The sequence below is a fragment of the Diabrotica undecimpunctata genome, chromosome 4 (genome assembly GCF_040954645.1).
Source record: "Diabrotica undecimpunctata isolate CICGRU chromosome 4, icDiaUnde3, whole genome shotgun sequence".
Lineage (NCBI taxonomy): Eukaryota > Metazoa > Arthropoda > Insecta > Coleoptera > Chrysomelidae > Diabrotica > Diabrotica undecimpunctata.
The window spans coordinates 127968419-129121851 of record NC_092806.1 but is presented as its reverse complement, the minus strand read 5'-3'; the positions used below and the strand labels follow the sequence as shown (position 1 = coordinate 129121851).

Here is a 1153433-nt window from a genome sequence, read left to right as displayed (position 1 = left end):
CATCGGTTTCTTTGTCCATAAAAACCACTAGAACAAGATAATAAACATCCAAAGTATATCATCTAGGGTGACATATCTTATTCTGAAGCTGAACAGTAGATATCAACTTAAAATTATCCAAGTATACGCTCTAACAACAGACCCTACAGACGAAGAAATCAAAATGCTTTATGACGATATATCTACTCCGCTTAATGACTTTCGTACTTAATTCACAATTTTATGTGGCTTTTCAACGCAAAAGTAGGTGTAAAAGAAGCAGAGCTAGAAACATCCTTTCGGGAAAATTCGGTTCCTTGGGAAGAAATGACCAAAGAGAAACGCTGCTAGGATTCCTACTACAGAATAATTTATTCAACATGAACATCTTCTTTCACAAACAGATGCATAGAAGATGGATATGGGAAAGTCCAAAAGGTAGAACAAGGAATGAAATCGACTATATCATAAGTGACAAAAAACATATAATTAAAGATGTACCAGTAATCAACAAGTTCACCACAAGCTGTGACCACAAAATGATACGAGCGAAAGTCCAAATCAACATAAAAAGAGAAAAGAACATAATGATTAAAGATAAATCTCATGGTATCTGGACACCCCCATTAGATATCAAATAATATCAAGCACATATCAATAAAAAGCTACTACTGCATGAAACCTCCGACAACGATCTTAACGACTTGCATAATTGCATCATAAACGCTTTACCAGAAAGTCACCGAGTGCACTGTTCTAAAAGATCAGATAATAAAATAAGTTCATATACTGAAACGATCCTGAATCAAAGATGACCAATGGAAGCGATAATAATGGAGACAGCCACACTCTAAGAGAAATAAACAAAACTGTTTCGAAGGCCATCAGGAACTTCTTTCCCACTTCTGTCTTAAAAGCTTCAGATATCTACGAAAAAATTTTCGACCTTTTTTTTAACCAGACTGGGCTATACACTTTAATGTCCAATTCGAACAACTGAGTGTAGGGAAGATGTATCGTACTTATTATATAAATACTTTTATAATTCTGTGGTTCGCTTTTTCATACGTTTTTTAATTTTATTATTGCATCAATTATTGAATTTTTTAATGATGCTTCTTAATTCCTGAACAGTTTTTTCCAATATTTTCCAATTCAACATTAAGTGCATTATGGTGCGTGCCTAAATTACTCTTTTTAATTAAAAACAAGCTTTAGCAAATAATACGTTGGAATCGTTATCTATCGACATGAAAAATACGAGAGGATAAAAATTTGATGTTAAATTAAAAAACATATATTAAAATCAACATTAAAATGTAATCATTTTGTGTAATAAAATCAGCTTTGGCTGTGTTTATTTTTAATTTCCTGAAAGTAAATAGAATGATTAATCTTTATCAGTGTACGTTGATGCTTCCAACCAACTGTTGGTCTAATACTCGTAAATCAGTATTTATATAAAAATCATTTTGGCACAGACACTAATTCACTGTATTTCTGATAATATTGAATAATTCATTTGTATGCTGAACTTAACCTAACACATGTTCACGGATTTATTAAAAACCCGAACAAATTTAATCAATAATATTATAAAAATGCTACTGCAATATACCTCCCATTTTGCTTTTGCATTTTTAAAACAACAGCATTAAAAATACAGTAGACTCCCTCTATAACGAGAACTGAAAAAAGACTAACTACCTCGTTATAAGCCGATCTCGTTATATCAGACAATCATAATACTGTGCATACATATGAATCTGTAGTTTTCTAAACCATTAACTTCCTATAGTGAAGCCATTCGGAGCAATATAAGATGTTAATAAATATTGTTTGAATAGCGTTTTTGAAAAAAAGTTATTTACTTTTATTGTCAATCAAATATATTAATTCATAAAAGAAGTGTTTACTTTTATTATCAATGATATACGTTAAAACAAAAAAGCTGTACTTATATTTTTTTCCAACTACATAATGTATAAATCGTATTTTCAAGGATAACATAAACTATTGCTTCTGCAATTTTAAGAACTCTGTTATTTTTAACTGCTTTAAATGGTCCAGTATCATTCTATCATATATTTTCTAAAGATGTGAAACAGTTGTATTTATTCATTGTAAAGAAGTTTATTGCGGGCTGCAGTTAAGTTTATTGAGGGGCTGTTTGAAAAGGTATTTATTTATAGCCACGACCGGACTAAAAACGTAAAAAACACGTTTTTGGATCTTATCTTCTCTCGTTATAACCAAATTTGCCTCGCTATAGACGGTTATAGTTCAATAGAAATTTCACGGGACATCTAATGTATCTCGTTATAAGCGAAACCTCGTAATAACCGTGTTCGTTATAGAGGGAGTATACTGTATTACTAGAATAATATTTACAAGTGTCTTAAATCACTTTTACCCTGCATTGCTACAAAATTTATAAAAATTAATTCTTATCATACATACTTAGTTTACTTATACAATGAGTATAGCAGGGGGATTTTACGGGTGGCACGAATTGATGCCAAAATGAAAAAACCTAGGTTAAGATTATTTGATTATACAGGGTGTTTCAAAAAGGTATGTCATAAATTAAACCACGCACTCCGGGGACAAAAATAAATTTATTGAATCCAACTTACCTTAGTACAAAAGTGTACACAAAAAAAGTTACAGCACTTTGAAGTTACAAAATAAAAATTTTTTTTTGCATTATCTCCTAAACTACTTGACATTTTGTAATAAAAATGGACACGTTGCTTTCTTGTTCTGAAAGCATTTTTCATAAAAAAGAAACAACAAAATCTAAGCGCACAGAAAAATTTTAAGGGGGGTGTGCAGCCCTAAATCCCCCAAACTTTTGAGTAGGTTCAAATCAAATGAATTTTGTGGCATCATTAGTTTAACACATTATTTTTAAAATTTTTTTTGTCTCTTATCACTTTTTTCAAAAACAGTTTTTATTGAGTTACATCCCCTTTTCACTAACTCTTAAAAAATTACGTGCAACTAAATAAATGGCTTAGATGAATTAACAAGTACAAAAAATGTCTATAACCTCTATAAATATGATATTACAATAAATGTTCAAAATGACCAAATTTTCTTCAATACACATTCGGTATCGTTTTAATAAGGAAAACCGAATGAGCTGAAAAATAATATTTTTCTGACGAAATTGATTTGCAACTTCAATTATTCTAACCCCTTAATTGTTGTTCGTCCTCTATTGTTACAGAAAACACTTTCTCTTTCATAAACCCCGCAGAGCAAAAGTCCATGGGGTTAAGACCTGAACTTCTGGGTGGCCAAGAAATAGGTGCGTCACGACCCCTTACAATCCACCGACCAGGATACTGCCTGCAAAGGTATTCACGAACTTCATTTCTGTAATGCGATGGAGCGCCATCTTGTAGAAACCACATATTTTGCCTTATTGTAATATTCACTTCTTCCAAATACTCTTGTAAATCGTTTGCCAAGAACTGCAAATAATTATCACTATTTAAATTGTTGGGAAGAAATACTGGGCCGATTAGATTTTTATCCACAATTCCTGCCAAACATTAACTTTGAAAGTCCTTTGGTGATGAATCGTTTTTTGGCGTGAGGATTTTCGTCGGCCTAAATGTGCTCGTTATGATGATTTGTTATTCCGTTTCTACTGAAGGTAGCCTCGTCGGTAAACAAAATATTTCTAATAAAATTAATATTTCGAGTGTTTTCCATTAACAACCAATCGCAAAATCTAATCTTTTTAGGATAATCTTCAACCAATAAAGCAGCTGATCCTTTAAACGCCTCCAAATCCTTACGTGAGGAACATTTAGTTGAGCAGCTATTACCCTTGTACTTGTTCCAGGGACTTCTTCAATGATTTCTAAAATGTCTCATTATCAGTTGCATCCATTATTAGACGACACCACTATTGCCAGCAACTTGCAGTTGAAATGTACTCATTTCCCGTAAATGACGAACAATGGTCAGAAATAATCGTCTATCGAGTGTATTTCGATTGGGGTATTTTACTGCATAAGGCCTTACGACTGCTGCACTACTTCCTTGACATTTACGATATTCCCGATAGTTTATTGAAATCATAATTTAATCTGATCCAACTTACCCAAACTTAAATGCATATCTGCCATTTCCTGAAATGTATAGGCCATTGTAATATCAAAATTTTTAATATTAATCTTCACACAATAAATGATAGCTTCAAATTATTGACTATTATTGATGGAACTGTTTGTAATTGTTGTATCCGTAGAAACTAATTGTAATTTTATGGCCAACTAGGAAAAAACTAATTTTTCGAAAAAGTGATAAGAGGCAAAAAAGTTTTAAAAATAATGTGTTAAACTAATGATGCCACAAAATTCATTTGATTTGAACGTACTCAAAAGTTTGGGGGGATTTAGGGCTGCACACACCCCTTAAAATTTTTCTGTGCGCTTAGATTTTGTTGTTTTTTTTATAAAAAATGCTTTCAGAACAAGAAAGTAAAATGTCCATTTTTATTGCAAAATGTCAAGTAGTTTAGGAGATAATGCAAAAAAAACAATTTTTATTTTGTAACTTCAAAGGGCTCTAACTTTTTTTGTGTACACTTTTGTACTAAGGTAAGTTGGATTCAATCAATTTATTTTTGTCCCCGGAATGCGTTATTTAATTTATGACATACCTTTTTGAAACACCCCTAGTGTTAGGACAGGTGTGGGAGAGTCTGATAAATTTCATGTGAAAGTAGGATTGCACCAAGGCTCGGTGCTTAGTCCTTATTTATTCTCATTACTTCTGGATCAAATAACAGCGAAACTACAGAGTAATATTCCGTGGTGCTTCATGTATGCTGATGGTGTAGTGCTAGTAGGAAATAGTGAAAGCGACTTAGAACAAAAACTGGAACAGTGGTGACAAGCTCTTGAAGAAAAATTGTTTAACACTTATATTAGTAGGACAAAACAGAATTCCGAGTTTCGACCCACCTTGTATATTAAAATTAAATATTTTGCCATTTTAATAATTTTAGACAATAGTAGACTACATTTAAAATCTTTTGAACATAGACATATTTTTTGACATCAAATCTCTACAATTCAACAGGGTGTTAATTTTGCTACGAAGTTAATAAAAAAACGTAATTTTAAAAAAAACGTAAAAAAACCTAATTTTTTTTTCGTATCTTTTACGACAAATGAGTAATTGGACTTTCAGACTATCAGAGGGCGTTTCCACTGATGAAACTTATAATGTATGATTAGCATAATTATATTATCATCATTAAAATAGTCACTTTATCTACTGCTCATCTACTGCTTAAACAATGGCACTCGATCTTAATGTAACTTACCTTAATAGATTGTTTACTGAATGAATAAAAAATAAATTTCATCTTTAAAACGTAGTTCCATTGAGTATTTTTTTTCTTCATCATGGCAATTTGCACTTTTGATACCGCTGCTCTACAGAGGTCAGCAGAAGTGCAGTTAAAACAAGCTCTCAAATTGTTTAACCAGGAGATGCATCTTCTTCCGCGACTCCTTCTACCCTGTATTCTTCCTTGCATTATTAATTGCAACAAGTTATAATGCTCGCTTCTCATGACATGTCCCAGATATTGCAGTTTTCTGACTTTAATTGTATTTAAAACCTCTTTATCTTTTCACATTCTTCTCAACACTTCAACATTCGTGACTCTATTCACCCAACTTATTCTCAATATCCTTCTGTAGGCCCATAACTCGAAGGCTTCTAATCTGTCCGAAACATCTTTCTTTAATGTCCAAGCCTCCAACCCATAAAATAATACGGAGAACACGTAGCATCTCAGAAGTCTTATCTTTAAAGAAATTGAAATGTCTCTGCTGGAGAGTACGTTTTTCAGTTTGTTGAAAGAATTTCTTGTCTGTCCTATTCTTGCCTTAATCTCTTCTGTGTACTCATTATCTTCGTTAATTATTGTACCCAGATATTTATATGTTTCAACTTTTTTAATTTGTTTAATTTGAGATTTTATTGTATATTAATTTGTATTTTTTTTAGATATCTATCTTACGTAATACCTATCACGTTTTAGGTCATTATTATATAAAAAAATGTAAAAATTTGGGAAAATTTTTACATTTAACCAATTTTCATATTTAAAAAAAAAATTAATACTATTAATATCTACTTCTAAATTTTTACTTACCGAGATGTGATAAATCGGATAATTCAGAATCTGAAACAGAAAAAGATTAATTTACTATCCATATTTTATTGTAATACCTATATACTTTTATGGAATAATTAAGTAAAAAAACTGTATTGAACAAAATTAATGATTTCATTAAAATTTCTATTACAATAATTTTAATTCTGTCATTCTAGTGTACCGTTTTATAATAATGACGTACATAAACGTTCAAACCGACGACATATTTAGTCCATTTTATATATTTCTATGAATATGAAAATGCATTTAAAATGTTTATAGTTAATTTATTTTTTATTTAATTTTGCAGAAATAACAAACGCAGAAGCAGACCGATGCAGAATTTCGTAAAAAACAAGCCAAATTATTGAACATTTAATAGATTTCTAAAACTTGAAACAAGCAAAGGACTTTCAGTATTTAATGACAAAAGTAAGTCCACACTTTTTAGCTTAAAACTGTTGTAGGTTGCTGCAGTAATTGGCACTGTAGGGGTATGTCGCAGGTCCTGCAGAATTCAGGGCTTTTAAAAATATTTTGGCTGGATCGAATACTCGCAGTTCGACTTAAAATATTGTAGGACTATTGCAGGAGTTTTGTAGGAGTATTGTAGGAGCGTTGTATGAGTATTGTAGGAGTATAGTAGATGTATTGTACGAGTATTTTAGGGATTCCTATTCTTTTTTATCTTTTTGTTAGTCTAAAAGGGGAGGGAGGACCTCTTGTGATTTCGTTTTGTGTCAACTCCTACCTGTGGATTTAAATTAGGAATATTGTTTGTAGGCATATCTGTGAAGGTCTGTATGTACTGAGTTATTTCTACGCTTAAAATCCCTAGATGCGGAGTCAGGTTGCCTGGTTCTAGATGCGGAGTCAGGTTGTCTGGTTCTAGATGGTAAATCCGTTTAAGTCTAACGGCACTTTCTAAGGTGATCCTCTTTACAGGTTTATACAGTAAAGAAAGGTCAAGTATTACATCTGAGGCTGTAGTGAAGCATGTTGTGCAACATATTTTTTGCAATTGGTTCACTGGTATATGGAGTCTTTAACAAATAATATACGGAGAAGCTTATATATTTTTATTTTTGTCATTGTGTTACTATTTTTTATTTTTATGTATCCATATGAGTTCGTATTTAGAGATACACGCAGAACGTCCCATCTTGCACTTTATTTTACATTTTATCCCGCGGAAGGGACAGCGAATTTTGCTGCGGAACGGGACGCGAGAGGGGACAGTGATTTTTCTGCAACTGCACTTTGTCCCGCAGGACGTTACGCATGTCCCGCAAAAACTGCACTTTTATTATTATTGGAATAATTTGGTAATTAAAGTTATAGAAGTATTGACATTATGTTTGCAACGATAAAATATTTATAGAAATTAAAAAGTTTTCTGTCTTAATAATTTATATTGATGAAACATAATTAATACATTTAGAATAACAAAAAAATTTAAAATGTTTTCGACAATTATTTTTGATATATTGCGCTGCAAGCCTGGTATGCAAATATTTGTTTTATATTTTGAGAACTATTTCCGAAGTGGAAATTGAAACGTCAATAAACGTACTTTAACCTTTAATTGTGGCTTATTACCATTTAAATAGTGTGTATTTTTATTAAGTTTCTTTTTCTTAACAGACCTACAAACGCCGCATAAAACAATATAAGATAAATTAAACAAAGTTAATGTTTTATCTTCTTAATTAACCAAATTGAAACTTGAAAAGTGAACAGAATGTGGTATACAATGTATAGCCCAGTCTGCTTAAAAAAAATGTTTCGCAGATATCTGAAGCTATTAAGACATAGGTGGGGGTTACTAGATGATGAATAGATGAAAAGATACTCCTAGTTTTACCTTGCGTTTTTTTAAGCAATAATTTATGGTCACAATTTGATTTTTTGTCTATAAATTTTTTCCCTTATATTTTAAATAAACAATATTTATGTCATTTTTTTATGTCAAGAATATCTATATTTTCCCGTTTTTTTAATTAAAATTGATAAATAATTTACAGAGATATTTGCAAAAAAGCAGTTTTTTTGCACTAATTTATAAATTTGATTAATTTTTTTATTAACAAAATAAAATGGTATTTATACATTTAAACATCAAGGAATTACCATCTTTTAGATTTGTGCGAAATTTCCCCCGATGAGTCAAATATTTTATAAGTTATTTAATCTGTTTATCCCTGAAGCTAATTATTTAAACTATTGAACTTGCCCTATGCATGATGCTAGACACATTCAGCAAATTTCATAGGATTCTTAAGACTTAGAAGAAGTTAAATGTATATTGAGTTTTCATCGAAATTATTTACAAAATAAACGTTTGAAAAAGGGGTATGTTTTTTACTTATAAACAATTGTAATAACTTCTATATTTTTCAAGCTACAGACTTGTACGTACAACCATTGGATAGCTGGTAAAAAAGCTCACATTAAAAAATAAAAAACCTTCTATGACTAATAGGAACGAAGTTAGTGACTATTTTTAAAAAAATCATATCTCCATTGTTTATAAACATTAAGAAGTAAAATTTGCACAAATTTTGAATGAGAATCTAAACTTTATATTGAAACTTATAGCTTATAAAATTTATCTAATTTTTCGAAACGACGGTACTTTCGAAAGATCGACATAGGAAAGTGGAGATCTGTGTCAGCTCCGTTTTTTTTTGGCATCGGAACTTCAAATTGCAACACGTAGAAAAAATTTACATTATCTCGGCTTCCTTTGCAGCTGCAAGCCTCTTTTTTTATTCTGGGGTAGCTCATCGAAATATGAATAACTACATAGTTTTCACTGGCCGGAAAATATGGGAAAACTCGGAAAAATTGAGTCCATTTGAAATTCACCCTAAATACTTATTTTTTTTTTAATTTGCTCGAATAGTCTGTCGCAGTATTAATAATGATGACATAATTTTCACCCCTCATAAATCTCAGAAAATCCCGGAAAATCAACATATGTTTTTTCATTTTATATCAATGATGTAATAATACTTATATATTTTATAGTGTAAATTTCAGGTAATTTTTTACACATTATATTATTATATTCCTTATATTAATTACAATTGTTTGTATTTTTATAATTAACAATATTGATTTTTATTCTATTTTTCTTACAAATATGATATACAATATTAATCTAATCTGCCTTACTGCTTTGATAAAATAAGTCGATTTTTTCATCACTTGCCTTATTCAATTTTGCAATGTTAAGTGAACTTTACTTTTTTTATTTTCTTTACATACATTGGTTTAAAAGTTAAAATTTGGTTCATTTATTCGACTTCACTGTCAGGTCTGAACCTTTTTGTTGCAGGTTGTTTGTCTTCACTTATTAAGTCAGTCTTTCCATACATTAACATATTAATGGGCGATCTTAATGCCAAGGTGGGTCAAGGTAAGGTAGGAGAACAAGTAGGAAAATATGGGCTTGGAAACAGAAATGACAGAGGAGATCCATTGATTCAATTTTGCCAAAGTGAAGACTTCGTAATAACAAATACCTTTTTCAAATTACCTTCTCGACGGTTATATACATGGACATCACCACAACATACCAAAGAAAAATTAGTGAGAAATCAAATAGACTACATTATGATAGCAAGGAGGTATCATAATGCTGTTAAATGTACTAAGACGTACCCAGGAGCTGATATAGGCTCAGATCATAACCCGGTAGTTACTGTGATAGAGGCGAGACCAAAAAAGATTAGAAGACCACACAGGAAGGCGCTAGATTTAAATTAACTTAGAAACAAAAATATACGACAAGTAACAGGAGAAGAAATAAATGAAAACCTCCGTTGAGTGCAGCAACAAATTAACGATACAAATAACGTTAACCAAAAATTAAAGTACATAAATACAGCTATACAAACAGTAGGAAAGAAACATCTTACAAAAACAACAACAAAGAATAAGGGGTGGATGACACAAGATATACTAGACTTGATGGAACAAAGAAGAAAGATGAAGAATTACCCACACAAATACCAAGAAATAAATAAACACATAAAAAAGAGAATAAAAGAAGCCAAAGAGGAGTGGATTAAAGAACAATGTGAAGAAATGGAAACCTATGAGAAAAAGTACGATGCGTTCAATATGCACAAAAAAGTAAAAGAGATAACAGAAAGCATAAAGAAATGCCAAATAGGTAAACTTAAAGACAAAGATGAAAATCTTATTGTAGATCTAGAGAATAAAATAAAAAGATGGACAGAATACCTGAATTAATTATTTGAAGACGATAGAAACAACTTAACTCAGATAATCAATGCAACTGGGCCAGACATATTGAAAGAATAAGTAGAATACGCAATAAGAAACGCTAAAAATGGAAAAGCAAATGGACCTGATGAAATTCCTACAGAACTGTTGAAGCTTTTGAATGATAAATCCGTAACCATAATATTAAATTTTGCAGCGAGGAGCTAAAACAGTTTCCCCTCCACTTTCCTATGTCGATCTTTCGAAAGTAACTTCGTTTCGAAAGGTTTTAAGTTTCGAAAAATTTGATGAATTTTATAGCTATAAAATTCAATATAAAGTTTAGACTTTCATTCAAAATTTGTGCAAATTTTACTTCTTGATGTTTATAAACAATGGAGATATAATTAACAAAATAATTGTCGCTAACTTCGTTCCTATTGTTCATAAAAGGTTTATATTTTTTGTTAAATGAGTTTTTTTACCAGCTATCTAATGGTTGTACGTATAAGTCTGTAGCTTGAAAAATATAGAAGTTATAACAATTGTTTATAAGTAAAAAACATACCCCTTTTTCAAACGTTTATTTTGTAAATAATTTCGATGAAAACTCAATATTCATTTAACTTCTGAGATAGTATAAGTCTTAAAGAATCCTATGAAATTTGTTAAATGTGTCTAGCATCATTCATAGGGCAAGTTCAATGGTTTAAATAATTAGTCCCAGGGATAAACAAATTGAATAACTTTTAAACTATTTGACCGATCGGGGGGAAATTTCGCACAAATTTAAAGGACGGTAATTCCTCAATGTTGAATGGTATTAATAACATTTTATTTTGTTAATAAAAAAATTAATTAAATTTATAAATTAGTGCAAAAAAACTGCTTTTTTGCAAATATCTCCGTAAATTATTTATCAATTTTAATTGAAAAAACGGGAAAATAAAGATATTCTTGATATAAAAAAAATGGTATGAATATTGTTTATTTAAATTATAAGGGAAAAAACTTATAGATAAAAAATCAAATTCTGACCATAAATTATTGTTTAAAAAAAAACGCAAGGTAAAATTAGGGGTATCTTTTTATCTATTCGTCATCTAGTAACCCCCACCTATGTCTTAAAAGCTTCAGATATCTGCGAAACATTTTGCCGTGAAATCGATGATTTTTGTATAACCAGACTGGGCTAGTAGTTATATTAATCATTAAGCATGAAAATGAAACTATGAAATGAAGTAATTTATAATAATTTTTGAGGTAAAATAAACTGCTAAAGAAGCTGTAAATAAAAAACATTTGGTGTTAGTCATAAAAAAGGGGTCACACTAATAAGTTATATCTTATTTATATATTCTGTATTTATGGTTTTTCGGTTAAAAACCTTTAGTAATTTTCAATCCATGTGGCTATAAACAAATCATACATATTTAATTCTGAGGTTTTCGTTTTTTACGAATCAATTGAATTAAAAATAAAAAAAAATTTAGATTATGTTTACTTAAGTAAAATATATTTTTCTAGTGTCTACGGTAAAGCATTAGCATACAATTTCCGATAATACATCCTCTGATTAAGAGGTATGATTCAGTTTATGATTTTCATACGAATGACTCACTGTTTGATCATCGGCGTATTTTGGATTTGTAATTATTTTGTTACATAAAATTTAGTGTTTACACACATTTTAGAATAAACATCGAAACATAATTAAGTTCAGTTTTTTTTTTTTTTGTATAAGTATCCTGATAGATTGCGTCACGTAATCTGACGTATATTGTATTTTTATATATGGTACTGAACACAGATATAAAAATATTGAGCTATAAAAAAGCTGGTGCAGATAATCACTCACATTACAGTCACTTTTTGTTAGAATACAATGGCGTTGACTGTCGTTTATTTCAAAAAATATATTTTGTATTGTTAATACAGTTTATTATTTTTAATGGGAATATTTATGCTGGAAATAGGAAACTTTTCTGCTAGTCACTATTACACTATCGTCTACGAAACCATGACCCAGATTCCTTGGCTGCTAAGCCCATGACTTAGGTCATGAACGATTATATTCCATAAGGTTAGTGACAATACACCCCCTTGAGAGCACTCTTTAGGTGATCTCAGGTTTATAGCACCTTCATAAGTATATGTGATCATTATTCTGCTCTGAAGGATCTGAATAATCCGTTTGAATGTTGTGCTGTCGATATTCTTCTTCATAAATGCACTATGTATTGACTTGATAGAAGTATTATCAAATACACCTTCGACGTCAAAAAACGCAGCATAGGCGACTTTTTTCTTCGAGTTTCAACATCAGATGGTACAGGGTGGCGTCATCTTATTTAGCTTAGATTAGCTTGTATGTTTTGCTAAGATCTAATCTGTTTTTCCTATTTCATAAAGTAAATGCCAACCTAGCTCTTCTTCAAGCTTTGGGAATGCTTTTCAGAGTATGTCTAGCTCTAAATATTTGAAACCGTGATAATTTCCAGTCTCTATTGAAGGGCCTGGGAAATAAACTATCTGGTCCCGCAGTTTTTTATTCAAAAGTTTCAATAGCCTATCTTTTCTTATGAGAACCTTAAGAGAAAGATCTCTCCAGAGGTCAGTCAGTCAATTCTCGTTGAGCTAAAGTTTGCTTGATGATTATTACCACTAGTCAATTGCGTCGACCCTGGGAAGTGAACACTTAAAGGATGCTCTACAGCATCTACCTTTTTTTCATATTTTTTATTTAATTCTCTGAGTCTTGTCTCTGTTTCTTGTTTCAAGAAACAGCCTCATTCCGATAAATCGGAAGCTTTCAATTTGTGGCGAAGATCGATTACCAGAGAAATACAGTACACCCAATCTTTTTTATTGTAGTATTCGATAATCTTATTTCTTGCTGATATAAACGAGTTTTTAAATTGAATTGCTTGTCATTGTGTTGGTCAATATTTTTTATTTCTAACATTTTTTGTCGAGGTAGTCGAGTAATAAATTAATGTCCATAACCACACTGTGAAGTGTGACATACGTCTCTCTTCCTGTTAGTCTGCCTGTAAACTTTTTTGCAGTTTTTTAAGAAACCTTCTATTGGTTTTAGTAAATCTCATTCTGCTACTTGGATTCTGAATGGTATTAATTTTGAATTACTGACACAGAAGAAATTAAGGAAAAGAAAGTTTCTTTTATTTATCACGTTCACATTTAGAGTCAAAGGGATCATTATCTGGCGGTATCGCCGTAATGATGGTTGGTGGTTTATTAGGAGGACCTAACCAAAATAATATTTTGCACACCAGGTGTACATCGCAATAAATACAAAATAATTAATAGATTTAATATATTGAAAACATTTTAAAATTTTCTCTAATTCTAAAGGTATTATATTTCAATCAATATAAATTATTAAAACAGAAAAGCTTTTAATGTGTTTAAATACTTTTCCGTTGCAAACATAATGCTTATACTTTTATAACTTATACTACCAAATCATTGTGATAATAATAAAAGGGCAGTTTTTGCGAAACATGCGAAAATTGCTGCCCCGTCTCGTGTCCCGTCCAGCCACAAAAATGGCTGTTCCGTCACTTCCCGCGGGACAAAATGCGGGATCAACGTGCATCCCAGAAACGAGACTCCCACTTGACGTCTTCTCCGCGTGAAGTCCAAGACAATGTGAGGCACTTTAATCCAGTGTATAAAAATTTCCTGATCTACTTTGATAAAAACAAAACTACTAAAATAATAGTAATATCAGTAGAACGGAAAAATTAAAAAATTATGGTTAAATAAGTAATAAAGAAAATAAGATAGTAAAATATCGTCGGTATACTGCGAAAACCAGGTAAATGTCGGAATACCGAAATCGAGAAAAAACGTTTTTAAAGTTTAGTTTTTTATTGTGAATTAAGCAGTCAGCCTATTTTTGATATTAGGTATTCTAGTGAAAGATGCATATATCTGAAATGATATTCTGTCATTAGTTTGAAAAAGTTAAGGCACCTATCTGACTAATCCTAAATTTAAGTTGGAAATGCTATCATTTACCTGGTTTTACCTGTAAATCTAAATAAATCAATTACTCTTCAAATAACATATTTAACACAAATATAATAAACCAAGTATAATATTTTCCAGTTTTGTGATCGAGATATGAGGCTTTTACTAGGTAATAGCAATGTTTTAAGGTATTAGTCGATATTTATGACATTTAACTGGTTTTCCCTGAAAATTCTGTTAACATCTGTGTGTAGTTATAGTTATTATTTATATGAATGATAGGCAGTTTTATAGAAAAAATCAAATTTATTTCGAATATAATAATAACAATATTATTATTATGAGGCTTCCTCGTCCGATTCGTCACTGAGAGCAGGCTCTGGCAAGATGTCTGTTACATCATTTCCCGTTTTCACTCCCTTATCCCATAGCTGTACCAAATCTCTCTTTTTTGCTATGCTAATTGGCAAATGTACATCATAAAGTCGTTTAAGTTCTTCAAGATTGCTTGTATTAGTTGATAACTTGGCGTGCTTTTTTCTTTTTGACTGCCGTGCAGTATCAGTAAGGAAATAATTGAAGCTTGTTGACATGTCATAATTAAAATAGATTCTGTTTGTTCCTCCTTTCACGCATCTCATTATTTCTATCTTCAACCACATTATTTTTTCGCTGTTTTGGTCTTTTGTCCGGTTTTTAATTAAAGTGTGTGACAAATTTTTTAAATCATAAAAGTCGTAGTATTTAACTTCTTTACATTTGTATGGTTCTATACATATTTTTTTATCACCAACCTTGATATTTTTAGTTCTCTTGCATTTTGAAAAACAGACAAGTAATCTGGCATCGCATAGATAGATCTGTGTTATTTAGCGGTTTCGATATTACTCTGCATAGAGTCAACTTCCATATAGGAATGTCCAGACTCTAAAAATTTGTGTTCAATAATATTTAAATGGTCTATGTTTTGAACATCCCATAATAGTAAGGCTGCAATATGCTGATTACGATTCTGTCTTCTGCAGGTATCAGAAAATAAACTTATTTCAATTACATATTCTGGAATACATTTTGATAAGTAGTGGACTATAATGCTTCCTATTTCAGAACTTCCTTGTCTACCGTTAATTTCTGAGCAGTCAAAACAGTAAGCTGCATTTGGTAATGCGGCTTCATATACACACAAATTGTAGACACATAATTTTCGAGAATAATATAGTTTTCCAGTAAATCCACTTGGAATCAGTAGTACAGCCTGTAGATCGAAAGTAATTGAAACAAAATCCCGTTGTTCGTTAGATCTTTTCTTATCATTTTGTTTTTTAAGATTACATACTTCTTTTCTTCTCTGATGTTCTCTGTAACTGTCTTCTAAATCCGATTTGTCAATTGGATTAGCCCTATCATATGTATTACAAACTAAACATTGATTTTTTTTTTAGCAACAAAAAAGCTTAAATTATAGTCGTTAGAAAATATTCTTTGATATGTAATTTCGCTAACACCTTCCAGTTTCTTCTGCTCACAGTCATTTATAAAAAGTTGGTACATTTTTCTTATACGTAAATTTTTGTCCAAATATCTACGATTTGAACTTTAGCGAATATAATGTGGGCCCATGGTTGGAAAAGACTCAATATGAGCCTTCACGATTTTTCGGGTTTTACTGCTTGTTTTATTTGGCGGTGTATGCTTGCCTCTTTTATCCGTATCTGCATAACAGCCTAGAATATTAGTTTTTCTTACAACATCCTGTATTAACGACGCTGATATACAAAGTGTCTTACAAAAAAATTTCTTAGATACCTGTATGTCTTGACCATTAAAAGAAAAGTAACACTTTTTGGAAAATGCACGTGGTGTTTTAAACTTCAACGAACTGCAACGACTCTCTTTGGTGGCTCCGTTTTAATACGTGCAATAAGAAAATGTTTTAGGCCTACATATTCTAACTTTCAATAATCACGACATAGTCTTTGTCTCTAATCTTCGCTGAAATAACTGGCACATTTGTAAAAGTACTCTGAACAATTAACTGGTTTTGGCAATTTTGCTGGTCTATGGTATTTTTTTTGTCTCATAAGGCAAACCCTCAGCACGCTTCCTTTTTGCGACCTTTATTACCCAATCTTTGGGGTTAACTTTTCTCCAACGTTTTAGTGGATGTACGTCTTTCCATACTTTGTCAAGAAGTAGATTTAATATCCAACTAGCTATTTCAGTTGACACTAAATTGTTCGTGGGTGCACCTATTTCAGTATCTTTTTTCTCATCATTTAGGCTATCAAAGACAGCTGTGTGTAAATCATATAGACTTCCTAGAGAGAGCGATCCCTCTTCACTTATGATATGTGGGGTCTACATCTGAAAAGTCACTATCAAAAATAGATTCCATCATTGAAACTATATTGTTCTCAGAATCATCAAGAATTGAACTGCTGTCTTCAGTTATTCTATCTGTGTATGTGTTATAAAGATCATTTATGGGTTTAGTTTAGTAACCATTTCTATATTTTAACTCAACCCGTTTTCAGGTAGAATGAAGTAAGTGTACTTAAAGGTTTTTACTAGTCGATATGAAAGAGAAATTTTAATAAATCATACACGTAAAATGTATTAATGACACTTATCACCTTTTTACTGAATATGGTTTGCAGTAGTAGAAATATATTGTTGTCCGGCATAATAATATGTGGGCTTACTTTGTTTTACATGCAACAGAACTTTAATTTTATGGACGTAAGTAGCGATATATTGTTTTATTTGAAAATGAAAAGTTGATTAGGTGTAACTTATTTGTTTATTACACAAATTATCTGCTAAATGGTAAGTCGTATCATTTATTGGGTTTTACCTGTATGTAGAGCGGAAAAAGCTGAGAATTTTGGTATACTTAACTCAATATTTTAAAATTTGTCATTTATCTGGTTTTCGCAGTATACCGACGATATTTCATAATTTATAAGTGTCCAAGAACAGACTGTTATCGCGTGCCTTAGTCTGTGGACCAATGAGCACGTCGATGCGTATTGAACCGCCGCACCCTTTATTATTGCCTCCTAATTACATTTCGAATTTTTATGAACATTTTCAACCTTTATAAATAATTTTGAATTTTAGGAACACTTTTTTTTCCGTGTAAACATTTTGAAGCATTGTATGAACATTTTTTGAATTGTTTTTGAACCTTTTGCAATACTGTAGGAACATTTTCGAATGAACGTGAGATTTGTTAACATTTTTATATACATATTTTAAACCTTTTATGAACTTTTCTGAATTTTTATGTACAATTTAAATCTCTTATATATAACTTTTACCACTTTTGCAATTCTTTATAATTTCTTTGTTTACTAAATAAATTTTTTCCAGCAAAAAAGTCTTTAAACGGGGGGAATGTCATTGCGTGCCTCAGTCTGTGGATCAATGAACACGTCGATGCGTTATCTTCTATACAATTTACGATTGGCCAATGGACTTAGAAATGCACATATTGATACGAAAGAAAAATATATAAAAAGGGTGCATTTTCCAACCCAAGGCATTAGCTGACCAAAAAATGTCGATGATCCAAGAAATCCAAGAAGGAATGTCACAGGGCAGTATTCTCTCGCCCATTTTATATAACATATTTGTTTCAGATTTACCAACAGATCCAAGAACATCTACAGCCAGTGTATGCAACAGGAAAAGACGACAGAAGAATAGTCCGAAACATAGAAAATCACCTTGGAAAAATGACGGAATACACCGAAAAATGGAAGATCAAAATCAACGCAAATAAGACACAATTCATCATGTTCACTCAGGAGACCAGTCGAGTGCAAGAAATCGCAGTAGGAGGAAACAGGATCCAATCAGGAGATTCAGTCAAATACCTAGGAGTCCACCTCGATAGAAGACTAAACTTCCAGTTGCATACACAGAAAACCAAGGTAAAATCTAATGCTGCTAAAAAACTAATGATTCCTTATATTTTTAGGACCAGTCTTCTATCGAAGACCAAGAAGATCCAACTATATCAGGCCTACGTTAGATCTGTTATACTATATGCTGTCCCAGTCTGGAGTTCCATTGCGGAGTACAACTGAAAGAAACTTGAAGCTACAGAAGCATCATGCTGGATCAAAATGGGAAGAAAGAATATCTAATGCAACCATCGAAGAAAGGCTCCAGTATACACCACTGAGGGAGGTGGCTGAGAAAAGGACTTTTCCACCACGCCACAAGAAGACTCCTAAAGACCGGGGACATCCTCGCGAAAAATCGGATCCAGAAGATGTTCTGACAAACCCACAGACTGATCGACCATCTGATCAGGGTCTAGCCGGGTGATTGCTGAAGACAACCAAGCAGGAAAGTAGGTACGATGCCAAAAATAAGTATCTAGAGAAGAAGAAAACAAGGAGTCTATGACAGAAAAATTCAAGAACCCAGAGGAAGAAAACCAACATTAGGCGGTGTAACAGCGAGACGTCAAGAAGAAAGAAGGCTAAGATATCTTAAGTTAGATTTAAGTGTGAAATGTATATATTATTAGGGCAATAAATGTTTTTTTTTTATTTTTATTTTATATACCCAAGGCAGTCTAGTCTAGTCTTGCTCCGGCTTCATATAGGGTCGCATATATCCTGGGAGCCCCTTTCACGGGGGTATGCTAACCACTAGTCCTTAGACTCTTTTGCTTGGACCATTCTACTACCTAACTGTGTTTTATTGTAAGATATTACCTAACGCACCAAATTGGGAACAGAAACGCATAGGAAACTTCGATTGGGTTGGTCGAAGCCATCTGCAGAGCACCTAAAGAGCAAATATGGGGTAATTCTTGCAAAGACCCAAAACCTCCCTATGGTGACAAGATCTAAAGATCTCTAAAGAATAGCGCATGGGCCCGAATTTTTGGACCCTGGTCAAACAAAAATATTTTATATAGTACATATAATTATAGAGAAGAGAATATCAAAATTTTGTAACAAAAAGATAAAAGTAGAATGAAAGTAAACTAGAAAAAATGTAAAAATCTAAAATCTGAAATAAAGATCCGTAAAATAGCCAAATTTTTTATAACATACAAAATCATTATTGAACGACATTCATCTTGTGATTGAGATGTATTTTATACACTTGGTTATATAAAGGAATTTTTTGTAACAAACAATTCATTTTAATGTTGGTCGTTCAGGGAGTTTTAAATTCTCTGATCAATAGTCTACCGTTTGAATTACATGCTCCTGGTTACCAATATCTAGGACCTGGAACAAAATTACAGAAGCGTGGAAATTGTCTAGTTCGTGGAGATCATGGGATAAATCCATTAGATCGAGCTGCGAAGGATCACGATATCGCATATTCCCAAAGTAATTAATTGAAAGATCGACATAAAGCAGATTGGGTGCTGGAAACAAAGCGTAGGAACGAGTTAACGAAAAAGACGCATCTTTGGGTGAAAAAGCTACTGCTTAGTTTACTACTACAGCAATGAAAGCTAAACAAAAACTGGGTATGGGTATGAAATGTGGTAAAGATGTTGGTTCATTTAAGCGACATGTACTACAACCAATTATTAAAACATTGAAACGTACTCCTCAGTCACCAAATCTACATAAATCAGCCTTAGTTGCACTTGCAGCAGCTAGAAAAGCCGTTAAGAATGTAGGTGGGAAAAAGAATGTACGAGTTCCACGAATCATTCCATTCCATGGAAACTAAGATAATAGAAAACATCTTTAAACTGGGTATAAAACTTTAAAGGGTATAAGCTTGGTTTGTTATACATCACATACTCCTTTATCTTTTAACAGTGTTGGCAGCGATCATCTCTTTTTGAAATTATCAAAGTCACAAGGCGTTTCGATAATTACAACTTCACATGTTTTTAAATTTGTGGGCACTCTTGCCAAAAAACTTAATATTAATTATTTTGGAAGTAATAACGCACCAAAATAGATTTAATGACATAGTAAGTGAAGTCCACGACGTCATTATTTTCTGGGAGACAGTTGAACAAATTTTTAAATACCAAGATACCTTGGAATTATTTTAAAACGCAAATTTATTACGTAAATTATTTTTAATTTTTGTGAAATATCATGTGACGTTTTTTCCAGAAAAAGAGAGTGACGAGATGTTTTGCTCGATTTACTATAAAACTCAGACGATCTTTTGTCGTTAGTGCCAAGTTTTATTAACCAGATTCGGATTTAAATAAAACAGTTACACAAACAAAAAATGCAGGCCAGATTCTGAATTTTTCTTAGTATTCTTGGGTTCTGTATTACAAAAAAGTTGTTGTTTTCATGGCAATTGTGCAATTTTATGTATAATATATGAATTTTTCGATGATCGGTTTAAAATATGACAGATGCGCGATATCTACCAAGCCAACAAAACTACAGAGTGAACTTGCACAATCTCGTGAAATATCGCTAACGATCATAATTTTTTTAGTAACTTTGATTTTTGTACTGTGGATTTATCTCTATGTAATATCATTTTAACATTAACTTTTTCATAAAGTTCAGAATCTCCATAACAAAAACAAATTTTCCAAAAATTTTTGTCTCCGGTAAACCTGGTATTTTCCTTGCTCTGTAACCACTATTCATATTACAATTACTAACTCTAAGTAAAACCACAAATTGTAAAAACAATCTTTATTTTCTAATGCAAAGGACACGTTTCGACGTTTCTGTCATCATCAACTATATATCGACGGCGGAAAAGCAGGAACTCGTGGCAAGTGGCAAGATGATGATTTTACAGGAGACCAAAAAAACGTATCATTTTTTATTTAGGGCGCATCTTAATCTGTTTTTTTGTGAAATTGGATTACCTTTGTTGAGCAAAATAAAACAAGCAAATATTTTTTTAGAATAATTTTGAATTTAAGTAAAATGGCACTAGTTACAATACGAGGTAATGTTTTATCTAAGAGTTCACTTACGAGATAACGCTTACATTTAAAATAAGACAAACAACTTTATGTCTTTGAATCATTCATTGGAAAAATAATAATAACATATTAACGTTGTCTTAATTTAAAAGTATCAAATAAATTCTGGAAGAAGTTGTATTTTTTCAAAAAACTAAGTTAAAGAGTTTCAAAGAACTAAGTTAGTTTTCGTTATTGGATTTCTGGAATTGTATAGAGGAGGAAATATCACATATTTAAAGTAAACTTTATCAGGACGGTTTGATATTTCCCGAAACTCTTCACAAAAGTCAACTTTGTATGAAATTTTACCATCTTTGTACTGAATCGCACGAATATCCGTAACTACTAGTAACTAGGTAATTCGAATTACTTGTTCTTGAAGGTCTTATAGACTTATACTTCATTAAACTCTTTTTTCCAGAATTTTGGAAAAAGTCGAAGTTTCTATTTCTTGCTTCATATGGCTGAATTTGTCTAGCTTCTTGTGTGCTTTTTAGATTATCACTTGGTAAGTATATATCTTTATTTTTCAAACGTGTTTCTATTACACTATGAACCGAGTAACACTCCATCTGAGTGTGACCCTTTTAAGAAATTTTTGAACAATTAATACCTTATATTTGTCAGCTAGGTATAGTAGGGCATTAGAAAGTATTGAATTTCTATTTTGGGCAGTACAGCCGTCCGAATATATTTATCTTTGCTCAAAAATTCTCCCTCTCTAGGTATTCTACCAAAAAAGAGGCATAGGTTGAAGCTTTGCCTTCAGCTTCTATCTCATTAATCCAATAGCAAACAACTTTTTTCGTTACCAATTTAAACAATGTAAAGTTGTGACAACACAATTTAGTCTTATAATAAAGTGCGCTTTCAGGTATTTGTGGCGACAACTTCACTGCTTGAACATCTATAGTTGTTAAATGCCATTCTCCTTTTAATGCTTTTTACCTGTCTTGTTCTTTTTCAGATTTTGCCAAATTTTTCTTTGAAATATGTTTTACGTAATTTTCTTGTTCGAAATTGCCATTTTTATACATAAAACAAATATCGCATTGATCTTTGCGAGGCTGAAACAAAGAAATTTTTATCTGGTTTACCACGTTCTTGAATAGTTTTAGAGAAATTACTTTATAATTTTCCTCCTTGCACCGTTTCTCGTAAATCTTGTACATATCAACGCATGACTGAAATATTTGTTCCAGATACAATCTATCTGTAGTTTTCTAACAATAGTGGGATGGAAGTTTATTTAGCTCAGTTAAAAATATTTTTAAAAAATTTCTGTACGCCTCAAAACTATCCTTGCGTTTTAAGTCTGTACTAGAACTCATACCTTCTTCTGCCTTCATAGCCCAAGATCTCACAGACCATTCACCCAAAGATAATGTTTTTACTTACTTGGAAAATATAATGCTTACTTGTAAAATATTATAAGTTCTAAGCCAATATATAGCGACAAATAAACTTAGAAAAGCAATTATTAGAATGAACAGAATCGAGGTGTTTACTTTAGTATGGCTAAACTGAAAATTAGGAGGTATTGCATAAATAAAATGGCTGGAAAAAGTTACGAGGGACCGTTTTCTGTGATTTAAAGCCTTCCGGAAATTTTCGCAGCTTTAACCTCTGGTTAATAGATACCGCTACTTATTCTAAACCGAAAACCGAAATATCTCATTTTATGCAAATTTGTTAGTTACGAGGTCCTGCCTTTCCACCGTCGAATGTACTTACGGAGTATAATTAAAAGAAATTGGCTAGGTTGTAAACGCCATAGGGGATGTTTATTAAAAAGGATTCCACAAGTCCAATTGCTCTCTTCTGTGTACCATTTTGGAGAGAAAGGATTTGACCATATTATGTCAGTATACATGTGTCAGTTTTATCGTTCCTACTATCAATCGTCAATTGGCATCAAAGCTATTCGGCGATACAATCGGTAATTATGATGTTTAAAGGGGTATGGAAATGTATGTAAAATATAATGTATGTTAACGATAAGTGAGATAACGACAATAGCTGCTAAAACCCGAAGTGCAGCTAGGTAGTTTTCGAAAAAAAATTCGTTGTAACTGTAAAATAACCTGCTTTCAAATTACTGTGTACTCCTACGCATTCCATGACAAAATTAATTTTAATGACTTCGGTAACAACACCGGTCGAGCAATGTAAAAGAAAGTCAAATACATTAAGTCAATACATTAAGTCAAATTATAAATTAGTAAAGAAATTAAAATTAAAACATACCTAATGACATCACAAATGGGGTCGAGAATCTAGTAATGTAAGTTCAGCTGAATTATCGCATTGAATGAACTTAAAAGTTTATGTTGATGAAAATGTAAGGCTCTGATTGCAGAAGCAGTTCATTCAAACTATTTCCATATCTTTTGCTTTAGCTCTATTAATCTCAAAAGATTCCAAAATAGCCAATATATCTAAAAGGGAATACGAGTGGTTTCTTGACAGAATATGGTTGGAGAAAGCAGAGTTAGTATTACAAATGTCGGTGTTTTTGTATTTATTAATTAATTTTAGATGTTCTGAAATGCGGATTTCTATTCTCCTGCCATTTTGGCCGATATAAACTGCTTTACAATAAGCACAACAAAGCTTATAAATCCCAGACTTGTGTCGCATAGGAACGAAACAAGTCTGGGGTTTACACAAATAAATATTAATTACTACTCGGGAGTTTTTGGGGTCGCTGGAAACGAATGATATGACGGCGATGGTATCCAAGGCATCTAGAATGGGTCTCGACTACTGGAGTCTTATGGAAATTTGATATAAAATCAGTGCAAACTAGTTCCTTGGTGGTTTTGAAGTCGCTGAATACAAATATTATGACAAGGATTCTCTCCGAGGTACCTGCTGCCCAGGGCGTATCTCGACTCATGGAGTTTTATGGAAAATCAGTACAAAATCACTCGTTACTGTGACCCTGTTTGGGTTGCTAAACACGACTATTATGTGCTTCATTAATAATTAAAAAACAAAGTTTTAAAATAAAATAAGAGCAACATTTTCATCGGGAGCTGATATAAGAAGGCTTGAACTGAATTAGGGCACTTGATGATTTCAAAAATAATATTTTTTAGTTTTGTTTTTGAACCTTGAAAATCGTCATTTTGCGTCTTTTTAAGTTTTAAATTATTTTTAACTCAAAACCGATCATCTTTAGAGAAAGCTTATAAAAGACCTGGGCGACCCATTGAACCGTATTTTGGGGTATCTCAGGAAAGTGATTATGTAAAAAAATCTACTTTTGCACTCATATTACCAAATCTTTCACCATTTACAAAAATATATTTTAATGTTCACAATTTTTGTAAAACGTCTTGGAACTTTAGAATCGACTGAATAAAAAAAAATTATAATACGAATATATTATAAAGTAAAAGCGATTAACATATCCTAATTTCACGATTTTAGATAAATCAATTTTGATAAAACATACATTCTGTTTTAAATGCTGTTTAAATTATAAATTATATTTATTTGTTTTAGTAATAAATGTTGTAAATTACATGCAAATATGGAAAAATGTAAAACATTTCTGTTAGTCGTACCATGTTTCGATAAATCATAAATTAAGCTGCTGACGTCTTGCAATGGCTAGACAAATCTACTGTTTTACATAAAATATGGCGTATATGCCTTGGAACACTATTACGATCATATCTGAATAATATTAGAACACTTTATTTTGTTTTTAAAGTTTTTGCAGAACCCAGTCCTGTTCATTTTGACAATTTTTTAAAATTAGAGTTAAGCGCCCAGACAACTTTTTAAATATAAAACTTCCGAGAAGTTTGCCAAATGCGGAAAATTTAAAAACAATTTGGAAATCTCAGTACAAACAGTTTTTTGGATGTTTGACAAATATATTTTTCGATTAGCTAATAAGTCTGGTCAAAACAAACGATATTTTTAGGTTCACGTTAGCTACTAAATACATAAAGACGTAAAAGTCAAAAACACACGTAAACAAAACCTCATCAAGCACGTAAATAAAAAACAACTCGTCAAACCTCCGAAAAAAATTGATTTCTATTTTTTATTAGAGGTTATTGATACATAAACAAGTTATTTTATCGTACTTAAATTGCGTTAGACGTCTGTCTGATATTGTTTATCACAACATATTATAAAGCCGTAACTTAAGTTAATGCAATTGATGATTAAACAAATCCAAGCGGATTAGATAAATTATAAAGCTCTGACATTGTACGCTGAAAATATTAGTTTGTTACTCTATATATTTTTAATTATCCCTTCAGTAAGATGCACATGAAGTGATTTATATTGTGAGCTAAAATTATTGAGACAAAATATTGCAATATATGTCCCACAAAATCTTTCATTCAGCCCACAGCAGAAACTGAAAATTTCTATCAGCAACTACAAAACACCGTAGATAACATAAATGCTAAACACAAAATTATCGTATTAGGGGATCTTAATGCACGGATCGGAAACGATGTCATACCAGGTATAAAACAAAAGTACAACAAAGTGACAAATTAATGAAAACGGCGAAGCACTAATAAACTTTTGCGCTAGAAATGAAATGAGAATCAACAACACATACTTCCCTCATAAAGACTAACATAAATACACTTTTAACAATAATCGAGATCAGCGATCAATGATAGATTTTATAATCACAAATCGAGTGATAACACCGTCACAAGTACTTAATATCAGAGCCCTAACATCTGCTAACCTGGGGACTGATCACAATCTTGTCTTATGGAAGATGATACTAAAACGTCCGCAACGAAACAGAAAACCCCCAATGCTCATCGAAAAACACAATATAAAGTCGCTAGAAACAGAGAGTCCAAAACTCCTTTATGAGAACATGATTACTAGCAAACTAACAGAGATCGAGTTACAACCAGAATGGGGAGTAGAAAATACTTGGCAAAAAATCAGGAAATGCATCAACCAAGCAGCAGAAGAATCAATTGGAAAGCGGAAAATTAAAACGAGAGCGATAAACCACACCAAACCGTGGTTTTTTCAAGAGGTAAAAGAACTCTCTGAATTAAAATGCAAATGCTACCTGAGATATAAAAGCACACAATCGGAAGAAGCTCTCTCAGAATATGTCCAAGTAAGAAACGAAGTAAACGCAAGAATAAAATCAATCAAAAGATAACATTGGGCTAAATTCACCTGCGACATGGACTACGACCTACATGGTGCCCAAAAGAAAGTATGGAAAATGCCTCGGAACAGAAAAAAACCTAGTTAACGAGTTCGTGCAGACCAAGGGAGTACCTATAGAGACATGGCAACAGCATTTTAAGGAGCTATATGATGCTGAAGAAACGCTGAATATAAACGAATACGAAGCAGATATAAGTGCTACAATCAATGACGAAGAGGTAGAAGCAAAGATAAGAAAGCTAAAAAACAGAAAATTACCTGGAACAGATGGTATCCCCAATGAACTCTTAAAATATGGAGGCTCTGAACTTGCAAGTAAACTGTCACAACTGTTTAACAAAATCTTAAACGACACAGACACACCAGAGGAATGGCATAAGAGCATCACAACCCCATATTTAAAAAAGGACAAAAAACTTGCCCACAAAACTACAGGGGAATAACCCTCTTAAATACAACAATGAAACTTTTCACAAGTATTCTTAAGGACAAATTGGAAAGGCAAATCACTAATGCTAAAGAACAAGGTTTTACAAGAGGGCGGTCTATAACAGATGCAGTATTCATAATAAAACAAATAAAAGAAAAAGCTATAGAGTTCGGCATGTCAGCGTATATTTGCTTCATTGATCTGACGAAGGCGTTTGACAGTGTTCGCCTGGGAGACATTCTAAATATATTAATAGAAAGTTAGAGCAGGAGACCAATTTACTGACAATATTCTAACACTGGGAGGAATTAGACAAGGCGACAGTTTAAGCCCCTTCTTGTTTAACCTACTCATGGGCAAAATTATAAACAAAGTAACATCTCTCAATCTCGGATACAGAATGGTCAACAAAAGAATTGGTATGGTGTGTTGCGCAGATGATGCAGCAATTATTGCCGAATGAGAAGATGATCTTCAGAGACAGCTTTTTCAATTCTTTCAAATAAGCCGCCAAACTAAATATGACCTTTTCTACCAACAAAACTAAATATATGACAATAGCAAAAGATCCGCTCAGATGTAAGTTAGTGGTTGAGAACAACCCCGTAGAACAGGTGATGCAATTTAGATATCTGGGCAGACACGACCCGGTAAACGACCTAAGGAGTCAGATTAACAAAGCATCCGCATTGTCGGGATGTCTGCGGGAGATAGTCTGGTCAAATCCGTATATGCGCACATATAGTAAAATTAGAATCTACAAGACTTGCATACGACCGATCATGACATATGGCATAGAAGTGCGCGAAGATACCAACAAAACGAAACAGATGCTAAGTGTTGCCGAAATGAAAACCCGAAGAACAATAGTGGACAAAACAAGAAGAGACAGGGTGAGAAATACAAACGTTAGAGAGCAGTGCAAAACTCAAGATATTGTAAGATGGGGAAGGTAGCGTAAAAGGATGTGGTACAGTTTTGTTAGACGAATGGATAAGAATAGACTCCCAAAAATTGCCCTAGAAAACAACCCGCCCGGTTCAATACCTCCTGGAAGACCACCTAAAAAATGGAGGGATAGTTGACAATCTACCTTCCAAGAAATTAACCAGAGGCAGCTTTAGAATTGTTTAAAGACAAGACTAAGAAATTGGTCTCGAAGGCGGAAGAACCAAGAAAGTGGTCAACGTCATCAGGATGCAGAAGTCAACGAGAAACCACTGTATTAAAGATTCCTAATGACATTTCTAGTGCAGCTATCATGGTAAATAAAACTAACGTAAAAACAGTTATTAATCATCAAATATGGAAGCCAAGGTTCGACAGGGGAGGTGATCCACATTTAGATCACAGGGCCTCCAGGTGGTAACCCAGCTAAACACCTGTGATAGAACTGGAAAAATTGAGAGTTGATTATTAAAATATGTACCTGGAATATGAGGAGAATGTATCAGGCTGGAAAACTTCATAATATTATTCAAGAAATGACCAGACTTGGAATAGGTCTAATGGGCATAAGCCAAATGATGTGATCGAATAGAGGTGCTTATATTGTTAAAAAACATATGGGGAAATGATTTTGGTCAATATATGTATAGGCTTGAAATAATAGTGTCTTCTCAATTACGTCAATATGTTACAAATATTATACCAGTTTCTAAAAGATTAATAGTACCTAATTTAAATGAATGCTTCTCCTCCGAAAATTAAATATTTTACAAGTGTATACCCCCACCAGCGATAAACCAGAAGAAGAAGTAAATCAATTTTATGAGTTGTTTATAAATTCACTTAAACGACTTAAGACGATATAACTATTATTATTGGCGACTTGAATGCGAAAATTGGTAGAGGAAAAAGCAGTGAGTTCATTGGTGATTTTGGTCTAGGTAAGAGAAATGAAAGCGGAGAAAGATTAAAACTGTTTGTAGAGAAAGAAGAATTTGCAACACTAAAAACATTTTTTATCTTATTTATGTGTAAGTATTTTAATTGTATATTTTTATTACTTCTGTATTTCTTGTATTGACACTATTCACTTTAATTGGAGTCATTTAAATCGGGTATTTATTTGACGACCGAAACTTGTATATAAAGATATTTCTAATCATAAATGTGTTGCTTATGTGAGTCCATTTCAAATAGGTAAAAGAAATAAATTAGACTTACTCACAATCAATTTAATTTTACTACCCAAAAACGTCCGGTTTCGCTTTCTAAAATTTGCAAAGCATCTTCAGGTCAAACGGTACAAAGTAAATTAAATGCTGAATTTATAAAAAGCCCATATTACGGTGCTGTCTTATAAAGATATAGATCAAAAAAGTTATAGTAATTATGTCAATATTACATGTCTGTGTTTATTAATATGCATAAAATTGATTTAGCAGACAAAGTAAAAACCCACAAATTGGTAAGAGATAATCTGTTGAATTGTAATAAATTAGAAATAAACAAAATACTACTTACATGCCGGTACAAGTATTTTTATATAATGATTCATATAATTCATATAATGATTCATATCATTTTTATATAATGATTTATATAATGATACATAGTTCAAACTATCCTGAGTTCCGTTTTCTCAGGATTCGAAAAAATAAATGCATTTAAAAAGCATTGGCCCGAAATTTTGCGCCTACGCTCTTCTCTATCCGTACAGAGGCAGGAGAATCCGATGATGTCACAATCAAACATGGGGCCCGACAGGGATGTATACTATCACCCCTGCTGTTTAAAATATACTCTGAGGAAATCTTTTAAGAAGCAATACAGGATGTTGCAGCAGGAAATCGAATTAATGGATAATGTATCAATAACAGCAGATACGCGGACTACACTATGGTATTCGCTGACAGTTATAAAACCCTTCAGGAGTTAATGAGTAGGATCACAGAAGTATGTCAGAGATATGGACTTTCAATAACCATTAAGAAAACAAAATGTATGATGATCTTTAAGAACGAACAACAATTTAGACAAATCAGTGTAAACGGTGAATGAATAGAAAAAGTCAAAACATACATCTACCTTGTTACGAATGTCAATGAAAATTGGGACCAGGAAAATAGAGGATAGAGATAGCAAGATCTTCATTTTAAAAACTGGCTAAGCTATTTAAATGTCATGATTGATCAATTATTTTCGATACTGTTGTAAGGAGTTGAGTCGTGGACTCTTACAAACGCTACCTGCAAAAAAATGAAGCTTGCGAAATGTGGCTTTATCGTCGAATCCGGAAGGTATCTTATACCAACTACCTTACTAATCAGAACGTTTTATTAAGAATACAAAAAAGAGCTGTTAACCACAATAAAACAGCCAAAATCGAATACCTCGGTCACATCATGAGGAACAGCGAAAGATGTGGATTTCTGCAACAAACTTTACAAGGAAAAATAGAAGGAAAGCGAGGACCACAAAGGTGAAGGATTTCCGTACGTGGTTTAACGCAACAACCACAAATCTTTTCAGAGCAGCAGTGTGCAAAGTACAGCAACCAAAACGGATAGACACTACAATGCCAACTGCATTCTCTATTTCTATAATCAATTATACTTGTACTTCCATCTTTGAAGGCCTAAATAATTTGAACACTAACCTAAATATGATCCTAATGTAACTTATTCTAAAATAAAGCCACATTTATGGATATAGGGTTTTATTTATGTTTATTTTTAAACTAACTTTCCAGTTTTCCGTACTATTATTGTTCAGATTTAAAGTTTATTTATTCTAAAGTACCTGACAAATTTGCTATATACTTGTAGATAGCAATTTGAAACATACATAACAGTTCCATGTTTGGTTTTGCAATATATGACATGTAAAACCTTCTGTTATGATCAACATACAGCTTCAAAAGTGTTATAACAATGACCCGTAATTACAGTACATATTAGTTTTTATTGTATACGGAAGAAAAGTGTTCAAACACGCAAAGTAAATATTTTGTAAAGCGCGAACAACCGATATTTTGGTGAAAATAAAAATATAGATTATAGGCTGTAAATGTTGCCTGCTTTAACAGATTAAGAATAATAAAGCGACTAGGAAAATAACTTGTTTTGTTCAGTATACAAACAAAACTGTTGGTAAGTAAATCAACTAACCCTACACAATAAACAAGTAAATAATTACAGAATTATGTTGTTTCTTGATGCAAATATCAATATTTATTAGATAGTTAAAGCTAAAAAATTGGAATCGCTTGTTTTTGTTTTTTATTTATTGTTTACCTACCGTTATTTGCCACTATGTACAAGTCATAAGAAACAATTTTAGATGAGATACCTTAATACTGGTTAATACAGTTTGTCCCATTCCAGTCTAGTCATTTAACAATATACAAGTTCAATTTAAGTAACTATAAATTAATAAATCAAAAGCAGTAGCTGTGTTAACTTTATAAGTAATATATTAAAACAATGGTTTTAGATAAATTTGTAATTGTTTTTTTTTATATTCGATTCAATTCAATTTGATAATTTGATTGTTTTTTGAACTGTAAATTTAGTAATTCAGAGATTAATGGTAATTGTAAGATTTTGGCATGAATACATAATGAAACTATTCGACGATGACAGAATGATATAAGAAGAACCACAGGAACAGACAGGACTGAAAATAATAATGTGCGAATTAGAACAGGCAATTAGAAATGCAAAGACCGCAAAATCAGTAGGCCCAGATCAGATACCCACTGAGCTAATTAAATGCATTGACGAAGAAACACTGCATATACTTTTAGATATGTTCAACAAAGTATATACAAGAGGAGTAATACCCGAAGATTGGTTGCGGTCCACGTTTCTAACACTACCAAAGTCAGTACATGCGACAGAATGCTCCCAGTACAGCACAATTTCCTTAATAAGCCACACACTTAAGATATTTCTCATAATAATACATGGAAGACTATACAAAAAAATAGAAGAAGATATATAGATGACATCCAGTTTAGATTCAGAGGAGGACTACAAACGAGAGAGGCTCTGTTCGCTTTTAACGTTTTCGCACAAAGACGACTAGATATGAATCAGGATCTCTATGTCTGCTTTATAGATTATCAAAAGGCTTTTGATAGAGTACGACATCAGAAACTCATAACACTGTTAAATGAACAGAATGTGGATAGTCGAGATATACGGGTTATTGTCAATCTGTACTGGAATCAAAAAGCAAAGGTTAAAATCGAAAATGTCGATACAAAAACTATAGAAATCAAAAGAGGTGTTAGACAGGGTTGCGTGCTGTCTTTATTATTATTCAATTTGTACAGCGAAGCTATTTTTAAGGAAGCAATATCAGAGACTGCACCGAGCTTCAAAGACTCATGCAAAGCATACACACAGCAAGTCAAGAATATGGTTTAGAACTCAATACAACCAAAACTAAATGCATGCTCATCAGCAGAACACAACAACCTCCGATGCAATTGACTTTAAACAACCGAAAAATAGAACAAGTGGAGACATACACATACCTTGGAACCACAGTCAACACAAAATGGGACCAGTCAACAGAAATAAGATCACGAATTGAAAAAGCGCGAAACGCGTTCAACAATATGAAAAAGTGGTTCACAAGCAAAATCTCAATGGAACTAAAATTAAGACTGGTCAAGTGTTATGTCTTCCCGGTCTTGTTCTATGGAGCAGAGGCATGGACCACAACGGAAGCCACCCTGAAGAAACTAGAATCCTTTGAGCTGTGGATATATCGCCGTATTCTTCGGATATCCTGGACAGACCACATCACTAACGTGGAAGTAATGCAGAGAATAGGCAAAAGCAAAGAAATAATCTTCACCGTAAAGAAACGGAAGCTTGAGTACTTCGGACATGTCATGAGGCATACTAAGTACCGGCTGTTACAGTTAAGAGTCCAAGGAAGAATCGACAGTAGGAGGGGACCGGGAAGAAGACGACACTCATGGATGCATAACCTGCGACAATGGTTCGGACTAACATCGACCGAACTGTTCAGAGGTGCCGTAAACAAAGTCAAAATAGCCTTGTTAATAGCCAACGTCCGAAACGGATAGGGCAAAGGAAGAAGAAGAAGAATATCAGAGGAACAACAGGTTAATCAATAAAAGAAAAATTCTTAAATGACATAAGATTCGCAGACGACACCGCTGTTTTTGAAGACAGTCTAGAAGCACTGCAACGCTTAGTAAATAGATTACATCAAGTCAGTATAAAATATGGACTACAAATGAACGTTAAGTGCAGGATTATTTCTAAGCAACATACAGTAAGAAGCCTAGATATCGAAGGAAAACAAGTAGAAAGAGTAAATAACTACAAATATCTTGGGTAAATGAAAACAATGTTTGTTAATCGAGACCTTCCTCTGGAGTTGAAGATAAGAGCCTTAAGATGCTACGTGTTCTTGACTTTGTTGTATGGAATGGAAAGCTGGACACTAAAAGTGGATAATATAAAGAAGTTGGAATCATTTGAGATGTGGTGCTATAAAAGGATTTTGAAAATACCATGGACCCAAAGAGTTACAAATGCAGAAGTGTTAAGAAGGCTACAAAAGGATTGCGAGGTCATAAAGCATATCAAAACAAGAAAGCTGGAATATTTGTGCCACATTACCAGAGGTGCGAAATATGAGATATTAAGGCTTATAACGTAAGACAAAATCAAGGGAAAAGATCCATAGGAAAAGGAAGCATTTCCTGGCTAAGAAACCTAAGAGTGGTATAGTTGCAGCTCAGTAGATCTTTTCAGAGCAGCCGCCAATAAGGTAAGGATAGCTGTGATGATAGCCAACCTCTGATAGGAGAAGTAACTATAAGAAGAAGAAGTAGGCATGGTCTCGTTATCTGTTGGTAGGTTCGCTGTAAGGTACAGAGAGTAGTAATGTAAACCGCTTACTGCAGTGTCTATTTTTATTTGAAAGGATCTATCTTGCAAATAAGATTTTAAGAGTAGATAGATAGTAGATTAAGTAGTAGATAGGAAATTTCTTATCTTCTGTAGTAGAACTTTATGCCATATTTTGTTTACAAGGAATACAGAGCCACATACCTTTTTTTCCTCTGTACAGATCATAATATATAGCACTAGTCTATTGCACTGCTCAATATGAAATGTTTTTCTAAACCCAATTGGTCGGAAATTAGTTGATTGATAGAAAGTTATCTTAGAAAGTTTTTTTTGAAAATCTTTGTTACCTAGAACTTTTGAGCCAAAATCAAAAAGAGACAATATACCGTTAACATTAGATCTTAGAAAGTTTTAAGGGCAAAAAGATTTCAAAAACATTGTGTTACACTAATGGAGTCATAAAAATGATTTAATTGTAACATACACAAAACCCTGGGGATATAGGGCAGCAATCACAATTTTTATGGGGTGTATTTCGTTTTTATTTTTGAGCATGCTCTTATCATAAAAAGTCTTATATTTGAAAATAACTAATCCATTATTATTACGAACTGTCAAACAGTTATTTAAGAGCTATTTTGTTACACTCTGTATTATCAAGTTAAATCATTACCCCAAAAATAACAGTTATTTTGTCTATTTTTATGCTAGTTTTGATAGCTATGATCTGTTATAGAAGAATTTTATATTGAAATATGCTTTTTAAAAATGGTTGATTTTGCAACGAGCTATTTTTACACTGGAATAAAAACGAAACCATAAAAATTATTGTGCAGTATGCATTTTAATAGAAATAGTGTGTGACTAATTTCAGAAATGAAACTATATCTAAAATCTATCGTAGGTCGCATTGCAGACATTCCTTTCACATGCCAAACGTCTGAAAATAATATTTTATTTTTTTGCCACACTTGTCTAAACAATATTAAAATAGGCTCGTGTCGTCTTGACCACCGCAACTGCAGAGTGACATGTTTATTGATTAACTATTTTTATTTTGGATTATTAGCTAAGCATATGACTCAATGAAAAACATTTTACACGGTCTTGTGGTTTTTTCCTTACATCAGAGATTATACCTAGCAGACGAGTCACATGGACACGACGTTTGGGCGTGTATAAAAATTGAGTTCAAAATTCGCTTACTTCCTCACCTGGTCCAATACGTACTAGATTATATATATACTTGTAACGATATAAACGTCACATATTTGTTATTTTCCTTCAAATAATTATTTGAATCTTAATCTTAATCTTTGAACATATTACTATTTTACTGGGAATAAGCCACAATTCAAGTTTAAATTAAGTTGATTGACGTTTCAATTTCTTAATCTTAAACTTATTTTAATCTTTACTTGTGGCTTATTCCCGTTAAAATAGTAATTATTTTAAGATGCCACAAGAAAATAGCTTTGTACATATATTCCCCGTATTTAGCCATTTGTTGTATCTATTCCATAGACACATATAAAATGTCTACGCCTTATTCCAAGTAGCGACAAACTTATTTGTCTGTTAGCAATTGTGATTTCAGAGTTCTGTCATGTAAGTTTCATTGCTAAATACAGAAGTGGGAGTGTTTTTTTTTGTCTATTTAAAACGATATTTTATAATTGAGAAATTACTAAGAGACCACTAGATTATAATAGACCAGCATTGACCTAAAGAAAGCGTTTGACAGAGTAAGACTCAAAGATGTAATCCATCTACTGTATAATAGAGCAACATGAAACATGTTGCGGATTTAATTTCTCTTGGAAGGTGATTATAAAGTTTTTTTGTCCTATATAGAATAGAATTCTTTACTAGCTGAGTGGACGGGATCAGTAAATAAACGTTACAATCCGAATTTCTACTGGAGTAGCCATGATCAGGTCTATCGGGAAAAATGTTTAGATGTTTGCGAATCAAACAAACCGTTTCCAAAATAAATAAAAAGGGAAGCGTCAAAATTCCGTGATTTTTGAAGTAGGTATTGTAATGAGTTGTTTGTTTGAGACCAAATAGATAACGAATTGCTCTTTTTTGCAACTTAAAAATAGAATCAAATTGGGCCGCTGTACTAGAACCCCAAAATGGAAGCCCATATCGAAGATGGGACTCAAACAATGAGAAATATGCCATTTTGACAGAAGATAAGTTTAGTTCCTTCGAAACAGATCTTATTGCAAAGCAAGCTGAGGCTAGTTTCTTCCTTAAGGAGTCAGTATGCAAGGACCATTTAAGATCGCTGTCGACAAGAATACCTAGAAATTTCACGGAATTAACGATACTGATTTGGCTCTCATTCAAAAGCAGGGGTTGAATGACTCCTTTATAAGATAATGCTACTGTCTTATCCACGTTAAAGCTAAGTAAGTTGGAGTCTGACCAAGCCTTGATTATAAGCAAATCAGCGGTTATAATTGAATGAAGCGTTGAAATATTAGAGCTGCTCCAAGTAATACTGGTATCATCAGCAAATAAAAAAATTTTCCCTTTAAGTTTCAAGTAAGTGATGTCATTAATGAAAAGTAAAAAAAGAATGGGACCTAATACTGAACCTTGCGGTACTCCACACTCAATGTCTTTACAACTAGAGTCGGTGTCTTTTATTCTAACCAATTTTTTCCTACCTACCAAATAAGTTTTGAACCAATTCAAAGACACACCCCGAATTCCATAGAAAGTTAATTTTTTTAATAGACTGTCGTGATTTACGCAGTCAAAAGGCTTTGGAATAGTCGTAGAAAACGGTGGCGGAGGAGAGGTTACTATTTAGTGATAGATATACCTCATGTAACACAGAAAACATGGCATCACTAGTACCTTTATTAGACAAAAAGCCGAACTGATTTTGCGATAAAATATTATGTTTAAGGAGAAAGGGCATAAGTCGAACTTTTATAAGCCTTTCAATAATTTTTGATAGTACTGGTAACAAGGCAATAGGTCTGTAGTTGCAGGCATCAGATTTGTCTCCACCTTTATGAAGAGGAATAACGATGGCAGTCTTTAAGCAGTTAGGGAATATACCTTTCTCAAGGGAATCATTTACGAGACCATGACCTCCAATACATTATGCGGAAGAATTGAGAAAATTTAGATAATCCATCTGTACTACAGGACGATTTGCTTTTTATACTACGAATTGTTCGAATGAGTTCAGTCTTATCAACTGGTCTTAAAAAGAAGGTATCAGCAATGTTTTTCGAATTAGGGAGATAGGAAACTGGATCTTGTTGTGGCGAAATAGTTGAGGTTATATTTTTACTCACCTTAACAAAGTAATCATTTAGATTTTCGGGATTAGGAAAAGAAAATGTTTGATTCGCTGCACTGGTTTTTTATACCATCTAGTTTATTTGTATCATTTATATTGTAATAGCCAATTGCCATAATATACGCTATGTGATATTCGGATATTTATTTAAAATACTACAGTACAGTACCCTATACACTGTATCATCAATAATGTACAATTTAATTGTATTAACTGACAAATCCCAACTAAGATTTATTATTTTCATAGCAATCTTTTATTTTTGCACTGTGGGCTAATTTAATATTCCTACGAATCTTCAGTGTTATGTAAATAACTTTCAGGCTAACATAATTATAATAGTTTAGATAAAAATCCCCATGCACACATTTTGCCCCTACTTTTACTTTTTCGAAAGCTTCTGTCAGATAAAAAAATGGTGTAATATATCACACAAATTCTATGGTTTATTATAATTCATTTTATAGGCACATGATTTGTCTATAAAACAGCATCGATATCTGGTGTCTCCAATTTTAAAGTTGCACTGTGTATTATTGTATTCAAAGAATATGTTACAATATGTCTAATAGTTGCAAATTATGTGCCATGAAAAAATAAATAAAGGTCTATAAAATATTTCTAACTTAAAATAATTATGGCATAAAAAAGAAATCAAATTTTTAATTACTGATGTTTTTATTACTACATTAATAGCAGTCTCTAGTAAATTTACTGTATACTGTACTAGTACATCCTGGTAATAATTAACCATAAGGTATTTATTTAGAAAAAAAATTATTTTCGTAACAAGAAATATTAACTGTACTAATAATATACACTCCCACATCATACTGTGCTATTACAGACTATCCTATAAATTATTATTTAATTGTTTCTAAATATAGCTATTTCTTTTTATGGGATAATTACTTAAAATAAATAAAGATACTATAAAATATTACTTATGTCTGCACCACAGTGAAACAACTACAAGATGGCACAGTGCACTTAACATTTTCTTACACAAAAAGGGCGATCCAACATACCTCGAGAATTACCAATATGCCTAATAAACCACCACTACAAATTATTAACAAGAATTGTAGCAAATAGATTGGAAACAAAATTAGATTTTTACCATTCTAGGTATCTTTAGTGTCAAAAAAACTCTTCTTCTTCTTTGTGTGCCGTGCTTGTATTCAAGCGTTGGCTATCGTCATATTGACAAGCTGATAAAATGCTTCTCGGTCGCCAGCTAGATGAAACAGTTCCTCGACCGTTCGACCTGTCAATTGTCTAATGTTACGCTGCCAGGGCAGTTGTTTTCTTCCGACCCAACGTTTTCCTTCGATTTTGCCCTGAATGATTAACCGGAGTAAGCGATATTTAGGTCCTCTCATTATATGACCGAAGTATTGGACCTTTCTCATTTTGATGATGTTGATCAATTCTCGCTCTTTGTGCACGGTCTCTAGCACGCGTTCGTTAGATATGTGTGCTGTCCACGGGATTCTGAGCATGCGACGGTAACACCATAACTCAAACGCTTCTAATTTGTTAAGATTTTTTATTTTTGTTGTCCAGGTTTCACATCCATAGAACAAAGTCTTCCAGACGTAGCACTTCAATACTCTTAGACGTGTGGTCAACGACAGACTTCTACTACATAATACAGAACCCCAGTTAATAAAGTTTTTCCGTGCGAGTTCTATTCTGGTCGCAATTTTCTCGTCACTTTCAATCCTGCAGTCAATCCAGCTACCCAGATATCTAAAGTGTTCCACCCTTTCCAGGATTTTGTTATCTAATCTCTAGGTGCCAAAAAACTTTGGCAATACCGACCAATTCCACTGCATAAAAGGGATTATAGAAAAATCCATCCAATATAACCGACCGCTTTCGTAGAATTTTTGCAAAGCATTCGATACGATATAAATTAACAGCGTAATATGAGAGTGTTGGAGAAAACTCGCATAAATTATCGGTACTCCAAACTGGTTACATGGGTCACATACTTTTTTCCTTTTCTTCTTAGCCTTATATCCTCTGTTTTTGGATATAGGCCTCCCCAACTGCTTTCATTAATTTATATCTTAAGCAGCATACTTTCAATTTGTTCCGTCTATTCTTTTTATGTCGTCTCCCTATCTCGTATGTGGTCTTGTCTGCGTTCCAACTTGCGGTCTCTTTGTCTAGCAGTATAGCCGCGTTTACACGATGACAACTGACTGGCATGAAATTATTGTCTTCGTCTAAACACTTCAGGCCAATTGCTTTGCCAACTGCCCTCACAATTGGTCCAAAATTCAGTTGTCTCCGGGAGTAGACTGAGGACAATGAGCTGCGCCCAGTGAGCCCCCCCACCACTCGAAATCTCAATTGTCGCGACAATTGGCGCCGTGTAAACTGTGTAGGCCAGTAGTGCTGTCTTGTTTTTTGCTAGTTCACTCACCGGACACCACAGATGACGAGCAGTCGGCCATGTTTTAGCTTACTGCCATGGCAATAGTTGACCCCATATAAACATCTTCTCGTTCAACTGGACTGGCCTCCGACAATCCGCAACCACGGGATGACAATTATCCAATGACAATTGTCTCGCCAATTGTCATCGTGTAAACGCGGCTTATGACCTGCGAAGCTCCAGTTGAGTTTGGCAATTTTTGTTGAGATATCCTTAACTTGTGTTTTTTATCTCACCCAGTCGTTTCTCTTTTTACCTGACAGTGATATACCTAACATTACTGCTCTTTACATAGCCCTTTATGTTGTGGATAGTTTATTCATATTTGCTTTGATTAGAATCCAGGTTTGACCTCCATATGTCATGATATGAAGGATGCACCGGTTGAACACTTTGCTCCTCAAGTATTAGATATTTTGCAATATACAACTCAAGTATACAACTGGTTTTTCCAAATTCTGCCCATGCCAGCCTGGCCCTTCTAGTGATTTCCGCACTTTTTCCTCTAGTATGTAACAATATAACTCCAACTAATGTTGGGAGCCAATTTTTTTGGCTTTGACTGACTTTGGCAGCGACAAATAAAAGATAATATTAAATAATCATTTATTATACATTAAAAATTAAATAAAATTTTAAAATTAGTGAAGAAAAAAGTTAACATCAACAGAAAAGAACTGAAGGCAACCACAAGACAATGCAGAAGTCAGATTGGCGACCTATTAACAACAAGGAAAGATGTATTGAATCATTCATTAACACTGAGATGAAATCAAGAATTTATAAAGCCAGTGTAAGACCAATAATGACATGTGCCGCAGAAACAAGACCCGACACAGCCACAGCGCAAAGGCTACTGGAAACGGCAGAGATGAGAGTACTGAGAAGAATTACAGGAAACACGCTGAGAGATCGAAAGAGAAGTAAAGACATTAGAAGAAAATGTAACGTGCAGTGTATATTTATACACTGTACGTGGACACAAAATAGAATAAAAGAATGGAATAACTACATAAGCAGAATGGAGGAGACCCGTGACTCAAAATAGCAAGAAATAAGTCACCAATCGACAGAAGAAGTATCGGACGACCACGCAAAAGATGGAGTGACAACCTTCCATAGAAATCCGCCAATGAACAAGCAGAATTGCTTATAAAGAGGAAGAAGAAGAAGAACATTTGTAACATGGAACATACAGTATAAGATACCTTAAATTTACCAAATATTCTTTTGTTTTAAATGTTCATCGTTTTCCAAATGCTCACTACATATAGTATATAGAAAACTAAATAAATGAAAAAGCAAAGAAATAACTTCGGAAAAAATTATTCATTAATAAAAAACACAAAAAAACGGAAAAGCTACTGGTCTCGACAACCTCAACGTCGAAATACTTAAATTCGTTACAGAAAACGGAAGCAAAAGTCTAGACTTAATAGCATATATTATATTGAATAAGATATATAACTAGATGGTAAATTACCATCAGGCTGGTTAAAATCAGCATTCATAACACTACCAAAAAACCGAATTCGTTCTAGTGCGATGACTACCAAATAATGAGTCTTATGTCTCATGTCCTTCAATTTTTTTTATAATTATGCATGCAAGAATTTGCAGGAAATGAAACGGTATGAATAGAAATAGATTGGGAATGCGAGAAGCTTTTTGTTTCCTTAAATTTACTTACACTAAATGTACAAAAAATCGTTTAATTGTAGTTAACTACCAAGATATGATCGAAATTCTAAGATCAATTGAATCTTGAACAACAAACATTATCGAAATATTTATGGATAACACGCAAGGTGAGATAGGGATGTGTCCTTTTCCCACTCCTGTATTCTGAATCTATATTTAGGGAAGTATTGGTCGAGGCTTAAGGTGCAGTCCGTATCAATGGAATTCGATATAAACAGGCAAACGAACGATATTGTGCGAAAAGCAAACAACGTACCAGAGTTACAAAACACAATAAATGTGTAGTCCGTAAATATTTATAGCATATCTGGCAGCTAATAGTAAGAGTAACAAAATGAGAGAGTAAAAGAGTGTAACAAAAAAAATCATCAATTAATGGAAAACCCGAGGAAAACGCTAATAAGCATTAAGACCTTTTTAGAAGATCAAATTTAGTCTTAAGCTCAAAACTCTGATGCTCAGATTCAACCTGCTCTTTGTTTTACTCTATGGATGCGGAACAATGGATTCGTAAATAGAAAAACGAATACAGGTCTTCGAAATGTATGTTTACATGTGGATACTGTAAATTTCAGAGATCAAAACATCGTTACCGACAAGATAAAAATGCAGTACTTAGGTCATGTATTTAAAGTTAAAACATACGAGCTACTTCGACCTGCAATAAAAGGTAAATTATGCAGTAAAAGTTTAGAAGTAGGACGCCAGAATTCATATTTAAATAACCTGAGGAGGTAACTTGACTGCTCATTTGCAAAAATCTTTCGTACTGCAGTTTTAAAAACTCCCATCGCTATTTGTATCACAAACCTAAGGAAAAAGATGGCGTTGTAAGAATAATCGTCGTTTTAGCTAAAATAAAAAATATTTTAATGGAAATAAAAAATCATTATATAAGAAGTAATGATAATTGGATTGCCAATGTAACAAAATTATTATCTGTTCAAAAAGATGTAGGTATTGTAACAATATAACTACCCCTTGAAAGTTGAGACCTGAAAGTTGAGACTTCCAACAATAACGTGGTGCCACATACGTGACAATAAAACTCACAAATTTCCTTTGGGAGCCAATTGTTAAAGCTTTGTCTAGCTTAGTTTTTCAGATATCAGAACGTCTTATCTTAAATGTAAATCTAAAAAATAAGTTTGGCTGGGACAAATAAACCAAGATGCTAACTAATCATATCTATTGAAAAAAAAAAGATTTTAAATTTTAATATTAATATAAAAACAAAGTAAATCCTGCTTAAAGCTTTACAGAAATTTTAAACTGATACTTATGGATCGTGTGATTGACAGGAGTCATGTGATTATGAAAACGGAGGAATTCGTAACCAACGGGATTAAAACCAACAAAACAACTGGTGTCATATATTACAACTAACAAGACAAACTATTAGTCTAGAGAATTAAAGTAAAAAAGTACTATGTTGAGGACTTTAACCCGGCCAGGTACCTGGCAAGTTTTTTGAAGTTAATGGACCTTAATAACCAAATCCTGTATGTTTTCTGCAGTGGGTTCGGTGGACTTTTAATGTTATTATTAAATAATATTATTGTTAATATTATTAAATATTAAAAATTTAAGGCCAAAAATGTACTATTTTGAGAATTTTTGTTTATCAGTAAAATGTAATTCATTTTAAACAGATTTGGAGGTTATTTTTTGATAAAACACGTTTACAGCTTTAAAGTGGCGAGTTATGAATGTAGATTGTTACGATAAATATTATGGCGTCTTTGTCTTATGGTCTTTTCTATTCTAGTAATTTCGCCGCTCAGTTGAAAGACCTGTTTGCCAACATGAACCTTCTCGGCTCTTCGAAGAGAAATCACCGCAATTCTCGAATAACGGCATTTTATTTTTAAAGAGGAATTTTGTTGTAAAGAGTTTGTTTTTGAACATAAAGTCGAGTTTTTAGATCGAGATATAATTGTACGCGGAAATAAATATAAATAAATATTGTGATAAACTAGTGAATATTTTAATAAAGACTTTAATATATTTGTAAGTGTTATAAATAGAACCTTTGAGAATAAATAAAGACAATAAATTAGATTAATAAAAATATTACAGGATTTACTAATTTCTTACTTAGAAAACTATAAAAAATATAAGAATTCTTAATTTTCGATATATATTTATAACTATTGTAAAAAATTAACTTGAATGAACAAAATTTAATATTGCGTGGGATATTGGGTATTATAGTGTTAAAAATGTGGTTATAATTTAAGAGTGAGTCATCAATTATTTTAAAAGATATTTAATTTGTTTATCCCAAACAACTTTTTTTTACAATAACACAAGTTGAAAAAAAAAATCGGTTGCCTGTAAAGTCGGTTTTACGGGCGAATATTTTACGTGACAACGTCTTTTTCTCGGTAGAATATTTATTGATATGAATATTATTAAATTGCACAATAGGAACAAGGAATTGAATGAAAATAAGAATTGCACAAATTTTAACTATAGAAATATATTTTGTTTACTAAAACATTGTACATGTAAACTTAAACTTAACTAATTTCTATTTGAGTGATTTTGTTGAGGATAGGACGATGATAGGAGAAATATGAAATGAAAGGAAGTGTTTCTGCTGTAATGTGTCTTGAACGCCAAGAACGCTCGAGAAAGACAGAGACACAAGCACGGAAGCACGCACCGATTCAACGCGCCTAATTCTCTAGTGCTGCGCGCGCAGCGGACCGATCATGTTTGACTGGGAGAGAGACGCAAGGCATTCGCCGGTCCGGCGGGCCTCTCTCTCGTTCGGTGACTCACTGTAACAGACGTGAGCGAGCGTTACACTTTTTCATGAATGACTCCGAGCCACAACCTAATTTAAGACGTTGTCACGTCAAAAATGAGCATACGGATAGCATAAGCAAGAGCAACTATAAAAAAAATTAAAAAAAGTTAGAAAAAACCATTTCGAACATTTCATAAACATTACAATTTTTTCCTATAAACATTTAAAATAATTTTTTCGCTACTATTAGCCTGGAAAAATTATTTTTTCATTTTGGATTTACAATGCACAAATTAGTAAAAAAAGAGTTGTCCTATGACAATCAGGGACGAAGTCAGTCACTTTTTTTAAATTCATAGCTTGTTTGTTTTTAACAATTAAGAAATTTAATCAGAAGCATTTGAAAGATCAAGTACTGAAGTCTTGTTGTACAAAGTTTAAAAAATATTGCCTTTGAACAGGGTCGTCTACAAAGCTTTAAAATATAGAGCTCCAATTCGTTAAGCTTGGAGTAGTGGAGGGGCAAAATTTAAAATTCGTAAACTATATCTCAAGTTCTTGTTGATGAATTTTGATTTTTCCTTTTTAATTTGTATGTACTTTTTTTGTACATTACGAATGTGCCTTTTGTTATTAAATTTAATAAATTAACCATTTACATTTTTTAAACGAGTTATAAAAAAATTTGAACGAAATTATTACTACTTAATTAAAATTGTTCATAAAATTTTTTTATTACGATAATATTTACCTAGAAATATAGATATTTATTAAACTACATGTTTGCGATATCTAAGAAAAAAAAAAGAATTTTCTTAATTTCACGTTTTTTTAAAATAAGTTATCATATTTGATATTTGTATAAATATTGGATTATAAATTTAACTGTAAATTATCTATTTCTATGTTTTGTCAACAAAAATCGTCCTAAAAATATCATATTTTTTTTCTAAAAATTGATTAAACCGTTTACAAGATTAGTTTAATGTACGCAAAGAGTATATACAAATAATAAAAAGAAAAGTTATATATATATATATATATATATATATATATATATATATATATATATATATATATATACATATATTACAGGATCCAACTTGTAAATACATTTCTTTTACAACCTCTCGATTCCATCACTCTCCTAATTACTTCATTCCATGAGCGTCGAGGTCTAGTTCCAGGGGACTTCCATCTGTGAAGTTGTTGGGGCCAACGTTCGTCAGGAATTCTCAATTATACCTCTTCTTTCTATTCTGTCAATGACCGTTTCTGTAGCATTCCTATTATTTCTTATAGATTCGTTGGTCTTCGTTTCCAGCTTTGATGTTCTAGCACTTCTTCTCAAATAATCCATTTCAACTGCCAATAATCTTCTCTTCAGGTCTGCATTAATTGTCCATACTTTAGAGCCATAACAAAGAACTGATTCAACCATGGTTTGTCCTATTCCGGTTTCTCCCAAGCCGTTCTTATCAATGAGTGCACCTAGATGTTTAAATTTTTCCACGTTTTGTTTGATTTCCACGTCCTCATCTATCAACACTTCAAACCTTGCATCTGAATTGATAACCAAATATTCTGTTTTCTTCATGCCGACTTGTAACCCCCAGTTTACATATTCTCTGTATAGACGCGTTATCATAAATTCTAGATCATAAGAATCTTCAGCTAGGACGACTTGGTTATCCGCAACGGTTATAGAGAACAGTACGTCATTTCCTATGGGGATTCCCATTCCCTGGCAGAGAGTTGCTCAATATATAAAGTAAGGGTGACATACTGCATTTGTCTTAGTCCTTTAGTTATTTTTATTGGCTCTGATTAGTCTATTTCCGATTTTTAGGTAAGTAGTGTTATCCCTCTATACTTCTGTGATTATTCCTAAAAGGTATGGACTAATGCCGAGTTGTTGTAAAGCTTGCCACAATTTAAGTCTTGGAACTGTATCAGACGCCTTTTCTAGGTCTATGAAGGCTAGATGTACTTCGGTAGCAACCGCTATTCTTTTTTCTATTAATTGTTGGAGTATGAACAAGTTATCAGTGCAAGATCTACCAGGCGTAAATCCACTTTGGTCTTCGCTAATTAGATGTCTTACATCATCTTGTATTTTTCCATTTATTATCTTTCCAAACAATCTCCCGAAAGTAAGTAGGACAGTTAATCCTCTGTAGCAATAAGGAAAAAAGAAAAGTGAAAATCCATTAACAAGAAACGGAGATATTTTATAGGTCGATATAAAGTTCATATTTCAATTTTTGATATCGTCGATTTGAAAAAAGGGAGTAACTTTGTCTAGAATAATCGTAGGACAACTTTTTTTTTAATTGACAGCTTTTTAAATATAAAAAATAGTTATCCCCAGGTTGTACGTTTTTTTACAATAGTTATTAATATTTATTGAAAATTATGAATTCTTAGGTTTTTTACTGTTTTCTAAGCAGCAATTTATTAAATCAAGAATCATAAATTGTCATTATAAATCTTTAAACGTGTTTTATCAAATATTTGCCTCCAAATTCGATCAAAATACTTAATTTTTTTTTAGTGCTAGACAAAATTTTTTAAAAAATGATGCATTTTTGGTCTTAAATTGTTAATAATATAAAAAGTCCATCAAACCCACTACAGGAAACATTTAGCCAGGTGAAAGCCACGGGAATACCTTAATTCTCTAGACTACAGAATTCACGTGAAATTTTTAATAATGATCAAAATTTATCAGGTATATTTAAAAAACAAAAACTTTTACGTAATTGATATATGCAATATTATTCTACATAATCAATATGTTTTATCATAAAAGACATTTTTAGCATTATCAAACGATAATACATAAATTTAACTGCGCACTACCCCAAGCAACAAAACACTAAACAATCAACAATTGGCTCGAACAATAGAATACAACGTACATAAAGCTGTCATTGAAATAACGCGATTCTTAATTTTTTGGCAGCATAACTTTTGTCCCGGGCATTACTCGTAAATTTTGTCTGGTCTTTTTGCAAGTGTTTTTAGTTTTGGCACAAATTGTTAGAAACTGTGGATCGAATTATGGGAAAAATATTAGCGTGTTTAAATCTTCTCGGAAATGTGGAAAAACTCATTCCACAATCCTTTGTTTTTTCTAACGCTGTTATAATTTCCGTAAAGTTATATACATATGTAATTTATATATTGCAAGTACATATTTATTTACGAGGGAGTCATACTGAGAAGAAAATTATTAATTTAGTGGTCCTTACTTTACTAATTTCCTGATGAATCCTCAGGTATGATAACAAACTACAGCTTTTAGGAAATGTAAATTACGGAATATTTTTACAAATCTTAACATAAATTGAAAACCCTGTCAAAGCTAGATTATACGCTGGTGATTTAGTTACTTTTTGTAGAGGAATAAACATAACAACGATTCACAATCATATTGAAAAAGCTTTAACACATATTGAAAAATGGTCCTCTACAAGTTTACTTGGATTCAAAACACTTCTTCAAAAATAAAAGCAATCGTTTTCTCAAAGAAAAATCAAATCCAAACAAAACAATAAATTATATCTACACGAACAAAAATTTGTAGAAGAAATCCGATTCTTGTGTATGACTTTTGATAAAAAATTAACTTGAAAAACACATATTCAACAGCTGAAAAAATCCTGTCTACCTGGTATAAATTTACTACGATCACTTGCCTTCAAAAACTATGTTGCCAAATATTCAAGTTTACTACTTATTTACAAATCCATAATTCGATTAAAACTTGACTATGGAGTCATTGTGTATAATTCCTTAAAAAACCATTGATAGTCACTGGATATTATTCAAAATAGATGTCCACGTATTTCTTTGAGTGAGATTCATTTATACTCGCTACATAAGTCTCTAACTTGGACAGCTCATAAGACAAACGTTTACATTCTAAACCAACTCGAAATTAAAAAAAGGCTGTCCACAACATGTCTGTAACGTATTCTGCAATTTTTCGGTCACTTGGTTCGCAGAGGTGACGATAGTTTGGAGGGATTAATTGTTTCTGGAAACTTTCTGGGGAGAAGATCAAGAGCACGACCACCAACTAGATGGTTCGCTGGAAACACATTCTGCGAAGCTCTCAGAGCAGCTGAAGATAGAGACCAATGGAGAAAAAATTGTTAGGAATATTGAACGAAGTCACGATCCTCAATAATGGAGAAACCACAAGAGAATCAGAGACATAAGTCTCAATCTAAGTTTCTATTGGGAAACTGAAGAACTTCCTCTTTCCTTTAGAAGACAATATCTGACCCTAACTTACGCAACAGCAGTGTCAATAAACCGAAATAATCCAGTACTACATAACGTTTTCGCTGATCGATTTACAAAAAAATTTCAGTTGATATGAATATGAATAATATATTTATATTGATATGATTTCAAATGATATTGATGAACCTTTTTCCTTTCGCATACAATTATATTTATCCAAATTAAATTTTCAATTGCCAAAAACCTCTTCAATTCAGATCCCTGCACCATGGACAATATCTCTTCCTGCTATCGACATCAGTCTAACAAACCTAAGAAAATCAGAGATATCATCAATCGTCATAAAACAAAAGTTTCATACACTATTAAAAGATACATTAGTACATACAATGTATACACCGATGCATCAAAAAATGAAGAAAGAGTTGGAGCAGCAATTTATTAGGAAGACTCCTCAGTAAGCTTCAAATTCCGTCAACTACGACCATCCGTTCGGCTGAATTTGATCAAAGTTCATTTATTCGAACATTCAACCTTATATCAAAATAAATAAGTATGTATATTAATCACAGATTTCCTAAATTAATTACCCTCACTGACTCAATTGTATTGTGGCAACTCTCTTCTACTTCTTAATAAAAAAACATTTCAAATAAGAACATCCATATTTACTTTTTATGGGTGCCTTCTCATGTCAAAATTGAAGGTAACAAAGTTGTAGATAAACTAAGCCGGTATCTAAATAAAGTAACATATTGGTATACAATGATCTAAAATCAATTAAACATGACAACAAACTTGGAACAACACCCCATCAAGGCAGTATAAAGTCAACAAACATGCACATTTTTGGAAGCCAAAAATAAAAGACAGAAAAGGGCAAGTAATATTTACCCGTTTCCGTATTGGGCATATAAGACTTACTCATGACTATTTACAGTGACTGATAAAATTATTAGAACCAAGAAAATTTTACTTTTTGTTTAATAATTGAGCTATAAAACATATTTTTGTGCTCAACTCTATTTTACTGTGATTTAGAACCTTATAAAGTTTACAAATATTAAAAAATAAACGGATAATTACATGAAAACACTTAAAATTATGCATTAAGTCTAATACTTGGTAGTGTCACCCTTTGCAGCAATGACTGCCTGGTACCTTCTTGGCATACTTTCTACGAAACTCTGGCAATTTTTTTGAATTGTTCCACTCCTGTGCCATACTGCTATTAAGCGCTTGATCAATTAACGCTTTGTGGTTATAATTTCATTAGACATTTCTTTCTTCATGAGCTTTCAAAGATTTTCTATTGGATTTAGATCAGGCGAATTGCCAGGCTAGTCGAGCACCTTTATCTGGTTGTCAACAAAGAATTTTGTAACAGTTTTTGCATGCATAAACATAAAATTCTTATTCGGGAACCACTGCTGGACCTGTGGAAGCATTTTTGTTTGTAGTACTCTCAAGTACTGGTACTGCCGCATTGTCTACTAGTTTCTTGACTGCTTATGATAAACCACACCATGATGGTCAGAAGTGCTTTACCGTCCTTACAATGCAATCCGATTTTTATTTTGTCCTAAGTATTCTCATCGCCTTTCTACGAATTTCTGGCAATTTTTTTGAATTGTTTCACTCCTGCGCTATACTGCTATTAAGCGCTTGATCAATTGACGCTTTGTGGTTATAATTTCATTAGAAATTTCTTTCTTCATGAACTTCCAAAGATTTTCTATAGGATTTAGATCAGGCGAATTGCCAGGCCAGTCGAGCACCTTTATCTTTGTCAACAAGGAATTTTGTAACAGTTTTTGCATGCATAAACATACAATTCTTATTCGGGAACCACTCCTGGACCTGGGGAAGCATTTTTGTTTGTAGTACTCTCAAGTACTGGTACTGCCGCATTGTCTACTAGTTTCTTGACTGCTTATGATAAACCACACCATGATGGTCAGAAGTGCTTTACCGTCCTTACAATGCAATCCGATTTTTATTTTGTCCTAAGTATTCTCATCGCCTTTCTACGAATTTCTGGCAATTTTTTTGAATTGTTTCACTCCTGCGCTATACCGCTATTAAGCGCTTGATCAATTGACGTTTTGTGGTTATAATTTCATTAGAAATTTCTTTCTTCATGAACTTCCAAAGATTTTCTATTGGATTTGGATCAGGCGAATTGCCAGGCCAGTCGAGCACCTTTATCTTTGTCAACAAGGAATTTTGTAACAGTTTTTGCATGCATAAACATACAATTCTTATTCGGGAACCACTCCTGGACCTGGGGAAGCATTTTTGTTTGTAGTACTCTCAAGTACTGGTCCTGCCGCATTGTCCAACAGTTCCTTGACTGCTTATGATAAACCACACCCTGATGGCGATGGGTGCTTTACCGTCCTTACAATACAATCCGTTTTGTATTTTGTTCCAGGTATTCTCGTCGCCAATTCAGCTCTATCCATGAGGATCTGCACAGTAGATTCGTTTGAAAAACAAACCTGGAATACTATTATTATTTCAGAATCGTGGACAAATTGATTAACTGTAAACTACATAAAAAAACAATGCTAAGTACTGTTATTTACCTGATTCCAATCATCAATGGTCCTATCATTATGATATTTAAGCCTTTTTTTATTCATGGCTGGTGTGAGTAGCGGCTTTTTTTGCAGGACGACAGGTTAAAAACCCCAGATCTTTTATTCGGCGACGAGCTGTCATTGGTGAAATATTGATGCCCGACTCCTGCATAATTTTCGTTGTTTCGAGGTTATTTTCTGTTTGCCAAGACATTGTATCGAATTTTCCAAATTTTCGTCAAGTTGTTCTTTATACAGTCCACAGTTGCCCTTAAAACTTTAGAACTTGATTCTATTTTTCTGTTGGAGTGATTATTGTTCAATAATAAAGTGTTTATTTCCGCTATTTTTCTTGGCGAGATGTCTTTGGCTTTTCCCATGGTGTTCTGGTACCACTGGAAACTAACAAACATGCAATGTTTGGTAAATTTACAAAAAAGAGTATACGACTCTCAGAATATCTCTAGAAGTCAATGGAAACTATTTATTATAACGCGTAACACCAAGAATAGTAAAATAATATGCACACGAGTTGCAAGCTAGGCTGAACAGCAATGACAATGGTATCTCAGTTACGTATTGCCACGCTCGCTGTGTTGCCACTGTTGCCAGACTATTGATTGTACTTTCATAAAGTGTTACAAGATAATCAAATGGAAACAAACGCGTTAATATATTATACATCTCAATTATATACCCTTTTTGATAAAATTTAATTTTACTAGGTGGCTCTAATAATTTGGTCACCCACATATAAAAGATGCCCTACAAGAAAACACAGATACCCAAAAAATATTTTCTTCTCTTAAATACTGTCAATTATTTCAAAAGATCTGAAACACACATTGTAATACTAATATTATAAACTTTTGGATATAAATTATTTATATCAACTGTCACATTAATCTAAATACCCTAATGACCGTGCGTGATTGATGCGTTATTAAATAAAAAATTAGGATATTGCCAAGATATTCGCAACGAGCATTTTGAACATCTCTTACATTTATATTATTTTTTTTACTGTTTTTTACATTATCAAGAAATAAACAGTGTCACTTATTAGTTTTTCAGTAAGTTGTAACAAATTTCTGTACTCAAATCTCTTTTGTATTGTTACTTTTTGGAATAAATCTAAAACACTACTTAATATTTCAGAAAGACTTAAATATGGATATAGAACATTGTATATGAAATATACCTAGACTATTCATAGGTATCCAAAAATTGAATAACATGTAGAGTGCTGTATTTGAAATAAGAAAGTTGGTATTAGCCACTGTAACATGACACACCCTGTATGAAAAGAGTTTTTATTGCAAAAAATGCGCCAATAAAAATACCAATCGATGCATCTGAGCGTTTTTTTTAAACACTCGCCACATTTATTTATTATCGAATTTATTTCATTTGGCTGTTCCACTCTTTAAATTAACCCTTTCAAGACTGGATACATTCCGCAGATATCCAAAACTTTTCAGACAAAAAAATATAACCAATAGTCTTATAAAGGTGTCTTATAAAGTAGTAAAGTGATATATTTTTTCAAAAATTTTCAAAAATCCTTAAATCGTTTGGTAGAACATGGGACAGCTGTGTCCCAGTAGTGTTTTATATTAGAACCAATGTGTCCCATTAGTAATACGCGAAGAACTTTTGAAGGCAATTTTATTGAAAAAAATATAAAATCGCAAGAAAAAAATGAACCATGATATGGAAAAAACACGTCTTAGATAGTGACAAATCACAGGCGACGTAAATTTGCTGGTCGAAATTTGCTTTTTCAAATGGTTGCCGCCATTTACCATGCTATTTTGGCGTTTGTAAATGCTTCCAGAGCGACCACTCAAGCGTCTCTTAACTTTGGCTTTGGATCTGGCATGCTTTATAAGCTGCTCTGCCAAAGGAACTAGTAAACTCTTTTCCCTTTTTCTTATATTTATAACTTCGTGTATAATTGGTACCACATTACGAGACCAGACTGGTCGTAATCTGGATCTTTCTTCTCCTTCCCTTCTTCTTCAGAATCTATTATTTCGAGATCTCTTTCAAAATCTTGCGAAGATTGTTCTTGTTGATCTGAACCTTCATGAGACTTTCCGTCACTGGATAGATGTTCGTCAGAATCTGAGCCAGGAAAAGGTTCCTCTAGTTCTGCAAGTCACTTAACTCTTCAACGATGTTTTTCAATTCTTTTTGTGTTAAAAAACGTCTGGCCATAATTCAAGAACTGCAAATAGTAGAACTACTCTGACATCCATGTCCCATTATATGGATTATGGAGAACAATGACGGAAAAATAGATTTTATTAGAAATTGTACTTACTTTCAATAACAAACTTGTTTTGGAGTAGTATTTTGCATGCAAAATTACTAAATATGTATCTCAGCAATAAAACACAGAACCATGTTGTACAAGAACACCTATTTCTAGAAAATTTGAGATTATATAATCGAATTGTTGGTAGCCTAACATAACGAAATGTTTAGTAATACGGATATATTTGATTAAAGAGAATTAAGGCGACAAATAGGCTCCACTGAAATTTTTTAAAATTTCGTTGGACATATAGGCCTCACAGTACCAAAAGGATTAACGGAAAAACTCATTAAATACCTGGTTATTGCGAAGTCCTTAACAGGATTAAATTTTGCTTATTTGTCTGGAGTATAAAGATACACCCAAAGTGGTGACCAACTTGGATCAATGGTATCCGTTTATAATAGTTGTACATAAGTACATATACTAATACCTCACTTGATAGATATTATAATATCGAAAGTATTTTTATGATTTTATGTTTAAAATAAAATTGTATCGAGTATTTATGAAATCCATCAAGGAGATAAATTTTAACGTCTAATATGTAATTAGCAAATAAACAGATTTCAAAATTTTTTCCCAAGTTTTTGCTATTAAGCTTTAGTAAATATTTCACATTTTTAGACTTAACACTTCAAATAATACTTCAATTATAAATAAATAAATAAAATATGTCATTATTTAAAGCTATTTTATCTAATTTGAGGATTAGTTCATAATCAAATTTAGATAAACAGTACTGTAAGTAGAATTGCGCTTTAGATAGAGCGTTTCCATTAAGATGTAGAGGTCAAGAACAAAGGAAAAGATCAATTGGTCATGCTAGTGATGTATTATTCAATAATTAATATGGAATTACAGTGTTTTGTAGCAAACAACTTAAATTAACTAAATTGGCCGACATCATAATTTGTAGTAGATTCACCAGCGGTTGCCCTGTTTCCACTTGAATATACCGTATTTTTCGAAGGAAATGAGTTATTATGCTTGGTATTGAAAATAAGAATTTTACAAAGTTTTACTTAAAGGATAAATGTAAATAATCACAAGGAAAACAATTTTACTGATTATATATTATAGTAATTCAAGGTACACGTTGTCGACTATTATTACACATATAGAAGGAAGTTAGATATTTTCAAATATTAAATATATATATTTTGAGGTCATAAATGAGAAATATATTATGTTTAGGTTAAAATATTGATGTATATTAAGAGTATTTCAATATTTTGACTATTATTAAATATATTAACACCGATTCATCGCTATAATATATTATCGTAGGAGGTGGAGTGCCAACCATCGCTCCATCTCTTCGCCAACCGTCCCTTTCAAGTGCTCAACAAATGGATTTTCCTCTAGATCAGTTGTCGGTAGTTCTTGTCTGTCTGTCTTTTTACCTAACTATATCGTTGACGTCGTCTTTTCTTAGCAACTGATTTAATTTGGTCAGGCCATGAATTTGGAGTGTCTACATTGTAAAAAAAATCACCTGCACCCTGCTCTCCATGCTATGGCATGCATACAGTCTGTAGTCAACACCCCGAGGTGTTTAATGTGTATTAATGCTCATACGCTTATGAAACGCACCTGGCGTATCATAAGACCCTTCATATTTTACTCTTTTTCAACTTGTTTTAAGTGAAATGTCTTTAATATTTCTTTCTACTACATACTCATTCGCCGAGTGATTGCCGATATAAGCAATTCTCCACTAACTCACTATAGTTTATTTTTATGAACGAGAGAGTAATTAGCATAATTTTAACTGGTAGCTCCGACCACTCCATGGACGTGCTCAAGATTAATTGAAAAATTACTTTGAATAATTGTAAAAAATAAATTAATTATTTCAGTGTTATAAAGTGTTATGTGTATGTAAACAAAAGTGACCTCTTTTATCACACACTATATTAGAACTGACTGGCCTACATTAAAAAGGGTTTTAAAAAATTCACATTTTTTTTTATTTTTAAAAATTACAAAAGAGAAAAAGAGTTTTTAAAACCGTCCAAGGTATGTTAAATAGATGAATAAAAATATTAATATAAAACTTACAGCTACTTGTTACAAATCCAAATCAGATTCAGAAGATGAACTTTCAGAACCAAGATTTATAATACCTGGCTCGATCATTTTATCAGTAATATTGTCCAGCTTCCACATTTTTTCCTCTTCTTTAATAGTGTGATTTACTGCCTTTTCCCAGTTTTCAGGTTTTACATTATTTACGGCCTCCAAAAACAACTGTTTAACATCATGAATTTTAAAAGTGGTATTTTTTCTTGAAACTTCACTCTTTATCTGTGCCCATACCAGTTCAATCGGGTTTAATTCACAATGATATGGTGGGGATCTAAGTACTGTCATTCCACGATTTTTGGCAATTTCATCAATTTCGTATTTTTTAAATTTTTCTTTATGAAGGGCACACAACGAATAAAGTTCCTTTCTTATAGATCCGGGATGGTACGTAATATTTTTTGAACTCAGCCAATTCTGCAAGTCTTTTTTTAACCACTTGGTTGTGGGCAGTCCTTCTATAAGTCTGGAGTGATAACTTGCATTATCCATTACTATTACACAGTTCTTAGGAAGAAGATCTATCATTTGTTCGAACCATTCTTGAAAGACATCAGCGTTCATGTCTTCATGGTAGTCACCGGTACGAGTTGATTCAAAAGTTAATAAACCACCTTCAACAAAACCGTCTGAACTGCCAATGTGTACTATTATCAGCCTGCGTCCCTTTCCTGATGGTGGGTTTAAACCAGTAGATAAGTTATTTACAAAAGCGTGCCTTTGACTTGTAACAGTTTCATCCTGCCAAAATTTATTTGGTGTATGACCCTCCTTGATCCATGTTTCATCAAGATAAAATATTTTTCTTTTTTGGTTTCTCATTTCCTTTATGGTTCTTAGAAAATGTCTTCTCCATATGACAATATCGCTTCTTTCTAATAAAATAGACTTTCTGGGATTCTTTTTCCAGCGGAAGCTTATTTCTTTTAAAAGTTTCCATAACGTACTTCGACTCATTTCTGGGTAATCCTTATCATCTCGAACTGAGACAAGAACTTTATCCAATGTTGGAAATTCTTGTCTAAAGAAGAATACATGCACTTTCCGTCGAAGTCCTTCTTTAAAATGATATTCTATTTGAAATTTTGGTTTCCCTGGAGCATTACGTGGCATTTGAAAACTACCACATTTCTCTTCTTTAATAACTCTGTAAATCGTAGATTTCCCAACACCAAGTGTACTGCTAACTAACTCAACGGTCTCATCAACACTTTCACATAAACGTTTGTCTGTAAATGATTTAAAACAATTAAATATTAATGTTTTTTCATTAACTGTTAGAGGACCAATTTTTCGGCGTTTACACGTCACTTCCAAATTTTCCATAACACTAGTATACACAATATACTGCACCTTGCAACTGAAGTACCTACTTTTAGTGAACTGTTAAGAATTTTGAATACGCCACTTGGACCTTCCTATATACAAAATGGAAAAACCCACTATCACATTTTCTGTGGAATAAGTTTAGAAGGTAATTATCTAGTCAATAACTGTCGTAGATTCCTGGAATTAAAGAATTAAATGTTTGATTGTTGAAACCCTTACTTCGTGGAATGCACTCATTTCAGATAAAATAAAACGTTTTATTTTATCTAAAGAATTAAACTTTATTTTGCAAATAGGCAAAGAATTAAACTTTATTTTGCAAATAGATAAAATAAAACGTTTTATTTTATCTAAAGAATTAAACTTTATTTTGCAAATAGGTTATTAAACTTTTATTGGTTATATATAACCAATAAAATAAACATCTTACATTCCTTGCAAATTCATTAGTACCTGTTAACCTCCATCACTCCGACACTGGCAACCTTATTTAGGGATTAGTAACCCTCACAACTATTGTATTCTATTCTGCTCCAACCTTTATACCTGGTGGTCATACTCAATTTAAAATTGTTTTCCTATATATTTCTGTAAACTTGTTGACAAATATCTGTTTTTCATTGAGTCACCCGTATTAACAGTTTAGAGATTTGCATACATAATTTATTGTTTTATTACTCTCTCATACATATAAATACACTATAACGGCTTTCGGTCGGATGAGTTAGTAAGTAGTAGGGCACGTTTTTGTCCCTGGGTTGAGAAATTGGCCCTAAAGGCGGATGAACCTATATGTGATCAACGACATAAGGATGTAAAAGGCAACGAGAAACAACTAGATTAAAGATCATCAGATTTACCTAGAACAATAACCATGCAAAATATCGTCAATAAAATAGCCCCTAGTCCGCGGCGGACCTTTAATGGTCGAAAGATACTAAGAATTTCCACGAGAAGACGCCACCCGAATGTGACAAATAACTATGTAGAAAATAAATCGTTTTTAAATTTTGGGACATGGAATGTGAGTAGCTTGTTCGAACAAGGAAAGACGCACAACACGATTCAGGAAATGAACAGACTGAACCTAGAAATATTAGGCATAAGCGAAATGCGTTGGCCTGGTTCCCGTAAACTATTGATCATAGATAAAACGATAACTTACTCTGGAAATGACACCCGAGATCATCTATACGGAGTTGGGATAATTATCTTCAGAAGAATCCAAACAGTCGTTGTAAATTTTGTTCACTTTTTGGATAGAACGCTGTTGTTACAAATATAGGGTAAGCCCTAATTCTAATAAATACACCTGTTAGTAAATTTGTTCCTGTCTTTCCTAAAGCTATTCATCTGTTTCAACTGATTCAACTTTCTTAATTTTTTGAATTTTTTGATCAACTTCCCTGTTTTTTATTTTGGTGACCACTGTTATTGTCTCTGTTATCTCTGGTTTTTATGTCAAATTCTTCATTTAATAAACTGTTAAAATCATTTTTCCCCTACAAAAATTGCCGTATATCATTCCCAATTTTAACATCTAACTTTTCTGTTCCTCTAAATTTCACCACCACCTTTCTAAACAATAACCAAATCACATCACTTACAGATAATCCTTTCAAAAAATATTTAAAAATTCAGATAACCCTAGGAAATGTTCTAATTTTTTTCTGAACATAAAACTCCATAATTATAATAAAATTTCTAGTAATCTCTTAATTCCAAGACTGTACGGTTTAACTTAGATATAAAAGGTTATACCTATTACCTTCCACCGATTGTAAGGTTTATCTGTAGTACGGTGTCTATTTTATCTAAATTCATACTTATTTAATTTAATCAACTTCATCTCACGGTTTTCAGTCAAAATACTTATCATCTAATTAATAAACTTTATGTCAAACTCAATTCCAATAGTACTACGGACCTTCTTCTTCTTTTTCTCCTTTCTTGTATGTAGGCTTTAAAGCCTGTTTCTTCTTCAATATTATCCTCCTAAATTGTTTAAATTATCGCACCATCTTTTTTTTGGTCTGCCAATACTTCTTCGTCTAATTGGTTACTTATCCCGTGCTATTCGTACTAACCTATCCTCTGTCATTCTACTAATGTGTTCGTTCCACTCCTGTTTCCGTTTTGTCACCCATCCATTTATGTCTTCTATCCAACTTTTCCCTATTATTCGTCAAAGTATTTTCATCTCTGTTATTTCTAGCAGTCATCTCGTCTTAGATGTGTCAGGTCTTCTTTCCGTCGTGTATGTTAATATAGGTCTAATTGCTGCTTTATAGATTCTTGTTTTTGTATCTTGTCTTAAGTATTTGTTCTTCCAGATTGTGTCATTAAGAGATCCCTTTTTTGCTTTTAACATTTGTTGTCGTACTTCTTCTTCAACTTCTCCGTAACTAGTTATATCTATTCCCAGATATCTAAACCTTGCTTCATGCTTTATTATTTTCCAATCAATTTCGATTTTACATCGTAGTGAGTATTCAGATGTTGTCATAATAAACTCCGGACCATCGATATCAGCAATTTATTTCAGCACTTTTGTGGTGAAACAACCAACAATTTATTGTTCTGGTAAATTCACTCTAACAGCTAACTTCTTCCTCCAATATTTCTTTAATTTTAGACTTATTCCAAATATGTGTGCTTAGATATTTAGGATTTTACTTTCAGGAAAAATACTGAAATTCTACACTAGTTTCGTTATGTTGATGACTAGTCAGTCTACATTTCCGATAACTCCGATCCAGAATATTAACTACTTCTTAAAACTAATCAGGTTCAACCTAACATGAAATTCTAGAATCTTTCAATTCCATTAATCTCCTTGACCTTTCTATTAGACTCAACAGCGAGTTTGACTATTGTATCTATAGAAAATCTACACAAACTGGACATGTGATATACTTTTCTAATCACCCAATGTCATATAAATTAGCAGCTTTCCACAGTTTTGTTGATCGACTAAAAACAATGGCTATAATTCTAATGTTATCTTCAGACTACTTTACAAAAAATAATAAAAACTTTTTCCAACAATAAGCTTTTTCTAAAGATTCTAATAATTCCACTTTTAAGATTTGTCTATAACTGAATGTCTTGTAGTTTTAATGTTTTGTAAGTTGTTTCAAAAAAAGATATTTTGTCTTGAAAGTTGATAAGCTTTTTTGCCGTAAAGATTTCTATTTACTTCCCTTTTTCCTTGGGAATATGTGCGAAGTTCAATTAGAAATTGATTTCGAACTAGATCGTACATAATACGGTCAATATTGTAGTCTTTAAAATGGAAAAGTTACAAAAAGTATTACTAGTTTGACACAGAGCTTTTATGATGTCCACTTGGATCATTACATCTACGTAATATGATCATTACATCTACGAAACACCTTATACTAAGTAAATTAGGTATATGAGATATTATTAAAATATCCATTAATATTTAGGAATGGGCAGACCACAGTATGTTTCTTATACTAAGACTCTGACCAAATATCGTGGTCTGAAAATATTTATTAGCAACTTTTTCCAGCATGTTCTGTGCAAATAATATAAGGGTAACCTGCATTATAGCAATAATGAAGATATTTTGTCAATGAATGAGGATACTGAGAATAATTACAACATAATTAATGTAAAAAATATTGTAGTCCTGGTGCGTCTTGACTTTTGAAGGCAAACATATAACAATAAGTAACAAATTCAATCTATTCATTCAAATATTTCTGGAAGAAAATTAAAAATTCCAAAACATTCTCCATAAAAGAATCCGTAAACTAATTTTCGAAACCAAATCCCCTTTTATTCTCCATAAATATTATCTATCGTTTCATTTTTAAAATCGAAGACAGTGTGTTAAAATATTAAGAAAATTTTATTTTATTAATTTTAAAACTGTTCATACATCGCCATCTGTGAGAATATACTTGTATTTAATAAATAGTATTTAAATTTCACTGTAAGCGATTACCCTGCCATCTATAAGCGATACACCTACTTATTTGAAATATCGCGGTAGGTTTCGATAAGTCAAATGCTTGATGATGATAGTAGAATTCTATATATTTATGTAGACATCTACACATAATTGTACAATTCTACTAACGTTACAAACTGTTACGTATAGATGGCAGCACACTGGTAAGTGGAAACTTTGTTTTTGAAGAAACTAAAAATAAATAAATAATTATAAATTCACTTTGAAGTTGTTTTCTTATGAAATTGTTTTTATTAATTATAATTTAATTGTTTAACCGAAATAAGATAATACGGAAATAAAAATATACTTTAATTTTGTACCAATTCAATTCATAACTAGAATAAAATTGAAATATATGACAATGACTGAATACCTTAATTATTAATCTTTAATTTTATTTATAGTAAAAATTATACTGTGCTGTATGTTCTAGTCCATTATCTTCTACTAAGAACAGCTAATATTATATATAATATAAGCAAGAGATAAATGTAAGGCCTAAAAGTAACCAATAACCCAATAATATGTAGAAGGTATCTCTAAAGTAATTTAACATATTTACACAGGGTATTTATGTATTTATACATATACAGGGTATGTTCAAAGTAATTGGAGATATTCTAAGGTTTTATTGTGTATATGTTGGCTAATAGTGCGTATGTGGAGTTCAAAGGTGTTATTTTTTTTTTGTTATAATTTTTTAGAGTTTCTCTTGGTCTACTTTTTTATATATGGCACTATATTTTCATTATCATCTATCTGGCAGCATATTTTGTGTCCATATTTGTTATATTAGAAAGTACACCTAAGTAGGGGAGAATTGAAAAAAACCAGGTACCAGTCGAAAAACTGACTGTATCTTGTGCTATGTTAGAGTAGCAAACGTTTTTTGCGGATTGTAATATTCTCAAATAACTTAAATTTGATATACTGATCAGAAAGTAGACAAAGGCAGTAAAAAATAGTATTTTGAAAGCACAAAAGATAAATGGGTGACATTAAAAAGTATACTACCTAGATAGATAATAAATCAGAGTAGCCGAGATACAAATTACACACATTACTGCAAATTGCAAACATGTTATCAAAAATTCAACTTTTAATTGCTTTTAGCTTCCAGTTTTAACGATCATCCCGAAGTTGAGACATTTCCTATGGAAGATTTAGTAAGTTAATTATATCCTAATCCGAATATGGTTAAAAGACTTACCAGTATCGTTGAGAAGGTTTTGTATCGAGTCACTACTACTAAACCCCTCCGTTTCGGTTGACATAGCTGAAACAAAACAATCATTAGTATATTAATAACATACGCTAATCATGTTATTATGGAAATTATTTAAATGACTTCTAAACGTGATTTTCAATGTTTTCGCGAATTTAATAGTAAAGCAACCAGAAACTAGTTTTTATTAAATCCGGTACAAACCCAGCAGACAATAATTGACAATTGTAAAGTACGTGTTTTGTACATAGTATGTACATATCTTGTAAGTTACATTAGGTATAACCAACGGCTTACGTTATAGATCACCAATAAATTAAAAAAAAAAAATTATACCATAAGTAGGTTTTGGTTCAGGAGACGAGGAAATCAAGCACTAAAAAGCACTACAACTACAAATTTTCCGGCTGTTCAACTTTTTATATCCGATTCGGGTGAGCGTCAGGAAAGTTTGTGAACAAAATTCATGGTGCTAAAATGAAAATTGCATTTTGTGCATATGGAAAATGCAATTCCAAAGTAAATAAAAAATAAAAAATTGGCCACTCAGAAAATATCGACAGGAATGAGTTCAATTTGGTTACTCAGGGTTTTTCGATATCGCTGACTACGAATATGATAATGAGGATGGTCCTCGAGCTACCTAATGAACAGGATGGACCTCGTCTTCTAGAGTATGTTAATTTCATTCTAAATCAATCGATAGTCTTTACTCAGTAGTTTTCGAGGTCACTGAATACCAATATGATGCCGATGATCCTCGAGCTACCTTGTACCCAGGGTGGACTTTGTCTACTGGTTTTATGTTATTTTTATTAGAAATCAGTCAAAAGTTATTACTCGAGGGTTTTCGAAGTCGCTGAATACGAATATTACAACTGCGATGGTTTTCGAGATACCTGGTAGAGGATGGACGTCGTCTTATAGAGTTTTATGACATTTTTATTCGAAATTAGTCAAAAGTCGTTACTCGATGGTTTTTGGAGTTGTTGAACACGATTATGACGGCGATAGTCTCCAAGGTATCTGGTGCCTAGGGTGACCTCATCCCCTGGAGTTTCATGATAATTTCATTCGAAATCATCATCATCATCATCATCATCATCATCATCATCATCAGTAGCTCGACAACCCTTTCTGGGTCCTGGCTTGTTCTAGGATTTTCCGCCATTCTGTTCTGTTCCTTGCTTTGTTTTTCCAGTTGGTATTCTTAAGTGTTTTCAGATCTTATTTCACTTGTTCCATGTATCTAAGTTTGGGTCTTCCCTTTGACCTTCTTCCTACTGGTGTTTGCCTCATAACACGTTTTGGTGTTTCAGTCTCCAACATTCGTTCAACATGGCCCATCCAGCGCAGACGTCCGATCTTTATGGATGTTATGATCTCGGGTTCATTGTATGCTGTGTAGTTCAAAGTTATATCTTCTGCGTCATATGTCATTTTCCTTTACCCCCTTATATATGTGTCTAAGGATTTTTCGTTCAAATGTGCCTAATAGGTTTTTATCGCTTTTCGATAGTGTTCATGTCTCTGATCCATATACAAGGACCGGTTTTATCAGGGTCTGGTATATTTTGCATTTGGTTTTTCTCGTGATGTTGTTAGATCTTTGATGTTTAATTAGTTCATTGTATGTTTTATTAGCGATATGTATTCTCGGTATGTAACCTAGGTATGTAAAATTTTTCACGCTTTCGATGTTATAGTCTCCTATTGTCAGATTCTGTAGGTTTCTTTGGCGTGTCGATTTACTGGCCTTCATGTATTTGGTTTTTATTTCATTAATGTTTAGGCCACTGTTCGCTCTTTCTATCGCTCTTTCATTCGAAATCAGTCGACAGTAATTACTTGCTGGTTTTCGAGGTCGCTGAACACGAATATTTCGTTGATAAATGACTTCAGAATACCTCATGCAAGTTTAGACAGCGTATCAACTGTGTGAACAGGTACCACTCTCTATAATTTGGTTTCTATAGTTAATCTAAAAATATGCAAAAACACGTTAAATTAATTTGTGAGGGGCACATTTTAGTTTTCAACCAAATTACATCAACCCTCTAGCGGAGGCGGACACAATCCCAAACTCTTTAACAGAAAGAGAAGTTAAGTGATACCTCATTTTAAAGGTCGGTTAACTAACTTTTTAAAAATACCACACACATTATATTTATTTTCGGTTCTTTTGGTAAATTCAGGTAAAATCGTAAAGATATTAGGCATCAAGTTTAGAACACGTGACCTGTGATTGCTAACAAAAAAAGAAATAATCGTCGTGTTTTGGATAAAGCAGCACAAATTTAAGGTTTAGGCACCTTTACTGTAAAACGCTCTACATCACTTAAAAATATGACACGCCAAGTAGAAATGTCTCACGAAACTGTAAGAACAACACCAAAGTTACATAATTTTCATCCGTATAAAATGCAAATTCTTCAACAGCTTTTTGATGATGATTTCGACAGAAGGATTGAATTTTGGAAAACAATGACGCATTTAATAATTGCAAACCAAAATATTTTACAAAATAGTTGCTTTACTGATGAGTGTATGTTTTTTCTTAATGGACATGTTAACACGCAAAATTGTCGCTACTAGAGTGATGAAAATTCGCGACTTTTTAGGGAAGGCCAGACACAATATCTCTTAAAACTGCACCTTTGGGCTGGTGAGCTCTACTTTAAGAAATATTTGACGGGTTCTTAACAACCACTTTGGAAAATCAAATTCATGCAACTGGTATCATGATTTTGCAAGAAGATCTGATTCACTTTCAACAGTATAAAGCTCCACCACATTAATTTCTTCCAGTTAGACAGTGGTTAAATGATAGATTACCTGGCAGATAGATTGGTCGAAGAGAAGTAATAGAATGGCCACTACGATCACCTGAGCTAGCACCTCTAGATTTCTTCCTAAGGCGATATCCAAAACCAATTGTCTATAAAATACAACCTAGAGATTTGGAAGATTTAAAGTGAAGAACAACATCTGCGTGTAGAGAAGTTCATCCTGAAGTTTTTCGAAATGTTAGAGAGGAGTTTAAGAGGAGACTTTATCCGTATTTACAAAATATAAACATTTTTTTAGTAAGTTACTTTTCATTGAATTTTTATGTTTAATTGCAAAACATTTTATTCTTAAATATCCTTACGGTTTTACTTGATTTTTCCAAAAGTACTGAAAAAAATATAATGTATGTCGTATTTTTGAAAAGGTAGTTGAACGACCTTTAAAATGAGGTATCACTCAATCCCCCCTTGTATTACAGATTTAAGGAGTTGTGTACGCCCCCGCTAGAGGGCGGACTTGGCGGAGTGTGTCTTTTCAAATTGACACACTGTATAAAACTGTTAAAATTATCCAAAATATTTTTTAAATTTGGTTGCTTTTGAGCAGTTGGTAGCACTGATGAAGTACCAGGTGATACATATTATGATCTTTCCTGTAGCAGCTCTTGCCTTTTACTTTTACATGATGTGTTTTTATACTTATTCTGTCACACGCACTATAAGTAAGCTAAGTAAATATAAGTAAATGTAAGTATAAGTACTTATAGCAAACAGATATCCTCCAAGTTATATAGTAAGACAGTGTTTTTTCCCCTCGCTCTATTTCAAATGATTATAAACATCACTGTTTTCTTTTAGATAAAAATGTGGATGTAGAAAGCATAGCCTGGTTTGCAATTTGGTACGTAAAAATTGTGCTGGATGAAAATTGTACGAATTTAGATAACTATGAAGAAAATCAATTATCTGACACAGAAGAAGATAAGGATGAAATAAATTAGAATGATACTGCGATTTGTTAATCATCTCTTTTTACTTAGTAAATAAAATTTGTATTTGCATTCAAGAAATCATATTTTAACTCTTATTTGATATTATATATATTTAGGAATTCTACAGTATTCACTGCCTTCCCTCGCTCAACCGTTTCCATCTGTCTCTGTTGTTCCATTCTCCATCGTTTAGTCCTCTCTTACTCATGGCGTCGTCTACTTCGTTCCTCCAGGATTTTCGGGGTCGTCCTCTTTTCCTCCTTCGTATGGGGCTCCATTCGGTTATTCTTTTTATCCATCTGCTGTCGCTAGCTCTTCTTACATGTCCATACCACTTTAGTCTTTTTTGTTCTATATATGTTAGTATGTCTGTTTCTATTGATGTTCTTTGCTTTATTTCGTCATTACTTCTCCTATCCATTCTTGTTACTCTGCAGCATCTTCGCAGGCATTCCATCTCTGTTGCTATTATCTTACTGCTGTTTTTCTTGTTTATGATCCAATTTTCGGCCCCATATGTCATAATACTTCGCACTAATGTTTTATAAATCTGCGTTTTTGTCTTCGTATTTAGGTGTCTATCCCACCATACTGAGTTAAGTTGTCGGATTGCTGTTCTTGTTTGTCCTAATCTTTGTGTAATTTCTTCCTCTGTTGTGGCCTTTTTCGTGATTATAAACCCCAGGTATTTGAATTTATCCTTTCCTTTGATTGTTACGTTGTCATCAATCTGTAGATCTTCTATGTCTTCTTCACTTGTAGATAGGTACTCTGTTTTCGCGAGGTTAATATCTAGGCCAGCCTTGGTATATTCTTCTTGTAGTTTCTTCATCATGTAGCTGAGGTATTTGATATTATACTTTCTTAAAATCTTTAAAAAAAATTAGGAGACAATGTCCACGCTGGGTATCAGATACCTTCAGAGATTATCACCGTCATAATATTCGTGTTCATCGACTTTAAAAACCCCCTGACTAATGACTTATGACTGATTTCTAACATATATAACTTCAAAAGACGAGGTTTACCTTGGACACCAGGTAGCTTATAGATCATGGACGTCATAATATTCGTTTTCAACGATCTTAAAAATCCCTCAAGTAAGACTTTCGGCTAATTTCGTATGAAAAAAATATAAAACTCCAGGAGATGAGGTCCACTTTGACACCAGGTAGCTCGAGGACCATCGTCGTTATCATATTTCTATTCAAAAACCTCGAAAACCCACGAGTTATGACTGTCGACTGATTTAGAATATAATTAACATACTCCAGAAGACGAGGTGCTCCTGGGCACCAGGTAGCTCGAGAACCATCGCTGCGACTATATTCGTGTTCAGCAAACTCGAAAACCCCCGAGTAACAAAATTAAATTTATTCCTGTTGATATTTTCCAAGTTGCAATTTTTCATTTTATATATACTTTGAAAATGCATTTTCCTTAAAAATGCAGTTTTCATTTTGTGCACTTTCCCAAATCGAATGCAAAAAGTTAAACAGCGATTCATCTTGATGCAGAAAATTTGTAGGTTTAGTGCATCGTTTCCTCATGTACAGACAGTTCGAAACAGATAAAGTAATTTTACTATTAAAAAGAGGATAATCCAAACGAAAATTTTGTCAATATTATAAAAGGTAACAGAAACAGAAATGTAAAAAATAATTATGGATTTACCACCAATGGATTTCTGTACACCAATTTGGCTTTAGACAAGGAGACTTAATTGTTTAACAATCTCCCATGTTGTTTATTTCTTTTCACAAACTCAATAAAACAAAAGTATGATTTTCTTAGATTATAGCAAGGCTTTTTAGGGGGACCAGATACCCCCGAAAATTGTTTTTTATTTGTTTTTTTTTTCTACACAGTTTTCTGAACAAAATGGGATATTACATGATAAACAGAATATGTCTTAATTAGCAAAAAAGAAATAAAATTGTTGCACAAACTAAATATTCGCTCTTCATTTAAAACTCTGAATGAACTAAAAGTAAAAACTATTGATATCACAATAATAAATGACTGAAAAAGAGCAACAAGTACTGGAAAAATGTGTAAGTAGCTAAAACAAAAATGTACAGAAAGCTTAGGTTTACAAAAATAGATGCCAAGAATATGAGGCTGCAGGGTTTTAAATCAGACTTTTTTAGTTTGTGAGCTCTCCTAAAACGTTGGATTTTTTTAACTTTGGAATATGTAAATAAAAAACTGTTAAATATTACAACTTGATCTGGGTTGATGGCATAATATAGAGAATCTAAAAAGTTAGCTTAGAAAACTATAGTCAAATTAACTAATATAATAAATGTTAATTTTCGTGTAAAGTACATGCCTAGACTATGAACAGTTCTAGAAAGATTAATAATTCCCAAACCAAGTAAACCAATCTAACTGCTTCCTGCTATGTCTAAATTATTTAAAAAAATATTTGCAAAAAGACTTAATCCCATTATAGCCAGAAAAAATATTGATGAAAAATCTCTAGAGAAGAACGCTCATTTTTTGAAATCTCGTCCAGATCCGGTGATTTATATGAAATTCAAATGAGTTTATTGCCTATTTGATGTTGTCATCGTTTACCACTTCTTTTGCCACACGCCAGTTTGCCCTAGAACCATAAGTCATAATATTTAGTCCATCCTATGTGGCTAGTGGTATTAATTTTTGTTTTAGAAAAATGCAACCTAAAAAGTTCTTTCAGGGTCTTTTTACCATTCACCTGACTCCTTTTTGAAGCAAGGGAATAATTATCTAAGAGTCCTTTGGGAGAACTTTATAGATCCTTGACATTTTTACAGTCTATTCTACTTCCTCGGAATACCTTCTTCACGATTCTCTTTTTGCATTTCTCAATTCCTTATTATATTCAGTCATAGCTTCATCTTTTTGCGAAATTAAATTTTCATCTGACTTTTGTCGTTGATTTGGAAGGTTTTCATTTCAACAGTCTTGTTGGAATTTCTTACTATTTCTGGACAGTTGTCTTCAAACGCTGACGTGACAACATTTTGAACTTGTTCGGTGGCTATGACTAGTGTTATATCAATCACCCTCTTTCATTGTGAAGTTACGAAAGTTGGTTTATTTTATACGTTTAGTATGTCTTAATTACGTTCCATAACAAACTGGAGTAATGCCTCCTCTGTTTCATTAGTTTTTGTATTGCCTCAGCTCAGATGGTACGCATTCGCATCACAACTGATGATTAATCGTAGTCCATTTTTCCTGCAAACTCCCACTAGCTATTCCAACTCCTTTAAAGATGTTTGTTTGAAATCATTATCTGAAAGTTATGCTGATCCGAGAACTAAATCCTTCGACATAAAGAGGATATTAGATTTTTGTTTCGATACAGGGCAGCGGCAAGCCACTTATTCGTATTTCGACCTCTTTAATTCTCATCAGAGCAGTGGCATATACCGCTCTGATGAGACCTAAAGAGGTCGAGATACGTATAAGCGCCTGTATCGCAACAAAAATCTAATATCGTCATTATGTTTTATTACTTTACTCCGTTTGGAGTACCAGAAACTACCAATTTTGATCATGATGAACGGCAGGTGGAATGCATATTTTAGATTCCCTTGCCGAGTAATTCATCAAGCTGTTTGCTTTGCAAGTTGTAGGTAGGAAATCGTATGATTTCTCTTGTTAGCTGATAATAACCGATAGCCCTCTTATTTTGCTTTTTTAAATTCAGGCTCTTGTTTCAGAGCTACATCGAACCTTCCCATAGCAACAATAAGTTCTGTGAAGTTGCCTTACTCTACTGGAGGTTAGCCTGCAGGACTCTAATTAGATCCATCGAGACCTTTGATTTTTTTAACCGTTTTAAAGTCTATAACATGCCTTAAAATGAGTAGCCCTCAATGTTTTATACAAGACCTCGCTGATCATATGGACCATGGTTTGCTTGTCCTTTCCGATCTTCCAATTTTTCAGCAACCAGTCTTCCGTCTTAAGGAGTCTTAATTTTGTTTTGTTAGATGGGTCCTGACGATAGCTACATCAGCCTCTTTCACAGGGACGCGGGTGAGGACCATCACACGTAGGAATTAGTAAGTTCTGTTTGTTTAAAAGAGAAGTGTACTCGGCTCGGTCCTTTACATTTTGTACACTAGCGATCTAACTTAATAAGAAGATACTAAGTTTAATGGGAGTAGGCAACTTTAGTAATGGATCAGTAAGAAAACTACAGGCAGTTATTATTCAAGTAATATTTAAAGAAATATGATAAATAAAGCTAAACGCTAAACGTGTACACGTAAATGACATTTTGTAGTACTCCTTTTAAAGGTCTTTTCATGAACTATAAAAAACTGTAATAATATAACTCACGAAAAATCAATTCTTTTGTTACAATTTAACGTTGAATTCATTGATCCAAATATTCGCAAAAAAATGTCTCCTTTCATCGACCATATATCACTTTATATTGTATCTAGAATATCTTGTAAAGAATGAATCTCATTTTTCTCATATAATCTTTTTTATTTTGCATACTTTTTCGATCAAAGGCATATTTTTTGAGATATTCATAAAAAACCGTTAAAAAACGTAACTTTTTTCAATGAAAATTAGCTGTTTTTAACCATAAATACCTCAAACAGTATTGACTATCTAAAAAAACTATATAAAACAAAAATTGCTTAGAATTGAATTCTTCATCGATTTCCGTGATTATTTTGAGCAAAAGAATTTCCACCCCCGAAAAGGGTCAGAATGCTGCATCAGCTTCATCAGAAGCACACATCGGCGTTATATAACTTTTGTTATTTCAGCACTTTCCAATCAACTCATCAACCAAATTTCAAGTGAATCGGTTCAGTCCGACTAAATTGAGAGGTGAATACCCCAAATGACTGGAGTATGTTTGGCAAAGGATCAAGAACTCTGTCATGCCCTTCCATACTCCATTGTATTAATTAATTTTTTCAGATTTTGATGTTTACATTTGTTCTTTTTTTGTTTATTTTTGGATTCGACCCGATCGATTTATTCGATCATTTCGCATATTTACTTTTTTACTCAGCCAAAATAGCAAAAGACATCACATGGATAAATATCAGCTTTAAAATTACAATAATCAGAAAATTGTTTAGTATTTTAGTAGCATCTTGGTAAATATTGTTTTTGGAAATCAAGTATAAATCTTACAGTATGTATAAACAGTACATTTTTATGACTATAATTTGCGTCAATTGAAGTCTCGTGTTAGGTTCAAAAAACGGCAAATTATACTGAATTTGTATTCTTGTCATCTAAGTATTTCCATAATTTACATTTTCGCAATGTCTCAATTATAAAATGTTCATAATGTGTTAGGAAATAATAAGAAATAACGTATTAATTACAAATCGTTTCTGCATAATCTGAAAATCTAGTTCATACAAAAAGATAATAATGTTTGAAATAAAACGATCAGGAATATTGTACCAAATCAAATTAAAATATGATGATTCAAATAAAGTTTAATAGCTTAAAAAATAGTATCGACCTGATTTATTATGCCAAAAAATATACTAAGGTAAAAAATAAAAAAATTGCTTTATATAAGACTATAAAAATGATTTTATTTTATAAGAAGGCAGACAAATTCAGCGCCGAAAGACTTTCAAATAATAAAACATTTGTTTAAATATGACATATTGTATGACACTTAACATACAAATAAGAAGGGAAGGATTGTAGTATTTTAATCCAAAAATGTGGACATATGCGCCTATTTTATAAACTATCGCAAAGCTTTTGATTGCGTTTAACACCAGAAACTATAGAGCGTTTCACGTTAAGAAAATAACATTGCGGAGATAGGGCCATGTATTTCTTATGGACGATAGAAGCGCGACGATGCCACGATGAACACAAGCACGAGTCAGGGCTGTATAATTTGTATTTTAGTTTCCACAGACATGAATTAAATTAATGTTTTTTAACGTAATTGGCCAAAAGTGCCCATTCGAAACAAGAGATGAAAAGTAGGGAAAATGATTTTAATTAAATAAATAGTATTTACAAAAGATAATTTTATTTTATCTTATTTTATTTATAGTAACGACAGTTTATTTGTTTTTCGGTAAGAATATCATATACCATGAATCATAGAAATCAGTAGAAAATATTGCTTAGTTAAATCATGCACTTTGTCGGCTATTAAAGATTTTAAAGCAATAAACGAACCGCTTGGAACGCATATATCTAATTACTAATTGCAACTTAAAATAATACGGTGTGCGTATGTCAGCGATTTTATGTCGTTCTCTGAGACTAAATAATGATAATAAGGCTTTGTGGTTCTTCAGTTGTTATTCTGACTTTACAGTTAAATGTTACACTTTGTCGGCTATTAAATATTTAAAAGCAAATAAACGGACCGCTTGGAACGCATATATCTAATTACTAATTGCAACTTAAAATAATACGGTGTGCGTATGTCAGCGATTTTATGTCGTTCTCTGAGACTAAATAATAATAATAAGGCTTTGTGGTTTTTCAGTTATTCTGACTTTACAGATAAATTTTAATTGAAAATGGAAATTCAAAAATTAAGCCAAGGGAATATCTTGGACATCCGTGCAAAACGAATTGTTTTAAATGTATTTAATTATCATCTAAACTTAAGAAGTGGTGAAAGTGTTAGAAGTTTAACCCATAAAGTAAGTGCTATGACAGGAGTAAGGTTTAGTACTATTTTTAAAATCCGCAAAGAAGCTGCGGAAGGAGGACTAATGCCCATAAAAAAAAACAAGAAAACGTACCAAAAGTAGAGTGAACAACAGAAAGTTCACTTACGATGCAGTAGTTCATACGCGACTACGTGCCATCGTGCATAGTTTTTTCTTTAAAAATTTACCGCCGACATTGAACAAAGTTTTTGCACTGGTTAAAAAAGACAAAGATTTAGCAAACATGTCACGCACAACAATGTGGAGAATACTCCATGAAATGAACTTTGTTTTTTGCAAACGAGGAGTAAAGTCAAGCATGATTGAACGGCCCGATATTCTACAATGGAGGCATCAGTATTTGCGTGAAATAAAAAAATTTCGTTCTCAAGGATACACCGTCGTTTATTTGGACGAAACTTGGGTGAATGTTGGACATAGTGTTTCCAAAGAATGGAAGGACCTCTCAGTGACTTCAACCAGGGATGCGTTTGTTAAGGGGTTGTCAACAGGCCTAAAACAGCCGACACAACGAGGCCCCCGATTTGTTATAGTGCATGCAGGTAGCGAATTGGGCTTTGTAGAAGATGCTGCTTTTTGGTTTTTGCTAAAAAAAACTCAGCGGACTATCATGATGAGATGGATGGTCCTATATTTGAACAATGGTTTAAGGAAAAGCTGCTTCCTAATCTTCCAGAGAAAAGTGTTGTGGTGATGGACAACGCTTCGTACCATTCGAGGAGAGAAGAAGCGATTCCGACACAAGCCTTCAATAAAGATCAAATTAAGACGTGGTTGCTGGAGAAAGATGTCTTTTTTGAAGAAGATTATTTAAAATCAGAGCTCATGGAAGTCGTAAACACATACAAAGAAAAATACATAAAATATAAAATCGACGAGATGTTCAAAGAGAAAAATGTTGCCATTCTGAGACTACCTCCATACCATTGTGAGTTAAATCCAATTGAAATGGTATGGAGTCAAGTCAAAAGACATATTGCTTCACACAACACAGAGTTTAAGGCCGCCGCTATGGAACAATTAATAAGAAATGCATTTGGTGTAGTTACAGTGGAAAACTGGAAAAACTATTGTAAACTTGCTATTAAGGAAGAGCAAAAATTTTGGGTTATTGATGGGTTGATGGACGATATTGATCCTGTGGTAATAAATGTGACGGTTGACAGTGACAGTAATGAAAGTGATAGCGATGATAGAGAAGATGAGGATGATGTTAATATGCAGTGAGTGAATTATGTGATAGTGTGCAAATCGACGGACACAAAGTGCCAAATCCGAAAAGTCTTATAGCGAAGTGACTAGTGATAAGTGTAGTAGTGTCTGGGGACTCAGGAGACTGAAACCTCGGAAGCCCTGAAGAAGACATCAGAGAGGATGTCGAAAGCTCGGCCCAATGGATATCGACGCGGTTCAACCCGGAAGACTGGTGAGTTTAATATTAATTCTTATCATAGTATTAATCTTAGCTCTAGGTTTAATATATATATATATATATATATATATATATATATATATATATATATATATATATATATATATATATATATATATATAAATTTCGGTATCGCGTCGATTGAAATAAATCAGTGCTTTGTTTATTTTCATTGGAGAGCCATCTCTAAATGAAGCCAAATGTTCGTTTAAATTTTTTTTAATCTTCGTATTTATGAATATGAACATCATTTTTTGCAGAGTTTGTGTTTTTTGTTTTTTTTTTTGTTAAGTTAGTTTTAAATAATGAGTAAAGTTTACAGTAGATATATCGATAATATACTACATATTAGTTGTAAGTTATGAACTATTAACATCTGTATTTCTTATAAACTCTATGTCATCTGTTTATATTTTAGAGAACTGATGAAGCTTTAGATATATAAAGCGAAACGTCTTCGATAAACTTATGAAGTAGTTGACTTCTTTTTTTATTTGCCAACCTGAATGACCGATTAAACCTCTGAATTCACTAGTTGAATACTTTACTTTAGATATATATATATATATATATATATATATATATATATATATATATATATATATATATATATATATATATAACGTATAGTGTATAAATGAATGGACACTAAATAGAAAAAAGACTGGAATAACCACATAAGCCGAATCGGGGAGGCACGTGTGGTCAAAATAGCAAGAGATAAATCATTAATCGGTAAAAAAAGTATCGGCCGACGCGCAAAAGATGGAGTAACAACCCTGTAATTGGGATACCCTGTATATTTCAAAATAATTTTAAAATGTAGCTTTTATCAACTTACAAACTAGTAATTTAATTTTTTTACTCTTTCGCTGTAATCTTTCGTTCCATTAGTGATGATTCACCCTGTATACAAGGAAAAATTTTTATGTATGTAATTGTTGTTATTACTTACATGAAAATAAAATTAAAGCTGCACTTGTTTTTTTAGTTATATCTTATTTAAAGCGTTAATCAATATGTAATGTTAAACAATAGTAAAATATAACTATTTTTATTAGACCTATAATAAATGCATACCTATATCTGTCTATTAAAGAAACAGATATTGATAATGCATTATTTTGTATTCAACTATACATATCCTTTTATTAGTGAAATTAATTAACTACAAGTACACAGTGCTGAATACGGCTCTGATTAGAATGAATCATAATATCCACAATCTAATAAACCGCATGCCTAAGAGTTTTGGCAACACTGATCTCCATAAGCCTAATGTTATTTTCTTAACGTGGAACGCTGTATAGCAGAAATACTCAGAGAAACTGCTGTAGATGACGGTGACTTACGAATCATCACAGAACTGTATTATCATCGGATAGTAACGGGTGAACGATTAAAGTACGGGTGAACAGCAACATGTCGAAAGAGATATCCATAAGAAAAGATGTACGACAGGGATGTATATTGTCCTCAATTCTCTTTAATAGGTACTCGAAAAATATCTTTGTAAAGTCTCTTAAAGGTAATAGCGCAGGAATCATAATCAATAGCAAAACAATTAATATTATAAGATATGCCGATGATACAGTCGTTCTTGCCGTCAGGCTGCAGGAACTACAGACACTTATAGACGATATTGTAGAATATAGTGAACGTTATGGTCTATATATAAACATCAACAAACAAGACTTGTGGTTTTCTTCAAATTGCAAATACAAAATCGTTTAAAAGGTGTCATGCATCAGATACGTGGGTGCACTATTGAATAGTAGCTGCGATTCCAATAAAAAGATCCTATCAAGCCATAAAAAGGCTAGAAAGACGTTTATCGAAATGTAAAACTTCTTCATCAAGAGTTACGTATGTCCAAAGTTGTCCCCACGACTGTGAGAGCTGGACTCTTACCCCTTACTAGAAAAATATCTCAAAGCTTTTGCAACGTACCTTTATAGAAGAATACTTCGTATTCCCAGTACCAAAAGAACAAAAAAAAAAAACCAAAGTTCTTAACAGAATGCAGAAGAACAAGGAACTGATGCCAATTACTAAACAGCGTAAACTAACGCATATTAGGAATGTAATTTAAATATTTAGGTCAATAACTGAAGGAAAAGTTTGGGGGAAAAGGTTAATAAGAAGGAGACAAAACTCTTGAATTAAGCACCCGCAGCGTTGAGTCGGCAAAAAATCGAAGGAGATTTCAGAGCCGCTATTTCGCTTATATCTGTAGCCAATTGGAACGTTAATCTTAGCAGGTAGACGGCGCAGTAAGAAGAGGAAAAAAAAAGGAATGTTCTAATGTTCTAATCTATGTGAAGTAATGCGTGATCTTGATGCAAACAAGACGATGCAGAAGTAGGAATGAGTAAGTATAGCTATGGCGAAAGAAATACGAGGGCAAAGATTGCTACACTTCTTACACCAGGAAAATTTATTCATGATGAATTCTTTTTAAGATAAAAACCTCGGCGTAAATGGACATAGATCAGCCCAGATAGAAACAAAGATGATCCTAAAAACAAGAAAAAAGATATGGATTCCCCCAGAAAACAACGACCTGTATGAAGATACACTAACCAAACATATACAAGACTTGCAAGGCGAAATAGAAGATGTAGATCTTCTGAATGAAGACTCTAAAAGAAACAGAAAAGGAGTGCTACCCGACCGTTCTGACCCATAAAGAAAAACTAAGCCAAAATACCAAAGAGCTAATAGCTAATAGGTAAAATAAGACAGCTGATGGAAAAATACGGCCTCAACTACACAACAATGAAGAAATCAAATAAAGATATCCACGGTCAATCCGAAAGACATAAGAGAAAACAATACAAGAGAAATAACTAAAATAATTTAAGAAAACAAAAGTTTAAAAGTTTTGAGGCGAAATACGAATAACATAGGCAACAAAAATATGTGCAAAATAAAAAACAAAGATGGTAACATTACTACTGATAGAACCAAAATCCTTGAGGTTGTCCAATCCTTTTATCGCGAAATGTATGAGAGCACCGACGAAAGGCAAGATCAGTCCCTGCTCAAAATCACAAACGAGGGATAAGAATTAATGCCAGAAATAACTCCATACGAAATCAAAACGGCACTTTTAGAAATGAAAAATAACAAATCACCTGACGATGATGGAGTAGTGATCGAAGCGATCAAATTAGGTGGAAATAAAATTATCCAGGTTTTGGTCAAGCTTTTCACCGAATGCATCTACCAAGGAAAAACTCCTTCTCAGTGGAATAATGGTATCATTACACCAGCAAGAAGACATAACAGATTTAAAAAACTACCACCCTATCAGTTTGCTTTTACATATATATCAACTTTTCACAAAAATGAGCAAAAAAGACTGGACGCTAAATTAGACTTTTATCGGCCTAGAGAACAAGCTGGATTTAGATCGGGATACAGCACTAACGACCACTTACTAGTGATAAAGAACATTATAGAGAATTCTGCAGAATACAACAAACCATTGGCACTTATATTTGTCGACTACGGGGAAGCATTCGAGACCATAAGCCATCAGAAAATGTTAAAAGCATTGCCAGAATGCCGAGTAGACCATCGCTACACTAACATAATTAAATATATCTACCAAAATACCACAGCTAGCGTAAGACATCTGAACAAGAAACAAATAAATTCTGTATACAGCGAGGAGTCCGGCAACGAGACATAGTCTCTCCAAAGGTATTCACGACACTTGTAGAACATACTTGTAAGAAGGCACATCTGAATGAGCATGGTATCAACAATAATCAACATAAATGGAGAAAAGCTCAGTTATTTGAGATTTGCAGCTGACATCGTCCTTATAGCCGATCGTATGGATGATACAATAATAATGTTTGAAAAATTATATCACGCTTCCTTGGAGGTCGGACTATAATATGAACAAGACGCAAATAATGACTAATCTGGTGCTAAATCGAAATATTGCTGTTGATGGAAGGGATATCGTATAAGACTACATCGTATAAGTACCTAGGACATGAAATTCGGTTGAGCAGAGATAACCAGACATGTGAGTACCCACGTCGCATAGGATTATGGATCGCACTTATGGAGCGGAAACATTAACACTCACAAAAAAGGTAGTCAATAAGATTCGCGTAACTCAGATGACTATGGAGCGCCAGATGTTGGGTGTCTCTCTGAAAGACCGAACCCCAAACGAAGAAATAGGTCGTAGAACAAAAACAACAGGCGCTATCGAGAAAATCGCGTCGTTAAAATGGAATTGGGCAGGACACGTCGCCAGATTATCAGACAACCAATGGAAAAAACGTATTTTAGAGTGAAGACCAAGGCAAGAAGCAATACGGAGCAGAGGACGCCCACCAACTAGATAGACTGACGATCTGAAGCGTGTTAACAATGCAAGCCGCACAAGACAGAGACAGATGGAAAGAGCTGAGGGAGACCTATGTCCAGCAGGGGACGCATACAGGTTGATGATGATGATGAATGCGTGATCTAGATTAAGTCTATCATGGAAAATAGATAGCAACGTAATATTTAGTGAACGTGTTACATTGCAAACGTTATAATGTTAAATAATTGAGAAGAATAATAGGCTCACGCAATCCACTATCTGGACGCGACTGTCTAAATGACACTTTCGCTTGTCGTTGGATTTATCTCTGTAGTGAATTTAAATAGGACAAACAAGACCAAAAATGCGATGGGAACAAAGACTTAAAAATTTGCAGGCCTTATGTGGATGAATATAGCAAGAAACATATGTTATGGGTGGCTTATGTCCAATATGGGCGCATGCAGCTGATATAGATATATAGGAAATTTCAGTGGCTACCTCGAATCCTTGAGTTTACTCTACTTGACTATAGACTTATAAGAACACGAGGCCAATTATTGTAAAACAGAATTCACAATGCAGTCAATTCAATTATAAATAATAATATCTAAAATGTTTTCCAGCAGTAAAATATAACATTTCGGAATTATATGGTGCGTAACTTCAAGAGATAAAAGAGGTCATAAAACGTGAATCAAAAACAAGCATGAAAACTTAAATAAATGTGATGTAGAATATGAAATTAAAGGTTTACAACAGAGCAAAAGGCATTCAAAGATGAGATTAAGAAGTTAAAACGAGAAAATGAAAACCTAAAAAGTAGCTGTCAAAGATACCGCACGAAAATATACTAGGACGAAAGAAATGAAGTGAACTGCACAAGAACATTGATCTGTCCAAAAAAGTTAAAAAGGGAAAATATTGTTTTCACAAACTTAAAGATACTTGAAAAGACTTAAAATGCAATTATAATTTTCACAGTTTAGAAACTGACAGCAGACGCCTAAGATATATCCATAAAGAAACTAAGTCAAACAGAAACTTTACATTGAAGTGAAAACTTCTGCTGTTCTGCTTCTGTGGGTAAAGAGAGATTTAAGATAGAGCTACCTTCTACTTACCAGAACATATAAGATTAAAACGATTGTGACTTTTTTAATAACGAACATCAGTTTAGATTTTCCTGATGATCTTAGTAGCAAGTAGTAGTAGCAACACAAAAATTGATAATCAATATTACATTACTAGAAGCTAAAGACAAAGATTTGGACTGAAGATAGATTAAGGGAAATAAGGGGAAAATACATGGTATTAATGTATATGGAACTAATAAAGGACGGACAATTCAATTTCACATCATTTGCTTATTTCCTTTTACTAAGATGGGTAGCTTAAGATTATTGATGAAATCCAATTATGTAGCAAGGGGAACAAATATAAGAATTTATAAGACATTAACATAATTTCAGTCACATACGCAGGCAAGATATGGATCATGAAAAGGTCAGATCTGAAAAAATTAAAAAGGGGGGGGAGAGAATAATGCTTAGAGCTATGTTCGAAAAGAATATCTAGGTGGTTGGGTAAAAGCTTCAAATAATACCAAGGATATTCCAAAAGGAGAAAGATTAGAAAAAAATGAGTTAATAGTGTTCAAGAGAATCCAAGAAGACTGGTATTTTTGTACAATATTCAAGTAATTTGGAAAACGGTGAATTACTCTATTACGAAATATGTACTGAAAAAAGGTATCTCTGATATCTACTATGACATCTGAGGTGTCCTTTATACACGGCAGAAATTATTTACAAAAATAAATACAGTAGACTCCGTCTATAACGAGAACTGAAATGGCAGACTAATTACCTCGTTATAAGCGGATCTCGTTATATCCAACAACAATAATATTGTGCATACATATGAATATGTAGTTTTCTAAAACATTATCTTTCTATAGTGAAGCCATTCGGAGCAATATAAGATGCTAATAAATATTGTTTGAATGGCGTTTTTAAAACAAAGTTGTTTACTTTTATTGTCAATGAAATGCATTAAAACAAAAAAGAGTTGTTTACTTTTACTGTCAATGATATAATATGTTAAAACAAAAAATCTGTATTCTGTAAATATGTATAAAGCGTATAAAGTTATTTTGTCATTTTTGACTGCTTAAAATTGTCCAGTATTCTATCTGTCATATTTTCTAAAGATGTGAAACAGTTTTATGCTTCTTTATTTGCGTTTTGTCCTTGGATAAAGTTTCTGACAACCTTTAAAACACTTATAGGTTATTCCACGAATATACGAATGTTTGGGATTATTGCGACAGCGAATATTTTACTGTGCAAGTAGAAGTATGAAAGTAAATTGGTCTAATTATTATTCCAATAAAAAGGGTTTACTGTTAGTATAACATCTGAACTAAAATTATTTCAGTTAATAGATGTTCAGATAGACGCAAAATTTATTGTGAAATTTAATCCGAAAATAACAAAAATTTTTACGCAAACGCTCATTTTTACGCAAATGTGTTCATCAGATATTTCGGTTGGATTTCGGTGAGACCAAAGAGGCGTGCCGGGTTTCTTTGATATTACACTATTTTATTACTTTATTAGGTACTACAACTGTAATAAAAATAAATGTACTATTTTTAATATAAATGAAAAGAAATTTACAGAACCATGGTTCAGAAACCAGAAAAAGAATCTATATAATATTTCACTTTGTTAGTTTTAAATACATATTTGTTTGCTTTGAGTGGATGTACTCTTAAAAGTTCCGAAAGTAACGGGTATAACATACCAGCTATTGATAGTTAAAGTACCGAGTCGTTACGGATATTAAAAAGTAACGAAAATTTACATACAGTTTCATATATCGCCGACTGATTTTAGTTTTAAAAACCGTCCGTATAGAATAGAGGTTTCCGGTAAAGAGAGTTGTCTGTTAAGAGAGAGTTTAGTGTAGTGTATTTGTTTATTGAAGCCAAAAATGCCGAGACGTAGATGTAGACAACTTTATATTTAATGTACTTTCTAATTTTACTGCTGAAAAAACAAACGGAGGCCCTTCGCGACCTGTTCAGTCCGTACATAAACGTGTGTGTGATGCACTCTGTATTAGTGAAACAAAAATAAAGTGAACAAAATGTCGCACAATATAAATCTCGCCGACCACCAAAGACTATAGATCTTCCTGAAGGTTGCAAATTTGAAATCCGTGAGACAATATATAAAATGCGCGAAAAGAAAGAACATGTTTCTTTAGATTCAATGCTACAAAAATTAAAAGACAGAAATATATTTGAAATTTCCAGTACAAATCTCTGGAGAGTTTTAAGACAGATTGGCTTTAAGTTCAAAAAGGAAGACAATAGAAAGGCTTAGTGTGAAAGAGCTAGTGTCGTTCACAAAAGAATAGAATTTTTAAGAAATTTAACAAATTTAAAAAAGAATGTTATTCCTTCGTTTATTTAGACGAAACATGGATTTTTGCTAAAGGCGGTATCAAACGAATTTGGCAGGACGAGTGCATAAAATCCATAAAACACATCGATAACGAGGGAAAGAGATATATTATAGTGCATGCAGGAGGGAGCAGATCTTGTGTTTTCATCAAAATCAAAATCAGCCGATTATCATGACAATATGAATACAGAGATGTTTGTGAAATGGTTGAAAGAAAAACTGTTGCCAAGTTTACATGAACCCTCTGTTATAGTACTGGATAATGCTGCGTACCATTCGAAAATTTTAAATAAGCAACCAACAAACACCCGGACCGTAGATAAAATAAAAGAATGGTTAACGAATAAAAATATTACATTTCCTCAATACTGTTTTAAGCCTCAATTACTAACGTTAGCTAAAAGTCATGCACAACCAAACATATATATAATAGACGAAATTATACATAGCTTTGGACATCGTATATTAAGACTACCGTCCTAGCATTGCCAATTCAATCCAATTGAATATATTTGGGGAATATGCAAAACATATTATGATAACCAAATTGGATACAAGGGTTACAGTGACGAGGCAGTCTTGGAAACATGGCAACAAGCATTGGATATTGCCACTCCTGAAATTTGGGGAAAAAGTGTAAAAAAATGTGAAGACTTAATTGAAGAATGGTGGATCTGTGACGGTCGCATCGAAGCGGTTAATCCTGTTATAATTTACCATCCGAATGAGAATAGCGATGACTGTGAATCTGATGCTTGATGATAGTTTTAGGAGATTGGGAGAATAAGAGAATAAGTAAGATTTTTTGTTTTTTTTAATACTAATTGAATATTCGACTAAATAAAGTATACTATTTAATCACTTAAGTATTGTTACACTTTATTTAAATCATTTAATTCAAAAACTAACTTGTTTACAATACTAAACTCAATGATAGTAATTATATAATTCAAAATCTTAATTACAACTGTTTTATAAACTATCAACTCTATATTTATATCATGACTTCATATTTAAATCTAAGGTTTATATCTGCCATAACAGTATTTTAAAAGTGGGGAGAATTTACTATTGTACAATTCAGCACATTGGACCATTCAAGTCGATACCTTAAACCGAATTTAATAAAGTCGTATATTCGTGGAATGGAGTATACCACATCTTGTCTATTAGGACCCATATTATTAGGTGTGAATGGTCAACCCAATACAATGACACTTGTGAATCATAAATTTTACATTTCCGACTAAGAATCATAAATTGTAAGAAGTTTATTGCGGGCGGCCCGCAGTTAAAAAGGGTATTTATTTATAGCTACGGCCGGGCCAAAACGTAAAAAACATGTTTTGCAATCTTATTTTCTCTCGTTGTAAGCAAATTTACCGCTATAAAGGGTTATAGTTCAATAGAAATTTCACGGGACATCTAATGTACCTCGTTATAAGCGAAACCTCGTAATAACCGTGTTCGTTATAAAGGGAGTATACTGTATATTTTATACAAATGAGTACGATGAGGTACGATTCCAAAGGAATTCAACAATGCAATGATGGTTTTGTTGAACAAAAAGGTGATATTACTAAATTAGAAAATATTAGACCCATCAGCCTCTTAATACATACAAAATCTTAACGAAGAGACTAACACCTAAACTTCATTTCTATCACCCCAAGAAACAGACAGGCTTCAGAGGAGAATATGGCAAAAACGGCCGTTTGCATACCAGAAAGATATTAATTGAAAAATTCATCGAGTACAACATACCACTGATCCTTGCTGATCCTGATTTGTCGATTACGAAAAGGCTTTTTATTCTGTAAAGTTTGAAACAGTCAATCAAATTCTATGATAACGCTACATCAAGTATACAATTACACGAAAACATAGCAAAATTTAGCTTAGGTCGGGGAGTAAGATAAGGAGACAATATTTCACCAAAATTATTCATGGCAGCTCTAGGGTCAATATTTAAGAATACTCAATGGCAAGAGATGGGCATCAATGTAAATAGAAAAAGATTAAATCATCTGAGGTTTACAGATGGAGTTGTATTAGTTGCAGAAAACTTACAAGACCCAGCTTCTATGATACATTTGCTTAAAACTTTGCCTGAGAGATCAGTATTAAAAATAAACTTTAAGAAAACTAAACCTATGGCAAATCTCGCAATGAGCGAAAATATAACTATTGGCGATAAATCCTACAGCAAACAGACACTTACAAATATCTAGGACAAGAGATTCCAATAAGCAGAGATAATCAAACACACTAAGTACAGAGACGAATAAGCCTGACATGGGCAGCATTTGGCAAACTAAGCCATATTCTAAAAAGTCCCATGTGTCTTAAGCGAAAGTTTATAATTAATATGTTTTGCCCGTTACAACTTATAACTTTACCACTGACGCAAAAATCTACTAACAAACTCAGAATTACACCACCAGTCAAGAAACGTGCAATTCTGGACGTGAGCGAGACCACATAACAAACCAACAAATCAGGCAAAGGTCAGGAGTTCAAGACGTCACCCAAAGAATCACGACTTTTAGGTGGAATTGGACAGGGCACTTAGCTAGAATACAAGATGGACGATGGACAAGGCAAATTATGGAGTGGAGGCTCAGAAAATATAAAACAAGCCGAGGACGACCCCCGAATAGATGGACCGACGTCGTAAAAGGGTAGCGGGAAACTGGCTACAAGCGGCCCAGTGTAGAGAGCACTAGAAAAAACTGAGGGAGGTTTATGTCTAGCAGTGGACGTGATTGGCTAATTGATGATGATGAATAATTTATTATAATGCAACTGTTACGTCATAAACAGAATAATACTATGTAGTTCGGTAGAACAACTGGGAGTCAGACAAGATTTCATTTTATCCCCTACATTGTTTTATGTTTACTTGGACCATTTATTTAAAAAAATGAATTACTTAATATGATTAGATATGCAGGCGATATAGTAATTCTGTCAAAAAACTTTAAGGGTCTCCAAATTCTGCTTGATCGTATTCACAAAGTAAGACAGGAAATCGCCAACTTTTGTTATTTGGGTGCAAATTTAAACGAATAGTGGAAACACTCGATGGGAATTAAGATAAGAATCGACACGGCAAGATCAGCTTTCGTCAAAATAAAAAAAAAAAACATTAACAACCATGATATAAAATTGGAAAAAAGTTCGTTTACTAAAATGCTACATATTCTCCGTTCGTCTATATGGAGTGGAGTCAAGGAAGACTTAAGCATCAGTGAAGAGACTAAAAGCATTTGAAACATGGTGCTATAGACGCATTTTGATGCGTCTATAGCATAGGTTACCTAGGTGTTTCCTAGGTGGACAAAGTTACCAACTAAGAAGTTTTACACGGAATGGGTAACGAGCGCGAACTAGTCATAACCATAAAACGTCGCAAATTATTCATTGAAATAAAAATCCAGGACGGGGAAGAATATTTTGGCTTCATAACCTACGAAAATGGTTTAACTTGATCACTACCGGACTTTTTAGGGCAGCAGTCAACAAAGTCCAAATAGCCATGTTAGTGTCCAACATCCGTCACGGACAGGCACCACAAGAAGAAGAAGAAATAATATAATTAGCAAAGTGATCAGAACTGAGATATTAAATCAGAGGAAAACATGGTGGAACGATAGGTCTTTATATTTATTACTCACATGAGACATATAAAACCAAGAGTAGCACTCTAAAATAGATTTTCAATTATTCAACAGCTTGAAATGTATCACTATTTCCTACTTAAGGTTTTACACTTTTCACACTTACTGCTAGCTATCAACTCCATCCTTTTAAAATCTGCAAACAACAGATCCGCGAGTGAAACGCTACCACACTTACAACAACCTAACAAGTGAACTGAAACTTATCTACACATCTGAACAATGAAAAAATTATATATATTCACAAATATTTTTGAACAACCGTTGACAGGGATTTAACGTTTAGATCATTAATAAAGTGTTATTTGTTTTTAATTGTCGATTTTTCGTCCCCAAAACAAACTCATTACGAACTTCCTCAAACTGGAAAAGTTAGTTTTTGATGGAATGTTATTTGTATTATCATAAGGCAGGTGACTTATTGTTAACAGTACCTGCCTAGTAAATAATTAAAATTACCATAATAATACAGTGAGATAAATATATGGTGTTTGCAATTGATGGTAAAGGTGATTAAGTATGCATTGGCGTACAGTTTTACTATTTTTTTGTATGTACGAAAAGTAACACCAGTGGGATGTGTTAAACGATTAACAAATAAATAATATATTTAAATATTAAAATAGTTACTTAATAAACTATAAAAAATTTTAAAACGAAATTGAAATGTTTGCATATTCATACTTTAATCGCCCAATTTAAACAAATAACAACATTCGCGTAGGCCCCTTTAATTAGTCCACGGTTGTCGACGTATCAATACCTGATTTATGTCACAAATAATTAAACATTCGATTTTGTGTATTTTTTGACAAAAAAAGGCGACCTTATGAGGTGAGACCTAGTAGACTGCATGTTTATGGGACCTGTTTAATGGGTCATTTGAGAATCACATGTAAATCAATACTACAATATGTAATAACAATTTTAGAAACTCTGTCACCCCTGTCGCAGTCGAAATGTATGGCGTTTCAAAACAATTAATCTATATTCCGATCCAAAACGTTGTATATGAATGCCGTACTCTGTCAAATTGCCAAAAATAGGGAACAGTTTTCCGAAAATAAAAAATTTTCCCTGCTCTTGGCACCACTATTTTTGTACGGTATTAGGTCGTAGGTCATTCTCTTGTATTACCTACCTAAATTATGAATACCGTACAAAAGGTATGACCAAAAAAAACTTAATCCCTTGGGTGGTAAGTTTATCTTACCTGTAACTTACATGTACTGATAATAATTGACGGCCTAGTTTCTAAAATGGTTATTACATATTGTCTTCTTCTTTTGACTAGCTTTCTCCCCAGTCCATCCATCTTCTACGATCTTGCGCTTCCATTTTCCAGTGCTGTATCCTTCTTCTTCTCATTGTGCCGTCTCCTTTCGAAGGTTGGCGATCCAAATGGCAATTGTAGTTTTGGAAACTACTGCGCGAAAGATCTCTGCGGATGAAGAAACCATCTCCTCAGGTTTTTCAGCCACGAGTTCTGGCGTCTTCCTACTGATCTTTTGCCCTGTACTTTTCCTTCCAGTATAACTTGAAGTAATTGATATCTTTCGCCTCTCAACACATGACCCAAGTATTGCATTTTCCTCTCTTTGATTTCCTCTCTTAGTAATTCTTTTTGTTTACACATGCGACGAAGTACCTCAACATTAGTAACTCTTTGCACCCATGGAATACTCAACATTCGTCTGTATATATACATCTCAAAGGCATGTATCCTAATCCCAGTGAAATCGGCTTCAACATCATCCTTCCATCTTTTTTTGGGATGGTCTACCGATCTTCTACCGTCTGGTCTCTCAAAAAACATTGTCTTTAGCACTGTGTCGTCCTCTGATCTTACCACATGTCCTGCACATCCGATCCGATTATATATATATATATATATATATATATATATATATATATATATATATATATATATATATATATATATATATATATGGTAAACTCTTAAATATTGGGGAAAAAAAACTTTGCTAGTAACAACATAGTGGTGTTTTTTGTTACTACATATGTGCAAAAAAAGTTTTTTTTTATAACGTTGAAAATGTATGGTAGCTTTGAACTTAAAACGCAAAGGTTTACCCAAGGTTAATCGAAAAACCCAATGTAACTACATTTAAAACGAGGTAATTCTTTGAATCGTCGGCAATAACTAAATTTTGGATTGTTAGAAAGTTTAAATGTGATGTTCGGTTTTAACCAGAACGCATGTGCTGACAATTCAAGTAGTTCTTTTGAATCTTTATGTCGTTAAGGTTCATTGGTAAAACCGAATGAAATTAAATCCCAGTATAGGGAAATATTATTTTAGATTTTCTTTTTTAATTATATTATATTGTTCATGTATTATTATAATAATATCTTATTGAGATGTATCTAAGAAAAGCAAGGGAATGTTATCTTTTTTAGTTAATGAAAATTAATTATTAAAGTAGGTTAGTTGTTAATGGATATATCAGTCAAGTTAGTTATCTGTGATGTTGTATTGTTCTTGGTATCTGATTGAAGTAAGAAGTGGTATATATCGCTTAGATTCTTAATGTCACTCTTAACATTGATGGAGAAATCGCTAAGGAAAATATAAGACATTTCAATGAACTCTCTTTTAGATTTATTGTTCTCACGGTGGAGAATTGTAGTCCATAAGATGACCAGTGGAATGGACATGTTTGGCTAATGCGTTCTGGTTAAAACAAAACCTCACATTTAAACTTTCTAACAATCAAAAATTTAGTTATTGCCGACAATTCAAAGAATTACCTCCTTTTAAATGTAGTTACATTGGGTTTTTCGATTAACCTTGGGTAAACCTTTGCGTTTTAAGTTCAAAGCTACCATACATTTCCAACGTTATATAAAAAAAACTTTTTTTGCACATAGTAACAAAAAACAACACTATGTTGCTACTAGCAAAGTTTTTTACCATTCTAACTCTACAATTCTAAGTTACGGTAAGATCAATAATGTTTTTAATAGATAATATATGGTAGCTAATTATAATTTATTCTCTTTCAGCCCTGAAGAAGCCAAATTAATTCTCTTTGGCGAAAACGTTCGGCGAAGCAATTGATACTCATTAGAGTCTTTCTTGCAGATTTCCCCAATATTTAAGAGTTTACTATTTAACTTATCTGCAAAGATTAAATTTCTTTTCTATATATATATATATATATATATATATATATATATATATATATATATATATATATATATATATATATTGTTATGATGTGTTTTTTGTTTGAATGATGAGCAATGAGTATTTTTAATAATATAATATATAGGGTTTTTATCGCGGTTCTCAAAGAATTAGTTTGTAAGTACTTTTTTAAATTATCTTTATTATAACTATTATGAAACACACATATATATCTAACCTATCCAATGTAAATTTAAAATAAACTATCTTTAAATTGATGTTCTTATAAAACTAATTAAATTCTATAGACAATGTTAAATTTAAATAAACTATCTTCAAAATTGAAATTGCTATAACACTAACTAAATTATATTAACAAATTTTGTACCTTTCTTTCACTGAATGCCTAAATGAACTGTTTTCCACTATATAGATTCTAATCACCACTGAATGTCTTCGTACTTCAGTTATCCTTGTTTTTTGTGAAATTATTTTTTTCAATTATCAGCTTCTACCAATTTAAGATATAGTTTTCTTCACCAGCATTTATACACCACCAACCAAACCAGCAAACAGCATTTATATTTATTCTTCTTTTCAATATACCAATATCCAATTATTATAAGTTGATTTATACTAATCTCCAATCATAATATAATTTTAATTCCTTCCAATGTCCATCCAATATTCTTCTAATATACTTTTATAATCTTCAATAATTATTTGTGTATAATTATAAATGTGCATTAAATATATGCATAATTTTTAATCTTCATTTAACTCACTATATTAAACAATTGGACTATCTCCAACTAACTTTCATATTTCTTATAAAACTGCTTGACTGACTTACTAAAACTGTGAACAATTGACTTCACTACTTAATTGTGTCTATCTTCTACTAACTTTCATAATAAACTGCTTGACTTCTGACTAAAAACTGTGAACAATTGACTTCACTACTTAATTGTGTCTATCTTCTACTAACTTTCATAATAAACTGCTTGACTTCTGACTAAAAACTGTGAACAATTGACTTCACTACTTAATTGTGTCTATCTTCTACTAACTTTCATAATAAACTGCTTGACTTCTGACTAAAAACTGCCATCTTGAATCCAAATCACGGGTATTTATATCCTTTTGGATATTCCAGAACCATCTGGTAAGAGATCATGTTCCATTCGTTCTATTAACTTCTATATAGATGTTCTCGAAAAAAATATCTGTTCGATCCACCGCCATAATCATTATTTCGAGAATGTTCGACCGTAAACAATGGTCAAATTCTGCACTCTGGAGAATTCGTTAATGTTCCATTGATAATTTTGTTGACATTAAGCTTTTCAGATCAGAATAAACATTCAAATTAGTAACTAATACTCTAATTTAATAAAATACACAATTCAAACAATATATTATTATAACCCCACTTTATATTCGTATTATGATTAATTTCTATCTGTCAATTCGAGTATAAATATCTGTCTATCACTCACTGTATAGTTGGTTGCCTAGGCACATGGCTCACTTAAATCTATTTACCACATTACAATTACTAAAATACAACTTTTTACAATTATTATATGCTAATTTATTAAAAATGCCCTCACATAAATATATTTTTATTAAATTCTCTAGTATATAACTTCTTCAAATAATCAAATACTTTTTTATATCTAATATTATGTAGTATATAACTTATAAATTATTTTCTATAAACCCCAATCGTCACAATATATATATATATATATATATATATATATATATATATATATATATATAAAAGAAAATTTTATATCTAAAATGGCTAAATTTAAAGAATGATGAACAGAACAGAATTAAAATCAATGTAAGATAGTTAAAAAGAAATTAATACAACAAAAAACAAATCATGGAAAACCAAACGTCCTGAAATAAGCTCAATGGTAGGTGCTCTAGGTCTAGAAAATCTTGGTATACTTTAAACGCTCTTAGAAGAAACACAAATGAAAGAAGAAAAATAAACCCAATAACAAAGAACAGTGAAAATACTACTTTAGCAACATATTGGAAGAAGTAGAGTATTTAGAGACAATTAGATCTAAAAGAAACAAGGATTAACGAAGTAGATGCCATTACTGTAGAAGAAATAATTTTACAAAGAGCTTTACAAAAAATGAAGGATAATAAAGCTCCAGGACCAGGCGACTTACATATCGAGTGAATTAAACATGCAACCATAGTAACATATGAGCTGCTTTGTGTAATTTTTGTGTGTCTTCTTCTTCTTCTTTAGCCTTCATTTATCCATTGTTAGAAATAGGCCTGCTCCAATTGCTTCCACGCTTTCCTATCTTTTGCAATTCTCATCCACTGCTGTCCAGCTACAGCTGTTATATTGTCTATCCATCTCTTTTTGGGTCTTCCCACGCTTCTTTTTGTTTCTCGAGGTCTCCAGAATCTCACTTTATGATATCATCTGTTGGTGTCTTGTCTTGCTACATGTGCTACCCATTGCCATCTCAATGTCGCTATTTTTTCCATGACGTCGGTTACTTTAGTTCTTTGACGTATTTCGGTGTTAAAAATTTTGTCTCTGAGGCTTATATTTAACATGACCCTCTCCATGGCCCGTTGAGTTACTCTTAATTGTTCTGCCATTTTTCTTGTTATTGCCATAGTTTCCAATCAATAAGCTGCAACTGGTAGTATACAAGTGTGTAGAAATGTCTAAATGAGTTTTTTACCTAAATTCCATTCATAAAAATGGAAATAGGGGAGACTGCAGTAAATACTGGGGTATAGATATTTGGTAATTCTGAAATTGTCTTTTAAATAAACAATATTCTAAAATAGAAATTCAAATTAATTTCCCTTTTAACGTGTTTACAACTTTTTACTACAACTTCTTGATTATTTTTACTGCATCTACTAGTAACTTTTATCATCCAGCTTATAGTTTTCAATGAGTTTTATATTTAGCTAAATATATTTATGTCACCTTAACATAACTGATTTTTTCATACATATTATATATAACGACGTATGTAATCGACGCATTGTTTCCAGAATTCAAATCAGTCAAATTTGTCCGATTTTGATAAATAGACTGATCCTCACCTATAGTCTAGATGACCATAAGACCCAAGTCTGAATACTCGCCGAGAATCTCATGATTTATTTTAATGTGTATGGTTATATTTTATGATACTTCTATTAAAAAAAATAATTTATTTTTCTTCTTATAGGTTTTTCGGTTCTGTTAATAGGTTTTCATACCTTCGTAGGGATTATTCACTAAGCTGGTAAATGGTCAACTTTTCAATTGCGTCAATCTTCCACCGTTAAATCTCAACCTTTTGCAATATTTTGGTGATGGAATGCTGAATCTGTTAGGCACAGTTATTTTTTCATCTATAAATAAGGCACATTTGTGGCACTTTTAACCGAAATAAATCCCGACCGAAAACTTCCCAAATTTTTAACACTACAGTTTTGATCAGTAGTTTTTTTTATTTCGAAAATATGTGTCTCGACAGCTAATGGTCATTGACACAGGTACAATTTACATTCATGTTTACATGGTTAATACTTTACATTGGGTACAAATTAGTTACAACACATTTTTTATAATACGTTTTGTTTTAAATTAAATTGCATAACTTCGTGTTTTTTAAAAAGTTTAATATATTTTCATAGTTGCTGCTGTTTGAGATAAATATGTCTTTTAGGTTGCTACCAAGATTGTGTTTTCTTCTGGCCGCTAGGTAGTGTTGACAGTCAAGAAGTACATGGGTTACGGAAGTCGTGTTGTGGCAGTCCTGGCACCAAATTTGATTACTGGAATTCATTAGGTGTCCATGTGTAAGGCGTGTGTGCCCTATTCTCAATATTCGAATGATAGATTTGTCCTTTCTTTTCATTGGTGGGAGCTGGTGATAGAAAATGTTTGGTTGTAGAACGCTTAACTTGGTATTGCTTCTTTTCCAATGATCATTCCAAAGGTCCATTATTTTATGTTTGGTTGTTCCTTTTAGATCTGATGATGTTTGAATGTCTGTTGTTACGTTAAGAGAACATGCTTGTTTTGCTGCTTGATCAGCTTTTCCGTTACCTGAAATATCAATGGGTGATGGGACCCACGATCAGTAGTTTTAAACATTAGTAACTGATGTTTTTAAAATATTATGAAAGCAGCATAGTGCAAAATTTTCCTGTCCTAATTGTTTAGTGCTTCTAAGGATGCGTTATGCGAATAAAGATGTACGAGAAGCTTATAGCGCTAAAAGACGCAGCCAACAATATGGGTTTTATAATAAACACCAAAAGAACAAAATACATAGGCAATAGGCAATTGACAAAAAGAAATAATAGTTTGGGTTATTTTAAGAGGAAGTTACTAAGAGGATTGGTGCGGAGCGATGCATGACAGTGGTGTGTGGAAAAGATGGTACAACTCTAAACTGCAGCATATACCAAGAACAAGATATCATTAAACACATTAAAATATAATGTCTGAAGTAGATAGAAACATTTATTTGGTAGAGACGAAAAGGAAGACTCAGGAAAAGATACAATGACAATATCAAAGGAGATAAGAAAAATGTAAGCGATGGATAGGGAATATTGGAAAAAAATAGAAAAATATAGGAGACTAGAATCTGTGTAGGGTTGTAAAGCCAGATGATGATGTGTTATATGCCTCATTCCTATGGTAATGTTGTGCACGTTCTTTTATAGTATTCAGTCTTACCGAATAAATGGTGGTGCGTATATTATATAAACTGTGTCCGTAAAGTATGGAACAAATTCTTTTTTAGCTAAAGAGACCATTTTAAGGAATAATTCTAAAACACGTCGATTTTTGATTTTAATTTACCGTATTTTAAAATGATATTCTAATATACAGGGTGAATTACTTTCGAGTAATGACGTCATCGTTATTTTTTTTAATGGAACACCCCCATTTTGTCTGATTCCAAAAATGTATCACATGTTGATTCAATTGGTAGAGGGTGGACAAAAATACAATAGTTTTGTGTGTGCTCATAAAGTAACGCGTTAGTTAAATTAACAATACAAAAAATGTCTAGCGGACAGAATATGAAAGAAATTATTTCTTATTAATTTAAAAGAAACATAGTATGCTATGTTTTTGTTAAATGTCATTATTTGTTTAGTAATTTATTGATGGTCAGTGACAATTTAGTACTACAATATTTTTGGTATTTGTGAATTTTTTAATTATTGCTTAGATTTAATTTGAAGTAGAAATGAAGTTAAGTGTAAATCAAAGAATTAAAATACTTATGATAATTGGATATGGAGGCAGATCGCGAACTCAGATGGAAGTGTGTAATTTGTTTAATGATAAATATCCAGAAAAACCTATAACGCGTTCAACAGTCAGTAAGATTGAAAAGAAATTTCGAGAAACTGGTACGGTTGAAAATGCACGGAAATCAAGGTCGTCCCTCTGCAAATGCTGATACAGCATTAAATGTTTTACTTAGTTTTGAAGAAGATGCGCACACTTTTGTGCGTAATGTTAGTCGCGATATCGGTGTTAGCAAAACAACGGTACACAAACTATTAAAGCTTGAAAAATGGCATCCTTATAAAATCAAACTTGTGCAGGAATTAAACCAAGATGATCCCGATAGAAAAATGCAATTTTGCGAAGCAATGATGGATAACTGCCAACGAGACCCTCTCTTGGTACAAAACATTATTTTTTCTGATGAGGCCACTTTCACGTTAAATGGCGAGGTAAATCGTCAGAATTGTAGATACTGGGCAAAAGAAAACCCACACTGGATGCGTGAGCATCATACATAATACTCGCAAAAGGTACATGTATGGGCTGCAATTGTAAGAAATCGAATCATCGGACCCTACTTTTTCGAATATAATTTAAACGGGGCAATGTACCTTGAGTTTTTAACGGGGTATCTCGTACATACTTTACGTAATTTGTTTCCCAGCAGACGTAATCCTGGAGGTTTTGATGAAAGTTTATGGTTTCAACAGGATGGTGCACCTCCACATTATGCGTTCGGATACCGAATCCTACCAATCCACCTGTTCGGAAATTTTTCGAACCAGATTTCAATCCTTTGGATTATTTTATGTGGGGCCATTTGAAGAATGTTGTGTATCAAACGAAAACAGTATATATTCAAGAATTACAAGAATTTGTACAACGTTGGGGTTACTGTCAAATACAGCAAGGTTCGAACATTTATAAAGTCATGTATTTCATCATAATCTGTCCGCTAGACAATAAGTATTTTTGATAGTATTGTTAATTTAACTAACGCGTTACTTTATGAGCACACACAAAACTATTGTATTTTTGTGTACCCTGTACCAATTTGAATCTACATGTGATACATTTTTGGAATCAGCTCAGCTAGAGTAATCAGAAAATTAAGACAAAATGGGGGTGTTCCATTTAAAACAAAATGATGGTAACGTCATTACTCGAAAGTAATTCACCCTGTATATTAGAATATTATTTTAAAATACGGTAAATTAAAATAAAAAATCGACGTGTTTCAGGATTATTTCTTAAAATGCTCTGTTTAGCTAAAAAAGAATTTCTTCCATACTTTACGGACACAGTGTATAGAACTGTTCACATGAAGTAAATTCTGTAAAAAATGGACGCACTAAATACATTCATCGAATTCTCAAAGGACTTAAATCAAATCGAATGAACTGTAACGTATTCGTTTTATAGTAGCGTATAGTATTAAATATTGTAGTTTACATAGCGGTAAATCACAAGTTTTTTATACGGTAAGATTAAAAATCATCTAGTATTGAACAATTGTTCGAAGGAAGTGCACGTGATATTGATTCTTATATTAGCATAAGAGATATTAAAAAATAATTGAGGCAAGATCAATACTTGTTACAAAATCCGCGATAATATTTTAATGTCACCGAAACCCATGCTAAAGTGTAATAAAAAAACGGTACTTAAAAAGTTGCATTTCTGGAACATTGAGAATCTATGTACTGTTTTTTGACTAACTACCGTTTACAGGAAGTTTTAAAAAACAGGTAAAAAATTGATTTAAATTTTTTTTACCGACTTCAAAAAGCGTTCGTACCGCTGTAAATATTCTCTTTATTCATTGAACTAATTTTCATACAACAAAATGATTTTTATCTTCAGAAGAATCTCTCCTGTACTAGACATTTATCATGTATAATAAAGATGAGTGACATAGGTACGCCACTGAGGCTCAAACCTGTATTTTTATCATTTTATGTATGAACGATTTACAACAAATCTGTCAGGCGGGATTTGTTTACCTATGTTTTATTGTTTAAATTTTGGCGTGAAAATTATATCTGATAAAACACATTCTCTCCATAAGAAACAAATTATATCGTGAGTTTACCCGCGATGGTAATGTTTGAACGGTTGATTAAAATTACACAAAAACATTTCTCATGGTCATTCGTGATTTATAATGGAGTCTACCCTATTTTGTCACGTAAATAATCTTAAATTTGCTTAAAAAATTATGATAAAATAAATAAAAAGACCAGTATAAACTGCCGCGAATACAATAAGAGAACTTTTTACGATTTTAAAATGCAATTATTATCTTCTACGCTATAAACTCTGCATCGCACACAATTTTGGGGACAGGTAATAAGTGCTAAATGTCGCAACACCGACACACCGACAAGAGTATGCTTTCATCATTTACCAGTAACCGGAGGCATTAGATATTTGCTTGATGAAATAAATTTGTTATCTTAATTTTTCTGTGTATTGTGATTTAATATATATGTACTATCAATGTTGATTTTAAGTTTAAATTACTTTTTCAAATATTTTAACTCTTTTGTAACTAAAAATTACGAATATATTGTTTAAAATATGGCTACACCAAGAAACTTTTTTCAACGGTTTTCTGTAACAACATGCCCCAAAAAAATGTTTTTACACTTTTCTTAACCGATTAAAGCCCAATATTATCAGACAGTTTTCGCAAATCTCATAAATTGGGGAGAGACTCTAAGTATGATTCTTCCACTTTCATAATAGAGAGACATGCAGAAAACTGAACAATGGGGTAGAGAAGCTGTTGAATACTGTGTTTCCTCTAAATACCTTGTTAAAATGTAAAAGGCAAGCTAACAGCTCGATATAATATTCTCGACAACCTTGTTAAACACAAATGTTGTTCACACATCTGTGCTGAACTCTGCGTTTCAGCTAGAGAATATGTTGTACCAGTATGGGAAGCATCAGTCATATCAGACATGTCGATGTAGCTATCAATGAGTCAGCAATAGTCATTAGTGGATGTACGAGATTCTCATTCTCATGAGATTCTCATCTACATTCATAATTAAGCTCTATCCTATTGTTGGTATCGCACCATCTGATATCAAAACATAAGTTGTTACAGTTCTGAAACCACAGAAACAAACTAAAGACCCTCGATATTCACTCCATAATTATTAAGCCACAGCACGAAGACTTAAATCAAGGAAAAGGTTTTTGGCTATATTAATCGATTTACAAGATCCTCTAAAAAGAACTCGTATTGGCAAGTCATTCCTCAGCATATAGGGCCACGAGAAAATCTCACCTGGTAACGACCTTTACTGTCGTTGAAGAAATTTCAATCTCCTGGGAGTCGGATTACATGGAGAAGTGCAGACTATAACCTTCCTACTAAGATACCAAATACAAGTGTAGTTGCAAAATCCATAAGATCTACTTATATTCTCTCCGAAACACTGCAAAGATTAAGATCTTGTGTATTTATGTGCGACCGTCATCGACACCAGTATTTTGGATGGACCAGATTCGATTTAACAGAATTGTATATATATTAATTATTTAATACATATATTACATATATACATATATACATGTATATATATATTTAATACATATATATATAATACATATATATATATATATATATATATATATATAATATACAATGTATATATATGTATATACAATATATAATGTATGTTGGGCATCGCAGACCAACAAAAATGTCTAGATGATTACTGAGAAAAAAAAAGTTACTGCAGTATACATTTCGCTATAAAGTAAATTAATTGAGTGTTTGGCGGAGAGGTCAAGCAGGATAAATATAACTCTATTCTTGTCACACCTTCCAAAAATCAATGTTTAGCTTGTATGGCGTGTTATCTTAACATTCATTAATGGAAAGTGAATTCCGACCCATTTTATTCCAAAGCCGCTTTTGTCGATAAAAGATGCTAATAATACGATAAAGTCGGGGCGAAAAGTGAAAAATGAACAAGGTCTTATCGAAGAATTCAAAAACTGAATGTTCTTTCTATAAGTTTCGCATATTATCAAAATTTATATATAATACTTCAACTTCTTTATAATATTTAATACTTTTGATATTTATATATATATATATATATATATATATATATATATATACATATATATATATATATATATATATATATATATATATATATATATATATATATATATATATATGTTATTGTGATATTTAAAGTCTTGGTGCGCCAAGCAATAATTAGCTAATTAATTTTTTTGATTAATTAAAATTATTTAAATGATATGATTATGACTCTATCACAATTTTTAATTCTTTTATCTCAGGGTTAAATTCGTGCTTCAATATCTATGCTATTACATGTGAAAGGTAAGGTCCAGAGAATACCGGAATAATAAAAAACACATATGATCTAACACTATATATTGAAATAAAAATAATGAAATAATTCACACTCAAAAGTTTTCAATAAACAAATCTCATATAAGGATTCTCAAAATTTTGTTCTCCGTACGTGAACAATCAAAATTATTGGTACAAACAATATTAATTGAAATCTCAAAATCCCAAACTATTCTAACTCTCCTAATCAAAATATTTATATCCTTTCTAAATTACGTGTAAAAATTGTGTTATCAATAAAAGAAAAAAAAAACTGCAGAAAACAAAATATCTCTCTCTGATGATGAGTGGTCCAAATCCTTGTTCCTTGTAGACTATATTATCTCCTCTCAACCGCTCCCTATGTAATCAGCAATCTTACACAGATTGTTGCAAGTATATCGTCCTTAATGATCTCCTTCAAAAGCACAAATCATTCAAATTATGATAGCCTTTCTCCTCTCGATAAACTGAATCTCTCGTTGGCCCGAGTGAAAAATGACTCTTGGAATATCTTCTCTTTACGATAAACTGAATCTCTCGTTGGCCTGAACAGTGACTCTTGGAATATAAGTAGAGAAATATGACTTACAATATTTTGCTGCTTCAGCTTCTGTCAGATACACTAACTCCACAAAAACTCACTAACATTCAACACTACTGCTTGCTACATTTCAGGAACCGCCAGAGAACAATCACTGTTCCTCTTACAGATTTGGAAAACCAACTGACTATATCTTTTTTCTCTCCTCAATCTCGCTAAACTTTTTCCTACATACTTATCCCGCCTTTTTCAATCTCCGCCAATCACAACTCGTCACAATTCCCCCATTTTTTCATTTCGATAACAAACAAATTTTTACCTATACTTATAAATTTCCTAAAACTTATTTACAAATAATATTTTTCTATAATTCTTAAAAACTAACAAAAACCACTTTCTATAATCCCTTCTATTGTCTTTAATCGCTGCATTAATGTATTTTGAAAAACCCCGTTCAATTGTCTGTGGCTTTCACTTAAACTTATGCGGGTCACTCAAGTATAACAAAGAAATAAATGCAAAGCTTACACTTTGTTTAGTACAGGAAATCCAAGGATTTAATAACTTTCCTTCTCCGAAATGTTTGTTGGATATTATCCTACTTATCTGAATTATTTTAATGTTATTGAATTTTGAAATATTTTTAAACAAACCAATATTTTTCTCGATTTTACATATCATAACAAATCCCCGCCATTTGATCTGCCGAAAACTCTTTGTTAAATTTTAAAAATGACAAAAGTTTTCTAGGATCAAATTATTTCACTATGTTATTAAAATCTACTTATGATACTGACAAATGTCGTGAATGTTAAAATACCCCGTATATTGCCTGTCTTTATACGGGATTGGATATATTTTCGTTTTAAATTTTTCCAAGTATTTTCCCTTAAAAGAAAGTTCATAATTTTTAACCACTTGATTTACTTTATTAACAAAATCTCCATGGTTTCCTAAAATCTTCTCTATTTCCTTCTCCATGTTTTTTCCACAATTTATTTTTTTTTCATCCACCTTTTGTTCACATGTGTTCACTGTCCATAATACTTCTTCACAAAATTCTGGATTCTCGTCCACCAGTGCCATTTTTTCTTCTGTTTTCTTTTTATCCTCTAATTCCCTTTGGTATTCCGAGCACCATGTTTCTATTCCTTTCATTTCTCTGATGATACCTTCTTTTTCTTCCTGCTTCCATTCTGTTTTATCGTCGGTTGCCAACAATTCTTCTGTACCTTCTATTTCCTGTTTTTCTCTGGTCTCCATCTTATTTTCCTGCTTTCTTTTCGAACTCTTCTTCTTTTTCTTCCTTCTCTTTTTCTTTTCTGTTAGATCTTGTTCTTGTACTTTCGGTTTATCCTCTACAGTCATATCGATTTCTTTGCGTTTTTCCTGTGCATTGATCCTTCCAGAATTTGTTTTCCTATCTGTTTGCTTTTCTTCTCCTGTGTTGTCTGGTTCTGCTCTGATTTCCAGTTTATTTTCCGAAAAATTTATGGTGATATCTTTTTTCCTCAATTCATCAATTCCCGCTATCATATCATGATTTAAATCTTCAATCACCACACATTTCATAATATGGAATTTGTTTCCCACTCTTATCTGTACTCCCAAGCCTTCGTTTACTGTCGTCAAATTTTTATTGTTTGCACCCACTAAATCAACCCTAGGAATCTTATACACAAATCTGTCCAAATTTAATTCTTTTACTAGTTTTTTATTGATTAGCGATATCTCCGATCCAGAATCAATCACAATTTTAATCGCTTTATGTTTTATAAATGCATCTAAAAATATTAGATTAGAATTAGAAATTTGTCTGTCGTTTCCTATTGCTACATGATTCATCTCCCTTCTATTTTGTTGTTGGTAGCTCTTGTTATTTCTATCGTCCCTTTGTTCGTTAGTATTCCTATTCGGAGGATTTTGTGCATCTCTATTCCTGTTGTGATTTTCATTTGTTCTATTTTGTGTATCATTCCGGTTATCGTAATTTTGTTGTCTATTGTAATTATTGTAATTTCTCGGCCGATATTCGTTTGTTGATCTAAGATGTCGGTATCTCTGGTCATAATTTGATGAATACCTTCTTTCCGGTCCATTATATTGGTCATGTTGTCTTCTATTTCTCATTTCTTTTCTTTTCGCTTCTTTTAATTGAAGGAATTGGCACAAACTATCAATATCTTGATAGTTTCTCAAAATCACGTGATCTTCCAACGTTTCCTCAAAATGTCTGCTGATCATTTCTACCAGCTGTTCGGTAGAATATTTGTATTCTAGATATTTTGAATTGTTATATATCTGCAAAGCATATCTTTCTTCAGATATTCCCATTTTTTCGTGATATTTTCCATTCTGTAGCTCTTGGTTGATTTCTCTCTGTTTATTTTTCCCCCAGAAATAGTTGAGAAATTTATTTTCAAAATCTGTCCAATTTTCAAACTCATCTTCCTTGCTTTCATACCATAACGCTGCTCCTTCTTTCAAATGGTTTCTAATTGTTTCTTTGCAATCGTCAAAATATCTAATATGTTGTAATTTGGTTTTCAAATTTTTAACAAACGGTACTGGGTGTGTTTTCCGAATATCCCCGCCAAACTGTATTTTTATGTCACCCGGACTTTGGATGAGTACTTCTCTCCTGTCTCCCATATCTCGTTGTTTTCTGATATCCTCAATTTGTTTTTCTATTTCTTTCTTGTCTTCTTGTAAAGCCATTTCAAATTTTGTTTCTAACTGTTCTAATTCCTTTTTCTGTACAGTCTTAATATCTTTCATTTTAGTTTCTATTTCTTCTCTCTGCATCTCTAGTTTCCTCTCTGTTTCTTCTCTGACTTTTTCTAAACAGACTTTTACCTCATTTTCATATTTGTCCAAACGCTTTTCCATTTTTCTATCATTTTCTTCTAATTTTTGTTCATAGTTTTCCAAACGCTGCTCTATATTTCTGTTATTTAGTTCTATTGTTTGTTTTGTTTCTTGTTGATATCTATCCATTTTTTGTGACTGGAGTTGCATTATTTGTAATATTTTATCTATTCCTGATAATTCTTTTTTCTCCTCAACTATTGTAACATTTCCTTCATTATCCGATCCTTCTTCAACAATTGTTTCCTCTTCTCTGTTATCCTCCTTCCTTTCTTGCATTTTGCTTTGACTCCTTGTGGTCGACATGTTGTTTCTTTTCGTTACTGTTTTTGTCCCCGCCAAATGTGAAATTTTACAACACTCTATATGTTTCAGAACACGACAATATTTCTCCCCAAATGTATTAAATTTTCACGACAAATATCAAATATGCAATCAGTAAAATTCAAATAATTCAAAATAAATATCAAATGTACGATTGGTAAAGAAAATAAAATCAAATAATTCAATAGCAGTAAATATCCACTAACTACGATCAAACAATAAATCAAATTTATATTCCCTGGAAAAATTGTCAAAATACTTTCAAATTCAAATTCCCTCAATGTTATATGTTTTTATCTCTGGATCACCTGTACTTATTCCAGATCTCTTTCCCTTCCTTCAAATGTAAAGCTGCGATATTTTCAAGCCCCACGTTTTGGAAGCCAGTTATTGGGATATTTAAAGTCTTGGTGCGCCAAGCAATAATTAGCTAATTAATTTTTTTGATTAATTAAAATTATTTAAATGATATGATTATGACTCTATCACAATTTTTAATTCTTTTATCTCAGGGTTAAATTCGTGCTTCAATATCTATGCTATTACATGTGAAAGGTAAGGTCCAGAGAATACCGGAATAATAAAAAACACATATGATCTAACACTATATATTGAAATAAAAATAATGAAATAATTCACACTCAAAAGTTTTCAATAAACAAATCTCATATAAGGATTCTCAAAATTTTGTTCTCCGTACGTGAACAATCAAAATTAATGGTACAAACAATATTAATTGAAATCTCAAAATCCCAAACTATTCTAACTCTCCTAATCAAAATATTTATATCCTTTCTAAATTACGTGTAAAAATTGTGTTATCAATAAAAGAAAAAAAAAACTGCAGAAAACAAAATATCTCTCTCTGATGATGAGTGGTCCAAATCCTTGTTCCTTGTAGACTATATTATCTCCTCTCAACCGCTCCCTATGTAATCAGCAATCTTACACAGATTGTTGCAAGTATATCGTCCTTAATGATCTCCTTCAAAAGCACAAATCATTCAAATTATGATAGCCTTTCTCCTCTCGATAAACTGAATCTCTCGTTGGCCCGAGTGAAAAATGACTCTTGGAATATCTTCTCTTTACGATAAACTGAATCTCTCGTTGGCCTGAACAGTGACTCTTGGAATATAAGTAGAGAAATATGACTTACAATATTTTGCTGCTTCAGCTTCTGTCAGATACACTAACTCCACAAAAACTCACTAACATTCAACACTACTGCTTGCTACATTTCAGGAACCGCCAGAGAACAATCACTGTTCCTCTTACAGATTTGGAAAACCAACTGACTATATCTTTTTTCTCTCCTCAATCTCGCTAAACTTTTTTCTACATACTTATCCCGCCTTTTTCAATCTCCGCCAATCACAACTCGTCACAATTCCCCCATTTTTTCATTTCGATAACAAACAAATTTTTACCTATACTTATAAATTTCCTAAAATTTATTTACAAATAATATTTTTCTATAATTCTTAAAAACTAACAAAAACCACTTTCTATAATCCCTTCTATTGTCTTTAATCGCTGCATTAATGTATTTTGAAAAACCCCGTTCAATTGTCTGTGGCTTTCACTTAAACTTATGCGGGTCACTCAAGTATAACAAAGAAATAAATGCAAAGCTTACACTTTGTTTAGTACAGGAAATCCAAGGATTTAATAACTTTCCTTCTCCGAAATGTTTGTTGGATATTATCCTACTTATCTGAATTATTTTAATGTTATTGAATTTTGAAATATTTTTAAACAAACCAATATTTTTCTCGATTTTACATATCATAACAATATATATATATATATATATATATATATATATATATATATATATATATATATATATATATATATATATATATATATATATATTTAGATATCAAAAATATTTTATTTAAAGCTCACTTTCGTACAAGAATTCGAAGTAGAACTTTCATAAAGTAATTGGGGTGACAAGTAAGTTGAAGAGGTAGTACCCTTTATATTTGAAATGTTTGCACAAATAGTCATAGATAAGAGGTGATTTGAAACAAATTATCCTCAAAAGGCAGTCGGCCCTTACTTATCGTTCCACGTGACCCACTCCGGTAACTGCATCGACCTACTGGCAAAACTAAGTGAGGATAACCAGATATGATGAAAATTTCACCAAGTGATTGCCGTTATCACCACTCCTTCGCTTACTGACCAACTGACTTACATAGGTAGCCACTGTATTGAAGACTCGTAAAGTACTCCTAGTACAAATAATATGATTTGGCAAATCATGGAAGAGAAGATGTTACTGTCACAGGCATCGGATACTAAGAGTCGGCAGAGAATAACAATTATAAAAGGACAAGGCCTTCTCGGTCGTCAACAAATCTTTACCAATGTAGCGCAAATATGAACATCACGATCTGCAAATGAAATGTTAAAATATAGGGAACAGGTAAGATTCATAATTCAATTAAGGAGGTAAATTCACTATCAATAGACATAATGGAGATAAGCAAAATAAGATGGATTCTGGGTAATGTGAAATTAATATCATCACATATATTATTCAGGTAACCCCAACAAAAGGGACAAAAGATAGATAGCAGAGAAAATAGGCATGACATAAAGAAGAAGAGGGGAAATAAAGTGAAAATCATAAGAAATGAACAGCTGGGTAACAAAAAAGAGTATCCTTGAGCTGATCTGCCTATGGCAAATTCAGATACATTTTTAAATCATCAGCATCAATATAAGGACATATAAAAAGTGTGTCGTGCTAGTCTGTATATAAAGACCAGAAACTCTTACTAGAAAAATAGCTAGACAGTTAGAAAAACCCAAAAGAAAAATGGACAATGCTTGGCCTAACACTGAGTGACACAGTAAGAAACGAGGTGATACGTAAAAGTCAAAGGTGAATGACGTTCACACGAATTACAAGACCTAATGGAGATGCACAAAACATTTAGCACGATTGCGGGGATATATATATATATATATATATATATATATATATATATATGTATATATATATATATATATATATATATATATATATATGTATATATATATATATATATATATATATATGTATATATATATATATATATATATATATATATATATATATATATATATATATACTGAAAAAGCGATAAACGCTTATAATCAACGCTGATCAAATAGAATACAAAACTCAAATATTTGGGTGTGCAGCGGAAGATAGGATAAAGAAGTACTCTTTTTAGTCTACCAAGCTTTCGAAAATCTTTATTTGCATCATCAGGGTGCTACAATAAACAAAATTAGTACAAAATACAGAAAAAGAGTTATTTTGCATCTTACACTAATTGAGGTTAGTTGTCGTGATGTTTATCAAATGAAATGAGCAACTCATTTGACCCCTACAAATGATGTTTAAACACCCCTAAACACTTAAATAAAATTATGTTAAAATAATTACAGAACATGAACTTAGTCACAAAATAAAATTTAGGTTATAAATATTCTTATCAGAAACAAAAGAATTGGTTGTGAATTCGTTACTGCCAACTTAAAACGATAGAACGTTAGATCTTAAATGATAAAAATGTAAAGGTAATAGTATACCTGATAGACGCTGAACTTCTTGAAAAAGAAAAGGTAAAAATACTTATTTTAGAAGAGAGATATTGTACATACATCTCATATAATGAAACTTATATTGTTAACGATAAATTGTCTGTATTAGTAGATTCGTGTTTATCCAAAATGTCCAAAGTTAACAATAATGAATATAAGTTGATTAAATTATTGGTATCTGTCTTTTTGTTAATGGTTTCTTTTTCTTGAAAATTGAAAGCCATCTCGAGAAACAATCTTTTTGAATAATTGCTGTGGATAGGATTTTTACATTTGGAAAATCGAAAGAGTGCCCTGCTGTGTTAGCATGTGTAGCTAGAGAACATCTATCAAGGTGTAACCTAATGTCATTCTAGTGAAGAGTCAATCGGCTGGAAAGTTTATATATATGTATATATTATATATATATATATATATATATATATATATATATATATATATATATATATATATATATATATTTATATTGATTTATAGTTATTGTCCCACTTTTTAAAACATTTCCGAACATTAAATTAATTAAATACAATCCACTTCTAAATTCAAGGTTATTCTCAAAAATAAAAGCTAAAACTCCAAATTCATTAATGAGTAATATAATTTATAGAATAAATTGCAGTCAATGTCAAAGTTGTTATATTGGTCAAAGTCAACAGTGGCTTAAACAACGTGTCACTCAACACAAAAGTGACTGTAACATACGAAAAAACTCTTGTGCCTTAGTGGACCACCACTTGAAGACAGGACATAACTTTGACTTTAATAATTTAAAAATCTTGGAACAAGTTGATAATTATAAAAATCGGCTTTTCCTTGAAATGGTACACATTAATAAAACTCCTGAATCTATCAATTATAAGACAGACACCAATCATTTAAGTAATATTTACTGCAACATACTAAACAATATATAATATGATAGATCTTAACATTTAAACACAAACTTAGTAATTCTCTAGTAACTGTACCAATAATTTTATTACATTCCTAAATATCAGTATTGCAATAACTGACTACATACCATCAATTACATTTTATAGATCAATTTATCGTGTTCCTGATTCTTTCTCAATTCTGTACTATTAATTCCATCTTTCCACTTTATAATATGGATAATAGTCTTATAGTAATTGCTTATTTTAACCGACTCACTAAAAATTGTACAATGGGAATTCACTCTATAAAATATTGCGGTTACCATAACTCCTAAATAAAATCAAACAAATATGTCATTTATTTAGATATGCTCAAAAAATTTAAATTTTTATTCTTATAGTTGTAAGTATTAAAATATTCACTTTGTTTACACATAATAATTAATGATTCTAATAAATTTACAGTTTTCTCCCGAAGAAGTCACAAAATCGTGACGAAATATTGAGACTGAACAAATAGAGTTTTATTTCCTGACCGATTGCTGATACTATAAATCAATATTTAAAACAGTACGGTCGAAAAATAATTCGAAATATATATATATATATATATATATATATATATATATATATATATTTATTTATTTATTTATTTTTTGACCACTTTTGTAAGGGAGGTCTGGGGATTTTTGCCAAATATTAGTATATTATTGTACCTTCAAAAAGTAGCCTATAGTTACTTTTTTAGCCTCCTACGTGCCGCTGAGCATGAGATAAGCTCCTTGAAAGGGCCAAAAATAGCCCTTTCTACACTTTATTTGAAGGGCTATATCTCTGAGCTCAGTTGACCGATTTTACATCACAATATCTCATTTTTTTTTATTAAAATGTCAACCTTTTACAAATTTATTTACAACAAAGTTTTATTATATAAGTCAAGAAGAATGAAAAGAAAACATTTAATTTATTTACCAATTTCATTTACAATGCTCGTTTGAAAGGCACTTAAGAATCCTTTAATTTAGTTTTTAAATTTTTTTTTCTCGTTTGGTTAAATTTTGACAATTAAAGGAAAATCATAAAATTTTCTTTTCGTTCTTTTTAAACTACAAAACAAATTTTATCTCTTGCGGTTTTGTAAATTATTTCATCAAGAAGTTGACATTGTAACAAAAAAATGAGATATTGAAAGTCAAAATCGGTCCAGTGGGCTTAGAGATATAGCTCTTTAAATATTATATAAAAGCTCTATAAATAGGGTAAAAAGGGCTATTTTTGACCCTTTCGAGGGGCATATCTCAGGTCCAGGGGCACCTAGACGTCTAAAAACAGCTATGGGCTATTTTTTTAAGGTACAATTATATAATAAAATTTGATAAAAATCCGCGGACCCACCTCTACAAAAGTGGTCAAAAAGTAAAAATATTACTTATTTATTTAATTAATTTTATTTGCAGAAATTTTCAAGTATTTGCATGAGTAATTTGGGCAAAATATTATATCGCACGTAAACAGGTGGGCAGGCGAAAGAAAAACGTATGATTAACACAGAGAGACTTCCAAAAGATAATATATTTTTGATAACCGAACGATATTTTTTTTATCAGTGGTGTGGTTTATATATTTAAGTATTATTTAATTCAAAGTCAGAAACAAACTTTATTCAATGTAATGTTAAATAAATTTTATTGACAAAATTTATAACAGAATTTCAACTGTAATATTGTACCATTGTTATAAGCATATGTATTTAATAGATTAAACTTTATTTTATAAAAAAATTATATTTTAAAAGTAAAGCAGAGGTTAAAGTTTTTTTTTAATTGGACTTCAAAAGTGTAACTAATTATTCCAAAATGCAGAACATAACTACATATAGGGTGAAAACTCGTAAATAATGTGCTCTGCGAATTAATTTGCTTTTTCAGAGCTTGAATCGGCCGGAACTTTCTAGTTCCACAGAATATTCCACATAATGTTTTGCAAGTCTCCTTTTTGATTGTCGAATACTTGACCATAGTTTGAGAGTCAGCCTTTTTAGTTCGGTTTTATTTAGTGGAGCGACTTATTTTTTTCGTATTTTACATTCTGCGCCGTGCTCTGCACTTTTCGTAGACCAATTATTATTATTATTTCAGTTTTTTTTTTCTTTTAGTTTTGTATATAAATATTATTCGTATTAATGTGATTTTGATTGAGTGTGATTATACTGCTACAAATATCCGATATACCTTTAGTTACGGCAATATCTGGAACCTTGTTGGGATCTTTTGGCCAGTACCTAAGTAATATTTTCTTGATGACAAATAGTTAAGTTTGTTCTGATGTATAACATCTAACAGATTTTTGACTTTGGTTGTTGTGTTCATATTTAGCTAAAATGTTTGACACAAAGTAGTGCTGGTCGAGTGCATTTAGATTTTTCATATTTTTCAGAAGAGATTTGATGTTTTAGTGAACTGTAAATTATAGCGATAACAATGGGTCTGGGTATTGTTGTTATTTTTATATTTATGCTTTGTATTGTCGCCAATTGCAGATTTCGGAATTTGTGATTGGACAAATTACAACATAATTTCAGCCAGTCGCAATTCCCAAATCTGTCGCTCGACTCCAGAATTATTATTGGTCGAAATGCAATAGACTTGCAGCCAATGGTAAATTCCGAAGTTGAGCATTGGCTATCGTGCAGTTCCAATCAAAAAACGGTCAAAAAGACCGTTAATGACGGTTGGAACTTGACCTAGATTCTTATGAATAAATACAGGTGCACGATGGCCAAAAGGCAGATCTGGTGAGGATATGTCCGCAGATCCAGCCTCCTTGGCAAGTTGAGACCTTCTGGTTGATTTGGTTCCCAGAAACTCAGAAACCTTTGTTTTATTTTACCTATTTTCTTTCAGGAGTTTTGACAAAGTTTCAAGGCGAAACTTTGTCGGGTTTTGCTAAATATATAATAAAAAAATTCCGATTTATTTGTGCATTTTGCCGTCGCTACTTACTTAGACGGATTTTGCAATTATTTAATATTGTGTTTTCTTTCAGGAACTTTAAAAGTCGTGTAAGAAAATTACTTTTTTCAGGTTCGCTAAGTCTCTTGACGGGACTTAGCCGTTTGAGCAAGAAATCGTATCCTTTATAAACTTAAAACAGTTTTTTATACGCTTATTATTTGAACTTTGCAATATTTTTCAGGTAAAAATAACTTGTAATCTTTTTCAGATTTACTTCTGGTTTTAGGACTCTGAATAAATTCAGGTCCAAAATTAACTTGTAAAATTTTTCACTTTTTCGCACACAAGTAAAAATATTTTCGACTTCTTCTTTTGCATCCGTTACCATCAGATCAGCATATATCATTATTTGGTCCTGTTATTTAAATTATAATAGTGAAATGTTAGATTCAGTTGTTTTTACTAATTTTTGATTGATTTTTGATACCAGCTATAGTTATTACGCAGCCCAGATGGACGAACAAGAAATCAAATAGACTATATCCTAATAAGATCAAACAACTTTATTAAAACATATCCTGGCGCAGACTATGGAAGCGATCATCAACTCCTGGTATTGAACGTTCGACTTTGTTTTAAAGTCCGCAAAAGAAAACTCTTAAGAAATGTCATGTCTCTAAATCCATCAAAAATAAATTACTTCCAACAAAACCTAGAAGAAGCTCTTTCTTTAGACCAAGTAGATAGTGACTCTGAGAGCCCTTGGATCTATCTCAAAGATAAGGTAATCAAGGCTGCAGAAGATTGTGAGGCAGCGGTTTCCATGGGCCGTAAGCCGTAGATATCCGATAATACGTGGACTGTGATTCAACGCAGAAAAGAACATTAAACTAGATACGGAACAAACGATGAATACAGAGCGTTATCTAAAAAAATCAGAAAGCAGTACTACTAAAACAAAGCTGATTATATCTCTCAAATATGCAGAGAGATACAGGAACATGGCTGTCGAATTTATTTCAGAAGATCAAACTCCTCAAAAGAAAATTTAAATCTCAAACGTGGTCAGTAATAGATAAGGAAGGTAATCTAAAGACCGATACTGACCAAATATTAGAAACGTGGCGAAACTACTGTGGCGAACTATATAAAAATAATGAGATACCAGCAGAAAATCAGAGCAGCAAGCAGCAAGCTCAAAAATAAAAATAGCCATTATGATTGCCAACCTCCGTAGGGGAGACCGCACTCTAAGAAGAAAAAGCAGAAAATCAGTGGCCCTCTGACTACCCTAGAGAACCTACTGTTTTAATCGCTAAGTCAAGTCTGCAAGAGTCTCAAGACTCCCCAAGTCAAATATGCAATTAAATCGCCGAAGAGAAATAAATCCCCAGGCATTGATTCAATACCAGGTAAAATACAATAGTTACTAGGTAACAAAGGATTACATATCATCCATTACTAAATACCTCAGGAACAAGCGAGGCTTGTAAAGGGTAAAGGTACATGGGAACAAATCCTGAATCTGAGACAACTCATTGAAAAGTCTAGAGAATTTCAAGTACCTATTCTTCGTCGACTACCAAAAGACATTTGATTGTGTAAGCTGGATAAATCTATGGTCCATTTTAATAGAAATAAGCACAAGAATACACCTGGTGATACTTATTAAAAATCTGTACCAGTCCAATATAGCAACAGTATGACTAGATCAGAAGTTCTCAAACCAATTCAAGACCGAAAGAGGTGTTAGACAAGGATGCGTGTTGTCACCTAACTTATTCAATATTTATGGTGAACATGTCATGAGGATGGCTTTAGATGGATGAGCCGGTGGAGTAACAGTGGCTAGTAGGAATATCTCTAATTTAAGATTTGCTGATAACACTACACTTATAGCAGCAAATGAGCACGACATGTTTAATCTCCTGCGAAGAGTTGAGAACGAAAGCAATAAAGTTGGTCTGAAAATCAATAAAGATAAGACAAAAATAATGGTGGTCGACAGATTCCGCATTATTCAACTGACTAACATGTTATAGAAATACCAGATAGTGGACAGTTTTGTCTATCTCAGGTCTAGTATAACTAACGATGGTTACTGTGAATCATAAGTTCGGAGACGTATTGGTATGGCAAAAAATGCGATAAATCGCCCAACTTAAGTTTGGAAAGACAGATCTATCTCTCAAAATATCAAGATGAGACTGGTGAATGTCCTTGTATTCTTAATATTTTTATACGAGACAGAGACTTGGACGTCCGCGCCAAAAAATTGATGCACTGGATGTGGTGCCAGAGAAATATGCTGCGCATACCTTGTACATCTTATGGAACAAATGTTTTCATTCTAAACCAACTAAAGATTAAAAAAGGCTGTCCACAATCTGTCTGCAACGTATTCTGCAATATGTCGGTCACGTGGTTCGCAGAGGTGACGATAGTTTGGAGAGATTAATTGATTCTGGAAACGTTTCGAGGAGACGATCAAGAAGAGGATCGCCAACTAGATGGTCCGACCAAATTAACAATTTAGCTGAAAACTCATTCTGCGAAGATCTTGTCATCCTGGTGCATCAGTCGTGGACTAATACGCACCTTGATGCGCATCGCCCCGCCTTTTTCCAATTTTATCATTGGCCGAGAGATCTGAAAATGCCATATAAATACTAATATACTTAGAAATATGTGACATTTTTTGCTCTCGGCCTCAATCTGGTCTCGGCTCCAAATAGGGTCTCTGCACCCTGGGAGTCCGATGCCGGGGCTCTGCTCCGCTCTACTCTTTTAGACTCTGTGGCTGGATAGTTTCCACCTTTCAAAATGTTGTTTTATTTTAATTCCTGGTGTAAGAAAAATCACAAATCCATCGATAATGGAATTTAAGCAGTGTGGACTTCGAATTGACTGGTCGAAGTCCCTCTGTAAGGCACCGTGGGAGTGCTAAGTGGCAGTGATTCTTCAAGCCCTTACGTCCCATCTGGTGATACTCTCAGAGTAGCTGAAGATAGAGACCAATAGAGAAAAATTGTTAGGGATATTGAAAGAAATCACGATCCTCAGTAATAATGAAACGACAAGAGAGAGATAGTTATTGTAATTATCGTAACTTGTAATTACTTTATCTACTAACTTACACTTCTGATACGGTATAACCTAGTAATTTAAAATTAAAAAAAAAATAGTTTAGAAATGTTTATATGCTGCACTTGTGTTATGTTCATTATGATTTTAGTAGATTATTAATATGCTTCTGTCAATTAATTTAATCCTAATATTTATGAAACGAAGCATTTATATAAATTATTAAATCTTCTGAAAAAATGATTTCCTTGGATTCGGTAACGATACTTCATTTGGGCAGGACCTTGTGTCATTCACGCATTTTGCAAATTTTAATATGTAATTATTTCACTCTAGGTTAAATTTAGAATCTAATTGTGTGATTGATTACTTTATTCTCAAATATAATTTGCTCAAGGTAAACCAGGAATGCAAGCCGTACCTGCCTGAGTTTATTTACCTCAAGTGACACTAAAAGCAAAATTGGATTAACATATACCTTCAGGTGATGTATGTAGAACATAATTAATGAACCCAAGTTGTGATTAATGTTTAGCCTTCTTGGCTTATCTTTGTTAGATAGTTCCATCAATAAATAGGTATATAACAGTTTTTGCCAAATTCGAAAGATACATGAATATACAGGGAAATATCATAAATATAGTAGGTACCAAAATATTTTGTAAAAGAAAGAAAAATACAATAAAAAAACAGCACGTGACCCTTGGAGAGTGCTGACAGAAGTGACTGCTTCTTATCGCGCGTTATACTAGCACTTATATATGTGGGTTAATGTAAAATTTTCTGCTTATTACTGAATTTTTATTTTTTTGTAAGAATAAACACATTTAAGTTCGTTAAAATTGAAAAAATTTTAATTTTTTTCTTTAAAAATTTTATTTGATGGTTTTCGTAATTTTCATAGTAGAATTTATTCTTCATTTACATTTTCTATTAAATACATTATATATTAATAAGTCTATTAAACATATTTTGTGGAGATCCTCAATTTGGTTTTCGAACGAAACTCTCAACTATTACTCATGAGTAAGTCCTATACAAAACTTGAATAAAAACATAATCTAAAGAATATGGCCCATGTACTTTTTCGGGTAAAGGCCAAGCATTTGATAAGGTTTACAAATGAAGCGTTCGGACGAATAAGGGTCTATGTTACAAATTATCAAAAATCGAGTTTAGGTTTGAATAACGGTCTATCAAATGTGTAGATTCCACTAAAATTATAGTTTGTTAACATACCAACAGATGAGGCGAGTATACTCATATGGAGAGAGTGAAAATAAATTTTTAAGTTGGAACAACGGTCTATGTGACATCAACGTCAAGCTTGCTTCGACTGTACCGAACCGAATTATTTTGTTTTGTGGTACTGTGCGAATAGTTATCGTTTGTTTACATTGCAGTATTGTTTAGATTGTAGTCTGTGTAGGTTTATTACATTATGAACGAAAACGAGATATAACAAACCAGAAATGTTCGGTTTTCACCTACTGATATTCGTAGATTAAATAAATCAAAACGAAATACCAGGCAGATAAATATAGAAGCTTGAAAGGATGCCTCTAGAAAAAATCGCAGAGATTCGGGTCTGGCATACACGACAAGGAAGAAAAAAATATTAGTTCCTGCTAAGACCGCTCCTACCAATGTAAGTAGAAATAAGAAAAAAATAATACAAGCGAAAGTTTTATTTTAATAAAATTAAAATAATATTAAAAATAAAACTTAATTGTTTTTTTTTTTCGTTTTACAACGAAATCATTATTAAAAATAATTCTATTTTCCATTAGATTTATTAATTTTATGTTATTTGTTTAAGGTAAACATATGCAGTAAATCGTCTAATCTAATTCTTCTATTCACATTCGTACGATGAGCAGTCAGCGTTTTCAACAAAATGTATTAGAATGGAGGAACCAAAAAGAAGATCTGGAAAAAGAGATGGCACTTCGTTAAAGTTATGTTCTTTCGCATACTTCATTGATAACAAGAAAGTATGCAAAACTATGTTACTCGACGTTTTCAAAATCACCCATAGACTAATTCAAACGATACAAGACAAACATAAAATCGGTGTTCATATTCCTATAGATCAGAGAGGTAAGCAGAATTATAGACCATAGGCGATTCTACACGAGAGTAGGAACTTGGTTATAGAACATATCAACAAATTTCCATGGCAAGAGTCGCACTATTTTTGAGATAAAATACAGAAAGAATACTTGAGTCCTGATCTAAATTTGTAAAAAATGTATCGATGTTTCCAAACTGAAAATCCTAATCTTGATGTCAGTAAAACGTTTTATGATACAGTTTTAAAGCAAATGAATTTACGTTTTGGCGCTCCTAGATCAGATACATGTAAAATATGCGATGAATTCTATATACAACTAAGTTCTGCAAAATCAGAGGATGATAGGAAGAAAATACAGCTGGAAAGTGACTTATATCAAACTAAAGCCTCTTTGGGATATCAAGAACTTAAAGCAGACATAGTTAAATCTAAAGCAAATAACTCATCTACTGTCATCTACTAGCAAATAACTCATCTACTATTTTGCCCGTCAGTATCCCACTCAGATATCTTCTACCAAAGGCAACTTAGCTGCTACAACTTTGCTATACATAATATGGGAACTAGCAAAGCGGTAATGAACTTGTGGTACGAATGCATCGCAGAAAGAGGCTCTACAGAAATAGCGTCTTGCATAATCAAGTATGTTACAATGAACTATAAGAAGTTAATAGATGGAGAAGAGCGCAAGTTAATCGTTTGGTCCGATCGTTGCGTAGGGCAAAATAACAACTGGAGGATATTAAACACTTACTGTTATCTTGCAAAATGTGGATACTTTACTGAGATTAACCAAAAGTTTCTCTCCTCGGGTCACAGTTTTTTGACTTGTGATAGAGACTTTGCATTAATCGAGAAAGCAAAGAAACGTGCATGTACCCTCGGATTGGAAATACGTTATTGCTGACGCTAAAGTGATAGAACTGACTTTAAAGACCTAACCTCTATTGAAAAACACCTGCCAAAAAATAGAAGTTCTTCAAAATTACAAGTGACACAGTACCTATGGATGAAATATGACCTTGATGATCCCTACACTATACACAAGCTACAACAAAGCCTGAAGATTTACAAACAGCGTACAATGCACTACTACCAATTATACAAAATAAAAAAAAAGATTTAATAAAAATGATTCCATATATGGATAGTAAATTTGCCGACTTTTATAGATCGCTACATGAATACTAATTTATGTTTGTTTTTCATTAAAGTTTTCTGTTTTTTCGTTTATTTAAAAAATTCCTACTTATAGAATTATATGTATAATAATTATTATAATATAATTTAATTTTCTATTACGTTATAATAATAAATATAAATGTAATAATTTATGTTAATAAAATTATTTAAAAAATGATTTTTTACTTTGATTTGTGGAATAACGGTATATGTTACATTTTCGTCCTAAATTTAATGTTCAAGAAATAAGCAACATTTTCAAACTCACCTTTTCTCGAAAACGTCAACTTGTAACATACACCGTTATTCGTCGGAACGCTTCAAATAATTCTTATGCATTAAAATATACCTGCTAATAAAATGCTTCGATCTATTAAAGTCTAACCTATTTGAGAAAAAAATTTAAAGCATCATTTATTGAAGCTCTATATACGTTTTCCCACAGAATCAGCAGGAGTCTGTCATTTTAATTAGCTGCCATCTAGAACCCATTCAGACATTTTCTGAGACTCAGCAGTAACCCCCATCGGGAATCTTACGTTGCCATGTAGGGTTTCTATTAAATACTTTAACATCGCACCATATTTTCAACAAAAATGTAACACATAATAAATTTTGTACCATTTTAAACGTTTTTACCCAAATATTTAGTAGTTTGACTCATGTACATCTGGTAAGTATTTAACCACATTGCTTTTTCAACCTTAGTCAAAATTCAACCTTTACGTTTGCATTCACTAAAGTGGTAATACTTGTCACTGATGATTGACTTTTTAGTCCGAAAACGTTCTGTGATGTAGCTCGAAAGGGTCTTTTTACTTATACACCTTTTATTTAGGATTTTTGTGGATATTTCATTATATAAAGAAATATGCTACATTTATAATCTAAAAGTGTCAAAATCATTAGAATACACAGTTCTCCACTGTCCAATTTACAAACCTTTAAGGCTTTTATTCATAAGTAACAATCAAATAAACTATAAACCATGTAACTAAAATTCTTAATACTGGTATCGGGAAGCTTTAAAGTCAACTGGCATATTTTATTATGAATGAAATAAAATTAAGATTCTTTACAGTGAATGAATAATTGCATATTTTTGCACTTTAAGTTTTTACAATATAGTTAGGTTAGTGACAGTGAAATATCTCAAACCTCTTTTAATGAGAAATGTATTTCTTTCCTATTTACAATAATTGATTGATTGAATAATTACATTGTTAATATTTATATATCGTATCGTGCTAGTCGAATATTAGAACCTGAATAATTGAGACAAAAATTGGAACATCTAGAAAAAGCATTTGGACAAAAAGAGTAAATCGGAATATTGATCAATAACGATAACTAGAAGATAAAGATCCCAGAATCCAGATCCCAGATAAAACACGAGAAAACCAAGGAACACAAATTGTTCGATTTTCAATTAGTTTTGAGGTTTCTGGTGTATTTTAAGAGCTGCTGAGGATTAAAAAGCCCGCCAACACTCGCTGCTAAATACAGCTCTGCTTCAGCACCGAAATTCTACACCAAGAGTAGTGAAGGAAGCATACAGGTAAGCGCTCACCTTCAGTGTGCGATAAGGTGTCCGTTTGGGAAGTGCACCCAGAAAACTCACAAACAGGTGATCAAGGCACCTTCACTAGAGTAGCCCAGGATTGTCCTCTCCAGCGAGTCTGCTGGTGAGACAGTTTGTAAGAACAATTAAAAATAGTCCCGTCTTTTATAACTTCGTCCCTTCGATTATGCCTCACATGTAATTCGTCGTGATGGATCTTACCATTTCAATCACGTTCTTACCTCATTCTAATGAGATCTAAAATATTCCGCCTTATTTTATTGAGACCGGGAGGACTTCCTCTCGAGTATCCATCACAATTGATGGCCGATATCTCACTAAAGCTACCTTTGTTTTGTGATCCGTCTATTATAAATCTGTTATACTGCAGCTAATTGGTCTATTATACATCTTTCATTTATTCATGATTACCATTCCAGAATTCTGGCGTCAGTTGGTAGTCTCCAAAAAGTGTTTGCTTTCAGGAAAAATATGGTTGACTGTTTTGAATGCTCTGTTACAGAGTCTACAAGTCTTTTGTAAAACAACCTCACTCTAGCCAGGTATCTTTTTTGCTTATTAAAGCAGCCAGAAGTAATGTGTAACTGATCCCCTTCGGATAAGTTTTTCAGCGTGTATTTCGTGATACCAATGTGTCATTGTTATATTCAGCAAGTTTATCGAATTCTTCTCGGTATTCTCACTCTATTCTATGGTCTACATTAAAGCTTCTAAAAATTTCTTTATCTGCTTGTATTGATCGCTTAAGTTTGAAACACCTGATGTTAATTTTTCTTGCACAATATAGTCAAGTCTTCAGAGAGTTGACCCCTAAAAATCATACAAACAAGTTGAATTTTGCAGAGAATATTAATTTTGGGACCACTTTTACCACGTTTACCCCCGGACTTTCCCCTAAAACTCCCCTCGCAGGTGGGTAAAACGTAAAAAATCGATTTACCAAGAATCTGTAGACCGTAGAAAAAAAATTCTTAAATAAATAATGTATCTGGGATAATTTTAAACAAAAATGTTTATAAGTATTTTTTGTGTAGAATGAACCGTTCTTTTACAAACATTGCTTGAAGCGACCGTCGATTTTGCATGTCAGTTACGCACGAGAAATCAATGTTCAATAAAATTTGTATTATCTGGACGGTAAAAATTCGACATCTGTTGATCCAAAAGTCCTATCGACAAAAATCAAGATGCGTTTTGAAGGCAAAGAGTGTATTTCGTGTGCAGTTTTTGTATTTTGCCTAAAATAAACTCAGTTTTTATAAAGTTTTTAAATAAATTAACGTGGCGCGATTTTTGCCATTTTTTACGATTTTCGCGAGATCAATAAAATGTATCACTTTCATTGACTAGTTGTAGTAAAATTTTGATTTTTAGAGATCAATCTTTAAAACATATGACATGAAATTTCAATTTTGACTTGTGGTAACAAATATGAGGCATTTGAAATATAAATAAAAACGCAGAATTTAATGTTTTACATTACAAACGATCACACGTCAAGAAAAATACATTTAAGAAGACTGTTTTATGTGTAGATTATTGCGGTAGTTGTGTTTTTTCGAAAAACGTACTAGTGTAATTAAAAAAAAAGTTTTAAATGTTTTATATCGTGTGTTGTGTGAAAGTTTAAGTCCAACGTATTTTAGACATATTTCAAATGCCTCACATTTGTTGTTAAAATGCAAAACTAAAATTTCATGCTGTAGCTTTCAAAGGTTAGACTCTAGTAATAAAAACTTCATAGTGGCGAGTCAATGAGAGGGATAGATTGTATTGATCTCGTGAGAATCATAAAAAATCGCAAAAATCGCGCCACGTTTATTTATTTAACACCTGTATAAAATCTGAGACTATATAAAAACTGCATACAAAAGCTAAACTCTTTATCTTTAAAACCCATCTTGATTTTTGTCGATAGGTCAGTTGAATCAAAAGATATTGAATTTTTACTGTCGAGGTGATACAAATTTGATTGATTATTGATTTCGCGCGCGTAACTGACCTGCAAAATCGACGGTCGCTTTCAGCGTTGTTTTTAAGAGAACGGTTCATTCTACACAAAAAATGCTTATAAAATTTTTGTTTAAAATTATCTCAGATACATTTTTTATTTGAAACATTTTTTTCTACGGTGTACAGATTCTGTGTAAATCAATTTTTTTGCCTTTTTAGTACATAGATAGATACAAGATTACATAAATCTCTACCTGAAATACAGTGCCTGGAATACAGAATTTGTTTAGTGCATTAGAAGTATTTACAAATGTTCCACTATGTATGTTCTCTCATTCGATCCTTCTGAAGTTTTATACCCATCTGTGTATCACGTATGATCCTGTAGCCTGAATTGTTTGTTACCTTTAGAGACCATCTTTATATCGTACGTCCTAATTACTGTCATAATAAGGTAAATAAGACTAAAACGTTGTTACTAACAAACATTATCCTTATCTTCAACCTTGAATCCATTAATATCTCCTCTCCGAAAGAATGAACGAGAAAACTCTCGACTCTGTTAATAGTCGAGCACTCGAACATAAACGCTTCTTTACAGACTTCGAGATCAAATTAGCCGTGGCACTCTGTAGTGTTATCATAATTGACAGTGAGAGACTGGGCTGTGAGATCTCTAGATAAATTTGCCTAAAATATTGCCCAACATGACAACAACAAAGAGGATATACTAATATTCAATGCCCCCAAAGAATTACAGTCTGCCCTAACTGCGGAGAACAGCATAAATATTTCTTATGTGCCACGCCAAATACCCCCAAATGCTAAGTAAATCACCCTGAGGCCTCTCCCAGATATCCTATTCTAGAAGTATACCAGCTACTTCTCAACAAATACAACTCGTCACCACCACGATCAAAAAGCCTCCTGCTTACGAAGCTTATTACTGGCACCTACACTATTAGAGTGCATCTACTTTCCTGGTATCTACCCAATGAACCTATCCATCTTTTCATCTTTGTCAAAGTGGAAAAGTAGAAGCCCCCGTCTACATTCCTTAAGAGTCGCATTTAATTTTTCAAAACGATAGGGGAAGATTGGTTTTCTGTGGTTCTTAATCTTATTGCATAATGATACTTGTCATAGATAAGAAAATAGCCATAGCTACGTATTACACTACTTTACTAAAAAAGCATAAAAAAATCTGAAAGAAATTATTTGTTTTTTGATAAATTCTAGATTTGTGGTTTCCATACAATATAATATATATACTATATACTATAATACTACAATACAATACATACCCTCCACGAGTCAGTTAATACAACAGCGTCGTCTTGTCTGTATCCCTTGTCTCTAAAAACTAAAGCAAGCACCTTCTTTTATCTCTTATAAGTATAAAACCCGATCAAAAAAATAAAAGAAATAATGAAAAAAAAAATGACTATCTTAAAATTTGTCAAAACAATTTTTTTATACCTTTAGTAGTTTCTGAGAAATAGCTCTTTTTGTAACTGCTTATTTGGGTTAACTATTGGATGCGAGCGCACATAAAAATGACACATTTGTGAATATACTTATTTTTTAATCAATAATTTGGGACAATTACCAAACATAAATATTTGTAGAAAAGACATGAAATACAGTATAGCCCGAAATAAACAGTACTGAACTTGTAATTATTTTATTGTTTTAAAAAATACCTATTATTGACACTTTATAATATGTTCTAAATGAGCTCCTTCTCTCTCAAGAGAGACTTCATACCGATATTCCAGATTTCTCGGAATGTTATGGAATAACGGTTGTCCCATGCCCCAAATGTATGCGTCTGGAGATGTTAAGTCTGGAGAATGTGCAGAATAGGGAAAGTCAGTTATTCGTGAAATGAATTAGTTTGAAAAATTTCCCTGAAGAAATTGACGAATTGCGACAGCAGTATGACAAGTTGCTCCATCCTGCTGGAAAAATTAGTCTCGAAATGCCAAATTACGTGCACGACAAAATTTACGTACAACAGGGATGAAGCGTGTTAAAACTTGTATGTACCTCTGTTGATTAAGTGTGACACTCACCTTTGCGCTATGTAAAGGAGCTTCTTCAAATTCATATGGTCTGGCAAAGCCCAGAAATCGATTTGTGCGACGATTTACATGGCCTGACAAATGAAAATGTGCTTCGTTTGAAAACCATACATTTTTCAAAAATTAAGGATTTTCATACTGTAATGCAAGAATTCTGGCACAATATTCCACTCTATTGTGATAATCCCTGGGATGTAATTGTTGATGTACCTGAATCATATACGAAAATGCACCCAGCTCCTTCAGAATTCTTTGCAAAGAAGTTCGTTTTAAGCCAGGATGCAACGCTATTCTTGTCTGGCTGGCTTTCGGATTTTCCAAGATTCGCTCAAAAACACGTTCATGGTTATTGTTATTGTAAACTGTCCTGGGACGCCCTAAGTTTCCTTTTCGTTGGCACAATACATTACCCGTATTTCTAAACTTTCAACAACCTTCAAAATTATAACATTACTTGGAGAACGTTTATTAAACCGTTGTGTGAATTGTTCACACACGTATTGCAGACTTGCACTATTACGACGGCCGATTCCATATGAGCGAAAATAATGCTCCACAAGAAACACTTTCTCCTCTGTACTTAACACCATTTTTAACAATTAGGCCTTAATAATTAATTGTTTAAGGATTACTTGACACGTCTATACTAGTTATTTTGAATATAACAGCGCGCACAAAGAAACATCTATGTTTCAGTTTCAGTACTGTTTATTTTGGGTAATACTGTATATAAAAAAACCTCAATTTTAATATGAATGAATTTGCAGAATAAAATAGAAATTATTTAATTTAGATTGTTTAAAAATAAACATACAGTTTTTGATATCAACAAATATTTTTCGTTGCAAAAATTTATATAATTCCTATCCAATCTACAATCCAAGATAGTTTGAACCATGTTCTTTCAACCAGCAACTAATAGAGTACCGGCATGTAAGTAATGTTTATTTATTGGTTTATTTATACAGTTTAATAGACTATGTTATCAATTTGTGGGTCGTACCTTGTCTGCTTAAACATTTTATTCATTTATAAAACCACAGACATGTGATATTGGCATAATTACTGTAATTTATATAATTTATATCACCTACCTATGTTTTTATCTTTGTTTTTATCTTTATTGGACAACACCCTAATATGGGATTATTATTTTCAGCATTTTAACTTTGTATCGTGACCTGAAGATGCTTTGCATATTATAGAAAGCGAAACCGGTCGTCCGATTAGTTAAATTAAATTGATTGTGAGTAAGTCTAACTTATTATTTCTTTTACCTTTTGAAATGGACTCACACAAGCAACACATTCATGATTTATATAATTATTGAGATGGACGATAAACGACAGGAGGTTATGCCTAAATCAGCACGTCAGGAAGAAATAATTCTACACCCTTTGTCTAAAAAGGATGTTGGTATGAATATGTTTAGTTGAAATATATGCTTATTAAAGTTTTTGCAGGTCTTTTTTAAAAAAATAGCTCTTCTCCCTTATATATTATTGTTCCTTTTTATTAGAATTATTTTTTGTTTACTTGTTTCGTTCCATTTTATGCAAAAATAAATTACTTTACAAAGAAAGTCATTTATTTAGGACAGTTTTTTTAAATATTATTTATCACATTTTCAGTTAACTCTAGTATAAAAATAGTATCCTAAGAATATTTACTATTTGCATTGATTTTCATTGAAACCGCAGTAACTTTAATTGACGTCAATCCATTTAAATTCATATCATATAACGCTAATGTTTGATTCATTTCACGTATTTATATAATTAACCTAATAGTCGAACTCCATAGAGAATTATATTGCTACCAAAGGCAACAGCCTAGAAACATTTGACAACATTTAATTACCCAATTTAAAATATTTAAAAATAAGTTAAGAAGTCTAAACAATGGATTGACCACTCCCTTCTCTCACATAATACGTCACATTGGCAGTGACCTCACGCTGCTGCTACGTTTTAAAGATATCTGGCATTTGTATACATACAGTTGAGTCCATGGTTCTTTACCAGTGCATCATTAATAGCTGGCGAGACAACACATACTTTTTATCTAGCATCATTATCTTTCACGCATGAAACTAAAGACAAACCAGCTATCGCCTGTTATTAGGTTAAGACACATGTTATTTTTATTAACGCTCAAGACTTTTTTACATTTAGAAGTTAGTTATATTACACAAACAGTTGTTTCACAACTAATTTTATATTGTTTGAAATTTTTTGGTAACTGTATTTATTTTGCCATTAATTTACATACAAAGTTAACCCCATTCACACAGTTAAGGAATGTTTTTGTTTGGAATGGAAAGTTTCCGCAACAGTGAAAGAAATGACAAAAAGAAAATATTTTCATTGATTTTTTTAGATTGCGACTGGAAAAACTCTTACCTCACAAGCACAAGAACTCATTTTAAATTTATCCTAGTATTGTTCTGAAGCTATTTTCTTGTGGCATGTTAAAGCAATTACTATTTAAATGGGAATAAGCCATAATTAAAGCCATAATTCAATTTCCACTTCGGAAATCGTTCTCAAAATTCAAACATTAGTAATTACAAATTACTAATGTTAAAGTTATTATAAGTGTGTTACCTCAAAAAGATATGTAGCAGTCAATGATATTAAATATGTAAAGAAGCTTACAACAATGGACATTATAAGATTACGTTGTATAAACAATTAATTGGAACTAAATACAGTTTACAAAGAACTCAAACTTAGCACAGCAAAATAAGTGCATCTTATGATCTTTTTAGTTATCTGCAAATTAATGTTTTTTACTTAAGTTTTTTACATATTTTTTATATACATGCACAATTACCACATGGTCTTTTGCTGTGCTAAGTTTGAGTTAATTTGTAAACTGTATTTAGTTCCAATTAATAATTTATATAACGTAATCTTATAATGTCCATTGTCGTAAGCTTCTTTACATATTTAATATCATTGACTGCTACATATCTTTTTGAGGTAACACACTTATAATAACTTTTCTATGGATGTTTGCTTTTTCATATTGTTCTTTTTAGATGAACTGATGATGCTTTCTGGTTAGAAAGCGAAACGTCTTCAATAAATAGATGAAGTAGCCACCTTCTTTGTTGTTTTTTTCTCCACTTTGACCGAAAAACCCACCACTTTTCGAGTGTTCCTTAATTTATATTGGATTGACGGTCGTACTCCTTTTCTCGATGCTATATATATTATACCACTATATATCCGTATATAATTAGTATATTAGTATGGGCAGACTGCAAGACTTAGTATAATACATATATTGACAGAGATGGATATAAAGATGAACACGTTTTAAGTATTTGGAAGGAAGCTATTCAAAAGTGTAACGATGCCAACTGGGCGAAGTGTGTAGAACATACTAACAAATTAAGTGAACGGTAGTTTACAGAGGTGGGCTTCATATGACTACCCTGTGATTTAACAGCTGTGATTAGAAACAATCACGTCCTGTGAATAACAACAAAACATACTGTGACTGTGATTTCGGTCTTATTCCTCCTTATATGTCTGTAGTTCTTGATCACCAAAACGTGATATTTTACTTCTTGTCTCAGTCGCAAAGTTGTGAAATAAGAAACGTGTAACAGGATAACAAGAAAAGAGATAGAGGTAGTCGGCGGTATTGTGAAGTCTCTTTCTAATGAGAAATGCAAAGGCAAAGATAATATTATATCGTCTTTGGAAAAATATGAATATCGCTAGTTTAGTGTACGTAAACAAATATTATTTGACGAAAATGAAAAGGGTATTTAGAGTTTCAGTTAATTGAATTTGTATAACTCGTCGTTTTTGTATCTGTATTCAATAATTTTTATTCTTATACATTTTAAAAATGCCACCAGTGCCAAATAGTGCCAAATAAAAAAGGAAAAATTAGTAGTTTATGGAACTTTTTTATAGAAAAGGATGATAATTATGCATCATGCAGTATTTGTGAGGCAAAATTGTTTTATAAACGAGCACATCTAATTTAGAAAAACACATACAAGTAAAACATTCGACCGTATCGGATATACCGAAACAATAACACGTGTAGAATGTTATGATGGTTCATAATGGCAAACGGAGTTTGTCATACGACTGTTTCTTTGCTCTGTTAAATCATAATCACAGGTAAAAATCACAATTAATAAAAAATCACTAGGCATCACAGTTATAAAAAGCTGTGATTGCAAAATTACAGTTTGGGCCACCACTAGTGGATTATTAGAGAAGCATAGGTAAAGGTAAAGAACCATGGACTCAACTGTACATCATTACCTATTTAATTTTCATGAGCGTTTACATTAAAATATATTTATAAATTTATTTGAGATATATTAGTCCAATAAATCAATATGATTTTTTTGAAAGATCATTAGAGTAGGTTCTAAAATTATTGTTTTCTTGTGGCATGTTTACCTTAGATATTATTTTGTGTGGGATTAAACCACAATTAATTGTAATGAAAATTATATATTTATTTTGACGTGTCAATTTACAATCCGAAAATCGTTGTCATAGAATAGAAAACGAATATAAAATTTCCGAGACTGGAGAACAAGCACGATTTACGACATCAGTGTTTTTACCATTTGTTTTGTATTACACAGATTATAGACCTTTCCATCACATTTTTTTTGATCGAATCTGTTAGTATCAGCCATTTTTTCGTACTGTTTGTTGTAAACAAGCATTTCAGGTTGGGTTAGTAATATAAATAACTATAAAGTATTTGTGAACACATAATCAGATAAAAGAAAATACTAAAGAAAGTATGTTATTGAAAAAAAAAAGAAATGCGGAAATAAAGAAAAAGTGCCTCAATTAGCAATTAAATTTTTTAATCGAACAATAATATGATATTTGTACGAAAAAGAACAATAAAGCGGTGTCGTAATGGAGTATGTAAGAGTGATACAAGGTATAAGTCATTTAAAGACATTACATATTACTTTATAAATTTTCCAAAGCCATTATCTCTTTATAAATAGTGTGGTGCTATAACTACAATATTAAATATGTGTTAACTATTAATAAGTTCATACATTTGTCATTTTTAGCCTTAAAATATTAATTGATCTATTTTATCGATTATACACTATAATATTTTTGTTAATTAATCAGCAAGTACAGAAAATCGATTGACATCATTAATTAGAATAAAAAATTATATATTAGAATAAAAAAATACTGCGTTCACAGTCGTTGTTGATCAAAACAGTACGAAACTATTGTTTCAACATGGCGGCTGCGCATGCGCTCGTCACACGATAAAAAAACGGATGTGGCAGTCCAGTGGGACTGCCTTTAGAAGTTATAAGTTATAAGAAGTTAGAAGTGATACACGCATTCGCCGTTACAAATTTATATGGGAGTCAATCTGCACAATCATTACATATGTAATGCTATAGGTAAGAGAGAGCACAAAGAGAAACAGAATTAGATATATAGGTATATGATGCATCGTTTGCTGTATATAAATAACATTTGACCTGTAATAGGATAAAAATATATATTTTTATTTTTATATATGTATGAAAGGAGTTGAATGCAAAAAATTTTTTTTACACATACTCTGCAGTAAAATTCATTATTTATTTTGTTATTAATATAAAAATACAATACAATACACTGCAACATAATTCAATATAATAATACAATACAAATTAAAATGCAACATTCATAAGTATTTAAAACTGACAATATGCATAACTTACTTACGCATATGTTTAATTTACCATGACAATAATATTAATAAAAAAATAATAATATTAATAAATCTTAAATGTATTTACAAAAAAACATTTTTATTCTCGGGAGGGAAAGAGACAGAAAATACATCTTCTGTCTCTCTACCTATATCTTACATATGTAATGATTTTGCCAATTTGCCGATAAAAGGGCCTGTTTACTTCGATAACTGTTCTAAAGCTAATATGTACATCGATACAGAACAACCATAGATGGAAAGGGCACTTTTTTTAGAACAAAAACTTTATAGAATCATATTAGAAAATGATTAAAACACAACCTACTACCAAAGCCCATGGGTTTAAAGAATATGGAAGCGATTATAGTAAAACTGGCCATATGAGCCTTGAAAAGTCGTATCAGCATATGCCAGACCTCAAGACTCACTATCATATCAAGACCTAGATCTAGTGATAAATTCAAAAGAATCCACCATAATTGTAGGTGCACGTAAGATGTCCTACATGGAATAACCGTAGTACCCACTGCTACTCACTTCTATGTGATTAATTAATTTTAATTTGAGAGACCATATTTCAGCCCCCCCCTATGTTATTCAGGGCCATATAATAAGATATAATTATGCAGAGACTTAATTTTAAAGAAATCTTTTCCCGGCATAAGTATTTTTGAAGTTTGTTCATTGCTGATCTTGTCATCACTTTTAGTCTGTTAAAAAGTAACCAATTTCGCAAAAAAATAATTACTAAATTCACTAGATAGTTCGGACTGGGAATAGCGAACCGACTATATCTAGTTTGTCAAGTCTAGTACATCCATGGTGTTTGAACTTGTCAACTCTTTCCAAAGGTTTTCTATCTTCTAATATTTGTGCCTGGTTATGTTGTCTTCTGTGTACGGAGATGTACCTGGTTATGTTGTACGGAGTTGAGTCGTGGATTCTCACAGACGCTAACTGTAAGAAAATTGAGGCTTTCAAAATGTGCTGTTAAGAATGCAAAAAAGAAAAGAGTTGTTAACCACAATAAAAACAGCCAAAATTGAATGCCTCGGTCACATCATGAGAAACAGCGAAAGATATGGTTTGCTGCAATTAATTCTTCAAGGAAAAGTAGAAGGAAAACGTGGACCAGGAAAGCGAAGAATTTCCTGGCTAAAAAATCTGCGTAGGTGGTTCAACACAGCAACCACAAATATTTTCACGGCCGCAGTTTGCAAAATACAGATTGCCACGATGGTCGCCAACATCCGAAACGGATATACACTACAAGAATTGATTCTTAGGCCAAATCCTTTTTATATTATATCGACTTAAAGTCTTGAGGCTTGATTATTGAAAAGTCCTTGAAAATACTCTAACTTATATGCGAGTATGTCAGTAGAGTGCCAGTAAAGGAGAGAAATATAGCCCTGGCGTGCACTTGTTATTTGCATTTCTTGAGTTGACAGTAAGTTGTTGATTCGTATCGTGGCCCATTATTAATATAAATTTTAAATAATCTGGAGATCCTTTGTATCAAGTCCATTTTTTTTGAGCGTGTTCTCTTCTTCTTGATAATTTTTATTTGTGTATTTTTTAACCATAATATATTCTGATAATGAAATTTCTCTTGGTATTTTTAAGTTGACCTAGGTAAAGACAAGGTAACATAAAAGTAAGCCATTATCTTCAAAATAAACAATATTAAACGAGGCAAGTCACGCATAACTTTCATTTAACTGAAAGTGACATCCTCATAATGAAAATGTTATTATCGGTTTGAATTATGATGGTCAAATGTCGGCTGATATGGATACTAATTAGCAAGTTATCTACAAAGAAACAAAAACATTGGGTAAACCCACTAAGGTAGTTATACCATAGGATATGAGAAACAATGAAAAGGTCACTATTTTATAACGCACGTATAAAAAATTAAAATGCGTGATAAGACGAGTATTTCTGTCTGTAGGTTGTATGGAAATTATGTCACTGAGTAGAAAATTTACTCTACAGTATTATTATACAAACACGGCTATACGATTTTCCCATTATACATTGGCCAACTGTTTTCGGTACTGTATCGGTATTTAATGGTCAGAATATTAAGAAATTTAGGGAAGTTTAGGGAACCACGATTGTAGGTAATAAAAAACGACTTACAGAAGCCGACATTTCCAGTTTAGAAGCTGTCTTAAATAATTTTGATATTTTATACGATCTCAAAAAAAATTATCTTCAAAAAACGCGATATCACAACAAAACAGTTTAAGATCAAAAAGACTGAATTGTAAGGGTCGCTAGAAAAAGTCATAGTGAATTAATAGAAACCAATATACTGGTTTGATATAAAAGTGTGTCTTAGAGATTGATATAAAAGAGCAAAAAACCACTGAAAATTCACTTTGCACAATCCAATTGCACGAAAATTACCCCTATTAAAATACACGATTCTTCATCATCACCTACTTTTTGTTAGGGCAAATCATTTTCCATTCTCTAGATCTATTTCAGACAGTCACAAGCAGGTACAATTTTCAACACTTCGGATTATCTACAAAAGAATTATCAACAAACAATGAAGATTAAATCATAGTTGTACTGAAATTATAAGTAACAGTTTCTTTATATTGTTCTGAAGTTATTTTCTTATGGCATTTTATGCAAATTTACTATTTTAATTGGAAATAAGCCTAAATATAAGTTAGAAATTAAATTTATTTGACGTTTCGACTTCAACTTAGGAATATTTTAATAAAGACTTCCGAAGTGGAAGTCCAAACGTCAAATACATTTAATTTCTAACTCATATTGTGGCTTATTCCCAATTGAAATAGTAAATTTACTACAAGATCACTTTAAAACTGATATTTCCTCCATTTTTATTTTTTTCTAAATAGAATATAACTACACAAATCCTTAAAAATTACAATTTTCCCCTACATCTTAAAAAGTCATAAAAATTGAGAGTGCCAGCCAAGAGTCGTAAAAATTAATTAGTTCAGCCCTAGACAAATAACTAGAGAAACGAAACTTAATACGTCATGCTTATTTATGAACCCTAAAGTACCTAATTTTTAAACATACATATTGGCCAATTATCAACTCATTATAACGCCAACTTTTGTATCTACTGCATGCCTTTCGTAATGAACAGTGAAGGAATTTCCGAAATTATCGATATTTACAGAGATAATCTCTATTTGTGGGATAGCGATAGTGCTTTATACAGGAACCGAAATGAATGGTATACAACCCAACAACAGCTGCTGAATGTAATGTTGAAGTACGAAAGCACTACCAATGTAGCTTCTGTGCGTAAAAAAATTGACCCTCTACGTTCTATCTTCTTCCGAGAACATAAAAAAGTTCAAGTGAGTGAAAATGGAACTGGTACCGGAGCAGATGAATTATATATGCCTAATTGGGTGCACTACAATAAATTAAGCTTTTTGGCAGAAGTGCAGAGGCCAGCCAGAACAGGCACCGATTCTTTAAATACACCTCCATTCTCTGAATCCAGCCCAACGACCGTCGTGAAAACAAACTAGAACTGAAGTTGGACCGCTAGTTGGATAGCAAGTCGGAGCATGAGTGGAGACGAATATCCAACCAGTAGTCCTACTAAGTGGGACCGCAAGTTGGAACGTGAATGCCCAGCTTTAGAGCTTACCTTAAATAGATATAGCGAGAGAGAATGAGTAGTAAAGCAAGGAAAGGATTTTACGTACTGCAAGCGCTCAAGTCTATGCGAAATCACAAACGTAGATGTGGGGTATAGATAAAAGTTCATATTCTTGGCGACTTTTAACCCTTAAATACATTTTGAACTATTTAAACAATTTGACGGTAATGAATGACAAAGTCCACATTTTGATGACGTCTTTCAGAAGATTCAAAGCAGCCATCAAAATCAACTAGAAATTTGAGAATAAACGTTTCCTTAAAACTTACGTGCCACAAGAGTAAAATAGTTGACAGCATTGGCGCACTCAGGGGGTGGGGTTTGAGGGTTAAAACCCTTCCCCAGGGCACTATTCCGAGACTGTTACTCACAAATTTTAAGACCTCAAAATGGAGGTAGTATAAAAAAATAGCATAAAAAAATTTGGATGCCCAATCAAAACCCCACAGGAAAATTCTAGGGGCGCTACTGGTTGAAATCTGAAGTAATCATACAATTATAAGGGGGAAGAGAAAAAGAAACTCCAGTTAATGTGAAATTTTAAAGCTTTTCATTTTCATTACAAACATTATTATCCACATACATCGTCACAATGAAATTAAAAAAATTAAATGATACTTTTTTATTAAAAAAAAGTAAGATCCACGTGCAACAGCTTGATAAACGTTGGAAGCTTATTTGCAAATTGTAAAGTATTAAAGTTAATAACACATAGACAAGTAACCTTGACAAAATGTCTGCCATTACTTGAATTGATTGCTTCCGCAGGTTATGTGTACATTTTTAGCTATTTTTAGACTGCTTGATATGAAAAACTTTTTATAAATAAATTAATTTTAAGTACAGTTCGTCAAAGTTAGCTCTATCTTTCAGTTTAAACTCTAGCGATGCGAAAAATAAACAGAGAACGCATTCGGGGTAAAGAAGATAGCAAATGCGTTCGGATTTTAAAATTATTTTATTATGGAACTACGACTGGGGGAGGGTCAATTGAACTCAATAGTTATTGAAATTTAAATAATTAGGAGTAATTATTCCACGTAATATTATGCGATAATGAAAATTATCGATTTTTATTGTTTTTAAAGATGAAATATATTATAAAAGATTGATATTTAGAAATTTTTATTAATAAAATCATTTCAAATTTTGTTTGTACAGAAGAATAGATTTAAATTTATTTTATTTCATTACGTTACACACATATAAAATACACGTTTGTAGCAAGTCAAAATAATATATATATATATATATATATATATATATATATATATATATATATATATATATATATATATATATAAACATAATTTAACAACTTGAAAACTAAAGTTCATCTGACTATGGTAATCACCAGTTTTTAAATTTGATTTAAATTTTAAGTAGGAATTTTTTATGAACCCCATTTCTCCTCCTGCATGAACTATTATTAACCTCTGTCCTTTAGAGATAGGCTTACGCAAACGATCGTGAATGTGTGACAAGAGTGGATGTATGTTTCGTCCATGTATACTATAGGACGATTTTCGTTTCTGTACCTCTTAATACTTCGCAAAAAAGCTATCCTTTTTTGTTGGATGTCAGGTTTTTCCATAAGCAATTTTTCTTTGTCTGAGTTTTTCGCCAACGGAAACCAATTTTATGTAATACTCTTCGTAAACTTTCATACGATCCTGTGTAATTAATTTCATTGACAAATTTCCTGTGTATGCCTCTCAACGTAGGAACTTTTTTTTCGTGGTCGTGAAAATTTATTACAAATCTCCGAAGAATTTCCTTATCCATATTATCCAACTTAGTTTTGGTCGCACTTTTTTGTCTTTTAATATTAGGTGTATGAAACGAATCACTTTCACCATCTTCAACTGATCTCGTTTCCTTTGAAATTTGCTTTACAGAACCAACACTAACACCCGTTGCGCGCGAAACACGTTCTTGAATTTTCGTTAGTTCTATTATCGGATGTTTAGTCTCCGCTTCTTGTTTCATAAAATATATGACATTTGCTATAATTTCACGAGATTGACCACTCAAAACTTTACGATGAACTTTTGATTTAAATTCCATTGTAACGGAACCGGATTAATAAGTCGTACACCAGTGTAATTGATATGCGTCTGATCTGTTTGCTTCTGCTAACAAAATGGAACTGAGTATATTCGGGCTACTGACGGATCCTCCCCTCCAAATTTATATTCTTGTCAAAACTCAGAGACATTGCAATTCTTGACGAGCTGTACCTACATGGTATACAAGTACAACTAATACAATTGCTCAGATTTATTTTAGCATTACTTTTAAATATTAATCAAACACAAGATTTTGTAGTTATTACTATAGTCAGTTTGTATAATATAATAGTCTCTTTGCTCTCTTTGCTCTTTGCAGATTAGAAAATACATACGTAAAAATTCAAAACTTAAAATACATATTATTGCAGGATATTTTATCTTTCCTAACTGCAAAGTTGAACCTAAAAACCGATTTAAGCTTAATATCATGGAGATATCTGACTTACAGTAAAAAAGCTTTTATTTGAATTATTATTTGAATTATATCTCATTACTTCACGCATATTTTCCTAAAATTTATTAAAAACGTGTCATTTGTAATAAGAAAGGCTACACCTTTAGTATGGCTTCGTCACGTTTGTTCTGTAGTTGGCGATCCAATTGGCAATAGTTGAACGGGAAATAGAGGCTCTGAAGATTTTGGCTAATTATTGGCGAGTCATCGCCGTAATTTTTTGAGCCATGAATTATGTATTTTTTTTATTGATCTCTTCCCCTGAATTTAGCCAAATTAAACACTTATTTCCAATTAGACAACGATGTTTATAAACGAGATTTTTAATTAGCCATTATATTCATGAAAGAATTTGAAAAAAAAAAAATATTGTGCATAAATATGACCAAAAACTCACAGTATAATGGAGATATTATATAGAAGATGCGTTTGACCTCTTAGACCAGAAACATTGAACAAATTTTTGATGAACATTTACTATAAAGGAGAATCATCAATCAAATTTACCATGAGAAATGAACAACAACTATCATTTCTGAATGTGATAATCACAAAGGAGGACATAGGATATGTAACAAATCTATAGAAAAGTAAACCACAGCAATAGTTATTTAAATTATCACTTTAACCATTATATAAATATCAAAAAAGGAATCATCAAATCACTAAATGGTAGTGCCCAAAACACCTGCTCCAACGAAAATGCATTTCAGGTAGAAAAAACCTATTACTAAAGATTTTAATAAGAAATGGTTGTCCATTATGATTTATAAACAAGAAACTCCACAAGACTAAAGAAAGAAAACAAACAAAACACCAAAGAAAATCCAGAAATACGCATAAGAAGGGATTTTAAGATGACAGTAATACTATATGTAAAAGGCTAATCGAAAAATGAAGAAGCATAGAAAATAAATACAACATCACAACAATATTTAAAATAACCGACACCCTAAGATCGATTCATTCCAGAACCAAACCCAACAACACACAGGAGAGATCATAGAACTGTATTTATAAAATACCTTGTGAATACAACGATTTTTATCTGGAAGAAACGTCAATACCACTAACTGTTAGGATAAATAAGAATGAATCATACATTAAAAACAAGAACTTTGACATATACCAGATATGCAAACCTTTTTTTTGGGAGATGAGAATATTTAAGAAAAACTTCTGAGAAGGTGTCCCAGGTGTGTTGGATTCAGCAGATTACGGTTACACCGTAATCGGCTGCCTACCAACTAAACTCATCTCCTCTTTCTCCAACTGACGGGCTGGGACCTCTCTTAGCGAGCATAGCCTCTGTTCCGTCAGCTTTGATCATTACTCTCATCTGGCACTTTCTGGGTGCGCTCTGTGACTGTTATGACGTCTGGGCCCCCCTCCCCATCCTCGCTTGCACCCGGACATGGTTCGTAGAGACAACCGACCTGCGTGTAAGGTAATGTGTAAGGGGAGGGACTTCTACTCATCGTAAACTAACAGAGAGTTACCAGACAATCGAGTAAGAACAATTCCTTTCATTTTAAACCCCCGTGTGTTGGGCCCTTCTACCCTCCATTCATACTAGACAAAACAAAAAATCTTCCACATTAAAAATAGACAAAACATGGTGTAAATGGTTGTAGTGGCTTACAGTCTGGGAGTGGGCTGCATAGAGGCTCTCCCCATGTCCTTGAACAACAGAAAAAGTGGCCACACTGTAAATTTCCGAAAATAAAAATTCATTGGAAGTTTTATGCACTGTTTTATATTGCGTCTCAATTTAAATATTTATTGCGATCATATATGCTTGTTTTTGACAGTTTTGACGTTAATGTTGTTGTTTTTTGTAGTCGCTGTTTATCTTCTAAGTTAAAAACATTTAATTAAACAGTAATTTAGCTTTTTAAATGTATATTTTGACTAAGTGAATAATAAAGATATGACATTATCTGCAGCAGATGTTGCTCGAATTATTGCATTGTTACATGAGGGAAAAAGTCAAGTTTATGTATCTGAAATATTAGGTATTCCGAGAACTACAGTACGGAGAGCTTTCCAGTGCTTTATAGAGACTCGTGATACTATAACAACAAGATATGCTCACTTGCCGTTCTAATTTTAATCGACTTTGCGCATGACGTCATAGCGAGACAAAGCCAGGGGACTTGTATGTATTATATTTTAACGATGCATCATATGGCAACGTTGTTCCATTACTGTAATGAACAACTTCGAAACTTAAACTGTTAACGGTAAGTATACCTCGATGCCATATCTTGCACTAAGAAGTCATAACTAGTTACTTTATGTGAAAACGTGTTTTTACAATTAATAAGTAAATTGTAAAATTAATTAAAGAAATATATGAATCTACTATTTGATTGTGTGTATTACAAACAAAATAAATATTGCTACAAAACATAAATTAAATATAAGAGGACGGCAAAATGTAAAGAATTTGACCATAAAGAAAAAGCGGATCATACTTGAGACTTTATAAATATCATTTAGATATTTATTTTACAATCTTTGTGATTTTACTTTTGCGGATATTGTCATTATCTTTAATATTTTGATTTAGAATTCGTATTTTAAAATAAATTTTACATCTAAAAAAAAGTAATTTTACATCTTCGCTAACATTTACATATTTTGCAGCTTCTATTAAGCTTAAATAATTTTTTGTTATTTTTTTTGTGTCGCCATTATAACTACGAAAAATATGTCCCAGTTCACTACATACTACATACATCCAAAGTAACTTTTTTTAAAGACCTATCAAAAATAAAGTATTACTTCAAGTTCTAATAAAATGGTCATTAGTATATATTATTATCTATAGAAACATTTATTATTATCTATAGAAACATTTGCTCTGCTGTTAAAGTGTGTCCAAAACCAAAACACTTACATGTTTTTTAATATATTTCTTTTTTCCATTCTTCTTTTGCGTCTATTTTCAGGCGATGTTTTAGCGCTTGGGGATTTTATTAAATAAACTGAATGTTTTCACCACAAAATTTATATAACAATATAATATACAAAGTCTTTACTACATCAATGAATAAATAAAAATACCATTCACTTCGTTTTGAAATACACAGGATAGCAAACTCGATTAACACAGCAATATAATTAACATGAACACTTATGAGCATTTAACTTGCCGTCATTAAATTTGTCTCGGGCTTACGTCACAAGAACATGCGCGTTGACTTATCTTGTTTTGTTATAGTATCATGATAGAGACTGGTACATTCTCACGTCGATCTAGTTCCGGCCGAAGAAGAGTTACCTCAAAAAGAGATGATCATTTTATTCTGATAAAACTTTTAAGAAATCGCCATTCCACTGCAATTGCTGCAAGAAACCGTCTGCAGGAGGTTTGAAATGTGAATGTAGGTGAGGGAACGGTTAGAACACGCCTCAATCAAAAAGAACTAATGGCAAGAAAGCCGGCTATTGTTCCCGACTTACAACCCAGACACTGTAGGAATCGATTAATTTTTGCTCGATAAGATCAACACCAGGATATACAGGATTGGAGCCGAATTCTCTTTACTGATGAATCGCGGTTCTGTTTAAAGTGGAGGCAGACTAATGCAAGATATGCCCAAGCTTGTATGTCCCAGAGAAGAAAGTTTGGCGGTGGTGGTGTCATGGTTTGGCCTGAAATCTCATTTGAAGCTCGAACTGGACTTATTTTTATTAATGGCCCCCCGAATGCTCACTGGTATGTAGAGGTTGTTTTAGAAGCAGTAGTTCCATTTGGTCTATTTATTGGGGACAATTTCGTCTTTATGCATAATAATGCACGACAATTTACTTAGGGAAGGTAGGAATTAATACTCTAGAATGGTCAGCCTGCAGCTCTGATCTGAATATCATCGAACATCTTTTGGATGAACTTCAGCGTAGGGTTAGAAGTCATTCAGGCCAGCCAGAAAGTCTTGCAGAACTTCAAAACGTGCTTCGTGAAGAATGTGAACGTATTCCTTCAATGTGTGTTCCTTCCGTATTCAATTAGTGTTCCTTTCCCTTTTCCCTTCCCAAATCGTATGCAAACGGTTATTGATGTTTTAGAGCATAATATCCGATGTTAGATAATTTTGTTTAAGTTCACTCGTAATTTCTATTGTTTCTAATTCGTTTCGATATTACACTATTTTCTTTTGTAGCTTTCTAATTAAATAAATTATGCAAATGGATCAAACAGTAATGGCCATTTTTTATTTTACAAATGGAAGATGTTGAGTATACAATATACAACAGTGCATAAAACTTTCAATGAATTTTTATTTTCGGAAATTTATAGGGTGGCCACTTTTTTTGCCGGTGAGTGTATAAAAGATTTTTACAATATACGTATGTATTCGTATAAATAAAATCATTTAAAAGTTAAAATTACAGATTGAGACCCAGGATCTGTTAAAAGTTAAAAGAATAGATATTTACAGGGCGTACCAATATCACGTGGTACGCGTCATCCACTACTCCACACTCGGTGCACATATCACCATTTTATACCTTACGTATATAAGCGGAAAAATCAATAGAACGTAGCATATTCGCGTTACCAATACTAAAAGAAGAAGAAGCAATAAGAATATACCAACATTCAAAGCAGAGCAGCAGAACACCTCTCAGAATTCATTCAAAGTCTGTCTAATATCTACAAGTTCCAAGCCAAGTAAGTCAACTATTAAATTGGTGTTCCTACCAGCGCCAATTTGTAAATAATTACAGATTAGGTTTTTTGATAATTTTTATCGGAATATTTTTTTAAAAACGATTTCCGGATTGGAAATTGAAACGTCTAAACATACCTAGATTAGATTTAGATTAGATAAAGAGAGGTGGCCTTTCGGCCTATCCCACTGCGACCTTTTCAGATCTATTGTGGTCCTCTAGTCCTAGATAACATTCTCTAGCCTGACCCTTTTTATAAAGTCTAGTAGCTTCGAGACTGTACCTTTCATGTAGCTATTTGCCGGTGGATTTTCTTCTCCTAATGCAAAGAACCGCACATTTGCCAGACTGTCACACTGACATAAAATGTGCTCTGCTGTTTCTTCTTCGAGGTGACAGAATCTGCACAGGTCATCATCTGATAATTCCATCAGCTTCAAGTGCCTATTCAGCTTACAGTGCCCTGTTAGAAGACCTACTATGACCTTGACTGTTTTCCTGTCTTTGCTTATTAGGTCTGCCGTAAATTTTGGCGAATGTTCTGTAATGAACTGTTTCGCCTGTCTTTGTCCTGGTGAATTCCTCCACCATTCCAGAGATTTGCGAGCTACCCACTTCCTTGTAGCCGTTCTTGTTACTGATTTAGCAACTCCACAGAAGGGTTCCGGTCCAATGAATGGCAATGATGAGCCTTGTTTGGCCATTTCATCTGCTTTTTCATTGCCCTTATGACCCTCGTGCCCCGGTACCCAGGCTACCGTAACCTTGCTACGGTCTCCTAGTTTATTTAGGGCACACACGCAATCCCATACTAGCTTAGAATTGACCTCTACGGAATTGAGTGCCTTAAGCGCTGCCTGACTATCTGTGAAGATAGCAACTGAACAGAACGTTCTTTCCTGCCTTTCTATTTCTTCCACGCAGTGATGGATTGCAGTTATTTCCGCCTGGAAAACTGTCACATCCTTAGATAGACTTACCGGGAGATCTATCCCTTGATTTGTCCCTACTATGCCGGCTCCCACACCCTCCGATGTTTTTGAGCCATCCGTGTACCAGGTGGCAGCAGCTTGTATGGGTACACCTTTATTCCAGTCTTCCCTGCCTGGTATCTTAATTGTGAACTTATTGTTAAAGCTATATCTCGTAACTGTTGCATCGATAGGTTTCCTCATCACAATATCGGCTTTTAGCTCCTCGATTAGCTTTCTGTTGTCAGTACCATGCATCTGGCTTATATGTCGCTGACTATGGATTAATCTGTGCATTACGGATCTGGCTTCGCCCTGTATAAAGATATGAAGTGGTGGTAGATTCAACAGGACTTCCAGCGATGCAGTAGGTGTTGTTTTTAAGACCCCCGTAATACACAGGCATGCTAGCCTTTGTGTATTACCTAGCAGCCTTATTGCTCCCACTTGCTGCGTCTTTGTCCACCACGTCACCGAGCCATAGGTTATCATGGGTCTAATAACCCTTGTATATAACCATAGAGTCATTTTGGGGTTAAGTCCCCAATTCTTACCGCACATTCTTCTACATCTGCCCAAGGACATAGTAGCTTTCTGTGTGGTTTTTAGAATGTGAGTATTCCATGTAACCCTATGATCAAAATATACCCCAAGGTATTTTGTTTCTTTGGCAAATGAAATCTCTGTTCTTCCCAGCACCGGTGGTTTTAGGCCTTGTAGTGCTGTTTTTTTTTTGGTGAAGTTGACAATTTGTGTTTTCTGAGCATTAACTATCAGTCTCTCTTGTTTACACCAGTCGTCAACTATATTTAGGGCTGCTTGTATTCTCTCAGAAACTACCTGAGCAAACCTGCCCCTGACAACGATTGCTATATCGCCAGCATATCCTAGACAATAAAAGCCTTCTGTGGACAGATTTCTGAGGAGATCATCTACCAAGGTTGCCCAAAGTAGAGGGGACAGAACTCCTCCTTGAGGAAAGCCTCCACCTACTTTTGCTTTGATGGTTGCTTTACCCAGAGTGGACATTACTGTCCTATTCTCCAGGGATGCCCTTATCCATCTGCATATTACCGCAGGTGCACCTCGTCTACTCATAGCCCCTATCAAAGAGCTGGTGGTAACATTATTAAATGCCCCTTCTATATCTAAAAAAGCGGCCATTGCTATCTCTTTGTCTTCCATTGACTTTGAGATAAGCCTATTTAGATCATCCAACGCGGAGTCCGTAGATTTACCAGGTTGGTATGCATATTGACGATTGCTTAGAGGATTATCTTTTAGCACTTCGTCTCTGATGTACCTATCAAGAAGCCTTTCCAGCGTTTTTAATAGAAAAGAAGATAGGCTTATCGGTCTATATGACTTTGGTGTTAGGTCTGATACTTTACCTACCTTAGGCAAGTATATGACTTTGACCTTTTGCCATATTTCCGGTACGATCCCCCATGCTAAAGTGGCTTTGAGGAGCTTGCATAGGTGTGGTATCAATACCTGTAATCCCATATGCAACAGTATTGGATATATGCCATCTGTCCCTGGAGACTTATATGGCCGAAACTTATTTATAGCCCATCTAATTCTGTTTGGTCTTGTGATTGCTGTGGCTATTTTCCAATCTGTAGACCTTGGTCTAGTGAGCCTTTGGTCTATGTTGGTTTGCCTATCTGCATCATCCAGAATTGTTGAGCCCGGAAAGTGCGTGTTCATTAGTCCTCTAAGACTTTCCTCTTTGGTGTCCGTAAATTTGCCATTAGCTTTCTTTAGGAAACCTACTTCTTTGGTTGTAGCACCATCCTTTGCCAGGACTTTATGAATTCGAGAACATGCCGGGATATCTGTAATCTCCTCGCAAAACTCTCTCCATGAATTCCTTTTGGCTTTCCGAATTTCTTTATTGTATAGCGTTAGCTTATACCTGTAGGCATCCCAATCTTGGTTACTTTTGGCTTTATTAAATAGGCTTCGGACTTCCGACCTCATCTTCTTTAAGCCGTTGTTCCACCAGACTGTATTACTGCCCGTACTTTTCCTTGTTTTTTCTGGACAATTTTCCTGGTAAGCCGCCATAATAGCTTCGCTTATCGTTTCTGCCGCCGAATCTATAACCTCTGGGCTTTTAAACGAAATCGTACATTCCTCGAGATTTTTACTGAGGGATTCCCTATATCCTACCCAGTTTGTATCTCTAGGATTCCTATATTTAATTTCCGATGGAAAAATATCAAGGTCAAATCGTATATGTCTGTGATCCGAACATGAGGGTTCGTCAGACACAACCCAATTGTGATTGTAAAATGTAATTTTTATTAGACTCATTTGTGGTTTAATTCCACTTTAAAATAATTTTTAACTATAAAAAAGACAGTATCGAAAATAGAAAGACCAACATTCCATACCTATGTATAGAAAATGAATATGCAATTTAGAAGTAAATATTTTATGTTAAATATTAATAATATTTCAGTTGTGATCATTAAAATTTATATTGCTACTATATACACTTGTCAGCTACAGTAAACAATTGATAAAAACAAACAATACTTTATCTTATAGACAAGACACAGAAGCGATGCAATAATATAAACATCGAGAGTGATTTCAAATAACCTTGTTCTCAGTGCACTTGATCTGATTTCTATTTTTCGTTTGTTTCTTCCGTCGTCTGTTATTGTGACGACCTCATTTGCTTTCACAATATTTTACAACCTAGACAGATCCGAAAGTTGTTACATTAGAATGAGTTCCCGTCAGTGGTTTTTAGGTTGATTACTCCGTAAGCTGAAAAGCTTATTGAAAAAAACCTTTATTACTAAGACATTTAGCAAAAATTAAATAAATTGCTTAAAAAATTTGGGTGTTAGTCGTTAAAATAGTTAAAATTTTTTTGATGTCGTTTTAGGACTACAAGAACAACGAAGATTTTTTTCACCATTTGTCTCATTTGCCAATAAGTTTTCCTTTTAAGAGATTTTTTTCTGTCTCTTTTCTTGTCACCAGTGCGAGGAGCTGGAATATTCAGAGATATTAGTTAGTAGTTTTTAACATCTCTGAAACCTTGACGGCCTTTTTCGCTTGTTGCAAATGTTTTTTAAATTGGATTGCTCATTTTATATATAAATATAAATCTTAAGATTGAACGGACCAATACTTTGAGAATTCATACGGTCTAGGTAGCCATCAAACAGCATTCTCAGTTTTCTCATGTTGGTAAGAATGTTTTCTATCTGTTCAAATAACTCATAATTGCGTCTTCAGCGGAATTAATAATTTGCTCTAGTCGGTCCTAAGATTTTTCTCAAAATTATCTTATCAACATTTTGAAAATTCTTAATTCAATATTTTCAGAAATAGTTCGAATAGTACACAAATCTTTTACAGTGTTGGCTTATCAAGGTTTTAAAAGCTTTAGTTACACTTTTAGCTATAGACCAACATTCACATGAATGTAAATTGGTTATCAGAATAAATTAAAGGGATTGGATGGTTAAAAAAGTAATATTATAACGCAAATGAAGGAGTCACCATTTATTCAATGTAAATGGAATATTCAATGGAAACAAGTAAAAAAGGTGCTTAATAAATTTTTTGTTGAAAATAGCTATAAATTTTTTCTACTACTTGTTATACTAAATTATTCAAAGATACATCAAGAATACCGACTGAAATACACAATCCCTAGGGCATGGAAATAACAAACGAAGAAGTAACTGTTACTATTAAGCGACTTGAAGATGGGAAATCACCAGGACCTAATAAAGTACCAAACTGTTAACGCACCAAAAGACTGGATACTATCAATATTCCCAAAAAAGCCACTTCCAAAAAAGCCAATACTAGGAAATATTAAGAACATAGATTAGTTAGTTTGATGAGCCATATACTTAAGTACTCTTTACTATCATTCACTCGCGCATATACAACAAACTAGAAGAATACCTAAGTGAAGTTCAATTTCAGAGGAGGATTTGGAACGATGGAAGCACCTTTTAGTTTACAAGTTCTAATACAGAGAGCCAGGGATGTCAATTGCAATGCATTTATTTTTCATTGATTTCGAGAAGGCATTTGACCAAGTAACACATGGCAAAATTTATATCTCCAATAAAAAGCGACAGTGCGATTTGAAAATGTTCGACAATGTTGCATACTGTCGCCAGCATTATTTAACATATACTCTAAAAACATATTTAGATAGGCAATGGGCGAATCAGAAGATAGTATTGTAGTAAATGGCAAACTTACAAATAATATAAAATATGCAGGCGATACCGTATTGCGGGCAGATAGACCCATAAAGTCCCAATAATAGAGACGAAGCTGTCAACTTTCACTTATAGCAGAAAGTATTAATTAAAATCAGTTAGAATAGGAAGGACTCTAAGTAGACAAGGGAATGGACAAAACTTATCTTGAAATATACTATCAATTAATTCACATAAACAGACTTGTTTTTGACAATGAATCATAGTTCATCAAGTTATAATCCAGGTTATAAAAGATAAAATTCGCTTGGGAAAGGATCACTTGAGCATAAGAAGACTGAACTAAAATCACTAGAGCATAATAATCAAAAGAAGGTATTTACAGTTGCCTTCTATATTTTTACACATTTTCTGATCTAGTTTTGTGCGAGTTTTGCCATTGCCATTATACTTTATTTAGTATTGTTAGTCTCGTGTTAATCGCGTTATTATAACTTATAAAATAATAATTAAGTAGTTAAGTATAATTAATAGTAGTTAAGTCCAGCACCAGAGTTTCTGGAAAACTGACCCTGCTCTATTTGTTTGTTTATGATCCATTCTTTCCCTACGAGAAGTTAGGAATAAATAAATTAGAAGGCCAATTAAACCTGAGTATGACCTAACCTGAGACCTCTTGGTGGTAATAATTTTACAGAGTTGGCGACCAAGACTAAGCATCACAAGTCCCTCCACTACGACGAGGTCTCAGAGCTCTTGGAGGATTTATTGTTGTATTGAAGTATTTTGGAAAATGACTGAAATATAATAATATTGATTTTATTTTATTATTTATTATTGCACCTCACCACCAGTTATAGAAAAAGAATAATTTCTTCTAAAAACTTGTAGTCAAAATATACTTTCATCTATAAAATTCAATACTACTATGTACCACCCTCTATGATGTGCAAACAAACAGTAAAACTCACGCAATATTTTCATGATGCGTAATTTATAATATAGGTATGGTTATGTTGTTTTGAGTGATAGACAATAAAATAAGTCTCCACATCCCATTATGTAGTTTTCCACGATAAACAAATTTATTTTCTTCCTCCTTATCATTATTATAATAAGTACATATATATCACATAATGTTGGGTAACTTTAGATAAAAACATGTTTTAAAAATTTTTCCTTTGCCTTTGTACAAAATATTCTGCAATTATTATTTCCTTATAGTTTTAATTATTTATACTGTTTTGATGTATAACGTATTTTGAAAAATAACTGATTATTCTAGGTAAAACTTTCGAGGAGATCTTTAAGAAAAGACTCGCAGACGTTTCCGCAACAAGCAACATGATCCACATATACCTACCAATTCATTACAACACTAATTTTATTCATACTAACAGTAAGATAAATACACATATACAAAATACTAAAATAAAATAAAACTAAATATTGATGTCTAATGTACACAGCCATTCAATTGCTTCTGGGGAACATTCCACATGGGAAGCAATGGAGGTTTCCTCGGTAGGCACGATTTGGGCTGTCTTAAACACAATGGTTTATGCTTTATCTAGGTGATCAGCAATAAAATATTCTGAAGAACTCTGAATATTGAATTGCCTAGTCCTTTTGTCAAAATAGTCGAATCTTATTACTTAGACAGAAAAATTAGTGTATAAGTTAGGAACTTTTTTAATACCACAGCAGAATTATCATTTTGGAATTTACCCTGTACTTGTTATATAATAGCTAAAACAGTTTGTTAGAAAAGTTAACATTCAAACACAGCTTTAGTCGCCACGCTAAGTAATGCTGCCATATTGGAAATATAACTCTAAACCGAAGCCGAAGATAGAAAATTATTCTAAACCCAAATAACATCCAAAAGGCACTTTGAAATAAGCTCAGAAACCCGAGATGTGCGAGGAAAATAAATTCTACAGTACAAAAAATAAAAGAAAGAAAGAGAGAAAGATTAAACAAATTTTCTAGAAAATTCTGAAAGACTCGCAAAAAAATACTGATAAGTTCATGCAAAACTTATTCGATACTCGATACAAAATTGCAGAAAAACGACATGTTCATGGTCCAAAGACATATAAAGCGCAAGGTTAACTATTAAAATATACCATCAGGACAGAAACAAAAAGTACACAATAAGAACCATTCATGAACAAACTTTCTAAGCCCAAAACATACAAGTTTGTCTTTTGTTTCGGCAACGTATCTCAGATACCCAAAGAAAAAATTCCTGAACCCTCTCATTAAATTACTAAAAGCAGCCGTACTTAATTGATATTCAAATGATAATTTAAATATATGTTTATGTATGTTAAAATGCTCTTATATCATCACTTATCGTGAGCTACGACCATCGTATTAAAATATTACTAAGGCTCAGAGACAAGATATACATTCTTCACAGACTAGGAACAACGTTCAGGAATGAAAAAGGCATCGTTCGGTCGGAAAATTACAGTACAGAAGTTTACAGTATATCCAGCTGCACGACAATTCATAAAATTCACAAGAAAAAATGAATTTCAAAGATATAACTGTAGAAGCCGATCCTGTTCACCACTTATCACGGGTAAAAATATGTACTCCCTTCGTCCGAGTACTATTATAAATAGGAGAGCGATTTTAACTCTAAAAATAGAAGCTACTTCGCTAGCTTACCGAACCTATCTATAACTCAATCCTTTTCCTTACCCCGGATAGGAGGAGATTGGTTTTTTTCGGTTTCCCAATCTCACTACTCGACGATACCTGTATATCCCCCGAGAAAATAGCCGCAACTATTTTCTAACCTAAACTGACTGAGCCTGAAACTGCCTATCGAACTCCGACTAGGCCTGGCCGTTAACGCAAACATCCAATAACAAAATTTTAGTGCATTATACTAGTTCTGAAGTTGGATGTAGACGTAAAAATGGATTGCAGGTACAATAGTAACTAGAGACTCGGTCTTCTCGGTCAAGAAGATCAAGATGTTACAAAAAAAATTTATTTGGTGTGAAGAATCGAAGTTTACAAAAAATGGTGCATTTAACCGCCATAACAGTCACTTCTGGAGTGACGAAAGTCCTCAACTTACAAAGGATTGTAAATTTCAAGCGTCTTTTTCGTTTAATGTTTTTTGTGCTGTGAAATTAAATAAGATATTCGCTCTCATGATTTATGACAAAAAATTGAATGAAGAGCGTTACTGCAATATTTTACGGCAAGTAATTGTACCAGCACTGCACGCTTTACATAATAATAGGGCTAACAAGATTTGTTTTCAACAAGATGAAGCACCGGCTCACAATATTCGAGGAGTAGACACATTGCTTGATGCAATATTTAGCGATAGACGGATAGCGAATAAAGATCTATTTCTCTGGACACCAAGTTACCGTTGTCACCGTTAAATTACTATTTTTAAAGATATGTTAAAAATAAGGTGTTCTTTGAACCTGTTACTACTGAGGAAGCTATTAAAATCCTTCAAGTTCTTAACGAAATAGATAAAGAATCGATATCAAGAGCTACTAATGAAAATCTGATTAAAAGAGTTCATAAATGATTGGATGTTGATGAGTAACATTTTGCACATTTATTAAATTAATAAGCAAGTGTCTGTTTACTATAATAGCATTTTTATAATTGTTCAATGTTTAACTTACAATATGAAAGTTGTAAATTAAGACAACATAGTCTACGATAAAATTTTTTTTTGTGACCAAAATATAAAAAGTTAATTTATTTGAAAGCTGCAAAAATAGGTATAGGGAATACTAATACAGATCGCTAGTAAAAACTATATTTTTCTAAAATAATAAATCACATACAGGGTGTCCCATTTGAAAAAAAAAGCAATTAGGCGAAAATTTAGGATGCCGGTTTTATGCCAATTTTGACAGCACCCTGTACAATGAAAAAGGCAACTTTACAATGTAAACGATAATGCTGTATCTTGTTAATAAGTTCATAAGGAATTTACACTTTTATTCAAATTACATTAGAGGATATTGAACTGTATATACAGGGTAGAAAAGTGTAATTTTCATATAAAAACCATTATAACTCGAAAACGGTTTACAATAGGTATAGGAGAGCATTAACAAAAAAATGTTTAGAATAACGTGAATATTTATAAAATTAATAAATATACAGTGTATCCCTTAAAAAAAAACGAAGTTATAAGCAACTTCCGGTATAACCGGAAGTAGCAAATAGATGAAAATAATTTCATTAAATAGGTCACTCTTCAAAACCCCTTCATTCCAATTAATCATGGTTTAGTTAACTTTAGTTCTCGAGATATTTCTAATTGGCCGTTTATCTTCTGCACCCTGTATAAATATTGTATTGTTTTTCAATTAATTTCCTAAGATAGCAGAAAAATCATGAAGCAAACAATAATTCTTTATTATTATAAATAAATGATGGTTTAAACGCTTGCAACAGCTTTTAAACTTTATTACGGTATTAATTTGAATGTATGTACTAGTCGGTAAATATATAATATTCAACGTAATACATACTTATTCCATCATTTATAACTAATAGGTTTTAAATGTTTTAATACTTAGATAGTACCTATTTAGAATTATTTATTGGGATAGAAAAATATGCAAATATTTTTCGAACATCGATTTAAAAAAATGTTATTTTGCATGAGGGACTGATCATAATTCAAGGTTATAAAGAATGATTAATTATCTAAAGGATATATTTCAGTAAGTTATGGAAATTGGAGATGTAAATACAAAAATATAATTAAATTCATAAATCCTTTGTTAATTTCAATAAATATTAAAAGTTTTTTAAGTTAAAATGTAAATTAAAATAAAACGTGTAAGTACGTAGATCAACAAATAAGAGGGACTAGGAGCGTTGAAGCATGTAAACTTATTAAATATAGGCCGGGAAAATAAGCAAAAAAAGTACGCTGTTTGTGACACTGAACCGGCCAGGCAAACGAGAGTTATTTTAAGCAGTATGGACCACTAAAAAAACCTATATGTATCCTGCAGTCGATGTTTTGGACTATTTACCTATTGGACCTATTAACAAATTAAGGTCAAAAACGGTAACTTTTTACTTTTTTCGTCTATCAGGAAAAGTGAAGGATTTTAAACAAATTTAAGACTAAAGAACTTATGTCTTATAAAAACCTGCGAAATGGCGTTTTTAAAATATTTTTATCCTAATTTATTGCTTAGAAAGTTGCAAAATAGGTCAGAAATTTCGATTTTTTTATAAACGCTAATAACTTTTTTAAAAAGGAACGTACAGCCTTCATATTGCACATTTGGGTCTTGTTGGGCTTAAAATACGATCACAATTTAAAAGCAATGAGTCAAATTGTTTAAAAGGTATTTTATTTGTTTATTCCAAATTAAATTTCTTTACAATAATAAAAGTCAGAAAATAATGAAGTTAAAGTCATTCTAAGTAATTTTATAAAAAAAAAGAAGGATTATTCTATGAGCATAATTAAAAGAAATGAAAAAAAAAGGATTTTAAATATTACAAAATCATTTTGAAAAATTATACTGATTTTTTGCTTATAAACAATTACAATAACTTTTTTTCTATTATCTGTAGAAAAATTATTGTTTTATATTTGGCAAGCCTGTCCTAGGGCAAGTTGGGACGAAGTTAGTGCCCTTTAGCGTCATTTGAAAGAACGTACTGTAAGGCTTTAATTAGCAAAATTCAAAAAACATTGCCTTATAATGAAATCGTTCACAAAGCTTCAAAATGTGGTCCTCAAAACTCGCAGGTGCGGAGGAGGGGAAATAGCTGTTAACTGTATCTGTGGTGCTTGTTTATGGATTTTGACGTTTCTTTTTTAATTAGTATTTATTTTTTGCGTACATTACGATTATGTATTATTTAAAAAATTAAATTGCTAAATAAACCATCTACTTTGTTTAAATAATTTTCTTTTCAGTTTTTCGTCCATAAAATTGTATAGTTTTCAGTGACAATAAACCATATTTCCATTTTATTCTATTTGTAATATTTGAGGTAATTTTTACTGTAAAACATAAATATTTATGACTAATATATACATCTTCAATAAACTTAAATATTTTAATTATAATAGATTTTATGAAAAAAACAAATTATTCTATTTAATTATTTCTATGTATGGCTTTAAAAATAAAAAATCTCAAAAAGTTAAGATTTTTCTCAATGGAAAAATTTTCTGAATCGGAAAAATTTCCATGACATGTTATTTATTTATTTATTAGTATTTACTTTAAACACATTATAAAAAATGTTTTTTTGTTACTTTTTTTTAATATTTTTAGTTATTCTTGTATTTTTTTCCTAAAATACTTTAAACGTAAAATGTAAATAACATTGCTATTAATTAAAAAAAAAAATTAAAATTCTTTTAAACTTCGTGCTAAATTGTCGTAGGACAACTTTTTTATTTTAAATTTATGAAACAATGCAGGCTTTCTTAATATGAAAGAATATTTTCTTGAAGGAAATAGTTAAAAAGATATTGTAATTGTTTTTAAGCAAAAAATCGACATATTTTTGCAAAATTATTTTTCAATATTTTAAATTATGTTTCTTCATTTATTTAAATAATAATAATAGAATAAATCTTCTTCTTGCAGAATCTAACCGTATGATTACTATAACTATATAATTTTCTGACGAATATTGTTACAAAAAAATTTAAATTGGGATAAACAATTTAAATAACTTTTAAACTATTTAACCAAACAGTTTAAAATGCTGACCATATTTTAAGAATTATAAGACCCAACTATCCGTGTAATATGAAGGTTAAAAAATTTATTTATAAAAAAGTTATTAACATTAAAAAAAAAAACAAAATTTTTGAGTTATTTTGCAACTTCCCAGGAAACAAATAAACAAATAAGGATTAAAACATTTAAAAAACGCCATTTTCAGAGTTTTTATATAAGTTTCTGACTCTTAATTTTTTTAATGGTTCTCTTTTTGCTGATAGACAAAAGAAGCGAAAATTTATCTCTTTTTACTCTAACGTGTTAATAACTAATTATGTCAAAAAAATCGACTGCAGGAAGCATAATACGTTCTTGTTACAGAGGGCCACACTACTCAAAACAACTGACGTTTGTCTGGCCGGATCAGTGTCACGAAAAAAGACTTATTTCACTGGACTGATACGTAAAATTTTAAAAGCAGAAATTTTATTTTAAAAACTACTACAAGTACATTAAAACTAAAAAAGTAAAAAAAATATATGATAATTCTTAAGAAGGATTTAAAATTAATTTAAATGTACATAAAATAAATGGCATTATTTTTCAAGAAGACTGGATAAAGTAGTAAATGTCTAGGAAGAACATATTATTTAAATGAATTGTGGAGATTTACCAGATAATATAAAAAAAAGACGTTTAAGTAATACAATACGGCTGTTATTTTGTTTTATGCCTATTTTCGTGCACTGTTGCACATGCATGTTGCATATATTTCGTTTCAAGAGCGTTTCTGCTGGGACAAACTTAGCTGGAATTAATAGGTTATACCTGGCCAAACAAGACATAATAGGAAATTTATTCTGGTTGTTTTTCCACCAAAATAAGATGTCCACGTTTCTGTGTTCTTGTTCTTCTACTAGATATCGATCCAGTTCGTCATCAAGGTGCATACTTTTCTTGTACAGTGAAAAAAATTTCAGACAGTCCTCGCCACTAGATGATCCAAAAGATGATCCAACTTCCTTGTCGCTTCCAAGTTTAAGAAAAAATAAGAAAACGGAAAAATAACAAAAAAACAAAAGGATAGCAGTAACAAAAAGTATGATGAACCTCTAATACTAAATAATTCCATAAAGCTATATTTACCTGTCTATCCTGACTGAATCAGTCAATTAATCATTATAACTAGTACAGAAGAATATTCTAGATAGCACAGAAGCAAAATTAATCTTCTTCTTCTTCTTCACTGGCACTAGTGAGTCTTCTCCGTATCTACTATCGCCCTCCGTCCTCTACGATCTTGCGCTTCTATTTCCCATTGTTGTACCCCAATTCTAGATAAATCGGCTTCAACATCATCCTTCCATCTTTTTCTCAGTCGTCCTACTGATCTTCTACCATCTGGTCTTTCAAAAAACTCTGTCTTTAATACTCTGTCATCCTTTGATCGTACCACGTGACCTGCCCATCTTATTAGGTTTGCCTTGATATGTCTAACTATGTTTTCAGTTTCATAGAGTCACCAATTCAGCATTGCGGCGTCTTCTCCAATCCCCTGTGAATTCATCTATTATTATTCTGGGCCAAATATTATTCTGAGAACCTCTCTTTCAAATACTAGAAGCTTATTGATTTTCCGCTGGTTGAGAGTACATGTTTTACTGCCATATATACTAATTGGGCGAATAATGGACTTGTACAGTGTTAATTTAGATTTTCTTTTAAGCAGTTTCGACCTTAATAATATTGAAAGGGAGTATAATGCTTTATTTGCCGCAGCTATACTTGTTGAGACCTCTTTTTCTATGTGGTTGTTCGCTGTGATTATCACCCCCAGGTATTTAAACTCCTTTACTACTTCTTCGAAGTTGTGATTATTAATATTGATGTTCTGCCTAACTCTTGGTCTTGGATTTTTGGTTACTACCATGGATTTCGTCTTTTTTCCATTTATTCGGAGACTCAGACTACCTGTGTCCTCTTCGAGCTGTGAAAACACCTCTCTCACGTCTCTTGTAGAATGCGTGACTGCATCTATATCATCCGCAAAGGCCAGCAACAGTTTTAATCCTTGATCAACAAATCCTCCTGTCAGCTTAGACGATATTTTACTTATTGCATATTCTTAAGCAAAATTAAACAGCAACGGTGACAAGGGGTCCCCCTGCCTAAGTCACATATCACGCACATTTGCGTTAATTTAACTAATTTTCTTGGTATTTTCATTTCTAACATTGCTATCCACAATTTGCTTCTTTTTATGGAATCATATGCTTGCTGGAAATCTATGAAAATTTGGTGCACATCGCGATTGAATTCCCAGTTTTTCTCTAATATTTGTCGGATAATAAATATCTGATCTATAGTTGACCTTCCAGTACGAAAGCCGCATTGGTAGTTGCCTAGAATATCTTCCGAATATGGTGTGAGCCTCTTTAGCAAGATAATTAATAGCACTTTATATGATGTGCTAAAAAGCGATATGCCTCTATAGTTTCGGAATTGTTCTTTGTTTCCTTTCTTATATATGGGAATTATAACGCTTCCATTCCATTAGGCATTTTCTGTTGTTGCCATACTCCTAGAATGATGTCATACAATTTTTGGTGTAAAAGGTTTCCTCCTTTTTTTAACAACTCTCGATTTATGCCATCATTTCCTGGTGCTTTATGGTCTTTTAGAGACGCGATCGCATTCTTTACTTCCTCAAGTGTTGGTGCTGGTATTTCGATATCTGCAAAATGAAACGTAATATCTGCTTTATCCGTCTCACTTTCAATATTTAGTAAATTCCGAAAGTATTGCTTCCATCGTTCGACGATTTCCGTTTCTATCATTATAAGTTCACCTGCTTCATTTCTCAAAGGCTGTGTTACTCCAACACTTGCACCTTTTCTGACTGACTTCACTTCACTAAAGAATTTCCTTATTTGATTCCTCTCGCCACTTTTGTCCATTTCCCGGATTTGGTGTTCTAGGTAGCTCCCCCTGAGGAGGAGCTATCTAGAACAGCAAATCCTGAGTAGATAATTGTGTCGAATATTCTTTATTAGCAGTTTATTCGTTATTTTATTATTCGTTTTTCCATTGTCGGTTCTTCTTATTCTGCTTGTTCTACTGTACGGCTCACTATTTCGTCTCCTGATTCGTATTCTCCTTCTGTGCTTAAGAGTCCATTTTTAATTTTTCAATGATGATTAAACCATTTTTAATTTTTCCACATTGTTTTTCTTAGAAAGAACTCTTTTATTTGGTAGTTTGGTTTCTTTGTAAAAAGTTCTAGCCTCCGAAATTCATTTGTATTGTTAAGGAATCCTAATATTGTTTATTGCTTGTGCCGATAAGCAAATTGACTACCTGGTCATCCCAGAAAAAGGACATTAATCCAATTGCATCTCACCGGAAATAAATCAATAGCCAATAGGAACACCCTCAGCTACCGTTTCGAGATATTGGGGCACTTTCCAAATCAAATGACAAACATGGATGTCCAACTCCTTGAAGAGGCTACCGGAGCGTAAAGCAAGAATCTTGTCTCGTAGACCACATGACATACTATCAGGGGAAAAGGAAAATATCATAATTGCATTTGATCTTTTTTTCACTTCTTGATGACCCTATCTTCAAGAAAAATCATCAATACAATTTTAAATAACACATTACAAGAACGTAATAGTAAAATTTCTATAAAAAGAAACTCGATAAAACATCAGTTTTAAAAATAAAAAAAAAATAAGATCATAACTTCCTGTCTATTTAACTGATCATTTACTGATCAAGTAGTATTTCTAAGTGAAATCAAAAAGGATATACTCTCAACCACAAAAAACAGTTCAACGAACGTTAATAATCAGACTAATGAACTCACAGATACACTTGAACAAAAAAATCGGATATATCGGGACGCACTTTGTACCTCTTCTTCATGCTTTGATAGACTTCGAAATTGGCCCGGGGCATTCTACCACAAGGTCCAAATTATATAGGGACAAAAAGAATTATAGGTTTTTACGAATAATATCTGTATTTAAAATGATTTATACTTTCTAACAATCACAACCAGTTAATATAAACTTGTTTAGGATTAGAATGGAGTAGGTAGGCAGTTTAGTTTATTGAAAAATTAAAATTTCGAAGAAATTAATAGTAAGTTTAATTAAATTACGAAGTTTTAAAATTAAAATGATACGACAGGCCGGTACAGTAATAATAAATAGAATTGGTATAAACTAAAACTTTTGTCTTAACGATAGAAATATAAGAGCAACTTGATGAAAATTATTTTCTCATTAAAGTAAAGAAGTAAATTTTTTTATCATGAACTGCCTTACACTTGTCTTTAAATTCTATATTATTGTAACTCAAATTATTATTTAATATCTAATTACTACTAATTTGGACAATTTAATATCTTGTTATTATCGCTGTATGTAGATATTTACGTAGCTTTTATAGATTATAGGAAAGCTTTCGACAAAGCTAAGAATATCATTGTCATTGAATGTCTAAAGCCAAAAGGACTCGACAAACATTCCTATATTATATTAACATATTAAGAAATGTCTATTGGAACCAACAAGCTGTGGTAAAATTAGATAAAAATAATACGGATGCGCAACAGATAAGCATGGGAGTGAGACAAGGTTGTATACTTTTACCATTACTAACTAAAATATACTTCAAATTGGTCACATTAGTAAACGAAAACAATCGTCAATAAAAGATGTAAGAACATTAAGACGTGCGTGTGTAGATTCAGACCACTTCATAGTCATAGTCACTATAAGACAAAAAGTTAAAATTGAAACAAAACAGAAAAACTAACATTAAAAGTGGAACGTCAATAAAATGAGTAATGAAGAAGTAAGAAAAAAATATGAAGAGGCAGTAACAGTTTAAATAAAAGAGAAATATAAAGCAGAAGATATAAACACAAAATGGGAGACACATCAAAAAATCAATAGAAGAAGATGCAAATATGAAGGTAGGTAAAAGTCAGGATAAAACAAAAACGGATCGTATAACCAAGAATGTAGAGAAATAACAGGAAAAAAGTGCAAGCCAGAATTAAATGGCTACGAACGGAGAAAGAAGAAGTGAGAGATGAATATGAAAAATTGGAAAAGAATGCTAAAAAAGTTATAAGGTAAAATAAAAGAAAATGGGTAGAAGAAAACATAGAGGAAATAGAGCAGTGATAATAGAGGATCAAGAATACAAGAAAGTATGGAGGGATTACTACAGAGAGCTCTTGATGGAGAAAACAACAGGAGAAGAAACGAATAACGAGAAGGAAACGGTGCACGAAGAAGAAGCAAACGAAGTAGATGAAGTAGACATCGAAATTTCAAAAGAACCAATATTAAAGGAATTGGAAGAAGCAGTACAGGAAGCAAAAATGAAAAAGCCCCTGGTAAAGATCGAATTAATATGGAACTAATAAAATACGGGGGAGGGAAGATGAGAGGAAAAATAGTGGCACTATTGAAAAATATATGAAAAGAAGAGAAAATACCAGGGGACTGGGAGATAGGGCAGATTATAACAATACATAAAAAGGGAGACCAGCAAATTTGTGAAAATGTGGATTCATAGAAGGGAGCATTATTAAGGAGCATTAAGGGGATTCATTAGCATAAAGAGGGAGAGAAAGGAATTCAGTATAAATAAAGGGATGAAATAAGGAGATATCTTATCAACTACACTAGTTAATCTAGCATTAGAATATGTACTAAGAAATATAAATATGAAAGAAATGCTCAAAGAAATAAAAGAAAAAGGGGATATAATGAGACTAAGATTAAATCAAATAAGATTAAGACAAAAATATTAAAATTAGGGAAAAAGCCAATGAAACAAAAAATCAAAATAGGAAGTTCTGAGTTTGAAAAAGTAGAATACTTCCAATACCTAGGAGTTACAATAAACAACACCAGAGAATGGAAGTCCGAAATAAAAGAAAAAATATCAGCAGCGAATAAAGCTTATTTGGCAAAGTTATATTAAAATAAAGAAAGATGACGAAAAAGCAAAACACTGACTAAGAATACTAAGATGAAAATTTATAATACCATAATTAGGCCAATATTATTATATGCAGGACCAATCAGAATAGAGCAAAATGAATACAGAAGCAGAAAAAATGCAGAGATTAAGGAAGAACATAAAAAACATCGTGACTAAAATAAAGCAATGCAGAGTTAGATGGTTAGGTCACATTTGGCGATCAAGAGATGAAGCAGTGACATACGCAATGATAGAAGGGAATCCAGGAGAAAGAAAGACAAGGGGAAGACCAAGATCAAAGTGGCTGCAAGAAGTTGAAGAAGACCTCCAAAGGACAGGAGTCAGAGAACGGGGAGGAAAAACTAGAGACAGGAAAAAATGTAAACATATCGTCAAGAAGATAACATAAACAAAAGGGACTGATCCACCCAAGAAATAGAATCTAAAAAGCATTCGCGGTTTGGGGTGTATAGCCATTATACACCCCAAATATATGCACATATATAAAAACTGTGCAAAGGAGATCAAGATAAATGGTAAAACTCTAAATAACACTCGTTATGTTGACGATACAGTCATTATTACTGTAAATGAGAAGTACCTGCAGACGCTACTAAACAAAATTTGAGATATTGTAAACAGTTTGGTTTAAAAATAAATAAAAACAGAGAACAAAAATCATGGTTATTCATAAGTGGGGTAAAGGCATAACCAGGATCTAGATGAAATGAAGATAATAAAATAGACAAAATAATATATTTAAAAGTCTGGATTACTGAAGATATAAATCCAGAATCAGAATTTGATTATGAATAGAGTAATCAAGAGCAGCCTTTTTGAAGATGAGAAAATTTCCGAGTAACCAAGGAGTCAATCTGCAAATCCAATATCGGGTGGTAAAATGTTATTTTTAATATATTTTTATTTATGGCGCCGGAGCTTGGACTGGTAGTGTTAACTTAACGTTAAATGAGAAAGCTGCAAGCTTTTAAGGTGTGGTTTTTTAGAAGACTTTTAAAATCAGCATGAATAGATCATATTACGAACGAAATGGTGTTGCACAGAATGGAAAGGGATAAAGAACTTTTGATCACCATTAAAAGGAGAAGGACTACATATTTAATTTTGATTTAAATTTGATTTGATCCAAAGATCGAATAGCAATAATTGTAGAACACTAAATAAAATATAAACGTATCCCTACTACATATGATCCTTTTATTAAAGGCCGAGAAAGATACATAAAGGAAAATTTGTGATGTTCAATGTCAAATACAAACTCTCCTCTCTCCATCTCTAAGTAGCAAATAAAGTGTAATGATTTGCAATGTGTATATGATATTATTTTCAGATAGGAGGTCAATATAACTATGAAGAAAAAGTTCTTTTTATAAAAAAAATTTTTATATGAAAATATTGAAATGTATATGACAGGTCCTAAATTCTAAAATACTTACATTAAAAACTATTAGGTCAACAGACGACACTTCTACTCCATCACAAAAAGCCGATTAATAATTTGCCATTTGGTATTAACATTTAATTAAACTAACTTCATGGAAGAGTAGGATTCTGCAGGAGAAACCATCATTGAGCGATTGTTTATTTCATGAATAAATACAATTAATGAATTAATGCATTCTACTCTCACCTTCACCATTAAATTAACTGACCCTAGTTACGCTGATTATAACATGCACTTTAAGATAATTTAATGAATTTGCCCATAGACAAGGTCTGTTTTGATTATTTATATCAACAATTTGAAATTGTCCGCAGTTAATCATTCCAATAAAATGTCTAGGCTGGTAAGTGAAACGGAAACAAAATAATAATATGTCAATAAAGGATAATTAATTATGTACCTGCGCTTTCATTGTTCAGTAAAATTATTGCTAATAATTGAGATACTAAGGTTAGAGTGAGTTTCCGGGAATGCTAAAGTGAGTTGTATTTTTTTTTTCAAATCGTACCGCTGGATGGACAACAAAAAGGTCTCACTGTGTAATTACTTAGATACTGTGTTTACAAGTGTCATAAAGCAGACAATAAAATAACAAGCCGAATCTCACCAATATAATATCTTATAGAATTAAATCAGACGATAAATGGTTAAATAAACATTCTGAATTAAAAAATCGCTACAGGCATTGATAAAGTTAAAATAAATGTCACGCAGGGGTAGTAGCCCAGTCTGGTTATACAAAAATCATCGATTTCACGGCAAAATGTTTCGCAGATATCTGAAGCTTTTAAGACATAGGTGGGGGTTACTAGATGACGAATAGATAAAAAGATACTCCTATTTTTACTTTGCGTTTTTTTTTAACAATAATTTATGGTCAGAATTTAATTTTTTATCTATAAGTTTTTTCTCTTATAATTTAAATAAACAATATTTATACCATTTTTTTATATCAAGAATATCTTTATTTTCCCGTTTTTTCAATTAAAATTGATAAATAATTTACGGAGATATTTGCAAAAAAGCAGTTTTTTGCACTAATTTATAAATTTAATTAATTTTTTTATTAACAAAATAAAGTGTTATTTATACATTTCAACATTGAGGAATTACCGTCCTTTAAATTTGTGCTAAATTTCCCCCCGATCATTCAAATAGTTTAAAAGTTATTCAATTTGTTTATCCCTGGGACTAATTATTTAAACCATTGAACTTGCCCTATGAATGATGCTAGACACATTTAACAAATTTCATATGATTGTTTAAGACCTATACTATCTCAGAAGTTAAATGAATATTGAGTTTTCATCGAAATTATTTACAAAATAAACGTTTGAAAAAGAGGTATGTTTTTTACTTATAAACAATTGTAATAACTTCTATATTTTTCAAGCTACAGACTTGTACGTACAACCATTAAATAGCTGGTAAAAAAACTCACATTTAACAAAAAAATAAACCTTCTATGAACAATAGGAACGAAGTTAGCGAACGAATTTTATAGCTATAAAATTCATCAAATTTTTCGAAACTTAAAACCTTTCGAAACGAAGTTACTTTCGAAAGATCGACATAGGAAAGTGGAGGGGAAACTGTTTTAGCTCCTCGCTGCAAAATTTAATATTATGGTTACGGATTTATCATTTAAAAGCTTCAACAGTTCTGTAGGAATTTCATCAGGTCCATTTGCTTTTCCATTTTTAGTGTTTCTTATTGCGTATTCCACTTCTTCTTTCAATATGTCTGGCCCAGTTGCATTATCTGAGTTAAGTTGTTTCTATCGTCTTCAAATAATTCATTCAGGTATTCTGTCCATCTTTTTATTTTATTCTCTAGATCTACAATAAGATTTCTATCTTTGCCTTTAAGTTTACCTATTTGGCATTTCTTTATGCTTCCTGCTTACTTTTTTGTGCATATTGAACGCATCATACTTTTTCTCATAGGTTTCCATTTCTTCACATTGTTCTTTAATCCACGCCTCTTTGGCTTCTTTTATTCTCTTTTTTATGTGTTTATTTATTTCTTTGTATTTGTCTGGGTAATTCTTCATCTTTCTTCTTTGTTCCATCAAGTCTAGTATATCTTGTGTCATCCACCCCTTATTCTTTGTTCTTGTTTTTGTAAGATGTTTCTTTCCTGCGGTTTGTATAGCTGTATTTATTTACTTTAATTTTTGATTAACGCTGTTTGTATCGTTAATTTGTTGCTACACTGAACGGAGGTTTTCATTTATTTCTTCTCTTGTTTCTTGTCGTATATTTTTGTTTCTAAGTTTATTTAAATCTAGTGCCTTTCTGTGTGGTCTTCTAATCTTTTTTGGTCTCGCCTCTATCACAGTAACTACCGGGTTATGATCTGAGCCTATATCAGCTCCTGGGTACGTCTTAGTACATTTAACAGCATTATGATACCTCCTTGCTATCATAATGTAGTCTATTTGATTTCTCACTATTTTTTCGTTGGTATGTTGTGGAGATGTCCAGATGTCCAAAAATCGTCGAGGAGGTAATTTGAAAAAGGTATTTGTTATTACGAAGTCTTCACTTTGGCAAAATTGAATCAATCGATCTCCTCTGTCATTTCTGTTTCCAAGCCCATATTTTCCTACTTGTTCTCCTACCTTAGCTTGACCCACCTTGGCATTAAGATCGCCCATTATTATGTTAATGTATGGAAAGACTAACTTAATAAGTGAAGACAAACAACCTGCAACAAAAAGGTTCAGACCTGACAGTGATGTCGAATAAATGAACCAGATTTTAACTTTTAAACCAATGTATGTAAAGAAAATAAAAAAAGTAAAGTTCAATAAACATTGCAAAATTTAATAAGGCAAGTGATGAAAAAATCGACTTATTTTATCAAAGCAGTAAGGCAGATTAGATTAATATTGTATATCATATTTGTAAGAAAAATAGAATAAAAATCAATATTGTTAATTATAAAAATACAAACAATTATAATTAATATAAGGAATATAATAATATAATGTGTAAAAAATTACCTGAAATTTAATTTATAAAATATATAAGTATTATTACATCATTGATATAAAATGAAAAAACATATGTTGATTTTCCTGGATTTTCCGAGATTTATGGGGGTGAAAATTACGTCATCATTATTAATATTGCGACAGACTATTCGAGCAAATTAAAAAAAAGTAAGTATTTAGGGTGAATTTCAAATGGACTCAATTTTTCCGAGTTTTCTCATATTTTCCGGCCAGTGAAAACTATGTAGTTATTCATATTTCGACGAGCTACCCCAGAATAAAAAAAAGAGGTTTGCAGCTACAAAGGAAGCCGAGATAATGTAAATTTTTTCTACGTGTTGCAATTTGAAGTTCCGATGACGAAAAAAAAAAACGGAGCTGAAACAGATATCCTCTCCACTTTCCTATATCGATCTTTTGAAAGTACCGTCGTTTCGAAAAATTAGATAAATTTTATAGCTATAAGTTTCAATATAAAGTTTAGATTTTCATTCAAAATTTGTGCAAATTTTACTTCTTAATGTTTATAAACAATGGAGATATGATTTTTTTTAAATAGTCACTAACTTCGTTCCTATTGGTCATGGAAGGTTTTTTATTTTTTAATGTGAGGTTTTTTACCAGCTATCCAATGGTTGTACGTACAAGTCTGTAGCTTGAAAAATATAGAAGTTATTACAATTGTTTATAAGTAAAAAACATACCCCTTTTTCAAACGTTTATTTTGTAAATAATTTCGATGAAAACTGAATATGCATTTAACTTCTGAGATAGTTTAAGTTTTAAAGAATCCTATGAAATTTGCTGAATGTGTCTAGCATCATGCATACGGCAAGCTCAATAGTTTAAGTAATTAGCCTCAGGGATTAACAAATTAAATAACTTATAAAATATTTGACTGATCGGGGGGAAATTTCGCACAAATCTAAAAGATGGTAATTCCTTGATGTTTAAATGTAATAATACCATTTTATTTTGTTAATAAAAAATTAATAAAATTTATAAATTAGTGCAAAAAACTGCTTTTTTGCAAATATCTCTGTAAATTATTTATCAATTTTAATTAAAAAAACGGGAAAATAAAAATATTCTTGACATAAAAAAATGACATAAATATTGTTTATTTAAAATATAAGGAAAAAAATTTATAGACAAAAAATCAAATTGTGACCATAAAAAAAACGCAAGGTAAAACTAGGAGTATCTTTTCATCTATTCATCATCTAGTATCCCCCACCTATGTCTTAAAAGCTTCAGATATCTGCGAAACATTTTTCCACCTTTTTTTTAACCAGACTGGGCTATAGGTAAAACTTTTATAATCTACAAATTTATTGCAATTCTAAACTAGACAACTTTTAAAAGCATTTTAAGATAGTTATAATAACAGTATAACTTTTATAATGTACGAATTTATTGAAATTTTGAGAATAAATTACGTTTAGAAGTATTTTAAAACAGTTACAATAATGTTGGATTTCTTTATTGATCTGTAGGTATATCTTGTTAAAATTCATATTGTGTTGCCAATTCAATTTCTGCTAGTAATTAGTCAAAATTTCGCTGACAAAAGCATTCCGCTATAGAACGATATGTACTTGTTTGAAACAAAAAACAATGTACAATCAACTCTGTTGTACTAAACGCGCATAGTAAGTGGTCGTGATATCTAGACGTCGCTATAATTCTAACCAAAAGATTCTTTGTAAAAAGTTACCTATTAATTAGAAAAAATATATATTGATAATTAACCTATCTTATGTGTGTAAGGTTAGAAAAAGGATCCGCTCATATCTATGGAGACAAATCTTCACAATTCCTCAGCAAATTAAAGACTGGCTGCAAAGCTAGGAACTGTATATGAAGAAGCAGCAGAAAAGAAGTGCCAGTTTATAAGAGAATGCATACAACAAGCAAATATGAAGGTATTGGGATATTTGGACAAAAGCAAAAAAATAAAATTCTGAATAGATCACAGATGAGATAAAACAAACCGTAAATTGAAAGAAAAAGTCATATATGACTTGGTAAAGAATAAAAGATCCAGAAGACAGAAAAATTTATGTATTATTTAGCGGAGAAACAAAAAGAATAGCATCACAAAAGCAAAAGTAAAACGAAACGAATTTATGGGAGAAAACAGGAAATATATATCTATACCAGAGCAAGAAGTGACTCATCACAAGCAATTGCTAACAGAAAACCGGAAAGAATTTATGGGAGAAATAAGAAAAGGTCAGATAGGGAAGCGGGCTAGGCGGCCGATTCTCATTCGCTTCACTGTCGAATGGTTCAGTGGATGTGGGATCGAGCCCCAGCTCGGTGTACAGTAAAATAAAAAAGGCTAACGCAGCAGTTTGAAATTCTAGATCAATCTGCTGCTTAGACTAGAGTATGCTAATGTCTGATCGACCTATGGTGGAGTAGTACGGCAAGAGATAAGGGCTTGCGGCTCGGTGATACTCCTTCATAGATCCCTACCGGAAGGACGTGGCGCTTAAATACCGGTGTATATATATAATTAGAAAAGATAATATTAATACAGAAGAGAAGGTACAAAAGTAAAAATTTAAATAAACAGAATGAAGAGAAATAAAGGACGGTTAAGTTCCGGATAGAGGGAAAATGTATATCAGACCTAAAGAAAACAAATATCAGAACTCTACACAACATCTATAAAAATCCACTGGATTTTATAAAAATTCCCTTCGAACAAGAAAAGGTTTTAAACAGAAATATTGTCTATCTCCTACAGTATTTCAAATTTATATTTAGGAGGCATTGGGAACAACAATGTTAAGGTACGGAAATCAAAGTCGGCGAGAGCTAACGACATTATGCCTCGCTGATGATTAAGTAATAACAGCAAACTGTGAAGAAGATATTCATTCTATGCTCATAAAACTTAAAGATGAATACAAATAGGCAGGAATGAAAAAGAATGTAACCAAAACAGAATACTTACGGATAGGGAAAGAAAATGAAGATCCAAAGCTGTAATTAACACAAATAAAAAAATACAAAGCACATAAATATTTAGGTAGTAATATATATATATATATATATATATATATATATATATATATATATATATATATATATATATATATATATATATATATATCTGATATAGCTATAGAAGCAGAATAATGGCAGAAGTATTTCGAAGAAATATATTAAGAAACGGATCGATAAGAAGAAAAAGAAACACGGGACAAGATAAAGGAGAAGAAGAATTGATCTATACCGAAGGGAGAGAGACAATATACAAACTTAAAAACGGGAAAACTGCGGGAGAACACGAAATATGTGCAGAACTTATAAAATATGGTGAGGAGGCACTATACAGATAGATTTATGAACTAATGCAGAATATATGGAGCAAAGACATAATGCCCGAAGAATGGAAAAAAGCAACTATAGTGACAATCCCAAAACAAGGAGACCATAGAATATGCAAACACTACCGAGCAATTAATTTGCTCTGGTATAATTAGAGACAGACTAACAGTATACACAGAACAAAGCATAGGAGATTAACAGTACGGTTTTAGAAAAGGAAAATCGACGATAGACGCTACACATATGATATGATAGAGAAAACATACGAGTACGACGGAGAAACACATATATTTTTCTAAGACTTTAAACAGGCGTTTGGCAAACTTAACAGAAGAAAAATGATCCAAGACTTCCAAGAGACTGATATACCAAATAAAATTATAAGAATAATAGAAATGACAATGCGAGATTCCCAAGCAATAATAGACACTGGAAGAGAAAGAACAGAAATAATAAAAATAAAAAATGGAGTTGGACAAGGAGATGCGCTCTTAACGGTACTATTTATTCTATCACTAGACAAGATAATAAAAAAGCTGTCAAACGCAGGAACTATAATCAAGAATGCAGTACAAATCGTAGGATATGCGGACGATATAACTGTAGGAGCAACAGACAAAAAGGCATTAAAGAAAACCTTCCAAGAAATAAATGAAAATAAAACAAAATACATGAACGCAATCAAGAAAAAGAAGACACAAATGACACAACTGACAAGAGATGGACACAGGTTCGAAGAAGTTGAAACATTCAACTATTTGGGAGTCCTAGTCAACACAAAAAATGAAAGTTTAGATATAAAAAGAAGAAGTCAAGCGGGAAATATAGCGTTTTATAGAAATAAAAAATGGTTAGAAATAAGGAGATAAGCCGAATGAATTCACAAAAATGAAAATCTTCAAAATGACCATAAGACCAATAGTAGTATATGCTGCAGAAACATTTACATTAACAGCAAGAGAAGAAGAGCAATTGAAAGTTTTTGAGAGGAAGATTATCAAAAAAATACTGGGACCAAATAGGGAAAACGAAGAGGGCGCAAGACAATGGATGAATTACGAAATACAAGAATGGATGAGTTAAAGGAACGTAGTTAGAGCAACAAAAGCACAAAGAATAAGATGCTATTGACACATAATGAGAAGAGAGGAGAGCAATCCATTCAGAGTTATAACGTAATGGATACCACCAGGTAAAACGGTACGGTACGGTAAAGGTAGCATAGCCATACCTATACCTTGGCAAGGAAAAGGGGTACAGGACCCATCTTGGTGGCATATTTTATTGCTAATTAATTGCTGTGGATGGGTTGACGACAAATCCCTAAAAACTACCCCATCACCCCTTAGCTCAAAACACACCCTCGAAAAACCGAGATATCGACCAAAAATCGAACCGCAAGGAATTGATTGCTAATTTATTGTCAAGTTTTACGACAAGAAATAATTTTTGAATATAAGATTTATATCGAGAATCTCGGAAAAAAAGTATCTGCATCTACCTAAGCTTCAAAGAGGTAGAACGAAAACTAGTAATTAATAATACTAAATTAAAAGTTTAATATAACAATAAAAATAAAAAACTTATCGATAACACTCGCTCTGCATCTTGCACAAGAGAAGAAGAATCAAGCGGCAATTTAAACTAAAAAATTGTCAAAATTTTTGTCAACATAATTTACGCAAAACTACAAGACAACAATAGTGTTTTGTGTTTTGAGCTCGGGGATGAATGATGGGGTAGCTTTTGGAGATTGTTTAATATACCAATCAACAGCAATTAATTAGCAATAAAATATGCCGCTAAGAGAGGCTCTGTTCCATTTTTTTCCTTGTCAAAATATAGGTATGGCTCTGCTAACTTTACCGTAAAGCTAGCATACCCACTTCTTCTCGGACACGGCTACATCAATAATTTTTTCCTCCCGTAAAAAATTAGAAATAAATTATAGTGTTGGTCTGAAATGAATATGCTAACTTTACAGGCATATAAGACATGTAAGATGTGTTTAAATAATTTTAATATTAAAATTAGAGAAAAGAATACACGTTTCATGAAGAAACAAGAAATGACTCAAGAACAAAATTCGCTAAGTTGTACGTTCTTGGAGGAAGTAGGAGAGGAAGATCCGACGGGAGTCGATTAAGCAAGACATGTACGCGAAGGGGATTAATATTTTATGGACAAAGACAAAAACTTGTGGAGAAATGTGATTCAGTATACCGACCTCGCATAAGTATAAAAGCACAGGAAGTTATGTTAAAGGCTGTTTTTTTCAATTTTATTGCTAAAAATAATATAAAACTGACAACTAATGTTCTCAATCTCAATAAAAATCTTAGCAAAGCAAATAAAGTAATAAATATACTGGAGTAGGTGTTACAAACTAGTATTTATTAAGACAAGTCTAATACATTATCAATCTTTATACACTAATGGTAAATATATTAAGATATAATAAAGCTGGTCAGTAATTTATCTACTATGTAAACAATAGAATTTCAGCAATTAACTGCAACCGTGAAGCAAAATAAATTAATTAACATTCTTTTATAAATTTTTCTATTGTTAACGTGTAACAAACATTCACAAATAAAAAAAAAACAACTACGATAAATTTTTAGGGTCGCAAATAATCTAGAAAATTATTCTTGTATATGGCGTTACAAATTCTAAGAGATAGTAAAACAAAAAACTTTATGCAGTCTATTTTTGTAAGAAAGCATCAATATACAAACTAAGAACAAGATAAAAATATTATGTTTATATAGGGTTATGCCACAATTGATTGTAATGAAAATTAAATCTTAACTCTGAAAATCGTTTAAAAAAATATATTTAAAAAATTATGCAGCATATTGTAAAAAGAGTACAACCAACAAGTTGTTAAGTTGGGTTGTTTTTCAAAACTGACTGTTAACTTACTTGGCCTCGATAAATAGTAAATAAAGCAGACACCAGTAGGAAGAATGCCGCAAGTGAAACAATATCTAAAATTTCTAAAGATTACCAACGAGAAAAATAGAAAAAGAAACAGATCAAAATAGCGGAAAATCATGAAACACGAAGGGTTTTCGAGTCAATGATGATGATGAACTAAAGACGAAATAAGAATAAACGTCTAAATTTTCGTCAGCTGTTCTCGTTAATTAGTAAGAATTAACAACACATTATGGCTACAACGTAGAAAAATGGAATAAATCAATAATCGAAGTGGAAAACAAATATACGAAATATACTGCCCAGCCTAAATTTAGGGTCATTACGTAATTTTAAGTTATTTTCAAAATTTTAATTTAATACAGAAAAAGTTACTAATATTTTAACGAATTTATGGAAAGGAATGAAAACAAACAGGTTCTATCCTCTCCAGATAATTCCGTTTACGATAACGTTCACGTCGATTACGTTTCATTTCATTATCAATGCGATACACCCTTCTAGGATCGAATTAATCGATTATTTACTTCATAAATACAATATACCATTTCCGACATATACGATATATCACCCAACTGAACTTCTACTATCACTTGAAAGACATCATGGATAGATTTAACAGATTTTCACGGATGCATCAAAAACAAAGGATAGAGTAGGTGCATCAATTTTGTCTTATACTCGTAATGCTAAATTTAAGCGGCATAACAACTAGACTATCTCCAATTCAGAACTGTGCGCAATTCTAAAAGAACTTAAGTTCATTAACGAAATGGACCAGAGAAATTACACAATTATCTGATCCAGATGATTGTAAGTCACCAAACGATTCCAAACGTATACTCCAACGTCCAAAATAGATACAACATCCCTAATATATAATAAAGACATTTACAGAAAACTTCAAAATATTGCAAAGGAAAATAAACAGGTGGATTAATGTGGGTTTTATCTCATATTAGAGTGCACGGTAACTAGGTTGTGGATCTTATGGTTAGGTCTTTTCTATACCTCTTCTGCCTCTTCTTCTTCTTTTTCTTTTCACGTAGATATGACTCTGTCTGTTTTTTCAATGTGCCTCCAGTAAGTTGTCGTTCCATCGTTTACGTGGTCTTTCTACTGATCGTCTTCCTATTGGGGAACCATCTCTTGCCGTCTTTACTACTCTATTTGTTGTATTTGGCTCAAATGATTGTTCCATTTTACTCTTCTATTTCTTACACAGTTCTTGTGTAAGAAATAGAATTCCTGTCCCACAGTGTTTTACTATCAATTTTTCTGTTTTCATCTCTGCTGTTTCTAACATCCTTTTTGTCCTCTCTGTGTCAGGTCGTGTTTCTGCCTCGTATGTCATTATTGGTCTGTAGACTTTTTTGTAAATTCTGCCTTTTATTTCTTTTCCGATATTTTTATTTTCCTAATTATTTTATTCAGGTAATCTGCGGCTGTTTGTTTTGTTCACATAATCTTCCGTTTGTGTTTCGAGCTTTCCGTAGCTAGATAATGTGATGCCTAGATATTTAAACTCCACCACTTGTTATATTATTTAACTTTCCAGCTCCAATTTACATCTTAGTAAATTTACTATTATAACCATGCATTTTGTCTTTTTGAGGAAATTGACATGTTAAATTTTCTGGCGGTTATATTAACTTTGTGCAGCGTACGTTGTAAATCATCTTCACTCTGAGAGAGTAGTATTGCGTCATTTGCATAGCAGATTATTTTAAGTTGTTTTTCTCCAATTTGGTATCCTTTTTTATTTCTTACTTTTTTTATTATTTCATCCATAATCAGGTTGAACAATAGAGGACTCAGAGAATCTCCCTGTCTTATCCCGTTGCCAGCTTTAATAGGGTCAGTTAGTTCTTCTTTTACTTCTGTTGTGTTGTTTTGGTGTAGATATTTTCGATCTTTTTGATTATTCCTACAGGTATCTCTTTTGTGTACAATAAGTGGGTAACGTCTTTTAATTTGACCCGATCAAATGCTGTTTTAAGGTCAACAAAACAACGATATGCTAGTTTATTGTATTCTAATGATTTATGCGTGAATACTACACACAGTATCCAGAAAAACTTAATGTATAGGCTGGAATAATAGGCTGGATGCGTGAATACCACACACAGTATCAAGAAAAACTTAAAAATTTAATGTATGGACTGGAATAATGGACGGCTAAATTTGGTACCTTTTTCATTGAGGGAAACCTAAATTTTAGGTTTCCCTATACTTAATTTTCCCTTAACCTAATTTCCAATACATTTATTGGAAATAGTAATATACCTAAGTTGGCTCGATTATTTCCAAATCCAAGTAAGTATTTTCAATTATATTTTAATGTAGAAATTGTATTATTCAAAACCTTCAGAAAATAAAAATATCCCAAACGACAATATTTGGCTGCAACAAGATGGTACTCTATCTCACTATACGCGTGTACTAAGGCAATCCCGAAATAATGTTTTTCCTAGAAGATGGATTGGAAGGCGTGCTTTTATCGAATGGCCCACGCGGTCACCTGACATGAATCCTTTAGATTATTTCTTGTGGTCACTTAAAAATATCGTTTATAAAATAAAACCTGGCAATATTCAGGAATTAAAAGATAGGATTACGAAAGACATTAGAAGAATTGATCAGTCAGGGATGTTGCAAAATTTATTGTAAAGTTTTAAAAATACCACAGCTCGTTGTATTGAAGTAAACAAACACATTTTGAGAATCTGCTATTATTGTCTTTACTGATTTTCTAAAATTCCTAATTTTTATACTACTAAAATATTGACATGAACATGGACTCTAACATGAATTTGTTTTCAGCTGCTGTAGGTTTTCTGCGCTACGATTTGGATAGATCTTTTACTGCAACGGTTTAGCTAAACTTGTTACCAATTTACCGATATTATAAGAATATAATTTATTGAAGATTATTAATATATTGAAGAGCTCTAAAAGTATGTCATTTAGGTATAGACAACATTATATTATTAGTATTTCTTAGGGACTTCAAAAGGCAAAAAATATACAGGATGTCACAATTAAAATAAGAAAGTTTATTAGATTTCAAGAAAAACGGAAGATATGACAACAACGTAAATGTCACTATAAAATTGGCCACATCACGGGACATGTACACACAGAAATCTATAGAAATTGTGAAAACCGTTTCCGAAATAATTGAGACACTCCCATAATACATAAAACTCACTTTGTATACCAACGGGCAAAATTCTTCAATAGTGCTAATATCAGATATATTTGAGGGATGATCCTAATTCGCGGGGTATGTTATTTTGTTCTTGTCCCATTTTTCTCATTTTCGTTTAATGACCAAAAGCCAACTCTACGGAATTTGAGAATCTGGTAAAATAATTTACGGTGTTCGAGCGTTTTTGTTAATGCAGAGGGTTTCCAAATTATTAAAGTTATTCCATACTTCATTATATTATACCTCATTTGGCAGTACAATTTTAATTAGGTTTTATATTTTACAATATTCTTTAGATCCTGTCTGTTCTTACTTCGCTTTCATGCTACATTTTTAGTTGTTTTCTGCTATTTAGTCATTTTTAAAGCAACATATTTTGGCCTCTAACGTAAAATCTAACAATAAAACAATAAAAACTTTTGTTTTCAACGACAGAAACAATTTATTTTAAATTATTATCACTGCTGTTTCGGCCAGAGTGACTTTCTCAAGTGATCTATTTTTGATATGTGTCTACACTTTATTGTCTTTAACTGAGTAAATTGAGGAAGGGAGAACTCTTTGTCTCAAGTTGGTCATTCAGGTCATTTTTTTACATAGATTAATAGAAATTCCCACGTCAAAAAACAACTTTGAGATGTTGGGATGATGATGAGACGAGAACAGAATATCATTAAGCAAATAGCAGTAAACAATGGATATAACGAACACACAATAAATAAAATTTTAAATCAAAAACTACACAAGAACGCCCTGAAATTAGTATTTTCATCATCAGAGAAAAACACCAGCTTTTAGAACAAACATCAACTTAGGCAAATTATTAAGAACAATAAGAGCCAAAAGAAAAAGCAGTTATACAGAGGTATATATAAACTTAAATGTGGCAAACGCCAAAAAACTTACATCGGTCAAACTGGTAGAACTCTTATCAAATGTATAGCAAAACATAAAACGTATTTGAATAACAGAAAAACAGATTCTACGTACGCACTTCATCTTCTAGACCATAACCATTCTTTTAATGATAAATTTCACATTTTTCACATCCAAAATAAAGGCCTTAGGCTATCTTTATTTGAACATATCGAAATCAACAAATTAATAAGTACAGACATAATTTTGAATGACCAACAAACAGTTCTCCCCTCCTCAAATCATTCAGTTAAAGACCATAAAGTGTAAACAGAATATACTAATGTAGATCACTGGATCACTCGAGAAAGGCACTCTGGCCGAAACAGCTGTAGTGATAATAGTAATAATAAAAAATTTTGTGGAAATCTTGAAAACAAAAGGTTTCAGTGTTTTATTGTTAGATAAAATGAATTTCCATCAAGTAACGGTCGTATCCATCACTTATCTAACAAGTATATTTATCTAACATATAAGTATATTTTTTAAATTTATGTTTTAGAGTATGACAGCAAAATATATGATTAAAGTCTAATTACATGATAAGTGTGGGTTTGACGTAGTATATATACAATAGTGACATATCAGCTTTATGTGTGTGCTTGTTGATGAAGATAATATATTGCTTTTAGCACATATTTCTTAACTAAATATAAAGATGTGTTTTGAAAATCTACTATTTGATATAATTTTACTAATTTTTAATGTTAACATAGCCTCTGCTCTATTTGCGGTTCATTTAGCAGTCTTATACTAAATAGTCGACGTTCAATGTTAATTTTAATCAAATATATCGATGCAAATATTAAATACTTGAATGGTAACAAGGAATTGAAAAACTCATTTATTAGAATCAAGGAACGCACTCCGGACGTCAATAAATTATATTGTGCCAGTTACTACCAAAATTGGTTTAAATACATATAACAAAAACAATCTTCTTTTATCCTAGTTTATACGAAATAATATATCCAGAAGATTCTTCTTACATTTCAACCATCTCGTATTCAAGATCTTCTAGTGTTAAAGCCTTAAGCCGGAGATAAACATGCCCGTTACTAGCAAAATGGCATACGAGTACCTAGCAAGCATAAGCTACTGTCCCCAAACTGGCAACTGTCTATGTTAACTGACATGCTAGTTCCTAACATGCTAGCTAATCGCCAAGACTTTGATTTTTCTTGCTAGCAGCAAATAATATAGACGCACATATGCGTATATGCATATATATTCGTCTATATTATTTGCTAGTAGCATGCTATGAGATGCAAGGCGCACGCGTGGGGAGTGTCACTAGCATGTGTGAACGCGAGCTACCGCTACGGGCATGCCAGTAGCTAGCAGAGAATTGTCAGATTTCTTTTGTTGGTGATAAAAATTAATCGTTTTATTTTTCAACTTAATAATTTAAAAAATGTTTCGTTGGGGTGATGAAGAATTGGAGTGTCTTTTGAATTCTAAATAATCTCTATATAAAAATAAAATAACCCGTGACAATGCTTAAACAAAAATTCAAGAGGTAATGTGCTTCTCGCCTACCAATCCAATTTCTTACCCAAATTTTTCTATTTTTTGAGTTCTGCTTCGGATTCATTATTAAATTTCTGACAATATCTGTGGCTATTAGCAATATTTGCTTGTTAAATTCATTCCGAATATCTTCCATGGATCCCCTTTTTTTTGTTGGAAACTCAAACACTATTAATTACAAACACGTTCTTTAGTTTCAGATGAAAACCACTCGATTGTTTACTAGCACTATGTAAAAATCTACCCTGCTTTTTCGCCTTGCCAGTATAGGCAAGCGAGCTACTGGCATGCCAGTTACTAGCAAATGTATTTTGTGTTTGCCAGTTACTGGCCTATGCCAGCAACTGGTATACTAGCTACTTTCCCAATTTACTGGCATGTGTGTACCCGGCTTTTAGATGGTTTTGTTGGTCCTATAGTAATCTTTCCTCAAGTTAATTTTATATTTGCAGTTACTATCCAGTCGGGTTTTCGAACTCTTTTAAGGCTTTACACCCTTCCAGCGTAGATCCCAAATTATCTAAGTGGTGGGTAAGTTATTTTTTCCTACTCATCCAGCTATTCTACAAACCATCGAACGAGATGGTCATGTTACTGTTATGTGCTGTGACTTTTTTTATAGTAATAATTAAGTATATTTTAATAAAAAAAGATTAAAAATTTAATACCCTTGGTAAAACCTACCCTGATGCAGATATTCAGTCGGACCATAACTCACTCCTCGGTAATGTTTGTGTAAAACTTAAAAAAACCCCACAAACCTAATAATAAGATGTGATTTCAAACAACTAACAGATACTAACTAACACCCAATAAAAAATACTGCAATATCTGAAGAAAAATATATCTAATCAGAAGCAGTTAATAATATTGAAACAGAAATTAACCAACATACATAGAAGTAACGACTTTTGGTGTGTAATGGTATATTTTACCAAAAATATTTAATATTTATCCAAAGCAATTACAATTTTTCAAACCGTATTTGGTCCAGTCGGACCATCATCAGTGAAACATTGTAAGAGTAATTAAAACTAGCTAAGAAAGTAGGCAATGACATGACAATCATGTTTAAATGTGATAAACTAGTGACGTGTGGTCGATGTTATAAAATGTTCGAAACGAGGACGTCTTTGTTCACCGGTTAGTGCCATCCAACTGAAGTCAGAGTCAAGGTCAGTTGGCTGGCACTAAGAGGGATGATAAGGGGGAAATATAAATAATCACTTGATCTAGACAGCAGAGACCGCCATATAATACCTAAACAATATCTATTACGAACAAACTGTAGCTGTGAGAAGTGTAAAGCTAGTTCGCATCCGGAGTAGAATATGACATGTGCACCCTGGGTAATCTAAATGAACTAGCACATGAGGCGTCAGACAATATTTCACTGCCAAAGCCAACAAATGGACGTTCTAAGGACTAATTGACAAAATAACTCGGATTCAGTCTACGAGTTTGCCAGTTTAATATAGAAGGCATTAGCAGAGCGAAATTCTAAATTCTGCACAAATTATTAAATAAAAACGATATTAAACTAATTGGAATACAAGAAACACATACAGAGAACGAAGTCTCCAATTGAGCTCAAGGAGAAAAATCTTAGGCTACGATCTACTGGGTGCTGCAAACATAGAAAACGTAGTCTTATTTTTTATTTTTTACTTCTACTTAGAACAATATCCACTTCCACATCTCTTTCCTTTCTCTCACCTAACAAAATGTTTCTTGGGTTATTTCAGATGCCCCTGAAGATGCTCTGAGAGAAAGAATACTTGAGCAAGATTTAATAAAAAAATGTGCTCTATATCTGCCTTTTATTTGTAAAATTCATATATTCGAGCATTCAACCATATATTATTTTAATGACAGCCATGGCTCGTCCCTTTTGGAATCGTCAGAAGAACATGGTATCCACCTCATATTCGAGGCCAAGGTTAGATACATTTTCAGATCTGCTGCTTGGAAGAGGGAATATAACCTCGATCTTTGTTTTAGTATCACTTACGTTTTACTACTTTTGTTTTGTTGCGGATGCAAATATTTCTTTTCTTGTCTGATAGCCTGATGTTCAGCGTTTGCCTTTCCATGGCTCTTTGGGTCTTTGCTATTTTTTCCATGTTTTCCTTTGTATTTCCTCGCCGCCCTATTCTGATCAAACTAGCATTCCAGTTATAAGATCGTTTCCATGCTCCAGATAAAACTTCAGGAAAGTTAACTGACCTGATTTCTCAAGTAATGTTGATAAATGCTTAGGTTGGATCCCACCAAAAGCGTAATCTACGAGAGATTGATGGGATTAATAATTTCGTTAGCAAAAGCACAATTCCTAGAGAGCACCACAAAAAGTATATTCCTATATGGTTTAAGGAGAATGAAAAACTACGGAGAAATTCTGTGAAGACGGACAGCAAAAAATTGTAGACGAATTACTGCATACCATTGATACCGGTAGGAACGAGAAATGGTATGAGTTAAAAACCTAGATTTCAAAATTCCAAACTACCGAAACAATATAGTAGCACTAAATCAAGTGACGTTCCACATAATGTCTACCTCAAGAGTACTCCGAGAAAGCCACTGATTTTGATGGCATCTATGATGAGTTTCTAAAGCACAGTGGCAGATGTAAGTATTAGGCAATGGCTTGCAAAGTTCTTCTCAGAAATTTTTTAGACGCGAAATTTTCGCCATCAAATAAAAAGAGCAAAAATCGTACTTAATTTCAAACTAGGGAAAGGTAACGATTTACCAAAAAATTACTGTCCAAGCAAAAAAGTACAGGTGAAACAAGCAGGATTTCGACCAAACCGCAGCTGCACAAACCAAGTCTTAACACTGACTAAGTATGTGAAAATGGGTTTTCAAAAACGACTAAACATTTTTACTGTTTTTATTAATTTATTAGCAGCGTGCGGTACCGTGTGGAGACAATATATATAAATTAATACGAGCAATTCCATGCAGAAAGATCACTGATGTAATTAATACTGTGCTTTGTAACAGATGTTTCCAAGTCATCATGGGCAATAAGTCTAGTATCCAAATGAAACTAAATACTGGCCTCCCGCAATATATTTCCGCCGCTGGAGATTGCTGCCAATTGCCACGAAGATGGAAGTACCGTGCTTTCATTTAAACAAGAGATTGGCCAACTACCAATTAAAAATCCACTTTAAAGACAAACTCCTCAGTCATACTTCTTTTTCTTATTGTACCGTCTTCTAACGAAGGTTGACGATCACTACTTTAAGTGCTTCCCTATCTTTTGCAACGTAAAATATCTGTTCAACGCTAAGGTTAGTCCAATCTCTGCTATTCCTTACCCAAAAATTCTTCTTTCTTTCAAACCTTATCTTTCCTCTACTCTTCCTTGCATGATGACGTGTAGAAGAGAGTATTGATAATTTCGAAGTATATGGCCCAGATACGATGTTTTTCTTATTTGAATTGTATTCGTAAGTTTTCTGTCATGTCCAATTCGTCTTAACACTTCTTCGTTTGGGACTTTGCAGTCCAAGGAATTTTAAGAATACGTCTATATAGCTACATTTCGAATGCCTCCAATTTTTTCACAGATTGGGCTTTCAGAGTCCAAGCTTCTACACCATATAGCTGTTGCCACCATACATAACATTAGACGAACCTCAACCTGATAACCATACTCAATTTCTTATTTGTAAACATTGACTTATATTTTATAAATCCGTTTCGAGCTATTTCAAATCTGACACTTATCTCCTCATCTTGATCTAACTGTGAGTTTATAATTGCTCTGCGGTATTTATACTTGTCTACCTTTTCTAACGGTTTACCCTCCAATGTCAGATGTATGTTATCAACGGGGTTATCGAGATCACCATGTATTTGGTTTTATCTATGCTCATTGTTAGTCCCATCTTTTTGCTTTCTCTGTTAATGATTTCTATAAGAATTTGTAAATCTTCTATATGTTTTGCCATGATTGCGGTATCATTTGCAAATCTTATGTTATTAATAATAATCCCTTTAATCCCTACACCTTTAGTTCTGTCCCATGGTGCCTCCTGAAATATTAGTTGCGAGTACACATTAAATAATTGTGGCGACAGCACACATGACTGTCTTCTCCTCTTTGAGTTTCTTTTTGGTTTGTCTCACTATCTTCACCCTGGCGACCGCTGTTTGATAGCAGTATAGATTTTTGATTAAATTATCCATACTAAACACCCAAAATATCTAAGTGTGACACTCGATAGAACACCAAGCTTTAAAGAATATCTTACTAAGACGACTACAAAACTTACAACATGAAATAATATTCTGCAAAAGTTTGCGGTACTACATGGGCCTTCTCAGCAACTACACTTTAGCACTGGGACTGGAGCATTCCGTCGTGGAATAGTGTCCACCGGTGTGGCTAAATAGCCCACACAACAAATGTGTTGACACCCAACTAAACCAGGATTTGCACATTATATCAGGCACAACCAAGGCCACGCCAACGCACTGGGTCACATAGCCCCCTTACACGCCGAGAACATGGCCTGGTCAGGGAGTATAGAAACATTAACGCCGATTCTGTGCTCTGTGTCCACGTTGGTACTACCGGCAGAGACATAAGTAGTCTTCACTCAAGAAACAATCCTCTAAACTCTGCAAGAATTCTAATTGAAAGAAACTTTAAGATAAACGACCGTTGCCAAGAAGAATGGGAGAAGAATGTACTACCTGCCACCCGGTACATGCCATGTATCACAAGCAGGCCAGAAAGTTTCGACCAATCAAGACGAATCTGGGCCACACTGAACAAAATAAGAACAAACTCCGGTAGGTGCTCCGACTCACTTTTCAGGTGGGGAAAAATACTTCAAATTGCGATTGCGGTGCTGCAGGACAAACGGTTAAATATCTAGTGGAAGAATCATTTGAATTTATTTGTCAACTAAATGTTTGTTTGTAAAAATTAATTATTGTCATACGCTAAATAAATAAAAACGCAGTTGTTGAAATCATTTAACAGACGACACAAAGATAAAAAGAGGTGTGCAACAGGGATGTATACTGTCGTTCAATATTATTAAATAGATATGTTTAGAGCACATTATGAACCTAACGCTAACTGATATATGTACACGAGGGAATATTTATAAATTAGGAAAATTAAAACAACCCGGTAAACACGTTAATTTTAATTTTTAAAATTATACATAATTTCTAAATAAAATTATTTATCCCACCTTCTATCTTTCTTTAACCCAATCAGAGTAAATCATCCGCTTAAATTTTTAAAATAAAAAATATATTTTTAAAATGTTTTTAATTATTTATTCAAAATTATATGATTTTTTCCGAATTCAACTACATAATTGTTCCAAATTAAAAATCACTTACGAATACTCGTAACAGTATATTTTTTGTGTAATACCTATCAAACTTATTGCAGCAATATATTTTCTTTTTGTTTGTCTATTAAATTTTGTTAAATGGTCATTAAACGAGCTAATTATTGGAATCGTTTTGAAATGGGTACTCACATTAAGCTTAGTTCTATGATCGGTGTGGGTTTGTATCGTAAAACTTTTAAAGCTAACATAAATCTTTATTTTATTTCCTATACTTCTGGTATTAAGTATTAGATTCCTTACAAGGTAGTCTGCAATATTTTTTATAGTTAAATAATACGTTAATAGACGTGAAATTGTTCAAATAAATTTAAAATAAATACTAGATAATATTAAATAATTATGTTTAAGTCATAATAATTTTTTTCTATCTACTAAACTCTTTTGAGGTGTCATAAACAGAACAACAGAATTCCCGGTAATAATTTCTAAATATTCATAATTATCATTCGGATATTCTAAGAAATAATGTAAAATTTTTGTTTTTTGTGAATGGGCAATCAATAATTTCCAGCAAAAAGATTTAAATTAAACTCTGAATCACTCTGATGGAAAAGACTAGCACATTATTAAAAACCTATATTAAGGCCAATCAGATTCTATTTGAATTAATCAGGAGAAAACAGAACAGGAAGATATTCTCAAAAAATTCAACAAAGATGTACATTACCACCTCTCATATCACATCTATCTATCTAATCAGCTAACCTTTATCCTCCTATATCCTGGGGTGTTTCCATAACACAAGGACTTAGCAAATTTTCCTTAAGCTTTGCTTCTTCTTCTTCTTCGCGTGCCATATCAGAATGATCCGACGTTGGCGATCACCATTGTGAAGGCTTCTCGATCTTCTGCAATATGAAATTATTGTCCTGCATTTGATATCTGAGTCCGTTCACGAATATTTTTTAACCAAGAAACTTGTTTTCTTCCTACACTTGTAATATTTTATATCCACTTCCCCTTACTATATGTCCCAGATAAGACATTTTTCGATGTTTAACAGTCTTTAGCAGTTCTCTATCTTTGTTGACGCTCCTTAGTACTTCTTAATTAGTTTTCCCTGCTGTTCAAGATATCTTCAGCATTCGTGTATAAACCCACATTTCCAATGCTTCAATTTTGTTCATGACAGATACTTTTAGCGTCCCCACTTCTGCACTATACAAAAGTACGGACCAAACATAGCACTTAACCAAATTTTGTCTTAATTCTAAACTGAGATGATTATTGCAAAGAAATAACTTCATTTTCATAAAAGTAGTTTTAGTCATTGCTATTCTACGTTTTATTGCTATGTCTGGATCTAGTTGGTCCGTTATCACAGTTCCCAAATATGTCATTTTGTGAACTGAAAAATTTGGTTTTGTTTGAGTTTATTTTTTTACCCATTTCCTCTCCTGCTTCGTGAATACAATCAAGCAGAATTTGGAGACCTTTAATATTATCTGACAGAATTACTGTATCGTCTGCATATCTAATCACATTAAATAGTTCCCCGTTGATTTTTATTCCATATGGTTGTCTCTCAAGTGCCTTTTTAAATAACTGGTCCGAGTAAACATTGAACAATGTTGGCGACAAAATGCAACCTTCTCTGATTTCTCGTTGTATGGGGATTTCATCGGTGTAGTTATCTAAAATTTTTACGATAGCGGTTTGATTCCAGTACAAATTTTTAATGACACGAATATCCTTGTCATCTATTCCGATAATTTTCAGTATTTTCATTAATTTTACATACTGTACTTTATCGAATGCATTTTAGAAGTCCACGAAACATGCAAATACATCTTTTCTTTGGTCACGGCATTTTTGTAATAGGATGTTAAGCGTAAAAAGTGCCTCCCTGGTTCCCATAGCATTTCTAAAACCAAATTGGGTATCTTCGAGATCTTCTTCGCATTTGCTTCTAATTCTGTTGTGAAGTATTCTTAGGAAAATTTTAAGAGTGTTGCTTATTAGGATAATTCATCATTATGGCTTTCATATGTTTAGCTTCTATTAGCACATGATCTATTTGATTAATTGTTCTCGTATCTTGATCTATGATCAATATTCCGAGCATTTTCTCGCATTGTGTTTTTTAGGTATTGCGACAAAGATGGATTTGAGCCAATCTGTGGGAATCACTTCGGTGTTATATATTGAATTAAAAAGTCTTACTTTTATGTTATCATCGTCTATTAGTTTCAGCAACTCAGTTGGTGTATCATCTGGACCACAAGCTTTTCTAATTTTAGCATTATTTATAGCGTGTTCTACCTCGCATTTCATAATTTCTGGTCCGTCAGTACAGTTTTGGTAGAGTTCGGCAATATTATTCCTGTCATCTTCAAACAACTCATATATACAGCTGCCATTCTTTTCTTATTTCGTGCTCATTTACAATAATTTTGTTATTATTATCAACGATTACAGAGGGAACATGTTTTTTAAATATGTTACTCATTTCTTTTAGTTTTTTGTGCACATTAAATAAGTCGTGTTTAGATATTACATCCTCTATTTCGTCGGACCTTTCTCTCATCCATTTTCCGTCGGCTAATTAGATCTCCTTTTTATTCTTCTCTGCAGGTGTCTATATTCCGTTTCATTAGATTTTATCAGTCGACGTCGTTCCATTAATTTTAAGATCGTCTGTCATCCATTTATTTTTCTTGATTAAGTTTTTTCTATAGTCATTGTTTGTGGAGATTTCGTTAACTTGGTTTTTAAATTCACTCCATAGTTTTTCTGGTTCTTCTAGTTGTTCTCGATGTTTTTTATTGAATTCTTTTTTAATGTTATGTTTTATGTTTATATCGTCAAAGTTAAGTACATTGGTTTTTGGTTTTTGTCGCTGAATTCGTTTCCTAACCTTAGTTTAATATCTGCTACAAGTGGTTTATGATCAGATCCAATATTTGCCACAGGAAATGTAGTGACTTTTTTGATGGCATTTCGAAAACGTTCATTTACAAGTATATAGTCTATTTGATTTCTTGAGGACTCAGAGTTATTGCCATCATCAAATGGGGCTTTGCTACTCCAGTTAAAATATTTTAATAATTTTTATTTTTATTTTGTCACAAATCCAGCGATTAATTTTTTTATTTGACAGTTTAATATGCTGGATTTTTAAAACAATAAAGCGGTAGCAAGCGTTTACTAAAAGGTTAGTTAAAAAAGAAAATCCATTTTGAATGCGCCCTACTCAGCCCTACAAGAATAACAGATATATGATTGATTAACCCTTTTATTACTGTGAGGGCATATATGTCACAGCAGATTTCAAATAATCTGCTGGCGTCTGTTTCTGCCAAAGTCCATATTATTTGAAAGCATCCGTATTTTTAGACATTCCTTACTCGTTACCCAGTAGTATGCAACCTACATATCACGTCCGTAACCTAAAAAATTGATGTTAACTCATTAACAACTCGTAAATAATACCATTTTAGTAAAGAAAAAGTGGCTGCTCTGTTTTTTTAACCGATTATATATACTTTAGTTGCTGATTAACACAAGTTAGTGATATATATTTTTATTTAGTTTATTTTTGATAGTGTTTTCATTGATTTTACCATAATTGAAAATGAAACAATGTGTGTTATCGAATGTAAAAAATTCGAAGATAAAATGAAAATACTGAAAGCCAAGGGTAAACTAATAAACTATAAGCAACATAGAGTATATATAGAATGTGACCTAACATTAAAAGAGATAGAGATACAAAGAAATCTTGGGAAGATAGCAGCAGATGAACAGACTAATGGAAAAAGGACAAAAATTGGATATGGTTTCATAATTATTGAAGGCATTAAGTGGAAATGGAATCAAAAAACAAGCCAGATAGAAAAAATAACATACAATACAGAACCAACTAGTTCAAAAAACTAGCTGAAGAAAACACAATAACAGACCGAGAAACAAAACAGGCACAGAACAGGGACATGAGCAGATCTAAAGATAATAACACAAACGGGAGTAAAAACAAATTGAAGTACAACTTAAACACAGAAAAGAATAAAACAATTTGGAAAATGGCATCATGGAATGTGAGAGGTATAAATGGGAAGGAAATAGAACTGGGGGAAGAAATTAGAGATAAGAACATTGAAATAGTAGCTATAACAGAGACAAAGAAAAAAGGAAAAGGATCAATAATATTAGAAAACGGAATGTTACTAATATACAGTGGAGTGGAAGAAACGAAGAGAGCTCAGGCAGGAGTAGCGTGCATGATAAAGAAGGAGAGTATCAACAAAATAAAAAACTGGATATATTACACCGAACGTATACTAAGAGTAGACATAGATATGGATACAGAGGAAACCAATACAAACCTAATCATATGTTATGGACCAGATGAAGACGCAACAAAAAACGAAAAGAATGAATTCTGGGACAAATTACAAGAAGTGATAAATGATTGTACAGAGAAAATTGTGATCACAGGAGACATGAACAGTAGAGTTGGGAAAGAAACAGAAAAATGGAACAATGTCATCGGACCTTATGGGGAGGACAAACTAAACAAAAATGGAAAATTACTACTCGAATTCTGTCTAGACAATAACCTGGTGATTATGAACACACACTTCCAACATAAAAGGATACACAAGATCACAAGAGAAGTCAAATCAAGAGACGAACAATCAATTATAGACTATACTATAGTGCAAAAAACAGAGAAGAACTGGATAAGAGACGTAAGGGTAAAAAGAAGTTATGAAATTGGTAGTGACCACTATCTACTAGAAACCACATTCAAAAGCAAAAGAAAAGAAATAAGAAGAAATGAGAACATAAACAGAAAACACAAAGAAATAATAAAAATTTATAAACTAAGGGAAGAAACAACGAGAATAAGATACTCAGAAGGACTAGAGAAAGAGATGGATAATGAACATGAAATAACAGAAACAATAGAAGAAGAATGGGGAAAATTTAAAAATGCGATGATAAAAACAGCTAAATCAATATGTGGAACCACAAGAAATAACAACAGAGGAAAACGAACATCTTGGTGGAACGATGAAGTGAAAAGAGAAATAAAAGAAAAGAAGAAATTATGGAAAGAATACATCCAAGACAAAACACAACAAAAATATGAAAATTATAAGAGACAAAGAACAAAAGTTAAAGAGATAGTTAAGAAAGAGAAAAAGAAAAGTTGGGAAAAATTCGGGGAAAAAATGGAAGAAAACAGCACAGAAAACGTAAAATTATTTTACAGAACACTGAAAAACCTAAGAAGCAACAAAGAAACGAAACTGAAACAAATAATGAACAAGGAAGGAACAATAATAAACGACGATAAGACAATAATGGAAAGATGGAGGGAACATTTTCAGCTGATACTGAATGGAAATCAAGCGAATACAATGGAGAAGGAAAGCCACAACAGGAGAGTATCCATGAAAAACACGGAAAATACAGAAACTATAGAAAAAGAAGAACTGGAAGAAGCAATAAGAAAGACAAAGATTGGACAAGCACCAGGAAGCGATGAAGTAGCACCAGAAATGATGAAATATATAGGAGTAAAAGCAAAAGAAAAATTGTTATACATATATAACCTAATATGGAAGAGAAAAGTAATACCCAGAGAATGGACAAATGCAGTAATTATACCTATATACAAGGAAACACAAGAGACTGTAGGAACTATAGAGGTATATCACTACTATGTGTAGCAGCAAAAGTATACGAAACCATAATAGAAAGGAAAATTAGAAAAGAAATAGAACATAAATTAGAGGATGTACAAAATGGATTCAGGAAAGGACACAACACACAAGACCATATATTCACCATGCAACAAGTAATAGAAAAAGCCTTAAAGAAAAATAAAGAAATACATCTGAGTTTTATAGACATGGAAAAAGCATTCGACTCAGTCAAAAGAAAAGATATATGGGAAAGCCTAAAGAAGAAACAAGTAAGTGAAGAACTGATAGAAGCAACAAAGAGTATATACATGAAAACAACAAATACAGTAAGAATGTTAAATATACAGTCAGAACCATTTGAAACAACCCAAGGAGTTAGACAAGGGGAAGTCTCAGCCCAGTACTATTTATAAATGTAATAGATGAGATAGTGAAAGAATGTAAGAAAACATTCAAGAAATACTGCATCGGTTGGAACAGAATGCAAATGATAAATGCTGAGATGTGTATATTTGCAGACGACATAGTATTAATTGCGGAAACTGCAGAAAAACTGAAATACAACTTAGAGAAATGGAACCTAGAAGCAAGCAAATACAACTTAAACGTAAACAAAGAGAAGACTCAAATAATGAAAATATCAAGGAAACAAGGGACGGAAGATCAAATAGAAGTAATGATAGACCAACAAAAAATAATACAGACAAATTCATACAAATACTTAGGAACAGTAATCAACAACAAAGGAGACATCGAGGATGACCTTAACAACAGAATGGAAAACACAGGAAAACTATTCCAAGCACTAAATAGAGGATTCCTTAATAACAAAGAAATATCAACAAAGACCAAGATGACAATATACAAAACAATATATAGACCTACAGTGACATATGGAGCAGAAAATTGGATATTAAACAAAAGACATCAGAGCAGAATTCAGGCAGCAGAGATGAAATACCTCAGAAGAACGATAGGAGTAAAAAGAACTGATAGAATCAGAAATGAAGAAATAAGAGAAAGACTCAAAATCAAACCGATACTCGAGTCAATCAAAGAGAAAAAATTGGCATGGTTCGGACATCTAACCCGGATGGACAATAATAGACAAGTTAAAAGAATGTGGGACGCCAAACCAATAGGGAAGAACAGAAGAGGAAGACCCATTAAAGAATGGAACAGTGACATCTCGCAGATACTACAGAGTAAGGGTAAGACTTGGCAGGAAGCAACACAGATGGCATCCAATAGGAAGGAATGGAGAAAGTTCGTTAAGAGCTAGGACACCTCAGAAGACCGTCAAATAGTGTAATGTAATGAATTGTATTTTAAACGGCCCAACACCGAAAGGTACAAATGGGTCTACTGATTAAGTAAAGTAAAGTAAAGTAATCTGAGGAAGAACCTTATGCTGCCTCAAAGTCTGATTATGTACCTAGTGACAATTCTGCCTCAGATTCTAATGAAATACCTGAGAATACTCCTGACCGTGTGGATGTAAACATCACTGCTTTCGACAAAGAATGTTCTGATATAACGCGGAAATATCTGAAGATGAGTCTAAAAGGAAAGAATTAACTGCAAAATGGAATATAACATATACAAACTTTTTGCCGAAAAAAGAAATTCCTACCCAGAGATAAATATTGATACAGGTTCTCGTCCTGTTAATATTATTCTAAAATTATTTCCGCGTAGTTTATTTATGCATATTGCTTCCTGTACAAACCAAAGAATAGCAGCCCTTCCAAAAAAAAAAACAGAAAATTAAACACGAAAAAAATGATATGTACAAAATGATCACAGTGATTGGTTGTACTATGATTATGTGTTACAATAAACTATTATATATCTCACACTACTGGTCACAAACCGAATCACTTTCGAATTCCCCTCGAATAAAAACAATTTCAAAAGATCGCTGGTTATTCCTGCTATCTAAGTCCCACTATAATATTCCTGGAAGAAATGGTATTACATCAAAAACATACTACATCGATGAAGTGGTTTCTTGTTCGAAACAAACTTTTGTAAAGGGAGGATTGAGAGTTCAGTCCATCGACGAATCAATGACTAATTTGAAAGAAAGATCTGCCCTGAAGCAATTATTTTTTTTGTAGTAGTAGTATTTGTACAGCGTGCAATGTGCCTCTATCCAAAAATTGTTTTTTTACCACATCATTTATAAGACGTAATGTTTTTTTTTGTGTAATAAACTTCTTTTTTATTTTAATATAAGTTTGTTTCTTTACTGATGAATTTATTTATCCCACCATTCAACACTAATAGGACATATGTCCTGTGTCCTTTCTAAGGATACAAGGACACGCAACAATGTAAAAAAATCAATCGCTTTGTTAGGTCTCTAGGTATCAACGAATATCATTAAAGTCATTTTAAACAGTTTTATTTAGCTACAATGAAATCGGTAATGAAAGGGTTAAGCCAAATTTAAATTAAAACAATTTTTTTAACTAAAAATTAATATTATATTACGTACTTTGTTTTTATAAACAAGCAATTTCAGTACACTCTTTAATATCATTAAAATATTCGGAGTTGTTCATCTCATCGGCGATATCAGATTCACTTTCACTATTATACGAATCGTGCATTGCAGCGAACCTTCTTCTAAGCACAGCCAGCAAATCATTGGTAGTAGGAATAACTGCATCTGGTATTATTTCAGGTCTTTTTAACTTAACAGAATTCAAATCGTCGGTGGTTATTCTTCGTAGCGGTGGAGTAACAATTAATTGAATAGGTTGGCTTCCGACAAAATTTCGTGTTTGGTTTTCATGTATCGATTCCTTTAGACATAGCTGAGCCTTTTTTAGTTGCCAACCATGAATATAGTGGGTGACAGGACTCAGTTTCGGAATGGTCTTTTCCGGAGTTGAACTAGGTTTATATAAGACTTCTTCCTGAAGACAAAAGATATTATCAGTTAAGAAACCAATTGGTAGTGCGAGCCTAAATTCCCTTCCCAAAAATTTTCTGAATCGCACAATTTGATAAACACAAAATGAACCATTTGCATATTTTGTACTATCTCTACTGCTTATTCAAATTCTATGGTAACGTCTGGTTATAAGGTGTAGAATTAAAATGCGTTAAATGTGATACTTATTCTTCTTATTCTCGTAGTACTACAACTTGGCGTTGGTTTTGGCTGACTGCATAACTTGTTTTAATCTCACATGTCGTTGGGTTGTCCATTCGTTGGCATCCTAACGGCCTTCTTCCTGTCAGGACCTCCTCCCACATCAACTAAGCAAGGCGATTATTAGTGAGCGTGTGGATATAGCCAGCCCATCTGAGGCTTTGTGATTTAATTTTTTGGACGAAATCGCTAGCGTTATATATCTGTTTGACATAGACATTTGTTTTAATTCGGTAGTGGTTAGAAATGTGATACTAAGCAACTATCTATCTATCTAATCTAATTAGACTTCTTCGGTCCATCTTTGGACATAGGCCTCCACGATCCTTTTCCATTCTTCTCTGTCTGTCGCTACAGTCATCCACCTAGAGCCCACGTGCTTCTTGATATCATCTGCCCATCTCATTTGTAGCCTTCCTCTGCTTCGTCTATATTCCCACGGTCTCCAACTTATAAGAATTTTGTTCCATCAGTCTTCTTTTTGTCTTATATTGTGTCCGGCAAATCTCCATTTCAATTTTGCAACTTCTTGTCTAACATCCCTCACTTTTGTTTTCTCTCTTATCCACTTGTTTCTCTTTTTATTCATTAGTCTTATGTGCAACATTTGTCTTTCCATTGCTCTTTGGGTTTTTATGATTTTGTCCATGTTTGCTTTTGTAAATGTCCACGTTTGGGAACCATAAGTGAGAATAGGGAGTACGCATTGATTGTATACTTTGGTCTTAAGATGCTGCGGATATCTTTTGTTTTTAAGAATGTAGCTTAATTTGCCAAATGCCGCCCATGCCAGTCTAATTCGTCTTTTTATCTCTGCTGTTTGGTTTTCTTTATTGAGTTTTATAGTTTGACCCAGATATATATAATCCTGAACTTTTTCTATTTCATCTTGTCCGATCCTCATTGTGCTGTCTTCATCTGTATTTGTTATGATTTTGGTCTTGCTGTAATTCATATTAAGGCCTATCTTTCCAGCTTTACCTTCCAGACCTACGTCCAGTTCTTTCATCATTTCAAATAGTTCTTCTTTTTTATCGGTTATCAATGCGATGTCATCAGCGTACCTTAGATGGTTCAAGCGTTGTCCACAAACTTTTATATTTATTTTTTTCTAATTTTATTCTAATCTTTTAAAAATATCTTCCAGGGCCTGGTTGAAAAGTTTCGGTGATATTGTGTCACCCTGTGTCACGCTTCTATTTATTTGTATTGGTTTTGTTCCTTCATATACTTTAATTGTTGTTTTGCCTTCCTTATATATATATATATATATATATATTTATATATATATATATATATATATATATATATATATATTTATATATATATATATATATATATATATATATATATACAGATTGAACGAATTTAAAACGGAACATACGAAATCAATGTATTTCGGCTCAACTCCGCTCTAGGTGGTTGGCCAACAAAAGGTTGTCAAATAATTATATTATAAAAATCCAATACTTCAGCGGGCTGCTGGATTCGGAACTCATTCAAGAACAAGTCAAAACTCCACCCAAATAGGTTGCCTAGAATCACTGAAAAAACTAGACTAAACAAGCAGTTATTATGTTGTCAAACCACTTATCGCTTCCTTATAGTCCAAGAGATAGAGCCGAAATTTTGAACTGATCATTAATATGACATTTCTCTATTGGAATATATTCATTGTAACTGGTTTAAGACTTTGCCTTACAGGCGGACGCCCCTCGTGGTACAGGGGGTGGCTATACAGGGATAAAGTTGTCATTTTTTTCGGAAAAATTTACGATCGATAATATGGCTGAAAATTTGCCTAGAGTAAGATCTTGGTATAACTATTTTTATACCGATTGATTTGAAAATTTGTATGCTCACTTCTGTTACTATTCTGAGAAGCGTCAAGTAGAGTTTTCCTCAAAATTTTCCAAAAAAATTTCCGTAAATGAAAATTTTCGTAATTTTTTGAGGTAAAATCTAATTTGTAGAAGAAAAAAATGTGTATAAGAAAAAAAAATTTAGAAAAACTTTTCTAAAACATTTGATAAAACTCTATGTCATCGTCTTAATCTTTTATAGAATATTTTGTAGTATTAAAATGATATGATAATGTTTTTTTTCCAAACTAAAGTCATATTTACTTTACAAATCACATTTTTTTCTTAAATATAAATATTTTACGAATTAATTTTTAATTGAATAAATGTTTGATATTTGATATTTTATTAAATTAAAGTAATTTTATAATGTTAACTATTAAATATTTTTGGTATAACAAATAGTAATTTTACTTATTTTTTATTACAATAAAAAGGTTTTTAAATTTATATTGCATAAATAATGATTGTTAAGATATAAGAAAAATTTGATTTATTATTACATTAATAATAAAATACAAAATATATTATTTCTATTTATCAATAGATAAAATTCAATTTTGTGGCTCTCTTCAATTTGTAGAATTCCTTTAACATTTTACAAATAATTATTAATAAAAATCAATTTAATAGTGGAATTATCAATTTTTTAAGTTTTGAAATTTAATTTGTAGATATTTTCAATATTTTTTTTTAACTTTCAAATTGATTGAATTTTTTTCATTAGTTAATTATAATTTTACAAATTCTGTTTGGACATTAATTTTGCATCATTATTATTGTAAAATATTAAAATAATAATGATGCGCGTTCATTTAGATCAGTAATTCTAGACGCATGCGCTAAATGTTATAAGTATCAAGATGCTTTTATTCAACTTGGTGAAACTGACTTCGATTGTAATGAAGTTTTTGAAACCTTAGAAACTTTCGTATGTCACTTATATGGAACAGGACTGACGAGAACAATTCCAAAAAGAAAAGTAAACGATGTCAGATTTTCACTATTTAACCGGCAGTATAAGTTGCATGATGTGAACGAACCTTAAAAAAAAACTAAAAAATTTCGATGCTTCAAGCTTACCACCATGTCAAGATGAATTACACCAACATCTACTGCGAGCTCATTATATTTCAAATATTTGGACAAATGCTCATAAAAAAGTACCAACAGAATTGATTGTTGAAGAACATGGTTGGGAGTTTGAAGATGAAACATATAAATTCAAATGGTTTAGTCGACTTCAGATGCCAGAATCAGTTCGAGAAGTAGTGATTGAAAATGAAGCAGATAATAAATGTGATATTATTGAAAGTGAAAGTGACGAAGATGATGAATGTAATGACATCAATGAGAGTGAGAAAAATGACGAAATTTTTAAAGTTTTTCTAATTTTTTTTTCTTATCGGAAAAATCGTTTGAAAATTTTTGGAAAAAAATCATGGTATAACTGACAGAAAATCGAAAGAATTCTACAAATTAGATTTTACCTCAAAAAATTACGAAAATTTTCATTTACGGAAATTTTTTTGGAAAATTTTGAGGAAAACTCTACTTGACGCTTTTCAGTATAGTAACAGAAGTGAGTATACAAATTTTCAAATTAATCGGTATAAAAATATCATAATAAAATTAGTTTGAAAATTGTTGCCGAGGCCTAAAATGCGCAGGCAAGTGGTACATTTGACCCCGTTTTATGGCTCTCTGTACCAACCCAGCTGTCCGCCCTTTTGGATTTATAGTTTTTAGGGGCTAAATAATAAGCCATGAAAATGGCGGACATATTACTTATCGTTAATTTTTCCCCAAAAAATTGCAACTTCACCCCTGTCCGCCACCCCTTATGTATCCACTCTCGCGTCAGCCCTTTGGGATTTCGTCTAGTTATACCAAGATCTTACTCTGGGCAAATTTTTAGCCATATTATCGATCGTTAATTTTTCCGAAAAAAATTACAACTTCATCCCTGTATAGCCACCCCCTGTACCACGAGGGGCGTCCGCCTGTAAGCCAAAGTCTTAACCCAGTTACAATGAATATATTCCAATAGAGAAATGTCATATTACTGATCAGTTCAAAATTTCGGCTCTATCTCTCCGACTATTAGGCAAGCTCCTCCTTCCTTTAAAGGAGACTGATAGTTGAACAATATTTTATACAATGTCTATCGCCGGGTATGGATTTATTTTTGTCCAAGTTTTATATTGGTCCACTATTTCAAATGCAGTTCAAACCGATATATATTAAATTGTATGTTCCGTTTTAAATTGGTTCAATCTGTATATATATTTGCTATTAGTTCCGTATATCTGTGGTGAATTCTGCTGTTAATCAAAGAACTTTTCACTGCCCAATGTTCGACACTGTCGAAAGCCTTTTCGAAATCTATGAACGCTATATATAGAGGAATGTGGTATTCATTTGCTCGTTCTATAAGTATTTTCATACTTAGTAAATGGTCACTTCTGATCTCTCCCTTTCTAAACAACAACATCATACTAAACAACATCATTATATTTTTCATACCAATATGAAAGTATGCTTATATTAAAGTGATCAAAACCAATTTTAAAATCCAGAGCTTGGCATGATTATAATACCAATTTATATAGTTTTAGGTGTAAAGTAAAATGTACTTGACCTAATGATGAGTTGTGAATTTTAGATCTTGAAACCGATCGTCAACATTGAATAAACTGATTTGAAGTAACGAGTTTTTTCATTTAGCTCAGCATAAAACTTAAATTAACAAACCGATATAAAAGAGTATCAAAAATCTTAAACTTAAAACTGTACGTCCTAGGCATCCGTAGTCATCTGTAGCGTTAGTCATATTAAACACATTGACCCCAAACCAACAGAAAAAAAAGTGAACATAACCCAATTTCTCGACTTCATTTTTAAAAATAAATCCGATCAAATAAAATTTTCTGGAGGTTTAAGGAGTATTGCAGAATTATAGAATTTTTACCATTACCATTTTTACACAAGGAATAATACGAGGAAAATAACAATACAATACATAAAAGGATTATCAGAAAAACTTAAAACGATAGGAAATAAATTCAACATTTCAACAACATTCAAAACAACAAACACATTGACATATATTTTATCTAAAACTAAACCTAGCAATGAACAAGAAAGAACAAATAATTGTTTTTATAAAATATCTTATGACTGCGATCATTTTTATTTAGGTGAAACATCAAGACCATTAAATGTTAGGATAAGTGAACATCAATCTTATATTAAAAATAGAGAATTTAGTCTATGTTATAGAGAATTTAATTTATGTTCCACTGGAACATAGTTCTAGACACCCTGGTTGACCAACTCAGCAGCAACGGGTTCTACACAATAGCCTATGCAGACGATCTTGCTATCCTACAAGCAGTAAGTTAGAGAATACACTATATGAGGGATTACAAGTTGCTCTCCGACTAATAGAAACGTGGTGCAAGTAACACTCACTATCTATAAATTCTAAGAAGACAGAGATGGTCCTCTTTAACAGAAAAAGAAGAGTCACGGGTGTTATACCCCAAGGATTCTAAACTACAGTCTAAAACTTTCTGACAGGGTGAAGTACCTTCGTATTACCCTTGACAGGAAGTTAACATCGAACTCACACTTATATGGCAGAGCTAAAAGAGCACATATTACCTATGAGCAGTGTCGACGAATGATCGGACGCACCTGGGGTCTTTCGTCCAGTGAAATCACCTAGATCTACACTGCTATCATTAGGCCAATGCTAACCAGATTCAGCGAATAGCTTGCATAAATATAACAGGTGCCATGTAAACAAAACCAACTGTTGCAATGGAGTTGGTCATTGCCATCACCCCTATAGACATAATATATGTCAAAGAGGTGGCGCTGGTGATAATGATGACTGCACCTAGCTGGTGCAAACCTTGATGTAGAAATCGGACAATTGAGAACTCGTTTCTGGCGGGGATAGCTGGATGCGCTACCCCTGCTACAGGCAGGCTGCGACTTATGCCATACGTCACGTTCACTCATGCGTGACTAAATTCATCTCTATAATCTATTCTTCTCAACCTGTGGCCAATCTTATTAGACAAGAATTGCACAATATAAATCACAGAAACATTGCTTTGCTATAGGTGCCATCTCATATGGGAATCACGGAAAACGATCTGAAAGATAAATATGCACGTGAAACCTTATAAAACGCAACTATTGAGTTCTATGCAAAAACTCATGCGACAATTCTCGAATCATATTTCCACAGCAGTTGACAAATGGAATAGCAGCTCGCACAAAAAACAGGAGAAATTACTTTAGATAAAACGAACTTTTCAACCATGGTCTGATAGTTCCACCAATCGTTTTTCTCAGATGATCCTCACGCGACTGAGGCTTGATTATAGCCGCCTTATGGATTGACATCTGATAAGACGAGATTTCAAACAGGAGTGTTATTCTTGCGAGACCCCACTAACAATAAAACATCTTTCCGGAGTATCCCAGAGAATTTGAAAAACCTATGCTTAAAGCGCGGTGCCAAAGTGATGATTCACTATTTAAAAGCAATAAACTATTACACCAAATTTAATTGTACTATTCTATGGATGTTAACATTTTTTTCTTAAGCTAATAGCCCTACATTCTGATGCGAGTTTATAAACAAAAAAAATTCTAAAGTTTTGATAATTCGTAGAGAATAAGAGATAATATATATTTTCATACGTTTATCATCGATTTAAAAAAAACATAATTAATCACAACATAATATTTACTTACGTCAAATTGTTGCAAAATGTCAGTTCGTGGTCTTAATACTGCTGAGTCTTCAAAATCATCATCATCGGATGTATGTTCAGAAGTATTATTAATATAATCAAATCCAATTAGTTGTCTTACTTTTCTATTAAATTCTATAATTTGTTCATTAACTACTATCCTATATGTCACGAAGAAGCAGCTAGGAAGTTTAATTAATAATTTCCCAAAAAGTTTTCTCGATGTTAAATGTTTAATATACTTCCCAACAACCAGCAAAATTGTCACTGATATCACTTTTTTAATATGAAATATTAACATGACACAGCTTTTCACTACTTCTGACACTGCGCGGTTACAAAAATTGAAATATGTAACTAAATGCCAATGTCACAGAGGACTTCGTTATTTATAAGGTTGAAAAATTTCGAAAAACTTTGAAATTTTAAACCTTTAAAAATTACCATTTCAGAATAAAATGAAATAGGCCTATATGTTAATGATTATTGGCTAATTAATGGTATTTAGATAGATCTTAGATAGACCAATACATAGAAGACTTATTGAGAATTATTAAATTGATTTATAAATATTTAAACTTAATACTGGGTTGCCCCAGAAGTATTCGGCCTAACCTAGAGATGGCGGTAGTTGTTTGAAAATATCACTGTATTAAAAAGTACACAATGTACAAACCATATGTTTTAAGTTTGAAGACGCCACGTTGCTTATTATTTATTTGGCAGCCATCAATAGTGAAAGTTTTCAGTGAATTTGTAAAAATAAAGAAAATTGATCATCGTTATGTGATACAATATTTTTATTTGAAAACAACAGTAAACAATTGTTTAATGTCTAATGGTATAGCAGGTATATATATTATTGTCTATTGGTAGTGGAGTTTAAATGGCAAGACAAGCATTGCAGTAGTTGACCAAATGAGGTGATGGCCGCAGAAACGGCAAGGAAAACTGGATGATCGTCGACTGAAAGTGCGCGAGCTAGTAGACTTTATAGACATTTCAAAAAGTGCGGTACATATCATATTAACTGAAAATTCAAATAAAAGTTTCTATTGAGTGTTTATCAAAATTTCACAACAATAAACGAGAATTTTTGCGCCATTTCATAACCGCGGATGATGGATGGAAGATGAGTCCATTGCTTCCCACCCGAGACAAAATCCAACAACAGGCTACAAAGAAGACGAATACCGTTTCATCTGCAGGGGCAAGGTCATGGCGTCGGTTTTTTGGGATTCGTGTGGGATAATTTACATTGACCATTGTCAAAGGACATCGACACAAACATATCTTAAAAAAAGAAATATACATATATATATATATATATATATATATATATATATATATAGATCTAGCGGTTAATGTGGGCCCCGTACTAAAACGGTATTATACTAACTCCAGGAGAATATACACCGTGTATATTATTATCTGGGTAGCGCTTTATGTAGACTCCGACCAACATGTAGGATTAAATGAACTCCGTAATAGGGTAAAACACTTTTGGGATCCGTATGTATTCTTCCCCGTACACAACTAAACTCCTCCGATGTTGCCAATAATTTGATTAGTCGTAGATTTTTAAATTTTATAGCAGGTACGTTTTGGAACTTGAAATTTATTTAAATATCAATCAATTTATTCATTCTGAAATTTCACAAATACTTGGTTAATGTAGTTAAATATTTTATGGTGGTAATTTATATTACTTGCTTTAATTATTTTTAAACTTAAGTTAGTGTCTGTTATAAGCTTGGAAATGGCAATTTTTATGTATTAGTATTTTTTTAATGCATTGACACTGAAAAATTTATTATATAAATGTACGTTCCGATGTTTCGATTGCTACGTTTTATGATGTACAATATTTGTTTCATAAAGTAGTAAAATTTAAATTATAATAATTTGTAAATCAATCTTAAAATTACAATTTTTTACTGTCTAATTTCAATATTTCAATTTTTAAATGTAGGGAATTCAATATCTTACTATAATACTTTAGTATGTAACTTGTAACAGATACTAAAATAATAAGTAGGCATAACACCTAATTTCGCTTTAACTATAAATGTATCGTATAACGTAACGTAGCAATCAATAGTGAATCATTACTCAGATAAAATATTTCGGTGACTTTATGGTAATTTGATTATAGCCAACATATCTATTACAATTATTACAGATAATATGTTCGGTTGTTTTAAAAAATACTTTGTCGCTTGTAAATTTTGTATCTTTCGTTATCAGGCATACGAGTATTTTATTTTTAATTTAGAAGTAAATGTATATATAATATTCTTTTTTCTGTCACTTATTTTAAATATGGTTCACTTATATTCTTCTTGCTTATTTATTTTTATTCGTAATACTTATAACGTACGTAATAACGTACCCGTTGTTGCAAAAAGCAACAACGGGTACGAAAGATATCAGGTATCAGGGGTGGTATTTGTCAATGTAAATGCCGCCTACGACACATTAAATTAGAGGACATTTCTCCAAATACTGTATGACAAACTGTAAACATCGTTTTATCCGCGTATATCTACAGAACAGAAGATTTTTCGTATCATTCAATGGTAATATGGAGAACGCAGACAAACGGTCTCGCTTGGCGTAGCGTAATGGCACCTACACTGTATTACATTTACACAAATGATCAACAGATACCAGTAGATACTAGGATTTTCATGTAGACCATACATTGCACAACCAAAAACTTTTGTTGCTGGAGTGGAGAAAAATCTAATAGATGCCTTAAATATAATAAAAATGAACTACGATTTAATTTTAAGCCAAACCCCGAAAATCTTAGGAACGCTCCTTCAATTTTCCCAACACAGGCGCTTTCACAAAACTGAACATCCAATAGTGTGATGAAATCCTTGAACTCTGAATTTCCTATAAATACCTTGTAGATAGTTTATATCGCACGTTGTCAATCACAGAATCTTGTTTAAAACTAAAAGGCAAACTAAGGACCAGAAATAGTATGCTCCGCAAGCTTGTCAGCTAAAAATGGGGCGCACATCCTTTCACCCTTAAAACGTAAATGCTTGCACTTTTCTTCTTGCTTAACTGTCTTTTTCCTTTTATTCCGATATACTCTGTACGAGTACTAGAAACCAATTCGTTAAGGATTTTTGCTTAGTTGAGGAGATATGTTGTGGAATGCAATTTTTAGATTCCCCATGTCTCTAATAACAGTTTTATCAACGTCTGTTTTTCCTTGCAATTCTTAGAAGGCACAGATTAAAGCAAAATACTGAATTTGGTTTCAAAAATTAGTTTACGTTTTTTAACCAAGTTTGACATCTTGGCGTCTATGCATGTGTCCGATCTACCTTAAGCGATTTATTTTCCTAAACAATATATTTATAAGAGCTTTCTTTATTTAGTATGTGTTCTTATTCTATACGGATTTGTAGCAATATGATAATGAGGTTAAAAAAGTTTTCTTATTATTTTTCTTTCAAATATTCGGAGTTCTTCCTTATTTGTTTTAGTCATTGTCCATGATTCGCATTCATGTATTAAAATAGGTCTTAAGTGAATTATGCTCTGTATTGAATTGCTTTCTTCTGTTGATTCGCTTGTATTTGGTTTTTATTTTGTTGATTTTAAGTAAAACATTTTTCGTGCTCTCTTCACTTTGTTGAAGATGTCGTTTGCGGAGAGAGTTTCTTATAAGATTAATATCATTAGCAGATGCTAGGACTGCTTTGTACCTTGAGCCATTAATGAATTGCATTTTAAATAGACGTTATTTCTATTTTGGTAAGCTCTTCATTAAATTTTTGAATATTTGAATCGAGAATCTGTATTTTATTCAACTGTTTTATAACACAGAGTTTCTTGGCGCCTATCTTCATCTCTGTTTTTTTTTTTGTTTAGCGTATCATTATTTTTCTTCCTATGCCGTCCCCATTAACGGAGGTTGGCGACCACATTTCTAAAAGTATCTCTGTCTTTTGCAACGTGGAATAATTCGTCTACAGTCATCTTTGTCCAGTCACGAATATTTCGCAGCCATGACTTCCTCTTTCTACCTATTTCCTTTTTGCCATCGACTCTACCCTGCATGATGGTCTGCAGAAGACTTTATATTCCTTAGTATGTGTTCCAGGTATGCAGTCCTGCGTACTTTTATTGTTCTCAACAATTTTTTGTCTCGACCCATCCTTCTCAGCACTTCCTCATTGGTGACCCTGGCAGTCCATAGAATTCTCAACATTCTCCGGTATATCTAAAATTCAAAGGCTTGAAGCTTCCTAACTATTTGCGCTTTTACCGTCCATATTTCTACTCCGTACAATAGTTGAGACCAGACGTAACATTCAACAAACCTCAGTCTCAGCGCAGTATTAAGATTTTTGTCACAGAACAATTGCTTGAATTTTAAGAACGCTGCCCTTGCCATTTCTATTCGTACCCTGATTTCTTAGTCTGAATCTAATTCTTTGTTGATGTAAGCTCCCAGATATTTATATTTTTACTCCCGCATCATTATTAAAAGAATTTTGCTGAATGTCGATCTAGGGAATCCGGTGGTATGTACATGATGTTTCCATAACCAACGTTCGAAAATTTGTCTTACTGTAAAGTCATGAGGATTTTACTAGGAAATATAGTGCTGTTTAATAATAATAAAGTTCAAGCAACAATTCCTATATGCACTAACTTGGTACTGATATCTCTGCTCCCCGATACCAGGTAGCAGTCCCGAAAACAATATAACTGCTACACTCATGCTTTCAATTATCCAACGATTAGCCAGTCCAGGACTATACGCCTTATTATGGTACTGATATTGCTGCTCTCCCTCGTAAGTAAATATAATATGCAAGAAAGGTTTTGGCAATTTAATAGGATTTTGTATGTTAGAATATTATTTCTCCGAGAAAGTGAATAATATCTATTTGCTATCCGGATTTAATTCATAGATTAAATATTAAATTGCTACAAAATAATGCTATTAGCAGCAAAAAACGGTCTGATAGTAAGTAATGAGAAAACTAAATAAATTTCTTTAACATACAAGAGAGAGGACGTAGGGTAGGGCATAACGTAACAATAAACCCATATAATTTTGAAAGATTGCAGCGTTTTAGGTATCGTAGATAACGCTGTCACATAAGAAATAAAATGGAATATTCAGGTAGCTAACTGATGTAAATATAACCCACATAACACTTTTAAATCCAGAAGTCTAATACAAATCCCTAAAATCCTAAAATCCCTATTGACTTAAATGTGACGAGAACGCTGACAAAACAATGTAAGTAAAACTTAGGTATTAATTAGATCAGGATTACTAGAAAAGCCATCAGAATTATTTTCCAACTTACAAAGGTCCGAATACTAACCAATACCGAACCGGAACTAATGCCAAGGTCTAACAGATATATAAAGATAGCAACGTCATACAAGAGACTAAATCTCAACGCCAAAGTTACGCTGGCTACATCCAAAGGCTTTCTAATAAGTGCATTTCCAAGTTAAACTGGGAGAATGCCCCGAGAGAAAAAATGCCCTTAGGACGTCCACGAATTAACAGGGGAGGTAACATATGGTCAGATTTAGGAATAATGGAACTACCTACCGACCCATCATATTTATCAACACATGCCTGTACAACCAACTGCTATCCAACCTACAATCAATACTTATCTGTTGGGAACTATCAAATCCATTACATGTAGTCAAACGAAGTAGGCTTAAAAAAAGTTATCTTAGGAAAGACACTAAAGAAATATTGATACATATTTTTAAAACGTTATTTACGTGGCTAAGTTTTCAATAGGAATGAGGAGACAAAAAGCAGAAAAGCCAATAGAACCTTGTAGCGTTCTGACTATACTATGACGATAACCTTTACAATATAAACAATACTTGAGGCAACTGTTTGTCTCAATTTTGTCATTCAGAATAATTATGTCTGTATTTTTTAATTTGCTAATTTCCATAGATTCTAATTTCCATAGAATCTAAATATATCTTAAGGCCTTTATTTTAAATATACTTTTTTAGTAATGAAAATACGTAGATAGAACCTGGAATATACATTTAACCTTTAATCTCTGGGATAAATCCATCTCCTAAACAATGGCGCCGATATATTTAGTTAAAATTCTGTGCACTTATTTTAACCGTTTATGTCCTTATCATTCATATATGAGTTGTGACCGATATTACAAACTCATTTACTTTTCACAAAGAGACTTCATATTAACTATACTTATTACTATACAAATCTGATTCGAAATATCGTCGAAAAGTAACAGTGTGTAAAATTATTTTTAATGAAAAGTTAATTAGCCATTTCTTATGGGGTTCAAAAGAAAAGCCTTTACGAAAATTTGAGTACAAATAAGACCACCGTAATCAGTTGTACCCTGGGTAATGAATAATTAATTAATCGGCTAATCAGAATCACCCGGTCAATATGATTTGTGTCAAATCGGTCCTTTTTAGGATCAATTATTCTAATAATGTCTATAAATATTAAGGGCATATCTAAAGATAAACACACTTTACTTTACTTAACCTTATCAGACATATGCGCTTAGCACAAATGTGACGCATTTCTAGTGCAGAAAATACATAGAAGGCAAAAAATAGTGTATTTGGTATTAAGCTGATCGCTGAAAATCACATAATAAATGTAAAAGTGCTATCTCTGCCGGCAAAGAAGCAAAGAAAAACTTAAAATGAGAGAGGACAAAACCAGTCAGCTGAAGGAACCTTTTAACGATGTTGAGCTTGGATCCACTATCTACGTATATAATGAAGAATAGTACGGCACTGACTGAAGATCTGAGCACAAAGCTTATTATAAAATTTGGACCAAAAATACAACAGTTACTGATATCCAAAGTCTTCAGATAAACAAAGCAAAGACAAAGTTGTTGCCTTGCTTAAACCTGGCAAAAACTCCAACGACCACAAAAGCTATCGGTCAATATATTTATTTTGTCAGCTTTAGAAAATACTTCTCAAGAGGTAAAACAGAAGAAAAACTCAAATTAAAAGACAAAAGTTGCTATAGACAGGAAAGATCATGTACGTCACCAATACTAAATCTTGCCCAACACAGCAAAGATGGGTACAAAAGATATTAGGTATGAGGAGTGGTATTTGTCAATCTAAGCAGCAATTTGCAGTTTTCATTCAACATCTAAGTTACGTTATGCCCTACTCTACGTCCTCTCTCTTGTATGTTAAAGAAATTTATTTAGTCATCTGGGAAAAATTTCTCAAACGATATTAATATTAAAAGGGACTTTAAAGAGCCAAAGCACGCTAAACCGTAAGGTGACTAAACCACACAAAATGGTTATTTGAGAAAAATTATAGCTCGTTCCAGAAAGAATTGTAAATATAACATTAATGTAATTTAAGAAGAAACGCTGAAGAAAAAAAAACAGTAGCGGTTAGCCTAAATAAAGAAAGACAAAAAGATGTAATTTAATGTTTTGAAAAAATCTGATCAGAAGACTATCTGAAAAACATTTCATAGTATAGACATCGAGCGCGGCGATGCCTTTGCCGTCTGGCGGCCTATATCGGAAACTTTTACTACCATTTGACTATTTGTGTACGATTTTGTGTATGGTTAAGTGGCACACCACAAAAAGTGTTTTTATTTTCTCTTTTGTTCAACAATTAAAATGTGTTACTATACTTCTAGATGTTCCAATACAATAAAGGATAATAAACATAAAGCACAGGGTACAAAATTTTATTATTTTCTATGTGCTAGTTATTATAAACACATAAGCTATACTACAATCAAAAACTATGACCACTATGAAAAAATACGGTAGACTATAACTACATTTGTGCTTTAGCACTATAGTAAGAACAAGATAAAAATCTAAATTCCTACATAATTATATTAACGAGAAGTTAAAAAAACTTCTGTTCGTTATCAGTCATAGAAAGCGCATTTCAGAATATATTATGAAAAATGTTGTTGATATTACAATATCAGATGATAGTAATACAAAAATAAAAAACAACTTACCTTTTCAAAACAACAATGAATCACTTCATTTTATCACGAAAAATTTAAAAATTGCAATGTAATTGAACCCATTTGGTGAGCTATAGTTACATTGATACTTATGTGGCAATTAACTGTAAAGTCATTAGTCTTTTCCGTCGTATCATATTTTCCTAATATTTTTTGTAGGCAAGCGGTTTAGTTTGTGTAATATAATATCCCCAATTCGTCTCATAATATTTAGTTTTCAAAACAGCTGTTAATAATTCGTTTACATTTTTTAGAGCTCTTTGCAGTACATTTGAAAATAAGTCGACAGTAAGATACTTTACTTGTAGATTACTCCTTGTTAAATTAGTTTATTAGGTAAGCCTAGTTCTGCCATGGTATTTCATAGTTTTATTCTTATGATTATATCAGTGTTTGTTTAAAATCTATAAATAACTAGTTTAATGTTTTTTTTTGTATTCCCAACATTTCTCATTAACTGCCTAATAGTGAATAATTGATCAACGATTTATTTGGGTTTTTATGGTTATGTCCATGTTTACTTTTGTAAATGTCCACGTTTGGGAACCATAAGTTAGAACAGGGAGTACGCATTGATTGTATACTTTGGTCTTAAGATGCTGTGGATATCTTTTGTTTTTAAGAATGTAGCTTAGTTTGCCAAATGCCGCCCATGCCAGTCTAACTCGTCTTTTTATCTCTGCTGTTTGGTTTTCTTTGTTACGTTTTATAGTTTGACCCAGATATATATAATCCTGAACTTGTTCTACTTCATCTTGTCCGATCCTCATTGTGATGTTTTCATCTGTATTTGTTATAATTTTGGTCTTGCTGTAATTCATATTAAGGCCTATCTTTCCAGCTTCTACGTCCAGTTCTTTCATCATTTCAAATAATTATTCTCATTTATCTGTTATCAATGCGATGTCATCAGCGTATATTAGATGGTTCAAGCGTTGTCCATAAATTTTTATACCTTTTTCTTCCCATTCTGATCTTTTAAAAATATCTTCCAGAGCCTGATTGAAAAGTTTCGGTGATATTGTGTCACCCTGTCTCACGCCTCTATTTATTTGTATTGATTTTGTTTATTCATATACTTTAATTGTTGTTTTGGCTTCCTTATATATATTGGCTATTAGTTCCGTATATCTGTGGTCAATTCATTTTCTTATTCATTTTTCATTATTCATTTGCTCGTTCTATAAGTATTTTCATACTTAGTAAATGGTCACTTGTGCTGAATCCCTTCCTAAACCAGCTTGTTCTTTTGACTGGTATCCATCGAATTTTGTCGTCAATCTATTGGTTAAAATTTTTGTTAGGAGTTTATACATTACATTGAGGAGTGTTATAGGACGGTAGTTTTTTATATCTGCTTTATCCCCTTTCTTGTGTAGGATAATGGTTACGGATTCCTTCCAGTTGTTTGGGATTCTTTTTTCTTTTAATATCTTGTTAAAAACGGAATGTAGATTGTTAATTACCACTTTTCCACCATATTTCAGCATATCTGCAGTTATTCCATCTTTTACTGGCGATTTGTTGTTTTTCATTTCTTTCAATGCCTTCTTTATTTCTGATTTGCTTATTTCTGGCTGTAGCTCTGAGTTGACATTTTTTACTTTAGCCTTAAGTTGGTTTTTAATTGTTTCTGGTGGTTCCTTTTTTGTTTTATATAGTTCTGAGTAGAAATGGTGATTAATATTTATAATGTCATCTTTAACGTTTGTTTCTAGTCCGTTTTCATCTTTTTTTTTGTTTATTTCACACTTACCTAATTTCGGTCTTAAGCATTTCATATTTTTGTTGTTTTGTATTACTTTTTCTATTTTTATTTCTTGTTCTTTTCTCTTATTTTTTCTTATTATTCTGCTTATTGTTTTATTGATTTCTACATATTCTATAGCTTCCTTCTTTTATCCATAAGCTTCTTTGTTTCTGTTGATATATAATTGTTCTTTTTTAGATCCTTTTTTGCTATTTCTTTTCCTGATGTAATCATCGTTGCTGTAAGTATGTTGTCTATTTCATCTATATCTTTGTCATCACTGTCTAATTTTTAAGTAAGTTGTTCTTTTAATAGGTCTTTGTATATCTCTTTATATTGCCCTAGTTTGTTTCTATCTACTAGATCCTAGTTTTTAATTATTTTTCTTTTCATTTCATAGTTATCGTCAACACTAATTTTTGCTCTGACCATCCAGTGATCGCTACCTGTTGTGAATCTGTTAAGAACTGTTACATCTTTAATGATATATCGTTCCGTGGACAGTATGTAGTCGATCTCATTTTTTGTGGATCCATTAGGGCTGACCCATGTCCACTTTCGTTGGGGCTTCTTTTTGTAAAAGGAGTTCATTGCGTATAGATGCTTTTCTTCTAGGTAGTTCATCAAAGTAGCACCTCTATCATTTCTCTGACCATAGCCGAAATCTCCTATTTTAGTTTCTTCATTGTTTAGTTTTCTACCCAGTTTGGCATTGAAATCTCCAATTACTAGTATAAGACGATTTTTATGTTCTTCCATAGTCTTTAATATATCTTCATAAAATAGTTCGATATCTTCCGTCATCATAAGCTGTCGTGGGGGCATATACCTAGATAATTTTAATTAATGTTCTTCTTATTTTAAGTATGACATAGGCTGTATTCGGGTTTCTTCTTTTCGTCGAGTTTCTGATAGGCCTATGATATCTCATTTTATGGTTGTTAATTCTTCTTTCAGTTCATGTACTTATTCATCCGTAGACATCGATCTAATATTGTATGTCCCTATTGACAGGTTGACGGATTTTTTTGATTTATGTTGTGTTCGTCTTAGTGGGTTTTTGTTTATATCTATCAAAAGCGAATTATTGCGTCTCCCAGATACAGCGAGGCAGACCTTTGAGGTGTGGGATAATATTATGGGTTATTTCTGGTTTCGTCATAATTTACACTGAAATTACTAACAAGAGAGTGCTCTTACTTCCACATGTTCAAATTGATATATAGTACCAACAGATGCTAGTTATATACCATCAGTACTAATAAAATGGAAACTATCAAATTAATGTCAATTTCATTGAATAATCAAAACAATCGAAAATATAAAATATACCAAAACAACACAATAAAAGTAAAAGTAGAAGAAGAACTAACCGACCCTATTGAAGCTGGTAATGGGATAAGACAGGGAGATTTCCTGAGTCCTCTATTGTTCAACCGGATTATGGATGAAATAATAAAAAGTAAGAAATAAAAGAGGATACCAAATAGGAGAAAAACAAATTAAAATAATCTGCTATGCAGACGACGCAGTACTATTCTTTCAAAGTAAAGATGATTTACAACGTATGCTACACCAATTTCATATAACCGCCAGAAAATTTAACATGTTAATTTCCTCAAAAGAGACAAAATGCATGGTTACAACAGCAAGTTTACTAATATGTTAATTGGAGCTGGAAGGTCAGATAATAGAACAAGTGATGAAGTTTAAATATCTAGGTATCACATTATCTAGCTACGGAAAGCTCGAAACTTAAGTGGAAGATCCACTGAATAGAGCAAACAGAGCCGCAGGCTGCCTAAATGAAACAATATGAAGAAATAAAAATATCGGGAAAGAAACCAAAGGCAGAATTTACAAAATTTACAATAATGACAAACGCAGCAGAAACAGGACCTGACATAAACAGGACAAAAAGGATGTTAGAAACAACAGAGATATAAACACTTAGAAAAATTGATGGTAAGACACTATGGGACAGAGCTAGAAGTACAGATATACGATGTAGATGCAAGGTGAAGAACATCAAGAACTGGTTAAGAAATAGAGGAGTAGAATGGAACGATCATATAAGCCAAATGACAACAAATAGAGTAGTAGACACGGCAAGAGACGGTTACCCAATAGGAAGACGATCAGTAGGAAGACCACGAAAACCATGGAACGGCAACTTACTGGAGGCACATTGAAAAACAGACAGAGTCATGGCTATATAAAAAGAAGAAGAAGAAGAAGAAGAAGTAGAAAAAGATACACAGGATAAACATTAAAATAGCTGCAAGAAAGAGAAAATGAATCAGTCATATTAATGTAGAATAGCAGAGGACAGAATGTTTAGAGAAAATAATGAATCAGTCATATTAATTTAGAATAGCAGAGGACAAAGTATTTGTCATAGCCTTGGACAAGTGTCCAATTGAAAAAAGACCACAGGTCGTTCAAAAAAGACGGAACTCTAGAAAGAAAATAGAATAGATTTAAAAAAAAAGCATAAACGTGTCTTTTCCTACTCTTTTAATATTGAAAACACGCAAATAGAACCTTGAATTAAAATGTAACCTTTGATATCTGTGATAAACCCATCACCTGAACAATGGCGCCGATGTATGAAGTTGAAATTTTTTACACCTATTTTAACTGTTTTTATTTTTTTATTATCTATATATGAGTTGAGAACGATATCACAAACTTATTTATTTTCCACAAACAGGCTCTTTAATACCTTAAATTATTACTATACAAATCTGATTCGAAATATCGTCAAAAAGTAATACACGGCATGTAAAATTTAAATTTTCAATAAAAAGTAAAATATTAGGCATTACTTATGGGGTTCAAAGAACGAGCCTTTACGAAAATTTAAGTACTAAGAAAACCACCACAATCGGGTATACCCAGGGTAATGATTAAATAATTAATCGGCTAATTCTTCAGTCACCCCTTTAATATGATTTTGTCAAATTGGTCCTTTTTAGGACCAACTATTCTAATAACATAATGTTTATAACTGTTAAGGGTATATCTAGAGATCAAGAAATTTTACTTTACTTAAACTGATCAGACATATGCGCTAAACACGAATCTGACTTATTTCTAGTGCAGGAAACACATATAGGGCCTAACGTAGGGTATTTGGAATAAAGCTTATCGCTGAAAACCACATTATAGATATAGACATGCTATCTCTGTCGGAAAAAAAGCAAAGAATAACTCAAAGTAAGAAAGGACAAAACCAGTCAGCTTTCAGAGAAACTTTCAACGATGTTGAGCTTGGATCCACCATCTACATATTTAATGAAAAATAATACAACTACCGACATTGAGGATCTGAGCACAAAGCTTATTACGAAATCTGGACCAAAAACACCACAATGGCTTATCCGGATGATGAACAACTGTATTCAAATTATGGAAACACCCAAAATCTAGAGACAAGCCAAAGTTGTTACCTTGCTTAAACCTGGCAAAAACTCCAACGACCACAAAAACTATCGGCCAATATCTTTATTTTGTCAGCTATTTAAAATACTTTTGCACAAGATCGTTAATATGATTTCACCGATATTTGAAGAAAAGCTCAAATTAAAAGACAAAAGTGGCTATAGATAGGGAAGATCAGGTACATTACAAATGCTAAATCTTACCCAACACATCAAAGATGGGTACGAAAAATATCGGGTATCAGGGGTGGTATTTTTCAATCCAAATGCCGCTTACGACACCTTAAATTACAAAATATTTCTCGAAAAACTATACGATATCCCCTTAGATAACAAACTCACTTATATTATTTGCGTATGCCTACACAAGAGAATATTTTTTGTATCACTCAATGTTAAGAATAGCAGATGAAGAACGGTCTCGCTTGGGGTAGCATAAAGGCACCTACACTGTATAACATTTACACAAACAAACGATCCATACCGGTAGATACTAGGACTTCTATTATATTTTTTCAAAACCCCTGAAAAACTCGTGGGTGCTCCTTCAATTTCCTCGACATAGACGTTTTCACAAAACTGAACATCCAATCTTGTCATAAAATCATTGAACTGTAGACTTCCTATAAATTCCTTGAAAATAGTTTGTATTACACCGGGTCAGTCACAGATTATTGTTTAAAACTAAAAGGTAAATTAAGGACCAGAAATAATATTCTTCGCAAGCTTGTCAGCTAAAAATGAGGCGCACGTCCTTCCGCCCTTAAAACATAGACGCTTGTACTATATGCTTCTGCTGCCGAATATACCTTGTTAGACAAATTAACCATTCTTTCTATTAATTTTAACACAAAAATATCTATTGTAGCACTTAACCATATTTATTTTGAGATAACCTTCTATCAAGATATCATATGTAGTACACAAATAAGACCAGAACTAAAATATTAAAAAAGCTTTATACAATATATCGCAGAAGATTGGATAAAATAAAAGTAGTTTTTATTATTCAGATGCTTACATAAAATGTACAAAGACATACTCACGTAAACAAAATATATTACGAAATTTCTTGAACTAATTGAACTAATAAAATTATATTAAATAAAAAAACAACATCTTTAAAAATACAGAAAAAATAAAATTTTCGATGCAAGCGAACATTCCATTCAATAATAAGCCCAAATCCTTTTGTATCTACATACCTGTTTTTTAAAGAACCAGTTACATTTTAGTACTTAGTTATACCAGGTAATATAATATCCTCTGTTACACAGTGTAATGCGTATGACATTCCACTGTCTACAAACAGTAGATAAAAATAAGGAGCCCATATAAACCGTTCAGGGTATATGTTGAAAACATACGGTATAATCGCACAGTTGCCAAACTCTCAGAGCTTACTTAAACCGATAAACGTATGGTTCAAATATACAATGAAGAAGATCTGAACGACCCCTATAATATATACACGTGAACTAAGCGATATACATTTATGATACAGGGGTATTTACGGGCTCCAAAAATTTTTTATAAATTATTAAACTCTACATGTTGATGAATCGACTGAACCAATATTACGGAATTGTCAAGTGAGCTCCGTATATCGGTATCCACTTGACCACGGAGCTCAATTGAACCTGAATTTTAACATGGGCGGAGTTCACTTAATGCCGTAGATATATATATATATATTTGTATATATATATATATATATATATATATATATATATATATATATATATATATATATATATATATATATATATTGTCAACGGCGAGTAATATGCGAACTCAGTGCAACGTTTTAGCACTAATCAAGCAAAAATGGCTGCATTTGGCTAAGAAGCTTATTTGTTATTACTGTAGCTAAAATTCATAAATTGAAGTTTGAATTGCACTCATCCACTGTCTTCGCTAGAGTTAGCCCACTCGGATTATTTTCTGTTTGAACACTTAAATAAATGACACAGTGATCAAAAGATCTTCCAACCACGAAGAAGTGATGTTGGCAGTTCAACGCCATTTTGAGGAAAAATACAGTTCTTATCACAAAACTTATTAAAGATTGTTTAAAAAAGTGTATACAGCTGATAGATTTTGTTAAATTTTTTGTCTTTAGTTTGTTGAGTCGAGTATTTCTGGGACTACCTCATGTAGAGTTGGACGTATTGTATCAATTGGTGAATTTTGTTTTATTACAAAAAAAAGTGTTTAATAGCGGATGTTTGGTAAAAAAGTAATTTGATAATGTGGCATTGATAAGAGGTTATATTATCTTTTTAAAAACATGAAAACCGGAAGATTTAGTCAAAATCATTAGAGAACAGGTTAGGCAAGGATGGGAGATAAAAATTTTTGGTTATATTCATAAAACAGTTAACTAGAGCAAGCATTTCACAGATCCGTTACACTAACCTTGTTGAATGATATTGATCACAATTAAAACTCTAACTAAAACTATTGGAAGTAATGAGGTACCCATATGTGTATACGTATATTAACCTATTAATGTGAAATGCAGTGCCCCAGAAAGATTTTTACGGATTAGCTGTAAGATTAAATTAAAAATTTCACACAAAAACGGAAAGTTTTATGATGAAAACGAACAAAGTGGACGAAATTGGTGACTTCATGAGGTTTAATATTAAATTTAAAGTAACTGACGAGAACTTCGTTAACAATAATATGTTTATTCGACGAAGCAATATTTATACTGTGTGGGAATGTAATTTGATAAAATTTAAGGTATTGGAGTGAGGAAATCTACACGGGATACATGAAATCATACCCAAAGACCACAAAAACTAAATGGTCGAGTGTAGAGGGTACTCGGTTCATTTGTTCGTTTTTTATAAACAGAAATTTCTTCTTCCTACTTTATAAATAGGCAAAATGCCTGTTTTACTTTGGTTTTTAGCCTCAATTGACGTTGTATGACCATCTTTTTCTCGGTCGTCCAATGATCTTCCATTTGGCGATTTGTCTCTTGCTATTCGTACTATTCTATTTTCTGTCATTCTTCGATGTGTTGATTCCATTCCACTTTTCTTCTTTTGGTCCACGCGTTTATTTCCTCTATACCACATCTCGCTCGTATTTCCTCACTTTTTACTCTGTCTCTTAGAGTTTGGTTTGTTATTTTTCGTAAGACTTTCATTTCTGTTGTTTCCAGTAGTCTTTGTGTTTTTGCCGTATCTGCTCTTGTTTCCGCTGTGTACGTCATTATCGGTCTTTTTGTTGATTTATATATCCTGGTTTTCGTTTCCGTTGTGAGGTATTTGTTTCTCGAGATTGTGTTGTTGAGACATCCTGCTGCTCTGTTTGCCATATTCACTTGTTTTTGTACTTCTTCTTCCACATTTCCGTAGCTTGACAGTTTTATTCCCAAGTATTCAGTTTCCATCACTTGGTTCCGTCTTCTCCATCTTCTCGGTTCCGCTGATGTCACTATCGCTGTAGTTTTCTCTGTTGAGATCTCCATGTTGTATATGAGCGCCGTATCTTCGAATTCTTTAATTAATCTTTGTAGGTCATCTTGATTTTCGGCTGTTATTATGGCGTCGTCGGCGTAGCATATTATCCTTATTTCCTTTTCTCCCATTATATATCCTCTTCTTTTTTAACTTTCTTTATGATTTCATCCATTATCAGATTAAATATTAATGGGCTCAGCGAATCTCCTTGTCTAATGCCAGTTTCATATTTGATAGTTTTCCTTTACATCTTACCATAGCTATGTTATCTTTATATATATTCTCAATGGTTTTTACTAAATCCAGTGATATTCCCTTTTTATATAATAAATGTATCGCGCCCCGAATTCTCACTCTATCAAACGCTTTCTTCAATCTATCAGACACATATATGCTGGTTTGTTGTATTCCAGCGACTTTTCTTTTATTTGTCTTATTACAAAAACTGCATCCGTGCATGATCTTCCTGTCCGAAATCCTTGCTGTTCTTCTTGCAGAGATATTCGTTCGTTTATTTTTGTCGCTATTATTCTTGTTGTCAATTTGAGTGTTGTATTTAATAGATTTATTGCTCAATAATTATTGGGGTCTTTCTTATCTCCTTTTTTGAAGAACATCACCATGATCGCTCTCCTCCATTCATCTGGTATTCTGTCATGGTGATTATTTTATTAATAAGAAGTTGCAGTTGTTGTACAAGATGATTACCTCCATATTTTAAGATTTAATTTGTTTATTCCTTCTTTCACATCGTTTTGGGAGATTTCGGTCTTTTCCTCAGTTATTATATTTGGCGTTTCTGGTAAAGGTTCTTCGTTTTGTTTTTTAAACATTTCTGTCAGGAAGTCCATCCATGTATCCTCTTGTATGTCTTCTATTTCAACTAGTTCTTTCATTTCGCTTCTTTGTTGTCTTATGCAGCGCCATACTTGTTTCTATTGTCCATAGAAATCCATCTCTAGTCCTTTTGTGAATCTTTCCCAGTAGTCTGTTTTTGTTTTTCTTACCATTTGATGAGTTTCAGTTCTTATTCTTTTATATTCTTCATATGATTCATTCGTTTTTTCTGACTTATATTTTAGGAAATCTTTCTTTTTTTGGTGACATTTTTGTTTAACCTCTAGTGTAAACCATGGTGTTTTCGTTGACCACTTTTTGTTTATTATTTTAGTTCCAAGTGCTTCTCGGGCAGCATCCAGAATATTTTTCTTGTTTTCTCCAGCTAGTCTCTACATTGCTTTCATTTTCGATATTCTCCATTTGTAATTTCTGTTTCTAGCCTTTTTGATGTAATGATTTTATGGAGTCATCTCTTAAATTTTCTATTTTTATTATTTCCTCTGATTTGGTTTGTTTAAGTTATCTTTCCATCTTTCACTGAATCTAATTTTACCAAGTACCAAATAGTAATCGCTTCCCACATTGGGTGACGTCAAACTTCTCACATCCACTACCTGTTTATGGTGAATATTTCTGTTTGTGACCACATAATATATCATTGATCTATGTCCTCTTGTATTTTCAAACGTGTATTTGTGTTGAATTTTATGATCAAAAAATGTGTTGGTTATTCTTAGTTAGTTTGATGTGCAGAATTCCACATTCTCTTTCCGTTTTCATTGATAACTCTTTCATTAAACCTTTGTTTTATTCCTGGTATTACTTCGGAAACAACCTTCCTTTCTAAACAGAAATTTAACAAGAGATAATTATGAAATGAAATTGTACCCAACCTGGAAATCAAGTTTGTAGCCATCTTAATATTATATGGTTATATCAAGACGGAGCTTTAGTTCATTTTTTATAAATGTTCGGCGTTAGTTAGATCTGGCATTTCCCGGACAATGAATTGATAGATTAGGTTGTATTGAATGGTCTCCTAGTTCACCCGATTTGAATCCTATAGATTATTTAATTGAGGCTACTTGAAAAGCCGAATGTATGAAACCAAACCAGCAAATGTTGCAGAGTTAAGGCAAAGGATTATCGATGAATCCATATTAACTTCTAGACAAACGTGGAGAATTGTAATAGACTCATTCTACAATTGGGTAAGGATATTGTTAAATTGACAACGGAGGACGTTTTGAGCACTTGATTAGGTAGACATTAATTCAGCAATATAGTTAACTGTTAATTATTATGTTGTATTATTGAAGCTGGCAATGAGATAAGACAGGGATATTTCCTGAGTCCTCTATTGTTTAACTTGATTATGGATGAAATAATAAAAAAAGTGATAACTAAAAAAGGATACCAAATGGGATAAAAACGATATAAAATAAACATAATAAGTAAAACGGAATGATTATATAAGCCGAATGACAACAAATAGAGTAAGTAAAGACGGCAAAAGACGAATCCCGAATAGAAAGACGATCAGTAGGAAGACCACGAAAATGATGAAACGAAAAGTTATTGGAGTCACATTGAAAAACTGACAGAGTAATGTCTATATAAAAAAAGGAGAAAAAGAAGAAGAGTTCAAACGTAAGACACCCGATTTCTATTGTTGATATCTCTAAAACTCCAAAAAAATATAGCAACAAAAATGTAGAACTATATGGCCCGAAATAATGAGAGTACGATACATTGGGTCGATGTTATCATTGTGGTATTGGACATTATATCCAGATTCAGCATCTTAGATTTAAATTACCTATAAGAAACTTTTTAAGAAAATCTGCACTACATGCCAAGCTGTAAACTTCGTGAGTGTGAACCGAATTATTTCATACAGTTAATTATCATAGCGGACTAAGGTCGGTCTGATGTGTTTGTGTAATTGCATCGGAAAGGAGTCCATTTGCCATAGAATCGTAAAATTGGCATCATAATTTTTTTGGTATAAATTGGCATCGTATTTTGCTTTTGCCACAAAATTATCCAATAAATAATAAATCTTTCTATAAAAAGAACAGACACTGTTTGAGGAAACTTTAGATGAATTATTTGGGTCATAGAAGAGCTTCTTTCCTTATCATAATGGCGGAATAAAAACGATGAACACTTTTTAATTTTCAAAGCAATTTTGGGGAAATTATTGGATAAGCATTTCTTAACTAAAAATTTGATCAAATCAAATTTGATCACGTTATCTAAATACTTTTGTTCGTATTTTGCTCATGTTTCATTGATTTAGAAAAAGGTGTTGCACCAAAGGTCCACACCCACAAGTGACTTCAAGTCCTTGTTGCTGAAATAAATGAAGAAACAAAGTATGTTTAGGTGAAATTTATTTTGAAAAATTTATTCATTAAAAAAATGGATAGGTATTTGTAGTGTAGGGTATACTCTTTTTAGAAGCTATCAAAAGGAGGTTTTCTTTATCATAACCCTTCAGTAGCTTTTGTCTTTTGTGTTGTGTGAACAACTGCTTACTGCTTAGTAATTTCGTTCCCCCTTAGATTCTGAAATGATCTTCACTGTTATATAAAAGCACATAACAAATATTTTATAAATAAAATATCTATCTTTAAAACCAACACTTTTTGTTCAAATTTAGCTAAATTGCTAAATCATCGACAAAACTATCCAAATTAAATATTATCTTTGATAAATAGCATCGTATATAATTATAGTAAAGTTACTACAACAGCTACTCTACTACTTCTATTTACAATGTAAAGTAACTTTAAAACGAGTTTCATATCTTTCTTATTTCACTGTCAAGGTCATGTTTATTCATGTGCTACAAAGTTCCTGCGTTATGCTCATCCAACTGGTAAATAACATGATGATACATTCTACCGGTTACATAATAAAGGAGTAACACTTAATTTTCCGATGTCGATTAGATCGGAATATTGATTTTATTTTAGATTTGGTGTATGTTTGATTTATATAATGGACACTAGTTTCAACAAAAACATAATAAAAAATGATCATTCTAGTTTTATTATTTTTTTTTATAGATGTGGATAAATATAATGATGGTTTATTACTATCATTATAAAAATAACTAGTGATGTTTTCAGATAATTGTTTTATTTTTATAAAAAAAAAAACGATATAAAATAAGTTAAACAAAACTCATGATAGACAATTACTGAGTCTATTTGCAATATGGACAAAATACTGCAATACAACGATACAACGACAATGATGCATAAAAAAAAGCTAAAGGCAATGGTAAAAAGAAAAAAGCGACAAAAATGTTCGACCCGATGTAAACAAAAACTGTTACACTTAAACGGAGAATCTGAGATTGGCCTAAAATTTACACAATCTTCTTCTCTTTTTAGTCAGACGAGAGATTGGTGAAAGAAATGGTATATGTCAATTGTGCAGCAACCACTGAAATCCGTCGAATTGCGAAAAAGTCAGTGTTTCCTCATAAAAGAAGAAAAATAGGTAAAATATGTCCATGGAATAGTCAAAAATCACCAGTATCATGGATAAAATCGTATCATGGTAAATAGAATCGATTTATAAATTCGATGTATAAATTCGAATGATCTTATGTCCAACTTCTCTGTCGACGATATGAGATTATTTCTTCATCAAGTCGTGGAATAAATGTTGTATTGGTAGCTATAAATATAATATTTATAATAATATAATAAACAATGACCTTTTTACGATGTCTTCTGCTTCTCTTCTTCTTTTTATGTAGATATGACTCTGTCTATTTTTCAATGTGCCTCCAGTAAGTTGTCGTTTCATTCATGGTCTTCCTACAGGGGAACCGTCTGCGCCTGCGTCTCTTGCCTTCTTTACAACATTATTTGTTGCCATTCAGCTTACAGGATAGTTGCATTCTACTTTTGTATTTTTTACCCAGTCCTTGATGTTCTCCACCTTGCATCTACGTCGTATATAAAATATGTACTTCTAGCTCTGTCACATAGTGATTTACCATCAATTTTTCTAAGTATTTTCATCTCTGCTGTTTCTTACATCCCTTTTGTCCTGTCTGCGTCAGGTCGTGTTTCTGCCGCGTATGTCATTATTGGTCTGATGACTGTTTTGTAAATTCTGCCTTTCATTTCTTTCCCAATATTTTTATTTATCCATATTGTTTCATTCAGGCTACCTGTGGTTCTGTTTGCTCTATTCACTTGATCTTTTACTTGATGCCTAGATATTTAAATTCCATCACTTGTTCTATTATCTGACCTTCCAGCTCCAATTTATCTTTTAGTAAATGTGCTGTCATAACCACGCATTTTGTCTTTTTTGAGAAATTAACATGTTCAATTTTCTGGAGGTTATATTAAATTGGTACAGCATACGTTGTAAATCATCTTCACTTTAAGAAAGTAGTATTGCGTCGTCTGCATAGCAGATTATTTAAGTTGTTTTTCTCCAATGTCGTTTTTTTAGTTCTTACTTTCTTTATTATTTCATTCATAATCAGGTTGAACAATAGAGGTCTCAGAGAATCTCCCCGTCTTATTCCATTGACAGCTTCAATAGCGTCAGTCAGTTCTTCTTATACTTTTACTTTTATTGTGATATTTTGGTAGATAATTTCGATAGCTATCGATAGCCTAAAGATCTCTCTTGCGTAAAATAAGTGGAAAACGTCCTGTAATTTGACTTGATCAAATGCCTTCTTAAGATTGCAAAAATTTAAATCCATGATTTCTCTTGCACTTCCCTCATTATAAATATAGCGCCGGTGCATGATCTTTCTTTCCGACCTAAAACCTGAACAGGTCACCTGTAAGTATTTTTTTAATTTCTTTTTTGTAGTTAGTCCTCCCATTCCTTCCAAAAAAGGAATCCTTATCCACGACTCAGCTCTATAAACCAAAACACCAGTAGCGGTTCGCAAACATTTCATTTTGTTTACTGACCCTAAAATCAAGTCCAGTAATTATTCAGTCCCGCCTTTCAACCCCCAATGAGCAAATTATAAATTTTTACAAGTGGAGGCGACAGATCAAATGAAAACCTTACAAGAAGTGGTGAAAACTTGCATGATCCTATATTCAAGTGACCAAGCACCACAGCAGGCTGACTGCAAGAAATTCAGAAAGACTTCAATGCACTCCTCGAGCAGCAACAGCAGCATTCGTCCGCTCATTTAATCACTTGCGAGAAATATTGTGATTTACGGATGTGAGTGCTATACCATGCCAGATTAAGTTCTGCCGGATCACGAAAGATATCTTCAGGCTTTCTATATTCCATCGAAACATCGTAGGGTAACCCTGTAACGCACCGTAAAGTTTTACAACAAACTCCCACCAAAATCCACCAATCTCTGGCTTGCGGTGTTTTGTTGTTTCCTTTCTTTAATCTTGTGACATTTCTTTTGATGTTTACGTTCTAGTTTGAGTGGTAATTTAAATATGTTGATGTGGGTTGGTTTTCCGTCAAATTTTGGTTGCATATCTTGTATCTTCTTTTGTGATTAACACAGTGAGTGTTGTGAATCCAGTGAAGTGAATTGTTGTTTTCTTTTTCAATGGTAAATTTGATTGATTTTGTTTTATAGGTAATGTGGCAAAAATAATATTTAAGTAATAGTAACGTTTTATGATTTTTTTAATTTTTTTTTATATTATTTATCTAGTTAAGTACATAGTTATTATGAAAATTTACTTACATAATTTTTCAAAGATAAATTTAGAACACTTTATTGTTTTGTGAAGTCCCATTTAATAATGTTATTTTTACGATTCTTCTTAGTAATATAAAATAAAATTTTTAGTCTCGGGTTTTCGTAAATTTCCCTTTTATGAAAATATTTTTTATGTGTTTTTTATAATCGTTTAAAATGTTGTTAATAGTATTTCGTTAATATAGGTTCTGAAAGTATTTTCTTGTAGTATTTTAAAGTTATTTACTATTTTTATTGAAAATTAATCACAATTTAATTTTAAAATACCTTTTTTTGATATTTCGATTTCCACGTCGGAAAAAAACAGATTAAATAAATTATTTCGTGAATTTTTATCTGCCTCATTCATACTGACAATTCAGACTAATAGTCATCGATGGTTTAACGCACAAACATTGTATGTCCACTTCTTGCTAATTTTAAGATAACATCATAAGAATATTTAGCAGGGTCATCTGAATGTTCTGTATAATTATTGTAAGTCCAGAATTATTGTAAATATGTTAAACTGCCTTGCCTAAATATAGTATTTCCCATTTGTACTAAATGCACAGCACATGTACTAGCACAGACATATTATGTGCGTAAGAATTGCACAAACTTAGTGTATTTTGTACATACAATATTAGTGCTCACTCAATCAAACTTATTATGGCTGTAAATAATATTTGTCTGGACATACAATATTTATGCTCTTAAATGTAGATTGAAATGTTCAACAAAAATTCCTTCTGAACGTCAGAGTATTTTGCATGAAGAACAACATAGCGTATTTTCACATTATGTGACACCAGTGGGGACACACAGAAAGTGTCTCAAATGTTTTTGTGCAAGTTTTAGTATTAGCTTTCAGGTAAAAACCGTGGTCCAGGAAGGGCTTACGTAGGTTACAATGGACGAAAAGAATATTACACCCGATACGCAGCTAAAAATCACGTGACAATTCATATAGACAGTTTTCCTAAAATTTAATCGCATTATAGTCGTCGCCATACAAAGAAACTTTATTTGGCTTCTGACTTAAACCTTTTCATTATGTACAGATTGTACAAAGACGAGTACTGCCCTAAGGAAAAAATAACACCGGTTTCCATCAACGTTTATAGATAAATTTTTAAGTAGTATGATCTATACTTCCACATTCCCAAAAAGGATCAATGCTCTACGTGCAATATTTATTATAATGCCTCAGACAAATCTTCTTTGAAAAATAATTGGAAACTCCATAAATAAAGGGAAGAAGAGGCTATCACAATAAAAAAATCAGACAAGACGAAAGCTATTAAAGTAAAAGGAGTCAATTTATATTTAAATGGAAATAAGCCACAATTAAAGGTTAAAATACGTTTATTGACGTTTCAATTTCCACTTCGGAAATCGTTCTCAAAATACAATGTTTGTATTTTGAGAACGATTTCCGAAGTGGAAAATGAAACGTCAATAAACGTATTTTAACCTTTAATTGTGGCTTATTCCCATTTAAATATAAATTAATTTAAAATGCCACAAGAAAATAGCTTCAGAACAATAAAAGGAGTCAATTATAGAGCGATTACGCTCGACTTAGAAGTAATTTTGACAGTGCCATTTTCTGCAGATTCTCAGATTTATTACAAACAAAAACTTTCAGTTTTTAATTTTACCATTTATAATTCATTTGATCAAAGTGGTCACTGCTATGTATGGGATATAACCAAGGGTTCCAAAGGTGTCTCAGAGATAGGCACATGCCTTTTAAAATATCTGTATAGTTTGCCAGAAACCGTTGAACATGTAGCCACTTTCTCAGACACATGTGGTGGGCCAAACTACAACCAGTTTGTTTGTGGTGCAATACTATACGCTGTTGCAAAAATTGACAATCTTAAAACGATCGACCTAAAGTTTATGGAATCGACACGACAGAAGAATGGAAACTTTTTGAGCATGGCAAGACACAAACCAAAACCTCACGAAGTACATAAACTGCAGATTTTTATGACCTGCAGAATCTTGCATCACTTATAATGCAAAATAAAAAAACTAATGCGTTAAATGATCCAATAAAATGGTTTCCGGTTAAGTGGTTTCGATTCGAAAAAACAAGGCCATTTGTGATTAAACATAATTATTCATTGACAAATGAAAATTTTTTAGAGTTGATGACATACAAAACAAAAGTCATACTAAACAAGTTACATAAGTTATATGGACAGATGTCAACCTAAAATCCAAATATCAAAAAAGACTATTCATATCTGAGGAAAAAAAGAAAGACTTATTGTGTTTACAAAATAAGGAGATCATATCAGCAATTTATAAAACGTATTTGGAAAGTTTTCCTAGATAAAAAAAAAACAAAGGATCTTGTACCTTGGCGGACCCCTGAAGATGCAGAAGACGATTATGAATAAAATATATTGCTTTTGTGTTCTACCCAGTACTTTATTTTAACAAATAAAGCATAAAATAAAGAGAACTGATACAAATTCAATATTTTAATTATCTAGGTTGCACATGTTGTATGTCCAAGCAGTAAGGACCCTTATGTTGTACGTCCATACAAATTTTCAAAAAATACATTTTTAACCCAATAACACATAATATTTTGACAATTATCTACATTAAATTAATAATGATAACCGAACTTTATAATAACATACACATAATAACACAAACATTATAATATATCAATATATTACCAGTATCAAACAAAAAGTAACGCAAAAACTTTAAAACGTTTTTCTCAACAACTAAGATATTTGGAAATACTATATCTACGTTTTTAACCATCGACATTTTAAAGTAGATGAGTTTAAAATGATATTGTCTTGAGAACACCCGTCAGAAACATGATAACAACTGATTCATCTTTAAAGAACTTCTTCTTCTTAGAGTGCCGCCTCCTTACGGAGGTTGGCAATCATAATGGCTATTTTTATTTTTGAACTTGCTGCCCTAAACAAATCAATCGATCTGCATTGATACCAATCACGTAGGTTCTTCAACCATGAGTTCTGCCTTCGGCCAACAGATCTTCTTCCTTGAATCTTTCCCTGTATTATGAGTGTCAAAATCTCATATTTTGGTCCCCTCATCACGTGGACTAGGTATTCCAATTTTCTGGTTTGTATAGTGGTGATTTCTCTGCGGTATAACCAGAGTTCGAAAGCCTCGATTATTTTTAAATTGCATTTTTTTAATGTCCAAGTCTCAGCTCCATATATAATAATATTGAAAATATAAAACAGCGAATGGTACGTAGTCTGATCTCCAAATTTAGATTATTGAACGTTGGGAGTGGCTTCATTCGTATAAATGCTGATATGGCAATCTCTATTCGCGTGTCTATTTCTGCAATATGATCATTGGTTTCATTGATCAAAGTTCCCAAATACTGATATTTTTCTACTTGTTCTATCACGTTACCATTGATTGTCAATAGGTGATGTATATTTTGTAGTCTTTTTGTAATTAGCATGCACTTCGTATTTTTAGCGTTTATAGTAATTCCCATCTCAGCACTATTCATACTTAAGCTTTCGATAAGATGTTGTAGATCTTCTATACTCATTGCTATAATCACAGTGTCGTCTGCATATCGTAAGTTGTTAATTAGTTTTCCGTTAACGCTAACTCCCGCTTTGACATTATTGAGCGTGTTTTGGAAAATTTCTTCAGAATATAAGTTCAACAAAAGTGGCGATAAAACACATCCCTGTCTAACTCCTCTACAGATCTTCATTTCTTCTGAGTGTTACCCATCAATTTGAACTGTGGCACTTTGGTTCCAATATAATGTTTGCACTATATTTATAATTTCACTGTCAATGTGCTTGTTCATAAGTATTAATATTAGTTTTTCATGTCTTACTTTATCGAAAGCTTTTTCGTAGTCAACAAAGCAAAGTGTAGATCAACGTTTACATCCCGACATTGCTGAATCAATATTTTGATGGCAAATAGTCCTTCTCGAGTACCCATTCCATTTCGGAACCCGAACTGCGTCTCGCTAATATCCTCCTCTAGCCTTTCATATACTTTCTTAAGTATTACTTTCAGCAGAACTTTTAAAGTATGACTCATAAGGCTCAGTGTTCGATAATAAGAGCACTCTTTTGCTGCTTGTTTTTTAGGGATGTTTATAAATGCTGACTTAAGCCACTCTTGTGGTATTATTCCCGTATCGTACACCGTGTTGAATAAATCTGTCAATACTTCCAAGTTATTCTCTTCCACTAGTTTTTACAGTTCTACTGGTATTTCATCTCATCCAGCTGCCTTATTGTCTTTAGAGTTTTTGATAGCATATTTGATTTCATCTATCTTCGTGATCTTCTGTCTCTTTAAAGGATTTAATTCTTGTATTTTCTGCATTTCATCTCTTTCATCTTGGAAAAGTTCTCTAACGTACTCCTCCCATCGTCTTAATTTATCTGGTAAATCTATTAGAAGTACTCCTTTTTTGTCTTTTATGTGTCCTTGCTATCTATTTCGACCCATTTCAGTCATTTCTCTTATTTTTTTGTACATATTTCTCATATCATATTTTGTTTCTAGTTCTTCTATCTCTTTACATTGTTTCATCAAATAGATTTCTTTAGCTGTTTTGATTTTTTCCTTAATTATTCGTTGTATTTCTTTATACTTCTGTAGATCTTTTCCTTTATATTTCCTTCTTTCTTCCATCTGTAATAGTATTTCTTCTATCATCCACTGTTTTTTAGCCTCTGACCTATATTGTATCAAACTTTCTTGAGTTGGTTTCAGTAATGTGTTTTTTTATATCATACCACTTTTTATTTACGTCCATAATTCGTTTGTTGTCAGTTAGTGTTTTTTGCATATTAAAATTCACATTATTTTTTAATTCGTTTTTTATTTCTTCGTTTTTATTTCTAGCATTCTTACATTAATTTTTGGTTGTTGGTTTCTGAGTTCAATTCTTTTTAATTTTATTTTCACGTCAGCAAATGGCAAATGTTATAATTGTGCCCAATTATAACAGTAAAATTCTCACATTAGTAATTCCATTGCAAGTCATAAGCAAAGACCAAGAAAAAAACTCATGGTACTATATTGTAATACTAAGTATTGGTCTCACCTTTAGTTTGCTCTCAATATTAACATTATCTCAATTTGATATGTATATGTTTTAAAACATAAATGATATATCCTCGATATGTTATTGATTCACTAATAGTGATATTGTTCATTGATTTTTTTTAAGATTGGTAACCAGATCCTAATGCAATCTGCCGAGAAATTTGCAATGCAATTGGATTCATTGGATATAATACGAGTAGCTTCTATGATTTTTCTTTTTTTACTAGCTCTTTCTTGAGTATACGACAAAATTAACATAGAATTTAATGGAATGATTCATGCATAGTCCTGAAGAGGTGTAGAGGTTAGATCGATTATAGTTTAATTCGTACACATGTAGACTAGAGTAAATGTAAGACTCGATACTTACTCTATAGTATACTATACAGGGTGAGTCATGAGGAACTTTACATATTTCTACCATATGTAGAGTCCCTCAGGGAGCATATCATGTGGCCACTAAAAAATGTCAACTCCTTTTCTTTATTAATTAACAGGGTGATTTGTGTAATTAACCATTTATTTCATTTTACTGTAGTGTTTATACGGCTCATTTGATTTTTTTAATTTTTGCATGATACAGTACACTACTATCAAGCATTCGACTGGTATTAGCTAAACTAAAAAATTCCAGGACTGGCTTTGGAAAAATTAATTTAGGGATTCGTATTAAATATTACACCCTGTATAAATTTTTTTTAAAATGCTATAAGTGATTTTCAAACTACATAAATAGCCAATGAAAACGACATATGCGACAATGTTGTCGCACTTTTATTAAATTTTTAGTGAACGATCAAATCTTACCAAAAATAGAACAACCATAATGAAGTATCAAATTATAAGGTATTAATTTAAACAAATGTTATAAATTTCAAACATTTTAATTAAAATGAGTTCCTACAACATAATCTAATACGTAAAAAATTAACATCTTTACTGTCACTTTGTATTATCTCTACGATAGAATCAATTGTTTTTCAATTTTAAATTTTTACTCATAGATCGTATTGGGGCATTATTTTCGATAAATAATAAATTAAATTGAATAAAAAGTCAAACCTCTTGTATGTGTTAGTTTTTGTTGATTGTAAATGATTAAAATTTTATGTCAAATAATAATACATTGCATCAACTGTACTAAATAAAAATAAATCTAAAAAAGTTTAAAATGAAGGTTGGCGTTGACCGTTTGACGTTTCTTGATATTTTATACCCATTGTCATTATTGTCATTATCAATTGTTATTTATGTGTACAAGAATACATATTTCTTCTGCCATATCTACGTTAAGTACATTGTGTTAGTTTTGGTAGAGCTTTTGTTACTTTCGTTTAAAATGCCACATCAGTTTTCGACTACAGAATATGCAGACATAATATTTGTTTATGGATTCTGTAATGGGAATGGTAGGGCTGCTAGTAGAGAATATCGCATGGGATTTCCTAATCGTCGAACTCCCAGTCATCCAACATTTGGCAGGGCAGGTCTATTTGAACTTTCTACAAAATATTTTGCCGAATTTGCTTGCCAACGCGAACGTTGCTATCCGAGGGATGTATTTTCAGCATGATGGGGCACCCCCATCACTTTTTACTGGCAGTGAGACAACATCTCAATAATGTTTATGGCAACAGGTGGATAGGACGTGCAGGTCCTATTTCGTGGCCTTCAAGATCCCCTGATTTCAATCCCGTTGATTACCATATTTGGGGACGATTGAAGCAACTAGTTTACGCAGTGAATATTAATAACCGACAACAATTAATTGATAGAATTATACATTGTTGTAATACTATTAGAAACGATCCCCAGAGTATCCGTAATTCAATACGTTAATTAACAATTCGGCAACAAAAATGTGTACAGGCTGCAGGGTTCCATTTCGAAAATCTATTTTGAATTATTTTTATTTTGTTACCATTATTGTATCTTTTCCAGTTCTAATTTATGGGTTTATCATAACTATGTACATATTTTTAGTTTTTTTTTAAATTGTTCTTCGTTATTGGAGTTACTGTTTTTTGTTGTGCAGTGACTCAGTTTATCATTTCAATTAAAATATTTGAAATTTATAACATTTGTTTAAATTAATTACCTTATAATTTGATACTTCATTATGGTTGTTCTATTTTTGGTAAGATTTGATCGTTCACTAAAAATTTAATAAAAATGCGACAACATTGTCGCATATGTCGTTTTCATTGGCTATTTATGCAGTTTGAAAATCACTTATTGTATTTTAAAAAAAAAATATATACAGGGTGTAATATTGAATACGAATCCCTAAATTAATTTTTCCAAAGCCAGTCCTGGAATTTTTTAGTTTAGCTAATACCAGTCGAATGCTTGATAGTAGTGAACTGTATCATGCAAAAATTAAAAAAATCAAATAAGCCGTATAAACACTACAGTAAAATGAAATAAATGGTCAATTACACAAATCACCCTGTTAATTAATAAAGAAGAGGAGTTGACATTTTTTAGTGGCCACATGATATGCTCCCTGAGGGACTCTACATATGGTAGAAGTATGTAAAATTCCTCATGACTCACCCTGTATAGTTTCAAAAGTATTTTCCCTGGACAATTTCATCCTGAAAAGCCAACTCTGCGTTTGGCTGAAGTTGGCTGGTTTCCATCGTTTGGACAACGTACCTTTTTTCGAGCAGGGATCTGCCAGTTCCCTTAAAAATAAAATCCTTTAACATTGACTTCTGACGAGTGTCAGAATATTTTTAAAATTTAATATTTTAAAGTTCGTGTAACCTTCTGGCTAAGGTCTAGTGTAGGTTTTCAGGTGGCGCAAGCGCCCCTAATATGAGTTAACGACTACTTTCCTAGCCGGGACCGACGGCTTTACGTACCCTCCGAAGCACTTTGGCAGCTCAGTTGAATTAGAAATTAAAAATTTTGTCGGTGCCGGGATACGAACCCGGACCCTCCAGTTTGTTAAACCGGTAACATAGCCACTGAGCTACGGCTGCCATCTTGTTATGTGACTAGTCTTAACTACACTTTAGCCTTTTTCACTGATGATATCCCGATGTGACTGAAAACGTTCTGAAATCCTTTTTGGATGATTTAAATTTTTTAATAAATATTTACCATTTTACACCAGACATTTTTACTTAATTATAAGTTGTTTAACTATGGCATACAGCCAACCACTATGTGTTTTTTTCCCTTCCCTATTAATTTTTATAATTTATTATCTTATAATTGTTAATATAACATAAATACCTAGTATTAAAAATTATTTTTGTTATTTTGTAAATCTCATTTTAAGTCACTGTCATGATTGGTTTCAGACATTAAACATTTGTTTAAAAAGTGGTAGGCCTAATCGCCCTGAATATTTTTGAAATCACCTGATCCTTTAAAATGCGAGTAGATGCCTTCACGTAGTAGAAATTCAAAATCTCGTACCGGTTCTCTTCGTCGCTGAGGGTAACAAACTTGAATTTTACGGTATCAATGACGTAGAGCTTTGGTTCAGTTTAAAAAGTGGTACCTCTGACCAGCGGCTCCCAATATTTGTATTATACTTATAATATGTCCCTTATATAAGAGTCTATACAATGTTGAGTACATGCTACTGCAATATATGCTCAACATCGAGTTTTTTGTATTATACAAAGAAAAATTAAGTTTAGCTCTTGGTGAATTTATGTTTAATACTTTTAAAGCTTTTTAGATTATGCATAGTTTACAAATTAAATAAATTAGGTAAAATTGATAATAACTACACTGACAAGCAGAAATTACGGTCACAATCTTATTTGAAGTTATTTTTTATTTTTTTCTATCGACTACAAATTGCTTGTGTATCATGGTCGCTGTAAGTGAATTGCAATAAGCATAGAAATGTCCGTTTCTTATTTCTAGATGTTTCTAGTGCTTAAACAGTTACGGCAGTTTACCTCCGAAATCCAAAATGAAAAAATAAGTGAGTGGACAGTTAGGAGACGACTTCATATTGCTGAATAATTTTTAGAATTAGAACTATTGCACCGCCGCTATCCTTATGAACAAGGATACTAATTTTGCACGAAAACACTAGGACACTAGTAAATTGGAATCGTATATTGTTTTCCGATGATTCGCGATTGCAACGGGTTCAGATTTTTTAGAATGTGACGATATCCATGCGAGAAAGTTAGTCAAGCGACTTTCATTTGGTGAAGGATTACTTATGACATGTAAGGGTATATCTTTTGACGCTTTCGGAATGATTTATCAAGAATCGGAAGTTCACTTTGCATAGACACCTAACAGAGGTTTAAGAAAACCATGTTTTGCTCATGGTTATTCTTGGATGTAGTTGTCTCAATTTTTACAATAGCAGTTTGATTCCAGTACAGATTTTTAATGACACAAATATCTTTGTCGCCTATTCATACATTTTTTAGTATCTACATTAATTTTCTAGCATGATCTTTTTCCGTTAAGTATCGAATATTTAAATATATAAAAATGTAAGAATTTATTTAATACACCCCTGGCTGATACGTAACAGTGATCTGAAGTTTGTTGACTTAAAAACCACTAGCTAATACGTCACAGTCACCTGAAGTTTGTTTACCCATGTGTATTTGAGAAGTCATATGGGGAAAATATTAACTGCGTAATTGTTGACTTTGACCTGATAAATAAGTTTCCACAAAGGGAAAAATCCGGATCGACTGCGAGTAAAAAACTCTTACGGGAGATACATGTTTTACAATGAAAGGTTAGTGGGTAGTCGAGGTCGAAAGTAAAGAGGAGAGCAACTAACGATCTGAACGGGAAAATACCGTTCTCGTAGAGAGTTTTGAAAACCAGCAAATTTTCGCTTAATTTCATGAGTTTTGCTTAAAAGAAGGTGATTTAAGTTCAAAATGCTACATGGAAGTCTTTGTAAAGTGAGATAATCACCGGTTTGTTGCTGTATTCCGTGTTGATGGATTTGATAATAGCGTCCATTAGGGCTAAGTAAGCCAAGATGGTTTTAATGAAAATAGGCAACCGACTTTAAAGAATACATATTGTTATCATCCAGCATAACCTGAGGCCCAGTTTTGGTGTTTGTCGGCTTCCATTCTGTGTCTTCCATGGGTCGGATCAAGATGGTTTGAAGTTTATGTGGGACAGTGTTTCTGTATTCAAATGTAAGGTAACAAACTTTAATTAGCAGTGAAGAAAAGTAATTTTGTAAAATTTTTCTATATAAACATTCATCATTAATACAATAAGATTTGCTCCCATGTCAATTTAAAAAATTTATAAATGAATATAAGTTTTGTGTATCAGCTAATTGTCATATTTTAGTTTCTTTTAAATTAAATTCCCCTTTGATAATTGATTAATATTTCAGATAAGTTGAGTAGTTTTGTTTTGACATATGACAGTTGGTACATATTTTCCGCTATTTGGTACATAACCATAGTTTTATTAGAAAGTTCAACGTAACATTTGTTGATAAACATAGTATTAATTCTGTTTTGTTAGAAGATCCAATTCAATGTAAGGTTTTTTGATAAATTTAGATATTTTTATTTGTAATAACTGTTTATGTGAAATAAAAATAAATATATAATGTTTCTCTGTAAACCAGAAGTTTAAAACTATTTCTTTTGAAAAGATATTCACCCTTGAAATTTTTTAGAAGAGAAAAACCTTTCTTTCTAACCAGCAAAAGGATTTTTTAAACGGCGTCCTATCTTTTTAGATTAGATTAATCTAAGGAATCATTATCCACAACTCAACCAAATCAGCTCTCCAACCAAAACACGAATGGCCGTTCGCAAACGTATCTTCGAGATCTTCTTCGCATTTGCGTCTGATTCTGTTGTGGTGTATTCTTAGGAAAATCTTAAGAGTGTGGCTCATTAAGCTAATAATCGATATTTTGAGCATTTTCTAGCATTGTATTTTTTAGGTATTGTGACAAAGATGGACTTAAGCCAGTCTGCTGGAATCACTCCAGTGTTATATATTGCATTAAAAAGTTTTACTAGTATTTTTATCTATTAGCTTCAGCAACTCAATTGGTGTATCATCTGGACCACAAGATTTCCTAATTTTAGCATTTTTTAAAGCCAGTTTTCCCTCTTATTTCATAATTTCTGGGCCGTGAGTACAAATTTCATAGGATTCGGTAATATTATTTCTATGATCTTCAAACAACTTTAATATATAAAGTTGCCATTCTCTTCTTATTGTATCCTCATTTACAATAATTTTAATGTTATTGTTAACTAGTACAGAGGGAACTGGTTTTTTAAATATGTCGCTTATTTTTTTTTTATTTTTTGTGCAAATTAAATAAGTCGTGCATAGATATCACATCCTCCATTTAGTCGCACCTTTCTCTCATCCATTTTTCTTTGTCTAATTTTATTTGGATTTTATAAGTTGACGTTGTTCCATCAATTTCAAGATGTCTTCTGTTATCCATTTATTTTCTTGATTAAGTTTTATGGCATTACCTACTACCATTTCGTCGAACGTCTCACGCCTTAATATACTGTATGTAGATATTGTTCTGTCATACTTATAAATAAAATCATCCATATTTAGAGATCTCCAATTACTTTTGTCCGAAGTTAAAATGTTTGTTACCTACTCATGACTACATTACTAAGTTTTATTGAGACAGATTACACGCATGTTAGCGTTTCCTGCCGTGGTACGCATACCCTAGATTTGGAACCGCTGCTGTAGACTAAATTGTTGTCGGAAATAAGTCTCAATGGACCTGAAAGCTGATTTAACTTTTTTAGAGTGAAGTTTAGAGCCGCACACGGCGTCTTAGTATCTTCCTTTTGTTCGCGTTTAAGTACCCAAGCACCATTTATCCAATATTACGGTCATGGGAAAATAGCACAAAAGATTTCTTATAAATTAGTGTTAATTTATGATAATTTTATGTATTATTAATTTGGTTATCCGTCATAAACATAATTTTAACATAATAAATTGCGAAATAGGCGGAAACTTGATGCTTCTAAAATATGACCAACTATAAGAAATACACTAAAAAAATATTCCTTAATTACTATTTTAGAAAAAAAAAATGACTTTAACGCATAATCATCGTCTAATACAACATAATTACAGATTGTTCTAAAAGTTTTTATTAACAATTTTTGGTAATTATCATATTTATATACCTTTACAATAGTATTGAACATTTTTCTTGTGAATTATATAAGAATATGTAATTTATGGATTGTTTAATTTGTCACAATTTGGTCTCAAGATCACATGATCTTTTTAAATATAGTTTAATAATGAACTTAACGCCGAAACTCTCCATCTTTTCTTTAATTTTAAATCAGCTTATAACACTCTACTAAGAAGTAAATTTTATGAATCCGTGGAAAAATCATGGATTATCTCGTATGACTGTTGAGACAAAGAATAAAGTTATCTGCAGAGTACCAATACATGAGAAAGATCACAAACCTTTGAAACACATATCGCTACGATAAAAGAAAATTGTCATATCTCAAAAAAAAGTGAAAAATGAACGATGTTAATGAAGATTTTAAATATTCTATATTTTTTTGTGACTTGGCAACGTAGTGCTGAAAAGTAAATATGTGCGTATTTGTAAGTGGATATTCGACTAAATTAAATGGGTGTAGTGAATATTTAATTTAAAAAGTCACAGAACTTAATATAATACAAGCCATAGACCAACAGATATTCCGACAGTGTTGCCGGATTGTATAAAATGTATAGAAAAAGTAAGTATTTCGGCGGAAATATTTCTGTCCGCATTTTTGTTCTACTGGAGACGGATAGAGAGGAGCCTTTGATCCGTTGAGGAGGGTGTACTCTCTTCCACTGTCACCGAAGGCTACGATGACGAACACGATATTAGATACAATCCTAGAGAAACTGCAAACAATGGAGGACCACAACAAACGAGTCGAAGAAAAGTTGGATAATATAAAGTCATACCTAAGAGAAGTATCTTCAATTCATGAACAGCTGAAAATGGAAAACAAGATAATGAAAGAAAAAATGAAAATCCAAATGGAAAGAAGAGAAATGCTAGAAAGAAGCATTAAAAAGGAAAACCTAGTAATACACGGAATTAAGGAAGAACAAGGAGAAGATTATATAAGACCTTTAAAGCAAAATCCTAATATTAATGCAAAAACTAAGAATTAAGATAGACCCGGAATAAGAAATAACTGATATAATAAAAAGAATAGCAAGCAAGATGGCCAAAAAATAAAAAACATACAAGTGAAAATAAGAAAACAGATATACTAAAAGAGTCCAAATATCTTCAGAAACAAAAATATATATGCAAAGACTTCCCAAAGAAAGTAATCTCTGAAAGAAAAAACTCAAGACAAGATGAATATCAGGTACAATGAAGGTAGAATGCACTGTGGATAAACGGAGAAAGATATTCGCTCGACCAACTTCAAAGCTATGATATAAGCGAAACGACAAAAGAAATGTGCACAATGAGAAACACAATTGGAGAACACAGTAAAGCACAGGAAAACAAAGATAAAGCTAGAAGTCAGTCAAAGATCCTACCTAGGAAGCCCCAATACAGAAGATAAACTTGCGAAAATAACAAAGATAACCAATACTTCAAAAAACTAATTAAGAATACAGCAAGTGGTAAAAAGGAACAAAAGATACTAATAAGCTATACCATTATGACCCGAGATACCAAACAGGGTCATAATGGTATAGCTTTCCTAATTAGCAGTAAACTAAGGGACAAGGTGATAGATTTTAAAGCTATATGTAGAGGAATATCTTATGTCAGAATAAAGAACAAGCAATCTAATTTAACATTCATTAATGTATACGCTCCGACTGAAAATGCCAAAGAAGAAGACAAAAACGAATTTTACGAGAAACTCGAAGAGATATACGAAAATATACCCAAGAATGACATATTAATTTTACTAGGCGATGGAACAAAATTCTTATAAGTTGGAGACCGTGGAAATATAAACGAAGCAGAGGAAGGCCCCAAATGAGATGGCAGATGATATCAAGAAACACGTGGGCTCTAGGTGAATGACTGTAGCGACAGACAGAGAAGAATGGAAAAGGATTGGGGAGGCCTATGTCCAAAGATGGACCGAAGAAGGCTAATTAGATAGAGGCGATTTCAACACAATGAAAGGAAAGGAAGACATAAATAAAGACGTAGCTGGAAAGGAAACTCTCCACACAATTTTTTTATCCTAGCCGCAGCAACAGACACATTTATAATGAGCACACACTTCAGACACAAAAAAGAGCATAAGGTAACATGGCTAATACCAGGATCAACTGAGGGTTATTAAATAGATAATACTTTGATTTTAAAAAAGTGGCAAAGAACAATTCAAGATGTAAGGTCAAATCGGGGTGCAATTGCAGATTCTGACCACTTTCTGGTAATAGGAAATATGGAAATCAAAAGAATTAAAGATACAAAGTAATACACAAAAATTATCATAAAAAGTTGAAAGTAAATTTAAAAGTCTCAAACCCTAACAGTATAGAAGAAACGTGGAGAGAAATAAAAGGTCACATTTCGATAGCAGCAGAAAAAGTAATAGGATATAAAGAAATAAAAAGAAAAAAAATTGTATAACAAAGACAGAGAAACAACAACCAGGGAAAAAAACCTTACACGCAAGAAATGGCTAAAGACAGCTAGAGCAGAAGACTGGGAAGAGTATAGAACAAGAAAGAAGACTCAGACAAATGCTATACAAATAGAAAAAAAGAGATGGATTGATGAACTTATAGAAGAGTTGGAAATAAATAGCAAGAATAATGTAAAGCTATATAAATATATAAAATTCCAAGACAAGAAAAAACCAACAGTTATGATCAATGTGAAAATATGGAAGAAACAATACGAAGAGTTATTTAAGGCTAGCGAAAGCACTCACGAGTTTACGAAGGAACATACCTTAATGATACAAACAAAATCAAAAATCCGAAATATGAGGATTTTTACGTGTGATAATAAATCTAAAGCAAAAGAAAGCCCAGACGAAATCTCAAACAAGCTAATAAAACAAAGCAGAGAAGAATTGCAACGAAAAATATACGACCTTATACTAAGGATTTGGGAAGAAGAAAAAATGCCCGAAGAATGGAAAACAGGGTGAATATGTTTCTTATTTTAAAGAAAGGAAACACCCCACAATGTAACAACTATAAAGGACTAACATTGTTAAACAGCTGCTACAAAATATTGACATCATTATAGAGACGAAGACTTTCAAAATACATTGAAACTAAAATAGGAGAATACCAGCAGGTATTTAGAGGGGGAAGATCAATAATAGACGCAATACACATGATTACACAGTCAATTGAGAAGTGTTACGAACATGATATCGACTTACACAACCTTTTCATAGATTTCAATCGAGCATTTGACAGCCTAATAAAAGCCGACCTAATAAAAGACATAAAAAACCTAGATATCCCAATAAACTTCATAAAGCTTACGAAAATGACAATGGAGGGATCAACTGTAGCAATAATAACAAATGACGGCATCTCCAAAAATATAGAAATAGCAACTGGAGTACAACAGGGCTACTCTCTATCAACATCACTATTTAACGTTGCTATAGAAGTAACAATAAGTGCTACTGAAATGAAAGGTACAATTATAACATCGACGTCACAACTTGTGGCGTATGCTGATGACATTGCACTGATTAGAAACAGAAACCTAAACAGTTAAAGGAAGAATTTGCAAAATTGTGCAAGGAAGCATCCAAGACAGGTTTGGTAATAAATCAAAATAAAACAAAATATCTGATATACTCAAGAAAATAAGTTAATGTGACAGGGTTAACTATTGGAAAATATATGAGTTTGAAAAGCTAAAACACTTTAAATATCTTGGTGTCCCCGTTAATAGAACTAATGAAAAAAACGTAGTAATCAATGAAAGAATTCTGGCAGGAAATAGAACTTACTAGAAATCCAACAACTTCCTCAAAGATAAGCAGCAATTAGACCAGTTTTCACATATGATACTGAAGTAATTAATGTGCATGACACAGAAAGATGAGGAAAGATTGATGATCTTGATTGAGAAGAGAAATATTCGGAAAATAGCAGGCCCACTAAACTTAGACAATAATTAATTTAGAAAACTGATTAACTACGAAGTAAGAGAACTTTTGAAAGGGGAAGACATCGTCAGATTTATTAAGGCACAGAGACTTAAATTAATGGGAAATCTATAAAGAAGAAATCCAGAAGCAGTTATGAACATACAGAAAGATGAGGAAAGATTGAGGATCGTAGAGAGAAACATCATTTGGAGAATAGTAGGCCCACTAAACTTAGGTAATAATGAATTTAGAAAAAAAATTAACTACGAAGTAAGAGAACTTTTGAAAGTAGAAGACATCGTCAGATTTATCAACGTAAAGATACTTAGATGGATGGAACATCTTGAAAGAAGAAATCCAGAAGCAGTTGTTAAGAAAATTACCAAATACAGACCAGTATTAGGCAGCCCACGAGGAAGACCGAAGACGAGATGTGAGAACCAGATAATTGCAAACCTTAAGAAGATGGGAGTTCGAGATTGGAAACCTATGAGCAAAAACAGGAAAGAATGGAGAAATATTGTACAAGACGCCAAGTCATACAACCAATTGTAAAACCAAAATGTTAATGCGGACTGATTCCCCGCGACAAATAAAACGGAAAAGCGCAATTAAAGAGAGCGGCAATAACTCCACTAGGAGTATTGATGCCAGAATGATGATTATATTTTTTGTGTAATAACGTCATAAAGTTGTTTTATGACTATGGGCGTCAGATGGTAGGAGTGTTGTTATTTTTAATAAGATAAATAAGAAAAGTTGGTACAACATTTTGCACCATACGCAATAAGATAATACAATACAATACAATACTTTCTGTGAAGAATAATACATTATTTTGATTAATGTCAGTATTGTAAAAAAGTTGAGGTTATGTTTAAAATAATTTGGAGTATTATTTTGAGTTATATTAGTATTTTAAAAAATTATCAATACTTTTGCTTTTTTGAACCTAACTATCTACAAATTATTTCTTATGACTTATATATGATAGAACTTATGACGTTATTAAAAAAATAAATCCAGTTGGAATTATTTCAGATTATAAAAATATCTTAAGAATTTAGGGGTAGACTCATGTAAAAGTTGTCTTCTGACAAAAACAATGAAGAGAGTGTATTATGAAAAGTTAAAAACGAATTTTTTAACTATAATTTATTACAAAATGACAGTATTTTTTAGTTTTTACACTATGGCGACTTTGTTCTTATGTTTATGTGACAAACCTATATTTGTAAAAAAACACGTATAATAATTTAAATAAAGAAGTGAATTATTTTCATAAACCGAACATACTTTTTTTATAAAGAACGTTGCAACTCAAAAATTGTATTAGCCTGATCGCAGTTATTGTTCAAGTTTTATGATATTTTTAAAATTCATCGATTTTTTATATGGTCATTTTTGAAAATTGTCACATTTTGATATATGACGGTCTTCTTCCAAGGTAGCGATATCTTTCTACTCTAAATAAATGCCTCCTTGTTAACATATACTTGGGGAAAGCGGTATGGCACACCAGATTATACTCCATTATCTTCTTCTTCTGGTTCCTATCCGTTTCGGATGTTGGAAATTATATTGGCAATCATGACCTTGCTCGCTGCGGCTCGAAACAGCTCCGTTGAGGTTTTCTTAAACCATAATCTTAAATTCCGCAGCCATGATAATCTCCTTCTACCGGGTCCCGCTTACCTTTAACTTTACCTTGCAATATAGACTGCAGCAGTCTACGCTAAGAATGAAGAATAATGCACAAAAATACAGAGAGGTTGATAAGAGCATAAAGCAAAGAATAAAGAAGGCCAAAGAATTATGGATTGAAGAACAATGTCTAGAAATGGAAAACATTGAAAGAAAATATGACACATTCAATGTACATAAAAAAGTAAAAAAAAAATACACTAACTGAAAGAAGACATTAAATAAGTTTGCTTAAGAACAAAGAACGAAAGATTATTATAGATTTAACAGAGAAAATTAATAGATGGAGTGAATACATAAGAGAATTGTTTGAGGACAACAGAAATAACATTGTTTAGGTAAATGGTGAAACGGGACCTGAAATCCTAAAATGTGAAGTAGAATTGGCACTTAGAAATTCCAAAACTGGAAAGGCAAATGGACCTGATGAGGTTCCTACTGAATTGCTAAAGCTCTCGAATGATGACTCAATAGGTATAATATTGCACTTATTTAACACAATATACAAAACTGGTATTATACCTCAAGAGTGGCTGTTGTCTACATTCGTTACACTGCCAAAGAAATCCAATGTAAAAGAATGTTCATAACATCGAACAATATCTTTAATGAGCCATCTAATAAAGATATTTCTAAAAGTCATCCACAACCGAGTTTATTAAAAATTGGATTCAGATATTAGTGATACACAGATGGGGTTCAGAAAGGGACTAGTTACTCGAGAAGCTCTCTTCGGTTTGAATGTTCTTACACAAAGATGCCTAGACGTTAATCAGGAAATACATGCATGTTTTATCGATTTTGAAAAAGTGTTTGACAGAGTACGGGATGATAAGCTAAGAGGCATTCTTGAAAGAAAGGACATAGATAATAAAGATCTGTGAATAATTCTCAATCTATATTGGAATCAGAAAGCTAACATCAAAATAGAAAAAATGAGATATCACAAGCAATAGAAATACGTAGAGGAGTACGACAGGGATGCATTTTGTCACCGCTGCTATTTAATGTTTATAGTGAAAGCATCTGCCAGAAAACCCTTTTGCACGCAAACGAAGAAATCGTAATCAATGGAGAGGTTGTAAATAATATTCGATACGCAGACGACACTGTACTAGTTGCAAGAACAGTAGGAGAATTACAACGATTACTTACAAATATAAATATTTCCTGCAACAATTATGGCATAAGTACCTATCAATATAAAAAAAAACCAAGTATGTGGTCTTCAGTAAGAACATGACACGACCAGCACATATTAGTATAAACGTCATTCAAATTGAAAAAGTATCAAGTTACAAATACTTGGGGACTTCAATAAACGAAACTGAAGACCAAACCAATGAAATAAAAAGACGTATCGAAATTGCCAGGGCCACCTTCATAAAGATGAGGAAATTCTTCTGCAACAGAGATATAAGCATCCCTCTACGATTAAGAATGCTAAGGGGCTACGTATTTACCACGCTATTATACGGTGTAGAGACCTGGACTCTCAAACAGAACAACATAAAAAATATTGAAAGTTTCGAGATTTGGTGCTACCGTCGAATGCTGAAGATAATTTGGGTTGAAAGAGTCACAAACTTTGAAGTAATGCGAAGGATAAGAAAAGACCCAGAAATTTTGTCAACGATCAAACGAAGAAAACTCAAATATTTGGGTCACCTGATGAGAGAACATAAATACGCATTACTTCAAAATACAATGAAAGGAAAAATAGAAGGAAAACGGAATCCAGGCCGTAGAAGAATATTATGGTTGCGTAATTTGAGACAGTGGTTTGGCTGTACCACTAATGAACTCTTTAGGTCAGCTGTAAATAAGGTCAGGATAGCCTTGATGATTTCCAATCTTCTAACTTTAACTACTTTTACTAGTTTTTATTTACAGTATTTTCCTGGTCAATTCTTGCCACGAGAAACTATTACTTCCTACTAGGAAATCACTGATTACTTCCGACAGAGGCATGTAAAAGGAAGACTCGTAAAACTTGGGTATCGCTAGATACCCGAAGTTGGAGCGTCCTTAGCTTTCAATTGGCTTACAGATTTAGCGGCCACGACAGAACATGTAGAAAACCTTTATCATGATAACGTCTCGAGCCTCGAGGCTCTCTGAGGAATGGAAAACTAATAAATAAACCTTACACTTATTTCAAAAGTTTAACTTTCTTTACCCTTCTTACGGTTTCGTGATTAAGTACAAAATATAACAACCTCTTTAATGTATTAATCAATTTGACTTTAGATATATGTTATATTATAACACATATCTTATATTGTACGGCATATTTCAATCTGTCAAATAAAATGCTCTGGTCGCAAATTATTAATTTAAGTCCTTAATCTTTTGATACATCGTGACCGTTAGACTAACTACACCACTTTAACAAATTCATAGATTTACACACCTCTTAATACTTATTGTAATCACAAAATATCACACCGATTTATATCGGCCATCAACCGATGCCTTGAGGCACTTAAAATTTATTTTGGCGAAGCAACATTAACATTACTGTCTGCTTATTTAAAATAGTTTATGGAAAATGAAGCCTTGGCTTTTTACTCACATATTAAAAGTTCAAGGAATTTACGACCAGAATAAGTTATGAAAATTTATTTTGCCATGGGAAGCGGTATTTTTTGTTTTAACCGTTAAATTTATTGGTCAAGATCGATGTAAAATGTTTAACGTTAACTTAACCTTAATTCCTTGTCTTGAATCATTTTTAAAAGTTCCATACTATGTACGTCACATATACACCAATCGTTTTCGTAAAATAAACAGCATTCGTTTCTTGCAGTGGAATTTTTTTTGGTAAACTGGTAGCTATTCATAGCAAATATAATTAGTTTTGTTGATTTTGCTCGTAAGTTTTGTTTTTCTTAATTAGAAAATTTGTACTGAACCTTTCGACTTATAAAAGATTTTCAGCCTTTTTTTATTGTTACAGTTTATTTCGGATTACATGTAATTTTTTGTTTCGTACATAAATTTAGAAAATTGTATTTTTTTAGTATATCTATCGTAACTTGTTTTACCTCTTTGACTAAGCATCTACTTGCATTTTCTACTACTTTTTGGCTAGTACTTTACTCATTAACATTTTTGCAGGTGTTTTCTACATATTTCTTACAATAGTCACTCCAATTAGACTTTACGCTTTGAACTTTGAACTACGCTGATGACATAGTGCTTATATCAGAGGATAAAGGTAACCCACAACGATTACTATACAGGTTCCAAAACATTGCAGAAAATTTAATAATGTTATATCTGTTGAGAAGACAAAGTTATATACTATAAGTGTAGAGCAAGGTATGAACTTCAAATATCTAGAATTCAGCATTGCCAGTAGCAGAAGCAGCTAGTAGAATTAGCAATGATATCAGGATACCAATGTGACACTATCTGGAGGAATAAACACATAAGCATAGGAATTAAAGTGAGGATATAATATAAGACCTACGTAATATCAGTAATGACCCATGCGATGGAGATTAGAGCGGAAACAGCTACAACCAAAAAGCTCCTACTTCTTCTTCTTCTTCTTCAGATGCAAATCCACTAATGAATGTTAGCGATCACATTTTCCATTAATTCTCTATTTCTTGCAATATGTATCAGAGATTGTATGTCGTTAATCCCTGTGCATTGCCTTATGTTTCGGAGCCAGGACATTTTCTTGCGTCCCATTCCTCTCTTGCCTTCAATTTTACCCTCGATTATAAGTTGGAGGAACTGGTATTTTTCATTTCGCATGATGTGTCCTAGATACGCCGTTTTCCTTTTCTTGATGGTTTCGAAAAGTTGGCGTTCTTGGTTTATTCTTTTAAGGACATCTATATTTGTGATTTTCGCTGTCCATGGTATTTTTAGGATACGGCGATAGAGCCACATTTCGAAAGCTTCTAATCTGTTTATATCCCTCGTTTTGAGTGTCCAGCCCTCTACGCCATATAGCAGCACTGACCACACGTAGCACTTAGTAAACCTTAGTCTCAGTTAAAGATCGAATTCTGAACAAGTCAGTACCTTCTTGAATTTTACGAAAGCTTGTCGAGCTTGCTCAATGCGACATTTTACTTCCCTGTCCGATGCCCAGTCTGCAAAAAGCCACGATCCCAGGTATTTAAATTTACTCACTCTTTCAATGGACTTAGTATTCAGTGTTATGGTGGAGTTTTCAAGTGCATCCAAGTTTCTGGAGATGATCATAAATTTGGTTTTTTTGGTATTAATCTCTAATCCCATTCGATTACTGTATTCTCCGATTATAGTGACAAGTTGTTGAAGATCGACTATGTTGTCACAAATTAAGACACCATCATCAGCATATCGTATGTTGTTGATCAATACTCCATTCACTTTGATTCCTATCTTTGCATCCTCCAAAGACTCTTGAAATATGGCTTCCGAATAAATGTTAAATAAAAGAGGGGAAAGCACACATCCCTGTCGAACGCCCCTTCTTATATGTATGGGTTTGGATATAGAATTGTCTATTTTTAACTGTGCCGTTTGATGCCAGTACAAGTTTTCAATGCATCTTATGTCTTTTTGGTCTATATTAACTTTCTTGAGGATCTGCATTAACTTGTGGTGTTGGACACTATCAAACGCTTTTTGGTAATCTAAAAAGCATAGGAACACATCCTTCTTCTGATCGTAACAATTTTGAACCAGCACCTGTGTTGCTACTATTGCTTTTTTTAAACCTTTAAACCTTGCCTAAACCCGAACTGGGAGTCACTGATGTCCCATTCACATTTTTTGTATAATCTTTGATGTAGTATTTTTAAGAATATCTTTAGAGTGTGACTCATCAGGCTAATAAGTCTGTGATCCTCACATCTTTTTGCATTGACTTTCTTGGGCAGGGGAATAAAGGTAGAGCGTAACCACTGTTGAGGATAGCAGCCAGTTTCATAAATTAAGTTAAATATTTTGTGTAGTGGTGAAAAGTAAAAAGCCTTGACTTGACCAAGAATCATACAGGTCCATCTTTCTAACATGTGACATGGCTAAATTAATGGAGAAAATAGTCAACGTCCGGCTTATGTGGACACTGGAAAACTCTAAACCTTTCTTACCAGAGCAGAATGGCTTCAGACGTAATCGGTCAACAATTGAACATATTGTAGACTACAAATTATGTATTGTAGCATTAACAATGAATCAAATGTGTATAGCTATTTTCTTCGATCTAAAGAGAGCCTTCAATACGTGTCGGAGATATATCTTTAAAAAATTGCACGATTTTATCCAATACTCAAGGACAATGATTAGCCTATATCGAAAATTTCTTTAAAGATTTTTCTTTCTAAGTAAGAGTTAACAACGTTTATTCAGATTTTTATACTGCATAAAACGGTACCCCACAAGGCTTAGTGCTTAGTTCTACTCGATTTCTAGTTGCTATAAACAAGATATTAAATAAATTACCTAAACCTCTCAAAGCTCGCTTCTATGCAGACGATTTAGTGGTGTACATTATAGGAGCACAAAAAAACTATGTGCAGAAGAGTACAGACATTGTTAACCCAGTTTGATAAATAAATAGCTGGTACAGGATTCGGATTTTCTGCATCAGTCCTTTATCTTCACAACAACGTCATTCCCTTTAAAAACTCCGTAAAATTCCTCGGTTTGTGGTTGGATCAAAAGCTCTCCTGGAAATTGCTTAAAACCATATTAAATCTCTTCTAGGGATCTGAGTTCTCTATACTGCTCCTTCTGTATAAAACCCTTATCATATTTAAAGTCAATTACGTTTCAATTGTTTATGCCTCTGCAACCAAAATTTCTCTAAAGCCTCTATATGCACACCACAATGCCGTATTTCGGATCGTTTTCGGAGCTTTTTACACGTCACTCATAAAAAGATTATGTTCCGAAACTGGAAAACTCATTACAGTATAGGCGGCCACTTCTAACACGGTTACATGCTTTTTTTGTAGCTGTCAATAAGCATCATCTACTATTTGAAAGTACCTATATTTTCCAAATTTTCACTTTGGAAATCGTTCTTGACATTTTGGAAATGGAAATGGAAATCTTCGGAAGTCGAAACATCAAATAAATGTATTTTCCAATAAATTTGTGGTTGATTCTAATTAAATATAGTAAATAAAGATATTAGTAAATATAGTAAATAACTAAGGGCCGGTTTCACCAACGACAAATAGCAGTCTATTCAATGAATAAAGTTATTCGACCAATAAAACTGACATATCTGCGTTTCACCAACGTCAAATAAGACTTATTCTATGAATAAACTCCAAATAAGTTATTAGTCCAATATCGGCCAAATAAATATTTATTCTTCGAATAAGTTGACAGCTAACCTCACTTTAAATATCAATAATACAGAAAATTCATTAGTTTAACTTGAAATTACCAACAATGTATTGCAGGTAAACGTAATTATATCACACAATTTGAATTTTGTATACATAAATATTTATTTTAGATTATTATCTTCATCATCATCATCCTCTGGTGACGGAAATGAGCAGCGAAGGAGAAGACCACGCTTGCAGCTGCAAAGAAGAAACCCTTTTGCTGAATTTGATGATGTGGACTTTAAAACTATGTTTAGATTATCAAAGTTCTCCATTTCTTTCTCTAAATAATTTTTGCCCCTCTCGCGTTTTTTGTCCATTTTCACAAGTTTCAGATTCACAATAATTTACAACCACAACAAACAGATTTTTTTTATATAAATTATGTATTGACATTGACAATTATTATTATTTTGACAAATTAATCAACCAATATTAAATATTATAGGTTATTTATATGATTACAGTGAAAAATAGTGCGATGCGCTTGGCCAAGCACCTAAGAGGTGGAGGCCAAGAGAGGTGTCAACGAGTACAGTCTGTGGAAAATCATTACACTTAGAACTTATTCGACGAATAACTAACTGTGGATTACAAATAGTTATTGAAACATATAAAATTTATTTTACTAATAAATTTTATTCGACGATTAACTATTCAGTGATTTATTTGTTGTTGGTGAAACCGGCCCTAAAACTATTGAACACAAAACAAATACCCACCACATGGAACGAGGCAATAACACTATTACTATTTAAGAAAGGCGATAGAAAAGATCTGAAAAACTATAGGCCCATAACGCTACTGAATGTAATGTACAAACTGTTAACTAAACTACTAACAAACAGATTAACAACTAAGTTAGATAATTACCAGTCAAGAGAGCAAGCCGGTTTTAGAAAAGGATTCAGTACAAGCGACCATCTGCTTACGATAAAAATATTAATTGAAAAGCATTCGATAAGGTGGAACATTGGGCAGTAAAGAAGTCTTTACCAAATGGGAGAATAGACTATAGATATACGGACTTAATTTCCAATATATATGATCAAGCAAGAACATCCATCAAAATAGTTAAACAAACGGAGCCCATTAAGATACGGCGAGGAGTAAGACAGGGTGACACGATATCACCCAAACTATTCAATCAAGCTTTGGAAGACGTTATGAGGAAATTACAATGGAAAAAACGGGGTATTAACATAAATGGCCAATACTTAAATCACTTGAGATATGCAGACGACATTGTATTAATAACAGATAAAAGGGCAGAATTACAAAATATCATGGATGAATGAAATAGCGAATCAACAAAAATAGGTCTACAAATAAATTATAATAAAACGACCAACCAACCAAAAGAATTAATAATTACAATTGCACAAACAACTATAGAACAAGTAAAAGAATATGTATATTTGGGACAACTAATTAAATTAAATAAAGAAAATCAGACTGGAGAAATAAAGGGAAGGATACAGTTGGCTTGGGTATCCTTCGGAAAACTTTCCTATATACTAAAATAGAAAATACCCCCAATATTTAAAAACAAGTCTTCAACCAATGTATACTTCCTATTCTCAGCAACGGTTCTCAAACTTGGACGTTTACAAAGGAAAACATGGAAAAAATAGCAATGAACCAAAGAGCCATGAAAAGGCAAATGCTGAACATCAGGCTATCAGACAAGAAAAGAAATTCTTGGATCCGCAACAAAGCAAAAGTGACCGATGTATTAACGCAGATAGCAAAACTTAAGTGGAAGTTCGCTGGACATACCATAAGACAGAAAGACGACAGACAGATGGAATAAGATGATTATACACTGGAGACCGTATAGTTACAAACGAAAGAGAGGAAGGCCACAAATGAGATGGTCAGATGACTTGAAGAAACACGCAGGCCCGAAGTGGATACAAACTGCCTACAATAGAGTGACGTGGAAGAAGGAAGAGGAGGCCTATGTCCAAAATTGGACAGCAAGGGCTGTATAGATAGATAGAAATAAAGATAATTCTACTGGATCCAGGCATTATTGGTATATAAATTTTTATGTACGTTACAACATAAAGGTTCTTTGTTCTCTTATAGTTCTTCATCATCTAAATCAGAAATATCGGCAGAAGACTGTTATGAATTATTTAAGTTTATGTGGCTGTCACTATAGTCACACTGTATGAGATCTGCAACCATTAAAATTGTTTTCGAGACTAAAAACTCCAATACTTAGCTTGGATGTTTCAGTAAGACATGCTGCCCATGGTAACAGAATCCGCAAATAAAAAAATCTATGTATCCTCAAGTAGTACTTTTCGTGCCACAAATGCTAAAAGTACAAAAACTCAAATGTTGAATGATTCATGTTCAGTTGTAATACTAGCTGCATAAAATTTTTCCGTAAGCCAGTTTTATTTCCCTATCTCTTTGATAATTGAAAATAAAATAGTCTTCTCAAGGTATTAAAATTTAGTATATTGAAATGTTTTAATCAAGGTAGACCTTATGATCCGCAGCCGACAGGTAACATAGGAAAAACATGTTTTAGTAGAATAAGCAAAATGTTGACTATAAATTTTATCAACGTTGTTTGTCGCTTTGATATTCGCCCACAGGATGAGTGTCATAATGATAAGAACGTTTTTAAATTAGACTTTGACTAGAATAAGAATTTCAACGAAAATACCTATCTAAACATGTTCCAAAACTCGTTAGTTACTGGGTAAGACTAGAAGCGACACGACTAAAAATAACGTGATTAGGGAAAGAGTCGTAAAAATACGATGACGACGATGAAATAACCGTACAGGGACATGACTTCAGCGGAGCAGATGCGGATGTAGAGCTAAGTATCATAATTTCGCTATAGCCATGGAAATGAACTATTTAAGATGTTGCCGGCTCACTAGAGTTAATAGCGTGAGAAACGAGGATATTCGGAGAAAAATAGCGATTGACCCAGTCACAATAGACACAATTGAAGCCAAAAGGCTAAACTAGTATATATATACTTAGTGAATGCTTGGGATGGCCAAGAAGATAGAAAAATTAACTTAGTCCGCTAGAAAAACGAGATTGATTAAGATGATCCTGAAGAGATGTCGACGATCCAATGACCGCCAGAGATTTATAAACTGAAGATTACTTCGACATAAACGAATATCTATATGTATATCCAGATAGACATATCTATATGGCATAAATAAATTTTGAAAAGGAATTCGACTGCAAAGGTCACTGGTCAATAAAACAAACTGTACAAAATGTCAGCAGAATTCTTCTTCTTCTTGATGTGCCTATCCGTTACGAATGTTGGCGATCATCATGGCAATCTTTATCTTATCTGCAGCAGTGCGGAAAAGCTACACAGATGTTGTATTAAACCAAATTCTGAGGTTATTTAACCAAGATGTTCTTCTTCTTCCTGCACCTCGTTTTCCAAATATTTTTCCTTGCAGGATGACTTGAAGGAGAGAAGAAATACAGATATACAAAAATAATTTCGAATGTATTTTGTAATGATGTAAGAAGCTAACTTCAAAAATATTGATTACTTTTTATTTATTTTCTAAATATCTTTGTGTAATTCACTAAATTACTCTTACCAATATAGTAGAATCGATGACAAAACTCACCTGCAACAAAAAAATATTTCATTAAATTTAATTAACATGGAAAAATCTTAAATATATACAAGATTGATACAATCAACTGATTTTTAACGAATAATGATTGAACAAAAATATTCTGTCAGAAGTTAGAAGATTCAAAAAATAAACATTATTGAATTGCACACCTATTTTGCATATAGAAGGTGATCAAATTCTACCACAAATTTTGGTATCTTCGTATCGAGACAGCGAGAAAAGTTTAATACAAAAATCATAGGTAGAACATTTTAAAAATATTTTAAATTGTACAAACTAGGTAATGTTTTTTATTTTGAACACTCTTTTCATCATGATAATCCGAGTAAAATCGTATTTAAAATAGACCATGAAATCACATAAATGTACGGCACTGTAATAGCCTAGTTACCATGCTAAATGACGTGACAAATATGGTTTAACATTTCCAATTTTTTAGGCTTATATTTTTGTCATTTAGGTTGAAGACCAATTGTTATATCCATCATGTGTCAGTAAACTTTAAAAGATAACATGATAAAAATAAGGTTAGATTGGTATGTAGAACATTATCTGATCCTATCACCCTTCGATACTACGGGTTTTTGTAAAGGTAGAGGGATGTTTAAAAACATTATCCATCTAGTCAATAAAATTTCAATGAATATTTCAAAAAGGAAGCCAGCGGCGGCTGATGATAAAATATCGATTACCCAATTATTAGATGTTTTGGATGTTTTGGGAGATCTTAATTTGCCATGGTTACTTATTGAGTTAATTAAACAAATATTGACAAATCGTTCGATGTTTGTCTGTGATCATATCTCCTTTAATCTGTTGGGACCAAGAACGGGTAATGTTGATCTACTTCAAGGTTCTCCTTTGAGTCCAGTATTATTTAATATTTTCGTTAAGACAATCTCATTTTGTGTGCCTAAAGATGTCCTAATATTTCAATATGCAGATGATGTTGCTCTCTATTGTTCTGGCTACAGCTGGCTGAATGTGTTTGTACATGGGAATGTGTTTGTCATCTAGCAAAAGTCAAGCCATTTTTGTTTGATAGAAATAGGAATAACACTCCGAACATACAAATTTTAGTAAATAACACGCTACTAGATTGAAAACATGTAGTTCCCATCTAGGAGTTATTTTAGATAGTTTCCTTTCTTGGAAAAGCCAAATTAAAAAGATGACGTTGAGGGCTTCCAGCGGAGTCAATATTATTCGATGCCTGTGTCTAACGGAGTGGAAAGCACATCTCGCTACTCGCCACTTTTCTCATCTTATATAAGGCCTATATTAAAACACACCTTGGTTATTGATCGATTTTTCTTAGAGGTTGTGCCCGTTTCTTACTTGCAAAACTAGATAAAGTTCAATATAGAGCTCTCCGAGTAGTAGTTGGATTTATGAGGACTTCTCCATTTCATATTATTTTGTCGGAGTTCGGAGAAACACTGTTAGATCTTAAAGTATTTGGCTGGCATCTAAATTTATAATAAAGGTAGTAGCATATGACAACCCAATATATTTCTAAATTGAGCAATGTTATAAAGTCTTTCAAAATTACTTTAGTTTTTAGGGAAGAAAATACTTTTCACCAATACTGACTGTCTTCCCGAATATTCTACATGAGATTCATGAGGTGGCACATAACTCCTTATTTCCTTGTCACTCCTTTCGACTTAATTCTGAGATTTCTAGTTTGGTTAATGAAACTATCAATCTAGAAAAAAAAATAAATAACCAAGCCAAGTGTTGTCATGGTACCTAGATAACTGGTCTGAATATAAACTAATTTTTACAGATGGATCCAAAGATGAACAAGTTAATGTGGGCATTGGTATATACTTTAATGAAAGCACTGAATTAACAGCAAGATTATCTGCTAATTTAATTTGTTCAGCAGAATTATTTTATTAATAATAGTAACTGAATAATTGGTTGAGCTGTAGTTCCTGCATCACTTGGAAAATGATTTTACCTCTACCTAAAGGAGATAGTCGAGAGCCCCAACTTACATGTTTTGTATTATATTTAGCACCGGCAAAAAATATATTCTATTTGATGGTTTAATAAAACTCGTTATTGTTAACCCAAAAAGTGACTGTCCTTGTGAATGTTATTCAGATTAAAATTTGACAAAAGTATATATAATAGTCAAGAATAGTAGAAAAAAAGAACATATTACGTATAATGTAGAAATTTTAGCTCAAATATTTAAACATATATCTAAAGTGTTTTCTTTATAGAAATATACAGGACCATTAACATTACAGATAAAAATAATGTGAATTATATAGGGTGCTCCACAAAAGGATGGTATATCAAAGGTATTTTTCTGATAGAACACGCTATATTTGATGACATTTTTGAATTGTCCTTAAAAAATAAATAATACTTTTATTGGGGTTCCCTATACGTAAATATAGGGTGTTTTGATTTATTAAGATTTTTCTAAAAATGTAAGGTTTTAGAAAAATTTCTTTTTAGAAAAATTTATTAATTAGTAGTTAGAGAAAATAAAAAATTTAATTCTGCCCTTTAAAAACATTGAAAAATACACCAAGAAAAATTATTTAGAAGCTTGCCAAAATTTGCCTACATGACCTAAAATGTTTTTGAAAAGTTCAATTATTTTCCCTGAGCTCAATTATTATCCAAAAAATCTGAAAAAAATCAGAAGGTTTTTGGGCAATAAAATGTATGTTCGTCGATTTTTTCAGATTTTTTAAATTAAAGAATCGCTCAGTGGGTTTCTAAATATGTAATTTGAAGTGCCCAACCTCAAATAAAAATCCAGTCGAGTGTAGATTTTACCATCTTTGCCAGTGGCGTACTGTTTTTATAGAAATGTTTATAAAAAGCAAAAGGAAAAACATTTAAAACACTGAAAATATTGTTTTCAAAACTTCCACAAAATTTATTATAATATTTTATCACTACAGCTGATTTGGCAGAGTGTTTTTATTGTAAGGCCTTTATTTTGGTTGTGAAGAATTTAAATTCGTCATTAAAAGAATGATTATGATCTAGAAGGTGAAGTGCGTATATAGAATCTGTTTTCCTATTCTTGAAAGCAATTTTTATGTTCTGCTATACGTTTGTTAAATGTTCTACCAGTTTGACCAATGTAAGTTTTTGACAGCTGCCGCATTTAAGTTTGTATACATCACTGCGTAAGTGCTTTTTATTTTGGGTCTTGTTGTTTTTAATATATTTGCCTAAGTTGTTGTTTGTTCTAAAAGCCAATTCAAGAAAGAAATTAGTATTTACACCACCAGAGAAAAAACCCAGTACCTTCTGCTCAAGTGCATATACAGGCAAAATAACTACAAAAATAGCCAAACACATAAAAAAGAAAGGAATAACGCCAGCCTTTATAACAAACAACAACTTAGACAAATGTATTAAAAACAGCAAGAGCCAAAACAAAAAGCACTTACACAGTGGTGTATACAAACTTCATTGCAGTTGGCATCGTGTTGCTGGTGACAAATAAAAGAAAGACCTTAAGAATATCATAGATAAGAAAAAGTGGGACTAGAATCAGGAGAATCAAGAAAGAGATGGATAGACACAGTCTAATATTATTGTAATTTCTATTTATTTGTCTTCTATGGTTGTATGCTTTTCTTGAAGCGAAGCTTCTATACTGGCGTTGAATTAGTTTTTTCTCTATAGTAAAATGCTGAGGCGAGCGTAACGGAACTAGCGCCATGGGACGTCGTCACAGGTAGTGTCACGAAATAGCACTATTCATCTATTCACTACTCTCCATCAATTCGTTTCTACTAATCATATATTTATGCTTAGCAGATTTAAATTAAAAACTACATGAAAAATAACTAACAAAATACAGACATTAAATAAGAAGTAAAAAATAAATAGAATATCTGAAAATAAAAGATTCGATTCGTAACGATTGTCAAAATTTAAAAGTCATAAATGTCATCTAATTAATAGCAATATTAAATCATCTGTTAAAATTTTTATGACACTTCTCGTTTTAAAATAATTTTATATAAATACAATTATTATTTTTAAACATCTTATATAGTTTATATACTAATTAAATTTAAACAAAAAGAGAAATCAAACGATTTCTACCTGGCGAAACCGAATTCAAATTTTTACCACTGTACCTTCTAAAACTTGCAAAGCAAACAGCTTGATAAATTAGTCGGCAAGAGAATCTAAAAATTGCATTCTACCTGCCGTTCATCATGGTCAAAATTCGTAGTGAATTCAGTTTCTGGTACTCCAAACGGAGTAAAGTAATAAAATATAATGACGGTATTAGCTTTTTGTTTCAATACAGGGCAGCGGCAAGCCGCTTATACGTATTTCGACCTCTTTGGGTCTCCTCAGAGCTGTGTAGGGACTGCTCTGAATCAAAACAAAAATCTTTCCCGTTCTAAACCAGTAGTTATCAAAATAACTATTTACGAACGTAACTACACCATATGAAAACAAAAAGAGAAATCAAACGATTTCTACCTGGCGAAACCGAATTTAAATTTTTACCACTGTGCCTTCTAAAACTTGCAAAGCAAACAGCTTGATAAATTACTCGGCAAGGGAATCTAAAAATTGCATTCCACCTTCCGTTCATCATGGTCAAAATTCGTAGTGAATTCAGTTTCTGGTACTCCAAACGGAGTAAAGTAATAAAACATAGTGACGGTATTAGATTTTCTTTTCAATACAGGGCAGCGGCAAGTCGCTTATACGTATTTCGACCTCTTTAGGTCTCCTCAGAGCGGTAGGGACTGCTCTGAATCAAAACAAAAATCTTTCCCGTCCTAAACCAATATTTATCAAAATAACTATTTACGGACGTAACTATGCCATCTAAAACCAAAAAGAGAAATCAAACGATTTTTACCTGGCGAAACCGAATTTAAATTTTTACCACTGTGTCTTCTAAAACTTGCAAAACAAACAGCTTGATAAATTATTATTAAGAATTATTTTAGTGTAATAAAAATTTTTTAGATTAATTAATTAATAATAAAATTAATTTTATTATTCAATTTTATTTAATTTTTTCTACTTTTCTTGCTTAAAACTTTAAAACGATTCATTTTGGAGCAAAGTTATACTGAAAAAAATTGCGATAACTAAATTTTCTATAAGATACGACTGGTTAAAAGTGTTTTAATTTAGTACTCTTGCCGCAAAATAGCCAAAATACAAAAATAGAGGGGAAAACAAGCCTTTTCTTATTCAATGTTTTTCAACCCCTTACATTGTACATAAAACCTTCAAAATAGAAAAAAAAAATTTAAAAATTGAAATTTTTGAAGCTTAGTTTGTATACTGGTATTATATTACTTTTTCTCTATAGTAAACTGATGAGGTGAGCGTCGCAAAAAAAGCGCAACAAAACGGCGTTCCGAGTAGCGTCATGAAATTTTTAAACATCTTATTTATTTTATATAATGACTAAATTTCCTATCTATTGATATTTATTTATATTTTAATAATAATTTAAGCAAGCAAGCAAGAGATTTAATTAAACCTAGCCTATGAGACATGTTCATCCCTTAGAATTACGTTAGAGTGTAACAATACGTTAGAGTGTGATAGAACTCCAACATGGTTCCCTAATCGATTTTAAATTCGAGACAGCGTGACGCGCTTTACTCCTGTGATCCTTATGTAACTTATCCGCAGAACTGAAATTTCGACGTCTAGTTCGGAGACTTGGTGCTCAAGAGTTTGGGCCCTATGTGCCCAGTTTTTGGATTATATTAATGTTTTTGGATGGCTTTTTTGTTTTTTTTAATTTTTTTTGTTGGCCGAGGCCTTTTTTATGTTTTTTATTGATTTATTTTAGTAGGATATCGTGGTGATATTCTTTGTTGGGGCCTACACAGTGTTTTGTGCTAGTCTATCTTGGTAGAGCTACGAACTGCACTCTTTCTTTCCTTTATTTTCTCTCTTGGGTTTGTTTTCTCTATTTGGTTTATAACAATCTAATATTTAGCCTTTGGCGGGTCTGTCAGAAGCAAATAACGTACGCTTTGTTGATACATTAGTAGGTGGCGCTACTAGCAAACCAATTGTTTAAAATATAAATAATAACTAAATAATAAAATTACTCTATTAAATTTTAAAATTATTATTTAAATTTTAAAAATACCGAAAATTAGTATGAAGCTTCACGCTAATCTACAGTAGGTACTACCTAGTATGCCACTTTTTTGTATACCCATGATTATCAGTCATTAAATTTTGAAAATTTAGAAAAGTTTTAGAAAAATTTAGAAAGTATAAGTACCTAACCTAGCACAAGTCGAAAATTTTAGAATTGGAAATCAAAACGTCAAAATAAATAAGTAAAATAAATAATTTTTTACTGAAATGGCAGTCAATTTCCCTTAAATATACTAAATAAAGTACAAGATATTACCATATGGTAAAATACGTACAGAAATGCCTATAAAAATTGAATAATAACCTAAATATGCATAACATATACTTATGATAAGAAGGAATCATAAGATGGAATAGATGCAACCCCATATTAATAACAAGAAGAAAATTAATAACAACAAAAATTGAAGAAAAAGGCGCCTATATAGGCAAAGATTTTTATTAAAAAAGGCAGGAATATTAACATTTAGGCAAAATATAGGCAATAAAGGAATATAACTTATTATTTATTGTACAAAGTGAATTAACGTAATATTAACTTAAGGCAGGTATATTTACACATCATAATCATAACATTAGTATAAATAAACTAGTAACTAAATAACTGTAAATTAATAATTAAACATTGTAACCACTTAAAATTTTATCATTAATAGAAACAACTAAATGTTTTTCAATATTTTCTGTCTTAAAACTATGTCTTCGATCACTTAAAATTAATTTGTACATTGAAAACGAACGTTCGACATCGACAGATGTAATTGGAGCATATTTCAGAGCGGATAATAAATCTGGCATAATTTGAAATTCCTCGGAAAATGTCCCATTCAAAACTTTAGCAACAATAGATAAAAACGAAAAATCTTCATTCTTGTCGAAAACATATTTCATTTTTTTTTTAAATTAATTGACCATTACTTCCAGGTGCCGATTTAATTTTCGTCTTTAAATTATCTATTAATTTTACTGACTCACATAAATTTATCTCTTTTTCATCACAGGTTTTTCTAATATGGTAATTGTGGTAAATATTAATTTATAATTGTCATTGATATAAGCGAGTTCCTGTTTCAATTTGGGATTTTTTAATATTTTTTTTTGCTTCTCGAATGGCTTCGGAAATATTATCATCAAATTCTGACATAACTAATTCTATTTCATTGCAGTGTTTAAAGTAAAAAAAAACTGCTTCGAGCCAGATTCCCCGCCTCGTAATTACTGGTTTAGGTGGCAAAGGGACACCGGGAAGTCTTTCTTTATATATTTGCACCCTCAACGGAGCCTTTACAAAAACTTTTTTCATAAAATTTATAAAATTATTTACCAACGGAAACAGATTTCTTATTTCTTCAGAAATTCTATTTACCCCATGGGCTACACAAGTGCAATGAATTAAATTAGGATAAAAAATCTTTAAATTAACAGAAGCTTTTAACATATATGCAGCAGCATCTAAAAGCATTAAAACTATTTTATTCACTGGTATAGCGTTGGGTAAAAAGAGGTTTGTTAAACTATCTTGTATAAATCGACTTATTGTTAAATTGTTTGTTTTTTCCAATTCTTTAACGGCAACTAAATAAGGTTTTCTCGCATAGTTTTCGTTCAAAATTCCAATCATTAAATTAGCTATATACCTGCCGCATACATCTGTCGTTTCATCCACGATAATATACAAAAAATTGCCCTCTAACTCCCGCTTAATTTTTGAAATACATTCCACATAACATTTTTCCACAGTATGTTTTCTCAATGTACTCTCGTCCGGTAAGGATTTATTAAGATATTTTTCGAAAAAGCATTTAAAACTTCCTCCTTTTTTTTTTGAACTGCTTAAACTATCCCGCAGGGATATTTGGGCTAACTTAGAGGAATTTAATTTTTCCATATTACGTTTATGAAGTGGGGTCGCACAATGCTGGTCAATAAAGCACTTTTTTCTACTTGAAATCTGAGAATTTAAAAAAAATAATTAGAAGTCTAAAACCTTTAGAATTTAGTTATGTTGTGGAACGAGAAAAAAAGAGAAAATAAAATAAATAAAATTTACCGATTTGCCGCATGGTTTACAAAATGCTCCATCTCCTAGAGAAAGTTCCGAATAAGGTGCGATCCATAGCCTTAATTTAGATGTCATCTTTTCACGCAAATGTCTAAAACGTTTTAAAACGTGTTTTTTGCTTTTCGGTATACGCAACAAAACTAAACTAGGATATAGCAATTTATGACTAAACTCTTATACAGTCACCGACTGTACAACTGATAATAAACTAATAAAGCTTAGGGATTTCCAAATAGTTAACCCTCAAGTCTCGATCAGGTACATTTTCCTAGAAATCTGTTATATAAACAAACCATTGATATTTTATTATTGACCCAAAATTTTATTATAGAATGGTTTAGTAATAGAATAATATCACGGGTAGTACCATGAAATTTAAAAAAAGGAACAAATAGGCGGAATTTACGAAAAAAGGCAAAAAATGCAAAAAACAATTATAATAGGCAAAATAGGCAAAAAATGCATTTTGCCTATAATCCGAGCTTTAATGATTAGATTTCAAAATATGTGAATTTAGCCCTGTTGGTTTTCATCCTTCCACGGCTCAGCTTAACCGAACTCTGCAGATAATATGAATGATATTAGATTCCTTAGTAACCATATTAAAAGCGTTAACCAGATAAATAAAAATATCCCGTAAAGCAATTTTTATCCTCACAGTTCTCTTCGTCAAACTTTGTTTATTAAGGAGTGCGCTATACCTTTATTATATACGTGACTGAGTAAAAACTATAATTATTGTTTAAATGGAAAATGATGAGCAATAATTATTGGAACATTTACCGTCAAGGTATCAACGGAATTGTAATGGCGATAATATTAGTATCTTCAAGGTAACGGCTTTAACTGAACACTTTTTAGGGTGTTTCTAAGCAAACGATAAAATAAAAGTAGTCATTATAATTATTAGGTTAAAATGTTTACAAAGAAAATTCGAAAAATAAGAACGAAAGAATTAATAAATTTCAATAAAGTTAAATAAAGCTTTTCAATGATTTTAATGTTTGTAAAAAAATTAAGCCCTCATTAAGTAGTTTTCATAAAAATTTGCTATTATATTTTTTTCGAGATATTTTTAACATTGCATGCAAAATCTTGACGTCAATCATTAAATTTCATACTTTTTATTTGCTAAAACCCCAATTGACTTGATGTTCCTTATTAAATTTATCCTTTTCCTTTTCTAATAAAATTGCAAGTAATTTCTAAGGATCCTCGACTTTATAACTCACTTCCTTATTAATTCAACTTGGCAATATTAAGAGACGAAAGCCTTGAACCGACTTAAGTGTAATACTTTGCATTACACGCAAATATGTTTTCCTAACTCATACCATCACAAGTTTGGTTATAAGCGATGAATAAAAAAAATGGTGAAAATGTACAAGCGGATAAAAGAAATGCTACAAAAGTTAATGGGGTTATCTGATATATGAAAAAGCTTTTATTATACAGAGTGTAACAAAAAGTTAGACAATGCCCGATTATAAATCTCTACACAAATAAAATTATTATGCACTTAGGACTATGAAAAACTAAACATATAATCCATAAAAGATCGGGTCATAAAAAAAGTTTTCAAGAAAAGCTTGTGACAAACCCAGTAATAAGGGAAGAAAATGTAAACGACATATGGGCAAAGAAGGTTACACACAATGTAACAAAATGCACCTGCAAACGAAATAGGAGTCAAAAAAATTAAACTTAATATAAAAAAATATCAAAGCCATGGTTTAACATCCAAATTAGACTCAGCATACGAGAAAAGAAAACGCAACCTATATGAAGAGAAAAGAAGGGTTTGTTAAGTTCTTAAAGGTAGAAAACCAATTATTGAATATAAAAATCTAAACCAAATAAATGGTTTAAAAGGGTTCTGGCACTGTTTTTTTTGTGACATGCCAAAGCTAAATGATTTATATCTTATTATATATTATCTCATATAAACTTGTTTATATGAGAATAAGCCACAATTTATTGTAATGAAAATTACATTTTATAACTGTTAATTGACATTTTGATTTCCACTCAGGAAATCGTTTTCAAAAAAGATTTTAAAATAATATGTTGTTATTATAACCAATAGTTGTTTGGCGGTCATTGTTTTCCAAATGAATATTTTGAGAGTGATGAATAGGCTTCCGGGTTGAACCACGTCGATTACCACTGCGCCTAGCTTTCGACATCCTCTTTGATGTCTTCTTTTTCGCTGCGACGCCTCAGTCTCTCAAGCCTCCAGAAACTACTACATTATTACTACTGCTACTGGGAACAGCGGACGGTTCATTTATACCGTCGATAGTGACGTTTGGGTGAAGGTTGGCGTGTGGGTTGGCGTCAGGATTGACAGGGATTGACGCGGGGGTTGACGTGAACATTTCTGGCGGCAGGATTTTGATTGGAGGGTGAAGCAAACAATATTTTCTTTAAGAGAGGTATTCATGTCGAAGGTAACCGGATGTCGTCATCTCTGTTTTTGAGACAATTTGGCCTTTTTTCAATTTCTATGGGGATAAGGATGGGGGTTATGGTTCTGGAGTTTTCAAAATCAATTTTGTGGCCTGTATGAAGATGGTATAGACCTAAAGCTCAAATTAAATCGTATTTGCGGAATCGGAAACAGAAATGGAATGTTCATAAGTTCTAATTTGGATTCTAAGATTTGTTTGGCCCATATAAGATCGGGGGCTGTCTGCCCAAGGAATTTCATAAACTTCGTGTTGTTCATTTGGAATGTTGTCTTTAATTGATCGAACAAGAGACGAAAGTTATTGTTGAGGGGTAAATATTGTCTTTATCACTCTTAATTTAAGAATTTTGTCGATTTTGTCAGTGACACCTTTGATGTAAAGAAGAAAAGTTTTCGTATGATGAGAGTCTGAGTCTTTGAGTTGAGATTGAGTGGGAGATTCATGTCTGTAGATGCTCCTAATGCTGTGATTTTCGAGGAAACCGTTTTGGATGATTGCTTATTTAAATTTAGATTTAGCCGGTCCACTTGCATCATCGTAAAGGCGTAATAATATAGAAACAAGCGCATTAATTACTGAAATAATTTGTGAAGGTGGATGATGAGAGTTGGCATGCAAGTAACAATTGGTATGGTTTTTGATAAGCAGAGTAATGAAAACCTTGGAATTGGTTTTCATCGTTAACGGAATACTAGGATTTATACCATTTAGATGGATTTACAAAGACACCAAAGCATTCGTCACTTGGCAAAACTTGAAGTTTTAGTCTTTCAAATAAATCATTTTAAACGTCTTAATGTTTATAAACAAAGCCCTGACGAATTATTTAAAAAAAAGTGATAACTCGAGTTTTAAGGGTCGCAGAATATTGTGTTTTTTAGATTCGTGTCCCTGAGAAATTCTTAAAAAAAAGTGCCAACATTGTATTTTTTTTTCTTCTTCTTGATGTGCCTATCCGTTACGAATGTTGGCGATCATCATGGCAATCTTTATCTTATCTACAGCAGCGCGGAAAAGCTGCACAGATGTTGTATTGAACCAGATTCTGAGGTTCTTTAACCAAGATGTTCTTCTTCTTCCTGGACCTTGTTTTCCAAATATTTTTCCTTGCAGGATGTTCAAGCCAACCTGGAGAGCATATCTGGATTCATTTCGCATAATATGTCCGAAGAACTGTAACTTTCGAGATTTGATGGTGGTCAGTACCTCTCGGTTCTTATTCATTCTTCTGAGGACCTCCTCATTTGTGACTTGGTCAGTCCACGGGATCTTAAGCATTCTCCGATATAGCCACATCTCAAATGGTTACAGTTTTCTGCACATATCTTTGTTTAAGGTCAACGATTCAACACCATAAAAAAGGACAGAGAAGACGTAGCATCGCAGCATTCTTACTTTTGTATCAAGAGAGAGGTTGTGACTCTTGAAGAAGGCCCCCATCCGATTGAAGGTGGATCTAGCTTTCCCGATGCGTGCTCTAATCTCCTGGTTGTTGGTCTATTCTTCATTTATTATGGTGCCGAGGTAGTTGTAGTGCGTCACTCTTTCTACAGGGGATTGGTTGACGTAGAGTTGACCTTCTGTTATTCTTTTCTTGCTAATTATCATAAGATTTGTCTTCTTAATGTTTAAATTGAGTCCATAATGTTGATTGTAATACGTGATTTTGTTCATAAGAACTTGTAGGTATTCTAAGTTGTCCGCAAATACTATGGTGTCATCTGCATATCTGATGTTGTTTAGCCGGTAACCATTTAGTAGAATACCTTTTTTAGTTTCGTGTAAAGCTTCGATAAATATTCTTTCAGAGTACAGATTGAAAATTAGAAAAGACAAAATACAGCCTTGCCTCACTCCACGCATGATTTTCACATAGTCAGTGTGTTGACCTTCAACTCTGAGATTTGCTGTCTGATTCCAGTAGAGACTTCTAATTATTTTCAGATCTTGGTTGTTAATTCCTGTTTCTTTTAGTATTTGCATCATCTTGGCGTGCTGTACTCGATCAAACGCTTTCTCGTAATCAACCAGATATGCGTATATGTCGCAGTTGACGTCTCTGCATCTCTGGTATAAGACGTGTACTAAGAACAAAGCCTCTCTAGTACCAACAGCATTTGTAAACCCAAAGTGGTTGGGGGAAATTAGAGTTTCACACAGCTTGTAGATTCTCTTATGAATTATCTTTAGGAACAATTTTAGAAGATGATTCATGAGGCTTATAGTACGGTAATCTTCGCATTTTTTGGCTCCTGGTTTTTTTGGAAGTGCAATAAACTCAGATTTTAGCTATTCTGTTGGTATTTCTGAAGAGTTGTAATGTTGTTGAATATCTTTGCGATTATTGCTATTGATTCGTTGTTCATTAGTTTGAGTAGTTCTGCTTGTATATTATCAGGGCCTGCCGCTTTGCCATTCTTTAACTGTGTTATTGCGGAGTAAACCTCCTGCTGTAATATTCTTGGTCCATCATTTACCTCTTCTTCTAGCTCAAAGGTATTATCTCTTTGGTCTTCAAATAGTTTTTCTAGTTTTTTTTTAGATTCGTGTAAAAATGCCAACGTTTATAAAAAAAATTACTTCCTACATGTTGATGCGTCTAAGTTATTTATGTTTATCAGTATAAAATCGCAGTACTTTTAAAGACCTATTTTACAATATTTAACGTAAACTTTTTAATCGTTAAATGATTAATTTGATAATATAAGCATTGCTCTTCAATTCGCTGCTTTCAGAATTAACGAAAACCCAGTAAACAGTTTACGCACAATAGCTTTGTAGATAAATGGTTTATGGCATAAACAATTTCAATTTTGCAGTAACTATTAAGCAAACCTTTTTATTAATTAAGACTTTTGAAAATATTTTAGCAATAATTAATCAACAAATTAACAAAAATATCTTTACAAACTCTCATTTTAAAGGATTTTCCATACTTTTTCAATCAAATTGTCACACTTTTTCTTATAATTTAACGGTCCTTACCTGTTTTTAATTTAATAGTAAAATAACGTATAATATGGCATTTACAGTAATGGATTTTTGGTTTATTTTCGCCTCATCGAAGGCAGAATTTCAATTGTTTATTTCGCTTTATCGATTGCTTAATACCTATATAATACATACCAAAATCTAATACATCAAAGTTTCATTCCATATTAAACTATTTTTCTGCTTAAAGCTATTCTTATGAAATATACATGATTAATAAAGAAAATTCTTCCAGCTGACGTCAACAAACTAATTAATTATCTACATGTTGATAAATAACAGCATTTCCTTTCATTTTTATTTTTACGTTATATCTAGTTTATGTAGTAACAAAATTAATTTGCAACATTTTCACACTTAATCTTGGCCATAATGAAAACATTTAGACACGGTCGACTTGCTCTTGGCCTAGAACTAGAATTACTGCTTGAATCGGTGCTCAGACAAGCATAATATACAAATACAAATAATTATTTGAAAATCAGCCTAATAGAAATGCAAATATGTAAGTGATAAAGCAACATTTTTCTATATATCTTTATGGTAATATCTGAAACCTGTTGCATGTTTCCTCTAAGACTAAACAGCAAGATAAGTGTTTTTTCATCTATGTATATAAAATCAATAAATGAAAAAATTGTCAGTGACGTCACTTGAATTTTTTTTTAATCTGTTCAAATATTTTTGGGACGATTAAGTTAACTTGCCGCGTATGGGACATAATACAATCAATACGAACCGTGGATTCTCAAGTTACGAAGGCGTCTTGATTTTCTGCCAAATGAAATATTTTGGTATCCCCCATTTGCTATCTAAGTCCATTTACAACTGCTTTTTAGCCAAGAAACCTATCTTCTTCCTATACATCTCCGTTCTTCGCAAGCACAAATACGAGTCCAAAACCAATTAACAGACCACTTCCAGATAAATAAAGAGCTAAAACAGGGAAATAAGCTGGCTCCGACTCTGTTTAATATATGCATGGAATATAAATTTTGTCATTTGTCTTTAAGTGCCGCCACAAATTTCACGATTGTAGAAGTACTTTAGTTCATCCGCAGCAGTTTATCGAAGAATAATTACAAGATTATGTCAAAAATCACCTGACAATAGAATCATTCAATCAAAAATGTTTTAATTGTCACTAATATCTTGAATATGTTGCCTGTATGAGTCCATTTCAAATAGGTAAAAGAAATAAGAACAAGACTTACTCACAATCTATTTATTCTACCACCGACATTGTGTGTACGCCGACAGTAAAAACCGCGTGCAGCAACAGCAGGAAACTCCACCAACGGGCCTTTGTGATGTCGAAATACGCCTAGTTAGCAGGCTAGAGTATCGTTCGTTATTGAAATTAATTGGACAAACCGCTCAACCAACTAAGAACAGCCATGCACCACCACCCACCGAATCAAGAAAGAGCTCTCAATCTGTCAATCCTTCCGTTGTCCGGGCCTGGTGAGGTTTCGCGTGTTGACTCAAATTAAGCAGCAGGCTTCAATCCTGGTGGTATCTTTCCGTCAATTCCTTTAAGTTTTAGCTTTGCAACCATACTTCCCCCGGACGCCAAAAGCTTTGGTTTCCTGGACACTGCCTGCCGAGTCATCGAAGGAACGTCGGCGGATCGCTAGCTGGCATCGTTTATGGTTAGAACTAGTTCCAACACGGGAAACCTCACCCGGACACCGGAAGGATTGACAGATTAAGAGCTCTTTCTTGATTCGGTGGGTGGTGGTGCATGGCCGTTCTTAGTAGGTGGAGCGATTTGTCTGGTTAATTCCGATAACGAACGAGACTCTAGCCTGCTAACTAGGCGTATTTCGACATCACAAAGGCCCGTTGGTGGAGTTTCCTGCTGTTGCTTCACGCGGTTTTTACTGTCAGCGTACACACAATGTTGGTGGTAGAATAAACAGATCGTGAGTAAGTCTTATTCTTATTTCTTTTACCTATTTGTCACTAATATCTTTAAAATTTCTGTCCAGTGCCTCCAGTGAGCTTTTATGGACCATTGTACATTCGTTTCAAACAGTCAATTTGCACACTCATAAAATCTTCGCCGTTGCGCTGTCCAGAATGTGCAGCTCGTCCGCCATCTAATAAAGTTGCAAGTATTTCAAATGAAGACGATAGGGCTACTTGATCTTGAGATCTGATCCTCAATATTTTCCTGTCCCTTCCGAAGCATTAAAGAAGTAAATTTACGACAACTATTAAACTATTTTACTAATCATACTACACAAAATGAAAATGATAGTACCTTTCATAGTGTCAAAAAAGGAATTTAAAACATATTCGATAACTGTTCAATATTCATGGTGCGTTCAGGAATTTTCTTAAAAAGATATACAAAGCAACATAAAAACTATGTCCTAATGATAAACTAAAAACAAAGAGTAAATAACAGACTAAACAATTAAATGAAGACACCACGGGTCTTTTAATGTTCTACAGTCTAAGCCTAAGCTATCTTCTTTACTCTCTACTCCTCCCTCCATTTGACAGGTACGAAATGTTTGTATGATAAAATAAAAAAATAAAATTATTGTTTTTACTATTTTTCTTACAATTTTACCCATATTTACTCTAGTTTTAGTAATATAAACAAACGGCATTATATATATATATATATATATATATATATATATATATATATATATATATATATATTACTTACTCCTTCTTCTTCTTTTGGTAGAAATGCAGTTATATTCAAATTGAAGATGCCAATGCACCTGAAGAAAAAAGCATTCGATCATTTTATACTACCAATCATGACATACGGCTGTGAAACTTGGACACTAAAGAAGGATAATATAGAAACTTAAAGTCACTCAAAGAATAGAATGGATCAGACAGAAAACCAAGGTTATTGATGTCATCCATAGAATTAAATCTTTAAAATAGCAGTGGGCGAAAAATTTAGCGAGAAGAACTGACAATAGGTGGTCCACGAGAATTACACTGTATTCAAGAAGCGTCAGGAGGCCAAGGAGAATTCCAAATTTAAGATGGGACTATGACATAAAGAAACAAACCGGTATAACATAGCCCAGAAAAGCGAATTTTAGTCAATCGTGGGCAGATATAATGAATGAATCTGTAAGAGAGACTACACCATAAAAAGTTAATGGACTTTAAAACAAAAAATTTCTCCCCGACGGGGATTCAAACTCCGCTCATTCGCGTGAAAAGTAAAAAAAGTAGATAGACGTGAAATAGCCACGGTTTTAGTGACGCCAATTAATGTATAAAAGTGTTAAGTCAATATGTGTAACTGGTTGTGATTAAAATTGTTGATTTTACTAGTTTCCTTGCAATTTTATTATATTTTCTCGCCTTTTAAACTTTCTTTAGACTTCTACAAATATTTTAAAATTATATATGTTATATATATATATATATATAATATATATATATATATATATATATATATATATATATATATATATACTAAAGTTATAAAAAAATAGAATGACGTTTGTTTAAAATGGACATTAAAAAATAGGGGTTAATGATAGAAGGGTGAACATTAACAGTTGTATGTATTTTTCAATGTACATGATAAAGATATACTATCCATATATATGCACATAAAAAAATATAGAAATATAAAAATTGTCCAAAACATATAAAAAATTATTTGGGGTCGGCCACTCTTATCACTTAGGGGTATGAAATAAGTAGATTACGACCGATTCTCAGACCTACCAAATATATAGATATATATATATATATATATATATATATATATATATATATATATATATATCTCTCTTGTCGTTTCCTCATTGCTGAGGATCGTGATTTCCTACAATGCGGGCTGTCAATTCTCTCCATCTCTTGCGATTTTGGGCTGCTCTCATGGACTCGGAAAACGTCTCTATATATATATATATATATATATATATATATATATATATATATATATATATATATATATATAAATAAATAAATATAAATAAACGTCTATATATATATATATATATATATATATATATATATATATATATACATATAAAATTTCATAAAAATCGGTCAAACCGTTTCGGAGAAGTATGACAACTAAAAATCCTTATTAAATAGTTCTATATTGAGCGGACTATTTATTTCCGTCCAGAAGCTTGTTGAAAAGTAATGTTGCCCCCTTTTTTTTTATTATCTTTATTTTACAATTTTACTGAAACAATTATGGTATTTAAATGTAATAGGAATGTTCATACATATGTTAGAATATGTATAATTGTTATTTACATATAACAAAGTAATAATCATTAAGTATATATCCAATTAAGAAATATGGATTGTTAAGAATAAAAGAATTAAATTACATTTGTAAAAGATAATTTATGTCAATTTCTTACTCAGGAGGGAAAAATATATTTATCACAATCTTATTCTTCGCAAATTTTGCGAATATAATGTAAATTGGTAGTATTCTCCAAAATCAATTCGAATAATTTTGGTTCTACACTATTAGCACATCAAGTACTTGTTACTTAATGTAGTTAATGTAATGTACTTAATGTACCGTGGCAGCCGTAGCACAGTGGTTATGTTACTGGATTAACAAGCTGGAGGGCCCGGATTCAAATCCCGGCACCGAGAAAATTTTCAATTTCTAATTTAACTGAGCTGCCACCGTGCTTCGGAGGGCACGTAATGCCGTCGGTCCCGGCTACGAAAGTAGTCGTTAAGTCATGTTAGGGGCGCTTGCGCGACCTGAAAACCCTAACACTAGACCTTAGCCAGAAGGTTACATGAACTTTACTTTACTTATTACTTAATGTACTGTTTCCCAAATTACAAATTGATCTTCATTAAAAATGAATGAATTTAATTTCTATATGTTTAATATAAACTACTGGCTGCAACTCAATAGTAGTTCGGACTGTATTTTTTTTATAGTTTTAGCGGAAGTAATAGAACATTTTGTATCCAAACACAACCTTTCAGCATTTCTTTATTTGAAAAAAACTTCTAAGTTCTGAAAAAAAGTACATTCATTTACATTTACGTCTTACTAATATTTTATCGTTTGTTGCATGTCTCCCATAATCATATATTTGTGCTTTTTTATCCAAATGCATCTCGTTTATGTAGTAAGATGTCTTTATATGATTTCTGTAAGTTTTTGATTTAAGAGCAATATAGACAGTGAATAGTGGATATGGTGATACTATGTACTCAACTTGTTTTTAAAAACATCCACACTCCCTGTAGAATATTGATAATTATTATTTACATATAACAAATCTTTCAAGCATTAAACACGTATTCAATTAAAAAGTATACGTTATTAAGGATGTGAGGATTAAATTATATTTGTAATTAAAATTTAAAAATATTCCAAGTAACTTGAAATTTTCCAGAAATAAACAAGTAGTAAATCAAAGCAGTGTTTCTTTACAGCTTATGCCAATAAAACCATGCTATATAATTTTGTTTCAGATGTTTGTATTATTAAACGTTTATTTTCAAAAATGTTCGTAAATAAATAATATGACGACTGACGATGATTGATGATCTAAAAGATTATTTTAACTATTTTTGCTAATCATACCTACAGGTATAATAATGTAACATAGAAACTTACTATTTCTAACATTTGCTATCTTTTAATTTTCAGTTATATGAATAAACTAAAATTAAGCATATCAGTCCTTCATTATTTTGATTTGATATTTGATTTATATTTCATTCAAGTTTTCAAAGTACTTGTGCAAAATAGTGCAGGTATCCCGAACGGACATACTAGGGTAAACTGGTCCATAGTGGGACGTTTTTTTTCAAAAGTGTATAGCACCGTGATTAAGCGTTTGTAAATTGTAGTAAGGGTACCTATGCATGGGCATGGCTGTAAGGAAGCGAACTAATAATAATTTCAAGTAATCCTTTATTTATAATAAATGTTATTCAACAAGTTCCACTATGGACCACTTGTCCCACTATGAACCACTATATGCTCCATTGTGGGAATCATAGTGGTCCATAGTGGGATTTTTAATAAAAAACCATTTAACTCTATTTTAAATTTGAAAAAATTCAAAGGGAACATAAACTGGCGAGCAGCCCTAGATGTACTTCCACTAATGGCAGGAGGGGACAGCTTTAGTAAAATATCTTCTGCTTCTACTGTATCTACATCGGGTTTGTCGGGGAAAACAAATTTGCCGGCCACAATTCTCTTCATGAAAGAGATATCATATTCATCTCCACATCTCCACACAGATTTTTTTGTCATGTATCTTACTATAACATAGTCATGACTTTATATAGGCAAATCTTGATTTTCTGATGTGAAGCTCTTTAAATCGCTAGAATCGTTGCAAATCTCTTTACTAACATTACTGTTTGAACTAATGTCGTTATTAAAAACTTGACTTTTAACCTTTTTAGTCTTCTGCTTTTTTTCTTCTGAAAATGTTTTTTTAGCCAATCCTTCTTTATGCTGTTCCTTTATGGCATCTTTTATGGGTGCATATGTTATTATTGCCGACTGTAGCTTCTTTCTGCTTCTCCTAAGGTTTTTCCTAGGAGCAGCTTTGACATGTGGCCTAATTTGCTGAGGGGTTATTATATTGGATAGGCCATTAATTGGTCTGACATGTTGTGGTTCTTTTACATCCTGAACATCTACATCCTGAACATCTTCCACATCCTGAACACTTTCGTTAGCTTTATATTCGTTATCATTTCCATTTTCATTTTCTTCGGGCCTCTCTGTAACATAAGAGGACATAAAATCACTCTCTGAAAAAATTTGGGAATTCAGGGGTGCTATTTCCGTTTTTTTTTAATCCGTTGAGAATGTTGACAGGAGTGAATGCTTTATAGTAGGCGGTAACAACAACATTAGAAACATCATAAATGCTCATAGGTATGGCAGGATGATTTAGCATCCAGTCATCAATTCCTTGGTTATAATAGCTTTTAAATGGAAAGAAGCAGCTCACGTCGAGCAGTTGTAATTTATGACTGCAATGGGGCGGCAATATCAATAAAATAATCCCATTATCTTTACACATATTCAGCACATGAACATCGTAACGGCTCTCATGGTTGTCAGAATTAATAAAACTGGGAATTCTTTACTGCATCGCACGTGTTTGATAAAGTGCTCTATATACTTTAAAAAAATTATCCTCGCGTCATCCAACCAGAGGGAAAGGCTGCACCGGCTGATTCTAGAGGAGCATCCTAGATCCTAGAGTAAGCATGAAAGGCCTAAATATTTTGCTCAGGAATACAAATAATGGAGGCACAAAAGTTCCATTAGCGCATATTGCAGTGCAAATTGTTATTAATGTGCCTCTTTCAGCGCTTGTCACTTTTCCAATTTGTTTTTGTTTAATGCTAGCAAGTACCTTCCCGGGTTTATGCACATTGGTGATACCAGTCTAATCACAATTGTATATCTGGTTCGACTGGATATTATGTTTCGTTATCACACTTCTTAAGTTTGTGAAAAATGTAGCCACATTATACTTGTTGAAGATGGTGGCTCTGCCAAGGCTAGTTGCTTCTGGTTTTCGAAGCGATAACATAGGGTGTCGTTTCCTAAAATTATTCAACCATTCGACTCCAGCTCATTTTTTCTCGTGCCAAGTTCGAGGCACCGTTTTATTGTTAGTAATTGCATACTTATAAGCCAATTCACGAGTATGTATTAATGTTAAGCCGTAGCACATTTCTTAAGCCTGAATTATGTACTCGCACAATAGCTGTTCCTCTCTACTTGTAAATATTGTTTTGAAACCATGGGTTCGTCCATATTCAAAATCATTTGTGTGGTCTGCATTAACTTTATTAGCTAATTTGAACTTCTTTACTCTGCGCTGTAGCGCCAATTTGCTTACACCATGCTTTTTGGACGCATTCATCAATAACATTTGATTTTTTTACAACATCTACTGCAGAATGCACAGACGTTGCATACAGAATGCATATACTTCAAGATTCTTTGTAGTTTTTTCGAAAACTGCTGACAGTTGGGATCTTGGATGTCTCGGCATATTCAATTCTGCAAAGAATGAAAATGTTTAACATGTTTTAGTATATTTCAGCATAGACCGTATTATGTTATCATATCCCAGTATGGACCGCTTTTTTATTCCCACTATGGACCATGGCGCATCAAAATACAAATGACCAAAAATTTTATGAAAGTGGTAGAGCTAGGTTTAAACAGAATAAGATGATATTAAGATTATGTATGTTTTAGATATACATATCAAATTCAAGTTAAATAGGATACATTTAGACGAATTATTCGAAAAACTCTGAACATGGAAATAAAAATTTTCAGCTGATCACTCACCTGAATTTCCAAAATATCGAAACGCATAGTACTAATTGAAAAACTAACTCGAGATTCGGAGGCGGTACTTTTATGATAGCACACATACTGAAATATATCTCTACCGCGACGATAAATTAGCCAGGAGAGTGAAATTCCGACTATGGACCGTGTCCCACTATGGACCAGTTTACCCTACACAAAAACGTCTGCAGATTCAGACTTCCCGCTGCATTCCCGCTGATATAGAGGATATACGTTATGTTTGTTTGCAGTAAGGTATTTCCTCTTGGAAATACCCCGAAAAAACATTTTCAGAAATGATTGAGGTATATTAGTGAAGATTACCTTGCAATTATTTAGCTAAAGATGTTTACAATCATATTGATTTTCTTCTTCTTCTAAAGGTGCTTCCTTCTCAATTTTTCTCCTTCGTAAGGATGTAGTGGCGTCATGTAATTTGTTTGACTATTTCTGTCCAAGTATCTCCCTCCTGTGCGTGTTGTTTTGCTTCGGAAAATGGGTAACCAGTCATCTCCTTTATTTGGTCCGACCATCATACTGGAGATCTTCCTCTGAATCTTTTACTCGCTACGTTACTTTCAACTATAATTCGCTTCATGCCTTCTCTTCTTCTAGTTATATGTCCAAAATATCTCAGTTTATTTTTGTTGATAGTTGTGATAAAGATGCTTATCTTCTTATAATGTTGGCGATCACATTGATCCACTATTTACTGCAGCTCGAAATACGCTTAGTCAACAGTCCATCCATCTAATGGCGCTACAGCCCAAATCGGGCCTTGGCCTCCTTCAACAGGCTTCTCCAATCATCTCGATTTACCGCTGTTCTTTTCCATGAACGCGTTCCCAGGCAGTTCCTGGCATCCTCATCGACTTCGTCTTCCCATCTCTTTTTAGGTCTTCCAACAGGTCTTTTTCCCTGCATTCTTGCATTTACTTAGTCAACAGTAGATCAGTCTATTTCCTAAGATTGGCCAGCCATGATATACGTCTGTGTCCAGGGCCTTTCTGGCTGTAAATCTTGTCTTGTAGAATTAAATGTCGACGTTGGTATTTATGGTTACGCATAATGTGGTCGATGTAAGCTAATTTTATGTTCTTTACGTGATTAATAATTTCTTTGTCTCTTCTTAGCCTCACGAGAATAGTCATGTTAGTTGTATGGTGTGTCAATGAGACCCTTAACATACGACCAATTATTATGTGTATATTGATACTTAAAGATAGGTTAGAGAGAATCTTCCTAGGAGCGCTAAAAGAGCTTCTGGATTTTTTCAATACAAGTTTTTATTTCATGTTGCAGCTCAGGTAAACCCTTAATAGCGGTGTATCATTTATTGCAATTTGGGCGTTTATGTTGGTGCTTTCACTAATAATCATTATTTTTGACTATTTACAAATTAATTTTGTCGTATTTTCATATAAATGCCGTATTTGTAAAATGTTTCAATAACATTCCATTCTTTAGAGCCCCGGCGCACTATACTTCAGCAATTATTCTGATTCGTCCAGGGTTTTTCTAAATATGATTTTAGAGTATATGTTAAACAGTGCTGATAACAGTATGCATCCATGTTGAACTCCTTTTATGACTAATAAGATCTCGGACAGCTTATTTTCGAATAATACTGTAGCTTTTTATTAGAGTTATAAGTTTGAAATTAGTCTTATATTCTTACCATCGATTCCTAATATTTTTAGAATACTGATGGTAGTTTGTGAAATTCCTTCTTGAAATCGATGAAACGTCCTAATACATCGCAGTCAAATAAATTGCAAATTGCATAATAAATCCTTACGAACTAATAAGTTGAAGTTGCTGCATATAACACTCATATATAAATAAACAACTTTAGTTACTTGTACATAAAGGTATTGTAATTTCATAGTTATTCATTAAGAAACTCTTCTACTGAATAATATAGTCTTTCAGATAGATAGGCTTTTCTTAATTTACGGAAATTGGGGAAAGATGTTGCAGATTTAAGTTGTGAAGGGAAATCGTTGAATAGTTTTTTGCAAAATATAATATAGATTTATTTACTACCTCAGTGGACGGTATTGGTAAATAAACAACAAAGGTTTAATTTCTAGTAGAGTATTAATGATTAGGTGTTGCTGGAAAAACATGTAGGTGTTTACAAATTAAGCAAACAGTTTCTAAAATATATAAAGAATGAACCGTTAAAATTCTGTAATTTTTGCAACGTGTTATTTTTCTGAGACCTAAAAGATACCGTATTGCTCTTTTTTGTAATTTAGCTAGCTAATTTAGATAGCTGTACTAGAACCCCAATAAGAAAGACCATATCAAAAATTGAACTCGAACGAAGAAAAATAGAAAAATAGGAAACAGATCTTATTGCATATCAGGCTGAGGCTAGTTTCTTACTTAACAAATCGATATGAAGGACCATTTAAGGTTGCTGTTTATAAAAATACCAAGAAATTTTACAGAATTAACGAAACTGATCTGGCTGTTATTAAGAAGCAAGGGCTGAATAGCTCCCTTATAGTATAAGGCTACTGTCTTATCCACGTTAAAATAAAGTAAATTAGTATCGGACCAGGTTTTTATTGTAAGTAGATCAGAAGTTATAGATAGTTGCATGAAAATTTGCAATATTAAAAATGCTCCAAGTGATACTTGTATCATCAGCAAAAAAAATGTTTTCATTGATTTTTAAATGTCATTTATAAAGAAAAGGAAAAGTATAGGACCCAATACTAAACCTTGTGGTACCCATAAACAATGCTTTTGTGACTAGTGTCAGTATAATTTGCTCTAATCAGTTGGTTCGTATTCCCCAAGTAAGATTGGAACTAATTTAAAGAAATTCCATAAAAATTTATCTTTTTTATGAAAATATCGTGATTTACACAATCAAAAGCATTGGCATAGTCACAAAAAATAGTGGCAGTGTACAGATTATTGTTTAGTTATTGGTAAACCTCCTGTAGCAAAGAAACATGGCTTCACTGGTACAGTTATTAGATAAAAAGCGGAACTGATTTTGTGATAAAATATTGTTTTCGACGAGAAAGGACGAAGTCGGGCTTTTTAGTTGCAGTCATTAGGTTTTTCACCATCCTTATAAAGAGGAATAATAATGGCTATCTTTAGACACTCTGGAAAAGTACTTTTTCAAAGAAATCATTTGGCCAATTGGTCTAAACCAAGGTTATTAATCTAAACACACACACACACACACACACACACACACACACAGGAATCATTTATAATTATTAAGACCAGGACATCCAAGACAGTCTTTGCGAAATTTAGAAAAATGTCTATGGATAGTCCATTAGTACTACAGGAATATTTGCTTTTAATACTATTAATTATTTGGAGCAGTTTAAGTTTATCAACAGGTCTTATAAAGATTGAATTCGAGCTTTTTTGAATTGGAAGATAGCAAATGGGATCTTGTGATGGCAAAATCGTGGATGTTCTATTTTTACTCACATTTAAGAAGTATTCATTTAGTTTTTTAATGTTTGGAAGGGAAAATATTTAAGCTGTGTTACATTTATTTCGAAGGTCGTTTATTATGGACCAATTTGCATTTCTTTTGCATCAATTTTAGAGCTTCCCAGACGATTTTGATAGTAGGTACGCTTCTTTAGCTGTTTTGATGAGTTTTACTTAGGTTACTCTGTACTTGGTGATATATTCAGTGACAGAAACGTTGGTAGTAAATTTCTTGATATGCACTAGGGAACGCATATTCTTAACCGATATGTGGACACCTTTGGTAGTCCAGAGTTTGTGATGTTTTGACTTATTTCTAATTAATGGAAATGCCTTACTGAAAATACAGACAAGCTTATCTAAAAAATCACTTAAATTATAGTTTATTTCTACAGAACGAAGGTGCCACCTAGAAGTCAAGTATACATTTTAGAATTTAGGAAAGTTATGAGCGAAAAAACTCCTACGTAAGCGTCGAGTTTTCGAGAAGGGTTTGTTGAGTGTGTTGAACTTGGTATATACTGCTTCATGATCAGATAGTCCCGCATTGATAATTGTAAAGCGGACATCAAGGGGTGAGAAATCTGGGATCAATTATGGTAGACGTTGTTTTGTTAATTTTTGTAGGAGAATTACCGTCTTTGTGAGACCATATGATTCGAATATATTGACCAAGGATAGTTGAGTTGCATAAGCAGCAGCGTAATTAATATTAAAGACACTGCAAAGAGTTGTTCTGCTTATATTGAGCAGGTCATTTAAAATATTTAGCAGGATCTGAAAAAATACTTCCGTGGAAGAGTCAGGTGATCTATAAATGCAAAGAATGTAAAGATTGAAATTCTTATTATAAACTAAGAAAAACTGAAAGAAGGGTTCACTCAACAGAAAGTAATATTTTTAGAACCAGAGAGAAATCATTATTTGTAGAAAGAATTAGGGTACCACCATGAGCTGTAACCGCAACATGGATCTTATTTAGATCATGGAACGAGATATCATAGGAAGATATTGACAGCCTAATCGGAATCAAACCCAGGTGCATCTAAGATTGTGATGTCCACCGAGTTGCATTAACACATTAATAATTGATTTACCCTTATAATTTATTTTAATCATATTGAAAATTTGATGGTTTGAATATTTTGGTACCCTGTATAATTTGTACAAAATATTTTCAAAGTTTAATAATTTATAATGGGTGCTGATTTCTATATCAGTTAGTATTTCAGCAACTATGGTATAAAGTTATTTTTACAAAAGTTAGAAACAATTAACGCCTTTTTATTATTTTGCTGTTTTGGAGCAACAAATTGATTTAAAAGGTTTTAGAAGGTTTTTCTATCTCTTAACAGATACAATGTTCATATTTAAGTATAAATAGATATTTTTTAATGGTAAGCAAATGTCGAATAAATCGCATTTTTCACACCAAATTGTAAATAATTAAGAAACAACGCCGAAATTGTTGTAGAAAAAGTATACGTTTGGTTACTATAGGTATATATTGCGCTACTTTGTACTATTCCATGGCCATTTGCAGTAAGGAATAACTGTTTGGAGTAATTCTTGTGACGCAGATCGAATTTTTAAACTACAAAAAAGAGTAGTGAGGATACTTGCAAGAGCAGAGTATGGGGGACATTGTAAACTTTTATTTCTGGATTTAGGTATTATGCCACTACCTTTACTATATATTAAACTCCAACTTCCATGATCACAATATAAGATCTAGAGTTGCTATTAGAGCACAATGTTTTAGGTTGACAAAACGCATAAAAAATTCGGCTAATATTGATTTGTATAACTTTGTGCCAGATAAACTCAAAAGTCTTCACTTATTATCGTTTAAGCTTAACATCAAATCACAGTTTTTAAAACATCGTTTTTATTCAAAAACGGAGTACCTAAGTACAACTTTTACACAATAGTACTAGTTTGGTCAGGGTGTTTAAATTGTTGATTTAAATTGACTGGTCGCTGGTTAATCGTGGTGGTAAACAGTAGATCGATAGGGTGAAGAAATAACTTGTAAAACGAAATCTCTTCACACGTTTTTTATTGTGTGCTCTTATGGTCTTATGGCAACATATGGAAACATACTGCCCTTATAAAATTGTAACGACTTTGCCTAGGGCTGACAGGGTTGCCGTCTAGGCAAATGAAAACTTAGGGCTAAGAATTTATATATAGGTACATAGAATAAAATATTTTGAAATAATTTTAAACACAGAGTATTTGAATATTATGACGATTTTCATGTTTTTATATTTTTATTGTGTGTTTAGTGTGTTCGTCGTTTCTTAAATTATTAATAATAAATATGTGTTTGTAATATTTAAATTCGTAAAAATTTTATATGTATGTATGTAAAAATTGCCACTGTTCCTTTGACTTGTCAAAAACAAAACTATTTTTATATATTGACTAAATAGACGTATAAATGACTAAATACACTTGACTAAAAAATTTCATTAAATACCTAGCTATAGAAATACTTATTTCCCTGGACTATTGGTATATTAAATTCAAGTTCGGTTAAATCAAGAAAGTATAAGATTATCTAGATTGTTTCCAACGCAACTAAATCTGATCAATAGTTTGCGTGGTTATGATTTGAAAGTCATAACTTCAAGAAAAATATATTTTTAACGATTTATGTGATATTGGTCTAACAGAAAATTGTAGAAATGTTACAGTGAGACAGATTTCAAACTTCATTCAGCAATCGAACATATTTTACTACAAACTATATCTTTATTTAATAGCTGTCAAATTTAATGCATGTTTGTAAAATTATTCCATGAATTTAAATAATGCCATAGTAAGTTAAATTATTATACATGTGTAAAAAGACAAGGTTACCAAATACGCGGAACACTATTTCCTGATGTTTTTGTGATAATATGTATATTTCACAAAAGAAAATTATAAAATTAAAATAATACAGGAAAATAAAACATATACCCTTGCATGTCATATTTTACTTGTTGTCATATTTAGAATTTACCAGAACAAGACATTGTTAATTAGGTTTTATTAAAGAACACTAATATTACCTATAGTTATATGTTATTAAATATTAACTGTTATCTCCCATTATTTGTCACTTCTTCTGTCTGGAGGTTGCTCGCTTTTAAATTGTTTATTCTAATAGCTTGTACTGGTAAAAATGTACCCCCATTTGACCCTGAAAACCCCGCCAAATTAATACCTAGAAACAGAGATAAAAGTGGAACCAGTAAAAATGGAGCAATAAAAATATAAAAATAGGACAAGACAACGCCCCACCTAAATCTTACAGGCTAATCAGTTGTATATCGTTTCTGTTGAAGTCAATAGAAAAAATTCTTAATAGATAAATTATGCAGGAGCCATTGAGGGATCCTTCTCTCAATCAGCATGTATATTAAGAAGAAAAACCAACATAAACAGCACTGAACGAAATATTTCAAAAAATCGCCTACCGCCTACCGCTTCATTCTAGCCGTAAACTACAGCCACTGGATATTGGTTTTTTTGGTCCTTTAAAAAAAACCTACAGTAGGGAATGTGACAAGTAGATGGTAAGTAATCCAGGTAAAGTAATTACACAATTTCAAGCTGCTAGATTATAGTACTGCTTATGGTTCTGTAGCAAATATTCAGAAGGCCGAAAATTCTTTTAAAGCATCGGAAATATCGACAATCCAGTAAGCGCGGTAGTAGATAATACTTCAAATGGAGTCCATGTAGAAGAAAATAATGGACTTTAGCTTCCAATACCATCTGAAGTAATAACTCCTTCAAAGCAGCCTAAGAATGAAGACCATCTAATCTCTTTTCACGTTACACCGCCTCTCAATGTGGCTAATCTTGATATCGAATGCGAAAATGGTGTAATAATACCATCACAAGCTAGCACTAATAGCTTAAATATGTCAGTGTCAGCGGCAGAGATTTTACCCATAAAGAAAAGCCTAATGGACGCAAAACAAAATCTTAAAAATACTTTCCAGTAGCCTATATACAAAAGAACTTGAGAATTTGGAAAAAACCCGAGAAGTAGAACAAAAAAAAGAAGATAGTGCCTAGTTGTAGTAAATCGTTGCGCAAAGTTCAAAAAAGAAAAAAATGATCCTGATGTAATGTCCTGTGCCCAGGATCTAATGAATTATATTCAAACTCTGTTGTAGACTGGATCATGTGCTTTCAATGCAAAAATTGGTAGCACGAAGCTTGTACGACTTACGTAACATGAGAGTTCATGTGTTTTAACTGTGAGGAGTAGCAATGGATTTAAAGATGAAATAAAAATGAGTTCTAAAACATACTTTTCATATTTCTTTTTTTATGTATTAGTGTTGCGTTTATTTTAGAAATAAAGTTTGATTTTTGGAATTCCTTAATATTTTTATACACTTCAGCATTAAATATTTCTTATTTAAATGCAAACATGGTTTATAACTATTTTAAAACATCTTTTTAAATGGTTGATTAAAAATGTGAGTAATGATAAATAGTCCATCTTCGTAAAAATAAAAAACTGTCGCACTTTTAATATTAAGTGCGTACTCTTATACGCATTTACCCTAACCTAGGGATGAGCCACAATAAACCTCTTAGGTCGAGCAGAAGACCTCTCTTCTGACTTAAATTGAACCTAACCTAACCTAGCCTGTATGAAAAGTTTTTATTGCAAAACACACTTCATTTATTTATTATCGAATTTATTTTATCTGGCTGTTCCATCCTGCAAAATAGTTTTGGTTTGCAAAATAATTTAATTTTTTATCAAGTTGTTCTTGTTGTTGTATTAAGATGTTAATTCTATTACGAGATTTAAACATTTGTCAAAATTATATGGGTGCGTTTGAATTTCTTTAAAAATTATATTAATTTAATATCCAATATAATCGGTATATATTTGTGCATTATATTTTATTACTAAGTAGAGTTCAAGGTTGTAAAAATTAATCGGTAGTTACATAAACATTTCCATTCAATGCATGGATACATTTATTTCCGCCCAAAATAGAATTTATAGATTTTGAAACATTAAAAATTATTTAAGTAATCACGCTTTAATAAGTATAACTGGAAAAATATTTTTAATATTACACGTAATTTATACAGAATGATGCATCAAGAAAAGATAATATTTCCCTGAATATTCCATAGAGGAAATATAAAAGTTTTGTCTAATAACTTTTGTCTAATATTTTAATAATCCAGAAATAAACACTGGCTTAAAATTATAAGATAATTCAGTAATGTTACATTTTGGTCCTTTTTTCACACATAAACATCAGTGACACTAAAAAATAAGAGATTCTGGAAGAAAATTTTGAGAGCTACTTAAAGATTACATATACAGGCAAAATATGAACAAAAATACCCAAACACATAAAAAAGAAAGGGATAACACCAGCTTTTAGAACAAACACCAACTTAGGCAAATATATTAAAAACAACGGGAGCCAAAATAAAAAGCACTTACGCGGTGGTGTATACAAACTTAAATGTGGCGACTGCCCAAAAACTTACACCGGTCAAACTGGTAGAAATTTTAACAAACGAATAGCAGAACATAAAAGGGCTTTCAATAATAGAAAAACAGATTCTACATACGCACTTCACCTTCTAGATCATAATCATTCTTTTAGTGACGAATTTGAAATTCTTCGCATCCAGCCTTAATCTATCTTTGTTAGAATCTATGGAAATTAACAAATTAGAAAACACATACATAATTCTGAATGACCAACTGGAGACAAACAGTTCTCCCCTCCTCAACCTATTTCGTTAAAGACTATAAAGTGTAAACGCATACCAAAAATAGATCACTTGAGAAAGGCACTCTGCCGAAACAGCTGTAGTGATAAGATTTAATAATAAACTTTGTAGAAGTTTTAAAAACAAAGTTTTCAGTATTTTATTGTTATATAAAATGAATTTCCATCAGGTAACGGTCGAATCCATCACTTAGATATATTTTTGGTTAATATAAAGGTTCACAGCTTGCAATTTTATTTATTTTCTATAATAATTAAAAGCAAAGAAAATAGTTCTCTACCCTTATAGGATACTTCTCCTTAAACTATTTACTACCGAAGGGTTACTTAACACGCGGTAACAGCAATTATCACCAGTCGCGAAAAACATCAATGGTCGACCTACGGTCCGAACGAACAGAGCAGTATAAGAGCCGTAGCAGAGCAGTGACCAAGCAAAACATTCCACAGCATCTGGCATAAAGTAGTAATATTATGCAAGATAAAAAACTATAGATACTGTGATGCCATGGTCTCTTCATACCTACCTCGCCAATGGGACGTTTAGACTTCCGATAGCACAAGTCCTGTCCAAGGTTGGAATACCGGAGACTGGTGTGGTCACCTTTACTCTACAAAATTTACACAGCGGGCGTTCCAAGGACACCAGCGTTTACGCAAATGATATGTCAATAGTGGCGGAACATATAAAACCCAACATAGCAACTAAAAATCTAGAGACAGCTTTAAAAACAGTAGAAGGCAAACAAAGGTGCAAACAATCAAAAATAGCAGTAAATCCGAAGAGGGCACAAGTAGTGGAGTTAAAAATAATGTTAGAAAAACAAAAACAGTTAGAGGGGCTAAAAATGCTCATCCGATGGTCAAACAAGGCAAAATACAATTGAGTCACAATGGATAAGAATATTCACAATCCATATTAAAAAGTAAAGAAAGAAACTAGGTATACGTTACAAGAAAATGTATTGGCTGATAAAAAGAAATTCAGCATTGTCCATACATAACAAACAAGTATTATACAAACAAATACTGAGACCAGTATGGACGTATGATAGCCGACTCTGGAGGTGTACCAATTCAAGTAATATCCAGATCATCTAGAGATTCCAGAATAAAGTATTAAGGAACATCGTGCATCGACCTACACATGAACCTTGAGATGGAAGATGTAGATAAAAGTATCAAGAGGATGGCAGGTAGTCACAAACTAAGGCTCCATATTCATGTAAATATCGACTTCATCCAGCTCCTCGATAATAATGGGTGGGAAAGAAAACTTAAACAAAGAAAATCATTTCAGTTAGATTAAAGTATTAACTGTAAGACCACGTTCGTGGTATATATAAAAGCATAAAACAGCAAACTAAGCTAATACTGGACAATACAGAAATTGAACAAATATCTTCGTAAAAACAACCTCTTGGCCTCCAACAAACCTGGAAGCATTTGAAATGTGGTGTTAACGACGTATTCTGAAAATTTCATGGGTTGATCGCAAAACAAACTCACAAGTTCTCATACAACTAGGAAAATAATGAGAAATTTTGAATTCGATAAAAATTAGAAAGATGGAAAATTTGGGTACATCATGAGAGGAGAAAAATACGAAATATTAAGGAATATAATGCAGGGCAAAATCAAAGACCGAAGAAGCGTACGAAGACGTAAAATCTAGTAAGCAATCTGCGTGAATGATTTGGATGCAGTTCAATTAAACTACTCAGGCACGTAGTCAAAAAATTATAAGTGCTATAATGATTTTCAATCTTCGATAGGAGCAGAACTGGAAGAAAAAGAAAGCATTAACTAAAGTAAAAGCAAAACCTAGTGCTGTGTTGTGTGTACAAAAGGACACCATAGGGTAAAGCCATTAGAATTTAAGTATTCTTTAGTAAATTATGTAAAAGAATTGATAGTTGGTCAACTGCGACTAGATTTAAGTAGTATAAATACAGTTTAAGTGTTTAATAGAAAAAACAATAATTTATATTATGATGAGAATACAGAAGGCAAACACTGTCCAAGTTTAAAAAAATTATTTAGGATAAGGGACAAACTGGCTTACAAAAACAATATTAGTAGCATAATTCTTCCCACATAGTAATAGTCTTATCTTGTCTTGCAAGAAAAAAGAAATAAGCAAACTACAGAAATCTGCGAGAAGCAGCAAATGTTTTACGATATGTAACAAAAAGATTCCGATTATGAGCAATTTAGTACTTGGGACCATAACAAGAAAGCTAGAATTAAATTTGCTGAACTGCAGGACTTCCAAACCAAATTCTGCAAAAGGTAATAGGACGTCTGTCAGTAATGGAACCACAGAAGATCCAAACACCAACTGTATGGAAACCAAATGCTGCGAGAGATAGTAGGATATGACGTCTGTCACTAATGAAATCACAGAAGATCCAAACGCCAACTGTATGGAAACGAATAAAGTGTGGTAACGTTAATAGCTCTGAGGCGCCTGACTTTTGCCACATTGTACAGATTCCCATTCACAAAACAAATACAAAAACATAAAAAGTAAGTAAGTCTTAGCCAACGAAAAATTTTTAAAACACTAACACGTAAAAATAACTTATGCCACAAAAAAGTATATTAAAAAACATTAAAAATCAAGGACAAGAGTGTCAGTGGTTTATTTATAAAAAAAATATTTAGTTAATTTCCATCAAATATTAGTCGAAACTATAATTTCGTTTGTGTTTTGTTTTGATCCACTTATTGTCATCCTTCTACTTATGGATTGATCTCTTTCAGTTTATTACCTTTTCTCTCGCTAATCCGTTCATTTCCTAAAAGTTTTAGTTGATGTTTGACTTACGTCATTCTCCTTCTTGTTGTGCCACTCCTATCGGAGATAGAAAATCATCAAGACTCTTCTCATCTTATTTACAGCTCATATAAAGAGCTAATTCGTGGTTCTCCAAACCACTTTCTCAAATTTCGTAAACATGACATTCTTCTACGACCTGGATTTCATTTTCCTTCTATTTTTCCCTAAATTATATTTTGAAGTAATGCGCAATTTTTTCCTGAGGTAGCCCAAATAATCGAGTTTTCTTTACTTTATAGTTAACACCTTACGGTTTTTTTCCTGTAAGATGTAGCAGTTCCATGTTTGTGACTCTATCAATTCAACTTATTTTTAGTACTCGACGGTAGTACTACATCTCGAAGCTTTCAATATTTTTTATGTGTCTTAACATTCTTAATCGTAAGGGGATACTGTGCCTATTGCATAAGAATTTTTTCGTCTTAATGAAAGTGACCCTAACAACTTCGATAAGTCTCTTTATTTTACTGCTTTGGTCTTCAGTTTTATTTATTCAAGTACTTGTAGTTTGATACTTTCTCAATTTATACTAATTCGCGTTGGTTATATCATGCTCTAACTAAAGACCATATACTTGGTTTTCTGGACATTAATTTGTATGCTATAATTAGTACAAGTAATATTTATATTTATGAGTCTTCTGTTCTTGTGACTAGGACAGTATCCTCTGCATATTGGTATTATTTACAACCTCTCCGTTGATTACAATTACTTCGTTTGCTTCTAAAATAGCATCCTGCAGATGCTTCTACTATAAACATTAAAAAGCAATGGTGACAAGACACAGCCCTTTTGTACTTCGCTGCGTATTTCTATTTCTTGAGATCTTTCCTTTTATTTTCTTATATTAGCCTTTTGATTGCAATACAAAGTCAGAATTACTCGTACGTCTTTAACATCTATATTTTTTCTTTTAAGAATGTTTCAGCTTATCACGTAATCTGCCAAAAAGCGAAAAAAGCTCCTCGAGTATCTAGCCCTTTTCTGAATCTCATTTGTACATTGCTCATATCGATTTCCAACTTTTGATAAATTTGGTTGTGGATAATTCTTAGAAATATTTTTAGCAAGTGGCTCATTAATAATATTGTTCGACGTTCTGAACATTCTTTTACGTATCGTCATTGCTGCTATTTCAAATGATCTGTGTTCTTTTAGTAATGACAATACTGCTATTGAGAGCCCAATTATATTCCTGAGTATACAGATGTTGTTTTTGAAGCCAAGTGAACATATTAGATGGTCTTCCTTGTCCACCTTAGTATGACTGAATGTTTTGATTAACAGATATTCTACCGGAATTTTTAATACCATTTTACATCTTATTTGTGGTGCAATTATTTATTACAATTATTAATTAATTACAATTATCTTCGTTTTTACGACGAGATTTTCATATTTTTATAGCTTTGTTTTTCATTATATAGAAAAGTTGCATCTAATATAATTGGTTTTACGTGTAATTTTATTTTAATAGACCTCAGGATATAAAACATATATAAACATATATAAACAACGATAGCAAATACATGATGCTCTGTATTAACCGAAATTTAAAAAGTAATAAAAAAAAACTTGAAAACAATTACAATAAATCTTTTCTAATCTATTGTACTAAAAACTAGAAACTGTAAGTCATATTCTAATAAAGATAGCTTAAGGCCTTTTGAATGTGAAAAATTTGGAATTCGTCAATAAAGGAATTATTATGGTCTAGAAGGGGAAGTGCAAACGTAGAATCTATTTTCTATTATTGAAAGCCCTTTTATGTTCTGCTATACGTTTGGTAAAAGTTCTACCTGTTTGTTCGATGTAAGTTTTTAAGTGTGTATACACCACTGTGTAAGTGGGTTTTCTTTTAACTCTTCTTTTTCTGAATATATTTGCCTAAGTTTTTGATTGTTCTAAAAGCTGATGTTATTTTGTATATACTTATTTTTTTATATATAATTTGTTATATATTATGTTACATAGTTTAACTCTCAAATTGGAATCTGGGATGTCAAATTTTATATTCTTTAATATATAATTCAATTCTGAATGACATACCTTAAGATAAACAACTATGATATCTCGTTTTTATACTGGTTTCTTCTGTCATATGTCAGACACAAAACATCACTTAATAATTAAGTGCTATATTTGGTCTGTACTTTTGTATGGAGCAGAAGTGTGGACACTAAAAGTATCAAGTATAAACAGAATTGAAGCATTATAAATTTTGATTCGTAGATGGACGTCGAAGATACCTTGGGCGGTATGGAAAACTAATAAGGAAGTACTAAAGAGAGTCAACATGGATACAGAATTACTAAAGGCTAAAAATATCTTACCTGGAACATATAATATTGGAGGAACATATGAATGAACGGTATGAATATTATAACTCATTAAACACAAAGAAGAAGAGAAATTTCTTGGACAAAAAACATTCGTGACTGGACTCACATACCAAATGCAGAACAATTATTCCATGTGACAGAAAATCTAAAAGACTTCGTAATGGTGATTGCCTACATCAAATAATTCTGGTATGGTACGTGGAAAAGAACCTTGACGAAGTAGAAGTCCCAGTAAGTATATTTTTTTATTAAAATAAATATCTATTGTTCCTGGTTGTTTTTCTTTTTTGCTTAAATCACCTAAAATTTATAGAGTAGCTTATCTCGAATCGTCAATTTTTGATAGCTCATAAAAGTTTTATATTGATCTAGCCAATCTGGATTAAACAAACGCATGTAAGATTAAATAGTATAATATATATTTGCAAAGCAGTTTACCCCCGTTTTCATTGCAGCTCGCGTAAACTAAGAAAATATAGTTTCCGCGTATATAGAAAAAAAAATTATTGTCCAAGTTTAGATTTAGATCCGCATTGTCAATACGTTTCAAATTTGGTACTTAACATCAATCTATTTCTACATGTTTACGAAATCTGTTTACCATAAAGCGCTTTCTTTCGGACACTGTACCTTCCATTTTTATGAACAAACCCGTATAAAACCAAATTTTGTATTCATTAGAATTGCTTTTAGTTTCGCCGGAAAACGTTAAGTGTAACAAAAAAATAACGAATTGTGGTTAAATTATAGACGAAACTGGGAAAAACCGCTAATTTATCTAAAAACGTGTATGGTAATTAATATTATCACGTGCATGTGTTTGGAATGATTTAAGCATTTTTAAGATGGTCGTGAACACATAGAAATTTATTCACGCATTTGTCGCTCTTGGCTGGTTGGTTAGTTGTTGGTAACAACTAGCATGGTAGGTTATTACCACTCATGTCCATTTTCGAGCTAAGAATTTAGATGCTCCCTTAAAAATATATTCCTGTATCATCTACTTTTTTTTCTTTTTTTTCGTCTTTTATGAGGGGGTGGTTCTAGGACCTGGGTCATAGAAGGTGGGCAGAACCGCCTTCCAGCCTTCTATCGGTTATGCAGGATTCCTTTAGCGTGGCCAAGATGATATCCGAGACCGCACGCAGGGGTTGTTCATACACCCTCGCCGTCAATGTCAGAGACCTACCTGCTAAAAAAACACCTGCCTCAGCGGTGAGTTACCGGTGGGATTCACGCGATCTCTCATCCACGCACAATTCTCATCCATTTTAGCACTTTCTCACTACTACTTAAATGTGACAAAATATAGTGACAAAATCATATTTTGTCACACCTACCGAAACGTTGATTTCTATGGAAAATAAAATCTAGTTCCACATGTAATATAATTTATTAAACCTAAACCCAAGGAAAAAATGTCTGAGTATTTTTTTTCCTTGCGTTTACTCAGACATTTTACCGTGATTTATATTCCTCAAACAAGAACCCAGATAACACTGCAAAGGAAGACCTTAAGAGAAAGATAACGAATGTCAACTCAGGAATACTCCCTAACATAGAATCCTTCGAAATAAAACAAGCTATAGCACAACTAAAGAACAATAAGGCTCCGTGTCCAGATGGAATACTTGTAGAAATATTGAAGGAGGGGAATGAAATTATTCTCGAAGAATTGAAAAGACTTTTCAACGAATATCTTCACAGAGGAGAAGTCCCAGATGATTGCAATGAAAGTTTGACAATATTTCTCTTCAAAAATAGAGACAGGGGAGATCTCAATAGGCCAATCTCCCTGCTGTCCCAAATGTACAAACTGTTTATGAGAGTAATAACTAACAGGTTAACGTCGAAGCTCGATAGCTATCAACCAGTAGAGCATAAATTTAGAAACAGTAAGCGAATATATCGACCTGGGACAGATAATGAAAATTAACAAAGAAAATCAAACTGCCGAAATTATCAAAAGAACAAGGTTAGCGTGGGCAGGATTTGGAAAACTGAGTTGGATCTTAAAAAGCACTAAAATAGAACAGTATTTGAAAACCAGAATTTACGATCAGTGTATCCTCCCTATACTCACGTATGGTTCACAGACGTGGACACTCACCAAGTCCAATATGGATTATATAGTAAAAGCACAAAGAGCAATTGAAAGATCAATGCTCGGGGTGAGACTTATAGACAAAAAAACAAACAAATGGATTAGAAGCAAAACGAAAGTAAAAGACGCAGGAGAACATGCTGCCAAATTAAAATGGAGGTTCGCAGGACACAATGCCCGACTGAAAGATAAGAGATGGAACCACGAAATACAACAGTGGAGGCCATGGTTAGGAAAGAGAAGCAGAGGAAGACCACAAATGAGATGGGCTGATGATATTAAGAAGATCGGAGGACACAACTGGAAGCAAGTGGCGCAAAATAGAAGACACTGGATTGATTTGGGGGAGGCCTATGTCCAAAGTTGGATTACTTAAGGTTGAAGAAGAAGAAAAACTAATTTTATATTATATATATCTGAAAATATTATTTTTCATATTTTTTAATATTATTATAATATAATTACCGAATAACAAATGTTGAGGTCCTCAGAAAGATGACAAAGGAAATGGAAATCATGAACACGATTAAGATAAAAAAGTTACAATATCTCGGCCACGTTATAAGAGGGGATAAATATGTGTTGCTACAAACCATAATGCAGGGAAAAATACAGGGTATTTTTGGTATTGTATTGGGAGAAGACGCATCTCCTGGCTCAACAATCTGAGAAAGTTGTTATAATTGCAGTCCCGTCGACTTGTTCAGAGGTGCAGTCTCAAAAGTGAAAATAGCTGTGATGATTACCAACCTCCTTAGAGAAGACAGTACCTAAAGAAGAAGATATCTGAAAATTCATTTTTTTAATGTTTTATAATTATACCCCTTACTTTTGACGAGCAGTTTATTTAAGAACTATCGGAGCTTTTTTAAAACTTCATACCAATTAAAAACCTTCATGGTAAAAGTGGTTGAGCATCATTGATTTATAGTATTAGGCGTAGTTTAGTTGTACTTTGAAGTCACCTTCATTTTACTAGTCATGCATAAAAAAATAATAATCAACTTTATTTAAATTTGGTTTATTGATTAATCACCAACCAAGAATTGGTTAAGTCAATAAATAATTCGACAGCAAATTTTAATAAACCGCGTTAACGAAAAAGTAGTTGTCGCCTATTTTTAATTAAAACTACTTTTTATTTCTGGCATTTAATACAGTACAACATAAGCCATTGATGTAATTACTTAAAAGTAAAAACATTAATACAAGAGACACGCGAATAATAAACAATTAGGTGGTAAAACAGTAATCAAGAGGTGTTAGACAGAGCTGTGTATTGTCTTCAACATTGTTCAATGTCTAATTGGAAGAAATACTTAAAAAATACCTTAAGGACGAAACTGCAGGAATAGAGATGAACATTTATCCTATTTATAATATTTGATATGCTACTGATACCGCGCTCATTGCAGAAAATATGGACGACTTGCCGAATACAAAGAAAACCAAATTTATTACAATTACAAAGAAGCATCAATAATATCAATTTATATGTAAGACACGAACGAAAATAACGATTACAAAATAACAAATACCTAACACAAGAAAATATAAACGAGTCAAGTGGATACATCCGAGAAATAAAAATAAGAATAAAGAAAGTTCCCAGTGTGATTAATTTATGTTAAATTAACATTTAACAAATACAGTGTAGTCGAAATCTAAGCCAAAAATTAAAAGTATGTATGCTTAAATGTTATGTTTTCTCAGTCTTGTGCTATGCTATACAGGCATAAACGCCAAATTAACAATGGATAAGTAAGTTGGAGAGGCATTTGAGATGTGGGTATGTTAAAAGAAAGAATGTTGAAAATCTTCTGGAAAAAATCATTAACAATTTTGTCGCTGGTACATGTCTAACGGTGAACGTAACACATGCACGTCATTCACGTCATTTCACGTGACATTTCACATCCGATGTCACGTCATGCGTCGAATGTCACGTCCATCGTCGAATGTCACGTCATTTCACGTGACATTTCACGTCTGATGTCACATCATGCGTCGCATGTCACGTCATGTGTCGAATGTCACGTCCTGCGTTGATTGTCACATAAATGTCACGTCATTTCACGTTCTACATCTGCAGTCACAAAAATATCACGTATTACGTCGAATGTCACGTTCTGTTAGGCACTATACAAAAAAGAAGAAGAACTGACAGTTGGCATTGTTTTTGTGTCACCACCAACGCTTTGATATGACATCTCACACGTTAAAATTGGATAAATAGCAACATAGATACGATATAGTGCCGTTTTAGTCATGTCATCATCTCTGTTCTTCATCTCATCGTACTTGTTACCCCTTCTCCTTTCCAAAAAGGCCTCATACACCACGATCGAGCCAATAGAAACGAAGATATGACGTAATGCCCTTTTGGCATGCTCCGATACGCACGGCACATACTGCATTCAACTCCATTTTTGATCTCCTTTCCAACAACAGATCACACGTCATCCTACGTTAAGCCGTTTGGCATTTACGACCGGGGGTTGCGATTTTAACGAATGCGATTTTGGGGTTGGGCTCAAAGGCAGCTAGCCTATCTACTGCACACTATCGGCAATTTGAAGTTTTTTTCGACCAATTTTTTACTAGACATAAACTTCTAAAAGACATAAAATCTATAAAATTAAAAATAATGGGAACTATACGAAACAATGTTCACTAATGTACCAAGATATAGACAAAAGAAATTGAAGGGGATATTTTAAAAAACAATTTGATAAGAATAAGGAAGTTCTTATGGTACGATAAAAAGACAAAAAGACGGTAACAATAGCATCAAACAACAGCGATGTATTACCGCTAACCGAGTAAACCGAAATACAAAAAGAATTTCACGAAAAGACAAGCAAAAAATTACGATTCCAATGCCCCATTTGTTTGGTCAATATAATAAACATTGGATGGCATGGACTTGTTAGACAAGCAAATATTATACAGAACTAGGATCTGTGCAAAAAAATGGTGGTGGCCAGCCTTTATCTAGTTTTTGGATATTGCAGTTATAAATATATGGAGACTGTTCCAAATAGCGCATCCTAATGAGGACATTTCACTGCTTGATATAAGATGAAAAATAATCCTTTGTTATTTTTCAGGTGTGAAATCAAGCTATAATGGTATAAATTATCTTATAAAACCAATAGATACACAATAAGAATATACTCTAGAGAGAAATATCTATTGTTCCTTTGCACGATACATGTTTCCTTTAATTCCATACCCCATAATTTTGTTTGTTTCTTTTAATATAATACATATATATATATATATACATATATATATACATATATATATATATATATATATATATATATATATATATATATATATATATAACTGTTTTGGATGGGTTGGAGTCAATAATAGGGCTATTGGTTAACTATTTTTTTAATCTCGAGCTTTCAATTGTGTTTACAATTATTATCAAGAGCTAAAAAAGACAAAATACTTACAAGGTTGAACTAAAAAGAAAAAACAATTTTTGTTAACTTACCAAATAAAAATTAGTTTGGTAAGTAAAAAATCACTGCTTACATGTTCAAAATATTTTATATAAAAATGTTTTGATCTAACAAATGTTTCTCCGAAAATTTCTATAATTTTGAAAACATTTTTTTAATATAAAAATAATTGAATTTATAAATAAGTTCAAATAGCAACCAATTACAAATAGCCTCAATGTCATAAATGCCAACATAAAATTTTTATTTTTGACAATTATATTGCCAAAAGTAAAACTTCGTTTAAACATTCTTTTTTGTTTAGTAACAAAAAGAAGAAGATTTATTCACCCTTGACAGATGTCTGAAAAAATGTGATCTTTTTAAAATAATAATAATAATAATAATAATAAATCTTTTAAAAATAAAAAAAAAATCTTTTTGTTACTAAACAAAAAAGAATGTTTAAACGAAGTTTTACTTTTGGCAATATAATTGTCAAAAATAAAAATTTTATGTTGGCATTTATGACATTGAGGCTATTTGTAATTGGTTGCTATTTGAACTTATTTATAAATTCAATTATTTTTATATTAAAAAAATGTTTTCAAAATTATAGAAATTTTCGGAGAAACATTTGTTAGATCAAAACATTTTTATATAAAATATTTTGAACATGTAAGCAGTGATTTTTTACTTACCAAACTAATTTTTATTTGGTAAGTTAACAAAAATTGTTTTTTCTTTTTAGTTCAACCTTGTAAGTATTTTGTCTTTTTTAGCTCTTGATAATAATTGTAAACACAATTGAAAGCTCGAGATTAAAAAAATAGTTAACCAATAGCCCTATTATTGACTCCAACCCATCCAAAACAGTTATATATTTGTTCCAAACGAGTCACAAGTACTTCTTTTTTCTTATATATATATATATATATATATATATATATATATATATATATATATATATATATTGAATAAAACTAAAACATAATTTTAATGTTGTTTTCAATATCCTATGGTAGGTACATACCGCCAATGTCCCAAAAATAGGACGACCTATAATTTGTATTGTTAAATAAAAACAATAATAATTATATTATTTTTATATATTCTAATTATATTGCAAACAGTTGCAATTGACTAAAAGTATATAAAAGTATATGTTTGTAAAAATAAATTATTATTTTTGTGTATTTTTTAAATGCGGCTGTTAATGGGTTAAGTGCTTTTCCAAGGTCGAGGTCGAGTTTTCCTATATCCATATTTTAGTTTGTTTAATTATTTTCTTTTCCATATTTCCTATTATTAGAAAGTGATCAGAATCTGGATTTGCAGCACAGTACGACCTGACATATTGAATTGTTTTTCTCCACTTTTTTGAAATTAAAATATTAATTATTTGATTACCTTTAGTTGACTTTGGTATTAACCATGTTACCTCAGTTTCGTTCTACGTATAATAATATTTTAGATAAGTCAATATTAAATTGGAAATTTTAATGGAATTAGGATGTATAAAAACAAAGATGTTATTACAATTTTCAATTAATAATTGCTAGTCATTGTTGACGCGTATATGTTAGAACATATTTATCAGTTATATTATATTTACAATAAATACACCTAAACATTTCTATTTAAACTAAACCAGTAGTAGTATTTTACACGATTTTCTTTTAAATGGCCAATTATTTTTAATGATTAAATGAATGCCAACTTTTTTTCTATATTAGGAATAAAACTTTAAAGGTTACTTGATCAATAAATAAATTTGTTAAATAAACATTGTTAAAATAAAGGAAGCAATAATTTATCAATAATAATGTTTATAAATTCAACAGTAATTTAATATAAATCATATCGTTCACATTTCTTCGTGGCTTATTTCGGGCATCACTTCTGAGTTGACATTATTTGTTATCTGCCTTTTCAAGTTCTGCTTTGAGGAGTTGGGGGATCGTTTCTGGAACGGTACAGATCGGCGTAGAACTTTTCAATTGAGTTTGCAATATCAGATTTACTTTTTTCTAGTTGTCCTTGTTTATTTTTAATGGTTATTATGTTTTTCTTTCCTAGTTTCGGTTTAATGCATTTGAGACTTCGGGTTTTCTCTATGATTTGTTTTATACGGTCTTCTTGATGTTTTTTAATGTCCTCTTTTATCTGTTTTCCTTTTACTCGATTAAGTTCCTTAAATTCTGCAGTGTCTCTTTTGTTTTGTCTCAGAAGATCTTTTCTTTGTTTCGGCATGTTTTGTGATTCTACACTTATTTTAGATTTTCGTTTTCTGTTAGCGGTTGCCACTTCTGAGCTTGCATTTAATAGTTCTTTTGTTATGACTTCCTTGATTTCATTTAAGCTAAGTTTATCTAGATTTAATACTTTCGTGGGTTTTAACTTGCTTTGCTTTAAGATTATTATAAACAGGTTAACAATTAAATTTGACGGATATCAACCAGTAGAACAAGCCGGATTTAGAAAAGGGTACAGCACCTGTGACCATCTATATACTTTATAAATCCTAATAGAAAAGACTAACGAATACAATCTCCCATTATGTCTGGCTTTTATAGATTATGAAAAATCTTTTGATAGCGTAGAACTGTGGGCAATAGAAGAAGCATTAGTCAACAACCGGATCGACTCCAGGTACAGAATAGTATTACATAATATTTACGAACAAGCTGAAGTATAGTCACGTCAACAAGGAGATACAATATCTCCAAAATTATTTACAGCTGCCCTAGAAGATATCTTTAAGCCAATAGACTGGGAAAATAGCGGAATCCCTATTAACGGAAGATACTTGAACCATCTTAGATAAGTTGATGATGTTGTACTAATAGCCGACACGTGGAATGCACTGAATACGATGATTGAGGAGCTACACACAGAATCACTAAAAAAAAGGACTGAAAATGAATTTTAGCAGAATTAAACTAATGTCAAACAAAGATGACAAACCTATGATAAACATTCAAGGGACAGAGATAGAACACGTAGATAAATATACATATCTGGGTCAAAATGTCAAGGTAAGCAAAGAATATCAGACTACTGAAATAAGCAGACGTGTAAAAATGGGATGGGCAGCATTTCGGAAGACTCTCATACGTACTTAAAAATAAAAATATACCTCAAAAACTACGAACCAAAGTGTTTAATTCCTGTGTCCTACCTGTACTTACATATGGATCTCAAACCTGGACATTCACTAAAATAAACATGAAGAAAATCAGAAAAACCCAGAGAGCTATGGAACGACAGATGCTGGGTATCTCACTCAAAAACCATAAAACCAATGAAGACATTCGTAATAGAACAAAAGTAAAAGATGCTGTCAAACAGGCAGCTAAACTGAAATGGAAATGGGCTGGATATAACGATCGTCTTAAGGATGGCCGATGGAATAAAGAAATCGGGAACTGGCGGCCCTATGAAGCCAAAAGACCACGAGGAAGACCGCAAATGCGCCGGAGCGTCGATATTAAAAGAACTACAGGACCAATGTGGAAACGTCTTACAAACAACAGAGATGAATGGCGAGAATTACGAGAGGCCTATATTTGCCAATAGAGAGAAGGGCTTAAAAAATGATAGTTTTAAAGTAGTAAATTAAGGTCATACAGGAATAACAAACGCATATTTATTGGATGGAATAAACCAATCGGATTCTGATAGATGCAAAAAAAATCTTAACACAAAACAGTTATTAAACTGTGTAAAATTTATCTCATAAAAATGCAACAATAATCTTGTTAACGATCTAGAAACATTATTCGACGAAACCTCTAACGTAAGCAATATTCCTTAAAAAACTCAAGTTTTTTATCAACTATAAATTAATTAAGTAATTGCACCTTTATGTAAACTAATTCAATGTAAATATACATGTCGCTAATAACCATTAGCAGTTAATACGACTGAAATTAAATTAAAAAATAATGATAGTACCAATATTATGTAAAAATAATATTAACACCTGATTGTTTTATCAAAATCACTAAAAAGTTTAGTAGAAAAAGGTTTGGACTCGATTTCATTATTAGAAATCATCCAAGTGGTGCCCCCTTAATAAAATGTAAAATAATAATTAAAATTCATTAACCATAGTTAGGCCTTTTCGTCAACAATTTATAAATATAAAGTGAAATTATTATCAAAAATCGAAAACAAAAATTAACTTTAACACATTGTATATATGTATGTCACAGAAGTATTTTAGTACGACATGTTAGGTATGCAAATCCTGGTTCTAGTCAATGTCCCGACAGTTATAATAAAGCTTAGATTATAGGCAAAAAAATGGTATTTTGGGCTCAATCTCCTCCTTAAATCCACAATTATATCGAGAAATACAAAAATAAAACTTTACAAAACATTAATACGACTAGTCCTAACATATGATTCAGAGGCCTGGACTCTAACAAAAAATAATGAAAAAATGTTAGGATGTTTCAAAAGAAAAGTACTAAGGTGAATCTATGGAGCAATGAATGACAATTAAGTGTGGAGAAGCCGATACAATTTCAAACTTTATTGAATATGCCAAGAACCTGATATCGTAAAACATATTAAGATAGGACGTCTGAGGTGGATAGAATAGGGGAGACCGGGGTTAGTTGTCATAGATTCGCCTATTACATTTTTTTTTTAAGATTAGTATTACTTGTTTTAAAAAGTGCGCATTACCGTAAGATAAAGTGAACATTACTTCAATATTCCCTTTTTTTCTAGATCTCTAGATGTATCCCAACATACTCATATAAAATAATAAGAGTAGCTCTACAACCTATGTCGATTTACCCCGTGATTGGGGCAAATTGTCATAGCCCTTGGGGTAGGTTGGTATATAGATATAAAACATAACTACACTTGAAAAATAGCAAAGGAATAGTCATCAATAATAGGTAGGTATATAAAATAATAGAAGCCGAAAAAATATAGGTAAATATATTTAAAAGAAGGTATGGATTCAAACAACTTTAATTTTTTTGAATTATTAAAATAATTAGAAATCTGTAATTAGAAATACTGTTAGTATCCATCACAATTGCAGTTTTGACATCTATATGGCGCAATATTGCCATCAGCGCTTTCAATGTTCTCCAGGGCAACTATGGGAATGTGGCTCAATGAAAACTAGACAGAAAGCATTATAATTGTCTGAGTCTTCATCTGAATAAAGTCTTTATCTTCTTATTTTTCTCTTGAATCAACCTTTTTTGTCATTATCAACCGTCGTTTTGGTTGAAGTCGAAGAGTATTTTGCGATTCTTTTCTCTTTTCTATCAGTAACTGCTGTCTTCTTCTCCTGTGTTGCCTTTTTTTCCTCTTTTAAAGCTTTTTTGATTGGTGTGTCTGTGAGAATTGCAACTGGAACGTCTTTTTCTTTCTCCTTTGGTATTTGTTTTTCTGTCGCTAGCTTTAGGAAATGGTCTTAAGTTTGTCAATAAATTGTTGCTAGAAGTTGATGGAAGGGCAGAGGCACCATCAGAAAATTATTTAGCCGATGTATCGTTAACATATGATATAGGCATAGTTGCTGATACTGCACGGTAGAATTTGGTAGTTGGCATTGTATTGTATGTTGGTATTGACAAGTGAGAATCATGATTATCGAGCAACAATAACACTGGTTTTCCTTTTGTATCTTACGTTGTGTATAAAATGTTCTGCAAATTTTATAAAATGTGTCTAGGCTATCCATCCCTAGGGATTCCCATGACCTATACTGCCAGGTGAACCTCTTCGAACAAAATGCACTCGATAGTTTTTCCTAGGAGATATGAAATACGGAGGAATTGAATTGCCTGACGCTGAAACCGCAATGGCCAGTGTCACTAGGGTACCCCGTTTTGCAGATGTTATTCTGCCAATTTGTTTAAATCCTTTACGAGACACTATAGTAGAAACCCTCAATTTAGAAGAGTGATATCATAGTTTAAACGCCGAATATCCTCAAATTTAAATGTACACAGCGGCCCTCGAAAACTGCCTGTTTTCTCGATTGCAATTTGCGTTTCCTCATAAGAAATTACAGAATATATAAAGTAGTATATTTATTTGTGCTTCTCTATAGTAGACTTGACCAGAAGTTATCGTACAGTGTAGCCAATTCTTGTTCACAAGTAGTAATTATGGTCATACAAAACCTGTATTCTTCCACGCAGCGATTATTACTGTCATAAAAATACAAAAAAACCTGATTTTTTCAATAGTAAAAATTAAGCACAAAATTGTAATGAAATAAATTTTATTTATATGTTCCGTTTCGTTACATATTTAAATTTATAAAATAAAAATCGATATTTTAAAACAATATTTTTCAATCGTTTGGCAACTTTGGAATTAGCGACGGAACTTCGTTTCAATTCAGATCCACAGAAACCCGTAAAAACTACTTTTTGTCGAGCGAGTGCCCATCAACAATAGTTCATTACATTGGCGTTTCTGAGGGTAGGGTATTTTATGCGATAAGTTTGTGTTATTGATAAAACGTGTTATTGATAATACGAGTGTTATAGTTTGTCGTTTTATAGTAAATTTTTAGTTATATTCTGTGATTATTTGGTTTAAGTTTTATTGGAGTTGGACGAAAAACCGAGTTGTTCCAAGAGAAGACTGCAAAATTCTGATGTTGATTCCAAAAATGAAATGCCGCAAAAGAGACGGAAAATGTTAACGTCCGAAGAGAAGGTAATAATACGAAACGTTTATGAAGGAATTGTCGGCAGAAAAATGGAATTAAATGTTAGCCAAGCGGTCGACATTTGTAGCAGTTTAACAAAAGTATCCGTTAGCTGTATTTATCGTGTATTTAAAAATACATCGGAAAATAAAAAGCAAGAAAAAGGTAAAACTAGAGGTAGGAAAAGCATTGTTTTGGATGACGAGACAAGGAATATTACGACGTCGAAAAATTCATTCATTTTATTTTCGGAGTGAAATTCCAACACTGAAAAATATTTCTCAAGAGCTCGAAAACGATGACTCCTTACCCAAGATATCTCGTAGAGTCTTAACCAGGACCATGCGTGAAATGAACTTTCGATATGTAAAACTCAACAGAAAATTATGCTATTAGAAAAAAATAAAATTATTGTGCGGAGAAGAAAATATTTAGAAGAAATACGCAAAATTCGCAGCACTGGACGCAAAATATGTTATTTGGATGAAACCTGGATTAACCAAGGTTGGAAAAGGTCATACAGTTGGAACAGTTTGGCAAGATTTAAATGTCAAAAGTAAACGTGAAGCATTTATAGAAGGCTGATATACAGGATTAAAAGCTCCATCAGGAAAGGGACGGCGTTTAATCGTCACCCATATAGGAAGTGATACAGGGTTTCTTGATGATGGTTTTCTTCAATTTGAGTCGAAAAAAACAGGTGATTATTAAAGAAATTGAAAGAGGGGATTCAAGAATGGCTTACAGAAAAGGGGATTGCATACGAAGAATCAATGCTCAAAATTTAGCTACTTGACATTGCACGGTTAAGGAAAATTGAATATCTTAAATATGCTGTAGATGAAACTGCAAAAGATTATGGTGTCAAAGTTCTGCGTCTACCACCTTATCATTGCGAACTTAATCCCATTGAACTTATCTGGGAGCAAGTGAAAGGAGAAGTAGCACGCAATAACAAAACGTTCAAATTAAACGAAATTAAGAAACTTTTGATTCAAGAAATCCTTCATGTAACTCCAGAGAAATGGACTAAATGTATAGGCCACATAATTAAAGAAGAACATCGTATGTGGGAACTTGACACTCATATCAAAGTTTTACTAGAGCCAATTATAATTACACCAGGTGGTGAAGATAATTTCAGCGATAGCAGCACTGCATCTTCAGGTTTAGACAGCAAATAATATTTTCTAATAGTTTAATAAGAACATCAGCATAAAAAAATACCAAAAACAAAAAAAAAACGAGAAGAACATAGTAAGTGTGTATAGTGTTTGTGTTTAAAGACATCAAACATTATTTTTATTTTGTTTTTATAGACTTTTATTTTGTTTTATAGGATTTTATTTTGTTTTGTTTTATACTGTTTAAGTGTTTTGTTCATTTTATTTAATAAGACAATATGGCTCTTGGCGAACACCCATTTAAAAAAAGTATCGCGCCACAAGACATACCTCTGGGGTGGTGTGGAAACTGTCTTAAAATTTGTTTTAAAAAAATTTCATTGTGTAACTCTTTAAGGACGGGTCACGTCAAAAGGCGTTTTAGCGTAACTTCCGCGACAGCCGGTTGGTATCAGTAAACTTTCTGCAAAATTACTTTTTTTTATAGCTTTTTGTTTGTGGCATTCTGTATTTTTAGGGGAATGTAGGGAATGAGCCACAAAATATTTATTCATATGTTTATTTATTGAAGTTTCCATCTCTATATCCAGAGACCGTTTTCAATTATACAAATGATAGTACTATTTATTTTCTATGGCTTTTTGCTTGTCGTTCTGTATTTTTAGAAATAATGTTGGGAATAAGCCACAATATATTTATTCAAATGTTTAATTTACGGACGTTTCGATCTCTATAAAGAGACCGTTTTCAAACATACAAATAACAGATATATTTATTTTTCTATGGCTGCTTGTTTGTGGCATTGTGTATTTTTAGGGAGAAGGTTGGACATAAGCCACAATATATCTATTTACATGTTTAATACATTGACGTTTCGATCTTTATTCCGTTTTTAAAGATAGAAAAAAAAAGAAAATAAACAATATAAGATTATAAAAATATCTAATAATAAACAAATAAAATAAATATAACTATCATTTATTTCTTTGAAAGCGGTCTTTGGATATAGAGATCGAAACGTCAGTAAAAACTTGTAAATAAATATATTGTGGCCTATTTCGAACATTAATATTTGAAAAATAAAATATAATTAACGTTAAAATAAAAGTAAGTGTACGTCATTGGATTTCCAAACGGCTTTCCGCATTTCTGGGCCTTTAAACGATGACTCACTCTCTCAAATAGTGAAATTATACTTTACTCTATCTGGTTTCTGCATAATGGTGGTACCGGTTTCATCCATGTTACATATGTCACAGGCAGTTAATTCCAGCTGGTCTTAAACAGTTTTGAGATTTTTTAAAAATTGTGACACATGGTGTTCATTAAAACTTGAAGCTCTAGCTTGGCTAGCAGCCTCTGGAGTTCTGATGGATAATATCTGTTGTCGTTTTAAGAACGAAGTAAACCAATCAGGCCCTGCCATTTGGTTTGTAGACCAAGATGTTGGAACCGTAATATTAAGAGTCGTGGCATATTGAAAAGCCTACATTTGAACCTGCTATGGTGTAAGTCCATAATAAATATCAGATGCAGTTTTTAGATAGTCAAGTTCAAGTTAAGACAAAATAAAAATAAAAAAGATTCCTACAAAAATGAGCCGTATATAATACGCCACAGATTTAAAAGCGAAGTTTAAAAGCAAAGCAATTTTACTATTGCAAAAACTGTATTCATAAATTCAAATTTGAAAAAGTCGCTATATCTATGGTTCTAATCAACGAAAACTGATGTTTTTTTCTTAACTTGGGCATAAAGAATAAAAATGCATTTAGTTAATTTGTGAATTTTTTATTTAAGCAAGTAATTTGTAGAAACAATTTAAAATAAATATTTATTTTACAAAATTCTACTTTTCTCTTATTATTATTAGTAGAAAAGGTTATGAAATAATAAGCAACTTACAGATTTATGTATTATAGTTATAAATATTATCTTTTAACAATAACTTTTTCAAAAAATTAATTTTTATTTGAAAATCAAATCTATAGCTGTTAATTTTTCTTGAATTATGCTTACTTATTATTTTTACAATAATTTTTCTCAAAAACATTACAAATATATTTTATACAAATTATTTTTTATAAACTTTTTATAATTATAAATAAAAATTATTTAAAGAATCTGTATATATAATTTACATACAAAATTTTACTAATTTTATTTAGAATTATACACACTATGTAACAATTAATTTTTTTAAAATATATTTGTAAGGTTTTTTAGACAAGAAAAGTAACTGTAAAAATAATAACCATAATTCAAGAAAAATTAACACGTATAGATTTGATTTTTAAATAAAAATTGAATTTTTTGGAAGGAAAATTTATGTTTAAATAAAATTATTTATAACTATAATAAATAAATATTTATGTAACCTATCATTTATAACCTTTTCTACCAATAATAATAATAGAAAAGTAAAATTTTACAAAATAAATATTTATTTTAAATTGTTTAGACGAATTATTCGGTTAAATAAACACACAAACTAATTAAATTTTTATAATCTATGTAACGAGGTTCCCCAAATATATAAAAAACGTCAATTTTATATCCGAAATAGTAAACTAGAGAAATAACTCCAGTTTTAGCTTTCGTAGGACATTGTATTTTTTTTAATTTGTGTAAAAATGTCAACATTTCGAAAAAAATAAATTAACGTTTTATATGTTGATGCGTCTGAGTTATTTTAACTGTTTATAAGCTTAAAATGATAGTACTTCTCCAAACTTGTATTTTACAATATTTAGCATAAGTTTTTTAATATTAAAATAATTAAGTTTGATAAAATAAGCCTTCCTCTTCAATTTGGTGCTTTCATAATTTCATAATTTAATTTGTAACCTACATAACTATATAAGTACTTTATTCCGTAAAAACAATGACGGTCCTTAACGTATTTTCAACAACGTGTGTGCGATGCTTTAAGAATTACCGAATCAAAATTAAGATCTGTAATAAAAATGAGAGTTGTAAACTGCTGAAAAACTATCACCGCAAAAGTCACCCATCACCCATTGGAGAATATTATAGTTATGTAAATTTTTTTTAACGACTAAAGGGTACTCGAGGCTTTCTCTGAAATTTTTATCTTTACCTAGGATGGGTGATTAAAAAAAAAAAGTCAGCACTAATGCTTAAAAATCGTATTTAAGAATATTATAAATCATTCAATATTTTTTCTCTTCAAAGTATTTTTCTTATATAGTAACTTATAGAATTCTCCCAACGTGGTTTTCACTCCCTTAAGGTCACTAAGAATAGTATTTGTGGTATGCTGTGAGTTTTTCTGTTGCACCCAATTTCCACTTCATTTCTAGGTTAAACAAAAATAAACATTTTGATATTACATGGCTCCTGGCGTGCTTTTTTATATATCATGTCAGAGAAGTTTCAATTGAGATGATTGGACCTTTGTTTTCAACTCAGAGCATTAAATCTATGACCCGTTCCCAGTGATTATGTGTTTCAAAAATATTTCAACACTATAGCTAGAAGCTCCTGACAAACTTGAACCCAGCGTTATTTTTAGTCCTTGGCAAGAAACCTCGGACCAAACTTGGCAGTTACACGGGCATATTCAGTTTTTGTGTCTTGGCATGAACCAAATGGAATGTTGGATTTCTGGTTAGAGTATGTATTATATCAAAGATAGACATTTTCCTGCTTAGTTTAAATTGAACAGTTAGTGTGGCATTATAGGCGAGCCACTGCTAGGCCTATATTGTCTTCCTCCAAATTTAAATGAAGATTTTTATGAATTGATTAAATGACGTATAAAGTTCTCAGTTTATTCCAATAAAATTAATTCACGGAAGAGAAAAAAAAATGCTTCCAATTTTTTAAGGAGCATATTTTTAATACCCGAAAATCCTGTATCAAAAGAATTCGGAAAGGCATATAAATCAAAGGAAACCATGTTTGAAATATTCTTAACCCTTTTGGTCTTGACGGTGGCAATCACGAAGCCTATAATTCGGCACAGATCTGTGATATGACTTATCTTATTTCAACATAATTCTAATAAAGGGTGGCTACAGTCCCTATATAAGATGATTTATATGTATTTAAGTCATTTGAAATGTAAACAGGTTTTGTTGGTCTACTTGAAGTAATGGCTGGTGAATGTGATCCTTTTTCACTCGGTAAGTATTTGTTTTTATGTTCTAATATTGCTATTGTGTTGAAAAAAACTTCATGTAGCTGTTGGTATTTACTAACTAAGATTATAAAAAGTGTATTTAAGAATAAATTGTAATTGTTTCTGCATTTGCTAATATTTGGTATGGTCATATAAAAGGCGTACGCAAATGCCACCAGTAGGTGTTAACGGTTACAAAAGTGTATTAAATAGATAAGAATTTATCACAAGATTTTAAACAATGAATTCTTTTCAAATAAGGTTTCAACAATTGTATTTTACGGCATAGGAAAAACTGAAGTTGATGTGACCCTTGTCCAAGCAGAAGAAACATTAGCTGCCCTGAATGATAACTGTTCTAAAAGAGAAGATGATGGAGATCCAGATTATGAAGAGGCTGATATGTCAACATCAGATGAGGATGAAGTAGCATTAGAAAAAGGAGAAATTTCTCAAAAGACTAAAAAAGTAGAAAAACAAAAAACTGGAAGACTGGAAAAGTTGTACATCCAAATGGTCTTTTCGATCGATCAAGTGAAAGTAATTTTAGTTATGATGAAAGTGACAGTTCAGAAGACCATTCACTATTTGATTATTTTTTGCGCTATTTTCCACCCGAAATATTCGAGGAGTTACCTGAAAAAACAAATTCTTATTCTGTTTACGAACAATATAAGATATGCCGACGACACGGTGCCAATACCATAGACGAATTACAGCAGGTAATGGAAAGAGTTTATTCAGTTAGTGAGGAATACGGCCTGAGCCTCAACTTCAAGAAGACAAAGTGGATGCTGATAAGCAGGAAGCAACAGCCTGCTCGACAGTTACGGATAAGTAACATACTAATTGACCATGTAGAATCTTATGTGTACCGTGGCACCAACGTAAATGCAAAATGGGAATAGGCCACAGAAATTAAGGCGAGAATAGAACGAGCTAGAGCAGCATTTAGCAATATGAAAAAGCTTCTCAGAAGCAGGGATTTGTCTCTTACCCTAAAACTACGTCTAGTTAAATGCTACATTTTTCCGATCTTACTGTATGGTATGGAGGCCTGGACGCTGACGGAGACGCTCACGAGAAAACTAGAAGCATTCGAAATGTGGGTGTACCGACGCATTCTTCGTATATCCTGGACCGAACATGTCACCAACATAGAGGTAATCCAAAGAATCGGAAAGGAGAAAGAAATCGTGAATACAATTAAACAAAGAAAGCTTGAATATCTAGGCCACATATTGAGACACGATAAGTACCGTCTACTGCAATTGATTGTCCAGGGAAAAATAGACAGTAAGCGAGGGCCAGGCAGAAGAAGACACTCGTGGCTCCAAAATCTGAGGAAGTGGTTCGGGCTCACATCGGTCGAACTATTCAGAAGCGCCGCAAACAAGATCAGAATTGCCATGTTAATAGCCAACGTTTGCAACGGACAGGGCACTTGAAGAAGAAGAATTCATTCAATTCAATTACATAGGCCATATCCTGAGACTTGACAAAGAGAACCAAAAAGCGGAAATTACTAGAAGAGCAAGACTAGCAGAATTTGGAAAACATAGTTGGATACTTAAGAACCGCAAAATACCCCAATACTTGAGGAGCAAAGTGTTCAACCAATACATCCTTCCTATCATGACATATGAATGTCAAACCTGGACCCTAAGCAAGGCAAACATGAATAAACTAGCCACAACAGAAAGAACAATAAAAAAAGAGCAATGTTAGATATACGACTGTCAGATAAAAAGAGAAACAACTGGGTAAGATCCACAACAAAAGTCGAGGACATAGCAACAAAAATTGCCAAACTTAAATGGAGCTTCGCGGGCCATACTGCTAGACAAAAAGACCAACGTTGGAATACTACAATATAACATTGGAGACCTTACTAAAGTAAACGACCAAGAGGAAGACCACAGATGTGATGGGTTGATGACATTAAAAGAATAGCCGGAACAAATTGGAAATATGTTGCTCAGGATAGAGACCGATGGAAGGAGTTGGGAGAGGCCTATGTCCAAACATGGACGACAGAGGATTAAGAAGAAGAAGAAGAACCAAAGTATGGGCGGCGTGGATAAAAATGATTTCCTTGTATCACTTTATAGAACGTATATTAGAAGTAGGAAGTGTACTCTCCGGGTATTGTTTCACTATTTCAATGTGGCAGTGTGCAACTCATAGTTGGAGTATCGTCGTGACAATCAAAATAAACCTAAAAATAAGAAAATAGATTTATTGGAATTCACGTTTTACGTTGCAGAAGCTTTAGCTTTCTGTAAAGCTCCACTGAGAACACCGAAAAGAGGTCATCCTTTAAATGAGTCACCTGGAAGTCCTCCTAGAGATTCCCCTGGAAGTTCCACTTTTACGTTTGTAAAAAATGATCCTTCCAAACGAATGAAACAGCAACAACCTGTCAGAGAAGTGAAATATGATGAAATTTCTCACTGGTCAATTCCTACAAAAAGTCACGAATAGCGTTGCGGTTTTCAAGAATGCAGCGGAAGATCACGCACGATACGATGTGTGAAAAGTGTAACGTCTTTCTGTGCTTATTGAAAGACAGAAATTGTTTCAAAAGTTATCATCTTCTTCTTCAAGTGCCATCTTCGTTCCGAAGGTTGGAGATCATCAGGGCTATACGTATTTTCGAAACTGCTGACCGAAACAATTCGTTGCTGCTACAGCTATACCATTCCCGTAGATTCTTTAGCCAGGAGTTTCGTCTTCTTCCTATGGATCTTTTTCCTGCTATTTTCCCTTGCATAATTATTCGAAGCAGTTCATATCATTCGCCTCTTGTAATGTGTCCCAAGTATTGCAGTTTTCGTTTTTTAATCGTAAATATGACTTCCTTTTCTTTATTCATTCTTCTCAAGACCTCGATATTTGTGACTCTCTCGGTCCATGATATTCTCAGGATTCTGCGATACATCCACAGTTCAAATGCCTCTAATTTTTTGGTATCAATATTTTTCAACGTCCATGACTCCATTCCGTAGAACAGCACAGAAAGTACGTAACATCTCATCAGGCGCTCAAATCTCTTCCGCAGAACACTCTCTTCATTTTAGTGAATCTGGATGTGGCTTTTTCTATTCTTATTTTGATTGCTGCTGAGCTATCGTTGTCTTCATTTATAAAAGTGCCTAAATATTGGTATTTGCTAACTCGATCGATAATTTCATTGTGTAAATATAAATTTTGGACATTTTGTGTTGATTTCATGAAAGTTATCATACAAAACGTCAATAAAAGATAATATATTTTTATACATGCTTTTTCTGTAATAAAATATTATATATAATTTTATGTTTATTTATGCCTTAATAACCTCTTAGTGGGAGTTGCCACCAATTTGTAAAATGAAAAGTAAGGGGTCAAAAATGTGATAAAAAATATTTTCATTATTATTTAGGTGTCCAGTTAAACAATTAAAGAAAATATCAACAGAAAAGTTACTTTAAGTTAGAATTTTGTTTATTATTTGCTATTCGAAATACTTTGAACTGTTCAAGTTTTTTTCGAAAACCGTTGAAATGATTGCAGTTGAATAAAAGTACCAATATTACTTAAAACTAATATTTTTTATGTCATATTTTTTAATCAATATCACTAAAAAGTTTCGGCGAAACTCAATTTCCTCATCAGTACCCATCTAAGTCGCACTTTATGGAATAAACAATTTAATTTTGCAATAACTATTAAGTGAAACTTATTGTAATTTTTACAGCTAAATACATGTGATATTGTTCCTATTGTCACGAAAAATTAAAGTTTTTTGTGTGTTTTTAGAAAATTTATTATTAATTTTTAAAAAAATTGACTTTTGAAGCTTTTTTTGCAATAACTAAGCAACAAATAACCAAAAATAACTTTACAAGCTCTTATTTTGAAGGATTTTCTATACTTTTTTAGCAAAACTGTTACTTTTCCATGTAATTTAATGGTTTTCTCATTCAGCATTTAAAATAAATATATCAATAGCGATCTTACATTGTTTATAAGTAAAAAATTACGTTTAATCTTTTGCATATTTTGTTTATTAAATATTGTTATCACAAAATTTATCAAAAGGGGTTACCTGTATAAAAAAGTGTCACAAAAAAGGTTTTTTGTTGGCTAATTTCTTTGGTATAAACTGTCTACAATATCAATAAAATTCAAGATATATTAAATTAAATTATATTTCTTCTCTACTGTGAGTTTAAATGGAACAGCTTTTATTCTTTAAAATAATAGATATATTTCCCAAACAGTATTGTATCTACAAATATTTATGAGAAATTAAAATAATTTTAAATAGTATAGTATATAGACTTACCCTTATCATTGTTACTTCCAAAAAATGATGTGCACTTATTGGAACACATGTTTCCACAAGAATGGACAATTCCCAATTTGTAACCGATGTAACTAATACAGATAATGGTGATATTCATCTTAAATAAGCCATAACAATACCAGCACAAGCACAATTGATTTACGGACACTACACAATGTTAAAGCAGATTGATTACCAAAATTAATATTGCACACATAATACCAAAAATTAGCAATAATCACCACAACTCGTGCTTTGCGAAAATAAAGTGCTAAATCACAAAACACATAACTTAATATTATCCAATGGCACGTGCTTGTTTATATACTAACACACTGACACCTCACAAGTTTAAAAATTGAGATGAGAAATGACGATCGCTTATCGGAAGAGGCTGCTAGATCCAGATAATGGGCGAGAGAATTAGGTGACCACCTCCGCGGTATACGGATCAACGAATGCTATGGCTGGAGAACAGGTGAAAAACAAAACGTAAGCGCAGTCGCTCGGTTACCTGTGTTGTTGTGTATTCCTCATATGTCATGAGTCGCGAGGTCATTGTTTACTGACTTATTAAGAGTTTGACATAGACGGTTATATTACATTAAGGAAGATTGTTCATGCCGGCGAGTATTAGCGGCCAAATCTAAAAGACTTGATGGTCACGGCCAGCGTACTGCATTTGTAAGAAGTTTTATTAACTTCAACTGCAATTAAATAATATATTACAGATTAGTTACATTGCGTGATTTTCTGACACACCAGCAGTGTAGAGGGAACATTCGCCAAATTTTAAAAATAAAATAATTCTCTAGAAATTTTTTAGGTGTGGGTGTGCATTATTTTTTGTAATAATTCCTTATATTTTATATATAAATAGAAATTAAAAATCAGTTTAATAACAAAAAAAAACGGTAATTTGAAAATGTGGTACGTTAAAAATGCGAAATTTTTTGTTAAACTAAAAAAGGTCAAATATTATTGATTGTCGGAAAAAAAGTATAAAAACCCCAAAAAGTTTGCATGGTTTTCCTTCAGTGAGTTTAAAAACTTTTGACTTTAAAAACTTTTAGTGAGTTTAGATTGTTTGGGAGTAGATTATTGCTAGTGATAAGATGATAAAAAAGTATCTGCTGGCAAATGTTTTTGAAATGTTTTCTATTCTGTATTGAGGGATACGGGATGAGGTAGGCTGTGTGTTTGTTATTGTGTTTGATTATGATGAGGGTGAGGTTTTTGTGTTATTACTTTGTGTGGTTCTAGGGGTACTGGTGTGTATGTTTGTTTGGTTGTGTATGGGGGATGGATTAATTGGTGAGGTGAGTGTATAGAAAACGCTTGGTTTTGTTCTGTTTGGTTGGGATTAGGTTTTGTTAGTAAATCTATGGATGACGATGTGGAAGAGAGTGTTTGGTTCTATTTGGTGATTAGTTGGATTATTTAGTTAATGTACGGAAGGGGTTGGGGGTTGGTTTTGTTCAGTAATTTGTGAATGTATAGAATCAGCTTTAAAAGTGGGTTTGGTTTGTTCTGTTTGACTGTAGTTTGGACTTATTTGTCAGTTTATAAAATTGGCTTTGGAAGTGGGATTGTTTTCTGTTTGGATATTATTTGATTTAATTTGTAAGTGCATGTAAAAGGATGTGAATAAAGGTGATTTTGGATGAGTTTCTGATGTTGTGGTTTGTTTGTGTCGCGTGCATGTGTTGTTTGTGTTTCTGAACCTTATTGGTTTGAGTTTGAAAGTGATTATGTTGCTGTTGTTTACCAAGGATTTTAGGTCTTCTGTCCATACGGTATGGTATGTCTGTCCGGTTGTCCGGGAAGGCCTTTTATGTAAGTATATGGGAGCATATACTTAAATTATTTTATAATAATTGGTTTACTTTCTCGTTTGAACATTTTTATCCTGTCCAATATAGGTACTATATTTTTAATGTTCTTCGTAAACGAGCAAGGATAGCCATTCCGTTTGTATGCCGAGAATGTTGTCTGTCATTTTCTAAATAGATATAACGTTGAATGCTCGAATAAATGAACTTTAATCAAATAAAAGGCAGATATCGAGCACAGTTTTATTAATTTAATTTTGCCCAAGTACTTTCGCTCCCTAGAGCATCCTCAGGGGCATTTCGTCAATTGCGGCATATCCAACAAGAATAAAATGTTATCAACATAAAATTAAACATCACATTACACTACACAAGGACAAACACTTAAAAATTTTTAAAAATAGCCGAAGCTACATTATGTATGGAAACTGAAGACAGAATGGCTCCCGGTCAACGGAAATTAAACTTTGATTAAATAAAAGGCAGATATTTAAAATTTTAAAAAATAGGCGAAGCTACATTATGTATGGAAACTGGAGACAGTAATGGCTCCCGGTAAAACGGTCATTTCCGTTGACCGGGAGCCATTCTGGGAGCAAAAGTACTTGGGCAAGATTAAATTAATAAAACTGTGCTCAATATCTGCCTTTAATTTGATCAAAGTTCATTTTCTAAATAGTTGAAACTAACATCGTATTGACATACTCCATTATTAATTATTTTTATTCTATTCATTTCTTTGGTTAGTGTTAAGAGTTTTCCTGTAGCAAACAATTCTTTCAAATTGCATACAGCTATTTTATTTATTAACTTCACTGACTAATAATCTAAGACCTTTCTGGGACTAGGAGCTATTTTTTAGGGTTTTCTGTCACAGTGTAATTAATGTGGGCAGCATGAATATCCCGAAGAAGAATTAACTATCTAATGTTGTCTTTATTGGTTGCTGCTACGATATGTGGAATAGCCTTTTCTTGATTCCAGTACCTACAGTTATCTCGCTGCCTCTCGGTCATCATAGACTCATTGGTTTTCATTATTTAACAGGGAGTATCTCATAAGGTTGAGGTTTACATTTAAGTAGAAGAGGCTGTTTGTGACTTTCTCTACCCAATAACTCCTCATAACTGTGGTTGAAGCTAATAATTGTCAACGTCTTTTTGAAGATACTGTTAAGATAGTCCTGCTACACCGCTGATGGAATATGCTCGATCATCCATTGAGTTAGAGGTGCAACGATTTAGCGGCCTCGAGAAATTTTTATTGAAATCCGGAACATTAAAGAGGACAATATAAGTAAGCGCGATTACAATTTAAGCTCCAGGCGATAAAATAAATTTGTAATGTTAAGTAAATAAATATTATTAGCTAATTGTGTTTTTAGTGTTGGTGTTAGAAGACTTTAAATTAATTAAAATAAACATTACAATAATAAATAAATAAATATTTACATACTGTGATTACTTATACTTATATATTATTTTGTCACTCTGTACCTATAAATACATATTAATCTGATTAATAAGTACACTTCGATTTTAAACACAGAAAACAATTTTCTTAAAAAGTTAGTCTTACAAATGTTAAAAAATAATTGTATTAGTAAAATATGCGCGATTAAATTGTTTTTTTTTTTTTTTAATATTGTTTCTACGTTTATTATTATGATTTATGTACTTGTGTAACTATAATGAGTTGAACCATAAATTTAAATATGTCAGTGAATATGGTTTTAAAGGTATGTTGTGGGGTTTTAATTATTATATTTTCTATAAATGTAACCACAAATGTGTTTAGAAATATTTTATTTGACTTATTTCCAGCTAAAAAATCGTTTTCAAATTATTGCAGACTAAACATCAGGAAGAAATTATTTAATGCCTTTTTCTTCATCAGCCTTAAGTAATCCAACTTTGGACATAGGCCTCCCCCAAATTAATCCAGTGTTTTCTATTTTGCGCCACCTGCTTCCAGTTGTGCTCCTAGTTCACTCAGTGAACTAGTGAGTGAACTAGAAGTGACTAGTGAGTGTAGAGTGTCTGGGGGCTCGGGAGACTGAGACCTCGGAAGCCCTGAAGAAGACATCAGAGAGGATGTCGAAAGCTCGGCAAAATGGATATCGACGCGGTTCAACCCGGAAGACTGGTGAGTTTAATATTAATTTTTATAATAGTATTAATCTTAGCTTTAAGTTTAATATATATATATATATATATATATATATATATATATATTTATATTAATATATATATATATATATATATATATATATATATATATATATATCCATATACCCCACACCTTAGGGTAGAGAGGTGTTCGATTATATATATATATATATATATATATATATATATATATATATATATATATATATATATATATATATATATATATATTGAAATGAATAGAATATAGGAGAAAGAAAAATAGGGTTTAAAAGGTTAATTTACAAGTTATATACTAGATAATATTAGATATTAAAAGTATTTGGTTATTTTAATAAGTTATATACTAGAGAATTTTATAAAAATTATTTATGTGAGGGCATTTTTAAGAAATTAGCATATAAAAAGTATTTTTTTATAATTATAATGTTGTAAATATATTTAAGTGAGCCATGTGATTAGACAACCAGATATACATACTCTCCAAGTGACATTTAAGGAATGGTTGAGAATATAAAGTGGGATTATAATAATATGTTGTTTAAAATGTGTAGTTTATTAAATTAGAATGTTAAGTTACTGACTTAAGTGTATATTCTGATCTGAAAAGCCTAAATGTCAACAAAATTCTCAATAAAAAAGAAAGGAATTCTCTAGATCACCGGAGATGGCCTTGTGTGCGAAATGGATTGTTCCAGAAAATTCAGACATGTGTTTAATGGAACAAATCGAACAGGATTTCTTGCTAGATGATTCTGGAACATGGAAAAAGATATAAATACCCGGTGATTTGGATTTAAGACATCAGTTATGAGTTACAGTTACTAGATGGCCAGTTTACTATGAAAGTTAGTTAGAGTTCAATCAGTTATGAGTTGCAGTTACTATGAGTCCAGATTAGTATGAAAGTTAATTAGAGTTAGCATGAAATAGAAGTCAGATCAATTATAGTCAGACAGAAGGTCCAATTGTTCAATATAGTGAGTTAAATGAAGATTAAGAAACAGTATAAAGAAAATATTATTGAAGATTAAAAATTATGTAATGTATAAATGGTGATTGGATAATGCAAGAAGTATTAATTGAAAATTAAAATTATATAATATATTTGGTGATTGGATATTGGTATACTGAAAAGAAGAATAAATATAAATGCTGTTTGCTGGTTTGCTTGGTGGTTTATAAATGCTGGTGAAGAAAAATATCTTAAATTGGTGGAAGCTGATAATTGGAAAAAGTAATTTCACAAAAACAAGGATAACCGAAGCTGAGAAGAAGACATTGTGTGGTGATTATAATCTATATAGTGGAAAACAGTTCATTTAGGCATTCAGTGACAGAAAGGTACAAAATTTTGTTAATATAATTTAGTTAGTGTCATAACAATTTCAATTTAAAGATAGTTTATTTTAAATTTACATTGGCTAGGTTAGATATATATGTGTGTTTCATAATAGATATAATAAAGATAATTTAAAAAAGTACTTACAAACTAATTCTTTGAGAACCGCGATAAAAACCCTATATTATTAAAAAACACTCATTGCTCATCATTCACAAACAAAACATCATAACAATATATATATATATATATATATATATATATATATATATATATATATATATATCTGTATATATATATACCTATGTATATATATATATATATACATATATATATATAGTACAGTGTGACCCATTTAGATTGGAAACACCTCTATAAAATTTGAAGTTGTTAACCGATTTTAACCAAATTTTTTTTTAATGTCATGTAATAAAAGGTCTATTGCGGGACAAAATATGAAATATTTAGTTAAATTTTCAGGGCATTCTACGATACTTTTTCTTCGTCGAAAATGGAAAATTTGTATTAGCGATTTTTTTATTAAAAAAATTTCTACGCCACTGGATTTAGAGTGGCTTCAAATAGCTATGACAAAAATTTCATTAAGATATATTTATTAATTACAAACTTATGACAACTTAAAATTTTTAAACTTACTAAGAAAAAAACACTCTGTATTAACGTTAAAAAAAAACACTCTGTATTAACAGAAACATGGAAACATAATTTTAGTTTAATCCTAGTTGCCTCTACCAATCCACCATCTAATTGGATACATTTAGATGGTGGAGCGTAGCGTTTATGAATATTTCTTATTACATTTCTTAGTTGTTGGGGAGTAATTTCTGCACATGCCTGTCGAATTCTTGCACGGGTTCGTTTACGTCTCTTGCACGGGTTTGGTAAACTTTTTGTTTGATAACTCCTCAGAGAAAGAAGTCTAAAATTGTGAGATCTGGAGATCTGGGTGGCCAATCTATCAACGGACTACCCCGGCCTATCCAACGGTTCGGAAAATTTTCATTTATCCATTGCTTCACGGTTCTGGCGTAATGAATAGAACACCCATCCAACTGAATATACAAATTTAATCGTTCATTAATTGGGAGCTCATGAATAGCATCTCACAAGTCGGTGTATAAAAATTCTAAAAAGTTCTGTGAGTTCAAGTTTTCTTCAAAAAAGAAAGGACCAATAACTCGCTCGTTCAGTATACCACACCAGACATTGATTTTTTGAGAATACTGGCTTTTACAGTTTATTACCCAATGGGGATTATCTGCTGTCCAATAGCGACAATTCTGTGATGATACTACTCCATTTGTAGTGAAAGTGGCTTCGTCGGTAAACAACACGTTTTTAGAAAATTTATATTGTTTAAATATTCCCCTTGGGCCCATAAACAATATTCTAAACGTTTTGCTTCGTCGCCTTCTTGTAATGTGTGTAAGAATTTTGGTTTGAAAGGTTTAATATTATTTACCTTAAGACATCGTCGAATACTCTCTCGAGGCACATTCAAATATAAACTGGCATTCATTAAACTGGCATTATTGTTATTTCTGAAATGACCTAAAATGATTTGATAATTTCCTCTTCTTCTTTGTAATGGGTTATTTTTTAAAATTAGTTTTGATACTGCACCATATTCATTAAATATTCTATTTATTTTGTTTACCGTACCGCAGCTAATATTAGGACGATCCACATGTCTGTCATTAAATATTGTACAAACTTCCCTGGCACTTCTATCGTTATCTCCCAAAAGAATAATTTCAATTTTTTCTCTCAAACTTAATCTTGCAGCCATAACACAAAATATTATTAAAAGAATTTGAAGTAAATATTGTTGCAGATATTATGCATAAATTTATGCTAGCACTGAAATTTGTATGATACAAATAATGTCAACAGTAATATCGTTGTCATGGCAACTGAGATTTAAGTTGTAGCATGTAAAGTTAATAATAATGTAAGTGCATTACTTGCATTAAATTTTTATGCTATTTTAAACATTTTTTTGTCTAGTAGTGGTTTATTATTAAAATTATTTGAAAAATAATTAGTTTTATGATTATCTATTGATACAGGGTGTTCTTTTTTGACTCGTAGCTTAGTGAGTTTTAAAATTTTAAGTTGTCATAACTTCGTTATTAATAAATATATTTTAATAAAATTTTTGTCATAGCTATTTGAAGCCACTGTAAATCCAGTGGCGTAGAAATTTTTTTAATAAAAAAATCGCTAATACAAATTCTCCATTTTCGACGAAGAAGAAGTATCGTAGACTGCCCTGAAAATTTAATTAAATATTTCATATTTTGTCCCGCAATAGACCTTTTATTACATGACATTAAAAAAAAATTTGGTTAAAATCGGTTAACAACTTCAAATTTTATAGAGGTGTTTCCAATCTAAATGGGTCACACTGTATATATATATATATATATATATATATATATATATATATATATATATATATTTAGATTAGGTAGTTATAATCTTATAATTCTCGTTATAATCATAAAAAATAGCAAAAACCACGCAGCGTCAGCTTTAGAGAAACTGACTTCATTTGCAGTAAAATGCCATAATTGGATACGAAAATTTAAATATGAGGAAGTGTTAATGCCGAGAATTCCGATGGTATTAATCGATATGGCCTTAATATTTAAATGAATTTAATATCCAATTCGTTTTGCATTTGCCATGACAATAAACAAATGACAAGACTAATCCTTAAATATTTGTGGAATAAATATAGAAAATAATTATATCTCTAATGATTAATTGTACGTAATATGATGACGAGTAGTCACAACATCTCCTTCGTTTATTATCGCGCCTGGCATCACAACGAAAAATATAGTATAGCAAAGGTCCTTTAATGAAAATAATCGACACGAGTGTAACCCATTCAGCTAACTTTTATTTTGCTGCCTCGTAAATTAGTTCTTTTTTAAACTTTTATTAAACTTAATTAAATTAATATTAGTACAAAAATGTTAACAGAACGCGGATAATAATTTAACAAAACTTACAAAACAAAATTTATTAAGTCGGTAGGAAGTTCGCCAGGTCAGCTAATTAGTAATATGAATAAATGGTATAAAGAACTACAGTGCAATAAACATAAGAAAAAATATCGTCTGATAACCACGATATATGGCAAATACTAAAAAAAGAAAAGAACTTTTATACAAGATAGAATAATACAGTTTGTATGCACAACTATTATTTTTTTAGGATATATATATTTATAGTTATGAAATTCATTTATACAACTGAAACACAACTACTTTTTTCTTTTTTCATTTTCTTCATCAAAATATTATAAATATTAAATTTTACAAGAATATAAAGTTATGACATAAAATTAATAGAATATCCATAAAGTCAATGAACAAGTAATAAAAACGTCTTATTAAGTATTTATAAAATAATTAAAAAATAAATAAAAACTAAGTGCAATAAACTAAAATTTTCATTAGCAATTGCTGTTTATATTTAAATGCAAATGATCCAGTCTATTTCATGTTTTTAAAATACGCAATTAAAGATTAATGTATTTTCTAACTACCTAGTGGTTACTCTTAGTTACTAGTTAAATTTTTAAATGGCGTTGTGATTTCTGAAGATTTAGTAACAAATTGATGACTAAACTAAATAAAAATTGATCAATTTTGTAAATGTCACCAAATTTGTATAGGAACTGTCCATTTTATCTGCTGTATTGTATTATTTTGTAAACTAAGAAAATAATACACTAAATATACTAAAAACCGAGAAACAAAAAAAATTAAAACAATTAAACAGAACAATAAATAACCTTCTTCTTCTTCTACGGCACTACAGTCCAAATTGAGCTTTGGCCTCCTTTATTTTTTGCATCCACCTTAGAGCCCGTTCCCACTTGTCGGATGTCGGATCCGTTTTTTAATCGCCTGTTGCCGCTTCTATTCTCACTAGTCGTATGTCTGCTCCCATCGATACCGGAGCCATTATAAACGAGACGACTGTGCGCGATGGACGCCGCCAACGAAGCTTTTGTTGTGATGTTCTATCTTTTTAGAAGGAAACAAAAAAAAAACAGCCAATAAAAGAAAATTTTGGGTTCATCCATTCCTGAGAGAAAGATTTTCTTTGGGAACTTTTCATAACTTAATCGGGGAATTAAGAAGTGACGAACATAAGTTCTTTAATTATTTTAGAATGCCCATAACTACATTTAACTATCTACTGACACGTGTTTCGACAAGAATTCACTATCAAAATACAAGATTTAGAGAGTGTATCTGAAGACTCTCGATTTTTTTAAGGTAAGAAATCATTTATTTTAAAAAAATAACACAAGTAGTAGAAGATAGGTATTTCAGAAATCAGCATCATAATTTAATTGTGAACTATATTGAGTAGAGTTTGACTGATGTGACCAGGTAGAAGAAGCAGGCAATGTCAATGGTGGTTCAATAGTTTGGTATGTCGGATATCCAGATCCACTTTGGGAAACCATATTCTACTTTTGAGTCAAATATCCATATCCATTTGGAGAAACCATATTCTGATTTTGAATCGAATATCCAGATCCATTTGGAGAAACCATATTCTGATTTTGAGTTGAATATCTAAATCCTTGTAGGTGATTTCGTGACTGTGTGTCCCAATTAGATATGGACAGGCTATTTTCACGTTTCTTTTTAACGTTTTGCATCAATGACAAGACGCCTCGTTCAGATTCAACGTTCCATCAGCATCAAAAGAAATTACGGCCGGTAGAATACCTTTAAAAAAAGATAACATTGGATGATCAGTTTCCACCTTTAGCCTATTGTCCAAAAAGTGGCCCATTTTGTTTTCCAGGTTCTGGTTCTTTTGCTTTTTAGAGCTGCTGGGAAATAAGTCTACAGCCTTCAAATTTGCGATGGTATTTAGTTCGGATGTTGGTCGTTTTCTAACAGAATCATGAGTACGATTAGGCTCAGCAACTTGTTTTAAAAACCTCATTTGTTCTTTATATATATAGGGCTTTAACGACTTCGCTCCTGCCTTCTGTGCTCCGGATTTCTTTTCATTATTTTTATTTGCTCGCATCCAAGCATCCCGTAAATTCGACCACTTACTGGATACTGTTTTACCTGCAAATAATTAATAATCATGTTAATAATTCTTTGCCTAAATATTTATAACGAAAAAAATTTTTTTTTTCAGATATTGTGCATCGGGATGTTCTATGAAAAAACTGCACTTCAGCGACAGGGTTGGTGTGTCGACTATTAGTAAAATTATCAAAGAAATTAGTTGCATTATCTGGGATACATTAAGAGAAGAGTTTATTAAGCTGCCTGATAGTGAAAACGAATGGAAGGCCATTGCAAATGGTTTTGAAGTTAAAGCCAATTTCCCACACTGTCTAGGAGCCGTTGATGGAAAGCACATCAGAGTGGTAAAACCAGATCAGAGTGGCTCGATGTACTTTAATTACAAAGATTATTTCTCATTTGTTTTACTCGCTGTTGTTGATGCAGAATACCGTTTCATTTTTGTGAGTGTTGGTTCATATTCAAAGAGACTGTATTTTGGAAAAAAATGAATGATGGCAGTTTGAATATACCAAAACTAGAACCTCTTCATAAAACAATTGTAAAAGATATGCCCTATGTTCTTGTTGCCAACGAAGCTTTCCCGTTGTCAGTAAATGTATTAAGACCTTTCGGAGGCACACATTTGGATGACGAAAAAAATATTTAATTATCGCGTAAGTCGTGCAAGACGGTACGTTGAATGTGCGTTTGGTATTTTGGCCAATAAATGGCGAATATTACATCGATCAATGGATGTTCAGGCTGACACGGCTATAGGAATTGTAAAAGCGTGTACAGTATTACATAATTTTGTAAGAGAAACCAAAAGAGAGAAAACAAAGTAGCTATTAAATGTGGAAATAAAGCCTACAATCCATTTAAGACGACAAAAGGACTTCTACAAGGCTGTGCTACGTCCCCTACTCTGTTTAAAATATTCTTGGAAAAGACACTCAAACCATGGAGGAGAAAGTGCGAAGGAATGGGCATACCAGTAAGAGACGAATACCTATACACCTTAAGTTTTGCCGACGATCAAGTAGTCATCGCACAAGATGAAGAAGATCTCAGCTTTATGCTCAGAAAACTAGAAGAAGAATATAAAAACAACGGAATGGAAATAAACTTAGAGAAAACCGAATACCTAACAACAGAAAACAAGGATATGAGAAACCTAGAGATAGACGAGGGAAGACAAATAAATGGAACAGATAAATTCAAGTATTTAGGAACCATAATATCGAACCAGGGAACAACAGAAGAAGATATAAACAACAGACTGAGACAAACAAGAAACTGTATAAGACAACTAAACTCAGTGTTGTGGGATAAGAACATTACGATAAAGACAAAAAAGAGAATATATAACACCCTGACAAGAAGTATCCTGACATATGGGTCCGAAAACTGGACAATAAACAAGAGAAATAGAGGTAGAATAAGAGCAGTAGAAATGGAGTTCCTGAGGAGAAGCTGTAGACTTACAAAAAGAGACAGAATTGAAAACGCAGAGATTAAGCGGAGAATGGGAGTGCAATCAGACATAATCGACTATATAGAGGAGAAGAGACTATCCTGGTACGGCCACGTCAGAAGAGCGGACAGAGGACGCTGGATAAACAAAATCACAGAATGGAGCCCGATTGGAAGAAGAAAGAGAGGAAGACCCCGAAGGTCATTCAGAGATGAAATCGACGAGGCTATGGAGAAAAGAACCCTGCGAGATGGAGACTGGAATGACAGGGAAAATTGGAGAAAACGGTTGAGTGAAGGAAGACAGTGAAAACTGTGGAAATCCTTAGTAGTAGTAGTGTAAGAGAAAAGGACGGCCTAAACTATGAAGATATTCAGCATGCAACTCCAGTGCGGCAACCGATGGCGATGCCAGCACAAGTACAACGAGTACATAATCCTCGCGGTGGTTCTATTGCAAATGATATACGATGTGAATTTGCAAATTATTTTGTTTTGCCAATAGGCTCAGTGCCTTGGCAGACAATGGCATATACCTAATTTGTTTATATAGAATATCTACTTAATTTTTAATTTTTTAAATAAAAATAAGTACTTACCGTATCGTTGCCTTTCTTTTTCTTTCAACTTGTCAAAATCAGGTATAAGTAGGCAGCAAATTTCTCGCCATGCCGATATTTTCAATTGCTTGTTCTTATAGTCATTTGAAGTTTTGTCCCAAAGGACAACTCTTTCATAAACTAGTGGAATCAAATCTTCAGGATTTATCTCAATCTCCATTATTATAAAACAATGGATAAACTTGTACACTATAAAACACACAAAACACGTGGGCTCTGTTAGGTTTTTTCTACGTGGAGTCGATAAGAATGGCATGGTGTTCCATCGCAGCGGATAGCGGGAAAGAGAATTTCGTGCTGATACCCAACAGATGTGAACGGCGCCATTAAAACTCAGTGCGAGCGAGGTCCGACACGATTTTTAATCGGGCTACGGGTGCTGGCAAAACATCCAATAATTTGTGTCGGAGCCGACAAAAAAACGGTGTCAGATGCAATCAAAATGTCACTAGAGCACCCAACATTTTGCCGGGACCGACATCCGACAAGTGGGAACGGGCCCTTACTTGTCTGTGGCTGATCTTCTCCATACACCGACTCCTAAAAGGGCTTGTGCGTCGCTGTTTACTATGTCTTCCCAGCGCTTTCTTTTCTTTTCAACCGGTCTCTTTCCCTGCATTCTAGCATTCAGTCATCCTTTTGGTAGCCTATCCTCTGCCATTCTTATCACATGTCCGGCCCATTGCAATCTTTGTATTCTAATGAAGTCTGACAGTGGTGCTCCCTTATAAAGTTAATAAAGCTCGCTGTTATGTCGATTTCTGAAGATTCCGTTTTCCCTCACAGGTCCTAGTATTCTCCTCAGTACTTTCCTTTCGAATGTATCGAGTTTGCTTTTGGATGTTTCTTTCAGGACCCATGCTTCACTGCCATAACATGCTATTGGTCGAATTAACGTTTTATAGATTCTCATCTTTGTATTTCGGTGGACATTTTTAGACCGAAATATTTGGGAGAGGGCAAAATAAGCTCTGTTTGCCTGCGTTATTCTCTTCCGTATTTCTCCATATTTTGATACGTCGACATATATTTCTACTCCAAGGTATGTAAACTTTCCAACCGTTTCAATGTCATATTCATGTATAATGTTTTGTGGGGCTATATTTCTTCTCGTCTGTATCATTATTTTTGTTTTTTTGCATTGCAGACCTAGTATTTTTGTTTTCGTTTTTTAACTCTGCGTATGTTTCCAATGCTCCTGTTGATTTTCTACTCATAATATTAATATTATCGGCAGAAGCGGCCAGTTGAACCGATCGGTTAGTCAGTAGGTCAATAAAAAACCTTGCCTACAATAAATTCATATTAAAATAAACATTGAGCGTCAGCTATACGTTAAAGTCGCTCGTTTGCGTATAGGGCAAAACAGAATAACTCAGAGTTACCTTATCTCAAAATCAAATTACCCTTTATGTGAGTATTGTAACTGCGGTATGTCTGTAGTACATGTATTATGGTAGATTGTCCTAAATACACCAACGAAAGAGACAAACACTAACTACCTGACAATCTATCACAAGTTTTGTGATAAAAATTAAGTAACTGTCTAAACGACATCAGTCGTTCGGTTCTCAATTTTCTTGTATTTCAGAATACCAACCTCATTGCTTTGAATAATTTAGTTATTTTCTGGAACCTAGGGAACAATTTAGATACCAACAAGGCTCAAACTCTCTCTCTCTCTCTCTCTCTCTCTCTCTCTCTCTCTCTCTCTCTCTCTCTCTATTTCTCTCTCTCTCTCTCTCTTTCTCTCTCGCTCTCTCTTTCTCTCTCGCTCTCTCTCTCTCTTTTCACAATAAAATATTTATATCTCAAATTTTACATAAGCCATTGCAGATAGTTCACATATACTGACAATTGTTTTTCCATTATTGTATTTAATATTTTAATTTTGCTTATTATTTCATTACCCAATGTTGGCCTATAACTTTGAAATTGTAAATCTGATCTTTTTAGTTTCTGATACAATCCTTTAATTGTTACATTAAATTCAATTAGTCTTTGTAAAAGTATGCCAATATTATTCATTAATTAGATTACAATATCTATTTAAATATTTAGTCACTATTCGCTCCGTGCGTGACCATGGTAGGGGTACCTTGAAACGATGCCAGCGTGCGTAGCGGCAAAATATGACAAAATTGGACCTTTTGGATCTTTTTACCTACCCAAAAATGGGTGCAAATACATGTTGCGTATTTAATTGTGCTAATAATAGCAAAAATAGTGAGTGTAGCTTTTATAGGTTTCCAAAGATTACATATAAATTAGAGAAAAGAAAAAGATGTATTCGTGCTATTATTATGAAAAAGTAAATATCACATAATTTCATTTTTATGCAATTGAAATAGGAAAAATTTAAATAATTTACCTTAAATGATATTTCATAAGGCTTCAAGCTAACTGAAGCCTGCCAGATGACTTTAGCTTTTATATCATAATTTTTACTATTGTTCTGAAGCTATTTTCTTGTGGCATTTTAAATTAATTACTATTTAACTGGGAATAAGCCACAATTAAAGGTTAAAATACGTTTATTGACGTTTCAATTTCCACTTCGGAAATCGTTCTCAAAATACAAACATTAGTAAATTAAACAAATTTTGTTTTTGTTACTTAGTGAAAAATTCTTCTATTAATTTAATTTTATCTGACTCATCTATATTGACAATTCAGACATACATTATACATTTTAAAGTAGACGACTTTAAAATGATATTGCCAATATTGTTTTGAGTTGCGTTCCTGGGACGACTTTACTTATAAGATAGTTCATTCGATTACATGAAATCAACTTTAACTTGAGAATATCCGTCAGAAAAGATCATAACATGTAATTCGTCTTTAAAAAGACAAATACATGCCATGATGACAGTAAAATTCTCCTGTTAGTGATTCCATAGTAAATTATGAGGGAAAAAACCAGGAAAAAAACCTCATAATACTATCCCGACATGGTAAGTATTTGATCTTGCATTTATTTTACCTTCAATAAATACCAAATTCCGATTTTATATGTTTGTTATTTAAAAAATATAAATGATGTATTCTCTATATGTTACTGACTTACCAATACTGGTATTTTCTTTTTAATAACTTCCTCTTTCAATATGGGTAACCAGATCCTACTACATTCTGCCGAGGAATTCGCGACACAATTGGTCTCATTTAGCATAATTAGAGCTGCTTCTTTGATTTTTCTCTTTTTACCATCCGTTTCTTTTAGGACTATATTTGAATCATTCCATTGAACCCTATGTTCATTATCCCATGCATGTTTACATATTTGAGATCTATCAAATTCTCTATTTTTAATATAGGATTGATGTTCACTTATTCTAACATTTAATGGCCTTGATGTTTCACCTAAATAAAACTGATCGCATTCACAAGGTATTTTATAAATGCAATTCTTTGTCCTTTCTTGTTCATTGTTAGGTTTGGTTTTGGACAAAATAGATCTCAATGTGTTTGTTGTTTTGAATGTTGTTGAAATGTTGAATTTATTTCCTATCCTTTTAAGCTTTTCCGATAATCCTTTTATATATGGTATTGTTATTTTCCTCGTATTATCCCTTGTATATGTTGTAGGATCTCGTTCTAAGTTGTTTAGTTCTATTCGATCTATTGTTGAAAATTCCTTATTTATAAACGATAAAGGATAATCATTTTTTAATAAAACAGATGTTAACAAATGTTTCTCCTCCAAGAACGAATTTTGGTTAGAACAAGTAATTTTGGCTCTATCATATAAGGATTTAATGATTCCCTTTTTAATATTAATATTGTGATTTGATTTGAAATTTAAATATCTGTTGGTGTGTGTTGGTTTTCTATACACCTGAGTTTCGTATCCAGTATCGTTCTTAGAGATTAAAACATTTACTATTATTGTTTTTACATAATTACATGCTCTTCCACATGCAAAAACTTGATTTGCCAGTACTAGATTTTTCCCCTTCTTTTCCGTTTGGGGTTGAAAAGATAAAGTTGATGAATTTTTAGAAACCCAGTTTTTAATACTAAATTTATTTTGTACATAAACTGAAAAAATATAATTAAAAACTAATTATTAATAGTTGTCAATTTCGTATCTATTTAACATATGTTTAACCTCAAATTGGGAGGTCCAAAACTGTCAGATGAAGGCGGTAGATGTCGCGTCAGTCACGCACGGAGCGAATATCAAGTCATTTGTTTTTACTTCACATCATACAGTTGGTTGACCTTATTTACAATTCTAATAAAAGAGAAGAAGAACTGTCATACTATAACTTACAACTACATTAACTATCTCAATTTTACCTCTAAAAATTGATTAGAACAAAAAAACTATTCCTGTTTGCCAGTTCCTCCTTCATACAAGTGATGTAGTACAAAGTATCCTCTTTTTTTAAATTAAATGTCTGTTTTGTCTTTTGAATGTGTTCTGTTTGTCCTTAAATGTTTTTTAATTTTAATTTTTGAAATTTTATGATATCACAATAATTTCTTTCTTTCCAAATACAGAACAAAATCTTCATTAACTTTATAAATACAATTTGGAGTAACTTCACACCCAAACTTACATCAAAAATAGAACATATCTTATTCCACCTTGTCACAGTGCTGTCTGTTCTAAATAAATAATTTCACACATATATTTCAAAATATACCTCTTTAATAAATATAACCTTTTAAATAATCTAACATCACATTTAATTTTCAACAAACAATTTACATAATAACTACATTCCTAGCCTAGTTGTTAATATCTATTTCCCTTAAGAACTATTCCTTTATTTGTTAAATAGTTGCACTAAAACCGAAGATCACCTGTCATCAGTTTACCATAACATATTTTTAAACTATGTTTTCTTAAACATTTTATAATATTTCTTGTATTGTATTGTTGTATCGGCATGTAAGTAATATTTATTTAATTTCAATTTTACTAAATCATTTTTCACTTAATTTTTTATTTAATTAATTTAAATTCATATTTAATAAATCACACACATATAATTTTGGCATAATTGCTATATATTTTGTACCAGAGAGCACCCTAATACAGAGTATTATATTTTCAGTATTTAGTTTACCATGTACCGTTGACCTGAAGATGCATAGCAAATTATAGTATGCGAAACTGGTCGTTGGTGGTAGAATAAATTGATTTTTAGTATTTCTTATCCTTATTTCTTTTTACCTATTTGAAATGGACTCACACAGCCAACTTATTTAAGATCTGAATAGTTTTAGAGTTTTACTGATGGCCTAATATTGGGACTATTAGGCCCTTTGTTCCCTTTTTATTTGTTTTTGATATAAAAGTAAGTAGGAGCACTTTTTGTAATTCGAGCGATTTCGAATTGTCTTAATTCACACTAGTTTGTGACGAGACGTGTATATGGGCGTATTAATGAATTGAGCTGTTTCAAACCTTAGAATATGTAGACATGTCGCCGGGTTTTATAAATTGAGCCCCAATGTTAGCCTAAAAGCACTGCAGGACAATTCTCTTAAATGTATATGTAAAGAAAGAGGATCTAACATTACCTTTAAATTACAGTGGGGTGCGATCTCACAGCACCTGTGATTGCTACACAAGAGATTTCTGTTTTTTACAATTTTTGCAAATCTTTCATTTTCTTTCGCTACGTTTTTGTTCCATCAACCTTTACGTTTACTCCACGTTTTGCGATAAAGTCTACGGCAGTCCACAGAGTTCTTATTGTTTTAGTAATGATTTTTGGGAGAAGCGCTTTCCACATGACTTTCGTATTAAGAATTACTTAGAAATACGTAACATCTTCGTAGTGTTGTTTTAATTCACGGTAGAGATAAAGTTGTTTTTTTTTTTCTCCTATTAGTGAGTTTAGTAAAAGAGCTAATTGCTAAAAGCACTTCTTTCGAATAATAAGTACCTAGTATAACAACAGATTTAACAGATATTGGTAGCTTGCATGCGAAGATGGATTTAACATTTTAGATGCCTCAAACGGCATTTTAACCACCAATATTGTTGTTTTGCAATGTTTTATTTACTGAATTTATTTAAACTTTATGTATTGACTGTAAATGATAATTGTTTATATTAGAGGGTTTGCTACGAAATTTTCAAGAATTTTATTTTCTTAGTATTTGTTGGTGTTGTACATATTTTAGACATTTTAAGAAATAAAAAAATGGTTGTGGCAGTCCAGTGGGACTGCCGGTAGAAGTTATACTTCTATACACGCGTTCGTCGTTACAAATTTATATGGGAGTTAATATGCACAATCATTACATATGTAATGATATAGGTAAGAGAGGGCAGAAAGTGAAAAAGAATTAGGTATACAGGTATACGGTGCATCGTTTGCTGTATATAAACATTTGACCTATAATAGGAGTAAATGAAGGATTGAATCAATATTTTAATGAAAATATATATTTTTATTTTCATATATGTATAAAAAGAGTTGAATGCAAAAAATTTTTTTACACATACTCTGTAATAAAATTCATTGCTAATTTTGTTATTAATATAAAAATACAATACAATACACTGCCACATAATTCAATTTTATAATACAATACAAATTAAAATGCAATATTCATAAGTATTTAAAAATAACAGTATACATAACTTACGCATATGTTTAATTTACCATGATAATATTATTAATAAAAAAATAATAATATTAATAAATATTAAATATGTTTACAAAGGGAACATTTTTATTCTCGAGAGAGAAAGAGAGAGAAAATATATCTTCTGTCTCTCTCTTACCTATATCTTATATATGAAATGATTTTGCCGATTCACTCAATATATACGAATACACACAAATTTTCAACGTCGAACGCGCATATAGAAGTATAACTTCAAAAAATGTTTGTGGAAGATAAAAATAAAAAACCAACAACTCGGATTATGTTGTAAGTTTTCATTTTATTTTAAAATTTAGCACTTTTCTGTATATTATATATATATATATATATATATATATATATATATATATATAATTTAATAAGACTAACGTGGGGTTTTTAAATATTTCAAAAATAAAAAAAGAAATTCATATTGGGATTCGAACTCACATATACTAGCGTATAAACCAAACACGTAAGAAATTTGCCAATTAGACATGACACTAACGTATTTCAAAATTGACAGTTCTCGGTCATAGAGTGATTTATTGTAATTGAGGCGGTCGGCGTGAGAAGGGCACATAGGCTTTAAAATTATAAAGTACGTTATTATAAAATATGATCGTAGCGGTGGCATTTCATTTTCCCGAAGTTATATAGAAAATTTTGAACTGCATAGATTTTGGAAACAAGGAGTAAAACAGTTTCAGACTGTCACGACAACTAAATATCCCAGACCAAAGGTGAGCCAGAAGAAAGTTAAAGATGTTACAAGCCTTTTCAGATTCCTAAATGAAAATGATGTAAACTTCATTAAATATGAAATGTTGAATGGATAGTTTATTAATGTATTAAAAATGTATTATGTAATGTATTAAAAAGTATTTAATTCTATAATACTTCTTTTTCTTCACATGGAAAATTAATTGCAATCAAAGATCTCCTGTTTATCTAAAAAGGGCACATAACAGCTTTTTGTATTTTCTTATTTTTAAACATAAGCTTTATTTTTATCGATGCCATACTTCACAAATTGCTTTCTAGATAAATATTTTTAATGTGTAGTAATTATTCTCAATTTTTAAACAAATTAGTATCTATAGCAACAAGTTAAAATTTCAAAGTTGCTTTTTTCAAAACACACTTTTGTCGTATGTGCCCTTCTCACGTAGACCGCCTCAATTATTATTTTGAAATACAAAAGCCTAAAATAATTATGAACATTTAATAAATAATACAAAACATATCACATAAATAATAATATTATGCAGAGGCTAGCAAATGTATATCTAGTACAGACGACACTAACACGTAGTAGTAACAAACACCTAGTAGTTAATTCATTGAAGAATTCCGGTAAAACAAACTCTTCCGATCGGTCCTCTGTTCGGACAAGTCTTGTGGCAAAGGCGAAAATAATCATTTCGCGCCAATAATCATTATTTACTAATAGCGATACCACTTTTCATAAATCTTTTGCACTCTTTTCTATCCTGTGCTACTATTTCCTCTGTCTTACACAATTTTTTTCAGATCCTTTTTGACTGCATCTTTACACTTTTATCTATGTCGTCTTTGCTCTTTTAACATATGGTTTTAAACCTCGGTACTAATATTATAGGCTCTAGAATAAAATGCTTGGTGCTTAAAAAATCATCCTATTAATTAAAAAATAGTTATTTTACCGCATACTCTAATTAAGGCTTTAATATATTTAGTTAATTTCATGCATTTAAGTCTAAGAGGAATTATTTACAGCTTAATATCTAGAACACAACAAAATTACCCGTAGTCAGAGCTTTAACAAGAAAAAATCAAATATATTCTAAGACTCATGTTGGAAATTCGGGAAAGTAATTTGAAAAAGGGCAATAACCCTAACTAGACGGCTGATTCATATTAATTCCATCGCTTTAATGACTAAGGGGTATCGTGCAAAAATCCCCTTCGTTTTCGTTCGATCAATAGATACATGTGCATGCGATATTGTTATTTAAATTTAAAGATAAGTTCGATTAAATATGCCAGAAGCTCTAAACAATATTCGCTTTAATGTGATAATTTTGTGTATGAAATAAAACATATATTAATGGCATGAGACTGTAATTGCAACAATTTATAACTACTACTGATATTTCTTTACAGCTACTGTTATTTCAATTTTATCTGTTATGATAGGTGTATGCTCTCAGGATAGCTTACACGACTCCTACAGTAAAAGTGGATGGCATTAAGGTTTTTTTCTGTTAGGGATTATTTTCCACCACGATCTTTAGGACTGTGCAGGTACTATACTCGGTAATGTATGGGTGGTTTAAAAAAATTGATATTTTTTCACTAACAAGAAGTAATTTTTATCCTCTTTAGATTTTTTAGTAGTCCTCTTACTTTTATAGACTTTAGACAGGTATAATATGTCTGGGTTATAGACATAATGTTTGGTTTTTATGTCACTTAAATGTCAGACATACTAGAATCGTGGGCAAAAACGTACATTAAGGAAATGCTTAAGGACCTAAATTAAGTCATGCCTACCTATTATATTACATTAGAAGGTACTTAATCTGACAGTTACAAACATAGATAGGCTATACATAAAAGATCTTTTAGATTACACTTTGGAATGCTCTACGAGAACAAACGACTTTTTATAAGTAATCCTCAAAAAGGAGCCCGGTACTTTTCATCTGTAAAAGTGGCTTCAGTTAAATTGGCAAAGAGGTAGCTTTGGTCATCCTGATCAAGAGTTCTCATTGCCCCAAGACTCAGAAATCAACATTTTTACGTTAACGAGGTTCAAAATGTCGGTTTTTATTCCATTTGGATAATACAGACATAAGTTGTATAATATATAGGGTGTTAGTAAATAAGTACAACAAACTTCGGAAAGTAATTCTTCATAAAAAAATAATCTCAGTTTGATTGATAAATGTATGTCCGCAAATGTTTTGTTTCTGAGATACGGGGTGTTGAAATTCTTCTGAACACACTGACGATTTATTGCTCTGAAATAGGTTAAAATATGCAAATAAAATTTGATGAGTTTTAAGAGGTAGTTATTGCACCTTTTTTCCATACAATTAAGATTTTAATATTCATCGTTGGCACATATACCCATAAACACAACACTTTTGACTTAAGCCACATGGTTAATATTTACTTACTAGTTTGTTATTCTTACTCGTTGTTGCACTCCGCGCACTTTTAGGTACTGCTTCATTTCCCTCGATGTCGATGTGTAATGGAACCCACACAAAATTTATTAGCTTATTTATTTCCTAGGCAATTAGAAGTTCTGATTTAATTTGTTTTTTTATGGGTCTTTTACTACAAGTTAAGAGTCAGGTGATTGATGTGTTTTTTCCAGCTAAGTTTTTGGTGAAACCTTTTAGCCTAATTGGTTGTAGTATTCGTGCAAATACTCCTGGCGACTTTCTTATTTACTTATGTAAAAGCGATTTTAGTTAAATTGACTGAAACTTTGAAGAGACGTAACTTCAGTCATGCTGATCAAAAGTTTTTAGTGTCTCAAGACTCTGCAATTAATTATTTTTGAGTTCTAGAACTTTAAAGTGTCGGTTTTTAGTCCATTTTTTTTAAATCACGCATTTGGAAACCAACCGTCCCACATATAGGGCGTCTGTCATCGGAATGAAATTCTTTGTCAGGGAAACATTAAGAAATGTTCTTTTGATATGATATTCGTGTTTACTTAGATAGGTACAAGAATGACGTATATTGAATGTATGGGACGGCGCGTTTGCAAATTAATGCTTTTAAAAAATGGACTAAAAACCGACAACATGAAGTTTTATAACTCAAACACAATTAATTTCTGAGTCTTAGGACATCAAGACCTTTTGATCAGCGTGACTAAAGCTACGTTTTTTCAGTCAATTTAACTAAGACCACTTTTACATAAGTAAATAAGAAATACACCAAGAATATTTGCACAAATACGACAACCACTGCGGCTAAGAATTGAATCCTATGTCATATTTCAGACGGTCATTTTGAACATTATTTTGTAGCTTCTGCTTCTTCTTTATAAGCAATTCTGCTTGTGCATTGGCTTATTAATACCTCTATGGAAAGTTGTCACTCCATCTTTTGCGCAGTCGCCCGATACTTCTTCTGCTGATTGGTGACTTCTGCCTCCTCCATTCTGCTTTTTTTTCTATTTTGTGTCCATTCATTTATACAATGTAGGATACATTTTCTTCCAATGTCTTCACTTCTCTTTTGATCTCTCAGCGTATTTCCTGTAATTTTTCTCAGCACTCTCATCTCTGCCGTATTCAGTAGCCTTTGGCCATTATTGGTCTTACACTGGCTTTATAAATTCTTGATTTCATCTTAGTGTTATGTGTCTGTTTAGCCATATAGTGTTATTAAGGCATCCTGCCAGTCTATTTGCTTTTTGTACTTGATCTCTCAATTCTTTGTCCAGGTCTTCATAGCTAGACAGTGTAATTCTTAAATATTTTATTTCCATTACTTGTTCAATACTGATGCCATCAATTTCTATTTTACATCTGGTTGGTTCTTTGCTGACTACTATTGTTTTAGTTTTCTGAGATGAGATTGTCATATTAAATTATTTTGCTCTCATGTTAAATCAGTGGACCAGTCTTTGCAGACTATCTTCATCTTGGGCTATCAATATTGCGTCGTCTGCGTTACAGAGTATTCATCCATTATCAAATTGAATCCACTTGTCTTATTCCGCTGCCTATTTCTATACACATAAATACACTTAAAAACAGTAGACGACAAAGATCTATGATAGACTATATTCTGTCGAATACAGAGTTACAGCCCTCTCAAATCTTGGATGTAAGAGCACTAACATCAGCAGAAATAGAAAGCGATCATAAATTGGTATTGTGCAAAATCCGAATGAAAACACATATATGTGATATCAAAGTATCAGAATACACCAGAGAGACAAAAGTCGAAAGCTTACAGGATGACTCCACAAGATACCTATTTCAGAATAATAAGAATAAGAATAATAAAAAGAATAACCGAAAAAAGCAGAAATACATATATCACAGAAAGTGATGGAGTCGAAGAAAGCTGGGCAAAAATTAAGTCTAATATCTTAGCCTTGACCAAGGAAGTTCTTGGTGAAAGAAATATAAATAAAAATAAATCGTTACCAAGGCGAAGAACTCGATGGTTTTGTACAGAAGTGAAGGAAAAATGCAAAGAAAACAAAAAAGCTTACCTGACATATTACTACTACTTGTCGGTTTATAACGTTCTCCGCCGTTTTCCGACTTCCAATCGCCACTTAGTCAGGTTGTTCCATAGGTCTTCTTCTATGGCCCTCTCTCTCAGTTCTTTATTTATTCCTTCGCTCCAACTTTTTCTCGGTCTAACTCGTTTTCTCTTTCCTTCTGGTTGCCATTTTAATATTTCTTTTGGTATTCGTTGTTCATCCATTCTTTGTATGAGTCCGAACCAGATAAGTTGTTTTGTTGTTAGGTTATCTGTGATTCTTCGTTTGATTCCCATTATTTCTCTAATGCATTCGTTGGTAATCCTTTCTCTTCTAGATCTTCCTGCGACTCTTCTCCAAAAATCAGTGTTCTTTCTTTCAGTGGTCATACCTCACAGCTGTATAAAGTGATACTTTTTACTATAGTCTCATATATCCTCTTTTTATTTTCTTTGCTGATGGATTGGTCCCATAAAATGCTGTTTAACATTGTGATGGCTTTTCTCCCTGACGTATTTCTGTCTCTCTTATGACCTTGTCTAATGTTCCATCTTGTGAAATAGTGATACCTAGATATTTGTAGTCACAACAGTGCTTTATTGTGGTGTTATCGTCTAATACGAGATCTTTTTGTTCTCCTCCAATGCACAGGTAATCGGTTTTCTTTTTATTTATTTCTAGACCCCATATATTCTCTTCAATATATACTCTTCAATTAATTTTCGTGCCATATAGTTTAAATCGTCATAATCTTGAGCTGTTATAACTTGATCGTCTGCAAAGTTGAAAGTATATACCATAGTGTTGGTGAGCGGTATTCCCATTGTCCTGTATTTTTGTTTCCATCTTTTTAAAGCACTTTCGAGGTATATTTTAAATAAAGTGGGGGACAGACAACAGCCTTGCTTTCCTTTTGATGTTATAAATCCTGTTGTTATTTGTATCCCTGCTTTTATTTTTGTTATTTGTTGGTTGTATAGCACTTTGACGGCTTTTATTATATCTATATTAATATTCGTGCTCTCCATTGATTGCCACAGCTTCTTCAGTGGAACGCTGTCGTAGGCTTTCCGTAGGTCGACGAACAACACATGAATCTCTTGATTTCGTCCTATCTTTTTTTCTATTATCTAGGTTAAGGAGAAAATGTGGTCAATAGTGGATCGACCCGTACGAAATCCTGCTTGTTCTTCTGCTTCATAATCTAAGAATTCTCTCTCGATTCGGTTCTTTAAAACCTTTCCATATATTCGACTTATAGATCCGGTTACAGCTATTCCTCGGTAATTTTCACAATTATTTTTATCACCCCTTTTATGTATAGTACTAAGGTATGATATCTTCCATTCCGTAGGGATTTCGCTTGGATTTCGCTTATTGTCGCACCTGAAATACATGTCGACCAAAACACAAGAGGCATACCATAATTACAAGACAATTAGAAACGAAACACATGCACTTGCGAGAAAAATAAAAAATGATCACTGGGATCGCTTTTTGAAAGAAATGGAACAAGAATTTACGGTCTGCAAAAGGAAATATGGCGCTTTATAAGAGGTCAAAGAACGGAGGTAAAGGAACTAATAGAAGCAAAATACATAGAAAAGTATACGTGGATTGACTACTTAAAAGTAGTGCAGAGGAAGAACAAACGACGCTTAAACCGGAAACATCAGAAATTACCACAAATGAAGAACTTAATTTAAATATACAGGAAGTTCGGAAAATACTTCAAAACCTGAAGAACAAAAAAACAGCAGGTAAAAACGGGATACCAAACGAGTTACTGAAATATTGTGGAGCAGCAATGACAGAACAATTAACAACATTAATTAATAAAATTATTATAGAACATAATAAAATACCGGAAGAATGGAGAACGAGCGAACTAATTCTACTATTTAAAAAGGAGATAAAAAACAGCTAGAAAACTACAGATGTATAAACTGTATAAACAGAACAACAGGGTTTTCGTTATAAAGCAAATTACTGAGAAATCACTAGAGTATAATAGACCAGCATTTCTGTGTCTGATTGACCTACAGAAAGCGTTTGACAGAGTTTTTTGTAGCTATGCTATTTTATTACTGAAACTTTCTGTTATTATTCTGGTTTATTGTTATTGTATTAGGTAGTTCTTAAAAATGTATTGAAGAAATGACAAATATGTTTTAAGATGTTTTATTTTTTTGTTCAAAAACGGCGCCTAAGATGACAAGAAAGAAAAAAAATTTTTTGTTACAAATTAAACGAAGAATTCAAAAATAATTTTGATTTGTATTGTACAATGGTGTACCATTTTTTCCTTAATAAAATTGAGACCATTACCGTATGTGCGCCAATGATAAACATATAATTCTTAAATATATGGCAAAAAACGAGCAATAAATCTATCTCCTTAAACCCACAAAATTTCATTTGCTTGTTTCAACCAGTTTTAAAACAATCGTCAGTTTTTAAGAAAAATTTCAACAGCGCGGATATCGGAAAACCAAGTATTTGCGGACAAACGTTCATATAGTAAACTACCATTATCTTTCATACAGAATTACTGCCTGAAGCATGTTACACTTATTTATTAACACCCTGTATAATATACAAATATGTATCATTTAAATGGGCATTAAAAGCATAGGCATTTTGAACCTTTGTAATTCAGAAACAGTCCTGGGTCAATAAGAACTATTGATCAGCATAACCAAAGCTACCTTTTGGCAAAGTTTCAGCCAATTTAACTGAAACATTTTTTCATTAGAAAAGTCCTGGGGTCCTTTGTTTTACTAGACCGTTTTATTATGTTCTTTTAACATTTAATCTGACACTACTGGATAAAGTAAAGAAGTTTTAAAATGAAAAAGACAGCAAAGATTTGATTTCACGTTCAAAGCGTCTATGTATCTGTTGATACGTATTTCGACTTAATAAGTCTCATCAGAACAGTTATTCATAGCCGTTCTTAATGTGAAAAATAATCTTCTCTGTCTTTTAGGAAGCAACAATAAAATGGCTTCGTTATGGACGCAATGGCGACATCTGATAGAAAAATCGGTAAGATAGTTTCGAAACAAATTCAGATTTCTGCTTTAATCTGAACCTTCTATAAATGCAAGGTATAACAGACGTTGATAAAGATGTTAATAGAGACATGGGGAATCTAAAATTTGCATTCCACGACATGTCTATCAACTAAGCAGAAATCCATAACGAATTTGTTTCTTGTACTCATACAGAGTAGATCCGAATAAAATGAAAAAGACAGCAAAGATTTGGTTTCACGTTCAAAGCGTCTATGTATCTGTTGATACGTATTTCGACTTAATAGGTCTCATCAGAACAGTTATTCATAGCCGATCTACTCTGTATGAGTACAAGAAACAAATTCGTTATGGATTTCTGCTTAGTTGATTTACATGTCGTGGAATGCAAATTTTAGATTCCCCATGTCTCTATTAACATCTTTATCAACGTCTGTTATACCTTGCATTTATAGAAGGTTCAGATTAAAGCAGAAATCTGAATTTGTTTCGAAACTATCTTACCGATTTTTCTATCAGATGTCGCCATTGCGTCCATAACGAAGCCATTTTATTGTTGCTTCCTAAAAGACAGAGAAGATTATTTTTCACGTTAAGAACGGCTATGAATAACTGTTCTGATGAGACTTATTAAGTCGAAATACGTATCAACAGATACATAGACGCTTTGAACGTGAAATCAAATCTTTGCTGCCTTTTTCATTTTATTCGGATCTACTCTGTATGAGTACAAGAAACAAATTCGATATGGATTTCTGCTTAGTTGATAGACATGTCGTGGAATGCAAATTTTAGATTCCCCATTTCTCTATTAACATCTTTATCAACGTCTGTTATACCTTGCATTTATAGAAGGTTCAGATTAAAGCAGAAATCTGAATTTGCTTCGAAACTATCTTACCGATAAAGAAGTTTTGTTTTTGAATTCTTGCATTTTTTATTTTATTGATAACAGCATCAACTAAATCTAAACAGTATTTTGGATTAATTATTAGGTTCACAATTAGGTAAGAATGTCATATTTTACAATTTGTAAATAGGATTTACAAAAAACTAATAGTTACAGTTTGTTTAAAACATTAATATTTTTCAAGTAATTAAACACATTTGTAAATTTACAATAGGCTCCTTAGACTGCTTTTATATTGTTAGGAAGTGAGTGTTTTTGTCTTTCACTAATATATTTAGGACACTCTATTAAGATATGTGTACATTAATATCGCAGTTACATAAGTCACAAATAGGGCGATTTGATTTGGAGATTAGCTAGCTGTGAGTTAGTCTGCTATGATCTTTATGTAAACGAGTTAGACAGCTGGCGATTTAAATTTATCTCGCACAAAGATTCGGTTAAGGGCTTTACGATGTGTAAAGATTGTGAAAGATTCCATTCATTTTTCCATTCATTTGTCACTTTTTCCTTAAGAAACGATTTGTAGTCGAAAACAGACACTAAGTTTACTAACACTGAAGAGTGTACTTCCCTGGCATTACTACCACTGTGTATTACTTCCCTGGCATGAAAATCTGCTTGTTCGTTTCCTTAAAGTCCAATGTATGATGGAACCCATATAAAGCGTGCTTGCTGCCTCGGGCTGTTTAGCAAATGTTATTGTTCTTTTATTAAAATACCTCTAGGATTGCTTGTATATAACTGTTCTATTATATGTAATGCACTGAGAGAGTCGGTAATTATGGCAGAATTTGGAATTTTTTAGGTACGTATATAAATGAGGGCTTGCAGAATTAAGTATAATTCTTCAGAGTAAATACTGCAACTGGAAGATAATTTAAAACTGTAATACAATGTTCGGAGTTATAACTGCTGATCCCACACCATCAATAGTTTTGGATGAATCTGTATATATATAACAATGATCTGGGAAAGAAGCAAGTATGTTGTAAAATGATTGAATAATTGATGCATGGGAGGTCTCAAGCTTATTGTATTAAGAAAGAGTTAGATCACATATTGCTTGAGGAAAGGTCCAGGGGAAGGTGTGACTATATTTATCTGATCAAAAAATTTTGGCAATTGAATATTATGAAGAGAGGGAAAGAGAGATATCTTTCGATAATCTCGTAAAAGGAAGGGTTCGTCCTTTTCTTTGAAAGTTTCTTTGAAACGGTCAGCGATGGTATGATAGAAAGTGGGATCATACATATGAATGTTGCGTATGTTAATGACAAGTACATTCTTCTTCTAAAATTTTGTATTTTGTATAAAATACTGTATTTTGTATGACTTCTAGTTGAGCAAGAAGAGTTTTCTTTGCGGATGAGTATACAAATGATCCATAATCGAGTTTTAATCGTACTAGTGATTTTAAATATGAATCAGACTTTTAAAATCTGAGCCCCAATTACGATTGCACAGTGTTCGCATTAAATTGAGACAAGATTGTTTCTTATCAAAGATCATTCCTAAAAATTTTAAGTATTCCACATAATTTAAGTTATTTTCATATAATTGAAGATCTGGATTTGTAGAGTGCCGTTTTTTTTTTAATAAAATACATTTCTATAATCCCACAGCTTTCGACCAGTTTTCAAGGTGATTTATTGCCCACTTTAAGTTTTTATATGACCAAATCATCAGCGTATAATCTCGCCCTAACAAGTTTTGGAAAGTTTTCTAAGATTTTGTTTATCGCTACTAAGAATAGTGTTGAACCATGGACGTATAAATAAAATGTGTTGAACTAATAATGGATCCTTGAGGTTTTCCATGTGTTTGGTCCTTAATGCTGATATTGCACCATTTATCTTAACTTTAAATTGTCTCGTGTTAAGAAAATTGTGTGTAATGACTAAATGTGTTGAAAATGTGTTTTTCTTCAAAAATAACAATTCATTTTGTGTCGAATATTAATTATTCTAGCTACATGTTAAAATTAATGATCCCTTTGACTTTGTCAATGTAAGCCGTAGTAATTTGAACTACAATTTACATTTTATTAGTACCAATTATACATAATATTTTATTTGCAAAACATTTCCAAGAATGCATTTAACCACAAAGGTTACATTTATTTGTCGTAGTCCTGTCAGGGTCAAACTAGGTGACTTGTTGTCTTGAGATGTTTATTGTGTTCATATGTTATAAAAGGCCTATTATTCAGTAACATAACCAGTACTCAATAACATCAAATATATTATGTCAGCCGCATAACGTATATGTTTAAATTCTTGTTATGACTACTTAAGATAGATTATATTAAATAGATAGATGGACAGATTAATTAGTGTGTAAAAACATATAAAAATAAATATGGGTGTAGTGTCCGCTAGTTCATATTCACATTGTTTCTTAGAATTATTGAAAAAACTGAGATGCCACATATATACAATGCTCAAATTATATTAAATAATAATTGTCTCTTATATGCTAATGAGAATATAATATAGAAAAAGTATTGCGTCAATAGAAATACTAATGTAAATTTGTCATTTTCATACAGCGTTGCCGTATTGTAGGGACAGTATGGTAATCTAGGAAAATATGAAACAATGAAAATGTAAGTTTATTAATATAGTTCATTTCACGGATTTTGACCGTTGAGTATAAGTGATATCATACTAGAAACACATTTAAACTTACTTATCTGTCAGACACACGCAAGTTAGAATTTTAAGCGCAGGCGTATATTTTTTAGATCAGCACCTTGGCAACTGCATCTAGTTTCACTGGTAAATATAAAATATTCAATATTAAAGTCTTTACTTAATTCACATCCCTATTAGCCGTCATATATGGTTTGTTTTTAAAGGATTTCAGTTTAAATTAAATAGTGGTATTGTATGTTGTCTAATATTGTTGTTGAATCTGTTTATCAGTACGCGTGAGGTCAATTATAATTATCAAGTATTTTCTGTAGATTTCAAACCACAATGTGTAACGATTCAGAATCCTTTAATTTTTAAAATTTCATTTAACTCAGAAAGCTGTAACTGTTATGCGACCCTGTATATCTTAATAATCTGTACAGTTCCTAATAAGCACTTAACGTATTGCGTTTTAAAATTTTAAACGAGAAAAACAAACTATGAGTTGAAATGTATGCTGTTGAAATATAATAAAAATTTAATGTTCGTTTTATTGCATTTATCTTAGCTTTGGATTAAGATCAGGGTAAGAAGCGCCTGCTAAGTGGAAGTATCTTAGCCAGTGTGGGAATTTTTGCGACTGAAATTGAGATGATGTGTAAAGAATATTATTCATTACCGCTCGAGCTTCTGAACAAGCCAGTAATCTGGCATTCTTTCGCGAGTACTGGGGGCTTTGAGCCTTAGTACCAACAATTTCCAGTTCAGTACTTTAAAAGTTAAGTAAAAATTTCTGTCTTCGTTCACTCGCTAAAGATGGAGGTGGAAACATAAGTTTTTTTTTGGTTTTTTATTACTAAGAAACCGACTACGGTTTGGGTAATATTGGGAGACAGTCTGTCTTATATTAAAAAGTCTACAGTAAGAACAAATATAGTAAAACAAAAAATTTACAGTAAGTTTTACCTTTACTATACTGCTTCAGCAGATAATTAAGTTGAATATTTTCGTATGGTGGTCAATATGATAAAGAAAACATGTCTTATTATTTTTATTTTTCTGCTAAATGTACCCAATGCAGTGCAATGTTGGTGCTTTTTCAGGAGATACATCCCGTAATTTTTTTCCGTATTTTGATCACTATTGGTTTTTGTAAACAACACTAAACTTTGTATATAGATTGTAAAAACCCAAAAAACTTAATGAGATATAATGACCCAGGTAAACTTTCAATTAAAATTTTTTTTAAATAACCTTTTATTTTAAGATCATTTTTAAATATATTTACAAGGTCATCAAGAGAAATTTATATTAAACCTTTTCTAAAGATGTAAGAAGGTAATACATTGTAACGGATATTTTTGTTTGTAAGATTTAAATTAATATGTCTAATTAAATCTATGTTTTAGCTAATTATAAATATGGCTTCTACGTAACAATTTTGTATTGTTTAATTACTCTAACAATCTTCTTTTCTCGTGGACCACTTATAAATAATCGCTGACAGGTTTGCTGCGCGATCATATGAGGTAAGTGTCATTGATACTGTTTATTTCCCTATATATCTATATTGGCTATTGTTTACTATTATTTTGCTACAGTCTGTCCCAAACGCTTCTTTCAGTGCGTTACTAATATTGACGTCATATAGGATTTTAAGAATGTCGAGAATTATTGCATGACATTTTAGTTAAATTTGACAGTTGCAGGATCGTAATCTCTCTTTTTCTAATTGAAAATAATTTAATAATTTTAATATTAGTCTTTGTCCTTTCTCGATATATCTCGGCATATTTAAAATATTTTTATGACAATAAATACAAAATTAAATTTTTACTGTAAAATGTCTGATAATAGTAACCTGGAATGACAATTATCATATTATCAGTTGACATTGTAAAAGTACTGTCACGATCGAGACAATCTGCGTCAAATTATATTTATGCGCATTATTGATTGGATATCTATTTAGCGTATTCTACATTCCAACCAATTATACATCCGTAAGTAGAATTAGCTTTAATATGTTAATACCCGTGAACGATAAATAATTTTCTAAGTTCTATGTATAATAATCACAGACTCACGTTTTTTTCTGTCACTTCTAGCTTAATGTGTTAGAGAGAATTCGATCAACTATGACGCACTGAAAAAAGGGTTTGGGACGAACTATACATATATATATATATATATATATATATATATATATATATATATATATATATATATATATATATATATATGTATTTTGGTTTAAAAGAGTTTTCTTTGTCTCTCGAAGAAAAGATTAAGTGGTGCTCTTTTTGGCAAATTATTTATGATTTTTCTTTATATAGTTTATTCAATATTTCTGGTTTAGCACTAGTAGCTATTATCTTTTAATTTTTTTAATGTTTTTGAGCAAGTAAGAATGATCCAAAGAACCATGTCCTCATCTCTACGATTCTCAGCAACGTGGCCTCGTTCATTTTATATAGAATACAATAGAAATAAGCTTTATTGTCACTAAAAATTATACAATTTTACGGACAAAGTTTACAAAAGTAAAAAAAAATAATAACAATAACAATTAAAATTTACTAAAATTACAAAAATCGTCAATATCACAGAATAAAACATAATCAAATATACAATCCGTTGAAAAATTTCACTAAATTTCAAATTGCATAATAAAATCTTACGAACTAGTTTACCAATAAGGTTAAGCTGCTACATGTGATACCCAAATATATATAAAAATACTTTGTTGCTTGTACCTAAACGTACTGTAATTTCTTACTTATTCGTTAAGAAACTCTTCCACTGAATAATAAGGTCTTTCAGATAGATAGGCTTTTGTCAATTTACGGAACTTTAGGAAAGAAGTTGTAGATTTAAGTTGCAAAGGGAGATGGTTGTATAATTTTTTTGCCGAATATAATATAGATTTCTTTACTAACTGAGTAGATCAGATCGGTAAGTACGCATCAAAGCTTGGATTTCTGGTGGAGTAGCCATGATTAGGTCTTGCTGGAAAAAACATGTAGGTGTTTACGAATTAAGCAAACAGTTTCTAGAATATATAGAGAAGGAAGAGTTAAAATCCCGTGATTTTTGAAGTAACTTTTGCAATGTGTTATTCTACTGAAGCTAAAAAGTAACATCAGATTGGGCAGCTGTACTAGAACCCCAAAAAGGAAGACCATATCGAAGATGAGACTCGAACAAAGAAAAGTATGTTATTTTGGAAGATGCTAAATTCATTCCCTTCGAAACAGATCTTATTTCCTAGCAGGCTGAGGATAGTTTCTTACTTAACAAATCGATATGAAGGGACCATTTAAGGTTGCTGTCTATAAAAATACCAAGAAATTTTACAGAATCAACGATACTGATCTGGCTGTTATTAAAAAGCAAGGGTTGAAGAGCTCCTTTATAGAATAATGCTACTGTCTTATCCACGTTAAAAGAGAGTAAATTAGAGTCGGACCAGGTTTTTATAAGTAGATCATAAGTTATAATTGCATGAAGAGTTGCAATATTAGAATTCTTCCAGGTAATACTGGTATCATCAGCATAAACACTGTGCTTGTCTCAAACACTTTCCGTTGTTTCATGTATTACAAGTGAAAGTTTTAGAAACTTTTGACATAGTGAAATAATAAAAATGCCCGGAAATACTATTACTGGAAAAAATCGAAAATATTTTCTTAATTTAATTACAGTACTTTAAGAAGGAGAAAGAAAAGGTTGGACCTTTATTACCGATATCACAAGTGCATCAGAGTGTTGTGGATGCTTTAAAAATGAGTATTCGTAGTGTGATGTGAATATGAATTGAAAAATAAAGAGAAATTTTTAAACAATTTTATTTTTACACTAAACATTTTACAATGCCCGATGCATCACAAACTGTACCAAAAATAAAAACTCAAGCCGAATGTTGTTTCTAAACGGTAAAAATGTTTGACGCACTAGGATTGAAAAATTATTTAAATGCAAGTTCGTTTTTTTTTGGACGAAACTTTTTTGCAAAGAGCAAAGCGTCGTAGAAACGCACATCGCATGATGACAATATAAAGATCATCAGAAAATGCCACGAAAATACTGATAAATGCTTCATTGTCTTACATGCTGAAACTAGTAATGGGTTTGCTATATGCTGGACTGGATGTTCCGCATAATCGAAGAGTGCAGACTATCATGATTCGATGGGTAAGGAGTCTTTCAAAAAATAGGTAAAAAAGTTGCATAAGTTAATATTAATTAATACTACATAAAAGATTTGAGAAGCAGTCAGCAACACGAAATATATTAATGACAATACAATGAGACAATGGACCTGTCTTCAGAGGTCTAAGTATCTAAAGGGTTCATAAATGGGTCCTACCCCGATCTACCATAGCCATAAAAAGGGAAATAAAGCTTACTTTTCACTCGCCCATGTGTTCCGCTCCAAAAATACGCAATGGAGATCAAAAATCAGGATCTACAAAAACTATTATTAGACCAATAGTATGTTATGAATATAATATTCTGTTCAACCAACAGAATATCGAAAGAGTCGAGCAATATACATATCTAGGCACCAATTTAAATAGCCAATGGGACCACTCAACAGAAATTAAACAGCGAATAATAAAAGCAAAAGCAGCATTCGTTAGAATGAGAACTATTTTCAACAGTCGAGACATATCATTAAAAACAAAATGCCGTCTATTGAACTGCTACATATTCACAGTTCTGCTCTACGGAATGGAAGCATGGACACTGACTGTTGCATCTATGAATCGGCTCGAAGCTTTCGAAATGTGGTGTTATAGGCGCATCTTACGTATATCCTGGGTTGACAGAGTTACTAATGTGGAGGTCCTGCGTAGAATGGGGAAAGAATGTGAAATTCTCATGACCGTCAAAACTAAAAAGTTGGAATATCTAGGTCATGTAATGAGAAATCAAGAACGTTACGGCCTTCTCCAGCTGATTTTCCAAGGGAAAGTAAATGGTAAGAGAGGACCGGGAAGAAGACGCATTTCCTGGCTTCAAAATTTGCGAAAGTGGTATAACACGACTACCACTGAACTGTTCCGCGCTGCAATAAGCAAAGTGAAGATAGCCGTGATGATCGCCAACGTCCGGATCGGATAGGCACTTTAAGAAGAAGATGTTATGAATGCGAGACATAAGTGATGACAGAAGACACAAAACGAAAGCTGGAAATCTTTGAAAGAAACGTCATAATTAAGATATTTAGACCTATTAACAAAAACGGAGTATAGAAATCTAGGTACAACCATGATTTCTATCAACTGTTAAAAGAGGTACCGAACTCAGAATTCGTTAAACATTAGAGACTTCGATGGACAGGTCATGTATTGAGAATGAAGACCAAAAGATTGCCAAGAAGAGCTCTAGATAGTAAAATGTAGGGCGCAAGACCAAAAGAAAGGCCACGGAAAAGGTGCGAGGATAAAGTGGCAGCGGACGCGCAAAATTTGCTAGATATGTAGTTCAAGTGATAGACATTATTGGCAATGGAATTTAAAGATTTCAAGTAGGCAAAAATAGAGAAGAAAGACTACTATACACATAGTGTCAGTCTTCGTCCATATGGGGCAAAAAGGTCACATATTTTTTGATAGTTAAGTAGGTGAAGAAATAAAGTGAGAAAAGTTGAGTAAGAACGAAAGAAAGAATTTAACACTGCTGAAACAAGGAAACCATTGAGACTTCAATTAAAATCATGTCATTTATTCGAATACTTACCAGACGTGAGTCAGAGTACGTAGTGCAGCAATTATACTGAGTGTAATATTACCATTTTCCTAGTATGATTCAAGCGACCTATATTAAACAATTTGTTGTAAAGTAAGTGGCTCTCACATGTAAGTGGATTTTAATGGTGTTGTTTTTACCATTTTCGGTTTGTACTTTATCTGATGATTCTTGTTTTTTTTTAGTATTATTGTAACTAAAGTTCCTTTAAAAAAAATTATGTATTCGTTTTGAGAACAAAAATAATGCCATTAGTAAACTAATTTCAACCATTGGTAAATTATGTTGGTTATATAACTAAAACACGTAAAATAGATTAAGCGTGGATTTTCAGCGTATTTTACATATTTGTCCAAAAACTGCTTAAACAAAGTCCTTGCGTGATAATTGAATACACCAAATTTTATCGACTTCTTTAATATCCAAAGAAATATTTCTACTCCTAATGCTGCACTTGCCAATGAGGAACAAAATCTTCATTATTTTAATGATAATTTTACCTTTCATAAAAAAAATAGAAAAAATGTCGGACCCAAAAGCACGCTTCGAATAGAATGCTTATGATATAAATATTTTCCATAAAAACAGGCAGAAAACAATTATTATTATGTAGCAATCAATTTATTTAACCAAGTTTGTTGACATTTTGTCATAAAATAACTAAAACCGTTTCTAATTTAGAGTAAAAAATGAATATATGATTTTTATAACTGTTAGTTATATCAAGTTTTCAATGCTTAGTTATGTCTTTTGGACAATAATTCTGTAGTAGATTTTTTTTTATTTAAAGAATCAAAGTCGCATCCACCCAAAGGGTATTAGCGACATTCCTGTAACATTTGTAATAATATTAAATTTAACATTTGTAACAATCAATCATTGTAACAATTAATTACAATTCGTGAACAATTGAACATTTGTAATAAGTAATTAAGTTAAATTTTGTGTAACATATTTATACATTTTAAGTAACCTAATAAATTGTTCAGAACTAAACTTTTGTTGAGGAGTGCTTTCAGGTTATTTGGAAAATTGTAAGACTGTCTTTGATTTACATATTTAGGACAGTCTATCAAGAAGTGCTTTATACTGTCTACTGTATTATATGTTACGCATTTTGGAGGTTCACTATTTGAGAAGAGATACGCATGAGTATACCTGCAGTGTCCAAGTCGTAGACGTGTAATAATAGTTTGGCATCTTCTACTTCTGGCTGTGGACTTTCATGGAAAAATATCACATTTGATGGTTCTTAGTATCGAATCAGAGTCATTCCACTCCCGATTCCACGCACTTAACACCTTATTTTTGAAATAAACTTTTAGATCGCCTGCGATACTCCGACACTCTGTTTCTGATGTGTCACTGGTGATAGCGTTACGCGCACTAGTATTTGCTTCTTCATTCCCTTCTATGCCTATATGAGATGGTATCCATAGGAAGTGGACTCATCTGAAATTTTCTTGAGCTTTCATTAATTTGGCTCTGATAATTTTCTCAATGTGGTGTTTAGGGTATACATTTTGCATAGCTTTGACTGCGCTGAGAGAGTCAGAAAGGACTAGACAACGAAAACAGTCATATTGGTTGGAGTTATATTTTTTTGGGGGATTCAGATTAGTTTCCTGTAGGCATATTACATCAGGAGATTGTTCACCAATTAGATAATGGAGCATAGCAAGGTGATGGAAAAAACCATCAATATTCCACTGAAGTAGAGACTTGAATTTAATGTTGGCTTAACTGAGATGTGTCACTTTCCGCTTATGATGCCTCACTGTTAATATAATCATGAATCTTTTTCCTTATGGACGTGAATTTACGTTTTATGGATCTTTCCTTTAAATGGGGATAAACTTGGCTGAGCATATGGGACAAAGCTGGTAGGTCTGTGGTATATTCTTGAATTGTGGTTATAGGATCTGTTGATCCCGTGATATTCATTAGGAGCATGTTAAGTTGATCAACGTTTAGAGGGAACGCTAGAGGGTGATTTTTTATGAAGTTTTTAGCAGGGTCAAGTAAGAGAGAAAATGAGCATTCAGAAGTGCTTGCTGAACTAATTTTAGCTTTTTTAGATTTTGCTTGGACTTTAGGTGGTGGAAAAATGTTAAATTCTTTTGAAATGGATCTGCTTCAGGTGGAATAATTTCATCATCATCAAGTTTCTTTTTGGTTGATTAATTATGTGACTGTCCTTATTTAATGCATCTACTTTGTTCGGTATCTCCGGGATATTAGAAATAGACATTTGTTCACACTGAGAAGAGTTTGTGTCATTGGATGCTTGCAAGGATATATTTGTTGCGCTGGATACCGATGTTTCATTGTTTTGGTTGGGGTTTAGTTGAGCTAGTGGTTCGGAGCACTGTGAAGCGATGTGTCCTGGCTTCTTGCATCTAAAGCAAACTAAACTGTCTTGAGAAATGAATATTCTATATGTCGTGTTGTCAAAAACAAGAGTAAATAACTCTGGTAGTGTTAGATTGTGAGGACTGATATAGATTTGTCTTCGAAAACTAAGGATGTGATTGTACTCAGGCATAAAAGCACTTATTTTGAGGAAGGTCATGGGGAAGACGGGAACTATGCCGATTTTTTGTAACTCATTGATTTGCAAGTCGTGCGGTATTGAAGGACATACACCGGAGAGCACAAGCCGTTCCGCTGGTGTAACTAACCTTCTTGCTCTGACAATTTCACCTTGTATTTCTATTTCACCATGATTATTCATAAAATCGTCCACTATTTGTTTATTGGATAAATAAATACATATGCGATTATTATCTAGATAATCTAGAAGAGAAGATTATATTTTTCGGTTGAATTATATTTCCAAGTGGGAGAAGGTAGTCTTAAAGTTTGGTGTTTTCTAAGGCACTAAAGATAATTGCTTGGGACTTTAAAGGAAATTGCACTCTCGACGCTGCCGAAGAGTATGACTGTGATGTGTTTATTTGATTTTGATGGTCTTGTATTGTAGAACTGTTGCGTGATCCCATGTTTGAATTCATTTCGATTAACGTTTGTGTAAAGTAAGTCCGACCCTATACACCTGCTAAAACAAGTATACCGCTCTTTACTAAAAGCGGATATTTGCTGGTAGAACTGATTTGTTTATTGACAACAATAACAAATAATTGTAATTTGCTGACTTTAATGCTAATTTAACTGGATATTATGTAAAGAGTTTGTACACTTACAGTTTATTTCGATATATCACTAAGATTCACAATTTATAACTTACATTAAATTTTGTTAATGTTAAAAATATTCGGAGCCCACATTGAATACAACATTATAGTTATCGATGCAGAACCGAACTCCTGTGTAGTAGATTGTTAATAAAGAAAAATCAAATAAAATTTAAACGTAAGTAGTATTATTTATATCTAAGTTTAAAATGTACTGTTTTTTAGATAGATCTAGAATGACGGATAAATGAAGAAGTTATCAATCTCTTTTGCCTTTTATCCAGCCAATTTGGATAATACGCAAAATATCCGGGTAAAACTGGTTTTAGCCAATTTCGGGGTTTACCTGTAAGATATACATATTTTAGTGCATATTTCAACTGTGTCTTGTGCTCATTCGCATGCATATTTTAGGGTTTTTTAAGTGCATATTTCCCAAGCTCTACACATGATTAAGTAATTTTTGCTGCCCAGGTAAGCGCACCTTAACGCACTCAATCTTTGGCCGATCATTTTCCCCGTTTTAGCAGCCAGTCAATAACATCCTGTTTCTTCCACGCAGTCGTTGGAAGTTTTTCTACTAGTCATGAATGATAAGGTGCATTATCTAATACTATAATTGAATTTGGTGGTATGTGTTCAATTATCTGCTCAAAATACTCTTCGAAAACATCAGCTGTCATCTCCTCGTGATAGTCTTTTGTGCTTTTGGACTGAAATTCCAACAAACCATGCTTAACAAATCCTTTTTCACTGCCAATGTGAGAAATTATTAATCTACTGCTTTTATCAGAAGGTGGGGAGATACCAGTAGACCAACCTTCCATAAAGGCTTGCCTGGAGTTAAATATATTTTGATCTGACCAAATTTTTTTTAGAGTATGACCTGAGGTTACCCACGTTTCATCCTGGTAGAAGATTGGCCTTCCTTCAGCCCGGAATTTTTGTATGGATCTTAGATAATTCTTCTCCAACATATTATCTCCTCCCGGTCAATCAAAAGTGATTTTCGGTCTGATTTCTCCCACCGGAAATTTAATTCTTTTAAAACTTGCCACTATTTAGTTCGTTCGATATGAGGCAAATCCGGGTCGTCTCTAACTTCTTGTAAAATTTTGTTTAGGTTTGGTATTTCTTTTTTAAAAAAATCCATGAATTTTCCTTCGAATACCATTTTTGGCAAATTCATCAATTTCAATAGGCTTTTTCCCTCTCTTTAAGTGTTCGTTTGTGTTTGGGTTAGCTCTACCGTGTTTTTTTCTTTCTGATAGGAACCTATATATAGTTGACTCTCCTACGCCAGTCATGTTGGCACAACTTTCGACTATGTTGCGAACAGTGTTTGTGGGATTCTGAGAAACCAGAGCATCGTGAACAGTCAGGACAATAGTCTTCTCTCTTGGTGAATAGACATACTTACTGACTGTACGCAACAGTACCTGTGTAAAACTTGATGTTGATGATGAAGCCATCACAAACAATCCAACAAAACGAGCACGAGCGAAAGGTACATATATGTTCGTAGGTATAGAAATAAAAAATCACTCACGCACTGCATATAATTCGCAAAAGAAATATTCGAGACGCTAATTACTGCCGTAGACGCAGAAACAAATTACAAATTACATGCGATCAAAAACGTACTAAACAAAAAAATTGTTTTCGTTCGTAATAACTTCACCCTTTCAAGTTAAGTTTCGAATATAAACTGAACAGACGAGGCACGTGACCAAATTCGGCATCTTTATACCCATTATATTATTAAAAATCTCGGGACTTCCATCCTAATTATCTTGCAACGAATAGTACCTTCGGATATGAATTCCAGGTTTTCTAGTAAAGTGATTAAACGCGAAGATTAGTATTGAAATATACAAAGAGATAAGGTATTATTATTTACAAAATTGTTAATGGTTAAATTCTTATTTTTATTAATATAATATAATAATCAACATTAGTCGTGAATGTTTTAATTGTTTTTGTTTGCTAAATATATTAGTATTAAAGGATTATCAATATTATATATAACAGTATTAAAACATTATATTATTATTTAATGAATAAACATCTCATGAACGCCTATGATTTACGACCGTTTTATGAGTTTGAGGCACATTTGGTGCTCTCAACAATTTGTGAACGGAGAATAGAATCGAAATTTGTAGTTTATTTAATTAATAGTAAAACTTTATTCGTCATTATCACCTTGACTTAATTGCAAAATTATTTTCAATCAAATCATCAATGAAATCAATTTTTTCGGCAAACTCTGTCATAGCCTTCTAAAGTCGAGATAAAAATTATTTATTACTAAAACACCTTTGTAAGGCTGATAATCGCCATCTGATGGAGCCCGTTAATTAATTCAATAAAAAATAAGCTTTAGTTTCATTGTCGTTATTGCTTGTCTCGCAACAAAAAAGTGATCACACTGCATCAGGATTAAACAATGTAATTAATGGGAATCTCGATGAACCATTCATGATTAGATGAAAAATATTTTTTTATATTTGATAGCTGAATCGTAACCAAAAGCGGATTAAAATCAGTCAAATTCAAGTACAAATCTCGTAGTGGCATTGAATTCGTCTAATTATAGATTCGATAATAATTAAATCAAATTTTATGTTTTCAATAAGAATTGTCCTTTAACATGTCATATGTTTAAATTATGCATTAATTTGGGTTATTCCGAAACTATAGTGCAGGTATTTTTGTAATACAGTACATACATACATACAGTACTAGTAATACATTTAACAAAAATAAACTAAACATTTGCGATTTAATTTTATCTATATATTTTAAAACGGAACAGGTTAACCTACCGAATGAGAACAAATGCTGAGGTCAAGCAGATGTATAGAGCGAGCGATATAGTCCAAGACATTAAATCCCAACGTCTTAGATGAGCTGTCCATCTCCATAGACTCCCTAATAACCGCCTTGCCAAATTAATATGGGAGGAAGCCTCCACAGAAAGAAGACCCTGTTGATATGGGCGAGGTGTTTGATAAAGTATGGAATATCGGATAACATATCGGCAAAGATGTCTTATAAGTATAAAAACTTATTGATTTTTATAAAAATGTATTTGGGAAAGCCTCATAAAATTCAGATTTGAACAGATAAGGTAGGTTTTAATAGTTGAAAAGATTATTTATTTAACTAGTTAACAAATACAAATATCGTTTGTAGCAAGTCAAAAGAAAAATACATAGCATACTAGCGTTTCAAAAAGGTATGTCATTAATTAAATCACGCATTCCGGGGACAAAAATAAGTCGATTGAATCTAACTTACCTTAGTACAAAAGTGTACACAAAAAAAGTTACAGCCCTTTAAAGTTACAAAATAAAAATTGTTTGCATTATCTCCCAAACTACTTTACATTTTGTAATAAAAATAGACACGTTACTTTCTTGTTCTGAAAACATTTTTCATTAAAAAGAAACAACAAAATCTAAGCACACAGAAAAATTTTAAGGGGGGTGTGCAACCCTAAATCCCCCCAACTTTTGAGTACGATCAAATCAAATGAATTTTCTGGCATCATTAGTTTAACACATTATTTTAAAACAATTTTTGTTTCATCACTTTTTTTAAAAAGCAGTTTTTATTGAGTTACGGCCCTTTTCATTAACCTTTAAAAAAGTACGTGCAACTAAATAAATGACTTAAATGAATTAACAAGTACAAAAAATGTCTATAACCTCTATAAATATGATATTACAATAAATGTTCAAAATGACCCCCATTTTCTTCAATACACATTCGGTATCGTTTTAATAAGGAAAACCGAATGCGCTGAAAAATCATATTTTTCTGACGAAATTGATTTGCAGCTTCAATTATTCTAACTCTCAATTATTGTTGTTCGTCTTCTATTGTTACAGAATACACTTTCTCTTTCATAAACCCCCAAAAGCAACAGTCCATGGGGTTAAGACCTGGACTTCTGGGTGACCAAGAAATAGGTGCGTCACGACCCCTTTCAATCCACCGACCAGGATACTGCCTGCAAAGGTATTCCCGGACTTCATTATTGTAATGCGGTGGAGCGCCATCTTGTAGAAACCACATATTTTGCCTTATTGCAATATTTACTTCTTCCAAATACTCTTGTAAATCGTTTGCCAAGAACTGCAAATAATTATCACAATTTAAATTGTTGGGAAGAAATACTGGGCCTATTAGATTGTTATCCACAATTCCTGCCCAAACATTAACTTTGAAAATAAATGGTGATGAGTCGTTTTTTTTATATAGGGTTTAAGCAGCTGATCCTTCAAACGCCTCTAAACCCTTACGTGAGGAACATTTAGTTGAGCAGCTATTACCCTTGTACTTGTTCCAGGGACTTCTTCAATGATTTCTAAAATGTCTTTATCAGTTGCATCCATTATTGGACGATCACTATTGCCAGCAACTTGGGTTGGAATGTACCCGTTTCCCGTAAACGAGGATCAATGGTCATAAATAATCGTGTATTTCGATTGGGGTATTTTATTGCATAACGCCTAGCGGCTGCTGCTCTATTTCCTTGACATTCACCTACGATATTCCCGATAGTTTATTGAAATCATAATTTAATGTGATCCAACTTACCCAAAGTTAAATGCATATCTGCCATTTCCTGAAATGTGTAGGCCATTGTAATATCAAAATGTTTAATATTAATCTTATTCACACAATAAATGATAGCTTCAAATTAATGACTATTATTGATGGAACTGTTTGTAATTATTGTATCCGTAGAAACTAATTGTTATTTTATGGCCAACTAGGAAAAAACTAGTTTTTCAAAAAAGTGATGAGAGGCAAAAAAGTTTTAAAAATAATGTTTTGAACGTACTCAAAAGTTTGGGGGGATTTAGGGCTGCACACCCCACTTAAAATTTTTCTGTGCGCTTAGATTTTGTTGTTTCTTTTGTATGAAAAATGCTTTTAGAACAAGAAAGTAACGTGTCCATTTTTATTACAAAATGTCAAGTAGTTTCGACTATAATGCAAAAAAACCATTTTTATTTTGTAACTTTAAAGGGCTGTAACTTTTTTTGTGTACACTTTTGTATTAAGGTAAGTTGGATTGAATCACCCTGTATAAGAAAGGAATAAAAACCGTAACTTAAATGTATTACAAACTAGAACACATATTATCAGATTAAGGCAAAGTGATGGTAAGTAGTTCAGTGGATGTTCTGCAATAAGACATATATTCTTCTGGGCAGTAAAGGCAGTGTATCAGAAGATATTTTATTTTATAAATTTTTCGAAACTATTACAGCTTAGCTGTTTAATACTTTTTGGTAAAATATTGTAATAGTTATAATTAAGGCAATTTTTATCTGAAAGACGGGATCTAGAGCGATTTGTTCTTAAGTAATGACAGTTTCGCGTATTGTGAACGTAAACATCAGACTGCTTTATTAAATGGACCCGTTTTCTGTGGATTTCAGTAAGAACTTGAAATATCAATAAAGTAGCTAGCGGCATAATTTTGAATTTGATAAAGAAAAGTCGGCAGTGTTCTAGATAAATAACCTCTGCCAAAATCCTGATAGCTTTCTTTTGCATTCTAAAAATTTGAAGTGCATTTGTTGAATTGCCCCATATGATTAATCTATAGTTTAGGTAAAGTATAGTATATAAAGTTGACAACCCTTGCTAGTTGGCGAATAACAAATAATGAACTTAATAGCTTTTTCTTTAGTTGTGAGATATGAGCCGACCAATTCAGTCGATTATCTATGGTTATTCCCAATAGTTTCACAGTATCTTTGTTATCTGGATCATTATGTAAATTACTTGCAGATATAACCACATTTTGCGTTTTATCAGAATTAAGTTTTAATTTGTTTGCAGCAAACCATGTGCTAGATGTAGAAGAAACTTCTTTATAAATCATTTTTAGATCATCATTATTTTTTCCTGATATAACGTATATCGTATCATCTGCGAGTTGTAGGGATCTGTACGGAGATATGAATTTAGGCGAATCCTTGACATAAATAATAAACAAAAAAAGTCCTATGACCGAACTTTGTGGGACTCCACGTTTTACGGATGGAAAATTGGAGAGATGACCTTTAGACACTACCGCCTGGTGTCTGCCACATAGATAAGAAGTTATAAGCTTGAGGGATATCTCTGATTCCATAGTGATTTAACTTGTGGAGCAAAATGTCGTGTGAAACACAGTCACAAACCTTCGACAGGTGGCAAAGAGAAATTGCTATGTGATTGCCGCGTTCAAGCCCCTCAATCACTTCGCTGACGGCATTAAATACCGCACATAGAACGAGCACTTCTGAATCCGTACTGTGAGTTGCTAAGTAATTATTTGACTCAAAATAGGAATAAAATTGTTGTTTGATAATCTTTTCAATCACTTTCTCAAAAGTGGAAACAATGCTTATGGATCTGTAATTGTGAGTTTTTGAGGAATCTCCTTTTTTGTAGATGGGTAGTACTTTTGAGTATTTTAGTACTTTCGGAAATACTCCAGTTGGTAGAATTAAATTAATAAGATGAGTAAAAGGTGTAAAAACTATTTGGTAAATTTTGCTAATAATTTCGTGAACCTCCCCAAAATTAGAATTACTAATTATAATAATAATATTACTAATTATAAAATAATATTATTTGAGAGACCCCTTCTTCCACAACGGGACGAAAAAAAAGGACTTGCTCGGAGACGAATAATTTCTATAATCGAAGAGGATATCGACATTAATAGTGGAAAGAGATGTAATTATATTTTCTGCAATTGTAGTAACAAATTGATTTATTTCCTCTGGAGGTAGATCAGGTTGTACCGAACTAGATCTTGTATTGTTTCTTTGGAATTTACTATTTTCCAGGAGTCTCTAGGTTTACAGGTTTACAGTCACAGTAAGCTAACATTTTAGCATTTTGTGATTGCCGATTATATTCAAATTTTTGTTATTTATATACTTTGAACGAATCTGGATCCTTAGTGGCATCTGCAATGTGTTTATTAAGAGAAATATTATATCTATAAGAAAATGCTTTAATATTAAGTTGTTAGTTGAAGAAAGTACAGTATTCCTCAAAAATAAACGTTATATTTGATGATTACTTATACATTAAATCGGTATATTAAAATGTGCACCAAGGCGGTACAAACAAGGGTCGTGATGATTTTGTATACTATGGAGCCATAAACCGTGGTTACGACAAGGGTAGCAGCGTTAATAGACTACAATGAGGTATTACCAAATAATCCTCTACGTCAGTACTTAAGTTTGAACGCAAAGAATGGCACTTAAGTTTGATGAGATTACCTTTTTAAATTTTTACACAAATTATGTGTTAAAATAACTGTTGACCTACCCAAAACGGACGCCTATGATCGGTACTAAGAATTCGCAATTAATGGAATCAATTTAGCTCTGGATGAAAAATTATCGTACAAGTTTTCGTGTTTCTAACTAGAAGCGTTCTAGAGGTATTGAAAAAAAAAAGTAATTACAAAGCGCCATCTTCAAAGAGCTCCAGCTCCCTTAGGAAACATTTTAGGACTAGGTGAATTAGGTTAAATTTTCTTAAAATTATCTGAGGAATCTCCGGTCTTCGTTTATCAGGAGAGTTTCTGGACACCCTGTATATACCGTATATCCGTATTTACCGTGAAGATTGGGTGAAGTCGAAGTTCAAGTTTTTGGACTCTTCGGTAGTCTGGGTTCACATTTACTTTAAAATATATTTTATAATTAGGAGTGGAGAATGTAGTTCTTTCTAGTTTGAATTAATAACGGGACGAATTTGCAGTTTACTACATTACATCCTTTGTTATATTCTTATGACATTAATATCTTATTATTATGTTTCGATTATTTAACATATTCGACAACAAACGTTACCACTTAAAAAAATTTAAAATGATGTGCATAGTACATATTTTCTAAACGACGATTTATAGGGTTTATAATCGTTGATTTCCTTATTAATACCATGTAGCTTTTTATAGTTCATTGTTTTATTTTAACAATTAATATAATTCCAGTAATTTTAGTTTATACTAGAATCAATAATGATTTCGTTTATAGACCATTGTTTGTGTTTTCAGAGGGAAGTTACCAGTTAACTGTTTTTTATCGGTTAATGTTGTAAAAGACCGTACTTTCCATCGTTATCAAAAGTATTAATGTGTGTTTTATAAAACGTAGATAGCTAAAATCCATACTATTTACCTACTATATAAGACAAATAAATCTATATTGAGAAATACACCCAACATCACCTCTGGGTTTTTCAAAACGTACTGAATTCTCTGTACAAGATTATGCAGTGAAATTTTCATAAAGAGTCTTCTTCGATACACCATCCCTAATATGACTATCGAGCAGTTTTTCAAACTTTCTTTCAGACTTATCGGCCTCAGGAACTTAACTTTTTTTATCTGGTTTTGCTTGATTTGGGTATAATTTGGATATCCTTATCCATGCATTTAAGTTAGGTTTGGTTCGATCATAGCTATGATCAACAAGGAGCACTTTGAAATCATAATAGACCACATAACGGAGATCATGGAAACAAAGACCATACTTGAAAGGGCTGAACAAGCTGGGTAAAGTGGGTTTCTCCCGCACCACACAAGGGGATACCTATAAATAACTTTATCTTTATCTCACTCTTTTTGTACTTTGAATATACCTATAGCAGGTACACCTGTTACCTACAAACAACCTTTTTTCCTACTTCTCTTCTATTTTGTCTAAATATACCCAGAGCAGGTGCACCGGATATATATGTCACACATATTAGGATGATTATTATATATACAACGGTACAACAAAAATTACTTACGCATATTTACCCCATTCAATTTTCAACGTACTTTCCCCCATTCTCTTCTACTCACTGACAAGAACTCTTTTAGTGCGGGAACTACAGCGAAAAACTAATCTGTCCTAATCTTGTTCCGATGGGAACCAATTTTCATATAAACAGGCAACCAGAGACACCAAGGGTGTAAACTTTTCTCTTTGTTCTTCTTTCTCTTTCTATTCTTCTTCATTATATAATAACATCAATCTTCTCTCACCAAACCACTTCCGATCATTTCTTCCAAAAAGGAACCAGACCCTCCCCTAGGTGCGTGTCGTTATTAGGTATGCATCGTAGGACAAGTCCCAAGATCTTCTACAAGAATACCCTTCCATACTGCGCAGGATATTCTCATATTTCTAATGAACTCGGACTGACAGGGGCGCACGATGGGGTCCGGGTCCCTTGTGGACTATTTGCCGTTCTCGTGTAGTCCCGCCTTCTGGTTGAATCAAACAGTCGGTTTCGAACCTTTCCACCTCATTCCAAAAAAAAGGTTAGGTTCAATATGAGCATAGACTATGTCAATTAATATGAGTGGACACTTAACCATCCTTCCATACGACCTAAAGGCGGACTTCCATTACTCGTATATTTGCCAAGTACGCCAATATTGGAGTACTTGGCAAGTACAGCAGGTTTCTTCGCCTCTCTGCTTTCAGTGTTTATTTTGTTTTCATCATAGATAGTCTCGTTGTCGCTGCATATGATAGCCGCAATTTTTTGTGGTATTGAGTGGCTGTTTGAGACGAATTGAAGTGAAGCATCATTAAATTTCTGTTTTTATGTTGTGGATGCCCAGGTTGCCATATAACTGTCTCATTTTCATAGACATCGAGAAATTCAAAAACCAATTCTTGAGCCAAACAACATTAAAAACAAAACTACGCTCGCACTTCGGAACCCTAACACAGAGTTCGGCAGAAATTAATTGCGACGAGGTCGGCAAGTAGTGGGTGCTCATCGGCAATTATGAACTTGTCAAATAAGCAAATAATTGAAATCGCTTTGACTCGCGGCATTTTTACCGACAAATAGCGGGAATATTTGCCAAATACACGAGTAAGTAGTGGGAGTCAGTCTTAAGAGGTCTATTGTGGATAATTATAAAGTTAAAGTAGTATCTTCAGCCCAGCCATTTTAATAAAGTCCATTATGGTCTTTGATGACATTTCTACGAAATAAGTTGTAGGGTTCTAGTTGGCAATGCTCAAATGTACTAAGCCTTATCCTATCCAAACTTCGGTAGTTGCACAGAACATAATCCGCCGCCCCCTCATCAGCCTGATAGAATCTTCAATTTACACTTTCTGTTAGTCCGATTTTATTCATGTGTCCCTTGAGACACATGAATAATAATTTGAAGACCTATGACGATTTTTAGATCATTTCTTTTCATATTTAGTAGATCTTTGGATCTCATCTTCAAAGGTTCGTAAATAAAAGCCTTCGAATGTTTGAGATCCATTTGTTTGTACCAGTAGTCTGATATTGTTCTTTTGGTTGTATTTTTTGCTAGGCCAATGACACATTCTGAACCTATACATGTTTCTTTTGACCCTGTCCTGGCAAGTAGGTCCGCTCAATGTTCCCTTACTTAGCTTCCCATAACTCACTTTGTTGCTTTTTCCGATTCAAACTGAACGACTCACATTCTGAAGACATTTCTAAACTTACTTGGAATCAAAACAATTCAATTTATGTGCCTTTAATGTAGCCTGGCTATCAGATATAATTTTTATAGATCTGTCCCTGCAGTTCTTCGTTATTAGATCTTGCAGGCACATCTCTATAGCATATATTTCCACTTAAAAGATAGAAGAGTCATTATCTAGGCTTTCACTTAGACTTAGCCCTCACCTCCTTCATCGGTTTTAGAGCCGTCTGTATACCAGCATTGAACTAACATTGATCTGACGATAAGACGATGGTGAACGGTTTTTCGAAATTATATTTAAATTGTATTTTATCTGGTAACATTTCCAACTCTAGAGGATCTTTGATATATGTCGATTTAATTCCGGTATTCTTTGACTCTACTTCCGGCATATATCCCGCCTTTTATATGCTGCTACCTTTGCCTCCTTTTCCATCGATATTTGTAATCGAGGGAGATCAAGCATGGCCTTCGTAGAAGTGGTTGGGGAAGTTGAAATCTCCCATTGGCTGTTAACCTGGAAATCCCTATTTATCGCTCGAACGGCACATATAAATATTGGCGATTTTCAGGTCAGCCAGGTCAGTCCCTCACGGGCTCTCCGAGAGCTTAGTGCTCTCGGGGCTCTGCTTGCTGCATTTATTTTATATACTCTGTGGCTGAGAATTGTTTCAACTTAACTTGGTGTTTTATTTCGACGAAGAAATTGTCATGTAAGAAATATCTTGCCTTTTTCAAGGCAAAACACCGAAGATAAATATTTTCCAAGTCCATAACCCGAAAATGGACATAAGTAGAGGAGCTCTCGACAGTATATTTGAAGCCCTCTACAGAACACCCGGAGACAACAGAAGGTGTTTAGACCCTTATTTGTTCCCCCGAGGTGACATGGCGCCCGACAACGTGGTTAAAATCCGAACCCACGACCCAGCTCGAATTCACAGAAGGCAACACACCATTGACTTCAACATGGGTTGAAGTGAAGAGAAGAATGCGGAGAACCACGTAGTGTTAGAAAGTAATACTCTAACACTCCGACATCGAGGCCTTCTGCAGACCTGATTCCTTCGACGTGTAGACACCTTTGACGAGCCAGGCTTCTTTGAAGTTAGAAGCCCCAGATGCCGTTGGAAGTCCCGGAGTAGACCCAGTCATCGCCCCCCTACCGAAAGTGGTCGGGCGACCACGTAGGCTTCGGCACACTGGTACCCTACGAAACCCCGTTGGATATGGCAGATGGGATCCGGACGACCGAAAAGAAGACGAACCCGTTGAAGGAGTTGGCACACCAACCGAGAATGGGCCTGTAGGAGCCTGAGATGCCGTGATCACCACCGACCTCCCCCTGTAAGTAGTGCAGTGTTGTGTGAATTATTTTGAACATTTTACTTGTATTTTATGCATATTTTCTTGTGTATTTTCTACTGCAATTTTTAATCAATAAATATTTTTCCCAGCCGCAGAGTCTCCAGAGGAGCAGGGATGTCATCGAATGCCTAGTACGCATTTCGATGCGCATCGCCCCGCCTCGAATTTTCCCATTGGCTCTTGACCTGGAAATCCCTATTTATCGCTCGAACGGCACATATAAATATTGGCGATTTTCAGGTCAGCCAGGTCAGTCCCTCACGGGCTCTCCGAGAGCTTAGTGCTCTCGGGGCTCTGCTTCCTCAATTTATTTTATATATTCTGTGGCTGAGAATTGTTTCAACTTAACTTGGTGTTTTATTTCGACGAAGAAATTGTCATGTAAGAAATATCTTGCCTTTTTCAAGGCAAGACACCGAAGATAAATATTTTCCAAGTCCATAACCCGAAAATGGACTTAAGTAAAGGAGCTCTCGACAGTATATTCGAAGCCCTCTACAGAGCACCCGGAGACAACAGAAGGTGTTTAGACCCTTATTTGTTCCCCCGAGGTGACATAAGCATGCTTGTCGTTGAATCATATTTAGCTTCTCTTTGGTGGTATTTAGTTGGCATTAAGACCACCATATTAGTGCGCCATACGTAATTATAGGTCTGCCTACAGCTATATATTGCCATTGCATCTATTTGGGTTTTATATCTCATGTTTTTCAAAATATTTTTCGACATGTCCAAAGGGAAAGTTTTGCTTTGTTGATTATTTTTATTAAATGGGCGTTCCATCTAAGCCGCTTATCTAGTATTATTTCTAGATATTTGACCTCATTTGCTTTTTTGACAGTTTCTCCATACAGAGCGGACATCCAGATGTTATCTAGGTTCTGTCTACTTGTGAAATTGACTGCTACTGTTTTACTAGGATTAACAGAGAGTTTTTCCTGTGGCACAACCTATAGAGCGTTCAACGTTAAGAAAATAACATTATCCTTATGGAGATCAGTGTTGCCAAAACTGTCAGGCAAGTGTTGCTATTAGATTGTCCATATATGATTCATTCTAATCCGAGCCGTATTCAGCACTGTGTAGTTGTAGTTAATTAATTTCACTAATAAAAGGATATGTATAGTTGAATACAAAATAATGCGTTATAAATACTTGTTTCTTTAATTGAAGGATATACGTATGTAATTATTATAGGACTAATAAAAATAGTTAAATTTTACTATTGTTTAACATTACATATTTTTAAACGCTTTAGATAAGATGTAACTAAAAAACACAAGTGCAGCTTTAATTTTATTTTCATGTAAGTAATAACAACAATTACATACATAAAAATTTTTTCATGTATACAAGGTGAATCACCACTAACGGAACGGAAGATTACCGCAAAAGAGTAAAAAAATTTTTAAAATTTTAAATTATTAGTTTGTACGTTGATAAAAGCTATATTTTAAAATTATTTTGAAATATACATGGTGTCCCAATAAATTTCGGCGTATTAAAGTTATATTTTTTTATATTCTTCTTCTTCTTCCTCTTTATAAGCAATCATGCTTGTTCATTGGCGGATTGATCCCTCTATGGAAGGTTGTCACTCCATCTTTTTGCGCGGTCGGCCGATACTTCTTCTACCAATTAATGATTTATCTCTTGCTATCTTGATCACACGTGTCTCCCCCATTCTGCTTATGTGGTTATTTTATTCTTTTTTCTATTTAGTGTCAATTCATTTATATTTATATATATATATATAGTCCAAAGTTCAGTCTCCTACTTGCGAGTTCAACGTCAGAGTTATATTATATAAAATTCTTCTCACTATTACCTAATTTTCACGGACTATTATTTACAGACTTTTCGGATTTGGCACTTTGTGTCCGCCGATTTGCACACTATCACATAATTTACTCACTAACATCATTCTCATCTTCTCTATCATCGCTATCACTTTCATTACTGTCACTGTCATCCGTCACATTTATTACCACAGGATCAATATCGTCCATCAACCCGTCAATAACCCAAAATTTTTGCTTTTCCTTAATAGAAAGTTTACAATAGTTTGCATTTCTTATTAATTGATCCATAGCGGCGGTCTTCAACTCTGTGTTGTGTGAGGCAATATGTTTTTTTATGTATTTTTGTTTGTATGTGTTTACAACTTCCATGAGCTCTGATTTTAAATAATCTTCTTCAAAAAAGATATCTTTCTCTAGCAACCATGTCTTAATTTGATCTTTATTGAAGGCTTGTGCCGGAATCACTTCTTCTCTCCTCGAATGGTACGAAGCGTTGTCCATCACTACAATAGTTTTCTCTGGAAGATTAGGTAGCAGCTTTTCCTTAAACCATTGTTCAAATATAGGACCATCCATCTTATCATGATAGTCCGCTGAGTTTTTTTAGCTAAAAACCAAAAAGCAGTACCTTCTACAAAGCCTAATTCGCTACCCGCATGCACTATAACAAATCGGGGGCCTCGTTGTGTCGGCTGTTTTAGGCTTGTTGACAACCGCATCCCTGGTTGAAGTCACTGAGAGTTCCTTCCATTCTTTGGAAACACTATGCCCAACATTCACTCAAGTTTCGTCCAAATAAACGACGGTGTATCCTTGAGAACGAAATTTTTTATCTCACGCAAATACTGATCCCTCCATTTTAGAATATCGGGCCGTTCAATCATGCTTGACTTTACTCCTCGTTTGCAAAAAACAAAGTTCATTTCATGAAGTATTCTCCACATTGTTGTGCGTGGCATGTTTGCTAAATCTTATGTCTTTTTTAACCAGTGCAAAAACTTTGTTCAACTCTGCGGTAATTGCTTATCTTTCAATAGCCGGCAAAATGCACGATTTAGTTAAGAAATATTTTCTACTGATTTTCATGATTAATGGCATATGGTATTCTCACCGAAAAATAAATAAATTGTCGTTAATATAATTAAAATAATATAAAATAAAATTATCTTTTGTAAATACTATTTATTTAATTAAAATCATTTTCCCTACTTTTCATCTCTTTTTTCGAATGGGCATTTTTGGTCAATTACGTTAAAAAACATTAATTTTAATTCATGTCTGTGGAAACGAAAACACAAATAATTAATACAACCCTGAATCGTGCTTGTGTTCATCCTGGCATCGCTGCGCTTCTATCGTCCATAAGAAATACATGGTCCTATCTCCGCAATGTTATTTTCTTAACGTGGAACGCTCTATAGTAAGAATATTTAATATTGGATAGAACATTACCATATTTTCCTCTCACTATAATTACTGGATCCTTGGCATATACCTGCATCTCTACCTCCTGCGCGTCAAGGGCGAGATCAAGTCATTCACCAGGAGTGACCTTAGAAGAGGAGAAATCACTCCACTTATGGGCACCTCTTAGCTGTTTTGGCTAAAATCTCCTTTCGTAACAGGTCTGTTAGAACAAGCCTATTTTCCAGTATTGCTTTGATTCAGTTGCACACGGTAGTGAATCACAAACAGAACTTTATCAAATTTTAAATTTTTTAGGTTCTATTTTATTTATGTTACAAAATGTTTTTGTGGCCTTTTGAACTTTTAATATTGTTCCAGATTGGAATAATAACGAAAATAAGAAGAAATGCTAAATGTACACATCAAAAATATTATAAATTTGGTAACACAATTTATGAAGACTGTACACAAAATGCTTTAAAATCTCAACATCTCATCACACCACCTAGTTATTGACTATTAAATTAAATTATGTAATTATTAAAATTAAATAATATTCCATTAAACTATTCATGTCAAAAGTTAAAAGTGAATGGATACTAATAATCGTTATCTAACCAATGAACTAAAACCGAAAAATCTTTCAGATAATTGCTAACAATTTTGTAACCAGTTCATCTTTAATTTCTTCCGTGTTTCTTTTCATCCAGAATCTATAGGTTAGTTGAATATGAACAAAGCACAACAAAAATACCTGTATTGGGTAATACTATACACGTTGTTAGTGTAAAACTATATTTGATAAATATATTATTTTTCTATAGTTTTTCTTCCATTTTGTTATGTTTTACTTTTATGTTTTAACATTTGCTGATGACGCCGTTATCATCTCGTCCCACGAAAATGCATTGGAAGCATTTAGGTTATAAAACCACTTAAATATAACCACGTAACTTTTACAACTAAACATTACACATTCCCACATATGCAGTTAAACCTGCTGTTCTGTTCAGGTCTATTTGACCCAAATAGAATTTTATTTCGCTGTAATATGAATATTTTTCATAAAATGTTCATAGTATTTACTGACTTTACTTGTAACTATGCGTTTTATTTAATTACGTTTGTTTAAATATTTATTTCTATTTGTTACCTTTATTACGTTCGGGTCAATATAAATCGAAACTAATTAACTTTATATACAAATATTCCTAGAACATGTTTTTCATATTTATATTGTTTATTATTATGTATAACACATCCCCTCACAGCTGCGATATTGAGAGAAACCAGATAACTCTCCAAGGAAACCAGATAACTCTTAATTACAGAAATTCGGTGAGCTCCTTGTGAGTTCATTTTAGCAGGACTCTCAACTGTGACATTGACATCAAAGACGCCCTAGACAGAAAAAGAGCTAAATTCCTGGGCGCGCTGTCTGGAAAACTCGCAAATACCTCTAATAAAAATCTCTTGCACACCTACAGGACTTTTATCAGGCATGTCATGGAATACAAAGCGTGTGTCTACGCGTTACTAAATCCTTGCCAAAACAACGTAATTATGGCAACACAAAGGAAAATTCTCAGAAAAGGCATGAGAAAACGTGCAGATTATCCGTCAGCACTAATTTAAAAAAATTGCAAATATATAATCAATTAAGGACAGAGTCAGATCTCTTAGCAAAAGAGACGTCCTCCGCACAATAGCTAGCTCCAACAACAGAGCTAAGCAAACTCTAATCTTCTTGATCTTCCCAAACTTTCTGATGAGTTCCTCGAAGCAACTCCCCTCAAATATCGCAGATAAACTAACTGCACGCCAAAAACGCTAATTCAGAGCCGTTCTTAGTATTGCTGGTAACACCGAAGGTACCTTCCGCTCATGGCCACATACCACTCTAAAAAACACTACTTGCAACTAACGTGTCTCGGCCCACTCAAAAGCTTCCGCAAAAAAAGGTAACAGCCCCTCCTTGAAGAAGCATAAGCTTAAACAAGGTTCTAACGTTCAGATTCGATGTACAACACAAGTGTACAGGCAATGAGAATCTATCACTGCGCGTGATATGATAGAAACTAATAATAATAATTTATTTTTTTCACCTTTTTGCTTCTTGACTGTTACTAATTTGTACATTTTACTTTATTTCATGTTCTTGTTTGCGCATGTCTTTGCGATAAGGCTGCTCCTGAGTAAAGGGAGGAGAGAGAGCTTTGTCGTATTCCCACTACTCTCCTTCTAACCGTCCTGCCTCTAGTCTACGAACTTTTGGACAGACCTCGCATAGGCAACAAGTTGTTTATACTTGTTCGTATTAATTTTGTTATAAAAACGTGATGTTAAATTTGCTCTTATTAGTTTGATTCTCGATTTTAACAATTCAAGTCGAATACCACTGAATGATGCAGAATTACTCGTGCTTAAGCTTCCAATAGTGATGAATCCGTTTGGGAGTTTGAAAATCATATTATAATAGGCTATTGATTATGTACTTTTGAAAGGAACTACAACGTTAAAGGGGTTTTATTCTTTCCTAATCCTGAAGAAAATGTAACCATGGATGAAGAGATAGTTGCATTTAGAGGTCGCTGTCGTTTCAAACATTAATATTAAACGTACTATACAGGAAAATAACAGCCTAAAAGTTAAGTAAATGGAGATGATATGCTATATAAAATCATTAAGGAAACTGTTTAATCTATATTTGCAGCAAAGAGAGAAGCCCAAAGAATGGAACAATGCTATAACTATCCTTTTGCATAAAAATCGGTTGCCTGTAAAGTCGGTTTTACGGGCGAAGATTTTACGTGACAACGTCTTTTTCTCGGTAGAATATTTATTGATATGAATATTATTAAATTGCACAATAGTTGTTTGCAGTTGAAACGCGCTGTTTCCTCTCAATCGACTGAATTACGATTGATTGCAGAGTGATTTAAACTAATAATTTACTTAACACTATCAACATTTGTCAATAGTATGACATAACCTATAAACTCAGTTTCTCAACTTTTGTGTCAATCTAACAATTAATCAATCAATCATAGTTTACGATAATGAAATATTAGTGTACAATTATTTACCTTTATTGTTGTAGTTGTTGTAAATGACGAATCTAAGCACTCCACATTTTCACTACAGACACAGCTGACGATACTTTAACCACACGTGTGAACTTGTATTATGACTCTTTCTTGGTTTTCCAACGCCAAGAACGCTCGAGAAAGACAGAGACACAAGCACGCACCGATTCAACGCGCCTAATTCTCTAGTGCTGCGCGCGCAGCGGACCGATCATGTTTGAGTGGGAGAGAGACGCAAGGCATTCGCCGGTCCGGTAGGCCTCCCTCTCGTTCGGCGACTCATCGTAACAGACGTGAGCGGGCGTTACACTTTTTCATGAGTGACTCCGAGCCACAACCTAATTTAAGACGTTGTCACGTCAAAAATGAGGTAGAACGGACCTAGATTATTCTAGAAATATTACCTTGTTTAACCACATATACAAGCTACTAGGTTAGTGACATCAAGATTGGAGAAAAAATTAGATTTCTACCAAACGAGATGGATTGATCGAGTACAGCACGCCAAGATGATGCAAATACTAAAAGAAACAGGAATTAACAACCAAGAACTGAAAATAACTAGAAATCCTTACTGGAATCGGACAGGAAATCTCAGTTGCTGAGTTGAAGGTGAACACACTGACTATGTGAAAATCATGCGTGAAGTGAGGCAAGGCTGTATTTTGTCTCCTCTAATCTTCAATCTGTACTCTGAAAGAATATTTATCGAAGCTTTGCACGAAACTGAAAAAGGTATTCTACTAAATGGTTACCGGCTAAACAACATCAGATATGCAGATGACACCATCGTATTTGCGGACAACTTAGAAGACCTACAAAATCACTTATTCGAGTCAACAATATGAACTCAATATAAACGTTAAGAAGACAAAGCTTATGATAATTAGCAAAAAAAGGATAACAGAAGGTCAACTTTACGTCAACCAATTCCCTGTAGAAAGAGTGACGCACTACAACTACCTCAGCACCATAATAAATGAAGAATGGACCAACAACCAGGAGATTAGAGCACGCTTTGGAAAAGCTAGATCTACCTTTAATCGGATGGGGACCTTCTTCAAGAGTCACAACCTCTCTCTTGATACAAAAGTAAGAATGCTGCGATGGTACGTCTTCTCTGTCTTTTTATGGTGTTGAATCGTGGACCTTGAACAAGGATATGTGCAGAAAACTGGAAGCATTTGAGTTGTGGCTATATCGGAGAATGCTTAAGATCCCGTGGACTGACCGAGTCACAAATGAGAAGGTCCTCATAAGAATGAATAAGAACCAAGAGGTACTGACCACCACCAAATCTCGAAAAGTACAGTTCTTCGGACATATTATGCGAAATGAATTCAGATATTCTCTCCTTCAAGCCATCTTGCAAGGAAAAATATTTGGAAAACGAGGTCCAGGAAGAGGAAGAACATCTTGGTTAAAAAACCTAAGATAAAGATTGCCATGATGATAGCCAATATTCGTAACGGATAGGCATATCAAGAAGAAGATCAACCGAGAGAGCCGGATGAAATTATAGTACCAATGATCACCTCCATACAGTAAAGACGCTCATTGAAAAATCTATGGAATACAACAAACCTCTTGTCTTCATTTTCATAGATTTTCCCAAAGCGTTCGACACGATTGAAATAGACCGCCTTATGAATGACAGCAGGATTGACCAAAGGTATAGGGAACTTATTTACAATATTTACAAAAATGTGACTATGACTGTTAAGATACTCGATAAAACCCGACCAAAAATAATAAAACGTGAGATAAGGAAAGGAAATACATTGTCACCGAAATTATTCATAACGGCATTAGGGTATGCCTTTAAGATGGTCAATTGGCACCACAAAGGAGTAACAATAAACGGCAAAAAATCTAACCATCTCAGTTTCGCAGATGACATGGTCCTTATCACAGATAATTTAGGAGAAGCCACAGATATGTTAAATGAATTGGACTTTGCATGTTCGAAGGTGGGCCTCAGAATGAAATTAAAAAAAACTAAGTTTATGACAAACATGTTCCCCAATAACCATTTAACTATTCAAAACAAAGTAGTAGAACTAGTGGAAAAATCGTATTTGGGTCATGAAATAAGAATCAGCAGAGATAACCAAACATGCGAAATCCAAAGACGAATTACTTTAACGTGGGCAGCCTTTGGAAAACTGCGAGACACATTTAGGGCCAACATACCAATTAGCCTCAAAAGAAAAGTATTTGGCCAATGCGTATTACCGGTCATGACCTACGGGGCGGAAACTATGACTCTGACCAAGAGTACGGCTTTGAAATTGAGAGTGGCACAGACGACGAATGGAAAGGTCTATGCTGAGAGTGACATTGAGGGAACGAATAAGAAACGAAGATCTGCGAAGAAGGACGAGTATTGCTGATGTTGTGGAACTCATAGCGGAACTAAAATGGAATTGGGCAGGTCATGTAGCGAGCTTACGATGGACGGGCAAAATTTAAGTTTAAGGGAGGCCTATTTCCAGCAGTGGACTTGATAAATGAATGCTGTGTGATGATGATGATGATGATAATGTACCTTCGAACAATATATTCGTAGTAAACCAGCAAAATATGGTATCACTATTTGCACTCTTTGTGACCGGAAGTTTATATAGGAACGGAAGATGGTGCACCACCAGAAAAAAAATCAAGGCATGTGTGTAGTTTATGATCTCACCAGATAAATAAAAGCACATAATTTGACATGTGACAACTTTTTCACATCATACAACTTTAGACAGTTAAAATATTGGCTGCGAATTTGGTGATCGTTAAAAAATATAATACAACACGATAGGTATACGTATAAATTCATCACCATTACAAATAAGTAAATCAGAGATGGAAGAAATAACCAAATCCCTGAAAAATGGAAAATCCCCTGGTCCTGGTGACATCCCTGCAGAATTAGTGAAAGCCGGTACAGACAAACTCCAGGAACAGTTAAGAAAACTCTTTCAAGACTGCTTGAATGGAGCCGAATTACCAAAAGAGTGGAAATTATCTATCATGTCAACTATCCACAAAAAGGGCAGCAAGGATCAGTGTGAAAATTACAGAGGAATTGCGGTAAACAGCACAATAAGTAGGATGTATGGGAAACTTATTAAGAAAAAAATAGAAAATGACTATAGAGATTACGAAGCAGAGGAACAAGCTGGTTTTAGAGCTGGGCGATCCACAGTAGACCACCTGTACTCTATTACGCAAGTTGTTGAAAAAAAAACAGCCGTCAATAAAGAAGTTCACCTGATGTACGTAGACTTACAAAAAGCATATGACAGTGTACCCCTAAGTAAATTATGGTCAACCCTACAGCAAACCAACATTAAGCATGGTCTTATCAAAGCAGTCCAAGGTCTGTATAATGGAACGACTGCAAAAATTAAAACTGGATCAAGGATATCTGAAGGATTTAAGGCCACGAAAGGACTAAAGCAGGGTTGCTGTATTTCGCCTACCCTTTTCAAAATTTATGTGGAACAAGCACTCAAGCTGTGGAAAAGAAAATGTAATGGCATGGGAATTCCTCTCAATGACGAGACTACACTGTACACCTCATTTTTCGCTGATGACCAAATACTGATTGCTCAGGATCATGACGACTTGAGTTACATGACTCGGAAGCTAATAGAAGAATATAACAAATGGGGTCTCGAAGTCAACATTAAGAAAACTGAAGCCATGTGTATTGGAGGGACAAAACAGTCCATTATATTAGACGATGGGGTAGAAATTAGAAACTGTGATGAATACAAGTACCTGGGTATGAAGATAACTCAAGATGGAACACTCGATGCTGCTATAAAAGACAGAAACATACAGGGTAGAAAAGTCATATCCATCATGAACGGAATTCTGTGGGACCAAACAATATCTAAAGCGAACAAACAACTCATATACAACACCATACTTAAAAGTGTAATCACATATGGCAGCGAAGTTTGGCAAATGAAACAAAGAACAGAGAAACTGTTACTAACAACAGAAATGGACTTCTGGAGAAGAGCAGCAGGAAAATCAAGAAGAGATCGGATACCAAATAAGAGAATACGTGAAATGATGGGAGTCAAGCATACAATAGTTGATGACATAAAAACAAAACAGTTAATATGGTACGGTTAGGAGTCGGAAGGCGTCGGAGAACGCTGTAAACCGATAGTAGTAGTAGTAAAAAATATAATACAAAGCTTTTCCAAAGAATAAATTGCCAGACTAGAATTGCGCGCGTTTTTGTACGTAGATCGATTTCATAAGACGACTTTACGCAAAAGCTCAGCAATTCTCCAAAAAAGAATTTATTTGTTATGGAAGTTGTACAATAGACTAAAATATCATTTTGTTTACGTCCTAGTCTTAAATAAGTCAGAAAACATTGAGTGGAGTGACTTTAAATAGCAATTGATTGGATCCCACATCGTATGGTGACGGGCAAAATCACTAGTCACTTTTAAAATTACATGTGGAATCAAGAACATACCTAACCAGAGGAGAAGAAGCTCGCAACATGGCGGAAAAAGATCAAAACGAGAATAATCAAAACGAAGCCAAAACTAGAAATGAACCTTCATCAGCAGCGAACAGAAATATAAAACGTGCATGATGCAAATTTTGTCTGTCAAGTAATGTTATCTAAAACTCTTTTGCCCGAATTGTGCTCCATAATGTTTTTGTAAAATTTCTTATTTTTTAAGTATAGTAAATAAATAAATCCGTGTTTTTATTATGATATATTATAGATTTAAGTTTTTTATAAATATTTTTTTTTATAAAAGACTTGTATTTTGTTGTAACTACTGTTTCGGGTCATATACACCCGAACGATATACGTGTTGAGTAAATTTGAACAGATCAGCAGGGTTAAATAATCAGGATGTACAACAATCTGATAGTACAAAATACCTCGGAATTCATCTTGATAGACGACTACTTGGAGAAACACATCTTCAATAAACGAAAACGACTTGGGTTCAAATTAAGACCACTTTACTGGCTACTTGAAAAAAGGTCTGAACTATTATTAAAAATAAACCACGTATAAGGTAATTTAAAACCCATATAGACCTATGGCTTTTAACTGTAGGGATGTGCAAGCGAATCTAATATTGAAATAAAAAGAGGTTTAATCTTTTTATATAGGTATATTTAAAAACCCAAAAAAGGGCTACATAAAAAAAAACACAAAAGTTTCGGAATAATAATTCCATGAGGTTAAAATGCCTACAATAAGTATAAACCATTTAATTAAAACAAACTTGATTGAAATGTTGACTAAGGTTAAAAAAGCAAAATGGTTATACTTACAGGTTAACATGCCTGAGCCACCAAAATATTAGGGTACAACCCTTTACAAAAAATTGAAGTTAGCAAAAAATGTACATGTTGTTGTTTAAAAGTGAGTGATGTTTAATACTTTATTAGATTTAACTTCAGGCAACACATAACCATGCCTCACGTGAGTTCCAGGGTCCGAAGAGTAAACCTCTTCAAACGGACAACAGCTGGTAACTGATTGACAAAGTACCTATGAACGGTGTCGAAAACAGAATGTCAATGCACCATGGAACAGCGTTAGTTATACATAATATTTCTGCAGCCTACAGTTAACATATTACATAATAATATGTTAACCTGTAAGTATAACCATTTTGCTTTTTTAACCTTAGTCAACATTTCAATCAAGTTTGTTTTAATTAAATGGTTTATACTTATTTTAGGCATTTTAACCTGATGATGGAATTATTATTCCGAAAACGTTTGTGTTTTTTGATGTAGCCCTTTTAAGGGTTTTTAAATATACCTATATACAAAGATTAAACCTATTTTTGTGATACATGGTATACAGCCAACTACAGGAATTTATTTTCCTTGTGGATTTTTTAATATTGAAATCTTGCAGTGGTTCCAGTCGAAGGTCTTTAGGCAGATTGTTAGTGCACCATACTACATCTCTAAGGAAGTCACATACTGTGATCTTTCAGAGAGTGGTGTACGCGAAGAAATAAAAAAGTGTAGTGCTGGGTATTTAAAGAGGTTAGTTAAACAGCAGGAAACTGAGAAGACTTAAGAGATACAATCTCTTGAATTTAACAGATAGATTTAATAAGTAAATTGTGTAAAATATAAGACAATCTTTTTAATATTAATTTTAGTTCAATTTAATTCGGAAGGTGCAAGCACCAGCAGCTAATCTTCGCTCATGTTGATTCCTCTTTGATTGAATTATTAAATTTAATTATGGTCCAAACAGGACATATCGCAAATATTTACTTGGAAAATAAATAAATAAAAAAAATTGTGTATATTATTTTTTCTTTGTACATTTTCATCCCTATAAAATGATGCAATTTACATTCTTTAAATCTTGGTTTCTGTTTCCATTTCCCCATTTTAACACAATAAATATCGGTATTTTTAAAATTATAAGACACACTGATAATTCTTTGTGTAAAGAAGTGAATGGACATTTTCATCCCTATAAAATGGTGTAATTTACGTTCTTTAAATCTTGGTTTCTGTTTCCATTTCCCCATTTTAACACAATAAATATCGGTATTTTTAAAATTATAAGATACACTGATAATTCTTCGTGTAAAGAAGTGAATGGGCACTCTTTAAATTTCCATAACTAACGCATATCTATAACCGAAAAAGTTTATTTAAAGATCATTTCGAAGAATTTGGCAACCGACTTATGCAAATTTCTTCCGTGTGAACAAACTTTTCACCCGGACTCTATTGGCTTCTGCAAAAAGAACAAAACATTGCACAAATATTTCCCTCGGGCTATGTTATACACGATTTTACTCTAGATATTTTTTGTGAGAGTAATAACACTTAATTGCGTTAACGAAAAATCTCTGAACACGCCCTATAATTACATACATTCCTACACGGTTATCAAAAGGCGGCTTTTTCAGAAAGAAGAATTTATATATATATATATATATATATATATATATATATATATATATATATATATATATATATATATATATTATGTTTAAAATATATTCAATTTGGATTCAGTTGGATTTGATTCCAATGGTTGCTGAGAGTCGTTAATACACTGGAAAGTGGAAGATTTGTTAACAAGGATACTACTTCAAAGCTTACTAAGTCAAATACTCTAGGTAATTGATAATTATTATTAAATTCCCTGAACTGAATTTAATTATTATAATTGTATGCTTGTGAAATAATGTTCGTTAGAAATTGAGCTACATTCGTGTTCGGAGCATTTATTGACGATAATATGGGTCGCATCTTCAGTTGTGAATTTTGGGGAGAAAGTAAAATCTAGGATCATAGCTATTGTAATTATGAAGGGATTTGGCTAGTTTCTCGTCAATATTTGTTTTGTTTTTGAGTTCGGTCATATATGGATTAATTTTGTTGGTGTAGATTGAAGTGAGATTGCGAAAAAGTGGTTAATGGGCCTAATGTATAGGTATCTTTCTATATTTTTAAAATATAATATTACTGACCGCTTGATAATAGAACGAGAGTCTTCTACTTAAAATCCTGAATCGTATGTTTTACTTTTATCCCTGAAACTGATTAAGATCTTTAGTAACTTTTTTCACCCAGCGCCAACATAAGCAATAAATAATTAATAAAATCATATCCTACTACAAGAAATAAATGTTTTTATAAATATTTTGCTTATTTATCTTAATAAACTGTATAACGGATAAAACATTTATAATATCATAATAATTGCTATAATTAGCATGAATAATTTAAATGTACATATCAGTAATTGCTATTGCATTCTACAAAATGTTACTCACACTGTGAATACTGAATAAAACTTCATACCTGTAACAAAAAATACATTCATTAATAAAATTAATAATTCTCACCGAATAAAAAGTACATTAGAATATTTTGCAGATAATGATACAGTATAAAATATAAAAAAATTTAAAAATATGTATTCTAGTACTCGTACATGGTATGAACCACATCAGTATTACGGCTAATGGACATTGAACAAAAATTATGTACAGTAATAAATAAAAATAACTTGGAAAAATAGCTGCAAATAAAAGTACAATAAAAAAAGAGTAGATAAATATTATCTTTAATTTTAATGTCATACAAAATATCATATATTCTAAAAAAGTCTCAATGGCAAAAAGGTAAAAAACTTGAATCATCGTTTTGATGATGACTAATAATCAAATAAAGAGGTTTTTGAATTTTTTTAGTACGTCTAAAGTTTATATTATTATAATATACAGGTTGGCAACTCAAAACAGCGTACAACAATTTCGTTGTCCTAAATCTGTAAATTGTTTTAACCAACTTTTGGCCTTTGAATCCAAAAATAACTATGCAAATTTTGCCTATGGCAGCTTTTTTTTTGGAGTGTTGAATCTGGGAACATTCTCGCTGGATGCTTTAACAATAGTTAAATACGATTTAAACTAATACTGTGACTCCATGATCTTCAAATTGTTGATGAAATCGTTCAATGCACTTTGATGCTCATGTTGAACCTTGCAATTTGAAACACTCCAAAAGTTGCTAGACGATTCCAGCGTAATTCTGTATTCGTATATTTCCAAAAAAGTCTTTAAAAATACTTTTGAAATCCAAATAACCATTCTTTTCAATTACTGACATTGTTCGGGTGAAATATTCATCTTTAAGGAGCTGCCGAAACTGTTGCCAATCAAAAGAACCGGCCTTTATTTTTTCAAATAACAGGCTAGGAAAGAGGATAGTTCAAACAGTCTCCTTTAATTATCAAAGTTAAACGAAATGTTTCATGAGACCCAATTTTATATCTCAAGGTGGAAATATAATGGTTTTTTTTGTTCCATCAAGTGGTTGATGTACAATATTTTCATCTGATTTCAGGTCAGATTTTGGCAGCCAATTCCCTTGAACCCAATGTTTCTCACGAGGTCTGTTTGTCTCACATACACAAAAAGCGATGATAATTTATATATCCACATTGCTGTCCAAGGACAGCAGATCATTTTAAGGTCAAAATACAACTCTCTTTGTGTCTTTATATTTTCTATTCAAACAAACCGAATAGCCTAGCGGAACTGAACCAAATAAATTTCCATTGTGGAGCAGCAATCACTTCAATTTCCGCTTTTCAAATTCTATTTATCGGAGAAGGTTAATATCAGCCAATAGCAAAGCAATAGTATGATCTATGGTAGATTGTGGGTAAGAGAAAAAAAGAATATAAAGGCGAGTATAAAACAAGCAGCATTCGAAGCCCTTGGAGAAAAAGAACATATAACAAATAAACAGCACTATTATGAAATAAATGAACCAACAAAAAGAATAATTAAAGAAAAAAGCAACTATACAGAAAATGGCTGACTACAAACAACGATAAAGTTTATAAAGAATATAGAGAAAAAGATAGACAAGTGAAAAAACAAATAATACAACAAAAGAATGAAGAATGGGAAATAACCTGCTTAAATATTGAAACATACATAGGAGGTACAAGAACTTCGGAGTCATGGAAAGTACTGAGAGGATTGAAACAAAACTCAAAATATACAGGACAAAGAATGAAAGGACTATTACAAGAAACTGTTAACAGAACAAAGAACACAATTCATTGGAAAAGAAAACAGGCGAAAAAGAAGCAGATTCCTACAACAAGAAATAGAAATAACAAATAGGGAAATGAGAACGGCCATAAAAGCAATCAAAAATAAGAAAGCACCGGGACCTAGACACATCTCACCTGAGCTTATAAAATACGGATAAAAAAAATTACAGCGTAAAAAGCCATAAACGGAGAACAGCTGACAAAGGAATGGACGAAGGCATATATGACATCTATATTTAAGAAAGGAAATAGACAACGATGCGAAAACTACAAAGGAATAAGCGTAATATCATCAATAGGAAGATTATATGGGAAGATACTGCGAGAAAAGATAGAGCAAGCAATAAAAGGCAAAATCGGGGAGGATCAGGCTGGCTTCACGACAGGAAGATCGTGCATAGACCACATATACACACACAAATTAGAAATACAGACGGAACTCATAGAAGCTACAAAAGCTCTGTATAAAGAAAATAAAGTGTCCATTAAAATGGGAAACAGAATCATAGGAGACTTCACCACAACAAAAGGGCCCCTGCAGGGTTGTTCCACATCTCCAACCCTATTCAAAATATACTCAGAGAAAGCCTTGACTACATAGAAAAGAAAATGCGAAGGCATGGGAGTACCGGTACGGAACGAATACCTATATACTTTAAGCTTTGCAGCCGATCAAGTAGTGATTGTACAAGACCAAGACGACCTCAGCTACATGTTAAAGAAACTACAAGAAGAATATACCAAGGCTGTCCTAGATATTAACCTCGCGAAAACAGAGTACCTATCTACAAGTGAAGAAGGCATAGAAGATCTACAGATTGATGACAACGTAACAATCAAAGGAAGGGATAAATTCAAATACTTAAGATAGTAGCAACAAAGATGGAATGCCTGCGAAGATGCTGCAGAGTAACAAGAATGGATAGGAGAAGTAATGACGAAATAAAGCAAAGAACATCAATAGAAACAGACATACTAACATATATAGAACAAACAAGACTAAAGTCGTATGGACATGTAAGAAGAACTAGCGACAGCAGATAGATAAAGAGAATAACCGAATGGAGCCCCATAGGAAGGAGGAAAAGAGGACAACCCCGAAAATCCTGGAGGAACGAAGTAGACGACGCCATGAGTAAGAGAGGCCTAAACGATGGAGCATAGGACAACAGAGAGAGATGGAAATGGTTGAGCGAGGGAAGGCAGTGAATACTGTAGAATCTCTGAATATATATAATATATAGAAAAAAATTTGACGTGATAGAAAAAAACTAATTATAGTTTTAAAATGAATATTCTTGAATACCTATAAAACAGCTTAAAAATCGAAGTTAACAGATTTTTTTTTTCAAATTAATTTCTAGTGTTACTTTACGATCAAGGAAGAACAAATAAAATCACATCAAACTTGCTTAGGAAAAAATTATCACCTATATATCACCTAAATAATAGAAAATAGCCTTTTCAAAAGTAACATAACTTATTTTTATATATTGACTTTTTGACATAAAATAATTTAATTATAATATACAATATTTTATCTAATGATTTGTGGATTATTTTTCATATTCTAAAAGTTGTTAAAATAAACAATACTTTTTAAATTGTACAGTTCTTTATTTCTATATGTAAAGTGTACTTATTTCGTTAATTTTCATTCTTGTCCCAATCGGTCGACGACAAATTCTCTAAAAGTTATTTATATTAAATTGGGTTTGACGACATATCCATATACTATTTTGTAGATAATTTAATAAAATTACGACTCTAACCAAAAACCAAGGACAAGCACAGTCATCTCTACCATCACATATATCGTTATAGCTTTAATGTTAGTTAAGAGAGACAATTTGCCAATAATAAAGCGGTAGGAACCCTCTATATGGATTGCAAATAACTTCATTGTTATTTATGTTGTTACTGTTATCAATTTTCCAATCTAGCAATGTGACCTTCAAGATAAATATATAATAAACAGCTCGTTAAATACATTAGTTATACGAGTAGAGATACCATTAAAAATATTACATAATTTATCAAAACTTTTGACAAGTACGTTACCGCTAACTTATTGATTAATGTAAATTAGCACTCTAAAATATTAAGCAATTTTGATACTCAAAAAGTATTTTATTCAATTTTTAGATTGTTAAATTTACCACCTTCACAAATTAATTTAGTCATTAATACTCTTGTTTCCAGATCAATACGCCTTTGCGATTATGCAAGCAGATCCGCTGAGCTCTCTACTTTAAAACTAGCCCTCATCTACAATGGTTACTGCAAAAATCACATCAATAGGAGCATCCGCAGGCATCAATCTTTCACTCAATTTTAACCCAAAGATTCAGCTCCTGATCTTACAAAAAACTTTTTTACATCAAAGGTGTCACTGACAAAATCCTTAAATCAAAAGAAATAAAGACAATATTTAGCCTCCAATAAAAACATTCATCTGTTGTCCGATGAATCAAAGACAACATTTCAAATGAAAAACACGGAGTTTATGAAATTCCTTGTGCAGACTGCCCCTGATCTTATGTAGGCCAAACGAATCGTAGAATCCAAAATAGGCTTTATAAACATTCCATTTCTGTTCGCAATTCTGATTAACTTTCAGCTTAAGTCAAAACCATCTTTATACAGGTCACAAAATTTTTTGTAAAAACTACAGCACCATAGGCCCCATCGGCTCCTATAAACCAAGAATTATCTGAGAGGCTACAGAGATTAAAAAAGGCCAAATTATCTTAATAAAAAAGATGGCGGTATCCGGTTCCCTTCGACATCAAGACTTTTCATAAAGGAAATATTGTCTGATCAATCAAAATCCCGCCATCATAAATCTTCGCGCCAACCTCTCCTCCCAAACTACGTCATCATCGACGGTATAAATGATCCGTCCGCTGTCCCCAGTTCCAGTAGTGCAGTTACTAGTATAGAGTGTAATAGTGTCTGGTGGCTCAGGAGACTGAGACCCTGGAAGTCCTGAAGAAGACGTCAGAGAGGATGTTGAAAACTCGGCGCAGAGATTATCGACTCTTGATTATACTCTTTTTGTCTAGAGTTTAACGAATTTTGTTGTAAAACTTCGCACTTGCCCTGAATATTTTGCGTGTTTGTTTGACAAGTTTTTGGAAATTCGATTTTACTTAATGTCCACGAGAAACTTAATGTTTAACCTTTAACTGTTTAAATTTTAGTGCAAAAATACCATAGGTGAGCGCACAGCAAGAAAACACTTAAAGAAGCTAGTTTCAAATTATATGTACCAATAAAAGTTCCCAGACTCCAGAGACACCATCGTGTAACGCAACTGGAATTTGGTCGGGAACATGATAAGTGTTAATAACCAGTGGGATTAAATGAGTCGCTCAGAAGCAGAGTGGCCTAAGTGTAAAATTGATGTTTTGAGGTATCGGCAAATAAAGAATTGAGCTAAAAATGAAACCAGTTTTTTTTATTAACCAGTATTATTTTATTCACTTACACAAACATTTCTGGAACCTAATACATTATATGAGTCGAATGCGCAAAAAATTAACAAAAAAAAATCTTTTTTTCTACAAAAAAAAGTTAGTTGGGCCACTATGTCAAATATTAAGCTTTTACGAAAAAACATATAACTTTCACTTGGGTCACCTATTCATCTGTTTCCGATCCAATATCATTATCTACTGCCTCCACGTTTGTCTTCAGGTTTATGTAAAATTCATGATAGACCGGCGGAATGTAAGGAAGAAGACTCTGAAGGTCTTTATACTTTAGTTGCTCTATGGGTCTTCCAGCAGGATAGAGGATGTCCAAGTAGAAGTCTTCTCTTTTTATCTGAAAGACGTCTGTTCTTTTTTTTGTGACGTCAACACGATTAAATAATACACTCTCGTTATTAGAATACATAAAATAAATTTTGAATGGCTCTTCTGATTTGAACATTAGCCACTGTATTTTAAGCCATTCTACTTTTATATCTTGCTCTCCTTTTTTTCGGTTTGTAAGTAACTTCTCTAGTTTTCAGTACACTTAAAATTTTCAGAGGTCATTTTAAATACCTGAAATTTGTTCTTCTTTTTGGAACTGGAAATAACTTTCACCCAATCGTCTGGCAAAAAAATGTCTTTAAAATATCGTTTTTGTTTTTCGATCACTCCAAAGTCTCTGTCACATGGCAAATACGAGTGACCGGAAACTAGAAACTTGTGATGTATGACTGTGGGACTGAAAGTATTGGAGACGCTCATGTATGTACAAATAGATGCCAGTTTAATATTTCGATTCTGACCTCCGCATTGGTCGCTGTACAAGATCAAAACTGGTGTGTTAACATATGTTTTTACGTAGTGTAAAATGCAAGAACCAATTTCTTGTGGGCCACGTGAGGCTATGCCTTCATGCCATACATACATGTGTATCTGTCCTGTCGTTAAATTGTGGATGCCAAAACAATACGTCCACAACTGTCTTTTGTAATAAGCCACTCCCGTAGAAATACTAGGAGTAGCTAAAGTTTTCATCAAATCAAATGTAATTACTGTTGTGGTATCTTTATTCTTGGCTGCATCTTCCTTCATTCCACTTCGAGCTGCTTCTGCCTTCCGCAGGTGTAACTCTTTCTCTGTTTCCATTCTGCTTTTTTCTACACCTACACAGCTTTTTATTTTCATGTTATAAGAGTCACATCGTTTGCAAGTGTCAGTGAGAGGATAACGGAAATGAAGATTAAAATCTTCATTAAATATTTTCGAAAAGATGAATTTGGATACCTTCACTTCTGGTTCTTTACCTTGCACATACAAATCATAAAGTTTTGAGATATTTAAATCAGGTGACAGATACTCTCGATTAGGATTTTTGTTGCGGCTATAGTGTGATGTATATTTGGCAAATTTGTTAATGAAATCTTTTATATTTTGAATATCGGTTTCCCTTGTCTTATTCTTAGGGGGCTGCTTGCCTCTTTTATCTAGTGGCGGAGTGATTAATTCGCCACCTATTGATTTGTTTATTAAAGCTCTGGTGAGCCTTCCATCTGAAACTTGTAGAGCTTTTTTGAAAAATGATTTACAAACAGTTACCATATCACCTGATTCTTTCGGTAATGTATAAATTCGTGTCTTAGAACGTTTATTATGGTTTTGAGCTGCTGTATGTCGACCTTTATTGACAACATTTACTTTTATATTAATGTAAGCAGTCTGTAAATTAAAATCAGATAAGTTGTAGAAACTTTGGAAAATATATTTTCTTTCCTCAAGAGATAACAACAAATGACACTTTCGTGGACAACTGCAAACTCCATGAAAAAATTGTTTCTTAGACACAATTCTACCACGAGAATTCAAATATGATTTTCCTGAATTTCTTTCCAACTTAGACTTAGATCTTTTCCAAACTGAATTATTTTTCTTACGTTTTTTACCCCTACTTGATCCAGGTTCCACAAGTCCATCTTCTGTGAAGCTTTCCCTAGTTGTAGAAGACTCAGCATCAGAAGGTGGATGGAAGTCAGAGCCAGAATCTGTTTCAAATTCACTGGGTTCACGAGTACTGGATATATCCGACAACGGCATTTTTAAACTATAACAAAAATATTCTCTATTAATTATTAATTCAAGTGATCAAATGTCTTTAAAAAAAACTTTTGAATAAAATCCTTTACAAATGTCTTTAAGTTAAAGACTAACCTATACTTTTGGCAACATCGCTTAGAAAACCATAAACATACCATAGATATTATAAAAATATGTCTAAGTAGAAAACTAGCCTGCTTTCTTTATTTTAAGGTTATAATTTTAAGGTTATAATCTTAAAAAATTTAGAATCCTAATTTAAATTTTGAGCCGAAATATTTACAATCACTATTAATTTATACTAAAATACAATAATTTACTCACCTTGCTCAAAATTGCACAAACATAAACCGTATAAAAGGCTGATAGTACTTTAAAGAACGAATTAACGCTAGACAAGACTGATACAAACACACAAGGCAAGAGTGACAATGTCTAAAATATCATACTGCACACTGGCCCAACTGTCACTTGGGCCACGTTTCCATAACTAGATCATGTGAAATGTTTACGTAGCCTAACTGTACAAGTCGCGCCATCTCTTGGTATACAACGAAATGTTAGTTGAGCCACTCTGAAATTAAAGATATGATAAAATGCCACCTATTGTACTACCTACCTGAATTATACAAAAAAATCAGTTGGGCCACTCTGCTTCTGAGCGACTCAAATTCTCTTTACCAACGAGAGCTGTTTTTGAATAAATTCTATTGACGGTATGGAAAAATTGTATCGATACCAAGGACAACCAAATACATCTATAACGTTACTATGACTAAACCTTTTGGTGGAGGTTAAGTTATAGTGTGGACAGTAGATATGATAATTTTTATTCTATATAGGTATGAAAGCTTATTGTGTTTGCTGTTTATTATTGTTTCCTGCACCCAGTCTAGAATATTTTGTAATCTGTAAAAGTTTGTACAGGTCTTTTGCTTCGTGTATCTTAAATACGCAATCGTATGTTTTATAGTTTGTAGTTCCTTATCACATAGTCTGAAGTTAAGGTCTCTATTGTGAATGCCTATTTAATTCAGGAATAAAATGCCTATTTTATTCTCTTAGTGGTGCATGCTCGGTCAACATTCCTGTTACTGTTCTCAGTTTGTTCCTGCCCATATAAAACAGTTCCTTTATTCTTTTTCTACATGGTCCACCGATGAAGATTTTTTGGTGTGTTTGTTTTATGATGCTTTGCCAATGTCTCTCATGACTCTCTGTGATTCAGTCTTCTACAGCCCTACGAACTGAAGACTTTGGTGTTACCTTCAGTATCTCTTGACTGTCAGACAATATATGGATCTGGTCTTTTTTAAGAGCACTCTTATTATATCCTTTTGCAGATTGGATTATCGCATAAACCTCCGCTTGAAAATCGGTGCAGTTCCTGCCCAAGAAAGAGTTTTCGCTAATTCTTGAATTATTGGAGTATATTCCTGCCCACACACACTCTGTAGTTTTGGATCCATCTGCATAACAAATCTTACCCTGTTGTTTGTGGTACTTCTTGTTTCTCCATGCATTCCTCTCTGAAATAGACACCCTATATGAATTCTTAAAATTGTATATTTTTGTGGTCTGGTTTCTTATTAAAAATGTCCTGCGTCAGTTTTTTAAAGTGATACTCTTTACCCTCCTTGTTTGTGGTAGTCTTCAATTATATGTCTTTATATGCGGCCTCTCCCATTTTCAAATACTTTGTTTTTTCTTCATTACTAATCAGTCCATACTGTTTAGCCCTCGCTTCAGAGTTTGAAAATCGTCAGCAGTGTCCCTTTAGTTCTTGCCATTAACACTACATTGTCCAAAAAGGCCAGGACCTGGCTTCTGTTGTCATTAAATCATTTTTTTTTTGTTCGTATTTCACTCTTTCTTATTATTGCCTCCAGCAATAAATTAAAGAGTATTGTGGACAGCGGATTCCCTTGCTTTAGTCCCCTTCTTACTTAAAATTTTCCTGATAGGCTTCCTTCTATTCTTACTCTATTGTCGGTCTTCATTAAGGTCTTTTTTACTAGTCTTGTCATCTTTTCTGGAATTCCAAGTACTCTTAGAACATGATACAGACGCTTTCTTATCACAGAATCGTAAAGTTTAGCTTTTACTGTTGTTCGTATGTACTGCTCTGAATCCATTTTAACACGATCATTTTTCTATAGTGTGTACTTTATAGAAGAAAATAATTAAATTTTAAATCTTTTTTTTAATTCTCCGTTGTGTGTATAAGAGACACCATTAATAATAGAATATACTGATTAAACCAATATTGTGGTAAGAAGAAAAAGGATCTAATCCAAGCTGTCGCAGTGTAATAAACAGTAACAAAAATACAGCTACAGGTTAATATAAATGAAAAAAAAGTATATGATAATTACAAATAACATGCAAATAACCGAACCCGATTTGGTAATCGGAATATAATACATTCGAAGGAATAACAAAGTTTATACATCTAGGTTGAAATTAACTGGAATGTAATCTTATCAAGCAGAATGTAGTCCCAGATGAAGATTATCACGACCGAGTGATACGGCTTAACAACTTAAAACAGAACATCTATTTAAAAAAAAATAAAAAGACTGTTACTACAAGTAGTTAATACTGATACTGCAAATAATGACGAAAAGAAAATTTAAAGGTAGAAATTAGGAAAAGATTTTATATTTTATGGTTAAAATCAAGACAAGACTAGTTAGACTAATCTAGTAAAATTTATTTTATTCAAAATTTAGATGAAAAAATTATAGATTTGTAATAATTTGAAACTCTACAAATTCCGAATACAGTGGAAATTTAAAAATCTTGTCTGCTACGATTTTTTTTTAATTTTCAATCGGGTTTCTTAGTACAAAATAAACTGCAATTTATTTTTGCTAATTAAATGACTCGAGTAGCTTATATAAACGGATTTGAACTTTTGAAAACCTCGTCCTTTCCTACACAATTTGAAAGAGTCGATAAGGATATGCGACCTACAATGCTGAAAAGGTCGAGGTTATAACGATTTTTAGACCAAGCCCTATGTTTATTGCGTCATCTTTGTTCTATAGATAGTAGTTTAAGAAGATGGTTAGATGGAAAATCTTTACATTTGTACCGTTCCGCTAATTGTTACAACACAACAGTAAACGTTTAATTGTATGTTAATACCGAGAATAAAATTATTTATTAACACTACAATTTGAACGAACATATTAAAAACATCGTTTAAATAAGTGGAATGAAATATTAGAACAATAAAATAGTTCTGACTAATCAATTCACTATAATTTTACACAAAAAAGGTGCGAAACCTGACCCGAAAAACTGTAATCCAACAACGATTCTTAATAGTTATTCAGTGCAAGCTGCTCACTAAAATAGTGATCATCTAAGTAACAAAATATGAGTTTTGTTCTAAAGGCGGGTGGACACGATTCAAGTACAATCCGACAAGCGAGAGCTGGCGGGTGAGCTGCGCGAAAATAGAAAAGGAATTATTCTAAGAGAGATATGAGAGGTACTTAATCGCGGGTGTCACAAATGCGTAGTTGTCGTATCAAAAATTTAGTTGGGATCTGAAAATTACGTTAGTAGATATACGTTGTATACCTATCATATTATTATGTTAGACAATTGATGCAAAAGTTTTGACCAATTTTTGATTTAAATTTCGTTATTTTCCAATAGGTTCAGTTAATTTCAGGTATAAAGTTTTTGTAATCTCTAACTACTTTCCAAGTTTGTGATAGAAAGCGAGGTAGACCCCCCCCCCCCCACACACACACACACACACACACAGTCCGCGAAACTCCTCAGAACACCACATATCCCCTCGTGCCTTCGGAATGTTACTGTCATTAATCTTAGTCGCTACATAGTTCGTCACATGAAAGATCATTGCCCGAGCAATCAATCGGATCGTCCTCAGAATCCTCACCCAAGTTGATTATTATTTGATCAAAAACCACATCGAATTGTGGTTCTTTTGTCACAAAATTATCCTCAATCAAAATAATTATATCACAATTTTTTTTCCATTCTTCTGCAGGAAATTTGTCAAAAAACTTATCGCATAATTCGGTGACAGACTTAATACCTCGTGTCCAAAACTTCTAATCACAGAATCCGTGAAATATTTAACAAATCGAGGCTTATGTAATTTAATTGATTCGTAGAGATCTGTCCGAAGTATATCCTCGGTATACCGTATATTTCGTTCTCTAAGCCACATTTGCATACCTGCTTTTCGATATGCCGAAGTTGGAAGTTTATCCTCTCGTTTGTTGTGGTACAATGCACTATATCCAACACAATAACTGTTAGAAGGTAAATTTAGCAACAGTTTTTCCGTAGGCCACTTGTGATAGTTTTTAAAATTCATATCGTCGTTGTAGTTTCCAGTTTTAGATTGGGATTTTCATCTCAGATACAAATCCTTGACGAATGCGTCCTCAGTTCCAGCAGCAACAAACCGTCGGAACTATTATCACTCCAATTATATTCTTTTAAATAATCTGAGTGCAGGAACGTCTCTTCAGTAAAAACAAATGTTCGCTTTTCGCTGCGAAATTGTTTAATTTTTCTAAGATAATCTAGAAATTTCCGTATTTCATATTTTTCCATTAAAATATGTCGATTATTTTTTGTTTTTCTCCAACGAAATCCTTAATTATGAATCTCTTTTCGAATAGTTTTTCTGCTTCCGGTGTACTGAAATTCTACAACAATTTTTTGATGCAATTTTTTAATTGTCGGCAGCATTTTCTCCTGAATATGGAAGTTTATTATAAATCGACGTAACAAGCCTTCGTCAACTACATCCATTATTAGTTTGGAAACTCTGTGCATTTTTGTAGACGGAGAATTGAACAGATTTCTGCTCGTGCAAGCTTTATCTGTTACCCGACCTTCAATGACTATTCGTTAAACTGATCTTAAGCTTATGTCTGAAAGAAAGCAATTTATTTTCAAAATGAGTATTATAATTACCAGTTAAGTGAGCTACACGTTCTTGTACCTTTTTTAAATCAACTAAAACTTTATCTGCATTAGCTTCTTCGGTTGTAAACTTAAAAACATTGGAAATTATTTCTCATGCTTGAGATCCCAAAGGTTTGCCCTTTAATACACTTGCCATTTTAATAAATATAAATAATAGTTTATAATATAGGGGCACTCCAAATAAAAATGTAAATGCTTGACAACACTGTCAGAAATCTAGCACTAATCACTACGATATGAAGTCTTAGCCGACAGCATTAGAAATGAGCAATCTCTTCCACTTTTCAACTTGTTCTACGCGCAACCCGCTAGCTCTCGCTTGTCGGATTGTAAACTTGGTTAAAGTCTGCTTGGACATTGCACGCGCAACACTTGGAAGCAAGTTTAATCGTGTCACCTGTTCATCAGGATAGAACCTGTTGATACAAGTACACTTGTATCAACAGGTTCTATCCAAGTTAAGTAGGACGCTGGCCAACTTCCTTGGATCCAAGTAGTGTTGTATTGTAAAATTAAAATGGCATCGGTATCGAAAATCGAAAAGCAGAAAGAAACACAAAAAGAAAATTGTCTGAAAGTTCATAGTTATACGAAGCTGATGAAGCATTATGAAATGTATGGATAAAGGAATATAAAAATAAGGATGCTAGAAGTGCGGCATTTTTTCTTTTTTGTTGCTATTTTTCTGGATTTTAAGCTGATGTGTGGACATATTAGCAACCACTAGAACACCTTCCACAATCACTTCCGCTATCTTTACAATGGTTATTTGACATCTAAGTCATTTAACCGTGGCAACTAACTTGGTACAGGTGTACTTGTATAAGTCCACTTTATCCAAGTTGGAATCCAAGTACTCTTGGATCGTGTCAACCCGCCTTTAACAAAGTTACTTTTCAAATTTCGAGGAAGAGATATTAGGATTTGACGTGGCACAGAAGACCTATACAAAAAATGTTAGCGAATATTTAAAGAAGTTTACCTAAAAAGTATCTAGTAGAAGACATCATCATGCACACTTGAATGTATCATGCATAAACTAATCAATATTAAAAATAGTAACAAAACGGCGCAAGCGACAAAAAAATAAGCAAGAGGGACCCACACTGTCGAGTGCCGACTGGGCCAAGCCCAGAGCGAAGACTCTGCGCCGGGCAAGTAACAGCAAATCGGCGATAAAACTATAGACGGACTATAGCGCTACAGAGTTAGTTATAAGGAGATAACACAACGTAATCTTATCATAATCAATCTTCTATTTATCGAGAAAAAGTCTGTTTCCAATATTTTTATTTCTTATTTTTCATTTTTGCAAAAATTATTCAATTTTGATTAAACTTAGTGAAACTATACCTTGATACATTTGAGATATTCGTGTTTTTTCGAAAAAACACATATTTTTTTTTTAAGAAAAACGGCTTGGTGGATTTTTTACTCCTGCTAAGGTTTTCTTCGTTGAAATATCTACTTTGTAATGAATTCACAAATATAGTGAAGCCTTACCAAAAAATTACTTATTTCATTTGAATTTTTGCAATTTTTTTTAATTATAAGAAAATTAAAAAACTAATTACCCTATATGATTGTACGGAAAACATTACTTACTAAACCGTCTTTCATTGTTTAACAAGGTAGTTAAATGTATAAAATACCTATATAATTTTATTGGATGATGATTAATTTTTTCTTACCTACGTTTCAATAACTTTATTTAATAAATTATAGTAGTTGGATTTGATAAATTTAAAGAAAAAATGTAAACATGTTTTCAACATTTCACCTTTTCTCTTATGAATGTTGCTTATTACGGAGGATTCTGAGATTGTATTGGATATTGAGAGTGATTTTCAGTCTCCCCTCAGCAACAACTGTTGCTATCACCAATATTTAATAATTATTCTAAGTTCGTTTTTAATTTTAATTGGATAAATTAAGTTTAATGTGGTATCAAAATTAATGGGGTTAATATTAATTTGTCAGTAAAACTCTAATAAAACCAGAAGTGCTAACACCTTATGAAGAACAGCTTGAAAGATCCATCCACAGTATCACTTACCTTAGCTATAATCTAAATGACAACTGACACATGAGCAAAGAAATTAGAATAAGTCTGGAGAACGCCTGAGCTGCATTTGCAAACTTTTTTAATGTACTTATGTTTTGTTTAATTTTATTAGATCTGTTGAGTCAAAACTGCATTATGTATATATATATATATATATATATATATATATATATATATATATATATATATATATTTTGATCCCCACAGAAACTTAAAAACCAAGAGTTTCTTCAAAATTTAAGAAAACATGTCAATTTGTATTGGGAGGAGGACGATTTTTCATGCAAAAAACATAAAATTTCACCAAAATGTTCTTAGTGGCCTCCAATATAATAATTTAATCAACTTACAAATCGATATCAACATGCCACTGTGTTGAAGATAATTTATTTTTTTCTTTTTATAAAAATGAAATGAATATAATGAATCCTAATTATCTTCTTCAGTGTACACCAGGTTACCTTTGATTTGAGACTTGTCAACGACTGATTAATCAGAGAGATTAGTGTAAAGGCCTACAAAAATGGGATACGTGCTAATGCAATGGCAAGGATCTTTAATAGGAACCACCCAGAAAAAAAACATAAGTCACCAATACGTTAAACACTTAACTAATTAATAAGTTTGACGCTACAGGTGATGTTAACAACACAAAGCACAAAGTAGATCGTCGAGTGAGAAATGAAGCATTTGAAGTGGCGGTAGTGGGTCATTTACAAATGGATAATCGACAGTCTATCAGACAACTATCTCGTGCATGTGGTGTATCAGCATCTAGTGTTTATTGAATTATAGAATCCCATAAATTTAACCCTTACAAAATACGATTACATCATCAATTAGTATGAAGCCTGATCGTCGGCTTCAATTTTGTGAAGAATTTAGTGAAATCATAATTAACAACCAACATCGATTGTACAATACCTGTTTGTCCGATGATTGCACTTTTATATTAAATGGGGAAGGTAATAAACATACTTATTAAAGTAGGAGTAATCCTTATTTATTTTTTAGGAAATCACGTTATTCGAACATTATTTCTTGAAGGAAATTTCAACGGAACAGCCTATTTAAATTGTTAGAAGACTTTATTGATCCGCTGATTACTGACTGACACATTGGAATGTGAAAACCATCATTTAGAGGATGAACTGACTTTGATGAACAGAACGAGGCACTTCCACATTATGATATACGCGTAACACAATTTTTGAATCAACGTTTTTTAGGACGTTGGATTAGCAGAAAAATAGAGTGGCACTCTGCCTGCAGATCTTGCAAAGTTGCGACAAAGAATTGTGTCAGAATGCCGATTATTGACACCGGAGGTATTTGCAAATCTACGAAGTGTGGATTAGTGTGTGGAGGTCACAGGAGGTCACAATAAATTCTTCTTTTTCACGTGCCATCTCCGCGACGGAGGTTGGCAATTATCATGGCTATTCTGATCTTAGATGCTGCTGCTCTGAATAGTTCAATTGATGTGAATCCGTACCATTCCCTCAAGTTACGCAACCATGAGATTCTTCTTCTTCCTACACTTCTCTTGCCCTGGATTTTCCCTTGTATAATCAATTGAAGTAGGTTGTATCTCTCATTATGCATAACATGCCCCAGGTATTACAGCTTTCGTGTCTTGATGGTTTCCAATACTTCCATTCTTTTGTTGATTCTTCTCATGACTTCGTTGTTTGTTACATGCTCGGTGTATGATATCTTTAGGATTCTTCTATACACCCACATTTCAAATACTTCCAACTTTTTAGCAGTCGACGCGTTAAGTGTCCATGCTTCTATCCCATAAAGCAGATTCGAGAAAATATAACACCTTGCCAGCCTAACTCTCAAGTCCAATTTTAGTTCTCTTGCACAAAGTATCTTTCTCATTTTATTGAAGTTTGTACGTGCTTTCTCTATTCGAACCAATAAATTAGTTAAATCCAAAATTATCTTCAAAGTTATTCCATAAATTAAAAAAAAAAGTGTCGTGTAGAGAAAAAAAAATAACAGGAAAAAGACAGTTAAGATTTGATTTCACGCACAGTGCGTCTGTATATCCGCTTACACGTATTTCACCCTAATAGGGATCATCAGAAACAGATATTTACAGACGCTCTGAACGTGAAAATAAATCTTTCCTGTTTTGGGAAGCCACTCTAACATGGCTTCGTATAAACGCAAATAGCGACTGATATATCTGATAATGAATCCGTAAACTAATTTTTTGAAACCAAATTCAGATTTATGCTTTAATCTGTGCCTTCTAAGAATTGCAGGACAAAACAGACGTTGATAAAGATGTTATTAAAATTAGAATTAAAATTAATTAGATGTTAAAATTGCATAAATCTGAATTTGGTTTTGAAAAATTAGTTTACGGATTTATTATCAGATGTCGCTATTTGCGTCCATACGAAGCAATGTTAGAGTTGCTTCCCAAGACAGGAAAGATTTATTTTCACGTTCAGAGCGTCTGTGAATATCCATCTCTGATGATCCCTATTAGGGTGAAATACGTATAAGTGGATATACAGACGCACTATACGTGAAATAAAATCTTAACTGTCTTTTTCCTTTTATTCCGGCATACTCTTTATGAGTACTAGAAATCAATTCGCTAAGGATTTTTGTTTAGTTAAGGAAATAATATGTTGGGGAATGCAATTTTAGATTCCTAATGTCTCTAATAACATCTTTATCAACGTCTGTTTTGCCTTGCAATTCTTAGAAGGCACAGATTAAAGAATAAATCTCAATTTGGTTTCGAAAAATTAGTTTACGGATTTAAAAAAAAATAGCTTCCAATTGATGCGCCACTCGACCACACTTGCTATTTAAAAACACTGAGGTTTAATGCAAGGCAGTAGGGGTTATATTTGAGGGCATGAAATTTGCATGAAAATTCGTCTCCCACCCAATACAAATTGACGCGTTTTTTTTAATTATGAAGAAACTCTTGGTTTCTGAGATTCTGGGAACGTCAAATTTTCGTTGGAACACACTATATATATATATATATATATATATATATATATATATATATATATATATATATATATATATATATATATATATCCCATATATCTTTTACTCTACTTTATAGTTACTAATAAAAATGCAAAGGAGGAACATTACTACACTTATTAGTCCATATAACTATTATTATATTCCCTGTTAATTAAATAAAACTCTCGTATAATTACAAGTACTAACTATGCACGCACGTATTTTTTTCGAAAACACTTATCAACGTCAATTACGATTCTTTATTATGTTACAGATAGTTTTAATTTTTCACAGTAAGTAATTATTTATACACATTAAGACTAATAAAGGTGTTCACATAGCTGATCTTCTTTTGTGAAAAATATAATAATTTAATTAGTGAAGTACGTTCTACAAAATTAATTTAAAATTATTGGCAATAAGTTCTTAAAAATGGTGGTGACGTTTCGGCGTTTTCTGAAGCTACTTGTAGATTTTTATAATTCAGCTAAAAGTTTAGATTCACTTGTACGTATAGCTATTCCAATCAAACAAGCCGGTTTAAGACCAAATCAAGGTTAAACCAACCAGGTCTTATATCTCTGTACTTACTTAGAAGCCGGTTTTTAAATAAAACAGAGTTTAGCTGCTTTCATATATCTGTCAGCAACTTTCAACACAGTCTCCCTAAAAGGAATTATTTATAAACTCTTACTCACTAGTATTGCAAATAATTATGGAGTAATAAGCATCCTCAGAAAATTTAAAAATGAACTGTCACACGGTTAGGTACTTACACCACTCCTTTTTAGCGTTTAAATCGACATTAAAAGGACAACAATATCAACAAAATTTGGCTACGCCGATAACTGGGTTTTATTGACACAAATAAAATTGCTAGAAGAAATTGAAGTCCCAGAAGTTATGAAAAGTTAAAAAAAAATAGAGATTTCGACACAATGCTTCTAAAAGCAAAGAACAGTAACCTTTCACTTTGATAATACATGACTCAAATGGTTAAGAGCGTAGGCGCAATGATTAGGCGCAAAATTTCGGGCCAATACTTTTTAAATGCATTCATTTTTTTTTGGATCCTGAGAAAACTAATAAATGTTTTTAAAAAATTTAAACGCAGAATAAAAGAATACATTATTACCGAGGGCCAAAAGTCCCTTAGAATAACCAAAAAGTTTCTTTTTAATTAGATATTTAAAATTAAAAATACACTTAATTGTCCCTTTTTTTTCACCCCTGTAACTAATTAAAATAAACATTATAGAAGTTTTCAGGTACTTTTGGCCCTCGATAATATAGTAATATTTCATTTTGCCTTTAAATTTTTTAAAAATACTTATTAGTTTTCTCATGATTCGAAAAAAATGAATGCATTTAAAAAGCATTTTCCCGAAATTTTGCTCTTACGCTCTTAAGCTTTAGAAAACAGTTGCTGAGAAGCTAAAAAGCTAAAGCTAAAAGCTCTGCGGTACAATGTGGGGGGCATTGGCATCCAAAATCAACAAAAAAAAAGTTAATTATCGTCTAATTAATTTAGAAAAAAAAACAAAAGATTATAAAAATAGTTCAATTTTAAGAAACGATCTTAAAAACAAAAATTACTTTTAGTCACTTACAATTCCCGTTTCACGTACACTTGTATAAATAGGATAGTTCAGTTAAATTCATTTTATTATTGAAATGAATTTTGTGATCTCCAGTTGAATGTCTTCTTCTTCTTCTTTCTCTTTATAAGCAATTCTGCTTGTTCATTGGCAGATTAATACCTCTATGGAAGGTTGTCACAACATCTTTTGCGCGGTCGTCCATACTTCTTCTGCCGATTGGTGACTTATCTCTTGCTATTTTAACGTCACGAATCTCCTCCATTCTGCTTATGTGGTTATTCCATTCTTTTTTTCTATTTTGTGTCCATATATTTATACACTGTACGTTACGTTTTCTTCTAAAGTCTTCACTTCTCTTTCGATCTCTCAGCGTATTTCCTGTAATTCTTCTCAGTACTTTCATCTCTGCAGTTTCCAGTAGCCTTTGTGTTGTGGCTGTGTCAGGTCTTGCTTCTAAGGCATATTTCATTATTGGTCTTACACTGGCTTTATAAATTCTTGACTTTATCTCAATTTTAATGTGTCTGTTTCGCCATATAGTGTTATTAAAGCATCCTGCCAGTCTATTTGCTTTTTGTACTTGATCCCCCACTTCTTTGTTCAGATCTTCATAGCTGGACAGTGTCCTTCCAACGTATTTTATTTCTATTACTTGTTCAATACTGATGCCATCAATTTCTATTTTACATCTGGTTGGTTCTTTGCTGATTACTATTGTTGTAGTTGTCTGAGATACGATTGTCATATTAAATTCTTTTGTTGTTATGTTAAATATTTGGAAAAGTCTTTGCAGACTATCTTCATATTGGGCTATGAATATTGCATCGTCTGCGTAACAGAGTATTTTTATTTTTTTGTTTCAGACTCTGTATCCTGTTCCTTTGTTAATGCTTTTCATGATTTCATTCATTATTAAATTAAAGGGCATAGGGCTTAATCAGTCCTCTTGTCTTATTCCGATGCCTATTTCTATAGGTTCTGTAAGTTGTCCATCTATTCTGACTTCCATTTTGTTGTTTTGGTAAAAATTTTCGATAGTTTTTATAATGTTTAGAGAAACTTCTTTATTATACAGAAGATGGATTACATTTTTGAATCTTACTCTGTCAAATGCTTTCTTTAAGTCAATCAGATACAGAAACTCTGGTAAACTCGGTAACGTCTGTACAACAACCCGTATGCGATGGTTTAGGAATTAGCAAATCAAAATTAAGATCTACAATTAAAAATAAAAATAGTGAACTTCCGGACAAGGATGACCATAAAACCGCCCGTTACTCAAAACGAGAGATATGTATGAAGGACGAAAATCTGTTTAATAGGTTTCAAATTTAAAAAAGATGATAACAGAAAAATGCTTTGAAAAGGAGGTTCTGTTGTACACAAGATTCTTCTTCTTCCTATGCCGTCCCCATTAACGGAGGTTGGCGACCACATTTTTAAAAGCTTCTCTGTCTTTTGCAACGTGGAATAATTCGTCTACAGTCATGTTTGTCCAGTCTCGAATATTTCGCAGCCATGACTTCCTCTTTCTACCTATTCCCTTTTTGCCATCGACTCTACCCTGCATGATGACCTGCAGAAGACTATATTTATTATTTCTTAGTATGTGTCCAAGGTATGCAGTCTTTCGTACTTTTATCGTTCTCAACAATTTTTTGTCTCGACCCATCCTTCTCAGCACTTCCTCATTGGTGACCCTGGCAGTACATGGGATTCTCAACATTCTCCGGTATATCCAAAGTTCAAAGGCTTCAATCTTTTTAACTATTTGCGCTTTTAGTGTCCATGTTTCTACCCCGTACAATAGTTGCGACCAGACGTAACATTCAACAAACCTCAGTCTCAGCGCAATATTCAGATTTTTGTCACAGAACAATTGTTTGAATTTTGCTGAACGCTGCCCTTGCCATTTCTATTCGTACTCGGATCTCTTGGTCTGGATCTAATTCTGTGTTGATGTAAGCTCCCAGATATTTATATTTTGTCACTCTCTCTATTTGCTGTCCACCAAGAGTTAGTTGTTCATTATTTATTGGACTCCTTGATACTATCATAAATTTGGTCTTATCTGTGTTGATGTCAAGTCCCATTTGAATGCATTCACTATTTATTGCATCTAGTAAAGTTTGTAGTTCTTCTATACTCTCAGCCATAATTACCGTGTCATCTGCAAATCGCATGGTGTTTATAATTTCTCCACCAATTCTTATTCCCTCTTTTCTTTCCCATAAGGCTTTTCTGAATATGACCTGTGAGTACAAGTTGAAAAGCGTCGGAGACAAGACGCATCCTTGCCTAACCCCTCTCGCAATCGGTATATTATTTGTTTCTATATCGTTCACCTTTACTACTGCTTTCTGGTTCCAGTATATAGCCTTAATAAACTCAATGTCTTTTTTGTCTAAATTGATGTTTTTTAATTCATCTATTAACTTCATATGCTGCACTCGGTCAAAGGCCTTCCTAAAGTCTATGAAGCATACATATGCACTCTTGTTATATTCCCGACATTTCTGCAAGAGTACCGTCAACGCAAATAATGCCTCTCTTGTACCCATGCCTCCTCTGAAGCCAAACTGAGTTTCATCTATCTGCTCCTCACATTTCTTATAAATTCGGTTTTGAACAATTTTCAAAAGAATCTTTAAAGGGTGGCACATTAGGCTTATCAATCTATAGTCATTACATGATTTGGGATTGTTGTTTTTTGGTAGAGGTAAAAATATCGATTTAAGCCATTCTTCCGGGATGTTGCCCTCTACATATATGTGGTTGAGAATTCGGGTGAGTCTCTTTATATTACCGTCATCTAAGGCTTTTAACAGTTCAACTGGAATTTGGTCAGGACCCGGTGCTTTTCCTTGTTTTGCATTATGTAGGGCATTCTTTACTTCTGAGGGTAAAATTTGTAGGTATTGTTTTTCTTCACCTATATCTTGTTCATTTTCTCTCTCGTCATGGAACAGATGGATTATATATTGTTCCCATACTTCCTTTATTTTGCTCTCTTCAGTAAGTATTTCTCCATTATTATCTCTTGTTATGAGTGTTCTTCTTTGTCTGGTGTTGCCTGTAAGTTCTTTCATTTTTTTATGTAAGTTTGAGGTGTCATGTTTGTTGCTGAGTTCTTCCAATTCCTGGCATTCTTTGTTCATCCATTCCTCCTTTGCCTTTCTGAGTTCATATTTGATTTTATTCTTGATGGTTTTATATTTATTTTCATCTTTATTTTTGTATTTTCTTTTTTCAGTTATTAGCTCAACTATTTCCTGTGTCATACAGTCTTTTTTAGTGGTTTTCTCTTCTTCGCCTAGGACCTCCTTTCCCGCTTTTAGTATGGCTTTTTTCATATCTGCCCATTTAACGCTTCCTTCAGTTAATTTATTTATCTCTGCGTTTAGTTGCTGTTGGCAGTTGTCGTCTTTTAGGTTTTTGATGTTAATTTTGGTGGTTTTAACTTTTTTCTCCGGTTTCCTGAGTTTAATGTTGACGTTTGCTAGTAATAGATTATGATCCGTATCTGCATCTGCGCTTGGATAGGTTTTTGCACTTTGTACTCCATTACGAAACCTTTTGTTAATCGTTATAAAATCTATTTGGTTTCTGATTATATTGTTGGTGTTATCTTTTGGAGAAGTCCACGTGTATAATCTTCGTAAGGGTAGGTCGTAGTATGTATTTGTTATGACTAATTCTTTCTCCTGGCAGTACTGGACTAGTCTGTCTCCTCTTTCGTTTCTTTTACCTAATCCAAAATTTCCTACTATATTTCCAGTTTTTCCTCGACCGACTTTAGCATTAAAGTCGCCCATAATTATTTTTACCTCCTGCTTCTTTATGTTTTTTGTTAACAGTTCTAAGTCCGCGTAGAATTTTTCGACCTCAGTACACAAGATAATTGGCTTAAATTATTTGTGATTTCATACAAAACAATTTTTGTAATATTCGAGGGGCTCGCAACAACAAAATACCGTTCCTGATTGAGAAATAGATCTTACACATTTGGAATCAACTCTCTGTTTTGTTAAGCTTAACGACTTAAGAAGAATGGGCATTTCCAGCAAAGGATTAAACTAAAATATTAATTTTAGACTATTCTTCTACGATCGTTGCCCACTCAAAGATAAAAATCTATGTACAATAATTTGTAAAGATGGTCAGTTGAATCGTGGATAATCCGACACCAGTGTAAATTTACAGAATAGACTCTAATATGATCTTTGGTAAGCATCCCCATTACCATACAAACAATATAATGAGTTATACTCCTACCAAAAAAGTCCAAAAATACAAGTACATTGGTGTTTTAACTTTTTGCAGCAGTGTATTATAAATACATGCAGTATGTAACCATATTTTGGCGGGAGCGCTTAGCTAGTATCATTTTTATGGTATGGCAACTTTCTACCATCGATGATATAACTCAATTATCACTGTAGAATCATTCTCGCGAATCTTTTTTGCTGTGCGAATATTATCCAGTGACTAATAATTAAGTGTTATTAGGTAGACATAAAATATTTTCTTGGGGGCCATTGCCAAGTTTTATTGCCGATTCGTGGTTTGAATATTAGTCGATACTTAGCGATTATTTAGTTCAAGGCGTGTGGTTTGGCCCTCGGATTTAACAATACATTAATCTATTGTAGGACTTAGTTTTGATATTAAACAAAATGAATCACCTAATAGCTAGACAACTCCTTTTACACCAGCAATGTCTACATTACGAGATAGTTTTAGTTTTAATTGAGGCTATTTTGAAGATATAACACATTCGTTCCGCATCACTGAGAAATATAAATTAATTTTACAGTATTGCATGACAAAACAGTTCACAACTTGAAAATTTTAATTTGTATTTGTAAATAATAAAGTTTCAAATACTGATAGGAGTCACCGGAAGGACAATAAATACATGTACATGGAATATTAAAAGTATGAATTAAGCAGTAGAGATATAAATATAACGCCATCAATTAAATGGGACAAATGATGAGTCAGTAAGATGCGATAGACGAACTTAGGGGCAGCGCCTTACAAATAAAGATTGTGTCCTATTCTGGCAATACAAACGGAAATCGCATACAAGGTGTTAGAGTAATTTTGAACCAATGTATCGCCAAATATGTAGCCACTCTAGGGTCAGAAAGAATAATCATTATACAAATAACCTTCTACCCAGTCAAGATGAACATTAATCAGGTATATGCTTCAACAGTTTATAACTCTGACGACGGTACAGAAGAGTTATATATTGAGCTGAGAACGGTTCTACTTCAAATTCAAAAAATTTACTTAGTTTTTATGGAAGACTCCAATGTCAAGGTTAAAAACTTTAACAAATCTCACTTTTTGCATTGGATATATGATTCCAGTGCACCATTCTTCTGGCATTTGCTCCTCTTTCTAGACTTAGACTATTATTTTGTGAATTTGATGTATAATTGTGTTACCTAGAAACATATTTATGCTTAGTTGACTATTCCAAGGTCTTCGATACCATAAAATGGGATAAAATGTGGCATATACTTAGAGAAACGGGTACGCTAGAACATCTAATACAACTTTTGGAGCCGACGACGCTCGGCTATACATTCACGATGCGATGGGCAATTCTTCCAGCGACCGGCCCAGTGCTGTCAAGTTCAAAAATTATCGGGCGATAGATAATGAACTGCCATATCCGAAATAAGAAATATCCTTAGATACAGGTAGTAATTGAAAACGTTGCCGTATTTCCATTAAGAATCTTATATACATAGTTAGGGACCGCAGGGACACCTCCCGAAATATTTAATTTTCAGCCTATAAGTTTACAATTCTCAATTCTGTAATTAATGCGAGATTATTAACACCATCAAAGAGCGCAAACTAGAATATCTTAGCCATGTTATGAGGAATGAACAGAGATACGGCTTGTTGCAACTCATCCTTCAGGGCAAGGTATTAAGAAAGAGAGGACCAGGGAGAAAAAGAATATCTTGGCTTCAAAACCTGAGAAAGTGGTTTAATACATCGACAATCGGACTATTAAGAATAGCAGCAAGCAAGGTTAGGATAGCCATGTTGATCGCCAACATCCGGAACGGATAGGCATCGTAAGAAGAAGAAGAATTCTGAAATTATTATTGTCGATATCCGATAATTCCATATGGCAACAATTATTAAGACAAATACTTTGGAGTTCGAAAAACGTTTAAATATAAAACAATTAGGATCTCCTAGACCAAAATTAGATATAATTTAGGAGGGACAAAGTGGTAATAAAATTTTTAATCGAAAATTCAATCAGAAAGATTATTTGCTAGCAGACTGGTTATGCGGCTGTGAGGAGACAGACAAATCGCTTCAATTGTTTATTGCTTTTACCTCAGCTGGACGAGGCTTGTACTTCCGGTGTGTAAATGATAATTAGACTTCGGCAAATATGCATATTGCATATTTTGCATATTGTGCATATTTTATGCAAATATTTCATAGTTTGGCATATTTGTATAAAAGTTTGCATAAAGTGCATAAAAGTTCAGATTTTTATACTGTATTTGAAAATTTTTAAACATACCAATTTATTTCAATTCTTGTATAAAATTTGGTAGTCATTTTAATCAAGAAATGATCTAAGTACGTAATCTCTACAGGTACAAAACATTTACAATTTCAAAGAAGATCAATTTAAGTAGCCCTTAACATTCTTAGAAAGTCTCGGTCACTGAGGCATTCAGTTATTGGATAATCGCTAAGGGTTCGCTCATTTGCATTTTATGATCTAATCCCCAAATCTATCTACAATTTATTGTATCTTAACAGCAGATAAACGGCTAATAGTTTTGTTCCTAATTTAGGGATTTTCCAAAATCTCCCAGTTTATTGAATTAGGTACCTAAACATTTCTAATTTGATGCTCAGATTTGTAAATCATTTTTGTTTTGATATTCAAAACGTAAACACTCGTTGTGCGCAACAAAAAGGAAGATTGTGATTTTATAATGCCTAAAACAACCAGTGCTTCAACTTGGATTAAACCTTATAAAGAGCTGTCTATGGATATGGCAAAAATCTACTGTTCAGTTTGTGGCAAAATTGTAAGTATCTAATATTTTCTATTAAATATCTAATATTTCATACATACAGGGTGTTTCCAAATGACACTTACAACGTTTGACTGTAGATACTTCTCGAAAAATTGAACAAAACGATATAGTTAATGAGGGGTCAAACTTATTTACTTTTCGAGATACAGGGTGTTAAAATTTAAAAAAATTAAATTCTTTTAGTTAATAACAACAATAACTTTAAAACCAATAAACGTATTTACTTGAAATTTAGTACTCGTAGGTTGTTTTTAAATGAAAAATAGCTTCCTTTAGTGAGAAAAAATGGTCCATGGTACAATACAATGGTGTGTATTTAGAAAAATTTTTCACCTTTACTTTTTTTTATGAAGTCAGCTATTCTAAAACACAATTATTTTTATTGTAATTGAATTAACAAAAAAAAAACTTTTGTTGAATTTTAAAATAAGTTATATGATGTACTAATGGTTAGTAACAAAAACTAATTTGTGGATTAATACTGCATTTAAAACACTTAGCGAGTGTTTTTTTTTCAAACCAGTTATTTGATTAACCAAAAACACCTTGTATATTTTTATATTTTAAAGGTTGGGTTAAAATAAAGGTTTTTATTTTTATTTATAGATAGCATGTGAGAAGAAATTTCAGATAGACCAACATGTGAGAACTGCTTCACACATTGCAAAAAAAGGAAAAATAGGAGGAAAACATCAAACTTCAATGGCTAAATGTTTCCAATCTACTTCAAAAAAATTAGATGAGCAAGAAACTTTTAATGAAGACTTGTGTCGCGCATTAGTGTCTGCAAACATACCGCTTTCAAAATTAGCAAATGTAAATTTTAGTTCGTTTCTAAAAAAATATTGCGAACTTAATGTTCCAAGTGATCGGTCTCTAAGAAGAAATAATGTGAACGGGCTATACTCGTCGGTGTTAATTAATATTAAGGAAGAAATTGCAGATAATTATTTTTACATATCTGTAGACGAAACCACTGATTCCTCAGGAAAGTATATTGCTCATTTATTGAATGGTGTTCTTAAAGAAGATACCTTACCAAAATCTCATCTTATTTCATGCCAGCAACTTGAGAAAACAAATGCTTTAACAATTTCGCGTTTTATACAAGAAACATTAGCAACTTTTTTTCTTCCGACAACTATTCCTTCTAATAAATTACTGCTTATTTTATCGGATGCTGCTCCTTATATGGTGAAAGCAGGACAAAATTTAAAAATATTTTTTCCCAGATTTAGTACATGTTACTTGTGTAGCGCATGGATTAAACAGAGTTGCAGAGGAAATACGAAAAAAGTTTCCTCTTGTAAATACCATGATATCCAGTGTCAAAAAAGTATTTCTTAAATCTCCTATAAGAATTCAACTTTATAAAGAAATGCTACCTAACATTCCTCTTCCACCACAACCTATTTTAACGCGATGGGGAACATGGTTAGAAGCAGCTAATTTTTATGCAGATCATTTTGTTAAAATAAAGAACATAATTGATACGTTAACAGATGAAAGTTCCCAATCTCTTTTGGATTCTAAACAAACTTTTCAGAGTAACTTGCTTCAACAAGAACTTTCATTTATAAAATCAAATTTTAGTTTTGTTCAAAAAACAATTACTCAGTTAGAATCACCAAAACTGTCATTGTTCGAAAGTACAGCATTAATAAAAGAATTTGCGTCATGTTGTCGGAACGTTAGAGGTAATATTGGAAAAGATATTTTAAAAAAATTTGAAGCTACTATGGAAAAAAATAAAGGTTACCATATTCTTTCTGAAGTAGTCAGTGTTCTAGCTGGAAATATTTCGGAAACAATTAATTTACAACCAAATGTTTTGGTTAGTTTGAAAAATGCTCCCGTTACATCAGTTGATGTTGAACGAAGTTTTTCCATATATAAATATATGTACTCAGACAGAAGCCACAAGTTTTTGTTAGAAAATTTTGAACACCACTTGGTCATTTATTGTTACCATAATTCTAAATAAGTTTATTCATACTTAAAAATGATGTAGTTACTTAAAATAAATGTAAATCTTAATGAATAGTAGGAAATATTTAGTTATGTACACTTTTTTTTTAAATAAAATTGTTACTATTTTACGATTTTTTTATTTATTTGTATGCATATTTTGTAAAATATTTGCATATTTTCGGGTAAACACGTGCATATTTATGCGCATATTTTCTACATTTTTATTTACATATTTGCCGAAGTCTAATGATAATAAACATCTTTCAGAGAAAATCAAAAAATAGTATTATTCCTAAACATATCCATTATTGTATTGAATACCAATTATTAGGGTCAGTAAATATTCAGTCACAGTTATATTCGGCTTTTAGAAGATCAATAAAGGAACATAACGAGATATTGGTCAAAAACGAGTATATTTTCAATAGAATAATCGAATGCATTAAATTTTGCGGAGCGTTTGAATTAGCTCTAAGGGTAATCCTGGGGTATTTCGGGGGCTTATCAACTTAATGTGAGAAGTTTAAACTATATTGCGATAACATTTAACAGAAAATAATACAACCTTTTTGGGAACTTCAAAAACTGTTGAAAACGAACTGTTAGATTCAATGTTTTATGTCGCTCGTGGAATAATAAGCAAAGAAGTAGAAATGGCTCCCTATGTGGCAACCGAGGCTGATGAGACTACCGATGCTTTAGTTCAAGATTAAATAATTTTAATTTTGATATATACCCTTGGCAACCAAATATTTGAACGATTTTGGGGATATTTTTTACCTGATTCGCATAATTCAGAGGGCATTAGTTGTATTTTGGAGCAACTTAATAATTTAAAATTGAAGAACACTCCTAATAAGCTAATTGGCCAAAGTTATGATAGCGTCCCTGTCATGTCAGATAAAATTAATGGAGTTCAAGGAATACAGTATGCTTATTTTATCCAATGTAATGCACACCAGCTTCATGTAATTGTCTCGAAGGCAGCTTCTGAGCATAAAATGGAAAAAGCCTTTGTTGATAACTAAGCTGAGTTTTCGACCTTCTTTTCTCGTTTTCCGAAACGTTTGACTGTACTGAACAATGGTGTAACGAAACATTTACCCCGGGGGTCGGATACTCGTTGGACATTCAACAGCCGAGCGGTCATCGCCATCTTCAGTTACAAAGGCGATCTCATCCAGTGTTTTAAAGAAATCATTGAAAAATAACGAAATAGTCAAATAGTTCAACAAGCTTTAGACTTTATACTGGCAAATAAGAGCTGTAGATCCTGCAAGAATTCAAACATTTATAGAATAATTTAAAAATCAAATTCAAATTATCATAGATAAGATAATAATTGACAATAGTCTAAGCTTTTCGGCTGGAAAAAGGAAACGAAGCCAGGAAAATAACAACGTGGCGGCTAATAAAAGTCACTATTGAGGTTCGACTTTCATTCACGGCCCATTTAGTTTTTGCGGCATTATTCGATTACAAATTACTTCCTGAATACAACCTTACTTTTTGCGATGGAAAACTGAAGATTGTTTTGTAACATTATCTATCCATTTGTAGATGCCACCAAATTAAAATACAAGTTATGTGTACTATTCGCTAGGACTGGGGTCGTATTTTCGAATTCATTTGAGCATATTTCGCATACGAAATTAGAAGAAATTTGCTCGAAATTCAATTTTGTGTATTTTCGAATACTGCATGTACGAATTTTTTCGTATACGGCGACTCGAATGGGTCTGAACCATTCGAATATCGATGCTCGTATACGATTAAAGTAATTGTTATTTCAGTTGTCATTGGGCCCGTGAAAGTCGGATAAGACTTCTGCTGATCGTTTTTAATCGTTGTTGTATACAATATTTTTACATTGAACTTTGTTTTCAATAGCTGGTTTAAATAATTTTTCAAAGAAAGAGATATAGTTAATGCCCTTGTAGAGGCGGAAATATTAGCGGAACAGAGAGGTAGAGTTTACCATCCCTTTCTTAACCTTCTAGAGAACTATTCTAATGTACAATTTCAAAAATTGTACAGATTAACAAATCCCCTCACAGTGAAGTTGATAGGATTAAATGGCTCTTTTTTTGTTCGGCCGACACTGAACTACCATATTTCATGCCCTTTTTTTACTCCTTTGAGCTAATTTACAAGAAACGAATTGTTTTAGACGACAAAACCGTAAAATATGTTAAGTAACACTGCCAATTATTCTTCTTTTTTTTTTATTTGAGTTTTACTTGTTCGAATGTGCAGTGTTGCCGGTGCAAATTCTTCTCGTATACGTATAACATTTCGAAGGACGTTCAAAAATACACATTCGGATTCGTACACGAAATTTTTCAGTCGAGTTTACCCGTATACGAAAAAATTCGATTGAATTCGAAAATACGACCACTGACTTTGAAACAGTGGTGGTCTTATGCCATTGCTTGAGGTCTATGTTGAAAACAATCTTACAAATTTGTTTTCAGAGTTCATAAAATTAATTAACATTACATGCACAACTCCTATGTAAACAACAGTAAAAGCAGAGAGGAGGGTTCTATTAGAAATTTCAGGTAGACAAGTCGAAACATTTTGAGCACCCACAACTTTTACAGTTTTTGAGAAGAAGCAGTGTAAATTTAAATTATAAACCTAAATATATAGAAGCAGTGTCCAGTGGTCTATTAATAGCTGTAAGTACAGTTTCCAAATTGGCAGTAGTTTGATTACAAATATTGTTTTTATATACATACGAAGAACATTATTTATATTTCGTATTTATTAATTATTTAAAAAACTAGTTTCAACTCTTGGCATTATCTTGCTAATTGCTAGATCGACTATTTACGTTTAAATAAACAGAGTCGGACCTACCCAAATTAAAATTATTGAAATGAAAGTTCAATTTAAATTTATAAAAAGATAGAAGATTGAATTTGAAAAAATGACAGGTGGTACTTCTGACTACAGGGGTCCATCAATTAATCCGATTAGCAAAACATTACTTATTCTACCATCACTAAGCAACAACCATTAATAAAATTCCCAACAAAAAACCAGGCCATAATTTTATCGGCAGTAGATCAAATAAGAACAGAAGAATACACCATTGCAGTAGGAACTCTAGTCCATCCAAAAAATGTACTGTTCTTATACAAAATGTTAAACGGAAGAATATGCATCTACCTTTCAAGCATACAAGTCGTAGATGATTTTCTAAGTCAACATGGTGAAATTAAAATTGGAGAACATACAATCAAAGCACGTAATCTAATTAAACCCGCTAATAGATTAGTTTTATCCAACGTATGTCCATATATACCCCATGACATAATCGAACAGTCTTTAATCAATCTTAGTTTTAAATTAATGTCTCCGATTTCGTTCCTTAGAGCTAGAATACAAGACCCGCAATACAGCCATGTACTTAGTTTTCGAAGACAAGTTTACTTTGCACCTACAGACAATTTTACTGTACCTGACTCCGTCCTAATTGATTTTGAAAATATTTCGTACCGAATTTTTCTTTCCGATAAACTAACTTGTTACAAATGCCACCAAGCGGGTCAAGTTTCCTCGGAATGTATCTCAAATCCCTCTTATCCGCAAAATACTCAAAAGCCCCAAACGGAGGAAAATTTTCTTGCACAAATACCATCCACTAGCTCCGAACAAAATTAAATTACACATGTAAATGACGAATCTCGAGAAGAAATGGATGATCAAGTCAGCACTAATACCGACAATAAAAATAAACGATCTTACTCGGAAGTGTCATCCCCAACTTGCTCCACTCCTACAGAAACTATACCAATAGAATTCACGAAACCAAAACTAGTGCAAATTAAAAAGAAGAAAAAAATTATCAAATTAGACAAATTCTCTTCAGAAACTACTAATATTGAGTCGTTATAGCCCGATAGAACTGGCCCTAGAATACACACAGGATATACACAAGTTAGGACATATGCTAACTGAAATATATCCCATGTTGAACGAAAGAGCAATTAAATCTAGAATTACAAGAATCAAGAAAAAACTACTTAGTAAAATAAACCAAGATTTTAGTATTTAGGATGACACCTCTGAAGATCATCACAGAAATACTCCTTCCAACGATAAATAAAAAAAAAACAAACAAAACGGCTATTATTTAGTGGAATATTCAATTCGTATTTACACATATAGAAATGCTACAGCTTTTAATTAAAGGAACACATCCACAAGTTATCTGCTTACAAGAGACAAATTTCACAACAAAAAAATACTCATTAAAACAATAGTTGCCCACTCTATCACCTGGAACGACTTCAAAGTGATTTACCAAGTGATCTAAAAAGTGCTCTGTATTATAGTAGATGTGATAAAGTGACTAAATTTTTAAAACTAACTAAATTATACAATCTAATATAAAAATAGACTTAAGTTCTCAATTGTAATTAGTTGTCATAAGCAAACATCTGATTTTATGTACATCTCTTCCCCGCCAATAAAACCTTTCATGGTTGACGCGGTTTACTTAATAAAAAAAAGCGGAGAGATCCTTTTCAACTCTAAAGAGGATAAAAAGATTTCTGCGGAATACGATGTCAGAAGAACGATTCAATGCCCTAGCGATGCTATCTATAATAATGCTAATTAGAAACTGTTTAGGGTATAAGACAATTTTTTGTATTGAATTGGTGATGGATTTGGAAGTATTGTGAACTTACATTTACTAATAAACCAGGTCTATTCACTAGAATCCTTAGATACATGAATAAGTTTGCTGTGAAAATGTAGCTAGTAATATTTATCTTTTACTAACATTTTTTGGTTGTTCATAATTTCGTATTTGCCGCTCAAAATAATAGTCCCCCATCGATAATTTTATTTAAGAGCCAATACTACATAATATAAGGTATATAGAAATTTTTATATACATATAAGGAATATAATACGAAGACCGCTCCTACAAAAAAAATGGCACGCACAATTTAATGTAGCACAATTTTGGTCTCACATGTGAATCTCCCTCCGTTTGGTTTCTATGGAAAACGATTCATGTTACTTAAATAATTCATGAATGTAATTCTACCTACATTATTATAATCAAACTAAGTAAATTTAGATCACATTATTTAGTCAGCAGTCAAGAATGCTGTCCTTGATATTATTTATTAACAATAAATTTTAATAATATTATTGTTTTGTACCATATTTTAAAACTTTTGACCTCTCTTCGTGGAAATAAAATTATCAAGAAAGATATTATTATTTAAAATGAGTCCCTTATTATGCCAAATTTGAAATTTAAAAATAATAACTAATAAACGGGATTATAATTAGGAATACCGGCATTATAAATTACAAAAGGAGTCAAAAACAAAATATTTTGTTGTTTGTTTTAAAGACAAAACATGTTTTAAACTTTTAGGAACTGGCTAATGCGTCTTAATTCGTTTTTCTAGAAATGTCTGTCTATGCATTGCCCCTGATCTGATCAAAAAGTGTGGCAGAATAGTAACTAAAATAAAAGACCGTAAAATATATCAGAAAAATAGGAATTGGTAACTCACATAGTGTCTTATACTATTAACAAATTAAAAGAATTACATAAAAAATGTTTAATTACACGTATAAGAGAAAGTAGATTATCATCATCATGATCTTTGGCTTAACAATCCTCTGTGAATCCTGGCTTGCTCTAAGATTAGTCGCCATTCTATTCGGTTTCTGGCAACGTGTGATCTTCTGATCACTAGTATCCCTAAGTCGGTCTCTACTCCATTTAACCATCTAATTCGCGGTCGGTCTCTGCATCTTCTTCCTACAGGTGTTCCTGTCGTTAGCTTTTTAGCAATCGTATTGTCTGGCATTCGTATTATGTGCCCAGTCATCTAAGTCGCTGTGTTTTAATGAAGTTTTAATATGAACTCTGAGTGTTCAATTTAAAAGTTAGTATAATTTAAAATTATATCTTTTGCGCCACTGCCTTTGGTCGTTTATCTTCTTCTTCTTCTTCCTCTTTATAAGCAATTCTGCTTGTTCATTGGCGGATTAATACCTCTATGGAAGGTTTTCACTCCATCTTTTGCGCGGTCGTCCGATACTTCTTCTGCCGATTGGTGACTTATCTCTTGCAATTTTGACGACACGGGTCTCCTCCATTCTGCTTATGTGGTTATTCCATTTTTTTTCTATTGGGTGTCCATTCATTTATACACTGTACGTTACCTTTTCTTCTAATGTCTTCTTGGTCGTTTATAGTTCCAAATATTTTGTGAAGTATTTTATGCTCGAATATTCCCAAAAGTCTTTTATCCTTCTGCGTTGGAGTTCATGTTTCCGCCACATATGTGAGGACCAGTCTCAGCATTTTAATTTTAGTTCTTTGAATATTTCTTAAGTGGAATTATTTTTTTAGTCCATAGTATGCCCTATTTGTAAGGTTAATTCGTCTTTTAATTTATTCGCTTATTTTTTTGGTAGTAGTCACTAGCGAGCCAGGGTATGTAAAGCTGTCAACACATTATGTCTTCTAAACAAGTTCTTCAACAAAAATATGACTTCTAAAGACTTTTTTCCGTTCCTCGTTTCCTACAGGATCCTTAGTAATCAACATGTACTAGGTTTTGTCTTCGTTGATGACTAGACCGACGTATTTCGCCGTCATTTCCAATTCTAGGAAATATTGCTAAACATCTGGCTTGCTATTCTCTATTATATCATCAGCGTATGCTAAGATTTGTGTCGATATATTGTAAATAGTATCGCCGTCTCTAATTCGTGTGTATTCGACTGTCTTTGCCACGACAATGTTAAATAGGAGGCAAGCCAAGGGATTTCCTTGTCTGAGTCCATCCTTTATCTCAAAGTATCGAGAGTTCTCTCCCTGTATCCTAATACTGGGTTTTAAGGTAGACGCTGTCATTCTCGTTAATCGGATAAGTTTTGTGGTATATCAATTTCACGCATTGATTGGTATAGTACTGTTCTCTTGGCACTTTCGCATGCGACCTTGAAGTCGCCAAATAGCTGATGAGTTTTAATGTTAAATTCTAATGTTTTCTCGAGGATCTATCTTATTAAATGAATCTGACCAATTTTTTATTTTTATAAAGTGAATCTGGCCTGGTATTTCCCACTATGTAAACTTGTAGCATTTCGTAGAGAATATTTGCTAGTATTTTGTAAATAGTTGTTAACTGGGTTGTCTCCTATAGTTGTCACACTGGAGCTGATCGTCTTTTTTATGTAACGGTTATAACACACCTTGAGTCCATTAAGAGGGAATGGTCTCATTTTTCCAGACAAAAAGTAAAAGTTTATGCATTATCTGTAGCAGGGCGCCTCCACAATTCTTGTAGAGCTCACTGCAAATTTGATCAGTTCTTGGTAATTTATTATTTTTAAGTTTTTTACTGGCTTAGGCAAACTCTTCAATGGTAAGTTGTATTTCGTTTGGGTTGAAAATATTCGAATTCTTTTAATCTCAACCAATATGTTCAAGACTAAGGCCGTAAAATCTTACAGTACTTTATTCTTGGCTTAAAACCGTTGCTAATTTTGTTTAAATTTCTGTAGAACTTTCGAGTTTCGTTTTGAATTCTTAGTCTTTATATGCTTTTTAACTACTTTTCCTCAAATTGCCTTCTATCTATATAATATTTTTTTCTCTTCCTATGTTCCAGTATTGCTCCTTTGCTTCTTTTCTGCATGCAGCTTGATTTTTCTTTAGGTATGCTATATTTTTGTTATCTGTTGCTTCTTGGTACTCCTTGTCAAACAATTCGTTTTGTTTAACTGATGTAGTTTTCTCCAAAATTTCCGTTGCCTTCTCAGTTATTATGTTTCTACATGTTATCCACAATTCCTACACATTTTCCCCCGCCTCCAGGCTCTCCCTTTCTTCATTTATTTGTCTTCTACACTTTCTCGCAACGGTTTCAATGCGCAGAATATCAAGACAGTGGTTACTATCTCTGTTTGGACCTCGGTAGCTTCTCACGTACATGAGGTCAAAAAAATGCCTTGCATTTATGAGGATGTGATCTATGTGGTTAACGGTTTCATTGTCAGTAAACTTCATTCAAGCTCTCACATAATAACTTGTGTGAGAAAGTTTACAGTTTTTTAAATCGAATCTATGTGGTTTCGAGTGGAAGCCACTAATTTAAAATTATTCATATACTACAAATAATTAAACATATCGTAGTGTTATTTTTTATGCTAAAACCTGAGTTGATTTTAAGATGAATTTTAGTCTTCTAATCCGTCATTATAATGCTTTAAAAAGTTTACTATACTATCATCGACTTACCATATTCTTAATTTATCCATGTATAAGCAATAATTCATGCGGGACTAAATCAATCAAAAATCCTTTTGTAGTCTATCTTCTTCTTTTTTTTTCTTCTTCCTCTTTATAAGCAATTCTGCTTGTTCATTGGCGTAATAATACCTCTTTGGAAGGTTGTCACTAAGGCATAAGTCATTATTGATCTTACACTGGCTTTATGAATTCTTGAGGTCATCTCAGTATTAATGTGTCTGTTTTGCCATATAGTGTTATAAAGGCTATTAAATTCTTTTGCTTTTATGTTAAATCTGTCGATCAGTCTTTGCAGACTATCTTTATCTTGGGCTATCAATATTGCGTTGTCTACGTAACAGAGTATTTTTATTTCTTTGTTTCCCATTCTGTATCCTCTTCCTTTGTTAACACTTTTGACGATTTGATCTATGAATAAATTGAAGAGCATGGAGCTCAATGAGTCCCCTTGTCTTATTCTGCCTATTTCGATAGATTTTGTAAGTTGTTCTTATTCTTCTTCACTTATTCTGACTTCCATTTTGTTGTTTTAGTAGATATTTACAATTTTGTAGTCTATGTAGGGTAAAAAGGTTCCTTTTTGGGGTATGCCTAGTTAAAAATGACTGTGTCGAATATAAGGTGTTGTTTGCAATTCACGGAACTCACAGAATTGTATCTTTTCAAGAAATATTGTTCATGCAAGTTTTTTGTAAAATTCTTGTAAATATAAGACCGGTCTCTGCTTATAAAGCCTAAAGTCAGGATATATCACTGGTTCTTCGTTTCTACGTTCATATATAGGACAAAAGTTTGTGTTTAGACGTATAGATAAAAATAAGTACCATAATAAACTAAACAAATTTAATGGAAATCTTAGAGCAGCAAAACTTAGCTTTATAGTGGGGATATAATATCAAAAATTGTGTGCAAAATACAACTAAGTAAAAGAAGATAAAGAGGCATATCAATGAAACTACGAAACCATTTAGAAGTAACTCAAATCAAATCCTGTAGACAAATAAAATTAAAAACAACCAAATGTTTATCTAAACTTTAATAGTCGTTAGTAAGTACCTTGTTATTATAAACGTCACATGTTTGTTATTTTTCTTTAAATATTTATTTTATTTTAATTTCTTTTGATTTTATTCATTTGTAAACTTTATCTTATGTCTTATATTTTACTATTTTTATTTTAAAAAAAGTTGGCGCTCAACTCTTCTATCAATCTAAATTCCAATTTTAACCTTTTGTGTATTTCGATGTTATTCCCCGTATCTACTCCAGTCATAGACATATATAAAATGTCTATGCACTACTACAGTCAACAAAACATATTTATCAGTTGGCAACTCTGTTTTGTCATGTCAGTTTTCACTTCAATTTAATAGAAAGGGGACCTTGTTTTATAATATCTGCCATCTACTAAAAAAAATGTTTTAGCTAATAAATTCATTTATATCATTAAAACTTATTATATCTCTGGGGTAAGTTAATAATTCTTTATATTTAATATTAAACCGAGATTCAGTGTCTTTTTAATTATTTTTTATATCTGCCTTTTTATAAATTCTTATTTTTGACTTTGTATATATAACTTCTAACCCATGTATTGTTTTTAACTTTCTTAATAGTTTATACATGCAGCCAGAATCTTAGATCTTTAATTAACTAATGCATTTAATAATAACTGTATTCATTTAACCATAAAATTGTGATTATTTGCAATCTTCTGTTAAGTATGGCAAGGAAATATTTAAAAATTATGATGTTGCTAATACAAAGGTTATTATTTTAGTTTTTTGGTATGATTTATATTTTTCTTGTCCCCATAGCTCGTGAGGGACCTCCCCTAAAAGAACTTGGTAGACCATATAGATTATTCTACTGCAGTAGGTGGCCGCTGATATAAAAACTCAACATATCCCTGAAGTTATAATTCCAACCAGTATCTGAAACCAGCAACCAGTATTTGAAGTCACCAACAAGTTATCCTATCCAACTACTTGAATCCAATAATATAAGCCACAGGTATTATTTTAAAGTTTTTGTGTAAAGCTATAGGCAAGATTTGATTTGTTTTTGAAGTTATACTTCTATACGCACGGTCGGCGTTGGAAATTTGCATGAGAGTGAATCTGTGAAACCATTACATATGTAAGATAATGAGTAAGAGAGAGACAGAAGATATATTTTCTCTCTCTTCCTCTCTCGAGAATAAAAATGTTCCTTTTGTATTTAATATTATATATATATATATATATATATATATATATATATATATATATATATATATATCTATATATATATATATATATATATATATATATATCTATATATATATATATATATATATATATATATATATATATATTATATATAATATGTATGAATATTATTATTTATGTGATATGTTTTGTATTATTCAAAACTAAACGTTTATAATTATTTTAGGCTTTTGTATTTCAAAATAATCACTGTTTTACTGAGAACTGTCAATTTTGAAATCCATTAGTGTCATGTCTAATTGGCAAATCCTTTACGTGTTTGGTTCATACGCTGGTGGTTGTGAGTTCGAATCCCAATTATGAATTTCCTTTTTTATTTTTGAAATATTTAAAAACCTCACGTTAATCTTATTAAATAATATGTAATATACGCAAAAAACATAAATTTTAAAATAAAATGAAAATTTACAACATATTCCGAGTTGTTGGTTTTTATTTTTATCTTCGTAAAGTAAGTTAATGTATATTGGCAGTTTTAAATACTTATGAATATTACATTTTAATTTATATTGTATTATTATATTGAATTATGTTGCAGTGTATTTATTGTATTGTAATTTTTATATTAATAACAAAATAAACAATGAATTTTACTGCAGAGTATGTGTAAATTTTTTTTTGCATTCAACTCCTTTTATACTTATATAAAAACAAAAATAAATATTTTCAATAAAATATTGATACAATCCTTCATTTACTATATTCCTATTACAGGTCAAATGTTTATATACAGCAAACGATGCACCATAGACCTATATAACTAATTCTTTTTCTCTTTCTGCTCTCTCTTATCTATAGCATTACATATGTAATGATTGTGCAGATTGACTCCTATATAAATTTTTAACGGCGAACGCGTGTATAGAAGTATAACTTCTACCGGCAGTCCCACTGGACTGCTACACCCGTTTTTTTCTTATTAATGTTAAGATTTAAATTCATTTCTGTACAATAAATATTCTTAGTTAAAATCTAGTCTAATCTAGTTAGTTTATTTGTTATAGTCAACTTATTTTTCAGATTTGCATTAAGGTAAGACGTTATCACATCTGAGAAATGAGCACCACGAAGCCTTAACAATTGGCCCCCAAAGAAAAGTATGAGTTTTATTGTTACACATTGGTTCCCACTTTTCAGAGGGTAGATATATGGTTACAAACTAAAAAATTATTTTCGTTAAACTTTCAATGTGTGAATTGGTAAAGGCTCATAGAAATGAAATGAACTCTACATCTGAACAATGAGTTTCTACATCTAGGATTTATTCAACAGAAAGTCATATGTTGTTATAGGAGAGAAATCATTTTTCTACAAATAATGATTTCTCTCCTATAACAAAATATGACTTTCTGCTGAATGAATCCTTTTTTTGAGTTTTCATTGGTTTATAACAGGAATCTTAATCTATACATTCTTTGCATTTATAGATCACCTGACTCTTCCATGGAACTATTTTTTCAGAACCTGTTAAATTTGTTAGACGATCTGCTCAATAAAAGCAGAAAGATTCTATGCGGTATAACTTGAATATTATATTTTCAATAAGGCATTTCCTTTAATTTCAATTAAGTCAAAACATCACAAACCCTGGACTACCAAAGGTATTCGCATATCAGCCAAGAATATGCGTTTACTACTGTACGTCAAGAAATAAACTACCAATCTCTTTGTCACTGAATATATCTTAGTACAGGGGAACCTATCTAAAACTTATTAAAACACTTGTTCAAAATGTACTATGAGAATCGTCTTGGAAGCTCTAAAAATGTTGCAAGGAAACTTGGTCCATAATAAACGATCTTCGAAATAAAACTAACACAGCTCAAACATTTTCTTATCCAAACCCTGAAAATCTAAATGAATATTTCGTTAATGTGAGTAAAAATATATTATAACATCAGCTATTTTGCCACAAGATCCTTATATTTCCAATTCAAAAAAGGTCTCAAATTCATTCTTTGTAAGACCAGTTGATAAATCTGAACTGATCCAAACAATCAGTAGTATCAAAAGCAAATCTTCCTGTAGTACTGAAGGACTATCCATAAAAATTTTCTTAAATCTCCCAAATAATGTGTTGGAAGTCACAGTTGATCTCACTAATTAACGATTCCTTTGAAAAAAGTATATTTCCAGAGTGCCTAAAGATAGCCATTATTATTCCTCTTCATAAGGGTGGTGATAAACCTAATGTCTGCAACCTATTGCCTTCCGGTCTTACTTACTACCGGTCCTATCCAAAATTATTGAGAGACTTATAAAAGCCCGATTTATGTCCTTTCTCGTTGAAAACAACATTTTATCACAAAGTCAGTTTAACTTTTTATCTAACAAATGTACCAGCGATGCTATATTTTCTGTACTACATGAGGTTATGAAGCACTAAACAATAACCTTTATACCGTCACTGTTTTTTGTGACTATGCCAAAGCTTTTGATTGTGTAAATCACGATATTTTGATAAAAAAAACTAAATTTCTACGGAATTCAAGGTATTTCTTTGAATTGGTTCGAATCTTACTTAAAGGATAGGAAACAACTAGTTAGAGCAAATAAGACTGACTCTAGTTACAAAAGCATTGTATGCGGAGTACCACAAGGTTCAGTACTGGGTCCTCTACATGTCTGCAACCTATTGCCTTCCGGTCTTACTTACTACCGGTCCTATCCAAAATTATTGAGAGACTTATAAAAGCCCGATTTATGTCCTTTCTCGTTGAAAACAACATTTTATCACAAAGTCAGTTTAACTTTTTATCTAACAAATGTACCAGCGATGCTATATTTTCTGTACTACATGAGGTTATGAAGCACTAAACAATAACCTTTATACCGTCACTGTTTTTTGTGACTATGCCAAAGCTTTTGATTGTGTAAATCACGACATTTTGATAAAAAAAACTAAATTTCTACGGAATTCAAGGTATTTCTTTGAATTGGTTCGAATCTTACTTAAAGGATAGGAAACAACTAGTTAGAGCAAATAAGACTGACTCTAGTTACAAAAGCATTGTATGCGGAGTACCACAAGGTTCAGTACTGGGTCCTCTACTTTTCCTTATCTTTATAGATGACATCACTAACTTAAAAATCGATGGAAAAATTTTTCCTTTTGCTGATGATACCAGTATTACCTGGAAGAACTCTAATATTGCAACTCTTCATGGAATTATAACTTCTGATCTACTTAAAATAAAAACCTGGTCCGACTCTAATTTACTCTCTTTTAACGTGAATAAGACAGTAGCAATATCCTTTAAAGGAACTCTTCAACCCTTGCTTCTTAATAACAGCCATTTCAGTATAATTTATTGGTTTTCTAAAATTTCTTGGTATTTTTATAGACAGCAACCTTAAATGGTCCCTTCATATCGATTTGTTAAGTAAGAGACTAGCCTCGGCCTGCTATGCAATAGGATTTGTTTCGAAGGAAATGAAGTTAGCATCTTCCAAAATAACATACTTTTCTTTATTCGAGTCTTATCTTCGATAGGCCCAAAAACTATACAACCATCTCCCTTTGCAACTTAAATCTACAACTTATTTCCTTAAGTTCCGTAAATTGACAAAAGCCTATCTATCTGAAAGACCTTATTATTCAGTGGAAGAGTTTTTAACAAATAATTAAGAAAGTACAGTACGTTGAGGTACAAGCAACAAAGTATTTTTATATATATTTGGGTATCATATGCAGCAGCTTAAACTTATTCGTGAACTAGTTCGTAAGGTTTTATTATGCAATTTGCAATTTAGTGAAATTTTGCGATGGATTGTAAATTTTTTTAGGTTTTATTCTGTGATATTGACGATTTATGTAATTTTAGTAAATTTTAATTGTTATTGTTATTATTATAATTTTTTTTGGCTTTTGAAAGCTTTGTCCATAAAATTTTACAATTTTCAGTGACAATAAAGCATATTTCTATTCTATTCTATAGTTATTAGTGTGAAATGTACAAACTCTAGTTGTAGATATAATTTATCAATTGTACAATTATATTTTTTTTATATTTTTCTTTTAAAAAATTTAAGTTAGTTTCAACTCACATGACTACATGATTATTATAATCATATAAAAACAGAATTCATTATATATATTGAACTCAACAAGTGTTTTCTACAAAAGGTATTGTTTGGATACATTAAATTTAATTTCAAAACGAATACTTTTTTTAGGTACCTTAAAAGGCAAAGTGATTCATCATATTACATAAGCACAATAAGTCACGAGGTATAATCAAAATCTAATAGGCCTATCTTCATTATCACACGACGATGTTGAAGGTCAAAGTTCAGGAACCACTGAACAATAAGGATACATTATATTATAGTCAATTGAGATGCCAATCATGTAATAATATCTGTCAATTATTGTTTAGGAAATTTAAAAGACCGGCTTCTTTATTAACTGCAGTTGTTGTCAAGCATATTATATCTACTAATGGTAGGTATATTTCCAATGGCCAGAAAATATTTAATAAATCATTTTTCTGACTTGCACTTCGGCGTTTTTAAGTGACTTATCTGGGCATGCTCCATTTAAAATGACTACACAATAGTGTACTTTCTTCTGTAAAATCATAATTCACAACGCCCATTTAAGTACCTCGTAAATTCTGTTTCTATAGTATCTACCATATTACTCTATTAAAACATTTTATTTCACTATCTATCACTCCCCTGTTGCTCTTTTTCTTTCTACACTCAGTTCAACAGAGGTCCTAGTCTTCATAGTCAATTAACCCCTAACTGGTATGGCGGGGTCATTTTAGACCCAAAAAAATGGTTATTAAAATTCCAGAAAAAGGAGAACACCTGGCAACGCTGCCGTCCAGCTATTCGTCTGTGGCGTTGAGTACATTACTTGAACGTAGTCGCTGCAGTTGACTTTGTACTTTGTTGAGTGTTAGACGTCGATAGGGTCAAAATTGACCCCGCCATATCTTAAAAAGGCCAATTGTGTGATTTAGTTTTAAATAATTATGGCTAATTCAAGTGTCAGAACGAGACCCTTGACACAACAGGAGTTAGAAGACATAGCTGAACAGATTGGTGACAGCGATTTCGACATATCTGTTGCAGAGACAATTGTTAGTGAGCATGATACTGACTCTGAAGCTGGTTATCAAAGTGACACTGGGAATAATAACAATCAAATCTTAGGTACCGAATCGAGTAGTGAGGATGACAGTAGTGATAACGAACAGCAAAGTTACTATTACCGAAGAAATAGAAAAAAATGGTCAAAGCAAGCTCAAAGCAATACCTAATCCAAAAAAGCTATCCATACCAACACTAAATGTTCTTTTGCTCACTGCACCAATAGTAAATTCCAATTGCAATGTAACCGGTGACAACTGATTTTCTTCACTAGAGCTTGTTGAAGAGCTACGCCGCTGTAAACTTACTTACGTTGGTACTATGCGGAAAAATAACACAGATTTGCCAACGGAGTTTTTACCGAATAATCAACGTCCGGTTTATTCATCTATTTTTGGATTCACTAAAGACGTGACCCTGGTGTCCTACGTACCGAAAAAAAAACCGATCCGTTTGTCTAGTGTCCAGTCTCCATCATAAGAACAAAGTATTGGAAACAGCTAAGAAACTACCGGATATTATAGACTTTTACAACATTACCAAAGTTGGGGTGGATGTACTGGATCAAACTTGTGCCAACTACAAAATAGGATGGCGTACTAGAAGATGGCCACAAGCTATTTGGTTTCGGATCATGGATGTTGCTGGTGTCAAGGAACATGTTTTATATAACGCTGCTAATCCAGAATCTGGGTTGACACGGCAAAAATTCTTGATTGATTTAGGTAAACAGCTAATACACAATCACAGTTCGGCGGGCTGTTATGGTAAATATTCCCAGAGAATTGAGAGAACTTATTCGTCGAGTTGGCCACATCCCGGTAGACGACCAAAACCAGGCAAGGCAAAGAGCTCCTAAACGTGGGAGATGTTATATTTGCCCACGTAATGATAATAAACAATCACTTAGATGTAATAAGCGTGAAAAACATATATGCAAAAACCATTGTGTTACATCAAATTTTTGTAGTAGGTGTAATATTGAGTAGTTATCATCATGTTCATACTTGTTTGTTAATTTTTTTGTATATAATTAAATATTTCTCATTTGGTTTTTGATCCTTTATTTACACATTATTTAATAAGAATTTATTACTTTTTGAAAATACACGTGTGTTTTTTCGTTATTTTTTGAGATTTTTTACTTGGAGTGGTTTTTTAAGTCAACCCCATATATTTCTTTCTAGCAGTAAGTGATATAGAATTTTTTGGTTTATACAGTGTTATAATCATTAATATAATACTTTTTTATTATAATTTGCTTAATTTTTTGTTTATTTACACAAAAAATCCAAAGGTCAAATATGACCCCGCCATACCTTATATATATTTTTTTCTTGCCATACCAGTTAAGGGTTAAACAAGTCATATGTAATGGTCATCTGGCCTAAGGCTACCTCACGTTCGAGTTCACCTCTTATCCAGCCTTTACATAAACAGTTTGCTTCCCAGTATTTTCATAACCTCTTAGCAATCTACACATGTCTCTTTTTAAAACTTGTTTTAAATTGTTGTTTCACAATGCGAAAAAATTATACATTACCTAATTTAAAATTTATAAAACTTACGACAAAAATTGGCAACCTCGCACGGACGCTATCATAATTAAATGCAAATGTCATAATAAAGAATGCAAAATATTCAATGCATATGCCAATGCAAAACATTACTTAGCAAAATTGATTATTTTGATAAATATCAACCACTATTTTATTATGGTTCAGTATCCTTATGAAAATTATGAAATATATTAATTATGATATAAATAAACAGTACAAAAATGGGAAATAGAAGCGCAAGATCGAAGAGGATGGAGAGCGATAGTGGATGCGGCGAAGACTCATCCCGAGTTGAAAAGCCAGTGAAGAAAAAGAAGAATATATAAATAAAAGATTAGTAGAAATATATAGTTTTGATTTATAATTAAATCAAATGTTTACATGTTGTATAACGGACTCTCCTTGTCGATAAAATTGACTCTTCCAACTATTTCGTGTCGTGACGATCTACTCTACCGGGTCCTGAGGATCTGCTCTGGATTTAACTATAGAGTAACATTATTACAACGCTAGTATAAAAGCTTCACTTCGAAAATTTAAGAAAAAAAAAACGAAGAAAAGAGGTAATAGGGCCAGCAAAGGCTGCAGAAACGGTTGAAGAGCTAAAATTAAAATAAAATATAAATGAAATCGTAAAAAAACTAACAGTGAATTGCTAATCTTGTGTATAGGAAGGATGGCATAAGGTTTGTTGAGCTTATGAAGGTATAGGTCTCTTCATTCGCAACCATTACTCTTTTTTTGAAATTTTATTTTTGTTTTCAATCTTGTGAAATAGTCCTTGATTAACTAGGTGCGTACTCTTAATTCCATTTATTTTAAATAGAAATTTTGTTATTAGTCCAGTAGTCAGAGATTTGAACTCTAAAAATCATACGAACAAGCTGAATTTCGCTAATAATGCCAATTTTGGCACCCGAAAAAGATGCAAAAAAGTTTACCACTGCTAACCCATGGCTTCTCCCCATTTTACGTAGAATAAACCATTCTCTCAGAAACAACGCTTGAAGCGACCGGTGATTTTGAATGTCAGGTATAAATGCAAATTTTAAATAAAATTTGTATCAAGTCAAAGATAAAAATTCGATAGCTTGCAGAGAAGAGTGCAGCTTACGTATAAAAGTTTTGCATTTTGCTGAAAATAAAGTCAGTTTTTATAAATATAGTAAATAAATAAACGTTGCGCGATTATTGCCATTTTTACGATTCTCATGAGATCAATAAAATTTATCACTTTCAATGACCGGTCGTAGTAAAATTAAATAAGGCATTTAGAATGCCTAAAAACGTAGAATTTAAACTTTTACATTCTAAACGATTGTACGTCACGGGAAATGCCTCCACGAAAACAGTAGTAAGTGGAATTTGTAGCTGAAGTTGCGTGGTTTTGAAAAACGTACTTGTGTAACTCAAAAAAATAAGTTTGATATGTTTAGATCGTTTGTAATGTAGAAGTTTAAATTCAGCATTTTTTAGGCATATTTCAAATATAATATTTTTCACCTAAGACCGCTTTGCAATTAAATGCTGGTAACTTTATTACTAGCGGACCAGATAAGCGGCGATATATTTTATGAATAACATTTTACTGCTCTGTTGTTTCAATCAGCACTGAACAACAAGTTATCGTTTATTGGTTTTAATATTTGATTGCAATAGTACGAGTATGGAATATTTATTTGAACAGTGAATTTATTACATGTTAATTTTTTTTTACTTTCTTCTGACATATCGTATATTGTAGGTTTACCCAATAATCAAAGTTATGCCTTTACAAGAACATATTATTTAAAAAATAAGGTTTCATAATAATTGTAATCTCCTTTATATACAATTTAAAAATTTGTTTAGTAACGTATTTCTTAAATCCACACAATCATTGAAAAATAATTCATGCTGTTTAAAAATATCTTTCTGTTAATGACACTGTCATCGACAAAGTAAATCAAATTCAAACGTCATCATTTTTCTCTTCTGTTTATCGTTAAAAATTAATTGATGGTCGTGGGTTGTATTGGTGTTATTTAATAATTTAACAAAAGACATAATCAGCAAAAATCTTATTTAAAACATGCGAACGGTTTTTGCAATCACAATCAATGCAGTGTTTATGCTTGATTAGCATTGGCTGTTAAAAAATTTGTGTTCGATTGTTTCGTCTGTTGTACAACCCACGTCCTTTTTAGGGTATATTAGTTGTATATAAGTACCTATTTTTTATAGTAGTGTAGTAAAGCGGTACTTTAGTACTTTAAAGAAAAATGAGTAATTTAGAAGAAAATAAAATACAGTCGAAACGTAGAGTGTTATCTCCAAAAGAACGGCGTTTAGTTAAAAAAGTCGAAAGTTATTTCAATTTGGAAAAAAATAATATGGGTTCATTGACATCTGTTATAAAGTTCAAAAACGCACATGCGATGCTTGCGGTATCTCAGAGAGGACATTCCGAAGAATCAATAACATGAGTGAGGATGAAATAAATAAAGTAAGCAAGAGAAATCGTCGACATCCAAAAACTTTAGATTTGCACCAGTTAATTAAACTTGCAAATAAAAATATTATATTATATAATATGTATAAAGCCAAAGAACATGTAACAGTTAGTGCTGTGTTACCAAAAATAAAAGACAAGGAACTGTGTGATATTAGTTTAACAAGTTTGTGGAGATTGCTGAAACATTTAGGTTTTCGATATAAAAAGACAAATAATAGACAAGTATTGTGTCAACTCTCTAATGTTGTTTCAAAACGGTGCCATTTTTTAAGAAAATACATGAACAATAAAATGTCTGATAGTCCGAGATAAGTTGTATTTTTAGATCAAACCTGGATTTTCGCTAAAGGAAATATGTAAAAATCGTCCTGGCAAGATAAATTTAAATATTATTCTTCTAGTCGTTCGGTAATGGTAAGCGCTACATTATACTTCATGCTGAAAATGATGAGGGTTTTATTTCTGACGCTAGTTTAATTTTTTCGTCCACAAAAAATACAGGTGATTACCATGGAAATATGGATGCAAATATTTTTGAGGAATGGCTTGAAGAAAATTTGTTAAAAAAATTGGAGCGACCATCTATAATAGTGTTGTATAATGCATCCTACCACTCAAGAGTAGAAGAGAGATTTCGTGCAAGCAGCTGGACAAAAGAAGAAATAAAGTTGTGGTTGACAGAAAAGAAAATTTATCACAGTGACATATTTTTAAAAGTCGATTTATCTCAAAGGTGTGGAGAGCACAAAATTCAAAAGAAATTTGTTACTGACCAAATGGCTCTTAAATATGGCTATGAAGTTCTTCGACTCCCGCCCTACCAGTGCTACTATAATGCAATTGAATTAGTTTGGGGTATAGCCAAAAAATTTTATGATAAACATGCATCAAAAACAACAGATGAGCCTAGCGTTCTTAGTTTATGTAAAGAAACGATAGAACAAATAAAGGCAGAACGATGGCAAAATTGTATTAGACATACGGAAGACATAATCGTTCAGTATTTTCAAACCGAGCGAGTTATGGATGAGGTCCCGACTCTAATTCTTCGGATAGACAATTCAGATAGTGACGACTCTGATAGTGAAATATCAGACAGTGAATAGGACAAATCGTTTGCTAAAAAGAAGTAACAAGAAAGTGTTTGGGGAATTCAATTCGGACTTTATGGTGTGTTTTAGTTAAACGATAAAGTACCTTCGGTCTAATTACTGGACTTCATACTCTCAATAGCTTTGGTATTAATTACTGGACTACACGTGTTTAAACATTTTGATTTGCTGAAAACTCGGAAGTGATTTGTATGCCAATTTGTTTCAAGGTTATATTTAATACAATATCTGCAGAAAGTAAAGTCTTGGATGTATTTTATTCAAATTTGGACATACCAGCAACTTGGAAAGCATTTTCCAATTTAACTGCATGTAAAACCATTCGTATAATTTTCACTCCTGGCAAAATAGAGACTTATAGAGACCTTGATGAACATTTGATGTCGACAAATAATTTCGAGTATTCGAAATATTTCGTCTCACTTCTTTTAACACGCCCTGTATATACATATTATATTCATTTTATTTGCGTTTGATACAGTAAAATCCAATAATATTACTGAACATAAAATACAGGAAATTAAATATTTTTACTTTTCAAGCAATCGGAATTAAACATTACCGCCCCACTGTTTGAGGGCCACTGATCATATCTTAATTACAGATCGGCCGTCATATGGTAAAGATAATTCAAACACTCCTGACCCTTGAGCTGCGCGAAGGCGGAGTCAAATTCATGTAAAGGCAGAAAGGTTCTATTGTAAGTGGAATTATACAGTGCATAGTACAATGCGTTTCGCATGGAAGTGGAGTCTTAACCAAATTTCGTCTACTGCGCCGTGGTCAGGAGTGCTTGCACTATCTTTAAAAGGAGCTTACCTCACATTTGTTGACAAAACCCAAATCCAAAATTTCATGCTATAAGTTTTGAAAACCAGGCTGTAACAATGTAAATTTCATAATCATCGGTCAATGAAAGTGATAAATTTTATTTATCTTATAAGTAAGTAACAACACCTTTGTTACTGACTTCAATTGCGGCAAAGTGCAAAAATTGTATAGATAAGCTGAACCTGTAAAACCCCTTTTAATTTTTGTCGATGGGACACTCTGATTAAGGTTTTAAGGGGAAGCCGGGGGATAAAAGTGCTAAACTTTTTTGCACATTTTTGAAGTCCCAAAATTGACATTCTCAGCAAAATTCAGCTTGTTCGTATGATTTTTAGAGGTCCAGTTGCATTTTCGTCTCTGACGACTGGAGTTATGGTGGAGTTGCTCTTTTTTAAACCCTATATTTTTTTATTAAAAGCGAAACTAGCATATCAAATAAAAATGTTTAAGTGCTTTCACAATGATAATTATTATACTCTTTTATAAAAATATGTTATGACCTTCATTTTATAATTATTGTACATAAATAAACGCAGTGCATCTTGCTTCTCATTCCATACTTGTTAAATACATTATTGATGAATTTTTAACTTTCACTAATTATCACAATTTGTACGGCTCCGTTTACTTTTATTATCAGAGCAGAGAGATTCTATATTCTTTTAAAAATGTTGGGTTTACATTCAGTTTTTATTGCGTATAATTAATAATATAATTTTTTCAACAGACAATTATGCAAATTTACTTTAGCCGTGAATAGAAGATCGAATACTGTGGTATAAATACCTAACGTGTGAGATAAAAGTGAATATATTGAGAACATGATCGATGATAACAACAATATCGAAAATATGATATAATTAACAAAAACATATTAGGTTTATCACTACTGGGGTATTATTTATTTTTATTACTTTCTGGGGACCGTATGACACGGTCCCTAGAAAACAACTATGGAACACAATGAAGGAAATCGGAATAACTCATAGGTTAATAGAAGCCGTAAAAAACCTTTACAACAACAACAAGGTAAGAGTTCAAACCGGCAATAAATACTCCAACGAATTTAAGACCACAAAAGGCTTATTGCAGGGATGCTCTACATCTCCGACACTGTTCAAGATATTCCTCGAACAAATATTAAAACCATGGAAAAGGAAATGTGAAGGGATGGGAATACCGATCCGGGACAACTACTTGTATACATTAAGCTTTGTAGATGACCAAGTGGTAACGGCTCAAGATGAAGAAGATCTGTGCTATATGCTCCGAAAATTAGAAAAGGAATACACAAAAAATGAACTGGAAATAAATCTAGAAAAGACGGAATATTTAACAACAGAGCAAGAACCAGTGAGAAACTTGGAAATGGACGATAATAGGGAAATTAACGGCACTGACAAATTCAAATATTTAGGATTCGTACTCTCAAAAAATGGAACCACCGACCAAGAGATAACCAGCAGATTAGCACAGACAAGAACATGTATTAAACAAATGAACGGGGTACTGTGGGATAGACAGATTACCAGAAATACAAAAAAGAGAATTTATAACACCTTGGTACGCAGTATAATGACCTATGGAGCAGAGAATTGGGTAATAAATAAACGAAACAGGTCCAAAGTCACAGCAACTGAAATGGAGTTCATGAGAAGAAGCTGCAGAGTGACAAAAATGGATCGCATCAGAAATGAGGAGATAAAACGAAGAATGGCAGTAGAACAAGACATTCTTAGCTACATCGAAGAAAAACGTTTAATTTGGTATGGACATGGGAGAAGAACAGATCATACAAGGTGGATAGCAAAGATTTTGGATTGGAGGCCAATAGGAAGGAGGAAAAGAGGTAGACCCCGAAGATCATGGAGGGATGAAGATGAAGTGGACGAGGCCATGGAAAGACGAGACCTCAGAAATGGAGAATGGCAGAACAGAAAGGACTGGAGACGTTGGCTGAAAGAAGGAAGGCCGCGACAGCTGTAAAATCCTTATATAGATAGATAGATAGATATTAGGTTTAATTAATTAGGTTACTATCTCATTATCTTTACCCTTATTTCAATACGAATTTCTAACAGACTCCTCTTTTCTAACGTGTTTTATCTTGTATTGTCTCGTGTTTTATAAAATATTCTTTGGAGTCTTTTTCCTACCCCTTCCTAATAACTTCATATTGATTATCATTTTGCAGTTAAATGTTCCCTAAGATGTTTAATCTCTGCTCTGACATTTTATCATTAATTAATGTCACATCTATATTTCCCCAAATTACTTCATTCTTAATTGTATTCTACTCATTCATGTCAGCATTGATGTTACCATCAAAAAAAAAACATTCTATAGAAAAATTCACGGAAAAATTTTAATGTTGGTTCTTATGACAATATAAATCAAATGGCAGAGAACCTTATAGTGTTACCACAGAATACACCAGCCAACAAGAAGCGAAAGCTTTGTCGGTACCTTTGATGTTCGTAGGACAGAAATTTCGGAGGGAGAATGACAGTTAAACTACTTAGTACACTAAGAAAAGTAATAAGAAAGTCGTTCAAAACAGTAGTAAAGTTATAGTTACACTGAGAAACAAAGTAATTATTAAAACTGATGGTTTTAAGTAGATCTGTTTTGTATGAATTGTATTTTTTTCTGTAAAATTTAATACAACCCATATATCAATTCTGTACTGATAAGTAAAAAGATCTTAAGTCAAAAATATCGATTTGTTTTTTTAAACAAACAAATTAAAGTACTAAAAGTATTTTAGTACGTTAAAAAACCGATAAAAAGCGATTGAATTTGAGAGTTAATTTCAAAATAGAAATGAAAATCAGTCGATTTCTATTATTTTTTAAGGTATTAAAATATGTATACCTATACAAAATATGTATATAACAGTTTTATTCCTTTTTTACTATTATATTATACTTTTTTTTATATTATTATACTTTTATTAAGGTAGTAAAATATGTATATGTATGTATATACAAAAATATGTATAATACACTCATGGACAAAAATATCGAATATTTTGGAATTTTCTAATTTTTGTTTTTTCAAAATAAATTCTGATCAATCAAGCCGTTTATTGCAAAATAGAGTTTATTTTAACTATGTTTAATGAACAATTTTAAATTTTTATGCGGAGAAAATTGCAAAAAAATAAATGTTTAATATTAGGTGAATAATAATATTAGGTTAAATTGCTTAAACAAGTCGTTTCAACTGAAAGAAGTGCATGATCAGTTACGAGTATTCCCCCTCTAGCTCTTATTACTGCTTGCATCTTTCTCAGCATGCTTGCAAGTAAATTTTGGACATATCCTTGGGAAATTGCATTCCATTCATCCTGTGCATCAAGCCGAAGCTGCTCTATCGTATTTGGAACGGGATTTCTTTGTCGTATGCTGCGTTTTAGGTGATCCCACATGTGCTCTATTGGATTTAAATCCCGGCTAAACGGTGGCCAATCCAATCTTCGAATTTGAAACTCATCAAGATAATTACTCACTTTGGCAGCAGCATGTGGTCGAGCATTATCATGCATTAACGTGAATCTTTAACATTCAATGTAACCAACACACGACAAAACATGATCTTACAGGATGTTTTAAACGTAAGAATCACCAGTCATCCATCTAATCACTTTTACAAGTGCGGTACGTACCTCTCAACTAATACCTTCCCAAATAATTATGACATCAACTCCAAAACTAACAGTCTGGGCGAGACTGCAGCTGGCGAATCGTTCTCCAACTCTTCTGTAGAGGTAGATTTGACGATCTGACTTCCATAATAGGATTCTGGTCTCATCAGTGAAAAGAACGTTTTTCCATTTGTCGATATTCCATTAAATATGTGTTCTTGCAAACTCCAAACGACGAGCTTTATGATTTTGTAGGAGACGTGGAACTTTGGCCGGCCGTCTGGGCTTTAAGTTTGCTTCTTTTGATCTTCGTCTAACTGTTTCTGAACTCACATTAACTTGTCTAACATTTAATAGCTCATTTCTGACTCGCATCGATGTCAATGAACGATTTCGTGTAGAATTAAGAACCAAAAAACGGTCATCAATTGCGGTTGTGCACCTTGGGCGTCCTTGACCAGGCCTTCGTACAAAATTTCCGGTTTCGCGGTACCTGTTTAGAGTATTCGAAACTATAGATTCAGTTCTGCTGAGACGTCCTGCGATACATTTTTGTGCATATCCTTCCTCGTACACAATTACAATATGTGCTACTTGAGCTTCATCGTAGTGTCGAAGTGATAGGATACTTGTTTTAAACTTAGTTAAATTAAGACAATATTTAATTACACTTAATAAATTAAACTAAAAATAACCGAATTAGTATGATTTTTCCTTTACGTGAAGAAGGTTTTTTATGATGAAATGTACGAATGACACTAACCACTGAATAAACGTCAAAATAAACATCAAAATATCTCAAACCAGTTGAGTACATCAGCCTACTATATGAGTATTATCAGTAGACTTCGGCAAATATGCATATTGCATATTTTGCATATTGTGCATATTTTATGCAAATATTTCATATTTTGGCATATTTGTATAAAAGTTTGCATAAAGTGCATAAAAGTTCAGATTTTTATACTGTATTTGAAAATTTTTAAACATACCAATTTATTTCAATTCTTGTATAAAATTTTGTAGTTATTTTAGTCAAGAAATGATCTAAGTACGTAATCTCTACAGGTACAAAACATTTACAATTTCAAAGAAGATCAATTTAAGTAGCCCTCAACATTCTTAGAAAGTCTCGGTCACTGAGGCATTCAGTTATTGGATAATCGCTAAGGGTTCGCTCATTTGCACTTTATGATCTAATCCCCAAATCTATCTACAATTTATTGTATCTTAACAGCAGGTAAACGGCTAATAGTTTTTTTCCTAATTTAGGGATTTTCCAAAATCTCCCAGTTTATTGAATTAGGTACCTAAACATTTCTAATTTGATGCTCAGATTTGTAAATCATTTTTGTTTTGATATTCAAAGCGTAAACACTCGTTGTGCGTAACAAAAAGGAAGATTGTGATTTTATAATGCCTAAAACAACCAGTGCTTCAACTTGGATTAAACCTTATAAAGACCTGTCTATGGATATGGGAAAAATCTACTGTTCAGTCTGTGGCAAAATTGTAAGTATCTAATATTTTCTATTAAATATCTAATATTTCATACATACAGGGTGTTTCCAAATGACACTTACAACGTTTGACTGTAGATATTTCTCGAAAAATTGAACAAAACGATATAGTTAATGAGGGGTCAAACTTATTTACTTTTCGAGATACAGGGTGTTAAAATTAAAAAAAATTAAATTCTTTTAGTTAATAACAACAATAACTTTAAAACCAATAAACGTATTTACTTGAAATTTAGTACTCGTAGGTTGTTTTTAAATGAAAAATAGCTTCCTTTAGTGAGAAAAAATTGTCCATGGTACAATACAATGGTGTGTATTTAGAAAAAATTTTCACCTTTACTTTTTTTTATGAAGTCAGCTATTCTAAAACACAATTATTTTTATTGTAATTGAATTAACAAAAAAAAAACTTTTGTTGAATTTTAAAATAAGTTATATGATGTACTAATGGTTAGTAACAAAAACTAATTTGTGGATTAATACTGCATTTAAAACACTTGGTGAGTGTTTTTTTTTCCAAACCAGTTATTTGATTAACCAAAAACACCTTGTATATTTTTATATTTTAAAGGTTGGATTAAAAAAAATAAATAAAATTTTTATTTATAGATAGCATGTGAGAAAAAATTTCAGATAGACCAACATGTGAGAACTGCTTCACACATTGCAAAAAAAGGAAAAATAGGAGGAAAACATCAAACTTCAATGGCTAAATGTTTCCAATCTACTTCAAAAAAATTAGATGAGCAAGAAACTTTTAATGAAGACTTGTGTCGCGCATTAGTGTCTGCAAACATACCGCTTTCAAAATTAGCAAATGTAAATTTTAGTTCGTTTCTAAAAAAATATTGCAAACTTAATGTTCCAAGTGATCGGTCTCTAAGAAGAAATAATGTGAACGGGCTATACTCGTCGGTGTTAATTAATATTAAGGAAGAAATTGCAGATAATTATTTTTACATATCTGTAGACGAAACCACTGATTCCTCAGGAAAGTATATTGCTCATTTATTGATTGGTGTTCTTAAAGAAGATACCTTACCAAAATCTCATCTTATTTCATGCCAGCAACTTGAGAAAACAAATGCTTTAACAATTTTGCGTTTTATACAAGAAACAATAGCAACTTTTTTTCTTTCGACAACTATTCCTTCTAATAAATTACTGCTTATTTTATCGGATGCTGCTCCTTATATGGTGAAAGCAGGACAAAATTTAAAAATATTTTTCCCAGATTTAATACATGTTACTTGTGTAGCGCATGGATTAAACAGAGTTGCAGAGGAAATACGAAAAAAGTTTCCTCTTGTAAATACCATGATATCCAGTGTCAAAAAAGTATTTCTTAAATCTCCTATAAGAATTCAACTTTATAAAGAAATGCTACCTAACATTCCTCTTCCACCACAACCTATTTTAACGCGATGGGGAACATGGTTAGAAGCAGCTAATTTTTATGCAGATCATTTTGTTAAAATAAAGAACATAATTGATACGTTAACAGATGAAAGTTCCCAATCTCTTTTGGATTCTAAACAAACTTTTCAGAGTAACTTGCTTCAACAAGAACTTTCATTTATAAAATCAAATTTTAGTTTTGTTCAAAAAACAATTACTCAGTTAGAATCACCATAACTGTCATTGTTCGAAAGTACAGCATTAATAAAAGAATTTGCGTCATATTGTCGGAACGTTAGAGGTAATATTGGAAAAGATATTTTAAAAAAATTTGAAGCTACTATGGAAAAAAATAAAGGTTACCATATTCTTTCTGAAGTAGTCAGTGTTCTAGCTGGAAATATTTCGGAAACAATTAATTTAGAACCAAATGTTTTGGTTAGTTTGAAAAATGCTCCCGTTACATCAGTTGATGTTGAACGAAGTTTTTCCATATATAAATATATGTACTCAGACAGAAGCCACAAGTTTTTGTTAGAAAATTTTGAACACCACTTGGTCATTTATTGTTACCATAATTCTAAATAAGTTTATTCATACTTAAAAATGATGTAGTTACTTAAAATAAATGTAAATCTTAATGAATAGTAGGAAATATTTAGTTATGTACACTTTTTTTTTTTAAATAAAATTGTTACTATTTTACGATTTTTTTATTTATTTGTATGCATATTTTGTAAAATATTTGCATATTTTGGGGTAAACACGTGCATATTTATGCGCATATTTTCTACATTTTTATTTGCATATTTGCCGAAGTCTAATTATCAGTAATCTCAAATAATTTTGAAATAATAGTGACTACAAAAAAATTGGAAAATTCCAAAATATTCGATATTTTTGTCCATGAGTGTAGTATTATTCGTTTTTTACTATTAAACAACACACACGAAACAACACTTCTCAATATGTAAACAAACTTCAGTTTTTATATTATATATAATATAAAACATATATAAACTATTTAGAACATGGCGGATTCTCACAGAAATTTGGATTACGAAAAAGCTGTTCGTTTTGCTTCTTGTTGGGTGTTGTGTTCTGTGGTGTTACGCAGAATAAAATGAAAATAGGTACAAAAATAACAAGTTTGTGATTTTTAGTATTCAAAGATAACCAACAAACAACTGATTCCAACAGATTATTATATTTATTTTTATAAACACTTCAAAAAAATTTACCAATAAGGCATCTATAGGTAAATAATGGAAATAGAAATAATCAGCTAATTAAACAAAATGTCTTCCTGCTGTAATGGTATGGAGTTTTCTGATGTGATCTGCTTATGTTTAGGAGTAATGTACTTATATTATCTTCAAAATAAATAAATTATTGATGAACGGTGGTTTGAATAAACGATTTGACAATTAATACTATTACAGGAATTAATATTAAACTCAACAGTCTTCCAGGTTGAACTGCGTAGAGTATTATTACGCCGAGCTTTCGACATCCTATTCGATGCCTTCTTCAGGACTTCCGAGATCACAGTCTCCTAAGCTCCCAGACACTACTACACTGATCACTAATCAATGTATTACTGGTACTTTGAATAGAGGACGGTTTATTTATACCCTCGATGGTGACGTGGTTTGGATGGAGGTTGGCGTAGGGGTTAGCGTGGAGATTGGCACGGGAGTTAGCGCGAACATTTCTGACAGTAAGATTTTGATTAGCGGGTGTAGCGGACGATATTTTCTTTATGAGGCGTCTCCAAGTCGAAGGTAACCGTATGCTGTCATCTCTTTTATTGAGACCATTTGGCCTCTTTTCAATTTCTATGGCTTCTCGGATAATTCTTGGTTTATAGAAGCGGATGAAGGCTACGGTTCTGGTGTTTTTAAAACCAATTTTGTTACCTGTATAAAGATGGTGTTGACCTAGAGCTGAAATTGAGTCGGAATTGCGAACAGAAATGGAATGTTCATTAATCCTATTTTTAATTCTGATTTGTTTGGTCTTATAGGATCGGGGGCAGTCTGTACAAGGAATTTCATAAACTCGGTATTGTTCATTTGGAATGTTGTCTTTGATTGATCGGACAAGGGATGAAAGTTTCGGGGGTAAATAGTGTCTTTATTCCTCTTGATTTAAGAATTTGGTCGATTTTGTCGGTGACACCTTTGATGTAAGCAAGAAAAGCTTTCGTATAATAAGGGTCTGTGTCTTTGGGTAGAGATTGAGTGGGAGACTGATGTCTGTGAATGTCCGTTTTGGATGAGGGCTTGTTTTAAACTAGAGAGCTCAGCGAGTTTACTTGTATCATAACAAAGGAGTATTGATATGGAGACAAGCATATTAATGACTGGAACGATTGATGTGGGTAGTTTTTCGATAAACACAGTGACGAAAACTTTGGGATTAGTTTTTCTTTAAGGTAACGTCGAGAAACGGTAGAGATGAATCAGTTTCCACCTTCATCGTGAACTGGATAATAGGATGTATACCATTTAGATGGGTTTGAAAAGACACCAAAGCATCCCTGCCATGGGGCCAAATGACGAATGTATCGTCAGCATATCGTAGCCAACATGTGGGTTTAAGCATCGATGTGCATAGTGGTCGGGTCTTGAAGTCTTCCATAAAGATATTGGCAATTAATGGAGATAGTAATAACGTAAAAACAGAACGTTTTTAGCGCGAAATTTGTATTGACAAGTCTATACAGGATATTGCACGCTTTGAAGTATTCGCCACTAAAAACAAGAAAAACCCATTGGAGATTGTACACTTTGATTTTGAATATTGGATAGGAGATTGTACGGTTTGAAAATTTAATGTTACTGGAGATTGTATGTTTTGAATGGAAATCTAAGTTTCTGCCTTCAAAATTCATTGGATAATGACTATTTTGAAAAGATATTTTCTATTGCTTTGATTCAGGGCTAGAAACTCCACGTAATGCGATATCTTTCTCTCTCTCTTTTTTGTGAAATGCGGAGATTGTACTTACTGTTTGTAACTATACCGCTCATAGTAAAATCCAATAAGTATGGGTTTTTTGAGATCGCCCAAGTGTACCGTGATTTATTTGTACGATCGGAATTAAGTAATCACATAGAGAGGAATAAAGAAATAAAGAGGAAAATCTAGACAAAGGTAAGGTGAAACTACTAAAAAACTAAAAAAAGTATAAAAAAAATAAAAATAAAACAATCATACATTTTCTACACTTTCATAGCTACATCATTAAATTCCAATCTTAAAGTTGGATACGGCATTCCTGTAAACAATCATGCATTCTATGAATGATTTATAAACAAGTCTACATATCTATGAATATTTATGAGTATACACATATTATCATTAAAGAAGTTCCTAATTGTTTTCAATGTATTTGTTAGAATTTTTTAACTAATGTGGAATCTGATTCGTATTATATATTTTGCAATAAAATCTTTAAGTATAAAAAGCCTAACATATTTTACTATTATTACTGTCAATTAGTAGTGAAAGTGTAGAACAAAAACATAAGAAAATAATAGGAAATGTTTGTTCTCAGGAAATCGTTTTAAAAGTAAAATTACGTGGTTTTTTAATTGAGTCTTATATTATGATGAGCGCAATAAATTTGAAATTACTTCAGTATTAACGGCTAGCCGACAATTGATATTTTAATTAACATTTCATTTTGACACGTTTTTTACGGACTTTGCAGTATTTAATTAAATCTATATTATAATTAGAAGCTAGCTATAAAGATGATGTCTAATGATTTATATTTTAAATGAAATAGATGTCGAAAAAGCATGTATTTCTCTCTCTGGTGCGGTACCTCATAATGAAGTATTGGACGCATTTTTGCGTTTCTCAGCTTATAATTGAAGGAGGCTAAGTAGCTAGATCAGCGCATTCTCTTTATGTCATCCCATAGAAATTTCTTTTGCAAGTCATCTCCAGTACTCTCTATTTCCGGTTTTTCGCTTGACTTCTCTCCAACTTAATATCCAATTCTTCCATGTTCTTATGTTGTGGATCGCCTGGTTTTCCTGTTCATTTTTTATGCGGTAAATACTTGAGTGTCTGCCTATCTACTGTCACTCAATTTTCTCTGACTTCATCCTTGTTTATCGTATCTCCCTCCAATTTATTTTGACTCTCTTCAATTGTGTCGTGTCGCCCTCTAATTTATCCTGACTTCCTCTAATTTGTCTAGTAAATGCGAGTAAATTCTTTATATACTTAGTCAATAATTTCTCAATTCGGGTGTAAACTCAATCACGGAAGTAAACCCATTCACGGGAGCAAAGCCATTCACAAGAGTAAACCCATTCACGGAAGTAAACCCACTCACAGGAGCAAGTTCGTTGTACTTTGAATGTAGCATGTGTGAAATGTAGATCACATCCAAGAATAAAACAAACATGGAATATAATTAGTTTTAATCATTTTTTTTTTATTTAAAAAATCGCATCGACCAAATGGACTTTAAATCATTGATTTATTCATTTGTGGCAACTTATTTTAATTTCGAAATAATTACTCAATTAATTTTGGATTCAATTTTACAAAAAAGTTTTGAAAAATATATATTAAGTAAAAAATCTATCGCTTGCTTGAATTAATTTTCCTTGTGACAGTGTATCCTAGATTTTTATTAGATTTGATATGTCCAGTCCACTTCAGGGTGAAGTGTAAAGTTATTTTCTCTTCGTAGTTCTGAATTTTATACATCCTGATCTATTACAAATGTGTGTTTTCACACATTTCACACATAGAAGAAAATACTCATAATGCAACTTATACTGCAAACTATAAAAGTTAAGTTCTATTTCATTTTCGCAAGCGGATGAAAGTACCTACATCATTGAGCCGTTGCCAGTATCTGTCGTGAATTTGAAACAGAGTATGACACTTAGTGTGCAAGTCAAACGTGTGGTGATAAATGTATTGAACTATCATCTGAACTTAAAAAATGGTGACAGCTTGACTATTACTGTGGAAAAAGTTTGGAAAATGTGAGGTGTGAGTGTTCGCAAAATTTATGACATCCGCGAAAAGGCCCAGCATGGCCAATTGAAACCGGTACAAAAAAGGAAGAAAAGAGTTAGTTTTCAGTCCAATTCACGTGAGAATACTACGATGAAGAAGTGAAATCTCGAGTAAGGAAAATTGTCCACGATTTTTTTTTTTTTGGAAAACATACCACCAACCACGACAGCATAATGAACAGAGTAAAGGATGATGGGGACCTACCAGATTTTTTAAAAAGCAAGTTTCGTAGGCTACTAAATGACATGGGTTTTAAACATGGTAAAAGAGGTCGAGATTCGATAATGATGGAAAGAAAAGATATCATATCCTGAAGACACAAGTACCTCAAATAAATAAAAACATTGAGGAAGAAGGATAATGTAAACCTTGTTTACGAATTAACTTTCTTTACCAAGAAGGGAACCGCTAATTACCACGACGAAATGGACATGGATCTATATAAAGAGTGGTTTGAGAATACGTTAATTCCAAACATGCCAAAAGATAAAGAAAATGTTGTCGTTTTAGATAACGCGTCATACAACTTCCGCAAATTTGATTTCCCAAAAAAATTGTAAAACAAAAGGCAAATCAAGGATTGGCTAATCGAAAAGAACATTTTCTTCGAGGAAGATTAACCTAAAAAGTGAATAACTGGATACTGCGGCTGCATTTAGAGACCAGTACGACAACTACAAAATTAAAACAATTGCGGAAAAATATGGCGTTAAGATTGTGAGACTGCCACCTTACCATTCCAAGCTGAACCCAATTGAAAGGTATGTGGCTTCAAACAACGTCAATTTTAAAGAAAAAACGGTAGAACGGTTGATAAAAGAAGATTAATAATGCGTATCTAAAGAGCAATGGCATAATTATGTGAACCACGTCAAGAAAGTAGAAAAAAATTGTTTGCGTAGGACAATTTGCAGGAAGATATTGAACCGGTGATAATTAATAAATGAGATGATTTAGAGTTTGGGGACTATTTAGATATGGATTGCGATCGGTATTAATTAACGAGAAATATCTGTTTTTTTAGTACTGTACGTAAAGTAAATTTCAGTTATGATCTTCTTAAATCTCTATAGGGTAAATTACTTTCATTTTTGAAGTTATACTTCTATACGCGCGCTCCACGTTGAAAATTTGTACGGGAGTGAATCGGTGAAATCATTACATATGTAAGATAATGAGTAAGAGAGAGAGACAGAAGATATATTTTCTTTCTCTTCCTCTCTCGAGAATAAAAATGTTCCTTTTGTATATATATATATATATATATATATATATATATAAATATATATTTAATATTATATATATATATATATATATATATATATATATTTATATATTCTATATATATATATATATATATATATATATATATATATATATATAATATAATATTTATTAATATTATTATTTTTGTGATATGTTTTGTATTATTTATTAAATGTTCAAAATTATTTTAGTCTTTTGTATTTCAAAATAATAATCTCAATAAATCACTGTATGACCGAGAACTGGTCAATTTTGAAATACGTTTATGTCATGTCCAATTGGCAAATATTTTACGTGTTTGGTTCATACGCTGGTGGATGTGAGTTCGAATCCCAATATGAATTTCCTTTTTTATTTTTGAAATATTTAAAAACCCCACGTTAATTTTATTAAATATATGTAATATACGCAAAAATGCTAAATTTTAAAATAAAATGAAAATTTACAACATAATCCGAGTTGTTGGTTTTTGAAGTTATACTTCTATACGCGCGTTCGACTTTGGAAATTTGCACGGGAGTGAATCGGAAATTTGCACGGGAGTAACAAGCCTCGTTAGGCATGTTAAATTATAAATTAAAACTTGTAAATATCTCAAGAAAGTTCAAATGTGTACTTATATACACAACAAACAACAATTAAATATTGTATTTGTCAATGTCAGATAAATTGACAGTTGTATTACCAAACAATATTTTTTTATTAATATTTTTATCATGGTAAATTAAACATATGCGTAAGTAAGTTACGTATATTGTCATTTTTAAATACTTATGAATATTGCATTTTAATTTGTATTGTATTATTATATTGAATTATGTTGCAGTGTATATTATTGTATTTTTATATTAATAACAAAATTAACAATGAATTTTACTGCATAGTATGTGTAAAAAAATTTTTTTGCATTCAAGTCCTTTTATACATATATGAAAATAAAAATATATATTTTTATTAAAAGATTGATTCAATCCTTCATTTACTTACTATACTTCTATTACAGGTCAAATGTTTATATACAGCAAACGATGCACCATATACCTAATTCTTTTTCGCTTTCTGCTCTCTCTTACCTATAGCATTACATATGTAATGATTGTGCAGATTGACTCCCATATAAATTTGTTACGACGAACTCGTGTATAGAAGTATAACTTCTACCGGCAGTCCCACTGGACTGCCACACCCGTTTTTTTTTATACATGTATATAAGTATTTACGAGGTATTAGATATTTTATGTATACAGGCATTTTTTATAACATTGATTTTTTTGTTTATTCTCTTATTTAACTCTAAGTGAAATTAATAAGTAAAGATATTTGAAACGAAGCGCGTACGGTCCTGATTTCTCAGTCTATCGCCAAACTACCACGCACCTGCCACTGTGCCGACGTGAGCGGCATCGCTGCGCGCCATAAGACCAACGCTGCTTTCTAACTGCGGCTTCTACTATAGTGCAGTTACAAAACATATACACATAATGCATACGTTATAATAACAAAAAGCTTAATACGGCATATCTTATTTTGTATAAATAAAAAAAATCTAAAATTCAAAACAAGGATCTTTAAAAAGGATCTTTGCTAGTAAAATCAATTATTATAAGTCAAGAATGTGCGCAAAAATAAAATGAAACAAATGAATTTTCAATAAATAGCCACAATTATCAAAAACATTTTTCTGACTATTCCAAATCCTTTCTCATTCTTCATTCACCTAATATTTGTCTCCATATAAGATCTCCACCGCTGTTCATTTTATATTACACGTTTTTTCATCCATTTCGTTTTATTTTCCCGTGAGGCTCAGAGGAGCTGTTAAAATGCCTCATTTATAATCTAAACTAAGAGAAATAAATACAAGAACATTCTCATTTTGTGATAGTCTTATTACGCAATAAGCACTTTATGATTGTAAATTTTAGCATTTAAAATAAAACAATTAACAAACTTAAAGTTTTAATTATGACTATATTTAAAAAGTAAAAAAAAATAAATATTTCTTGCAAATATTTGCTGGTATTTGGAGTATCGCGACCGTGACTAATAAACTAAATAATAAAATCCAGGTAACGAGAACAACATACTTTTTATAAAACTGTTAAGAAATAAAATAAATTTACAGAGTGTTTTGGTTGAACAAAATTAAAAGATTTAGTGAGTATTGCAGAGGATATAAAATAGATGACATATGTTTAATGTCTGCATTTTACTCTGTCTGCAGCAGTTCTGAAGAGTTCTATTATTGTTTTTCCACTCCACTGCCTTAAAAGTTTCAACCAAGACGTGCGTCGTCTCTCCGGTCCTCGTTTTCCTTTCACTTTCCTTTGTAAAACTAATCTCATCAACTCATATTTTTTATTTCTTAGTATGTGATCAAAGTAGCTCATTTTTATTTCCTTTATAGTGTTAAATAATTCTATTTCTTTTTTCACCTTTCTTAATGTTTTCGTGTTGGGTCCATGATATTTTTCCCATTTTTAGATAACACCATATCTCTAAGCTGGCAAGTCTTCTTACAGCAGAACCTCCAAAAAAAGCATGACAGTTTCAACCTCCACAAGAAACTTAAATATACTGCCGGAATTAGAAAACAAAAAAATGCTCACATACTTAAAAGCGCGGACGGAAAAATTTGTGATCACAAACAACAGTGCAAAGAATGGGAGAGATACATCACTGACCTTTTTGACGATGCTTCTAGAGAAAATGCTCCAAATACTGCCTGTGACAACCAGTTAGACAGAGGTCCCAGTATACTGAATTCGGAAGTCAAAAAGGCAATAGAGCAAGCCAAAAACAATAAAGCACCTGGATCAGATCAAATCCCTGCTGAGCTACTTAAACTTTTGGATGAGGAAAGCATTGCCTGCTTAACCACTTTCTTCAACAAAATTTACAACGAAGGAAAAATACCAGAAGATTGGTTAGAGTCACTGTTTATAACATTACCAAAGAAAAGCAGGCCCACCAAATGCAGAGATTTTAGACTAATCAGTTTGATGAGTCACACACTGAAGAAACTCTTACGAATTATACAAAACCGAGTATTCATTCTATGCGAAAGTAGGATGGGTAATAAGCAATTTGGATTTAGAAACGGTCTAGGAACTAGAGAGGCACTATTCTGTATGCGCGTTCTATTAAAAAAAAGTTGTGAATTCCGAAAGAATGTTTATGTTTGTTTCATCGACTTCGAGAAGGCGTTCGACAGAGTACAACACGATACACTTTTCGATTGCCTACGGGCAGCAGGACTTGACCACTATGATATAAGACTGCTGAAATACTTATATTACAATCAAGTAGCCTCTATCCAAATTGAAGACAGTCCGACTGAAAAAATATTCATCAAACGTGGAGTACGGCAGGGTTGTGTTTTGTCACCCACTCTTTTTAATCTGTACTCTGAAGAAATCTTTAGGGAGGCTTTGGATGACAGACAAGAGGGAGTAAGACTGGGTGAAGAAGTAATCAACAATATTAGATACGCTGACGATACAGCCATTCTTGCAGAAAATTTACAAGATCTCCAAACATTACTAAATCTAGTCAGTGAAGCAAGTTATCGGAGAGGCCTTAAAATCAACATTTCAAAGACAAAGTGGATGGCAGTTGGAAAGATAAATATAGATCAAGGTCTGATTTCTCTTAATGGAGAGGAGATCGAAAGGGTAAATCGTTTCAAATACCTTGGCAGCTGGTAAAATGTAAATTGTGACTCTGATGAAGAGATAATAACCAGGATCGAAATATCACGTAAGGCTTTTATGACCTGGAAACCAGTTTTATGCAACAGAAACCTGTCGATGAATATTCGTAAGAAGGTCCTGAAATGTTATGTGTGGTCCATCCTATTGTATGGTTGTGAGACATGGACGTTAAAAACCACAATGCTAAACAAGTTAGAACCATTCGAATTGTGGTGCTATAGACGAATCCTAAAGATATCGTTGGTTTCGCACACTTCCAATGAAGATGTTCTTCAAATGATCAATTCAGAACGTCTGCTCATAAACATCATAAAGAGGAGAAAAACAGAATACTTCGGTCATATAATTAGAGGACCTAAATACCATCTATTTCGCCTTATAATACAAGGAAAAGTGGAAGGAAAGAGATGGATTGGTCGAAAGAAACTTTCATGGCTGCGTAATATTAGACAATGGTGTGGTTCCACAGTAGAAGAATTATTTCGCATAGCAGCCGACAGAGAAAGGTTTCAGGAAATTGTAAACATGATGACGGCCAACGTCTGAATACGGACACGGAACCCAAAGAAGAAGAATTTCTTTTCCCAGTTTTTCATTACATAATACTGCTTATATATTATTGAAAGCGCTTCTGGCTATCTCAATGCGACGTTTTATTTCAGGCTGCAGTCCCATTGTTCAATGAACATAAGACAATGGAGAAGAAGGGCACAAGAGAGATCTGAATGGAAGGACATAGCCAGACAAGCAAAGACCCATCCAGGGTTATGATGCCAAAAGAAGAAGAAGAAGAAGTCCCATTGTTCATTTAGCTTACATCCAAAGTTATTATATCTGGGATTCTTTCTTTAAAGCTTTTCCTTTAACGTAGATTATTTGGTCTTGAATCTTTTTCATTCCATACGTCTCGCAGTCGTATGAAATCCAATCACAATTTGCAGCCCTTCTCTGCTGTCCTCAAGGAATATTGTATTATCTCTTCGAATTGTTTCTAATTCCCTGTGTCCGATTCTTCTCGATCGACGATAATAAAATAACATGTTGAAGTCGTGGAGTAACCTATAGTTTTACTGACAGCTACTGAATTATTACACTGTAGTTGTTGAGGTAAAAATTTTTATTAGACTGCGCTCCAAACTAATCCTGAAGTTATATTTATAATCTCACTAAAATGCTACGATCTATCAAATAAGTGTATTGCCCTCTGCAAAGAACAGAAACCTTTAACTTTTGAGAGCTGGCAAATATAATTTAAACCGAGGAAATAATTGCAGACATTTCCTTAATACATATTAATTAATCTATGGGTTGCAAAAAGTTGAAAAAACTGTAATTAAGCTACGAATTGATATGTTTACAATTATACAACGGTGAAACTATACAAATTCAGGAAATTAAGACTATTGGGAGATTACAAATTAATGGACTAATTTGTGATTAAACACTAGTGTTCCGTTAATTGATATGCCTTCATTGACGTCTCCTAGTGCCTTTTTAAACATATCTTCTAAGCACATATTAAAAAGTAGAGGGCATGGTACGTATCCTTATCGTACTTCTCTTCTTATAGGTATCCGTTTAGATTTTTGTTGGTCTACTCGAATTACAGCTTTCTGATATCGGTATAAATTTGTACTGATTCTCACATCCTGATCATCTTTTTCTTTGCTCCGTAATATGTTTGCTAGACTCCTATGTTATATTTTGTTAAAGGCTTTCTCAAAGTCAACTAGACATATGAACCCGTCAACTCGACCCCGTCCTATGAGTGATTGTATAGTAAACAATGCCTCTCTAGTCCCAAAGCCTCTTCTAAATACATTAGAGTATTTTTAAATCAAATTAAAATCAAACACTTGCCACTTCCTGCCAGAATCTTGTTTCATCCACCTTCATACTTAAGTACTAGTTACTTTATTAAGTATCAGTTTTCAGATAAACTTCAAATAATTTAAACTCCTAAATAAAAGATGATTGTCAATCGTAAAACGGGAAACTCAAAAAATCAGCCAAAAAATTACTAAAGGTAAGTGGTGTCGTTACCAAATCGTATAGTGGATATAGCCAACTTCTGAAATACGTAAGCAAGAAGAGTTTTTCCCAAGGGCCTTAGGAATTTTAAAAGTAAATATTTTTTATTGTAACTTATGACCTAATTGTTCTCTTTAATCGCAAAGGATTAGTGGTGCTTTTCGTAATTTTTACACTGTTTTTATAGATTTGATCTTTGTATGCTTTAGAGACATCTGTAGTTATCTCAATAGGTATTCGTTGGTCATTATCTCTTTCTCATCTTTCATATCTCATTCATCTTTTGAAAGAAGAAAAAGTTTCTGTAGTAAACGCTAAAACAGAAGCATATAAAAATCTATCATCATCAACCTGTACGCTTCCACTGCTTGACATAGGTCTCCCTTAGTTCTTTTCATCTGTCTCTATCTCGTGTGGCTTGCACTCAAATACTGGTAAAACGTTGTAGGTCGCCCGTCTATCTGGTTGGTGAGCGTTCTCCTCTCGACAATGCATTTTGTCCATTGGTTGTCTGATATTCTGTTGTTTTTGTTCTACGGCGTATTTCTTCGTTTGGGATTCGGTCTCTCAGAGAGACACTCAATATCTGGTGCTCCATAATAGCCCTCTGAATAACGCGAATCTTGTTCACTACCTTTTTGGTACGCGTTTATGTTTCCGCTCCATAAGTGAGTAGAGGTAACCCACACTGACCAAAGATTTTCCTTTTGAGGCATATGAGTAGGTCATATTTAAATACAAAGTTTAATTTACCAAACGCTGCGCAAGCTAATCCTATGCAACGTGGGGGCTCACATGTCTGGTTATCTCTGCTTATCCGAGTTTCATGTCCTAAGTACTTATACAATACAGTCTGGTCAACATCCTTCCCATCAACACCAAAATTACAATTTAGCCCCAGATTACTTATTATTTGCGTCTTGTTCATGTTAATCTTTAGTTAGGCCTCCAAAGAAACGTGATATTATTTTTCCAACATTATTATTACCTACCTCATCCGTACGATCCGCTATAAAGAAGATGTCATCGGTGAATCTCAAATGACAAAAACGATAAAAATCTTTACCACGAACAAAATTTCAAAAAGGATGAAATGACGATATATAAAATAGCTCAACATATAGCAAAAAATGTGAAGGATTTTGCCAACAAGTTGGCTAAAAGCTCTATTTAGTAGACTTTCTTCGCCTGGCTTTCTTCAGCAAAACTTATCGAAGATAAATAAACACCTTGAGGAGTAATATTTATTTTAATGCAGATTTGATTTTTTATTTTGATATTTTGTAATTCGTAGGAAAGTTTTGCTAAGTTTTTGTATGTTAATAAATATGGTAAATTAATTATCTTTTATATTTATCCCACCATCGTTTTTTTTTTTCATTGCGTCACTTGATTTATTTAAATATTTCTCCGCTGCATATTGTAGACGTTCAGGTACACCTTTATGCAGCTCTTCAACAAGAAACTGTATTTTTATTCTCGTTGCGCGTTCGAACTCCTGGCGCATTCCACTACCGCTGCCGGCTTGTGTTGCACATGGTGATTCTTTAGTGAAGAATTTTATAATTTGTGATTATTTTCGTTGATTTTTTTCTGAATTTTTGGATGATTCAAGTGCTATAAGGTCTGTATTTAAAAATCAAAGTAATACATTATTCAAATAAAATACTTTTTTCACTGTACATCCCCTTAAAATAGACGTATCAGATCTGATACATTATGCTTGAACGTAAATTTTATTTGCAGCGCCAATTTCATTCAAAATGTTGCGGAAGTTCGATATGAAGAAGATTCTCAGTGAGAAAGAATTGGAAGAAACTGCTGAACACTTTTTCGATAGTGAAGACGACTTATATGATTCAGATTTTAATGAAGATGACTTAGGTGAGTTGAATGATAATGACTTACTTTCTCTGCCAATTGAATTGGAAGACGGCACGGTTTTACAAGATGTCGTTAATGATGATATGCGAGTAGAGGAAGAAGAATATGTCGAAAATGATGAAATTCCAGAACTAGTTCCAGAAGTTCCTAAATTTGATAAGGCAATGTATAAAAATATTTTATGGCCTAAGAAAAATCTAATTCCAAACGAGGATGCCTTTAAATTCAGAGGTAATACGGAGTTACCTAATACCATAAGTAATCTTGAAACACCGTTCTCATTCTTCCAGTATTTTGTTGGCCCAGGTCTCTTGTCAAGAATTGTTGATGAAGTCAACTATTATGCTTTGGAGAAGGATCCAAATAGACCAGCTAATGTAACTGAACATGACATCAAACAATTTATAGGAATATGCATTTATATGTCTATAGTACATATTCCCGACGTGAGAAATTATTGGTCACCTACAGTTGGGTTTGATAAAATAAGTAGTGTTATGAGTTACAATAAGTTTGTGAAGATTCGAAGTTACCTGCATTTTAATAAAAACTCAGAAATGAAACCAAGAGATCACCCTGAGCATGATATATTACATAAGTTACGACCCATCATCGATGCGCTGAATGAAAAATTCCAATCTGCTCCATTACAAGAGTACCTTTGTGTTGACAAGCAGTTATGTGCAACTAAAGGTAGACATTATATAAATCAGTATATTCCTGCGAAACCTCATAAATGGGGATACAAACTACTTGTACTTTGCGGAACAGACGGTTTTTCGTATAAGTTTGAGAGTTTTACTGGAAACGAAAATAATCCCAAATACAGAAAATCAGAAGAGCCAGATTTGGGATCCAGTGCTAATGTGGTCGTTCGATTAGGTAGAAGTGTACCACGTAATTTGAATTATAGAATATATTTTGATAATTACTACACCTCAATACCTCTTGTTACTTATCTTGAACAAAATGGAATTCTTTCTCTAGGAACAATTCGAAGAGGGCGAATTCCCAACTGTAAATTGCCTAGTGATAAAGAGTTGATGAAGAACGATCTAGGCGTTTCTCAAGAATATGTGGCTGATGTTGATGTGGTAGAAATTTCGTCAGTAGTGTGGAAAGACAATAAAATAGTGACGCTTATATCTTCTTTCACGGGAAAATTACCTTTATCGCAGATGAAACGCTTTGACAGAAAAGAAAAGAACCCAACTGAAATAGAATGTCCTAATTTAGTAAAAGAGTATAATAGACATATGGGAGGTGTCGATTTACTAGATGGATTGATAGGAAGATATAAAATCAAATTGCGCTATAGGAAATGGTATTTACGAATTTTTTATCATTTGATTGACACGGCCATAATAAATGCCTGGCAGTTATACAGGAAAGCCATAAAAAGTCGCGGAGGCAACCATTTATCTTTGGCAAAATTTCGGGTAGACATTGCATATTGCTTATGTAATCCAGGCTCTTCAAATTTGAATAAAAGAGGACGACCAAGCGATCTTAAGAAAAGTATTCAAGAAAAAAAGAAAAAATCTGTGTCTACTTCTTTTATACCGCCTAAAGATGTTCGTCTAGATGGATTTGATCATTGGCCTGTTTATGATGAAACGTCAAAGATGCAAAAAACCCAATTGCAAATCGTTTTCGTTCATTAAGTGTTCAAAATGAGGTTTACACTTCTGTTTGAATAAGAACAATAACTGTTTCGTGAGTTTTCATAAGGACTAATATTTTTTCATATTTACATAATGTAGCAAATCTGATACATGTGAACTTTTTTCTGGATAAACATTTTTATCTGACATAGATTTTTTTTGTTATTTTTTATTAATTATAGATGAACATTCACTAAGAAAAAAAATTTTTTGACTCGAAAAAAAAATTGCGCATTCTATGGTTGACAAGAACGTTCCTACACCTAACACATCTATAATATAGTCGAAGCCACTTAACAAGAGAGCCCAGCATTCAATTGCTACAAAGTTTAAGCGAAACATTCCTTTTTTATATAACATTATTGTAAATAATAATAGTTTAGGCATTCAGTATATAAAGAATCTTATGTTAAGTATGAAGTGGAAGGAGACGAGAATTGTTTTTGTGGCAAAAATATTCGACTGAAACTGAAAAAAAAATTCTAAAAAATATCAGTAGACCACCTATGATATATCGCACTGAATGTTCTACAATTAAAAAGAAAGAAAAACAACGAATGCATTTGGCGGTGGGACAGTACGTATACAAGTATGAAAAGAATTGATAGGTATGATTCAAGAAATAAATTTATAAAGAAATATTTACTATGGAATTATGAACTGCTCATGGGGATAAAGACAAAGATAATTAATAATATTATCATTTAAAAAGTAGATAACCGGACTTTGTAACCTTTTTCATTCAATCTATGTTTATTTTATTTTTAATATTCTTGCAAAATATCTTCATATACGCTTACTACTCTCAGCATAACATTTGCAAATAAGATATGAGGCCTAAAATTTGCATGTAATGCAGTATTGTATTTAATTTACATAATCAATTATCTACATTATGTATCTACAGATGTATAGATACTGTAAATGCATAACCAGTTTGTTCTAGAACATGTACCAACCAACTGAATTAATTATCTATCTGAATGTACTTTATACGTTAAAAATCATTATCTAAGTTTTGACTTTAGTTTCGATTCACACTATTTGTAGCTAGTCTTTGATATTGGTGACTGTGATTGTGATTCACCCACCCAAATAAAGATTATATTATTTGTTAGCATTAGTGAAAATCATATTGCTATTGGTCACAGTATAGTTTGATAGTAAAATATTTAGTCTGAATTTCTGCAAAGAAAAAATTTAGCTTCTGATTGATATTCTGGGATTGAGAGATGTGATCTAGCAAAAGTTGTCGAAGGAAAGATTTCCAAAATATGGAAGGAATATTAAATTTCAAGAACCCTAAAAATGAGGGTGATTACTGCTTCATATTCCCAATACTGACATAAGGATGTGAATCTTGGACCCTAGGAGAAGCAGAAAGAAGAAAGATAGACACCACTGAAATGTTCTGTTGGAACACAATGTTACGAATTCCGTGGACCGATAACAGGACAAATAATTAAATTCTAAATGAGCTAAATGTCGGCAAGCGGCTATCTAGCGAAGTACATATCCAACAATTAAAATACTTTGAACATATGAGAACAGACACATAACACATGTAAATACTTATTATCCAAGGAAAGGTAGAAAGCCGAATATTACAAGAAAGATCCCAACAAGATGGATCGATCAAATTACAGGAATATGCAAAAGACCTATGCATGAGTTAAAAGAAATGACTGGAGACAGAGATCTTTGGAGACAGGCAATTCACGACATCACGATGATCACTACACTCCCTCCGGGGATCAGGATTGATCAGAGAGACTCTTTTGTTAATGCCTTTATGACGTTTCTTTTTTCTACATGAATTCCCTTTCGTCTGTCTCCTTCATGAAAATAATTCTAGCAGGCTTTAGTTTATTAGTGTTTCTAGCTTACAGCATTTTTTTTATTTAACTACATAACATCAATACCATGGAAGTGGAAATAGCGCCTCCAGCAGGATGTAGCCTGGTCAATTTTAACTCGGACTCGCCCCTCCATCCAGAGACTCACCCGTAGTTTTCCGTCGGCGGCTGGCTTGGAGACAAGAATCGCACACCACTCCATACTGAGTGCTTTATTTTATTTAAGAGATTTCACCTTAAGATCCTCAATGTTGGTATGTGGAAGATACGCCAGCACACATTTGGACTTAACTCGCTGCAATAGATGCTTCACATAAAAAATGTGAAAGCAAAAGCCACTGAACCGCTAAAAATCATACGAACAAGCTAAATTTAGCCGAGCATATTAATTTTGGGACACCAAAAAAGGTACAAAAAAGTTTACCACTTTTACCCCCTTGCTTCCTCCTAAAACTCCCCTCCCAGGGGGGTAAAAACGCAAAAAATGAATTTACCGAGAATCTGTACACCGTAAAAAAAATGTTTTAATTAAAAAATGTAGCTGAGATAATTTTAAACAAAAATTTTTATAACCATTTTTTGTGTAGAGTGACCGTTCTCTTAGAAACAACGCTTGAAGCGACCGTCGATTTTGCATGTCAGTTACGCGCGCGAAATCAATGTTCAATAAAATTTAAAGTAGCTCGATGGTAAAAATTCGATATCTTTTGATTCAAGTGACCAATTGACAAAAATCAAGATGCGTTTTAAAGATAAAGAGTTTAGCATTCGTATGCAGTTATTGTATTTTGCCGCAAATAAACTCAGATTTTATACAGGTGTTAAATAAATAAACTTTGCGATTTTTGCCATTTTTTATGATTTTCACGAGATCAATACAATTCATCCCTTTCATTGCCTGGTCACTATAAAGTTTCGATTACTAGAGTTTAACCTTTGAAACATATAGCATAAAATTTTAGTTTTGCGTTTTGGCAACAAATGTTTGCCATTTGAAATATGCTTAAAAACGCTGGATTTAAACTTTCACAAAACAAACGATCTAAAACAATTAGAAACTTTTTTTTCAATTACACTAGTACAAGTTCGTACAAGTACAAGCTCGTCAAGAATTGCAATGTCTCTGAGTTTTGACAACAATATAAATTTGGAGGGGAGGATCCGTCAGTAGCCCGAATATACTCAGTTCCATTTTGTTAGCAGAAGCAAACAGATCAGACGCATATCAATTACACTGGTGTAGGACTTATTAATCCGGTTCCGTTACAATGGAATTTAAATCAAAAGTTCATCGTAAAGTTTTGAGTGGTCAATCTCGTAAAATTATAGCAAATGTGATATATTTTATGAAACGAGAAGCGGAGGCTAAACATCCGATAATAGAACTAATGAAAATTCAAGAAAGTGTTTCGCGCGCAACGGGTGTTAGTGTTGGTTCTGTAAAGCAAATTTCAAAGGAAACGAGATCAGTTGAAGATGGTGAAAGTGATTCGTTTCATACACCTAATATTAAAAGACAAAAAAGTGCGACCAAAACTAAGTTGGATAATATGGATAAGGAAATTTTTCGGAGATTTGTAATAAATTTTCACGTCCACGAAAAAAAAGTTCCTACGTTGAAAGGCATACACAGGAAATTTGTCAATGAAATTAATTACACAGGATCGTATGAAAGTTTACGAAGAGTATTACATAAAATTGGTTTCCGTTGGCGAAAAACTCAGACAAAGAAAAATTGCTTATGGAAAACCTGACATCCAACAAAAAAGGATAGCTTTTTTGCGAAGTATTAGGAGGTACAGAAACGAAAATCGTCCTATAGTATACATGGACGAAACATACATCCACTCTTGTCACACATTCACGATCGTTTGCGTAAGCCTATCTCTAAAGGACAGAGGTTAATAATAGTTCATGCAGGAGGAGAATTGGGGTTCATAAAAAATTCCTACTTAAAATTTAAATCAAATTTAAAAACTGGTGATTACCATAGTCAGATGAACTTTAGTTTTCAAGTTGTTAAATATATATATATATATATATATATATATATATATATATATATATATATATATATATATATATTATTTTGACTTGATACAAACGTGTATTTTATATGTGTGTAACATAATGAAATAAAATAAATTTAAATCTATTCTTCTGTACAAACAAACAGAATTTGAAATAATTTATTAATAAAAATTTCTAAATATCAATCTTTTATAATATATTTCATCTTTAAAATCAACAAAAATCGATATTTTTCATTATCGCATAATATTACGTGGAATAATTACTCCTAATTATTTAAATTTCAATAACTATTAAGTTCAATTGACCCTCCCCCAGTCGTAGTTCCATAATAAAATAATTTTAAAATCCGAACGCATTTGCTATCTTCTTTACTCCGAAACTCCGAATGCGTTCTCTGTTTATTTTTCGCATCGCTAGAGTTTAAACTGAAAGACAGAGCTAACTTTGACGAACTGATGGATTTTCCGTGACGTGTGATTGTAATTGTTAATTGTAATGTAAAATATTAAATTCTGCACTTTTTATTCATATTTCAAATGCCTCATATTTGTTACCACAACTTAAAATTGAAATTTTATGTCATAGATTTTAGAGACTGATTTCTAAAAATGAAAATTTTACTAAAACTGGTCAATGAAAGTGATCAATTTTATTGATCTCACGAGAATCGTAAAAAAATGGCAAAAATCGCGCCACGTTAATGTATTTAACACCTTTATGAAAACTGAGTTTATTCAGTATTTAAGCTGAGTTTTTAAGCATATTTCAAATGTCTCACATTTGTTGCCAAAACTCAAAACTAAAATTTTATGCTATGGGTTTTAAAGGTTAGATTCTAGTAATCGAAACTTTATAGTAACCAGTCAATGAAAGGGATAGATTGTATTAGAATTGTAATAGAAAACACGCTAAGTTTATTTATTTAACACCTGTATAAAATCTGAGTTTATTTGCGATAAAATACAAAAACTGCATACGAATGCTGAACTCTTTATCTTTAAAACGCATTTTGATTTTTGTCAATAGGTCACTTGAAACAAATATCAAATCAAATATCAAATCAAAAGATATCGAATTTTTACCGTCGAGCTAATACAAATTTTATTGAACATTGAATTCGCGCAAGCAACGGATATAAAAAATCGAAGTTGCTTCTAAGAGAACGGTTTAGGAGAACAAAATTATCTCAGCTACATTTTTTATTTGAAAACATTTTTTCTACGTTGTACAGATTATTGGTAAATTAATTTTTGAAGTTTATACTTCTATACGCACGGTCGGCGTTGGAAATTTGCACGGGAGTGAATCTGTGAAACCATTACATATGTAAGATAATGAGTAAGAGAGAGACATAAGATATATTTTCTCTCTCTTCCTCTCTCGAGAATAAAAATGTTCCTTTTGTATATATATTTAATATTATAAATATATTATATTATATATAATACTATATATATATATATATATATATATATATATATATATATATATATATGTATATATATATATATATATATATATATATATATATATATAATATAATATATATTAATATTATTATTTATGTGATATGTTTTGTATTATTAATTAAATGTTCATCATTATTTTAGGCTTTTGTATTTCAAAATAATCACTGTATGACAGACAACTGTCAATTTTGAAATCCGTTAGTATCATGTCTAATTGGCAAATCTTTTACGTGTTTGGTTCATACGCTGAATTTCTTTTTTTTATTTTTGAAATATTTAAAAACCTCACGTTAATGTTATTAAATATATGTAATATACGCAAAAATGCTAAATTTTAAAATAAAATGAAAATTTACAGCATAATCCAGTTGTTGGTTTTTTATTTTTATCTTCGTAAAGTAAGTTATGTATATTGGCAGTTTTAAATACTTAAGAATATTGCATTTTAATTTGTATTGTATTATTATATTAAATTATGTTGCAGTGTATTGTATTGTAATTTTTATATTAATAACAAAATACACAATGAATTTTACTGCAGAGTATGTGTAAAAAAAAATTTTTGCATTCAAATCCTTTTATACATATATGAAAATAAAAATATATATTTTCATTAAAATATTGATACAATCCTTCATTTACTATACTCCTATTACAGGTCAAATGTTTATATACAGCAAACTATGCACCATATACCTATATACCTGATTCTTTTTCTCTTTCTGCTCTCTCTTACCTATAGCATTAAATATGTAATGATTGTGCAGATTGACTCCCATATAAATTTGTAACGGCGAACGCGTGTATAGAAATATAACTTCTACCGGCAGTCCCACTGGACTGCCACACCCTTTTTTTTTGCCTTTTCACCCCCCTGCAAGGGGTGTGTTAGACTGGACAATTAATGATTATAGTTATTTTTTTTAGACTAAAGATGAAATTATATTAAAACCGATATCGTGTGTCAAAGGGCGAAATATCTTTGTAGTGGACTATATGTAGCGTGGTGTAACGAAAAAGTTGTGAAGATTTTTAAAAACATGTAAGTTTTCGAAATTTTTAAAAACACCAAATATTTAAATTTTAAACCACATTAAATTCAATATGATACAATGTATTTTATACAAAGACGGTAATATAGATTAATAATCTTACCAAGAACACACTATAAGAAAGAATAAAACTCATGAAGCTTTAAAGTGCCTATAGCTGAATGGTTTGCAGAAAGCCTGATTGAAATTTTGATTGAATGAAAACTTAAGAAATCGTCGATTTTGCATTTTAATAAGCTTTTATAAAAACAAGGAAACCCCTTAAATATTTATTTTAAATGTTCTATTAAAAATAGAGAAATAAGAAAACTTTCGATAAAATCAATAGAAACACAACTGAAAGTCTCCATAGGTTTCCAAAATTAACTTGACACAATGAGAAGACATATTCAAGACTTTTAAAATGAATTTAATGTTAAATGAAATTCTACTGCAGTAGCGCAGTTGCTAGACTTTCTTCCATTCACTAATTATTTGAATCAACTCATCACAAACGTGCTACTTTTACTTACTAAACAATTAACGATCATTTTACAATTATTCTTGAGAGTTACGTCCAATAAAAGAGAAGTTTTGAAGATTATATTAACAATTATTTAATCATTTTATACCTCTACCACTTTCTGTCAAAGGAACCGTCACCATAGGTGTGATTGTAATTAAAAACTTTTGATCATTGATTGTACAGCAGCTTTCAGCATCTATTATTTTTATACCGCTTTTTTATATACACTTTCACTTAATTGCACGTCATATTATGTTCTAATAGATATTATTTTATAATTTATTTTTTTCTGTGAAAATAGTTATACACAACTTGGTTTTAACTAATTATTTCAGTGGATCCAGATATGGTTTTGAAAATGTTTACTTGTGGTTTTTTATATCTACTACTCGTATAATTAACGGGAATAAACTATAATTTTAATGTCAAAGTAGTCTAGTATAGTGTCATTTTTAAATAATTTAATAACTTTGACATGTAGCCATACAATCTACAGTGTGATCACTGTAAAATTTTCTGATTTTTTTTAATGGAACATCCTGTCTATTAGTATTGTTTAGTAGAAAATATTACAACCTTTATTTTAATATAAGCTTATGTATACCTAGCGTGATTCGTTTTGTAGATACACCACTGTCCTTATAATAATTTTTTATATACTTTTATATACCGGAAAATAATACTTATACCTTATTTGCAGTTGTACAAATAAACCTCCCTTTATTTGAACAATAGAATTATTTAATATTGATTACATAATCCGCCTCTGTATATCGGTAAGTAGTATTACTTATAGAAATATGTATCACAACCTTTATAATTTGCACTGTACCAGTTGTCCTTCGTCCTTCTGTGGTCTTATTCCGGCCGGTACGGAACGAGGCGATCGAATCTTTAATGAATTGAAAAAAAAACGTTGTGACCTTTAAAGCGTGTATGTGTATATACGATTGTAAATCTCGAGTTCTGGGAATATGTAACAGTTACTTTCTGATTAATTATAAATATGTAATCTTTCGCTATTCAACACATTTTAATTATAATACTTCAAACAAGTATATTAACAGTGTTGAGTAATTTATTACCAATTTTTCAGGGAATAAAAAATCAACTTTTTTAATTCTTGGGTTTGTCGGACTGTTATAAATAAAACACTTTACACGGCTATTTGTTACTTTCAATAAGCAATTTAATTATATGAATATTATAATATAATACACTTTATATATATCTGCACTTTTTGCTAGTTTGCGATGGAATGCAAAAGAGATATTGGACTCTAAAAACACATGGCAGATACTTCAAAACTACGACCGGTTCAGACTTGCATTTAAAATATCTGCCAGTGGTGCATCTACAAAACAAACTCAATTTAATAAGTTATGATTTATATTAGAGAGGTCCTTAATATCGGTCCTATTATTGATAGATTTTAATCTTTATTTATGTGAATCATCATTAATATACGTCTTTTGTTGAAGTTCTGTTCTTTTTTCAAAATCTGTACATTTTCAATATCAAAAGAATGCCTGTCTTCTAGAGAATGCTTAGCTATAGCATTTTTCATATAAAAATGCTTGCACGTCACAATTTATATAAAGTGACGTCCCTTATATTTAAAATTTCCAGAACGTCAACCTTAGAGTTCAAATTTTTCTAACACAGCTAATAATACGAAACCCATACGGAACTGCTCGATCTTTCATAGGCGTCAACATGGTGTAATAAGCAGAAAAATAAAATCACCATTATATTGAAAATTTTATAATTAAATTGATTAAATAACCAAAAACATTTGTTATTATTAATAATATAAATTTTATGAAATAAATCTTTAAGTCCAATATTCCACAAAATAATAATTTTAATTAAATAGATTAGACAATTGTACGCAACTTATACAGGAATATTTCAAATTTTATTGACAGTTCAGCGTGTGGCAAAAGTGTATAAAATGTTGCTGGTTTTTTAGAGTAAGAGTTTTGTTTATGTTTTGATTTCTTGCACAATTTGATCATAATATAATATATATTAATAAATTGTATTTATAAATACATATTAGATTTAGATTAATAGCTTTAAAAACTAATTATTGTTGTGTATTGTGATTGTTATATGCCAAAACAAATAAATAGTCTGGAGAAAGTTGATAAACTTTCATATAAGATAGATTATTTTGAACAAGAAATAATGACGGGGCGTTTTTACTATTAAAGCCCTAAAAGAGGTAAGTTTAAAATTTAGAATATATAATTTTCTATTAAAATGTTTTCTAATGGATTTTAGTGTGTTGCAGCAGTCTTAAAACTAAGTTTATTTACTGTTAATATAATAGTTTGACAAATAGTTGACATTTTAAAAATTCCTCACTTACTAACTATTCTGATGTTATGGCAACGCTGTGGGGATTTGACGTCGTAAATTTTGAATGACGTACAAGCATTTTTATATGAAAAATGCTATAAAGGCTGTAATGTTTAATTTGTTAGTTTGCATATTTTGTTTGTGTTCAACAACCTTTCTAATTTCTTGGTGTGTTTGCCCGATATACACACAACGCAAAAGTCTAGGGATATTTTTATAAATAGACGTATTTTGTTTATCTGTAATCAACTTAAAAAAAGTAATACAAAATTTGTAGTTTAAATTGTTGATTAATATGTCAAAAACCATAAATTGCAAAAAAACAGAAAATTGGAACAAAAAAAAATATATTGCAAATCACGCATGTTTCACATACCACCATAAAATATCAAAAATACGAAATATAAACTTAAAATAAAGTATGGCCACCACGTTGGTATATCACAGCTCTACATCTACTTTTCATGCTCCGAATCACATTGTTAATGTCTGCTTGGGGTAGTTGTGTCCATTGTTCTCTCAGAAGCTCTTTTAATTGAAACTTATTGTAGATATTGCCCATAGGTGGAGTAATTCTTCGTTGGAGCATGTCCCATACATGCTCAATGGGATTCAAGTCCGGTGATTGTGCTGGCCACAGCAATATATCAATACCCTCGTTATCCAACCAGTTTGTCACAATATGCGCAACATGTGGTCGAGCGTTATCATGCATAAAGTAAAAATTTTCTCCAACAGCAGCAGCAAACGGGCGCACAACAGGTTCAAGAATAGTGTCCAAATATTGCTGACTTGTGAGAAAGCCACGTGGGAAAATGAGGACAGTTCTTCCGTCAATCATGATTCCGCCCCATACCATTAATGTACCACCTCTGTATGCATACACTTCTTGAAGATGTGTAATCGTTCTCCAGTACCGGGTCGTCTCCAAACTCTTGTCCAACGAGAATCTAGATGAAATCCATATCTAGACTCGTCACTAAACAAAACTGTGGCCCAGTCATTGTCAGTCCAATTCTGAAACTCTTGACACCAGGTTAATCTTGCAGCGCGATTGCCTCTAGATAGAGGTGGATATCTCAGTGGTCGCCGACTACGAAGATTGGCTTTATGGAGACGATTGCTCACAGTACTGCTGCTAATTGTTACATTATGTGCAAGCTGTAATTTATTAACCAGCTAGGGTGCTGTGATTGTTGGCTGCCTTCTGGCATTTAAAATTAAATATCGGTCTTGAGCGACGGTTGTAGACCGACCACGTCCTGGATGCTGCTCGGTTGGACTCCCAGTGTCTCTAAACCGACGCCACAAACGACTTACGACGCTTTGGGAGACACCCAGCTGGCCAGCAACTTGAGTTTGTAGCATACCAGCTTGACAATATCTTTAACTCACCTATTAAGCAAGAATGGTATAAAGTGACTAAAATTAAAAATAAACAAAACATAAAAATGTCGATTTTTTTGTCCCTTATAAAAAACATTCTAAAACACGTATTTCTATCAGTTTTACAATTTTTTTTTTTTTTTTTGATCTGTATCTCTGTATCTGTAGAGTAGGGAGGGCGAGTTAAGTTTCACAGCACTTAGGCCACAATTGACCCATTGTGCATCCTCCCAGGGAGCTGTCACCCTTAGCTCATTGTCCATCCTGCCAATTCTAGGAAGGTGGACAAGTCACCAGGAGACATCTCTCTTATGTGGGCAGGTGTTGGCCAGGACTCGCCGAACGCGTACTCTCGTATTAACGATAACTCTGGGCATTCACATAGGACATGCTCTACAGTTTCGTCTTCTCGTTCACACTTCCTACATAGAGGTGTGTCTGCTAGCCCCAGTGTATGGAGGTGTTTGCTTAGTTGACAATGACCAGTTAAAAAACCAACTGCCAAACGTAGGTTTTTCCTGGTCATTCCCAAGTACTTCTTAGATGTTGACTCTTCAAGGTTACTTAGTGTTACCCTGGCAAGTTTACATCCTTTCCCTTCTTCCCATCTTTTTACGGTTTGAGTATGGGAGTGACATTTGACAATTTCCGCGATTGTTGTAGTTGACCAACCAAAAAGATCCCCAGGTCCTAAGAGTCTTAGGCCTGCCGCCTTCCTAGCTAATTGGTCAGCAATGCGGTTGCCTTTATTCCTATTGTGTCCTTTAACCCACCTCAGGATGATGGTATTACCATCCGAAGCTTGGGTTAGTGACTTGTGACACTCCATTACTAAACCTGATGTGACACGTGGTCTATTCAAGGTTAGTAGCGCTTGTCTGCTATCTGTGCAGATGATTATAGTTTTACCTGCTATACCTTTTTGGGTTATCTCTTTTGCGGCTATGGAGATACCAGTCAGTTCTGTCTGAACTACGCTGGCATTTTTGCCCATACCCCACTTTATTCTTAGGTTCAGTGATCTGGAGTATATCCCGCATCCTGAGCCTTCTTTCATTTTGGAGCCATCGGTGTATATGCAATAGGCATTTGCCACGTTTGTCTCCATGTACTGTCCTGTTTCAATTTTGTAGGGTTTGTTGAAGACAAACTTTGGTTCAATTGAGTCGCAGCCTGCCTGTAGAAGTGGTAACGCATCCAACTCTTCTCGCCAGAAACGAGTTCTCAATTGTCCCATTCCTACATCAAGGTTTGCACCAGCTGAGCGCAGTCGCATCATTGTCACTAGCGCCACCTCTTTGACATATATATCTAGAGGCGTGATGCCAATGATCAACTCCATTGCAGCAGTTGGTGTTGTTTTCATGGCACCTGTTATATTTATGCAAGCCATCCGCTGAATATGGTTTAGTTTGTTAATCGCTGTTGCCTGTAGCACTTTTGGTACCCAAGCAATAGCTCCGTAAGTTAGCATTGGCCTAATGACAGCGGTGTAGACCCAGGCGATCACCCTGGGCGTGAGGCCCCAGGTGCGTCCGACCGTTCGTCGACACTGCTCATAGGCAATATATGCTCTTTTAGCTCTACCATCTAAGTGTGAGTTCCATGTTAACTTCTTGTCAAGGGTAATACCAAGGTACTTCACCTCGTCAGAAAAATTTAGACTGTAGTTTAGAATCCTTGGGGGTATTAAGCCCGTGATTCTTCTTTTCCTGGTAAAGAGGACCATCTCAGTTTTCTTTGGATTTATAGATAGTGAGTGTTCCTTGCACCATGTTTCTATTAGTCGGAGAGCAACTTGTGATCTCTCACATAGTGTGCTCTCAAACTTACCGCTTTGCAGGACAGCAATATCGTCTGCATAGGCTATTGTGTAGAAACCGTTGCTGCTGAGTTGGTCAACCAGGGTATCTAGAACTATGTTCCAGAGTAGTGGTGATAGCACCCCTCCCTGTAGACAGCCCCTCGTAACCATGCCTCTAACAGAAACGTCTTCTACATTTATACTTATTGCTCTATTAGAGAGCGTACTGAATATCCATTCGCTTATGGCCAGGGGAACATTCCTGACGTTGAGCTGTTGGGTGATAGTTGGGAATGTGGTTTTATCAAACGCTCCCTCAATGTCTATGAATATACCTAGGGTGGATTCTTTATTATCCAGCGATCTTTCAATTCTTCCCACTACATGATGCAGTGCAGAATCGGTAGATCTTCCCGAAGTATATGCATGTTGATTTGGGTGAAGTGGGTTATGGACCAGAACTTCATCCCTTATGTACCTCTCGCATAGCCTTTCCATCGTTTTCAACAGAAAGGATGTTAGGCTAATTGGTCGGAAAGCCTTTGGTAGGGTGTAGTCCATCCTACCTGGTTTTGGTATGAAGACCACACGTACCTCTCTCCACTTCCTAGGAATATATCTCAGAACCAAAGAGGCTCTGAATATTTCCACGAGGTGCGGCAGAAGGATATCCGGTCCCCACCGTAGTAGGGCTGGATATATGCCGTCAGGCCCTGGTGATTTGAAAGGGGTGAAGCACAATATGGCCCATTTTACCTTTTCCTCATTAATCATTGTTCTGGCGAGATGCCAGTCGTTTGTTGACGGTATGATTGCTTCTTCCATCCGGTTTGGTGCTGTTGAGACACTAGAACCGGGAAAGTGTGTTTTCATCAGGACCTCAGCACTTTCGCGAAGGTTGGAAGTTTTATTCCCATCTTCCTTCGTTAGTATGCCGACATGCCGATGTGGGTCCTTTGAGAGCGCTTTTTGTAACCTGGAAGCCTGCGGGAAATCTTCGATTTCCTCACAGAAGGTTCTCCAAGCAGCTCTTTGTCTTTGTCTGCAGACTTTTTTAAACTCTCTGAGATTTGATTGGTAAGAATCCCAATCCTCTTTGAGTTTGGTGCGTTTTGCTCTATTAAAAGCTGTTCTTGCTGTCTTCCTAAGGTGTTCCAATTCAGTGCACCACCAAGAGTTGGTTTTGCGACTTTCCTGGACCATCCTTATTGGACAGGATTTTTTATAAGCATAGCTTATTTTGTTTTGGATAGATACCGCATACCTTTCCAATTCTGTATTAGTTCCTGGAGTTGAAGCCCTTTCATTCCGCAGAGCATCTTCTAAGAGTCGGTTGTAGAGTTCTACATCCGTCCTCTTAGGGTCGCGCGATTTGATAAGGCTTTTTTCCAGACTAATATTATAGGTTAGCCAGCGGTGGTCGGACATAGAAATATCCTCCGATACCTGCCAGTTCTGAATTTTATTCGATATTTCAGCTGTTGCCAGCGTGATATCGATGACTGTTTGGCTACGAACATTAATAAAGGTAGGTTCGGTGCCCTTATTTAAGATATACAAATCTTTTATAGTAATATAGTTATAAAGAGACTTACCCTCGTTATCCAACCAGTTTGTCACAATATGCGCAACATGTGGTCGAGTTGCGCACAAAATTAAAAATAAACAAAACATAAAAATGTCGATTTTTTTGTCCCTTATAAAAAACATTCTAAAACACGTATTTCTATCAGTTTTACAATTTTTTTTTTTTTTTTGATAAGAAGTGAGTGTCTGTATCAACAATTATAGTACAAGCAAATTTATATGGTCATGAAATTTCTGTAATTGGTATTGTCAAATTATTAAAATATCCTTAGACTTTTGCGTTATGTGTATATCGCGTGTATATTGCGTTATAGTTTGATACTTACTTTGAATTAACGGATTGTACTGTTACTCCGAAATGAGTATAATAAAAAATAATAATAATACATTTCATATGGCACATCTTATTTAAATATTCAGCATCAAAAACTTTAAAACAAAACTAGTTTATTCATTGGGACGCTAACAAAATAATGTCCATGTGAAAATAAATAATTTATTTCACAGAAGAAAAGAATAAATTTTCCTGCTATACTCCATGGTTTAATATGTTGTACACATACAGATCCTGTAAAGGCTTTGAAAAATGCCGGTTTATTAAAAATGTGAATAGGCATCACTTCAATTTCACTTTCTCTTTTATATTTACACACTTTTTAATAGCTTCCTCTAATAAAAATGTTTGTCGCTACATCCGTAGCCAACCAATAATAATATATTTCAGTAAGTATCACGTTTCATTCATTATTTCAGTAACGTATAGTTATATGTAGTATTTTTTAATCGGAAACGCATAGAATAAGATTAAAATCTAATTTAAAAAATTTACTAATAGACCAAAATAGTATAGCGATTTCGTTGCGATCGTTGTCCACTTTTATACTGTCACAATGTTAGTAATTACTTTACGATTGGACTAACAGTGAGGTGTAGCAGTTTTTAATTAAGTCTTTGTGCGTTTGGGTTGGTACACGGCATGAAAATAAAAATAAAATTCAATATTTTGCAATGAAGAGTAGAAGTATGTTTTTAAATTAATAGAGTTATTAATTCTTTTATCACTTTAACGTTTGTAACATTTTATAAGCAGTAAAAACAATAAACTTTATGTCGCAGTGGCAAGAAAAATTAAAATTTTACGGTAGTATTTTAAAATACAAAATGATAATATAATAATATCTTTTATAATATTAGCAATGAAAATTGCTTATTGCAAAAATATCCGATAATCTGTTGTAGCTTTTTTATTTAACACAAGCAAGACACCACTTATATGATATAATATCCTGTATTAGTCTAGACACTCTACTAGACCGTTGGTGCAAAACCTAAGATTTTTTTATTAGCGAAGATTTTAATGCACATTCACCTTTATGTATGTTACAATTATGCTTTTGGTCATAGTCATGACTGACTAATATTAAATTTAATCAAAAACGTTGTTATATAAGTATATCAATCAATGATTCTTTTCAGATATTTAGTTTACTTGCGATGATGCATCAGACCAGACTGTATGACTTGTATCTCTTTCAGTTTAATTAAAGAAAGTATTAACAGCAACTATATAAGTACATACGAGTAGTAGGTAATACGGTTTTGTAATTAACCGTAATTTTGCAGGTAAGTGTTCTTGTATTGTACTCACTCAAGATGGTATGCTAAGATGACAAACCTATTTAAAACTAATCTAATTTTTTTCGTTATTAAAATTCTTTAATGGAGCCTCGTTCGAGCATTCGAGCTGTAAGCACGTTATCAGTTATAGCAGTTAGCGATAATCGATTTTTAATATTAACAAGTTTAATAAGTCCTAATTTTTACCTAATTATGGTTAGTTTTTCTTACCAAATAATTATGTAGTGATAAAGTTGGTGTAATTTCCATGCATCTTTTCAACTAAAGTAAGATACACCATATTTTATTTTAAAGTAAATAAACAATCTACTAAAAAGTGAAAAATAAAAACAAAAGACAGGTTTATTATTGTTTCAATATTTTTGTGCCTCTTATCAGTTCGATCTGCTTCAAGGCAGGTCCGACCTGACGGAATGCATATAGTTATTGGAAAATAATGGAACTACAAAATAATTCTTCTATTAATACTGACACCAACTCTAATAATCAACAACATAGTTACTTAAAAACTCTTAGAGAACCGAAATTTCCATCTAAAAATCAAGCCATAGTTTTCAACTCCCTTAATGGAATAAAACTAGAGGAATAGCTTCCTCATCCATCGGAACGAAAATCAGTCCACAAATATACTTTTCTCGTCTAGGATATCTAAGAATAGAATACGTGTTTACCTAACCAGTGTGGCAAAGTTCGGTGAATGGTGAATTCATGAATATTGATAATGGAATAATTACACTAAATTCAGAACAAATTCAAACTCGCAGATTTATTACTCTAAGCCAACGCTTATTATTATCTAATGTGTGCCCATCTATTCAACATGATTGTATAGAACAAGAACTCATAGAACAAGGCTATAATGTAGCATCATTTTTAAATTTTCTTAGAATCGGACAACCAACCCTGAGTACAAACACATTCTTAGTTTTCGACGCTACATTTATACCTCACCTCCCAACAATACGGTCCCAGACTCTATAGTACTATATCATGATAAAATATCATATCGTATTTTTTGTCTCATAAAAGACAGCTGTGTTCAAAGTGTAATCAAACAGGCAATTTCTCAAACAACTGCTTAACTATAGTAAGTCAAGTGCCTTCAAACAATGCCAACATCCCTACCACTCGAAATAAAATGCCTACTACGACAGCTCTACAAATAAATGACAAATCTTTACTTTCTTAATCTCTAACCTAAAAAAAAGCACAAAATACACAATATAATAATAATGCTATATAAACAACTAACCACAGGCATTTCTTCGCCTACCCCAGAAATAATGGAATCAGAAAATGTACATAAAACAAGTTTCAAACGCAGTATTACAGACGTTATAACACCTCCTCCGTCATCACAAACTGAAGTTACATTTTCAGTACCAACTACCCAGAGAAAGAAAAAAACACAAATTATTAGGTACTGAAGAAGAATTATGCGTGGTCAAAACACATTAGCCAAAATCTAATGAAATATTGCCGTTACTGGAACCAACTAGGAGAATATTCGAAGAAGAATCGTTTAAACACATTTTTGACCAAATCGTCGATTTCTTTAAATATTTTAAAGGAAACAAACAGCTGTTAAGCTTATTCAAAACATATAAGGAGAACGTTCATGATTTTTTAAAATTATTATCTAAAATTCACCCTTATTACACCAACCGAAGTATGAAAAACAGAAGCACGAGAATAAGACGTAAGATTATGAAACAACTAAAAATGGACACGGTAGCAATGGAGATATTTCTAGAAGAAGAATCACCTCTTTCGATTAAGCGTTCTTCTTCTTTCTTCCTACTTTATAAATAGGCAAAATGCCTGTTTTACTTCGATTTTTAGCCTCAATTGACGTTCTCTGACCATCTTTTCCTCGGTCGTCCCAATGATCTTCTTCCATTTGGCGATTTGTCCCTTGCTATTCGTACTATTTTATTTTCTGTCATTTTTTCGATGTGTTAATTCCATTCCACTTTTCTTCTTTTGGTCCACGCGTTTATTTCCTCTATACCACATCTCGCTCGTATTTCCTCACTTCTTACTCTGTCTCTTAGAGTTTGGTTTGTTATTTTTCGTAAGACTTTCATTTCTGTTGTTTCCAGTAGTCTTTGTGTTTTCGCCGTATCTGCTCTTGTTTCCGCTGTGTACGTCATTATCGGTCTTAGTGTTGATTTATATATCCTGGTTTTCGTTTCCGTTGTGAGGTATTTGTTTCTCCAGATTGTGTTGTTGAGACATCCTGCTGCTCTGTTTGCCATGTTCACTTGTTTTTGTACTTCTTCGATTTAGCATTAATTACAATAAATAGAAGCCATTGCGTATATAATACAATGGAACGTTAACGGTTTCTACAGCCGCTTCGAAATGCTGAATCATATTATCTCTGACAAACTAAAGATTCTGACCATTCATTTTAGTTTCAAAAATACACAAACTTCTTCAAACACAGGCAAAACGCTGAGATAGCTATTGGCGGTGTTACTATTTACGTCGATAAAAAATATAAAGCCCAAATCAACACACATCACTTGGAAGCTGTAGCAGTTACAGTAAACATGGAACGAACAATCAATATTTGCAACATATATGTATTTACCTCCAGATTAAACTATAGACCAAGAACATTTTGATAAACTACTGCAACAAATTCCCAGCCCTCGTATTATTTTAGGCGATTTTAACTCACCCAATCCTATATGGGGTTCAACAAAAACTAACACTAGTGGTAAGATAGTGGAATTTAGTATGACGTCACAAAATCTAAATCTGTTAAACGACGGTAGATCCGCCAGGTTAAGCATACAAACGGTATTCAGTCAGCCATTGATATATCGTTATGTGATCCCAATAACGCCAACACTAGAATGGGACGTTACCCCGTATCTATACGGAAATGATCACTACCTCTAGGAAGAAAGTATTTATGTCTCTCGTATGCATTTTTAGTTGTCAGTAATAAATTATACCCAGTGTTTTGAAACTTAGAAAACCTAGAAAAAAAATGAGTTCGATTCACCATTTTATGAAAGAGTTCGAAGAAATTTAAAAGATCTGCAATTCCAAATTTCTGACCTCTTTCCTTCAAATGTAAAAACTTCCCCTCCTTGAGGGTTAGATTAATTATGAATCTCGAAATCAATACGACACTACTCCAATATCATAAATCAGAGACATTAGCCAATGTAATTCGACAGTCATTTTTAAAGGAACTCGAAACTTGCGGGGAAACTTTTTGCATTTATACAGATGCCTCCAAATCTGCAAACGGCGTAGAAGCAGCATTTGTCACTCCACATTTCTCTTCTAATTTTAATGTTATATCAGCCACTTCTATATACACAGCAGAATTATATGCAATATTAGAAGCTCTCATGCATATCAAAAGTACAAACCATTCTTCCTTCGTCATTATCACAGATTCTCTAAACTCGTTAACAACAATCGGTCAACCACACACTAAGAATCCTGTAGCCTTACTTTTCAAGAAAGAACTTACTGCTTTGCAAGAATCTGCTTCCGAAGTCAAATTTATGTGGGTTCCATCTCACATTGGAATACAAGGTAATAAAAAAGCAGACCTTCAAGCAAAAGAAGCTACCACTAACGACCATGCTATAATAGTGTCAAACACTATCTCCAGTGACATAAAACAGTTTGTCAAAGAAAAAGTGATCGACAATGAAACCATGTAAACCTAAAAAGTGCTCACCAAGTCAAAATTTCTCGACTTCAATTAGGTCATACCAATAGTACGCATAAGTATCTACTAATAACTAAGGAAGACACGAGAGACCCGCCAATCCTACTGTCAAAGATGTTCGCGCCAACCCCCGCGCCAATCCCAGCGCCAATCCTCACGCTAACCCATACGCCAACCTCCAACCAAATCATGTCACTATCGACGGTATAAATGAACCGTCCTATGTTCCCAGTGGCAGTAATGCATTGGTTATTGGATCAGTGTAGTACTGTCTAGGTATAGTCTACAAATTTGGAGGGTAAATTTAAATAAACGAAGAAAACATACCTTAACGTAATCTTCACATAGTGAACTTTACCAGAAATCACAATTAAAGATTTATTTTTCCAATTGTCTGAGTGAGTGAGACAACTATCGAATATAATATATCAACAAAACAAACAATACGAATTAGCAGTTAATCTGGTTTACCTCTATCTATGTCAAATGTACGTCATCATGACTTGAAAAGTAGAAGTGGCTTTAACCAATTAGGATTTTGGGCATACAGTCTTGAAGTGGTTTGACGAGTTCAAAAGTGAAGATAGTGATATGGAACAGGTAGAACTGTTGACTGAATTCAATCAACGGTAGAACTTAGTGTTTATTTATGTCACTGGTATTTAATGTGACAAAAAAAAACTTTGATGCTAATATCATTAATTTATGATAGAGCATGAAATGTCACTGCAATAGGAAAACCAAAGATTACATATTTTAAAATTTATGTCTTTCAGAATAAGTCTTTTAGGAAAGACCTCGTATATTTCTCATTTTATGATCGAAATAGTATTCGTCCCCTTAAATAATTTTCCAAAAACATCTTTATAATCTATTACAATAAATTATAACAAAGAAAATTGCAAAATTTATAAAAATGTTTTAAAATAATCATGGCTATCATACTAAGGAAACATCATTAGTAATTTAGTTTTTTTATAAACGAAAGTTTATGGCATATTGCAAAAATCTTATTTATATATATGATAATGTATAAAATCTGAGAAACTGAAATCATTGAATAGCTTATAATTTAGTCAATTTACTGCGAGTTATTTTTACAACTACTATTAGTATCATTAGTTTAAGATGTCTCTTTTCTGTTGCAGTATATCAATTAATCAAGGTCTTCACCGCTATAACGAGAACGTCAATTATATGTTTTTTGTTCTTGCGGTTTATAGATTACGTCCCTTATTTGTCAAATAAGAACACCTAGTTAATGTTTGGTGACTCAATAGTCATTTAAACCATAACTATATCTATTTGTTTTGTTTTGTAATAGAAATCGAGATATAATTTAAATTCATTAATTAGAGAACATTAATAAAACTTCTGAAACTGTTTTATCGTAGCCTGTTTAAGTTGTTATATTATAAATTGTAATCAATTATAATAAAAATTTCATTTTACGTTTGCTTTGACGTTTCGATCTCCAATCCGGACATCGTTTTCGGCTTCAAAAAAGATTATTATAAAACAAGAAGTTAATATAATCTGTAGTTATTTGTTGTTCTTCTTCTTCTTATTCTTTTTTTGACTATGTCCTAGACCAGTGGTTCCCAACTGGTGGTCCGCGGACCCCTGGGGGTCCGCGTGGAATGCCTGAGGGTCCGCAAGATATAAAAATAAATATATGAAGAGCCAGGGAAAAAAACGATATAAGTCCATTTTGCAAATTTTTTTAGGAGAGCGAAAACAAAGTTTTTCTCTCTAAATCTTTAAAATTAACAACATATATCGCGCAAACTTAAAGTTATATCAAATTTTAGATTGTTAACTATAATTTTGTTTATATACCTAATAAAATATTTTCGTGTAAGACAGATTTGGCCTCCCCTCTTCACCACCACTGGCACTGGAACTAGATGGGACCCTACTTTGGCTTTATGCCGTTAAAATGCGTCGCTGTCTTGTCTGTTTGCATTACAGTTACACAGCCAATTCGCATTTCAGAGATGTCAGTCGGCTATTGTTAGTAAGTTAGTTAGTTCATTGCTAGTGCGGTCCCTGACCGTGTTGAAACGTGTGATTTTGTGCAACATTTTAAAGCTTTGTTTTTCACGGAAAGTTACATTACGCGTACTTTATGGACCGTTGGTTAAAATGTGGATCAATAAAACGCGATAGACCTACAGACGAAGAGGGAGAAAATGCATTCAATGTTAAAGTTAAAAAGTCAATGACTCTCGAGTCATTGACTTTTGTCAAAAAAGTCAGTGTCCCTTGAACCCAACTCGTTGGCGTCTCTTAAACCTAATTCGACCAAGATCAGTGCTGCAAGAATTAGAAAATACAACTCTGATTACTTGGAAATGGGTTTCACGTTCACTGGCCCTGAGCAGCAGCCTAAACCTCAATGTCTAATTTGCTACGAAAGCCTTTCGAATAAGTGTATGAAGTAAGCAAAACTCCGTCGGCATCTTGAGACAAAACATCCAGAGTACAAGAGTAAGTCATTGGATTTTTTTTAAAACAAACTGGGAGAGCTTAAAAGGATCTCGTAAAAACATTACTAAACACTATGATGTAAATGTAAATGAGAATGCAACCCTTGCATCTTATTAAGTATCTTCAGCTTGTCCCTAAATGTGGAAAAACCATACAATTGTTGAAGAACTTATACTACCATCAGCAATAATTCTATGCAAGAGAATGTTGGGTGATGCAGCTGTTAAGATAATAAGTACTGTTCCGCTCTCTAACAACACTGTCCAAAGACGAATTTCAGATATGGCCAATAACATTGAAAGATACATTGCTGGTCACACTTAGCATGAGCGACATGTTTGCTCTTCAATTGGACGAAAGCACCGACATATTAAAAAAAAACAATAATGTTGTGTTTTATTCGATTTTTGTGGGAGGACCAGATGTTGGAAGATTTTCTTTTTTCAGCGAACTATTTCACACAACAGCAGCAGATATTTTTACTGCATTAAATGATTTTTTCAATAAACATGACGTCACATGGACAAAATGTGTGGGCTTGTCTACGGATGGCGCAAAATCAATGGTTGGCCACAAAACAGGACTTCAAGCTCGTGTCAAAGCAGTAGCTTCTGAGGTGAAATGGACACACTGTTGAATTCATCGTGAAACCTTGGTAGCCAAAACATTATCTGAACCTTTGCAGAAAATACTAAACGAAGTAGTTCAAATCGTTAACTACATTAAAACTCGACCTCTGCAATCCAGATTATTTTCTTTGTTGTGCAAAGAAAGTGGCAGTGAGCATAAAGACCTTCTTATTCATACGGAAGTAAGGTGGCTGTCTCGAGGGAGGATATTGACAAGATTTTTTGAACTTAGAGATGAAGTTCGTGTTTTCTTCTTGACATCAAGTACGCAGATGTTCTCACTGACTTTTCTTGGCTATGCTCAACTGCCTACTTAGCTGACATGTTTAAACACTTGAATGTAATAAACTTATGTTTGCAAGGGAAAAATGTAGACATATTCAAAGTTGAAGATAAGATCAGTGCTATGGTAAAAAAGTGCCGCTGTGGGCGGCAAGGATTGAAAACCAGTCGTTCACTAACTTTCCTAATTTGAAACAGTTCTTGGAGTCTGCAGAGCAGAGTTTACCTGACCCGATAAAGATCAACGCAGCCTAGCACCTACGCAACCTAGCCACGACTTTTAAGATATACTTCCCTGAACCTGTACCCTGACGATGGTTTGATTCGAAATCCTTTTAGCTGTCAAGCAATTGAGCAAATCTAGGGCCTCACAGAAGAAGAACAAAATAAGCTTGTGGTTACGGTTGATTTGTCGAGTTTGGTACGATGAAGGACATTTTTAATAGCGAGAAAATAGCAGGCTTCTGGGCAACAGCACGCAAGGATTACAAAGAACTTGGAGACAAGGCCATGAAAAAAATCCTTTCGTTTGCAACAACCTATCGGTGTGAGCAAGCATTTTCTTCCATGTGCTTCATGAAAAACAAATATAGGAATCGGCTTGACATGCGGTCGCATTTCAGAGTGAAAGTTTCAAGTTTGGAACCTAACATTACAAAAATAATGGATTCTAAGGTTAAATTCAACGTATCTCATTGAGGAGTGAAAATTAAAACTAATAATGTACTTGTGTAGGTACTCTGTATTTTCACAAATAAATCCTAAATAGCATTAGTTTGATTTATGTTTTCACATATTTTGGCTCTTTTCAGGTAACTTTAGGTTTGTTTAGGTCTTTAGGAAATAGTGGGGGTCCTCGTCATTGTAGTACCTTGATGAAGGGGCCCTTGGAAAAATTTAGTTGGGAACCCCTGTCCTAGACAATTTACCCAGTTTACTTCGAGGGTAGACCTACACTTATATTCTTCCTTTGTTTGTTTTAGGTTATTCTACATGTAAACTTATGCTATTTTTTTTTAATTTTTTTTTTCTTCACAGGCTAAAATATTAGTAAGACAACACAACAAAGGTATAAACTTTTCTCGCTCGGGGGTAGCCTCCAAACGTTGCACACACCAGAAATGCTACCGACGGATAAAGTAAATACACCCAGGACTGAAAGAAGGAAGATCATAGTTTATAATTTAATATTGAAGGTAGAAATAAAGTTGCATAAGGTGTTTATTGTATTTTCATTAATATTTGTGAGGATTGTACAAATATTTATGGGAGTGGGAAGTTTAGTTTTAGCTAATTCGGCATACAAGTCGAAATGTGGGTTTTGATTTAAGCGACATTCTAATAAAATATGGTTTAAGCCTCCCACTTGGCCACATTCGCAATAAGGATCACCTTATTAGTAAGTTAGTTGTTTGCTAATTGGCGGTTTGTTTCAACAAATTTGACAGGTGACTTACTTGGCCTTGATATTGTACGCAAATGTCCATGCTTTGAATTGAAATTCTGAACTCGATATCAATCCGAGGGTACAACATTACCCTCAGAATTTTAATTCAAAACATGGTCATTTGCCCCCAAGATCGAGGCCAAGTAAGTCATCTGTCAAATTGGCTGAAAAAAGCGCCAATTAATACACAACTACAGGTTAAAATAACTCATTGTTTTATAATAATCTTATTTAAAAACGGTTTTTGCATTGGAAATCGTCAAAGTAAAGTCATTATTGGCCTGTATTTATAAGACTATTTCTTGAGAGATTATTAATTTTTATTGCGTCGATTGCATATAAGTGTTTAAAAGACGCTTGTTCTTAAAAAAACTTTTTCTTCATAAATTATCTTTGGCGCTATACTATTCCAAAAACAAATACGTTTTCTTTTAAACCACTCCATTCAAGTACTAATTATACACTCAGGTGCAAAAAAATCGATCCATGGGTATTATTTGCTGAAAAAAGAAAACGTTTGAAGATATTAGTTTTAAATCAGTATATGTTAGATTAAAATAATTTTTACAGATTATACAAAAAAATCATTTATTTATAGAGACATACGCCAAAACTCAAAAATACAAGAATATTCAAAACGTGGGCCCTTATAACAGCCTGTACACGTCTAGGCATTGAGGTAATTAACCTCTGGATATCAAATTGATCCAATTGGTCCCATATTTCTTGAAGAGCCGCTGTAAGTTCAGCCAAGTTGTTTGGACGGGGTACTCGTGCTCGAAGACGTCTTCCCATCATATCCCATAGATGTTCTATGGGATTGAGATCGGGACTGCAAGCTGGCCAGTTCATACGGACAATTCCCACCTCCTCTATATATTGGTTGACGATTCTAGCACGGTGAGGACGCGCGCTGTCGTCCATAAAAATAAAATTATGTCCAATGAAAGAAGCAAAGATATAAAATACTTGTTATGTATGTTGCAGCGGTCATAGAACCTCTATCTACAATAACTAAATCAGTATGGGCTTCTGAACGGATACCAAACCATAACGGAGCCCCCCCCCCCCCCGATAACTTATTCTTTCCCCAATATTACATTGAAAATATCGCTCTCCGTGTCTTCTCCAAACCTTTACTCGGCCGTCTGGTGACCTTAGACAAAATCTGGACTCATCTGAGAACAATACATTGCTCCAATCTGCATCACTCCAGTTTTCATGTTCTCTTGCAAAAGCAAGGCGAGCTCTGCGATGTTCTATGGATAGTATTGGAGATAGGGCTGGCCTTCTGGATAATAAATTGCTTTCTACAAGTCGTCGACGAACTGTCCATCTGCTTACATCCACATTTCTCACTACGCTCAGACGATTTGCCAGTTCAACTGAAGTTAGATGCCGATTTCTCAAACATGATGAGACCAGAAATCGATCATCTCTTTCGGATGTTACCCTTCTACGACCTGATCCTGATCTTCTTGTGAAGTTACTGGTGTCGCTAAAACGCCGAACTGCTCTTTGAACCGAAGATCGACTAACACCCAACATTTCAGCTGCATAATATTGGCTACGACCATCTTGAACTAAAGTCACCGCCCTTGCAGCATCTGTCGGAGTTAGAGACATTTAGGAAGGATAATTAAATAAAAATATAACACGTTTTGAAAATAAAATCACTACACTAGTATGGTTGTTGAATTAAAAACAAGATTCAATAAATATCTACTTGCTTCAGACCCTTTTTGACAAAAACCTGAAATACCAATTTGTTTTAAGAAATATAAAAAACAATATTAAAAATATTATTTTATTTCTCGTATACGAGGGTACACCTAAATTTACATACGTAATTAACATTAAATACAACTTCAAATAAATAAGAAATAAGGAATGGATCGATTTTTTTGCACCTGAGTGTATATAATCCCTCTTAAAATTTTAGTCGTTTTTAGTTAAAAGCGTTTTAATGTGTATTATTTTCTTATGGGAATAAATATTTCGAACTAAACTACACATCCCTTCTCAAAAATTAATTAGCTTAGGCCTAATTTATTAACAGCCAAAATCCCATTTTAGTTGTCAGTTGCCAGTTAATATTTGAATAGAGAAACTCACTATATTGTGGTAAGTCGTTTACTCTTCGCTATTAATTAATTGCGATAGTAAGAGAACCTTTTCTTTCGATTCACTTCTTGAAAATAATCGAGGCGATTTTGGAATTCTCATACAATATTTTGTACGACCTCGGGGGTTATTTTGATAATTTCTTCCGTTATCCTTTATCCGTTATAACTTTTAAATCAGCAATACTGTTTGGTCAATTAAAATATACTTTAGATTTTAAATAACCCCATAACAAGTAATCGAGAGGAGTCAAATCGTGGGATCTAGCCGGCCATTCGATCGTTCCACGTCTTCCAATCCATCTATTGGGAAAAACCTCGTTTAAATAATTTCTAACTATACGTGCAAAATACGGTGGAGCTCCGTCTTGTTGTTAGTAAATAGATCGATCTATCTTACTTGGATGATTCACATCAGGAAAAAATATTCGTAATTTAGGCATTAAAAAGTTAATAAAAAAATCTAGATAAACCTTACCATCAACTGTTCTGTTTAAATAAAATGTCGCTTCATCAGAAAAAACTATTTTGTTTATGAACTGCAAATCTGCGTTCATTCTGCCCATCATCATTTCACAGAATTCTTGCCTTCTATCAGGATCATCTTCATTTAACTCCTGAACCAACTGAACTTTGTAAGGATGGTATTTTTCTTTATGCAAAACTCTCAAAATAGATGATTTACGTACATCATTGACGGCGGCAAGTTCTCGAGGTATCTAATGCAGATTTTTATTTTATATTATCTTTATTTTTTCTTAATTTAAAAATTTAAAAAAAGTTTTTTCCCTAATGTTTAGCAGAACAGAAACGAAAATACCTGATTATTGCTAAAGTATATTTTAATAGACCAGGCAATATTGCTGATTTAAAAGTTAGGATAACGGAAGAAATTAATAAAATAACCCCCGAGGTCATACAAAATGTTATACGAGAATTCCAAAATCGTCTCGGTTATTGTCAAGAAGTGAATAATGGTGGTCAAGTTGAAGATTTATTTTAATTGTAAAAATCAATTTTCTCAGTAATGATTGCACAAACTCAAAAAACTTTATATTGCTGAATAGAGGACTAAAATCCCTTTCTAACACGGTGTCACATGACCCCCTTTGTTATTTAAAATTTTCGAGGGGGTATTTATAATTCACAGGTGGTGCTGGAGATAATATTTTCATACTGTAAATTGTCAATTTAAGAATAAAAATCGACCTGTTTTAGGCTTTTTTCACATAGTACATAATAACGCTAAAAATGAATTTATTCCATACATATGGACTGCATGGTATATTGCCTGGTATGGTATTCATCTGAGGATAGAAGAAAAAATCCAAAAAAACTGATCAAAGGAAAATTTTAAGGCTGAAAGATCTACGTAGATAGCATAAAAGAACATGAACATACATTTATAGAACCGTCATCTCCTTTAAAATATTAATTGGATCGCAAATCTTCACAAAGACATGGTATTTTCAGTAGAGAAAAATAACAAGCGATAAATGATAATAATATATAATACCAGTATTTTCATAATGATCACTTACGTTAAAAATCTGTTCTTGTCTTCTTTTCTTGTTGATTACAGATTATAAAGCAGTTATTAGTTTCGTATACTTCACCAACGCAACGTTTGGGAAACTGAAATGTTTCTTGCTCTCAGGTTTTATGTCAAGTGTTAATTAAAAAACCAGTTTTGTTTTATATCCTTAGTTTTATCTTTTATTCAATTTTAATTAACAACTATTACACTTTATTCATCGATATCAAAACTCTACAGAGACAAGATTTTTAAGTTGAACCCAAATTTTAAATGTAAATGTTATGCTTTTTAATACCAGTTAGTTGAAAATGTGTATATCTTATGTACACATATGTCCAAAAGTTTGGAATATTGGAATATTTCATCTTTTTATTGATTTTTATATATAAAATCTTCTGAATAGTTAAAAATCATTTTATAAATAAATATAAGGTTGAATGCTCGAATAAATGAACTTTGATCAGATAAAAGGCATATATCGAGCACAGTTTAATTAAATCTTGCCCAAGTACTTTCGATCCCTAGATCATCTTCAGGGGCATCTGAAATAAGCCAAGAAACCTTGGCCAAGAAGCCAAGAAGTTAATCAAAAATCATTTTGTTTCAATTCTCAACAATACTAAATAAGTCTCAAAACCAGATAAACGATATGCGAAAAAAATATTTAATTTCTTGGAGTGAAAAACTTACAATGTACAACTTACATTTAAAAATAAATTAGTATAGAAAAAAATAATTTTTAAGAAAACTAATATTAAGTATTTCCTCCATTGGCCTGTATGCAAGCCTGTAGGCGATTTGGCATGCTGCCGATTAACTGGTCAAGTTGGGCTTGCGGAATTCTCTCCCATTCTTCACGAGCAGCATCTTTAAGTTCTCGAAGTGTAATAGGGGGATTGTTTCGCTTCTTGATGCTTGTTTTGAGAATGTCCCAAGCATGTTCAATAATGTTCATGTCGGGGGAATTCGATGGCCACTGTAATGTATTTATGTATGATATTCCTTCTTCTTCAAGAAAATTTTGTTCTGCTGATGTTCGATGAGGAGGTGCGTTGTCATGCATAAACACAAATGCATCACCTACTGCCTCTCGGAATAGACAAACGACAGGATTTAAAACTTCCTTGATGTATACAGCACCAGTGACTCTTCTCTCCAGAACCAGCAGTGACGTCCGTGTACCACTCATAATACCACCCCAAACCATAATACTGCCACCTTCAAATGGGACACGCGGTTTAGCTGTTTCTAGTGGGGCTTGTCGTCCTGGGGCCCTCCAAACCAGTGTTCTTCGCGAATCAGATACCAAGTCAATTTTTGACTCATCAGAGAACATCACGTTATTCCAGTTAGGATCATGATGCACCATTTCTCTAGCCTATTGCAACCTTACTATTTTGTGTTGGTAGGTTAGTTTAGGAACACGTAGCGGTCTTCTACGATACAAATTTACCGCATTTAGTCTGCGTCTTATTGTTTGCCGTGAAATATTCAGTCCTTGAAGCCTAGAAATTTCTCTGGATATACCACTTGTAGATTCCAGACGATTTATACGAGCTATAAATGTTATTTGCCGGTCTTGTGCTGCTGTTGTACATCAATTTCTACCACTTGACTGACGATCCTTGACGTCATTTGTATCTTGGAATTTTTTTTTAATTTTTGATACAGCACTCTGAGTAACATCAGCAATATACGCGATATAACTTTAAATAAAGTCCTGTTGTAACAAAGCAATTACTCTGAATCTGTCAAAATGAGATATCACGTTTTTATGCATTTTTAAACGGCTCAATTCAAATTTAAACAAAGACTGAAATAATGATTAAATACGCTAATCAGTTGAATGTGACCAAAATCATACAAAAACGATTCGAATTTTTTATCATTTTCATTTAAAACCCCTCTAGAATGAATATCAACAACAGTTTTAAAACCACCATAGGCGTAGATATATTATTTGCATTCCATATATTGTATTCCAAACTTTTGGACATGTGTGTATATCGCAGGTAACTTCTTACTTTTATAAAGGCTACTGCAGGACGCTGGAGTAAATGGAGTATAGATATTAGTAAAATGCTGTCGACTGCAGTGACTATAATAACAATGACTTAACACATCTTTAAACTGAATATGATACTAACGAATACTTTAAATTTTATTTATTACTTTTCTGAACATTCCTGGGACGAATTCAGACTGCCAACATGTAGTACTGTAAGCTTTTGTGGGAGAAGAGCTCTAAACTGAGTAGAACTTTTTCAGCATTCGGCAGTAGACAGACTGGACAAGGCCCTTAGCCTGGACCAAGTGCGTCCCAATGATTGATAGGAAACCCCTTATAGGTACTTAAATGGGAATAAGCCACAATTAAAGTTTAAAACAAGTTTATTGACGTTTAAATTTCCACTTCGGAAATCATTCTTAAAATACAAACATTAATAAATTAAACAAATTTTGTTTTTTTGTTGTTCTCACAAATATGACAAGAACAACATCACTGTTCTCACAAAACATGAAAATGAGAAGAAGCATAAATTTGACTTCGAAAACATGAAAATTTTAAAAACCGAGCAAAACAAAAAGAAGAGGGAAATATACGAATCAATAGAAATAAAAAGAAATACCAACGCAATCAATAACAAAAAAGATACACACAACCTAGATAAAATATATTTCAATCTGATTGATAAAAATCGATTAAAGAAACTGAGGTTAAACATATGTTTTATTACCATTAAATATGGCATATTTCCGAAAGTGAGAGAAAAAATACTACACAGTACAAAACAGAGATATATAAATTGCACCTTTTATTCCAGCTAAGTATTAAACATCTCTTTCAATCTAGATTAGAAAAGGAACTAAATGAGATGGAAAGAAATATGGAAGTCGAACAATAATACAATAACCTCAAAACGGTAATAAAAAAAAAATGCTTATGAAGTATTAGAAACAGAAAACAACGACAAAAAATACCACGAACCACCACGGATGACAGAAAACGTAAAAGTAATGATACAAGAAAAAAACAAAATATATAAGAAGTGGCTAACAAATAAAACATCTAGCAATAGAATAACATATCAAAGGGAAAAGGGAGAAGTACACAATCAAATAAAAGAAGCAATTTCTGGGAACAAAAATGTGTCCAAGTTGAAAATTTAATTGGTGGTTCTCAGAGTAAGGAAGCATGGAGAACTATCACTAATCTAAAGAAAAATACCCATAACTCCTTAAGCGTAAAGTACTGCGTTAATTAAAATGAAAAACGGGCGATCTCCAGGACCTGGCAATATAGCTGTAGAGTTACTTAAAGCAGGAAGTCCACTCTTAATAGAACGAATAACTTTTCTAATGAATCAATGCTGCCAACAAATTAAATTACCATCTGAATGGAAAACCGCTCATTGTGTTTTTAGAAAGAAGAATCTAAACATCCTTTTACAGTTGTTCCTAGATAATTCTTACCCCGAATCCTTACTTAGGAAAATCATCTTTAACACATCCTCTGTTATACTCAACACACAAGTAAACCCTCCCCAAAATACAGGTGCTATGAAAGTTAGCTCTGATTCCCACTCACTGACTAACAATATTCCTAATATATCTTTTGTATCACTTCTATTTATTAAGGACGTCTCTCCCAAATTGACCAGAATTGTTACTCAATACCTACCAAATGTAAATTTTTTTTATAAAAGCACTCTAGTTGTGGGATCTTTGTACAAGTCATTGAAAGATAAAGTACCAAACTTAGATAAAAGTGATGTTGTCTACAAACTTAATTGTTTAGGCTGTGAAGGTTCTTATATAGGTCACACCTCCCAAAAAGTTTCCAGCCGCTTGAGTCTTCACAAGAGTGACATTAGGTTACACCCTGATAGATGTTCTCTAGCCACACATGCTAACACAACAGGGCACTTTTTCGATTTTCCAAATGTAAAAATCCTATCCACGGAGAGCAATTATTCAAAAAGATTGTTTCTCGAGATGGCTTTCGTTTTTCAAGAAAAAGAAACCATTAACAAAAAGACAGATACCAATAATTTAAGCAACTTATATTCATTATTGTTAACTTTGGATGAACACGAATCTACTAATACAGACAATTCATCGTCAACAATATAAGTTTCATTATATATGAGATATACAATATCTCTCCTACTTCTAAAATAAGTCTTTTTACCTTTTCTTTTTCAAGAAGTTCAGCGTCTATCAGGTATACTATTACCTTTACATTGTTATCATTTAAGAACTAACGTTCTATCGTTTTAAGTTGGCAGTAACGAATTCACAACCAATTTGTTTCTGATAAGAATATTTATAACCTAAATTTTATTTTGTGACTAAGTACATGTTCTGTAATTATTTTAACATAATTTTATTTAAGTGTTTATGTATATGTGTTTTAAAGTGTTTTAAATATGTGTTGGTTAAAGAACGTTTTTTAAAAACAATTTTGGATAGTTTTCGCCATCATTTGTAGGGGTCAAATGAGTTGCTCATTTCATTTGATAAACATCACGACAACTAACCTCAATGAGTGTAAGATGCAAAATAATTGTGTTTCTGTATTTTGTACTAATTTTGTTTATTGTAGCACCCTGATGATGCAAATAAAGATTTTCGAAAGCTTGGTAGACTAAAAAGAGTACTCTTTGTCCTATCTTCCGCTGCACACCCAAATATTTGAGTTTTGTATATACATATATATATATATATATATATATATATATATATATATATATATATATGTATGTATAAAAGGAATGTAAAGTCAACTATATACTACCTACATATTTTAACACACATTTAAGAATAAACATATTTAATTTATTAAGTGGGTGTAGACTTTTAACCTACGTAGAATTATTGTTAATATATATTTAAGTGACTATCAATAAATGTTTACAACGAATGCAAACGAACAAACGACTCTGTTTATGTACCAATAGGTCACAGTGTCATAGATATTATTGCCAAATACAAAATTACTTAAAAATAAAAAGAAATTCTACGTAAGTACAAGTGTATAGTGTAAAAATTTGTTAAAATTCTGCTTTCTAAGATTGTAGCTATTTTCGTGTGACCTTATTTAACCGTTGTTACTGTTTAAACTTTTGAGCTTTTTTACTACTATATTGGTTAAGGATAAAGCACAATATAAAAATTAAAAATATTAATTTTTTGTGTTTCGACTTCCCGCTCAAAAATCGTTATAAAAAAATGGATAGGATGCATTATGTTAAGTTAAAGTTGATTTTGCGTAAACAACTAAACTATTCACCAATTGTGAATAATGATCTTGTTTGCTTTCTCTGGTCGACGTTTCTTTGTCATGGGATGTTTTTTTATCAATGCCCTGTTTATATATTTGCCTGTTTGGGATGTATTTTTGTACTAAAGTTATGGTGTGTAATTGATTTCTACCATAGTGGTTGGATGGTTTGTCGTAATAATAAGATCATCTCCCTACTACTGAAGTTATTCCAAAGAACCTCTTAGGGAATATGAAATAGCTGGGTCTTAATGAACATCTCTATAAGACCATGCAAAAAGCAGTACTGCTCTCAACTTCTAGATGCGTAAGAAAATTTTTGGTAGATACTCCGAAGTACCAAGTCACCTAGGGCTCAATAACACAGACAGAGTACCACCACAGCTCCATCCTTTTGATACCATCTGGGATGAGTGAATTTTCCCCTTAGAGGAAATGAGAGCTATATGGCCAAATCTGGATAATAATAATATCGTCTGGCATTTTGCCAGTAAGATCCTTTCGGATTGTTCCGGCGCCAAATGCTTGTTTAAATCTTCAAGCAGCTAGTGTCGATGCATACAAGTTCAAGGGGACCGACGGCTTTACGTTCCCTCTAAAGCACGATGAACGGTTCGTATTATTTTTAGAAATGAGAATGCTGTTGTGCCAAGATTCGAACTCGTGCTCTCTGGCTTATACTATCTTGCCCCTGAGCTACGGCTGTTCCCAAGGTCCATCGTAATACGGAGGAGGATAAAAGAATCAAGAAGAGAGGACATACTTTTGGTAAAACGGTTTTTTAAATTTTTTTTATTGATTATTTATACTTGTTTTTTTTTTTTCGTGTGTAATGCGTTGAAGTCAGCTGTGGCTGTTTATCGCCTATGGACAAGTATGTGTGTCTATTTAACAAGACGTGAGGTATTCTTACTTAGCGGTTAAAAATGTGCGAGGGACGTGATGGGGATCCTTTTTGAAAATCTTACAAACATATTACCAAAAGACGAGTAGGAGTTTTTAGCACATTTTGGATAACTCATAGAGGAAAAGTTTTTGATGTATAGCTGGGACGTTTGATAGTCGATTTTTTCCACTGAGGGATAGTCGTATGGTGTGTAGTTTGCAGAATTCGTGTTTTCAAAGTTAGCAGTGTATGTGAAGCAGTGAGCATCAGCGAAGCCTTGTTTCATCAGTAATTATTCTACCAGTTTGGCAGATGCTTCCGATGGTGTGCTGGTCCACAGGTATCATGACTTAAGTATCATGGATTTCTTGTGGACCATAGAGGTTTTACAGCATCTTATGGATTAGGCTTTTATTGATTTCACGAAAGACAGAACCAAATCTAAGATCCTTCGAAGTATTAAAGAATTTTAAGAATTAAGATGTTTTAATTTTTACACACAACACAATGCAGTAAAATAAAATAGTTCTTTGGTAAAAACAAAGTTATTTTTGTTAAAAAATTTTATTAAATATTTTGAAAGCGATTTCCAATCTCTAAGTTAAATTGAGAGCGTCCCCGGAAAAAGGGCCCATAAGCCTATGGGCCGTTTTTCCACAGATCGTTTAAATCGATCAGCTATGATGTAAAGTTTATTTCGGCCAAATTTGGCAACAATGTCTCAAACCTGTGTCATTCGATAAACAAAACATTTAACTACCATTTTAATATAGGTGTGTTCGCGTCCGTTTTTCGTTTGCTTGTCGTTAACGTAAGTGTGTTTATTGAGCTTTAAAAATGGATACTGACGAAGAGGTAGTTAGACAAAAACTGACAAGATGTAAGAAGATTAATGTGACGCGAGAAAACAGAAAAGTTTAAAGGCAATCAAGTAAAATATATGTCACCTCGGCAGGTCGCGATGTTGCAGCTAAGTCATTTCAGTTAATCATAAAATGCTGCCTGGACAAATGTTTGTTAGACAAAAACATTTATTTCAACACTTTTATTTACAAGCAAAGCCTCAACAGGACTCTTTGTTGGCTCAGTGTATGAAAAAACTTAATGTGAACCGTAAACGACTCAAGAATAATCCAAAAGTTTTACGAGCGTATACATGGGAATATTTCGTGTCTCAAAAGGGTGACAGAATAAAAACATGTCGGACCATGATCCAAAAACTTTTTCAAGTATCTGTAAAGCGCATTTGTGTAGTACAAAAGAAAGTAATTGAGGGGGATTCATTTAGAGAAAAGCGAGGGACACATGCCAACAGACCCCACAAATTGGCTTCCAACATTGATGACTTGCTTAAAGAGTATTTGGAGACTATTCTGTTTAAGAAAAGTCATTATTCCCAACACAAATCCGAACTAAAATATTTTGAGAAACCCGAATTAAATATTAAAAAGTTGTATGAGCTTTTTGTACAATACTATAAAGAAAAGACATGCACAAATCTAAAGATGAAATACAAGACATACTTTCAGTATTTTAAGTCACTGCGTTCCTACAGTTTCAACAATCCCAAAACAGACGTATGTGATTTCTGCGCAGAATGTAAACTAAAACTATCTATTAATCCTAACGATGCTTGTTCAATTTCCTATCGCCTTCACAATATGAAAGTAAAGCGACATATAGCAATGAGAAGGAATCTGATAGAAAGAAGTTAAACTGACAGTAGTTGCCTTGTTATTAAATTTTACTATGGACAAAATCTACCAGTTCCGAAACTCAATGTAACAGTGCACTTTTATAAACGTCTACTTTGGTGTTATCTCTTTAATATACATATTCACAATGATGGGTTGTCTTTTATGTATACACTTATGGAAGGACAAGGAAAAAAGGCGCCGATTCTGTTATTTCATTCGTCTATGACTGCTTGTGCAAAAAAATTAATGGCGATGTCACTGAAATCGTATTTTTGTCGGATGCGTGCGGAGGACAAAATAAAAACATTCCAATGGTAAAATTTGGAATGTGGCTAGCACACAAGTTTAACGTCAATATTCAACATATATTTCCGGTTCGTGGCCATTCCTTTAACAAGTACGATCGCAATTTTGGGCTGGTAAAGTCATCTGTAAAAAAGAAGGAATACATAGGGACGGCAAAGCCATATTTGGAAGCAATAGTGCATTGTCGAAAAAATCGATTCCCTTTTAATGTTGTCATGGACAAAACGCTAATCAAAAATTGGACTGAAAGTTTGGAATGACTCTTTCTAAATAAGCCAAAAACAAAGGGACTTGTTTTCAGCATTCAACAGTATGTACAAATGAAATACAAAAAAGACGGAACATTGGCTTGTTCTCAAACATACATGGAAAATTACATACCATTTATAATTTGGAAAGGAAGAAACATAAACACAAACATTGCTACGTCCCAGTGGTTGGAATAAAGCCGGCGAAGGAAAAAGACGTGAGAGATCTATTTTCGTTTTTGTCCCAAGAAGATGAACAATGGATATGCTGGATACTATGAGAAGTTTCTGTATAACTTTCTTTGTATAATAATAACTTGTTTTAATGTTTATTTTTTACGTCATTTGCCAAATAAAGATTTTCTTAAACTTATTTCATACTTTCGCAAATGATCTGTGGAAAAAGGGCCCATGACAAGCCAATGTAAAAAAAATATATTTACATAAAAATGTGTCTATATCTTTGAAACATATTATTGTAACTTTAGTTTAAATACAATACTTTTATTTTAGCTTTCAATAAAGTTTAAAGTTTTAATCTTTGTTTTCAAAATACTTGTTAAATTTTCAATTGCGTTTTTCTCAAAAGCGCCATTTGGCATATGGGCCCTTTTTCCGGGGATGGCCTCAATTGTCAAATAAATATTTTTATTTATAATTTTGTTTTGTTCTTAACAAGATTTATGCGTCAGACGATTTATTTGTATATTTTATTTGATTAACTTTGTTATTGGGAATTAACTAAAATATAAAAATTGTACATAACATTTTTATGTATCGGCCTCCATATCGTAGGCTATAACTGCAAATATTTACAATTAAATTACAGTTAATGTCAAATAATAAAGTTAATAAGGAAATACATAGTTGCATAAAAATTTATTATACATAGCAAGGTAAATAAGACAACACTTTTATGTCGTGTTATACAATTATAATTGAAAAAGAAATATCACTCGAACACAATTAAAAACTAAGTGGTTAATATTATATCGTATATATTAAAATAAAATAAAATTCTTTATTATCTATTTTAAAATGGTAATTATATACTATTATAAACAACAAAGGTATTTATTAAATGTATAATAAATATTCATGTAAATCATGTTTTCTGTAGACTATCTAAAGTTTTTGCTTTTAACAATTTAGTAATAGCTTTTTATTTGCTAAAACTTTATAAAAATTATTGTTTTTCCAGCAAAACTTGTCTTATGATCGTGATTTACATAATTATTTATTAAAATATGGAAACCGATTCAAGCAAAACGCCGAAAATTCTAGATTTGTGAATGGCAACACTGGCAATAGTCACCGACGATTGGCATGAATTAGTCTAGACGACTAGAAGCGTTTAGTTTCGTACGACTTCCAGTGTGTATTAGCGTTGTTATTCAATCAACGGTATTAGTGAATTCAGGTAGTTGTTATTAAGGTGATATTTTTTATAAAAATGTCTCCCAGAAACCTAAAACGTGTTGACTGGTCGCCCGGAAAATGCCAAAGCAATTAACCTAGCTACGTGAAGAAGCTTACACATATCAAGATATAGCAAATTGGATGGCGGCACCACAATATTGGGTGTAATGAAAGTTTGTTAACGTTATCATAGCAATAGAATGACAAAGGCAGCAAAAAGAATAGGCAGAAAACCGAAAGTTGGTCAATACGACGAGCGCCGAATATGCCGACTGTACTTATAAAATCGTCGCAGACGTCGCAACATTAATGCTGTTGTCAAATCAACATTTTTTCTGTGTGAGAGTGGAAATCTTCCAAAGATCGTACCAGGTAAATCGTACCTAGCATGAGTTGGATTCAGAGTAGATGGAGTACATCCGAATGCAATTTTCGTTTTACGGGGTCTTGTCACCGATGTATCCATGTGATCCTTCCTACAAACTAAAACCACTCTCATGACGCGTTCGTTAAAATCTGCTCACTGTCCAGCATCACTCCTAAGTATTTAACTTTTTTGGTTAGCATTATTCTTTCTCCATCGAGGGTGAAGAAAATATTATCTCTGTCTCTAGGTTCTTTTAGTATAAGAGCTTTCTTTGTTTTTGGCGTTGCGAGTGTCAACTCCCGGTCTTTTAGCCACGTTTTCACCCTGTCCAGTGCAGCGTTGGCTGTGTTCATTATAATCCTGTTTTCGTTATGCTCTACTAGAACGACCACATCATCTGCTTAAGCTATAGCTTGTGTTTTATCTCCTAAATCCATCCTTCTCTAATATATTATTGTAAAGGATGTTCCAGAGCAACGGTCCTAAGACCAATCCCTGTGGCACCCTCGCCGATGTCTCCATAGAATTTCCCACCGCTATGTTATAATCGAGAAGAATTCTTTCAATATTTTTTGCTATAGGAATACTTCCAATTTCTCTTCCAAGGTATTCCAGTTATTACTCTGCAGCTCGCGCAGTTAAAGGCATTTTTTATTTGCAGAAAGAAGGCCACCAACCACCTGCTCGTGAATGTGCCAGTTACTTCCATATTCCTACTGACGGCGTCTATTGCAGAGTTCTCTTTGCTAAACCCATATTGGTGTCTTTATATAAAATTTTCATGGAATGTTTGAGAAAACATAATGTTACTGTCTTACCTTGGCCTGGAAATAGTTCCTGGTGGCCTGGTTCTAGTTAAACACACTTCTTCACATTAAAAACACTCGACTATTATTTAATCTCCACAACCGTCGGTCTTGCCAGCCGTTTTCTTGCATCTCTCGGATCCGTATGGCGTCTCATATTTCATGCTTCCAATTTTTTCGGTGTCTAACTCTTTTCATCTATTTGGTGGAATACACGCTAAGATCTTTTTTGGCCATCGTTCATCGATTATTCGTACTTATATTAAATAAATTGTCGTCAATGGTATCTTTTTCTTTTGAGTGTTCTATAATTTCTTCATTTCATATAACTCTGGTTTAAAGTTATGCGATCAAGATAAGCCTTGGGCCTCACACAAAATTTGTTTAGCGTGTGTTGAAGAACTAAAGCAATGGTTTCAAGGTAAAAAGCAGTCCTTACGTTTTGGAATACCAATGGTTTGGAGGGAGCCTAAAAATCATAATGATGACTGCTATTTTTGTTCTTGCAACGTACGAGGTTTCAATTTAAAGCACAACAGGTTATTTCTTACCCTAACATTCAATCAGCCATTCGCCTTGTCCTTTATGGACTTGATGTGCCAATAATTTCTCCTCCAGATTCTTTGGATGATATACATGATGATGATATTGGATCAGCAAGGTGAAGTAAAAGAAGACAGTGATTGCCACGATCCTGGCACAACCGATTCCACTCTTATAATTTAAACTGAATGATTTAGTAAGCGATCTAAGCCTTTATAAAGAATCGGCAGAAGTTTTAGTATCTAGATTGAAAAATAAACATATGTTGGCTCCGGATATATCCTTTGCTTGGTATCGATGCAGGAAAAAAGTATTTGTATCCTTCTTCTCCCAAGATGATAACCTGGAGTTTTGCAGTGATGTTACTGGACTTATGCCACATTTGAAACTAAAATATGCTCCTAATGAGTGGAGACTTTTTATAGATTGTTCAAAAAGAAGCCTTAAAGCAGTACTTTTACACAATGGCAATAATTATGCTTCAATATCATTTGGACACTCGGTTCACTTGAAAAAATGTTACGAAAACCTTAAACTGGTTTTAAAAAACTCTGCTATTCAGGCCACAAATAGACATTATGTGGTGATTCAAAAGTGAATTTAATGCTGTTTGGTCAACAAAGTGGCTATACAGAGTTCCCTTGCTTTCTCTTTGAATGGGACAGTAGAGACAGAAAGCAAAACTACATAAAAAATAGAAATAAGAAATATTACAAATATCACAAGAAAAGCATTGTGTAATTTGTCAATGCAATGACTAAAGAAAAGTGTTTTAGATATCTTTGTGCACAGTTTCCTGGTTTATCCACGGCAAAGCTAAAGGAAGGAATCTTTGTCATCGGACATTAGAAAACTAATGACAGATCCCAACTTTTTGGACAAAATGGAACAAATGAAGAGGCAGTACAGTATGGATATCTTTTAAATAATATTATATTATTTAAATATGTATATTATTTAAATTATTACCGGGTTCCTAGGTAATAAAAGAGATCCAAACTACAAAACAATATCATAAAATAAATATTATAACGTTGGAATGAGGTGAAAAATACCTTAAATTTTGTTATTATACCAAAACATACTCGCTACTTTGTGAGAAAACCTAACGTGATAGACAAAAATCGTTTGCATTTTTGAAATCATCGAGAAAAGAACATAAAAGCCAGTTATCAAATTTTAAACAACTTAAAAATATTTTTTTTAGGTTTGTGCAGTCGACAAAACAACCAAAAAGATTAAAACAAATAAATTTTTGGATTTGCAGCTTACATTGATTTAAAGCTATTAATATAGGCGTCCCCTAGATTATTTTGATGTGTGTATTTAAATTGTTTTAAAAGTTATTTTTTTCATTAGCTCATATTGCTTGCAGCAAAACCACTTAACGTATTTATAATTTCTTATGCAAAATTATTATCTTGTTTAAAGGTGAATCGCTCCAAAACATATTTTATTGTACAGGTGAAAAGATTCTTGAATACATATAGACGTAGTTAAAATGCTATCACGAATTTTACCGTAACGAAACGTGATGTACCGAGGATAGAATTAAATGCAGCAAAAGCGTTTGGAGTCTATTACCTAAGGTTAAACTAAAAGGTTGCCATATTATCATCATAAGACTAACCAATTTCATTGATTTCTTTGTACAACACATAAATGTGTAATTTATAGTATTTATTTTTAATTTATCTGTGTTTATCTGTCGAATTTATCTGTGTCGATTCATATTTTATTTCTTGTATACACTAATATTACTGTGATTATACGTATAATATTCACAGCTAAAAAAAGTGTGTCTAAATAATTTCAAATGAACAAAACTTGATGTAACGCAAGCAAACATCTGTTTGAGTTTGCTCGCTTTTTTGGCTGTGAATGTATTATAAGGACCTTAATTATACGAGCGCTAATGTCGTCACGTTAGCAGCGCTGCGTTAAGGCGCGTTTTCACGGGTCGATCTAGGTTGAACGATTTGGATCGTTCGACCATAATTCGATCTGTGTGGAAAGCAAAAAGGTTTACACGATAGGCGATAAATGTTGAATTAATTGTGGTATAAAACGGCATCACTTGAAATTATTAATGTAGGTGTGCAATTAATTTGTTGCGCAATTTGTATGTTGTTGTAATATTTTTTATTTTATTTTTCAAGTAATTTTCAGACATATTCGGTTTATTCATATGTTGTAGAATTGCTTGCAATGCTGCTCGCCTCGCTTGTAGATTGCTATAAAGCTCAGTTTGTGGATTCCATAATACATCATAGTTTTATTAAGCATCCAAAAATCTTGCCATGTCTGCATCTGACCATTTTCACTCATTTTTTCCCAAAATTACAGCTTGTCGCACTAAAAACAACAACTGTATACACGTTAGAAGTACTCTACTCGGCTTTCTGCACGTTGTGTTTTCGTTCGACGAGATGTTTACACATTCGATTCCAGTCGTTCGTCATCGATTCGGCGACAATCGCCCATCAAAAGTAGACAGTCTTTCTACTTCCGTCGAATCGACTCACTCCGCCGAACGGCCAAGTCGATTTATGGTTTACATATTCAATTTGCTTTCGATTTCATAATCGACCTAAATCGTTCAATCCAGATCGACCCGTGAAAACGCGCCTTTAGCGTTGGCCTAACCGGACAACGGCAATGTCGTTCGTATAATTTACTTCATGGTAGTGCCATTGTCCGGTTGGGCCGACGCTAACGCAGCGCTGCTAACACGACGACATTAGGGCTCTTGTTAACGAACGTTTTTTTCAACGGGTAACGGGCCGATGCTAAACGGGTACCCGTGTTGACGGTTCATAAATTTCAAGGAAAAACGTCCGTTGACAGTATGGAATCTCCGAAATATCGTCAGTTTTAAAGTAACAAGTGCACGCAATACATGTTATATCATGTTGTCGTCAAAACAAAAAATTATACTAGCGTATTATTTGTATAAAAAAATGCAGAAGAAACGGAAAAAGCGTAAAAGAAAAATATGGATACATCCTATTTTGTTAGAAAGAGAAAAGTATGGTGTTTTCCATACACTTTACGAAGAATTGAAAAAAGACGAAACAAAATTCTTCAATTACTTCCGAATGGGTCAAGAAACTTTCCGCAAATTGTTAGGAATAGTATATGATAAATTAAAACGAGCTGACACGAATATGAGGCTATCCATTGCACCTGCTGAGCGACTAGCTGTTACCTTAAGGTATGTATAAATTATGCTATTATTATTAACAGAATAAAAACTTTCGGTTATAAAAAAACTAAAAAAAATTACAAACTCAATAGATTTTTTAACATTTAAGAATATACAATATATATACAAAATAAATATTATTGGTGAAATGTGGGTGATTTTGCAAAATCGAAATCGCTTTGGCTAACTGACGACTGGTCTGATATTGAAGCTTGTTCTACAAATGAAGGAGATGATTCTGGTGCTGGTGTTTGTGATTCACTCACTTGACTGAAGTTTGCAGTCGAAGTTGAGGGTGGATATGGATCAAATGTTCTGAGGTTTCTATTGTGCTGAAAAAGATATGCTTGTGTTTGATATGGCGTGCTCCTTTCAAAGTTCTGGAGCTGATAATTCTGGGGCTGCGGCTGGTAGCTTTGGGGCTGCGGCTGGTAGCTTTGGGGCTGCGGAATATGCTGTGCCATAAGTATATTTCTCTGTTGTATGTTTCTTATTGAGGAAATTACCTCGAATTGAAAATTTATGAATTCCGCATTCACTAAACTTTTCAACAGTAGGTGCAATTCCCCTGAAGAAACACATGACTGGACTGCTGTCTTCACGATTGGAAGAATCCAGCATTTCGTGTATCTTTGTTGCCAAAATTTCATCTACAGTTTCTGTCTTCTTCCTCTTTTTTTGTACAGCAGAATCATCTCTGACAGGTGGTTTTTCGGAGGGTTCAGTAGGTGGCATATTCGTTCCAGTCGGTCTATGACTTACAATTTTATGGAGGAATTGCATTTGCTCAAAAAATTTATATTTTGAGGTAGTCTTTGCTTCTGAACCCGACTTCATCTCTTTTAGTTTCTTCGCACATCTCATCCAGTTATCTCTTGCGTTGCTCCACTTCTTTGTAACTTCTTTGCCTGAAAAAGAAAACTTCAATGAATAAAATTCTTTACATAATATAATATATATATATATATATATATATATATATATATATATATATATATATATATATATATATATATCCATTTTTTACAGATACTTGGCATCAGGATGTTCATTCACAGACCTTCAATACACATTTAGAATGGGAATTAAAACTATAAGCTACATTGTTCGAGAAGTATGTAAAACAATATGGTCGGAGTGTTGTCAGACGTATATGAAAATGCCGTCGGAAGAGGACTGGTTAATGATAGCGAGGAATTTTGAAAGTACATCGAATTTTCCTCTCTGCTTAGGAGCGATAGACGGCAAGCACATACGAGTTATAAAGCCAGAAGAAAGTGGATCAATGTTTTTAAACTATAAACATTACTTTTCAGTTGTGTTGATGGCCGTGGCAGATTCAAATTATAATTTCATTTTTATTGATGTTGGTGCATATGGCAAAGAATGCGATTCAGCCGTATTTAAGGAAACGGAGTTTTGGAAAAGTTTGATAAACAAAAGATTGAATATACCTCCATCTACCAACAAATTGGGAATTGAGTGCGAACTGCCGTATGTGTTCGTGGCCGACGAGGCATTTGCATTACATGAACATTTACTTCGCCCTTTTGGTGGTCATCAACTCGATGATGTAAAAAGAACATTTAACTATCGCCTGACAAGAGCAAGAAAGTATGTTGAATGCGCATTTGGAATAATGGCGAATAAATGGCGAATTTTTCATCGACCACTGAATGTATCGACGGATTTAGCGGTCGATATAGTAAAGACTTGCTATTTATTGCAAAATTTCATCCATAAAGAAGAAGGAATTATTAATAATATAGCAAGTGATTTAAATGCTTCTGATTCTGCTCTGTGCGGAGTACCCCGATCAAATTTGGTAAGAGGAAATTTAACAGCCAATAATATTCGCAATAAATTCGCAGATTATTTTATGTCACCTGAAGGGAGATTGCAATGGCAGAATTAATATATTTAAAACATTTTAAACATCTTACTTTATCAATAAATGTTTACTTACCAAAATCGTTTTTTTCCTTGTCCGATAATGACTCGAAGTCTTCGTGCAGAATCACGCAGATTTCTCTCCATGCTGCAAAATTAAGCTGCTTATTTTTATAGTTTTCCGTGGTTTTATCCCACAACACAGGTCGATTTTCGACCGCACTTATTAAAATCTCCATATCAAAATCCATATTTTAGCGGCAACAAAGAAAGAAATTTATTGAAACAACGGATGCTCGCCCAACGCCGTTAACACACTTCCATAAACTAAAAAGGTTCACTGACGGTTCACGGTACCGTCCCGTCGAACGTCTTGCCGAGGGGGACTGGATACGTAGACGGTGAAAAGTTAACCAACGGGTTGGTTGCCGTTGCGTGAACAAACATTCATAAGAACCTGAAAGACACTGAGCAACGGCCGACAGGACGGTGTCAAAAACGACCCGTTGACCGTTGTCGTTAACAAGAGCTCTTAGCGCTCGTATAATGGGGCTCTAATATCCATCTAAATAATAATAAATAATTAGTCTGGCGAATCTGTGCACAAGCGCCTTTATGCAATTTATCCGAAATAAATTAGGACGTGAATGACGTATGTCGTAATTTTAATATTGTCAAAATTCGTATCAGTCCAGGATCAGTCACCGTTCTTCGTCGTGATGGTGTTTTTGTTTAATTTATTATCTTGTGGATAAGCAGCTTAATTTCATAGCATAGGTTTTATTAGCAGAAAAGAGTTATTAAAATATCTTGTAAATGTCATACATTAACAACCACAAATCTTTTCAAAGCAGCAGTGTGCAGAGTACAGATTGCCATGATGGCCGCTAATATCCGAAACAAACAGGTACTACAAGAAGAAGAAGAATGTCGTACATATTAAAAAACTAGTCTTCTTTTTGTAGTTCCTTCTCCTATCGGAGGTTGGCTATCATCACTGCTATCCGTACCTTATTGGCGGCTGCTCTAAAAAGATCTACTGAGCTGCAACTATACCACTCTCTTAGGTTTCTCAGCCAGGAAATCCTTCGTCTTCCTATGGATCTTTTACCCTTGATTTTACCTTGCATTATGAGCCTTAATATCTCATATTTCGCACCTCTGGTAACGTGGTCTAAATATTCCAGTTTTCTTGTTTTGATGTGCTTTATGACCTCGCAATCCTTTTGTAGCCTTCTTAACACTCCTGCATTTGTAACTCGTTGGGTGGATGGTATTTTTAAAATCCTTCTATAGCACCACATCTCAAACGATTCCAATTTCTTTATATTATCCACTTTTAGTGTTCAGCTTTCCATTCCATACAACAAAGCCGAGAACACGTAGCATCTTAATTATCTCTTATCCTCAGCTCCAGAAGAAGTTCTCGATTAATAAACATTGTTTTCATTTTTATAAATTCTTGTCTTGCAATTTCAATGCGTGTCCTTATTTCTCTTTCTTGGTCATTGATTTCATTTACCCAGGTTCCCAGATATTTGTAATTATTCACTCTTTCTACTTGTTTTCCCTCGATATCTAGAATTCCTATTGTATGTTGCTTAGAAATAATCATGCACTTGGTTTTCTTAACGTTCATTTGTAGTTCATATTTTATACTGACTTGATGTAATTTATTTACTAAGCGTTGCAGTGCTTCTAGACTGTCTGCAAAAACAGCGGTGTCGTCTGCGACTCTTATGTTGTTCAAGATTATTCCGTTTGTTGATATACCCTGTTGTTCCTCTGATATTGCTTCCTTAAAAATAGCTTCGCTGTACAGATTGAATAATAATGGGGACAGCACGCAGCCCTATCTAACACCTCTTTTAATTTCTATAGTTTCTGTATCGACATTTTTGATTCTAACCTTTGCTTTTTGATTCCAGAACAGATTGACAATAACCCGTATATCTCGACTATCCACATTCTTTTCTTTTAACAATTTTATGAGTTTCTGATGTCGTACTCTATCAAAAGCCTTTTGTATAAAGCATAGAGATCCTGGTTCATATCTAGTCGTCTTTGCGCGAGACCGTTAAAAGCGAACAAAGCCTCTCTCGTTCCTAGTCCTCTGAATCCAAACTGGGTGTCATCTATATCTTTTTCTATTTTTTTGTATAGTATTCCATGTATTATTTTGAGAAATATCTTAAGTCTGTGGCTTATTAAGGAAATTGTTTTGTACTGGGAGCATTCTGTCGCATGTTCTGACTTTGGTAGTGTTACAAACGTGGACAGCAACCAATCTTCGGGTATTACTCTTGTTGTATATACTTTGTTGAACAGATCTAAAAGTATATGCAGTTTTTCTTCGTCAATCCATTTAATTAACTCAGAGGTATCTGATCTGGGCCTACTGATTTTGCGGTCTTTGCATTTCTAATTTCCTGTTCAAATTCACACATTATTATTTTCGGTCCTGTTTATTCCTGTAGTTCTTGTTGTATCATTCTATCATCGTCGAATAGTTTCATTATGTATTCTTGCCAAAATCTTAGTTTATCTTTGATGTTTGCAATGCGTTTACCATTATCATCTTTGAGTATCCCATAATTTGCTTGCTTTTTGATATTTGTTAGTTCTTTTATTTTTTTATGCATACTAAAACTCTCGTATTTTCTGTCATAATCTTTTATTTTTATGCATTAATCTGTTAAGCACTTTTCCTTGGCCTTTTTATCTTTACTTTAATTCTACTTCGTAGTTCTTGATATTTTGGCTCATTTCTCCCTTTGGCTTTTCTCCTCTCTTCCATTAATGCTAGAATTTCGGAAGTCATCCACTTCTGTTTTTTATTTGTCTTTTCAGGCTTTAAATTTTCTTCTGCAGCCTTTAGATGTTAAGATTTCTTCTCCTACTTATGTTAGATTTGAGTTGACTTGTTGAATTCCTTTTTAATGTATTTCTCTCTTTTTTAATTTTGTATAATCAAACGTTGGTTTTCTTTTTAGGTATTACAATATTTTTGAGTTTCACGTGCATTCTAGCTATCAGCGGGTTATGGTCTGAGTTGACGTCTGCTCCGGGGTATGTTTTTACTGCTTAAAAAAAACAAGTGGACGAACCTTATTCAATAAATAATGGCGAAGGTTAAAAAACAAATAAATAGAAAAAGGAGTACCTATAAAACCAAAAATATGCAGTGAGCTGTAAATAAGTTCAGATCACTATAACATTACATTAATAACAAAGTATTATATATTAGAAAGTATAGTATAAAAATAAGAAAAATATTAATATACGTATTTATATTTAAGTATCGACAACATCGCATATTTATTCTGCATTAACAAGTCAGTGGCATGTAACAATTCCATTATATTTATTTTAACCAAACGAAACTACGTAGTATCTACACAGTTCATCAATGTGTAAAGAGAATTTAGACATATTTACGTTAGAAAGTAAAGAAATTTTGAATATTTCACGTTTTGTACAAAGAGGTCCTAAAAATGTTTTCTTGTAGCATTTTTAAGGTAATATTGTATTTATATGGTATATTATATTTATATTAAACCACAATCGATTGTAATGAATATTATTCTGACTTTGGCGTTTCGATTTTCAATCCGGAAATTATTCTCAAAATTTTTTTATGAACTAAGAAATTATGCTACCCTATAATGGTTATTAATTGACGCTTTATGGCAGCCAATTTGACAGTTGACTTACTTGTCTTGAATGCTGTAGGCAAATAAGCATTTCTCAGGGTGATGTTGCACCCTCGGATTGATATTAAATTCTGATTTTTATGTGCTTGTATAGTTAATTAAGGTAGCAGGTAGCACCCTTTTACGATACCGATAGAGAATAGGCTGTTGCAGGGCTTGGTGACCTTGCCTTGTGCTAAGCGCTGACGTCCCTCCTTTCTATTATGAGGGAGTCAGGTCCTTATACTCTTTCCTGTCTTCTCCCAAACTATCCCCAAGTACATCCTTGGACTAAACCGGCCAACACATCGTGGCAAGCGCGACAGGTTTTTAGCGCCCCCTAAAATAAAATGAAAATATCGTTATTTCAAAATGTATTGCCCCATGCGAGTAGGAAAAGATTTCCAGAATCTCGTACTGATTCTGAGGGGACCAGATTTTGACAAGTAAACATCCCAAACTTAGAACTCAACGTCGCTACATATAATGCTAGATACCTAGCAACAGAAGAAAGAACCATAGAGATAGAAGCAGAAATGTCGAAAATTAACTGAGATGTAATAAGCGTTGGCGAGGTAACACAACAAAGGCATAGCATGAAAAATTTGTATTATCAGGTCGGTAATAAAACTGAATCAATGGGAGGCGTTGGCTTTTTCGTACACAGAAAACATCATTATATTAGTATAATGTTTCTCTACTAGAGTAGCTTCTTCAAGCTTAAAACTAAGTGAAAGATATAGTTTAAAAATAGTACAAGTATGTGCCCCAACAAGTGGCCATGTGGACTATGAAATAGAAGAATTCTACGATGACATTACTTTAGCCCTAAACGATACAAAAGCACACTTTACCATAATATTTAGTGACTTCAATGCTAAAACAGGGAGAAAGGCAAATGAGACAGAAACAGCATTGGAAATAAATTTGGTTTGGGAGACAAGAACGAGCGAGGTGAAACTTTACTTAGATTCCTACTAGAAAGAAATCTATTGATGCACAAACGAACTGCTTCTTCTACAAAAAAAAAACATCGAAAATGGACGTGGCAGAGCCGGAATGGAAAAACTAGGAACCAGATCGATTTTATGATCACTGATAAGAGGCAAATCTTTTGTTACAGTCCTGAACTAGTTTTCAACAGGTAGCGACCACAGGATGGTAAAGTCTATTTCGATAAAAATAGACCTTGGGAAAGAGAGATACCGCATGATCAAAAATAAGTCTACACAGGTCTACAGCTACCTGGATAGAGCCTAATAATATAAATGCATTTAAAGAACACATCAACAGTATTCTGGAAAGCAATAAGAATACAGACCCAAATGTCAACACCCTGAATGACATTATAATAGAAGTTATTGAGAAAAACCAGAAGATACACAGCCAAAAAAACTAATATAACGAAAGAAGTCCCCAACCATAAGCATTAATGGAAGAGAGGAGAAAAATTCAAAGTAATAGGAGCAAACAACATCACAAAATTACGGAGATAAGTAAAATAATACAAAAATCTATTAGAATGGACAACCGAAAGCATAAAAGTGAACAAATCCAACAAACGATTACAAATAACAAAAGCTTTAAAGTTTAAAGGAAAAAATTGACAAAAGGCAAAAAACAAATAATAAAATTAAAGGATAAATATGGAAATATTATCATTCGCAAATATAAATTACTAAGGGTCGAAGAAGATTTCCATTTTGTTACACAAAAAGGGCGGCCCAACAGAGTTTCGAGAATTTCCGACCCATAAGTCTGTTAAACCACCTCTATAAGTTATTCACAAGAATAATAAATAGACTGTAAAGAAAATTAGATTTTTACCAATCTAGGGAACAGGCAAGTTTTACGTAAAACTTTGGCACCAACGACCACCGTCACTGCATAAAAGGGATTATAGAAAAATCCATCGATTATAACCGACTATTCCTCCTGGCCTTCGAAGACTTTCGCAAAGCATTCAATACGATAGAGATTACCAACGTAATAGGTGCGTTGGAGGTCGCATAGATTACCGTAAGACTACACATGATCGCATGATCGTAAGACTACACAAAGAAACAAAGTGTACAAAAATTAAAATAGAAATCAGACAAGGAGACACGTTATCTCCCAAACTCTTTATGGCAGTTCTGAAGCATGCTTTTAAAAAACTGGAGTGGGAAGCCAAAGGAATCAGTGTTGACGGCGAAATGCTATTCCACCTATGATTTGAGGACGACATTGTTCTGATAACAGACAACTTAAAAGAGATTGGAACTATTCTTACTGAGTTAAATGCCGCCTTTAATAAAGTTAGTTTGAATATAAATTTTGGAAAGACACAATACATGACAAATCTGGTCTTCTTCTTCTTCTTAACATGCCATACACCAAAGTGCGTAGGCGACTATCTCATTACTAGAATTCTGTTCTTGGCGGCGTGACACAGCTCGCCTGTATTGTGTATTCCTGTCCATTCTTTAATATTCCTTAACCAGGATAATTGTTTGCGGCCGGCTCCTCTCCTACCTTCGATCTTCCCTTGTAGGATTAACTGTGGTATTTCATATTTTGCTCCTCTCAATATGTGCCCAAAGTAACCAATCTTGCGTTTTTTAATTAATTCAAAGAGTTCTCTTTCCACGCCGGCTCTCTTAAGGACGTCATTGTTTCGAACTCTATCCACCCAAGGTATGCGCATCATTCTTCTCAATTACCACATTTCAAATGCTTCGAGTTTGTTGATAGATGTTTTTTTCAAAGTCCACGTTTCCATGCCATAAAGCAAGATGGACCATATGTAATACTTGACTATTCTGTAGCGTATTTCGAAATTTAGGTTTTGATTACATAGGAGCGGTCTGAATTTCACAAAAGCTTGTCTTGCCATTTGTATTCGGGTTTTTATCTCTTGTTGTGGATCCGATTGGTCATTGATTGTGGTGCCAAGGTATTTAAAAGTTTTCACGCGTTTTATGCGATCGTCACCTATGCATATTATCGGGTTTTCTGGAGGGTTTCTGGTACCAAGCGAAAATTCAAAAGTCGACTGTAACCAAATAGGATAAGTTCATAAATATACATAGTTGGGTCACGAAATCCAAATTGCCAGGGACAATCAAGCGGTTGAACTGCAAAAAAGAATCACTTTAGTATGGGCCGCATTTCAAATTATTTGAAAAAGAAGACGTTCGAACCAGTCACAATGTGCTTCCAGTCACGACTAAGCGCCGAAACAATTTCCTTAACCCAGCCTATAACAACCAAACTCGGAGTAGCCCAAAGAAGAATGGGACGCTCGCTACTTGGACTGACTCTCAGAGACAGGGTTGGAAACGAAGAAATAAGGAGAAGGACAGGCCACAGGCAGACGGAAGGAAGGTCACAGATGCCATAGAGCGCGTAGCATGGCAAAAGTGGAACTGGGCAGAACATACGGCCAGAATGAGTGACAGGCGGTGAACCCAAAAATTATAGTGTGAAGACCACGAGCAGACAGAAGAAGCAGAGGTAGTCTACCTACACGATGGACAGACAACGTTAAAATAGTCGCTGGGAATTGACTGCAGGAAGCTCAAGACTAAAAAACTGGAAGAAATTAGAGATAAATTTAATTTTAAAAAACTGCGAAAATTTGAGCTATCAAAAGAATATAAAAGAAACCTACGCCAAACAAGATAGTGCTACTGTGAGTAATATACAACAAAAGTTCTTGAAAACGACAAACACTAAAAAGGAAGCAACGTCGAAGAACACACCAAGAACAAAAAGATTTAGAAAAAACCACTGGTTCGATGAATAAATCTAGAACAGAGTATAAAAAATATTAGTTTTGAGACTAAAAAGTTTGCTATCGCAATAACAAGACGACCTAGAAAGGTATGCCAAACAACGAAAAAAAGTAAAGAAAACACTAACGACTCCAAAAATAAAGTATATGGATAATAAAGTAAAGCGTATTAAAGAAAATTACAAGAAAAATGAAATACAAAATTTTTACAAAGAGGTAAAATACATTAAAACTCATCCAATGTTGTTTAAATTTTCTTTTGCAATAAATATCACTTTTTTCAATTTATATTGTAGCAAAAATTTTTATTATTACTTCTCTAATAGTATTTGCGAACAAGATAAACAAAAAAATAATTACTTTTTGCGTCACAGAAAAATCCTATTTTTTCAAAAATCATTTTTAGTGGATTTATTCGGTTTTGCTTTAAATCTCCTCAAATATTAACATGTGTCTGTTTAGAATTGCATATTTAGTTAGCGTTTGATATTAGGTGAAGCAAATAAATACCTATTGCGAATTTGTTATTCTTTAGTATTACGTAAATACTGAAGCAATCTAATCAATATGCTGCCACAGAAGCGGTAGGAATGTTAAATTAGCTAATTTCTATATTTTCGGCCATCATTAAAATACAACTGAAAAACTAGTCTATACTATTATGGTCTTAGATAGCATTCGATAATATTAGAAACATTTAAAACACGGAGGTTAAGGTTAAAACCCAACTTGGAATTGATTTTTAAGTATTATTAAAAATTAAATAAAGCAAAAGAAGTAAAAGTCATCCATACCGTAAGACATACAATTAAGACACAAAATATCATTATATAGAAAGGAATCAATGAAATAAGGAGCCATTAGTAAAACTTGTGAAGGAAAATATCGAAATTCAAGTGTACGAAATGAAACAAAGTTTATTTATTTTAATTATTGAGCTCAACAAGGCTTGAAGGCATGGTGCTTAAACAAATTACACTACCATAATTTTATTTTATGAATGGGTTCAAAAAAATGATTTTAAAATATATTGGTAAATTTTATTGATTTTAATTTTTACTATTTTACCTATTTTATTTTAATATGTTTCTCTCCGACCATTTTCAAAAAATTTTTTAAAAGTATATAAATGGTTGAGCAGAAATTTATGGTGGCTAAACTAACTATAACATCTACAGCTTGATACGTCATTTTATCTTAAATCTAGAATCTTAAAATGTTCGTCTCCAAAAATCCATTTTTTGTTTCAAATCCCTTTTAGTGTTGGATATTAACATTAGCCGAGGTAGCGGATAGTACTCTTTTACGGTTCCCAGTAAAAGACAGACTACGTCAGGGCTTGGCAACCCTGCCCCTACGCCAGCTACTGTTTCTCTCCTAAGCTTTGAAGCATGTTTAAAATTTCTTTAAATTATTCCCCTTAGGAAATTACTTTCACGTCGCCTATGTCTATATATTTTGTTAAAAGCCTTAAAATTAACCCAAAAGCAACGAGCGATTTGTCACGCTTTTTTTTTAACAAGGAAATTGTTCGCCAAATGTTCCCTGCTCTTTTTATCTATCATTTGTTAAATAGAAACCTTTCCTAGTAACAAAGAGATCAGCTTCTATTGTCAAATACCCTGCCTGCTTTCAAAGAAAAGCAGAGGAGTTGGTTTTCGGTGAAATTATAATTCCTGTCAAGACAGAGTGGTTAAATTACAAAAATGACCACACTAGCCTTGCCATTTAAATATCATTTTCGCGTGGAACTCTTCAGCCAATACTCCCACTCTTTTTTTATCCTTAGCTTGGTTTAGATCAGAATTCGAATTCATTTTGGAGTTGGTTCCTGTGGCAAGCGGTTTGTCTCCATCAAACGGCGGTAAGTGTATTTTCAATTCACCCTTATCTATTAATCTTCACAGAGTGATTCCTATATTAACTATATTCTCTTTTGTCAAACAGACCTCTTCCAATTCGAAGGAACGAAGTCACTTCTGTTTGCCGTTCATTCGTCTCTACGTTCATTCGTCTTTTCATTCATCTCTTCATTCGTCACTACTGTTCACTACTACCTGTATTACCTGCTGCTTATCTTTCTTCCTCTTCGTCTGCCTAAATCAATTTGAGAGATTACGGATTGAATATCGTAATTCGTTACCGTACGTGCAGTCTCAAGTACCTATTGCGGGGACAACGTGTCAAGTGCTTTTATTGAGAGCGTTCTATAAACGAACGTCGCTAGCGCTATTTCGGAGAAATGTCTTTGCCTGTTTAATTTAGGCGATTAAAGTGTTATTATCTCTTGTTCTAATCACTTCTATGTATTGGATGAAAATAATAATGCCACGAAAATAAATTTCGTCTAGCAAATATTAAATGAAATTAATCATCCAAAATCAGGCGCCGTAAGTGGTGAAAAGTAGCAGAAATCACGTACTTATCATGAATTCTATGAAATTTTTCCTTTCTCGTCGATTTACATTACAACAATAGAATATTATATTTCTGCTTATAATAATAAAAATAATACATTACATCTAGTTTATAAAATAAGTTATCATTTACATTAATAATGTGTCGGCTGAGCGGATAAGCGGAAGTCGATTATATACCTAAAGATGTAAAATACTCAAATCAGTATATTCTTTTTATTTCAGAACGACATTGAATTATTTAGTCTGTTAATAGAAAAAGTACTAGCTAGAGAAAATACTTGTTTGGTCTGTATATATATAATGTCTTCTAAAAACATGCCAAAACGTGTATATTCGAAGTTTAGTTTTGAGAAAAATTTAATCCTCTGTGTGTCAGATAACCGAGAAGTATATGCGGAATTAATCAGTGTCCTAATATTATGTCGAAATGTGTTTACACAGCAAAATAAAAAAATACAGATTAATCAACAGCTGAATCGGCAGATTGCTACAACTACACAACGAATCAAATACTGTCATTTTATAATAAAACACTAAAAATTCCGTCAAAGAAAGAACTGGATTGCAAAGTAAACGTTTTATTGCATGGTATGGAACAGGAATGATAATACAGCGCTAGAAAATGAAAAAATTTGGTGCTTGAGAAATAACGAATTTTACATATTTTTGATGATCTGATTTCACAAATAAATTCTTTGAATTTTTTTTTTCATAATAGTTTTTTTTAATCGATTGTATGATTTTACCATCGCTCGAAAAGATATACACAAAGTCATTTGGAAATCATCAGATGGACTTACAGTAAATTCAATAGATCATTCTATTGTAGACTCAAAACACCAATCAAATATAATAAAAGTCCGCACCAGAAGAGGAGCAAATGTGGATTTGTGTCACTACTGGGTAGAAAGTAGGGTGGGGGCCAAAATTTTAAATATTTAAAAAAGGAAATAGGTGCTAAACATGAACGATACAATGTAGAATGACTCAAAAAAATTAAAAACAAATAATAACATAAAAAAAACAAACATGAAAACGTTAATGAAGAGAGGGAAGGATAGAGAACATTATGAAAGAAGCAGTTGAAAACTTACTAGGCATAGAAGGTTAGCAAAAAAGAACAAGAAGAAATGACTGTTTTGACAAAGAATTTCAGATTATTACAGAAAGAAAAAACAGAGCTTATAACAGGGGTACAGAACCCAACAAGTAGAGGAAGAATATAAATAACTACGTACAGAAGAACAGAAAATCCACCGAAGAAAGAAGAGAGAAAATATGAACAAAGAACTTTAAGAACTACAAGATCTAAGTAAGCTAATAGAGACGAGAAAATTTTGACAGAAACTGAATAAAAGCAAACAAGAATTCAAACAAAAGAAGTGAAGAGATAAGGAGGGTAATATATTGACAGAAAAGCCAGAAGAAAAAACAAAGAAGATGGAATTCCTGTATGCGACCGAAAACATTTTAGATTATATTGATATATTAGATGTTTGGTTGTAATAATCCATTTAACGTTTTTCATCAAAATTTTGCTTTTAGTTATGTGTACTTAATATATCGTATGCTAAAAAAAAATAAGTTTTCCGCTATTGATAGGCTTCTAGGTAGGGACAGCTAAATTATACGATAACTTAAGATATCACGCGTATGGCGCATTTCATTATTTTTTTGCTGGAGAACTCGCAAACGGCGATAGAACTTTTTTTAACAACATATTCTTGATCATCGTACAAAATAAATACGTCTAAAAGCATGTCATAAAAATAAAAAGATCATAAAAAATTTTCACTTTCGGTGAAAATTTTTGTTGACTTCCGGTTTATTTTTGATTTTTTTAGATGTAGATTTAGTCGTGGAATATGCAAAAGTTGTTAACAATTAGAAATTCTCATTATATAAAAGGATATAAGGAAAAAACTATATATCAACATTTACCGTGTTACTTAAAGCTCGAGACTCATCTTTTTCTTTGAGGTGAAATCCTTACCTTGCAACAAAATCATTGATGATTTTTGTATCGATTAAGAATGTGCCCCTTTTGATTTGCTTTTATTGACTAGAAGACTCTGTTTGTCTATGTCCCATATTATGTTTAAATTTTTGAGCAGAGGGATAGTAGAAGAGAGTTGTTATCTGTTTTAATATGTCTTCTACTAGACGTAACCGAAAATAACAGTTATTTATTGATATATTGCGTAACTTTTCAACGTTACTAAACAACCTACACAAAGCCCAAATCTTATAAGCATTGTTAATAATAGGATAGGTATTTAAGTTAATTTGTGTATAAAAATATTTCATAATTACCAAACTTTACAAGGCCGTCCATCATATTTCACTAATGATTGCCGTTGTTTGGTAACATTTTGATGTTTTAGCACATAATACCGTTTATAATTTGTTGTTACCCAAATCTGAATTATGTAATTAACATTTAGGAACTAAATATTAAATGAAGTATTAAAAAATAGTATTTATCTAATTTTTTATTCTATTTTTAACTCATCTTTCGCTTTCGTAAAATATGTATATGAAAAGATATTTTAATTCTTATATTTCATATTAAAATATTTTATATTTAATCACATAATTTTTTTATGCGTTCTGTTTGTTCTTCAGTCAGATTGACTACATTTCTACTGGCCAAAACTAAATAACCAATGATGTTGTAATTGTACCTACTAAATTAATTCACTACAAGAAGCATTCATATAATGGTAAGCATAATATGTTTGAAACTGTTTCATAATAAGAAGCAAAATAACAATACTATACATAAAAGAATTAGCGGAAAAACTTTAAACAATTAGCACAGGGAAAACAACAAGCACATTAAGATCTAGTTTATCTAAAACTAAACCTAACACTGAACAAGAAAGAACGAAGATTTGTATTTATAAAATACCTTGTGAATTCGAACATTTTTATTTAGGTAAAACACCAAGACCATAAAATGTTAAAAAATAGAATAATTGAACATATTATATCTTATATCAAAAATAGAAAAATTTGATAGATCTAAAATATGTAAACACCCATAGGAAAATGAACGTAAAGTTCAGTGAAAATATCCAAGTATAGAAAGAAACAGATGGTTTTAAAAGAGAAAATCAATATAAAGAATATCACTATTAGTAAGTCAATAGACATATCGATGACAAATCATTTACGTTTTAAAATAATACATATAAAATCTGAGTTTGGTGTTAATATTAAGAGTAAAATAAATGTAAGACCAAATACTTACTATGTCGGGATAGTATTATCAGGTTTTTTTCTGTTTTTTTTTTTCACGATTTAATATGGGATTGCTAACGGGAGAATTTTACTGTGATCATTGCATGTGATTGTCTTTTTAAAGACAAATCACATGCTGTTCACGCCTCTATCCAATTCAAGTTTATTTCATGCATTTTTACAATCCGGCAACATAGTGGCGTAGGGAGATATATTATGCCATATGTGAAGATAAGGCGAGTCCCTTAAGGCACCCCAAAGACGACAGACATCACTCAAGTACGAGACGGGATCGGTGACACAACATTAGAGCGAGCGGACATAATACTTAATAAGCGTTATATATATTCATGTATTGTGTAATTCAAAATAAAATCAGTTTTGTTTTCGCACGGAGTTTGATTATTAACCAGCGGCACAAGCGGGCGCATATCCACCATAGCGCCACATGGATTTGCTTGATATGCACTTCGCTTGTGCCGCTGGTTAATAATCAAACTCCGTGCGAAAACAAAACTGATTTTATTTTGAATTACACAATACATGAATATATATAACGCTTATTAAGTATTATGTCCGCTCGCTCTAATGTTGTGTCACCGATCCCGTCTCGTACTTGAGTGATGTCTGTCGTCTTTGGGGTGCCTTAAGGGACTCGCCTTATCTTCACATATGGCATAATATATCTCCCTACGCCACTATGTTGCCGGATTGTAAAAATGCATGAAATAAACTTGAATTGGATAGAGGCGTGAACATGGCCCCCGCCTTGGCAAACACTGCCAACAAAATCGTCTGCTAATGCTAAATGTTCAAATGTTTAAACTACACTTAGTCCGAAACGGGTAGCGGACACACCTTGGAAAAAGAACGAGTTATGATACCATTGTCTGTCTTTATTCTAAAAACTCTGGCTACACCATCACTGCCGCGTAAAAGTTCGATCACGCGGCCTAACTTCCACCTTAATGGAGGTAAATTGTCCTCTTTTATGAGCACTAACGTGTTTTCCGCAACTTCACCGTTAGTAGTAGTCCATTTCGTGCGTTTTTGTAGTTCGGAGATGTATTCTTTGTTCCATCGTTCCCATATATGCTGAGAAAGCTGCTGAATATGCTGGAATTTTGAGAGACGATTAACTGGAACATGACGCAAATCTGGATCTGGATTGGTAATAAGTGGTCTTCCGATGAGAAAATGTGCAGGGGTTAATGGGGAGAGATCATTTGGATCACAGGATAAAGGATGAATCGGTCGGGAATTTATTATAGCTTCAATCTGCACAAGCAACGAATAAAATTCCTCGAACGTTAAGTGCGCGTTTCCCAAAACCCTATGCAAATGATGCTTAACTGTTCTTACTCCGCTTTCCCACAGTCCGCCAAAATGTGGAGAATAGGGAGGTATGAAGGACCACGAAATATTATTCTTTAACAAGGATTCTCTTATCGCGGGAGTGTGCTGCTCTAAAAATTTTCTTAACGATTTTAACTCCGAACTAGCTGCTATAAAATTGGTTCCATTGTCGGAGACCATCTTTTGAGGCTTGCCTCTTCGCGCAATAAATCTTTTAAAGGCCAACAGAAATGATTCCTTAGACAGTTCTGTAACTAATTCTAAATGTATGGCCTTCGTACAAAAACAAATAAAAAGACACATGTAACTCTTTATTAGTTTACAACCTCGACCCTTTCTATCGCGAATTAAGAAAGGGCCCGCATAATCTACACCTGTTACAATAAACGGTGGGCCACCTGCGAGACGCTGGGCAGGTAGGTCACCCATTATTGGCTGAATGGATTTAGATTTTAATCTAAAACATTTTACACATTTGTGTACGGTACGTCGCGCTAAATTTCTTCCTGATAACGGCCAGAAAGTTTCTCTTATAGTTGCAAGTAAAAGCTGAGGACCAGCATGCATAAGATCCTTGTGAAAATGATTAAATATTAACGATGTAACTATATGATCTGCCGCTAAAATGATGGGATGTTTTTTGTCATACGTAAACTCGGAATGCTTTAAACGCCCGCCTACTCTCATGATGCCCTGATCATCAAGAAATGGAGATAAATTTATGAGTTTGCTGTTTTTATCTAAAGATCCCTTTTGGTTCAAATGCTTTATTTCATTAGAAAATGACTGTGATTGACACAGTTTTAGAATACGATTAAATGCAGAATGTATTTCATCCAAAGAAAGGGGTTCAGAAGTTCTTTCCTTATTTTTACACATGCGGATAAATCTGAACACATATGCAGCGGTTCTTTTTAAACGTAAAATATTAGAGAAGCGCTCAAATGAAAATACTTCCGTATTCTGTGTTTCATCAAGTTTATTCGTAAAAACCTTTATGTTTTTCCTCGTTTCGCTTGTTTCAGTGGGGACAACTTGTAAATTTGGCCATTTATCTGAATCTTGCATGATCCACTCCGGTCCATGCCACCATAAGTTGCACTCCATGATTTTATCTGGTTCCACGCCTCTGGACACTAGATCTGCAGGATTATCCTTGCCTGGCACATGACGCCACTGCGCAAACGAAGTGGTTTCCTGGATCTCTGCTACGCGGTTACTAACAAACGTCTTCAATGCATTGGCTGCTGTTTTCAACCAACTAAGTACTATCGATGAATCTGTCCAGAGGTAACACGTATCAAATTGCACATTTAATGAATTTTTGACCTTATTGGTCAAACGCGATAAAATTACTGCTCCACAGAGCTCTAAACGCGGCAAGGTAACTGGCTTTAAGGGCACAACCTTGCTTTTTGCACATAATAAGAATGAATACGACCTACCTAACGAATCGGTAGATTTAATGAATATGCAAGCACCGTACGCCTTTTCTGAGGAGTCGCAAAATCCATGAAGTTCTAGTTTGACCTTACTAGAACATATAACATGCCGAGGTATTTTTAAATTATTTAAGCTTCCTAATTTATTCCTAAACTGTAAATAATTATTTGCTAAATGCTCCGGTATGGGATCATCCCATGAAAGACGCTCGAGCCATAGTTGTTGTAACATAATTTTCGCTATGATGGTACACGCACTTAATAGACCCAAGGGATCAAAAATTTGAGCTATGTCCGATAATAAAGTTCGCTTTGTGATTATATGGCCTAGAGATGAACTTATGCTATAAAACATAGTATCTGATTGCGGTGAGTACAATAATCCCAAAGTTTTCGCCTTCTCGTTTTCACCGAATTGAATAACGGAACCCGTAGTTGAATTATCCGGTATATCTCTTAATATTTCAGGATCATTTGAATAGAATTTACGCAATGTAAATCCTCCGCCTTTGAGGACCTCAAAAAGTTGTTTACATGCTTCGCGCGCTTTCTGTTTTGAATCAAAACCTGTCAAAAGGTCGTCCACATAAAAATCGGATTTAATAATGCTAGCAATGTTAGGATTTTTAGCTTCTTGCTCCTCTGCCAATGTCATTAGACATTTAATCGCTAAGTAAGAAGAGCATTTCATACCGTACGTAACTGTTTGTAACTGAAATATTTCAATCGGTTCTTCCGGATTATTTCGCCATAAGATACATTGTAAGGATTTTTGATCATCTGCAACCAATACCTGACGGTACATTTTTTCTATATCCGCACTAACTACATATAAGTGTGTTCTAAAACGCAATAAAATGGAGAGTAAATCATTTTGTAAGGTTGGTCCGGCCATTTGAATACTATTTAATGAAATGCCGTTTGTAGTTGGCGCACTACAATCGAACACAACGCGCAAACGTGTCGTCAAAGAATTTTCTTTTAAAACTGGATGATGTGGCATAAAATAAAATGTAGTATTTACCCTAAAGTCTGTTGCCGCTTCCGTAATTCTGCATAAACCTTTCATATGTCCTAACTCTTTATATTCCTGGATGAATTCGCTATAAAGAGTTTTAAGATTGGCATCTTTATTCAATTTACGCTCGAGATTTAAAAATCTATTTTTTGCTTGACGAAATGAATCACCGAGTGAACTTATCGGTTCTTTGAATGGCAATGATACTATGAATTTGCCTGTCGCGTCGCGTTTCACCGTATCTTCGAAATGTTTTTCGCATGCAATTTCTTCGCCCGAGAGTGCAGGTTTTCCATTGAAAACCTCTTCAAGTTCCCAGAACTTACTTAGCTGTTCTGTAACTTCGATTGTGTTTGTGAAATTACACTTAGTTATTCGCTTTTCTGATGCTTTGTTTTGGCTGATATACGGCCCTGCTATGATCCAGCCAAACATTGTTTCTTGCATGAATGGTTTATTTTTACCTAAACTAATTCTGTTTGTGCCCAGTATTTGCCAAAATAGATGACTTCCTATCAACAATTCGACCTTTTGTGGTTTATGAAAATGATTATCCGCTAATTTTAAATGTTTAGGTATCTGCAAATCGCTAATGTTTATTTCAGATGCCGGCACGCACCCCGTAATTTCTGGTATTACGAAACAATTTAAAGTTTTATGAATGAAAAGTTATATCGCTACGCGACTGTATATTTATTTCGCATTTGAATCGAACGGGAGATGCAATATTATTTATGCCCATGACTGATATGTTCGCGCTTGTCGTTTTTAATCTAAGTTTATCGCATAAATTTTCGGTTATGAATGAGCTTTGTGAACCGCAATCTAACAAAGCTCGCACTATGTATGCCTTACCTTGGCCGTCAAAAATATTAACTAATACTGTGGACAGTATAGTTTGATCTGCAGCGCTAACTGCCGAAACTGACAAATTGGTAGTGTTTAAACTACCTTGTATATTATCTGCAGATCGTATATCGCTCGCGTTTTCTACCGGTTGATGAACTAAAGCTGCGTTCTGTTCGCTTGACCTATCTGGATGCAATAACGTATGGTGTCTTGAAGCGCATTTCTTGCATGTTGATTGTCTACACCGCTTATAGAAATGTCCAGGTTTAAGACAATTCGTGCAAAGATTGACCTGTCTTACTTTATCAAACCTGTCCCTAGATGAAAGTTTTGAAAATTCGCCGCATTGATAAATGTTGTGTTCCCTTTTGCAAATAGGGCAACACTGTGTATTATCCGATTTATTTAAAGTTCCCTGTGATGAATATAAACCGCGAATGTTATGTGAATATTTCGTATTCCGTGAATACGCGCCCGCCTGAGAAATATTTCGTGTATTTTGCCTTTCAGCTTGATTTACCTCAAGAGATTCTAAAAGGTCCGCCCTTGATTTTAAAAACGTTTTAAAATCATCAAAACTAGGAATTTCATTATGTGTTTTGCTATTCTCCCATGCGCGTAAAGTCGATGTATCGAACTTACAAGAAATAATATGAATAAGGAGTATGTCCCACGAATCAGTAGGTAGCCCTAGCTGCTTTAACGCGTATAAATGTTTCGAAAAAATGTCAACTAATTGCCGCAATCTATTAGATGACTCTTTATGTATTGGCTCTATATTAAATAAGGCATTAACATGATTGGAAATTAATAATCTCTTATTATCGTACCTTTCCCTAATTAATTTCCACGCAACTGCATAGTTTTCGGCGGTAAACTCTAATGTTCGTATGACCTGCGCCGCACCGCCCTGTAATGAACTTCGTAAATAATGAAAACGCCTTATATTGTCTAAGTACTCATTTCTGTTAACTAAAGATTCAAAAAGATCTGCAAAATCTAACCAATTATTATAATTACCATCAAATTTTGGTAACTCGATAGGTTTAAGCTCAATACAATGCCCTGTATATGAATTCTTAGAGCGCTCACTTGCTTTATCGCTTTCTATACAAGCTACTTGTTGATTATCGCGAATGATTTTTCGCGCTACCGCTAATTGTGAATAATATTTGTTATAGAATTCTTCGCGTTCCGTATATTCATCCTCTAATAATTCAAATTGAACCGTATTTTCTATTTGCCCCTGAACTTCATCGAATTTGCCCTGTAAATGTTCTATATTATTTACCATTTCAATAGCCTGTAATACTTCTAAATCTGAAATCGTTTCACCCTTAGTTATTTTATCATTTAACGCTAATATAAATTTCGAAAATATTGTGAGTTTGCATTTAAAACCGCCCCTTTTTCGCTTTAAATTCTCCATAATTTTATAATGAATTAAACAGTAAACAGAAACAGAATATAAATCGCTTGATATTCGACCCTAACGTTCTCAGAATTATCACATGTGCAGAATAAAGGTACAAAGACTGATAAATAAAAGGAAATGTGAAATAGATATGCTCACCAAAATATTGTATGTTTATTGTAACAGCTCTAGCCTCCTGGCGCCAAGAATCTTCGCCTCAGGTCTTCACAGATTTTAAACCCCCAGTTGTCCAATTATGTAACTGTCTTAAGAACAACGTTCGACAGTCTATAACGCGCTCGGGCCACTATGAATGCACTATTTCGCCCGCTAATTTGATGACACAAATATGAGTTCGGAATTCGGTGAATTTACACTGTTTCAACACAAAAATTTGATGATTCGGCTCGAATAGACCATGGATTTGCTTGATATGCACTTCGCTTGTGCCGCTGGTTAATAATCACATGCTATGATTATTCTAATGGGTATTCTTAAGTTAAAATTAATTTCGATTTGTAATCGAATGAACTATCTTCCAATAAAGTCGTCGCAGGAACGCAACTCAAAAATGTTAACAATATCATTTGTTTGAAAATCATTTGAATTGTCAATATGAATGAGTCGTCAGACAAAATTAATTATTAGAAGAATTTGTTATTGTTTAGTACGCTGAGAACGATTTTCGAAGTGAAATCGAAACGTAAAAATCGTAAAGTAAAATCTTGGCTTATTCCGAATAAAAATAGTATATTGCGTGTTTAAAAAAAGAACGAGTTAATTTTTATGAGAAAGAAAACAGCGAGCTATTACTGACACTTTCAAAAAAGACTTAGTACAGTAAGCAGTACTGTAGACTAGTTTAGTTTTCCGTATTTTAAAATTTTAAAAATTATTTTTAAAGTTGAAAAAGTAACATTATTACTTATTGATCATTTTAATTACTCGTGGTAAATCTATAGATGATTCAAATGCACAGATAATTCAAATAAAGAAAAAAACAATACTTAAGAATCACATAAAACCGTTGTGTGTTAATATTCTCGTTATAAATTCTAATACAATTTAAAAAGTTGCAGGACGGACTCCTCTCGTCGCATAAATGGACTTTTTCAACTGTTTACAGCATCTTACCAAGGCGCTACTTTCGTGACGCTCAAAATCAGTGAAACCATCGACTTAATTAAAGTGTTCAACAAAAATAAAAAAAGAAAATATCGAAAATTAATTTCTGATATAAACGAAAAAATACCACAAATACAATTAGACAGGACCTGAAAATTTAAAAATTAACGAATTAAGCAAACTGCAGAGAACAGAAACCAGAAAGCTATCCAAATAAAGATGAACAAACTGGTGCGGCAGTCCAGTGGGACTGCCGGTAGAAGTTATACTTCTATACACGCGTTCGCCGTTACAAAGTTATGGGAGTCAATCTGCACAATCATACTAAATCCCCGCTAAATTGTGAAAATCTTACTAAATTAACTCTCGGTGAAAGAATAACTCTTTTTTCCCAGGTGGATAACGTCACTAGTATCATATATATTCCAAAAAATCTTAATTTAAAAATAAAATCGACGTTTTTTGAGATTTATCTCCATACATATAAATATATACAGAAAAGAAATTTACAATAACAATTATATTTGTCCCTTTCATCTCTACGCCCATGACTACTATATGTACTAAATATTCAATGATAAATAAAATAGTTTGGAAAATCAAATAATGTATAAAATTATGGAAGCAATATTAAAAAAGATATGATTTTTCCGTTCTCTGATTTTTAAAACCAAAGTGACAAAAATTAGAACATAATAATTAAAAAAATATATTCCCTCATTGGGATCGAACTCGCGACGTCTGGTTTTAAATGCCGCGCTTCAACTTATTCGACCAGTAACCATAATAAGGTGGCTAATCAATGTCATTATTTGACAAGAACATTATTAAGATGTCAGTTTTTTTGTGTTTGTGTTTATTTATTTATTGTATTCCAAAAATGGAAAGGTTATTACGAATCATAGAAGTTCCTGGAAGAATATTTATTTGTAAAAGACTTTGGCCAAATGTATAATCTACCGAATTAATATAAAATAATATTAATATTAATAAATATTAAATATATTTACAAAAGGAACATTTTTAATCTCGAGATAGAAAGAGAGAGAAAATATATCTTCTGTCTCTCTCTTACCTATATCTTACATATGTAATGATTTTGACGATTGACTCCCGTACAAATTTTCAACGTCGAACGCGCGTATAGAAGTATAACTTCAATAATATAAAACAGGCAATGCACATCATCACAAATGCATGCAATCATCATCACAAAAGTCACTACATTTCCTTATATACTTGTGAGGCTAATTTTGTGGGTTAGCTTGTGGTAGTTTCTGGTGTTTCCGGTTCTGGTGTCGTTTGTTCCTCCTCTACATAAAGCTTTTTTTGGTTTGGTTTTGGTTCTATTAGTTCCTTTACCTTCGTTCTTTGACATCTTATAAAGCACCATATTTCCTTTTGCAGGCCGTAAAAATCATGTTTCATTTCTTTCGAAAAGCGTTCCAAGTGATTTTTTTTTCTTACGAGTGCATGTGTTTCGTCTCTAACTAACACGTAATTATGTTATGCCTCTTGTGTTTTGGTTGACATGTATTTCAGGTAAGCTTTTTTCTTTTCTTTACATTTTTCCTTCACTTCTGTACAAAACCATGGAGTTCTTCGTCTTAAGAACGATTTATTTTTATTTATATTTCTTTCACCAAGAACTTCCTTGGAACAGAACAGAAACAGGATTATGCCTCGGAACCACACCTTATTAATAGCTGAAATAAACTTACTATTGCAGATTTTTTTTATTGAATAAAGAAGACTGATGATTAATACCGGTAGTGTATATTTATTAATTTTGATTTCAAACTACAACTATTTTTCAACTATATTTTCTAATCTGTAAACGACTAAAAAAATAAAAAATACACATTTGATACTTTGTTTTAATTGATGAAGTTATAATTTATATCGGCTCTGAAGGCGTGGACTTGGTTGTGTATAACTTCCAGCCATTTCCAGTGGAAGTTAGAATCAGTCTAACGTAGAAAAATATTAATTGCGACTGGGGTCACTGAATAGAGTATCGCTATATGCAGGGTGTATAGATCTAGTTTTAACACCTAATTGAAATCTCCCAAGTCATGTTCTTAAGTATCGTAATTAAAAAGCGACGGTGTAGTTTCATTTTGACGTACTTTTTATTCGGACTTTTCTATCCCTATGCGTTAACACGTAATGCGTAATTTGTCACCAACCGTTTTTTTAACATTTGTCTTAAACTTAAATTAAAGGTTGAAGTCCAGCCATTTTTCACTATTTAGCAAATCAACTTTATGTACCAAACAAAAATTATAATAATAAAGGCAATTCTAATCAGAAGTTTGCATCATAACAAATAGATTAATTTTAAATAAAAAACGTAAGTTTAAGTATGTCAAGAAGATATTAAGTAGTAATTAGAGCAACGAGAGATTTTAAAGGTTATTAGATAGTACAAATTAACTAATAAAAATAAAACTGTGATCTTGGTAGTACTATTTTTATAGATTTTGTAAAAGTAAAAGCCTTCAATAAAATTAATAATTACAATATCATAAACATTTAAAAAAACCCATTAAATTAGCTTTTTAACTTAGTACGTAGTATATTAAAAATTTCTTACCGGATAATATACACACAGGAACATTTTAGACAAGCAGAAAGAAAATGTCGCCCCAACGTGGCGGCTTTTTGGTACTTTACAGTACATATAGTTGCAGAAGCGGATACACGGGAGGAAACTAGGGTAATTCCCCCCAAGAAGGTCCAAAATTAAAAAAAAGCCATTATTTATGACTTTCGTGTAGTTTGGGTTTATCTTTTTTATGTCTTTTGGTTGGTGTCTCATTAGAAATACTTGTCCCCTAAGTTGAACATTCCCTCTTTTTTTGAAGATTGGGCTTTATCAATGGAAATTCCATAATAACGGGTTATTGGAAAAGTGATAAATTTGAATGATCCATGAAACGTAAAAAATGGCAAAAATCGCGCAACGTTTATTTATTTAACACTTTTACAGAAAATGACTTTAATTACGGCAAAATGCAAAAATTACATAAGAAAGCTGCACTCCTTACCTTTCAAGAGCTTTTTGATTTTTGTCAATATGTCACTCTAATCAAGAGATGTCAAATTTTTACCTTCGAGCTGATACAAATTTTATTAAACATTGATTTCGCGCGCATAGCCGCGCCGCTTCGGCGATATTTTTGAGAGGACGGTTTATTTAGTTGGATTTGTGGTGGTTTTAGGGGAAAGACGAGAGTAGAAATAGTAAACTTTTTTGCATTATTTTTTGGAGTCCCCATAATTATCATTTTCAGAAAAATTCAGCTTGTTCGTATGATTTTTAGAGGTTCAGTGGCATTTTCGTCTCTGATTACTGGATTATAAATTAATTAATTTATTTATAACAAAACCAAAGCATCTATGGCATTTGGTAATTGCTTTATTGAAAGCCGAGAAAATACATTTTTTACGTAAATCGATTTTTATATTTGAAATTTAATTTGCTTCAGCCTAATTTTTTTCAAGTACAACACCGATGATTTTAATTATTATATACATTATAAATATCTTAAAAATATAATAGTTTTTATCAAGAAAAAGCTCTAAATAAAAAAGGTGATAATTTAAAGATTATCATCCTATTGTTTATAAAAAAAAAACAAAATTTGTTTAATTTATTACTATTGTTTATAACATCGTAAACTTTCCGAGTCCTTTCTAACGCCGTTTCCAGAATTTATTTTAAGGTAATATGTAGTTACCAATTCAAGAAATACTGCATCGGTTGGAACAGAATACAAATAATAAATGCTGAGATATGTATATTTGCAGACGACATAGTATTAATTGCGGAAACTGCAGAAAAACTGAAATACAACTTAGAGAAATGGAACCTAGAAGCAAGCAAATACAACTTAAACGTAAACAAAGAGAAGACTCAGATAATGAAAATATCAAGGAAACAAGAGACGGAAGATCAAATAGAAGTAATGATAGACCAACAAAAAATAAGACAGACAAATTCATACAAATACTTAGGAACAGTAATCAACAACAAAGGAGACATGGAGGACGATCTTAACAACAGAATGGAAAACACAGGAAAACTATTCCAAGCACTAAATAGAGGATTCCTTAATAACAAAGAAATATCAACAAAGACTAAGATGACAATATACAAAACAATATATAGACCTACAGTAACATATGGAGCAGACAATTGGATATTAAATTGGCGCGGAGGAAAAATTGGCATGGTTCGGACATCTAACCCGGATGGACAATAATAGACAAGTAAAAAGAGTGTGGGACGCCAAACCAATAGGGAAGAACAGAAGAGGAAGACCCATTAAAGAATGGAACAGTGACATCTCGCAGATACTGCAGAGTAAGGATAAGACTTGGTAGGAAGCAACACAGATGGCATCCAATAGGAAGGAATGGAGAAAGTTCGTTAAGAGCTAGGACACCTCAGAAGACTGTCAAATATTGTAATTTAATGAATTGTATTATAAACGGCCCAACACCGAAAGGTACAAATGGGCCTACTGATTAAGTAAGTAAGTAAGTTACCGAAATATTCTATTTGTTTATAAGCAAAAAAATTGTTTATAATTTTAAAACATTTCTGAAACCCTCCAAATAATCTGATTTTAATTTCATAAAGTACGTTGATGAGTTAAGTACGTTTTTATAAGTAAAAAAATTGCAAACTTCTATATGGTCTAGTTTTTTTGTGCAAAATTTTAAAAACATTCAATTTTTAAAATAAAATTTAGATTGAAAAATTATTATACGAAATCTATTGATTTTAATGAAATTTGGAGGACTATTTTATTACGTTATATATATTTTTTAGACAAATAATGAACGCTCCAAATGTAATCTAAGTCGTTGAAAAACATTCAATAAGAAAATGCTTGTCCCTCTTTTTTTGTATTTACTGCTATTTTGCAGCAACGGTAATGAACAAACCATTTTTAACTAGCCATACATTATATACTACTCAACAATTGAAGTGGATAATTTTAAAATTCCTAAAATTAACATATAAAACTATTTTAAAAATAATTGCCTGTACTATACTTTATATGCTATCTTTATTGCCAATATTTTTTGCATGTGGTTTTTTTCTCCCTATTCTTATCGGCCCTTATCTCGTACAAAGAGAGACATGTTGTTCCAAACATGAATATATCATTCGTATAAAAGTGCTTGTATTGGCTTTACTAGTTGTCAATAAATCAAGAAATATATTTATCACAAAAACATTATGCCGCAAAGACGTTTAGAACTAGTGCAACAAGAGGTTGCTATGAGGCTAAATGTGTCGCAAAGTGTGATAAGTCGTGCATGGAATCCGTATGTAGCAACTGGATCTACAACATACAGGCATGGAGGAGGAAGAGAACGATCTACAACTCGTCGGCAAGACCGGTTTGTAGTTCTGACGGCAAGAAGAAACCCAACATTCACGGCTTCCAGAATTAACAGTATCTTCAGGCATGCTACTGGACGAGCGATTTCCAGTTAAACTGTCAGAAGACCGTTACATGCATCCAATTTAAGGGCTAGACTAGGAAGCAGCGTGCATGCAGATATCGCTGGGCGATGGAACACTCTCAGTGGAATTTCGAAAATTGGAGGAATTGTCTCTTTACTGGCGAGTCCAGATTTCGTTTGTATACGAATGATGGCCGAATATTGGTGTGGAGGGAAAGAGGACAGCGTTACAATGAAAATCTGAGAGTCCCAACCACTCTTTTTGGAGGTGGATCCGTTTGCTTGTGGGGAGGCATATGTTTTGACAGTCGCACGGACTTAGTCGTCTTAATTAATGAGACAATGACTGCTACACGATATCGAGACAGAGTCATAGTACCAATAGTTGTTCCATTTTTTGGTGTAATAGGCGAACAATTTGTTCTGATTGATGATAATGCTCGCCCTCACCGTGCGCGAATTGTCAACGAGTTTATAGAAGCTCATGGCATTACAAGAATGGAGTAGCCACCGTGTACACCTGATATGAATTGCATTGAAGTTGTTTGGGCCGAAATGTGTAGGCAACAAAACAGGCTCCTTCAACCGCCCCAAACATTAGATCAGTTGGCCAATACATTACGCGCGATTTGAAAACGTATACCGCAGCAGTTCATCAATAATTTAATAAGAGGTCTTCCAAATAGAGTTAGATCACTACGGCGACACAGAGGTGAACCCACACACTATTAATTTTTCTTTTCGGGATATTAGAAATTGAACAGGAATAGAAATTTTAGGTTGTTAATTTTACAATTTTTGTTTATTTTCCTTTTTCATTTTAAAGAATTTCTTTCTTTCGGTTCATCTGTATGAAAATACGAAGTAAAAATAAATCTTTATTTATGTCACTCCATTTTTCTATTTGACCTTATAAACAAAAAATAAAATACACATTTTCATAATATCCACTTCATAATATACACTGAGAAGTGTATAAAACTTAATTGTCGCTAATTTATTTTATTATGATTTTGCTCCAAAATGATTTGTTTTAAAGTTATAAGAAAAGCAAGTAGAAAAAAATCGATCTTTTTGGTAATTTTTAAATATTTTAAGTTTTTATTAATGTTCTATTTATTAACTACTGAAGTTATAACCTAACTTTTTCTGCAAACATTTGAATGCCACCTCTCACATCAAAATTTAGTCGATTTTTTACAAATCTGCCCTGGTCTAAAATGAATTTAGCATCTTATTGTAATATTGTACAGAAATGTGTTTAAAAAAGTGGTACTCACCAATCTCTTTGATATTGACTATTGTCAGTTGTACATTTTTGCTGTCAGTATCACTAAAAAATTGTACAAAATTTTTGTTTTTGTCACTATCTATGAAAAAGTGCACATATTTTATCTAATTATATGTAATTTGCACTCTTCAGTCAAATACTAATTAACGATGACAAATCATGCCTTATTTATGCACAATTTCCCAGCCAACATTTACTACGATTTTTTAGATGGCTTTATATATTTCATATATTTTATGGAGTTTATTTATTAGTTCTTTTTGTTTAACGGAGTAGAACGATCTTGGTATTATTATGTTTATGGATTTGGTAAAAGTAAAAACCTTCAATAAAACTGGTAATGATATTTCAATAAACATGAGAAACGTCTCATAGTAAATTAATTTAAACGTATTTTCCGGTTGTATATTTATATAAGTACATAAAAAGTGTCGTTAAAGTGGATTATATAAAATAAGCGTTTAATGTTTTTCTTCATTAGGGAAGATAAATTGTAATCGTGTTGTCATCAGTTGTCATTGCATATTGGTGCATGTCTTATACTCTTTTAGATTCTTAGCCAAAAGTAATTTCTGGTCTGTGTTACAGGGTTGTATTATGTCTAACACGTAGCATTTTCATTTTACCCCGTACATAAAAAAACACCGAAAATGATTTTTATTCTTTTTGCGTCTCTAAGATTGATAATATAAACATTCGTAGTCTGTTTATAATAACACAAATTGCTTTTTCTTTTGATATTTTTTCCGCCTAGATGTTACGCAGGAAATAAACAGGAATCTTTTCGCTTATGTTTATATTGATTTGGGATCATGACATCACTGCTCGATGTCAGTGCAGTCGATTTCAGTGTTTGAGTCCGGATTTTTTGTCATCGAAAATTTGTTAGTGTAGCAGTTAGAGAGAACGAATTGGGATCTGAACGAGCAAAGATCTTTTTCGGTGATAATTCCAAAAGCCGGCAAATTTTGGCTTAATTCTAATGAGTTTTGGTTAAAAAGAAGGTTATTAGGCTCAAATGCTAAGTGGCAGTATTTGTGAAGTGAGATAATCACCTGTTTGTTGCTGTATTCCGTGTCACGGGATTTAATAACAGCGTGTCTGAGGGCTAATTTAGGCCCACATGAGTTTAAGTGAAAATTAAGCAGCCGAGTTTGAAAAAATACATATTGTTATCATCCAGGATAATCTGAAGCCCAGTTTGATGTTTCCAAGATTTGTCCTGCTTCCATTGAGTGTCCCCCATGAGCCGGATCCAGATCGTTTGAAGTTTGTGTGGGACAGTGTTTTTTGTATCCAAGGTAACAAACTTTTTTAATAATTTAAAAGGAAATACTTAGCCAGTGAAGAAGATAGTTTTATTAAATTTTTCTAAATAAACATTTTTCGTTAATACACTAAGATTTGCTTTCATCACAAATTAAAAAGTTTATAAAATACTTGGGCGCATGAGTAAACAAGAAGAATAATTACTAACCATAATAAAATACAGGAAAATACAATACGTAGGTCATGTGTTGAGAGATGAAAGATATTAATAATTACTCGATAAAGAACAGGGCAAAAATCCAGTAGGCAGACCCCAGAACTCGTGACTGAAAGATCTGAGGAGATGGTTTGACTGCTCATCCACAGAAATCTTTCGTGTGGTAGTTTCTAAAGGTACAATTGTCATTTAAATCGCCAACCTTCAAATGAGACGACGTAATAAGAAAAAGTAGCCGTACGTAGTTGTAGCAGCTCCTATTCCCTACCTATTTGACGCACAACTTCCCAGTTGGGGGTATGACTAGACCACGGTATTACCAACATTATTGCTCAAAATACTAAGTCTATTCAGGCTAACTTTTGCGCTTACAGAGTTTAGAATATATGTAGCACAGAATTGTTTCTAATTTAGATATATATCAAGCGATCTATCACTACGAATTTTTAAGAAGTTTAATCTGGCTATTTCATGAATTATGATAATGAATTATAATAATAGTTCTTTTATTTAATCTATTTGACAAATTTGACCAAATATTTCCAAATAAACTGTAAGTCTGAGGTGGATAGGGCATGTTCTGCGGATGAAACAAAATGACCCAGCTAGAAAAACATTTGTTGATATACCCGTTGACCGGGGAAGAAGAGGAAGACTCAGAACAAGGTTCCTTGATGATTTTTAAGTTAACTATACACTTAACAAATATTACAAATTTCTACATCTACAGTATAGCATTTTGTTGAAACAATTACATTTACTTTTATTTTATTACACAAAACTTTATAATATTAATAAAAATATATATGGGCACAAAACAGCAGGGAAAGTTTGTTAACTGCAATCAGCATTCCAAAAATTGAAGGTCAATTAGAGTACTGTTTTTTCAATGAAATGTAATATTAATTATTGTTTTTTAAGTACTAAACTTAAAAAATCTTACCATAAATTTTATTAAATGTGATAATAACTACGAACTAGTTGGGCTAAAAAGAATAGTTAATAAAATAAAATATAAAATAAAAATTTAAATGGTGAAATTAAAATGGAGGTTGGGAAGAGAAAAAATGTATACAAGGAAACTTGTAAACCTGTATTGCAATCTGAAATCTGAAAAAGCGTTAAAATAAGGGGAAAAAAACATTGATATGACAGTATTTTAAAAGTTTTTATTAAAAACTAGCGGACCCGACAGACTTCGTTCTGTCAAATAGGTTTGGAATGTTGCAGTTTATTTCTTTAATTCTCCTGAACAGAACCGTCACCATGATGATAGGGCGGTGTGTGAGGGTCAGCTCGGATGACCTAAGTATCTTCGCTTCCATGAACTTTGGCGACCCTTTGGACCTACTAAAAACCCTGACTGGGATATCTGCCCCAGAGGGCTTCAAACTAAGAGGGGAACTTAAGGTTCAAACCTGATTGAAAAATAATCTAAAGGGATAGTGGAAACCTAAAGATGACAAATATTTATAAAGTGGGTACTTCAATGACAAAACATAGACATAACTAATTATTAATTATTATTATTATTAACATAGGGTTAATAACCGATGTAATAAGGAATATTGAAATAAAACGTATATAAGTATTTTCAGTCATCGCTTTATTGTAAATCAAGTGAATCATAATTATTAACAAAAATCTGTTTTATTTTTATTGTAGTGCTTTATGATATACAACGTTTTTTGTTTGATTACCTGGTGAATATACAAACAAATCTTTTTTATCGTTATCGCTAACCGTGTGCCGTTGCAAAGACGCGGGTGATTGATATTTCTCAACATTATAACTACCGATCCAACCTTTAATTGAAGATTGTGAGGTGGCAATCCTGGTAAATCCAGCGAGTTTAAAAATTCCGGCGGATAGTTTACGACATCATCTTGGTTAGTAGCCGAATCAACTGATTTATATATCCTCAATTCGCCTGTAATTTGTTCTTGAATTTTGAAATTTAATTCATTTACATATATGATTTTTGCAGCCAATATAGCCCGTTCGCTAAACCAATCATGGTTTCTGTAATTTTGAGCAACATCTGGAAACACCTTTTGAATAAGTTCATCTTTTGATCGAATTAACTGACAAAAACTTTGAGGAAAGTTAATGCAACCAGTCAAGGTGTCTATAGAAAATTTGACGTTACCAATGCCAAAAAATTGTTTAGAGAATATGTATCTAGATTAGTCATTTTGCAACTCGACACGCATATATACTTGCTTAAGTGTAATACCTTGACATGTTTGCACAAATTGGAGGAATTTAAAGATGCATTGAGTTCATCAGCTGGCGTTGATCGTGGAATCACTGGCAATGTTTGACGAAAATCTCCTGCTAATAAAATCATTGCACCACCAAATGGGTTATGATTGCTCCTTAGATCTTGTAAAGTTCTATCTAAAGCCTTCAAAGATTTTTTATATGCCATCGTGCATTCATCCCAAACAATCACAGGTATTAAAACACTTTGCACAAAACAAGATATAAAACAATCAATCAAAAATAAACTGGAGAATTTGTTTCGTTTATCAAGTTGGCAAAAGAAAACTGAGTAGATAAGATAACAGAAAATCCAAGAAAAACAACACGTGTGTGTACACCGGCACTGTGACAGGTTGTTGTTGTCTGTGAAATCTCTACTTTGTCTGTGAAAGAGAATATAATCAAAGAGGATATAACACTACGTTTTAGTGTTTTTTAACTTTTTTTTAACTTGATATGGCTGTTTTAGGGTTTTCCCGGAAATTATTTGAATTTTTCTCGCCGTAAAAACTATCCTTAGAGTTCAAGGAACATTTTAAAAAAAGAATTGTTAAAATTGGTCCATGCATTGTTGAGTTATGCGCTTACCAACAGATTTTGCGATTCATTTTTATATTATAGATTAGATTTCTTTATTTTATTGGTAAGTAATAAATCTGTATTATATTTTTATTATAAATATTTTATTTTATTGTCCTCTAGAGGTCATCCTCATGCGTTTTTATGATCCGATTTTATAACGACTGGGAGTGGCAGTTTTCACTGTTGTTTTACATTTATGTTTTTATTTTATTGTATAATTGTCTTGACTCTTCGCAGTTATTTAACCATTATGAAGTCAGTACTCGTGTGTTGAAACATCCAAGAACCAGTTTTACTAAAATGTTAGATTTTAAAAATTTTATTGACTCCAGCGTTTCAAAACCCCAATAATTTTTAAATGAAACCGGATTTTGTAGCGGATCCCTTGTCACAAAAATAAAATATATGTAACTACCTTGAGATGAAGGCAGATTAGTAATTTATGAGCAAACTTTAAACCAAAGGTAACGAAAAAAGTATAATTTCGATCCATGTATGTCTAAACGTTAGTGTTAAATGGGGAACGACAGAATATCATTGTGTTATGAAACTTTTTTAGTGAGAAAGATCATGCAAGGGAAGTTGTCCAGCACAAACAGTTTGAACTTAATAATTACTAGCGAAAAAATTAAAATTGAAAATATTGATAATAAAATCAAAGTTCTAATAATTTCTTTCCAAACCAGGAAGCCACACTTTCGGGGAAATCTACTTTCAACGCCAACTACTGTTAACACCAATGCTAGTTAGATTGAAGACATGAGACACACCTGTAAATATTACATTCATAGTCCCTACAAATATTTCACTGTTAAAGAAATCGCAAATGTTGTTAAAGACGTTCATTCGTGGAAATCTCCAGGACCAAAAGTAATTCACATCTTCTAGCTGAAGAAGATGAGGAATGTTCATAAGTGCTTGGCAATATTAATTATCGAGCTGTTTGTAATATGTTATCTTTTCACAGAAAAAACCACCATTTTTAACACAGAGAACAATATTTATTACCAATTGATTAAAAACTCTAGATTAGGCCAAATGTCACATACTTAATTGTCTCCAACTTTTATAAATTGGTCACATCCTGTGTAGCCTGTTCATCTATCAACACTGCACACTAAACAATGTTATATAACCTCGTCAAATAAAAGGCGCTAAGGGTTCGATGTGCTGAAAATCAATTTATAATCGATTTTCATCGCAAACCAGACATCCACCAAAAATGTATTACAAGAATGCTTTTGGCTCAACTACGATGAATAATTTATAAATATGTTAAGGATATAAAAATCAATGATAATATTGTTACCTTTTTAAAGCAAATAATTAAAGTCTAAAAGATGGTACAGACAGTCGCTATTTCAAACGTCCCGAAGATTCTTGTATGAAGGTCATCTTTTTGCCGAATTGCGACATTTACACTATATAGATAAGCTTTTATCCATAGTAAGATAAGCTTTTTTGTTACATTGTTTCCTTATAAGATCTGAAGGAGGAGGATGAAAAAATCTAGAGGATTCTGTAGCTCTTCATAAACCCCTTAAGAAGAAATATCAACCTACTGTCTTTAAAACGCAGGATCTTTACTGGCTATTGCAAAACAGTAATTCGTACGCCAGTTTCTCGGAAGATCACTTCAAGCAAGCTTCTCACATTTTTCCAATTTAGATTTTCTAGTGCAGGGCTTGCAATGGCACACCATTTTCTTTAAATTGGTTAGAACACGCCATATGTTCTCGTTGGCTGTATAAGACTTGCTGCTTACCATATACAGCAAATTTCGCGGATCATCTAATCGCAGTACTCTTCTAATTTTAGACTGCTGATTTTTTAATTCATCCAAGCGACCGAACTTTTTATTGAATACAGACGGGATACCTTTAGTCATATCAAGGTCTTGGACAACACAGTGTGCAGTGGAGACATTTTCCGGAACATTAAAAAGATCCTGCTGAACTTCGATGGTCACACCAAATCTAGCACTATACTTTTCTACGTAATTTGCCATAAATTTGTTAATAGGTCGTCGGTCATTTTTGATCTCATATTAAAGGGTTCGTGCTTTTTTTATTTTATTTGAGCCAGCCTAAGGTGTAAAACGATTTATGTAAACAATTTTTAGTTTACCTTTTGGCAACTTAATAATTCGGTCAATTACGTCCTTAATTTTTTTTAATTCCATACGGATGTACACATTGTCTTTGCAGTTTAGAAGATAACCCTAAACGAAATTTTGAATTATAGAACCAGACAAGATCACCTACTTCAAAGTTTTCCTTCTTACATGAGAATCATATTGATTTTTCATTATGTCACTAGCTATCTGGATGTGTTGTCGGGAAAGTTCATGAATGTTTCTCAATTTTAACCTCAGACTTCTTCTTCTTCTTCTTAAAGTGCCTATCCGTTCCGGATGTTGGCGATCATCACGGCTATCTTTACTTTGTTTATTGCAGCGCGGAACAGTTCAGTGGTAGTCGTGTTATACCACTTTCGTAAATTTTGAAGCCAGGAAATGCGTCTTCTTCCCTGTCCTCTCTTACCATTTACCTTCCCTTGGAGAATCAGCTGGAGAAGGCCGTAACGTTCTTGATTTCTCATTACATGTCCTAGATATTCCAACTTTTTAGTTTTGACGGTCATGAGAATTTCACATTCTTTCCCCATTCTACGCAGGACCTCCACATTAGTAACTCTGTCAACTCAGGATATAAGTAAGATGCGCCTATAAGACGGTTAACCGTCTGCGTTAACCTCAGACGGTTAACATATTCTTCGCTTGCAACATATTCTTCGCTTGCAACACGTCTTTCAGAAGGTCTGCAGCCAAACTCGGCTAGGTCGCAGGGCAAACGAACTTCACGACCCAACATCAAGCGAGTTAGGATCTGACCTGTAGTTTTATTCACGGCCGATCGGTTGGTCATTAGGAATAAATGAATGTGCTGGTCCCAATTTCTTTGATGTTCGGATACAACCTTAGACAGGTGTTTACCCATCGTTCGGTTCATCCTCTCGACCATTCCATCTGATTTAGCATGCAGGGGTATCGCTCTGGTCTTATTGACACCAATCCATTTACAAACATTCTGAAAGAGAGTTAACTCTTAACTCTTAAGATGTCGCCCTTAGTTGAAGTGGATTTCCAACAAAACACCGAATCAGCTGAAGAATTCTTTAACAATTACCCCTGCAACGGTAACAGCTTCTTGATTTGGTATCATTCTCAGTACATTTCGTAAAATAATTCATGGCTACCAGGATATATTTATTTCCATCATCAGTTTCTGGAAATAAACCTGTAAATCCGATTGCTACTTCTTCCGTAAGACTGCCAATCTTGTACTGTTTTATGGGTGTCCCCTTTTTACCAACTTAACTATTACTGGTTGCACACAGTTCACATTTCTGGCGTTATACTTACATCATCTTTATAGTTCACCAAGTAGAACTGTTCTTGAACCTTTTGCAGAGTCTTCGTAATACCAAAGTGTCCATCTGATCTACCGGCATGCAACTGACGCAATACTTTTTAGTGCAATCAAATGAAGCTTAGATTCTGTACCATCAGCATTCTCAAAAGATTTCTACAAAAGATGTTCTTTTGGTACCAAGCAATTTTATTAGCACCTGGAGGACTTTTTCTTTCGTAGGACTTGACTAGGAAATAAGCTTTTTTGTTACAATATACTTATAAGTACCATATAAATTTTGCTAGTTATAGATTCGATATTGATAAAATTTATATAGGAAAACCTATAGCAATTATATCATTTTTGTTTAGTGGTTAAGTAACCTTTTATCGAGGCACTGAAGATGGGCTAAAACTTATAGAGCTCGAAACCATTCGCCTAAGATATAATAAAAATAAAATTGTGTGAAATATTTTTTTATACCCATCGAAAATGGACGCAAACAATTTATCATAATGATGATGCCTTTATATTTCAACAGAACGGTGGTTCCTATTAGTATAGCATAACTGCTCGTGAATATTTAGACTATTTTCTTATATTATACTTCGTATTGATTTGGGAATGAGGAAAGAGAAATTTCTTTTTGTATGGATATATAAAAAAGCGGTCCAGGGCATAAAAGGACGTCGTGGATGCATAACATTCGCAAATGGACAAATGGAAAGTAACAAAAATAGAACAATTTAATGCTTACTATTAACATCTATCTTTGAAATCAAGCGTAGGCTAGCAATGGCCCGAACCGCAACAGCTAAATTAATTAAAATGGGAAAAACTGAACAATAGCAAGAAATACCAAGCTCAGGTTGCACTAAGCCTTCGAAATGTGGATCTGCAGAAGAAATCTACGCGTGTCATGGACAGAACACAGAACCAACCTCTTAATTTTGAAAGAGCTTCATATAAAAGACAGGTTATTAAAAAAAGTAAACCGAGCCATACCTAAATTACTTCAGCCATATAGCCAGATGCTGAATATAATACATGGATGCTGTAGATATCTTAAGTAACGGTTTGTTAGAACAGTGCGCAGAGCACAGCATACACGTACAGCAGAATCTGTTCTACTCGACTCACGGCAATTTTGGGTGAGTCGGTTTGTTAGATTAATTCGCATTAATATTCTGTCACTCTGAAAAGAAGTTTAGAAATTAGTTTCACATTTATTCTCTCAAAGGTTGTACGTTTAAAAAAATGAATTCTCGCAAACTTAACGCAATAATTATATTACTTCAAGAAGAGGAGGAAGAAGAAGAGTTGATATCGTTAAATTTAAATAAAAGAAATAAAAATGTAAACGAAATTTTTTCATGTCTTAATACAGAAGGTGCTTTTAAATTAACAGTCGAAAAAAGATTATTTCAAAACGAGGAAAAATTTAGAGAATATTTTAGACTTTCCAGGGATTTGTACTAGATCCACTCTTTCATCTTCCTCGGGAGAAAATTTAGTAGACATCACTTAATTATTACAATAATAATAACTATATAAATATTCAATTATAATTTCGGTATGGATGTGTACGCTGTGAGCTCAGCTGAACGTTTGCGTCCAAATCAAATCGCAGTTGATTCCAGCGCACACCGTCGACGTACACGGCTATCGATCTGCAGTGCGCGCAGCTCAGCAGAACCTAACAAACCGTTCTCAAAGAGAACCATTTCTTTGATTTTAACGAACGTGCGCGGCGTTCGACTAACTGTGAGTTATTCGTCGCTCACTGTTCGAACAAACCATAGCTTTAGACAGCAAGAGAAACTAAAGAGGAAGTACTAAACAGGGCCAATAAAGATATAAAATTGCTGAAGACTTTTAAACGTGAGAGAAAAAATCGATATAGGCAAACTGATTCTACAACTACAACTTATTCTTAAAGGCAAAACAGAAGGCAGTAAAGGTGTGGGAAGAAAACAGGTTTCTTGGGTAAAAAACATTCATGAGTGGACTCAGATATCAAATGCAGGACAATAATTTCGTGGGGCAGAAGATCGAGAAACCTTCGCAGTGGTCGAATAATTCTGATATGGTACGTGAAGAAGAAGAAGGCAGAAGAACGCGAACTACGGAATTATTGGTAGTAGAAGGAAGACCAAGAGGAAGATCTCTTATACGATGGGTAGACCAAATAAAAAATCCCTACATAAAGTCGTCTATCTGGCACATAATAGCAACCACCATGCCCTGGCAAGGGCTCAAGGAATGAAGAGGAGGAAAATCATATTTTAAGACAGTAAAAGGTGTACACCTTGAGAAGTAGAAATAAAAATTAAAATTGATCAAAAACAACTTGATAGTTTGTTTTTCTCTATTGCACTTTTAATTGCAATATTCAGAGCGTAATTAACTTATTTCATTGCACATCAAATTTCCATTTAACAACCTTTGCTAATTAAGCTCAAGCATATTTTGCTCTGGAATTATTATGGATTTTTAATATGACTTTTTCGGATTGGTAATCTAATATTTGGCAATTTTCTTTAAATCCCTGTTCGTTTCACCCTCATCACTTATTATTTTCAGTATTAAAAGCCAATTAATGCAAAATTTATTTTAAGAAATGTAGTAAACATTAATAGATTCGATGGTACCTCAAAAATAATGTTTCAGCTTTCACAAAATGGTTAGTGGATAATTTAGTCACAATTTTCTGACTTGTAGTTATTTATATTTATTCATATAATAAATATAACAATGCATTAAACGAGTGTCTATTTTGTTTTAAAAATATGGTTGTACTACAAAACTGTATATTAAAGCAAAAACTTTTACTACAATCAATTTGTGTGAATGTTAAAATCTCTTGTTATTGACGATCATCTTTATATCTAATTAAGTCTCATTGTTTGAATAATAGCTTTCTAAAAACCAAAAACTTTCACATATAAATGATGCTTACACATTAACTTTATACTTTGACACCTTTTTCTGACTGTTTTTAGACTTTTACAATGTTTTAATCATGAATTTTGTACAATTTTAAATTAAACCATATTAATTTGTACTTATGATTAAACTACTGAGGGATGTGTACAGATTGTCACTCCATATCTTGCGCGGTGCTACTCTCTTCTAGCATTAGTAGAAGGTTGCTGATTTATCTATTACTATTATAATCACTCAAGTCTTTTACATTCTACTTATGTTGTGTAACATATAAAGGGAACCGAACTGCTAGGAAGTAGACTCAGGACACTGGTACACTTTGTATCTCGAAGGCACCGTTGCTCAGTCGTTGTAGATAATGGGTGCGATTACTACAACGTTATTATGTGTAAACTATTGGGCCTACATGAATTCTGAAAGTACCAGATTAAAGAAAAAGACTCATTTTACAAATTACGTTATTTATAGATTAAAAAGTTTATGTAAAATATGTTAGTAAAAGTACTGTGATTTTAAACTTATAAACAATTAAAATAATTCAGACGCAATAAAATAATTTTTACACTTATTCAAAATAAAACATAATGTCCCACGACCCTTAAAACCCGAGTTAACCCTTTTTTTCAGAAATTCACCGGGGCTTTATTTATAAACAATGAGCAATTAAAATAAAACATTTGAAACAATAAAAGTTCAAGTTTTAACAAAAAATTTTTTTTACATCCTTTATTTATTGTAATCTGTTTCTACAATAAAAAACAATAATCAATAAGTTTATCACGTAATTAATACAGATGATATCCGTCCAGTGACAAAAATCCTTTAAGATCAATTTCTAATATGTATAAATATTTGAAATATAAATAACACTTTACAAAGACATTTACTAACACATTAAAAAAATAGCAATAGTTAAAATACACACACAATTATAAATTATAGGTATATATGTATAGTATAATTTGTAGCTATAAAATAATAGAGTATACGTTTATGTAGGTAAAGGTATAGAAAGGTCTAAGGGATCACGGCGTTTTAGTCTTCCTCTCCTCGGTCGCTTAAGTAGGTCTTGGGCAAACGTATTTGGATGGTTCAGTAGTCTATTTTTGTAAGTATCACTGAGTGAGACAACGGTGTCTTTAATATTTTGGATCTGAAGGTCTCGATGTATAACATAATTGGGCACATACCACGGTGCATTGGTAATATGTCCCAAAACTTTAGATTGGAAACGCTGAAGTTTCAGTAAGTGAGAATTAGATGCTGTACCCCATATCTGTATACCATAGTTCCAAACTGGCTTTAGAATACATTTATACAGTAATAATTTATTGTGTAGACTTAATTTGGATTTTTGGTTCATGAACCAATACATTTTCCTGTATATTAATCCTAGTTGCAGTCGCTTTGTCCAGATATGCTTTCCCCAATTTAGTCGGCTGTCAAAATGTACTCCCAAGTATTTAACATCACTTTTTTTGGGTATTATGGTATTGTTTATGCTCACAGATGGTACACTCTCTTTTCGTTAAGTAATGTTATATGGGCTGATTTGCTGCTATTTACTTTAACTCGCCACATTTTTAACCATTTCTCTAGTTCATTTAAATGAATTTGTAAATTTGTACAGGCTGTAACAGGAACCGAGCTAGAAGCCATTATCACAGTATCATCTGCATAGGTAGCAAGTGTGCTGTTTACTCTTGTGGGAATATCTGCCGTATAGAGTAAGTGTAAAGTTGGTCCCAATATACTCCCCTGAGGTACTCCTGATAGAATTGGAGATATGTTTGATACTGCTTTATTGTATCTGACCTGAAAATATCTATTGGTAAAATAGGATCTCAGAAGTGTATACAAAGAATGAGGAAAGTGAGTTTTTATTTTAGATAGCAGCCGCTCATGCCATACTTTATCAAATGCTTGTGAGACATCAAAAAATGCTGCAGTGCAGTATTCTTTCTTTTTAATTGCATCTCTTGCTACTTTGGCAACTCTATGTACCTGCTCAATTGTTCCATGTTGTTGCCTGAATCCAAACTGATAATCAGGTATTAACTTTTGTATGTCGATTATATAATTCATTCTTTGAAGGAGTGTCCTCTCAAATATCTTAGAGATAATGGGAAGCAAACTGATTGGACGATAAGATGATAGTTCGTGTGGATCTTTATTTGGTTTCGGTATTAGAATAATGAGTGCCATTTTCCATTGAAACGGAAAATAGCCTAACTTTAGTATAGCGTTAAATATGTACATAACCAGCCGAAATCCTTCTTCAGGTAAATTTTTGCAGATTTTCCCGATATTAAATCATACCCTGGAGCTTTTTTAATATTGAGATGTTTAACTATCTCTTTAATTTCGTTAATTTTGATATTTTCTATATGAGGTGACATCTGGTAGGGTGCATCTAAGTTCTTGTGAATAAATTCTTCTTTCTTTGAGATAGTTCTGGAGTGAGGTTGAAAAACTTAGCTGAGATGATTAACGAATGCTTGTGCTTTATCTTCATCGGCCTTGGCCCAATCACCATCTTCATTTCTAATGGGACCATCATGCTTAATCTGATGTTTAAATTTCTTAGAGAGTTTCCAAATAAAGTAATTTGTGTCATCCGTCGCAGCGAGACTTTCAAGAAATTCGTTTATGCCATGGATGTGGCATGGGAGTACCGGTACGGAACGAATACCTATATACATTAAGTTTTGCAGACGATCAAGTAGTGATTGCACAAGACCAAGACGACCTCAGCTACATGATGAAAAAACTACAAGAAGAATATACCAAGGCTGGCCTAGATATTAACCTCGCGAAAACAGAGTACCTATCTACAAGTGAAGAAGACATAGAAGATCTACAGATTGATGACAACGTAACAATCAAAGGAAAGGATAAATTCAAATACCTGGGGTTTATAATCACGAAAAATGCAACAACAGAGGAAGAAATTACACAAAGATTAGGACAAACAAGAACAGCAATCCGACAACTTAACTCAGTATGGTGGGATAGACACCTAAATATAAAGACAAAAACGCAGATTTATAAAACATTAGTGCGAAGTATTATGACATATGGGGCTGAAAATTGGATCATAAACAAGAAAACCAGCAGTAAGATAGTAGCAACAGAGATGGAATGCCTGCGAAGATGCTGCAGAGTAACAAGAATGGATAGGAGAAGTAATGACGAAATAAAGCAAAGAACATCAATAGAAACAGACATACTAACATATATAGAACAAAAAAGACTAAAGTGGTATGGACATGTAAGAAGAACTAGCGACAGCAGATGGATAAAGAAAATAACCGAATGGAGCCCCATAGGAAGGAGGGAAAGAGGACGACCCCGAAAATCCTGGAGGAACGAAGTAGACGACGCCATGAGTAAGAGAGGACTGAACGATGGAGAATGGAACAACAGAGAGAGATGGAAACGGTTGAGCGAGGGAAGGCAGTGAATACTGTAGAATCCCTAAATATATATATATCGTTTATGCCTTGATCTTTGTATTTGTGTAGTTCTCTTTTAAGCAAACGAGTAGCCCTATTCAGTTCAGTTTTGTTTTCAAAAGATCTGGAAGTTTGCCACTGTTTTCTTAGTTTTCTCTTTTCGTTGATTAAGATTTTTATATGATGTGGATATGGTTCACAGTTATTACTCTGATTTAGATTTGGAGTTGCTCTCCAAGCTGCCTGTTGAATGATTGATGTAAGGTGATGAATTGCTTCCTCGATATTTTCATTTGTTTTAAGAGGTAGATTTAAGTTAATTGCATTTTGAATATTAAATCTGAACAGACTCCAATTTGTTTTATGATTTGAAAACATGGGGTATTTATTTGTATTATATACATGTTCCATCACATCAATAAATATGGGAGAATGGTCCGAAGAAAGGTCAAAGGAAGGTTTAATATCTAAAAAGTTGTTACTTATTCCTTTTATGATACCAAAATCGATGAGATCAGGTATTTTATTTCTATCTGTAGGCCAGTAGGTTGGTTGCCCAGTAGAAATTGTAGTCAAGTTATTTTCGTTTAAACTTTTAATAAGTTCTCATCAGATCTGATTAAAATCACCTGCTGCAATAAAGCGATGATCAAGCCAATTGAAATAACTAGAAAAATGTTCTTCTTTAATTATTTTACCAGGGGGGCAATACGCAACTGACATCGTTATGTGTCCTTTAAAAAAAAATTAAAAACAATTTCTTTAAAAATAAGCCGTCCATGATGTGCCAAAGATACATTTTAAGCACACAAATTAAAAGGTATAAAAGCGAAACGATTTAAATATTTCAAAAACTAAATTCATAAATACAAATTTATAAAAGACGACATATATCCGGTTCTAATCAACAAAAATTGTGCTTTTTTTTAAATTTCGGATATCTCGTGACACAAATAATTTGTTTAAATAATTTAAAATAAATATTTATTTTGCAAAATTTTACTTTTATCTATTAATATTATTAGTAGAAAAGGTTATGCAATACTAAGCAACTTAAACATTTATGTAATATTGTTATAAATAGTATCTTTTAAAAATAAATTTAAAAAAATTACATTGCAAGCAATATACATATTATTTTGCGTGGGGATCTCAAATAATTATTCACAGCGCAGATGCCGATGATTTTATTCTTGCTGTGTATTTTTGGAATTTCTTCAAATCACATGGTTGTCAAGGAATATTTTTTGACACTCGTAAGCAGAATCCAAGAACCTTAGTTTGTCACCTTGCAGCTGAAAGTCTTTCACCAAAAATGTGTGAAATATTAGAAGTAAATTAACAATTAATTCCTAGCGGTTTACTTTTCTGGTTTCAACGTTTTTGTTGGATATCTCGATTTTTTCTGAGTGTGTTTTTCGTTAGGGAATAATGGGGTAGTTTTTAAGGATTGGTCAATGGACTAATCAACAGCAATTAATTAGCAATAAAATATGCCGCCAAGATGGGCCGTGTAGTCCTTTTTCTTGCTGAGATATAGCTATGACTTTGCTTGCTTTACCGTAAAATTAGCATCATAAGTACTGTTTCTCGAAAACGACTTCAGCAATAATTTTTTGCTTTCCGTAATAAATTAGCAATAAATATAGTCTTGGTCTGAATTCGGCCTTATAAAATGAATATGCTAACTTAACCGACATATCCTTTTCAGCTGCTAGGGTATCGTCAGTTGAGGCATACGCTGCTATGATTACCATAGAATGACTTCTTACATTAATATCTACTTGCAATAGTCGGTAATTAACTTAATCCCATAATTTTATGCATTTTTTAAAAAGTATATTTAATATAATTGAATCAACTATACTATGCATGTATATGTACTAGAATAAAGAAAATCTTACTTTGATCTAAGTCCTCTCTGTAACAGATTAACTGTATTCAAAAAAAGTATGTGCAATAAAAGTTTTATATGCATATAAACATAATGTAAAATTTATTTTTAGTTAATCTAATCCATCTTTAATCATGATTAAACTTAAGACATGGTAGAAAGAAAATATCAAGAGTATTAAACCACATACGTACTTCCTAAATAACATGCGACGTAAATCTTTTGAATATAAAAATTAAATGTAAAATAAACCTATTGAAAAAAACATGCCATATGAAAATAATTACAGAACCATATTAAGAATACCAGTATATAACATTTATTTAGGGGTCACATATAAAAGGATCATATTACTCTATATTACAATTTATTATGAAAGAGAAATTCAGGTTATGGAAAAATACTCATATTATGAACAAAATATATGTTAAATTTCCGAGAATCGAAAAAAAAAGCACATTAAAAGTTCCCCATAAACATAATTAGTTAAAAATAAACTTGATAACCTTGTTAATTTTACTAATAGTATGTTTAATTAATCTAGCTATTGTCATATTAAATAACAAAATTATAATATTAGTGTGAACATATCATTACTGAAGCATTTATCTTAAGTTTAAATTGCTTTAAGTAGACACCAAGACGTTACTCATTTAAAGTCGTTGATCTTTGAAGATAAAATTTTATGAGTTTCTTTATATTTGACGATTACTAGGCGTATAATGACTATGCTTGATGATTTTTTTCAGGAAATAAGTAGTTTGTATAAGTGTACACTATTTTCTGCTGTCACTTGTTAACTCACAAGACATGCCATTCATTTTTCTTATTATTTGATATTTTACAAATTTAATATGATTCTCAATATCAGATTTCTGATGTTAGATATGACTGATCCTCTTTTATAATTTAAGAAGGTCAAATAACTTATCTTAAATCTTAAATGTATAAATTTAAATGTGATTTTAGATCACTACAGACAACAAATTGAAAATCACAAACTCGTTCTTAATATACACTTAGACATAATAGACTACATATTAGTAAATAAAAAATTACAAAGCCAAATACAAAATACCGCGGAAATGTTCTGTTCACTATCCTAAGGCTATGAAAGAAGACACTCAGACAACAAATGGTACCCCCATTAAGATGGCTTCACTGCCAAAATGCCCTCACTGCCAGAGTTCATTTTTTAGCTCAATTTTAGCCTGCCACACCCTCCTAACCCCAAAAACACCATTATTTCGTTTTTATTATATTTATTATTTATAAATTATTATTAATATTCTTTTTTTTTTAAAGCGCATAACTTTTTTTTGAGATTGCTGCACATCTAATTTTTTTATGTTGTTTATTTAATTAAAAAATATATTTCTAATTTTTTCTAGATACCAAAAATCATCAAATCTAATCAGTTTTTTTTTTGGGTATTTTCCTCATGTTATAGACTTCAAAAGAGATCTAATTAGGGTTTTTTAAAAGCTATATACAGGGTGAGTCATGAGGAACTTTACATACTTCTACCATATGTAGAGTCCCTCAGGGAGCATGTCATGTGGCCACTAAAAAATGTCAACTCCTCTTCTTTATTAATTAACAGGGTGATTTGTGTAATTGACCATTTATTTCATTTTACTGTAGTGTTTATACGGCTCATTTGATTTTTTAAATTTTTGCATGATACAGTACACTACTATCAAGCATTCGACTGGTATTAGCTAAACTAAAAAATTCCAGGCAATAAGTGATTTTCAAACTACATAAATAGCCAATGAAAACGACATATGCGACAATGTTGTCGCACTTTTATTAAATTTTTAGTGAACGATCAAATCTTACCAAAAATAGAACAACCATAATGAAGTATCAAATTATAAGGTAATTAATTTAAACAAATGTTATAAATTTCAAACATTTTAATTGAAATGATAAACTAAGTCACTGCACAACAAAAAACAGTAACTAGTAACAATAACGAAGAACAATTTAAAAAAAAAAACTAAAAATATGTACATAGTTATGATAAACCCATAAATTAGAACTGGAAAAGATACAATAATGGTAACAAAATAAAAATAATTCAAAATAGATTTTCGAAATGGAACCCTGCAGCCTGTACACATTTTTGTTGCCGAATTGTTAATTGACGTATTGAATTACGGATACTATGGGGATCGTTTCTAATAGTATTACAACAATGTATAATTCTATCAATTAATTGTTGTCGGTTATTAATATTCACTGCGTAAACTAGTTGCTTCAATCGTCCCCAAATATGGTAATCAACGGGATTGAAATCAGGGTATCTTGAAACCCACGAAATAGGACCTGCACGTCCTATCCACCTGTTGCCATAAACATTATTGAGATGTTGTCTCACTGCCAGTAAAAAGTGTGGGGGTGCCCCATCATGCTGAAAATACATCCCTCGGATAGCAACGTTTGCGTTGGCAAGCAAATTCGGCAAAATATTTTGTAGAAAGTTCAACTAGACCTGCCCTGTTAAAGGACCATCAAAAAAGTGAGGACCTACTAATTGGTTATTTATGACACCAATACACACGTTAACCGAAAACCTTAACTGAGAACGACGTTCTCGAATAGCATGGGGATTTTCTTCTGCCCACACATGTGAATTTCGTGAATTATTTATCCCGTCTCTGGTAAATTGGGCTTCATCTGTAAATAGTGTCCTGTATAGCGTTGGTCGATTATTGTTAATCCATCTACAAAATTCCAACCTATCGATCTCATCTCCAGCATGTAGTCGCTGAACCATTTGAATGTGATATGGGTATAGATTATTTTTTTGTAAGACTCTACTTACTTTTGATTGAGTAACATTGAGTTCTCGACTTACTTGTCTAGTGCTTATTGTAGGGTTCATAGTAACGGCGTCCATAATGTCATCTTCCTGCGCTTCATCTACATGTCGCTCTGTTGTTCCACTAGTAAAAGTGCCATTTTCTCGCAAATATTTAAAAACTGACCCAAATGTTGGATGACTGGGAGTTCGACGATTAGGAAATCTCCTGCGGTATTCTCTACTAGCAGCCCTACCATTCCCATTACAGAATCCATAAACAAATATTATGTCTGCATATTCTGTGGTCGAAAACTGATGTGGCATTTTGAACGAAAGTAACAAAAGCTCTACCAAAACTAACACAATGTACTTAACGTAGATATGACAGAAGAAATATGTATTCTTGTACACATAAATAACAATTGATAATGACAATAATGACAATGGGTATAAAATATCAAGAAACGTCAAACGGTCAACGCCAACCTTCATTTTAAACTTTTTTAGATTTATTTTTATTTAGTACAGTTGATGCAATGTATTATTATTTGACATCAAATTTTAATCATTTACAATCAACAAAAACTAACAAATACAAAGGTTTGACTTTTTAATCAATTTAATTTATTATTTATCGAAAATAATGCCCCAATACGATCTATGAGTAAAAATTTAAAATTGAAAAACAATTGATTCTATCGTAGAGATAATACAAAGTGACAGTAAAGATGTTAATTTTCTACGTATTAGATTATGTTGTAGGAACTCATTTTAATTAAAATGTTTGAAATTTATAACATTTGTTTAAATTAATACCTTATAATTTGATACTTCATTATGGTTGTTCTATTTTTGGTAAGATTTGATCGTTCACTAAAAATTTAATAAAAGTGCAACAACATTGTCGCATATGTCGTTTTCATTGGCTATTTATGTAGTTTGAAAATCACTTATTCCATTTTAAAAAAAAATTATACAGGGTGTAATATTTAATACGAATCCCTAAATTAATTTTTCCAAAGCCAGTCCTGGAATTTTTTAGTTTAGCTAATACCAGTCGAATGCTTGATAGTAGTGTACTGTATCATGCAAAAATTAAAAAAATCAAATGAGCCGTATAAACACTACAGTAAAATGAAATAAATGGTCAATTACACAAATCACCCTGTTAATTAATAAAGAAGAGGAGTTGACATTTTTTAGTGGCCACATGATATGCTCCCTGAGGGACTCTACATATGGTAGAAGTATGTAAAGTTCCTCATGACTCACCCTGTATAATTTGTAAAGTAAATAAGTCCTATATGACTTCCAAAAATTGGGAAAAACATCTCCAAACCCCCAAAAAACTGTTTTTCAAGGTTTTTAACGTTTTTTGTGATTTTGTGCGAGATTAATTATATTTTTTTTGAGATCGAAAGAACCTGATTCAGTTTATTATTTTTTTACGTTTCATTTAATTAAAAAATAAGACTCAGCACAATTTTAGCCAGCCACCCTCTCCCCCTCGCCAAAAACATAATTTTTTCATTTTTATCGATTTAAAAATTTCAAAAGATTTGGCTTTTGCAAAACATGTCTAGTTTTATAGACCCATAGGTAGAGTTTACAAAACCTAAAATTGCATTTTTTTTTTTTTTTCGAAACAAGTGTATAACTTTTTGTTGGAGAAGCTGCAGGACTAATTTTTTTTTATTTTGTGTATTTTATCGAAAATATGGTGGAGCAGTAGGCAAGAAATCAGTGCTTGTGGCTGTGATAGTCCTAGATAGATCCACCGAAAAAAAATAAAAATTCTGACGTGTGTAGTTTCGCCTATTTAACGGAGGGTAAATTTAAAAACGTAAATCTGTTTATCTGTCTATAATTTACGCCAACTGAGAACAGTCAACTAAAATTTTCGTGGCACGCTATGGGTACAATATTAATTAGCATCATAATGCAAAAAATTAATCTATAAATTAAAAGCTACAAAACCACGCCTACTTCTTACAGAGTCCGCCATAAATATTGTGACTTTACTTTGTCAAACGCCTTGCGATAATCCATAAAGCAAATATAAAGAGGGATCTTGAATTCACTTTGAAGGTTGGGTTGTGTGTCAAATACTCAAAAGGTGCCCTCGTATACCTCTACTTTTTTAAAACCAAGTCTTTTTTGGTAGTTCGATTTGTAGGAAAGTTTTTCAGTTTCTCATTGATGATTTGTATTACATATTATTGCCTCTCATTAATTTTTTACAGATATATTCAACCGGAAGAAGAGCAATAGGATGCTCGAGGAAAAGGTTGTTCGACAACATTAGTTCGGGCAAAAAATTGAAGTAAAACTGGTATGATCCTATCAATAAAGCAGAAAGAAGAAGAGCATATATAAGAGTTTTTTGGAAAGCTGTACTTCAGCATAAAATAAAAACAAAATGATTGGATATAATAGAAAGAAGAGGAAAAAGTTAAAGCTGTAGAAGTATCTAAGTAATAAAGTTTGTTTTAGAATACCTTTTACCAAGGTAAAAAGCTGAAAATACGCAGGGTCATAGTTGGTGTTTTTGGTAAAATCAACACTCCTTATCATCATCAGTCCATTTTAAGACTACTGCAGGATATAAGCCTCCCCTGTTTGTATCCAGAGTGGACGGTCTAGTACAGTATGGATCCAATTTTTCGCCTACTTTCGCAGATCATCTTACCATCATATGGGTGGTATTCCTCAGTTTCGTTTTTCTGTTCTTTGTGTCGATTCGGTTAACTTACGAGTCTATCTTCCATCCTTCATCCTTGCTACATGGCAAGCCGATCTCCATTTCAATCTACAAGCTCTTTCCATAACATCTGTAATTCTAGTTGTTTCCTAGGTCTTCGTTTCGGATCTTATTTTTTATTATTACTTCTATCATTAAACGCTCCACCCTTCTTTGTTCTATTCTTAGTTTTAATGCATTGTGTTTTGTTAGGGACAATGTTGTCGCACCGTAGGTCATTACTACCATAATACACTTATCGAAAACTTTCCGCTTCAGATTAATTAGTATTTTACCGTCTTTAAATACGATTTTAATAGCTTTAAAACCTTGTTCAATTTAGTTACTTCTTAATTTAGACAGTGTCTTTTTAGGCACTTTAAAATGTGTGTGTATTTGATTCAGTCTAGCTAGAGTATTACCATAAGATGTAAGTAGTTCGTATTCCAGAAAACAACTATTTAAATATTATTAAAATAATAATAAATTATTATTAAGTTGAACTAATTTTTCAATGACTAACAAGTTCCTATCAAACAAAACAAGATAAGATGGGAATTTAAATATTAAACACATAGTATTTACTAAAAACAAATCAACCCAACAATAATAAAAGTCAAAATATACAGTTAGAAAATAAATAATCAAATATAAATAATTCTATTATAAAATGGAACTTTTTGCCTCCTTATTGAAGTGTGTAGCAACTTGTCAGCCTTTTCTTCTTGTGTCTAATGGATGACCGTCGCAATAACACATTGCATGCGGTAAATAAACTAAGAAGTCCATCAAATGACAACTTGAATTTCGAACCAATGAAAAGTGGCATACATAGGTATTGTCCATCTACAAAAAAAGGTAACAACCACAAGCAAAAGTAGCAGATTGTATAAAAGAATATTGAGAGATCTAATAGAAGTAGAATGTAGAGAAGACAAAGATTAATTCGGATTTATAGCCGGAAGATCATGTACCGACAATACCATTCTGCACAAAACATATACAATTAGCAGTTAACTTAAAAATGCATTAATTGGTCTCTCAAAACACTAGGATAATATACTAACTAGCAAGGGGGGGGGATATTACAAAACACACGAATCAATCAATAAAATCTCCACCTCAGAAATAAAAATTGAAAATAAACTGATGACATAGTTTTAATAGCCGATAATATCCAAGAACTAAATGATATGTTACAACAATTAAATAACAATTAAATAACAAATATCTACAAAATAACTACAGTAAAACAAAATACTGAGCCAAGACCAGACAAATATAACAATACAAAATCATACCATAGAAAATGTTGAACATTATGTATATCTAGGTCATGTCATCAAACTAGGAAAACCAAATAAAGATGCTGAACTTAAAAGAAGAACACAACTGGCATGGGGCGCTTTCGGCAAACTAGCATATATCTTGAAAAACACCTCCATTCCTGTAAACTTAAAGAAAAACATGTATAACACATGCATACTACCAGTTTCTACCTACGGCTTGGAGACACTAGCCCTTACCAAAAAATCTGCTAAAAAATTAGAAACAACGCAAAGAGCAATGGAACGAATCATGCTTGGAATATCACTGAGAGACAAGATCCCGAGATCCCCCAAACACCGAGATAAGACGTATAACGAAGATTATGGATATAGTGGTAGAAATTACAAAAATGAAATGGCGCTGGGCAGGTCACGTAGCCCGATATAATGACAACAGGTGGACACGGAGAATTCTAGAATGGAGACCAAGGACGACAACAAGAAGCATGGGAAGACCTCAAAAAAGATGGGTAGATGACATAAGAGTAGTGGCAGGCAAACAGTGGATTAGATTGGCGTAAGATAGAGAAAAATGAAAGCAATTGGGAGAGATCTACATTCAGGAGTGGATGGAAAATGGTTGACAAAGAGAGACAGAGGGCTTACCTCAGGGAGGTTCTATATCGTCAACACTTTTTAAAATCTATATTAAAGAAGCATTACTCCTTTTGTTCATTCAGTTTTCTTTCTATATCATTAAAATGAAAACGAAAATGTTCAGGAATGTGAATACCTTTAACAGATAGAACAGTATTTTGTCTACAGTTTGCAGATGACCAGGCAGTATTGGCAGGCGATAAAGAAGATCTGGAACATATAGCACAGAAGATAAAAGATACCTACGAAGATATGGATTAACTATACATATTGAAAAGACCAAATATCTATGCATAGGAAGGGAACATTGTCACCTATAATTGAATCGTTTATTAGAGAAACAAGATAAGTCTGAAAATGCAACTTTTCAAAAAGCTTAAAAAACTCTTTATTTCCGTAACTAAAAAAACAAGACCTTTGTCTCTTGCAGTATTTCCCTAATTTATTAGTTCTAAAATCATTATACATTGTTTCTGTAAATATTTTAACTCAAAGTTGTTAAAATATATTTATTTATAAAAAGATGAAATTTACTTCGTAACAATTTTTTTGTAGTAGGTTGGCCACCATGCTTTAAAATCTTTTATAATACTGTTATCGGTAATTAAAAATTTGTTAAGTTTAGCGAAATTGACTACAAGTTCAACATACTTCTTAATCAAATAAATTCTGTCAGGTTTTTGAATATTTTGTGGATGAAGTTCTTCAAACATCCTGTGGATTTTATATACGTTCAGTAGTTGTTCGTTAAGGTACTTCCTTTTGTTTCCAGCATAATGAGTATTTTTGGTCGGAAATGAATTAATATGGTTAACTATAAGTTGGATTAAGTTAGCAGGCTTTGAGTTTCCTGGAACTTGTTTTCCTCTCATGTCATAGGGCGCTTTTCCAGCAAATAAAAGACGACAAAACGATAAACCCGTTCTTTAGTTACAGCATGCAATGATAGGAATGACTTCTTACAAACCTCTACCTTTCTTTTATTTGTTAATATCGAGTATTTGTATACTGTACTGTGGCCCTTTATTTAATTTTCGTCTTCTACTCTCGGGCGTTTTCTTTTAATAGGTATCGTGTAAATTAAAGCTTGAAAATAGGCGTTTTTTTCATTTTTAGTTTGGAAAATGTAAAATTTAGTAAAAACTTCTTGTTTTTCTGCATCAGAAATTTTCTCAAAGCATTTCATTTTGCATCTAAAATATAAAAATGTCACCTCACCCTCACATATTAAACACAGCCTTAAAAAATGAGTAACACATGCACGGAGTTCCAATTTCTTTTTAGAAACGGTCCTCCCTTTATAATCTCGATATTCCAGGCCTTCTACTTTTGCCTTTTTTATGTTTTCACACTTATTTGTCACATGTTTAACACCCTTTTCCGTTTTAAAACTTGTAAATCAACACTACTATAGTTTTTTTCATATAAAAATGCGTGCACGTCACAATTTATAAAAACATTTGTTATTATTAATAATATAAATGTTATGAAATAACTCTAATATTCCACAAAATAATAATTATTTTAATTAAATATATTAGACAATTGTACGCAACTAATATAGAAATACTTCAAATTTTTTGACAGTTCAGCGTGTGGCAAAATTGTTTTAAAGGGTTGCCGCTTTTTTAAAGTAAGAATTTTGTTTATGTTTTGATTTCTTACACAATTTGATCATTATATATTACTTATATATTAATATATTGTATTTATAAGTACATATTAAATTTAGATTAATAGCTTTAAAAACTAATTATTGTTGTGTATTGTGATTGTGTTATGCCAAAACAACTAAATAGTCTGTAGAAAGCTGATAAAGCTTTCATATAAGATAGATTATTTTGAACAAGAAATAATGGCTGCACATTTTTACTATTAATGCTCTAAAAGTGGTAAGTTTAAAATTTAGAATGTATAATTTTGTAATAAAATGTTTTTTTATGTATTTTAGTGTGTTGCAGTAATCGTAAAACTAAGTGTATTTACTGTTAATATAATAGTTTGACAAATAGTTGACATTTTAAACTTACCACTTCTAAAAGTGGTAAGTTTAAAATGTAGAATGTATAATTTTGTATTAAAATGTTTTTTTATATATTTTAGTGTGTTGCAGTAATCTTAAAACTAAGTCTATTTACTGTTAATATAATAGTTTGACAAATAGTTGACATTTTAAAAATTCCTCACTTACTAACTATTCTGATGTTTTGGCAACGCTGTGGGGTTCTGACGTCGTAAATCTTGAATGACGTGCACGCATTTTTATATGAAAAATACTATTATTATCTATTTCCGCCATGATTGTTTACAAAATTAGAAATGTCAGTTTGTTGATTTCGTTGATCGTGTTTCTCAAATAAACGAAGTAAAAATGTGTATATAATATCGTTTATTTGACCAATACTTATCTTGTTTCTAAATAAAACGATGAGTTAAGGTTAGGTATCGGATACAATTTATATCGAAATGTCAAAAATGTCAAACTGGGACTTACATTGTTTCTGAAACAAGTGATTCAATTGGAAAACCTGGATAAAATAGAAGCATGTGAAGATTATAAATACCTCGGGGTTACTATGGATAAAACAGTTTTAGACGACAAAAAAAAGGTACAGCAAGCGGTACTGTAAACTTGTAAACCTACTTCTAACAGACCTGTCAAATTCAGACGAATTATTAAATTAATAATAAAATATAAATAAATATCATTTGATAGTAAATTTAATTATTTTATAAACTAAGATGTTTGAAAATAATTATTGTATTTATATGAAATTATTTTAAAACCAGAAGTGTCATAAAAAAATGAACAGATGCTTCAATATTGTTATTGATTGGAAGAAGTTTATGACTTTTAAATGATGGCAATCGTTACAAATCGAATGTTTTTTGACAGATCTTCTCTTAATTTTTTACTTCTCATTTAATGTCGTAAGTTAATGTTTTGTTAGTTATTTTTTATGCAGTTTTGAATTTAAACCTGCTGAGAATAAATATATGATGACTAGAAACGAATTGATCGAGAGTAGTGAATCAATGTAAAGAACCTCTATATATGTAAACATATATATATATATATATATATATATATATATATATATATATATATATATATATATATATATATATATATACGTCTTCATAACAAGGCGAGATCCGATTAAATCGAGGACAACCCGAGATCCACCAATAGGAAATTAATTATTTGAGTATATTGTTCATAACTATATTTATAATTAACATATTAATCATGGCACACTTAGAGGGGAAAAGATTTTTAAACTTAAATTTTTCTGATAAATTAAAAGCGAAACGAGATCCGTAGCTGAAAAGGGAAGGGGAAGACTTATATACAAAATTTTAGATATTTTCCGATCAACGCGAGATCCCACACTGTTGCCAGCTCTAAAGGGTATTAGTCGAGCGACCAGAGCTCGTCTTGTATTGCATATTTCCTACTCAAGGAGTAAAGTAATTTGCGGTTACGGTGTTTTATATTTTATAAATGTCTCGAGGGCAGCGGTTAGTTGAATTAGTGAAACAAAATTCAAAGATAACAAAAGGTAAGTAATGATTATAATTTTTCTGTATATAATCAAATAATTCAACATAAACTTTATAAACCGAATAACTAAAATGCTCTGTTTTATTGAATTTGTTGAATTCTATTCTCAAAGCTATTTTTGTTTATTATTTATGTACAAAATTAAAAAGGGGAAATTATTTAAAATTAACAGTTTATCTGTATAAGAAAAGCTATCATTGTAATATTCTAATCGTGTTTTTACATAAAAATATTAGTTTTGCACAAGAGTAAATACGTTCCATATAGTAGAGTAAATCGACTGACAAAAATTTATTATTTACTTATTTGTCAATAAATTTGTTCTGTCTTAAATTAACTATGCTGTGGCTTTTTAAATGTTGTAATTTCTTAGATATTGGTCAGTAAGAATTTCTCACTGTGATTTGTTTTAAATAATTCCCTTGACTTTAGTTGACTGATTTATTTTCTTTTTTTAATAGGTCAGCACTTCGAAGGGCAAAAGTGTAGAATGTAGTCTGCGGAAAGGAAGGGTGTGGAATAAGAGAGACCGCTGCCTATACTGCAGTTTGAACGTAACAAATTTTTCGAGGCATATTTTTAGAAAACATCCTAAAGAGGAGAGTGTTTTAAAAATAACCATGTTACCCAAAAGAGATATTGCTAGAAAGCATATGTTAGATCTCCTAAGAAAGCAAGGGAATGTTTCATATTTGCATGCAGCCGATACCATTAGACCTGTCCAAAGACCTTCGTCTTTTTCAAATTCTAATACTGTATCAGCAGATTACTTACCCTGTATATACTGCAAAGGTTTATATAAACAAAAATCCCTGAAGCGACATGCAAAAAAATGTTATTACAATAAGGAAAACAAAGCAGGAATTAAATATGCAAGTGAATGCCAAACCATACTTTCATTCACAGAATCTCGAAAGAGATTTTTGGATAAATTAAGATTGAAATCTAAAATTTTTAATTCGATGCAGGCTGATCGAATTTCATTAAATGGAAAGGGGGATGTAATAATATGCCAATATGCGGAAGATTACTTAAGAAAGCATAAAAGGACCCATATAAGAAGTGCTGTTTCAAATAAAATTCGTGAATTAGGCAGATTGTTAATTCCTCTACAAGATTTGTATGGCATTAATACTATGATAGAAGCACTTAAAGCTGAACTACGCCCAACTGGTTTGATAGACGGACAAATGCGAACGGCAGACGACTCTGTGCTTATCTCGAAAACAAAAACAACACCACTGTAGCGGGTTCAATGGACCCAACATGCTTCCATGGAGAACTCCCCTCGCACATAGACTTAGCAATTCTACACAATATAGGGCAACAATACGAAATAAAATCAATAAATGAAGGCGATTCCACACATAACGTAATCGTCATGACCCTAGGCGCAGTGGAACTAAATTCACTGCAGCCCCATCAAATAAAGAAAACAGACTGGCCTAACTTCAGAAGAGTACTGAGCGAAAACATCGGGACAATCCCAACAATAACATAGAAGAACTCGAAGAAAGTATAACAAGATTAGAACAAACAATAATAAATGCCATCGATGCCAGCTCAAAAACGGAAACAAAAACAACACAAAAAGGAAGATTCCAAGAAATATCAAATGAGCTAAAAGATCTCATTAAAGAAAAGAATAGGAAAAGAAGAAGAGCACAAAGAACAAGAAATCAAGAAGACAAAAGAATCGCTAATGAACTAGACAGAGAAGTCAAAAGAAGGCTAAACGAACACAGAAGTGACTATTGGGACAAATATATCCAAGAATTAAACCCGAATAAATCTGCATTCTGGAAAGTATCAAAAATACTCAGAAAGGATAAAAAACCCATACCGCCTTTACACGAAGAAAATGGAATGGTATATACCGAACAAGAAAAAGTTGAAGTAATGCGAAATACACTCGAATCCAATAATATGAAAAACTTTTACCCGGCAGAAAACCTAGACTTCACGGAGGAAGTAGAAAGAAGCACCAGACGCTTAAGAAGAAGAAAAGGCATAATCGGATTAGAACACACAAGTCCAGAAGAAAATAAAGAACTAATCAAAGTACTAAATCTAAAGAAAGCAGCCGGGCCAGATAAAATCACAAACAGGGCAATTAAAAATGTACCAAACAAAATCATAGTGTATATCACGAATATAGTTAACGGTATACTAAGACTAAGATACTTTCCAGACAGTTGGAAAGAAGCAGAAGTTGTAATGATAGGAAAACCGGGGAAAAACAAGAGCTTTCCACAGAATTATCGACCAATAAGTCTCCTATCATCACTAAGTAAGCTGAAAGAATAATCCTAAAGAGACTACAAACAGAGTCAGAAACAATTGGAACGATCCCAGAATCACAGTTCGGTTTTAGATCCAGACACTCCTGCGAACTACAAGTACTTAGACTAACCGAATTTATCACTAAGGGATACAACGAGAAAATGTACACTGCGGCAGCCTTCCTAGACGTCAGTAAGGCCTTTGACAGAGTCTGGCATGAAGGCCTGCTTTATAAGATGAGTCAATATGGATATAGTGAGGCAATGACATGTCTCCTTGCATCATACCTGACGAACCGGAGATTCAGAGTTCGGATAGGGCCTGCCCTGTCCGAGGTCGGAACTCTGGAGGCAGGTGTGCCACAGGGAGCGGTGTTATCTCCGTACCTATATACCATATATACAGCAGACACACCCAGTGATCACAAAACACTGCTCAGCCTATACGCAGATGATACGGCAATTGCAACAAGCAATAGAAACGTAAATTTCTCAACAAGAGACTTACAACGCTCTCTAAATCGATTACATGCATGGTGTATAAAGTGGAAAATAGTACTCAACCCGGAAAAAATACCGGCCGTCATGTTTAGAAAGAGGAGACAAATACCAAACATGGAACCAAGTCTAGCTAATGAAAACGTAGAATGGAGCAATCAAGCTAAATACCTAGGAGTGACCCTTGATCACAAGCTCACATTTACTGAACACGTGAACCAAGTAGTTTATAAAGCAAAACTAACAAAGATACAACTTGCCTCATTAATAGGCAGGAAAAGCAAGCTAAATTTCTTCACAAAAATAAGGGTAGTAAATAGCATAATCCTTCCAACGTTAACTTACGCATCAGCAGCGTGGGGACATACCTGTAAATCAAACAGGAAGAAACTACAAATAGCACAAAACCAGCTAATTAGAGAAGCACTAAACGTACCGAGATATGTACCACTAAGGTACCTATACAGAGATACAAAGCAGAAAAGAATCCTTCATACAATGAACGAAAAGGCATACGAGATCTTCAACGAAATAAGAAACCACCCCAACAGAAAGCTGAGAGAGCTAACGGATTATGATGCAAATATCAGGACGACACATAGACGACCTAAACAACAGATAGCTGGATATGTCCCAATAGCATAAAGACATATGAGGATTGAAATAGGCACAGAGTAGTCAAAGGCAACGCGGGTTAGAAGTAGAAAAAAAAAAGGTAAGAACTGGGGTCTTGGCATTTTAGAGTTCCGGACACCAGGCCTTGCTCACCAAAAAAATATCTTAGTTTTAGTCTTAGTATTAGTATAAAAATCGAGAAAATACCTTTCTAACACCGCGAATAAATTATAGTGGAAAGGAATAGTTTAGTACCTATTCATAGTTTTCCGGGTCTTCAACCCACAATCTGCGCGATACTGACCCTGTCGCACACACATATGCACCAAGCGAGAATACAAAGAGAACCATAAGTTCTCTTCGTACAGCCAAAATTTTGGCTTAGGCCCTTAAGGCAGGTCTATTTGGGACACCAGCACCGCGATTTTCTGAGCATCGAGGCCATGTGCGACAAGCATGGGCTCGGTGGCCAGACCAGTCGGGTGCCCAGCTGGCGAGGAGAACAAATTAAATTTTGCCAAATCGGCAGCTGAGTGACCGAACACACACTTTCCCTGTGCGGAGGGACACTAACTTAGGTTGGTGCCTCTCCGTGCAGGGCACACACTTTTTTAGGGACAACAGTCCAAAGTAATGCTAACACCAAAGTAAACTCAGTAAAGTAATTAGGGAGAAAAGCTTTCTAGCTACTCCTTGATTTTAGGTGGCCTAACCACAACCATGTAGATACGGAGGGTGTTGTTTATTACCCAAATCGCCCGACGTAAAGTTCATAAGCCTTCACTGCGTATGTCAGACGTATTGAAGGGGTGGAGGAAAAACCTGGGGGTCAGATAGGTACCGAACCAGAATGATTGATTCTTCTGGAGCGAGACCGGTTTGATCTTCGGACATGTGGATCCCACTGACTAGCAGTGGTATACACATGTCACTAGGGGTTGGGTTGAACGCCTCGCGTGTGTGTATGTGTGTGCGTATTTGACGTACAGTGTCCAAGTTTAGCAGAAATGAACTATATATTGAAAAATATTCCCTTGGAATCACAATATAGTACGTGAACAGCATAGTTGGTCCCTTAATTATAAATGATATGCAAAATAGATTTATGTTAATAACTCTCAATCAAAATGAAAGCGGTTGGGTTTATTTTATAGATCTTTTAAAAGCGATTAAAATAAATTTTTAACATTTTTGTAAAACGAACAATGGAGAAGATATATAAGAAAAATTGTAAAAATTGTATTCCGATACGACGTCTAGTTCTCGAGATATTTGACAATCGCCTTTCTGGACTGAGCTCTTTAATAATGTAAATATTATTATTCAAACCAGAAATAAGCCGAGGGGAGGAAGAGAGCTGACTGTAAAATTCATTTGGGATGTTGTCAAGTTTACCGGATCTCGGGTTGTCTACAAAATGTATATTTAGCATATACACAACGGATCACTCGCCCTGACCTCTACAGCGAATTTCGTGGAACTACTGCAATATAAAATTCGCCAAAAGGGGTGCAAAATGAGGTCCAGACAAAAATCGATTTCCTTGTACCCCCATCATTGTTACATCGAGATATCACTATATACACGTGAATACAAGGTGAGATCCAAAATCGGATCTCGCCTTGCAAAATGGATCTCATCTTGTATAGCTTATGATACAAACGGATCTCGCATTGATATGAAGACATATATATATATATATATATATATATATATATATATATATATATAAGAATATATATAAACCTAGTGTCACGATTAATACTATTACATAAATTAATATTAAACTTAACAGTCTTCCGGGTTGAACCGCGTCGATAATCATTGCGCCGAGCTTTCGACATCCTCTTCGATGTCTTCTTTAGGGCTTCCAAGGTCAGTCTCCTGAGCCCCCAGATACTACTACACTAATCTCTAACCAATGCATTGCTGTAATACGTAATATGTACTGTACCATACTTAATACTCAACTTTATCATAATACTTTTAGTTCTAATATGCGGGGTAAGACACGGATGCTGTGTAACACAATTAAACACCGACTATTAATATTTGAGAGAAAAATTCTCAGAAACATAGGTCCAATTATTAAGAATGAAACCTGACGTCATCAATATACCTTTGATCTATATAATAAGTACCAAGGAATAGATCAAATCAAGGATATAATCACTGTAGCAGAAATTAGAAGGGCATCTATCAGGAGCAAGTAAAGGAGACACAGCATAATATATTCTATCCGAGGTACCTAGGCAAAGAGGTACTCCAAGGTTAACATAGAACATTGGTGTAAATGGGGATTACAGATATATGTGGCATTAACCTTCAAGGAATAGGATCCAAGGAATAATGGTTGAAAAAGTTTAGGAATGTCGACGCTCAACTTGGGCCGTAGAACCAATGATGTTAATGTCTTAAGTAAGTTGCACCCACTTTGGTCAAATGTATCATAATTCGTAATATAGAAATCTAAGTTATGGTTTTTCTTTATAAAGTACATTTGTAATTTTAAGTTCTTCAATTTATAATTCACTTCCAGCGAACTATATAACTTGTTATATACCCTTATTATTGTTACATTTTTTTAATTGCATTTCCTACAAATCCAAACATCCAATTTACTCCCTGCAAATTTATGATTTTTTTATATTTCAGCTATTCTTACAATGGTCAGTAGAGTTAGATTTTGTATATCTGAGTTCATTGTATCTGATCTCAACTATACTTAAAGGAAGTAGAACTAATGATCATATTTAGATTCCATTTATTATTTATTTAAAAGGATATTACTTATTAAACATTTTAGACACTTTAATGAAAGTAATTTGTTAAGAAATCTTACCAAATCTGTGAAATAACCAACACACCTATAAATATTGCCCAAGTAGTCAGATTTAACAGTTATTTATATATTTATTTTTAAACAAGGTAGGTAGGTTACATTCAATAAAAATATTCATTTAGGTATTTGTCAAATCAGAAATTAGTTTTTATACGTTTTTAAATATAAAATCCTCTTAAATGCAAATAAACTGTCCTAAAATTAAGTAGTTTATTGAATATATTGTACAGTTGTAATTTTTGTTTAATAAGTCGAAGAATTGTTTATCAAAGAAAAGTAAATAAAATAAAATCTACCTTCATCGACATGTGTTCCATGTTTCAAATGATGCAGATGAGCATAGTAGTGATTATGATGCAAAATACACTCCAAATCTGTGCAATTCAACATATTTCCAAATTTAATTCACAGCAATCCACAAATCACAAAAATCACTGCACCCGATATAGTTACGGCACACTTTATGGTTAACTTAAACAAACACTAAACGTTTACAAATAAACAAACAATACCGACACAGCGAGTGTCAATGGAAAATTATACAAGCATATTTTGCTGGATTAACAGACTTATCGTCTTGATTGTGATGGTTCCTGGTAATGATCACTTAACAGGTGATCGTACTTAAAGGTCAAGGTTCGAGGAAAATCACGAGAGTTCCTGTAACAGTCCGGTGCACACCACAACACTGTCGCACTGTTTGAAATTAAAAGAGAAGTATACAACACTCTGTACTAGTGGGTCACATTCGAAGATAGACTAGGTTAGGTCCATCGGTCTATTCAGAATATTCGATATCGCGCGCGTTCTGATAGCGTGAACAATATGCATGAACCACTGTGCAGTTGGAATAAAAGAGATAGAAGGTTAGTTAACAAAATAAAGACGTCGAGTCAGTGTGTATGCATGGCGAATGGATTGATTGAAGGGGGGACACAACTTTCTAAGTGCAAGCAGAACTGAAGTCACTCTTCGCTGATATACCGCTAAATTATTTATCAGTTGATATTATAAATATGTGATTGAGAACTGTCACAGGGACATATGATAAATTTACTCGTATACAGGGTCACACAAAAGAGGAATTGTGGATTCAAAGAGAATTGTAGATATGAAATAAGCTTTGCAAAAAATTCAGTTGATATTGTTTTATTAAAACTACATTATCGTATGCGCAAAATACCAATCTTGATTTTCTAGTTATTTAAAAACTATATTAAAAAATTTCCTTGCAAGAAAAACGCATTAACCAATTAATAATTATTAGAGAAAGAAATCACATATTGAAACACTGGGTAACAAAAAAATTTTTGGGGATAAAACTTAGTGTATTTCGTAGTCACTGAACTCAAATCTGAAATTGAAACTTTTATGAAAGCTCTAATTTTTTTGGCAATTTGATGTTTTATATATATATTCATAAAAATAACGTAATGGCTCAGGTTGAAGCGGCCTCTTGATATTTCACACTGGCAATTATCATGGAGTCATTTAACTCTTTGCATCCCCTAGCAATTACCATCTTCCATCCCACTATTATTATAACAGAAGAAGCGCGGAACAGTGTCATGTCTAATGCAATAAGGAAGTGGCTCATTCTCTTAGCACTTCAGCAGTGGCGTAACTACAATTCAAGAGGCCAGGGGCAAAAGTAACCGAAGAGGCCCTCTCCCCATTATAAGGAAAAGGTAAGAGATCTCCATATGGGAACTACCTAAATACATCATGTTGAATTAATCTGGTTTTATAGTTTATTCGTCTTCCGGGTTTGGACCGTGTCATTTGTGAGTGACCCAAAAGTGGGTTCATCTGAGATGAACCCACTTTTGGGTCACTCACAAATGACACGGTCCAAACCCGGAAGACGAATAAACTATAATTCTGACTCTGGCCGTGGAAGCCTAAGATTTCATTTAATCTGGTTTTATTCATTATCCAAACATTAAAGCAAGAGTTAACAATGATAACACAAGATTATTTTGTTAATTACTTACAAACATTTTTTTTTTTTGAAAATTACAAGAAAAGAAAATTTTCTTGAAATTACAAGAAAAGACCTTCAGTTTGATTTTTTAAAGAGTCCTGTAGATACTATAGAAGCGATAACACAGCTATTTTAAGTATTTCTTAAAAATACGGTAAAATTTCGATGAGAAAATTTTTAAAAATCGCTTAAAAAGCGATGGGTATCCTCCGTCATTTTTTTCCTCCATTTTTGAAGTTATACGCTATCTATACGCGCGCTCCACGTTGGAAATTTGTATGGGAGTGAATCTGTAAAATCATTACATATATGTAAGATAATGAGTAAGAGAGAGACAGAAGATATATTTTCTCTCTCTTCCTCTCTCGAATATAAAAATGTTCCTTTTGTATATATAATTTAATATTATATATATTATATAAAGATATTATACACATATAATATTATATATATAATCAAATATTTATTAATATTATTATTGAAGTGATATGTTTTGTATTATTTATTAAATGTTCATAATTATATTAGTCTTTTGTATTTCAAAATAATAATCTCAATAAATCACTGTATGATCCAGAACTGTCAATTTTGAAATACTTTTGTGTCATGTCCTCGGTAGTATAGTAGTCAGTATCCCCGCCTGTCACGCGGGAGACCGGGGTTCGATTCCCAGTCGGGAAGGACTTTTTTATTAATATTATTACATGGTAAATTAAACATATCTGCGTAAGTAGAAAAGTTATGTATATTATTGTCATTTTTAAATACTTATGAATATTGCGTTTGAATTTGTATTGTATTATTATATTGAATTATGTTGCACTGTATTGTAGTGTATTTTTTTTATGTATATTATTGTCATTTTTAAATATTTATGAATATTGCATTTTAATTTGTATTGTATTATTATATTAATAACAAAATAAACAATGAATTTTACTGCAGAGTATGTGTAAAAAAATTTTTGCATTCAACTCCTTTCATACATATATGAAAATAAAAATATACATTTTCATCAAAATATTGATTCAATCCTTTATTTACTATACTCCTATTACAGGTCAAAAGTTGTTTATTAATTGTTAGTAAGTTATTATTAATTCTGTTTCTTTTTCTGCTATGTCTTACCTATAGCATTACATATGTAATGATTGTGCAGATTGACTCCCAAATAAATTTGTAACGGCGAATGCGTGTATAGAAGTGTAACTTCCACCGGCAGTCCCACTGGACTGCCACACCCGTTTTTTTTCTTCACTTTAAGCTGTAAGGAACGAAAAAAAAAATTGGTCTGAGGAGTGTGCCTTTAAATTCGAAATAGCGTTTTTTTGGCGTCAAAAAAAGGACGATTTTCTGTGGAAATCGACATGTATATTGTCATTTTTAAATACCTATGAATATTGCATTTTAATGTGCATTGTATTATTATATTGAATTATGTTGCAGTGTATTGTATTGTATTTTTATTTTAATAACAAAATAAACAATGAATTTTACTGCAGAGTATGTGTAAAAAATTTTATTTGCATTCAACTCCTTTCATACATATATAAAAATAAAAATATAGATTTTCATCAAAATATTGATTCAATCATTCATTTACTATACTCCTATTACAGGTCAAATGTTGTTTATATACAGCAAACGATGCACCATATACCTATATACCTAATTCTGTTTCTCTTTCTGCTCTCTCTTACCTATAGCATTACATATGAAATGATTGTGCAGATTGACTCCTATATAAATTTGTAACGGCGAACGCATGTATAGAAGTACAACTTCTACTGGCAGTCCAACTGGACTGCCACACCCGTTTTTCTCCTTTGTTAACGCTTTTGACGATTTCATCCATGAATAAATTGTAGAGCGTAGGGCTCAATGAGTCTCCCTATCTTATCCCGCTGCCTATTTCTATAGGTTCTGTAAGTTGTCCATCTATTCTGACAAATCTTCTGTTATACATGCAAAGAACCGCACCCACAGCTTCGCCGATTCTGAGCAACGCGGCCTTGTTCATTTTGTGTGCCTCAAACACTCTTCATTATTTAATTTGTTACAAGGTTTGACATTTGATCAAAGCGATGTTGGCTAAATAAAACGATTTGCTTACCATGCGTGTTGGCGAGGTCACTCTGGATCAGACGTTGTGGATTTTTTTGGCTTCACCTTCGTCACTTCGAGACCTTATCGGCAGCTTTATCGAAGAGAAATACAAAATTCTAAACAGGGGCTAACAACGGCATGTTTTAACCCTATATTTTAATAAAGACACTTTCCTTAAATTCTATAAAATAATGCAGTCAGTCGGCACAAAAAGCTGATTTAGAAGCAACGTATATCAAAACACCTATACCTCTGCTGTTAATTCAACCAATATAAATTGTTTTATTTATTTTAAGGTACATATGTATATCTATAGCAAAAAACCATTTTATACGAATAAACTCCGACAACGATCAAAAGAGCAAAAAATCCGTTAATTGCTTCTATAATATGTTTACCTTCGAGAGAGGTTGTATTGGGATTTAATTCATTATACCAAAACTGGTTTTAAATTCTGATAAAAGATTTGGTTAAAAGCAAATTAATATACCAACTAATTTTTAAACGAATAAACTTCTATTTTCAAACGCAATATTTTTTCAAAGTAAGTAATATCATGATCATGTAAATGGGTAAAAATAAAATATTTACAACGGTTTAACTTACAGATCGAAGGTAGTAGTTGTAAAAATATTTATAATAAAATAAATAAACAATATATATTTTTTTTTCGTTCATTCGAAAAACAAAAAGCTATTGAACGATATTTGCTTTAGAAAATTGTTACTTCCTTCTACTACTGCAATAACGTTTTTAGTGCACTGATTTGTAATTCTACTGCAGAGTTTTGTGAACATGAAGATATCAAATTTGGTTTTGGACATGTTATGGGAACTATAAAGGCACTTTTTGAACTAAATATCCTATTACAAAAATGCTGCGATCAAAGAAAAGATGTATTTGCATGCTTCGTTGACTTTAAAAAAGCATTCGATAAATTACAGCATGTAATATTAATTCAGATGCTAAAAAGTATAGGCATAAATGATAAAGATATTCGTGTCATTAAAAATCTGTACTGGAATCAAACTGCTATCGTAAAAATTGGAAACAATTACACCGACAAAATCTCCATACAACGAGCAGTCACACATAGTTGCATTTTGTCCCCAACATTCTTCAATGTTCACTCAGAACAGCTATTTAAAAAAGCACTTGAGAGACAGACATATGACATCAAAATCAACGTATTCACGAAGTATGAGAGGAAATGGGCATTAAAATAAACTTAAACAAAACTAAATTTTTATTCTTTTGTCGTAATCCACATTCAGATGCAGAGCTTTAATTAAATTGAGTCCAAGTTAAAAAAGTTCACAAAATTATATATTTGGGAACTGTCATAACGGACCAACTAAATCCAGACATAGAAATAAAACGAATAATAGCAATTACTAAAACTACTTTTATGAAATTAAAGACACTTCTTTGTAATAATCGTCTCAGTTTAGAACTAGAACTGTATTGAATAGTACATTAAAATTATTAACGGCAGTCATAAAATATAAAATCGATTAAAAAGCGAACATGGCAGATGAACAACAAGCCTTCCGGAAGAACCGCAGCACAATAGACGCAATTTTTATTATCAGACAAGTAATAGAGAAGTCTATTGAATGTGGAAAACCAGCATACATGTGCTTTGTAGATTTAAAAAGTACTTTTGACCGGGTGAAGCGAAATGACATCTTAAATTTATTACAAGCTGAACAAATAGACCATCAGATAATAAGGACAATTAATGAAATTAACAAGAACAACAAGACCAGAGTTATAATGCCAACAGGGGAAACAAAATGCATAGAACTAAAAGGAGGAATCCGCCAAGGAGACTCGCTCACCACATTGTTATTCAATATGGTGATGAATCAAATAATTCACACAGTAAGAAAACTACACGGATACCATATGGGAGCGCATAAAATTACGATACTATGCTATGCCGATGATGCAGTACTAATTGCTGATAACGAAGATAACCTACAAAGGCAGCTCCACACCTTCAATATCACAGCAAACAAACTTAATATGAGAATATCAGTAGAAAAAACTAAATGTATAGTGATCAGTAAAGAGCAGCGTAGATGCAAACTAGAAATAGACGGCAAAATTGTAGAATAAGTAATGAATTTCAATTACCTAGGGGTAGAGATCACTAGTGACAGGGATATAAGAACAGAGACCACAAGACAAGCATCACAAGCGGCAAGAGTAAGTGGTTGAGTCCGAGAAACCATATGGAGAAACAAATATCTGACCACGGAAAGCAAAATGAAAGGATACAAGACAACAGTAAGTTCAATCCTAACATATGCAGCGGAGACAAGAACCGATACAAGAAAGACGAAACAACAAATCAACAATATCGAAATGAAAGTATTAAGATCAATAGCGGGCATATCATTAAGAGACAGACAAACCAACAGAAGTATACGCGAACAATGCAAAATGCAAAATATTAACAGGTGGATAAAAACAAGAAAAAAAACTGGAACGAACATGTAAACCGAATGGGACCAGATAGATTAGCGAACATCTGTAAAAACAACAAGCCGTATAGCAGAAGACCCGTTGGAAGGCCGCCAAAAAGGTGGAAAGATAATGTACAGTCAACAACGACTGAAACAGAAAAAGAGGCAGACAAACAGGAGTAAGCCTAGTCGCGCGAAGAAGACGAAGAAGAAGACAAAGAATGGCTAAGTGCTATATTTGGTTTGTACTTTTGTATAGAGCATAAGTGTTGACACTAAAAGTATTAAGTGCAGAATTGAAGAATTAGAAATGTGAATTCATAGATGGATGCTGAAGATACCTTGGACAGCAATAAAAAGTAATGAGGAAGTACTAAGGAGCGTCAACAGAGATAGAGAAGTGCTAAAGACTGTTAAACATCGAAAATTGTCTTATCTGAGACATATAGTGAGGTGAAATCGATAATGTCGATATAGAATATTTCAATTGATACCATGGCAAAATAGAAGGCCATTATTCCATGTGGCAGAAGATCTAGAAGCTTTCGCAATGGTGATCGACAACGTCGGATAACTCTGATATGGCTCGTGACGAAGAAGTAGTCTCTTAAAAGAAAATCTTCTGTATCTTAAATATTCCGAGATTTTAATTTTTAAAATTTTCGTCCTTGTAGAAAATGTTTCTCACACTTTTTAAAAATCGTATTACACTGATTTTGCACTAGTAAATACTGTATAAATAAAGCATTACTGTATCAAATATATGAATCAAATAAATCCGATAAGAGCCCATAAGTTAAACCAAAAATGTGTTTCTACTTACCAAAAATCTTGAAAATGAAAGAACAAAAAACACAGTGCGCCATACACAACAGTTTTGTTGAGAATCATAACACAAAAACAGCCCATTAAACGTCAAGCACAGTTTTACTTTTACAAAATATTCTTGCCGTCACCAACAGTATTTTGAAGGAGGTACTTACATAGAATTTAGTCCAGATATTTTAAATTGTAATATCATATTCTTACTGTCTGTTTTTTCTTTGATAAAGATAATGTAAGTACCCCCTTTTAAAATCTAAGTCAAGCTCTTCACGAAAAAGGATTGTAGGTGACTGACAAACGAGTTGATCAAAAATTTTATCATGGCAACTTTTTATTACAAGTTCTTTTAATAGTTATTAGGAAAGTATAAATTTTAATACAAAGAATAAAACTTATTTTAGGCCAGTACTTTCAAATTTTTTCAAAAATTTATTTTACAAACATCTATTAACTTCTGAATTTATTATAATTTTTGAAATTGATTTCCGGATTGATTGATTATCCAAAACAAATATAAAATGTAATTTTTATTACAATCAATTATGGTTTATACATATAAATTGTTTTTTTTATTTAAAATTAATGTGCTCGACTACTAAGGCCACTTACACAAGGACGATTATAAAACAAAAAATTTTACAATAAATATTATGTTTCAAAATACAAAATGTTATCGTACAATGAAATTATATTTTATAATACAACTGAATGTCTTTTAGATGTGTTAGGGCGGAGTTTATTTGGTTAGCATTACTTAGTATATCTTGTATATTAATTATAACTTGAGGTGATAACGTTGTCTTCTGGCAGAATATTGATGGCATTCAGTGAGTATGTGATTGACTGTCAGTTGTGATTGACAGCTTTGACAAGTAGGTCGGTTGCTGGATAACATCAGGTAACCATGTCTTAATTTTGTATGTCCGATCCATCGAGTTAGAATCTATGGAGAGGACATCACGTGACTAAAAACGACCTCACTTCGGCCATATTGTTTTGCCACTTTTGACAGATCGTATATGTTTAATTACGTTTGTTGTTTTTCGAATATTTTTAGTTTTATAATACTTTTGTAGAAACTGTAATAATATATTGTGATAGTGCATAATAATGGTTTCTTGTTCTGAACGTAATTGCAGTGGCAGAAGCAATGTTAATAAAAAATCTTCAGAAATAACGTTCTACAGGTTAGTATACAAATATGTAAACAAAGTAATGGCCCGTACTTCAGAGAATAAATTAATAGTATTTGACTGTATTAATTTATCTTTATGTATAATATATCGTGTTTTTAGTGTTTACCGCGGGATAAATAAATTATTTTATTTTATGTTTTTTTATTTTATTTTATTTATTTTATTTTAGTTTATTAAAAATGTATTGCACTTTTTTAGATTATGATTAAATCTTCTGAATAACTAGTCATATTTTTATAGTAGTTTTAATATTATTGAGTCCGGCCATGATCCCACCGCCATATTGATATCACAGTTAGCCACGCCTACCTACGCCGTTTTTAGTACATACGTTAATATGCTCATAGCTTCTCCGTAGATTCTAACTCGATGGTCCGATCCCACGGTTCGTAGACTTACTACGGTTGCCTCTTCCGACTGACCAATCAACATTAAGCCCGAAATTACGTCACGAGAGTACAGTAATTTGAATCGTAACATTGTTAATCGTCGTTTTTATGTCTTTGATGTGTGGAAAATAGTAAAGATAGTTATGAAATAAAGATGTCTACTGGATTATAATACCTAATTATGGAAAACTGTTGATATTTAGGCAGTTTGGTACTTAAAATTAATCAGATCCTGTTGTTAACGTTTATCCAATGTTAATGCAGGATTTACGTAAATCTAGGACTTCAATCTCCATTTTACACTGAAAATTTGTCGAGTATACTGAATTTCCATCAATACTGGATTAACTATTGAATGAATTACCGCATTACATAACTATTTTTTCCATTTTTTTAATATCTTTCCTTCACACTACAACTTGTGCCTGTCATTTTAAAATTTCATCAACATTATTATTACGGTAATACACAATGAAATTTTAAAGTTTTAACTCACCTTATAAAAAGATGTACAACTACAATAAATAACGTTTCTTCGATAATTCAAAATAAGTTTTTATAGAAAACAACACCAAAATTTCAAATACAAAAATATAAAGTAAACTGAGATGTTTAAGAAACGATAAATAATAAAGCAAATGATGAACTGAAAGATAATTACCACGAACAAACTGTGATAATAAATGGGTTTTGTATTTTTGTGTACTCTGGTGACGTAACTCAAGCATCCCCACCCCAGTCGGAAGAGGCAACCGTAGTAAGTCTACGAACCGTGGTCCGATCCGAAGTCTCCTTGCCACGATAAGTTTTTTATACTGAGTTCCTTGGAAGTTGTAAATTTATCGTATTTTGTAAGTGATGTGTTACATTGAGGAATGACTATAGACCAAGGTGGATATGGAGATACGTGAAGTGGAATTGTTTGTCATCAAGTAACTGTGCCAAAATTAGTGGGATGGGTTTTAATAATGTTAATTTATAGAGATATTGCAGTACATTCGTAGATGATATAAAAAGAGGATATACTGGGTAAGAGGGATTAGAAGAAATAGGTACTGCGTAGGAGAGTAGTAGTTGCTCCAGTCTAGTCCAAAGAGGGGTTTATTTGCTTGGCAATATAGGTTTTCTACGGGGCTAGATCGAACGGCGCCTATACAAATACGGAAAGCTGTGTTATGTATCGTATTTAAAAGATTAAGGACATACAAAATTTAACTTAAACATGCCACCAGAAAACAGTTTCAGAACCTCTACTATATAAATGTAACTAAACAGCTAATCGCAACACAGTGTGAATTGTAAAATGGCTATTAGTACCGATAGTTTAACAACACACAAGCGGAGGAACGATTTATTAACGATAAATTGCGTTTTTTAATGACAGAATAATAAGAAAGAACAACAAAAAGTGTAAAAGTAAATAGTAATGTAGTAATTGGATACTTTACTGCGATAATTGCAGTGGATAGATCTACTTCAGAAATAGCAAACCTACCTACACAAGCTCATGGATTTTTAAAGCATTCTAATCTCCACCCTTTTCTTCCTCCACATCCAAACCAACTAGCCAAGTGTGGAATTTCAATGACCAAAAGCCCCAAAAGTTATTTTACATGAAAGACGAAACTCAGTCTCCGGCGACTCCAATATCCCCAACCAAGGTAGCGGGGTTGAAGCAGAAGTTGCTAAGAAACCCTGGTAAAGATCAAGCTATCACAAAGTGCGATAATAGACTAGGCGGGATCTGTAGAAATACAGACCATAATGGACATTTTCCATAGGAAGCTATTTTTTTGCTGGAATCCCTTCAGGATGTGCCCAATATCGATAATCACGATATACGCCAGTCGCAAACCCTGTGCTAAATTTTTTATTTAACAAAATCTGAAAACAATTGAAAATTTCTCATTTTTTTGCTCCTATTTTCGTTTATAATTCGGAAAATATTGATAATAGAGAAAAAATTATAACAAGTTAAAAGTTTCGTTATTCAATTTTACACAATATTTCGTTAGCTAGAAATTGAAAATTTAATGTTTATTGTTGAAAAAATAGCAATAATTGAAAAAAAAGTACAAAAAATGAAGTTAATCCTTTAAATGTTTTCGACTTTCTAACCTTGACTTACAAGCTCCATATTCCGCCTAGAAAAACTTTTTAATATGTTTAAAACGTGTGCTAAATTTTGTTAAGATCGGTCGGATAGGTTTTGCATAATAATTTTGCAATCCAGCCTACTAAAAAAAAATCGCAAATTTTCAAATTTATAGTAGGTCCTAAATAAGACTTTCAGATAGTTGCATTTTTTTTACATATAAAGGAAGGCTTAAACTTTCAAACGCTTTTTGTAAAATTCAAATCGGTTCACTAGTAGAGCCTAGAACTTTTTTTAAAGTTTTAAACATTTTTTAGGCTTATAAACAAATTAAATAACTTTACGAGCTTTAAACATATCAATTTCAAAATTTATACACTTAAAGAACATTAAAAGACGCTTCTTTTAAAAAAAAAATACATTCGGCTTACTGGTTGCCGAGATATTGAAGGTCAAAGTTGGCATACATTTGCCGTGTAACCATAAGTGATAGAGGGCTCGTTTTTAAACAAATACCCTCGTCTTGTCAAGTACTTTTTACTCGAACTTTTACTTGTACTCGAAAAATTATTGAAGATTGAGTCAAAATAAAGTTTATTTATGAAAAAAAAATTTTTTTTTTTCGTTCGCCTTTGTTTTAACAATTTAAATTATTTATTAACAATTTATAAATACATATTTGTTTACTAAAAGTAACAGTTTACTTCAATGTATAAATTGCAAGCTCAAAAAAAATGCATGAAGAAAAAATGCAATTACTTGTTTAACCTATGATTATTGCAAATATATGTAATTAAAAATGGTATTTGAAAATATGATATTTGAAATCCTGAAATCGATTCAAAAAAAAAGAGCAAAATTGGTTAACAAGAAGCCGAGATAATGCAATTTTTAGCGCGCGCTATGATTTTAAACTCGCCGATTCACATTTCGAGTGAATGTCCCCCACCACCACCTCTCATGCATTCCGAGCGACATTTTACGCGAAAACGGTTTTTTATTTGTCTTTTTTATGGATGTTGCCATGAAGCGCATTACGTTAAACTTTTCATATAAAAAGTACTTGACAAGACGAGGGCATTTGTTTAAAAACGAGCCCTCTAGCACTTATTGTTACACGGCAAATGTATGCCAACTTTGACCTTCAATATCTCGGCAACCAGTAAGCCGAATGTATCTTTTTTTTTAAAGAAGCGTCTTTTAATGTTCTTTAAGTGTATAAATTTTGAAATTGATATGTTTAAAGCTCGTAAAGTTATTCAATTTGTTTATAAGCCTAATATATATATATATATATATAAATATATATATATATATATATATATATATATATATATATATAAAATGTTTAAAACTTCTCTAAATTTCTTTAAAAAATTTCTAGGCTCGTCTAGTGAACCGATTTGAGTTTTACAAAAAGCGTTTGAAAGTTTGAGCCTTCCTTTATGTGTAAAAAAATTTGCAACTATCTGGGGGGCCTTATTTATGGCCTACTATAAATTTGAAAATTTGCTATTTTTTTTCAGTAGGCTGGGTTGCAAAATTATTATGCAAAACCTATTCGACCGATCTTAACAAAATTTAGCACACGTTTTAAACATATTAAAAGGTTTTTTTAGGCGGAATATGGAGCTTGTAAGTCAAATTTAGAAAGTCGAAAATATTTAAAGGATTAACTTCATTTTTTTGTACTTTTTTTTTCAATTATTGCTATTTTTTCAACAATAAACATTAAATTTTCAATTTCTAGCTAACGAAATATTGTGTAAAATTGAATAACAAAACTTTTAACTTTTTATAATTTTTTCTCTAGGATCAATATTTTCCGAATTATAAACGAAAATAGGAGCAAAAAAAATGAGAAATTTTCAATTGTTTTCAGATTTTGTTAAATAAAAAATTTAGCACAGGGTTTGCGACTGGCGCATATTGTGATTATCGATATTGCGCACATCCTGAGGGGATTCCTGCAAAAAAATAGCTTCCTATGGAAAATGTCCAATCCAAAACAGATCCCGCCTAGACTATAAATAAATATTCCTTTTTACCGTCACGTAAATGTCAGAACTAGGTAATTCGAATTTTAATTTTTCGAGATAATTGCCAAAAACCATTTATTCATTTCTCTTCGGCGAAATATCTTAAACCATGACACTTATTGTACATCAGGTTGAAAAGAAAATAATTTCGTTTGTTGTCGTTTCACTGATTTAAAGAAATATACACAAAAATGTTAGATAGCCTTGTGAATAACAACGTGGTAAAGTAACATTTCTCGGAAGCATACGCGAGGCTTTTCTCCCGCAATTCACTTCTCTAAAGACCTCTTCTTTGAAGAATTACTTATATCCATATTTATAATAGTTGTCTTTCTTAAATTGAAAACAGTAGATTTTTTTTTTTGTTTGACCGGTTTTTGTAAAAACCGGTTTTTTTGGCCGGTTATAACCGCCAGGTTAAACCGTAAGCAAAAAAAAAAAACCGGTATAACAGAAAACCGGTGTTTTGTCAAAAACCGCCATCCCTACTTTCTGGACTCTTTTTGCGTCGTCTTTGATTTTTTAACTGTCTTTTCTGTGGTTGCATTTATAAAATCTCGCTGGCCTACGTAGTCCGCTAGTTTATAATAAGATTGAAAAATAGTAAGTTTCTCATCTTCGGGTATCATAAAACATTTAAGCCTACACTATTCCCTGCAGCGAGGTTTCATTTGGAGAGTCCTGACCTTCAAGTCTTCTTTATTTCCAGATATTTCTTGGCCAACTGGTTGGTTGCCTTTTTTTTCGTCTAGGTTTATCGGTTTTTGTTGGTGGTTCTTCCATCCCTGCCAATTTTACATTGACACTTTGTGTATCGGAGTCTGAACGACTGCTAGGAAATACTCTGATTCCTCTCCAGAAAAATCGCTTGTGTCAGAATTATTTGGAAATAAGTCTTTATGCTATGGTGTCTTTGGGTTAGTGTTTGATCCTCAAAATATAGCCAAATGAAACATTGTCATAACCAGATCTATGTATGAACGATTTATTTATTTTTGAGGTTATAATAAATCACGTTTTAAAAATAAATTATCTTTAAGGTTGTTAAACACGATTCTTTTTTATTTGAAACTTGAAGTTTTGTCGTTTATTAAAAGTGTCGTGGGAAGAACAAATCCAGATTTACCCCACATATAAATACATAACCTATCATTTCCATTTAACCTATTTTAACCACCTTCCACTTTAGGTTCAACTTCACGTGTTAGCTGCACCATGTTTTCTCCTCTAGACATCATCTTTTCTTATAAAACACAATTATTATGCCTTAACATCTTAAACATGTGCTAAGTATATATTTTAAATACACAAATTTTGAATATTAACACTATGTAATTTTAAATAGCCACTTCTTCTAAAACAGTCGGGTGATACATACTTTTTACACTATTCAGTGGATGGCTCTTACCTATTATATCAAGGTACCTGCTTTTTGTACTGAAATGTACATAATATTTGAAATAATATGGTATGAATATCTCAAAATATAAATTTTGAGATACTTAGTTCTTATATTCAGGTGACATTTTTGTCAATATTATTGTCAAACAATCTTAGAACTCTTATATCGGACTTGAAGATCATGGAACTGGAGGATGAACTAAAAACAATAAAAATAGGACATCATCAAATGAGCCTCAGCGAAATAAGACAGAGAAGAAGCCCAAATTAGTCTTAATTCAGGACACCAATTCATTGAAGAGGAGAAGAAAACACTAAAAAATATTTAAAATTGTGAAATGGGATTCATTATACACAGTAAACACAAAATATAGTTGAAATGAACAGCATAAGGACCTAAAAACAGCAAAACATGCTACACCAACATATTACAGAGTAATTATGGGCGACTTTAATGCGAAAATGGATAATGCAGAAGTAGTAATGGGAAATTATAAATATGGCGAAAGAAATGAGTTCGGCGTTTGAAAAGTAAACTATTGGTTCGGCGTTTTTTCATGATTTTTTTCTTGGGCTCCCAAGGCTATGTCACCGGCATAGGTAAATTTGCGTAAGATGGTAGTCGGTACATTTGATGTATAAATATTAAAAAGAAGGTGAGACATGACTGACCCTATGTATACCGTTTTGCAGATTTCTGAATTAACAGCAAGGTAGCATTTGGTATATTATAAACAAAATATCCTCCTTTCACAGTGTGTCATAGGCGCAGGTCAGGTCTATGAAAGCTATTGCTGTTTTAAGTTTCTGTAGATATACATTCTCAATAAATGTTCTTAGGAAGAGGGCATGATCGCTACAGCTTCTTCCTGGCACGAATCCAGCTTGTTCTTGAAAAATATTTGACGAATTTGTATATCTGGGAGCACTCCTTAACACTGAAAATAATACTACCGCAGAGATATACCGCAGAATTTGCATGGCCCACAAATTCTATTTTGGGCTCAATCTCCTCCTTAAATCCACAATTATATCGAGAAAAACAAAAATAAAACTCTAAAAAATAATAATACACCCAGGCCTTACATATGGTTCAGAGACCTGGACTCTAACAAAAAATAATGAAAACATGTTAGGATGTTTCGAAAGAAAACTACTAAGGTGAAACTATGGAGTAGTGAATGACAATGGAGTGTGGAGAAGAACTTCATAGAATATACCAGGAACCTGATATCGTAAAGCATATTAACACATTCGCGACCAACCTATTTTTAGGTCTGTCCAGTCAAACTGATTTTGGTTAAACGTGAAAGAAACATGCCAAATCCACCATTTTTGGGGAGGAGTATTATAATTGAACAAGGATTATAAAAAAAAATGTTTTGGATAATGTCACACATATGTGACACTGGTCTATAGTAATAAAAATTTGAACATAACCCAAGTGTCACAAATATGTGACATAAACATTTTTAGCTACTACTTATAAAAAATCATTTATTTATTCAATATTAACAAAACTAAAAATTACTTCCAATAAAAAATAAAACATATTGTATAAGTTTAATTGTCTTTTCTGTGCCACTCAGCAAAACAGGGTGTAACACATAACCCAATGGGCTGTCCATCACTCCCCTTACATTCCTGGCATGTGTACCAGGTGACAGCCCTTTTCTTGGTTGCACTGCACTGTCGACATCTTTTCCGCTTATTTTCTTTTTTCAAGTTGTGTGCCGCAACAACTTTTTTTCTGCTTGGCCGTTCTGTTTGCCCCAGTAAATGTTTGATCACTTCCTCTCTAAACTGAAGGTACGACATTCTTGTTTTCTTTGACGTGTTCCTATTTTTATTCAACAACCAGTTGCCATTCCACATGCAAATATCTAGTAAGTGAAAGAAAACTTTCATGTACCATCTCAGCGTTTTTCGTGGTGTGCCATAATATGAAGTCATCTGGTCAATTCTGTCAATTCCCGACATAAAGGAATTGTAGTCACGAATCATTACTGGCTTCAACTCTTTCTGGCCTCTACGATTTTCAACTTCAATCATTTCGGAACCATGCTTGGATGAAATCATTATTACATTTCTCTTATCTTTCCATTGTAATACTATGATTGGACCTCTTCTTTGCCATACGACTTCTCCTTTCTTTAATTTTTTTGTAATAACACTCTTTGGGTTACTTTTTCTATTTTTTCTTAATGCTCCACAAACGTAGGTCTTCTTTTCATGTAAAAACTTGGCAAGCTCATAACTGTTGTAATAATTGTCCATGTAGATAGTGTGCCCCTTCTCTAAATATTCAGTAACAAGTCTGTGAACTACTTCAAACGCATGCCCATTTTCATTTACTACTGTCCCCTTGCCGCTGTAGATTAGGAAATTTAGTAAAAATCCATCAGAGCTAGTAATCTCATAAATTTTTATTCCATATTTACTAGTTTTTTTTTGGCATATACTGTCGGAATATTAACCGCCCTCTCCACAGTAAGAGGGCTTCGTCAAGACTTAAGTTCTCTCCTGGATAGTAAACTTTAGAGATATTATTTATAATATGAGAAGTAATGTTTTTAATTTTGTAAAGTCGATCTTGAACTTCTACGTCTTCCGGCTTGTAAAAACAAATATTTTGAAGAATAGCTTCAAACTTTGATCTGGGTATAGTTTTTCCAAATATTGAAAAGTGATATAGTGGATCTGTGCTCCAGTATAAACGTAAGGAGGGGAGTTTAATGTTTTCCATTAATATGCAGAGACCCAAAAATTTTTTTAAGTCGTCAATATTTATATCCATCCAGCGTCTTAAAAAGGAATATTTTTTTAAAGAAGGGTTTTCTTTGAGTGAAGCAGCTCTGTGATTTGTCCACTCTACGATTTTTATCAAAAGCTCTTCATCAAATAGTAATGAAAAATATTGTATAGGTGTTGCATCAACAGGAATTTCTACTTTTATATTTTCTTGTTCAGTAAACTGATGTATCTCAATATTTTCCTCTACATCAAGCCAGTCCGCCTCATCATTTTCTTGTACCACATTTTCATTTGCATCATTCGCTTCGCCCTCATCATTACTCAACTCACCGCCGTCATTGCTCGACTCTCCCCCATCATTGCTAGTATCCTCAGTCTCTCTTCCAGAATGAGAAGGAGAATATTCACTTCCACTAGAATAAAACATTTCATCATTATGGTCCTCCTCGAATTCATATTCAATATTTTCGGCATTTCTGTACTCACTAACTTCCCTACTAGCCATCTCGGCCTTTAATTGAAGGTCTCGTGTACTTAGATGTCGTTTTGACATTGTTAATACGTCTAAAATAAATAATAAGTTATTACACGGTGTATAAATAAGTTACATTTTTATATTACCTTTCTAAATTATACACAATTAACGATACTTTTCGTATTCGACGTTTACATTCTATAAATTTACGTTCCATAAATTTACAGGTTATTTCTTCTTTTTTTAAACGTCCAAATCACAACCCAGCCATAGCGTGTGAAAGAAGGATTGTTTAGGTGGACTGTGGCCAAATTTAGTCCCACTGTGATAAACCGTGGTAAAATTATTTTACATTTCATCACGTAAGTTCGATGTCACACATATGTGTCAGCAGTCCTTACGAAAACTTCACCGTCACACATGTGTGACGGTTGGTCGCGAATGTGTTAAGATATGACGTCTAAGGTGGATAGGGCATGTAATGCGGATGGAACAAAATGACCCAGCTAGAAAAACGCTCCTTGATAGAGCGATTGGTCAGAGAAGAAGAGGAAGACCCATAACAACGTTCCTTGATAACATTGATGAAGACATGAGAAATATGGGAATAGGTGCTTGGCGGAGAAAGGCGATGGATAGGGACGACTGGAGAGAAATTCTTAAGGAAGCTAGGACCCACGCAGGGTTGTAAAGTCAGAATGATGATGAAGTGAAATAGTCTCGTCTGGATTACCTTCTAAAATATCTTGTAGCAAACGCTTAAAAAAGCGATTGGTCTGTAGCTCTCAGGTAGTGCAGGGTCTTTCTTAGGTTTAGATATTGTGATAATCTTACTTTGTTTGAAGTATTTTGAAAACTTCTTAGTCATTATTTGATTGTAAAATTGAATGAGCCACTTAGGGATATTCGGTCCTATGTGTTTTAAAAATTTAGAATAAATGTTGTCAACTTATGCGGCTTTGCAAGATTTAGTTAATTTTAGAGCTTTTGCTTTTTTCGGGCCCAACAAGCTCCATCATTGTTAGGCTTTGTTCTTGTGTAGTTTTAGCTTCTTTTAACTGATATCAAATTTCTGTTTTCTGTTTTTTTTTTCAAGACCGTAATACTGTATTGAGCATGGTTTAGTGAAGCTTCTTCTTCTTTCTTCCTTCTTGTAATGTTACGTTCCAAATTTAAAGTAGAGGGTCCCACCTCTATTTTCAAAAATTTTAACAGTTCTGTACGTGTAAGATCGGTTGCCTATAATATATTATAAGCAAGGTGGCGAAAATAAAATTAAAATAGGGGTAATGTCTGGCAAATTGTGCTGAAGTTAAGGGAAAATGTCCTCTTTTTGTGAAGAAACTAATTTAGATCGTTCTTTCTAGAGTTATCTTGGAAGAATTGGGATCACAAAATTTAAATATTTGAATCTCGGTATTATTCAGTGACCTCCGTTTGTCAATTTGTCAAGTGTTCGGGAAGACGACGGAAAGAAAGTGATTCTAGGTTTGACCGTGGTACTGAAAAGTTCGGGCTAGATTGAAAACGACATTTTGTTTTTTTGCGGCTTTTCCATGTGGGATCTGGACTAGTACGAACCGTGTGGATATTCAAGGGAATTTGCTGCCTGCGTCTAAGGGTTTTTTTGGGAGTATCCACAATTTCGCTAAAAAGCGGATCTACAGTACACGTGAATACCGGAGTCGCATTTAAATCAAGAAATTAGTCTAATCACGAGCCCAAATAGCCGACTATCCCAATTTGGGATATTTTAAACCCCTAATCTGGCTAAGAAGTGTGAGTGTTAGGACATTTCGTTTTTAATTAATTAAAAAGTTGTAGTTATTTTTTTATCCCATCTCTAAAAAAATATTCATATTTTCATACATTCTAGTTCAAAGACAAGTTTTTTTGTATTGCTCCATTATCGCCAAAAGGCAGATAAACAAAGTATTAAAATCAATATATTTATTTCCAAATAATTATTTTAGACACGTATGGTAATTAGTGTTTTCTTGCTTCAGGGTTTACGGGATACAATAGTTTTTTTTAAGATTATTTGCGGTTTGTTTTTATTTTAATATTTACAAATACTTTACAGTTTTGAAAGATTATTTGCGTAGGGAAGGCTGTGGGCCAATTTACCTGGCGCCCCTGATATAACTTCGGATTTTTTTTGTTTTGTGGACCGCACGACCATCTCCACTGTTTTGTCTAGCCGCGAGCCATTCCCAGACTGTCACCGTATAGTACTTTTCTTTCCGAGTGTACGTCTGATTTATATGTGGTACATTTTGTAACTTTTTTTATATAGATTCGGTTTTGTACTGCACAGTATGTAGGCTTTAAAACGTGTTTCTTCTTCAATATTAGCCTTCTAAATTGTTTAAATTATCGCACCATCTTTTTCTTGGTCTGCCAATACTTCTTCGTCCATTTGGTGACTTATCTCGGGCTATTCGTACTATCCTTTGCTGTTCTACTAATGTATTCGCTCCATTTCTGTTTCCGTTTTGTCACCCATCCATTTATGTCTTCTATATTTCATGTTTTCGCTTCTCTCTCTATCCAACAGACTTTTCCCTGATATTTTTTGGAGTATTTTTATCTCGATTGTTTCTAGAGTGGTCTCGTTTTAGATGTGCCAGGTCTCCGCCGTGTATGTTATATATATATAAGGTTCTTGAACTCCTAAGTGGAGCATAGAGCTTCAGTGAAAACGCGCCATCGGGTTCTATTTTGCGCGAAGGCCTTCACCTCATTCCAAGACTTTCCTTGGCCTCTTATCTCGTCCATGATGGATCTTCTCCAAGTTTGTACTGGGCGACCTCTTTTTATTTTCCCTTGGGGATTCCACTCTAGGGTAGTCTTTGCGATACTGCAACTATTTTTTCGGAGTGTGTGACCGATCCAACCCCACTTTCTGGACCTAATTTCATTTTGTACCCTCTTTTGTTCGGTCAGGTGTAGCAGATCGTCGTTTCTGATGGTGTTAGGCCAGAATATACGAACAATTCTTCGTAGACATTTGTTAACAAAGACCTGCAGTTTGTCTGTGAGGGTGTTTGTCACTTTCCAGGTTTCACATCCGTAGAGTAGAACAGACATGACATTTGATCGGAATATTCGGATCTTTGTCCTTGTAGTATACTCGCCAGATCTCCAAACAGGGTTGAGCGTGCTGAAAGCTTGTTGAGCTTTTCGTATCCTCATACGAATATCGTCTTCTGTACCTCCGTTTTCTGTTATGACACTTCCAAGATACGTAAAGTTTTCCACATTTTCAATCTGCATATTGTCGATAGTAAATAGCGTGTTGTTCCTTGCATTTATTCTCATGGACTTAGTTTTACTAATATTGATTTTCAAACCTATTTTATTGGCTTCAGTGGAAAGTGTTTCCAATTGGTAAGCCAGATCTTGGAACCTTTGACCTAATAGACAGATATTGTCCGCGTATTCTAGATCGCTTAGGCGTGTGGTTAACGTCCATTGTATCCCTCTTGTGTCGGAGTCTAGTTTGGAGAGAACATAGTCTATAGCTATGTTAAAAAGAAACGGAGAAAGCACGCATCCCTGTCTAACTCCAGTAAGTACGTTGAATTCGTCACTGTTGATCCCATTGTGTGTCACGCTGCATTTCGCATCAGTATATAGTGACTTTATAATAGAAATTATTTTTTGTGGGATGTTTCTTAGCTCTAAAATTTTCCATAGAGCAGCGTGAGACAAGCTATCAAAGGCTTGTTCAAAATCAACAAAAACCATGTATAGGGATGTGTTCCATTCAACCGATTGTTCCATTATTACCCTCACAGTATTAATGTGGTCTATGCAGGAGGATTCTGGCCTAAAGCCTGCTTGATTAGCTCGAAACTCAACCTTGTTTGTTATTCTTTTCAGTATGATGGTCGCAAAAATTTTATTTATGACAGTAAGCAAGGTTATTCCTCTCCAATTTTTGCACAGTGTGAGGTTGCCTTTTGTTGGAAGCTTGATAATGTTACCTTTTTTCCAGCCCGCTGGAATGTGGTTTGTTTCCCACACCTCTCGGATTATGGGGAGCAAAAGTTCAGCAGTTAGATGCGGATCAGCTTTAAGCATTTCAGCAGCAATGTTATCGATTCCCGGTGACTTGTTGTTTCTCAGAGATTTGATAGCTGCTATTATCTCCGTTTTGGAAGGGGCCTCGCAAGAAATATGCAAATCTATATTCTGCGGGTTTTCGACTATTTGGTCTGCGTTATCTCTGGGAATACCTAGCATCTCCCGAAAATGCTCTTTCCATCTCTCTACTTGGTCATCTGTTGTAGTAAGCAATTCGCCTGTTTTGGATCTTACAATGTTCGAACAGTTGGACCCTTTTTGTGTTAGTCGTCTAGTAATTTGGTAAAGCTCCCTAGTTCTGTTGTATTGTGCAGCTGTTTCTGCTTGTTTTGCAAGTTCTTCAGCCCACCTTCTTTTGTCTCTTTTGGCTTTTTTTTTCGCCGTGTATGTTAATATAGGTCTAATTGCTGCTTTATATATTCTTGTTTTTGTGTCTTGTCTTAGGTGTTTGTTCTTCCAGATTGTGTCATTAAGAGAACCCGATACTTTACTTGCTTTTAGGCTTTGTTGTCGTACTTCTTCTTTAACATCTCCGTAACTAGTTTTATCTATTCCCAGATATCTAAACCTTGCTTGTCACGACTTTAACCTTGCTTGTCACTAATTTAAGATCGTCAACAGTATGTATTTCTTGGACTGTAACAACGTCAAATTTGTTCTTTGCCAGAAACGTGCTAAGATAATCACTCTTGCTTCAGCTGCTGTCTTTAACATTAATTTGGCATAATGGGATTATTGGACCGACAAATGGTTCTGATAAGAGCCGTCATTTGTTCGTTTCATGCTGTTGTTAATTGCAATGTGTTCGCCAGGATATCTACGTGAGACAGGTTTGCGGTTCTTTGTTGGTAGTTCATTTAGCGTTACCCAGCACCCCATTTACGACAGTACAAATAGATCATATTATGCAAGTGGACAAGAAACCCCAGTAGACTACTGTTTAATATTATCAAAGGTTATTAAAGGATTTAATTAATTAGATATTATGGGACACGTCAGTATGCTCTAAGTAATTTGTTTGATAGTATATGTATAAATCATATCTGCTAGTTTATAGATTCTTGATATAGATCTTGAATCTAAACGCTGTACCGATAAGTAGGATGTTTTTATTGAATATGCGCCAATAAATACGAATGTTTCCTTTTATTGCTCTCGTTATATAATTTGCAACGAAAATTAAATATAATTGGGTAATTGGAAAAACATGCAGCATTTCATTAAGTGGTATATGTAATTAATAGTTACCTGGTTTGCAATTAACAAATGCATATGTAGGTAAACCATAAACTTCTGTATAAAAATTGCTCATTTCGTAAGATATATAACCAGTTTACAAGAAAAATCCGTTATAATGGCTTTCGATAAAGTTTTATTTGCTAATATGTTTTTTAATGCTTAAAGGAATCCAATAAATAATTATAATTAAAACGATTTAAATATATTTGTCTTATCAGAGTTTTATAGATTTTAGTTTTTCTACTCCTCGAGATATTACTTGATTTCAGTTGTTTTAATGTAGCAACCAAAGTAGCATTTGTTAGCGGAGAGGATAATTGAAGGGATTAGAAGCAAAACCGCCCAAGTACAAAGTGTAGTTTATGTATTTAACCTTTAATTTTACTTTATAGTAGATTTTACTTTATTACTTTATCAGTATTTTTACTTATATCAGTATTTTTAGTAATAGATACTATTGTTTGTAGAAATTATATTTGTCATTATATATGGATCATGTTTTTTGAGTCAGGTGAGTTACAAAGATTTTTGAAGATGAAAAATAGAACGAAAGCGATAATTCCATAATATCACTAGCCGAGAAAGCAACTAAAAGCACATGTGGTGAGTATAATATTTAAAGAGTGTTTGTTTTGACTTATTAGTTTCAGTTTAAGCGTGATATCACTAACCAAAACTAAATTATTCTGTATATATTAAACTTATATGTGTACCCCGGAGGTAAAAGACACTATGTCCATTTTTATCGAAATTTAGATTATTGCACTTTTGAATATAACTTTTCTGGCTCTACACATAGGTAAACCATACTATGTCCAGAGACAATTTTACGGCAAGTTACCGACTTTTTAATAAACATCAAGTCCACTTCCAGTCAGACGTAAACAACACCATGTGGACTTGGTGTTTTTTACCTCTACCATATTATGTGCACCATCATTTACCATCCGGACATAGTGTTATGTACCCTTGTACACTTCCCGTCATATAAAAATGGTACACTTTTTTATCCCAATGTAAACCAGTGTTCAGACCAGAGATATATAAGAGAGCCTCTCTTACATATCTCTGGTTCAGGCTGGAGACAATGGTTCGAGAAACAATTCATTGTTGCCATCACAGATAACGGAATTGCACTAAATCTAAATAAAAAAATAACGTTCAAAAATGTGTTTAGATAAATATTATTTTTATTATTAACAACAAAAAACGGTATCTAATACATTTAATAACCAGAGAGACGGCTGAGTTAATGTCCAAAATGTTTGAAGAATTTTTTAATAATGAAGATATGACAAAATACTATTATTTCAGCAGTTTCGAATTATAATACATATATTTAAATTCCACACTTCACTGTAAAAGTTATTCATTTTGTATTAATTTCAAATTAAATTTTTTCAGTGTGTTTTATTTATTCTAGTATGCCACAGTTCAACACAGTTTTGTGCTACACTTTACGAGAAACGAATGACAGCTTTTGATTTGAAATTAAACATAATAATTTAAAGTCATTAGTTTTGAATTAAAATATTTTCATAAATTATAATAAAACGCGATTCAAGTCCTTCTTTTAGCTGGTTTGATATAATATATTCGTTATAAGAAAGAAGTGGACGAAAATAATTTGTTTGGAGATGAAAATTCGGATATTGATAAAATCTATGAGCCTCTAGTGAAGTGAAGTGATGAAAGCTCAGAATCGGACGACAATGATATGAGACGTATAAGTAAACCATCGAAAACAAAGGTAAAAGAGAAAGCTATTATTACTCCTACGATTAGTGGGGCAATAAAAAAAATCTTCTTCAGGACGATTTGTCCCTAAGCAGTGATGCAGGCAATTTCAATAAACATAATGAAGTTTTTTTAGAAGAAGAGAAAAGTGTTGCGAAAAGTGTTAAGAAAAGAAGTGAGAAAGGTACAAAATATAACTAAGTGCAAACAAAAAGGTAAAAAACGTGTAGTAAATGAACAAAATTGGGCCTGTAATGTTCACAAACAAAAAATAGCTGGTGGGAAAGAGTATCTCAGTAAAAGAGGCAAAGACATGCCTACAAAAATGTTAAAGCCTTCTTGCATGTGTCGCATGAAATGCTCTGAAAGATTGCCAGAATACGAAAAACAAAAAAAATTTCAACTCATACTGGACTGAGACAAACGTTTCAGATCTTAAAAAGCAATTTATCTTTTCATGTATCGACATTCAACCTACTATTCGATCAAGAAAAAAAGATCTAAATTCTACCAAATCAAAAAATAATACACTACACTACCATTTTACATTGAACAATCAGCTATTACAGGTGTGCAAGGTTATGTTTTTAAACATACTTTGTATATCTAATTTAGTAGTAGTACATATGTTGAAAAAAAATGAGCCAGGAGGTTTAATAAAAGCTGATCAAAGAGGTAGACACACGCCAACCAATAAAACTTCTACCGAAACCATAAATAGTATACATCAACATATTACATTATTCCCAAAATACGAGAGTCATTATTCCAGAGAAAGGAGTAAGAGAGATTATCTGGGCACAGAACTTACAATAGAAAAGATGTATCAACTGTACATTGATGAATGCAATGAAAGACATGTAGATTAAAAGCTCAGAGCAAAAAAGTGGTTGTACGCAGATATTTTTAATAAAGACTTCAAGTTGTCATTAAAACCGTCCGAAAGAGACATTTGCGATACATGCAGTACATTCACCGCTCAATTAAAAAATAATCTTACTGCAGATGAACTAACCAGTGTACAGGCTGATCATGATGCTCACCTAATTGAATCTAAAACTCGGTATAACTTAAAACAATTGGACTTTATAATAGCTAAAGAGTCACCAAAATACAAAGTGCTATCTGGTGATTTGCAAAAATGTTTGCTTTCACCACTAACAAACAATTGTATTAGTTTCTACAAAAGGAAGCTTTGGACATTAAATTTTACATTACATGATGCCAGTGATTCTTCTGTACAATGTATAATGTGGGACAAATCAAAAGGGGCCCAAGGTGCAAATGAAATTGCCTCGTCAATTTTGAAATGGGCTAACAATACAATTCCAGGTAGTCAAGTAGAGGACATCACTCTTTGGACCGATAACTACTATGGACAAAATAAAAATATAAGTATTTTAATGTGCTATTTTTGGATGCTGCAAATAAAGACGATCACTCAAAAGTTTTTACTGAAAGGGCACACACATATGGAAGCAGACACTGTTTATGCTTTAATAGAAAGAAAAAGAAAGAAACTCTCCAATTTGGCCATTTTAACACCAAGGGACTGGCAACAACTCGTTAGGCAAAGATCAGGTAAATACACAGTGCACAGTATGGAACTTGCAGATTTCAAAAACTTCAAAACGCTGTTCGATAAGAAATTGTCATCTAATCCTCCTTTTGTAAGTAGAAAAAAAAATGTTAATAAAGACCCTGTTCTACTCTCAACATGTGTTTTCCTACAAGTCCAACAAGAACACATTGGAAAGTTCTTTTATAAGACCGATTTCAATAATCAAAATATGTATGAAGTGAACTTCATGAGGTATCGAAGACAGCAAGTAACGTTTCCAGCCCAATTAAATCAAGTTTCAGTAATCCCATTACCAATCACAAAACAAAAGTACAATGACTTAATTGCACTACTGTCTTTTGTTCCGTTAGTTTGTCATGCGTTTTATCAAAATTTAACACATAGCAATGTAGCCACAAACGATTACCCACAAGAAGATGAAGATGATATAGAACATCTTTAACAATTTTGAAACTAATTATTATAAGATTATAATATTTACCTCTAATAAAATAATAGTATGGGCTGTTTAATGTGTTTGTATTGTTTATTTCGTAAAGACCTTAACATGCAATGCCACATTATTTAAAAAAGTTGTTAGAGGTAAACAACACTATGTCCAACTACACATTTTTAAAAAAATTTTAAATAATGAACGGTAAACCTCAGGTATATAACACTTTATGGAATGAAAAACGATTATACACACCACAATAATAATATATTAATCTTGGTTAAATATAAGAAACATTTGAGTATTTACTGATTACAAATTAAAAAATTTTTAAAACTGCTCTCCTGTAAAAGTAAGAAAATGGACATAGTGTCCTTTACCTTCGAGGTACCGAATATACCGGTAAATTTAGTACCTACTACAGTTACTTTTAGAAATTTCTAAGTTAAGTTCAACTTAAGAGGTTAAAATATTTATTCTTTTGGTGTAACACACATGAATGGAAGAGGAATAAAAATCACAAATAAGAGACTCGCTAATAAAGAATATGCAAGCAAAAGAACAATTAAGAGGAACAAATGTGTCCAGAAGTATATGCATAGGTGAAGGTACCAATGTGGAATATTTAACGAAGACGAAAGAGAACGAACGACTTTTCCCTAAGTTGTACAGTTTACCAATATATGATCTGCAAACAGCTCTTTTAGCTTCACATATCAAAAAACTGAACCTAATAAAAACTAGCTAATAGCAAAAAAACTACAGAACAGAAATTAAACCTCTTGATTGCCATGGCCAAAGCAGAGAGTTTTTCCTAAAGACTTTTGGTATTAGCGATGGTCGCTTTAAGGGTTTGTGTAAAAAAGTTGACAAAGACAATTTTGTGGAATCTTCAGATAATGCAAAAAAAAAGAGTGATAAAACATATCAGATTATTTCCTCATTATAGGAGTCATTACTCTCATAATAAAAATCTAAATACGAAATACCTTTCGTCCGATTTAACCATTCGTAAAATGTTTTATTTCTAGAACGATAATAGTTGCACTAATAACGACAAATCCCCAGTTAAGGAATCATATTACCACCATGTTTTCAATACTGAATTTAATTTAAAATTCCGCCATCATTATTCAGACACATATAATAAATGCGATCGATTGGTAAACTTAATTTCATCACCAGCTAGAAACGAAAAGAAAAACAAGTACAAGACATAACTAGAACTTCATCAACGGCAAGCAAAAAAAGTTACAAGCAGCAAATATAAAGATTTGGAAAAAAGCAAAACTGGAAAAATCACAGCTGTATGCTGTGATTGTATGTAAATGCTATGCTGTATGTAAAATCAATAGCTGTATGCTTCGATCTTCAGAAGACACTACCAATACCCCTACAAACTATAAACAAAGCCTACTATTTAAGGTATAGTCGCTAAGTGGACGTACAATTTTTGTATCTTTGATTTTGTTAATGGGATATCAAATGAAACATACTAATTTTCGTTTAAAAATACTTTAGAAGAAGATTTCCCATTTTTTGAATCTGAAAAATGCAATAAGAGTGTTAAACGACTAGTGAATAATATTACCTTTGAGCCTCTTGGACACCAAGCAAAATTGAAAGTTAAATGTCAAAAATGAGAAATTTTATAACAGCTACTAGAAATCATACCCCCATTTACCATTACTTTTATAATCATTTGCCACATGAGTCAAAGTCGCAAAAAAAAACAAAGAAAAAAGCAAGTACTGCGTTAAGTCTTCCAAGGAAGATGCAAATGATGAACAAGACGATTACATAGAATTTTGTCAGATTGCGAGTAACTTAAGTGCTATTTAACATAAGAGTAAAATTTGTGTTTTTAAGAAAGATTAAAAATAATTCAAAATTAAGTTTTTGTGTAGCTTCTTTTATGTTTTATGAATCCATTTTTTGCTTAAAGGTAAAACAACCTAGTTGCATTTTTTTGCCAAAAGAGGAAAAAAAATAAAATTTTCTCGTCTCCAGAAGTATCTTTAAAATTTTATTTAGACTTATTTTGAATTGTTTAGTACTTTAAAGTTTTTAAATATGAATGCAAGAATTTTTAAAGGTGCAAAAACTTTGATGCTTTATTTCTCAAAATGTATATCTTGCCACTTAGGCGGTTTTGCTTCTGACCCCTTGAATTAAGTTCTCCATATATATGGAGGTTTATATAAAGTCCCATTATTTTTAAGCTTCCTGTGGCTATAAGAATCCTCCTTTAATTGGAAATTCGCTTATTCCTATAATATTATGTCATCTACATAAGCAAGGAGTTGGATGCCCTTATTAAATATTGGGCCTTTTTGTTAATTTGTAACAATAGAACTACAACTTTGGAAGCCAATTGTTTTGTGCTTCGACTAAATCTAGTCTCTCAGGTGTATCTTATCAGGTGTCTTATCTTAAATGCAAATCTAAACAAAGAGAAATGACAAGAACAAATAAAAGATGATAGTAACTAATCATATTTTTTAAGATGGCTTTACATGTAGGCCATGCAAGTCTCACGATATGCAAGTACGTCTTGCATGGTGTGGCATGGTATATCTCTTGCATAGCCTGATCTGTTTACATTAAAACTATTTTTGTGCAATTTTTAGATACCACTTTCACCGTTACCAATAGAAGAAATATTTTACCTTAGATATTCCTGTACAGTTTGTTAAATCTCTAGCGGTCATTGCATCTTCGACATCTTCTCTCCATAACCGTCTTGGTCTACCTTGTGTTTTTTAGAGGGCGGAGTCAATTTTTCTATCTTTTTGGCCATTTATTTTCAGGCATTCTCTAGAGGTGTCCATACCAATTTAGTCTTTTGGCTTCGATAGCGTCTATTATATCTAGGTAAATTTCCATTTCTCTTCTAATGTCTGCGTTCTTCACTCTATTAAGTCTAATGAGCCGGCAACATCATCTCCACTAGTGCATTTCCATGGCCTTAATTTTTGATTTGTTTCTTTGATTTATTTTCCAAAGTTCAGCGCCGTACAACCCAATTAGTGTTTCCCAAAATCGGTCTTGGTCTTGCAGTCTTGGTCTTGTTCTTGCAAGACCAAGACCAAGACTGACCATACAAGATTTAAGCAAGAACAAGACTAAGCCTGCGAGACTCTTGCGTCTTGCAGTTAGGACTGCGTGTCGTTTTAGAGAATATAGCAGTTCGGGTATCGTAGCAGACGATTTCTTCGCTCTGAAATTAATTGTTCAGATTTTGAGAATAGCCGCCATCTAATCTTAAAATAATCTTCTTGCGTTGCGTCACCGACAGTAATATCGTATCTTTATTTATCGAAACTTTTTAAAAATATATCACCTTATCTGATCAAAAATATAATAAGGCTAGCATACCTACTATTAAGGACCCCCACTTAATAATTCAATTTCTTCCTTATTATAATTTAGTTAGGAGGAATGTAAATACCATAAATCTGATTGGACTAAGACTAAAAATATCATTCCTGCTAAGTATGTGATAAGATCATTCGGTTAAATAAATTTGCTGAAAGAGGACGGCTAATATTCAAAAGTAACGAGTAGTTACTTTTTCTACATCACTAAACTTCGTTCCCAATTGAGCTTTCCTTCGAATCGAATGTAATATTTGTTTTTAATCTAATCCTTGTTGTTCTCGGAGTGACAAGTGTACAATTTGACATGAGTGTCGAAGATTCAAATAGTTCTAGTCGGAGTAAATGAGAGTTGGAGTCATAGATCCAAAAGACCCAAAAGCAAATTTGATAAGTTTTTCGAAATAATTCCTGCATCCCAAATTGATTTGTGTAAATTGTGCCAACATAGAAAGGTTAAAATAAAAATCACATTTTGAACCATGGTGTACAAAATCTATTAAAGACCTTAGAATTACACAGTAAAACTGACAATAACGGACAAGAATAGCAGTATAAGACTAAACTAAGGAAGATGAAGAGTATGCGCCAAATATTGCTGACTCACGTATAGCTATTACAAAATTACGCAGTATTTCCAGTAAAATAAAAAGAAGTGATATATTGCAGAGAAAGTTTCAGTCTGCTGGTGAAGCAGCTGACTTACCATCAAATCTAAATCCCATACTTGACTGTCCAACGAGATGGAATTTTACACATGATATGATTGGATTTGGTTTAAAAGTGAGAACTGGCATTAACATATTCTGCACGTCTGTCACCGAATTGACTGATTTTCAAATCACAGATAGTGAATGGCAAATACTCAAAAAAATACATATATAAGTGTTTGGGAAAGGATGTAGTTATTTATTTTCATATTTTTATATTTTTTTTTACTTACTGTTACTATACTATAATATGCTCTAATTTAATAGTATATTCTAACGACTTTGCTTTAAAATATATTGTTTCCGGTTATTTCATAAAATCTAGTAAAATTGTTAAACTGGCTATCTTATTTATTATGTTTTAAGTACGGAGAATTTGACTTCTTTTTATTATTTTTGTGTCGATAATATACACAAAACGTTAGAGGGTTTTCTCTGACCGTCTCAAGTCTCGACGTCGACACTTCGACTTCATTACCAAAAGAGCGAACAGTAAGCACCGGGCATCCTTTCTTCTGTGCCTCGGATGGCGTCGTGACGCCATCCGAGGCACAGATTATGTGCTCATATTTTATTTACAGTCAAAATGTTGCATTTTTTCTTCATTATTAATTCTAAATATCATTTAACCAGCGACCTCTTAAGTTTTATACAAAACAATAAGTTTTTAATAAACTTTAAACTTTTGTCAACGAAGCTTGGTGGAGAAAAATATGTTACATTACCACTAGTCATTGTATCATTCAATCTCTTGCTCGATAAACTTGAATTAATAGAAAACAAATAGATGAGAAACCTAATCGATCTGAAGTGAATAGAAGGCTCATTCTGAATTTTCAAACAGCTAGATACAAAATGCTTAAACATTATAAGAAGAGCAACTGGATTTGTTGTATCTTTTTAATTTTAGACCCAAGGCCTAAGGCTCAGACTTTTGACATGACGTTATGAGAGAAGCAAATTAAAACAGAAAGCCTGCGCAAATTTAATGAACTTTATAAAGAATATAAAACTCTACACTTGGTGAATAAATCTCCAGAATCACCCAGAAATGAAAAGAAAGTATACGAATATGATGAAGATGAAGACTTAATAGACTTTGAGAAACTGTATGCATGCCCCTCGACTTCATCTGGATCTTTTCATCAAGGCTAGACAGATAATGTTCATTAAAATATAGTTAGGTATGTCATTAATTTGGTTTTTTTGTGTTTTAACCTCGTTTTGGCATGTAAGCTTATTAAATGCAAACGTTTATTAAGAAACAGATTGACTCCCGTGGGACATAGTAGATAGCTCAGTTAGTTAGAACATAGGCACGGATCGCCTAGATTGTGAGTTCACACCCCACCATTTATTATTTGTTTAGACATTTAATAATTTGGTTGGTCTTTATTATGGCTATGTTAATTCAAGCATAAAAAATGTACCTACTCTGTTACGTTGTTGTAAAATCTAAAGTAACGTTTAATAAATAGCAATAGGCTAATGGGTAACTGCGAGACTTGCAAGACTCTTGCTGCAAAACCAAGACCTTCTTGCACTTGGGCAACACTAAACCCAATACTTTCCATTATTGTTTTATAAATTCTTCTTTTATTTCTTTTTGTTATTTTATTATTTCACAATAGTCCGTGTAGCTATCTAGTACCTGATATTGCTTGGCCTATCCTAAAATGTATTTCTTCATTACTCCCTGCTTTTGATGTTATTTTGACTCCCAAGTATTTGAAGGTTTCAGTTGATTTTATAGTTCTAATTTCAATTTTTTGACTTTCTGATTTTTCTCGTGCAACTAAGCCGTTAACTCGGTTTTTTGTATATGAATTGTAAAGCCCCACTTGGAGTACTCCTCGTCCAGTTTTCTAAGCATATAGAATAGAATCTATATTACAATTGTCTTCAGCTAGAATGGCTTGGCCGTTAGCGAAGTGTATCGTGTACAATCTCTCGTCTTCTTTAGGTCCACAAACGCCACATCACTATTTAAAATAATTAAATTACAAAAACAACACTTTAAAATTTTACCAACGAACTGCTAAATCACCATTCAAAATAACTTAATTTCAGCAAACACTCTACACCTACACTCAACTAAGGAACTGCTTCCCAACTAAAATGATGCGCACAGATAACCGGTCGGTTGTAAACACAGAAGGGATTAAATGTTGCCGCTTTTATAGTATTCTACAATATATGTTATCGCGCCTGTATACAAAAAATGATTTTTATATCATTTTTAAGGCGATTTCGTTCGTAAGGCGAAATGATTTCTTTCCTTGTTCTGTGTTCTCTTTAGTTGGGACCTGGACTTTAATTATGCTGTATTTGAAGAATTTTCTCCTTTATATATTTTATATGTTCGATGGTTCATGGTTGTGATGTTTATTACAGTTTGTTTTTGTCTGTTTCCAACAATAAATCCGACGCCAAAAGTAGAAGATAACTGTAGATTATATGTCTTTATTTTTTCATTATACCATTTTCTTTCCGCCTCATCTCCTATACAGCTGTTATATTGAGCTAATATTTGTCAAGAGTGTGTAGTAACATTCGCAGTGCATTTTTCGGTAAAATGTTCCAGTTTCATGTCTTAATTTCGTTTGCCAAATCGTAGTCATAGAGTTCGTCCGGTTCGCTATTTATCAAGTGACGTAATCAATATATTTTTAAGGATACAAGTAATTAGTCGGTAGTCCAATTGTATTTCCAGTTGTGTTTCCAGTTTCCAGAGTTCACCAGCTTGGAAATGAAAGTCGAAATTAGGTAGAAGATGCTGAGTTACATTAGCAGGATTCTTTTTCTTTAAGTTCCGCTCCTATCGGAGATTGGAAATCATTATTTTTCTTCTATTTGTTATAGATTGTTATCACTGGTATGTTGTTGATTCCAATACTCACAAGTGTTTCGTAGTTTGACCACTTTTTTTCTTTTTTTTTTCTTGTTGTTGTGCTATTTTCTTCCCATGTTCCCGTTTCTAGTAATATGGGGTTGCAGTCAGCTGATCATTCGTTTAATCTTTGGATCTCTGTCTGTAGTCCTAGGATTTTAGCTACTACTATATCTAGATGGGTGGGTACGTTGAGCAAATTCTTGGAAATGGGTTAGCTTGATGGGCCCTATTACCATGGTATTGTCGTTGTTTGCTAGGTCTCCTATTCTTTATGGACGGCTGTTCTATGTTCAGGAACGCATCCTAAAATACTGCACCTAAACTACATCGACTAAAATGCTGTATGCTGTATCGATTTAATTTATCGTTCCTTGCTGATAATAGCTCTCTATTCAAGCATCTGAAACAACGTATTATCGTTGTCTTGAAATATTTTCTGTCTGTGATAACATTCTTATAGAATCTTTTAAATGATTTGTTTTGTTTTTTACTGTTGGCTGGTAATTCTCTACTGTGGTTTAAGTTGGTCGGGTAATTATTGTTGGTAGGTTCCATGTTTTTTATCTTATACTAGAATTTCCTTTTAGTCTTTTTTGTTTGCATTTTGCGTCATTATTCCATTATTAATGTCCAGCCTTAATGACTAGCCCTCAGTTTGAGATTACTAAGAAGTGATCTGAGTTTGTGATAACACTCATAAAATCTTCTATATATTACGTTATACCAATGACATTATTTGCATAGTGTGTTTAACATTCTTTTTTGGGTGTTTTTTTTAAACCAGCACCAGATACACGACAATTATTACAGAAGCAACGGACGCAGAAGGTACCGGCATCCGGTGACATCGAAAGTGTTTTAACAGAATTTAGATAAATATGTTGTACAGGCTGATGGTAGCCGCAGCGGCCTTGATGACCCTTTCTCTTCTGACCGTAGAAACGGCCCAGCTGCAAGGAGCTACGAGAAATAACTCCAGAAGAGGTATCTGAACGTTGGAAGTTCCTACTATTGACTCATTCCGGTATAAGACAGGCAAAGTGTTCCTAAAGAAAATGGATCCTACAAAGGTTACAGCAAAATAGAAGTGAGCTGTACTTGTTATGAAAGAGTTCCAAAAATCCACTTGATTTGTGAGCCTGTCTGTGATCGATGTGACAATGGTAAAGGTACGTCTACTGGTCACTGTAAATGCAAGCGAGGATGAATTCATGATCTTTACCATAAAGACTGCATCCCTACTTGCCCATAAGGGTGTCTGAATGGTGTCTGCACCATCACTGGTCAATGTTGCTGTAGTATTGGAAAAAACACTCAGCTCCAATGGAAAATACTGCCTCTCTCACTGTAGCAGAATTTGTGGGGTTAGAGGAAACTGTGTAGGTCCTGAAACTTGCGCTTGTGACAAAGGTTTCTCTTTAGATGCAAGAACCCGCAAATGCAACTATCATTGCGAAGAAGGAAGATGTATTGCACCGAATCAATGTTCCTGCAAACCAGGATATAGACAATTTTTGTGATACATTGTATACAGCCAACTACAGGAACTTAGTTTCCTTGTGGATTCCTTTTTATTTTTTCTTTAAATTTATAAAAAAGGACGTCAAGTCGAAAGCTATTTAGCTTTAGCATTTTAGTTTTATTGGCTTATCAGAATGATACCACATAATTGAGAAATAAAAATCTTTATGTAGTTTCATCTTTTTAATTGGAAGAATATATTTTCCCATTTATATTCCATTACTCTCATAAAATATTAAAAAATAGGAGAAGACAAATTAAAATTAATTAACTAAAAAACGATGATGACCTTTAGATCACTTTTACTCTGCGTCTAGTTTGGTTCATTATATAATTTGTTTAAAAGTGACTAACAAAATCAGTGGTGCTCACAGACCTAGAACTAATGTCAAAACACCCATAATAACAACAGAACGGTAGTAAAAAAATCACTAACATTTAACCGCATGTGGGCCACGGTTATTCGTCTCGATTATCATATGAATAGCCCATCAATTACGAAAAAAAAGATTGCTACGTTGTCGTCGCACCCGAAAGCAGTACCGCCAGTACCGCAGTTTGTTGCGCAATTACCTAGTTAAAATTCGCGTACATTTTTGTTGTCAGAACCGGCACAGGCATATACCTACTGATAAACCCAACTAATGTGGATATATTGTAAACTTTCATATTGTGTGATATTAAAATCCTCGACAAAACCAACGTCGCATTGTCTTGATGATCGTTTCTTTGTGGGTTGGATTTTTCTTGTTTTATGATTTCTTATCCTGGTATAGGTTTTGCACCTCTTCAGGACGTGGTTTGTATGTTTCTTTGGTGGTTGGTTTTCTTTTTTTTTGCTGTGTGGGTTTGTGGTGGTTCGCTACGTGGACTTGTCGGCGAAGGAGCGTCCTGGACAATCAGAAGCGAAAGGGTTGTTGAGCTAAACGGTCCTTTTCAAAAAATTTTTTTATGAATTGAATGAAATTATATGTATATAATTTATTAATTAGTGAATGTAGTGACTCGCGTGAGGGAGCTGTGGCTGTATCCTCTGCAATAGACATGTATCATTGTGCAATGGGACCGGGAAAACACAGAAAACCGTCCCTGTCTAGACAAGCTCGAAGTGAGCATTTACTGATTGAAATGACGGTAGAAGAGAGGATTTGCCTCCAGGATGTCAATGTATTCATCAGGGAGTTCATTGTTGGCAAAGGCCAGTAATATTGTGGGTGGGAAGGGGAGTTTGGGTTTAGGTTTTCTTTTGAATACATTGCCGATGGATAAGCACGTAGTTTTCAGTATATTCTGGGCTCTGAAGTTTTGGCCACGGATAGTTTTGATTGTATAACTCCTGCTCAGAGAGGAGAGCCTCTCATTGATAGGCTGGATATTCGACAGATGATGAATAAGAGCGGAGGGGTAGTCGCGTCGTTTGTTGTTTACTCTACGCTGGATTCCCCTTCCAGTTTCAGCAGTTTTTGTGTTAGGTGACGGCGAATCGCAATATAGATGTTGGATCTTTACTCGATCACCGACCTAATAAATGTTTCTATGTATGTATAAGTGTACGTGGGTGTGTCCTTCCGAACTTACCATAAAGAGCATTGAGTAGACTGACTCTGCTCCTAGCCTTGTTACAGACTATGTCCAGATCGGGCTTCCAGTTTAGTGTTTGTGTAAACACCACACCGAGGTACTCAATCCGGTCGCGGAGCTGTAGACGGTCGCCCCAGAGTCTAAGGTCGTTTCTTCCGGCTATGTTGAGTGTGATCTGGTGCGACTGGGGTGTCTGAAGAGAATCATTTGTGTTTTATTTGGGTTAGCTGTTACTCTCCATCTCCTGCATCACCTGTCGACCAGGTCAAGGTGATTTTGAGCAAACCTAAGTACTGAGTTTACGTCTCGTGATGTTGTTACGAGAGTGGTATTGTCTGCGTAGAGCAAAGTGAGTGTGTTAGTATATCGTGGGTTAGGGACGTTACTGTTGTATATTGTATATAATATAGGTGCCAACACTGAACCTTGTGGTACTCTTGCTGTAGGAGTTAAAGAGTCGGAGTAATGACTTCGCACTTTCATCGTGATTAGACGTTGAGAGACATATGAGTGGATAAGTCTAACGAAAGAGAGGGGCAGGCCGATGTTCAACAGTTTTTTGGTCAGTCTAGCATGCCAGACCTGGTCAAAGGCTTTTTGAAAATCAAGAAAAATGCCTAGGGAGACTTTTTCCGTCGTTTAAACTTTGTGTAAGATCGGTAACGATCTCTGTCAATGCCGTTTTGGTGGACTGACCTTCTCTTAAGTCGAAGCCAAACCAACGCAGCACTTTTTGCTTCTATAATATTTTGGGGTGTACCATATTAAAAGTGACAATCTCCCACCTAAACCAATCTGAGCAAATTTATAAAAACGATTTAGACATAAAAATCTGGAATTTTAAAATATTTATTTCTACAGGTACATAGTTGTACCTTCTTAACTAAAATATGAAGAATAAATAACTTTAGTTAACTATCCCAGTTTCTTTAAAAAGAAAGGTTTTTAACCAGTGCGTTTTACCGGTTCTTACATATGGTGAAGAAACACTGACTCTGACAAAAGGAACAATAAATAAAATAAGAGTTACACAACGCGCTATAGAAAGATCAATACTAGGTATTACCATCAGAGATAAAGTACCAAACCTAGAAATAAGAAGAAGAACACGAGTCACAGATGCAATGGAAAAAATAGCCATGACTAAATGGGCTTGGGCCGGACATGTTGCCAGATTAACGGATGATAGATGGACCAGAAAGATTCTGGCATGGCGACCAAGGCTAGAGGCATATCGAAGCAGAGGACGATCACCGACTAGATGGACGGATGATATCAAGCGCATCACCACAAACTGGATGCAAGAAGCACAAGATAGGAATAGGTGGAAAATTTTACGGGAGCCCTACGTTTAGCAGTGGACAAATATAGGTTAATTAATGATGATGATGATGATGATGTAATGTAATAGTGGCCAATACCATCTTTTTAATTTCAAATAAAAATACGTGTATATTATTAAATTTTTGGATTCCTCAGAATATTTTAGACAATTCTTATGTACAATATTATATTATAACTTTTTTAATTTCAAATACAATACCGTGTATATTATTTAATTTTTTGATTCCTCAGAATATTTCAGATATTTCTTTCCAATGGTATTGGCCGAGGCAATAGCCGAGGAAAAAGTTGGAAGCAAGGGTGAGCATAATTATTGAATTATCTGGTTTATTGTTAACTTTACGACGTAATTGTACATTAACAAAAATGGAGAGAATTACATTTAATACAATTTTGATCTATTATTTTTTGCTATAAGAAATATTTGAGGTTGTAAGTAATATGTATGCGATCAAGGTAAGGACTTAAATTGTTGCAATTGCGATTTTCTATAATTTATCCTTCGCAAATATTTTCGTGCAGTCGATATTTTCCAAGTTAATGAAAAAAAAATGACTAAGTAGGTATAATTATTGAATTATGTCGTTTATTATTAACTCTACGACATAATTTTACGTAAACAAAAATGGAGAGAATTATTATCATTTTATACAATTTTGATTGTTCTGGCTTTTTGTGATATAATCAACATTTCAGATCCTACGCCTATGACAAACCTAACGAGGCACAAGCGATTAACGAACCCTAGACGCTGATGTCATCTGCAACAAACCATAAACAGGAATGAACGTAAGACCTTAAATATTGATTTTAGCAAAAAAGGAAAGAAATCAAAATTGTAATAAATATAAAAACAATTTTAAATAGAACTACTTTTTAAGTTAATAGAAACCATCGTTTTTAGAACTAATTTTTCATTATTTTTTGTTTTTAGTCCTTAAAAGTTAACAGGTAGCAATATTTTTTATATCTTTATTGAATCACTTCCTCTTCCGAAAATTTCACCGCACGCCACTACTTTAGTTACTAAACCTGCACTGGAAAAGAATATTATTTATTGTAACACTAACTTTAAATAGTGTCGGATATAATTTATTTACTTTTAAAACAGTTTTTTTGTACGTTAGAACAAAATATTCGCCTCTAGCTCAAAAACTCAGATTTACTATGGCTCAAAAAATTACTACTTTTAAAAAATGAATGGTTGTCTTTTCAGCTACTGTTCATATCTATATCAAAGTAATATAAATGTATGACATAACAAGATATAAGAGATAAAGTCGCAGTGCCGACTCTGTTCTTAATATGTTTAATAAATACATACAACAATCCAGTTTAGCCTATACGATTGGAATCGCAACCAATTTTCTTAATAAGTTAAAAAGCACATGGGCGGAGGTCATACGAATCATTATTTATTATTTTTTATCCTATTTAACTAAGTCATGCCTACTATTGGTATATTTGAAAACATTATTTTGGAGAAAGGTTACTTTCAGTACGTAATAGCATACTACAAAAGATGTCTTGACGTTTTAGTCTATATTGGGAATGTTTGGTCATCTTGTGCATTTTTGGCCCGTTGAACAGGACATATTGGTTTGGAACGTTGTTAATTAAATTTTAAATACTAACCCGTTTCCAGTGGCGAAGCTTAAGAATAGACAAGGTAGACATTGACTACCCAAATAGAAAAAAATCCAGAATATTTTTAGAAATGTCTTTAAAAATAATTAATATTAGCCAAACATACTAAAAGCCTGCACTATTATTACAGAAAAATTAAAACTGAACCGAACAAATTCTAAACTTAGGACGAAAAATGTCCCGAAGAGACAGGATCTGATTTGTCTAGCACAACGGACCAAATTAAATCCTTGATATGTGTCGCGAGGGTTTTCAACAATACTTATTTTATTTACTGGAGAATGTTTAATGCTATGACGACTTGTGGAAATCTTATTTTTTTTACTCGTCTCGGACAGGTGATTTAAGAGCGTTCAATAGATCTATTTTCTTTTTTAAACAGTTTATCATGGATTCAGTGGATTTCGACCCCGTCGTGTTTTAAAAGAGAATTTGTTTTCGGTGCTTAACTTAGAAGATAAAATTAAATTGAAAAATAGTCAAAAACGACCTAAATTAAGTTTATCACAAAAAGATGGAAAAACAACAAGACATTTCAATCATAAATGGTACGAGAAGTTTACATGGCTTTGCGGCAGCGAAACAGAAAATAAATTATATTGTTTTCCTTCTCTGTTATTTGGAGACGATTCATCTTGGACTAGAAGTGGAATAGATAGTATAAAAAATTTTATGGACAAAGCTAGCAAACGCGCTACCTCAAAAAAACATATTTCGTCGCATGAAATGTTCCATTTTTTGGGAAAAGTTCGAATAGATCATGCAATTGACCACGAAAAAAAATTGATGTTCAACGTCACAACGAGCGTGTTGTTAAAAATCGCAAAATTGTCGGTTGTTTAATAGATGTAGTTCGTTTTTTGGCTTGTCAAGAATTAGCTTTTCGAGGACATGATGAAACTGGTACATCAAAAAATAAAGGTTAGTAGAAGTTACTAAATTTTAATCATATTACTATTGCAAAAATATATTTTATTATAAAATATTCTAACTCTAGAATTTTCATAAACTATAAATTTGATATATTTGTCGGAAATTATTTGGAACTGTTAGATCTACTTGCTCTGGAAGAATCTAAAATGCGTGATCACTTAGAAGCCAGTAACATTTTTAAAGGCACATCCAGCGAAATTCAAAATCATTTGATAGAATCGGTGGAATGTATTATCAGACAGAATATTTTTAAAGAATTGCAAGAAAGAAGCGGACTTTATATCTGTTCAGGCTGATGAAACAACTAATGTATCCTCCAAATCCCAGTTTAGTGTAATATTAAAGTATGTGTACAAAAAAGACATATGTGAAAGATTTATGGGATTTTATGACGTGTCTAGTGATAAAACAACAAATGGTTTTGCAAAAAAAATTATTTACGTTTTACATTCCAACGGGATAAAAAATGATAAATTAATATGCCAAACATAGCGCTAGTGTAATGTCGGGCGCCAAAGGTAACGTTCAAACTAAAATTAAAGAAACCTGCCCTCGTGCCATTTTTATTCATTGTTATGCACACCAATTAAATTTAGTTCTACTCTATGGTTAAAAAAAAGTAGTAATTTTTTAGTAGATCTCCGTTAAGAATGGCAGAACTCCGTAAAATGGAGTTTGATTTGCCACATGCTGTTGAAACTAGATTGAATTTTCATTCAAGATCAGTTTTTACAATTGGCAAATATTATCAAAAATTACTGGATGTCACAGAAATAATTATAGAATCAGACACATTTGACCCAGAGAGTACCAACTTAAATTTGTGCTTATGTTATGTCTTTTTTACAAAATTTTTATTTTCACAGACCACCTCTATTTGATTTTACAGTCAAAAATTTCTGGCAATGACCATACAATTGAAATATGCGTAAATGAGTGCACCAATATGACCAATATAGTTCAAACAACTTTTGATGTTAACACAGTAAAAAATTTTAAAATAGGTTTTGAAATACTGGATACAATCTGTATGCAATTACAACAAAGATTCGAAGACACCCATTTACTCTCTTTCGTCAACTTACTAAACAAAAACAATTTTGTAAATTATAATAAACAATTTGAAAAAAATCTCTTAGTTGTTTTAGATAAAGTATGTCCTGAAACTTTTGATATGGGAAAATTAGAAAACGAATTGATTGTAATTTATTCAGATGAACAAAAACATTTAGAACCTTCCCAACCCTTTTCCTAAAAGATGGAAGATTTTCATGAGCTGTTAAGGCAGAGTGGAACAAGAAATAGGAGACAAAATAATGCATCTCTCCGTACGACAACAAGTAATAAAATCGGTCATATAGAAAACTGTATACTTATTTTATAAAGCGATTAAATAATAGGACTTTTTAAACAGGTTAGGTTAGTAATATTTATAAATAATATAGGTAATTAATATAAAAAATACTGAAGAAAGTATAGTTATTGAAAAAAATAAAGTGCCATAATTAGCAAATCAATTTTTTAATCAATTATTATTATGATACCTGTACTAAAAGTAACAACGAAGCGGTGTTGTTATGGATTACCTATATAATTCTTTATTAAATAAAATATATTTATTTAATAAATATTTCTTTATAAATGTATATACCAAAGCGTATCACCTAGAATATTTATTATACGGTATTGTCAAATCTGTCTGTACGAAAAACATGGCGGCTGATGAAAAATCGTTTAAAAAAGGCCTGATATAGACAAAATGACTGCAAAACACATATGGACACTTCTGTGTTCGTCTGATTTTTGGCGACATTTTCGAAAACTATGAGTAAAAATAAATTTTTACTGATTCTAAGGTGTCTTCACTTTGCAAGAAACCGAAAGGTAAATAAAGACAAGTCGGTTGATAGGCTTTACAAAGTTCGTCCCCTAATTACCTTTTTCAATGACAGGATGGACGAAATTATCCTGGTCGTGAACTAAGTCTGGACAAATCGATGATTCTATGGCGAGGAAGTTTAGTATTCCGCCAATATATCAAAAATAAAAGACACAAGTTTGGCATAAAGTTATATATGTTAACAACTCCCAACGGATGTATTTTACGATTCTTGTCTATATCGTCATGATGGACAAAACGGTTGGAAAGGGACACACTGATAAGGTTGTGATGAAGTTATTGAGTGAAAAACTAAATGTGGGACATTCTGTATATATGGACAACTTCTACAACAGTTATGGACTTGCTAAGACATTATTCGATAATTTAACTTATTGTACCGTTACTTTACGATTGAAGGTGGTAAATCCTCCTTCAATCGGATGGGGGTCTTCTTCAAGAGTCGCAACCTCTCTCTTGATACAAAAGTAAGAATGCTGCGATCCTACGTCTTCTCTGTCCATTTTATGGCGTTGAATCGTGGACCTTGAACGAAAATGTGTGCAGAAAACTGGAAGCATTTGAGATGTGGCTATATCGAAGAATGCTTAAGATCCCGTGGACTGACCGAGTCACAAGTGAGGAGGTCCTCAGAAGAATGAATAAGAACCGAGAGGTACTGACCACCATTAAATCTCGAAAGTTACAGTTCTTCGGGCATATTATGCGAAATGAATCCAGATATGCTCTCCTTCAAGCCATCCTGTAAGGAAAAATATTTGGAAAACGAGGTCCAGGAAGAAGAAGAACATCTTGGTTAAAGAACCTCAAAATCTGGTTCAATATAACATCTGTGCAGCTTTTCCGCGCTACTGCAGATAAGATAAAGATTGCCATGATGATCGCCAACATTTGTAACGGATAGGCACATCAAAAAGAAGAAGGAGACCGTTACTCTGCGTGTTGACAGAAAGAATTCTTCCAAAGACGTAACAGACTGCAAGCTCAATGTGGGAGATAATATCGCAAAATGTGTAAATGGAATAATAATAAGGAAATGGAGAGATAAGAGAGACGTCTGCTATATTTCATAACAATGTGACAATGAAATGGTTGAAGTGACAGATCGAAGGGGCCAAACTAAAATGATGCCTCAGTCAATAGTACAATATATAAATTTTATGTCGGGGATAGATAAGCATAACCAAACGTTGTTTTATTATCCGTGTGAGCGAAAAACTACCAGTTGGTCAGTGAAAATTTTTATTCACATACTACAGCTAATGCTTATAAATTCGCATAACCTTTACAAGTACATATTCAGAAAACAGAATGTCACTCTACAATTTTCGGCTTTCTGTAATCAGAAATTTACTGAAAGATTCACCTTTCCGTTCCTCATCAGGGTTGTCTCAAGGAAGTGGTGAACATGAAATGACATTACGTACAAAAACAGAATTCGGTGCAAGAATTCCTCGTAAACAGTGCAAGCCCTGCTATAAGAAAAGTCGGCGTCGGGATAGTAGTCGGGATAGTACGTATGCAAAATACATATGCAAAAATATATGCAATATATATGCAAAATACCTACCTTTGCAAAAAATGTCCTGGAGAACCCGATTATTGTTTGGATTGTGCACACGTAACACAATTAAATTTTAGAATGTTTCTATTCGAGGACGTTTATTTTAAAATCTAGTTTTACTTTGTATTTTGTGTTTATTTTGTAATATATCTGTAATAAATATATATCACAATGTCCCTGTGTTTTTTCATATTCTAGCACGCCTGAATCCGGCGCGATCCGGCACCTAAGTACGATTTCTGTGGTGAGTGCCGATCATGCCTTCGGACGTGACGTTAGAAAAAAACCAAAAATTGATCAACAAAAAATTTTTTAATGTAATACTGGCATCAAAAACAAACCGTTGTGAAGTGGTTTTCACTATACGGCTCAGACAAATACTTGTCCTACTTGACAACGTGTAATGGGAGCTGGGACCCAACCGTAGAAATTAAAATCCGAAACTGTATTTGTAAAACTACAGTGCAGTGATTAGTGATCAGTGTAGTAGTGTCTGGGGGCTCAAGAGACTGAGACTCCGAAAGCCCTGAAGAAAACTTCAGAGAGATAATAGAAAGCTTGGCGCAGTGATAATTAACGCGGTTCAACCTGGAAGCCTGGTAAGTTTAATATTAAATTTTATAATAATATTAATCCTAGTTTTATATAGTTATATACATATATATATATATATATATATATATATATATATATATATATATATATATATATATATATCGACATAAAAAAGGTTAGTTCCTTTTGAAAAAAATGAATAAAACAGTGTTTGGTAAACTTTGATCCAATTGTTAGAACCGGAATTATAACAAATTTCGTTAAAAACAATTGCAAAATATTCACCCGATGGGATTTTTACAAGTAGGTAGGGTAGACCGGGGGAATCCCGACATACGGAACAATGCCGACACCGTGGGTTTTGGTGACACCACAGTTAGCATTCAGTCAGTTGGTGTCTCTTAAAACATAATTTTAATAAAAATGAAGAAAATGGTTGGAGAGGACTGGGTTTTCGGATTTCGTAAGAGAAATGCTACCTTAAGCCTAAGACAACCCTCAGCAACAAGTCTGAACCGAGTTATTGCCTTTAACAAATCTGAAGTGGATTTATTTTTTTTTTTTTTTTATTTGGAAGCAGTTTACAAGAAACATTCTTTTAAGTCCACTAGAATATTTAATATGGACGAAACCAGTATATCTACGGTCCAAAAACCTGGAACGGTTTTAGAAACTAAGGGCCAACATCAGGTGGGCTCTGTAACAAGTTGGGAAAGAGGCAGAAACATTACGATTGTCTGAACTTTGAGTGCTTCAGGTGCATACATACCGCCCATGTTTATATATCTTAGGCAGAGAATGTCGCCTCAGTTAGAGAAAGGTGGACCAGCTGGAGCCATTTACAAATGCTCCCATAATGACTTGTCAAATAGAGACCTCTTCATGCAGTAGCTCACACATTTTAAAGACAACGTAAAATCAACAGAGAAAGATCCCGTCTTATTGATCATAGACAATCACGGGAGTCACATCTTTCTTGATGTTATGATTATTGTAGATCTAATCATATACATGTTGTCTCAATACCAGCTCGATCACATTACATAAATTACAGCCTTTGGATTTGTCGTTTTATGGCCTCCTAAAGAAAGCATTCCACATACAGTGTGACAAGTTCTTGAGGGAAAACCAATTTCAGAAGATTTCTATGTATGACATAGCATCTATATTTAATGAAGCTTACTTAAAAGTCGCAAAGCTTGATAAAGGAGGTTTAGTGCTTCAGAGATTTTACCGTACCGCCCTGAAAAATTTACTGATATAGACTTTGTCACTGAACAAGACACTCCAACTCCAGTCATCGTTGACTCTCAAAATGTTTACGAACCAGCACTTGGTGCAACTCTTCATGAACACAATGGTAATGTCACTGGGAAGCTTGCAAGCGCTAACGAGATTTGTGTCAAAACTTGTCAGATTTTAAAAGATAAGACAACAACCAGCTAAGATTTAAGTGGGATTTATAAAAATCCATTACCGGGTAGTTAGAAAACAAATGTTGTACCAAATTCTTGTCCAAAATCCTCTGAGAATCTGTCTCATTTCAAAGACATTTTGGAATCAGTATCACCCCTTCCAAAATCATTTAATGATGATAAACCATATCCAAAAAATTCCAGAAAACAGCACTCAGTAATTATGCCTGGCACCTCTATGAAAACGGTTTTGGAAGACACAAACAAGAAAAAAAAATAGGGACTTAAAAGCCAAGCGTAGACTAGAAAAAGTTATACGGGATCCAAAGGTCAACCCGAATGTGAAGCTAAAAATGTCGAATAGTGAAAAAAGTAAACAATTAAAGCTTGAAAATAAATTCCAAATAAAATTGTGCGTATTAAAACGCAAGGCTACAAATAAAGGAAGAAGGTGTCGAAGACAAATTAATTTTGAAGAATCGTCTTCCGAAGAAGATATAGATGAATCAAAAATATGTGATGACAACGAATTTCATGACAGTTTTGAATGATTTTCCGAAATCCCCGAAATGTATTTGGTTTGTGGTGAGTTTGGTGTAAAAACTGAACTATGGTACAGATGTGGGTTTTGTGAACAATGGGTGTACGCTAAGTGCAGTGATGTTAAGCTTTGGTAAATGTTTCTATGTTAATTTTTTGCCGAGATATTAAAAATTGATTTAGGTACGCTAGCGGTTTACGTGCCCCCGCATTCGCCGCAAACTGACCGTCCGCCTCAGAGCGCGTTATTAACAGTTTCATATCTTGGTCAAAAATTAAGATAGAAACATTTACCAAATTCTTAACAATCTGCTTTGAGTTGTTCTATAACTTTCATTAGCCAAATTTTCAAAGTTTATAGCTTACTTGTGTTTAAATCTCTTATAAACAAATTAATTCGCAACTTTTTATTGAAATTTTTAATGTTTAATTGTTAGAAGTTAGAACTTCAAACTTATAACGATCTTTAGAAGAATAGAGTAAATTATCTACTAAAACGTTCTTTCGGGGGTCATTGAATAAATACAATATGAATGTAATGATAAGATAAGAAATAAAGGTCAAATTTATATCCGAATATAAATTACAGTGACGATAAATTCAATGTTAACGTAACATTATTTAAAATATTTATATACATTAATTAATATATATTTTTTGATGCCATCTTAATATTAAAATATACAAATTTTATAATTTCATCTGCAGTTTTATTAGAAAATCCGTCGGCCATCTATAGGGTAGTAGTTCAACTATAGCTGTTTATGATCCAATAAAAAAAAGCAATCTATCCTATGTAGAATTGACGTTTAGATGACATTCTGTCACTGTTGTCACTCAAAATAAACGTGCAGATTAAGAATTATCTGATTCTGAATCCCACGAATTTCGTTGGTAGAGTAGAGGACTTACATCACATGCTGTGATTACGTATATGTGCGAGTGAATTCAGATTTGCAGGCCACTGATAACCAGCAGCTACTCTAATTCACAAACTTCCTATACGGTTAAGTACGACCTCTCTCACCTTGAATTCAGACATGTAAGTTTTCTTTAACTATAAAAACTCATTTGCTTTATATAACCAACGAGATTCTGTTCTTTTTAGCCCCTCAGTGAAAATGGCATCTATCAAATCTTTGAATTTAATAGGAAATTTAAACAAGGTAATCACCAGAAGATCATTTTCAACAACAAATGCTGTAGCCTCCAAGCCAATGACTGTCAGAGATGCTCTTAACTCAGCCATGGACGAAGAAATGGAAAGAGATGAGAGGGTGTTTATTCTAGGTGAAGAGGTAGCTCAATATGATGGAGCTTATAAAGTAACCAGAGGTCTTTGGAAAAAGTATGGAGACAAAAGAGTCATTGACACACCAATTACTGAAATGGGGTTTGCTGGTAAGTTACTTTTGAATATAAATGTGTTTGAAATACCATTGACTGATAAGTTCCTCTCTATTTTGTATTCCAAAACTTTGACAAAAGAAGATTCGTAACAGAATTATTGTTTAGATAACTTTCTAGACATTAAGTGTGTTAACTACCTAATTTTTTTTGTACTTAGCATTTTTAAATGTTATTGTCATTCATCTGGAAGAAGATTGTTACATAGGACATTTATTAAGTTTTGCTTTAATTAGCCATTTAACTGCCTTAAAGTGTTTAAAGATGGAAACGCTTTCTATGAAAACTTATTATGGTATTAGAAATTATTAAACGTCAATTTGGATTTCTTTTAAAATGCCTTTAATTAAGGAAAATAAGAAGTATTGTTTAAAAAATGTGTTCAGTTGTAAAAGGTTCGTTCAGTTACAAAGTACCTATACTAGTATTTTCTTAATTTAATACTTTCGCCCAATATTGGCCATAAAAAAGATTATATATAAAATGATATTACTTTAAACACATTGTTTTTAGGTTTTGTAAAAATTCAAATAGCACCTAGGTAAACATTGCCTTTTTCTATTGGCGGTTAATAATCTTTTTTTGTTGCATGCCTTGTTCACAGGTTTTTAAACCTTTTTTTTAGGTCTAGTTTTTGTCTTGAATTAATTATTAGCACTTGATCATAATCACTTTGTTTTAAGAGAGGTATAACCAAAAGAATATTGGGATTTAACATAGGTAATTACTGTAAAATGGGATAATTTTACATTTTGAGGCACATTTGAGGTCAAAAATATAATTACTATTTCATTTATTTTATATGGTGGCCCAATCTTAGCTGAATGAATAATATGCCTGTACTTATCCAGTATATGTATTGGTATATTTTATATTGTGCTACTTGTATTTGTGTCTTCAAATGTGTGCCAATTTAGTCTTCTTATCTGCTTGAATTATACTCCCATGCTGTTCTGACATGTATATGTAGGCTTTAACTTTTTATATTTTTTTTTCTCTGCAACATGATTGATGCTGTCTCCTTTAACCATGTACAATTTGGTACACAGTCCTAGTAGTTAATGTATTATAGGCTTATAGAATGAAAAAAGTATGGTATTAAAAAATAACATCACTAAACACACATTTTGACATTGACACGCCAAACAAACAAAAAAGTCTAATGTCAGTTAACAGAATTACAGTCAACTGAGTAACTGAGTTTAATAACATCATCATTGGTGGGATGACCCAAGTTGAGCCCTGACTTTCCTAACCTTATCATATGACCATTCGATCTTATTCCTGGCAGCTTGATGTCAATTGGCACTACTAATCTTCCTGTCATCTTCATCTACATCATTGCTTCATCTCAATTTTGGTCTTAATCTTCGTCTAGTTGTGTTGGGATTTGCCAATAGAATACATTATGTAGGGTAGTTTTCACTTGCTCTGTAAACTGTACTGGTTCAAGGTAACCTGTTCAGGTTAATATAAATAAAATAATTATTCTTCTAATTTTTTGTTATTTTCCTTATTTCTTAGTTGGTTATTTTCATGTTAATATTTGCCATTTCATCCCAGTATATCAAATAATACTGACACATTGCTTCTTTAATTGGTTATTTATTTTAATGATAATCCGTTTTGTTTATTAGTTATCCTAATTCCATGTTTAAACTTTATTTGATATTGAGAGTGAGTAATAAACTATCATTGTCGTGTGGCCATTCCTCAGGAGTATCTGTTAGACATAAAATTTATTATATTATCTATTATATTATCATACAGTGGTTGATTATCTGCATTATAGTTTTGCCAGGTAAGAAATCTTCGGATTTCTACTGTGTTTGTTATTAGATGGCGTTGTAACATCTATATATAATTATTTTTATAATTATTTTATTATAACGGGAGAGATTTGGTTTCAATGCAGAACTTCTGCATTAGTCACTCTAAGAAGACCTAATAAGGTCAAAATACATATAAACTTACGGCAGGAGCACTGCATTGAAATTAAATCTCAAATGTCTTTCTGCTTTAATGCATTAATTTATTACTAATATAACTAAAACTGCAGAACAAACAAACAACTAGCTACTGTGCTGATCTCAGATTGTTAGTCTAAGGTCTCCAGTACTCTATGTGGGATAGACTGACTGGGGAAGCTCTCATCACTGTGACATTGTATCCTATGGGTATATAGAACCATAAGTCAAGTGTGAATAAGGTATAACCAAATAAAACCAGTGGATTACTTCAGAACATGATATAGGGTCTGCAGCTATGTCATTAAGTGTAGATTTGTTAATTGAACATCAATACACATACTCACGCCAAACACAAAATACACATGCACACCTAAACAATGCTCAGTCAGAAAATCGCAACAGACACCCACACCACAACCTACTCATCATATTGTGAGATTTGTGATGTGACTACTTCCCACTGACTACTTTGAAGTGTAACATCATCATGCCTAGGGATGCTTGGCCCAGGGAGAAAAGTGTTACCTAAGTGGTGCTACAACAGGAGCCGGAAAACTCTACGAGATTATAGTTTGGCACAGTATGGGCATACTTCCATGTCTGCTCACCCAAACTACTGGGAAAAAATAGGTACAAGACTCTGTCTTTCTCTTAAGTAGGTCTCAATGACAATAATCAGAATCCTACAGGTTTAATTCAGCACAGTATGATAGCTTTCACATAACTTACTGGAGTTCAGAAGAAGGTATACTTGATGTAAGATATACATTATTGAAGTGCAGAAAGCAGAAATGTAAAGGCTAAGATCTTTGAAAACATCTGTCAATAATGTTTTACAATATATCATTATTTAATGTATTCAATTTCAAGTAATTCTTAATAAAAATAAGTAGATTTTAATATTCTAATAAATCAATAGGAGTTAATACTACTGGATTTTACTCTTCATTCTAAAAGTTTTTATTTAATACTGTATGTATAGAAAATTTTTGCATATGTCTTATTTGATATTTCTTTAGTGCTTCTGCTTGATGGTCTTCCTAATCTGTTCTAGAAGTGGAAATCGAAATGTCAAAATAAATGTATATTAAACTGAAATTGTGGCTAAATCCCAATAAAATACTAAAATGTCACAAGAAAATAGTTTCCCAACAATATCCCATTTAGTTGTTGTAGATAAGAACACTGTTAAGGCAAGCTATCATTTAATATGCATTTTCTTTTTCATATAGTTCAGTTCCTGCATATGTTGACATTCTAGTAACGATTTTATTATCAACTCAGGATACTACACTGACATTCACATTGTCTATATTGGCTATTTTCTCTACAACATGAACTCTCTCTCATTTCTTTAGTTCTTGACTGGCATCACAACTCTTGGAGCATGATTTAGTCTTACTATTCCTAATGGTAAATTACCCTCTTTAGTTAGATATATAATAAGAGGTTTGCTGGTGAATCAATTGTCAAAAAACCACTTGTAATGTTAATGTTTTGGTATCGAATTTGCTAATTTGACAATCACATTGCTGCTCATACTAAGATTTGGTGCCCTTGGAGGTCTAGTATTACTTTGGGAACAAGCAAACAAATCAAAGTCATAGTTAAATCCCTAAATACCAGTCAGCAAAAAGATTTGAAGCCCCACATCGAATTTCAATTTTTTCTCTCTGTAACAAACATTTTTAGCACGAAAAAGACCTCAAACTTTGAACACTTTTTCAAGTGGTTCAGAATTTCTACAAGAATAATACACAGCTGGCTATCTCGCTGCCAAAAAGAATCTGTATCTAGAATCAGATACTACTACTAAGTAGTTTTTTAGAATTAGATAAAAGATGTCATACTAGTTTAAAACATAATTACGAAAAAAGGTATTATTTTAAGTGGTAGGCTTACAAAAAATTTAAACAAAATGTTTGCAAATTCTCTATTGGGTGGGGTTAGATATTTTTTGCATAATGGAGTATATCTTAATTCTCATGAATATATTAGGCAGTAAGACACTTTGTTTGACCATAACAAATAGCTGTCTCTTAACGAATGATAAACAAAGTTAATTTAAAAATAGTAAATTCTTGGTTTTTAACCTATTTCTTATTTATCCATATAACCGATATAATCTTTATAATTAATGTAAATGGTGCAATGTCAGCGAACTCATAAAATCTTAAGCAATATTTAAGAAGTGTCTAATCTGTTACTATATAAAAATAAGGTACTTGTCTATTGATTATCATTTTTTCATGTTGTTGTGCAATCAATATCGAATTTAAATATCTCCAAAATTCAATTTTATATGCATGAAGAAAATATAGTGAAGCAATGGTAAAAGGTTTAAAAATCAACAAAAACTCTTAAGAGCTATACATTGACGCACATATTTTGACAGTAGTAAAAACTGTCTTTAGATAGTATAAAAAGTAATAAATTAATGGTTACTACAACTGTAGACGAGACATAAAAGAACGCATTGCCAACCAGTGTTTAAATTAAACAATGTGATAGGACTATGCCATGAATTTTTTGAAAAATGTTCATCTGAAAAATGGAAAAATGTCTGCGAAAACGATTCAAATCAAAGATGAATTTAGCAATAAACAAAATTATTATGTAAATGCATAATAAATTATCCGAACCCTACTTTCATCATTCACCCTGTATATAGCAATATTTTTAAATTCTTACTATTGAGGTAAAAACTTAAAAAAATGTTTTCCTTATTTTTTAGGTATTGCAACTGGTGCTGCGATGGCTGGTTTGAGGCCCATTTGCGAATTCATGACTTTTAATTTTGCTATGCAAGCAATTGATCAAATAATCAATTCTGCTGGCAAAACTTTCTACATGTCAGCTGGACGTGTAAATGTACCAATGGTGTTCAGAGGACCTAATGGAGCAGCTTCTGGTGTAGCTGCCCAACATTCCCAATGTTTTGGAGCTTGGTACGCCCATTGTCCGGGATTGAAGGTGAATAAAATTAGTATTTACAGTAAAATAATCAGCGATGCTTCTTCTTCTTCTTCTAATGGCGTTACAACGCTTTGTGAGTCTTGGCCTGCTTAACAATGTTCTTCCATTCTGTCCTGTCGGATACTTTCCTTCGCCACTGCCTAATGTGGCTCTGAATCAGCGATGCTGGGCCCATTGAATATCAGCATTTTTAACATCTATATCAATGAATATTTTGGTGGTTACGTATATATATTAACTTTCTATAGTGAATCCATTCGGAGCAATATAAGATGCTAATAAATATTGTTTGAATGGCGTTTTTGAAAAAAAGTTGTTTACTTTGATTGTCAATGAAATATGTTAAAACAAAAAATCTGTATTCTGTAAATCTGTATAAAGCGTATTTTTAAGAATAACAAATTACTGCGTCTGCAATTGGAAGAAGTGTGTCATTTTTGACTGCTTTAAATTGTCCAGTATTCTATCTAACATATTTTCTAAAGATGTGAAACAGTTTTATGCTTCTTCATTTGCGTTTTTTCTTTGGATAAAGTTTCTGACAACCTTTACAACACTTTCCACATCTTGTCTATTAGGACCTATATTATTAGGTGTGAATGGTCAACCCCCTACAATAACACTTGTGAATCATAAATTGTAATTTTCCGACTAAGAATCATAAATTGTAAGAAGTTTATTGCGGACGGCAGTTAAAAAGGGTATTTATTTATAGCTACAATCGGGCCAAAACGTAAAAAACACGTTTTTCAATTTTATTTTCTCTCGTTATAAGCAAATTTACCTCGCTATAGAGGGTTATAGTTCAATAGAAATTTCACGTTACATCTAATGTACCTCGTTATAAGCGAAAACTCATAATAACGGTGTTCGTTATAGAGGGAGTATACTGTTTATATATATATATATATATATATATATATATATATATATATATATATATATATATATATACAAAACTCAAATATTTGGGTGTGCAGCGGTCCGCTGCACACCCAAATATTTGAGTTTTGTATTCTATTTGATCAGCGTTGATGACAAGCGTTTATCGCTTTTTCACGATATATATATATATATATATATATATATATATATATATATATATATATATATATATATATATATATAAAACATCGAGAAAAGGAGTACGACCGTAAATCCAAAATAAACTAAATTTATTGAAGACGTTTCGCTTTCTGCTCAGAAAGCATGATGCTTTCTGAGCAGAAAGCGAAACGTCTTCAATAAATTTAGTTTATTTTGGATTTACGGTCGTACTCCTTTTCTCGATGATATATATATATATATATATATATATATATATATATATATATATATATATATATATATATATATATATATATAAAACATCGAGAAAAGGAGTACGACCGTAAATCCAAAATAAACTAAATTTATTGAAGACGTTTCGCTTTCTGCTCAGAAAGCATGATGCTTTCTGAGCAGAAAGCGAAACGTCTTCAATAAATAGATGAAGTAGCCACCTTCTTTGTCTTTTATTTCTCCACTTTGACCGAAAAACCCACCACTCTTCGAGTGTACCTTAGTTTATATATATATATATATATATATATATATATATATATATATATATATATATATATATAATACGAACAACTCAATTTATATATTGGACAGAACTTTTGTATCAGTTTTATTATTGATACAATTTTGATCTTTTTTTGTGTGAATCATCTCCAATATAAGTACATCTTTTGTTGTAGTTCTGTTTTTTTTTCTGTACGTTTTTAAAATCAAAAGAATGGCTATTTTCTAGAGAATGTTTAGCTAAGTCTATAGTTTTTAATTGGTTGGTTTGTACATTATGTTTGTGTAACATCCTTTCTATGTAGATATTGGTATGTTTGCCCAATATTCGTTAAGTTGCAATCCTTACAATTTACTTTATAAATAAGATCACTCATCTTAATCATATCATATCATAAGATCTTTAGTAACATTCGGTTTACATTTTAAAAAATATTTTCCGGATGTTTTTGATGATTTATGTCCACCATTGATGTCTTATTTTTGACATTTGTTCGGAGATTCTATTAATCTATGGTAAGTATATCCTTACCATAATAAAAATGTATAACCTATATAAATATAATATTTATATATATATATATATATATATATATATATATATATATATATATATAATCGCTGGTTTTAATATTTATTTATATATTTATAATCGCTGAAGATTAGCTGGCGTCACATTACCAGATCTCACGTTTCTCTAAAGATGGTCCCAAACATGTTCTATTGGATTTAAGTCCGGGCTGTAACTTGTAAATTTAGATACCTCTTGAAGGTCTCTGTAACGATTCTTGCGACGTGTGGGCTAGGTTTGTCATGCATTAAAACAAAGTCATTACCAATAAATGGGGCGTAAGGAACAACATGCATCTCCAAAATTTCTCTAATGTACCTATCAGCAGTTAAGGATCCTCCATCTAGCTGTACCAATTCGGTTTAACCCCTAAGAGATATTCCGCCCCAGAGCATAATAGATCCTCCTCCAAAGTTTGTCGCCGGTCGTAGGTTGCATTGAAAATAACGCTCGCCATCTCGTCTATAAACTAGTATTCTTCGATCCGAAGTGTATAAACAAAATCTTGACTCATCCGTTAAGAGTATGTTACCCCAGTCGTCGATATTCCAGTTTACGTGCTCTCTTGCAAATGTTAAACGTGCTATACTGTGTTCCCTTGTAAGTCTCGTGGCAGTGGCAGCCACTTTGGCCCTAATTCCAGACTGTCTTAAGATATACCTAACAGTTTCTGAAGACACACGTACATTTCGAGTCTCGGCTAAGTCATGTTGAAGTTGACTTGTAGTCACATGTCTTCGACGCAAAGCCTGAAGGACTAAAAATCTATTGTCCTCGTGCGTAGTTGCTCTTGGCCGACCTGTTACAGCTCGTCTTTCATAAAGACCAGTCTCTCGGTACCTTACTACCACACGTGATACTGTCGACGGATTTACACCTACTAAATTTGCCACATATCTCTGACTCCTTCCGTCTTCAATGAGGGAAATTATTCTAACCACTTGATCTCTCGTTAAATTTAAATTTATGTTGTCACGACCTTCCAGACTCAATATTTAATAGGAAATTTTAAATTAAACGCAAACTGTATACGTTTTACAAAGTAAAAAAAAAGACTGATAATATGAAAACCATGTATTTACAAATTTCTTTTAATATTTATTCTAGCCTTAATATTTTTAAGGGCCAGAAAGAAATAATTTAAATTAACCAAATGATGTCAGAATTATTTGTAATTTTATAAGTGATGCGATACTATTTTGGCGGAGTACATATTCACATAATATTGATAATTTTCTCCAAAAAGATATTTTAAAAAACTGTATTTCGTTTGAAACATTACTTGTATGAAGTATATCTGATAAAAATGTTTAAAAAGTACAGTGCGGTTTGATTTAGAATATTCAAACTCACCTAATCTCAAATACTTAAGCTACCGACTATTTTCTGAAGAGTTTAAATCATTATTAACAAATTAAGATAAACGAAATTTCAAATTAATAATTATGATAACAATTAATGAAGGTCTTTTTTAAATTCTAAACAATTTCCTAAAGTACCCATTTAATTTGCAAAAAGCATGCCAAAAGATAATCTTCAAGGTAACGAGACTAATATAATATAAGACGAATTAAAATATGTTACAAGTTACGAATTATAATTCAAGTGTAAAATAAACGCAACAGATTAATATTTGCCAAAATTTGAGGTGTATTTTTTATTTTATTTCAATTTTTTGGGAAACTAGACAAAATGACTGATTTTAACTTATAAAATTTTTAGTTAAATGCTTTCATCCTAGTCACCATACATAGTTAATTAAAGCATTGTTGTATAACAGTTATTTTCAAGCACCCTGTGGAATCATTTCGCAATAAAATTCTTTCAGTATGCCAATTTTTATTAAGAAATATTCTTTTCGTATATTTTGTTTTTTGTTTCATTTCTTTAAGTGCATTGGTTCATTTTAAGGGAAAAATACCGAACTTGTCACCAAGTTGAAGAAGTCCGGACTAAAGGTTGAAATTAATGGTTAGTGTCACCAGCAAGGCTGTAATTTCCCATGTCACATTTGCACTGGAATAATGTGCTGATGAATTCAGATTCTGCTTACATTCTCCATAGCGGTGAATGGATCTTGGAAAGACCGTCCACCGATATATTGAGAGGATATTAGTCGATCGTGTTGTACCTTTTTTTTGTATTTTTGTTATATTAACATCTAAGAACTTTTACAATCTATCTTACATTAACAACGATAATTAAAATTGTTTGTTTTTACAATGTCAGAGATGTATAAGGTACAGTGACCAAATCATCAAATATATATTGACTTGTTTACCGATCATATAAGCACATACACAGATAAGCGACACGAAAACTAAAAACGACATAAAACCGGCACCAAACTACATCCAAACAAATGGCTGGCGCTGTTGAAAGTATAACTTCCATTACAGTAGACACTGTCATGATCACTGGCATGTACTTTTTCTTACGAGTGAATGTAATATGTGTAGTGAGTGGTTTACTTACTTTAATTCTCTAGAGCTTAAACCATTCATTAGTTTTATTTAGATGTAATCGCAGACTCTCTTATGCTGTTACTGGATTTCCATGAGAGCTTAGGAAAACAGTATTATCTGCAAATTTTGCAATATATCAGGTAGAGGATTTTAGTTCACTACCTTGATATACACTAGATAGGATGGAGTAGAGTTTTTTGTAGGCTTCGTTTAATTTATACAGAAGCCCCGTTTGCCACACCTTGTCAAAAAAAGGCTGCAGTACAGTCCCATTTGCTTTTGAGTCTTATTGATGTTTATGTTTTGTGCACTTGGTGTATTGTAGCATGTTGGTTGCTCAGTCCGAGTTGATGGTCAAATATGAGCTCCTTTTTGTCCAATATTAGCGATCTTTCTCAACAGAAGTTTTTAATACTCTTAGAAATGTCTGTAAGTTGACTAATCGGGCGGTATGATATGAGTTGACATCTTTTGGATCTTTACCAGATTTTTATATAAGTATAGTGTGTACCACTTTCCATTGCAAAGGGAAGTAATGCAGATTTAAAATAGCGTTGAAGATTATAGTGATTATGATGTAGCAATAATAAGTTAGTTCTTAAAAGACCAGTCATAAGGTCGTAACCCGGCGCCTTATTGGGTTGTATCCCATTATTGAGTATGTGTTTTATTTGTTTAATATTCAACCTGGAGATTGTTAGTTCCATTTGATATGGAGCATTGGGATTCAAAGACACTGCCCTGGTAAATGCAAATACTGTTACTACTGTCACCTTCGAATTTCGATTTACCTTCGAAACATTACATTTACTTTACATTTACATGGTCTTGTACACCTTTAATTTCTTCGTCGCCTTCCATAATGAATAGTTTGTATGTTTAAACGGCGTCAAATCTCTCCTGTTTTTTCTTATACCAGATTTTTAAGTCTTCTGCTAATTCTCTTCTTCTTCTTAGTTTAGACGAGATACGTTAATCTCTGACACTTGGTCATAAGACCTTTATATCATACCCTGGTTTTTTAATTAAACTCCAATAAGTCCTTTGGTCTCAACGAAGACCAACAATATCCTTATTTTAGGATCTCTTCTGGTTTGATCCTCAGTTTGAATTCCTTGAATTCCTGCCTCCTATCACTTAGAACAAGAATACTGTAGGATGTGTATGGCATTGTGCCTCTTCTTTCATTTCGCATTTTCTGTACCATGGTTACTTCATCTTGAAGCAATTTAATTTGCTTGCCTCATTGGTTGTCACTTGTAACAATATATAATTGCTTATAGGGGGTTGAAAGGGGGGACTGAACTATTAGTGAGCTGGAGGTAGGGTAAGCAAATAAACTGAAATAAGATAAGATAGGGTAAAACTCAGATCTGACTCATTTATATTGACAATTCAGACATACATTATACATTTTAAAGTAGACGACTTTAAAATGATATTGCCAATATTGTAGAGTTGCGCTCCTGGGACGACTTTACTTATAAGATTAAGTAAGATTACTTATAAGCATTCCATTGAATCCTATGTTCATTATCCCATGCGTTTGATAGATCTCAAATATGTAAACATACATGGGATAATGAACATAGGATTCAATGGAATGATTCAAATATAGTCCTAAAAGAAACGGATGGTAAAAAGAGAAAAATGAAAGAATGCTAAATGAGACCAATTGTGTCGCAAATTCCTCGGCAGAATGTAGTAGGATCTGGTTACCCATATTGAAAGAGGAAGTTATTAATAGGACAATACCATTATTAGTAGGTCAGTAACATATAGAGCATACATCATTTATGTTTTTTAAATAACAAACATATAAAATCAGAATTTGGTGTTTATTGAAGGTAAACTAAATGCACGACCAAATATTTACCATGTCGGGATAGTATTATGGGGTTTTTTTCCTGGTTTTTCCCTCATAATTTACTATGGAATCACTAACAGGAGAATTTTACTGTCATCATGGCATGTATTTGTCTTTCTAAAGACGAATTACATGCTATGATCTTTTCTGATGGATATTCTCATGTTAAAGGTGATTTCATGTAATCGAATGAACTATCTTATAAGTAAAGTCGTCCCAGGAGCGCAACTCTGCAATATTGGCAATATCATTCTACAGTCGTCTACTTTAAAATGTATAATGTATGTCTGAATTGTCAATATAAATGAGTCAGATAAAATTAAATTATTAGAAGAAGTTTTCACTAAGTAACAGAAAAACAAAAATTTGTTTAATTTACTAATGTTTGTATTTTGAGAACGATTTCCGAAGTGAAAATTGAAACGTCAATAAACGTACTTTAATCTTTAATTGTGGCTTATTCCCATTTAAATAGTAATTACTTCATTTACTCAACACTACACAATACAAATTCTGTTAATAAATCTCCATATCGCTAAAATTAGTGATGTTTTATTTTTGTCCACTTGCATTAAAATCGCTCACCATGTGCATAGACAATTTTATCTTATGCAAATGAGATTTGAGTGTATACTTGAATAATATGCAGAACAAATCTAGATGATTGTAAGATATTCTGTCATCAACTACATTGTACGACCTATGCCCTAATGATGTATCATATATGTTTTCAGATGTATTCAGGTCAATCTTGGAATATCTTTTATAGGTTATTCATAGTTAAAGCTCTATTGACCTTTTTATTATTGTTGTTGTATTATTGTTATTAATTTCTTCGTGTGTTTTTAAGGTTATTTCTCCATACAATTCTGAAGATTGTAAAGGACTATTAAAAGCAGCCATTAGAGATCCAGATCCAGTAGTGTTCCTAGAAAACGAATTATTATATGGTGTTCAATATCCGATGTCCGACGAAGCCTTAAGCAAAGATTTTGTACTACCTATAGGAAAAGCTAAAATTGAAAGGCCAGGTAAAATTGAACGATTTTTAGCTTAATTTTTCTACAAATGGGATTTGATTTTTTTTTCACTACAAACCAGTTATCTTTAATATTAAGTAATAAAAGAAGACTCACTTTTAAAACTTAAGTTTGGAAAGCAGTCACAAAAACCGTGTGTCAACATGTTTCCATGAAAACTTTTCATTCTAATTGCAACACAACAAACGATGGACAGTGTTTGAGGCATACAAAATCAACGAGGCCGCGTTGCTCAGAATCAGTAGATCTGTGGGCATGGTTCTTTGGAATTGTTAGAGAAATTAAACGATACAAAATTGGTACATACCGGTTATATTTATTAATAGCTGAATCATAAATTTGCTTTTCACAATCTTCATGCAGATTTAATAAAATAAAAAGACCATAATTCTCATTTAATTATGACATTATCATACAAAAAAAATAAAAAAAAAATAACACTAATGCACTTTCGGATTTTTCACAATAATACCATTAAACACTGACACGTTTTTATCGTTAAAAAAAATGGTTTGACCAAATGTCTCCATAGACAATTTCATCTTTCATTCATTTGTTTCCTGAAATAGAAAAACGAGCAAAAAAAATATTATAACTTACAGTTTGTCCTGCTTTTACCACAAGTTCCATAAACTGCAAACTAAACACCGTTTACCGGCATATTGCAACTCAGATCTCTGAAGACAAATTAGAAGATTATATGGAGGTTCCGATCTAATTCTCCGCTCTTCGTGGCTCTTAATTTTTTTTTAATTTTCCAGCAAATATTTAATCATTTTGTAGTATTACGTTGACTGCATACTGTTACTAACACTGCTGCCCAAAGATACAATTGATCTCCAAAAATAACGATGTTTTCAAACAAACAAAAAACAATCGAAAAGCCAGTAATGACCAGCGGAAAGCTCCCTGACCGGACTCTTTGTTGCCCAGACGAAAAGTGACTCGGAAGAAAAATTCCTTCTCACGATTCCTATTGTAAACAAATGCTTAAAATGTATTTTTACGTTTGAAATTAAAGCGTTAAATGGGAATTGAGATATAAAGAGAAATGTTTTATTCGGTGTAATTAAAACTGTATGTATAAATAAACACTCATAATACGTCTCTCCAATTCGGAATTCAAGGGTTATAGGTTTTTTTAAACATTGCACAATTTAAAAAATAATAAGGTAATAAAATATGTTGATATTTTATTATCTTATTTTATTGTCCCATATGGACAAAATTGAAAATGTTTATTTTTAGGGCATATTACAATACTTTTTCGTAGTCGTAAATGGGAAATTTTTAATAGTGATTTTTTATTAAAAAGATTACCACGCCACTGTATTTCGAGTGCCTCTCATTAGCAAAGTACAAATTTACGCGTCAACCGTACAAATTTTAATAATTTTGGACTACTTGAGATATTTTCAAGGTCGTACCCGTTTAGAAAATGCACAAGATCTTATAATGAAGTTCGAGAAATTTGAATTTCTACTGTAACAAATTAACAGCTTTTATCAGCATAATATTTAATGACACTATCTTCATTGTAAAAATAATTATTAGAATATTTGTTGGAAAACTTAATTTCAATTTCAAAATTTTTTTGTACTCCGAACTCTACAGTGGCGAGATATACCATGAATTGGCATTGTAATGCACATTATGTCCATCTGGTTTGGAGTGGCATATATATATGTTTTAGTTAACCAGCAATCGGTTCCAAACTTTTTAGCAGTGTCGAATTTACCTCAAATACACTGCCGAGCATCAAATTAGGGTCACCCTGTAATTTGAATTTACTTTGGAAATTATTATTCTTTTTTAACTATGTTTGGTTGTAACATAGTTCCCTAATGAATTTCTTGAAAAAAATTGTTTCGATAAGCCTTTGGGATGAAAAGGACCCCTAAACCTTAAAACTATTATCAGCATAGTTTTTGTTTCTGTGGTTTTAACGTCATTTGTATTAAATTGTTTGTGTAGTGTTGTTACTGTCAGTGTATTGAAATTAACATAAGTGCTGTTGTGGCGACGTTACAAAATGGCCACTTTCAGCGCGAAACTACGAGAAACGTTGATGTAAGTCTCTACAGTATACAACGAGTATGGCGACGGCACGAAGATACCGGTCTGCTTACTCAAAGACCTAGTTCAGGTCGAGGCAGAATTATAACAACTAGAGGTGACCACTTTGTCGTTTCTAGTGCTTTGAGAAACCGAACGCTGACGGTTGTTTCACTTTGAAATCATCTGCAAGAAGTGAGAAATATAAACGTAAGTGAATGGACAGTTGGGAGGCGACATCAAGCTGCTGGTTTATCTTCTCGAACTAGAGTAACTGGACCGTCGCTTTCCCATGAACACCGAATTTCCAGAATGAAATTTTACACGAGAACACTTGGATTAAACAATGCAGGATTGTAGATTCTGTCTTACGGGCTCAGACAAACGTGTAAGGAAAATGGACCATTGACTGCGCATAGGTACCTGACACAGCTTCTAGAAGACCATGTTTACCGTTTATGGTTATTTTTGGAAACGACACAACATTTATTCATGATAATGTACGGCCCCACACTGCTCGGATAGTTACTGGTCGTCTTAACCAGGTTGAAATTACACAATTTGTTTGGCCTGCTCGCAGTCCAGATATCAATCCCATATATCATATTTGGGGTGAGATGAAGAGACGTTTACAGAGTCATGTGTCGGTCCCCAGAAATTCAAGAGAGATTCGCGAAATATTGGTGCAGGAATGGAACAATCTTCCGCAAAATGTGATCCAAAATCGAATCAGAAGCCTGCCTCGTCCTTTGCAAGATATTATCACTGCCAGAGGAGGGAATATTCGCTACTGGATTTCTTTTGTTTTAACAAAAGCAGATCAAATTAAAATTGCCCCTTTTCAATATTGAGTATATCAAAGGAAAATTGTTCATTTGTTCATTTTGTAACAATTAATATTTGCTTATAGGGGGTTGAAAGGAGGGACTGAACAATTATTGGAGACATGATAAGCAAATAAACAAAATACAGCAACAAACCGGTGATTATCTTACTTTACAAAGACTGCCAAATAGCATTTTGAGATTAAATCACCTCCTTCTAATCAAAATTCATGGAATTAAACGTAAATTTGCCGATTTTTAAAACTCTGTCGAGAACCATGTTTTCCCGTTCATACCCCAATTTGTTCTCTCCTTACCGCCACACTCGACTTCGACTGCACACAAATCTCTCCTTGTCAAACTTGTCTGCATCTCCTCATACTAGTTTTTACTTCGTAGTTAATCTGGATTTCTCCCTTTATGGGAACTTAAATAAATTAAAACGCGTTTAAAACCAGGTTTAACTCGATAGCTACGCAGTATCTATTTTTTTAGATGACTTCTCAAAAACACTTGGGTGAACAAACTTCAGGTCTCTGTGACGTATTAGCCAGGGGTTTTTAAGTATACAAATTTCAGACCACTGTTACGTACCAGCCAGGGGCGTAACAAATAAATTATTATATATTTTTATATATTTAAATATTCAATATATAAAGGAAAATGATCATGCTACAATTTTCATTAATTTCAATAAACTTTGAAAGACAAAACGACGTTTTCTTTAAGCATAATAATTTCTAAAATAAATTCAAATTATGGGGTGACCCTATTTTTATGCTTGTCAGTGTAGTTTTTCAAAATTATCAAAATTCTCTTTTAACGAGCCTTGTCAAATTTTCGACCACAAAAAACATTTTTTTACAAAAAACATATGAACTAAAAAATACAAGGGTAGATGAAACCCCACTACTCTCAGCTAGGTCTTCGATTCTTCATCAGACATTACCCACGATCTTTTACTTACACATTTCATCATCGTTTCAATTATAATTGATTGCTTTTTTTTTTGTAGGAAAACATATAACATTTGTAGCTCACTCAAAAGCCGTAGAATTGTGTCTCGACGCTGCTAAAGAATTAGCTGGTAAGGGCATCGAAGCCGAAGTTATTAATCTCAGAAGTCTTAGACCATTAGACACAGATACAGTGGCGAAATCGGTATCTAAAACACACCACCTTATATCCGTTGAGTTAGGGTAAGTTGTGATATTTATAAAGTATGATATTTACAGCGTAACAAGTAATTTTTCTGTAGCTATATAGTTATAGAAAAACACATCAAATATATATATAAAATTGCTAATACATGGGTAATGTATAGTTGTAAAATATGAAATATAACTAGCCACTTTATTCTTAAAGTAAACTAGTATTTATATGAACATTTTTCAATAAGATCCCGACAGTAGTGTTTTTAACCGTTCTAAATTAAAGAGTGGTTTCAAATAGTATTGAAGGCAACTTCTGCTTTGATCTCAGCTGGCGTTAATGCTTTCAAATATGTCTTTTCTTTATCACTTGTCCTAAATGATTTTTTGTAACACATGAAACACATGTGGTGATTTCACGTATATACATATTAACGACACATCCCTATTTTTGAAAAGATGACGACACGAATAAGGTTAAGCTTGTTTTGGAAACTGTTGGCTGCCAGAAAAAGCCAATCACCTTCTACATAGTCGGCAAAGCGAACCAACTATTTCCCCGAATAATAAAGGTAGTAATGGGTTCGGAATACCACGTTAAAGATATTCTGAGAAATAAAACAAAACTTCTCGAGAACAAAGCCTCGGAAAAATTCTAAATAATTCACGACAAGACGCCCATCCAACAAGTACGTTTAAAAGAACTCTGAAGTGAACTAGAAATTCGCAAAAATAACGGTGAACATGATTTAACTATTAAATACATCAACGGCACTCCCAGAATCATGAAATTTCGTTTATAATTTTTCTACCGACAAATTTAATGACTGGCTATTTCTGTATACTAATTTAGATTCACTTTTCGCTAAGTTTGACGAATTTGTATGCACAGTGCAACTTCTTAAACCGGACATTATTTGTATTGCCGAATCCTGGCTTAAACCCTCAATTCCTGACTCTCTGTTAATATAACTGGATATACAATATATCGTAAAGACAGAGAAAATCGGTAAAAGAAATAAATTAGACTTACTCACAATCAATTTAATTTTACTACCAAAAAACGACCGGTTTCGCTTTCTAAAATTTGCAAAGCATCTTTAGGTCAAACGTTACAAAGTGAATTAAATACTGAAATTATAAAAAGCCCATATTAGGGTGCTGTCCTATAAAGATATAGATAAAAAAAGTTATAGTATCAATTAGGGACAAACAGAACACAATTAAAAGGACAAAACAGACATAAAACATTTTTCTACAAGATCAAAAGAGAACTTTCTTATTCTATTTTTCAAGAGTTTTTGAAAGCTGGAATAACCTTAATGATAACATTGTCTCTGCTCCCTCTACCAACTCGTTCAAAAACAGACTTGACCGATTTGGATAAGGACTTTTAGTTATGAACATTTATTCTGTGCGATTGGTATTATTTGTTGTTCGTGAATTTGTGAATTAAGAATATCAAAGTATTAAGATATTTACTATGAATGTTCATATTTTAAGGTTATGTTATGGATTTATTAAAACTTGAATTATTTTTTACTGTATTTCAAGGTATTTTGTTGTTGTTTTTATCGGGTTATTTCAAAATTAATCAATAAGTCATTGAATTTAATTACAAAGTTAAAAAATATTTCAATTCATGTTTTAATCTTTTTTATGTTCTAGTGATTTTATCCCCTAAAAGACTAAATATATTTGTTTTCTCGTAGTTTAAATAGTTAATAGTAGTTTTGTTGTCATTACTGAAAAAATCAGTAATACTGAATATCTTCTACACGTGTTTACTAGCCATTATATGCCCAGATCTAAAAAATAAACTTTCTTTCTTTCTTTCTTTGTTTCTCCCCTTCCTTTTACCCTAACAGGGTGTCGGATTTGGGCTAGCTATTTTAATTTCCATTTACCCACCTCTTCCATTCTTTTCTGTTTCCTGCCATTATTTTCAATTCCTCGAGTGATCTTTGTTTAAGTTTTCCCGCCTCTACTACTTGCTGTATCCATTTTTTTCTTGGTCTGCCTCTTTTTCTTTTTCCGATGTTTTTTGCATCATAAATTTTTCTTGTTATTCTATTGGATTGCATCCTCATTAGATGCCCATACCAGTTCATTTGTCTCTTTGCTATTTTGTTCATTATCGGTTCCTGGTTGGCCATTCTCCTAATAGTCTCGTTGCTTAATCTATCCCATTTTGTCTTTCCAACTATCCTTCTTAGATGTCTCATCTCCATTGCGTTTATCCTGCTCTTATGTTTTTCCAGAATTGTCCAGTTTTCACTTGCATAGAGCACAGTCGGTATCACTATTGTGTTATATATTTTTATTCTTGTTTCTCGTGCAAGTTCTCTTTTTCCCATTATTGGGGCTAACGCATAATATAACTTGTTTGATTTCTTTGCTCTATTTGTTATTTCCCAGTCTATTTTTCCATCATTAGTTATTATACTTCCCAGGTATTCGTAAGTTGTTACTATTTCCAATTCTGAGTTTTTACATTTTATCTTTATTTGGTTATCTTCCTTATCTCCTTTGCCGCTGATTATCATTATCTTACTTTTTTCCTCGTTTATCTCCATTTTAAGTTCTTCTATTTGTTCTACCCATATATCCATTAGTTTCTGCATTTTATTCTCGGAATCTGCTATTAGTACTATGTCGTCTGCATACATTAAGGACTCTATTGTTACCGGTTGTAATCTGCGGTAACCTATTATTGTCTGTAGTTGATTAGTTCTGACTCTAGTGTTTCTTATCAATTCGTTCATTACTATTATGAATAGCAAAGGGCTGAGACTATCTCCTTGTTTAATACCTCTCTTCCAATTAAATGCTTCCGATCTTTCCCCTGTTATTTGTACCCTTCCTTTTACCTCTTTGTAAGTACTTTCTATAATTTTTATCAATGCATTAGGTACGTTAATTTTCTTAAAGCATTTCCCTATAAAAAAATAAACTTAAAAACTATTACATCATTCAAAAAACCTTCTTTTAGACACTCATTATCACAATTTGATAGAAAGGTTTCCACAGAATGTTATACTAAAACTTAAGCCTTCATCCATTATCAAATATCCTTAGTAGTTTACAGGATAAAATCAGTGGCAACGAAAAAAAGGGGAAAATATTAATCTAAATATTTTTCAACTTCGTAAATAAATTCAATGATTTATTGATTTATTTTGAAATAACCCCAATAAAAACAACAACAAAATACCTTGAAATACAGTAAAAAAATAATTAAAGATTTATTCATACAATAACATAACCTTAAAATATGAAGATTCATAGTAAATATCTTAATACTTTGATATTCTTACCTCACAAATTCACGAACAACAAATCGCACAGAATGAATGTTCATAACCAAAAGTCCTTATTTATCTTAAAAGAAATAAAAAACCAATATTTCCAACTTCTTATGGGACAAATACACACAAATTAGAAATGTTTGGAAAAGTTTTTAAAACCCCCTCCCATTGTGACGTCAGACTTAGGAAGTACATAATAATACTCAAATATTTAACAGAACTTTGCACTAGATACGAGACATTGTTTATTAAGATATGGTTGGGTACTTCTTTACATTTTCTTGTAACAATACATAATTTGGTTTTGGAATAAGTGATATTTAGTCCCTATAGGTCAACTTTTTTTATAATTTTTTAAAACAAGAACAGAAATAATTTTATTCCATAAGTGATTTATACCCTAGATTTAGTTAACCAGAGCTTATAATCTTTGTTACTAAATTTTTTAATAACATTTAAAGCTTGATAAAGAATTTGCAAATGGAGGCGTATATTTTTCGTATAATCGGTCAAAAATTCACGCATAATCATTCAAATATCAAGAATATGGAAATATCTTATCACTTAACATAGCCACTTCTAAGTTTTATGATTTTAATTAAATATTAACAGTGAATTTGAATCTTATTCATATTTAAGATGCGAGACAATTATTTTGACCACAATTTGTATCGGTGTAGGCACTTAAAGTATTTTTTAATCAGATTAAATGTTCTTTAGATAATTGTATTGTAATTGTACAGTCTAGACATCATAATGAAGTATTCATAAGAAGGAAATAACTTTAAAGAGTGTTGTCCTGATTATGTTAACAAACCGATCTCGAGGCAGAAGTCCTACTAGTTTCCTACAGTATCTCACCATGGCAACAAATATTTATAAGATTCTAATAAGTGTAATAAAAGAATGATAGTGAATAAAAAATTTGTCTTGGTACTAATGTTAACAGGTGTTCAAGTGAGACTAGCACCTGATACCACATGATGATAATAAATATATTGAAAAAGAAGATTAATATATATGTCTTCTAATATATTTTCATGACTTTCATTAGTTATGAAAAAAACTTTTGAAGATATTTTGACTACTAAAAAATTTTTGTGCAAATTCAGAAAAATTCGATGAAGATGAAATGAAAGACATATGTTACAGATCAGTCTAAGTCTGAGAAAGAGAAATGGATGTGTCCAACGTATTTTCATCGCTGACTACCTATTTATAGTATATAAAAATGAAAAATATTATAAAATCAACCAAAGATAGGAAACATAACCACAAAAATTATGTATAATACAAGAAAATTCACAATGCCAGAAGGAAACAAAATTAAGGAAAAAAGAAGAACTAGATAATAAATATGAAAGTTTTAATCCAAGAAAATTAAGGATTCTGTCGGACTTGGATTCAAACAAGAAACAAACATGTTAAGACATGAAAACGGCACAATAATCATAAAATTAGATGAAAAACTTATAGAATAGGTCACATCAAAACTATAGAGAAAACTAACAGTAGTCGTTAGATCACATCCAGACTGTATAGAAAACGAAGGTTTTTTTTAAGAATCTTAGTCTACACCAGGGGTCACTAATTATATTCCCTGAGGGTCCGTTTCGAAAACCTACTACACTTCCGTGGTCCGGACACTCTACCAGCACTAAACCAGGCACTGGCGTAACCGAAGGGGGGTTACCCAGAAACCCTCGAGTAGTTCCTCAGTCAGAAAATTATCAAAAAAAGACGCTAAATTACACTTCTATTACCCTAGAGAACAAGCTGGATTTAGATCGGGATACAACACTAATGACCACTTACTAGTGATAAAGAACCTGGTAGAGAAGTCTGCAGAATACAACAAACCATTGGCACTAATATTTGTCGACTACGAGAAAGCATTCGATACCATAAGCCATCAGAAGATGTTAAAGGCATTGACAGAATGCCGAATAGACTATCGCTTCGCTAGCATAATCAAATATATCTACCAAAATGCTACAGCTAGCGTAAGACTATCTGAACAGGAAACAAATAAATTCTGTATATAGCGATGAGTGCGGCAAGGAGACATCGGAGAGACCAAAGCTATTCACGATACTTGTCAGAAGGTACATCTGAACGAGCATGGTATCAACATAAATGGAGAGAAGCTCAGTCATTTGAGATTTGCAGATGACATCGTCCTTATAGCCGATTGTATGGATGATGTTTGAAAAATATAACATCCTTCCTTGGAGGTCGGACTAAAGATTAATATGAACAAGACGCAAATAATGACTAATCTGGTGCTAAATCGAAATATTGCTGTTGATGGAAGGGATATTGTGCAGAATACATCGTATAAGTACTTAGGACATGAAATTCGGTTGGCGGAGATAACCAGACATGTGAGATCCCACGCCGCATAGGATTAGCCCGGGCAGCGTTTGGTAAATTAAACTATGTATTTAAATCGGATCTACCCATATGCCTCAAAAGGAAAATGTTTGACCAATGCGTGTTACCTGTACGCACTTATGGAGCGGAAACATTAACACTCACAAAAAAGGTAGTTAATAAGATTCGCGTGACTCAGAGGGCTATGGAGCGCCAGATATGTTGGTTGTCTCTCTGAGAGAACCGAATCCCAAACAAAGAAATACGTCGTAGAACAAAAACAACAGACGCCATCGAAAAAATCGCGTCGTTAAAATGGAATTGGGCAGGACACGTCGCCAGATTATCAGACAACCGATGGACAAAACGTATTTTAGAGTGGAAACCAAGACAAGAAGCAATACGGAGCAGAGGACTCCCACCAACTAGATGGACTGACGACCTGAAGCGTGGTAGCAATAACTGGATGCAAGCCGCACAAAACGGAGACAGATGGAAAGACCTGAGGGAGACCTATGTCAAGTAGTGGACGCATACAAGTTGATGATGATCTTCTTCTTAGAGTGCCGTCTCCCTATGGAGGTTGGCAATCATAATGGCTATTTTTATTTTTGAACTTGCTGCTCTAAACAAATCAATCGATCTGCATTAATACCAATCACGTAAATTCTTCAATCATGAGTTCTGCCTTCGGCCAACAGATCGTCTTCCTTGAATCTTTCCCAGTATTATGAGTCTCAAAATTTCATATTTTGGTCCCCTTATCACGTGGCCTAGGTATTCCAGTTTTCTGGTTTGTATAGTGGTGATTAGTTCTGTTTCTTTACCGACCCTCTCCAGTATTTCTTTATTTGTAATTCTATTAGTCCAAGATATTTTTAATACTCTGCGGTATAACCAGAGTTCGAAATCCTTGAATGTTACGTAGTCTGATCTCCAAATTCAGATTTTTGCACGTTAGGAGTGGCTTCATTCGTATAAATGCTGCTCTGGCAATTTCTGTTCGCCTGTTTATTTCTGCAGTATGATCATTGGTTTCATTGATCAAAGTTCCCAAGTACTGAGATTTTTCTACTTGTTCTATCACGTTACCATTGATTGTCAATAGGTGATGTATATTTTGTGGTCTTTTTGTAATTAGCATGCACTTCGTTTTTTTAGCGTTTATAGTAATTCCTATCTCAGCACTATTCATACTTAAGCTTTCGATAAGATATTGTAGATCTTCTATACTCGTTACTATGATCACAGTGTCGTCTGCATATCGTAAGTTGTTAATTAATTTTCCATTAACGGTAAATTCCGCTTTGATATTATTGAGCGTGTTTTGGAAAATTTCTTCAGAATATAAGTTGAACAAAAGTGGCGATAAAACACATCCCTGTCTAACTCCTCTACAGATTTTCATGTATTCTCAGTGTTGCCCATCAATTTGAAGTATGGCACTTTGGTTCCAATATGATGTTTGCACTATATTTATGATTTTACTGTCAATGCGCTTGTTTATAAGTATTGATATTAGTTTTTCATGTCCTACTTTATCGAAAGCTTTTTCGTAGTCAACAAAGCACAAGTGTAGATCAACGTTTACATCCCGACATCGCTGAATCAATATGGTAATGGAAAATAGTCCTTCTCTAGTGCCCATTCCATTTCGAAACCCGAACTGCTTCTCGCTAATATCCTCCTCTAGCCTTTCGTATATTCTCTTATGTATTACTTTCAGCAGTACTTTTAAAGTATGACTCATGAGCCTCAGTGTTCGATAATCAGAGCACTCTTTTGCTACTTGTTTTTTATGGATGGTTATAAATGCTGACTTCAGTCACTTTTGTTATATTATTCCCGTATCGTACACTGTGTTGAATAAATCTGCCAATACTTGGCATTTCATCTGATCACTGGTATTTCATCTAATCTAGCTGCCTTATTGTCTTTAGAGTTTTTAATAGCATATTTGATTTCATCTATCGTGATCTTCTGTCTCTCTAAAGGATTTAATTCTTATATTTTCTGCATTTCACCTCTTTCATCTTGGAAATGTTCTCTAACGTACTCCTCCCATCGTCTTAATTTCTCTGATAAATCTATTAGTAGTACTCCTGTTTTGTCTTTTATGTGTCCTTGCTGTCTATTTCGACCCATTCCAGTCAATTCCCTTATTTTTTTTGTGCATATTTCTCATATCATATTTTGTTTCTAGTTCTTCTATCTCTTTAAATTGTTTCATCAAATAGATTTCCTTAGCTGTTTTGATTTTTTCCTTAATTATTCGTTATATTTCTTTATACTTCTGTAGATCTTTTCGTTTATATTTCCTTCTTTCTTCCATCTGTAATAGTATTTCTTCTGCCATCCACTGTTTTTTAGCCTCTGACCTATGCTGTATCAAACTTTCTTGAGCTGATTTCAGTAATGTGTTATTTTATATTATACCACTTTTTATTTACATCCATAATTTGTTTGTTATCAGTTAGTGTTTTTTGCATATTAACATTCACATTATTTTTTAATTCGTTTTTTTATTTCTCCGTTTTTTAGCATTCTTACATTAATTTTCGGTTGTTGTTTTCTGAGTTCAATTATTTTTAATTTTATTTTCACGTTAGCAACTAACTTATTGTGGTCTGAGTTAACATCTGCTCCAGGATAAGTTTTAACTGAGGTTATAGAGTTTTTATATCTGCTATTTACGAGTATAAAGTCTATCTGGGGACTGAGAATATGGTTTTCTGTATGTGAAGGAGACGTTTATGTATATAGTCTTCTCAGGAAGCTGAAAGCAAGTATTGACAATTACTATATTATTTTCTTGGCAGAATTCTATGAGCCTTTCTCCTCTCGTTTCTAGTTCTTAATCCGAACTGTCCAACTATATTTTCAACTGTACCTACTCCAATTTTTGCATTAAAGTCTCCTAAAATGTAAGTAATATCTCTAGATTTTGATATTGTGCAATTCTGAATAAAAATTTTCGATCTCATCTTTGATCTTATCAGCTGTGGGAGCATGTCTATGCATAGACATAGACATATCAGATGTGGGAGCATAGACATGCTCCCACAGCTGATGATGATAATGATAAATAAATAAGATATAAACAAAATTGTTGAAAATATGCCCGTTTTTAGCATTCTAGACGATAATAGTACCTTAAAGTTAAAGGCTTATTTTGTCATAAAAAATATTTAATTTAATATATCAAAAATCCTAAATATTTACAGATGTGTTAACATATTACAACCGGAATGTATATTCTAATTATTTTTTAGTTGGCCAACATGTGGTATCGGCGCTGAAGTGCTCGCAAGAATAATGGAAACCGAAACATTCTTCCAACTAGATCAACCTGCCATCAGGATCACAGGAGCCGATGTTCCTATGCCATACGCAAAATCCTTAGAAGCCGCCGCTCTTCCAACGCCCAAAGATATAGTCGACGCAACGAAAAAGCTATTGAAAGTCAAGTAGATCTCTTAGAATTATCCAGTAACAAAATCATCATAATACATCCGATCAACAACAAGATGAAACTGCAAGGAAGAAAGTTCAAAGTAGAATTCTGAAGGCATTAGATTCAAATGAAACTTTTTGATGTAAAATATGCCATAAGTCCAATTCTTTAGGATAGATTTTTAGTTTTTTAAGTTTTAAATGGGCCTTTGGGTTCGCTTATAATACAAATACTAAATTGAATTTCAAGATCCAATTTTTTGGAATTTGGTTATATAATTAATATGCCGTAAACATTCTTCAGAATTAGTATGTAATGGCATATTCTACATCAGTTAATATTGTAACATAACCTCAATTTTTCTCAGGTAAAACTTGCAATAGTCAATCTTTAAAATACTCAAAAACGTAATTTTGCTTACGTCGAGAATAGGTTATCTCTGCAACAAGAGGTTGTGTTGAAAAGTATTACGCATAAAGTTATTAGGTCAAAATCTGTGATATACGAGGCACTAGAAATTGCGTCTTAATTTGTGTTTGGTAACTCGTTATCACTTTTTATATATTTTATGAATTAATTTCCTATATTTTGTATTTTTATTTCAGTAGGTATTAGTTTTTCTTTGGGACGCAATTTAAAAATAGTCTTTAATTCTAATCACTTTCTAGTTACCTTGTATATCTCGTGTTGTAATGAAATTGTGATTGCCTAATTGAAAATAGCATTTTATTTACAAATATTGCACAAATTACTCAATTTTTAAATTTTTGTCTTTTAATGTTTTGTTTTGTTGCGTACCTTTATTTATCCAATCAATTTTACTTGATTAATTCCTCGCATGTAAATTATCGAAAATAAATTATTATTTGTTATATATATTTTATTGTTTTATTTTTAGTGTCAGTTTTCAGTTCCTTATTTTCTAAATGCTGAGAGCGGCTAAATACTGAATTATTCATCACCTCATGACCTCGTCTCTCAATCATTTTTATCACTTAGGTCGATTCAAAGACATCAGTCATGTCCCGTTACAGTCCCGGCGCCGAACCGAACAATCCGTCATACAAAATATTCTTTATTAGAAATATGCCGCCAGCATTCACATTCATCAGTTGACGAACAGTTTCCCAGCAGTCCGGTTTCGACACGTCTATCGCCCGGCCGATTTTATAATCTCATCGACGAATTTTTTGGTTTTGCCGGGAACATGACGGGCGGTACAAGTGAACAAAATAAAATTATTGACGAACAATTAATAGAATGTGTGAGAAAATATTACCGATAATAAACCACCGATTTCGAAACAATATTAAAGATGTAAAAACTTACCCCGGCGCTGACAAACTCAAATCACAATTTACTATGCTCCAAAATGCAAATTAAATTAAAGAAATTAACAAAGCCAAATAAGCCTTGTAAGATATATCTCGACCCCCTGAAAAACCCTCAAACGCGCGAACACATATCACAGCAGATAAATAGTAAAATACACAGAATATCAAATATACCAAACGAAAACAGAACCATTAACGAATGCTGGTATGATATTCAAAACTCGATTTTAGAGAACGTACAAGAGTCTTTGAAAACACCTACCATGTTGGCAAAAAATGAGTGGACACAAGAAATTCTAGACCTGATTTAAGTTCGACGGCAACACAAAAATAGAAATATCGAATACCGTGAAATCAATAAACGCATAAAAAGAAAAATTAAGCAAGCCAAAGAATCCTGGCTTGAGAATTTATGTAAAGAAATAGAAGACCTCAAAAAAAAGCATGACAGTTTCAACCTCCACAAGAAACTTAAATATACTGCCGGAATTAGAAAACAGAAAAATGCTCACACACTTAAAAGCGCGGACGGAAAAATTTGTGATCACGAACAACAGTGCAAAGAATGGGAGAGATACATCACTCACCTTTTTGACGATCCTTCTAGAGAAAATGTTCCAAATACTGCCTGTGACAACCAGTTAGACAGAGGTCCCAGTATACTGAATTCGGAAGTCAAAAAGGCAATACAGCAAGCCAAAAACAATAAAACACCTGGACCAGATCAAATCCCTGCTGAGCTACTTAAACTTTTGGATGAGGAAAGCTTTGCCTGCTTAACCACTTTCTTCAACAAAATTTACAGCGAAGGAAAAATACCAGATGATTGGTTAGAGTCACTGTTTATAACATTACCAAAGAAAAGCAGGTCCGCCAAATGCAGCGATTTTAGACTAATCAGTTTGATGAGTCACACACTGAAGATACTCTTACGAATTATACAAAACCGAGTATTCCTTCTATGCGAAAGTAGGATGGGTAATAAGCAATTAGGATTTAGAAACGGTCTAGGAACTAGAGAGGCACTACTCTGTATGCGCGTTCTATTACAAAAAAGTTGTGAATTCCGAAAGAATGTTTATGTTTGTTTCATCGACTTCGAGAAGGCGTTCGACAGAGTACAACACGATACACTTTTCGATTGCATACGGGCAGCAGGACTTAACCACTATGATATAAGACTGCTGAAATACTTATATTACAATCAAGTAGCCTCTATCCAAATTGAAGACAGTTCGACTGAAAACATATCCATCAAACGTGGAGTACGGCAGGGTTGTGTTTTGTCGCCCACTCTTTTTAATCTGTACTCTGAAGAAATCTTTAGGGAGGCTTTGGATGACAGACAAGAGGGAGTAAGACTAGATGGAGAAGTAATCAACAATATTATTCTTGCAGAAAATTTACAAGATCTCCAGACATTACTAAATCTAGTCAGTGAAGCAAGTTATCGGAGAGGCCTTAAAATCAACATTTCACAGACTAAGTGGATGGCAGTTGGAAAGATCAATATAGATCACGGTCTGATTTCTCTTAATGGAGAGGAGATCGAAAGGGGTAAATCATTTCAAATACCTTGGCAGCTGGTTAAATGTAAATTGTGACTTTGATGAAGAGATAATAACCAGGATCGAAATATCACGTAAGGCTTTTATGACCTGGAAACCAGTTTTATGCAACAGAAACCTGTCGACGAATATTCGTAAGAAGGTCCCGAAATGTTATGTGTGGTCCATTCTATTGTATGGTTGTGAGACATGGACGTTAAAAACCACAATGCTAAACAAGTTAGAAGCATTCGAATTGTGGTGCTATAGACGAATCCTAAAGATATCGTGGGTTTCGCACACTTCCAATGAAGATGTTCTTCAAATGATCAATTCAGAACGTCTGCTCATAAACACCATAAAGAGGAGAAAAACAGAATACGTCGGCCATATAATTAGAGGACCTAAATACCATCTACTTCGCCTTATAATACAAGGAAAAGTGGAAGGAAAGAGATGGATTGGTCGAAAGAAACTTTCATGGCTGCGTAATATTAGACAATGGTGTGGTTCCACGGTAGAAGAATGATTTCGCGCAGCAGCCGACAGAGAAAGGTTTCAGGAAATTGTAAACATGATGACGGCCAACGTCTGAATACGGACACGGCACCCAAAGAAGAAGAAGAAGTGAGAAAATATAATGTTTTATATGATTTGTCGCATGCAAAATACATGGACTTTAATTTTAAAAATAATATTTGGCAGGAAATAATAATAATATTTGCTAATTCTTCATCCGAGAAACTTTCCATCTTTTCGACAGATTGTTAGCCGAAGACTGATGCATTTCGGGTGTGTGCGAATAGACGAACGAATAGTTCTGTGACCAGACGGGACCGGTTCGGTGCCTGGACTGTGACGGGACTGATGTGTTTGAATCGACCTTAAAGGTCGATTCAAACAATCAGTCACGTCTCGTCACAGTTCCGGCGCCGAACCGAACAATCCGTCATAAAAAATATTCTTTAACAGAAATATGCCGCCGGCATTCACATTCATCAGCTGACGAACAGTTTCCCAGCTGTCAGGTTTCGACACGTCTAACGATCGGCCGATTTTATAATCTCAACGATTCAGCAACGATTTTTTTGGTTTTGCCGGCAACATGACGGGCGTACAAGTGAATAAAATAAAATTAATGACGAACAAGTAATAGAATGTGTGAGAAAATATAATGATTTATATGATTTGTCCCATGCAAAGTACATGGACATTAATTCTAAAAATAATATTTGGCAGGAAATCGGAGAAGAAATGAAAACACAAGGTAATGAACTTCCCTTATTTACTCTTCAACCCGAGGGGGGGGTTGGGGGTTAAAGTAAAAAATATATAAAGTAGGAAAATGTAACTTGTCTTTCACACACAATACAAAAAATCCAAAACGCTAATTAAACAATTAAATTACCACTTTAAATATGTAGAACACAATAATTAATAATATTTTTCATTATATTTAGATATAGATAACTAATATTAGGCTTATGAAAAAGTAGACAGAACGAGTCTGTTTGCGAGTAACATGCGCTTACAGGACTGTATCTGCGGCGGCCTTGTGGACTATCGCGGGTTGTGTTCCTCTGCATGTGTTAGCAGTAGAAAAGAGACATCTCTATGAGAGAAATTAGCATTTAACAACAGCTATAAAAAAAATAAGAAATGGAAGGATGGCAAGAAGAGTGGAACAACAAGGAAGATATTGCCCAGTAAACCCAGTGAATTGTCTGCTTTAGGGCGTACCTTCATAGGTTCAGAAAGACAGATAGAGATAAATGCCTATACTGCGAATATTTTCCGACATTGTTACTCACACAATGCTGGAGTGTAATAGATGTACAGTGGAAAGAAACAGAATGTATAATGAAATAGGTATGAACCCTCTGTCTGTAAGAGAGATGAACGTGAAGATGACGGAAAGTACGGAGGGATGGAATAATATTCACAATTAGATCCGAGCAGTCATTAAAAAAGAAAGAAGAAGCCGGGCCAATGACAGATAAGATCTAATTACTATTTTAATGGGAAGGGGACTTTTCGATCTTTGATCTTGCGCTGATAACTTGTTTATACTTCAACAATTAATAGAAAAAAGAATAGCGGTTGGTACCGAAGTACATCTAGCCTTCATCGACCTAGAAAAGGTGTATGATACAGTTCCAAGACTTAAATTGTGGCAAACTTTACAACAACTCGACATTAGTCCATACCTTTTAGGAATAATCACAGAAGTATACAGGGATAACACTACTTACCTAAAAATCAGAAATAAACTATCAGAGCCAATAAAAGTAACTAAAGGACTAAAACAAGGATGCATTATGTCACCCTTACTGTTTAATTTATATATTGAGGCACCCCTCCAAAATTGGAAAAACCACTGCCAGGGAATGGGAATCACCATAGGAAATGACGTACTGTTCTCCCTGAACTTTGCGGATGACCAAGTTGTCCTAGTTCAAGATTCTTATGATCTAGAATTTATGATAAAGCATCTATACACAGAAGATTTCAAATGGGGGTTACAAGTCAGCATGAAGAAAACAGAATATTTAGTTATCAATTCAGATGCAAGGTTTACTGGCTAATTGGCTATGCCAAAGCCATTACACAATAAAAAAAAAAAAAGATGCAAGGTTTGAAGTGTTGATAGACGAGGACGTGGAAATCAAACAAGTGGAAAAATTTAAATGTTTAGGTGCACTTATTGCTAAGAACGGCTTGGGAGAAACCGAAATTAAACACCGAATTAATCAGGGACGTAAAATTGTAGGATGTCTGAACTCCTTATGGTGGGATCGCAACATTTCCAAAAGAAACAAAAAAAGAATAGGGCAAACCATGGTTGAATCAGTTCTTTGTTATGACTCTGAAGTATGGATAATTAATGCAGACCTGAAGAAAAGATTGTTGGCAGTTGAATTTGATTATTTGAGAAGAAGTGCTAGAACATCAAGGCAGGAAAGGAAGACCAACAAATCTATAAGAAATAACATGAATGTTACAGAAACGGTCATTGACAGAATAGAAAAAATAGGTTCAAAATGGTTTGGACACCTATGGAGAATGCCTGACGAACGTTGGTTCCAAAAACTTCACAAATGGAAGCCCCCTGGAAGAAGAAAAAGAGGTAGACCTCGACGCTTATGGAATAAAGGAATTAGAAGAGCGATGGAATCGAGAGGTTCGATTCCTAAAATAGTAATTACTTTAAAATGCCACAAGAAAATAGCTTCAGAACAATAGGTAACAGAAGGGAATGTTCCAAAAATATTGTCAGCCTCACAGCGGCCACCCCACTTTCGGAGTACGGTACGTGCGACAGTCAACTTCGCACAACTAAGAGAGGGTGGTTTTAGTTGGTAGGCAGGATAATAGATACCTGAATCTTTGGCACTGCTACCTTTAGTACTTTAGATTAAACTAAAACCCAAATTTTAGGGACTCAAAAGGGAGGTAGCATAAAAAGATTTCGAAACCCTCCTCAGACAAATTCTGGGTGCGCCACTGTGCCACAGTAAAGACCCCCCTGGCTGGCGAATTAAAATAATTTTTAAATGTGTCTCTTACTTGAGAAGCATTTCCTGTTGTATTTCCACCTTGCAAACGCAAATTTTGCAGTTCAGAGTTTGTTTCTACTTTTGGCTCATTTTTGTCATAGTTGTATCCATCATATTTTTTAATAAAATTATGTAGAATAAGATTCGCCTGTTAAAAATTCGAAGTTTTTGAGATAAAATGCCAAACGTATTTTCGACAACTCTTCTGGCACAACAATGGCGATAGTTGTAAACACGTTCTGCTACATTTAAGTCCTGACGTGGATAAGGCAGCAGTAAATATGTTTTTAAAGGGAATGCTTCATCTCCTACTATTACATATGGGGCTTCAACTTCTGTATTCGGTAGAGTTGTATTTTGTAATAGTTGTAATGCTCCTTGTCGAAGACTTTTGACCAATGAAGAAGTTGCGAAAATTCCGCCATTGCTGTTCTTGCCATATTCTCCGACGTCAACAACCAAAAAATTATAATTAAGAGCCAACAAAACAATTGAAAATAATAAACAAATCACATTTTTCTAGGTCAACTATGTAAGACTAGATGGGTAAATATTAGAAACACATTTAGAAAGTATTTGAAAAGAAACATTACAAAAAGTGGACAGAGTGGCAAAGTAACAATGAGGTTCAAATACGCTGATCAACTAAGTTTCTTGAAAAAACATTTTAATGAAAGAGAAACGATAACTAACATTAAGCATATTGATAATACCCAACAAGAGTCTGAAAAAATAGTGCCTGAAGATGAAAAAAGTAATTCTGACGAAGAGACGGAACACAATGTTTCTGCCCCAAGCCAAGAGACACGATGAACGAAATGAAATAATAGAAGAAACCAAGAGTCAAAGAGAAGATTCGTCTGCTTCAATTCAGGGGACTGAAGAACTACCAATACAAAAACACACTACTAGGGGAGAGTCACCCAAGTTGGGACAGTTTTTTTTTATAACAAATACTTGAAAATCTATAGATATTAAAAAAAAGTTGAGGTAATAAAATGAAACTTTATTCTAATTATTAACACATTTTAGATATAAACTAAATAAAAAATAAAAAATATGCTTCGTTTTTTGTTATTAAAAAAAAAAAGTGTAAATGTCCCATCATGAGAAACCGGAATCCTAAGATGGTCCGTTGGGTTTCTCAAAAAGGGACATTACTCTATACAACTTCCACAAATAAAATAGAGATCATCCATTACTCCACAAGACTCATGAGCCCAATTTGAACATATTTTGCAGTTGTACCAGTCTTCACTACTCTCTGCGTACTTCTTTCCACATACAATGCAGTTTGAATCATCTTTAGTTGAAGTGACGACTGTGATATTGCTAATATTTGCATTTCGAGCGCTGTGATCCATAACTACAGTTCGTTTCACAGATTTAACCTTGTTAGTAGGGATTGTGGATTGCAACGTCTCTAATTCATTTTTATACGGCGATTCTGTGAGTATCGTGGATTTCAGAGAATGTCTAGAAGAAGTCTTACCTTTCTTTTTCTGTGCCTTTGGTAGCGGACTAATATCAGTCACTTTTACCTTGGATGTCGGAAATTGGATAGGAATGATTTGGCTTCTCTGTATCGGTCTGTTATCTTCGGAATCGCCATCTTTAGGTGACCTTAAAACAGACTGTTTTGAGGTTGAAGGAATCGGATTATCATACATTTCAACTTGATTTACGCCTTCGGTATGAGCCATCATTACGGATAATTTATTGACCTGTGATGTAGTTTCATTGTCCACTGATTGTTCCGTCGTTTTAGAGGGAGCGAATTCGCAGTCTTGAAATATGTCTTCGTTAAAAGGCCAAATTCCGGTTACTCGGAATCCATTTGTCGCTATCTGTACAGAAGATGCCTTTGAGAATGCTTCTGCAACAGCCCCTGAGATTTGATATATTCCAAATGTACGACCACAATGATTTTTTAGCCATGTAGTAAGGTACAAATCATAATAACTCATAAATGATTTAAAATACGAAACATCTAGGGGTTGCATTTTATGCGTACAGTGTGGTGGCAGGCTTTTTAAAATAATACCATTCTCGCGACAGAAGTTTATAACGTCTAAACTTTTTGTATGTGAACAATGGCCGTCCAAAATAATAAGAATTTTGCACTCCTTCGAAGGTCTGGTTTGTAGTGCAAAATATTTTATGAATTTTAAAAAAACATCACGATCCATCCATCCTTTGTCCTGTGGAAATGCCGGACTACCGTTAGGTGCATTGTCCATCAGCTCTGGTTTTATTTTCTTTCTGGGAAATATAAAAGCAGGCGCAAGAAAATTGCCACTTGCACTCATAGCAGCTACTATAGTGACATTAACTCCTCTTTCGGCACTTGTTAAACCTCCCACTTGCTTTTTACCCCTCTGAGCAAGAACTTTAGATAATTTTTGGACGGTGGTCACTCTGGTCTCATCAATATTCCAGATTCTATCTGGAGTGAGGTGATGTTTATTATAAATACTTTCCAGGTTGTTGAAAAAATTTTGGACTGCATTCTTGTTGAATCCTGTAGCTCTAGCGTATGAGGTTGCTTCTGGTTTTCTCAGAGAAATATTTCTATGTCGACTCAAAAACCCATAAACCCACTTTTTAGAGGCCATTCGAGTATCTTTATTAAAATTGTTAGCAATATTATTGGCTTGGGCAAAGTCAAATGCCAGACAACGAAGTTCTTTATAAGTGATTCCAAAAAATCGCTTTTCCATTTCAAGAATATGATCTAAAATTTCGTGTTCCTGTTCAACTGAGAATATTTGCCTAAACCGACCAAGATATTTGTCATTTTCGGTCACGATTTTATTTTTGTTTGTAACTCGTCTTTGAAGAGTACTTTTAGGAATATTAGATCTGTCAGCAGCTTCTCGAAGCGATAGTTCGTTATTCCGAACTTTTTGTACAGCTAGAATCATATTTTGAACGGACCAGTTTCCACGATCAGTTTTTCTTTTGTAATAGGAATTTGGATTTCTATTTGGCATCTGTAAAAGAAAAATATATCAGTGCCACTTACGAGATACAGAGTTCACTGAATAAAACATTTTTTAGTGACACATTATCTTTACTTAGCTATAATCAAGGTTAGAATATTATGACCTCCTTGGGTATAATCTAATTACTGAACCCCTACTTATAAATGTTTTAAGAATAAATTACCGTTATATGTAAGAATTTATGAGTAATTAATGATTTAATTAGTTAAAAGTAGGCAGGTATAAGAAGAATATCTGTAGCCATATTTTAGTTCCTAAGATGGGACGTCCCGACTTAGGAAGTTTAACTTTGTCCCATCTTAAGAGATTTGCACCCATTTTGTAAAAATCTTAACCGATATTAAACAAAAGCTTTAGTGGCAAATACTTTACAGTGAAATGCAATGAATATAAACTCTGTTATTGACTAATAACGTTAAGTTTCACAGATACTTACCATTAACGCTATATTCACTATAATGTTGTACGTAAATAAATTTAAAAAAATATGTAAACATTAACAACTTGTTCTGACGAACGCTACCGGTATGCTAGCCTCGTGTCGTTTACGTGACAATACGACTGAATGGCGAGCTTTCATTCTTCCAGTGCAGGTGTTGCCACTTGTTACAGATTTTCTAGAATTGCTAGTGTCCCTACTTGGGAACCGTCCCGTCTTAGGTAACTCTCCCCTACATCAAAAAAGAGCAGGAGTAAAAAAAAAAATTACCTATTCTCAGCCTTCTGCTTCAGCAAAACTCATGAAGTATTTAATTAACAAACGTGGGGAACAACTTACGGCACCACCAGATACAGTTGTCGCCTTCCTAACTGGCATAACACCAGCCCTAAAATCCCTTTCTGCTCTAAATTTTCATTTTGCGAAATCAGAAATATTTTCGGTTGTACATAAATATGAGCTAAAGTCTCTTCAAGAACAAACTTATAATAATTTTAATCAACAACAATCAAGTAGTACAACAGCTCTTCCAATAGTATCGCCTGTATCCAGTTACCAATACGCTAATACATCAATAACCAATTCACCGATGCAATCATCTGTTTATACCCAATTGTAATCTCCACCGCCAATACAAACTATGGATGATACTACAACCCCTACTAACTTTTCGCAGCTTTTATTAAAATATGTATTTTATATCTAAAGTAATAGGTATTAGTGTTGTACTATTTGAGAAATGTTTTAGTTCTTATAAAACTTGTTTATATTTTTAGTTATTAAATGAAGGTTTAAGCGTTTTTCTTTAATCATATGTGGATCCAGAATATTGATTAGAAAAAGTAAAACGATTTAAAAATTCATCATTTTTGAAAAATCACATTTTAAAATTAGAAAAAAAAATAATATTTTCTAAATTTATTTATTTCGTACGTACCTTAAATAAACTGCAAGACGCTGCCTCAGTGAAATAGCTCTTCTCCAGTGTGTGTCTTCTTTTTTCAATTTTTGAAAATAATACGCTAAAGCAATTTTTCGACATACTAAAATATTGATAAAATTTTAATCATCATGAAGCAATTCTTCATACAGTGTCACGTATTCTCCTTCGGTATCCCTTTTTTTCTATGCGTCATGGATCCATTTCCGTCTTTTTGCTTGGTGTGCTTTTGTTTCTTTTTCTTCCTCGTCCAAACACAGCAATTATTGCTAATTCTTCATCCAATAAACTTTCCATCTTTTCAACAGATTGGTCGTCGATGCGAAGACTGATGCATTCCAGGTGTGTGCGAATAGACGAACGAATAGTTCTGTGACGAGACGGTACCGATTCGGCGCCGGAACTGTGACGGAACTGATGTGTTTGAATCGACCTTTAAAGGTCGATTCGCATTTTAACCGGCAACGTTACTTTAATACTGTCGCTCATTTACACTATACGTGCGTCGTGCAGTGGTGTAGTAACATTCACCAAGGTTTGTCACGTCGTTCAATTACAACAAAAAGTTAAGCGATGCGTAAATTAAGCAAAAGAAAATTAGCATTAATTGCATTAATGTTGGACGAAGAAGAGCAGGCAAGCAACAAAACTAAAAAAAGGTTGTGGGAACGAAGGGTGTTTCTTAATAGAAAATACTTAGGGGAATACCATACATTGTTTAAAGAACTGATGACGAAATTTTTTTATAAATATTTCAGAATGTCTCGGGATCAGTTTTATGTACTATTATCTAAAATTGGAAGGCAAATTCAGCAGAGGAACACTACATTTCGAGAAGCAATTAGTCTCAAAGAAAAGTTAATGGTGTGTTTAAGGTAAGAGAATTGCTTAAATAATACTCTCAAATTATAAATGGGAAACACTTATTTATGCTTAGAACACTTAGCTTGTAGAAAAAAATAGACATATGTGCACTATAAGATACGAAGAAAAAAGGAAAGGGTCAAATTATGCTAGATGACTATCTGATGATGATCAAGTAAAAGAATGTAAATATACCTCGCAAGGAATCATCATCATCATCACTGGCTCGACAACCCTTTTTGGGTCTTGGCCTGTTCTAGGATTCTTCTCCATTCCGATCTGTTTCGTGCTTTTTTTCTCCAGTTTTTTATTTTTAAGGTTGTTATATCATTTTCTATTTGTTTTAAGTATCTCAGTTTCGGTCTTCCTCTTGTTCTTTTTCCTACTGGCATCTGTTTGAATATTTTGTTTGGTATTTCGCCTTCTTCCATTCTTTCTACATGTCCTATCCAACGCAGCCGTCCTATTTTGATGAATGTTATAATATCCGAATAATGGTATATTTTGTATAGTTCAGAGTTGTATCGTCTTCGCCATATTCCGTTTTCTTTTGTGCCCTTATATATGTGTCGCAAGATTTTTCTTTCGAAGGTGGCTAACAACGTTTCCTCTCTTTTAGTAAGTGTCCAGGTTTCTGAGCCATATGTGAGTACCGGTGTTATTAGGGTTTTATATATTTGGCATTTTGTCTTTCTTGCGACGTTATCTGATCTTAGGTGTCTAATTAAGCCATGGTAACATTTATTTGCAATAAATATTCGCCTCTTCACTTCCTCCGTAACGTTATTATCAGACGTGACTAGGGATCCCAAGTATATAAAGTTTTTTACCTCCTCTATGTTGTATTCTCCTATTGTTATATTTTGTGGCTGCCTTATTTCTGCGTTTTTTCTTACCTCGCAAGGAATAGTAAGTGTAAAAGTTAAACTTAATGTCAAACCTCTGAATGTGATTACAATCTATGCACCAGAGAACAATAGAGATTCCACCACAAGGGAAAACTACGAACACCTTCAGACTGTCATAAACGAGACCCCAAATGATGAATCATCATCATCAGTGGTGCTACAGCTCTAGTTGAGCCTTGATCTTCCCCAGTCTATTTCGCCAGTCGTTTCTGTTCATCGCCAACCGTTGCCAATTTGCCGCGCCGATTTTCCTTGCGTCCTCGTCCACACCGTCCCTCCATCTCAGTCGTGGTCTGCCTCTACTCCTATTTCCCAGATGATGAATATATAATCATTATGGGTGGTTTTAACACCCGTGTTGGCAATGATATAGTTCCAGGAATAAAACAGCGATATAATGAAAATACCAGAAATGAAAACGGAGACCTTCTGACGGATCTCTGCAGCATAAACGAAATACGTATTAATAATACATTCTTTCCCGCCACAAAGAACAAATTGGATGTAAGAGCACCAACATCAGCAAAAATAGGAAGCGATCATAAATTGGTATTGTGCAAAATTCGAATGAATACACATATATGTGATAACAAAACACCAGAATACACCACAAAGATAAAAGTCGAAAGCTTACAGGATGAATCCTATTCCAAAAAAGAATAACCGAAAAAAGCAGAAAAACATATATCACAGAAAGTGATGATGGAGTCGAAGAAAGCTGAGAAAAAATGAAGTTTAATATCTTAGCCTCGGCCAACGAAGTTTTTGGTGAAAGAAATATAAATAAAAATAAATCGTTCCCAATGCGAAGAACTCCATGGTTTTGTACAAAAATGAAAGAAAAATCTAAAGAAAAGAAAAAAGCTTAGTTGAAATACATGTCAACCAAAACACAAGAGGCATACCGATATAAGACAATTAGAAATGAAACACATTCACTAGTAAGAAAAATAGAAAATGATCAATGGGAACGCTTTTCCAAAGAACTGGAACATAATTTTTACGGTCTGCAAAAGAAAATATGGCTCTTTACAAGAGGTCAAAGAACGGAGGTAAAGGAGCTAATGGAACCAAAACACATAGAAAAGGATACGTGAATTAACTACTTTAAAAAGCTCTATGCAGAGAACTGGAAACACAAGAAATTACCACAAATGAAGAACTTAATATAAATGTACAGGAAGTTCAGAAAATACTCGAAAAGCTTAAGAACAGAAAAGCAGCAGGTAAAGACGGAATACCAAACGAATTACTAAAATATTGTGGAGCAGCAATGACAAAACAATTAACAACATTAATTAATAAAATTATAAAATACCCGACGACTGGACAACAAGCGAACTAATTCTACTATTCAAAAAAGGAGATAAAAAACAGCCAGAAAACTACAGAGGTATAAACTTGTTAAATACTACCCTTAAACTTACAACTAAAATTTTACAAGTAATAATAAATCAGAGAATAAGTTAGGCAGATAAATAACAGGGTGTTCGTAGTGGAAGATCGTGTACAGATGCAATATTCGTTATAAAACAAATTACTGATAAATCACTAGAGTATAATAGACCAGAATTTCTGTGTCTGATTGACCTAAAGAAAGGGTTTAAAAGAGTATGACTTAAAAGATGTAAACCATCTTCTGTATAATAGAGAAGTTCTCCTAAATATTATAAAAACTCGAAAACATCTACCAAAATAACAAAATGGAAGTTAGAATCGATGGACAACTTACAGAACCTACAAAAATCGGCAGCGGAATAAGACAATGAGACTCATTGAGTCCTATGCTCTTCATGGATGAAATCATCAAAAGCGTTAACAAAGGTAGAGGATACAAACTGGGAAACAAAGAAATAAAAATACTTTGTTATGCAGACGACGCAATATTGATAGCCCAAGATGAAGATAGTCTGCAAAGACTGGTCCACAGATTTAACATAAGAACAGAAGAATTAAATATGACAATCTCATCTCAGAAAACTAGTAAAATAGTAGTCAGTAAAGAACCAACTAGATGTAAAATAGAAATTGATGGCATTAGTATTGAATAAGTAATGGGAATTACAGTGTCCAGCTATGGAGACCTAAACAAAGAAGTGAAAGATCAAGTACAAAAAGCAAATAGACTAGCAGGATGCCTTAATAACACTATATGGCGAAACATACACATTAACACTGAGATAAAGTCAAGAATTTATAAAGCCAGTGTAAGACCAATAATGACATATGCCTCAGACACAAGACCTGACACTGCCACAGCGCAGAGGCTACTGGAAACTGCAGAGATGGGAGTACTAAGAAGAATTACAGAAAATACGCTGAGAGATCGAACGAGAAGTGAAGACATTAGAAAAAAATGTAACGTCACCAATCGGCAGAAGAAGTATCGGACGGCCGCTCAAAAGATGGAGTGAAAACCTTCCATAGAGATATTAATCCGGCAACGAATAAGCAGAATTACGTATAAAGAAGAAGAAGAATAACATACAGTCAGTATTTTGCTACAAATTTATAAGACTGTATATCTGTTTTTAGCTCTGTCATTCTAGATTACACACAATTGCAAACAGTTTTATTTTAGCCATGTGTTGATATTGGGGTGTAAATGTTTTAACTGTTGCTGCAAGACCACGGAAAAATAGGTCTATGGGATCATTATTTAATGGAGACTGTGAATTTTGATTTTTTTGCTCTGTCTAGCAAATATTTCATTAGTAGATATGAGGCGGTCGCGGTATCGGGCTTGCTGGTGGTTTTCTCCCCTTAAATATCCCATCTTGGCTTAAAATACACTACAGAATATTTTGACGGGACGTTGACGTTCTGTAAAATGCGAATCGACCTTAAGTCGGTTATAGACAAAGTAGACTTGTCCTGTTGCGAAATTAACTATTTAGTATAGCTTAAGTATCTAGGATTTATAGGTATAAGCACAGTCAAGACGTATAAGAACACGAGATGGACAGTGTGGGTATTATCTTTATCGATAGTAGTAAAATACTTATGATAACTGTGTAAACTCGAACGCAAACAAACAATGAAGTCGGAATTGAACAAAAACTCTTTTTTGTCTGTAATGTTTAAAGAAAAATTTGGATCCTGATCAAAACATTTCCTTATAAATTCACACTACAGAACGTATCGTTCTTGGTGTCTTAGTAGATTATGCTATGTGTTTTTAACACATGTATGATCTCACGTGCTGTAATTCCAGCTTTCTCTGTTATTTGTCTCATTGGATACGGTTTATTTATTTCAACAGTGGCGTAAATCGCAATGTATTAACAGTTACATATCTTACATGACATATCATCATCATCATAAGTGGCTCGACAATCCGTTGTGGATCTTTTCCTGCTCACAACGAAGTCGCCACTCCTGTCGATTCCTGGCAACTTCCCTCCATCTTCTGACCCTTAGAATCTGTAGGTTTTCTTCCACAATATCAATCCATCTCCTTCGTGGTCGTCCTCTACTTCTTGTGCCCTCTGGTTTTGAAAATGGTAATCTCTTCTTTTATTCGTGAACTGACATCCTAGCAATGTGTCCAGCCCATCTAAGTCTCTGCACTCAACGAATTTCACGATATCTGGATCGGTCTGTAACCGATATAGTTCAAAGTTGTATCTTCGACGCCATAGCTCATTTTCATTCACGGTCCCTAAAATCTTTCTAAGAATTTTTCCCTCAAAAATACCAAGAAATCTTTCATCATTTTGAGATAAGGTCCACGTTTCAGCCTCATATATCAAAATCGGTCTTATTAAAGTCTTGTATATACTGCACGTTTTATATTTGTTTTTTGAAAAAGTTGAACGCCTAAAGGGAAACACAAGTACGAAAAAACAGTTCGTCACCAAATCTTGACCACGTGCCATCCAAGAAAAGAAAACGTGATGACCCAATGGTTAATGATGCATACAGGATGCTGACACAGGTGTTTTTGAAAAGAAATAAAAAGGATGTCTTTAGCGTATTTGGAGAAGAAGTTGGTACTATCCAGTATCACAACAGCCACCACCGCAATATTATCCTCAGCCTCAGCGCCAGCAGTATCCTGTTGGTTCAATAACGACTTTAGTACCGCACCCATCCCCAGAGCATATTCATGCTCTTCTTTTACTAACCCCTCTACTCTGACATAATTAGGTACTGAAGATGACGAAGCCATAGATTGTTTCATTCAACAACTATAATGTCCGGGACGTGGCAAGCCACAATAAGCACAGTACCACAGTAGATATGACAGCATGATTTTTAATTTTGCGTTTAGTACTTACATTTATTTGAAAACTTAGTTTTATTTCCAAATTAGTTCACTTCATTTTACTGCTGTAATGCGTTTTTGTAAGTTTCGTATTAGTTAATAAAATTTGATAATATATATGGATTGGGTGGGCAAGTCGACATACTCGAAGGTAAAATCGATTTATTTTAAAAAATGTAAAAGGTATCATGAATTAAAACGCACCATAATACAAACAGAACATTCGTTTTTAATAGTTATCAAGTGAAAAACAAAAACAGAACTCCATTTTAAAACTGTAAATGTAAAACAAAAAAGAGTCAAAATGTCATTTTGCTCTACCCTAGAGGGCAAGACGACATATACGTGGATTTATACATAAAGTGATTAATTATCAAAACATAATTCACAAATAAAGTTCTTAGCCTTCATTGATAGTCCTGCACACTCTGCATGAGCCCACATTTGACACTTTTAGCAACGTAACCAGTCTTCTTGAGATTTGGATAGGTTGTATAACTTATTGCAATAGAGGCATACGCAATCATCGTCGTCGTCCTCATTAAAGGCCTCTTCACAGTCTGATTTTTTTTCATAGATTTTAACTGCCGCACTTCGTTCACTTTTTCTTAATTTTCCGGTTCTCTTATCTCGAAAATTATTTTCAGTGTCTTTATCTCCACATTCTAAGGTACCACCAAACACATTTTTCTTTACTGAGTTTTGCTTATTCCCTCTTACCTCTGTCGCTGTCTTAATATTTTGTTGTTCGCGAAGACTCTGGAGGTATGGACTCGTGGTAAGAACATCTTGGTAACTATTGGCCTTTCTTCTTCTGGACTTTCTTGCATTTCGCTGAGGAAGAGGTGAAATTTGCAACAAAACGTTTGTGACGTTATTAGCTGAAGACTCTACATGTTCATGTGGCTTTGTATTTACCGTTGCAGATGACTTCGGATCTTCTTCATTCAAATGTTCTGCTGCAGTGAAACATGCACCCGGATTAAGGGATTCAGTGTTTGCATTATCGGCCTCAAGTGGTACGTCAGTTACTGTGCTGGGCAAATACATGTGTTCTGGAAATATATCCGGGTTGAAAGGTGAGATCCCTGTTGCTTTGAATCCGCATAAAGCTAGCGTTGGTATTGCGGTTTTATTGTAGGCGGAAGAAAAAAGCGACGCGACCTGGTAAAGAGTGATGACACGACTTGGATTTTCCTTCAACCATTGAGTTGCTGCTGCATCGTAGTACTTACTTAGTGGCCCGTAAAAGCACACATCGAGAGGTTGGAGACGATGTGTGCAATGTGAAGGCAAGCAAAATAGCACCACTGAATTGTTTTTTGCAAGTTCCAATGCTTCTAAATTTTTATGGCTGACATGCCCGTCTAAAATTAGCAGAGCTTTGTGTTTGGTGTTCGGTCGAACATGTTTAATAAAGTGTTCCATCCATTTTAAAAATAGTTCCCCAGTTATGTAACCTGATTCATTGTACAAACATAAAGTCCCAAGGGGCGCTCCGTCGTATAATGTTGGATTGAATTTCTTTCGAGGAAAAATTATAGCAGGTGGAATATAAGTTCCCCCTGAACTCATCACGCTACTACAGTTGAATGTACTTCCCTTTCCCCACTGGTGATGACACCCACTTGTTTCTTTCCTTTTAGTGCAAAAGTTTTTATTTTGTACAGTTGTCAACCCTGACTCGTCCATGTTAAAAATCATACTTTTGTCGATTTCTTCATTATTTATTAGTTACGTAGATTTTTAAAAAAGGTCTTTATTTGTGGTTTGTTAAAATTTTCAGCGCGTGTCATTGATGTTGCCTCTGGCTGACGTAAAGATATATTCGGATGCCTTAGTCGAAAAGAGCGTAACCAACCTCTGCCTGTAATGTTTTTCGTGTTATTAAATTGATGTTTTAACTTCATTCTTACTAAAAATTCATATGCCAAAATGCGGACATCTACGGTCGTTAAGCCAAAAAATCTGGCTTCCAGTGCTAGTATATGCTCCACTAGAGCCTCTTCTAGTTCTCGATTTAAGGTTGTTTCATGTCTGCCAAGATGCTTTCTTGTACCAACTGCTATTTTATTTAGATTCATGGCACGGCGGCGAAGTGTTGCCTGCGGCACTTGGTAATGCCTGCTAGCCTTTAACCAACCCATGCGCTTTTCCGCTACAGCCTGCAACGCTCGCTCCATGTTCTTATTATTCCATGCCCCTCTATTAGTTTTTCTTTTTTAATTAAAAACCATCTGTACATAAAAACAGCAGTTGCAAATTTTAGGTTATGAAGGCCAAGGACGGATCTATGGGAGGACAGGGAGAGCAATAGGGATAATTACTCCCCCCAGACAGATCCCACCATAATTTAAATGAATAGAAAAAACTGGATAAAAATACTATGGGTAAGAGCTTAAAAATATACCAAAAAAATATATATTTACCCATGTTTTTACTTCTATATTAATAGTAAGTACCCAAAATATTAGTTGAGAATTTTATTTTAAAGGAGTTTTGGGTAAAAGTTGGGCCCAGAGTTCTTTTACACTCCCCCAGAAATATTTCATAGATCCGTCCTTTAGAGGGCAAGATGACACAGCTATATCTCAACTTACCCGCTAGCGCGTGTGATCATAACATGAAAACATGGTCGGTTAAAATATAAACTTAGAGCAGTTGCAATATCCTAAGGTAAAGCTTAGGAACACCCTTTTTATCTCTAAAATAAATCATGACAAGAAGTGCTACGATGGCATAAATATATAACAACGAAACATATGGTACTTACATTGGACCAACACGCAACAATGACACAAAAACGTGAATATTTTTTTAAACGTACGGAGCATCCACACCCAAAGACTATCAAACGATTACTGTGAAGGAGTAGATTCAAGATTGTAACGAGCGTGTGGACTGACTGAACGAATAATGGACTAGTTTTCGTGGTGGGGGCAATGTGTCGTCTTGCCCGGCTATGTCAACTTGCCCACCCTTCCCCTACCTCTTTCGGTATGAACGTAGTTTTAGTAAAACTCTACTTACCTTTATGTAATCTTGTAATGTGGCAATACGGATATCGCAGACCTCCGGAATAATTTGAGAAATCACTTGTTTTGAAATTTTGAAGAGATATATCAGTAAGTGATACGAATCTCCAGTAGACAAAAATCGTAATGTCACAGCGAGACGCTCCTTTGTTGGAATGGCAGGTCTACAATATTGGTGTCCTGCTTACAAATTTTTGGCCCGATTTTTTGTAACAAATATTCAAATTCACTTACCGACATTCGAAAAAAATTTCTGAAACCACCGTTACATCTGTATTCAAGGTTCAATATGTTGATATCATCCTTTTTCAAATCTTCCATCAGATTACTACCGCTATACCGATTTCTACTTAGAAGACTTGGTCGGACCCAAAATTTTCTTTTACGCGATAATTAACGTTTTTTAGTTGTGAATGCAGCACAAACAATAATGGCGTCATCTTCGTCACACATTTTAGTTTCGACTGTCGACAAATATTTTGCCTACCTGGTGTGGACATGATAGACAGAGTCGATCGACAATGTCGACTCAACGAGGATGCGGCTTAAGGTTCACGTTCTGGAAATATTATAAATTTTTTAAATATAAGTGACGTCACTTTATATAAATTGTGACGTGCAACGTTTTTACTTTGAAAAATGGTATATGTGAATTCTTTGACTTGCTCAAAGGTATGGTTGTTAATTACAATTCTCGGTTGGACATTTCGGGGGTTTTTAGAAACCAACATATATTTGGTTTTTTCCTCGTTTACCACAAGTCCTAATTTACTTGCCGCGTCCGCAAGCCTTGTAAAACACTGCACTATGTCTCTCACGCCAGAGGAGACACGCCAGCGCTCCCCCTATCTTAGACCATTATTAATTTCAAAGAAGGTAGTTTTCTCCTTTAATTCTAACGCATAGGCTTACGTTTTGCATTGTTAGTTGGGTCAACTCAACTAACTGAGGTGGGATCCCAAAGTCTATCATTGCATTATATAATTCAGTTCTTTTCACACTGTTATATGCTGCTTTGAAGTCGACGAATGGATGGTGTGTATCTATGTTATATTCTAGTGACTTTTCTAGAATATGCCTATGTGCTTGAATTTGATGTGTAGTTGACTTTCCAGCAGTAAATCCGCATTGATATTGATCAACAATATCCTTTGGAAAATGCTTAAGTCGTTCAAAGAATACATTGCCGAAGATTTTATACGCAGATGCCAACAGAGTAATGCCTCTATAGTTCTTACACTCCAGTTGATCACCCTTTTTATGCAACGGACATATTATTCCCTTTAGCCACTCTTCTGGTACCAATTCTTTCTGCTATATAAGCACTATTAGTTTCTTGGTTTAAATTCTCGACGGCTATTATTTAAGGATTTGTAGTATTCCCTCGTTTCATTTTTATCAAATAAACTTTGTCTCATTGGGAGTGTTCTGTTCGTATTCCCTCTTCTTACGTCGATGGATACGTTTTTCCTCTCTTCTAAGACGTCTATACTATTCTTTTTTTCTTCGTGTACAACCTGCGTCGATGGTTTTTTCATATGCTGCGTTCTTTCTATTTGTGGCCATTTCGCACTCATGATCAAACCAATGATTTCTTTTTTCTGACTTGGTTTTGCCCAATATTTCAACCAATTTCTGTGACACAATATCTCGTATATTTACCCCTAGTTAGTTAATTTCTTCTTCTTCTTCTAAGTTTTCTGTCCTTATTTGATCTTCTATTTGCTGTCTGTATATATTTGTAATGTAATCTTTTAGTTTATTAATGTCAATTTTTTCTCTCCTTTTTCTGATTTCCTTTTTTAAATTGGATATTCTCTCTTGCATACACATGACATATCGCTTATGCAATATTTAAAGTAAAGATTTCCACAATTAAACTTTTCGAATTCTATTATTTGTCTGATTTTCAAACGACTGGGAATAAATTTTTAAACGAAAACTAGCAGTTAAATACAGACTACTATAAACAAAGAATTTTTTTTTTTTTTTATTTCAACTTTAACGTGCTCGGCAACTATGGCCACTTACACAGGTACTATAACATGTATTTTCATTACACAAACATTAAGTGTTACATTAAAAATATGTTACAATAATACGGAATGATAATAATATGTTATACAATGTCTAAATTAAAATCTAATTATATTTTTTGATATAAGTGTTCATCTCTAAGAAATTGTAGCACAGCTTTTATTTGGTCAGGGTTGTTTAGAATATCTCGTACTTCACTTTTGAGTTTGTATTGTAATCTTCTGGCCAAATGTTGATGACATTCAGTGAGAATATGTTTGATTGTCAAATATGATTGGCAGATTTGACAGGAGGGACGGATGCTAGAGGACATTAGGTAGCCGTGTGTGAGTTTTGAATGTCCTATCCGAAGTCGTCTTATCACAATGAGATCTCGTCTTGAGAGGGCTGAATAGTCAATTGTAGGCTGACTGGTTATTGACGGTTGTATTTCGTGTAAGATCGAACGGTTAGAGTTCCAATGCTGTTGCCAAAGGAGTCTGGTTCTTCTCTTAGTATATGATTTTAGGTCCTTACAAATTTGAATTTTATCGGTGATTTCAGGTGATGCTGTAGCAAGTTTAGCATAGCGATCTGCAGTTTCATTGCCTTCTATACCAATATGAGATGGCAGCCAGATTATGGTAACTGTTATGTTTTGGGACAGGATAATTTGGTAAGAGTCTAGGATCTTTTGGACGATTGGATGAAAAGTAAATATATTTTTGATAGAATGGGTTGATGCTAAAGAGTCTGTGCATATGGCAACCTGCTTATTAGGTGGAGATATATGGTTAAAAGCTTGCAATATACTAAATAATTCGCCAGTATGAACGCTGCTGACGGCTGGTATAAGTGATGACTTAATTAGTGAATGAGAGGTTGTAACAGAGCAGCCTACTCCTGTGTCATTTTTTGAGGCATCCGTGTATAATATTAGGTCGTATTTATTTGTATCTATAATGTCTTTAAATGCATTTATAATGATCTCTTTCGGATGTTTATTTTTATCGAAGTTGGTGAGCGAGGTGTTAAATTTGGGTGTGGATATGATCCAAGGAGGAGATGGAGGGGGATAAAGAGGAAGGGTATGTGTAAGAGAGATATCATTAAGTGTCTGTGCTAAAATTAGTGGAATAGGTTTTATTGGTGGTAAGGAATTGGTATTGTGTAAATTATACGTGGACATTACAAATAAGGGATGCACTGGATTAGAGGGGTTGGCTGATACCGATGCTACATAAGAGAGTAGCAGTTGTTTTCGTCTTATACAAAGAGGAGGTTCGTTAGCTTCGCAATAAAGATTATCTACAGGACTAGATCGAAAAGCGCCAATACAAAGACGAAGGGCTGTGTTGTGAATTGAGTTTAGAAGGTTAATATATGTTTTGGAGGCGGATATATATATATATATATATATATATATATATATATATATATATATATATATATATATATATATATATATATATATATATATATATATATATATATATATATGTGACAACCATAATCTAGCTTGGAGCGTATTAGTGATCTGTATATTTTAAGAAGTGAGTTTTCGTCAGATCCCCAATAATGATGTGATAGAGTTTTTATTATGTTTAGTCTCATGCTCGTTTCTCCTTTTATTTCAAATATATGTTGCTTCCAAGTTAGTCGTGAGTCAAACGTTAATCCGAGAATTTTGCATTGTTTAACAACAGGAAGAGGGACATTGTTGATCAAAATAAGTGGAGATGGAGAAGGGGGACGTCTACTAAAGTTTATAATTTTGGATTTTACATAGGATAAAGATAACCCCATGTCACTAGTTTTTTTAAAAAGTGTGTCAACAGCAGTTTGAATAAGCTTCGAGGTGGTAGAAGAGTTTTGTCCATGACAGTAAATTACTAGATCATCAGCATACATGATGTGTTTAATAGGGGAAATGAGGTGAGAGCATAAATTACTTATTGCTAGATTAAAAAGTGTAGGACTTAGTACCGATCCCTGAGGTACGCCATCAGTTTGAGTATGAGTAGAAGATAAAATACCGTTGACAGAGACTCTGAACGATCTAGAAGATAAAAAATTTCGTATGAAGTTAAATATATTACCATTAATATTAAGAAGGATAAGTTTGTTTAATATACATTGCCTACTAATAGTGTCAAAAGCACCTTCAATATCAAATATGGCAGCTACGACTTCTTGTCTTTTGTTTAAGGCCTCTGATATATGAGTTTGGAGGATTACAAGGTTGTCTTGGGTTGAACGGTTCTGACGAAATCCTGACTGTTCACTATCAAATATTTTATGTTTTTCAATGAACCATAGGAGTCTTTTATTAAACATTTTTTCGAATATTTTGCACATTGTACAAGTTAGTGATATAGGCCTATAAGAGTTGGCCAAGGAACGTTCTAGGTTAGGCTTTTTAATGGGTATTACGATAGAGGTTTGCCATTGATTGGGAAATTGGTTAGATGACCAGATTAAATTATACATCTCAAGTATTTTGAGTAGGCTACAGTTGGAGAGCTTTTTGATAAATATGTAAGGAATGTCGTCAGGTCCAGCGGCATTGTTTTTACAAGTTTGAATAACTGATACTAGTTCTTCAAAAAGAAAGGGAGAATTAAGATGTGTGATGTCCATTATTGTTTCGGGTGAGGCACAGGGTGGGGCGTTAGGTAATGGTTTTCGTAAGGAGGAATCTATTTTACTTTTGAATTTAGTATCGAAGTGCGTTGCTAGGGTTTCACCGATTTCTTGATTGTCAGTGATTGTAGTGTTATTTACCGCAATACTAGAGATTTTTAGGTTGGTGTTGTTTCCTTGGATTTGCCTAATCTTTTTCCAGAGATCCGCCGGATTGGTGCTTGAATTAATAGAGGATACATATTCTCTCCAAGATGATTTTTTACTTTGTTTTATAATAAATCGGGCTTTGGCTCTGGTTTTCTTTAGTTCAATGAGATTCTCCAGATCTTTTTTTTACGGTAATTTTTAAGAGCTAATTTTTGTTGTTCTGTTGCGGTTTGGCAAGATGTATTCCACCAAGGTACTGCCTTTCTTTTATGGGAAATACTATTTTTGCCTATGTGCAAATTTGCAGCTTTAAGTATGGAATCTGTGATTATTAATAGATTATTGTTAATATTGTCGGATAGGGATAGAGAAGGTAAGGTGTTATCTGTTTGTGACGTATAGTCTATCCAGCCGGCATTTCTTAGACGCCAGAAGTTTCTGGTTATAGTTTGTTCATGGTTGGAGATATCAGATGATACAAATATTGGAAAGTGGTTGCTGTCATATAGATCATCGGAAGTTTTCCAAGTTAGTAAAGTATATGTTTTTGGGTCGCTAAAACTAAGATCTATCGCCGAAAATGTGCCAGAGGAAAAGTTCAGATGCGTATTAGAGCCTGTATTTAGTATACAGGAGCCTGTGCAATTGATAACGTTTTCTATAGTTTTACCTTTGCCATTAGTGTGGTTTGACCCCCACATAAAGTTATGAGCATTGAAGTCACCTACTAGAATATATGGAGCGGGGAGCTGATAGATAAGATTTAGAATTTCAATTTCTTTAAGGGGGTAGTTAGGAGGAATGTATACACTGCATATCGTAAGTTTATTAGGACACCAAGTAGTTACGGCGATAGCCTCGAGTTCCGTGGTGATGAGGAGATGGGATGAATATATTTCACTTGAAATAAAAATAGATGTCCCACCACTGGCTCTGTCACAATTAGTTCTGATATAATGGTATCCTTCGAACTTTTTTAGTGTGGGAAGCTTATATATTTTTGAGTTCGTTTCTTGTAGACATATGATATCGGGTTGTTTTTCTGTCACTAGTTGTTGGATTCTTTCAATACGGGGAAAGAACCCATCGCAGTTCCATTGGATTAAATTGAAGGTGAATCTTGAGTTGAAGGGGTAAGGGGCAACTGAGATGGTTGTTCTGGCTGTTGGGAGAGGAGGGCATTGGTTTCATCATCGGTTAGGAGTTCAGATGAGACGCTGATATTATCAGAGTCATCTGGGTTTAGCTGTCTTTTGATTTTCTTTTGAAGTCTCGTAAGTCGATTTTTAAGGGATCTTTCCTTAGTTTCTGAATGGAGAACTGTTATGTCTTGTAAGAGTCCTTCAATATTTGACGTAAAAACAAAAGCTTCATTAAGTGGACTAGGATTACCATGTGTATTTTCTAGGAAAGCAATAAACTGAGTCTCAGTCAAAGTTAGACCAGATGGATTATTTTTATAAATGGCCGCTACGGATTGTAGTGAACTAGCTGTTAGATTATGTTCCTCTGATTTTGTAGTTTTTGTTTTTTTCTTGTGAGGTTTAGAGACAGTGTTTGTTTTTGTGGATAACGGAGGAAGCATTTGGTTAGACGCTGGTTCGGGTGTACTTGCTGAAGATAATAGAGAAGAAATATCAGAATTGCTGTCTGTTGATATAGCTCTTTTTTGTACTTGTGTGGGTGGAATTGATGGGTGTGTAGTTTCAGTATCTATTTCAGTGTGGATTTCTGTGCAGTTTGAGGTAGTTAGGTCTGATTGAGCAGGAGTGCTCACGTCAGAAATTATATCAGTAATTTCAGATGTAGAGGGCTCTAGATGGGGTAGTTCAGTTTGAGAAAAAGTAGTTGGATTATTGGTACATGAGTCAGCGGTATGTCCGACCTCTTTACATAAAAAACAATGCAATTTATCCGTAGAAATAAATATTCTATAAGGTGTGTTTTCATATGTAATAACAAAGTTTCTATCTACTGAAAAGTTCTCCTTATCGGGGATAATATACGTTACTCTTCGGAAGCTCATTATGTGTGCATAACCTTCTCCGAGTGCACCACATTTCACAAATGACACAGGAGAGACCAGCTGTAATCCAATATCTTTAAGGGCTTTCTCAATTATGGAATGTGGAATTGAAGGAGATACGTTAGATATAAGAAGGCGTTTGGCTGGGGTGATAAGTCTTCTGATGGGAACTACTGTAGAGTTGATAGAGATATTTTGATGTGTTTTTAGAAGGTTATCGACAACTGTAGGCGAGGAAAGATAAATACAGATGCGGTTATTTGGGATACGTGATGCAAAGGTAATGTTTTTTGGGATAACAATATCCCCTATAGCTTTACCATAGTCAAATAAAACAGTATTTGGAAGAGCATGTATTAAAATGGCTTGCTCCTTACGTGGGAAAGTAGGAGGTGGAGGTTTGGATAAAGTAGCAGCGACATATGATTTCGTGGGGAGGACTTGTGAAGTTGTGAGGTTTTGATTTGAGTTCATTTTTGTGAGTGTTCCTGGATACCAAAAACACTTCACTTAATTTTTAATATTGCAACAGACGTCCTAGTAGGACACTGTGGATAAAATAAAAGGAATATAACAGTTACCTGTATCTGCAGTTTTTCTTCAGTTAAATATAATAATATTATAGTCCAATAATAATCGCTGTTTCCATAACACACAAAATAATTCGAATTATCACATAATTATAACAAACTATAAGAACTGGTTCGTAAACTGGTAGAAATCGAGAAGGTAATTAAGACTATACCGTTAAGGTAAGGTAATGTTTACTCGTTGGCTACCTGAATGGGAAATGAAAACAAAGAATTGAAATTAACTTTTGACGACAGAAACAGATCTCTCAATAGATAATATTATCATTTCTACCTTTTCTCATTGTTTTCTATAATAGAGATATATACCTGTTAATCCATCGGGTTGTTCTTTGGTTTTAAGATTTTAGGTTTCAGAGATTGTCTGTCCATCCTTTACTTGGTCTCCTCGTCGATTTCGTTCTCCCTTTAAGTTCGTATCAGCTCGGGTTGCGCCAGTTAGTCATAACCACAACTTTATACAGTTGGTCTTTACTTCAATTTATAGTAACTCCAGCTAGAATAAAAATTAATGGAAAAATCCCAGTAGTTGGCTGTATACCATCGTTTAAAAAACTTATACAGAAGTAAAACACTTCACATTTGTATTTAGATATAAAACATGTAATTAAAACTTTTTTTAAAAAAGTGTCGTCAAAATTTATACAGGAACATAACGTGAAGTTTTCGGTCTAGATCAGATCATCCTCAGAGCCTTTATTTGTAATTGAAGCTAACACTAAAATTGTAGCTGTGACAATAATATATGATTTTACATTGTTCCAAATTTAAATTCTAATGTGACTCTAGGTCGATGACATTGGATGAAAATTTAATACTTAAAGAGCAACATGTTTCTTTACTCGACTTGAACACTTGGTTCTTGTCAGTTAAAACGACACAGACCAACCCAACTCATGAATTTCTTCATTAAAAAAGAAACGTTTCTTGGCTTATTTCAGATCCCCCTGAACATGCTCTAGGAAGCGAAATTAATTATTAAAACTCTGCTCTACTAAAAAGTTTATTTATTTGAGCATTCAACCTTATATATCAATCCAAATAATCAATAGTTTGGAGTTGCAAATACTTGGAGGTTACTCCAGGCATTGCATTTCATAACGCTGTGTTGGTTTCAAAAATTCACTAATTAATGCACGTTTTTTCTTCTCTAAGTACAGCTTGGACTAAGATGATCCAATGAGAATGCTTCCAAATTGGATTCGTGCTACACAAAACAGAGAGAAGTGGATAGAGTTTGAGAAACCTATGTCTGGCAGGTAGCAACCTTGGCTGTGTAATTGTATTTATGGAGAAATTTAATTACTTATGTGAAAATTTTATAATACTGATCTAGTTTAAAGGCACAACATAAAAGTTTGGTTCGATGCTCTTTAAAAATTTTAATTTTATAGTTATTTAGATAAAAACAATGGCTTTGTTCTTTCTAAGTCAAAGATTCAAGGCCTTCACAAGTGGCGCGCAAAAATCGCGCACTTTATTGGCTCAGTTTAGGCAGCGCACTGATTGGAGAAAAATCCTTGCAGAAACAGAAATTAGTGTATGCTGTGTAAGTGTGGCTATAGCCGGCGAGTGTTTATTCCACCTGTAGCTCTTCGCGAGTGAACACTTGACGATCGCGAGATCGCGGGCAGTTCTTGCACAGCTCGCTGGACCAGTCGGCAGTCAGTAAGTCAGTGGTCTCGAGATCTTTCTCCTCGCGTCTTCCTTGGTTCTTCAGTGGGACGGTTCATGTGAATAAATACAGTTTTCTAGGTCAAGACTAACTATTCGACTGTTAAGTTTTTTGTTATTTTTAATTGATACTGTTTTATAATTATTGAGGATTTATGGTGAGTGCGCGGAATTTGTGATTTGAACATTGTTTTGCTGAGTTTTTATTTTGAAACGAGTTTCTTATTTTTGGTAAGTGAATGAAGAAACACTTGCATTTTGTATCCGCTATTTATATACTAAGGACATTAAATAAGAGGATAAATAAAATTGTATGATTATACATTATTAACAAACGGTTTATATTACGTTTTTTAGAGCTTCTTCTTTTATTAATAATTTTTTGAGAATATTTCAGATGCCATTATTTTTATAATTTATCCAACTTTTTGAAAAAGGTTTTAGTATTAACTAAACCATTCAATCATTGAAAGAATCAAGGAGACTTTTATGTCACCGTAATTTGAATCTCTATCATTTTGAAGAACATATATTTATCTTTAAACTGTCGAATATTTTCTTTTATTTAGCACAATTTGTTTCTTATGAAATCAAGTAGATCTAGTAATGAATAAACTTTATAACACATCTGTTATCTATTTGTTCTTACTTTAAGTATTAATGTAAATTAATGTATGTATGTATGTATTAATATAAATATTAATACTTAATGATTTTACTAATGATTAGCTGTTTATTAGTTATTTGAAGATATACTGGTGTTTTTATTCTTTTTGCCTTTCCATACTTAACTTTGATAATCATTTTATAACTCAGTATGGATTTAGGTTCATATTCTTGCTTTTCCTTTTCTTATCATGTCTTGGATGTGGTCTAATATCCTTTCTTATTAGGTTTCTAATTGTGATTCCAATTATATATCTTAAAAAACTTTTTTTAGTGCTTATATACACCCGTAATGAGAATTATGAGAATTTGATGGACTTACTGGAAACTTGTTTATTTTATCGTCTACTGGAAATCTTATAAACAATTTATTTCACAGTTTGGTTTTTGATCAAAGATGTCATCAGCTACTGTTCATTAAACGTTTTTAAATAAAATTTGGTTATTAATTCATGTGAGATTAGTTCTTTATTATTATTGTTTTAATTTCTTTCTTTTCCAATATGTGTTTAGTTTTGTTCTTCACCTTCTTCCTCTTTGTAAACAATTCTGCCTGTTCATTGGCGGATTAATAGTACCTCTATGGAAGGTTGACAAGCCATCTTTTGCGCGGTCGTCCGATACTTCTTCTGCCGATTGGTGATTTATCTCTTGCTATTTTGACGACAAGGGTCTACTCCATTCTGCTTAGGTGGTTATTCCATTTTTTTCTATTTTGTGTCTATTCATTTATACACTGTACGTTACATTTTCTTCAAATGTCTTTACTTCTCTTTCGATCTGTCAGCGTATTTCCTGTAATTCTTTTCAGTAGTCTCATTTCTGCCCTTTCCATTATTGGTCTTACACTGGCTTTATAAATTCTTGACTGCATCTCAGTGTTTATGTGTCTGCTTCGCCATATAGTGTTATTAAGGCATCTTGCCAGTCTATTTGCTTTTTGTACTTGATCTTCTGGACAGTGTAATAAGCAGGTATTTTATTTTGATTACTTGTTTCAATACTGATGCCATCAACTTCCATTTTACATCTGGTTGGTTCTTGGCTGACTACTAACTACTATCGTTTTAGTTTTCTGAGATGAGACTGTCATATTAAATTCTTTTGCTCTTATGTTAAATCTATGGACCAGTCTTTGCACACTATTATCATCTTGGGCTATCAATATTGCTTCGTCTGCGTAACAGAGTATTTTTATTTTTTTGTTTTCCATTCTATATCCTCTTCCCTTGTTAACGCTTTTAATGATATCATCCATGATTAAATTAAAGAGCATGGTGCTCAATGAGTCCCCTTGTCTTATCCTTAATCATTTTACTAATGATTAGCTGTCTATTAGTTATTTGAAGATATACTGGTGTTTTTATTCTATTTGGCTTTCCATATTAACTTTGATAATCATTTTATAACTCAGTATGATTTTAGGTTCATATTCTTGCTTTTCCTTTTCTTATCATGTATTGGATGTGGTATAATATCCTTTCTTATTAGGTTTCTAATTGTGATTCCACCTAGAGACCTTAAAAAACTTTTTCAAATGTTTTTAGTGCTTATATACACCCGTAATCACTTAATGAGTGATTACGGGTAACCCGTAATGAGAATTATGAGAATTTGATGGATTTACTGGAAACTTGTTCATTTTATCGTCCACTGGAAATCTTATAAACAATTTATTTCATAATTTGGTTTTTGATCAAAGATGTCATCAGCTACTGTTCACTAATCGTTTTTAAATAAAATTTGGTTATTAATTCATGTGTGATTAGTTCTTTATTATTGTTGTTTTAATTTTTTTCTTTTCCAATATGTGTTTAGTTTTCTTCTTTATCTTCTTCCTCTTTATAAGCAATTCTGCCTATTCATTGGCGGATTAATAGTACCTCTATGGAAGGTTGTCAATCCATCTTTTGCGCGGTCGTCCGATACTTCTTCTGCCGATTGGTGACTTATCTCTTGCTATTTTGACGACAAGGGTCTACTCCATTCTGCTTATGTGCTACGTTACATTTTCTTCAAATGTCTTTACTTCTCTTTCGATCTGTCAGCGTATTTCCTGTAATTCTTCTCAGTAGTCTCATTTCTGCCCTTTCCACTATTGGTCTTACACTGGCTTTATAAATTCTTAACTGCATCTCAGTGTTTATGTGTCTGTTTCGCCATATAGTGTTAGTAAGGCATCCTGACAGTCTGCTTCATTTGTTGTTTGTACTTGATCGTTTACTTCTTTGTCCAGGTCTTCATTGCTGGAGAGTGTAATTCCTAGGTATTTTATTTCTATTACTTGTTCAATACTGATGCCATCAATTTTTATTTTACATCTGGTTGATTCTTTGCTAACTACTATTGTTTTAGTTTTTTGAGATGAGATTGCCATATTAAATTCTTTTGGTCTTATGTTAAAACTGTGGACCAGTCTTTGCAGACTATCTTCATCTTGGGCTATCAATATTGCGTCGTCTGCGGAACAGAGTATTTTTATTTCTTTGTTTTGCATTCTGAATCCTCTTCCTTTGTTAACGTTTTTGATGATATCATCCATGATTAAATTGAAGAGCATGAGGCTCAATGAGTCCCCTTGTCTTATTCCGCTGCCTATTTCTATAGGTTCTGTTAGTTATCCATCTATTCTAACTTTCATTTTATTGTTTTGGTAGATGTTTTCGATAGTTTTTATAATATTTAAGGGAACTTCTTTATTATAGAGAAGATGGATTACATATTTGAGTCTTACTTTGTCAAACGCTTTCTAGGCCAATCAGACACAGAAATGCTGGTCTATTATACTCTAGTGATTTCTCAGTAATTTCTTTTATACCGAATATTCCATCTGTACACGATCTTCCACTACGAAAACCCTGTTGTTCATTTGCTCAACTTACCCTCTAAGTTATTAGCACTTTTTGTTGTAAGTTTCAGCGTAGTATTTAACAAGTTTATACCTCTGTAGTTTTCTGTCTGGTTTTTATCTCCTTTTTTGAATAGTAAAATTAGTTAGCTCGTTCTCCATTCTTCCGGTATTCTATTGTGTTTTATTATTTTATTAATTAATGTTGTTAATTGGTCTGTCATTGCTGCTCCACAATATTTCAGTAACTCGTTTGGTATTCCGTCTTTACCTGCTGCTTTTCTGTTCTTCAGCTTTTCAAGTATTTTAAAACTTCCTGTACATTTATATCAAGTTCTTCATTTGTGGTAATTTCTGGTGTTTCCGGTTCAAGCGTCGTTTGTTCTCGCTCTGCATAAAGCCTTTTTAGGTAGTCAATCCACGTATCCTTTTCCTTTTCTATGTGTTTTGGTTCTATTAGTTCCTTTACCTCCGTTTCTTGACATCATATGAAGCGCCTTATTTCCTTTTGTTGACCGTAAAAATCATGTTCCATTTCTTTCGAAAAGTGTTCCCAATTCCCATCATTTTTTATTTTTCTTACAAGTGCATGTGTTTCGTTTCTAATTGTTTTGTAATTATGGTATGCCTCTTGTGTTTTAATTGACATTCATTTAAGGTAAGCTTTTTTCTTTTCTTTACTTTTTTTCATTCACTTCTGTACAAAACCATGGAGTTCTTCGTCTTGAGAACGATTTATTTTTATTTATATTTTTTTCACCAAGAACTTCCTTGTTAGTTTAGTCCTATTTAGTTTTCTGCAAGCGTTTATTTTCTTCCTATAGAATTTATTTTTTGTCTTATAGCTGTTGTCTGTATTTCCTTCTTCTGTTTTTCTATACTTTGTATATTTTAATCGCATCTGTTCGTTTCATTTATTTCTTTGCTACTTTTCATTCAGTTTCTTTTCACTTTCATTATCATTTTTCTATTATCTGTTGATTCTCGAAAGAATATAGTGACTATAGAATATCTTCCTCGATCGCTCAAATCGTGGGCTTCTCTTTTTTTCTGTGTTGGGCTTCTAGAGAAGTCTCATGTAGACCATGGCCAATAATAACCATGGATTGGTTTATCCAGCATGTAACAAACATTCCTGCGGTCGTTTGCCGTTGAATTTATCCTCTAAGTTTTTTTAGGTCTTTGTTCTTTACACTGCGTGTCTTAAGTATCTGAAGTAGGACTGATTTATTTTTATTGAGTCTTTAGTTGCCTTATAATTGAAATCTTGGTGCGATGTTCTGTGTACGATATTCGCAATATTTTTCTGTACACTCACAGTTCAAAGATATCTATTTTTCTTCGGTAGGCGACGTTTAACGTCCATGTTCCAGGTGCATATGTGACAATAGAAAAAATTATTGTGCTTAATAGTTTTAATTTATTTTGCTAATATTGCTGTCTTTTCATATACGAAGTAATTTTAATTTTACAGTTGCGTTACATTACATGCTGTTGCCAATGCTGTGGCGTCATAAAATATTGTGGCCAATGCTGTGGCGACATATTAAGGCCCAATTATAAAAAAATATTTTACTCATTTGTTGTCGTTGATTTGGTTTTATTTTTGTTTTTTTTTCCATTATGGTGAGCTCTTTTTATGTCAACTTTTGCGTTCTACTATCGATTTTTAAAGATTTTTCCTGATGTCATATATAAATTGATTTAGTTTTTGTAAGATAACATTTATATACCACTTTGTGTAAATATTTTTGTTTTTAATTTTGATATTTTTATACAGATGTATAAAAATCATCACCTCTTGTTAAAGGTTTTAGTTTTGGTTTCTTTGTACCAGTTTTTGTGAAGCTAATTCCTCATCAGTTCAGTTTTTGAAATAGTAAAATCGCTTTACTTTTAAAGCCTTTATCTTTGGCGCATCATGGACTGCTCATTTTTAAAGGAATCTTTTTTTAACTTTTTTTTTTTCCTAAACTTGAACTCTTATTTAAATGGTACTTTTTAAATTGCTTATTGTTTATAAACAAACCCCATTTTTGAAAAAAATGTAAACGAACTAAAATTGAGCTGTCTTATTTTTTATTTACATAAAACGTAAAAAATTTAAAAAATTATTGACGTTGTACCGATCTCAAAAAATATTATTAACGCCGCAAAAACTCGCATAACCCTGCAAAATCCCCTATAAACCGTGAAAAACATGAGCTTTCGTGGGTTTAAAGGTGTTTCGTCAAATGTTTGAATGTCCTAAAGGACTCAGTTACTTTATATTATATATCACCTATAAAAAATCCTTGATTTGATCTATTTTTAAGTCTATAAAATAGAGAAAATCTAAAAACCATAAAAAACAAGTTTTTGAGTTTTGGCAGGTGGCGCATCTGACGAAAAAATCTGGAAAAAATCAGAAATATAGTTTTTGATTAAACACACAAAATAGAAAAAAAAAACTAGACCTGCAGCCATCTTAAAAAAGTTATAAGCTTAAAAAATGCATTTTTAGGTTATTTACATTCAACATACTGGTCTATAAAAAATAGTTAAGTTTTTTAAGAGCCTCAGCTATGCGTGTGAATTTTTTGAAATTTTTAAGTTGATTGCAACTCACCGAAAAAAAAATGTAGGAGAGGGGCTTAAAATTGAGCTGAGTCTTATTTTTAATCACGTAGAAAGTGAAAAAAAAATAACAGTTTTTCTCTATAGTTTTTATTACAATCAATTGTGGTTTGATCTTTTAAAACTTTATTTAGTTTTTAATCAAATAGATGAACGACTAAGTGATATGTAAATAATCTGTAGACTAAGGGAAATCCCAGACTGTATAAGAAAACTGCACTCAATATTATGGAACAATAGCGTTACTAAAACAAAAATGAGAATTTACATCATAGCCAGAAACATACTGACGTACGGATCTAAAGACGGGATTATAAATAATAAATACAATTGATAAAATAAGGGCAACAATAGTGGAATTTCTAAGGAGAAGTTGTATAGGCACAAGACGAGATAATAAATAACGCAATTATTAAAAAACGTAAGGAAATAAACACTCCGATATAATTGATTATGGTCAATCATACAGTAATAAAGTATGGAATAAACTCGATATTTGCCAAATGAGAAAAGCCTTTTTAAAAAAATCTAAAACACGTCGATTTTTAAGTTTAATGTTTTACATTCTACAACAAAATTTTATTATAAAAGATGATACACATTAAGATGATGACGTCATCGGCTCTTTTTTTTTAAATGTAACACCCTATACTTTATGAAATTTTTAGATGGATAAAAATTAGCTGATTCCAAAAAGTATAAGACTCGAGCTCTAATGAATATAATTTGAAAGATATGCGAAACAATGATGGATAACTGCTCTTGGTTCAAAATATTATTTTTTCTGATGAGGCTACATTCACATTAAATAGCGAGGTCAACCGTCAGAATTGTAGATACTGGTCAAAAGAAAACCCCAACTGGACGCGGGAACATCATACACAATAACCGCAAAAGGTAAACGTATGGGCTGGCATTGTAAGAAATAGAATCATCGGACCCTACTTTTTCGAAGGTAATTTAAACATGCCAGCATACCTTCAGTTTTTAAAAGGGTATCTCGTACCTAGTTATGTTAATTTATTCCTCAGTAGAATTAATCCTGGAGGTTTTGATGAAAGTTTATGGTTGCAACAGGATGGTACGCCTCCGCATTATGCTGCAAATGTTAGAAGGTACCTAAACGAAATTTTTTCGAACAGGTGGATTGAAAGACGTGGACATGTTGAATGGCCAGCGAGGTCGCCAGACCTCAATCCTTTGGATTATTTTATGTGGGGTCATTTAAAGAATGTTGTTTACAAAACGAAACCTGCAAATATTGAAGACTTACAACAAGAATTCGTGAAGAAATAAACAATATTTCTCAAGAAACCATAAACAAGGTCCTACAAGAATTTTTACAACGTTTGGGTTACTGTGAAATACAACAAGGGCTACAATTCGAACATTTAAGATAAACTTATGTATTAATTACTGGATTACTTTTAAGTTATTTATTATAATCTATTTATAATTTATTAATATTAGAAAACAAAAAAAAAAGAATTTTCTAAGCGCATATCTTTCAAATTATATCCGTTAGAGCCTCAGTATTATACTTTTTTGGAATCAGCTCATTTTTATCGATCTAAAAATGTCATAAAAAAGGGTGTTACATTTAAAAAAAGAGCCGATGACGTCATCACTTCAATGTGTATCACCTTGTAGAATAAAATTTTATTCTAAAATGTAGAACATTAAACTTAAAAATTGGCGTGTTTTAGATTTTTTTAAGAGGCTTTTCATTTAGGAAATATCGAATTTATTTCATACTTTACAGACACACTGTATAAAGGAAAAACTAATAGCCTGATACGGACATCAGAAGAGTGGACTAAGAACGATGAATAAACATTACAGACTAGAAAGTCCAATAGGAAGAAGAAAGATGGAAAAACTATGAAGATACTTAATGAAATAGATGAGGTAATGAAAAAAAGTATCCTAAATTTTGAATTCATGTAAAAATGCTAACATAGCGTATAAAAAATTTAAATTCCTACATGTTATTGCATCTGAATGATTTTAATTGTTTTTAAGCTTAAAATCACAGTACTTTTGCAAACCTATTTTACAATATTTAACATAAGCTTTTTAATCGTTATATGATTTAATTCAATAAAATATGCATTTTTCCTCAATTTGGTGCTTTCAGAATTTATGTAAACCCATAGTTTCCGTATAATAATGTTGTAGATAAAAACTTTTTAGTATAAACAATTTTAATTGTGCAACAACTATTAAGTAAAACTTCTTGAAATTTTTTAAACTGAATATTTGTGATATTGTCCTTATTCTTACGCGAAATCAAAGTTTTTGTGTATTTTTAGAAAAGTTATTATTAATTTTAAAAAACATCGACTTTTTAATCTATTTTTGCAATAATTAATCAACCAATTAACAAAAATAACTTAGAAACCCTCATTTTAAAGGATTTTCTATGACTTTTTACACATATTTTAGTGATTTTGCATTTTTTTTATTTAATACCATGAAATGTTTATATCCATTATTGGAAATAGTACCAAATAAAAACATACTGGATTTACCATTTCTATTATCAAAATGACTAAATTTTGTAGATAAGTTTCTCTAATTATCATTTAATATAATAAAAATGTTCTGTTATTTTTTAAACGTCAGTGTGAATGTCCTGTGTGTTGGTAAACTATTTATGGTTTGTAGAATTGTTTACCTTCACAACACGTTCCGTTTTCAATCTTCTTTGTTATTTTTAAAGATATAATTTATCTTTCAGTAAATGTTATAGGAACGTGTTTCCTATGCCCCTCAAAACCTTGTTTAAAATTTTTATATGAGCAACATAAAATAAGTTTCTTCGTATTTTCTATGTAGCTAATACGGTAATATTTCCTACCAGTATTGAAACAAAGAAAATAGCTCAAGTAATGGTATATACGCCATTATAATTTGTTGTCATGGTTGTTAGTCATTTATATTATTATTTCATTTTTAAATATCTGTGAATTATAAATATAGCAATAATTTTAAACTCTTTTATGAATAATTAATTGACATTAATTAAACGTTTCTGCATATATATATATATCACACAAAAAATATCTATTAAGAAAAAAATTGAGTTTAACCCTACACTGTGTACTTTTTATTGGATATTGGAAAAAAATAGATAAGTATTTTACATGGGAGTTCGAAAAAAATAATACAAAAATGAATGCATTTCGTTTGTTAATTTCACAACATTTTTGGTAATGTAGCAAATTTGATACAAAGTGAATTTAGTCAAAATTTTATATAGGTGTTAAAATACTTAAGTACCTCTGTGCTGAAAATCAAAGAAACAATTTGAATTTTTGCAAACCACCATTTGTAACATTTAATATAATTTACTTTTTTCTTCTTATTGTGCTGTCTCCTTTCGAAGGTTGGCTATCCAAATATCCAAATGACAACTGTAGCTTTTGAAGCTGCTGTACGAAAGATTTCTACGGATAACCATCTCTTCAGGTCTTTCAGACACGAGTTCTGACGTCTTCCTACTGATCTTTGGTCTGTACTTTACCGTCTAATATGTTAATTTTTTACGGTTTGATTTTTTGCATCTAGTCCGATTGCTTGTGTAGATTGGCCAATGTCCTACAGCATCTATACGAACATATTTTGGAGGGATAAAGCTTGTCGAGCCTTTCTTTTTCTTCGACTGTATTTTCGGTTTTATGGAACTCATAGATGGTCTTCTTCGCCTGCTTGTTTTGCATGTCTGATCTACATAAGTAGTCAGCTACCTACATTCTAAAATTTACTAACGTCATATGCTTTATTCCATTTTCTTACTATTTTATAATAATCCGGCTATTTACGAGTGTGAGATCTACAAGATGGAAAAAATCCTTAAGCACCAGTTCTTTGTCTGCAGTTTATTTGTGTATCTTCCAATGAGACTGTTTAACGAGTTTCCTCCGCCCATGTGCCTGTTATATGCTTTTACCAGATGTGGACTGGACTATCTACTAACAAATAGGCCTTAGAAATCTTAAGTCAGATGCAAAACTCTGTATTTGTGAGCCTATGCAGTTACATAACTGTGGAATTGCAATTGGCCAATCGCTTACATTGTTTGAGTCACATGTGCACATGTCAATTACGCCATCATACGTCATGATGAAGGCGCACATGCAACCGAGTGCACGGTTTGTTGCTTGAGTGCTAAAAATAACTTTATTACAAATAATTGATATTGCGGATCTTCATGTGCATATTAGACCTTGTAAAAAAGAAAAAGGGAGAAAACGATTTAAACAAAAAAAAAATGGAAACAAAATGTAATGAAACTTAAGAGGTAAGGGGTGTCTACAATTAAGTAGATAGGTTCGGAACTTATTGTCAATATTTTTAGGCATGAACCTAAGGATTTACCCGGATTTCTCAACTGTAATCATACAAAAAAGTATTGTTGTAAGTAATAATATATAAAAATAAAACAAGATATTTTTTTTGCTGAAAGGTCAAAAGCCCAAGAGATCAAGTACAAACAAACCTACATGGAATTTCAATTAAATATTTTGTTCCTACAGTAGAGGGTGGACTTTTAAGAGTATGCAAAAAAGCATTTCTTGGAATAACTCATTTTAGTTCTAATAGAATAGAGCGTGTTGTAAGAAGGTTCGTTATCTGGAGTAAAATACCAAAAGAGAGAAGAGGTGGAGAAACAACAAAAGGTAGATTTGATCCAATAAAATTATCTATTCAAACATTTATGGGGCGTTTGAACGGTGCAGAGAGTCATTATATTAGAGGACGATCAACTAGATTGTATTTACCATGTGATCTGAATTTTACAAAGCTTTACAGAATGTACTGTCAACTTTATCTACATCAGTCCGTAAAGGACATTTTGAAAAAATAAAATTGAGAACAAGAAAAATTAAAGGTTATAACAGAGCAGAGAGTTCATTCGTTAAGAGCTAAAGGCTTTTATTCTTTGTTAAAAAACAAAACAATAAAAATCTTTCCTTATCAAAGCTTCCCAATCAGGCAGCTTATTTCTCACAGCAAATAATTTTTTATAATTTCACCATCGTGGCTGGAAATTCAAAATCCCATCTTTCTTCTGCAAATGTGACGTCATATGTGTGGCTGGATTATAAACATCCAAAAGATTCAAATGCTGTTGCCTCTGCTGTTCATGATACTCTCATAAAATTAAACTTATCAAATTGGAAAAGTTCGCCTATTTGCAAATGGATGTGATGGACAGAATAAAAATAGCACGATGATGTATATGATAATCTACTGAATGGTTTATGAAGCACCTGGTTACATCAAGGAAGTGGAGTTTACGTTTACTTTCATTCCTTTTTGCCACCAGATAGGATTTTCGGTATGATAGAAAGGAAGATGGGAGATAAAAGAACGTTGTAATAAACAGAAAAGAATATGAAGACGTAATTGGAAAACACTCAAAGGTGCTGAGACTTGGTAAAGACAGGCAGATATCAGACTGGAGAAAGACGAGTGACGTTGTTGTGAAAAAACCTTCCCACTGGCATTTTAAATGACATGTAATGCATCAAAAAGATTCATATTTTCTAAGGACAAAGATCATATGACCACGGTAAGGGGGGAAATATTTTATCATTCTGATATAGGGTTCCGCAAGTCTATAATACGAAAAAGGAAACATATTTCTTTATTAAAACCTAAGTTATAACAGATTGGATGTTCATTGAAAGGAGATAAATCGTCCATAAACAATCTCCTTAGAAAAAATCTTGGTGAAAATTGGAGAGACCAGCCGGATCTCACATTTTATAAAATATAGTATATAAATATATTATAAATAGTATAAAAATAAACTGTTGATTAAAAGTTTATCACATGCTTTCTTCCTTATTCGTAATACACTATGTTTGGAAAACAGACCAAAAGAACCACTAATATCGTTAATGGTTGACTATTATTATGTATTTGCAAACATAGTTGAATTGCAAAACTCGGTATTTTCAAATTTTATACAAAAAAAGTGCCATTTATTAAATCTAAGGTTTTTTACGAAATTTACCAGTTTTTTGAAAAATAACTAAGTTTGACTTATACGGTAAATAGAAAGTGTTGTATCTAGCGGACTCATATATTGAAATACACTGGTTTAATATTTAACAATAATAAATAATTGAATAGACTTTATTTGTAATTGAAAATGGGAAATCACTTTGCGTCAGTCATCTTGTACAAGGAACGGCACTTTCGTTGAAAGATGAATTAATTGTAGCTAGGGCAGTATCAGACAACAAAAAAGAAAAGAAAACGAAAAATTAATAACAACTATTGAAAAAAATAAGAGTATGAAATGCCTCAGACTGACACTAGGACGACGTCAGATGATATCATTAATGGGAAAAGACGAAAATAAAATCACAACTAGAGAAAACATACTGACACGAATAGAAGAATATTACACAGAACTTTACAGAACACTTCAACAAGATGATGAGATGAGACCAGCACGGAAATTAATAAAAAATGTTGGATCAGAAATAATGCCAAAAGTAACAATTTCAGAGGTAACTACAGCATTGGAAAACATGAAGAGAAATAAAGCTGCAGGAGAAGATAATATTACCACAGATATGATATTAGAAGGAGGTAAGGAACTAATTGCAATTGTAACTAAGCTTGTGGACAGTTGTTTACATCAGGGCAAAGTCCCTAAGAGCTGGAACAACTCTAAAGTAATCTTATTACAGAAGAAAGGTGATAGTCGAAAATTGGAAAACTACAGACCCATCAGCCTACTGTCACACCTGTTTAAAATACTCACCAAAGTCATAACTACTCGACTAACAAGAAAATTAGACGAATACCAACCATATGAACAGGCAGGTTTTAGAAAAGGCTATTCAACTTCCGATCACCTGTTAACCACAAAAATATTAATAGAAAAATGTAACGAATACAAGTTTCCAGTTTTCCTAGCATTTGTAGACTACGAAAAAGCTTTCGATACCATAGAACACACGGCCGTAATAAACGCAATGCAAAATTGTAGAATAGACTGCAGATATATTAACTTAAGAAACTATGAACCAAGCTACAGCTACATACTACCTAAATGAAAATGAACACACGAACCCTGTACCATTAAACAGGGGAGTCAAACAGGGAGATACTTTATCACCCAAACTGTTCACCTTAGTTTTGGAGGACGTTTTTAAAAACCTAAATTGGAAATATAAGGGAATAAACATCAATGGCCGCTACCTCAGTAATCTACGATTTGCAGATGACATAATCCTGATAGCTACTGACCTACAAGAAATGCAAACCATGCTTTTAGAACTACATACCGAATCTTCTAAAATAGGACTGAAAATGAATTTAAACAAAACAAAGTCATGCACTCCGAAGACACCGTGACAATAATAAACGATAAAGTTATAGAAAAAGTTGAAGAATATATATACTTAGGACAAAAAATAATACTAAATAGGGAAATTCAAACTGAAGAAATAAAAAGAAGAAGAAAGTTAGCTTGGGCAGCATTCGGTAAACTGAACTATATACTCAGAAATCAACAAATTTAATTACATCTTAGATCTAAAGTTTTTGATGCATGCATTATTCCGATATTAACTTATGCGGCACAAACATGGACAATCACAAAAAAGAATATGAATATACTTAGAGTCACTCAACACGCGATGGAAAGAGCAATGCTAGGTATATCACTTAAGGACAAGAAAACAAACACATGAATAAGACAGAAAACCAAAGTCACCGATGTGGTGCAAAAATTATTAAAGTTGAAATGGGAATACACTGGACATGTAGATAGGAGCGATCTAAACAAATGGCACAGATCAATTTTAACCTGGAGACCATACCAACACAAAACCCAGAGGCAGACCTCCTATGAGATGAACAGATGATCTGAAAAGGACTGCCGGGAAAAATTGGCTACAAGTAGCGTACAATAAAAAACAATGGAAAGGAAGACTTGAAGAGGCTTATGTTCAGATGTGGACGTGAATGGCTAGACGAAGAAGAAGAAGAAGAAGGGCAGTATCTTAACTCGGTGGCTAACATCGTGATGGTAATGGCGTATATGTTACCATCCCGACTTCTGTTTATCTACTGCTTCGTTCATAGCGACCAAAAAAACCCTTACTCGGTGGTTCATGATCTAGTCCTCGGCACTTGTGCCTCCAAAAAGCAATTAAGAACAAATGTACTACCTTGAGCTTAAAAACATGTGACAACGTAAATTTTACAGAGAAGAATTTAAAAATTAAAGGTAGATTTAAAATAGTTAAAACATATAATTCAATCCGATCATATTATGTCAAAAATGAATATAAAAAATAAATTATTAAATAAATACTAAAGCCTTTCCCAAACCGGTGGATATATATCAACACCTTTGACATTCGCTACATCCTTATAGGATGTGTCCCTTTCTTTCTTCTTTATTTCATTATCTGAATGCAACTTGAAATTTGATATCAAGTATCAAATTTGAAATCTCCATATTACAGAATAGGCGTATCCCAGTTTTTGTACATTTCGGACCATCCATTTAAAAGATAATCAGGCGTTTTCAGACTTTGTTCCACTCTGTATATAATTTTTTAATCAGTTAAAAATCAGTAGACAAAAAAAACGATAATATTTGGTAATCAAATCACATTAAAAAATATTAATAATATATTATAATAAGAGAAGAAAAACAGCTCGTACACTTTTACTGCTGATAGATTTATCTGTCGTCATAGTAATACAGCTGTTACGTAATACTGCACAAGATCTTTGCATATGAGAGTTATGAATATTTCCCCTTATAATCCTTAATGATAAAAGATAGCTACAAAATGAAACCGTATCAGGAACAAAATCTAAAATGCAAGAGTCGCGAGCTCTTTTGAAGTCACGGCAGGTAGGTATGCTTTGTAATAAATAAAATCTTTTAAAAGTGTATCGTCACGGTTGCTGCAAAATTTCAAACCTGTTTTTAAAAAATAACGTTAACCCTAGAATATGCAACTTCTCCGGGCTTATATAATAACATGTTTTCGCTACACACGTTGTCATTTCTTCAAATGCTGTTTTTTTTTTGGTTTCCTTCTGTTATGTTTTTGAAAAAGAAAAGCTGATATATATGACAATTTATCTAATACTAAAACAATATAAGAGTAATATAGGTAATCATTATCGGCAAAGCCGTAAAATTGCTGTTGGGACTATAGCCTAGACGTTTTAAAATGGACAGTTTTTTAGGTCGATTCTTTCTCTTTGTCCTTCATAATTTGCTACTTCTTGTCAGGATTGCTCTTTGAGTATTTGATATTTTCACGTCTTCTTTAGGTCATTATTGTTAACAATTGAAGCGTTTATTGAAAAAACAATACATGTTCATTTTTTCAAATTTGATTTTATATGTTGTTCGCATAGAATTGTAGTTTCTTTATCGATCCCACACATTCAGTTGTATAAAAATCCCAGATGTCCGGAGTAAACTACATAGAAAATTCGGATAGTTTTAGAAAAACAAGAGATGTCCATGCGGTATGTTGTAAAAGCAACACTTGTCCAAACTTAGTCAACGATCATCGCTAAGCGTAAATGATCTTGTTTATAAATTTATCAGTTGTATACGTTTTTTGTTAATAACAGGTGATGTTTGTTTCTTTTGTATTAGAAAAATAGTTCAGCATGGCGGAAACTGTTCAACACAATACCTCTAATATTACAGAACGATATCATTTGTGAAGATCGAACTACAGATCAAACACGAAAACGGAAAAGACAAGTTTATCGAAAGGAAACCATAAAGCAAGCTAAAATACATGGAATTGCTCACAAAACTCATAAAGGTTATAAGGATGTTTTAACCCGAACAACAGGAAATTACTGTAGGTAAGTTTTTCAATAATACCAAGTCGTTTTCTCAATGCTTATGACTTCGATCTTGGTTGTAGGTGTAAACGTTACGGATGTTTATATGTAATACCACAGGAACAACGTTCTGACCTACTGAATATGTTTAATAATATGAAGACCAAAGATGAGCAGGATTCATATTTATCAAGCCTGTTTAGCGTTACTCCGGTCCAGAGACGACGCAGTCGTATTCCATAAGCTGCTTTACCTGCAGTAGAAATAAAGATACAAAGCTCGACATTAACAAAGTCCACCACATGTAGCTTCTTTTTTGTATAAAAGTACCAAAGCTCTTCGTAGTATTTTCGATGTTACTGAAATGCAGATCTGTCGAATTAGAAATAGCTTAGCAATGAGTGGATGTTCTCCAGAAGATGTCCGGGTCAAGCATAGAAATAGGCCTAAGAAGACACACCCTGCTGATATAGAAAACATAATAGCTCACATTTCTTCATTCAAAGGCCGCCAATGTTATTATATACGGAGACTGGAGAAAAAGAAAGAGCAAAAGGAAGGCCACGGAAAAGATGGGAGGATGAAGTGGCAGCGGACGCGCAAAATTTACTAGACGTGAGAACCTGGAGAAGATCGGCGCGGGACCGACAAGGTTGGAGGCATAGTTTGGAGGAGGCCAAGGCCCGATTTGGGCTGTAGCGCCATTGGAGAGAGAGAGAGGGAGAAAAAGAAAATTTATCTACCACCAGAGTTAAATGTAAAAAATATGTACAGAGCCTGTAAAGAACTTCACCCACATTCCAAGGTTTCTTACTTTCTTTATTATAAAATTATTCAAACTCGATTTAACATATCTTTTTCTTACCCCAGATGTGACACTACGACACGAACTTTGATGAATCAAGAAAAAAGAAACTGCTTCAAGTGAGAAACCGTCATCACGCTAAAGCAAAGACATTATGATATAAAACGAAAAATTGGTTTTTCGATGAAATATGGTTTTTCTTTTATGGTTCCGGGGGCCATAACAAAAACTACATCTTTATTCGCTTTTCACATCTCCTAGTACTTTTTCTTAGGGTGCCTGTCCGTTCCGAACGTTGGCGATCATTCTGGCTATGATGACGTTGTTGGTTGCTATACGAAATAGCTGTGTTGAGATCTTTCTATACCATGCTCTCAGGTTAGCAAGCCAGGATATTTTTCTTCGTTCTAGGGCCCTTTTTCGTTTAATTTTACCTTGCAAAATGCAATGAAGTAGCTCGTATCTACCTTGATTACTCATTATATTGGTATATTCATTGGTGACTTTGTCTATGCATGGTATCTTCAGGATCCCTCTGTATGACCATAGCTCAAAAGCCTGAAGTTTTGATAGAGTTTCCGCCTTCAATGTCCACGTTTCTACTCCGTACAGAAGCACTAACACATAACATTTAAAGAGCCTTAGTTTTGTTTCTAGGGTGAGGTCATGGCTCTTGAACACAGAAGATGTACATGTACATCCTGGTACATGTACTTAAATTAGATCAGAAATAACATAAGTATACCCAATACGAGGACATTCATACTACCTTGCGATAGTGACTTTAGTCTCATTTCTAGTGCAAAAAAGTAGTTGTTGATGTTCCAGAAGAATGGGATGATCTTATTGGGTAGTCAAGGTCTACACCATCTTCATTTAAAGTGGTTAATGCTGGAAAAGAAACTGACTGGTTTCTTATGGATGAAAGTTTTGAGGATTTATTTTTGAAGAATCCAAAACCAAAAATTTCATTGAAACCAGCAAGGATGTACCGAATATCTGAGACGTATCCTGGATAAGTTTTAATAAGTCAAAATTATCACAGCTCATGGACGTTCCACACCATTACTGGAAAAACAACACCAAAACAAATAACTGTGATACCAAATAAAGCGAAAAAAAAATAAGTTAGTCAAAGTTTCGCGATCTAATGAAGTTAACTAAATATCTCAAGAATCCTCTTAATACAGAATTTTATCTTAATCTAGAACCAGAATCCGGGGAAACAAGGACCATACTCCAGTCGTAGAACTATTTAGCGATGATAATAGCAATGATGGCAAATATACATCATAGAATTTTTTGTTATTTCTACGAGAATATTATATATGTTAATTTTCCAATATATTTTGCTAAGTTTCTACCGATTTTTGTTTAAAATATCAATAAAAATATGAAATCAACTTGTACAATTATTTTGATATCCACATTTCTTCCAATGAATATCTTAGTAAAAGTAAGATTTGAAATAAATTGAAGCTGGGCAATTTTTCTTGATTGGCAAAGTGTTTTTTTTTTAATAAACGCTTCAATTACATATGCATCAGTGGTATGGTAGCGGCATTTTTATTCCATTTATAGACCTATGTATTTCAGGCAGATATTTTTGCAATTTTGCATTGTTTAAGAGAAATTAACATAAGGGTTTCCGAACTGAAGCTGATCAATATTTGCTCACATAGTCAAGCAGCTATAGGGGCTTTTATGAGACCTAAAGCTGACTAGTATGGGAATGGCGATAGGAACTCGACAAACTGGGAGAACATAAGTGTCAAACTAGTATTGGTTCCAGATCACCGGGGAATACAAGGCAATAAAAAAACTGATGAACTTGCCAGAAGAGTATCGCTACAGATTACTTCGGTCCACAGCCGGCGACGGTAGGAGTGCCAAAACGCATAGTCTGCAAGAAAAAGGATAAAAGCAACATAACTCTCACTGCGAAAATACACCCGTTCAAGCAAATAGCAAAATAACTACCAATATATAGAACACTCATAGTACCAGTGCTGACATATGGGTCAGAAACATGGACCATGTCCAAAACAGATGCAAACCGTCTGCTACTTTTTTCTGTCTTTTCTCTAGCATGTTGCTTGTTGCGTTAATTTTACTTTTAATTTTTGTCATCGTTCATTTATATGTGCATATTCACTCGCAAGGTTGGTTATATTTTTGTCCATCTCTTCTTCAAGTTTTTCTTTTAATCTTCTTATACGACTTCTCATTTATTAGTATTTATTTTTTTCGGTTTGATTCCTTTTTTCCATCTAATGCCCACCTTCATTACCACCTAGAGGCAGTTTGGTCTACGTTTGTCCCTCTGTTCATTGCTTCTCTCCTCTGTCCTTCAAATATTGCTCCATCAAATTCCATTATTTCTTTTTTTACATCCCCGTTTACATAAATATATAGCCTTTCTTTGCGATTTTTCTTGTTTTTTGCTGTATTGCTGCAATGTTTATTTTTATATTTATTTAGCTGTCTTGTTACTGCATTATTTTTTCAGTCTTTTTTCATTTTCTTTTTTGTTCTCTGGTCATTGGATTTTATTCCATTTTTCATTTTTGTTGCTACTTTAATTATATTCTCTTTATTGTCCTTTTATTTTTGTTTATTTTGTGTCGATTATCTTTTACTTCGTGTTTTTATTATTTTTTTCTTTGCATTATCGTCATTGTTCTCTCTTTTGGGTTTTTTATTTTTTGTATTCTAACCATGTATTACTGTTTGGTCTAGTGCTACTTTCTTGCAAGCCCAGCCTTGCAGTGTCACGTTTTCTTCTCTTCTGTAGCTATATTCAATTTTTTGTATTTTTTGTTCATTATTTGTAGATTTTTTATATTCTTTGTTCATTTCTTATAAGTTCGATTTATAAGTAGGTACTTCTTTTCCTTTTGACTTTAAATTTTTATATTAAAATCCATATTTTGTCTCTCCATTTTGCAATTTCAATCAAATGCCCAAACATCGATTATATGAGTACTTATCTACCGTTTTCCATATTCATTTTAATTCTACTTATTAAATTATTTGCATTTTTTTGTTTTTATATGTTTTCCATTTTCCTAATTTTGCCGCATTATTTTCCTTCCTTTTTGGCCTAGTCCTTCCTATAGTTCATTTTTGTGCCATATCTTTCATTTATTATTTGCTTTTCTGTATTTTCTTCTTCATACATTTAATATCCTTTACCCCTTACTACATTTATTATTTTTATTTCTATTTTTAATTCTACCATATCTTTTTTAAGAGCTCTTCGAAATTCCTATAGCATTTTAACTTCCTCCTTGTTTATTTTTATTTCTATACGAAGTTCTCTTCTATTCAAAACATTCCTTTCGAAACATTTCTTGCTCCTCCTGGGACGTATTCGGTTGGATTCTGATCCTTTTATTACTTCTTGGTTTCTGACTTAATATAACGGTTTTTTTTAATAAACACCAATAAGATGCTTAGGAACATTACAATCAACAATATAATCAATAAACAACATCTTTATAGGTTAAATTATTACAAAAAACTTAAAACTAAGGACAAATTCACCAGTACCCCTTAACTAACTCAAAGGGTTTCTTCCTCTTAAGTCTTCTAGCGAAATCCGTGTGGTCAAGGAGTGGGATGGCCTCAACATTGACGTGTTGAAGAAGTAATTCGTGACTCTTGGCAAATTTTCAATTGCCTTGTTAACAGTATCTATTTCTAGGTCCCTATGGAAGTCACTGGAGAATAACTTTCATTTTGTTGTATCTTGTACCATATAAATCGTCCCTTAGATATCCTGTTAAATTAATGGCTGGAGTATTCAATTTGTTGGTGATTAAGGTTATTTGGTTTTCTTGATATCCATGACATTCGGAGGGTGCTCCGAATAATTCTTTCTCCTTTAAAAATCAATCCGTTTGTAGATAACTTTAAGAAATTTAGATTTTTTTTTGATTTTTTTACTTGGAGGGCTACAGTTATATACCGATCAATAATATGAGACAAAATTTTTACACATTTAGTGTCCTCGTTTTTATATGATTTTCAGAATATGTTGGAAAGGGTTGAGTTTGAGCCATCGACCTGTCGTATTTATTACAGTTATTGGGTGCATTTTTTTTCTATTTACTTTTCATCATTCTGGCGTTACAACCCTGCGTGGGTCCTATCATCCTCCAGGATTTCTCTCCAGTCATCCCTATCCATCGCCTTCCTCCGCCAAGCACGTATTCTCATATTTCTCATGTCTTCGTCGATGTTATCAAAGAACCTTATTCTGGGTCTTTCTTTTCTTCTCTGACCAATGGGTCTATCAAGGAGCGTTTTTCTAGCTGGGTCATTTTTTTTCATCCGCATTACATGCCCTATCCACCTCAGACGTCCTATCTTAATATGTTTTACGATATCTGGTTCCTGGTATATTCTATAAAGTTCGAACTTATATCGTCTTTACCACACTCCATTGTCATTCACTGCTCCATAGATTTGCCTTCGTACTTTTCTTTCGAAACATTCTAACATGGTTTCATTACTTTTTTTAGAGTCCAGGTCTCTGAACCATATGTTAGGACTGGGGGTATTTTTTTGTAGAGTTTTATTTTTGTATTTCTCGATATAATTATGGATTAAAGGAGGAGATTGAGCCCAAAATAGCATCAGTTTGGCGTGCAAATTCTGCGGTTGATCTCTGCGGTAGTATTATTTTCAGTGTTATGGAGCTCTCCCAGGTATACAATTTCGTTCACTGCTTCCACGACGTTGTTTTCTATAACGTAGGATTACGTGGCCTTACTTATATAAGTGGTCGTAGGATTTGTGGTTGCGTGCTTATTTTCATATACTTGGTTGTATCGGTGTTTATTATTAAACCCATTTTTGTAGCTGATTCTTTTAATGCTACATACAGCGTTTTCTGTTCTCCCAATAATATTGATACCATCAGCATAGGCAAGGATTTGCACATATTGAACCAGTGGTTGTGATTTGTGACATACGTGTTACTTTTTAATAGTTAGTTAGTTTTGTTAAATTTATCAACTGATTTATAAATATGTGATGAGTATCAATGCCATATTCCAGTGTTTATTCTAAAATTTGTTTCAGGGTTGCAATCTGATGAATTGTCAATTTAGCACCTCTGAAACCAGCCTCTAGTTACTTTTTCATCTTTAAATCGTGATTTATTATTTTTTGTTTGGACACTTAGGGGAGTCTGTAAGTTTTTGTCTGGTCTTTAATTTCAAAATGCGTGAATCTCTTTACTATGATATTTTATTCGAACAATTAGATCATTTTACATTGGTACTATTTCTACATAACAATTAACCTATTATGTAATAAATAATAAAATTTAGTACGTTATATAGTAATATTTTTACGTAAACCCACTTAGAAGCAAAATACGATCTGATCTTTCGACATGCTTTCATTTCAAAATTTACATTAACATTGAAATGTATATCAGAACACAACCTACACATATTTAGCACTTATTTTTAGTGCTATGAATAAATTAAATATCCGAGATGAATAAATCATAATTTTACTGCAACTGAAATGCCATTGTTATAGGAAAGTAACAATCGGACAACTTTCTTGTTGATAGAGACGAGCGATCTCGCGATTTTTGATTCACTTAAAATAATTTTCGTGTTTTAATAAATCTGTCTGAATATTTTAGGTAAATGATATAAGAATTTATAACTAAGGTAATTGATCCTATATTTGACACTGTTCGTATATTTTACAGGTTTTATCAATAAATCTAAAAATTAACAAAATGGATACTCAATTCAGTAGATTTGTGGTAATAACGCCAGCTTTCAGTTATTTTAAAATTAATCTGACTTTCTTACTCAGTTGGTAAAAGATGCGCCAAAACAGCAGTTGTAATATGCATGCACATGGTGTAATAGCGTCTATTGTGTTTTGATATGGTGAATAAATTAAGACGAGTGAAAAAAAGGTTACTTTTCAAATGTGTTCGATAATTTTGCTACTTATGCAAGGAACGTTTTGTTGTCTGATATAACATGTATAGAGTATAAAAATCAATTTTTTATTAAAAATGCTCATGAAGTTTCCAATAGGTCAGCTATTTTTTAGAGTGTCTAAGTGCTATAAATTTGACATGTAGGTGTCAAATATAGGGACACTCAACTATTAATATTAGATGTTCGTTTTCTGTATTAATCGCATAGAAATTACGTATAATTATTCTTTTTTGGTATATTTCATTTCCAATGTTTTAAAAACATAAATCTGACATCCCAGTCAAATTTAAGATCATAAATTGAATCAATTTAGCATTATTTTTTAAGTAAGGATAACTATTTTTAGATATGCCTAACAAAAGAAATATTTATACAAAATATTCTCAGGAGGATCTGAGTAAAGCTATGGAAGCCTGTAAAAACGGAATGTCTTGTGCTTCAGCAGCTAAACAATTTAATGTGCCACGTATCACTTTGTTGTACAAAGTGCCAGGAAGATTTCCCATGAGATACAAAAGTGGAGTGAGTGTATTAACTGAAGGCCAAGAAAATCCGTTAAAGGATTAGTTAATAAATGGTAGGCCTAGTAGACATTGGTTTGAAGGATTTTTTCAGCAACATCCGGAATTAAGTTAACGATGACTCAAAACCTAACAAGCTCTAGGTCTGCTGTCTCTGAAATAAATATCCGAAAGTGGTTTAAGAAAATCAATGAATATTTTGTTGCAAACAACATTGAAATCATCAACCAAAGACAAATATTTAATACTGATGAAACAGCATTTTTCTTGTCGCCAAAGGGCAAAAAAGTTCTTACTAAAAAAGAACCAAAAATATTATACAGCTATTCAAATGCAAATGATAAGTAATGTATCACTACACTAATAACAGATAAATTATTATCTTAAATAATAATACTTTTCTTTAACAAATTTTCGTGTTTTTAAGGCAATGCTGCATGTGAAGTAGCTCCGCCGATGATAATGTTTAGCTATAAACGGATCCCTAAATATATAACATTAAAATGCCCACAAGCTGGATAGGCAATAGAACGCTCGGACTCTGGCTGGATGACAGCTGAGAGTTTCTTTGAATTTATATCCAATACTGTTTACAACTGGTTGTTAAAAAATAACGTCTCATTTCCAGCTGTTCCATTTGTTGATGTTGAGTTCACTTAAACCGACAATTTAAGTGCCTTTTGTTCCGAAAAGAGTATCATACCGATAAGCCTTCTACCTAAGGCCACCCACATTTTACAACCTATGGATGTGGGTGTTTTTCATCCATTAAAAAATGGGTGGCAAAATGAAATTCATTATTGGGTATTAGAAAATAAAAAACAAACCCTTAAAAAAGAAGATTTTGCGCCATTGCTTAATAAAGTTTTGCATAAAGACCTTGGTTCTGGACAAGAGAAAATACTAAACAATGCGTTTAGGAAATGTGGATTATATTCATTCGACGTTAATGGTGACGATTTCTCCAAAGTGTTGAGAAATTAAATGTCATCAACTCTGTCAGGTGTACAAGATACACGCCCCTTGAAATCAAATAAAGTGCTTTATGCTTCAAATGCTTTAATAGGTGCTTTAAGATTCATAGAATCTTTTCTAGACAAAAATTTACTTTCGCTTTCGAATTAAGGTGAAATTGGTTAAATGGAAAGGTAGAAGATACAAACTTATTTTTTCTTTGGAAAAATCTGAATGAAAAGGTAGAAGAAAATAAATATTCTTAAGAAGAGGTCTCGAATTATATATGATATAGACGTTGCACGTGATGTTGTGTTGGAGGACATAAATTGGGAAGACATAGGTATTGAGACAGAGGAACAAGAAATTTTAGATAACAAAGACAACGCAGCAGTCATTACGGAAAGTGGAGGGGCAAGTGTAACAATATTAGATGAATAAGATACTATAATTTTAGACCCTATTAAGAAATGTGAACAACAAGCAGTACACTATAAAACTATCATTAGTATAGAGAGAGTGATACAGGGAGAAGATATAGTTTTGGAAAACGGTAGCAACTATGTGGAGCAAACGGATAATGAGAATATTACCAAAATAATAGAAATAATAGAAAACAAAAAAAAAAGAATAACATATTTTCGATGCTGATGGGAAAATTAAATAAGCGAGCAACTAAGTGATGAGACAACTAAAGTAAGAGAAACAAATTGCAAAGAAAAAGAAAAGACAAATACAACTTTGGATAATAGTGAGGCATGTAGCAAGCGAGAAAACAGTTAAGAGAGTTGAAACGATAGAGAAAGAAATCGTCGAAAATAACGATAAAGAAGTGGTAGACAAAGCAAAGAAAAATAAGAACATGATTTTAAAGAATAATAAGGATGCTTTATTGATATCCTCCCCTTTTAAATCTATTTTGTTTGGGCCAGATGGAATTACGAACAAAAAATCAGGAAAAGCCATCAAAATTATTTGAAAAAGGAAAACAAGAAGACTGAGAAATAAAATGCAATTCTAGATACAAAAAAAAAGCGAGAGGAGAAAAAACTTCAATTTCAGGAAGAAGAGGAGAAAAGATCACTAAAGAAACTTTGTAAACCTAGCGCAGTCAGACTTAAGAAGAATTTTTTTTTTAATGAAAAAAATACTGAAGATAATTCAGTCGGTGTCGAAAAGATAGAAACTGCTGCAAAATCTGAAATAAATGTGACCGACTACATTATAGTTCTCTATGAGGGTAAAAAATTGCCGGGAAAGATCAAGGAAATTTCAAATTATAATGGTTTTTTATTAGTGCTATGGTGGAAAGTGGACTGAATTATTCGAAGTGGCCATCAGACACAGCCAAATTTTGGTATTCTACAGAAGACATTGTTAAAAAAATAAATGTTATAACACCAATAAATTTAATAATAGAGGTATATATTCTATATAAAGTATAATATTCTTATATAAGCAAGAAAAAATGTGCACTTGGATAAGTAAACCTCTGCATGGGCGACATCTCAATGAGATCAGCCAAGAATATGTCGACAATACAGCGTCGAAATATTTTTTGACATCAGGAAAGTTGTTTCCAGAGACTGAGGGCTTTCTACTTGCCGTTCAGGATCAGGTTATTCCAACTGAAAATTACCTGAAATATATTGTTAAGATCCTCAAGTTCAAAATCACAAATGCCGATATGGATGCCAAGGCCAAGAAACCAACCAACATCTTACCGAGGGCTGCCAGGTGTTTGTCAGAACTGATTATAAAGAACGCCATGACTCAGTAGGAAAGATTATCCACCAAGAAACAACTGACAAACTGGGACTTCTCCAAACCGACCATCTTCCTTATTATCAATACGTCCCTGACAGAATGCTTGAAAATGACAACTGCAAGCTATACAGGGACCGCACTGTCCTCACAGACCAACCAGTGGAACATAATAGCATAGATTAACTAGGCAAACAACACTTATTGATGTGGTGATACCTAACACCAATAATTTGCGTGTTAAATACAACGAAAAGATCGCCAAGTACAGAGATCTAGAAATACAAATTAGGAGACAATGGAGAATGGAATGTACCCAGACAGTACCTATTATTCTATTTACTACAGGTGTTATTCCCAAAAACCTCCTAGAGAACATACAACAACTGAGTCTAAATAAAGGCCTATAGGATCTCTATAAGGCCATGCAAAAAGCTGTACCCCTCGCGACGTCCAGATGTGTACGAAAAGTTTTGGGAGATACTCCAGTCACTTAGGGCTTGATAACACGGAAAGAGTCGCATCAGAGCTCAATCCTTTTCATACCGTAGGTATCTGGGATGAGTGAATTTTCCCTTAGAGGGAGTGTGAGCCGTATGGCTAAATCTGGAGGTATATATTCCATACCGGAAATCGGAAAATATTGTAGTTTCGTAACATAAAAAGTTTGCTTTTCTCTACTTTGGTACTTACTTACCTAAATATGTAGATACCTATGTAGGTATCTTTTTTACGATTATGATATTGAAAATAAAAAATTATTTTCAATAAAAAAAGTTTATTTTCTTATCTCTTGACACAATTATTAGGTATTATTAGTGTGACCAACTCCAATTCAGTCGAATTCGGGACAAGGCTAAACAAAAAACCTGAAATTCGGGGCTTTTCAATGAAACTAGGGCCATTTTTATTTTTTTAAACAAGGACTGTAATACCATCATTTTGTTGATTATTTAACATTTTTATGTTGACAATGATATTTTTGATGGGGTTAAGCCATAATTGCATAAGACAGGGCATGCCCACGTGCTATTTTCATGCAATTCCTGTGTTATAGGAAAATTAAAACGTGTTCAATTTTTCATACTATTTTGCTGCAAGTTGCTATCAAAATTCATGTTGCCAGTATAATAAAATTTATAGTTTAGAATAAAACTGAACGTTATCACATATTATTGTGTAAGTTTATATTATTTATTGGATGTAATAATTTGTGATTTATATTTTAATATATTTAATGCTGGACTGAAATTTCCAGGTGAAATATCTAAAGTTAATGTTTTGGTATATTTCTTTTGTTGGCAACAATGAAAGTGGTATCAAAAATTGCACAGAAATAGCTCTGATGTAAACAGGCTAGGCAAGAGATATGTCATGTAAGACAGAATTACATAGCATGGGACATGCATTGAATATTAAAGCTGCTTTTACCTGATCAAGAATGAACCACAACCAAACTTTCAAACATGGGTCCTTGAAAAAATCCTTCAGTAATTTCGGGCTGTTTGAAGTCTCCAGAAAATAGGCCTGTAATCCTTCATAAACTCGTAAGATTGATTGCACGTATGTGAACATTTCCAAAAAGCGGGTTTTCCCATAACCAAGAATTTTCTGGTATTCAACGTTTGCGGTTTCACAAAACTCTTTCAAATGTGTGACACGAATAGTGAAACGATAAAAATGATATGTGAATAAATTTTCACCATAATTAATTCCACTTTAATTTTTAATTCACAAAATTCTTGTTCTAAATATTTTTGGTCTGTTTTAGTATCTTCACCTGAATCTCCTACTTGCGTTTCTTGCTTTTGCTTAATTGTGGATGGACATTTAGTATTTTCGTATTCATCTTTTAGTTGCTTAACAATATTTTCAAAGTTAAATTCCATATTGACATAAAAGTCAAGTTCTGTGACACTAAAATTTTGAATGTAACAGAACTTGACTTTTATGTCAATATGGAATTTAACTTTGAAAATATTGTTAAGCAACTAAAAGATGAATACGAAAATACTAAATGTCCATCCACAATTAAGCAAAAGCAAGAAACGCAAGTAGGAGATTCAGGTGAAGATACTAAAACAGACCAAAAATATTTAGAACAAGAATTAATTCCACGTCAAATGGTAACATATTGCTGCCACATTGCAAAGTGTTGTGAATAATGTGAGCCGCACAACCGATTCCCATCAAATTTGGATTCACCTGTGATTTTAGTTTGTAGTAAACATTGTTTTGCCTCGGTTTTTACCACCAAAATTAGTAATTAAGAAGTAATTAGAAGATAATTCCCCATCTTCAGCCGTAAAATTCAATATTTTCGTCTTCATGCCTTCTAATGGAACGAAATATCTCACCACAACCGGGAATATCTTTACGTTTCCATGGTTAGATGCATCGGTAATTATACTGACGTATATTGCGTTGTTCATTGCATCAACCAATTGATTTTTGATGTACGGACCAAAGACATTTTTAACAATTGCCTCACATTTAGTACGAGCTAACTGAAATTTGGTCAATCCAAAGCAATTCCGAAATATTTTCGATGAGCAATCAGCTGAGCGAAAATTTTCATTTTCCTTATTCATATGATACGCCCAAACATCTTCCCGAGCTGCTGTCTCTAAATCAATATTGCTCGGTGTTGCTGTTGCCTTGAAAAATTCAGTCAATTTTTTGCTGCTTGCCGCGCAGCTAATACCTCTTTGGCGTTTTTCCCTTTTGATGTGACTTGATGATAATTATAAAATGTTTTTTAGAAATAAAATTGTACCTATCCTGAAAAATAAGTTTGGAGCCAATTTTAATAAGATATGGTTTCAGCAAGACGGAGCTGTAGTTCATTTTGGTGTCAATGTTCGACGTTATTTAGATCAGACATTTCCCGGAATATACAAGTGTTGCAGAACTAAGACAAATAATTGTATCCATATTAATGATTAAATCCGTATTAATTTCTAGAGAAACATGGAGAAATGTAATAGACGCATTCTACCATCGTTTAGAATACTGTAAACGCAAAAAAAGTTTTGATAAAGGACAAAATAATAAAAAAAACGTAAAAAAAGATTAGTAAACGAAATGAAAAACACAAACGAAAAATTATGCCCTGTATATATGTTGCAATATTATGAAATAATTTCCATTGAAAAAACAAAGAGCAGGATTCGGAACCGATATTCCTTTCGATATGTAAGAAATCATGTACCTATCGTGACATATCTCTCATCTCTACTCGTGGAACAGAAAATGTCACGAGATTACAGAAAGTCGATCGATTAGTATGGTAATGATTTAACAGAAGGTTCGCATATGAATTGAAATTACCTACATAAGTATTTACCGGTCCCTGAACAGTCGCTCGCTCGACACGACCATGAACCTGTTTTACTCAAAATCCGGAACTCGGCCATTCACTAAAGATAATAATTCCTTAGCTCCTTTTGAAGAAAGTTCGAGAAATGAATTCGAGTTGGTTGATATTTACCGAAATTTTCACCAAAGGGCGATTTGAACAAAAAAAAAATTTAAACACAATTTATTTTACCACTCCTAACTGTTTGGTGGCGTCGATGAGTAATGAAAGTAAAAATAAGAGATATGTCAATTTAGGCAAACAGAGTTTTGATTAATCTTTTGGAATATAATCTCCTAAAAGTCATCTTAATGGGAAATATGAAAGTCGAAGTGCAATAATATGTAGGTCTCGGCTGCCAGTAGAATAATTAGCAGAACGTAAGAAGTATCCTTGTGTTAATTCCTCCATGGCAAGTAGTCACTTTATTTTTGCGCGGTTGGTCTATACTTCTGCCATTTTGGTGATTGATCTCTTGCTAGTTTGACCTCTTTGGTCTGCTACATTCTACCTAGGTGAATATCTTTGAATGATTGAATGATTTTTTATTTTTCGTTTCAAAAAAGTTTGCCGACTGGATTTTCGTTATTTTTACAGGAAAAAAAATAATAAAAAAAATTCTGAACAACTATTTTTTTTATTTTGGAAAAATATGTGTTGTTTATGAACAACATTATGCAAATAAGGATATACTTAAAACAATATTTAAGAAAAATGAAAATTTTAAAACAGTTCTTCGTTTTAGTGAAGCAGAGTGCTATACCACACTTTTCGCACAACACATGTGTATAGCCATTGCACTGTGGAAATTTGCACCTTATTTGTTTTTTCGGACCATACAGGCCAATGGTGAATTCCATAAATTCGAACATCCTTTACTGGCATAATGCTTCTACCAGTTGTGTTCTAAACTGAGCATGTGTGACTTTAGGCTTCGCGCCAGTTCTATATTCAGCTGAATTCTGGAATGCAAAATTATTAGCAAAAACTATTAAACCGATCCTAACGAAGTTTAGCACACATTTCAGTCGTATTATTAAGTTTTTCTAGGCGGAATAAGAGGGTTATAAGTTATGTCTAAGAGTAAAAAAACTTAAAAGGATAAACTCTATTTTTTTTATACTTTTTGAATAATAAACATTCAATTTTTAATTTCTAGCTAGTCAAATATTATGTAAAATTAAAAACGAAAGTTTTGCATTGTATAAGTTTTCTTGTACGAGCAATATCTCTCGAGTTATAGGCGATAATAGGGACGCAAAAAGCAAAAATTTTAGATTTTTTTCAGATTTTGTTAAATAAAAAATTAATCACAAAGTTTGCGACTGGCGCATATCTTGATTATTGATACAAGGTACATCTTGAAGTGATTCCAGCAAAAAAATAGACTCTTATGGAAAATGTCCATTATGATTTGCTTTTCGACAAATCCCGCCTGGATTAAACTAATAAAATTAAACCCGATGTCCGTTACGTATATTTACAATATAAAGTTGTAATTACCTATTTATCTTTTACCTTAAACAAAAATTATATAAACAACTATTGGAAAAGAAAAAAGCAAAAAATAGAGATATACACTTGGCATTTGTGGACCTGAGAAAGGCGTATGACTCTGTACCAAGGTCAGAACTATGGGAGGCAATGTACAAATTAGAAATACAGACGAAACTCATAGAAGCTACAAAAGCTCTGTATAAAGAAAATAAAGTGTCTATTAAAATGGGAACAAGAATCATAGGAGACTTCACCACAAGAAAAGGGCTCCCGCAGGGTTGTTCCACATCTTCAACCCTATTCAAAATATACTTAGAGAAAGCCTTGACTACATGGGAAAGAAAATGTGAAGGCATGGGAGTACCGGTACGAAACGAATACCTATATACGTTAAGCTTTGCAGACGATCAAGTAGTGATTGCACAAGACCAAGACGACCTCAGCTACATGATGAAGAAACTACAAGAAGAATATACCAAGGCTGCGCTAGATATTAACCTCGCGAAAACAAAGTACCTATACTTTGGCCGCTGAAAAGATGGAATGATCACGTGAATGGCACGCACTCTTAAACGTTCCTCTCCCTATGTTATCACTTTTCCCACGTTTACACCGCTCAAAAAAAACGAACTAACTCTCGCTATAATACATTTATACAGTTTTTTACAGGTTATTGATTTATATTAAATTTAAACATTTTATTTGCTTTTGTGTATAGAGTTAAATTCTAAATTTCAATTTTTATAGGGTGGACAAATAAAAAAGTTTATATAATATGTCAAAAGTAGTAAACTTTAAAAAAAATTAGTAGATAAATTCGGTTTATAAATTTGATGGAATGCGATTCGTTTGAATAGAATAGAATATCTTTATTCGCAAGAATCGGTTGACAATGAAATATATGATTTAAATGATTGAAAAACACGTTGACACTCTGTATCCGACACCCTGTTAGGGTAAAAGGAAGGGGAGAAAGAAAGAAAGAAAAACACGTTTTTATTTTGATATACATTGTAGTAAAATTTAAATTTAGTAATTAATAATTTAAACAAATTATTACTATATATATATATATATATATATATATATATATATATATATATATATATATATATATAATATATAAATATATATATATATATATATATATATATATATAATATATATATATATATATATATATATATATATATATATATATATATAATATAAAGGATGTTAAGTAAGTTTTATTTGCCAATAATTTACTTTGTTCTTTTTTTTTGGAGGTGAAAGAGTGTTAACATCCATACCTAATAATCGTAACACACAATTAATAACAATCGTTAATAAACCTAACCCTTCTTCTTAAAGTGCCCTCTCCTCAATGGAGGTTGGCTACTACAATTTTAAACTCTTCTCTATATTCAGCTGTTCTTATTACCTGTTCAAAATTTAGCCCTGTCCATTGTCGGATGTTTCTGAGCCACGATAGTCTTTTCCTTCCTAGGCCTCTCTTTCCCTCGATTTTTCCTTTCACTATAAGTTGGGCGTATTGGTACTTATTATTTCTCAGTATGTGCCCTAGGTATGATATTTTTCTAACTTTTACTGTGTTAAAAAGTTCTCTTTCCTTGCCTATTCTATGCAGCACTTCTTCGTTTGAGGTATGCGATGTCCATGAAATTTTGAGTATTCTCCTAAACTAAACCTAACCCACACGATAATTAATACAAATTAATATACGTACTATATACGTAAAATCTACAAACCATTTTTAGCAGTGCCTGACTGCCTAACAAAATTCACCAGGCAGCGGAAGTTAAACACAAATAATAACGACGGTGTAAACAGTTTCTTAGAAGGTATAGTTTTGTACGACCCGTCGATGATTGCATTGAGTGATCATGCGACCTTGGATTCCATATTTTAAACGGCCGGGGTATATCTACAAGTGAAGAAGACATAGAAGATCTACAGACTGATGACAACGTAATAATCAAAGGAAAGGATAAATTCAAATACCTGGGGTTTATAATCACGAAAAAGGCAACAACAGAGGAAGAAATTACACAAAGATTAGGACAAACAAGAACAGCAATCCGACAACTTAACTCAATATGGTGGGATAGACACCTAAATATGAAGACAAAAACGCAGATTTATAAAACATTAGTGCGAAGTATTATCACATATGGGGCTGAAAATTGGATCATAAACAAGAAAAACAGCAGTAAGATAGTAGCAACAGAGATGAAATGCCTGCGAGGATGCTGCAGAGTAACAAGAATGGATAGGAGAAGTAATGACGAAATAAAGCAAAGAACATCAATAGAAACAGACATACTAACATACACAGAACAAAAAAGACTAAAGTGGTATGGACACGTAAGAAGAACTACCGACAGCAGATGGATAAAGAGTATAACCGAATGAAGCCCCATAGGAAGGAGGAAAAGAGGACGACCCCGAAAATCCTGGAGGAACGAAGTAGACGACGCCATGAGTAAGAGAGGCCTAAACGATGGAGAATGGAACAACAGAGAGAGATGGAAACGGTTAAGCGAGGGAAGGCAGTGAATACTGTAGAATTCCTAAATATATATATAAAAATTATACATGTTCTCGATTTATAGAAGAGTTTAATTTATCAAAATAAGATGTAATTTTTTTTACCAAGTTTTTTTTAATGAAAATATTTTTGCGCCTTCCGTGGATATTTGTGCCAGAACCGCACTTAAGGAACCAAAGAGCCACCCACATACCTCTCTGGAGCCGCACTTTGCCGACCACTGTACTAACTTATCGCCATTTATGTAATTATCCCTGTATTTCCATTGCCTATGATGACTATTAACCCTTAAGTTGTTGAATTTTAATTTGTTAACACAATTTTATTTTTTTTTATTTCGCTGTATACGGGAGAGAGTTTTAAAACTAAGTACCTACTTTTTTTTTTAATTATTTTTGACTAGATTAAAAAAGTGCCATTACATATGTAACGCTAGGAAGATATAGGAGCAAAAATATTTAAAATATTCCCTATTAAATATTTGAAAATAACAAACAAATACAAAACTGGATAAATGAAAAACATAATCAAATTATTGTACATAGATAAAAACCTATGTTGCACTCGATGCATACTCCCACATTGCACTTGCAACACATGGTATGTACATGCGAACTGCAGCCGTCATGTGCACAACGTCCCATTTTTTTATCAAGAATATAGGTCAGAAGATGATCAATCTTATCATATCTCTGACTAATTTGGACGAAGATGGCCTGCCTCTACCTTTTGGTTCGGTACCATATTTCGTAAGATACGATGTTACAAGATACCTTCAAAATTCTAGTTGTGGGATAGGATCATGAGATCTGTTATTAAGGTACCAAGCATTTTGAATTGTTATATCCAGCATCTATGTAAATAGACACCACCACCATTTTTTAGAGCGAATTCCTACTAGGTATCTAAATACATTCTAGTCCATAAGATCAGTTCGTCCAATTGACGAATTATATTTTCCAATCAAATCTGGACGTGGCACCTCAACAATTTTTGGCTCGGCGTAAGAAAACCGTTTCACATTACTTATTGGAGCAACTTCATGTCAGGTTGGCGCCACTGTAACAGTATTGTTGTCAAGCCAACGAACGAAAATGGTTCCATTTTGGCGATCTAATAAAGAAGCACTCGCCTCTTGAATGTTTTTTCAATGCTTGTTTGTCTGGCAATGAAATATCTCGCGGCAAACGATTATATTTGATAGTTCCAGTACACCATATACCTTTATCTCTCATATTGCAAAGTACCAATGGCCTTGTAAATAAGCATTGTAAATAAGTTGTCGGTATATAATTTATCGAAAAAATTTTTTTTAACTTCGCGGAACTCCCTCAACATTAACACTAACGGAGCAGTCGCCCTTCCCAACACTTCATCATTGTCCGTACTAATTAGGATTTTTTCCTCGATATAAATTAAAGTTTATGAGATATCCTGCCTTAGTATTCAATGACCATATTTTGTACCCAAAACGTATGGGTTTTCCTCTTATAAACTGCTTACAACTGTGGCCCCCAAAGTATTTTATCATACTCATCACAGTTGATTTCTACTTCAGGCACAAAATGTAGAAATTTATTTTTTAGCATAATCATCAGAGAGCGGATTTTCCAAGCTTTGTCATTTTTATCTGGTTTACTGTTGTCAGCAAAATGCATTTACTGCATCACTTGTTCTAACCTATTTTTCCTCATTGAATTTTTCACGATTTCATTGCCCATGTCATGTTTTGAGTCCCAGTGGTGCTTTCAAACTGGCTTGTGGTTGTATCCACTCAAAATTAGAATAGCAAGAGCACACTTTACCTCTTCTTTAGTAATATTTGAATCTTAAGCGTTTATAAAAGAGCATTATTTTCTAGTCTCATCGGTAATATGGGAAATTATATTTTCATCCCAGAAGTTTTAAAAAATTTCAACTGGGAAATGGTTAGAGAAATATAAAAAAATAGCACAAGGCGTTTTGACTTATCAAATTACCATTGGTCCAGGAAAACTTTATTCTCTTTCACTTGTTTTTGCTGATGATCTGGAAGGCCCAGCCTCGTCAATATCATTATATATTTCGGAATCGTTTTCCCTATTTCGTAAAACAAGTTCAACAATTGCCATAAGAATCCTCCCCGATAACTTGTTCAGATCATTATCTTCCTCATCACCAGACTCCTCATCTGTAAGCACATTAAATTCTGGGGGTTCAGTATATACAGGGTGTTTCAAAAAGGTATGTCATAAATTAAATAACGGATTCCGGAGACAAAAATAAATTGATTGAATCCAACTTACCTTAGTACAAAAGTGTACACAAAAAAAGTTACAGCCCTTATAAATATTGTTTTTTGCATTATCTTCTAAACTACTTGACATTTTGTAATAAAAATGGACACGTTACTTCCTTGTTCTGAAAGCATTTTTCATATAAAAGAAACATCAAAATCTAAGCACACAGAAAAAATTTAAGGGGGGGTGTGCAGCCCTAAATCCCCCCTAAACTTTTGAGTACGTTCAAATCAAATGAATTTTGTGGCATCATTAGTTTAAAACACTATTTTTAAAACTTTTTTGCCTCTTATCACTTTTTCGAAAAACTAGTTTTTTTCTAGTTGGCCATAAAGTAAAATATTCCAATCGAAATACACCCGATAGACGATTATTTCTGACCATTGATCGTCGTTTACGGGAAACGGATACATTCCAACCGCAAGTTGCTGGCAATAGTGGTCGTTCAATAATGGATGCAACTGAAGAAGACATTTTAGAAATCGTTGAAGAAGTCCCTGAAACAAGTACAAGGTAATAGCTGCTCAACTAAATGTTCCTCGCGTAAGGGTTTGGGGCGTTTGAAGGATCAGCTGCTTAAACCCTATCACTTAACAACGGTTCTAGAGTTATTGGTTGAAGATTATCCTAAAAGGATTGAATTTTGCGATTGGTTGTGGAAAATGGAAAACACTCGAAATGTTAATTTTATTGGAAATATTTTGTTTATCGACGAAGCTACCTTCAGTAGAAATGGAATAACAATCCATCACAACAAGCACATTTGGGCCGACGAAAATCCTCACGCCAAAAAACGACTCATCACCAAAGGACTTTTAAAGTTAATGTTTGGGTAGGAATTGTGGATAACAATCTAATAGGCCCAGTATTTCTTCCCAACAATTTAAATGGTGATAATTATTTGCAGTTCTTGGCAAACGATTTACAAGAGTATTTGGAAGAAGTGAATATTGCAATAAGGCAAAATATGTGGTTTCTACAAGATGGCGCTTCACCGCATTACAGTAATGAAGTCCGGGAATACCTTTGCAGGCAGTATCCTGGTCGGTGGATTGGAAGGGGTCGTGACGCACCTATTTCTTGGCCACCCAGAAGTCTAGGTCTTAACCCCATGGACTTTTGCTTTTGGGGGTTTATGAAAGAGAAAGTGTATTGTGTAACAATAGAGGACAAACAACAATTGAGGGTTAGAATAATTGAAGCTGCAAATCAATTTCGTCAGAAAAATATGACTTTTCAGCGCATTCAGGTTATAGACATTTTTTGTACTTGTTAATTCATTTAAGCCATTTATTTAGTTGCACGTAATTTTTTAAAGGTTAATGAAAATGGCCGTAACTCAATAAAAACTGTTTTTTGAAAAAAGTGATGAGGCAAAATTTTTTTAAAAATAGTGTGTTAAACTAATGATGCCACAAAATTCATTTGATTTGAACGTACTTAAAAGTTTGGGGGGATTTAGGGCTGCGCACCCCTCTTAAAATTTTTCTGTGCGCTTAGATTTTGTTGTTTCTTTTGTATGAAAAATGGTTTTAGAACAAGAAAGTAACGTGTCTATTTTTATTACAAAATGTCAAGTAGTTTAGCAGATAATGTATAAAAACAATTTTTATTTTGTAACTTCAAAGGGCTCTAACTTTTTTTGTGTACACTTTTGTAATATGGTAAGTTGAATTCAATCAATTTATTTTTGTCCCCGGAATGCGTGATATAATTTATGACATACTTTTTTGAAACACCTTGTATAGCATCAACGTCTAAAGTTTCGTCGGTATCAATCATCTCCAGCGCTTCTTGAAGAGAAAACTCTTTTCTGGAACAAACAGTACGTTTCTATTGCAATTCTAAAAGTTCCGATTTTTTGCTCCCATATGTTCCTAGCGCTACATATATGTAACACCAAAAATAAAAGGCATAATCCACAAAACAGGATAAAATTTCGAAAAATTTCTATTATCAATAAGAAAAGACTTTAATTTAGTCTCAATTGGAAACATTTTAAACAAAATATAATAACAAAAGAATAGTAAAAATATACTTACTTGAGATCCATTTTTACCATAAATAATAAACACCGTCACATCAAACACTCGGTCAGATCAAATCCCCGAACCGAACACTGAAAACTAGTAAACAAGTGCCCTTCAAAGTCATGCATCGCCATCAAGTTAAAATTAGAATCACTTCCCGAATTTCAGGCTGAAGATTTTAGCGGTTTTGCGTTACATATATGTAACGCTAGGAGCTTAAGACCACCTCAGATTCGCTGACGACATAGTGATTATAGCGAGCACATTCGAGGAACTGCAAATTATGATGGGGGAACTAACAGTCAGCTCCCAATACGTCGGCCTAAAAATGAATATGAAAAAAACAAAAATAATGACAAACACAGATGACCCCAGACGTATAACTATAAATGGCAGTGAGATAGAACAAATCCAGGAATATATCTACCTAGGCCAAATCCTGAGACTTGACAAAGAGAACCAAAGTGCGGAAATTACTAGATGAGCAAGACTAGCATGGGCAGGATTTGGAAAACTTAGTTGGATACTTAAGAACCGCAAAATACCTCAATACTTGAGGAGCAAAGTGTTCAACCAATGCATCCTTCCTATCATGACATATGGATGTCAAACCTGGACCCGAACCAAGGCAAACATGCATAAACTAGCCACAACAGAAAGAACAATGGAAAGAGCAATGTTAGGTATACGACTGTCAGATAAAAAGAGGAACGACTGGGTAAGATCCAAAACAAAAGTGGAGGACATAGCAACAAAAATTGCCAAACTTAAATGGAGCTTCGCGGGCCACACTGCTAGACAAAAAGACCAACGTTGGAATACTACAATACAACACTGGAGACCTTACGAAAGTAAACGACCAAGAGGAAGACCACAGATGAGATGGGTTGATGACATTAAAAGAATAGCTGGAACAAATTGGAAATATGTTGCTCGGGATAGAGACCGATGGAAGGAGTTGGGAGAGGCCTATGTCCAAACATGGACGAGAGAAGGCTAAGAAGAAGAAGGAGCTTAAGGTCGCCTTCATAAACGACTGAATAGGGCAAGCTTCTATAACATAAGTTGGTCATTTCTTACCTGGAGTTTTATAGATATTAGTGATAGTGATCCTGCCGATTTTTGTAACAGAGGTTTGTGTGTCGTTCTGAGAGGAATTGATAATAAGGGATGCGTTTTCTATGTATGTTTGATGAACGGTATAGCACTCAACAGTTCGTAACCTGATATTTTCCCCCTTTTTTGAAAATAATGTTCTGTTACACAGTGGATTTTCTGACTTGCTGCTACATCTATATCGTTCTTTTAGTGATGTAACGAATATTCGCATTCGCATATATTCGCAAATTTAGCATATTCGCTTTCGCATTCGCGAAATTTGTGCCAATATAAATATGTATAAGAAAAAAAATAATTTGATTTGATAAAAAGATTAGGTTAATAAAATAAAAATCCATTCACTTCTCAGTTTTTTTTATTAAGAAAACTCACTTTATTTTACAAGCTTAGAAAACTATAAAATTAGAAAACAAAAAATAAATTATGCAGTGTAAACAAACAAAAACAAATTATTCTCTGAAACTTTTATTATCCAAAGTTTTTAATTTTAGACAATCATCTTGAAAAAGTCTAAGAATTATTAAACTACAAATTAAAAATAGTCTATGTGTTTTTATGTAAAGACTTTAAACAATCATATACTTCATCTAATTTACTTACCGTTGCACGTCATAGTCCGTGAGGTCACATGATACCAACACGAAATATTTAGGCGGTAGGTGTGTTCTTTTTTAGAATCACTTTGCCGAGTAGACTGGCATTACAGCCACTAGACATATTTTATTATATACGCGTAGAAATAATATTTAAAGATTTCTATTAATGTTAACTTCAAGAAATAAACAATAATATGTTTCATTTAATTTGTATAAATGCATTATAAAGCGTTTATATGAAGAACATTTGTTCGGAACACACTGTAACTGTAATCGAACGAAGGTGATATTTTGGCATAAATTGGTAACACTTATTTGACAGTTGCCGTGTTGACTAATGTTAATAAGTAAAGAAAAAAGTGTTTTTTTTTTTGTTTAAGTATTCCATTTTACATCTTTATACGACGCATACAAGCGGCTCAAATTGTTTTTAACAAGATTATTTTTAACTCTTGTTTTGTTTGTATTTATTTACATTAAATATTATTTTGTTTTGTTGTATAATCCACTTTTGCAATAATTGTGACCTATTTGATTTAAAATGGATTCAGGATTTTTTTATACTTTGGCAACCATGTCAACTTCGATCTCTGTCAATGATAATGACGTGCAACGGTAAGTAAATTAGATGGACTATAAACAGTTCGACTTCAGTAAGATAAGTTCAGATAAATTTATTAATTCAGCAATTTTCGGAACAAGATACATATTATAATATACACTACACTGTAATGTAATACAGTACATGATTTGTATAATTGTTCTGAAAATTGCTGAATTACTAAATTTATCTGAACTTATCTAACTACACACCTCACGCAAATGAGACTGCCGGAGACAATTAAAATTGCCAAATTAAAAAAAAAACTGAATATTTGCGAATGTCGGTGGCATATATTCGCATTCGCGAATGTTCAAAAACTGACATTCGTTACATCACTAGTATCTTTGATACATACTGGCTTTTGGCATAGCTTATGCTTTCTATATTAATGTGATAAATTCGCACTAAAGGTCCAATTTTTCTAGTAGGAGAGCCCTGAAAAGGCCCCGTTGGTAAGTTTTCAGTCATGTTTTTGTATATCGAGGTCAGGAGATACCAAGATTGTTTGATCGCCAGTATATGCTAGCCCATTTGGCGTTAGCCAGGGTGCACATGTAGTATTCTTCTACGGACGCGAATCAGCACTACACCCTTGGAGGCACTGAAAAAAGGCCGTGAGAAAAAACGTGAGCTGTTTGGTATGTCCTTATTGACGCCTAATACTTTAACCTAATGCATATTATGTTAACCAAAGTAAAATAAAACCAATGTAAAAATAGATCTTTATTTTAACTAAATCTAAGAATGAGCTGAACAGAAGTAAATATATAAACATATAAAAGATAGGAACCGGCATGATCCATTTACTCTCCAATACTTAAGGTAAGTCTTTCAATCTGCTCACTTAATTTTTGTATAGCATAGTACTTCCTATTGTAGTCTGGTGGCGTCATTATAAAAACCCTGCGCATCTGATCAATTTTACCGTCGATGGATTTGTCCAATATGCAAGATACTAGCAGACTCTCGACGTCTTCTTCGTTTATTCCCAATTCTTTACTGATAAAGTCCAATTTTATATTTCGGTACGGTTTTAGTATAGCAAGAAGCGCCTTTGTTCGGACACGGGTAAGCAGATCTGAGATACTTTCGTGAATAAAAGGATCAGCCATCAAACTTTCTTTGTTTTCCTAAAAAATATATTGATCAAATTTTTCAGTTGTCATTAATTATTGGCAAAAGATATATTAATTATATGTATAGTAAATAAACCGATATAACGGAATAGCGAAAGACCCGCTAGAATTCTATCAACTAAGCCTAAATCAACTTATTTTAATTTCACAAGACTAATAACTTACACGTCTGTGGATATGATGCATGTCAACGATATTTGACACACGGTATATTTATTTCCTAAAGGAACTATGTCCAAGTTTTAAGACTACCCCTATATCCAGAGCTATCTGTAATTTCGGTGACCCTTGACGTTCTCTTTCTTTCTCCTCTAGTTATACAACATTCTATAGGTTTTCGTCTTGTGGTACCTGTCCATTGCGGATATTGCTCATCATGATAATTTTTACTTTTTTGAAAGTTGCTCAAAACAGGCCTACGGCAGTCATATTGAACAGAGTTCTTAGGTTATGGAGCCAGAAAATACCAGGTATACGTCGACTTCCCGGGTATCTCTTACCAGATAGTTTTTTTTTATTAACCTACTTAAGTAAACCATATGGATCATTATGTTTCATAATATGCCCAAAGTACTCCGATTTCCGTTTGTTTTATTGTGACAAGCACTACAAGTTCTTTTCTCATTCTGCGAAGAACTTCAGAATTCGTCACTAGATCAAACCACGAGATCCGCAGTATTCGTCTGTAGTACCATATCTCAAAAGCTTTCAGTTTCATCATAGATGTCTCCGACGGAGTCCATTCTTCAACTTCATACAGAAAAACCGGAATAATGTAACATTTAGAGAGTCGACATTTTGTTGTTAGTTGGGGGTCTCTTTATATATATATATATATATATATATATATATATATATATATATATATATATATATATATATATATATATATATATAAAGAAGCGTATATAGAAGCATGCTTCCAGAAAAAGCTAAGAACATCAGTAGTATTTATTGAGATTATTGAGACAGGGACTAATGTAAAAATTCCTGAGTAAGGTGCCATACTTGAGAACTGCAAACTTAACCAACGAGATGTGTAATAGATCATTTCAGGTAACCTATGGTAATAATACAAATAAGCCAAAAAACTCAATAATGATTTGCTCCAAGGATCTGTTCTGGCTCAACTACGTTCCAAACTGTACATAGCAGATATAAGAACAACTAGAGCTGAAAAGTTTGGATATGCAGACGATGGAGATATAGCCACGTAACACCGAGCGCTAAAACATGCCGAGACTACTAACAAATGACTTACTGATAAGATGATAAAAATGAAGACTGCCACCTAGTCCTATAGACCAGATGTTTCCACCTGAATAATAAATCAGCAAACGAGCAGCTGACGGATGGTGTGCTAACCTTATAATAAAGACAAAGTACCTGGTTATTACGCTTGACAGAACTCGCAAAAATCCGTACCAGAAAAAATATCATCCAAAAATTATGCGGTACTAGATGGGGTTCTAATGCATCTGTACTGCGCAGCTCGCTTTGGAACTCGTTTACTCGGCAGTGGAATATTGTTCTCCAGTGTGGTTAAATAGCACTCACACAAAGAAGGTGGATGTAAAACTAAACCAAATAATGGGAATCATTTTAGGAACTATAAAATCAACTACTACATACTGCCCTCGTGAGGGAGTATCAAAAACTACAGAATAACCTGCAACTCCCTATCGCGCTTCAGACTTCCAGCTCTTAGGTCAGCACCAAGGACTTAATACAAATTTCCTTTTCACTCGCTGAATGCAAAAAAAAACTTGAAAGAACCCCTTCCACAACCCAACAACTTAGTGGTACCAATAAGCAAGCCTCCAGATTTAGATCTGCCTTGAAAAGCCTGGACTACTCTGAACATATAATCAGAATGGAACATGGATGCTGTGCAGACTCTTTGTTCAAATGGGACAGAGCTCCTTCCCCAGAATGTGACTGCGGCGCGGAGTGACAAACAATCCAACATATCGTGACAGGACGATCTGTCCCTCTGAGATCTTATGCTGACCAAGTGACAGACTTCCTAAACGTGCCTGGAGCAATTGGTTACATAGTGAACCTGGATATTCAGCTATGATTATTTACGTATTTATCTGGCATTGTAGTTTTAATTTAAGCGTAGGTGATTTGTATACGCCGTACGCCTAATAAATAATAGATGATAAATCCATTATCAAAACATATCAGATTCTAACAAGTGCGGGCAGAGCTTATTGATCTCAAGTCCATTTCCTTAGCCACTGGGACACCGTATTTCGACGTAAGTTGTTGTTTATATACATAATATCTAGTTATCATGGTGTACGAGTAAATGAGCTGATTCCAATTTTCTCGGAACCGACAGTAAAGCCCTCCGGTTTTATAATTTCTCCCACATAACTTTTAATTCTGAATCGTAATCCGCTCTTAGTTTTTCTGTACGTTGCAGTTTTTTTGCTGCAATAATCCCCGGAGGGACAGACCAACCGTGCAACACTAAAGAATTGATTTTTAAAAATTGAATTTTGATATAAAAGAATCAGACATCAAAAAGATACACCTATTACTTCAGAAAATTAAATACCGTAATTTTAAATTTATAGTTGCGTGTTATCATTTTATTACTTAATTGTCAAAGAATTGTAAAAAATATCAAAATAGTTCTTCAATACATTGACTTACCTGAAAAATTTTTTCAAATTCTTTGATATTATTATTCTGAAAAGCTGAGATTAACTGTGTCATTGCTTTTACTTCCGCGTCATTCTTGTACGGTTTAGCTTCTTGTGAGTCGAATGGATTTATGGCAGAAACCAACAGCATACTAGTGAGTATAAGATACTTCAGGCAGTTGATTCGACGAGGATTGCCAGCTTCATCGTAATTTTTAAAAGCTTCGAAGAAATCTGTGTACGCCTTAAACATAATTTTCACGTATATAATAAAATACATTTTGCGTCTTGCATATAACCCATATATATGAAGTTCTTTTCAATTAAAGTACAGCTTGTTAATGATTAAAGCAAACGTAAAATGTTCCATCTGTCAAAGAAATATGCGTATAGCCATTGTATCGTGGAAAAACGCACATAAATTTAGGGTTAAATAATTGTTATTATGAGATTATTATAAAAGTGAGTGTAAAACTTAGTTTTCGGGTTGGACTATGTAGGATTTGACTGCGCCCAGTTTTCAACAAAACATGACAGCTTCAATATAAATCAAAAGTTGAAGAATGAGAAGTACTACAAAGACGAAATACATTACACAATGACAATTACATTTTAAATAAAAATTTGACGTTTCTATGTGGGAGAAACAGCAAGACCAGTAAGTGTGAGGATAAAAGAGCATGAAACACACATCAAAAATAGGGACTTCGACAGACCACAGATATACAAACATACCTGGGACAATGAAAACAGAGTACAATGAAAAGATGCAGCAATAGTCATGAAAGAAACAAACATACAAAAGAGAAAAATCAAAGAAACAGTCCTTATCATACTCTATGAAGAAAAATGTGTAGCAAACCCATTCGTAGAATGTATCAGGCTTTAGTTGCCAATACTAAAAGAAGAAGTCACCAACAAGAATATACCAATAATAGCGATAAGAATAAAAAATTATATATCATGCACAATACATATGCATGCAACACACAACACATGTTCACTAATCAGGAACACTATATACACACACAAACGTTTACAGCATATATTAATAATACCGAATACCTAGAACAATCAGAGTTTGAAACTTCCATGGGCAAAACACCGTGGCCAAAAGTGAATCGACTTCCAAACTTGTAACATGACATAACCTTTTCAACGATCTTTGTTGACAAGGTTATGTCATGTGTAAATATTATTGTTAAAGTAGTACGTTTTAAGGAGAACGATTGAATTGCGAGATTCCAAGATCAAATAATTCCGTTCCGGTTCGGCTAAAATAATGTTTGAGATGCTACAAAAGCGGATACGTCAGCAATGAATGCCCCGAAAAATCAATTATCTGTCCATACTATGGACAGCCACACAGGTCTACTACATGCCTCACAAAAGGTGTTCCCAAATGTCCGAACTGTAATGGAGGCTACCCGGCATTATCACAAAAATGTCCACACAGAAGAAACCAACCAAAAGCACAACACAAACACACTCTCCAAAGAAAATTCCCTCGGACATGAAATCCTTAATCCACTTCACACCCATGATCCCATTTAATATCTTCCCTGAAAAGATGAGCGACACAATCCACTTTGTGGATTTACTATTTAAACCAAATGTACTATGTGGACTATACTATTTAAACCAAATGTACAATTCACTGTATGGGTATGCCATTTCTACCTCCTGCTATAACAATTCCGTAAACTAAACCTTCACGTAACTCCGCACATAAACACAACACACACTCATTATACACACACTTATTATTTACCCACACATACACTTTACAATCCACACAAGCTCACAAACCAATAAACATATCAACACCAAACCAAGAAATACATTACACCACATAGATGACAATATGACAACAGATATAAGATAAATGTGTAAATTAAAAAAACTATGTTTATATAGGCTCAAGCCACAATTGATTGTAATGACAATTACATTTTACCTAAAAATTTGACGTTTCTATGTGGGAGAAACAGCAAGACCAGTAAGTGTGAGGATAAAAGAACATGAAACACACATCAAAAATAGGGACTTCGAAGACCACAGATATACAAACATACCTGGGACAATGAAAACAGAGTACAATGAAAAGATTCAACAATAGTCATGAAAGAAACAGACATACAAAAGAGAAAAATCAAAGAAACAGCCCTTATCATACTCAACGAAGAAAAATGTGTAGCAAACCCATTCGCAGAATGTATCAAGCTTTAGTTGCCAATACTAAAAGAAGAAGTCACCAACAAGAATATACCAATAATAGCGATAAGAATAAGAAATCCTATATCATGCACAATACATATGCATGAAACACATAACACATGTTCACTAAACAGAAACACTATATACGCACACAAACGTTTACAGCACATATTAATAATACCGAATACAAAGAACAATCAGAGTTTGAAACTTCCATGGGCAAAACACCGTGGCCAAAAGTGAATCGACCTCCAAACTTGTAACATGACATAACCTTTTCAACAATCTTTGTTGAGAAGGTTACGTCATGTGTAAATATTATTGTTAAAGTAGTACGTTTTAAGGAGAACGATTGAATTGCGAGATTCCAAGATCAAACAATTCCGTTCCGGTTCGGCTAAAATACTGTTCGAGATGCTACAAAAGCGGACACGTCAGCAATGAATGCCCCGAAAAATCAATTATCTGTCCATACTATGGACAGCAACACAGGTCTACTGCATGCCTCACAAAAGGTGTTCACAAATGTCCTAACTGTAATGGAGGGTACCCGGCATTATCACAAAAATGTCCACACAGAAGAAACCAACCAAAAGCACAACACAAACACACTCTCCAAAGAAAATTCCCTCGGACATGAAATCCTTAATCCACTTCACACCCATGATCCCATTTAATATCTTCCCTGAAAAGATGAGCGACACAATCCACTTTGTGGATTTACTATTTAAACCAAATGTACTATGTGGACTATACTATTTAAACCAAATGTACAATTCACTGTATGGGTATGCCATTTCTACCTCCTGCTATAACAATTCCGTAAACTAAACCTTCACGTAACTCCGCACATAAACACAACACACACTCATTATACACACACTTATTATTTACCCACACATACACTTTACAATCCACACAAGCTCACAAACCAATAAACATATCAACACCAAACCAAGAAACAAACTAACAACACACAACCAATAACTATATAAAACTCACACACACCAAACACAAAACAGTGAGCACCCCGTACACTTCTTATGAGTCGAAATTCAAATCACAAGGACATGGGTAGATTGGTTTTCTGTGGTTTCCCAATCTCATTGCACAACGATATCTGATCCTAGATGAGGATATAGCCACAACTATCCTCCACGCGTTTAAACCGAACAAAACAAAAGGCCAAAAATCTGAAAAGGACCGCTTATCCAATGAAACTTGTACTTAGTAGCGGGCTTGGTTCAACCGGCACCCACAAAGGTAGAAAATCTTTCTGACATTACTGCCCACGTAGTCAGAGGAGAGCGGCAATACGCACAGACTGACGTTTCCCCAATCATAAACACCCATCCCTGAAGAGGCGCCAAAGCCTAAACAAGGATAAAACATGAAAGACTTGACTAGTTTGGTTCTTGAACGTTAATATATTTTTTAGTAGAATTTTTTGGGACGTCTATGAGGCTATGAGATTTTTATCACTTTTCTTTTCGACATTTCGGCAAGATATCCATGCCTTGTTCAAAAAATATTATTGACTAAAAAACCAAACTATATATTGGACAAAGCGGCCAGCTACTAAACTCAAGAATGCGTTCTCACAAATGTAACAAAAAAACCTCAACCGCCCTCACAAAACATAAGAACGAGAAAAAAAATTTGTTTTCGACAAAACTAAGATCCTAAAAAGTGAACATAATAGAAAAAAGAGGGAGCTCCTAGAGTCTATACAAATTTAAAAAATAATAATGCAATAAATGATAAAAAAGATGTCAAAAATTTACACGAGATATATCTCAATTTAATTTAAAATGCATATAAAAAAAGGATAATTTCAGTACGCCTATGATGTAAAAACAATAGATTGTTTAAATGATAAATCAAAACATCAACAAAACAACATATTAAAAATAAAATACATTTTACTTGAAGTGACTTGGTGGGTCTGTCCTATATTTTTACTATTATTTTAATTGTGATGTTTAATTGTATACTTAATCGTAACCAACTTTTGCATGCTTGTAAATCAAAGATGTGAAGGATGTGAAGTCATAAAAACTGTTAAAATTAGACTGTTAAGATTCAATATCTGGGTCATATAATGAGAGGCGAGAAGTATTTATTACTTGGGTTAATTATGCAAGGGAAGATACAAGGGAAGAGAAACCCCGGACGACGCTAAATATCCTGGCTAAGAAATTTGAGAGAGTGGTTCGGTTGCAGCTCATTAGAATTATTCAGAAGCGCGGCCAATAAAATTAAAATAGCGATGATGATTTCCAACCTCCGATAGAAGAAGGAACCTGAAGAAGACGAAGAAGTCAAGGATTCTTTTTAAAGCATATGTCTTTTGATAAAGTGTTTTTTAGTCAATAATATTTCTTGAAAAAGACATGCATATACTGCTAAAACGTCGAAAAAAAAGTGAATGAAAATGTCATGGCATAATAGACAACCTTTTTTATGGACCTAAGCCCAAGAAATTCTGCTAAATATATATATATATATATATATATATATATATATATATATATATATATATATATATATATATATATATATATATATATATATATATATATATATATATATATATATATATATATATATATATATATATATTTGTATCGATAGTACTAAATTATTTCTTATTTTTTACCTTCTCATAATCTCCCGATCTTAGATGCATCTTTCCGCCACATTCTCTGATGATACTCATGATAAGGGGATGTGGAATGGCTGAGCGTACTTTAAGGCTACGTTCATACAATTCTTTAAGTTGCTTGTAATTTTTCTGCTGTGTATACATCTGAATTTCCAACGCATATATTTCAAGAAGTTGAGTACCTAAACAATGGAAGAGAAGAAATAATTGTTTATTATAACCAAAGAATGTCACTCAATGTTACTCATGTAAACTCACTCGTTTAAAAGGGTACATTTAAATTATGTAAGTTTAACAATATTGAACGCATAGAATGTATTATATTCTTTCATTCTAAGAAGAAGATTATATCAAATGATTTTTGATGTTTTATAAACTGTAAGTAGGTACGTATGATCACAAAGAAAGGCTTCTGGATATTCATAATATCTGTAAATCAAAATGGCGCATTGTTGAACTGTGTTTCAACATTCTATATATATTCTGTTTTGTATGAATTTTATCAGGAATATTTTTGAAGGATAAGTTTTACAGTAATTTATACACTTACCTTTGTGGGGATCACACTCATGGCTATCAGCAGTAAGAGTGGATTTAAGTTGTCTTAGAATACCAGCCATTTTCCCAAAATCGCCCCTCTCCAAATACACTTTACCCAATTTGGTATTTGTTTTAAACCACAATCTTTCGTTTTTGGCATGTTTTAAAGCTGACAGAGTAATTTCATACAAATCTTGTAGTAATTGTATATCCTGTAAAGCAGATGTGTAATCCAAAATGGAATTAATAGCTTTTTCACCTTGATTTTTAGTTACGGCATTATTTATATATCCTGAAAGCAAAATATCAGCTTAGGATTTAAAATGTAATTCTCAAAACAGTACTCACTAAAATAAATACGATTTTAGTTACATATCCTATATATATATATATATATATATATATATATATATATATATATATATATATATATATATATATATATATATATATGTATATATATATATATATATATATATATATATATACAGTTTACAAATTAACTCAACTTAGCACAGCAAAAGACATGTGGTAATGGTACATGTATATAAAAAATATGTGAAAAAACCTTAGATTAAAGAAACCCTTAAGTAAAAAACATTAATTTATAGAGAAACAAAAAGATCATATGATGCACTTCCAACAGTATATAATTATTTAAATTTGATTTTAACTTTAGATAACATTATTACAATATTACAATATGATTCGAAATAAAAAAAAATATATTTTCAATTTAAAAAATCTACAAAATACTTTTAGTCCAAGTTTTATCCTTTATATTAAGATTTTTCAATCACATACTATCTTATAGTATCTATTATTCTACTACAATATATATTATTTTTTTACAGGGACCTCATAACTCCAGACAGGAATAACTGGAAAAATATAGTAAGTTTATTACGTTAGTTTTTTTTTAGTTTATTAATTTCACAATATACGATATACAACATACAGGGTGAGTCACCACTAACGAGACGGAATATTACAGCGAAACGGTAAAAGATTTTGAAAAATTTTTAAATGTATAGTAGGTAGGTTGATAAAGGCTACATTTTAAAATTATTCTGAAATATACAGGGTGTCACAATAAAGCGCGGCGTTTCAAAGTTATATTTTTTCTTATGGAACACTCTGTATTTTATTAGATTTTCTAATTGTCTGCAAAAAATAAGGTATAGTTTCATAAGACTTCCCTACACCTATGTACAGAGTGTTCTGAGTTATGTCGAATTTTCTTAAAATGTAAAACTTTAAACGAGGACTCATTCTTAATTTATTTAAGCAATTCTAATAAAATTACTCATACATCTAAACAGCTGGATATTGGTCGAATATATTTCATGATTATTTATTAAACATTTACTTACAGGGTGTTCAAAATTTGTAGTTTCATTATTGGATTATTCAATGTGTAATATAAAGCTTATTTTAAATGGAACACCCTGTATATTAATAAATTTAAAAAATTTCTCTTTCGAATGATATACGGATGTCCTATAACTAGGACTGATAGTTTTGCCATAATTTAAAATTTTGTTAAACGGAAATCGATTTCAAATATTTATAATTGTTACTTTTGATTTTTAAACCCTGGAACTGGAAAGTCAACTACACATCAAATTCAAGCACATAGGCAGATTCTAGAAAAGTCACTAGAATATAACATAGAAACACACCATCTCTTCATTGACTTCAAAGCAGCCTATGACAGTGTGAAAAGAACTGCATTATATAATGCAATGATAGACTTTGGGATCCCACCTAAGTTAGTTAAGTTGACCCACCTAACAATGCAAAACGTAAGCTCATGCGTTAGAATTGAAGGAGAAAATTCTACGTTCTTTGACATTAATAATGGTCTAAGACAGGGAGACGCGTTGGCGTGTCTGCTTTTTAATATTGCATTGGAAAAGGCAATCAGACAACTAAATATTAGAATGAATGGAACTATTTTTAATAGATCGACGCAAATTCTCGCATTCGCTGACGATATAGTTATAGTGGGCAGAAGTATGAGAGACATGGTGCAGTGTTTTACAAGGCTTGCGGACGCAGCAAGTGAATTAGGACTTGTGGTAAACGAGGAAAAAACCAAATATATGTTGGTTTCTAAAAACCCTCGAAATATCCAACAAAGGATTCAAATTAACAACCATACCTTTGAGCAAGTCAAAGAATTTACATATCTTGGATCGCTAGTAAACGCAACAAACACGACAAGCGACGAAATAAAAAGACGCATAGCAATAGCAAACAGAACTGTTCACGGCCTCCAGAGACATTTAAAAAATAAAAATATAAAACGTGCACTAAAACTTAATATATACAGGACCTTAATAAGACCAGTTTTGATATATGGGGCTGAAACGTGGATCTTATCTCAAAATGATAAAAGACTTCTTGGTATTTTTGAGAGAAAAATTCTTAGAAAGATTTTTGGGGCCGTAAATGAAAATGGGCTATGGCGTCGAAGATACAACTTTGAACTGTATCAGTTATACACCGATCCAGATATTGTGAAATTCGTTAAAGTGCAGAGACTTAGATGGGCTGGACACATTGCTCGGATGTCAGATCACGAATACACGAAGAGATTAACATTTTCAAAACCAGAGGGCACAAGAAGCAGAGGACGACCACGAATGAGATGGATTGATGATGTGGAAGAAGACCTACAGATTCTAGGGGTTAGAAGATGGAGGGAAGTTGCCAGGAATCGACAGGAGTGGCGACTTCTTTGTGAGCAGGCCAAGATCCACAACGGATTGTCGAGCCACTTATGATGATGATGATGATTTTTAAACCCATCATATTGACATATTGTTATAAACGAAACCAGTGTAGTTGTAAATACATTTTTTGTAAATAAATTAAAATTTTTATGTCTTTGGATTTGTATTCGTTGGGAATAGGATAATTAGTATTAAAATATGATGAAAAGAAAATAAAAAAAATTTGTTGAAAATCTGATGTTTTTTAGACTTTCTACGATTCATCAAGTGAAAGGCAATTGCGCAGAGGTTACAGTTTTTAAAAATGACGTAGATATTAACGTTATGTTTTTGATACTTAATGACACCCATCTATTTCTATTAAGTCCTTTTCTACATGTTTCTAATTTTCTGAGATCTTTATTGGCATACAGAAAACCAGTGTCATCAGTATACAGATATAACATGGACTGTAGTGGTAAATTGGATAATGAGTTCATATAAATCAGGAAAAGTGTTGGTCCCAGACCATTGTGGAACTCCACACACAATATCTTCTGCTGTGCTTAGCACATTGTTACATAGAACTTTTCGTATTCTGATACTCAAATAATTCCTCAACCAAACTAAAGACATTCCAGTTATTCCATATTGTTGAAACACTGAAATAAGTATATTATGGTCAACTGGTTCGAAAGCTTTTAAAAACCATATTGCCTGTTAAACCAGTAGCTGAATGAATCAAAGAATTGTATAATTTGGTTATTTGCACATGATTAGAAGATCTTTGAGATGGTTGTTAAACGTGATATTGGCTGATAACTTCCAGGATGCTTTGAGTCCCCTCCTTTATACAAATGTACCACTATCTCAATTGAAATAATAAGAAGGAGGTTATTAATTTACTAATTTAGCTAGGTTCAGTACAGCTCCTCTGCAAACTCTCTAATAATATCCACACTAAAGCCATCTCCGCCTGGAGATTTTGAATGAATTGTTACAATTTTTTTTTTGTATGTTTTGAGTTGTGGATAATATGATTTAATGTTAACCATATATTTTGCTGTTGTTTTGTGCCTCTGATAATTTATTTGAGAAATAATATTTTTTGCTTCAGCCACTGCATCAATTAATTCTTTTGAGCAGATTTACAGGCATACTATAGAAACTTGCTATTTGGAAACTGTTTATGCCTTCTATAGTGGAAATCTCATTTTGAAACAATGTTATGTGATGTAATATTACATCAAGGAGCACTTTTTTGTCAAACATAGTTTTTTATTATTTTTGTACTAAGGTTGTTTAAGTAAATTTGATTTGATTTCCCACACTGTTCTTGTGGGGAACAGTTTTATTCAATATTATAAAACCATCTGCAGTGGTTGTTCGGTCTGGTTTGATCAGGTCTATGTTAAAGTCACCAAATATCCCGATTAGTATTGTTTTCTTCATAAACATGTTTAAGGACATATCCACTACTCCCAAAAAATCATTGTGATGGAAATCATGAGGTCTGTATACTCTTCCCACAATCAAATGCCTATCAATATGTAAGAAAAGTATTCAACATTTTGTGTTATATCTATAAACTTCAGAATAATTATAACATCTTTAATAAATATCTCTATACCTCCGCCTTACTCCCCTATTATACACACATACACTGCACTATATCCATTAGCATTAAAATATGGTTCTTCACCAGCTCTCAACTGATGTTCAGCAACTACAATTATCACATCTGTCATATTCAACTATCAATACTTCCAGTCCTATAATTTTATTCCTTATTGATTCAGCATTTAAATAAAGTATACTAAACTCAGTACTATTACTACATTGAACTTTCTCTGTTTAATTATATCTGTTTATATGTTTAAACACTAAACACATCAGCCGATTATGAAATTATTTATACAATATTGAAGAAATCTCAAAAATATTTAATATATATGTTAATGTACAATAACTGAGGATGTTTCTAAAACATAAGAAATGATTCAGAAAGCTATAGTAGATTCATTTTTGAGACATAATTAAGTTTACAACTAACTAAATACAATGAAGTACATGCTCAAAGGGTGTGTCTTCATCATTCACATAGCAACTTCGGTAATGATCATAAACTGAAGCATATCAATATTCAGTGAGTAATACTTAAAGATCTGTATGGATTGCTCAGGTGATTTCAATGTGTTATTGTTTTGACAGCACTTGTCTCGGAATTGAAACTATTGCAGTCATGTTCTTCTTATGGTGCCTGCTCATTCTGGATTATGGCAAATAACAAGACTATTCTTATTCTGCTGCCAACTATTTGTTGAAGAACAGGTTGTAACAAGCCATATATAAGCTTATTTCTCATAATATGGTCCAAATATTTTAATTTGCACTCTGTGACTGTATGATTACAGTCATAACTGGGTAATATTATAGTACGAGTTATTTTTTTACTAACCACGCTATGAAAATGCTTTGAGACATAAATTTAGATAGAATGTACCAAGGTATTATCCTCTCAGAACAACAATTTTCTGTTTTTAGTTCTTAATAATCTATTTTACATCTACTTACATGTTTGTCCTTATGACTTTTCACTCAGGTTATTGGGATTATATAATCCAACATAACCCATTTCTCCTATTTATTTGAATATTTGCCATCCTGTTTATTTATTCTTTAAGTTACCTATCTATTCTTTTCTATTATCTTACCTTGCAGTTTCCTCTATATGTTCAATACTCAGGTCCACATATTTTTGTTACTGTTGACCTGATCGTAGATGTGGAACAACAAAAAATAATAGTCAAACATATTTTTAGACTAAAATATCATCTAGCATTTAGTCTAAATAACTTAATAGTGAGAATATTACTAAGGATAAGAAGCCAAAAAAGAGATTGATATGCATTCCAGCAACACTCATATTACCGGAATGCTGAGAAAGTAGATCTTAAAAAAGTAAGGCTGGAGAATACAAACTTTTTCAAAAAGAATGTAATACGAAACAAAAAAAAGAAAGACAACCAAACAATGATAACTAAATAAAATGAAGTAACATATAGATTTACAAAGAAATCACAAAAACAGCAATTCGTATGCTTAAATCATCTTTATAGAATTCCATAATTATTAATCAATCAATGCCAATAAACCAACATACTACAACCATTGTTTAAAAAATAACAATTCTTTTTTAAACAATGCTACAACAGTTACTACTAATAATTTATATTATACTACAATATTTCAGTCACAAACACAAGAAGAAGGTGAAGAGAAATATGTGAACATTACTGCATTAACTGTCAAATAAAAAAGCAACTTCATAAAATTGAAAATATTCTACTAGCTGGTGCTCTTGGTAGCTAAAACCAGAAATATAAAATTGTTGAGTTGTTCTTGAATGATAGTGTTCTTCTAGGGATATGATTATTCTTTATTATATTATGATGTAATTATAGTAATGATAAAATATATCAATTAAATTAAAAAAAGTACTTACCTAGTAGGTCTTTGTACATCTTAATCATGGCATCATAATTCTTTAGCCTGAAATGTACCTTTACTAGTTGCTTTAAAGCTTTGAAACCCCATTCTCCTTTATGTTCACCTTGCAATTCTAGTACTTTCTGAAAGGCATTTACCGACTTTTCTATTTGTTCTTCCTTCAAATTTTTGGCCAAATAGTACTGATTTTCTAAATCGACATCAGGTTCTGATGTACTTTCTTCAGAATACTCGTAGTCATAATCATTTTCGTTTTCGTAAAAAAAGTCGTCGTCCATATTTTGAAAAAATTGTTAAATTAAATGTTTAAATGTTACTGTTATTACCAAATAACAATTGTTTACATTGATCAGACACTAAATATTTTGTTGACAACCAAAAAAAAATTGAAATGACATACGTTTGCAGCGCTTACTACAGGTGACTATGAGCAACTGTGAAATAACGAAAACTGTAGCGATCTTTGCTAAATTGTATAAAAAGTTTACAGACTTGTTTTTACCTGATCCGCGCGGCGAGTCTGCTATGCTGAGTCATCTGAGTGTGGGTAAAGGTTATAGTCCAGGAATAGAAGTTAATAAATATTAAGAACACGAATACATCATGTGCCATCACCATGGTATTATTTTTTGGATGTGTATATACTCAGTCAAACTGTCGACTTGAAAATTATCAAATCAATAAAACTCAGTGTCAATTTTTCATACTTTATTTTGGCCATAAATCTAAAAAACAAATAATTTTATTTTAAAATTAGCAAATTATATTCTTAACACTGAACATATACGTTAGAAGTTAGTTTAAGTGTTATAAAATCGGAAACAGCTTTAATGCGATAAATTCTATCAGCAGAGATTATTCTACTTCTTATGGTATTTTCATCGTTTATCGATAATAATAGTACAGTAATAGTTCATAGATAACATTTTTAATGGATTTGTTGGATTTTAAAACGTCTATTCTTGAACGTGGTTGAAGATCTTCATGATTGCAGAATGCAACTATTTCAAAGTAATCTTTACAGAGTTTTAATTTTGCACTTTCAGATGCAAAACTAGAATACCTACCTTTAACAGAGACTGATGTAGAAATAAAAATGAGTAGTCAAGCAAGAAAGCAAGAAATTTGATTAAACCAAGTCTGAGGGACTTGATTAGCAATGATTAAATTCCAAACATATTAATGTCGATCAGAGATTCCTCTAAGCTGTGAGATATTTTAGAATTTGACAATGTAGCAGGAGTTGCACTCTGCACAGAGTATATGATAAACATGCACATTAGTTTATTCTAAAGGAGTTAATGAAGTTTTGGTCTTCTAAAATAACTTTAGTATGGTTCTAATGTTTTATAAGGCTATTTTGACTGGTAAGTTTTTAGAAAGTTTGGTAAGCTTGTTCGTAATTGTATTGAACAGGGAGTTATTCATCTGTATGTTGTTGAAAATGAATGCTAATAGTAACACGTTGGATACATAGGTAATAGAATGCCCATAGATTAAAAAAAAAGAAATTTATTGATGATGGATGTGGGATAGGAGTTATCAATGACAATGGACTTAAGTGGATTAAGAGATTCGTTTTTGTAAAGAGAGTGTGTCAACGAGTTTACTCTAAGGCTGATTGTGTGTGTCGAATGGTAATTTAAGAAACAGTTGTTGGCCATTTCTTTTCTGTACCAGGTGGTGACTAATATGTTAATATGTGTGCGAATAATTGGCATATCTAAAAACGGGATGCTGTTCTCAAAGCAGTTAAACTGATAAGATGTCCAACGCCTTGTCTTGTGGAGTTAGTCGGAAGCTAGAATCAGATCATACCCAGTAATAATTTAAAAATTCAGAAAGACGAAGTAGAACTTTTTGATAAATACATATACCTTAAATACAAAATTAGAATAGGCAAGAACAAACAAACAAATGAGGTATCGAAAAGAATATGCAGCTCTTAAAAACGTATTTAAAAAGGACAGCATACCGAATAATTTAAGATCAGTGTGTTCCGCCAGTAATGGTCTACACTGCAGAAGCACTGCCCCTAACAAAAAACACTGCTTTAAACTAAGAATAGCACAAAGAAGGATGGAGCGTTCAATGATAGGAGTAACAATAAAAGACAAGATTACAAACGAAGACCCACGAAACAAAACCATAATTACAAATGTTGTGAAGAGAGCTTGCTGATTTAAATGGAGATGGGCTGGACACGTAGCAAGGATAAAGGATGGAAGGTGGAAACGTAAGTTAACCGTATGAAGACCAAGAACAGATAAACGAAACAGAGGAAGACCACTTACACAATGCTAAGATGATCGGCGGAAGATGACGAAAAATTGAATCTATACTGCACAAGACCGTACATTGGATACAAACAGGGGAGGCCTATGTCCTGCATTGGACTTAAAACTAGCAAATGATGATGATGAGTATCTAGCCTAGGTTATATTTTAATCTATCTCATCCACGTATTTAGATTCACACTGTATAAATTTGTTCTACGAACATATACTTATAGATATAGCTCTATATTGTGCATTTGTTTATGCATTTCTTCAACGTAAATATTGCGAAAATAATATAATTGCTTCGGTTCTTCAAACTGAGGCAACATGCAGTACTCTATTCGTCTTGTTTTTTAAACATGCTGTCCTTTGTTATTGGGTACACACTTTTAGCAGGCTGTTACTAATTTGTTCTTTTTAAATGCTAACATAGACAAAACCATCTATTTGTCAAGGTTATGTAACAAAAGTAATGCCACACACTCTAAACCAATATGCGTCTGGCCTATTTTCCTTTCAATAGTAATAAATCTAAACAATAGATTTGCAACTTTCTACATTTGGCATCACATAAAGGCAAACTTGTAACAAGGGACGGACTGGGTAAAACATTATTATACAGGGATAAACTTAATTGGAAAAAATACATCATCACAAAGAGTCAGAAGCCGAAGGTATGTGGACGAAAATACATTGTTTCTTTTTAAAATAACAGTTAAATACCATGCTTGGAAAAAATAGAGTTCTATGATATTTACTTGATACGTTATATCTCATTATTATTTTAATGGGAATAAGCCACAATTGAAGGTTAAAGTAAGTTTATTGACGTTTAAATTTCCACTGCGGAATCGTTCTCAAAATATAAAATATTGTATTTTGAGAACGATTTCCGAAGTGGAAATTGAAGCTTCAATAAACTTACTTTAACCTTCAATTGGTGGCTTATTCCCATTAAAATAGTAATTACTTTAAAATGCCAAAAGAAAATAGCTTCAGAACAATACGTGATATCTCTTACCATGTTTTTTGAATTTTACTGCATCAAAACACATTCATAATTCCTTGGACGATATAGTGGGGTTATTTTTTCCAGTACATAAATTTTTTGCAGTATATTTCTTTTCCAATTCTTACAGCATTTTACTGCTCTTCCCATCAAAGTGCTTCAGATTAATGGTGTTTCGGCTAGTTTTTATTAGTTCATCTGTCAGCTCATTATCTCTGTGAATCCCTGTGTAAAGTAAATTTCCTAATAATCTTTTCAACATGATTTTGGAAGTAATCATGTTTTCTCTTAACGAGATTTTTTAATTTTAATCAAAGAGAAAATCGGATAGCAGCAGTAAATCAAGACGTTGAATATACCATCTTTTCTCGGTATATATTCACTTGATGTCACAAAAGATATATAGAAGTTTCATTCTCCATTTAATATGCTTCATTTACCATTCCTACGTGTTCAGTTACCGTTTTCAGGTCTACTAATACTCAACAAACTAGACAAAAGCCTGCTGAAACTATTTCTAATGATTTTCTTCATTTATGTTTGCACCTTTTGACTCTCTTTGACCCTTTGGGTCTCATTATAAGAACTAGTTTACTAGCTTATTTTCATTCCCACTCATACTACTTCTTTACCTCTTCATACCATTTCATCTTTATCGTGTCGTGGTAATTTGTGAAGGAGATAATTGCAACTTCTTACTACTCTAGATTTGCTAAGTGGGTTCCGTACCCACGATAATGTCGCCTAGCAGTCGATAAAGATATTTATTCTGGTCACTTTGTAGTCGTTCAGGGTTTTAATGCAAATACGAGTACTTCAGCCCGTAACACTGCAGAGTGTTGGTCTAGACTAGATGCTTCTAAATTAATGTTCTAAATTAATTATATATGCTACTAAATTAATGTGTTAGTTTAAGGATCCCTGATCCGGTTCCATGTAGGTACAGTTTTTGATCAATTAGTACAACATAGTAGATATATTGTTGTGTAAAAGATTAATTATTTCTTAGACAGTATGATCGTGTTAATTTTGTTCGTGAAGATAAATTCGACAGTCTATATACTCAGTTAGCCTGTCATATGTCATTGGTTGAGTTAGATTGATATCCAACAAGTCAGAATGAAATGAAAAACTGCCATTGTGCTGCACATAATAGTGTTGTATGATAAAGAAGGGATATTGAAAACATGGAAAATGAGCACAGTAATAGAGATGTATGACAGAGAAGTGGATCCCTGAGAAGTACGTAAGGCTGGTTGGTTTAATTGGAAGCTAATGAGCACGGTACTATGTAATCAAAAAATTGGCAAAGGGCTGAAAGGAAAGATATATAGGACAGGATCAGGAACATCTTGATTAGGGAAAGAGCTGGGGTAACTACAGTCTTCAAAAAGATTCAAGAACAAAGACTGCAATGGTGTGGTCATATCGACGTAGACATAAAAACTATGTAGGACGAAGGATAGAGTTGTTAGAAGTTAATGGAAAGAGAGGTAAAGGAAAACCGAGGAGAAGATGGAAGGACTGTGTGGCAAAGCACTTGAAACAGAAAGTTCGTGGAAAAAGACACGATTGACAGAATTGGGTGGTAAAGAACAGTAAGGAACAGTGATCCTTAAAAAAGGAAAAGCTGAGAAAGAAGAAGATGGAAAATGAGCACCGTAATAGCTAAAGCTGGTTTACTTTTGAATATAATCAATTTATACTGTGATATACGATTTAAACATAGGAGGTTTCTTTAATTTTTCTGATTATTTGATTCTGCACATATGTTTTAGTTGATAATTATTTGACTCCAGACGTCAAATGGTCACCATAGCAAACTAAGTTTTGAAACCAGATAAGCTCCAATAAGGAAAAAGCCCGATAGAGAGAAAAATGACCGATAAAACAGTAGACCTTATTTAACAGGAAAGCTAGTGGAAAAATAAAGACGAGACTGAATGTAGAGAAATATATCGACAAATAAGATACAAAGTTATGCGAGTAAAACAGGCCTGGATGGAACAAAGATATCGTGAAATGGAAGAACTGGATGCTGGTATCTGATCGGCCTATGGTGGAGCAGTACGGCAGTAAGGTGTGCATTTGATAGAGTAGGTTTTCCAAAAGGAAAGTTTACAGTTGTTTGCCTCTATCATTTCTGCTTTGCTTTCAAAATTTCCTAATATTGTTTCAGAGGAGTCCTCCTTAGCGCCTATTTTGGCGTTGAAATTGCCACCTATTATTAAGAAGTGGCCAGGATTTTCCTTGATTGCATAGTATGCAATCAAGGAATATATGGGTACAAAACGGAAACAGAAATGGAATATCACGGGACAAATCACCAAGTGGTCGTAGAAATGTTGAAAGACCAATGAAGATATGGCGTGATAATTTAAACAATGCAGGAGGCTAATATTGAAGAAAAAACAGGCTTTAGGAGTCTATACATAAAAAGAAAGAAGAAGTAGATCTAATTACTGCACTGTACATCTTCCACAGTCTCTTAAGGCATCAACCTTACTTTTTTCCTGCACAATATTATTATTTGATAGTTCTTCCACAGTAATGTAATCGATTTCTAAATGATTTATTTCTTAAAAATTGTCCGAATGATTATTCAGATTGTCTGATTTGAAGTCATGTAACATCGAACAACAACAAATTATGAAATTTAAATTACTACGTTTAGTTGAATGGCTGTAGTACTGAATAGTATCGGTGTAAATTATTTGATTTAGTGGTTAGTTGATTTTATTTATTGCTTACCATTATGTGCATAGTGTGCTTCGTTTTTATGTAGGAGTATTAGCTTAACCCAATTTTCTTTATTACTTATTACTATTATGTAAGTTTTTAAGTTGAAGTAATTGCTTTTTCATGTCGTCTAATAGAAAATGATTAAGGTAGATTTTGTAACGAAATATTTTTCTAGTTCGAGTTTGTTCAAAGACGAGAAACGTGCTAATCTAGGTTAGTAATATGTCATCAACCAACAATGTTGAGTTACATTTTTAAACTATTCAATTTGGTATTGTAAAATTTTATGAAACGAAAAGTAAAATGCATTGCTTTTATTTTAACGAAGAGATCCCGGACCTTGTTAGTAGGTGTTCTAAGGGTTAGAAGGAAATTGATTTGTTGTATTTTAGTACCCTGTATTCTTCTTCATGTAGTGCCTATCCTTTTCGGATGTTGGCGATCATCATGGCAATCTGTATTTTGCAAGATTTGTGGTTGTTGTATTGAACCATGTACGCAGATTTTTCAACCAGTACTTTTTCTTGAAGAATTAATTGCAGCAACCCATACCTTTCGCTGTTCCTCATGATGTGACGAGATATTTAATTTTGGCTGTTTTTATTGTGGTTAACAACTTTTTTCCTTTTTGCATTCTTAATAACACGTCCTGCTTATTAAAGTGATCAGTATAGGATATCTTCAGGATTCTATGATAAAGCCACATTTCGAAAGCCTCAACTTTCTTACAGGTAGCGTCTGTGAGAGTCCACGACTCACCTGCGTACAGTAGTATAGGAAAGATATAACATCGTAGTAAGCTGATTTTTATGGTTACTGATAAATCGTGGCATTTGAATAGCTTAACCATTTTTTGATGGTCCCAATTTTCATTGACGTTCGTACCACAAGGTAGGTGTATGTTTTTACTTTTTCTATTGGTTGACCATTCACACTGATCTGTTCAATTTGCTGTTCCTTCTTAGAGATCATCATACATTTTGTTTTCTTAATGTTCGGTGACTCACTCCATATCAGTGAGTCAGAGATATGGAAGTCCATATCTCTGACTCACTCTCTGTAATTCTATTCATTAACTCCTGGAGAGCTTCATAACTGTCAGCGAATACCATCGTGCCATCCGCGTATCTGATGTTATTGATACATTCCCCGTTAATTCGAATTCCGGCTTCAACATCTTCTACTGCTTCTTGAAAAATTTCCTCAGAGAATATGTTAAACAGTAAGGGCGATAGTATACATCCCTGTCGGACCCCACGTTTGATTTTGATATCATCGGATTCTCCTGCCTCTGTACGGATGGACGATGTTTGATTCCAGTAAAGATTGAAGTATTGATTCTAGTAATTCTTAGATCACAGGTGCTTATTCCAATATTTGTTAATATCTCCATCAGCTTCAGTGAAACAGTCGTGTTTCACTGTATCAAATGCTTTATGGTAATCAATGAAGCATACATAAATATCGCAATTCACATCTTTAATTCCTTGAAATAGTACTTGTATGCTAAAGAGAGCCTCTCTCGTACCCACTGCGTTCCGAAAACCGAATTGTGTACGGCTCATTTTTTCTTCGCATAGTCTATATACCCTTTCATGTATGATTTTTAGAAATAACTTTAAAATGTGGCTCATTAAGCTGATGATCCGGAAATCATTGCAGGATACGGATTTTGTTTTCTTTGGTAGCGCAATAAATGTTGACTTCAGCCATGATCTTGGTATTACTCCGTTTAAATATATGTCAGTGAATATTTTTGTTAGTCGTTGAGTACAGTCTTTGTTAAATAGCTTTATGAGTTCAGCATATGCATTGTCAGGTTCAGCAGCTTTGCCATCTTTTAGTTGTGATATTGCTTTTTCGACATTATCTGATGTGATTGGTAAGTGGTCATTACATATATAGGACGGAGGTTGTTCTGACCTATTATCATCAAAGAGTTCTTGTATGTATTTGGCCCCTAAGCATATTTGTGATGATGTTCCCCTGTTGATCTTGCAGTTTGCTAGCTGTGATGGATTTTTGAAGATCAGCTGCTTGTTTTACCTTTTTATGCATATTAAATGTATGGTGTTTTTGTTCCAACATGTCTGCATACTGCGTTTTTAACCAATTTTTTTGGCCTTTCGTATTTCGGTTCTTATTGTCTCTGAATATTTTTGTACATTCTTTTGTTATTTTTTGATTTTCTTCTTTCTTCCATGAGTTGCAGTATATTGCCATTCATCCAACTTTTTTTTGTTGTCTATTAGATGTGCTTCTCTGATCTTGTTCATATATTCTGGAGTGATTCTTCTGTGCCATGTGTTTGCTCCATGTTACTAAGCTTTTCTGAAAGAATCCGTGCGACTGTCTCCTTTGTTTCCTTAGTTTCCTTGTACCCTGTATAATTGTTCAAAATATTTACATATATAATAACGGATTTATTACGGCTGTCGCCGCTTCTCCGCCCCCAATTTCCATCTTTTTCTGTCATATGCAGTTGCCTCTTCTAAGTCTCTTGCCGCCATTGCTTCATCAATATCGTTGCGCCAACTTCTCCGTGGTCGTCCTCTCTTTTTGCTTTCAGGAGGGATCATTCCAGTACTCTTCTAGGCCATCTGTACTCTGGCATTCTTTTAACATGTCCGAACCGGATTAATTGTTTTCTTTCTATGTCATCATTGATATTTCGCTCTATTTTCATTTCGTTTCTTATTTGTTCGTTTCTCCAGCTTCGATCTACCGCAGCTTCGTCTCAGATAATTCATTTCTGTCGTCATAAGTTTGTTTCTATGTATTAGCTTTGGTGACGTCCCATACTTCCGAACCGTAAAGTATAATACTTTGGACTATACTACTGTAAATGTGTTTTTTGGTTTCTCGTCTAATTGTTTTTTGCCAGAGAAGAGAGTTTAAAGCACGGGTCGCTGCGCTGCCTTTGTTTATTCTTTCCCTGATTTGTTAAAAATGACCCCCAAATATTTGCAGGATTGCATGCCTTTGATTTTGTCGTCTTCCAAGACTAGATCACATATTTCATCTGTTCCCACTGAGAGCTATTCACATTTTGTCATATTCATGTTTAGACCTGCCACCTCATATTCTTCTTGCAGTTGTCTTACCATATAGCTAAGATCGTAGCTGTCTTCGGCAATTACTACCTGGTCATCCGCAAAGAAAAGTGTATATAGCTTGTTTTCTTCCACCGTTATTCCCATGTTTCTACATTTTTTTACTTATTTCACTAAGGATCTGTCCAAATAGATTTTAAATAAGGTAGGTGACAGACAGTAGCCTTGTCTTAGTCACTTTGTTGTTTGAAAAGGAGAGGTGATTTCTTGTCCCATTTTAATTCTTGCAAAGTTTTGTTCGTAATATTTTTGAGTGGCGTTAATAAGAATTGGGTTTATTTTCAAGTTACCCATTTCTATCCATAGTTGGGAGATCGGTACACTGTCATATGCTTTTTCCAAATCTATTAAAGCTATATGGGTTTCTCTATTTCTGCACTCTCTCTGCACTCGTTTTTCCATTGCAATTTTTAATGTGAAAATATTATCCATACTGGAGCGTCCGGCCCTAAATCCCGCTTGTTCTTCGGGTTGTTTGTCTTTAATATCATTTTCTATCAGGTTTCGTAGTACTTTTGAGTATAGTCGGCCTATAGTAGCAATCACTGCGATCCCTCTATAGTTTTTAGGATCCATCTTTGTGCCTTTCTTGTGTACTGGAGAGATATACGATTGCCTCCATTCTTCTGGAACTTCTTCTCCGTTTAAGCATCTTTCGAATAATTTTCGGATCATTTCAAACAGTTTTGATGATCCATACCTAATCAACTCTGGATGTATTCCGCCTGGGCCTGAAGATTTTTTAAATTTCATTCCCTTAACTGCTTCTTTCACTTGTTCTATTGATATTTCGATTCTTCCTTCTACTTCCACTTGTTCATTTGTCTGTTTAAACCTTTCTCTTCTCTCTGTTAATACTCTACTCAAAATGCTCTACCCATGTGTTCTCTGGTATTCTATTTATTATGACTTGGTTTTTTGTCGTTGTTCTCATCGTTTTTATAGTTCTCCAGGCTTCAGAGCTCTTTGTCCCTCCTATATGGTTGTCTAGGTATTGGCATTTTTGTTCCCATGCACTATTTTTCTTTTTAACCACTTCTCGTTTGACTTCTTTACTCAAGTTTTTATATTGTTGTTTTGTATGTTCGTCTCCCTGTTGTAATAACTTTAGATATACTTCCTTCTTTCTTTTTATCTTTTCTTCCACTTCCTTATCTCACCAATATGGTTTATCTACTCTCCGTACCTGTGGCCCTAGGCTTCTAGCGCTGCGTCTTTCATGCAGTTTTTTATATGTTCGTATTCATCCGTCGTTGATCTGTGCGATTCCTGTAGTTTTTGTGTTAGTCTCCAGGAGTAAAGTAACTGTGTGCTCTCGTTATCTAGATTATTTAAGGTGTACGTAGTTCTTTCTATTTTTTCTCTGTGTTCTTTGTTGATGTCTGTGTGATGATGTCAAAATATTTTCAAAATATAATAATTTATAATGGGTGTTCGGATTTTTATGTCACTTAGTATATAATAAGGTCACTCTGCTGTGCGATATTAAGAAATTATACTACAGAATAAGGTATCCATAAATAATTGAATAATTTTCTTGTCAGCTTTTCGTTTATTTAAATACAGCTTGCACCAAGAAACAAAATCGAAGGTTATAAGAAAAACTTGAATGAATAATATGTTGTGCATTATGGTTTACCTCTGGGAACCACGGTGAGTTAAATCAGAAGTTGCAATAAGTAGGCGTTTTAAATACCGATATATTTGTATGAATAATAGCAAAACCGGACGCCGTAAATATATTGCTTAAGTTTTACCAACACCAAGGATAAAATAATGCTTACAAATTGGGTCCTTTGTTCTCTTTAATCTTTCATCGTAAGTAAGTGTTATTTGTAACAGACAATATTATATTTTTGTATTTGTATTATTATTTCTCAAATACTGAGGATAATAATTTTATAAAGAAAAGGTGTAGGCTTTAGCGGTCGGTGTTTTTGTGAAAGTACATCTTAGCCCAGGGAAATAAGCTTTTTTTCGTGACACAGATCCGGCCAGACAAACGACTGTTGTTTTGAGTAGTATGTACCTCTATAATAAAAACCTCTATGGTTCCTGCAGTTGATTTTTTGGACTTAATTAGTTATTAACAAATGAATGTCAAAAAACGGTAAATTTTTTTTACTACAACTCTAATCAAAAGATATCGAATTTTTACGGTGGAGTTGATATAAATTTTATTTAAAATTGATTTCGCGCGCGTACAGGACATTGAAAATCATCGGTGGCTTCAAGCGTTGTTTCTAAGAGAACCGTTCATTCTACAGCTAGTGGTAATAAACATTTTTGTTCAAAATTATCTCAGCTACATTTTTTATTCGAAACATTTTTTTCTATGATGTACAGATTCTTGGTAAAACGAGTTTTTTCGTTTTTCTTCCCCTACGGAGGGGGCTTGAGGTGGATGCCGGGGGTTAAAATTGGTAAACATTATGAAATTTTTTTTGGAGTCCTAAAATTGACATTTTTAAAAAAATTCACCTTGTTCGTATGATTTTTAGAGGTTCAATGGCATTTTCGTCTGTGACGGCTGGAGTAATACCAGAATCAGAAAGAAAAATGATCGAAGATATTTTTTTCTATTACACATAAATTAAAAAAAAAAAATAAACAAATATCGATATTAAAATTATTCATTGTTAAAATATTTAATAAACGTAATATGTAAATAATATCGGAGCTACTTGTAAGCAATTCCCATACGACGCATAATAATGTAAGTGAATAAACTTGATATATCAACTTGATTACAGCTTTCAGATTTAGCGTTAACAATCCGATTAACTTGTTATGTACCTGCATGAGGCGGACACAGGAATTTGCAACTTATTTATTTTTAAGGTATGTTGCATTATTCGGATCAGCTTTCACTGTCGAAGAAAGTAGCCGTGTTATGAGAATCGCGAACAAAACGTACAAGAAAAAGTTTTTTGGAAAAACAGCTTTTAATGTCTTAAAAATAAGTACTGATATGTGTTATATAAATACCATAGTAAATAGAAATTGACAATAGAACACGCAGTACATATTGATATGATTGGTTAAGGATTTTTTCTTTTGCTTAGTGTCTTACTCTTAAGAGCGTAGGCGCAAAATTTCGGGCCAATGCTTTTTAAATGCATTCGTTTTTTCGAATCCTACGCTCTTAAATAAATGTTGATGTTCATCATTATTGTCTCGACTTGGTGTTGGTTTCCGATTCCAAAAAACTTGAAAGGGTTTTAAAATAATTATATACACAAAGAGTCTTTGAAAACAACAATAAATGCAAAGCAGCCTGCAGGATTGAAGAGATATTTACTGAAACTATTGATGGAAAAAAAGATGATATGCTAAAATCGAAAAAAACCAACAAAAATATACTCTTAAAAGGTATGCACAACTTGAAAACAATACATAAAAACCTATTTAATTATCACCACCCGGCAGAAATCGACAACATTGTCAATATAAACGCAATTTTCCCAGTAAGAACACCCTTATTGGAACCGGAAGTGGAATATACTATTACATCTTAAAAATGAAAAATTACCTAACCGCAATAATGTATAAGTTGAAGTTCTAAAGCTAATGGATATTCACTGATATTCCAAACAAGCTAAATACCAAAAGCTGCGAATAACTACTTGCATATCACCAGACATGACATGCATACAAGTTCAGACTCAGAGACCAGCATAATATATCTGTCTAGCGCTGTGGTTATGTTTTCAGATAATTGTTCTAGTCGTAGCTTTTCGTTACTTGGATTTATACGAAATAGTCTACGCCTTGAGAACATAGGTCTTTACCACACACTGTATCAAAAATTTAGTCAATATCAGCATATTATTGGTGATATTGTATATTTTTGGAGCACAACGCGTTGTCAGACTGCATAAATACATACCATAAATGTACCATTTTACGGTTATTTATTTGGATTAAAAATATTTATTTTAAGTATTATCTAAAAATATATATGTGATAAAGTGGCTATCCAGATCAGCTGATTTGTCACCTATCGAACATGTGTGGAAGTTTGTAAGTTGAAACCTAAATCCATTGTTACGTCCTCCAGCAAACTTGGAAGACCAGTGGCATTCCATAAGATGAGTATTCCACAATATGATATATAAACCACTTAATTCGATCAATGCCCCATAAAGTAATTGAGTATATAGAAAATCAAGGAAGAGCAAGTTTTTTATAATGTTATCAAATAATAAATATCTATATAATATATAAAATTCTCGTGTCACAATATTAGTTGCAATACTTCTCCAAAACGGCTTGACCGATTTTTGTGAAATTTCATATGTATAGTCGGTAGGTCTGAAAATCGGTTGTAATCTATTTTTTAAACATTAATTTTTTTTATTTTTTGAACAAATTATTTTATTTCTATTTTTTATGATGTAGCAATAAAAAATACATATAATCCTTCATTTTCATCTTTCTGCCACCAACTCCTATTTTTTAATAGCCATATTAGTAATTTAATCATTTTTAACCATGGTCTATAAGTAATCAATTATCAGTAGTAATATCCCTAGGACATTGATAACAGACGAGATAATTTCATGACAATCGAAAGCTCGTTCCTTGGTAACAGCACGAAGCCGAAGGCTGAGTACTGTTACCAAGCAACGAGCTTGAGAAATTTGTCATGAAATTATGAGGCATTCATCAATTTCCGAAGGATATTCGAAGGACATAGAATTTTTCGAAAAAAAAATCATAACTCAACATAACGAAACATTTATTTATTAAAAGTACAGTTAGTGAAAGTACAACAAAATACCATGAATATTCCCCAAATATATTTGTGACTGTAGGTTGTATTTCTGGGATTTTTTTCTTTGATTAGTGCATTTATACTTTGAACATTCTCATTGCCGAAACGTGACATTTTGAAATTTATTTGGATGAAGTTGTCAAACTCGATCGTGTTGTCATAGGGATTGAAAATTGCACTGAATGCAATTATCAGTCTAATGTTGACATGATTGGGTGAAATTGTTCCACATGACACAAAATGACGAAATTTGAATGGTTGTTAGAACAGTCGAAAAATTATCACTAGAACAGTTGTCCCCGCCAAGTGCCGCTTCTCACCCAGTAAACAGCACGGAGTAGGGATGAGAACGAGGCCGGTCTTCTGTCTTTCTTACACAATAAGCCTTCTCTCACACAATAATTTGCTGGGCCATAAGTTATTAATTTCCTATTTTATCAATAAATAATAAAATTATTAATTTTAAGAGTAGTAAACTCATTTACTCACGATTAGTTACTTAAGTGATCTACATAACCTCAAAAGTACTTAACACATGTCACGATCTCCCGCCAACAACGGCTATTATTTTACAGTATAAATTATTATTATAAATTTCTTATTAGCTTCTGTTTATTATTTATGAATTTGTTTATTAGTAAATATCATTAACTAACAATTAATTTTATGTGTGTTTTGTACAGTGAACGATGCCAACAAGACGAAAAAGGGTTAATATAGGCTGTCACACAAGTAAAATTGCACGAATGCAAAATAGAAGAGCCCTAAGAACAGAACAAATCTAGCAAGGAAACACTGATGCGCATGTGAACAAAGAACAATAGTCCGGTACTGAAGCACTGCCCAAAATAGTTCGTACAGATGTTTCACAATTCAATCAACAACAAAGGATTGCTTACGATATTTTCATTGAAGCCGTGAACACTGAATCTGGTGCAATTTTTTGAATAGCAGCAAGTAAAGTTAGGATAGCTATGTTGATCGCCAACATCCAGAACGGATAGGCATCGTAAGAAGAAGAAGATGCTCCAGGAGAAACAGAAAAAACATTCGTAATTTTATTGTTATTGGATAGCATCAAATTGCAAAATAAAGTAGCTGCAATTTTATTAGAAGGCGGACAACTGCACATCCCTTTAAATTACAATTAAACATGCAAATAAATCGTTTGGGATCAATGTACGATGATCCAAACGAGATCGTTGGAGGTACTGGACAGAACTTGGAAAAATTTTAAGGTTCAAACGAACTTCTCATTTGACTTTCAGAGTCTATAATTTCCGGTACGATTGGCTTTTGCAATGGCGATAAAAAAATCGCATGACCAGCTGTTAGAAATTGCGGAATTAACATATTTCGCGTACGGAAAATTATTCGCTCGTCGGAAAACCGTCATCGTTTTATATAATTATCAGCATTAAATTGATTAAACTCTTTTCATACAATATTTTTAAGCATTTTTGAGCTTTCTGTTAATATTTAGTAATTGAACTTTGACACATTATTTAATTCTAAGACGGTACGAAGTTAGGCAAGTTAGCTAGTATATACAGATCACGACATTGTTTTATTGACCATACAACACAATGGCAGTCGCTGTGACATGTTACACGTTTCCACCTCTATATTCATTTCATAGTAGGTACGAATTGTCGTAATTGTCACAGTGACATTAAAAATTTCAAACGAAGTTCTGAAAGAATAAACAAATAATTAATAAAATGCCTATTGTCCGTTGTATACTGTCCAAGAAAAAGTGCAATTTGTAACATGGTACTTTCAGGGTCATTCGATACGCGAAATAATTTATTTATTTATTGTTGCCTTCGAAAATAAACCCTCACCAAGTGTTACAGGTAAAAATACCATTAAACATTTTCAAACTTCGGGATGTGTAAACAGTTGTAAAAAGTGCCATGAAGGTAATGAACCACGTGTTAGACCTGTCGATGAGGGGCGTCAAAACAGAGATATTGATATTTGTGCTTTTGTGGAAGCTAGTGAACCCTGCAATAATGTACAAATTGCTAGGGAAGTTAACGTGAATGCTCGAACTGTCCAGCAAGTTCTCAAAAGGAATGGGTATCACTGTTTTAAGATACAACCAACACAAGAACTGTTTCTGGAAGATAACTTTAGCGGATGGAGTTTTGTGAATTTATGTTAGATTAACAGAATGAAAATGTACACTTTTTAAAAAATATTTTATTTTCTGACGAATCTTCATTTTCATTACATAAAAAACACAATCCATTCGTTGCAAGGTATTATTCTCGGAAAAATAGACACCTCAGTGTTGCAGTGCGAACGCAGCATCCGCAAAAGTTAACTGTTTGGACTGGGATGGTAGGCGACCATATTGTCGCTAACGGAGCTAACTCGTAAGCGGGCCCAGATATTTACAACTTTTACAGAATGAGATCATTCCGTTAGTTCGACGCCTTCCCGTTAATTTTCAGGAGGTTTATTTCTAATAGGATGGGTGTTCGGCTCACAACTCTAGAGCAACTATTAAATTCCTCAATCAAACGTTTCCTGATCGACTGATAAGTACACGTGGTACAATTAAATGACCCGCTAGATCCTGTGACTGAGCGCCTAACGATTTCTTTTTTTGGGGTTTTCTTAAAGAAAACATTTATATGCATCAGGGCCACAAACCTAGTCGAATTAAGGGCAAAAATACTTCATTTCTCTGCAAGCATTACACTAGCCCTACTCCAAAATATGAGGAGAACCTTGTATGGCAGATTTGGTTACTGTTTAGCACAAGGAGGTGGAATATTTTAGCCCTTAATTCATTAATCTGCTTTCCTAATTTTTATTTTTTGTTAGGTACATTTTACTAAGTTTGTAGTATTCTTAATTACGTAGTATTTTTTATGTTTAAGTTTGGAAGAATTTTATTGTTTTTTTTTTATTTAAAAGTACAAACGATTCTTATTCTGATTTTTTTTCTTCTTTCTTATCTTATTGTTATAAGCTTTGTCCATAAAATTTGTACAATTTTCAGTGACAATAAAGCATATTACTTATTATATTTATACTTATAAATATAGGTATAAGTAAGTATATATATACTTACTTATTTATTTGCATTGCTATTAAGGCTAAAAAATAACCAAAAAATTAGTTTTAGAGTATTATAATAAATATACTCTAGAGATGGGATTGCAATAAATCTTAATTCCTATAGTTAACAAAACAATGTCGTTATCGGTATACATATTGCAATCTAAAAGATTAACTAGCTTCGAAATGGGGTATTACTTGTATGATATCCGCTATTTAAAAAAAAAGGAACTGGGTATCTTGGTCTAATAACTCACAAAAATCGGTTTTTAATCGTACAAGCTCTTTCGGTAGCGCGATCTATGGAGTGAGACATCTAGATGCAGGCCTCCATCGCTTGTACTGGTCATCCATAGGTCTTTCTAAACAACAGATTATTATAATTATTTAAGTTGTATATCTCTTTGGATGTTTAATTACTACGTTAAATTTTTTACGTTTTACTGTAGTATGCAGTATTAGGAAATCGCTTTCACGAATCGATTTCTATCTAGACGAATTTGTATGACATGGATACAAATTATAGATCCACATGCCAGTGCATTTCGGTGCATTCGTTATCTGTTTGTTTTGCAACGTTTAGAAAACACAGATTTGGACCAAATCCTGAATTCGATTTCCGATGTATATTCTCGTTAGAAGATGTCGCTTTAGCGTCTGCCGGTAAATATATTAAATATTTACTTTTATGGATAAAAAAGATTTTATTTCGTTAGAGCTTATCATGAGTTCGCTCTGAAGAAGCCAAGAGGCAGAAATATACATTTTAGCGAATGGTGGTACGGTGTAACGAAATTAGGTAAACCGTAACTGTCTATTTTATTTTTACTACGTTAAACTTTTTCTTTCCTTGCCGGGGATCGAACCATCTCTCTGCTAGACCTCTCACAGTGAAGTAAAAGCACTTCTGCTTAGCCGGCTTGGCTTTTAGACCTTTCGACAGAAAACAATTAGGTTAGTTATTTTTGTAAATTTTGTATTATTTTTCTATTGTTTGGTCTTCTAGATTATCCAAATGTCTCCTTTAGTTTTTATTTACCGTTTTTGTAAAACCGTTAGTCATCCAGATTTTCCTTTAAATCTCACACCTTTTCCTTTTTTCTTAATAATATTATTGATTAATAATAATATCGTATGGTATTTTTGCCAGGGAGATCCTTTCGGGCAGGTTCCGGCGCCATTTGCATCTGAAACCCTGTTTCAAGTACCTAGTGTCGATGTACACACTAGCCTAGGGAGACAGACGACTTAACGTTCCCGTCGAAACACAATGAACGGCTCGTATCATTTATAGAAATTAAAATGTTGTTGGTGCTGAAATTAATGAAATGTATTGGTAAATTATTATTTAAGAAATCTGTGTTATTCCTATCTAAACAGTGACCCAATTTTTAAAACTGAGATCTCTTTTTAAATCATAATAATTAATTATTTTTATGAACTTTTTTTCATGAACGTTTTGTCTACAACTTTATTCTCTTCAAAAGAAGAACTTACAAATCGAGCCTTATTATCCGTTACATTAAAATAAATTTATTATTAAAGTACCATTTCTAGTAAAACACTGACGCATAAAGTTAAAAACTCGGTCCAAGAAGAACCCATAGCAATAGTCATCATAGTGTAACGCCCTTTATAATAAGCAACCATCAGCGCCAGAGTTAATAAAATAAAGGCAAAAAGAAAACGAAGAAGCGTAACATAGAAAATGAGAGTGCCTTAGGTACAATACCGAGATGATTGGTGATTGTAAATTTTCTTTTATTAATTCTGCTGTATACCACAGTGACGGCACTACAATGGAATCTTTCCGTTGGATTTTATAGGACAAGAAGTGTTAGCAGTGAAACCACTGCTAACGGGTTATACTCAAAAGATATACGAGTACCTTCTCATACAAAGAAAACTATCCTACTTCTTTATATTATCTCTTTATGTATAATTAAAATTAATATAATTAAAAAAACCAAAATTTAAATTTCATCGTAAGAATAAAATACATACTAAAAAACAGAATGTAGCCTTCCTTTTTGATATTGGAAATAAATTTCTGAAATTAAATGGCAAGTACTCAGACTCTAATATCACATGAAAAAAACCTTATAGTCCGTTCTTTTATGGTAAAACATTGTACTAAAACCTTAGAATTCTAAAGAACCGCACCAATTGACAAGAAATTTGATAAATTCAATTGAGGAGCAACTGAGCAAAACGTATTAAATCCAAAATATATGATTTTGAGTTATCGACAAAAAACTAATTGAATTAAACTTAGTTAAAAGTAAATGTTTTATTGACTATAGAACTTTATCTTCTTCTTCTTCTTCTTCTTCGGCTTTTCCCATTATGAGTTCGCCGTTTTCGTCCTCCACAGCACTCTATTCTCCCAGTCACCTTCTCTGAGGTCTCTATCTATCATAGCATTTCCGACGTATGTTTTCCATCTTGTAGCAGGTCTTATTCTCCGTCTTCTTCCCGGCGGGTCCCAGTTTAATATTCTTTTCGGCCACCTATGCTCTGGCATTCTTTGTACATGCCCGTACCACTGCAGGGCTCTGTTTTCCAACTTTTTTGTAATTGAGCATTTTACTTCCATTCTGTTCCATATTTCCTCCGTTCTTATTCTATCCGCTCTTGTTATTTGTAGACATCTTCTCATAAAGTACAGTTCAACTGTTCTTATTTTATTTCGTATTGTTGTTGTCATTGGCCATACTTCCGCTCCATATAGGGTAATATTCATCACTATGCTTTGAAAGATCCTCTTTTTGTTTTCTTTGGTTGGAGTGTTGTTCCATATCACTCCATGAAGTGCTCTTGTGGCTTGTTTTCCCTGTGCTATTTTCATTTCTATATCTTTCATACAAGTACCATCTCGGCTAATCATTGACCCTAAATACTTAAAAGCCTTACAACTCTTAATAGTCTCTTCTTCTAAACTTAAGTTCAAATCTGCAACCTCGGGTCCAATACATAAGTATTCGGTCTTGCACATATTTATCTTGAGTCCCCAAAGTTCATATTCTTCCTTTACTTTCCTTATCATATATTCCATATCCTCCCTGTCTTGTGCAAAAATGACTTGATCATCTGCGAAAAGTAGTGAATGTAATATATTCTCTTGTACTGGTATGCCCATTGTTCCGCATTTTCTATACCATCTTTTCAAAGCCTGATCTATATATATATATATATATATATATATATATATATATATATATATATATATATATATATATATATATATATATATATGTTAAAAAGTGTAGGTGAGAGACCACATCCCTGTTTGAGGCCTTTGGTTGCGATGATTGTTTTTGTTATTTCATTGCCTAACTTTAACATAGAACATAGAACTTTATTAATAACATTATTTTTGACAGAAAGTTGGAGTGTTGTGTCCAATTTCGGAGTTTAAAATTTCTAAAGCTTTCATTTTGTTGGATTTATATCAGTTTGCTTAAACATTGTGTGGATTTATAGTATTTTGCTCCATATAAATAACTTTATTTCGTTTTGCTTAACCGTTGGTTGGATTTAAGTCATTTATGTTTAAAATGGCCTTATACCATTAAAGGTCTTCTTCTTCTTCCCACGTATTTCTAAATTCTTGTATCAGTAAGTGTTTTAAAGATTTTTGAGTGGTCTTCCTAATCTCGCGGTTCCTAGTGTCAACTGTCAGTCTTTTTTACCTTTTTTAAAACACTTTTGAAGTGTTTAAAGTAAGTAATGGTTATTGGTAAAGAATGATTTTTCTTTAATATCATTCTTTTAACATCTGATATGATATCATTTTTTTTTAAATATGATTGCAATTGATATAAGGTTGAATGCTCGAATAAATGAACTTTGAAAAATTAAAGGCAAATATCGAGCACAATTTTAATAATCAAATCTTGCCCAAGTACTTTTGCTTTTTACAGCATCATCAGGGGCATCTGAAATAAGCCAAGAAATGTTTTTTTTTTATAAAGAAAATTGATTAACTTCGATAAAAAACTCGAAGTGAATGGATGATAAAAGTTTTTTGTGATTAACGTTTTAGACTTACTTCGCCAAATTTGGACTATCCAGCAAGCGCAGAATGTAATAAACATGAAATTAAACATAAATTGTACATAACACTACACTAAAACAAGGACAAACAGTATTTTAAATAATTTTAAACTGAAAAAGCCATACGAATCAAAAAGAAACACTTCAAATAATAAATAATTTTTTTTTTAATTTTTATTTCTTTTTCTTTTTGTGCCACTCCTATCGGAGATTGGAAATCATTAAGGCTATCCTGACCTGTTTACAGCTGACCTAAAGAGTTCATTAGTGGTACAGCCAAACCACTTTCTCAAATTACGCAACCATGACATTCTTCTACGGCCTGGATTCCGTTTTCCTTCTATTTTTCCTTGCATTATATTTTGAAGTAATGCGTATTTATGTCCTCTCATCAGGTGACCCAAATATTCGAGTTTTCTTCGTTTGATCGTTGACAAAATTTCTGGGTCTTTTCATATCCTTCGCTTTACTTCAAAGTTTGTGACTTTTTCAACCCAACTTATCTCCAGCATTTGACGCATTAGCATTAGCACTACATCTCGAAACTTTCAATATCTTTTATGTTATTCTGTTTGAGAGTCCAGGCCTCTACACCGTATAATAGTGTGTTAAATACGTAGCCCCTAGCATTCTTAATCGTAGAGGGATGCTTATATCTCTGTTGCAGAAAAATTTCCTCATCTTTATGAAGGTGGCCCTGGCAATTTCGATACGTCTTTTTATTTCATTGTTTTGGTCTCCAGTTTCGTTTATTGAAGTATTGAAGGGTTTATTTGAATTAACCTGCAATCGAAACTTTTATCATCAAATAACGAAAAAAGAACAAATTAAAAACAATGTTCAAAATATTTTTAAGAGTATTCAATGAGATTTTTAAAATAAGCTAACCCATATGTGTTTCGAATGGAAAACACCCGAGGTAATAACAAAAAAAACACGATTATCTCATTAAAAAAAGAAAAACGAAGAAATTAGGTTATTGACTTTTCCACAAAAACGAAAATTAATCTTATTGCACATTTTATTAGCTTTATTTATGTATCAACAACGTGTTCTCTAAAATTTTAATCAGTTTAAAATGCTATGATTATCATCAAGTTTGATGCACAAACAATTATCATCGTCCTTTGGGAATTTCATGCAGAAAACTCGATCTGAAAATAAGAGTTATAATTATACAATTTTTTTGATTCTCCTGCGAACAAGAAGTTCTAATGTATTCTCGCTCCATTAGTTACACTCCAAAATAACACGAGCCATTGTGTTATTATGATTAACCATTTAAATTAAATCCATTTAAAATGATTTTAAAAACACCTTTTGAACCGCCACTGTAAGTGTAGTACTCCATGGGGTACCGATTGTTATTAGAAGCCCACTGTTTTATCATCATCGTGGTGTTTGCAACTTGGATGATCGTTTGTTCTGCTTTTTTTCTCAAATTATCTTACTGTAGTTATTCTTGTTGGAATCGTAATTAGTAGGCTGACAGACTAACGTTTTTGATAAAAAATTAAGAGTAACGATCCTATTTCCAAAGTAATCTATTCGCCAGTAATAAACATTATAGCAAGAAATCTTCAAAGTATATTAGTCATTTATACACTTGAGGATATTGAAACTATTAATAAAACGTTTATCTGCTATTTATAGTGAACTCTAAATCTTTATTACACTTTATCAAAAGAACAATGAAGTATTTAACAAAGATGAAAAAAATTACATTTTTCTATCATTTTATGAAAAGTGTTTAGTGTAATATCACAAAAATTGTACAAACCGTATCAAAACATTATTTTTTCATTCATCCTCCTTTAAAAATGATTTGTAGTGAATAAATCTAGCTTTTTTTTCAAACTTTTTTCTTTTTTCTCAACCATGGTTCTTTTTGTCTTTTTATTATTTCAAATTAAATTTTTAATAAAATCTACCGATCGTTGATGAAAAACTATTTTATATAGATTTAATCATGATTTAATCAACCCAAAATGAAGCAGTGGAGGCTTTCACACGTATCAAAAATGCCGCAGAAAACATCGGATTTCTGATTAACATCCAGAAAACTAAATATATGCCGGCCATATCAAGAATTCAACAAAATAACTTAGAGGTGCAACACGAAACGATAGAAATGGTAGAAGAATTCTGCTACTTAGGATCACTAGTAGACTACAAAAATAACACATCCAACGAGATAAAAAAAGAATATGCGTGGCTAACCGCTGTTATTTTGGCCTGGGCCCTCAACTAAGAGCGAGAAGTATGTCAATAGCAACAAAGTGCAAACTTTATAAAACAATAATACGCCCAGTGCTCACATACGGATCGGAAACATGGGCAATGACGACCCGATATGAAGAGTTACTGCGAGTCTTTGAAAGAAAAGTATTGAGAACCATATATGGCGGAGTAAACGAACAGGGTCTGTGAAGAAGGCGATATAACTTTGAACTCTATAGACTTTTTGGTGATGCAGATATTGTGAAGACCATCAAAATAAACCGCCCAAGGTGGGTGGGCCACGTTATGGGGATGGATGAGAGTGATCCCACTAAAATAACTATGCTAAACAGGCCGGTCGGAAGAAGAAGAAGGGGGTGACCTAAACTCAGATATCTGGACGATGTACAGGAAGATCTGAGGGAGATTGGAGTGAGGGGCTGGAGAAGACAGACACTCGATAGGGAAGGATGGAAGAATGTTTTGAAGCAGGCCAAGGCTCACGAAGGGCTGTAGCGCCAACTGATGATGATAGATTTAATCATAAATTAAATCAATCAAAATTTTATTCACCTGTCACCTAATTTCTGCAATCGAAAGAAAACCTCGTTTTTAATCGTTTTAACTTCGTTAAAAACCACAAAAGATGCTTTGTGATTTTGTAAACACTATGAACTGGGTTTTCTTCAAATTTATTTTTAGTGCATAATCGTTGCAATGTATATTTAGTTGTTGAGCAAGGTGTTGCAGTTCTTCTAGTATTTCCGCCAGAAGGAAATCGTCAGCATATCTTATGTTATTAAGTGGCTCACCTTTTATTATTAAGCCCTGATTGACTTCGACAAACGCTAATTCTGAAATGGCTTCACTGTGTAAATTAAACAACAATGGTGATAAAATAAACCCTTGGCTCACCCCCGGCCAATGCGGATATCCTCAGTTAGTTCGTTTTCAATTTTCACTTTCGCTGTTTGATTTCAATAGAGGTTACATATAATTTTAATTTCTGTATCCTCTATGTTTTTATTTAACAAAATTTATTTAAGGCGATTATGCTTCACTCTGTCAAATGCCTTCTCAAAATCAATGAAACAGGCTTATTCTTACTTCCTTAAGTTATTAGTAGGCAATTTAATAGTAGAAATTTCATATTATAGTCATATAAACATAGAAAATAAAGACACTTTATATTACAACTTGATATTTTAAACTTTAAATTTTTTTAAATATTTAAAAACTTTTTTATTTTTAAAATGCAGACTATGTTGGGCTTAATAACATAATAACTAATAATAGTGACAGACCCGTGGAAACCTATAATCCATCGAGTTAGGAATCTAACTCAATGCTTAGAAATCCAATTAGTTGTTTTTAATAGCCAGACCATTTGACGAGCTCATTTTATCTTCACATAGTAATAAAACAAAATTGATCCGTTGAGTTTAGTAAGTAACATGACGCATTGTGTTGATATTCCTTGCAATAATTTTAAATTAGAGTAATTTTTGATGGTATCTTTAATTTAAACAATAATTTAAGACATGATCTTAATCAAATTGCCTCATACTTGACAAAAAGATCTTTTTTTAAAACTGACTAAACCTTTGCATATACTTTTCTTCATTGTCACCTACAGTTCATCTAATTTACTTACCGTTGCACGTCATTATCTACGTCAGAGATCGAAGTTGACATAGTTGCCAAAGTATAAAAAAATCCTGAATCCATTTTAAATCAAATAGGTCACAATTATTGCAAAAGTGGATTATACCACAAAACAAATTAATATTTAATGTAAATAAATACAAGCAAAACAAGAGTTAAATAAAAATCTTGTTAAAAACAATTTGAGCCGTTTGTATGCGTCGTATAAAGATGTAAAATGGAATGCTTAAACAAAAACAACATTTTTTTAATTACTTATTAACATTACTCAACACCGCACCTGTTAAATAAGTGTTACCAATTTATGCCAAAATATCACCTTCGTTCGATTACAGTTACAGTGTGTTCTGAACAAATGTTCTTCATAAAAACGCTTTATAATGCATTTATACAAATTAAATGAAACATATTATTGTGTATTTCTTTAAGTTAACATTAATAGAAATCTTTAAATATTATTTCTACGCGTATGTAATAAAATATGTCTAGTGGCTGTAATGCCAGTGTACTCGGCAAAGTCATTCCAAAAAAGAACACACCTACCGCCTAAATATTTCGTGTTGGTATCATGTGACCTCACGGACTATGACGTGGATGACGTGCAACGGTAAGTAAATTAGATGAAGTATATATCATCATTGTTCCTACAGCCATAGTTAAAGCTCGACCTTTCTAAACCTATTTCTCCATTCGGTTCCATCCTTATCTACATTATCCGTTCTCCTCAACCTTGATCTCCCTCTTCATTTAGTTCCCTACTGCCAATTGAGTATAGTATTGTGCAAATTAATGGAATTATTGTAACATTTTTCAATATTCACCGTTGGCAACACTGTCCACACATTTACTACTGACCAAGCATTGAAAACATAATCTTACTTTTCTCTATATTTTATTTGATGGTGTTTTAGGACATTTCCCACTAAGTTTAAGTTCCTTTGTACTAGTTTGTATTGTTTTTGGTAATTCGTGAGTTTGTTTCGTTTAATTTCATCATGGATATTACGCCCAGGAAGCGTGAAAAGATTATCACGTTAAGTGAACACACTTCTATGTTACAAAGAGAAATCGCAAGAACGTTTGGAGTGAGTCAGGGGGTAGTTAGCAAGATTTTGAAGCTTAAACGAGAAACAGAATCAGTGATGTGAAAAGATTAAGAAAATACGGAAGAAAGAGAAAAACAACACCAGCAGATGAAAGATTTTTACTTCGAATTCTATAATGTAACATCAAGTCGCTTTTTCCTTGTCATCCTTTGCTATTTTGTATTGAAAGAGCAAATTAAACCCAAGGAAAACAAGCCAAAAGCTCCAAAAAGTTCTAGCAGCATCAGGTGTAGTGATTCATGACTCATTTGTTCGGAAAAGACTTTTGGAGAATGGTAGAAGGGCAATGCGCCCACAGAAAAAAACAGCTTCTAACTAAACGAATGAAGAAACAAAGGCTATTGTGGGCCAAAAATACTCTAATTGGACTATAAACGACTGGAGAAAATTCCTATTTACAGATGAAACTCACTTTATAGTTCAGGGACAGCGGTCGAAATTCGCCAGGAAGTCTGACAATGAAAACCTTACAAAATCTAATATTGATCAAACCGTAAAACATCCAGTCAAAAAATGTTTTGGGGATTTAGGTTATGTTCAAAGAAGAATAGTAAAGAAAAAAGGAAATTAAAACGTCAAAAATAAACTTATTTTAAACTTAAATTGTGGCTTATTAGCAATAAAAATAGTAATCATAGAAAACACAAAAAGAAAGCGAGAGGTTTTTGAAAAAGAAATACCTAAAGGAAGATGTTTGGACATATTAACGAAAACGGAGTATGGAGATCCAGGTACAAGATCCAACAATAGTAAAAGAAAAAAAGCTTATGTTTCACTCTTTCATGTGTTGCGCTCCAAAAATACACACTGGAGATCAAAAATCAGGGTCTATAAAACTATTATCAGATTAACAGTATGTAATGGATGCGAGACATGCTCACAGAAAACACAAAAAGAGAGCTGGAGGTCTTTGAAAAAAATAAAAATCCAAAAGGAAATATTTGGACGTATTAACGAAAAAGGAATATGGAGATTTAGGTACAATGATGAACTCTAGCAACTGTTCAAAGAGGCACCTACCTCAGAATTCATTAAAATTTAGATACTTCAACGGGCTGGTTATGTAGTAAGAATGAAGACCAAAAGATTGCCGAAAAGAGCACCAAATAGTTAAATGCAGGGTGCAAGACTAGAAGGAAGTCAACGGAAAAGGCAGGAGGATAAAATGGCAGCGGAACTCACAATTTACTGGACGTGATAACCTAGAGAAGATCGGCGCGGAGCCGACAAGATTGAAGGCATAGTTTGGAGCAGGCCAAAGCTCAATTTCAGTTGTATTACGAATAGAAAGAGAGAGAGAGTATTTATATGAACTACCAATAAATTATTATGTGTATTTATATGAACTACATTAACTAACATTAAATACACAAAGTAGTATTTAATAGAGATATTGATATATCAAGCAGACACGACCCAGTAAAGGACCTAAGAAGTCAGATCAACAAAGCATCCGCATTGTCGGGATGTCTGCGGGAGATGAGTCTGGTCAAATCCGTATATGCGCACAGATACTAAAATTAGAATCTACAAGACTTGCATACGACCGATCATATGGCATAGAAGTGCGCGAAGATAGCAACAAAACGAAACAGATGCTAAGGGTTGCCGAGATGAAAACCCTAAGAACAATGGTGGGCAAAACAAGAAGAGACAGGGTGAGAAATACAAACGTTAGAGAGCAGTGCAACATTCATGATATTGTAAGATGGGGAAGGCAGCGTAAAAGGATGTGGTACAGTCATGTAAGACGAATGGCTGAGAATAGACTCCCGAAAATTGACCTAGAAAACAACCCGCGCGCTTCAAAACCTCCCAGAAGACCACCTAAAAGATGGGGGGATAGTTGACAACCTACCTCCCAGGAAATTAACCAGAGGCAGCTTTAGAATTAAACAGATCGAAAGATCGAAAGAAGAAGAAGTATTTAAATGTTATCGTACAAAAACTAAAACAATTTGTATGTTACACCAGGAAAAACCATTAAAAATCAATATTAGAGCGCAAAAGATCACATAAAAAGAACTCACCATAATGGAAAAAGAAAATAAAGCCAAAGCAAACGCAACAAATGAGTAAAATACACTTTTATAATTGGATTTTCTTAGTCAATTTAGGTTAAAATTTGAAATACAATTACATAAAAGTAAATAGTTCTTTGCGTAAATTTACACTAAATATCTAATCCTCGGAAAACAGAATTAAAGGAAACACTACCGCTTTAATTAACTTCTTCTGCAGAAATAAATCAGAAAATGGTAGTCAGATACTATAAGTCATGTACTCAACATACTCTGAAGTTAATACAAAGTATCAAAAGACTGTTAGTCACGTTGAACTTAAATTACGAACCAAGAACTTACCCAATGGCGTACACTACCAGCAAAATGGAAGGGATTGTGTATCTTTATTAGACTATTCAATACAGAGATACAATATTAACTATCTATAAATATACAGACACACATTGTTGTTGATAATTAAACTTAACATATATCCAAATTAAAAGAGGAATATTAGACACTGTCTTATATGGAATATTCAAGAAGTTCGATTGATCGAAAAGGGGAATGGAATAAAGGGAGAACGACTAAATAATCTATATTAGCTGCGGATAATATAGCCTATTTCGCAAACAATAACGAAGAGGAAACAAATAATTCAAGAATTAAAAAAAATATTTGGATGAACATGAATGCGAATTGGACCAATTTTTTCTATTCTGTTATTTTCAATGAACAGTGTATTTTTACTGTATATATATATATATATATATATATATATATATATATATGAAAAAGTTCTCGGGAAGAACCGCGTTGAGAATTTAAAACTCGACGTTTCGGCACCCATTTTGGAGCCATTATCAAGAGTGATACAGTTCGGTTCGAGTTCGGGGTCTCAATCTGCCTACACCCCTCACTCGAGACGTACCAGTATCGTGTTCTATATTGCAAGAACTGTCTCTCGACACTGAAAAGGGGTAAAACAGCTGGAATAAATGACATAACAGTGGAACTGCTTAAATACGCAGGCAAAAAAACCTAGAAAATCTTAGCAGGCATATTTACTAACTGTCTAAGATCAAGATGCATAACAGACCTCTGGAATACAACAAACATAATTCACATTCATAAGAAAGATAGGAAAGAAGATATCAAAAACTATAGACCTATAAGTTTACTGCCAATCATATACAATATATTCAGAAAGATCATCAACAACAGATTAACAAATGCATTAGATACTGCACAGCCAAGAGAGGAAGCTGGCTTCAAAAGTGGATTCAGTACTCTGGATCATATCCATACGATTTGAGAACTAATGAGTAGAGCTAAGAATATAAAAGCCGCTAGTATTAATTATCATAGATTTCGAGAAGGCTTTCGATTCTATATATCCCGAGACAGTAATAGAAACTTTGACCAATCAAGGTATTGTCAAACCGTACATAGAGACTTAAGCAAATATATATAGACAAGCAAAAGCTAGGGTAAAAATGTATGAAAACAGTTCAGAATTTCCCACTACCAGAGGTCTCCGACAAGGAGACGCAATATGAACAAAGCTCTTCACTGCAACTTTACAAAATATATTCAGCAAAATGAACTGCCAGAACAAAGGAATATGCATTGATGGGGAATACCTCAGCCATCTAAGATTTGCAGACGATATCGATTTGATTGCTAATAATTCCTCAGAACTACAAGAACTTATCTTTCTTCTTGATGTGCCTATTCGTTACGAATGTTGGCGATCATCATGCCAATCTTTATCTTATCTGCAGCAGCGCGGAAAAGCTGCACAGATGTCGTATTGAACCAGATTCTGACGTTCTTTAACCAAGATGTTCTTCTTCTTCCAGGACCTGGTTTTCCAAATATTTTTCCTAGCAGGATGGCTTGAAGGAGAGCATATCTGGATTCATTTCGCATAATATGTCCGAAGAACTGTAACTTTCGAGATTTGATGGTGGTCTTATTCATTCTTCTAATGACCTCCTCACTTATGACTCGGTCAGTCCACGGGATCTTAGGCATTCTCCGATATAGCCACATCTCAAATGCTTCCAGTTTTCGGCACATATCTTCGTTCAAGGTCCACGATTCAACACCATAAAAAAGGACAGAGAAGACGTAGCAGCATTCTTATTTTTATATCAACAGAGAGCTCTTGAAGAAGGTTCCCATCCGATTAAAGGTGGATCTAGCTTTTTCGATGCGTGCACTAATCTCCTGGTTGTTGGTCCATTCTTCATTTATTATGGTGCCGAGGTAGTTGTAGTGCGTCACTCTTTCTACAGGGGATTGGTTGACTTAGAGTTGACCTTCTGATATCCTTTTCTTGCTAATTATCATAATCTTTGTCTTCTTAACGTTTATATTGAGTCCATATTGTTGACTGTAATACGTGATTTTGTTCATAAGAACTTTTAGGTCTTCTAAGTTGTCCGCAAATACTATGGTGTCATCTGCATATCTGATGTTGTTTAGCTGGTAACCATTTAGTAGAATACCTTTCCAGAGTCTCAATTTCTTCGCATATTTCCCTTGCTTCTTTTTCTTTCGCTTCTCCGATTTTCGTTCTTATTAATATATTTATGGTTTTATATTTGTCTGGGTCATTTTGGCTTCTCTTCTCTCGTCCATTAGTTTCCAGTCCATTTCAGGATCTCATCGATCATCTATGATTTTTTCTTTATTAATCTGTTTTTAAGTGTTTATTCTTTACATTTTGCACTATTTCTGTAATATGTTTGATCGTTTGTTCTTCGTTCGAATCTTCTCTAATTGCAGTCACTTGATCGTTTAACGTGGTTTGGACCCTAGAAGGTCTCCTCTCTCGTTTCTGACTCCAAGTCCATGTGCTTCAATGTATTATCTCTCTTATCTCCAGCTCCAATCTTGGCATTAAAATCGACCATAATGATCAGAACTTCCTGTCGACAAGAACTTATAAGCGACCTGAATGCAGCTAGCGATGGTCTAAAAATGAACTTAACAAAAACCGTGGGAAAATTAATACAATACTTAATATATCTCTTACTCCCAGGGGCCCCCTCTTACTCCGGGCTACTTAATCCCCTAGAAATCAACAGAAGAATAAAACTGGCTTGGGCATCTTTTGGTAGAAATGCAGTTATATTTAAATAAAAGATGCCACTGCACCTAAATAAAAAAGCATTCGATCAGTATATACTACTAATCATGGTAAACGGCTGCGAAACTTGGACATTAAAGAAAGAGATAATAGCAAAACTCAAAGTCTCTCAAAGGTCAATGGAGCGATGCATACAAGGTATAATAATGAGAGATCGAAACAGAATAGAATGGATTAGACAGAAAACCAAGGTCATTGATATAATCCACTGAATTAAATCTTTAAAATTGCAGTAGGCGGGAAACTTATCGAGAAGAACTGACAATAAATGGTCCACTAGAGTTACACTGTGGTATTCAACAGACGTCAAGATACCAAGAAGAGGTCCAAATAGAAAATGCGACTATGACATAAGGAAACAAACCGATGCAACACGGCACAGAAAAGCGAATTTTAGTTAATTGTGGGTAGAAATGACAAATTATTATGTAAGGGAGGCTGCACCATAATCGTAATAATACGCTGAGAATGATGATGATATATTATATATATATATATATATATATATATATATATATATATATATATATATATATATATATACACTTCTCCAAGAAATTAACGCACCATTTCAGTAAATCAATTTTATTTGTAAACAGGCAAAGAATAAAAAATAAAACTTCACCAGATTTAGAAGTACAGGAGAAAAAAAAAATAAAACGGAAAATTCTAAAAAATTTATGATAAGAAAAGTAAACTAAAATATGAAAAAAGTCTTAATAACGAGTGTTTCCACCTCTACTACGTATAACAGCCTCACATCGTTGGCCCATACTTAAAATTAATTGCCCTATTTTATTTTGGTCTAGTTCTCTACAAATCTGGATCAGCCTCTCTCCCACTTCCTGTAAGTTGTTTGGTTGGATCGGTGTCGCTCTTAATCGCCTACCAAGGATATCCCAGAGATTTTCAATCGGATTTAAATCCGAACTATGTGCTGGCCATTCCATAGTGTTAATTTCTACCTCTTCTAGATAATTTCTGACGATCTGTCCAGCGTGAGGTCTGGCATTATCTTGCATTATTAAGAAATTTTCACCGATATAAGGAGCGAATGGTACTACATGTTGCTCCAGGATCTCCAATATGTACCTTTCAGCTGTAACAGTTCCATTTTTTATGACCACTAGGTCCGTACGTGCGTTCAAAGAAATACTACCTTACACCATAACGGATCCTCCACCATAAAATGTGGTGTGTGAGAAGTTACACTGAGCATATCCTTCGTTGGGTCGTCGCAACACACGAACACGTTTGTAGTTATTGTACAAATAAAATCGGGATTCATCAGTAAAAAGCACTCGTTCCCAGTCAGCTACTAACCAATTAACGTGTTCTCTGGCAAAATGTAGTCTCCCCCTTGTGTGTTGGTTAAAATAATAAGACTAGGACAAATAAAAGATACACAACAAATATTTGTGAATATGGTATACCTGTCAATATATCGGATGTATACAAATACTAAATGATAAACTCTGTGAATATCTTACTCCGTTCTTATATGGGTGAAAAATAGTTTACAGTTAAAAGTTTCAAGCAATTTCACGGTAAATAAACAACTCTTATGTAAACTGCTCGATATGATATGTTTGTCTATCTGATAGTTTTTATTTCCATCCAGCTATTTTGTAGGTATACTTTACCACATAAACTGTTGCCTACAGCAATATGAATCTTAGATAAAGAAGATTACAGCCAAGGATATATCTCTTCCTATTTTACATGCCCATTATAATGTATAACGTTTTATTTTGTTCGTGACATCTGCAACAAGAAAATAACAGATATAAGAAGCACTTACATTGTCCATTCTAGCGAGTATGTTATTTGCGTCATATCTAAATTGAAAAGGTACTAGTCTTTCTTTCATTTTTAAAAGTCTTTAAATAGAATGTAAAACTAAAGGTTCCTTTGTGCAAAACTATAATTAAAATATCTAGAATTCAATATTAAATATTTTAAGGCAGTCAATTTTTTACTAGAATTTGTTTAATTTTTGGTAAAACTATTACATTTAAATGTTGGGGTTCATAATAGAGATATACCTATAGGCTTACCATAATTATGAAACTCTTAACCGGTACAGTGAATGAGGGTAATGTAAAAAAACGATTAAGCTGCTGCCAAAATTTTTTATTAATTAAAGATCTACAAAGTAAAAGGAAAAAGTCACAGTGGTTGTCTATATATCATAGTTTAAAAAAAACTTACAAACAAGTAAAGGCTTGTGATGTATGATGGTGTATTTTATTAAAATATTTAGAATTTATCCAAAAGGATTACAAATTTTCAAAACGTTTTCGGTCTAGTCGGACCATCATCAGTGAAACATTTTAAAAGTAGCTAAAATTAGCTACCAAAATAGGTGTAAACACCTTTAGATTGCATAAAAACCATAGTACATTGTAATATTAGAAAGACATAAAGTCGATACTAGAAGGTTCTTACACCTATAGGGTTTTCCTAGAAAAATAAAGTTTCTACACCTAAAGGTTTTTACACTTATTTTGGTAGCTAGTTTCAACTACTTTTAACATGTTTCACTGATGATGGTTCGACTGAACCGAAAACGTTGTGAAGATTTGTAATCCTTTTGGATAAATTTTAAGTCTTTACTTCTTTGTAAGTTTTTTAATTAAATATATATTTTTGTACCATTCTTACTTCTTACTTGTACGTACTTTTTTTAATAAATTGTTTAAATATTTAAATAGTTCAATCCATTTGTCAACATACCCGATTTGCATTGTCGTCGAATTTCATTCATTCTTTGAGGAATTGTCATTTGCTAAATCTCTTGAATAAAAGATTTAGCAAGTGACAATTTCTCAAAAATCTTATCAGTATTAATCTTTTCTCGATCGTCCAAACCGTGTATTGTACTTACAGTTTCACCAAATCGTTTGATCTCGTCCCATTTCAATAAATGATTTAGTCCAATCCATTCAAAAATTTTGGCTTCTCCAAAACAACTGTCTTCCCGCTAATCAAAGTACGAAATGCATCGTCGGTAAGAATCAACTTCTGTTATAAACTTAATAACATCCTGGCTACTACCAAGTTTCATTGATAATAACTGTTTCGCTCCTTGTGGTACAAAATTTCTATCCATAAGTTCTTGAATATTAGAAATCAATGTTCTTAACTTTAAAATAATATCAGTTGCGCTGGTTTCACTTTTTTCCATGAGTAGCACAGTCTTGTTAAAATTATTTAATTGTCCATGCATAAACCGAAAATATTATTCACTTTCAAAGAAATCTCGCATTGCCCGTGGACAATTGTCCTGGGAAAGGATCATTTCAGTCCTTCGAATATATTTAGAATTTTTTCAATTGCCGGATTTTTTCAAAATTTGAAAGAAATTTGGTACTTCCATGTTGAACTACGTTTTTATATTCCACATCTATATATTCACAGAATCCTTTTAACTGAGTTACTTGAACTGTATATTCTTCTTCTTCTTCCTATTTATAAGCAATTCTGATTGTTCATTGGAGGATTAATACCTTTATGGAAAGTTGTCACTCCATCCTTTGCGCGATCGTCCAATACTTCTTCTGCCGGTTGGTGACTTACCTCTTGCTATTTTGACGACACGGGTCTCCTCCATTCTGCTTATGTGGTTATTACATTCTTTTTTTCTATTTAGTGTCCATTCGTTTATACACTGTATGTTATATTTTCTTCTGTCTTCTTTTTCTATCGCTCAGTGTATTTCCTGTTTTTTTTTATCAGAACTCTCGTCTCTGCTGTTCCCAGTAGCCTTTGTGTTCTCGCTGAGTCGGGTCTTGTTTCTGAGGAATATGTCATTGTTGGTCTTATATTGGCTTTATAAATTCTTGACTTCATCTCAGTGTTAGCTTATCTGTTTCACCTCCTCCTCCTTAATATTTTCTCCTTGGTAAGGATGTAGTGGCGTCGTGTAATTTGTTTGACTATTTCTGTCCAATTCAATAAAACCAATGAATTCAATATCGACACATACCATCATTTCGTAGACTTCAAATCGGCCTATGATAGTGTCCTACGAAATAAATTGTATGAAGCCATGGATAAATTCCACATCCTCGATAAACTGATAAGATTGGTTAAGGCTACAATGCGTAAAGTTGTTTGCAAAGTCGAAATACAGGGCGAACAATCACAAGCATTTGAAACGCAGGTTGGGCTGCGACAGGGAGATGCGCTGGCGAATCTCCTTTTCAACATAGCTCTGGAAAAGGCGGTTAGGGATGCCCAAATAGACAACAGAGGAAACATTTTTAATAAATCATTCCAAATTTTGGCATATGCAGATGATGTCGACCTAGTTGCCCGCACAACACGCAAGCTAGAAGAAATGTATACCTTGTCAAACGCCTCAAAAAATATGGGCCTGCAAGTAAATGAAGATAAAACTAAGATAATGGCATCAACACCCAACAATAGAGCCAGAAACATCGGCCACCAATTCACGGTTGATAATTCTACCTTTGAAGTGGTGGACAAATTCACATACTTAGGCTCCCTTATCACCAAGGAGAACGTCATGACGGAAAAAATCAAGCGAAGAATAATCCTAGCAAACAAATACTATTTTGGACTGAGTAGACATATGAGAAGCAGAAAGCCAAAAAAACAAAAATAACCATATACAAAACCCTTATACAACCAGTGACATATGGGTCGAAGACATGGACCATTTCCAAGGTATGGTATAAAAGGTGAAAATCTCCTGCTTATATTTGAACAAAGAATCCTGAGAAGAATATTCGGTGGCATCTGTGAAAATGGTGTTTAGAGAAGGAGGTACAACTACGAGATATATCACAGATATAAACATATATCTGGTGGTAAAGACGTAGTATCCTTTATAAAAATAGGACAACCAGTGACATATCGGTCGAAGACATGGACCATTTCCAAGGCAGATGAAAATCTCCTGCTTATATTTGAACGAAGAATCCTGAGAAGAATATTCGGTGGCATCTGTGAAAATGGTGTTTGGAGAAGGAGGTACAACTACGAGATATATCACAGATATAGACATATATCTGGTGGTAAAGACGTAGTATCCTTTATAAAAATAGGAAGACTAAGATGGGCAGGACATCTGGCAAGATCACAGCAGAACAACCCTCCTAGAAGAACCCTTATGTCGCAACCTGTGGGAAGTAGAAGTAGGGGTAGGCCAAAACTCAGATGGAGGGATGGTGTAGATGAGGATGGTAGACAAATAGGCGCAGCAAACTGGCAACAGTTGGCCATGGATAGAACTGACTGGCGTAATAGACTTGGGAAGGTCGAGGCTCTTTTATAGGGCTGTAGCACCAATGATGATGATGATTTCTCTCCTATTATCTCTCTCCTGTGCGTGTTGTTTTGCTTCGGAGAATGAGTAACCAGACTTTTCTTTTATTTGGTCCGAGCATCGTACTGGAGATCTTTCTCTGGATATTTTACCCGCTACGTTACCTTCAACTATCATTCGTTCCATGCCTTCTCTCCTTCTAGTCATCATCATCATAATTCAATCTTCGCTTATCCACTGCTGGACATAGATCTCCCTCATAATTTTCCATCTATTTCGATCTTGTGCCTCTTGCATCCAATTCCTATGACAACGTTTTAGATCGTCAGTCCAACGTGTTGGTGGACGATCTCTGCTTCGGTAGGCATCATCTCTTGGTTTCCATTCCAGTATCCGCTTTGTCCATCTATTATCTGTCATTCGAGCCACGTGACCTGCCCAGTTCTATTTCAGTGTTGCTACTCTTTCTACTGCATCAGCCACTCCTGTTCTTTGTCGTAGCTGGCGATTCGGGATCTTGTCTCATAGTGAAACGCCCAACATAGCACGCTCCATCGCCCTTTGACACACACGGATCTTTTGAACTGTTCTCCTTGTCATGGTCAACGTTTCCGCACCGTAAATTAACACTGGCAAAACACACTGATTAAACGTTTTTCTTTTAAGGCATATTGGTATATCAGACGATTTGAAAATATGGTTCAGCTTGCCGAAGGCTGCTTAAGTCAGTCTTATACGACGGAGAAGCTCAACGGTTTGGTTATCTTTTCCTAAGTGAATCTCATGACCTAGGTATTTATAGGCCATTACCTGGTGTATGGATCTTGTTCCTACGCATATATCTTCGCTGACTACAAGATTTGTCATCATCTGGGTTTTAGATATATTTATTTTCAATCCCCCTTCTAGCGGGGAAAGGTAGAGCTGATTTAAAAGTTCTTTGGCCTCATCTATCCTATCAGCTATTAGTACAATATCATCTGCAAACCTTAGATGGCTAAGTTTTTCTCCGTTTATGTTTATGCCCTTGTTGGTCAGTTTTGCCCATTTACATATATATTCCAAAAGCGTAGTGAACAGTTTCGGCGATATGGTGTCCCCCTGGCGTACTCCACGTTGTATCGGGAATTTCTGGGTTTGACGATCACCCACTCTAACACTGGCTGTTGCGTTTTGGTATATGTGTTTAATTATATTTATATACCGATAGTCAATTCGGCATTCTGTCAAGGCTTCCAACATTTTTTGTTGATTAACGGTGTCGAATGCCTTTTCATAGTCGACAAATATTAAAGCTAGTGGTTTATTATATTCAGTGCATTTTTCTATAAGATTTTTTATTACCAGTAGGTGATCGTTTGTTCCATAGCCTTTTCTAAAACCCGCCTGTTCTATGGGCTGATCTTCTTCTAGTAATATGTCCAAAATATCTCAGTATATTTTGGTTGATACTTGCGATGAGTCTAGTTTTTATGTTAAGTTCTGCTAGAATTGAGTTATTTGTGCGATGAGTGTGATTTGTACGACTTTCCATGGTATGCGCAACATTCTACGGTAGACCCATATTTCAATACGAAATATCAATGCTCGAACAAAACGTAATTTTTTGCTTTTTTTAATGTCAGTGTTCTTTTAAATTTTTGTGAGTTTGACTGTTGCCGATCTGGCCATTGTGATGCGTCGACGGATCTCATCTTCGACGTCCATCCAATAATGGAGCCTAAGTAAATAAATTGCCTGACCACTTCGTAACCTGCCATGTTTCTTATCTGTTCTTGGTTATTTCTGATTCTATCGATGATCATCACTTTGGTTTTCTGTATATTTTTCTGTATCTGTTTCGCCATATAGTGTTATTAAGGCATCCTGCCAGTCTATTTGTCTTTTGTACTTGATCCCTAACATCTTTGTCTAGGTCTTCATAGCTGGACAGTGTAATTCCAAGGAATTTTATTTTCATTACTTGTTCAATATTAATGACATCAATTTCTATTTTATATCTGATTAGTTTTTTGCTGATTACTATTGTTTTAGTTTTCAGAGATGAGATTGTTATATTAAATTCATCTTGGGCTATCAATATTGCATTGTCTGCATAACAGAGTATTTTTATTTCTGTGTTTCCCTTTCTTTATTTTCTTCATTTGTTGAAAAACTTCTCATTCATATTGACTGTTTATTATTAGAGTGTTAAAGGTTTTCGTGCCAAACTCTTTGATTTCCGTAGCAGTATTTTCTGGTGTTCTTAAAAGTATTTTGGTAAAGACTAACTTAAACAAAACTTTAATTATTCTTCTTCTTTATAGCTCTACAGCATATTATTCTTTTTTTAGAGACATTTGTTGAACCTGGTCTTATCTACATTTTAGATTTTGTACTTGTTGAGATATTACTTGGTTTTAGTTATTTTGATAGATCAACGTAGGACCTATTAGCAACGACTCTCTTGATTTCGATATTCACATCATTTTTGTATCGGCAGATTCTAGTGCAGCTTGGATTGTTTGTCAATTTATAATTAAGTTATACATATGTCTTTGAGAAGTTGCAGCTACTGCAATATATTTTGTTTTCTGGATGTTTCTCACTATATAGTTTTTGAAGCTTCTTGTACATGAGGGAGCCTTTTTTTTAATGCTTATAACCTTGTCTAAGTTACTAATTGTAATTTTTCGAGACAGGTCTCCACGTGACCAAACTTTACATTTTTAAGAGTTAGTTTTATAGCGTTTACCAACTAATTTTATGGTCCAACCTCTTGTATTTTTTAAAGGGCCATTCTGTTATATCTATGTCGATTTAAAACCAACTAAGATCTGGTCTATGACAATACGATATTTCGTTGTCTTTTCTAGGAGTTGTCCAGGATGAGTTGTTTCTTGTTTTAAAAGAGAGCATACTATTTGAGAGAGTATTTCGACGCATTTCGTGAGGTAATTGTTTTCTGTCTCTACTGTAAATTTTATACTTATATATTGTGTATTCTGATGCTCAAAGATTGGAAGGAAGATGATTCCAGAGCTGAGAACTCCAAGGATTCCATGAACAACTCATAAATGGCCTAACATATCTTCGATATTAGAAACAATTTTTTCTAATCTTTACCATAATAAATTATATTATTCTTAATTTTTAAAGCTGTCATCTCAAGCTTCTTCTACAAAATTGCGTATGCTTCCTCTTCTTGAGAAATGTAATAAATTAGATAAAGTCTCAAGGAGTTGATCTTTTAAAAGCCCTTTTACTCTAAAACAAGTGGTTCTGGAATTAACAAAAAGATGAATAAAGCCAATTTTAACGTGGAAACCTGTATTGATGTAGTATATTCTTTTGGATTTGATTTTTCATCTCAATGAAACGTTATTTTTGTTTTGCGTGGATGCGTTTTAATTAATTGCGTTTGTAATTTTAATATTTTTTTCTGCTAATTTCATATTAATTTCTATCTTTATATCACTGACGAGGCGCCTCTTACTTTTGATACTAAAATTCTAATTAATTGCATGCTGCATGCCTATAAAAAATTATTAATCAAGCCCAAAAAATTTTTTCGATAGAATAGGTCATTGTGAATTATTGATTAACAAAACAAGAATTATTGTTAACGTTATACTTTTCTCACAAAAGTTCCTTTTGTCGGCAAGCTATCATGTCATTATCACAAGACATTCAACTGTAACCCATGACATTTCATTTCCTCTAGATCAAAGCCACGAATCGAAAAAAGAGGACTGACTGGTATTATCTCAAATGGTGAAAGTCAACGGCTAATAATAAATACTAGTACTATGCATAGACCCACGCATTGTGTATTGTGAGGGATTTTTTGAAACTTACATTGCTTGTCAAGTATATGCCACCTTGCTGTCAGAGGCGTACGTAGGGTGTGACAATGTCTTAGGGTTTTTATGGTTAAGGACATAAATGAATTATATGTAACTAGATTCACCGATATTTATTGATAGTAGTTAATAATAGTGTGTGTTAACACAAAATATTTTTGTATTAAATCTTAATGAAATCATTAGAACTACATTTTAGTTACCACATAGTTAGTTGCAATATTCCTTTGAAACGGCATAACCAATTTTTATAATATTTTATATGTATATTTAGCTATGAGAATCGGTCGTCTATTTTTTATATCCCCAAGTGATAAGACTGATCTAGCCCAAACATTTTTTTTATTTTTCGGACAATTTTTTTTTATTTTTATATGCATATTATGACGCATTAAACAATACATACAACCCTTAATTTTTACTCTTTTATTACCCATTCTAATTTTTAATAGTCATATTAATTTCACAGAGTTAGTTGCCATACTTCTCCGAAACTGCGTAGAAGCAACTATAAAATTTGATATTATTACAAGAGAATTAATTCATTTCTTGGAATTTTATCTTTTATAAAATTTTAATGTCTTTAATTATAACTTGCGGTGTCCCCTGTAAACCGAGCAACCCAACTGGAGATCCGGTATCCAACCCGTGTTTAAAGTTGGGTCGAGAACTGACGAGAGCGGATGAAATGGCCCTCCTAAAAGGGGTGTGGCGTTGGGTTAACTACCCAACTCTGCAAAAAACCTTTTGTTATGAGAGCTACAAACAAAGAAACCGGACTGTCTAACCTACTACAAACTCGCAAACGAAATAAGGATAAATTTAAAAATTTGCACGTGGAACGTAAGAAGCCTTTATCAGCCTGGAGCCACGGCTCGGCTCATACAAGAAATGAATAAAGCCAAAGCAGATATCATTGCTTTACAGGGAATGAGGTGAAAGAAATAACTGCAATATTTACTACATTGGACATCCTACCCAACACGAATTTGCTTCTTCTTCTTCTTCTTCAAGTGCCCTGTCCGTTGCGAACGTTGGCTATTAACATGGCAATTCTGATCTTGTTTGCGGCGCTTCTGAATAGTTCGACCGATGTGAGCCCGAACCACTTCCTCTACCATGAACCGAACCACGAATTTGCTACCGGATTTATTGTAAGCAGCAAGGTCAAACATGGTGTAATCGATTTCAAAGCTATTGATCATAGAATGGGTCGAATAAGACTTAAAGACATGTTCTATGAGGCACTAGACCGAGAGTACGATGAGTGCCCAAAAAATAACATCAAAATAATAACAGGAGACTTTAATATCAAAGTTGGAAGAGAGAATATATTTTTGCCCACCATCGGAAAAGAGAGCTTACACGTAGACTCTAATGATAACGGTCTCAGAATCATAAACATTGCGATTTCTAAAAAACATGGTAAGAGCTGGGACATAATTTTTCCATAAAGATATATATATATATATATATATATATATATATATATATATATATATATATAAGGGAACTTGTAAATCTCCTGATAATGAAACGTTTAAACAAATAGATCATATAAACATCGATGCAACTTATTAGATGTTAGGTCTTTTAGAGGGGCAAACATAGTTAGTGATCACTATTTAGTTTAAAGCACGATGTAAAGAGAGAATATCCAATTTAAAAAAGGAGATCGGAAGAAGAGAAAAATTCGACATTAATAAACTAAAAAATACCGATATTGCAAATGTACACAGATAGCAAATAGAAGATCAAATAAGGACAAAAAACTTAGAAGAAGAAGAAGACATTAACCAACTATGGGCAAATATACAAGATATTGTGTTAAAGAAATCGGTTGAAATATTGGGCAAAACCAAGTAAGAAAAAAGAAATTATTGGTTTGATCATGAGTGCAAAATGGCTGCAAATAGAAAGAACGCAGCATATCAAAAAATCATCGACGCAGGTTGTACAAGGAGAAAAAAGAACAGTATAGACGTCTTAGAAGAGTCTTAGAACCGTATCCATCGACGTAAAAAGAGGAAATACGAACAGAACACTCTCAATCAGATACAAAGTTTATTCGATAAAAATGAAATGAGGAAATACTAGAAATTCTTAAATAATAGCCGTCGAGAATTTAAACCAGTGTTAAAAATTTGTGAGGACACTAACGGTGATATTCTATATGATAAACAATTAATTCTGAACAGATAAGCACAACATTCCAGCGAACATCTAAGTATAAACAATATTGAAGGAGGTTACAACATAGAAAATCAACAAAATCTACAACGTCAACTACACAGTGAAGACCCAACAAGAGAAGAAGTGTCAAATGCCATCCTAAAACTCAAAGACAATAAAGCCCCAGGAATCGATGAAATCTGTTCGGAAATGTATAAAAAAAGTGATGATAACTTTTTGCAGCAATCCATAAACTAACAGTACTTATATGGCAGAATGAATTGGTACCAGAAGAGTGGCTAAAGGGAACACTATGCCCGTTGCATAAAAAGGTCATCCATCTGGAGTGTACGATGTATACAGGCATTACTCTGTTAGGATCTGGGTATAAAATCTTCGGCAATTTATTATTTGAAAGACTTAAATATTTTACCGAGGATATTAGTGGTCAATATCAATGCGGACTTACTGCTGGAAAGTCAAATACACATCAAATTCAAGCACATAGGCAGATTCTAGAAAAGTCACTAGAATATAACAGAGATACACACTATCTCTTCATCGACTTTAAAGCAGCCTATGACACTGTGAAAAGAACTGCATTATATAATGCAATGTTAGACTTTGGGATTCAACCTAAGTTACTTAAGTTGACCCAAGTAATAATGCAAACCTCATGCGTTAGGATTGAAGGAAAAAACTCTACGTTCTTTGACATTAATAATAATCTAAGACAGAGGGACGTGCTGGCGTGTCTCCTTTATAATATTGCCTTGGAAAAAGGCAACCACACAATTAAATATTAGAATGAGTGGAACTATTTTTAATAAATCGACGCAAATTCTCGCATTCGCTGACGATATAGTTATAGTGGGTAGCAATATGAGAGACATGGTGCAGTGTTTTACAAGGCTTGGGGACGCGGCAAGTGAATTAGGACTAGGAATAAAAAGCCGCATAGCAATAGCAAACAGAACTGTTCTCGGTCTCCAGAAACATTTAAAAAATAAAAATATAAAACGTACAGTAAAGCTCAATATATACAAAACCTTAATAAGACCGGTTTTAATATACGGGGCTGAAACGTGGAGCTTATCTCAAAATGATTAAAGACTTCTTGAACTTTTTGAGAGAAAAATTCTTAGAAAGATTTTTGGGGTCATAAATGAAAATGGGCTATGGCGTTGAAGATACAACTTTGAACTATATTCGTTATACACCGATCCAGATATTGTGAAATTCAATAAAGTGCAGAGACTTAGATTGGGCTGGACACATTGCTAGGATGTCAGATCACGAATACACGAAGAGATTAACGTTTTTAAAACCAGAGGTCACAAGAAGCCGAGGACGGCCACGAAGGAGATGGATTGATGATGTGGAAGAAAACCTACAGATTCTAAGGGTCCGAAGATAGAGGGAAGTTGCCAGGAATCGACAGGAGTGGAGACTTCTTTGTCAGCAGACCAAGATCCACAACGAATTGTCGAGCCACTTATGATGATGAATTATAACTTGCAAGTGTAAGGGACTTTTCATCCTCGTTTTAAAAATTTAGCAACTGTGAATGACATATTCAAATGTTTCCTTTTTATATTTTTATTTTACTACTTCCATGTCCACATTTGATTTATGCTATTTGTTAAACTGTAATTCAAACATCCAGAATTATTGACCTTTGAAAAAAGTCAAACGCAAATCTCTTCATATGGATGTAAAGAAGGTTATATTACTTGACCTACTAAGCCGTAGTAATAGACCAATTTAAAGTTACACTAAAACCGAGTACTAAAAGCTAGTTTCGAAATATAAAGACAAATATAGACGTTTTTCACAGCCACAAAATAAAACAATTAATGTCACTATTATAATAAAGAACTTCATTAACGAGCAAATAAATTAATGCTCGTACTTGAAGACCGGTATGAATTATAGAATACGTCTCTGCGTACATTATAGATAAACCCGGAACTACTACTATTTTTATAATAAATTCGATACAATACAGCCCACATAAAGAACCAATTTTGATGACAGAATTAGGTAAAAAACTATACTCAATCTTGTTTGTTTTGTAATGCAGTGATGGATACATGAAATACCTACACAATTATGTATTGTTTTCTGAATCTGCGTTTGGATTTTTTGTAGGAATAAAATAAAAGAAAGTTTTTATAAAAGAAATATAAATAATATGAAATTTTTTATGTTACCGCAAAAAATAAATTACATCTTTAACACCCCATGAATTTTTGTTTTTTCTCAAAAATAAGTCCTTAGATAAAAATTTTAATTCTATTTTCGTAAATAATATAAGAAAGAAAATTTTGCTGGCAATATTTTCGACTGGTATGAAATTTTTTGCCTGGTAATTTTCGAGAATTAAATTTTGACAGTTAAATCACGAGACGTCAGTCGAGTGATTTTTTCAAAATTTCATAAGCGAAAATTGCCAAAAGGCAACAAACTTGAATAAAACCAGAAGAAAATTTTGCCGGTAAATAATTTTCTCTTGAATGATAATCGACAATACTATTTCACGAGACAATGAATGCACCATATCAACGAAACAATCTTTATTTATTTGTTAACAATATTAAGTGTATCTACAATTATTATAAGCTATAGTAGTTTGTCCATACTTCCGCTCCATATAGGGTAATATTCATCACTATGCTTTGAAAGATCCTCTTTTTGTTTTCTTTGGTTAGAGTGTTGTTCCATATCACTCCATGAAGTGCTCTTGTGGCTTGTTTTTCCCGTGCTATTTTCATTTCTATATCTTTCATACAAGTACCATCTCGGCTAATCATTGACCCTAAATACTTAAAAGCTTTACAACTCAATAGTCTCTTCTTCTAAATTTAAGTTCAAATCTGCAACCTCGGGTCCAATACATAAGTATTCGGTCTTGTACATATTTTTCTTGAGTCCCCAAAGTTCATATTCTTCCTTTAATTTCCTTATCATATATTCCATATCCTCCCAGTCTTGTGCAAAAATGACTTGATCATCTGCGAAAAGTAGTGAATGCAATATATTCTCTTGTACTGGTATGCCAATTGTTCCGCATTTTCTGTACCATCTTTTCAAAGCCTGATATATATATATATATATATATATATATATATATATATATATATATATATATATATATATATATATGTTAAAAAGTGTAGGTGAGAGACCACATCCCTGTTTGAGGCCTTTTGTTGCGGTGATTGTTTTTGATTACCTAACTTTATTTGCACTTGTGTTCTTTGTGTTATATTCACCCATTTCTCTCTAACTCGCATTCTTCTCATTGCTTCTCATAGTTGTTTCCTGGGCACGCTAACATATGCTTTCTCTAAGTCGATAAAGGTCATATGTGTTTCAATGTTTTTTTCTTTGTTCTTTTCAATCACCTGTCTCATAATGAATATATTATCTAAACATGATCTGGCTTTTCGGAATCCTGCTTGTTCTTCGCTATAATGGTCCATGTGTTGTTCTAGTTTTTCTTTTATAACTGATGAAAAGATTCTTGCTATTGAAGGCATTACACTGATCATTCTGTAGTTATTTAGTGACCTTTTGTCACCTTTTTTGAAAATGGAGGACATGTATGATAAATTCCACTCATCGGGAATCTTCTCTCCTGCTTCGATTTTATTGAACAACATTCGTATAAAGGATACTATCCTTGCACCTCCATATTTCAGCAGTTCCATTTTTATGTTCCCTGGTCCTGGTACTTTATTGTATTTGGATTTCTTTAGTGCTTTATTATATATATATATATATATATATATATATATATATATATATATATATATATATATTTATATCTTCCTCTGTGATTGCTGCTTCCTCAGTTATTATTGTCACAGGGTTGTATGAGATATACTCCGGCCTATTCTCCTGCAATAATTTTGTGTAATGCTTTGTCCACTCTTTTGATGTAATTATCTGTATGGTATTTTTACTTCGTTTATTACTTCTGATGTTTTTTATTTTTTTTTTCCATGCTTCCATTGATCTGTTATACCCTATCGTGTTTTCTATGTCTCTACACATTCTCTCCCAGTATTCGTTTTCTCGAGCTTTATTCTTTGTTTAACTTGTTGTCTGAGGGTAACATATTCTCCCCGTGTTCCTGTCGTTTAGCCATTTATGAAATGCACTTTTTTTTTCTGTTAATCATCTCTTCTAAGTCGTCGCTGTATTTCTCCAAATATGTATTCTTATGTTGTTCAATACCCAGCACTTCGTTTGCCGCTTTGTTTATTTTGACCTTTAGGTGTTGATACATTTCTGTTAGGGTCCATTCTTCGTTCATCTGTAGCATATTCTGTAGCCTATTCTGATATAGTGTTCGAGTACTAAATTGTTGTAGAAGTTCTACTTTATACTTCGTATTTGCGATTTTTTGCATCTCCTCATTCTTTTCTAGCAAAGCATAATTTTGTGTATTATTGACCTGTAGCATTTGGGAACTCGAAGGTCCAGCTTCGTTTGTTGTTCTGAGATTTTCGATCAACTTCTGGTGTTGACTGAAATGGTTTTAAAGAGCTTGCATTTGAGTGACCAGTTATTTTAATTAACTCCTGTTTAGAAACACCTTGCTTGAACAAGGCTGACACAGCTGAAGATCGATGAGAATGGTTTGTTTTTTGTTTTTTTTGTGTCTATTCCAATTTTTTCAGCGGATGTTTTTGTCCACTTAGATACAGTGTTGATTCCAAGTGGACAGTTTTTAAACCAAAATCCATTCTTTCAGTTGAGGTGAACGGTAAGAAAGAGTCTGTGTGATAAAATCTTTGGTTCCCCTTTTTCCATTAATTTCAAAAATATTCTAACTGGGCATAAATTTTCGTTTGATGAATTTCTTACCAGCCATTTGCTGCTTGTCAAACTGATTTTTGCCGATTTGCTTGCCACAAAAATACTGTTGTATTCAATTCGGCCCGTAAATTCTCCCATAACATCAAATTCCTTCTGGAAAAAGTGAATCTTGAAGTTTGCGGTCTCATTACCTCTCCAAGCAAGTTCAAATGAGCAAAGGTGAAAAAACTTTTTTTGTGCTCCATCGGGGGTTTCCCCGTCGTAGCTTTGGATGATTTTTAATAGTTCTTCGGTGGATAATGCTTTTGAACTGAGTTTTCTTTTTTCTTGAACACTTTAAAGCTGCCTCCGCGTGGTGTCTCGGGCCAATCTTGCACATTTGAAGGATATATCTGTGAAAGGGTCGATTTTTATACCGTACTCCGTAAAATATTTTTCTTGTACCATTTTTGCTGTAGTATTCCACAGACGACTCTTTATAGTCTTCGTCATTGGCTTTTTTCATGTTAAAGGCATAATCCTCGAGAATTTTTACTAGTTCCGTTATGGTAGTACATCTTTCAAGCGTAAAATTTCTTACCTGTAGGAACTCCGAAAATTGGGTCCAAATAGAGCTTCTGGACCTCTGCGTGTTCAATGGGATATTTTCCGAAACAAATTTTTTGATTTCTTTACATGACTAGCATCTAAATCTTGATTTTTCGTCTGGATTCATTATATATGTACAAAATTGATTACGTCTCAATGACGTTTGTCTAACTGACAACAATAGAATTACCAGACGCCTTCGTGACAGATCTGTCATAATTTTGTCGCTGAGAAATCACGGGCAGGGAGAAGTTTTGTCATTAGGAAACGGGACGTGGCTGTGACGTTTTATTAGTTATGAAATAGTCACGTAAAAATATTGAAAAAATAGCTACGAGGTAAACTTTTATCATCCATTAACTTCGAATTTTTATCGAGGTTAATCAATTTCTTCATTAAAAAAAAGGTTTCCTGGCTTATTTCAGATGCCCCTGAGGATGCTCTAGTGAACGAAAGTACTTGGGCAAGATTTAATTAATAAAACTGTGCTCGATACCTGCCTTTATTTTATCAAAGTTCTTTGATTTGATATTGAAGTCTACTTGACGCCTCCAAGTCAAGAACATGCAACAATACTATCCAAAATCTCTGTGGAGCCTAGAAGAGAGCTGCAGAAAGATATTACGAACTTCACCTTTAAGTCTGGTATATTTAGTGGTCAAATACTGTACACCAAATTCGTTGCACAGTATCCACTCTAAAAGTATCGACGTCCAACTACATAGAACTTCTCTATTATACAGAAGATGAATTACATCTTGAGTCTTACTCGGTCAAACGCTTTCTTTAGGCCAATCAGACACAGAAATTCTGGTCTATTAAACTATAGTGATTTCTCAGTAATTTGCTTTATAACGAAAATTGCATCTGGACACGATCTTCTACTACGAAAACCCTGTTGTTTATCTGCTAAACTTATCCTCTGATTTATTAGCACTTGTAAAATTTTAATTTATCTTTAGTTTATCTCCTTTTTTAAATAGTAGAATTAGTTCGCCGTTCTCCATTTGTTTAGTATTTTATTGTGTTTTATAATTTTATTAATTAATGTTATTAATTGTTCTTTCATTGCTGCTTCACAATATTTCAGTAATTTGTTTGATATCCGGTCTTTACCTGCTGCTTTTCTGTTCTTCAGGTTTTCAAGTATTTTCCGAACTTCCCGTATATTTATATTAAGTTCTTTATTTATGGTAATTTCTGGTGTTTTCGGTTCTAGCGTCGTTTGTTCTTCCTCTGCATAGAGCTTTTTTCGGTAGTCAATCCACGTATCCTTTTCTATGTGTTTTGGTTCTATTAGTTCCATTGCCTCCGTTCTTTGTCTTCTTATTACAGACCGCAAAAATCATGTTCCATTTCTTTCGAAAAGCGTTCTCAGTGATCATTTTTTATTTTTTCTTACGACAGCATTTCGTTTCTTATTTGTTTTGTAATTATGGTATGCCCTTAGGTTTTGGTTGAAATGTATTTCAGGTAAGCTTTTTTCTTTTCTTAGCCTTTTTCCTTCACTTCTATACAAAACCATGGAGTTCTTCTCCTTGTTAACGATTTGTTTTTATTTATATTATATAAAAATCTAAAACAATAGTAGTCAGCAAACCATCAGTATTGAACAAGTAATGGAAATAAAATACCTGGTAATTACACTGTCTAGTTATGGAGACCTGGACAAAGAAGAGAGAGATCAAGTACAAAAAGTAAATAAACTGGCAGGATGCCTTAATAACACTATATGCCGAAACAGACACATTAACACTGATATGAAGTTAAGAATTTATAAAGCCAGTGTAAAACCAATAATGACATATGCCTCAGAAACAAGACCCAACACAGCCCCAACACAAAGGCTACTGGAATCGGAGGTGAGAGTACTGAGAAGAATTACGGGAAATGCGATGAGAGATCGAAAGGGAAGTGAAGACATGTGAAGGAATTATGTAATGTAATGTTTAAAAAAATTTAATAAAATGCTTATTGGAAATGGCAAATTTGTCGAAACGATTAAGCAATAATTAAATATTTTTATTTACAACACACCGACAAACCCAGGAAAAAAAAGAAGCTTTTTCTTTTTTTTTTCTTTCTGTTCTCTATGAGTCAGTTAAAACACACTATTAAAAGATGTCACAAACGAAGTTTTACTATCAATAACTAAATTTTAAAATAGATTTTGTTCATTATTTTATGTTATATTTTATATGTGTGTTATTAATGTTGAGTGTCAGCTTTATATAAATAATCTCGACGACTATGTCTTGAAGAAGGAATAAAACAATTCAAACTTTCTGACTGCAGCCCTAATAAACTGTATATATATATATATATATATATATATATATATATATATATATATATATATATATATATATATATAGTGTAATATCATACCCTTATTCATGTGAAGAGATAGCAGTTTGAATTCGTCTAAAAAGAGTTTATTATCGTTAAAATTCTACAATATAAATTATTAACAATAATAACATAACTAAAATAACTTAACAAATATACAAACCTAAAAAGAGAATCAAGAACAATGCTATTTCTTACGCCATTAAGTAATTTGACAATTGTACCATACAATTTACAATATGTCAATGTCAATAAAACTTAAACAGTCATACAACCTAAAACTTTAAATAACTAAAAATAACTAAGCCCTGCTGTTTCACTTAAAATAAACATAGGTTTACTTTTACATCCCCCTACCAAAAAGGTATGATAAACCATCTAAGTATATGGTTTATCACAAGGCATCAATTTTGAAATATGGAAATAATTCATATCATTCTTTTTGTATCCAATATCTACTTCATATAATGTATTTGAAATTTGTTTTTTTATTTGAAATGGACCTACTCTTACTTCGTCAAGTTTTTTTCTATTTAGTTTTGATTTATTTTCTACATATGCCCAATCTTCCTCTTTGAATTCATAGGATTTTCTATTTTTGTCATACAGTTTTTTATTATATTCATGATGTCGTACCGAATTTTTATGGGCTATTTCTTTATCTTTTGATACATTTGTTGTCTCACACAGTTCCTCGGGAACAATCGGATCTGCTTTTCCAAAAAGCAAATATTCTGGGCTATATCCGGTTACAGAATGATCTGTTTTATTGTATTCCTCTATACATTCTTCAGCTATTTTTGTCCATGCTCGAATTCTAGTTTCATTTTGTTTGCATCTTATTCTGTTAACTAATGTCTGATTAAGTCTTTCATTTAATCCATTCGAGAATGGACAGTCTACTGCTGTAAAAATTAATTGAATATTTAAATGTTTCATATGATTTCTAAATATTTTGGAATTAATTCCTGGATACTGATCTGTTAATAATGTTTTTATGGGGTGTTTATCTTGAATTTTGGCGATTAATTTTATGAAATCATCTGTGGTCTGATTTTTAGAAGTAACTGCAAACGCATATCTGGTGAAGTGATCTACAAGTAAGTGGAGGTATTTTTTTGTTGAACGATTGCCACCAAATCCTCCTATTGTATCTAAGGACATTATCTGAAAAGGTTCTTTTGCTGGACCCAATTGTGACAGAAGACCATATTTTGGACCGATTCTTGTTTTATTTTTACAGCAGATCTCGCATTTTTGACAGATATCCTTTGCTAGTGAATCTATATTCTTAATGTAGTAAAAATTTCTAATTTTGTTTGTTACTTTACCAGCACAAATATGACCATAAAATTTGTGAACTTTTGTTATCAACTCTTTTCCAAAATCTTTGGATAAAATTATTCTTTTTTCATTCTTCCTTAATTTATAAAATATATCTTGGTTCAAAATTGTTCCTCTCATTGTATCTATAACTTGTCGATTATTATTTTGGTCTTGTTTTATCTCAGTTAATGTGACTAGGTTTACTGTTCTTATGAATGTTTCTGCATTTTTCATATTTTCCAACACTGGGTTTCTAGAAAGGCAGTCTGCTTCTACATTTTCTTTTCCAGGTTCATATTTAATATCGAAGTCAAATTGTGAAAGAAAATGTGTCATATCTCCTAATTCTTCATCTGGTCTTGTACGAAGTTCTCTTCCCTCAAGGGGTTTATGATCAGTAATAACGAGAAATTTTCTTCCCATTAGCCAGTATTGCCAAAATTTTATTGCTTCTTTAATTGCCAGGCATTCTAAAAAAATAGCCTTTTTATTTTTTTGATATTTGTTCAATTTTTTTGAAAAGTATGCTACGGGTTTCATTTCTCCATCTCTTTGTTTTTGTTTCAGAACCGCACCAATTCCTAGAACACTAGCATCTGTATATATAGTTGTAGAAGCATTTGGGTTAAAAATGGCTAGTATAGGTTCAGAACAGAGGATATTCTTTGCCCTATCAAAAGCTGTTTGGCAGCTTAAAGACCAGTGGAATTTGATATCTTTTCTAAGTAAATTATGTAGTGGTTCTAATAACCTAGCTGAATCTTTTATATATTTGTGGTAAAAATTTACTTTTCCCAAAAACTGTCGTACTTTTTTTCTCGTGTCTGGTGCTGGAAAATCTCTGATCGATATTAAATTATCATGTAACGGACGAACTGAATTGTGTCCCACAATGTGTCCCAAATATTTAACCTCTTCTCTTGCAAAATTACATTTTAGAAGTTTGAGCCTAAATCCCTCTTCAATAATTGCTTTCATAAGTCTTTCTATATGGTCTAAGTGTTCTTCAAATGATAATGAGAATATTAAAATGTCATCTATGTAGTTTATACAAAATGAATTTAAATTATGCTTCCTGATAATATTACTTAAAATTTTTTGAAATATTGCGGGAGATGTTTTAAGCCCAAAAGGTAAGCATTTCCATTGCCAATGACCACTTTGGGTAACGAAGGCTGTCTTGTATTTATCTTTTATCCGAACTGGAATACACCAAAAAGCAGAATTTATATCTAAAGTAGTAAAGAACCTAGCATTCCTTGTTTTGGTCAAAATCTCGTCAATTAAAGGAAAAGGTTGGGGTTCAGGAATAATTAATTTGTTTAACTCACGAAAGTCAATGCACAATCTTGTTTTAGATCCTTCATCTTTTTTAAAAGCCAATGTAACAGGTGCTGCAAAAGGTGAAGATGATTCTTCTATTAAATTTGCTTTTAATAATTGTCCTATTTGAAATTCTATCTCTTTTTGGTCTTCTATCGAGCATCTATAGGGTCTTTTTGCAACAAATTTATGTTCTAAAAGTTTAATTTGAGCTTCATTATTTTGAACCTGCCCAATGTCAAATTTATGTTTTGCAAAAATATTGTCATATTTATTTAGTAATATTTCTATTTTATTTTTCTGATATGGCAATAAATGTTGTAATTTTGCTTCAAAAAGTTCTGTGGGAATTCCCTCATTAAAGTTTATGGAGTATTCTGTAATATTAATATTATAATTAAATTTTTCGATTTTTTCTTCAATTTTTCCGTATAATCTTTGATAAATCTCTAAATCAAAATCTTGTTTCATTTGAAAATTTAAAATAGAATCTAATCCGAGTAGAATATCGTACTCAAAATATTCATCATTAATTACAAAAAGATTAATATTTTTCTCAATTTTATTAATTTTCAGTTTTGCAATTAGTTTTCCTGTAAAATTTGTTCTGCCATTTATCGTTTTAAACATATTCCTATCTTCTTGAATATCTAATCCTAACTTTCTTGCCACCTTCGAATTCAGAAGAGTAACATTTGAGCCTGGGTCATAAACTCCACATAATTCTTTATTATTTAGGAATACTTTTAATTTGATCAATGGCAGCAAATCTAGTTTTTTTGTTCAGTTACTGTTTCATTTAATGTCTCCTGTATAGCAATATTATTAATATATTTAATATCATTTGATTTGTTTTCTTTTGTTACCTTTTTATCTTTTTGCTTTAAACGGCATATTGCCTCTGGATGAAACCTCCCAGGGAATCCTTTTCTATCACAATATTGACAAGTAGTTTTCTGTTCTTCTGGTATTATAGTATATTTTTGATAAAAATTTGGTTTTGTCTCCAATTTATTCTTCTTTTTTATAACTAAACTTTCCAATTTTCGTAATTCACCTACCAATTTTTCCATTGTTGTAACGTCAGCTCTATTAATATTATCTTGTATATAAATTGGCAAATTTGTTACAATTAAATCAATTAGTATATCAATGGGAAAATCATTCTTTATATTTAGCAATAAATTTTCTTTACGAAACGCATAATCAACAATACTACCACCTATATACCTAAAAGAATAAGCTTGCCTATGATTATGCCAACCTGTTTCACAAAAACTATCTAAAAAATTAATTTTCCATACCTCAAAACTGTTATCTAAGCCTAATGTTATTATTTTTGATTCAAACCATTCTTTTGCTATTCCATCAAGAAACAAACGTAGAATCAAAATCTTGTCTTCATCAGCAACAACCTCACATCGCAAACATTCTGATTCGAAGGTCTTGAGCCATGAATTCATTGGAACATTATTTCCATCAAAATTTCGAAGTACAAAATCATCTTTTATTTTTTTTAAATTTTTCTTTTCAACTTTAGGTAAATTTGTGTCATTAAATTTCTGGAGCAACTCAGCAAATGATGGAAATTGTTCAGCTGTTTCTATCTTCTCATACACTGGTAATAAGGTCTGTTGTAAGTACTCACTTTGATAAACCACATCACCATCTGAATCAAAATAAATCTCCTTCAAATTGTCTTCTAATGCTATAGTACATGTTCTAAAGGATCCTCTTGTTTTCATAGATGCTAATATATTCTTCACTTTTTTCAGATGAAATAGTTCAGAATGATCAATTTGAAGTTGTTTTTCAAAGGGGATTTCATAATAAAAACGGGACCCTGTTGGCTGCAGCCACTTAAATTTATATACATTTTTCTTACTATCACTACTGTTTGCTTCTATAGCCATGCAAATTCTCATTGATGTAAAATTCATTCTTAAATATCGTTTTATCCAAATAACGGCTTGGAAATTTATAGTTATCACTATATTTTTTTTTTATCAGCTTAAGTTCTTGATTTATAAGTGTAATATCATACCCTTATTCATGTGAAGAGATAGCAGTTTGAATTCGTCTAAAAAGAGTTTATTATCGTTAAAATTCTACAATATAAATTATTAACAATAATAACATAACTAAAATAACTTAACAAATATACAAACCTAAAAAGAGAATCAAGAACAATGCTATTTCTTACGCCATTAAGTAATTTGACAATTGTACCATACAATTTACAATATGTCAATGTCAATAAAACTTAAACAGTCATACAACCTAAAACTTTAAATAACTAAAAATAACTAAGCCCTGCTGTTTCACTTAAAATAAACATAGGTTTACTTTTACATATATATATATATATATATATATATATATATATATATATATATATATATATATATATATATATATAAGAGAGGAAGAAGAAGAAAATAACTACATGGAAGAATGTGGATGGTTACTGGCTGTATCAGATCTACTCCCCTGCTCTGGCTTTCGTCAATCAGCCATAAAGCTTCACCTGTCTGCGCAGACTAAATTCACTTATTATGGAGTACTAAAATAATGAATAACCCTGAACTGCTTATTCATAGGAATGTACCCCGACTGGCAACAAACCAACTGCGATTACGAAATCCAACCTGGCGCCTTACTCAACAGCTTGCTGATGATGGCTTCGACATCGATGGTAGATGGTTGGAATTATGGAATAAGAATTCTCCCGGCTACCTACGTAAATATATAAAAAAGCATGAATTAAATTCGCACGAGATACGGTATCTGTGCAAAAATTGGGTGAAACTCCCATCAACATGGGAGTTTCAATGGACTTTTTCGCATCGACGCTCAGGTGTTTTGAGTGGATAGCTACATCTACTTTTAATGTATAATAATGATATGTAATGAAATAAGACACTATGCATTTTTGAACTGATGATATTACCATGTATGCCAAACGCTAATCAATAATCGTAGATTTCAAATCAGCGCATGTTAGCGTAATACCAAACAAGTTATATGAATAACGCTGGGCCCGTAACGGTTTCTTATTATTGTTCTGAAGCTATTTTCTTGTTATATGAAGAGAAAAGTTATATTATGCAATGCAAGACTTCAGAATTCCTGTTAAACTGACAAGGAATTAGAAATAAGAAAGTTGTGTTATTTAGGCCACCTTTTTTATTCCAATAGGATCAATCCACTTACTTTGAGTCGTAATGAGAGATTAACTAATCAACGTACGTGCCGAAACGATAAAACAAAAAGGTATTAGTCATAATTATAGACAATTAATGACGAAGAGTCTTAAAGAAGAAGCTAATTTATTTTGCGAAACAAATCACGGTAGTTTAAAATAAAAAATCCATTTTGAAGACCCTGAACAATCGTCACATTAAAATTTAATAAGAGTCAATTTAACCGTGTGCTTAGAAATGAATTCTTGCAAAAAAAAAGAAATGACAAAAAAGTACGGTTATGTGTGTATACAGAAACATCAACCGTTACTATATAAACATGTACACTTGAATTTGTCATTATATAAATTGCAAATTAACCTAGGATATATTATATGAGCACATAAACTTGCGGTATTTCACAATCACTACATGTTAAACATTAGGAACATGGACAATTGGACGATTAAGTTTAAACAAAGATAAAAGAGGTTGTACGCAATACTTTAACTATGAGATATATTTATCTCAAGTAATATAAGTATTTTTTTATTATTTAGAGAGTTTCTTAAGGTCTTCAAATTTTACGGAAAACTAGATAGCAGAAGAAATTTAACCAATAAGATTTTAATTTGGGGACAAACTTTGTTCGTCTACTATTTTCATAGTCTACTCTTATGGCTATTTCTTATTCTTTCCCCTTATAAGCAATTCTGCTTGTTTATTGGCGGATTGATACCTCTGTTGACGGTTATCACTCCATATTTTGCGCGGTCCTCGAATACCTCTACCGATTGGTGATTTGTCCTTTGCTATTTTGATCACACGGGTCTGTTTTCTGTTTAGTGTCCCCGCGTTAATACACTGTATGGTACACTTTCTTCAAATGTCTTCACTCCTCTTTCGATCTCTCACCAAATTTCCTGTAATTCTTTTCAATATTCTCATCTCTGCTGTTTCCAGTAGGCTTTGTGTTATGTGTGTGTGTCGGGTCTTGTTTCTGATGCATACGACATTACTGGTATTACACTGGCTTTATGAGTATTGAGATCGTGTTAAACTAAAATTATACAGAACATCGTTGAAAAAGTACAACCCTATAATCTCTATCTATCTATATAAGGATTTTTACAGCTGTCGCCGCCTTCCTTCTTTCAGCCAACGTCTCCAGTCCTTTCTGTTCTGCCATTCTCCATGTCTAAGGTCTCGTCTTTCCATGGCCTCGTCCACTTCATCCCTCCATGATCTTCGGGGTCTACCTCTTTTCCTCCTTCCTATTGGGCTTCAATCCGAAATCTTTGCTATCCACCTTGTATGATCTAATTACTATTTAAATATTTACTAATGTTTGTATTTTGAGAACGATTTCCGAAGTGGAAATTGAAACGTCAATAAACGTACTTTAACCTTTAATTGTGGCTTATTCCCATTTAAATAGTAATTACTTTAAAATGCCACAAGAAAATAGCTTTAGAACAATATTAAGAAACTTGTATGATCTGTTCTTCTCACATGTCCATACCAAATTAAACGTTTTTCTTTGATGTAGCTAAGTATGTCTTGTTCTACTGCCATTCTTCGTTTTATCTCCTTATTTCTGATGCGATCCATTTTTGTCACTCTGCAGCTTCTTCTCATGAACACCAATTCAGTTTCTGTGATTTTGGACCTGTTTCGTTTATTTATTACCCAATTCTCTGCTCCATAGGTCATTATACTGCGTACCAAGGTGTTATAAATTCTCTTCTTTGTATTTCTGGTAATCTGTTTATCCCACAGTACCCCGTTCATTTGTTTAATACATGTTCTTGTCTGTGCTAATCTGCTGGTTATCTTTTGCTCGGTGGTTCCATTTTTTGAGAGTATAAATCCTAAATATTTGAATTTTTCAGTGCCGTTAATTTCCCTATTATCGTTCATTTCCAAGTTTCTTACTAGTCCTTGCTCTGTTGTTAAATATTCGGTCTTTTCTAGATTTATTTCCAGTCCATTTTGTGTATTCCTTTTATAATTGCCGGAGCATATAGCACAGATCTTCTTCATCTTGAGTCGTTACCACTTGGTCATCTGCAAAGCTCAATGTGTACAACAAGTTGTCCCGGATTGGTATTCCTGTCCCTTCACATTTTTTTTTCCATGGTTTTAATATTTGTTCGAGGAATATCTTGAACAGTGTCGGAGATGTAGAGCATCCCTGCAATAAACCTTTTGTGGTCTTAAATTCGATTTTTCGTTATTCCGATTTCCTTCATCGTGTTCCATAATTGTTTTCTGGGGACCGTGTCATATGCCTTTTTTAAATCTATGAATGCCATGTGTACTGGTCTATTTTTTGCCATTTTTTTTTCAATTAATTGTTGGAGTGTATATATGTGGTCTATGCAAGATCTTCCTGCCGTGAAACCTTCCCGATTTTATTTGAGATAGATTTTTCCAGTTTTTTTTTTCAGTATTTTTCCATATAACCTGCCCATACACGCTATCACACTGATGTCTCTGTAGTTCCCGCATTTCTTCTTATCTCCCTTTTTATGTATCGAGGTTTATATGCTTTGGACCATTCATCTGGTATTTCGTTCAGGTTTATAGCTTTACTGAACATTTCGTGTATAATTCTGTGTAGTTTGTCCGTTCCGTACTTAATTAGTTCATTAACGATTCCTCCTGGTCCCCTTGATTTTTTGTTCTTTAAAGTCTTTATGGCATTCTTTACTTCGATTAATATTATCTCAATCTGTTCTTCATTCTGATTGTGTTGTTGTTCCTGTTCTGTGTCTGTCTCTATGAAATCTGGGCGGTTTTCTGTGAGTAGTTCTTTATAGTAGTCTTCCCACTCTTTTTCTGATATGTATTGTATTTGGACCTTTTTGTTGTTATTCTTCCTTGAAGATTTCAGTATTTTCCAGGATTCCGAATTCCTTGTTCCTCCTATGTATTGTTCAATTTGTGCACATGTTTCTTCCCATTCTTTATTCTTTTCTTTTGCCCTTCTTCGTTTTACTTCTCTGTTTTTCTCTTTGTACTTCTGTGTGTCTTCTGAGGATTGGGTACTCATACTTTTCATATATAGAATTTTCTTCTCCTCAATACATTTTTTGGTTTCTTTGTTTATTTTTACTTTGTGTTGGGTATTTCTTTTCTCAAGTTTCCCCAAAGCTTCCAATGCCGCCTTTTTTATGCTGTGTTTGACGTGCTCGTACATTTCTTTGACGTTTCTGAAACTGAAATCCTGTAACTTCTGGTCCAGTCTTCTCTGGTATAGGTCCCTTATGGATTCCTCTTCAATGTGTAGGGAAACCCCATTTGTGAAATTATTAATCGGTGGTTAGTGCCACATTCGGCTCTTGTCTTTACTCTTGTATCTCTACTTTTGATAGTACTACTTTTGCTTACAATTATGTAATCGATAATGGATCTGATGTTTCTCGTTGTTTGTACATACGTATATTTATGTATGTCCTTATGTCTGAAAAAGCCTTTAGTAATTTTCAAATTGTTCAGTTCGCACAGGTTAATTAGTCTTTCTCCATTATCGTTTGTCACATCTTCTCCAAAACGGCCGATCGTGCTATCATTTTGTCGTTTCCCTATTCTTCCATTTAGGTCCCCTGCTATTATTATTTCTTGTGTTGGTCTCACTTTTCCGATCTCTTCTTGTAAGGTATCCATGAACTGATCCTTTTCTGCTACTAGACTGTTATCCGTAGGGCCGTATACTCCCAGTATCACGATTTGCCTGCCATAGATTTCCATGATGAGTTTTACTATTCGTTCATTTATGGGTTCCTACGTTTTTATTATTTTTACCCATTTTTTCTTGACTAGTATCCCCGCTCCGGCAGCTGCTCTTTCTTTCTTCTTTTTCCCGCTCCAACAGGAGAAGATGTCATCTACACATTGTGTTCCACTTCCCTTTTTCTTGGTCTCAGTTGTTACCAAGATATCAAGGTTCATCCCCTTAAATTCCTCTATCACCTCTTAGAAATTTAAGACTGGGCTTCTCTTACCAAAAGCAGAATTGCCCCCCCCCCCCCCGTATCCGTAACCTAACCTAACCTAACCTAACCATATAATGTTAACATTAAAACTTCCAGTATATTTTACCTCTACAGAGTAAACATTAATCATGTACCATCAGAGAAAAATGGCTGTATTAATAATTAGTACCATGCAATTTTGCAACTTTGAACAAAGTTTTTTGCTAAAAGGTCTTTGCTCTAATTTGAATTTAGTACTTAAATTATGTCTTTACACTATGTATCCATATCCAAATTTAAAATGTAGAAAGTTGTTTGCTTGTTTGATGATTCCTTTAAAATTTTTACTTATAATTTTTTATTGTCAGTATGTGAACTTTCATGCACTTGATTTTAAAAACTTTAGTTGATTTTTAAGAAGCCGACACTTTCACAAAATTGTCATTTTTATTACTGCTGTCACCCAACTTCTCTCCTCTTTTAACAGTGCTAGGTATTAGAGAAAATAGAATATCTTATAGAATATTGTTTGCAGGAGTATACAATATTTTTGTATCCAGCCAAATAGCAGCTCAGAGGAAAAAGAATATCGGAGATGTAATTACTCGCGCCCATCACAAACTACTTATTTGTACTATGAGAGCTATAATTATACCACTAGAAACGTTATTTAAAAGTAGATTTAATTTTAAAAAAGCAAATTGGCACAAAGCTGCTTGAAAACTACTGAAGAATTTCAGCCAAGAACCTAGTAAAACATCAAACAATTTTCATCATCACACCAGTAACTCACTGAAAGCGGATACGAAAGAGACCAGGTATCCGGGGCGGTATTTTTAGATCTCAATGCCGCTTATGACATCGTAATTCACAGGAAACTTCTCCAAAATGTATATGACATCACAGTAAAAAGTTCACTCAAAAACTTTGTCTTTTCCGCGTCTTTCTGCAGAATAAAAGATTTTTCGTATCTCTTAATGGTAAGAATAGTAGATGGAGAATAAAAAGAGAGTGTAATGGCACCTACATTGTATAATATTTACACAAACAACCAATCCATACCAGTAGATACTAGAACTTTGATATATGGCAAAAACTTTTGCCGGGACAAAGTAGAGACAACACCGACTCAAGCTTTAAACATAATGACAGCATACTACAAATAAAATTATCTGAAGCCAAACCTCGGGAAAACTGAGGTGTGCGTGTAGCTCTTGGATACTGTACTTCTACTAAATACATGGGAGTTACTTTGGATCGCATTTTGTTAAGCAAAGAACATTGTTTGCAACTTGAAAGTAAACTGACGGCCAAAAATAAAATTCTCCGCAAGTGTGTCAACCAAAAATGGGGCTTGCACTCCATACTTCTGCTGCCGAATATGCCTCGCCATTATGGGAAGCATTAGCACACGCTGAACACATATTCTTATTTGAAACTTACTCCCATACATAAGCTCTACCTGATATCCGAAGAGAAGTAGTTAGAAATGTGGAACGAAAAGAACAAACTCTAGATTCGCGACATTCACTTCACGATTACCAGCCTATCACACGAAGACTAAAGAATACATCTGCAAGATACACCAGAAACTATTCGTCTTGCCAAATGAAAATACGCTGTTTCTTGCCATCTTAATTATGGATAGGAGTTTTCGTCTGGTAGCTCTCTTGCTTACCCTGTGTGGAGGACTCTCAATTGTCTGCGAGTTGAAGTATCCAGGTGTAAAACAATAAGATAAGGGAAAGAAGAAAACTACGCTGCATAACAAATAAAATTATCAAACACATAAAAAAATAATCCCTGATATAGAGCAGACATAGACGTGATATCTTACGTCTACGTAAGTGCTTACTTACGGATCGGAAACAGGCGATGGCGACCCAAGATGAAGAGTTACTGCGAATCTTTAACCCGGTATCTGGTTTTGTTGCTCAGGCAACATCATCTTTATAAGCACCTAGGTTAGTTTCTACTAGATATAGCTGTTATGTGACAATGGTAAATGTAAGCAACAAGTCGTGTTAGTAATATGAAACTGGTAGCGACATCTAATGTTCAATAGAGATATTTGGAAAAAATAATTGGATTACATAGGATACCAGTAGATGTCTACGTGTAAGTGGGTGTGCCATATTTTTTATTGCCAAACGTTTGTTAGGAGAATTCTGAGGTTAGCTTTTTACTTCGTATATAAACAAAGGTTGTTTTAGTGTAATTATGTGCTATTTTTGCTGTATAGGGTAAGTAATCATATTATTTTGTTGAATAAAAATTATGTAGCTCTCAGGCAACATTGTCAGTTGTGTAATTGAGTTTTTTTTTTCAGTATAAGATTTCACTATGGAAAATTTAAATGAAATATCAACTACCTCCTTTTATGGAAGAAGAGTATGAAGATAAAAATGTCGTGTATTGTTCCTGTCGACCCTAATCTCTCTGATTTGTCTGACACGAAGAAGTATGATGAAGAAATTGGAAACATGGATATAAATGAAATTGCCGCAGACTCAGATGATGATGATGAACTTCATAATTATCAACTGTTAACTGAAGTAGAGGCTAATCAAACGAATGAAGAAGACGAGCATGAACAACCGCCAAGAAAACTAAAAAAAGTAGTGCAGTCAGTATATTATAACTGGTTTTGTAAGTAACATAAAAACCATTCTATTCGAAAATACAACTATAGACAATAATGCAGTAGAGGTAGTATTGTCTCTTAAGTATATTACTAGGTTTTTTTCACTAAATCTAGTAAAGAATATTGTATACCAGACGAATTTATACAGTATGCAAAAAACTGGGGTAAGTGTCAACACAAACACTTCTGAAATAATAGACTTTTCTCCATTTTGATTATTATGGAGGTAATACTGCTGCCAGCAATAGAAGACTATAAGGCAAATTCTTCAAGAATTCCTCTTGTGAACTAGCTCGGTTTGTTAGTGTGAACATTGGAAAGATCAAAGTAAAGCGAGGCCGTCCATTAAGTACGAAAAATACAGATATCCTAAAACAAATGCGTCATTAGGTCACTGGCCACTTTTACCGCTAAAGAAAGATGTAAATTTTGTAAAACTGGCTATACAACGGTGTAGTTTGAAAAATGTAACATGCGGCTTTGATTTACACCGAAGAAAAAATTGTTTTTTATTATTCTACCGTTAGAATTGGACCTTTATTTATAATTGTTTAGTCTTAGGCGATTATATGTAATAGTTTTTTTTATTAAATCAATAAAATGTCTTTTAGTTAAACAGTTCTTTACACATTATTAACTAAATTTTGAGATCTTCATTAGTGAAGTTAGTATTGCCAGTCAAGAATAGTGTTTCTTGACTGGCAATGTTGCTTCTAGGCAACGAATTCAAAATACGCTTTCCCCTTGCTTCTTCCGATTTTTTTGTACCACAGTGTGTTATTGAGTGTTATGTAAGATTATGTACCCAATAAAATAATTTTATGACATCTATTTTTGGTGTTGCCAGATACCGGGTTAAAAGTAAGGACCATATATTGTGGAGTTAACGAACAGGATCTGTGGAGAAGGGGATTTAATTTCGAACTCTATAGACGTTTTAGTGATGTAGATATCGGCAAAACCATCAAAATAAACCGCCTAAGATGGTGGACAACGTTATGGGGATGAATGAAAATGATTATTTTAAAATAACCATGCTAAATTGGCCGGTCGGAAGAAAAAGAAGAAGGGGGCGACTCAAACTTAGGTATCTGGACAAGTGCAGGCCGATTTAAGGGAAATTGAAGTAAGAGGATGGAGAAAGAAACTCGACATGAAAGGATGAAAGAATATTTTGAGGCAGGCCAGGGCTCATGAAGGGATGTAGCAACAACTGATGATGATTAGACCATGATGATAATATCAGTCGTTAAAAAAAACACAAGAGGTCACGTCTAGCTCCACTCCTGCATTGCCTTTGATAATATCTGCTACAGTGGCAGACTACACCTCAGCAAAAAAGATTCCAGGACCTTGTATTGTAAACCTCCTAAATAAAAATTTATATTTTTAAAACAACGACCAAAATAGCTTACGTAAAAAACTGCACGGATAAAACACAAATATAATATTCTTTTTAACAATAGCTCTGACAAAATCGTTAATTTAAAAAGTAGGAAAAGCAAAATGCAAAAAAAATTATTGCTTTTTCCGTTTTGATAATAATTTTTAAGTTTCTATATAAATAGTGGTTTCCTTAAAATTATTGCTATACATTCAGAATTTTAATATTGAAAAGAATTTAAATAACCATCCTGTAAGCTATAATCGTGCACATTATGTCTGTTATTTGGCAGCAAAAATAGAACAAGATGTTCTATGAAAAAAACGTGATTCAAGACTTTTAAACTCATTGAATAACAAGCAGTATGAGTATTCTCGTAATACCCAGAGTCACGCTTAAGTGATTTAAAATAAAACTATAGAACACTGACTTTGATTAAATTACGGTTATGTGAGTAGTCCAATACAATTAGCTAAAATGTATAAACAATTCTATAAGCCAAGAAATACGTTTTTTATAACTAACATACATTTTTTTTACGTTATATTGGACTGTCTTAAAAAGCTGAATTTCCACATTTATGTATTATAAAAATCTTAGCTAGACATATAAAAAAATAATAAGTTTTATCGAGTTAAGTAAGAGTACGAAATTAAGTTACGGAATCGTCAGCTTGATGGGTCATTGCTACGAGTGAGTGTAGCATGGCACAGCACAGTGTTTTGTAAAAGCTTGGTGCTCTTTTGCCAATATTGCAAATATGTAAGAAAACATTCGTGCGAACCTTTGGAGCATATAGTAGATAGAATTTCATCTAGTTGGTACATATTGTACCAAAAGCTTTACATCACCCTTTGCCTTGCCTTCCTGTTCCTGCTCACTCATTAATTTTTCCTAAACACGTTGCTATGTCTAGCAAAAGTGACTATGGTTTTAACTTCGGTAATTAAATTTTTTAATGCCACGGTGTTTACATCTTCTAGGCCATCTCTTACAACTAAATTTAATTTGTGTGCAAACAATGCAGGTTTTTGCCCTCTCCAAACAAGTTTCTCACTCCAACAACCATGTTTTCCCCATGTTTTCTCTAAATTCATTGTTTTTTCTAGACTTATTACTTATAGGTTATTACTTTAGAAAGAAAAAAACGGTTAATAGGGACAGTCTACGAGAATATGTTTAACAGATCGAATATTACATGTAGGTGGATCTTAGGAAGTCATTAAATGTTTATTAGTTAGTCTTGTATGGCCGAGTCTAAGTCTGCAAATTAAGATTTTGTTTTTTCGTGTCATGGAAGGAAACTCAAGCTTTTTAATGCTGGGATGGATATCACGAAGCTTGGAAGGGGTTTTATTCCAGTGATCCTGCCAACATATTTGGATGATATTTTTAAAAAATGACTGTAAATCTGTATGTAGTTGTATGTTTTCAGTCTCCATATTAGAAGACGCGGCTTTTTTTGCAAAGAGGTCGGCTAGTTTTGTTCCCAAGGATTCCTACATGAGACGAAATCCAGATCATGGTTATAGATACTCCCAGTGAGATTAAACTAGCGAAAGAGTTTTGAATGGCTTAAACCAAAGGAGTTACCGTGTACATACTTTTGTATAGACGCTAAAGAGTCTGTATGCAGCAGAAGAGCGGAAGATTACAAGATATGATTAAATCTGTGTTTGAAGTTACAGCATAACAGCTATAGGACTCTTAAAAGCATCTGTATATACAATTTGGTCAAATCTGTTGTTAGCAATTAATTCTTTAAAGGTTTACCTTAAAAATTGTGGATTTTTCTGATGCTTATCATAATTATTTAACGAGAGATTAAAATCTGCTATCAATTTATCCCAGAGAAGTTTAATTGATATTAATATTGGAGTTGTGACTGAAAGATCGATATTATTCAGATGTGGTGAGAGATACTGTGGCATAAATTGAAGTTTAATAGGAGGAAGAGAAATTACTTAATAATTTATAGGCTGTGTTTTCGGTATTACCTGAGAGTCGAAACGAATATTTTAAAAGGAGTTGCCGGCGATGTAGCCAGAGGGGAAGTTTAAATCTGATGGGCTAGCTGACATATAAATGAAACTGCAGTAGTCTATTTTAGAACGAATACGACATCTATAAATCTGAAGCAAGGAGTCTTCATCTGCACCGTAATGATGATTACACAGAGTTTTTAATAAGTTAAGATTTGTCATGCACTTAGTTTTAAGATCTTTTAAATGGCATTTCCAAGTAAGTTTACTGTCGAATGTAAGTCCTAAAATCCGCATACTCTTTACTGCAGGTAGACAAGTACCATTTATGGTAATTTTAGGATTAATAGTACTGGTTGTCCTGCGAGAAAACTCAATGATTTTTGTCTTATAAATAGAAAAGGTAAATCCACATACTGAAGGCCATTCAAGAAATTGGTCAGTAGCATTCTGAAGCAGTTTGCAAGTGGCAACAGTGTCTTCGCCTCGGCAGAAAATTATTAAATCAGCTGCAAAGAATACAAACTTGACTGGAAGCTCAATTTTTTACATATATCGGTTAAAACAAGTATAAAGAATGTAGGACTCAATACCGCTCCTTGGGGAACGCCATCAGTTTATTTGAAAGTCCTAGAGATTTTGACATTTTCTCTTACGTTAAAGATTCTATTTGTTAGAAATTGATTAATAAATGAAGATATATTGTCAGATATACTGCACTCCTCGAGTTTAGCTATAATAAAAGGCATATACAGAGTATCGAAGGCTTTTTCGATATCAAACGAAACAGCTATTACGTCTTGTTTGGACTGAAAACCGTTAATGATTGATGTTTCGAGGATTGCTAAATTGTCTGCTGTACTTCGATGTGATCTAAAACCTGATTGTGCCAAATTTATTATCTTATATTTTTCTCAGAATCACAGGAGTCTTTTATTGATCATTTTTTCCATAAGTTTGCACATTGTACATGTGAGACAAATTGGTCTATAGGAATTTGGATCAGTTGAAGGTTTGCTTTGTTTTTTTTTAACAGGAATAATTATGGATCTTTGCCACAAATTCGGACATGATTTTCTTAATTATAAATTTCAAGCAGTTTAGCTAGACTAGGCCATATCTGATGTTTAAAAATTCAAATAATATAATATTTCTGTAACACGTTAATATTATTGTAGTATTGGGTATACTTAATAATTTGTTATATATACCTCCTTTCATTCGTGAGATTTATTATTAATTTCATGAGAAGTTCAATTTTCACAAAATATTAAGAAATACTACCAATAAATTAATAAGTGGATCCATTTCTTTTGTTTTAATACATTAGTTTTAATAAAAAATAACCACCATTTTCATTGTTTCTGTGACTAATATTACCAAAAATACTTTTTGATAGAACAATACCCGAGTTTCCCACGACTTTCGGCATTCCAATTATTTCCAACGGTATTTAAATTTTAATGTAGTAATCTTGGCTAAAATTGATTTCTTTTCACAATTTTTACGGCTTTGGATGTTTTCTGTTATATAATGTATAAAGACCATTGTATAAGAGTTTTGCTGAGGATTCATTGACCTTCACTTTGGGTCCGAATAACGATAAACGGTTGCCCATGTTCGATGATATAGCGGTTACATTTCTATATCCTGTAATTTCTTTCTTGAAAAAAATATAAAATGAAACGGCTGTTTCTGATATTCGTTGGTATGATATGACAAAAGAGTTGTGGGTTATAACATAGCAAAATTTTCTTAACATGAAAGATTTTACTGTCAATTAGTGTCAACTCTCAGGAATATTCTTTTCGACTACCTACTTGCTTACAGTAACTCTACAGCAAGCTTGGACCCAAACTAAACATCTCTAATTTCCTGTATGTGGTAATGTGGTCGTCAACATCACTAGAAAATAGGCACCTTTAAAAGAAGAAGATTCTTGGCACTGGAATAGTGTCACATATGTCTTAGAGTTTTGTTGGACTTTTGTTTCTAAATTCTGTTGGGTTTCTGCGACTAGTTTATAGTTAACAGATCGGCTAAGGACTTTCGTTTGAGTCTTTGTCCGATTGGTTGTCATTAAATTTTTAGCTAGATTATTGGAGTGGTCTATCTCTGTTCATATCGTTGGTCAGCTTATTTTTTAAAAGTTATCATTTTAAGGTCTTGTGCAATCGTCTTGTTTGGAATGTACCTTCTTCTTCTTAAAGTTCCATCTCCTATCGGAGGTTGGATATCATAACGGCTATGGTCACTTTGTTGACTGCTGCTCTGAAAAGTTGTAGTGAACTACAGTTAAACCATTCTCTAAGGTTTTTCAGCCAGGAGATGCGTCTTCTTCCTATGCTTCTTCTTCCTTGGATCCTTCCTTGCATAATAATTCTCAGCAGCTCATATTTTTCTCCTCTGGTTATGTTATCTCCTCTAGTTTTCTTCTTTTTATGCTGTTCATAATTTCTAACTCCTTATTTAGACGTCGTAGTACCTCAGCATTGGTGATCCTTTGAACCCACTGAATTTTTAATATTCTTCTGTAACACCACATTTCGAACGCTTCTATTTTTCTTATGTGTTGTTTCTTCAATGTCCAAGCTTCCATTCCGTATAGTAAGATAGAAAATATGTAACATCTTAGAGCCCTCAATCTGAGATGCAACTGAAGGTCTCTGTTGGTAAGCATTGTCTTCATTTTCACAAATGCTTGCCTTGCAGTTTCAATTCGGACTTTGATTTCTCTGCTTTGGTCATTTTTGTCATCAACCCAGGTTCCCAGATATTTATATGTCTCTACTTTCTCTATTTGGGTTTGCTCTATCATGGAATGTACCATGGAGCATTAATTATCATTTGAAGGACTTTGGATTGGAATCTTTCAATAATGTCGGTACTGGATTTAGCTGCTGTTTTCCATACTTGAATTCCATATCTCCAAATGAGTTTTAGAGTAATTTTATATGTCAAAAACTTTGTTGTCAATTGACGATTATGACTCCCGTCCTATGAGTTTAAGGCCAGCTGTTTTCGCTTGGTGAAGATCTGTTTTCTCTATATAAGCCTAAGATCCAAATACATTCCCAAGTATTTTATGTCTTCTTTCTGTGGCAAAGGTTGACCGTTTAATGATACCGGAGGACACTGTCCTTTGCGGTTTGGAAACCTTATCTGCTGTATCACCTGCTTTTGTTGCTTTTGGTGATGTAGTTAAATCTGCAGTGAATATCGAGTATAGCACTGAACCCAAGACGCTGCCTTAAAGGATAAGGGAAAGTCTGGTATACTTATCATTATGTTTTACAAAGTAATTATGGTATTGCAGATAGGGCTCTAGAATTTGAAAATAATTGTTAAAATGGGATTTTCTGATTTCCTGGGAGGTGTCTAAGAAGATTCGGGAGCAATGTTTTCTGTTTTCCAATGATTGGCGTATATGTTGGTAAACTCGATAAATTTGTTCAATGGTAGCACGCTGTGGCCTGAAGCCAAATTGGTGGTAAGGTATTATTGGTTTGTCACTTGGATCTATTCTCGATAACAGAAGTTTTTTTCAATATTTTAGACATAATGGTGAGTAGGAACGAGGTGTGTAGGACTTTATTTCCTCCGGGGATTTTTCGGGTCTTATAAATAAGATTATTTGACTATATATAAAAATCTTACGGTAATTAGTTCATACCCAATAACTGTTTGGGGTTTAATCTGGTATTGATTTTTAAGTAATTTTTTCGAGAGGAGTTTTAAGTTGATAGAGAGATTCTAGACAAAGTTGGATGTCATCACCTATATATGTTCATCTGCAGAAAACGGTTGGAATACCGTTTTAAGACGTTTATAAAAAATTTCGGCTTTCTCTTTATTACCTTTTGCTCATTCGCCATCTTTAGTGCGGATGGGGATGTTGATAGGTAGCTTCTGTAGGTAGTAAAGTGTCTAACTGGTCTTGTCTTGTGGTGTTCTCTTGCAGCTTCTTGTATCGATAGGTTAAGGGACAATTCTGCGGAATTATCAATTTCAAGGTTTGTTTTTGGTAAGATATTTTGTTCTAATTTTTTAGTTAGTAATTTTTTAAATTTGGCTGATTTAAATAAAAGATGTTCTTTAGCATGGGCAGCATTCGGAAGATTACATACACTATTTAAATCAAACTTTCAAGCAAATACTTTAAAGCAAAAACTTTCGATCAGTACGTGTTGTCGGTACTGACATATGGAACTGAAACATGGGCTTTTAACAACAACATAGTCCACAAACTCCAAGTGACTCAGAAAAGTATGGAATGGAGAATGCTTAAGCTCGGCGATCGCAAGTCCAATTAAGAAATAAGAAGACGAACAAAAGTTACAGATGTAATCAAAAATATTGTCATGTTAAAATGTAACGAGGCAGGACATATAGGAAGAATAAAAGATAACTGTTGGACAAAGAGAATTATTGATTGGCGAACTAGAGCAAACAAGAGAAGTAGAGGCACACCTTAAATCAGATGGACTGATGACATCAAGCGAATGGCTGGTCACAAATGGATACAAAAAACAACCAACAGAAATAAATGGACACACCTAAGGGAGGTTTACATCCGACGATGGATGGAATAGCTATTGATGATGATGATGAATTATTTGAATTGCTCCCAGTCTGTGGTTTTATTAGTTAATGTAGGAAGTTGTGTTTTGTAAAAGTTTTCTAAACTTTCTTCTATTAAAATAGGAGATCTGTCAAAAGACAGACCATAACAAGAAGAAGCCCTCAGCTTATTACATCCATGGTGACACCAAAATCCACCAGATCTGGTACTATTTCTGTCGGTAGGCCAATAGATAGTTTTGCCTGTGGATAAGTATTTAAGATTATTGTCTTCAATACATATATAAAGTTGTTTTCGTTTTGGAGAAATAAGTCTAGATCTCCAGTGTGTATGTTTAGCGTTGTAGTCTCAGCCTGCCAAGAATCTGTTTCCAAGAGGTTTAAAGAACTGCATGAATTGTTTTTTACTTATATTATGTCGTAGTGGGTAGTAGATGGCTGTTATTTTTAATGGTCCTTTCCAATCTTCAAAGGATATGCTGGTGGTTTGCAAATACTCTTCAATGGTTTTGCTATGCTCGTGATGCTAGGTTGATTTCTGAACTAGCACTACAATAAACTTCCTGCTTGTTTATATTACCTTTTTTGTGTGTTAACTTAAACCTTTATTTTGAATATTTTTGGCTCTAATGTAACTTTTTCATCTATAGACAGCTTCTTTAGATATTCAAACGGAGTATCCGTTTCTATGTGTTTTGAGTTTATTTATTTCTTGGCCGTCTTTTGACCTCTTATAAAGTGCAATATTTTTTTTGTAGACATGAAAATCATGCTTTAATTTATTTGAAAAACTCCAGTATTAAAAACTTTGGCACCAACGACCACTTCCACTGCATAAAAAAGATTATAGAAGAATCCATCGAATACAATCGACTATTAGTCCTGGCATTGGTAGACTTTCGTAAGGCATTCAATAGATAGAAATTCACAACCTAATGCATTGGAGCATTGCAATAAGAGCATTGGAGAAAAGTCGCATAGATTATCGGTAGTCCAAAGTGTTTGCGTATACAGGGTGTTTTAAAAAAAGGTAACACCGTCTCTAGGGTAGGTAAAAAACTAAAAAATAATTGGGGTTTGCTTAGTAAAAAATTTTTGTAACGCCATCCGTTTTCAAGATACAGGGCGTTGAAGAAAAAAAATTTACGCATTTTTTACGATTTTGCCGAAACTACTGGCAACATTGTAATGACATTTTATACGAATATGTTTTGGAAGCTGATACATCCCATGAATTTATTTTGATTCTGATTTCTGAAAATTTCAAGTAAACTTAAACATCATTCAATTTTACACGAAAAAGGTACTCTTGGTAAAACTCGATACTGTGTACCATTTTCGGAATATTTTAATTTGAAAATTATGAAGTAATAATTGATGCTGGTAGTAATGATAAAGTTCTAATAGGTATACCTCTATTTTCTCCAAGTGTGCCATGGAAATCTAACATTTATTGATTGTTATGACGATAAATCAACAATAATTAGAGTTTTGAAACCTTGTTATTTGTAAAATCAAATCAAACTGTACTCAAATGTTGAATACACTTACATGTTATTAACCTTAGGCGAATGTTTAGGATGTTCTAGTGCAGCTGTGACACGTTATGCAGAAAAGTTTCCTAGAAGAAACTTACCAAATAAAAAAACAATTAGAGCCGTTGAACGACATTGTCGAGAAACTGGGAATGTGAGACCAAATAAAATAAATTCTGGTAGACCAAGAACAACAAGAACAATTAATAAAGAAAATAATATTTTAAATTTACTTGATCAAGATCCAAGAGTTAGCGTAAGGAATATAGCAAGACAATCAAATACTTCTTCTTCAAGTACTTGGCGGATACTGAAAGAACAACAATTACATCCTTATCATTATAGACAAGTCCAAGAGCTCTTGCCAGATGATCGGTTAGAATGGATTTTTGTGAAACATTGCAACAAAGGACAGGCCACAATCCAAATTTTTTTAAATGCATTCTTTTTGCGGACGAGGCCACCTTTACGCGATAAGGTATGTTTAACTCCCATAATGCTCACTACTGGTGTGATGAGAATCCACGAGTCAAAAGGGTATCATATTACCAACACTCATTTAAAGTTAATGTTTGGGCAGCAACTTTAGGTAACAAATTAATAGGTTATCATATTCTACCTGGAAATTTAAATGGTGATATGTATCTTGATTTTTTAAACAATTCCTTATTCGAGATATTAGAAGATTTAACGCTAAACGAGCGAAGATCTTTATTTTTTATGCACGATGGAGCTCCACCACCCTTTGATAGAAGGTGTCGTAATTGGTTGAGTAATCATTTTCCGAATCGATGGATTGGTAGAGGTGCAGAAGCTCCGATTTATTGGCCTCCTCGGTCATGCGATTTTAACCCTTTGGACTACGCAGTTTGGTCGTATATTAAGGAAAAAGTCTATGCTACAGAGGTAAATTCACGCCAAGAACTGGAAGAAAGAATTCAACGTCAATTTAATGACATCATAGCTGATCCCCTACCGTTTAGAAGGTTAATGGAATCTTTAGAAAAAAGAATAGACTTGTGTATTCGCGAAAACGGAGGGCATTTTGAACACTTACTGTAATTGAATTTTATTTTGTGTTCTTAGTCATTAATTTAATTTTCTTCTTGTGAGTTTTGTTTAATTACTAACTATTTTATACCAGCATCAATTATTACTTCATAATTTTCAAATCAAAATATTCCGAAAACGGTACACAGTATCGAGTTTTACCAAGAGTACCTTTTTCGAGTAAAATTGAATGATGTTTAAGTTTACTTGAAATTTTGATTAATAATTATACTCTTAAAAGAGTTATATTGACTAATACTTAGTACGATCCGTGTAACTAGCGCCCTCTATGAGAATCAGATATAAAAACAAATTCATGGGATGTATCAGCTTCCAAAACATATTCGTATAAAATTTTATTACAATGTTGCGAGTAATTTCGGCAAAATCGTAAAAAATGCGTAAAATTTTTTTTTTTCAACGCCCTGTATCTTGAAAACGGATGGCGTTACAAAAATTTTTTACTAAGCAAACCCCAATTATTTTTCAGTTTTTTACCTACCCTAGAGACGGGGTTACCTTCTTTTGAAACACCCTGTATATGCAATAATGCACCCTTGACCGTAAAACTATACAAAGATACAAAATATATAAAAGTCAAAAGAGGAATCAGGAATGGAGATACGTTATCTCCAAAACTCTTTACGGTTGTTCTGAAACATGCTTTTAAAAGACCACGACCACGTCAAAAGGATCGCTGGGAATTGGCTACAGGAAGCTCAAGATCGACAGAACTGGACCGGCAGAAGGCTGAATGGTGATGATGAACCACAATTTTATTTAAAAATATCGAGCACATGTGCTAGCTCACACATTCTCTCTCTTTGTGGGCAACGCTTCTTAATGATAAATTATATTATTCCCAAAAATAATAGCCCCTTTCGGAATCACATCTAAGTTTTAAACAAATTATTTCACAAAACACCTCCAATGATGTCTTCGTTATGTTTACCTATACGTATTAAAATAAAAATTAATAATCCATTATCGGCAAAACCTTGAGAACTAAAAAACTTTACATACAATAAAAATGTCAAGTAAAATTTTCATTCTTTGGAAGTTGATAAAATACGTAGACGTACGTACTTACCTAGAACGTTTAAATTGCACAATATCTTAAGCTTTTTCTTAGCTGTATGTGCTATTAAAATTCATTGTTTTAGATTTCTTGTAAAATAAGATTTTAAACTCAAAAGCTCACAGAAAGTTTATTACTTTTACTAACGTAAAAATTTATTGACTGCCATTTTCAAAAGTAATAAACTTATTCCCATACCACTCACAGTATTTAGATATTTCTTTCCAATTAACAGAATAGCTAATTTGAAAGGGAAAATTTAAAACTTAAAAACCGTTAAATTTCTTGGTATAAGTTGAGCTGTGAGAATCAGGAAGAAGAAGAGTTAACAGTTGAGCGTTGGCAATATAAAAATATAAATTACTTGGTAATTATAGGTATTAAGTGTCTACTTAATAACATTTTTTATGGGCATTTGCTTTTCTAGTAAGTCGTACGTGACAGTCTGCAATTCATGGTATTTTTGATAATGGAATAAGTGGTGTTTGTGAATATTACGGTTTTATTTGAGACGTTGTTTCACAAAAAATATAGAATTTAGAGAAAAACAGTCCCTAAGACCGTCTTGATTGCTTTGAAAATTTGTTATCATAATATTGCTATGGCATACAGCCAAACCTCTTATTAATATTTCTGTTAGTTTTCAATTCTTTTCATTGCGACTACCGTCTTCTTCTTCCGTAGCCATACATTTTTCCTCTCTCTATACTCATCTTTCCATCATCTTTTCTTGGATAATATTCTTCAGATGTTAATATTTATCGATACTTGTAACATCTTGGATATTGCAGCTTACGATTTTAATTCACAGTAATTCTGAGAGGCTAGAAGCCTCAACTCTAGATATGTATCATAAACATACAGTATATGGAAACTAGTTCTGTGTAATAGAAATCTGACATTAAATTATCTAAAATTGTTTTGAGGTATTATATTTGGTCGATCTTATTTGGACTTACATGGACTCTAAACGTAGCAACGTTGAACAAATTAGAATCGTTATGTGGTGTTACCGTCGGATTCTAACAATATAGTGCACTTCCAGTAAGGGTGTTCTCCAAATAATGAGAGAGTCGATGCATCTCAGAATGTCAGCTGCTGAACACAACACAACACAACAATGGTGCGATATGACAGCTGAAGAATATGACGTTTGATCACAGACATGGCGTTTCAAGAAGAAGATATTGTTATTCGGCATAGTCACATCAATAATCGTCACTTATGTGTCACTCCTGTGTTTTTTTATTACTAGCATGGTTTATGACGTGTAAGTTTGATCTTTGAGTATAGTATGATCCTCCATAGATCTTAGTTTTTAATCATACTATGAGGGATATATTTCTAAAAGAGAGATTATTAGTTTCTGTTGGGCAAAAAACGTGTCCAAGGCAGTCAAGATTCAAACTTATGAAACAACAGTGGGACCAACAGTATTGTATGCATGTGAAACTTGGACAATAAATCAAAAAGAATAAAAAAGTTAGAGATTTGGGAGAGGAAAATCCTGAAAACAGTTTTTGGTGGGATTGTTGGAGTTTGTTATGGGGATTTAGAAGAACCTGAAGTAATAAATAAAGTTAGATCACAGAGAGATGGTTGGGGCATGTTTTAAGAATGCCAAACGAAAGAAACATCCTATGAGTCCTACAAGCAGAAGAACAAGAAAATAAAAGAAGAGGAAGACCAGGAAGAAAGTGGTTTGATGCCATCCGTTTGAACATAGAAGAAATGGGAACAAGAGACTGAAAAGTACAAGTGGATGGTAAAAAGTGGAGAAAACTAGTGCAGAAGCCAAGGGCATCTAGGGTCTGTAGTTCTGTTCTTCTAATTCTTCTCTTAATTTAATTTTATCTGGGTCATTTATATTGACAATTCAGACATATATTATACATTTTAAAGTAGGCGACTTTAAAATGATATTGTCAATATTGCTGAGTTGCATTCCTGGGACGACTTTATTGTAAGATAGTTCAATGGATTACAAGAAATCAACTTTAACTCGAGAATATAGTTCAGAAAAAAATCATAGCATGTAATTCGTCTTTAAAAGACAGCCACTTGCCATGATGACAATAAAATTCTCCTGTTAGTGACTTCAAAGTAAATCATGAGGAAAAAAAAGATAAGATTAGATAAGACTTTGGATATAGTCAAGACAAAATTAGAGAGTGATGATAGATTGGCAATTAGAAAAAGATTAAACATATCAGCTATAAAGGAGTTTTTGACATTATGTACTGATAATACATATTTTCAACTAAATAATGAATTCTATAAACAAAATTTTGGTCCAGCAATGGGCTCTAGTTTATCTCCATTATTAGCCGATATATTTATGGTAGATTTTGAAACAAATGTTATTTCCAAACAAAATGAAAACCCACAGTATGGTGGAGATATGTAGATGATATATTCTCAATATAGCCTCATAAATCAAAGCTGTTGGATACATTCCTGAATAATATAAACAATAAAGAAGAGAGAATAACATTTACCATGGAAAAGGAATATAATAACACACTACCTTTCCTCGATGTTTTGATCTCTAAAAACGATACTGGATATGAGACTCAGGTGTATAGAAAACCAACATATATTTAAATTTTAAATCAAATCACAATATCAATATTAAAAAGGGAATTCGATAGAGCCAAAATTGCTTGTTCTAACGAAAATTTCGGAGGAAAAACATTTGTTAGCTCTATAGATACTAAGATATCTAAGAACTAAGATACCTCTATAGTTGGAGCACACATACATATTAGGTACCAATCGCTTCGTCTTGATCCCCAGAATGAATTCTGACCCTTCGAAGAACCAAGAAACACCTGCTCAAAGCGTGGCAAGCGGTTATTCAGTCCCTACAATCGACGTTTTTTTCATTTTTTCGCGATTTTACCGGAAAATCAAGTTAAAATGACTTCCGTAGGTGAGGTTCATCTACCTATCGGAAGCTGGTGACTTGATCCTCAGTATGTAGCCTGATCCGTCATCAAATTATAGATAGTAAATTGTAATATAGCTGAAAACCTAAAAATCGCGAAAAAATGAAAAAAAAAACGTCGATTTTAGGGACTGAATAACCGCTTGCCACGCTTTGAGCAGGTGTTTCTTGGTTCTTCAAAGGGTCAGAATTCATTCTGGGGATCAAGACGAAGTGATTGGTACCTAATATGTACGTGTGCTCCAACTATACAGGTCTATTTTAATCTATTTTCGGATAAAATCGCGAAAAAAAGGAAAAAAAAAAATCGCGAAAAAATGAAAAAAAAAAACGTCGATTTTAGTGACTGAATAACCGCTTGCCACGCTTTAAGCAGGTGTTTCTTGGCTCTTCAAAGGGTGAGAGTTCCTTCTGGGGACCAAGACGAAGCGATTGGTACCTGATATGTACGTGTGCTCCAACTATAGAGGTATCTTTTAATCTATTTTCGGATAAAATCGCGAAAAAATGAAAAAAACGTCGATTTTAGGGACTGAATAACCGTTTGCCAAGCTTTGAGCTTTTTTTTGGTTCTTCGAAGGGTCGGAGTTCATTCTGGGGACCAAGACGAAGCGATCGGTACCTAATATGTATGTATGCTCCAACTATAGAGGTATCTTTTAATCTATTTTCGGGTAAAAACGCAAAAAAAAATGAAAAAAAAAAACGTCGATTTTAGTGACTGAATAACTGCTTGCCACGCTTTGAGCGGGTGTTTCTTGGCTCTTCAAAGGGTCAGAGTTCCTTCTGGAGACCAAGACGAAGCGATTGGTACCTGATATGTACGTGTGCTCCAAGTATAGAAGTCTCTTTCACTCGTTGTTCGAGGCAGATCGCTAGAAGAATGAAATAGCGTTAGCGAACAAATCAGTTTTTTGTTGGAAAAAACTTAAATTTGCCTTTTTTTTTTTAACTCGCACCTAAAAACATGTTTTTTGGTATCAACCTACAGAAAAAAATTGTTACTGCGGGGTACGGGCAGCAAATTGCAATATCACCATATTTGGCTCCAGTTAAGGTGCGAATTTTTGTAGAATTCCTCATATAGTCTATACTATAACGTCACAATATTCCCTACAGTCGAAATTTGAAAATTGATTATATACCGAAAAGCAACAGATCACAGAAAAAAAATAGCGAAAGAACATTTCTATTTTACTGTCACCGTTTTGATCTGATTATATAAAGCATTACATTTAAAAGAAAAGGTATTACCTAATCATGTGAATAAACTAATTTATTGTTGAACTCAGACTTACGATATTTTTACTTTAAACCGGTTAGCCTTGAATATTAATTGAGTATTGCAAAAATTATAGCGGATTATTTTATGTCTTTGACATTACGCGGATTCTCCTACACGTAAACAAGCCAAATTTTAACGTTTATGGCAAGTAGTTCACTGAAATTTATTATTTTGTATTAAATATTCAATGCCAATGTTCGCTTAAAATGTTTTTTTATTTTACGATATTTATTAACTGAACAATCCTTTTATATAAATAGAGGTGATTGAATCAAATTTCATTCTTATAGGTACCTAGTTTATTCACTTAATGTAAATTAGCTTACACACAGAGTTATTTACTACATCAGTCGGATGTAATAGGGGGGTTGAGTATACACTTTTATGTCGGTACCTTGGTACCTTGACGTTTTTTATGTATTTTGGTGCCTAGATTCGATTTTTCGAGAGTACAGATAATTTATCATTCAAATTTCAATCATTATCAAAATTATCAATTTAATTTTGATAATGATTGTATCTTATAAACTATTAGAGATATTTCCTCCTACTCCTCAGTCCTAATCCTTTTTGAGATGTGGTGACACCATCAGGCCTTTACAGTTTTTTCACGATTTCGCTCCATCCTTCTCTGTCCTGGGCTAGTTAATCTGCTTCATGTAACCCTTGGCTAATCAATATTTTTGTTTGATCTACCTAACGGCTTGGATATCTTCCCCTAGGCCTCTTTCCTTCAACTCTACCCTCAACTATCAGTTTTTCCATCCGTACCTGTTCTTCTAGCAATGTGTCCAAAATACTGCAAATATCTCTGTTGTATTTGTTTAAGCAATCTATCCTTTACTTTAAGTTGTTCTAATATCGATACGTTAATGAGATGATCAATCCAGGATATTCTTAACATGCGGCGGTATACCCACATTTCAAAAGTGTCTAGTTTATTTTTATCCGCTTTCTTTAAGGTCCACGTTTCGAATGCATGGAAAAAATGAGTGCCCTTACCAGGCTTAGTTTGGTGTGTATTCTTATGCTAGAATGTTTCCTAATTGTTACCAGTTTCTCATAGCTGTTCTAGCAATAATCAACCTTCTACGTATCTCTTTGTCACATCCTCCGTCATTTGTTATTAGGGACCCCAGGTATATGAACCTATTTACTACTTCAAAGCCCCCAATTTCTTTAATGTGTTGAAGATTATTCCGCGCTCTCTCTACTATCATGATCTTTGTCTTACTCCTATTTAGCTTTAGTCCATATGTTTTGCTTTCCTCCTCCAGACATTTCATTATGTCTTCCATTTCTTCTTTATTTGCCGCGATTATTAAAGTGTCATCAGCATATCTCAAGTTACTGATTTTTTGACATCCTACTGATATTTCACCCTTCCATCCGTCTAGTACCTTTCGCATAATGTGTTCGCTGTAGATATTAAACAGAGTTGGCGAGATTATGCATCCCTGCCTGACACTTGCCACTGTTCTCAAATGATCAAAATGGGTGTTGTTTATTTTTACTGTTCACTTATTATTTTCATATCGACTTCTATTTAGTTGAATTAAGTGGTGGGGCGTTTCCATTTCCGCTAGTATGGACCATAGCTGCTGCCATTTGACTTTATCGAAGGTCTTTGTGTAATCCACAAAGCACATAAGCATAGGAGTATTGAATTCACGAGTTTTTTCGATTAGCTCTCTGACATTAAGGATGTGTTCTCTTGTGTCTTTTCCTGGGACAAATCCCGCTTGTTCTTCTGATATCTGAGGCAATAGAAAAGCTTTTAGTCTTTCATGTATTACATGAAGTAGAACCTTGCTTGCATGGGATATTAGGGTTACCATTCTGTAGTTGCTGCAATCTAGCGCAGTTCCTTTTTTGAATATAGGGATGAAAGTGGATGTTGTCCAGTCGTTGGGCCACTCTCCGATTTCCCAAATCTTTTTGCAGATCATATGCATAACATTTACTCCAACATCTTCAGTCTCTTTTAAAACTTGTGTGGTGATCTGGTCTGCGCCAAGAGGTTTTCTTTTTTTTAAACTTTTTGATTGCTCTTTCTTCCTCTAACTTTAGAATGTTTGGTTCTCTCTCTGCAGTGAACTCGTCGTGATTTGCATTCTGGCGACCATCTGCATATAGACTTTGACAATATTTTCTCCGTACATCCGCAATCCCTTTTTCGTCATTTATAATATGTTGCTTTTGATCCATTATTGTTTGTGTGATTGGTTTAAATTCCTGGATAGATATCGGACTTTGTTATATAGCTCATGGGATTCATACCGGTTTGCATGTCTCTGTATTTCTTCGCATTCTTCATTTATATGTTTATTCTTATCATCCCTACATGCTCTTTTAATTTCTCTATTTAACCTTGCTAATTCGTTTTTGTTGCTGTCGGTTTGATATATGAGAGATTTGATTCTCCTTCGCTCTTCGAGAAGTTGCAGCGTTGTGTCTGTCATCCAGTGTTTTCTCTTGATGATCTTTTTTTCGCTTCTGGTTATTTCTACAGAGGTTTCTTTGGCATTTCTGAAATCTTTCCACATTTCTTCTGGGTTGTCTTATGTGTTCAACATACTAGTTTCCTTTAATGCATCTCTAAATGTTTTCGGATTTGAAATCTCCAAAGATATTTAATTTTACCAAAATGAAAATTGTTCTTTTTGAAAAAGTGAACAAAATGGCATTTGGTAAACTTTAATCCGATTTTTAAAACCGGAGTTATAACAAATTTTGTGAAAACCAAATTCCAAGTATAACTCAGTCTTTATACGCGCGATTAACTTTCAAAACCCCCTCATTGTAGAGATAATTATTTCAGCTTAAATAAACTTACTTTATCTTTAGGTAATAAAAAAGTTATTAAATATATACTTATTTTTATTTATTTTTTTATAAGAGATTTAAAAAAATTAATCTAACAACTCAAACCGAACATTGGTAAATGTTCGGAGCTTTGGTAAATCTTTCCATGTTAATTTTTGACCAAGATAACGCATGAGGCGCATGGTGGACCACGCACCTCAGAGCGCCTTATTAAAAGTTTCAGATTTTGGTCAAAAAATAACATAAAAACTTACCAAAGCAAATTACTAAACCAGGAAATTAAACAAAGTAGATTCATTTTATTTTTTCCATAGCTAATGTTAAAGTGTTGCTATAACAACTGTTTTGCGTAGATAAAGTATCACTCTAACCGCAAGGGTAGATAAAGTGACACTTTAACAGCAAGAGTAGATAAAATGTTTTAACTTTTTTTTATTCAATAAAATTTACAAATTCAAACACATTAAGGATTAAAAACAACTGAAATTTTACAATTAACATTATTAGAAATGTCTATTTTTGGAGCATCACAACTTGTACTTGTTTGCTTAAACACTTGATTCGAGGTACTGGATTGATTTTCTGGTCCGCCAAGTATACACTTAGATACTATTATTGCTTATTGACTCTTCAATGTAAGATTCTGCAACAGATGACGATTTCCATCCACCTAAACGTTTAACTTTTACTAGTTCAGCTCCAGAATTTGCGAACATAGTAGCTGAAGAACGACGGAAACAATGCCCCGTGTACATTTCTTAATTTGCAAGTTTCAAAAAATCTGCAATCTTCTTGGGGATATTATATATAGTGTTAATCCCACCGGTTGAGTAGTGCACTTTTGCTGTCGGTAATTTACAAAAAACTTACTGTGAGGTACGTTTTTGGGGCGCAAGGCAATATACTTTCTCACAATTTCCAAGAAACTCAGTCCACTTTTCTTGTCAGTAATACAAAACGACCTTTCCTGCTTGGTTTTGGTATCAGATAATGAAACGATTATCACCGATTTTCTGTCGTCCACGTTAAACACTTCTAACTTGTACAATTCATCGGACCTAGTCGCTCCATGCACACCAAAAATAGCAATAACCTTCATCAACAAATAGATGTCATCAGGAGCTTCTGTCAGAAATTTAATAATGTCATCTGACTCCAGGATTTTGGACTTTTTAGCTTTGTATCCTCCACTCAGGTTTTTTAGTAAGGTGGTTAACTTGCTGAATTTAGAAATGTCACAATTTTCATTCACCAACAACGTACGCTTCAGCATCGAATAATACGACCATAATGACGATGGCATCGCTTTCTTCGTATTTTTTCACTCACGCCATTGATATTCTTAATGCTTTTTCACTTTTTAAAAGACTGGTATTCTTTCTCATACATCATCCTAGATTTTTGTGGCAACAATAAACTTTCTGCTTCCAACGCTGCATTTTCTACATCTGATGGCAGGTTTTCCTTTTCTTGTGTCAATTCTCTTCCGTCCATTTTGTATTTATTCACTTTGTACACAAAACGCAACAATATTCTCCGCAAAAACCAAAACGTAACATTTGTTTGACATTTGTTGACAGAGTAATTCATATCCCTAGCAACGGAGCAACACAATTGCGATATTTGTGCTAAAAATTACAATTTTCTTTGAAATTCTATTTTTTACCTGAACTTGAAGTCTTGCTATAGAAAAAAATGTTGTATTGCACACGACGATAAAATCGCATTATCTTCTCGAGCATAATTAGAAAACGCTCTCGAAGTTAAAGTACAATTTTATCGTCTTGTACAATAAATAACTATTAAATCTCTTATAAACAAATTAATTCGCAACTTTTTAGTGAAATTTTTAATGTTTAATTTTATTGTTATAACTTTTTTATTAATCTAGATAAAATAAGTTTTTTTAAAGCTGAAACAATTACCTTTTAAATTATGGGGTTTTGAAAGTTAATCGCACGTATGAAAGCTGAGTTATACTTGGAAAAAGCTTCATCGAATATCTATTTTGCCATTATTTTTTGAGATTTTTATAACTTTGGTTCAAGCAATCGGAGCAAAGTTTACCAAACGCCATCGGATCAAAGTTTATTTTTTTAAAAGGAACAATTTTCATTTTATTAAAATTTAAACATCTCATAAAAGTTTAGTAGACACAATAATTATTTAAATATTTGCGACAATTTTGCGAAATTCGAAAAATAATTGCGACAAACGGAACGAAAGTCACAGAAGAGAGGAAAACATGGAAAAACCAGGAAGAGGTCGGTATCCAGCAGTGCAGCACAAAACAAGAAGATATTATCAATCCTACATATTTTTATATCCTTTATTAAATCTCATAATTAATAATTATATCCAACAGCTTATTACTTAGTATAAACAAATAACATTTATTTATGTTTTGCAACTATGTGAATTATGACTGAAAAGGCTAAATTGCGTTATTATGTCCATCCAACTATTTACATTAATGAACACAACTTAAAAAAATCTTAACACTTATCGGTTAACATAGCGTATCGATGACTAACTAACCTCCAACTTGCAGTGTGTTATATCGAGTCAAACGTACCACTTGTGTTGCATAGTTCCGGTTACTGACAAACCGTAATTTATCGAGGCATAAAAGTGAATAATACCAATTTGAAATTTGTATATATTTAAATATTAAGTGTCAAAAACTGAGTTTTACAGAGACCAATTGGATATCGGATAAATGTTTGTTTTCAAATATAGGTATGTACAATGTATAATATAATGTTTAAAATAAAAAAAAAATAATTATTTAAATAAAGTTATTTTGTAATTTTGTAATTAAAATAGCGACTATTTTTATTTTTCATTTGAACTAATCAGAAATACTCAGAAAAGTTAATATACAGGTTGTCCCCGAATAAAGTGCAATATTTGGAACAAAAAAGTCATCTAACACTTTTTTCTAAACTTAACCGTTTAAAAAAAATTACATTGTTTTCCATATACATACATACATCCATATAATTTTTATTTTCGGAAAATTAAATAATTTGGTAACGTCATATACAGTGAAAGCGCTTCTGAATAAAAAGTAGTTTGTGACTTAGGATATTTAACATACCAACCCTTGTTTATTTACTATTCAAGGTTGTTGATATCTGAGAAAATGTAGGTAATGTCTGCAAAATAATAATTCGTTGCTTTAATAATGTGGGGTTTGCTATTAACTGAATTAATTAAGGTTTTGGATTAAAGTACGAAGTTTTAAATAAATTATTATTTTTACTTAAGAACTATGGTTTAATTCCTAAAAAGTAATTAATGCAATTAAGAAAAATAAATTATTTGCAATGTTTTTCTGAAATGTATTAAAATATAGCATAATTTTTTAATTAAACCAATTGTTAAAATGTCAATTATTTACAATAAAAAACCCTTATGTTTATGTTTTAACTGAACTTACTTACTCCGTGGCGTTATAACCCTTCGTGGGTTTTAGCCGACTCGACAACATGCCTCCACTGTTTTCTGTCTTGAGCAACCTCCATCCAATTCTCCAGGCCCATAGTGCTTAGGTCTCCTGCTATATTATCTCGCCACCGGAGACGAGGGCGTCCGCGAGGTCTCCTTCCAGTTGGGACTTCCTCCCACACCAGTCTTACTGTTCGTTCGTCAGAATGTCTTCTGAGGTTTCCTGCCCATTGGAGTCTTCTGGACTTTATTTCTTTTATGATGTTGGCGTCTGGGTAAAGTTCTTCGAGCTCTTCTTGATGGAAGAACCATCAAGAGTAAGGAGTCGTTTTCTCGAAAATACCAAAGAAGACAAAAAACAAACTGTCGCTGTAAATGCTCCTTAAAATTAAGCGAAGAACAACAAAACCAAATTTTCCAGGCCTATCACAATTTAACGTCATCTACACAACAAAATTTATACCTTGAAGGTTGTGTACGTTCTACGGATGTCAAACGACACAGATCAAGAAAATCTATCAATCCACGACATAGGAGCCGAAGCTTTCTATATGAAATAAAGATTGACGGAAAACTGATAACACTATGTCAGTCGGCATTTTTAGCAGTACATGGAATAAAACGCTTTAAACTGCGCCGGAAGATTCAAAAAAACAATGCAGATCCTAAGGATTCTAGAGGTATTCATCACACTAGGCCAAATAGAACAAAAATTGATACTTTAGCCGCAGTTACAGCAGATCTGATAATAATCTTCGGAAGTATTTGGATTCCCATTTATCTGTTGCTAAACTTCACCGAAACTTCTTAGAAAATAGTCGAAATGAAAAAGTGTCATACGAGATATTCAGGAAAATTTTTACAGAAGAATATAACATATCATTTGGATTCCCAAGAAAAGATATCTGTAAAGAATACACTCTATTTTTGACACGTTTACAACAAGCTGAAGTGGCACATGATAAGACATCGACACAAACTCTCAAGGTAGCAAGAGAACTGCACATAAGAAAAGTTGAAGTGTTTCAAAAGAAAATTTCGGCAGAAGCAAAAGCTAATGATCCTTACGTTCTATCAATTTGCTTAGATTATCAAAAAAAATTGCCTGTTCCTGTAACGAATATTACGGACGAATACTATTTGCGTCAGTTGTGGTTTCATAATTTGGGAATACGTTGCTTAACGACAGGAAAAGCCAATATGTATATGTATGCAGAACACTTTGCTCAGAAGGGACCAAACGAGGTTATTTCTTGCCTTCAGGACTATATTACGCAAAATCAGAAGCCAGAACAACGTTATTTGAAACTTTTTTGCGACAACTTCTTCAGCCAGAATAAAAATAGATATTTTTTTGTCTTTTTGGATCAGCTTTGTTCCAATAATATTTTTGAAGCTATAGATCTGGTATCCAATACCCGGTCACAGTCGATCGAGATTTCGCTGTGATTAAAAAACAAAGATTAAAGTACGACAAAGTTGACAACCCTGAAGTTTATGTCAATATGATAAAAGGTTGCAGAAGGAAAAACTTATTTGATGTCGTATTTGTACAGCATTCGCTGAGGTCAAATGGATGTCTGGAAAAAGGCGATCGTAGCATAAAAGTGAAACACTATAAATTATGGTTAGACTCCCATATAAAAAAAACTGTGCCGGGAATTTCGAAAGCTAGACGCATCAAATTTTCGCGTAATGAGCAACCACAGCTCAGTGCAACCTATTCTGGCCCAATGAAACCAATCAAACTTTACAAGGTGGGTCAAAACCGTAAAGTTTGCGGCCAACCCACGCAGGCCTATGCGAATGAATACCTTCAAATTAAACAGTTAAAATTTGACAACGTAATGCATCTTGTCAAACACATTATATCACTGGACACTGAATTCTTTACTCGAACCATGTCTGACAATGGGAGTATAATCCAACAAAATAACCTTGTGAGTAAAGAACTTCATCAGGTGCAAGAGGCTGACGCAGTTTGTGAATAGCTTTTTCCTATCATGTTCTAATATTTTCTGCAAGCATGCTGTGTAATTAATACAATGTTTATGTTCTTACATTTCTTACATTTTGTATGTTCTATGTTCTTACGGTGTCACATAATAAATATTATTTCAGTATAAACGCTATTTTTTTATGATATATCTTTAATTTTCCACGAAATAACAAATTGCAACACAAAATGTGCTTAAGTCACCAAAAATTTTTTTTAGAAAATTGCAAAGCTTTGTTTTGTTTATTCATGAAAGTCGAAGAACCTTTACAAAAAGAATAAATCGCAAAACACATTTTGATCATAACATTTTCAGTAATATTTCAAAATCAAAAATAACCTTTTAAATCTTAATATCTCACAATTACCAATTTGTGACTAAGGCACTTTTTGCATTGACCCCTTCAATTGGCATGACGTGGATAAAAAATTATAAATCCCCATGCCAGTGCATTCATCGTCTACTTGTTTTGCAACTTTTAGAAAACACTGATTTAGGCTGAATCCTGAATTAGATTTCTAACTTATATTCTCATTATGTATTTGTTTATTTAAATCATCTATAGATTCATTACATGTTTCTTAAAATTACACGTATAATTAAAATGAATAATAAAATTATTTTAGTAAATTTTAAAGATATTATTAAAAATTTTGCAATACAGAAAATACAGTATGAAGATCGCGCTAGTCTACAGTACCGTCTACTGCACCACCTTTTTTGTAATACAGTCGACACCCTTGAAACTAAGCTCCGGTTGGTCCATGACAGCGACAGAGGTAGAAATATTTGTTTAATCGTATAGTGCCAATATTATTTTTTGGTATATTAATATTTTTTCTATATGTATCTACTTTTTAAGACCCAAATTGTTTTTTGGTTTATTTCGTGAAAAGATAAAATAATAATTTAAATGAAAGAATCGAAATCCTAAAATGTATTACATAAATCAAAAAAATTAGAACAAATCGAAACAAAATGATCATAACCTTAACTAGTACAACTAGTTATTTCTTTCGTAGATGACCTACACCCAGCTTAATCCAAACAATTAATTGGCGATATCTAGGCTAGTACGGTCACGAATGTTGCGCTATGACCAACAATTATTAATTTTGCGAATCAATAACTGTCTTCAATCAAAATATGGCAAGGTAATTAAGACTTTTAGTATTATTTCCCATTGCAATTTGTCAATATAATGTTCTTTCTTAGAGCACGAAATAGAAATAAATATAAAATAGGCCAACGGTATCTTTATTAAGAAATCCCAAATATGGATATTTATTTGAAATTATTATGTAAATATTTTTTTAGCTCATATAATTAATTTATTATCACCAGATATTTAGTGACATACTTTACCATATTACAAAATATGAAAATTATTTTGATGTCATTTTTCCATAGCTACCTTTGGTTTTAAGGTAATTATGAAAAAATCAACGTATGTTGATACAATAGTCCATTGAAAAGTTACACTAAGATTGCATTTTTGAGAGGACGCAACTTTTTTTATTTTTTTTATGTATGGGGGGTGGTTAGCTTAAGTTCAGGTTTGTGGGCTCCCCACCCTTATCTCCTGGCCGTTATCTTGGAAAAAGGGGGACAAAGGGTTTTCGCGCTCTATCTCGTAAATTAGCAACCCTACAGAAAATTTAATACATCATTATTTGTAGCAACTTCAATTTTCTGCAACCTTATTTCTATTACCTTTTATCGTAAAATTTAAAATAAAAAAGTTATAAACAAAAATAAGTAAACATTTTTGAACAAATTTTCTTCCAACTTTTTTTATGGTCATTTTACATTAGAGAAATATTATAGAGCGTTTTTCATAGAGTATTGGCGAAAGCGATGATAAGGTAAATGTAATTTCGCTTACTGTCTTGGCGAATCGTTTGTAACTCATGCTGTTAGAAAATCATCTTTATTTCCACCATATATAAAGAGACGAAACAATGTTCGTCACGACAGTGGGTAAAGATGGCTTGGCTTTCTCACTGAATTAATGCTGTTTTTCTAACTTCTACCTCAGGATGTTTCAGTAAAATTTTATTGAATTTAAGTTTGCCGATCTTGTAAGCTACTAATATTGTGTCGCATTCTGAAAGAGCAAGGAGAAACAGCAATGACATGGTCATATATAAAACTTGAACGACAGTATAATTATTGATGCGGTTTATACCCTTTTGAAGGTTTAAAAAAATTGGACACTTTGGAAACACAACAATGGACTGCTCCCTTCCTAATGACGTGGGCAAGACATGGATGCCAATGCCCTATGCGGCGACAGTCGCAAAATTATAGGCTTGGAATGCAGCAAGCACACAACGGATGATGACTGCATCTGCATCAGATTTAGCCTAGTCGACACTAAAACCCACTTCTGATAGAGCATTTTTAAGCAAGTCTATTAAGTTTGTTTTGTTCTTTTCATTACCAACAAATTTATCTTGGAATAATATTGATATATTGCTCTTATTAAACTGTATCTTTGTCCATTTGTGCTTTTTCGTGCGACCCAAGTCTAATGGTTTGTTTTTATCGTATTCCTAAGAGTAATCAAGAACCCGGTCAACTTCGCAGCTCTGTAAAACCCAGAAAACGGAATGAAATTAAACAAATTTGTAGTTAAAATTATTTGTTGCAAGACACTATAATATTGCTTTGACATCATTTTATTGTAAAACAACTAGAAAAAAGTTAAGGCCGAAAAGAAAATTTCTTCAAAAATTTTTAGATATTTTATGAGAGAAATTAATGAAATTTAAGAAATTTGTGGTGCAAACATTCTATGAAAAACCCTCTATGATATTGCTGTCATCATTTTATTGTAAAATTACCAGAAAAAAGTTATAATGTAGGTACCTACATCTTTAGGTAGAATCAAATATGTTTTTCTAATGATATGGAAATCCAGCTAGCAGAACACCTAACGCAACTTCATATAAGGTTTTATGGATTGACCAGAAAAGATCTTAAGCAGTTTGCATTTTGTTTGTTGTTTTAACCCTAGCGGAGAATAAGTAGCACCAGTACTAATTTTGCCCAGGAAAAGGATAGGTGAAGATCTCTACAAAGAAGCTCCAAGTGGAACTTTAAAATTAGTTTTAAAATCAGGGTTAATAAATGCAGACTTGTTTTTTTAGATTTAACATTTTTAGCAAGCAGTGAGATCTAATCAAGAAACACCTGTTTTGCTTCTTTTGATAATAATATTTTAAGTCGTACCCTACAAGTCATTAATTTCTGCTGAAAAAATCATATTTATTGGACAATTCCACTCCACACAAGTCACAGACTTTAACCGCTTAATAAAGTGTTTTTTGTTCCTACGACCAGACTGACGTAGCTAGTTTGTTTTCAATTTCTTATTATAAAGTTAAGCTAACATTGAAATGACTGTAAACGCTTTTAAATCGACGGAAATTTTTCCTTTCAACCCACTAATATTTTTAGAATAAGACTTCGCTCCTTTTATGGTAAGTGATAGACCATACATCAAGAAGCAACCTCAACAAGAAATATTGACGGTGGAAGCAGCATATTCTGCCTCAAACAGAGAAAACGAAAAAGAGATAGAATCTAGAAAGATAGAGATAGAAATGAGATAGAATTCAATTGTAAATTAATTTCATATGTTATAAATTTAATTCCTTCAGCCGGAAGATTTTTAATCCCTTTTCTCAATCTATTGGACTCACTTATATTAAACCCTTTTACCATACGAGCAGTATTAAACAATTTCATTTAAATACGAAGTCTTACATTAGCTACAAATATATTCTATTCGATTTTCCTTGTCCTAGATGTGAGCAACATAAAAGGACAATTCCATATATTTAAGCTAATTTGTCAAAAATTACACTTTTTAGACCACACTCCATACGACAAAGAGTAACATAAGCTGCCTAATGCATACGTCATTCTCTCAAACATGACCTTTAACAACATCAGTAATTTTACATCTTTTATATCCAATATTAAATAATTAAAAAAAATTTTTAAATCCCAAAATCTGGATTGCTGGTATCATTTTAACATAAGTTTTGAATCTTTTGGCTGTAGTAATCCTATGTTTAACTAATATTGTTTCATGGTACACTGACATTTTGTTTTTGACACCGTTCATGAGTATCTTGTCAATCAGTTACCAGCTGAAGTCCGTTTGAAGAGGTTTACTCTCCGGACTGCTCCGGACACTGGAACTCACTTAAAGCATGGGCATGCATGGGTGTATGTTACCTGAAGTAAAATTTAATTAAAATATTAAACATCAAATAATATTATCAACATCATGTACTATCTTTGGTAACACAATATATTTTAAAGGGTTTTTACCCAAATATTTTGGTGGCTCAGGCATGGTAACCTGTAAGTATAACCATTTTGCTTTTTTAACCTTAGTCAAAATTTTAAACCACGTTTACTTTAATTAAATGGTCTATACTTATTTTAGGTATTTTAACCTGATGATGGAACTGTTGTTCCGAAAACGTTCGTGTTTTTAATGTAGCCCCTTTTTAGGGTTTTTATAAAATATACCCATATACAAAGATTAACCTCTTTTTGTGATACGTGGTATACAGTCAGCTGCAGGAATTATTTTCCTTGCAGATTTAGATAGAATCTCTTAATCTATGGGAAGAAGTTTTTGGAAGTAAAAAAAATTTCTCCGATGGTGAATTAGAATTGGTAGATTGTGAAATTTCCTCAGATATCAATAATGAAAAAAAATTAGTAGCTCTGTTAAAATTTGATGTTTTGAACACACCAGTTTTAATCAGTAGGGATCAAGCTAAAATAATAGTTTATTTTAATTCATTAATTCATTATCAATGTTCCTGATTCAACATTGATAATGAATAATAAAGATGGTGATAATGAATAATAAAGATGACAATCAAGCTAAACAAGTTTCGGTATTATCAATTAACTTTTCTATCTTTAACGTTGGGCCATCAACTTCCATTCGGTCTCCATCCGACATTAGGCCACTACCAAAAATGGAATGTTCTGAAGTTCGAAAAAGAACATTCCTTGGTCTGCTGTGGTTTTAAAAGGTATGCGCGATATTAGCAAACCTGCGTACTCTTAAGACGATGTATTCCCAAGAGTATGCATGTGCACCATTTGAATATTATTAAATCTTTTATTTATGCAACTTTACAATCAAAAAGTATTATTTTTCTATCTAATATATAAGATATTTTAGCCACTACTTATTTAATAATTAAAACCTAACCATTTATTTTATAAATATGTGCGTACTCTTGAGCCTTTACCCTAAGATGCAAATAAAGGATGTCAAAAACATCCTTTCGTGACAAGGTAAAATTACTAAAATCCTTACTAAGGCATATAAGACATAGAAAACTTTTACCTTCAATAAAAAAAAAATTAGTGAAGATAAAAGTAATAAAGTTACTTTGATAAAACTTTTGTGGTTTAATTTTTATTAAAAATTTAGACATTACTCCTATTTCACAAATTTTTATATAACGGTCCACTTTGCGGTGTTCCTTTTACATGAATTTAATATAAACGTTGAATTATACAAAATATTTCTAGCATGTCATGGTTAGATTAACCAAGTCTTTGTCCTCAACTCGTTTTGCTCAGTACATTTTTCAGACGGGCGGAGTAATCCCATGAAACAAAACGACTGCAAGACGGTATATCACGGAAATCGTTCCGTTCATTTGCGAACCTGTCAAGTTGTGAGATATCAGTACAAAACAATAGCATATTAAACTTTAAAAAAATAACAAAGTAACGGCATCATAGTCACAACGTAGAATCCAATCTCGGGTCGGAGTATATTGGTATAATGTATACGCAAATGAAATGTTACGTTTGAAACATAGGCGGATGTGGAAGTCATTTGACAAATACTTGTTTTGATTCATTAAAATACATATTTATTTATATTTACCGTTAATTATTATGTTCATGAACAATTATTTTTTGTTTATTTCTTCTTAAGTGGGTTATATATTTCCGTTTCTTATATTATCGAGATTTTTTGGCCATCAATCATTCAAATTTTGATATAGTTTCTACACAGTATTTTGAAAATCGTCCTTAAAGCCTCAATTTAAACGATTTTAAACGTTTTGTTCTTTTTGTTGAAGGTGTGTGTATTTTATATCATAGACAACTTTGTATTTTGCTTTTAATTTATTTAGGTATATAAATATGGTCGTATTTTATTTTCATCTATTATTATAGTACCTATATACATAAATATATACAGTGCTAGTCAAAAGTCCGTTCCCTCTCTCGTATCTTTTGAACGGTTATACTTACAATAGTGAAATTTGGAGGGAGATAATAAACAAACGTAGGCTTCTTAACTAGTCATAACAAGTGACGTAATAGTGACAGATGACGTTACAGCGCCATTGTGACAGATAATTTTAAATAGGACCTTATGGCAAGTGATACCTCGTTTGAAAGGTATTGAAAATACCTATTCAATCATACTAATTTTTTTTGATTTTAAACTCATTTTGATGAATAAATTAAATAAATACTAAAATTGTAGTTTCGACTTTAATTAATAAATATTAAGACCTCCGCCTCTGGTTGTCAAAAAGTTGACGTTTTTCAATTCTTTAGTTGTTTTTAGTTTGCAAAAGCGTTTATAGCTCAATATTTAATTTCTGTTTCTGCTTAGTTTAGTCAATTTTCTAGTTATTTTTAGTTTGCAAACGCGTTTATAAATGATTATTTAGTTTATGTTTCTGCTTAGTTTAGCCAAGTTGTTTTTAGTTCGTTGTTCTTAGTTAATATTTAGTTTAATTATTGTTTAACGAGACGTTTTAATTTTTGGTGAATGTGGAAATAATTTCCATGCAGCGGAACGTCCTTTTAATGAGAGGTACCCCAATCGCCCTACATCGAGAGCCCTACATACCCTAAGTTTGACGTGAACATTAAATTAAAGTTCACTTTAAGTGTAAATTTCAATACTATAAAGTTCACTTTAAAGTGTAAATTTCAATTATAATCATGTTGGTTCAAGTTTGTTCAATTTAGTCTAAAATGAACATTAGTTAAAGTGTGCTTTAGATTGTCATTATGAAATCAGGCGTTAATGTCGCTCCAAAATATTGATATGATGTGTAATTATTATTTGTATTTTACAGTGGATATCATAGTTAGTTGAAAAGGTATTTTATGATTTATTTTCTGGAATTCAGTTTTTATTATTGCATCCATATTAATAGTAATACTGCAATTTAATAATTAATTTTATTTACTATACAGGGTGTTTCAAAAAAGGTAACCCCGTCTCTAGGGTAGGTAAAAAACTGAAAAATAATTGGGGTTTGCTTAGTAAAAAATTTTTGTAACGCCATCCGTTTTCAAGATACAGGGCGTTAAAGAAAAAAAAATTTTACGCATTTTTTACGATTTTGCCGAAACTACTGGCAACATTGTAATGAAATTTTATACGAATATGTTTTGGAAGCTGATACATCCCATGAATTTGTTTTTATATCTGATTCTTATAGAGGGCGCTAGTTACACGGATCGTACTAAGTATTAGTCAAGATAACTTTTTTAAGAGTATAATTATTATTCAAAATTTCAAGTAAACTTAAACATCATTCAATTTTACACGAAAAAGGTACTCTTGGTAAAACTCGATACTGTGTACCGTTTTCGGTATATTTTGATTTGAAAATTATGAAGTAATAATTGATGCTGGTAGTAATGATAAAGTTCTAATAGATATACCTCTATTTTCTCCAAGTGTGCCATGGAAATCTGACATTTATTGATTGTTATGACGATAAATCAACATTGCTGGTACTACTCCGGTATTTATTATATCGACGAATAATTTTAGGAGCCATTTGTTTGCATAGTGTTGTTCCTCCATATTTTAGCAGTTCATTGTTTATCTTATCAGGACCAGGTGCTTTTCTGTTTTTTAATTTTTTTATTCGTTCTTGTAACTCTTCTTCTGATATTAGTACGCTATCGTGAGTTTCGTTAATGATTATTTCTCTGTTCTCTTCTTCTTCTTCTCCATATGGTTTCGTGAAATGCTCAGTCTATTGTTCCTCGGTAATGTTATCTATGCGTACAAATTCATTCATTTCTGTTTTTTGTCTCCTTATCATTTTCCACACCTTTTTCTGGGATCCATAGAGGTCGTATTCCATATCTTTGGTAAATTTTCTCCAGTGTTCTTTTTTGATGTTATCTATTTCTTGGTTTACTCTATTCCTGATTCTCACATAGTCTTCTCGTGCCTCCGGTGTCTTCACTCCTTTGTATGTTAGAAAAGCTTGTTTCTTTTCATTTGCTAATGCTTTTACCCTTTCGTCGTACCATGGTGTTTTGTATTCCCGTTTATTTCTGTTAACTTTTCTTTTACCTAAAGCTTCTTCCGCTGCTTGTAGAATACATTTTTTAATAATTTTCCAGGTTTGTTCTATATTATTTTTAGTCTCTAGGTTATGGCTAAACAAATTTAAGTCACTTTATTTGCAGCTAATTTAAAGACTAAAATATTAATAGTGCTAACACCTTCGCTGATTTATGCCACTAGATGTCGCTCTTCGGAACTTACACATAGCGAATATTCACATTTTTTTCTGCAGTCCGTAAAAATAATGCCCCATTTTTTTTGAGAATGTTTCCCATTGTTCTGCTTTATTACTAATGAATAATGCCTCATTGCGGATCCTCTAAATATCTGTTATTTTATTTCGATGTATATTTCATTAAAACACGCTCTAAATAATAAATTAAAATCATAAAAAGAAGAATTTTAACTAAATAATTATTTCTTCATGTCTATTATCCTTCATAGTATTTATGTACATATCTTTCTGAAGCAGATCTCAAATTTAATTCTCTAAAAATGTTACTTATTCTTTAATAAAAAATTCTATTTTTTTGCACTCTATATGTTTTAGAGACAACACTGGAAATTTGCTAGAACGCCTTTAATAAGTTAATAAAGATCGTGTCGAGTGCATGCCTGCAGAAAAATTCTCAAACGTCTTATTAAATAAAGACGTGTGCTATTAAAAGCAATAGCTATTCCCCGAGCTACGGTTTATTTGGCAGTTCTTATAATTTTCTCTATAAAAACATCGATAATTGATAGTTTCTGAAATAATAATACCGGTTTGTGCGCTTTTTACTCTGGTACTGTGACAAATAGTTTAACTCGCAGGTACTCTATAGTACCTAATAACATCGATACCACCTACTTGGGTATGTTTCCCGGGTGAATTAACTATTACGTTAAGGTACTTGTGTTATGACTCACGGTCATTAAACAATGCGATGGCTTGCGTAATTGTGGTTCTGTTTTGAGTCATTTTGTCTCCCATGCGGCACTAAATTATATTATGTGTTGCACGTAGGTAAAACCTGCTCACGATATGAATGTAAAGTTGAGACGGTTATACCCATTAAAGGCTTTCTCCATTTAAACTTTATCAAATATTATGCAGATCAGTACTTCAAAATATATATTTAAACAAAATATTATTTCGTATAAAGTATTTCTTAATCGTTTGAAAGGTAATCGAATCCTCGTTAGACAACGGGTAACAATAATTTTTGACCAGCATCACCAGCATATATAAGGGAACTTGCCTCTCATAAGAAAAAAAAGTTTCCATATTCTAATAGCAAGAGACAACTACGTTATGTAACAGAATCGAGGGGTAGATGCGGGACCAGGGGGCATCCATTGTTGACCATATTCTTTGCACAGACTCTGTACTGGATAGGTTCGACGATAAATGCTACATTGGAGACTCGATAACCTCTCTGACCACCTACCACTATTAGTCAAATTTACTTTAACACTCCCCCAAAACCATTAACAACTGCTATTTACAAACGTGATTATCGTAGGATTAAAAGAAACCTTTTAAGTATTAAAAGAAATCCCTAGGAGTTCCAATGATTAAAATAAATCTGTATACTTCAATGCTTCCGTAACGCATTCTCGCTAAAATTCACACAAAGCGCAGACTAATCAGAGAGTATAAAAGATTCCAAGATCCATACATCAAAACAGAATACAACAGTATTTCAGTTTCCATTAGGCTAGAGGTTAACAAGTTGAAACTAGATCAGTGGAGACAAGTTATCTCAGGCCTGGATTATATGTAGAGACGGTTCAAAATTCTGAAACAAATTCAAAACCCTATCCAAACAAAAATCAAGGCCTCACTCTCATGTCGCTATCAATAATACAATTGTACAATCATAAATAATCCACTAGATAAATCTGAAGCTTTCAAAACCACACTCTAGGCAACATTTATCACACCAGATGCTCCAAACTTCAAAAACTGGTTCAAACTCGACACCGAAAGGAGACAGGAGGACATACTCTACTACTCTCCACAGCATTTCGGAGACCATAATATCCAACATCCAATTATGGCTCCAGTGCTGAAAAACACCGTCAGACAGATGTGTAACTACGGTAAAGACACATCGCCTGGCCCAGATGGCATACATAGGAGAAGCCTTAAAAAACTCGCAGAGAACATAATCGCTATGCTTACCAACATCATCAATGCATGCCTTTTACTGTGTTACTTTCATTCTTCTTCTTAGGGTGCCTGTCCGTTCCGAACGTTGGCGATCATCCTGGCTATGATGACTTTGTTAGTTGCTATACGAAATAGTTGTGTTGAGGTCTTTCTATACCATGCTCTCAGGTTAGCAAGCCAGGATATACTTCTTCGTCCTGGGGCCCTTTTTCCTTCAATTTTACCTTGCAAAATGCATTGAAGTAGCTCGTATCTGTTTTGATTTCTCATTATATGTCCCAAGTACTGCAGCTTACGGCTCTTCATGATGTTGACCAAATCCGCAGTTGTGTTCATCCTCCGCAGTACTTCTTCATTGGTGACTTTGTCTGTCCATGGTATCTTCAGGATCCTTCTGTATGACCATAGCTCAAAAGCCTGAAGTTTTGATAGAGTTTCCGCCTTCAATGTCCACGTTTCTACTCCGTGCAGAAGCACTGAGTACACATAACATTTAAGATTTACTTACATTTAAGATTTATTTAGTTACTTTCATATCCCTTGGAAAGTGGTGGTCAGTACAATCATGATCCCTAAACCAGGGAAATCCTTAATGAGCACTGAATCATACAGACCTATATCTCTACTGAACACTCTAGGTAAAGTCTACGAGAGAATCCTTATGGAAAAACTCATAGAATTCCTAGACGAAAACCACATCATCCCAAAATTTCAATTCGGATTCAGAGCTGAACACTTCTCTCAAAATGCATTGACAGAAGGAGCAACCTTCATTTCACGTTAAATCAATGAAAAAGGCAAAATAGCTATTGGCCTATTTCTAAAAGTCCAGATGGCCTTCGTTCAGGTCTGGCACGCAAGTCTGATCGAAAAACTCCGCCTCTCCGGACTGTCAACCACATTCCTAAAAACAATACACTCACTCATATCTCTCCAATCGTACAATAAGAGTTAGAATCAACGACAATTACTCTAAACCATTCAGTCTACAAGCTAGAGTGTCTCAAGGCTCAATTTTAGCAACAATCTTTTAAACAGTTTTAACAACGACGTCCCCTACCCGTACGATCAAAACAAAACCACTACTCTCCTTTATGGCGACGATACAGCACTGCTCGCCTCAGGCACAGTCGATGGAACAATTAGGAGTCGCTCTGTGTTCAGCAGGTCACAGGCCAAACTTGACAAAATTGTCAAATGGCGCAACAAATGGAGAGTCACTCTCAACCCAGCCAAGACACAAGCCATCCTCTTCAGGTATCCGGGAACTTCTCGGTTTGAAGACGACGACAACATGATAGAGCTCTATGGAGCCAAACTCCCGTTTCAAAGTTCGGTCACCTACTTGGGTGTTCAATTTCAGAGGAACCTCAATTGAGATACTAAACGTAATCCCACCCTAAACAGAGTGAGAAGAAGTGCTAGACTCCTGGGAGCCATATCAGGCGAATCTTGAGGTACACAGAGTAAGACTCTTCTACAAACTTATAAAACCTACATCAGACCTATTATTGAATACAGGGCTGTTCTTTACTCCTCACTGAACAACCGCCAAATAAACGTCATCATGGACACTGAACGTAAGATCACGAGAAAGCGTGCTGACTATCCGTCGGTATTAATCCATCAACTGCAACTGAAGCAAAGACAACATACCGACGAAAGTAAAAAGCCTATTTCAACCAAAAAATAAAAAAAAGTTACATCGAAAAATAAGCAAGGCAGTTGTACAATGAAATAAAATCGAAGACGGAAGAATATTAAAACAAATGGCATATAGTCGTGGCATATTATCGTGCACGTTGCGTTTCCAGCACATAGCGTTTAGTTACAGAGTATTTAAAAAAATAATTTTCGAGGCTATTTTGTCATTTATGCATGTGTTTTTTTTTGCTTTGTAACAATTAATCACGGAGGTGATAAACAATTAGGACTTTTGTACGGAAGTGATACCTCTTCTTTTTAAAAATACTTTTTGGTTTGATATGTATGGCTTCGTTAAATGTAGTATTTTGTTTTTTAACTGAAGGTGAAATTCAATTTAAAACATATTTAAACTGAATCCTATTCATTCTAAAATATCTATACTTTTTCGTATCTGGATCCGACTACAGTTTTTCTGCCCAATATCGGGCTACGTCTACACCCTTTTTATTTGCGAGCCATAAATAATCGAAGGTGCACTGTGATGGGCAAGGTCTGCATACTCTCAGGTGCTCCTCGTTCTGTATTTCCCCACATTCACAAAGTGCATCGCTGTCTGTCTTTCTAAAATATCTATAATATTTTTCATCGTCATCAATTAATTCTATGTATAAAGTCCAGTATTCACATTCCTTCTTCCTTTCTCTTAGCATTGGATATACTTCAAAACTTCTTTTTAACGCAGTTTTTCTTTCTTCATCGTTAAGTAGAAGAGCAATTGCACATAATTTTTGTTGAGAAAAGCGAGATCATATCTTCACCGAACCAAACTGAAACGTTCTATGTATGAAAATGTGAACGCGCAGCCCAATTGCTGGAGTGGAAACGCTACGTGCCGGAAACTATACGTGCACGATAATATGCCGCGACCTTAAGGGCAAATAAGCGCAGCTACTAGGAGAAACTAATAAAAAGTCTAAATGGATAGTGTTGTGGATGTTCCTTTTCGCCAACATAAGACAAGAACAAAACTTGGTTGATTATGAAAGACGTCGATTAATTAATCTCCCCTGAGGCAAGTATAGTTCGATGTTCGATTGTATAATTCTATTAACTAAGAACCGCGGTATGATTGTCTTAACCTAGAAAGACGAGATAATATGCATAGACAGCGTCGAGCGATAAGTCCTACTGAGGAGAAAATGAGCATTTTCTTTAAGCGAGGGGAGATTTTTTACAATTTTTTTCTGGCTTTGTAATTTTGTAAATTCAAAAGCAACAAAATATTTTACGACCGGTTATTTGAAAACCTTTTACTGTGAATAGAAGAATAAAATATGCAGGTGTGTACATATGATTAAATGAAGTTTACCCTCGATTACTCGAAAGGCTCATAATAATAATTGAAACTTTCAATTAATTGTTTTATACAACTTTAACTCTAAATGTCCAGTTTCGTAAGCTTTTTCATATTTTTAACATCATTGACTGCTACATGTCTTTGTAAGGTAACACACTTTTATTGTAACTTCTCTATGGATGTTTGATTTCATATTGTTCTTTTTAGATGAACTGATGATGCTTTCTGAGCAGAAAGCGAAACGTCTTTAATAAATAGATGAAGTAGCCACCTTCTTTGTCTTTTATTTCTCCACTTTGACCGAAAAACCCACCACTCTTCGAGTGTACCTTAGTTTATTTTGGATTGACGGTCGTACTCCTTTTCTCGATATATATATATAATATATATATATATATATATATATATATATATATATATATATATATATATATGTATATATTATATAGGATTTCTTCTACGGCTGTCGCCGCCTTCCTTCTTAGAACAGATGCATCCACTCATCGCTATTCCACCATTCTCCCTCTCAAAAATTCCGTCTTACCTGGCCTTGATAATGCATTAATATTGTATAATATGTATTCTACAACATAATGTAAAGTAGTTTTTTGTTTAAATCATATTGATAGAATAAAAATTATGGGTTTTAAATTCCAAAGTATATACCGTTAATATGTATATCCTGTATCAGTTACTTTATGTTTATGTCACACAGTATTATATTAAAATATCAGGTTCAAGGAAAACAGTCCTTAAGAAATATTGTACCTCTTAGAAAACATAAATCCATTTATATATGTTTATAAAATATTATAGATATCAAGAACATTTATAATATTAGAGGGAAGATACAAGAGAGGGGACATTATTAATAGTTCAAAAAGTATAAATAAGTTTTGTTCTTTTTCACTTCAACAATGCCACAGAATAGTAAATATAATTAGAGCAACTCTCGAAGAGAAAAAGTTCTGCACTGGTGTTTCTAGATATACAACAAGCATTTGATAGAGTATGGCATAAAGGTCTCCTGTACAATGAACCGAAGTTTTGTAGAATGAACCGTTTTCTCGGAAACAATACTTAAAGCGACCGGCGATTTTAAATGTGAGTTTATCTCGGCACAACTACTAAAACAACATCCTCGCAAGACCATTACTTTGCTAAAAGTTATATTTAACCGCAGGCTAAGCTTATCATACTTTCCAAAAATATGGAAATTTGCTGAAGACAGTATGATCCTCAAGCCAGGAAAAGAGCCCAATGAAGTAACATCTTACAGACCCATCAGCCTACTCCCGACCGCAAGCAAAGTTTTTGAAAGATTGCTGCTACAAAGAATATACGCAGATCATGAATTCCTAACATTACTTCCAAAACATCAGTTTGGTTTTCGGGAAAATCACTCCACTGAACAAGTCCATCGAATGAAAAATTAAATATCAAAAAGTCTTAAAGAAAAGAAATACTGCAACGCCGTATTTCTAGCTGTAACTTAAAATTCAAATGGTCTGGACACATTGCCAGAATGAAGGACGGAAGATGGACTGGCAAAATAGTTGAATGGAGACCAAGAGCCGATAAACGTAGCAGAGGAAGACCACCAACACGATAGCAAGACGACTTACGAAAGACAACAAAAAACTGGATACAGCAAGCACAAGATAGAACACTTTGGAGACAAACAGGGGAGGCCTATGTCCAGCAGTGCATTGAGAGAGGCTGATGATGATGTATTTCTAGATATCTCACAAGCGTTTGACAAAGTCTGCTTTACAAAGTAAAATTAGCACTATCCAGTAACTATTTCCTCCTACTTAAATCCTACATATCAAATAGATATTTCTCTGTAAAATTCAAAGATCAACAATCCAACCTCTGTCCTATCAACTCCGGAGTCCCGCAGGGTAGTGTTCTAGGGCTGCTGCTTTTCTCACTCTACACAACCGATATACCAGAGACTAATAGTACTACAATCGCTTCCTTTGCCGACGACGTAGCAATACTAGCTGTAAATGAAGATCCCATACAAGCCTCACAAAACCTGCAACATCATCTAAACATACTCAGTGATTGGTATACGAAATGGAGAACAAAAGTAAATAAAACAAAATCAACTCAAATAACATTTACCAACCGTCACAACATATGCCCACCTGTAAGAATAGAAAATGTAAGAATATTAACAGTAATAGAGCTAAATACCTTGGCATCCATCTTGACCAACGTCTCACTTGGAAAAAACATATCCAGACCAAAAGAAGGCAGCACGACTTAAAATTCCGGCAAATATATTTACTCCTTGGACGTAAATCAAAACTTAACATCCAAAACAAAATTCTTCTATACAAAGCCATACTCAATCCTATCTGGTTCTACAGACTACACCTATGGGGCTGTGCAAAGCCAACGTCACTGAATATTATCCAAAGATTCCAGTCTAATGTGTTAAGATCGATAGTGGATGCACCATACTACGTAAGTAGTCAAACACTTCACTACGACTTAAAATCTTTCATCACGAAGAAAGCCATCGAGCCACGGAGTCAAAAAATGAACGTACCATTCACCATGAAAATGAGCTAGTAAGGGAATTATTCAACAATGGTCCAGCCACAAGAAGACTAGATAGAACCTGGCCCCAAGACCTACTTCAAAAATAAACCAAAATAGAATAAGGTGAGACATCATTAGATGTCTCTCCTTCACGCCCACAACCTGTAACACATTTACTTAATACTCTGTAATGATGTAGATTGTAAATAAACATAATTATAAAAAAAAGTTAAGCGCGAGAAAATTTTTTAAATAAAATTTGTATCAACTTGACGGTAATAATTCGATATCTTTGATTAGAGTGTCCTATCGACAAAAATCCAAATGGATTTTAAAAGTCAAAAGTAAAACGCAATTTTTGCATTTTGCCGAAAATGAAGTCAGTTTCTATAAAGCTGTTAAATAAATAAACCTTGCGCGACTTTTTCCTTTTTTACGATTCTCATAAAATCAGTTCCATTGACCGCTTACTATGAACTTTCCATTAATAGAGCTCAATCTTCAAAACCTTTAACATGAAATTGTGATTTTGAGTTTTTGCAACCAATATAAGGCATTTGAAATATGCGTAAAAAGCGCTGAATTTAAACTTTCAAATTAAAAACGATCTAAAATGTTTAAAACTTTTTTCGTGACGCGAGATCATTTGTAATGTGAAAGTTTAAATTCAGCGTTTTTTGGGCATATTTTAATTGCCTCAGATTTGTTGCCAAAATTTAAAATTAAATGTTTTGAAGATTGTGCTCTAAAAATAAAAATTCCACAGCGACCAATCAATGGAAGCAATAAATTTTATTGATATCATAAGAATCATAAAAAATGGCAAAAATCATGATAATCATAAAAAAATGACATTTGCGGCAAAATGCAAATATTGTATACGAAAGCTACTCTCTTCGCATTTAAAACTGATATTAATTATTGTCGATAGGACGCTCTGATCAAATTTTTACCGAGGAGTTGATACAAATTTTATTTTAAAAAATTTCACGAGCGTAACTGACATTCAAAATCGAGGCTCGCTTCAAGCTTTATTCATATGATTTTTAGCTTATTTGTGTGATTTTTAGAGGTCAAATCTCTGACGACTACCAGTAGCATGATTTCTCGAAACAACTATAGTACCTTATTTTATTTAAAATAAAGGTTTAAAAATTTAAAATAATTATTATGCAATTAGCAAAAGCAATTACGTTTGCTTCAAATTAGGACTTTCTCTCTCTCTTGTCGTTTCCTCATTGCTGAGGATCGTGATTTCCTACAATGCGGGCTGTCAATTCTCTCCATCTCTTGCGATTTTGGACTGCTCTCATGGACTCGGAAAACGTCTCTCCAGTGGCTTTCTGTACTTGATCTGACCATCGGATAGGTGAGCGTCCTCTGCCTCTACGTCCTTCTACGTTTCCGCACACAATTAGTCTTTCTAAGTTGTCATTGTCTCTTCTCGCAATGTATCCAAAAAACTTTAAAACATTTGCAAGACACTGAGAGGAGAGTCTGGTCTGAATGTTTAGCTCTTCGAGAATCGACTGATTGGATCTGTGCTCCGTCCACGAGACGCGTAGCATTCGTCTCCAGCACCACATTTCGAATGCGTCAATCCTTTTCCTATCCTCTGATTTTATTGTCCATGTTTCGGCACCGTAACTGAAGATTGAAAAAATGAGTGTCCGTACCAGTCTCATTTTGAGTTTTTTGGATAAAGAGCGGTCCTTCCATATTTTTGACAGTCGACTCATCGCGTTCTTGGCCATCCCTATTCTTCTGCGAATTTCCGTATGGGAGGAGGCTGCATTGCTTAAGGAAGATCCTAGATACGTGAACTCGTCTACTTTCTCGAATTGATTTAGGGCGCCTGTTGTTTGGAGGATATTCGCGTGGTCCACAATCATGATTTTTGTTTTCTGATTATTAACCTTGAGCCCACACTTGTTGCTTTCGGTTTCTACTCTCTTTATCAGTCTCGACATCTCCTCTTCAGATGTTGCTATCAGTGTTGTATCGTCTGCGAATCTTAAGTTTGAGATCTTTTTTCCTGCAATGGAGATGCCGCCTCTCCATCCATCTAGTGCGTTCCTCATTATGTATTCTCCATATAAATTGAACAGGTCTGGAGATAGTATGCACCCTTGTCGTACACCTCTGCTGGTTTTGTAGGTATCAGAATGCTGGTTTTCAATTCTTATTTTAACTGAGTTATCTTCGTATAAGTTTTTAATTAATATTGCCAAATGATTTGGAACTCCCATCTCATGAAGAACTGTCCAGAGAACTTCCCACATCACACAATCAAATGCCTTTTGGTAGTCTAGAAAACAGATTATTATTGGAATTTTAAATTCGCGGGCCTTTTCTATGAGCTGCCGCATATTAAGGATTTGCTCTCTCGTACCCTTCCATTTGACAAAGCCTGCTTGTTCTTGGGGAATTTGTTTGTCTAAGTATTGTTGCAAACGGCGTTTAATGATTCTTAGTAATATTTTGCTTGGATGGGAAATCAGTGAGATGGTACGATAATTACTACACTTTGTAGTTGGGAGGACTTTAATAAAATATTAATTATTAATGTAAATTTTAAATTTTAAAGACGTACTAAGACATTGAGTGATCTATTATTATTTCTTTTTAACCATTTACAGAAAATCGTCTAAGTCAATGATTAAAACGTTAATGATGATCTTAATTATTCCTTGTTTTTATATTTAAAAAACAGCTCTTTGACCATTAATATTGTTTCATATTTTAAACCGAAAAAATTATACGATACGCTCATGCTTTCATAAGCAAAATTTTTTATACGATCAGCTGTGATTCTATTCAAATTAAAAAGATGAAACACTTGCACGAATAAAACTAAACGATTGAGGTTTATTTCATTATGTTTTTCTTCGTGATAGTTGGTTAAGAGAAACAGGTTTGTAACTGTATCTACCTGTCGCACGTCGTCATCGCACGAGAGAGATCATATGGTGAACACAGACTAGGAAACAATCAAAAATACTGCATTCATTACATCAGATGTCCCACTTTTTATTTTTTTATTTTTAAGTGGGTCAGACAATATTCATACCTACGGTTAAATTTTGCAGTAGTCTTTCTATAGTTGCTTAACATAAAGATCTGAGAACTAACGATTTCCCATGATACTCGTTGATACAGGTACGTAATAACTGTTTTTGATAAATTCGGTAATAATAACATGCAATAAACAAAATATGTAAAAGAGTAAACGTCATTTTTTACGTATAAACAATATATAAACAATGTAAATTCGCTCTTTGATTTTAAGTACTTAATGTGGTACCTTAATAACCATTGAAACAAAGCAACTAATGGAAACTAGAAGAAAAATCAAAGGAAAAGAAAGCATTGACGAAGAAGAACTGCGAAGAATAAACAAAGAGGTATCAAAAGCTATAAGGAAAAGAATAAAAGTCTGAAAGTTCTGAGAAGACGACTAAACAATGGAAACTGCGAAATACACAAACTAAAGAACAAAGAAGGAGTCCCCACATCCAATAGAGAAGAACTACTACACATAGTTAAAGACAAGAACTATACACAAGCCAAAGAGAAGACCAAAAGAACTTGGAAGTCGCCGCATCACGCAAAATTATCAACCAGGGTTCAGAGCTCATGCCAGAGATCACACTAAGCGAAATCCAGGACGCAATGAAAAAGATGCAAAACAACAAAGCGCCAGGAGAAGATGGAGTCGTAATAGAAGCTATAAAGATGGGCGGACGTGCCCTTCTCAACCAAATAAAAATGTTGTTTAACCTTTGTCTGTTGTAACAGATTGTTGCATACCAAAAACATGGAACAATGCAGTAACAATTTTACTACACAAGAAAGGAGACAAGGCGCACCTAGAAAACTATAGACCAATCAGCTTATTGAACCACATCTATAAAATGTTTACCCGAATAATTACGACAAGACTAGGAAAAAGTTAGATTTCTACCAGCCCCGAGAACAAGCTGGCTTCCGCTCAAAATTCGGAACAAACGATCACCTACAAACAGTAAAAACCTTAATAGAAAAGTCGCTAGAATATAACAGACCACTGGTACTTATCTTCGTAGATTTTCACAAAGACTTCGGCACTGTGGACTTAGACAGCATTATAACTGCTCTGAACAATAGTAGAATAGATTATCGGCTCACAAAGTTAGTACAAACATTATACCAAAACGCCACAATGCGTGTAAAACTACATGATACCACCAGAGAAATTCATATCAAGCAAGGTGTGAGACAGGACACTATCTCACCTAAATTATTTATAACGGTCCTCGAATACGCCTTTAAAATGCTAAAGTGGGAAAATAGAGGAAAAAAAATAGATGGAGAAATGCTCAATCATCTGCGTTTTGCCGACGACATAGTACTTATTACCGAAGATCTGGGTGAAGCACAACAAATGGTACAAGAATTAGAAAACGTATCTTCAACAATAGGTCTAAAAATGAACATCAGTAAGACCAAATTTATGACAAATTTAGTTCCCAGCGAACACCTAATAATCCAAAATCAAGTGGTAGAATTGACAGAAAAGTACATATATCTTGGTCATGAAATCAGAATAGGGAAGGACAACCAGACCTGCGAATTTCAACGACGAATAACACTTGCATGGGCGGCGTATGGTTCACTAAGAGACATCTTTAAGAGCAACATCCCGATAGCTATGAAACGGAAGACATTTGACCAATGCGTTCTTCCTATTATGACATACGGAGCAGAAACTCTCACGCTCACAAAAACAACAACACTAAAAATGCGAGTGGCACAAAGGCGCATGGAAAGATCAATTCTCGGCGTGACAAAAAAAGACAAAATAGGGAATCAAGACTTAAGGAAAAGAACAGGTATCAGTGATGTCGTCGAACGTATAGCCGAGCTGAAATGGAATTGGGCGGGTCACATAGCGATACTGAAAGACACAAGATGGACCAGAAAAATAATTGACTGGCGCCCACGAGAAGACAAACGCAGCAGGAAGTGGCAACAGGAAGCACAGAACCGTGAAGAGTGGCGAAAAATGGGAGAGACCTATGTCCAGCACTGGACAGAAGAGGTTGCATGATGATGATGACTTAATGTGGTAAGACCGGTAAATTATGTGGAAAAGTGACAAAATTTTACTAAAAAAGTATAGAAAATCCTTTAAAATTAGGGTTTGTAAAGTTATTTTTGTTAATTTGTTGCCCAATTGTTGCAAAAATAGCTTCAAATGTCGATTTTTTGAAAATTTTTAACACCTTTTCTAAAAATGCATAAAAAATTTTTAATTTTGCGTGATAATAGAGACAATATCACCTGTATTTAGCTAAAAAAAATTCAGGAAGTTTCACCTAACAGTTATTGCAAAATTGTATATCCCAGAAAGTTTTTATCTACAACGTTATTACGCATAAACTAACTATTAGATTTACATAAATTTTAAACGCAACAAATTAAAGAAAAATTTATCCCCATTTCTCCCTCCTTCAGTATTGTTTTAACATTTCAAATCCCTGGCATTCGTATTGTCATCGAATGCCATAGTCTGTGGACTAGTGCGCATTTCGATGCGCATCGCCCCGCCTCGAATTTTCCCATTGGCTCTTGACCTGGAAATCCCTATTTATCGCTCGAACGGCACATATAAATATTGGCGATTTTCAGGTCAGCCAAGTCAGTCCCTCACGGGCTCTCCGAGCTTAATGCTTTCGGGGCTCTGCTTCCTGCATTTATTTTCCATACTCTGTGGCTGAGAATTGTTTCAACTTAACTTGGTGTTTTTATTTCGACGAAGAAATTGTCATGTAAGAAATATCTTGCCTTTTTCAAGGCAAGATACCGAAGATACAAGTCCATAACCCGAAAATGGACTTAAGTAGAGGAGCTCTCGACAGTATATTCGAAGCCCTCTACAGAGTACCTGGGGATATCAGAAGATGGTTAGACCCTTATTTGTTCCCCCGAGGTGACAGTATAACGTGACCAAGCCATCTAGCTCTTTGGGATCGTATTTTTGAAGTCATTGCTGTCTCTAGTCTTCCTCTAGTCTGTTTACAACCTGCTTCTTTTGAAGGCACTCTAATTGGTAATTTTAATCTATCTCTAACAGGTTTTGGTAATACTGGTAGTTCTTGTTTTAGTTTTGTTACTATTACTGTATGGTAACTGTTGGTATCTGCCCCTCTGTAAGCCCTCCTGCAATCGATTATTGCCTTATCATGTTTGCTTTCAATTAGGATATGATCTATCCGATTTTTTATTTTTCCATGAGGAGAAGTCCATGTTACCTTATGAATGCCTTTGTGATATTGTGATGAATGTCTTATGAATCTGTGAATTGGATAAAATAAGATTTTTAAAAAGCTTATGTTATATATTGTAAAATAGATTTGTAAAAGTATTGTGATTTTAAGCTTATAATTAATTAAAATAACTCAGACGCAATAACATGCATGCGGTTAATTTTTTTATTCGCTAAACATTTTTATACGAACTAGAAAATATATAATAATATTTATATAAAATATATAATAACAAAATATATAAAATGTATAATATACAAAACAATTTTAAAACAATTTCTTTAAAAATGAGCCCTCTATGAAGTGCCAAAGACAAAGTGTTTAAAAACGAAGCGATTTAACTATTTTAAAAACGGATATATACCAACAAATCAAAGAACAAGTACACAAAGAAGTTCAGGAAGTAGAAAGGCAAAAGCAATTGACAACAACAGATAAATGGAGGACAGTAGGGGAGATCTTGAGAAATATCACAAAACAAAAACTTCAAGAAGACACATCGTCTAAAAATAAACAATGGATCACACAAGAGATAAAAGAACTGATGACGAAAAGAAGGGAACACAAGAATAAAAACGAACGACAGTACAAAAAAATTAATAAAACAATTAAAAAGAAAATCAAAGAAGCTAAGGAACTGTGGCAATCAGAAAAGTGTGAAGAAATAGAAAGGTTAGATTATAAATAACATGACAGTTTTAACATACACCGGGAAATCAAAGAGACAGCTGGCATATACAAGAAGAAGGGTATCGGAAATATCATGGATAAAAATAACAAGCTAATAACAGAATGTACAGATAAAATAAACAGATGGGAAAAATAAATAAAAGAGCTATTCGAAGACGACGAGAAAATTGAGGTCATTGAACCAAGAGGATGAAATGGGTCACCAATTACCAAAGACGAAATTGAGAAAGCGCTAAAACGTATAAAAAATGAGAAGGGCATGGGACCAGATGAAATACCTACAGAAATCTACAGAAGAATATTAAAAAAAAATCATATGGGCACATTATTTAACAACGTTTATTATACGGGAGAGATCCCGAAAGAATGGTTAATATCAATATTTATTCCAATACCCAAAAAATCAAACGCAATGCAGTGTGAAGAGCACAGGACAATTAGCTTGATGAACCAGATTGGTAACAGTAACCTAGTAAGACAAAGATGTGTGCTTTCCCCTTTACTTTTTAATATGTATTCAGAAGAATTGTTTAAAGAGGCATTAGAAGACGTAAATGAAGGCATATTTATTAACGGAGCACTTCTGAATAATCTTAGATACGCCGATGACACAATACTCCTTGCGAACAGCAGAGAAGGACTACAGATCTTGACTGATCGCATTACCCAATACTGCGAAAGGTATGGAATGCAGAATAGAAATAAAACAAAAATCATGGTGGTAAGCAAGAACAAGATTAAGGAAGACAGTGTTCATGCTAAAGGAAAACTTTTAGGCATGGTGCACAGACATCAGTACTAAGGTTGCGAACTAAATGAAGAATGGGATAGAAGTACGGAAATAAAACGGCGTATTGAGGTAGCTAGAAGTGCTTTTAATAAGACGAAACCAATATTATGCAATGGAAAACTCAACATCGAAATTAGAACTAGAGTATTGAGATGCTACGTGTTCTCTGTCTTGTTGTATGGAGTTCAGGCCTGGACAATTACAGAGGCGACAGAGAAAAAACTCATTAACTTTGAAATGTGGTGTTATCGAAGGATGTGGAAAATATCTTGGACACAACACATAATAAATGCGGAAACGCTACGAAGAATGAAAAAAGATAACATAAACAAGAAATACGAATTGATGCGACTGGTCATACAAGGGAAGGTGGAAGGCAAAAGAGGACCGGGGAGAAGACACCTGAAGACGGCTAAAGAGTCTGAAACAATGGAGTGGGAAAACGTCAATAGAGCTTTTTAGAACGGCTGCAGATAGAGTGAAATGGGCCATGATGATCGCCAATGTCCTCAGGTTTTTCCTGACTTTTTCCTCATGATTTACTATGGAATTACTAACAGGAGAATTTTACTCATAATGACATTTGGTTGTCTTTTTAAAGACTAATCACATGCTATGATTTTTGCTGACAGATATTCTCAACTTAAAGCTGATTTCATGTAATCGAATGAAATATGTTACAATAAAGTCATTTCAGGAACAGCAATATTGGCAATATCATGTTAAAGTCGTCCACTTTAAAATGTATAATATACAGGGTGGTCCTTAAGTAATTGTACAGATGAAAACCGTAAATTCTACGCTGTAAATATTTTTGGACAAAAATTTATAATTGGATGCTTTAAAGCACAATACATTATAATTTTATACAAACTTTAATGTAACTGATAGAGGGCGCCACATATGCCACATGTGTGGCATAGATTTGCGTTTTACTTTTTTGCTCTTTGAGTTAGCTCTATTTGTGTTAAAAAATATTAAATATGTTAAAAAATATTAAAGATAATATTATTTTTACAAGGAAAAGGTAAACTTGTTAGTAACCTCAAAATTTAACCGTTTTTGAGATATTCGCATTTTATAAGTCAGCTGCATAATAATTCTTAGTTGTAATATTTGTGCGGTAAAGCACTGAATACCTGTAGATAATTCACAGTTTATTCTTATTACAACAACTCAAAGATGATAATGTAATATTACAAAATTTTTGTTATGGCTGCTAAATGTCTTATCGAAGAAAATATTCTTCATCTTCTTCTTTAGGTGCCGTGTCCGTATTCAGACGTTGGCCGTCATCATGTTTACAATTTCCCTTTTCTATGGCTTCTTAAGTTTCTATACCTACTGGCGTTGTATTACTTTTTCCCTATTGTAAAATGCTGAAATCCCAAAATATGTGGTTTATATAAGATGGTACACCACCACATTCTATAGAGAAGGCAGTGAGAACATACTTAAATATAACTGTTCTGAACGTTGGATTGATCGTGGCAGTCATATTCCTTGGCAATGTAGTGAGATATTAATATAATTATTTAATTTATAACAAATTCCAAAAGAATACTTTTTATTCATTACGTAAATTGTTAACCCATTTTATTAGGACAATTAGAAACTAAAGCACAGGTATTGAATAGCACATATGTGTCTTGTTTCATAATATTTTTGCTACCAACCTAACCTTAAAGACTCAGCATTTTTACAAAAACATCATCGTTGGCCTAATAACCGATATTGTTATAAATATAGTAAACACATAGGTAATTTAGTTCAGCATAATATTAGTTCGTTAGTTAATCATAATAGACCATTTGTTCGAGATGTAATTATAGTTACTCGTAAGCTGTAACGTAATCATATAAATAAGTAATGTCATCGATAGGTTATTTCGTGTTTATATACGTAACCAATGAATCAGATACATCACAGTTTAATACATTATTTAACCTGTGCGACAAATAAGATGTAGTTCCATAATATACCACAAGGTTTGGATATGTATCCAAAATAATATATTCATTCATTATACATTATAGCCACCACGTAGCCCAGAATTTAATCCGCTTGATTTTGGTATATGGGGCGTATTAAAACAACGTGTCTATAAGAATCCCATAAACATTCGCAACCAACTATGGGAAGAAATAAATACTGCAGCAGTTTCTTTAGAACCAGTGATGCTATTTAATATGAGACGATCTTTTATGTAATATATTGACAAATGAATTAAATAAAATGGTGGACATATCGAACACTTACTTTGACAAAAAGTTATGTTATTTAGTTTATCTATTTATTAATTTGGTTTGTAAACAAAATGTTTTGATTATTACTTTAATTTAACATAAAACGTAAAATGTTTGATGTAAAATCCTATTATTCTGTTTTTGTCAAATCCTATTATTAATTATCCTGCTAATATATTTATTTTATTTAATATTTCGTTAACTATTAACTTTAGTTAAAGGTATTTTATACCAAAATTTAGATTTATTAATGTTTTTGTCTATTTTTCCTTCGTTGCCTGGAGTAATTGCCTTAAATCAGAATTATGCAGCTGATTTTTAAAATTTTAAAATGCGATTATGCCGAAAACTGTTAAGTTTTAAAGTTATTAACAAGTATACCTTTTTTTTGTTAAAATAATGTGTCTTTAATATTTTTTAACATAAATAGAGCTAACTCAAAGAGCAAAAAAGTTAACTGCAAATGTATGCCACATATGTGGCATATGTGGCGCCCTCTACCAGCTACATCAAAGTGTGCATCAAATTATAATTTCTCATATTTAAAAGTACCCAGTTGTAAATTTTTATGCATAAATCTTTACAAACATGAAAGTTATAGCGAAAAATAGAATTTTAAATTTTAACTTTAACATTTAATATCAACATTTTATTAAAGAAAGTTGATTTAAACCGTAATATTTTAAAGTGTAGAATTTACGGTTTTCGTTTGTACAATTACTTAAGGACCACCTTGTATGTCTGAATTGTCAATATAAATGAGTTAGATAAAATTAAATTATTAGAAGAATTTTTCACCAAGTAACAAAAAACAAAATTTGTTTAAAATATTAATGTTTGTATTTTGAGAACAATTTCAATTCCGAAGTGGAAATTGAAACGTCAATAAACTTATTTCAAACTTTAATTTTGGCTTATTCTTATTAAAATGGTAATTAATTTAGGTCCTTTTTTTCAGCAAGATAAAAAATATTTATCTTTGTCAAAATATTCTTACTCGTACATAAAGGTTTAAAGATTATAAAGCTTTTTGTAGAGTTGTAATTCATTTAGTAGTTTTGAGAAATAAATAAAGAATTAGAAGTGTATGTATACCTGCGTCAATAATCTCTACAATCGAGAAACAATAATTCAACAAAAAATTATTTAGTTGCTTTTTCTAAAATAGATTGTAAATTGAAGGGGTGAGTGGATGAAGGGAGTAAGTGACATTTTTTAAGAAAATGAGTTATCCGCATGGATGAAGGTGGTAAGTGCTAAATTAAATTTTCCACTTATCCCCAGCCTTCTATGATTTAAAATAACTGAGATAGCCAGCGAAGGAGGTAATTGACCATACTACTTTAAATATCTAGTGAATAAAGGAGGTAAGTAACAAGATAAAGTACTTACTTCCTTCGTCCATACCACAAAGAATAAAAAGTTTTGAACTACAAGTAAATTCCATATGATGAGATCGTTGCTCTTCCTGAAAATGGAAATGAAGAGGCTCTTAATTTGTACACTAAAACTAAGAAAAAAATATTTCCACTAAAAGTAAAAGTAACGAGAAAAAGACAAAAAAAGATTAAAGAATGGAAAGCACGAAAACGTGCCAAGTGCAGAGAAAGTGGTCTGGCTTACATTTCTAAAATAGGCCAAGGGAATCAATATTTTCTTCCTACTACAAACTAGATGTAAATGCAAAAACCTGCCTTCTTTTTAAGAGCATTAAAAAAAGGGAAGCAATGAGAAAGAAAACTGGAGCAATAAAGGATAAAACTGCCACCTACCAATACAATGTAACTTGTAGTGGCCGGCAAACTACCGTATGCAAACGGGCTTTCATTTCCTTGTTTGCAATCAGCTTGAAAAAGGTTGACCTAATCCAAACTTCAATAAAATCAGGGAAAAATGCTCCTGAACCGGACAGAAGGGGAAAACACTCAGTCAGACCTAACAAGACCCCTGCTGAAGTTGCTGCTTACGTCATTGAGCATATTTCCAGTTTCCCAGCAGAAGAGTCGCACTACTCCAGGCATTGTAATATTCACAAAAAATATCTTTCACCGCAACTTTCGATCCCTAGAATGCATAAACTTTACCTAGACAAATGCCGAACTGACGGAAGAAATGAAAAATTTCAAATAAAAGAGGCTACATACCGATTCATTTTTAATAATGAATTTAATCTGTCTTTTGGTTATCCCAAAAGCGATACATGTAGCACATGCGATTCTGGCAAAAGTAATGAAGAGCACGCTGAAAATTACAAATCAGTGTTTGAATCTCAAAAAGCAGATAGAGAATTTGCTAGCAAATCAGAGAACACTGTGTATGTAACATTGGATCTAAAGCAAACTATGCCCCTACCTAGGCTTAGTACCTCGAAAGCCTTTTATGTTAGACAAATGTGGTTTTACAACTTAGAAATCCACATAATAACCAAAAATGTGGAAAAAACCGTTTTCTGCAGATGGACGGAAAATCAAGCTTCCAGAGGTAGCTCGGAAATTTTTAGTTGTTTTCTACGAACAATCGAAGTGGATCCAGCCTTCAAAGGAAAAGATCATCTAGTTTTGTGGACGGACTCGTGTGCCGGGCAAAATAAAAAGTTTTTAATGGTATATTTGTTTCAGTATCTTGTGGGCAAAGGCATCTTTAAAACGATTGAGCACAAGTTTCCAGAGGTAGGACACTCGTACTTAGACTCGGATAGAGCATTTGGACGTATTGAGAAACGACTAAAGAAACATCAAAACATTTACATCCCTGATGAATATCGTGATGTGATTGTTTCTTCAACCAAGAAAAATATGGTGATAGACATGCAACATCACTTTAGAGACACGGAAAATATTATGAAAACCATGAAACTAATGAATAGAAAAAAAGATATTCTTAATGAAAAGGTTAATTTCAAAATTGGAATAAAGTGGATTCGCGTAGATATCTTTGGATCATACCTTTTCAAGAAGTCTAACGATTGCTACACACCTTTCAAAATGGTTTATATCCTCAAGCAGAAAAATTTCCCATCCCTTCTACCTGAAGAATTCAACATTCCAAGACATATCCAAAATACTGGATCCTTAAGCAAAGAAAAGGTAGACAATCTAAAAGAACAGCTTTGCTTCATTCCAGAAAGGGATAAGTGGTATTATGAAGCCATCATAGAGCAACAAAAATTTTAAGAAGGTGGTACAATATCCTTAGACTGATTCAAAAGCTGCTTAGAAATTCAGTGTTTGTCAGTTTTTTGTAAAACCAAAAATATAAGTGTTTACTTGACATCCATGTTATTTTTTTACCTGATTATAGCTCTTATTCAAAAGAAAATGCAAATATTTATCGTAGATAAAGGAGGTAAGTCCACATACCCCCTTTATTTTGGCATAGACATAATTTCTAACACAAAAAAGTTTTTGGATAAAAGAGATAAGTACAAATATATATTTTTCAAATAAGTTTTTAAAAATCGGGGGGATTTTTGTTTTTACAATAAAATTTATATATATCCTACCTGTGAGAATAAAAAAAATCGGTTTAAAAAATTGATTAATAAAAAAGTTCCAGTAATAAAACTTTGGAGTTAAATTTCTCAAAATTTACTTTTGTTACTTACTTTCTTCATCCACTCACCCCTTCAATTTTACTGTTAAATGTTACTGAAATACGTATTATATTTATCACTTGGGAGGAACGAACTGCCAATAGGTATTTCTATTAATTTCCATTTCGTGGAATTAAAGAAGACAAACAAATACTTAAGTAGAAATAATAAACGCCATGTAAATTTTCCTGCTTCACCTTTACGTGTAAAGAAAAAAGTATGTGTAATCTAATCAAGATACTTTGTAAAGAACGGCTTGCGTATGTAAATAAAGTATTCTCTGAATCTTTATTTTTTCTCTCTAGAAGTTGTTATCGTGTATTTTATTTTTACATTCTCTCAGATAATTCGCCAATGCAATAGCATAGGCGGAACAGGTCAAATCAATTGTTAGGTTTTTTGTAGGTATATGCACCTACGATTAAGAATTTATACTAGGTACATATAATGTGTGTTGAATAAAAAGAAATATCCAAGAATTTGTTAAATAATTAGTTTTTTAAATTCGAATACATTAATTAAGTACAACGGATAATTTGTTGTTTTCAGAAGGAATAACAAATTGATTGCTCAGACACAGTAATTCAACGAGATGTGTCAAGAAAATTGAATGGGATCGATTAGTAGTATTATAATAGTATGCCCTCAATATAATTGGCTGTACAACGGCTACAAACATGTTTGATTGAGAGATTGTTATCATATAAAGCGACCAATTACGGGAGCCAAAACTAACAATCTTCTTTTTCTTAAAGTGCCCTCTCCTCAATGGAGGTAGGCTACTACAATTTTAAACTTTTCTCTATCTTCAGCTGTTCTTATTAGCTGTTCAAAATTTAGCCCTGTCCATTGTCCATTTCTGAGCCACGATAGTCTTTTCCTTCCTAGGCTTCTCTTTCCCTTGATTTTTCCTTTCACTATAAGTTGGGCATATTGGTACTTATTATTTCTCAGTGTGTGGCCTAGGTATGATGTTTTTCTAACTTTTACTGTGTTAAAAAGTTCTCTTTCCTTGCCTATTCTATGCAGCACTTCTTCGTTTGAGGTATGCGATGTCCATGAAATTTTGAGTATTCTCCGGTAGATCCACATTTTAAAGGCCTCCAATTTATTTACGGTTGATGTTTTAAGGGTCCACGTTTCAACTGCATATAGAAGAGTCGACCAGACGTAGCATTTTGATAAACGTAGTCGAATTTCGAGTTTTATTCGAGAATCACAAAGCAGTTTTTTTTATTTTTTCGAAAGATTTTCTGGCCTGTTCTATTCTCGATCTTATTTCTAGATCAGGATTTAGGCTGCTATCGATCCAACATCCCAGGTACTTAAATCTATTGACCTGTTCTAAAATGTGCCCATTTATTGTGCAAGGTTGAGGTACGTTTTGGTTTTTTCAGATTGACATCACTTTGGTTTTTTTAACACTGTATCATCGGCGTATCTGATACTGTTGATATTTACGCTATTCACATTGACTCCATCCTTGGAATCCTCCAATGCTTCTTTAAATAGAAACTCGGAGTAAAGATTAAACAGCAGAGGCGACATAACACATCCCTGTCTAACTCCCCTCCTAATTTCTACTTCTGCGGATGTGGAACTTTCGATCCTAACTCTGGCGTTTTGGTTCCAGTACAAGTTTTTTAAGAATTTGATGTCTTTTCCATCTAAACCGACTTCTTGCAAACGTTCTAATGGTAGGTCGCGTCTTACTCTATCAAATGCTTTTTCGAAGTCTATAAAGCATATAAATATATCTTTCTGTTGGTCGTAGCATTTTTGGGAGAGAACTAGTAAACTGAACAGGGCTTTTTCTCTCGTTCCCATGCCGGCTCTGAATCCAAACTGATCGTCTCCGATGATTGTTTCGCACTTTCTATAGATACGATTATGTACGATTTTTAGTAGGACTTTTACTGCGTGACTCATAAGGCTTATCAGACGGAACTCATTGCAGTGTTGTGGGTTTGGCTTTTTTGGTAGTAGGATGAATATTGACTCCAGCCAATCTTGGGGTTTTTTACCTGTATCATAAATGCGATTGAATAAAAGGACAAATATTTCGATATTTTCTTCGCTGATTAATTTTAACGTTTCTGGGTATATTCCGTCTGGACCAGGGCTTTTATTTGTTTTAAGATGATTAATTGCATTTATGATTTCAGATTTCAGAATTGTTGGCCCTTCGTTGTTATTTTCCAATCTTGGTTCTTCTCGTATGTCGTGAAAAAGAATTTTAATATAGTTTTCCCATTCTTTCAGTTTATCTTCCGTTGATTCTAGCAGTTTTCCATCCGTGTTCAGCATGGTGTGAAAAGTCGTTCTCTTGGTAGTCGATGTAAACTCTTTTACCTTTTAAAACTAACAAACAAAGAAATTCAATGGGATACAAAGGATAGCGATGGGTACAAAAAGGACACCAACATGTTTGATTGAGAGATTGTTATTATATAAGACGACCAAGTACAGTAGCCAGAAGTAACAATCAAAGAAGACTATTTTTCTCATTATTATAACCATACTAGCGCATACCAGTTTTATAGTTTAAAGCAGTATTTAGTAAGATCAACAACTGATAGTGAGCATTGTTACTATAAGAATATATAAAAAAGGAGAAACTACGAGGAATTATTAAAGAATAAGATGTGACAGCTTAAAATACAGCTACAACTTTCTTGCGTACTAATGAAGTTCTGATCAACCTGTGATTTTTGCCCCATTTACTGTCTTCGTTATCGTTATCAGATCAAGATGGAGACTTGGGACCTATATTTTGTTAGTTTCTTCTTCTGGAAAGTAATATATTTTATCTTTGTTGTCACATTGCTCTGGCTAGACCGATTAGCGAGTTTCTCTTCATCTCACCATTCTCACCCAGACAATTATAGCTAACAATTATAGCTAACAGTCATTCCTCTACCCTGTTTTTGCAGAGGGGATTCGGCCTTACGTGCACTTCTAAGGAAACCCTTGAAGGCATCCCCTTCATTTATCATTCACGTTAATGCAGATTTCTTTTTGCAGGACCTAATTATTTTTCAAATCTCTTTCAACTTAGGGAATATAATATGGAAAAAGGATTTTACCTTTTTTTATCTTTGTATGTCTAATAGTTTTTTGTTTATATAGAGAATATTGGGCTAGCTAGTGTCTTGTGTTGTAGTATCTCGCATTGAGTCGAAGGCTCCCCGTTTGCAGTCGGTGCTTAATACCAAGTAAAAGATGTTGAGTTTTTTTATTCGTTAAGTACACATGTAAATTTCTTCGAAAAAATTCAAGCTGAGACAAGAGAGCAGATACCTTATATGAAGCTCGCTAAAAATCGAAGAAAATTTTATCTAGGGAAATCCCTCTTCAAGATCGGGAATAAGGCATTATATTTACGTCTTAACAGTATTCATTATAAAAAATTAGGCGAATACTTATACAAAATACATATTTTCAATTGTTCAACATTCACTTTTTTATTGTATGACTTTTAATACTAATATACTTTTATTTCTTTTTTCAGATTAATTAGTGAAACATTAAATCTGGTATGTAAACATTCGAATACTATATTGTGAGCATTTATTTATTTATTAAAAGCTTTTTAAATCCCATTCTATTATTTTATTAATGCAAATATAAAATTGTAATTGTTTTTAAATAAATCGCCAAAAATTCGTTTTAACTTCAAGTAACAGGTTGTTAGATATGGTTCTTATATATTTCTTAATGATCACCAACTAGGCATCGTAAAACATTAGTAGTTATATATGAAAAACAAATAAATGACAGGTGTGTAATCTGCCAGTATATTAAATAAATGAAATTTTGACTCCCTGTGGAAAGCGGAATTTTCTTTCAGGAAATTGGCAATTGAAGTTTGAAATAATTGGACCACAGAGCAATAGCAATAACGCGTACAGGTACTATCCAAAAAAATACAGACTGTCAAGAACGCCTCCTAACACTAAAAATATCCTTAGAGATCGAGTTTCTACATCTAACTCAGAACCATCTTCCCTCTGACTTCTTCTTCTTCAAGTGCCGTCTCCATCAATGGAGGTTAGCGGTTATGGTGGCAAACGTTTGTCTATCTTCAGCTGTTCTTAAGAGTTCCTCAAATCCAAGTCCTGTCCAGTTTCTGATATTACGTAACCAGGACAATTTTTTTCTCCCAATTCCTCGCTTCCCTTCTATTTTGCCTTTTATTATCAACTGAGGGATGTAGTATTTCTCGTTGCGCAACAAATGCCCTAAATAACTGGTTTTTCTTCTTTTGACTGTTCTCAATAGTTCTTTTTCTAAATTGAGTCTCGCTAGTACTTCTTCATTTGTTTTTCGTGCTGTCCAAGGAATTTTTAAAATTCTACGGTACACCCACATTTCAAATGCCTCGATTCTATTCAGGCTCTTTATTTTTAAAGTCCATGTTTCGACTCCGTAGAGAAGAACAGACCAGATAAAACATTTTACAAGTTTTAATCTCAATTTAATATTTATATGTGTATCGCAGAATAGAACGCGCATCTTAAAGAAACTATCCCTAGCTTGAGCAATTCTCGCTTTAATTTCTTGTTCTGGGTCCAGCTTGCAATTAATCCAACAGCCAAGGTATTTGTATTGGTTTACCTGTTCTAAAATATTCCCATTTATTTTTATAGGTAAGGGGATATTCTGTTTTCTTTGGATCACCATTACTTTTGTTTTTTTTCGTTGATCTTCATTCCAAACTCTCGACAAGCATCCTTAAGGTGGTCTATAACCCTCTGTAAGTTTGTGTCTGTATCAGCCAGTAGGACAGTGTCATCTGCATATCTTATGCTAGATATTGGTTCTCCATTAATTTTTATTCCTGTGGAAAGGTTTTCCAAGGCTTGCTTGAATAGTAGTTCCGAGTAAAGATTGAACAGCATAGGGGATAGTATGCATCCTTGCCTTACTCCTTTATTTATACTAATATTTCTAGATGTATGATCGTCGATCCTAATCTTGGCACTCTGCCTCCAATATAAGTTCTTAATTAATCGGAGATCTTTGCTATCCAAGTTGATGCTCTGCAAGGAATTTAACATTTTATTATGGTTTACGCGATCAAATGCCTTTTCAAAGTCTACAAAACATAGAAAGACATCCTTTTGCTGGTCGTAACACTTCTGCAGCAGTACTTGTAATGAAAACAAGGCCTCTCTGGTCCCCATTCCGGCTCTGAATCCAAATTGATCGTATCCAACTTCTTTTTCACACCTTTTGTATACCCTATTGTGAAGTATTTTTAATAGAATTTTAAGCATTTGGCTCATAAGACTTATTAATCTAAAATCTGCGCATCGCCTGGAGTTAGCTTGTTTTGGAATGGGAATAAAAATAGATTCTAACCATTCCTCTGGTATTTCCCCAGTATCGTAGATTGTATTAAACAAAATTACTAACAAATCAATGTTATTACTTTCGATCAATTTAAGTATTTCAGGATAAACTTCATCAGGTCCAGGGCTTTTATTGGTCTTTAATTGTTTAATGGCATATTCCACTTCGACTTTTAGAATTGGTGGGCTTTCAGTGACATTATTTATTGTAATGTCTATTCTTTCATCTCGGAACAGCTGTTGTATAAATTTTTCCCATTCTTCTATTTTATCTTTGGTGTTATGAATTAACTCTCCGTTGTTATTTACCAGTGGGCAATGTTGTTTTTTGTGGATGAATGAAAATTCTTTCACCTTCTTGTACACATTAAAGTAATCATGTCTATGTTCTAATTCTTCTATTTCTTTACATTTTTCTTCGAGCCATTTCTCTTTTGATTCTTTTATTTTCCTTCTTATTTCTGTATTTAATCGTTTGTAATCGCTTGTGTTCTTATTTTTGTATTTCCTCCTTTCGTCTATCATCTTTAGAATAGCTGGTGTCATCCAGTCTTTTTTTGCCATTAATCGTGTATTTGGAATTTCTTCCCTTGCAGAATTGACGAGGATGGATTTTATTTGTTGCCAAGTTGTATTTATATTTTGGATATTTATTTGGGTTCGGTCTATTTCTGAGAGTTTTTCATTTAGTTTTACAGTGGTTTTATCTTTAATCTGTACATCTTTTAGTAGTTCCATATTAGGTTTGTTCTTCGGCTTTGCATTTTTTATTACTTTAATTCTTGTGCGAATATTTGCTACTACAGGGTTGTGGTCGGAATTTGCATCAGCACTAGGATATGTTTTTGTACTTGTAATGGAGTTACGAAATCGTTGGTTGATTAAAACATAATCTATTTGATTTCTTATTATTCTTTCTTTTGTGTGTAGCGGGGAAGTCCAGGTGTATAACCTGCGTTGAGGTAACTTAAACCAAGTGTTTGTTGCTATCATATTGTGTTGCTGGCAAAACTCTAATAGTCTCTCTCCTCTTTCATTTCGTTCTCCTAGTCCGTATTCTCCTACGATATTTTGGAATTTCCCTCTTCCTATTTTAGCATTAAAATCTCCTAGGACGATGTTAATATCTAATATCTCTCTGACTTGATCTACTATATATACATCGGTTTAGAACGTCTTTCGACGTTGTCCGATACCTAAACACCATCTCTTCCTATCTTCGCAGTCGTTTGTTGTTAAATTTCTTTCGCTCATGGACTTGTTTACGCCGTGTTGCCATTCTAATCTGGGTCTTCCTCTTTTCCGTCGACCTATCGGTTGCCATTCTATTACTTTTTTGGGGAGTCTTGATGCTGGCATCCGTTGAACATGCCCATACCACCTTAATTGTTTCTTCTCTATATCTTGAGTTATATTTCCTTTTATTCCCATGCGTTGTTTTATTACATCATTTCTGATTCGGTCTCGTCTGGAAATACCTAAAGATCTTCTCATTGTATCCATCTCTACTGCTTCTATTCGCTTTTTGTTCTTTTCACTAATTCTCCATGTTTCAGCGCCATAAAGAAGAGTAGTTTTAATCATGGTCTCACATATATTAAATTTTCTTCCTTTCGTTATCTCTTTACTCCACAGTATACTATTGAGACATCCTAAGACTTTCTTTGCTTGAGTGATTCGTTTTTCTATTTCCCGTGTATCAGTTCCTGTATTGTCAAAGGCAACACCCAAGTAGTCATAGCTCTGACAGCAGGAAATATGTTGTCCGTTTTCAAGGTCTATGTTATCTGACTCGTTTCCAATACAAAGATATTTGGTTTTTGTTGTATTGACATTCATTCCCCAGTCGTTATATTCTTCTATCAGTTTTCTTAGCATGTACTGCATGTCTTCCCTGTCGGTCGCTAGCACTACCTGGTCATTAGCAAACTGGAGTGTATATATACATTCATTGCTAAGCTCTATACCCATCCTATGTACCTTTCTTTTCCATCTTTCCAATGCCGCTGCAACATATATCTTGAATAAGGTTGGTGAGATACAGCATCCCTGTCGCAAGCCTTTTGTAACCAGGAATTCTTCCGTTAGATATTTTCCTGTTTTTATCTGTGCCTTAGAGTCTCTATATAGTTCTTGTACAGCATTTATCAATGTGTGGTTGATGTTAGATCTTTTCAACGTTGTCCACAGTTTTGTTAAGGGGATGTTGTCATATGCTTTTTGCAGGTCTACAAAAGTAATATGAGTTTCTAGATTCTTAGCCGATCTTTTTTCTATTATTTGTTTAAGACAAAATACGTTATCGGTGCACGATCTTCCTGCACGGAACCCGCTTTGTTCTTCCTCTTCATTGTTCTTATATTCTTCCTCGATCATATTTCTCAAAATTCGTCCATACAGTCTGCTCAGGGTGCTGGTTACCGATATGCCTCTATAATTATTACAATTCCTTTTGTCCCCCTTTTTGTGTATTGAGGACATGTATGCCGTTCTCCATTGTTCTGGTACTGGGTGTCCATTTAGACACTGATCACATAAGTTAATATTTCAAATAGTTTATGAGTTCCATTCTTAAGCATTTCAGCATAGATTCCCTCAGGTCCAGCGGATTTACCATTCTTTAGGGTCATTACAGCCTTCCTTACTGTTTCGATGTCTACCCTCGCTTCCTCTCCTTGTATATGTACTGACTGTGTTGGGGAGTTCGCTAGGTATTCTTGTCTTGTCTCTGTCAGCAAGCTTTCATAGTGATCTTTCCATTGTCTTGGTTTTATGGTGTGTATGTGTGCTTTGTCTTTTCCTGTATTTTTTACTGATTGTATAAAATTCCATACCTCTGTACATTGCTTCCCTCCGATGTATGTATTGATTTCTTGACATTTCTGATCCCATGTTTTATTCTTTTCTTGTTCTTGATCTATTACTTGTTGTAATTAGTCATAAAACATTTCTCTTGTTGTTTGAGGCTTGTTATTTTCTGGACCGTATACTTTGATGATGTTCAGGTCTTCCTTCTCCATTCTTATCTTTGTTGTTACAATCCTTTTTGATCTGTACTAACACTCTGATGTAATTTTGATATCTTTAGTGTATTAGTAAGGGCACACCTTCTTTGGCCCTGTTTTCTTTTGCTACTCCACTGTAGATTAGTATGTATTCAACTAATTTTATTGTCCTTTCTTTTTTGTTTCCTGTAGAGCACAATTGTTAATTTCTCTTTCTGTACTTGGATTATTTCTTGGTCCCTTGAGTTAAACGATCTGATATTCCAGGTAGTAATTCTCATCTGGGTTTTGGATATTTTTTGCTTGTCCGTATTTCTTGCCGTGGTCGTCTTCATAGTATTAATCCGGTTCCGAGGCGGTACATTGTTTCTTTGAGCAGTATTTGTTTTTATGATTGGTAGGTTGCTAACCTTGCCAATCAGCCTGCACATTTTATCCGGGCTTGAGACCGGCTGTGGTAACTGCAGAGCTGCTTAATCTACCCCGCAATTACCCCAGGCAGACAAAAAGGATGTTAGAAACAGCAGAGATATAGCAGAAAGAGCAAAGAAAACACTTTGGTAAGAAATATGGCACAGAGCTAGAAGTACAGATATACAACGTAGATGCAAGGTGGAGAACATTAAAAACTAGGTAACAAATAAAAGGGTAGAATGAAACGACCATATAAGCCGAATGACAACAAATAGAGTAGTAAAGAGGCAAGACACGGTTCTCCAAAAGGAAGACGATAAGTAAGAAGACCACGAAAACGATGGAATGGCAACTTACTGGAGGCACATTGGAAAACAGACATATCTACATAAAAATAAGAAGAGGAGAAACTCAGAACCAAAACAATGACTGGCTGCTACAGGACAACGACCCTGTCTAAGATCTGAATTTGCCTTGTCTAAGATTTAAAGTAGCTTGTGACTCAATTTAAGAAGACATGATTCGTTTTATTTGAAGCGTGGCTTGAAGAGTTGAGCAAGGAATTAACTGAAGATTGTTATTATTGTTAGGTACAATCACTTGTTATTAAAATTTCTAGGCAATGCGTTATACCAGTATATCTGCGAAAAATCATTGATATCACGTAAAAACCTTATACAGATATTTAAACGCTCTAAAAGGTACATAGGGGTAGCTAATGAAAAATCCGTGAAGACGTACGTCTGATTTTGCTTTCTTTTTATTTTACACAATCTTAAAAAGTGAAAAAATTATTTTTTCGTATAAACATTTTTATGCCGATTAGAGAAAAATTGTTCAAATAAAGACTTTATTTTTTATGTCACACGCTTGTAAGTGCTTAATGAAAAGCTGGTGAAAAAACACACTTTCCAAAAAAAACCTATGTCCAATAGGAAACAAGATGGCCTTTTTTTATATTGTTGAGCTACCACATTTAAAAAAAGAAGCTTCTATGTGCCACAGAATCCGAGACATTGCACATTTTGCCAGCGCGCTTCAATTTGAAGTTCCAACCTAAAAAAACGGAGCTCGGACAGTTCTCGCCTACACTTTTCCGTGGCGGTATTTCACGAGTACTATCATTTTAATTAGATATAACTCTTTTCTCCTTTACTGTATAAGTTGTATCATAAAATTTAGATCTCTATTTAAAATCCTTTTAATTTTCAGCTCTTTATGTTAATAAACAATGGAAATATGATTTCAAGAATAAAATGCTACCTTGGCTATTGGTCATACAAGGTTTTGTTGTTTTTTGGAAAGTGTGTGTTTTTTCACTAGCTTTTCATTGAGCCTACTTACAAGCGTATGATAAAAAAATATAAAAGTTATTAAAATGTTTATGACCTAAAAAGTCAGGCCTGTTTTAAACTGTTTTTGAATATAATATTTGATAAATTGTTTTTTAATAAACCCTAAAACTGGAGCCCCAAAGAATCTATTGCAATTTACAAAATACTTGTAGAGTTACTGTTTGGGCAATTACAGTTGATTAAACAATCGCTCTCCGTGATAAACAAATTAAAAAACTTAAAAACTATTTGGTCGGTCTGGTTGATATTTAGCACACTTTGGTAATTTATTAATTGCCGTAATTTTAAATAGCTATATTGCATGTCGTTATGCAAGAAACAAAGTTATTAACATAAAATACATAAAATACATAAAAAACATAAAATAATAGTTTTTTTTTTGCAAATATCTCGGTCATTTGTGTACCTTTTATTTGAACCATTTTAGTATAGAATGTATTAGAAACGTTTTATAGTCAAAAAGTTTTTTTTTTCACTTTTTCAGATTGCTTACAAAAAAAAATAAAAATCAGCTGTACTTTACAGATTTCTTATCAGCTACCCTTCGCACACCTTTCATAACTTCAGATATCTGTATAGGATTTTTATATGAGTGAATAAGATTTGTGAAATAGCGATTTTTTCAGTTTTTCACATTAGACTGGTCTACCCCAGTAGAGAAAAAAATGCTAAAAGATCATATACAGGTAATTAGAGGTTCTAAAAGTATATGAGGGGTAGCTGATAAAAAATCCATGAAGATGTACAGCTAATTTCTTTTTGTTTTTTTTTACAATCTTAAAATATATTCCAGTATGTGTTGGAGAAGAGGCGACATATGGATTAATGGGCGACAAAATAATTGGATCCTTTTTCAAATATTTCAGCGGGCACTACGTAGCTTAAATGCATAGAGTAGTGTATGTCTAATTGTTTTTATACTTTCAGTATTATATTAAATATTTAATGAGATATTTGTAAACTTTTAAAAATGTACCAAAAATATATTGCAACATCCTGCGCGCCACTGTTATTCAGATATAGCTTGGGTACGTGTATTACTCCCTGTAACAGTGTTTTATGCAGATCTGGATTATAAATCACGCAAGATGTGCGTTCGTATCTAGCACTATACTTTTTTCTTCGTCTCTTCTTCAGTGGTTCTTTATTCTTTAGTCGGATGGATTTTGGATCAGGTCCAAACTGGCCAATGCTTAAAGTATATGGAGTTGGTTCTTTGTACTTCTGTAATTTTTATCATTTTTTTAAATGCCTTATTTTTGCGTTTCATACAGCTGCAGAACTAGCTGTAAATAAGCGATAGTATAACGATTCTGAAATGATTTAATATCTCTATAAAAAGTTATTGCTAAAAACAAATCTTAGAAAACCGAAGATTTCTAATTGTTTAAAATAAAAATTCGGATTATTACCTAAATCTATCCCTTCTACAATTTTCTAAGCAAACAGACGGTGAATGGACCGAGATGTTAATAAATATCGACCTAGTTAATAAATATATAGAAAATACAGTTAAGATTTGATTTTACGTATAGTGCTTCTACTATTCGCTTATATGTATTTCGTCATGGCAAGATTCATCAGAGCGACTGATGTAGAAGCCCTAAACGTGAAATCAAATCTTTTCCGCCATAGGAAATATTACACAGACGGTACAGGCACCATCTGATAATAAAAACAAAACTTACAAAACCGAAGATTTCTAAATGTTCGAAACCAAAATTTAGATTACCACCTCAATCTGTGCCTTCTAAATTTTTTCAAGGCACAGACGGTGAATGGATCGACATACACAATACTTGTTTATTCGCAAATATCTGTTCCGGAAAAACCTATTTAAACTATTCACAAAAAATCTTCTTTGTGCATATTTCTTAGCTAAATCTTTTACGAAAGGTTTTAAATATTTTATTTTCATCTTTATTTGCTTATAACATTCCCATTAGCGATGTAACAATACAAATTGTTACTGAGAAAGGACTTGCGTATAATAATATCAATATGTTCATTGTTGATTTATGTAACAGTTGAAGCAAATGTGAGTTTTTTCCGAAAAGTGTTTCTGTAAAAATGGGGATCTTTATACACTAAGTTTACTAAGCTCTCATAGTGAACTTTTCTTGCACGTTTTAATCAAAACGGTAAATCGTTGTCCTATTTGAATTTCGTAGAGATAATAACAAATTAATTTTTTCCTTCCAATTTTTACTCACATTACATTTTTATTATTATTAGATGACACATGCGATCATTATAACCCTTTTTTTCTGATATTACGTTACTAAAGCCGGCTTCCTTTATTTAAACTGTTCTTCCAAAACTTTAATGCCGTCTACGTTAATGTCGTAGTAGTTATACGTCAAAATTTCACAACTGCCAACATTATAGCTATTTCTGAAACTTTTTAATGTGGGTCGTTTTTTGGTTATAGGATCAGGAATTTTGTTTATATGTTTATACCAGAGGGACTGGAGTTGATCTCTAATAACGCAACTATGTTTGACATGGGCGTAAATCCTATCACTGCTTTAGTTATTTCCCTTTTTACTATTATCGCTACGTCATTTCTGTTTCTTTTTGTTATGGTGTTTATCTATAATTGTAACTAGCTTGGTCATCGAACTTCACTGCATACTTAAACATCTATGTTTAGGCGTGTCGTTTCTTGAATAATAGTTGCTGCTAGGTAAAAGAAATAAAATAAGACTTGCTCACAATCAATTTAATTTTACTACCCAAAACGACCGGTTTCGCTTTCTAAAATTTGCGAAGCATCATCAGGTCAGTGGTACAAAGTAAATTAAATGCTGAAATTATAAAAAGCCCATATTAGGGTGCTGTCTTATAAAGATATAGATCAAAAAAGTTATAGAAATTATGCCAATATTACATGTCTGTGTTTATTAATATGCATAAAATTTATTAAGCAGACAAAGTAAACACCCACAAATTGTTAAGAGATAATCTATTGAATTGTAATAAATTAGTAACAAACAAAATACTACTTACATGTCGGTACAAGAATTATTAGTTAATGATTCGTGATACATATTCAAACTATCCTGTATTGCTGATGATGGGTGATCTACGGTTAATATTGTAACTGTCTGACAATTAGGAAGGAAGTTTCTTGAGGGGAGAGATGTTAACAAATGAAATAGGAATAAGGTATATGTGATTGTTTGTTAAATGAAAGTGATGTTTTATATTATTTAAATTATTAAAAGTTATTTATATTTATTCAAGAGATATATTTTAGAAATGTGTGTTAATTTATTGAAATTTTTGACAGTTGTATGACAATGAATGAAATTAGATGTACTATTTTGTGGGTGTGCAATTTCTTTGACTTGTAATTATCAAATTTTTGATAAAGTGCATTTGATTCCTGTTTTGGCAGAAATTGTGATGTCATATATGTTAAAATTATAAAACTACAACAATTAAGGACAATTAAAGACAAACAGAACACAATTAAAAGGACAAAACAGACATAAAACTTTTAAAAAAGGGGCCTTATTGGCACCACATGACTTTGTAGGAGAGGAACTGGTAAAATTGAGTTTTTTTGTTGTCTACTAGTATTTTAAGAGGTAAATTTGCTGCCTTACCTGATTAATACATGATTCGAATATTCCACCTACCCTTTTGCAGCCTCTCCCCACTTAAGGGGGTACCTGGCACTGAGGGCCGTTTTTTTAGATTTTCAGCCATTGTGGTGTCCTGTGGATATCCTTACGGATCTTTAATGTCGTAGTCATCCCGTGGCCTTCTCAATGCCGTTGGCTAATTTGGCTCTTCCTTCTTCGGAGTCAATTTCTCCAGGGCAATAAAGTGCCCTACCACATGTCGATTCTTCCACTCGTAGCTATTGACCAACAAGTGGGGGATTATTTATACCAATAACCGTTCGGTTAATGATTCTCTACCACTCCCAGAACCGCGCTGGCACTTACGGTTGTAACAATAAAGCCAAGAAGATTGGGTGGTAAAAAGCTGATGGTTCACAACTACTTTACGGTCCCCGTTGCTCAATTCGGTTGCTTCATTGGAGGCGGGTAAGGATATAGTTGATCGAAAAGTAGCTGATAAATCCTAATTGATAGATATCAGTTAGATAATAATTTGACAAAAGGAAAAATAAGAAATACTAAATACAGCTAAACTAAGAGAAAAAATGTTTCAAATGAACCGTTTTCTTAGAAACAGCGCTTAAATCGACCGGTGATTTTAATTGTCAGTTACGCGAGAGAAATCAATTTTAAATAAAATTTGTATCAACTCGACGGTAAAAATTCAATATCTTTTGATCAGAGTGTCCTATCGAAAAAATTCAAAATGCATTTAATTGCGAAAAGTGCAGCTTTCGTATACATTGTTTGAATTTTGTCGCAAATGTAGTCAGTTTCTATAAATTTGTTAAATAAATAAATGCGTGATTTTTGCCATTTTTTACGATTCATATGAGATCAATAAAATTTTTTATTTACATTGACTGGTAGTTATGTATCCGACGAATGGGGAAAGAAAGAGATGTGATGTATACGAATCAAAGAAGGAAGTTAGAATATCTCGGACACATAATAAGAAAAGGCACTATCTAAATACAGATTACGGAAAATATTCCTTTAAGGCAAAGTATTCGGAAAGCGCGGAATTGGGAGCAGAAGAATATCATGGTTAAAAAACCTGTGGAAATGGTTCTCCACAACAACAACTAATCTATCTAAAGTATTACTTAATAAACTAATTATAGCCAGAATGATCGCCAATATTCGAAACGAATAGGCACCAAAGAAAGAAGATAGCTACGAAATTTCCATTGCTAGAGCCTAATCTTCAAAACCTCTCAAATGAAATTTTAATTTTGAGATTTGGCAACAAATATGATACACACAGCACCAATTCACAGCTAATAATTAACCCTTGAAAATAATCGACAAAATTACATACATTGGATGCAGCATAAGTAAGGGATGGGACCACTCACAGGAAATAAGATGTCGTATAGAAAAGGCGAGAGCTGTCTTCAATCGCCTCAGGAAGATTTTATGTAATATGTACCTGAACATTGATATAAGAACACGAGTGTTGAGATGCTATGTATTTTCTACCCTTTTATATGGAGTCGAAGCCTGGACCTTGACGGAGGCAACATCCAAACGATTAGAAACCTTCGAAATGTGCTGCTACCGCCGCATGCTCAGAATTTCCTATATCCATCATGTTACAAACAACACCGTGATCCAACGTATGAATAAAGATCTGGAAATTATGCGTATCATCAAACTAATTCAACTAATTTTACAAGGCAAGATAGAAGGTAAAAGATCTCAAGGGCGCAGAAGGACATCGTGGTTGAAGAACATTAGACAGTGGGCAGGAATGACTACCATACATTTATTTAGAGCAGCTGTCAAAAAAGTTGTATGGACCAACGTAATTGCCAACATACATAGAGGATAGGCACCAAAAGAAGAAGAACAAATATGAGACATTAGAAATACGCCTGAAAAATAGTGAATATAAACTTTCACATCACAAACAACGGACACATCGCACACATGGACATGCTTTTACGAACACGATATTTGGTGTAATTTGTAGCTAAAATTGTGTAGCTTCAAAAAACGTACTCGCCTAATTAAAAATAAGTAGTTTTAAACGTTTAAGATCGTTTGCAATGTGAAAGTTGTGGCAGCCGTAGCTCAATGGCTATGTTACTGGCTTAACAAGCTGGAGGGCCTAGGTTCGAATCCAAGCACCGACAAAATTTTCAATTTACAATTTAACTGAGCTGCCACCGTGCTTCGGAGGGCACGTAAAGCCGTCTATCCCAGCTACGAAAGTAGTCGTTAGTCATGTTGGGGGCGCTTGCGCGACCACAAAACCCTAACACTGGACCTTAGCCAGAAGGTTACACGAATTTTACTTTACTTTATGTGAAGTTTAAATCCTGTATTTTTAGGCATATTTCAAATGCCCCACATGTTGTCGAAACTCAAAAACATAATTTTTATACTAAATGTAACATTATGTAACACTTATGCTAAATTTAACACTATTATATAAACTGCCTCATTTGCGGCTGTTTGAATAAATCCATTCGAACAGATAAAACTATTTATCAATATTTTTAATTTAGTATTTAACTCCACTTTTGACAAAAATGCACCCACATTAAAAAAAAATGTCAACCATTGTCAAACATTTGCCAACAGTTTTTAGTATTATAAGTTTTTAAGCGCTCAAAACACTTCCAAAAAAGACCCCGAAAAATCAGGCACCCCGCCTACCTCAGAGCGAATTTAGTCCCTCCCGGTGCAACATCTCTGTTGGATTTACTCCTGACACATTTATACAGTGCTCTCCGAATCTGTAAAAGGTTTGTCTAACTTACGATATAAAAGCAATCAATAATTTGTAAAAGTTTTTGCATTGGTAGCCTAAGACCCACGTGGTTGGTACATCTTAACATTCACAATCTTCGTGATAACGACTTGGATAGACAATAGTGCACATACACTTTTGAAATACTTGTTAACTAGTAAGCAGTATTTAGTAGTAGGAATTTTGTTTAGTTCTTTATGTATTTGTACTGATTTCATTTATGCTATTTTTTGTTTTTCTCTCTTTTTCTCTTTAATAAATCGTTTTGTACCTTTGGATAGCTTTTAGAACCATTAGTGTTTAAGATATTCTTATACTACAGGTAAGAGCTCTCATATTTTGTAACCAGCAATCTATGTTATCATCAGATCAGTAGGAAGACGCCAGAACTCGTGGCTGAAAGACCTGAGGAAATGGTTCGACCGCTCATCCGCAGAGATCTTTCGCGCAGCAGTTTCCAGAACTACAATGGCCATTTGGATGGACAACCTTCGAAAGGAGATGGCGCAATGAGAAGAAGAATCTATTTTATACCCTCTATCTCATTATAAGACATTCTTCATGTTTGTTCTATTGTGTAGATACTAATTTTATCTACAGCGGCAAATTACAAAAAATGGAAACGAAAGCTACTTTGTCTACCTTTAAAATGCATTTTAATCTTTGACGATCGGGCACTCTAATCAAAAGATATAGAATTTATATTTCTGAGTTAATACAAATTTTATTTAAAATTTATTTCTGACATTTAAAATCGCAGGTCGCTTCAAGCCTTCTTCATGCGCTGTTTCTGAGAGAACAGTTGATTCTACAAAGAAAGTGCTAATTAACATTTTTGTTTAAAATTATCTCAGCTACATTTTTTATTTTAAGCATGTTTTCTACGGCGTACAGATTCTTAGTAAATCGATTTTTTCCGTGTTCCTCTCCTACGAAGGGGCATGTTAGGGGAAAGCCGGATTCTACTCGTAGAAGTGGTAAATTTTTTTGCATCTTTTTTAAGATCTCAAAATTGACATTCTCAGCAAAATTCATCTTGTTCGTATGGTTTTTAAAGGTGGAAATCTTCATGCAAAATGGTGAACATGTTACCATCTGATATCTTTAACTCTCCGCTTATCTGCCAGGCGGGGAATTTGACGGGGGCAGTACATCTGTCAAAGAATAACGCAGGTGTCATAAGGCTAGCTCAGCGAGGATAGAAACCTCACGTAGAGCAAAAGGGAAAAGCTGGCTTGATTTCGATGTTCAGTATGCATAGGGACTGCGAAAGCACGGCCTATCGATCCATTTGGCTTAAAGAGTTTTCAGCAAGAGGTGTCAGAAAAATTACCACAGGGATAACTTCAATTTACGATCAGACAAAACATTGTATACTTCGTAAATATAGATAATTTGTATCTTAACATTTACGGTTACCGTGACATATAAATATTTGGGTAAGAATGGTTATATTCTATAATAAATATTAAATAATCACTTCGAGAATACTGTCCTGTTTGTGGTATTTGTACTCGCTTATAAAAAGTCCATAAATTTACTTACCCGGTTCTGATTCAGTCCTGTCTGTGCTTACCATTATCAGAATGAAATGTAGCCGCGAATTCAAACTCACCTTAGTCATTGTATAGAGCCACCCAATGGGGAGCAGAGCAGATGATAAGCAAAAAGCCACGTTTGGATATGCGTAGATAGATCTTGTTTGAATGTTTACTATTTGTGTTTAGTGTAGAAAGCCGCATGGGGTTTCTACGATATAAATAAGATAAGACTGGCTTTGTAAATATATAAGTACATATTTTATAAAGTTGAACTATACAATAGAGCATTACTCTATGTATACATTTCTGCATTTATTTTTGAAAGGGTTGCAGGTTTGCATGAAGAATTGTTACTCTTATGTGGATATTATAACACGCTATGATTTTATCGTTATCAACGTAATGTTTGTTTTGTTCTTGTTTTTTTTGTCATTCCGTTATTTATTCCCAATTTTTATGGAAACAGCTGTGGTTTTAATGCTTAACTAGAATTTTTTTTACTTTGAGGAAACTGTTCCTTAGCCACTTCAGCAAATCTTCAATCATATACATCCAATCATAAGCAATATATTTCGTCATGCCTGTTTCCTAATATATTAGCATGCCCAACAACGCATCTTTATAATCTGAAATATGGCCACTTTTTTGTCGGCATCTGTAAATTTAGTAATATAAATGAAATTATAAGACTGGAGTGGGACATTTTAGGCTGTGATTCTACGGATTAAACTCCCAAGATGATGTGAAAACTTTGCGAGTGATAGATAAAGTAAAATCAGAATCTAAAAAAGAGAAATATTAACATTAGTCACTAGTTAATATTTAAATTTTTTATTTACCAAAAAATCTCTATAAATAATTAAAATCCACGCAAGTAACGGAGACAATTATTGTTCCCCTGATGCCACGACCTACTTGAACAAATACAAATATGCAAATGAACAACTTGCGCATGAAAAATCCACAACAATTTTGATAAAATTGACGTCCAGATGTGAACGAGAATTTCCGTTCATATAAACTTTCAAATTTTCATATCTCTCAATGTGGACGTGGACCAAGTAAACATGTTTTTAAATCGGATTACTTTAGATCCAAGATTATGTTCGGAAAAATCAGTTTTGTAAAATATTTCTGCAGTGAGACTCAGCAGTAATTATTCTTAAAAGTATTTTTTTTAATGACTAACAAAAGCAAACAAATATCAATAATTTATCTATCTACTTATTTACTCCACTTTTATCTGTCTATCTGTCTGTGTAACTATATATTTATCTATAAGTCATCATTCTTTTGCCTTTATCCATTTGTAGAGTCGACTTGAATAACATGTGACATAAGGACACACAGAAATGTTAGCAATTCAAACTAAATTCATCTTACGTGTGTTCGATTTGAATTTAGTTCAATGACAAACGTGATAAAAGAAATATAATTGGTAAACAAAAGAATGTAAATGTTCACAATCATTTCTATTAAATAAATAATAAATTAAAAGTACAATACGTCTTTCCTTTGGAGAAAAGTCAACATAAAAATTCTTCTTCTTCTTCTTCTTTTGCAGATAGGACTTTGTCTGTTTTTTTTTTTCAATGTGTCTCCAGTCAGTTGTCATTCTATCGTTTTCGTGGCCATCCTACTAATCGTCTTCCTATTAGGGAACCGTCTCTTGCCTGTTTACTACTTTATTTGTTATTATTTGGTTTATATGATCGTTCCATTCCACTCTTCTATCTCTTACTCAGTGCTTAATGTTTTCGACCTTGTATCTAGCTCTGTCCCATACTGTCACTCTCAATTTCTAAGTGTTGTTATCTCTGCTCTTTTAAACATTCTTTTTGTCCTCTCTGTGTCAGGTCGTTCTCCACCTTGCATCTACGTCGTATATATGTACTTCTAGCTCTGTCCCATAGTGTCTTACCCTCAATTTTTCTAAGTGTGTTAATATCTACTGTTTCTAACATCCTTTTTGTTCTCTTTGTGTCAGGTCGAATTTCTGCCTTTTATTTATTTCTCGGTATTTTTATTTCTCAATATTGTTTCATTTAGACAACCTAACGCTCTGTTTGCTCAATTCACTTGATCTTCCACTTTTGCTTTGAGCTTTCCGTAGCTAGATAATGTAATGCCTAGATATTTAAAATCCAGCACCTGTTCTATTATTTGACCTTTTACCTCCAATTTATATCTTAGTAAATTTGCTTAGTTATAACCATACATTTTGTGTTTTTTTGGGGAAATTAACATATTAAATTTTCTGGTGGTTAATTTAAATAAATGCAGCATATTTTGCAAATCATCTTTACTTTGAGGGACTAGTATTGCGTCGTCTGCATGGCAGATTATTTTAAGTTATTTTTCTCTCATTTGTTATCCTTTTTTGGTTCTTACTTTTTTTATTATTTCATCCATAATAAGGTTGAATAATAGAGGACTCAAGGAATTTCCCTGTCTTATCGGATTGCCAACTTCAAGAGTGTCAGTTAGTTCTTCTACTTTTATTTTTATTGTGTTGTTCTGGTAGATATTTTGGATCGTTTTAATTATTACTAGAGGTATCTCCATTGCGTAGGTACAATAAGTGGATAACGTCCTTTAGTTTGACTCAGTCAAATGCCTTCTTAAGGTCCAAGAAACATAGATATGCCGGTTTATTATATTCTAATGATTTTTCTTGCACCAATTTTCAAACCAAGGCAGGCGTATCGCCTGGTTTAAATATAGACTTCTTGTTATTAAACGAGTAACAAACTTTTTAATCTCTAACAAATGAAATGATGGAAAAAAGCTATTTGTTTTTCAATCCTCATATAATAAAGCACAAATAATTATTGAATAAGTTGACAATCAATTACAGTTCAAATAAATTAGAAGAGAGTAACAGTCATTATTTCAATGTAAAAACAAAAGTCTTTTGCCAAGAATAGATCATGAATGGATAATATTTTTCATAAAAATTGGCCATTGTTGTGCTTAACATTAACTGTTTAATAAACATTGAATAGTCATAAAACTAAAACGATCTGTCTGTCTCGGAACAGTAGATATTTTAATTATAGTAATATTTACGGTCATGCGTATGAAAATAATTTATACAGTATGTAATATGCAATGTTATTAACAATTATAACAAGAGTATTTGTAAATAATTATTGTTCATGCAGATAAATTTTAAGTAACCCCCAAACAAATATAAAGACGTCTTTTTCCCCTTCCCCTTTATTTTTTTATTTATCTTGCACTTTCTAATATTCGTTTTTAGTTGACCAAAATTGCCACTTTGCTCGATTTGAGTGTAATGTTTGATTCTTTGTTATATCTGACCTTTATTTTCTTTAGTCTACTTGTTGAATTTCTTTCTTCAATACGACGGTTTGTAGTCCAAAACCGTCTGTATTTTATAGACTTCTGTACTAAATATAGGCTTACTTATAGAGTTGGCCTATTCCTTTATATTCTTAAACAATATTTTCCTCTGATCCGCATCCTCAGATTTTTATCAACAATATTAACATTCTTGGTAAATAATTGTGCCAGCGGGCAGCCAAATTAGAAGAAGAGCGAAACTCAGTACCTGGATAACTTAGAGGATGACAAAAGCTATCGGAGTTAAAGGATGGAAAGAATGGTCAAACAAAATTGAGGATTCTTTTAAAGAAGGAGTTACTGATAATAATATATTGTTTATACTAAAATATCATTAAATAATGGTAATTAAGTAGTCATGCAAGACTATTCATATTTGTTCTCCACACTTGTTTTTTGTTACGTACTTGAACCTAGATAGAAAGTATAAAATAGCAGTTTTTTGGAACTAAAAAAATTTAAAATTTGAAAGTAACTACCTCTCAGCCAGGTCTTTGATTATGTATTTAGACACAATTTCATATATTTAGATGCATTTCCAACATCCGATTTTATAAGAGGGATGCAATTAACTCGAGTACTTTCAACTTGCTGGAAAATCCGCTATTCTGCCCCCTTAATGGTTACACCAGTGCCCAACTCACCTAATCGGGATAGCTGGATGTCGTGCATTGGAAGTCACTTGGATTGCATTTCCGTTTACCTGCTTGCATTGCTTTACTTTTACATTCAGACCACTGGGCAGAAATCACATTGTGTCAACACCTGTTGGGGCCATCGCAGTGCTTTGTTTTAATTAGATAGTCGGATTCCCCTAGTCCGTTCCAGTTCTGACATCTAGAGCACCCGAAAGTAACTCAGAGCCTCGCAGCAGGGCGGTTTCTCATAACAATTAGGCCAACCTCGCTCATTTTATCTAAATATGTTGCTTAATACTTTAATAATCAAATAACTACACAAAATTGTATAGGTTTGGAGTTATAAACTGTGGTAAAGAAAGGAACTAAATATTTTATAGCGTTGCAAAATATACCGGTTGTATATTTATTAGGAGTTCCAATTATGTATATTAACTTCCGTAGAAACATTCTGGAAATACTGTATTACACAATTTTCTGTAAAAAACGTAAAATTTTTTAGAAGCCAATATTATTCCTAATTTTTCATAAGAGTTTTCTTTTACCGATAAAGTAGCTTAGAAGTAAAACGGAATAGTCTACTAGTACTTGGATCTACATTTTGAAACTAAGGTAACAAACTACTGCTATACTTCAAGCGCCTAGTATTTGTACTGATTTTATACAGTATAAGTATGTTTTATAAGTATATACAGTATATCGTATATCTTATATACTATAAGTATAAAGTACTCTTTTTAGTCACGCTGTTTTAAGACCTGAGAATTACCAGGAATATTTATTACAATAAACGGTGAATGAATAGCATTAGATATGAAAATGACATTATAATTTTTGCACATAATCTGATAATCTGGATAATTTATGAACAATGATGAATCACATAACTAACGAAAACGATAAATTCTTTGTGAAGGTAATAAATCGAGAGATCTTGGAGATCGATGTAAATTAATATATTGTAGTGCGAACAGTCATGGCAGAAATGGTGTGGATGTTATTTTGAACAATGAGTGGAAGGGACATCTAGTAAGGATAACCAGAAGAAGTGATAGAATAATGAGGGTATAACTGAATACAGCCACTACCAACGTGAACATTATATGTGCCTACGCCCCATAAGTAGGATGTGAATACCAGGGAAAGGAATAATTTTGGAGTGCCTTTGATCGCGGGATGCTCGAGATTCCTGTAAATGCAAAGCGTTTTATTGGAGTTGATTTGAAGGAAAATACTGGTAGAGAAAGAGCGGGAATAGAAAGAGTTCATGAAGATTAGAGAATAGAAATAAGAAATGATAAAGGAATAGTGTGATTGTCTTTGCAGTACCATGGGATTTGGCTATGATTAATACGTTTTTCTTCTACCAGTAGGAGGTTTTTAACTGTAAATCAATAAATTGTGAGTGTGGAAAGGAAAGCACGTAGGACATCAGAAAGTAAAGTAATGGAAGGTAAAGGATAAGGAGTTTAAAAGCCTTCAGGATAAGAGTGCTCGATGAGTTTGAGGAAAAAGATACGGTAAATGATTGGTGGAAAGCCAACAGCAAAGTTGTGGTTCGATTGGGAGAGAAAGTGCTAGGAAAAACATCTGGTAAAATGTCTCTTAGGCACAAATAAACTTGGTGTTAAAACGATAAAGTGTAACGCAAGGCTAACCACAAGAAAAAGGTTAAAAAAAGGTATGAGAGTTTCAGAAGATATAAAAATAAGGGTATATACAAGGTAGCAAACAGGAAAGAAAACCGCGCTGTAGCTACTACTAATAAAAGATCGTCTGTAAAGCTGTATGAAGAGTTGGAAACTCCCGAGGGATGATAATGTTATTAAGCATTACCAAAGCAAGGGACATGTCTTCAAAGGACTTGACTCATGTGCGGCAGCTTAAAAATTCGGTGTGTTCAGATCCGATATTAAGGTAACAAAAAAATGGGATGAGTATTTTAAAAAGTTGTTAAATGAAGAACTCCGGAGTAGAAACAGAAGATGCATTACCTCAAATCAGAATAAACCAGGGATAACAAAAAAAGGTTTTCTAGGCTTTAATTAGGATAAAGAATGGTAAGGCAGTAGAACCTATTGGAATACGTGTGGAAGTTTGGAAGGCTATATAAGACACTGGCACTGTATACAAATCACTGCATAAAAATAAAGAACACATTAAGGACTTTAAGAACTATAAAGGGATAAAGTAAATGTCGCACAAAATAAAAATTTGGGTTAGAACGTTAAGGAAGGAGACATCGATAGGAGAAGAACTTTAGGAGAATTTCAATTTACGCCAGAAATGGGGACAAAAGAGAGCTAGATTTGGTATTTATATATCTTGAGAAGGCTTACGACACAGTTTCTAGATATGAGCTCTGGAGATGTATGAGAGAGAATGAAATATATGTATGGGGGAGCGTACACCAAATTAAGGACTTTGTTTTCCAATGACGGTTGGCTTGCATCAACGCTCTTTATTGAGACCTTACCTGTTTAATCTTGTTATGGATATACTGACAGAAAAAGTAAGGGAGGGGGCTCCTTGGTTGATGATGTTTACGAATAATGTCGTGTTATTGGAGGAGAGCAAAGAAATGTTGTAGAAGAAGTTAGAGGGTTGGAGAACAGCTATTGAAGAGCAAGGGCTTATTTTTAGCATATGCCAAATTTAGTATATGTGGTTTGATGGAACAGGAATGGTTGGGGACATCGAATTACGTACGGAAAAGCTAGGGCCAGTAGAAGAATTTAAATACCTTGGGTTCTACATAAGGGAAAATGGAACACTAGATCAATAACTTTCCCATAGGATACAGGCGGGTTGGTTTAACTGGAAGCCCTAAAAGAAAAGATATACAAGAGTGTAAGGCCTGCGTTGGTGTACGGCGTTAAAGTCTAATCTATGAATAAAGAAGGTTCAGGAAAAGAATATGGCGGTAACTGAAATAAAAATGGTACGATGGATGTTGGGTAAGACTAGAAAGTACAAGATTAGGAATGAATGAATTGCGGAAAGGGCTGGAGGGGGGACTACTTTCAAAAAAGATTCAAAAACAAAGGGGAAATATGGAAGGACTATGTGGCAGAGGACTTGAGAGAGAAAGGTTTAAATGAAAAAGACAGCATGGACACAAATGAGTGGAAAATAAGAATAAGAAACAGCAACCACTAAAAAAGGGAAACGTGATCAAGAAGAAGAAGAAGATTGAATCGCAAAACTAAAGTCAACAATAGATACAAGTTTAGTTATTTAATATAAAAAGACCAAATTTATGATAATATGTAAAAATCGAATCCTAAATTAAGCAGAAAAAGATATAAAGAGCAGAAAAACTGGTTTTAATGATATTCGACAAAAATCATTAAAAATATGCCCTCTGCTAAAATGGTACATATTTAGAGTTCTGCTCTACGAATTGGAAGTATGGACATTAATTGTGTTAACTATAAATCGACTTGAGGTTTTATCTAGTTTAGATTAACGTGGAAGTTCCGCGCAGGATGGGGAAGGAATGTGAAATTCTGATGACAATCAAAACTCAATAATTAGAATATCTGAGACACACAATGATAAATCAAAAACATTATGGCCTCCTCCAATGAATTCTCCAAGGGAAGGTAAATGGTCATGACCTCCAACGTCAACAAATTGCCACACTGCAATGAATAAGCACCATAACAATAAGTAGTAGTAAAAGAGCCTACGGCTTGGGCTACTTTCCTAATTTTTAATGACTGGTAATGGACGTTGACAATACTATTCATCAAGTTTTTTAATGATTCACAACTTGCGATGTAAAATATACGTGTATTAAAATAGTCCAAAGTAGATCTAGCTTAAATCTTAAAGCATAAAATTCTTGGTGTCATTTGAAATGTGTTTATACCGAACAATATTAAGAATATCAAGAAATAAGTGAACATCTAATAGGAAGTTCTCAGAAAAGTAATTGTTCGATAGCATAAAAATTTAAGATTATTATAGGACGAGACCATTTGACCGGGGGTGTAAAATATAGGCTTCAGCACCTGGTCATCTAAATAATTCAAGAGAATAGAGTATAGAAAGAATATGTATATCATACCTGTATAATTTGAGAGGATGATTTAACTCTAGATCCAATCAACTAAACTGTGAGGCATAAGTTAGGGATATAACTAAAAATTAAATAAATAATACAATAAAATTGAGCCCCACTGTATAAATTATGACACTTATCTACATTAACAATGAACATTAGTTTTTTTTTATTCAAAGAAATAATTTTAGTCCATGCTTTAATTTTATTGCAATAAATCAAGATATGAAGAAGATATCAAGAATTACCACGGCTCGAGACGTGAAAGGATCCTTTTTTACTGTACGAACACTATCACAGCGTTTTCAAGATGGCACTGGTACCCCTGTTTTCACTGGAGCTGTTCGAAGACGTTTAAAAACATTTAGTTTGGTATCTAGGCGTCCTTTGAGACGTGTACCATTGACTTTACAATGTCGGAAACAAAGAGGATTGAGCTATTGTTTACAGACGAGTCAATATTTTTCTGATTTTCAGATAGCCGTTGAGTACGTATATGGACGAGTAGGTATATAAGACCATGGGTACCAAGAAATCAAAGATCGTGTCAGATGGTTCATCCATTTGGAGGTGGTGGTGTTATGGTTTGGACTGAAATCTGTTTCGGTAAAAGAACAGATCTCCACCTTTCCCACGGCACCATGAATGATGACATACATAGGTGGGACATTATTAAGCATAACAATGTTAATTTTCATGTAACCATTGGAAACCATCTATTTTTCGAAGATAATGCTCGACCACATAGATCTGTAGTTGTCGAAGAAAGTAGAAATTTGAATGGAATTCCTCATTTAGCATTACCCCCACGCTCTCCATACCATTCAACATGCGTGAGACATGTTATAAAGAAGACTAACAGATCATGTACCCCCTCCACACACCCATCAGCCACTTTGAGAACTGTTACCCCGGTTATGGGGAGCAATTGCTCAAGAATCTCTTGATAATTTAATAGATAGTATACCGTGTAGAAGTCAAGCAATAATTTATGCCAATGGTGGATATATCACTTATTATAGCACAATGTCTATTATTGCAAAATTTAAGTTTTATTTTTAATGGGCAATTATCCTTTTTTTATATATGTATTTTTTGAAGGAAATTTTTTGTAAATAACTATAAAATATATTTAATTTAAAAAATATTAGTAATTAAATTTATAAGTTTTTTATAGGTTATTGATAATATCCCTAACAGCACCCTATTAGTTTTGATTAAAACTAATTATCTGTAAATTGAAATAGCTGTCATTAATAAATAAATTTATTTAGTAGAAATATAATCATCTTAAATGTTTTTCGGTAACTATTGTCTAGACAGAATAAAAAATATGATATTAACGTAGCCATAATTCTTCCAGGATACGAGAGAAATATTTAAAAAAGTGTGGTTTACCTCACTCTTAATACATATATTGAAATACGTAGTTACAATCAAGTCGGTACTATATCTTCAGACCTCACACTTTGAGGATTGCGGCTTGTGTGGTACCCACAGAGATCTACTAATGGTCGTTCGATCATGTTGGGACATCTTTTGCATTTCTACAATATCATATCGATAACTTAAATCGATTGCTCAATTTAAACTGCTTAATAAGCAGGAACGGCGTCGCTTAAAGGAAATAATAACGAAGAAAATTGTGGAAAAGCGTTGACGGTAGAAGAGATCATCTTAATAAACGAGACGAAGTTTGTTACAAATATTATACAAAATAAATATACTGTATAGGCAAAATAAATTTAGTTAAATGTAATCGTACTCAGGTATGTACAAATGAAAGCCACCAATTGTAAAAAATCAATATATGCGTATCCTTAAATTTTTCTGAATTAGAATTTTTATTTACCTTATTTGATATTTAGCTTATTTGATACCACTAGTTTCGATTTTGTATCATAACTTGCACAGAATATCCATAACTTACATAAGTTATCTTTGGTCCTTAAATTATCAAAAATAACAAACATTTTTTGATTAGAAATTTTCATATACCAGCTACATTAGTGAAAACCATTCTCAACTTTTACACTTACAGAAAAATTTATTTAAAATCAAATAACAATAAACTTATAGGTCCTCGATATAACAACCTAGGACTTCCACAAGGGTCAGTTTTGAGTCCTTTAATATTTAATCTATATAAATTTGATTTGCACAATGTCTCCCTAGTAAATAACAGCCTTAATATAATACAATATGCTGATGATTTTCTTATACATTCATCTTCCAAAACATACGAAAAGTGCATACAAATCTTGGGAAAATGGCCGACTACTCCAATAGCTGGTTTAAAGAAAATGGGTTGGAAATAGCACCAAGTAAATCTAGTATATGTATTTTCACGAGGCATAATCTTGCAAAAATAGAAAAGTTAACAGTGAACAGTCGGGAATATAATTTCTATTCTTCAATTAAATACTTAGGGATGATTCTTGACCGTAATTTAACTTGGAAGTTACACATTGACTTCATGTTAAATATATGTAATAAGGGATTAAATTTCCTTAAAGCAATTTCTAAAACTTGGTGGGGAGCCGATGTAGAAACTGCGTTACTTTTTTATCGACCGTACATAAGATCAATCATAGATTATGGATGTGTTTTGTATGGTTCAGCAGCTAAGTATATCTTGGGGAAAATAGACGTAGTTCAAAATACAATATTACTTATTTGCCTAGGTACTATGAAATCAACTCCAACCAATTCGTTATATGTTGAAGCACTAGAATTTCCACTCAAATATAGAAGAGAATATCTTAGTCAAACATTTCTGATTAATATTCGTCATAGAAACCTCCCTCTTTACTGCAGTATTAGCAAACTTAATAATGCAGATTTAACAAATAAATATTGGATCCACAAAAATTCTCCTCCACTTTGTGACGCTTTAAGAAATCTCTCAAATTGCAATTACACTAACTCATACACCTATGATAATTTAAACTTTGAAGAATTTTATGCTTTTTTGCAAACTATTACGGTAATTAAACCAAGGTACCATGTAAATACTGCAATCAGCTACAATATTTTAAGGAATTTATTAGATAATTGGCCAGCATCAACAGTTATTTATACAAACGCATTAAAGTCTTCTCTTGACACTGGATGCGCTTTTTATGTTCCTTCAAAAAGTATAGAAAACATGTTTACTCTGGACCATAATTTTTCAATTTTTACTGCTGAAGCTATAACAATTTTTGAATCATTAAAGTGTTTTAAGAATTCCAATGACAACTCCGCAATAATTGCATCTGATTCTTTGTCGGTTCTTATAGCCATTGAGACTATATCTTTTCCTAACAAAAGCACAAATTTTTGTAATCAAAAAAATTATTTTTGAATTACATCAGGAACAAAGAACAGTTAGATTTTTGTGGATTAGAGCTCACATAGGGCTTGAGCATAATGAGTATGTAGATATATTAGCTAAGAAAGCCATTGATTCTGGTGCGAAAACAGATTATAAGCTCTGCATCCCAGATTTATTTGTAACAATCAAGAATATTGTAAACAATCAGTGGAAACAAGATTATCATGAATACAGTCAACACTCTAAATCACAATATGCACTCATACAACCCTCAATCCCGAGTAAATTTTGGTTTAAAAATTACTCTGTTCCACGTAGATACATTACATCTATTATCAGAATGAAATCAGGACACGCATGTTATCCGGCTCATCTGGCAAAACTTAAAATTGTAAATTCCAATTTATGCGAAGTTTGTCAAAAAGAAACAGATTTAAACCACATTTTCTTTGAATGTACAAAATATATACAACAAACTGACGACTTAGTAAAAAATTTAATCAAACATAAAATCCTTCCACCCTATAACATTTGTTACCTTTTGTCATTAAATAACAAAAATGTATATAACTACTTAACAGAATTTATTTCGAAAAGTAACTTCAATTTGTAAGTTCAGTCAAAAAATAGTAACCTTTGTTTTATCCCATTTGTTTTAAACCTACTATCCGTGACCCTGTCTAATTTGTGTTTTAATTTAATGTCTTGATGGGTCCCTAGACAAGAAGCGAGTAACCATGTTTGTTTCATGGATAACCAAATAACCAATAATAAATATATTGTGATAATTATTTTCTTTTCTTTCCTTTGGGAAAAACTTAAAAAAGTTGTGACTAGCTGAATGGCAAATGCCTATGCCAAAAAAAAACAAACATTTTTAGCAAAAAATCTATAGTATTATAAATAATATATATATATAAAATAAACTAAAATATTTAACTGAGATCAATCATAATTCATAGACAGCTATGGTTATACAGAAGGATCCTGAAGATACCATGGACAGACAAAGTCACTAATGACGAAGAGCTGCGGAGGATGAACACGACCGCAGATGTAGTCAACATCGTGAAGGGCCGTAAGCTGCTGGACTTGGGACATATAATGAGAAATTAAGGCAAATACAACGCATTTTTCAAGGTAAAATTGAAGGAAAAATGGCCCCAGGACGAAGAAGAATATCCTGGCTTTGAGAGCATGGTACCTCAACACATCTATTTCGTATAGCAATAAGCAAAGTCAACATAGCCAGAATGATCGCCAACGTTCGGAACAGACAGGCACCCTAAGAAGAAGAATCATAATTCATTTTGTTCATGTGCTTTGGACAAAATGATATATTGCTAATGGACAAAATGGCATACATATAATAGCTACAAAATTACTGGCATAATTCGCAAATAAAACGCTTAGTTATTTTTGGAACATCAGCGCAAGAAGCGTGAGCCCAAAGCGACCATTGTAAACACCTGAACCAGTCTTCTCCAGGTTTAGATCTTGAATAAAGGTCGTTACAATAAATGCAAGTACAGTCCTCTTTATCTTTATGAGAAATATTACGAAAGTCTTTTTCCTCATCATTTTCTTCAAATAAATTTTTGGTGGCTTTACGTTTTTTTTGTTGGGGGAGCTTTGGGCTTATTTTTAGATTTTATTTCCAACACATTAGGAGTTTAAGTCAACACCAATGAGCTTTGTCGAATTTTTAATTTACGTTACGCTTGGCTACCGGAAAAAGCAGCCCCATAGGAACAGCAAGAGCAGAAGACGATGGACGTTTATTGGTAGCAGCAGCAGTTAAAACAACTTCTAGACCGAAGTTCGCTGTTGGAACCTGAGTTTAATTTTCGGCTTATAGGTCAGTAAATCATGTTATTTCGGCTGCATTATTTTCTATAAATATCGTGTCATGGGATCATGGCTGAATGAGAGCTAATGCAGCAGTAACTGACCTGAGACGTATCTGTTACAGAACATGAATCAGCTGCTTGTTGCAGCAAGGTTGTGTCAAAACCTGTTCAGACCCTACATAGTTCATTACTGTTGAAGGCTGTTCATTAGAGTTGTCTTTCAGCCAGCGGTATGTTGTGGTTTCAGTGGACCTGTGCATATAGTCCTCAACTATAACAGGGTTCAGCTGCCAGATGCCAGTATTTTTAAATCCGTGACATGCATTTTGCACAGTAGCTGCCTTACCATATGCTTCGTTGAACAAGCCAGTGATCTAAAGATGCATAACCACACGTCCAGAATGTGCCTTTAGCCATTTTTAAAGGCTCAAAAAAGTAGACGTCAAGAGGTTGCATACGATGAGTGCAATGTTAAGACAGACAAATAACATGAATACCGTTTTCTTTTGCATATGTTTAAGTTTTAATGCCTTTATGATTAGGTGTCAATCGACAATTAGAATTACGTTATTGACAATTCTTGCTTTTACAAAACTTTATACTTTATCCATTTCATAACAAGAGGAGCTTTATCTATAAGTTCGTTTTTCATATTTTTAATTTAAAATATCATCATCGCCGGGATAAAAGTTACAACAGCATTAACACAACCAAAAACAGTGATGTTTGCTCCACGCTCTGCACTAGTTATAACTCCGACTTTTCCTTCTCGTAGTAGCTAAAATCTTTTCAAGTTTTTGTACTGTAGATAGTCCAGATTCATCAGTATTATGAATACGGTGCGGTCTATGGCCAACAGATTCAGCAAGTTTCCGTACAACTGATAAAACTTTTGGATTACAAGCTTGAGTGGAGTGATGGAGTGAAACTGTTTTTCTCAGTCATTTGAAAAGATAATTCGTGTACCGATGCTCGTGACTTTCAAGAAATTCTATATGCTCAACTAATTACCTCATCAGATAAAAAGATAGGAACACCAAATGTTTTTGAGTACAATAACCAGCCATTTTCTTATCTCGAATTGCTTCGAGATTGCCAAGATTGACCAAATATTTTATTAATACAGCAAAATTAAAATACCTTCTAAAATTAACATAAAAATAGTTCTTCTACCAATGAACTTATTTTATAATGCTCTTTATTGAAGCATACCTTTTTAACCTTTGTGTCGGTCTCTCTACTAGTCATACATCTTAAAATTTCATCCTGTACACCGTCTTCTCTTTTTATTGTATTTATTGCTTTGTCGAAGTGTATGGTTTTAAATGATCACGAGTATTCCAAGTTTTCTCTATTTGCTAGTTCCTTTGTGAGTTCCAGTCAAGAATGGGTACCTAGTCTTTTTTTTCACGTTCGCTATTATTTAGCAACCAAGCATTGACTATTGCGGTATTAACCCTTTCAGTACCTCTTTTTTTTTCAGCGAACGAAAAAATATTTTTTGGTTAAAATGTACTTAAAACAGTTCATATAACACTTTTTGGACATTAATAAAAATATAGCATGTATACATAAAAAAATTTATTATGGGTTCATTTGTACCCAAAAGTACTTAACAAATCTAAAAAACTAGCGCATATGAAACATAAAAAAGCAATTTCTTTCCTTTTGAAGGCACAAATAGACATTGCACTTCTGACATTTCCATCTTGATTTTCCTATACAACCTGGGTTTTTACATCTTAAAGGTAAAGGTAGCTGAGGGTGCTCTGGAAAATGTCCAATGATATCTAATCACACCTCAGTAAGAGGTCTAATTTCAATGTTTTGGCGTTTTTCAGGTACTACTGGACTAGATGTACCGCTTGAAGGTCTTCCCCGTTTTCGGTTATTGAAAGAGTTGACTTTTATGAGGGCTTCACCAACTTTCATCCTAAAGTGTAGAAGGTCCATGATATCTTTTTTTGGAATTCCTAAAGTATGCATATCTTTTTTATATTCTAACCATGAATTTGTTAGGGCCATGTCAACTGCATGGAAGATTAGTCGAACAGTCCACTTTCTGCAACGGTTTTTTACTCTGTAAAACGCAATAAGAGCATCTGTTTTATCTATGCCACCCATGGACTTATTATACTTTTGTATAACTTCGGGTCGACTTACGTCAATGAAACATTTTGTTTGTTTATTCCAACGTTTTACAACATCTTCTGTACCAGCCCCAACGAAGTTGGATACCATTATCACTGACTTGTTATCTAACCATCTGGTTACTACAATTCCATCAGAAGAGATAATTTGTTCCGTTGATCCTCTCTGGTTTTTTGAAAAATCTTTTACATCAGTTAAAGGTGGTTTAGAAAATCTATTGATCCTCGCAGTACCAGCAACAAGTATTGATTTTTGGTTGAGAATTTGTGAAAGATTATAGCTCGTAAAATAATTGTCACAGTACAACGCATGCTTATTAGGTTCAAGTCCTTTTGTTAATTGCAATACGATAGCTGCACCTTGTCCATATTTCAAATTGGAAGGTTCTATTTCTGTGGTACTACCTTGATAGATTAGAAAATTGTAAATTAGTCCACTTTCACCACCTAATAAATACAGTTTCACTCCCCATGGATTAGGCTTATTTTTGATGTATTGTTTTGTAGACAATCTCCCTTTAAAAGGCATGATTTGTGCGTCTATGCAAATATTTGTTTCTATATGCAGTTCTCTACATCTCTTTAGGACTGTTTCAAAAACTGGTCGAACTTTCCACAGTTTGTCGTCGCTCTGTCTGGTTTCCAGATTGACAACACAATGTATGTGCGTGCGAAGTTTGAAATAACGATTCAATGTCATTGTGTACGAAAAAATATCAATTTTTAAAGATCTGTCCCAATACATTCGCAGTCTTGGAAATTTTAGACAGCCTGTTAGAATACTAAGGCCAAAAAATGATTTTATTTCTTGTAGATTACACGGTACAAATTTCTCATTTCCAGTTTGCAAAGCATACATATTCGTATATTGAACGAAATTTTCGAATATACTTTCGGGAAAATATCTCATAAAATATGTAACTGGATATTCCTCAGAACAGTTTTCATTAGAAATCTGTGTTATTTTATTAGGTAATTGTCGTGTTAGATATTGAACATTCCGTAACCATTTTACATTTTTTTTCAGAGTAATGAAGTTATCATAGTTACCATCGTTTTCGCCCTGTTCATCATCATCCTCCTTTTCTACCTCATTATCCTCTTCCTCGTCCTCCAATTCGTTTTGATTTTCTGAGACATCATCTATCATATGTCCAACTCTCTGTCTTACTTGTATTTTTTCTTCGCAGTCACTGTCGTCATCACTAACAAATCCTTCTATGTTGGACAGTTTTTCCAGCTCTTTCAAGAGTTCTTTCTCAGTTAAATACTTTTTTGGAGGCATTTTACTCTGAAACAAAAAATAACACTGAGTCATTTTGGCTACAATTGTGCCCATCGAATTTGAAGCACACTTATATATTTGAAAAAAATCTAATTTCAATAAAATATATTCACAATTAGTAAGAAGTAACACTACTTTCAACATTGGACTGAAATATAAACGGCGATTGACTTTATTCAAACTAATATTTGAAGAAACAAGTACACTTACCTCTTATGAACAATGCAATTGCCGACATATTGCTTTTGACATTAATTTTCTTATAGCACAAAACCATCCATGCGCCATCTAGGTACAAAATGCAGAAGTATAGTACTTATAGAATATAGATTTAGCAGATTCCTGTAGAATTATATATGCATTCAAATTAATGGGTACAATTATACCCAGCATGACTGAAAGGGTTAAATATTAATTCCACTAAAATCGACAACCTTTTTCACTAAGTTATAATCAAGAATAGTTTGTGGTTTCAGTACCGGTGTATTATTTTTTTACCTGAGTCAACTAAGATACAATTATAATGTTCAAATATTGTAAGCGTTAACACTGGTCTTTTGTGAACGTATTTTAACACTAATAGATCTCAGCAGTCTTCCTATGACTTCACCTTACTTGAGTTTGGATAATACGACACTAGGAAAATTCTTGTTTTAATATTTTCAAGCATTGTTGCCAGTTTTATTGATGTATAATAGTTATTACAAAAAAGATTGTGTACATTTCCAAAATAATTTTGCATCAACGAATTTGCGATATGTTCAGCATGAGGTTTTTCTGTCACAGTATCACATTTACCTGAATAAAGTTTAAAGTTAACTATATACTTGTTAGTACTACATAACCTATACATCTTTACACCACACTTATGCGCCTTATTTTTTATATTTATACTGCCGAAACAGTAAACGCCCTGTCCAAGGTATCATGGATTTATTTATGACCAAATCTTGACCTGCAATTATACAGTTTTTTATTCTTTGGCAATTATTCTAATCATAGAACAATTTCTTTTACCAAGTAACGAAAACAAAATTATTTTAAATTATTAATTTTACTCAAATAAAAGGCAGATATCAAGCACAGTTTTTTATTAAATCTTGCCCAAATACTTTGATTCTCAGAGCACCTTCTGTGGCATCTGATATAAGCCAAGAAACCTTTTTTCAAGGGAAGGAAGATTAGTTAACTTCGAGAAAACTCGAAGTTGATAGTTGATAATAAATATTTATATAACTTTTTAGACTTACTACGTCAAAAATGTTGGCTATCCAGCACGCCAATAATTGTTATATACATAAATTACATTTACACAAAAACTAACAATAAATAAAGTACAAACAGTTTAAAATTATTTCGAAGCTACATTGTGGGCAACGGCCTGGTCTTAACGGATATGTGAAAGTGACATCTGACATATGACAACTTGGATAAGTAGTCACAATCATGGCAATCTGCACGCTTCAAAATTCTATAGTAAACTGAACATTGACCAAAAGTCCAATGATGAAATATGAAATTGTATTAATTACTATATGTAGACTGCATAATCAAGATCTCACACTCAAACCTGTCAGTGATAAGTTAGGTGTTAATTTGGGAGCAAATGAAGTAATCATAGAGTGTGAATGTAAGAACTAGACTAAACAATCTGTTAGATAGTGGTTGTTTGACTACACTAAAAAGGTCTACCAAGCACTACCAATACTGTACAAAAGAAGAAATTGAAATATGAAATTGAAATACTTAGAATTAAAAATCAAAGTTAAATACAAGGTATGCAAATTGGAGTATAATTCCACTGGTTCAGTCAAACCTACAGTCAATAGGAAAACCATAAATATGAAAATTTTAAAGCATTACTCGAGACCAACTGACCAACAGTGGGATATGTTAAAACATACAACTGTGGAAACTATCCGTACGAAACTCCGAAAGGCAGCCGTAAAGCCAGATGCTGTAGCATTACATATAGTAAAAACATCCAGGGCACCAAAGGATAAAGCACACACCATCTACGTAAAGAGAGAACTTAAAACTTTAAAACATGTAGCCACAGAAACGGAGTATTTCCTTTCCTTCACCAGCGAAGACATATCAGAGGCTCTTAAAGACGTTAAGCCAGCAAAAGCACCAGGATTTGATAATGTTCACCCTGAATTCCTAATAAATTGTGGCAAGTATACAAAAGTTTGGCTGGCTCGATTTTTCACAGATATCATGGAAACTGGAAATATTCAACAAGAACTAAAGAGCTCTAAGATAATAGCCATAGTAAAGCCAGGCAAACCCGCCGACAACCTAAAAAACTACAGACCAATTGCGCTTCTCTGTGCCATCTACAAACTATTAGAGAGGCTTATATATAATATAATTAGTACAGAACTGTTCCAGATGATCCTAGTCGAACAAGCGGGTTTTCGACAAGAACGAAGCTGCGCGGGCCAGGTAATATCACTCACCACCTACATCGGAGCGGGTTTCCAAAGAAGACTTAAAACTTCAGCGGCATTTATTGATCTCTCGGCAGCTTACGATACAGTATGGAGAGAGGGCCTTATATACAATATTCTCCGTGCAATCCCCTGTAAACTAATGGCACGCCTAATAGATAGCATGCTCACTGACCAAATGTTTCAAGTAGTGATGGGCACAGATATCAGCCCACCAAAGAAACTTAAAAATGGCCTACCACAGGGGTCAGTGCTTCCTCCACTACTATTTAGCTTATACCTAGCAGATATGCCGGAAACACAATCAAGAAAGTTCGTATACGCCGATGACTGGGCCCTCACTATACGATGTAGAACACTAGAAACGTCTAAAGAAGTTCTGACGGCAGACTTATGTATATGGGGCAAATATTTTCGCAAGTGGCGACTTTAACCAAATGCATCCAAAACAGAAGTTAGTTGCTTTCACCTGAACAGAAATTTGCTGGAAAGGAACTCAACATACGGTTTGAAAATACCGCACTTACACACAACAAAACACCGAAGTACCTGGACGTAACACTAGACAGAACGCTATCATTTAAAGAGCATTTAACAAAAACTGCCCAAAAGTTGAGTACAAGAAATAACATTATACAGAAGCTCTGCGGTACCACCTGGGGAGCATCGGCTTCCACTCTCCACTCTAGCCCTTCCTTAGCCCTTGTTTTCTCGACCGCTGAATATTGTGCTTCAGTTTGGCTACACAGTCAACACGTAAAAAAGGTCGACACCCAGCTTCACAGCACTATGAGGATGATAGCTGGTACAATTAAATCAACTCCCACCCAATGTCTTCCAGTATTAAGTCACATCCCACCTCCCTCCACATTTATGACGAGTTGACGCACTTACACGTGAATACAAAAAGATCATGGACAATATAAACCTGCCGATCCACCAAGATACCGAGGATGCACGAAATACCCGTCTCCGTTCTAGAAAAGCACCAATGAAAACGGCAAGAATGATACATGAGGAGTTCAACATCACGAATGCATGATCCCAAGAATGGAATGCATGGCAAAATAACATGCCCTGCATTACCCACAAGCCACCAGGTTTTGATCTTCCACGCAAAATATGGTCTACTCTAAATAGGATCCGAACTAGACATGGCAGATGTGCATACATGCTACATAAATGGGGAAAGAACAAGTCTCCTCAATGTGACTGTGGGGAGAACCAAACCGTCGAGCACATTATTGAAGAGTGTCCCTCAAATTCCTACAATGGTAGCCCTGAAGACTTCCTGTTTGCAACTTCAGAGTCAATTGATTATATTAATACACTTGATGTTTGTTTGTAACTATTTAAAGTTTGTCATATACCTATATTACTAGTGTTTGTAATTTTGTTCTAAATGTGTTGTAATTGCCATACGATAAATAAATAATACAACTGTGGAAATGATATATCTAAATTACACAAAGATATGGATTACTCCATATCTTTGATCTCAACATAAATATATGATTATAAATTATTAATATTTTGTATTTTGATAACGATTTCCGAAGTGGAAATCTAATCGTCAAGATAAACCTATTTCAAATAAAAGTGTGACTCATATCCAATAAAAATAGTAAATAGTTATCAACAAACTTGAAATATAATATAGATAAACGCAAACAGGAATAATCTGATATATCTAGGATCGGCATTACAAAGTAATGGGGAAATAAATGGAGATGCTAATAGTAGAATTAGAGCAAAATATATTAAATGGAAGGACACGAGTGAAAGATTCCAATGAAAATGAAAGGAAAATTCTTTAAAATGGCCATAACATTAGTTATTATGTACGCCGCTGAACGTTGGAGTTAATTTTTTTTTCATATTTAAACCATGCGACTCTCACTCTAACTAAGCGTAATATTCCCTTATCCCAGATATATATGATATCAAATTATAGGGAATCAAAGTGATTAAGGTCTGGAGGACTGTTTCCAAAATGAAATTACAATAGCAATTTCACTTTGAATTATTGTTGATGTTTCCTGAGCGACACTAACTTTCAGAGCTTTTACGAGTACATCACCCCTCGAATACATAAAATTCCTTGACACTAATTCTAAATTATATCTGGCCTTTCAATAGTTCCTTTAACCTCGTGTATAAACTACAAATCACGCCGCAAACCAAGCCGATTAAATCTCGGGCGATCAATACGGAGAACGAATCTCTCTAAATTCGACCACCCCTATTCATGTATGATTGAAATAATCAAGAAGTCAGCTCAAAGAGGCCGCGAGATTGTGCGAAGCGTATTGTTCAACCGCGGTGACAAGTTTTGTGCCTTCTTTGTGCTTAACTGGTTTTAGTCGACTTTTGTCTTTATTGATTCGTCATTTCGCCGATATACCAGCACAAAATTGAAAAATAATCTTATACCGCAATAAATATATAGCAATTAATAGTTATTTAACCAACAAGTGTATTAATAAGGGCGATTAACAATTGAGATATTTTAACGCGTGATCGGAGCGAGCGCGTTAATGTTTTTTCAATGTTTTAACAATTTTTTCAGCTTTCATAAACTTTATTCAAAGCTTAATTTTTCTTTGTGGTAGTTTTATTATTGTAAACATTAATATTCGAAATAGTACAATTACTGAAATTAAAGGAAGGTATTGATAAATGATTATCTGCTGTATAGCATTTTGACAAATTCATATTTAAGTCTTCTTGGACCTCTGTAAATTATGTGATAGAAGAAGAAGCGGTGGTGCTGAAGGAAGTACTTTGACAAGATTTAGTGGTATTTGATTAAGGTTGATTAAGAGAAAGCGTTTGATCGAGTACAGCACGCCAAGATGATGCAAATACTAAAAGAAACAGGAATTTTTTTTTTTTTTAATTTTTTTTTTTTTTTTATTTTAAATTAAAGTGTCTCGGCAACTATGGGCCATTGACACTGGTACAAGTTTATTACAATATACTTATGTTTACATACATATACAATCTGTTATGTACAAGTTAAGATACATTAACAACATCTCAATATAGTTACACTAAGTAGTAAAGGTGACAGTCTTTTAGGAAACGAATTATGGCACTGTACATGTTTGTAGAACCAAGTAGATCACTTAAATTATTTGGAAAGTTGTAGTAGTCTCTTTGAGGTTTGTAGTGGACGCATTCTAGTAATATGTGCTGGACTGTTAAGGACTCATTACAATGTTCACAGCGAGGATGGTTTTCAGACGACATCAGATATCCATGAGTAAGACGAGTGTGACCTATTATGAGCCTTCTGATGATAATATTGTCTTTTCTGCTCATTTATGGCATGGTGGTGGAGGTAACAGTTGGTTGAATTGTGCGTAGTTTTGTATTTTGTACATTCCAGTGTGTTTGCCAAGTGCTTAGTACGTTGTTCTTGATATTGGCCTTTAGGTCTTGGTGAAGTTGTATGTTTTCCATATTTTCTAAGGAGCAGGCCAGTTTTGCTGCATGATTAGCGTTCTCATTTCCATTGATACCAACATGGGATGGTATCCAGATGATAGTTACTGAAACACCATTCTTTGACTGCTCTTGGCAGATACTGTGGATGCACTATACAATGGGATGGATGGAGTATATATTTCTGATTGAGTCAATGGCGGAGAGAGAATCGGTGCAAATTGCTAATGATTTCTCATTAGAAATGGGCGAGTCTAATGCCTTGAGTATTCTATACAGTTCGGCTGTGTGAGAGTTCTGGGCGTTTCTTCTTTTTTGTATCGGTTCAAGCTGGTAAGGACAGTAGGTAGCTTTTTGGTCCACGGGGGGATTCTGGACGTAGTAAACGGAGTTGTGAGTTTTAGATCTGTGTCTTTTAGCAAACTTTTTAAAATTTGTGAGAGAGAATGTGCTCGAGGGTGACTATTATCTGGGACAGAGTGGGGAGTATTAATTAGTTTAATTACTGGGTTTTTTGGATTAGCAGAAATTCTAGAGAAGTAGGATAGAAGTAAACGTTGCCGTCTTATAAAAAGTGGAGGTTCTGAGGATTCGATATAAAGACTTTCAGAAGGACTTGATTTAAAGGCGCTAAGGCTAATGCGTAAAGAAGTGTTGTGAATTGTATTCAGACTTTTAAGGTGAGTATCGGAAGCAGATATGTAAAGAATGCTTCCGTAATCCAACCTAGAGCGGATCAATGTTCTGTAAATTCTTAAGAGGACTTTCTCTTCTGCCCCCCATTGATGATGAGCTAGAGTTTTTAAGATGTTGATTCTATTTAGGCAGTTTGTTTTTGTATTCTGTATCTGATCTCTCCATGTGAGTCTTTTATCGAATATTACTCCTAAGAATTTGTGTTTATCAACAACTTGAAGAGGAGAGCCATTTAGATGAAGTAGAGGAGGGTGAGTGTGATGTCTTCTAGAGAAGTTTATGACTTTAGATTTTCCCGATGAAAATTTGACTCCAATTTTAGTGGACCAGTTATGAAGATTGTTAAGAGTGTTTTGGAGTAAGGAGCATGTGCTCCTTGTAACTTTACCTTGGCAATAGAGAACAAGGTCATCTGCGTATATTGAGTATTTTATTGGAGGGAGAACAAGAGAGTTTATATCGTTGATGCTAAGAAGGAATAGTGTGGGGCTGAGAACTGAGCCTTGGGGTACTCCATTTTGTGAGATATGTGATGTAGATGTTTTTTCCATTTGTAACTACTTTGAATGATCTCTCTTGTAGGAAATTGTTTATAAAGGTGATAATATTACCCGTTAAATTGAGTTGCTCAAGTTTTCTAATAATAACAGCTCTGTTTATTGTGTCAAAAGCGCTTTCTAAGTCTAAGGCAACTGTGATGACTTCATTCTTATTTGATATAGCTTGGATTATTTCTGTATGGAGAAGTACCAGGTTATCCATCGTACTTCGATTGGGTCTGAATCCCGACTGTGCTGCATCTATAAGATTATTTTCTTCAAGAAACCAAAGCAAACGTTAATTTATCATCTTTTGCTATCAGATATGCTCTCTTTCAAGCCATCCTGCAAGGAAAAATATTTGGAAAACGAGGTCCAGGAAGAAGAAGAACATCTTGGTTAAAGAACCTCAGAATCTGGTTCAATACAACATCTGTGTAGCTTTTCCGCGCTGCTGCAGATAAGATAAAGATTGCCATGATGATCGCCAACATTGGTAACGGATAGGCACATCAAGAAGAAGAAGAAAGTCGAATAAATATTTTAATTCTTGTAATGCGAAGTTTTAATAGTAAAAAAGTAATTTTTATTGAACTAAATATAAAAAATTTAATTTTTTTTTAAAATATTTAGATTGTAAAATTATTATTCGAAATCTATTATAACTATTTTAACAAAATTTGGTGGGCCGTTTTATTATATTATAAAATTTTTTTAGATGAATTATGAAAGTCTTAAATGCAATCTAAGTGGTTGAAAAGCATTGAATAAGATAAGGCTTATTTCTCCCTCTTTTTTGTATTTATTGCTATTTTGCAGTAAAGGTAATTAAATTGAAACATGTTTAACCAGCCTTATAGAAAATTAAATTACAGTTTTATTTCTGTATAACTTTGCTCCAAAATGAATTGTTTTAAAGTTATAAGCAAGGAAAGCAAAAAAAACGATGTTCTTAGTAATTTTTAAATACTTTAATGTTTTTAATAATGTTACCGACCTATTTGAAAGGGAGGATAAGCCAATTATTATTACTGAAGGTATCACACAACTTTTTCTGCAAAAATCCACCTCCGCTTTTGATTCGATTGACAACAAAAAACATAAAAATGCCTGGAAGAACTAGATGTATCTAAAATATTATGGAACAAGTCGATAAAAACATACGCAACTAAAATCTGGATAATTAACAAAAAAAAACATAAATCTAAAATCAACGCAATCGAAATGAAACGTTTGAGAAATAACCGGAAAAATGGGACAGAATAAGAAATAAAGAGACGAATGACAGGGCAGAAACATATTACTGAGTACGTTAAACAGAAGAATTACAAGGCAAATATTAGAATTGGGAAGTAGACAGAAAAAGAGAATTGGAAAACTCAAATGTAAATGGATAGACCAGATCGAAGAAATAGGAAAGAATAAAGGAAATTCAATCCGACGCCTAAGGGGGTAAAAGGATATAAGAAGAAGAAGGTAAACTATTTTTCTGTATTATAAACAATTTTAAAAAACTTGGTTTTTTTAAAATCGAATTTTTTTTTATTGTATATTTGATGTAACTAAAATTTTCCTACTATTATTGTTCTGAAGCTATTTTCTTGTGGCATGTTAAAGTAATTACTATTTAAATGGAATAAACCACAATTATTAATTAATAATTGTGGCTTATTCCCATATTTAAATAGTAATTTCCTACTATTGTTATTAAAGATTCTAATTTTATAAAAAAAAAAACTTGAAACAAGTGCCACAATTAAATTTGTAATCTGCAGATTTTCTTATTGTCCCAGTTAGATTTGGTTTTTTTTTATTATTTACTTTCTGTTTTTGCTGTTTTGAATTCTATATTAATGTGAATATTAAGATCAAATTCCGAACAACCTTTCCTGAAACCATACTGTGAGCTACTTAGGTTAGATTATACTTTTAGTTTTTGCGAAATTTCAATTTCCAACCACGTTGTAATTTCTGTAACGGTTTATAGCACCATAATTAAACATTATCGTCAGGTTTTTGTAGTTATATTTTTGCACGAGTGAGATTTAGGTAAACAAGTATTCCTTTTTGTAGAATATTGCAAGGAAATTGTTTCGTGCGGTTAATGTACCTACATAATGCGTATTTTATGAAATAAAATTGTTAATTTATGAAGCGTTTGTGGTCGTAGACAATTATGTGTGGTTACAGTAAACTAATTACATCAGTAAGGATTAATTTTTTAAAATCTATTTTGGTTATAATACCACATAATAATATTCTTTAACATTTTGCTTTTGAAAGTAAATTTCCAACAGTCTTGTTTTTTTTTTCAGAAACTCTTACTTACACCCGGGCTTTCCAAACTTATTTGAATTATGACGCCTTTGTGACTAACATTATTTGGAAATTTATAATTTTTATTAGGAAATAAGATCAAAATCAAAACATAAGCATAAAAATAAAAAGAGATATTTATCTATCTGGTCGGGCAATGAGAAAGATATGCATGCTTTTCTAAGCATAGATTCTGAAACCAGGGCCCCAGTTTGGAAATTGCCCTTTCTGATTTATTTCTCTACCTGTACTCATTCTTCATTAGTGCAACTGCAGAAAAGCCTGTTTCGCATAAGTACGAAGTACCAAATGGTAATAAAACCTTTAATGCTGCAGTGCTGATGGCACGATATTTGTGAGAAACTGAGGTCTAAAATTCAAACAGTGTTTTTACTGCATCAACCTCTAGGTTTATTAGCGGGGTGGTTTATTTTTATTTTAGAAAAGTTATTACACATAACATATAATTTTACATAGCAGTTTTGAAAAATACAAACATTTTGCAAAAATTACAATTTTTGAAAAAGTTTATTGTTTTACTGACGTCTTCAATTAGAACTTCTTTCAGATTGTGTGGTATTTTTTCTTTTAATCTTTCTGTTGAGTACACTGGACAGTCGATCATTTATGCTGCACTGAAATTGGTAATTAACAGTTGTGGCAAATCTGCTGAATGTCCTTGGAGATGATATCCATGTGTAAATAATTTTGTATGACAGCCGCAGTTTTTTGAGTACAACTTGGTCATGTCTTTGAGCTGGGAGCGGTAGTAAAGCAGAAGTAACATCTGGTTTGATAGATGTCTGAAAAAATGTAACAAATATGTGGAAAATTAAATCAAAATGTGATATTTTACTGGTTTCATATATAAACTACAAAGAAATAATATAATTATAAATTTTACTTAGATTTTGAATTTCTGATCTTTTGTTTAAATTATTATCATTTTGCTAATACAAACCATTTCCAAAAAAGTCCTTTTGAATTTATTACTTTCACTACACAAAATTTTAATGTTATCAAAATCCATAATATGGTCTTTATCGATTACATGCTCTGCCAAAGCACAAGATGGTTTTTTAGTTCTGCAATCACTTTTGTGAGAAATAATGCGATTTGAAAGATTTCTTCCGGTCTCACCAACATACTCAGCTTCACACTGAGTACAACTAATGCTGTATACTATATTTGTTTTATCTAATTTGTCTATAGGATACTTAGTTTTGGAATATAAAGATGAAATAGTTTTGATGTTCTTTGTTGCTATTTTTATATTGTCAATAACCTTCAGTGTTTGTATTAATTTAAGTGTTAATGATGGTATAAAAGGTAGTGAATGATAATAGATGTTCTGAATGTTGGATACAATGTTCGGAGATTTAGCAAAAAATGGTGTTAAGTTATTTATATTAACAATATTAGAAAAAAGCATCCCATGTAGCATATCTGGAGGATAAGAGTTTTCAATTAAAATATTTTTTAATAACTGAAGATCTTCTTGTAGATAATCTGGATGAGAAAGCTTTAAAACACGTTCTTTTAATCCTGTTATAAGGTTCATTTTCATCTTATTTGGATGATGAGAGTAATAGCTTATAAATCTATTACTACATACGGGCTTTCTGAACCATCTGGTTTTCAACATATTGTCTGTATTTCTTACAATTCTCATGTCAAGGAATGGTAGAGAATTATCTACCTCTCCTCAACTGTAAATTGTATATGTTGACTATGATTGTTGAAAATGTTGACTGTTTCATGAATCTTGTGTTTAGGAAGTGTCAAAACTAAATCATCTACATATCTTTTAATAAAAGGAATGAAAAAAGTGCAATTGTTGATACAATCACTGATAACATCATCCATGACATAGCTACTTAGAATGGGTGAAAGACTAGATCCCATAGGACTACCAAAAATTTGTTTATAAAAGACACTATTAAATATAAAAATATTAGAATCAAAAACAAAGCAAAGTGTTTTGAAATGTAATAAATCAATATTAGTATATTGCGAAATCTCATTCCAATGTTTTTCAACACTACTTATGATTAAATCTAAAGGTAAATTGGTAAAAAGAGATGTTACATCAAAAATAACTAAAACATAATTTTGTGGTAATTGGAAATTATTAATGAAAGAATTAAAATCAAATGAATCTTTAATGTAAAAATTGTTGTTTAAATTATAAACATTAGTTAAGATGTCAATTATTATAATTCAAAAGAACTTTTTTGGAAATGGTTTGTATTAGCAAAAGTGATAATAATTTAAACAAAAGATCAGAATTTCAAAATCTAAGTAAAATTTATAATTATATTATTTCTTTGTAGTATATATGAAACCAGTAAAATATCACATTTTGATTTAATTTTCCATATATTTTTTACATTTTTTCAGACATATATCAATGGTGAATAAATCTTCTTCTTTTTTGTTACTAAACACAAAATTATTTTTAACAAAATTTTATTTTTGGTAATATAATTGTCAAAAATAAAAATTTTAAGTTGGCATTTATGACATTGAGGCTTAATTGTAATTGGTCGCTATTCTAACTTATTTATAAATTCAATTATTTTTGTGTTAAGAAACTTTTTCAAAATTATATTAAAATTTCATTTATTATGATTATATTAACATTTATTAGATAAGAACATTTTTATAATAATTCTTTTTGAAATATGTTAGCAGCAATTTTTTTAACCAAACTATTTTTATTTGGTGAGTTAACAAGAAATTTTTTTCTTTCTAGTTCAACTTTGTAAGATATTTTGTATTTTTTAGCAGCTCTTGATAATAATTGTAAACACAATTGAAAGCTCGAGATAAAAAATAGATAACCAATAGCGCTTTTATTGACTCCAACCCATCCAAAACATTTATATATTTTTTCCAAACGAGTCACAAGTACTTCTTTTTTCTTACTCTTTGGAAAATATCGCTTTCTAAGAATTAATGGCGGTTCTCATGCTAGAACTTGAAGGCTGCTATTTGACGTGGTTCCAAAAACTCCGAAAACTATGCGTAATGCTATAGATTGGATGGAAAAATGATTACGTTATTTAATTCTAATAAAAACAGCAGGTGGCTTAATACAGATCCTTGAGAGATGCCGTTTTCCAATGATTTCGTAGTTGATATGACACCGTTTATTTTAACTTTTATACTTCTGTTCTCCAAAAGAACTTTTTGAGAAAGGCTATTAATTTTATATCTATTTTTCAGTTTTTCATTGTTTTTAAGTGATATGTTCATATGGTGTTAAATGCTTTTGTGATATCAAAGAAAATAAATAAATAAATTTTTGTTTATGTATATAGGCCCTATGCATTTCAGATTCTAATGCTATGATATGTATTGAAGACCGTTCTGATTGGTATCCACTTTGGATAGATGTAAGGAGATTTTTTCTTTCTAAGTACCATTTAAATCTTTTACTTAGAATCTTTTCCATTATTTAAAAGATGCTACAGGTAAGAAATATTGATCAATACGAGGAAGTTTTTTGGTTTATTGTCGTTTAAAAATGGTATATAATTGCTTCTTGTTCTAAAACTCTCAGGATTGGAATCTCAGGACAATTCTTGTATTTGTTCTGCTTCGTCTGTTGAAAATCTCGATGGTGTACGCGACTGGAAACTATTTCTAACCCGTATTTCTCCAGTCATATTGCTCCAGATTATCAGGAAAATATTTTTCAAAGTGTTCTTTTAATATTAGCAAGTGCTGTGTAAATATTATTTTTAAAGAGGAGTCAAGGATTTCTATCGATTTTTTTGTAGAATACTTTCCAAAACAAACAAACAATGGATTACTTGATCTCATTTTCTCTTCCATAAGAGTAAATTGTTCTAAAACAACGTAATTTGATCTGACAAAAACAGAATATAAGTATTGTTTCCCTATAAAGACTTATTAAGATCATTTAATTTGTTAAATATGTCACAAAGATAAAACCAATTTTGTTATAAACTTTGTATTAATAAAGTTTTGCACATCATTATGTGATTCTGTCTGTAGATACGTGTAAAATTAGTCTCTTAATTCGTATATACGTGCGAGTTTGGACAATCAACGAGAGTTGCAATAATAAATTAGAAAGATATGCTTGTCTCCCAATTTTTCACACACTTAATGGAGAAGTATTATTGTCTGGGATCAGCCGTCATTGCTTAGCTGGGATTGAAAGATTTAGAAGAGTCTGTCATGTACAGACCAACTGCATTAAAAAATACAAAAAATGTTCTAATTAATGCATATCCCTAACATCTAATCGAAACGGTTTTCAAATTAAGACCAAATAAATTTTACAATACCAATAAAACCAACAGTACCAAGACTATATATACAACTCTTCCATATATAAAATGTTTATCCGAACAACTAGAGAATCTTTTAACCAAACATTCAAAACAGTGGTTTCGTAAGTTTTTATTCTCAATCTTGTATATTTTAGAATCTTGTCAAAGGCAAGGATTACCTGCTGAAACTTTTATTTAAATGGCACAATAAAATCTAGTTCCAAAATTAATATTTCTTATTGAACCTTAACCCAAGAAATACTGATTTTATATTAAATATAGTATAGTTCAAGAAACTCAATAAAGCTAAATAAATAAATATATATAAAAATTTTAATATTTTTTCATCCTGGTGCCTTTTCTGTTACCCTGTTATAAGAATTTTTTAGCTCACTTTATGATCCTCATTGTCTGATTCCATTGCTTTTGTCATGTTATTAATAAATCTAAAACTTTTAAGAATTAAACTTTTTCCTTTTTAAGTAAATCAATTTATTATTGTTAAACATCCTAGTTAATTCTCCAAAGAAAGATACATACACTCATGAAAAACTTTTTGATTTGTTTTCAATATGTCGCAAACAGTTTTTTCTTAAAACTACTTACAGCTGGAACGATTTAGAAACATTAAATGTCTGTTTCCATGTAACAGTTTGCTTTATAATACCGACAGAACAAGTTAACAAAAAATCATAAAACAAGTTCGCATAAAATTACAATAAAGCTTCATTCAGCAAGCCTGGGCGGCATTTGTTTTTCAAAAGTAAAGACCAAAGAGATCTTGAATAGAGGTGAGTTGGCGAAATAGGTTACATAGGAATGATCCGAGAAAGTATCGGATCATTCCTTTGTAAGAGAAATAAATGTTCTCTATCTTAAGTATATAGATTTATATATATATATATATATTATATATATATATATATATATATATATATATATATATATAAAGTAGTTAGGTATTATTGACTGACACGTCATGTAAAATAAAGTTTTATTTTGGGATTGCAGTCATTAATAGGGCAGGAAAGTGAAACTCTTTGTTCTTTATCTAGCTTTCGCAAAATTTATTTGCTTCTTTAGGATATGCTAAAATATGGTATCAGTAAATACAATAAAATTAAAATTAAATAGCATTGTATAAAACTAGTATAAAACTTACAATAACTCATATTTTCATATGAGGTGGATGTTGTGAATGATAATTAATAAATCTGTTACTAAATATAGGTTTTCTGTATATGACAATAAATTTGATATTGGCTTTAAAAAACAGAATAGTCAAATTATCACACATCAATAACATCAACAAAGGGTTATTAGAACTTAAAGATATTTTATTAGAGAATTCATACCCAATTAAAATAATTAACAAATTTTTATTTAACAATCCTAATAAAATGATTGACATGAATCAAACAAGAGAACCAAATCAACAAATCGTGCAATCTCAATTTACTTTCACATCACTACCTTACATACCAACATTAACATCCAAACTAACTAAAGTCTTTGCTAACTATTCTGATATTAAAATTGCAACTAAAAATGTTAAAACATTAGCATCATTGTATACAAAAACTAAATCACCCATTAGCATTATGAAAAGTTCAAATGTAGTTTATATAATACCATGCGAAAATTGTGATAAGTCATACATCGTACACACATCTAGAAATCTAATAGGCAGACTAACATCACATAAAAGTGACCTTAGAAATAATAAAAATACGTGTGCATTAATAGATCATGCAATTAATAAAAATCATTCATTTAATTTCAATGAAACTAATATATTAAGACGTGAAAACCAATTAAATAAAAGAGAATTCTTAGAAATGGTATGCATAAATAAATATCAATGCGTTAATAAAAAAACTGATATTGATAAACTAAGCAATATCTATAATTACATTCTGTCTTACGAAAATTAATACTATAATTTTCTAATATTAGATTTTCTGACTATAAATACTATAATTTCAAAAAATTTAAATATTCATATTTGGCGCCACTTCGTACGTAACCATAATAACAATCAAGAGCTAGTTATCAACAACAAAAAATATAATAAACAGAAACGAGTGTCTTTCTGACATAAATCAAACATGAACATAATCAATGTCATAATGAAATTGTACACAATTAAATAAAATTAAAATATTGTACTTACATAACTAGATAATTTAAATAAGTTAAGTTTTAATGTTTTGTAAATTTGAAAATTTAATGGATTAACCTCATGTTGTAAGTTTTTATACTAGTTTTATACAATGCTATTTAATTTTAATTTCATTGTATTTACTGATACCATATTTTAGCATATCCTGAAGAAGCAAATAAATTTTTGTTTTGCGAAAGCTAGATAAAGAACAAAGAGTTTCACTTTCCTGCCCTATTAATGACTGCAACTCCAAAATAAAACTTTATATTATATATATATATATATATATATATATATATATATATATATATATATATATATATATATATATATATATATACTTTTTTCGAGATTTTTTACTTTTTGATTTCATGTTATTACTGCTATTGTTTGTTTGAAAATGAATAGCTATTCTGAGCGGGCAGTCGATTTAAAGAGTCAAGCTATCAAAAGAAACGGTTTTTTCCCATTTTTACTCTTGAGACGTCGGTTTGAACTGAATGATTTTGCTTGTATAGTTGGTGCTTTTTATTATATACTTATGCGTTTAAAAATAAATTGTTATTTAAAAGTATTGAAACATTATTTCTTGAACTGCAGAATATTTACAAGCATACGTTTGATGGTAAAGATATTACCACTATAATTAAGTGAAACAGCCTGCAGTGGACAGGACATGTAGCCCGGGCCCCTGAGTCAAACATGATAAAAAAGATTCTAACAGCGCAACCCGTGGGAATGAGAAGACGGGGTAGACCAAAGCTGAGGTGGATGGTCGGGGTAACACAAGATGCCGAGAAGATCGGAGTCGGCAACTGGAAAATGCAAGCGAGGGACAGAATAGAATGGCGTAGAAAGCTTGAGAAGGTCGAGGCCCTCTAAGGGCTGTAGCACCAAGATGATGATGATGATGAAACATTATTTCATGGTGTTAATAATTTTAACGGAGCACAAACAAAAACGAAAATCTTTTTACATTTTTTTTTATGGTAGATTGAATATATATCAACGTGTATGTCACCAATTATTTATCGCATACTTATTTTTATGGTTATATTACTTTGTTAACTATACTCTTTAACAACATATATATACAAATCTGGTGGGATACCTACAGAATGGCTGCTATCAACCTTTGTTCCGCTACCAAAAACCAAGAACCCCAAACACTGTAATGACTATAGATTAATCAGCCACACTTATTAAAAACATTTTTAAAGATTATAGCAAGAATATTTAGAAAGTGCGAAGCGGGTATGAGTAATAGACAGTTTGGCTTTCGTAACGGCTTCGGAACAGTGGAAGCTCTGTATAGTTTCACAACTCTTGCCCAAAAATGTCGAGATCAACAAAAAGATAAAAAAAAAGATTCAAGATCTTTATCTGACCTTCCTCTATAAACGTCAACACCTTAATCCTTTTCAACAATTGTTGCTTTAAACAACCATTCTCTTTACACTATTGTCACAACCCTCCCTCCAAATTTTTCCGCCCCTATTGTTAACTTCATAACCTACCATATCTATCATACCTCACTATTTCATCATTTTTACAATCTTCACGTTTACATCATATTCCTGTCCATTCTTTTTCTTTTGCTAGTTCTCTGTCATTTCATATATCTACCATCCACTCATTAGTTCTAAACTCAGTAACCATTTAAACATAACCCAACAATTTATCATAATTCACTATTTCCCACTTTACCAAAACCCTTAATCAACCATTGCTTCCCTCTCTTAGTCAACAACTTAGTACAGCACACTCACAAATAAAATTTCAGGCTTTTATGTACCAAATTTAATACAACCAAAATATATTTTGTTCAGGATGCTAGATGCTTGAGCTTAAGCATGAAGGACCTCTATTATCTCTAATTTGTTGATTAACTCTTTTATTTTCCTTTAACCCCCTCTCCTTTATTCTTTAGTCATTTCCTTTACTTTTATTCTTATCAAGTCTGTGAGGAGCTCATCCTTTTCAATTTTAAATTAATTCCATACAACTTTAATTCCTTCAGCCGGAAGATTTTTAATCCCTTTTCTCAATCTATTGGACTCACTTATATTAAACTTTTTTACCTTAAGAACAGTACAGTAATACGAAGTCTTACATTAGCTACAAATATATACTATTCAATTTTCCTTGTCCTAGATGTGAGCAACATAAAAGGACAATTCCATATATTTAAGCTAATTTGTCACAAATTACACTTTTTAGACCACACTCCATACGACAAAGAGTAATATAAGCTGCCTAATACATACGTCATTCTCTTAAACATGACCTTTAACAACATCAGTAATTTTACATATTTTATATCCAATATTAAATAATTAAAAAAATTTTAAATCCCAACACCTGGATTGCTGTTATCATTTTAACATCATCAAAGTTTTGAATCTTTTGGCTGTAGTAATGCTAGGTTTAACTAATATTGTTTCATGGTACATTGACATTTTGTTTTTGACACCGTTCATGGGTAACTTGTCAATCAGTTACCAGCTGAAGTCCGTTTGAAGAGGTTTACTCTCCGGACACTGGAACTCACTTTAAGCATGGGTGTATGTTACCTGAAGTAAAATTTAATTAAAATATTAAACATCAAATAATATAATCAACATCATGTACAATCTTTGGTAACATAATATATTTTAAAGGGTTTTTACCCAAATATTTTGGTGGCTCAGGCATGGTAACCTGTAAGTATAACCATTTTGCTTTTTTAACCTTAGTCAACATTTTAAACCACGTTTGCTTTAATTAAATGGTTTATACTTATTTTAGGTATTTTAACCTGATGATGGAACTGTTGTTCCGAAAACGTTCGTGTTTTTAATGTAGCCCTTTTAAGGGTTTTTATAAAATATACCCATATACAAAGATTAACCTCTTTTTGTGATACGTGGTATACAGCCAGCTGCAAGAATTATTTTCCTTGTGGATTTTTTTTTAACAAAAAGATTTTTCGTTGCGTTTATAGACTATGAGAAAGTTTTCGACAAAGTTAAACATAACATTCTCATGAAATATCTCAAGATAAAAGGACTCAACAAAAATGACATTAACATAGTGAGAAATCTCTATTGGAACCAACAGGCTGTGCTAACATTAGATGGAAATAGCACGGATGCGCAACAGATAAGTAGAGGAGTGAGACAGGGTTGTGAACTTTCATCATTACTATTTAATATATATTTCGAAGAGTTATTTATGCAAACACTTGAAAACTATGCAGAAGGGATCAAGGTAAATGGTGAAAATATAAATAACATCCGTTATGCTGACGATACAGTCATTATCGCTGAAAGTGAGACAGATCTGCACACGTTACTAAACACAATTTGTGATATTGGGGAACAGCTTGGTCTAACAATAAACATAAAGAAAACAAAAACAATGGTTATCAGTAAGAGGGGCAAAGTCATTACAAGGATCCAGATAAAAAATGAAGATATTGAGCAAGTGGATAAAATGAAATACTTAGGAGTCTGGATCTAAATTCGAAATCAGAAATTCGCTCAAGAATAGAGCAATCAAGAGCGCCTTTCTGGGTACGCTGTTAAAAAGAAGATGAGGAAATTTCTGAGTAACCAAAGACTCAATCTGCAAATCCGATATCAGATGGTAAATTGTTATATCCACTCTATTCTTCTTTATGGTGTCGAAGCCTGGACTGTTAATGTTGACTTAATGAGAAAACGGGAAACTTTTGAAATGTGGCTTTTTAGGAGAATTTTGAAGATATGTACCATGGACCGATGATATTACGAACGAAATGGTGTTGAACAGAATGGGAAGAGACAGAGAACTTTTGACCACCATTAAAAGGCGAAAGACAGCATATTTGGGGCACATACTTAGAAATGATAAGTACGAGTTGTTGCAGCTGATGAAGGGTAAAATCGAAGGAAAAATGAGTCCTGAGAGACGACAAATATCCTGGCTGAAAAACATTCGCGACTGAACCGCGTTAAACACACAGACGCTCTTAAGAAAAGCAGAAGATAGAGACTAGAAGAAGAAGAAGAACGGACTAGAAGAAGAAGATTACTTTGTTAGTGGTCACTTTTGCATAAAATAATGTTAATCATTACTTGGGTGAAGGATGAAGCACATTTTCGTCAGGTTGGGGCTCCTAATCAATGAATAAAAATATGAATACGAGCTGCAGTAACCGAAACATGATAGACAGAATATCACCATCGATGACTTTGAGCGCGTCAGAGAATTTAAGTATCTTTCTGAAGCATTTTTCTTGTGGCATTTTAAAGTAGATACTATTTTAATGGGAGTAAGCGACAATTGAAGGTTAAAATAAGTTTATTTAGGTTTTGATTTCCACTTCGGAAATCGTTCTCAAAATACAAACATTTAAGTGCCTTGGAACAACAATAACTGAAAACAATAACGGATCTTAAAAAATAATAGAATACAAGGTGGCAACAGATATTTTTACGCCCTTCAGAATCTTATAAAATCGAGACAAATAACAACTCATACGACCAGTAGTGATATATGGTAGCGAAACGTGGAAGATAACAACAAACGACGATTGAATACGTGTTTGGTAAAGAAAAATCCTAAGGAAGATCTTTGGACCTGTGCTTGATGGAGCAGCGGGACTACTACTACTTCTATCGGTTTACAGCGTTCTCCGACGCCTTCCGACTCCTAACCGCCGTTCTTCTCTATTTAACCATAGGCCTGGAGGGATTTCTCTTTCCTCTAGTTCTTTTTCAATTCCCTCTCTCCAGCTTCTTCTCGGTCTTCCTCTTTTTCTTCTTCCTTGTGGTGTCTGTTTCGGAATCATGTCATCTGGCATTCTCTGTACATGGCCGTACCATATTAACTGTTTTGTTTTTATGTCATCAACTATTGTATGCTTGACTCCCATCATTTCTCGTATTCTCTCATTTGGTATCCGATCTCCTCTTGATTTGCCTGCTGCTCTTCTCCAGAAGACCATTTCTGTTGCTAGTAACAGTTTCTCTGTTCTTTGTTTCATTGGCCAAACTTCACTGCCATATGTGATTACACTTTTAAGTATGGTGTTGCTGCTGCTGCTGCTGCGCTACTTAAAAGCAGCGGGACAATATGGGATAATAACTAACAAAGGTCTAGAAGAACTATATCCAGACGCTAACATATTAAAAGAAATAAAGTCCAGAAGATTCAAGTGGGCAGGATACCTAAAAAGAAATTATAACGAAAGAATAGTAAGACTGGTACGGGAAGAAGACCACGTGGGCGACCTCGATTCCGGTGGCAAAATAATATAGCAGTAGACCTTAAAGCTATGGGCGTGGAGAATTGGATAAAGATTGCTCAAGAGGGAGAGGAATGGAGTCATGTTATCAAGTCGGCTAATACCAAAGAAAGGTTGTAACTTAAATCGATCACCATCTCTCAAAAACAACCCTCAGAAATCGATTGTATTTCCGCAGGGTCATCAAATATAGAAATAACATAATACTCAAAGTCTGGGAAAAAGAACAAATTCAAGTGGATTGGTGCACTGGAAGCATATGTCCACTGCACAAAAAGGGAGATTTGTTGGAATGCAAAAATTACAGGAGTATAATCCTTCTGTTTTTACCAGTGATTTACGAAGCGGAAACATTGGCTATGACAAGCAGACAGTGAAATAGATCTTTGTGGCTTAAAGGGCGATGGAACGTGCTATGTTGGAAGTTTGACTGCAAGAAAAGATCCCAAACCATCAGATTTGACGACAGGACTGGCTGATGCTGTACAGAAAATAGCCACGCTGAAGTGGAACTGGGCCGGCCACGTGACTAAATGTCAGATAACAGATGGAAAAAGCGGATACTGAAATGCAAATCAAGAGATAATGCCTACCGAAGGAGAGGTTGTTCACTAACACGTTGGACTGACGATCTAAAACGTTCCATAGAAATTGGATGCAAGAGGCACAAATTCGAAACAGATGAAAAATTATGAAATAGATCTATGTCCAGCAGTGGACAAGCAAACATTGTAAGATGAATTTTTTTGAACACAATATAAAAAATATTCTCGCCAAATATAGCCGTTTAAGTACATACGTAAAAGAACTCCTTCGTGAATATCACAGTGGTTTTAGGCCAGATAGATCAGCAAATTTTTGTATTTGAATAGTACGTTACAAGATAAAGACGAAGTCGTGAATGAACTTAACATTCTCCATAAACTACTAAGACTAGTAAAAACAATTATAAGTAAAGTGATTTACAGAGTTGAAATACGAGGCGATCTGTCATAAGTCTTTAAAACATATGCGGGATTTCGGTAGGGAGGCACGCTGGCGTGTCTTCTCTTCAACATAGCGTTAGAAAAGACTATAAGAGATGCCGAATTACACAATAAAGGAACAATCTTTAATAAGTCAACGCAGATTATGGCTTATGTTAACGATTTGGATTTGATCGCACGCCTTCCAAGGAAGTGGCTCTATAATTTTGAAGTAGTAAACAAGTGTAACCTTGGTTCCCTCATAACAAGTGGTAATGACACATCTGAGAAATTAAAAACGATAGAGACTGCTAGCAAACAAATGTTATTTAGAGCTAAACAAGTAGCATAATAATTAAAGTGCAAGCCAAAAACCAAGCTAACAATTTATAAATCGCTCATCCTACCAGTGCTGGCTTATAGGTCAGAAACATAAACATCTTCAAAATATTGATATTAAGAAGAATAATAAAGGATATAGAAATTGAGATAACGAGAGTAAAAAGCTATAAATCTTGGTAGTCTGTTGGCCAAAACGCTAGATCCTTTACATGAAATAAAAGTCCGAATAGAAGTAGCAAGACATTTACAAATATCAAACAATTTATCTGTTGTAACAGCCTCAACCTAAGGCTCCAAATAAGAATGCTGGATGTTACGTTTTAACTCTTCTTTATGGATCATGGACCTTGGACACATGTAGATTAAAGTGTTTTAAAATGTTTCTGTTTTAGGATTTTGTTTCTATACATTGGTTCTACAGCCATAATTCTCTTGATTTTTTGGCCATTTTATAGACGATTCTGTTTATTTCTTTGTACCTTCCTTCGTCGATCTTCCATGAGTTCTTTTCTAATTTACGCTTAATTCGAAAATTTTGAAATCTTAAGTTTATGATAATATAGTCAATCTTGTTTGAGATGACTTTTTAAAGATACTCAGTTGTATAAAGTATTCGAAGCGGCAGTTGAAAAAAAGAGAAACACTGTCCACTTCTGCAAGAAATGATTAACGATCTTTTTGATCCTTTGTTTTTCCCGGTCAACAACTCCTGGACTCACTTTAGCGTTAAAGTTTCCCAGCAAGTCATGTTCGCTTGTTTTTGGTTGTACTTGTAGGAAGGGGAATCTGTCTTTTGTGGAATTCGGAAGAGTTTCTACTCAGTTCAGAGTTAGTCCAGGAAATGAAACATTTCACCTCGCAATTTTTTTGTCCTGCGTGGATTGACTTGAAATTTTAACAGAAGGTAGGTAATAGCCTAAGGATCAAAATCTATATCGAACCAAAGTGCGCCAAAGCCTTGGGGGTGGTTGCCACCCCATCTCGGGGGTGAAATTTTTTTTTTTACGTTTTAACCACCGTTTTTTAAGGTTTCGATTAAAAAGTGATTCTAAACAAAAAATGTTCTATATATTTTTTTTGTAAAACTGATATTTTTCAAGTTATTCGCGATTGAAAGTAACAACTTTTAGACGAAAAAATCGACGTTTTTAATCGATTTTTCGCGAATAACTCGAAAATGGTGCATTTTATCAAAAAAATTGTAGAGAACAAATTTGTAGCTTTTAAAAAGACAAATACAATTTATTTTTTAAAATGTTTTTGCGATATAATAGGAACCGAAATACGGCCTATCAATATTCAGCGGTTTTCTTCAAATGCCAAATTTGAAAGATTCAAAGTCAAATATCGGGAAAATGATGCATTTTTGGAAGAAAACTCATAGAACCTTTTTTAAAGAGCATAAATAGACCTATCATAAAAAAAAGACTCTAGCTCAAAAATTGAGTGAGTTATGATGAAAATAAGGTCAATACCTCATTTTTTTACGAAAAAATCGATGAAAACAACCCCCTAACTACGCCCATAATTAAAATCGATCTTCACCCTTTTGCAATTCTCTTTGTACATGTATTGTTAATACGTCCAAGAAGTTTGACCCATTTAAAATGCTTAGTTTTAGAAAAAGTACAGCTTAAATCGAGAAACGATTTACAATTTTATAATTTTTACCCTTCTTATTTTAAATATCCCCGAAAATACTGAATATATGAAAAAAAATAAAAATGTACTAAATTGTAGTTTTTTTAATGACTAAAATTTTCCTTTATTTAGATTTGTTGTACAATAAATATCTGGCGAGATATAGCCGTTTAACGCATCGATTTAGGATTCCAAAAAGATTTAATTCACAGATCCTTGTAGCTCTTATAAACCTCTACAAAATCGTTTTTGAAGAAACACTCTATCGTTAAAAATGAAGGAAATATGTTAAAAAACCAATTAATTTAATGGTGTCAACATTACCGTCATCTTCGACAGCTACAATGAGAACAGTACGAAAATAATAGAAAGAAACCGTCGCTCAACAAAATGTTGTTGTAAAGTTTATCAGATCACACCAAACATGCCTGTTTCTGTGACCCAAGATATATTTTTTTCAAATTATGAAAATAAAAATAAATTTATACAACTACTTATAGCGGAATTCAAGAATCAATCTATTCAATGCCATCAAAGTGAAGGTGAAGCTGACGGGCTAGTCGTGTCGACATCCTTGTTATCTTAACAGCCAGAGCTAATTTAGAAAAAATAGAGAAAGATATTTATTTTCTCAAACTTGGGAAACAAAATTCTTCTTCTACATTATATTCATCTAAAAGTTTTGAAATAGGGTACCCAGATAGTTCAAAATTAATAGCTTTTTCCATGCTTTTACTGGCTGTGATACTGTATCTGCTTTTTACAATAAAGGTGAAAAAAAATTTTTGATATTCTTCAAAAAAGACCGGACATGAGGGAACATGCCGAAATTTTTTACAGTAGTACTGCTAAGCTTGAAGATATTTTAGATGCTGGCAGATACTGTGCAATACTGTTGTACGGAACTGTTAAAGACACGCAGCTTACCAAGTTAAAAAAAATAAAATATTTGGAACAGTTCATCAAAGCTACAACGAAAAACTGTGCGGTTAAGCTATCATCCCTTCTGCCCACTGTTGATGCCTTAGATGAGCATTCAAAAAGATGCTATTACCAAATTCAACAATGGCTTGGCAATGAAAATATCAGAGCAACAGATTGGGGATGGTATTCCAAAGATGGTTTGTTATTACCCGTACTCATGAACAAACAACCTGCACCTGATGAACTTTTGAAAATTATTTTTTGCCAATGCAAAAAGGATGCTGCGTTTCATGTGGGTGCAGAAAAGTTGGTTTATACTGTAACTCTACTTGTTTTGGGTGCTCAGGTGAAGGGTGCAATAATAGTCCACCAATAATTGAAGAAGATGAGGATGACATAGATCACGATGAAGATGTAATTGATGACGAATAAAATTAATATTATAATTGTTTTACCTATAAATGTAAATATTTTCAACTATTTATGTAAATGTATAAGAATATATGGTGCCTTTTTATGTTGATAAATTTTTTTGTATTTAATTCTACTTTTTTCAATTTATATCTATTAAATTAGTTTATAAAAACTGCAATGTTGTAAAGGGTGATTCTCAAAAGTTGAAAAGTTGCAAAATTTTGGCAAAAAATTGTTTTCACCTATAGCACTGATAACAATTGATTTTTAAGGGTTGAAAATTTATGAAATTGTATTTTAAAGTATAAAAAAATCACTATTTAACTAATCCAAACCAAATTTCACTCATCTTAAGATTTGTAATGTTATTTTACAATTTGTGAAAATTAGGGGTAGTTTTCACCCCTAAGAACAATCAGGGTTCATCGACATGACATAAACTAAAGCAGAGGGTGAGTTGAGCTTAATTCCAAATTTTTATGCAAATCGTTCCAAGGCGAAATCATTTTCTTAGCATTACTAATTTTTTTTGCATTAATCTCTAACAAGGGTTACTTTTTAAGGGTTGAAATATGATGGAACTCTATTCAAAAGTATAAAATAATCATTATTTAACTAATTCAAACCAAATCTTACCCATATTCAGGTTTAATATGTTATTTTATAATTTTTGACAATTAGGGGTAGTTTTCATCCCTAAAACCCTTCAGCGCACTTCGGTTCGATATAGATTTTGATCCTTGGGCTATCACCTACCTTCTGTTAAAATTTCAACTCAATCCATGCAGGACGAAAAAATTGCGAGGTTTTAACTTTTTTCGAACTTCATTTCCTGAACTAAGTTCCTTTTCGACAAAATTAAAGCTAGCATGGGTAGTATAATTACGATGACTATTTGATTTTTGTGCGGAAAATTTATTTACCGAACTTTTAAAAAATATATACCTAATATGACAGATTAATTAAGAAATTACCAAAATCGTAGATAGGACTGGTGTATAGGTATTAGTAGCAGAAAATATAAAATAATATTACCGGCGTAATTCATAGATGAGAAATAATATTATTCTAAATAATAGAAAGATAAATATTAACCCTCATTAAATAACTATTACCGGATCAGACATAATGACAGACAACTTATCAAGAACACACAGCACCAGAACAAGAAGGATATAATTCCAAGTTCATGTCATTATTCATCTAGCGCATATTTTTGTAATTGCAACGATAATTGATAAATCACATAGACTAAGAAGTAAATCCAACAGAGGCGGACTTTTAAATATACTACTTAAATATACAATATTTAAGAATACTACACCAAGTATATTGAGAATATTTATGTAAGGACTATAATAACGTATTCATGTGAAATATGAGCGATGATAAAAAAAATGAGAACCTATTAAAAATTACTAGATCATATAACGAGATTAAAGAACTAGCCAATAATTGTAAAAATTCTTTAACCAGCCGGAAATTAAAAAGGTTTTAGTAGGCGGTAAAGTAGCCTAGTGAGAAGCTTTATGTTAATCAACAAAATTGCTGTTTTTACTATTCTCTTTTTACAATTTCATAATATTTTTAATCAAATTTCTATCCTCCAGCCTATGAGACTGGAGGGTTACGGTCACGTGCCATCTAGGCTGTTTGTTAGCGGCAGTGTTTGCCTTTCGGCTTAGTTTATTATGAATTAGTTACACATAAGCGAAGTACTTTTTTAAGTTATAGTCTTTGTTTCGATATTTAAAGTAATAAAATATTCTATCTTGTATTATATGTCCGTTGACATTTCTTACTGTTACCGTTAACCCTTCAAATTTTTGCATAGACATTGACATATAATACAAGCAATAACTCGTATTATATGAGCCGTTGAAAACCAGAGTGGTCTAAGTCAGAAATGTTGAAATTCGAGAAACAACGACTTAAAGTTAACATGTTATCGTTAAATGGGAACATAAAAACTGACTTTGATCAGAATGATTTTCAATAAAAAAAGCTTAAACTTAAGTAATTCCAGCGGAACAATCAGCCAACAGTCGAAATTTTTATATTTTTTGTTAATATTTTGACTTAGACCACTCTGGCTTTCAATAGGTTCATTATTTTGGAGTAAAGCAAAAAAGTTAGACTTACAAACGATCGTGTATTTTTGTGTATTATATTATTACAAATTAAATTTTTATTCATAAAAAACATCGTCGTCTCCATTCGCCACCAAAATATCTTCCAGTGGACCTACTTCTGCAGTGTTGTTTCCATTTACGGATAAATTTTTGAAAAAGTCGTGATGAATGGGCGGTATAAACGCCAAAATATCTTCCATATCCTTTTTTTTTTTTCTTAATCGTAACTGGTATTGGAGCTTCATACAGTTTTGAAAATTCAATATTTTGAAAATTGGCGATACGTCCTTTTCGTACAGGTTGCAAGTTTATGACATCAAAAGGAAACTCCTCATCTAATGTTTCTTTATAAAATATTTTATAGGGATCACTCTTTCTAAATTGTAGCCATTGAATTTTAAGCCACGATACTGGCGCGTTATCTTCATTTTTCTTTCTTCTGGTAACAGCTGCTTCCAGGTTTTGTGACGATACAAAATTATTTCCGTTCATCTTGCAAACACGATACGGTTTCTTTGTGCGGCACTTCTCAAACACTCTGTACCAGTCGTCCGGCACATACTTCACTCTATTCTTTGCGTATTGTTCGATTACACCAAAATCACGATCATTCGGGAGAAAGGAATGTCCGGATACCATAAACTTATGGTCTACCATTTCCAAATTATCGGAATCTGCAATGAGTTTCAACCAAAACAAACACTGTTTAAAGTTCCTATTCTGCCCCCCACAGGCATCACTAAATGCAATGATGTGTCTTGCGTCCTTTGCATTTTCTAGAACATGCTTTCGAATACAAGATCCTATTTCTTGTGCTCCTCGAGAGGCTATAGTTTCATCCCAGGCATACAGGAACACCTTGTCTTCGTCGCTAAACTCGTGAATACCCAAATTGTACACATACATGTTTCTTTTATAGTAGGCTACAGAGCAAGTCAAAGTTGGAAACGGTAAGGCCTTTTCTAAATCAAACGTGAATGCACACACTCTCCCTTTTTCACGTATGCTTGTAATTTTAGCGTCTTTTAAAGCAGCTCTGGCCTTTTCACTGCGCCGTAAATGCAGCTCGTGTTGTGATTGAAGCACTTTCTTCGTATTCTCGTCCTTTTCCTGGGTCACCTGATTTTTGTATTTGTCACACTTAACACACGTATCTTTTAATGGTACGTGAAAGTGAAGATTGAAATCGCGATGGAAAATTTGTCTGTATAAACTTTCTGACACAGGATCTTCTACACATTTCTCTTTGTACAGGGTATACATTGTACGTACACCGAGCTCTGGATCTAAAAACTTTCTATTAGGATTATGAGCTCGTGTATAATGAGATTCATAAGAAGGAAAGCTGTTTATGTGATCGCATACTAACTGTATATTTCCTTCAGGAGTTTTATTGCTAGGTGCGTGTTTGCCCCGTAAATCTTCACCAGGAAATGATATCTCCTCCTTTTTTAATGCACGCATTAATCTACCATTACTTATTGCAAAGGTTTCCAAAAAGTACATTTTGCACACTTTATGAGACTCTTTCGGGGTATTTAGGACATAAGTGTAGGATACTGCTTTTTTCTGCCTTGTACCATTTCTTGGACGGTGAGTGGCTGGTTTAGACAATTTTACAATACCAACTAGAAAAGCATTTTGTGCTGAAAAATTAGCTATGTTCCAGAAATTTGTAAAGATAGCTTTCCTTTCTTCCTGAGAAATTTTTTGAATGCATTTGCCCTTGCACGTACACTCCCTGTTATGAAACTCTTTCGCTTTTACCACCTTATTAGATGTAGACACATATTGTTCCCCACAGTTTCTTTTTTCTTTTCGAACATTCTTGATGTGTTTACTTGGCTCTCTATTTCGTTTTCTGCCGACGTGCTTGGTAGTTGATCCCAATTTTAACTTCGAACTTTCGTCAACTGAAACAAACGTGCAAATAAAATACTGCTATTCACACATTTGAGGTTATGAAAGGAAATAACAAAATAAACTTACCTCTATCAGAATCAGATTCTGTTGAATCGTCATTGTTTTCTGGCTTGTACTCGCCCAATTTTAACTTCGAACGTTTGTCAGCTGAAACAAACGTGCAAATAAAATACTGCTATTCACACATTTGAGGTTATAAAAGGAAATAAAAAAAATAAACTTACCGCTATCAGAATCAGATTCTGTTGAATCGTCATTGTTTTCTGGCTCGTACTCGCTATCACTAGCACTAAACGGTTCATTTACAGATTCACTAGAACTCATTTTACTACAAGCAAACGTGACACTTATAAAAAATTCGTGACAGAATTTCTGGCAGAATGGTCCAAGTCACACTTAGACCATTTTGCCTTAAAACGGCAACCTTCATAGCATTTGACATATATTACAGTAGTGTCATCTGTGAGTGAACGGATGCACTAATATTTTTCAAATTTTGTAGCAAAATAGAACACTGTTAAACAGAATTATATACCGAGAAAACGCGAAACATGAAATTCTTGACTTAGACCACTCTGGTTTTCAACGGCTCATATGTCTATGCATTTTTGAAAACAAATGGAAAGGTCTGGTCTATCAAATGATTGTATAAATATAATCCCTATATATTATATTTGGAATTTTAATGTAAGATATTAATATTTAACAAAAAATAACCTTATTCAACGTTCTACATGTGGTAAATAACATATGCATTGTTAAAATGTCTTTAATTAATCAAAAAACACAGTAAACTGCAAATGCAATTGTATTGGGTAAAAAAAATTGAAACATTATAATATATTGTCAAAAATTTATAAAAAACTAAACATTAAACTAAATTTTTGAGTTGTAGATAACTGTTAAATTAAAAAAGGCAAGTAGTTATAAACTATTAAAAAAAAATCAAAATTATGGTTTGCAGTAATGACTGACTTTCCTCATGTTCATGTTTCCTCGTTGAGTACAAGAATTTTTGTTGTTGTTATGTTTTCTTATACGAGACGAAGACAAACAAAAAACCTGACAATTTACAGTTTCTATAATGCTTGCGCTGATTAAAAATACACTCTAATTGGACTTTAATCCACAAACAAAATGGATTTGTTTCTGACTGATCATGAACCAGATAGAAAAAGTCTACGAACATCAAACTTTATGTCAAAGTCCCGGATTTTTAATACCGCAAACGCTCAAAACGCAACTGCGCAAGAATCAGTCAAAAATTAGTCATGGACTGTCTCCTCGAACAAAGCTATTAAAAACTAAATAAAATGTTTAAAATTATCAAGTTATATTAAAAAAACATACTATGTTTTTGTATTTTTAAAATTTAAATAATATATTTAAAATTCTTCTTCTTCTTCTTCTTTTTATATAGACATGACTGTTTTTCAATGTGCCGCCAGTAAATTGTCGTTCCATCGTTTTCGTAGTCTTCCTACTGATCGTTTTCCTATAGGGGAACCGTCTCTTGCCGTCTTTACTACTCTATTTGTTGTCATTCGGCTTGATCGTTCCATTGTAGTCTTCTATTTCTTACCTAGTTCTTGCCCTTGCCGTTTAATATTTAAAATTAAATAAAGTAATTTTGTTATTTATTTATTTTTTATATTTTAATCGCTAGGTATAGGATAGGATTGAATAAAATAACGAAGTTTTTGTTTGTGTATTTATTATTAATCTGATTATTTGTATCTATGTTTTTACCGATTTATATAAAATATTGTCTTCCTTTGGTGTGAGAATCGATTTAATAATAATCATACTTATTACCGTCTGAGAATGCATGTTGCATAAATCAAAATCAGGTCAATATTAGCGTGCACAATGTGGTCTAGAAAAAAAGTGTTCATATTCTTTCAAGGCACAACCGGAAGATCCTGTCTATTGTACATACATTAAAGGTTATTGTAATATTCAGGGACGTAACCAATATGATTTCCAGGCGGTTATATCATTTTATTAAGATATCCTGACGTATTTTTAAAAACGTTAAGAATTTATAATATAAAAACGTTTTTATGTGTAGTATAAAAACTAGACCTTATTAAATACTATTTTCCCGCCGATATTTTTACAGTTAAATATTTCTTTTGGTGTTCTCATTTATAACTAACATCTAGATGTATGAGGTCAAGTTTGGACAGTGTTTCTTTTTTTAATTTAAAATTTTTCTCACCATCAATGTTGCTACAGCCCTATAGTAGAACCTCGACCTTTATTCGGTCTTAATATTGAGAACCTCTCAAATTTATTTCGCCAGTCTTTTATTCATTTTCAACCGTTTCCACTTTGCTCCCCTTCTGCCCATCTTAGTCATATAAGGGTTTGTCAGAATTATTCTTCGTTTAATTTCTTCCGTTATGGAGTTGCCATTGGTAATCAGTGAGCGTAAGTATGTGAGTTTGCCACCACTTCAGAGCTAGAGTTAATAACAGTTAATTTAGGACCGATGTTTCTGGCTCTGTTGTGTTTATTTATTTGTAGGACCATATTTTTCGTCTTTTCATGGCGCCGTCTCCTTTCGAAGGTTGGCGATCCAAATGACAATTGTAGTTTTAGAAACTGCTGCGCGAAATATTTCTGCGGATGAGCGGTCGAACCATCTCCTCAGGTCTTTCAGCCACGAGTTCTGGCGTGTTCCTACTGATCTTTTGCCCTGTACTTTTCCTTCCAGTATAACTTGAAGTAATTCGTATCTTTCGCCTCTCAATACATGACCCAAGTATTGCAGTTTCCACTCTTTGATTATTCTTAGTAATTCTTTTTGTTTACACATGCAACGAAGTACCTCAACATTAGTAATTCTTTGTACCCATGGAATTCTCAGCATTCGTCTGTATATATACATCATAAAGGAATCTATTCTTTTTTCTATTTCAGAGTCCATCGTCCAACTTTCACAGCCATACAGAACGACAGAAAAAACGTAACATCTGATCATTCGGATTCTAAGCTGCAGACTAAGGTCTGATCTTGTAAAACATTTTTTCATGTTCATGAATGCCTTCCTTGCTTGTACGATTCTTGATAGGATTTCTTTTTTTGGATTACACTGACTATTGATATTTGCTCCCAAATATTTTATGGAATTTACCTGTTCTATTATTTGACCCTTGGCATACACATGTACGTTTATTGGTGTCTTTGAAAATACTAAAGTTTTAGTTTTGGGAACGTTTACATGTAGACCGAATATTTCGCTGTGGTGAACTACCGCATTTATTATATTTTTTAGTTCTTGTGCGTTGCTTGCTATTAAGACGGTATCATCAGCATATCTGATGTTGTCTATATTGATTATGTTAATCTTAATTCCGCCTTGGATCTCGTCTAATGCTTCTCTGAAAATAGACTCCGAATATAAATTAAACAGCAGCGTTGATAAGACCCTGTCTCACTCCTCGTCGGATTTGTATATCTTCGGATGTTTTGTGCTCTATTTCAATCGTTGCCGTTTGGTGACAGTATAGTTCTGTGATAATTCGCAAGTCTTGTTCATCAACTCCAATTGTTCTTAGAATTTCGATCATCTTTTGATGGTGAACGCAGTCAAATGCTTTTCTATAGTCAATAAAATATGCCTATACAATATATAAAATAGGTTATCTAAAACCAAACGTAACAATGAACAAGAAGCAAGCAATTTAATTAAACCCAGCCTATGAGACATGTTCACCCCTAAGAATTACGTTCGGTTGTATTAATGTATTGCAGCGAGGTCTATTAACTTGAGTAAATACAGGAGTCACTCCACCGCGATCCAATGCTCCAGACCATCCCTTTCCTCCCTATAGCACTCTGATGCGAGCTACGGACACAACTATCAGCCAAATCCTCTTCATGTAGGAGTACTGGGTAATAGAACTCCAACATGGTTCCATATCCTAATCAAATTCTGGACAGCGTATTGTCCAAGAGGTTGGGCCCTACGTGTCCGGGTTTTTTGTGGTTTTTTTTTTAATTTTTTTTTTTGTGGCTTGCGCCGGTTTTTTGTTGTAATTTGCCGGTTGTAATTTTTTGATCTTTTTGTTGACCGAAGCCGTTTTTTGTGTGTTTTGTGGATTTTTTGTAGGATACCTGAAACAAAAAATCATAATTAGTGTAAACTTATATATAATAATAATCAACTTAAAATTAACTGGGCCCACGCTGTACGTTGCGATTGTCCACGAGTTTTCGAGCTACGAACTATCTTCTTTGTGTGCTGTTTTGTTATATTTGTAATGTTTTCTCTCTGGTGTTTCTATTAATTTTCTCTCTAGTAAACGTTTGGTCGTACCTCATTATCTCTCGCATTCAATGAACAAGAAAGAACAACGAGTGATATTTATATAATACCTTGTGAATGCAAACATTTTTATTTAGGTCAAACATCAAGACCATTAAATATTAGAATAAATGAACATCAATCTTATATCAAAAATAGAGAATTTTAAAGACCTCAAATATGCATTTCAATACAATGGAAATATTGATGTATAGTCCTGAAAGAAACATATAACAAAAAGGCAAAAATTGAAGAAGCTGCTCTAGTTATGAAACATTATAATTAAATAAAATAGTATGAAGTGTCAAATGAATGCAGTAGTTTTAATATGGCTATCCATATTAAACGAGAAAATCAATAGAAAGAAAATATGATTATTTGTAAGTCAATAAGAGAATACATCATTTATGTTTTAAAATAATATACATATACAACCAGAATTTACTCTTAATATTGAGAGTAAACTAAGTGAAAGACCAAATACCATGTCGATTTTTTCCTGGTTTCCTTATGATTTACCATGGGATCACTAACAGGAGAATTTTACTGTCATCATTGCATGTGGTTGTCTTTTTAAAAGACGAATCATATGCTATGATTGTTCTGACGGATATGAACTATTTTCCAATAAAGTCGTCCCAGGAACGCAATTAATAAATATTAAAAATATCATTTTTAAGTCATCTACTTTAAATTATTTATTATTTTTTTATTTTATTATTTTAAAGTAAAATTTTGGCTTATTTCCAAAAAAAAGTAGTGAAGTGGGAATAGGATTATCCTAAAATATGAGGCAAATTAAAATTTCTGCTTAAAAGTTATGACCAAAAGAAATATCAACAAAAATTCATATCTCAGCCTGTATATTATTAAACTGTTCAGGCAAACACTTGTATTGGGTATTTGATGCTTTATTGATCTTCCGCTTGTTTTTATAACATTTAACCAGTTGAAAACTAAATATACTGTAGTGTGAGGGTGAAAAGTTCTCTTGAAACTAAACTTGAGTTGACTGTTTTGCGGTTTTTATAAAAATAATTATGTATCCTTCAAATGAGTCCAATTTTCGCTAATATTACCTTTATAAAACCACCCAACTAAGCCACTGGTAGTACTTAATATTGATAAATAATTGTGTAATAATTACCGAAGAAATATTCAATGGGTTCTCGTTCCTTTGATTTGTATCTATTGTATAAAACTAATGAGTTTCTTCTACCGTACGATTTAAATGAGTGCACTGTCGCGTACATAAAGAAATTGACCTTTGGTTAATGCTTGCCTACCAAGTAGTCCATGAAAATATTGTCCGCTTTAGACTTATTAAAGATTCCGCTCCCTATTCATTATAATAAATGTGTCTTTATGAAATCAGCATAAGTATTGTAACGGTTCACATGAGTAATGCTTGTAAGCGCAGAGATGCAACAATCAAAAGTTGCTCCACTAGATGTCATACGTATAAAAAAGCCTGTTAAGTTCTTTGACTTTTACTCAAAAATGTTAAAACTCATTAGTTATGGATTTGTCTATAACTATGAATTTGTTGGCATATAATCAACAAATCAGGTAGGTGTGTTATTCATAAAAGATAATTGCATTCTAATTCGAGGAAATATTAAAAAGGGTGGAATAAACGACCCATTTTGCATTTATGCAACAAACAGCAGTAACATTGGTGCCTCTTTCAGCCGATGGGATTTTAATCCCCCTACGCTTTCCTTTAGCAGTTATTATTTTTGGAGTTTTCGTGGCTACTGTCGAAACACCTGTCTCATTCAAATTATATATTTGGTGGGGTTTGAAATAGTCTCTCCCTCTTTAGCCCAAATCAAGCCTTGGCTTCCTCCAAACTATGCCTCGAACTTTGCCTGTCCCGCGGTAATCTTCTCCAGGTTCTCATGTCTAGCAAATTTTGCGTGTCCGCTGCCATTTCATCCTCCCACCTTTTCCGTGGCCTTCCTTTTGGTCTTGCGCCCTGCATTTTCTTGCGTCTCTATTCCCACTACATGATCAACCCATCCAAGTCTTTGAAGTTTAACAAATTCTGAGATCGGTGCCTTTTTGAACAGTTGGTAGAGTTCATGGTTATACCTGGATCTCCATACGCAGTTTTCGTTAATAGGTCCAAATATCTTCCTTAGGACTTTTCTTTCGAAGACATCCGGCTTTCGTTTTGTATCTTCTGTCATCACCTATTTCTCGCATCTATAACATACTATTGGTCTGATAATAGTTTTGTAGATCCCGATTTTCGATCTCCAGTGTATGTTTTTGGAGAGGAACACATGGACGAATAAAAAATAAGCTTTATTTCTCTTTACTATTCTTCTCTGAATTTCTGGTTCTTTATCTGTGTTTTATGCAACTCCCAGATATGTGAGACTTTCTACAGTTTCAATATCGTCCTCTAATTCAACTGTGCGTTTGTTTCTCCTAGCTCTTGCCTGTGTTAGTTTTTTATCTTTAGTTTGAAATAGTACTTCTTCTTTAATTCCCTAAGCGCTTTAAAAAATTTATTTACATTTTCTCGGTTAAATGCCATCAATGCCAACCGTGCGAAAGAGGTAATGACAGAAGATCAGGTCATCTAAATGACAAATTATATTTGTGCATAAACCATTCTACAGAATGTCTACTAGCTTTTTTTATCGGTATTATATCAAAATGGAAATTCTGGCAAACTTATCTTTGGTTAGGCCAAATATTATTTTGTCTATGCTTACAAATAGCTGTTTTGAAACGTCCAGCGTTAGAGAGAAAAATCTAAAAACAATATACAAAATATTAAATACGTATATGACTTAAAATTGCTTTAATTTTTACCGCGTCTTTCTATTTTTTCAAGTATCTTCAATGGAAAGTGTTAGTGATACGAAAAATCTTGGAGATTAAAAAAATATAGGTTTTGCTTTTCTGAACATTTTGGTTTTTTTATTTTTCTGTAAGACACAAATTGGTTAAGATATGGCTGTTTAAAGCTTGTATATACTCGTGATTAGAATTGATTGAATTGATATTGAATTTTCACTCAGTTAATAAGACTGTTTTAAAAAAATAAATATAAAAAAGGACACATTAAAGGACAAAGAATTTATTTATTGATAAACGTCTTACATTTTCTGAAATATTTTCAATATTTTGTATGCATTTTAAATCATCATTGGCTTCGTTTTTAGATTATCAGGAAAATTATCATCCATATCAATGACAATATTATGAGGCACTCCAATTGCAACAATCACAACCATGGTGTTTTCTAATTTTAATCTCAACCCTAAGCGCAGCGTAGAAAATCTTTTTTCCACAACCCATATTGTTGTTCTACTACATTTGGTGTTCTTATAATTGTTGGTTCTTATATAAATCTTCAGCTAGTGTTGATGTTTAATACAAATTGGGCATAAGAAATGGTGTTATACTATATCCACTGTAACGAACCAACATGTAATGACCAAACAAACCACTATAAAAATTGCGCTTCATCCTACTATTATTAAAAATTGTTTGATCACGTATAGATCCTGGTAACTGTACAACAATATCCCTAATTTTCAATTTTGCGTCACTGACGGTCTGGATGTTTAATGCAAAAAATGATTTTTCCGATCTAAAAATATCTGCCTCTTGACCACCAGGAGAATCTATTTTATATAAGGTACAACCAATTACACAAATTGTTTTAGAGAATGCAGTCATTTTATAGAAATCTTTAACAGCTCTTTCCATTACTTGTAGCATTTTCGATTCACCTCGTATATAATAAAACACCGGAAAAGTGTCTTTCTGGTGTTTCATCTTTTTGCATCTCTGAGATTGATAATATTAACATTTTCAAGTATTTTTATAATAATTATAATTGCTCTTTCGATTGATCTTTTTCATCTTTTATTGTTCCACCTAAATATTTGCGCACAAAATTTTAACCTTGAAATGCTATGTGAAAGACTTTATAAAGTGGAATAATTACCGGTTTGTTCCTGTATTTCATGTTAAAGGATCTGATAACAGCGTTTCTGAGAGCTAAATGGGCCTCCATGGTTTTTAGTAAAAAATAAGCAACCGAGTTTTGACGAATCATATAGTTATCATTTAGGATAATCTGAGGCCCAGTTTTAGTGTTTGTCAGCTTCAACTTTGTGTCTGCCATGGGTCGGATCCAGGTCGTTTGAAGTTTGTGTGCGACAATGTTTTTTGTATTCAAATCTAAGGAAAGAAAAACCTTTATTTCTTTTCAAGTACCAAGAGGATTCTTTTAAACTGCGTTCTATTTTAAATAGTTCAGGAATCTTCTTGTGTAGTGTTGCCCAGGACATATCTGTAAGTTTTTTTTTGTTTCTTTTTTTTTGTAGTTGGTCCTCCCCAAGTAAAGGAACTCTTATCCGGGACTCAGCTCTCCAACCAAAACACGAGTTGCCGTTCGCAAACGTTTCAATTTATTTGCTTACACTATCCTCAAGCTCAGTAATTGTTCAGTCCCCTCTTTCAACCTCCTATAAGGAAATTATAAATTGCTACACACTTGCGGATTCCTAGGCATATAAATGTACTTTGGCCTTAAGGATGCAATTGCAATGGATACTCTTTTATGATTATACTGACTAAAGCTCTGGATACTCCCATAAAGTCGGTTACACTTAACTGCATACTTCCTGATACATAAAATATTAATGTCAATGGAATTTGTTACAAGGGAGTAATGTATCCACCTAGAATAAATAGCTTTGTACCTCATTTTAATATCCACAAATTTTTAATTACTTACTTGTTAGTAAACAGAGTGATTTGCCTTTCTATTTTCTATAAAAGGCACAAAACTGATTATTTTCTTACCCCAAGTCTTTGATAAAAATCGAGATTATTATATTTTCAAAACAGTTGTGACAGTGTAAATTTTTTGGTATTATAACTAAAATGAATTCCTCTCCATTAGATGAACGTGAACTAGATGTTTCAAATTTTTGCGTAATTGCGCATTTAATGTACAAATATGTTTAATAAAGGTAATATATTATTATTAGCCGTTAACCTCAAAAGTTCTATCTACCTATATAAGGATTTTTACAGCTGTCGCCACCTTCCTTCTTTCAGCAAACGTCTCCAGTCCTTTCTGTTCTGCCATTCTCCATCTCTAAGGTCTCGTCTTTCCATGGCCTCGTCCACTTCATCCCTCCATGATCTTCGGGTCTACCTCTTTTTCTTCTTCCTATTGGGCTTCAATCCGAAATCTTTGCTATCCACCTCGTATGATCTGTTCTTCTCACATGTCCATACCAAATTAAACGTTTTTCTTCGATGTAGCTGAGTATGTCTTGTTCTACTGCCATTCTTCGTTTTATCTCCTCATTTCTGATACGATCCATTTTTGTCACTCTGCAACTTCTTCTCATGAACTCCATTTCAGTTGCTGTGATTTTGGACCTGTTTCGTTTATTTATTACCCAATTCTCTGCTCCATAGGTCATTATACTGCGTACCAAGGTGTTATAGATTCTCTTCTTTGTATTTCTGGTAATCTGTCTATCCCACAGTACCCCGTTCATTTGTTTAATACATGTTCTTGTCTGTGCTAATCTGCTGGTTATCTCTTGCTCGGTGGTTCCATTTTTTTCGAGCATAAATCCTAAATATTTGAATTTGTCAGTGCCGTTAATTTCCCTATTATCGTCCATTTCCAAGTTTCTCACTGGTTCTTGCTCTGTTGTTAAATATTCGGTCTTTTCTAGATTTATTTCCACTCCATTTTTTGTGTATTCTGGTTCTTGCTCTGTTGTTAAATATTCGGTCTTCTCTAGATTTATTTCCAGTCCATTTTTTGTGTATTCCTTTTCTAATTTTCGGAGCATATAGCACAGATCTTCTTCATCTTGAGCCGTTACCACTTGGTCATCTGCAAAGCTTAATGTGTACAAGAAGTTGTCCCGGTTGTAACCTCAAAAGTTACAACATATAAATACAAGAAAGATAATAAACATATAAATACAATATTAAAAATATCTTATAACTAGGTTATGTTCCCTTTCAAGGAAACTTTAGCAACTTACAGGTCCGAAATCCTCAGTTAAGAGTTAAAAATTTCTTTTGGTAAAAAGATTTAAATCGATAATGAAATGAAAATTTATAGTTAAAGGTAACTTTAAATTTAAAGTCTCCTTTACGGCTAAATCATCAAAGCATACCTTAAAATACTGTACCAAACCATATTCAATTCAACGTACAGGTCATAATCGTTTTGTCCTATTTTAAATCACATTATTCTGACGACTGGCCGTAAAATAGAGTCTGGGAATAGCTACACTTATGTCGCCCATTGATAATTTCCCAGCTTTCAAACAATTTACAGCTATCTTTAAGAGGTTTGTGAATGGTATTTTTAGGTGCATAGTTATTATGATTGATGAGTGTGTAACAATGTAAGAATCTAGGACAACAAAACAACATTTACTGGAACATTTATTACATTAAACCAACTAACAGGGTGGTCAGAAGATTTTAATATATTAAGACATTATTTTTCTTTTAACGTTACTAAATTATCAGCAAAATCTAATGTTGTTATAAAAATTGTTATAAAATATTTGACTTCAATATCATTATGATTCAATTTAGCACATTTTTGGATAATATTTAAAATAAAAATTAAAAGTATTATTGTACATGGTGTCCCAAATTGGTATCTATTGCAGGCTATATCAAAAACAAGGGGAAATGAAAAAAAAAGCAGACAAGCGGGTGTGGCAGTCCAGTGGGACTGCCGGTAGAAGTTATACTTCTATACACGCGTTCGCCGTTACAAATTTTTATGGGAGTCAATCTGCACAATCATTACATATGTAATGCTATAGGTAAGAGATAGCAGAAAGAGAAAAATAATTAGGTATACAGGTATATGGTACATCGTTTGCTGTATATAAACATTTGACCTGTAATGGGAGTATAGTAAGTAAATGAAGGATTGAATCAATATTTTAATGAAAATATATATTTTTATTTTCATATATGTATAAAAGGAGTTGAATGCAAAAAAATTTTTTACACATACTTTGCAATAAAATTCATTGTTAATTTTGTTATTAATATAAAAATACAATACAATACACTGCCACATAATTCAATATTATAATAGAATACAAATTAAAATGCAATATTCATAAGTATTTAAAAATGACAATATACATAACTTACGCATATGTTTAATTTACCATGATAATAATATTAATAAAAAAATAATAATATTAATAAATATTAAATATGTTTACAAAAGTAACATTTTTATTCTCGAGAGGGAAAGAGAGAGAAAATATATCTTCTGCCTCTATCTTACCTATATCTTACATATGCAATGATGTTGCCGATTCACACAATATATACGAATACACACAAATTTCCAACGTCGAACACGCATAAAAAACCAACAACTCGGATTATGTTGTAAATTTTCATTTTATTTTAAAATTTAGCATTTTTGCGTATATTACATATATTTAATAAAATTAACTTGGGGTTTTTAAATATTTCAAAAATAAAAAAGGAAATTTATATTGAGATTCGAACTCATATACACCAGCGTATGAACCAAACACGTAAAATATTTGCCAATTAGATATGGCACAAACGTATTTCAAAATTGACAGTTCTCGGTCATACAGTGATTTATTGAGATTATTATTTTGAAATACAAAAGACTAAAATAATTATGAACATTTAATAAATAAGACAAAACATATCACATAAATAATAGGATTTTTTTAACCTATTCTCTATCCTTCCATTGTTGGATGTAGGTCTCCCCCAGTTCTCTCCATCTTTCCCTGTATTGAGCTGTTCTCTGCCATGTGGGACCTCCTTGTTTCCTGATGTCATCTTTCCACCTCATCTGTGGTCTGCCTCTTGATCTCTTTGCATTGTATGGACGCCACTTTCCGATGGCATTGTTCCATCGTCTGTCTTGGAGACGTTCATTGTGTCCAGCCCATTTCCATTTCAGTTTTGCTGCTTGTTCTATCAGGTCTACTGTCTTTGTTCTGGTTCTGATCCACTGGTTACGTTTTCTATCTTTAAGTGATATACCCAAAATTTGTCTCTCCATCGCTCTTTGTGCCTTCCTTATCCTATCCAAATTGGCCTGTGTAAATGTCCATGTCTGTGCTCCGTAGGTGAGCACCGGTATTATACAGGAGTTATATACCTTGCTTCGTAAGTATAGAGGGATTGTTTGATTTTTTAGAACGTAAGAAAGTTTGCCGAACGCTGCCTATCCCATTCTTACTCGTCTCGATATTTCGGCTGTTTGATTTTCTCTGTTAGCTCTGATTGCTTGTCCTAGATATATATACTGTTACGTAAAAATATGAGTCATAGTTTTTAACCTTTAAAACATGTTTTTATTCTAATATGTTGTAGAGATTACGAGAGGCCTCGATTTACCTGAGCGACCTTCCAGAACCAGTGCGAGGGAAATCCAGTTTGCCTTTACCGTTTCGCCATCGAAGGTTTTGGATTTTTCGAGATAACGGCACTGGTATATAATAACGGAACTTTATTTGGAAGGGACAGTTAATTCGGACGACGCGCTCGCGATAAAATGTTACGTTCGCTTTTTAATAAATTATGTATGTTTAGTGAAAATAAATAAATATCAGTCATTGTGCTTTTTAATGAATTAAGATAAGAACAAGACATTATAAATTAAAGACTTAACAATTAATAAATTCACAACAAATGGTGTCAGAGTGAGATCGAACATAAATTAGACTTATAATAATAATACAAGTGAATATAAAATAATTGTGAAAATGGCTACGATTTATGAGCTGACAGTGACTAATTTAAGAAGACATCTCGAAGACAGAGAATTAGCTTCTACCGGAAAAAAGGCTGAGTTAGTCCAACGACTAAAGAACGCTTTGCTAGAAGAAGGACTAGATCCAGAGACTTATATATTTGAAGATGCTGTCATCTCGTCGATTTCGAAATTAGAGAACAAAGTTTCCGGCGACATCGCATCATTGGAGAACAAAGTATCCGGCAACATCGCTTCTTTAGAAAGCAAAGTTTCTAACGAGATTTCTTCTCTGGAAAGCAAAGTTTCTGCTAACATCTCTAAAGTCACTTCAGAGATATCTGCTCTTGACGATAGAGTGTCTTCGTTAAAAAACCAAGTTGCTGCCGATATGTTGGCCTTCGAAGAAAAGATTAAAGAGATGGAAAGGAAGATGGAGGAAACAGGGACAGCAGAGAGAGGAAACAATCCAATTACAGTGGAGACAAAAGAAGAAGAGACGAAATGTAAGTTGGAAACACGGCCGAAATTTGAAGGAAGTGGAGGTTCTGTCCATGTGAAAGTCCCAACTTTCGATGGAAAATCGTCATGGAACAACTACATGAAACAGTTCGAATCAGCCGCAAGAGCAAATGGATGGTCTGAAAAAGAAAAGGCGGTAAACCTGACTATCGCTCTTCGAGGAGATGCCTTAGATGTGCTTCAGACCATAGCAGTAGAGGAGACCGATGATTTCGAACAACTGAAGAAGAGGTTAAATATGCGATATGGCCACGAACATTTGGAGCATGTATATCAGTCGCAGCTTAAAAATCGTAGACAGAAGAAAGATGAGGCTCTTCAAGAATATGAGGTAGATATTGCCAGATTAGTACGATATGCTTATCCAACAGCTCCCGAAGACATGATGGAAAAATTGGCCGTTCAAACGTTTATTGATGGTCTTCGTGATCATGAAATGCAGAGAACACTACGATTAGCTCGTCACAAGACGCTGGTTGATGTCTTATCCGCCGCCCTCGAATACGAGTCAGCTACGCAGGCCTCTGGCGGGTACAGTAAAGTTAGGACTGTAAAAGAGGAAGGAGATGAAGATAAACTTGACCAGCTCGTTAATATGATGAAAAGCATGACATACAAGAAAACGAAGACCATCAGATGCTGGAATTGTGGCGAAATAGGACACGTACGAAGCTCCTGTAAGCACCCTAGGTACGACGCAAATCAAGAAACTCACCATCAGGAAAACTAGAACGGGTCAGCCTTAGGGGGGCAGCTTCGACCCAGAACTTTTCCAAAGACCCTCTCATACTAATAGCTTCTTTGAAATGTCGTGAAGATAGTGTATATGTAGATGGAGACATAAATGGTAAAAAGCATACGTTGTTGGTGGATACCGGAGCGACCAGAACCATTATACGCCCGACAGTTATAAACAGCCGAAAGAAACTGTTACCAACGAGGTTACGACTTCGGACCGCTACAGGTGAAAATGCCAACATTCATGGAGAAATCCAGGTACAATTGGGAATTGGAGCAGAAAAGTTCGTCCATACTGTTATAGTTGCTGACATCGAAGAGGATGTTATATTAGGAATGGACGTAATGAATATGCATGGATTCCAATTGGATTTTAAGAATAAGGTAATCAAAGTTGGCAACGAGGAGGTATTTCTCCATCCACATAATGACAACACTGTGCAAGCAGCCATTACAGAAGATACAGTCGTGCCTGCGAGAAGCGAAACGATCATAGTAGCGCGGCTACAGGGATTTGTGGACGAAGGGAGACCTGTTATGATGGAGCCTTGGAACCACGACGATGAGGTTGGCCGTGGAATCATAATTGGAAAGGAATTGGTGACTTCGGCTAAGGAAATTCCTGTGAGACTTATCAATGTCAACGACTACCCAGTGACCATAAAGAAAGAGACAAAAGTAGGAACTTGTGTACCTGTGACATCCATAATCCGTCAGGCGACAACATCTGATAATTCCAACGATAAATTCGACCAAATGGTTGCAGTTGCAGGACAGTCTCTAAATCAGATGGAGAAAAGGAAATTAAGGGAATTTCTTCGGCAGTATCGTGATATTTTCGTACCGAAAGGAGGAAAGACGGGAAGAACTACGGTTGTTAAGCATAAAATTGATACTGGTAATGCTAAGCCAATTCGTCAAACAGCTCGACGATTACCACAGGCGAAAAGAGAGGAAGCTGAAACGATTGTTCAGGAAATGAAGAAAGACGGGGTGATAGAACCTTCTACGAGCCCATGGGTCTCTCCGGTGGTCCTGGTTAAGAAGAAAGACGGAACGACGAGGTTCTGTGTGGATTACCGTTTGCTGAACAACGTTACCAAGAAAGATAGTTATCCTCTGCCTCGGATCGATGACACATTGGACACATTGGCTGGAAGTAAATTGTTTTCTACTTTAGATTTGAAGTCTGGATACTGGCAGGTAGAAATGGACCCAGTCGATAAAGAAAAGACAGCCTTCACCACAGGATCTGGATTGTGGCAATTCAACGTTATGCCATTTGGACTTTGTAATGCTCCTGCGACATTTGAGAGGCTTATGGAAAATGTGTTGAGAGGGTTATCTTGGAAAACATGCCTGGTTTATTTAGATGACATAATCGTCTTGGGGGAGACATTCGAAGATCATTTGAGGAATTTAGAAAACATTTTTAATCGACTTAAAGCTGCCCAATTGATGCTAAACCCCAAGAAGTGCCAGCTATTTCAAGGTAAAGTCAATTATCTGGGTCATATAGTCAGTAAAGAAGGAGTGGCCGTGGATAAGGGAAAAATCGATTCCATTAAGGAATGGCCAAAACCAACTGACAAACATCAAGTGAGAAGTTTTCTTGGACTATGTACTTACTACCGGAGGTTTATTAAGAAGTTTGCAGATATCGCTAAGCCATTAACGCGACTTACAGAGGAAGCAAGAGAATACCGCTGGGATATAGACTGCCAAAATGCCTTTGAAACGTTGAAAAAGCATTTAATAACCGCACCAATTTTGGGGTATCCACTGCCAGAAGGAGAGTTCATCTTAGATACGGATGCAAGTAACGTGGGAATTGGAGGAGTGCTGTCTCAGATTCAAGGAGGACAGGAACGAGTCCTCGGATATTTTAGTAAAGTCCTTTCAAAACCTGAGCGGAATTATTGCGTCACGAGAAGAGAACTTCTAGCAGTAGTTAAATCAGTAGAGCACTTCTACCAATACCTCTATGGCAGAAAGTTTCTAATCCGAACCGACCATGCCGCCCTTAAGTGGTTGATGCAGTTTAAGAATCCAGAGGGTCAGATAGCCAGGTGGATCGAACGACTCCAAGAATACCATTTTAAGATTGAGCACCGGGCCGGAGTTAGCCACAGAAACGCTGATTCTCTTTCCAGAAGGCCATGCCCAGCAGAGTGTTCCCACTGCAACAAAACGGAATCCAAGGAAGCAGCAGTGCTAAGAACGACGATTGTCAACGACGACTGGACGCCTACTAAGATAAGGGAAGAACAAGAGAGAGATCCAGTTATACAGAAAATCCGAAAATGGAAAGAGGAAAACCGTCGACCACCTTGGCAGGAAATATCAAACCTATGCTCAGTAGTTAAGACGTATTGGGCCCAGTGGGACTCATTTATCATCGAAGATGGCTTGCTCAAACGAGTCCTGGAAAATGATGACGGTTCAGAGAAGAGAAGACAGTTGGTGATCCCAAAGAGCAGAATAGCCGAAGTACTTCGTCAGTTACACGACAGTCCATCGGGAGGGCATTTTGGTGTAAGGAAAACCCTTCAGCGAATTCGGGAACGGTTTTATTGGATGAACAGTTCCGACGACGTAAAAGACTGGTGTAAGAAATGTACTATTTGTGCTACGAGTAACGGGCCTCACCGGAAAAGGAGAGCTCCTATGAGACAATATAATGTTGGAAGCCCGTTTGAAAGAATAGCTTTGGACATTGCAGGGCCATTTCCAGAAAGTGAAAATGGGGGCAAGTACATGTTGGTAGTAATGGATTACTTCACTAAGTGGGTCGAGATTTACGCACTTCCAGACCAGAAGGCCGCCACCGTTGCAGATAAGTTGATCCAAGAATATATCAGCCGATTTGGAGTGCCTTTGGAGATCCATAGTGACCAAGGCAGGAACTTCGAAAGTGATCTATTCCAAGGAATATGTGATAGACTAGGCATGAAGAAAACAAGAACTACCGCGTATCATCCGCAATCGGATGGTATGGTAGAACGAATGAATAGGACAGTTGGCAAGTATTTGACAAAGATGGTGTCCGATCATCAGCGAGACTGGGACCAATACCTTCCGTTCTTCACAATGGCCTACAGATCTGCTGTTAACGAATCAACGGGCCAGACACCAGCCAGAGTCCTATTCGGACGCGAAATGCGACTACCTTGTGATCTAGAATTTGGGTGTCGACCTGGAGAAGATGTAGCAGGTGAAGATTATGTGATCGAATTACGAAGAAGAATGGACGATGTACATGAGTTGGTCCGTTCCCACCTTCAGATCGCTAGCGACCGAATGAAGAAACGGTACGATACACAAGCCGAAAAGGGTTGCTTTAAGAAGAACGACAAAGTATGGCTGTATAATCCCAAGAAGCGAAAAGGTTGTTCTCCCAAATTGCAGCAGTTTTGGGAAGGTCCATACCTCATCATGGAGAAGATCAACGATGTCATCTACCGAATAAGCAAGATTCCGAGGGGAAAACCGATGATAGTACACCATAACCGGTTGGCATCTTTCGAAGGTGACCACGACGTAGATGAAGAAGTGGAAGTAAACCAAGTCCAAGATGTGTCTGACCTCACGTTTGAGGAATTCATGGGTGCCTATGGAGGTACCGGTAAAGCGAGACATGGTGTTACCACTGAAGAAAAGCAAGATCTACTCGCGCTCCCCGATGACTACTCGCTGGCCCTTACCATCCCGGCCAGTATCAAAGACGCACCAGGGTTGGCATCCGTCTTTCGAAGGAAGTTTGGTCGAGTTGCAGAACTTCAATGCCAAGTGCCAGCTCCCGGTAAAACCTTGAAACTCCAAGATGCATCACGTTACCTTTTCTACCTGGTAACAAAAGACACTGCCCGTGACCAACCTACCTACCGAGATGTATGGGAAGCCTTACTTCAATTGAGAGGGCACGTACTAGAGTCCGACGTGCAAAAGTTAGCCATGCCAAAGTTGGAGTGCCGCCAATTAGATTGGAGAGTTATCCGAAATATGGTGGAGGAGATCTTTAAAGACACCGAAGTCCAGGTGTTAGTCTGTTGCAATCCGCATAGTTACTGGTGCGGAGAGAAAACCGTCCCTTGTCATTTTTATACAACTGGAAGTTGTAAAAGAGGGTCCAGTTGCCGATACCAGCATACCGTTCCAGTTCTAGTCCCAACAAGGTTCCAGGAGGAACCATCTTTTGAGAGGGGGGCAATGTTACGTAAAAATATGAGTCATAGTTTTTAACCTTTAAAACATGTTTTTATTCTAATATGTTGTAGAGATTACGAGAGGCCTCGATTTACCTGAGCGACCTTCCAGAACCAGTGCGAGGGAAATCCAGTTTGCCTTTACCGTTTCGCCATCGAAGGTTTTGGATTTTTCGAGATAACGGCACTGGTATATAATAACGGAACTTTATTTGGAAGGGACAGTTAATTCGGACGACGCGCTCGCGATAAAATGTTACGTTCGCTTTTTAATAAATTATGTATGTTTAGTGAAAATAAATAAATATCAGTCATTGTGCTTTTTAATGAATTAAGATAAGAACAAGACATTATAAATTAAAGACTTAACAATTAATAAATTCACAACAATACTCATTTACCTGTTCTATTTTTTCTATTTGTATTTTTATTGCCTCTTGGTCTTCCGTGTTTGTCATTACTTTTGTTTTGTTAAAGTTAATTTTTAGGCCTTTTTGCAGTGATTTTTCATGAAGTTCATTCAGCATTAATTCTAGTTCTTGTCGTTCCGAGGAGATTAGGAGTATATCATCCGCATATCTAAGGTGATTTAGGTACTTTCCGTTAATACATATTCCTCTGTTTTCCCAATCTGTTAATTTTATTATATCTTCGAGGGTCATCAATAATATGATTAATAAATATTATATTATATATATAATATTATATATATATATATATATATATATATATATATATATATATATATATATATATATACAAACGGAACATTTTTGTTCTCGAGAGAGGTAGAGAGAGAAAATATATCTTCTGTCCCTCTCTTACTCATTATCTTACATATGTAATGATTTTACCGATTCACTCCCGTTCAAATTTACAACGTGGAGCGCGCGTATAGAAGTATAACTTCAAAAGGTAGTTAAGAAACTTTCTACAGGTTCAATATCGTCCTCTTATTTAACTGTGGATCTGTTTCCCCTAGCGCTTGCCTGTGTTAGCTTTTTTGTCTTTTGAATATTTATTTCTAATCCGGTCTCTTCTGCCCAATGGTTTTAATTGTGAATACTTCGTCTTCTTACTTTAATCCTTTGACTATTGAAAAGTTCTTAGTAAGCTCATTTTGTACTCTGACAGTTGCTGTTCAAGTCCATTGTTGCTTTTACTAGTCGGATATATTTTTGGGAGATGTTAAAGCTATATTTGGTATAACTTTTGTCTATTAATTTAGTCGTAGGCCTGTTTGAAATCTATGAATATGTTTTTGACGTCAGTGTCGTATTCCCACGATTTGTCTGGAATTTGTTTTACTGTGAATAGCTGACCAGTTGTAGATCTTTCTTGTCAGAAACTGATTTGATATTTCCCGACAATATGTTGAGTTAGTTTTTGGAGTCGTTTGTTTAGTATCTAAATAAAAACTTTGTAGGCTGTGCATAAAAGGGTTATGCCGCGATAATTTTCGCATTTCAGTTTATCCCCTTTTTTACAAATTGGGCATATAATCCCGATTTTCCACTCTCTAGGGATCTTTTCATCATTCCAAATCTGCTTCATAAGCGTATGCATTTGTCCTACTAGGTGTTCGCTACCTAATTTATATAGCTCAGAAGGAACATTGTCAATACCTGGAGCCTTGTTATTCTTTTGCGCTCCTATTGCTTGTTTTACCTCTTCCATCGTCGGAGGTTCTATATTTTCGGTGTATTCCTCAATGTGATGCATGTCCTATGCTCTTCATTTTCTAGTCCCTAGAAGAGTTTAAAAATAGGTTTTCCAGACTGATTTTATTTCTTAATAACGATCTTCACTGAGGTAAATATTCTAATAGACTCCATACTAAAAAGAGTTCAGCCCCAATTCATAAACTCACATATAAAACTACAATTCATCAAAAAGCCATTGTACCATGTAACTTGTAACTTGTACCTTAGTATCTAGCTGCTTACACAAATATAATAAGAACAATAAAATTACTGCCAAAGAATTTAGCAAATAATTCAATATACCGGAAGGTAAATAACCGCGTAGTTAAAGTATAGATAGATACATACTACCATTAAATAATTGATGATAACATAAATGATTGAACAGTCGTTCTCAGTTCAATTTTAAGAGTAATACTTACGATATGGCGGCTTCCGAATTCCATAATATTTACGGGAATTATGATATTAATAGAAGTGAGTTTTTAAATCGCCACCCATTATATTTTTAGAAGCTTCTTAAATTGGTTTGTGGGCATTTGTCCCGCCTTGTAAAAATTTTTCATACATAAGTGTTTATAACAATTTCTCATTATAAAATAAAGAGTAAATAATATATCAAAGTGAACTGAGAACTATATTACACAATATAAAACTTCAGCGGTGGTCCGAAAATTAGATATTTGTATCAACTGAGGATTCATAATGAGAAACTCTTAATTATTTACCAATAAGAAAAAAATGTCCCGTGATTATAATTTTGTAAAGAAAGCGTTGAGTAGAAAATAATTTATTGCAATACATATACTGGAATTATATAGGAAATACTGGATTACTGATTATACTGGAAATACATAGTACACTAAAATATTATTACTTATTATTCTTTTTAAGCAATTTCTGAAATATATGTTGAAGTCTACAATAATTTAGAGACTTTAGCATAGACTTTAGTACCTACTTAAAGAGGTACGTTAATAGCATAATAATTCACAATTTTAGTGCAGTATAGACAATGCCGATATATGTTTTTTATAATAATATAGTTTATTGCTAATCAAATAAACACATATTTAGTTAATGTCCACTATAAAAAAGTGAGTACAATTATTGTGACGCCACTGCAAATATTCATTGACCTTTCGAACTCTTTCACTATTTACATAATTTTCTGATGTTGGTAAGTATTTCTCGACCCTGACAAAGTTTCTCGAGATCCGTTATGTCACGAAAATGTACTCTTTGCTTACCACTATGCAATCTTCTTGTCGATAACATCTTTAGGATCTTTGATTTGATCGATAACGTAGCGGATATTAGGTTTGTCTCGTTAAAATATAATGCAGCGAATGGGATAATCTCTCGCGGAAATATCGTTTACTTGGCTGTTGATCAAAGATACAACTAAGTGGTGAATATTCATGCGGCTGGTTAATTCCCTTGACTTGGAAAGCGGATAGTGAGTTTTTTATACAGAAAAATACGTCATTTGCGTACAAAAATACGTGATTAGTGAAAATAATTTGCATTAAACTTTGCATACATACATTGCCTTTCAATTATTTATTGTTTATTCATTTTCTATTTACTTGGCGAGTATGTAAACACCTTCTTCTTATATAAGGCCTTGGGCCTGTTATTGTCCGTTGTTAAGACCGCTTTTTTTCTTCTTGTCTTCTTTTAAATGCTCTTCCTGGTGATCTGGTGTTTGTTGTTGTTAAATCAGTTGTTATTCTAGCTTATTCCACATAAGATTGCTTATTTTAATATATCGTATTGTGTTTCTTGGTGTTTTCCCAGATATTTCTCTGAAGTTTCTCGTTTCTGACGAAAAATTTTGTTTTTTTTTCTGCTGAACTGGCTTTAGTTTTTATCGAGTCATTATTGGTCTTACACATGATTTATAGATGCGAACTTTTCTATCTAATCTCATCTACTTATACCTGTGATATCACTTAAGTGTACTGATATACAAGCGGCTTTATTAATTTGTTTGTTTTCTTGTATCTTCAAGATTTGGCCAGCTGAATATTTTCTATTGCCAGCTACTCTTGTTATACATTGGCGCCCAACGTGGGGCCCAATGTGAAACAATATAACTACTCTCTGAAAGTTGTGTTTTATTTATTGTTATACATTGACTCCCAACTGTCATAGGGTAGTTATATTGTTAAACTTTATTCAGCTTCTTCTTCTTCTTCAAGTGCCATCTCCGCGGAAGTCGGCAATCATCATAGCTATTCGGACTTTTGAGACGGCTGCTCTGAAAAGTTCATTTCATGTACATCCGTACCACTCTCTCAGGTTGCGAAGCAATGACATTCTACGCCTCCCTATGCTTCTCTTTCCTTGGATCTTTCTCTGCATAATCAGTTGGAGCAAGGTGTATTTCTCTTCACGTGTAATATATCCGAGATATTCTTGTTTTAATTTAGTTATAAACGAAGTAAAAATATTATACAGATCATTCCATCAAAGGAATGGACAAAGTATTACACAAAATTGTTGCAAGAGAATAGACCGGAGCATATCTAGCAAGACCCTGTGTCAATAATATGGAGGAAGCCGAAATCACAGAGGAAGATATAACTAATCAATAAATAAAGACAAAAAAACAAAGTACCAGGACCAGGGAGCATAAAAATTAAACTGATGAAATATGGATTCGCAAGGATCATATGCTTTATACAAGAGTTGTTCAATAAAATTGAAGTAGGAGAAAAGATTCTAGATGAGCTAAATTTATTATAGATGTCCTCCATTTTTTAAAAAGGTGTTAAAAGGTCAACAAATAATTGTAGAAGGATCAGTGTTTCCGAAACCAGGGATTCTAAATGGAGATGACCAAGTCATCTTTGTGCAAGACAGTGAGGACATGGAATATATGATAAAGAAGTTATAGGAAGAATGTAAGCTATGCGGACTGAAGATAAATATGTGTAAAACCGAATTCTTATGTATTTGATCCGAAGTTGCAGATTTAAACTTAACTTTAGAAGAAGAGACTATAAAGAGTTGTAAGACTTTTAAGTATTTAGATATAATGCCGAGATGGTACTTGTATGAAAGATAGATAATTAAAAATGGTACAAGGAAAACAAACGACGAAAATACTCCATGAACTGATGCGGAACAACACTGCAACCAAAGAAAACAAAAAAAGGATCTTTTAGAAAATAGTGCTGACGATTACCCAATATGGAGGGTAAGTAAGGTGAATAACAAAAATAATAAGAAATAAAATAAAAACAGTCGAATTGGTATTTATGAGAAGATGTCTACAAATTACTAGAGAGGGTAGAACAAAAACAAAGGAAATAAGAAACAGAACGGAAGTAGAATCCTCAATTAAAAAAAAGTTAGAAAGTAAACATGCTCGTAAGAGCATGTAAAAAAAATTCCGGCACAGATGCACGAAAAGAATATTGGACTGGGAGCCGCCGGTACAATACGGAGAGAAAGATCTGCTATAAGCAGGAAAATGTAGATAGGAAATGCTATAGACACCTCAGAGAAGGTACTGGGAGAAAAGTGCACTGTGAAGGAAGAAAATGGCGAACTCATAATGGGAAAAAAGCTCAAGAAGGTGAAGAATAAGATTTCTATTTTCCATATCTATGTCTATTTTTAAATAACCTTTAATATGCGGTTTCTTGGTATGCCGCTAAATGATTTTGTTTCGATAAAAGGAGTATTAGCTCATTATTTTTCAAGACTGTCAGCAATTCCATTACCAGCACTTTCTTTATGCCGTGATACTTATAACTGTATTATAAAGCTTTGTCAATTGAAAAAAAAATTATTTAAAAATTCCTTTATAAAAGGTTTAATATTCAAAAACCTTCGGGCTACATTACAGAACTTTTTCGGAATTAATATTCCATTATCAGTGCTATCCTAAAAGTATAACCACTTTAATTAAAGCAAACATGAAATTTGAAATTTTGACCAAGGTTGATACAAAAATGTTGTGGTTAATACTTACTGGATGTACATGTTTTGAGCCACTAAATACTTGGGTAAAAATCCAAGAAAAAAGAGTCTGGAAATGTAGATACATACTAATTAGAGCATACGTCAAATTTTCAAATTTCGCAAACAGAGCTTATATAATCTTTATATATATTTTTAATAACTTCTAGTAACTAGTAAATACATAATCTAAAGCGACCATATAATTATTGCACAACTAAAAGTTTTTCTTTTTTTCATTTTAAGATCCTATCTGTATAAAATGTAAAGCGATACACTTGCATTCATCAATAACATACCTTTTTTGCTGTCATTCACTCGTTATTACGAATACAACTCATTACGTCTGATTGCTTGTTACTTATACACGACAGATCGTTTAGTTGGTATAATTGCAACTTTTGTTCGAATTGATTTCAATTATCATCCTTATGAAGTCGATAAAGTTAAATTGATAAGTCTTGTAGGAACAATGCGTCAATCTATATAGCCATGATTGGATCTTTTGTGAAAAATTGTGGGCGTGGGTTTGAACGTAACCTATTAAAATGTGCAGGGTTCTCTGAAAGTAGTTTATCATAAATCTTTAATGGATAATTCTTCCTCTTATAATTCTTCTATACTTTGCTTATCTAACTGATGCTCTGAAACGTACTTTAATGGCAAGGAAAATATATTCTGCTTAAATAATTTACTTGCACGTCAATATTTAATCTAAATAAAAAAAGTTGCTACAGAAGAAATTAACAACGAACTCTTACCCTACGATGAGTCAGTTATGCGACTTTTTGCTGATTTACCGAATGCTCATGGAGAAGTTGTACATGTGTATATGTGTATTTTTTATTTGGATGTATATGTGCGCGCATGTGCGTGCGTATGTGTTTGTGTGTACCATGTCCAATCAACAAGAATACAGCACTTAGCTGCTATGCCCTATGTAACTTTTCCCATCAAAATTGTTCCGCGTCGAGCGTTTCAGAGCTCAGATTCACATTCTTAAACCAGCATGGATCTTCTTCTTCTTTTGGAGCCTATTCGTTTCGAATATTGGCGATCATTCGGGCTATAATTATTTTAACTTTGATCAAATAAACGGCATAAATCGAGCACAGTTTGATTTAATCTTGCCCAAGTACTTTCGATCCCTAGATCATCTTCAGGGACATCTGAAATAAGCCAAAAAACGTTTTTTTATAACTAAAGAAATTGATTAACTTCGATAAAAACTCGAAGTTTATGGTTGATAAAGAGTTTTTATGTGATTAACGTTTATAGACTTACTTCGTCAATTGCGGCCTATCCGACAAGAACAAAATGTCATAAACATATAATTGTACATCACACTACATTACAAAAGGACAAACAAACACTTTAAAATTATCGAAGAAAAGCTACATTGCGTGTAGAAGCCGGAGACAGAATGGCTCCCGATCTAACGGAAATGTTGGGGTGACATGTGACAAATGACAGCTTGGATAAGCAGTCACAATCATAGATGTGTGATTTGCACCTTTTAAAAATTCTATGAAACTAAGTATTGAGCAAAAGTCCAACTGACACTACTATAGAAGGTCACTGATGAAATATAAAATTATATAGAATATTTTTTAAGTAGATTGAATAATCCAGATCTCGCACTCAAACCTGTCTATAATAATTAGGGTGTTAGTTTGAGAGCAACTGAAGTCGACGTAAAGTAAGAATGCAAGAAGAAGACTAAACAAAATATTAGACAGTGGGTAGTTGACTACAATAAAATGGTCTACCAAGCACTATCTGTAATGTGGAAAGGAAGAAATCTGACTATGTAATTAAAATACTAAAATTAAAAATCAAAATTGAAAGCAAAGTATATAAATGGGGTGTAATCCAAGTAGTTCAGTTGAACCCACAGTCAATGGTTGAACTATAAAATTAATATGGATGTGCTCAGTGCAGGCAGTCTAAACAGTCGAGCTGGGTCCCCTACGAGGTGAAGCTGTAATAAAGTTTTTAAAAAGTTTTTAAAAATACGTGTAAATTTAGTACAATTTAAATTAATTTGAGTATTAAGACAGTGAGAGTTTCCATTTGTTTCCCTTGTAATCTCCAAATCTTCCAATAAATTCAACTCCATATAGTTTTTCTTTCTACTAATGTCATGTAAGATAGATGAACCAGTGTTGATGTTAAAATTGTGTTTACTGGATAATAAGTGTTGACCAAAACTTGAAGAGTTTGGTCTATTCAAATGTTCTGAAACTCTAGTGGATAACTTTCTAATGGTTCTACCTACATAAGAGGCACCACAATCATCGCATTTTAATTTGTAAATACCACTTTTGTCAAGTGTGTTCATCCTATCTTTGGTGTTGATTAAGAAGGAACCTAAGGTGTTGTGTGACTTGAAGGAAATTTTAATGTTATCAATTGTAGAAGTAAAAAGTTTAGATATTTTATTGGAAATGCTGCTAATGTAAGTGAAGGAGAAATATCTGGTGTTATTTGAAGTAGTAGGTTGAAGAAAACATTGTGATGAATATGCAAGCTTTTCTGCAATTTTTAGTTTAGCTCTATTTAGAAGCTTATAGATAATGTTAGGATCATAACCATTATTGAAAGCAATTTGTTTAAGAGTATTGAGTTCTGAATTAAAATTATCATTAGAAAGTGGAAATTTGAGTAACCTATGGATGTAACTGTTGAAAGCAGCCATTTTATGTTGGGTTGGATGATTAGATGTATCATTTTTAACATGATCTGTTTGGGTAGGTTTTACCATTTTGTTGAATGCACTCCTAGCCTTCTCTATTCTACATTTTACTTCATGTCAGTGATCCCATTGTCCGTTTACCATTGTTCCAAGATAGGTAAACCGTTTTACTCAGTCCACTGGTCTATTTTTGATTAGCAGTTGGACGTCTCTAATTTTATTTTTGCTGATGAGCATAAATTTAGTTTTTGATATGTTTACTTGTAGTCCAAATCTTTCACTTACTTCATTTACTTTGTTTACTAGTTGCTGTAAACTGTTAAAACTTTCTGAAAAAATAACGGTATTATCTGCATAACGGATGTTGTTTAGGCGTTCTCCATTTAAATCTCTTGATCCAGCATGGATCAAGAGGTCTAAAAACTGTGCCAAATTTGTAACCTTTAAACAAAATAAAAGAAACTAAGTTGAGGCCAGTGATTAAATACTCACATTAAAAAGATTTTACACAACTAAAATCCAATAGAGATCAATTATAAGTCACTAAAATGCGCTCCTTTCTTTTCAGTGGTTTTAAACTGGTTGCTCAAGTTAGGCGGATCATAAAAGCATATTTATGAACCCCGTAGTGGACGCTTAAAAATTGCTACTGCGCCGGTTATGATTGTAGTAATTTGAATAAATAATAAATAAATGTTGGGACAATTATGTATTCATTAATGAATGAATGAATGAATAATTATCAGTAGTTAAGATTTGACGATACGGCTTTGGCAACTGTGCCAAAGCCTGATCACGATATGATAATCTTGTTGATTCGATTGACTACTATACTTTACGAAATAATTAGGAGAGCAACTAGTATTTCACATTTCTTATTCACATTTTTATTTCTACAATATTCCTCTCGTGGTGATCCCCGTCACGGATCTTATATATGTTAAAATTATATATATATATATATATATATATATATATATATATATATATATATATATATATATATATATATATAAATATATATGGAAAAGGATAATGCGAGTGAATAATAAAAGTAAAAAGTAATGGCATGTCTCGCAAACCAGAAAACCAAAAATGGTATATCGATGGAATGCAACCGTATATACGTATTTCTGACTATTGGTCGTCTTCAGTACGGTGCAGCCAAGTTAACTTGCCAAGTGCAACCTAAACTTGCCATTGAACGTAAACCCAAGAAATATATATATATATATATATATATATATATATATATATATATATATATATATATGGGTTTAGGTTTAATAAGTTATATTACTCTATTAAAACTTCAGGCTTTTGAGCTGTGGTTATACAGAAGGATCCTGAAGATACCATGGACAGCCAAAGTCACCAATGACGAAGTACTGCGAAGGATGAACACAACAGCGGATTTGGTCAACATGGTGAAGGGCCGTAAGCTGCAGTACTTTGGACATATAATGAGAAATCAAGGCAGATACGAGCTACTTCAATGCATTTTGCAAGGTAAAATTGAAGGGAAAAGGGACCCAGGACGAAGAAGAATATCCTGGCTTGCTAACCTGAGAGCATGGTATAGAAAGACCTCAACACAGCTATTCCGTATAGCAACCAACAAAGTCATCATAGCCAGAATGATCGCCAACGTTTGGAACAGGCAGACACCCTAAGAAGAAGTAATATTAAATTTGGAACTAGATTTTATTGACCATTGAAATCAACGTTTAGGCAGGAACAGTTACCTTTGTCAAGATTTTAAAATGTACAAGATTAGGGACAAAAAGTTAATGTAAAATATATTAAAAACTTATCAAAACGTAAAACAGGACACTGGCATTAATGAATTGACAGAAGTAAAAATTGATATCTGATATCTCATGGTTTACTTTCAACTAACGAATCTTTTAGCCAAACATAACAGTGGTTCACAAAGCCAACAACCTTTTAAATAAATATTTCACTAAACTAAAAACACAAACTCTAACAAAAAATCACAGGTTGTTTACTATGCATTAACTGTGAAAGTGTCTCTATTGGGTAAACCAGTCAACTTCTTCAATCCAGAAGTCGTTCTAAAAAATATGACAAGAACAACATCACTACGCACACAAAACATGAAAATAAGAAGAAGCATAAATCATCAAAAACGTTTGATGATTTTCAAAGTTTTAAAAACATCAAAATATTAAAAACCGAGCAAAACAAAAAGAAGAGAGAGATATACGAATCAATAGAAATAAAAAGAAATACCAACACAATTAATTTTTACTTCTGTCAAATCATGAATGTTAGTGTCCCGTTTTACGTTTTAGTAAGTTTTGTATATATTTTACAATAACTTTGTAGGTCTTGGCTTGATGTTCTTGTAATTAAAAAGAGATCCTTGAAATTTCATGATAAACTCTTCTGTAAGTATGTGTTTAATTAGATCATTACTTTTCTATTGAGAGTATCCAAGTTGCTCACTGCATTATATTATTTCATCTATCGATCTAAGTGGACTTTAGTAGTTATTATAGTATTTTCATGACCTGTGAATGAACGTAAATAGAGCAGTAACGACGAAGACCACGAAAGTAACACCATCAGTAAAAAGACCACATAACCGACAACTTACTGGAGGCATATTGAAAAACAGACAGTCTAGATAAAAAGAAAAAGAAGAATTAGCAAGGAACTCATATCTTGGTCCCCTGATTATATGTCCAAGATATTATAGTTTACTATTCATAATAACATTTAAAAGAGTTCGTTCATTCCTATTCTTCAAAGAACTCCGTTTCTGGTTATGCTGATTCACGGTATCTTGAGTATTCTTTGATACAAAAACATTTCAAATGCCTCGATTTTCTTTAGGGTGTCGACGTTCAAAGTCCACGTTTCACACATATACAAAATTATAGTCCATACCTAATAGCATTCTGATTTTTTGAAATATGCTTCTTGCCTATTCAATTCAAAATCTTATTTAGAAGGACGTCAAAGTATTTCAATCGTTGTTGAGTTAGGGCGATGTCCTATTTTATGGTTAACGTAGGTATATTTATTTTTATTAATTTTTATCGACAATTTCCAATTTTTGTGTTTTATATCAATTCTATTTATAAGTTTTCAGTTAGAATCACGTATCACGTTTCAGTTAGTATCGTATAATGTTAATTATTTCTCCTGCTATTATAATAGCTTTTTGATCTATTAAAGGCTCACGGTCAAACTGTTATAATTGTGGATTGGTAAGCCACCTTAAACGTAATTACAGGCAACATACAAGTTCGGAGAACTAAAAATCGACCGGCAGAAATCCCCACAACAGCAATTCAGTTCGCAGTAGAAGAAGCCAACGTCAAGGGGCGCACGGTTATCGATTTTCCGCGCTGATGCGCTTCCTGACGTTTTTCACCAGCAGACACGAGTTGAGGTCCCTCGCTTTAACCGATATGGTCGTCCATTCTGGCTTCGGGAAATCGTATTTTCCTTCCTCGATGCTCTGTAACAAAAGTTCCTGGCAGGCGTTGTAGTTATCGGCTTGCTTCCAACCAAAGTCTCTAATACACTTCCCGTAAAACGATGGGTATCCGCACAGCAGAATGTACATGATGACGCCCATTATTGCACCTCTTATCGTATGATTGTGGTTTCCGATTCTCAGATAAATGCCTCTGCTACTTCCGGTGTCATAAATTCAGCACTACCCGCAGATGTTGCTAGAGAACTGGAAACGCTGGGTTGGAAGCGAATGCCAGATTCTAAATCGAAATCGCAGATCTTGATCGGACAAAGTTTATATATAAAGTATATTCTCATACACGTTAAAAAGCTTGGGGTAGTAGACAAACCTGTCTTACGCCTCGTTCAATACTGATTGGCTCCGATTCTCTGTTGTTTGTACTAATTAAGTCTGTTTGGTTTCAGTAAAATTTGGTTATAAGTTTAATGTCTTTATCATCTACTTTGATTCTCTGCTAGGAATAATTAAATTGGTACCATCGACGTGATCAAATGCCTTTTCAAAATCAATAAAGCACATGTATACGGGCTTTCTTTCTTCTCACGCCGGTGAAGAAGTGTTTCCATAGCAAATGTACTTCTGGAGTTCCAAGGTATCTCCTGAACCCAAAGTGCTCTTGGCCTTGGACATATCAAACTAATGAGTGTACAATTGCTACATTTCTTAAAGTTTGGTTTATTAGGAATAAAATACAGATCAAATTTAACCAGTCTAATTGAATTTCACTGGTATCATATATTTGATTGAACAGTACAGTCAGTTTTTTATATCAGTCAGTCATTTGAGAGTAATTTTAGCCATTTGGGTATTTGACATTGACTTGTCTAAATACCTGTACTTGTTCACTTATTCAATGTGATTATTAACAGTAAGATCAATTTAAATTGTATTCATTTGTAAATTTTTGTTTCAGGTTTCAAACATGTAAATAAAAATGGGGACCATCGACAGCGGAACAGAGACACTATTTTCCGACGAATCGTCTTGTGAACTAGTGCGATCTCCTAGTATATGCTCTGGAGATGAAACCGAGGTTCAAATGGAGGATACCCGGTCCATCAACAGCAGGTTGGGGCCTCCTAATATACAACCCTACAGCGGTGTCCTAGAAAAGGTGAGTCACTGTTTGATAAACATAATATTGTTTTTTTAATATAATGTAATGTATTTCTAAGGGTAATTCATTTTATATGTTTCATCTAGTGATTCATCTTAATAGTTCATTTCGTATATCCTTTAGCATAATACATTTTACTTTCGCTTTCAGTTTATATTTTTGTATGTTACTTATTAGTTATTATAAGATAGCCTATATTCAATGAAATATTAAAAAAGATGCATGTATGCTCTTTCACGAGATATTGTGGCTATAATGGAACTCCTGGCAAGTGTTCTTTTAAAAATGAAAAAATTAGAGACAAATAGCGTATTTATAAGCCAAAAACGCGATAAAAAAAATGGAAGGGTAGATCTAATAAATAGAATAGAGGGTGCCACTCGTTCCCGAAGACAGTGTAAATTCTAAGATAAAATGATATTTTCTTGGTAAAGAGTTCAGAGTTCAGAGGCAAATGATGAGTAAGAAGTAAACGTCTCCTCTAGCGATCTAATCTTGTAGTCATCGTAATCTATTGTAATCAATATTTAGACTCAGCACTTTTCTTCGTTTTTACACTTACACTTTTACTAATTCAAAGAATTTGGTCTATTTTATTCTTTTAGTTAATCCAATGTTTTTGATAAATTTCACATTAAAAAAAAGATGAAAGCAAAACTAAACTTATAAACGAAGACAAGCAATCGTTAATAGCATATGCAGAACAACTCACATCAAATCTAAATTTATCCAAGCATACAAAAAGTTACTCAAACTTCACAGACTTTCAACACTGTGGCTTCTAAATATATTGAAAAAAATATGGAAAATTATGAGCAGTCAAGATCAAAGATGATGAAAGAAGCCAAAGTTAAAAGTTAGATGAAGTTAAGATTAAAATAAAACAACCAACGGCATAAGGCAGTCATGAAAAAATTGCCTCCAAAAGAAGGTTTTAAGAATATAAATACTAAAAGACCAAAACATTTATTTAACTGGCCTCAATAAAATAAAATCAAGATTCGACAAAAAGACTCTCCCCTTCCACATAGTATAAGTGTCAAGAAAGGAAAAAAAACGATGAGAAAAGTGAACAAACTAATGCACGTACAAGTGAGAGTCGAAAACCTGAAGAGACCGACAAAACCTTTGCAGTGCTACAGTCTCCAGTCCTTTTAACATACAAGTAGCGCAAAGAGCCATACAATGCACAATTTATCGAAACCAACCAGGGAAGTGTGCAAACGGCGAAGGCCCGGACAACTATAGACACTGCAGCAAAGTACCCTAAGAACCTAAACACAGAAGGGAAACAAACAACAACCCCCAAAAAAGCAGAAAATAGGACAAACACAGAAGCCATACTCATAACATTCCAGTTCTAGTTCCACCAGAATTTCACCTCGATCGATGTTTCCTATTCATTGCATCTTTCTTTTACTTCATAGCAAAGGTTTGTTCACTATTTTTTCGTTCATGTCTCTGATCTTAGTTATTTTATGTTTGGATTGTTTTGAAATTATTCGCATAAACGTGCTTATTTTTTTTTACTGGTTTGGCTGAATATAAGACGCGTTGTTATAGGTCGGTTATATTTATTTGAGAAAAATGCGATAAGCAGCACTATGAATAGTGAAGAACAGGATAGTACCGACCTACTGTTCACTACGCTTTTGGAATTAATATGTAAAAGGGTAAAACTGACCGACAAGGGCATAAACATAAACGAAGAAAAGCTTAGCCATCTAAGGTTTGCAGATGATATTGTACTAATAGCTGATAGGATAGATGAGGCCAAAGAACTTTTAAATCGGCTCTACCTTTCCTCGCTAGAAGGGGGATTGAAAATAAATATATCTAAAACCCAGATGATGACAAATCTTGTAGTCAGCGAACATATATGCGTAGGAACAAGATCCATAGACCAGGTAATGGCCTATAAATACTTAGGTCATGAGATTCGCATAGGAAAAGATAACCAAACCGTTGAGCTTCTCCGTCGTATAAGACTGACTTGGGCAGCCTTCGGCAAGCTGAACCATATTTTCAAATCGTCTGATATACCAATATGCCTTAAAAGAAAAACGTTTAATCAGTGCGTTTTGCCAGTGTTAACTTACGGTGCCGAAACGTTGACCATGACAAGGAGAACAGTTCAAAAGATCCGTGTGTGTCAAAGGGCGATGGAGCGTGCTATGTTGGGCGTTTCACTACGAGACAAGATCCCAAATCGCCAGCTACGACAAAGAACAGGAGGGGCTGATGCAGTAGAGAGAGTAGCAACACTGAAATGGAACTGGGCAGGTCACGTGGCTCGAATGACAGATAATAGATGGACAAAGCGGATACTGGAATGGAGACCAAGAGATGATGCCTACCGAAGCAGAGGTCGTCCACCAACACGTTGGACTGACGATCTAAAACGTTGTCATAGGAATTGGATGCAAGAGGCACAAGATCGAAATAGATGGAAAATTATGAGGGAGATCTATGTCCAGCAGTGGATAAGCGAAGATTGAATGATGATATTTTATAATAAATTGGTTCTATAAATTTGTATTGTTTTAAACAAAGCTTAATTTTGTGTATTGATGATTTTGTGTAAGTTTAAATTACTTTAATCATATTTCTACAATGCATTTTCTATAAAATGTTCAAACAATAATTGGTTTGTATACAAAAACTAATTAATAATTAAGCGAACGGTAGGCACTTAAAGATAAAAGATATATACAGTAAAACCTCGATATAACGGACCTCTATTTAACGGACTTCGGATATAACGGACAAAAAATCCGGTCAAATGTAAAAAAAATAAAAACATACTGTTAATATTACACATGCGTCTAATATATGTAATCAATATGGCATAAAAAAGCAAACTTTCGGACATAAAAAAACGAAAACAAAATAAATAAATTTTCATTTATGTGTGATGTAGGAGAGCATAGCAATCTTGGAAAACGAATGAAATTGGCTCGTGAAACTTCACTGGAAGAAGCAATCTTAAAATGGTATGGCCAACAACGTTCTAGTGGGATCCTGGTCCGAGCATTCGAATTGAAATTTGCTGCAATTAAATTAGCAAATCATATGGACATACCAGAGCAAGTGATGGATGGCTTTGGCGCTTTCGTAAAAGGCACAGAATCATGAATAAAAAAATTTACGGCGAAGCTTCAACTGCACCTAAAGAAGAAACAGAACCTTTTAGGCAAAAATTAGTAGCACATATAGCAAGTAAGTAACGAAACGCTATTAGAATCTTAGATTTACAATGTTGACGAAACTGGTTTGTTATGGCGTACTTTGCCTGAAAGCGCACAAGCCTCCAAATATGAAAAATCGGATTCTGGAAGAAAAGTCAGCAAGGACAGGATCTTGGCACTGCTTTGTGCTAACGCTGATGGATCGCATATATTGATACCTGTAGTGGTTGGCAAATCTCGTAAACCTAGAGTTTTAAAAGACTTAATGCATCATATGCCCCTTTCATATTATAGCTCTAAGAAGGCATGGTTCACCTCAGATATTTTCAAAAATTGGTTTTTCAAATAAATTGTACCTTCAGTGAGAAAATTTTAAGAGGAGAAATTGGGAATACCGTCAGAAGAGGTGAAATGTTTATTGCTTTTAGACAACGCTCCTGCTCACGCCTCTAAAAATATTCTACGTTCAGAAGATGGAAATATCAGGTGTATATTTTTGCCAAAAAATACAACATCGCTTATTTAACCCATGGATCAGAAAATAATTTTGGCAGCCAAACGAATATATCGCAGAAAGTATTTAGACGAAATAATGGTTGTATTGTACGATGGAGATAATGCAGAAGATACAAGAGCGCTACGTACCTTGCAAAACTTAAGGTCTTACAATTTAAAATCAACAATTTTTAATTTTGCTGCAGCATGGAAGAAGGTGAAAGAGCAAACATTAAAAAATGGTTGGAAGAATTTGTGATGGCCAAGATGCAGACATAGATTTAGAAGGGTTGAAAGTTACTAATTTCTGTAGGACAATACGTAATAATGCCGGAGAACATGTAGCTGAGGAAGATGTTTTACAATCGCCAGAAGTAGATGAAGGTGACCCTGGGTATAACATCATGACTGAAAGTGAAATAGCAGATGAAGTTATGAACCTTAAAAATGAGACGGAAGTAAAGAGAATAAAGCAAACAAGACGACAAAACAAGACTGTTAAAAATGAAGTTATCAGAGGTAAGATCGCATATCGATGATACAACATTTTGTTGTTAGATCTTTCAACAACGCGTTGTCTATTTTTATTAGAGTCACCCTAAGTATTCCGTCGTTTACATCCTTAATTTTTCTATGAATGTCAAATTGACTTGTCAAACCAAAAGACCGATGCACACTCCAAAGAATTACTAGCTAATTAGTATACCTTTGAACTGTGACTGATGTAGCTTAAGATGTGCATATATTCGTATCTCCCAAATTTCGTATTTAAAATACTAGTGAAAATCCAAATATATTTCTGTGGCTACTTGCCAAAACTTGATATGTAAAATAGAATAAGTTTTCAGTAGAGCGAAATTAAAAATTTATAACTTCATGGCAATTTGTTTTTCCCGCAACAATCTTCTTTTTAAAATGCCCGGAACAAGAATCCGAATACAGAACAACTTTTTCAACTGTATCGACTAAGCTGCCAAGATATTTTAAAAGACAGGAAGCTACTTGATCTGATCTACGGTTTGACAACCCCTCATGCCACATAAAACATGAAGTGGTATTTTCAGTACAATTTCTGATGGTGAGGTTATGTCCAGAGCAAGGTTTTTTTATAGTAGACTACATTTGTATTTAAATTGGGTGTTGGTAAGTTTTGTTGCAAGTCAAATACTAAAACAACCATTTTACCGCTACTATTTCTGGAGAACTCTATGTCTGATTTTTTTTCATTTTATGCAATCTTTGCTAGGTGAAGCTGTATATTTGTCTCTTTATTCACGGCTGCACGTATGTCTTCACTATTAGAGGATTTTTTTTGTTTTCTAGGTTATCCCAAGTCTTAAGTTTATTAATACTAGGATTTTTAAATTTATCCAAGTTCTTTAAAAATTTTAGCATAAGATGAATTTGATACAGGCATTGTTCTGTTTGATGCACAATGAGCATACATGAGTTTAATAGTTAGGTTGGGAGCTGGATAGAGTCGACTTGTGAGTTTTTATAAAACATGTGGGTGATAGTTGTTTCTTTTTATCAAAATATTAATTTTTCCTCTTGTAATACTATGTAGATTCTGGAACATTTCTTTGGAAATTTTTATTGTTTTGTCGTTGTATGTGATATAATATGAAACCACAATGTATCGGTTTTGATTATTTTCGAGTTCTCCTTTATCTTTTCTTTCTGTCTTCTTTGACTCTTATCTTCATTCTTTCAGAAATTACTTGGTCTTTGTCTTGCACTTTTTTCGGAAAATCATAAAAAATTTCATTGTGTTCATCTAGGGAGAGTTTCTCGTGATATTTATTGCGATAGCATATAGTAATCGCTTGAAATACTTTTGCAGGTTTTTGTATACCTTTGTATTCTTGTAATATGTTCTTCTCCTAACATCTTCTTTTCTTTCATTTCGACTCTGTTATATTTTGGTTTTTTTTAGGTTTAACATTAGAGATATTTATTTGTTCTTTGCCATCATCATTTTATTTGTAAAATTATCATTACTTACTTTGTCACACATATTATTACTGGTAGTAGCTGTTACTTTACACTTTTTAGATTGAATTGCTTGATATTTACCTGGCCTCCCATTGTCACTTGTGTCAGATGAAGTATCAGAAGAAATATAATTTTCATCTACATCTGAATTATCACTACCCAAATATGACACTAATTCTTCAGAATAACCAGTTGCTTCAGAAGTCGAACTTATTTCTTCAATTTCAGTGTCAACTAAACCCTTTTCAATCATCTTATATCACTTCCCACTGATTTTTTAAAATCCTCACTTTCAGTGTGTACTACTGTTTCTTTGATATTTACTAAAACCGCCAAATTTTCATGTTGGCTAATAACCATATATTAACTAATAGCTTTCCACGCGACATACTTTGTACTTTGTACTAATAGTTTTCTTAAAAGAAGCACAGAAACACCTTATTTTAGTTTACGTTATTAGGTTACGTTATCTGTTAGCTGGTAACCAAAACTTGATATGTCTATAAAACATCCGTCCACATTTTAAATCTGATGGTGACAGAACTTGATACGTGGACTTACCAATTTTTGGCAAAAATATAAAAGTAATTTATGGGTACACATATGCGAACCGAACTGTTCGCGAACTGCTCGTGAGCTGTTCACGAACAGTTCGTTGAAAGTATGTTTATGTTCGACTATCCAATACCCTAAGTATCTAATAACAAACCGAGAATTAATTTACTTCGTTATTCTAAACATTTCGGTATTTTGTTTACATTATCTGTTATTAATTTTTCTCGCTACTTAGATAAGTCGCGCTCGTTCAGCAATTTTGTTTAACAGAATGATATCATCGCACACTTGGCAGAAACAATTTATAGACACAATTTATAGTTCTGCGAACATTGTTTGTGTTCGTCCCAAAAACCGACATGCTGTGGTTCCTGACGAGCAACGAACGAACAGCTCGCTAGCGGTTCGTCCCGTCGTACAAATTAACGAATATAGCGTTCACAAACGGTTGGCGAACAGTTCTGCTCTGCTCGCATATGTGTACCCACCTTAATACATCATGTTTAGTCGTTAACTTTAATATTTTCCTTAGACATATCAAGTTTTGGCATATTAAAAATATTAAACACATTTTTGCAAAGCTGAAAACCGTGATTTTTAACATATCAACTCGTGGCAAATAGCCACGAAAATAGGAATTTTCTATCACAGAATGTCACCAAAGCGTTTAATAAGTGAAGTGAACAAAATTTAATCACATTAAATTATTTATACTTTTACTCATCCACCGTTCGTTAACATTATAAAACGAATTTTATTTCCAATTGTAATTATTTGCGAATTTTATTAAAATCACCCATAAATCCAATTAGAAACCAAGAAACCAAGCTGAATCGCATAACTCAGTTTGATTACGTTACGCGTGTACTGTTATTGCAGTAATCCGTATTAGTTGATAAATCAGTTAATTGAATTACGGTTTACAGGGTGACCAATATAAGTTAGTCTGCAAAGTGTCACTTTGTGTGTATTAGTGTGTGGGTATTTATATTATGGACAGGAACGGTATTAATAAAATTGATGTGAAATTTAAAACTATTAAAACTAGGAACATGGAGTCCGAGAGGAACCTATGGAGAATGATCTTTAACAAACCTAGATGGAATAATAGATAAAACGAAACAACACGTAATTGATAGATAGAAAGATAACCGAGACCGGTGTAATTAAATTTCTTGCGTATCTCGTGCTAGCGCCATGAAAATCCTCATGTTCTGGAAACGTACATAATGTAAATTATTATGAATTATTAATATGCCTTCCATAATTTTTGTACAAAGACTATAGAAATATTTTATATTTTAAAAATAATTTGTTGTAATGAGTGCGATTTTTGCACCGTTAACTATTCAAAAAATTGTTTTCTGTATTTATATAACTTTATAAAGGTGAGTCCACATTATGCTCTGAATACCGTCTCGAACGCCGGCGCCGTCGCGTACATCGACGCGATCAACAGAAGTTTGCGACGTTGTTACAGGGGACATTGAAATAAGTAACGAATTGAACACCGTTCCGTACTTCGCACCAAATATTTTGGCGTTCCATCAGTAATTGAGTTGAATCCGCATCTGCAAGATAGAGATTGCTGCAGTAGCCTACTTCTTATGCATCAGTTAATAGAAGGAATACACTACTTAGAAAAAAATATTCGTTGAAGATGGTGGCAAACACAAATGTATACAAGTAGGGAGAAATATGGTGGCAATCACTTATTTTTTGAATTTGAAATTTCAGTCGATCAGTGGATTATGTAAAAATTTCACAAGGATGTCGCCTTCCGACTTTAAATTTTTGATCATATTGATGGGTCCAAAAATAGGTCGAAAAGATAGAAAATGTAGAAAAGCTCTCTCTGTTCAAGAACGGTTGGCTGTCACGATCCGTTTTTAGGCGACTGGAGATTCTTTCATTAGTTTACAATACCTTTTTAAAATCTCGAAACAATCTATAAGTATAATAATTCCAGAAGTATGTAGAGCTATATTCCAAGGATTGAACAAAAACATTTAGGTAGTTATACGTCTCATTTATTCTTATTCGAATTTTATTTATAATTATGTTCAGCACTGATTTAATTCAAGTCCAAACTGGGCATATCTGTTGAGAATATCTTCTTCTTCTTCGGCTTTTCCCATTATGAGTTCGCCGTTTTCGTCCTCCACAGCACTCTATTCTCCCAGTCACCTTCTCTGAGGTCTCTATCTATCATAGCATTTCCGACGTATGTTTTCCATCTTGTAGCAGGTCTGCCTCTTCGTCTTCTTCCCGGCGGGTCCCAGTTTAATATTCTTTTCGGCCACCTATGCTCTGGCATTCTTTGTACATGCCCGTACCACTGCAGGGCTCTGTTTTCCAACTTTTTTGTAATTGAGCATTTTACTTCTATTCTGTTCCATATTTCCTCCGTTCTTATTCTATCCGCTCTTGTGATTTGTAGACATCTTCTCATAAAGTCCAGTTCAACTGTTCTTATTTTATTTCGTATTGTTCATATAGGGTAATATTCATCACTATGCTTTGAAAGATCCTCTTTTTGTTTTCTTTGGTTAGAGTGTTGTTCCATATCACTCCATGAAGTGCTCTTGTGGCTTGTTTTCCCCGTGCTATTTTCATTTCTATATCTTTCATACAAGTACCATCTCGGCTAATCATTGACCCTAAATACTTAAAAGCCTTACAACTCTTAATAGTCTCTTCTTCTAAACTTAAGTTCAAATCTGCAACCTCGGGTCCAATACATAAGTATTCGGTCTTGCACATATTTATCTTGAGTCCCCAAAGTTCATATTCTTTCTTTAATTTCCTTATCATATATTCCATATCCTCCCTGTCTTGTGCAAAAATGACTTGATCATCTGCGAAAAGTAGTGAATGTAATATATTCTCTTGTACTGGTATGCCCATTGTTCCGTATTTTCTATACCATCTTTTCAAAGCCTGATCTATATATATGTTAAAAAGTGTAGGTGAGAGACCACATCCCTGTTTGAGGCCTTTTGTTGCGGTGATTGTTTTTGTTATTTCATTACCTAACTTTATTTGCACTTGTGTTTCTTTATACAGTCTTTGTTGTTTCCTGGGCACGCTATCGTATGCTTTCTCTAAGTCGATAAAGGTCATATGTGTTTCAATGTTTTTTTCTTTGTTCTTTTCAATCACCTGTCTCATAATGAATATATTATCTAAACATGATCTGGCTTTTCGGAATCCGGCTTGTTCTTGGCTATAATGGTCCATGTGTTGTTCTAGTTTTTCTTTTATAACTGATAAAAAGATTCTTGCTATTGAAGGCATTACAATGATCCCTCTGTAGTTATTTGGTGACCTTTTGTCACCTTTTTGAAAATGGAGGACATGTATGATAAATTCCACTAATCGAAAATCTTCACTCCTGCTTCGATTTTATTGAACAACATTCGTATAAAGGATACTATCCTTGCGCCTCCATATTTCAGCAGTTCCATTTTTATGTTCCCTGGTCCTGGTGCTTTATTGTTTTTTGATTTCTTTAGTGCTTTATTTATATCTTCCTGTGTGATTTCTGCTTCCTCAGTTATTATTGTCACAGGGTCGTATGAGATATACTCCGGACTATTCTCCTGCAATAATTTTGTGTAATGCGTTGTCCACTCTTTTGATGTAATTATCTGTATGTTATTTTTACTTCGTTTATTACTTCTGATGTTTTTTATTTTTGTCCATGCTTCCGTTGATCTGCTATACCCTATCGTGTTGTCTATGTCTCTGCACATTCTCTCCCAGTATTCGTTTTTCTCGAGCTTTATTCTTTGTTTAACTTGTTGTTTGAGGGTAACATATTCTCCCCGTGTCCCTGAAGTTCTGTTGAGAATATGGTTGGGAAAATTGTATTGTAATCATTGGCTTGGAACTATTTTCTTCCGTCCATTCCATTTTGATACACTTAATTTTGAAACAATTACTATTTAAATGGGAATAAGCCACAAAATAAGGTTAAAGTACGTTTATTGACGTTTCAATTTCCACTTCGGAAATCGTTCTCAAAATACAAACATTAGTAAATTAAACAAATTTTTGTTTTTCTATTACTTAGTGAAAAATTCTTCTAATAATTTAATTTTATTTGACTCATCTATATTGACAATTCAGACATACATTATACATTTTAAAGTAGACGACTAAAATAATATTGCCAATATTGTTGAGTTGCGTTCCTGGGACGACTTTACTTATAAGATAGTTCATTCGATTACATGAAATCAACTATAACTTGAGAATATCCATCAGAAAAGATCATAGCATGTAATTCGTCTTTAAAAAGACAAACATATGCCATGATGACAGTAAAATTCTCCTGTTAGTGATTCTATAGTAAATTATGAGGGAAAAACCAGGAAAAAAACCTCATAAGTTTTTGGTCGTGCAAATACTTACCATGTCGGGATAGTATTATGAGGTTCTTTTACTGGTTTTTCCCTCATAATTTACTATGGAATCACTAACAGGAAAATTTTACTGTCATCGTGGCATGTGTTTGTCTTTTTAAAGATGAATTACATGCTATGATCTTTTCTGACGGATATTCTCAAGTTAAAGTTGATTTCATGTAATCGAATGAACTATCTTATAAGTAAAGTCGTCCCAGGGACGCAACTCAACAATATTGGCAATATTATTTTAAAGTCGTCTACTTTAAAATGTATAATGTATGTCTGAATTGTCAATATAGATGAGTCAGATAAAATTAAATTATTAGAAGAATTTTTCACTAAGTAACAAAAAAACAAAATTTGTTTAATTTACTAATGTTTGTATTTTGAGAACGATTTCCAAAGTGGAAATTGAAACGTCAATAAACGTACTTTAACCTTTAATTGTGGCTTATTCCCATTTAATTACTTTAAAATGCCACAAGAAAATAGCTTCAGAACAATAATTTTGAAACACTTAATATAATAAGTGTTATTAATGTATAGAACAAAAAAGACTAAAGTGGTATGGACATGTAAGAAGAGCTAGCGACAGCGGATGGATAAAAAGAATAACCGAATGGAGCCCCATAGGAAGGAGGAAAAGAGGACGACCCCGAAAATCCTGGAGGAACGAAGTAGACGACGCCATGAGAAGAGAGGACTAAACGATGGAGAATGGAACAACAGAGAGAGATGGAAACGGTTGAGCGAGGGAAGGCAGTGAATACTGTAGAATCCCTAAATATATATATATACAATAATTTTGAAACACCTTCAAAATAACAGACTGAAATGACTGGAAATGAATAGAAGATTCGCAAGCGAGTCCAGACATGATTCACGGTGTATATCGTCGCGCTCACGTTTCTTTTGATGCGAAGCATTTTACCGACAGCTAGCGGAACGCTTCGATGTACGTCGTTGATGCGTCGAGGTACGGTACGCAGTTGCATGACTCTGTCCACACTTAAGAACGCGACGGGGTTCGAGACGGTATTCGGAACATATGTGGACCCACCTTAAGGTGTAGTAGTATTATCCCAAAGCGTAACACCGTATGTTATATTGCTATAAATCAGGGCTTGATAGATGTGCACAAACATTTGACTTTCTCCCATACGTTTTGTCATCTGCCTCAATACGTAGAGTTGTCGAGATAGTTTTGACCATAGTCCATGGACATGATAATCCAATTCAATATGGTAAAAACCAAACATCCATAGAAAAGTTATAACATGTGTGTTACCTTAAAAAGACATGTATTAGTCAATAATATTAAATGTGTGAAAAAGCTTACGACAATGGACATTTAGATATCAAGTTGTATAAACAATTAATTGAAACTAGGTACAGTTTATAAATTTACAAACTTAGCACAGCAAAAGAACATGTGATAATCAAACATGTATATAAAAATTATTGTAAAAAACTTAAGTAAAAAACATTAAAACTGATATGTAGAGACCTAGAAAGATCATAAGATGCACTTCCAACAATATATTATCAGTTAAATTTAATTTTGACTTTAGGTAACATTTAAATCAAAATCAAATTAAATCATCAAAATTACATTTAACTTATAATATATTGTTGAAAGTGCATCGTATGATCTTTCTAGTTCTCTACATATCAATGTTTTTTAATTAAGTTTTTTTACAATAATTTTTTATATACATGTATGATTATCACATGTTCTATTGCTGTGCTAAGTTTGTTAATTTGTAAACTGTACCTAGTTTCAATTAATTGTTTATACAACTTGATCTCTAAATATCCATTGTCGTAAGGTTTTTCACACATTTAATATCATTGACTGCTACATGTCTTTTTAAGGTAACACACATGTTATAACTTTTCTATAGATGTTTGGTTTTTCATATTGTTCTTTTTAGATGAACTGATGATGCTTTCTGAGTAGAAAGCGAAGCGTCTTCAATAAATAGATGAAGTAGCCACCTTCTTTGTCTTTTATTTCTCCACTTTGACCGAAAAACCCACCACTCTTCGAGTGTTCCTTAGTTTATATTGGATTGACGGTCGTACTCCTTTTCTCCATATATGTATATATATATGTATATATATATATATATATATATATATATATATATATATATATATATATATATATATATATATATATATATATATATATATATATATTGTTATGTTTCTTCTTTCCCAACCAAAGAAAAATAAATAAAAAAATCCATCGAAATAAAATTTCAAGATATCAATATAAACAAATTGTATATAGTAATTTAAGATAAGATTTAGTGTAGATAAGAGTAGAAATTTGTTTGGCAAACGACCTTTTCCGTTTCAAACAAAATTATCAAAAATCCTTTGTTTAGAATTCGAAGACATTTTACCTGAAGGTTAATCTCTTCATTGTTTGTAGAGTCGAGTATTAAATGACCATATTCTAATCTTTTGAAATATGTATAAATGATGTATTGAAAAAAAACAATTTTAAAGTAAGCTATTTAGTTTTCTCTGAAACCGAAATTAGGCTTTTCCAATATCATAGTAAACACAATTTAAGCTTTTTGATTGGACGGTCGTTTTTAAATGGGAATTTGGTGAGTCGATCATGAGAGAGGAGAAGTTAGTCATATTTTGGTCATCGAAAGGAAACAGTCGTGTGTCCCAAGATAAGGTGTGGTTCGTGAGTTTGGATACCGGCGTAACGAAAAGAAGTGAATAGTTTGAAGGAGATAACAAGTAGATTAAAAAAGGTTCCTTGTATCTACCGTGGGCATTTTATAAAGTATATGTGAAAGTATTCTTACGGCATCAAGTTGACAAAAGGAGGTCCTGGTGTCATAAACAAGTAGCGGAGTTTGGAGAAGTGAATCAGGTGTTTTTTGTGTAGTCTGCAGGAGGTTTTTGCAGAGACGTAAAGAAGGAGCCGAGGTGCCAAAAAGGGGAGATCACATCTTTGAGGAGACTGGACTTTTCTGGGTATGTTCCAACATACAACTCAAGAAGAAAATAAACTGTAAGTGTTTGTACAATTGAATTTTATATCTGTGAAGGATCGTTTCGACATCATGGTCATTAGCATTCAAATTTAAGAACTGAGGTTTTGTTAGGCTAATCAAAAGTTTAAAGTTTTGTGGTTTCTTTTTTTTCAAGTAAAGAAAATTTTAAGTAAAATTGGTTTTTCACGTAATATAAATGTATGTAGCTTTATAATCTTATTATCATAATAATTTGATTTATTTTCTTGTATGCTGATTGATAAGATAACGACAGAATTTAATAATTGTTTTATTCGTTCATATAAAATAAATAAACGTAAATCTTTGTAATATAATGTATTTGTATTATTATCCTTTCTTCTCTCTTCCCGATAAAAGACAACTAGAAAATCTTTTGAATCCATCGAACACAGGTAATATAAGGATTATTTTACTTTTGATAACAGATAAGTTATAATTTTTTTATTGGCTCAATAAACTAAGTTTGAACTCAAAATAAACAATCATAACAATATATATATATATATATATATATATATATATATATTGTTGTGGTATTCAAAATTGAAGTTTATGAATAATGTTTAATATATAATTTTTGTAAAGTTTTAAAATTAAAATTCTTGATATCACATTAATATATATATATATATATATATATATATATATATATATATATATATATATATATATATATATATATATAGGTCTACACCATTCGGCGTTTCTCGCTTCCTATCTAATGGCCTTATTTTCCGGAACAATGTTACGAAAGAGGTAGATGAGACTATGGTCCAGAGCGAGTGTAGTCACTAACAATCGGCTTTTTTAAACGTATATTAGTAAGTACATGATCCAGACTTAATGCAGCATTTCAAATAATTATTCATGCGACTATAATATTGTAAACAAGGTTCTAAAATCGTTACACCCTGTATTTTTTTTTCTTATTATAAAATGCGTTTATTATTTCAGAAGAACAATTTAAAAAATTCAATTTTTTTCTCCTTTTTGTTACTGCAAAGAAACACAACTTTGGTTTATTCCGTTGTTATAACTGACCCTGTACAAACATTATTTCGGCCCAAAGTAATTAAAAGTATGTACAAAATACAAATGTCACCATCAAAATGCAGTTAAGCGAATTAAGACTAATAAAAAATAATATTATTTACTGTTATGCTAAAAATTTACATGAACATCAAACAATCACTAAACAATTACATGCTATTTACCACGAGCGTGAAGTAACGTAATTCATTGAAATATCGAATAATGTCAACAATTCACCTTCACATTCACATTATACTTCGATGTTCAAGGCACCAGTTACCTAATGGTAACGGCAGCGATGAGTTTCTGAAGAATATTTTATGCAAATTCTTATGATGATTGTCATTAGCTGAACAGTGATAAAAATCGCACTTGTTGGTTTAGAGCTTGTGATAAAAAACCTATTAAACTATTATTTTGATTTTAAAGAATGATAATTTAGATGCTTCGGCTACAACGAAACTGGTTATTCCATCAATTTTTTTTAAGATATTTGCTTTTCTAAGAAATTATCAATCATCGTGCCGACGTTTTCATTGTATTGTAGGTTTACTTATTGCTTGTCTTATTTTGTCCATACATATGTCAAAGCAAAGAAGTATCATAGATAAACATAGATTTGGTTGCACATAAGATGACCTCTATATAACAGATGCAGCCTCCAGAAAGGTGAGTATAAATATATACGTTCAATCTAGAACCCGCTGGTTCCTTTCTTTTGCCTTGGGCCTTTCACTGAGGCCGATGATGTCCCATTTTATGTTTTTCAGCTCTTCCTCTAGTTCCTTCATCTTCTGGTCTGGTATAAGAGTTCTAACATTGTATGAAGTAATATGCATTTCTCTTTGTAGTAGCGTGATTTTTTCCGGGGATTCTTAGCACCCTCTGCTCCAAACCTGTTCCAACCGCTACCTTGATTACTTTTGGGGTTTTAAGCCATTAAAACGCCATGCTTGGCTAGTGCGTGTTGGCGAGTTGGTTTGGAAGTGGGGGGAGGAAAGGGTAAAGACGGGAATGTTTTGGGTTTGGACACGGTCTCCCCGGGGATGGGAGGCTGGGAAAATCCATGAGCTCTCGCGGGCAGGTGTGTTATTCCTGAAGTAGATCTATCCCCTGCCGGGATCGCAGAGAAGTATCCACCCGCTACCCTGTTTTAATTATATCTTTATGTAAATCATATACACTTAAATATACACTTAAACATACATTTAAATATTATAATAGTAAAATAAATAAATAATATTAAAATTCAATAACGTTTTTATAAACAAATTTAATTGCTTAATTTATTTTTCCGGGATTTTCCGAGAGGTAAAAATAGTACAATTCCTATTATTTTGTTGAGCTACGTCAGTTTCAAAAAATGAACGTTCTAAATGCGATAGAAGCCAAGATATTACAGATTTTGCCAGCGCGCTTCAATTTGAAGTTCCAATCTAACAAAACGGACCTCGACAGTTCTCCCCTCCGCTTTTTTGTGGCGATATTTCACAAGTACCACCATTTTAACGTCTTATAACTTTTTACTTCTTCACTGCATATGGCATCTATAAGTTGTATCACAAAAATTAGAATTTCATTTAGAACTCTTTTAATTTTCAGCTCTTAATGATAATGGAAAAGTGTGTTTTTTCCTCAAATTTTGATTGAGACTGCATAATATGTATGTCTCACGCTCATATACTAAGCGTGGGGCATAAACAATATTAAAGTTCTTATACATGTTTATAAGCTAAAAAGTCAGCTCTTTTCAAACTGTGTTTTAATAAAAAATTTAATAAAATGAAGTTTTTGAAGTTTAAGCAGTTATATTAGCTAAAAAGGCCATTGATACCGGAACGCAAGCTGATCACCAAATCTGTAGACAAGATGCATTAACAATAATTAAAAATAATATCAATAGTAAATGGAAACAATCTTGGCACATATATAGTACGCAGTCTTCCTCGCAATATGCTTCTATACAGCCTTTAATCCCAAGTGATTATTGGTTTAAAAATTATTCTGTTCCACGAAGGTATATAACATCCATAATTAGAATAAAATTTGGACACGCCTGCTATCCTAGTCATCTGTCCAAACTAAAAATCGTAAATTCAAATTTATGTCGAGACTGTCAAAAAGAAGGTGATCTAGATCACATTTTCTTCGAATGTAAAAAATACACAAAACAAACTGAAAATCTAATAAAAAATTTAGTCAACATACAAATTTTTCCTCCGTACAATATGTGCTATCTGCTATCTCTAAATATAAGAGCTGTAAATGAATGTTTGATGGAATTTATTTGCAAAAGTAAGCTTAATATTTAACTGTAATTAGAATCCTAACCTCTGTTTTACCCCATTTGTTATTACCTTTTATCCGTGACCCAATCTAGTTTGTCTTAAAAGCAATGTCTTGATGGGTCCCTAGACGAGAAACGAGTGTCCAAGTTTTATCTATAACCTATCCTTAATAATAATTTTAATGCTTAAAATTTGTAATGCTACTTAAGTTTGAAATTTATATTATCTTTTTATTCTTGCTGGGTAGAAAATTTTCATGTTGTGACTGGCTGTATGGCACTTGCCTAAGCCATTAAAACATTAAAACAAAAAAAAGCCTTTATATTACATGTGTTTTTGTAAATTATTACAAAAATAAGTGTTGTTTATAATTATCTTGGTCAATTGTTTATATATTTTATTTTGAAAACACTCAAAATAAAGAACTTTTTATGATCTACAACTTTTATTCTAAACATTTCTCTCTAGAATGTAGAATACACTTTTTATAGGCAAAATTTTTTCATCCGCTACCCCTCATATACCTTTTAGAACCTTCAAATAGATGTATACGATTTTTTCAGGTTTTTTTCTTCATTGACTGGAGTATATTGTAAATAACTATTGCTCGATAATAATACTAAATAACTATTGCTCGAACGTCTATCTCTTAAAAATTAAGTAACGACTCTCGCATAAATTTAAAAATCCGATCGAACTATATTAAACATTATAGTCAACTAATGGGATTATTTTTGCAATATAAATGTTATGCTAATTTTTAGATACCAATTTGCAAATAACTAATGGCTCTTCTAATTAAAACATTTTTTTAACGGAACTAGAACGGCGTTTTATTGCTTTTTAATTATTTTATGGCTAATATTAACTAGTATAATGGATTGTCTAATCGTTCAACACATTTAATAAATTTGCTATTAATTTATATAAATTCCATGTAACATGTGTTAAATGAGTGTAAGTGTATTATATAAGGTTTTTATCGATTTTTCAGTAGTAAATTATGCAATTATTTTAAAAGTAATAAAACGTTCTGCAATGAATTACTTTTCTTTTCATTCGCTTTTCCTTTTTTGACCTTAGTTCATCTAATGATGGATATTGTTTCTTTCTCGTGGTCTAATCCACTACTGGTCATCTATCTGAGAGTGGTTGTTAACCTGCTTGCTGCTTTTCGATAGTCTTGCCTTTTTAACTAATCAATTCATAGGTTTCTTAAGCCATATATTGCAACCGATGTCATAAAATGTCCAAAGCCATTTCAACTTAGATACATAAGATATTTAAACGTGCCAAAATTATGTTATCATCTAATCGTGCTATCTTGTGTCAAACCACCACAATTGATATTATCGACCACCACCATTATCATCGAGATCTTTCGTTCCTGGTGGAATGCTTGCTGCTCTTAGTTAGAGTTCTTTGATTCTTTTAGCGCGGTGAATCACTCCACATTCTTCTTGTGTACTGTCAAACGTTGTTGTATGACTTGGCTTACCGTAGAATTTTTATTCCACACATTTCGATATGTGCATAGATTCCTTCAGTTTCTAACTCTCATGATTTTCATGTCTTTTATCACCTGGTCATCTCATCTCTCTCTAGGTCTTTCCCTTGGTGTTTCAGTTTCTGGCTTCCATCTTACTTCTTAATAAGTAGCTTTTTTTTTCTCTATGTGTCCCAGCCATCTCACTTAATTTTTCCTATTTTCCTCTTAAATAATCTTAATCTTTCTTTATCTTTAACTGTGAGACACATTGTCTCAGCTGCGTATATGACTACTTGTCTCATTGAAACCTTGTATATTTTTGGTTTTGTACTTCTGGATAAGTTCTTGTCCTTCATTTTTCTAGGATACTTCTCAAATACTTTCAAGTGGTTAAATTGTTGAACTCTTTCAAAATAGTAACTTTCGATCTTGATTTCTCTCGTCTTGTTATCCCCTCTTCTAGAGCAGATTAGATATTTTATTTTTCTGCTTTATTTGCCAGAATTGTTAATGAGTCCTTCAATCTTTCCTTATCATTTCGCATAAGAACTACGTCAACTGCATATGCTACTATTTATGTTAAGGAGTAGGCTATAGTTCCTTTAATACTACTGGACCACTTCCTTCTACTAAAATAAATACTAAATAGTGTGGTTGACAGGAAATCGCCTTGCCGTGCTCCTGTTTCTACTGTAATTGTGTTTGTGCTACATTCTTCTACTGAGATTTTAATCTGATTACTTTTGCGAATATATCTTGACGTTTCATTGCATTAAATAATTTATTTCTTCCAATATAATCAAGACTGATAGATCAAGTAGTTAACATCGGTAGAAAATATTGAATGAAACTTAATAATAGGAAGACGAAAATTATGATCATAAGCAAAAACCAAGATACATTTGCAAAATTTATGGCAGACAATGAGGTATTGGATAGAACAGAAAAAATAACATACCTAGGATGCAACATCACAGACAGCTGGGATCACTCACACGGGATTAAATGTAAGATCGAAAAAGCAAGGAGTGCCTTACAACAGATGAAGAAAGTTCTCTGCAATTTAACCTTGAACTTACATCTCCGATTCAAAATCCTTAATTATTATGTGTTTTCTGTTCTTATGTATGGAGCAGAGGCAGGGACACTCACTGATGCATCTTGCAGACGGTTGCAGTCTTTCAAGATGTGGTGCTATCGCCGCATGCTCGGAATATCATATGTACATCATATAACTAACGACGCAGTAATGCAACGTTTACAAAAAGAACCTGAAGTCTTGAAATCCATTAAAGAAAGAAAGTTAGCATACTTCGGACATATAGTGAGAAATGAAAATAAATACAGAATCCTACTATTAATATTAGAAGGGAAAATAGAGGACCAGGACGCCGCCGAATCTCCTGGCTTAAGAATTTGAGACAGTGGACAGGTATGACCACCACAGACCTATTTCGAACAGCTGCTAATAAAATACGATGGGTCATTGTGGTAGCCAACATCCATAGAGGATAGGCACTAGCAGAAGAAGAATACAATCAAATTAAGTCCAAGAAGAGGGTATGGAGTTCTATGTTCTGTTCGTGGCAGTTTTCGGTTGTGTAATTGTGCGGATTGCATCTGCAGTAAAGGTGCCTTCCCTGAATCGTTACTGGTAGTCCCTAATTTTTTCTCTATGTCCATTTTTGGCTGATAAGCGCTGTTACAATTTTGTATGTTGTACTTAGTAGAGATATTTCTCTATAGTTGTTACAGTCTATTGTTTCTCCTTTCTTACATATTGATATAATTCTGGTTCGTTTCTGATCCTCGGGTATTTTTTCTACTTCATGTATTCTAACTATTAAGTTGTAGATGCTGTTAATAATTTTTCGCCAAGGTTTTTAATCAGTTAATTAGGAATTTCTTCTAGGCCGGGCGTTTTTTCTGTTTAATTTTTTTTAATGATATGTAATTTGATTTTGAACAAGAACCATTCCATTTTTTGATGGAAGAAGAACAAATACAACAAGCGCTTAAATCGATGAAGAATAACAAAGCATCCGGGCCGGAGAACATACCAGCAGAACTTCTAAAAAACGGAACACCAAAACTAATAAGCTATCTTAAAGTGCTATTCATAAGATACTTAAATGGGGAAGAAATCCCGAATAGTTGGAAGGAAGCATGGATTACTCCAATTCAAAAAAAAAGTTCCAAAAGATATTTGCGGAAGCTACAGATGTATCTCTGTCACCAGTACTTTTAGCAGGCTGTTTGGTAAAATCTTACAAAAATCAAACTAAACAACACCTTATCAGAAGAATTTCCAGTAACAAAAGGCTTACGACAAGGATGCTGCCTCTCTCCAATACTATTTAAGATCTATTTAAATGAAGCAATAAAACACTGGAGAAGATCATGTTCAGGAATGGGGATCCAACTTGACGACGATACAACATTATACACTCTACATTTTGCGGACGACTAAGTAGTAGTGGCAGCAGACAGGGAAGATTTAGGATTCATGACGAGGCGGTTGTTTAAAACATATGAAGAATGGGGCCTCTCTGTAAATAGAAACAAAACGCAATACTTATGCATCGGGAATGAAGTAGAAGATCTAATGGTCAACGAACATGAAACAATCAAGAACTGTGAGGAATATATATATTTGGGAACAACAATCAACAAAAGTGTGCGCACCGAAAAAGAGATAGAGCAAAGAATCGTGAAAGGAAAAAGGGTGATAGGATGCCTAAACCCGATGCTATGGTCAAAAGAACTATCAAATCAAAGAAAGCATCTCCTCTCTAACTCCATCTTTAAAAGTATAGTGCTCTATGGATGCGAAACATGGCAACTTACTAAATCCCTTGAGCGACGCCTACTTGCATTGGAAATGGACTTCTGGAGAAGATCAGCTAGAAAATCAAGGCTTGATAGAATACAAAATGACCATATCAGAAATATAATGGGAGTCAAGTCAACCATCATTGACGAAATTCAAAGGAGACAACTGATCTGGTATGGTCATGTGAAAAGAATGGACGACGACAGGCTGCCAAACCAAATTTTAAAATGGACGCCAAGGGAAAGAAGGAAGAGAGGAAGGCCAAAACAATCTTGGCTGGGCGGCATTCAGAAGGTAATGTCGGAAAGAAACCTTCACACTGGCGAATGGAATGACCGACGTAGCTGGAAACTGGGAACCGGAAGGCGGAGAACGCTATAAAAAACCGGGATAATAAAAAAAATTTGATTTTGTATAGCTGTTACTTTTGCTTGATTTCCATTAGTTTTTCTACATTATCTTTTAATATTATGGAGAATAATTTCTGGTTGTCTTTAATTTTTTTCACAGGTTAAAATTGTAAAAATACAAAGTAAAATGTCGATAAACCAAGAAAAATGTCGATAAATCGATAGACAATATATCTCACAAAAAATATTTCAACATAATCTAGTTACAATGGTTTTACCATCATATCGTTCTAAGCTCCAAGCTGGGTCATTGATAATTGAAGGTAAAAATGAACCTACACTACTTAATCGAACCCTGTACAGTTAACACTTTTCGCCTGTGCGTGTTTAAGTGTTGAATTTAATTAAAGGCATTTAACAAAATAAAATGGCCAACTGGGTTATAACTCCTTTTTAATTAACAAAAGAAAAAAACAGTATCTGGTCGCGATAGTAAGACGACGAAATAAAACAAATGGCTATCGACATTCAGCTATTGAATGGAGCAAGCAAAAGAGGAATCAGCGGCAGTAAAAAGAAGAGGTACACATCATTGGTTTTTGTTTTGGTACTCTGTTTAGGCAGGACTGTATTCAGGTCAAGAAGTTTAAACAAACTGAGTTAAGTTGGAATTTTGTCTGATTTGTCCTCTTGCAAAAATTTAAAAAGATTTCAGATTTAAGAGTCAAGGTACAATGAAAGAATTTTTTTTATTATTGGCTTTGGCTTGAAACCTTTAGCCACGTAATTACATATAAATATTAGTATTCATTCATACAGGATTGTACAAGGAGGACACTTTACACGCTCAGGGATTCATCAGAGCGGCTTTATTGTAACAAACAAGACATAAACCACGGTTAGGTAGGTGGGCAACATATATGATAAACATGCAAAGGAAATGTTCGCGCATACGATCAATTTTACACTCATACCTTTAATTTAATTTTTACAAGAAATATCATAATTATTTTAAAGATTTTTATATTGTCTTCACTTAATAGAAGAGTTACGTTTAATGGTGTACTTAAACCCTCTTTTATCAATTCTTTTAGCAGCCACGTGCTTGTATTACGATGTAGTGGGCAGTTGAAGAATATGTGATTTAAATCAGCTATACTAGTTCCACACTCACATCGGTCTGTTGGGAGAACTCCTATTTTGTGTAGATGTTTCGGAAAACATCCATGATCTACTTTTAATCTTAAGACAGTTGACACTGTGTTTCTGCTTAGTGTGACATCTTTGTAAAATTGTTTTACATCTACTGTTGGTTGTAATTTGTATAAATTAGTGCCCCTGCTTTCACCAAACTGAATCCATTGTGTTCACGCCTCTATCTAATTCAAGTTTATTGTATGCATTTTTACAATCCGGCAACATAGTGGCGTAGGGAGATATATTGTGCCATATGTGAAGATAAGGCGAGTCCCTTAAGGCACCCCAAAGAAGACAGCACTCAAGTACGAGACGGGATCGGTGACACAACATTAGAGCGAGCGGACATAATACTTAATAAGCGTTATATATATTCATGTATTGTGTAATTCAAAATAAAATCAGTTTTGTTTTCGCACGGAGTTTGATTATTAACCAGCGGCACAAGCGAAGTGCATATCAAGCAAATCCATGGTCTATTCGAGCCGAATCATCAAATTTTTGTGTTAAAACAGTGTAAATTCACCGAATTCCGAACTCATATTTGTGTCATCATATTAGCGGGCGAAATAGTGCATTCATAGTGGCCCGAGCGCGTTATAGACTGTCGAACGTTGTTCTTAAGATAGTTACATAATTGGACAACTGTGGGTTTAAAATCTGTGAAGACCTGAGGCGAAGATTCTTGGCGCCAGGAGGCTGTTAGAAGAATAAACATACAATATTTTGGTGAGCATATCCATTTCACATTTCCTTTTATTTATCAGTCTTTGTACCTTTATTCTGCACATGTGATAATTCTGAGAACGTTAGGGTCGAATATCAAGCGATTTATATTCTGTTTCTGTTTACTGTATAATTCATTATAAAATTATGGAGAATTTAAAGCGAAAAAGGGGCGGTTTTAAATGCAAACTCACAATATTTTCGAAATTTATATTAGCGTTAAATGATAAAATAACTAAGGGTGAAACGATTTCAGATTTAGAAGTATTACAGGCTATTGAAATGGTAAATAATATAGAACATTTACAGGGCGAATTCGATGAAGTTCAGGGACAAATAGAAAATACGGTTCAATTTGAATTATTAGAGGATGAATATACGGAACGCGAAGAATTCTATAACAAATATTATTCACAATTAGCGGTAGCGCGAAAAATCATTCGCGATAATCAACAAGTAGCTTGTATAGAAAGCGATAAAGCAAGTGAGCGCTCTAAGAATTCATATACAGGGCATTGTATTGAGCTTAAACCTATCGAGTTACCAAAATTTGATGGTAATTATAATAATTGGTTAGATTTTGCAGATCTTTTTGAATCTTTAGTTAACAGAAATGAGTACTTAGACAATATAAGGCGTTTTCACTATTTACGAAGTTCATTACAGGGCGGTGCGGCGCAGGTCATACGAACATTAGAGTTTACCGCCGAAAACTATGCAGTTGCGTGGAAATTAATTAGGGAAAGGTACGATAATAAGAGATTATTAATTTCCAATCATGTTAATGCCTTATTTAATATAGAGCCAATACATAAAGAGTCATCTAATAGATTGCGGCAATTAGTTGACATTTTTTCGAAGCATTTATACGCGTTAAAGCAGCTAGGGCTACCTACTGATTCGTGGGACATACTCCTTATTCATATTATTTCTTGTAAGTTCGATACATCGACTTTACGCGCATGGGAGAATAGCAAGACACATAATGAAATTCCTAGTTTTGATGATTTTAAAACGTTTTTAAAATCAAGGGCGGACCTCTTAGAATCTCTTGAGGTAAATCAAGCTGAAAAGCAAAATACACGAAATATTTCTCAGGCGGGCGCGTATTCACGGAATACGAAATATTCACATAACATTCGCGGTCTATATTCATCACAGGGAACTTTAAATAAATCGGATAATACACAGTGTTGCCCTATTTGCAAAAGGGAACACACCATTTATCAATGCGGCGAATTTTCAAAACTTTCATCTAGGGACAGGGTTGATAAAGTAAGACAGGTCAATCTTTGCACGAATTGTCTTAAACCTGGACATTTCTATAAGCGGTGTAGACAATCAACATGCAAGAAATGCGCGTCAAAACACCATACGTTATTGCATCCAGATAGGTCAAGCGAACAGAACGCAGCTTTAGTTCATCAAGCGGTAGAAAACGCGAGCGATATACGATCTGCAGATAATATACAAGGTAGTTTAAACACTACCAATTTGTCAGTTTCGGCAGTTAGCGCTGCAGATCAAACTATACTGTCCACAGTATTAGTTAATATTTTTGACGGCCAAGGTAAGGCATACATAGTGCGAGCTTTGTTAGATTGCGGTTCACAAAGCTCATTCATAACCGAAAATTTATGCGATAAACTTAGATTAAAAACGACAAGCGCGAACATATCAGTCATGGGCATAAATAATACTGCTTCTCCCGTTCGATTCAAATGCGAAATAAATATACAGTCGCGTAGCGATATAACTTTTCATAAAACTTTAAATTGTTTCGTAATACCAGAAATTACGGGGTGCGTGCCGGCATCTGAATTAAACATTAGCGATTTGCGCATACCTAAACATTTAAAATTAGCGGATAATTATTTTCATAAACCACAAAAGGTCGAATTGTTGATAGGAAGTGATCTATTTTGGCAAATACTGGGCGCAAACAGAATTAGTTTAGGTAAAAATAAACCATTCATGCAAGAAACAATGTTTGGCTGGATCATAGCAGGGCCGTATATCAGCCAAAACAAAGCATCAGAAAAGCGACTAACTAAGTGTAATTTCACAAACACAATCGAAGTTACAGAACAGCTAAGTAAGTTCTGGGAACTTGAAGAGGTTTTCAATGGAAAACCTGCACCCTCGGGCGAAGAAATTGCATGCGAAAAACATTTCGAAGATACGGTGAAACGCGACGCGACAGGCAAATTCATAGTATCATTGCCATTCAAGGAATCGATAAGTTCACTCGGTGATTCATTTCGTCAAGCAAAAAATAGATTTTTAAATCTCGAGCGTAAGTTGAATAAAGATGCCAATCTTAAAACTCTTTATAGCGAATTCATCCAGGAATATAAAGAATTAGGACATATGAAAGGTTTATGCAGAATTACGGAAGCGGCAACAGACTTTAGGGTAAATACTACATTTTATTTTATGCCACATCATCCAGTTTTAAAAGAAAATTCTTTGACGACACGTTTGCGCGTTGTGTTCGATTGTAGTGCGCCAACTACAAACGGCATTTCATTAAATAGTATTCAAATGGCCGGACCAATCTTACAAAATGATTTACTCTCCATTTTATTGCGTTTTAGAACACACTTATATGTAGTTAGTGCGGATATAGAAAAAATGTACCGTCAGGTATTGGTTGCAGATGATCAAAAATCCTTACAATGTATCTTATGGCGAAATAATCCGGAAGAACCGATTGAAATATTTCAGTTACAAACAGTTACGTACGGTATGAAATGCTCTTCTTACTTAGCGATTAAATGTCTAATGACATTGGCAGAGGAGCAAGAAGCTAAAAATCCTAACATTGCTAGCATTATTAAATCCGATTTTTATGTGGACGACCTTTTGACAGGTTTTGATTCAAAACAGAAAGCGCGCGAAGCATGTAAACAACTTTTTGAGGTCCTTAAAGGCGGAGGATTTACATTGCGTAAATTCTATTCAAATGATCCTGAAATATTGAGAGATATACCGGATAATTCAACTACGGGTTCCGTTATTCAATTCGGTGAAAACGAGAAGGCGAAAACTTTGGGATTATTGTACTCACCGCAATCAGATACTATGTTTTATAGCATAAGTTCATCTCTAGGCCATATAATCACAAAGCGAACTTTATTATCGGACATAGCTCAAATTTTTGATCCCTTGGGTCTATTAAGTACGTGTACCATCATAGCGAAAATTATGTTACAACAACTATGGCTCGAGCGTCTTTCATGGGATGATCCCATACCGGAGCATTTAGCAAATAATTATTTACAGTTTAGGAATAAATTAGGAATCTTAAACAATTTAAAAATACCTCGGCATGTTATATGTTCTAGTAAGGTCAAACTAGAACTTCATGGATTTTGCGACTCCTCAGAAAAGGCGTACGGTGCTTGCATATTCATTAAATCTACCGATTCGTTAGGCAGGTCGTATTCATTCTTATTATGTGCAAAAAGCAAGGTTGCGCCCTTAAAGCCAGTTACTTTGCCGCGTTTAGAGCTCTGTGGAGCAGTAATTTTATCGCGTTTGACCAATAAGGTCAAAAATTCATTAAATGTGCAATTTGATACGTGTTACCTCTGGACAGATTCATCGATAGTACTTAGTTGGTTGAAAACAGCAGCCAATGCATTGAAGACGTTTGTTAGTAACCGCGTAGCAGAGATCCAGGAAACCACTTCGTTTGCGCAGTGGCGTCATGTGCCAGGCAAGGATAATCCTGCAGATCTAGTGTCCAGAGGCGTGGAACCAGATAAAATAATGGAGTGCAACTTATGGTGGCATGGACCGGAGTGGATCATGCAAGATTCAGATAAATGGCCAAATTTACAAGTTGTCCCTACTGAAACAAGCGAAACAAGGAAAAACATAAAGGTTTTTACGAATAAACTTGATGAAACACAGAATACGGAAGTATTTTCATTTGAGCGCTTCTCTAATATTTTACGTTTAAAAAGAACCGCTGCATATGTGTTCAGATTCATCCGCATGTGTAAAAATAAGGAAAGAACTTCTGAACCCCTTTCTTTGGATGAAATACATTCTGCATTTAATCGTATTCTAAAACTGTGTCAATCACAGTCATTTTCTAATGAAATAAAGCATTTGAACCAAAAGGGATCTTTAGATAAAAACAGCAAACTCATCAAGTTATCTCCATTTCTTGATGATCAGGGCATCATGAGAGTAGGCGGGCGTTTAAAGCATTCCGAGTTTACGTATGACAAAAAACATCCCATCATTTTAGCGGCAGATCATATAGTTACGTCGTTAATATTTAATCATTTTCACAAGGATCTTATGCATGCTGGTCCACAGCTTTTACTTGCAACTATAAGAGAAACTTTCTGGCCGTTATCAGGAAGAAATTTAGCGCGACGTACCGTACACAAATGTGTAAAATGTTTTAGATTAAAATCTAAATCCATTCAGCCAATAATGGGTGACCTACCTGCCCAGCGTCTCGCAGGTGGCCCACCATTTATTGTAACAGGTGTTGATTATGCGGGCCCTTTCTTAATTCGCGATAGAAAGGGTCGAGGTTGTAAACTAATAAAGAGTTACATGTGTCTTTTTATTTGTTTTTGTACGAAGGCCATACATTTAGAATTAGTTACAGAACTGTCTAAGGAATCATTTCTGTTGGCCTTTAAAAGATTTATTGCGCGAAGAGGCAAGCCTCAAAAGATGGTCTCCGACAATGGAACCAATTTTATAGCAGCTAGTTCGGAGTTAAAATTGTTAAGCACATTTTTAGAGCAGCACACTCCCGCGATAAGAGAATCCTTGTTAAAGAATAATATTTCGTGGTCCTTCATACCTCCCTATTCTCCACATTTTGGCGGACTGTGGGAAAGCGGAGTAAGAACAGTTAAGCATCATTTGCATAGGGTTTTGGGAAACGCGCACTTAACGTTCGAGGAATTTTATTCGTTGCTTGTGCAGATTGAAGCTATAATAAATTCCCGACCCATTCATCCTTTATCCTGTGATCCAAATGATCTCTCCCCATTAACTCCTGCACATTTTCTCATCGGAAGACCACTTATTACCAATCCAGATCCAGATTTGCGTCATGTTCCAGTTAATCGGCTCTCAAAATTCCAGCATATTCAGCAGCTTTCTCAGCATATATGGGAACGATGGAACAAAGAATACATCTCCGAACTACAAAAACGCACGAAATGGACTACTACTAACGGTGAAGTTGCGGAAAACACGTTAGTGCTCATAAAAGAGGACAATTTACCTCCATTAAGGTGGAAGTTAGGTCGCGTGATCGAACTTTTACGCGGCAGTGATGGTGTAGCCAGAGTTTTTAGGATAAAGACAGACAATGGTATCATAACTCGTTCTTTTTCCAAGGTGTGTCCGCTACCCGTTTCGGACTAAGTGTAGTTTAAACATTTGAACATTTAGCGTTAGCAGACGATTTTGTTGGCAGTGTTTGCCAAGGCGGGGGCCATGTTCACGCCTCTATCTAATTCAAGTTTATTGTATGCATTTTTACAATCCGGCAACATAGTGGCGTAGGGAGATATATTGTGCCATATGTGAAGATAAGGCGAGTCCCTTAAGGCACCTCAAAGAAGACAGCACTCAAGTACGAGACGGGATCGGTGACACAACATTAGAGCGAGCGGACATAATACTTAATAAGCGTTATATATATTCATGTATTGTGTAATTCAAAATAAAATCAGTTTTGTTTTCGCACGGAGTTTGATTATTAACCAGCGGCACAAGCGAAGTGCATATCAAGCAAATCCACATTGTCTGTCCCATTTAAATTTAATATGTTTTTTGATATAGGCAAGTAGGTCACATGTGTTAAATTCTTCTATCACCATATGTGGGCGCTGTAATGGATTTTTAGCTATAGAATCAGCAATAGTATTGCCAACAATATCTGAGTGTCCCTTAACCCATAGAAATTTAGTACCATATGGATCTGATAATTTTAGTAACTGTTGAAAAATTTCTAATATGAATATATTGCTATTTATTGTGAGTTTAAAGTTTTGCAAGGAGTGTAATACTGACAGTGAATCACTGCATATGACAATTTTGTTCCACTGGTTTTCACAGCACAATTCAAGGGCTTTGTATATAGCACATGCTTCAGCAGAAAAAATGCTGGATTGATTATTCGCCAAAATAAACAGTACCCAAAGTGAAAAATGTATTTATTTTTTAGGTTGCATAATTTACATGTTTAAAATGTGCACCTTTTCAGCTCAAACAAGCTCCATAACAATTTTGCAGATTATACAACATAGTTATATAGAATGGGTGCTGCAGTTGTTAAAAACAGATTATTATCTTTTGTCGTAATTATGCAATATCTGCTGGCGGAACTTGTGACTTAAATACTGATTCCTTAAGCATGTCCCAAATGCATGCATCAGGTGCTATCAGATCAGGTGAGCGAGCTGGGTACTCGAAGTCTATTCCATGAGAAATTTTTGTTTTCAAATGTTTGTCAAATAAGGCTAGGGAGCGAATAGCTATATGGCTCGTTGCGCTAGTCTGCGCATCTGCAGGTTTTTTGCGCTGTAAAAATTTCGTAGATCTCTAACAAGAGGTATGTGTAATAATGTTCTCTAAATAAATCCATGCCTAGATACAGCACACCAAATGGTAATTCGTTTACTAAATAGTGGCTTTTCTACAGTGACATCTGGCGTTCAAATCTAAGAAATTTGTTAATCCGTTAAGGTGAATGTGATTTTCGTCCGAAAACCATACATTTCTCATTTTCGTACACTAGACTCATCACTAGTCCACAGTAAACTTCTCTTGGACGTTGCACCTTTTTGTGCAACGTTTAGTCTGTGTCCAATTTAATTTGAATCAGGATAACCACCAAGAGCTTTGAACAGTCGACGTATGGATGTTTGAATTATATTCAGTTTACACGCAGTACGTCAAAGGCTGCGTTTTGGAGACTATAAGAGAACGCGTCCTTGATTATTGTTGGTAAGAACTGATTTTAGGCGACCGAAAGAGCCCTTGCGACGTAGTTGACTTATGGGATTCACCGGCCAACGATGGCGGATAACTGGATGGCTAGGTATGTGGCGTTGGGGCCGTAGAAGTAGCCTCTGAAGATGTAAGGGATGGATTACAAGTAGTGCAAGTGTAGAAGGAAACTTCCCCTGGCGTCTGAGGAGTCGTCTTGTTAGAGTAATTATGTCAGTAGGGCGTTATGTAGATGTTTGGTACTTGTTTCAAACTTGGACAATTATTCTCTCCATTTCTGCTTGAGAGGAACTAATCCTCTACTATAAACACATTTTCTCCTTAGTTGTGAGAATCATTTTCACGAAGGTTGTAATAATAGAACACTGTTAATATGACAATTAATGACAAACAAACTAGGTCAAATAAATACGTATTTACGTGCGCAATTTTGCAACCGTCTGAATTTCGGAACTGTCTATTTAGGTATTATAAATCGTTATGACACTTTAATTACCGTTGTTTGATTTATTTCTGAAACATATAAAATAGTCGAAGTCGTACAGGTCTATACTTCATTTAAAAACGATTAATAGGGATATTTCAAAACTTTATTAACCCTCAAAATAGGCAGGCCCAAAAAGAAACGAACCCTAAAAACATTAACTATTTAAATACTTCAACTATTTTACTAATGTAAAAACTACTTGAACTTTGTCTCTATGAGAACGCACTGCAGACAATTATGTTTTCAGTAATGTTGGATTTCATAGTTTCGTTCGTAGATTCGTCACCAAATGAGTAAGTCAAGTTCACACCCCTGACGGGGTGTATCGGGTATGATACACCTGATAATCCCCAACGATATGTCATAAACTGGTGACGAACGATTTCAAAATTATTCAAAGTTTTTTTACTCAAATATTAACTAAAAAGTAATTTTAATAAAGCAATATTGTGCGTACCTACATAATATGTTCAAATATAAAGTTAAAAACCCGCTCTTTTGAAATTAAATTGGCATTTAATGATGCATTCGAACACTATAGCTACCAATATACTATATTATTTATCTATGAATATAGCGTTGGTGAATGTTAAAAAAAGGAAGTTGATTTTCTAGGACACCTAGACACATTAGAAGGAATAAAACCAAATGCAGCAAAAATAGAAGCGATAGAAAAATTTCCATTTCTGAAAACAGCAAAGGAAATAACAGGATTTCTTGAACTTCTAGGATATTACAGGGTTTATTCGAGATTTCCAAAAATCACAAAATCTCTAATAATATAGAAACAGTATACAAAAATCAAACATACGCCAGAATTTGTAGAATACTTTGGTATATGTACGAAATTATTATTGAATGAGCGGTTATTACAACTCCCAGATTTTTTCAAATCTTACATTTAACCTCACAACAAATGTCAAGGACCAGTTGGCAGTGATAACCAATTGCCTTCACTCCCATACCATTAAATAAAATGGATACCTATTAAATATATTAAATACCTATATTTCTTCAAGAAACCTGACTCCAATTTAGTACGTTGGAAATTGAATTTAGAAGAATTTGACCACCAGGTAATTTACAAAAAAGACAAAGCTAATATAAACACAGATGCACTATCTCAAACTGTAATACACATAAAAAACATTAAGGATATCAATTCGAGAATAAAAAAAGTTTTCGATAATTTAGATGGCATGAGAGATGACAGATGATCCACTTCTAATAATTCAGATGAAGATAGAATAATCAACGATATTAAAAATGAAAAAGGAAAATAATTAATCATAGAAAGTATCACAGATAGTACTGCTGAAAACTTACATGAAGACTTAAATGAAAATGGACATTAAACAAGACATGCAGCAGCAGAACATCCAGTTCTTGGTATACATATTTCAGGAAAGACACAACTTCTACAATAACCAAATTATTGTCAAAGTCGTCAACTACTCGTCAAAGTTTCCTTATAAAAGCACTATCATATTCAGCTATGGAAAGACCTATTACAAGTCAGTACTGTAAAATTTTTGCCTATGTTTTAAATGAGTTTAGTTTGTTCAAGTTATTTGGCATCCACGCAACTATATCGTACAAGACCGAAAAGCCTAAAATTTTAGTATCCGTAAATTCAGTTCAAAACCTGTGTTTCGTCTTCACAGTTTTCCATTCACATTTCTAAACGAACTTCTTACTTCATCTTTATTCTGATATCTCCTATGTATTCATTTGACTCCTTAATATTCATTCCTAGACTAGTAATTTTGCCCGTTGCATGCCACGGGAGATCCAATCAATTGCCATATACAGTCACTCATTAAATTAGAAAAAACAGCCCGTGGCACTTGAGGAGTACCGACAGAAGTGAATATTTTTTTATATCGCCTTATTACTATGTGGGTAAATGAAATTTTGCGTCTGCTTATTACTGAATTGTTAATATTTTCTATATTTACAGCCAATTAAGACGACTTTTATTTTCTAAATTTTCAAAAAATCTATTTTTGTGTTTTTACGTAGAAACATTCCTAGTATCATATAAATACTGTCCTAAAATTTTATTAAAAAAATTGAAATAGTACGAAGTTATAGCTGTATTTATAATGGTGCGAACCTGAGCTAAAACTCGTTTTTATACAACACCTCGCACCCAGCTTCACCTGTACACCAGCAACCCGACAATTGCTGTTTTAAATTTGTTTTATGTTATTGAAACTTATCGAAAATTATCATTATTTTGAAAATCGGGAAAAGGACTGGATCTGGTGGTCATTTAAAAGGCGATCGACGTAAGGAGACGCAAATTCGAAGGCAATCAACTTACTGCAGAAAACAATTCTGATTTACTCAGTCCCTCGGCAAAATTGGATAAAAATAAAAATTAGAATACAAAGAGAAATAGCAACGAGTTGGTCATCAAAAGAGGACAAAGTTATAAAAAAAAGGCTTTGACCGACCATTTACAGCTTTTACTGGACAATGAGGATACTTAATATGCATCGGGAAACGCTGATTAGAGGGGAAAAAATAAATATGGCTATTTTATGTCTTAAAATTACAATAAAAATACGTTTTTCTCAAAATCTGCTATACAAATTTTAGTAAGCCAACTTTTGTTTAAATAATTTATATGTACGACTACTAAATAAATCTCTAAAAAGTTAAAAATCCATCTCATCTTTTTATTACAGGGGTAAATTCACCCCCAAAACAGACGTTTTTATGACCTTTTTATAAATCGCATATAAATGTCTTAAAAATATAAAAATATTAACTTTTTAAAGGTTTATATATTATTTTTACGTTTCAAGAATTAAATCCCGTTGGAATTTAAAAAAAAATGTTACAGGAGGGCAGAAAAGTGACCAACCCAAATTAAAATGCATCTTTTGGATGATGCCCTCTGCAGTGGCGAAAAACAACTAAAAGTGCCAAAAAATTGCCATTGCCATTTTTTTTGTATACCTCAAATACTTCCTAATAATAATAGAAAAAATTATGGCCCTAAATATAATAGTTTTTTTGTTTAATATTTAAAAATTATCTTTTTTTCCAATTTAGAAAATTTAGAACTTTAAGAAAAAAAGTTCTTAAAATTTAAAAAATCTTCATTTTTTTTTAATTTTGTTTATTGATTTTAGTATAGAATAGAATATAGAATTTATTCATCATTTGCATTTTTATTATTATCTTCTATTTATGTTTAATAACTTCATTTTATTTACCATTACATTTAATTTATTTTTATTTAGTTTTGTTTAATTTTATTCAATTTTATTTTATTTTATTTTATTTTGTTAAATTTTATTTAATTTTATTTATCTTGATTTAATTTTTATTAAATTTTTATATAATTTTATTTAATAATATTTCATTTTAATTAATTTTATTTAATGTTTAATTTTATTTTAATTTTTTTGAAGTCGTCTTATGAAATAGATCTAAGTACAAAAACCAACATATGTACCTTCTTGCATGTATTCCAATTAAATTTAAACTAACATAAATTTTGCGAAAAAAATTAATGTATAAATAATTATATATGTAATTAATATGTATTAATATATGTAATTAATATTATTAGTATTAAATTAAACATATTTGGTAGTTCAGATTTCTTTCCTAGAACCAAGATTATTGGTAATTTTTCAAAAAAAATATTCGTATTATTATTTTATTATTTAAATATGTAATTAATATGTATTAATATATGTCATTAATATTATTAGTATTAAATTAAACGTATCGGTTCAAGAACAAAATATAGTTGACTCATAGTTTGAAATGTCAGTTGATAGTTTAGTTTTCTTTCCTAGGTGGCGCTATGAGTTTAAATCTAAACTAACATAAAGCTTTAAATTATTATTATTATTAATTAACTTTTACTAATTAACTTTTATTAATTAACTTTCAATCTTGTAAGTGAAGACTGTTTATTATTATCTCTTTTGGTAATGTTTTTATTTCTGATTCATTGCATCAATGTATCATCACTCGCATCAATTGTATAATTTGTTTTAATTTTGTTATTATGTGTATCTTGTCCGGACATTTCTACTAAAAGTGTCAAAGGTTTCCCGTATATCTATAATTGTAAGATAAAGTTTATCCTCACTTGTTTTTTACAATTTATGCCATTTGCTATATTTACTTACTCAAACAAATATACCCTGAAGGCCGATTCTGTGTTTAGCTCAAGAAGCAAGTTATGTTCGCGTTCCCACGATCGGCGACTGTTTCGCCCGCGGCTTGCTATGACTGGGACAGCACGAGCCCACGGAATGGTCGAGAAACAACCTACAAGGTGGGCAGATAAAGAACAGTACTTTTTTTGTTATTGTCATTTTTTGTTTTGAAAAGTACACTTTTTGTCTTTTAATTTACTACGTCTTGTGTCATTCATATTTAATTAACATTATTGGTGTGTAAACAAAAGGATGGTACAAAATAGTAGCAAGATGATACTAAAAAACAAAAACGTGAACAATTTGAATACAAAACTACTTTTTTATATTTTATCAGTCTAATAATGATTTAGTTTTATTTGATAGTAAAATTATTTCTCCTGAACGTATCCTAGGTGAAGTAAAACATTTTTTGATAAGGAAGATAACTGACATACTATTGTTTATAGCTGACCGTATTGTATTATAGCTTTTTAATCAGTATAATTTTTGGTAAAAAAGCTTATAATAAGAACTGTATACAAAATGTATCAGCTTATTGGCTTCTAACCATTTAACTATTCAAAATAAAGTGGTAGAACTGGTGGAGAAATATACGTATTTGGGTAATGAAATAAGAATCAGCAGGTATTACCAAACATGCGAAATCCAAAGACGAATTACTTTAGCGTGGGCAGCCTTTGGAAAACTGCGAGACACACTTAGGGCCAACATACCAATTAGCCTCAACAGAAAAGTATTTGACCGATGCGTATTACCGGTCATGACCTATGGGGCGAAAACTATGACTCTGACCAAGATTACAGCTTCGGAATTGAGAGTGGCACGGAGACGAATGGAACGGTCTATGCTGGGAGGGACCGAATAAGAAACGACGACTGCGAAGAAGGACGAGTATTGCTGATGTTGTAAAACGCATAGTGGTATTAAAAGGGAGTTGGGCAGGCCATGTATCGAGAATTCATGACTCACAATGGACGAGCAAAATTACACATTAGAGGCCAAGAGCAGACAAACATAGTAGAGGAAGACCACTTACACGTTGGGCTGACGACATCAGGCGTATCACCAAAAATTGCCAACAAAGAGCAAAAAATCGCAAAGAATGGAGGAGTTTAAGGAAGGCCTATGTCCATCAGTGGACGTGATAAATGAAGGCTGGATGATGATCAGCTTATACTAAGGTATGGCAAAATAATGTCAGACGAATGGAGTAACTGTATTAAATGCCGATCTTCAGAAAAAGTTATAATCATCATCATTATCAATGATGCTACATTCATATAATAGAATCTCGACCTTTTAAGTCTTTCGCCCGTCATCTCCATCTCAAATATTTTTTTAGAATCCTCATCTCTTCCAAACTTTCAACTAAGTTTTTGCCTACCTTCATCTACTTCTTTCACGCTGTGTCATAAAAATTCGTCATTGTTGTGCTATGATCTTGTTAGATGTTCTGCCTATCTTAGTCTTTCTATTTTTATGATGGATACCACCTCTTTACCACAAGATATCTATTAATTATTTTTGGAAGGAAATAGCTGCATAACAATACTAAGATATATATTTGGAAAATGATGAATCGGTTACACATGTGAATACATTCCAGCAAGGTTAAAAGAACAAATATAAAACTTAATCACAATTAATTTATTGTACCTTGAAAAATCAATTTTGAACACTAATTGTGAACGTTGCTGTTAATGGTCAGGTTTCTGGAAAGTTTATTTGAATGCTAAAAATTACTAATTGTAACTATTAAGATTCTGTCATGTACACTATAAGTTATATCAATATTATGTATGCATAATTTGAAAGAGTGTATAAACTATTCTTACATGCCGATGCAAGGAATGTAGTGACACACTTGCATACTAAAACGTTGAATTATGCCAGGCTGTGGTCTGAGGATCATCAGCTTTATTACACATTGAAAATTGTGGAAGATTTCTTGAGGAGACAGTTAGGAATCAAACAAAGATAGATAAAAACTATTGATATGATTGTTTGTCAAACTGTAAGTGATGTTATATAAATAAAGTTATTTTTATTTATTACAGAGTTATATTTAAAAAATGTGTTATTTATTTATTTAAGAGAAAATTTTTTTCAATGACACTAATGTAATATGGCTAACTGAGTAGAACTATATAGTACAGACAAAATAAAGAAATAAATCACACTTATCTAGACACTAAACATATTAAAATAGTTTGGAAAATGCACTACATTGCGAATCTTTTTGTAATTGGTAGAAGAGACTTTAATGAGACGTTTAGAAAATCACATATTTTAGAGACAAAATTAACTATGTCAATATGTAGTGAGGTTAGATGTGACGGCTTTTCTTTCTTTAGAGAATTCATAAGATAGTCATTTTCTTTGTATAAATATATTTGCTCTGCCAGTATACAAAGAAAAATGTTTAAATAGCCTTTGTTATTATTCAGTGTATGTAGAATATTGTCAAAAATTTTACAAAATTAAATTCTCCTCAAAATAAATTATAGTGTTAAAACTCAAATATAAATCAAATATTCAAAAAAATTGTACAGAAAATTAGGTAATTTAACAAACTAAGGTAATGAATTAATATTTTAAGTATAAAAAGAGAATTAAGAGGACCGTAGACTGTTCGACCCAATTATTTTTTAATTAAATGGCAGATACAAACTTTTTGAATTTATTTTTCTTCAATTATATATAAATTATGTAATTTAACAAAATAAGGTAATTAATTAATATTTTAAATTTAAAAAGAGAATTAAGTGTCATGAGACTGAATAGCTCATGAATGTAAAGTCCTGACAAGGCTATGACATGGAACAGGGGCCACATGGTCTCATGGATGATATAGAGGTTAAGCACTTTAGATTAGGTTATGATGACACTGTATTACTTTGGTATTACAGTGTCATCATAACCTAATTACACATTATTACATTAAGAAGACCGTAGACTGGGACCGTTCGACCGAATTTTTTTTTTTTTTTTTTCAATTAAATGATAAATATAATATGTTTTAATTTATTTTTCTTTAAGTAAATTTAATTTTTATAGAGTTTTTAATATTAAATAGAACTTGTATTGTAGGAAGCGTATTTGATGTCTATTTCGCATAATGGCATTTTGTATTTGAACAGATTTTGTTCACCGGTGACAAGATAGTTAATATATATTTAAATGGGAATAAGCCACAATTAAAGGTTAAAATACGTTTATTGACGTTTCAATTTCCACTTCGGAAATCGTTCTCAAAATACAAACATTAGTAAATTGTGGCTTATTCCCATTTAAATATAAATTAATTTAAAATGCCACAAGAAAATAGCTTCAGAACAATGACAAGATAGTTATCTCGAATATATATATATATATATATATATATATATATATATATATATATATATATATATATATATATATATATATATATATATATATATATATATATATATATATATATATATATATATATATAGCAGTATTAAAATTTAATTTCAAATTTCAATATTATTTAGCTATTTATTGCAATAATTTTAATTTGCAAACCAAAGGCAAAATTTGCGGGATTCACTTAATGTTTTCATACAATACCACCTTGTATTTATTATATCCGCATTAGTGCTATTCATCTAGCAACATTTCATTACTTTCATTGAACATGATTTTCCAATAAATATAATGTTAATAATAATAGTAATAGTAATGACCATGTTATATACCTAACACCAATAATTTGCTTGTTAAATACAACGAAAAGGTCGCCAAATACAGAGATCTAGAAATAGAAATCAGGAAACAATGGAGAATGGAAAGTACCGATACAGTACCCTATTACTCTATCCACTGCTGGTGTTATTTCCAAAATCCTCCTAGGAAACATAAAACAACTGGGTCTAAATGATAATCTCTTTAAGGCAATGCAGAAAGCTGTACTCCTCGCGACGTCCAGATGTGTACAAAAATTTTTGGAAGATACTCCACTATATCATGTCACCTAGGGCTCGATAACAAGGAAAGAGCTCAATCCTTTTGATACTGTAGGTATCTGGGATGAGAAAATTTTCCCCTTAGAGCGAGTGTGAGCCGTATAGCTATACGGCTATACGGATGTTTATTCATGTATATGTATATGTATAAAAACTTTGTAACAGACTAATTTGCTTACAGTTAAAAATTGGCTTTCTTTATATAACAGCTCGCTAGAATATCTTAAATTTTTCCCATCAATAATTCTAATTAACCACTAAATAATGTTTATAGAATTCAAGTAATTATTCCGTATTCCACTCCATCCTAAGAGGCCATAGGTAAGTTTGGATTATGTAAGTGCATAATAAAGAATTCGTAAATGAGTTATTTCTAAAAACTGTTTTAAAAATTTGAATCTTATAGAAGTCCTCTTAATTTAACTACTATATTATCTGCTTGAATATTCCATCGTAAATGTTTATCAATTAAAATCATGAATGTGTTGCTTATGTGAGTCCATTTTAAAAAAAGTAAAGAAGAAATAATTAGACTTACTCACAATCAGTTTAATTTTACTATCTAAGACGACCGGTCGTCTTAGGTAGTAAAATTAAACTGATTGTGAGTAATTCTAATTATTTCTTTTTTACCTTTGTTTATCAATTATTATACCTACCTATCTACCTTCCAACCCCACAACAAAAACCAATCCTTTGCAAAAGTGGAAAATTAAGCAAGCCAACTGGAACATTTTTAAAATAAAAATTACTGAAGAAATATCGAATATCCCGATAATTGAAGAAGACATATACTTAACTTTAAAATTGTTTAATATCTTAATCAGTGAAGCCGCCACAATTGCAATGGGAAAAACAAAGTATATAACAAAAAACAAAGTTGTTCCCTGGTGGAATGAAGAGTGTAAATTGGCCATAAAACAAAGTAAAAAAGCTTTAAATACTTTCAAAAGACATAAAACCAATGAGAACTTAATAGAGCTAAAGAAAAAAAGGGCATATGCAAAATTAATTACTACCAGATCTAAAAAAGAGTCTTGGAAAAAATACGTTCAAAGTATTAACAGGAATACGAACATGTCATCAGCATGGAAAAAGGTTAAGAAGATATCTGGCGTCAATACACAAAATGGAATAAAATACTTGGAACGAAATGGAAACCTAATTAATGAAAACAAAAAAATTGTAGAAGAATTAGCTGAAACACAAATGAAAATTACAGCAATACTTTTTTACGATATCGGGAAGAAGAAAAAGCAAATCCAATAGAAATTATAGCCAATAACGATGATATAAATACTCCAATTAATAAAACAGAACTATTTGAAACAATCCAAATGTTAAAAGACACATCACCAGGTCCAGATGACATACCCGCAATATTCTTAAAACAGTTACCTAACGAAGCTTTAGACTTTCTGTTCAATCTTTTTAACGCAATCTGGTTTAAACAAAAATTTCCTGACTTATGGAGACAAGTTATTGTCATCCCTATACTAAAACCTAACAAACCGGCTACAGCATCAGAATCATATAGGCCAATATCACTTACATATTCTACTTGCAAACTGCTATAGAAAATAATAAATAATAGACTTATGTGGCATTTGGAACATCACAATTTACTTATACCGGAACAAGCTGGATTTCGTCCTTTGAGATCTACTATAGACAATGTTTTCCATTTAGAAAGTCAAATTAATGAAGCCTTCTATAACAAACAGAAATGCATAGCTGTTTACTTTGACATCCACAAAGCATTTGGCTTAGAATGGCGACACAGAATATTAACAAAGCTGCAGACTTGGGGAATTCAAGAAAACATGTTGGCATTTTTGAATAACTTTCTAAATGAACGCAAATTTTCAGTACGTAGTAATAGAGAACTTTCTAGTATTAAGTCTCAAGACAATGGAACACCACAAGGATCTGTAATTAGCCCTACACTTTTTTTAATAGCAATGAATGATGTTATAAAAAATCTCAAGAGACCTGCACAAGCTAGATTATATGCTGATGATATGATAATGTTTATCAAAGGAAAAAATATTAACTCGGTGGTCAAACTTTTACAAGAAGAACTAAATAAAATCGAAAGTTGGTCTAATATGAGTGGATTCCATTTTTCAGCTGACAAGACACCTGGCTGCCTTAAAATTCGGCACAAAGTTTTTAAAACGAAGTACAAAGATAACATATTTAGGCTTAACATTCGACGAAACTTTATGTTGGAAACCACATATTAAAAAATTGGCGATATCATGTCAAAATGGTATAAATCTTCTTAAATGTTTAGCCAACAAACAATGGGGTGCTGACGGAAATACAATATTACTGTTATATTGGACTGCGGATGCATTGCATATTCTTCAGCGTCGAAGTCAAATTTAAAAATCTAAGAATGCATTACGCATAATCTCTGGAGCTTATAGAACAACTCCTGTTGCAAGCCTTGAGTGGGAACTTGGAGAGCCATTATTACATAAACAACGGAAATGACTTAGTCTATCTTACGCTTCAAAACAATCATCACTACAACCTGACAACCATTTTCTTACTCAGTCATCGTTATCAAATATCAATATAAGAACACATTTACCATTTTAATTAAGGATCAAAAACATTTTAAACTCTATTGAAATTTTTAACTTTCCCTCAACACATTCAGCAAACGTAAACACGCCACCTCCCTGGTTAATACCTTTGCCTACTTTAAATTTAGAACTATCATCATATCACAAATCTGAAACTAATTCACAAATATTTATAAGCAATTATAATAGAATACTTTCTTCTTTCCCTCAATATATCCAAGTTTACACAGATGCATCTAAAACAACTTCTGGTGTAGGATCATCATTTGTTATAAGAGACATAATAAAAAGTTTCAAATTGCCCACATAATCCACTGTGATAACTGGAGAATTGTATACAATATTCACATACAAACAGTCAAACCAGATAAATTCCTTATTACTGACTCAATCAATTCCCTTCATATACTGTCAAAAATGTACACTTGCAACCCGATTGCTAAATTAATTAAAAACAAGATGCAGCAGCTGGAAAACAAAACATTAGTCTTCGTGTAGGTACCATCACATATAGGCATTAAAGGAGACAAACTAGCTGATAATAATGCTCGAGAAATAGCAAATTCCCAAAATATCAGACCGATAATAAAACCATTAGCAGAAGATATCAATCCATATTTTAAACAAAAGCTGATATGTAATTGGACTAAATGTTGGGAAGAAAAATCCTCAAAGTTGAAAGAAATTAAACCAAATTTTGGACGATGGATTAACAACGTCCCTAGCCGTTTCCTTCAGGTTGTATTAACCAGACTCCGATTAGGACACAGCAAACTCACAAATGAATATTTCATGAAGAAGGAACCTCAACCAAAATGTACGAGTTGTGACGTGCCGTTAAACAGTGAAACACGTATTAACGGAGTGTCCCAAATATATTGTTGAAAGATTAACTAATAAAATTCCATCAGTTATAAGGGATATTTTTAGTGAGTGTAATATTGTGAAATTTTTAAGAGACTGTAACATATTGAACCACATATAAGTATGTTATTTATTTGTTATTTGTAATCATTATTGTTTGAGTAAAATCATCCGCTAATAACCAATATGGTTGATAAGACTGCCTTTAAATAAAAAAAAATATATTATACCTAGATATTTACTCTCATGTGTATATGGAATTTTATTTTTTGCATCGACTTTTAATGAGCCAAGATTTGGGAGGTTAGTTACATACGATGCAAATGGCATATATTTTGTTTTTACTACATTTAAGGTCTGTTTCGCTTTTTTGTTTCAAATTACTTCACGTATTTGCATCAAAGAAAATATAATCGTTTTCATCGTTCTTGGCGTGTGCGTGTAAAAACACTTGCAATAAGTTGTTTCATCTGTCTTTCCTTGTCTAAGCTCGATTCGTTTACCTCCTCCAGTGGCGGAGGAAAATGTAGCATGTCAAACGAAATAATAGTTATAAAAGAAAATTATAAATTATTTTTCATTAAATTTCTAATAACGGAATATACGTATAAATTGCGAAGAAGTATTTTTCTAGCTTGCAGTACAATAGGACAGGATATAACGAAAAGTACATTTTAAAAGGATTTTGAAATATACCCAAAAAAGTGTTAATTATTTAACCCACTTTAATTAAAAAATGATACAGATTTTTTTAAGTTTTAAGCACTGTAGCGAATTCTGAACTGTTACAACGTACTGACCTTGATTAATTAGCTAATCAGTCAGCGTCTTCACTGGAATTGTCTTCATCATTGGAATCTTCCGCCAAATCGATGATAATCCTACTTTCATTTTCATCATATGTGACCATTTTTGCCCAGTCGTCCTGAATTAATTTTTCAGTATGGTTAACACAACTCGCCCACACTGCAGGTGTTGCCTCAGCTAATGCATCGCCCCAAACTTTTTTCACTGTTTCATCTCCACGTCCATGTTCTCCAATATGACGATCATAGTATTGTTTAGAAATGCCCTAGACCAACTCAATCGGATTATATTGACAGTGATATGGAAGCAATCTCAAAACCTGATGACCATGTTCTTGGAGTAGCTCGTCTATAACGTACCTGGTATTTTGTGGTTTATTCTGACGACAAAGATTCAATAGCTCTGTCTTGCCCGAATCGTCGTCAAAAATTATTTTTTTCGCTCGTAACCATTCTTGTAAGTCCGATTTTTTCCAACTGGCATTCGGTAACTTTTCTATTAAAGAGCTATGGTATGAGGCATTATCCATAATAATTAGAGATGGTTCCTCCAACATTGGTATCAGCTTTTCGGAGACCCACTTTTTAAAAGACTCTTTATCCATAGAATCATGATAGTCTGCACTCTTCGATTTCGTAGAAAACAGTAATCCAGCATCTTTAACAAATCCTTGCCTACTTCCGGCATGTAAAACAACAAATTTTCGTGTCCTTTTCTGATGCTTTTCACACAGTCATCTTGCCAAGTACGTTTATATGCCCCTTTTAGGAATATCCATGTTTCATCTTAAAAAACGAACTGAAGTGGGCTTGGACTTAAAAAATTTCTTATATAATGCCTCAAAAAATACAGTCGTTTGGAGACAATACATGGTTTCTCACATAGCACTCGTCTACTATTTTCTAGTTTGTATGAAAACCCACAATTTTTCATAAGACGCCACAAACTTGTATCAGAACCGTCATAGAGATGCTTGTTTCTTAATTGTATATTCAGAACTTTAATTGTAACGTGCTCTCCTTTCGCTTTCATGCCATACAGTACATTTCTAATCTCTCCTTCTCTAGTATCGCTGACATCATTAGTCTTTTTTTTGTACATTACGTGACTCTTCTGGTGTAGTAAGAGCAGCCCCTGTCTTGTATTCACTCTTTATTCTTGTCACTGTGCAAAGACTGATTTTCAAAGCGTCCGCTACTCGTTCATGTACCGATGATAACGAAAGCAAAGGTCCGTTGTTTTCTTTTTCTTTTTTAAAATACTCCAATAAATGAACTACTCATTGTCGCATTTCTCCTGTTATCGTTTTTCCCGGCATTTTTTTTATTAAATAGAACAAGTAGTTATTCACAACCTGACTAAAGACGACTAAAACAACATAAAATATCAATGGTAATTGCTACAATTATAAACCTATTAGCCAGCTCATTCAAGAACAATGCGACAAGTTAAGGAAGAGAAAGAGTTTAGTTTATAATAAACTGGACTTTTTAAGGTGTCGAGAGTATTATTTTATGTAATGGAATTCCACACAGTAAGAGCTCAAACTATTAATTAATTAAAAACTGTTTACTTGGAAAAACTATTTCATCAGCTAATTCAAACCTGCACAGATCAGGGTAACATGTTAAAAAAAAAACACGTCACTGCCAGCTATCTGTATTCGTAAAGAGGACGAACTTATCACCGACACCGTATCGGCCAAACGCATTGGTGTTATTGCTACAATACTGGGAGACGTGAGTGTTCTCTTCATTTCCTTCTCATCACACTTTACCATGACGACCGTGACTCGCACAATTGAATTACGCATCTGTGTATCAGAGAGAGACGAATATTAAAAATTCCGTAGTAGCTTATTTCAGGCACACGCCAAGAACGATGAAAACGAGTATAAGTATGTCGTCTGCAAAGCTTATTATCTTACCTGTAATATTCAGTCTAAATAGATCATTGATGTAAATATTGAAGAAAATTGACCCTAAGACTGTTCCTTGTAGGACTCCATGGAATATAATTCTTCCCTTTCTAATTTCTTTATCTATATGAACATGTCGTTGCCTTTTTAGAAGATAACTTTTTAGTATATTATATGCAAGCCCCCTAATACCACATTTTTTAAGTTCATTTCGCAAATATTTTATGTGAAACAGTGTCAAACTTTAATAAATCTATAAATATACAATTAATCTTGAATTATCAAGTCTGGTATTATTAAGAGCTTTGTAGATGTTAGCTGTTAAAGCACAGTTTTTTAATATGTGTGATTTATATTTTAACCAGCCGGAAATACGAAACGTAGCCGGGTTTGAAGTGGTAAGCCGTTTCAATTAGTTATGTTCTGTTATCACAAACAATGGTGAATACGAAGAAGAGATACGTCGACGCCTTACAATGGCCAGATCAGCAACGGTCAAACTTACTAAAATCTGGAAAAATACGGACATAATCAGGAACACGAAACTGCGCCTAGTACGGACGCTGATCTTTCTTATCGCTACCTATGCGTCAGAAACTTGGACCATTAAAAAGTCCGACTCACGACGTATAATGGCCTTTGAAATGTGGGTATATCGTAGAATGATGCGCATACCCTGGACAGTATATTGCACAAATGTCTCAATATTGACAAAACTCGACGTTAATACTAGGCTTACCACAATCATCAACCAAAATATATTGAGGTACTTTGGACACATTACCAGACGAATGGAAGGCATGGAGAGGTTGGTGGTTGAAGGCAAGGTAGATGGTAAAAGAATCTTAGAAAGATCGCCACTCCAATGGTCAGACCAAATAAAGTGCGCTACCGGTTACTCTCTGTCTGAGGCAGAAAGTGGATAGCAACCATTCGTCAAATAGCATAACGTCACCACATCCTTACGAAGGATAAAGGATAGAGAAGGAGGATATTTGAAGTAACTCTATAATAAATAAAAATAACTTTAATAAACATAACATCCCTTATAGTTTGACAAACAATCATATCAATAGTTTTCTCTCTCCTGTCTCTGTTTCCTAACTCCCTCCTCAAGGAACATTCCACAATTTTCGATGTATAACGCTGATAACCCTCAGACAATACGTTGGCATAATTGAGCATTTTAATATGCACATATGTAACTAAATTCCTTGTATAGGCATATAAGTTAAGTTTATATCCTCTTTCAAACTATGCATACATCATCATCATCCAGCTTGCATTTATCACGTCCACTGCTGGACATAGGCCTTCCTTAAAATCCTCCATTCTTTCAGATTTTGTGCTCTTTGTTGGTAATTTTTGGTGATACGCCTGATGTCGTCAGCCCAACGTGTAGGTGGTCTTCCTCTACTACGTTTGTCTGCTCTTGGCCTCCAATTTGTAATTTTGCTTGTCCATCGTGAGTCCAGAATTCTCGCTACATGGCCTGTCCAGTTCCATTTCAGTTCTGCTATGCGTTCCACAACATCAGCAATACTTGTCCTTCTTCGCAGGTCTTCGTTTCTTATTCGACCCCGCAACGTCACTCCCAGTATAGATCGTTCTACTCGTTTCTGTGCCACTCTCAATTTCGAAGCCGTAGACTTCGTTAGGTTAGAGTCATGGTTTCCGCTCCATAGATGATGACTGGTAATACACATTGCTCAAATAATTTTCTTTTGAGGCTAAGTGGTATGTTGGCCCTAAGTGTGTCTCGCAGTTTTCCAAAGACTGCCCACGCTAAAGTAATTCGTCTTTGGATTTCGCATGTTATCCCTGCTGATTCTTATTTCATAGCCCAAATACGAATATTTCTCCATCAGTTCTACCACTTTATCTTGAATAGTTAAATGATTATTGGGGATCATACTAAATTTTGGTCAAGTTTATTCTGAAGCCCACCTTCGAACATGCAAAGTCCAATTAATTTAACATATCTGTGGCTTCTCCTAAATTATCTGTGATAAGGACAATGTCATTTGCGAAACGGAGATGAAGCTTTTCGCCGTCTACTGTTACTCCTGTGTGGTCCCAATTGACCATCTTAAAGGCGTACTCTACATAATATTGGTATAATTTATAGTATACGTGATAAAAATCTAATTGTTACAATTTGTAATTTTTAACATTTAAATAATCTTTCCGGAGACATGACGACGAACAGCAAAGTTTAGTGTTCAAGCCGAACATCCAAGGTCAATGAATTGATTTTAGGTAAGTCTCTTTTACCTCCTTCTACAAATGCCGCTTTTACAGATAACACTGAATATTCTTTATAGGATCCTCTGCTCAAATATATAGTATATATATAGTAGTATAAGGGTTTTGTATATTGCTATTTTTGTTTTCTGGCTTAAGCTTCTACTTTTTATGTGTCTTCTTAACTCAAAACATCACTTGTTTGCTAGAATTATCCTTCATTTAATTTCTTTCCTTATGTAGTTCTGATTGGTCATCAGAAAGAGTAAATATGTGATTTTTTTACCACCTCAAAGCTAGAGTTGTAGACAGTGAATTGTTGTCTCTGTTGTTGTATGTTAATGCCATCATTTTAGTTTTTTTTGTCTTCGTTGTCCTCTGTTGCGGCGTATACGTTAATAAAATTAATATTAAAGAACTTGCCCCTGACTCTTAAGCAGCCCATTCGTGAAGTTATTGGCTCAAAATCCATAATCAAGTTGATAATATGTCGTTATGTGGCAACTGTAATATAATATCAGTTTTTTTTTGGATTATAGTAAAAGAAGGAATAAAAAACTTTAACAACTTTAAAACAAAAATTAAATTAATTTTGCAGTACATGATGTTATTAATTAAAGTGTAACAAAAATTAAAGACAAATCCTCAAAAGTATACAAGACTGACGAAGAGGAAGAAAAAAGATGAGTACCTAGTGGTAATTAATCAGTATAGGTACTGATTTCTGTAATGTGATTCACTACCGCAGTTCTCTTGGATTCAGCTTCCTTGATATGTAAATTTAGAAACTTATATTATTCCTGTACCTTTTTGCTTTTGATTTTTCTTTTTGCTGTATACATTTATGTTAACAGGTTGGTTTCAATTTATTATCAATTTTGTTTCCGTTTTTAATTTCAAAGTTAATACATCTGAATGGACCAAGATGTAGCCTGTTATGTAGGGGCTTTAAGACTATCATCATCGAAAGTTCCAGATCAAATCCAGATCTTAGCATATTTCTTATTTCACTTACATAGTACAGCACTGTGGCATTCAGTGTTCTTATCTTTTAGCTGTGATAACTTTCTTTTTGTATATCCATATTTTATGTTAACATTACATCTGCCTTTGTAGGTCACCTTTGCATACTTCTAGCTCCTTTTTTAGTTTTTCTTATTTTTCTTTGTTCATCTTTCAGAAAAATATGTGTTTTCATCTGCGCCGTGACGTTTCTACTACGTATTTCAACAGGTGGTGTCTTTTTAATTGAACTTCTGGTTGAATCATTTCTTCATATTTTACTAAATCGAAAATTTTTATAATCATGAGTTACCTTGTTTTTTCTTAATTCTCCAATATTCACTACCATAAAGCACTGTAGCATGAATCACAGTTATTATAGATCTAATCGTAGCCTTCGAAAGAATCTATTAGTTCTCTAACCTTATACTCTCTATCGAGGTCTAATTTGTAAAAAATTGTCCACAATGTATCTCTTATTATAGCAAAGTTTCGTCATTAATATAGCCTAATAAAAGTTTGTGTATCTTATTTTGAAAACAAAGCTATATACACTTATAGTACACTTAGTTTTGCTTCCTGTTTACATTTTCGATGCTTCTTTAACAGTCTTTTGCTTTCGTTGTTTTAAAAATCTATAAATGGTTGCTTCTCTATCTCCGGTCATAGTTACACACTTAGAAACTATACGCCGATCAGTATTAGTAAGGTATTTTTATACAAGAGCGTCATGTACATTTAACACTAATGCACTGTTAAATGACAATTTAATTTCGAAGGAGCAAAATTAGACGTTTGTGCCATATTGCACGAGGTAATATATTATTGCTTTTGTCGCTATTAGTACTAAACTAACAACTGTGCGCGTTCTGTTTAAAGGTATCAACAGAGTGAGATATAAATTGTACCTAAAATAATCGACACTAAAAAATTTTATGTCGATTGAAAATTTAATTCTTTCTAAAAAATTTGGGTGTCTCTTAATGCCAATATTTTATAACTGCACAAATTATGTAGCAAATTATATTACTGTTTTAATAAAATTACTGCAATATTTCAAAGTAGACAATTTAAAATAATTTTAAAAAATTTTCTCACAGGTTTCTGACATATCGTTGAGGATTATCAGGTTTGTCATAGAACTGAGCTATCAATAATTTTCAAACGGAGTATAAGAAACTGTAATCTATAGTAACTGTTAGTATCGAGCATAGCTAAAGAATTAAAGTTGAAGATATTGTTATTCACTTATAATTGTAATAATGTGTTTACTCCGTAATAAATATTGTAAGAATTTCAACTGTATAATAGTAAATACCATCTGTAATTTTGCGAAGTCTTCACATCATTACATATACAGTTAGAAAAAAATCAATTATAATTTTTTCATTTATTCAAATCCGCCAATAAAATTGCGTTCCCACAACATATAAAACAGACTCCTTTATCTGTAAAAAGATTTTCATATTCTTAACAGTCATTACTTTCGTCTGAACACTAACCTACCTATAATTTAGGTACCATTCATCTGGTACCTCCTCGGGCAATGTAACCATTATATCTAGCGGTACCTTCTTCATCAAACTTTATCTGGGTCTTCACTGGCCTATAATGTTGAATAAATTAACTCATTAATAAAATAAATACTCACTGTTTTTGTCAGCAAGGACGTTTAAGTTACACGAGTAAAAAGAAAACTTTACGTGTCTAGATTAATATGGAGCTACTATTCCAGTTATTTTATTTTTGCAAGTAATGTATTTAGTGTGCTATTGAACATAGTTTTTTAAGACAACATAGAAAAAACATTTCCCTAGTTAGAGTTACACTGCCAAATAATCAAGATTATTTAAGTCTCAGTTACTTACACCGCATTTCCTAATGTATGACAGTACGATCAGACAACTCATTATATGTTAAATACGATAATTATCTATTACAAAGTGCTTTTTATAATTTGAAGAAGAGCAGACACATAAGAAACTTAGTTTAAAGTTTGTAAAATACTCTTCCTCCTCAGTCCTAATCCCTTTTGGGATGTGGTGACACCATCAGGCCTTTACAGTTTTTACACGATTTCTCTCCATCCTTCTCTGTCCTGGGCTAGTTGTTCGGCTTCATGTAACCCTTGGTTAATCAGAATTTTGTGTTTGATCTACCCAGCGGCTTGGAGATCTTCCCTAGGTCTGTCTCCTTCAACTCTACCCTCGACTACCTGTTCTTCTAGCAATGTGTCCAAAATACTGTAAATATCTCTGTTGTATTTGTTTAAGAAAGCTATCCTTTACTTTAAGTTGTTCCAATATCGATACGTTAGTGCGATTATCAATCCAGGATATTCTCAACATGCGGCGGTATACCCACATTTCAAAAGCGTTTAGTTTATTTTTATCCGCTTTGTTTCGGATGCATATGTCGCTATGGGAAAAATAAGCGCCCTTACCAGCCTTAGTTTTGTGTGTATTGTTATGCTAGAATTTTTCCAAATTTCTACCACTTTCATTATAGCTGTTCTAGCAATAGTGAGCCTTCTACGTATCTCTCTGTCACACCCTCCGTCATTTGTTATTAGGGACCCCAGGTATATGAAACTATTTACTACTTCAAAGCCCCCAATTTCTTTAATGTGTTGAAGATTATTCCGATCTCTGTCTACTACCATGATCTTTGTCTTACTCCTATTTAGCTGTAGTTCATATGTTTTGCTTTTTTCCTCCAGACATCTCATTATGTCTTCCATTTCTTCTTGATTTGCCGCGATTATTAAAGTGTCATCTGCATATCTCAAGCTATTGATTTTTTGACCTCCTACTGATACTCCGCCCTTCCATCCGTCTAGTACCTTTTGCATAATGTGTTCGCTGTAGATATTAAACAGAGTTGGCGAGATTATGCATCCCTGCCTGACACCTGCCTCTGTTCTGAAATGATCGGAATGGGTGTTGTTTATTTTTACTGTGCACTTATTATTTTCATATAAACTTCTGATTAGTTGAATTAAGTGGTGAGGTGTTCCCATTTCCGCTAGTATGAACCATAGCTGCTGCCATTTGACTTTATCGAAGGCCTTTATGTAATCCACAAAACACATAAGCATGGGAGTATTGAATTCACTAGTTTTTCGATTAGCTGTTTGACATTAAGGATGTGTTCTCTTGAGCTTTTTCCTGGGACAAATCCCGCTTGTTCTTCTGATATCTCAGGCAATAGAAAAGCTTTTAGTCTTTCATGTATTACGAAGTAGAACCTTGCTTGCATGGGATATTAGGGTTACCGTTCTGTAGTTGCTGCAATCTAGCGGAGTTCCTTTTTTGAATATAGGGATAAAAGTGGATGTTGTCCAGTCGTTGGGCCACTCTCCGGTTTTCCAAATCTTTTTGCAGATCATATGCATAACATTTACTCCGGCATCTCCAGTCTCTTTTAAAACTTCTACAGTAATCTAGTCTGCGCCAGGAGATTTTCTATTTTTTAACTTTTTGATTGACTTTTGTACCTCTGACTTTAGAATGTTTGGTTCTCTCTCTGCAGTGAAATCATCGTGATTTGCATTCTGGGGATCAACTGCATATAGACTCTGGCATAATTTTCTCCATACCTCCGCAATCCCTTTCTCGTCATTTATAATATGTTGGTTTTGATCCATTATTGTTTGTGTGATTGGTTTAAATTCCCTGGATAGATATCGGACTTTGTTATTACTATTTAAATGGGAATAAGCCACAATTAAAGGTTAAAGTACGTTTATTGACGTTTCAATTTCCACTTCGGAAATCGTTCTCAAAATACAAACATTAGTTTGTATTTTGAGAACGATTTCCGAAGTGGAAATTCAAACGTCAATAAACGTACTTTAACCTTTAATTGTGGCTTATTCCCATTTAAATAGTAATTACTTTAAAATGCCACAAGAAAATAGCTTCAGAACAATATCGGACTTTGTTATATAGCTCATGGGATTCATACCGGTTTGCATGTCTCTCTAGTTCTTCGCATTCTTCATTTATATGTTTATTTTTATCATCCCTACATGCTCTTTTAATTTCTCTATTTAACCTTGCTAATTCGTTTTTGTTGCTGTCGTTTTGATATATGAGAGATTGGATTCTCCTTCGCTCTTTGAGAAGTTGCAGCATTCTGTGTGTCATCCAGTGATTTCTTTTGATGATCTTTTTTTCGGTTCTGGTTCTTTCTACAGAGGTTTCTATGGCATTTCTGAAATCTTTCCACATTTCTTCTGGGTTGTCTTGTGTATTCAACAAACTAGTTTCCTTTAATGCATCTCTAAATGTTTTCGGATTAGAAATGTCCAGCCTGTTTTGATTTTGGTCGGCATTGTTCTTTTTAGCTTCATCTTGAAGCAAGCCCATAACAATTTATGATCGGATCCACTCAGATCCACATTCAGCTCTTGGTCTAGTTTTTACGTTTGTAAAACATGTCTTCCATGTGTTTCTAATCAATATGTAGTCGATTTGGTTCTTGTATGCTCCATTTGGGATGATCCACGTCGATAAACGATGGGCATGATGTTTGAACATTGTGTTTATAATGGCCAAACTGTTTGTGATTGCAAAATCTATGAAACGTTCGCCTCGGCTGTTTCTAATACCTAACCCATAGTTTTCTACATTTTGGATGTTATCATTTCTTGTTTCTCCTACCTTAGCGTTAAAATCGCCCATGATTATGAGTGGTTCTTTAGATGGAATATTTCTTATTGTGTCTTCAATAAAGGAGTACACGTCTTCCACTTCATTGTCTAACGCGTCTGAGGTTGGCATATAGACCTGAAGAATGTGCATTTTGTTTGGTGATGCTAGTAAAGTTATTTTTATAAGTCTATCATTTATCGGTTGGTAATCATACACGTATTGTGAAACTTTTTTAGTCACCATAATTGCAACACCATTTCTTTCTGTGATATTTGCTCCCGATATGTATACAACATGATCTGCCATTCGAAAGTGTCCTTGTCCTTTCCAATGGATCTCCGAAAGTCCGCATATTTCTATATCCTCTCTTTCGACTTCTCTTTGTAGTATATGCAGTTTCCTCCTCCTAAGTGCCTTCTCTTGGCGATCAATATGGCAAATTTCTCTCTATTCTGGGCTTGATGAATTAATTCATTTCCTTTTGTGTGGGTCCAATCTCTGATGTTTCGTCAGATGTTTCTTCGTATTTTTCTTTCGTCCTATGTGCAGTTTGCCTGGTTGTAATAATCCTCCTATTCCCATTGCTTTTCTTAACTGAAAATCTGATTTTCTTCCAGGCGCCAATTTCGCATGTGTTGCCTGGTTGCTCCCAAACACATGCCTGGTAGCATATTTGACACTAGTTGGCCCGGAACCAACTGAATGCCGATCGCTAATCGGATCGCTAAGCATATATAACTGATTCGATACATTCATGATGGTGTAGTCACGGGAATATAATCAAGTGGTTTCATCTCACCTGCCTGATCGCAGTATCTTCTTCTTCCTCAAGTGCCATTTTCCTTCCGAAGGTTGGCGATCATCAGGGTTATACGTATTTTCGAAACTGCTGACCGAAACAATTCGTTGTTGCTACAGCTATACCATTCCTGTAGATTCTTTAGCCAGGAGTTTCGTCTTCTTCCTATGGACCTTTTTCCTGCTATTTTCCCTTGCATAATTATTCGAAGCAGTTCATATCTTTCGCCTCTTGTAATGTGTCCCAAGTATTGCAGTTTTCGTTTTTTGATCGTAAATATGACTTCCTTTTCTTTATTCATTCTTCTCAAGGCCTCGACATTTGTGACTCTGTCGGTCCATGATATTCTCAGGAGTCTGCGATACATCCACAGCTCAAATGCCTCTAATTTTTTGGTATCAATCTTTTTCAACGTCCATGACTCCATTCCGTAGAACAGCACAGAAATTACGTAACATCTCATCAGGCGAAGTTTCATTTCAAGGCTCAAATCTCTTCCGCAGAACACTCTCTTCATTTTAGTGAATATGGATCTGGTTTTTTCTATTCTTATTTTGATTTCTACTGAGCTATCGTTGTCTTCATTTATAAAAGTGCCTAAATATTTGTATTTGCTAACTCGATCGATAATTTCATGGTGTAAATATAAATTCTGGACATTTTGTGTTGTTTTCGATATTACCATAAATTTAGTTTTCTTTATGTTCAAAGATAGTCCATATTCTTCGCTGCAATCTGCTATCTTATTCACCAATGTCTGTAGCTCTTCAAGTGGTTCTGCGATCAGAACGGTGTCGTCGGCAAATCTTAGATTGTTTAATTTAACACCATTTATTTTAATACCTACGGATTGCTGAGAGTGTTCTATTCATTACTTCTTCGGAATAGAGATTAAACATTGTTGGTGACAGTATACACCCTTGTCTCACACGTCGCTTCATTTCAATTTCTTCAGTGGTATTATTCTCTACTCTCACTACTGCTTTCTGATTGTAGTACATATTTGCTATTAGTCGGATGTCTCGTTTATCTAAATTCTTTTCTGTCAGGAGTCTGATTAGGTGATCATGCCGTACTTTATCAAAGGCCTTGTTGTAATCTATGAAACACATGAATACGGCTTGATTTATGTCAAGACATCTTTGACACATAAAATTCAGTGCAAACAACGCCTCTCTTGTTCCAAGTCCATTTCGGAATCCAAACTGGGTATTATTGATGTCCATTTCCAGTTTTCTGTGTACTCTAGAGTGTATAATTTTCAGGAATATTTTCAGTACATGGCTCATCAGACTGATTGTACGGTAATCACTACATTGTTTGGCATTTACCTTTTTTGGTATAATAACAAAGGTGGATAAAAGCCATTCTTGTGGTATTTTTCCTGATGTATAAATGCTATTGAAAAGTTCAACTAAAATGTGAATCAAGTCTTTTTCTATTAGTTTAAGGATTTCCGTTGGTATTTCATCTGGACCTAGGGCTTTACCATTTTTCATTCTTTTTAGTGCGTACATTACTTCCTCTTCCGTTATTTCTGGACCTTCGTCTCCTTGTATGTTACTTAGCTTAGATTGTTGTCTATCATCCGCAAAGAGTTCTTCAATATAGTTTACATGTCTTCAACTGTTCTTCTAGTTCTGTTATTATGTTTCCGTTGACATTATACAGGGTATTTGGCTGCTTACGTTTTTGTGTACCTGCAAGTTCTTTCACTTTTTTATGTACATTAAAAATATCATGTTTTGCCTGCAATTGCTCTATTTCTTCACATTTTCTTTTATAAAAATCTTCTTTTGCTATTCTGATTTCTATTTTGATTTCTTTCTGTATTTGTTTATACCTTTGTTCGTTTTTTCCTTTCATTATTCTCCGATTGTCCATGAGAAGAAGGATCTTATCAGTCATCCACCTTTGCTTTATTTTTGGTTTTCCTTTAGTCAGAATTTTTTTCGCAGGACCTGTTATCGCTATTTTTACGTTTTGCCATTTTTTATCTATGTTGTTCGTTGGCTGGGATGTTTCTTTTTCATGAAGCATTTTCAAATTATTATTAATACATTTTTGCAGTTTCTCCTTTACCTCCAGGTTACATAAATGACTGACGTCTATCTGATTTGCTCTTCTTTTCTGCTCCAATCTTTTTAGTTTAATACTCATTTTGCGCTATTAGAGGGTTATGGTCTGAAAAGACATCTGCGCCTGGGTAAGCTTTAACGGATTTTAAGGAGTTTCTGTATCGTTCGTTTATCAGTAAAAAATCAATCTGGTTTCGAATTATTCTTTTGCCATTGTCCTGGGGTGATTTTCACGTATAAAGTCTTCTCTTTGGTAAGTTGAAGAATGTATTAGATATAATCATGTTATTCTCCTGGCAGAATTGAAGTAGTCTGTCACCTCATTCATTTCTTTTATCGAGTCCGTATTCTCCTATATGTTTGCCACTTTTCCTTTACCAATTTTTGGGTTAAAATCACCTAGAATTACGGTGATGTCTCGTGGTTTCGTCGATTTTAATACTTGATTGATTTCTTCGTAGAATTGTTCAATTTCGTCCTCGGATTTATCTGCAGTAGGTGCATAGATCTGTATGATATTTAGTTTACTTGTGTTTGTTTGTAGTTGGAGAAATAAGAGCCGATCTGATACTGAAGTAAAATTAATGACCGACTGCATCATAGACTTAGATACGAAAACTGCTACGCCGTGTCTGTGTTGAGTACTACTGTTTCATTACCATGCCATTTGTTGTCGAAAAACTGCCAGAATTTGGCAACCTTGCCTCACTAATGCCTAGAATGTCGACATTTAATCTTTGCATTTCTTGTATTTTATTATGCATTTTGCCTGGATCATACATACTCCTAACATTCCATGTACCAATTTTTAATACTATCTTTGGTGTTTTTCTATTTTTTTTAAGAGTGGTATTTAGTACAGTATCACGGCCGGTTAAATCATTATGTGATATCTGCCCCTGAGTATCTGTCATTAAGCCAACAGCAGAAATCATTCCGCTATAGCCTTAATGAAGTAATGTCATAGCTGCTGCGCTATGCCATGTCCTCAGTTGGTCCGCGGGTGCTTATTTGGTAAAACCTTATTCACACCTATCCTACATATCTGTAGGACATTTCCCTATCAGCCAGTGGGACGCGCCGTGTCGGGGTTGAGTACTCCCCCGCCCGTCCGTCTTCCGCGAAGTGCAGAAGAGTCCCTACTTAATTCAGAACTCCTCCTCCACGCAAGCTGGGACGGACACGGAAACTCGTATATCTTGCCTCAAATGCAAAGTTCATTTATGTTTGACCAATATTAACAATTGTTTTATGGAGTACCACAGTATATAAATTATGTATAATGTGCATTGAATAAATATTATCATTGTTCTCAGTATTTATTTTTTCTCTAACCCACAGTATTTTTACCCTGTTATCTCACAGTGTCCCATGTGTGGACATGCTATTGTTCAAAGATGGAAAAACTTTTTGACTTGGAACAAATTCCATAAATCTTAAATAAATTCAAATAACCAATATTCAAAATTTCAAATTTTTAGGCCGAGTTAAAAAAATCATGAGCGAAAGGGTTAAACCTAAGTATTCTTTGTACCGTCACTGCTTTGTTAAGTTTCGTTTTTGTGTATTTTATGTGTTTTATCTTCAATTTGTATCATACATAATAGTCTCAGCAGTTCCGCTCCTTTTCATTTGTCAGAGAAGTGAAATTTGTAAAAAATATTGTCTTTAAGAATATACATAAGAATACTCTATTTGGTTTTATTTTATTCCCTGTAATACGAAGGTACTAGTATCTATTTTCTTGGCAACTGCTGTTTTGTCTTAAGAAAAATAATGTATCATGATCGATATATTCTTATGCAAACTAATAAATATCTATTGCACAATTAGTTTTAACTTTATTGATACTTTTAGTTATGCGATAAAATAAATCCACGCAACATAATCCATTTTACACTTGTCTTCTGTTAGATTAGACTTTTAGATGAATCAGTTGTAAACTATGCTATTATGTATATCAAATGCATTAAACTAGATGTGTTTTTATGGTGTGGTTTTAGTTATAGTGAGTGCTTTATGTTTTTATACTGTTACACCAATAAAAATTATAACAAAACCACATAATCCTTGTTAATGCTCAACTATGAGTCAGTGATTATTTAAAAAATATTTAATATATAAAAAGACCATTAACATTCTTCACATCCATTAAGGCTGTGAAAGGTATTTAGAAAGATATCCAGTCCAAATGTTTATTGCTATATTAAGTCTTGAATATTGAGTGAAATACTGTTTCGTCTTTAAAATGAGTATAACACAAATATAAATATGCTTTTTGTGCTATTTGTTTACAATGCCTTTCGCTTTTGATTAGATTTTTTAATAAAATGCTTTATAATAGTGGACTTAATATTTTTTACACGTAATCAATAGAATCAAAATGTCCATATAGCTATTTTCTTCCTATAAATACAATTATTATTTTTTTTAGTTTATATCATAATTAAATTTACTATTAAATGATATTTATTTATATTTTATTAATATTATTTCTTCTGAATATGACAGGTTTGTCATACGTAAACAACGTATGATTCTATTCCTTGTTAATCCGTTAACCCTTTATCGGGAATTGTAACCATATGGTTGCACTAATTTCAAAGTACACTGCAGCACGTTTCTTGCCTTTTACATACGAATGAACGATGTTACCGAGTGGTTACATTGTGTGTCGAAGAGGGGGTAACAGTCGTGAAACACAGAGTTGAAAATAACTATAATACTCGTTTCATCAATTTGTTTTGGCGGTCACAGGTGACGTTTGAGGTTATGGTAAACACAGATTGCAGAAGTGTTGTTTTAGGTAAGTTTATTTACGATTTAAAAGATTTTATTATTTAAACTTATTCCAGACCTACTATTCAATGTTTCTACCATTATGTACATACATTATTTGTAGTATTTGATATTGAATTGTATCTGAAAATCAAATGTAACTATCTGGTTATTTTGCCCCGTACGATTTTTTAATTTTCAGTAAATATGGATATGGAAAATTTGTTGACAGAAATACCAACTCGCTCTTTTTACGAAGAAAATAAATGTAGATTGCCGCCAGTAGATCCTACCATATCTGATGGGTCTGATACTCCTGATGACGAAGAGCCTGTTTTGAAATCTATACAGAAACCGGTATCACTTCAGTTGTCAGGTAAAATATGGTTTTATATCGTTGTCGAATACAATCTGATAAAATATCTTTTACAGATGACAGTGATTCTGATCATATCATATTAGAACACGATGAACACATTCAACATTGCTGATGTGGAACCTACCTCAGGCAGCTCGAGCGAACCGCCTTGCAAAAAAAAAAGAAAAAGTCGAAACCTACATATAATTGGTTAAAAGAAGATATAAAAGCTCTAGAAAATAGAGAAAGTTTCATTGCAAATGATAATGAAGAAATATTATGCCCACTCGAATATTGCACGAATTTTTTTTTATTTGATGTGTTTCATAAAATAATAGAGCAAACAAATCTTTACAGTACCTACTCAAGAGAGGGGAGCCAGCATTAACACCAGTCATAAAGAAATGAGAGACTTTATTCCTATTCTTCTTCTAATGGGAATAATAAAACTACCGGTATATGAAGACTATTGGGCAGCTGGTACTAGAGTCAAACAAATAGTATTATGCCGGTAAAACGATTCAAATTACTTAGACGTTATATCCATTTCAATGACAACAGCCTTGTTACACCGGCTACCAAAGACAGATTTGTCAAGATATGACCTCTTATTGAGGACATTCGTCAGAATTGTCGGAAATTTCATCTGGAAAATGACTACTCTATTGATGAGACGATGGTGGCGTATAAAGGAACACGTGCAGGTAACTTACGGCAATACATAAAAAACAAACCCCACAAATGGGGTTATAAATTTTTCGTAATTGCTGGAGTCTCTGGATCTATATTAGATTTTATACCTTACCAAGGTTCAACTACTTTTCCCGAACTAAAAGGAACTGGCAATGAACTAACAGAAAAAGAGGATTCATTGGGTGTTGGAGCCAGTGTCGTTATTTCCCTATGCAAGTCTCTCCATGAGCCTCATAACAGCATAGTATATTTTGATAACTATTTTTTAGTCTTGCTCTTTTTTTTATTTGAAAAATTTAATGAAAACCTTGAGTTTAGAAACTTTACGAGCTGATAGAAGTGGAGGTTGCCAATTGACAGTGACAAGATTTTGAAAAAGCAAGGAAGGGGAACGTATGACTATAAGGCTGACAAAGAGTCATCGTTATCAAATGAGTTGACAATAAATGTGTGTTACTTGGTGGCACAGCCTATGGAGTTGAGCTAACGAGTTCAGTAAAAGGTACTGCAAAACTGCTAAAATGCAAATCGACATTGTATGTGCATCTGTAATAACAAACTACAACAAGCACATGGGTGGGGTAGATAAAGCAATGCGCTAATGGGTCTTTACAAAACGCCGTGTAAAGCTACGCGATGGTATTATTCAATATTTGCCTATCTTCTGTATATAAGCGTCGTAAATGCATGGCTTATCTATCGGAATAATTGTGAGGTTTTAAATATAAAAAAATATAAACCTTTAAAAGTTTTTCGAAAAGAGCTTGCATCCTCATTAGCTAATGCCGGGAAAGAAGGTCGACTCTTTGAATATGGTTTCAATAGAAAAAATTAAATATCCAGTTATTGCTAGACCAAATTAATAAATAATAAAATTAGTTTATTTAATTTTAATTAGATTATTTAAATTAAAAAAAAAAATAGAAAACAAAGTATGAAGCTCCGCGCTAGTCTACAGTACCGCCTACAGTTCCACTTTCTTGTTATAAGTTGCTATTTTTAAACATCTTGTTTAGTTTATATAATATTTAAATTTACTATCAAATGATATTTACTTATATTTTCATATAAACATAATTTCATATTGTAGTGAATTTATTAATTGTTATGTCTTTATTCAATTTATAATGTCTTTATTAATTCTAATTTAATGTTCTTATCTTAATTTATTAAAAAGCACTATAATTTATATCAATTTATTTAACCACTTAATAATACATAATTTATTTTATACTAACGCTACAATTAAATTCGCGAGCGCGTCTTCAGAATTAACTGATCCCCTTCAATTACAGTTCCGTTATTATATATGAAGTCCTGTTATTCGAGAACGGCGGCGATCTCCCCAGAAGCTCAGACCGGTTTTATTTCGGTCTACCTGGACACCTCGAATCGGATGATTCATAATAATTTGGGTCTAGATCCTTCGCCGAAATTTCTACAACAAAACAGAATTAGTCATAATATATTTACAGTTATTTTAGGCCATGATATTTATCGTAACATTGCCCCCCTCTTAAAAGATGGTTCCTCCTGGAACCTTGTCGGGACTGGAACCGGAACTGTATGCTGCTATCGGCAACTGGACCCTCTTTTACAACTTCCAGTTGTATAAAAATGACAAGGGACGGTTTTCTCTCCGCACCAGTAACTATGCCGATTGCAACAGACTAACACCTGGACTTCGGTGTCTTTGAAGATCTCCACCATATTTCGGATAACCCTCCAATCTAATTGGCGGCACTTCAACTTTGGCATGGCTAAAGTGTATCGTACCGTTTCTTCATTCGGTCGCTAGCGATCTGAAGGTGGGAACGGACCAACTCATGTACATTGTCCATTCTTCTTCGTAATTCGATCACATAATCTTCACCTGCTACATCTTCTCCAGGTCGACACACAAACTCTAGATCACAAGGTAGTCGCATTTCGCGTCCGAATAGGACTCTGGCTGGTGTCTGGCCCGTTGATTCGGTAACAGCAGATCTGTAGGCCATTGTGAAGAACGGAAGGTATTGGTCCCAGTCTCGCTGATGATCGGACACCATCTTTGTCAAATACTTGCCAACTGTCCTATTCATTCGTTCTACCATACCATCCGATTGCGGATGATACGCGGTAGTTCTTGTTTTCTTCATGCCTAGTCTATCACATATTCCTTGGAATAGATCGCTTTCGAAGTTCCTGCCTTGGTCACTATGGATCTCCAAAGGCACTCCAAATCGGCTGATATATTCTTGGATCAACTTATCTGCAACGGTGGCGGCCTTCTGGTCTGGAAGTGCGTAAATCTTGACCCACTTAGTGAAGTAATCCATTACTACCAACATGTACTTGCCCCCATTTTCACTTTCTGAAAATGGCCCTGCAATGTCCAAAGCTATTCTTTCAAACGGGCTTCCAACATTATATCGTCTCATAGGAGCTCTCCTTTTTCGGTGAGGCCCGTTACTCGTAGCACAAATAGTACATTTCTTACACCAGTCTTTTACGTCGTCGGAACTGTTCATCCAATAAAACCGTTCCCGAATTCGCTGAAGGGTTTTCTTTACACCAAAATGCCCTCCTGATGGACTGTCGTGTAACTGACGAAGTACTTCGGCTATTCTGCTTTTTGGTATCACCAACTGTCTTCTCTTCTCTGAACCGTCATCATTTTCCAGGACTCGTTTGAGCAAGCCATCTTCCATGATAAATGAGTCCCACTGGGCCCAATACGTCTTAACTACTGAGCATAGGTTTGATATTTCTTGCCAAGGTGGTCGACGGTTTTCCTCTTTCCATTTTCGAATTTTCTGTATAACTGGATCTCTTTCTTGTTCTTCTCTGATCTTAGTAGGCGTCCAGTCGTCGTTGACCATCGTTGTTCTTAGCACTGCTGCTTCCTTGGATTCCGTTTTGTTGCAGTGGGAACACTCTGCTGGGCATGGCCTTCTGGAAAGAGAATCAGCATTTCTGTGGCTAACTCCGGCCCGGTGCTCAATCTTGAAATCGTATTCTTGGAGTCGTTCAATCCATCCCACTTCTGACACCATTTGTAGTGAATTTATTAATTGTTATGTCTTTATTCAATCTATAATGTCTTTATTAATTCTAATTTAATGTTTTTATCTTAATTTATTAAAAAGCACTATAATTTTTTTTATACTAACGCTACAATTAAATTCGCGAGCGCGTCTTCAGAATTAACTAATCCCCTTCAATTACAGTTCCGTTATTATATATGAAGTCCTGTTATTCGAGAACGGCGGCGATCTTCCCAGAAGCTCAGACCGGTTTTATTTCGGTCTACCTGGACACCTCGAATCGGATGATTCATAATAATTTGGGTCTAGATCCTTCGCCGAAATTTCTACAACAAAACAGAATTAGTCATAATATATTTACAGTTATTTTAGGCCATGATAATTATCGTAACAATATAAATACAATTTTAAAAATTTTCCTATTTATACAGTCACAGCGGAAGAGTCCATTTGTGTACCCAGTGAAGGGATGGTCGTTAGGTATACAAAATGTCAAATCTGATCATAATTTGTTATGTTGTTTTTGAAATTTTTTTAAAATTTAAAAAATACAGAAACATAATATGAAGCTTCACGCTAGTCTACGGTAACGTCTACTGTACAACTTTTTTTTGTAAGGTTAAAGATATGTTTTATTACTATTAAATATGGCATACTATAATTCGGATGCCTCGATAACCCACAAAGTGTCTTGTTTTTGCTTCTCCGGATTCACGAGGCCCTTCTGTATTAGAATTTAAAGTACTTGATAAAAATTTTCTGCTGTTGATCTAAAATTTTCTGGTTTACAAATCAATGGTATTCAATAATAAACCTAAAACAAATTGCTTGTCGTTGAAAACGTGTTTGATTTTAAAGTAATTTTCGAAACGTTCTATGTACAATTTAGAGTTTTCTTTTTGTGCATTAAAATTTTCGAATGGAGGAATACAATGAGTAAGATTAGAATTTAAAGTACTTGCCAAACTTTTCTGCAGTTGATTTAAAATTGTCTGGTTTAACATCATAAACTGTTTGAATTTATCTGGATCCATGTTTGAAATTTATCTTCACAATCTGGTTATTCAATGAAGTCTTAAGTTGCATAGAGTCAATGATTTAGCTCGTCTCCAGTGTATTATATCCTTCGATAAAATAATTAGACGATTTTTATAATTATGATATGACAATTATTAACTGTATTGTGGGGTGATATAACATTGTGGGGTGATCCTGTAACAAAGAAGGATATTACGAGTATAAAGAATGAGCTACGAGGTATGTTTAACCCGGGACTATATGCGTGTCGGTCTAAAGGACCGAGCTGTGATAAATTTTGAAATGATGCTGCTTGTATAGTGTTATTGGTACTGACCTTCGTGGAATGCTCCAAGCGGTTTGTCCCTTACCAACTGGCGTTATATTATTTCAGTTTTTACTTGTCCATTTTGAAATACAGTTTAATATTTTTTCTAGTCGATGCTTTTGACCATGCGCGTGTACATAGGTATCAAAGATATTTGTGTTGCAGTTTCACAGTTTTAGATATTGGTGTGCTTTTTATAGTTAATAATACGGTAAGTGAACCCTGTGTGTGGTTCTTTTTATAATATTTCTTAAGTCTAGTATTTTAGTGGAAAATGAAACCTGCAAAGTATGGAATCAAAATATTAATTATAAATAGCGTTTCTAGAAGTGTATGTTAGGACTCAACCAGATGGGCCCTATAAAGTTTCTCGCCTCTTCAGTCGTACGAAGATTAATTAAACCAATTTCTGGAACTGGAAGAAATGTAAGTTTCGATAATTGGTTTACGTCGATACCTTTAGCCTTAGATTTGCTAAAAAAAATACAAACTAACTGCTACGGGCATAAAAGAACAAGGTTTGTGGCGCAGGTGTTACAATTTTGAGTTGTATAGAAGATTTGGAGAACCTGACGTTGTAAAATTCATTAAGGTAGCACGCCTCAGATGGATAGGTCATGTAATCAGACGAGAGGAAGATGCCGTAGTCAGAAAAGTTTTTGACCGAAGAGGGCCGATCGGACAACGAAGAAGAGGAAGACCGAGACTTAGGTACCAAGACAACCTAGAAAATGATTTGAAGTCTATCGGAATTAGAGCATGGAGAAGAGTTGCCAGAGACAGGGGCGAATGGAGGATTGTTCTGAAGAAGGCTTTGGCTCATAAAGAGCTGTAACGCCACTGATATGATGATGATGATGATGATGAACTGCTAGGGGCACAATTCGCAAAAATAAAAAAGAAATTCCTGAGATTTTTACCGCAAAGTTAAGGGAGCGTAAAGCTACTTCGATATAGAGAAGACCGACGCGGGATCGGCAAGGTTGGAGGCATAGTTTGGAGGAGGCCAAGGCTTCATTCGAACTGTAGCGCCATTGGAGAGAGAGAGAGAGAAAGAGAGAGAGAAAGAGAGATGTTTGTATTATATGATATTACCATCTACAAACATGTTTGTATTTTGAGAACGATTTCCAAAAAGATGTACAGCCACAAAAAGACACAAACCAAAAACTGAAATTTAAAATGTAAACAGTTGGTTGCCTAATTTATCTGAATAAGAAACTAACAAAAAGGAGAGTCGTCTGAACCAAGTATAAATGTTCATATTTCAAAATATGAAGATATTTGTTCACGGTGTTCCTCCGCAACTTTATTTTTAATCTATTTAATCATAGTTTAATCTTTTTTGAGGTCCACCTACCTCCTTACCTAAAATAACTTTATGCATCACTAATATTCAATTTTTCTGATGCTGTCCAGTTTCCGTCTGAGTTATATCTGTTAATTTTGATCATTTATTACTCGCTACCTAATTTAAATTTAACGTTTTATGCAAAACGCCTATATTTAAATTTTTTATTAAAAAATACAAAAATTTATCTATCGGACAATTTGTATAATAAATTTAAAAATAACTTACGTTCTGTTTTACAATTTTCTCACATTTTTCTAAACAATTGACATCATCAGCATTTACATAATTCTCTCATATTTACCCACAGAAACGTCAAAAGTTTTCAGAGGTGCGTGTAAGACACCAAGTATAATGTGTTGGCGTTAAAGACACCATAAACGATGTATAATTTATTTTACGCATTTCAAAAACATTTTGGGATATTTTATATGAACAAAAAGAGTCACTACTGTCAAATAAATTGTAATTAAGACAACAATAACTGATTCCCTTTTATGCATTTACCGTATATTATGGACATATTTAATTTCCAATATCCGGTTAAGCCTTTGTCATTTAAATTTACGATCAACACGGGTGAGCGCCATTTTTCAGCTAACTTAAAATAATTTTCTTTTAAATCTATAGTAAAAAGTAAAAGTAAAGTTCATTAAAAGTTTAATTAATATACACGATATAATTGGATTTTACTTTATAACTTCAAAACTCAATTATGCATAGTTTATCTTATAACGAAATCGAAGAAAATAAGTCTTTCATAAAGACATGACCTCAAATAACTTTATAACAACCCTGACATTGTCATCCTTCCGGCCGACAAATGTAATGCCATCGTCTTTCTCAACTCTTCTAATTATTTCGATAGAATGTTCGAACTTCTTAATTCCACAGAATACAAACGCGTCTCAAACGATCCCACCACCTATCTAGAAAAAACTAACAAATCCATCATACATACCCAACGTCAGTGCATACAACAGCCCCACTCAGAAATTGGTAACACATCTCGCCTTATCCTTAGAACCATTAGCCGAAAACGCCTCGTCCTTTGTCAAAAATTATTCTCACTTCATTGATCTTCTGAAAAACATTTCTATTTCACCCTCAGATATACTAGTTAGTTTTGACATTGTTTCTGTATTTACCAACATTTCTATCGATGAAACCATTTCCATCTTGGACTCTAGACATCAAATCCCCCAAGATACATTATCTCTTATAAAACACTGCATGTCTAATACATACTTTTCATTCCAAAATCATTTCTATCGTCAAATCAAAGATGTACCAATGGGATTCCAACTCTTCCGTAATAGCTGATATCTACACGGAACATTTCGAAACAACAGCTCTGTCCTCATTAAATCTTAAACCCACCTGCTGGTTACGGTACATTGATAACACCTTTGTCATTTAGCCCCATGGTAAAGACACATTAGATCTCTTCCTCTCCCACCTGAATGGAATACATCCCATTGTCCAATTCACGATGGAAGTTGAGTCTGAAGCGTCTTTGCCATTTCTTGATGTTTTGATTCAGAAACACCCATCTCACAGTTTTTTCTATTCCGTGTATCGGAAATCCATCTATACAAACCGTTACCTCAATGTTCAGTCACATCATCACCCCGCCCAACTCACTTCATTTATCAACACTCTTGTTTCCCGTTCCATAACACTTAGCGACAAAAATCACAGATCATCCGAAATCATTTCAATAAGGCAAACATTCTTACAAAACGGCTACCACAAAAGCCCATTCCATCTTCACTACTTACTCCAAGTTGTCAAATCTCGTCAGATCCGTAAAAGACCAAATCCCCAATGAAGACCTTGGTGTCTACGAGACACTTTGTTTAAGTTGCCCATGTACATACATAGGACAGACAAACTGACGAATCCATAACCGTATTTACGAACATTCTATATCTGTAAAACATTCCGATACTACTTCAACCCTAGCCTAACATCATATTCAGACAGGCCACAAAATAGATTTTGAAAAAACAAAATCCATCGCTCTCATCCGCTTCTTAAAATCGAGTGTATTGTGCCATGAAATCAATTTTTCGGCAGCTAACCCTTGCCTTTGTCAAGATTCTAAAATGTACAAGATTGAGAACAAAAAGTTATTGAATTGGCAGAGGTAAAAATTTATATCTGATATCTCATGGTTTACTGTCATTAATATATAATTATTTTTACATGGTCGTATCATTGGTGTTTTCAAAAAAGGTAAAGTGGAGATATGTTATAACTCTAAGAGTTTTTTATGGTGTTATATTTATTATTCTTTAAATCAGATTGAAATATATTTTATTCAGATTCTGTGTATCTTTTTCGTCATTACAAGGGTTACCTGCCGAAATGTTTATTTCAATAGCACAATAAAATCTAATTCCAAATTTAATATTACTTAGTTAACCTAAACCTAAGAAATACTAATTTTATATTAAATATAGAATGGTTCAAGAAACTCCGTAAAGCACTATACAATATGCATTGAGCAAGCGAGTTTTGGATATCCCAGTTCCTCGCTCCTACTCTGGTATAATACTGATTCATCTGGGCAGTGGAAGCAGGTAGTATGTGTTACTGTACATTTATAAAATATTCATTTGGAAAATTAAAATTGGATTGCACTATTATTAAGGGCTATTAAGAAGCTCAGCGCTTTTGAGAGTGTGTGATTAAAAGGTCCCATTTCACAATGGATTTACATTTTTTAAATTCATTTTCTAATGTCAGTATGTTGCATGCCAACTGTTATTAGTTTTTTTAGTTTATGGGTATCAAAGGCCACACTTTTTTTTACATTTTCACTCACATCAATTGTATTATCTTTTCTTACAATATTACAATACTTGTTTACAACAATTACACAATAACAACTATTTAAAATACTACTCTTATTTAAACTGCCGAACTTCCTGTTATTTCCTGTTATTTATAATCAATTTCAAGTGTTCCAAACATTACTAGACCTTTTGGGAATTTTTCGATGACATTTTAAACATTTTGGTATTTTAATACCTCTTCTTTTTCGTCAAGGGGCTTTTTCTATATGAAATCATTCTCACGAAACTGTCGTAACAATACTATACTATAGTGAAAGGCTATGCAATTTAAAAACAACAAAAAAATATATATCTAAGAGGATAACTGCGAAAAAAAGAAATAAGGAGCTCGGCACAACAGATTTGTAAAATTTCTTATTACATTCTTACTGTGGTAAATTCTAGTGATTTTAGTAATTCATTCGTCTACTTTTATTAGATGTTTAATATTGAGTGTCGTTGTCTGTTAGTCTGTCTGCCTGCATAGATGTCCGCCCATCTGTCTGTTCGACTAAGCGATAACTCTTGAGGGAAATCTTTTAGATCTTAAATTTGGTTAATATCAATTGTTATTTGTTTGTTATTTCGAGTAACTCATTATTAACATTTTAAATAATAATATACTCAGAATATCGTCGGTAGGTAGACTTTACGGGAAAATTATTAAAGAAAAACTAGAAACTGAAATAATAGGAAAAATTGGAGAAGACCAAGCAGGGTTCACAGTAGGAAAATCATGCCTAGATCATACGTACACATTAGAACAACTGATAGAGAAGAAAATGGCAAAAGGTAGACCGGTCCATCTGGCCTTTGTTGATCTAAAGAAAGCATGTGACTCAATACCTAGAGTCAAATTATGGGAAGCAATGAATGATCTCGGAATCCGACAAACACTAATAAAAGCAGTTAAAGCACTATACAAAGAAAACAAAGTAGCTATTAAATGTGGAAATAAAGCCTACAATCCATTTAAGACGACAAAAGGACTTCTACAAGGCTGTGCTACGTCCCCTACTCTGTTTAAAATATTCTTGGAAAAGACACTCAAACCATGGAGGAGAAAGTGCGAAGGAATGGGCATACCAGTAAGAGACGAATACCTATACACCTTAAGTTTTGCCGACGATCAAGTAGTCATCGCACAAGATGAAGAAGATCTCAGCTTTATGCTCAGAAAACTAGAAGAAGAATATAAAAACAACGGAATGGAAATAAACTTAGAGAAAACCGAATACCTAACAACAGAAAACAAGGATATGAGAAACCTAGAGATAGACGAGGGAAGACAAATAAATGGAACAGATAAATTCAAGTATTTAGGAACCATAATATCGAACCAGGGAACAACAGAAGAAGATATAAACAACAGACTGAGACAAACAAGAAACTGTATAAGACAACTAAACTCAGTGTTGTGGGATAAGAACATTACGATAAAGACAAAAAAGAGAATATATAACACCCTGACAAGAAGTATACTGACATATGGGTCCGAAAACTGGACAATAAACAAGAGAAATAGAGGTAGAATAAGAGCAGTAGAAATGGAGTTCCTGAGGAGAAGCTGTAGACTTACAAAAAGAGACAGAATTGAAAACGCAGAGATTAAGCGGAGAATGGGAGTGCAATCAGACATAATCGACTATATAGAGGAGAAGAGACTATCCTGGTACGGCCACGTCAGAAGAGCGGACAGAGGACGCTGGATAAACAAAATCACAGAATGGAGCCCGATTGGAAGAAGAAAGAGAGGAAGACCCCGAAGGTCATTCAGAGATGAAATCGATGAGGCTATGGAGAAAAGAACCCTGCGAGATGGAGACTGGAATGACAGGGAAAATTGGAGAAAACGGTTGAGTGAAGGAAGACAGTGAAAACTGTGGAAATCCTTAGTAGTAGTAATATATGTTTGGCTAACTTTGTAAATTTTCAATTCAATTAGATCATTGTTCACTCACTTGATGATTTTTCGAATGATATGACCTTTGTTCTATATATTTATTTGGCAATTCTTACATTTCTTTTATTAATCCATCCATCCTTTATAATAATTTGTTGTGTATTTTTTTTTAACCTCTAAGGATGCATTTTATTTTAAATTTTCCAGTTTACTTCCTTTATCGGCTTTAGTAATTAAAGGGCCAAGTGGAAGTAGGTGTTAAGTTAAGGTATTAGTGAGTGATTTGCATTTTTTTTTTATTAAAAACACTGGAACTATTACATTATTTAGTTTATGTTAGGACATAAGTAATAAGTCTTTTGGTATATATCAAGTCTTTTATTACTAGCAGTTTCCCCTTCTTTTTTTTTACAAAAATGTACATAACACCTTCTTCTATTATTACCAAGTACCAAAAGGAATAGATTATTTACCAAAATAAAGAGTTAACTACAAATAAAATCACAAATTTTATTTATTCACAAAATCAGTAACAAATTGACATAATTGTTAATAGAATTAAAAAAAACATATTTTAAATCGGTATTACTACTTTCGTTGACGTTTTTGCGGTATTGGACCATTTTTGTTTTGTTCGTATTCACGAATCACACGTTCGTAATATCCACGATGTTCTTCTGAAATATATAGCAACTGAGTAACAATATCAGCAATTTTTTTGCCCGATATATTTCCAGTCTTCTCTAAAATTCTATAAAAGTGGATATTTTCTATGGGTACCTTTGGTTTATTCTTAAATATTGAAACCTTATGAAATGGAGTATATTCATTGTACAACTCTTGATATAGGTAGCCTTCAAATTGATCGATTCGAATCCACTTAATGTCATCTCTGAATCGAACTTAATTCTCTTAATTTCAATCTTAATTCTTCCAAAATCACGATAAGAGTCCAAATACGTGTGATCGACTCCAGGAAATTAATGATCTATTTTGTCAAAATAACCTGGAACTATTATTAACTGATACAAAATAATCAAATTAAAATTTTTATTTTGACCATTGCAAGAGTCCGACCATGTTACTAAATGTTTTTTATATATAACATCATCACATGTCTGAATAAAATTCCACACGCAGCTTCCAATTTCAGAACTACCTCTACCAGCTACATTCTCTGTCCATGTTTGAAAAACAGATCTTTGTCCATTTACGATCACAACATGGATATCCAAATTATACAACCAGACTTGGCGCAAATAAAAAGCTTTTGATGTTGTTATCTTTGGCAAAGGCATAGTTTGCTGCAAATGCATTGTAATGTAACACACAGTATTATCGTTTTTTGCTTGAATCCTTTCTTAATATTCTCATGGTGCTCTTCACTAGCTTGTCCTGAATCACAAATACTGCATGTGTAGCTCTTTGGATGGCTAAACGATAAATTAAATTTTGTAGAAACAACTTTGACATATATTTTTATTTTTCCTTGCATTTAGCAATGTATAATCGATACATGATTCACATATTAAGATTAGGTGACAAATATTTTTGTTGGGGTTGCTGGTGCGTGAGTAGTGGGTCTCTTCTACAGGGAATTCTAAAATATGATTCAATATCTCCTGTTTTACAAGATCATTTAATTTGTTTGGCCTGTTAAAGTGTCGACCACGTTTATCGAAAGATGGAGCTGATGCTCCAGTGGCTAGCTTGCCTTTAATGACATCTAAATTTTTCATACCTATTTGGTATAACGAACACAATGCTTTTTTGCACACAACAATTTCTTCGTTATTGAATACATATCGATAAGATACAGATTTGTGTTTTATTGCATCTTTTCTGATGCGTGCTATTGGTTTAGCAATAAAACTTTTAAATAATAGAGCGTTTTTTTTTTTTTCGTTAATGTCAAGTGCATAAAAATTGTTTAATATTGATTTTCGTTCTTCATCCTTAAATTTACTGCTGCATTTTAGTCTGCACTTTCCGTACACAGATTTTATAAACTGGCTATTTTTGCTGGTACAGTTTTACCTATGCTGGATGTGTAGGTTTTGTCTTGTTCTCTAGCAAGTAATGCCTTTCTTCTTTTCCATGTATCGGGATTTCTTGCTTGCTAGTTTTTATTTTAATTGTAAAACTTTTAATTTTTTTTCGTCTCTTTTGTCGTTATGCTAGCATTAAAAATGTTTATCTTTTCAGCGGTGTTTGTTGCTTCCACAGATAATGTCTGAAGATTATTCGTTGAAGTGGCCTTTTCTAAGCGTACGTTTGTAATATTTTCTTCCGCTTTAAGATTTCCCACTCCCTGTTTAATATTTTCCCGATTACTTAATCCAATATTTGCCAATTTTACACTGTCATCATCTACACTGGATTCCTCTTCGCCTGGAACATATTTACTGTCACTTGATTCAAATAGACATGACGCAGGTGAATGTAGAACCCAATCGTCATCAGAAATTTTAACCAACCTTTTTCCACGTTGAGACAGAATATTTATTATTTAACAACAAAATATTTTTAGCGAAAGAAATTATGTTAAAAATTACTCTTCGAAAGCTGACTAAATTCAGTGGGAAGGAGGAAGGAGGAAGCAGTGTTGCCATTTGCAATGTGTAATAAACTAGGTAGCTTATGAATGGAAAAAGGCGTTATGTGCCAATGACTCCTTATTCCAGTATCTACTAATAATTTTACTGCACTTAACACCCTATGCGTTTGTGTATTGCGTTAATATGCTACATAGAGTTAAAGCAACAACGATTTATGATAAATAGGAGCTGAAAACATACGCTAAAAAATTTTTTTTTTTTTAATTTTAAATAACACCTTCTTCCACTTGGCCCTTCAATTAAGTGATAGATTCGACAGTTACTTGACGGAAATTAATTTTATATAACATTAAAACACTTCAAAAACTTCCACAAAATTTAATATAAAATGTTATCACTACAGCTGTTTCGGCAGAGTGCCTTTCTCAAATTTGTGGTATGTGTTTACACTTTATAGTCTTTAATGAAATAGATTGAGGAGGTGAGAACTGTTTGTCTTAAGTTGGTCATTTAGAATTATGTCTGTGTTTTTTAATTTGTTAATTTCCATAGATTCTAATACAGATCGCTTAAGGCCTTTAGTAATTTTATTATACATGGATTAGTGTTTTGAAATCGGTATTTTTAAATGTTACTGATATGAAGTAGATCGTGTATTATATATTTAATACTACGATAACTTTTGCGATCACGGTACAAACTATCTGTAATTGTATTAATACTTTTAATCAATAGTGTTCTAACAACGCTTTAAGACTTGATTAAGGCAACTTTTCACTATCTGAATATGTTGACGCCCCACACCTACAGTTACCGGGAACACCTTGCAACATCAAGATACAAGCAGGATATTCGAATAAAATATGGTGAAATCAAGTTTCTTGTTGGCAAAATATTGCAACATTCTTCCTCCTTAAATTCATCGTGGCCTCCTACCTTCCTTTATAAAAAAACACTTGAAGATCTTTTGTTCAGATATGACAAAGATTTATAAAATAATAATAAACTAATTACTCATAGAGGTTCTAAGCACCTACTAAGATATTTGCGTAATTTGTTTTATTATGAAATAAGTGTATAATCGGAAATATGGAAATATATAGGATAAAAAAAGGATAGGTAGAAGAGAAATCGTTCCTCAGTTTGGAAATAACGAGATCCTTGCTAATTTGTTACATTTACAGCTGAAAAAAATAAGATTTCTCTCGACAAACTGTGACAAATCCAGGTATCTGAAAATGTTTTTAGTTATTATATATATACTGTATAACGACATCGCTTCGTTGTGCCTTTTCATACATGTAGTAAATTGGAGGCACTTTGTTCTTTATTTTCTTTTTTTTTTTCAATAACTAAACATTCTTTGGTATTTTTTATCTTAATTATGTGTTCACATGTACTTTATTGATATTTACATTACTAACATAACCTATCATCATGTTTTTTTACAAAAAATTGTACCGTCTAAAAAAATGGGTGGCCAACGGACCAAGTTTTATAATAAAATTGTTGTGTGTAGGTACTATTTAAAATTAAATAAATGTTAAATATTTGAAATAAAAAAAAATGATGACCATTTGGAGATAGGGTTTTAAATGTTTTGACTAAAATAAACATGAGTGTTTTATTTATATATTAATCAAAATATCATCAGATGTGGCAAATATACCTATGTAGTGTACCGTTTTACTTCTAAACTATTGTCAACATAAAGTCTATTATAGAATTTAAGTAGATATACTTTATTGTCAAAGAATTTGTGTTCTTAAGAAGTATGTTAAATGTATACACAATCAGTATTTGCTTAATTTGTCTGTCTGCCCATAATTAAAACCCCAGCTCCGGGATTACATCAAATCTCCATTGTTATTGGTCCGATTGGAGCGTGTCGGTTGTTGCTCTGGAGAAACCTCAGAGTCTTCTAGCATTATTGACACAAATTGGTCGCATTGCTCCTGTAGTGATCCTTTATCAAGTTTACATGCTCTTTTTCTAACTTGGCTGCAGTGTACTGAAGACGACCAATAGTCAGAAATACGTATATACGGTTGCCTTCCATCTTATACACATATTTTATTATATTTTTCTTCTTTGTTGCGAGCTATGCCGATATCTTTTACGTTTATTTTACTATTAACTCGCATTAACCTTTTTCTTGTTGTTTGAAACGTTTTAAACATTTGGCATTCCTATCCTCAGGTATTTTAGCTTCCTCCGTGGACGTGTTGGTTGTTGCTCTGGAAACCTCAGAGTCTTCTAACATTATTGCCAAAAATTGGTCGCATTGCTCCTGTAGTGATCCTTTCCCAAGTTAATATGCTCCTTTTCTAACTTGGCTGCACCGTACTGAAGACGACCAATAGTCAGAAATACGTATATACGGTTGCCTGCCATCTTATACACATCTTTTAGTATATTTTTCTTCTTTGTTGCGAGCTATGCCGATATCTTTTACGTTTATATATATATATATATATATATATATATATATATATATATATATATATATATATATATATACTAGCTGACCCGGCCACGCGTTGCTGTGGCTAAAGTTTTTGTTATATTACATTATAGTAAACAATCTAAGAGGAACAATAAGAGAACATCAGTCACGGAGTCCACTATGCTTTTTCACACAGATGGTATTTGTAGAAAAATATGGTGATCTCCTTATTTGACTTTCTACTACTATAACCCTTTAGTACAATGAAATTATTTACGAACAAAGACGAAAATGTTGATGTTGGTATACAAATTCACTGGATTGAGATTTGAAGGGGAAGTACGTTGAACACAATTAATTAAAATGTTCTTACACTTGATATTAAGCAGAAATCAATAGGCACAAAATAAAAATTTATCAGATTTATTATTTCCATTTAATTTTATAACAAATATAAGTATATTACAGAGTAATACAGTAAATAACATGTGACGCTTAAACTCATGAATGAGGTAGGCAAGACAGACAGTCTTAAACTTTTAAACATTAATATCTATTTTTTTGAATTATAAATGCTTTCAATTTCAATTTAATTTAACACCAATCGGTGCACAATGTTTTTGGTTAACCTGTCTTTAGCTAACACAAATAGATTCGACGGTTTCCCAACACGTGAACACGCAACATATAGTTGCCCATGAAAAAAACATGGATTTTCCAAATCTAAACCACAAATGGACATTGTTTGACCTTGAGATTTATTTATAGACATGGCGAAAGCTAAACGAATTTAAAACTGTAGCCTTTTGAAGGATATGGTAGAATCTGATGGTATCATCGGAATACGTGGCAGCAGGACCACTTTTCCTTTAAACTTCCCAGCCAAAATGGTTGCTTCAAGAGTGTTTCCGGTGATCTTTTTGATGACCAAACGCGTACCGTTACATAATTGAGGTGGATTCAAATTACGGAGGAGAATAATAGGGGAACCAATCTTTAATCGAAGATTATGTGGTGGCATTCCAGGGATATCTAATGAATTTAAAAATTCAATCGGAAAATTTACACTTTCATTTTCATCAACAACAGTATCGATTGATTTAAAAAACATCAGATCACCTGGTAACAACTGTTGTATCTGGAAGTTAATTTCGTCAACATCAACGTTTTTGGCTGCCAAAATCGCCCGTTGACTAAGCCATTCATAATTCAACTAATTATTCTGTATATCCGGGAAAATACTCTGAATCAATTCATTTTTATCCTGAACAACAGTGCAAAAATTGTCTGGTAGTTTAATGCATTGCGTATTTGGTTGCAGTTCTATTTTACCGTTCCCAATATCTAGTAGTTGTTCGGAAAATATTTGTGCTGATGGATCATTTTGCAATTGTACTCGCATATTTATGGTCAATCGAAGTGTTTCAACACTTCGCCATAAGAATGATTGTTTCAAACATGCATTAATCTCATCCGCGAAAGTAGAGCGAGGTATAACCGGTAAGGTCTGCCGGAAGTCACCAGACAAAAGTAAGATAGCACCACCGAAAAGTTTATTATTGCTGTTTAAAGCTTGCATAGTTCTGTTTAATGCTTCAAGTGAATATTTGTGTGCCATTGTGCACTCATCCCAAATTATTATAGAACTCTTCCGCAACACTGCAGCTATTCCACTATTCTTTTTGATGTTACACATTGCATCTGGTTTATTACGAACGTCCAATGGCAGCTTGAATGTTGAATGTGCTGTTCGCCCACCATCCAGTAAAGTAGCCGCAATGTGTGACGATGCTACTGCTAATGCAATTTTTTGTTGCGACCGTATTTTGGCAAGAATCAACGATATTAAAAATGTCTTACCGGCTCCACCGGGTGCATCCAAAAAAAAACCGAGTCGATTGATTTTGATTACTTACTCAACCCAGTCGAAAGGTTTCGACATCTGTTAGAATCATTTGGAGTTAACAGATAATTGTGACTGTCAAATAATAACAGACAAATAATTAGCAATAAATTAAAATTGCGACTATAATTTGAGATTTAAACTATCCTATCTCTCAAGTTGGATCGAACTGCACATGTGTGCGAATTTTATTATAATCGGTTAATTGGTTTAGGAGTCCATTGAAGACAAACATTGTGACACGAGATTTATATATATTAAGATATATATATATATATATATATATATATATATATATATATATATATATATATAATAGATACAAGGCTTATATGTGCTTATCATGTATAACGTGAATTAGAATCGCGATATCTTACGAATGGTAACTCTTTGGGAAAAAATCTTAAAAAGATTTTTGTATACTATATAATTTTTGTAGAGAATTTGAAGATCTACAACTTTGGTTTGAGATTTTTTTGATAAAACTTACCGTTTTCGAGAAAAATCTTAAATTTTGACGTTTGACCCCGAATAACTTTTGTAGCACACATACGATCGATGGGGATTTTTAAAACTTTATTTGTAGTGGTAAACCCCAGCTCTCAATATCTATCAACTCTTAAATTCAATAACTAAAAAGTAAAAATATAATCTTTTAAACTCAACGTAGTTGGTAATGAGTTTTCCGATTTTGCTTATTGATGAATTAAAATTCTTTATGGCCATTTCACTACTGGAACTACCTTAAATTATTGTACTTTAACCGAAAAGGATTTCACTACTTTATTAAATCAAGTAGTACTTTAAAATAGTACCTACTTAATAATAGAATAGAAAAAAGTAAAATGCTAATTATTTTAAAAATCGGCCGTTTTCTGTCTTTTGTTTCTGTTATTAGCTAAGTTGGGGTGTAACATTTATTCCAGCAAACGGCATGATAACATAATGCCATCAGGATGTACTGATGACAAAATTTTGACCCGGAGAATAAACAAGTATTAAATATATTATATTTTAATTAGAAAAAGGCAAACGACATTATTCATATTAACCTTTTAATAAAAACTATAAATTTTAAAAGAACAATATAAATAATTAAGTGACAAATTTGCATAACGCAAGCATTTTATGTATTTATAAGGAATTTCTTATCTTAGGATTGTAATTGACTTCTTGGTTATAAATTTACAGTGGTAACGGCAATACGTAAAGAAAAAACCACCTTTAATTATTACCTAGATCGATTGTAAGTTAAGCTTTATGTAATACATTCTGTATTAAAATGTAGTTATGTATATCATTACATAATACAGCATTATATTAACACAGCAAAAGAAACAATCGGATTGAAAAGAGAGAAAATAAAAAATGGTTAACTAAAGGTACCCTACAACTGATAGAAGAAAGGAGGAAAATCAATAAATAAATCTTACAAATATAAGTACTGGAAGAAGATAGAACACTTGAAAGGAAATACAAGGGAAAACCTCAGAAGTAAAAAACAAACCAACACAAAGAAATACACGAGAAGTAAAGGATAAACAAGGAAACAGAATAAAAAATGAGAAATAAATTATGCAAAGATGTAAGGAATACTTATAAGGAAATATCGAGATTTTGTTCTTTACATATAGTGGGTTATTATTTGGTCCCTGGTATTTTGTAGACGTGTTCCTCCTATATTCTCTATCATTTTTCTGAGATTGGAAGCGTCTATATTGGTTGTTAAGCTACTAAATTCACAATTTCACAAACAATCAAACCTAGGCAATGTTATGTAGACATTTCTCCAACAAATAAAGGAATGAAAACGAATAAAAAAATGATATGGGTACAAACATTTTTCCCAAAAACATCGAACTAAAAGAATCATTGTGATATAGCTATACGTGAAAATTGCAGGAAAACAGACTCTCACAGAAATTCATGGTTTGTCAGCCGTGCAAATTTAGATCTCGAGGCACTAATGGCAGGTAGCGAAGAGATCCAGAGAGTCGACAGATTCACTTACCTCGAAACTACCATAAACTCACAATGAGACTACGCTCAAGAGATTAGATCCAGAAATAAAATGACACGGTCTACATTTATCAAGTTAAGATCCTTGCTGTGCTGGAGTGATCTCAGTTTGGGAACCAAGTTGCGGATAGTGAGGTGATACATTCTTCCAATGTTACTATATGGAGTTGAAGCCTGGACAATAACGCAAGCCACAGAAAAGCGGATCGAAGCCTTCGAGATGTGGATCTACAGGAGGATACTAAAAATATCGTATGTGGACCATGTCACCAACGTTGAGGTCCTACAGCGCATGACAAAAGAAAAAGAAGTGCTTAATTTAGTCAAACAACGTAAGCTTAAGTAGGAGAGGACCGGGACACCGTCGTATCTCGTGGTTGAATAACCTTCGACAATTTTTTGGGATGACCTTCGCGGACCTGTTGCGCAGAGCAGTCAACAAAACCATGATAGCCTGATGATCGCCAACATCCGGACCGGATAAGGCACTGAAGAAGAAGAAAAAATTGCCTTTATACACTCACAGAAGTGTATAAAGGCAATCAAGTAAGAAAGAGAGTAAACCCACATCTTATATAATATTAAAAGCCCATTTTGAAGACAAATCATGCTTATGTCAAACACATGAACAAAATAGAACAAGAGAGTGAAGAAAAAGTCCACTATAAACGATGATATTATGTATGTATAGGTAACGCGGTCAAATAAATTTATTTACAGTATTCTAAGATACAATAGGCTAAATATATGGGGATATCTTATCACAACTACAATAAGTGGGTTAGTAAGTACAACTTAGTATGATAGGCATTTCATGCGTTATTAAATTTTTATTTTCGTATAACTATGAGAAAAACAATAAGCAATAATATTATTATCGATGGGGACGTGGGTGTTGATAAGGTAATATTTTAAGATATGGTCTGAAAGTTGTCAGAAAATACTGAATGCAATGATACAATTGACGTTTCCTTGTGCGAATCGTTATCAGTTATTTCTATGATAAGGAAAAGTAAATAGTACTAAAGTGTTACTTTATAGTAATACAGTTATTGGTTAAATATAACAAAGTGTAGAGTTTTCGTGCTAATGTAAGTAGAAATTTTGTTTAGCTATGTTAATGTTTTTTATTAGAAAGTTTTAACAATGTATGTTTTAATCATTTATTAATGATTTAGCATTTAATTTCAAATTATCACTCCAGGGTGATTATTTACTCGAATGTTTTTAAAGTGTCTCGTCTGTTCCGTATATGCAAATAATTTAACTCATGCTAAACCTAATAATAGAAAATATACATTCATTGAATAATCCAAAAATTTACCATATTACCCTATAATTTAATATGTACTGTGAAAAATATGAATTTTTCCCTCCTGTGAAAATAATCTGCATTTTTTTATTGTTATACAGGGTGTTTCAAAAAGGTATGTCATAAATTAAATCACGCATTCCAAAGACAAAAATAAATTGATTGAATCCAACTTACGTTGGTACAAAAGTGTACACAAAAAAAGTTACAGACCTTTGAAGTTATAAAATAAAATTTTTTCAGAAGAAACTGGTCATATGAATATAATTTGCAGTTAGCAGAACACCAACTCCAAGTTTGTAAGAAAACATTTTTAGACAAGACAATGGTTAACAGATGTATGGTTAACTAAGATATCCAAAAAGAATTGATAGTCAGTGTCAGTGCTCGCCATAAGAGCAGAGCAAATGCTATAGATAAGAATATTAGAAATTCCATTCGTGCGCATATAAACTCTATTATAGCAAAAGAATCCCACTACGTAAGGAAAAGAACAACTAAGATGTATTTTGAGGAGTCTTGAGACTGAGATGAGTTTCCCAAACTGAATTCACTGTATAAGGAGTGGAGGTTAGAGAATCACCCATGCGATAAGCCAACCACCAAAAGTCAGATACATATTCAATACTGAGTTTAATATCGTTTTTTTGCACCGAAAAAAGATCAGTGTCTTACTTTTAATCTGCATAACACTAAAGAAGAGGAAGAACAAATAGAAAAGGAATATGCTTTACACATTGCAAACAAATGTGTTGCAGATGAAGCCAAAAATTGTGATGACGAAGTTTCTAAGAAAACACTAACGGTTGTAACTGCCTGCTTTGATTTGCAAAAAATATTAGCTACACCTCAATCAGAGCCCAGATGTATCATTGTTTTATTAGAAAAGGAAGTTTAAAGAGTATAATATTACTATTTTTGATATTGGAACTCCGGAAGGTTATTGTTGCTGGTAGAGCATTAGAGTTGAGCTTGTATTCAGATTGTTATGGAGGACAAAATCGAAGTCGAATAATACTTCTAATGTATATTATACAGTTAAGATAATGAATATTAATATTACACAAACGTTTTTTGAGGTGGGTCACTCGCAATCTTAGGGTGATTCAAGGCATGCCCTTATTGAGTGAAGAAAAAAAGAACCAAGTTGTTTATATTTCACAACAGTAGTATATACTGATAAGTTGTGCTAAAGTCGCAGGAAAACCATACGATTTAAGAGAACTAAGTCAAAAGGGAGTTTAAATAAACGCCAAGTTTTCTGGTCGAAAGTTCAATACATAGAATTATGCAAAGAACAACCACATGTTCTCAGTTTTCAGTGCAATCTTATATCTGATGAATTATCGTTTATAAACCTAGAATGCAAAATGCAAACCAAAATTAAGCAAAAGGGCTAATAAATCCGGAAATAAAAATATACAAGATATATGGGAACTACAAATTCCTTTAGCATATAATGGATTACTTCCCAAAACAATAACAGAGCTTATATCAGACATTAATAAGAAGCAAACTCGACTACGGATGGATGCATCTGTTACGAAACAGCAAATAAAAATCAACTAAAAAAACTGGATGTTATTCAAAACACATTTCTACAACTAATCTTTGGAGCCTTTAGAACTACTCCAATACGAAGACTTCAAGTGCTAGCAGGAGAAATGCCACTATACAGACAGAAGAAAATATCTGTCACTATGCTACGCTTCTAAGCGCAAAGGATCAAGCGCAAGTTTAGTATCGGAAGAATCACTAGAACAACAGACAAATTACACCACCAAGACAGTACCATTTTATGAACGAGTTAAAAGACTACCGTATTATATCAATCAAATCACCTTGGCACCCTTAAAATATACCAGACACCTCCCTGGACAGTTTCTTTATAATAGTAGACCTCTCCTTACTTAATCATGATAAGCATTCACACATTTCTGCTCAGGTCAGGCTTCAGTATCATGCAAATTTACTCAAATATTCCACTTACAAATTGTTCTTCACTGACTCTTCCAAAGATTTCAACGGAGTAACAGCTGCTACTGTATCAGAAAACGTTATTTCTGCCACTAGATTAACTGAGGGCTGTAGTATTTATACCGCAGAGCTACAAGCAATACTTGACGCACTAAATCATTGTAAAACCACAAATGAAAAACAAATACTAATATTATCAGATTCATTAAGTTCTTTACAGGCCAATAAACATGTTTATCCTACACACATCAATCTATTCCTAATTAAAGACGCGTTGCAACAGCTCCAATTTTCTGGGAAAACCATATTATTTATGTGGGTCCCATCCCATGTCGGAATAACTGGTAATGAGCTAGCAGACAAAACAGCGTTTGAAGCAATAAACAATGTGAACACTCCGACTACAACAGTGATAGCAATATCAGATACTAAAACTTTATTCAAGACTCATGTAAACAAAATCTGGCAAGAAATATTTGATCAAACAAACCCAAATCTTAAAAGCATCAAACCAGATGTATCTTCAAAAAATCTTCTTATAGCACCAAAAAAAAAATAAAGAGAATTATCAGCAGACTTTGGCTTGGACATACACGACTTACGCACGGCTACATAATCTCCAAAAAACCACCACCAATGTGCCAAAGATGCCAAACACCTTTCACAAACAATTATATAATAATATAATGTCCAGAGTACATTGTACCATATTGTTGTACGTCATGACTTCTAAAATGTATGTTATTTTCTTTATTTGTATCATAAATCTACATCTAATAACCCTAGTGGTTAATGCGGATAAATAAAATAAAAAAAAATTTAAGAGATATAATTTTGTTTACTTTTTGTTAGTATAAATGAATTCTTAGATACTTGTTTGAGTAAAAAAATCACTTTTTAAGGTAAAATCAATAAAAAAACTAATAACAATCTCTTTATTTTGATATTTACTATTAGTTATCATTTATATGCATCTAATCAAAGAAACATACTTTGTTGAAAAAAAATTTTATAAACCACTTACAATGATCTCCACCAAAATTCTTGAAAAATTTGGTATTGTAACTTAACCTAAATCAGGACCAGTAATTTGAATACAATGTGATACGTGAAAGTGAAAAACTGAGGAAAAATTATAAACTATAGATTAAGAAAACTACAAAAAATATTAAAGCTGACGAAGTAAAAAAAAATAAAATGTTGTGGAATTTTTTTTATTCGCTCTCCTCTAAACTAAGCAAAAGTGAGTTACAATGTTTTTCATACCAGGTGTTGAAGATCGAAGAAGCTTGACAATAGAATCACTTAACAATTACCAGGTTTATACAAGATATACTTTCAAACTTTTTTTTACCTGACATAGTGCCTAGTGAAAAGTTTTTAATTTTATTGTCGGCTAACATTTTTTTACTAGAATTTAATTCATGTAAAGTGTTTGGCACACGGAATTAATAGAGTAGCAGAACAAATAAGGTGTGAGTTTCCATTAGTAAATGAATCAATAATGTAATTAGTAACGTCGAGAAAGTTTTTCTCAACTCTCCTTTGAGAATTCAATTATATAAAGAAAAACTTACAGATCTCCAATTGCCACCTCAACCTGTTATAACGCGATGGGAAACTTGGCTTGATGCAGCAGTTTTTTATGCCAAACATTACAATACTTACAGTTTTAAAAGCCCAGGAACTATTTAAAAATAAACAATTGCAGGAACAACTTATTTTTATTAAAGTACATTATAATTTTATATTAAAATAACATTTTACAATTGAAAACCAGTTCTGTACGTTTGATCGACTCCGTTGATTTGGTGGAAACGTTTTACACAAATTGTAAAAATGTAAAAGGTCCATTAAAGGCAAAAATTCTACAAAAATTTTAAAATATTAAAAATAATGTAGGATTTGAAATACTGCAAAATATTTCAAAAACTTTTTTGGGTGAGATTTATGAATTGTATGAAATTAAGGAAAATTGATTGCCGCATTTAAAATTTTCGCCCATTACTTCAGTTAACGTGGAACGTAGTTTTTTCTTATATAAACAAATAACAGATAAGAGAATCATTTTTTGTAGAAAATTTTGAAAAACAGATTATAGTGAACTCATTTCATATTAGAAATAGTTATTTAACCAACAAGTGTATTAATAAGGGCGATTAACAATTGAGATATTTTAACGCGTGAGAGAAGCGTGCGCGTTAATGTTCGAGATTGTTAATCGCCATTTTAATTCACGAGTTCGTTACAAAACTTTTCTGTCGACCGTACTTTTCAGAAATAAAGATATCTTAGTTTAAATATTTATTTACTTAACGATAAACAACAATTTTTTCAGCTTTCATTGACTTTATTCAAAGTTTCCTTAGTGGTAGTTTTATTATAGTAAACATTAATATTCGAAATGGTACAATTACTGAAATTAAAGGAAGATATTGATAAATGATTATCTGCTGTATAGCATTTTGACAAATTTATATTTAAGTCTTCTTGGACCTCTGTAAATTCTGTGATAGATTAAGTAAAATTCTGGTGGAGTTAAATTAAACTCTTCGTCAATATCCATCCTTTGATTTTTCAAATACACAGAATTTTAAACAATAAAGTAAATAATGACATACAATGACAGATAGTCTAACAGCGGCTACTTCATTTTAAATTAATTTTTTAGTGGGAATATAAATAGGTATATGTTTGGTTGCGTACACCACAGGTCACTGCCAATCACAGAGCGTTTAATTAATTTATGCAAGCAATGTATGTTGTGTTGCCTATAATGAAATCGTTCATTAATAGAAAATCATTCATTAATAGGGGTCATTAATCAATGATTTTGAGGTTGTTAAAATTAATCATAAAAGGATGGTCGACGGAAATAGATATTTAACCAACAAGTGTATTAATAATGGCAATTAACAATTGAGATATTTTAACGCGTGAGCGAAGCGAGCGCGTTAATGTTCGAAATTGTTAATCGCCATTTTAATTCACGAGTTCGTTACAAAATTTTTCCGTCGACCGTACTTTTCAGAAATTAAGATATCTTAGTTTAAATATTTAGTTACCTAACGATAAACAACAATTTTTTCAGCTTTCATTGACTTTATTCAAAGTTTCCTTAGTGGTAGTTTTATTATAGTAAACATTAATATTCGAAATGGTACAATTACTGAAATTAAAGGAAGATATTGATAAATGATTATCTGTTATATAGCATTTTGACAAATTTATATTTAAGTCTTCTTGGACCTCTGTAAATTCTGTGATAGAAGAAGTTAAATTCTGGTGGAGTTAAATTAAACTCTTCCTTAATATCCATCCTTTGATTTTTCAAATACACAGAATTTTAAACAATAAAGTAAATAATGACATACAATGACAGATAGTCTAACAGCGGCTACTTCATTTTAAATTAATTTTTTAATATAATTAATAATAAATATAAATAGGTATATGTTTGGTTGCGTACACCACAGGTCACTGCCAATCACAGAGCGTTTAATTAATTTATGCAAGCAATGTATGTTGTGTTGCCTATAATAAAATCGTTCATTAAGAGAAAATCATTCATTAATGGGGGTAATTAATCAATGATTTTGAGGGCGTTAAAATTGATCATAAATGGACGGTCGACGGAAAAAGTTATTAATTAAAGAGTGAACATTTTTATTATAGAAATTTCTAGATTTTTTTCTAATATAGTATCTATTTTATGATAATAAGTAAAATCACCTATATAAGTATATTTTAGATTTTATGTTTCAATCTCTTTTTTGTTGTGGTAATTGATTCTTTATAATAAATAAATAGAATTTTATCTCCTTAAAAAGTAGTTTTAGTATTTAAATATGGTTCAAATATTAAAACAAACAATTTACATCATCTGCATATTTTAAACATTATTTGCATATTTTAACATTATCTTGCATTTTTTACAAAACTAGGTGCATTAAAATGCGCATTTTTTAAAGATTTTCTTTTCGTTTTATCCGTTCTTTATTCATGAGTATTTATTTGTCTCTTATTCATGTATATTTGTTTATAGATAGTCATAGTTTTTTACTCGTTCTATTCGTTCATTATTTACATATAGGTTTATGTTTTATTGTTGATATGTTTCTTTGTAATTATTAAAAATTTGATTTTCGTTGCATCCAATGATAAGACAAAATTTTTCACACGTTTCGATTATTTTACATAATAAACTTTGAATATCGTCAATATTTTCTACAACAAATGGTATGTTATGTGCATATAGGATACTACAAATGAAATAATCCATAACCTTTATTCCAATTGTTTCATTATCAAAGACTTTCTTAACTATTTCTTCCGAATACACATTGACAAAAGTTGGCGAGAATGCAACTCTGGCTGGCACACCTTTTTATCTTAAAAGATATGCCAGATGTAAATAGATATAAAAGGGCCCTCCTTTCTGTAATTATTAAATTCCAAATGTTTTATTTATATTTTAGCTCTTTTGTTATTTGATCTTTTCCTTTGGATTTAATTATTTTTAATCTTTAAGAGGAAAACACACAATCAAATTGGGTTGCGGCACCTAATAAAGCATGTATTAGAACGTAAATCAGATCTTAAAGGAATGTATAAAATAAATAAAATAAAATTCTACTCGTTTGTCATATAACCCAACACCAGAAACATTCTCAAATTATATTTTTATTGTTTCAGGGAAAGGTGGTAATCCGACCCATCGCCTTCAAACCATCAACTATGACGATGACCGGTTCGTCAAGGTTTGGAATGGCAGGAGAACGATACGGATCCACACCGATACTCACCAGGCCTGGATCCAGGCTCACGCTTTACGGAAGTAAGTAAATATAAAGCGATACTGTATCGTATATAGGTGGCTAAACGATTTATATTGGTAATTTAATTTTCAAAGAAACTAATACCACATAAAAAGGAGTAATAAAACCTTAATTTACGTTTCAATTTTTAAATCGAAATTTTTGTTGATGTTGATAAATCCAATAAACTTTCTTACAATTTTTTTTCAAAATCTTATAATTTTCTTGGTGTGTTTTGCTTCACCACTCATATCTCACATCCATAATATACTATTGCTCGAATGATCATTTTATAGTCACTAATCTTCTATTTACGGTTTTGAAGCAGAATGTGTGAGTCAGCGAAAAATAGCTCATGTTTACCTTCATTATAATTTTTATGGAATGTTTGCTTTTACTGCCCACTTTGTAGATATGACAAATTGTTTACTCTTCAACATCGTCTTCTATCCTAATTTCAATTTTTATTTTCTCCCGTTTTCGTTTGTTAGTGTTTTTGTCTTGTGTACCTATGTTTATTATTTGAAGTCCAATCTCTTTGGTCACCACTTTCAGTTGTGAATATATTTACGTCATCAGTGTAGGCTATCAAGTTGTACTGATTTGTTTATTAGACAAGTATTTATTCCGACGTTTAGCTATCTTAATATTGAAATGCCATATTAGTCCAGTCGTCAAAGATTTGACCCCTAAAAATTATATGAACAAGCTGAATTATGCCGATAATATTAATTTTGGTATTCCAAAAAAGATGAAAAAAAGTTAACCACTTTAACTTACGGGCTTCCTCCTAAAACCCCCCTCGGAAGGGGGTAAAACCGCAAAAAAAATCAATTTACCAAAAATTTGTACGCCGTAGAAAAAATGTTTGAAATAAAAAATGTCGCTGACATAATTTTGAACAAAAATGTCCATTAACACTTTTTGCGTAGAATGAACTGTTCTATTAGAAACAACGCTTAAAGCGACCGTCGATTTTGAATGTCAATACGCGCGCGAAATCAGTGATCAATAAAATTTGTATCAGCTCGACGGTAAAAAATTGATATCTTTTGATCCAAGGGTTCTATCGACAAAAATCAAGATGCGTTTTAAAGGTAAAGAGTGCAGCTTTCGTGTGTGTTTTTGTATATTGCCAGAATAAACTCAGTTTTTATAAAGGTGTTAAATAAATAGATGTGGCGCGATTTTTGCCATTTTTACGACTCTCGCAAGATCAATAAAATTGATCACTTTCATTGACCAGTCTTAGTGAAATTTTCATTTCTAGAGATCAATCTTTAAAGCCTGTGACATGAAATTTCAATTTTTAGTTGTGGCAACAAATATGAGGCATTTGAAATATGAATAAAAAACGTAGAATTTGATGTTTTATATTACAAACGATCGCAAGTCATAGATTGATTTGATTTTATAGGAATCATAAGAATTGGCAAAAATCGCTTCACGTTTATTTATTTAACACTATTATGTCGATAAGGCACTTTAATCGCAAGATATCGAATGTTTACCGTCGAGCTTATACAAATTTTATTGAACATTGGTTTCGCTCGCATAACTGACATTCAAAATCGACGGTCGCTTTAAGCGTTGTTTCCAAGAGAACGGTTTATTCTACACAAAAAGTGCTTATAAAAATTTTTGTTTCAAATTATCTCAGCTACATTTTTTATTTAAAATATTTTTTTCTACGGCGTACTGATTCTTGGTAAATCGAATTTTTTGCGTTTTTACCCCCGTACGGAGAGGGTTTTAGGGGGAAGTCCGAGGGTAAAAGTGGTAAACTTTTCTGTATCTTTTTTGAGGTCAAAAAATTATTATTCCCGGCAAAATTCAGCTTGTTCGTATGATTTTTAGGGGTTTAGTGGCATTTTGCTTCTCTGACGACTGAAGTATATTAAACAATATTAGAGTCCGCTCATGGCTATAGTCTGTTACAGACCTCGAACTATTTAAAGCTTTTAGCAAGTGCATTGTGTATGTGGATCATTTCTGTCATTAAGTCCATCCATGTCCTCCGCCAGAATTATTTTCAGCGAGGTGCATCTGCATCTACACGTACTATTAACCAATATAAAATATAGAATTATACATGTTGATAACAGAGTTGCGATAGTATTGTATGTCGAGCCCTAGCAAGACATACAATTTGTAAACCTTGATGCTAAACGATTTTTCCAACACGAATCGCTTACAACATATCCGTGGTTAGCTTACTTAGCTCTAACAAAAAGACGGCTGTGTAGGATATTTGTTTTATTTCAGCTACCAATTCAGCGCAGTTTAGTTTCTGCTTGCCTCAAATATCAAAAGTTTCATAAAGCTGCTCAGCCTTACGCGGCAAGTAAGTGGCATTGTGACGCAATGACTTCGTGAAATGCATTTAAAAAAATCATAGATAGAAAAGGACTTAGCGTTTATGAATCTTTAAATGGAGCATATCACATTGAAGTTAAGGAAAATCGTCTAAAACTTCGATGTATTATTTCAACAATTTTATTTTGCGGGGAATATGACCTGCTACATTTTCAAGTTAACTCGGGAGACGAAATTCTGAAAAAATATTAAGATTATGAAGAAGGATGATTTTGTTCTTACGAGCAAAATAATTGAGAAGTAAAACTTGCTTCAACTTTTTCGGCTTTAGCTGATGATATTGGTGATATTAGTGGCACAGAACAATTATCAATTGGTGTTCTATATCGATGTTATGATAAACATCCTAAAAAATTAATAACATATGAATAATTCCTTGGACATGTACCGGTACAAGGACTAAATGCACAAGCCGTTTCGGAAACTATTATTCACTTTCTGTGAAAGTTCATTCATCATCATAGTTTGCCAACTAGTTGGAAAATACTTACGTTATTCTGAACATTTTTGTTAAGACTTCTCTCTACCTATTGTGAACTGTTTTTGAGTTATAATGGTTTTATACGAAAATTACACTTTTCTACCATGTATATAAAGTTCAATATCTTCTAATGTAACTTAAATAAAAGTTTAAATTCCTTAAAAACTTATTAACCAGATACAGTTTTATTGTTTATAGGATAAAGTTGCCTTTCTCATTATATAAGATGCTGTCAAAAGTAGCATAAAACCGGCAACCTAAATTTTCGCCTAATTTCTTTTTTGAAGTTATACTTCTATACGCGCGCTCCACGTTGGAAATTTGTATGGGAGTGAATCTGTGAAATCATTACATATGTAAGATAATGAGTAAGAGAGAGACAGAAGATATATTTTCTCTCTCTTCCTCTCTCGAATATAAAAATGTTCCTTTTGTATATATAATTTAATATTATATATATATTATATAAAGATATATATACATATAATATTATACATATAATAAAATATTTATTAATATTATTATTTATGTAATATGTTTTGTATTATTTATTAAATGTTCATAATTATATTATTCTTTTGTATTTCAAAATAATAATCTCAATAAATCACTGTATATTGTATTATTATATTAATAACAAAATAAACAATGAATTTTACTGCAGAGTATGTGTAAAAAAAATTTGCATTCAACTCCTTTCATACATATATGAAAATAAAAATATACATTTTCATCAAAATATTGATTCAATCCTTCATTGTTAGTAAGTTGTTATTAATTCTGTTTCTCTTTCTGCTATGTCTTACCTATAGAATTACATATGTAATGATTGTGCAGATTGACTCCCAAATAAATTTGTAACGGCGAATGCGTGTATAGAACTCTATACTTACTAGTGTAACTTCCACCGGCAGTCCCACTGGACTGCCACACCCGTTTTTTTTTAGATAGGACACCCTGTATGTGATTATAATGTATGTATAATTTGTATAATTTTTTTGACAAAATAATAATGGCTCAATTAGGATTTATAAATGATCATGTTTTAAATTTACTTATAATTTACGGTGAGTGTAACTAAAAAGTATCCAGAACTTGCCGTATTTTTGCTGAAAAATATCCTGAGAAGTCTCGAACAAATCATAAAATGTTTGTTGAACAACTGTTTCTAGTTTGGTCAGTTTATAAGTAAAAGAAAAAGCCCAAGATCTACGTCTATAATGAAGACATACAAATAGATATTTGCAGCTAATCCAAATTCATAAATAGTGTTAAAAATAATGTCAAAATAAATTCCTAAGGAATTTAAACTTTTATTTAAATTACATTAAAGGATATTGAACTTTATATACATAGTAGAAAAGTGTAATTTTTATATGAAAACCATTATAACTTAAAAACGGTCTACAATAGGTATAGGCAAGTATTAACAAAAAATGTTCAAAATAACGTAAATATTTTTAAAATTAACAATAAACAGGGTGTCAGGGTGTGTTTTACGGTTCAGTTACCTTTAGTTCTCAAGGTATTCTTAATTGGCCGTTTATCTGTCAAACCCTGTACATACAGACATGCAAATGTCCATACATATGTACAAACATACATTCATACATACATATATGCATATGCACATGCACTCGAAAAGCATTACCATTCCGTTTTTTCAGTCGGGTAAAAAATATCTTATTTTTTCTTAGTACTTTCTTTCCGAACAGGGAATGCAATTGCACCCCCTTTCATCTCGCTACCATCGCCCATAAATGCTTCGTTTCTTTTACTAGTCGAATTTACTTCGCTTTATTGAGTCATAGAGATATGACTCAATATCGAAGATTTATTTAAAATTTGAATAACTCATCAAATGCGGACCTTTCTTGTCGAAAACTGATTCTATCGTTTTATAATAATGTTTCCACTCGTAAGTTGAAGCCGCTTATAACATGGGACACGCCTATCATACAGCCTTCCGATCCCACTCCGATCATACATAGTTTGGCGGCTGGGTATCTTTCTATATACACGGAAGGGTGGATAGTTGAAAACTATTCTATCTTATGTAAAATAAGAAATATATACAGAAAGGTACCTAGCCGCTGAACTATGTATGATAGGAGTAGGATCGGAAGGCTGTATGATGGGTATGTCCCGGGATTATTGAAGGTAGATTTAAAGGTTTCGTAAGCTGGGTACAGGAAGATTGTGTTGCGACAATTTTCACATCTGGTTTTTCTGGATTGGACAAATAATCAGGATTGGAGTTTTTCAGTCGTCAAGTATTTTTCTTGCTCCCATGTCTTGGTTGTTAGTAAATACGTTAGTTAAATATAATATAAAATAAATTTCCTTGTGTTTTTAGCAGAGCTTTAAATTGGTTTTTCTGAAGTAAGTTTACTTCTGTTGGTTTGTTAATTATCTGTTCTTGATTTTAGATTTCTTGAGTTTAGATTTCGTTTATTTTTATCTGCTTCCCTTAGATCGTAACTTGTTCTCTTGCTTTTCTCTTTTCCTTGTTCTTCTTTCTCTAGTTCTTCTATTCATAAATTATTATGTGCTTCATGTATTTGTTTAATACCTGTTTACATACTTTGTTGCACTATTCTGCTTGTTTTTTCTTCTTTTGTTCATAGTCTTCGATGCTGCATAATGCCTATAATATATTAATGTCATTAATAATAATAAATTAATTTTTGCCTTTCAACATTTTCAGTTTTCTGTCTAATTTGTCTGTTTTTGTCAGTGTTTTAGTTATTTATTCCTCGTAGTTTTGTTTAGCATCTTGTTGCGATAGATTTTAGATAACTAGCTATGCTGTTGTTTGTTTGCTTGTCTTTGTTTCTGCACAAAATGCTTCTCTTCGGCTTTTTACATCTAGGATGTTTGTGATGGCTCTTTTGTTTATCAAGGCATGATTAATTTGATTGGCAACTGCTCCACCAGGTATAACATATGTTGCTTTGTGTATATCTGGGTGTGAAAAGAGTGTCGAGATTATAATCATGATTTTATATAAAGATTTGAAGATAAACCCTAAAAAAATTAATGATGGGATAAATATGTCCATCAATATTGGTAGATATAACCCAAAGTAATAACATATGAAACAATTAAGGAAACCAGTCGCTCTTGGGATTATATGTATATCTAAGAATATAGATAAAGTGAATGATGATTTAATTTTCTTTATTTATATGGTATTTCTCCCATGTAAGATTTTAAAAGAATTGTGTATAATTATGGTTGGTAATTATGCAAATATAATTGAACTAATTCTTTATTACACATGAGTTGCAATAATAATTAGATATTTATATAACTTTAACACCTTTATTCAACTTGGAATCTATAATGCCTAGTTATTTGTTGGAGTATTTAAGTGTATAATAGTATAGAAGATATAATTATTTTAATGAGTATGTGCGTTGAAAGATAGTTTTAGTATTTCAATAACATTTGTTAATATACATGCATGCGTCAGGTTCTGCATTTATAGTCAAGCGGACCAGGCTAAAAAATCACATTCACTTCACTGTGAGTGATCTATGATGGCCAGAATACAAAAACGCTAACATAGTAGTTAAAATCTAAATGCTTCTGCTTAGATCGACCTAGAGACTCACGGCAATAGATGGGGGGAGGTGATCAAAGCGATCAAACTAGGCGGAAATAAAATGATCCAGGCTTTGTCCAAGCTTTTCACCGAATGCATCTACCAAGGAAAAAACTCCTTCTCAATGGAACAATGCAGTCATTATTTTATTACAAAAGCAAGGAAACATAACAGACCTAAAAAACTACAGTCCTATCAAACACATATATAAACTTTTCACAAAAATTTTTAAAAAAAGACTGGGCACTAAATTAGACTTCTATCAGCTTAGAAAACAAGCTGAATTTAGATCGGGATACAGCACTAACGACCACTTACTAGTGATAAAGAATGCAACAGTCTGCAGAATACAACAAAACATTGGCACTGATATTTGTCGACTGCGAGAAAGCATTCGACACCATAAGCCATCAGATAATGTTAAAAGCATTGACAGAATGCCGAATAGACCATCGCTATACTAACATAATCAAATATATCTACCAAAATGCCACAACTAGAGTGAGACTCTCTGAACAAGAAAAAAATAAATGCTGTATACAGCGAGGAGTACGGCAAGGAGACACCGTCTCTCCAAAGCTATTCACGACACTTTTAGAACATACTTGTAAGAAGGCACATCTGAACGAGCATGATATCAACATAAATGAGAGAAGCTCATTCATTTGAGATTTGCAGATGACATCGTCCTTATATCCGATCGTATGGATGATGGATGATGCAATACTGTTTAAAAAATTATGAACAAGATGTTGATGCAAGGGATATTATGCAGACTACATCGTATAAGTACTTAGGACATGAAATTCGGTTATGCAGAGATAACCAGGCATGTGAGCTCCCACGTCGCAAGGATTACCCTGGACAGCGTTTGGTAAACTAAACTATGTATTTAAATCAGATCTACCCATCTGCCTCAAAAGGAAAATCTTTGACCAATGTATGTTACCTGTACTCACTTATGGAGCGGAAACATATATATATATATATATATATATATATATATATATATATATATATATATATATATATATATATATATATACAATAGCACTAAAGGCCTTAGAGGCCCATGGCTTAAAAAGTTTGTTCTTTCTTCATTTTCGCTTTTCTTTATGTACTGAGATCTTCTCTGGCTCGATATGTGATTTTTCTCCATTCCTTCTTGTTATTCATTTTTCTTTTCTGGCCTTCTAGTCCAATTTCTTCCATATCTTTTTCTACCTCCTGATTCCATCTATTTTTTGGCCTTCCTTTTCTCTTTTTTAAAGTTATAGTTTAGTTCAGTACCCTTTTTGGAGTCCTCGTGTTCGGCATCCTTTCTAGGTGACCTCGCCATCTTAGTCTCTGTGCCTTTATGACTCCTATTATGTTAGGTTGATTATATAATTTCTTTAACTCATCATTTGATCTTATTATCCATAAACCGTCCCTTATTATTCCTCCATATATCTTCCTCAGGATTTTCCTTTCCCATATCTCCAGTAAATTTTGTTCATTTTTTGTCATTGTCTATGTCTCACTGCAGTACGTTACTATTGGTTGTATAGTTGTTTTTTATAACTGTATTTTTGCCTTTCTTGATAAAAACTTGCTTTTCAACATTCCACTAAGAGCATGTACACTTCTATTGCCTGCCATTATTCTAGCTTGTATTTCTTCTTTAATGTTAGGTTTGCGTGATATTATTGTACCTAGGTATGTAAATCTTTCTACCATTTCGAATTCGTATGATAATCTTTCTTCTACTTCTACTTTAATCTTTTGTCCATCCCTGAACTGTATCATCTGTCCACTGCATACATTTTGTTTTAGTTTCATTTATGTAAAGTCCCATTTTCTTTGCTGCTTTTACTATTCTCTGTACTATCTCCTGTAGCTCTTTTTTTCCTCTTGCCAGCAACACTATATCATCCGCAAATGCCAAAACTTGGTGTCTTTTATGATATAGGAGTCCTTCTCTATTGATTTTCGCTTCTCGCATTATTTTTTCTAGGCATAAATTGAAGAGTAATGATGACAAAGGCCTTAATCCTTCGTTTACTATAAATTTGACCGATACATGATTGTTTACTTTGACTCTGTTTTCTGTATTCTCTAAAGTAAGATGTATCATGTTACGCAACTTTCTGCTAACTCCCAGTTCCTCAAGGGTCTCTTTTAATTCCTTCCTTTTTATTCTATCGTATGCTTGCTGGAAGTCGATGAATAGCGCTATCGTTGGTAAGTTGTGTTCATAGCTTTCTGCTTGTAATTCTCTGATTATGAATACTTGGTCCGTTGTGCTTCTCCCTCGTCTAAATCCGCACTGATATTCGCCTATTATATTTTCAACTTCTTTTTCTAGCTTATCTTTTATGGATTTTGATAGGATTTTATATACGGTATTTAGTACCGCGACTCCTCTGTAATTACTGCATTCTGTTTTGTCTCCTTTTTTGTGTCATGGGCAAATAATGGCTTTCTTCCAATCTTCTGGTATTCGTTCTTTTATCCATATCTCCTTTATGATCTTGTATATCCAATTATTTAGCAGTTTTTCACAATATTTCATCATCTCTGCTGTTATGTTATCGCTTCCAGGGGATTTGTTGTTTTTCAGATTTTTTATGATTTCCTCGATTTGTTCTTTGCTGGGTGAATTATCTTCTATGTCTTTTAAGTGTTCGATTCTTGCTTCTGCTTCCATACATTATCTTTGGTTTGACTTATTATTGCCATTTAGTAATTCATCAAAATACTCTTTCCATCTTTCAGCTATTTCTGGGAGCGGAAACATAACACTCACAAAAAAGGTGGTGAATAAGATTCGTGTGGCTCAGAGGGCTATGGAGCGCTAGATGTTGGGTGTCTCTCTGAGAGACCGAATCCCAAACGAAGAAATCCGTCGTAGAACAGGAACAACAGACACCATCAAAAAAATTGCGTGGCTGAAATGGAATTGGGCAGGACACGTCGCTAGACTATCAGACAACCGATAGACAAAACGTATTTTCCAGTGGAGACCAAGACAAGAAGCACTACGGAGCAGAGGACGCCCACCAACTAGATGGACTAACGACCCGATGCGTGTTAGCAATAACTAGATGCAAGCCGCACAAAACTGAACTGAACATTAAATATCTAAGAAGGAACAGCAAATTAAAGGAATCGGTGTGAATAGTTAACCAATAGAAAGAGTAAAAACATTCACCTACCTTGGTACGAACGTCAATGAAAATTGGGACCATTCCCTAGAAATCAAATATAGGATAGAGAAAGCAAGATCTGCATTTTAAAAAATGGCTACGCTATTCAAATGCCACAATTTATCAGTACCCATAAAAATCAGGTTACTTCGATGTTATATCTTTCCTATACTTTTTTATGGAGTTGAGTCGTGGACTCTCACAGACGCTACCTGCAAGAAAATACATGCTTTCGAAATGTGGCTTTATCGTCGAATCCTGAAGATAAGTTATACCAACCACGTTACTAACCAGGACGTTTTATTCAGAATGCAAAAAGGAAAAGAGTTGTTAACCACAATAAAAATAGCCAAAATCGAATACCTCGGTCACATCATGAGGAACAGCGAAAGATATGGGTTGTTGCAATTAATTCTTCAAGGAAAAGTAGATGGAAAAAGAGAACCAAGAAGGCGAAGGATAGCTGAAAAATCTACGTACGTGATTCAACACAACAACCACAAATCTTTTAGAGCAGCAGTTTGCAAAATACAAATTGCCATGATGGTTGCCAAAATCCGAAACGGATAGGCACTACAAGAAGAAGAAGCCGCACAAGACAGAGACATATAAAAAAGCTGAGGGAAACTTATGTCCAACCGTGGACGCATGCAGGTTGATGATGATGAGTTCAAAAATATAATTATGTAACTACAGTTTTTTTTTATTTGTATTTTTTTTATATGTTGTTCGTTCATAAAAAACGAAGCAAACAATTGAAATTATTCTAAGATATAAGAGACTCCAACGTAAAGGTGCTGAAGAAAAATAATATTTACTTACAATATCTTTTGACTCCAAACTGTCTTAGTTCATCTAACGTACGGTATTACATGAATTCAGTCTAGTTTTCGTCAAACTTGCTTTTACTGTAATCTTGTACTATGTGAAACAATACTAAAGGGATTGGTAGTCATATTCGAGAGATACTTCGGGAAAGTGCTTGTTAAACTGATACACATTTATCATAGACGAGAAGGTTCTAATTTCTTTCATGTAGATAGTTAATAAAATACAATTTTTGCAACAATAACCAAGTATGTTCTATGTTTAAGTAACATTGTTTCACGTTACGTATTTATATCAAGTTAAAATCGTCGGTGGTGCAAAAATTCAGGAGATCAATGATAAATTACGATAAGCGATTCAAGTAAGGTTTCATATGTTTGGTTCGTAGTAAATGTATCTCAAGAAAAAATTGGATATAATATAAAGAATTACTGATCATATATCATCATCATTTTGGCTTTAAAACCCTGCGTGGGTCCTAGCCTCCTCAAGAATCTCTCTCCGGTCGTCCTTATCCATCGCCTTCCTCGGCCAAGCACGTATTCCCATATTTCTCATGTCGTCATCGATGTTATTAAGGAACCTTATTCTTGGTCTTTCTCTTCTTCTCTGACCAATGGGTCTATCAAAAAATCGGTTGCCTGTAAAGTCGGTTTTACGGGCGAAGATTTTACGTGACAACGTCTTTTTCTCGGTAGAATATTTATTGATATAACTCGGTTTTCCAACGCCAAGAACGCTCGAGAAAGACAGAGACACAAGCACGCACCGATTCAACGCGCCTAATTCTCTAGTGCTGCGCGCGCAGCGGATCGATCATGTTTGAGTGGGAGAGAGACGCAATGCATTCGCCGGTCTGGCGGGCCTCTCTCTCGTTCGGTGACTCATCGTAACAGACGTGAGCGGGCGTTACACTTTTTCATGAGTGCCTCCGAGCCACAACCTAATTTAAGACGTTGTCACGTCAAAAAAGCGTTTTCCTAGCTGGGTCATTTTGTTCCATCCGCATTACATGCCTTACTAACCTCAGACCTCATATCTTAATGTGTTTAACGATATCTGGCTCTTGGTATATTCCATAAAGTTCAAAGTTGTATCGTCTTCTCTAAACTCCATTATCATTCACTGCTAAATAGATTCGTCTTAGTACTTTTCTTTCGAAACATCCTAACATTTTTTTTATTACTTTTTGTTGAGTCCAGGTCTCAGAACCAAATGTTAGCACTGGGCGTATTATTGTTTTGTAGAATTTTATTTTTGTATTTCTCGATATAATTGTGGATTTAAGGAGTAGATTGAACCCAAAATAGCATCTTTTCGTGTGCAAATTCTGCGGTTTATTTCTGCGGTAGTATTATTTTCAGTGTTAAGGAGCGCTCTCAGGTATACAAATTCGTTCACTGCTTCGATGACGTCGTTTTCTATAACAAGTGGTTGTAGGATTTGTAGTTACGTGCTTATTTTCATATACTTCGTTTTTTTTTGGTGTTAATTATTAAACCCATTTTTGTAGCTAATTCTTTTAATGCTACATACGCCTCTCGTGCAGCGTTTTCCGTTTTGCCAACAATAATGATATCAGTAGCATAGGCAAGGATTTGCACTGATTTATTGTATATTGAACCAATGGGTATGATTTGTGACATACGGATTACTTTTTCCATAGCCAGATTGAACAGTATGCAGAAAAGAGAGAGTCTCCCTGACACAGCTCGTTATTTGTTTTAAAAGGTTCAGACAGTTCCCCCTGAATTCGACTCTTCATTCAACTTTTTTAGAGTTAATTTTGTTAAATTTAGAAACTGATTTGGTATTTCTAGCTCATTTATTGCTCTGAACATTTTTCTTCTATTCACAGAGTAGTAGGCTGCTTTGTAATCTATAAATATGTGATGAATGTCAATGCTATATTCCAGTATTTTTTTTTTCAAAATTTGTTTCAGGGTTGCAATCTGACGAATTGTCGATTTGCCACATCTTAAACCAGCCTAGTATTTTCTTACTATCCGCTCTGCATATGGTGCCATACGGTGACATATTGCTGTGAAAAATATTTTATACGCTGCATTTAGAAGCTTAATTTCTCTGTGGTTAGAGTATTTAAATTAATCTCCTGTTTTGCGAAAAAGTATTCCAATATTCCAATGTTTGGGGAGGAATTTCTGTCTTCATATTTTTTTTATAAGCTGCTGTAATGTCATTATGATATCGTGGCCACCTTCTTTATATAGTTCAGCTGGGAGATTATCTATTCCGGGTGATTTGGCTCTAGCAAATTTTTTAAGTGCGACAGGGAGAAACAATTTCGCCAAAATTGTTTACAACATTATTAGAGCATATGTTTAAGAACGCAAATCTGAGTGAAAAAGGAATTAATGTCAATGGAGAAATGCTTAGTCATTTGAGGTTTGCTGACGATACTGTCCTTTTTGCTGACAGAATCGATGATGCAGTATCGCAACTGGAGAAACTATACCTAGCCTCCCTACAAGTAGGATTAAAAATCAACCACACAAAAACACAAATCATGACAAATTTTGTGTTAAGCGAAAAGATTTCAGTAAATGGTATGCATATTGAAGAAACCACCTCATATAAGTACTTAGGACATGAGATACGCATAGGAAGAGATAATCAAACTTGCGAACTAAGCCGCCGCATAGGACTCACTTGGGTGGCATTAGGCAAGCTAAGTCATGTTCTTAAATCAGAACTGCCTATGTGTCTTAAAAGAAAAGTTTTTAATCAGTGCGTGTTACCAGTACTTACATATGGTGCAGAGACATTAACACTAACCAAGAAAGTAAGAAATAAAATTTGTGTTACCCAAAGAGCCATGGAACGATCGATGTTAGGCATTTCTCGTAGGGATCGGATCACGAACAAGGAAATAAGACGGAGAACAGGAGTGACAGATGCCATAGAAAGAATTATGACCCTTAAGTGGAACTGGGCGGGGCACATAGCTAGAATGTCGGATAACAGATGGACACAGCGAATAATACAGTGGAGACCGAGACAAGAAGCACATCGAAGTAGAGGTCGTCCACCAACAAGATGGTCTGATGACATAAAACGGATCGACAAAAATTGGATGCAAACAGCACAAAACAGAAATACATGGAAAAGACTGAGAGACCTATATCCAGCAGTGAATAGATCCGGGTTAAATGATGATGATGATGATGAGTTTTTTAACTGCATCTTTAACTTCAAGAATCGTCGGTGGTTCCTCTTCCGTCTCGTCTGTTTTCCTTACCTCATCTCTTCTGTCTACCCAGTTTTTTTCTTCTTCTATATTAAGTGCCTGGTTAAAGTATTCCACCCATCCATTCAATACATCTATCCTTGTTGTTAATAGGTCGCCATTCTGACTTTTGCATTGTCTTGTGGCTGCCTTGAATTCTTTTCTGTTGATGTTAACTTTCTTATAGAATGCTTTAAATTCTTTCTTTCTGCTGAGGTTTTTTATGTATTTAAGTTCCTTATTTTAGTGGTTTTGTTTTTTTTACGATGTTCTAGTTCGACAGGTAAGCATCTTTCTGTAGGCTTCATTTTTTTCTTTGCATTCTTGCATTAATCGTCAAACCAATGATTTTTACGGGCACAAATTTTTTTTCCCATTTCATCTTTCGCTGCTGATTCAATACCTTTCTTTATTCTTCTTCAATAGGAGTCTATATCTGTTTGGCCTTCTTTATTTACATTTTGATTTCTTTGCCTCTTGGTGATGTTTTCTGAGTACCGTTCTGCAATTGTCGCATCTCTTAGTTTTTGCACATTTCATTTTTTTGTATCCATTGTATTTTCTTTACGGGTGTTTGAAATTTTAGCCCTTTATGTTGAGATCACTAGGCAATGATATGAGTCTATGTTTGCGCTGCTATACCTTCTGCAGTTTATTACGTCCGTTCCATACCTTGAATCTATTAAGATGTGATCAATTTAACTCGTTCTTCCATCAACAGAGGTCCATGTTACTTTGTATTCACCACCAGGGGACGCGCCGATGGGAGACAGACAGCTCCACACGGAACTGATCATATAACTGAATGATAATTTTGTACAAAGGCGTGGACCCTGAATGCGGCGACAATAAGAAACTATATCTAAAATTGTGGGTATACAGTATAGTCCTGAAAATCTCATGGATTCATTATGTAATAAACAATGTCATGAGAAGAATACATAAGAGTACGAATATAATAGAAACTCTCAAAACCACGAAGCTGCAGTACTTACGACAAAAGAAAAAAAAGATATTTAAATAGTTATGCAAGGAGAAATCCACAGAAGAAGAGGTGAAGGAATCAGCAGAATATCATGACTGCACAACTACGGAAATGTTATAGATGCTCATCTATTAACCTTTTCAGGTCAGCCACATCTAAGATCAAAATAGCAATGATTATTGCCAACCTCCGAAGCAGAGGAGGCACGTACAGAAGAAGAATTCTATGCAACTAATATTGGAGGGTTGTATTTTTAATATAGTGTTATTCTTTTTTAATCTTCGCATTTTTATTCTTAGTTTATTTTTTGCAAATTTTTGTAGTGCCTATTCCTTATTATGTCGAAATTTTCTCAGTTTCGTAATCGTTTTATGACAATTATTATATTATTCGTTAATAAAGTTGCTTTCTAAATGCAATAGTCTGAATCATCAACAAAGAGCAAACTCAGTCCTTGATGTTCTAAACGTTCGTGCAATAAATACTGTCAATCAATATAGTTCGTCAAACATTTAAACTATTTTGTATAAATCAATGCTTTGTATTTATGAAGGAGTGGGTCGACTGCGACATAAAATGTCCTTATTGCAATTCTAAAAGGGTGTTTTTTGCTAACTAATTGTTAAATGCCTTCGCATTTTTCTCCGTTGATTTTATACAAGGTTGCTGGCTAGAGAAAAAAACTTTACAATCATAAATATATTCAGCAAACAGTTTTGTTCATTACTAATAATGTAAACAACATACTTGCAATTTTTCTATAGGTATTTGACTGAGTGATGACTTACGGACACACCTACTTTTGTGAAGCATTTATATCGGTATTAAAATGGTGGTATTATGTTATTTTAAGAAATATCTTTCTTACAGACAGTTAACAATAATTTGATGTGTGCAAACAAATGAAAAATAAATAATGTAAATTTTACCAGACAGTTATTACATCCACACAGCCCCAAAACCCTTTTGGTGATGTGATGTCATCGGGAGATGAACTTTAATTCTTGTGTAACATTTTTGTTATTCCAAAGTATGTATAACTAGATGACCCAGTAAACTTCGTATCGCCTTAGAATTAATAATTGTTCTGTTAAATTATTAGCTAAGGTATATCGTCAGTGTAATTCGCATAGTGCATAACTCCATTTTATAAAATTTTACAGTATAGCTTTAAATGATTAAATTTAATCTCAGATAGAATTTGAATGTTCTATTTTTGGTTTTTAGATGAAATATTGTTTTTGTTTTATAGCCCAGAGAAATAAGCATTTTTTCATGACACTCGTCCGGCCAGGCAAACGACAGTTGTTTTGAGTAGTATGGCCCTCTGTAACAAAAACCCGTATGTTTCCTGCAGTCGATTTTTTGGACTTAATTAGTTATTAACAAATTAAGGTCAAAAAACTGAAAATGTTTGCTTTTTTCGTCGATCAGCAAAAAGTGAATCATTTTAGACAAATTTTAGAAGAGAAGAAACTTATAAGTCATATAAAAACCTTTAAAATAGCGTTTTCTAAATGTTTTTATCCTTATTTGTTGCTTGGAAAGTTGCAAAATAAGTCAAAAATTTCTGTTTTTTATAAATGTTAATAACTTTTTTGAAAATAAACTTATAACAGTTATATTTCATGGAAAGCTGTGCCTTGTAGTGCTTAAAATATGGTTCAAATTTCAAAGTGATCAGTCAAATAGTTTAAAAGTTATTTTATTTGTTTATCCCAAATTAATTTTTTTGCAACAATATAAGTCAGAAAATTATATAGTTTTAGTAATTGTAAGGGTAGTTTCTGGAAGAAAAAGATTTGTTCTATTATTAACGTTAAAAAAAATTAAGAAAATTAATTTTAAATAAGTATTGCAAAATAATTTTGCAAAAACATGTCGTTTTTTTGCTTATAAACAATTAGAATAACTTTTTAACCATTGCCTGCAAGAATATTATTTTTTTATATTTAAGAAGCCTGAATTTTTTTACAAATTTAAAAGGAAAAAAATAATCCTAAAATAATTTGGGACAAAGTTAGCCTCTTTTTTTATTTTATTCATAGCAGCTTTGTTTATAATAATTAATAAATCTAATTAGCGTTATTTAAAAGAAAATACTTTCTTGTTTTAACGTCCCAAATTCTAAAAAGATTGCCCTTCAACGAAATCGTCCACAAAGCTTTAAAATGTGGTTCTTAAAATCGGCTGGCTTCGAAACTCACGGAAGCCGAAGGGAGGGCGAAAGAGCTGTTAGCTGTATCTCTGGTTCTTATTTATGGATTTCAACGTTCCTTTTTTAATTTGTATGTACTGTTTGCGTACATTACGAATATGCAGTATTTCAATAAATTGTTAAATAAACTATCTAATTTGCTTCAATTTTTTTTTCAGTTTTTATTATAATATTTGAGATAATTTTTTATATATTTATAATTAATTTATACCTCTTTAATAAAATTGTAAATAATTTATTTATAATAGATTTTATGAAAACAACAAATTGTCCCATTCAATTGTTTCTAAAAATAGTATTGCTTTGGAAATATTAATTAAAATAATTTTTCTAATGTCTATTCTTTATTATTTTATTATAATTATTTTAAGTTAGAATTAATTTTATGTTATCGAATGAACTATCCTACAATAAAGTCGTCCCAAGAATGCAACTCAGTAATATTGGCAATATAATGTTAAAGTCATCTTTAAAATATATGTTTATATATATATATATATATATATATATATATATATATATGTTTTTTATATATATAATATATATATATACATATATATATAATATATATATATATATATATATATATATATATATATATATATATATACATACAGGGTGATTGATTAGTGTAAGGAAGCTCAGTAGATCTGTTATAGTAAAAATTACAAAAAAAAGTATTAAGAAAAATTGTAGGCAGCTTTAAACTTCAAATTTTAAAATTAGTTACAATCTTACAGGCTGTTCCATAAGATGGTGGCAGACCAAACTTTTGTTTTTTTCTGCTTCACTTCCACATCACAACAATGTGTAAAGTTTTATTATATTATACCGGGGATTTAAAAACTTCTAACCAATATTACCTGAAAATCGTATCAAGTTTAACTCCCTGTATAATTAAAAAGGAGTATAGGAACATTGATATATTGCAACCATAGCTTTTTAATAATTGTTAAAAATTATAAAACATATTCGTTTTTATAATATTCGTTAAATCAAATACAGGGTAAGTCAAAATGCAAGTACCAAGTAATGCAAGTTAAAATATCTACCAAATTAATACTTTGATAGAAAAATAAAAATATCTAGAAAAATGATAACTTTAGGTATAGGGAGTATAAAATTTGAAGTACGATATTAGTACTTTTTGATAGTGATATAAAATACAGGGTGTTCCATTTAAAAAAACATAAGTTTGGTCTGCCACCATCTTACGGAACACCCTGTAAGATTGTTACTAATTTTAAAATGTGGAGTTTAAAGCTGCCTATAATTTTTGTCAACAACTTTTTTTTTGTAATTCTTACTATAACAGATCTACTGAGATTTCTTAATTGTTATAAACAAAGCTGCTATGAATTAAATAAAAAAAGAGGCTAACCTTGTACCAAATTATTTTAGGACAAATTTTTTTTCTTTTAAATTTGTAAAAAAATTTAGGCTTTTAAAAATAATGTTCTTACAGGCAATGGCTAAAAAGTTATTCTAATTGTTTATAAGCAAAAAATCGACATGTTTTTGCAAAATTATTTTGCAATATTTAAAATTAATTTTCTTAATTTTTTTTAATGTTAATAATAGAACAAATCTTCTTCTTCAAGAAACTATCATTACAATTACTAAAACTATATAATTTTCTGACTTATATTGTTGCAAAAAAATTAATTTGCGATAAACAAATAAAATAACTCTTAAACTATTTGACCGATCACTTTGAAATTTTAACAATATTTTAAGCACTCATAGACACAGCATTCTACGAAATATAAATGTTATAAGTTTATTTTCAAAAAAGTTATTAACATTTATAAAAAACCTTGCAATTTCCTAAGCAACAAATAAGGATAGAAACATTTAGTAAACGCCATTTTGAAGGTTTTTATATGACTTAAAAGTTTCTTCTCTTGTAAAATTTGTTTAAAATGCTTCAATTTTGCCGATAGACGAAAAAAGAAAAATTTTTCCGTTTTTTGACCTTAATTTGTTAATACCTAATTAAGTCCAAAAAATCGACTGCAGGAAACATATAGGTTTTTGTTACAGAGGTCCATACTACTAAAAACAACTGTCGTTTGCCTGGCCGGACGAGTGTCAAAAACGGGGTACTTTTTTTGCTTATTTCCCTGGTCTATTAAATTAAATTGGAGATACGCTTTTTGCGAACTAATATTTTGAAAGCAAAATGGAAATACGCATTTTTCTGAAAAAAGTTTATTTATTTTTTTAATGCAAATAAACCACTAACATAAGGATTACACATCGGTAATTGTAACAGATAAATGAATGCTTAAAAAAATTTTAAATCAGAAAATATAAAATGAAATAAACGCAAGGCTAATTATGAGGTAAGTGATCATAAAATAAATGGTAGTCCTGTTGTACACTTTTCTTAAGTTGTTGGAAATGCTCATATTTTTTTTCTTAATGGGAATTCTACCTCTGTATAATGCAGGCAAAGAGTCAAAATCTAAAAATTTTGGATTTGCAGGTACTCTGACAGGAAAAGCTTTCCATTCCAATTCAGAATGTCTAATTTTGTAAAATATATTTTTGTTTGTATATTTAGTTGCCTTTAGGTCAACTACCAACATTTTTCCAGGTCGTATTGATGAGATAAAATTTATATTACCTTCAATGTTTTTAAAAAATCATGCGATAAGTACTATTCTACTCTGTAGGGATTTTTCAAACACGTTTTTTGCATATTATTGCATTGTCAGCAGGTACATTAATTGTAGATTTTCGAATCAATCTTTCTATCCTAGAATACATGTTATCTGCCCCCATCTGGGTATGACCTTTCTGGAGATACTTTTGTATTATAGTTAAATCTTTTCTGTTGCTACGTTGAAGAGGACGTTGAACCATCGCTATACAAAATATAATTAGTTTTTTTTATCACGAGTATTGGCCTTTACTTTTTTTTAGAACATTTACTATTATGTTTGCAAACTCATTAGCTCAATTAGCTGTTATCCGACCCTCTGTTTCATTCCATAAAAAACATTCACGTTTTAGATCGTAAATCGTGAAATTATGTACGATAAGTTTTTTTTGTTCTAATAGAGGGAGCTCACATTGGACTTTGGATAGAGTAGCACAGATTGCAGATCAATTGTAAAAACTTCATTATCTGATTCTTTTTTAGTAACCTTTTCTTTACGTGCTTCGTTTTTTAGCAGAATGTGAAAATTGTACTCATCTTGCGAAATATTCTTTGTTTCAAAAGCTACACAAATATCGCACTTATCCTTTTTAGACTGGTATAAAGATAAATTTTTCTGATCGAAAATTATGGAAAAGGCGGCTCTTGACATGGGTGGTATATTATTTTCCCCACAAAAATCTCTACTGTAAGCTGTATATAATTATGCTTTTGATTGCCATACTGTTTCCAAGTATAACTTTGAACTTTTTGCCCTGCAGTAATGGGACTCAAGTTTGGGTAATTTGTCGAAAGAAATTTTAAAAGAAAGTTTTTTATTGCTTTTTCGCTTTTCGGCTGCTTTTTGACTTGCTTATTATCTGTAACTGTTTCTCTGGCCCACTTCTTTATGGCAATTTCTCCAATACAGAGAGAGTGTATTTAAAAACATCTTTTTGCATACTCGTATTCGATTATGTTCAGCGTTTAAATAAGACTCGGTCGATGTTTGCCTTCTAAATATTTCCCGTTCTCCACTTCGTCTCTCTGTAGCTTTCCCAATTACTAATGTATTCATAAAAGTTTTTTTTTACCCCAAGTTTTTCTCTCAAAGTTGTCGAATATTTCGTGTCTAGCCTTGTCAGAAATAGAACATTTCAACTTTGTCTTGTCATCCCTACTTAGCTTGCAATTGCAACGAGGTTTCATAGTTCTCTGCCTCTTTTTCTATATTGTAATTCCATTAATCATTTTCTCTTTTTCTTTCCTGATACTTAAGCCTATTTTCTTTATTCTTGTAGTTCTCATGTTTGCTTCATTTGTTTTTGTCTGTTTTACTCCTTTTAGACCTTGAACGCTTGCTTGATTCTTTTGAATTCAGTGTACTGTTATTCGGATCGTTTTCCTTAGATCCTTTATTACTCATAAATTCTTCAAAATCACTACCTATCTCTTCTTTTATCTCTGCTTCCATGATTATGAAGTCCAGGTCTTTGGACGTTTCATTGTCTTGAAGAAAAATGTGATAATTTGTAATTATTAAGATATTACAAAATAAATATGTAATATAACTGTTCGCGAACCGTTTGCGAACGCTATATTCGTATAATTAGTACGGCGGTACTAATTAATCATGGCCAGTCGAGATTTTTTGACTTGTTCCTAGTTTGAATTTAGTGTATATTGTTCGGCGTAAACCCAAGTTTTCCATGATGGCACAGTGGTCAAAGAATAAATGTATTGAACTTATTGACTTTATATCAGAGCAAAAAGAGACTATATGATCCGAAATACCGTGATCATTTCCGAAAAAAACTGAAAAAATGACGCATGGTGCGAAATAGGTGAGACTATAGACATGTCATTAGAAGACTGTAAACGAAAAATGATAAACCTATTAGCATTCTCTAGTCGAGAAAATAAAAAGGTCTCCATAGTGACTGGTGAAATAGGAAAGCGTGAGTTGAATAAAACAAATTCTAAAAGCATAAATTATATTTCATCAAATTATGTTGATTAATGAATAAAATGAATTATGTGCTTTTAGGTAGAGACGAAGCGTACGAAAGTAAATGGTTTGCTTATGATGCCATGCGATTTTTTGAAAATTGGTATACTCTACGATAAATACACACCACGCTTGCACTTCTACACAAACAAAACTGCTACTTCGCACAAGTTGGTTCGTAGTTCGTTCATTGCTTTTTATGGATCGTGACGAGTTTGCGAGGAGTTCGCTGTAAACATACTTGTATTTTCAACGAACTGTTCTCAAACAGCTCTCTTGCAGTTCGCGAACAGTTCGGCTCGCCTATGTGTACCTATCTTAAATATCCATCGATAAAAATTTTTAATTCTCGCTTCTGATACCCATAATATGAGACATGACCTCAGAGATACGTGCTGCACATAAACAAAAATTTCTTGTTACCATGCTTCACAGAACCCAAGAGGCATATGTCATTCGTTTTAACTTGTCGGTGTCGAGAGTAGTGGTAATGCTGATTTAAAATTTTTAAAGAATAAAGGAGCCTGGCAGAATTCTCGTTATAGATGAATATAATAACAAGACTCATAAATATGGAGGAAAACTGTACAAACTCTGTTCACCTGAAGGCTATACTTTCAATGTAAGTATTTATACAGGAAAAAATGAACAACAACCAGTTAATGTGGTACACTCTGAAACAGTTAATCTAAAAATACTTCAGTGTAACCCAAAAAAGCTGGCAAAATATTATTTGCTGATATCTTTAATTTAGGTATACCTCTCGTTAAAACACTGTTAGCAGAAAGAATGATTTACTGTGAGACTCTGAGAGGAACCATAAAGCAAATATTTTTAACCAGTCCAAAAAGATGAAGCGAACAGAGGTTGTTGGAAAAAAGAAAGATGGACTAAGAATTATTAAGTGGATGGATAAAGAGATTTGTGTTAATGATTTTAAGTATCTCAGCCCATAGTAAAAGGTTGTATAACCGAAATGTATAATTGATTACAACTCTGCAAAGAAAGGCGTAAATTATTCCGATCAGATGTCATCCTTCCATACAGTACTACGTCGAAGCTTGAAATGGTACTGGTAAGAAATAAAATAGGTTTTAATTTTAACATATTTCTTTTAATATTTATTTTTTTAGAAAAGTAGTATTTAAGATGATACTTGGAACAGCTATTGTTAATAGTTTAATTATATTCAATATATGCTCTAAATTAGTTAGTTAGTTTATAGTTTAGTACAATCACTTGAAGAAAAACCACTTAAAAAAAGAGTACATACTATTAGAAAAACCGAAGGATCTGAAAGGAAACGACGTAAGCAATGTAGATGCTGTCGTCAATTATTAAAATCTTGACGTTTAAGTTATCGTGAAGTAGACAAAAAGTTCGTAGGATTAAAACTTTGTATTCGATTGCCCTGGTCAACCTGAATACTGTTTTTCTTGTTTTAACAAGGCACATCATTAATTAGGAGAAGCAGAAATTACCAATTAATTCTAAAATGCGTTTGTTTTGTTTATTTTAATATAAAATATTTTGTTTTTATAAGCACATTTAATTTTCTAATTACCTCCAAGAGAAAATTTGTTTAGCTGTCTGTGGGACACGAGGCGCTGGCGGCATGTCCTGTTTGAGAGGAAAGGAGAGTAATACTTCTATAATAGTTTTCTTTATGCAGCATATACAAAAGTTATACTTCTGTATATTAGAATGCATGAAGTACATACATGCACACACATACCACATGCGACATGTGACGCCTAGAGACGCCTAGACAGAATAGACCATAACGTATCTCCGTGGGCATGTGACGAAAGAATTAGTATATTAAGTATTTAACTGCAGCAGTCAAGGTGATATATATATATATATATATATATATATATATATATATATATATATATATATATATATATATATATATATATATATATATATATCACCTTGACTGCTGCAGTTAAATACTTAATATACTAATTCTTTCGTCACATGCCCACGGAGATACGTTATGGTCTATTCTATGGTCTATGGTCTATTAGGTATATATATTTATAAATATATATATATATATATATATATATAGGTATATATATAATTATATATATATATATATATATATATATATATATATATATATATTTATATATATATATATATATATATATATATATTTATATATATATATATTTATATATATATATATATATATATATATATATATATATATATATATATATATGTTCGGATAAGTTTCCGCGGTCAGATAAATGAAAATTACTGAGTTCTCGGGAAGAACCGCGTTGAGAATTTGAAACTCGACGTTTCGGCACCCATTTTGGAGCCATTATCAAGAGTGATACGGTTCGGTTCGAGTTCGGGGTCTTAATCTGCCTACTGGGCAGATTGAGACACTGCCTACAGTGTCACTCGACACTGAGGAGTAGGCAGATTGAGACCTCAGTGCCGAGAGACAGTTCTTGCAATATAGAACACGATACTGGTACGTCTCGAGTGAGGGGAGTAGGCAGATTGAGACCCCGAACTCGAACCGAACCGTATCACTCTTGATAATGGCTCCAAAATGGGTGCCGAAACGTCGAGTTTCAAATTCTCAACGCGGTTCTTCCCGAGAACTCAGTAATTTTCATATATATATATATATATATATATATATATATATATATATATATATATATATATATATATATATGTTCCGAAAGATTTCCGTGGTTAGTACAGTAAACCTAGAGCTAAGAAATCAGTGCAATGGTATAAATGAATCTTTTGACATCCTCTCATCATCATTGATGTCTTCTGCAAGGCTTCCGAGGTCTTAGTCTCCCGAGTCCCCGGACATTCTGCACTGATCACTAACCAATGCGTTACTGCCACTGGGAACAGAAGACGGTTCATTTATACCGTGGGTTCGGACGTGGTTTGGGTGGATGTTAGCGTGAGGGTTAGTGTGGGGATTGGCGTGGAAATTGGCGTGGAGATGGCTCGAACATTTTTGACGGTAGGATTTTGATTCGCGGTAGGAGCGGACAATATTTTCTTTAAGAGAGGTCTCCATGTCTCAATAAAAAAGGTGACTGCGTACGGTTATATATATATATATATATATATATATATATATATATATATATATATATATATATATATATTTATATATATATATATATATATATTTATATATATATATATATATATTTATATATATATATATATATATATATATATATATATATATTTATATATATATATATATATATATATATTTATATATATATATATATATATATATATATAATAAAATACAAAAGGCAACACGTGTAATATATCTACTAGTAATAGACACATTGCTTATGTATTTACAAAACACGTATTTGTTTCTAATATTCCATCTTGGATTAAAATTAATAATAACATTGGACAATATTTATTTAAATGTGCGGATGTACTACCTACTTAAGAAAATTGTAACAATATCATTAAATAAGTTGAAATGCACCCCAATATTACAAATAAAAGACTGTAATCAACAGGAAAAAATCCAGTTGAAAAACAAATGTTTCTACCGCAATTATGATCAGCTAATAATACCAATTCTTCTTTAACCATTGTTTGATATGTCGAATAACCTGGAATGTTCAAAAATATTTTAAAGCTTATCGTGGAGATTCGTTTCACTGCTTCTGCTGTATTCCCGCAGGAGAATGCTAAGATCAAGGCGATGGTCTAAAAAATTTAAAATGTTTTTAAATAAGTGTGAAAAGTCAGTTATAGTAAGCAGATTTAATAACACAGACATTATTAACTATTGTTTTTAGCCAATATTGTTCCTCATAGCAATCAGTGAAAAGTTTAGCAGACATGAATCTTTAAGATTAGCACCATTTACAAGCTATTAATGTACCTATTAATATATTAATGAATATATAAAAAATGTTTTAAAAAACTGATGTATATTAACGATGCGACGTCTATAACAATTATTTAAAATTGTTTTTGATTATACTGGGTCAGTCAGTATGACAATTAAAATCGGCCACAATTATTCTTGGAGTAGGAGTGAATGGTTATTTTGACTTATATACATGCCAACTCCTCTGCTGGCTATATTTTTATGTCTTCGGTGTTTATAGAAACATGTGTAATTTTAAATACAATAAGAATGCTGTCCTTTAAAATTTGTCTGTTGTATACATATAATAGATGGTGAAATTTCTGAACATAAAAGTTTAAACACTTTAAAGTGAGCATAAAACCCTTTAATAACATGCTGATGCATGCAATCAATTTATTTGAGGATTCTAAAGAGGTGTAAGAGTCTACTTCTAGTGATATGTCTAGTTCTTTCATTAGTTTTTTGTTTTTTATATATTCTGGTATACTGGTTATCATCATCAGTTGGCGCTACAGCCCTTCGTGAGCCTTGGCCTGCTTCAAAACATTCTTCCATCCTTCCCTATTGAGTGTCTGTCTTCTCCAGCCCCTCACTCCAATCTTCCTCAGATCTTCCTGTACATCGTCCAGATATCTGAGTTTAGGTCGCCCCCTTCTTCTTCTTCCGACCGGCCTGTTTAGCATAGTTATTTTAATGGGATCACTCACCTTAGGCGGTTTATTTTGATGGTCTTCACAATATCTGCATCACCAAAAAGTCTATAGAGTTCAAAGTTATATCGCCTTCGCCACAGACCCTGTTCGTTTACTCCGCCATATATGGTCCTCAATACTTTTCTTTCAAAGACTCGCAGCAACTCTTCTGGTTCTCATACTGGTTATACTTCTGTTTTTTATGCGGCTATCTGTATAGTATGGATGCATTTTTGACAATAATCCTACGAAGTCGTTAACGTCGTCGGTATATGTTTAAACCAAGCTAATAAGGTCTTTATGTTATTTCAGGAGATGCTAAAATTTATCTATTTATACCAGTGTGTACTTTTTTGTACACCGAAAGTACCGCAATTGAAGTTTCTGTTGTAACGAATTTTTGAGTTATTTGATTATTTTCTCTTTCGAATTGTTAACATTAGAAAATTGAAAGAGTTGTTAAGTTGGTTTTCTTGTTGTTTAATTCGGTGTTGTCGTGAGATATCAGAATTGAATTTGGGATAGGAATATTAATTTTTGGGGCAACAAAAACTTGACGCCTAAAGCTTAATATATGACTATATTCGGATTCAGGCATGCCAACTTTCAGGAAAGTTATTTTGGAAACTGTAAAAAGCTCTAATTTTTTAGCTCTAAAGGGTAAAAGATTTAAAAAAAAATTTTAACATAAAATAGTTTGTAAGTTGAGAAAAGCTACATTTTAAAATGATTTTGAACTATACAGGGTGTCCCAATAAATTGCGGTGTATCAAAGTTATATTTTTTCTCATGGGGCTCCCTGTATTTTATGCCATTTTCTAATTGTCCGCCAAAAATTAAGTATAGTTTCATAAGAATTCTCTATACCTAAGTACAGAGTGTTCTGAGTTATCTCGTCTTTTCTTAAAATGTATAGTTTTAAATGAAGAGTCATTCTCAACTCTAAGCAATTATAAAAAATTTTCTCTTATGTCTTAATAGTTAGATATTTGTTTAGTGTATACCATGATTAAGCATTAAACATCTTTTTACAGGGTGTTCAAAATGTACAGATTCAATATTGGATTATTCAATGTACGATAAGTGGCTTATTTTACACGGAAGTGTCACAGTTTTTGCGTAATTTACAATTATTTAAATTCTTAATCGGTAAAACGGTAAAACCATTTTGAAAACAAAAGAAGTAGTCAGTTATTGTCATTGTAAAACATTGTCATTTTTGACATTAAGGTCTAGTAATTGTCAAAAATATAAACATTTTTTTATTATCTACAAATTTAATTGTTTCCAAAAATGAAGAATTACGCTATTTACGAAAGAGTCAACGTGGTACTTTGCATTGGAGAATGTTTGGAAAATTGTCTCTTAGCTTCTAAAGTTTACGCTCAAAAGTATCCTGATAGAAAACTCCCAAAAAAGGGAGTTTTTGAGAGATATCTGAATAGATTCCGTGCTACTAACTGGTAATGTTGTATACAAAAAGATAAATAAAAATTAACCAGTCAGTGGTGACAACGTCAACGAACTTGATGTCCTGATTTCTGTTACGGAAAACCCAAATACTAGTACTAGAAAAATTTCGGGTGAATAAGAAATCAGTCAAACGAGTGTATGTAGAATACAAAAGGCAAACCACTATCATCCGTCTCACACTTAACACCAGCATTTGACAGAACAAGATTATGATAAACGTTTAAATTTTTGTTTATGGACTTTAGATAAAATTGGAGAAGATCCTGATTTTTTTTTAAATGTATTGTTTACAGACGAATCTACTTTTTACAATAATAGTCTAGTAAATAGACATCATTTTTATTATTATGATACATTAAAAAAAACATTTATTTCGTACTGTTGATCGTCAACACCGATGGAGTGTTAACGTTTGGGGCGGCACTATGGGCGAGTATGTTATCGACCCGTATGTTTTCGACGAAAATCTCAATGGAATAAATATTTTAATTTTCTTAAAACAAGATTTTTGGATCCTTTTTGAAAATCTTCCACCTAGTATCTGAACAAAAATGTCTCCTGCTCATTTTTCACGTGATGTTAGGAACTACCTTAACAGAAAATTTAGAAATAAATGGAAAGGTAGAAGCGGTCATTCGCCACCTAGGTCACCGGGATTGACCAAGATGGATTTCTTTAAATGGGGTTATAATAAAAATATTGTATATATTACACCCCCTACTACGCCATGAAATTAGGAATTTTGAACGCTTTTGCGACTATAACACCAAATATGTTAAATAATGTTTGTAAATCATTTGAAGACAGAATCGCTTCTTGTACTGTACAAAATGGCAAGCATTTTAAACAGATTTTACATAATTGACCATTTTTAACTTATAGTAAGTTGTAGTTAATTTTGTATTATTTATGTATTTGTTTTATTAAATTTCTTTCTGTTTCAATATCAGTTTCAGTATCAATTTGAATTGATACCTATTGAGACCTTTCCAAGTCACAATGGGCAACTCAAAAAGTGTCCAAATGAAGCTCAGCAATGGACTGCCACAGGGATCTGTTTTGGCACCCTTACTGTTTAATTTATACATCGCGGACCTACCTAGGACAAATTCGCAGAAATTTGGCTACGCTGACGACTGGGCCATTGCAGCAAGACATAATAACATGGCCAGTTACAGAAACAATACTAACGGATGACCTTGCCATTATGGGAGAATACTTTAGCAAATGGAGGCTACGGCCTAATGCGACGAAATCCGAAGTGTGCTGTTTCCATCTAAATAATGCCCAAGCCAACAAAAAACTGTCTTTGAACACTTTGAAGACAGACTACTAACTCATAACTCAACACCAAAATATCTTGGAGTGACTCTTGACAGAACTTTAAGTTTTAAAGAACACCTACAAAGAACGGTAGCAAAACTGAAAACGCGAAATAATATAATCCAAAAGCTATGTGGTACCACATGGGGGTCCTCAGCCTCCGTACTCAGATCATCTGCTATCGGACTTTTATACTCGACAGCTGAATATGCTTCCCCAGTATGGCTCAATAGCAAACACACGAAGATTATTGACACCCAATTAAACCAGACAATTCGAATGATTTCAGGTACAATTAGACCAACACCCAACTATTGGCTCCCCATCCTGAGTCACATTCCACCGCCGAAACTACGAAGAAGTCACTCCCTTCTCAGAGAATATCGAAAAATCCAGTCTAACCATCAACTACCCATCCACCATGATAGGCGTGATATCGAAATGAACAGTCTGCGCTCCAGATATCCTGTCATGTTAAGGGCCACCTCCTTACATCAGGAACATTTCGACCTCACCAACGCTTGGAGAAGACAATGGGAGCGCGACTCACCACAGGAAGCACAGCAAATGGCCTGTATCGATCAGAAACCGCCAGGCTTTGAACTGACCCGGAGTGCATGGACAACGCTAAACAGAATAAGAACAAGAAGCGGTAGATGTGCTGACAGCTTACATAAATGGGGAAAAGCCCTTACTCCGGAGTGTGACTGTGGTGCGCAACGACAGACTGTCCGTCACATTGTTGAAGAATGCCCCGAAGGCGGTTCCCTGGAGTTTTTGACGAGTTCCTGAATGCGACCGAAAATGTTTTAGACTATATTAATGCATTAGATGTTCGTTTGTAATACTCCATGTAATGTTTTATATTGCTTTTTAAATATGTGTTCTTATTGTATGCCATACGATAAATAAATAAATAAATCTTTCTGTTTCGTTATGTATTTAATTATTCTCAATAACAAAAAACTTTATTATACAAGTCAGCAATTAAAAGTATACATATATATTTACAACTACACTGGCTTCGTTTGTAACAACTACGCCAAGATGATAGGTTTAAAAATCAAGGGTAACTATAAATATTTTAAAATCGATTTACCATTTAAATAAATTGTAAATAACGCAAAAACTATGACACCTAGCTATAGTATAATTCCATTCGAAAGAGAAAAGTTTTTTTAATATAATAATTTATTAATATATTGGTGTTTCATTTAAAATAAGCCACATATTAAAGAGATGTTTAATGCTCAATCATGGAATACATTAAACAAATGTACAACTATTTAGACACAAGAGAAAATTTGGTAAGTTAAGAATGACTCTTTTTATAAAACTTTACATTTTAAAAAAATCGACATAACTCACAACACTCTGTACTTAGGTATAGGGAATTTTTATGAAACTACACTTAATTTTTTGCGAACAATTAGAAAATGCAATAAAATGCAGGGTGTCCCATAAGAAAAAATATAACTTTGATACGTTATAATTTATTTGGACACCCTGTATATTTCAAAATAATTTTAAAATGTAGTTTTTTATCAACACACAAACTATTTATGTAAAAAAATTTTTAAAACTTCTACCCTTTCGCTGTAATCTTCCGTCCCGTTAATGGTGACCCACCCTGTACATATATACATATATCTATTCTAGGTCCTACGTTGGAACAAGAAGCATCTAGAATGTGATTTTGACGAAACGTCTTCAAGTCTCCCAACAAAAGGATGAATACCCGAAAAATCAAATATATATATATATATATATATATATATATATATATATATATATATATATATATATATATTATATATATATATATATATATATATATTATATATATATATATATATATATATATATATATATATATATATATATATATATATATTATATATATATATATATATATATTTGATTTTTCGGGTATTCATCCTTTTGTTGGGAGACTTGAAGACGTTTCGTCAAAATCACATTCTAGATGCTTCTTGTTCCAACGTAGGACCTAGAATAGAACTATCCTAAATCCTACTAAAACTAAAACTAACACCGGAGGATTCACTGAAGAAATAAAACTCAATAACAAAAAATGCAACGGCTAAAATGACTCCAGTTTTCCTGTACGCATCAGAATGTTGGTCCCTTAATCAAATCGATAAAAACTGCATAGATGCATTCGAGATATTCTACTACTACGGAGACGTATGATGAGAATTTCTTAAACAGCGCAAATATGACAATGCTAGATCAATTGAACATCAAGAAAAAGTTAAGAACATATATAACAGACTCAGTAATAGCCTATTTTGGACACGTTTTTCGAAGAAATTGCCTCAAAAAGCTCAAGGTAGACCGATTACATTGTCTCAACCGTTGACAGTCCATTATTAGAATGAGCAAGACTAATGGAAGATCGAGAAAAATAGAAAAATAGAGTAAGACCAACGAGTATCATATTACCAAATAAGAAGAAGAGTAATAACTTCACTACTACTTTTTAGGGGACTATCTTTACTTCTGCACACGGTTGACAGAAGCTTAGACTACTTCTCTTTATTCCACAGAACTCAGGTTATAATACCCACTTATAGTGAGAACACCATTATGAGTAGCAATCTTCTAAGATCTCTACTGCAGGATTATAGGGAAGCCACAGTAATATACACGGACGCGTCAAAAACAACAGAAGGGACTGGATGCGCATACTTTTTACCTGCTACAAACGTAGAATTCAAGTATAAACTACCATATGAATTTTCAATCTTTTCAGCGGAATAAATAGCTATACTTGAAGCTCTAAAATATGTTAAAAACACCTGCAATAGACATATTTTAATTCTGTCATATTGCCTTTCAGTTTTGCAGAGCATAAGAAACATTGAATTGCCCTCGACATTTAGCAACCCCTACATAATTGAAATAAAAGATCGATTGTATCATTTATCATCGACTGGAGTCAACATAAAATTTATTTGGGTCAAAGCACATATTGGTCTCAAACATAATGAATATGTAGATCATTTAGCTAAAATGAGTGTAACAACTGGCTCTACGTTGAAATATATGCTTAATACATCAGATGTTACTACGATTTTCAAAAAAAATCTGCAACTTAGATGGAAAGAGCAATGGAAACATTGCTGTTCTACAAACCATAAAAGGTATACCTCTTTACAAGCCTCAAACAACCTCAACTACAATTTTACCTCAAACAACCTGGTTTCAGAATTTCAAAGCTCCTCGTAAATATATTGCTACTATAAATCGAATAGGCTTTGGACATGCATGCTACCCATGCCATTTATTTAAAATAAAAGTCATCGATGATGATAGTTGCAAACATTGCGGTAAGCTAGGTGACCTCGATCACATCTTCTTTGAATGTCCTAAATTTATTCAGCATTCAAACTCCCTGTATTCAAAATTAACTAAATGCAATACATACGCTCCATATAATATACAGTCCTTGTTAGCCATAGGTTCTGTAACAATATATGATTTATTTATAGAATTTTTGTCAGACACATGCATAGCTTTATAAATCTGGTACTCGTTCGTGAAATCTTTCATGAGCGTGTATAGGGTTAGACTTGTACCCTTTGTTTTTCCTATATGTAAAAAAATGGTAAAATTTTTCCTGTTAAAATAAATGTCTTGACGGGCCCCTAGACGAGAAGCGAGTGTCCTTGTATTTTCCTTCGACGTGTTCTTCTATTAATTATTCGTCTATTTCGTTTTAGTGATATCGCTGTGCATTTATCTGGGAGAAATAATCTATACTTATGTGTATATACTTTCTTAAGGAATATATTATAACCTTTCGAGACTGGCTGAATGACGAAAGTCTATGCCACAAAAAAAATCTTTACTTCTTTTTATTTAACGCTTGAAAATAAGAGAATAAAGTGTTATACTTACAATATTTCCAAGAGAACTTAAGATTGCACTTAACACAAGCAAAATATTTGCCTCAAGTTGCATATTTATGATGGACTTTAAAAAGAAATTCAAACTGTATAATATGTTCACCAAAACAGTAACCACAATGAGCAGTATTTGAAAGCCAAACATTTGACTAACCATATTAACTATATCGCAAATATCATCATATTTTTGTAAAAGAAATAAAATGTCTTCTTTCATAAATGTTTTCTTAGTAACTATAACAAATGGTTGTTTTTCGGAATTGTAATGGTCATTTGAGGTTGCATCTGTACTTTTCTTTAAAACATAATAAATAAAACGTGCCATACTCTCGATTCTTGAGGAATAAAAATGTATTTGTAAGGTGGACATAATTATTAACAATGTAAGAAGATAATTTAAGGAATAAGCCAAATGATCATAGCTTCCCAAATCAAACAGCTTTAGTGCTGTATAATAATCATAAACACATCGAATAGTCAAAGACGTCAGAAACCACAGAGAGTGCAAAACAAGTTTGTTGAGTTGATACCGTATATTATTTTGATATTTGTTTTGTAGCTGTAGTTCTAATGTGTCTAATGCTTTTTCTAGATGCAAGAAATGTCTTTTGTTAAAAAAATTAATGGAAATAATTGCAGTAATATTCTTAAAAGTTCGAGAAAGCACAAGAGCTACTGATAGTAACTTTGAAGTTGCAGTTAGGGCGGACCATACTTTCCCAACATGTGCATACATGACAAAACAAAAGATAGATATTTGTAAGCAACACAGTGCAATACAGTAGATAACACCATACTTGTTGGTAGAAGAATTAGTAGATAGTCCGCATATTCTTAATACTACTTGGAAGTATTTTACAATCTTTAAATCTTTCCAACTTGAATTAAATTTATTGATGTACTTCTTTGCCATATTGAATTGGGTGTGGACAGACAGTAAATGTCGATCAAAATCAAAATGTTTACAAAGTTACAGTGAGTGGATAAATAAACTAATAACATAATTAATTGTTTGTAGACTCCTTACAATAATTGGATCCTCAGATTTTTAATAGGTATTCAGAAAAAATACACTGCAAACATAATTAGGACTAAAATTTTCTAATAGATGTAATTTTTTATTGCATTAATTGGTAAGTGCATGTATACATATGCATATTATCATATATGATATATATATATATATATATATATATATATATATATATATATATATATATATATATATATATATATATATATATATTGAAAGTTTAACCCAGATAATCCTGACATAAGAAATAGTATTAAAACTGCTATTTTTTGTTATTAATATGTTTTATTTGGAACACTTGAATACATTACTGTAATAATATTGCAAAAAATCGCAATGTACACAAAAAAAATTAGCGTCCTACATCTAGGACGTCAGGATCAAGCACTACGATTTGTGTGGTAACTCACAAAGCAGCGTACATGGATACCAACATCACATTTTTGACATCTTGTAATTGTTTTTTTATGGCAGTAGCGACATCTAGTTTGTTTTTCTTGATCAATCACATAATGATGCATTCCATCGAAACGAGAATCGGCATTTTCTCTTCGACTTGGCCGTCCACAAGAAGATGAAGTCGCTTTTGTATAAAGCTGAAGAAGTGAAGTTGCAATGCGTCGTCGAAAAGCTAATTGATCCAAAGTGCCCTGATTGCTTCGATGTAGTTGCCAAGCATTCTGTATAGCCAAATCGATACAGTGAGTAAACAAACAGAAGTACCACTTTTTTCCTCTAATACCAGTTCTATATAAACTTACGTTTTGATCGCATCGATCTACGCCGCCCATATTTCGATTATATAATTTTACCATAAATGGTTGAGGAACAAGTATCGTTTTTTTTTCTTGTCGCGAATATCGCTTTACTTGATGAATAGGATTCGTACCAACTGCGTTCGAGCAGAGCGATACAACACTATTATCGTGCCAGCTGACAATTGTCAATTTCGTATTACCGTCAAACTTAGCATCGTATGAACCTCTTTTGTCTTTTTGTAACTCCTTTGCCGATTTCAGCGGATTTTTTGGTATTCTGTTACTTCTTATGGTTCCTGTTCCTCTGATATTTTTTTCTGTCAGCATTTCAAATAAAGGCATTGTACTAAAAAAATTATCAAAAAATAAATGAAATTTTTTCAGCTCCCACTTTGATTTAAGAATGTCAACATAATTGAGTACCACACCTACACCGACACCAAAATCCTTGTATTTAGGCGATACGTGTGTTGATGCTCCCTGGTATGGCTCAAACCACGTTACGTACCCATTTTTGTTACATCCAACCCAAAGTTTATATCCCCATCTTATCGGTTTACCCTTAATAAACTGTTTACAGCCGTGACGCCCGAAATAAGGAACCATGGCTTCATCAACACTGTGGTTCTCTTCTAAAACTGCATGTTTTAAAAAATTTTGATTTAGTAACCTAAAGAGAGGTCTAACTTTACTGAATTTATTAGAATGATCCAAATTATTATTATCGGCTATATGCAGAACGCTCATTATAAAATCAAACCTATCCCTAGCAAGTGCCCCAGAAACTAAGGAATTACAGACGTCTCTATCCTTTTCCCAATACATCTTCTTCCCTGGGTATTGAGCATAACCACTAAGAATAAGAATTCCTACGAATGCTTTGATTTCTTCGATACATATAGGCTTATTTTTCTTATTTTTCATACTTGCATATCTATTGGATTCGACAGCCAGTAAATCAAAAATTTCTTCATCGAACAACTTCATGAACCGGTCTATGGGAGTATCTTCTGTATCAATATTGAGATCATTATCCTTTGACCAATCAAGTATTTCTGCTTCCTCTGAGGTGGTTGCTACTTCAGACCAGTGGTATTGCCGTGGAATTTTCAAAACTTTCTCAGATTTAACAGAATTTGATAATGGAATATCATCATCCGAGTCTGAGTCAACCGAACGAGGTACATGGATTTCAGCTACTGTTCTCAACATATTTGAAGGCAAATTATCCGGAGACACGTTTTCTTCATCACCAGAATCCTCATCTGTTTCAGCGGCATCTTCCGGAGGTAAGAGAACTATATTAGCTTGAGAATGAGGAAATTCATCTTCTTCTAACATCTGAAAGGCCTCATGTAAAGAAAAACCCCTGAAACAATAAAAGCAGTATGTTCATAACACTATCAACAAATTCTTTTGGGCTAAATACTAAGTAAAATAAACAAAGAAATTCAATGATTACAATAATTACTCAAAATTATAATTTTCATGCCATAATAGTACATAATCCTGACATCCTATATGTAGGACGGTCAAATTTATCACCACCTGGCAGCCAACTGGCAAACATTTTGGATAAAATTATTTCACGATTTGGAAAAATGAATACTTATATACAAATAACATCATAAAAAAGTATATTTTATCAAAAGTTTAATATTCATTTCTTACCTTGCAAATCTGATTCCATGCTCAGCCATATTTTACGTTTTTTACAACCGCACCACAAGTAGACGTTTCAAGCGATAGAAACAAACTAAACAACAATGGGACGATTTGTCCTTGAGTAACATTCTGTGATAGACGGCGTTATCAAATTTAAACAGGGCCGTGTTCAAAAATTATTGAAATTAGCGTCCTACATATAGAACGTCAGGGTTATTAGGGTTAAAAACAAAAAGTGCATAGAAAGAAAATGCGATTATTGACTGGCATAAAATTGTTTATTGCAAATTTCCCCTTTTACTATTAAAATATGTGTTTGATAATATCATATTTGAAATCCTTATCGTCCATCACACCTATTTAAAAGAAAAACAAAATCGACGCCGAGAAAATGCAATTTTTGGAGCATGTTACGCTTTTGAACCGCCGACTCACTATTTGTCCTACGTGCCTAGGTACTACCCCACCCTACCTTCCATGCACTTTAAGCCAATTTTTACACGAAACGATTTTTTTTATGCATGTTGCCACACATTCAACGCATTGTTTTTTTTATTAAGCGGCTTTAAAAATTTTATAAGGCTACAAATCTTAAATTTTTTATGTGTAAAACTTGCAAGGTGTTTTATGTGTTTATAAGCCAAGAAATTGTTTATTTTTATAACACAAAAAAATTCCTTAGGCTCTGCTAGTTGACCAATTTCAATTTTTCAAAATGTGTTTTGAAACCTGAGCCTTTCTTTATTTAAAAAAATCCAATCCAATCCCAACAATGGCTGGGGACGCAGTATTATCTTCACAATTACATCAATTATTAGAAAAAATCGATGATGGTGCTTTACTTACTTATAATTCCGTTAAAGCCTATAATTGTACGCAAATAAGAAGGCGAGGCGCAAATGTAATGGACGTCCACAATAAGGAAAATGAATCTGATGAGCTAATTGATTTTATACTAATTAATAACAACACTACTCACATAAGAGTGAGTGGTGCCGATCCGTCTTTCCGAGAGATGTTGGCTGAACTGAATAGGCTAACCTTGATTGCAACGTTCGACATTCTACATTTGTCTACCCCACCAACCCGTCTGGCCTGCATGATGAGATATGGCTAAAACTTCCGAAAAACAAAAATGTCGATTTTAACAGAGACACGGAAGGTACCTCAGATGGGTAGAAATTTTAATCCACAATCCCACATTGAAGATCGGGCTGCACCAAGGATTTTGGGGGAGGGGGCAAGTCAACATTCAAGAAGAAGAAGAAGAACAACAACAACAAACCCCACTTCATATAGCAACATACAACAGCCATTCCATCGCAAAAGATGAAAATCTCTTCGAACTAGAAATTAGGAAACATGAATTGCGACATAATGGGACTATCAGAAGTTAAAAGAAGAGGTGAAGGATATGTAGACTTACATTACGGCAACAGGCTCTACTGTAAAGGTAAGGAAGACTATATATACGGCGAAGTAGGTTTCTTAATCAACAAGAAATGAAAATTACAAATTCAAATAATTCATAGCATCTCGGACAGGGTTACATACATTATTCTAAAACTAAATTTACAAACCAGAATAAAGATTGTGTAGGTTTATGATCCAACTGAAAAAGCAACTGATGGTGCAAAAGAATTGGCTACACTGTACGACAACTCCTGGTCAATTTTTCTATAGAAAAGCACAAATAAATATACTACTTATATATTGTTTAATTTCTTATGAGAAAACGCAAATTATACTTGAGAAAACGGTTAGTTTTCGAGGGCCGCTGTGTACATTTAAATTTGAGGATATTCAGCGTTTAAACGATGAATCACTCTCCCAAATAGTGAAATTATAGTCATAGTTGAAAAAATTTTGGAGGAGAAAAGTTTTTAACAAATAAACTATATAATATTAGCTTCCTTACAAGGGATCCTAATCCAACCTAAACCGTTACATTTGATCAAATAATATATTTTTTTTAATTTCTCAATTTTTCTTTTTAATGAAATATAAAGGACTTTTTTCAAGTAGCTTTTATCTCAATGTGCTTTCAGCCGACATAAATTAAAACACATTTTAATCAAATTGCAATAAAATAATCACATGAGTCGATACAGATCCAATAATTAAAAATATAGTACAAAAATCAACTTCAAATAAACCTCCCGAAATATGTATATTCCTTTTGCGAATGTGTTCAGCTAGCAGCATGAGTTCTTCTTTTACGTTTTTATATTGTCTGGGATATTTTGAAGATGATGTAAATCTCAGCAATATTTTGTAACTGATAGTCGATATTTTTCGCGCTTCTTGAACGGTGTAAGCGCAAGATAAACTTAAAATTGAGCTAAAAACCTACAAATAATACAGAAGTATTATACGTTGAAGTAAAAATAATGCTAATATTCTATAATTATTTAAACTTTCTCAGTGTATTCGCATAAAAATCAAAACCTGTAAAAATAATTGTGAATTTTTTACCTTAAATGAAATTGTTAAACAGATTTTAATATAAAATAAACATGGCTATAAAAACGTTGAAAGTTTGCCCACATATGCGATGGGTATTAAATTATTTATCACCCTTAGACGAGATCTGCTATATATATATATATATATATATATATATATATATATATATATATATATATATATATATATATATATATATATATGTATATATATATATATATATATATATATATATATATATATATATATATTGTTATGATTGTTTATTTTGACTTTAATATTAGTTTATTGAGCCAATAAAAAAGAATTATAACTTATTTGTTATCAAAAGTAAAATAATCCTTATATTACCTGTGTTCGATGGATTTAAAAGATTTTCTAGTTGTCTTTTATCGGGAGAGAGAAGAAAGGATAAGAATACAAATATATTATATTACAAAGATTTACGTTTCTTTATTTTATATGAACGAATAAAACAATTATTAAATTCTGTCGTTATCTTATCAATCAGCATACAAGAAAATAAATCAAATTTTTATGATAATAAGATTATAAAGCTACATACATTTATATTACGTGAAAAACCAATTTTACTTAAAATTTTGTTTACTTGAAACAAAAAACAACAAAACTTTAAACTTTTGATTAGCCTAACAAAACCTCAGTTCTTAAATTTGAATGCTAATGACCATGATGTCGAAACGATCCTTCACAGATATAAAATTCAATTGTACAAACACTTACAGCTTATTTTCTTCTTGAGTTGTATGTTGGAAAATACCCAGAAAAGTCCAGTCTCCTCAACGATGTGATCTCTCCTTTTTGGCACCTCGGCTCTTTCTTAACGTCTCTGCAAACCTCCTGCAGACTACACAAAAAACACCTCATTCACTTCTCCAAACTCAGCTACTTATTTATGACACCAGGACCTCCTTTTGTCAACTATTTCGCGGTATCCCCCGTCAGGCAATGGGGATTTCCCTGTATTTACATTTAAGTGGTAGGTTAGCCCATTTGACTTTATCACTACCGGTCAAAGCAATTGTTCGGCGATCTAATGATGGTTGTGTGTGCCGATACTTGCTGTCCCTTTTCTGCACCAAGTGCAGTCAATAGCGAGCAAGCATCGAATCCTTTCATCCGTCGTCTAATACCCAGTCATTCGTCCAGTCATGTCCTTAATCTACCTTACTTGCTAATCTAATTTTTTTTGTGCTTGCATTCAAGAGCGTCGTGCGGCGTGCCTCCGGCTCTCTCCTGCATGCGGTTTTTGTTTATTTTTTTTTTTTTTTTGGTCGTTGGTACCCTTTTGTGTTAATTTTTCTATCTACGTCTTAATCTATGGACAGGTATCATCACTATCTGACTCGCTATCCGATTCATCTGATTCTTCATCATTACGAATAATTAAAGGTGTTACTTCATCAATAACTTGTTCTATTTCATATGACTCTAAAAATTTTTTTCAGTATGCTCAATACATTTCCGACATTGTTCCTCATTGACTTGGTTTAGTGCATCTTGCCAGAGTTGTAAAACGCTGGCTTCGTCGGTGGTCTTACATGCATGTTTATCATAGTAGTTTTTAGTGATGCCCCACACCAATTCAATTGGATTGTACTGGCAGTGATATGTGGTAGTCTTAGGACCTCATGACCATATTTTAGTGCCATTTGGTCAACGACAAATTTTTTCTCAGTAATGTGTTCTTTGCACTTATTTAATAATTCAGCTTTTAAAACTAGATGTTCGTGTTCTATATTTTTCTCCGACAGCCACTTTCTTAAGTCTTCTTTTTTCCAGCTGCTTGTGCGAAACTTTTCCTCCTCTTTGGTGTGATACGAAGCATTGTCTAAGACTATTAATGACGGATTTTCCAGATTTTTTAATAATTTTTCCTCAAACCAATGTTCAAAAATATCGACGTCCATATTTCCGTGGTAATCATCAGTTTTTTTTGTCGAAGAAAATATAAGACTAGCATTGGGTATAAAACCTTCCGTATTTCCTGCATGCAATATAATATATCTTTTGCCATTACTCGCACTAGTACTCGAATAGCATTTGGTAGAATCATCTTGCCAGGATGATTTGGTATTATTTCCTTTCGCAAAAATCCATGTTTCGTCAAGAAACACAAATTGTCTGGCAAATTCGGAAATCTTGTTTTTTAAATAGTTTCTTATAAATTTCCACCTTTTTCCAACAACATTGGACAGCTCGCACAACACTTTACGATTATTGGTTTTTTTGTATCTAAAACCCATAGCTTAAAAGTTCTCTGTCCTTTATTTTTTGAATAAGTGTTTTTCTTGTAACATGTTCTTTTGCTTTGTACATGTCATAAATGATATTTCTGATTGAGATTTTAATACCTTGTGGCAAGTCAAGGGTTTTCGAATGCAAACGAATCCTTTTATTTTTCTTACTTAATTCCTCCTCACTCATTTTGCGAACTCTTTGCAAGGTTCGTTCTGAAATTCCACAAGCTGCACTTGTCCTTTTTTGAACTGCCAGTACTGATGTAATTGGTCCCATGTTGATTTTTTCTAAAGTAAAATAATTTTCCACTTTCAACACAATTTGACGCTCACTCTGAGATAAAAACTTATATTTAGGTGTTCTATCGTTTTCTTGTACGTTATCCATTGTCACTATTGAAAACCAGCGATCGTTGAATACTAATAGCGAGATTTTTCGGAGCTCTCTGAATATATACACGAGGGAGCGGGGTCTCAGTGGCAGGGCGCGTTGGTCATTGTCCGATGAGTCCGGTCAATGGAGAGCCTCGACTCCGCAGACTGTTTACTATTTTTGCAAATATAACAACTAAAATTATCCAGTTATGCGACCGCAAGGAATGGATGCGCTCCTCGAGACCATTTTATTTGAAATAAAATTATAAAAGTTTTTTCAATAAATTATCATCACAAAGCATTCAATTTGCGTTTTTTCACGATTTATAAAAAAATTGTTTTGGTAGCGCTGATTTATCCTCAAGTACTACAGCCGACCAGTAGGAGGTTCGGTACCACAAAGCAGGTAGAAGAGGGAAAGCATAACAGAGTGGCTGTAACTAGAGTTATAAATTATTTTTCGGGCGTTTCACATGACCGACAGTCGATAAAATATTGATGACCAGTGGCGTAACCGCATCGAAAAGCAAATTATATCCGACGGACACACACTGTCCGGTTACGTCAGTAAAAATAATTTTATTTTTTTATATTTAATTTTGATTAGTTCAAAATATTTAGTTGTTGTCACCAATAAGTTTACTTCAAAGTCGACAAAGTCTTAATTTTGGAGGTAAAAATATATTCTGATTTTTGAAATATACAGTAACGTATCTGTAAGTGTATCCGATGGACACGCCTTTTCCGGATAAGGGTTAAGTTCGTCATAACTTGTAATCCTCAGAAACTAATTTTCATAAGTATCGTGTAACTAGTATCTAATCATATTAAAGAAAATTGTAAAACTTACAACATATTCTAAGACACGAACTACATGTATTACATTCATAGCTGCTTCAGGACGAGCCCAGTCCCAGCGCATCACTATAAATTCCAAAATAAGGTTACAGTGGTCTAAAATATTAACGATTGTGCAACAGATTATCATCAGAATCTGATACCCATATACGTCGTTGAACATATCGATAATGTCGCAAAGATCATCATACTTTCTTAAATAGAAAACAGTATCGTTTGATATAAAATAAGTGACTTCCAATCTGCTTGTTTGTGGGTGTAAATTTTTTAAAATGTTCTTGTTTAGATTTTTGAGTAAGCCTCTTATTCTTAAAGAAAAGAAGTGAATTTGTAGTACAGCCAATGAAACAATTATATTTAGAAAATGAAACAAGAAATGCCCAAATCCTTCAAATCTAAATCCATGTATGTATATCAAGCCGCCAGTGATAGCTGCTTTAAAGGACATAAATATAACAGTTTGAAGAGTTAATTTGTTATTATCATAGAAAATAGATTCTTGGAATTTCTCTTCTAGCTGCTTCTCGGTATTATTAAGGTATTTTACAATAGTCACTATTTTTCGTCTTTTTATAAATGTTGCAGAAAGAATTATAGCTAGACATGTTAGTGTCATGAAGAGTAGCAGTGATGTGGCCAAAAATTTTAATCTTAATTTCTCTAATGCTAAAATATGTATTATATGAAAATTCGCAAGACAACATGATGCTAATATAATCAAGAGGCACAAGATTATAGCGTAAACGATGTAATATATCGACAAGCCTTTATAATCATATAAATTCGGTACTGAAACCCCAAAAACTTGAGAAACAATTTGTACTAATTGTACTACTCTTAAAAATCTCCAAGTTGATACTTTTGTAGGTGATTGTTGCCTGTTCATATTTCAAATAGTAACTTCCTAGGTGCACCTGAAACAAATAAATTGTATATAGTTTAAATGTTTTGGTTACAAACTTCAAAGTAACTATTTTAGATATGGTTTAACACTAGAAGCGCGGACATTTCTACCACTCCTATTACCGCGGACGTATCATTTTTGACCCATACGATCTATATGGAAAATGTAAACGAAAACTTTAAACAAAATATCATATATATTTATTTTATAATAAATAATGGTAAGAAACGATGTATATATATACATCGGTTTAGAAAGTCTTTCAACGTTGTCCGATACCTAAACACCATCTCTTCCTATCTTCGCAGTCGTTTGTTGTTAAATTTCTTTCGCTCATGGACTTGTTTACGCCGTGTTGCCATTCTAATCTGGGTCTTCCTCTTTTCCGTCGACCTATCGCTTGCCATTCTATTACTTTTTTGGGGAGTCTTGATGCTGGCATCCGTTGAACATGCCCATACCACCTTAATTGTTTCTTCTCTATATCTTGAGTTATATTTCCTTCTATTCCCATACATTGTTTTATTACATCATTTCTGATTCGGTCTCGTCTGGAAATACCTAAAGATCTTCTCATTGCATCCATCTCTACTGCTTCTATTCGCTTTTTGTTCTTTTCACTAATACTAATTCTCCATGTTTCAGCGCCATAAAGAACAGTAGTTTTAATCATGGTCTCATATATATTAAATTTCCTTCATTTCGTTATCTCCTTACTCCACAGTATACCATTGAGACATCCTAAGACTTTCTTTGCTTGAGTGATTCGTTTTTCTATTTCCCGTGTATCAGTTCCTGTATTGTCAAAGGCAACACCCAAGTAGTCATAGCTCTGACAGCAGGAAATATGTTGTCCGTTTTCGAGGTCTATGTTATCTGACTCGTTTCCAATACAAAGATATTTGGTTTTTGTTGTATTGACATTTATCCCCCAGTCGTTATATTCTTCTATCAGTTTTCTTAACATGTACTGCATGTCTTTCCTGTCGGTCGCTAGCACTACCTGGTCATCAGCAAACTGGAGTGTATATATACATTCATTGCTAAGCTCTATACCCATCCTATGTACCTTTCTTTTCCATCTTTCCAATGCCGCTGCAACATATATCTTAAATAAGGTTGGTGAGATACAGCATCCCTGTCGCAAGCCTTTTGTAACCAGGAATTCTTCCGTTAGATATTTTCCTGTTTTTATCTGTGCCTTAGAGTCTCTATATAGTTCTTGTACAGCATTTATCAATGTGTGGTTGATGTTAGATCTTTTCAACGTTGTCCACAGTTTTGTTAAGGGGATGTTGTCATATGCTTTTTGCAGGTCTACAAAAGTAATATGAGTTTCTAGATTCTTAGCCGATCTTTTTTCTATTATTTGTTTAAGACAAAATACGTTATTGGTGCACGATCTTCCTGCACGGAACCCGCTTTGTTCTTCCTCTTCATTGTGCTTATATTCTTCCTCGATTATATTTCTCAAACTTCGTCCATACAGTCTGCTCAGGGTGCTGGTTACCGATATGCCTCTATAATTATTACAATTCCTTTTGTCCCCCTTTTTGTGTATTGAGGACATGTATGCCGTTCTCCATTGTTCTGGGTACTGGGTGTCCATTTAGACACTGATTGATCACATAAGTTAATATTTCAAATAGTTTATGAGTTCCATTCTTAAGCATTTCAGCATAGATTCCCTCAGGTCCAGCGGATTTACCATTCTTTAGGGTCATTACAGCCTTCCTTACTGTTTCGATGTCTACCCTCACTTCCTCTCCTTGTATATGTACTGACTGTGTTGGGGAGTTCGCTAGGTATTCTTGTCTTGTCTCTGTCAGCAAGCTTTCTTAGTAATCTTTCCATTGTCTTAGTTTTATGGTGTGTATGTGTGCTTTACTAACGAAAGAAACGATGTAAAAAACTAATATAAAACATTACTAGATAGTGCTCTTACCTACATACAACATACAAAATATTGCCTGGAAGTGCATTTTTTACAGACTGTTTTTTTACACGCCTAGTATGCTTTTGGTCTGATAAACAGTCAATAAGATATCACCTGTTTTTAGAAGTATTGTACTGTACAAATTTTCTTTCGCGTACTTCACACAAGCCGGGATTTCACGTCAAGCTTTATTCATAGTACCAAGAAGACTAGTACTATTCGCTTTCATGAATTTAGCCAGTGAGAGTGACGTGAAGAAATTGTCACACGTAACATTTCTTCCTTTTTTTAAATATGGTTGCATCAACTTTTTTACCACATATTCACCGAGGCGCTCGTTATTTGGTCTCGCTTAGTCTTTCCCTAAATACGATTGACAATGTAGTTTGTGTCTTTGTCCACAGCCATCAAAAATTTTTACCATATTTATCGGGTTTTGAGGCAATAAACTTAGTAAACCTAGACCTACATTTCGATGGAAACAGTTGCTCGTCGACAGTGATATATGGTCCTGGAACGTAGCTGCTCTGTGAATTTGCACTAAAATTGTACCAAATTTTCGACATTAATGCAAACTTGTCGTCTTTTGGTCTCTTCGATCGTGAAGACCTTACATCAAGTCTTAAATATTTTGTTATTTCTCAAAATTTGTCACGTGACATTGCCGCTTTTACAAAAACATTGCCCCACTTCTCGGATCATAGCGCATCCAAATATATACCTTTAGCACTCTTGGCTCCTCGTACATATATTACTTCTATCTTCTTCTTTTTATAGTGCCCTATCCAATTAGTGGATGTTGGCGACAATTCTGGCAGACTCCTCTCGGTCTTGTGTGGCTCTAAAGAGTGTATGGACATCGAGCTTTGTCTAATATGTTTTTAAGCCATGAGTATTTCTTTCTTTCGATGCAACATTTTCTTTCTACCTTCCCTTCCATAATAAGCTTTAAGAACTGGTACTTCGAATTTCGAAATACATGACACAGCCAAGCAGTTTTTCTTCTTTTTATTATTGGCACCAATTCTCGTTCTCTGCCCATTCGATTTAATACTTCGACATTTGTTGTGTGATCTGTCCAGGGAATTTTAAGTAGTCTTCTAAATACTCACATTTCAAAGATCTCCAATCGGTTCATCACATTGGCCTTTATGGTCCAGGTTTCTACACCATATAGCAGCATGGAGTAGATGTAATATTTTACAAAGCGATATCGATGCGTTAAGTTAAGGCTGCTGTTGCTTAGCAAGGTTCTCATATTAGTAAATGGTGTTCTGGCTTGCTTAATCCTGCTACGTATATTACGGTTATAACTGAATCTAACTCTTCTATTGTTAGAGAACAAGAGTTTGAGTGAACTCGACGTGCTTCTTGAATAGTACAGTGAGTGGTTTTAAAATTTTATCGTCAATAAGAAATTGCCAAACACTATTATATGTTTCATCGACACGGCGTTTAGCATATAGTGTAGGCCCGGAAACATCTTTGAGCACGTTTAATGTGTTCTTCTACCAGCAGATGCATTACACAATGCTTCATCTTCCAAAGTGTACCATAAGGAGCTATAATTTCTGAGTCAACAGGAAAATATACATTCTGTCTCAGAACGACAAAATATATAAAAGTACGGAATAGTATTATCTTAGAAGATAAGAACGTATAAAATACGTTCAACAACGATACCTTCAGACTGAGGCACTGTTAGTTCCGTGTCGTCATCGGACGTAGAATCAACTTGGACTGGCTCTTTCCACTCTTCATCATAAGAAGAATATAATTCTTCGCCTTGATCTAATTCAGTGCATCACCAAGTTGTTGATGAGTCAAGAGCCGATTATTCATAGTCACGATACTTTATCTGTACTTAATAAAAGTTAAAAAAAACGTACTAGCACTTCTCTAGTTCGAACTCGACTGAACGACTCGATGGTCACAATGGACGATCTGGCGAATGTAAGTATGACGCATGACGTATGGTATCCACTCCATTCAGACGGTATTATGTATTTTGACATTATATTGCCATTAGTTTTATAGGTAGTAATACCCTAAACTCCAATATATATTAGTATGTATCAATTGTAAATATATTATACTAATATACATAGTTGGGGCTAGGATGACCCATCCGCGCTTTAAGGAACTTTCGTAAAAGAAAACAAAAAATTAGTTATTACAGTAGACATATAGTTTTGAGTATGTAATGTACCCGATAATTCACAAAACGTCATAAAATTTTAAGGCTATAACAAGTATAGAATATTTACTGTACAGAGATGAATTTTAAAATGAGTCAAAATTAAAACGGACACGCTTCTAGTATTAAGGAAAAACGTATATATATATATATATATATATATATATATATATATATATATATATATATATATATATATATATATATATATATATATATATATATATATATATATATATATATATATATATATATATATAAAATATGTTGGAAATATCGGGTATGTGGTCTATATTAAAAATCTTTTTAATATAGACCACATACCCGATATTTCCAACATATTTATAAATTGTTTTTTGGTCGAAATAATCACGTATATATATATATATATATATATATATATATATATATATATATATATATATATATATATATATATATATATATATATATATATATATATTTATAATATTATTATTTATGTGATATGTTTTGAAATGTTCATAATTATTTTAGACTTTTGTATTTCAAAATAATAATCTCAATAAATCACTGTATGACCGAGAACTGTCAACTTTGAAATAGGTTTGTGTCATGTCCAATTGGCAAATATTTTACGTGTTTGTTTCATACGCTGGTGTTTGTGAGTTCGAATCGCAATAATAATTTCCTTTTTTATTTTTGAAATATTTAAAAACCCCACGGTAATTTTATTAAATATATGTAATATACGCAAAAATGCTAAATTTTAAAATAAAATGAAAATTTACAACATAATCCAAGTTGTTGGTTTTTGAAGGTATACTTCTAGACGCGCGTTCGACTTTTTAAATTTGCACGGGAGTGAATCGGAAATTTGCACGGGAGTAACAAGCCTCGTTAGGCATGTTAAATTATAAATTAAAACTTGTAAATATCTCAAGAAAGTTCAAATGTGTACTTATATACACAACAAACAACAATTAAATATTGTATTTATCAATGTCAGATAAATTGACAGTTGTATCACCAAACAATATTTTTTTATTAATATTGTTATCATGGTAAATTAAACATATGCGTAAGTAAGTTATGTATACCTATTGTCATTTTTAAATACTGATAAATATTATTTATTTAATATCTTAGCATTTTTAGAATCGGAAACATTTATTTGTTATTATTTCCACTGATTGATTACTTTATTTTTAATTATTAGCGTACTTATTTATATAAAATGGTATATTAAATTAATATTAAGTACATTGTTTCTTTTGTAAACAACTGACCTAAATTTGTTTTAATGGAATCTTAGGTTAGACTTTTAAAATATTCGAACTATAATCGTAATACACATCGCCTAATTAGCCGTGATCGTCTAGTGGACTAGTTGTTCGGGTCCCACGTTGTGGCCGTGGTAACCCAGGTTCGAATTCTGGTCAGGGCAATGTGCTAACATGTCACGGTGAGGCAATTTTTTGTTTTTTTTTTGTTAAAAAATATTAATTACTGTGTTTAAAACAATAAAATGTATTTTGAGCAAATTTTTACAAACAGGTGTATATAAAAAATACTCTAACCCGCTCCAAAAAAAAAATCATTTTTAAAAAAAATATTGTTGGAAACGAAAAATTCGATAATAGGGTAGGATTAAAAATGATACTTTTGTTTATCGATATAAAAATAACGATTTTACAAATTTTTAATGGAGTTTAGAATAAAAATTTTACAACAGAGATTCATTGCTCAGTTTTTGAAGTTATATGCGTATATTAAACATATGCGTAAGTAAGTTATGTATATTGTCATTTTTAAATACTTATGACTTTAATTTGTATTGTATTATTATATTGAATTATGTTGCAGTGTATTGTATTGTATTTTTGTATTAATAACAAAATAAACAATGAATTTTACTGGAAAGTATGTGTAAAAATTTTTTTTTGCATTCATCTCCTTTTATACATATATGAAAATAAAAATATTTTCATCAAAATATTATTATATTTTGATGAAATCCTCCTATTACAAGTCAAATGTTGTTTATATACAGCAAACTATGCACCATATACCTATATACCTAATTATGTTTCTCTTTCTGCTCTCTCTTACCTATAGTATTACATATGTGATGATTGTGCAGATTGACTCCCATAAAAATTTGTAACGGCGAACGCATGTATAGAAGTATAACATCTGTTTTTTTTTAATGTTTTAGATGTATTGCCTTTTTTAATTCAACAATTATTTACTACATATAAAAACATAGTTTAATTTTTAGTTTTTGTAGAGTTTTAGAGAAAGCCGTACCTTAACGAAACGATATTAAAAAACTATTTAATCAGTTAATAAAAATCGTATTATACTTACACAAAAGTATATAAATCCTAATTAAAAATAGATTAACTATATTTTTGGTACATACATAAAAATATAAATTCTATTAAAGTACCTTATGAATTACATTAATCTTCCTCTGTTTAGCATGTTTTACTGACTTTTACTAAGCGGTGTTTTTCTTAAATTTACGGTAGACCGATTCCAAACACATTAGCATAATTGTTGTTTCGTGAAAGATGTTAATATCACAATAGAATTTTAAATGAGTTAAGTAATATGAAAGATTGGATATTAAATTTGCACGGTAATGATTTCAATTCAGTTCAAGTGTAACGGGAACTAGGATGATTCATAAAATTGTTCTAGTTCGTATCTAATCGATCTAGATGTAAATACTGAGAAAATTGTAAGTTAATTAAATTATGCACGTTATTACGAAGTGTTAAATGTATATCTAAAGTTGTTTACAGATAAATAATAAGGATAGCCTGGTTATACATGTACCGTGTAAAATTCTATGCATTCAAGATTCTCATTATATAATTTGTACAAAATACTTTGATAAATGAAGACAATTATTTATTAAAATTAGAATTTAAAAATTGTTCTTAATTATACAAGAAAATAAAAATCTATAATTATGTTTAGAGTATAAACTAATACTTGCAAAACAAACTTACTTACTTAAAAAATGAATTCCTCTCTGCAGTAACAGCATTCAAAGATATCTTCTTTCTTGTGTATGGTCTAGAGTCTAGAATATTTCGGTCACAACAAAAATTGTCATACTCAAATGGAGCTTGGCAGGTCACACTGCTAGATAAAAAAAACCCACAATACAACATTATTGGAACGCCACAATACAACATTGAAGACCTTACAAAGGTAGACGACCAAGGTGAAAACCTCAGATGAGATGGGTAGACGACATAAAAAAAATAGACGGACCAATTTTTAAGTATGTTACTCAGGATAGAGGTCGATAGAAGGAGCTGAGAGATGCCTATGTTAAAGAATGGATGATCGAAGACTAAGAAGTTTTAAAAACTGCTTCTTTAACTTCAAAAATCGTTGGTGGTTCCTCGTTCCTCTCATCTGTTGAGTCTGTTTTGCTTACCTCATTTCATTTTTAATACATCTTAACCATTTTAAACCCAAGGATAAAACAAACAACATCTTTAAGAAAATGCAAAAAAAAATTAACAAAAATGTATTTCGCTTTCATTTAATAAACAAAATTCTAACCCTAATTTCAATTTTTATTGCAGTCTTCGCAAATCGGTTTAACATGCTCTAAATATAGCCATTTGTGGCATTTGACACAAAAATATCTTGTTTTACGATTTGGACAATAGGCGCAACGACCTCGTGTATTTGGACGCAGAGGCGCTGGATCTGCATGTACTCCGCTTAATTTTTGGGCGATATTTCTGATATTCTTTTATAAATGAGGGTCTCTTGCTCTGGTTAGCATGTTACCTCTTATCAAGGCTAAGCCAGTTGACTTCGGAAGCAATCTTCGTTCCGCAATTAGGTCGTTTTCATATGCATTACATTTATGTAAGACGTGAGAGTTTATGCCTGCAATGTTGAGTAAATTATAAAAAATGACTATTGGCCATCTTCGGTTGTTTCTGCCTACGATATAAGCCGCACATTTCTGATCGACTGAGTCAACACCCGATTTTGTAATGTTATAAAAATTAATAACATTGGGCTTACAGGCATCTCCAGAATTTTCATCAATCGAGTCATCATAGGGAAAAGATGATATCCGCGTCAGGGCTTTTTTTTTTTCGTTGGGATATACGACACCAAAGTAATGGATTTGTAAAATGCAAACATACACGAGTACTGTGGTCAGCTGGGATCAAGAAGATCCTTTGGAATCTCCTTTGAAATGTTAAATAAGATCCAGGAACGTAATTAAGTTTGTATTTCTCATTCAGTTGGTCAAAAACGTTTCTTATTGGTGCAAGTTTGTCTATGGTTCTTCTTTTTTCACTCGAATTTACGTTATCAAAACGCAAGGAACATAGCAAGAATACAAATCGCTTATTAGCCATAGTAGCTCGAAACACCTCTTCGCCTGTTCCATCAGTAGACAAAATTCTTCAAAATTTCGGCGGCTTGCTTTGAAAGCCCTAGCTAGGTATAATAGACCAATTATCGCCTTTATTTCCACTTATTTCCACAGTATCTGTAGGTTTGGCTTTATTCGGATCTGCATAATTGTTTCTTAGTTTAGAAATAAATATGTTTAAAAAAAACATTTCCAACACTAGAAAGGATCAACTGCTTGACGAGCATTTCCTTTTGATCCTTAAAAGTATGAAATTAAATTAGAACTTTTCGTCCGAACATTTTTTAGGGGCGCATGTTTTCTACAGGATACCCCATCTTTTGCATAATAAAATAGCCGCCGGTTTTCCGTATTTGTTTCAAGATATTTTGAAGTTGCAGGTTCCTCCTTTAGTCCTTCCTCCCATTCTTCTTCTGTGTCTGTGTTGTGGTCACTTTCTTTACATCCGTCTGATTCTGACTCGCTTTCCAAATCAATATTTTCTTTTTCTACTTCATCATAGAGCTGTTGTAATTTTTGAATTTCTTTCAAATAAGGATCCATCACTGAAATCTGAAATACAAGAGAAAAAAATTAGAGGCTGGAACATTACTATATATATATATATATATATATATATATATATATATATATATATATATATATATATACATATATATATATATATATATATATATATATATATACATATATATATATATATATATATATATATATATATATATATATATATATGTATATACATATATATATATATATATGTATATATATCCTCCTGAGACCTGAGCTGATTCTTTTTGTTTTTTTTTTGATTAAATAGTAAAATTCGTATGATGTTGATTATAAAAACACATGTAAATTTTTCTAAATTTTTATTTTGTTGTTAAATATGAAAAAAATTATGTCCATTCAAAAGGACATCAGGATCGCATCAATACAAAATTATTATAAATGAAACTGTTTAAAGCAATTGTTATTTCCCGTTAAACATAAAAATATGTCACATGATTCACAATAAACTTTTGTTTTACCCTTGCAACCTGGAAGCTTGCATCTAACAGAATTTTTTAACTCGGATGCCATTGCAGGAATGTGTTGTATCTTTCTCTTAGTAGAAGTTTGAAGTGATGGTCTAGGATTGGAACTGTTTCTAGTTACTAATGTTGAAGTGTTCCCAAAATCAGAATTTTCAGAAATGTTGTCTTTAAGGAGCAACTCGGAAACAGCTATTTTAAATTCCAGGAACTTCATAACGGTTTTATTAGCATCACCAAGTTGCTTATGGTCATCTCTGTATAGAATCCAAGAATTGGCAATCGCAAGATCAAATAAGTGAAAAATGGTTTTGACTGTCCACTTTTTACTTCTAGCTCCCATTCTATAATAACTTATCATCCTGTCAATTAAATCTATTCCCCCCATGCATTCATTATACTTTTTAACAATGTTTGGTCTAGGTACCTCAATATATCGGGAGTCCTTTTTTGACCACCGCTTACATTCATCTGAAGGTTCTATTTGCAATGACGTTGACGCTAGCATAACTGATTTCATATCATACCATTGGACTATGTTAATTTTTCCATCAGCTCTTACATCCTGCTCAGATGAACCACGACCCAATCGAGTTATCACCTTATCCGATGTTACATGAACTGCTTTGGGTATTCTGGATCTCATTATTGTAGCATTTAAAAAAATATTTTTGTTTAACATGTACTCAAGTAAAGGTAAGGTGGTGAAATATCTATCGATGAACACATGTGTTCCTTCTAATAACGTTGTAGATAACTTAATAACTGCGGATGGACCAACACCTAACTTCTTAACATCATCATCATTCTGCAGAAATGTATTTTTCCCTTGATAAATATCGAAGTCTAATATTAATCCTTTGGGAGTGGCACAGACAAAATTTTTTAATCCTTCTGGGTTAGGTTTACCTCGAACAAATTGTTTCATGTTACACACGCCCGTAAAAGGTATCATTTGTTCGTCCACAGCAACCTCATTGTATCTTGGAAGTGTCAAGCAACCTCTTCGTATTCTGTCAACTAAAGGCCGGATCTTAAATAATTTGTCAGCATTTCTTTGATCTTGAGGCACATCAGCGTCAATAACTACTTTTAAGTTGCTCCTGATTTGAAAATAGCTATCACTAGTCATGGCTTGTGCAATGCTGTTGACTTTTGTTGTCTTAGCCCAAAACATTCTAATTTGTCCTGTCTAATAATTCAGACAGGACATTAGAATAGATATTCCAAAAAATTTTTTCACCTCCGTTAGAGTAACGTTCAAAGGTTTTCCTTTTTCTTGCAAAAATTTAATATTTGTACAATTCCAAATATTCTCAAAATCTGAATCATCAAAATACATACCGACATAGTTTTCAACTTTCCAATTTTGCCTCTCGTAGACTTTATCGACAATTCCAGTAAAGTCTATATGCTGAGGGACAAAACACCCATTTTTTTCCATGTATTTCGGTTCTCCGTTTTTTTCGTTCACTGAGTGGCACGTTATCTAATTCATCTTCGGGTGGCATTTCTGTATCTTGTTCATCATCTGTATGTTGGGCCGAATCTGATTGCTGAGGCTGATACGATTCTTCATTTGGATCAAAGCCGTCATCAGAGTTTTCAGAATCTGAAACGTCTATATCTGAATTTTCCAGGCATTCAAGAAGTCTTTCAATGTCAACTTCGGGTCTTAAATATTTTTTATTACCAAACACAGCTGAAACAAAAAAGTCTAATATAATATTTTATGTATGCCTAAGGACCTGACGTCCATAAAAAAGGACATCCCCGTTTTAGATAAAAAACAATTTAAAAATGGTTTGATAAGACAACTACATCACATGAATGCATTTATAATATCCTAAGTTATTAGACTAAGCAACATTTAGGTTAATAATCTAATAAAATTAGCTACTTACCATCAATTGTTTTTCTATAACTGCCCGCCATTTTTGTCACTTGAGATTAACAGGTTAACTAAGTTTTAATGTGGTCACAGTAATACGGCGCGCTGTTGTCAGGGTCACTTGTATATACACTACGATGGACCGTGGGACTCGGCGCTGTAAATTTAGTTCTTTCCAAAAAGAAATATATAAAACGTAAATGTCCATTTAATTGGACGTCAGGTCTCAGGAGGATATATATATATATATATATATATATATATATATATATATATATATATATATATATATATGTATATATCCATAGGAATTAAAATACTTACTCTATGTAGGTTATACTTCACAAAAAATAGGAAATTAAATTTACTTGTCGAACTCATAAAAGTTACTCGAATAGTCGGGTAGAGTCTGACAGACCAAAAGTACAAATAACTAGCGAACTATCATAAATTAATGCAACCCCCGTTGTTCATTGTTGTTCCACATGTAAATGGAAAGGTACTGACGAACGCAGCGCACTCCGCACTCCGACATAAAATACGCAGTGAGGCATTAGAAATAAATTGTCGCTGGTCTCACAGGCCCCACCCGACTACTCAAGGGTTAAAAGTCACATTTAAACATAAAATAACAAGGAGGCAGATTCATGCAACTTCCCAACGTTATTAAACGAAGAGTGTTATTCATGTAAAGTACATACACAACTTAGTTCATTTTTTATGAGTGTCTATTTAATAGTTAACATTACCTATGCATGCATTTAATTGCTAAAGAGTTTCTAAATATTTTTTAAGTGTTTTCTTTCAATTTAAGTACATTTTATATATACTGATAAAATCTAGGAATTCATTCATATTAACAACCGTTTTCATATTTAACGAATCAGGGTAATTCCATTTAACGATAGGTATACAAATTTGGAAAAAAGACTAAAGGTGTTACCGTTACTGTTAATTGTGAAAGTGATTAATGATACTGATAAAAACGTTTTGTTTTTTAGGTAGCAGCGATTTACGGCCACCAAATAATGTAAACAACTACTCTCTAGATAGAAAGTTACGGTCTTCGTGTCCTTCTTCGACTTGTTCTCCACCCTTAGCGATGAGTTCACTCTCTTCATTACCCCACAGTCACAAACTCGTTAATTATGATAGTTTAGAAAGTGTAAGAAAATCGCCAATGTCTAATGCTGATAGTTCCGGACCGTAAGTACTATTTTTCTAGTATGTAGATATGTAGATAAACGAATAAAATGCTGCACATATTTATTACTAAATCACAAAACTACAAAATTTTATATTTTATGAAATAATATAATATATACAGTGTGGATACCACTTATAAAATAAAATTTCTATGTCCTTATTTTAAAAATTACAAAAACTGCCGCAACCTTTCAACTTTTAAACGTAAATATCATTATCATTTTGAATTTATAACTCTGCGCGGGTCCTAGATTCCTTAAGAATTTCTCTCCGATTGTCCCTATCCATCGCCTTCCTCGGCCAAGCACGTATTCCCATATTTCTCATGTCTTCATCGACTTTATTAAGGAACCTTGTTCTGAGTCTTCCTCTTCTTCTCTGACCAGTGGGTCTATCAAGAAACCTGGGATCTAGTTCCTGGTATATTCTATAAAGTTCGAAATTGTATCGTCTTCTCCACACTCCATTGTCATTCACTGCTCCATAGATTAATGTTAGTACTTTTCTTTCGAAACATCCTAACATGTTTTCATTACTTTTTGTTAGCGTCCAGGTCTCTGAACCATATGTTAGGACTGGGTGTATTATGGTTTTGTAGAGTTTTATTTTTGTATTTCTCAATATAATTGTGGATTTAAGGAGGATATTGAGCCAAAAATAGCTTCTTCTAGGTTTATCTCTGCGGTAGTATTATTTTCAGTGTTAAAGAGCACTGGGATCAGTTTACAAAAAGAATGGAAAGCGACTTCTACGGTACACAAAAACAAATATGAAGATTCATAAGAAATCAACTGAAAGAAATGACAGAATTAAAGGAATACAATAATATACCAGCAAACGAATGGGAAAGATACCTAACGGAACTGTTTAAAGGAAAGGAAAATAATAATCAACACAATAACGTACCTGAATTTAGACACGAAACAGAAATCAGTTTTCAGGAAGTAGAAATAGCCATAAATTTACTCAAAAATAGAAAGGCACCACGACCAGACGGAATATCCAACGAGCTTCTAAAACACGGAGAAGCAAGTATAACCCTAGAGATGACAAAGCTTATACAAGAGCTAATATTGCACTGCAAGATACCAGACGCATGGAGAAACAGCATAATGATACCAATGTTCAAGAATGGAGATAAAGAAGACCCCAGCAATTATAGAGGTATAAATCTACTGAACATCGCACTTAAGCTTACCACAAAAGTCTTAACCAAAAAAATCAATAAACTAACGACTTTATCAGATGAACAAGGATTTAGATCCGGAAGATCCTGCGTAGACGCAGTATTTGTACTAAGACAAATTACAGAAAAGGCCATTGAGTACAATAAACCAGCATATATATGCTTTATAGACCTGACAAAGGCTTTCGATCGCATCCAAGTCGAAGACGTCTTACAGCTACTGTATAAAAGAAACATATCAATCAATATTATACAAACCATCGAAAAGATCTACTTCCATAATCGAATACAAGCAAAGATAAATGGAAAACTAACACAGTGTATACCAGTGGTGTCAGACAGGGTGACTTGTTAAGCCCACTTCTCTTTAATATAATAATGGACGAAATATTATAAACAGTACTTAAAGGTCATGGGGAAAAAAGAAATCCAAATATTATGTTATGCAGACGACGCCGCATTAACCGCTGAGACCGAAGACGAGCTCCAAAGATTAACACACATCTTCAATACAACAGCAAGAAATACAATATGATAATATTAGCAGAAAAAACCAAATGTATGACAACATCTATAAATACCCACTACGATGTAAAATCGAAATTGATGGAAAAATAATAAAGCAGGAAGCAAGGTTTAGATATCTGGGAATAGATATAACTAGTTAAGGTGATGTTGAAGACGAAGTACGACAACAAAGCTTAAAAGCAAGTAAAGCGGCAGGATCTCTTAATGACACAATCTGGAAGAACAAACACCTAAGACAAGACACACAAAAAGAATCTATAAAGCAACAATTAAACCTATATTAACATACACAGAGGAGATAAGACCTGACACATTTAAAACGAGACGACTTCTAGAAACAACAGAGATGAAAATACTCCGACGAATATCGGGGAAAAGTCTGTTGGATAGGGAGAGAAGCGAAAACAGCAGTAGAGGAACACATAAAACGGAAACAGGAACACATTAGTAGATTGGCAGAGGATGGGATAGTACGAATAGCACGAGATAAGTCACCAAATATACAAAGAAGTATTGGCAGACCAAAAGAAATATGGTGCAATAATTTAAACAATTTAGGAGGCTAATATTAAAGAAGAAACAGGCTTTAAAGCCTAGATACAAGAAGGAAGAAGAAGGAGATCAATATCTTTTAGAGCCTCTTAAAAATGTGCTCCGAGTACAGATTGAATATCGTGGTGAAATTATGCACCCCTGTGTCACTCCCTTTAAGATTTTGACCTGATTTGTATATTCTCCATCTATTCGGAGTATCGCTGATTGATTCCAATACAGGTTAACTATTATTTTTAGGTCTCTTCCGTCAATCCCCGTCCTCTTCAGCTTTTCCATCATTTGGTCATTCCTGACTCTATCGAAAGCTTTCTTGTAGTCAATCAGGCATGCAAAAACATCACAGCTGGCATCTCTACATGTCTGAAACAATACCTGCACGCTAAATAATGTTTCCCTCGTACCAACAGCGTTCACAATTCCAAACTGATGAGGCGCAATTTGTTCCTCGCATTTCTGGTTAATTCTTTTGTGGATGACTTTTAAAAACAGCTTCAGCAGATGGCTCATTAGGCTTATGGTTCTATAGTCTTCACAAACTTTTGCTCCTGGTTTTTTTTCCTTTCCTCCTTTCCTGCCTTGTATATGATATCATTTACATTGTGAAATCAATTTCGGTTTTTTTAAAGCTGTTATGGTCAGTTTCATGTGAAAAATGTCGCTAATTTCATAAATTGTTTTTGTATTATCCTCTTTACTAAAAATAATTGCAAAAAAGGGCAGTGATGATTCGTCCTTTTCTTTTAGTAATTGGTTTGTTTTCTATTTTATATATTTTATTTTTTAGTTCTTTCCATATGTCCTTAGCTAAGAACATAAGAGAAAATCTAAAAAAGATATTTTTTATCTTCAAATAAGCATCATTTAAGATCTTTGCCATTTTTAAGATTTCTGTAGCTATTTTCGTCATTTACATTCATTTTTATATTTAGTTGCTAGTTTGATATTTGCTTAGCTGGTAGATGTTCCTTCATTTTGTTTGTAAAACATTATCATTTGTTGTAGTAGTGTCATCATAGATCGTTTTAATATATTAAACATCTTGATTTCTTGCGTTAGTAAACTCTGTGTAGTTAATTACGGGTATTTCAATTTTACGCCAATTTCCACAATGGGTAACTTGTAAGACAAGAAAGAAACTTGTTATCTTAATTGTAAATCTATGCAAATACACGCCGCACCGAATGAAAAACAAGTACTGATGAATTGATGTCACTTGAGGTTAAATAAAATTTCTGGTTAGAAGTAGAAAGTTTGAAAATAGATTAAGATCTTTTATACTCAGTTACTTTTATTGCAAGTAAAAAGTAGGATACTCTATGTTCTTGAGATTTTTGTTGGAAGTGAAATTGATTAACTTTAATAAGACCGGGATGAGTACAGAACTCATCTAATACAGATAATTAATTTGGCAGTAATACAAATTAATAAAATTAAGAAATATTACACCGAATAATTGAATTGTTTATTTCATAAACTAGATAATTGGCAAAGATCTCTGCGCGATTTCCCTTCGCCGTTCCCTGAGTCCGATTCGGCTGAAATTTTGACATTAGCCGTCTACGATAGTGTATTACACGATAGTAGATTTCTCTTGAGATAGTGTGGCCATCGGGCGGTGGGGCTAAGTACTTATCGGACCGCCTACGTAAATTTTGCTTGTAGATTTTGCATGAAGTGTGAAGTAACGGTTTCTGCATCAATAAGTTTAGAAGAGTCTGAGGACGCTGTCCGTTTTCTAGACTCCTGCTTCACGTTTGTCTTTTTCAGCACATCCCCTTAGCCAAGTTTCTCTAAGTAATTCCCTGTCTAAGTGAATAAAGTAAGGGACAAAGAACAACCTTATTTGCGTAAATTTTTTTATTACTTTGTTTTTCAATTGTATTTTTATTTTTGTATTTCTGTAAATTTCCTTGGTGGCGTTTATTAAAGCATTACTTATATTATGTTCTTTCCATTGCTTCCCACAGTTAAGGCTCCCCTCAGAAGGTTAGGTGGAGGCTTCCTCCTGTGTTCACTTTTGTCTCTATTATTTGCTTTAATGTAATTAAATTATCTTCAAACATAATCTGCTGAAATTTGATGTTACTGTAATTACCCTGTGGTTATGATATTTCCTACTTGTCTGCTATCGTTTTGTGCTTAATGCTCTTATGATTTCTCTTATGAAAGAGGTGTGTTATCATCCTCGTCCACTTTTCAGATCTTGAATTTATTGTTTTCGCTGAGATATTTCCTGGTCCACTGGCTCTTCTATTTTTCAATTCTCAAATTGCTTTCTTTACTATATCTGTTGTTAATTCTATAGGTTCTCAGTTTATGTAGTTCTATTTCCTCTGGGGGACGATGAACTTGCACTTCACGAAAAAAACGACTTGCAAAAGAAAGTACACTCGGAGCACGGATGGGTCAAACGTTAAACGCATTTTTACACCACTGTACAATTTTTCTGCTCTACTCGTGTGTACTCCAGCAGCTAAGCGTTTGGCATTATCATTCAAAGGTCTTTTAATTTACGTTTTAAATTTTCGAAACCATAAAGTTTTTCCGAAAATATGTGTAGTATTCGTTGTATTTGACAATATTTTCTAGATGAGATGATCCTTCATGAACATTACATACATTAATTTTATGTTAAGTCTAGCATCTAAACATTTCCTGTGAACTTCCGTATAATGAGTTTCTTGTACTTTAAATTTTGAGATGTAATCGTGGATCTTTACTTCTCATATCTTTAGGAGTTGTGTTAGTGACTAAGATTTTATAGATTCTCCCTAACCTATTGAGAGTTATACCATGTATTTGCAAAAATACATTCTTGCATACTTTTTTTAAATTACTATTAATTTTTAAATTGCATGGCCTACAACTAACCTTCTTGGTTTCAGAGTTTGCAGACATGTGTCTTAAGCATATTTTTGTCGACAGAATAAAAATGTGCCCCCTGATATTTGCTATTTTCTAGTTCTTCGTTGCGTATATTTGCTAAACATTCCAAAGAACATTTGTATGTTAGACTGGCTGGTTTTACTTTTTGTTCTACTTGCTTACCAGAATACTATTCATACGCTTTACTCTTCACTCTAGCTTTTCGAATAACATTCTGCTTGTAGCTATCTTCATTCACAATATTTTCTTTTTTGGACATGGTTGCTCCATTTTCTGATTCTGTGTCTGACATATCACAACTCAAACTAAAACTCTACTAAAGAAATAACTTCAAACACTAACAGCACAGATGAGAAATGCACTTTGTCACCATTGAAGTTAAAATGAAACAAACAACTAACTTGATGTTACTTGAGAAAACCAAGATGTAAATAAAGCAGAAGACTATTTAACAAGAGTTTTACAAACAACGGTATGGGAACCAACACCAAAGAGCCAAAAAAAATGTGAAAGAAAATCATAATATCCCTATATGAGAGCACGTGTAGCAGAAAAACATAAAAAACATTACATAAAGAAAAAAACTACTCTTTCCAGTTTTATGTTTCGAACCTGGCACATGAAGACCACTCTATATGGAAAGCTACAAAAAATTAAAAGACCGACAATAACAAATTCACCTTTGAGAACAACAAATATGACTTAGGCCCACACAAACGCAGAAAAAACAACAGTATTCGCAAAGCACATTGCAACGGTATTCTCAGCACCAGATACTAGTAATGATAAGGATGATAATATAAAAATGTTTCTCGAAACTCCATGTCAACTATCTCTTAGTTGTAGCGTACCTCAGGGTAGTGTTCTGGGCCCATTTCGGTATCTGATATTTACAGCAGATGTTCCAACCTGCAATGATACCTTCTTAGCTACTTTTGCCGATGACACGGGAATCTTGGCAGTGGATATCGACCCTAATGTAGCATCACATAAAGTACAAAATCATTTAGACCAATTACAAAAAGATCAAGCGATGAAAGATCAATGTTAATGCCAGCAAATCAGTACAAATTACTTTTACAATAAGAAAATCTACATGTCCACAAGTTTCTATTAACAATACACCCATTCCCATAAAACCAGTTGTCAAATACTTGGGATTGCATCTGGATGAAAAACTTATATGGAAAATGCACATTATAACTAAACGAAAACAACTAGATCTTCAACAAAAAAATATGAACCGGCTATTTAACAAAAGGTCTCAGTTATCTCTTGAAAATAATAAACTGCTTCTGTACAAAGCTATACTCATACCAGTTTGGGCATATGGAATAGAACTATAAGGCTGTAGTAAACCTTCAAATACGAAGATACTGCAAACATTCCAATTCCAGAGAGGATGTTTCTTAACATCCAGAGTTTTACTTTGATATTCTTTTAAACAACAGTCTTTTCCAACCAGTAATAATTGCTTTTCTCAAATTAAAGAAAGAGTACCTTCTGTTAACTTTTTCCAAACCACCTTTTTCCCAATTTAGATGTTTTTTCATCGATAATGTTTTCTTGTTTTATATAACCATGTTGACCTTTACTTTTCCGAAACAGTTTTCATATAGTATACAGTTTTCTTATGGTATATACGTACATATGGAACCCCCATATTTACCAAAATCAACCTTAGTCTTCCTTCTTCTTCTTGTAGTGCCTATCCGTTTCGGATGTTGGTGACCATCATGACAATCTGTATTTTGCATACTGCTGCTCTGAAAAGATCGGATACGGACATCCTTCACCTTTCTGGTACTCGCTTTCCTTCTACTTTTTCTTGTAAAATTAGTTGCAGTAATCCATATCTTTCGCTGTTCCTCATGATGTGACCGAGGTATTTGATTTTGGCTGTTTTTGTTGTGGTTAATAGATCTTTTTCTTTTTGTATTCGTCTATCTCTAACGTAAGTGTTCCTTACTTCACGCAATCGAACGCCTTTTCGTAATCGACAAAGCATAAATAGGTTTCAACATTAATTTAATATGAATTTTTTATTATTTGTCGAATATCTAAAATTTGCTCTCTTGTTGCTTTGTTAGGCATAAATCCTGTTTGGTCATCAGATATCTGAAATACCACATCATAGTTCATTAATAAAATTACAATTTTTATTGATTTTAAGCCTATAAAATATATATTTGAGGTTGTTTTATACCTTTTATGTATACATCTTTTAGAAACAAACTTTCCTACCGCCTAATATCAGCCTCAAACCATAGCAGTATGTTGGATCTCACCCCATCACCTTCTGATTCGGGAATTTCGGAACTGGAGGCAGCCCTTAGAGATCGAGATTCCGAACTGGCGTATTTACGGCAAACAATGGAACACAACGAACAAGTCATTTTCAGGTAAGATTAAATTTTGAAAATATTATCTGTTCAATTTTTTAATAAAATCTACAGTTTTGAATTTTTATCCGGTACGACCATTATTGATATGTCTAAATTTCTGAAAACATGATATTTTTCTGAACAATCTTAACATAATAATCTTAGTTCAATTTATGTACTTGATGACACAAATAAGGTGGTTTTGTTAAAAGAAATTTTAAAGAAAGAAAAGAAAAGTCATTTTACTATTTCTCAGAATTTATGGCACCTTTAAAACTATAAAAAATGTTCTCTTCCTTATGGATTTCCGCTTGGTTCTCCTCTACCACCAAATCTCGTAACTTTTCTTTTCTTTTGTGATTCTTTTCTGTGACTATTTTAAAATATTAAATGTTATGTGTGTGCTTATTTATTATTTTTATGTTATGTGGTTGCCTGTTGCCAATTGTAAAGTTATTTGAACAGGAAAATTATATAATATAATCTACATGTGATGACATTTCGACTACTTTATAATTTATAATTTAGTATTTAATTTTTCCAATGCCATCCAAGAACATCTAATTATCCACACTTTTCCACAGCTTTCTTCCACTTCTATTATATTTACATCTTTAATGGGACAACAATGTAAACTATACATTCTACATATGGTTGAAATATATCTTTTTGCTTAAAATTCTGTGTTTTAAGACCACTTAATGGTTCCCTATTAATGTGCTGTACAAAGTTCCCTTTCTCTAGCATTCGTTTTGAAACTATTTTGTGCAGTTATTTCATAATAAATTTAGTTTATACAAGAAAAAAACTTCAGTTTTCCCATGTATGCTGTGTAGTATAGCTAAGTCCATACCATGTTTTCTTGTTTAGATAGCTGAATGGCCTGCTTCTTCGTTGCTCTTGATATTAGGGTAACTAAGTACTCAGAACAACATTATATAAATTAGAATTCAAAAACTTTTCTCAAAGACTTGATTTTGTACATGACATATGTTCGCACAAAGGCCACTACACAGTAGGCGAATTTGTTTTTATCTAAAAACATCAAAGAATATGTCGCGTTTATATTGTTCTCTGAGTTTTAATTAGAAACACCTACTATTTTCCATTGAGTGAGGTTCGTTAGAAAATTACAAACACAGGTTGTTTATTTTATGGATGTCAAATGCAGAAATGGATGCAGCGCTAGCGGCAATGGGGAGGCAAATTTGATTTAGTTAGTAACAGTGTTTTATTGTGTACTATGTGTCAATGTGTACCACTCTCCCCTACATTAAAAATAAACAATCTTATACAGCTATGTATTAAAATCGAGAGAGTTCTGGAAAATATTTAAAGAATCCAGAAGTAGTTAATTCGTCTCAATCCGGTTTACAACCCCACATCGGACGTTCTAAAGCTTTATATCTCTTTGATGTTTTTAAAACAGTAATAGGAGCACGATTTGTCAGTCTCTGCGTTTGAATTGGTAAACAACACAGCGTTATGATGTTATTTTGGCATCCCGTGTCCTTATCAGACGCTAGGGCTGAATACAAAATTAAGCACGAGAGACCAACAAACGCTCCTGTTCCCCACTCTAGTAGTAGCTTACAAAGGTGCCATCTATTTTGATGGCCAAGAACGAAAACAATGTATTAATATTGTTTTCTCTCCTTTGCGCTATACGAAATGTGTAACTGTGTAACAGACTACACAAAAACACCTGATTCACTTCTCCAAAAACTCAGCTACTTATTTATGACACAAGGACCTCCTTTTGTCAACTTGATGCCGTAAAACTACTTTCACATATACTTCACAAAATGCCCACGGTAGATACAAGGACCTCTTTTAATCTACTTGTTATCTCCTTCTGCAAAACTATTCACTTCTTTTCACAATGCCGGTATCCAAACTCACGAACCACACCCTATCTTCTAACAAACGACTGTTTCCTTCGATGGCCAAATTACAACTGCCTCTCCCCGTCTCCTAATCAGGCTAACCTCATTACCATTCAAAAACGACTATCCAATCAAAAGCTCAAATCTTGTTTACTACTGTTAATGTTTGTTCTAAAAATTCTGTGTATCATTTGGGAAGACCAAATTACTGTTTCAGAGAAAGAATAAATAAAAATTGATTTTTCTATCCTCAGTCTGTTAATACACAATCTATACCTGTTTCCAAAGATTAGTATATGGTCATTTAATACACAAACAATGACAAGATTAACTTATAGGTAAAATGTCGTCTAATTCTACACAAAGGGGTTTTTTGATAATTTTGTTGGAAACGGAAAAGGTCGTTTGCCAAACAAATTTCTATTCTTGTCTACACTAAATCTTATCTTAAATTACTATATACATTTTGTTTATAATGATATCTTAAAATTTTATTTCGATGGATCTTTTTATTTATTTTTCTTTGGTTGGGAAAGAAGAAGTATGACAATATATTATGTTGTTCTATATTTTAATGTTCTTTTATGTTTTAGAGTATACCAGGAGAAGGAGAAAGTCTGGGAAAGAGAACTGAAAAGACTGAAAACTGCCCAAGAAAATAGACTCAGGGCCAGCTCCCAAAAAGTACTTAAATTAGAACAAATGTTAATGATGCAAACGTATCAAATGCAACAAGAGAAGAAGAGGTTGTGTTCTGATATTCAGAGATCTAATATGCAATGTGACAGATTGCGTCAAGAAGTCACCGTTTTAAAAGGAAGATTAGAAGAAACTGAATGGGGATTGTGCCAGAAAACTGGCGAAATTTCTTTATTAAAAAGTCAACTCAAAGATCTTCAAGTAAGTATTATAGCTTAACTTATATTTACAGAAGAATAACGGGTTTAATTAATCGTGATTCCTTCTTTCCCATTTTTAGCTGATTTTATTGGGGCGGCCAGACGAATAATGTTTTTTTTTTGTCTCCACTTTATAATCTGTTCTTAGCATTGGCACAATAAGTAAAAAATTTTTGGCGAATATTGATAAGGACATGTGGGAGTTTTTTGGCTTTGGTTTGGAATATTTAGGCACGTAATAGCATATAATCATTAGTATTCATTCATAGAGAATTTTATAGGCAAGACACTTTTCACACTCAGGGGTCATCAGAGCATGTAGGAACTTTCTTCAGCGAGAAAATATCTTTAATATTAGTTTACTATATTACTATTAAACATATTATTATTATTTAACTAAGTCTATTACTTAAGGCTGTTGGTTTAAATCGTTTTAAGCGACACACTTCACCTGTGGTTTCGTGTAGCTCCCGCACTAGCATATTACCATGATCAATGGCTTTACATTTGTGTTTATCGCAAAGTTCTATTCCGTATGTCCATACCGACTCTTAAGATTGATTTGTGTATTAGAAGTTTATTTTCTATTTTTAATCTGGATTTCCTGCCTGGCAGGTGGAGATGATGAAATTGAACCGAAAATGGTAAAATACATGAGAAAATAAGGAATAAACTGGCTATGGAAAATATATAAAGAGACGTGGGAAAAACAAACAATCCTTAAAGATTGTCAGAACAACATCATTGTGCCAATATACAAAAAAGGAGAACATGTAAACTGCGACAATTATGGAGCAATATGTCTATCATTGGTATGCTTTAAAATAGACACGAAAATAATATAGAAGAGACTAAGACAAGAAGTAGAAATGGAACTGAGGGAAGAACAAGCGGCATTTAGATTAGGATGACAAACAAATAACATCATTGGGAACCTAATAGAAAGAAGCATAGACACGGGGGAGGGGGAACTAGTATTAGCAATTATAGACTTAAGAGCAGTATTTGAAATGATAGAAAGATAAATTATAGGTAAATGCTTGAGGAAAATAAATGTACTAAGTACATTAATAAAAATTATAGAAAGTACTTACAAAGAGGTAAAAGAAAGAGTACAAATAACAGGGGAAAGATTGGAAGAATTTAATTGGAAGAGAGGGTTTAAACAAGGAGATAGTATCAGCTCTTTGCTATTTCTAATAGTAATAAATGAATTGATAAGAAATACTAGAATAAGAACTAATCAACTACAGACAATAATGGGATACCACTAATTACAACCGGTAACAATAGAGTCCTTAATGTATGCGGACGACATAGTATTAATGGGAGATTCCGAGAATAAAATGCAGAAACTAATGGATATATGGGTAGAACAAATAAAAAAATTTAAAATGGAAATTAACGAGGAAAACAGTAAGATAACGATAATCAGCGGCAAAGAAGATAATGAAATAAAGATAAAACGTAAAAACTCTATTGGAAAAAATAGTTACAACTTACGAATACCTGGGCAGTATAATTACTAACGACGGAAAAGTAGACTGGGAAGTAACAAATAGAGCAAAGAAATCAAACAAGTTATACTATGCGTCAGCCTCAATACTGGGAAAAAGAAAACTTACACGAGAGACAAGAATAAAAATGTATAACACAATAGTGATACCAACTGTGCTCTATGCAAGTGAAAACTGGACAGTTTTGGAAAACCATAAGAGCAGGATAAATGTAATGGAGATGAGACACCTAAGAAGGATAGTTGGAAAGACGAAATGGGATAGATTAAGCAATGAGACTATTAGGAAAATGGCCAACAAAGAACCAATAATAAATAAAATAGCAAAGAGATAAATGAACTGGTATGGGCATCTGATGAGGATGCCACTCAGTAAAATAAAAAAGAGACAGGCCAAGAAAAAAATGGAAGATACAGCAAGTAGTTGAGGCGGAAAAAGTTAAACAAAAATTACTCGCAGAATTGAAAATAATGGCAGGAAATAGAAAAGAATGGAAGAGATAAGTGAATGGAAATTAAAATAGCTAGCCCAAATTCGACACCCTGATAGGGTAAAAGGAAGGGGAGAAATAAAGGAAGAAAGTTTGTTGGAGCGATGCGATGAGCAGGTACCCCTTTTTGATTGTGAAGATTACGTGTTTGGATTTGGCTGCATTTGCTTTCATTTCCCTTTTATTTAGCCAAAGTTCGATATTTTTGAGACAATTTTGTAGGTTTTTTATCGTAGCAGTCTCTGCATTTTGATGTGATGCTAATATTACATATGTTGCATACATTATGCCGTATGCATAATGTCCAAGAACACTACGTTGGTGTACACCTGATTCAACTGGGTACAAGTCAGTGCATTCCTCTTAATATCTAACTAGGAAGTATCTGTTTTCTAGGGTGGATTGAAGTCTTTATTACAACAAGTTCTCAAGTATTTTGAATAGAATTGGCAAAAGACTGATTGGTCTATATAATGTATATTCTTCAGGTTTGTTCCCTGACTTTGGCACCATTATGACTTTCGTTACTTTTCATTATTGCGGAAAATAACTTAGTCTTAGAACAGCATTAAATGCAGAATTAAACTCTTGCCCTTATTGGTTAGCTTTTGTAAGACTTCTCCCATTATAAGGTTGTCGTCAGATTTTTTAAGGTCGTTTTTTTCCATGATGGTAGATTTCAATTTTCTATGTGTAAATTTCTCTATTATCAGCTACATTTGAATCGGCTCGTCCAAGACCCTTCCTATATCTTGAGTTTCTGTAGGGCTTGATACAAAATTGTGTGTTCGAAATACTTTTGCTAAATGTTCACCAAATGCTTTGGCATTATATGCATTATTTTTGCCCATTGATGTTTCTGATTGGTGGTATTTAATTTATAGGATTTTTTACATATCTTGTGTAATATGTATAATAGTACAATACAATACTCATACAATTTTGTATGTTTTAATCGGTAACAACATTTTTGTACACTATTTGTAAATTTCCTTGGAACATTCTCCACCTCGACTGGTGTTTTTTATGATACCTGTTGGTTTGTTACCGCGTTAATTCTTTCCTGAAATTCTTTCCATCTGGTGTTATAGTTGCACAGCCTAGGAGGTATAGGCTTTTGTTGTATGTTCGTCTACACAGTTAAGATAACTGGACTATAAGCAGATGGCACATCTAGACAAAAGATGCGAAATTCTAAATGAGATAAAAACTAGAAAGATGGAATACTTGGGGCACATTGTGAGAGGTGAAAAGTACGAACTTTTAAGAAATATCATGCAGGGCAAAATTAAGGGCAAAAGAAGTGTGGGAAGAAGAAAAATATCGTGGCTTCGTAATCTACGTGAATGGTTCGGGTGTAGTTCGATTGAACTTTTTAGGCGCGCTGCTAACAAAGTCGCAGTGGCCATGATGATTTCCAATCTCCGCTAGGAGTGGCACGAGAAGAAGAAGAAGACATCTAGGTTTGATTCAATTTTGAACAGCTTAGTGTTTATACCATTTGATATGTAAAAGTCTAGAAGGTCTGGCATTTTATTAGGGTCCGTCGACCAATACGTAGGTTTTTCGGTAGATGTAAATTTCATGTGGTTTCCTGTGATCGCTGTTAGTAACTCCCATCCTTTTTTTGTTGTTAGTCGCAAGCCCCAGATTGCATTTTGTTTTTTTTTTGCATTATAGTCACCGCCTGCTACAAATCTATTACCTAGTGTTTGGAAAAATGTTCATATTGTTCCTTCTTGTTATGAAATTCGGGTGGGCAGTAAACTGCTGATAAGTTAATTGTTCCTGTTTTATCTTCTCCTGCGATACTTGTGGGGCCTGTATGATCCTTTTGAGATCTCTGTAGTTAATACTGCTTAACATATTTTTACGATGACAGTAGTTCCACCATGAGCATTTAAACCGAATAAAGTAATTTGCAACTTTTTCAATATTTTCCCTTCTCTTCTAGATTTCTTGTTTTCTCATTTCTCTTTCTAGAATGTAATAGTATATTTGTTATAAATATATATTTTTTATTTTTCAGATTGATCAAACTAATAAAAACCAGGAGTTTATCCTATTCCGAACAGACCAACGTGATCTTCGACATCAACTGGAACAAAAAAATCAAGAACTAGAAAATTTACATTCAATAACAAATTCCAAAGATGAAGAAATAGAGGAGCTTAAAAGGCAAATAGAACAACTAAAAGTGTCACCATCACCAGTTTATGAAAAAAACATGAAAGTTAATTCAAATTATGAAGAAACAGAAAAATTAAAGGCGGAAATTAAAGAACTGAGAGAAGAACTCTCAGATATGAGTTTAAAAGATTATTCCCATGTGGAACCTGGAAGAAATAAAGCAAATTATATCAACGAGGATGGTTGTAACGATAACATTGAAATCAAGAAAATAAATATTGATGTAGAGGAAGAGAGCGTAAATGAAATAGAAAATCTTAAAGCAGAAATATCGGCTAAAACCAAGCAATTTGAAAATGAAAGAAGAATCTGGGTACAAGAAAAAGAAAAGGTTCTCAGATACCAACGACAGCTACAGATGAACTACGTTCAAATGTTTAGAAGAACCAGAGCGCTGGAAGCCGAAATTGAAAATTTAACTGTAGAACTAGAGATGGACAAAAGCGGACTGAAGAAAAAGTTAGAACTATCACAGACTATTGACTTATGATGAAATTGCTAAGGAAGTTACTTACTTTTTCTCGTGTAGATCTGACGCTACATTCTGAGTTAAAAGTCATGTAGCTTTCAAAATTTTTGGTTCATAAGAAAATTAGCAACTACTTTTAGTTTTATGATATGAAAACCAGTTTTATACAAATGTTAACGTATATTGTTTTAAATGTACAATTTTATCTACTAAGCCTTAAATCGAGCAGAAAACTAGGTGAAACACAGCGCCTTGTTTTTTACTGTAGATATTATATTAGTACGTGATCATCTGCCTTAAAGAATTTCTGTTATGACGTAAGAAAACCGGATATTCTGTAAGCAATGTTAAAAATAGAGACGATGTTAATTAACCCTTTCAATACGGCATTTGGATTTTATTACATCTTCTATTTTAAATATATAAGTTCTGGTCATATGGAGTTCAAAAACATAAATTCTGAATTTTAAATTTTTGCATAAACTAGTCTTTGAAAAAGTCCTGGGACATATTTATCCCAGTAGTAAAGAATAATGGGGTAAACAGTAATAAAGAAACGCTATGATGGAATGAATGAAAAAAGTTTATTTTTATGAACAATAAAACATTCTGTGTATAACATGAAGTATTTGGCACTACGACAAATTATTTTTGTTGTTTCTTCAATTTGAAGGTTTTTACAATGAACATATCTATTCCTCCCATCGTTTTCCATTGGAAGAGGATTACCAATATTAGTGCAATACTATACTCTCTTTGAAATGTGGCCTTATTTCCTTGTTCTTTTGTGCGATGATTTTGATCTACATCCACTAATTAGCGATTCTGCCAACTCGATAACAAAGTTGTTAAAGACTGTCGTTATTCAAAAAAACCTTTTTTCACGTCTGGACAACTAATTTATTTTAGACTGCTATCTTTCAGCTTTCGTTTTATTAATCTGGTTGTGCTATTATGATAGCTGCTCACGACTAGTGCATATTTGGTGTCTTTCCATCCACTAGCTGTTATACCCTCTTTGTATTCAGGCATTTCGCATTTATCTCTTTCTGAGCGGCCCCAAATTTTAATATACTTATTTTTCTGTTTAACGTGAATTTTTCAACACAAGACTATTTTATGGTATTTAGCAGTAAAGGAGATGTAAAGAAGCGGTCGAAATATAATACTACATTAGTGCTTGTTATTATTTCAATTAATTTTAGTATAACTCGCTGACCAAGTGTGTCATCTATTGGTTTCGTTTTTTTACCGCACCTGGTCTATAACTTTATCTCTCGGTTTCAAGGGGAGGTATAATTTTAGAGAAGAACTTCCCTTGAATTTAGTCATGAAAGGTACTGTCTTTTCTCGCGACTAGAAAAGTTTTCTTCAATCAGGAAAGAACTTCTATATAATACACTTCTAATGGATCATTTGGTTTATCGGGTTCATTGAAATATAACTTAGACATAAGTAGTAAAAAACCGAACCCTGGATATTGCTTCTTGTATGGCTGTATTGCCTAAAGACTTGAGGTTGGACCAGTAAAGGAGAATTGACAGCAAACAATTACAGGACATTATAGAGGCACATCCTAAAACAACTTTGAAGATTTCACCTGGAGATGTTTCTTGAATATTCCTTTTCTTTGGTTCTTCTAATATTTTCAAACGCAGATCTTTATAGTGATTTATTTGCATTTTAAAACATTTCGGAAATAGTAAGTAGAAGCAGCTAATTACAGAAGAATCTCTATTTATTTTATCTGTAAGCGTCGATTTTTCATGCGAGGGGATAACATACTTTGGGACGAAGTTGTTAACATTTTAACATATGTGGCTGCTGTCAATCATCAATTGAATGACTACCTTCTTCAGCTTCAATTTGATTATATACTTTCTCTTCAGCTAGTTCGCTCAGTTGTTCAACTTCAGGTTCATTAAATGAGAAGTCGTAACCGGTATCAGAGCATTTTATATTCTGAATCGGCGCTGTCATCACTGTCGTAAAAAGGATCTTGTGTCACCTCCAAATCAGATAAATCTTCGACTGTATCTTCCAATTCTTTTTGCGTGAGAGCGAGATTTATCCTGAAACGCAATAAATAATATTATTCAAGAAAACACCGCTGGGAGAAATATATTCTCCAAATCATTACTGCTGGGATGTATAAGTCCCAGAAGGCGTTTATTTCACACACATATAAAAAACTCCAAAAAAATACAATGACTTTGTTGCTTTCCGCACATACGATAACCTCTATATAACAATTTAGGCCATCAGAAAGGTAATAGAATGACTATCGTCAATCTAGAACTATTCCGCTGGGGGTTTTTATATTACCATAGAAAAATAAAAGCAAGAGGGCTATAAATAAACTATATTTAAAGCAAGTAAACAGAATAAACAAAATAACATAGATACACAAGATTATATATACCAATTAAAATACGCGTGACAAATGCTTTACCAAAAGTAAGTGAATGAATCACACAAACCACTTATCTAAAAACTAAATCAAGATATACCAGTAAACGGTACTTGATATAGCAGCAATGAAATGATAGCACCTGCTATCGCAAACGACTATTTTGTTTGGCAGATTGAAATCATCTCTCAGAAAAGGCAGTTGATTTAAGAGTTGTTTTTTACATTGAGGCAACGCGTGTGTGTATAATTACTCAAGCGATCTGCAAATTTAACTAAATGCACTAATTTTTCTATGCTTCATTGTTAATAACAATGTATGAATAAACACTCTTTTGTTTGCAACATTATATCAACAACCGTTTAACTGGTTTATAGTGTCTGTGTTTTTGTAAGCGAAATCTTGGCTAACTATACGGGAAGAATCAAATCGATGTTTATATACAGGTGCGAAACTACAAAAGACTTACCTTTTTCTGGTATAATCTACTACAGTAATCTCGTGGGCACAAATAATCCACAGAATAAAAGAAAGAAACTAATAAAAATATCGTCACCATACAAAGAACACGTGCGCAAACTACAATCAGCCAGTGTTTGATGTAGACTGAGACTGAAAATAATGACTTTCTATAAGTTATACCTAAGCGAAAACTGTACTCTACTGAGTTATTCCATCTCAATACATTTTAGAGCCGCGTTTATCTAGATATATGTGACCACACAGTATTGTGAGGGTTAAAACAAGTTCCGATATATATTATATCATACGAAGTCATATTAATCGTGTAGAATCAGTATTTGATACAGAATTTCTCTTGTCATATTTGTTTATTAGAAATTACTCATTGTGTAAAAATAGATCACAAACTAACTTTTCAACGATAGTACCAAATTAAATTTAGAAGCAATATATGCAATGTTTAAAAACCCGTGATTATGATTATACTTCTAAATATAACTCTTTTCTTATGTCCTGCCTTATAAAATTTCAGCATTTGTAAGAACAATTCTTAGATCTTCATTATTAATTTTGCTAAAAAGAAAGAAATCTTTTCCCCAGATTCCAACGCTAACTCTAGGAATCGTCGAATATTTATATCATATATTTCTATTTACCCTGCTATTGTTCATTCTGTTGTATCAGTTCCATTTTTCTCTTTTCAATCTATTCCCATCTACCTTTGGACATAGCTTTTACATAAGTTCTTCCTTTGATCTCTGCTATGTGCTTTCGTATCCAATGTTTACTTAACGTAGTTCGGATATTTAGCTATCCTTTCTGGGGCCCATATATCTATTTTTGTTTGCTGAGCCTCCAATGTGTAGCTGTATGAACCTATCTGTTATCAAATTGTGTTCTTTCCATGCGTGTAACTCAACACTATTTCATTTTGCTCACTTCTTCTATTACATCTGTGATTTTAGTCCTGTTTTAGAATTATTCGGTTCATTGCTCTCTGATATTCTAAGTCAGTATTCTATCTGGGCCAATATTACATACAGAAATATGTTTAAATATTTTTTGAGCAATTGATCACGTATTATTTTAAAATTCAAAAACGTCGCTATTTTATTATTGATAAATCTACTACTATAATGTTAAACAGTGTCCATATATTTATAAAGAGTCGTATCAGTGACATTAGATATAAGAAAAAAGTATTGTATTTTTGTAAAATATTCTTCTTAATAACCCAAGCATTTTCGGCTTAAACTCCATGAAGATGTTTTTATTTTTAATATTTAAACTTTGTATTTTTATGTGATTTCACTTTTATTATTTATTTTATGCTTTGTACATAGACTTTTATTAGCCATTTTATGTATACTTTTTTTACCATAAATATACTAAGTACTCGGTAGTATTGTTCTCTGTTTTGTATATAAAGTAAACAAAATAGAAATACATTTTTGTTTTATTTTATTATTAAGAAACCTAAAAATTATTATTGCGGGAAGAACTGAAAGCTAAAATAACCATACTACACAAAGGATGTTTACAAACTGGTATTAATAAAAAAAGAAAAGTAATTACCATCACACACAATTTATATCACCCAAAGAATTGTATCTATGTATATAATCGAATAGCGAAGGCGAATAGAAAGTCAGCTGAGTTTGAGCTGTAGGATACCAGCAAAGTCGCAGGTGACTGATAGTGGACAGACTTCAGATATGGTGGTTAGCTGCGAATATATTGAATAAGCAGTCCCCGACCAAGTAGCGGCGATAATTTTTTTCTTCTTTTTATAGAAACATGACTATCTGTTTTTTAATGTGCCCCTAGTAAATTGTTTTTCCATCGTTTTCGTGGTCTTCCTCTTCCTATTGGTGAACTGTCCTCGCCATCTTTACTACCCTGTTTGTTATCATTCGGCTTATATGATTGTTCCATTCTACTAGTCTATTTCCTACTCAGTCCATGATGTTCTCCACCTTGCATGTACGTCGTATGTTATTTCTAACATCCTTTTTGTCCCCTCTGTATCAGGTCGTGTTCCTGCAGCGCATGTTATTATTGGTCTGATGACTATTTTGTATTTTTCTGTCTTTCATTTATTTCTTAATATTTTCATTTCAGTTTCATTCAGGCAATCTGCGGATATGTTTGCTATATTCATTTGATTTTCCATTTCTGCTTCGAGATTTTCGTAGCTTGATGTGATGCCTAGATATTTAAACTCCACCACTTGCTCTATTATCTGACCTTCCAGCTCCAATTTCCGTCTTACCAAATTTGTCGTTATAACCATGCAGTTTGTCTTTTTTGGGGAAATTAACATTTTAAATTTTAAGTTGTTTTTCTCCCATTTGGTATCCTTTTTTATTTCTTACTTTTTTTATTATTTTATCCATGGGCAGGTTGAACAATAGAGGATAGAGGACATTGCCAGCATCAATTGGTTCAGTTAGTTCTTCTTCTACTTTTACTTTTGTTGTGTCGTTTTAGAGCTATTACAATGATTGATCTCCATTCTTGTGGTATTCTGTTTTGTTCTATTATTTTTTGGATTAGTTTTAATAGTTGTTTGATCAGATCTGGTCTTAATGCTCCCTTTACCTCTTTCTCCTTAATATTTATTTATTTGTCGTCAATTGGTGGCGTCGATGTTGATGGTTCATTATCGTCACCTTTAGCAAATAAGGATCGAAGTTAGTCTGCTTATGTTTCCTTCTGAATGCGTTTCGTTTTATTAGTTTGTTCATTTCTTTTCTTTGTCCTCTGATCATTCTTCATATTTGTTTCTGTGTTTTGTAGAAACTGTGTTTCATGCCTTTTGAGAAGCTCTGCCAGTATTTTACTGACGGTAAACATTTCTGATTTGTTTATAGTAGTTATATGTATGTTGTATTTGTTGTGTTCTGTATTCCTCTCTAAACCATGGGGCGTTCGTTACTTTAGTCTCTCCAAGTGATTCTGTTGCTGGATTAATTATGTTATTTTTGAATTTTTCCCAGCTTTTCTTGATCGTATCGTTTCTTAATACTTCATTCCCAGCAATCTTTTCTGATATTCTTCTTCTGTATAAGTATTCCGTGGATTCGGTATTTTGTCCTTCTATTCATCATCATCATTGGCTTTTACAACTCTTCGTGAGTTTTTGCCGCGTTTACTATTGCCTTCCATTGATTCCGATCCTGTGCTATTATTTCCCATGGCCTTACTTCCATCTTCTCCAGGTCTTCCCTGACTGCGTCTTTCCACCTTTATCTAGGCCTTCCTGTCGATCTTCTACCATCTGGTCTTTCCCAAAACACATTGCTAATCAGTCTGTCGTCATCACTCCGTACCACGTGGCCTGCCCATCTTAATTTATTGGCTTTTATGTATCTTACGATGTTTCCTTTCCCGAAGAGAGTCTCTATTTCATTGTTGTATCTGCTCCTCCATTCATTTGTCCTTCTATTCCCGACTTATAATTTTATTTTAACATATCTATTTTATATAATACTTGTAGCTATATTAAAACAAATAATAAAATACGTATAATGTTCAGAAAATAATATCACTCATCTTTATTGCCACAACGATTATAACACCAGAATGCTACACTGTAAAATAAAACTGCAATTTTTCATAAAAATCGAAGTGCATAAAAAACTTGACGTGGTACAAAAAACAACTGCTTAAAACAGCATTTCAATGTGCAAATACACAATATCTTATAGATTTAAAACCTATTCCTTGGAAATATGGGATTTTTAGGTTGAACACCCGGTTTATCCAATGACTTCGTTTTGGTAAATGGCAGCTCACCCGCAAAATTTGTTGTTTTATTTGGTGGTGGTGCTTCTTGAACATCGAGAATTCTACCACCCTTTCTGAAAAAGAAATTTTAAATTATATTTAAAATGAAACATAAAATAAATAAATTTTAAACAAAATTTAAAATTTTTAAATGTTTATGTACTGTTTAAAGTAAGTAGACCCGTGGTCACATGTGCCACAAATTAACAAATGCCCTACTGAAAAGTCAAAACAGATTCAGATCAGAACTACTACCGGAAATCACAATAGACGAAATAAAACTAGTTCTAAGAAAAGCTAAGAATAACAAATCTCCAGGCAAAGATTGTGTAGTTACTGACGGAATCAAAATCGGAGGCACTTGCCTACTAAAGAAAACAAAAAAAAAACCTCTTTAACATGTGCCTTTTGGACGGTAATATACCCGACAAATGGCACAATGCTGACGTAATTCTATTGTACAAAATAGGAGATCCCTATGAATTGGAAAACTACAAACCTATAAGACTTCTTAGTCACATATACAAACTCCTTACAAGAATAGTAACGAATCGTCTTGAGAAAAAACTTGATTTCTACCAGCCAATAGAACAAGCGGGATTTCGTACCGGATTTAGAACAAATGATTACCTACAGAGCATTAAAACGGTAATAGAAAAGACTATCGAATACAGTCGACCACTCGTTCTGGCTTTTGTAGATTTCCATAAAGCCTTTCACACGGTAGAATTTGACAAAATCCTGGAAGCACTACAAGCATGCCGCATTGACTACCGATATACAAGGTTAATTTACAATACAAAAACGCAACTATGTCGGTGAAACTACATAAAAACACGGATCATATCTCAATCGGCAGAGGAGTCCGACAGGGTGATACCTTATCGCCTAAACTGTTTACCGCAGTACTATAATATGCTTGTGAAAAACTTAACTGGGAAGAGAAAGGCCTGAACATTGAAGGTAAAAGATTAGCAAATTCGAAATTCGCAGACGACATAGTTTTGTGCTCGGACAACCTCAAGGAGATATCAACTTCAGTTGTGTGTGCCACTGTGAGTCTTAAAATAAACATCTCCAAAACAAAATTCATGGCAAACCTAGTACCTAGCGAAAATATCAATATTGGAGACAACGAAGTAGAGCTGGTGGAAAAATACATATACCTTGGACACGAAATAAAGATCACAAGAGACAACCAAACATGCGAACTACGAAGAAGAATAAACCTAGCATGGGCAACTTATGGAAAACTTTATATATCGCTTTTAAAGACATCTTTTAAAGACATATTTAAAAGCGATATACCAATTTCCTTAAAACGTAGAACACTTGACCAATGTGTGTTGCCTGTGATGACCTATGGTGTCGAAACTTTGACATTGACAACTACAACTTTTAAAACGCTGCAAACAGCTCAGAGGAAAATGGAAAGGTCAATGCTGAGTATATCGCTTCGTGACCAAGTTAGAAATGAAGACAACACGAAGAACAGGAGTTACGGATGTAATTTCCCGAATTGCCACACTGAAATGGAACTGGGCCGGATACGTCGCCCGAATCGGTGATGAAAGGTGGACGAAGAGATTGCTTGAGTGGAGGCCGAGGTTAGACAAAAGAAGTAGAGGCAGACCCCCTACTCGTTGGACTGACGATCTCAAGAAAATGTCAAGAAATTGGATGAAAACTGCTCAAGATAGAGCATAATGGGCAAAAATGATGGAGGCCTATGTCCAGAAATGTATTCTTCATCACGAAAATTGCTAGGTGATGAAGAAGAATCTACGGGACAGTAAGTGATTAAGAACAATGGCATATACATCAAAAGGGGAGCTCAGTAAGCTTTATGGGGAGTGGAATATTATGACTAAAGTCAACAGTGCAAGCTGGTCGAGTTATAAAGCACATAAATGCCCGATTCAAAGAAGTTAAATCACTCAGGAAAGGAAAATGCAATGAAAGAGATGAGGCGTAGGGATGATATCCATTAGATTGGTGTTGGAGGATGGCGGCTTCATCATCAAAACAAGGAGGATTGAAAAAAAAATAGTGCAGGCGGTGAGATGTCTTTATATAATTTTAGTGTTAAACCACTTTATTATATTATCAATTTTATTATTTTGGACGTTCTATTTACCTGTATTTGTACCACCAATATTCGAAAGCTAGAGTAATGCAAGCTAATCCAATGCCAACAAAAATAACAATAAACACTCCTCCAATATTCTGAATACTGATACCATCGGATTGATCCTCAACTTTTTCGCAATCTTTCTTCTCTGGATGTTTATTCCACCATTTTTCTTTGAGTCGTTCTAGTTCTCTTCTGTTCAATAACTGCAAAATACTAAAGCAAGAATTATTAAAAATAAAACACAATATTTGTTAACATGTAATTTTGTGAATAACAATACAACAACAGATTAGAAGTTTTGAGAATGTAAATCTTTCGCCGCTTACTAAAACTTACTACGACAAATTAAATTGCCAAAAAAGTATGTGGACCCTACCTCCGTCACTATAATTGTTGGTGGATTAAGTATTGCAAGGCTACTGTTGTTGATCCTAAATCAGAATAAAAAAATAAATAAGGAAGATCCTTGGATCACCCTAGCAGCTTATCGAAAGGCCTAAGGTTACGTATGAAATATAAAATCGTTTAATGGAAAAGATCAAGAAACACTGACATAACTAAGAGACAACAAATTTTACGATATTAAAACACACGAAGTACCGAGTCTGTATACAAGCATGTGGGGACTTACCTTAACTGGCCGACCAAGAGGATGAGGACCACAGAAAAAATTCCTCTTAAGTCATTAGTGAAACAGTCCACGCCGAGCGCTTGGCGCAGCGCTAAAACTGTTCTACAGGACTGAGACGTTGATCAGTCACTGCTATGAAGACTCCGAGTATCAGCCGTCACCTAGTTTTTATTAGCCTTCTCCCGGTATGCGGGACAATACCGGGAGTGATCATCCATTCCCTAGCTTCTCATGAAACAAAAATTTACCAAGAACAATTAAACCTATCAGACAAGCGAGAGAAACATTGTAGTCTCATTCATAAATACCAGGAAAATATAGAACTGTATAATGGAAAATAATCGTAGTAGAAAATAACAACTTACGAGTTGTTATAAGTAAATACCTACTTACAACAACTATAATTACATCTCGAATAAATTACCTATTATGATTTACTAACGAACTAATTATATTTGGATTCCTCATCTACTCTGTTTATATCATACTACCTATGACGAATTGGTCAGTAAGTCAGCTTTGTTGTGGAAATAGTAAACAAGGCCACGTTTGGATTATTTTCTGCAAGTGTCCCCGATTCTGATTGCAAACAATTCTAATTAAAACAATAACTTAATGTAAAATATTACTTCAGGACTATGAATTATGAATCTATAATATTTGAGTTTCTCAATTAATTACTATTTAAATGGGAATAAGCCACAATTAGAGGTTAAAGTAAGTTTACTGACGTTTCAATTTCCTCTTCGGAAATCGTTCTCATAATACAAACAAATATATTTTGCTGTTGTTTGTATTTTGAGAACGATTTTCGAAGTGGAAATTGAAACGTCAATAGACTTACTTTAACCTTTAATTGTGGCTTATTCCCATTTAAATAGTAATTACTTTAAAATGCCATAAGAAAATAGCTTTAGAACAATAATAATTTCTCAATATCTCACCACGACTGAAATCAATTCCAAGCCATATTACCAAAGACAAATCGGAGTTTCTCTAGTCAAAAAACTCTAACGAAGCTCAACAAGTACCGAAAGAGGTCCAAACGAGTGAGCTTCAGTGGCATAGCGAGGAGAAGGTTTAAGTGTGTGAAACAAGGAATTGATGGAAATAAGCCTCGGCAGCAGGCCCGGAAGCCCATCTAGAAGTCACAAAAATTAAAATGGGTTGAAGGGAAAGGCAAAGGATTGAAGAAGCTCCATTCTGAGCAAAACACCCTAAAAGCGCAGCTTAAGAAGAAAGGCGTTGGAATCGTTAAAATAATCACCGGAGTCGTCTTGCAGACAAGCGGTAAAAGCCATAGGGATACAAATATTGACTCAGAACTATTCGTAGACTTCTCTCTCAGAGGAATACTATGTAGCCATAAAAAGAGATGATTCTGGGCAAAATAGAGGAGAAAGATTCAAAAGTAAATTTAAAGCCTATATTCAATATTGCAATAGAGCTCAGGCCAGACTGGATGGTACTGACTTATGATGATAAAGCCGCAGTTGACGCTACCTTATCTTCCTGTAAGTCTGAATAATCCAACAATCAAGATTCTCGAGAGGCACATAATGATGATATTGATACTAAGAACTAGAGAACTTTACGAAAAGTAGACCAATGCCCTGATAGAACTGAATCCTATATCTACAGAAGCTCTAAAGAAACATGGCTATAAGATCAACTACAAATTTGCTCAGGTAATAATGTTACCACAAAAAAGCTACGCTGACCACCCTAGGTCAACTTTTGCATCTCAAGCAGACCTAGCACAAATTTCACTATCAAAGCACCAAATAAGAAGATAATAAGAAGAGATAATTGCAAGGATTACAAAGGTTCAAAGAAAGATCCTAAGAATCTATAAAATCAATTTAAGCGCCTTGAACTTAAAACAGACGTGTTAAAGAGCTGTCAAATAATTCAAGTAATTTGGTCTATTCACAAATACTTGATATACCAAGAGCACATCTACTCATTTCAAAATTGTTTAACCTATGTTCCAAAGGTCATCGCTAAAGATTTAACAATAAAGGAAATGGAAACTTCCACCTAATGAGATAAAAGACATATTATAATATAATAGCCTCTGTTTATTTTTTCGATATCAGAAATAACCGTCCGCCAGAAGACGTTAAAAACCTCATCAGTTAGTGCAACAAAAATAAATTATTACTGGACGTGATGCTGTTGCCGAGAGGGGGCATTTGGGCCTGTAGGACCCATCGCCGGCTCTGCGGACTTCTTCCTGTCCTCGGGATTAGACCGGGTGTTGACCATCTTTGCTTGTCAAAAATGGTTTAATACTTCTACTGGTATAAAATAACGGTTACCGTGACAAGTATCTGTTATAGTAACTGAAAAGGTCTGAATATACAATAATGCTAAAATAAAATGGTATATAAAAAAATCAGAAATAAAGCAATAACTTAGTAGGAACAATAATAGCACCGACTAGGTCTACAGTAGAAGAGGCAAGCTCGACTGATCGATGAGAGAAAATCTACCTGCTTTTATGTAAAACAAATCCTTTGTTTTACGTAGCGAAAGTGGAATTTCCCTGCATCGAATCAATTAGAAATTTGGATTTGGCCAACCTTGGAATTCCCAAGTATTTTAACCGATATCCAAATTCCTTGATGCGTCGAGGACAATGCAACTCACTACAATATTGTATGGGGTAGCACAGACACAAACAAACGAGGTGAGCAACTATTAGAATATTTGTCTTCTTGCAATATTAATAACAAAGGTAACTAAACCATATGTATCACTGTAACTAATAAAGATGTACTGGTATCAGGTATCACCCTACCTAGTAGCTTTACTATTACAAATATAATTCAGAACTGGCACGTCTCTGATTGGCTTTTAATGTCGGATCACAGAATTCCACGTTTCGAGGTTGAGGTGGAGAGTGAGCAAGTCCAATCCTTTCGTATACCGAAACAAACAGACTGGTGTTTATACAATAACAAATTATCTATAACACCTCATGTTGGTTGAATTATACGATATTAAGGAAGCTTATCCTATCAAAAATAAAGCCATCGATAGAGATGTGCCTTGGTGGAACAAGGAATTAGTAAAATTAAAGGCTAGTGGACTACAAAATGGCTTTAAAAAATTTATCACCCACTTTTTAACCATATCTAGCACCTGCGGTGTGATAAAACAATGATTTCTTTTTGATTGATTTGATTATTGGGCCGAAATACGTATAAACGGATGCGCAAGCTCCCTGTACGTGAAATAAAATCTTAACTGTCTTTTCCTTTTTATTTCGATATACTTTGTACGAGTACTAGAAACCAATTCGCTAAGAATTTTGCTTAGTTGAGGAGATATGTTGTGGAATGCAATATTAAGATTCCCCATGACTCTCTTAACATCTTTATCAACGTCTGTTTTGCCTTGCAATTCTTAGAAGGCACAGATTAAAGTGGAATTCTTGAATTTGGTTTCGAAAATTAGTCTACGATTTTAATGATTTCTTTGTTATTTAAACACTAAAAATTTTCATAATTCTGTGAGTTATTCAGCGCTCTGAAAAATAAAGGACATATCTTCATCCCTGTCCCCTACCCACCACACTTAGACCCTGTGGACATTTTCTCATTCCTTAAAGTGAAGAAATGCTTAAAATGGCACTTTATTTTACTTACGCTGTGTTAAATTGATCCTTTAATGGTGATCCTTGTTGAACACCAATTGCATATGGCTTTCTAGAAAATTCTTCACCGACAGTAGTAAGGTCACAATTCGTGATTTCAAGGTATCTTATATCAGTAGCATCACCAAGATAGGCGAATCCTTCACTGGATGACTTAGAACTTCTCACTCTTTCCACAGCTTCGTTCAAGGTATTAGGTAATCCAGCTTCTTTCATTGCTTGCCACATTTTAGTATATTTGTCACTTACAGGGTAGTCCCAAACAGCGAGTTTTGATCTTTCCACCTCTGTCAAACTGTCGTTGAGACTCATATCTTTCCAAATCCTATTTAAAAAATAGAAATATATGTGAATAATCATTCAACACTATGGATTGAAAAAAAGAAAATGTATATTATATTTAAATAGATTTTATTTATATACTTACTCGTAAAATCTTGCCTCAATATTAGCCATTCTTTCAAAATACGTCTGAACAGCAGATCCGTTCAAAGGTGCATATTGAATTTTATATTGTTTAGAGAGATCATCAAGAGATTCTATTGGAGTGTCCAATCGTGATACTGTCAAGAAGGCAGCTAAATTAGCAGTGTACGAAGCAATGATAATGAATCCAAACAACCACCATGTCGCGGCTACTAATCTCCCCGATAAGTTTTTTGGTGCTTCTCCACCTCCTTGTGGTGTTAACGATGTCATGCAAAACCAGAGGCACTCCTTTAAGTTAAATTCTCTCTTTTCTTCGTCGTCTTTGTACTTCTCGCGGTTGTTTTGATAGCTGTATGGGGACCATCGATCGAATACCCACATTAGGAAACTAAAATTCAATTAATTATTAGAACTAAACATGGTTATAAAAAATTTAAAGAACTTGAAAAACTGAAATACATATACATAAGCGGGGATCCTACAGCTTCTGCCGCTTCCCGCATTTCGATCGCCATCTTTTTCTATCTCTCCAGGTGTCTTCATCAATGGCTCTGTCTTTCATGGTTTCCATAACACCTTGTATCCAAGACTTGGCTGGTCTTCCTCGTTTCCTTCTATTACTTGGATTGTATTCCATAGCTCTTTTTGTCCATCTGTTTTCGTCCATCCTCTGTACGTGTCCATACCGTATTAACTGTCTAGTTTCTATTCTTTCAGAAGTTGTATGTACTCTATCTGTTTTTCTTCTAATTTCAGAATTAGGTATACGTTCTACTCTTGATATACGGCAAGCTCTTCTCAGGTAGTCTATTTCAACCGTGTCAACTTTTTTCTTTTCTTTTACTGTTATTTGGCAACATTCTGCTCCATATGTAAGAATGGGCTCTACAATTACTTTGTGAATAGTCATTTTAGTTCTCATAGTAGCTTTGTTGGACCAAAGTATCGAATTCAGAATTTGAACACTCTTCCTACCTTGTTGTACTCTATAGTCTATATCTCGTTCCGTTGTTCCTTTACTGCAGATAATACTTCCCAAATATTTGTATTCGTAGCACCTTTTCATTTGTCTAATTTCCAAATCCGGGTCTTTGTCTTCACTGCCTATTCGCATATATTCTGGTTTAGACATATTCATACTCATCCCCCATTTTTCGTATTCATCTTTGAGCTTTCTAAGCACATAATCTGCATCTTCTTCACAGCTTGCAATTAGTACCTGATCATCTGCAAAGAACAGCGTTGTCAGATAATGGTTGTTAAGCTTCAACCCCATTCCCGCACATTTTTGTCTCCACTGGTGCAGTGCTTCTTGGATATATATTTTGAATAGGGTGGGGGAAAGACAACATCCTTGTCTCAAGCCTTTCCTTACTGTAAATACCCTTGAGAATGTATTTCCTGTTTTTACAGTGCTTTGAGGGCATTTATAGATGTTCAGTATTGCTTTTAGATATGTTTTACTAAGGTCCGTTTTCGTCAAGACACTAAATAAGAGTTTTAAAGGAACTGTATCATAAGCCTTCTCCAGATCTATAAATATCAGATGCGTAGGGAGGTTTCGAGCTGTTCGTTTTTCAATTACTTGTTGAAGGGTAAATGTGTTGTCCACGCACGATCTTCCTGCTCTGAAGTCGCTTTGTTCTTCAATTTCTTTATACTCCTCTTCTATTCTTCTTTTCAATGTACGACCATATAACCTTCCCAGCGAGCTAGTTACGCTTACACTTACAAAAAACCTAAAATACTACTAATAATACTAGAAACTTACCTTACCTACCTACTTAGCAAGTATCACTAAGCTAGTGACAAAAAGCCTTTCATGGTGTGGATTTATGGGCCATCGAGGAAGCATTAACAGCCGGATATACTCAAGACAGAGAATATTATTACATAATATATGAGTCGCTCAGAAGCACAATGGTCTAAGTGTAAAATTGATGTTTTGAGATATCGGCAAATAAAGAATTAATTTGAAAATGAAACCTTTCTTTAAGTGTTGTTATTACACAGTTTAAAAGAAAATAATTATACTTTACAAGAGTAGTCTTGGGAAGATGAAGATATTTTAGAAATATAAACGCTTAGATAGAAGAGCTACACGCATAGTAGTGTGGGGTTCTAGCTCTAGACTGCATGCATATATAGGAAGGAATATATGAGTAAAATAGTGTAAAATAGACATGTGTCTAACAGTTAATACTAAAGGCCGTGTGATAACAATAATGATTAACAAATAAAGACTTCTATAAAAACTTGTACCAGAAGAATATGGTTGCCAACTTAAGCAGAAAGAAATGTTTACTCTCTTGGAAATAAACATAAATGAATAATAAAGAATAATTTTATAGAAAAGTACATGATGATTCTTACCTTGTGAAAAAATATGCTGCTAATATACATAACCATACATCGTCTTCCAATACTGTCAAAAATTTGAATAAGCTTGTTGGGGTTTCAGGTAACTTCATTAAAATTGTTATTCCTACCAGATCATAATACGGTACTGTAAAATCAATAACATTTTCCCTTTCCGCCATTACTGACATCGAACCTAATGCTACATCTGCTCTCTTTTCAATTAGCTCTTTAACCATACCATCCCATTTACCGTTTTCGTCCATAGTACCAAATTTATCGACAGCTATAAGCTCATAATCAAAATTTAAAATTTCTGCTATTTTATTTATCAGGTCGATACAATAGCCATTAAACTGTTTGGGGGCAGTTTCATCTCTGAAGATAAATGGTTGTTGCTAAAAAATATTTGGTTAATATAGTAGGGTTACATTATTTAAAAAGGAACGACTACAGAGCAAATTCAGGAGGAACTGCTGTCCTGGTGAGAAAAGGAATAAACTTTACATAAACATACAAACTACACAGACGTCAGCCCTAAACACTATGGAAGCAACAAAAATAAAAAGTCTAGATGAGACAAGGTGACATAACACATACACTTGCATTTATAAATTCATCCAACTATGAGCTGGATGAATTAATGCAGAGCGCAGATATCGTTAGATTTGTAAAGTCACAAAGACTAAACTGGCTTGGTCACTTAAAAAAAAGACAGATAATCGAACTGTAAAAGTAATTCAGAAATGGAAACCTCAAGGAACTACGACAAGAGGAAGGTCCCGTAAAAAGTGGATAGACGATGTAGAGAAAGATCTTAAAACCATGAACATTAGGCAATGGCGAAGAAAAGTATCCCACAGGGCACAATGGAAGAACGTGTCAAACTAATGATTTTTCAAACAAATACTAAGAAGTTGTAAAATAGTTGCATTCCATTGACGTCTCGTTTTTAATACAATATTATACAACAAAAAACTTAAGGAAAATGGTTTGAGAACCCCTCCAAAGATCTAAAAAAATCGATAAATAAATATTTTTGCTGCTTCGGATTTATTGGCCATGGCATGCTACCACGTAATATAAATTAAATTTTTATGAAATGATTTAGACTGTTTTGGAGCAATATTTAAAAATTCGATTTTATTTTGTAACTTTTACACCTTGTAACTTTTTCTGGGTGCACTTTTGAGTATAGGTAAAGTTTAGGGATTTTATATAAATGTATAATTTGTTGTTAAGACGTAACCTTAACGTTATTAAACTAATTTAATTAAACAAACTCTATTTTTAACTCTAAAATTTCTAAAATAAACTAATTGAAAAATAAAAAACGTGTAACTTATCTTACCTCAACTACTACAATTCTATATACAACATCTGCCGTTAAATTAACCATGGCTCTTGGATCAACGAGAGTTAAATTGTTATCGAAACCTGCATTCCAAGTTCCTAAAGACATGGATTTATCTGAAGCTCCCTCTCTAACTCCTACAGATGATAGTACCATTTGGAAATCCATAAAACTCATACCATTGGACTCAACAATAATAGGGCCGTAAGTAAATATTTCCGAATTTTCCTAAAATGTAAATTAATTAGTTGTCATTAAATTCCGTATTAGTGTAATTAATAAACTTTACAACGAGCTATGAACGGTTAGAAAATATCCTTATTTTTCTGTGACAAAAAGATTTTTTGTCTAATGCCATCTCTCTCTCTCACACACACACACACACATACACACACACACACACACACACACACACACACACACACACACACACACACACACACACACACACACACACACACACACACACACACACACACACACACACACACACACACACACACACACACACACACACACACACACACACACACACACACACACACACACACACACACACACACACACACAAAATATCCTTATATATTGAGTGAAAGGTTTGGTAGTTAATTAAAATGTGAAATATGACGCTTAAAAACAAACACGCGCACATCTTGAAAATGTTGCGTGTCGATTGTTAATGATTTTGAATTAAGTTAACATAACAGTGCGCCATTTTTTTTTTAGCCCTTTTTTCTATCCGAATTGTCGAATAAAGGCCTCTCCCATTTCTCGCCATTCATCCCTGTTGTGTGCTAGGCGTTTCCACATTGGTCCTGCGACTCTTTTGATATCGTCGCTCCAGCGCATTTGAGGTCTTCCTCTTGGTCTCTTCGCATCGTACGGTCGCCAGTTTCCGACTTCTTTGTTCCATCTACCATCTTCGAGACGTTCGTTGTGTCCAGCCCATTTCCATTTTAATTTAGCTGCTTGTTTCGCGGCGTCCTTAGTGCTCATAACAGTGCGCCATAACAGCTATAAAACATAACAGTTATACATAACATATACATAACATAACAACATTAACAACATAACAGTTATAAAAATGAAAACAATGTTTGTTAATCGACACCTTCCTCTGGATCTGAGGATAAGAGCCTTAAGATGCTATATGTTTTCGACTTTGTTGTATGAAATGGAAAGCTGGATACTAAAAGTGGATGGAAGTGAAGTGGAAGGAAAGCCTTAAGGTTCTAAAACGAAAGTTAAAGACAGGAACCAGGAACATTTATAAGCTAAAAAATAGACAAGGACATGCTGTATATGAACAACAAGAAATTATGAAAATTATCGAAGAGTACTATAGAATAGACCGCTTGTGTTAAGGTGGACCAAGAGGTCCACTAAAGCTAAAGTCAGCTAAAGTTTCTATTAAGCGTGGTGTCAGACAGGGATGTGTTATGTCACCGATGTTGTTTAATGCCTACACTGCACCAGTTTTTGAAATAGCGTTAAATAATCGCCGCAAAGGTGTTAAGATCGGTGGTGAAATTATTAACAACATCAGATACGCCGATGACACCGCAATAATGGCAGAGAGTCTAGAAGATCTTCAAACCCTGTTGAATGCTGTAAACAACGAATGCACTGAAAAGGGCTTAACAATCAACGCAAAAAAACAAAATGGATGGTGGTCGGAAAAATTAATATCGAAGGCTCAGTACTAAGATTGGATAACAAAATCCTGGAAAGGGTGGAACACTTTAGATATCTGGGTAGCTGGATTGACTGCAGGGTTGAAAATGACGAGGAAATTTCGACCAGAATAGAACTCGCTCAAAAAAACTTTATAAACTGGCGTTCTGTATTATGCAGTAGAAGTCTGTCGTTGACCACACGTCTAAGAGTGTTAAAGTGCTACGTCTGGTCCACTTTGTTCTATGGATGTGAAACCTGGACAACAAAAATAAAAAATCTTAACAAATTAGAAGCGTTTGAGTTATGGTGTTACCGTCGCATGCTCAGAATCCCGTGGACAGCACACATATCTAACGAACGTGTGCTAGAGACCGTGTACAAAGAGCGAGCATTGACCAACATCATCAAAATGAGAAAGGTCCAATACTTCGGTCATATAATGAGAGGACCTAAATATCGCTTACTCCGGTTAATCATTCAGGGCAAAATCGAAGGAAAACGTTGGGTCGGAAGAAAACAACTGTCCTGGCTGCGTAACATTAGACAATGGACAGGTCGAACGGTCGAGGAACTGTTTCATCTAGCTGCCGACCGAGAATAATTTCATCAGCTTGTCAATATGACGATAGCCAACGCTTGAATACAAGCACGGCACACAAAGAAGAAGAATTATAGAATATTATATCGTCGAGATGCTCACATTACAGAGGTGGAAATCCCAGCCATACAAAATCAAAGATCAGAGGAACTTCCATATATAACCGCAGAGGAAATCGAATCAGCGTTGCAAGGTATGAAGAACAGCAAATCACCTGGAGAAGATGGCATTGTAAGTGAAATGCTAAAATTAGGAGGCGAATGCGTCATAACAGCTTTAAAAACCCTTTATAATGCCTGCCTCTTCGAAGTAGTTACACCAAATGGAATAGTGCCATTATGATAATATTGCACAAAAAAGGAGATGTAACAGAAATTGGAAACTACAGACCTATCAGCTTGTTATCTCATTTATATAAGCTGTTTGTGAGAATAATTACTAACAGACTGGAACCTAAGCTGGATTTTCACCAACCATTAGAGCAGGCCGGATTTACGAATGACCACCTACAAGTAATAAAATCCTTAATAGAGAAAGTTACAGGATACAACAAGCCATTAATATTATTATTTGTAGACTTTGAAAAAGCGTTTGACTCAGTCCAGCATAGCTCCATGTTAAGAGCTCTTGTAGAGTACAGTATTGATCATAGGTACACAACTCTTCTTCGGAATATATATAATAGCGCAACAGCTACAGTTAGAATGTATTATGGCAACACAAATACATTTCCCTTCGAGAGGGGTATTAGGCAAGGAGATACCATCTCTTCTAAGCTATTCACCGCTTTGTTGCATAGTGCTATAAGAAACAATAATTGGAATAATATTGAAGTCAACATAAATGGGGAATTTCTGAATAACTTGAGATTTGCAGACGACATAGTCCTTATTGCAGACCGGGTAGATCATGCCTGCCATCTTCTTCAAGACCTTCAGAGCTCGTGTACACGAGTTGGACTTAAAATTAATTTCTCGAAAACACAATATATGACCAACCTAGTACTGGCGAAAAACATCTCAACTAACGACAAGCAAATTGAACAGGTGTATAGCTATAAATATCTGGGCCACAAGATTAAATAAATTAGGAAGAGATAATTCCGTAACCCGCCGACTGACATGGGCGGGTTACAGAAAACTGAGAGAAGCCTTTAGATCAGATATTTCCATGTGCTTGGAAAGTTTGCAATTAATGTGTACTTCCAGTTCTAACGTATAGAGCAGAAACATTGACCCTTACCAGAAAATTAATCAATAAAATACAAGTGGCACAGACAGCGATGGAGAGGTCAATGCTGAATATATTCCTCAGAGACAGAGTATAAAATACAATAATTAGGAGAAAAACTGGTGTTACTGACGCAGTTCAAAGGATAACAACATTGAAATGGAACTGGGCGGGGCATGTTGCCAGATTAAAAGATGGAAGGTGGACGAAGAAAATTCTGGAATGGAGAACTAGACACGATGCTTATCGTAATCGAGAACGTCCTCCAATAAGGTGGTCAGATGACACCAAGCGCATTCAGCACAACTGGATTCAGGGTGCTCAAGATTGAATGCATTGGAATTATTTACGGGAGGCCTATGTCCAGCAGTGGACTCAAAACGGCTGATGATTATCAAGATTTCACATCCATATAGTAATACAGGATACACATAACATTTTAGGAACTTGATTTTTAGTTATAAGTTTAGCTGAGAATTGCATAGTATAGGTATAAGATTCATAAATGCTCCTCTTGCAATTTCTATACGAGTTTTAATTTCTTCGTCCGAACTTAGTGTCTCGTTTATCCAATATCCTAGGTACAGTAAAATGTGGTGAAATTTATCCAAAGGGGCGAAATTGATAATTGCGAATGATTCTGAATATTTTAATTGTCTTAGTAAACACTAGCGTGAAACCTGTGATTGTTTAGTTGAAGTAAGTATATTTTTTTATGGAAAAAAGCTTGTTTTAATTATGGCTATATTTTTGATGTTTCTTTAGCTTCCTAACTTTCCGTTGTCTGAGGAAAACTACAAAAAAATGTGCGATTTTAACTAATTATCTTAATAGTTACATGTTCTCAGTCAACACATTCAACACATGTAAAGACGCTATTTTAGGGTATCGTATTTTACGTGGGACATTTAAAAATTCACATTGGTGCTCGCCCATATAAGGACTTTGACGAAGATAGGGTGAAAAATGCCCTTCAGAAAGTTCTTGAAAAAGGATGGTCCTTACATTGCGCTGCTGAAGAATATAAAATTCCCTATGGAATCCTTAATAACCGTTATAATGGCCGACATGAAACAAAAATGGTGAACAGACTGTATTTTCCGCTAATGAAGAAAAAACCATTATACAGCGTGCTGTAATATGCGGCGAGTGAAGATTTCACCTTGTCTTGCAAGATATAAAATATTTTGTAAAAATGGTTTTGGATGCCCAGGGTCGACAAGTGCTTCTTTTCAAAAACAATTCACCTGGAACTGACTGGGTATATTTATTACTGAGACGGCGTAAAGAAGAAATTATCCAAAAAGTGGCGACCAATATTAAAAGACCTAAAGCTAACATTTCAAAAGAAATTTTAGTTGCCTATTTCGAGAATCTGCGTAGAGAATTAGAAAAATATTATCTAATAACATATTTAATTACGACGAGACCAATGTACAAGATAACCCCGGAAATAAGAAAATAATATTTCAACGAAAATGGTCCAAAAGAATCACCTTGCTATACTGACATATGCTGCTCTGTAGGTTCTCGATATAATCACACCCATCATGGATGGATAGATTCACAGATATTTACGGATTGGTTTACTTTGACCTTTTACCACATGCAAAACGTCTTGAAGGAAAAAAATCATCATAGAAGATAACCTTTTCTCACATTTTACCGATAAGGTGATATATTTATGCGAACAAAATCGAATTATATTGTCTTTATATTTTTGGTCAAAAACTCAACAAATTTGACCCAACAATTTGACGGTTTTTTCCGTCCCTTTCAGATAGCTTGGGGGGAAACTCTTAGTGATTGGAAAAACTGTCACCCCACATTAACCACAATAGATAAGAAAGATTTTTCAAACTTGTTAAACACTAACCTTCGGCACATGGAAAAATTATTATTATATGCCATATACGCCACTGGAATTTACCCTTTCTCCATTGAGAAAGTTTTAAATAAGTTACCCAGAAAAGTTGAAGAAATAGAGGGCCAAATCGACAACCTTTTGGTACATTATCTAAAGAAGAAAAGATATTCAGCTGCACCATCCAGGCAAAATATTAAGCCAACCAAACTAAATGTCTAGCCAGGAAAAAGTGTTGAAGCTCAGCAACCTCAAGAAACTGAAAGAACATTGAAGAAGAGCTACCAAGTGATAACGAAACATAAAGAGAAACGTCTAATTTGAATGAGTCTGACAATAATAATGGGATCGAATATTTTTCCTATAACAAAGATGACAAAGAAATAGTTTTTTCTGTTAGTAAAGGTATTGAGAGGAAGAAGAAAGAAGCAATACTATCGCTATGTTGCTAAAATTCAAAAAGCCAATGAAAACGACCTAGACGTAGAATATAAATCTACGCATGAAGTAAAGAATGCCTTCAAACTGGTAGAACATGATAAATTTTCGGTTGAAGTGAGTGACATTACATTATTGCCATTTTGTCCTATCTTGAATTCCTTAATTCAACAGAAACAGCATGTAGGTTTAAAAAAAGGGTTGATGTAATGGAGACATAGCTACAACAACTTAATATACATATAAAGCACGTGGTGTTCGTGTGTATCAAGGTATAAAAAAATGCATATTAAAAGCTTAAAACTTTTATTTTAAAGAAGATCTTTTCGGAATTGAATCATTCCATCATCAGTTTACTAAAAGAGAGAGTAAAAATACCAATATTAAAAACACGTAAGTTAAAATTTAAATGTATAGAAAGAACACGTTGGTTTTTTACTACTTACATAAAAAGTTGTTAAAAACATTGTTTGGCCACAGAAAAACACTGGAAGGACATCAGTAACAAAAACAATCATCATGGAATTTACAAAGGTAAATGCAATACGACTGTTAACTTCGGTACTTAATAAAAACTAAAAATGGGGGCATCTTACATTTTAGTTTTTATTAGGTATTGAAGTTATGAAACAGTGAAAGTAACAGTCTATTGCATTTACCTTTGTAAATCCATTAGGATTGTTTTTGTTACTGATGTCCTTCCCGTGTTTTTCTGTGGCCAAACAATGTTTTTAACAACTTTGTATGCAAGTAGTAAAAAACCAACGTGTTCTTTCTATACATTTAAATTTTAACTTACGTGTTTTTAATATTGGTAATTTTACTCTTTTACTCTCTCTTTTAGTAAACTGATGATGGAATGATTTAATTCCGAAAAGATCTTAAAAATAAAAGTTTTAAGCTTTTAATAAGCATTTTTTTATACCTTGATACACACGAACACCACGTGCTTTGTATTTAACAGGTATACTAGCCACTCCTGGATATCTCCACTTCATGGTTTCGTTCCAGTTTCACTTTTAATAATATACATATGTTCAAAGACGTTTAAAATTATGTTTTTTTGGTGTTCTACATTACAGTACTAGCCCAACTTTGTCATTCTTTGGTTTAAGCCTATTAAAGTTTACTTTTCATGACCTGTTTCATACGATTACAATTTTTAGAAAATATAAGTTTTTAAGGAATATGGCTCTTTTTTTTTAGTTTTTTCAATATCATTGATAACTTTTGTTTGTGAAACCTAATTTAGGGCGTGTTAGCATATTTTTGTTTTTTGTGTGAATAAAATAAATCTGTGGAAAAGCAAATTGTGATTTAAATTACAATGATCAATTTTGCCGCAGTATACATTGTCGGAATGCTTACGTTTTTTGAAAAATATTTATAACGTGGGGTGAACATGATCGGCCGGCATTACATATTATGCTATTTTCATTCACTTAAGAAGAGATGATCAATTTCGCCCCATTTAGAGTATGAAATTGTTCATCCATTGGTTTGCAGTTTTAAATCAAAATCTTAATAAAAAAATGTTTTTTATGGAGAAGTATTTAATATAAATCTAGTTGAATCATATTAGTGTAAAATATGTACTGAATTTTACAATTTACTATCATATTTTTGAATGAATAATTTTAGAATGATCAATTTCACCCCATTTGACGGTATTTAAAATGGTTTACTTTTGGAATCGGCTCATTGTTAATATGTAGTTGCACAGGGCATTGTTTACTAACCACAAGTAACTTTGTCTTTAATGTATTTATGCCAAGTCTGTTATTGGAGCATTCTCTAGTGACTCGATCCATAAGTAATTGAAGATCTTCGATACTTTCAGCCGTAATTGCTGTATCATCTGCATATCTGATGTTGTTAATAGTTTCCCCCCAATTCGATCTCCACGTGTCCTTCCAAGACTTCAGGTAGGAATTAAATATTTTACACGCTTTTAAAATACTTTTCTTTACAATTCATTCATTTATTGTAATAATGTCAACATCAAACCTAAAAAGTTCACCTTACCTCTCCAATCCTGTTTGTACGTTTTAGCTATTAACATATCTGTTCACATCCGGATGATCAACCGTTTTTAATACTCAGAACCTGATACGAAAGAAGCAACGAAAGAACTTACCTTGTTAAAATATTTTTTTAAATCCAAACCAATTCTTTTTGGGCTGTTGTTACCATTATATTCATCACACGTTATATAATTTGTCACAGCATTTTTCCAAACTCCATCAGCAATAAGTTCCCTGTAAAATAATTGTGAGGATAAAGGTTTATAAATATTTTTAAATGTTATGAGATAAAATATACAAAGAATAGAAATAATTTAAATTATTAGTATTTTATAATTCTAGTTTTGCATAGTTGATTTAAATGTTCTACCTTTCTTCTTTGCAGTGTGTTCTACCTTTATGTGTGGTTTGTGTAATGTTAATTACTTCTCATGTATTTTGATTTCTATTGATTGTTTGTACTGGAACTTTTGCCACAATAAAGGTATTTAGTTGCGTAGCGATCTGGTGACCAATTTGTGAAGACGTACAGCTGACTTTGCTTTGTTTTTTTTTAACAATCTTAAAAAGTGAAAAAAATATTTTTTGCCTACAAAACGTTCTTATACATTTTAGAGAAAAATGGTTACTACCTACAAACTTAAAAAGTTTTTCCAAATGTTTCCAAATTAAAATACATAAAAAATTCATCAAGATGGTTGCAAAAACCCTTATTTTTGCAGTAATTTATAAATGTTAATAACTTTGGTTTTTACATAATGACATGTAATATAACTACTCAAGAGTATGGCAATTGATTAGTTATTAAAGTGTTCTAAATTTTAAACAGATCGACCAAATAGTTTATAAGTTATTTAATTGGTTTATTCCTGTGAGCGATTATTTAGACAATTGTAGTTGCTCAAGTAGTCACTCTACATGTATTTCATAAATCGTAATGGATTCTTTAAGGATTCATTTTTAAGCTATATTAAAAAAACCTCAAGATTTTATTAAATTTGTTATTAAAAAACAGTTTGAAAATAGCTGACTCTTTAGCTTTTAAACATTTATAATAATTTTGACATTTTTTATGTCACACGCTTGTAAGTGGGCTTAAAAAATATATGATGAAAAACACACTTTAAAAAAAAACAGAACCTTCTGTGACCTATAGGAAACAAGAAAGAATTTTTTTCTTAAAACCTTATTTCATTTGTTTATTAACCTTTTGAAACTTAAACAGATTGTAAATGTAGATCTAAATTTTATTATCCAACTTATAGATGGTATACGCAGTGAAGAAGTAAAAAGTTATAAAGTGACGATACTCGTAAAATACTGCCACGGAAATGTGGAGGGGAGAACTGTCCGGTTCAATATCTCGGCTTGTTTCTTGTTATTAATTGTAGAAGGTTCTGTTTTTCTTGGAAAGTGTATTTTTCACCAGCTTTTCATTGAGCCCACTTGAAATCATGTGACATAAAAAATATTTAAGTTAATATAAATGTTTAGAAGGTAAAAAGTCTCCTTTTTTTAAACTGTTTTTTATTATCAAATTTAATAAAATGTTGAAGTTTTTTTAATTTACCCTGAGTTACAAAATACCTCTAGCGTGACTGTTTGGATAAGTATAGTTGTTTAAATAATCGCTGTCCGGGAGAAACAAATTGAATAACTTATAAACTATGTGGTCGATCTGTTTGAAATTTGGCACACTTTAATAACTCATCAATTGTCACAATTTTGAGTAGATATATTACATGTCATAATGCAAAAAACAAAGTTAATAACATTTATAAATTACTACAAAAATAAGGGTTTTTTACAACTTTCTCGGTCAATTGTTTTGGTATTTCAATTTGGACACTCTCAAAATAAAGAACTTTTTATGATCTACGACTTTTATTTAAATCATGTTTCTCTATAATGTATAAGAAGCGTTTTATGCGCAAAAAATATTTTTTTCACTTTGTAAGATTGTTTAAAAAAAAAACAAAGCAAAATCAGCTGCACGTCTTCACGGATTTTTCATCAACTACACATCATATATCTTTTAGAAATATCTGTTATAAGATTTTTTCAGCTTTTTTTCTTCCTTGACTGAGGTAATAAATTAAGGACTTCGTTGCGTAGTTGGGGACTATTATGATGGGAAATATACGATAGAGTACAAAAGATTGTGTCGTGAACTCTGAATATGGAGGAAACTTCCGGTGGATATGTGAAGATTATGAGAGAAATGTGTGTGGAATAACAACTAAAACTATAATGAGAGTAGGAGAGACAGAGTTTAGTATTTAATCCTTATTTTTTATCTGTAATTTTTATCTGATAAAAGAAATATTATAAGGTGACATCCTTTGAGAGTAATATGTATGCTGAAAATGTGGGATTAGTAGGAAATATAGAAAATGAATTAAAACAAACACTATAATAGACTGTTAGCTGAAGCAGGCTGTTGAAAAATATCTAAAACTTATTAGGATGATTCTAGGCGATTTTAGGAAATTTCAGTTCTCTCTATAACTGTTAATAGAAGTGTATTTGTGCGACGAATTAAAAATAGTGCGGGTTAAAGAATACATCTTTGCGTCACACCCTATTCAATTTTAATGTTTTTCGATGTTATGTTGTCTATTTTTATGTGTGCTCTTCGGCTATAGTATAGGTTTTGTATAAGTATAACCCGTGTGTATATTTCTTTTTATTTCAAAACTATCATAATAGGGTCAGTCGAAGGAACTGACAACGATTTTTGCAGACTTTACTTTAAAATTATCTAGAAAAAGTATAAATGAAAATTTTAAGTTCTCCTGTATATGGCTGTTACTTCTGAGCTTAGTTTGTCAGAATATATACAAAAAGACATAATCCTTTTTCTTAAAGTCAGACTTAAGATTTTTTTAGAGTACTTCCATTTACCCCATGAATGTTTCCATTTACCCGTAATATTGGAGTAAACGAAAACAATATGTTATTTACAACAAATATCAGCTACACTTACTGAGAGGTAACTGGAAAAATTCTTAGTACATTCTTGAGTAATCTTTACACAAAAATTTCCAATAAAATAAAATTTCCAATGAAAATAATTCCCTAGCAACAACGGTACTCTATTGGGGGAAACATATCAACCATGCATAATATTTGACGGTTCTATTATAGCTAACATTTATTCAAAATTAATCATTTGCTTATCTTCTACCCACGGAAATATGTACATAGGTGTCAGTAATTTTACTGGATTTTCTAAAAAAAATTGCCGATATGTTATGCCGTATATTAAGTCCACTACTTCGGCAACAAAATTCTTCTGGATTTGTTTTTTCGTGCCGAGATTGTAAATAAAGTTCACAATTACAAAGTCTCCAACTTTGACTTGTATTTTTTCACGCAGTTTTGCAAGTGGCATGTTCATCTCTGTTTCATCCGAGCTCTCAAGATTTTCAGCTTCAGCTTTCGTATTCTCTTGTAAAATCATCTGAACTCTGTTGGGTGTCTGAATTGACAAACTTAGAATGGTCGGATTCATCTTGAAAAAGATTCATTCCACTAACGTGACTCAAGGTATTTCCTTCGATGCCTATGCCACGTACTTTTGAAGGATCCGCACTAAATCCAGATACATCAGCATTACATATTAATGATGGTAGGATATTGTAAGATGAAACTATTTCCTCCAGTTTGTCAAAGAAATCATAAACTACCTCTGTGTTTCTTGCTAACATTCTTGACTTTTAGAGATGTTCAGCTTTCTTTAAGGTTAGCCTAGGATGGCTGGGCATAAACCCAATATACCAATCGTGTCCAAGTTTTCCATCCTTAAAGCTCGTTTTTATTTGATTTTGTAACACGTATCTCTGCACTAATTAAAGCAATTTTTCTTTCAAACAAGGATAGCCCATTTTCGATCGTTCCATGAGACATTAAACAATATCGTGTTTCACTTCGGGTGTCAGAATAGGATTTCTTCCACCACCTAGTTTTCCTTCGGCAATTTTACGATCTTTTATTCTATTGAAGATGTTAGAAATTGGTATTCCGTAAAGAGCAGAAGCTTGCCGATTGTTAAATTATTGGTTGAAACGTCAGCCACTGCTTTTTGTAAGTCTTCTGCTGAATATGGCCGCGCCGGTCTCTTCTTAATATAGGTTTATGGCATCTGAAAGATTTTAGATATACAACAAATTGTTTGGGGTAAAAGGAAACATGTTTTCTTTCACCCAACCATGCGTTTCCATTTACCCCGAACGTATTATTTGGATGGGGTAAATGGAAACACTTCTTAGTTCCCACCTGAACAATATTATTTACCTAATCCTAAAAACAACATGTAAACAGATAATTTCTTTACCATGGTCCCATTAAGATTCGATAAGATTAAGATTAAGATAAGATATAGACATATTTAATAATGAAAAAGAGGTTGTTTGTTGCGTTTGCTTGATTTGCTCGTCAAATTAGCGTAGTAAATAATTTAAATTAGCTTACCTTTGCATTAAACGTTCACCATTATGAAATATTATAGAATGTTAGGAGCAATGTTGCCACTACAACTAACAAACATACTGGATATTAATAAGCGGGATGTTTGAATGGGGACTTTGAGCTGTTTTCATGTACCCCTAGTTTCCATTTCCCCTGATTGACTCTATATTTTTTTTACATCCAGTAGGGTTGTGTCTGTATTTTTTTTTAACCTATTCTCTATCCTTCCATTGTTGGATGTAGGTCTCCCCCAGTTCTCTCCATCTTTCCCTATCTTGAGCTGTTCTCTGCCATGTGGGGCCTCCTTGTTTCCTGATGTTATCTTTCCACCTCATCTGTGGTCTGCCTCTTGATCTCTTTGCATTGTATGGACGCCACTTTTCGATGACATTGTTCCATTGTCCGTCTTGGAGACATTCATTGTGTCCAGCCCATTTCCATTTCAGTTTTGCTGCTTGTTCTATCGCGTCTAATGTCTTTGTTCTGGTTCTGATCCACTGGTTACGTTTTCTATTTTTAAGTGATGTACCCAACATTTGTCTCTCCATCGCTCTTTGTGCCTTCCTTATCCTATCCAAATTGGCCTGTGTAAATGTCCATGTCTGTGCTCCGTAGGTGAGCACCGGTATTATACAGTAGTTATATACCTTACTTCGTAAGTATAGAGGGATTGTTTGATTTTTTAGAACGTAAGAAAGTTTGCCGAACGCTGCCCATCCCATTCTTACTCGTCTCGATATTTCGGCTGTTTGATTTTCTCTGTTAGCTCTGATTGCTTGTCCTAGATAGATATACTCATTTACCTGTTCTATTTTTTCTGTTTGTATTTTTATTGCCTCTTGGTCTTCCGTGTTTGTCATTACTTTTGTTTTGTTGAAGTTAATTTTTAGGCCTTTTTGCAGTGATTTTTCATGAAGTTCTTCTTCTTCTTCTTAACATGCCATACACCAAAGTGCGTAGGCGACTATCTCATTACTAGAATTCTGTTCTTGGCGGCGTGACACAGCTCGCCTGTATTGTGTATTCCTGTCCATTCTTTAATATTCCTTAACCAGGATAATTGTTTGCGGCCGGCTCCTCTCCTACCTTCGATCTTCATGAAGTTCATTCAGCATTAATTCTAGTTCTTGTCGTTCCGAGGAGATCAGGAGTATATCATCCGCATATCTAATATATGTGTCTGTATATATTTACTAAATAGGGCCTCTGTTTACTCTTTTTAGCGGCCACAAAAAAGTTTAAGAATAACACCTATTGACACTCCATTATTAACCTAAAAGAAGCTCGACAACAGGCGTTAAAATTTCTAGAAAAATCTACTAGACCAAACGCCTCATTTATCTACATTTTACAATTTACAAATGACATTTGTGATAGCATTTGGATATACAGAAGGTCTCTGTTCTAACATAGATTAAAGGCATTATACAAGTTCAGAAAGTAATTTTTCATACGTATGCTTTTTACTTTTCTTTATTATGATTTTTTTTCTTTTTAATCGCAATAAATAATTCGTGAATAAATAGGAATATAAATTACAAAAGAAATGTTTATAAATTACTTACTTAATCGCTATGAAGGAATGCAGAGATAGATCAAAATAAAATGCTGAAGCTATTATCGGTTCCGTATTTAATTGGTAAGTCCTCTGCATCGTACCTAGTCTATCCTGATACGTAGTGTTCGGTAACGGTTTGACGAACAATATTGTGGCATTTCGGCAAACACATTTAATTTCACCATCGTCTTGGGTTATTGCATGCCACGCAAATTTTCTAAAACATAAATCATCATTTAACGTAATTTTTTATTTTATTCTCAATTTATTAGAGTACTTCGCCAAAATAAGATAATAAAATAAAATCGCTACTTTGGAAAAGCTGTGGGAGCAGAAAAACTTATAAATAAACTCAAATATTGAGAATTATAATAGTAATTTATAACCGTCTTTCTGATGTGTCATCTGCACCTTCAACGTTGTGTTCCTCGTCCCTAATCCTGGATAAAAAATCCTTATAGTGTGAGACTATAAGCACATGGGACATTTTTAAGGGGTCATTTGATCCAGCATAAATCACATATAAATCAATACTACAATATGTAGCAACAACTTCAGCAACGAAAGGAGTGACTTATGTTGTCAAAAAGATCAAAAATATAGTTTTTCCATAGTTCTTTATTTCTTGTGTGTCTATGACTATGCGGGAATTGACGCTTGATTTCCATAACTTTTTTGTGTATGTTAAGTAGATCATGTTTTGGTACATCTCCTCCGTTTCCTTGCTGCTGTCTTCCCATGCTTTCATTTCTATTGTAATTTTTATTTTGATAAAATTCTATACCCCAATAATCAAATAAAATAATATTTATTAGTTGCACTTTTATTGAATAGTCTTACCTAAGAGTTGAAATAATAACACTTAAAATAAGTTATCAGCTAACAAATAATGAGAAAAAAAGAGGAACCCAAATAGAAAACATTCTAGTGGCAAACTTTCTCAAATAAAATAATCGATTGAAAACATTATTATTAAAATAATAAATATTGATACAGTATTAAATTATTCGTTGATACCAATTTTATAGATTAATTTTAAAAAACCTAAAGTTACCTGTTAAAAAATGAAAGAGTATCCGCAGCATCCAAGACTCGTTTAATGTTACTTAAACTTGCCAAAATAAAATAGTTCAGCAAATCTAATTTCCTAAGTTGATTTAACTGATCTACAACTTCGTTGCCATCTTTTATCGGAGTAATGATATGTCTTGTGGCTACGTTTTGAAGAAGCGATTTGTATTTATGATCCATCACTGTTAAAAAATTATTATTGCTTAAAAACCATAATAAAGTTAACAAACAGATTAAAAAAAATTATTGGTAACGATAAATTAATGCGAAATTAAACCCACCATTTTATTTATTAACACTGTTTATTTATTTACACTGTACAGGATGTTGCTTAAAACTAAATTAGAGTGAACCATAAAACTAAAAACGTGCTCCTAAATAATGATGAACATGAATGATGAATGATGCTAATGATGATGATGAATAGGTATACATGTAATTTCGTGTGTCATGAGCCGTCTTTATTCCTTATAGAAGCATTCTGCGTAATTGGAATTTTAAACCGTTTAGTTGCTTTCCATAAGGAGTAATCAGTCCTTTTCTTAGCGGTTAATTCACCGAGATGCTTCCTTATGAATTCTCTCTGTATAACATTGTTTAATACAGTTTTATCTGTAGAATTTCTACTCATGTGCCAGTTTTATCGTAATTTTCTTTATCCTATTCCTTATTACTTATGGATAACTGTTGCCTTTAGTTCTTTGGATAATAGTTGGTGTTACTTATTATGGTGTAAGTTGGAGGTTATTGGTATTTTGTTATCCATCATTATCCAATATTCTTCGAGTTGTTTAATAAGCAAAAGTGTTAGTAATTCTTTCTAGTTGTAATCGAAATCTAGTCCAATATGTGTCTTTATTTTTTAGTCGTGGTAAGTTTCCTTTGTTTATGATAAACTTACTGATGGTAAGCAGAACAAGGGAATGATCCAAGCTCATATTTCATGCTTCTGCTATGTGTGTATATTTGGTCACAATGCCTTTTATGACATAGAAGTCAGTTGAGTCAGATGTCTAGTTTTGGATCTGTTAGCCAATACGAGCCCCTTCCCATATCAGTTGGCCAACCTATGGAATTTGCAGTCTAAGTCGATTACCATAAACAAATTATACTCTGCATATTTTTATAAGTTCCCATATTAATTAATACGGCATTTTTATTAATATTTATTAAAAACATTACCCTTATGTTTTTTTATTTATTTTCAACAATAAAAATAAATTCAACATGCCTTGATTTTTTCATAATTACGTTAAATCCAGAGGTAACTATGGAAAAATAACATCAAAACAATAATATTGTCAGTTAATGTCAACTGACCGATTCAAGACCGGTGCTCCCGGTTCAAGACCTCCCGGAAGACCATCTAAAATATGGAGGGATAGTTGGAAATCTACCTCCCAGGAAATTAACCAGAGGCAGCTTCAGAATTAAACAGATCGAAAGATCTCCAAGAGGTAGAAGAAGAAGAAGAATGTCAACTGTATTTAGTAGTATTGCAAAGCTTTTTGCCGTTTGTGGATTGTACAATGAATCGAGGTTAAGTTATCGATGAGAAAATTTGTTCAATAATTATTAGATTTTTTAATTCTGGAAAATCCAATTCGAAAATCTCGAATATGTTGCAATGGTCACGCTATAGTGTAAGAAATATAATCAGAAGATACAAAACTATAGGTTCGGTGGTCACAAAACTTAGAAATGTACGAAAAAGTAAAATAACCGAACCAAATAACAAGAAATGTACGAAAAAGTAAAATAACCGAAGCAGATCGAAGGTTATTAAGACGCATTATAGTGAAAAATCGACGAACAAATTATATGGAGTTAGACGTTTCATGGAATGACGTTATTGGAAGACACGTTTCTAGATCAACATGTCACCGAGAGGCCCACAAATTAGGATTTGGTACTTACAGAGTAAGTTTTACAGTTGAAAAATTAGTACGAATTGTTTTTAATAAATTTCATTTTATTTTAGGCTAAGGAAAAGCCACTTTTAACATTACAACAAAAGAAACATAGACTAAGTTGGTTAAAAGAGCATAATTATTGGACTCAGTCGCAATGGGATTCAATACAATGGATTGATGAGTCCAGATTTGAAGTGTATGTTGGAGACAGTAGGAGTCGCGTCATTCGCAGGAAAAATCAAGCTTTCCATTCCGACTGTCTGAAGAGAAATGTCAAATCTGGGGCAGCATGTTGTCTAAAGGTGTGGTAATGTTACATTTTATCGATGGGATTGTAAACATGGACAAATATTTGAATAGTTAAGAAGAATCTCTTTTACCGATCATGGAACACCGTTTAACATCAGCGAAAGATTTTGTCTTCTAACAAGACGGCACAGGTTGGTATACCTCAATAAAGAGTTTAAAATGGATTGAAGACCATGACATACCACTTCTGGAATGAGTTTCTCACAGTCCCGACTTGTCCCCGATAGAGACTTGTGGCACGAAATGAAAAAAGCTTTGAGAAAACATCCTGCCAGGTCCGTCAACGAATTGAAGGAAAAATTGCAAAAAATATGAGATTCGTTTACATTAGAATTTTGTCAAAACTTGGTAAAAACTATGCCTCGAAGAATTGTGGATGTCATTAAAAATAAAGGGGATGTAACTCAGTGTATATATACTAGGCGTTTTTTTTTAAATTTATTATTATTCTGTTTAATCAATAGTTTCCATTACGTTATAAAATATTTTTTATAATTAGGAAATTCAAAAATGGTGTTCGATGCATTAAAACTTCTAAAATTTACGCTGCGCTTTTATTTTTGTTCTTTAAAATTTAATTTTCTTATCAATCTAACATTGGGCCAACTAATATGTAAAGGAGATCGTAGATGGGTGTGCCTGTGAACATAACATCTCATTTTTTCTTTTTGTTGCTTTTACCTTTACTAGATATATCTCTTGCCTACAGTAAGTGGATAACGTCTTTTAATTTGACCTGATCAAATGACTTTGTAAGGTCCACGAAACATAAATATGCCGGTTTGTTGTATTCTAATGATTTCTCTTGCACTTACCTCATTATAAGTATAGCGTCGTTGCATGATCTTCCCGACCTAAAACCTTGTTCTTCTGCTAGTGTTATAATTTCATTCAATTTATTTGTTATCACTGTGGTTGTTAATTTTAGTGTTGTGTTTAATAAATTAATTCCTCTGTAATTTTCCGTGTCCGATTTGTCTCCCTTTTTGAAGAGAGGTATTAGGATGCTTGATCTTTATTCTTGAGGAATTCTGTTTTGTTCTATTATTTTTTGGATTAGTTTTACGTTATACGAAACACTCCCTGGCTAGCTCACTCAGGACGTGAATATGGCCTACTCTGGAGCAACACACGCAAACAAGTAAAAAGAAGAAACAATACACAGTTAAATTAACACATGTTTATTAAAATATTAAACAAAAAGGGCAGAAAAATACATGTTTAAATATATTGAATTTAAATAAAAATTATTTGACTTCTTGCTACAGTGTTACATTATAGTAAGGAAAAATGCTTGTCACCAAATCCTAGGTTTTATCCTGGTCTTTTCTGCTATGGTTGTTAGCAAGCCATGTTGTTAGTTGTGGATTTTCTTGCCCTGGAGTCAACTCTCCTATTGGAATGATAGTGCCATTCTCAGGCCGGTTGGTCTTCTGGATGTTAATATAAATTGACCCGCACCTGAGAAATGTATCACGGAGGTTGACTCCTAATTCAGGAGACGACACAACAATTGGTTATTATACTTTTACAGAAGTCATGAAGAAAATCCACAACTAACAACATGGCTTGCTAACAACCATAGCAGAAAAGACCAGGATAAAACCTAGGATTTGGTGACAAGCATTTTTCCTTACTATAATGTAACACTGTAGCAAGAAGTCAAATAATTTTTATTTAAATTCAATATATTTAAACATGTATTTTTCTGCCCTTTTTGTTTAATATTTTAATAAACATGTGTTAATTTAACTGTGTATTGTTTCTTCTTTTTACTTGTTTGCGTGTGTTGCTCCAGAGTAGGTCATATTCACGTCCTGAGTGAGCTAGCCAGGGAGTGTTTCGTATAACGTCTAATGTAGCAATTTTGCAATTGATACATTAGGGGTTATGACGTTAAAAATTGGTCCCAACGGGAAACGATTTGTCACTCCAACGTTGTTAGTGGTTTTTTTTTTTTTTTTTTTTTTTTTTTTTTTTTTATAGAAGAATATGAATTATGACAGAAGATATGGAAATTGGAGAATAGAATTAACGAAATATATTAACATAAGAAAGAAAGCAGGCAATGTAGCAGTTATAACGCTACAGTTTTAATAGTTGTTTGGTCAGATCTGGTCCTCCGTGTTTTAGGATTTCGTTCGGTATTCTGTCCTCTCCTGGTGATCTAGATTAAAAATCTGACCCTATAGATGCTCACAGACCGCTGGTAAATGGTATTCTAGAAAAAACCTTCAGTGGTAAGCCAGTCGCCACAGCGACATTCGACGCCTAAATGTTTCAGTAGAAACCTAAGACTGGTGAAAACATTGAATCTTTCTTTTGGAATATCAGTTATCTCGGCTCTTTGTGTAGTGTCTTTCATTTCCGGAAAAAATAAAGTTTTCTAGAATTTTTACCAATTTATTCTAAGTCTTCTAAATATGTTAATTTCTTTTATTGTTTGTTCATTTTCAGTTCTACTTTTACCTTATATCTTTAATATGTCTTTTGTGCTGCCATTCGTTGTGTTTTAGTCACGCTGTTACGTTTAATATAATATATTGGAAGTTAATTCAGCCGCAAGTTAGCAATTTCAACACTTTTTTTCTTCGATTTTTATAGAGGCGTTTAATTTCACTTCGATCTTTTATATTGTAGATCAGTCTTTATAATGTTAATACGTTGGCGTGTTGAGGAAGTACTGAGGAATTTGTCTGTTTTAGCCCGGCGACTGTGTGGTGAAATTTTCTGACAGGAACTGTGTGTTGGGGTAATTATCACCCCATTTTTTTTATTTATAAAATTGAGAAAATATTTTATTTTTACATGCAACCTTAAGATTTTAAATCATGGTTATATTGTTATATAATATTTTTCAAAGATAAATCATTTAAAAAATTTCCGTTAAAAATTCAACGATTTAAAAAATATACTAAAATTTAGTTTATATTTAAACCACTACCACAATTTTTGTTACCAAAATTTTTATTAAAGATATAGAATAAAAAAAAATACAAATTTTATAAAAAGTAACTAGGAACTTTTGTTTAAATAGCATAATTAACAATTATGTGCACATTTAGAACAAAAATATACACAATGTTCAAGACAAAGAAAAATGTCACATTTCACACATTTTTTTTGGCACTTTCTGTCCTTTCCACGGGGACACACTCCACATCTGGATGTTGTTCGTTGCTTCTTGTTTGGAGGTCCTTGAGAGTCCTCTCCGCCATCATTTCTTTTTAGTTTGGCTCTTATGTCTGATGGTATTCTTTTATTGTTACCTCTTTTTTCAATATATGGTTTAATTAGTGCCAAACCAAGTTCTTTAAAAAAAAATCTGCGTTTTAGTTTTTCAGTTGGCTTGTTATGTTGATAAATAACATAACTATTTATTCCTGCATTATTAAGCAGTGAAAAAAAAAATTGTTAGAGGCCATCGCTTACTATTTCGAGACACATTATATAACGCAGACATTTCGTCAACCATATCTACGCCACCTTTTGTGTGATTATAAAAGTCTATAATCTCAGGTTTATTTGATTTGTGGTCAAATTCTGTATCATGATGAAGTGAAGAAGCTACTAACACTATTTTATTTTTCTTCGGGACAAAGGACACCAAAGAAATGTCTTTTTTAAATCCGAAAATTGCGTGGTTTTCAGCTATGTTTTTGTAATTCAACAAGATTGTCGGTATTTCCCTCTTGTTTTTACGAATAGTTCCAACAGATGTTAACCGATGTTCATTTAGCAAATGTTCCATTAGCGGTATGCTGGTAAACCAGTTGTCGAATGTAATGTTGCGGTTAATACCACGGATTGGAATTACAAGCCTGTTTACTACATCAAACGGTCTATTACTAAATTGAAAAGGTCCTTCAGGCTGTGGGCCAACATATACCTCTAAATTTAAAATGTAGAATGTTTTGGCATCCACTAAGGCAAATATTTTAATTCCATATTTGGACGGCTTATTGGGGATATATTGCCGAAACGAACAACGTCCCCGAAAAGATTCTAATTTTTCATCGATCGTCAAGTATTAACTAGGAATAAAATATTGTTGACAATTGGATACAAATCGATCAAAAATAGCTCGTATGGCTGCCAGTTTATCTACTCTTTTTCGTTCTTCTCTATTTTCGATATTATCGAATCGTAGGTATTTTAAAAGTAATATAAATCTTTGCAGGGACATTGTTAGCCTGAAAATGTCAATTCCTCTTCCATCAGTAGCCCACAGATCCTCCAGATTTAACCTGCTGGCTTTATAAATGCCTGATAGAGATAATAATCTGAAAACTGCACGAATTTCTTCTGCGTCCGTAGACTTGGTGATATATTTATGTTGGTCATTATAATTCTGAGCGACTAAACTGATTTTTTTATTAGTGCAGTGGACAATATCTTCCCCAATAATATTATCCATGAATAATTCTCAGCAAGAAATGGACAACTTGCAATATTTTGCATTATTTCGAACACCGGGAAGTAAAGTTATTAAATTTTCTTGTCGGGTTCTAACCGATTTATTAGGACAGTTCTTTGCCCATTTTGTTTTCCCATCCCGTCCGATAAAAAACTGAGATTGCCTTACTTTATTATCTTCAAACTTATTGTTGTCTTGAGAGGAATCTTCCGACGATGATTGATTTTTCTGATTAGAACTTCCAGGTTGACAATTTTCCACTGACTGAAGTTGGTTTTCTAAAACATCCTTACTGGGACGAATTCTAACCTGCTGGCTTTCATTTTCAGATTCGCTTTCTGATCCTAACTCTGATCCAGTTAATTCATCCTGCCAAAGCTTCAAGAGAGCTTCTTGTTCTTTCTCCCAACTACACATATTTCTATATGTCTGAAATTAAAAATATCTAATCAATTTTCAATATTCCTACCAATTACATTATGTTTCTGTTAAAAAAATAAAGATAAATTGTGCTAGTATAAGAACTTACCTGTTAATAATTAACCGGTATTGTGGGGTTAAAATTACCCAAAAACTAAATATTACTGCACTTCAACTGTGTGATGGGGTTAAAATCACCCAAAAGTCCAAAGAACGCAACACCACTCGTTCAAATCTTATTTATATACTAAAATTTATGATGCAATACAAGATCTGTTATATTATGGGAAGGTACTCGTGGCGCCAGATGAATCTGGCGATGTTGCCACTATTTTAACAAGCGCTAATGATAATGGGGTGATTTTCACCCCACAACACAGTTGCCGGGTTAGTATATGAATGATATCTTTCAAGTGATATCAATTAAATAGTTCTATTGAATAAATTAAACATATAGACAGGTTTATAAAAGTCTGTTAATTTTTAGTTAATTTTTTAAAGGCATTATTTTATTTTTGTTGAAAATTTTAATTTTAGCGAAGTAGTTTTGTATCTCGGTAAGTCCAGGTTTTTTAACTTCGCCTACAGGATCATTGACATACTACCTCAATGATCTTGTTGCCGGTCCTAAGCCCGGAAAAAGGAGGAAGGTTCTTGGGTCAGATTAGCACTTTAGCCAAGTTAAAAAAACCTTGTCTTTTTTGAAAAAATATTTCTTTTTTGGTTTTCGGTACAGACTATGTATGACCTATTTTAAAAATTTGCGACTCTTAGATCAACGATGTTGCTAAAACATTTTATAGTAAAGAAGTTGCGTGACAAGCGGAAGATTCTAGTAGTTTTAAAAAGATCAAGAACGATCTAATCGAGAATGGAGACAACATAACGACAGTCAAATTCCAGTCAGCAGATGAGTACTTATGAAAATAATCAGGGAAATGTCCCGTAAAATTGATAAAACTTCTAGTCAAACCAATGAGAAATTAGAAATTTCTAGAAATTGTAATCAGAAATTTAAAAATGTTTACAGTAAAGTCGAGGAATGAATTAAAAAAAGTAAAAACGTTTTCTGGATCAAAATCGAAAGATCAAAACATATATATGTAAAATTTATTTCTCGTTACAATCAATTGTGGTTAAGTCCCATATAATAATGCCAAACCAAAACAATTACAGATTCTTCTATAGTATTTATATAAGCAGTATTCATACTTTTAATTCAATTAAGTCGTGATAAAATCCACAATTAGTACCACGATTTAATATACAGCTGTGTGGTGATTTGAAACCATCAGTTTTGATTTTTGTATTCTGAAAATATAGTCGGCAATTGATTTTTGGCGCAATTACCTGCTCTTATAGTATCTTGATAGACTTTTAGTGTATTAAGCTTCTGTAGAAGGAGCTACTAGACTGCAATAACATTAAGACATTAAGTTAGGTATTTTCTGTAAATACTGTATACTACTGTATAAATATAAATGTAAATCAAGGTTCTGAAACTACACTGACCGGCAAAAAAGTAGCCACCCTATAAATTTCCAAAAATAAAAATTCATTAGAAGTTTTTTGCACTGTTTTACATTGTATACTCAACATCTTTTTATTTTTAATACAAAAAATGGTCATTACTGCTTGATTCTTTAGCATAATTTATTTAATTAGAAGGCTACAAAAGAAAATAGCGTAATATCGAAACGAATTACTTCTTCTTCTTATGGTGCCTATCCGTTACGGATGTTGGACACTAACATGGCTATTCTCTGTTGGCTGCTGCCCTGAAAAGTTCGGTCAAAAAAACGAATTACAAACAACAAAAATTAAGGGTGAACTTGAACAACATTGTCTTATATCGGGTATTATGCCCTAAAACAGTATTGGAGGAGAATCTGTGACTATGACAGCGGTAAAGGGGTGCCCTCAAGGGGGAGTATTATCGCCTCTGCTGTGGTCTTTGGTTGTGGATGACCTTCTCACTAAGTTGATGATTCTGGTTTTATAACCCAAGATTACGCAGATGACCTAGTTGTTACAATTAGAGGCAAGCATGACCAGACTATATCTAGTCTCATGCAAACTGCTCTTAACGAAATTAAAAGTTGGTGCTCGAAAGAGGGCTTAAATGTCAACCCCAGTAAAACGACTTTGATACCTTTCACTAGGAGACGTAAATACAATTTACAGGCTCCAACTATGAATGGCATCACATTAGACTATTCCAAGGAAGTAATATATCTGGGGGTAACCCTAGATCAAAAACTCACCTGGAATAGTCATATTGGAAAAATCTTAGAAGAAATTCCATTGGATTCTAAGGACATGCCGACAGATGCTATGCCAGTCAAATTCGACTTTGAAACACCCTTTGAAGTGGTCATAAAAAACCACCAAATGGGTGAAGAAATTGAACCAAAAGTGGAAGAAGGTTCACTCGTATGGTATACGGATGGATCTAAGATAGATGAAAGGGCAGGAGTGGGAGTTACTGGGCCCAATTTCAGGCTATCTAAATCTCTTGGAAACGCCCCAACTATCTTCCAAGCAGAAATACATGCTATAGACATAAGTGCCTAAGAATGTCCAAAAGTCCTTATTTTATCAGACAGCCAAGCCGCCTTAAAGGCTCTAAAGTCATTTACATGTGAGTCGAAGTTGGTTAGGGACTGTAAACAATCTCTCAAGAAGCTGGCGGAACGCAACAATGTAACTGTGATGTGGGTGCCAGGTCACAAGGGAATTGCAGGAAATGAGGAAGCTGACAGCCTCGCAAAAGAAGGAGCTAATACCCCATTCCAGGGTCCGGAACCCTTCTGTAGACTATCGAAAAGCCACATCAGAGAGGAACTCCGTACCTGGGAACTCAATCAACTAAGATCATATTGGTCTAACACACCAGGACAAAGGCAAGCTAAAAGGCTCATAAAAGTGTCGCCTAATGCAACAAACCGCCTTCTCGAAATGAGTAAAAAAGATATCAAAATGGTCACTGGCCTTCTCACTGGTCACTTCCCTCTGAGATATCATCTCAAGAAGATAGGCAAATCAGATAGTGAGAACTGTCGTTTCTGTCACAATGAAAAAGAAACGGCAGAACAAATACTATGCAACTGCGTAGCATTGTTCTGCAAAAGACTAAAATTCCTAGGAGAGGTCAGTCTGGCGTCCTCTGACATAGGAAACAAGTCACCTAGGAAGCTAATCAACTTCATCAGAAGTATTGGCATTCTAGAGTTTAACTAGATTAAGGTGTGCACAAAAGATCTCTATAGGTCGAAGTGCGGTGAGGCCGCATGGCCTTAACGACCTCACATAATCTAATCTAATCTAATGCCCTAAAACATCAATAACCGTTGCATACGATTTAGGAGGAAAAGGAACAAATTTTAAATAAAAACATACTTTTTCACGAAGCTTCTTCTTCTTTCTGGCTGGCCTGTTTGACTTCTAACCCTTAGATAAAGTTTATCCCAAAGATGTTCGATAATATTCAGATAAGGCTCCAGGTTGGCCATTCTAGAGTATTTATTCCTATTTCCCCTTAAGTAATTTGTTACGATTTTTAATTCATATGCATTTAATTGATATTTGGTATTATCATGCATAAAGTCAAAATTGTCTCAATAAATGAACCAAATGAAACTACTGCGTGTACCCTTAGTTCTTGATGACATTGAAATTTATATGAAAGGAAATTATTCATTTTCACAATTTTTAATACCGTGGAATTATGAATATGAAACTGGTCTGCAATGGTCCGAGAACTTATTTTAGAATGTCCTACAATTCAATTTTCAAAATTTGGTACAATCCTTTGAATTGTTGAATGACTTGGAATTGGTTTATTGCGATATCTTACGCTAAATAAAGAACTGACAATTCGCGCACTATTGCCTGAATAAAACATTTTTATTATTGCTACTTTCTCCTGAACTAAATACATTTTTAATCAACTTTATTGTTTTTTAAACAATAAATCACAACATTAAAATTTTGGCAATTCAAATATTATATGACCAAACGCAACATGTCATACACATTCTTGCACAGCGTGTGGCCTGACTTTAAGGGGTGGCCTGAAAAATGTATTATATTCTTGCAAAATTTTGGAATACGTTTAATTCGTAGAACAATTTTAACATTTGTTTCCGATACATATTTCAGTCCTCTACAAATAGTTTTTCTTGACTTTTTGTGCAAAATAATTAGGGAAGAAGAAATTCAACAATTTAGAATTTTTCACTGGGTTTTCTATGGCCCGTTTGACGATTCACCACCCTGTGTATATATATATATATATATATATATATATATATATATATATATATATATATATATATATATATATATATATATATATATATATATATAATATTTATTAATATACATTATATGTGTGATATCATTTGCTATACGTGAGGATATCAATAGTTTTGACTTACCAAAAGAATGGTCAAAGAGAATTGCGGCATTTGTAATATTTTGATTTAAAACAATAGTCCGAACGATTTCAGGTATTAAATCAGCAGGAGGACTTATCTGTACCAAATACTTCTTCTCGTTATCATCTATGTTTCTCCATTGTCTCAAATCGCCTACTTGACCAAAAGAAGCACTTACAGTTGGCAAGGCTAAGGCTGCTGTGAAAGATTTTACTGTTTCTGATCCTAGACCTGTCATAGTAGTGTCCAAAACCAAGTGCGGAGGCGTCTTGCCTTCTAACATTTCGTTGTAAGTTGTGCATACTAAAATAAAAAAAAATTGTAACTTAATTTTTTCTGCGTGATAAATAAACAAATTTAATAATATTGTTAGTTTACATAAAATATGAAATGTACTCTCCTAGACAAAATTATCGTACCTATGCTTACTGTGTTAAAAAAATGATAAATAAAATAAAATAAAAATGATAATAAGCAAGTGTTTAACTTCACTAGAACGATAAGCAGAACTGGATGCAATTAACTGTACGGTTTTTTAATTCATTTTAGTATTATTATTTTTTTTTTTTTGTTCAAATTGCTTCAGTCATTGAAATTGTAGGTTTTTATTTTTCGTTGACTGTACTTTAAGTAAACAGTTTAACCAGCATTTCGTAGAGTGTAAGGTGACGTTAAATTTTTAGGCAGTAACAAAATATAAGCCTTTTATTTATTGAGCATTGATTATACCTCTAACCGAATATGAAGATATTAAGGTAATGACTTTGGTTGAAGTGGGTCAAAATTGCCACTACGTGCCCCGTATGCACGGGGATACGTTGGGCATGCATCTTCTTCTTCAATCGTCGCGTCGGCAATCATCATAGCTGTTCGGACTTTTGAGACGGATGCTCTGAAAAGTTCATTTGATGTACATTCCTACCACTCTCTCAGGTTGCGCAGCCGTGACATTCTACGCCTCCCTATGCTTCTTTTTCCTTGGATCTTTCCCTGCATAATCAGTTGAAGCAAGGTGTATTTCTCTCCACGTGTAATATGTCCGAGATATTCCAATTTTCTTGTTTTAATTGTATTTAAAATTTCTATTTTTTTATTCATCCTACTCAGAATCTCTTTGTTTGTGACGTGTTCTGTCCACGATATTTTCAGAATTCTTCTATACACCCACAGCTCGAATGCTTCCAGTTTTTTTATTGATGTCGCATTCAAGGTACAAGATTCCATTCCATAAAACAAAGTTGAATAAATGTAGCACCTCGCCAACCTAACTCTTAGTTCCAATTTTAAATCCCTTGTACATAGCACTCTTCTCATTTTGTTGAAATTTGCTCTAGCCTTTTTTATTCTGATTTTGATCTCCTGAATGTAATTATTTGTGGAGTTAATCATTGTTAGACCGTACTCTTTTCCATACTCCGCTATTCTGGTCACCAGTCTCTGAATAGGTCTTCAATATTTTCGGCTAAGATCACAATGTCATCCGCATATCTAATGTTGTTAATGGGAATTCCATTTACCTGTACCTTTCTTTAACTTTCTTGTGTAGGTTAACCACATCATATTTATTTTGAAGGTCTTCGATCTCTTTACATCTCTACATGTCACCATCTTCAGTACCATTACCCTTTCTGAGATAGGGGAACAGCATTCCACCGCTCTGTTAGATTTTGTATTAACTATTAGTGCCACGCCGTGTGTGTGTGTGTGTTGGTTATTTTCGCTACCGGAATAATATATTGTGGCTTCGTCTGTTGAAAAACAACCTGAGTTGGACCACCTGGCTTCATTGATACCCAGTACATCGATATTCAACCTGTTCATTTCTTTAATGAACTTCTAAATTTCTCTGAATTTCTAAAATTTCTTTCATTTAATTAATGAGTCTTAAGCGGTTTTGCAGTCCAAAAGCAGTGATATTTTTCCAGAACCTTCAACCATTCAAAAATACATTAATTTTCTTTTTTAGTTCAAAAAGAAAACGGCTAGTTTTTGTCTGTTTTATGTGATATTGCTGCTTTTGTTCCTGTAAAACCGTAAGTAATTCAGATTTTTTGCAATGAAGCCGACTTTAGTTTTGTAAATAAAAAAACTGTAGTTATAACACTTTAGAATAATGTTAACTTCTATTTTATGTAAACTAATGTTTATAAACCCTTTTTGAAATAAAAATAATTTTTTGTGAACATTAAAATTCAATTTACTCAGTTGTGAAAAGAAATGACATATTTGGTTTTTCCCTGTACCCTTCATATGACTTTCACATCAATCGTCTTAAAAAAATATCAAATTATTTATTTTCCTCTTTTTACTTAAAGAACTTTATTTGCTTTTTCAAAAACATAAAAATTCAGATTAACTGTTGGTTAAGTATTGGTAACAGATTTATTTATCCTAATAATTCTCTTTTTTAATTAAAAATTGATAAAATCTTTGTCAAATATCGATATCAAAAATGAAGTAAACAGGTAATTAAAAATTTAAATTTACTTACGTGTATCCAAAAACGCTGTTGAATCGGTTCTATTGCCAACAACTCTTTTTAAGTCGACGCTTATTCCAAGTTTACTGTTCTTTTTTAAATAGGTTAAGGCGACATCCAAAGCTTTATCTGCCACTTCATTTCCTTCTTCATTGACGAACACTGAATCAAAATAATACACAATCCTGTGTATATTTTAAATTGTATTGAAAATATATCAGATTTTTAAATTTTAAATTTAAATTTTATTAAATAAGAGCAATTTTGTACATTATTCAACGGAATACCGAAAACACAAATCAATACACGGTCACTTCAGTTGTTGGTTCAGTTTCAATTCAGTTGGAGAGGTGATTGTGTTTATACATTAGTTTTGACCATTGAAGCAATTGGTGATCTTATAGCGACAAGGGAACAAGCCACATTTGTTCCAAAATGAGTTACACATATTTTTAATAAAAATAGGCACCTACTAACTTATCCTATGAAAAGTATCTCTATTGCTCTATAAATGACGCTTTAAATTAGAAGAACCCTAGTTCCTTTAAAAGTAAAATTAAGTATTTTTAAGTGTAAGAACGATTTTTAGAAATGACTGCGCCATGCAGTATGACAGCTCGTTAAAATGCGTATTATAATGATTCTGCAAGTGATTTTAATTTATATTTTGATTCCGATGATAATGTGAAGGGCAAGGCTTGTGTAGAAAGTAATAGTGAGAGTAAAAGACATTCAGGTATCGATAAAAGAGTGAGTAATTCAAATATATGTAACTTATCCTTTTTTAAGTAAAGGTATTGTGGCATTTATTATTACTAACTTAGAAACACTAGAATTAGAATTCAAAAATTGCAAAGCAAAGGTCAAGTGATTAATAGAGGATCTTGGAAATAGTAAATATTACTAATGTTTCTATTATAGAATTCCGAGAAATTACCGCAGTCTCTCAAGGACGAATACAACAAATCACAATTTTACGTTTTCGTCGAGTTTCCGGCGTCTGAAAAGCGAAAACTATCTAATACGAGAAACAACGCTAATAGAAAACTAACGCCAGCCAAGATGACAGCGCCATCAGTTGGATATGTAGCTACAGATTGGTACTCTGAAATGGATAAATTAAATATTACTTATAATTTTCACAAGGACGACTGGCACGGAACTATTCCAAGATGGACAAGAATAAGTCACCACTTGGAATCTATGAGAAATAATAAAAGTATAAATATCGATAAAGAACTAAAGAAGCCTAAATTAGATATAGGTATCATAGCTGAATCTCTACAACCCTAGGTAGTGCGTCCCCAGGTGGTGGATAGGAGAATTCCCGACCCTGTTTACCGTTGGGTAGGAGGGAAATAAAGTACCTCCCGTGGACCAATACATTTTGGTAATTCCAATTCTTACAGTGAAGAGAAAAACAGTGCATATCTAAAAATTCTACATAAAAACATTTACAGGTACCATAAAAGGTTCAAATCATAAAGTGGTGTTAACTAGATAATTATTTTTACGATGTGTGGATCTGTTTTAAATTCCATTTAAGTTTATTATTTATTTAAGTTTATTATTATTTAAATTTTGGAACTAGTACAGGTGAACTAATTTATCGAATTGAAGGATTAAGCCAATATGTATGTATGTTACGGTCGATGTGATAAGTCCGGTCTGTCTTAATAATTATCGGTAAATATTAATAGTAACCGTAGCAGTTGGTCAATGTAATTAATAATGCCTTTATAATTAAATTTACCGGCTATTGTTAATACTTTCCTAACAATCCTGGTTAATGTAATAAAAACGCAGTTTGGGCTTCGCTATTGTCTATTTATGAAATTTGGTAATACAGTTAGGCACTGAAATATAATTTATCAATCAAAGAACCTAACTAGACATGTAATAAGTAAAAACAGAATCGTATTTGATAATAAAGTTAAACACAAACAGAACTTATTAATCAAACAACCTAACTAGCAGACTCGTATTTGGTAATAAAGTTAAAATGCTTAAATTTATCAATCAAAAACCTATCTAGACATGTAATAAGTAAGAACAGCCGCGTATTTGGTAATAAAGTTAAAAACTTAAACAGAACTTATCAATCAAAAAACCTAACTATAAGTCAAAGAACAAAATACTTGGTAGGTAATTGTTGCATGAAATGTTTTTTGCTTACTAAAATAATAGTATAATTCTACAATTTTATAATTATACTATTATTTTAGTAGGCAAAAAGTAACATTTCATGCAACAATTTCCTGCCAAATATTTCGTTCTTTGAGTTATAATAGACATGTAATAAGTAAAAAGAGGCTCGTATTTGGCAATAAAGTTAAAACACTTAAACAGAATTTATCAGTCAAAAATCCCAACTAGACATGTAATAGGTAAAAACAGACTCGTATTAGGTAATAAAGTTAAACATAATTACTATTTAAATGGGAATAAGCCACAATTAAAGGTTAAAGTACGTTCATTCGGGGTAACTTTGATCCACAGGGTCTAATTTTGCACCATTTACTTTTTTTGACATTAGTGTACATTATAAGTAGTATTCTTGCTGTTAAAATTGTTTAATTTGGATAAATTGCAATAGATGTCTCTGTCATTGACATTTCCGTTTAGTTTGAAGGCGTCTGATATGTTTTATTGTGTCAACCTTGAGTTTTTATACGGTCTGTAAAGTGCTATGTTGTAAACAATAATTCAAACAGTAAGTATCCAGGTATTTTAATTATTTTATTAATGATTTAGGATCACTTTCGGTACATCAGAACATCCAGTTTCATTAAAATAACCCGGAATTGCAGCAAAAACTGGCCGGCCTGATAATTTTTATGATTTCAGGCTAACTTTGCACCACATTGAAACTGGTTCAAAATTACCCTGACGATTTAAAATTGCGTGAAAATTTATTTATTGAATTTAATTTTGTATTTCAGGATTTCCCGAAATGCTGAGAAAACAGATACACAGTCTACATACTGGGGTCCGTCGGTATGGAACTAAAAGCCGATATACAGAGCAACACCTACAAACGGTACTAGAACAGGTTAAAAGTGGAATGCTGAGTGAAAGGCGACTTCAAAACACTACGATATCCCGCGTAATACAATTCGAAATAAATTAAAACGAAATCATTCAAAAAACGTAGAAAGACCTACAGTATTTTCTCAAGAAGAAGAAAAGTCGATAGCCAAGCATGTTATTTCTTTAAGTGATGATGGAATTCCAATATCTTTGTTTGATGTGAGATGCATTGCACAAAGTTACCTAAATTCTCAAGAGAGAAAAGTATCACAGTTTAAGGAAAATTTACCAGGCTGGGATTGGAGCCAATTATTTGTAGAGAGAAACCGCACAGAACTTGCTGAACAATTTCAAACGAATATTTCGATAAGGAGGGCTCAAGTAAATGAAGAAATAATAAGTAAGTTTTTTGATAACTTGGAGATAGAAATTTCTGATGTCGCATCCAACAATTTTACCACTTTGTGTTGTGCAAATGCAGATGGAGAGTTTCTACCTCCATATGTAATAATGAAAGGTAGTCTGAAGTGGTCGGATTGGATTTTTGGTGCACTTAATGGTACGAAGTTGAACAACTTAAAATCGGGCTGGATTGAAAATTCTGCATTTAATGACTGGCTTAAGACACATTTTCTACCGTACGCCAACAAAAGCGAAGGTAGAAAAATCTTGATAGGTGACAACATGTCAGCACATATTTCAATAAAGACATTAACACTTGCAAGGGAACATAATGTTCGTTTAATATTTTCCCTCCAAACTCTACCCACTTACTGCAACAGCTGGATGTGGGGTATTTTGCCAGCCTTAAAACATATTGGCGGCAAATTTTAACCCAGTGGAGAGCGACCAAGGAAGGAAGAAAGACAGTCTTCTTCTTGATGTGCCTATCCGTTACGAATGTTGGCGATCATCATGGCAATCTTTATCTTATCTGCAACAGCGCGGAAAAGCTGCACAGATGTTGTATTGAACTAGATTCTGAGGTTCTTTAACCAAGATGTTCTTCTTCTTCCTGGACCTCGTTTTCCAAATATTTTTCCTTGCATGTCCGAAGAACTGTAACTTTCGAGATTTGATGGTGGTCAGTACTTCTCGATTCTTATTCATTCTTCTGAGGACCTCCTTATTTGTGACTCGGTCAGTCCACGGGATCTTAAGCATTCTCCGATATAGCCACATCTCAAATGCTTCCAGTTTTCTGCACATATCTTCGTTCAAGGTCTACGATTCAACACCATAAAAAAGGACAGAGAAGACATAGCATCGCAGCATTCTTACTTTTGTATCAAGAGAGAGGTTGTGACTCTTGAAGAAGGCCCCCACCCGATTGAAGGTGGATCTAGCTTTTCCGACACTGCTGCTCGTAATCTCAAAAAGGGGTTTGAGGCTTCACGAATTTATCCCACTGACAGAAACAAGGCATTGCCAAAACTTCCGTTGTATGCTCGACCAATCGGTGAAATAAATGAAGATATTGGAAAAGAATTTAAATTATACGTAGAAAAGATTCGTGAAAATGATTTGCAAAACGTTACAAGGGCAAAACAATTATGTCTTCCAATAACTGCTGGCAAAAGTGTTTCAGTCGAAGAAGTAAACCAGTATTATCAAAACAAGAGTTCAACTACTAGCAATACTAGAAAATCTACACCAAGAGGTGGACCGAACTCACAAGATGTAATAAAACCACGAGGTGGACTAAAAACACGATGTGGACCAAAACCACGAGGTGGACCAAAAACACGAGGTGGACCACAAATACGACGGGGTCATAGATCTCAAGGATCTATTACTATCAACAGAACTGTTGAAGAAGCAGAATACATACCTGCAATTGAGGACAATGTGCAAGAAAAGGAAGACGTTGACGAGGTAAATCAAGAACAGATGCTGGATTATGGAGATCTGCACGGTCAGCAAATTTTGGAAGAAACCAATATGACTGAAATTATAGTCGAGGACTCAATTGGCTACAATTTCGACATTGACAATATGCCAGTAGATATTATACTAACAGAAAGGACAGAACAGGATCAAATCGTCAGTAATGAAGATGAACACATAGTAAGTAGAATGAAGAAAAATAAAGTTAAAAATTGCAGTGGCGTACAAATTCTTGGTAAATCAATTTTTTTGCGTTTTCACTCCCGTACGAGGGAGGTTTTAAGGGGAAGCCCGGGGTTAAAAATGGTAAACGTTTTTGGATCTTTTTTGGGATCCCAACATTAATATTTTTGGCAAAATTCAACTTGTTTGTATGATTTTTAGAGGCTCACTGGTATTTTCGTGTCTGACGACTGGAGTAATAGAATGTATTGTATTGTAGTGTTCTGTGCTGGCTTTACCATATAGCTTGCATTGTGACTTAACATTAATAAACGTGTTGTAGTCAAATTGTTAATTTTCTTCAATTGCTCCAACGCAATAAGGTAATATTTGTTGTTTACATCTTCGTGTAAAACTTCTATCATTAAATGCCCCATATAGCACCCCCGTGAATTAATAGTTTCGACAACTGCAAAATCGATTATCGGCAACAATTTTTCGAATTTTTCTTATCATCGTAGCAAATCTCGATATATTTTTTTCTTAAGGTACTTTCATCGGAAATGCTAAATTTACAATAGTTCTGAAAAAATGAGGAAAAAGTGACATTGTTTACTTTTGAAATTGGAAATTCCGAAGATAAGAAGGCATCGAAAAGGTCCTAGTTAAAAAGTTGCAGCTCGGTTTTTTGAGTCCCTAAGCACTGCGCCATTGTCAATTGTCCTTTTGAATTGGGCCCTTTAAGAGCTTTTTCACACTTTTTAAAGTAATAAGGTATCTTTTATGCTGATTAAATAAACATTTTCACTCAGAAAAAATCTAAAACAAAAAACCAAAGTTTATTCACACGTTTTTTTACCGAGACATGCGTTGACAATGGCTCCCACTTGTCTTAAAATGAAAATAGTTACAATTTTAGAGCAATCTTGACAAAATAGTTTTCCTCCGTCTACCTTTAATTCAGGATTTGGCTGAATTCAAGCACTAGTTTGGACATTGCGATATAAACAAATTAACGAAGTCACGGGTTACGTAATAAAATTACACTGTGCACTTTTAAAATTTGCCTCAATACACTTTTACACTGTTTGATGCGAAAACCATAACTTAAACCAATGTAAGTTTCGGGGATTCATACAGCTACTTATTCCTAAAAGCTTCACCGACATTTCCGCTCCTTTTGGATTCCGGAAAACCCCGTCCCACTAAAAGTGTTTATGTATGTTTGATTTTGTTTGTATATATATATATATATATATATATATATATATATATATATATATATATATATATGGGTCGTTAATTGTTTACCAGTTTACCTAATACCTTTTATTACAATAGTAGGTGCATCCAAAATTATTCAAAGAAATAGAGGTTCTATTACTCGGGGAATTTGAACGAACAATTTAGAGAAAAGGTCGACACATTCAGAAAATATTGGCAGTATACATTTTTTTATATAAAATTATGCAGAGATATGCAGTTTCTTGTAAAAATATGAAATTTATGCAAAATATGCCAGATATGCAAAAAAATGCATTTATTCCGGTCTCTAATAATCATGATGAAGATTACGATTAATTCATTTTATTGATTTGGTGTGGTTTTTGTCTATAGAAAAGTGAAGTGAACAATTCCACAGCTACAAGTTTAACTTTGACCTACATTTGCATAATTAAACATATTTTCCTTTTCCAAGTAAATTAATACTTACGAATGTTTAGGTTCTGCGTCGTTTGGGAGTTGCACTGTTTAAAAAGAAAAACATTTAAAATTACAAACAAGTGTGCTTCAAACAACATTTTGTTACTTAATAAAGTTTTTCTGTTACATGAAATTAATAGGTGATGTTTGAAAAATCGATCATAATATTCACGTATGAACAGATAATGGTATAGTTTTTCACTTATTTACTTTCGTTGCCATAGGAAGTGTTTGAATGTACACATCGTACACATATATTTAATAAATAAAGAAGAGATATTTTATCAGGTTCGTCTTAGTGATTTACTTCGAGGATGACCAAAATTTTAATACATTTATATTATTATATATTAATAACTGTAATACTTAAAGTTTTTCTTATTATGTTTTTCTGGTGTGGGGCTTCTAGTCCTCCATCGAGATCGTCCCAAATGACAGATAAGGGAATTTACTTTCACATATGGGTGGTACCGGGGAAATGAAATACTCGGCGTGAACCAAAACTAACAAAATTAAACGTAAACATAAATTAAACAAATTTTATTTTTTGTTGAAAAAATTAAACAAAAAACAAAATTTATTTAATGTAAAACGAGGCAACTTTGTGACAGATTCAGCAGTTTTTTTCAATTTCAAGATATTTTTTATGGAATTATTATATTGAAAAATTTACTTTCTTCTTCTTCTTGATATGCCTATCCGTTACGAATGTTGGCGATCATCATGACAATCTTTATCTTTATGACAAAATTAAAATATAAAGAAGACAAAAAGAACTATACTGATAAAATTCAAGAAGCAAAAAAGCATTGTTTCCAGAATACTTTTCACAACAAAAATAACTATCAAAAGCAAAAATTTATTTGGAAAACAGTTAATATCAAAACTGGAAAAAAGGACAGTATAAAAACATAGAAAAAATCGAACACTTAGGAAGTTTCATAAACGATAAAAAAGAGATGGCAAATGCTTTCGGCGTATTCTTTTCATCATTTTCAAAAAATGCATTAAATGCCAAATATGGAAATTCACAATTTAAAAACTATACGACCTTAAATGTTGACCAAACATTCTTCTTCCATTCTATTGACTATAGCGATGTTGCCGAAGCTGTTTCATCCTTAAAAAATGTAAATTCAGTGGGTATTGATTACATTTCCACAAAGCTAGTTAAACATATGAGCGTGTACATTATTCAACCGTTAACTGATTTAATAAATAAATCAGTAGAGATGGGTATTTTTCCCACTGATTTGAAAATTCTTATCGTTTCCCCAATATTTAAAAGAGGAAACAAAACTATGTTAGAAAATTATAGACCAATTACCGTACCAACTGTCTTGTGTAAGGTTATTGAAAAATGCATTCATAAAAGGATGTTGTCATTTCTTAGTAAATATACCATAATAAGTTCATATCAAAATGGATTTCTTCCAGGTAAATCAACCGAGAGTGCATCAACAACATTTTTTAAATTCATTTATAGTTCATTAGATCAAAAGAAATTTGTTGGAGCCCTCTTTTTTGATTTAACTAAAGCTTTTGACTCTATAAATTTAAATGTAGCAGTTTGTAAACTAAACGGACTTGGATTTCGAGGTAATTTTTTAAAATGGTTACAATCCTATCTAGAATATCGACAGATGTATGTCAAAGTCGGTCATTATCAATCAGATTTGTATGCAGTTGATCTTGGCGTTCCACAAGGATCAATACTGGGTCCTTTGTTATTTCTTTGTTATATCAATGATATGCCTAAATATATGAGTACGGAAAATATTTTTTTGTATGCTGATGACACGACTTTGAGGTTAAAACTCAATACCGTAGCCCATGAGTTTACGTCTTGGTGCGAAAAAAACTCCTTAATAGTAAATTCGAGTAAAACAGTATGTATGCAATTTTATATAAAAACTCCAATAAAGGAAAATTTCTCTGTCAAAGTCGACAATGATTTTATCACTTTATCTGACACTACAAAGTTTTTAGGACTACATCTAAACAGTAATATGAGCTGGGAGGTACATATTAATCATGTATGTTCGAAAATTAATTCTGGATACTATGCTCTTTTGCAACTCAAATACTTATTTACAACGGAACAGATACTTAATGTTTATTACGCTATCATCTATTCACATTTGTCATATAATATTGTTTTATGGAGCAGTGCAACAAATGTCTCGAAAGTTTTTATGGCCCAAAAGCGCATAATTCGCTTGATTTTTAATTTACCATATAGACATACGTGTAGAGAGCATTTTAGAACATATCAAATACTCACTGTTCCCTCAATTTTTATATACAGAAGTATTCTGTATACAAAAGCTAATATTAATAGATTGAAATCAAATTCAGATGTACACAATTATCGTACCAGAAAAAAAGATTTCTTTAGGACTCCTAAACATTACACTTCTATGTTTGAAAAAAACCCTGATTATAGCGGCGTAAGGTTTTTTAATCAGCTCCGATTAAAATTAAAAAGTGAAGCAGATGATGATAGGGCATTTAAGAATAAATTGAAGACTTATCTCATCGAGTCATGCTTTTATAGTGTTTTGGAATTTATGTCTTAGATATGTTGTATGTTGTTTCTATATTTATGTGTATGTTTATATTGTATAGGTAGTCTTTAACGTTTCTTTTTACTTTGACATGTCCGATATTATGTAAATAATCTGCAAAGATGAATAAAGTTTTATTATTATTATTATTATTACTATATCTTATCTGCAGCAGCGCGGAAAAGCAGCACATATGTTGTATTGAACCAGATTCTGAGGTTCTTTAACCAAGATGTTCTTCTTCTTCCTGGACCTCGTTTTCCAAATATTTTTTCTTGCAGGATGGCTTGAAGGAGAGCATATTTTCTTAAGAAATTTACTTAAGAAACTTTTAACTTCTAAATTAGCTGGATATTACTGGAAAAAATTTACAAAAAATACAGTAGTTTACAAAAATATTTGTCACAATTTTACCTCTCTGTAAATCGCCTGTAATTATGATCTGAATATTAGATATGTCACAAAGTCGCCCATGTGTATGTGAGCATAATATGTAGTTGATCAGTCATAAAATCACCCCAACAGTTGAATCAGAAAGCTTTATTAATAATAAAAACAAATGTTATTATCCACAAAAAATAAATAAAAGAAGTTAGTTAAGTCATTATTGGTAATTCTAATTATTCGCATAAATGTCCATTTCAGGCACTTGAAAAATTTCTCTGTGAGAAATTTGGACGGATGCATTTATTTTGGCTTGAATTACGTCAGCAAATTCGTACATAAGCTGGTCTTGCCACTTTCAAAATCTTCCACATTTCTCCATGGTGCTAACATCCACTGCTTGCTTTTCCACTCCAGTCACCACTCCTGGAAACAGAGACATCTCGTACTGGATGACATAGTCCCCTATCTTTGGCTTATCTACTTTTTCCTTTACCACAGCGGTGGCATCTTTCTCTCCCTCAGTGGTGGCATATTCTTCTTCCACATCGGCGGCATCTTTCTCTCCCACAGTGAGGGCATCTTTTTCTTCACAATCGTGGCATCTTTATTTTTAATTTTTATTTTGAAAGTTTCATTCGAAAATTCAAAATGAAATCTAATCCAAGTAGAATATCATACTCGAAATATTCATCATTAACTACAAAAGATAAAAATATTTTTCTCAATTTTATTAATTTTCGTTTTTGCAATTAATTTTTCTCCAAAATTTGTTCTGCCATTTTTTGTTTTAAACATATTATTATCTTCATGAATATGTAGTCTTAACTTTTCTGTCACCTTCGAATTCAGAAGGTGTATACTATTATTTAGTAATACTTTTAATTTGATCAATGGTAGCAAATCTAGTTTTATTGATCAGTTACTATTTCATTTAATGTCTCCTGTATAGCAGTACTATTAGCATATTTAATATTATTTGATATGTTTTCTTGTGTTGTTCTTCTCTCTTTTTGTTTTAACACTAGAACCGCCGACATTTCTACCAGTCCTATAACCGCGAACGGGTCCCATTTGACCCTTATGATCTATGGCGAAAATGTAAAATAAAACTTTAAACAAAATATCATATATGTATTTTATGATAAATAATGGTAAGAAACAAAGTGAAATACTAATATAAAACATTACTAGATAATGCTCTTACCTACAAAATGAACATACAAAATATTACGTGGAAGTACATTTTTTACAGACTGTTTTTTTACACGCGTGGAATTTTACAAATGATTTGTTTCCAAAGCACTGTGATACGTAGAAAATTATTTGAAAATTCGAATAAATCTCTAATAATTTTGTTGTTAAGATTTAATTATTCTTAATCCTAATTTCTGGTCGTAAAAAAATACAGTCGTTTCTCACGCTGGCATTTAAAATCTTCCACACTTCACACATCAAATTTTCATCCAACCCTTGTTACAGAATATGTTATTCTCAGATTTGTCAAATATCTTTACATAATATATTTAGCTAAATACGTATCTGTTTTCTTTGTTATATTTCAGATAGAAGTGTTTCCTAGTACTTAAAGAGATTAGCTGCCCTTTGAAATGATTAAACATTAAATTGTAACCAGAAATTAGGGCACAACCCTTGTTTTATTATTTATTGAAGCACAATTACGAATACTTCAAGACTATTTTTTTAGATTAAACAGTTCTTTGTAAAAAAATTTTATACAGTATATTTTGAAAAACGTCTTCATTAAAACGTTACTTTCTATAATCTCTTATATTTTATAATGTAATCCAGTGTTGCAGATATCATTAACTTTGTAGTTTGTCGCTCATTACACTTCATTACTACACACCAGGTATCCATCTAAGCTCTGACGTGTCATCCTACAATATTATTTTAACGTAGTTGTAAGTTGTACCACGTGTTCTGTCAAGTACGCTTCCTCGATATCAAAATTTTTCATTCTGAATATTTATTTTCCTCTACTCTTCACTTTTTTTCTCTACAATATAATAGTCTAGTTTTTTTAGACAAGACACTTCAGGTTATTCCAGATTTGGTATGTTGTACCTACATAACAACTGACGACCTTTATCGATTTGTATTTTCTGTTTAATGTTTTTAATTTTAGTAAAACGAATACATATACCTACATACAAGTTGTACCACGTGTTCTGTCAAGTACGCTTCCTCGATATCAAAATTTTTCATTCTGAATATTTATTTTCCTCTACTCTTCACTTTTTTTCTCTACAATATAATAGTCTAGTTTTTTTAGACAAGACACTTCAGGTTATTCCAGATTTGGTATGTTGTACCTACATAACAACTGACGACCTTTATCGATTTGTATTTTCTGTTTAATGTTTTTAATTTTAGTAAAACGAATACATATACCTACATATAAACCAGGAAATCCAGTACATGAGGTTTCGTCATACAGACCGCTATATCTGCTTCCTGTTATATCGAAGCTGTTTGAGAAACTTCTTAAGAGAATTAAACCAATTATTAAAGCAAAAAATCTTATTCCGAAACACTAATTACGGTTTAGAAATAAGCACTCAATAATCAAACAGGTGCACAGAATCACAATTATCGAAAGATCGCTAAAAGAAAAAAAGTCTGTTTAACTATCTTCCTTGATGCTGCACAGGCTTTCGATAAAGGCATGAAGGTTTAATACATAAATTAAAAAGTTTTTACCCAAACTATACTCACAACTTTTACAGTCGTACATAAATGAACGGCATTTTAGAATTAAGCAAGAAGACTTTCAGGCTTAAAAGAAATTAGACTAGTTGTTCCACAAGTTAGTGTGTTGATTCTGGTCCTATATCTACTATACATGTGCGATATACAGATAGTCAAAAGTCCATTCCTCTCCTCGTATCTTTTTTAAACGGTTATACTTATAATATATAAGGTTATACTTATAATAGTATTGGAAACCATCAAGACACGAAAGCTGCAATACCTGGGGCATGTTATGCGTAATGAGAGATACAACCTACTTTAATTGATTATACAAGGGAAAATCCAGGACAAGAGAAGTGTAGGAAGAAGAAGAATCTCATGGTTGCGTAACTTGAGGGAATGGTACGGATGCACATCAATTGAACTATTCAGAGCAGCAGCATCTAAGATCAGAATAGCCATGATGATTGCCAACCTCCGTCGCGGAGATGGCACGTGAAGAAGAAGAAGATACTTATAATAGTCAAATTTGGAGAGGGGTAATAAACAGACGCAGGCTTCTTAACTATAATAGTCATAACAAGTGACGTAATAGTGACAGATAAAGTTACAGCGCCACTGTGATAGATAATTTTAAATAGGACCTTATAGCAAGTGATACCTCGTTTGAAAGGTATTGAAAAAAGCTATTCAACCATACTAATTTTATTTAAGTTTAAGCTTATTTTGATGAATAAATTAAATAAATACTAAAATTGTAGTTTCACATTTAATTAATAAATATTAAAACCTCCGTCTCTGGTTATTTGTCAAAAAGTTTATGTTTTTGAATTCTCTAATTGTTTTTACGTCAACCTCAACTTTTTTGACAATTAACCAGAGGCGAACGTTATAATATTTATTAATTAAATGCGAAACTACAATTATTTTAATATACCTATTCAATCATTCTAATTTTGTTTGGATTTAAGATGATTTTGACGAATAAATTAAATAAATACTAAAATTCTAGTTTGGCATTTAATTAATAAAAATTCTAATGTTCCCCTTTGGTTATTTGTCAAAAAGTTGAAGTTTGTCAATTCTCTAGTTGTTTTTAGTTTGCAAAAGCATTTATAGCTCAATATTTAGTTTCTGTTTCTGCCTAGTCAATTAAAGTTTAGTCAAGTTGTTCTTAGTTAATATTTAGTTTAATTATTGTTTAACGAGACTTTAAATTTTTACAAAGGCAGAATGGTGCCGACAAAGTAGCAGCTGTGTTAATAATTGGTGAATGTGGAGATAATTTCCATGCAGCGGAACGTCTTTTTAATGAGAGGTACCTCAATCGCCCTACATCGAGAACTTATTTGAGGAAGCTTCTTCGGAAATTTAAACAAACAAGTAGTGTTAAAGATGTCAAACGATCTGGTCGACCAACAATTAGTGATGACAAAAAAGTTGACATAATTTCAGAAACGGTAGTGAACCCTACTTCTTCTACAGCCCAAGTAGCATATATCTATGGAACCAATCAAAAGACAGTACACCGAGTGTTGGCTAAAAACAAATTTCATCCATACAAATTAAAAATTGTGCACCAATGACCCCGACCGAAGACTAGAATTCTGTAAAAATATGTCCAATAAAATTAACCAACAACCCGATTACATAAAAACAATTTGTTTTAGTAACGAAAGTACTTTTTCTCTCAATGGAAATGTTAACACACAATGTCAGGTATTGGAATGACACGAATCCTCACGTCTTACGTGAAACACATACTCAATTTCCAAAAAAAAAATCGGTTGCCTGTAAAGTCGGTTTTACGGGCGAAGATTTTACGTGACAACGTCTTTTTCTCGGTAGACTATTTATTGATATGAATATTATTAAATTGCATAATAGGAACAAGGAATTGAATGAAAATAAGAATTGCACAAATTTTAACTATAGAAATATATTTTGTTTACTAAAACATTGTACATGTAAACTTAAACTTAACTAATTTCTATTTGAGTGATTTTGTTGAGGATAGGACGATGATAGGAGAAATATGAAATGAAAGGAAGTGTTTCTGCTGTAATGTGTCTTGAACGCCAAGAACGCTCGAGAAAGACAGAGACACAAGCACGGAAGCATGCACCGATTCAACGCGCCTAATTCTCTAGTGCTGCGCGCGCAGCGGACCGATCATGTTTGAGTGGGAGAGAGATGCAAGGCATTCGCCGGTCCGGCGGGCCTCTCTCTCGTTCGGTGACTCACTGTAACAGACGTGAGCGGGCGTTACACTTTTTCATGAATGACTCCGAGCCACAACCTAATTTAAGACGTTGTCACGTCAAAAATTAATGTTTGGGCAGGTATTTTGGGAAACCACATAGATGGGCCTGTTTTTCTCAATACCAACTTAACCGGTGTGTCTGGAGATGTTACAAAGTGCAATTGAACCGTTAATACTTGAAATTCTGGAGGATAATCCAGATGAATTCGGCAACTTGGAAATAACGTTTCAACAAGATGGTGCTCCTGCACACCAATATGCTGCAGTAAGACGTTACCTAGATGAGGAATATCGTGGTAGATGGATTGGACGACGAGGTACGATAAAATGGAGAGCTCAGTCACCGAACCTCACACCATTAGATTTTTTTCTGTGGACATACTTGAAATAGGATGAATTACTGTCAGAAAGTAGATGGAGCAGATTTTGAATACTAACTATAAGAACTGGTTGTTAAATATTTATTAATTAAATGAGAAGCTACAATTTTAGTACCTATTTATTTAATTTATTCATCAAATTGAGCTTAAACTCAAACAAAATTATTATGACTGAATAGGTATTTTCAATACATTTCAAGTGAGGTAACACTTACCATAAGGTCCCATTTAAAATTATCTGTCACAGTGGCGCTGTAACGTCATCTCTCACTATTACGTCACCTGTTATGACTAGTTGAGAAGCCTACGTCTGTTTATTACCTCCCTCCAAATTTCACTATCACAACAATAACCGTTCAAAAGATACGAGGGGGGAACGGACTTTTGACTAGCACTGTATATTCCTTCGATTTACAGCTCATGATAATAGCATCGGCCAGAAATCCAATTAGCGTATGTTCCTACCGGTGCAATCTGTTACCCGGCAGTGCAATCAAAAATATATTTTAAAAGAAAGCCCAGTGATTATTAGGAAATCGTTCATAATCTGTGTAACATAGGTTATGAATGAAGTTTATGCAGTGATATGGAAGAGAGTTGCATATCACTGAGTTAATGATATAAAAATATTTATATTTTCGGTGACCTACATAGAATGAGATAGGTGTACCCACGATACACAGACTAAATGTGTGTAGACTGTGTATCGTGGGTGTACCACAAAAAAAAATTAAAAACGTGATTAAACGTTTGTCGGTATTTTATGTATTAACCCTTAAGTACCATGGCGGGGTCAAAATTGACCCCCCGCGTTTTTATTGCCAAGTTTCGCTACCGAAACATAGATTGAGCATTGCGCGCTTTCTGCTAATCTTCGACCGGTAGGTGATTTATCGATCTACGAAAATTCCGTTAGTTTACCTGTTACTACTGCAGAGTTAGGCACGCATAGGGTCAATTTTGACCCGCTTATGGTATAAGTGTTTCTAGTGCAATTAACGAGTAATTTGAAATGGCGGGGTGTAGTCGCAATAAACGTCCTCTGACACAGAAAGAACTTGAAGAGGAGGGACAAAAATTATGGACAATGGACTAGATAGTGGCAGTGAGTTTTTAGACCAGGCTAGTGAACACAGTGATCACGAAACAGACAGTGAAGAGGAATGGGACGATGATGACGAAAAAAATTGGCAAATTAATAATTCCGAAACTGGTAGTGAATATTCGGGTGAAGAAAGTGATATAGCTGACTCAAGGGATGTGCTTTATCGCAAAAATAGGTATAAGTGGTCTAAAACTTCTCCCACCTTTTCTCGTACACGTAAGCATAATTTAATTAGTCATTTACCTGGTGTTATTGGAAAAGCTCGAGCTAGTATGCCAGAGAAACCAGTTGATGCTTGGGAATGTATTGCAAGCCACGATATGTTGCAAGAAATTCTTAAGAAAACCAATGAACGAATAACTAATATGGCTTCTAAATATAATTTACACAATTTATCGTGTCAATATACCAATCATCTTGACATAATTGAATTAAAGGCCTTCTTAGGCTTATTATATTTAGCTGGGGTATTTAAATCCAATAATGAAGATTTAAGGTCTTTATTTACTACGAATGGTACTGGCCGTGATATATTTCGAGCAACCATGTCACTAAACCGATTTTATTTTTTGCTTGGAAGCCTTTGTTTTGACGACCCAGCTACTAGACAAGAACGTATTGCGTACGGAGATAAACTGGCAGCTATATCAAATATTTTTAATATGTTTATAATTAACTGCCAGTCCAATTATAGCTGTGGTGAATATCTCACAATAGATGAAATGCTTATTGCATTTAGAGGAAGGTGCCAATTCAGGATGTATCTCAAAAATAAGCCAGACAAATACTTAAGGTCTGAAAATGCAGTGTTTAGTAGACTCTAAGACACATTATTTGCTAAATGGTTTTATATATACTGGAAAAGATACACGCAGAGCGAATCCAAAAAAGTTATCCATTCCCACTCTAGATGTTTTGACACTTGTTCCACCAATTTCTGGTACAAATAGAAACATAACAGCAAATAATTGGTTTTCGTCCATTGAGCTCATAAAAGAACTGAGAAGCCATAAAATTTCATATGTTGGAACTCTAAAAAGAAATAAAAGAAAGGTTTCTGCTGAATTTCAACCCCAAAAAAACAGGCCACCTAATTCTGCCTTATTTGGTTGTACAGGAAGCGAGAGCCTTGTATCTTTTGTTCCTAAGAAAAATCGTGCAGTGTTGTTAGTGTCAACTATGCATCATTCCAATACAATGGTTAATGGAAAGCTAGAGATTATAAATTTTTACAACGAGACAAAAGGTGGGGTGGATTCATTGGATAAGAAATGTGCATGCTATAAAACTGGCAGAAGAACTCGTAGATGGCCTCAAGTAATATGGTTTCGCATTTTGGACATTGCAGGATTAAATGCTAACGTAATTTTTAATGGAGTTCAGCAAAATCAAATAATGGAAAGAAGATTGTTTCTAACCACTTTAGATCAAGAACTCATTAAGGCCCATTTAACTTGTAGAGCTCAGCAAACTTGTTTACCGAGAGAAATTCGTAGTGCCATTTTTAAAGTTTCCGGACTTCAGGAACCAATGCCTGCCGCAAATCCAGAGACACAACGACGAAAAAAGAGGAGAAGGTAAAATATGTCCATATTCCAAAAACCAAAAGAAAGAAAGCTCATCGTGCGATAAATGTCGAGATTTTATTTGCAAAAATCATTCCCGCATACAGACGTTATGCATAAGCTGTGTTGAAAATTAAGGTAAAATCATGCTTGTCATTTTTGAGATACGAAATCTAAATCGATTTTTTTTATTTTAGGTAGGAGCTATGATACCTAGATTTCACCATTGGATATAAAAAACTGCACATTGTTATTATTTTTCTTATAATTCGAGAAAGTGCATATCTATGTTAATTTGACTGAATACAAAAGTTTTTTTTAAATAAAGTTATATATAATTAACCAAATTCGTTTATTTTTATATAAATGTAAAAGTAGCTGTAAACAAAATAATTTAAAATAAAACAAGTTAAAAAAAGAATATTTTTTGATACAAAAAAACAATGGGGGGGTCAAATTTGACCCTGTCATGGTACAAATGTTACAATTTTTGGCCATGGTAGTTAAGGGTTAAAATTCAATGTTTTTGTGTCAATAATAACATCAAGTTACCTGTACTATATTTTATTATTTTTTTTTTCAATACAAAACCATTTTTGTACTTATATCCAGGAAGTGTGTATACATTTGTAAGTAGCATGGAGTTAAAATCTAAAATAGTATAAGCATTGTTTAAATAGAACTAGTTAGCCAACGCAATGTATAAATTTGTTTGATTCTAATTGAGACAGTCACTAGATGTCACCACTCTTTCTGTCTCAATAGATTTTAATATACCATTGTTTGTTTGATATACGTTATACTAGATGGTGCTATGTGAAAAAGTTAAAGATTAAACTAAACGTCCATTTTTGATCCCCTGAATTAAATTCACCAGCGTTGCAATATTTCACTGACATAGTAGCAACAGGTTTGCTTACAAATAAAAATTTTACAAAAAACAGACCATGAATCAGTTAAGATTTTGTTTTAAATAGAGTTATTACTATCAACTAGTAAATATCGTGTCAACTAAAATTGTACATAAACGTACTGTGCCTATTAAATCTTCCTATATCTAAATAAGTTTAAAGAATTTAAATATTTTATTTTATTTGGAAGTGTATTACAAAAATTTGGTCGGAGGTAAGTAAAACATTTTAATTCTATGTGTTTAAAACAAAAAACATTTGTATGAGAAATGAACAAATTAGGTATTTAGAAATAAATTTTAGCGGATAATACATACATTCGATAATATTTCAAAAAAGTGATTTTAAATTAAAATAATGTTACTTCCATAATAAACAAATGGTTTTTTACAGATGGCTGGAAATATTTGTTGGTATTACAATGTGGTTTATCACCATACAAAATTCATGGTTTAAGAATGTTCAGATTTCCGACAAAAAATCTTTCGGCTTGTCAAACATGGATATTACACTCTGGTAAGTAAATAGACACTTTTTTATATTCTTTTATTTTACACCGTTTCCGTTACGTAATTAACTTAAAAAAATGTTTATTTTTTTTTCATTCATCATTTGAATTTTACGTTTTCGTTGGTATTATAATTATGATATAATAAACTTCGGAAAAACAAATTAGTGAATAAACATAAACAAAGTATTAGATATTTAAATATGTATTTCTTTAACTACCTATTTTTAGTTATTGTATTGAAAAGTAGAAATAAGTTCATCTTTATCGGAGAACTAATTTATACACCAGTCTATCTGTAAAAAAATCATTGATTACACGTAAAAATCTTATAAAGATATTTGAAGGTTCTAAAAGATATACGAGGGTTAGTTAATAATAAATCTGTGAAGACATACAGGTATTTTGGTTTGTTTTTGTTTAAACAATTTTAAAAAGTGAGAGGTCATTATTTTGCTTATAAAACGTTTTTTATCCAGTTTAGAGAAAAATAGTTAAAATAAAAATTGTAGATCTCAAAAAGTTCTTCCTTTTGTGAGTTTCTAAATTAAAATATATAAAGAATTCACCAAAATAGTTGCAAAAAACCCTTGATTTTGCAGAAATTTATAAATTTTAATAACTTTGTTTTTGCGTAATGGTACGTAATGTAACTAATAAAAATAGTGACGATTTGTTTATCATGGAAAGCGATTATTTAAACAACTTTTTGTTGAGCTACCCCAGTTAAAAAAAAATTATGTTTTACATGCCACAGAAGCCAAGATATTGCAAATTTTACAAGCGTGATTTATTTTAAAAAAGTTCAAATCTAAAAAAAAAACGGAGCTCAGATGGTTCTCCAGTCTACTTTTCCGAAGAGGTATTTTACGAATACCATCATTTTAACGGGTTATAAATTTTTACTTCTTTACCGCATATGCCATCTGTAAGCTGGATCGCACAATTCAGATCTTCATTTAGAGTCCCTTCAATTTTCAGCTCTTACTGTTAATAGACAATGGAAGTATGATTTTAAGAATAAAATGCTTTGGTTTTAAATATAAAATGCTCTCTTGCCTCGTAATGGTCATAGAAGATTCTTTTTTTTAGAAAGTGTGTTTTTCATCAGTTTTTCGTTAGCCTCTATATAAGTTTGTGCCATAAACGATATCAAAGATATAAATGTTTATAAACAGATTAAATAACCTATAAACTATTTGCTCTGATTGATATTTAGCGCACTGTAATAACTTATTAATTCCCATAATTTCAAGGAGCTATGTTATATGTTTTTGCACAAAAAAGAGTTATTTTAATTTATAAATAACTACAAAAATAAGGTTTTTTGCAACTATTTCGATTAATAGTTTCTTGTATTTTAATTTCGATACTCTCAAAAGTTACATTACTTTTTATGATCTACAACTCCAAAAAAAGCTGAAAAAATCTTAAACAGATATTTAAAGTCTCTAAAAGGTATATGAGGGGTAGCTGATGACAATTATGTGAAAAATTTAGCTAATTTTGCTTTGCTTTTTTTTAAACAATCGTAAAAAGTGAAAAAAGTTTATGCGCATAAAACGTTAAAATAAAAGTTATAGATCATAAAATGTTCTCTAATATTGATATTTTTATAATTAAAATACATAAAGAATTGACCGAGATAATTTAAAAACCCTTATTTTTAAAGTATTATTTATAAATGTTAATAACTTTCTTTTTGCATAACGATATGTAATACAACTATTTAAAATTATGGCAGTTAATGAGTTTTTAAAGTGTGCTAAATGTCATACAGAACGACCATACAGTTTATGAGTTATTCAATTTGTTTATCCAGGAGACCGATTATTTAAACAACTGTACCTGTCCAAACAGTCACTCTAGGGATATTTTGTAAATAGCAATCGATTTTTTATGGCTTCGTTTTAAATTATTAAAAAAAACATCAAGAATATAATAAATTTGTTTTTAAAAATCAGTTTGAAGAGTAACAAATTTTTAGCATATAAAAATTTTCAATAACTTTGACTTTTTTATGTCACACTTGTATGTAGGCTCAATATAAAGCTAATAAAAAAAACATTAAAAAAAAACAAAAACCTTCTATGGCCCAGAGGAAATCAAATAGCATTTTTTTTCTTGTTTAAGAAATTGCAAATATTTTCATTGTTTATTAACATCAAGAGCTGAAAATTGAACATTGTAAAAGAATATCTAATTTTTATAATTCGATTTATCAATAGCATACACAGTGAAGAAGTAAATTATTTTGAAACATTAAAATAATGGTACTCGTAAAATATCGCCACAGAAAAATGCAAGGGAGATCTGTCCGCTGCAATATCTCAGCTTGTTTCTTGTTAGTGGTTATAGAAAGTTCTGTTTTTTTTTAATTGTGCTTTTACGCCAGCTTTTCATTGAGCCTACGTACAGCCGTATGACATTAAAAATATCAAAAGTAGTATAAATGTTTAGAAGCTAAAAAGCACTTTTGCAAACCGTTTTTTTTTATAATAAGTTTAATAAAATGTTGAAGTTTATAAATAAAGCTTCAAATAATCGATTCAAAAAACATCAAATAACTGTCAAAGGTTAAACACCCTTTTTAAAGTTCCTAATGGATTTTAAAGATTTAAACAGTGTTAAACAGATAAATTAATTCATCGACGAGTTAACAATACGAAGCGAAGTTCTTTAATCACAATGTGATAAGAAAACGAGTATCAAATTTGGTTTTATATTTCAATAGTCGAATTTAATTGTGGCTATATTGGTTTAATTAAAGAAAACCAGTGAAAATCTCAAGAAATAGGTGAGATCCTTTGTTTCTTTCTTTCCAGTTTGGGAGAGGGTCCTTTAGGTACTCACGTTTAGATATTGTGTTACGGTCTGGGTAACCAGAACTACACATCATGAACAGCAATTAAATATTTACATTTACACAAAACAACTCCAATTTCAACCCAAAATCATATGTCGTTGCCGCAGTCTCTAGCCCTCCTTCCCGTTCGTTTTCTAAAAGGGGACAAGTTATTGTCATGCACTCCATTTTGAATACTGTTTTATTTGAATATATTAAAGAAATTGATAAAATAGTTTATCCAAAAAATATTACTTTTAAATCTCGCATTTCGAATAATCGAATCTACATTTTCCTCACTTCTACCGACATCGTTGATCAACTAATACACCGAACGTCATAATTAATTTCACCGTCATCTTGATCTGCAGGCTTCTTTCTGCGACCAAAAGAATCCTTATTTCAAATGTATCTCCTTCCATCCCGCATTCACTAATCGAACAGTCCCTAAGAAATACGGAACATCAGATGATCAATAGGCATATATCATGAGTTTCCTGCTATATGTATATTTTTACTTCATCTTTTGCCAAATTTAGACACAATATTTAATTAAGTAAGAAAACTTTATGTACTTCAGATACTAGCCCAAGTCTAGTTTGAAAAAAAAAGTTAAAAATAAAAAATTAAAAATTCAAAATAAAAAATAAAAAATAACCTTAAAAGATCCAATCCCTTTTTTAATCAAAAGGTTATACTTGATAAAATAAAAGTTTTGAAACAAATCTGGACCTAACCATATATACTCTTTTCTTCCTTTACCCTTTCCTTATTCATCCTTAGTTTCACAAGATACCAATTATCCGAACTCTTCTATAAACTATTTCGGACTAAAAGCTGCACTCAAATCCTATAAAAACACAAAAATTAGGATTTTCTATAATTATCTTGAAAAATTTCTCGAAAATTCCTTAGGCACCAACGACCCTCTAAATGAAGCCAGTAAATTTATCACTGACATACCGCTGACAATCGTTAATGAAAGATCTTGCCCTAATCTATACTAATATAAAAAAAAAATCATTACAAAAAAAATTTTTGTTAAAATCCATTATAAAAGGTATATAAATTAAAAAACTCAAATGGGCTATGTCATGAAGAATAAAGGTTTTCGGAATCTATATTCCATCATCAGTGTCTAGGTGAACATGTTTTAAACCGCTAAATATCTGGGTAAAAACCCGTTAAAAGTTATACGTTACAATTTAGTTTACATTATTTAGTCTTATATATTAGGATGTTAAAGCTACCAGTGGATATAATAACATGGCAAATGTTATCATATCCACTGGTAACTCAACCCTGGTGAGGTCCCAACCTCATATAAACTTATACAAAGTGTAGTAAATCTACTTCAAGATAGATCTAACGAACTAGGATTATCACTTACTGAGAACAAAACCAAATTAGTAAAATTTTCCAGAAGAATTTTCACTCCCTTAACCAAAATTTTATTTAACAATTCTCTACTTTCTGTTGTTTCTTCTTCTTTTTAGAGTGCCATATCCCTACGGAACGTCGGCGACTACCATGCTTACAATATTTTTATACTGATCTCGGTCTTGCGCTACGTGTAGCAATTGGTCCGCTGTCAAACCTGTCCACTGCCGCAAATTCCTCAACCAAGAGAGTTTCTTCCGTCCTATCCATTTCTTTCCTTCGATTTTACCGTTGAGAATTAGCCGAAGGAACTCATATCTTGGTCCTCTGATTATATGTCAAAGATATTCTAGTTTACGCCTCTTAATAATATTTAATAGAGTTCGTTGATGTCCCATTCTTCGAAGAACTTCTTCGTTTCTGGTTCTGCTAGTCCATGGAATTTTTAGTATCCTTCGATACAACCACATCTCAAACGCCTCGATTTTATTTATGATATCGGCGTTTAAAGTCCAAGTTTCACATCCATACAAAAGTACAGACCACACGTAGCATCTTGTAAACTTTTCACGGATTTCCAAATTTAATGAGTTATTGGATAATAGAGGCTTGAATTTTTGAAATGAGTTTCTTGCCTGTTCAATTCTACATCGAATTTCGAAGGATAGATCTAGATTTTGGGTAATCCAACATCCAAGGTATTTGAATCTCTGAACTCTCTGCAGCGGTTGTTGGTTTAATATCAGTTGGGTTGCGCCGATATTCACTTTACTGGTCACCATGTATTTAGTTTCATCAATATTTATCGACAGTCCCCAATTTGTGCATTCCATGTCAACTCTATTGATTAGCTCCTGCAGTTCTGTTGTTAATTAATGTAAAATTCTCGGTTTTATGTTTGACTCCAGATTAAATTGAAAGAATCCAGTCTCTGAACTTAAAATCAATTGTTTTAAAAGGTTGAATATTTTTAAAACCCCCAGTCATCTTTAATGGGGTGCCGATAAAACTACTTCTAGGTCTGAGCGCTTTTCGCTTTAGTCCTATTGAGAGTGTATACCGTGAATCTAATGAACTTTCTCCTACCCTAAGACGATAATCACTTCTACTTTCGTATGCTGCATCAACATCCGCAAATCCATTTAATCCCGTTCATTCCCTAATTGCCACAATGGCGTTTTCTTCCATTAACAATAACCAACACCTTATCATAAAACCTATACCTCAATTAATTTGTCCACTACTTAAAAATATTGACCTTTTTCAGACTAGTTCATTTCCTCTAACTTTACTTCCCCTCTGGGCTAAAGATCTCCCCTCAATATATACCTCACTCACCATTTTTAACAAACTTGAATCTTCTAACCTTCTTATAAAGAAAGCATTTTTAGAATTTAATTCTCTATACAGATGCTTCTAAAACTACCACTGGTATTGGTTGCGCAGTAACCACTAAACATGAACTTGTAAGATCATCTCGGTTACCCGTAATATGCAACGTTTGCACAGGTGAACTATATAGTATTCTGTTGGCTTTTAAATGCATCTCCCATCAAAACAGACATATTGCCCATTTGTTCAGATTAACTTTCATATATCCGTTTAGTCAATACAATTTTCACTGACCACCTATTAGTTCAAAACATTCATAACATATACCAAAATCTCTTTGCTTACGATATAAGTCTCTCTCATATGGCTGCCTTCTCACACCGGAACTACTGGTAATAAAACAGCAGATAATTTTGCCAAAGAAGCTACCAACCATGGGGTGACTAAAGTCACCCCAATTCAACTAGCTAACGAATCTCGAAATTCTTTTTTAAAAAGTCAGTAGAGGATACTTGACAAAACTTATAGCAAAAGAGCAAAACAACTTTTCATAAACTTCAATCTTTTATTGGTCATCTCTCCCTAGACTTCATAACTAGAAGAGAAGCATCGACTATTAGAAGACTACGAATCAACCATACCAAACTTACCGACTGCAAACAATTCACCAACCTGTATAAAGCACTGGACTTGAAACCTTCTCTAAGGAACTAGAGAATCATCTACCTCTTCCTCAACTGTAAATTGTATATGTTGATTATGATTGTTGAAAATGTTGACTATTTCATTAATTTTGTGTTTAGGAAGTGCCAAAACTAAATCATCTACATATCTTTTAATAAAAGGAATGAAAAAAGTGTAATTGTTGATACAATCACTGATAACATCATCCATGACTAGATTCTATAGGACTATCAAAAATTTGTTTTTGGTAGTGATATGGGATCTTTTTTTTTTCCTAATATTGTTCTGAAGCTATTTTCTTGTTTCATTTTAAATTAATTACTATTTAAATGGGAATAAGCCACAATTAAAGGTTAAAATACGTTTATTGACGTTTCAATTTCCACTTCGGAAATCGTTCTAAAAAACAAACATGTTTGAGAACGATTTCCGAAGTGGAAATTAAAACGTCAATAAACGTATTTTAACCTTTAATTGTGGCTTATTCCCATTTAAATAGTAATTAATTTCTTTTTTTTCCTATCTAAAAATTTTTTTTCTTACTCTTATATAATATATCTATATATATATATATATATATATATATATATATATATATATATATATATATATATATATATATATATATATATATATATATATATATATATATATATATATATAATTTAATTATAATTAATATATATATATAATTTAATTTAATGTATTGTGCAGAAAGTTGCTTTTTTTCAGTTGTGTTAATAATAATATTGTTGTAGGTAATGCTGCATTGGAAAGTCTGGAGCTACCCGATTTAAAAAAAAAAATCTATGCAGTAAGCATTTTGACGCAATGCAAAATATTTACCCAGTACTGCTATACCAAAAAAATATAGTGAGGTAGAAGAGGAAGGTTCGTTAACGACACCACGCGTTTTTCATACGTATTCATTAGAAAAACAATCATCTACCAGTGCCAATACTGTTTCGCACAGTGATAATTCTGAACTTGACGATTTTGTTGATGAGCTTTTTAGATATGCCGTTATCACCATTGGTCAAGACAAAAAGATTTCATAATTATCACACACTTTAAACAATGTAAATGTTTTAATGTAAACAATTTTGTTTTGTTTTTTTACCTTGAATTATTATTTTGTTAATATTGTCTATGGTGTAGATATCAGAATTTTGATAAGTGTTATCTAACTATTAAAATAACGCGAATTTAATTTTTGCATAAACAGTCAGATCGTGCGAGTTGATTGAAAAAAACATTTTCATTTATGTAAACAGAAATACAAACATGGTGTGTATATTATAAAATACATAAATAAATAAAATAAAGGGTACTATTTATTAAAGTTTTGTTAATTATTATTCCTTTTATCCCAACACATAGATTAATTTGTCCCTAAATATGTGGTGCCTCTTGTTGTGGCATATCGATCTGTTTATTTGTTTCAAAACCATTATCAAAAAACCATACCCATAAATTTACTATATTTTCAAACGTCATTTTAAATATTAAAAGATTGAAAATTTAATTTTCTCAAAACATACATAAAACCATTGTTTAAAAAGAATTTTTTTTAAACAATGATAAAACTCAAGTCTTGACTAAAAAATAAACCTCCGCATGAGTGTTCTAAGACGATAGCAGTCGAGTCTATTTCAATTAAATATTTAATCCTTTTCTAACAAATCATATAACCAAATTAAATATCTGGTAAACTAATAAAACTTAAAAAAAAGGCAGCATTTAACTGCTTCATTTAAATAGATTACTAACCGGTTTAGATTTATCAAGTCTCAAAGTAGAAAAACAATTTGAAATATTCGCTCGAAATAGTCAAGTTATCTATCACAAGACGCATACAACGATAATAACAATAAGCATTTTATTAAAGTCTTATATTTTCTTCACAATCTGGCACCCGTGTACGGGTTTACATTAGTTACCAGACTGGTAGAAATATACTCGTATAGAATCCTGCTGAGAATTAAGTTTCTGTTAATAGTTTTTTAAATTTATTACTAGAGGCCGCCATATGACGGCAGAAGAAAAGTCAAACGTTTGTTCCATAAAGATTGTCTAACTAGTCCTATTTAAACAATGGTATAAGTATCTAAATTAGTTAGAATCGTTGATGGAGTTATTCAATCAACGTTAGATCTAAATAGTAATCCCAATGGGAGCGGGGAAGCGTATACTTGAGATATTTCGTTGAAGCGCCATCCCTTAATGGAAAGCCGCATCGAAGTGGAAACTGCATTAAAATGAATACTAATAAATACAACTTCTTAAAATATTCAATCTAATACTGAAAATTATCATGTTTGTAAAATATATAAATATATTAAAATATTTAGCATAATACACTGTAAAAATTTAAAACCTTTACGTTAATAATTTTAAAAATCTTAAAATTATAATATGTTGCCAAATTTCGATCCTCTCCTTAAAATAAAATAAAGAGTTAAGATATAAAATTAAGATTCGCTTTGAAATTATAAGTTTCAAAATTCATAACATGTATTATTGAGATTTATGTGTATATATTAACAACTAAAACTTAAATATTTAGAGAGATATATTTAACTTGGCAATAGTTTATAAGACCACAACCTGACGTTTACCTGTACAGTTACACATGTTCCTACTATAAAATTTAAATTCTGTCCTACTTTCTACATACCTATAAGAAAGTATTATTTTATCAGAAACCAGCAGACCGCAGCATTGTGACTTGTGACTAATTATTTATCGGTAGCATACCTATGCGTGTAAAGCACATCGACAGCGGAAGTAAATATCTACCTATTTTCCTGAATGAAAACTTTTAGATATAACAAAGTTTTAATACATCCAACTTTATATTAAATATTACGAATAATATTTTTCAATGTTGCCTATTTGCATACTGACATCTTATTTTGTTTAAATAGCTTATCAGAAGGTATGCAGACTATGTGGCCAGGCCACGTGTCTGAAAGTGGCAAGGTAAAATATCAAACACGCCACGTTCAGCAAACGTCAAAGTAAATCGTTGTCATTGTCAGTTATATTTAATAGATATCTGCATATCATAAAAATGTACAAATTTGTTAAAATGTTGAAGTTAATATTATTTCTCTTTTTAACTTCTGTAAGAAAATATAACTAATATATAAGAAAAGTCAATAAAATACATTTGAACATGCGTATAATTCGGAAACCGCACATGGTTGCCATACTTTTAATATTTTCTGGTTAGTTACTGATTTATTTATCAAACTATACACTATTCACTGAACTCAGTCCAAACTGTCTAAAATTAATTAATTATAATTAATTTTGTACTGTGTTGGTCAAATTTTGACCTCGACTAGAAGTGGGTGAAATTTACTATACAATCACGCTCACCCGGTAATAGCCAGTATTATGTAATTATAACTTAAAACTAAAAGTATTCACACGTAAAACAGTAATAGACAATAATATAGGATATTCCAGCTGTTAATAATAAGTGGTAGAAATTTGTGTGTTGTATGTTCCTGACAAGGTGTCAAAATGTTCTCTAAGTTAAAATTGACTCTACAAGCAACTGAATAGTTATGTGCACACAGAAAATGGAAAATTGAATAATTATGTACACACACAAAAAAATTCCTTCACAGCGCAATGATATGAGCATTAACTTACTGAGTTAAAAATTCAGGGAATATTATTTTACAAAATCTCACCTTTCCAGAGATACCGCAATCTTTCAGATATAGGAAACGACTCTTTGTAAAGACAAGGAAGTTAACTTTATTTAGTAACAAGATATTTACTCCACATACTAGATAAAAATTATCATACAGCTAATAATCTTAGCAGTTGATTCGGTTAATTGACCTATAAGCGAGGAATTTATCTTTTGAACCATAGATGCGGTTTTCCAAGTTCTGGATTACGTGTAGATATAGAAGAAAATACTCGGTTCGGTGAAGTGTGTGTCAAAACACTAACGTTTCTTGGAGAAAAGGGGGTACCTAAGTGTCGAAACAGTTAAGTTGCTGGAAGAAAAAGAGAATAAAGCATTTTGGGATATATTTAATAGATATGATGACACTGGAATATAATCTACTGATTCGCTAAAGTCGCTCTTGTCGCAATAATAAAGAAACGCCATTTAGTAACATGCAGTGATTACCGAACAAGAAGTTTGATAATTCGCGTGCTAAAGGTATTCCTGTGAATAATATACGCAGTAGAGTAAAGAGGATATTCGAAGAAATAATTAGTAATATTTAGTTCCAATTTAAAAACGGCTTAAGAGCAAGAGGAGCCCTATTCAGTATTTAAGTACTGATGGAAAGGTGTTGAGATATAAAATGTAAATCTGCGCAATTGATTTCGAAAAAGCTTTTAACAAGATAAAACAAAAATGGTTGAAGTATTGGAAACATCTGGATTGTGCGATAAATAATTACAAATCTATACTGGTATCAACAGGCATAAATAATGTTAAACAGAAACAATTGGATTAAATACATATAAAAAAAGAACTGCGACAAGGCCGTATAATTTACCTCTACTCTTTAAACCTGTGAGACTTCTTCTTCAAGTTCCGCTCCTATCGGAGATTGGAAATCATTCTGACAATTATAATTTTTATTGGTTACGCGCCTGAATAGTTCACTTGAACTGCATCCAGACCATTCATGTAGATTGCGTAGCAACGTCTTCCTACGCTTCTTCTGCCTTTGATTTTGACCTGCATTATATTGTAGCGGTTATAATTTGCCCGCCTACATTAGGTATCACATATAGGGGGTTGAAAATGAGGACTGGACAATTACTGGGCTGGAGAAAGGGAAAGCAAACAAACCGGAACGTTTGCGAACGGCCACTCTTGGTTTGGTTGGAGAGCTGGGTAATAAGTAAGTGAATAAGTAAGTGAAGTAAAAGGGGGACTAGGAGAGGTAACTACAAAGAAATTAATCAGAAAAATACTTACATAGATTTCCTGGGCAACACACACAAGAAGGTTCCTAAACTATTTGAAAAGGACGCCGTTTAAAAGAATCTTCCTGCTGGATGGAAAGAAAGACTTTTCTTTCCTAAAAAATATTAAAGGGTGAAAATCTTTTTAAAGGAAATAATTATACACTTGGTTTAGAGAGAAACATTAGATATTTATTATCACTTCACCATAAACAGTTATTACCAATAATAATAACAAAATTTAAAAACAAGACTTACAATGGCGCTATTTGTAATGATTTACAACAAGCTAGAGACGTTGGGGACACTATTATAGGAATTTAAATTATCATTAAAATGAAAATATCTAGATTTTTCATCGGAGCTTACATTGAGGTTAACCTTTAAACAAAACAATTCAAATTTATGGTTATGTAAAAATTGTCAGAAAAAAGGATAACACTGACCGTCATATGTCAAAATGAAATATCAAAACTTTTTGAAATGTTAATTAAATTTTAAAATTAATTGCATTTAACCAATATGACTAGCTAATCCATAAAACTTATAATTTCATTCATTACAATTTTTTAGTTTGTCATGAAAGCAATTTTTTTAATTAGTGAATGATGTCTACTTTTACTTAGAAAAATGTTTAACAAAAAGTACCTTATATCACTCTGGCTGATGTATTTCCTTCAAGAAGTTTTTGGGATTAGGACTGGATCAAAAAACTGCAAGCAAAGACGACTGTGTCCCACACACAAGCTGCAAATTAGTCTGAAGTGACCAGGGAATACAAATAGACAATTTTTTGGAAGTTGGACACTGGATTCGGGCTTCGGATTATCCTGGATGAAAAAAAAAACTGCAATCTTCAAAACTCGACCTTTTAAACGCTCCTTCTTAAAACCATGTGGACCTCTCAAATTGTTGTAACGCTTCTTTATAAATCTCCCACATAGGGCACAACACAACAAATCGGTGATTAACTAAACAAAAACTGCCACATTGCCTTTGAGCTTAATTCTCCTCTCCACAGGAAAAATTTGCCGGCTTTTGAAGACTACACACGCCGAAATCTTTCTCCTTCAAAATCTCGATCCAAACTTAACTGTAACTATTAACTGTTCACTAACTTTACACTATATTGCCATGACAAAAACGAATAACGAAAAACCATTCTTCTTCTTTAGGTACCGTCTCCTCTAAGAAGGTTCATCACAGCTATTTTCACTTTTGAGATTGCAGCTCTGAACAAGTCGACGGAACTGCAATTATACCACTTTCTCAGATTGTTGAGCCAGGAGATGCGTCTTCTTCCAATACTTCGTTGTCCCTGTATTTTTTCCTGCATTATGGTTTGTAGCAACATATATTTATCGCCTCTCATAACGTGGCCGAGATACTGTAACTTTTTTATCTTAATCGTATTCATGATTGCCATTTCCTTTTTCATCTTTTTGAGGACCTCAACATTTGTTATTCGGTCTACCCAACTTATTTTTAATATTCTTCGGTAGGTCCACATCTCGAATGCTTCAAGTCGATCGCTCACCTCTTTCTTTAAGGTCCAGGCCTCCATCCCATACAGCAGCACCGAAAACACATATGAACGTAATATTCTTATTTTGAGTTGCAAACTAAAGTCTCTACTGCATAATACTTTTCTCATCTTATTAAATGTTGCTCTAGCTTGTCCAATTCTCATTTTTATTTCTTCTGTATACTCATTATTTTCATTAATAAATACCAAGATATCTGTATTTTTTTACTTTTTCTATTGGAACCCCTCTTATGTTTAAAATGTCTTGATGTTGTGTTTTGGAAATTGTCATAAATTTTGTTTTATTAGCATTAAGCGTTAGTCCGCTTTCCTCACTAGCATTTACTACATTATCTAAAAGTGTCTGTAGATCTTGTATATTCTCTGCAATTAGTATAGTATCATCGGCATATATGATATTGTTGATGGGTCTGCCGTTGACTTTTATTCCAATTGTTACATTTTCGAGTGATTTTTTAATTATTTCTTCATTACGAATTCATGAAAAACCATTACGAATTTAAAAAAGAAAAATCCGGACTCACAATAAAACCAAACGCTTTGGCGTTATATCGTAGAGTAAATCACTTTACACTATATTTCCATCACAAAAACGAATAACAAACAACAATAACGAATTTGAAGAAAAATCCGGACCCAAACGATAACTAACTGCTTCCTCGGCTTATCGTCGAGTGATGTCATTCTTAAAAATCATTCGCCTCCCCGCATAACTTTCTCAGCAATCTAAGTAGATATTTATTCGACGCGTAATTATATAAAAACCAGAAATGTTTATATTATCAATCCCAACGACGCAAAAGGATTGAGAAAATATTTCGGTGTTTTAACAAATACAAGGTGATTCGAAATGCTACAATATTCCTTAATAGTTCGTATTTTTCACCTCCCATGATGTGCCCCAAGTATTCCAACTTCCTCATTTTTATGGAATTTAAAACTTCGCATTATGTTCCTAGTTGTTGTGCCTTTGTTTTGCGATCTATCTTTGATATTTTCAAAATACGTAGGTAACACCGCATTTCGAATGCTTCCAGGTTTTTAATGTTAAGTTGTTTTAGTGTCCAGGCTTCAACTTCATACAATCATGTGAGTTCTCCTCCTCTTAAGTGCCTTCTCTGTTAAGATTGGTGATCAATATGGCAAATTTCTGTCTGTTCTGGGCTTGATGAATTAATTTATTTACTCTTGTGTG

At 33.0% G+C, this 1153433-nt stretch overlaps 6 protein-coding genes across 12 annotated transcripts in view; 2 read left to right on the top strand and 4 right to left on the bottom strand.

Annotated features, from left to right (window-relative positions):
* The window catches only part of LOC140439996 (uncharacterized), a 994918-nt gene extending 442176 nt beyond the window's left edge, over positions 1–552742 (bottom strand). Inside the window, exons 1-3 of one of the 4 annotated variants that reach the window (XM_072530223.1) lie at positions 552464–552742; positions 61784–61849; positions 6167–6196 (exon numbers count right to left, since the gene is read on the bottom strand). In XM_072530223.1, the coding sequence (XP_072386324.1) occupies positions 6167–6196; positions 61784–61849; positions 552464–552506 (139 nt within the window). In that variant the 5' untranslated portion in view covers positions 552507–552742. Of the gene's footprint in view, positions 1–6166; positions 6197–61783; positions 61850–85289; positions 85411–302309; positions 302699–545375; positions 545844–552463 lie in introns of those variants that run through there. The other 3 variants (XM_072530222.1, XM_072530221.1, XM_072530224.1) reach the window with 3 other exon arrangements.
* LOC140438396 (uncharacterized) lies at positions 185571–193219 on the bottom strand. Its single transcript, XM_072528077.1, has 2 exons — positions 192877–193219; positions 185571–186002 (listed from the first exon to the last, which is right to left on the bottom strand). Exons 1-2 carry the CDS (start codon positions 193174–193176, stop codon positions 185586–185588), a joined length of 717 nt encoding a protein of 238 aa, XP_072384178.1. The 5' UTR covers positions 193177–193219; the 3' UTR covers positions 185571–185585.
* A 39983-nt stretch (positions 552743–592725) lies between the features above and the next one.
* Positions 592726–619779, top strand: Pdhb (Pyruvate dehydrogenase E1 beta subunit). The gene is made up of 6 exons (XM_072530214.1): positions 592726–592916; positions 592983–593275; positions 597986–598224; positions 605547–605727; positions 609631–609814; positions 618720–619779. The coding sequence occupies exons 2-6, from the start codon at positions 592996–592998 to the stop codon at positions 618916–618918; spliced, it is 1083 nt and encodes a 360-aa protein (XP_072386315.1). The 5' UTR covers positions 592726–592916; positions 592983–592995; the 3' UTR covers positions 618919–619779.
* Positions 619780–647789: 28010 nt separating this feature from the next.
* Positions 647790–1078497, top strand: LOC140439994 (leucine zipper putative tumor suppressor 2 homolog). Of its 3 annotated transcripts, XM_072530217.1 has the most exons (9): positions 647790–648127; positions 698004–698043; positions 823452–823476; positions 915553–915753; positions 1003188–1003329; positions 1058991–1059195; positions 1066579–1066752; positions 1069214–1069520; positions 1073556–1078497. In XM_072530217.1, exons 4-9 carry the CDS (start codon positions 915574–915576, stop codon positions 1074204–1074206), a joined length of 1659 nt encoding a protein of 552 aa, XP_072386318.1. In that variant the 5' UTR covers positions 647790–648127; positions 698004–698043; positions 823452–823476; positions 915553–915573; the 3' UTR covers positions 1074207–1078497. The 3 variants fall into 3 exon arrangements, with proteins under 3 accessions (XP_072386318.1, XP_072386319.1, XP_072386320.1); XM_072530218.1 differs by lacking the exons at positions 647790–648127; positions 698004–698043 and adding an exon at positions 787353–787505; XM_072530219.1 differs by lacking the exons at positions 647790–648127; positions 698004–698043; positions 823452–823476; positions 915553–915753 and adding an exon at positions 996125–996294.
* LOC140439995 (COP9 signalosome complex subunit 2-like) lies at positions 688644–703866 on the bottom strand. The gene is made up of 5 exons (XM_072530220.1): positions 703372–703866; positions 697160–697441; positions 696604–696791; positions 691738–691971; positions 688644–689067 (listed from the first exon to the last, which is right to left on the bottom strand). The coding sequence occupies exons 1-5, from the start codon at positions 703652–703654 to the stop codon at positions 688741–688743; spliced, it is 1314 nt and encodes a 437-aa protein (XP_072386321.1). The 5' UTR covers positions 703655–703866; the 3' UTR covers positions 688644–688740.
* A 2084-nt stretch (positions 1078498–1080581) lies between the features above and the next one.
* Positions 1080582–1148470, bottom strand: Ir25a (ionotropic receptor 25a). Of its 2 annotated transcripts, none has more exons than XM_072530216.1 (12): positions 1148420–1148470; positions 1120333–1120482; positions 1117842–1118144; positions 1106327–1106525; positions 1105280–1105489; positions 1099358–1099478; positions 1091411–1091641; positions 1090075–1090457; positions 1087700–1088089; positions 1087265–1087597; positions 1082984–1083193; positions 1080582–1080920 (listed from the first exon to the last, which is right to left on the bottom strand). In XM_072530216.1, exons 3-12 carry the CDS (start codon positions 1118122–1118124, stop codon positions 1080770–1080772), a joined length of 2511 nt encoding a protein of 836 aa, XP_072386317.1. In that variant the 5' UTR covers positions 1118125–1118144; positions 1120333–1120482; positions 1148420–1148470; the 3' UTR covers positions 1080582–1080769. The 2 variants fall into 2 exon arrangements, with proteins under 2 accessions (XP_072386317.1, XP_072386316.1); XM_072530215.1 differs by lacking the exon at positions 1148420–1148470 and adding an exon at positions 1127114–1127312.
* Positions 1148471–1153433: the final 4963 nt, after the last annotated feature.

Bases quoted from the DNA above. Each gene is read 5' to 3' on its own strand.
- LOC140439995 (XM_072530220.1), bottom strand. From the start codon at position 703,654: ATGGACGACGACTTTTTTTACGAAAACGAAAATGATTATGACTACGAG. The intron at 691,972-696,603 runs GTAAAAAATAAG...ATTATGTTTAAG, and splicing joins GATCGGGAGATTATGAGAAG to GCGTACACAGATTTCTTCGA. The intron at 689,068-691,737 runs GTAAGTCAATGT...TATATTTTTTAG, and splicing joins AATTTGAAAAAATTTTTCAG to GAAAACAAAGAAAGTTTGAT.
- Pdhb (XM_072530214.1), top strand. From the start codon at position 592,996: ATGGCATCTATCAAATCTTTGAATTTAATAGGAAATTTAAACAAGGTA. The intron at 593,276-597,985 runs GTAAGTTACTTT...CTTATTTTTTAG, and splicing joins TACTGAAATGGGGTTTGCTG to GTATTGCAACTGGTGCTGCG. The intron at 605,728-609,630 runs GTAAAATTGAAC...TTTTTTTTGTAG, and splicing joins AGCTAAAATTGAAAGGCCAG to GAAAACATATAACATTTGTA.
- LOC140438396 (XM_072528077.1), bottom strand. From the start codon at position 193,176: ATGTTAATATTTCATATTAAAAAAGTGATATCAGTGACAATTTTGCTG. The intron at 186,003-192,876 runs GTAAGTAAATAT...TTTTGTCTTCAG, and splicing joins ACATTTTGCAACAATTTGAC to GAAGAAGTCTTATATAAACC.
- LOC140439994 (XM_072530217.1), top strand. From the start codon at position 915,574: ATGGGGACCATCGACAGCGGAACAGAGACACTATTTTCCGACGAATCG. The intron at 915,754-1,003,187 runs GTGAGTCACTGT...TTATTGTTTCAG, and splicing joins ACAGCGGTGTCCTAGAAAAG to GGAAAGGTGGTAATCCGACC. The intron at 1,069,521-1,073,555 runs GTAAGTATTATA...TTTATTTTTCAG, and splicing joins GTCAACTCAAAGATCTTCAA to ATTGATCAAACTAATAAAAA.
- Ir25a (XM_072530215.1), bottom strand. From the start codon at position 1,127,201: ATGTTGTTTGAAGCACACTTGTTTGTAATTTTAAATGTTTTTCTTTTT. The intron at 1,106,526-1,117,841 runs GTAAGTCAAAAC...ATTTTTTAACAG, and splicing joins TCTCTTTGACCATTCTTTTG to TGATGGATCATAAATACAAA. The intron at 1,088,090-1,090,074 runs GTAAGAATCATC...ATTGAATTTTAG, and splicing joins GCAGCATATTTTTTCACAAG to TTTCCTAATGTGGGTATTCG.